Source organism: Lingula anatina, chromosome 1 (assembly GCF_051362555.1).
Source record: "Lingula anatina isolate TDL-2025a chromosome 1, LinAna3.0, whole genome shotgun sequence".
Classification (NCBI taxonomy): domain Eukaryota; kingdom Metazoa; phylum Brachiopoda; class Lingulata; order Lingulida; family Lingulidae; genus Lingula; species Lingula anatina.
This window is the reverse complement of record NC_141767.1, coordinates 42,177,385-43,287,397: the sequence shown is the minus strand read 5'-3', so window position 1 is coordinate 43,287,397 and position 1,110,013 is coordinate 42,177,385. Positions and strand designations below refer to the sequence as shown.

General features: G+C 35.5%; 88 protein-coding genes, 8 long non-coding RNA genes and 1 other non-coding gene across 200 annotated transcripts; 49 read left to right on the top strand and 48 right to left on the bottom strand.

Annotated features, from left to right (window-relative positions):
- Positions 1-428: 428 nt before the first annotated feature.
- On the bottom strand, positions 429-3,441 carry LOC147764375 (fatty acid-binding protein, adipocyte-like). Its single transcript, XM_086997876.1, has 4 exons — positions 3,276-3,441; positions 1,804-1,991; positions 1,231-1,332; positions 429-782 (listed from the first exon to the last, which is right to left on the bottom strand). Exons 1-4 carry the CDS (start codon positions 3,352-3,354, stop codon positions 732-734), a joined length of 420 nt encoding a protein of 139 aa, XP_086854002.1. The 5' UTR covers positions 3,355-3,441; the 3' UTR covers positions 429-731.
- Positions 3,442-5,465: 2,024 nt separating this feature from the next.
- Positions 5,466-15,004, bottom strand: LOC106180649 (threonine synthase-like 2). 6 transcript variants are annotated; one of them, XM_013564680.2, is made up of 11 exons: positions 14,891-15,004; positions 13,941-14,065; positions 12,932-13,043; positions 11,901-12,095; positions 11,398-11,550; positions 9,288-9,439; positions 8,878-8,944; positions 7,927-8,075; positions 7,449-7,574; positions 7,031-7,173; positions 5,466-6,597 (listed from the first exon to the last, which is right to left on the bottom strand). In XM_013564680.2, exons 2-11 carry the CDS (start codon positions 14,049-14,051, stop codon positions 6,378-6,380), a joined length of 1,428 nt encoding a protein of 475 aa, XP_013420134.1. In that variant the 5' UTR covers positions 14,052-14,065; positions 14,891-15,004; the 3' UTR covers positions 5,466-6,377. The 6 variants fall into 6 exon arrangements, with proteins under 6 accessions (XP_013420134.1, XP_013420137.1, XP_013420136.1 ...); XM_013564683.2 differs by having other exon boundaries at positions 13,941-14,079; positions 14,891-14,966; XM_013564682.2 differs by having other exon boundaries at positions 13,941-14,062; positions 14,891-14,966.
- Positions 14,974-24,848, top strand: LOC106180648 (telomeric repeat-binding factor 1). The gene is made up of 10 exons (XM_086997833.1): positions 14,974-15,122; positions 17,286-17,533; positions 17,703-17,786; positions 20,096-20,245; positions 20,443-20,702; positions 21,104-21,200; positions 21,571-21,613; positions 22,351-22,378; positions 22,609-22,670; positions 23,265-24,848. Exons 1-10 carry the CDS (start codon positions 14,993-14,995, stop codon positions 23,753-23,755), a joined length of 1,593 nt encoding a protein of 530 aa, XP_086853959.1. The 5' UTR covers positions 14,974-14,992; the 3' UTR covers positions 23,756-24,848.
- Positions 24,849-25,790: 942 nt separating this feature from the next.
- Positions 25,791-25,863, bottom strand: Trnav-cac (transfer RNA valine (anticodon CAC)). Its single transcript has one exon. It is a non-coding gene; the product is annotated as a tRNA-Val (tRNA).
- Positions 25,864-26,206: 343 nt separating this feature from the next.
- On the top strand, positions 26,207-37,927 carry LOC106180647 (enhancer of mRNA-decapping protein 3-like). Its single transcript, XM_013564677.3, has 7 exons — positions 26,207-26,382; positions 26,981-27,145; positions 27,357-27,670; positions 29,955-30,302; positions 30,600-30,753; positions 31,057-31,274; positions 31,434-37,927. Exons 2-7 carry the CDS (start codon positions 26,982-26,984, stop codon positions 31,772-31,774), a joined length of 1,539 nt encoding a protein of 512 aa, XP_013420131.2. The 5' UTR covers positions 26,207-26,382; position 26,981; the 3' UTR covers positions 31,775-37,927.
- A 579-nt stretch (positions 37,928-38,506) lies between these two features.
- LOC106180638 (uncharacterized) lies at positions 38,507-48,095 on the top strand. The gene is made up of 17 exons (XM_086997447.1): positions 38,507-38,721; positions 39,048-39,196; positions 39,425-39,520; positions 39,844-40,003; positions 40,187-40,232; positions 40,369-40,527; positions 40,757-40,812; positions 41,041-41,178; positions 41,490-41,667; positions 41,988-42,095; positions 42,685-42,909; positions 43,303-43,405; positions 43,709-43,956; positions 44,180-44,408; positions 44,655-44,750; positions 44,958-45,134; positions 47,788-48,095. Exons 1-17 carry the CDS (start codon positions 38,537-38,539, stop codon positions 47,886-47,888), a joined length of 2,454 nt encoding a protein of 817 aa, XP_086853573.1. The 5' UTR covers positions 38,507-38,536; the 3' UTR covers positions 47,889-48,095.
- Positions 45,548-47,396, bottom strand: LOC147764374 (uncharacterized). The gene is made up of 5 exons (XM_086997506.1): positions 47,114-47,396; positions 46,887-46,912; positions 46,507-46,669; positions 46,163-46,200; positions 45,548-45,938 (listed from the first exon to the last, which is right to left on the bottom strand). The coding sequence occupies exons 1-5, from the start codon at positions 47,192-47,194 to the stop codon at positions 45,866-45,868; spliced, it is 381 nt and encodes a 126-aa protein (XP_086853632.1). The 5' UTR covers positions 47,195-47,396; the 3' UTR covers positions 45,548-45,865.
- A 1,111-nt stretch (positions 48,096-49,206) lies between the features above and the next one.
- On the top strand, positions 49,207-61,233 carry LOC106180656 (uncharacterized). Of its 4 annotated transcripts, XM_013564700.2 has the most exons (3): positions 49,207-50,115; positions 54,845-56,092; positions 60,309-61,233. In XM_013564700.2, exons 2-3 carry the CDS (start codon positions 54,871-54,873, stop codon positions 60,338-60,340), a joined length of 1,254 nt encoding a protein of 417 aa, XP_013420154.2. In that variant the 5' UTR covers positions 49,207-50,115; positions 54,845-54,870; the 3' UTR covers positions 60,341-61,233. The 4 variants fall into 4 exon arrangements, with proteins under 4 accessions (XP_013420154.2, XP_013420145.2, XP_013420148.2 ...); XM_013564691.2 differs by lacking the exon at positions 60,309-61,233 and having other exon boundaries at positions 49,216-50,115; positions 54,845-57,058; XM_013564694.2 differs by lacking the exons at positions 49,207-50,115; positions 60,309-61,233 and adding an exon at positions 52,639-53,317 and having other exon boundaries at positions 54,845-57,058.
- On the bottom strand, positions 57,324-60,054 carry LOC106180659 (zinc metalloproteinase nas-13). Its single transcript, XM_013564703.2, has 8 exons — positions 59,902-60,054; positions 59,618-59,645; positions 59,294-59,323; positions 59,082-59,122; positions 58,706-58,778; positions 58,359-58,494; positions 57,949-58,127; positions 57,324-57,587 (listed from the first exon to the last, which is right to left on the bottom strand). The coding sequence occupies exons 1-8, from the start codon at positions 59,986-59,988 to the stop codon at positions 57,346-57,348; spliced, it is 816 nt and encodes a 271-aa protein (XP_013420157.2). The 5' UTR covers positions 59,989-60,054; the 3' UTR covers positions 57,324-57,345.
- A 1,178-nt stretch (positions 61,234-62,411) lies between the features above and the next one.
- Positions 62,412-70,220, top strand: LOC106180660 (uncharacterized). Of its 3 annotated transcripts, none has more exons than XM_086997483.1 (8): positions 62,412-62,433; positions 62,919-63,123; positions 64,083-64,151; positions 64,788-64,823; positions 65,140-65,245; positions 66,547-67,486; positions 67,797-67,887; positions 68,744-70,220. In XM_086997483.1, the coding sequence occupies exons 3-8, from the start codon at positions 64,124-64,126 to the stop codon at positions 68,848-68,850; spliced, it is 1,308 nt and encodes a 435-aa protein (XP_086853609.1). In that variant the 5' UTR covers positions 62,412-62,433; positions 62,919-63,123; positions 64,083-64,123; the 3' UTR covers positions 68,851-70,220. The 3 variants fall into 3 exon arrangements, with proteins under 3 accessions (XP_086853609.1, XP_013420158.2, XP_086853613.1); XM_013564704.3 differs by lacking the exon at positions 62,412-62,433 and adding an exon at positions 68,170-68,226; XM_086997487.1 differs by lacking the exons at positions 62,412-62,433; positions 62,919-63,123; positions 64,083-64,151; positions 64,788-64,823; positions 65,140-65,245 and adding exons at positions 66,171-66,335; positions 68,170-68,226.
- Positions 70,221-78,128: 7,908 nt separating this feature from the next.
- LOC106180650 (ras-related and estrogen-regulated growth inhibitor-like protein A) lies at positions 78,129-88,554 on the top strand. Of its 2 annotated transcripts, XM_087008795.1 has the most exons (5): positions 78,129-78,545; positions 82,082-82,200; positions 82,988-83,044; positions 85,715-85,791; positions 87,046-88,554. In XM_087008795.1, the coding sequence occupies exons 2-5, from the start codon at positions 82,194-82,196 to the stop codon at positions 87,481-87,483; spliced, it is 579 nt and encodes a 192-aa protein (XP_086864921.1). In that variant the 5' UTR covers positions 78,129-78,545; positions 82,082-82,193; the 3' UTR covers positions 87,484-88,554. The 2 variants fall into 2 exon arrangements, with proteins under 2 accessions (XP_086864921.1, XP_013420139.2); XM_013564685.3 differs by lacking the exon at positions 82,082-82,200 and having other exon boundaries at positions 78,131-78,545.
- A 3,229-nt stretch (positions 88,555-91,783) lies between these two features.
- On the bottom strand, positions 91,784-93,797 carry LOC106180640 (uncharacterized). The gene is made up of 2 exons (XM_013564671.2): positions 92,968-93,797; positions 91,784-92,839 (listed from the first exon to the last, which is right to left on the bottom strand). Exons 1-2 carry the CDS (start codon positions 93,583-93,585, stop codon positions 92,357-92,359), a joined length of 1,101 nt encoding a protein of 366 aa, XP_013420125.2. The 5' UTR covers positions 93,586-93,797; the 3' UTR covers positions 91,784-92,356.
- Positions 93,798-95,137: 1,340 nt separating this feature from the next.
- LOC106180652 (uncharacterized) lies at positions 95,138-102,525 on the bottom strand. Of its 2 annotated transcripts, XM_013564687.3 has the most exons (15): positions 102,369-102,525; positions 101,573-101,738; positions 101,295-101,396; positions 100,891-101,049; positions 100,504-100,605; positions 100,179-100,311; positions 99,470-99,583; positions 98,833-98,972; positions 98,490-98,564; positions 98,084-98,149; positions 97,692-97,801; positions 96,976-97,039; positions 96,324-96,628; positions 95,918-96,011; positions 95,138-95,740 (listed from the first exon to the last, which is right to left on the bottom strand). In XM_013564687.3, exons 2-15 carry the CDS (start codon positions 101,678-101,680, stop codon positions 95,666-95,668), a joined length of 1,647 nt encoding a protein of 548 aa, XP_013420141.2. In that variant the 5' UTR covers positions 101,681-101,738; positions 102,369-102,525; the 3' UTR covers positions 95,138-95,665. The 2 variants fall into 2 exon arrangements, with proteins under 2 accessions (XP_013420141.2, XP_013420142.2); XM_013564688.3 differs by lacking the exon at positions 99,470-99,583.
- LOC106180651 (E3 UFM1-protein ligase 1) lies at positions 102,436-110,796 on the top strand. Its single transcript, XM_024074464.2, has 17 exons — positions 102,436-102,578; positions 103,009-103,154; positions 103,411-103,537; positions 103,750-103,864; positions 104,263-104,393; positions 104,581-104,639; positions 104,884-105,030; positions 105,430-105,605; positions 105,996-106,166; positions 106,452-106,566; positions 106,928-107,183; positions 107,374-107,537; positions 107,826-107,956; positions 108,280-108,360; positions 108,638-108,729; positions 109,145-109,356; positions 109,698-110,796. Exons 1-17 carry the CDS (start codon positions 102,436-102,438, stop codon positions 109,844-109,846), a joined length of 2,415 nt encoding a protein of 804 aa, XP_023930232.2. The 3' UTR covers positions 109,847-110,796.
- A 6,493-nt stretch (positions 110,797-117,289) lies between these two features.
- On the top strand, positions 117,290-118,895 carry LOC106180642 (uncharacterized). Of its 2 annotated transcripts, none has more exons than XM_087008802.1 (5): positions 117,290-117,425; positions 117,890-117,948; positions 118,182-118,204; positions 118,395-118,557; positions 118,839-118,895. In XM_087008802.1, exons 1-5 carry the CDS (start codon positions 117,404-117,406, stop codon positions 118,878-118,880), a joined length of 309 nt encoding a protein of 102 aa, XP_086864928.1. In that variant the 5' UTR covers positions 117,290-117,403; the 3' UTR covers positions 118,881-118,895. The 2 variants fall into 2 exon arrangements, with proteins under 2 accessions (XP_086864928.1, XP_086864934.1); XM_087008808.1 differs by lacking the exon at positions 117,290-117,425 and adding an exon at positions 117,443-117,583.
- Positions 118,896-121,512: 2,617 nt separating this feature from the next.
- Positions 121,513-125,727, top strand: LOC106180637 (uncharacterized). Its single transcript, XM_024074492.2, has 6 exons — positions 121,513-121,794; positions 122,548-123,740; positions 124,175-124,302; positions 124,532-124,677; positions 125,042-125,121; positions 125,287-125,727. Exons 1-6 carry the CDS (start codon positions 121,656-121,658, stop codon positions 125,530-125,532), a joined length of 1,932 nt encoding a protein of 643 aa, XP_023930260.2. The 5' UTR covers positions 121,513-121,655; the 3' UTR covers positions 125,533-125,727.
- LOC106180635 (uncharacterized) lies at positions 125,637-130,171 on the bottom strand. Of its 2 annotated transcripts, XM_013564666.3 has the most exons (9): positions 129,421-130,171; positions 129,032-129,139; positions 128,523-128,671; positions 128,173-128,331; positions 127,729-127,838; positions 127,399-127,510; positions 127,077-127,204; positions 126,466-126,613; positions 125,637-126,023 (listed from the first exon to the last, which is right to left on the bottom strand). In XM_013564666.3, the coding sequence occupies exons 1-9, from the start codon at positions 129,679-129,681 to the stop codon at positions 125,990-125,992; spliced, it is 1,209 nt and encodes a 402-aa protein (XP_013420120.2). In that variant the 5' UTR covers positions 129,682-130,171; the 3' UTR covers positions 125,637-125,989. The 2 variants fall into 2 exon arrangements, with proteins under 2 accessions (XP_013420120.2, XP_086864790.1); XM_087008664.1 differs by lacking the exons at positions 125,637-126,023; positions 126,466-126,613 and adding an exon at positions 126,662-126,816.
- A 114-nt stretch (positions 130,172-130,285) lies between these two features.
- Positions 130,286-141,842, bottom strand: LOC106181805 (dual specificity protein kinase TTK-like). 3 transcript variants are annotated; one of them, XM_024074489.2, is made up of 22 exons: positions 141,716-141,842; positions 140,869-140,954; positions 140,615-140,766; positions 140,285-140,358; positions 139,952-140,058; positions 139,561-139,704; positions 139,233-139,262; positions 138,156-138,483; positions 137,717-137,860; positions 137,304-137,567; positions 136,400-136,566; positions 135,642-136,017; positions 135,111-135,237; positions 134,808-134,885; positions 134,377-134,531; positions 133,810-133,976; positions 133,336-133,556; positions 132,796-132,972; positions 132,391-132,490; positions 132,122-132,213; positions 131,872-131,934; positions 130,286-131,719 (listed from the first exon to the last, which is right to left on the bottom strand). In XM_024074489.2, the coding sequence occupies exons 2-22, from the start codon at positions 140,945-140,947 to the stop codon at positions 131,672-131,674; spliced, it is 3,093 nt and encodes a 1,030-aa protein (XP_023930257.2). In that variant the 5' UTR covers positions 140,948-140,954; positions 141,716-141,842; the 3' UTR covers positions 130,286-131,671. The 3 variants fall into 3 exon arrangements, with proteins under 3 accessions (XP_023930257.2, XP_086864737.1, XP_023930258.2); XM_087008611.1 differs by lacking the exon at positions 141,716-141,842 and adding an exon at positions 141,101-141,136; XM_024074490.2 differs by lacking the exon at positions 139,233-139,262.
- Positions 141,843-142,031: 189 nt separating this feature from the next.
- On the top strand, positions 142,032-150,395 carry LOC106181796 (uncharacterized). Of its 2 annotated transcripts, none has more exons than XM_013566277.3 (13): positions 142,032-142,389; positions 142,978-144,422; positions 144,764-144,981; positions 145,373-145,474; positions 145,740-145,903; positions 146,460-146,553; positions 147,106-147,249; positions 147,635-147,773; positions 148,061-148,195; positions 148,591-148,733; positions 148,879-149,010; positions 149,249-149,332; positions 149,746-150,395. In XM_013566277.3, exons 2-13 carry the CDS (start codon positions 143,036-143,038, stop codon positions 149,797-149,799), a joined length of 2,796 nt encoding a protein of 931 aa, XP_013421731.2. In that variant the 5' UTR covers positions 142,032-142,389; positions 142,978-143,035; the 3' UTR covers positions 149,800-150,395. The 2 variants fall into 2 exon arrangements, with proteins under 2 accessions (XP_013421731.2, XP_013421730.2); XM_013566276.3 differs by having other exon boundaries at positions 142,033-142,377.
- Positions 150,396-150,547: 152 nt separating this feature from the next.
- LOC106181808 (chymotrypsinogen A-like) lies at positions 150,548-163,170 on the bottom strand. The gene is made up of 8 exons (XM_087008718.1): positions 163,008-163,170; positions 162,530-162,574; positions 154,408-154,519; positions 152,487-152,658; positions 152,030-152,132; positions 151,356-151,527; positions 150,982-151,136; positions 150,548-150,749 (listed from the first exon to the last, which is right to left on the bottom strand). Exons 3-8 carry the CDS (start codon positions 154,487-154,489, stop codon positions 150,555-150,557), a joined length of 879 nt encoding a protein of 292 aa, XP_086864844.1. The 5' UTR covers positions 154,490-154,519; positions 162,530-162,574; positions 163,008-163,170; the 3' UTR covers positions 150,548-150,554.
- A 1,507-nt stretch (positions 163,171-164,677) lies between these two features.
- LOC106181815 (tryptase-2) lies at positions 164,678-168,216 on the bottom strand. Its single transcript, XM_013566310.2, has 7 exons — positions 168,020-168,216; positions 167,625-167,864; positions 167,181-167,370; positions 166,680-166,782; positions 165,778-165,949; positions 165,361-165,512; positions 164,678-165,112 (listed from the first exon to the last, which is right to left on the bottom strand). Exons 1-7 carry the CDS (start codon positions 168,105-168,107, stop codon positions 164,918-164,920), a joined length of 1,140 nt encoding a protein of 379 aa, XP_013421764.2. The 5' UTR covers positions 168,108-168,216; the 3' UTR covers positions 164,678-164,917.
- A 1,470-nt stretch (positions 168,217-169,686) lies between these two features.
- Positions 169,687-192,188, top strand: LOC106181814 (uncharacterized). 5 transcript variants are annotated; one of them, XM_087008673.1, is made up of 3 exons: positions 169,687-170,098; positions 176,479-176,552; positions 186,838-192,188. In XM_087008673.1, exon 3 carries the CDS (start codon positions 187,081-187,083, stop codon positions 188,254-188,256), a length of 1,176 nt encoding a protein of 391 aa, XP_086864799.1. In that variant the 5' UTR covers positions 169,687-170,098; positions 176,479-176,552; positions 186,838-187,080; the 3' UTR covers positions 188,257-192,188. The 5 variants fall into 5 exon arrangements, with proteins under 5 accessions (XP_086864799.1, XP_013421753.1, XP_013421761.1 ...); XM_013566299.3 differs by lacking the exon at positions 176,479-176,552; XM_013566307.3 differs by lacking the exons at positions 169,687-170,098; positions 176,479-176,552 and adding an exon at positions 179,529-179,543.
- LOC106181809 (uncharacterized) lies at positions 176,600-212,399 on the top strand. 2 transcript variants are annotated; one of them, XM_087008641.1, is made up of 4 exons: positions 176,600-179,126; positions 209,081-209,323; positions 210,160-210,233; positions 210,582-212,399. In XM_087008641.1, the coding sequence occupies exons 2-4, from the start codon at positions 209,122-209,124 to the stop codon at positions 212,133-212,135; spliced, it is 1,830 nt and encodes a 609-aa protein (XP_086864767.1). In that variant the 5' UTR covers positions 176,600-179,126; positions 209,081-209,121; the 3' UTR covers positions 212,136-212,399. The 2 variants fall into 2 exon arrangements, with proteins under 2 accessions (XP_086864767.1, XP_086864765.1); XM_087008639.1 differs by lacking the exon at positions 176,600-179,126 and adding an exon at positions 203,635-207,877.
- On the bottom strand, positions 194,363-203,222 carry LOC106181797 (ras-related and estrogen-regulated growth inhibitor). 3 transcript variants are annotated; one of them, XM_013566280.2, is made up of 5 exons: positions 203,056-203,222; positions 199,546-199,794; positions 196,447-196,503; positions 195,916-195,989; positions 194,363-195,253 (listed from the first exon to the last, which is right to left on the bottom strand). In XM_013566280.2, the coding sequence occupies exons 2-5, from the start codon at positions 199,679-199,681 to the stop codon at positions 194,585-194,587; spliced, it is 936 nt and encodes a 311-aa protein (XP_013421734.1). In that variant the 5' UTR covers positions 199,682-199,794; positions 203,056-203,222; the 3' UTR covers positions 194,363-194,584. The 3 variants fall into 3 exon arrangements, with proteins under 3 accessions (XP_013421734.1, XP_013421732.1, XP_013421733.1); XM_013566278.2 differs by lacking the exon at positions 203,056-203,222 and adding an exon at positions 200,758-201,236; XM_013566279.2 differs by lacking the exon at positions 203,056-203,222 and adding an exon at positions 200,112-200,305.
- Positions 212,400-213,042: 643 nt separating the features above from the next.
- Positions 213,043-221,942, top strand: LOC147764373 (uncharacterized). Of its 6 annotated transcripts, XM_087008734.1 has the most exons (3): positions 217,808-218,071; positions 219,334-219,426; positions 220,558-221,942. In XM_087008734.1, exon 3 carries the CDS (start codon positions 220,794-220,796, stop codon positions 221,286-221,288), a length of 495 nt encoding a protein of 164 aa, XP_086864860.1. In that variant the 5' UTR covers positions 217,808-218,071; positions 219,334-219,426; positions 220,558-220,793; the 3' UTR covers positions 221,289-221,942. The 6 variants fall into 6 exon arrangements, with proteins under 6 accessions (XP_086864850.1, XP_086864865.1, XP_086864880.1 ...); XM_087008724.1 differs by lacking the exons at positions 217,808-218,071; positions 219,334-219,426 and adding an exon at positions 213,043-213,215; XM_087008739.1 differs by lacking the exons at positions 217,808-218,071; positions 219,334-219,426 and adding an exon at positions 214,493-214,628.
- Positions 221,861-239,809, bottom strand: LOC106181816 (RNA-binding protein 28). Of its 2 annotated transcripts, none has more exons than XM_013566311.2 (19): positions 239,630-239,809; positions 238,781-238,829; positions 237,937-238,052; positions 237,434-237,555; positions 237,098-237,173; positions 236,653-236,745; positions 235,818-235,895; positions 235,404-235,478; positions 232,923-233,129; positions 232,682-232,739; positions 232,373-232,482; positions 231,943-232,016; positions 231,490-231,628; positions 231,219-231,283; positions 230,793-230,948; positions 230,374-230,523; positions 229,717-229,791; positions 229,066-229,368; positions 221,861-223,468 (listed from the first exon to the last, which is right to left on the bottom strand). In XM_013566311.2, the coding sequence occupies exons 1-19, from the start codon at positions 239,757-239,759 to the stop codon at positions 223,328-223,330; spliced, it is 2,217 nt and encodes a 738-aa protein (XP_013421765.2). In that variant the 5' UTR covers positions 239,760-239,809; the 3' UTR covers positions 221,861-223,327. The 2 variants fall into 2 exon arrangements, with proteins under 2 accessions (XP_013421765.2, XP_013421766.2); XM_013566312.2 differs by having other exon boundaries at positions 232,923-233,126.
- Positions 239,810-267,279: 27,470 nt separating this feature from the next.
- Positions 267,280-289,727, bottom strand: LOC106158499 (solute carrier family 22 member 15). 4 transcript variants are annotated; one of them, XM_086999497.1, is made up of 11 exons: positions 289,382-289,727; positions 273,917-274,230; positions 273,344-273,575; positions 272,588-272,780; positions 271,393-271,525; positions 271,058-271,158; positions 270,618-270,752; positions 270,124-270,206; positions 269,553-269,673; positions 269,238-269,310; positions 267,280-267,976 (listed from the first exon to the last, which is right to left on the bottom strand). In XM_086999497.1, exons 1-11 carry the CDS (start codon positions 289,416-289,418, stop codon positions 267,785-267,787), a joined length of 1,614 nt encoding a protein of 537 aa, XP_086855623.1. In that variant the 5' UTR covers positions 289,419-289,727; the 3' UTR covers positions 267,280-267,784. The 4 variants fall into 4 exon arrangements, with proteins under 4 accessions (XP_086855623.1, XP_086855624.1, XP_086855626.1 ...); XM_086999498.1 differs by lacking the exon at positions 289,382-289,727 and adding an exon at positions 284,042-284,435; XM_086999500.1 differs by lacking the exon at positions 289,382-289,727 and adding an exon at positions 279,665-279,798.
- Positions 288,105-297,791, top strand: LOC106158500 (uncharacterized). 2 transcript variants are annotated; one of them, XR_015331756.1, is made up of 3 exons: positions 288,105-288,428; positions 296,343-296,486; positions 296,824-297,791. XR_015331756.1 is itself a non-coding variant. In XM_086999501.1 (3 exons), exons 1-3 carry the CDS (start codon positions 293,323-293,325, stop codon positions 297,033-297,035), a joined length of 402 nt encoding a protein of 133 aa, XP_086855627.1. In that variant the 5' UTR covers positions 292,975-293,322; the 3' UTR covers positions 297,036-297,791. The 2 variants fall into 2 exon arrangements, 1 of the variants encoding a protein (XP_086855627.1); XM_086999501.1 differs by lacking the exon at positions 288,105-288,428 and adding an exon at positions 292,975-293,368.
- A 2,775-nt stretch (positions 297,792-300,566) lies between these two features.
- On the bottom strand, positions 300,567-303,289 carry LOC106158519 (uncharacterized). Its single transcript, XM_013534546.2, has 3 exons — positions 303,052-303,289; positions 301,346-301,510; positions 300,567-301,061 (listed from the first exon to the last, which is right to left on the bottom strand). Exons 1-3 carry the CDS (start codon positions 303,113-303,115, stop codon positions 300,838-300,840), a joined length of 453 nt encoding a protein of 150 aa, XP_013390000.1. The 5' UTR covers positions 303,116-303,289; the 3' UTR covers positions 300,567-300,837.
- Positions 303,290-303,491: 202 nt separating this feature from the next.
- LOC106158517 (uncharacterized) lies at positions 303,492-310,039 on the bottom strand. Its single transcript, XM_013534544.2, has 4 exons — positions 309,856-310,039; positions 305,845-305,926; positions 305,117-305,720; positions 303,492-304,963 (listed from the first exon to the last, which is right to left on the bottom strand). The coding sequence occupies exons 2-4, from the start codon at positions 305,878-305,880 to the stop codon at positions 304,545-304,547; spliced, it is 1,059 nt and encodes a 352-aa protein (XP_013389998.2). The 5' UTR covers positions 305,881-305,926; positions 309,856-310,039; the 3' UTR covers positions 303,492-304,544.
- Positions 306,818-309,817, bottom strand: LOC106158516 (uncharacterized). The gene is made up of 4 exons (XM_013534541.2): positions 309,452-309,817; positions 308,300-308,627; positions 307,741-308,044; positions 306,818-307,462 (listed from the first exon to the last, which is right to left on the bottom strand). The coding sequence occupies exons 1-4, from the start codon at positions 309,460-309,462 to the stop codon at positions 307,260-307,262; spliced, it is 846 nt and encodes a 281-aa protein (XP_013389995.2). The 5' UTR covers positions 309,463-309,817; the 3' UTR covers positions 306,818-307,259.
- A 1,488-nt stretch (positions 310,040-311,527) lies between the features above and the next one.
- LOC106158546 (uncharacterized) lies at positions 311,528-321,750 on the top strand. The gene is made up of 13 exons (XM_013534597.3): positions 311,528-311,694; positions 312,104-312,302; positions 312,692-313,348; positions 314,210-314,549; positions 314,782-314,974; positions 315,189-315,390; positions 315,879-316,215; positions 316,927-317,102; positions 317,469-318,029; positions 318,655-319,209; positions 319,438-320,071; positions 320,240-320,467; positions 321,020-321,750. Exons 2-13 carry the CDS (start codon positions 312,111-312,113, stop codon positions 321,238-321,240), a joined length of 4,296 nt encoding a protein of 1,431 aa, XP_013390051.2. The 5' UTR covers positions 311,528-311,694; positions 312,104-312,110; the 3' UTR covers positions 321,241-321,750.
- Positions 321,751-323,282: 1,532 nt separating this feature from the next.
- LOC106158523 (uncharacterized) lies at positions 323,283-346,018 on the top strand. 3 transcript variants are annotated; one of them, XM_013534551.3, is made up of 16 exons: positions 323,283-323,501; positions 328,574-328,911; positions 334,743-334,880; positions 336,030-336,098; positions 336,499-336,714; positions 337,184-337,279; positions 337,893-338,013; positions 339,240-339,348; positions 339,525-339,618; positions 339,817-339,921; positions 340,205-340,319; positions 341,716-341,840; positions 342,286-342,373; positions 342,506-342,575; positions 342,808-343,045; positions 343,384-346,018. In XM_013534551.3, exons 2-16 carry the CDS (start codon positions 328,639-328,641, stop codon positions 343,417-343,419), a joined length of 1,893 nt encoding a protein of 630 aa, XP_013390005.1. In that variant the 5' UTR covers positions 323,283-323,501; positions 328,574-328,638; the 3' UTR covers positions 343,420-346,018. The 3 variants fall into 3 exon arrangements, with proteins under 3 accessions (XP_013390005.1, XP_013390004.1, XP_086859042.1); XM_013534550.2 differs by lacking the exon at positions 323,283-323,501 and adding an exon at positions 323,533-323,717; XM_087002916.1 differs by lacking the exon at positions 323,283-323,501 and adding an exon at positions 323,537-323,689.
- Positions 346,019-346,709: 691 nt separating this feature from the next.
- Positions 346,710-348,927, bottom strand: LOC106158525 (large ribosomal subunit protein eL32). 2 transcript variants are annotated; one of them, XM_013534553.3, is made up of 4 exons: positions 348,756-348,927; positions 347,805-347,909; positions 347,147-347,299; positions 346,710-346,975 (listed from the first exon to the last, which is right to left on the bottom strand). In XM_013534553.3, exons 2-4 carry the CDS (start codon positions 347,895-347,897, stop codon positions 346,817-346,819), a joined length of 405 nt encoding a protein of 134 aa, XP_013390007.1. In that variant the 5' UTR covers positions 347,898-347,909; positions 348,756-348,927; the 3' UTR covers positions 346,710-346,816. The 2 variants fall into 2 exon arrangements, with proteins under 2 accessions (XP_013390007.1, XP_013390008.1); XM_013534554.2 differs by having other exon boundaries at positions 347,805-347,905; positions 348,756-348,813.
- On the top strand, positions 348,853-365,728 carry LOC106158521 (uncharacterized). Of its 3 annotated transcripts, XM_087002915.1 has the most exons (16): positions 348,853-349,025; positions 349,353-349,427; positions 349,670-349,893; positions 350,299-350,427; positions 350,733-350,849; positions 353,825-353,985; positions 354,390-354,639; positions 354,845-354,973; positions 355,224-355,415; positions 355,727-355,959; positions 356,215-356,931; positions 357,243-358,151; positions 358,402-358,543; positions 358,969-359,153; positions 361,289-361,411; positions 361,561-361,607. In XM_087002915.1, the coding sequence occupies exons 1-15, from the start codon at positions 349,004-349,006 to the stop codon at positions 361,290-361,292; spliced, it is 3,489 nt and encodes a 1,162-aa protein (XP_086859041.1). In that variant the 5' UTR covers positions 348,853-349,003; the 3' UTR covers positions 361,293-361,411; positions 361,561-361,607. The 3 variants fall into 3 exon arrangements, with proteins under 3 accessions (XP_086859041.1, XP_086859040.1, XP_013390001.2); XM_087002914.1 differs by lacking the exons at positions 361,289-361,411; positions 361,561-361,607 and adding an exon at positions 359,441-359,599; XM_013534547.3 differs by lacking the exons at positions 348,853-349,025; positions 349,353-349,427; positions 349,670-349,893; ... (9 more) ...; positions 358,402-358,543; positions 358,969-359,153 and adding exons at positions 359,170-360,804; positions 361,910-362,105; positions 362,366-362,490; ... (1 more) ...; positions 363,258-363,391; positions 363,636-365,728 and having other exon boundaries at positions 361,561-361,686.
- Positions 365,493-368,399, bottom strand: LOC106158522 (uncharacterized). The gene is made up of 6 exons (XM_013534548.2): positions 368,366-368,399; positions 367,425-367,666; positions 366,845-367,128; positions 366,495-366,690; positions 365,944-366,271; positions 365,493-365,649 (listed from the first exon to the last, which is right to left on the bottom strand). The coding sequence occupies exons 1-6, from the start codon at positions 368,391-368,393 to the stop codon at positions 365,591-365,593; spliced, it is 1,137 nt and encodes a 378-aa protein (XP_013390002.2). The 5' UTR covers positions 368,394-368,399; the 3' UTR covers positions 365,493-365,590.
- A 212-nt stretch (positions 368,400-368,611) lies between these two features.
- Positions 368,612-383,098, top strand: LOC106158543 (transcriptional regulator protein Pur-beta). Of its 4 annotated transcripts, none has more exons than XM_013534589.2 (8): positions 368,612-368,760; positions 375,550-375,656; positions 375,854-375,956; positions 377,435-377,470; positions 377,573-377,691; positions 378,189-378,309; positions 378,536-378,642; positions 379,100-383,098. In XM_013534589.2, the coding sequence occupies exons 1-8, from the start codon at positions 368,658-368,660 to the stop codon at positions 379,229-379,231; spliced, it is 828 nt and encodes a 275-aa protein (XP_013390043.2). In that variant the 5' UTR covers positions 368,612-368,657; the 3' UTR covers positions 379,232-383,098. The 4 variants fall into 4 exon arrangements, with proteins under 4 accessions (XP_013390043.2, XP_013390042.2, XP_013390045.2 ...); XM_013534588.2 differs by having other exon boundaries at positions 378,536-378,648; XM_013534591.2 differs by lacking the exon at positions 377,435-377,470.
- LOC106158535 (U1 small nuclear ribonucleoprotein A) lies at positions 382,854-387,440 on the bottom strand. Of its 4 annotated transcripts, none has more exons than XM_013534575.3 (7): positions 387,373-387,440; positions 386,841-386,909; positions 386,363-386,535; positions 384,664-384,797; positions 384,321-384,397; positions 383,910-384,042; positions 382,854-383,638 (listed from the first exon to the last, which is right to left on the bottom strand). In XM_013534575.3, exons 2-7 carry the CDS (start codon positions 386,902-386,904, stop codon positions 383,479-383,481), a joined length of 741 nt encoding a protein of 246 aa, XP_013390029.2. In that variant the 5' UTR covers positions 386,905-386,909; positions 387,373-387,440; the 3' UTR covers positions 382,854-383,478. The 4 variants fall into 4 exon arrangements, with proteins under 4 accessions (XP_013390029.2, XP_086856326.1, XP_013390025.2 ...); XM_087000200.1 differs by lacking the exon at positions 387,373-387,440 and adding an exon at positions 387,298-387,315; XM_013534571.3 differs by lacking the exon at positions 387,373-387,440 and adding an exon at positions 387,093-387,275.
- LOC106158534 (vacuolar protein sorting-associated protein 26B-like) lies at positions 387,311-394,210 on the top strand. Its single transcript, XM_013534570.2, has 9 exons — positions 387,311-387,471; positions 388,748-388,891; positions 389,079-389,154; positions 389,420-389,576; positions 389,941-390,105; positions 391,164-391,270; positions 392,180-392,248; positions 392,549-392,691; positions 392,862-394,210. The coding sequence occupies exons 1-9, from the start codon at positions 387,469-387,471 to the stop codon at positions 392,994-392,996; spliced, it is 999 nt and encodes a 332-aa protein (XP_013390024.1). The 5' UTR covers positions 387,311-387,468; the 3' UTR covers positions 392,997-394,210.
- Positions 394,211-394,416: 206 nt separating this feature from the next.
- On the bottom strand, positions 394,417-404,285 carry LOC106158532 (SPRY domain-containing protein 3). Of its 2 annotated transcripts, none has more exons than XM_013534567.3 (11): positions 404,097-404,285; positions 400,133-400,323; positions 399,869-399,981; positions 398,682-398,769; positions 398,173-398,323; positions 397,763-397,948; positions 397,295-397,444; positions 396,934-396,991; positions 396,687-396,749; positions 396,221-396,414; positions 394,417-395,601 (listed from the first exon to the last, which is right to left on the bottom strand). In XM_013534567.3, exons 1-11 carry the CDS (start codon positions 404,268-404,270, stop codon positions 395,467-395,469), a joined length of 1,503 nt encoding a protein of 500 aa, XP_013390021.1. In that variant the 5' UTR covers positions 404,271-404,285; the 3' UTR covers positions 394,417-395,466. The 2 variants fall into 2 exon arrangements, with proteins under 2 accessions (XP_013390021.1, XP_013390022.1); XM_013534568.3 differs by having other exon boundaries at positions 404,008-404,199.
- LOC147764372 (uncharacterized) lies at positions 402,042-403,775 on the top strand. The gene is made up of 3 exons (XM_087000229.1): positions 402,042-402,221; positions 402,455-402,614; positions 403,062-403,775. The coding sequence occupies exons 1-3, from the start codon at positions 402,063-402,065 to the stop codon at positions 403,118-403,120; spliced, it is 378 nt and encodes a 125-aa protein (XP_086856355.1). The 5' UTR covers positions 402,042-402,062; the 3' UTR covers positions 403,121-403,775.
- A 36-nt stretch (positions 404,286-404,321) lies between the features above and the next one.
- Positions 404,322-410,711, top strand: LOC106158533 (protein XRP2). Its single transcript, XM_013534569.3, has 9 exons — positions 404,322-404,504; positions 405,238-405,355; positions 405,815-405,906; positions 406,330-406,502; positions 406,847-406,950; positions 407,272-407,400; positions 407,609-407,689; positions 407,872-407,971; positions 408,086-410,711. The coding sequence occupies exons 1-9, from the start codon at positions 404,425-404,427 to the stop codon at positions 408,259-408,261; spliced, it is 1,053 nt and encodes a 350-aa protein (XP_013390023.2). The 5' UTR covers positions 404,322-404,424; the 3' UTR covers positions 408,262-410,711.
- A 2,888-nt stretch (positions 410,712-413,599) lies between these two features.
- Positions 413,600-459,437, top strand: LOC106158549 (succinyl-CoA:3-ketoacid coenzyme A transferase 1, mitochondrial). The gene is made up of 15 exons (XM_086999357.1): positions 413,600-413,770; positions 414,217-414,331; positions 415,021-415,154; positions 415,409-415,501; positions 417,927-418,076; positions 450,405-450,511; positions 450,800-450,968; positions 451,151-451,262; positions 452,448-452,542; positions 453,165-453,286; positions 453,721-453,796; positions 454,140-454,232; positions 454,819-454,899; positions 457,695-457,796; positions 458,196-459,437. Exons 1-15 carry the CDS (start codon positions 413,681-413,683, stop codon positions 458,241-458,243), a joined length of 1,587 nt encoding a protein of 528 aa, XP_086855483.1. The 5' UTR covers positions 413,600-413,680; the 3' UTR covers positions 458,244-459,437.
- On the bottom strand, positions 427,117-428,659 carry LOC106158550 (syntaxin-1A). Its single transcript, XM_013534601.2, has one exon. It carries the CDS (start codon positions 428,457-428,459, stop codon positions 427,557-427,559), a length of 903 nt encoding a protein of 300 aa, XP_013390055.2. The 5' UTR covers positions 428,460-428,659; the 3' UTR covers positions 427,117-427,556.
- Positions 440,592-441,866, bottom strand: LOC106158551 (syntaxin-1A-like). Its single transcript, XM_013534602.2, has one exon. The coding sequence runs from the start codon at positions 441,802-441,804 to the stop codon at positions 440,935-440,937; it is 870 nt and encodes a 289-aa protein (XP_013390056.1). The 5' UTR covers positions 441,805-441,866; the 3' UTR covers positions 440,592-440,934.
- Positions 459,438-459,442: 5 nt separating the features above from the next.
- On the bottom strand, positions 459,443-462,324 carry LOC106158514 (uncharacterized). Of its 5 annotated transcripts, none has more exons than XM_086999359.1 (4): positions 462,200-462,292; positions 461,397-461,503; positions 460,251-461,267; positions 459,443-459,993 (listed from the first exon to the last, which is right to left on the bottom strand). In XM_086999359.1, the coding sequence occupies exons 3-4, from the start codon at positions 461,256-461,258 to the stop codon at positions 459,589-459,591; spliced, it is 1,413 nt and encodes a 470-aa protein (XP_086855485.1). In that variant the 5' UTR covers positions 461,259-461,267; positions 461,397-461,503; positions 462,200-462,292; the 3' UTR covers positions 459,443-459,588. The 5 variants fall into 5 exon arrangements, with proteins under 5 accessions (XP_086855485.1, XP_086855484.1, XP_013389993.2 ...); XM_086999358.1 differs by having other exon boundaries at positions 461,397-461,635; positions 462,200-462,291; XM_013534539.2 differs by lacking the exon at positions 461,397-461,503 and having other exon boundaries at positions 462,200-462,324.
- A 3,638-nt stretch (positions 462,325-465,962) lies between these two features.
- LOC106158545 (spermatogenesis-associated protein 1) lies at positions 465,963-479,449 on the bottom strand. Of its 2 annotated transcripts, none has more exons than XM_013534594.2 (12): positions 479,258-479,449; positions 476,284-476,390; positions 475,975-476,092; positions 475,050-475,103; positions 473,218-473,521; positions 470,642-471,737; positions 470,236-470,446; positions 469,138-469,279; positions 468,523-468,648; positions 468,107-468,285; positions 467,765-467,863; positions 465,963-467,234 (listed from the first exon to the last, which is right to left on the bottom strand). In XM_013534594.2, exons 1-12 carry the CDS (start codon positions 479,342-479,344, stop codon positions 467,079-467,081), a joined length of 2,679 nt encoding a protein of 892 aa, XP_013390048.2. In that variant the 5' UTR covers positions 479,345-479,449; the 3' UTR covers positions 465,963-467,078. The 2 variants fall into 2 exon arrangements, with proteins under 2 accessions (XP_013390048.2, XP_013390050.1); XM_013534596.2 differs by having other exon boundaries at positions 470,642-470,807; positions 479,258-479,448.
- A 185-nt stretch (positions 479,450-479,634) lies between these two features.
- Positions 479,635-494,617, top strand: LOC106158526 (AP-3 complex subunit delta-1-like). 3 transcript variants are annotated; one of them, XM_086998826.1, is made up of 31 exons: positions 479,635-479,879; positions 481,265-481,360; positions 481,527-481,607; positions 482,001-482,189; positions 482,607-482,736; positions 483,003-483,142; positions 483,392-483,465; positions 483,656-483,705; positions 484,773-484,801; positions 485,094-485,142; positions 485,349-485,494; positions 485,668-485,816; positions 485,990-486,116; positions 486,757-486,860; positions 487,183-487,414; positions 487,620-487,765; positions 488,200-488,356; positions 488,589-488,657; positions 488,889-488,970; positions 489,317-489,501; positions 489,739-489,818; positions 490,007-490,142; positions 490,261-490,410; positions 490,852-490,989; positions 491,217-491,420; positions 491,637-491,774; positions 492,049-492,189; positions 492,372-492,457; positions 492,890-493,014; positions 493,260-493,342; positions 493,604-494,617. In XM_086998826.1, exons 1-31 carry the CDS (start codon positions 479,784-479,786, stop codon positions 493,706-493,708), a joined length of 3,717 nt encoding a protein of 1,238 aa, XP_086854952.1. In that variant the 5' UTR covers positions 479,635-479,783; the 3' UTR covers positions 493,709-494,617. The 3 variants fall into 3 exon arrangements, with proteins under 3 accessions (XP_086854952.1, XP_086854947.1, XP_086854943.1); XM_086998821.1 differs by having other exon boundaries at positions 484,752-484,801; positions 489,320-489,501; XM_086998817.1 differs by having other exon boundaries at positions 484,752-484,801.
- Positions 494,501-496,865, bottom strand: LOC106158530 (telomerase RNA component-interacting RNase). Its single transcript, XM_013534565.3, has 3 exons — positions 496,550-496,865; positions 495,950-496,021; positions 494,501-495,785 (listed from the first exon to the last, which is right to left on the bottom strand). Exons 1-3 carry the CDS (start codon positions 496,850-496,852, stop codon positions 495,672-495,674), a joined length of 489 nt encoding a protein of 162 aa, XP_013390019.2. The 5' UTR covers positions 496,853-496,865; the 3' UTR covers positions 494,501-495,671.
- Positions 496,866-496,894: 29 nt separating this feature from the next.
- On the top strand, positions 496,895-500,015 carry LOC106158529 (RNA-binding protein RO60). The gene is made up of 2 exons (XM_013534563.2): positions 496,895-497,016; positions 497,249-500,015. The coding sequence occupies exon 2, from the start codon at positions 497,265-497,267 to the stop codon at positions 498,951-498,953; it is 1,689 nt and encodes a 562-aa protein (XP_013390017.2). The 5' UTR covers positions 496,895-497,016; positions 497,249-497,264; the 3' UTR covers positions 498,954-500,015.
- On the bottom strand, positions 499,624-509,702 carry LOC106158527 (TBC domain-containing protein kinase-like protein). 3 transcript variants are annotated; one of them, XM_013534559.2, is made up of 23 exons: positions 509,429-509,698; positions 508,661-508,733; positions 508,164-508,275; positions 507,772-507,845; positions 507,361-507,508; positions 506,959-507,028; positions 506,689-506,806; positions 506,329-506,389; positions 506,088-506,175; positions 505,759-505,894; positions 505,417-505,516; positions 505,118-505,167; positions 504,747-504,855; positions 504,272-504,406; positions 503,714-503,954; positions 503,158-503,241; positions 502,845-502,930; positions 502,584-502,620; positions 502,145-502,306; positions 501,567-501,739; positions 501,092-501,267; positions 500,716-500,875; positions 499,624-500,524 (listed from the first exon to the last, which is right to left on the bottom strand). In XM_013534559.2, the coding sequence occupies exons 1-23, from the start codon at positions 509,631-509,633 to the stop codon at positions 500,411-500,413; spliced, it is 2,712 nt and encodes a 903-aa protein (XP_013390013.2). In that variant the 5' UTR covers positions 509,634-509,698; the 3' UTR covers positions 499,624-500,410. The 3 variants fall into 3 exon arrangements, with proteins under 3 accessions (XP_013390013.2, XP_086854960.1, XP_086854964.1); XM_086998834.1 differs by lacking the exon at positions 502,145-502,306 and having other exon boundaries at positions 509,429-509,699; XM_086998838.1 differs by lacking the exons at positions 499,624-500,524; positions 500,716-500,875; positions 501,092-501,267; positions 501,567-501,739 and having other exon boundaries at positions 502,173-502,330; positions 509,429-509,702.
- A 21-nt stretch (positions 509,703-509,723) lies between these two features.
- On the top strand, positions 509,724-517,259 carry LOC106158528 (protein SERAC1). Its single transcript, XM_013534560.3, has 17 exons — positions 509,724-509,836; positions 510,341-510,412; positions 511,064-511,115; positions 511,396-511,502; positions 511,727-511,780; positions 512,087-512,215; positions 512,358-512,476; positions 512,706-512,843; positions 513,380-513,484; positions 513,718-513,880; positions 514,193-514,343; positions 514,558-514,744; positions 514,996-515,096; positions 515,689-515,786; positions 515,959-516,141; positions 516,342-516,500; positions 516,723-517,259. The coding sequence occupies exons 2-17, from the start codon at positions 510,385-510,387 to the stop codon at positions 516,911-516,913; spliced, it is 1,965 nt and encodes a 654-aa protein (XP_013390014.2). The 5' UTR covers positions 509,724-509,836; positions 510,341-510,384; the 3' UTR covers positions 516,914-517,259.
- Positions 516,174-519,619, bottom strand: LOC106175825 (cytochrome P450 2D20). Its single transcript, XM_013557979.3, has 3 exons — positions 519,149-519,619; positions 517,799-518,740; positions 516,174-517,455 (listed from the first exon to the last, which is right to left on the bottom strand). The coding sequence occupies exons 1-3, from the start codon at positions 519,501-519,503 to the stop codon at positions 517,274-517,276; spliced, it is 1,479 nt and encodes a 492-aa protein (XP_013413433.3). The 5' UTR covers positions 519,504-519,619; the 3' UTR covers positions 516,174-517,273.
- Positions 519,620-523,452: 3,833 nt separating this feature from the next.
- On the top strand, positions 523,453-535,421 carry LOC106175847 (glucosidase 2 subunit beta). 3 transcript variants are annotated; one of them, XM_013558002.2, is made up of 16 exons: positions 523,453-523,639; positions 523,968-524,084; positions 526,259-526,354; positions 526,743-526,800; positions 527,150-527,267; positions 527,715-527,778; positions 528,055-528,120; positions 528,304-528,388; positions 528,846-528,924; positions 531,404-531,595; positions 532,275-532,391; positions 533,464-533,539; positions 533,774-533,843; positions 534,058-534,222; positions 534,378-534,477; positions 534,834-535,421. In XM_013558002.2, the coding sequence occupies exons 1-16, from the start codon at positions 523,492-523,494 to the stop codon at positions 534,972-534,974; spliced, it is 1,692 nt and encodes a 563-aa protein (XP_013413456.2). In that variant the 5' UTR covers positions 523,453-523,491; the 3' UTR covers positions 534,975-535,421. The 3 variants fall into 3 exon arrangements, with proteins under 3 accessions (XP_013413456.2, XP_013413455.2, XP_086856446.1); XM_013558001.2 differs by lacking the exon at positions 528,846-528,924 and adding an exon at positions 528,575-528,653; XM_087000320.1 differs by lacking the exon at positions 532,275-532,391.
- Positions 535,422-537,264: 1,843 nt separating this feature from the next.
- On the top strand, positions 537,265-546,175 carry LOC106175821 (sodium- and chloride-dependent glycine transporter 1). Of its 2 annotated transcripts, XM_013557974.2 has the most exons (13): positions 537,267-537,521; positions 539,018-539,149; positions 539,466-539,787; positions 540,060-540,192; positions 540,641-540,775; positions 541,382-541,485; positions 541,815-541,939; positions 542,320-542,432; positions 542,770-542,901; positions 543,653-543,752; positions 543,985-544,085; positions 544,471-544,638; positions 544,801-546,175. In XM_013557974.2, exons 1-13 carry the CDS (start codon positions 537,329-537,331, stop codon positions 544,906-544,908), a joined length of 1,866 nt encoding a protein of 621 aa, XP_013413428.2. In that variant the 5' UTR covers positions 537,267-537,328; the 3' UTR covers positions 544,909-546,175. The 2 variants fall into 2 exon arrangements, with proteins under 2 accessions (XP_086856509.1, XP_013413428.2); XM_087000383.1 differs by lacking the exon at positions 542,770-542,901 and having other exon boundaries at positions 537,265-537,521.
- LOC106175822 (QRFP-like peptide receptor) lies at positions 544,940-554,356 on the bottom strand. Its single transcript, XM_013557975.2, has 6 exons — positions 552,890-554,356; positions 548,926-549,047; positions 548,471-548,594; positions 547,995-548,200; positions 547,200-547,332; positions 544,940-546,613 (listed from the first exon to the last, which is right to left on the bottom strand). The coding sequence occupies exons 1-6, from the start codon at positions 553,199-553,201 to the stop codon at positions 546,236-546,238; spliced, it is 1,275 nt and encodes a 424-aa protein (XP_013413429.2). The 5' UTR covers positions 553,202-554,356; the 3' UTR covers positions 544,940-546,235.
- Positions 554,357-558,976: 4,620 nt separating this feature from the next.
- Positions 558,977-566,659, bottom strand: LOC106175840 (uncharacterized). Of its 2 annotated transcripts, XM_013557993.2 has the most exons (6): positions 566,492-566,659; positions 565,571-565,754; positions 564,383-564,613; positions 563,544-563,634; positions 561,441-561,551; positions 558,977-561,109 (listed from the first exon to the last, which is right to left on the bottom strand). In XM_013557993.2, the coding sequence occupies exons 1-6, from the start codon at positions 566,582-566,584 to the stop codon at positions 561,028-561,030; spliced, it is 792 nt and encodes a 263-aa protein (XP_013413447.2). In that variant the 5' UTR covers positions 566,585-566,659; the 3' UTR covers positions 558,977-561,027. The 2 variants fall into 2 exon arrangements, with proteins under 2 accessions (XP_013413447.2, XP_086850433.1); XM_086994307.1 differs by lacking the exon at positions 564,383-564,613.
- On the top strand, positions 566,631-586,525 carry LOC106175842 (cyclin-dependent kinase 7). Its single transcript, XM_013557994.2, has 11 exons — positions 566,631-566,795; positions 567,167-567,229; positions 571,486-571,587; positions 571,949-572,017; positions 572,270-572,380; positions 573,033-573,151; positions 573,503-573,602; positions 573,801-573,887; positions 574,187-574,336; positions 574,620-574,755; positions 585,413-586,525. The coding sequence occupies exons 1-11, from the start codon at positions 566,742-566,744 to the stop codon at positions 585,439-585,441; spliced, it is 1,020 nt and encodes a 339-aa protein (XP_013413448.1). The 5' UTR covers positions 566,631-566,741; the 3' UTR covers positions 585,442-586,525.
- On the top strand, positions 567,293-569,005 carry LOC147764371 (uncharacterized). The gene is made up of 2 exons (XR_015330847.1): positions 567,293-568,604; positions 568,913-569,005. It is a non-coding gene; the product is annotated as an uncharacterized LOC147764371 (long non-coding RNA).
- Positions 568,280-571,193, bottom strand: LOC147764370 (uncharacterized). Of its 4 annotated transcripts, none has more exons than XR_015330846.1 (4): positions 570,918-571,193; positions 569,426-569,518; positions 569,233-569,313; positions 568,280-569,014 (listed from the first exon to the last, which is right to left on the bottom strand). It is a non-coding gene; the product is annotated as an uncharacterized LOC147764370 (long non-coding RNA). The 4 variants fall into 4 exon arrangements; XR_015330840.1 differs by having other exon boundaries at positions 569,240-569,313; XR_015330842.1 differs by lacking the exon at positions 569,233-569,313.
- Positions 586,526-595,698: 9,173 nt separating the features above from the next.
- Positions 595,699-599,982, top strand: LOC147764369 (uncharacterized). The gene is made up of 2 exons (XR_015335481.1): positions 595,699-597,925; positions 598,105-599,982. It is a non-coding gene; the product is annotated as an uncharacterized LOC147764369 (long non-coding RNA).
- On the bottom strand, positions 599,258-620,639 carry LOC106175844 (uncharacterized). Its single transcript, XM_013557997.3, has 4 exons — positions 619,485-620,639; positions 616,241-616,340; positions 607,753-607,942; positions 599,258-602,236 (listed from the first exon to the last, which is right to left on the bottom strand). The coding sequence occupies exons 1-4, from the start codon at positions 619,951-619,953 to the stop codon at positions 602,186-602,188; spliced, it is 810 nt and encodes a 269-aa protein (XP_013413451.1). The 5' UTR covers positions 619,954-620,639; the 3' UTR covers positions 599,258-602,185.
- A 3,228-nt stretch (positions 620,640-623,867) lies between these two features.
- Positions 623,868-633,311, bottom strand: LOC106175828 (uncharacterized). Of its 8 annotated transcripts, none has more exons than XM_087017759.1 (7): positions 633,155-633,311; positions 627,235-627,274; positions 626,669-626,720; positions 626,255-626,300; positions 625,861-625,989; positions 625,390-625,511; positions 623,868-625,064 (listed from the first exon to the last, which is right to left on the bottom strand). In XM_087017759.1, exons 3-7 carry the CDS (start codon positions 626,673-626,675, stop codon positions 624,964-624,966), a joined length of 405 nt encoding a protein of 134 aa, XP_086873885.1. In that variant the 5' UTR covers positions 626,676-626,720; positions 627,235-627,274; positions 633,155-633,311; the 3' UTR covers positions 623,868-624,963. The 8 variants fall into 8 exon arrangements, with proteins under 8 accessions (XP_086873885.1, XP_086873846.1, XP_086873876.1 ...); XM_087017720.1 differs by lacking the exons at positions 626,255-626,300; positions 633,155-633,311 and adding exons at positions 628,631-628,719; positions 629,100-629,201; XM_087017750.1 differs by lacking the exon at positions 633,155-633,311 and adding an exon at positions 628,631-628,812.
- On the bottom strand, positions 629,792-633,133 carry LOC147764368 (uncharacterized). Its single transcript, XM_087017707.1, has 4 exons — positions 631,316-633,133; positions 630,886-631,056; positions 630,574-630,672; positions 629,792-630,465 (listed from the first exon to the last, which is right to left on the bottom strand). Exons 1-4 carry the CDS (start codon positions 631,655-631,657, stop codon positions 630,322-630,324), a joined length of 756 nt encoding a protein of 251 aa, XP_086873833.1. The 5' UTR covers positions 631,658-633,133; the 3' UTR covers positions 629,792-630,321.
- On the top strand, positions 633,219-634,075 carry LOC147764367 (uncharacterized). Its single transcript, XR_015335480.1, has 2 exons — positions 633,219-633,324; positions 633,942-634,075. It is a non-coding gene; the product is annotated as an uncharacterized LOC147764367 (long non-coding RNA).
- Positions 634,076-635,797: 1,722 nt separating this feature from the next.
- On the bottom strand, positions 635,798-637,191 carry LOC106175832 (uncharacterized). Its single transcript, XR_001239710.2, has 3 exons — positions 637,032-637,191; positions 636,640-636,776; positions 635,798-636,223 (listed from the first exon to the last, which is right to left on the bottom strand). It is a non-coding gene; the product is annotated as an uncharacterized LOC106175832 (long non-coding RNA).
- A 3,303-nt stretch (positions 637,192-640,494) lies between these two features.
- LOC106167632 (epsilon-sarcoglycan-like) lies at positions 640,495-738,427 on the bottom strand. Of its 2 annotated transcripts, none has more exons than XM_087015811.1 (12): positions 738,316-738,427; positions 737,808-737,873; positions 737,047-737,142; positions 736,629-736,774; positions 736,118-736,190; positions 733,486-733,696; positions 732,536-732,704; positions 646,871-647,074; positions 645,773-645,792; positions 644,908-645,081; positions 643,930-644,010; positions 640,495-642,640 (listed from the first exon to the last, which is right to left on the bottom strand). In XM_087015811.1, exons 2-12 carry the CDS (start codon positions 737,833-737,835, stop codon positions 642,574-642,576), a joined length of 1,269 nt encoding a protein of 422 aa, XP_086871937.1. In that variant the 5' UTR covers positions 737,836-737,873; positions 738,316-738,427; the 3' UTR covers positions 640,495-642,573. The 2 variants fall into 2 exon arrangements, with proteins under 2 accessions (XP_086871937.1, XP_086871932.1); XM_087015806.1 differs by having other exon boundaries at positions 645,773-645,799; positions 646,875-647,074.
- LOC106153587 (G protein-coupled receptor dmsr-1) lies at positions 653,838-719,481 on the top strand. 3 transcript variants are annotated; one of them, XM_087015798.1, is made up of 4 exons: positions 653,838-653,966; positions 663,612-663,778; positions 693,285-693,345; positions 715,874-719,481. In XM_087015798.1, exon 4 carries the CDS (start codon positions 716,271-716,273, stop codon positions 717,555-717,557), a length of 1,287 nt encoding a protein of 428 aa, XP_086871924.1. In that variant the 5' UTR covers positions 653,838-653,966; positions 663,612-663,778; positions 693,285-693,345; positions 715,874-716,270; the 3' UTR covers positions 717,558-719,481. The 3 variants fall into 3 exon arrangements, with proteins under 3 accessions (XP_086871924.1, XP_013383018.1, XP_013383017.1); XM_013527564.2 differs by lacking the exons at positions 653,838-653,966; positions 663,612-663,778 and adding an exon at positions 692,587-692,707; XM_013527563.2 differs by lacking the exons at positions 653,838-653,966; positions 663,612-663,778; positions 693,285-693,345 and adding an exon at positions 705,056-705,782.
- Positions 738,428-738,564: 137 nt separating the features above from the next.
- Positions 738,565-744,483, top strand: LOC106167633 (synaptobrevin homolog YKT6-like). The gene is made up of 7 exons (XM_013546470.2): positions 738,565-738,721; positions 739,289-739,445; positions 740,335-740,417; positions 740,694-740,853; positions 741,317-741,428; positions 741,930-742,031; positions 742,535-744,483. Exons 2-7 carry the CDS (start codon positions 739,342-739,344, stop codon positions 742,568-742,570), a joined length of 597 nt encoding a protein of 198 aa, XP_013401924.1. The 5' UTR covers positions 738,565-738,721; positions 739,289-739,341; the 3' UTR covers positions 742,571-744,483.
- Positions 744,484-745,368: 885 nt separating this feature from the next.
- On the bottom strand, positions 745,369-782,357 carry LOC106153592 (protein FAM53A). Of its 8 annotated transcripts, XM_087005475.1 has the most exons (7): positions 767,080-767,288; positions 766,657-766,839; positions 763,589-763,847; positions 759,755-759,812; positions 756,601-757,418; positions 749,421-749,471; positions 745,369-749,074 (listed from the first exon to the last, which is right to left on the bottom strand). In XM_087005475.1, exons 3-7 carry the CDS (start codon positions 763,727-763,729, stop codon positions 748,715-748,717), a joined length of 1,428 nt encoding a protein of 475 aa, XP_086861601.1. In that variant the 5' UTR covers positions 763,730-763,847; positions 766,657-766,839; positions 767,080-767,288; the 3' UTR covers positions 745,369-748,714. The 8 variants fall into 8 exon arrangements, with proteins under 8 accessions (XP_086861601.1, XP_013383024.2, XP_013383025.2 ...); XM_013527570.2 differs by lacking the exons at positions 766,657-766,839; positions 767,080-767,288 and adding an exon at positions 782,204-782,357; XM_013527571.2 differs by lacking the exons at positions 766,657-766,839; positions 767,080-767,288 and adding an exon at positions 782,204-782,339 and having other exon boundaries at positions 763,589-763,844.
- A 2,662-nt stretch (positions 782,358-785,019) lies between these two features.
- Positions 785,020-819,048, top strand: LOC106179872 (dynein axonemal assembly factor 9-like). The gene is made up of 37 exons (XM_087001074.1): positions 785,020-785,187; positions 786,244-786,332; positions 786,670-786,760; positions 787,279-787,307; positions 787,566-787,690; positions 787,972-788,071; positions 788,418-788,496; positions 788,837-788,942; positions 789,250-789,308; positions 789,589-789,631; positions 790,314-790,369; positions 790,689-790,806; positions 791,298-791,379; positions 805,929-805,977; positions 806,388-806,472; positions 807,481-807,563; positions 808,647-808,691; positions 809,604-809,761; positions 810,121-810,188; positions 810,737-810,869; positions 811,132-811,235; positions 811,501-811,647; positions 812,078-812,166; positions 812,447-812,542; positions 812,891-813,005; positions 813,268-813,356; positions 813,678-813,818; positions 814,131-814,207; positions 814,565-814,613; positions 814,843-814,924; positions 815,188-815,363; positions 815,512-815,618; positions 815,907-815,981; positions 816,205-816,404; positions 816,655-816,720; positions 817,002-817,095; positions 817,624-819,048. Exons 1-37 carry the CDS (start codon positions 785,111-785,113, stop codon positions 817,725-817,727), a joined length of 3,486 nt encoding a protein of 1,161 aa, XP_086857200.1. The 5' UTR covers positions 785,020-785,110; the 3' UTR covers positions 817,728-819,048.
- On the bottom strand, positions 795,376-804,848 carry LOC106153595 (uncharacterized). 3 transcript variants are annotated; one of them, XM_013527581.2, is made up of 2 exons: positions 804,667-804,848; positions 795,376-797,980 (listed from the first exon to the last, which is right to left on the bottom strand). In XM_013527581.2, exon 2 carries the CDS (start codon positions 796,805-796,807, stop codon positions 795,725-795,727), a length of 1,083 nt encoding a protein of 360 aa, XP_013383035.2. In that variant the 5' UTR covers positions 796,808-797,980; positions 804,667-804,848; the 3' UTR covers positions 795,376-795,724. The 3 variants fall into 3 exon arrangements, with proteins under 3 accessions (XP_013383035.2, XP_013383036.2, XP_013383034.2); XM_013527582.2 differs by having other exon boundaries at positions 804,672-804,839; XM_013527580.2 differs by lacking the exon at positions 804,667-804,848 and adding an exon at positions 804,459-804,650.
- Positions 819,049-819,217: 169 nt separating the features above from the next.
- Positions 819,218-825,035, top strand: LOC106153594 (uncharacterized). Its single transcript, XM_013527578.2, has 2 exons — positions 819,218-820,481; positions 821,970-825,035. The coding sequence occupies exon 2, from the start codon at positions 821,983-821,985 to the stop codon at positions 823,237-823,239; it is 1,257 nt and encodes a 418-aa protein (XP_013383032.2). The 5' UTR covers positions 819,218-820,481; positions 821,970-821,982; the 3' UTR covers positions 823,240-825,035.
- On the bottom strand, positions 824,093-825,828 carry LOC106153598 (uncharacterized). Its single transcript, XM_013527590.3, has 4 exons — positions 825,646-825,828; positions 825,097-825,151; positions 824,705-824,806; positions 824,093-824,509 (listed from the first exon to the last, which is right to left on the bottom strand). The coding sequence occupies exons 1-4, from the start codon at positions 825,727-825,729 to the stop codon at positions 824,421-824,423; spliced, it is 330 nt and encodes a 109-aa protein (XP_013383044.1). The 5' UTR covers positions 825,730-825,828; the 3' UTR covers positions 824,093-824,420.
- Positions 825,829-825,993: 165 nt separating this feature from the next.
- On the top strand, positions 825,994-840,052 carry LOC106153589 (glycerol-3-phosphate acyltransferase 4). Of its 2 annotated transcripts, none has more exons than XM_087001079.1 (15): positions 825,994-826,189; positions 829,395-829,545; positions 830,166-830,302; positions 834,446-834,488; positions 834,682-834,736; positions 835,618-835,683; positions 836,013-836,087; positions 836,227-836,316; positions 836,535-836,628; positions 837,069-837,184; positions 837,340-837,395; positions 837,639-837,724; positions 837,932-838,060; positions 838,417-838,496; positions 838,878-840,052. In XM_087001079.1, the coding sequence occupies exons 1-15, from the start codon at positions 826,046-826,048 to the stop codon at positions 838,963-838,965; spliced, it is 1,410 nt and encodes a 469-aa protein (XP_086857205.1). In that variant the 5' UTR covers positions 825,994-826,045; the 3' UTR covers positions 838,966-840,052. The 2 variants fall into 2 exon arrangements, with proteins under 2 accessions (XP_086857205.1, XP_086857206.1); XM_087001080.1 differs by lacking the exon at positions 825,994-826,189 and adding an exon at positions 827,149-827,319.
- A 328-nt stretch (positions 840,053-840,380) lies between these two features.
- On the top strand, positions 840,381-879,249 carry LOC106179883 (inositol polyphosphate-5-phosphatase A). 4 transcript variants are annotated; one of them, XM_087001075.1, is made up of 18 exons: positions 840,381-840,688; positions 845,564-845,599; positions 846,759-846,800; positions 856,996-857,096; positions 857,352-857,439; positions 858,257-858,320; positions 864,006-864,037; positions 864,198-864,269; positions 864,466-864,518; positions 864,728-864,791; positions 865,902-865,957; positions 866,696-866,780; positions 867,140-867,313; positions 869,555-869,628; positions 873,349-873,457; positions 873,678-873,740; positions 874,137-875,030; positions 875,956-879,249. In XM_087001075.1, the coding sequence occupies exons 1-17, from the start codon at positions 840,605-840,607 to the stop codon at positions 874,995-874,997; spliced, it is 2,058 nt and encodes a 685-aa protein (XP_086857201.1). In that variant the 5' UTR covers positions 840,381-840,604; the 3' UTR covers positions 874,998-875,030; positions 875,956-879,249. The 4 variants fall into 4 exon arrangements, with proteins under 4 accessions (XP_086857201.1, XP_086857203.1, XP_086857202.1 ...); XM_087001077.1 differs by having other exon boundaries at positions 840,382-840,688; positions 874,137-874,635; XM_087001076.1 differs by lacking the exon at positions 845,564-845,599 and having other exon boundaries at positions 840,382-840,688.
- Positions 860,567-862,587, bottom strand: LOC147764366 (uncharacterized). The gene is made up of 4 exons (XR_015331923.1): positions 862,132-862,587; positions 861,797-861,890; positions 861,246-861,400; positions 860,567-861,062 (listed from the first exon to the last, which is right to left on the bottom strand). It is a non-coding gene; the product is annotated as an uncharacterized LOC147764366 (long non-coding RNA).
- A 160-nt stretch (positions 879,250-879,409) lies between the features above and the next one.
- Positions 879,410-885,855, bottom strand: LOC106179884 (sorbitol dehydrogenase). 2 transcript variants are annotated; one of them, XM_013563685.2, is made up of 9 exons: positions 885,713-885,855; positions 884,986-885,019; positions 884,362-884,526; positions 883,778-883,937; positions 883,178-883,296; positions 882,732-882,797; positions 882,264-882,439; positions 881,652-881,773; positions 879,410-881,196 (listed from the first exon to the last, which is right to left on the bottom strand). In XM_013563685.2, exons 1-9 carry the CDS (start codon positions 885,764-885,766, stop codon positions 881,037-881,039), a joined length of 1,056 nt encoding a protein of 351 aa, XP_013419139.2. In that variant the 5' UTR covers positions 885,767-885,855; the 3' UTR covers positions 879,410-881,036. The 2 variants fall into 2 exon arrangements, with proteins under 2 accessions (XP_013419139.2, XP_086857207.1); XM_087001081.1 differs by lacking the exon at positions 885,713-885,855 and adding an exon at positions 885,541-885,650.
- Positions 885,856-887,399: 1,544 nt separating this feature from the next.
- Positions 887,400-890,287, top strand: LOC106179888 (PWWP domain-containing protein 2A). Its single transcript, XM_013563694.3, has 2 exons — positions 887,400-887,590; positions 887,744-890,287. The coding sequence occupies exons 1-2, from the start codon at positions 887,442-887,444 to the stop codon at positions 889,131-889,133; spliced, it is 1,539 nt and encodes a 512-aa protein (XP_013419148.2). The 5' UTR covers positions 887,400-887,441; the 3' UTR covers positions 889,134-890,287.
- Positions 890,288-890,809: 522 nt separating this feature from the next.
- LOC106179889 (dynactin subunit 3) lies at positions 890,810-895,504 on the bottom strand. Its single transcript, XM_013563695.2, has 7 exons — positions 895,338-895,504; positions 893,179-893,263; positions 892,877-892,963; positions 892,456-892,539; positions 892,106-892,164; positions 891,691-891,750; positions 890,810-891,482 (listed from the first exon to the last, which is right to left on the bottom strand). The coding sequence occupies exons 1-7, from the start codon at positions 895,431-895,433 to the stop codon at positions 891,408-891,410; spliced, it is 546 nt and encodes a 181-aa protein (XP_013419149.2). The 5' UTR covers positions 895,434-895,504; the 3' UTR covers positions 890,810-891,407.
- Positions 895,505-895,523: 19 nt separating this feature from the next.
- LOC106179881 (la-related protein 6) lies at positions 895,524-899,525 on the top strand. Its single transcript, XM_087000005.1, has one exon. It carries the CDS (start codon positions 895,664-895,666, stop codon positions 897,068-897,070), a length of 1,407 nt encoding a protein of 468 aa, XP_086856131.1. The 5' UTR covers positions 895,524-895,663; the 3' UTR covers positions 897,071-899,525.
- On the bottom strand, positions 899,430-915,710 carry LOC106179878 (centlein). 2 transcript variants are annotated; one of them, XM_087000002.1, is made up of 36 exons: positions 915,622-915,710; positions 914,784-914,851; positions 914,199-914,263; positions 913,939-914,027; positions 911,616-911,744; positions 910,487-910,653; positions 910,146-910,249; positions 909,955-910,011; positions 909,656-909,753; positions 908,849-908,958; positions 908,600-908,652; positions 908,287-908,370; positions 907,978-908,091; positions 907,665-907,765; positions 907,264-907,465; positions 906,740-906,861; positions 906,185-906,307; positions 905,955-906,055; positions 905,603-905,712; positions 905,346-905,434; positions 905,016-905,102; positions 904,596-904,728; positions 904,343-904,434; positions 904,085-904,178; positions 903,862-903,931; positions 903,413-903,552; positions 902,878-903,009; positions 902,641-902,766; positions 901,936-902,033; positions 901,650-901,758; positions 901,399-901,458; positions 900,964-901,059; positions 900,592-900,777; positions 900,205-900,399; positions 899,971-900,045; positions 899,430-899,866 (listed from the first exon to the last, which is right to left on the bottom strand). In XM_087000002.1, the coding sequence occupies exons 2-36, from the start codon at positions 914,803-914,805 to the stop codon at positions 899,780-899,782; spliced, it is 3,720 nt and encodes a 1,239-aa protein (XP_086856128.1). In that variant the 5' UTR covers positions 914,806-914,851; positions 915,622-915,710; the 3' UTR covers positions 899,430-899,779. The 2 variants fall into 2 exon arrangements, with proteins under 2 accessions (XP_086856128.1, XP_013419127.2); XM_013563673.3 differs by having other exon boundaries at positions 905,606-905,712.
- A 145-nt stretch (positions 915,711-915,855) lies between these two features.
- On the top strand, positions 915,856-949,273 carry LOC106179885 (zinc finger protein basonuclin-2). Of its 6 annotated transcripts, none has more exons than XM_087000004.1 (5): positions 915,856-915,879; positions 936,282-936,387; positions 942,360-942,598; positions 943,160-943,204; positions 943,625-949,273. In XM_087000004.1, exons 1-5 carry the CDS (start codon positions 915,871-915,873, stop codon positions 946,379-946,381), a joined length of 3,156 nt encoding a protein of 1,051 aa, XP_086856130.1. In that variant the 5' UTR covers positions 915,856-915,870; the 3' UTR covers positions 946,382-949,273. The 6 variants fall into 6 exon arrangements, with proteins under 6 accessions (XP_086856130.1, XP_013419140.2, XP_013419141.2 ...); XM_013563686.2 differs by lacking the exon at positions 915,856-915,879 and adding an exon at positions 921,396-921,861; XM_013563689.2 differs by lacking the exon at positions 915,856-915,879 and adding an exon at positions 926,776-928,216.
- Positions 949,274-952,187: 2,914 nt separating this feature from the next.
- Positions 952,188-960,417, bottom strand: LOC106179887 (uncharacterized). 3 transcript variants are annotated; one of them, XM_013563692.2, is made up of 16 exons: positions 960,231-960,417; positions 959,617-959,664; positions 958,520-959,364; positions 958,264-958,323; positions 958,001-958,078; positions 957,592-957,734; positions 957,399-957,480; positions 957,133-957,210; positions 956,829-956,951; positions 956,582-956,655; positions 956,179-956,362; positions 955,655-955,732; positions 955,302-955,412; positions 954,677-954,838; positions 954,343-954,487; positions 952,188-954,125 (listed from the first exon to the last, which is right to left on the bottom strand). In XM_013563692.2, exons 1-16 carry the CDS (start codon positions 960,280-960,282, stop codon positions 953,065-953,067), a joined length of 3,324 nt encoding a protein of 1,107 aa, XP_013419146.2. In that variant the 5' UTR covers positions 960,283-960,417; the 3' UTR covers positions 952,188-953,064. The 3 variants fall into 3 exon arrangements, with proteins under 3 accessions (XP_013419146.2, XP_013419147.2, XP_086856129.1); XM_013563693.2 differs by having other exon boundaries at positions 959,617-959,661; positions 960,231-960,415; XM_087000003.1 differs by having other exon boundaries at positions 960,196-960,401.
- A 237-nt stretch (positions 960,418-960,654) lies between these two features.
- LOC106179882 (endophilin-A3) lies at positions 960,655-980,480 on the top strand. 5 transcript variants are annotated; one of them, XR_015331822.1, is made up of 12 exons: positions 960,655-960,846; positions 962,291-962,359; positions 966,218-966,290; positions 969,109-969,252; positions 969,732-969,865; positions 970,326-970,393; positions 971,750-971,763; positions 973,810-973,910; positions 974,357-974,460; positions 974,863-974,966; positions 977,981-978,129; positions 978,464-978,635. XR_015331822.1 is itself a non-coding variant. In XM_013563676.2 (11 exons), exons 1-11 carry the CDS (start codon positions 960,802-960,804, stop codon positions 978,649-978,651), a joined length of 1,086 nt encoding a protein of 361 aa, XP_013419130.1. In that variant the 5' UTR covers positions 960,655-960,801; the 3' UTR covers positions 978,652-980,480. The 5 variants fall into 5 exon arrangements, 4 of the variants coding, with proteins under 4 accessions (XP_013419130.1, XP_086856132.1, XP_013419132.1 ...); XM_013563676.2 differs by lacking the exon at positions 974,357-974,460 and having other exon boundaries at positions 970,326-970,392; positions 971,752-971,763; positions 978,464-980,480; XM_087000006.1 differs by lacking the exon at positions 974,863-974,966 and having other exon boundaries at positions 970,326-970,392; positions 971,752-971,763; positions 978,464-980,480.
- A 3,046-nt stretch (positions 980,481-983,526) lies between these two features.
- LOC147764365 (uncharacterized) lies at positions 983,527-990,431 on the top strand. The gene is made up of 8 exons (XM_087011071.1): positions 983,527-983,590; positions 984,284-986,395; positions 987,245-987,274; positions 987,556-987,713; positions 988,276-988,303; positions 988,460-988,663; positions 988,883-989,085; positions 989,790-990,431. Exons 1-8 carry the CDS (start codon positions 983,527-983,529, stop codon positions 989,811-989,813), a joined length of 2,823 nt encoding a protein of 940 aa, XP_086867197.1. The 3' UTR covers positions 989,814-990,431.
- A 4,959-nt stretch (positions 990,432-995,390) lies between these two features.
- LOC106179876 (uncharacterized) lies at positions 995,391-1,038,767 on the bottom strand. 3 transcript variants are annotated; one of them, XM_086994165.1, is made up of 10 exons: positions 1,038,334-1,038,767; positions 1,037,997-1,038,052; positions 1,029,962-1,030,063; positions 1,004,747-1,004,798; positions 1,001,850-1,001,879; positions 1,001,411-1,001,568; positions 997,637-997,664; positions 997,276-997,479; positions 996,853-997,055; positions 995,391-996,304 (listed from the first exon to the last, which is right to left on the bottom strand). In XM_086994165.1, exons 1-10 carry the CDS (start codon positions 1,038,386-1,038,388, stop codon positions 996,281-996,283), a joined length of 912 nt encoding a protein of 303 aa, XP_086850291.1. In that variant the 5' UTR covers positions 1,038,389-1,038,767; the 3' UTR covers positions 995,391-996,280. The 3 variants fall into 3 exon arrangements, with proteins under 3 accessions (XP_086850291.1, XP_086850284.1, XP_086850279.1); XM_086994158.1 differs by lacking the exons at positions 995,391-996,304; positions 996,853-997,055; positions 997,276-997,479; ... (3 more) ...; positions 1,004,747-1,004,798; positions 1,029,962-1,030,063 and adding an exon at positions 1,030,085-1,037,673 and having other exon boundaries at positions 1,037,714-1,038,052; positions 1,038,334-1,038,355; XM_086994153.1 differs by lacking the exons at positions 995,391-996,304; positions 996,853-997,055; positions 997,276-997,479; ... (3 more) ...; positions 1,004,747-1,004,798; positions 1,029,962-1,030,063 and having other exon boundaries at positions 1,030,085-1,038,052; positions 1,038,334-1,038,356.
- On the top strand, positions 1,012,349-1,017,678 carry LOC106163461 (uncharacterized). The gene is made up of 7 exons (XM_087000655.1): positions 1,012,349-1,012,439; positions 1,012,717-1,012,746; positions 1,013,115-1,013,290; positions 1,013,855-1,013,882; positions 1,014,034-1,014,876; positions 1,015,567-1,015,769; positions 1,016,485-1,017,678. Exons 1-7 carry the CDS (start codon positions 1,012,349-1,012,351, stop codon positions 1,016,506-1,016,508), a joined length of 1,395 nt encoding a protein of 464 aa, XP_086856781.1. The 3' UTR covers positions 1,016,509-1,017,678.
- Positions 1,026,168-1,029,503, bottom strand: LOC106157141 (uncharacterized). The gene is made up of 2 exons (XM_087000645.1): positions 1,029,191-1,029,503; positions 1,026,168-1,028,507 (listed from the first exon to the last, which is right to left on the bottom strand). Exons 1-2 carry the CDS (start codon positions 1,029,501-1,029,503, stop codon positions 1,028,431-1,028,433), a joined length of 390 nt encoding a protein of 129 aa, XP_086856771.1. The 3' UTR covers positions 1,026,168-1,028,430.
- Positions 1,038,768-1,041,218: 2,451 nt separating the features above from the next.
- Positions 1,041,219-1,046,723, top strand: LOC106168286 (uncharacterized). Its single transcript, XM_086994175.1, has 7 exons — positions 1,041,219-1,041,412; positions 1,041,664-1,041,693; positions 1,042,057-1,042,232; positions 1,042,797-1,042,824; positions 1,042,976-1,043,707; positions 1,044,373-1,044,575; positions 1,045,284-1,046,723. Exons 1-7 carry the CDS (start codon positions 1,041,322-1,041,324, stop codon positions 1,045,305-1,045,307), a joined length of 1,284 nt encoding a protein of 427 aa, XP_086850301.1. The 5' UTR covers positions 1,041,219-1,041,321; the 3' UTR covers positions 1,045,308-1,046,723.
- Positions 1,046,724-1,050,236: 3,513 nt separating this feature from the next.
- LOC147764364 (uncharacterized) lies at positions 1,050,237-1,051,380 on the top strand. The gene is made up of 2 exons (XR_015332162.1): positions 1,050,237-1,050,622; positions 1,051,111-1,051,380. It is a non-coding gene; the product is annotated as an uncharacterized LOC147764364 (long non-coding RNA).
- A 10,042-nt stretch (positions 1,051,381-1,061,422) lies between these two features.
- On the top strand, positions 1,061,423-1,065,932 carry LOC106151848 (uncharacterized). The gene is made up of 7 exons (XM_086999022.1): positions 1,061,423-1,061,981; positions 1,062,354-1,062,383; positions 1,062,689-1,062,861; positions 1,063,258-1,063,285; positions 1,063,578-1,063,976; positions 1,064,760-1,064,968; positions 1,065,699-1,065,932. Exons 1-7 carry the CDS (start codon positions 1,061,852-1,061,854, stop codon positions 1,065,720-1,065,722), a joined length of 993 nt encoding a protein of 330 aa, XP_086855148.1. The 5' UTR covers positions 1,061,423-1,061,851; the 3' UTR covers positions 1,065,723-1,065,932.
- Positions 1,065,933-1,070,663: 4,731 nt separating this feature from the next.
- On the top strand, positions 1,070,664-1,088,430 carry LOC106151849 (sodium-coupled monocarboxylate transporter 1). 2 transcript variants are annotated; one of them, XM_086999019.1, is made up of 16 exons: positions 1,070,664-1,070,955; positions 1,073,172-1,073,539; positions 1,074,336-1,074,401; positions 1,074,602-1,074,653; positions 1,074,896-1,074,963; positions 1,076,245-1,076,399; positions 1,076,596-1,076,736; positions 1,076,996-1,077,125; positions 1,077,418-1,077,506; positions 1,077,631-1,077,746; positions 1,078,166-1,078,233; positions 1,079,126-1,079,212; positions 1,079,494-1,079,711; positions 1,080,030-1,080,130; positions 1,086,963-1,087,081; positions 1,087,417-1,088,430. In XM_086999019.1, exons 2-16 carry the CDS (start codon positions 1,073,192-1,073,194, stop codon positions 1,087,660-1,087,662), a joined length of 2,004 nt encoding a protein of 667 aa, XP_086855145.1. In that variant the 5' UTR covers positions 1,070,664-1,070,955; positions 1,073,172-1,073,191; the 3' UTR covers positions 1,087,663-1,088,430. The 2 variants fall into 2 exon arrangements, with proteins under 2 accessions (XP_086855145.1, XP_086855146.1); XM_086999020.1 differs by lacking the exon at positions 1,070,664-1,070,955 and adding an exon at positions 1,072,482-1,072,618.
- On the bottom strand, positions 1,080,173-1,081,287 carry LOC147764363 (uncharacterized). Its single transcript, XR_015331704.1, has 2 exons — positions 1,080,466-1,081,287; positions 1,080,173-1,080,303 (listed from the first exon to the last, which is right to left on the bottom strand). It is a non-coding gene; the product is annotated as an uncharacterized LOC147764363 (long non-coding RNA).
- On the bottom strand, positions 1,084,125-1,086,618 carry LOC106175857 (uncharacterized). The gene is made up of 2 exons (XM_086999023.1): positions 1,086,472-1,086,618; positions 1,084,125-1,086,309 (listed from the first exon to the last, which is right to left on the bottom strand). The coding sequence occupies exon 2, from the start codon at positions 1,085,497-1,085,499 to the stop codon at positions 1,084,555-1,084,557; it is 945 nt and encodes a 314-aa protein (XP_086855149.1). The 5' UTR covers positions 1,085,500-1,086,309; positions 1,086,472-1,086,618; the 3' UTR covers positions 1,084,125-1,084,554.
- Positions 1,088,431-1,090,795: 2,365 nt separating the features above from the next.
- LOC106151853 (sodium-coupled monocarboxylate transporter 1) lies at positions 1,090,796-1,100,112 on the top strand. Of its 3 annotated transcripts, none has more exons than XM_024077496.2 (16): positions 1,090,796-1,091,322; positions 1,092,785-1,093,174; positions 1,093,363-1,093,428; positions 1,094,788-1,094,839; positions 1,094,999-1,095,066; positions 1,095,462-1,095,616; positions 1,095,809-1,095,949; positions 1,096,175-1,096,304; positions 1,096,512-1,096,600; positions 1,096,813-1,096,928; positions 1,097,146-1,097,213; positions 1,097,432-1,097,518; positions 1,097,820-1,098,013; positions 1,098,577-1,098,677; positions 1,098,828-1,098,946; positions 1,099,224-1,100,112. In XM_024077496.2, the coding sequence occupies exons 2-16, from the start codon at positions 1,092,827-1,092,829 to the stop codon at positions 1,099,425-1,099,427; spliced, it is 1,938 nt and encodes a 645-aa protein (XP_023933264.2). In that variant the 5' UTR covers positions 1,090,796-1,091,322; positions 1,092,785-1,092,826; the 3' UTR covers positions 1,099,428-1,100,112. The 3 variants fall into 3 exon arrangements, 2 of the variants coding, with proteins under 2 accessions (XP_023933264.2, XP_013380730.2); XM_013525276.2 differs by lacking the exon at positions 1,090,796-1,091,322 and adding an exon at positions 1,091,445-1,091,679; XR_015332106.1 differs by lacking the exons at positions 1,090,796-1,091,322; positions 1,098,577-1,098,677 and adding an exon at positions 1,091,442-1,091,679 and having other exon boundaries at positions 1,099,224-1,099,284.
- A 687-nt stretch (positions 1,100,113-1,100,799) lies between these two features.
- LOC106151851 (sodium-coupled monocarboxylate transporter 1-like) lies at positions 1,100,800-1,109,688 on the top strand. The gene is made up of 16 exons (XM_086999021.1): positions 1,100,800-1,100,887; positions 1,102,593-1,102,963; positions 1,103,182-1,103,247; positions 1,104,108-1,104,159; positions 1,104,388-1,104,455; positions 1,104,761-1,104,915; positions 1,105,326-1,105,466; positions 1,105,818-1,105,947; positions 1,106,346-1,106,434; positions 1,106,920-1,107,035; positions 1,107,265-1,107,332; positions 1,107,507-1,107,593; positions 1,107,883-1,108,082; positions 1,108,759-1,108,859; positions 1,109,057-1,109,175; positions 1,109,417-1,109,688. Exons 2-16 carry the CDS (start codon positions 1,102,616-1,102,618, stop codon positions 1,109,564-1,109,566), a joined length of 1,890 nt encoding a protein of 629 aa, XP_086855147.1. The 5' UTR covers positions 1,100,800-1,100,887; positions 1,102,593-1,102,615; the 3' UTR covers positions 1,109,567-1,109,688.
- Positions 1,109,689-1,110,013: the final 325 nt, after the last annotated feature.

Sequence of the window (1,110,013 nt, the reverse complement as noted above, 5' to 3'; positions counted from 1 at the left end):
TACCAAGATCTATATGGTGAATCAACATGAATCCACTTATTGAAAACAAACGCAATATTACATTCTAACAATACTTTCAGTTATTTTCGAATTGCTGTTAAGCAAATGAGTTATATTCCGACTTCGGTGACTAAATTTATGTAATTTTTCAGAAAACCCTCCTCACCACGTGGCTTGTTTGCCAATCAGGTGAGTAAAGACAGATTATATAGCGAACCTTCAGCTCCCTAGAAACGACCTGGTGTTACTTGCTGTGCAAAATTTATAAAGAAAATTATTTACTCGCGAACAGAAAAAATTGACGCCATCTGATCTTTTAGCACAGAAGTCCAAATTTTGCATAGGATTTGCGTCATTACTCAGTTGACCTCTAGTTTAGAGTAACTCGGTGAAACAATTTATCTACTGGACTAAAACATAAAAATCAATTTGAAAGCTCTTCATCTATTGCCATTTATTCTTGCTTGGTAATAATGACGAACTTTACTATTAGAAATGTACCATCTGTAACATACCATCTTTATTCAAGATAAAAAAACTTCACATACACATTAATTAATCATTTGTTACATTTGGCTGTATCACTATTAAAAGCTCATAATTAGTTTTAAATTGACTAATATTTCAGAATATTAATCATGAATAAACAATTACTGCCCGTGGGAAAGCAGAGTTTGAAGTCAAATAATGTCCTATTATTTCTGATCCGGAACAATAATTTAATTTTCTCTTCATACACGTTTGAATTGTCTTGTTATTGAGACTTCTTTGAGTGTCACAACCTGAAAATAACAAATTAAAGACAGTCGGCTGTAAAAATTATATTGCATTTAAAGTCTCAAAAGAAAGCATGAATGAAAAAAATTGTTAAAAGAAACGCGATTCACGTCTCATGATCGTACTGAGAGTGAGACAGCTGAAATAGTTGCGCTTTTTTTTTTGAAATATACTACTGAGAGGGCGGTGTCCCCTCGCTCATAGCAGTAGCTTCGCTCGCCACGTGTGACTCTCGGACTCCGTGTCTGTATCATCTAATTCTCTTAAAAATGCAAGTGATATTTATGCGTATAAAGTGTCATTTAATCCAATATAATATTTGATTTAGAATTTTCATTTACAGGCAAATACTATTACACATGATAACATACCATTTGGAACACTGACGACTCACGTGTGTGTGTGTGTGTGTGTGTGTGTGTGTGTGTGAGAGAGAGAAAGAGAGAGGGTTACCATGGTCATGACATCTCCTTCCACCGTTCGCCTGTGTACAGTCTTCAAGTCCTCTTGCTCGGAATAGTCCACCAGAGCCCCGTCTTCCAGAGCGTAGGTCATCTGAAGCAAAAGAGACTTCGCTATGCATAAAACAAAATCTGTGTACATGAATAGCATAAACAACAGACACGCTTTGATTTAAGTTACCCTGCATGTTTTATATATACTCCAATATCTCAGTCACAAAATTATCGTTGTCGGCGTTGCTTTACGTTGAAGATAACACATGATTGCGTTTGTTGTCGCAAGTAGTGTACCCTCACCCCAGAACGTTTTTATTCACAATTGTCACAATATCTCATGCATCTTTTTTTCTTTGGTTTTCTTGCTTCTTTGGACTTTGTACACGAGAAACTTGTTAAGGTCGATAAAAGTGTCTTGTTAGCTTTAAAAATCACAAACTGCTGTGTGCAAATACTGATAAACCTGAGAGAAATCTGCAAACTATATAAAGAAAATGAATATTGAATAGTCCTTCAACTTATTAAATAGGACTTTATTCTGGTTTGTCACTTTGAATTCAGTGCGTACCTTTGTTAATTTACCGTCTGGCGGCAAAGCCTTCTCTAGTGGCTCTCCCAGCTTAAAATCGACTTCTGTAGAAATGGGACCAAAAACCGAGCCATGGCTGTACCCGTCTCCTTTTTGAGAGAAAGTGACAGTCTGAATGTTGTCGGCGTCCAATTTCATGTAATAATCAATCTTATCTTGGGGGTATCCTGAAAAAAAAGTGTGCATGTACAAGAAAATATCAAACTAGTTGATATCTATATATTATTGGATACGTGTTAACAGGTTATCTTATGTATTTGATGATGTTTGGTGTATTTCTCAAATATTTGAAAAGAAGAAATTAATGGATCAGCAGCAGAAGTGACTTTAGAGTGCTGTCGAGGTTTCACATAGGTCTAACGCATGTTTTGTTGTGCAGAATCATTTTTGGTTGCCTAAACTGCTTTAAAGGACCAAAATGTAAGATATATTTCAGATCCTGAAATGATAAGTAGACCTACATGAACTTTTAATTACGAAGCAAATGTTGTTTCCCCATATCTCCTTACATCAAAAGACCATCCTACACTTTGACCACAGATTTTGCTCGTTGTCTAAACTTTGATTTTATATACTTTTTAAAGGCCCCTGATATCACATGGAAGGTCCACCTCGTGTGATGTACTAAGTCACTAAATGATACGCATGCGCAAGATATGCGATTGCGAAATCAAACGAGCACTTGATCCGCGTGACAGGTCAAAATTTTCAAAAGTGAGCCCTGAACAGATAATAATACTGTATCAAGAGTTTTTTGTTCGCGACAGAATAACCATTACTATTTTTTCTGGAAAAAAGTTAATATCAATTTATCTATCTTATTTTCTACTGCCTTCCTTCTGCGTCTCTTCCCTCTCATCCCCACCCTAAACCAAGTTATCCCTCTACTTGTCAGCTGAATACGGTACATGTGTGGATGGAGGGGGTGGGGCACGTTGGCTCAAAGTTGATTCTGCGTTGTTCGACAATTTCATATTCAATGAAAAAAGAAAATAATTAATGAAAAGGTAGTGCACGTGCTCTTATATGTGTCTGAATTCATTCTACTTTCCACAAAGAAACCAGCGGTGCACATTAGGGTATGAACATAACGTACATGTACTTTTAAACCAATTGAAAACTCTGGTCGTACTTTTTACTGTAAAATGGCTAGGTTTTAACCGAATTCATGGCAACTTCTAAAAAATGGAAAACAAGAACACTTTGATTTGAATGTCAATCAGAAGCTCCACTTTCATTTTTGTTTAAACAACTATCCATCTCAAGGCTGAGAGCTCTTTCTAAAATAACAAATTCACGACAGTCAATGGCTGTTGCAAGTTCTCACATGCTAATAATATAAATGAATCCTCTTTTTCAATTCCAGTACAAAGGAAGATAATTCAAAGCGTCCCTTGCCTTCGTAGCATAAGCTTATGTTGGGGATTTGAATAAGTTTCTGTTTTTCTTACCCGCAGCTTTCAAGAACCCTTCAACATCCCCCTTGTTTCCTTCGCGGACGTTTTCCCATTTTCCTAAGAATGCTTCCATTTTGAAAATTGACGTGTTGCAGAGGCGTCCGATTGGTACAAAGTGGGCTACTTATCTGTACAATCCTGTTATATTGACCTGAACTTAGTCTAATGACTCATTTGCCCATTTTAATACTAACAGTCAATATTTAACCTTCTAATCTCTGGTTAAAAACTAGGTGATAATAACAGCATGACTGCCGTTGCCTCACAAAAAAAATTGATGCAGTACATTTCCATTGTAATTCCAAGGTCTAATACAAATTTACATGCTCGTTTGTTCTATGCTCTCTCTTGTTTTAATATATTCTGAGCAGAAGGAGATCAATGACAAGCACAATATATATATGCAGGTTGATTGATATTTGGACTGTTTAGGCCGCTTTTTTATTTTTACCAACCTCAAATGAGATTTTACGATTTTACAGTAACTATTTGACTAGGTAATCTAAGTAGTAAACCATTAAAACGATTGATGAGATAACTTAACTGCGACGTCACACATATTTTATGGTTATAAGAACGCTTGAACAAATTTTGCGAGGTTGCAAAAAAGCAAAAAAAAAAAAAAAAAAAAAAAAAAAAAAAAAAAAAAAAAAACTTCATTTAGACATCGGTACAACAGATAAGACATCTTTAACTAATATTAATCTAGCTCAACTTTAGTTTTAAAGGAAGAAGGGGGGAGGTAAATATGCTGATGGGATTACATTTGGTATCATATCTTCGCACACCCGTGGTGTATTAAATTCTCCATTCAAGTCAAGTTATCCCACAATGTTGACTCTCTCTATCACTGATTCTGACAAACATAACAAGCTGTCAAAAGTCCAATGGGGTTCAATTTGCCAAGAGATTAGATAGCAACCATAGTCCATCAGCAAATTACTCATTTAATCATACACGTGCTCCAATCGACCTTTTTTCTTTCTGTGTGCGACCTTCATCAGCAAGATTATCTGTACACATTTCGAATGGGCTCCGAAAATTAACTCCTGTCAACACCATGTGTCCGGACCACGTGCATTTGTACCGCTCCCAGCAAGGAGTGACATCCACGTAAGGGAATAAAGATCATCTGTGATACGAGGACAAACACGTAGCCAATGAACTATATAGCTCATTGCCGTAACCAATTAAAATAATTCTATCAGAAAGTAACAGCATCAGTGCTTCACAGTTCAAGTTTAATATTGTGAAAAACTTCAAAAATTCGACGGAAAATTTTTGAAGTCGGATATGTACTTGGTAAGACGTTTCAAATAATCTAGTCGGTTGATCTTGATTAGTGTAGTGCCATTGGCGAATAAACATAGCAGGAACTAATAACTATATGACTTAATTTTAACGATGGAATTGTGCATATACCCCGTTTTAAATATAAATTCATATTTAAACGTTTTAAGTTGTATGAATCAAAATTATGGAACGAGCTGCCAGGTTGTTTACATAACTTTCAAGTGACGATTTTAAGAAATTTTTTAATACCTGGAAATAGAAGGGTTAAGAAGTAAATGTGCACTGTGTAAGTAGAGAGTATATCTCAATACTTATTGTTTCATATCCTTGTTTTCTCTATCTCCTATATAGTTTGTTTTATTCTTTATATAAATGTCAATGAAAAATCTAGTGTCCTTGACTTACAAACATATAACCAAATGACTTAAACAATTGAAGAATACTTACAACGCAGATAAAAATAATTTTATAAATAACTGGGTACTGATCCATGCCTCCTCACAGACATCTCCATTAGACTTTTAAACCTTTACCCCTGCCATTTATTGTCTATCAGTTGTAACCAATCAAATCAGTAAAAAATATCAAATTAAAATAATAATGACACCAAGCACTAACCATGGCTTTCTGTAATTTTTTATCTTACATGCACTTATAATACGCAACATTGCAGTTTTTAGTTTGAAAACTGTGAACAGAACCATGCACCTGCAAACTAATTGCACAAGCAACTGAAAACTTCTTTAATATTGAGAGAAAATTTCAAATATATTTCAGACATAATCTTTTCTCCAGTAGAAATATATGTGCCATGGATCACTTGACAAAAGTCAGTTAGGGCTGGCTAAAAATAATATTATTAAATTGTTAATGATAACAAAATTAAGCATGTCATTGTAAAAATCACATTTTATTGCATTTAGGGGATATCTTTTGAGCACATTCTGTAATACGGAAATATCCATATTAATTATGATGATGATTGTAAAAAAGAATAAATTATTCTTCTGAGAATGCTTGACATGTCATAATTTACTATATATAAACACAATAATGTATTGCTTCCAAACTAAAACATCTGCATAGGAAAAAAAAATACTTTAAAATGTTTATCTAGTACAACAATAAATGACTTTGTAGGCTAGGGCAGCACATGTAATATTTTACATAATTAAAGGGATAATAACTCTTTGTATGAGATCTATATTTCACAATAAAAACATTGTAAACAACTCATAGAAATAAAATATATTGTTTTACCACAAAAACGGCAGTTATAGCTATTATTCTGATATCTAAACTTGTTATCGGTCCATGTGATCTCCATAGATGGCTATACTCTGCAATAATCTCTTAAGAGATCAATACAAAAAAAGTAACTTTTTAGAAAAAAACAGGGAATAACTTTGGATATAGTAATGGATTCATTAACCAATGGTAAGTATTGAAAAATTGTTGTTTACGCCAGGAAAATTAATTTTTTGGCCAAAACGAACAGTTATAATTAGCATTGGGACTAGCATTACATATTGCAATGTCATGTAAATCTGAATAAGCACAATCACCCTCTCAAAAAATATTGCTTTCAGAAAACAAAAAAATCACAATCAAAACATGTACATATAAAAATTGGAATCAGTTTATGATCTATATTATAATTTCTGTTTAATTTAACCTTGAGACAAATCCTTGCCCACCTCAGAATAAAATCATATAAAATATATAAGTGTTAAAATTATCTTTTTAAAATGTATCTTAGTTTCCACAATCACAGCCATATAGATAACAAAAAGCAATCATAAGCTAATAACTTCTTCTCTTTTGGCTGATCTCCTTAATTTTCTCCTTAAGAATGCCAGTCCAGTCCTCTCCCTTATTCATGTCTATGTACCTGGTTGGTTTGGTTTCCAAGGCAGCTATCTCTGGTGTTGGCTGGGGAGTGAGGCCAGCTAATGTAACTGCCTCTGGGAACTTGGCAGGAGATGCCGTAGCTATGCATACTCTTTTGGGTATCACATCAGAACTGAAATTATTATGGAAGATGTCTCCATGAGCTGTCATCTATATGATTTTGCTTTCCTGTTCTTACATCATTATGTTCTGTGGATTTGGATTAACATTATAAATACCTATTAAAAATTGAATCTCTCTGAAATAAATGTGTATCCAGGTTTTTCACAGAAATTAAATAATAAAAAAATCAAACATTCTGAATCAAATATCCTATATTTGTTATTTAAATATTCTATTTCTCTAACAATTTGATGAGGCTACACATTCCCAAAGCACCTGTATGTTGGTGTATGGTTAGCGATGGTTGACGATAGAGACCTGGTGGGCCAGGATGCTGAACAACAACAAATAATTCCTTCCCTGATTTGATGTTATTGTTTAATTGACTAAGAGACCACCATCATATGTGGACACATTCAATTTGGTGGACAATGGCCACTTACTTGACCAGAGTGTTGTAGTGGTAGGCAGCAGCCACAGCAGTATGTGGACATAACAGATACTGGTTCTCCTTCCAGCAACGTGCCATTGCAGACTTGATCAAATCATCATCAGCAACAAAACTTTTTGTAACAATCTTTTTCATCTAGAAAACAGGACAACGTGTTCAACTGTTAAAGACCTGAGTTGAATTCCATGTGTGTATTTTCATTTTCACCTTTACTGATTCTGTATCTAATAAATGCTTTAATTCAATTTAAAAGATCAAATTGAATCATTTCATTGCATTTATAAAAAAATCAGTTATGAGAGAAAAGAATTTGTTCTATCACAGTCATAATCTTCTTTTCTTCTTTCAAGAAAAATTAGTATCATATTATCTTTAATATGCAAAATACAAAATCAATGCACTGCACTTACTTTTTTGAAAACATCGTCTGGTATAACTGCTTCTCTACCAGCCTCAAAAGTCTCCATTATTTCCTTGACAAGTTTTCCATTACTGTTACTAAGCATGTACAAAATTCTCTGCATATTGTATGGATTCTGAATTTAAATTTTTAATTCTATTTGTAAAAATAATATTGAAAATAAAATGCAATTGCCAGATTTTCCAATTCTCTGGGCCATATTTTACAACCCAACTATTTGGTATAATTTTTCTGTACAAGTATCTCAGAATAGCATTAATTGATATAATCACTTACATGCAAAATTGATATTGAGAGCTTTAATTGGCATTCCTCAAAACAATATAAAATTTTCAATGTCATAGCAAAACAGATGTTAAAACAGACAAGAGAGTAATAATAAATATCACTTCACATCTGGTTCAGAATATGTTACAAATATCACTTCATTTCAATTACAAATCTCACTGTATTCCCAGCTCCTTTACCTGAATATCCATGGCTGGAGCAAGAGAGGGGGTCATTGTGGAAGGCATTTTAAGCTTTCCCTCTGTACATATATGATACATGATATCATTTCTATTGACTGTTACTGTTATCTCTATAGGAAGGCCCATAAACCATGCGAGGCAGCCAGCTGAAATAGGAATGAAAACAGTCAACAGTACTTCTAAGTGGATAATAAAAGTCTGCTGATTGGAAAAAAGAGGATGATGACTAATGTACCACAAGTAATATGAATGAAAGTAATAATATAAATAAATGAAAGAAAAAATGCCAGCTAAATCTGAAATAATGCACAGCCTAACTACTACTATCTACACATAAGGCTGCAATGAAGACAAATACCTACTAAAATCACATAAAAGAAATATAATTTTTGAAACATCAATCTCAAAAGTACCCTTCTCAAATTTGATGTCTTTTAGTCCAATTTATATACATGCATGTATATCTGAACCATGTTGGAACAAAGTAGATATCCAGATATCCTTAGAACAACATGGCAACCTATAAGTAGATTCATGCTATGAGCCACAAAGAATTTTAATTCCAGAATGCTTAAAGCAACATTATAAAAATTCATTTGGTAACAAAAAGATATCAGCTCTTCCATCAGCAACACAGACAGTTATAGTTGATTCAGCTTCCACAACAGTTTAATTTTATGGAAAATAATGAGTTTTACTTCAATTTAAAGCAGACAGTGCTAAATAAACAAATTGCATGAAGTCAAGTGTATATCTAATGAAAATTGTTTCCACAAACAACCATCATTTTGTACTTTCATGTGGAACACTGTCCCAATAATCACAATTAACAAACTCTCTTCTATCTCAACTGAAACACTATAAAACTTCCTGTCCTTTTCGACTTTTTCATACTATAAAAACTAAAACATCATTTGCCATTTAACTGGTGACATTCTCAAATCTGACCTGTGATGTTGCCACAGCCTCCTGTAGGGACAGCTATTTCCACTGTATCATCACAACCTGGGCACAGCTGTGGAGAGAACAGAAGAAAATCTTGTATGCATAACATCTGGCATCACATCACTGCACATCAAACCTATGGTACATTACATATAAAATATTTATTATATGACTATGGAATGTATTGAGTTCAAAAAAGTGAATTTGACTTTCACCTATTTAAACTTAATGTAATGCTGTTTGTTGTTTGATCAACTATTTTACTCTGCAATATCTATTATAGTATCTGCACCCTTTTTTTGGACAAGCATTTATTTAAAATATTTATCTGAAATACTTTTAAAGTATACTCTAGAGAACTTTATTGGATGGAAGGATCAGACAAAGTGTGGAAGATTGGATTTGTGCCTTACTTGGAAATATGCATAGAAATAATGAGCAATCTGCACCATGATGCGGCACCAGTTGATTGAGTTGACACTACACAGATTATTTTCTTGGGCAAAGGCTGCATCGGTGAAACAGTTTTTCAAAGGTTCATCTATTTCATCTGATGTGCCATCAACTGAAAGGGAGATATTTACATGTGTGCACGATTTTGTTTTACAAATTCTCTAAACTTGAGATAGTTTTCAGTTGTAGCCCAGTAGGAATTATTTATAACCATCCCCTGACTAGTAGATAGGCTGCATAATTAGCTGACAAGATTTACAGATAAAAACAATCTGCCTTTTAATAATAAATGAACTTGTCAGTTTTGAATGTACTTCATGAAATACATCAATTTTTTAAAGATATAAAACAAGTAAATTCTGTGTTATCATAAAGCAAATTGTTTAAATGGCTGACATTATACCCGACTTAAAACCATGTGATAATTTAAGCATTCATACAATATGACCTGCCAAAGAATTGAAATCCAAAATTATCCAAGCAGATTACTTATTAGAGGCTAAGAAGCCATTAAAAAGAAAAAAATCTAATGAAAAAAAATCTATATTAATAAATCATTGCCAACCAGCAATTCATCTAATTCTCCTTCAAAACAAAAATAATACAAGTTTGAGTCCTGGATGGACTTCCTGCTGCACCTTTTCTCCAGGCCATGGTCTTACACACCCTTGGGCAGGAACACCTGCCACACCCACTCCTTTGATCTGCCAGAGTATATTACATAATCCAAAGGCACTGTGCATAAATTTCACTACATCTACTGGCATCTGCTCATGGTGCTACTAGTTAATTTTTGAAAAAAAATACATGATTTATAACCTGCATCTCGATCTACACATGGTAACAACTACCTTGAGGTCACATATAAATCTTGATGTAAACATAATATATAAAGGCACAGTCTGTTACCACTACTGACGCATGCACCAGCACACATACACCAGCACACATACACCAGCAGGAAGTGTTTATAATAAGTACAAAGCTAGATAAAAGAGGCCCTGGAGAGGAAACACTGAGATGAAAACTGGATAAAAATGCTGAAATCAGTACACAAAGAGAAAACTGGAGAGACATATCCAGTGACGTCAGCCCATCTCTCTGTAGGAGATGGACACGGAAAGAACTGGACACTGGCCACACAACTGCTTGTGCTGCTCTCTGTGTTTATAGCTGGGATGACTCTTGAGCTTATTTTACTGGAACCTTTGCTCATTCCTAACATTCTGTCTGTCACTGTGCGAATTGAATTGAACAGCAATGAATCTGCAAACATCAGTGATGTGAAAATGGAATCAAATGGGATTTTCATATATTTGATCAAAAAAAAAGCATTGAGGAACAATATGTCTCTGACTGCCATGAATGTAAGTGATCCAGCTGAAACCCAGTTACTGGTGTCCAAACCCAATCATTTATGGGAAGGCACTGCAGAAAAGGAAGCAAAGATGGCCAAGTTCATTAAAACCGGTCTGCATCTAAGAAAGACTGCCACTAACCAGGACAAAAGTCAACTCAAAAATATATCTGAAGACAATCCCTTTCGTTTTGACACTCCAGTTACACCCTTGCCTAGGAGTATGGAAATATTTGCTTCACTTTATAAAGAGGTGAAAACAGACAAGACAGACAAATAACTAACCAGATTTTAAGTATAGCCATTTGTAAAATGAATTTAAAAGACATCACATGAGCTGCGCCGGTGATCTACATGTACATCAAAATATGTTTTTCCTAAAGGAAATGGTATGAAAAATGACAAATGCTATCAAAACTTTCTGTTCATCTCTATGTTTTCAATCAACATCACAGCATCTGTGGTCAAATTTACCATAATTATACTGCACCAGTATTGTCATTATATAAATTAATCATATAAATACATATCACTGTTTCTGTGTACAAATTCTAAGATACACCTGCAGGTAGAGGAGTTCAAAAAGTAGAGAAGTCAATATTTCTTTCATTTTTTGTGGATATAAAGAAACAATTAATTTTCCAAAGATGAAGAAATGCTGGGGATGGAAAATACTGTGTACATGTTTGTTATCCACACAATAAACAGCTGACCTCTGTACACGTGAACGTTATCCTCAATTACAGTAGTCATCTGCAGCTCCTGTATACGGGTACATCTCCCCTTTGGCAGCATGACCACTATATCCACTGCTTCCAGACCCCTCATTGCTTCAATGGCAGCACTACCTGTATCTCCAGAGGTGCCTTCAGACAGAAAAAAAAAATAACACTGGGATAAATGCACAGACATGATGTCACATTTCTGTTGATTGCCTAATTTGGCTTTTTATTCATCTGCAATATAAAGATTTATATGTTCAGCCATTAACCTTTTGGCAAATAATTTACAAGTTCCTATCTTCATTTTGAAAGGAACTCAAAGTTATATTAGGAAGTGAAAACTGGTTTAGGAATTAATATATTTTGGACAGGAAATTACTGTTATACTCAGTTGATTTTTGGAAAATTATTTAAATTTCAAAGAGAAATCTTTTTTTTACTATACAAAGGAAAGGGCTAAAGCTCATTGTATGCCTTGGGAAGTTTAAACTTACCGACAAGCACAACCATGTGTCTTTCCTTCTTCTTCAAAAAGTAGTTGAAAAACTGCCCAACACAAGACATGGCCAAATCTTTAAATGCAAGTGTTGTGCCATGAAAAAGTTCAAGGATATTTAAACCATTTTTTAGCTTGGCAATGTTTACAACATCAGGGTGTGTAAACCTGCTAAATGCTTTGTCTATTAAACCTGAAACAATGAAAAATACATGTTAATGTCGTGAAAGCACATCTGGTGCAGACATATTGAAAAGCAGTATTTTGGTGAAACATCTTTTTTTGGGGAAGTTGTGAAATTGTCACTTTAAATTTAAATTGAACCACTGCCTAGTCACTATATAACTATTTACTGTGACACTTATTTGTAGGTTTCAGAGAAAGCCAGGAAATAACTGCTGAACCACAACTAAGGTCAATTTGTAGAATCAGAAGAAGGAATGGCAGGGAATGTTTTAAAAGTCACATAAACTACCAAAAGCATGTAGTGCATATGCATGATGTAAAGGAACATTATTAATTATATGACATATTGTAAGAAAAATGTACATAGGTGTATCCAGTCATATAACATTCAAGTTCAGGGTCACATAATAGCACATGAAATCCATGGCACTTCTTTTGAGATTTATAATTTAACTTTAAAAGGACACTCAGCACCCACCCACTTATACACACACACACATGCCCACAATAATGAATTATTCATCACTGCAATTATAAATCAAAGACTTCAAAAAGAAACTGGATGGTTTTGAGATTAACCACATTTCTTTAGATGTTACTAGTAATTTTTTCTTGGAAGCCTAACTAAAACATTTTACATAAATATTACATTATTTTTCATATTATTTGACATTCTTTTTGGTACCTTTCAATGACATGTGATTCAAACAAACTGAAATCCACACTTAAATAATGTCTGGATCTCAATCTAGGACCCACGTATAGGCATAAAATAAAAACAATTACTACTATCACAGCAATTAACCCGTAATTTAATTTGATGTAATAAATGATATTCCATACTGCTTTGGTCCTCTCTTGGTACCTCCTCTTCAGGTACAAACAATGCTACCACCTCTTTTACCAGCTCTGTATAGGATAACTTTGACCAATGCCTGATTTGATCTGAAGTTACCTAGAAAACACAACTTAAAGGTAAAGCAAGCAAAATTGTTTGTACCATAATAATGAAGTTTTGTATCAGGGTTTTCTTGGGAACACCTGCCTACTTTGCACTTACAATATTGCAATCACACACATTATTGATAACAAAGACTTTATTACCTCTGCCAAGGAGTATGTTTTCACCCCTGTTTGTCTGTCTGTTTGTTTGACTGTCTGTCATCAACATAACTCAAAAAGTTATAGACTGATATTGATGCAATTTTCAGGAACTGTCAGAAGAGGGCCAAGGAGGAATAGATTAGTTTTTTGTGGTGATCTGGATCAATAATCAACCAATAATCAATAATCAAAAATCAATCATCAACATAACTCCAAAAGTTACAGACCGATTTTGAAGAAATTTTCAGGGTAGGTCAGAAATGGGTTAACTTAGAAGTGATTAGTTTTTGGTGGTGATCCGGATCAATAATCAATCAATAATCAATAATAATCAAAAATTGCTGCCTTGGCTATGATCTGTGCTCTCGGAGTGCTTTTCTAGTTATAATCATCAAAATGTCTTCATCCATAAATTTCATAATATGTGTAATAGGTTATAGACAGAAAATATTGCTATACTAAATCAGAGGAACATTAAAATTGAATTGAGTTACTGTACAATAGTATCTTGATCTTTGAGAGAATGAAAAGTGTTATAAATTTACTCTTCTTCAGCTGTAAAACTTACAATTACTTACATATTAATGAGATTTAACTTTCTATCACAAAATTTTCCCTTAACTTCCATCTATGCATCTACCCCATTACACCTCATGAAGAATATACCTTGTCAGGAATATATTACTTAACACATTACTTAGACAATGCAATGTACAGATTGACCAATAGTAAAAATAGAAATATCTACCTTTGGAATTTCATCTGGCATTAACATCCCTCCATCACTTGTGAATCCAGAGAACAGGGCCTCCTCAAATGTGAAGTCATTGATCTGGCCTCTTGAACTGTTGTACCTCATATTGGTATATGCTGCTACAGATTAAAGGCTATATAGACATTAAGGATGACACATATGCAAGTAGTAAAGTAAACAAAAAATCCAAAGAAACCGATTCAATGATGTCCAGATTGATTTATGTATGTTTATTGAACATTGACATTCTGAATTTTATTTCCATGAAGAAGGCATATGTGTTATAAATCCTAAAGCCCATTCTCATAGACACCAATGGTCTACGTGGACCCACCCATGCGGGGACTCTTGCTAATTGCTATTAGCATAGCTGAATGATACACCTTCTCAATCTGCAATCTACCCTCCTTCTTCATTAGCGTATTTTCAAAACATTGTTTAAACTTTTTGCTACGATTCACCTATGAAGCGCTTTTCTAAACACAATTAAATTGGTTCCTGCAAATTGCAAAATGCATAGCAAATCAGTTTCAAGTTTAGTATTGATATAATGATTAAATCCACTAATAATAAAAATAACTCTACAATCTTCAATCTACCTTCATATGGCAATAAGAGACCTTCCCCACAGATATTTAGGTCGACCTATCCCCCTGGGGAGTCTCACTAGATTGCTGTCAGCTTAACAGGCTTAAATGTCTGTCCCGCCTACTAAAAGCTGTTAGGGGGTAATTAACTTTGGTGCGCGCTCTGCTCCCGGAAGCCGACAGCAATTTAGTGTGAAATCCCTAAAATTTAACGTTTTTTAAAACTTAAAAGTATAAGGAAACTTGAAGAAACCTTGCTGGCTTGTATTAATCATTTTCAAATTTATTTCTCAGCATAAATCATTAAGTTGAAAGCCCGTGAAAACATCTGAATTGCACTTAAACAAGTAAACTTACATTGAATCGGCGTAACAATAAATCAGCTGTACATCAACCTTTGACCTAGGCTACATTAGTTCGGGATCTCGTCAGCAGCGAGATTTTGGAATCAAAAAGAAAATGGCGGATAATTTGGAAGTGATGTCAATGATAAACAGATGGTTGCTCGATTTTGTATGTTACTCTGCTTGGCAAGAATTTATTACACAAGGTCGTATAGATATATCAGCATCTAGGGATTTTATTCAAGGTAATTTGAGGACAGTAATAATAGTGTTTTATTCATGTACACAACCGATTTAACTTAAAACTAAAAGTTAAAATCAAATAGATAGGTATATCAGAAAAATTTTCAAACTGATCAGAAAATTAAAATACTTATATCATCTGAAAGGTAATGCAAAAACCGGATGAAATCATTTGGAATTTTTTAAATATTCCTACAAGCAACAAAGATATTGAAGTTTTTTAACTGCAAAAATCCACCAAAAGTGTCCACACTTCTCAGCTCAAAACCTGTGCCCACTGACCAGCAGTGATCACTCAGGCGCAGCAGAGCACCCTGTGTGTCTTTGTGTGCTCAGCCTATTGTCTGGCTCACATAGCCTGTGACTAATCAGGGCAGAGCTATTTCCCTGTGGTAATTTTCACATCATGTAATATTGCGGATTAAATTAACTATACTTCGCAACCTTCAAATTTCATGATTTTTCTACATAATATAGCAAATTTCATAAACTTTGCTGGATATAAATTTCAAAAAGATGATACCAGCACTTACCTGAAATTTTTTAGCATTTTGTAGAGGCAAAACTTAAAACAAGCAGAACCGAAACTTGTCAAAGACTGCAACATGGGAAAATCATGTGACCGGATTTTACTCTTTGATTTACAACTTATTTAGTTAATGGCTTGTATTAGTTTTTTTACGCAGCGCTAAAAGAGAGATTTAAAAAAGGGGTTCCATAGGCGAACTGTCAGCAGGCCGACTTCAGTTTAACACTTCACTGCCCGTGGACAGTTACGACTGTAGCGCCCCTAGCGGATTGTGATCTACCTAAAATAGACCATCGTTAAGTTTACTAAATCATTACACCCCCCCCCCCCCCAACACACACACACACACATAGGCACACGCATACACACAAATTATAAGACACTGGGTGACGTTTTCTGGTTAAAGAGCTTGGAAGCTTGTTGAAGGGGTGAAATATTGATATATTACTTACTGTCGTATTCCACCAAGAGCTTAGATGCTTGTTGAGATTGATTTAATGAATCACTGTGACAGTGTTGTCTTAAATTGATTAACTGTTACGTGAGTGTACATTTGATAAAGATCAAAAGGAACTGACATACCACAAATGTGATTTTGAGCTACAACTCTTGACAGTCTGATTGAGGCAATTGATGTTTATTTTATAAATTATGACCTGCTCAGGGGCGGATTTAGGCCGTCTTCTGGGTCTTCCAGAAGACGGTCAGATTTTCAAGTTTACATTGACGGGTATCCAATTTTTAATGTTGGAAGATGGTCAAAATTGGAGGATGAATCAACAAAGATAATTTGGAAGACTGTCAGTATATAGCTCTGGATCCGCCCCTGCTGCTGGTGTGTTATGTATGAATGCATTAATATTTAAAATTTATGTATGATATTTGATTCAGTGTGTCTATTACGGTATACTGCCTAAATTGCACAATACACTGCAATACAGAGCAGTTCACTGGAAAAAATAAGTCCAGTTGCAATTTAACAGAAGAAACAATCATTACCAACAAAACATATTAGTAGCAAGGATTTTCCCAGCGAACTGTCAAGTTGTCATTTAGATAGCCAAACCACTGAGCAGCCTTTATTTGCAAAGAAGGCTGGACAGCTTATGGATTTTTGGAGAAGTATGACGGCTTTCTAGGCATACTTGAACTGCCTGAAATTTGGTAGGAAATAACAGGTGGTAATTTTGGACGCCTGTACTCCCAATCCTAGGAAAAGCCCTGATTACTAAATAATTTATATCATTGATATCACTTAAATAATCTGTGAAACTTGTATATCGTCAGGTCGGTTGCCATGTTAGCAAGTGGCTCTTCTTGGACAGTATTATTGCCAAAAAGAGCCACTCGCCTACATGGCAACCGATCCAACGATAATCAAATCATGCTGATTTATAAAGTTGTATCTACAATGTTAATTACCTCTTAATATATTTCACTTTTATATCACCCTGTTGTGATTGAAATAACCATTTCCCGTGTTTACTTGTGATTGGACTGTTTTTTTTTCCAAGTGTATTGCGCTGTGTTATGCTACATTGCACAATTTATACAACCTATTTGATACCATATCATCATATGGATGTGCTGGGCAGTGAAGATATTGATTAAATTTTTATGCAATTTGTTTTTTAAGGTATCTTGGGCAAGTGTAGTAATGCCAGTAAAACAACACTACACAGTTCTAAGATTAGATTGATTGTCCTTTTGTGCAAATTGTCTGATGGCCAAGAATATGACACCCAGTACAATGACAACCAAGAAGACCAAAAAACTGTGTTGGAATATGCGTTGGTTGCCTTCAACAAATTGCTGTCTTCTCTTCAGCTGTCAGATGGGAAAAAGAAAAGTTCTGAGAGAATAGTAGATCTTATAAGCTTGCAGGTAATGTTTCATCTGTTCACTTATCTGTTTTGTTCATCGTAGCCAAAATATTTAATTGCATCCAAAATATACTAATAAACATGATGAACCTGATTGAATTTAAATTAAAAGTTGTGTTTAGAAATGATTAGACCTTCATGTTCATATTTGCCATCATTTTTTCATTCAGGCTGTATTTGTGTGTTGCCGAGACAACAACTTTGATCTTGCCAAAGCTGTGTACAAAAGATTATGGAAAAATGTCAAATGCTCAGTAGGTTACCACAATAATAATAACAATAAACAATAGACAAAAATATTAAGTAGTGGATTGACTATTTGTAACTCATACACACACACATGCACGCACTAAATCATTTGCTTTTTATGTACAGACACAGATGTGTCTGTACATATAGCCATCATCTGCGTCTGTCGTCGCCGTCGTCGCTGTCGCCGTCGTCACCGTCGCCGTCGCCGTGCACTTTTACCGATAACACGATAAGTGGAAAACCATTTTACCTTTTGACTTGAAACTTGCAGAACTGATGAATATTCATAATACGCAGGTCAAGTTCGAAAATCAGCATGATCGGGTCACTTTTAGGGAATTTATGCTGTTTTTTCACTTTTTTCAGCATATATGCAGCACCGATAACACGATAAGTGGAAAACCATTTTACCTTTTGACTTGAAACTTACAAAACTGATGAATATTCATAATATGCAGGTCAAGTTCGAAAATCAGCATGATCGGGTCACTTTTAGGTAATTTATGCTGTTTTTTCACTTTTTTCAGCATGTATGCAGCACCGATAACACGATAAGTGGAAAACCATTTTACCTTTTGATTTGAAACTTACAGAACTGATGAATATTCATAATACGCAGGTCAAGTTCGAAAATCAGCATGATCGGGTCACTTTTAGGGAATTTATTCTGTTTTTTCACTTTTTTCAGCATATATGCAGCACCGATAACACGATAAGTGGAAAACCATTTTACCTTTTGACTTGAAACTTACAGAACTGATGAATATTCATAATACGCAGGTCAAGTTCGAAAATCATCATGATCAGGTCACTTTTAGGTAATTTATGCTGTTTTTTCACTATTTTCAATATAAATGAAACACTGATAACACAATATAAGAAAAACGGATTGGCCAATTGTAATTATACTCACAGGAGTGGTCAATCTTACTAAAACGCAGGTTGAGTTCGAAAATAAGCATAATCGGGCCATTACTTAAGAAGTTATACTGTTTTTTCACATTTCCTCAGATTCAATTATTAGGCATGTTAACAGTCTCATTATTTAACTAATAAGATGCCTAAAAGTGTTTGTTTGATATTTCCTGCATCTTTACAACATTGTTAGTTGATTATGTAAAAAACATGGTAAACTTGTTATCATGTATTGTGTAATAAAATGTCAAAAATGGAAATAAACTCATATCATTGCAGTTTGTCAGATTCAATCATCCACTATGTTCAGAATCTCAGAATGGAGGAAATTGGACATTTAACACTGTTCTATTGATACTTTTCCCATCTCATCAATTTTCTTAGTTGGACATATAAAAATGGCAGTAAAATGTTTATTTTGTTTTATGTTAAAAAAGTGTTAAAAATGGAAATAAACCCATTTCAGAGCAGTGCTGTCTTGTTTACATTTTGGCATTATCAAGGCGTGACTTTGAAGTTCCATGGGCCTGAAGACCTTTGCTAGTCACATTTTCTGAATATCTGTGATACAAATATTTTATAATTAAAAATTGATGGTCATTAAGCTGTTAAACATTATGTAATATTGCATCAAAATTTGAAGAAACCCCCATTTTGGGCACTGCTTCCATGATGACCATTTAAGGAAAATCATGTCACTTACTGTTTTCAAACTTACAGGATAGAAACATGGGACTAAAATACAGCTTCAGTAGGCAATGCAGTCTGTTTTTTTTTTTTTTTTTTTTTTTTGCAGTTAAACAGTTTTTTGTGAAAATTTAATTTTTCACATATTGGCATTTTCAAGGTGTGACTTTAAAGTTCCATGATCTTGAAGACTTTTGCTTGTCACATTTTCTGAATGTCCATGTTACTAATATTTTATTAATAACATTTGATTGTCATTATGCTGTTAAACATTATGTAATGTTGCATCAAAATTTGAAGAAACCCCTATTTTGGGCACTGCTCCTATGATGACCATTTAAGGGAAATCATGTCACTTACTGTTCTCAAACTTACAGGAAAGAAACATGGGTCTAACATACAGCTTCAATAGGCAACGCAGTCTGTTTGGTAAATTTTTCTGGCAATTTTACAGTTTTTTGTGAAAATTTAATTTTTCACTTATTTGCATCTTTATTTTCTGTTCTTTGTCTGTACATTTGACAGCTTTGCTGCCTTGTTTGTTTTTACAGCTAAGCTATTAATGTATGTAGACATGCAGATGCATTTTTCAAGTAGTTACTTCTAGATGTGTTCATTTTGTGCAGTTTTGTAAGATTATTCAGTAAGTAAAAGAAAGAAATGTGATTTCAGTATTGTAATTGGTCTCAATAAGCAACTTTATTTTCAGTCTCACAAAGCAGAAATAGATGCAGTCCTGCTTTCAAAAGATGTAGAAAATAAAATCTTAAGGAAGCATAGCTATGAATCCCTATTAGAAAATGTGCAAACATTTCTACAGCCCATTGTTGACAGCTTTAAAACCCCATTTATCATCAGTGTAAGTGTTTGATTTTATTAAGCCTGATAATGAATATTTTGCTGTTTTTTCTACAAATAAATTTACCTTAAATCTCTGGATATTGTTTGCAAAATCTGTAGTGACTGAAATCTATATTTATTCTTAGGACATTTGAAATCAAAATACTTTTCATTTTCCTCACTATCAGTATATTATAAGCACCAATTTTTTTTTAGATGGCCAAACAAGTTCTTGAAAACAAAAAGAAGTATTTTCCTTCATCTGAAAGTGATGAAGATCACAATGTAAACTCACCCAGGACTCAGTTAATGTCAAAGAAACGGAAGACGGACACTAATATAGAAACTAGGGATGAGTATTTCTCTTCCCTAGGACTTGTCAATAGTGCAGCAGGTGGTGAAACTGCTGCTAAGAAAAGGAGAATCAACAGTGCAGCCGTTGACCTGGCCATTGATGTGACAAGATACCAGACTGTGTATGTACTGTTAAGAGTGATTTGTGCATGCATTCATGCATGTTTTGCAATACTTGAATAATAGGTTCATGTGATAAATATGATTAACACTAACAACATTCACTCAATGGGCTAATGTATGATGATGTTATAGGAAACTCTTTCCCAAAACTGTGTGTATTACAGCATTCTTTTCTCACTTATCTCATCCCAGATTCTTTTAATTGCTGGCATGCTTGATTACATAATGTAATATTGGATGTTCAGATGCTACATTTACATCATAATTATATAGGCATAGCATTTCCTAGTAAAGTTTGATCATCACTGTTCATGTTTTAACTGACAATTTCCTTTATAAATGTAAAAGGCAATTTAATCATTCTGGATGATAATCCGTCAGTTCTGTTACTGTTTTTCAGGGTCATTGAACCAGATTATCTTAAACCTGAGGGCAATCCTATAAACAAAGTCATACAAGGACTAGAGAATAAACTAGAGGACATCAGAAAATGCATGGTGAGAAAGTTTTGGGTTGTTGTTGATTTTATTTTTATGAAAACTGCATGTTGAAACATTGCATTACTACCTTCTGTCTTCAGTGTGTTTTTATTCTCTTGAATTGAAGATCACAAGCTGAGTGCAGTGATTTAGGACTGTGCTTTGTAGTCAGAACACCATGATGAACTTAATTAAGAAAGTTTTTTCTCTGTAAGTTTTTTATTTCTGGATGAAAGATTGCTCCCTGCTGAATGATGTTTCTCTGTTTTTAGGAAAGATTGCCAGTTTTTCTCATTGTAAAAATAAAGTTGCTGTGGAATATTTTCATGAAGTAAAGGGAATTACAAATTCAATGACGTTTGTAATAAAGATGTCATCTTTATTTCAGCGGCCATCTGAACAACATGGCCCTGGAGGTGTATCCAATGGTGGTAGGTGTATGTGTGAGACATATATGTTGTTTAGGGGTGGAAGAAAAGGGTGGTGATAGTAAAGTAGTGCATATAGTTGGCCGTTGTTTGCTGCTAATCATCACAATTTTTTCAAAACTTGCTTCCTTTGAAATAATGCTTGTCAGGTACAAAATATATAAGTTAGTAAAATGAATGAAAGGCTAGAGCTGGGATTTGTGTGAAACCAGAGATTACTGACTATAAACTGGGTATGAAAATTAAGAATTGTTAAAGGGATAATAACTGTTTGTTTTGGCCAAAAAATAAATTTTCCTGGAGTTAACAACAATTTTTCCATTTTACCAAGGGTCCATTTCTTCCATTTCAAAGTAAGTTAGTCCCTGTTTTTTTTTTTTTTTTTTTTTTTTTTTTTTTTTTTTTTTTTTTTTTTTTTTGTAATAATCTCTTAAGAGATTATTACAGAGAATAGCCATCTATGGAGGTGGTCTGATGACAAGTTCAGATATCAGAATAATAGCTACAACTGCCGTTTTTGTGGTAAAACAGAATATATTATATTTCTATGAGTTGTTTATAATGTTTTTATTGTGAAATATAGATCTCATACAAAGAGTTATTGTCCCTTTAAGCGCTGAAAGACAGATTGATGTATGACTTGGTTAATAACAGTACAGTACACAGGAGGTAGTATATAAGACCAAAGATTTTTATGTTTAAAAATAACTCCTTTGAAAATGTCAGCTATTTTTTTTCAGGGGACCAAATGCCAAGTCCTGAAAAGAGGTAAAAAATTGCTTCTCATTTGTGATGCTACCTCATATTTTCACAAAAGATGTACTTGTTTATTAGTAGTAGTAGTAGTATCTGTAATGTGCAAAAATGTGATTATGATAAGTGGTCAGGGTAATACACTGTTTTGCAGTGGTAGTCTGACTGGCAGTATATTTTTGATAACTTATATAACTTTGGATTTTAAATTACTTGAAACTATTATTTATTTCTATTTATTACAGAAAATGCCCCCCAAAAATAACCAAGCTAGTCCTAAATGAGTTTGGAGATGCAGAAACTACTCGTAAGTACATGTTGTGTTGACAATCCTTTTTTTTTTCCATGGTGAGTTTCGGGCATTATTGTTCCCAAAAGAGCAAAAAGGTGAGTGATCGTATGGAGAATGTGAATTATTAGAGCCTGCCCTCAAACTTTCGTTAGATGCTTGATTTATATTGTTTATCAAACACCACTTGCAAAATGTTTTTTTTTTAAGGATATATATTTGATTTTTAAAGTTATGATGGTACATTAACAACAATTCTTCACCTTCTGATGTTAATATATTTTTGTTGCTCTTGTGGTACCAGCATCAATAATGTCATAGTATGACATTATTGACATTATCAGTATTATATTTTATTTTTAAAATTATGATGGTACATTAACAACAATTCTTCACCTTCTGATGTTAATATATTTTGTTGCTCTTGTGGTACCTGCATCAATAATGTCGTAGTATGACAATGGCATTATGGGTTCAAATTAAGTTAAATATGTATTGTTTCATTTAAAATGCTTAATACTTTAACTTAAATCAAGTATTTTGAGTTCTGGGGGGACTTAAAAAAAGTAGAAAGAAATTGAAGGCATTACAAATACTGCTGTTTATTTTTAGCTGAGAGCAAGCTGTGCAAACTAGGACAAAGCCCAAGAGTGGACCGAAATCTGGCACCACCCAGGTCTCCAAGCAATGTGTCAGTCACCTCTACATCTTCAATACGTTTAAAGCAGCCATGGATGGCAGCAGAGGTACAGAGTCTGATTAAAGGTGTGGAACAATTTGGAATAGGCCAGTGGGCAGTTATTAGGGAAAAATTTGATTTACAATCACGAACAAATGTACAGTTAAAAGACAAATGGCGCAACCTGATATTGAACAATGAAGTAGACATTTCTCAGTTTTCTAAAAGTGGGTATGATAAGAAGCCATTTACTGCAAAAGAAGAAGCATGTTTGTGGGATGGAGTGAAAAAGTTTGGCAGACAGTGGCAGGTCATTAAGGAACAATATCCTGATCTGAGAGACAGATCTATAGCAGCATTGCTTGCCAAATACAATACGATGAATAGAAAACGATGGCACAACCATTCTGTTGATGAAAAATAACTTAAAAAGAAAAGAAAAGCTCAGCTTGGGTGGATCAGCTGGTATTAGTGTAAATAAGTTTTGCCTGATATCTCAGTAGGGATGAAAAAAGATGATGACAATTTTTAGCAATTTTAGATATAGCCATCACCTCTGTCTGTTGCCGCTGCTGTGCCTGCTGTGCACTGTCAGTGATAAGTTGACAAATGAAAAACAGTTTGATCTTTTGTCTTCTAACTTACAGAACTGATGAATATTTTTGAAATACAGGTTAAGCTGGAAGGTCAGCATGATCAAACAAAATTTCCAAAAGTTATCCTTTTTTTTTTTTTTTTTTTTTTTTTTTTTTTTTTTTTTTTTGGCAGCATATTTTTAAAGTAAATGTTAAATGTCTCCCAAATGGAAGGAATTATTGGAAATCTCAAAGTCATATGGGGATTTCAAATATGATCTTGTATTTGACCTTATTTCAAGTTCAAATGGTCCAAAATTTTGTGGAAATTTAAATTTTCTGTAGAAAAATATTTCTTTGAGGTGATTTGCTTTGATATTATGGTGAAAAGTTACTCTTGGGGTTTCCTTTTCCGAGTTTGGGGTCAATGACAATTGGTGTAATTTTATAGGAGAAGCAGCCTTTAGATGCAAAAACTGAAAACTCTCAGTTATTCCAGAATCATAAAAGCTAGAGAGCACTTAATTGTTGCATTTTTTAGAGCTTGTCAAATGCAACACTGGAAGCCCTATGTCAGTTACATATCCTTAATGTTTGTTTTACCTGTTGCGAAATTGGATGTTGAATTGCTGTTAATTACCATGTAAAATTGCATTAAAGTTGACAAAAATAACTTATCATGTCTGTACATTTTTAAATGTTAAAACAGCTTTACCACTTCTTTAAAATACGGGCATAAGAATAGAAGCATTTCCAGTGAGATAAATAACCATTTTTGGTCTTTTACCAATATATCAAGTTGTAATACTTCTCATTGTATTGTATTGTTTTCTACTTAATGTGTTCAAGCTCGGGTCTGTAGAGAATGACAAGAATGCATTAACTAATTATCAAAAAGTTCAAGATATTTGAATCTGTATTAATAAACCATTTCTAAGAGTATCTGGGATTTTGTTTTTTCATCAAAGATATATAATGTTACGTAAGTCTTCTAATAGTAAATGCCTTTCATATTACATCAACCTAGCTGATACCTGTCACAACAACCATTGAACCATGATAAGAGATGCAATAAAAATAAAAACCAACCTTTCTTCCCTGCCTTCATGTGCAAAAAGAATTATCAACAATCATTTTACATTAATATATATTTATAATAATACATTAAAAAAATAATAAAAGAGAATAACGAGAATGAGTGGGAATTCAACCCTCTTTGCTGTGGTAGGCAGCCAAAGAGGTTAAGATTGGACAAGCAAATCCTGCTATCTGATGTGGTGTTATTGACAATATATGATACCTGTCAGGCGTGTGGAAGCTTTACGGAAATTGCCAAAGGCTTGAAAATGCCTTCAGAATATACTTTTAACAGTTATTATCAAATTCAAACTACTACCACTATCTTCCAACTGCCCTAAGGTATTGCTAATCTTGCAGGTAGCAGAAAAAGGCTTTATAACTGCACATTCTTCAAATTTTGGTCATAAATTTAACTTACTTGTGTTCTATCCAGTCTGTAAAGCACAGTAAGCAGGACGTGCCTGTGTAAATACAATTTTTCAAGAAATAATGTAATATGATATTTCTCCAATTTATTCCATTTCATTTTCTGGTATTTCTTAAATATACCCTTTTTGAAACATTGTTTGACACAAGTTCCAAGGCTCCTAACAATGTGAGTGATTCCCACTCTAGAGCTATAATGATAGAACTATAATTTTATTTACCACTACACTTCATGCCATACGAACATTTAAGCAAATGCAGCTTGTGTAGGGAAGCGTTTTAGCAATGTTGATAGAAAATGTCAATATGCGTCAGGTCAGCATCTGTATCACTTGTTGTTACCACGATTTTCCAACATGGAAAGGAAAAAACATACGATGGTTCAACTGGGGTTCGAACCCAGGACCTCTCGCGTGTGAGGCGAGCGTGATAGCCACTACACTATTGAACCGATGCTTGAGACCATGCGGCTTCTTAAAATAATAATAGTTTATATGCACTGAAATGACGATATCATTAGCTTTTAGATATAATTGTTTATTTAAAATGTTTTTCACATCAAAGGTAAAAATTTAAGTTTATATTCAACATGTGACCTTTGTGCAAGCTAATTACTAGAGTTAAAGAGATAAAGCGGAAGCGGAAGTTTCTTAATTTGTTTTAAGCGATTAAATAATACACGAAATGTACCGTTTTTCTGCTTTTGTTACCATACTAAAGTTTGACTTGATAATATTTTTGATAATGTTTAAGGTTAATCCACGTAATAGCTCAAAGTGACAAGTAAGATGCTTCGATCTTTTTAATCATATTGTAAGCGACAGTTTGGATCCGCCATGATATTTCACGAAAGTTTTGTTTGTTTTGATAGGAAGTAGTTATCAATCTTGGAAAATATTAGCTCACCGAAACTCATTGTGTTGTTTGAAACTTCTTGGGATTCTTTTTTCACCATCGAATATTATATACAGTAAGTATGACATCGTTTTTCGAGAAAAAACAAGTAGTGAGTCAGTTTCTCATTGAATCTATTATCAAATATCTTTGTCAGTGTTCGGTTAACCTCAGCTGTGCTATACAACCTTTGTCTCAGTTTATGCCTTTATATGTAAAGTGCATACTTTGTAGCGTGTAACACCGAAAACTGGGGCAAACGCAACCTTGTATGAAGATTCGCGGTGGTAGGCTCAGCCAGGCGCTTCTCTTGTCGGCTCTTCTGCTTCTCGGCGTTGTAGGTTCCCAATGACCAGTTTTTTTTTCTTCAAGTTGGGAGCCCATTTATCATTTACAAATTCAGGTGCACGTATAGACGTACCAAAGGTTTATCAGGTACACCAGAGTACCAAAGTACCCATATGTACTCCTTATTGTGCTCAATTTTGTTACCATAGTTCTTTCACTATCTAAACCAATGTCCTTGTTTTCTGAAACATCTTGAAGTTTTCATAATACCAGGGATAACAAGTCTGAAGAGACCATATGAATGTTATTTGTTCAGCACAACACATATGTTTGGAAAAATAATCTAGGGAGTTATACTATATATATGGCTATTTATTAATTTTCAGAATGTCTGAAGATTGGATTGGTTGTGTTGTCTCTGTTGACTGTGGTGACACTTTGGGGACTTACCAGGGTCAAGTGTCATTGGTCAACAGGGAAGACCAGTCTATTACATTAATTAAAGCCTTTCGCAATGGAATGCTGTGTGAGGTCCCAACAGTTACACTTAGGTATGCACAAGAAATGACCAATACAAATTGTTAAAATTAAGATTTTGAATTTGGTGCCAAATAACTGTTTGAAAAACTGCAAAAGGTTTGCTGGATCTTTTATCAATAAGACCCAAATCTGTCAAAAAATTGTGAACTGCATATTGATTCTCATATCTCAGTAGATGAAGTGATAATATTTTTAAATCTGTTAGTTGCCTATTCTTTGCAGTGCAATAGACATTCAAGATTTAAAGATTTTGAAGACATCCACTGAAGCTGAAGAGCTTCCAGCAATAAGACATAAAGTCAAGAATGGACATGTTACTCCACCTAATGCTGCTGATGCAGGAGAGGGGTATTTGGATACCACACCTCTGAAACCCAAAGCTAGTAATGATCCTGGGAGAAGGAATGGAAGGTCCAATGGTTACCAGGGAGTGAATGGTCAAGGAGTTAATGGTTTTCCAAATGGAAATGATCAGTACAACTACAGTGTGTCTTCAACAAGAGAAGCAGACTCATTCAGAAAGCGTTCTGGGTCTGGTTAGTAGTAATAGTTGAAGCATCATTTAAGCTGAGGAGACTTAACATTGTCTTTTCACTAATTTCTTTAACCAGATTTTTATGTACAGACACAGATGTGTCTGTACATATTGCCATCACCTGCGTCTGTCGTCGCCGATGCCGATGCCGATGCCGTCGCCGGCGCCGTGCACTTTCCTTGTAAACACGATAAGTGGAAGGCAGTTTTACTTTTTGGCTTTATATTTACAGAGCTGATGAATATTCATAAAACGCAGGTCAAGTTCGAAAATCAGCATGATCGGGCCATTATTGTAGAAGTTATGCTGTTTTTTCACTTTTCAGCATATATGCAACCTTGTAAACACATTTTAAGGAAAACCGTTAGGCCTGTTGTCATGAAACTCACAGGAGTAATCAATCTTACTAAAACGCAGGTTAAGTTCGAAAATCAGCATGATCGGGCCACTATTTTAGTAGTTATGCGGTTTTTTCACTTTTCAGCATATATGCTACACTGTAAACACAATATAAGAAAAACAGAAAGCCCCATTGTCATTAAACTCACAGGAATGGTCAGTCTTACTAAAACGCAGGTTGAGTTCGAAAATCAGCATAATCGGGGCATTATTTTAGAAGTTATGCTGTTTTTTCACATTTCCTCAGATTTCCTCAGATTTAATTCTTAGGCATGTTAACAGTCTTATTATTTTACTAATAAGATACATAAAAGTGTTTGTTTGACATTTCCTGCATCTTTACAACATTGTTAGTTGATTATGTAAAAATGATGGTAAACTTGTTATCGTGTATTGTGTAATAAAGTGTCAAAAATGGAAATAAACTCATATCATTGCAGTTTGTCAGATTCAATCATTCACTATGTTCAGAATCTCAGAATGGAAGAAATTGGACATTTAACACTGTTCTATTGATATTTTTCACATCTCATCAATTTTCTTAGTTGATCGTATAAAAATGGCAGTAACCTATTAATTTTGTTTTATGTTAAAAAAAGTGTTAAAAATGGAAATAAACCCATTTCAGAACAGTGCAGTCTTGTTTACATTTTGGCATTGTTAAGGTGTGACTTTGAAGTTCCATCGGCCTAAAAACCTTTGTAAGTCACGTTTACTATTTGTCCATGATACTAATATTTTATTATTAAAAATTGATGATCATTATGCTGTTAAACATTATGTAATATTGCATCAAAATTTGAAAAAAACCTATTTTGGGCACTGCTCCCATGATGACCATTTAAGAAAAACCATGTCACATACTGTTCTCAAACAGTACAGTTAATATGTAGAGATGTGTCTATACATATTGCCATCACCTGCGTCTGTCGTAGCCGTCGTCGCCGTCACTGGCGCCGGCGCCATGCACTTTCATTGTAAACACGATAAGTGGAAGGCAGTTTTACTTTTTGGCTGTATATTTACAGAGCTGATGAATATTCATAAAATGCAGACCAAGTTCAAAAATCAGCATGATCGGGCCATTAATGTAGAAGTTATGCTGTTTTTTCACTTTTCAGCATATATGCAACACTGTAAACACATTTCAAGGAAAACCGATGAGCTTTGTGTCATGAAACTCACAGGATTAATCGATCTTACTATAACGCAGGTCAACTTCGAAAATCGGCATGATCGGGGCACTATTTTAGTAGTTATGCTTTTTTTTTCACTTTTCAGCATATATGCAACACTGTAAACACAATATAAGAAAAACAGATAGGCCAATTGTCATTAAACTCACAGGAGTGGTCATTCCTGCTAAAACGCAGGTTGAGTTCAAAAATCAGCATAATCGGGCCATTATTTTAAAGAAATGCAGTTTTTTCACATTTCCTCAGATTCAATTCTTAGGCATGTAAACAGTTTCATTATTGAACTAATAAGAAACGTAAAAGTGTTTGTTTGGCATTTCCTGCAATTTTACAACATTATTAGTTGATTATGTAAAAATGATGGTAAACTTGTTATCGTGTATTGTGTAATAAAGTTTCAAAAATGGAAATAAACTCATATCATTGCAGTTTGTCAGATTCAATCATTAAAATTTTGCATCAGAATTGACAGTAGCCTATTTTGTGCATAGTTATTTCCTGTTTTTTGTCTGTACATTTGACAGCTTTGCTGCCTTGTTTTAAAGTAAATCTATAATTGCAGTCCAAGGTCATCATGTTTTAAGAAAACATTTAACTTTTATAAGTAGATCTGTAACTTATAATTGATTTATTTTGATTGATCTCATTTTAAATGTCATTTAATCATAGTGACACATAACTGGTTTTCAGCATCAGACACTAAAACAAATTCAGGGAGAGGTGGTCGTGGTCGCAGCACTCCTAAAAAGATAGAAGGTCGGCGCCGTAATACTCCAAGGGAAGAGTGCTTCAGTGCACCGTCTCAGTCATTTTTAGGAGAATTTGACTTTGAGAAAAACTTAGCTTTATTTGATAAGCAGGCTGTGTTTGAGGAGATTGAGAGTTCTTCTTATCCTGCTGAAATGCAGATAGCTGCACAAAAGCAGCCTCCAAAATACCGGTGTGATGAAAATGTTTTGCAGTCTGGGCCTGTGGAACTGAGGCAGATCAAAATTAAATCCAGTGCCAGTAGTGGAATGGAGAAAGATTATGTCACAGGTAGAACTGACTATAATATAAGATGGTTTGTTGTTATAATATTTAATCATTTACTTTTAAGAAAGATACAGATGTATCTTTGCATGTAGAAAACCAATACAACTGAGAAAAAGACAGAAATGATTATTGAAGAAGTCGGTGAAAGTGTTATTGTTTTGTTCAATAATGTAAACTCTGCTAGCCTGTATGTAAATTATGCATTTTCTCCAAACATACAGGAAATATTATCAGAATTTTAAACAGGAGTAAATTGTTTTGTACAGTTATTTGAATAGGTTGATTTTCAATCGTCTTTAGATGCCGGTTTGGTTGTTCCTTGCATTCCACAAGATTTACGCAATAAACTATTCGAGAAAGCGGAAAAAGCTGGATTTAAGACAGAGCGCTTGCTGGAAGTTGTGGGTAGATCTGCATGTGAAATGGTGCTGCAGCTTCTTGGTGGTGCACACAGGTAAGACAGGTGGTTGCAGTGGGCATGTTGTGTATTCAGAAGACCCACTGATTTAAGTAATGATAGCTTTTCATTTAAAAAAAATACTGAAAAATGTAATTCATTAAATAAAATAGTCTAGTAAGAATTTCATTATCTATAATTAGAAGTATGTTTTTTTTTTAATCTGCAGTTTGTTGGCATATGTGTTGTGATACCAAGTATTGCCTTTAGTTGGCATAATGCCACAGGGTAGCCACTTGTTACTGTTGAAGTTAACATCATGATGAATAAACACAAAACTTTTTCCTTCTTTTTTTGTAGACTCAATCCTCGTAATGCTCACCAGCGCCCCACAGTGGTGGTGCTATGTGGGCCACATATGCAAGGTGCTCAGGGTGTGTCGTGTGCAAGGCAGCTAGCCAACCACAATGTCAATGTGATCCTCTTTGTGCCAAATTTTCTTAAGATGTTGAACTGGCTGGCGGAAGAGATAGCTTTGTTTGAATTGACCAGTGGAAAGAAGACTTCCGATCCAAGTGGTATGTTGAGATGAAAACAAAGACCAGGAGTAGTATTTTTTAAAAAGTCCAAATCACAGACACGTGCATGCACACATACATACACACACACTTTTTATTTTGTGTTATTGTTGACATTATTTTGAAAAGACTATGATATTAAACATGACCTTCTTCCAGGCCTTCCTACATTCCCAGTTGACATAATAATCAACTGCCTGGACAATGGTGAGAATAAACACCTCCGCAGTCAACCATGGTACACCACCATTGTTAATTGGACCAACCAGAGCAAAGCCCCAGTAATGGCCATGGACCCACCAGCTGATGGAGGCAGCGACATACAAAATAAATGGTCCATGTGTCTGGGACTGCCTCTGAACTTGCCAGATAATTGTGGACAGATCTATCTGTGTGATCTGGGACTCCCTAAAGCTATTTTTAAACAGTTAGGGATAACTTACCAGTCGCCATTCGGTCACAAGTTTGTCATTCCACTTCATGTTAAGGCATCCTCATAAAAAGGAAGGAGTGTGGGGGCCCCCTTGGTGAACTTACAAGCTCCTGCCAGTATGAATAGTTGTAATGTTACTGACTGGAACTGTATTATGTCAGACAGTTATGAACATATGGGGGCTTCCAAGAAAATATGTGACTGAAAAACAATATTGCTGATATTTAGAAATGTTAATAAGGCAGCGAGTACTATGAATTTTGATCTCAGATATGGTGAAAATCTAGTGCATGGCCTGACCTAGTCATGATTTGTCAAGAGCATCCAGATAATTCAACTCGAGGTATTTAGTCCTTGGTGCTTGAGTGAAGGACTTCACAGTATTTAAGGATACACTGTAAATGAATGGAAAATGTGACAATCTCTATGTGTATAAAAATGTCAAAGAAGTAGATGCTGTACACAGATGATTCGAACTTGACCAACAATAACAGTAACATTACTGTGTATATAGTCATCAACAGTTCACTGCCATAAAACCATCATCACTTCGCCAGCTTTCATTGAAAAAACTGAGGAAATTATCACAACTTTGAGAGTTTGTTAAAGAGAAGAAAAATATTACGAATGGGACATATATAGTCATCAACATTTCACTGCCATAAAACTATCATCACTTCGCCAGCTTTTACTGAAAAAGTGAGGAAATTATTGCAACTGAAAGTCTGTAAATGAGAAGAAAAATTTTAAGAATGGGACATAATATGGAGATGCAAGAAGGTAAGGGTTGGAAAGGAGAGAGAAGAAAGAATTTAAAAAAAAGACTAGCAGTTGACAGAGAGGGAAAGAAAACAGTATTAAAGAACAATGTAGCTGAAAAGAGGTGGCTGAAAAGTAAAGTTTTACATCATTATCATTCAATTATTAGAAAATCATGTTTGTCGTAAGATGCCTTTCAACAGTCATTTTATTTTTTAAGAAAAGTAAGAAATTGTAGAAAAAAATGAAATTCAAGAAGCAAATATTGTTAGAAAAATGAATACTTAATGTAAAAAATGGGCAGTGCAGTACCACTGAGAACTTTATATATTCATTTATCTGTATACTTAAGTTTTTATGAGAGAGAGTTTTAAAGATGATGTTGTTAATAATCGTGCAAGCAAGATAAAATGTAAATAGTTAATGGAAATGGAAGGTTTGTACATTACCATGTTACTTGAGAAAAATTTTTACATGTACATAATTGCACTGGTTGAAAAGAGAGAGAGAGACAAGGTACTCTCTCTTAAGATTGTTTGGTTTGTAAATATTTTATTACTGATTGATTACTGACTGGTACAAAGAGCAACATGTATATTTACTCTTTGAACCAAAATGTTTGAATGTTAGGATATATTTGCCCATTGTTTAGATACAGTGAAATCTGAAGCTGTCTAAATGATGTACACTGCAGTATATTAGTTTTAAGTAACAGCAACCAGTGATATATGAACCTCTATACTTCCATCCTGGTAGGTGGTAAACAAGTTCTCTAGTGTACAGACAGAATACACTGGTTTTATTCAAGGAAAAGGCACATGTTTGAACCAAATTGAAATAACCCCATTTAAATCAAAGCTGAGTCCACAGACTGAGGATATGATGCATTAAATAAGTATATGCTCACTGTGATAGGCATATACATACTGTGCAAGTGAAGGTGTCCACAACCATTTTGCATAGCTTAGAGTAAAGAAACCTTACAATTGAAGTCTACTGGAATGGGAACTCCCTCGAGAAATGGATACCCTTTCTCTTTGGTTTTCAATAGGATTTTTTTTTTGGTTGCGTTGAGTTGAGTTGGGTTATAGTACTTGGAGATTTTTTTTTTTTTTTTTTGGGGGGGGGGGGGGGAGTATGTAAGAAGGAAACCTCAGTTCTGATGGTTTGCATTTTTATGAACCGAGAAGGAGTTGGAATACACAAATGGGTCTTGTTGAAATAAGATTAATTATTAGGTTTTATGTTTTAGTCCATATTCTGTAAAACAGTCAATCTATTATGGCATGGTATAACTTTGAAGTGAACAAATCTTAACGCAAAAGTCGCCCATGTGAAACCCACTTGCTGAGAAAACCTGCTTATCAAAGAACCATTTATGTGTTTATATATTTGTATATACAAAGAAGGGCTAAAAGCTATGTGTAAATGTGTGTATGTGTATAAAAGAACAAGACACGAGGTATTACAAAGAGCAAAACACTTGTAAGATAATGAGTATCTGATTTATAAAGTAATACTGTTGGCTGTGAAAATGTTCCCATGGAAATTTTAAGCAACAGGTATGTACAGATAAGAATTTGGATTTGATGCTTAAAAAGAAGCGAGTTATTTTATGGTGTTACTAAAGTACAGCAGCTATTTCTTTCTTTTTTTTTTTTTTTCTTTTTTTTTTTTCTTTTTTTTTTTTTCTTTTTTTTTTTTTTTTTTTGATAACTCTCTCTTTATACCTGGTTATTGCAGATGTCAGTATTCACCCAAGGAGTTGTTTGATACAACTCTTTGGTTCACCTATACATTGTTTTCTCCAGAGTTTAAACTGACCATCAGTTTTTAGAGCCAAGTCAGTGACAGTGGGGATTCAGTATTGGTGAGTTTTAGTAAACTGTAAATATAGTTAGTAAATGTTTAAATAAGAAACATTTGGATATTGAGAAAGCAGGAGGTGGTTCTTTGTGACATCTTAAAATATTTTATAATGCAAACTAAATGTGTCCACTAGTTAGATTGGGTACTTATAATTTTTTTTATTTCTGTTATTTTTTTAATATAAGCCAACTTCAACATTTTTCTAGTTTCTAGCAGAAGTCTGCATTTTATGATTTTACACTTAAACTTCTTGGTGTTAACATACTGACTTTCACAAGATATGGCATGAATACAGTCCTACAGGTATGTCCTTTTAAGTTGAAACTCCCCATGTGTAATGCCAGATAATAAATAGGAATCATTTTACAGTATAGGTTTCTCTGATAATAGGTGAAATGTATTTTATACTTTCATAATATAATTTTTCCTACCATCATTTTTTTGTTGGATATTTAATATCTGACAAACTGAATCAAAAGTTTTTATAGGTAAGGGAAGATGAATCCCTGTAGGAAAAGGCAAGTTTTTAAAAGCCTTTATGGCCAAACTTTCTGTCCATTGTAGGATTTGATAGGTGTTTTAAATGATTATATCCGTCAGATTATGTAATGTAATGAAATGAAATACATTAGCATGTGACCTAATGTAAATTGATATTTATTTTGCCAACTCTTTTTTTATTAGGCTGTTTATTTGATATTTTACGGTTTGTGATGAAGCTATCAAAAACTGACTGATGTTTTGAGGTCATTATGTCATCAATATGGTTCTTTATATTGTAACTTGTCTTTGTGTGTTTATATTGGAAACTCTTTGATATGATTAGTTTGTGTGTGTGTGTGTGTGTGCATGTGTGTGTGTGTGTGTGTGTGAGAGAGAGAGAGAGAGAGAGAGAGAGAGAGAATGAGAATTAAAATCGGACTCTTTCCTTTTAAGTAATATTGTTGCATGGTCATGCTTGAGTGATGGTGTTGAGTGTTCCAGGAAGGATGAGTGAGTTTATTGAAGTGTTATATAGGAGACGGTTATATTCATGATAAGTGTGAAGTCAGACATTTATTTAATATGCTGTCTACAATGTATGCACACAGTTATCGTGTTAAGACATATGCTATAAGCTTGGATCTTATTCGTAAAAAGGCACCCATAGAGACATGCATGTCAATGCTCATGCAAATGAGTCACACATGCCTGCGATGGTGCCAGCCAAGTGCAAACAACTGCATACATGTACACACATTTTACACCTATATTTTTGTCTTTGTATTTGCAGTGGGATCTGGATGCAAAAATTAGACCAGACTTATTTTGTTCAGACTTTGGAGAAAATGTGTTTTTTAAGATATTAATTAATCTGCATTATGTTAGAAATTATTGTTTTCCACCGGTCATTTGGGCCTGCAGCTCTAGTTGTTTAAGGACTCTGCCTAAAACCAAGGAGTTATAACTCCTTGCTAAAACCAACCAGAACAAAACTTTAAGAGATGGAATATTGGCAAAGCTTGACTTAGTGTTTGATTCCTTTTAGACAGGAGATTAATACTTGTTCACTTTGATATTAAAAAAAAAATTAATGATATTGATAGTTAAGTTCCTTTAATTTTTGTGATGGTGGTCATCTTCTGCAAACAAGTTCAGCCTTTGTTATTCTTTAGAGCAAAATTATTAAGTAGGCCTTTGGCCCAGTAAGGTAAAGTTTTTATTTTTTTAGCCACAGAGACTTGTGGCCAGGGACTAAGGAGGGGAGGGGGTAATTTCTTAAACTTGTCTGATTCACGATATTTTCATAAAAAAAAATTGGAAAAAAAATTTAAAAAGAAATAAAACAATTGCACAGGGAAGATGATGTAATTGATATTTATACTTGGATGACAGCAGTGGTTGATTTTAGTTTTAAGATAAATTTTTGCAGGTGCTAGATAGCTGTCAATTTGGCCCTTTATTTATTTATTTATTTATTTATTTATTTATTTATTTATTTATTTATTTTCGGGGGGGGGCAGGCTAAAATAAGGATGGTTAAAATAGATGTGACGTGCAGTTGTAAGATGTGTACCCTTTAGAATGGGTGCATTGGAATCTTTTCGTTGTGAGCCAGGGTGCCTTTACAAATGGTTTTAGTGTAGTGGATAATGTATGGTGTACCCAAAGGGTTACATTGATAAGGTTTTCATCAGAATCAGACATGCAGGAATTGATTTTTGTCTAGGATAATTGATAGAGTGTTTATAGTGTTAATTCAGACCCTTTGTAGAAATGTGATGGACACCTCCTATCAAAAGGTCCTGGCATTTCACAGTTGTCAAGGTCATCCTGCCATGTCACAGTTGCTAGGCTCATGATCTGACGGTGGTCATGTCATGCTTAGGTGTTTAGGAAGTGATGTTAAGCACATGTCTGGACTTGTCGTCTAGCCTTCTAGGCTCTTTGTGTTGGTCTAGATCTGGCGGTAAGATATGGAAATTGTAAATCCTAACATACGCATCTCTTTTATCTTGTTTTAATTTCTTTATTTTGTGTTTTTTTATTTTTCTTTTGATGACAAAGATTTGAACAGTGCATATCTTCAATATGAATAAGCAGGGTCTAAGAATTGTTGCCTGCCCTGAGATTGTATCAGAATCTCTGAATATCCAGTGTATAAACATTTCTTTAGTAAGGTTAGTCTGTCAAGAATGAAGTGAAATTTTACTACAACAATTGTATTTGCTTTAGTTTTGGAATCATTTAGACTAATAGTTAAATTGACGTAAAATATAATTCAAAATAAGTGTTTGTTACTGCTTGAAATTTGTTTGAATCGGTATAATTTTAGTAATCTGTATTTTAGTATTTGGTTTTACTGTATTCACTACATATAGAATAAACATATCCATTTATGTTTGAAATAAGTACATGAACTTATGATGTTGGTAACTGTTAAAAGAAATTATACTTGATGTGTTTAAGTTAACAAAGTGGTTAATTTTGTTTTGTTTGTGAAAATTGATTTTTTTTTGAATGGTGAAATAACTTGTAATTTTTAAATTAAGTTTGCAGATAATGTACTGATGTATTTGGCTGTTTTACATGTTATGATAATAATAGAATTTATCTTGGAAATTGTTACAAAAAATTATATAGATATGGTGACAAATATTAAAAAAATTGAATTATTATCATGGAAAAAATACTTTCACTCAGTAATGTGTAGAAGCATGTTTTTTGTAACGTAAAGAACACTGCAAGCAATAATTTTAAGAAAAGAATAGTATTACCTTTATTCCCAAATATTGTACTGGTTTGTCTATAGGATGGAACTTTTAGATATTATAACAGGTATTGGATTATTTCCTATAAGTTATATATGTATGACAATATTTGTGCAAAGAAAAGCATGCCCTGAGATTGTTCTCTTTTTGGGTTAAACAAAAAGTAATTTTTAATGCAAAACAATTTTCTTTTTTTAATGGTTTAGGAAATAAACCAGCTTTGTTGAGACAATTAATTTTGAGGTGAAAACAAATTTATAAAAATGTGAACGCTTACAAATTAAATGACTAATTGTAGGTTTAACTGAAAAACAGTGAAATAAATACCTGCTTTGAATCAACATCTTGGTGTTATAAAGTGACTTTTACACATTCTATATTGAGAAAAATTATAAATGTAGATGGCCAGGAGAAATGTCTAGCTGACGATTTGATTTAAACACTGGTAGAAAGTATGCTGTCAAAAGTGTTGGAACATACATGAATTACTATCTAGTTCTCTTGGAATTTCGATTAAAATTATTGGGGCCGGGGTGATGAGAAATATACTGTCATGAGTGCAGCTGCCATGAAATTGCTTACACAACTGTGTCCCAGCTTTAACCCTTGTCAACTGTGCTTGGACCTGATAAGATATCCCAAGTGCACTATTATCACACTGAAGGCAGGTATGGTGAGTAAGAAATGCATTAAGCTTATACCACAATTTCTTCAATAAGTTGTAAAGTATTGATAATTTTGTTTGAAGGCGCCCATATTTCTTTTTTCATTCGTTGTGTGTAAATGTAAATGCTTCCCACAAAAGAAGTCGATGATTGATAAAACATTTACAACTAACATTTTGTCTGTTATATCAAAATTGTAGAACACTTCAAAAAATGATTATTTTAGATAATTTGGTCTGACGTTTTTATAGAAGCAGCCTGGGAAGTGATTATTGAAGTTAAAGGATGAAGTTGTACATATTGCTGTATTCAGCACTACTCACTGCTCATCTGGTTGTGGGACAAGAACTCTTGGAAAATGGTGGGTTTGAGAATGGGAACTTTAAAGGAAATTGGCGATGTGGTGGCTGCACAATGGAGCAGTCCAGTCTGAAGCATTCCGGACAGTTTAGTGTCAAAGTCACAAAAAGGTAATAGAATTGCATATAGTTATCTGAAATGATTAGATCCATTATAAAGACCCTTGCCCACTTTCTTACAAATTAGTAGTTTCCCAGCAAAAAAAAGTATTCTTAATTTCAAGGCGAATTATAAAAAGTGAAGCCTCTATCTATTTATTCAGATCCAAGGTGCCAAGAAAGGGAGAGCCTAATGCTTCATTTTGTCCTATATATCATTTCAGATCATGTTCCTTCTTGGTAATGGTTTGTTGCTGACAAAATGGGGGATATGGGTTGCTTTGTATCTACTTGTGATCAGTAACTTTTTGATGTCTTTTTTTTTTTTTCGAATTCAGGACATCCTCATCCTCTGGCCCAGTGCAGAGAGTGAAAGCTACCAAAGGAGCATTCTATGAGTTTGAATCATACGTCCAGTTGCTAAATGACCAAGTGGGTGTGGTTCAGACAAGGTTGGAGGCTTGGAGACATGTCAGATATGCAGATGGTAATTACAGAGAGGTGTGACATTGTGAATATGAAAATTAACTGATCCAAAATGTAATTAAATCAAACTTTGCTTGACATTGTATGAGTATAGAATTTATTTTTGAAAATCTTGCAGTCATTATGCTGCCTTAGAGTATAAAAAGATCAAGTTTAAATGGTGTTTTTTTATTGCTACAAAGCAAAAATATTATCAAATTGTATGTTACTGATATTTGTTGTTTTCAAGGTAAAGATGACTGGAAAGCAGTTGCCATAGGACCTTACCTCAGATCCACAGATGGATGGAGGAAAGTAGGGGGATCTTTTAGGGCACCTGATAAAGGTATGAGACAGTACAGGGTGGACAAGAAATTTATAATATTATTAAATATTAATAGATTTGTTGTATGTGGGTCATTTATTGCTTACAGGTATGGAAAATTCACTGTGACACAACACCATCATTGTTATCTTTTATTGACTTTTTTCAAATGTTTCTAGCCACAACCCCCCGCCCCTTGCAAAATTTAAAAACATTTGGTCTTTGCTGTTTAAATCATCTGTGAGCATGGTGATGTGGTGATTTATGTACCTGCAGGACACAGAAGATGAAAAATATGTGAATATATGTAACATGAAATGGTGCCAACCTTTTCCTTCTATCAGATATGCAGTTCCTTGAAATATCTCTTAGAGGACCAGATCCTTCAGTGTCATTCCTTGTTGACAGCATCTCAATGAAGTTAATCCCAGAGTTAAGTGGAAATTGGAAAGCTGATGCACTTCAAAGAATTGAACAGATCAGAAAAGATGATCTCACCATCAAGTATGGAAACACCAACAACTTAAAGTGACTATTTGAAAGTAAAAATGTTTGTACATTGCCTTATGTACACCTCTAGGGTTTGACTTGTATGTTCTATTTGTTAGCACATCTGTAAAAATTGCAGTTCAAAAAGATGATGAACAATTAATGTTTTATAAAAAATTAACTTATCTTTTATTGTAGTTTAACCATAGGAAGTGAGTATAATCTGGATGATGTAGAGGTAGAGGTGAGTAAAATGAATGGATCCATTTATTCCTAGAGAATGATAAAATTTTTAAAACATCAGTTTTGTGGAATGAAATTTTTGTAATGAGAATGACTTTTACATTTTGATAATTTGTTTTTTGCCCAAATATTTCTAGGTAAAACAGACAAGCAGTGCATTTCCCTTTGGGGGAATGATAAAAGCCAGACAAATTGTAGATCCTAACCAGATTAAGTACAGACAGTTTGTGTATGACACATTTGAGTGGACCACGATATCAAATGCACTCAAGTTTAGAATGATGCAGTGGAAACAGGTAATGGAAGATATTTTATTTAGTTCACAAATCATATTTTGTTGCAATAAATAACAGTGGCACATTTTCATTTCTATTGTACATTTTTTTATTACATGCCATTTTGTTTTGTTTTACTTATTAAAACAAAGTTAGTATCAAAAAACTTTCTTTTGTAAAAAGTTATGAGAATTGAGAGCAAAAAAAAAAAGAAAAAAAAAACTGACCCAATATTAACACTATTTTTCAGTATCCAATCGATTATGACACACCACGATTAGCAATAGAGGAGTTGCTGTCTCATGGGTGGGTTTACCATACAGAAAAGTTTAGAGTGAAGAATGTAATTATTTATAATTTCATTGCTTTTTATAATTATTATTTATCAATAAAAACATGTTTGGCCCAGTTCAAACTTATTTGCATTCTTGAATTTCTTTAAATTGTTAATATGTTATTGAACTTTAGTGTGTAAATCTGTAATAATTATTCTTTTAAGTAATTGTTCTTAAAAGGTGAACATTCATATTCCAGTGTAAAGATTCGAGGTCACAATGTTGTATGGGGAGTTGAAGACAATGTTCCCAAATGGTTGAAGACAATGACAGCAGATCAGGTGAAAGCAGCATTAGATGCCAGGATTCAAGGTGTGGTAGGGACCTTCAAGGGAAAGTAAGTGTATTTTATGTGCATATTGTGTTTATGGTTCCTTTTCAAGAATAAAGTCCTTGTGAAAACATGGCAGGTGTAAATATGTCAGGTACATGTATATGTTAGGTGTAATGCTTAAGAGGCCAGAGCTATTTACAACAAACTGAATGATTCAACACATACACACAAAACATGAACCAATTTTAATTCATTGTAAATTTTATTTTGAATATAGAAGATTGTGATATTGAAGCCCTTTCTTTTTCTTAGATTATCTACAAAATTATTATTATTATTATTATTATTATTATTATTATTATTATTCTGTGAAGTTTGTCTCACTGGGATGTGAACAATGAGGTAATTGCTGGACATGGAGATTGGTTTGAGCAGAACACTGGAGACAGATACATCACAGAGAAGATGTTTCAGAAGATTCACTCCATAGACCCAGACGTCAAACTGTTCCATAATGAATTCAGAGTCATCAACTCAGGGGCTATCACTGATGTAAGTGTTGTATATACATTTTCAGTGGTGAATTGTTTCCACTGTATGCTAAAAAAGACGTGTTTATGGTCAGTTTTTATTATGAGGTTTTGCAATCAATGCATTATGTAATTTCATTACACAATCTGTTATGAAATAAATGTTTAACCTTATCAGTAATAAACTCTCTTTTCTAATAATCAAGGTAACTTTTTTTATTCATTTTATGTCTGCCTAAGATTAACATTGACACAACAGTACAATATTTTGCTCACAACATGACTGCTTGGTTTAACCTGTATTTTATGTCCATTCAATTTTATAATTGTGTGTGTTTTCAGGCATATGTGGACATGATACAGGAGTACAAAGCTAAAGGTCTCCCTTTGTATGGTATTGGAGTACAGGGTCATCTACCAGTAGGACCACCAGATATTCTGAAAATTCAGGTACCCATATAACGATTAATATTTCATTGGTATTTCCCTTTCCTTTCATTGATAGTAGCATTAGTTCTGGAAAGGATTTTGGTTTAGTAAAACATAGTTACTAATTTTATGGCAACATATGCCCATCAAAAAGATTGTATTGTGTTTTATTTTGTTTTGTGTGCCACTCTTTCAGATATGCTTAAGATTGAGAAGGACAAAGAACTTTAGAATCAGATGCTTTATTTACTTTTTATTCTCAGTAAATGCAAAAAGGGGGTTAAATATATATATATATATATATATATATATATATATATATATATATATATATATATATATATATATATTTTTTTTTTTTTTTTTTTTTTTTTTTTTTTTTTTTTGCAAAACGAGTACATATTGCCTGGTCTGTATCAATATTATGATGCTTATTTGTCAAAACTGTTGGATGTAAAAAAATATGTGCACTTAAGTCATTTGGTAGATTGGTTGAAATTATTATGTTGTTATATAATATCGTATATTTTAAATATTTTACATGACATTTTCTTCATGTGGCTTAACATACCAAATATAAACTCACATTTGTTCTCTGCTTTAATTCCAGCAAAACCTGGACAAACTAGCAGTGACAGGTCTCCCAGTGTGGATCACAGAGTTAGACATAGAGAGTAGTGATGTTGCCAAGAGAGGGGAATACTATGAGGATGTGATGACCTATCTGTTCAGCCATCCTGCAGTCCAGGGGATTATACTCTGGGTGTGGCATGATAATGGGAAACCATGGAGAGATAATGTGAACTTGGCACAGGGCAATGGAGACGCATTTCAGGTGAATTTAAGAAGGGTGATTTGTTGAGTATTTATTGTCTCTGATCAATGAAAAGGCTGTAGAAGGGAAATTAAGGATGTGTTAGATGATTTGATATCTCTTTGTGCAAAACATATTACCAAACTTACTTACTGAATAGTCTGCTGTGATTGTGTCACATTGTTTTGCACTAAAAGGCAAAGATTGTCTTTCTTTCATGTTTTCTAATGACGCCCAATGATAATCATATAATTGTCTTTAGAAAAAGCAATTCTTCACTTTGTTGCAATTTTGAAAGACAATTTTTTGTGTATATTGATTTGATATCTTTTTAAGTTTTATCAGTTGCAGCTTTCAATTATCATGTTTTTTTTTATCTAGCCAAGCCTATTGTATTAATTCTCAATATTGCAGGTAAATGCAGCAGGATTGAGAGTCAGACAATTACTGAAAAAAACTTGGAGAACAAATGTGGTTCAAAAACCCACTGCTCACAGTAGCACCCTGAGACTCAGAGGTAAGATATACCAGCTAAATGTATTAGGTTCCTTGGTTAATTTTACATTCATTTCTACATGTACTGCAATATTTGGTTTGAAAGCAGCATGTCATCCAATTTTGTCATCTCTGTGTTGCTGGACTGTAACTTTCAGCTGGCTGGACTAAAAATGTAGTAACTTCAATAGAATAGGGGGGTCTATAGTAACAACTTCTTATGACCATATTAGCAGACTATATGAATTTACTGCATGATAGGATGCCTAGTTTATATTACTGCAATCTCCAGATGTGCAATAGTTTTCTTTCCCATCCATTTCAGGATTCAAGGGTGAGTACACAATCACCATTAAAAACAAAGGGGCACCAGTGACACAGAAGTCAGTAACCCTTGGACAGGGAGGTGTGACTACAAGTTTACAAGCTGGCTCCCTGTCTACCACTACACTATCATCAGGTCTAACCTGTGTCAACAGATGGTCTGGGTTTTCAGAGATTGGAGATGACAAACCTGTTGCAGTTCCTTGTGGAAAGGGAGAAATAATGACTGGGTGTTCTTCTAGGTCAAGAGTGGGTATTTTTGCCTCCATTGGAAAGTAATGAATACAAATATCAAATAGGGCTTCAAACCAAAGTCATTTTCCATTCTTCATCATTCTAAATGAATTAGAGCTTTTCAAACCAGCATGTTGTGTATGTGTGTGTTGGTATTTGTTTCATTGGATTTTGAGTGATAATTGAAAATTATCAGAATCTAATGGTTGTTTCAATAATTATGGATATTAATTTTTAGGATAATAAAGAAAATCGGGATGGAGAAGTATTTGGGTGGGATCCCACAATCAATCAGCGTGTATGCAAGGCATATAATGGGCATGGATCTACAGCCCCTGTACAGGCCATTGCTAGATGCTGTAAGGGGCCTTCAGATTTACAATGTAGTTATTCAAGTTCACAGGTTTCTGCAAAAGGTGATGGTGAACAAGCTGTGAGGATGTGTCCTGCTGGAAGTGTGCCAACAGGTACATTTTTAAGTTAAAACTTTTAGGATAATAAAGAAAAATAAAGGAATAATCAGATAAAGGAAATAATATTAGATAATAAAAATAATAGTGAGAAAAATGCAGATGATCTAATCATTTTTATATAGTGAATATGATTACTCTGTCTTTTAAATATAGTTTTGTTGTGAAGTTTAACTTATTATTTTGTTAATCGTGTTGTACTACATATCTACACTAAAACATTTTTTCACTTTTTTATTTTAGGTTGCACCACCCATAATTATTTTGCAGCTTTTGATGGATCTTTTCCTAAAATGAACAAGACAGCTTGTGTTGCACAAAATGATGGGGTAAAAGGCGGTAAGCACAAATTAGCAGACAACCATGAAAAATGATAAAAACCACTAGGTAAAATCACCTTCCAGTGTTGTGCAATTGTTGTGTACGATATGTTGTGCAGGTATATTGTCTCTGTAGTACTTGATGTGATAAGTGATGTAATGAGGTGTTTGTTGTTAACAGGTAAAAAAATCACTACTATTTTCAACTGTTTATCATTGTCTTCAGGTGTGTTCTCTCATGCTGCCTGTTGTAAAGCAAATGGCCTCCAGTGTGTAGTGAAATATTCAGACCGTAGTGGTGACTTTAGGGGTAATATCACTGCAGTGACTTGTGATGCAGGATATACCATCACTGGGTGTAATGTCTTCAATGAGTTTGGTGGCACTGCAGGTGCATTTACTGGTAGGTACATAGAGAATTTCTGTAAATACTTGCCCTGTAGAAGACGGAGAGAGAGAGAGAGAGGTGGACAGACAGACAGACAGCTAGGCAAGTGGGCGGTCTTACAAACAGACAAAGGTTCTTCATGTGGATAAATTTTAAAATCTCCTGCGCATTCTTAGCTATTTTAAAACAGACCTACCAACTGAGCCACCAACCTTAGTCCCTTTTGAGAAAACCACAAATCTTACTGGATTCTAAACTAACATGTGGACTTGGAAATTGGAAAGGTGGAGTCATTACCATACCCAATGCAGCCAATTTATGCATTTACTTGACTGTTCTTGAAAAACTGATGCTATGATATTTTTCTTATATTTAAATGCCAAAATGAAACTAAAATTGATGGAAAAAAGAAAATCACAAACAAAATCTGACTTCATAATACTGTTATTCGTTACAAAGGAAACAAAAATATGTACATTTATATTTTGATTTGAATATTCAGTCACAGTATATATACAGAGAGAAACAACAGATATTTTATGGATATTTGTAAGTAATAAGAAAATGTTAAGTAGATAAATAGTTTAGTTTTCTCCACTTGACTATTCAGTCACAGTATATACAGTATATATAGAGAGAAGGAAACAACAGATATTTTATAGATATTTTTAAGTAATAAGAAAGTGTCAAGTAGATAAATAGTTCAATTTTCCCCATCTTCAGTGTATGTAGATATGTTCAGGGATTTAACCCTGTTCCCCATCCTGGCAGTGCCACAAAAACCACTGGTAGGGCATAGTCAGCTGTAAGCCAGCAGAGCTGAAAGAGAAGGTGCATAAGTAAAATATTTTGATGAAAGGAACCAAGAAGTTGAAGGAACTCAAATATTAAAAAATCAGAATTTCTATGTATCTGCATTCTGAACAAAAGGTCACACTGCATGCACCGTAAACAATGTTTCTCATATCTAAGATGTCATAATTTTTTCTTGCATATTATACATAACTATTCCCATACATCAGTTTCACTATAGATGTACTTACTCAACCAATATCCCAAGCTCTGTTGCAAAATCTTCATCCTGAAAGTTATAAACATAATTGTGAACTATTTTCAAAAAGTGATCATTGTCTAAGTAAATGTATTTTATGAAGTAAACACCCCACACAATGTTACAATATGCAAAAGAAAGTAGACATTGTCAGTCAAATGTGTATTAGAAAAGAAAACATAATAATGGACTATTTTGTCCAAGACTTATTAAGTATCTACACAAAAAAAAAAAAAAAAGATTTTAAAAACTTCATTGATTTTATTTGTCTTGCTCCAAATGAACCACAAAAAATTGCAATCATGAATTCATTAGTAGTCTAATTAAATCTTTTACCCCCTCCATTTTGGCCCTCTTTATGCGGTCCTCTATTATTTCCCACAGCTCTATCCCAGAAATATCCAAGTTAGTGACTACGTCAAAGAACTCTCTTGGGTCTTTGGTTTGCTCAGCATAGTCTAATTTCTCCACATCAGTGAAGTAAAATTTCCTAGGCATGCTATGCATGAAATAAAGTAAATGACGCTACTTTATTTTCTGTTTTGAACACTGTTATGTTAAGTTTGATAAAAATGATTGACTCAACAATGAATTTCATACCATTGGTGGTTAGTAAATTGGATCACTTGTAACATAGACCATACAAATGTGTTAATATAATACATTTTAATATCGTTAATTAATGTGAAATAAACTGACTAAATTAAGTAGCTTACCTTATATCTTCAATTGCATCGCCCGTCTGAAAAGATAAATGGAAAAATAAGATGTAATACAATGATTTGGTAAAAGTTGATCGTAGAAATGTGAATTTTGGGCTTTTTCTCAAGATCGAATATGATTAAGGGGATAAATCAACAATCACTTTCTTTCTCACCTTTTCCGGATCCGACATACATGTGTTAATTTTTACTGTATTATCTACTGAGAAAATGCGTTTTACCTTAGCAGCAACGCCCCGCTGCTTGATGAAGTCACTGCAGCACTGAACTGCAAAAAACACTAGGTAAGAAAGAACAAACATTGTCCACAAATTCGCCAATACTTTTGCCTGTCTACTCGCAAACAATTATGTATGCAAAACACTATGTAGTCAAGATAATGACGTCATGGGTTTATGATGTCACAGCAGGGTACAACCAAGACGTCATGACGTCAGATCGCTTCAGACACTTCGGGCTTCTGAACAGATGAACTCGGAAAACACACTCAAAACACACAAGAACATTTGTTTTTAAATAAAAAAATGAATGAACAAGAAAACTGAGAAGAAAGAAAATACCAAAAAGTTAACGGTAATTAAGTGAAACAAGCTCAGCGACTGACGTGCATATGATTGTTCATATATTACAAAATGTAAATGTTCATTTATTACAACATATGCACGTTGATAATGCTTTTTGCGAGTATCAATAAATATTCACTGGGTGCGACATCTAATTTCACTTACAATTATAAATGTAAAAATAACCGGTTGCATCTTTTCTCAATTACGTGACAATAATTTCGAATTCGGCTTACCGTGAGGTGGAAAGAAGTAATCTGTGAAGAAGTGTGTCTTTATATTTTTAATGTACTATAGTACCCAGCTGAGATAATGATTATTTTTTATCTTAGGAACATGGGGAGGTGATCATCACTGCCTGGCTATTAATGGAAGGAATCGCAACTCGCCCAACCAAGGAGTGTATGCTGTAGCCACTTGCTGCAAAGTGTGATCACAGGCGCTACAGATACTGTGTAAAATGAGGACTTAATCAGTAAAATCAATTCCAATCTGCCTCATATTGCTTAGAGTTTTAGGCTGTCACGAGGATAATATGTTTGTTTAAAAGAATCGATTTATTTTGTTCCAGTGTTCATACATGTAGCGTAAAAATACATTATTTTCACGATATAAAGTAGAACCGTTTTGAGAAACAAAATTTATTCACTGCAGGTGGAATCGATTGTTAATGTGATTCTTTGAGAACCACTTACTTCCATTCAATCTTAAAAGCAGATGTACTTTTATATGTATGTCTTTGACATATACACGCCATCAGCTGAATTTTGTTGGGTAGTTCACGTTGCTGTATGATAACCACGTATGTAATATTTAACAGCAGGTTCCACACCCAACAGTCCATTTATCACAGACCTCGCGTTATTGACAGCAAAAATGACGCGTGCATACCATGGGATTCCCAAAGATACAGCTGGAAACTAACTGAGCTGATACATTTGGACACTAACGCGATGCGTGCCTTTTTTTAATGAAGAAAATCAATCACTCACTTTTATATTTGTAAATTTACACAGAAGATTTAATGGTATATCTCAAGTCCTCCCGGGATACGATTTGCGCGTTCGGTGCGTGTGTGTAGGTGGACGTGTAGGGGGTTGTCGTCGGTTGGGATTACACTAGATACTGTGAGACAGCTCACCTGTTCTTGTGCAGTGCTGCATAACTTCACACAGTGTGCCTAACACTATGCACTATGCAAGTCTACATCTACAAGTAATGAGAAATAGACCCTGATGTATTTACATTATTACAACGTTGATAAAAGTTACCTTCTGATATTCTCCCTAAGCGTGATTCTATGAAAACGCATTTAAACCTCGGTATTTGCTCACCTCATCGTCAAAGATACTGTCACTTTCTCTATTTATTCAAGAAGAATTAAAATGATTAATTTTTTGAATGCGCTTCTCGACATACGTATTTGCTAACTTCTTTCTGAAAATAATATTAACGCTGGAAGAATAAGTAGCTAGGAGTCGGTTGCTCGAATTGACTTCTGCCGATGTTCAAACAGTAGCACCGAACCATTAGCATTAACCATGATCTGAAAACGATGCTTCAATCTCATAGCGGACAGAAGTGATTTAATCCTTTCTTATTATGGAAAAAATATTTCTTGAACGATTGAGAACAAATATCTACTAAACTCCAACCGAAATAGATCCACCTGTAAACTCTCACTGAGATCAAAGGGCAAAGAAACAGACTAACACATGACATTCTATTCAATCATTGTTATTTAGAAATCTTTCTCAAAAGATGTTGACTCATAGTTGTCATAAGGTACCGTTTCACAAGCTCCAATGAGTTTCTACAAAAATCTCAACCATCAGGTAAGATGCAGTGTAAAATGGGTAACTCGGTGAGCTCTTTCCAACAATGTTTTTGCAGTTTAATTATAGCAAAGAGAGCATAAGCCAAATCCGGAGAGCAAGCTCTCGGGTCCATACCTTTATGAAATCTGAATCGATATAGCAAATTTGTCTATTGATAGAACAAATATCTTTCACAAAGAACCTCCCCAGGCCAACGTAAGCGGATACAAATCACATGTTTAGTTTGGTCAAATCCAACTATCCATGCAGTTTATTTTTACCGCCAATCCAGCTTATTGTATTAGCTGTGTAATTCTTCATTTTACAACTTTTTCCGGTCCATCAGTTATTTTCTTAAACAATGGCGTGAATTTTGAGGTGATAAATCTCTAACAAAACACCTTTAAGTGATTGTATTTTCTTTTCTTCTCTTTTCCATGCCCCCGTCAATTACTTGTTTATGTCACTTGTATCTTTAGCACTACCTTGTAGTGTTTTCGCTCAAAGGGGCAAAGGACAGCCCGCGCGTGTGTTTACGGAAGCCCTCAGTTACTAGGTGATAAAAGGTAGCCAATCATGATCGATTTAACTCGAAAAGTTAGAGGTCATTCATAGTGTGGAACAAGTAACGTAAGACAATATACCTGCGGTACGAATTCTTACTGTAACAGGTATATGTATTACTGAAGTCGTGATTTATAAAAAGAACCGCTGTTACGGTATATATTCTAGATGGCCCCGAGCTGATGTCTGACTTGATCATCACAGAAGAAAAAAGGAAGACGCACAAAGCCACCATGGCTCATCATTTCAAGATAGCGACCCATGTAACATGAGACACAGGTATGTAAAATACACAGCCTAGAAGATTAACTGTTTTTCGTTATTTCCTTTTGTATGATCAGACATTACAGGTATACTGCAAGATTTCACACACTTGAGAATTTTGTTTTTAGAGCTTGATATAGTGACGGAAGTATGGTAGGCCTATCACTGTTATCACCATCACTGGGGTAAACAGACAAGACGGACAAGATAATGGTGTATACCTACAATAATCTGGTCTCCCACGCCGACTGAGGCAAAGTTTATCATTGTGTCTGAAATCCCACGGTATCCCCTTACACCTCGTGCTACAAGTTTTTTCTTGGCCTTTTATCTAAATTGCTCCTTGACTATGATAAAAAATACTGTTCTTTGGACCTGAATATAACCTATAGACCGCGCTTATTTCTTTTCGTCGTCAAAAGATATGTTCACTATAAGAAGTGGTGTTTATACTTTTTATGACTATTATGCAACGAATAAAAACATTTTAAGTCGAAATAGAGCAGAACACAGAGTTAGAGAGTTATTTTCTTAAAGATGTTATTACAAAACAGGTGTGTTCTTTTAAATGTTTTCAGAAACGGGTAAGGTGGTTTCTTGGCTTACATTTTTCTCTAAGGGGCATCAATCCTTTACAGAAGTCTGAAGTAATAATGATAATAATGATGTTGACTCTGACGCGAATAACGTTAAAAAAGACAACGAATGATTAATATTATGGAAAAATTAAGAATTTTGGGAAAAAATAACAAAGTAGTAAAAAGTTGAAAATAAAGTATATAGTAAAATATGAAGTAAGGAAATTTGGACAGGGTCTGAATTTTATTTACACATTTTTGCAAACCATTTTAGTAAAGTATTGCCTTTATGTCGCTGTTATAATAAAAGTAGTAGTGACACAGTAAGTCATTAAAAGTTAGTTGTTTGATCGATATGCTGTTATATGAACACGATTGAAATACCCTACCTTTAATTAGCACTGAGTTTGACCCGTGATTGTTGATTGCTGATTATTTCGTGTAGTAATCAATCAGCTGACAAAAGCTCGCGTTCCGATTCTAAGCTTACATTTAAGTAAGTGGGATTTACGTACCAAATGACTTCAGACTTCTGTAAAGGATTGATGCCCCTGTCGTCAATTATTAAGCACTTATAACTCCTATCGGCAATGGTAGAAACATGCAAACATTTGTTAATACTCATAGAAAAGGAAAACGAAATTCAGATACATGGCCAATCGTTAGGTTAAAAGTATCTCTGTTACATCTGCGCCGGTAACATGATACGTAAAAATAGAATTGCTTGGGTGGGAACATTGTCTATTTGTTCCATGACACTTTTTGCAGACAGATGTAATTATGGAGGAGCACGTTAAAGTATCATAGTATTTTTCCAGACTTACGTGTTTAATCACGAAAGAAGAAAAGTCACAAGCGAATGTTTTGATATCCGCGAAATATTTAGATCGATGCATTGACAGCTGAGCATGCACAGGAGACCATTTTGTTCAATGACGCTAAAGAAAAAGTACACAATTACACGCTCAGTGCATTACGCAACACATAAAAGTTGCAATAATTATTGTTATTACAGGCGATGGAAGTTTCTGTTTAATTCAAACAGCGGTTGTTTCGTTCACGTGTTTTCTGGTTACGATAATAAATCCGCTATATTCAGCTAAGGGTTTTGTTGCAAATTAATGACGACCTCAGAGACATTAATGCTATAGCTACCAATAAATTTTACAATACTGCTAAACTTTTATAGCCGGTGTGGAAACTGTAATTTTTCGCGTAAAATCAGTTCATTATTTCGAGGAAAACCTGGCACTTGCCGCAAACATTGCTGGCATGTGAAAAATTGATCTTTTGTCATGTGTACTTCTTGACTTTCCACATTGGGGGTACGGTTCAAGTGTGAGTAATCTCCCTAACATTCTGGTCACTTCTTTATGTCGCTCTAGTAACTTCCCTGCTTTCATCCATCAATTTATTTCTCAGGGTCCTGTTAATATGTTGAGGAATTGAATAGCATAGTCGAGAATTTTGTGAAGTAACTCACAAAAGCAAGCGATTGACTTCTCACAGGTTAGAAGAGGATTTAATTGCACCAGTGACATAGGGTTCGAGAAAGATGCAATATTCGCATCACTATCTGATTGCCAACACAAAATTGTTATTTTCACATCACGCCAGGAGATCCGAGGCGTGCATGTCAGTGTGTGTTGACATTTCAGATCTTCACGCGACTTCGGGGTTGTCCCCTTAATCTATCCATACGATGAACTTCATTTTAGAAGGATTAGAGTAAATCAGACAGTTCTGACGTTGGGTTTGATGCTCACTTCATTTAAGTAAAGAATGACGCAGACCGATAATCTGATGATCAAATTTACATTTTCTGTGTGAAAACAGGCCACAGAGAAAAGGGGGCATAGGCCACCGTGATTTAAACAGTACTGACACAACGATATCAACTCCCAGGGTAGAAATTTAAGCTGTATTATTCAACTGCTGAGCTTGTCGCAGACTTTTAACTATTGTTTTGGAATATTTTGCTTATTGGAGGCTTTGAATTTAATGAATAATTATAACAAAGGCTAGAAACCAGTGTTTGCGATAACTAGAACCAATGAGGCACACGGTATGCCCATACTGAAAAAAGCTTCGGCTGAAGCGCGACGCAGTCATTTTTCTTTTCATTTTCACGATACAATATTGGTGATGAGAAATAATGCACTTTCGGCAATGGGTTTGTTACAGTATCAAAACACGAGGAATATAGGGCAAGGTTGTCGAAAATTAGATACACAGAGCGTGAAAGGCATTTCTAATTGGATCAATCGCTTCTGTTATTCTTTTTATCCCACAAACTAATGGTTTTGAAATCGCCCAGAATAGCGACGTGACGTCACACATAGTAGAATGCATGTGTACAGTATCGGGTTTTGGAAATTGAAACAACACAATGAAAATAAGAATAATGTCATACGGCCGGGGGTCAACATTGCAAGGGGGAATGCGAAAAGGAGGTGAAACGTAACCAGTCAGCCGAGGGAGACAGGTGGAGTTTAATAATCAAACAAGAGCTTAAGTCTCAAAAAAGCCATTGTGCGTATTCTAGCCGACGCGCGGTAAGCATGCTCACTCCTAGGAAGCTTACGTGAGGGGTTGGTCGTTATGGTATACAAGAGATAATCTCTGTATGATCGATCACGGTGAGTGATATAAAAATGGGATTGGCGCTGATGCCACTATTTATTTTACAGACACAATCTATCAGGAAATGTAAAAATCACAATGAGCAGGTCTATATTAAGATATTGATTTGGAAAAGTAATCCTTAAAATAATAGTAATCGACAACAATTGTGTGTAAATTTGGGCTTTTCAAGCTGTCAATTTTGTACCGTTTTGTATAAACTGGCGGCAAACCTGCACTGCAAAATCAGCCCAGTGATAGTTTGAACTGACGCAGTCATTACGGTAAAAAGCGACCACATTGAGTTTGTTCTTAATTTAGTTTGAAGCTCAATCTATTTCAATTTTCCCTTAAATCCTGAAAAAACACTCACATGTGTAAAACCATCTGTTATAAAGTGTTTCTTCTTTTTGCTGAAAAGCAGCCGCTTGGCTTACTTGATTATATAAAATTCTTTCGGATAATTTTAGGGTAGTAATATTGAATCATAAAACTGGCTCGGCGGTCGCGTGCCCAGCCTCTACATGAATTATTTCCAGTAGTTTTTAAAGGTCTGTTGCCTTGATCACGATTAATTCTAATATTAATTGGGTTATCAAGTCGTTGGCAATCTACGATCGCTGTGTGTACTGAGGAAGCTGCATAATCGACCTCCCAGCACAACGATCTAAATAAACGGAAATTAGGAGGGAATCAGAGTTATTGATATGCAGCTTTCTGTTCATATACCACTTCATTTTGCATAGATTTCAGCCTAGAATACCTCAGCCATCAACTGGTTACTCTGATCTTCCGTAACAACAGCCTAACAACGGCTTGTATTCAAACAACTGTTGAGGATACTTTACAAAAACAGCCATAGAAATTCCGAGAGAGATTTATTGCGATGCTTGAACGTGAAACTGTGCCAATGTGGTGTTTCAGTTAGTTGAATGGTTAGTTTAACACTTTGTCGGGACTGTATTTAAGTAATGCATAGAAGGGATTTTTTATTAACGTTGAATTTGCGTACTAGTACGTGTATCTTTGCACGCGTGACGCGACGCAGGAGGTCGGAATTTGGTAAGCAGCTCTTTGCAAGTTAAAATCACGTGGAGTCATGTTTTAAAATAACATCCGAAATATGCGATTTCTTAAATTAAAAGGCGTTCAAACAAAAATGCATGTATACGGGTGTGCATGCACGCATCATGTAGGTGTGAAAACAAAGATGCAAGAACACAGTCACACAATCACTCGCGCGTGCACACGACAGACACACGCACACAGTGATCAGAAATGAAATAACAAGTAAACTAATATTATATTGTAACCCTCCAGCCCCGCTGGGGGGTTTCTAGACAGAGGTTAATACTGTTATCTAAAAGGGCAAATTTCTTTTTCATTTCAAATATGTTATGCTTGTCTCGTGGTATGGACACGAAAAAGTAATTCTCATACATATACACACACTTAAGTATCTATAAACACTTTCACACTAGCGCTATACTAAGTAGTAGTTTGACTATGTTTTTCTCTAAATCATCATTATTTTTGCATTTCAGTGGGTTAATCTAACGTGAACTTCAACATGGACGACGTCGTGCGGGCCAAGAGTCGGAGGAGGAACGACAAAGAAGTGGCAGCCGTCACTTTCAACATGAAGGCACAGCAAATCCTTGAAAAAACAATGCAGACGCTCTCTCTGGAAGAGGACTATGCCTGCAAGCTCATAGATTTGGAGAATCAGGTGGTCCGCCACAAGTACAGACGGTTTAAGGATAAAGTCGCCAAAATCAAGTCGTATTTAGACGTGGATGAAATCATGGATTTAAGACAGCTCGAAAGGGACGGCAAAATGAAACCTATGATAACTACGTTTAGTTTGAATACGGAATCGAAACTTGCTGCCGCTCAAAGAAGACTTAAGCTTAACCAAAAGGAGAGGACAAAAAGTGCCCCTCCTAGGACCAATAAGACCCCCCAAAACACACCTCGAACGCAGAGGACTCCAAGAGAAACTTCCTGGCTGCTAACTTCAGCTAGCAGCTCTCCGCCACCCCCGGCACCTCTGAGGCGTGCCAACTCCGTATCAGGGGCGTTCATAGACTCTCCCTGCCCGGAATCCAAGAGGAGGCGGAGTTCCATCGATGCTTCCGTCGAAACACCGACTGACAGTGAAAATAAACCCTCGGTTGAAGACAGCAAACCCCGCGTACTGCTAGAACGTCGGGCCACCACTGCTGGCCAACGTACCAAACCTAGAAAAGAACCACCACCTCAGCTTCAACGTTCTCAAACCGCTTTAGGTCACAGAAACGTGAATCTGTCTTATTCCTCGCATGCTGTAGCAGAAAAAGACGCTGAAAAAGCTGCTAGAAAACAAGCTAAATTGGAAGCAGAGGAATCAAAACCTCAGCGGACTAGACACATGTCGGCCTCTTCCGATTCTTCCACTGGGAGTACGTTTGGCATAGACCCATATAAACTTCGCAGGAGGGCATTTTTAGCCGGCGAAGAAGACTTCCAGTCAAAAATATTCAGCACTAAAAAAGATAATTTTCTAGAACGTGTTCAAAGAACGGTAGCGGAAAACCCCCCCAGCCGACCCCCAAGTCAAATGGATGCTGAACAGATTATAAAATCAATAGAAAAACCGAAAAATGATCGCAAAGAGAACAAAAGATCTGTTGTGGCTCCAAAGGCCATCAGACGCTTGATGGAACGTGATAATTCCTTCAGTTCCTTAGCAAACCTTTCAGAAGAAGAACAAGCAAGAAAATTAATGGAACAGTGGGAGGATCTTAAGAAATGTAGGTATCTGCGGATTCCACCAGCGATGGAGGATCTGTCGGGAGTGAACACGCTTGCTGTGGATAACCTTAAACTGCTGCATTCGCTCCGCTACGCGCCGCCCGACCAGTCGGGGTTCGGAGTGGCCGTGGTGGCGGACAGGCAGGTGCTTAGTAGAAATAACCTGAATGCCGTGCCCAGTTGAAATCTAAAGCAAAAGTCAGTGTTTGCTGTGTTTTGCGCTGAATTTTGAGATCCTGTTGAGCATTATAATGTTTGCATAGTTGCACATTCAAAGAAGCTTGATTAAACTAGATATTTTACTGCACACTCACTAAAGCGAGGGGGGTTACTTGGAATGATTTATTTCGTGCAGTCAATCCCTTATTATTACACTAGATCTGAATTTTGAGTTGGTTCTCACATATAACTGAAACAAGGGACCGGTTTTTCGATGATATCCCGTGGGTCGGTGGGTGGGGTGGACCCATTTGAATTCTGCTTGTCTACCGGGTGAAAAGTTTTTGTAACTCCCAAGCAGAATGTTTTCACTTTGATGCAACGTATATGAGCTACGCACCTAACTAATATAGATAAGAAACGAATATATAGTGTGCAATGATAAAAACATCCGAAATTTTGTAACGCTTTTTTCATTTTGTTTCAGTAGTTGAGTTATTAACTGACTGATTAATTGATCATGGATTATTGATAACTTCATTAATTTGTTCATCGGAATAGCTAAAGTAATAAGTGAAAGGGCAGTAGGTCTATTTGACCGGCTGCATGCTCACCGCTTTTGTGATATGAACGCTAACTGTATTATTTTTTACTGGAAACCATTCCTGGCTTCTGTGCAATGATATTTATGCCAACAAGTAAGGACGGTGCCTGATTGTAATTTTTTATTGTGTTTATGTAAATGCTCGCACGCAGTTTGTAATATGTTGTTTTTTTTTAATGATATATTAAATACTAATGCTTCACGTTTTGTGTGTGGTTTGTTTGCACGTTCAACAGCATACATGTGTCACGCTGTGTTTTATTTTTCATCACAGAATTTGCAGCGTACTTCACAACTTCTTCACGTATTACTGAATGTGTCTGCTGGTAAACATATCGTTATATAAGTAAATTTAGCTCTTCCTTTTATACTCACTTTAAGCGCTAGAATAGAGAAAAATATTCTTCGCTACGTAGTTGCTAAGTATAATTGTTTATCTCTCAGTTATTTTACGAGGACGAAAGGAGTTCAGAAAAGGATAAGCTGAATTTATTTCAGCTGAAGGTCATGACTTTTATCACAGTTGTAGTAATGTCGCACTTTCTTAACATCAAGCTCGCTCAGTGTGATTCTTTGTCCGATCATCACACCTTTAACACGAGGGATGATAGTGTCGCGGCCATTCTTTGAAAACGCTTTCTCGCTGTAATGCATCACGCTGCCGTAGTCATATGGAAGGTTCAGTCCGTCTGCTGTCTGGGGGTTGTATTTGTCAAAATTCATTGCGTGCCCTGAAATGGTAAGCAGTATTATTTAAACATACACAATGGTAAAATGCGTTTGTAAGCATTTTGTATCAAGGGGCAAACGGCGTGTGGATACGCAGCATTGCGTTAGTTGCGACGACGAATGCAGTTTGCTCAACAGATGGTCCCACGTTTTCCATATTTCATTACAGTTTTGAAAAATAGTTTCTTTGATATTCTTTGAGGCAAAATGACGATGTTCCTTGCAAATAAATAATATATAAATATGTCACACTGAAAAATAACGAAACGCTTCATTTTAAATGGCCGAAAGTGGTCACCTGTCCTGAAGTATCGTGGGATACGCCGTTAAATTCAAAACAGAAAGTGCTGGAGAATTTCCTACCGTCCTCGATATTTTCCCAGGCAATCTTTACCATGCCATCTCTGTCAGTACGGCTCTGTTCGTGTAGGAACCCCAGCACGTGCATCATCTCATGCATGACTTTCCCTGGAAGATACAGGCATGGAATCCCTAGGGATGTAACTTGTTTACCACCGTCACGGCCCAGCTTAGAATAACAGCTGAAATGATAGATGTCCAGGTCGATCAAATAGAATTCAGTGATATTCTACGCCTATTTGGTTAGTAAGATCGTACATCGTGTATGTCCACGATATTATTTGGACAAAAAGTTAAAATTATATATTAGCTTTGCTTTGATATAACAAAAAACTGCTATGGTAAGACCATAAACAACATAGGCTACCCGAAATTTATTAAATAAGGAATCAAAGATAAATCCCAATACTCACCTTGGTTTCACAGGACTGATAAAAACGTAATCCTTCTCTTGGAATCTGGGAAGAAAATGAATACAAGGGCCCTTTTTATTCACGAGACGCTCAAACTCGCGCAATGCACGAGTGATAGCCTTACTCTGCCATGACACTAAAATTAAAAAAAACAAACAATAAAACAAATGCTGCACAAATAATATAAATAATAATGATAACAAGAAAAACAATAATTATGATATACTAAGGACAGATTTAATAGAAGGTTCATGCTATCATGGATAATGTAATGATGAATAAATCATTGTCATATAAATATGTGTAAAAAGAAACGTATTATATTTTAGAATATCACGTTTTCTTGCCATATTTCTGGTCAATCTCATAAAACACAGTTCCATTCTTCCATTTACTTGCAGACAAAATTACGTTACGCTTCTGAAAATTCAGAAAGAAAAGAGTCGACAAACATCGAAAATGGATGTAGTTATCACGAATTAAACTTTTCCACTCCGCTACAAATGAGAAATATGAAGCTACGGTTATGCTAAATTTTAGTCATTGTGTCACATCTCAAAATAAATAACGCGAGAATGTCATATGAAAATATTTAAACGCATTTATACTAACGCGATTTACGGCGGACGTGGAATTCGGATATATAGGCCTATTAACATTATAGAAAATAAGAAGGGAAGTTAAAAAGAAATGCGACTCGTGGATTCTGGGTAAACTACATACCAGACCGTCACTACTGATGTCAATGTCACCCTCAAACTTCCCTAGGAGTAAAGATATAAGTCACATTTATGACTATAATTTTTAAAGAATAAAATACATTATTGTAAACTATTAATTTAATTTGTGTGTGTGTGTGTGTGTGTGTGTGTGTGTGTGTCTGCTGTGTGTGTGTGTGTGTGTGTGTGTGAGAGAGAGAGAGAGAGAGCGCTCACCTGCTTCTTCGGGGTCTTTTGGGTCTGGACCTATGTGAAGAACAGGATAATTTCCATTAAATAGAAGAAATAAAGCAAAATACCTTACTGTGCAACACGCTGTCATGTGAATTATTCTTAATCTGAATAAGTTCAAGATCCGTGTTGTGTAGTATTTTCAAATATGATCTATTTAATTTTAGAATCCAAGCTATAAACGAATGCTATGAAATGTCATAATTGTAGCACAGCAGAGAAGTGACACTGTTTAACTCAGATGTGGTTACTTCCATTACTATTTCGTTCGTGTTTCAAAGACATTCCAAATTTAAGCAGATAGTATACCTGCGCTTAGCAGGAAACCCTTGGCCACCTAGAATTTAATGAATATTTCTTATTATTACTCATTCGTCATTTTCATTTCTCACTTCTAGCAAAGGATTCTCTCTTCGTAATACATGCATTAAAACGCTTATCAATTCATGTCCCAACTTGAGGGTCTGTGCTCACTATGTGTTTGTTAAACATAAAAATCAAGTTATGTTTATTGACAGCACCTGCGTTTATGCCTTGAATGCCATTTATCACTGCAATCATTACATAATTTAAAACAATCCTTTAAAACTCACCGTGCGATGAGACAGGTCTGAATCTAGCAACAGCGCGATCAACATAAGCCATCTCAGGGAAGATATGGCCAAAGTCACCCGCGCCATTTTCCTTGCCGTGTACACCGTGACCCTGTCCCCAGCAAAGCACCTGTATGTTACGGGAAATTATCCAAGCATGCACGGTGTGACTCTGATCTCAGGCTGAGAATCACACAGATGTGTCTATCGTGTCATTTTATCTACAGCAAGTGGCCTTAATGAGAGACGTTTTCAATGCTATTCTCAGTAGTAGCCATTTCCTCGACTTAATATCAAAATGCAATTTTGACATGATGTTTAAAACACTGTTGCTTGAATGATGCGCAATGTGAACATAACTTGTACACAAAAAAGTTAAATTGTTTATTTTATTACTTTCATTTCAGGTGCAGTGATTCCGTTAACCACAAAGAGCTAGCTGGCTTGCTGAAAGGACAGTTCATCTCATGATATTTTTAATAACTTCGTAACTCCTTCTAGTACAATGGTTTAATGTGCAATTCCTGATGCTGTACACCGCTTGTGAGAGTCTTAGTTAGTAAGCGATTGCTGTGCGTTGTATGCTGAATGCTGAAAATAGACCTGTCTAAAGTTACAAGGCGCTATGGAATACTGGATAGAGGCAAAAACATGATATCAGAGTGAAGGGATTTGAAACATCACCGGCACAGATGGAGTCATTTTTTTAATTGTTGTATGATAGAGATCTCAGTAAGGGAATTCGACCGAACCCTCAAACCCCTGTGAATCTGTCCTGATTAAACTATCTTTAGATAGTGATTTGATGATACTGCTGTGTCAAGCATCTTGGCTTTTATTTTCTAATTAAATGGTATTCATGTTCTATTTTATAATTCTATTTTTTTCTGTAATAAGAAGCCTTTTTATTGTGTACGTTTATTGGGTCTTTAATAACGATTTAAACTTTAGATAATGTAGTAGAAAAGATGTCTTCTCTTGTGCCAAACCTTTATATATAGTTTTTAAAAGATAGATTTTAGTATTATTGTTGTGTTTGAAAACCTTGTCCAGAGAATACTTTTATATTTGTTAAACCTCCAGATAACAAGTTGGAGATTTCAAATGATGACAGAAGTTAAGGGGTGCTTTATGTATTTATATGGTCTGTGATCTGTGGAATATGTAAATAATTTTTTTAAATAAACAGTATATTAACAGTAGGCTATATTTTGTTAACACGGTGGTCTATGAGACAATAACTTTCGGTTAAATTAGTTTTGCTGTAGCTATATGAAATGCATTTTGATATAAGAGAGAAAACAGCATATTTCGCGATTTATTACCTTTACATGACCTATGACTATGTTAAATTGAATTTAATTCGAGTTACTCATTATGGCGAGAGAAGGTTATAGTTAATGGATTTCAATCGTCATGTAGGCGACACGGAATGGTTTGATAAAAACGTTTTGACAGTGAATCTGTGTACTTCAGAGAGTGCAATTTTCTTCTATGGGGAATAAGAGGCCGTGCATAGAGATCACACTAAGAGCAGACGAAAAACTGCCCGTAACTTGGCCCTATTGAATCAAGAAGGCCCTAATTCTTTTCTTTATCTATGGTTACTTTTTCGACAACGCGTTAACGCACCTTTACCCAAAGTGTAACGGTATGTACTTTGTTTCTGCATTTGATTCGTTTGGTATTAAACTACTACACATTCCCAGATTGTAGCGGCTGTTGATAATTTATCGGACTGAGGGCACCCTGAGCTTCAGAGATAACTTGCCACTAACCTCTTCACTATAGCCTATCTTCATCGTGTCAAGTTACCTCTGACGAAAATAGTTTGACCTAGTTTATATAAGCCAATCGAATCCATGTTTCAAAATTTTTCACCGTCAATCGGCAATCCTCGGCTGATTCCGCAAGCTCCATACTAACAACAAAGTTATTGTCGAGTGCGGAGACATCCGAGTAGTTCCGAGTGTATAACCGTACACAAAGAAAGCATGGCGTCTCCTACGAGTGACTACGTAAATTAATGTGTTAAGTTATCTCTTGATTCTTTGCAAAATATGAGTATATCGGAATTGAAACCAGATCAGTTTGAGGCCCTGCATCATTATCTACTGAGGGATGATGTATTTTGCGTGCTGCCCACAGGTTACGGCAAGTCCCTGATATTCAGCCTTATCTTTGATTGGTCCGGATTTGAACAAAGCGCGCGGGGGCGTAGCGATAGTCCGAAGGTTCAATAGTCCGAAGGTTCATTGGTCCGAATGTTCACTATAGAACCTTCGGACCAATGAACCCCTGATTAAAAAATCGATAAAAATGTTACCACTTTTCGGACCAATGAACCTTCGGACCAATGAACCTTCGGACTATCGAGACGCCCCCAAGCGCGCTTTGACTCGTTCGCGTTCATTGGCTAGATCGTTCAATGAGTCATTGAGTGCGGGCTTTAAATTTGATTGGCGGGCGGCGGGAGCTATCGAATGTGGTCAGAGGTAACTTGACACGATGAAGATAGGCTATAGTGAAGAGGTTAGTGGCAAGTTATCTCTGAAGCTCAGGGTGACTGAGGGTGGCCGGATCAAAATGGCGTTGTGCGTGATCCTTTGCATTTATATATGATAGCCTACTGCATGACGAACACCGTGTTTCAAGTGCAGGTTTTATGTATGGGGGTCACTTTTTAAGATCATTAGACTACATTCTGAACATTCAATATTTACACTTGCTTAAATCCTAAGTCACTCAGATTATATGATATTACTCGCTTTATTGATGTATTTCCTGGAGTAGCCGAGTACACACCAGAAAACAACAGAAATTAACCAATGACCCGTTTTACGTCAATGATAGACAGATATGATGGTTAACGATGCATTTATGTCATAAATGACGCTTGCCTCGCTACCCTTTAGAATTTATATTACAATATCAAGGGAAACTTATCTAGCTCCCTTTACCCATTAAAATCGCATTCGACTGTGTTTAAACGATAAATGATTTCTTGATTTTAACAGGAAATAAGATCTAATTCCTTGATTTAAACGACCGTATGAACAGGACTCGACTAATAGCTCTCACATCTTCAAAAACGCAATGTAACGGGGATCTACCGAGATTGCACCGATTGCGTTTGTTGTGCCGACATCCCATTCAACCAATCGCAAGAATGTAACCATTTACTGCTGAGCAATTACAACACCTGCGACTGGAATGGCTAAGGTTTGTTATCTTTGTTTATCTTTGTTATCGCGCAACTATTTGGATAGTCTGAGTACAAACTGTTGGGTTTCTTTCGTTAATGACACAGACATAGCTTATCTCTTTGCTATCTCGTTAATGTAGAACTTAGGTGATAACATGAAATTGTAATGGCTGTATTTTGAGAAGGGGGTAAGAGCCAGTAGAGGAACATGTCTCAAACTCACTCATGCATAGTTAACTTGAGTATCAAGCCAGAATGCAGGGTGTTAATGGCTAGTCGGAATTCACATTAACGGACGCATTATTTTGATGGGTCTCCGGCGTCACCAAATATTTCTTAATGATTATCCTACATAAACAACAATAGCGCCTTTTATACTACTCTCTCCGCTACACTAAAAGCAAATATGGGAGCTGCCTGTATCTTCAGCACAAAAGAAGAACGTATAAGCAATTTATTAAAAATAAAATAAAGGTTATTTTTGATGAACATCAACTCTGAGGCACCTGCTGAAAAAGATCTGTATGGAAATTTAGCTTGCTTTTTCCACTGCTGTCTGTTCTAGGGTATCAGCAAACCTAGTCATTTTTTCCTAGGACAGGTTGTAATTATTTTAGTGATTTATATCTATGGCTATCATGCATCGGAACAAACTATATATCACAACATGGAATGTATGAATTTGTATATGAAGGCTAATGGGCATGTAGTGTTTGGAATATGCAGTTTAATAGGCAGTTGAGAAATGTTTTTCATGTTTAGTAGTATGTAAAGGGAATTCCCCTTTGTGAGGGGTATTTGTGTGACAGTTTCCCCTTTTATATATATATTTCTGCTAGGCACTGTGTATTACTTCTAGTCAGAGGCTGCAGTTTTAATCTGTATTAGCAATTCTTATTCTTTTATTGCTACTTTTATTGACAGAATTTGTGTCAGTCTGACAGTTTGACTTGAAATGATTATTGTATGTTTTCAGGAGTGTTGACTATATTCAAGCTGTAGGAGACAGAGAGACATATGGAGGCAGAAGAAGTATCAATTTTGGGTATGTCATGTAGGCATATTGCCCATATTACTGAAAGGATATTCTCTGTTGAGATGTCAAATTGTCCAAAGAGCCAAATAAGTAAAAGGATTTTACAAAAGTTCTTTAAGTGACTTGACAGTTTTGATTATTATTATTCATGACAATTACTGATAGGCAAAGGTTGAACTGTCAGGAAGCACATTCATTTCTTATTTGACTTAAAAAAACAGAGGAAAGAAATTGTTTGTTTGCAAGTTGATTCCATATTTAATATTGTAATACCAAACATGCAAGTCTTGCCCCTGTTAATGAGTAACCACTATGACTTTGAAAGGCAGATTTTGAATTCTACAGATCTCCATATTGTTCCCTTTATGTTTAATGTAAATCTTGCCTTATTTACTTACTAACAACATACTGTTGAAAGCCATCTTGAATTTATTGCCTCCTTTTGCCATTATTAGTCTATGTGCATGACTTTGAATTCAGTTTTTTACCACTGCAAAAATCAAATGTTTAAACATGGCAGATATGAAGCACATTTATTTTACTTTTATTTTGATGTGAACATTTGCCACTATGCTGTCTAAATTTGCTTTTCTTATAAATGAAATTCTGAAATTTTATTTGTATTTTTTTTCTTCTCTTGTGTAGTATTGAGTGGAAGAGGGTTGCAAAGAAGAAAAAAGGGTATGTCTTGATTATAATCTGATATATATATCACTAAGACACACTTACAGGTGCATGTACACACACACACACACACACACACACACACACACACACACACACACACACACACACACACACACACACACACGTATTGCTTAAAAAATTACTTTTCTATTTAACTGGGTATTATCTGTGTAGTATTGCCATCTTTCTGTAAATCCTTATCTCTTCCAAAATGTTCTAACAATTTTAGGATGTTTTACAAACTTACAAATAATGCCTTCAAAAAAAGTAAATATTTCCATATAATTGAAACATTACTTGTGGGTTGTAGGCAGGGCCAAGTATTCAGTGATATTTGGCATAGGGCAGAGTAAGTTCAGGACCCAGGTTGTCAGTGATCCTCTAGGTAACCCAGAGTGGAATGAGGAGTGTATCATGTAAGTATGTGATTACTATGTGATTACCATGCAGAATTTGATATTAGTTCCAGTCTGTTGAACAGTATTATGACTTGTCCCAAGACCTCCCCCCCCCCCCCCCCCCACACACACACACACACATACATATACACACCAAAAAATTGGGTTTGGAAATTTTAAAGCAACTACGACCTGTGTCACACTCAGCCTAATAGTTTTCTGTATCGTTCCAGTTTGACTAGTCCTAACATGTAATTATGCATTCATATTGTTCTGTCATTTTTACTCCCTTTCATAAGCCTACATGTAACGGTCAAAACTAATCTGGTTAACTGACCATGTCGACTGCAAGAACTCTATTTAGGTAACTCTTTTATGTAAAGGCCAGGTTAAGTTGTGAATCTCTCATACTATTATAGGTAGATACAAAAAAGCATAGGATAAGCTATGATATGGAGTTGAATAATGAAGGTCATATAAATGACAGAACAATATGAATTCATAATCATTATGATGATCTAATATATATTTTAAACAGTTTAAGTGATTTGAACTCATATTTTTGTACTTTATATCAGATTGGTGTTTCTGTCAATATATATTAGCATTTTTTTCCAATAACTATTAGATACTATATAGGTATATACCTAATAGGAACTTATAAGTTATTGGAAAAAAATTAAAGAAATTCCAGACACTGGGGGTTATTAGAATATATATTTGATATAAGCTTTAGCCAGTAACTATACTGATACTGACATCAGACTGCAAGGCTAAAAAAATTATCATAGTCACATTTTACTACAAAGCTTCTAATCTTTCCCCAACCATTTTTTTTTTTTTTGGGGGGGGGGGGGGGGTGGCAGTGAAAGAAGCTTATCATTTACAGAAGTCTTATTATTAGTAAGACAACTGTTTCCCATTGTGGGGTTTTACTTGGAAGTATAAGACCACCTCTCTGTAATAACTGAGAGATATAATCTTGATATTTTATGCATGGTTTTACTACATAATCATAGTGTAACCATAGGCATATGTGCACTGGGATATGTCTCCTTTTATTATTTGACTCACAGTCTAGCCATAGATGTGTCCTTTTTCAAAATATGTGGGTAAAGCATTTTATTCAATTTTGTTGATGAATGATAACTATACAGCTTATGGAGGTGGGAAATAATTGTTGATTTCTTCTAAGATACGGAAAGTAATGGTTGACTTTGTAAGCAAGCTGTGGGAAATAGTAGTTGAAATTGGCCATATCATGATATTAATGCATTTAGATTCTTTGATATATGATTGGAATTGGTTTCTCTTTTCAGCCCTGTACAAGGCAAGGATAAGCTGACATTACTAGTGACAGACAAGGATGAGGTCCTGGGACAAGTGACAGTTCTTATTAGCAGTCTTCCACCAGAGTCTGGGAAACGTCCAGTGGCTGTCCGTCTCCAGGCTCATAAAAAAGCCCAAGACCCACAGGGCGAATTGCTTTACCAGAGCTGTGTTGTCAAGTATGGGTCGTGTAACGCCACAGTCATCAAACCAGATGGACAGACCACCAAGGGTGGGGGATCGTTTAAAAAGCTAAAGCAGACTTTAAAAATGTCTCCGCACAAGAGGTCAAAGACTGAAGGAAATATAGTGCCTCCATCCTTGGAAGAAAAATCAAACTTGGGAAGACTAAAGAAACTTGCTTCCAAATCCATGTTGGATATAGCCTCACTGTTTATTTCTAATGACGAGAAACAACAGGAAGAGGAAAATACAGGACTGCACAAAACAGCAAGTATCCCCGATCTGTCTCGTAGAAACAGTAATCCACAGTTACTCTCTGCTGTGGAAATGGAAGACATAGACTTAGATTCACAGCCTCACGACGAGCCTCAAATTATCAGTATTTCTCCCACTGAAGGTTCAGTGAAAGGGGGCACAAAAATAACACTGGAAGGAATTAACCTGGGAAAGAACTTGGATGATATCGCAGAATTGAGGGTGTGTGAGGCAGACTGTTTGATGAATGTTGAGTATGAGTCTCCATCTAAGATTTTTTGCACAACCAAGCCTTGGTACGCAAGAGAGGGAAAAGTATACCTTGTGACCAGTTCGGGGGGGTACACTGAAGCCCCACAAAGTTTCAAGTTTTGCGAAGTCAAAGAAATTCCGCCTAAAGAAGAAGAGAAGTTAAATACCACTGACCAGAAACAACATCTCTATGAGCAAAGACAGCAGAAAAAGCCAAGGCCTGAAAAACCAGCAAGAAAGGTAGGTACTAACAGTATCATGTGGATGTAGTTTGTTCAGATATGGAAATATAATAGTTGCCATTAGTTGTAGTAGGGTACTTGTTAAATACCCCTTGATAAATGATTATCTTTGGTACATTGTTAATGGTTTAGTACAGCAATATTTTTGCACGTGAAATATTTACCACTCAGCATGGACAGTGTGTCAGTTTTTGGTAGCATATTTATTAAAATTGAAAAATGAAAACTACAGGAACAAAAGGAGGAATAAACCTTCTGCGTATAAATTGCATATTAAGTATGTTTATAATAACATTGTTCTCTTTTAGAATATTAAGCGTACTTCAACTGCCAGTCTTAATGCCATGAATGAAAACCACAGAGACCCTGATTCTATCAACAGCCAGACAGTCCTGACAGGTAAAATGTCACCCATGAGACCATTAATAGCTTGTTTCATGTGAGAATAGCCTTGGCATGGTCAGTGCCCACTGTAAGTTTTAACAATCTATTAACCAGCCATTGACCATGTCTCTGCTAAATGCAATCCTTTAAGCTATATATATAATTTTATATCAAGTTTATTGGTAGTTAATTTGGAAAAATTGTTGTATATCTGTGAGACAGTAATAGCCACACTTTCTGAGCTGTTGGATGTAAGCAATGCATTGACATTAAAGTTTTGCCCACTTTGTTTTGTAGAAATTTCCAAAGATGACCTCGTAGTTAAAGTCCTCAGTCTGCAGCAAGAAAATCAAGGTAATGCATAAGCAAAGCCTTATTCAAACATTAAAAAAAGGATCTAAGTAGTTTTGTCTAGCATATTTGATTTAGTGTGAGTGCCTTACAACTTAAATATTGAATAGAGAGAGAGTAGTCTTATCAGTGTGTTTGCCACAATGAAGAATTGAAAAAGTAATCAGTGGACTTTTTGTTGGCCAAAGGTGAGAGGTAACACACTGGTTTGCACATACATCCCTCGCACAAGAGCGTGTACTTTCCCGAGCATACTAGATTTAGAAATTGGGAGGTATTTAGCCCTCTCATTTAAAATGACAGGATGTTATAATTACCCTTATTATCAGCAGACATAAAAATGTTATCTTCGAGTAACAGTACTTTAAGTTGGCCTGTTGAGATAATGATCTTTCATTTTAGGGTTGTGTCCAAGGATACACCACATTATTACATATAATGCAGAGATGATGAAAATATTTCTTTTTCTTTTGATTATGTAGATATTGAGATATGTTAAAGACTTCTAAACTTTTTCCAGCTTTGAAAGAAGAGAACAGAAATATGAAGAATTACATTGACAGGCTCGTGGCCAGAGTGATTATAGAGTGTCCACAGGCCTTGCAGCTAGCTGGGAGTATGCAGTAGTTGTGGAATTCTTATATCATCAGACATTTCTTTTTTAAAGTGCCTTTGCAGAATTCCTTGATAGAATTACATGCAAGGGTAACAGGTTGGAATTTTTACTTTTATGTAATATTATAACTGAAAATTTATGTCTTGTTGGACATTTATTAAGGGGAGCAATCTCAAACTGGAAGTTATTAGCCTAAACAAGGTCTTGTTAATATTTTTAACTGTTCTACTTAGTGGTCATACCAAGTATTTGCTAGTACTGTCTCATGATATTACTATACCATGTAGATGTTTTATTACATAAAAAGTCTCCATATATTACATGCATGACACCTTTTATTACTATCTGTGCTGGGCACCTATGTTACCATGCATGGTACCCTATAGTTTTATTACAAAAAATGTATTCTCTCCATCTCTTACAGTAACTATATGATGGTATTATAATAAACTGTCGATCCCTGTTTATTTTTTGTTTTGACTTGCTATGTCAAGTTTTTATCGGGAGTTGGAAAGAATCTCCAACTATTTACATGATATTATATTATGTCAGTCAAGCTTGATTGTTATGAGCAAAGATCACCTTATTATGTGTGTCTGTTGTCTGAGATGATGTGGTACAAGAATTGATTCTGTGGAAGCATGATGCTGTTGTTAGCATGTAATAGTTATAAGATTGTTTTGTTTTTAAATCAAAAGTTTCAAGTGCATTATAGATGCCTTAAGCATTGGTGCATGTTCTATGCATTTAATATGTACACCAGGTTGTGACTTAAATGCTTTCTTTATAAAGCAGCCTCTGTTATGCATGGTGAAAGTTACAGTGATAACTATATTTTATACATGTGAGTATTTACAGTATTGTATCAATGGTAATATGGTATTCCGTGGGTGTAAGTCTTGTAATCTGATGGTATATATTTATCCAAGACATTTGGATACATTTGTATAAGCAGTATTGTTATATTTCACAATGCAAATACAAGAAAACATGTATTGGGAGTGCTAATAACCTACTGCCAGTATTTTGTGACTTTAATCAAAGTGTAATAACATGGTTCATAGCCTATTATGTGTGGTAAATGGACAATGATAGGACCCAAATGGCCTTATATTAGTAGTAGAATATAGACAGTGCTGTGGACAATGCACATGGAATGTGATACTTGATATATTATATGGGAGTATAGTTGTCAGATGGTTCAGACACTACTACTCTACAGTTGGCCGGAAGTAGGCTCAATATTGAGCACAACCAAGTTGTTGTGATGAGCAGTTAAAATTGACTAGACTTTACACTAACAGAATGCAATTAACATGACTTACCTCATATAGCTCATTATATTTAGAATGTTAAAATAAAGGTTTACATATTTTCATTATTCTTGATATTATCCTTGTTGATAAATATTTTATTTGATCAGCTTTAAAAACTGAAGTGACGGTATAATCTGCGAAAAACTAGAGCAAAGTTTGTTTTTTTTAGGTCTTGTCCTTTTATTTAAATTTATATTGCTACAATGGTATTGGTATTTATATAGCCAATGCAGTTTTTTCTGTCTGAAAATTTGAATGTTATTGCCTTTATCGTGAAATGCGTGGTTTGTTCAAATATGAAACATCTCGTGCAGACGATGGAGTGCTCCTTCACATCTGTGTTTTTCTGTCAGTATGTAGCAACTATCTAGCCGCCGTGATAGCAGACCGTTCTTATCGCGGCGAAAGGGGTCTATGTAATACGCAGACATAGGATGACCCGATTGCCTTTTTCAAATGCACATTTGTTCTTGAGCGCACATTTTATAGAAAAGCACATGACATTGAATAAACACCTGTTTGTTACGCCGCTAGCAGATGGTCGGACTCAGCATTGCCTATGACAAGGTAACAAAGAGCTGTCTCCTGTTATGAAGTTTATGTCACGATTGTCAAAAGGAGGGTTTGGTGAACTTTCAAAACATTGATGTGCATGTCTAGCTTTGGGACTTCGGTAGAAAGGACCAGTTTTTGTAACATCCCGGGGTGCCAGCTGCACAGGACGGAGCAAAAAGGTCATTTCCGAAAGACTGATTTATAATGTTACTATGACTCCGGATAGGACTTGCCAGGTCTGCAAGTAAAAATCAACATTGCGTCTCGATACAATCTATTGCAGGTATTAATGAAATGTGATAGTATGGCGTCAAGATCGAATGGATAAAATCACAGACTTTTTAAACAATTTCCTTGCGGTTTACAACACCAAGAAACAAGTGGATTTTGAAAATTGATTTCCAAAATTCTCGAAGGCCTATCTGTCTCCTGGTATCTATTAGAATTATCTTGCTGGCGAAATGGAGGGTGACTGTACAATAGACTCGTTGTGCTACGGTATCAGAGTGGTCGCCATCATTATGGGGCTCATAGCCGCTTTGTTTTGCGGTCTTCTGCTATATATGACTTTTAAATACCAAAAACTGTTGAGAAAGTTTCACAAGGTGCACCCAATCTCCCCCAAAACCTCGACCGAAGAAAAAGCAGCTAATGACGTGCGCCTGGAAGATATGACTGAAGACATTGTGACAGCAAAGTTGTAGTTGAATGTATGCATGCACTGATCGTTAATTGTTTTGTAGTATCTGTGCAATAATTACACGTCATGGGTGAGGTAAAAACCCAAAGATTACATTGTTGAGACAAGGGTTATAATGTAATTAACTTTATTGCAATTCTGCCTCTTTAATCTAACAAGATATTTTGAGGCATGCTGATTTGACCTCTAAATGATTCACGTATATTTTGACCGTGCAATTTGTAGAAGCTGGACTTCAAACTGTGACTTGTAGACTAGCCTTAACCAGGGTTATAGATTGTTTTTTTACTATAGATATACACGGACATGTCTCTGGTTAATTCGTGATACTTTTCTCTAATGTTAGATAAAAATTGAACATAGTTAAGCTGCAGTCCTGGTAGAGGGTAGTTGTACACACACAGGTTATTTGAAGGAAATTTAATTTGGGGCAAAGTAAAGGAATTCTTAGGGCCGTTAAAATTTTGCATTGCTGATGAGGAGTTTCTAATCCTTTTTCTTTCGACTGTTATTATAATGTGATTTTTTATTATTATTGTCGTTTTTTTTTTAAATCTTATATCAATGCTACAATTTCGCGATCTATTAATTGTATTTGCGTTTTGTAGATAGTAGTTCTGTGCATAATAATGTGGTGCTAACTTGAAATACAGAAATCTATTATTGGCATTTTATAAATATTTTCTACAAATATCAGTGCGGTAGTCGTGAATTAAAGCAATTAGAAACAGCAAACGAAAGGTGCAAGGCGCTGGGCGTTAAACATGGGGATGCAGTAGGTGTGCTTCCTATCGATTGCTACATGCACCACTCTCTGGTTAATGTAAAGTTCACTGCTTTTTACCGCACTACAGGTGCTTCTCAGCGCGGTTTACAGACGCCTGCAGGTCATGTTTTGGCTCTGGTACAGTCTGTGTGTTGACGTTTTCACCTCCGTGGGCAGGATACAACCCAATATGCCGTATGAAGCGCTGAAAGTTAGCAAACTAAAATTTCTTTCTCTACCAGACCAGAAACTTTACCCCTGCTACAATCCTTAAGTGCTGAGTGCTAAGTGGGATACCGTAGATACTGTGTCTAAAGGACTGGTATGTCCCCGGACGGGGTCGAATCCACGTCTTCCTGCTCTGGAGGCGGACACTCTGACCACAAGGCCATCCGGTCGGTCAATTTTGCCAATCTTCGAAAGACATTCAGTGATTTTCAGTTATTGTGCACAATTTAATTCACGATGTAATGATCATTACGATGTGTATGAAACATATCAATAGATGCCTTTAAATTGCTGGATGACAGATTTTGAATAGAGGGAGATTACAATTATTCAGCTTATTTTCATCTGTATTTAAAATTGATTTTGCCAGTTAGGTGTTTATTAGATTCTCATTTTGATGAACCGCTTGACATAAACAAAAAGTCAAACTCGCCAATTTAGTTTTAAACTTATCCAGTGTTGACAAGTTTATAAATGATGCTAAGAATAAGTAAAGTGAATTCCTACCTAGGAGGGTTCTTTATAAATAAGGAATGGGAAACTTAAAAGTTTCCTTTCAGGTAAGAGTAAATATTTACCATCTATGTCTTAGGTAAGGCGTGGTACCGGTAGCCGATAGTAAACATGCACTTAACGGCAATACAGCACCAGTCAAGTCATTAATTAGACGCAGAGCTCAATTTAACCTTCCGGGTAAAAATTCGCGTTTCTGTTGATTTCAAAAATTGCGATGCTTCATGATTGTTAGGTTATAGGTTATAAACTATAGACTGTAGTTCATCAAACTTCATAAAGACAAGTTCACCTTAATGGCTTGATTTTAAATCATTTTTAAGAAATTAACATCAAGCTTTCTTAGGAGCCTTAGACCGAGAGACTGCTTCAAATCGACCGTCGAAAGCACAAAATTATTGTTTTCTACAAATTGATACAAAACCGCTCTAGGGTACCGTCTCTACATATTTTGCGTATCAAATGATCTGGCATCGTGTAAATTAATTAACTGACATGTTGCCTAACAAGATACCGCTAAGATACAGTCAGTTATATTTATTTAACCATAGAGGCTCCAATCAAGACATCACAGAACTGCCTGCGGTTAACCTGGAGTTGCCAACGCATTTTAGACACTTACTCCTTTTTTTTCAATATCGAAAGTAGATTGAGAACCTGCTTACACTCGTTGCTCCTTCGTGTTAGTACGTTGATAGGTGTGCCTTTGAAGTGGGCAGCGAAAAAAACTTAAAGTTTTTCACTGAATGTAATTTTTGCTGTCTTGTGAACCCAAATACTCAGACCCAAGCTGAGATTCAAATCCAGCGAAAAAACCTTTAGACTCAGCAAGAGAATAAAGATAACGAAACCACAATCTGGTCAAAGCCTTGAATACCCTATATCTACGCCCACCTCCTTTACTACCATGACCCAAACCCCAGGCTCTCCGTCCAGCATTGGTATTCTGTTTTTTACTTTACTGCGACAGGTGATATGTTTGACACTATGTAAACGTAAAGTATCGAGCGCGTACATGTTAGTACATGTAGGCCTACATGTTATAGTTGCACAAAACTTCAGTCGATACTTCAGTGGGTTTTGAAAGTTAATACTGAAATGTTAACATGTACTTTTCCATTAAACGAGTATTTCTTGATTAAAGACAATTTCGGTTTCATTGTGTGTTATTACACTTGTATCAACATGTTTTTAAGGTTTGTTTATAGTAAATGACACCTTGCACCTTCCCTCTAAGGTGATGTTACTCGGAGGATAGCATATGAACAGTGATACGTACAACCGGTTCAGTTTCCGAACGTGGAAAATATGACACAAAGAATTAAACGTCCTACATTGAACCTGCCCTGGGCTGAATTCTGTCTTCAGATTACCCGACTTGAGGGTTTTTCCAGTCCAGAAGACCACTTCAGAAAGGTTTAAGGAAACGTACGGCACACGGTTGTGTATACAAACTATTTTCGACGTGTCTTTCATCAGTGTTATACTAAAGGTAACTTACGGATAATGGTCTGACATTATTTGGACTAGATGATGCAGCTGCACCTGCCACAAAAAGTTCATTTAAGTGCTTTTTTTATTTAGCTAAAATGCTAGTAGTTTAGATTTGTGAATGGCTTTATGTCATAAAAAAGGGGGAATAAATTGGAAATCAGTTACTAAGCGAACTTAGTGATTTTTTAAATGCATCTCAACAGTTTTCAATGACACTGTGAAATGTTTAGGTGATGCTATTGATTTCTATTACAATTTCGAGATAAGTACTGGAACAAGAGGTTAAGGACCCACATATTAAACGAGTACATTTTCTTCTCGACAAAAAAATTATGAATGTTAGATCATTATAGTCGTTTCAAACCCCGTCCAAAAACAAATACAAAAAGCGTAATGGTCTTCAGATGCAGGAAAAGTTCTTGTTGTGTTATTCAAAATTGAGATATGTTTCTCATTTGATGGCACAGGCGAAAACATATTTTCCCCTGGTGCTAGCAAAGTGAATAAGAAATAAAATACTTTTTCTAACAATATTATGGAGCATCTGGCTAGTACACCTGGTCCATACAATGTGACCAGTACTACTACCTAATGTGGTCAGTAAGATCCAAAACATGACAGGGAAGTTCATAATGTTTGTTTCATAGAAGATTGCAATGGAATTCGACTACATTTGGTTGCCGTGGGCATATGTTACAAGTGCATGCTGCTTGTTAAGGTAATTCGTTACTACTTGTCTGACGGTTCTAGGAGTTAAACCTATTTTGAGTTTGTATAATTAACCATTAAAACCGTTGTCAATTCAACAAAAATGTTAAGCAAGGAAGTTTCCGGAAAGTGGTTCGGTCAGATTTGTTGTGTAAGATGCCATGTGTATGTCGCATGAATCCTATGTCAAACCTCAAACGAACTGAGAGCTAACGTCTATGAAAACAATTTATCAACTACTGTATCTAAAAAATGCAATTTTAAAACAAGCATAGTTTCAATTTGAAACGTTTACATATTTGTTGGCCAGCAGATAGACCAACTGGAAGGCGCACTCGCTAATGGCAAAAGAAAATTAAACATCTATTTACAAATTGTATCGCTAATCAACTTTTTTGAATGCAAAAAATAATAATTGAAATCAACATGGAACAAAGCAGGTAGTTTTAGCTGCTTTACTTCCGATGTTTTCTGCAAACAAGGGCGCAGTGGAATGTGCCGGACATATCACATATGGTTGAAGTGTGCCTGGAGTGAGATCCTAATTAGCTATTCATGTTTGTAGGGCCAATAAATTAACACCTTACAGAAGTACACGTTCAACAACTGACCACTACCGGACAGTGCACCTTCCAGGTGTTATGAACTCAGATCATAACAACGTCAGTCCAGGATGTTTGTTACATACATGTGTTAAAGGGAATGGACTTGTAGAGGGGTAGGAACGTGCCTCGCAAACGCTTTATATTATCAGTTCACATTTCTGAGGGCAAGGTGAATCATTAATTAATACCTTACATAGTTTGATCTGAAAACAAAGGAATGAATAGAATGTATGGTTCGAATATCTCGCTGGTAGAAAACTAAGGTCATTGCTTCTTTTTGTTCTTTTTTAGTTTTACAAGTGATCATCTTTTTTGTTTCATTTTCTGTCACGGTTCTATATCCGTCTCTTTTCTTTTCTTTGATTTCTTTTGTTTCTTCTTCTCAATCTTTTTTCTTTCTGAATTAAACCAAAATTTCCTTGCAGCTTTAGGTGTGATAAAAATCAGGATTGGGATACATCTCTCTCTCTCTCTCTCTCTCTCTCTCTCTCTTTCATTTGTACGTATACATTCTGCCTTTAAGGCAGGTCGTGATCTTACTAGTTTTGCGCTAATCTGGCAACATGGTACTTTGTATTGCTTCCTTTCGTACCAGTTGAACAGAATATAGCTGGTTCGTTTTCTCAATTACTTTGTTAATTTCGCCTAAAATCGGCAGCGGTTAGTCTTTCATGGTCAATGCGAAACACTTTTCTCTTTGCCAGCCACGTTTATTTTTAAACAGAAGTGGGCTATTTCTAGGAATGGTAAAATAAAAGACACTCAAACAGGTAATTCTGCTTGACTTCCAACCCTCTTGCTCCGTAGCTAACCTTAACGCGTTGCACTTGATCCTCAACCAACGAATTTACGATTTATATATATGCAATATTGGCAAAATGCATCACAGGGAATAGGCGATTCTTATGAAAGGTCGCAGTAATATCAACAATAAAATTTTGTGCACGTAAAAGTCAAGTGGTGATTGCTGAGAATTGTGATTAAAAGAGCAATATTGCTGGGGTCATAGACCGATAGAACTTTTTCGAAGACAATTACAGAGGAACGTACGCAAACTTAGGGTTAACTTATTCGTTAAAACTGTCAATGGAAATTGTTATCATTTGCCGCAGTAATGATCGTATAACGCCCGTTATTCCGAGAAACTAGCAATTCAGTTGATGTATAGGGCGCAGGTGTGGAACGTTAGTACCAAACGTACTACCCCACGATTGAAGCGACTTCTGAGAAAATAACAAGTCAGTAAATAAAGGGGATAACCTATTCCCCCAAAAACATTTTTTGTTGTTTATCTGTTTCTTCATTGATCAAAGCTGAAGCCTCCCCACCTTGTTTCTTGTTGTTTATGAATGATCTGGTTTGTACTTGCCGTCCGCCTCTCAATCACTTACCGGGGCACGACGGACAAGATAGTTTGTAGTGATATTTGCCATTCGAGGAGAAGCAAATTTCACCGCAGAAAAGTTCACTACATGAAATTACTGAACGGGGACAAATTTGTTTGTTTGCTATATTTGATATTTACACCTCATATGAGCTTGTGAGAAATGAAAATGTCGGTTTTTTTATCAGTTGCACAGTTTGCCGCCTTTACTCTTTTATTTAAGGGGCATGTCGGATATGTACTGTTTACGTATGTTCTGTTTGTTTGACATTTGAGAAAAAAAAACAATTTGCTCCCAGAAACAAATTCACGTCAAACTTAGAGACGCTTTTAGTACCGTTTACCCGGTAATCGCTGCCCCCCACCCCCCACCTCCACCCCCTACTCGTCTGTTTACAAATTTACTGTACTGGTACACTGCTAGAGACAGGAGGACAGGACGAGCCAACAAGAAAAAAAACACAAAAAAGTAACATGGCAGGTACTCATGACAATTACTTTAACTTCATTCCTAATGTTTTAATATCTAAGAGAATTTCGTGGAGCAACATTTCTATTCACTGGTCTTTTCTATATAGTGAACTCAAGAGAACTTGAATGTTTTGATTTTCTACACCGATTGAGCTTAGGTGAAAGGAATTTCCCACTCGATACTTAGCATTTGACTTCACCACAGGACTAAAAAAACAACAGAACACAGGCCCTGGCGAAGCTTTTCAACCTTTATTGCTATCAATATAATAACAACTCGGGTGGCATAATATTTTTATTAAACGAATTTAACAGTCATATTCAAAAATCATATATAATGTAGAGTAATAAGCGTCTTTTCCCACCTTGAATTTGAAAGAAAACGTACATTCTGAATAAAAGAAATGAGTTGTATTCTTGTGGAATACAAATATCATATATTCATCTCTAAATCAGAGTGGTTTTGACTCCCCTCACCTGTAGACATTAAGGCAGCAACATGATTGGTCGACTGCTATACCTCGTGACCTACGGAGCCGTCTTTCACCGAGTGGGTATTTTATCATACGGTGAGCAAACAGCGTTGATAATGTATGCGCGCTCTCCTGCTGCGATCCGTAGAAGTCTGACAGATTAAAAGATTGCTGAGCAGGGAAGTGGATTCAGAACAATATTTGAAATCGTGCTGTAAGGAGGCTCAGTCGAGTTAAGTAACAGTGTTGCTACACTTTCACTTATTAAGGAGGATTAAACTTGCGGGTCCAAACCTTCTGTTGTGAAGTGCGTTGTCGAAGGACAGAGGCAATAGTAGCGCCTAAACATAAACACTGAAGCAGCGTCCATACAGGACTGTTGTTTATACTACAGAAATGAAAAGTGAAAAACTACCGATGACTACAGAAATGACAGGAGGACAGACCACAGTAAGGGTGGCAGTGTTGGGAAGTCCGAGAGCGGGAAAGTCAGGTGAGCAATAAATAGATCCCTCACACTACGCTGTAGTGAACAACAAAGTTTTCTTCTTTGTAGTGACTGACAGTAATGACGGGGACATTTCAGTCGCACAGCTCAAATATTTAACTTAAGTTAACCAATGTTTTTTATACAGTTTGGTGTAGTTGTTTATACTCCCTGTTACTGTATCATTGCTCGCAACAGTGTGTTGTTTTTTACATTAAACCATGCAAGTTTCAACACGCAGTGCACGGCATATGCAGGGGGTTCCTCCTATGTTATGCATTTCATTTCACAACTTCAACAAACGGCCACTTAACCTTTTGTACTTGCAAGTGACGCAAGGTTACGTGTACCTATTAGATGGATAATTGCACAGTATTTAACGTAATCATTGTGTAGGTCCTCATTGTTGCTTTTGTGGGCCGGTGGTCACTGAAATAGCCACTTGACCAGACTACAATCTACCAAAGACCAAAGATCCAAACACTGAGAAAACACGAGGGGAAACAAAACACAGGATTAGGTGTGAAAAGGACCTCCTTTCACCTGTATGAGTCACGCGGTTTCGCTGGATATCCATTACTTCTAAGCGATTCAGAAGCATCAATTAAGGCATCAATTACCCCCTTATCGTCTGTTCCTTAATTAGCATCTTCTTATTATTGCGGCCAGAGAAGGTGTGAACAGGAAAAGTGTTCGACCTCTTTTTGTTTCGGTCTACTTCTTGCACGCAGCTCGTGATTCATAGATTGAATGCCTAGAGTAAAAACGGGTAAAGGCTTAAAGTTCGACATTTGATATTTAGATTGAACTTGTTTTTATTGTGTCAGCGAATCTGTGTATTGGGCTCTTTGGGAGTTCCTTCATAAATGTGAATTGCGTAGGAAAACTAGACATTGTCCTGGGTTTTAGTGTTTGCTCGTTTTTACCGCTCCTTCAGATGTAAAAAGTATATTATATGCATAATGAAATGTATTAAAATTTGAAAAGGATCAAGAACCTTCTGCACCTGTGCATATAATCTAACGCAGTTTGTTTACAAACATTCTCATGTACGTTAGATGAATTTTAAGGTTTCGACGTTGATGGGGCAACCGAAGAGATATGAAATCATGGCTAATGCTAGAACACAAAGCCCCCGGCACGTTTCAAGTGTTGGTGACAATGTAATCAAGGTGTAAGATTAAATAGATGACGCTCATATTACCGCTCCCCCTGGGTCCCTGATGTATTCGTTAACTTATTAACAAGCTAGTTTAGTTATATGCTTACACGGTTATTTGTTTATATCCTTGAGAGGTGTAATAATTTGTTCAAAAATTATATAACTATACAGATTAGGGCGGCTTTAATATTTGTCCATCAAAGAAAGATAACTTGACGAATTGCTTAATCATGAACTATCCTTAGGTGGATTATAGCAGTAAACAATGAATCAAGTTTTGATATCAGAATGCATTTTATCTGTATCGTAAAGTAACAGTCGTGATAACTAATGATGCTTTTTTTAATAAAAAGATGTGTATATAAGAAATATAACTGGTGGCACACCGCAGTCCAGTGCCTTCATTTATGGGCACCTAGACAGAGATATATTTAAGTGACCCGTATTGACCGCACCATAAATTACATCCCTAGACCAAATAAGAAACAAAACGCTTTAAGTTGACATTTATTAACCCTCAAGTTGAAAAGTGGAACGCGTATCAAAAACAAGTTATACAACTTTGTTTTTGTCTTTGGTCCAAAGGGCCCTTTTATCCGCACTGTCCGTAATGGTCAAATCAAATTGGCCAGACAGGATATTTTTAGAACATTTACCAGTCGAAATGAGATCCATATTTCGCTATAGGACCTCGGAATGTATCTCTGAGCGGTGTAATTGATTTCAAAGCACAGCAGAGGAAATGAAAAATAGAAACGGCATGTGAAGGTCCAACTGCCTCTCCAGTCTCTGCTGACCACATGCCTTCCACCTGCACACAGGTAGAAAGACCAGGCGGAACACCTGTTTGATATGCAGGGAAATGACATACAGGGTTATTAATAGAGGAGCATCGTCTTCCCCCAGATGACATTCGATAATCAAGTAACAGATGAGTCATATGGCTTGAGGAAATAAATTATGTGAAATTAAAATGTGCGACCCCCTTCCCCCTGTTTACCATGCCACCCCTGGCATCTGTAAAACACGAAGCTTCATTCTTAGGATGCTAAAATAAAAACAGGTCATTGTTAGGGTGATCATCTTTAGCTTAATTTTCGGGTCACCGAGTAGACATAAGAGCGACGACTTTTTTTGTTGTTGTTGGAACAACAAACACTGCGTTTGTTTTCAACAACGTAGATATTTGGAAATACTGGAATCGGCGCCAGTGAATGCCCTGTCATATTTGCCATTCCAACGCCGTGCATGCTTCCAAGGCGGACAAGCCGTCATGGCTGGTCGTCTGCACTCTAATCAAATATGATCACAAGAAACATAGATAAATCTTATCATTAAATAGTGTGGTTAACCAGTAATTTAGGTAATCAGAGAACATTTATTGTCATGAGAGGAAATGTCTGCAATTTGTCTTTTGGTATCAAAATTACCAGTTACTGGGTTTATTGTGTCTATCTTTGTAGTGTTACGGACCGTATTACATTAGTATGAATGAAGTCTACCACAAATTAGCCCTCTTAACTTTGCATTATTGACGAAATAGCAGCTTTTGCTTCGGATGAAATAACTTATATCTAAAAACAATCCTTGTTGCTTGTGGAATATCTTGACAAAAAAAATCTCCCAAGTAACAGCTGTACTTGAACTAACAAGGTTCATCAGCTGATGGAGCGTCTAAGGAAAAAAGTAAGTCAAAAAGAAAAGGGCATTTTTGGCAGGACGACCGCTGTGAGCACTCGAAGACTGACTGACAGCTTTGACAACATTCATAACATTTAACCTGCATCTTAACTGCTAGTGCTTTTTCCATTCCTCAGTGCGTTTTTATAGTAAATGAGCTTGGAGACGGGTTAAAAACCGCAACACCTGTCTGGACTGGACTTTATTACGGCAATTATAGTTTATACAATATTGTACGTCACCGTGTTCAAAAGTCAGATTTTGATTTCCCATTTTTCTTTTACAACAGTTGTATAATATTGTTGATCGCACAAATCGCATTTTCGAACTGCATTCAAGGAGAGGCTAAACAGCATTTATTGCTAAAGACGAACAAACAAAAAGTCTTTGAACCGCATTAACAAATCGTGAGCATGGGTCCTGATCGCTGATCATTGTGCAATTTCAATACCTTCTAGATGTCTTTGTTCTGCAAAATCATAACTACAGAGATCTCCACGTACATGGAGAAAAAGGATTATTAACTTCAAGGCCCCTGTGGCCATGGGCGTCATGAAAAAGACTTTGAACTGCTTCGTTAGATCCCTGGTTGCACGAACAGGGATCGTTTAGCTGACGCCAGCACTAAACACCAGCTACATCTTTATACTAGTCACACATTTTCGCCGTTTTCCTGTCGTCTATTTTGGTGTTTTTCTAGGTTAACAAGATGATGAAGTGGATACCCCCAAAATGTAGCTGAAAATAATTACAACCAATTATCATTCGAGGCATTTTAAAGTAAACACAATGGGTGCTGCTGATGAATCTTTATGCACATTGAGCTATTTGGATTGTTTTTCTATACATGTATTTAGGGATACTCCCATTCACAAAAGATGTAGATAGGCCTATGTACAGAAATGAACCAGAAGGGGATTGTAGGGTCTCGAACAAGATAACACTGAATGTTTAATTCTTGACCTAAAGCACAGCAAATTAAAAGAGTTTTAGTCGATGGTAACAAACTTAGGACTGAGAAACGTCTTGTCATTAAAATTTTGCATTGAGCAGACGACAGTTAGTGTTGTTGTCAGACGTCAATCACGGCACGTGGCGTGCACGTACATAGTAAACAAACGGAAACGTCGTATTCGTTTTATCAAAGTCACGGAATCTGGTACAAAGTAATTAATTCCAAACGTGAAAAACAACAAAGACAATGAATTCATTGACATCTTCCATCGTGGGGGACTTCGACGCCGTAATTGTAAAATATTTCCGGAAAGAGCTGTCAGGGGTAAAAAGCATTAATAAGCAATTAATCGTCTACCCTTCCCATCTGTCCTTGGTATCGTGACAGGTTATCTGTGCCATTTCAATCCACCTACCCCCTCCCTTTATGTCGGCCACACCATCACCGATAATTTGTCAATTTTCCTCATTCAGTGAAAATATGTTATCGTGCAAGCGCGGGTTCGAGTGTTTTGACTGATGTACCATTGAAGGCTCCCTGTAGTGATACAGATAGCTTTCATAACTTATCATTGTAAATATTTGTGTTTTGCGATATTTAAGACTCTGACAGATCAACCATTATATGCTTTTTTTTTCTTTTTCATTGTAGCTGTCACCGTGCGTTTTTTGACAAAGAGGTTTATAGGAGAATACAACTCAAGCGAAGGTAAGACTATAGATTACAAAACTCTCCAGCTGCGATGCTTATCGTTGTATTGATATGTCTTAAGACTTTAATAACATTAATCCCAAAGTCTAATAAAGCTGGTGTCACGTCTGTTGCTTTGAGTGGTTTGCAGACCCAATACAGGCCTTCCGTGCCATGCAGCACAGGGATTCATGTGCCGTGAAAAAACACTTGTGTGGAAAATCTCCCGTTCTCGAGGGCCTTGTATGAGAGTTGAAATTAACCCTGGGGTGTTTTGATAAGAATGTTGGAACCGGTGGACAGTCGCATGGAGATATTTGACCGTTGGGCCCTCCCCGTTTACTCTGACCGACCGTGATATTGTGAGATACCAAGGGCCTGCAAGTGGTCTTCTGCGTGGGCACGGGTCAATTATTACCCCTTGCAGAGGATGGCTTGTGGACCTTATAACTATCTGCGATAACCTAATAAAATTTGTGTATATAGTTGGATCACAGGATTATAAGTTGATGATGTGAACTAACTGATATAATTCCCTGGTAAAGTTAACCGGCAGATTGCCAAGGGCACAAGGGGTCGGCCCTTTGGTGCACCTTCCCAATCAACAAAACAAAAAGTACGAAATAGCATCTTTGTTAATTGCGCAACGTGAATAACTGCAACACCCGAAGGCTGATTGTGCTGATAGGAACGTAGTTATATAGCAATGGTGGTATTTAACTTTGAGTATTTGTAGTATTTACAGTTACGTGAAAAAGCATCGCCGCGCATTGAACAGTTTACAACACCCCTTGCAGCCAAATGTAAAACAATGCCGTCTGCCCTTTTCGTATCTTCGTTAAAAGACGTCACACAACTTACAACAAAAACCTCCAACCATCCACACAGCAGGGTCTTTAGAAACGTTTTATTGTAGTCAAGTTAGAAGTGCGTAACACAACAAATCAGAAGTCAGTAAGCGTTTGTAGACTATCCAGGGACTGGCGACACGGCCAGATAGCTGCGCGTCTGGGTTATAAAAAGTGCCAAAGCTTCATTTAACATTTTGTATGTTTTATTTTGTTTGTGGTGAAACACACAGTGATATGTCCTCAAGATGTAGATGGATATTATGCGTGTGAATGGAGTGTCTTGTTACTCTTTGTGTTCGATTGAATTAAATGACGTGTAAATTTATGGACGGAGTGAGGCAGGGGGTGATAAATACTTGTCTGTTTGCAGAAAAATTTGATATTGTTTCCATTAAAATTCTTTAATATGATATCATTTGATCCGAACATAAAAAGAATTGAAGAAGACGACCTCGTCGTAACTAAAACAGGCGATCACCGTCACTTCCAATAAAAGTGGGGTCCTTTCACCTGACAACGAGACAACCTTGAAAAAAAGGGCCTCTTTTTAGAAGCATAACAACAACTCTTCTTCAATTATCGTTCGCTTAAATTTATTGTGTAAAAGATACGTCCTAGATTATGCGCGTTAATGTTAGACTCATAAAAGCTTAAAGCTCCATTTCCACTTTTATTAAAAGCCTCTCTCCACCGTTAAGGCCCTTTGATCGTGTGTTTTTGTCCGAAAGAAACCTTGTCTGACCCGGCCCCCTGCAACTGCCTGGTAATGGATCCGAGTTATGTAGAAACCACACGAATAACAAGTTACGAGAGTTTTTTTTCTTTTTCGTTACAAAGAAGTGGACTATCATTACATAATTCGTCTTGACACAAGACCTCATTTAAACCCAATACCAAATTACTTAAATGGGTAAATATTATTTGATGGAGAGAGCGAATATTGTGTCATGATTTGCCGAGATGTTTTTTCTTGTTTTGTAATAAATCGTATACCTAATTTTATGACTAATGTTGGCTTCCTACACTACATTAATCAAAAACCAATTTTAAAGAGGAAATATAACCTTAAAGTACAAGTATCGGACCTTTTAAACACTTTGAACTAATGATCAGTGCAGTTAAGAGTCATTTTAAATTTAATAGGTTATTTTTTATATACTGATTATCCAATATTCCTTAAGAATGAAACACTGGTACAGGCCAACGTAACGCGTCCTTGGTGCGGATTCTCTTAAATGTTTAAGTGTAATGTAAGTTAAATATTCTGGCATACCCAGTTAAAGGCGTCTGTGCACAATAAGGGTAAGGGCAAATGGGAACAACGTGCCTTTATATGTAATAGATATTTCTTGCATTTTTTTATTGGAAACCAGTTTTAACCTTTTTTTCTCGCTCTGTTTTTCCATTACGGGTGAGATGATAGTGCATAAGTATTAGGGCCCGGTCATCAGTATAACATCTTTTTATGTAATCTTCCATCGTGAGAGCTGAACAAACAAACACCGTCGCTTCCAGGCCGCAAATTATTAATGTTATTTGAATAGAGGAAATTAATCAAAATCTTCACATATTTTTATCAGTCTTTCGTGCTACAACACTTGAGCGATTGTCAATATGTTTGTCTTACTGAAAATATGTGTGCAGTTTTAAGCAAAAAAAGAGAGATTAATAAGTCTGAGTCTCCATTCAATACAAGCCCCATTATTGTACGATTGTTGAGCTTTGATAAAAACGAAAAGCTGTCAATTTATCTTAATTATTGTTAAGTTTGTTCATCTTGATTGTTTAAAATTGCCAAAATGCCTGTACTGTAGTGTTTCTCATTGTTATATTCCAGATATGGTCTACAGACACAATACGAAGATTGACGAAAATCAGGTCGATATCGAGGTGATGGACTGCTCGTGTCCCGAGGTGAGTACCGCACGAGGCCAAACGATGGTTATTTACAGTTATTTCCCAATGCCGTAATTAGATAAGCGCTCCCTCACTGCTATCCCTTCCTGGTACTAATTGATTTCATTCGTCTTGGCACGTGACGGACTGTTTTTTAATGGCCCACCACCACCACCTCCACACAAAACTGATTTCCTTTAACAATATACACATCCTAGCATTTGAAAACTTCCTCGTATCTGCATTGAGGAATTGGCAACTTTTTGAATTCAATTATTTTATTTGGAAGTTGAGGAAGAAAGACACAATGGGTATTGCACATGCCTTTGGTACTGAAAAACGTGATGATGAATGTGAATCTGGACAGTTGGAGAGCCGGGGGTCGTCCTCTGCGCGGTAGTCACATACTTTCTACATGCTAATGGCGGTCACCTGGTAGACAGGTGTAATATAGCGTCTTTCTCATTCGCCTTTCTATTGTCTCTTTGTTTGGAATGAATGATGGGGCAGTTCACTTTATCAAACTGAATGCCTACCTGGTATTTTGATACCCCCTGCCAGCAAGATATTTTATTACCTTGTCCCATGTTTAAATTTTAAGTGTTTGTTGATTTAGCTTCCCAGGTTTAAAAAAATAGCAGGTAGAGTAATTTTGTTTAAATTATGTTTTGTATTGCCTTGGAGTATAATTTAAAACTTGGGTGTAAGCATTCATTTTTGACTGGGTTTAAAAGCATTGGGGGAATTTTAACATCATAACAAGGGTTAGCCGTAAGGTGAATAGCATCGTCTGCTCTGCATGTTATGGTGCAGCATTGCAGAAAAGAAATTCAAGAATTGCAAAACGGGAAAATAGTTACAGGCCATTTAAAGACATGGGTTCACTCTTCCTGGGTCTTCGGTTGTCCCTAAGCAAAGGTGGTTTTATGATCATCTGCTCGAGTAGTTTGTTGTCCTTCAGATTATCGTCTGGTACGGCAATGTGTCACCAGTGAAAAGATCGCCCCTAAGAGTAGCGTGTCGCCATTCTGGCGTTCGTCTGCTAAAGCAGTTAGGTACCAGCTGTATGGAGTGATTAAACTTTGTGGGAGAGCGCTTGTTATTCTGTCATATCTCATAGTTTGCAAACATGACTGATAATCTAACGCTTTAAACTTTATGAGATACGTTTCAGAACACGAAACATGCGAACACACTATGTAAATGTAATGTAGAGCATGTCAAAATGTCATTTAGAAAATGAAAATAAACAACAACTTTTTTCCTTTGCAGAACCAGAGTCTGCCAATTCCAGAAACATTAGCAGTGTGGGCGGATGCGTTTGTCGTGGTGTACAGCATATGCGACAGAAGTAGCTTCCAAGAAGCGAAAAGACTTATTTGCACAGTACAAAAACTGAAATCGCCCTCCTACGTTCCCGTCATGTTGATTGCAAACAAAACAGACTTAGACCACAGACGGGAGGTGGAGGTGGAAGAAGGACAGGAACTCTCTTTGGAATACGGCTGCCGTTTCCACGAAGTGTCGGCAGCGGACTGTTACGTAAGCGTGCACATTGCATTCACAGGACTGATGAAAGAAATCGTAACAATGGTGCAAAACCAAAAACTCAACTCACTGAAAAGGAGGAAAAGTTCACTGTACAGTGTTTCGAAAGCAATCCAGTCAATGTTTGGGAAGAACCTCGTGAAACGGAAACCGTCGATATAAGTCTGTTCCTCACAACCGGTTCATTTCCATTCAACGTTGCTCAATGTATGTGATACACTGTTGTCCAAGGGACACCAGTCTCTGCAGAGAGGGCACTCTCGCGTTGCTACAAACTCAGAGCCCTTGAAATAGTTAAACCTTCTAAGAGACGGGGTGTCAAGAGTGATTACTGAACACAAAGAGTTCCCTACGCAAGTCGAGCAGTGCTTCAGAACTAGAGACTAATCTTGGCAGAAAACATGTGTTGTTAGACGTTAGAAAAAAATCAGCTGATTCGCTCACTTTTCAATCATATGTTTATGTTGTAAGTAGCCCCCGCTTGCAGTGAGTAAGCGCTTGGTGATGTATTTGCCATCTGAATCACTCTGTGAACCTGGTTAATTATCCAAAATTGCACCTACTTATGGAAGAATGATTAGGGCTGAGCTTATTTATCATTTTCTTCTGATCTCAAAGCTGTCATAGTTAAGTACATCTGCAGAGCGGTGTGTATACCTCTGACGTTGAGAGATAAACCAATTTTGCTATCTCTATGTGCGTGTCATTGTGACCACTAGGTGGCACCACTGTACAGTGCACGAGCACTTTATCTCTGAGTACATGTCACAGTTGCTGGTTACGAAATTTTATCTTGTCACTTAATATTTCATGAACATGGCAGGCGAAAATGACAGGTGGCTATTCTCGACAGGTGAACCTTGTTCACGGTACTTTATGACTGGTGTCCAATATAGGTAACTTTAAACTTTGGTGAAACAAATTATTTATATTTTTGCTGTAAAGTTGAATTATGTAAAATTATAACGTGACACATATATCATTCGTCTCAATTATCGTAATCCACATCATAACCATTGTCATCTAAATGAACGTCATATCACAGATGGACGATATCAAGGTGCTTGTGTAAGATATGTTGACACATGCAAATGACACATTTGCATAATAAGGTTCCTCATTTTCATCTACCTCACAGTTATCACAGACCACTCCATTTGTCACTCATCTTAATATGTTCGTAAAGGCTAAGAAATGTTCATATTAAACCAATAAATGAATGTGAAAATTGTATCACTGCATTTGTGTTTCTTGGTACTGGAATACAAGATTTGTCTCTTCTCCCCCTCCCCCCTCTCTTTCTCTCTCTCTCTCTCTCCCTCTCTCTTATACATTTTATTAATCGTATGACGACATTTTATGGCAAATAATTTCATAAAATTTTAGGCGCTGGCAGTTAGAATTTATCCAAGAACGATGCCAAGAAATACTTATCATTCTGTCTATGGCATGTTAGCAGGTAACTTGAACTTAATCTTGTTTTGAACCATGGCATTTCACCGGTATTTTAAATCCGAACTCCTCTTAATTTCGTTTTCTGAGAAATTCCTCTCTGAAGAATTTGTTTTTATTCTAAGAAAAATTTGTACTGCCTTGTGAGCGGTTTCTTGTGTTTTATCCAAATTCGATTTGCTTCCTTTTCCTTAGTTTGTCATATTTTCAGCTAATCACGCGCCATGGATTTGTATACAAAGTTTTTGAAGATGAAAATTCCGAATATTACAAGCATACTTAACTAAACAGTAGTCATCTGGAAAAGATCGGGCGTAGAATCGGACGGATGTTTGTGAAAAAACACGTAAAGTACAAATTAGAGTAAGTGTAATAACCGTGTGTACATCGTCCAAAACTACATTTGTAACAGAAATGTGTGTGTGTGCGTGCGTGCGTGTGGGTGTTTGTATGAGTGTGTGCATGAAAGAGAGAGAGATTATGACTTTATATATGGAACTTGTACATGTGTGTGTGTTTGTGATTCACTGGCGGTTAAATATCAGTGAATTTGACATTTGACATTTCTTGATTTATAGCTTAGAAAGAAATTAAAAAGAAGAAAATAAGAAGATTGCACGGACGTTGAATAACATGTTTATCAGCAAGGCGAAAGGATATCAATATCACAGCAGGCTAAGGCTGCAAAAATAACCTCAACAACGGTGAAATGTGCTTGTTTGTTTTTATTCAGTTTGACCTACAGTGCAACATGGTCCCGTTATTAGCTCGAGTTCAACGTTCCCGTCTGAATACCTATTTTGATTCGCAATAACTAGTTTATTAAAATCTTATATGACGACGATTTCAGCCATAAATTATAGTTTTTGTCTAGATAGGGAAGAAGAGGGCACCACATTTGGATCATACCTTAAATATTTGGCACAGCAATAAGGTTTATTTTATGGAGAAAAGAACTATGTTTTTCTTTTACGTAATGTAACACCGGTATTGCCACTCTTCTCTCCTGTGCGTTCTGACTTTTAAGGAACAGATGGAATCTTCAGAACACTGTGCGTCCGTAGAAAACTTGTACTATAAAAACAAATAACTGATTCTGTGATAAGAGAGAATGCAGATTCTAGTGTAGCAATTTAATGTCATTTTCACCCATTTTAAAGGCACATGCAACTTGGAGTACTATCGAAAAGAAAAAACAGAAGAGGAAATATGGATCAACTAACCCTGAGAGATTGATGGATATCCTTCAATATGAAAAGACGGACTAGTGAGCACCAGTCTCTAGGTGTTTTTATTATTATGATTCAGAAAAATTAATCACAAATACATAAATCTTTGGAATGTTCAGCCCCAACAACCACCAACTTCGTAACTAGGAACACCTGTATTTGCGTTATAATCTACAAAAATAAAAAGCATAAATTGTTTACATGGGTGTTACGGGCTGCTCAAGGCGTCCCCGTCGTCAACACCGGAGAGATAACATTCAGAACAAAGAAAGGCGTTATTTTTTCCCAACTCAAAACAAGAACAGAGAATCTTTACGAAAACAGCAGCGCGTTGCAATTACTTAGTTGAAATGTTTTTGGCACATGCCATAGCCTTGTGCGCGTGTTTTTAGCTCTTAATGTATAGTGTGTACAGAGTCAAATATTCAAGACAAGACCTTGTCAGGAGCACACAATGATGACAAAGTTGCATTGACCACCAATCAAATCCGTCAATGTAATTCAAAATGTATTTTGATTTATAAAAATATACTCAATCCCACTATGATTCAAGATCAAATAACCCTTTATATTGAAATATTGCTTGTACCCTTTTAAAACATAATAGGAAGGTTGTTGCTGCGACATGATTAAAACCCCCGCCAAACCCATATTTAATGGGAGGAATCGGAAAGAACCAGCGGGAATGAAGACATTTCAAAATTCATACAACATTTCAGGGGAGGGGGGATTAGAAAATGAATTTAATTCTTATACCCTAGTCACATTAGAGGCAGACTGAGCTAGAATGTAGTCGGAATGAAAATTCTTTGTATATTCCTCGATATTTGAATTGCGTTATAAAAATTCTGAGTGCATTCCAAATATATGGGCCCATTCTTTTGTCCGGTCGGGATGTTTTGCTGATACTCAAAACTTTCGCAGTGCATTCCAAGTGGAGAAATATCGAATGACATTTTAAGTGCATTCTAACTGTAATATTCTTACGGCATTCTAACAGCATTCGAAACATTCTGATCGCATTCGAGGGAGAACCGAAATGTCAAGACACTTCGAATTCATATCTTGCCAGAATGTTCCGCATCATCCTCAAATGAGCCGGAATACAACTCGAATGCATCTCGATTGCTGGCGAAATACTATTTCGGCCACCAATCGAACTACACTCGTACGGAATTCGAAGTGTATTCTAAATATTCCGACTGACAGCATTATCGATATTCCTAGTGTTCCAGCAACATATATACGAGCTGCATTAGAGAGATAATACACACAATATGTGCACGAATCGATTCGAAGCGCATTCTGAGTATTTAAACGGTATTCTTGCAAGAATTTAGGTCAATTTGATATTTCTTCCCGAATGTGGTGGGAATTTCGAAAATTCTTCATTCCGGCTCATTCTGCTGATTCCGAATAAGTGTGACGTGGGCTTTACAGATTTCTAAAAATGCCGCTGAAGTATTAGGAATGCGCTTCGAGCTCGCCTGATTTATTCTTGCGCATTTCAGGTTAATATGAGCTTTCAAATGCAGCTCGTATGTAGTTGGAAAGAGCGGGCATAATGTGAATGCAGTTAGAATGCAGACAGAATATTGAGAAAACACTTCGAATGCCTTTCGAGTGTGGTTTGATTGCTGGCAAAGTACGTCAGAAGTCTGGCCTGAAAATGTTTCGAATGCTGTTCGAATTCATAATGGTTGTAATTTATAGTAGGCCTATGCACACTGGAATCCTTTCAATGTACTCCGACTGTACTAAGAATGTGACACGATTGTCCCTTGTAAATTTTAATTATTTATTCCATGGCATTTTCATAAAAATATTACAAATAAAACAAAAATGCTGTTCATCGAAAGAGTAAATATAAAGATAAGATGCATACAAAATACAATATTACAAGGATAACAACTATTCATTTTGGCCAAAAAAATGAATTTTCCTGTGGTAAACGACAATTTTTCAATACTTACCAATGGTCAATGAATCCATTTCTACATTCAAAGTTAGTCCCTGGTTTTTTTCTAAGAAAGTTTTTTTAAATAATCTCTTAAGAGATTTTTACAGAGTATAGTCATCTATGGAGGTCACGTGGTCCGATGGCAAGCACAGAATTTCAGAATAATTGATTTAACTGCCGTTTTTGTGGTAAAATAGAATATATTATATTTCTTTAAGTTGTTTACAAAGTATTTATTGTAAAATATGGATATCACACGAACAGTTGTTATCCCTTTAAGAATTCATTGAAATGTTCGGATATAAAAAGAAAAAGAAATATAAAAAAGTCAAAACCACATCTCGCCCCATGTCACAATACCAGACAAATGTAACTACTACTGACTCCCTGTACCCTATTCTGACATCTCATTCTGCTTAATAGGTGTGGGAGAATACATGCACACAATTGGACGAGAAGTGTCATCATCTTGATACAGTTGTTGAGTCTGCATAGGGGTCTGCTGGTGGAGCTCTAACTGGTACTTCTGCAGTAGGCTATTCACTTCACTTTGGAACCTCAGCCACATGGTGGGAGGGAATGTGTAGGTGACCTCCTTCATGAAATCAGCAAAGATGTCCTTCTGTCGATGCATTGGTGACTTCTCAACCCTGGAGAGCTTGTTCTGCTCGTTCAGAATCTGTCTTTGCATTTCAGCAATATTTCCCCTAGTAGCCTCAATGTGATTAGAAGCCCCGGGCATGGATACCAAGGGAGTGTATGCATCAAGCTGAGCGGCTGCAAGGGGATGATGATCAGTGCCAACAGACTCAAATTCACACTGGGGAACTCGTGGTGCTTCAGCCTGAGCTGCCCGGGCGCGGACCTTAGCCTTCATCTGGTGAAGAATAGTAATAAGAAATAGTCATAAATAATGTGAAAGCACGTGAACAATTGTCGCAATTTCGCCAAAAGCATGAAAATGAGAACATGAAAATAATGAAATGAAATATTATTTACACTTACAGACATCCTCTTTTTGACCTGGACTATGAGATGGGGCCTGAGAAATTCAAAGTGGCGTAAGATCCAGCAGTCTCTTGCAGTCAGTTCATTGCTGCCCGAACCTGGGAAAACCTGCTTCAACTTGCCAAACCTTGATCTCATGTTCACGTACCACTTCTTCAGCTGGTCACTGGTCTTGTCCATCTCCCTGGCCTTCTGCTCCCACAGCGCGTCCTTTAAGCCTTTCTTGATGTAATTAGGGTGCTTCTTGTTGAGGAGGCAATCTTGCTCGGGGGCCTGGAGCCAGTCAACCATCTCCTGCTCCTGCCGCTCGGTGAAGTCAGCCGTCACCATCTCCCTCCTTCGCTTCTTGTGGGATTGAGTAGCCTCACTGGGAGGACGCTCATTATCACTGTCAGAGGATGATTGTGCAGCTTGCAGATGGATCGCGGCCATTGTGCACATCTGGGAAGCTATTGATTCAGCTTCAGACACTGAAGGTCCTGGGGCCCCATCAACAATAGAAGCTGGCTCTTCAGGGGCTAATTGGGCTGCAGCACCTCTTCCCCATCCAATGTCACTGCATGTTGAGGAGTTTTCGATCTTCACCCTGGCCTTCACCTTCTTCCTTGGCAGCATAACGTGCTGTTAGGAGACCATGCAATTCCTCAATTCTGACTGACGTTCCAGCGGCAGCTGACCGCATTTATATTCAATTCGCTAGTGTTCTGACTCATTCGAGGGCCTCCCGGGACGCTGAGACTGCATTCGACCCAGATTCGAGCCACAATCAAAATATTCCGACGGCATATTTGATGTGCATTCCAGCTGCATTACTTAGCTGTGGATCAATATGTATGTAAGTAATAGGAATGCAGCCATAGTGCAGTACGGATACATTTCGAATGCCATTCTCTCTACTTGGAATTCACCTCAAAACATTTGACCATGAACAAAATATCTGGGCCGACCACAAAAAACGGGACCGAATATTTGAAAGGCACTGATAATTTTAGAGTGCGATAAGAATATTGAGGAATATACAAAGATTTTTTTCAGTTAATGTTCAGTGTCAACATCACTTTGAGGGGGGGGGGGGGGGGGGGGGGGGCTCAAGTGGTGGTGGTGGTGGTGGGTTATCGCTCTTAAAATCTGAATTAGGAAAGATAAGTAGCTTTGTAAGGGATTTAGAAATAGGGGGTGACATGGCATATTTTTAAACGTGTTCAAGTTTTACCTTCAAAAACTATCAGAAATCGAGATCGTGGGTTTAAGACGGCGAAAGATGACAAACCCATTTTGATCTTGATACGTGTTTTAACAACTAATGCCTCGTTAGGGTGAGTTCAGTTTAGTTGGCTAGACCAATCTCTGATTATCTGACTGGAAACAGGCCTGAGACTATAGGATAGAGGTACAGGGTAGGACTTGGGGGGGGGGGGGGGGGGCTTCTAACGCGCCACTATGGAGACATCTGGCGCTGGTATAGAAACTCGGGATTTTTATTGACATATAATGATAGTTTTTCTGTCATTTTTTAAAAAAAACACACAGAAGGCAGTAAGAAACCCATAGTCTTTTTGAAAAGAAAGTAAATAAAAAAGGTAATCCGTAAAATGTTACGGGTCACAGGGCAAAACAAGCAAACATTTTAGTTAAGATCCAAAGCTGTCAGGTATGCCCCTATATTCCCATGCTGCGCCAAAGTTTCATTAACCTAAAAGCACGGAAAGGTAAACAGTTTTATGTATTTATGTATGTATTTTATGTATTTATGTTGCCCCCCCCCCCTTCCCCAGGAAAAAATCCCTGCGCTGATTGGGTTTCTGGGAAGAATTAATTGCCTGCTCAATTTTCGTTTACGGAATGAAACACACTGTTTTGACATTGTTTTCTACTGAAGAAAGAAGAATGTGGCTGCATTCCAAATTTTTTGAGTTAAACTGTTTTTGTGGATGTTCAACTGACAACTGTTAAATATTTCATTTTGGCAAGCATTTCTTTTATCTATTTCTTATCATATTTTTATCTGTTAATAAATTTACTTAGGTCAATGTTCAAATCAGCAAATTAAAAATAATATTGCAAATTAATATTCTTATATACAAATCGGATTATTATATGATTTCATACCATTTTTGTATGGTATACCATATTTGATTTAAATTCACAATAAACTGGGCACCATATATTTCAAAAATGAATAAATATTTTTATTACATTAAATATACAAAATATTTATAGATGTTTACTCAGTATATTGAAATTTCATGCCTGTTTTGGCAAACACTAATTATTTAACTGAAATATATAAACCACAGTTAGGCTTTTGATTGACATATGTACTAATTAAGAAAGATTATGCCACCAACAAACTCTCTCTCCTCCCCCTTTAAGTCTATCAACCCCTTCATTGATAAAAAAAATCCAGCAGTAATTGGAATTGCCAGGCAACACATGGGTCATGGGTTCTTTTATATAAATTTCTTTTTCACTTGTGCAATTATGTCAGTTCATAGCAGTGAAGGGATCCAGGTGATGCAGTAATTAAGTTGCCCACAACTCACTTTGGCAGCTCAGGCTATTGACAGGTTTATTGATTGTAACTAGGTCACTGTTACCAAGAAATTGTTGAATTCAATGGTTGTGCCCACACATTTACTGGGTTTCATTCATCCAGCAACAATCAGTCAGTTCCTGTCATGCATGTGGGTGATAATCAGGTAGACTTGGCAAATATACTTTTCCCTGCATGCATGTAGTTGGTCCAAAATGTGCTCACACATTTTGGTTCCTAAAATAAAGAATACAGCCCAGTATTATCAGTTGTGTAAATTATTATCTTTCTTTAATGGCCATATATTTATAACAATTCAACATTTATAACAATTCCGCATTCTACAACAAAGGTCATCCAGTCAGTATATACTACTCAGTACTATGTATATGTATGCACTGCTCTACAACTTACCAGTACTTTCTCCTGCTGTAGAACCGCACCCATGGTCAGAGGATGCAGGCCTGGTGGTTTGTTCTCTACTGTGTGCACTACTGGTTCAGAAGATCTAGAAATAAGCATATACTTTGCATTGTCTACTATTTACATTATTAGGCTTACCAGTACTATTATAAAGTTAACTTTACAAAACAGGTGTTGAAATATCTTTAAAATGATAAACTAAAGGCCATTTATTATTATTGGACAAAAATAATGGATTAAGGTCTTCCCTTTTTTTTAAGAGAAGACATTGAATATTATAAGTAAGTAACTTAAAGAAAGAAAAAAAAAATATATATATATATATATATATATATATATATATATATATATATATATATATATAAAATTCCTTTCAAATATTTAGTTAAATTCTCACTTTTTCTTGCTCTTAGCACTTGGTTTCCTAAGTGGTGCTAACTGCACAATATTTCTTTCAGCAGATGGTGCTCTTATCACTTCACTTTTACTTGTAGACCTGGACTTTGATCCTGCGGAGTAAACTGAAGATGACCTTGAACTTGCAGTGTTTGACGAGGAGTACAGGTCATCCTCATCTTCTTCTAAGATAGGAGAATATGCAGATTCTGTCATAAAAGCTGGTAGGGCAGGATGTACATAGCGTGGATCTTCTGCAGGTTGTTCATCATCTTCTATGGCTGGAGTGTTGTCATAGCTTTCATACTGAAAAGCACCAAACAAATTAAATAAAAGACTAATGTTGCTGCCAATCAATTTATTCTTAAAAAGAATTTCTTGATCATTTCTCCAAAACATATCCTATGTGAATTGTAAGTGCATCAGACATCATTCTACAGGGTTGATAGAATGCATTGCATACTTGCTCTCAAATTGCTATCAACTCAAAGATGGTGTAGGAGGTTTATAGGATGTAACACTATTATCTGCATATCTTAACCCAGATTCCATATAAATTGGTAGTAAAGAGAAGCAGTATTTTAGTGTCAATTACAGTAACAGGCACTTGTTTTATAATGTGTTGGATGTGAAAACATATAGGTGTCACTTACCAAATCTGCCAGTCTGGGGCCTTCTGTAAGCATCTTCATTTCATCTGCATGCTTAGCAAGGATTCTATAGAAGAGAGGTTGAATTAACCATATCATCAAGGACATTCTTTTAATTACCAAGGAAATAATGTTTTCACCTCCTGTCTGTCTGTCTGTCTGTCTGTCTGTCTGTCCATTCGTCACCAGCCTAACTCAAAAATTTATGGATAGATTTTGATGCATATTTCAGGATAGGTCACAAATTGGGCTACCTTAAAAGTGATTATATTTTAGTGATAATCCATTCATTCATTGATAAATGAATATTTATTAACTGTTATCTGTTTATAATGAGAATTTAGCAGATGTCTTGGTGGAGGTCTGCCCTTCCTGAGTGCTTTTCTAGTTTCAAGTTGAAATGATAAATACTTTTCTGATGTACAGGAAGCGTATCTGCAGCTTGTGAGGGAAGTTTAAAATGTACATGTACCAGGATGTAACATTCCATAACTGGTTTCTTTTAGCTGCATAAATTTATGTTAATACCAACACATATTTAATCTTATGTAGAAATTGTATAAGTACAACAATTGCAATAAATACATACAAAATATCCCTGTATGATATATCTCAATATACCGATGCTTTATGTAATATTCACATAGAACATTAATACAAAAAATTTAAAGATTCACTTCCATGACTAAGTGGTATAAAAAGATAAAGATTTGCACTACCTTTGTGATGATGCTTGATTTGTCAAAGCTAGCTGATACATTCTTCTGAGTTTTTTAACAAATGTTTTTCTTTTCTGCTCTCTCACTGCAGCCTCTGCCTCTCTCTGGAGCTTTGAAATTTACAGAAAAAAGCATGGTTGAAATATATTTTTCACATTCATCAAATACAAAAGGTCATTTCAGTAATATAGAAAGTGACTCAAACCTCTGGGGTTGGCCATTGAACTGCTTGAAAACAATGGAAATTAACTATCATAATTATCCTTTGTTTGTTTTACTTTCATTGATCTTTTCTTTACTTGAATTTATTGTGTTCATATATTATAGGAAATTTAATTTTTTCCTGTTATGTTATTATATCATATGACCTTTTATAAAAATGTCCTTCTTACCACTTCTGGATCTGGTGGTTTCTCTGCCAATTCCATAGTAAAGCAATGCAGTTTTGGCAGCTCTTGCTTTAAAAAAAATGGGACGAAAATGTTGTTGTCAGTGTAAATGCATTAGGTGTGCAATTTTCTGTTGTGTTACAGTACTAGTAAGAGTGCCATCAGGGTTTGTCTTGGATAAAAACACCTTATACTAGCATTTAAAAAGCGTCCACTTTGTAGTAAAAATATGGTCGCAATGGTCAGAGAAAAAAAACTTGTTTTTTCTTTCATATATATATATATGTATGAATGAAAAAATGTTATCTCATATCTTTTATTAAAATAATTTCAATGTACCCAACTCCCATTTCAATAATATAAATTAAATTAAGTGAACATTGACAGAGAGAATCATTATGGTACATACTTTAGGAAATCTTTTTTCTAACTGCTGAGCAGCTGCTTTGGCAACCTGAGTGGCAGAAACAGTCTTGGCAGAGCTCTGAAAAGTAATGCAGTTCTTATATGTTTTTGAAAAAGAAAAAAGCATCTACTACCCTCAGTAATCTCTGAGCAATATGTTAAACTAACAAAAATAATAATATATGCAATCCTACACCATAAACTTTCAAATAATAAGAAATATGAGCAATACCACAGCTTTATTAGTCTGATATGGGTAATCTGTAACAGGCACAACCAACACTCATGTTTTAAGTCAAACATGCTAACACAAATACATGCAGCATGTATTTTATTTAACCACCCACCATTTCACTTTTTCTACCACTTTTTGGTGAAGGAGAACTGTCCCCCTCCTCTATTCCTTCCAGATGGTGCCAGTCTGCAGTGCTCTGGTCTATGGTGCTCCCCTGAGCCTGGTCAGTGGTGGATGAGACTGTCTCTGAATCTGAAAGTTTATGTTCTGTTCATATTATACATTATGTAATAAGTATGCTTATTAATTACTGGACTGTTTCCACCGATTTCGTAAAATTAATTGCTAAAAATAATAATACTATATTTAAAGATGTAGTTGATGAATTTGTTCAATTTAAAAATTAACTTTATGTATTAAAACATGATGTCAATAAAATATTAAAACTGATGCTCTCCTCTCTCCCTCTCTCTCTCTCTCTCATTTAAAAATTTTTATGGGACATATGTCATAAGTTAAGACAAAGCAATCAATAGGTGCCAAACCAAATAACAATTATAAAGCCTTAATGCTTTATTAAACCTTAGCTACCAATACCAACAAACCTTGAACAAAACTAACTCTCTCTCTTAATTGCTTTTCAAGCAACATGTGTCATGTTAGAATAAAACAATCAATACAAGCCAAATCAAATAACAATTATCAAGCTTTAATGCTTTATCAAACCTTAGTCGCTTATGCTCACAAACCTGCAAAATGTGGGACAGGAGAGGATGGAGATCCTGTCCTACGACCAGAGGGGGATGGGGTCCTTGACGAAAATGCAGATGTAGGTACAGAAGAGGGAGACACTGAAAATCTCTCTGAATAAAAACACAAGGTGATGCAATCTATTATACTACATTACAATGTGCAAAAGTCCACTGTTTTTTCTTCTTTCAGCTTGACAGAGCAGTATTAGGATGCATATTCACAAGAAACCATTAAGACCCTTGCAAGGTTGATTGACTTATTATGTTGCATGGACCCAGTGTGACAAAATGCAATCAACATCTTCTATACCAGTATTAACTGTCTTCTGCTTTATTTACAACAGCAAGGTCAAAATAGTTGCTTATGTTAAGTGTGTCACACACAAATTAGGATTGCAAAATATGCAATCTATGAACAAAATGGTTCAACATTGAATAAGTGCTACTACTGTACTAATTAATACAGATGGTGAACAAACATGAATTTCATTGTGCAGTTTCTACAAGCAATATCTAAGTTAAAGGTGAATGACTATGGTTTCAGTAATTACTATATACACTGACTATATTTAACATATTTAAAACAGCAAAAAAGCGTGTTGTTTTAAATCATGCATCACTCAATAACATAATGTAACCATGACAAAAATACTAACAATGGGTGCTGATGTAATTTCAGATCAGAAAACAGCACATTTCTCATTACCTTTCAGTACATGTTTGTCAGACAAGTATGCCTCAAATATTGCTGGGCTTTTGGCTTTTTCCCAAAAAGCATCAACATCAGTGAGAGTCTTCAGTTTTCCTTCTTTCTGAAGCTTCTCTTGGATAGACAACACCTACGGAAAAAAGATACACAAATGCAAATTTACATTCAGGTTGAGTAATTTATGCAAATGCAATCTTGGAGAACAAATTTTACTGAAACTGCAATTCTAAACTGTGCACAGGCATGGGCAGAGTCAAGTGAGAAGTATTTTATGCTACTTCTAAAACATCAAGAGGGATTTTTATCAATTACTGCCAAGTACCTTATAGTAATACGACTTGTATGATTTGTTCAGATAAGTATTATCTGTTGTCAGATCATGCCTCTTCATTATTTTCTTCCTATAAGCTAGTCCTTTTTTAATCTGCAACAAATAAAATGTTAATTTATATATTTGTCTAAAACTTATAAGCTCACAAATGGGCAGTCATTTTATTAATTTTTCGAAAGCGACAACTTTCTTTGCAAACTTCATCACAAAACAGTAATTCCTGCTATGAGTAACTAGAAATGACTAATATAAAAAATATTTTAAAAAAGCATTTGCTTCTTATAGTGTAAAATAATAAGCAAGAAACAAGAATTTAACTTTTCTGACATAGACCATCTTTCTGTTTTACTCATTTTTTCCTATTTTTTAACAGCTCACCATCCTTTCTTCCTTTTTTCTTATTTCCTGGTCCAATTCCTGAACTCTCTTTTCGTACATTTCATTTTGTTTTGCAATCTTCTCCTTTACTTTTTCCTTGTACTCATCAAAAAAATATCCACGGACTTTCTCTGGATTTTGGCACATCTGCTGAAATTTCTTCAAAAAAGAAAAACAAAGGTTACTTTGATGGAAATAACAATACTGTGTAAGATGAAATCTGTGATGGTATCAGTAGAGATAAAATTGGGTTCTTGATCCTGGTTGCCCAGCTTGTGGTTTTTCTTATGCCTTTTATCAATACAATGAAATCTCATGTGGTTGTCTGTATTTTATTAATTACATTTGTAGAAAGGCATTGAAAATTTTTTTTTAAGGTTTACATAAGTGCCATGTCTACATACATGATCTCTTATTCTTTTTCTCTCCTCTACTTCCAGTGAACTTTTTTCTCTTCTAACACCTTCAGGTTTATCTGAATGTTCTACCCTTTTCTTGTGGTGCTTCTGAAAAATGAGTAAAAAATACTTGAACAAGTTGTTATTTCCAATAAACCACTTCCTTTTGTGATAATTAAAACATCTATTCATTGACAATTTCTAAAAGATCTATGTAGAAAAAGGAAATAAAAGTGTTAAACTATTATAATAATTTGCACCTGCTTTGACACTGCTGAATATACCTTATGATGCTTCTTCTTTGGTGATTTTTCCTCTGGCATTCCATATTCATTAAGTAAGTTTGGCAAGGTAGACTTAATTGGTGGACTTTGTTTTACTGCTGAAGCCATTTTGGATGGTAAGTGTGTTCCCCTCTTGTATTGCTGCAGTTTTTTGGCTGTAATTTATCTATATAAAAGATGGAATATCTCTGAAAATTCTTTAAAAAATGTAACATGGGTGTCTTGTTATCATAACTGACACGCAGGCTTAAAGTCAATAAATTTGTGATTTTTCCCTTCACTCAAATGCATAACTTCACAAACGTGTAACATTATACATTTGTGCTAGTACCATGCTAGATCCAACTTTCAATAAAGAATTGTGTTGCTACAAATTTTAATATATCTGCATAGGCGTGGCCCATTCCAAATATAAATTCTCAAAGTTAATATTATTTCTTATTGCATCTTAACCAAAGCTTTGTAATATGCTGTTAGTTAATTTTTGGTTTGAACACTTTTAGGAATATAAGTTTTTAAAGCAGAACTTAGTCGGAGTTGTTGGAAAGATAGGCTCAACACGAACTTAACATAAGCGCTCTTTTTATGGTTTCTTAAAGTGAACAAATCATGGGCGTAATCAGGAGTGTTAGCCTAACAAATGCGGGGAACTTCGTGCGATTAGCTCCGAGTCCATTTTTATGCTATGTTAAGAGTAACAACTTTGCCTTTTACTACAATTAACGATATCTTTAAGCGGAAGTTTCCATTTTGCACAATATCAAAATTCAAGTAAAGGTTGCTTGTATAACCTCACCTCTCTTTTATAAAATTTCTCTTAGAGTCATGCGTCTTTTTGTGTACATTAACCACCTGCATCCGCCATGTTGCCGTCGCTAAAAACAATATATCCCACAATTCAACATTTCTCGCTGAATACCACGAGATCAAGCATGGCTGATTGGGAAGAGGTGAAACGACTGGCAGCAGATTTTCAGCGCGCACAGCTGAGTAGTACTGTCCAGAGGTATGACATATACATGAACTGAAAGCCCTGTCCATATCTTTACTGTTAAAGTATTTAAAAAACAATCAAAATTTCCATTGAAAGCGTAATCGACCTGATACCAACAACCTGGACACGTCGACTACTCGCTTCAGACGACAGGTGTTTGTTGATGTAGAAAGTGGCCTTAAAGTTGTTTAAAGTATGACTGATTAGATCATAAAAACTAATCGCCAGCTTGTACCAAGTATTTACTAGCTTCGAAGGGAATAAACTAAAAAGTAACAACCCTTTATAACATTTTTTGTTTTTGACTCCCAAGTCTCAATAATTTTATTCCTTGGAAAGTGCAACCCTAACGAAAAAGTCAGTTATGTGAGTTATGTTATTTACTATATTAAAACTAACTTTTGTTACAAAAGTCTTTAGATATATTTTTCCTCTTTTTTAGACTTTCAGAAAGAAACTGTATTGAAATTGTCTCTAAACTGATACAGTTGAAATTGATAGATGTAATCTACACAACAGATGGCAAAGAATACCTAACTCCACAAGAAATATCTAAGGAAATCCGAGAGGAGTTGATTGTTCATGGAGGTGAATAAAAGCTTTAATTCCACTCATGGATAGTACTATTCATTAATTAATTAAGTTTTAAAAAAATAGTACCCATAGAGTGACACATTTGTTTATATGAACAAAGACTGAGTTATAATAGGTCATTGGTAAACATGTGCATTGGAATAATTGATTTCCAATCTCAGTTGTTAATCATCACTGGGTTTATTTTGAAATGATAAGATGAAAGTTGAAAATGCAGCATGTTTATTGATGACGTTTTATTTCTTTTCAGGTCGTGTCAACTTGGTAGAGCTTCAGCATGCCATAAATGTTGATTTGAGTCACATCCAAAATGAAGTGGAAGAAATCCTCAAGACTGACAAAAACCTTACACTTGTCCTAGGACAGCTGATTGACAAGTTAGTTACATATTTTTACAGAGATTTCTTCTTAATAGATCTATAATTTTGTATGAAGTATAAATAGATAATAGATGAACACAGAAGCAATGGACAATTGCAGTATTTAAAAGTTGAAAAAAATTTTAGGAACCATTGTTAAAATTATATGAAAAAGTCAAATCTCAGCTCTTACAATTATTACTATAACAATATTGGATTTGTGCTTTTAGGGACTACCTTGACCGCTTAGCGGAGGAAATCAATTATAAGCTCCAAGAACAAGGACAAGTTACAATTGCAGAACTAACCAAACTGTATGACTTGCCAGCAGATTTCTTATCTGAGGTTTGTACACTGCCAATACTAATACTTGTTTTGACATTTTGTACAACTTCAGCAATATTTATTTGGGATTTATCAGCATTACTGGTTTAATACATTCATTAACATTCTATAAAATTTGGTTGCCAGTTTCCTTTTTTTTGTCTGAAAATGATACACATTACTTATGCCAACTTTTTAGAACTATAATAAATAAAAGTTACTTAAAATCCTTCTTACTCTGAAATAGATAGGGGAGTGGGCATGCTATGCTTCCTACATTTAAAAAATCAAGTGATATTTTAAAACATCTATTTTAAAAGACATGACACCTATTTATTGGCATCATACAGATTACAACCATCAATATTTGATCTTGGCCAGATCTATCCTGTTAACAATCTGGACCTGATTTTTTTAAGGTGATAAAAGAGCGTCTGGGCATTATAGTCCAAGGGCAGATAGATGACTTTGACAGGGATGTTATCTTTACTGAAACTTTTGTTGCAAGGCAGAAAGCAAAGATCAGGGGGATTTTTAGTGCAGTTACAAGGTAAGGAGTCTTCTCAAATGTAATTGTACTGAAATGTGCCTTAGTGAATGTATTTGCAATTGTGCATTTTTGGGAGGATACTTATTTTCTTAACAAGACAGTTAGAACAAGGTTTGTTGATTTAATTTTGAGACAAAGCAGAGAAATAAAAGCTTGTGATGTTTTATTATCTTTAACTTTTTTTCAGACCAACACCAGTGATGAGTATAATAAACCAGTACCACCTTCCAGAGAGACTTTTTTACAGTAATTATCATCACTGGCAAAAATGAATTTATTATTGTTCAACTTGTTAGCAAAAGATTAATCAGGTTTCCTTTAATTAGAATTTTTGGAAAACATCCTTAGATAAATATTCATGATTACATGCCACTCTGCCATAAATAGTCCAGTTTCTATGCTAATGTTGCTTTAGTGCTAAGCATAAATTGTTTATTTGTAGGTGAAAATGGCTTATCCATGTAACATTAATGTTTTATTTATTTTGTAGCCATTCTAGAAGACCTGGTCAGCAGTGGACGGTTGGCTGGCAGTATATCTGGTGGACGTCAGGATAAAGCCTCTTACATCCCAGATATCTACACTAGGTCTCAGACAGAATGGGTGGATGCCTTTTATAAACAGAACGGTTACCTAGGTCAGTATTCTGAGATCTCCTACTTTTATGTCTGACATCCTTTTGGAAGGAAATTTAAAATGTTTTATGGATGCTAGGATAATGGATGAGATGCTTTGAAAGAGCAATGTTACAGTGGACATCAGCTGTTTCTATAATTTTTGTCATCATTCTGCAGGTTTGAGAGCACTGGATGGAAGCCTAGTATGAAATACCATAAAATGTTTTGTGAGCAAAACCGATGTGCATGTATCAGCACAAAGTGATTACTGATAGAATCTTGTAAGAAGTAAGAAACAATTTGTGTTGTATTTTCTCACTACATGTGATTTTCTGCATTCTTTAATACGGTACCTTTGCAACTTTTGTATGTAATGATCAGCACCTCCATATAAACACTGCATGTGACCTATTTTTCAGAATATGACTCTCTGAGCAGACTAGGTATAAGCGATCCTAAAGGTTTCCTGAAAAAGCGTTACAAGGGTGAATCTCTGAGTTTCCTGAGTACATGCTGTGCAGGCACCAGCATCAAGGATCAACTGGAGGCCACTGTTGATGAAGCATTGGCAGGAGGCACATGGACAGATGTCATGGTATGGTATTTCAGACAGATTTTGGAATTTAATTTCATATTTTAATGATTTAATGAATCCATGGGATGGTTTGGTATACTGCAGTAGTGGCAGGCTACCATTTTCCTGATGTTATACCATTTTTTTGTGTGGCTGTCCTTATCATCTTTGCATTTTTAAGTAAGGTCTTTACTCCGAAATAGCACACAGAAAAGCATGGTCTTGTGTTTCTCTCTTTTATCTATTTGTAGTGTGCTGTGGTCATATAGTAAATATTTATTCACCAGTAACTGCAGTGCAATGCCTAAACAGGTACTACATGTACATTTACTTACTCTTCTCCCATTTATGCTACCACTAAAAGTATGTTTAACTTAATTTAATCATGTACACCTTTGTCCACAATTCCAGCCTGTGCTGCCATCTATATTCAGTCGCAGTGATGCAGCCCAGCTACTACAAGACTTCCTCAAACATAAGCAGGGAGTCCATGTGTTCTCTGATACTATTGTTGCCAGTGACAAGTTCATTAGTAGCTGTACCAGGATGTTTGACAAGTTGATGCAGGACAAGGCAGAGAAGGTATAATGTTGTATTTATGCATCTACATCTGAAAAGATGAAAAGTGTTTCAAATGTTTTGGCAGAATGTGCTTAAACAGCAGACAAAGACAGTGAAGACTTACAGTTGGAGCTGTTAAAAAGATAATGTTTCATGTTTTATGAGGGGAGATGTAGCAAATGTGGTGAATAATGACAGTCTCCAATGTGATAGAAATCTTAACAACAGAAATTCTTTCTATTACTCTGAGCCATTTGAAGAAGTAAAATGTCATGGATTTAAAGCTGAACCATTTGTTCAATCTAGGATTCCAAACTGAACTTGGTCCTGTTGTCTCCTGATGGTGACAAGAAGGTGCAACTGGACACTGCAGATAATACAAAAGAAGACAGGAAAGAAGCAAGGAGGAAAAAAGCTGCTGGTGAGTTAGCTACATGATATCTTTTGTGTGGTCTTTGTGTTTGATAATTGGATGGTATGACAGTCAATCAAGTCTTGTTTTTGTAATATTCAACCTTGTAATATTACTTTGAAGACTTAATTTGAGGGGGGGGGGTCACTTTAACTATAAGACTTTGCGTATTTCTCACTAATTGAAATAAATGGCTGCTTTTGTGAGTAGATCAAAAAATTATCTGAATAAATAAAATGATAAAATGTAGGATTCCCCATCCTATGTCTATGCCAAATGTGTATCCTGAATAATGATGTACTTTTTATTGGATTGTCAAGCTAGTCTGAAGGTGTCATGTGTCATACAGCTGTTTTGTTTGTCACTCCAGGTGGTCAGAAATCAGGAGGTGGTTTACAGGGCAGAGAGGTCAAGATGAAGTCCACCAAGAAGAAAGGTCATTATGGTCGTGGAGGAGGACATGACGAGGATTCTGAGGATGAGGTTTCTGCCTCTGTTTCATCACAAAAGGGAAAACCCAGAGAGGCAGAGTTCATGAAAGTACCAGAATTGACTGAAATACTGAAGAAAAATCTCAAGGATTGTGATGAAGAATTTCTTACAGAAGTTGCTCAACAAATTTATAGGTATGAGCATTAAAACCCTCTTCAGGCACTATCTAAAGCTGGTATTATAACAAAGAAAAAAAATGTCAGACAAAAAATTTTATTAACTTGCAGTGTTAATTTTTTAATTTCATCCTAAAAGAGAAAGATCTCGAATAATAGTTAGGTATGGTTTTAAAGAAGAAAGTCATTATTATTTTTAATGTTACAGGCCTTTAAAGAGACAGTACCAGGAGATTGCCAAGTCCGTTTTTCTTCAAAGTTCAGCCTCATCAGGAACTCCTAGAAAGAAGACACAGGGAGAGCTGCAAGAGAAACTGGTTACTTTGTGGACAAATACAAAACTGTTTGAGAAAGGGATAGCGCTGTTTAAAGGTAGAGTTTGTCTGCTTCTGTCTATCTGTCTGTATTGGGTATTTTAACGTTCTTCCTTGGCTATAATGTGGAATGCAGAGAATATGACAGTGCTAAAAATTTTTATAACTTGGCAAAAAAATTTAAGATACTAATGTCTTGAACCAGCTGCATTTAGTGATGTACAATGAATTCAATTTGGAGGAAATTCATTTAACTTTGATTTAGATAGCATTAACAAGTTTTTTGGTAAATACCTTAAACAGCTTTTGTCACTTTTTACATGTTTTGTTTTATAACTGGTTTCAGAGGATGTCCAGGCACAACTCTCCAAGCACCTACTCAAGACAATATGTACTGATATTACTAACCTAATTGTTAATGCCATAGCAACAGATCACATGATGTCTGTGAGTGACAAGACACAGCTCACTCCAGAAGTAAGTGGCATACTGCTCTCGAGTTCTTTCCACAGCAGTTAGATATTAACTTTGTAGTGTTGCCTATCAATTAGGAATGTTTGTTTTCACCACAGCTGTAATGGAAAGTCATTGCAAAAGATAGCTGTTGTTGATTATAAAATGTGACTAAAATGTCTCTGTCATACATTATTGTATTAATCTTAAGCTTGGATTAAGCTTGAAATTGCATTGTTTTTGTTTTCTGCTTTTCCTTTTCATGGTTTTTATTTATGTTATATATGTTATATGTTATATAAGTGTTGAAAACAAGTGTGTTATATACCACTTGTAATTATTTTCAGATGAGGGTAAAAATAATTGGAAGCATTCCAGAGCCATCGAAGTCTGTACTTAGCAAACTTCATAGTTCATTAAATGATAAGGTATGTTTAAAGGTGTTGGTTCTGCTTCAGATAGGTGAACATGTTGCTGTTACAGAAATTTGGTTTTAATTACCACGAAGTATGAATTGAATTTTATATAAAAAGGATACCAATAATTGGAGCATGATGTATCTTGCAGTGTTATAGAGACTGATACAGTGTAGAAGTGTAATCCATGTAGTTAATTGTGCTCACACACACACACACACACACACACACACACACACGGTGTAATGAATATTATTTTGTTTATTTTTGTTACAATTTGTCCATTCAGAGCCTTGAAGTATTTTATAACCAGCTGGATGAAGCATGTGGACCATCTCATTTAGGCATCTTGCTAAAAAAGCCTGACAAAAAGAAAGAAAGGTACCTGCTGGGAAATTTATTTCTATAGTTTTTAATGTTCTCTTTAATGTAAAGTGAGAGCTGATTTGTGTAACATTCATCATTTGTGTAATATTTTTCATTTCAGTGCTTTTTTTCATTTAGAATGGTATCATTCAGAAAGTTTTAGCTTGAAATTGACCACATATCCCAAATTAATGTAATTTGCTCTCTTGATTCACCTATGGTCATCCTTATGGGTTTATATTTGTAAGTCTTATAGCTAATACTGTACCAAATTTTGGAATAATGATAAAAAAGAACAAATATTTGTTTAATAGTGAGAGTAACAATCCTAGGCATTTTTTAGCATGAGCTTAAACGATAGATCATATATACAAATACATTATTCTCATTACCCATTCAAAATTCAATGTGATTTTCATAACTCATTCAGACAGCTGGTATTTAACCACCGTCAAGCCCTGGCTGAGCAGCTCCGTAGAGAGACAGAGCCAGCCCTGGTGCTCCACCTGGCCTGTGTGGTGCTTATCCAGACCTTCACACAGACCATGCTGCATGCACCGGGCAAATGTGTGCCACAGATACTGAGCCAGCTGAAGGAATACATGACCCCAGAGGATTATGGGAAACTATCTACTTTCCAAGGTAAATGCCCAGTTCTTTCAATTTTACTTTCGAAAGTGTTCATAATAATCTTGGAATGTTTTTATTTAATTTTGCATAAGGAGAAAGTATTGAAAGAAAGGGAACTTTAAGAAGACCCTTCAAGTGTGTGGATTCATATACCAAAATGTAGTAATACAGAAAAAAAGCTGTTAGTATTTTACATATAAATGATATAAGAATCCAGTTGTCATTAAAACAGAAAGTAAGTGGAGTATAACTTCAAAAAGTATAGATTCCTTATGTTTAAATGAAAAGGTGAATTGTGATTTCATTCTTCTTTCGTGGCTAGAACACTTTACTAAATGCCATTTTATTTCCAGATCTTGTAGTTAAACAGCTGAGACAAGGGAGTGAAGATGGCGAAGATGAGGATATATCTATGCAGCTTGTCCAGCTTGTGCCACAGGTTAGAGAGCTTGCTTTGACCACCAAGAAAGCTGCAGCAACCAGTAAGGAGCCAGAAGACTGAAATTATGTCACACCTTGTTTGAAGTAATGTCACACACGTTGTTTGAGTGCCAAGAAAGCTGAAACAGTTGTTATGGAAAACATGGAGACCATAGACGAAGTGGCAGTGATTGATGCCATATATGCTGTGTGCCATACACTAGCCAATGCTCGACCTAATCTGTGCTACCAAGGAACTTGGAGATTTATTGATACTATGAATAAAAAATTGGCCCAAACCCAACTGCATTATATAAGCCAAGAGCAAACATGACATTTTCAATATAGCTGGTAACTGATATTCATTGACTTTCGGTCTGTCAATGATCATTGCAAGTATAGTTTTTTAAAAAGCAAGACAAGATTATTTTTTCTGCCAGAAGAAATAATGACCTGCATATAAGAAAATATATTTGGAGTTCACTTCATCATTATAATTATTTCCTGATACATGATTTTGCCTCATTTGTTTGTAAGAAATTTAGGGCGTCATTTTATACGGTATGTCACATATCGGGTTTGCCACCCAAAACGTGTTCTCACTTCCAAGAAACATACAAGGCTGGTGTCGCAGAGTGTTTTTATGGCTCGTCCTATTCAATATTGGAAGCGCAATCCATGACAAATGTGGGATACGCTAGTAACTCTGTTATATGCAACTGCATCCATGGCCAAGAAGTTGACATAAATTATGGTGCTAAACTTAGCAGAGGTCACATTTGATTGCTTTAGCAGTGTGAGTAACTTTTGACTTGCTGATATGAAAACGTTCCACAGGATCCTGTTTTTTTTTTTTTTTTTTTTTGGTATAAGGTTACAATGTGCCTTTCTCGTAAGATCTTGGAATATCACGGTATTTTTATTTCTTTTAGTAATGTTTATATTATCCTCACCACGAGCACATTGTTTAAAAAATAAAGAAGGTATTCGGTGATGTACTATTAAAAGGGCATCTGTCCGATTTTTCATGTACGTATGCTGCATGTGTATATATGTATTCTGGTCTGTATTTGTTCTTGCCGTCACTGTCCGAGACATCAACTGTAACTGCAAAACCGTATTTTTTGTTTGACCGTGAAGTAACTGAGCAGCTTTTTATATCGAGTCGAATCAATGTATTAGCATGATAAAAGGCAGGTGAGCGAACTTCAAACCAATAGCCGATAGTGGTAACTGGGCATAGTATTAGGTCTTCGTGCATTCTGCAATGAAGGATTTTAAGACACGTGAACGAATGGATAAATGTTCTGTATCAGTCAAGAGTTCCCTAAACTTTGATTTCATAATTTAATCTGTAAGATCTTATAGATTCGCCGTTCTTTGAGAACGGTTTTAGCAGCCACTCCCCCAATCAAAATTGGCCTCTCCGGTTGTAATTTGCATAACAATAAGTCGCCCAGCGCAGTGCGAACTATCTTCTTGACGTGTCATTTGACAGCTGGAGACTGTTAGAAGAGGACGCAGGACAGGTGTGGTGAAGTCGCAGAGCCGAACATTTCATTCAGCGCTGAAGTTAGTGCCAGGCGTGTGTGAATATTCTTAGGTTGAACCAAATATGTCTTGTGAGTAAAATGATTCTACAAGCATATAAATGCGGAAAAAGTCCAGTCTAATTCTATAGTATGGTTTGCACGGTTATTGTCAGAAAAATGGAAATGCGTGTCCTCTTTGTCTTTGAAATAGCTTGCACCAAAGTGTTTATCAGAAGTTTGCTTTAAATCTAAAGTTAGTGGAATGGGTTACATAGGATCTTTGTCATTTAATGTCACATCATAGTCAGAAGGGAGAAGTATGTTTATTACTCTGACAATACCTGTACGTCCCACATTATTGAATTAAGCACATAAAACGTAACTTTTCACATTTATATGCTTGCATGTGTTTGTACCAAGGATGTTTCTTACAACTTCTTTCTTGCGTTAACGAGTTCAAATTGCCATGTAATAATATCCTTTGATTTTATGTGTTCTAAACTTCGATTGCCTTGGTATTTTACTTCAAAACTTGAATGATGATAATCTCTAAAAATCTCGAAAAACACTGTCACTCACTGTGAGCATGTTACGGCTCTAATCTGGTCGTCAGTTCAACTGGTGATTCCATCTAAATGCATTTTGTATCTCTAAAACGCTTCTTTAATATATATATATTTTTTATATTCTTATGATCCTCATGGATCTTTAAACGGGTCCGTATTACATCATATGATTTTAGGAAAAATGTTTTTACTGTTTGAAACTGAAGCAAATACCGGGTATGAGAGAACTTTTGAAATTTTTTCGTGGTGACAAAAATTTCTTGATAAGCATTGGACATTTTCGGTGTGTATAGTTACCTATTTTTATACAAATAAAAAAGCAGGCTGTTTTACAGTTCATTAAATTAAATTTGCCGTTCACGAGAAAGCTTGAATATGCATTAGATCATTAGCCTTCTAGACCCTAATTATGCTTTGCCTTTATCAGTACTGTGGTAATCCGTCTTTTGGAGGAATTGCTCCGATCGTTTGCGTCTTTAGTTTAAGAACACTTTCAAATAGTATTATTTGTATATTACCTTGCCAATATCCTCGTAACTTATACTAGAAATTGACGTACAACATTTATTGAAATTTCTTGTGACATATCGAGACGTTTTATCTTGAACGACATACCCTTTGTCAGTCATGCTTTTTTTCAGTTTGGTATTCAGTTAGCCTCGATGCCAATTTTAAAGTTAAGCGCAAGTCTTTTCACCTTGGGCAAATTTAATCTTAGTTCAAAAATTTTATTACGTTGCGATATCATTTCTATCGTTATTAAAACGTTATTTTGATATTTCAGAACTGCCTATTCCTTTGCCGAGATCCTGCAAAATGCACATGCGTCTGGCAGAAGCTTCCCTGGTCTTAAGCTGGAAATGGACACAGACACGCACGCACATACTTACACAGAGACTGCACAACATTTTAGGCCTACTCATTTGATTTTAACACATTTGAAAACGTTTTCTAAGATCGATTGTGTTTCCTTATCAAATTACACTCAGAATTGGACTGTTATTTTTTATTCTCTATCATACCCAATGGATTGATCATAGAGTTTTTAAAACAATACCTTGGAACAAGTTCGGATGTATTTAATTCTATATGAAACCAATTCAGTTGCTCTCCGATTTTATTTAATTATGTAATTGTATAATCATTTAAGTATTTAAAATGCCATAATGTACATGAAAATGTTTGTCTATTGCAACTTTTAAACTTGAAGAGCAACTGAACAATGTTGCGAGTTGAGTGTTTATTGGTTCGATCAGCTACCGTATCATTTGCTATCATATATAATAGAAGTAAATTTTCGTTATTAGTGCTTTTATCTGGCACTTGTGAATACCGAGCAATATATAAAAATAAATGCTTTTTTTTGGTTGTTTTCGATTTGATCTTAAAGACAGGAATGAAAGTTATATTATGATTATGTTTAGAATCAATAATGTGCTAAAGTTGAAATGTATTTGCCTCTTTAGATGTCGTTAAGGTTTGTAAACTGTAAATTAACACAAAAATGCCTTCATATCGATTTTACAGTAAAAAGATGAAGAGTAACTTGTCACAAAATGTGAATATATACGTTATTAGCTAGTTCAATTGCAACCGGGAAAAATTATCAATTTTTCAGAAACATAATCTTGGAATCATAAAAAATACATTTACATTTATATGTAGCATTTTGGTGGTTATGCTGTATAGAATAGAACTATTAGGTGCTTTTAAATGTATTACTAAAATAAATACAGTATCTGTAAAATTCACATTTTTCCGGTTGAAATGGCCAGCCATTACCGTATTAATCATTTTTGGATACGCCAAATTTCAGAGGAATCATTTCCATTAGCAAAAAAGTTTATCTTTCCTAGTCCTGTTCTTAACACTATTATATTTATACACTTTATGCAATACTTGGTTATTTAGTTGTCTTTAAAAAACTGACATATCATTTTTCTGAGTTTTTATTTAGTTGGTACCATTTTAAGAAATGGTCTCTGTAAATGAACAGCATAAATACTTGTATTGACATTCCAGTACAAAAAGAAAAGGCATTAAGTTCGAAAGCTACCCGAAAGAGTGATATTGAAAATAAAGCATGCACAGTCAAATGACCAAAAAAAGTCACAATTTTCTAATTTTCTTAAAGTAAAAAAAAAAAAAAACAATTGTTGTACTCGTTTCAGTCCATTTCCTCAATAGATATATTCTAAAAGTGCGAGAATTCTTAAGTGTTTGTATTTATTTAATGTAATTCAACTTTTCTATAATAAACAGCACATTAACACAACTTTGTTTTATTAACATTGATTGAAATTGATCGAATGGGAACAGGTGGGGCAAATCCGTTCCAATTGAGGGGTGGCAGGTGGGGCGAGACCATTCCATTTGAGGGGTGGCAGGTGGGGCGAGCCCATTCCATTGGAGGGGTGGGACGAGTCCATTCCATTTAAGGGGTGGCAGGTGGGGCGAGTCCATTCTAATAAAGGGGTGACAGGTGGGGCGAGTCCATTCCATTTAAGGGGTGGCAGGTGGGGCGAGTCCATTCTAATAAAGGGGTGACAGGTGGGGCGAGTCCATTCCATTTAAGGGGTGGCAGGTGGGGCGAGTCCATTCTAATAAAGGGGTGACAGGTGGGGCGATTCCATTTAAGGGATGGCAGGTGGGGAGAGTCCATTGCATTTGAGGGGTGGCAGGTGGAGCGAGTCCATTCCAATTGAGGGGTGGCAGGTGGGATGAGTCCATTTCAATTGAGGGGTGGCAGGTGGGGCGAGTCCATTCCATTTCAGGGGTGACAGGTGGGGCGAGTCCATTGCATTTGAGGGGTGGCAGGTGGAGCGAGTCCATTCCAATTAAGGGGTGGCAGGTGGGATGAGTCCATTCCAATTGAGGGGTGGCAGGTGGGGCGAGTCCATTCCAATTGAGGGGTGACAGGTGGGGTGAATCCATTCCAAATAAGAAATGCCAAGCAAAATCACAAAAGAACATTACAAAAACAGTCAAATTAAAAATGATAATTTCAACGATAATTTTAAAAAAAAGACAAACAAAATATAATGAAACTCCCTATATTAAAATGCAGGGCCACATACCAAAGAGAACATTTTTCAAAAATGAAGATGTTGGCAATTTTTTAGGAAGGGATTTGAACTTTTGGCAGACAATGAGACATTATATAATTTGATCTTAAAATATTTTATTCCACAATTAAATGAAAATGGAACGTTATTGACTACACATTTAGGACAATCTGAATTCAAACAAGTCAAATAAGACGTAAACGAGGGAATTGGAAATCTAAGATATTTTAATTAAATCCAATTTTTGAAGAGAAGAGAGACTGCAAAATTCTATCAATCTTATACCATCTGAATATATATGAGCCTCATCCGTTGGCAAACTTCAACTGATCCCATTTAAAAAACGTGGTCCTAGTGTTGCTAAAGAATTTTTACTTTATTCATTCTTTCAAATTTGAAATCTAGGTATAAAAAGTTTGTTTGTCAAATATAAGGTTTGCGGTACAAAAAAGGTATATCAAGAAATATGAGGAAATGATATCCAAGAGGATGAACGCCTTCGTTCCATGGGATAGAAAGACTAGCTTGGTACACGACAAATTTGGAACAAAATTTCAAAAAGCAAGATAGTAAATGTGTTTATATAATTGTAAATCTTTTAGATTCAATTTTCAGCGGGTTAAGACATTTTAAATGCTAAAATTCCATTATTTGGTACTTATGAAATCTATGTAATGCAATTCATTTTCCTTATTATAACCACTATCTTTATCGTCCTTATTTCAAAAATCAAAGCAAAAAACACGGAATTATAAAAGCATTTATTCAATTTTAATACAATTGATCCATGTAAGTACGACGAATTCCTGATTGTGAACCAAATTGCTACATTGCTTGGAAGCGCACGTTGCACGGTACGGCGGGCTTCTGAAATGAGAAAACGTATACATTCTTTATTAAACGAACATACTCTTAACATAAGACACATGCATTTTTAATACTAAAATATAACATTTTAATATATAACAGAAGAAAGGACGCTGATGATTCAAATGATGTGCGTGTTCATTGGTTTACTCGAAGCTCAGGCTCAGCTAGCAGCAAAAAAAAAAAAAAAGGCTGAGATCGAGTTTGCGTTATGCCAAATTGTATGGCCTGTATTGAGTTAATGATATTACATAATGAGATATCTTACTAAAAGCGCCGAAAACAAAAACTTCCACTTGTGGAAGTTATTACTTCGGCCGTTTGCACCGTATAAATTGCACTTTCTTCTGAGTGTTCAAACATCTATAAACAGTATGTATCACGCATTGCAGGGAGGGGCTATAAGTCTGGCGTATTTCAGAGAAGCGTAAAAGACTCTGTATAATGAATAATTGACATGTGAGTGTATGTGCACGTGTTGCATAACATAAAGCATACTTATCTTACAAAAAGGTCTTCAAGAGCCTGTCAATCTTAAGCAAAAGCGGATGGCCCATGTCTCTCCTGAAACATATATGAGAACTATCAAGGCTATATGTAATCTTGCGCCTGTATAATAATTATAATGATGATGACGATAAACTGCGCCGCACAAAGATCTCAGTGCTGCTTTCAAACATTATACATTAAAAAATAAACAAAACTAATTGAATTTTATAAAAGACTGATTTAAAACTAATAGTAAAAAGGAATGAAATCTGAAAGAGATCAAAATTAGCTTTAAGTTTATCTAAATTAAAAGTTTTTTGAACTACCATGATAACCTTCAGACGTTTGAATCGTTGATAAAATTTAAACATGAAATTGGAGTACACGTTGAAGGAGTAGGCCTACACTGATCCTAGGATCAATAGCTCACAACTCTGACAAGCATTATTATCTTAATGAGTCGGTGTTCTTTGTGAAATACTTGCATCTAAATTAAAACATTCTTAATTAGGTCATAAATGCTCTTTAAATCTTGTAGGGCCTAAAAACACGTTCAAACAGAACTAAATGTGCAGACGTAAAAAATTCGTGCAAACGTAAGTTTTCATCAAAGATCAGCTGAGAGTATCATTTCTTCTGTGTACCTGCAGTCCCAAAGCTTTATAATCAAAACCAACACAATGACATTCTGATATTCTGAGTGACATTGTAGTAAAGATGGTCAAAATATTATAAATATAAAGGTCGTGTTATGAATATTTGCCGTAAATTCGTCTGCGCCTTTAGTTTTTAATGGCAGAGGCCGTTGAAGAAGTAGTGATACTTACAAAACGATGTATTTGCTTCAACCTCTTATAAAAACCCGACCTGAAGCATGCTGCAGCACTACACATACTGTTGCGTCTTCATCCAACTGAGTTCAACTGCCAAGTGAGTATTCTGGACGACAGCTCGCACAGCGATGAGCTTCTTATTGTCATGCAAATCACAACAGGTATCACTCATTTCAGTTGAGAGGTTGTGGCTGAAACTGTTCACGAATGTTCACGTGCAGCACACAAGCAGATATGACGAAAATCCGTTTGTTGTTGAAATACAGTACTTAAAAAAAAACAACTTCATGTGCGTCTTCCACCATGCAGGTAAATATCCCCGTGATACACCACTTCCACAAAACTCATCACTATGGGAAGAGGAGGGATGTTGATAATTCCTTGACCGATAAATAGCCGTATCGACGATGAATCTGAAGTGATGTTTTATCAAGCCACTGATTCTATCAATTTTGACATTCATGCTAGTATGTTTAACTTATTGCAATCAATATTTTGTGCTATTTAGTGTCTGTATATTTGCTCAGAATATAGCCCATTTTGACACAAAGGGATGTCTAGTTTACTTTTTTGGACAAAGCTTATATGAGTTTTAGTTCCTATCTGAGCCCTATTACAATTTGACGTCATGACGTGTATTGTCGACATTCTCTTGTGACATCTTTCAAGAGCTTTATGACGTCAGTGTCTTAACAACGAAATGGTTGCTTTGGCAATTTTTTTTGCTAAAAGAGTAACGGATTTGTTGACAATGTTTGTTCTCTCTTACCTAGCGTTTTTTGCAGTTCAATGCTGCAGTGAATTTATCAAGCACAGGAACATCGATTCTAAGGTAAGCATACAAAAGTCAAATAAATACGTTTCAGATTTGACAACAAAAGCGACTGAATGGGAACTAAGTATATAGAATGTGATGACATTTCCCTCCATTTCCAGCAAGCATAGAGAAGGTCTAATATAAGCCTACATGTCATTTTTTTTTCATTTTGACCCACTTATTAATTAAAATTTAACTTGTATAGCTTTTAAAAACAATTACATACATTTGATACTTTTCTTATTCAGACCGATGATGCCAATGAAGTCTGGTAAGTAACCTGTGTTTCAATCAAAATATTTATCAATGTTATATCCACTAATAAAAACTTTAACGTTTCTTACATAACCACATTTAATATAAACAAAGGTAGCTGGTGTCTGGAGGCACGCGCGCAGAATTCATCCCAAAACTAAAGAATGAGAAAACGTTCTGTTATATTTTTATCGTTTTATCCCTAGTGTGCCGCGGAAAGTTCATTTCACTGATGTAGAAAAATTGTCTTATGCCGAGCAAACAAAAAGCCCAAGAGAGTTTTTTGACTTGGTCACCACCTTGGACGTGTGCGGCATAGAGTTGTGGGAAATAATAGAGGGCCGTATTGAAAGGGCCAGAAAGGAGCATGTAAGACAAATCCATCAAAATCCTCTCAAATTTTAATTATAATTACTAATTTTAATATTCTTTCGTATGTAATCACACTTAATAGGTTTAGTCACTTTACTTCAATTTATTGACTGATAGGAACTAACGCAATAAGATCGAGCATCATGATGTAACAGTAGAAAAAATCAAAACAATTAAAAGCTGTGAGGCAAATTTATGAAGCAGACACGTAGATAGTTCATCGACTCATTTTATGTACTAATAAGTTTATCAGCAATGAACATGTCACATTCTTCCAGGACGAAGATTTTGCTAAAGAGCTCGGAATCATTGTAGAGTAAGTGCGTCTATTACCCAAGTTTCGCTCGTTAAAATTCTAAAATAAATAGATAAATTAATTTTATAATTGTCACACGTTTTGTTTTCTCTTTCTATACTATTTTAGAGGCCCCTGTGATACCAGGGTCTATACCGAGCGTAACAGCTTGACTCATATGTTGTGCGATTGAAAATATAGGGCGTACCACTGCTTCGCCAGACGGTGTTTTACGATAATTTTTTTCGGCAACAAGAATAGATAAAGGGCGGATGAAAGCAGTCTTTTGTCTTCTGGAAGACGGTCAAAATTTTTAAAGTTTACATTCACGGGCATATAATTTTTTTTCGGTCGGAATATGGTCAAAAATGGAAGATGGATCAACAAAAATAATTTGGAAGACTCAGAAAATACCTCTAGATCCCCCCTCCCCTGAGATAGAAAATAAATCGAGGATGAGGGATTAATGTCCGCAAATGTTACTGGATTTATATGCATGCTTTCACATCCATATATTAGCTGCATGCATAGTACTGCCTTTCTCATAACCGGGTTTCAAAGCCCTATTGATGCCATGTCTAAATGAAATTTTACTGGAGCAGACGAGAATGGGGTTCGGGGCCTGCTTGAGAATACAAAATAATGTCTGTCATGTATGTTTTATTCTTCCAGTGGGGTTGTCAGTCTTACAACGAGCTAACGTTTACAACAAGGATTATACAAAATGCCAAGTCGAAAGATTTCTCTGAATCTAATTCAAGAGCAATGTCAAAACTAGCCACCAACAGACACTTAATTGCCATTTCCAAACGTTTCAATGTGCTTTTCGACATTTTTCTGTGCATAGCATGATATTGACTCCTACACTTCGTAGTTAGCCTGAGCAACAGTTAGATATCTGTTCTGTAATAAACAAAAAATAGGCGCGCTATTTTATGCCCCAGCTTTATCAAGAATGATTTGAGACCTGTTCATTGTACTAATCAGTAGATAAAGCAAAGTGTAAGCCTTTTTGCCAATTTACAATTTGACTTTTGCACAATGGCAAATCAATAGATTCAATTTAATTTTTTAAAGTACATATTGCGGCAGGTTTAGCCGCAGTAGTCTCAGGGGTCTGAACAACGGTGGGTGAGGTAAAGGCATGTGTGAGATTTCTTTCACTCTTGTAAGATTAGATCCACTGTCCGATTCAAAACCCCGGCCTTGTAACATGACGTTAAGGTGTACTAACTTCTCACAAACATACACTGTCATGTACTGATTGATATATTTCCATTTTTTTGTGATGAGGGCTTTAAAATTAAATATAACATTTTTTGGTATAATTATTCACGTATACAAATGAATATATCGGAGAAGTAATAAGCCCGTGTAGGGATCTGGTATCCCGTTAGAACGGTAAGGCTTTTTTCTATGAATTAAATCTTAACTGTTTTGTTACATGCTTGTACAAGTTACCTCACCTAATAGATTATACATATTGATGTTGATAATATTTCAATTACCTGTTTTATAAACCAATTTATCAATAGTAAATGCACGTGTAATGGGAATCATATAGGCCTATATTAGCGGATAGATGCGCGTCGCGCAAGATGACAAATAGATACGTTTCCCGGTTTTATTTTGCATTTTCATATCTCTACAAATATTTAATCATCATTTAGCCTGCACTTCGCAGACTTAATGTGTGAAATAAATACATTTTAAGCTAGTTTTTGTAACTGAAAGAAAGTGTTGCTTGATGGTCCAGAATTTTTTATTTACGATATTTGATGGGCAGCATTACGGCATTTATTAAAGCAATATAAATGTGACTTCATATGACAGATAGTAATATACCTTTTAGTGGACAGGGAAAATTGTAATTTATTCAGTGCAATATAAAGAGAAATGCGATCGCCCAAAGACCACCACCATAGTAAATTTGTCACAATCGTATAGAAAAGTAGACTATGTTTCAATTATAATAATGAAGAGAATGTTTGTTCCTTAGCCTTCAAAATAATTTATCTTATTTAAAATAATATTGTTGATTGATTCAGAGATTTTGGGGATTTAAGTCACATGTAAAATTACGTTATTACCGACCAAATATTGATAACAAGGCTAAAATGTCAATTTTTCGCACCTTTCTCTGACTATGGCGCCCTCTATCAATGTCACGGCCCATTGGTTTTATAGGACAACCACCCTGAAATAAACCGTCATACATTTGCCCATTATAATCCAGTGTCAAACCGAGTATAGATCACCGAGGAAATAAAAACTGTTTTTCAGGCCCGTACCGTCTAGCCTAGAAATACAATTTTTAATCAGGTAAATGCCCATTTGAGCTTTAGATATCAATAAGGCATTTCAATTTTTAATTTGTAAATCCACACTATCTTTTTGTTTAAATATTTGCCCCCTTTGTTGCAAAGTTATGGCCCTCAACAGGCATGAAAAAAGCAGAAGAGCCTATCATATTTCATATTTTTGCTGACAGATTCTGAGCCAAAAATAAAATTATACAGCGCCACACCCAATACATGTACAATTTTTGTCGTGGACCCATTATGCATCCCCCACTGAGAGACTGCATAATTTATAATGTTTTTTTTTCGAAACTTGAATCAAGACGCAGCATGATACGGGAATTGCCCCACTTAATTTATGCACATATTGATAAACTTAACAGATAAACTTACGGGAACAGAGGATCCTGTCGTATTGGGGCACCATGCAATCCTTGTGATTCAAGCAATGACCTAGTTATATAATACAAACTTAACGCCCCCTTCTGTCAGCAGTTATCATGGCAGTGAGAGGAAAACACGCATCATGGAGGACTATATTTCTCGGAAGTGGGGTAATATTTGCCGTCTGCGCAGTTCTGTTGTGCCACAAGACTTTAGAACTGTATTCCACGTCTTTGACGCTTTTTGTCTGCACGGGTAAGTCACGGACTATGCAAGATCTCAGCAAACTTTTCTTTCCTGTAACAAGTCAACTTGACTTCCATTATTTCTTTTACTCACGAAGTGCTAATATATCTCTTTTTCCTGAATCATTTTCGGATTGGAAACATTCGTTTTTCGCTATTTTACTATGATAATTTTCACAAAACCATTGACATACTGGTACCGGTACCTGACTTAAGCAATGGATGTTAAACAATATTTGTACTAGACTTAGGGAAGTAGGACAGATTATTATTTGTTCCCACCAAATAATAATCTGTCCTACTTCCCTAAGAATAGGTCATCCCACAACCCTATAAAATAGGTCATCCCACAACATACCCTGTACGTCAAATCTGACAAAAATAATTTATTTAAAGAGAGATATATCGCTGGCGTGTGCGGTTGCAATTTAAATTCTGTATCGCTGTTGTTTATGTCTCCTCTTATATCTCAAGACTGGTTAAATAGAGCATTTTTAATTAACCCTATTGTTTTTTTTTTAAACCTTATTGCTTTAAGGGGGTGCTTTTTAATCGTGATATCACGTGGCATCGCATACCGGGGCAACAGGCACCTGTCACTGTAACACAAAGAAGTTGGCATACTTGTTCCCTACATTTAAATACCAAGAAAACAAAACTAAGAAAATAATTTAGAAAATTGTGTCAGTGATTATATATATGTGATATTTATAACGCTTGTCTTTTAGTGGAATGATGATTTTGTACGCAAATATTTTTCTAGCTCTTTGCGCCACCACTGTAGCCCTATGCAGCTTAGTTTGTCTGGACATCTCTCGGCGAAATCCGTCATCATCACACGCGCTCACCAGCCTCCTGACCCAGTATCTCTTTGTTGTCCTCATGATAATAGTAGGAAAGCTATCTTTCCCAAAATTGCAAAAAATGTCTAAAGACATTCAAAACACACAGAGAAATGTCTTCTTCAGCGTAATGAGGCGCAATGCTGAAACCCTTTACGGAAGGAAATACAACTTCAAGGCGTTCAGTTCTCCGAATGAGTACATCAAATCACACCCTCTGACCAATTACGCACACTTCGAACCCTACATTGATATGATAGATAACGGCCAGGAAAATGTCCTGTCGTCCCAAAAAGTGGTATTTTTCGCTATGACGAGTGGAACCACCGGCAGAAACAAGAGACTGCCTATTTTAGAGGATTATAAAGGGCGCTTCTTTTTCGATGCTGCTTGTTACTACTTTTACAAAGGAGTAGATTACTGGAACATGTTGGCTCTGAAGCGAGTCATCTATGTTCGTGGCAGCTCGCCACCCGCTGACCGGAAGCAGGGTCTGCCGAGGGGATCGATCAGTAACTTTTTAGGGGCAAGCTATCCTTTTACAACTACCCCGTTGTCGGCTCAGTTGGGACATATCAAAGAGAGGGAAACGATGTACATACATGCCGTCTTTGGCGCGAGAGAGCGAGAGGTGAACGTGGTTGATACCTTTATGGCTTCAATGGGCTATACCTTCTTCAAAGTTCTGGAAGAGGATTGGAAACAAATTTGTGATGACATTGAAAAGGGGCAGATAGATCCTTCCCTCTCCATTGATGACAGCATTCGATCTGATCTGAACCAGCGGTTATCACCGGATCCACAGCGAGCAATGGAACTGAGAGCAGAGTTCAGTAAAGGATTTGAAGGGATAGTAAGTCGCATATGGCCCCTTGTTGAGCGAATCGGTTGCATTCGCTCAGGAAGTCATATAAATTATGCCAAGCTTTTAGAGGAAAAATATGCGAAAGGTCTTCCAATTAGAAACTCTCTTTATTTGGCTTCTGAGGGCATGATAGGTTTTTCAATGTCTGCCGATGATTCCTATGTCATGCTTCCACAGTGGAACTTCTATGAGTTTATACCAGCAGAGAACTGTGAAGAGGAACAACCAGACACTTTGCTTATGCATCAGGTGAGATATTAAATAACCATTATATATATTCATTATATACGATTCAACTTAAAAAAATACTATTTTTCCTAAAATACGTCTGGTGAGATTTTGAACGAGTCGCAATGCATGTTTGAAGTGTGTTTTAGCGTATCATTATGTACATACATAATACATAATAACGTACATAAATCGTGCTTGGAAGAAACACATTTTTAGTGCCCAGATTGTTGTGGTTTAGGAGCTTTATAATGGATATTAAGTACTTCGTTTGATTATTTAGTAAATGCAAATATATTTTTTGCAGAATATTAATTTAATGTATGTCCTTCTTGTGAAAATTGCCATTGCTGCAATATTTCAATTACCCAGCAAAACCTTGAACTTATTATTATTATTATCACCATTATTTATTTTTATTGTTTTTGCTACAAGTATTTGTTATCTTTCACCAGGTTGTCAAAGGCCGTGACTACGAGCTAGTACTGACCAACATGCGGGGGATGTACAGGTACAGGCTGGGGGACATCGTCAGAGTGGTCGACTTCTTTTATCAGTGCCCGGTCATTGAGATTCAGTATAGGTAAATAATACAGTGACCCTGTTCTTTGTTTTTAATTAAGTCTTACCTGGCATGCATTCTAAAAAACAAAAGAGTTGGAATAAGAACATCCCTCTAAAAGTTCTGAGAAACGCGTCTCCTTTGATTAAACTCTACAATGACACACCACTTTTCGGGCATCTAGTTCAATGGTATTTAAGAATCCTTATTCCATAAAATTACCTGAGGATTTATGTATGATTGTTATCAGGCTAGGGCAGATGTTAAATATTAAGAATGAGAAGACACCAGAGAGCGTATTCTACGACGCCATAATACTTGCAGAGGCGACGTGGGAAGGCATTAAACTTATTGATTACACGGCGACAGAAAGCGTTGTCTTTGAAAGAATGTTGGGTAAGATTTAGTATATATACAGTTTCTCTACTATATAGATTTAAGTGATTGGTTATTTGTTAAAAAATTCCAGAGGAATAAATGAATTATGTATGTTAGATTATCAAACCAATGTCTAATGCCGACATCCCACAAAACTTAGAAATAATTAAGGCAAATAACAAGATTTAACATTATTACTAACAATGCATATCTAAACATAGTTTAAAGTCTCGAGTACTAGTTTTTTTCTTATTTTATTAAATAATTTCATTTTATCGTTACCATAATTGGGGTCGGTGTATAATGCCAATATAATATGGTATAAATACCTCTTTGTGAGGGTATCCTGTTTTTTTACTTATGATATTTGGGCTTTTTCTAGGCCGTCCCCTGGGGACCAATCATTACGTTCTCTTCTTGGAGGTGGACTGTGAAATTCTGACGCAAAGTCATAAAAATAAGGCAAGTAAAATATATACTAGACTTAACACCAAGGGATAATGATGCATAATAAATATTGTGTACATAAAAGTGTTCAACTTGAACTGTATCAAGATGACAAATAGACCATCATTCACACGTCTTCTGAGTAAATATTTCCATTCCAAATGGTTGATATATTTTCAGGTGGATGAAAGCCTGTGCGAAGTTTTTGACGTCTACCAAACGATGCGGAAAAACGGAAGCGCTGCTGGAATGCATGTTGTCCAAGTAAAACAGGGAGCATTCCAAAAGTTGAAAACAAAACTATCGCATGGCACCCACAACCAACAGTTTAAAATGCCACGCGTTTTGAGGAGGGAAGAATTCCTACAACACCTCTTGTCGGAAATGTGCGCTCACGAAACATTCTCAACAATAGAGCAAAGTTAATTTGAAGGTTCCTTTTTCATTATATCAGTACAAACTCTGCAAAACAGTTCAATAACAATCTCTTATAAGAACCGTGCACGTTATTCTAATTTAACAAATCAAAGTCGAATGGCTTAGTGACATTTATTGATATGGCAACTGATGAAGATTTCGAATAAATGTATGATTTGAAAATTAAAAAAAAAATGCAACAGATCGAAAGCATTTGCATTGGTACCTTTAGCAAGAGACCAGAGTTTTTATACTCAAATGAAAACGGGACGTTTTTTATTATTAAGTCTCTGTCCGTTAATCTGAACTGGATACAACACAAATGCCTGCAATCTCCAATTTCCATGTCACTTGTTGGACTTGTGGTGCATGTATTTAGAGGCAATAGTGGGTCAAAGATCTCGAAAAAACACTGATGAATAGGCAACTGGTAGTGTCACTTTTTCTTAGATACTCCACCACACATTCACTCGAAATGATCAGGATGAAATGCATTGTGCCTGAATCATAATAAGATAAGTCACTTATCAAACTTCAATATAAAGTTACTGCAGCATTGACATAAGCAGAAATCATAAAGGATAGAAAAAAATAGAGAAATTCTTTGATAAGTTAAGAAATCTCTTTGATTATTTAAGAAATCACTTTCATTCTGCCTTTTACACATTTAAAACAATCAGAATGAGTGAGAACTACATATAAGTCTGATACAAGAACTTACATTACCACCTGACTAAAATTGCAGTCTCAACCTGAGACCTTTCTCTATGTAATGATATGGATTGATTAGTCAACAGATATACTGCCATACGACTAGGAATAGTTCTCATTCTAATTGTTATGGATGACTAAATACATTCACTTAATCAGAATGTATATTAACTAATTTACAATCTTTTTTGTAATACCACCACATATCTTTTCATTCATTCATTATCTCACCTGTAATCCCACTCACTAATTCCCCATCCAGTGACTCCATTGACAGTGAACTTACACAGGCGCTCATGGATCCGAGCATCTCGTCCATCTCCTATGAAGAAGTGGGCCTGGTCCACCACTTCACATCTTAAAGCATAGGTTTTCTTTGCTGTGATATGAAGACACGAAAATCTGGTTGTCAAGTACCACTGATAATTGTACTGAGCATAATTGCTTTTTGTGTCTGGCTTGACTACTGTTAGTCCTGGAATTGACTGCTGACAGTCCTGGATGTGACTGCTGTTCAGGATATGACTGTGTTGTCTGATGTTGCTGATTGTGTTGATCATGACTGAGATTGTGTCTAATGAACTAGCACAATGTAATGGGTTTATTGCATTTAACGTGAATGTGATTACAGCCAGTGTGATACTGAAGGCTCAGGTGAGGCTTTGTATGAAATGATGTTAATGAGCATAAAGAAACTTTGGCCATCAAATAGTTTAAGCTTTTAGAGCATTTATGGTAAAACAAGCAAAAAAGCAACTTTTGAGCTTAAAACAGTAAATTAATCAGATATTTAATCACTCCGTACTAGATACAGTGAATACATTCTTAACACAGTCACTAACCTGCAGTGAATCTACAGTTAAATACATCTGGTGGATGTCCATCTTGCCCAAACTTAATGAATTCAAAATCAGTGGAAGACACCATATCTTTCCTTCCATCAGGATGGAACACATAACCAATAAGTAACCTAAAATATGGAAGTATCAATGAATGGAAATCCACTAAAATGGCAAAAAGACACTTGATATATTTATTACGTTATCATAGCAGACCTAAGTTGTAAACTGTATATGGGGGAGAAATGAACATGTCAATTTGGAAAGTCTAATGAGTACTCTACTCTCCCAGTTTTATTATTATTATTATTGACATATTCCTCACCTGCTCATAGTTTTGGGAAAACAAATCAGCCCAAAGCACACAGCTGTCCCGTCCTCTAGCTGAATATACTGTATGCAGTAGCGGTGGAGATCTTTCCAGTCTCTGATATTACCTGTGGTGAAGTCAAATTTACCAGGAAATCAAAATCTTGTTAGATACTTCTTATCCAGGCTTTTCTATTACTTATAAATGGAAATCCATTAATTAGAAGAATGGGAGCATAATATTTTGAAAACTCTTGCGTGATTCATTCTCACTGTGCAAGAGAAACAAAAGTTGAAACATTATCACCCTGCTTGTGTTTAATTTCCTGTCCCCTTGTTATCTTACCATATGAATGGTCTCTCACTCCCTGAACATCAAGTTGTTTCTCTCCCACCCCCTCTATGTGGACTGTGCCACTAATCCTGCCAAACTGTTCATAGTGGGTCTGGTGAGCTCTAATAAAAAAGTATTAGAAATATTGTGATATAAATCATTGTCAAAATTGTATACATTTTTTTCTCGACAGTTATCATATGTCAACTGAATGGTCTATGATTATAATTATAATCTTTTAAAGCATCTCTTTGGAGAAAGAAACTATTATTGTGTAATACTGAGTTTCAGTAATTAAAAAAACTCAGTGAATGCATGCAAACAATTATACCATACTAGTTATTATATTACTTAATCCAATATAATTTAAGTTACACTTTAAAGCATTCCCCCTTGCATGTTAAATTCAAACAAATAACAGCATTTTTTAAAAAATCGATACAACAGAAAACTTACACTTTTAATGCATCAAAGAATGTCCGTGTCCACCTCTCTCTGGCTATGGCCTGAGCCAGAGCATGGTTCTCCATATCTGTGTCAAAGTCAAAGTAGTCTGTGGTAGCAGTCCAGACCAGTGAGAACTTCACATGTTTTACTTCTCCTGTTCTCACTATTCTGAAAGTGATTGGGGATGCAAACTATTAATTGGGGATTTCAGGAATAATTCACCTGCAACATTTAAAACATAAGTGATCGATGATTGTCAAGTAAAGTGGTTATCAGACCATCAGTAAGTTATAGTTTTTTTTTTTACTTTTCAGAGTATCCTTTATAGAATAACTATAATATCTAGACTATGATGATACCTCATATTCCCATCAAATGTCAAGTTCCATGTCTGCATTGGTTTCACTGCTTCAAATTTTAATCCTCCAGCAGCAAAAGTACCTTCCTCTGTACCCTGGAGGGAAGTGTCTGGAAGAGTGGTCAGTTCTAGAAGACCTAAATCTGGAAACTGGAACAAAAAAATTGAAACTCCAAAATCTTCAAGATACACAGGAACACAAGGACAATTTTATTTCTTAATTAATATATTTTTGTTGCGCTGTACCTATATACAGAAAGTTAGCATGGCACTTAACCCAGCCCCAGAAATTCTTTGGTGCATTAACATGTTTCCAGACCAGGTTGATTCTGGTATAACATCATTTTATTGTAAATTTAACTTCAAATGAATGTTGATGGGTACATGCAAGTGATACAGCCTAGCTTTTATAGCAGCTTTGATTTAACAACCTCCGAGATAAAACAGAGGATCAGAGAAAGGAAAGATCCCCATAAAAACTCTGTACTTTGGTGCATAAGCCACACATACCCTGATATATAACAGTGTCTGTACAATGTTCTTGTGTCGTCTTGCTGTAGCACCAACAAAATAGCAACCTTCCCCATTTCCTCCATTGAAGTAGACAGCATCCACTGCCTGGAACAATTATAGCAGACTTTTTTCACAAGAAATTACAAATATTTTTCATTTGCTGGCTACTAAAATCTTGTCAAAACCAATTATTTTTCAGATAAAGAATATAAAACATTTTAACTCTGTATTTAATGGCTAGTATTGTTTGAAGCAAAAATACTCTTCACACTTTTTGATTTATATAAGCATGGCAAATGAAATCAATTCAAATATTATCAATTTGCCAATACAAGTTATTTTTGAAAACAGTCAATAAAAATAAAATTAATATTCTATCTCACTACCTTTGGTTGCGCAGGGGGCAAACTCTGTGCCTGATCCATCTCCTCTGCCGAGTTCCTCGACCTCACTCCATACCCTGCCCTCTCAGCATTGGCAGCATTCCTCCTCTGTCTCAACTTAAGCAGGAGCAGAAATGCATAGTACTTTAGGGTAAACCACTTCCCTGGCTTCACATAGACACCACACACTGGGTCTGGATCTGGAGTCAGGAGGAACTTGAGGACAAGTACCACCAAACTGGCAACTGCTATGTAAACATACATCTCTCTATTCTTTATGCAGTGTCAGTGATTTGTAATAGATTACCATGAAATAGTCATCACTTTTGTTTGTAGGACATAGACCCAGTGCACCAATGCATAAAGCCCTGAGACCTAATATTAGTGGATGAAAGCTGTATTTCAACTGCCTGTCCTATATAATCATGCAGGTATAGCCATCTCGCAGTTATCAGTTTGAATTGCAACCCTAAAAGTAGCCTGAAACACCACTGACATAGTGACTAAAACAGTGCACACAGAGCAATCACGTGTTCTCTGTTATCAGCTGGTTTTGTCACACCCCTTTGCATGGGGGTTTTCTTCCAGTGGACTTTGAGCTACATTATCATTGCTCCTCACAGGCAGTGGGGGAACACCTTCAACTAGGTCAGCTTTGTTTACCTGGCAAACATAGTGGGACCAAATAACCTACATACAAATCTTAATCAGGGGTATACTTCGTACTGAGCCTCCAGTAAAATTAGTCTTATGGTTTTGGGGTAATTGCTCGTAGGGACAGTTTCAAACTCATCCCATACATCTCAATATTACATAAATGCCGATACCAGTCTTGAAGGTTAATCAAAAACAACAACAACAACAGTACTAAATATAATGATATATTTACAAGGTTAATACATATGCTTATATTCAGACAAGAATTTCTGCAGTCACTGCTGCAACAAAAATTAAACCAAATGACATTCTTAAATGGAGATATTACATTTTCGTCACTATATACAAGGATAAATGATTAAACTATACACATTTACACCAAGTAAGTTTCCTTTTCCTACTTCGAAAACCCAAGTTCATGAAAGAAATGAGAGTGAGATTATTCAAAATTAAACTGTTCCAGAAAACATTTTCTGATGGGAGGACAGATGAAGCTTACACTTGGAAATAAGGAAATATAGAAAAAATTCTTCCTATCAGCAACTAGCATTCTTTATTTTTTTGATCAAATATTCTAATATTGTTAAAATGTATATACTTTATATAATTAGTGTGTTAAAAGTTCTATGGGAGAAGATAATAAACTAATAACATATAGATGGCAGCTCCACCCTGTACCAGCTAATTACTTATTATTACAATAAATATTATTCACATGTTCTGACCAAATACTAAGTAAATGGCACTTAAGCCCCCTATACAATAGACGGTGTCCTTTCTGCATCCTGAAGTACGGCCCCGTTTGAGAGTAAAAAAGAAAAAAAAAATCTTCAAGTGCTGACAACTGGGCGATCATTGAGCATTCATTCTGCAACCAAAGTGATGCTTGTGGCTCCTTTCTACAACCACAATCCCAGTTTCATGGTTGCACAAAGGACGCAAAAAGGACGCCGTCCAGTGTAAAGGGGGTTTTATAAGCTGTTGAACAAATGCAAACTTATGCTTAACAGCCAATTTTGAATATTTAGATTTTGTGTTATTTTTTTTTTAATTTACAGACTAATTGACTATATGGTAAGTTTTAAACAATGGATCATCAAACCAAAAAGTGCACTACTTTAAAGTATAAGAACCATAACATGCCTAATGTTACTTTTCTCTAAAAAATATATGGGCATACATTAACACTTCTGCTGATAAATATTTTTGGGAAAGGCCAAGGGTAAAAAATGCAGAAAACTGAAACAATATTATTGTGACATGGCCACTTCAGTCACTCCTGTGTATAAGTGACAGGAACAAACCTCACTAGTACCTTCACATTTCCACAGGAATGTTCCAATCAGTGTTTGGTTATATCATCTTTCCAGGTGATGATAATGTACCTGATATTTCATTTATTTGCACTGAATCCTTTTCATAAGCAGTTTCATAAGCATCAATTCTTCCATGTTTTTGTCAGACAGTCTTGTCTTTTGGTCACTATTCTCTGTGCATACAAGGGTCTGGATCTGGAGACAGGAGAAACTTGATACTGTTTCTGTACATACAAGTAGTGGTAGGGTCATTAACTGTCTCAGCATGTCCACAGGTCTGGTCACCTGCTACCTGGGTGAAGCTCTGGTGGGCATACTGGTGGTGGAGCCTAGAAGAGAAATATGTGCACACCATGAAAAAAAAAAACGACAACATGGAGAAATGGCAAGTCCTGTTATCTGCAATTTGGTTTACAGCTTGGAATAATCAGGGATGTATACATTAGCATTACTGATGAAAGTGTTTACAAACTGTTCTCACCCTTTTCTTTACCAAACTGCTCACATCCAGTTCTTTCCCTGACTGCAGTTGCGCCAGAAGACCCTTGAGTTAGAATATAAATTAATTTAAAAACAATCAAATAAATTCAGAACCAACATAACAAAAAGTTCTTTTAAATAAATTGTTAATATAGATCAAGAATTTCTTAAGTGCTAGAGTTCATCAAAAAAATTCATAATTTTTATTACCAGGCCTCAAAGATTATGTTGATCCACCATAAGAGTTATACCTTTGATATTGCACTAAGACTCCTAGGAGAGTTGACATTGGCCTGAGATAGCTGAAGTATTACCCTTTGTAGACTTTCCTCAGTATGTGAACCTGAAAAATAGAAATATTTGGAATGTGTTAAGAGAGTTGACATACTTGAAATGTGTAATACCATAATATAAGTTTATTAAATAGTTTGACATATTACACACAATATCATAATTTTTATCCATCATTTAAAAAATTAATGTGCTGTGTACTGTGGATAATTGTATATAAAAAACCTACAAGAACTTGGCACAGTATTTTCTTCAACTTTTCTAAGATAAGGATGAGCCAGCAGATCCTCAATTGAAGGACGATCTTTGGGGTCACGGATTAGACATTTCTGGAATGTAGCAAATGTAAAGCATAAAATTTAAAGCAAGAGAGAAATTTATATGGGAGCTGTTGAAATAATTAATTTGTTAGGTAGTGCTAGTAGATTTTATTCTTGAACTGGTAAGACTTTTGTAATTTATATAATATGCAAGATAACATGGAGGAAAAGTAGGTTCAAATGTTGCTGTTAGACAATATTACATACAAATTTTGATGAGTAAAAAATATGACCTCGCACCAACAGCCGATTTCCATCTGTCAATGAATAAAATGGAAGAAAAAATATACAAGAATATACACAAAGAGAAAAACCTTTAAAACATCCATCAAAAGTGCGTCTTCTACTTCAGGGAACTGGATCTCCACTTTGGGATTAACTATAGCCTGAAGTTTGGCAAACTGGTTGGTGACATGTTGGAATGGAGTGCGGCTGTATGTCATGTTGTACAGTATGCAGCCTAGTGACCACACATCACTTTTTACTCCGATCTGGAACCAAAAGTCAGTTTTGTAAAATAATGAAGAAATTGCAGGCAATTCTTTAAACCCAATCTTAAAAAACATTTATTGTGCCAAAGTATATACTACAAAATTATAAACTACATGTAGTCCACAACATAAAATTGGATGGCTTAGTTATTTTTTCTAAGATTCTGTAATAATCCCTTTGACAACAGTTTGATAAAACTTTGTTGTGCACATGTACACTGATCTTCTGGTTAATGAATATATGAACGGCTACTCATGTTTCTATCCTCTTTCAAACTTTTCTAACTGTAATCCTTTCACTCACATACCATAACTTTAAAAATCTGATATACCTGGTGGTTCACATAACAAATATCCACTTACTTTAATCCTCTGCTTAATTTTGCCATTTTCATCTACTTGTGTTCCACCACAGGTGTCTAAGATGGCCTCTGGACTCATAAAGTTCAGTGTCCCTATTTGTGACTCCCGAATAACACTGGTCTTATCCTGTTGGATGGCATTGGCAATACCAAAGTCAATAAGCTTCAAGTTGCCCTCTACCAGCAGAAAATTAGCTGGCTTTAGGTCAGAGTGAATGATGTCTGAAAAGATAATAAAAATGGAATTATATTTATTCAGCTAATAAGACTGTGGAAAATAGTATCAAAGAAATACAATAGCACCTCAAGACAGTCTATGAGAATGAATACAAAAGAAAATGAACACCGCTTCAACCTGAGTTGGCTCGATAGAGCAAGCAGTCTTGAAATGTCAATACCAACTATTATTTACTGAAATATAATACATATAATATAACTAATAACTAAGCTGATCTCTTTATATCACAAGACCTACCTTCCTGGTGCAGTACTTTGACTGCCTGCAGCATCTCCTCCCAGTAGAACTTCCTGAGTGCAGTGGTGATGCCCCCTTGTTTACTGCGGGTCCTCAGCAGGGTGGCCAGGTCTGTGTCTCCACACTCCATGACCACATACAGCAGGTTCTCCGCCTTGTTGTACTCACTACAAAGTAAGACAAGAAGTGATATTGGACTTCCACTATTGTAAAGGTATATAAACACAGAAAGAAAAATGCTATCTACCTAAATGTTTTATTTATTAAACATGACCTGACTAAAGAATTACACAAACACACACACACACACACACACACACAAAAAAAAAAAATAAATAAATAAAAAAATAAAAAAATAATAATAATAATAGCCACACTTTTTGACAAAAAAGTATTCTATCAATAAATGCTGTAAAGTTGCAAATAAATCATCACAAAACTGGCCTAACCAATTATTATTTCATACCTGCCATCAAACCTCCATTTCTAAATTATACTTTAGTGCTTTTATCTCCCTGGTACCCCCTTTTGCAACTGAATCAACAATGAGAAAATCAATTAACTTACAAATCAAACATCTTGATAACTTTATCACTGTATTGCAGCCTTTTCAGTAATGTAATCTCATTCTTGTAGCCTTCCAGTGTCATGTCATCAGCACCCTCCAAGTTCACAGACTTCACTGCCAAGATGTCCTTGTTGTTGTTGATAACCTTATACACCTAAAGTAATAACAAACTGTTATAATAAGAAACAAATACTTTAATAAACATCCCTATTCAAGAATAGTAGGTCTTTTTTTTTACCATTAACAATTTTTCACCACATATAAAAAATTCCCATCTGTGCATTTATTTACTGGATTACAATGTGCATTTGTTTTTGGAATATGTAAAAAGACATTATTATTTCAAATGCCTCAAGGACACTTCCTGCTTTTGTACCTTACTGGACTCCCTTTACCAATGATTTCCAATATTATATACAGTAAACCTTACCTTGCTTGATCCCCCTCTCCCAACCACTTTCAGTATGGAATAAACTTGGCCATTCACTGTCAAGATATCTGAGGGTTTCTGTAAGCATAAAAAGCATTAAAAAATACTGAGCAGTTTACAAGCAAAAAAGATGAACAATTTGCACTGGCAGCACACGAGCTGACAAGACCTGTGGGCATTCAGCCTGATGAATATCTTGTGACAAGAGCAAAATGTAGCTGTTTTACACCTTATTTTTTCTTTGAGATCATGAATAATCTTATATCTTGTTATCAAGAGAAACATAGCACATGAAACACTTACCACCACAGGGGTACAGGCAGCCAGGCCAGCACCAGGCTGGTGAGGGTAAGACGATGGGTTACTGTACAGTTGTTGCTGTTGTGGAAGGAACTGATGACTATTGGCAGATGGTGTGGACATAACATATCTAAAAGACAATCAAAATTTAAAATAACGGGTCTTCTCTTCAAAGTGAAATAGTGCATCATTCTTACAGAGAAGGCGATATCAATATTTCAAATGTATTTCAAAACATATAGCAGCACCAAATAGCAACACATTTCAGATTATCATGTATTTAGATTTCAAGTTTCCATAAAACAGTGAGAGAAAAATATCTATCACTAGGTTTGCCATTAGAGGGTTACCTTACCAACTTTCAAGAAAATTAACAATTTTTCTAACAAGATAAAAGAGTAACAACCTTAAATTCTTTCAGCCCTTCATTCCTTCCTAAACTGAACCCAAAGTGCAAAACCTAGTGGCAACCTTGCTTTATAAAGTGTCAACTTTGGGCTCAATTTGGGTAGATTAAAACGTGCCCAAACTTACCCAACACCATGCTGAGAGGGTGTTTGCACCAAAGGAAAGGGTGCAGGAACTGTCTGTATTGGCAGTTGGTCCTGAATGCAAGATTGTAGTTGAGCTTTTCTAGCTGACCTGGGCTCAAGATAGCCATGTGGATTAGAGTTCTGGGGTAACCTATTAGCTTGGGAGTCATTTTTCTTGGGCCCAGTTTTGCTAGCACAAGATAATGTATTATTTTTCTGCATTTCCACAGAACTCCTAAGTGGTTTCTTAGCCACAGGGCTGTCTATTTCCATGGGCTCTGTGCTATTATGTTCCATGTGATTGACTTCCATGGGTTCTGTAGAGCACTGTTCAAACACGCCACTGTCAGCAGTGTCCTGCCCTTTACTCATAGAACCTATGGGATAAAAACAGAGAAGTTCATCTTTAAAATAATATAATTTTATTGCAACAGGGGAAAAATAACAGACCAACAAATTGTCAAAGCAGACTGTGAGCCAAGCAAACCTGCCACAAGACATGTCACAAGTTTATCAATGAAACACCAACATAGGACTAATTTGCATTAAATGGAGGAAAGCCATTAGGGAACATTTAGCATATCAATAGTGTAAGTGCTGGAGATACCCCAGACTTGAATTAAAACTGCCACATCTGCCAAACTGCTATGGAAAACGGTCCCTTCTCATCTATCTTACTTCCTAAAATCTTTAAACACTTCTTCCACAACAGAAACAATTACCCACAATAAGGAAAATAATCAAACTAAGTTAACCAACCATTCATATGCTGTAAATTAAGAGGTTTGATTCCAGTAAGGCTGCTGTCAATATCTCCATTATCCTCCTCTTCTTCTTCTTCGTCATCCTCGTCCAATCCCTTCCTTGCTTCCTTCAACTGTGGCAGAGATGTTCTCTTAACTCTCATTGGCAGCCCAAACTCTGGCCTGCAAATATTGGTTACAGTATTAGTAGCACATTATACATATACAAAAGATAACCTTCATGCAATGATGGGACATTTATCAGTAGTAACTTGCACTTGAACTGACCATGAAATTTTTCTGTTGCAGCTTCTTATACTTTTAGCCCTGCTAGAAAATGTACTTGATAAAACTGTACTCTTCAAATTTATCTGTTCAATAACACACATCAAAAATATAAATAAAAAGCTAATGCTCTTTTTTAAAAACATTAATCCTACCAAATGCAAGTTGCAGCAATGTGTCTCAAACAATAACAATGAACTTGTTGCAACATTATAATAGGTTAAAGGGATAATAACTCTTCGTATGAGATCTATATTTCACAATAAAAACATTGTGAATAACTCATAGAAATATAATATATTCTGTTTTACCACAAAAACAGCAGTTATAGCTATTATTCTGATATCTGAGCTTGTCTTTAGACCACGTGACCTCCATTGATGGCTATTCTCTGTTAAAATCTCTTAAAAGATTTTAACAAAAACCAAACTTTTTAGAAATAAAAAACAGGGACTAACTTTGAATGTAAAAATGAATTCATTAACCATTAGTAAGTATGGGAAAATTGTTGTTTACTCCAGGAAAATTCATTTTTTGGCTGATACAAAGTTATTATCCCTTTAAACAACAACTTTCACAAAATAATAAATTTACAAGAAATGGAAGTATCTTTTCTGTATATTCCATCATATTACCTTCTCCTAACTGAGGACCCAAAACTGGTTGGTCCAGCAGACTTGCAATCTGGAGTACTGTTATAAGCCCTGAGTGAAGGCTTGATAGCACTGAGTGTGGCAGATGTGACAGATGTGCTAGAGCGCAATGAAGGCTTGGTCACACTGTGGGGTGCTGCATTGGCTGTGCTATTGTGTTGGGGCCTGGTTGTAGTTTTAGAGGTCTCAAAAATCATTGGGATAGTGTCAGAGTCCTCAGAGCTGTTGCTGCTGCAGTTTCTAGTCCTGTGAACACAAGGAGCATATCAATCAATCAAATGGTCTAAAAATATGTCTGAAATATCAGTTCAAAATCCCAATCTTTATGATGCCTTTTTAAAACTCAAACACTAGAAGATATTTAGGTCTAAAAACTATGTGTTTATTGTCATTACCTTATAGATCCAGGTTTTCTGAAACTGACCGTGTTATCCACCAGTACAAGAGGGTTCAGTGTTAGCATACAGTCTGCCATGGACAGTTCTCCTGGTGGATGAGGGGCATCTGGTGTGGAGCTAGAGGGCTGACCACCAAGTTTCCTGGAAACATAATGCACCATTTAGGTTGTTGCACACGACTTCCTCAAAATTTAGACTTCCCACTTTCGTATAGGCTTTTGTGATAATACAAAAAGCAACACAATATGAGTCTTTCCGATTAAAAAATGTTGCTGCATTACAAAAATGTGAACTAGCTATATTTACTGTAGGAAAACAAATTCACTTCAATCAGGTGCTTAGAGCAGCAGCTTTACATACAAACACACTATCCACAATTACTTTTTTCACTTGAAACACAACCACCAGAAAAGACTGCCTAAACACTGAAAAGCACCTGTTATTTCCTGAAGGGGGTTTAGTGGTAATTCTTTCTTGTTCTTCTGGTGTTGCAGGGTCAGCTGCAGTACTACTGGATACTTGACCTATGCTGGTGGGCCTCTGCTGCCTTGATGCAGAACCAGAAGCAACCACATCTCTTTGCTGCTGACTTTGAGACTCGGTTGAGGCACTGGTGACTGGGGTCTGTCCACCACCACTAGCATGCCTTGCAGGTAACTGGTGTCCTTTAGGCTTCTGAACATCTGAACTGCTCAGCCAAGACTTCCTGGCAGGGAGCAATTCGACAGGTTTCTGATTCTCCTTGTCCTGCCTCGACTTAGGATCTGAAAAGAATTCAGTAGATCTTGTTGGTTATCAATAAAAAATTATGAAGCATAATTATGGCAATGGTACTTGATAAATTATAGTAATAATCACATACTAGTACACAAGTCCTAACATGCACATTACACAACTGTAACATCTACTTAAAAGTTTCATTGTATAACCATGTTGGTATTCTTATCTTATCACTTGTTGCATGAAATTTCATTATTCCACAATCATATACCTTTAGATCCTTCAGATAAATTCTTTGTGTATAAAATCTAACATACTCTCATGAACAACAATGCAGCATTTTGACTGGACTATGTAATGAAGCACAGGAAAACAGCCTGTTCTTTTCCATTAGGCATAATAATGTTAAATAGATTATAAAATATATCAAGGGTAAAAGCATTACATAGTATAAATGGTAGACAAGCAAGTAGGTGAATATTATTACCGTCTGCCTGGTTACATGCAATGTACATGCTACTTGACTAAAATTTCTTTTTGCAAATATACATTGATGTAGCCAGCCAGACTGTTAAGAAATGGTTTTCTATTCCAAACTATAGGTAAAATATAAAAAGCTTGTTCCCTGACTAAATCTAAAACACAATGCCAAAGTACATCTTGACAGTGTGTATCCCCATCCTACTTCCGTTAAAAAAAAAAAAAAAAAATCATCCATTTAGTATGTGCCCTTGCCAAGCAGGTAAGCGTGCAAAGACAAAAATCTGCTCAGGTGAAAAATCTGAACAGTTACCTCTCAGTTTATCTGACACAAGAACATAGCCTGACCATGAAAAAAATGTATACTGTATCAACATTGTGTAAAAAGAATGGGCATTTTAAAGTGTTTTTTACTTGGGAGGGGGAAGGTGCAAATCACTATTTTCATTTAAAATGTAAATTTCTTCATCGTTTCCTTTTATCATAAAGATCCAATTAATGCCAGCTTGATACTAGTAAAGATTTGCTAACATTATTACACTTGGAGTGTCTAATTTTAAGTGTCTGGATATAAGAATTTACACACACGTTTTAAGTGAGTTGGTAATTGGGCACTTTAAGTAATTCATTAAAACACACACCTAATGCTTCCTCTATGTCCTGCTCCGACAACAAAACACGTTTATCATAGGTGAAGTTCTTGAAAGCTATGTTCAGGAGCTCTGTGGGCTGGGCACCAACATCTTTAGCCTTTTCGATGATCTTTTTGCACTTCTGGGGATTGCCTATATACAAGAAACAATGCAAGCATGTCAAAATCAGGACCCGACTCTTACAGTGAAATACAATATTCTTTGTGCTGCGTCTGTCCAAAAATAGATGCTTTCCCCCCAATTACTGCTCCAATTCATAATTAAAATTGATCACTGAAATATCTAGGTTCAGAAGATAAGATTTAACAATATCTTTGATGATAACAGTGACAATACAGTTTTAAAGTTTTAAAGAAGGACAATATGTACATATACATACCTTGATTGAGATGAAACTGTGCAGCTGCTATGTGCACTATAGAGATGCCTTTTAAGTTGTACCTAGCATGGTTGAACATGGCCTCTGCTTCATCTGTGTCATATTCACTGAAATGTTATGCAACTATACACTAGTCATATTCCCATATCAACCAACTCTAACATCATTTTAATGATGATCAATGGGACATAACCTACTGATTCCTTTCTTTTTGCAAAGAACTACTGAATGTAACCAATGTCTTTAACTTAATCAGCACCATGAAACTGATCTTATTTAATTTATGTGTCCAAGACAGGAATATTGGTTTAAAAAAGGCATGGGAATACATACGCCTTGAGATTTGCATAATCAATAAGCAGCTGAGCATATGATGTATTCTTTTTATTGCTGTCAAAAGCTATGGCCTGAAAAATCAAAGAAATGTAATTAATAATTTTCCCCAACTTTTTAAATTCTAGCAGAAGTATGGGTTAAGGAGGCAAGTTGAAGTATCAACTTCAGCTAACATGTATATGAATACATTCTAATATACTGACAGAAAGTAACCGTTGCTACTGCTATTGTCCAGATATCCCTGGCAACATAAACTAGAACTGTCTTCAACAGCAATGGACATTTCAGCTTGACCATTAACCCAGCAGTTGAATGGTGTATATGTACCTTCATTGCCTTCTCATATACACTGCACAAATAAGAGTGTCTCCTCTCTTCATCTGTAAACTGGACCTGTCCTTTGACAAATCTGGTGTACTGCAACCAGTCATCAGGTTTATTGCCAAGATCATCTATCTTCTTTATCCAGGTGCTGTGATCTGGTGCGTAAAAAAACAGCATTATTATTTATTACTGCTGTATGTCATAAAAATGTTTGACCGTACAAAAATTCACAAAAAAAGTTAGAGAGATATACCAACCTGTTACTTCTTGTGTGTTTTCTTTTTTTATTTCCTCCACCTTCTGCAAACGGCTCTTCAATGCCTGAAGGCTAGACATTTTGATACTGAAAATAAAGTATAAAATACAATGACCCAAGTTTTAAGTGTCAGCAGGGTTATATGGGTAGAAAAAAGCAGGCAAGAAGCAAAAACAGGTAATTGTGAACTCTTCAATAACTCAAAATAGAATAGAAATAATGATGGTACTTACTGTAATCCAAACAGTACACCTAGTATCTACCATGCTATCTTGGTTAAAATAATGTAAGGAAGAAAACCATAATGGCTGGAAGTTATAGATACTCTTTGCCTAATGTAGACATGAAAAATCCAACAGAGTGGCATTACACACACAAAATAGGCGACTGAGGCTCATTCCCTTGATAGTATTTTATTAATTTTTTTTTTTTTTTGCTATCACTATTTGATTTTTTAAAATCTGCTGCACAGGATTTATATCAGTTCTTTACAAACTTCTTCTTGTGTCATAAAGAGAGGCTGTCATTATGAAAGGATAAAGATTTCAATTTAAAAGTTTTCAATCGAAGAAGGTGACAGCAGAACATTGACCACTTTTTTGAGGTTTTATGTATGAGTACGGTATAATGCTGAATATAAAAAAGCGTTTAACACTTGTTCTTAGGTAAGAAAACTTAAATTACACGAGCAGCAAGTCGGAACCTTGTTAAGACTTGAGTGCAACTTACTGCAAGTCGATGACAACAATCTAGTTATAAGAGTATAGACACGCGTTAATTGAGAAATTTTGTCGACGGGCAAAACAGTCTTTGAAATATATTCCATACCATCATGCATATAACATTACCTCTAAAGAATCACCACGATTTTATCCTTGTAAAGTAAACACTACCAACTCCATGAGAAAAATCAAAATGTCGCTCGTTTGAATCTGATTGGCTAGGCGTGACCTACATACTGACCTTTACATAGCCCATGAATGGCTTACAAGAAAAACGTAGTTATAATTGTAAAAACTGCTCGAAAAGTTTAGCTGAATCATGAACATCATAATTTATATTTGCATTCATGTTGAAGTGGATAGCTAAAAATATATGACTTAAAATAATGATAAATGAATATAAATCATCAGCGATTAGAGACTACTGTAATGACCTTGACCCTGTTGTGCTCTAATTTGAAAATGAAAGTGGCAAACTTTTCTTTAAATTAAACCAATAAACCAACGTCATATATCATTCAAGCTAATTAGACATAACGTCGAAGCATTCAAGTTATTGTACAGTGAATTTTTAGCATTGTCATGGTTTTAAATTCGAAAATGCAGGCTATTACTTGCAATGTTTACATATGACACATACGGTGGTTTTCTTGGAAAACAAAATGGGGCACAGAAAATGCACTGCTGTAATGTTCACAGGGTTACCCATCAAGGGTTTCAGTGACGTATTTAACGTGTCCGGAAATCGTTTGTGAAAGACTGACCAGAACGGAAGCAGTACGTACCCGGTAAGCGGCAAGGTATCGTTTAACTTAAAAAGTAATTGTACAAGGATGCAGTTTTGTGCAATGGCTTATCATGACTCGTGAATCATAACAACATTAAATCAAAAGTTCTTTTCGACTCGGAAGGGCTGTTACTGTGGTTGGTAACATTGAAAATAAAATGTTTTGTGGGTGACGCTACTGTGCATGGTGACATGCATTAATTAAAGATAAATTTGACTATTGTTCCGTATACATGTACAATGCATTATAAATACATTATTCTTCAATTATTGTTGATCCCTCAACTCTTATCACTGACACAACAAAATAGATTTTTGACATTGGGTAAAATATAGTTTGTACACATCTGAGTCAGGAAATTATGTAATTACTGAAATTTCAACTATGAAATTAAATACTGGTACTGGACAGTACACTCACAATCTTTAATGTGAAATTAATTTACTGTCATACAAACAGCTTATATATTATTTCTCTACAGGTACTACATATATATATATATATATATATATATATATATATATATATATATATATATATATATATATATATATATATATATATATATGCTTAGAAAAAATGTTCATTTTGTTATTTCAGACTGTAATAATTTGAACAAGCTCAACCATTCCCATTCCTGGCTTATTTCACAGTAGACATGACAGCCTCAAGTGAAGAATATGAAAAAAACTCTACTGATATCAAAGATGACAGCAACCTGGATAGTGATAGTGTCGTGTGCAACTCCAGTGAGATAAACAGTTTAATTCACAGAAATGCTTTTTTCTTCAGGGCTGTTCAGCAGCATTTTCCCAGAGATATATCTGTGCTAACCCAACCAGTCCTTTCTTATCAGACAAGCACACCTGATTTCAAAATTGTTCCTTCAAGGGACAGAATCCTGGAAAGACAACATAGACAGAACAGTGAAGGGTACAGTAAGCATGATGTTACGGCAACAGGAGAATGTACGGATCATTCTGTACCTGATCCAGAAAGCATAGGAGAAGGGCTCCCATTCAGTTCGACTTTGGAAAATGCCCCAGTACCTATGAATTTGTCACATCATAGCTCTATCCCTGACCTTGTTGAATGCTCAACCCCGCCCATTTCACCAGGAGAGTCGAAACAGATCAGTGTTATAGAGGACATTAGCAACAGACACCTTGACAGTCTTGAGGCCATAGTACAGGATGAAGAAAGTGATCCTGGGGATGCAAGTACTATGTTAGGTAATAGTGATACCCCCAAGTCACGTTGCCTCAGGTCAACATCCAGTAAAACAAGTGAGAATAAGCACAGGCCACGCCTACAAAAGACTGTCAGTTGGAGTGATGAAGGACCTAAACAAAAAGAGGTCAATATAAGATACTTTTCAGTTGATCAGCTTCAGGGAAGAAGGGATGTTGTATTTGAAAGGGAAACCTGGAAAGAAATTTATGGAAAACAGCAAAAGAATGATGAAGAGTCAAACCAAAAAGTTTCTACAGCTGGCTCAACCAGTGATGCGGTTGCTAGGAGGGACTCCTTTAGGAAGCAGAAGGAATCTAGTGGTTATGGTACAGGTGAGGGGGACCAGGAGGAGGAAGAGGATGTGTTTATACCCCAAGAAGGCACTTCAAGTTCATCTTCTCAACCCTATACACACCCTTTGGAAGGAAATGCACCAAATATGAGTAAACTAGATACTAATGACTCAAGTTTTCAGTTGTCCTCCTTTCAAATATCTTCTCAAGAGGAGCACAGAAACTCTCAAAAAGAACTGTTAGAACATACCCCAGTTCCCCCACAAAAAGGCAATGGTTTTGATATGATGTTGTTAGTGGATCCACCTGAAATTAGTATTGATAAAGAGGACGACAAGCCACAGGATGATCAGCCCTCCAGTTTTATCAGGTTTCATCAAGATGATTTAGAAAAACGCCTCCGTACAGAAAACATCCAGGCAATGGTTAGTGACATGTTCACAAATATGGAACCAGAAACCCTTGTGGAGCGACTTCCCTCAATTGTAGCTTCATCAGATTCTGAACCATCACCACCAAGTAATCAAATTTTGCATTTTTAGTATTGGCTTACAAAACTTTCTTTAAATTTTCATTACTAGTATTTAAATAAGATAAAAAATCTATTAGATTACAGCTGCCATTTTTAAGATTGTGAAAACAAGGTTAAATAGAAATCATGTATCATTAATTGGAAGAAAAATGACAATGCAGATATCATTGCTGAAGACATTATACTAAATTATAGGTGTCTAAGAATATTTGTGATCAATGAAATTGAAATGAAATCTGAGATCATCAGACAGATATGAATGTTCAACATTTATGTTAAGACTATTAAACATTTCAAGTAGAAATGAGCAAATCTGATATATTTTCAGATGCAAAGTGTTACAGAAAGCACAGCAGCAAGTCTCTTAGCACCCCCAGTACTAGTTCAGCCAAATCTAAAACTCCTGGCAGTGGAGGAGATTCCAGGGTGTTTAGTTTTGAGGATGACGTGGATGCTGGTGGGAACTTACACACAATTCCAGAAGAACCTGGAGCTCACAATTTAGATGCACATGGTATGAGAAATGAACAGAGACTGGAGATTGAGGTATTTCATTTTCCTTTATAGTTTAATTTTTGACACAAAAAGTAACTATAATCTTTATATAAACGTAAGTGTAATGGCCACCAATGTGCAGGTGAGCCCAGATGAAGTGAACTGTGTGAGATGTGCTACTGTCCATGTGCAAATGCTACTGCAAATTACACAGAGACACCTAAATACATAATTTTCAAGCAAAATGCAAATGAGACAAACCTGTTGAAGTGGTGAAACTAAGGAAATATTTCAGTAATTTTATTGTATTTGATAGTTGGGGAAGGTTAGAAAATTGAAAGGGTGCTGAAATGTAACTGTCTGTATTAAATTTTGAATCATGTATGTGAAATATTTCTGTATGCTGTAAGTGTAAGTCATAAATATTGTATTCTATCAACAGGTAGAGCTGAGCCCGCCCTGCACCAACAGCAGCCTAGAAAACATTCTTTTGAAGGCAGCCAGATGTTTCGACCCGCATTGTACTGATGTCAGTTGTTTACGGGTAAAGTTTCAATTCACATCATTTTGTCATCCTTTATCAGCGTATTGAATCAGTCATAACTGCCACTTATATTTATTTATATTTACATATTTTGAGATGCTAAAAACGGTTGGGGTTTATTTGAGAAAATAGGTTTAGAGAGATACTCTTTTGATAAAAATAATATTTTTCGGATATTCATGGCATGGGCTTAGAAATGTATATACTTCTCCTATGCATTGTAGTGCCAAGATTAGCCGTAGCTAATGTGTTATCATATCTGTAGGGTAAAAATCGCCTGAAACATGTTGAAGATCACCTGCATAGTGAAAAACAAATATGGCAGTGTGTAACATGTACACATGTGTTGCAATGGGCAAGTGACCATGCTGGCTGCTGTGCCGAGGTCAGATGTCCTCTTCAGTGGTGTAGCTTTTTTTGCGATTTAAGGTGAGTGTAAAAATCCCAGTGTGCTACTTGATATTGTCCCTTTTTAATTTCATTACTTGATTTTGAATGTTTGTTTCTAATGAATTTAATTGCAAATCTACAGGAATGGATAGAAATTATATGAGAGATAATTCAGCAGTTAAAAAAAGAAGAAATAAAAAAGTCATGAAACATTACAACAAATAGCTGAAGAAATGACAAGCAAAGAAATGCAATCAAAATGAAAAGCAGATAGAAAAGACAGTCACACTTACATGTAGCCAAACCTAGCTCCCACTGTTACCTTAGCCATATTTCAATATTTGCAGTTATTACAAAACTGTTGGGTGGGATTTCAAAAGGATTAATTATTTGGCATATGCTTTCTGCAGTTATACTTTTTTTAATAATTTTTTTGTATAGAAATCAAGGGCAAATTGTAAAGAGATTGGTGAGACATCTAATTATTGTTTTTAAAATACACATGTGAGGTGATGAATAAGACTTCAGCTAGTTTGGAATTTTACTCAATCGGCATGACAAACTGTGCTACTAAAGCCTGTGTTAACTGTTTTAGTGATGAGGACGCTGATGAGCAAATGGTTAAACTAGTCTCAGAATATCAAAACCTGATGCTGGAACCTTTTACAGATGACATGAAAATCATAAAGGTAGGGCCCTAATGGAGATACCAGTTAATAAGAATATTATACTTGACTTTACCAGCACTATCCTTTTATTTGAAATTATTTTTTAAGTCTGTTTTAACAAATGGTGGTGGAAGCATTGCAATGTATTTTGTCACTTGAAATGAATTTCGATTTAAGATAACTATAAAAAACCAAACATTTTCAAATAAAATTATTACTTGTCTAAGAATACCCATAATTCTGAGTCTAATTTTAAGTAACACATCTAGTGCAATGCAGGTATACGCTTGAAATATATATTTAAGGGTATATCTGACTTGATATACACTTTAAATATACCCCTTAAATATACATTTGAAGACCATATATTTTCTCTTCACTTTTGTTAAGTGAATGTATTCCTCACATTTTCATTCCATATAAAATGAGAAGAGGATGATGAGACCATTACTTTTCAAGAGGGAAGTAGTGAGCTGTTAGCAAGAAGTTCCAATAAAGACTTTGTAAAAATAAAATAGTGAGGAGTTAAGTTGAGTGTGCTGTCCTTTAAGTTTTTTTAACATATCTTTTTAGCTACAACGTGGCATGGGTGACAGTCAGGCAAGACACTGGGATCCTATCACAAGAATGGGCAAGTTTGGGAGCGCTGTATTGGCTGTTCCAGAAATAAACTGCGATGGGAAGAATAATGACATTTGTTATTGGTTTATCAAAAAGGTAAATATTATGGGTTTGAAAATTGAAACTATAGATATGAATTTTAAAAGTATAATACATTTATGTTTTTTAATTAATTTCTAAGTCTGAAGTGTGCATGATACAGGTATATGAATTTGATCTTTTTTTTAATCTTTGAATAATGTTACATTCCATTCACTCAAAGGGAAGATTTTATAGAAGCTGATGACTCTGTTGTGGTTATTTTATTATTTAATACTAGTTAATTGTGTTTATCAAAATAAGTATAAACCAAGTGCAAAGATAATTTTTTTTCTTTTAATCAAGTGATTGATTTAAATTATGAATAATGACCTAGACAATAATTGCATTTACACCAGTCCCATCACTGTATCAAAATTCATAGCATTTGCATTTTTTTTAGATGAAACACAATGCAGAAACTCTTGACTTGTTAAAGAGCCTTAGCTGGCAAGAAGCTAGTGCATATATTGTCCAGCACCTCTGGGTAGCCTTGGATAGTGATAGGAAGTTTATGCATGTTTGTTCCTGCTATGAAACTGGTAAGTGCAAATAAGATCTCAAGTCTGTTTTGTAACTCAAGACTCCATAGTTATTAAAATAGTGAGACCAGAAAAAAAAGACAATGAAACCAGAAATCACTTGTATCAATGACAAATAATTGGATAACACCTTAACTCATTTCATAATATTTGACATCAAGTGTTTGTTCTTAAAATATATCAGTCATATCAAGTTTAATCTGTATAATCAATTTTCCGTATTTTGACAAACCTGATGGATGCAGTTTATGATAGCTATAGCATAATGCCATATTTCATTCATGTAGGGCAAACACTAGGAGACCTGATAGGTGCAGTCCAACCTGCAGTGAGAGCTAAATACATCAAGGTGTACCTTAGACAGATTTTGGAAGCAGCACACTTTCTGCATCAAAGAAATATAGTTTACCTTTTGTGGACAGGTACTAGTACTATATTATAAATATGTGTATCACTTGGATACCTCGTCACCCTAAAGCTATAGTGACAGTAATCAAGTGCTCCACATCTAATGTTTTTATAAATTGTGCATTGCAATTCATCCCTGATTTTGTTAATTTGATATACTTAACGTTATTGAAATTGTATCTGTGTCAAAGATTTCGTTTTTTTTATGAAAGTAGCCAAAATGAGATTTTGAATACAGATTTAAATTTTTATATACACATCACATACAGTATGGGTCTGGAGTGATCTGTTAATTGTTTCATTAACAGTAATTTAAGTAGTATTTGGAAAATAATAATACATGTGAATGTAATTGGGTTTTGTTGACAATCTTGATTAAATACTTAATATTTTGCATATTACATTTCAGATTCAAACATTGTGCTAAATTACAGTAAGGAAATTGCCAAGCTGAGTAATTTCTCTGCAGCAGTCTCTGTAGAAACACAAGGTACAGAAGAAAGTATGGCAGACATAGCACTCAGACTGCCAACAGATATAGCTCCACCTGAGGTGAGTATTGGCTCACTTACATGTAACACATATGGCATAATTTGACCGTTCTTTCACACAGTCCCTGCCTTACTTACACATCCCTAGTGTACCATTTTGTCTATTGCTTAGTAATGTCTGTAAGTTGTTCTCACTTTCTTTCTAGTTACTTCAGGGAGAATGTCCAAATGCCAAGAGTGACAGTTGGGGTCTCGGCTGCCTTATATACCACCTGATTACAAGTCGGAGCGTCCTGCACAGCTTTAGACATGATAATCCTGAAATGATCAGAACTAAGGTGGATATTTAACCTTCAGTTGGATAAAGTCTTACATGACATACTGTAGTAAAATGCCATTGCAATTTTTTGTGACATTTGTATTCATTTATCTGTATGCCTGTCTGTAATTTATTTACTTATTTATTAAAAGTGATGGGATTATTTTTAAAACTTTTATTAATTATTATTAGACTCCATATGAGCCATATATTCAAGGGAAATGATTCTAAATATATTTAATGTCTTGGAACTTCAGGTGAGAACTCAACAAATTAGACTTCCAGATGTATCCTCTGTGGAAGATGCCGTCTTGGCCCATTTGATGTCAAAATGCCTACAGGTAAAGAAACTATCAGCTTTTCTTAATGTCCTCTCATTCAGTTCTTTGGTTTTATCTCATATCCAAGATGTGCACATATCTTAAGCTCTTTACATCTCAATGCCTTGTTCCATCAAATTGCAGAGAAAAGGGAAAGATGTAGACTTATATAGGTTCCATTCATGCCTGACACACTGAAACATTTTAAACAGAATATAATACCCTTTCATTTACTGTAATAGAAAACCGACACAAATGAAGAGGTTGGGTAGCACTCAAAATTTTACAACATGTACCTTATGTAATATGAAAACATTTAAATACATCATACAGACAATATGAGAGGTTAATTATTTTCTGGGGTAAAATGTATAAATATTCAAATTCATTTAAAGTAATCTACTAAAGCTTCATATTTTCCTAATTCTTTGCAGTTTTTGAGACAAGACAGACTTGTGGCAATAGACCTGAAAGCAAGACTGAAATAACCCTAGAAACAGATCTGCCCCTGGAGCTCATCTTGTCAGCCAACAGGCATGAGAAAAACTATAGCTAAAATTGGTTTTAAAGATTAATTTTCATTATAAAGAGCAATCATAATTTTATTGATATTGTATAATAGTGCCGGTGAATAAATTGTGTTCAGTATGATGTGTAATACACTGATAACATGTTACACAATTACTAGTGGCAGGATATATGATTTTTCAAACACAGTGACATATAATATACACCTTTCATAAAAAAATGCAGCTGGCTTCTGCAGATTGTAATTTTATAAAACCAAGATGTCAGTTAATTTGATGTGAATCATGCAGGTGAATGGCAACATGATAAAGTTTTATCAGAAGACCTTTATTGAGCCAAGCTACTTATGGAGAGTATTATCCAATAGGCTTATTTTCAGAATGTGTATTAAGTGTTCAAGAACAAATTGTTTTTTTTTTTCTGACATTTTGTACAAAATGAAAATTGATATTTTGGGTGTTATCAGTTACAAAAAGGTTTGACATTTGACATAATTGCATAACAAATGGAATAACGATTTTCATTCTCTGAAAATGAATAAAAGTTGTCATCACCATTCTTATTCCTGATTTGTTTATGTAGAGAAATGAAGAACAACCCACAGTGACGTGAAGGAGGTAGGAAACTTTCATGGCAGTAGTTTGATCTGCTTAAACTGCAGATAATATGATATTTATTACTGTTGCCTGAAATAGCTTTTAAGGCTCCAAACGCTTCATCCAAATGCAGCCCCTGGGGTGGTAGTAGTATCTTGCTGTATGATGTGTCGTATCCAGGACAAATAGGAGGTGATCCTTGAATATACTGCTGGAAACTCGGGGGTGTCACAGTCGCCAACTGCCCACGAGGACACGCCCACCGTCACCCATTGATCTCCTTTCTTGCAGAAGACATGGCCGTCGCTGTCACCCTGTAAAATAAGTAATAATAAACAAGTGGAAAATTTATTTGAGGAAAAAGTGACCACCTTAAAGTAAATATATATTTATGATTTCATTTTCGTTATAATATTTTCACTCACCACAGCATTTCTTACCGATTCGATTTTTTATAACCGCACTTACAAAAGCACTTGAAACCGCGTGAATACATAAAATATAATATTTGATTATAGTCTCAATGAGGATCATTGCTGCACGTACGTTACAAGTTTCACTGCCTACAACCCCGACACAGATGTGAAATGGCAACACCCTGGCTCCTGGATGCGGGTACTTGGACCACATGGCAGAGCAGTTGGTGTTGGGTATGATGTCAAGGCGCAGTTCCCTCAGCAGGACGTTACTTTCTCTTGTACCTAAAACAACATACGCAATCAGCTTGATGTTGTCAGCGTATTACAATTGCTCATTAGCTCAAGGGGCAGTTCTTGACCTCAATGTCTGCGCTTCGCAATTCTTAATATATTTAGCGCATCAAACCGTTTCATAGGTCCTCGTTTTTATGAAATGCTGCTCTCTCTCTCTCTCTCTCTGATTTCTATGTGAGGAACGCGCGGACACACGTAACTACGTACCTTTTGTCTCTCCCCAACCTAGTATCAAGCACTCGTCTGACGAAGTAAATACGTTGTTCACTGTCGGCAGGCAAGCAGGCTGTATGTACCGGGTAAACTGCACCGGCTGGCTCAACTTCAGCAGTGCGATATCGTTTCGGAAACCAGGACCGTCACTTCCATAATGCTCATGCTGAAAATATTTTATAATTTACTTTAGACAGCCTAAATAAAGCTGAAAAACTTCTTTCACTTTTTTTTCAATCTTATGTTAAAAAGATTTAAGCAAAATTAAACATGTAATGCTGAATTCTCAAAATTAAAATGGTCAGAGCCACACTACTGCTGTCAAAACCACACACAATGTCCCAGCACAACTAATGCTAAAAAATTACTCTACCTACCTCTTTCAAACTGTCAAACTTTATTCATTTAATTATTATTTTGATAATTTTATCGTAGTATTTTTGTTTTTTAATTTTTAATTGTGGGGGAAATAAATATAAAATTTACCATGTTTCTACCTGCAATAAATAAATTATAATGAATAAAAATATATTGGTGTTGTAAAGATAATTGGCAAGATTATAAACCATAACTTATTATCCGAAGGTTTGGAATGTGACTTTTAAACAATAAAAATGTGACATCACAGCATGGACCGCACCTCTCTGTAATTCCACCCGTACATGTACCTTGATAATCCTGGACACACGCGCAATTACTTCCCGTCCAGAACTTGGATCTTGATTATGATCACCAAAGACGACTTGATAGTCATCAGCATCGTCGTGGATACTGCAACAGATAAATGGATGATGGGACCAATAGAAAAAAATGGGACTCCAGATATGATCAATTATTTATTTATTTATTTATTTATTTATTTATTTTTAAATTTCTTGGAAATGGTGTAGAATACAATCCAAACCTCCACGCCTTATTTTGTTAACCAAAAAATTGCTTTATATCTTTAAGGTCTGTGGTTGTCATCTGTGCTGTTACAAAAAGAAAAAGAAGTTTGTCGCTTACACCCGTAACGTAGTAGGGTGTGTGCAGATGCAAAAGGTGACTTGTAAACCATTTTTGTGTGTGATTTTCTAGCATCAATTCATGATTTTAATTTTTTTCTCCTAATCATTAGAAACTTACGAATCCAAACAGTGTGCCGCAGTAACAACCCAATTTGGAGTAATGATGCTTCCGCCACAGATGTAGGTAGAGGATATTGTTTGGAGGCTACCGACAGAGGACCAGTGGTTAGGTGACGCTTCATTTCCACCGACCACACGGTTTCTTCTCAGACCCGGGAGAGCTGCACATTCTGTGGAAACTTAACCGTTTTAGACCATTGTTTAAACCATGTTGTATACCGTAATTTTTTTTCATGGAAAGCATCTTAAATGCCTAATTGTCACCTTTCCTCAATTTCTCCCTGCACTGTATTTCCACAATCTAACTATTCACTCAAAACGATACTTATTTCTAAAGGCAAGCAAGCTCAAATGGCAGTCATACCCCATATAACTATAGCTACAGCAATTCATTTCAAAATGTTGTCTTCTAAAACATCTGTCTTATAAATTTAGCAATAGTAAAAAAAAAACACGCATGCCTTCTTTAATGGGTGACCGATTTAAGCTAACATGCTTATTTTTGGGTGGTAAATTTATAGTCCGGGATCCCAGGGTTGAGCATGCCCGAAAGATCACCAATTTTCTTGTACCTGGCAATGACCTGCATGCTTACCTAAACATGAAAATGGGAGCCTGCCGTATTTCCAGTGGTGAGTGTGGTCAGGGTGGTCCAAAACAAAGGCCCTCAAATCCAGCTAGCTGGAATTTTTTAGGGGAACCCTTAGAAACCTATTGGGGGTCTTTCAGCATGGTCTCAGGTATATCAAATAGATACTGGCGGATAAACTGAGTGATGGGGTGTGGCTGGCAGACCCTGATTTATAGGTGGTGGAAATCCGGCTAGAATGCCCCAAAAGTTAAACCTAAAAAAACAACTGAAAAATGTTCCTTAGGGTCCCAGGAAAGTTGAATGACCATCGACAGACAATTTAAGTGATGGGTAGTGCCCGGCAGACACATCCAAAGAGCCACACCCCTTAAGTACAGCTAGCATGCTCCAACTGGAAAATGTTCCTTAGAGGAAGCTGAAATTACCAACGACAGACAATTAAAGTGGTGGGTAGTGCCCGGCAGACAAAACCAAAGAGCCGCACTCTTAATGAGCAGATAGTATGCCCCAAAAGTTAATCCTAAAAAATGACTGGAAAATGTTCCTTAGAGTCCAAGGAAGCTAGAATGACCATCGGCAGACAATTTAATTGCTGGGTAGTGCCCGGCAGACATGCCTTAAGAGCCACACCCTTATTGTAAAGGTAGCATGCCTAATGTAGGCCTACAGTTAGCATGCCCCAAAAATTAACCCTAAAAAATAACTGGAAAACGTTTCTTAGAGTCCCAGGAAGCTAGAATGACCGTCGTCAGACAATTTAAGTGGTGGGTAGTGCCCGGTCAATAATCTATCCTGGAACTCTACCTAACATTTTCCAGCCATTTTGAAAGAGTTACATTACGGGTACATCTAGCTGTACATTAGGGGCGTGGCTCTTTGAGCGTTTCTGCTGGGCACAACCCACCACTTAAATTGTCTGTCGATGGTCATTCCAGCTTCCTGGGACTCTAATGAAAATTTTCCAAGTTAAGTTTAAGGGTTAAGTTTAAGGGCATGCTAGCTGTACATAAAGGGTGTGGCTCTTTGGGCGTGATTTTTTTAGGAACTTTGCGGCTTCTTTTGTACAATACCGATGTTCAATTTTTAGCAATTAAGATTTGTATGCACCGCGCAATAGCATAAAAACAACATCAAGGGTTCCCCTAAAAAATTCCAGCTAGCTGGATTTGAGGGCCTTTGTTTTGGACCCACCCCTGACCACACCCACCACTGGAAATACGGCAGACTCCCATTTTCATATATAGGTAAGCATGTAGGCCAGGCACAAGAAAATTGGTGATCTTTTCGGGCATGCTTAACCCTCTGGGATCCTGCTCTATTACAGTACCTTTAAATTGCTGTCCTTTTGCAGTGTTCAGTCCAACAAGAACAACCCAAAGAACTTGTAGGCCTACTAGAAACCCTAACATCCTGTATGCTGTGGCTTGCAGCCGTTCACTCTAGTTGTGGCAAAAAAATCAGTTATCACGTGATCTGTAAGTTTATTCTTCATTTCATATTTTTGGGCAAAGGGAGTCAGTAGAGAGTTATGCAGGCAGGCTGCCTTGTTGAATGTTGTGTAGGCCCGGGATATGCATAGGCAAAGTGGAAGAGGTCAATGACCGCCATTTTTTTTTACGCTTGATATCGGCCTTCATATCATTTAGTAAGACAGTTGTAGGTAAATTTAAGTCAGATATATCAGCGTTTGCTTCGTTTTAGAGACAAGAGCCATCGTTTATGAGTGGTAAAATTCGACCCCAATCCGATTCACGGAACTAGGGCAAGAGGAAGCTGGAAACTTGGGGTGTTCGTGTCAGGCATATTAATGATCTGGCATATCAATGCGTAAGCGGTGATTAGTACAAAAAAAAAAAAAAAAAAACCTCCGCACTTGCACAAAATAGTACGCGACGTGTGTTTCGCGCCATATTTTGCAAAATCCGTAGCTGTTATTAAAATCCATGAAACTCTGTAAATAACCCATTATCCTGCTTGAAACTTTCGAAGAATAAACTTTAAAACATGATAAATATGAAAATTCTCAGACACAAGCCTAAAATTTTCCGTACCGTTAGCTTACGGATTTATCCAACAACCAAGCTAATGAACCTTTTTGCTCATTTAAAACATGATGTAAACAAACAATGTAAAATGAACATTTCAATTCCGACGAAAATTTTGTATTATTGTATGTGAGTCTTTTTTGCATTCACTAAGTTTTACGTAAGCGCCGAAATGTATAGAAATGATTTTGGAGTAACCTCCCTTCGCTTAATTCAGATGCACTTGTTGACGTTCACTACTATGTGAAGTGTTATATTTTGTTGCAAAGTAACAGTTGTACTTTGTTTACATAAAATGCGTGGGGTCATGTCGATACTCCCCCGCACCAATATATTACCCTGAGTGTCAGAGCAACGTAAAAGCTACATGTAGCTTGTTAAATATACCTTGTGATGGAGTCGCTTTTTAGACTATTTACTGGTATTGCTGATATGGGTTATATATGAAATCAAGATCGAGCTGGCAATAGCAGAATCTACCTACGGTAGCACCAATACTCCCCCTTAGTAAATTTTTGTATTATGCGCATCGATACGACCCCACATCGGTACATCCCCAGTAAAATTGCCGATGTAGGCGCACCGTTACTTCCCCATACCGATACTCGCCCACATCATTGCTTCCCCGCATCGATACTGCCCCGCATCTTTACTCCCCCGCATCTATATCCGCTATGCAATGTTTTCTTATTGCCGGTTCCCAAAATCGCCCAACGCGTGTACAAACCAAAGGTCCGAATCCAAGGACAGCGTTTATTGTAAAATCTCACATTTACATTAAGACAAAGGCGATAATTTATAGCTTAATGAAACACTGCTTTTTCATTTCTCAATAATTCAACGAATTGTGCAGTGCCTGAGGAAAAGAATATGGTGTGTTATTTATCTTCTTATAAAACAAACTTTGAGTAAAATTGTTTGATAAACTAGAGGATCAGAGAAGCGATACCGCCTCCAGATATTGTACCAACAGCTGGAGTAAGCGCATTCGTATGGAACCCCCCCCCCCCCAAAAAAAAAAAAAAAAAGGGACACCACCACCAGTCTTGTGCTTGACAAGCTCTACAAAATGCAATCAACAAGAGTTCTCAAAATATGCAAAAAAAAAAAAAAAAAAGCAAAATAACATAACTTAAAATGGTACAATCAAGCAGATTTTCGAATTGACCTGTATTTTCCTAAAACTGATCACTCCTGTGATTCTCTAGACAATAGGCCTATTGGTTTTCCTTGAAATATGTTGTCAGTGTTGCATATATGCTGACGAAAGAGAAAACCTAGGGGCAACACTGGGCATATCTCTGCTAGTTTTGAAGATATGAGGGGCAAGAAAATATGCAAAGCTCAGTTCATGGTGAAAAAGTAGGTCAAAGGTCAATTTCAAGGTCACAGATAACCATTGTATGACTTCCTATTCAAATTCCACATCAACTTTGGGTGTATCTCTGCCGGTTTTTGAGATATAAGGGATAGAAAATTTGCAAAGATCAGTTCATGGTGAAAATTAGGTCAAAGATTAATTTCAGGGTCACAGTTAGATTGCCAGTATATTACTTCTTATTCGTGTTCAAAAATAACTATGGGCGTATCTTTGCCAGTTTTGGAGATATAAAGATCAGAAAATTTGCAAAGTGCAGTTTATCATGAAAAGTAGGTCAAAGGTCAATTTCAAGGTCACAGTTAGATTGCCAGTATATGATTTCCTATTTAACTTCAATAGTAACTATGGACCTATCTCTGCCAGTTTTGGAGATAAAAGGGAAGGAAAATTTGCAAAGTTCAGTTCATGTTGAAAATTAGGTCAAAGGTCAATTTCAGGGTCAAAGTTAGATTGCCAGTATATGACTTCCTATTCAAGTTTAATAGTAACTATGTGCGTATCTCTGCCAGTTTTGGAGATATAAGGGACTAAATGTTACAATTTTGGAGTCAAAATAATGTGCCATAAATTGCCTACTGAAGAAATTAATTGAAATAAAGAAGAGGTCATTTTAGTTGAAAATTTTGAAATGGGAGGTGCTCAGAAGTTCCAGAAAGGAAACCTTGCAAAGTGCGGTTCATGGTGAAAAGTAGGTCAAAGGCCGATTATAAAGTCACAGTTAGATTGCCAATATATATGAGTTCCTATTCAAATTAAATAGTAATAATGGGCGTATCTTTGCCAGTTTTGAAAGTATAAGCACTGAAAAGGTTGCAAAGTTGAGTTCATGGTGAAAAGTAGGTCAAAGTTCGATTTTAAGGTCACTGTTAGATTGCCAGTATATGACCTTATATTCAAGTTCAATAGTAACTTTGGGCCTATCTCTGCCAGTTTTGGAGATAAAAGGGAACGAAAATTTGCAAAGTTCAGTTCATGATGAAAAGTAGGTCAAAGGTCAATTTAAAGGTCACAGTTAGATTGCCAGTACATGACTTCCTATTCAACTTCAATAGTAACTATGGACCTATCTCTGCCAGTTTTGGAGATACCTGTATAAGGGACTAAATGTTACAATTTTGGAGTTAAAATAATGTGCCATAAATTTCCTACAGAAGAAATTAATTGAAATAAAGAAGAGGTCATTTTAGTTGAAAATTTTGAAATGGGAGGTGCTCAGAAGTTCCAGATGCTTAAATTTCATGAAATAATGTAATTTTTGACCAGAAGTTGTCTGCCTCGCCAAGCCTTATGTTATATTTTCCAGAGGTTCAAAATTTATTACATATTACCATATTGCACATTTTGCTTTCACCACCACAATGCACCTTTTGATACAGCATAACTCGTAAACCGTATGGAAAACAAAAAAAAACGGAAACCACCTCCAGTGTTGGGCTTGACATGCTCTATCAAATGCAAAAAAAGAGGTCTCTAGCATTAATGGTTCCGAAATTAGAGACAGTTTTCTGTTTCGGCATCTAATGGCCGCTGCTCCCGTGAAAAAGCACCGATTGACCCCAAACTCACGGATATGAAAGATGACCTGCGAGGCCGGCAGAGCCGGCGGAACAGGCGAGTCGGGACTAAAACCATGGACTAAAACGCTGGTGGTACAATAAAAAGGGTGTGTAACGAAGTAAAGTATAGGGCCTACAGACATTATTCAAAAATCACAATGCCGATCTGCAAACGAAGTCTGAAGGGAAAAATGAATTATGATCTAAGTTACAAAGCAGTCCAATTTTAGTTTCTTTATTTTTCTACAATATTTCGAATAAAATTTGTCCCATTTGGGTTCAAAGAAGGTGGCGCACTTTTGAAAAAAAAAACCGTTTTACAGAAAAGTTTTAAATCTAGGTTTTGGTGTCACATTCCTTTGAGTAAAATAGTTAGAATGAATATATTGCACTGTAGCTAAGCGAATGTGAAGAATTTGGGTCCTACACCTAGAAAGGTAAAGAGGGCGTAGGTAGTACCTGGAAGGATATTGAAAAGTACATGAATAACCAAAAAGAATTAATTGGTAGCTTTTGGGGCCAGCATTGCTGCTCGAACACCCAACCGGTCAATGAACAAGTACTAATGAGCCGACACCAACTTTATCGAAGGTAGAGAAAGCGATGGAAGATATGAAGAATGGTAAAGCCCCTGGATATGACGACCTGCCAGCGAAACTTCTGAAGAAAGAAGGAAAAAACCTCAACAAATACTTCCACAGTATATGCACTGCAATCTGGAAGAAAGAAGAATGGCCATCTGAATGGACAGCATCAGTCTTTGTAACACTCCCGAAAAAGGGAGACATTTTTAATGTGATAACAACCGAACCATTTCTTTGATCAGCCACAGCAGCAAGATCATGCTAAAATCATAGCAAACAGAATGCAAAATAAGCTGAAAGATTAAATAACTGAAGAACAAGCTGGGTTCAGATCGGGAAAAGGAACAAGAGATCAGATACTCAACTTAAAATTACTTCTTGAAAAAAGCTGTGAATCCGGGACAGATGTTTAACTCTCTTTCATTGACTATCGAAACGCTTTTGATACGGTGGTACAAGAGGTCCATGGAGTGAAATGACAGAAATGGGATTCCCAAACCACATGATAGGACTCATCAATAATAATAATAATAATTTATTAAGATTGCAACCCAGTGGGTTGAAGTTGTACATAGAATATTAAAAAAATTTATAATGATAATAAAATGAATATTTGCATGAATAAAACTGAGTTAAAAGACTGCTAACTGAACTTTAAAATTATTGTACTTAGGATAAAAGACAGCATAATACTATTGGAAATTTAAAAGTGCATATGGAATAAAAGAGCATCGGAATCTGTCGGTCTTAAATTTTGGCACTTTGTATCTATTGTTAGATCTTAAAAGACGATTGGAATGCTCAATTAAGATGTGATTCAATTTGTCAGAGGATTCAGTCATTTTGTAAAAGAAAGTTTTGCACAGATCTTCCCTTCGTTTTTCTAAAGTGCACATATTTGCCAGGTTCAGGGCTTCATCATAGTGTAGGTCAGGGAAAATAATTTTTAAAGCACGACTTTGGACAGTCTCTAAAAGTTTGCATTGCTCTATAGTTAGTCCTGGATGCCATACAGGGCAGGCATATTCTAGAATTGAGCGGACAATACTTTGGTAAACTTGGATTAAGTCAGCAGGGCTGAGCTTAGCTCGCTTCAGTTGACGGAGGAAATAGAGTCTTGCACATGCCTTTTTATATATATATGATCCACATGAGTACCCCATTTTAGGTCATTGCTAATATGGATGCCCAGAAGTTTGAACTGTGTAACCTCACAGATTGGCGTGTCATTTATAACTATTGGTGGGAGATCTGGTTTAGAACGTGTAAAATTTAGGGTCATGGTCTTGGTTTTTTTGGCATTCAGTTTCATATTGTTATTTTGTGTCCACAGCACTATTTCATTACTTGCACTTTGTAAGTGGCATGGACCATCAATATTACAAATGTCATACACTGTAGTATCGTCAACATATTTGTAGTCTGGACATCTGGATTTTAAGTCATCAATCATGATGGCAAAAAGCAGTGGCTCAAGAACCTGTATGTCACTCATAAAGCAGCAGTAAAGGACAACTCATGGGATGACAAATTGGTTTGAAATCTGACAGGGTGTGCGTCAGGGATGTATTTTGTCACCTCACTTATTCAACATCTATGAGAGAAGCACTGGAAAACCATCTAGGAGGAATCAAAATTGGTGGAAGAACAATCAACAACTTGAGGTATGCTGACCACGTAGTTCTAATAGCAGCAAGCATGCAAGAACTCCAATACCTAACTGATAAAGTCAAAACTGCAAGTGAAGCGGCAGGGCTTTTCCTCAATGTCAATAAAACAAAAGTGATAAAAGGGACACAAGAAGAAAATGATGAGAACCTTGTGGAGGACAACCAAGAAGTGGAGAATGTAAAAGTGTTCAATTACTTAGGCGCGTTTTTTACCAACACCGTAGAAAAGAAAAAAAACGACTGTTGCAAGCAATGGTGTATTTCCCCTAGCTACCTATGGAGCAGAATGCTGGGTCATCAAGAAAACTGCACAGAAACGAATCACCTCATTCGAACTATTATGCTACCGCAGATTACTACGGGTGAACTGGGTGGACAGACAGGTAGGAACTTGGAAACTTTTGGGATTGATAGAGCTACACATGTAGTTGAATTTTTTTTCCAAATATAACCTAACATTTTGAAAGCTGGTTTATTTAATGATTCTATATAACAGATATAATGATATATATAACAGCTGATGACGAGAATCCACATCTAAACCATTTTTATCGTAAGTAGCCGCTCGCAGGGACGCACTATTGTTCCTGAGTGTTAAGGGCAATGGTATCCAGATCGTTTTATTGTCCTGAATCAACTGACACATTACCTTCATGTTTGAGCTGGACAACGCTATGAAACAAAATTAAATGATAAATGTAAAATAAAACATGATATTTCCTAAACTGAATCTGAGCATTTTACAGTCACACTGTACATGTATGTTGGCTGTGTTTTCTTCCTTGGTGACTGTATAACCACCCTTCTTATACACACACTGGACAAAAGAAGTCTCACCCCCTACCTCAGAGTAATAAAAGTAGGCAGATCTTGGGGACTTATAATGCCTGGTCTACTTATAATGTGACTAATGAGTATAAAACCGCTATACCATGGAATTGTATTGTTGGTCTTGTACATGTACAGCAAATGTTATTCCTGTCTTCCTCCAATATGGCAAGATACAGGCAATTATCTAACGGTTATAGGTGCAAGTTATTAACCTGAAGAGGCGGAATATAAGCAATGTCAGAATATCGATACAATTGAATTGTTCAGTCAGAACCGTGCAGAGGGTCTGGTCTCGGTATAGAAACACTGGATCAAGAGACAAATTGCCTCTGATGGGTCGTCCAAAAAAAAATAAAACTGGCCGTGAAGACCGACGACTGATTTTGATGTCCAGGTTGTCAAAGTTCGACACTGCTTGTCAGTTGACAACACAGTGGAACAATTTCACACATAAGAATGTGTCTGTGAAAATTGCTAGGCGTCGGTTACATGCTCTGAGAGTGTACAGCAGGGTAGCAAGACTGAAACCTCTTATATCGTTACAAAACAGGCAACGTACAGTAAACTAGGGTCAACAGGATCAGGAACTGGACAGTGCATGACAATTGGTCCTATATATATTTTTCTGATGATTGTCACTTTGGTCTGACCTCTGATGACAGACGGGCACGATGCTGGCGAACTGCTGGTAAAGCATTTGTACCACATGCACTGAATTTTCGAACCCGGAGCAGCATATTCATCATGGTGTGGGGCTGCGTCAGCATCCATGGCGTGAGCGAATTGATAGTGGTTGATGGAAACATAAATCACTAGAAATATATCGATGTTTTGGAGTCAGACTTGCTACCATCTATTACTAACATGTTTGGCGACAGGAATTATCCGTTTGTTCACCAGGATGGCAATGCTCCTTGTCACAGGCCCAGAGCAGTTGATGCTTGGTTTGACCAACATGACATTCGCAGGGTGATAGAAAATGTGTGGAATGATATGTCAAAACTTTTCACAAATGCCCGTATAACCAGCAGAGAAACTCTGTTATATTCAGTGTTTCATGCTTGGGCCAGCATAAGCCCTGAACGCATCAGACAATTATATGAAACCTTGCTTCGTAGACTGGCACCTATTATTAGGTCACCTGGCTATGCCAATAAATTTTGGACTTGAAACTGCATATTTTGGTAGAATGTATATTTTGTTCTTTTGTGATTTTTTGTGAAATTTGATGTTAATAAAATGATACCAGGAGCATATCATTCCACAGTCATTTATCTCCCCCATAGTATTGGTTCAGTAGGGGTGACACTTCTATTGTCCAGTGTTTGTACTTTGGAAAGCTGATTGACCATCTTGGCTGCTCAATTTCTGTTACTGCTTACCTTTTTTCGTTATTTTCATCGTAATGAAAAGCAGCTAAGTAATACCTGGAGAAAAATTTTGTTGCATTTGAACAATACTCAACAGAGGTATAAGTATAAATATAAAACCCACAATGAAAGAGTCCATTATGAAATATCTCTTTATCTCCTCTAAGCCAACTAAAGTGCGTATGTTATGGTGCAAAGTGAATAATCAGGCTATGGAAGGCTTCCAGGGATGAAGTTTGATACCTTGGGGACAAACGTTTGATGTCTACAATATCCACTATATCAAAATAAATTGAACAACTAGACACAAGCACCCAGCTGTTGTGAATGAACGTGAAGTAAAAATCAATGTGTTGTCAAAAATCATATGCATTCCATCACAATTTTCTTATCTTTGGAAGTATTCTCTAATTAACAGAAATGAAATGAGTTTATTAGGTGTTTTTGGGAATAATATACCCCGGTACTAAACTGAATAAGCATTACTTACCCTGGATGCTTCAAGCTTTTGAACGACCTTCAAACGGCGCATTGCCCTATGCTCAGACTGTTCACTTGCTCCTGGTGTGTGGTCAATTCATTGAGACATGACCAGTAGAGACAGTGTCCTCCGGCACGGTTGCTATCGCCAGTTGTTGTCAGCCCACTACTTGAGAGATTACAACAAAAACCCAAACTTTTTGGGAAAAAAATGATCAAACTTTGAATGTCGAACTGACTTCATTATACATAAATTTTGCTATTCGCCCCAAGATCATTAATTTTTCAACGAAAATTAACAGTTATTACACCTTTAATTGTGGTTAGGTAACTTTAATGTTTCTCATATTAAACTTAAAATAAATCTAAAAAACATAAATTACATTTACAAAAATGAAAATGGTTTATAACAATATTAAAAACCATCTTACTGACTATTAAGCCCACATTATCCACTAATCATTTAATAGCACCTTGTGGAAAAAATCTACACGGTAATTTAAATTTTTGGTGAAATACCCTCAATGCAATTCCTTTTTAACATCAATTTGTGACCATGCATTTGTAAATCACATTTCTTTATAATTAGAAAACATTCCTTGCACGGTGCACCATTTGAAGAATTGTATTTAGCTACATATACCCCGATACACATTTATGGCATGAGGAAGGCAACTTTAAAGGGACACTCCATCAGATTGTCCTGCCAAAATTGATTTTCCAAGCAAATGCTCAACTCTCTCGTACTCGTGAATCATTTACCTATCCCTCTCTTTTCTTGCATTTGTTCTTAAATTAAATTTATAAATGTTGATTTTAACATAAAATAAAATAAAATGGCCAGTAATTATAACATCAGGTACACACACACACACACACACAAAAAAAAAAAAAAAAAGAAAAAAAAAATTAAGTGTTAACCATTGAGATATGTAAGGTTTTATAAGAATCTGGGAATGGCAAAATAAACATTTTGGTAATTTCCAAACCCATGAAGTGTGCTTTCATTTTTGTATTAAATAAACTACCCTGTCATTATACCTTTCCCTTAGTTTGAATGGGGCCATTTAGAATAGAAGATCCGGGTATCAACTGGTCCAAGATGCTTCCCCACGCGTCGTCCCTGCAGGGGCACAGTAATTAACTCTTGGCTCCATTCGACCAGACGCGTGGGGAGGCGTGTGAGAGGCGGAGAGACCATTGCAGGATTAGCGGTCTTCCTTTCATGTAGGGTCCACCATAATTGAGCCTTGGACCAGTTGATATTCGGATCTTCTATTCTCAATGGCACCAGGAACATTATAACAATATCAAGTACACTTTGAAACCCATACAGTCTGCCTGCCTTCAAAAGTAAATTTGCCAAATATTTTTACCTGTATCCTCTATATCAATGTAAACATATTATGTTGAATCAGGGGAGCATAAATTATTTGCACAGGATAACAAATCCGCATGAGAAATATTTGGTAGAAGTATGGAATTCATTTCAGTGATTTTATCTATAATATACCTGATTATCTGTGTAATTTCACTCCCGTTTGGATCAACACAATGCGTCGAAACCACCATAGTTAATCTGCCGCACATCTAACGCATTGCGTTTGTAACAAGATAGCTGTTTTATCCGTTACCCTAAATCAACATTATGTCAGAAAGAATTTGCTATAACTCGATGTATTAAACAACAACAAAAACATGTTTATGGTATGCTTGAAGTTGCCCTTTCCATGTAGCATGAAAAAACACGGTATAAAGTTCTTAGACGTCTATGATGTAAACAACCAACATGCCGTGTCATCTGTCCTCAAAACACCAGCTGCGGACACTGGGTTACAAGTCATCATAATATCATAATACGATTGCTGTAATTTTGAGCTACGGGTCCATTAATAGCAAACAGTGTTGTTCAGGAACGCATCATCCAAATATAGCCCCAGGGGTGGTAGTAGTATCTTGCTGTATGATGTGTCGTATCCAGGACAAATAGGAGGTGATCCGTGAATATACTGCTGGAAACCCAGGGGTGACGCAGTCGCGCATGGCCCACGAGGACACGCCCACTGCCATCCATTGATTACCTTTCTTGCACATGAGTGGGCCGCCGCTGTCACCCTGTAAATAAGTAATAATAAACAAGCGCAAAAATTACTTGAGGAAAAAGTGACCACCACCTTAAACCAAATATACTTTTATGGTTTCGTTTTTGATATCATCTTTTCACTCACTACAGCATTTCTTACCGATTAGATTTTTTATAACCGCACTTACGAAAACACTTGAAACCGCGTAAATACATAAAATATAAGATATAATATTATGTCATTTGATTATGGCTCAATGAAGATTAATGATGTACGTACGTTACAAGTTCCATTGCCTCCGACACCGACACAGATGTGAAATGGCCACACCCTGGGTCCTGAATGCGGGTACTTGGACCACATGGCAGAGCAGTTGGTGTTGGGTGTGATGTCAAGACGCAGTTCTCTCAGGACGTTACTTTCTCCTGTGCCTGAAACAAAATACGCAATCAGGTTGGTGTAATGTTGACTTATGTTGGGTGTTTCTTTGTCATGTTCTCGTTTTGAAACAACTGATCTCTAGCGCCGTTCCAAACATTGCGTATTTCAGTTGCTAATTAGCTCAAGGGGCAGTTGGGCTTGCTGTCTTTGCTTCTTAATAGCGCATCAAACCGTTTCATGGGTCATATCTTTTTTAAATGCCCCTCTCTCTCAGATTTCTATGTGACGAACGCGCGTACACACATATCTATGCACCTTTCGTCTCTCCCCACCCTAGGATCCAGCACTCGTCTGAAGGTGTAAATACGGTGTTCACTGTCGGCAGGCAAGCAGGCTGTATGTACCGGGTAAACTGCACCGGCTGGCTCAACTTCAGCAGTGCGATATCGTTTGGGAAACCAGGGCCGTCACTTTCATACTGCTCGTGCTGAAAATGAACTTACTATGGACATCTTTGAATAAAGATGAAAACTTAAAGGGATAACAACTGTTCGTTTTGCCCAAAAAAATTTCCTGGGGTAAGCAACAATTTTCCCAAACTTACCAATGGTTAACGAATCAATTCTGACATTCAAACTTAGTCCCTGTTTTTTTTTTTTTCTAAAAAGTTTGGTTTTATGTAATAATCTCTTGAGAGATTATTAGAGGGCAGCCATCTATGTAGATCACGTGATCCGATGGCAAGAACAGATTTCTGAATAGGTGATAATCGCTGTTTTTGGTGGTAAAAGAGAATTTATTATGTTTCTGTTAGTTGTTTACAGTGAATTCATTGTGAAATATGGATCTCATACGAAGAGTTGCTATCCCTTTAATCTCTGTCATAACATGTTTAAAAGATTTAAGCAAACATTAAACATAGCATGCTGAATGCTCAAAATAAACGGTCAAAGTCACACTGCTACGGTCACAAACACACACAATGCCTTAGCACAACTAATGCTAAGAAATTACTCTACCGACCTCTTACAAACTGCCAGACGCTTACATTTTATTCATTTCATTGTTATTTTGATAGTTTAGAGTAGTGTTTTTGTTTTATTTTCAACTATGGGGGAAATAAATATTAAATTTACTATGTTTCTACCCTTTAAACAACAAAAATGTGACATCACAGCATAGACCACACCTCTCTGTAATTCCACCCGTACATGTACCTTGATAATCCTGGACACACGCGCGATTACTTCCCGTCCTGAACTTTGATCTTGATTATGATCACCAAAGACGAGTTGATAGTCATCGGCATCGTCGTAGATACTGCAACAGATAACTGGATGATGGGATTGATAGAAAAAATGGGGCTCCAGTTATGATTTAAATAAATCAGATCAATTGCTTTTTTTGAAATTTCTTGGAAAAAAATGGAGTAGAATACCATCTACAATCCCACTGATAACCAAAAAACTGCTTTATATCTTCAAGGCTTGCGATTGTGGTTGTCATCTGTGCTGTTACAAACAAGATAAAGTAGATTGTCGCTTACACATATCAGTAAGATGTGTGCAGATGCAAAAAGGTGACTTGTTTTAACAAGTTAAAACTACTTTATAGGTGGTTTTCTAGCATCAATTCATGATTTTAATTTTTTAATTTTTTTATTTTATTTATTTATTTATTATTATTTTTTTTTTTTGTCCGATTCATTAGAAACTTACGAATCCACACAGTGTGCTGCAGTAACGACCCACTGTGGAGCGATGATGGTGGCGCCACAGTCGTGGGTAGAGGACATGGGCTGCCCGTATTTTATTGTGTGGAGGCTACCGACAGAAGGCCAGCGGTTAGGTGGCGCTTCTTTACCACCGACCACACGGTTTCTTCTCAGACCCGGGAGAGCTGCACATTCTGTGGAAATTTAGACATTTAGACCATTGTTTGTATCATGTTGCATACCGTAATTTTTTCTCATGGAAAGCGTCTTAAATACCTAATTGTCACCTTTCCTCAATTTTCCCCAGTACTGTCAGTTGTACTGCCACTACCTAACCATTCACTCCAAACAATATGTATTTCTAAAGGCAACCAACCTCTTTTAAGCAAATGGCAGTCATGCCCTAGACAGCTAACTACAGATTTTAGTTAATTCCTCGCAAAATTACCTGCATTCCCATCAGGAGCCGTTGTGGTTGTACCAGAGGTTCCATGCACTGGGGTACTGCCCACCGGCGTTGATGTCGTCCCTGGTGTGGTGACAGGGGGCGTGGTCTGGCTCGTAGTACCTGTTACACAGCATCTTATACCCCAGTAGCCGTCACAGTGTGCCCAGTGGTCCCACTGTCCACCATTACAGGTTGCCACATTAGAATCAAGACACTGGCCACCCGCTATGTCAGAGCACACTGAGAAAGAGATGGAGAGCGTTTCATTTCAAAATGCTGTGTTCTAAAACAACTGTGTAATCATGAATTTAGCAGTCGTCAAAAAACATACGCATGCCTTCTTTACTGGGTGACCAATTGAAGCGCACATGCATAGTTTTAGGGGACAAATTTACCTTTAAACTGCTGTCCTTTTGCAGTGTTCAGTCCAACAAGGACGACCCAAATAACTTGTACTTCTAGAAACCCTAACATGAGTAACATCCTGTATGCTGTGGCAGTTAAAATATGGAGCTTTCAGCCGCTCACTCTGGGTGTGGGAAAAACATCATCTGTTGTATTCAGTGGCTAATGGAAACCCCTATTTTTGGGTCCTCATCTCGAAATCAGGGTGGGGGTGGGATAAATTATTTGCACAGGATAACAAATCCACATGAGAAATATTTGGTAGAAGTATAACATTCATCTTAGTGATTTTCTGTCTTATACCTGATTATCTGTGTAATTTCACTCCCGTGAGGAACAACGCAATGCGTCAAAACCACCATAGTGAACCTGCTGCACATCTAACACATTGCGCTTGTAACATACTAACAAGATAAATTCAAATGATCTGCTGTTTTATCCGTTACCCTAGATCAACATAATGTCAGAAAGTATTTGCTATAACTCGATGTTTTTAAACAACAACAAAAACATATTTATGGTATGCTTGAAGTAGACAATTTGCCCTTTCCATGTAGCATGAAAAACACACGGTGTTAAATTCTTAGACGTCTCTGATGTAAACAACCAACATGCCGATACCGTTTTAAGGTCTTGTGTATCACGTATATGATATTACGTACTCATGAAATCAAAGGTTAGGTGTTTCATATGTAATAAGGTGTGTTGGATGAAGATGACGAAAATTGCCGCATGACGAATATTTTCACATGCAACTTGTATTTGAGTGAGCCATTGTGCTTAATCGTACTGGTAGGAATAGAACTAATTTTGGTAAAGATAGATCTAGGTACATACAAACGGAATACAAAACATTGACCCATAGTCTTTTTGTTCTTATTTCACGTTATTTATACATTTGAAACTACAATGCTTAGATTCACTTTACTGCCCCCCCCCCCCCCTCAAGCGATGCCCTCTGTGAGTATGAAGGAAAACCATGCAAATGTTTCAGATAGTAGGGTAATGTAAACAGCGATGTTTTAAGCAAAAGTAATCATAACAATATTAATAATACCTGAAATAAAATGCAACATCAAAAATAACACTTGTCGTCTTTAAAATGAAAGCCACAGGTCTATATAAAATGTTTAATGGACATTTTGAAAATGGAACCGAAATACACACTTAGGGTTTTATTAAGAACGTGTCACTTCCAATATCTGTTAAGTGTCATCTGTACGAGAGAGATGAGTCTGCACTGTCACTATTAGTCACTTGCCTGGCATCCACCGTCCTCAAAACACCAGCTGCGGATACTGGGTTACAAGTCATCAAAATAACATAATACGAGTGCTGAAGTTTTGGGTTACGGGTCCATAAAAATAGCAAACAGTGTTGGTCGGGAACATTCAACAGCATTATCAGACAGCGTCATCTTTATGTTCAATAATTCTACAGTGCGTGTAGATTAGATTACGAATTGATGAGAAGCCTGTTGACGGCGTAATCAACGGTGAAGGTATTCCTCATATTTTTGTAATAATTAGATCACATATTCTGTCAGTAGGCCTTCATCATTCGTACATGTGGCTTCTCAGCTGCACTCGACGTGCACTTCTTTCGGCGTGGCGTGACGTAAGCGCTGCGTCAGTGAAATCTTACTCGGCCCTTCTACTGTGTTGTCATTCCAACCACGCACATGGTGGCTGAGTGACCTTAGCTTTAGTCATAACGGAAGCGTAGTGTTGTGTGCTACCAGACCTCAGATCTTTATTCAGAATTCAAGAGCTCGTCAACTGGAACGGCAGGTGATCAAACAGTTCCATGACTGATAACTCTGTAAAGCTGAAGCATTTTGTTAGAACGGGAGAGTAACACCAACAAGACCGATACACATCTACAGGAGCCAGACGGGTGAGAGTCTGCCTTGGCTTAAAGAACTAGACCTTAGAGGTCGAAAAGAGTTTGAATATCGGTGAAACAGACTGTATCATATACACGTGCCGGTTTCAATAAGTCAGAAGACGTTTGAACCTTGCACGGCTCGTAAAAGAATTACCGGCACAGATAACGGCACATTTATACTGGTAGGTTGTTTTCACTTTTTTAACCTTAGCAACTGGTTTATAAGTCATTGTGCTAGTATAGGTAGGATTAAGTCAAGCAACCACTGAATTTGACAGGTGTCAAAATTCAACATAGAGGCAATAGACTGCCCATTTGTCAGTGTTGCTCTCTGGGCAGCTCCCCCCCCCCCTTCTCTCGACAGTATCTTTCAGCGCTTGTGCGATAATTAACGGTTCTTGGCGCTGAAATTCTGCAATACAATTCTTTTATATACATCATCACCGCGTGTCCTTATGTTTTGGTTTTATTTGACTACTTAGTGAACATTGTATTTGCTGTCGATAAAAGTTGATTTTATTATATTATGTCGATTCTAAACACGGAACTGAACAATATTTTCTTACCAGTAAATGTCAGGGATTCTTCCTCAGATTAAAACCGCGATTGTTCTGCGTGGAATCTGCGCCGGCAGCGGTGGAGATAAAATTGGGCTAATTTAAACGTGACTTGTGTTGTGTTGGCCCAAGAGTGATTCGACAATACGAATAAACAGCTAGTAATACTCGTTGGAATTCGACAGATAGCCATAGGCTTTGTATTGTTAAGCGAAGGAATATACTGCGTTTTTCGTTCGTCGGGTCGAATTTTCCACGATAATGGCATGGGGAAACAGTAATTGAAGGCATATTTGTGGTAGTAAAATTTAATCTGACTTTTATTAAATGGGGTGTTTTTATATAAACAAAAACAACCTAATTGTGAATAGAGGTTGGATGAGGGCGTGAACTTGTTTCTTTAGAACACAAAAGCTAAAGCACAGTGTCCGTGTTTAGAAACAGTTGATTGTTTTGGCCTGACCGATTTTCTCCTTTTGATTTTTTTTACACATTCCATAGGATGTTATAGTTTTGTTTTAATGGTGCGTGTGCTCAATGCATCTGGTCTGATAGTTCTGAAAGACACACATACACACACACACGCACACACACACACAGAGAGAGAGAGAGAGAGAGAGAGAGAGAGAGAGAGTGGACAGCGGGTGACTGTGTCGGACTGTGTGAGGACTGTGTGAGGCCATGTAGACCCTCCAAACAATTTATTCGGTGGGTCGTAGATTGAAACAAATTACAGTGGACACACAACTTGCTCTTCTACTGCTACCAGGCAGACGGGGGACTACTGACCTGTAAACACGTGCGCGCCCAGTCAAAGCCGACTGTTCCAAATGGACTGTTCCAAATGTCAAGCAGACGACAGGGAATGTCTGATGTCAGTCAGATAGTCGAAATCCTGACATTGAACAGATTCTATGCATCTATGCATGTCGTTATCTCTCAAAATCATTAAGCACATAGCACAAATATTAGACAACTGTAAAAGGAGACAACAGAAAGTCTCACAGACAACAGATGAGGGGTGTCATTGTGTCTTGATGTCACCAAAGTGACAAACACTCAACCGGTACCAGGATACAGGACACTAAGACATGTCTGACAAACAACATGTTAATACCAAAAGGAGACAGACGATAACGCCCTATACTGTAGCGTTAAAATCGGCTAATGTCAAATAATCAGGATTATCAGAAATATTGTATTCCCTTACATTTTAGACGGTCGACAGACCCCGCGACAGACAGTGGCCCTAGTGTCATGCAGTCATAGTGCGTCTCAAGTGACATTAGTAAGATCGGTATTTTATGAATAACATTCTTTCGCAGCTGGACAGCACGCCTCTGCTTTTACAGGTCAAGTATTTTGTCAATACAGGGTCAAGATAAAATTTTCCGTTGAATAAAGAACTCGGTGCCAATATTGTATTCAAATTTGTAGAACAAAGCAATTATGCTTTTCAATAATTTTAAAATTGCGTCAAGTCCTGAGAAACAGAACTGTGGTTTGTCTTTCACGTAGGAAAGATGAGGTTTAAGGTACTCGAGTGTCATCTGAGCTTTGTAGTAAAATTAAGGTTACGTACACAAACTTAAATGCAAGCAAATTGGATTTGAAGATTATGACAAGATTTGTCTACGAAGAAATCCTCGCTCAAGAATACTTGTTAGCATATATACTCGGGTTGAGATTAATTTATCGATAATCTTCTTCAGGAGAGTAATTTAGAGTAGTTGAATCCACAAGGCAGACGATAGAGTATTAGTCAGATCTCAGCTAGAGTAATTTTTTAGTCATTGTATCATTAATGTAATTATGGTTTGTAATTATTTGACGCAGTTTTTGTGGCACTCGTATCTTATATTTGATTGTTTCTCCGAAAGGGCGTATAATGTGTCGCTGTTCTATAAAAAGGTCAGTTAGCCTTTCGTATAGATGTTTTAAACTGACTTCAACACATTTCATTACGTGTTAGGCCCCTACTCCGTAGTTGTGTCATTTTTAAAATTGTTACCGCCTAGTATGTTGAGTATATGTAAGCGATATGAAATAGTCGATCACATGTAAACAGTCAGAAAGGTCCGGGCTGTTAGTGGATGGTGAATCAATATCAATGAGTATCTAGGTTTTCTCTTGGTAGATAATTCTCTAGTTCCCTGAAAGCATTTTCCGATTTCACTTCATATTTGTTTTAACACAAGTGAATGATTGTTCTACACAAAGCAAGCAACAAAGCGCGAGAAATCAATTGGCAAACGACACAATTATAGCAGATTCAAGGAAATCAGACGGATCTTCAAGCTGCAGTATTATTTGATTTGCGTGAAGCAATGAATGTGGAGTATCCCGTCTAAGAACTTGAACTGGTAGATTGTTGTATCTATCTAGATGGAACTTCCTTGACGATAAATTGCTTTCCTTTCGGGATTTATCTTATGCTATACAGTTTATAGAAATATTTCGGTTGAGCAGCAGCCCTCTCTCTCTCTCTCTCTCTCTCTCTCTCTCTCTCTCTCTCAATGCATGATTAGTTTTCTTTTAAAATATATACTTTTTTATCCACGAAAAAATCAGATAGACCATATAGAATAGCGGCATTGCAATTAGTGGTTTGCTCGGGACTCTGTGTGTAAAACTTGTGGTATTTCCTTTATAACGGCGTTTTGTGTTCAGCTGGAAAATAACCCCAGCTTCTTTAAAAGTTCTTTTGTCAAACGCAGTAAAATCAACCACACCGTAAGTCTGTGCTGCAAAGTGGAATCAAAGAGATAGTTAGCGGGGACGTGTCCTGTATCACAGGTAATTAAAGCTTTATTTGTGAATACAATTTTGGATTTTATTTCGGTCTTTTAAGTACAAAATTAAACACCTCCAGACACACCTGCGTGGAAAGCTGTAGTCTGTGTCAACAGGTAAATACGACAGGTGGTCTCGATGTTTGGGACCTGGAAATCAGACGCGGTAAATCAGGTCCCATTTGCACAGTGGCCATTAAGATTAGTTCAGAGCAAGGCTAAGATTCGTTCCGTACTCGTGGTGACGAAATTGCTGATTGCATTCAGTCAGGTGGGTCCGCAGTACGAGGTAAAGCAATGAGTCGGAATGGCTTGGCGCTCCGATAGGTTCTCCTTCGCATTTATGTACCCCCCCCCCCCCGCTTGTCCCATATATTCGTCCTATGCAGGCTTTTAGCCACCGCTCGATATCTCTTCATTTCCACGCAATACTCCCCAATGGCAGATTATTGTATTATCATTATCATTTATTCATGATATGATAACGCCTTCTTCGTCCAAAGTATGTTTATGCCATGATTAAATAAAACTTTCTGAAACTATTTCCCAAATTGATCCGATTTACCAACTCCGAATCATTTCCCTCAAAAGTAACGCTATGCCAAAACGTCTTTGGAAATATCTTTTTAACCCAACATTACATTACTCAAGAGTAATTTTTTCTGATGGGAGATTAATGAAAGATTAGACTAGCCAACAATGAATAAAGACTTAATATATGAAAAAATAATGATTTGAGTTTGTACATGTAGCAATGAACAACCTTACCGACTGTGCACTGTACCATAAATGACAGAGTGTTTTATGTTCAGAGTGACGGTATTTTTCTAGCAATGCACTTAACCTTGGTAATCTTTTAGTGTGCTATACAATACGATCCTATTGTGCGTTGGCAATACGGTGTCCGCCTGGATTAGGCTCTCTACTCCACGGAGTATTGTGTGTCGTATTTAAGCAGTGGGTTCAACTGAACGAATAATGTTGATTCTCTGACTCATTATTTTTGGGACCAGTATACTAGATGTTAAACGTTTCAATACAAATATAACATAATGTATTCTGGTTTACCGACAGAAGATTAAAAAAATATTTAAAAATTATGTGATAAGACAAGTGTTATAAATAATATAATATCATTATATAGTGTCATAATATTGTTGCGATTATCACTGATTTAAGTCAGTGTCAATGTTTCTCAGTGGTGAGAGGAACAAACCTGTTTTCAAATTTTTATCATTTCATGCACCTTGCTGTCGGTTGGCCTTGTTTTAACAAAGACCACATTCTTTAAGTCTGGTTTCTCTTTTCATAAAGAGACAAGTTCTACGATAAGAGGAAGGTGAAAGGCACAAGGTGTGACATCTGGCCGATAGCACACGTATTGTAATAGAGAGGAAACGGGATATTCAGTTGTGAAATTATATGCAGGTTTGACAAAAACTTAGACTGTGAAATGATACAGTAATGAACCCATTTCCTAGGGCATCTGGTGGGTTAAATTGTTCCCATTTGCCATAGCTAGGATTTTATCTCAATGGACTAGAATAACAAATATATATTTTTAGCAGTGAGTGTTATAATGAACTTTAATAGATTGCAATCCCGTCTTATGTAGAAAACACTGTCTATTCCAGCTGTTCTAACAACAAGCTAATAGCAATGTTTACCTAATTAATTAACGCCAATTAAGCGCATGGCTTGTCATTTTGATAAGCAGCAATTACGCAATTAGAGCGCCTCTAGCTGCAGATGTTGGGTTAATGAATAAATTATTTAGAATAAACCGTATCGCATTGCTCAAAACGGATATCATATGTTTATCAGCAAACTTAAAGAACACCACATGTAGAAACATAACTAGTCACAGAAATTTCTTATTTTGACAACGTCCTTTTAACTCCTGCACACTTAAAACATTTAATATTTATTTAAATATAAATCTACTCGGGCAAACGTTCATCAAAAACTTAAATCATGGAGGAAAAGGCTGGATGCAATATCTTGCTCGTTCGCTCTTAATGTGATGAGAAAGTCAGGAGTTATTTGGTTTTATTTTTAATATCTGTAAATGATTCTGAAGTGATAGTTCGATAAATGAAAGAAGATACAAAATGTAAAAAGATACCGGAGGTCCCGCAGGGTTACAGTGTATCTCAACTGAAAATAAATTGATGAACTCACAAAAATGAAAGAGGAATCAACATTTATGCAGATATCCGAGGGCACTTTCATCGACAAAGAATCGGAAGTAGATATTTATTCAGCTTTCTTTCTTTATTTAATCTTATTTTGTTAATTTTAGCTCGGGAATTATACTACATTTATATAAAAATAACTTATAACGTGATATAAGAAGAAAATGAGCGGGATGTGGCAGAGTAAATTGTTTGTCTCTTTCCTATAGGCCATTTAAACCCGTATGGGATCCCATATTCTTAAATATCATATAAATGGAAATAAAGATAATAAAGAATAATCATTTCCCTTCTTAATCCCATTCCCAGCATTCTCTTGATTCCAAGTTGAAACAGGACTAATTGGCCGGCCGTCAAACTCCATATCCATCCCTAGAATACACTTCATTTAATACTGGTTGAATCATTTACATCCCCATTATCCCTATCCCGCGGTTATGTGCGTTCCATTTCGAAATAATGAGGCGGTTAATTATCGATACGCTGCTGCGGGTGTAAACCGTCATCCTTCTCAGCAAGCTGCTGCTGGGCGTGCTGTACATCAGTTATTCTGCCTCGAATGTACTGTGTCTGTCCACCCCCCCCCCACCCCCCCACCCCCCCCACCCCCCGACCGCCCTCGACACACCCGCCCTCGATACACAGAAAAAAATGATATTTCTTAGCAACTGTACATATTTGTTACTTCTTTGACCAGGTGAGAACATGATACTGCCTAGCGGTTTATATGAGTTTTATTTCCCCAAGAATAGAGTAACACGTCATAAAGATTTCTTTTACTGAAAAAATACTGAAAAGAAAATCAGTGGACAGGTAATGACAGTTCCTCACATCATGTAGGTTTGAAGTGTGTTTGCTGTAGGAGGTTCATATAATCTCCCACATAGACGCTAATAATTGAAGCCATAAATTGGACTTAGGTTTAACTGACCAAATATTATAGTGTGGATTAGAGCATTAACTGACGTTGTGTCTTATGGAGCAGGATAGAGTTCATACCCGGATGCATTTATTATAGGGACCCACAGACAGAACACTCAAAGAAAATTCACCTACAGAGAAGAAACCTTAGACGAATATAGACATAGATAGGTAAGCAAATCTTGAGCAAATTTATGTTTAAAACGTTTCTTCCTTATCAATTATCAAAAGATAGAAGGCCGTCTTGTCAGTTGCACAATCAGTTTGCCTATCACCGTTAGCGTTCTTCAAATAATGGGACGCGGAATTTAATGCTATTTACTTGTGTTTTTTTGTTGAACTAATTCATAAAATCGGGGTCTATGCTATGTAGTTGTGTAGTTAGTGATGCATACCAACAAAGCTCCCATGGTAAATTCTAGCACAATGCTTGTCTTCAAGGATCAGAAGTTATATTAACTTTTAAGTGTAACGTTACCCTCATTTCACGACCCCGTGAGCAGTAGAGAACAATATCTCTGCCTGTTCAATCCAAAAGAAAAGAAACGTCAAAAGTGTGCATGTTGTTATTAGTTTATCAGCGGGGGTAAATTTGTTTGCTCTACCATTGGAATGTATGAGAACAACTGGTTGTGTTTGGTGTGGCTTTTAAAATAAAACTGAAGCCAAAAACCTATTAGCGTGCAAATATGAAGACTTTCATAATGTAGTTTATTTAAAATACAATATCCATAAAAGTTTTTGCACCGTTATTGCTTTACCTAGCATCCGCAAAAATGCAATGCTGCTAAAAAGTCCCATTATGTTTTAATTCTTTGAGAAGTTGTCATAAATTTTCATTTCTCTTCATAGCGATGGCTTAAAAATTACAATGCAGTTTCATTTCAAAGTTTAAAAATAATAACAGCTGACGGCGATGGAATTCCTGCTGTCAAGCAGCTCCAAGTGTCAGGCATATGAGTCATACATTAAGATGACACTTGTTGATCTCACTGCGCAGGTAACATGTTGGAAAGATCGCACGTCTCGGGCGTTAGAGATAGGAGAACAAATGAATACGTAATAGTCTAAAAAGTGCTGGTTTATTGCTTAACCGTGACCTTTAGGGTAATAGTTATTCACAGAATAGCTATGTGATAATAAGATAGAGGACACCTTGTTATTACTCTATTATATAGTGCCTGTCATTTCCGATTCTTATTATTTCTTTCCTGATTCATCATGTCTTCATACATGTATAATTCTTGTTTGTGTTCATGCTAGATGGTAGCGCATTTGACAATCTCTCTCTCTCTCTCTCCTAGCATGCGCTTATGTATTGATGTTCTTAATTCGCCCCATGCTTGAGCAACTTTTCCATGCAAGGACTGTTTATTCAGTTTTAAAAATGGTTTATCTCGGTGGAATGTGGGTGCACTTGACTACACATTGTGTCTTCTCACCAGGGGCAGCTGTCATTCTTAATAAACACTGAATGGATGATGTTTTGGTGAAACAAAAAAACGTGCTAATCATGGAACTTGGGCGTGAACATTCCAGTCATAAAATGAAAACAATAATGTGTGCTAGGAGTTTATAAATATGGCCTCTTTATGGGAAAATAAAACGAGACAATATTCAAAAAGATTATTAGAGACACAATAGACAACATCAAACAAATATTCAACTTCACCTAAGTACTAGTAATAGTATGTTATTTGAGAATGGGAAATAAGACTTATAATTGCGTACCTATTATATATCATTAGTAACAATGTAAACAATGTATATGTAACTAATGAAGATATCTATACCTAAATCCTGAAGAGAGTAAGGGCTTGTCAAATGAGTTTAAGTGGTGAAATATTAATTTATTTAATTGAGCCGTACTGTATTCTAAAGAGATTAGAATAAGTTAATGGAATAGAAGTAGTGTATCTTTAACTTAAACGATACTGCCGCTGTTTACGACTTAAATTTAAGAATTCCCGCTTTCTTATTCTAACAATTCGAAGAACAGATTATGTATGCCACCACGATATTGCTGTATATGTACCAATGGAATTACATGAACTGATCATATCACACGCTTTTATTAATGCAAAGGGGTAAAGGGGTATTATTCATTCCATGACACACCAAACCTCACACCTTTTCACTTAGAAAATCCCAATATCATAATTAGGCTTATGCGGACGTACTATTCATTGCGCCTTTTCTATCATAAAAAGGACCATGTTACGCCATCTGTTATCAGGTAAAGGTTAAGTGTTAATCAATTAGTGCATCTTCCCTGCCAATGACACATTCTCTCTTAATAGCATATGGTGGAATTTCCTACTGCGAGTCGAGGCGGAGGACGTGGGTTTTGTTGTGCTATTATACACACGGAAAAGCCGATCTGGAATCCACAGTTGTCAATATTATTCTAAGCCAAATGAGTCACCCTGGAAGTGGTGCAGTCAATATTGTATATAGTACAGCTAAGTTAACGCTCGGTCGCACTATACGTATTATTACGGTGCGGCTTCTTTGATGTCTTGACTAGGGAAAGGAAAAAAGTTGACACCCAGTGGAAGTAAGATAACGAGAGTTGTGTTTTCTACTTGAAGAATTTACAAACTGCTTGTCTGGACGCTTTCGAAAGACTTCCCTGGCCGAGGGACGTCTGTGCGTTAACTCTTATAAGTTTTTACACAGATACCCAATTGTACAGTGTCAGCTTGTTAATCGGACGCGCAAATCAAATAGGGAACCTGCTGATTGGTGAGTACTTCTTGGGGATAGAAAATCGTGTGGATTTTGTTTTTTGACACAAATAAGTAGGGCAAACTTTTAAAGAATCTTTTTGATGGGAATGCTCAGGATTCAAATGACCAACATCATATGGAGGCTGACCGTGGTTTGAATCAGTGTGGGGGGGGGAGAAGAGGGGTGTGTAAATAAAAACAACGAACATGTGGTTTGTATTTTGTGTTGGTAAACCAGAAGATAAATAGAAACGTGTTAAGAACTGAGTATGTTAAAACATTCTACATTGAGATGAATTATAATGGAACCACAGTAGCTGCACAGGATGGGCCTACCTGTACTGGTAGAAGTAGGCATGAGCCATTAGGCGATAACAGCAGGAACAGGTACAGAGATAGAACAGAGCCTGGAGAATATCATGATCTAATCACGGTAATTTGATTAACGTATTACCAAAGACTACTGGCAGTGTTGCATATCTGCTTGTTGGTCAGGTAACCAATATTCTTCCTTTTGTCTGAAAGCAAAATGGTAAGTTTTTTTGTTTACTGCTTTCGGTTTGTATGTGGCCAAGGAAGTAGAACTTGGACTTCAGAGGACATGAGTCAACCGTGAAAAGGAAAGTCATGATGCGTCGTAACTCCAGCTAAAAAGAAACTATTGGAAAGTTTTTACACCGTTGCTAAATTGACCAAAGGTTACCAAAACTGATCGGTCATTGTGAAGGTCAGACAATGTACGTCCAAGTGTGGTCCGATTAGCAATTTGTTCCCATTTATTTGTTTAATTTTTTCCTGGTGCCAGAAGATCCAGCTAAACATCGACTCCCATGCAGCAACAATAACACCATATCCAGTCCCACAGTCTGTGCTTGATGGTCTGTGTTTGTTAATAGGATCAATTCGTAACATGACCCCGTAGCCCACCCCTACCTACACCAAGATGACTTTAAATTGCGAGTTTATTTACTGTTTAGTGTGAAACATATTGGCAATTCAAACCCGAGTCCACTTCACTGTCTGGGTGTGCTTTTAATCCCCTGGGATGTTACCAAAAGACGTGTACGGGAGGGGGGTTCTTGTCAAATTAGGCCAATAGACAATTACCAAAATGCGGATTTTTTTTTTTTTTTTTTTTTACAAACTACTAAGTCTTTTGACTGAAAAGAATCAGCATAGGCATCAGGCCTAAAGCCATTAATTTCAAAGGAGGGGAAAATAGACATTTTTATAGTGTAGCCTACGCGTTGGCGTAAAACCTAGAGCTCAAATTTTGCTTTAGAGCAGATATTTTCTGGCTAAAGGGCAGTTCGAGGGCGATTCGTTCGACACACCCCCTCTCCCCCCTCTCCCTGCCTATGAAGCTGAGAATGCAGATGCAAGAAAAACTGTAAAGCTGCTATGCATTTCGGCTACTGACATTACATATTGAAAGCACACCGCTGACCTGTTTAACGGGTGGCAGGATCCACTTGGGTGATTTATTATAGACGAAAATAACATTCTACTATCCTTGAGCTCTAACCGTCATTTGTGTGAACGTCAGAGAGGGAATAGTACAGAGTTACAGGGGGAGCTTTCTAATACCCTTGGCCCCAGGTAGAGGAGTTTACTCGTTCATGGTAAGGAGAAATATTAGCATTAATCCTAAAGAATGAATTGGGCAGGAATCTAGTGCCAGTACCTGTTTTCAAGGCTATATTTACAAGGGAGCAGTGCTTTAACATTATAAGTACATATATAGCGTTCATGTGTCTGTAGTAACAGGTTAAATTGGACATTAAAATGCTTGTCTTCGGAATTAAATTCACTTTTTAATAGGGATAGGTATGCATGCACGCGTTGCCCTTGCTAATATGCAGGATATCAGTACCAAATGCTCCATTCTAATATACATATGATATGACATACCAGTACACATATAACATTAAGACTGTACATATGCAGAAATGCTGTTATCATATTTGTGTGCAGCAGCATGGTACATAGTTCGTTTAAAGGTGGTTTCTGCCGGGATGTTCAAAGAACGCGGACTTAAGTAGCTTTGCTGTTGTCCACTTTGTTGAAAAATTTGATTAACACAACGGTGTCGGACACGTGGGTCCATGTGTTACTGTTACAGTATAATGGCTATATATAAGTGTGTGTGGAAACTATCACAGACTACTGTGGGTGTTAATATTAACATTTACTCATACTGGAATAACGACAACTACGTTTTTAAAACGGTTTCAGAAAATTCCGATCCACACCAAAGATAGCGTGTTTTCTATTTCTGTATCGTTAAGCGGTTTTGCAGATTACTTACTGTTAAGGTTAGATGTTAAAGATAGTTGAAGTTGTCAGAGAAATGACGTTGAAGCCACGTAGGGATTATGCGAACGTACTGCATACTGGAAATGATATGGGCGGGAAGGGGGAGGGGTATATATTCTTGCATGCTCAATATCGTCTTTCCTATACTGTCGTTGCTCTAGTCGCTTTAGTTTATAGACTATTACCAGGGCCTCAGTCAATTTCTTTCAATTTGATACTAAACGTGACGAAACTGGGCTATAGCTGCAGAGTATCAGTTGTATGTTTTGGTCACATTTTGTGTTTGAGTTGTGACAAATGTATGACCGGGTCATCTGACTTCTGCGTGGATTTAGGGTATTGTGTCAACTATGCTAAAAGCAAGCTACGCTTTTAGTTTAGATCTTCTCCAATACCCCTAAAATGTAAACACCAAACACTGCATATAGACACAAATTCCTGATGAATGGACCAGCTTTCCAAACAGTAAATATTAGGCATTTACTTTTAACACACCGGCCCCTTTGCATTTGGCTGCAATTCTCCGGACGATGTTAGATAACTATGTTCATTCCTCTGGTCATCTACATATACCTGTGCAGTGTAGGTATGCGTTTTGAATGCTATACATAATTAACGCGGTATTTTCATTGAGGTCAGGCGGGATATAACTGACCAGCACTGGACACATATTACAACATAAGCGTCCATAATGTAAGAGTACCACGTGGAGCGAGTTGCACTTGATTAATTACCTCCTCTTTATTTCTTGAGATGAAAGGTTTCGCGGGCCAGGTGTGCACAAGTGATATATTCGACATATGGTGTAATGGATTACAGATACACAAGGCGGACAAAGAAGCTCGGCTTCTGAGTAATTACATGCGCCCCTGAATTATTTAATTTGGGAAGTTTTTGTGTGTATGCTAAGATTTATGCCCAACTTCTCGTGAGTAACTTTCACGTATAAATCTGTAAATTCACTCACCAGGTTGTGTTTTGGTTTCATATTTGTACAGTAATCCTTGAAGGAGAGATATGTTCCAGCTGTTACCTGTCTGGCTTTACCTTTTTAAAGGGTATCCAGGTATTATGAGTAAGATATTGTATTGGTTAATGGCAGTATACATTGGTGTATGTTGTCTTCATTCATATCATTGTATAATATATGGGAATATTGGCACACGGTATAAAAAATATATGAGGATGTATTTGCTTGCAGAGACCAGTGACTGGTGTCACGCCCATGGCGACAGCTTAGGTTAACTGTGGAAACACAAATTAGTTCATTATAGTTTTGTTTACTAGGCTACCGTCTTCCAGGGCTACAGATTGTTTTTTCATTAGATATTTAGAGACATGTCTTTCGTTAATTCATGGCACTTTTCTCGCGTTAGAGATTTTACGGCCCTGGTAGAGGGTATTTGTATACTAAGAAGGGTTTGTTGATTTGAGGGGGACCGCTGGGGGGGGGGGGGAGAGATAAATGTTCCACTAGCTGACCAAGGCAACATCCGGTTGTGGGACATTCCTGGACTTGCACCCAGATTTCGGTACATGCCGGCTGTGCGTGTCACCGGGCAGTGTCAGTGTGTGACAAGTTTACAGCAACTGACCCATGGAACTAGAAAGATTATACCTAACGTTATTACCGGCCTTTATAACCCTGTCACATACCGAGGTTTATGGTCCCATTAACGGGCACGTTCAGCGAGAAACCTGTATTGGGCATTGGGTAGGATGGTTAGATTGCTGTCTGCGGTTTAGCAAAAAAAGGAAAAATATATCCAGTACTTTGTGTTGATCGTGGTTTTAAGGTTTTTATAAATAGGTGGCTTACCTATTAGAGTATTATCTATACAGGAGAAAGACTGAAAAAAGAAATTGGAGACTTATTTTGTATGAAAAACTGAATGACCATTAACCTTGCAAATAATGAAATAATTTTCAGTTTTTAAAGTATAGTAGTGAAAATTGATGTCTTTTGCCCATTTATAAGTTCAAAAACCTGTAAATTTTATTTAAAACACAAGCATTTACTGACAAAACTCATCGCATTGTAGTTAGCCACTGCTCGCCAGGGTACGCCGCTCTCGTGATGACCGTGATCAACCGCACCTTAAGTACCTTACAAGTAGCCTTTAACACTGTAGACAGGGACAGGTATGTGAAAGATCAAAGCACATTTTAACCACACATATTGTCAGAAAACCGTCGTAGTTTTCAAACTTGTCCATAGCTCAGCTGGTTTGGCACAACCAAGACATCTATAGCACGCAGGTGATATGCAAAGTATTCCCAGTGAAGGACTGGCGACAAGTATATAGATGTCATGAAATCTAACTTTAAGTACAGTGTTGACGTAAATGATATCTAGAAAAATATCATAATATGACCAAAACCTAGCAAAGCACATTTACTTTATTCCACCTTTTGCCTAACAGAACTACACGTAAAAGCATTATTTTCATAAAGCAAGGAATAGCATAAATTTTCATAAGAATTGGACACTGAAATGGCAAGCTTACTCGTTTATAACACTGACACAGCAAAACTGTCTTTGCATACAACAACGTGCCTAGAACGCCAGGTAGGCTTTTTTTTTCAACAAACCCAACGCACTGAAAGATACTGAAATCGGACTAAATAAAACACGGACAAAGAAACTAAGTGGCCCCGGATGCCTTGATGGAGATGGAATAAGAGATCAAATGTTTGCTTAGCATTCGTATTTATCAATTTCCTGGGTTTCTAGGAGCATGCTAATTAGAATGACGATGACTCATTTAAGGTCCGTTTGCACAAGTCAAAAACAGTTTCAAGTCTGGTTCGCTCTGACACCAGCGCACTGTCAGCTGCTCTTTACAAAGTAACGTATATGTGTTTAAACTGGTCCAGCCCAGCAGGTGTGAGCCAAGATGATTTACTTTGGTCCTCAAGATGACGATTTCAGCTTGTTCTTTTAATGACTCTGGGTTCTTTAATGGCTGATTGATAATATTATATGGTAATTGTGCTCATCTATGATTGCGCTCATCTCTTTCATTGCCTTATGTTTTGTTCATTCGCTAAGCACCTTAGAATACTACCAAAGCGTCTACCTTACTGCCGATAGTTCTTTTTCTCAATAGGATTTGCCTAAAAGACAGCTAAATATATCAGCTGTCATAGTGAAACGTTTGCAAATGAAATCGGCACTGGTGACAGTAGACATTGGTCAAGTACGGCCATAGTTGACCGCAACTAAGGGAGCACAACAGAAGTGCTGTTGAAATCCATTTCGATTCGCCTGTGATGTTTGAAAGCATTTTCTTAGGCAGAAGGGTGCAGAGGCAAGATCAACCACTGCCAAGATTGTGTTAGATGTCGCAGCGTGTTAGTTCTTGTAGCGGAATCTGAAGGTATCCTAATGCTATATGCGCCGCATTTCCGATATGATCTTTACGTGTATCTCGTTCGAAAAAAAAATTAACTGGCAATCGCCGAAAGTTGCTGAAATACTTCATAACATATCAAATCTTACGGCAAACGTGTAAAACATTCATTGGTGACGCTATATTGGTGTATAGCTACTATGAAGATGCGTAACCATGGAAAGAACGCATTGTAGGATACGACCTTCGTCATATTTGTCTCGCCCCCTCAATACGCTGACGCATCATCAGAATGATGCCATAAACCTCAACATTGGTCATGAGAACCAGATAGGGCTTCCAGTAATTAATTTTTTGCCTGTCAATGTTGGCCTCTATTCACTGTCTAATTCTTTGGAAAAAAAAAACAATAAAGGAAACAGTTTTGTACTAACGCCATCATCGGTCTATTTGAAGGAATAAGATGGCTTCTGTTTTGACAACCTCAGGAGCAAAATTTCTGGTAGGGTTTTACCTAGTAATTGGTGACCCGTCGCCCTCGACACCCCGGGAGCCACTTTCCGGGTAAACAGTCCAAGAGACAGCCCTAATGAGAATCTAATTGAAAGCCAATAGCGCCATCACTTTTTTCCGAGTTTAACAAGGGTTACCTGTAGCTAAATATAACGTCTTTAAATGTCACTGCGGCGCGGAGGTAGCGCTTACTAATAGAAAAAACTTGGACTGCTGCCCTAAATGGTAGGTGTTGTTTAGTATTTTTGACAGTTGTTTTTTGACGGGCGGCTGTTTGTTTAGCTTCTTTTTCTTGCTGTTTTTGCCATCTCCTACCATCCTCTCCTTGTTTAAATTCCGGCTTTGTTCAGAACAATCGAGCTTGTGTGCGTTGAAATATGTTCAAGACTCTTAGTAATAATGAAGCTAATCTGAAATTGATCTCAAAGAAATACATCAAAAACTGAAAACGTACGTGACTAATAAAAGTACATCTTCAAAGTCTAATTTGACAGATTAGTAATCACTAGTGCGGACACAGACAGACCCAATTTGTATGCGATTCATTTGCGATTCCTGGAAAAAGAGATAGCTAAGACGCAAAGGACAAGAGCTCGCCAAGAAAACTTCTCAGATGTCTAATTTCTGTTGATAAACAATGCATAAGTTGTGCCTTTCCTGAATGGAAAATTTCCAGGAGAACTACATAAAAAGTTCAAGGTGAAAAAAGAAGAGTAAGGTCTAAGTAAATAGCGTATAATCGGTAACAAGTTCATTCGGTTCTAGTTTTAAGCATTTTAAATGCTTACAAACGCGTTTGCTTTTTTTGCTAGTTCGCGTACATTGCTGAAGAATATGTTAATTTTTATTTTCAATGAAGATAATCAGTAATATGAAATACATTTATATTACCCTTACTTTAGCATCTGGGTTAAATGAGTGAAAAGCTTCCTGTGGTGTTTTTGGTTGACCATGTTTGGTAATATTGTGCTGAGAATCGCAACTGTTGCAATGTGCTTTGAACAGTCTGAGCATTTCGTCACGGGCCAGCTAACTGGGTTTTAGTGTCTGTTGTTTTCAGTGATTTACCGTGCAAAGAGTGCAGTAGTTGTAAACGCCAAGTCATTCTGACTTTCTCACTGTTTATTTATTCCGATCATGATTTTGATAAAACAAGGACGACCCCACTTAGAGCATTTAGATCAATTTCTTCCTCAAAGTGGTAAACCGCGGTTAAATATGAGGTTTGAATTTTTGTTTGTTAAATTCGTTAATTTCCTTTCGTGACAATGTTAATTTTAGATTTTCTTCCGCTACAACTCATTAGATTATGCACACTGACATATAAAGGGGCCATCGTTTTATTTTCCAGGAGCCAAGTAACTTTGACATTTTAGAATTTATCTTTAAAAAAAGATAAAAATACACTGACGGCAGCTGTTTTTACGGTGGTCTGGTTCATCATTTTTTTTTCTCCTCCGTCTCAGGTTATTTTTAGAGTATGTGAGAGAGGCAGTAAGTAGCTTTGATGCATTGATTGAGCAGCGGTATATTTTATCTTTTCAGATTTTTCTGAGAGATAGACTGGAGATTGGACTGGACAAAACACCTAGCATTATTACGGAAGGATAATTGTCTTACACCTGAAGATTTCTTGTCAGTTGGCCACCACTCCGACGAAGCCTTTTATCTTCTATTAAAACCCGCCTTCAGGCATGTAAATGGGGTGTTTTTACTTGCCCCTTTAATGGTTTTTCCTGCAGCTAGAAAGCTACGTCATAGGTCAGGATCTTGTTAATAATAAAAACCATGTCGTATATCAAACGCGTCATGCAAAACTGGCGGCTGTCCAGAATAGAGGAGGAGTTGGATATACTGCACTTTCAAAACATCCCCGTGCCACCACCGGAGACGGGAGAGGGAGGTGACCCCACCGGGACGCAGGAGAGGAAGAATTTAAACAGACGTAGCCGTGTGTTGGAATTCACTGATGTTCCGCTGACGCCTGTAGCAGATGGTAAAGAACCCCTTTACTCCTCGCCTTCTTCTCTTGTCCAACCGGCTGATATAATGACCTCGCAACAACAGCCGCAACATGAACAGCATTCAACCAAGAAAGATGGCGAAGTTGCGGCCAAAGTGATCACGGAAAAGTATGACTCATTAGGCAAGGTAAAAACCGCCTTCGTGGAGAATAATGTATTCTGTCAACAGCAGCCGCAGCAGGCACAGACAGCCGCAGGTGGGAAACAAGAAAGCACACTCATGACGGGCCTGGAGGAGGTTGATGAAATTACCGAAGACGACATCGGACAAGTGGAGTCCTTCTATAAAAGTTTGAAAACGGACGTGATATGTTGCCAAGGTCTTGCTAATCTGTACTTTGGGACGCTGAAAGGCAGCGCCACGGTAGACTCTTGGACCCTAGCACATTCGGGAATCCCCTTGTTATTACTGGACACGGGGGAAGGGCACAGAAAGCGGCGACTACATATCATTCTAGCTGAGAGAGGCACGGGGTTTATTCTTTGGAGGGACTCTATCGATCATCTCACAAACTATAAGTCGCCACACCCAAATTTTCACACCCTTCATCTCTCCACAGATCACACCAAGATCGTCGGCCTAAGCTTTGATGATGCGTTCGCCGCGGCGGAGTTTCAGAGGACTTATCATGATTTAATATCCGATCCCGAGGACGATCTCTTGAATGTGAGTAGGAAAAAGGGAAAGAAAAGGAAAGAGTTAGAAAAGAAACTCAGATCTAATCGGAGGCATTACAAGCCACCGAAGAAAAATGACATTTCACAGCCATGTTGTTTTGAGCATGTGACAAAACTTGAGCGTTGTGACAGAGATCGGTTGGTGACACTTCATTCTCTTGTTTCCCCTCGGGAGGGGGACAGGGACATTTGGCATCTAAAACAACAGAAAAATGGTCACACGAGCAGCCAATCGGGACAACTAAACAGTGTAGCAAGCTGACCGAGCACATCTGTGAGAACGATCCAATGTAAGTGTATTGGGTCATAGGAGATTAAATTGACAAACTGTTTCCAGTAAAAGATACAGCAAGGCGTTTAGAAGGTTTTACGCCATGACACGGAATAAAACCACCAGCAACTTGCTCTTTCGAAAAAACACATGGCGTATTTACCCGTGGTATATAACTCGAAGGATATTAATCAACGGTCACCATGTGAACAGCATGAATCATGTGCCAGCAACGCATTTTATTTTTATTTGAGGTAACGAACTTAAGTTACCCGCAGCACTCTGTGTTGTTTAATACCTTCTTGCGTTTTTAACACCATTCTGCTTTTTTACGATGAACAAAATATGTTTTTACTGCATGACTCATTCTGACTTGCCACGATCGGACAAGGATATGAATAGATAAAAATATTACGGATTGCATCCCATGTACATGACACTATGGATTTAGTATGACCAGCATATAAGATCGCCACGGGCTTCGTTCTAGTCTTAATTACTGCAGTTCTTAAGCCAGCTCATTTTTATTTTAACACTTAATGGTACAATGGTGCATCTCTCTGCGATCTTCTTAATTATCTTGCCGAGAGGGAAAGTTACGAGATGAATACAAGTAGCCATTAATACAATTATGAATGGACGTTGAATTGATATCTCGATTATCATGCAAAGGAGGCCATTGCTTGATGCTTGATACGACATATTTTCGTGATCTCAGTCGAGGAAGATGCAATAGATGTTGTCATTACACGCAATATGGACAGACAGTGTGTCGGCTGAATATGTGAATGTCACCGCGATCCAGCTCTGGCCAAATTTCAGTTCATAAGTTTCTCTGTTGATTTGTTAAATGCATGATACATTAGTTTGAGCATTTTTAAAGGGGGGGGTGTAGTTAAGTAATTAATAAGTTTGATATGTCGTAAGTGCCACGTTAACACTGAAGTATCAAAATTGTAAAAAAAAATGGGTTAATGAGAAATCTTTTTAGAGGTTTTATTAATAGTACTTTTAAGGAAAGGAAATGATTAAGAATGAAGCAGTGATGTCAGAAAGATGACAAAAGATATACTTCGCCAAGATTCTAGAGGTGATATGCGGCAAGATGGCCGAAAATTGAGCTAGTGATAATAAGACGGTATGCATTTATTAAGAGGGCTGATGATATATACCTTGCTGTCATGTTTAAAAGAAAATACGAAACTATTTTTGGACAGGTCCCATGGATTGAATTGTTTACATTTTATAGCCTATTTACATCACACAGCTTGACATCAAAATCAAACGTGTCTAATTTTATACCCCACAAAATGTACATATAAACATGCAAGAACGCCCTTGTAGTGAACTATCAAAGGAAACTGGTTGAAAGGCGATGACAAACGTTCGCTGTTAATAACACGGAAAGTGTTAAATGTTTAAGTGTCTGCCATCAAGGACTTATCAAGTGCCTGTCACCCCATTTTTAACCTAAGTAAAAGATCTTGTCTTGTGTAAGAGGTTGTTCTTGCTCATTGTGGATACCTACGATGACTAGTGTTACTTGTTAATTGCACAGAGGGTATTAAATTGTTTCATGTCTGAAATCAAGATCTTGGGAGGTCATCTCGTTCCTGTCTGAGTAGACAGAACTGCATCTTTTCGAAGAGTTTACACTCGATTCGTTAAAGTTAAGCATCAGAAAAGTGTTCGCTATTCAGATCATAACAAGCGATATTGTCCTCCGTGGAAAGATAACACTAATTTTTAGGGAAGTAACAGTCGTTTTCCCTGTTCAAGAAGTTCTTGTTATGGTCTGAAATCACAGTGGGGTACCAGGCAGGTGCGTTATGATTTCGCCAAGAGGCCACACGCCTGAAGACCTCTGTAGTCCAGTGTAGGAAAGCTGCAGGCTTTCTCTAGGTACCCTGCGTGTTAAAGAACCGCGCTTTACTGTTGCGGCAACCTAAGACAAGCGCTGGGTGAGAAATTGCTTTCTGGCAGTAAATCCTCTGAAACACGGGGTACTGAACAGCCGCATATTTTGGAATAACCAGATTGATTTATTATTTGGTGCTGGCACAGTTAAGACGCAGTCAATATGGCAAAGGGCAAGTCTACGTTTTAAATAACCGGGATCCTGGAAGCTGTAAATTCGGGAAATTAACACAGACAATTCACTACATGGCTTCTTGACGATTTCTCCACCTTCTTTGTTTTTAAACAAACTCGGGCAACTTGCTTAATAAAGTTAGAGGTTATGTTTTTATCCGCAATCCAATGTTGACAAAAAACAGACCTTGTCTGTGCAATGGATAGCGTAGCGTTGGTGCCCCTTGTGTTTTTAATGCCCCAGATGATTTTACATCGGTATGAGTGAACAAACACATCATGGAGGGGTGTGTTTGATTTGTACATGATACTGTGTTAGAAAAGTGGGCAAATTTAATGCCTTGCTTGTCCAGAAAAGCCGTTTCTTTAGATCTTGCAGTCAATTTCTCACAGTAATGGATATTGTTGATATTCATTTTTAACTTCAGTGGTTTTTCTCATAGGTTGCAGCAATATTCTAATAAATTACAGGGCTTACAGTTTAGAAGGAAGTCGTCGGCACTTCAAATCTGCTAGTTTGTTAAATGAGGTACCAATCGGGGATAACACTTATAGGAAATATGAATAAATATGCTCACGCGAAATGGAAAACAACTATACCTTTTCCACTTAAAACACGCCTCATGCTCCAGTAATGAACTTTTACGGAACTCTGTGAAATGGCTGCAATTTGACTATTAAACTTCAGGCTATCAAAAATACCGTCTGTTGCAGAAATTGACTAAAGAACTATTCTACCGTTTATATAATTGCGTTTGATCGTAATGGTTCCCTTCCCTACTGCGCACTTAGTGCTGGCACGTGACAGGAAATTTAGTTTTTTTAAATCTTGTGTCAGTAGAATTTATATACCAACTGTTTGTAAAGCTGATGATATTGTTTACTTAAGGATTCTGGTTATAACATATAATGCAGTGTATAGGCCACAGTGACGCGTAACTATCACCTAAAGACATAATGCAAAGTGTATGGTATGGGAATGGGGTTTGCAAGAGCTAGGCTGGGTTCTGATAATACTGGCTTCAAAACGAGTGCAATCAAAACCAGCACTTTTCCTGTCGAATTTCGTGCGCAATTCCGGTTTTCAACATACGCCCACAATTTAACGTTTTTTTTCTTCGAGTTGTGTAGATTTACATGCATCTAGAAAGGGCTGTTTTGGTCAATATTTCTCTGTAAAACGTGTTGTTTTTGAGTTGTAGGATTACTAACACGGTGAAACAAAGGGCAGTGAAAGAAAGAAAGCCTAATGTTTTATGACAGACAAAAGTATGTTACAAAGGCAAGGCCTGTGAAAGACAGATGGTGTATTTAATTGTTGCATGGCGTCTTCACATTACGTGGAGTTACTACTGACATCAACTTAATGTGCGTCTTATGATTATTCGTCATGTGATGGGAATGAGTTTTGTTTATAAGTGAAACGCTCAATAGGAATATTTAAACGTTGTGATATTGTTGCAGATTAATTAGTTAATAGATCGCAGATTGATATTTTTTATTATTTCTCTAAATGTGAATATTGTATATCATCATGCTTCCTATATTACTGTTTAATATATATCCCGCAACCAAGGTTTCGACGCTTTTCAAAACTAAATAGTTATAATGAAGGCCAAGGTGGAGTACTGTGTAATGAAACGCATGGCAGTAGTCGACGGAGTCTAGGCTATTATCATATCTTGACTCAGATATCAGATGTCTTTGTATTGTAACAATACCATAATTTGAGCAGTAGAATTAAGCCCGGGGTAATTCGGGTTATCATTCTTATTGCTACTGTATGATATTGCATTTTGATGCTCATAAATGTCAAAATTTATTCTCCTAAATGGTTTTTGGTGTGTCGCTTTTCTCCCAGGCCATGCTATTGGCTTCTTCCTCCGCACTAGCTGTGGTAGTAGGGAGTAATTTTACCCTTCCATTATAAACTATTAGAATAATACTTATGTCCGGGGGAGGGAGATTCCTACACAAATTAGGCAAATTATGTTTTGGCTTAGATGAAAACAAGGTTAAAATGATATTGTCTGGTCAAAAGTCATACGTCCATACAAAGGCACGATTTGAAACACCTCGACCAAATAAGTTTCTCAGTGACGCGTACGTTTACATCAAACCATTAGCAGAGTTAGTAAAAAGTTGAGTATTTTTACAGTTTTACGCGCCAAAAAAAAAAAGTGAAATGCAGGAAATTTAATAGCATTCAACAAAGTTACGATTCGATCTCGTTCAACCAAAGAGAACCGTCTCATGCAGGTAAGAGCATGTTGACGCATGAGCTACAACTATAAAAAATGTACCCCCCTGCCAATCCCTTGTCCACCCCTGGGCACCAGTGATAACTTCACAATTTCCATCTCAAATGATTACTGTATAATCTTACCGCGGTATCAACGCGAGAGATAGATAAATATAAGTCTCTCACGCGAGGGTTGTAATCTATAAGACAGGTGACGGTGTAATGGAAGTAGAATAGCTTGGATACCGACTTCAACCTTGAAAGACCTGCCATAATTTGATTATCCACTTTGCCGATTGAGGTTTGTTTTCATCGCTCCGTCCAAAGTTGTTTTGTGGATCGATTTAGCATAACAAACAAAGTTGCAACAAGGGGCGGGTGTTATAGTGTATTTGCAGCGCCATGTGTTATCCTCAAATAGCCAACTTCTTTTTAAAATGTTAATGGAGAAAACAGCTACAGACATGACAAGGCTCGACGTTGACGTTGACAATTACAGATAAGTCTTCTACGTTTCCCTGCTGCATATCCCTTAATTGCCTTTTTTTGCATTAAGCATTTTTCACTCTCAGGGTGAACATTGATATCATTGACTTCCTTTTTCGTAGGCTATTTGAAAATGCTTTCAGTGTCGCGTGGAGCCTGCTGTAACACCGTTCCGTCTGAATCAACTGTCTATAAATAGCGGGAACTCAGACCTGGAATAAACGGGCGCTCATGGCCAGAGCTGAAATGGATTGCGCTGTTTACATCGTCTCACCGTTTCTGTGAGGTCGACAGTAAATTATTCGTGTTATTTTGTATTTTACAACATATGGCACAAAAATATACACACTCTCTTTCTCTCTTTCTCTCTCTCTCTCGATTTAAAGCGACTTTGTGCACTAACTAGATCTGGAAAGAATGAACATCACGATTTTTTTTGTCTCTAAAGAAAACGATATCTGTACTCAAGAAAGGTTTTGAAAAACTTAAGTTTTAAAAAATTTAGAAAACAACGTCCTTAACATCAAAAAGATACAAGTTGTCCTAAAGATATAACGTGGAAGCCTATGGTTTCGAAATACGGTGGCATGACGCACACTTGTCGCTGCAACGTTGGCAGTAGCGGAACGGGCTTGTAGTGCGAACAAAAGCAGGAAATATTTCTACCAAGCTGCTGCGTTCACTTGACCAACAACAGAAACTTACAAGATTTATTGCTGGAGTTCAGAGAAAACATCTGTAGTTTGTTTAGAAATCGGAGAATTCCGAACCAATATAGATATGATGTTTGTAGCGCATGTTCTACTTTCAACCAGTCTGAAGGGGGCATCCCTTTTCTTTGATGACTATTATGTGACTCACAAATTGTTAGTGAAAAAATTCACCTTTGTGAATCTTCTCCTCCTTTCAACCCTTTCGGTAGGTCTGGTTGTGTAAAAGACGAAAACAAACATGCAAATCGATGCTCCTCGAAAAGTTTATGGAACAGCAACACGGAATGTCTGTGACGTTAAAATTTAACTGGTGCCAGAAACGAGTCGTATTCAAAAATGTGCTAGTTGAGCGACAACACAATTTGGAGACTAATGTTTTGTTTAGTGGGGCCTCAACTAACGTAGTCTATCGATTGTGAGTATATGCCCCCTTTCAAACAGTTAACTTTACATTCGCTTTTCTCTGTAAATGACAGAAGAACCTGCAATGACTATAAATTTCTAATGTCACTGCCATTGACCTTCTCAAATTTTGAGTAAACCACTTTAAAAATAAAAAGTCAAATTTGATTGACAAAATAGTTTATTCTTGATGTCTGTCCATCTGGAAAGATAATGTGTTTTTTTAATCAAATTCCTTTTTAAAACGTCAATTGTTTATAATATTCTGCACTTTACGCGTTAACACATCATTTAGTATTTAAAAGGAAAGAAATCGTCATTTGATAATATTTCTTAGTACCTTTATGTGCTGGGTATAAATGCAAATACACATCATATCAAGGTTTCATTCATCAGAGGACGTTGAGTTTGCAGAGCTCTCCAAAGCATCTTCTTGAAGTTGCAGAAAACTATCTTTCCTAAAAACTCGATTATAAAACCTCCTGGAAATAGAGTTATTTTTCACAATTCCGTTCCCGCCATTCACAACATCTGTCGTCTGCGGCACAGTTCCAGTCATCGCTCCCCTGCGAGCCTTAAACTGGGAAACCCCTATATCAAAGTCCTCACTACTAGAGGACGACACCGTCGCTGCCCTCTCGCGTGGTCGAGATGTAACCGACGGGAGATGTCGGCGAAGAGAGCCGGGGCTTTTTCGTAAACTCTTCCAGTCACGATACAAATTTTCAAAAACACATCTGACACTTTCATAAGATTCCCTGACAGATATTTCATGGAAGTTTGTACATCCGATTTCGAAACTGAATTTTTCACCTTCTTCAAAACTCACCATTCTTTCAAAAGTAAGGTCACTTTTATTTCCCACTAAAACGACAGGAAGGTCTCGACTCTGAGCAAGAGCCCCAGTGCTAACTTTCCTCTGACGCTTACTAAAGTTAATAAGAAATTTCATTCTTGCACATTCCTCGAAGCTGACCCGGTCTGTTATGGAGTACATTAGAATAAAACCGTCTGCCCAACGAATATTTTCCTCAAGTTTCATATGCTCTTCGTCCTGAAATGGAAGAAGGTTGATGTTAATACCTTTGATGCCCTAAGGATTAGTCCTACTACACTGTACTTTGTGTTCTTGACAAATGAGCATTGTGTTTAAAAATTCCTTTCGTCATCTCTAACACAATATTTTACTGAACCTAAACACGGTAGTGGACGTGCTATCCTGACCAGAGAGATTACCTATGTGTTGAAACGTTTAGCGACTGTTACTGATATTTTCAATCAAATACCAGAAGTGCTTTTTAACCTTAGCCTTTCACAAGCAATATTGGATTCTGGCACCAAGAGGTGAACCCCTATATGTTTCTCTTGGCTTATGAATCACGAAAAAGAAACCTTTCCCAGTAGACAGTTTATTGCTGCTGTGCTTTTCAGTAGGCGATGTTTGGATACCATTGGCCCTGGGTCAGACCTAGTTTTCTCAGGGCACTTTTTGTGTCAACAGTGGAAAACAAAATGTTCCACGGGTTTTCACTAGAGAATTTAAATGACGCCAATGCCTGCAATTCGTGTCTAGTTTTAGTCCCTTTTCACTATTCGTCTGCCAGTTATTTCTGTTTGTTTAAGGTAGAAATATTAATGCCTCAACTGTGGCAGTACCATGAGCATCTTGTATTGGTATATTTTGTCTTGCTTCACAATCATTATCCATATATTTACCTGTCCAGCAGTATCCAATATTTCAAACATCACGTGGTCATTGTCCACCACCGTCTGGAAACTGTACACTTGTTCTAAAAGAAAAAGAATATAGGCTATATCCAATAACCGAACCGATATGAGCAATTGCAAGATTATATCTTTGTATGATTCATAAATTAATTAGGTATTTTATATTTTTTGGTATTTAGGACATTTTCTCTGAGTCTGCCTCAAATAATGGGTTTTTGCCAATTTATTTCCATGTCATTTCTTCATTCGACAAAACACAATAACTGAGTACTCATGATTTGTGATATTTGTGTATATATCAAAACTGAACAAATATTATATCAGTCTCAGCTATATATATATATATATACAGTATATCAGTCTCACAGAATTTAAACTAAAAATAGACAAATGTGTTGGAGAAATCAGTTCTCAATACACGCACTGTATGTAAATGTATAAAAGAGATTTGCGTCACGCATTGTATCTAAAAATCAGAGTCGGCACGACAAAGAGACCTAAGAAGTTATTTCAATTTACCTAGTGTCGGGTCGTAGTCGCCTATAAACTTGCGTGTGATATAGCGGACAGTTAAAGCTGAAATATAAAGTATGAAGTGGTAAATTAATATTGTCTTCCATGGAGAGTCCTCATTCAAAAACTATACAGACATATTTCGGAACTTTGATGATGCTATGAATCTGGGAACAAGTTTGTTTTTATGATGATAGAAGAATTATTTGTGTTTGACTGAAAGTTAAAATGAAGCACAAATAAAAGGTTAGGAATCATATACTATTACTGTTCTCTTCTAATGACAAAAATAGCCAAACTATAAGTCCGCGACCTGAGATAAACCTATCATTTATGCCTCTCCCAAAGTGTACATTTCCTGAAACACTTAGCTTATATTTTACATGGAAATTTAAAAAAAAGCGCACCATAGAATATATAATGAATTGTCGGTTTAGTTATCAGCTCAGCTATAGTTGGAAGTAGCAATAAGGTACCCAAGTACGACTGTGAGGACCTCAATGCACCTCGTATACAAGATAACCGTGTTTGCAGACAGTGTCCAAATGACAGCTATATCAACTACTTTAGATACAAGAAGTGATGTAACATAGTAATTGCGTCAATCGAATGTTGGCCGTAAGAGGGGTTATTAATCTAGATATCTAGAACGCCCTGAAAATGCCTCTTTCACCCTAGTGCTTGCTGCCAGTCGGATTTTTTACTCTAAAAGAATTTCAGAGTCTTCCAAAAGCGGTCTTCGGTGCTTGATATGTGGCCCATTAAACTATGTCATCTGGCAGTGAGCAGGATATTTTTTACTTGGAATGATCAGTATTTTAGCTTTGAGAACTGTATGTTCCATCCTGAAGATATGTAAAGTTTCAGTTGGTTAGCTGGTAATTATGTTATTCAATGGCGAGATTCTTAGTGTGTACTTGTCTATTTTATTTTATTTTATTTTATTTTATTTTATTTTATTTCATTTTATTTTATTTTATTTTATTTTATTTTATTTTATTTTATTTTATTTATTTATTATTATTATTATTATTATTTTGTAAACTTGTTTTTAGGATCTGAAATGTGATAAATAGTCGAGCAATCTTATGCAAGGCAATTTATCAATGCGCCTTCCACCAATTATTTTGCAGTATATCCTTCCGGCAATATCTACCGAATGTCTGCAATCTAAATCGTCTATCTATCCTGACTTGAACATCTTCCAATTTTACTTCTGTCTGCCTTTTATTACGTGTGCACTCTTACTTTTATTGGTATCACAAAATATACATCTTACGAGGCCGAATACGGGTTCTATATCGTAAGTATTGTTTTATAAACAGATAAAAAGAACTACATGTATTAAAATGGTACTTGACGATATTTGACAACAAAAAGTAAACAAGGCGGGCACTGGGTAACTTGAAATTTTGGACATTTATCTATAAAATAGATATCAGAAAGTATAATCAGACAAAAAGGTGCATATTCACTTTTGGTGGATGTTGTCTGTAAGTTTTACGACCAAGACTCTCACAGATTAGTGTATAGTCTACATTTCTTGAGTTCAGTCTGTTTCCTGTGAAACACAATTTGTTATTCTGCACTAACGAAAGTGCATTTGGTCTGGAAATCAGAGAGGCACAGGGCTGTGCCGGGCGATGTATGGCCTTTGTATCAGATAATTTCGTTATTAAACTTAGACTTTCACAGAAATAAACCCACTAAACATTTCCTGGCAAATTGCGAAAATACCAAAGACCATTTATTCTACGACTGGATATATTTGTTTGTAGTGTTTAAGTGGTATTGGTAGTGTATGATGCAACCAAAAGCTTTTAAAATTGCAAAAATGCAGTGCGCACAGGGTTTCAATAATAACGGGAGTGAATATTTTTTCAAGGAAAAAATAAATAAAGATAAATATAAGAGCACACGGCTATAGAAATCATCCTAAACATTGTCAACATCTTCTTTATTCATTTATGGAGACAGGAAGAAGACTGAAAAGGGATTTTATGAACCATTTCCCCATTTCTACTTTTAAGAAAAAATCACTCCATCTTTCCTAAACCTCCATCATAGAACCATCTCATCGACCATCTAGGTCAGTTATATTCACTTAGATTGGTAAACGCACTGAACATGAAGGTTTAATGTGGTTTTCACACGACAACAGGCGTCAATACAGACTAGATAGCCGATGTCGATGTATTTTATGTCTCAAAATTGGTGATTTTTCTTTGAGATGTATAACATCACCGCCCTCAGTGTCAGTAACGTGATGTTTATTCTGGATCAGAATCCTGATTCTGATCTGTGGCGGAGAAGTCACCGTCTGGTTGCTCACAATCAGGGTTTAATAACCGCCTCTGGCCTAAATAAGAGGGAAGTTGATAAACATTTCATGTCCTATTCACCCATGTTTAGCTGCTTGATTACTGCGATGAAATGTTACCTGATGCATTGATAATTCATAAGACAATATTTAGTTTTTGAATAGATTAGGGTGTTAATTATAATCTTAATTTTTTACTTGCCACCATGACGTCCACTGACATGACAATTTAATGTGTTTTTTTTTACGTGTAACAGTTGGATAAACAAAACACGATACACTTTAATCCTGCAAAAACTGTGCTTGCAATTTTCGCTGGGAAAACTGTAAACTTAGTGGAATCTGCCCTCAGCCAAGAGCCCAATAAATACGGAGCTTTTCTACATGTGGTACAGTAGGGGAAAAAAGTTCCTCACCTAGAGACTGCCATTTTTGTCATGTGAAAATATATTTACCTTTTACGATATAACAAGTAGGCCTCCACATGTCATATGACTTACACTAAAGGACTTGTTGAATTTAATGTCAGCGTGTTTCCAGATGTGTGAGATGCAATAAAAAAATTAAACATTAATTTTTTCATTCCTAGACATAGATATCGTTAGGAACATAAACGTATTTAATCTAGGACCCGCCACTCCTAGATTTCATGAAATAAATGTGCATTATATAAACGCACGCTGGCGCTGGCTCACCACTGAGTAACACACGCCTGCAAGTACTAAAATTACTTAAGGAGATAGTTGGATAAATTTAAGGAATCTCACTTAAATTATTTTACTTACCTGACTTCCCCACTGCTCCCTGTCCCAATATGATGATCCGCAATGTCCTTGTCTTGTTGGAGTTGGACCCCGAGAGTTTCCTCAGAATAGGCGAGGACATTTTGGTTTTGGTTGTCGTCTGCTGGGTGACTTTCATTGATATTCCCAAGTCGTATATCACAGGGACAGCCCATATGATGTCATGGGAGCATCCCACTTTTCTGAACAGTCAAAACTGCGGGAGTAACGGACATAGAAATAGCTATCTCCCTGGAAACGGACAAGAGTGGAAATGCATGTTCGTCATTAATCTAAATCAGATATCATGAAACCAGCCAAAACTCTATGTAAGTCACTCCATAGCAACAGAGTAAAATTTAATAGTTACCAGCAGTCTTCGCCGTTAGCTGAAAAACTGAGGGGAATACTAACGTGCACTATATAATCAACAAAACTAAATCGGTAGCTCTGACTGTCTTGTATATACATAAAAAGCATCTAGATAATGGTGCACTTTAATTTTTTTCTTGATTACCCAATTAACCAACCACCAGGTGGCGTAACATAGGCAGACTGTCAATACAAACCTTGTTCCTTGCTCTCTGTAATTCTGGTCAAGATTTTACTTTTGTTGAACTCCACGCCCGCTTTTTTAATTTTGAAAATAAGTAACATGTGAAATTCACCACTTTGTCACACTTTTTCTGTCCAAAATTTCTTTTCGTTGCTGGCAAAAATTTCGGATTACTTTTTGGAAATCCCTGAATTAATCTTGACTTAAGGTGATGATGATGCTGGGGCTAAGGACCCCTCCTGAAAACCCTCCAACACTGGCACGAGCTGAATAAACACCCAACCGCTGCATTAAGTAGTTTGTTCTGAATTCTCCTAAAACCGGCGTTCTCTGGTCAAGATCATTTCAAGTGATTAATTGCGTTTAACTAACCCTCGTGAATGTTTTAGGTATTTCGACGGCGCCAGGAACAAATGATTATGTACCGAGGCACGGTAAACAATCGAGATCAACAAATACGCCACCCGTTGAAGCACATTTGCACATTTCGTGATTGAGACCTCGAAAACGACAGATGATCTCAGCATCTGATGTGACAATCTATAATTCTGGTGATCAAGACAACGAAGGAAAGTGCACGAAATAAAACTGATACACAGCAATTGGCTTGGCAAATTAAGATTAAGGAGTCTCAAATTTCTACCCAACGAATTACTTACGTATGCAGCATTAATCGCAACGACAATCCCTCTTTGGCGAGTAGAAAGTGCGTATTCCGTTACGGTAGTCAATGCGTGTTTGTTACACAGAAGACTGCTTAACACAGTAACTTTGTCCTTCAAGTCCTGCGGGTTTACCCCGCCTTACTTCAAAAATTGCACTTCATGGCCTTTGTCCCCAGTGTTGCCAGAGCGGGACGTCGCCACAAAACGCTAAAATACCGGAAAGTCCTATGGTGTGAAGACAACGGTATGCACAATTTTACATCGCGTGCTCCAGATGATTGTGCTACTTTTCTTGACGTTCGAAGCCTCTTAACCAATCGTAATTCTATTTTTTTTTCCTGTGTGGGTCAAGGTAATCTCTCACTGTTAAAAAATCACCAATGATAAATTTCATTTTAGCACAAAATAACGTCCAGTCTTCTTATACTGCCCCTGCACAGCGGCGAACAACCTTGTCTTGCCACTGCCGCTTGTCCCGCGCATAGAATAATGATAGCGTGTTTACCCACGAATAAGTGTGCTACTGCGATCTCCTGGTATCTGGTGCGAACTTTGGCAAAATGCTCTTATTATAATATCGGCGTCGTTGCGCTTGATGAAATTAACAGTATAATATCCCCCCGAAAGAAATGCTGCATTAACGTGACGAGCATGAAACAAAAGAAAACCTGCTCCGTGCAAATCCCCCAGGGCGTTATGCTGTAAGACCTGTGATCTGCATACATGCACAACATGCACTCACACACAGACGGTGAGGCACATTGACGCGAGCTCCTCGTGTATTACATTTCAATTTCTGTTACATCTTAGTTACCCGTTAAATACGCGTAAAATAGGCGCACCCAGGGGTGGAAAACGAGGTATAGTTACAACGTGATCTCTTGATATTCTGTTAAATAAATACACTCTGCAGTACAATGCGTATTACGCTCTGCTTGGTAAGGGACACCGAAACAGTGGCCTGGCAGTCAATGAGACGGGGGACTTGAAAGGGGCAGGGATGGAGGGATTGGCTAGGGTTTAGGCGGCTCATATATCATAATAGATACGATGACCCGAAAGCGACACTTTTTTTCCCTCAAATGTTGGCTTTTACATTTACTATTGTATCCTTGATTATCCGTGTCCCCTTTTACATCAAACCATTAAGTTGTGGGTTAAGCGTCAATATTCAGGGCCAACCCCGTCTTTATACAGAATATACAACTATTTCAACAGGTTTAAATGTATATTTTGTGTTATGACGTTGATATGAGATATAGAAGGAAGATTAGAATCTCCCTAAAGCCTCTTAATTTGAATTCAGTTTTATAACAAGAAAGTAAACAGTATTTGAATGGGGCAAGTTATATTAACAATTTCACGCATTCTACGCCTCAACATATATTACATAGAAAAGGTACGCTGAGTGCTGACCGGGGTCAAGTTATTAAAATAGCTAATTTATGCTGCCATGCTATTTTGGGGTCTCTTGAACTAGGTAAGAACACAACAGCTTGCATAATATTATGCTAATCCTAAGAGCTGCTCAGATTAATTTCTGTGTTACCTGTCACCTAAGATGGAGCTACACCTTTGACTTCTAGATCAAAGTTTAATAACGCATAAGCCTATTCATCAAAGCTAATTTGCTAATTTGGATTACCGTCAGCTGGTTATTGTGTTTTTAATCTTTCATTTCAGACCACATTCTTTCTCTAAAACAATTGTGTATCTAAAAAATGAAAATAAACAATCCAAATCTTTAATTTTATTTTTTTCTCAATATTTTTCTTGATATGTGAATAAATACAAATTTTCTCATTGCTCCTCCAATTTGATCAAAAGTAGGAGAGAGAAATAGAGGTGGAGCATATCACTTTGCCTGGATAAACTCTTCGTAAGCTTAGATTATGTTGCATGCACAAGATATATCTGGTAATATAGACAAAGGTTCAATGATAATTCTATGATAAGGTGTAATAGGTCCTGTCAATATGATGCCATAACCCTGCTGATGATATCAATTAAATTACGGCGCAGTGTATACGTTGCAATGATAAATTTATTTAGCTTGATGACGCTGTTATTTTAACGATGGATTCAAAGGGCTCATTTTAAACCGTTCCACAGGAACAGCATGTAATATCAATCTTTCAAATCCCCTTGATCACACAAAACCAGCTGTCCTCACGGGCATGCTATTCATCCAAATAGCACTTCGACCCTTTTCTTAGTCCTGGCCTAAAATTCTGCAATTCTAAGCGCTTTTCAAAATCTGCATAATTACATTTTTTACATAATGATACTTACAGTGAATCAAATCTCTGTGAACCCCCAAGTAATCTCTCCAGTTTCACTCAAGTTTTTGAGAAGGTCTAGATCTGTATGGCAGTGAAGAGAGATCGCCTAATTCAGTGACACTTGTGGCACAGGTTGTAGAGCTATGCTGGTAGGTACATGTAGGTTGTTCTGGTACATCAAGTGTGAATCTCTCCCGTGTTATCTATGATCAATTAAACATGTCAGTTTTATTCCGTACATTTGTTTACGTCAGGTGTTTACATTCTTGTCCGCTGATGTAGGTATTAGTTAGATAACTTTGCTATCTTCCAATGGGACAAGGCCTCGGCCGAGTAATCCACAGACTCAACAAAATAAAACGCATAGGTGTAGTGTGTTTAGAGACGCACGAATGCCACAGATGCATGCATGGGCGTGCATTCCAGGAAAGGACAACAGGAATGACCGGGGATACGGTGCTCATCTATGGCTATGTTATACATCCGCCATCCTGTGTAACACGCTTAACTTTTTACCCCGCACCAGCAATAACCAGACCCAACATTTTGAAGATTTATTTAAAACTACATTTCGCCAGTAGCAAGGTCATAGAAAATATGTTTTGAGTCTCCAGTACACATTTTGAATAAAAACATTGCTATTTCCTACCCATATAACGGACGTTACTCCCTCACTGGACTAGATAAGGTCCACCATGACATGTTTGTATACCAAGCATCCGCCTATTGGACATAAACTGTATGTAGGATGAGCACGTAGGAGAAGACCCACACGTAAAGAAATGTAATACATTCCACCTTTCTTCATATGTGCGCGCGCGCGCGAATTAATATGTGTTGTGCGTGCGTTAAAAATGTGTGTGTTTTCCCGAGTGCGTGTGCATGCTATTTCTACACCAACAAAAACTCCATAAGAGGCGAGAGGGGTAATAAGATAAAGTTTTTGTTGTAGAAAGTATCATAAAGAAATGCATATACACGTACAAATGTACTTCAAATAACCAATGCGGCAACTATGAGATCGACATCTTGATCACCAAATGTCATGGAGGAAAAAATTAGAGCACCTCACCGTGCGCCGATGGAAATTGCCGATGTTCACGTTTGATTAGCACGAAATATTTTTGTTCTTAAATACTATGCACCTCCACCGGCGAAAAAAATTGAGACAAAAATATTTTAATGAACTCTTGTGTACGAAAGTGTTAATCAATGACATTATGTTGATCAATGTATATTACGTATATTGCAACACCATACAGTTATCTATACCAAGACCAGAGTCAAAGAAAATTTGAGAAATTAATAAAGTAAGAAGCTAAGACTACTATAGCTTTATGCCACTTTTATAGCTGTATTGTAAAAATACCCCCTGCACCGCAGATATATTATTAATGACACAATACCAATGTTAGGAAATGAACGTAGTACATTGGATAGACTGTCCTATAATACTTAAGTTTGTAACAAAGTTTCTACTGCAGCTTATCTTTATTTGTGAATAACTCCCCTTTTACCTCTAGATTAGCGACCATAAACTGGTAGCAGATTACATGGATTACTGGAAGAATTGTAAGCGCTATTGGAAAGCAATTCAAATGGTCAAAGAAAGATATTTCTAATCCCAGATTTCAAATTATAGCACGTAGACGACTTTACAGACTTTTGCTATCTAACCTTGAGTCTGGCACTTACCCTTTTCCACACGCTTTTAAACACAAAATAAGGCAGTAGGGATATTCATGAATGTTAAGAGAGTAATTCAAAAATCTGAAATTAAAATAAATATTTTTTTTTTTTTTTTTTTTTTTGAGGAAACGGAAGCGTATTTAATAACGTAAGGTGTAATTTTTGAAGTACGTATTTCTATGACCTTGCTGCTTGAAAGTCCAAAATGCAGCTTTCCACAAGTCAACATTTTTCTTATTCAGATTTCATGCCTCAAAGATATATAAGAGGAATATGGATTACGGTGTTTATAAGTACTGCACTTCCTTTTTCTATTCTTGGAAAAATACACAGTGAACAGCATTGCCTGTTTGCAAGTAAGCGGGCTGTTATGTCAACAGTTGTATCACGTTTTCCGATTGTAGAAAGGTGCTGTCGACACGACCGAGGAACACCCTCTACATTTAACGTAACGTTTCAGATGAGGTTTACATCTTTTAATTAAATATTTGCCGGAATACTGTCTTTGACCCATTTAACGGACATAAAACTTGCCAGAGCATGAGACATTTACAGGTACAAACTGGAGCGTTTCATTCTAGATCCTGGTTTATAAAAAGTGTGTTTAGGCAATAAGAGAAAACGTTGACCATATCTCCCAAAACAGACAACTTGTGTCTGGAAAAAAGTGAATACTAACTCCACAGCCAAAAAAAACTTTTCAAACAGATGCATGCAAGGCGCATGTAAAAAACAATCCATATTTGGTCTAGTGTAAACGTGACTCGAACCATTCAGAGGACAGACCTGTCGCAGGTGCGAGTATACACACTAATCTCGGTGGTCAGATTAAAAAGCGTAAACTTCCCCTTGGGTTGCCAGGCAGGTGAGAGCAGTCAGTAGTCCACCCTTAACAGGAGCGCCGTGTCGCCACGATCCTGATAATTAACTGACCACACGATGGACGTAACTCTACGTGCACTGGACAATCGAAATTATTGGAAAAACTACTGGGTGTTATCGATTTTCGTAGTAATCTGAGAGATTAAATCCTAATTAATCGTTTTCTCAATAAGAAAAGATCCTTTCCTTAAATTTGCATGAGTTTCTTTTTTTTTCCAGATAAAGCTCTTTCTGTAATTTGTCGTTTAAAAATATTAAAATATCATAGATATCGTATCAAATTATATATTACCTTTACTAATGCTATTTTTAAGCATGCGCTGTTTTGGTGAAGTTGATATTTTTGTTATTCTCATGTATCATGGATTTAATTTATTTCAAGGACCAAAAGATACCGAAAAGTTCACAACGTACGTGTCTGTGCTTAGCTTAAAGCAAAGTGAACTGCAAAAAATAATTCACACGATGATACAAATATGGAACAGAGATGGTGATTCGATTACGTGGAAAAAATGCAACGCACATGCAGCTTTGCATATTAGCACAGGGTACCTAGAATGAAAATACATCTATAAAGGTGTCGCAGTCATCTATGCTATCACAGGTATAACTTGTCTCCATGCATCGATGTATTAAAACTAAATCACGAATACCTCTTTGAACTCATGTTTTCCTGTGCAGTTAACCACACTTAAAAAATACTGCATGATATAGAGTATGTAACAAATTGTGATAGTTGTGACTTAACCTGTCGCAATTTAGTTCACTTGTTCTGCAGGTTGCAGTCCCGTGAAGCGATTCCTATCTTAACAGTGATGTTGGTGCTATTCTCTTTTATGAAGTAGTGTAAGAAATATTAGTAGTTGGTTCTATACTTTAAAAAGTAACCAGTGTCACAGTTTCCCACCCAGAACTAGAACTAGACGCTTGTGTTTAAGTTTACGTATTCAGCACACCCACCTGCAAATGAAAATTTTAATTTAAAATAGAATCAGTAGTATTATCTGTAATTCTATAAATATTTTGAGAACTTTTTGCTAGCCTCATATGATAGACAAATTTATCAATGGTAGGTCAACAAATTGCGAAGGTTAATTGCTATTTAGTGTGCTAACGCGTGAAATATACTTGTCCAGTATGCCTAGTTAGTTAATATAACCATACCAGTAAAAAAAAGTACTGCGGGGAGGTTGCACGAATATATATGCACCAGGATATATGTAAATATACGTAAAATCAAAAAGGTTGTCTGACCGTCAGAAAGCTACCAACCTTACTGGATGCCCTGTCCATTAGTCTCTTATCTACATAAGTAATGGAGTATTTTTCACTTCGTACAATTTGAGGTTTAAAAAATGACGCCAAGTAAAAAATTTTCCATCTTTAATGCTAAAAGGTCATCTCCATTCAATCTTACCCATATCTGAACATGTCTTCCTTTGCAAAATTATGGTCGTTGCCCCGTGAGAAGTCCAATAAGTGAATAAAGCCCCGCATTGTCACAGCCATCTAATCTGACCACACAGTTTACTTTAAGCATCGTCTGTGACTCTACAAAATCGCGCATTTCCAACGAATATTTATGAGATAGCAAGTTGAATATTCGATAGAAAGAAAAAGATGTAAATATGTTACCTGAAAGGTTTTTAAAATGTTATTTTTTTCTTCCACATTAAGTGCAATTCATTTGGCATAATGATGTCTACAGTATTCTTGTTAACGTAACGAAATCTATACGTCTCAAGTTTGTCATTATCCTAATGAATGTAAAACAGATTGTATAGTTTGTCACGTATATTAAGACATGTACAAACTTCAAAGAAGATACTTTGTAGAACAAATTTGAATTGTCTGTCACAAAAAAAGATGCTGAATACACCTGAAGATATATTTAAAATATATAAATTGCTCTGTCAAATTGACAATGTTAATAATTCGTGTCAGTCTCCATGAGTCATAGCCAAAACGATAGCGGCATTGTCTACAAGAATTCCAGAGGTGTGATAGCTGCCTATCATATAAAAATATCACATCAAATGTGACATGCGATCTTAACATTATTACGACCTCAACACCTTGGACTCCGATAACCCGATGTCATCGATAAACGGCGTATAAAAATCGGTGGCGTTTTAGCTTGATTAGTTTGTTAAAGGTTGGAAAAGTTGGCCACCGCATTGGAGCCATGCTGGCCATTTTCGTACTGAGCGCACTTAGCCTAGCGCTGGTTGTGAACGCGTCAAATCCTTCATCGTATCCAGGTAATGTGAATGAGTTTAACGGGTAAATTTCTATTTGTAAAATACTGATAAACAGGGGTTAGTTTTCCAGAAAGTAAGAGAGAAAACTATGGCAATGTCTTATTTTATCTACCAGTTTAAGGTTTGCGTTTCTGCAGCGAGAGAAAACGTGTGGAAATTTATACAGTTTCGGGAATAAATAATCCCTCGGTATTTTTAAAGATTTTTCATTTAAAGCAATAATAACTCTTTGTTTCGGCCAAAAAATGAATTTTCCTGGAGTAAACAACAATTTTCCCATACTTACCAATGGTTAATGAATCCATTTTTACATTCAAAGTTAGTCCTTGGTTTTTTTTCCAAAAAGTTTGGTTTTTTGTTAAAATCTCTTAAGAGATTTTAACAAAGTATAGACATCAATGGAGGTCACGTGGTCTAAAGACAAGTTCAAATATCAGAATAAAAGCTATAACTGCTGTTTTTGTGGTAAAACATAATATATTATATTTCTATGAGTTATTCACAAGGTTTTTATTGTGAAATATAGGTCTCATACAAAGAGTTATTATGCCTTTAATATATTTTTTCACAATGCCAAGAAACGAAGGTTTTGCAAATTATTTTCTAAAATAATGCCGTTTTGCTGTATTTCTTGTGAAACATTAAACTGTCCCTGTCACCATATAGTCTAGCCAAAAAATGGATGAAACTGAATTGGAGATTTTGTTAATGGCTAAAATAGTACAAAATCATCAAACAACTAAAAAAGATGACTTACGCCAAAAGACCTAATGAAGTTTTTTTTTTCAATTTTTAACACCGCTAAAGTAGCCGCAAACTATTTATTGAGTAATTTAGAATAAACATTCCAGACATTTTTTGAGACGTTAGCCATCCTGATGCCTTCCTGACAAGTTGCAAATTTTGTACTATGTTATATTGCACTACAATAATCTAGATCGATTGGAGAATGTGAGATTCTGTTGCGATTAACAGTAACGGAGGTTTAAAATTTAGTACGCTTATGTTTTTTGTGCGAGAACAGATAAATATAGTAATAATTTTTTAAGTTGCTAGACGGATGTTAGTAAAGTTCCACTCGAACAAATAATTCGTCGGCTCGCTTAGTTTTAATTGAAATTTAAAAAAAAGATAAATGGGTCTATATATGGAAAATGAGTGTATTGCGATCTTTCAATATTTTACTTGCGTTCATTTCAACAGTTACGGAATGTTGCAAACTAGGAGACTTCATAGCAGATGCTATGTACGCCAACATCTTCTACAGGTGTGAAAATGTTGATGACTATGGAAATCTACGACCTACCAAAATGTCGTGCGCTAACGGGGCCCGGACTGACGACGGCTTCATTAATGGCCCTTCCTACACCAAGTACCCGATCTGCGGTGTAGATGAGCCCGCTTGTACTGCTGACTACCCCGGACAGTGTTTTAGGCAGAACTCAGGTGCGGTATTCCTTTTTTATAAGTCTGTGTTTTCATTTTCAAATGATGACATCAACGACCTGCTAAAAGCACATCTTAATTAAGCGAAAAAGCAAGGAATTTAGTGATCTTTAATAAATAAAGAAACACCAGTGACACGTAAAGCACACGTAATAATTTTTTTCAGAAAATGTATTTTCAAATGCATGCCTAAAACGTGTGTTTACAGGTCGAGAACAATAGAATGATGGTCAGGTAGTTTCAGGCTATCATCCATGGTGTCAGGGAAATTTGTAAATTGCATCTTATTTGCGTCAAAATTTCATTTCGTGGACCGGTTTTTATATACAGGTGCTGTATGTGTCTGTATATATCAACTGCGTCGCTGTCGCTGTCTGACTCATCTGCTGTTCTCTCTAACTTTCAAACCGTATTTGTATTTACTTAAAATTGATTTTTTTCATGTGTTCCCATGAATGCTTAACAGTACTTTCGTTTTACTTTAAATTAGCTGAGTGTTTTTTTTCTTTTAGTTCTTTTAATTGGGGAGTGGGGGGGGGGCTGCGAAGGAGTTGGTAAATGCAAGTGCCTTACGAATAATCGTATTCTTTTTTTTTTCATAAAAGTTTACGTTTCCTGGAATGTGCCTGTTTGTGTTAAATGAAGCCATGGTAACGCCCCTTCCGTAAAGTGTCTGTATATAGCTTTGCTGTCTAGTAATTCTGGAAATCAATGACAAGTGGTTTTCAGCTGATATTACAGTCCTCTTCTTACTGAATGTGGCAGGTATATCTGTAGGGGTTGGTGCATTTCCTCCGATATTCCTGCCAAGCGTAACAGGTCTTTTTTCCTTATAGGCTTCACCGACTGGATCAGTTTCGACAGTCCAAAAAGCGGCGATGGTGACAACGAACTGCTGCTTGACCCAGAGGTGATACATATATCATTTTTTATATTTTTATTGTGGTGCTGCTGAGAGCAACTTTGCAGATGCTGCTAAAAATTACTTTGAGAAAATAAACGGCTTCAAGATATAGTTTTTCTATTTCTTAAATTCTTTTTTATGACACGGGTTTCCGTTGGCCGAACTATTTTATTTACGATTATCATATCTCCATATCAATATATGAAGTGACGGAATTCGTAGAACAAATTATTCTTGTGTAAGTGTTGTAAATTTGTGTGGTAGATATATCTAGTTTTGTTTTCAAAGTAAATGACACTAATGTTTCTTGTTTAAAAGGTGTAGACAGACTGGTCTTAACTTTCCATTTTACAGTTTATGTGCCACAACAGTTTCCCAGGCTCAGAAGTGACCCCTGTCATTCAGTGCCGCGTTGCCGGTACGGACATCCCGTGGTGGGCAGCTGGGCAGAAACTGAAAGTCGCGTGCGAGCCCTTCAAAGGACTCCAGTGCCTCAATAAGGATAACGGGTACAAAGGCTGCAAGGACTACGAAGTGCGCGTGTACTGCGCTCAACCTGCATACAAGTACTACCGATGTGCAGGAACTAAGTTACAAAAGGATGCGCACAAAGACTTCCTCGGTGGTGTGACCAAGTTTGACCCCAAGTTCAATGAAAAACCTTACTTCAACAACGACTATTTGAACATGGCTTTTAAATACGGCAGTGTGAGGGAGGGCAAAACGATTGTGCCTGATGTAGAAGTTGACGACATAATCCCGGCACCTAATCCCTTTCCTGGCTATGTCGCCCCTGTTGATGGTTACGCTAACAAAGGTCCTGCTGCTGGCTATGCTCCCGGCCCTGCTGGCTATGATGACAAAGCTCCTGCTGCTGGCTATGCCCCCGGCCCTGCTGATGGATACGCTGACAAAGCTCCTGCTGCTGGCTATGCCCCCGGCCCTGCTGGCTATGATGACAAAGCTCCTGCTGCTGGCTTTGCCCCCGGCCCTGCTGATGGATACGTTGACAAAGCTCCTGCTGCTGGCTATCCCCCCGGCCCTGCTGGCTATGATGACAAAGCTCCTGCTGCTGGCTATGCCCCCGGCCCTGCTGATGGATACGTTGACAAAGCTCCTGCTGCTGGCTATGCCCCCGGCCCTGCTGGCTATGATGACAAAGCTCCTGCTGCTGGCTATGGCCCTGATGATGGATACGCTGACAAAGGCCATGCTGCTGGCTATGATGACAAAGGTCCTGCTGCTGCTGGTTATCCTGACAAAGCTCCTGTTGGTCGCTATGGTCCAGGCCCTGGTGCTGGTTATCCTGATCAAGCTCCTGCTGCTGGTTATGCCCCCGGCCCTGCTGATGGATACGTTGACAAAGCTCCTGCTGCTCCCGCCCCTGCCGCTGTTGCTGGCTATCCTGACAAGGGTCCTGCTGCTAGCTATGGTCCCGCCTCTGCTTCTGGCTATGCCGACAAAGGTCCTGCTGCTGGCTATGATGACAAAGGTCCTGCTGCTGGCTATCCTGACAAGGCTCCTGTTGATGTCTATGGTCCAGGTCCTGCTGCTGGCTATCCTCACAAACCTCCTGTTGATGGCTATGGTCCAGGCCCTGCTGCTGGCTATCCTGACAAAGCTCCTGCTGCTGGCTATGGTCCCGACCTTGCTGCTGGCTATGCCGTCAAAGTTCCTGTTGCTGGCTATGGTCCCGCTCCTGGTGCTCGCTATGCTGACAAAGCTCCCTTTGTTGGCTATGGTCCCGCTTACAAGAACAGAGCCATCTTTGCCAGGCCAGTTCAAAGCGTCAGTAAGGCAGCCAACAGGCATTTTACCATAAGAAGATTCGGAAAACCAAGATCTGCCTCGAAACTCTTACCAAAACGTTTTGCTGCCTTCCAACCATTTACAGGCATCTTTGGGTAAAAATCAACTAATCTATAGCATCAAAGTGTAAAAAAAAAAGACATTGCTAATTTGTTGAATGCAACTGAGAGAACTAGGCGTTATTCACTAAATGCATTTTCGAAAAGGTACATGACAACGCGATCACGATCAGTTTTCATATATATTTCGCACCAATAACTAGCTTGTTATTTTCACTTAATATACACAAAAAGTCATCTAAAGGACGTTTCACTTGTTACATGGATACTTAATTCGTGTCAATAATAAAGATCTTGAAACAAGTCCTCATTTTCTTTTCATGTCGAACTACTTTGCCTTTTTAGGCATTTTGATATTTGTGGGGTTTAAGCGTAAATATCTAATATGCATAGACCATTATTAAACCTAAGGAGACTTTACGATCAATATCTATTGACACAGGAACCATTCTACAGAATATATATGGGATGAACACTTGGAAAAGAAGTTGTTTGTGTAAGGTGTAAATGAAAAGAGCATCATCAAATTTTAGCAATTGTCAACTTGTTCCCGTTTCGAATGAAAGGACGGAATTAATATAAGCTTCATTTCTTTTATCTTAATTTCCAATCTTTTTCATTTAATAGAACATATCTCCTGTAACATAGGCTTAATGATAATATATGTGACAAGAATGGAAGACCGCTAGAAACCGTAGTTCATTTCCCATTAATTTTTTCACGGACACAAAACACTCCGAGCTTTTTTCAAGGGGCATTGCCCCTTATACCGACCCCGATAAGCCTGCCTTACCCCAACCTGCACTTATAATACGAGAGCTCAGGCTTCCATTCTTAGGACTACCATTCCTGTCACACCGTCTTAGGACTACCATTCCTGTCACACCGTCTATGTGTATCAAAGCGGGTAATGCTCGCTAAGCACATCTAATACAATGGATCTGTGCTATTCGAGCATCTCTACTACAACTTAACGAAGTCAGATCTGGCGATGAAGTTTTTTCGAACTCTAAAGAACTGCGCAAAAGCGACCCGTCACGTGAGTTACGGACGCAAACTCCCCTTCACAGGGCATTAAGTGGCAACTCTGGAATGATCTAAAAAGAAGGAGCAATTAAAGGTGAGTGTAATTTTATTTTGTTACAAATCTGATCGTGTGAGGTAGTGTCATCATCGACTGTACCTATTGTTTTTATATTTTGTATTAACGTCAAACTGTATGATTGAGAGCCCTGTTTGTGTAATCATGGCGTGCAATCATAAATCACTCTTATTCATATTAAGTTAATATCACACGGACTGCATTAATTCAGGGATATAATCATAACAAAATGGTTCTGGTGAACAATAATGGAAAAAACGTTGATCATTGATCTAACTAGAATTTTGTGAAACACCGCACGTTTTTGCGAGAAAGGTTTTCTAAAATTAGCACTCTTTATGCGCACCCTTCCAACAATTTGCCTTTAATACTTTACTTTGGCTGCCAGTCTGTTTGTTAGACAACTAAATTATCAAATAAGAAAACAACCTGTCTGACTATCTTAATATCGCTTTAGCAACCTTCACACCAGATGTCATACTTTTTACGATGGTTATGAAAAACTTTAATCCCATTACTCGGGGGTAAACATTATGAACTGACGCACTTGGCTTGGTTGGTAAATAGTCCAATCTCTGTACGGATAAGTCAAAGACAGATCTAAGAATATGAGAGGTTCATATTTATTTTGGGTTGATGATATTGTTGACGCATGATTACTGAACAGTTTCACCTTTGACAAATCTGTTACTGCCTGCGAACTAGAAAGTGATTACCAAATAACGGGTGTTTTCTCAGGCTTAAAATATTCACTAAACTCATCACAATTCTGTCCTGATATCATTCACAGTCATTCTCTAGAGAATTTGATATATAGTGGTATTAATTGGTGAAAAGCTCCCTGGAGAACATAATGCCTAATATAATATCTGTGACCGATTTCATCTTTGTTGACTTCAATTATTTGTATCATTTCACTGATTGGTTACTGTGGATTGACAATAATATTAAAACCTATTTGGTATTAACGCGTCTTTTTGATTAAATGTTCGCCCTGTTAGTGATCCAGGTAGTCTCTGCATGGGGTCAAAAAATCAATTTGTAACGCACTTGCCTTGGGCATTTTCTGGCTAAGGTGGGGCTGAGCAAAAGACAAAATTTGTGTACTGGTTCTGGGAGGCATCAAGAGAGATCTCCAGGTGAAATACATGGAACACCTTGTCATCATATCACTTAACAAGGAAGTTGAAAAGTTAGCACTGACGTCATCGTGTTGAAACGCACATTTACTTCCAGTTTTCATGCCCCAGAACAAATAACCCTATTCCAAGGACATTAGATTGACGTTGAGTCCAGAATGCGTTTAATTAAGCTTCAAGGGATGCTCTGAGAAACGCAAAGAATAGAGAGAAGTGTGCAATTAGACCAAGTAAACAAACATTGCCGCTACCTGGTCGCCGCTCTCACGGCTGTTCCTCAAAGTTGTGCCACGTAAGTCCTGGAAACTCTGATAATATGTTGTCAGGCTTTATTTTTATACAGAATAATTGGCGACCGGCTGCTCTTCAAGATTAAACAGCTTATTCATTAGGGTTAATATTTTGATCAAAAAGCTTGTAATTATCAGAAAACCAAGACGTAAATATCATATCGGTGGAACAAGACAAGTTATAAAGGAAGGCAAAATTTGGTAAAATACAATTTGCCATTTGTTTAAAACGAGAGTTAACGGGGAGATTATTCACCCTCATGACATTTTGAGCTTCATCTGCATGGAAAAGAGATAAGCTAGTTATAACACAGGGATTCTGACATGTGATGGTAGATGCTATCTTTGATACTTTGTTTGTATCAATCAATAGACTGGTTTGTATCTTGTCTATCGGGGGCTTGTCAGTTTCATTACTTCGTCTGGATAAAAAGGTAAATACCCAGCGAATGGTTTATCTTAATGTTTCTTAATCAATCAATCCACTACACTTCGATTTCATTAAAATTTTTCGAATGATTTTGTCTCTCGCACCATGAAGTTGTGACTCAATAGCTCTTGCAACATCTAAGTGGCGCACAATGCAGAAATTACGGTGTAATTGCAGTACCAGAATTAGTTTTGTCTTTACATACTTTCGTGAAGAGAGAGAGAGATTAGGAGTTATAATATCCCGCGGAGTCAATAGAACTGGCTTTGTCAAACTTCATACAAAGGATACTGTCAGTTAAAATGTGTACTTGAAAAAACGTGTGAAGATGGAGAGCAATCGGCTCTATTCTATCACGAGGGAAATGATGTCTACGACCCTTCTTCTAATTCGTTTTTACAGATGTACTCAGCAAGTCTGTGCACTCATCTGATATATGATATACGGCTGAACCGTCAGCTCTTTGCCTAACGTGCCATTAAGTTTATGCCAGAAGAAGTGAGGTTCGGCGTTTAACGAGGCGCAATGACATGCATTGAGGAACACATGTAACGTGTTCACATACGGGATTAATGAAGACATTGCCATTGCAGAGCGTTTGAACAAATCAAAAGCTGTTTGTCTCACAGCGCCCAATTCCCAAAAGCCTGTGATATTGTTTATAATAAGGCACCCAAAATGACTTCTATTGATCAATTTCCAGCTAATTGTATCTCGAACTGAATATCAGATAATTGAAAACAACCCGAAACAAGAATGAGGCTGTTGATGATGGATGTATTATTATTCATCGATATTACATTGTCATTTGTTGTCATTTGACTTGATACTTTGACTTTATTTTCCTGGAGAAAAAAAGAAACGGTAGAATGCTGGCCTATCACATTATAGCTTTTTTGTTAAGAGGAAGTTTCCACATCTGACACAAGATTGGATTACTTACATTTTCTATGACATTCTATTTGCAAAGAGATCGTTTCTTAGAAAGCTTTCATGAACGAGTTTCAAGCAACTCGGTATCTTATATACAGTATATATCTTTTCCATTCAAGTAACGCTTTCATTGAAGCGAAAAAAATTTTTATAACAAAGGAGTCTACAGGAGAAACACATGTTCCCGTATGCTCCTAGTTAAATCGGATATGATGAAAGTAAAACCAGATAAACATCTAGGACTTAAACTTTTGACCACTGCTCGGCCTGTCTAACGATTTCCATCAATAGCAATTCCAGTATCAGTTGCTTTTTGTTGGGACATCTTCTAATATCCGATCGGAAATTAAGACGAGGTTAAACGCTCAATATACTGTTAATAGTTGTATGGATAGCTAGTGTTTCTCACTTTCATTTTCCTGGTTGTAGTACATTTAAGTGGAACCCTAAGGGAATAAGCAGACCAATATAGTGATACGAATGTGGCATTTCTTCCTCTCCCTGTCAAAGGACCTCGAGTTCCAGTCTATAAGGAACAGAACTCAGAAACCAGCATTACTTAGCGTCAGCGATAACTGTGATGGATACAAGAGATAAACAGTTTTTGTAGTAAAATACTTTCTAATAACATACTAAATGCCTTACATGATTTTAAAAAAAGTTATACAACCCCTGGGAATGTAGCAGCGGAGATATGTCACTCTCTTATTCTTTGCCACTCCTTCGAGGGCATGTATCCACGTCAATTATCAGCCGTTACACTCCTCTATCTTACAATGTTTTGGCTGTCTCTTGAAAAGTTGGCGAAATAAGATTGACTGACATTTTAAGTGACTTTCACTATCTACCCACGAGACACTCTCAAAATGCTAATATCCACAGCCCACAAATAATTGTCCAATCAAATTAGGTGAGAACATTTGTAAGATGGTTTCGTTTGGCTTTTATGAAATCGCATCAAAGTAACATTATTACAAGAGTCTACACGGCTGTTCTAACTCTTGGTAACCGTTGACAGTCATGGTTATTGGTTATCTACATCCTAAGATCGTCTCTTATTTTGGCGTGGAATCAGTCTTACCGCTATGAATCACAGGTCTGTTCGAATTAATTTCTATAAAGGACACGAAACCCGGCATTCATATATCATGGGAAAATAATGGCATATTTTTTCATGATGTTAGCGGAAAATGGACATCTTAATCATTAGGCTTAGAAGACACGACAGTCCGATTAGTTGCTGACTCAGAATAAAAGAAATCGTAACAATTAAGCTTACAGTGAAACCCAATGCATAAAGACTAACATTATCAATGGCACAATATTCTGGGATTATGTACATGTAGACAGTCTCAGACCATTTCATATTTTGACATGAGATACAGTCATGCCAACAGAAGGCCTACTTTTACAGGCCTTAATCTGCGCAGCCATTATTTAGAACGGAATTGACCAAGAGGTTTACCTTGCCAGCCTCAGGTCAACTTATAGTTGACCGACTTGAACATACCTGCTGGACTTTCAGCAATTCGGGAACTTGATATTAAAGCAAGGGTGTCTCCAAAGCAATTGATCAGGAAATGTAGCCTAATATTCACAATGTTTTGGGTCAGATCTATAATGCTATGGCTAGGAAGATGCTTACTGGTGGGTGTATCTTGTATATTCTCAAACCTGTTAACTATTTGATTGGCTTCTTGTTATCAGACTTGACAATCTACTTCTAATAGACCGAAAACATTTGCCTATATCGTCGGTAGTCTCAAAGCAGCTGGTTTTTGCTGAGGGTGGTTTTACTCTTTAAGACCTCAGATCAGGCACTTTTTCGGCAGGGCATATTTTACCCTTGATCACCTCAGATCAGCTAATATTTTGGTTGGAGAGCGTGCCTCTCCTGCCAGGTGTGCGCCAATCCATCACTGAACATGGCATATCCACTGATCTCATACTGATCTCAGGTGCTGAGCAATATAACCTGAATCATATAAACCAGAAGGTAAAACTTTGTCTATCCTGCCAAGAGCCGTCTGTATTGGAACAAAGGCAGAAGTCTGCATGTGATTATATTGGGGCTGTTCGAAGGTAAGGCAAAACGCTTTCTGTTTGATTTTCATGGCTTCAGGGAAAAAGTAAAAAAGATGGTATAACAAATGATTCCTCAGGGTTCATAGTATTAAGAAGAAATGCCTCAATTTTAATTTAATTGAGTTAGGTTTTAGGGTACATACATTAATTTGTTGCGTCAGTTGGTTGTGCAAAGATAAATATATTTCTAGTTGTTTCTCGTGGACACATACTAATGGCATAACTTTGTTGAGCGATAAGAGTCATTCCTCCTGTAAGACTTGCCTAATTCGCTCGTTTTCAAAGTCCCGTTCCACGTACACAGAAACGAACGTGGTTAAATCTTTTTTTTTTTCAAATTCAAACTCCTAACGACCTTAGCTTGTTCCTGAAACGAACCAGCAGAAAAGAACCTTATTTTGTTTGGTATAGGTTCTCCATGACTATTTTTGTGTATGACATTTTAAAGAGTAATTATTTGAATAAGGAAAAGGTCACAAGTGTAACCACTGCCCCGGTAACATTTTTATCTAAAGAAATAGGAATCCCGCAGAGGGCAACCATTACTATGAAAGCTTATTATTAAGGCTTAAAAGTTATCCATTATTATAGAACGAAGCCGGATAGACTAAAGACCCCGTGTGCATTTAGTGAATGCTAAGAAATAGTTCGTTAGTCAAATCTGCTTTGCCTGGTAAACACTTATAGGGTGAGTTGGGGGTCTCGTCTTTTGTTGTGACTAGTATCAAATAGAAGAAACCAACCAAAATTCAACATATATATATATATATATATATATATATATATATATATATATATATATATGGTAAATTTCATTCAGTACCACATCATCTGGCAATATGGAGATATATATGGGTTTAAAGCCAAATTGACTGTACCGACTATATTATACGTATTCATACACATTGCATTTGTGAACTGCCAAATTATTAACATTATTTTCTGGAATAATTTGAATGGGTTTGAAAATGTGTACCCAGGCATGAAAAGAGAAGTTAACTGCACACATGAAGACGACTACGATGACTCATAAAAAATTATGTGAGATGTAAACTGTTTCAGTAAAATTGGCATAAGGAGATCATTTACAATATCGTCCACGTACACGAGCCTACACAATAGTTTTCGGTAAAAAAAAATGGTTCTGTATCTCGTGAGCGAGACAGAATAATTGCAATCTCTCTGTTGGCTTTATTGCCACAAGATCTAAGTTCATTGCTTAAACAAATCAATTTCAACACATGTTATCCTGATTTCAGATTCGGATCATATGATAGCACAATCCGTTGGAATATTTAAAGTCTGCCATACCTCATTACGACTCCAATCACATCCTTTCGCATATACTGTCTGTAAGTGTACTTTGCATTGCATATGGATCAGATTTTGCTGGCGCCACACGGTGCCGACTTAGACGACTTATACAAAGGTTAACATAATGGCTATAAAACATGTTGCTTTTTGCAAAACAGACTGTTTACATCTTATAGGAATTTGATTGTTGGATAATTTCAAATAAAAGACACCAAAGCAAATACCTCTGAATTGGTGATTGACATTCTAATGTGCTTATAAAGACGGCAAGTTATAAGCTAATTTTGTCTCCACATCTATTGAGTCCATCAAGCAAGATGATATTGATCCCATTGGCAACATTGTTTAACTGTAACTTATTAAGTTAATTAATGACATACCAAAATATAACATATTACGTTAGAAATTAAACAATGTTGCGAATGAGAGCAGTATGGGGCCAACTGTCCTAAATAGAGAAATGCTTGCCAATGTGTTAGGTATTGACGGCCTGTTTTCCAATTACTGATATATACCAAAATATCTAAAGAAGTATCCAGTTATCTCAGAGATATATTTGTTTACCTAAACATTTCGCTGCTGTGAATCTGATTGTCCAGGTACCCTACCGAGTACGAACCATTGGCCTTTCGAAGTTTCTAAGTTATGGCTACTGGTTTTCCTAAATAATGACATAGATTGGTTCCAACTTCACTGAATGACCAAAACTGTTCTCTTAACATCCAATAATGTACATGACCTGGGGATAACATTTTCACTCGTTGTTCGAGATCCCAAGGCGAATATTTGTATCAACATCTTGTGTAAAAACAAGGAAACATAATCTCCTTGTAATCACGAGGGTGAGTTGCAACCTTTTCTTAGTGTTAATCTATAGGCAGCACGCGGAATGGTTGCGTAAAAGAGACCCAAAGGGGCATGGTGCTATTTACCATCTAATGTCAAGTAGACCATACCGTTAGACAAGTCTAACGCAACATAACATTTCCCGGTGTTGTAAGCTGGGCGCCTGTTGGCCTTTAAACATCGAAGTCCAAAAGGAATAACACAGGTTTTGAAGCGTGTGTACATTCCTTCAAGTTTATGAAAAACGGCGTTCCAGTATCAGAGAAATGTATTTTTTAAACATAATTTCTAGAGCTAACTAGTTTTATTTGATTTGTTTACAGATAAAAACGCTCTGAATAAAACGAAGGCACACCTGTCTGAGGAAAAGAGTTTATACTAGTGCATCCCACAGCAGGCGTTCATAGATAGCGGAGAAGTACTGCGTAGAAGAAACGCAGCTATTTACAAGTAATGAGAGTGTGCTGGAATCTGTCGACAATATAAAGAACGGAGAGCTATCAGCGAGAGAGAGAGAGAGAGAGAGGAGTAACCAAGTGTTGACAAATATCGTTTCAAAATGGATGTGCTGGACCCCATGTACAATTTTGAATCTCATTTCCCCGAGCGTCTGTCTCGTCTGCATCTTCATACCGACCTTCACCATCCTGGCCAGAGTAGGTCCTTCAAGACAAGGCAAGGTAAAAAAGGGCGACGTGAACGAAATGCAGCCCGTTACCGCACACAACCTATAACATTCGATGAAATTAAAGAGGTGGACGAGGATGAACTAGAAGAAAAGGAAAACGATTCTGCTCAGAAAACAATTGAGAGCCTGAAGAATTCCTTTTCAACATTTTCTAAAACCATACAGGATAAAGGCGCGTTTCCAAAATCTCCCGACGCTTCCGGAGTACCAGCTGCGCCTGCGTCGCCAATTGGCGCCAAACCAGAGCAGTCGTATTCTAATCCAGACCTGTCGCCAACGAAAATAGACAGTTTGCCCTTGACACGAGATACGAGGCGATTACGAACCAAAGCCGCTGGGAAAAATTCAAAAGAATGTGACACGTAAAAAAATATGGCCAAACGTACAAACAGATTTTGCTTATTTTCATACAATTACAAACATGATCGCATTATCAGTTCGGAAAACTTTGTTACATTTCTACTTGCAAGAAAGCTTCTAGGAATATGTGAGATTGTGGACATTAAGCATCCTGGTTTGAAGAATGTTTACTGCCTTTTTATGACGTTTTAGTTATAAGAGCAGTGTTATTGTTCATGCCAATCCTGAGGTAGCGTTATAAAACGTTTGGTGGTATAATTGACACTTTGGTAAAGGAAAGTATATATATTCTGGAGTAATGCCAGCCAGTGTACATTTTTTTAACAAACACAACACGAATTTCCGATTCCTCAGAAGTTAACTGCACCCTTGTATTATTTCATATTAATCGGTATTGCCATTCAATGGACTCCGGTTAAGCTTTCGCATGTACGTATTGTAAAAAAATTGATATTAAGCAAGTATACTTACGATACCACTTTAAGATAGACCATAAAATGCCGTTGAATTATTTATAAGACTATGTTTTTGTTAGTAATAAATATCAATTAGAATCAATTCACAGCGAGGAAGCAGTGGAAATCTTGCCCAAAACATGGCTGCATATTTGGATGTTTAATTCAAATAGTTTTTAAAAATAAATAAAAAAAGGTATAATTATACCATGTTTGAATGTTACAATATAGCTTAAGATTTTAACTTAAAGTATCTCATACAACAGAATACCAGAAATAGAGGACTATAATTATCAATGACGCACGTGTAGTGTCAATTATTCAGCGTAATGATACGTGGCTTCGCCGTTCCTATCCCTCTTAAGTTACCCATTTTTTACATTTCCATAAAAAACGTAACAGAACTGAGCAAATAAATATCACTGACAAAAGTTGATTTCTATAAAACCATTTGGTTGATGATTCCACATTTTTCTATACTACTGCAACTATTTACACTAATTAGAGAGCATAGGCATTTTCTAGAAGAACCCACGGAAATAAAATCAGCAATCCGTTAACTACTTATAGTATTGTGCTGTAATTACACAGCAAACGTACTAATTTCGTGAAATATTTTTTTATTTCTAGACTGAGAAAAATAAATAAATACATGCATCTACTTTTTTAACTTCAAGAATTTTCACAGCAAAAAGCTGTCATTTACACCATAAATTATCATCATAATTTAATCCCAATTCATTATTTAAATTTTTTTTACAGAGAAACAAAGAAATGTTCATAAATCAATCAGTTCAATACTTTTAATAAAATAGTTTGGACAGAAATATAAGCTATTTTGCTGTTTAAAGAATACATTTTTTCTGGACCTCTGCAGAAAATTCTCAAATGACATGCAACATAAAATATCATTTCGCTTAGTGCTTTCACATAGTCACAAATTACATACAGTCCTTTTTTACAAAACTCCTCATGGACACTGCCTTCATTTACATCTAATTGACCCATCTTTTTCTTCAACAACTCTGAAACATCACCGTGTTTCAATTAAGATATCACATTCACTGTGGAAGATAGTAATGTTTGAATATCCTGACAGCCAGCACTGAGATGCATCTCTCTTAATCTTGAGCAGCAGTGCTGGTAAAAAGGTCATGCTGTTGAATCCCATCCTAGACCTTGTGGATTTGGAAGTTCACAATGAAGGTCATAACAATGATGAAATGCCCAGCAATACAGACTAATGCTACATGTACATTCTCACATCTACACTGCGGCTGGATGTGACCACAGCACACTTGTTGTACAAATGAAAGTGTGGTAGATTGGTCAGTGTGATAGCTGTGTTTATGTGTATGGTATGGGTGGCTGATATCACATTTTGCTGTGTGACTACACCTAAGAAAGGAAATGTCTATACATGTATTTTTAAGATACTATGATGGCACCATTTTGTGATGATAGATATTAGGAGTAAGGAGTGAGTGTGGCTGGAGTGACAAAATATTGTGGTAGGTGTAACAATATATTGTGGTTGGTTTGACAATGTATCATGGTAGAAGTTACATTGCACCACTTGTTTCCTAGTTCCTATGCAAACCATTTCCCACTCCTTGCAGCAGTGTTCTTGTGTGATGGCATCAGTTTCTGTCTGTATTTGTTTACCAAATTATCAAAATCATCAGTCTGATACTTGGATTTCTTCCTATTCTTCTTCTTTTTAGAAGGGTCCTAAAACAATTAATAAAGAAATATTCAAAATAACACCAAAAAGAAGGTGCCCCAGAAACTGGTTTAATTTTAACTCCAAGGCAAAATGGTGTATGGAATTTCAGCTTTTCTTGACCAGTTATATTTTCTATATATTTCTTTTCATCAATTAAATCTATTTGATTTTATTTCAATTTATGTTCTTTTGTCTAATTAAATTTTTCAGTGATGTCTGTCCAAATTGAATTACATATTTTTATCCATTAAGAGAACCAATACATTAAAGATCACTTGATATGTAAATTTTTGGTTATGACTGGTATACTGTATTTAAAATAATAGTTCCAGGATCTTTTAAATATCTCTTGTTCCAGATTGCCCACAAAACAGAACTACATTTACACTATATGTCTAACACTCTATAGGATTCTCCCTTTCCGAGAATGCTTTTATTCAATTAAATCAATAAATGCAAGCAGCAAGCAAGGGGCTACCTTGGGAAGCTTAAAATAATGAATTCCCTGATGCATGTAAATAGAAATATGTTGAAGCCATGTCGCAACTGTTCACACAGCATGACATTCCAAGAGGTGAAGGGATCCTAGAATTAGTTTATCACAAAATGATTTTCCTTACTGTGACTGCAAGCATACCTGCCTGTTCAAGATCAGTCTAGAAACCACATAAAAAGGCAAATGATCCCCATACATGTATATGAAATGCAATACCAGAACTAAACACCACCAGTAAGAAAAATAAATATATTTTCTTCTGTAAAAAGGTACAGACTTGATGCTGCACATGAATTTTTGTGTTATGTAGCCTGTGCATGTTTGGATATTTTAGATCCTAAACACATGCATATAAGCCCTGAAAAGGTCCACGGCTACTTATCCTACATAAGGCTGAAAGTGTTGTGTCTGTATATTTGTGTTTTTGAGTGTCTTTGTGCATGCATGTATATATGGACATAAACACTGGAATAATGAAATGCTCTAAATGCCAGCAAGTATGAATGTTTTAAAAGCCAAAGTGTGCTATACTGCCCCACTTCATAGCTTCCATCTGATCAAGATCTGATAGTATGGACTGCCTCTACTTTCCACTACCTGGACATTAGTGGAAGTCAGCAGGTATTGCTTACTTATCATCAGAAATATTTACTCTCTGTGGAGAGGTAACCCATTACTACCCCAGTTTATCTCTCTGGATAGTCCATTTTCTACGTAATACATGTGCCTATAATAACAGTTTTAAGCTGAGGGTGATGGACTAACAAATACTGTTTTTAAGAAGACTTGCGTATCTTTAATCTAAATACACACTTTTCTTTCGTGGCGCATGCTAGTCAATAGCTTGGGTAAATAATATCTTTCTACTTTAAAAAAACACATTTTTGAGCATTCAAATAGATTTAACACATAATACATATATGCACAAATGACCTATTTTTTTTTTCAACTGCAAGACCGTACTTTAAATCTTCCTTCACACACTTAAATCTCAAAACGCAATTTCCTACACAAATTCTGGATTGGCTTAACATGCTGTCAATGAATTGCATCATGTATCAGGAAGTAAAGCAGAGGGAGTTAATGAACATGACTACCATCAATACATGTTACAGTGACAGTTGACTGTTTGGAAGGGGAAAATTATTAAGAGACAAAAAAATGGGACAGTGATAGAGAGGAGACAAGAGAGTGGATTTGGACCAGAAAGAATCCAAGGTCTATAAAGAAAAAAAAAGCAATAAGATCATCTAAAGTACACAAGATTTTTGACAAATGATGATGGCTGAGCAGTATTCGTGACCATGGGCACATGACGTGATGTGAAATTCTCATTCCCCTCAATCTAACACATATCAGCATCTGTCCTTACTGTGGCTAGGAAATCAAACCAAGTCAGTTTGGATCTTACTAAACCAACAATCATTTATCTACAAAACCCATTTGAGATTGATAAATCTACTGCATGTCCATTGTATTACAAGCTTCAATATGACAGGAACTATTTCTAGCCTCCAAGGAGCCATTACCAAGAATAAGCCAGACAGCACATTTCTCCATGGATAACAGCAGTGTGAGGCTCACATTTGCAAATGGATTCCTGTTTTGCAATTCTGTCTCTATAACTAAAATGTTTCAGTAACACAACTTGTCCTATGGTAACTGCATGGTAATATTTCCTTATTCCTATTATTGTTAAACAAATTTCCAGCACTAATGATGCCTCTGATTTTAATGGTGAAATGTGGCACTTTTCATGTTAACATGACTGCACAATTGTATGAGCTGACTTAGAAATGAAGTGATGATAACTAAAATGTGTTAGCTGAAAATTTCTAAATGCAAAAAATCTTTCAAAGTTTGTTAGAATCTCATCCCTAGCAACATATATATATATCCATTAGTCAAGGAGTTTTCCTTTTATCTGTCTGGCCATTCCACCACTGTATCTGCTTGACCTATCTGCCACTTCTGCCACTGCCCAGTACCACTACAATCCTCACATCCTCATAAGGACTTATCAGCTGATATGTTTATTAACCAACCAGCTATACTAATGTGGGATACCTGTATATCTACAGGCAAGGCCAGATCGCTGCCAAATTCTGGGGCACCCAAACATAAAATGCACTAGAAGAGGTACTGATAATCCCAGAGAGTATTCCATCAGGGCATATTTTTAAAAACAATTTGCCATTTTTCTTTCGGTAATATCTAGAACATTCTGGCAATTTCTTTCATTTTACCTGTCTATCTAGATCTTTGCATTCTAAAGTGGCTAATTATATAGCTCACACAAGTGCTGACAGTAGCTAGGGTGTCCAACTGTTAAATCCATTATAAAACTGGTTTATGCAGATATGACTTTTGGGGGAATCTAACAAGAAATTCACTTCTAGCCTATATGACCAAAGCGAGAAGGACATTCAAATGGTGATGATCTTATTACACTGACACTGCTATTGATTCTGCAACAGTATGCATGGTGACATCAATGTTATTCCTGTATTCAATGCCTATAAAAAAGTCAATGAACCAAATCTTTTCACATACTGTGTGATGCACTGAGCATAATTGAAAATATCTTGTCACATCTAGTAGTTTTTTCTTTACTAAATGCCCTTCACAAACCTTTAGTTATTTATGTAATCCTTTTAGAAAATCTTAATCCAACTATCATAACAAATCCAAATTAGAGCACTTTATATGTCAATTTTTCTGGTATTTGATCTATTTTCCAGCATTCCACCAGGATGCATTTTAATATTAAAATATTCTGCACAGTAATGTTTCTAAAAACCCTGCAGAATACCAATCAGTGAATGGTATGAGAAGGTATCTTTTAGTGAATATAACTTAATCTGAAATTTCTCAGGGAAAATCAATAAATTGATGTTTATATCAGAGTTATGGAGTTCAGAAAGCTATCCAGTACAGATCTGCTAATTATATACAAATATTCATGATTGTGTTCGGCTGCAAACACTGAAATTCACTGTAATAACCTTAATCAAACCAAAATCAATACTCTTCATGTTTTAGTTTGGCATGTTAAAATGTTTTATATAGAAGATGGTATTTGAATGTCATCTATAAATGGCATTAGAAAACCTGAGCACACCCCATCCAAGCTGCCAGATATCTGGCACCAAATCAAATAAGGGATTAAATTTGGAAAAATGAGATAAAATCTTACACCTGCTTTAGCAAAGTTAGAAAATTCATTGGGTTTTTCTAAAATTTATAATGTTCAAGTCATCAGAGGAACTCTTATTAGAAACACTGGGAGAGCATGACATCCCTGTTTCTTCAAATGTAAGACATTATCTTCACACTACAAAACTTTGTATCATTTACGAACACAAGGCTGTGCCAGGAAAATGCACACGCACAGCAGACATATGGTGAATTCCAGAGTTAATTTTCAGTGAAACTCCATCCACCTTCCATCTGCTGACATCATGTTACATAGGATGAAATAACTCGGCAGTTATCTTATGCCCACAAAGATTAAGCCTTACATTCTCTACCTGCCTACTTGTCACTGTGCTGAGTTTCCTCATGCTTCTCCCTGCTTACCTGTTCCTTTCTGCATGACTACTATGAGGATGCATGCAACATCAGATACTTTGAGGATTTCCAAGAGGCAACCCTAGTACAATATCTGTTTAGCCAATACCCAAAATTAATTAATATTATTCACATTTTTGACTAAATTTAATGACCCACTGATTAATTTTTTTTGACACTTTCCTATGTTTTAACATCAGTTAGTCATTTCTATTCACTGGACAAAAATGTGGCATGTCAGCAAGAACTGAGATTACTGATGCTGTATGCTATGATCTTACACAACAAACATTCATCTTAATCAATCAGAAGCACATTAGTTATCAGTTGCATATTTTGGTGTGCTTGGGTTACCCTGAAGTGCAATGAATCATTGAATCTTGATTTAAGTGAGGTTGTATTGGCTTTTACTTTCTACGAGATCATAACATTAAAAAAATCTTAAAGAACAAAATCTATGGCCACTGTATTATTTATTAGTTAATATAATTTTCTAAATATGATCTAAGCTTCATTTGCTTGCTTTTATAGCTGGCATCAACTGTTTATCAAGTGAATCATTTATCTAAGATTACAGACATTTATAAAATCCCAGAGATCTTGGGTAAGACATTAGTCACCATTCTCAAAATGTAAGAAAATCTTTTTGGCTGATGTTATAAGGTTAACTACATGACTAGACAGTTGCGAGGGTACAATATGGGGATCTCTGCGATGAATCCTTTAAGAACAGGAATCATGTTCCTCATTTCTTGGGGGAAAAATGTTACCTAAATATACTGCCATGCTGAATTTTTTGTGGAAGACTTTTTCACCTAGCCAATGGAAATAGCAGTAAAGGTTGAGAAAAACTCAATATTATATAAACATAATCCAGTGAAACTGAAGGGCAAAATGAATTTATTTCCATTTTCTAGCCAAAGTACACTAAATTCAGACATCAAAAAAAATTTTCTTGCATGTATGGGCCATAGAACATTGCTGAACCATTGCCTTTCATGGTCTGATATTAATGATAATTTCATTCCACTGCAATTTTAGAGTAACAGCACTCTTTCCTCCACTTCATTCCAAAACAATTAATGTATCTCATTACACGAAAAATCCATTTTCCATTGATAGCACTCACATACTGGACCCTAAGTTTCTGAGGATGAAAACAGGAGAACAGCAAGAAGAAAGTATTTGTACATTCTAAATCCAATGTTAGGTATTCATGATAATGCTATGATAATCCCACAATCAAAGAAGATAAACTACACTTGATACATGGCTGATTCAAAGATGAAAATAAGAAAACTGTGGCATGCAACATGCATAAATTGCTATAAAAGCCCAAGTCACTCTTGAGGTACTTTTATACCCTTTCATTAGCTCAACCCTGTATTTGGGAAGTGTAAAGCAAGTCAAACAGGGATTTATTTTTATATACAGCAGTGTGTTAGATGTGACCTATAAAACTATTCACTGAGTGACATCTTGCAAGCAGACAAAGAATCATTGTGTTAGGTGTGAATCTGTGCATTCTTCACTTACCTTTGCCTCAGGATGCTCTCTACTTCTTGGTGGTCTTGCATTCTTCAGTTCCTTCTTCTTTCCTTTCCCTGTGATCTTACCACCTCCCCTAGGTTTATGTCTTATCTTAGGGCCCCAATGCTTTGGAAGCCCCTTGGGAAGTTTTTGACTAGAATCACCTTTGTTTTTGACTTTATCTTTTGAAAGAAGTGTCTCTACTACATTGTCATTTGACTGTTTTTTTCTTTTCTTTTTATTTGAGGGCTGTTGTGATGTGCTGTTTGCTGAGTCACTGTGCTTTCTCTTCAATGTTCCTTCTTTTGCCTGAAGTAGAGAATGAAAATAATTGTATGATATTTGTTCTATATTGGTTTATATTTATATATTTGTTAAAGAAAAATAAATAAATAAATAAATAAATAAATAAATACACAATTAAAGAAAATATTGTCAGACATATATATATATATATATATATATATATATATATATATATATATATATATATATATATATATAATAACACTTCACACTTTAAGTGCAGGTACATGCATTCGCAAAAAATGGAAAAGGGTGAAAAAGGTAAGCTTATTTCTCAGAAGAAGTTAATTAATTTAGGGTGAAAATGTTTCCATTTACAAAAAGAGACCCAGCAACTTGCACAGCACCCACCTGGTTTCTTGAAAGCCTCTTCTGTTTGGCTTGCAGAGCAAGTTTGTTTTCCAGTGAAAACTCAACAATTAGTCTCTGAAAATCAAGAAATGATATTCAATATTATATCTCAGCATTTTGATAGTCCAACTAGGAAAACTAAACATTTACACACTGAATTAGCCAATATTTCAATATTTTAGCATCAAACAAAAATATCAATACAACAGTTACCAAATTTGGTTCCTGTCAGCGACATTAACCATTGGCCTAACTGCCAATGCCATTAAAAATTGGACAGGGCCAGTAAAATTTCTTAAAAAATAGTCAGTTACTGGCCTTATTAGGCCTGTGGATTTTGTAGCTGTAACATAATTACATGCACTCTAATCTGTTTCATAAATCTTCAGACTAAATGATGAAGTCTTCTTTAAATAACCTTTTGAAAATCCTATGTTTTTATTCTTATTTTTTATAGAAAGCCTGTCCCACTTAAAGTAATTATTTTTTTCAAAAATTGGACTTGGGGCCAGTGATTTTTGGTTTGGGACAGTAAATTCTCAGTCCCTGGTGGCTTAGATAATCACTAAGTTGAAAAGTATTTAGCACAGGCTGTGGTTAAAAATGAAATGAGGCATAAAGTATGCATTACATAAAGAGCACAAATCAAAACTTTACCTTCTTTTCACCAAACAGGTCTGGTGAGTTATTGGTGGCATTCAGGGCCTTGAGTGCATGTTCATGGTCTGTGAACGTAACAAAACCATACCCCTTTGACTTGGCTTCCCCCTGAGAATTCACTTGGGTGAAATCTCTCATTATACGACTCTGAAAAAAGAGCTCGAAATTGTCCAAAACATACCTAACAACTGCCATTTTATTCAAAATCTGGGTGTTTAATCTTTTTGCCCAGCTACATTCAGAACATTGGCAAAATTTCTTTACTAGATAACCATACTGTAACAGTTTTTCAATAACATTTTTAATTTTGGAAATTCATTTAAAAATCTTTTCTCTTCATCACATCCTAATCTGAATTTATTTCCAAATGGCCACAAAATAAGTGAACACCAACATATTACCAGTGGTAACCATACCTCCACTATTTTAGCTTTCCTATCCTGTGCTGCTTTGAGGAACATCTTCTTCAACTCCTTGTCATCTATTCGAACTGGGAGGTTTCTGATGCAGAGACGTACTGGAGAAATGAACACATTTGGGTTCTTCAGTTTCTGTCTCTTCAACATTTCTACCTGAAATTGCAATTCATACATCTATCACCTATCACTGCTGTCACTTTTGAAATTGGTACAATACAAATTCTCTACAAATGTTACTTTTCAATCACAAGTAAACCTCATTATGGAACTCTAAAAAAGAACATCCAATCCATACCAAGGATATTTAATATTTCATTTTTCCATCCAATGATCTTAACATTATTTCATCTCAAAAGCATGTGACTAAAGCCCTTGTACTATAATCCATGCAAAAGCCAAATGTGAATCCCCCAGTCTATTTACCTTCATCCTTTTAGATAGGTCACTTTGGCTCAAGCCTTCTGCTGCCTGTGTGCCTGCTCTTATCACTGAGGAAAACATACAAAATGCACTTTAAATATTTCATAATAAAGTGATAGAAAGCTGTCATATATTTCTTTAGAAAATAAAACTGCAAAAACAATGTCTAATATTGTGAGCATTGCAGAAAAACAGTGTTTTTATGCATCATCACATTATTTCCCCTCAATCCTATGTAACCAGAACTTCCAATGAGCTGACTTGTTGCACTCACTTCCTTCTCTCGCCAGATGAAGATTGCGGTTGTCTTTGCTCTGTTTTTCTGTGTCCTTTTTCTTCAATTCGGCAGCCTTGTTTCTATCCACTGCTAAAGACAGCAATAGTTTTCTTCCATCTAAAACAATGCCCCCACCCTGAAAAGAAAACATTAGAAACAATCCAATAAAGAACGCATGAACAACAGTTATATATCACCTGACACAAATGTTTCTATTACACAATTCTTTGCTAATTGCCTCAAGTGACAAATGTTCCTAGATGTAGTCTGCCTAGACGCCATACTTTCAATACTATTTCACCAAATAGTGTTTTTTATCTCAGATTCTACTTCAAAAATACTAAATACCTTTCACAAAATAAGCAGTAACATTTACTCAAGTTAAAAATTTATTTTAGCTTGTGCTGATGTCTGACACATTCATGTGTCACAAAAAAATCAAATTCTCACTTCTTTTTCATCATTAGCCTTCTGTAAACATGTCTCTGCTGCTTCCTGGTCCTTGAACTGCACAAATGCCAAACCTACAAAAGAAATCAATCAAATGCTAGTGTCACTGGTCATTTCATCCTAACTTAATCTACTATTCTGTACAAGATCTCTCTTACATTTTCAATAAACAATCTCCAATATAATTACCTATTTTCAACATACATGTATGTTTATAAAATTACTAATGCCATGATTTATGTCAGACTATTAAAGCTTCAGTCTTAAACTTATGACATAGATATACTACCAGGGAAAGAAAATCTTACTTTTCAATCAGTCTGATGAAGATATTTGAAGGGATAAAGCTTCCTAGGTCAGTTAACAGCTGTGCATGCATATAAAACTCTTTAGCTTTATCTTACAATTTAATTAAGTTTTTCTTATTTACCTTTAGAATGTTCTGTGTCTGGGTTAAGAACAATTTTGACATAATTAATTTCACCAAACTCTGAAAATGCTTCCTCCACATCTTCTTCTAAGGAGTCGTATGAAAGGTTTCTAAAACAAAAAAGACTTCATATAAACATAAATCTGATAACATACAAACATACATGATTGAGGAAAAATACGATTGTTAGTTTAATTTTAAAACATTTTAATAAATCTAAGTCATTATTTTTTTTACATGAAACAGAGTGACAAATGAAATGCCTATTCAATAAACAAGTAACCAAAACCAATAACAGTGATGGATCACCTTATGAAAACTGTTCTTCCTTCTTCTACATCACTCTTCAGGTTTTGTCTGAGTTTGCCTAAATAAAACAAACATCAAAACCCATATCATCCTGTTCTTTCAAACAAAGAATTGAGAGGAAAAAATATTCAGACAAACTGACAAAGTAGTTATATTTTCCATATTCATCATAATACATTTCCATCATAATACAACTGGTTAACTTGAGTATGATGCACTTGCACCATTAGACTTTACATACTTTTCCATTTTTCTTCTGCTTTATCACCACCACCAGCATCATCATCATCATTATCATCATCGTCATCATCAGTAAAACCCTCATCTGATTCCTCTTCTCCATCTTCATCTTCACTGATGCTCCTTTCTCCCTCATCCTCTCTATTATCCAGATCACTATCTACCTCTTCATCGGAGATCTCTCCCTTATCTACATCACTGCTGACTGCTGAAAAAGATCTATTCTTATGAACAAACCCATTATGACTGATGAACATACAGCAACATATACCCAATCTACTTGAATAAACACACTTTAAAAGGTGAACAACAGTCCAGGAAAAAAATGAAAATCTACACCCCAAAATCAGTCAGTACTTCTTTGACCAAAAACGTGTTAACTAAGTTTATTGTAAAAGAGCAAACAAGACAATGCACTATATTTAATTTTGAGGAATGACAAAGTATCACTTTTGATAAAAATCTTATACAAAGCAGCGGCTGGTCTTTAGTCTAATACAACACTAGCTACTGCTGCAATCTATTACAAAGCTGACCACATACAGACTAGCCAAGTGCTCTCAGCAACGAAAGATACTTTCTCATCAGATAATTAATCCTGTCAAAGCCATTTATGATAGACTCATTTGTGGCTAGTTTTGTTGAGATATTTGCAATTAGAACTAGAGGATCAGAGAGGCGATACCACCTCCAAATATTGTACCACCAGCTGGAGCATTCGTACAGACCCCCACATACACAAAATAAGGGACACAGCCACCAGTCCTGTGCTTGACAAGCTGTAAAAATGCAATCAACAAGAATTTTCAAAATATGCAAAAAATATATATAACTAAAAATGGTACAATCAAAGTTTAGTTCATCGTAAGGTAGGTCAAAGGTCAAATTCAATGTCACAGTAAATTGCCAGTATATGACTTCCTATTCAACTTCAATAGTAACTATGGACCTATCTCTGCCAGGTTTGGAGTTAAAAGAGAAAGACATAAGCAGAGTTCAGTTCATGATAATAAGTAGGTCAAAGGTCAAGCCAAGATATGACTTCCTATTCAAGTTCAATAGTAACTATGGACCTATCTCTGCCAGTTTTGGAGATAAAAGGGAAGCAAAATTTGCAAAGTTCAGTTCATGGTGAAAAGTAGGTCAAAGGTCAATTTCAAGGTCATAGTAAGATTGCCAGTATATGACTTCCTATTCAACTTCAATAGTAACTATGGACCTATCTCTGCCAGTTTTGGAGATAAAAGGGAAGCAAAATTTGCAAAGTTCAGTTCATGGTGAAAAGTAGGTCAAAGGTCAATTTCAAGGTCTCATTTAGATTGCCAGTATATGACTTCCTATTCAAGTTCAATAGTAACTATGGACCTATCTCTGCCAGTTTTGGAGATAAAAGGGAAGCAAAATTTGCAAAGTTCAGTTCATGGTGAAAAGTAGGTCAAAGGTCAATTTCAAGGTCACAGTAAGATTGCCAGTATATGACTTCCTATTCAACTTCAATAGTAACTATGGACCTATCTCTGCCAGTTTTGGAGATATAAGGGACTAAATGTTATAATTTTGGAGTTACCATAATGTGCCATAAATTTCCTACAGAAAAAATTAATTAAAATTAAGAAAAGGTCATTTTGGTCAAAATTCTTGAAATGGGAGGTGCTCTGAAGTTCCAGAAGTTCAAATTTGATGAAATAATGTCATTTTTTACCACAAGTTGTCTGCTTTGCCAAGCCTTATTTTTTATTTCGGAGTTCAAAATTTATTATCCATTACCGTACTGTACATTTTGCCTTCACCACCAATATGTACTTTTTGATACAGCGAAACTCAAAAACTGTATGGAATACAAAAAAACGGAGACCACCTCCAGTGTTAGGCTTTACATGCTCTACAAAACGCAAAAAAGAATGGGTCTCTAACATTAACGGTTCCCGAATTAGAGAGAGTTTTCAGTTTCGGTATCTTATGGCCGCTACTCCTGTGAAAATGCACCGATTGACCCCAAATTCACAGAGATGAAAGATGACCTGAAGGGTAACACTTTCCAATAATATTATTGGTTAAGTCTGTGTGGTGTCTGAATAACAGGGCAAATAATTTTTTTTTCGTAAAAAAATTCATTTTTTTGAAAATTTTGGCCCATTTGACCTTGAAAAAAAGGTCAAAGGTCAAATCCAAGGGCATATTTGAAATCTACACATATGACTTTTGGAAAGACGTCTGTAGAAAATTTTCCCATAATTCCTTCCGTAGGGTAGATAATTAGCTTTTAATTTTGCCATTTTTAGACAAGGGTGCATTGCAATGAGTGCCACACCTAGACCCCAATACCGACAAAGCCCAAATTTTATGTGGAACGAGTTGAGATTATAGGTGACCTAAATCCAAGAGATGGGTACGGGGGCCCTTACCGTCTAGGAGGAGAAGCGGTAACGGTACAATTAAAATTCAACAGGTGTCAGTGCATATCTGATAAAAACAATGTTACCTTGCTCATCACTGCCCTCCTCCTCACTATCATCTGATCCATTACCACTGAAGGAGCCAGAGTCATCCTCAGAACCTGAAACATCACAATGCAAACTTACATGTGTAAATACACACACACATACTCATGCACAAACACACACATGCACACACACACACACCCACACACACAGGCAGACACACACTGATCATCTATACATGTGGTGTATTGAAACATGCCTCCCCCCCTCTCCCAAAAAATTAACACATATCGCAAAATATGAATTAAAGAAATCTAAAACAAATATTTTTCATCAGATAATGATATAATGATAGTAAATTACAATGAGATGACAAATAATCTGGGTATATTTGCCAACTGCTACCATTATAAATAAAGTCTTAATTTTAGTTAAAATCTTTATTAACAACACACCCTGATGTTCTTGTTTTTTCTTCTGCTCTCTATCATAAACTCCCTTGGGCATAGCCCAGTCTACAGCTACAGGGCGACCTGAAAGTGCAGACAACATCACGTAAATTTTTAGACAGACATGTAAGCAAAGCATATGACTTCAACTGCCACAATATCAATTTAAATGTTTGACACTGGAGCACAGGTTCTTTTCATGTCTCTGATTTTAGTCACAAGTTTATTGCTTAAATTAAAAATTAAATGCATAAAATAATAATCATTATAATTTTGTTAAGAATTGGATTTTTATGGAAATTGAAATTGAGATCCAAGATGCAGTCAGGCCTGTAAAATTAGTTAAAGGTACCCTGTACCAGGTCCACAGATTGATTTTTCACTAGATTTTCACAGATAAGTTTATGGCCAATTCATGGCACATTTCTCCACTGTAAAGTGCACATAGATAATCTGTGGTCCTGGTAGAGGGTAGTATGTCCCCATCTAGGTTGAATGCCTGGATAAAACATGGATAAGATATAGGATATACCAAAATGCCTGGTTTAAACTGGATGACATTCCAGGGTTACAGCAATTACAAGTTAAACAAAGATAAGATCTGTGTCATACCAAATCAAAGGAAAAGTACACTACATGCTGTTCTCTTTACTCAGTGAATATAAGCCATTGCTAGAGTAATCTAAACAAATTATGTCCATCAACCATGACAAAAGAAATGTAAAACGTTTACACTGACTGCTTTTTTCTAAAAACAATCTTTACAGTTTTCTTGCCTTCTTCTTTTCACGGTGTTTTATCATAACTCAACCAGCGCCCCTTCCTTCTGACATATACTTACCCAGAAGCTGTGTTGCGTTGGTCTTGGTAATAGCTTTATTGGCAGAAGCCATGTCTGTAAACTCCACAAATCCAAACCCAGCTGACTTGCCATCTGCAGAGACAAAGCTGTATTCACAACCAAAGTTGCTTTTGCCACTCAGGTTCACAAAGAGGATAAACGTTTTTTTAGAAAATAATGTTGCACTATTCTTGCAATCACCGTAATCTGTCAAATTTTAGACAGTGAAAATAGTAAGTAGAGACTGACCTTGTATTGCCACTGATACCTCTGGATAAAATCTTGCATTCCTGGCTCTAATAATGAAAACCTTTTTTACCTCGACATTGTCTAATTATATAAATAACCACAACTAAGTCTTCCTGTATTTAGAAATATATTTTACATATTTTTGCATGCACCATGACAGTGGCTCTGAAAAAGTCTGAATCAGTATAACACTTACGTGATTTCTTTGGCACACGGACTTCCACAATACTACCATGTTTTGAAAAAAATGTCTTCAAATCTTCTTCAGTGCACTATAGAAAAAAATTGAAATCATATTAAGTAACCCATTTGAATCTCAATTCTGGGTATGGTTACAAAGACATTTTCAACTGAGGTTTATTTGAAGTTCTCCTGTGAGATGGTAGGCATCAAATGCATATAAAAACCCTTTACCTCATGCAATATAGTGAAAATATATAGGCAAAATGGTGAAAATCAGCATATTTAACTATAATTTATATCTGTGGGTGTTTTCATTCTCTGTGCATAAAATTATTTGCAAAGTGTTTACCTTCCAAGGCAGGTTCCTTATGATCAGTCGGGGTTTCTTTGTCTTCTTTTTCTTCTTTTGTTTAACTTTTTCTTTTTTGTCTTTCTCTTTTGCTTTGTTAAATCCTTCAGTTTTTTCCCTGTCTGTAATGAAATTGATTGTAAACAAACACATTTCACCTGTATCTAAAGCATTGCTGATCAAACTCTGAGTTTTGCCAGCTGAAGTTCACTAAAACCAAATACCACATTTTGAACGAACTTGATAAATATATTAAATCTTAACCTAGGTAATTTTTGACTGAATGATAAATGTAAGTTAATGTGTACAAGATAACAACTAACATTATTACACAGTTGTTTTGAATAGTGTCCTTAAATGAAAAAATGCTGACAGCTACCTCAAACTGTACAAACTTATTGCTATGTGTTTATAAATGCATACTACATGTTAAATATTTCAACGTACACACGGAGCTTGAATATCAATAAATGTAAACCAAAAACATAAATAAAAATCACAACCTGTGACATTTTTGTTTCTTCCAGCTAGTTTCTTGAACTTTTTGTCAGCAAAGGTTATGTGCAGTTTCCTTGCATTTACTGCCTTAACTTCATCCTTGGCCTTCACAGCATCTTCTCTGAAAAACAAAAATAAAACTAAGCAATGGCAAAGCAACTTTAGTGCCATCTAGACTACAAAGCTTTTGGTTAAACTAAAACAAATAAAAATTTGAACGAAGCATAGGGCTTTCTCACTTTGTGTTGAGAAGACTATTCAATGAAAAAAAAGCTATGGTTTGAGATAGAAAAGTTAGAAAAACCAGCTTTGGTGTGCCTCAAACAAAGCAAAGTTAACATACAACATTAATATCATTCATACCGGTAGCTTAACTCATCTAAAAATATGCAGATTTTGAACATTCTGGGTAAAGAAGAAAAAATAGAGTTATCACGGTATCATGTCAACCTACAATTTACAAAATTTAAAAATCTGCTACACATTTAATTTTGTTTCTCAGAATAATTCTTTAGTGTAAGCACAATGTTGAAGAGCCCACAAAAAAAAATGCACTGAAGAGTCCAATTCATTCAAAAGCTGTTCTTAATGTTTCTATACCAATACTATGCACTTCTTTTAGAAAAATCTGTTCATTAAAATACACATTACTAATTTTTATTACCACATCCAGCTAGGCCTTGGTACTTCTTTTATGGTAAGCTTTAATTCTAGTGCTTAATGGACTGCTCCCAGTCTCGTGTAAATTTACTTTAACATTGAAGTCTTGAATATATGCAGGTAACCAGAGATTAATGACTAAGCCTTTGCCCAAACGAAAGTTCAATGGTTTATATATATCTTTCTTACCTGAGTGAAAAAGTCACATAACCAAATCCCCTACATCTGTTTGGATTATCTAGGAGAAAAAGCAATACATGTGCAGTTATTTCTTAAATATATATGGAAGTATGAACTTGATGTTCATACAAACACATAAACAAAAATTAGTAGATGACAAACATACTGCAAAATATTGGAAAACAATCAAAGGGTCCAAAATACATGAAAATAATATGTATTAATACTGGTATAAATATCATTACCGCAGAGATTCTAACGTACATTTTTTAATGATCTTCAACCTTATTACTAGGCACTGGTATCATTAGACTGCACAATATATATATAAAACATAAAATACATATTACAGGGGCAAAATGTTCATAAAGTCAAGACTACCCCTCCACTCAAGGTATATATCAGAATGCTCTAGAAGCGCCACAGTCAATCCTGTCTTGCAGCAGCACTGGCCAGCCTGTGACCAGTGACCACTGAGGCACCTCGTTTAACAACCTATACAGAAATCTTCTACGCTTAAATTCTAATACTTGTGAAAGTATAGAACATTTGTCATTTTATGCAACAAACCCCATGAGAATTCATCAAGGCAAAGTATGTTTTTGAGTTGGTACAATAGTGCTCAGTGGTCACAACTTTCTGGCTAAAATGGGGGGACACATTCGCCCTAATATTCCTATTAAAAAAACTGTGATTTTTTCTTTAATTTTAGAACTATCCAAATTTCAAATACACAACAGTCTGGATAAAAAAGACCTTTCAGAAGATATAACTCGTGTTTATCTGGCACATCCTAATTTTTTTTTGTTGGTCTACCTACTTAAAATATGACAAATGTCCATATGACTATATATTTACCATTATCTTTTACTACAAAACACTGTTTCAATGGTCCTACGTCACTGAATATTTTTTCTAGGTCTTGATTAGTCGTGGAATACGGCAAATTCCGAATGAACAAGGTTTTCGATGCGTGTTCCTCTTCCATGCTTGTTTAGATTCATTTAGCATAGGTGGAGGGCCGCCCAAGATAGCCCACATCCCAAGTCGGATGTTTAGTAGGGCAGTAAGGCGAGGTGATATATCGCCTGTTTATAACAACCAAACTTAGTTCAGACGATTATATCGTATACGATCTAATTCCCTGTCCATACACACCTAATTATAGCCAATAAAAATTGCCCCTTAAGAAAAATAAATAAATAAATAAATAAATAGGAATAAACATCTTTATTTGCACTGACGCAAAATGAAATAAATGCAAAGCTTTAGCCCCTATTCTTTTAAGGCCCTGTCACACATAATAGAGCATTAAGGCAGTTATTTGTTTATAACTTGTTTCTCTTTCGACTTTGAAATGGCCGAAATATAATAATAATAATAATAATAATAATAATAATAATAATAATAATAATAATAATAATAATAATAATCCGAATTTATTTTATACTGGCCGGGATTAATCCTCAACAGAGGGTGGGGCCAGTCTGATACGCAGTCTTCCTCTCCAACTTGATCTATCCTGAGGGTCCTCGCCGACTAGACCAAGCGCTTCCCTGTCTCTTCTCACCACGTCCTTCCTAGCTAACCTTGGTCTGCCAGGCCTCTTTCTATCTTCCACTACTTCAACTTCTCTCACGCGGTTAAACCGTCGCTTCTCTCTATATGCCCAAACCATCGGTGTCTACTGCGGTGCAGCACTTCTTCAATGTCTTGCAGACCCAACTTCAAAAGCAGAGAACAAAACAATTGAAAAAACCAAACATTTGCTCTTATTGGGAGCAAAATTCCCATGCAATCTTAAATACCAAAATTTAATATTCTTTCTTTCAAAATTAGATTTGGGCCAGTGAATTTCGGTTTTTGCCAGTGGACTCGGGGCCGTAGCGATAGTCCGAAGGTTCAATAGTCCGAAGGTTCATTGGTCCGAATGTTCACTATAGAACCTCCGGACCAATGAACCCTTGATTTAAAAATCGATGAAAATGTTACCACTTTTCGGACCAATGAACCTTCGGACTATCGAGACGCCCCCGTGAAGTCCTAGACCTTGGTGGCCTAAATGGCCGATAGCTATAACTACTTAAATATACATGTACCACGTGCTGCATTCATATCATGTGTGAGTAATGATTGATAGACCTGCTTGTCGAACTCATCGTATTATTCAATGTAATATTATATCTGCAATATAAACAGGTGCATGTAGATGCCCGTATTCCCTAGCGTACTACCATGAAAAATGATGGAAAATACTTTTTCGTTAAAAATGTGTGACATAACGTTATCGTATTACAATAGAAAGCAATACTGATAATGTTCAAATATTGACCGTCAGCATCAAGTACAACGTTCTCTGTTTCTGCTTTGGGAATACAACGGGGTTGTAGTTCGTACTGCAAATTTTGTAAAGCTAAAACGTGACTCACCATGAAAATACAGATAGTAATTTCGCCAATCTTATATTTTATTTTTGTATTGAAAAATGGCCTTGCGACCTCTAAAAAAGTGAGAATCGGTAAGTTTGAAAGGTTATTCGAACAAAATGTTCGTATTTTTGGAAATACCGAGGAGATTCGTAATGTTGGAAGCGTACTCGAATGTTCCAATGCTTGTTTGTCCAATCCAAGATGTCAGTCCTTTAACTTGATACAAGTTGGTGTGAAGAAATTCCGTTGTGAACTGATCAGCGAAGACCCAGAAAGATGTAGGAACACCACTATGATGACGCCTGGGTGCCAGAGTTACAGAAAAGTAAGTGAGTGAGAGAGAAAACTGCACAAAGAAAGCAAAGCCATGAAGTTTATCTATCGTTATGTCACAAATGTTACATTTGCTACTTTAATTTCAACTAAATTGCCGATGTCCATTTCAGTCCAATATTGTTCTGTAATGGTTAGTATATGTTTCAGGTAGCTTTCGAAGTGCACGCTGCAGGAAAGAGGACGTTTCGCGGTATGTGAAGGATTTAATAATACTCAAGCAGTGGGTGATATACAGGGGCGGATTCAGATATATTTTCTGACAGTCTTCCAAATTATCTTTGGTGATCCATTCTTCGTTTTTGACCGTCTTCCGACAAAAAAATTAGATACCCGTCAATGTTAACATGAAAATTTGACCTTCTTCCGGAAGACCCAGAAGACGGCCTAAATCCGCCCCTGATATATATATATATATATCTTAATTATAGATATGACTGAATGCATGCTGTGAGTGTATAGGGCCTACATGCATCTGAAAAAAGGCTATCTCATAAAACTATTTCTCATTAGTTCAGACATTAAATACATGTACAGGGTTGCTACTTAATATGGAATATTTTTATCATTGTTATTTTTGAGTGCTGATTAAATTTTTTTTGGCTTGAGTCATTAAAAAAAGTATGTCACTAAGTGATAAAAACATTCAGTCTTCTGTTGTGAGATATTTTGGTCAATGATATCAAATCTGACATAAGATGCCATTCAAAAGAAAGTAACACCCCCAGAAAACCATATCAACAGTTTGATGTCAGTATTAATTTTAGCTAAGATATTAAAGAAAATGGTAGCTTCCGGACAGTGATATGTTACACAGACAAAGAACTCACTACAGTAAAGCATGAAAAGTCAGCAATTAAGGGGATGACCTCCAGCAGCCGCTTGCAGCGCCCTCATCCTACATGGCATACCCTGTGACACGTTTTTTAGAGTTTGGGTGGGGATATCATTCCACGCAGTGATATTTGCCTTTCGCAGTTTATCACTATTTACCGGCCGATGACCATAGCTATTAATTCTGTGAGTTACTTTTGCCCATAGTTTTTCAATTGGGTTCATATCTGGAGAGTTTGCAGGCCAGGACAGTTGCTGAACCCATTGGTTTTGAAGAAAAACAGTGATTCTGCGGCCTCGATGTGGGGTTGCGCAGTCGTCTTGGTACACAAAGTTGTTCCTGAAGATGACTCTTACCAATCGAAGCATTGCTTGCTGTAGAATATCTCTGTAGGAATCCTGGATGAGGTTGCCTCCTCGAAAAACCAACTGGTTCTGGGCACCGACATGAAATGCTCCCCAAACAGAGACGTTACCACCCCCTAATTGCACCCTAGGCAGTACACAATCATTGTTTTATGCCCCTCGTACACGTCAGTGGACACGAATTCGACCATCAACCCTAAAAGATCCATATCTGGCCTCATCACTGAAAACGACTTGATTCCAGTGTTTTGGCTGCAAACGCACGTGGCCCCCAGCCCATTGCTGACGTCGCTGTATATGACCTGCTGTTAACAGTGGTTTCCCTACTGGCGTTTGTGCAAAATAACCGGCTTGCAGTAATCTCTTGTTCACGAGGGACCTTGAACAGGCGTACGTTTGAATGACATTCTGCCTCTCTTTTCTCAGAACACTGGTTGTCTTTGTACGACCAGCACGGCGTCCTCTAAGGAGAAGGCTATCCTGTCTTCTTGGTGTGATACGCGGACACCCTGATCAAGGTTTTGCCCCTGTTGCAACATTTCTTTGGGGGACTTTACAAACGGTTCCTGATGAATGTTGAATTACCTTGCAATGGCTGTCCGTTTCTGGCCATTTTCTCTAAGAGCAAGAATCCCATAGTACGCTGCGTTGCTTACCTGTCGAACCATATCTTCACTAAGGTACCTGTCAAGTTTCAGAAAAAAACCCTTTCTTGCTTCTCTAAACACACTCCACAGATTGACCAAACCCATGCATTTTTATACAAGGGCATAAATTGCCGAAAGACCACCCCTCAAATTTCTGACCACAGAACATGCAACTGCATGCATCAATTGTTTCGAAAGCTGTGTGGTTATTAGGTAGCACACATGGCTACACATGGAGTGACACCTCAGCTTTGGATTTAAAGTAGTTAGAGAGAAATTAAATATTTTGTAGAAAATTTACTCGCCAAAAAATAATATTCCATATTAAGTGGTAACCCTGTATGTTGCTGAGGTACCCGGAATCTCTCGAGTGTGCATTTTATTGTCTGCACTCTGCATTTCAGTATTAAAAACCTCCAACAATGTAGGGCTACCAGCAAAAATCAAGTCGTTCTTCACAAAATACACCGCTCGGCGATAACAAGATATCATGTACCAGTCACCTGTTTGGCGTTCATACGTAATTGATTATTTGTCTCTTTTGACAGTACCTGTTAACGCGTAATCCATTTCCTAATGGATTACTCGTGTATCTTTTTCATTTTGCATTCATTTTTCGACTGTGTGTGTGCAATGGATTTACTTGCACCCCCACGCAAACACACATACACACGCGCACACAACTGCGCATACATATTTGTTGCAGTGGCGTGCAAATTAAATTGTCAATACAATAGCCGTGAATTAGTTTCCGTAGTTTTTTTGCAGGAATTGACTCAATCTCCAAATTAAAGTTCTGCGCTCTCCACGAAAAGCATGCGATATTCCTACATAATTTGCATATTGGCACATATGGCTCGACTCTGAGATACTGTCGTTGTCGTTGTGTTTCCTTGCTTTGGCAACATATTATTTGAGTTGACAGTCGTTTCTCATAGGAAGACGAGGCACATATATGTCTAAAGTAATTAACGTTGAAAATCACCCTCTGCAAAATTGCAATCGGTTTTAGACAACAGAGTTGCCTCTTACAAAGAAAAAAGGCCGGTGGCTTATCTCGTTGTATTATCATTATTATTAATCCACTGGAGCGAATTGTGATTGCCTTGATAATAATTTCATTGTCATTGTTGGCAATGGGTCACTTACATGAACATTACAAACACTTGAAAATGCTAATCAGAATCCATTTAACATGTATTGCGAAAATATCTTAAACAGCCATGAGCTAAATTTAACGCTGTGCCATCACGTTCATCAATAAAGCAACTTAGACCGACTGAGAGCAAAATATTTTACCAAAAGAAAAACTTAAATTAATTTAATATGCACGACAAATATTGCAATTAACTTCTTTCCTTTTTTTCTCCAATTCCTCATTGACAACAATTTCAAAATAATAAGTCAACATCAACATGTAGTTAGGGAGAGCTCTCCATAACCACCTTTTTTAGTCCTCTTGTACTTGTTGATCTTTTTGAATCAATCCTTTCGTAATGCAGGTCTTCCTCCTCTTTATAAGTTTTTAATTTCGAAAGCAAAAAAGCTGCATGTATTGAGCACCTGGTCATGATTTGCGTATTGCAGTTGCAGTTGGTAAATCATTGTGGCTGTTGTGACGCAATGCAATGAAATGAATGCTGACACTCGCCTTAATTCTCAATCTGTATCCATAATCCTGCTTTGTCGCAGCTCTTTGATGCATCAACATATTATCTAATCAAAGGACATCAATGACACAATATATCGGTAAATATCTGTTAGTTAAATATATACTAACTGTAGCATATTATTAATCGCATTGACTTTAAGTGAAGAGTACGTTAGCACAAGTACATGTAAGCCCGTATAAAAAAGGAAATCAGCTGTAATTCGAATTTATCCATTAAAACCTACTTACCAGTAGGGCCTACATGACGAATTCCAGGTCGACAAAGCAGAAGCACTGGTGGATCCAGGTTTTTGCTAAATGTGTTTGTTTGTGTGTGAAGGGGGGGGGGGGGGGCACATGGATAAAGAATAATTTCCTTTGGTAAATATAAAATATATCATGAAATATACATTTTCAATATTTCAGTTCCTTTTTAAATAACTAAGGTAGATGAATATATGCCAACGATATTTTGTATTTACTGCCAGTATTGACCATTTGGTTGACAGACTGCTGGTTTTGTGTCTGGACACCAGCGTCTAAAAAGGCCGTTGGTCTAGCAAGAATTGGATAAGTAGCTGATTTTGCCTTTCAAAACAACTTGAACCCAACTTGCAACGGGGTACTTATGATTTCTGGTTGGTTCATTGCAGAATTGGACAAAGTGATTTTCACTCAAACATCTCAATTATTTACAGTTATTTAGAAAATGGATACACTTTTTATCTATTGGTGGTGTCAGGTGATCTTACCTTTTAGCCGTAAAGGTGAACCTCTATAATGATGTCTTTAACGGAATTCAAAGGTAACACACAAAACTTTACTGGCATGCACTGTTTTGCAAAAGACTAATTCCGAAAAACCCTTGAATTATTATAATATATGATAATTATCAAATACAAGCCGAAATATTTCATACCGTTACCTTAAGGCCAACCTGAACGTAGGCCTTCATCACACTGTTGTGAGTAGATGTTACTAGACACTCACCGCTAGGTGGTATAGCGATCATGACCCTCTTCTAAATCTTAAGTAGATCGACCCCCCCCCCCGGTCCCTATTCATGGGTGGCTGGTAACGGCTGATATTGATAGCCTCTCTTGTCTTGCGTGGGATGGGAAATGGATGGCCAGTCCGAAAGTATTTCAGCTTGTGTTTGATAATTACATGTGTATCATATAAAATCTAACTAACAAGCTAATGAAATTTTTGATCACGGTCACAGGATCACGACAAAAAGTCTGGTAGTATTCTCTTATTATCTTTATGTTTTTGAAATATTTGATTAACTGAGGGGGGGGTCCCATGGCTTGTTGTTCTAACATAACAGCCTGTTCTGTTTTTCCTGGATTTCACAAAAACTGCTGCACAGTGTTTAGAGTACATAAAATCAATAATTTGTTCTTATTTGGAATAAGGCAAATTCATTTCTAATTAACAAGATTTTAAGTAATTTTGAAAAATAACATTAAACAAGGCCAATGAGTTCTGGGATGTGCTAAGGGGTTCCTGGTGAGCCGAATGCCCCATGGCTATAGTATTTAAATTTGCCGCAGACTGTATTCAAAAAAGCATGAGTGAGAAGGAATTTCTCCTGGCTAAATTCACGTTGTACTAGTTGAAATCCGTTATCCCTTGCGAGCCAATGAAAAATGATGTAGGAGCCTTTTGCGCTAATAATGTATGACGTCACTGTGCGAATATCGACCGTTAGCATAAAAGCACAGAGCCCTCTTTTTTTGCTTAGAAAGTAGAACGGGATTGAATTTCGTTTCAAAATACTGCAAACTTTTTTTATACTAAAGACGCAAATGAAAATGTGGACGGTAGTTTCGCCAACTTATTTATTAGCATTTTGATAAATAGCACTGAGTCTTCTATAATAGTACGAATAGGTAGATTCAAAATGTTATTCGACCAGAATATCTGTATTATTGGAAATACCGAGGAGATTTATAATGTTGGAAGCGTACTCGAATGTTCAAATGCCTGTTTGTCCAATCCGAGATGCCAGTGCTTTAACTTGATACAAGTTGGTGTGGAGAAATTCCATTGTGAACAAGAAATACATCAGGCATTAAAACATTTTCTAAAATACATTTTAAAGACATTTTCATTTTTAAGAACTGTAATATTTATTGTGACATCACCTTCATCTTTCTTTTGTGTTTGTATTTATGAAGATTTATGTTAGTACATTTGTGTTGTTTTTCGAAATGTATGTAGAAAAAAGTACTGAACTTTACTCAAACTATTTTTTCAGTGAAAATAACTCGTATTTCTGGGCTCAGTACAGTTCCTTCAGAATTGACGTCGAAGCTCGTAACTACAGATTACAAATTGATGGAGATTTTTCTGGAAACGTCACTTATTTACTGACTAACGGCTCCAAAAATCCATCCAAGTGGACAGCGAACAGGATGGCATTCACCACGTTCGATCGTGACAATGATGAGAATCCTAGTGGTAACTGCGCAGTTATTTATAGTAGTGGTTGGTGGATGAATTGGTGTGGTAGTGCCGTGCTGAACACACCTCTACACTATCTACGTTGGAGTACTCCTTCTAATACACCTTTGAGGCTTAACTATACGGTGATGCAAATTAAGCCCAACCCAAGTGAAAACTGACTCTCAGAACTAACATGTTCGGTCCCAGTGATGAACTTTACGAGTCACAGTTGAAAGATATATTTCAAAGACATAAAAGACTTTTATGTTAAAAAACAGCCTTACCTTTCAGTGAAAAAAAAACGGTAACTTGTTATCTACATTTGTTCAATTCAATTACTTTGTACCAGACAGATATATCGTTTAAAAAGAGGTGGACAAGGAGATATCTTACAATTCACAAAATTTATTCTGTCAAATAAACGCTGTAAGAATATATATATATTCATCTCAACAAGTAAACACAGGGATAAAACGACTGATTACTTCATTATTTCACCCACACAATTTGATTTAAAAAAACTGAAAAACTAATGTACATCTTCAGTCCTTATTTTCCAAAAATAGATCTAACAGAGTAAATCAAGTCGCTCTTCACAAAATTCACGTACTCCGCTCGGTGGTAACAAGACATATTGTACCAGTCACCTTTTTGTCAGCATGCATAAATATTTGCTTCACCTGTAAAAGGGCAATTCATTTCCTGATGGATTATTTGGTTTTTTATTACATTTGTCTCTCATTTTTCAACAATACTGCATATGAATACAATAGTGGAACTTATAATTTATTTGCACCCCTCACACAAACAAACACACACACACACACACACACACACACACACACACACCCAGTGAATAAAGACGATTGGAGTGTGCACATTATCAAGTCGCCAATAAGAAATCCGTGTGCTTTAAGCCGTTCAAGCTGCTTACACTCTAGCCCTTAAATTCTAGTTTCAGGCTTTCTTCACGCTATATATGGTTACACACTGTAATTTTTATAATGAAATTTTGGGCGAATAATCATTCCTGGGATGAATTAAACCGAAATAAATTTACCCATCTCCTTTGGTGGTTTCGCTTTGGTGTATGCCCTACTTGTGAGGAGTTATCTAAAACTATTATAAAGATTCTATTCTAAATAAACCGCAAGATATGGCACTCTGTTTAAAGAATAGGTTTAGTTCAGTGAATCAGTATTATCCAGGCCCCTAGACATAAATATGTACAAAACGTACCATAAATCACTACTTTACTGCTGTTACTACTGTGTTTTCATATATCTTATTGTGTTTGCTCTTTGTTTAACCAATAACTTTACTTAATTATAAGGTTTTGATAAATATACAAAGTACGATGACTTATAGCCCCGGATGGACGGTTGATTTGTATACTCGTATTCTTCACATGTCACATAATAAAAAAATATAACTACATCATGGAAGTGATATACAATTAATCCTCAGTCTTAAATTCAAATTTTTAATTAAGGCTGAGACGCCAAAATTAGAAACCAAAGTCTCTTCAAAGTAATGAATTTTAATGATAAATGTCCACCCATTTAACAATACTAATGATGCCCTAGAACCATTTATAATTGTCTTACAAATATTTTTTTCATGATTGACAAAAGGTCGGTTTTGAACTGATTCATCCATAATCATGCTTTGTCGCAGTTCTGTGATCGAGGGAGAGATGTTATATAGATTATATACAGTTCATTTGTGATCTGATCAAATGCCTTCAATGACATAATGTAAATGCCTGTTAGTTTAATATGGCATAACTGTTTCAAATAAGAAAAAAATGTTTGGATTTTTCACAAGTTTATGTACTATAAACACAGTTGTTTTTATGAAATCTAGGAAAAACAGAACATTTTTTTGCCACAAATGCACTCAAACAGATTGTTGGACGCGCTGCCCGGATGGGCATGGTGCGGTGGTAATATGATTTTTAAAAGCAATGTACTGGATGACATAACACGCATCAAAGCTGAATTGCCGAGATACTGTTGATTTAAGAAAAGCTTACAAGCTTAAATCATTATCCAAAAATGGTAATTATTTTCATTTCTGAATAGAAACTATTACGGCTGCTTAATACGCTAGTTCCCTGTCTTTTTGCATCTGACGTTAAAATGCACATAATACAACATTGGTCAAAAAGGTTGTCCCACCCCCAGTTTCATGTGCTTTTATTTATAAATGATCACATCACAGGAGTTAATTGCTATGAATGGTGATTTTCATTCCAGATACCACAACTAACATGATTAGTGCTACAGAAAACACAAACTAGCGGTGAATTTATCCATAATTAATACCATTTATTCACATTTATTACATGTACCCCCTCAAACCCGATGTTCCACTGTCATTTCCACGGAGGCAAAGAAATGCCCATTAAGTTGAATTGACACCATCAAATGTCACCAAATTTACACACATTTAGCATTAGGGTGTGCTCGTTAAAGGTCACGTGTCTATTAGCGTGTGTGGCTACCGCGTACTGTAATTATCTCCTGTAGACGACGCCACTGCCTTTGATAAGGGTGACAATTATGTTTTGTAAGACATTGTTCCATTTTTCCTTAAAATTTTGGTGGAATTGGTTCGGGGTGTGGAGTTTGGTTCTCCTCTGGATTGCACACTGCAAATCATGCCACGGGTCTTCAGTAGGTTTATTATCAGGGCTCAAAGATGGTTTCTCCAGCCTCAGAACATTGGGTTTCTGCAACAAATCACTAAGAGATCAGTGTGCAAGTGTGCTGTCATGATGAAGCCTGGATCACAAGTCCCCTCTTGCAGACAGAATGATATCAGTTGGTAATGTTAGGTTCAGTGACCACAGAACTACCAGAACTTGGTTAACCATCATTAGGAACAAGTTGGGTTTTGCTGAAAACTCAAGGTATTTCTCGTGTGTCTTCGATGGTCAAATTAGAGCCCGTAGACATGTTGCAGAATGCTTTTGAAAGGTGTGTGCAAAATAATACCGCCTGAGGTGTCAGGTCAGTCCACGTTTGCAGAGCATTGTTGAAGGCAGGCCACAGGAGATAATTACAGTACGCGGTAGACACACACGCTATTAGACACGTGACCTTTAACGAACACACCCTAAAGTTAAATGTGTGTAAATTTGGTGACATTTGGTGGTGTCTTTTCAATATAATGGACATTTCTTTGCCTCTGTGAAAATCACAGTGAAACGCCCGATTTAAGGGGGTACATGTGTTTAATGTGAATAAATGGTATTAAATATTGATATATTCACCGCTAGTTTGTATTTTGTTCCATTAATCATGTTAGTAATGGTAACTGGAATGAAAATCACTATTTATTACAAATTTCACCGGTGAGGTGATTATTAATAAAGAAAAGCTGGGGGTGGGACAACCTTTTTGACCAATGTTGTATATAGTTTGTTCAGTAGAATTGCAACTCAAAGATTTTAGTTGTGCAATGTTAAAAGAAAGCAAATCAACTTGGAGAAAGTCTTATAAACTAAGATTGTTCTTCATTAATACTCTAAAAGACACTTTAGTTTCAAAATAATAATTCCTAAAAATGTTTTGAAACGTAAAGAGAAATCAATTCATTTTTACATAACAAGTTTTTAAGTATTTCTGCAAAATAAGATTAGACCAATGAGTTCTAGTTTGTGCACAGGGATTCCTAGGGCCTAGTGACCCGAATCCCCATACCCGTAAGCACTTAATTTTGCCACTGTATTAAAAAAAAAGCATGATAAAGTAGACCTTTCCTCTGACTAAATGCACTATACTCTACAGTAGTTGAATTTCCTAATTCCATGAAAAATGATGTTATACTCTTTCTCGTTATTAATGTAGGACGTCACTGCTCTAATATCGACCGTCAGCATAAAACACGGAGCTCTCTGTTTCTGCCTAAAAATACTTGTAAATCGGGATTAAAGTTCGTTTCAAAATAATGCAGAATTTCTTATAGGGGCCTACTGAAACGTCAGACACAAAATGAAAATGTGGATTATTTCGCCAATCTTATATATTAACATTTTGATAAATGGCTTTGCATCCTCAAAAAATTTACGAATGGGTAAATTTGAAAGGTTATTCGAACAGAATCTCTGTATTATTGGAAATACCGAGAAGATTTATAATGTTGGAAGCGTAGGTGAATGTTCCAATGTCTGTTTGTCCAATTCAAGATGTCAGTCCTTTAACTTGATACAAGTTGGTGTGGAGAAATTCCATTGTGAACTGATCAGCGAAGACCCAGAGAGATGTGGGAGCACCACTATGATGACGCCTGGGTGCCAGAGTTACAGAAAAGTAAGTGAGACAGGAAACTAAAGAAAGAAAGACAAAGTTTCTATGTTATAGAAAAAAGTTTATTTATCATTTTGTCGTCAATGTACTTACATATACAAATATGCCATTGAAAGGAAATGCGGAAAGAGTTTTGTACAGGTCAAAAAGGGAATGTTTTCTTTAGATCAATGCTTTAGTATTTCAGGTCGTTTGCCACTTCTTACGCTTTGTCTAATTTGATGTATATTCAGTTCAATTCAATATTGTTCACTTATACTTGGTATGCGTTCTAGGTAGCTTTCAAAGTGAACGTATCGGGGAAAGGGGCGTTTCGTGGTAAGTGAACATTTTTAAAGTACTGAAGCGTACTTGAGTTCAATAAAATACAACTGTAGTCCTGTGTAGTATGTGCTGTTTGTTTGCCCCGTGTAACTACCTGTATCAAGGGATTTTTGTCTTTTAGAGGCAAATAAATCTAGTAGACAGTATGAGTGCTGAAACAATGACACCGTTTTTATTTGCAATAATTCTTTCATACAAGTACCATTATATACATACAATTGAATTCATATATATACAAACTTGGCATTTAATATGGAATATTCAGTTTTAAAGTTATGCCTAGGTAAAATGCGGTCTTAAAAAAAAAACTCAGATCTCATATAAGATATGTGAATGGGGAAGTGTGTACTCGGGTGTTCTGCTACCAATAAAGTGAATACCGTATCTGTTGCATTGTGTACTATGTAGTGATTTAAATGGGTAGTTCTCCTTTTTGGGTTGGTCAAAGCTTTGCTTTAACGAAGCATGGGTCTGTCAAAATTATGCAAATGTTGGCAACTACTTCACAGGAGAATTTGAAATTTTGCATCCAAGCAGTCGGTTCCAGTGAGTTAAATGAGTTAAGCAGTGTTTTACAAAATTGTTAATCTGTGCCAGAATGGCGCGAAAAAGACTGGCAATGCCCGACAGATTATCGTGTCACACGGGACGGTTCGCAATTTAATAGAGTTGTGCCCAAACGGTTGTACCTACACAGAGGCCACACCCAGTGTATTGAAATCTTACCGCCACTGTACAGGAATCACTGCCCCTCCGAATATGCTGCTGCAGTTAAACAACACCACCCAGTCCGTTCAGAATGAGAGACAAAATGCCACCAGAACGCATTTTTTTCAAGACCCTTAGTGACAAAACTAGTTTTAGCAGGTTAGAATACCAGACGACCTCTGAGGAAGCCACTGTAAACAGCAAAACATCGTCGCCTGTTTCTCTAATGAATTGCTGACCATGGCCGTTTCTGGGTAGAACACTGAAACCGCACGGCTTTTTTTATTGAGGTCGGATTTTAACTGTTCCGCTCGACTAGTCAAAACAGAGTTTAAAGACAACCTTAAGAGGCCTACGACGACGCGTGTGTCACGTCTAAAGTGACTAGGGTCATTGACGGCGTCCACATTTGGAGTGGGTACCACACTGGTACCAAAACACCAATGGTAGTCATCGATGAAAACCTGAACCACAGCAAATAAAGGAATAATCTGGGAACCACTTGACTATGATTTGATAGGGAGCACCTTAGGAACAATTTAAGGTTGCACGAGGAGATTGCCGATTTACATAGATTACTTTAAATAGCAGATAACTTACAGTCCCAAGGGAATGAGCAGCTCCCTTAGTCATCAAAATCGCCATATTTGAACCGCATAGACAATATATGGATAGGTGAGTACACGCCGAATCAACGGCCTACACGTCCTACAACAATCGGAACTAAATTAGACAAGTTTTAACCGATGCCTAGTATGTTGTTCTAGATTAAACTCTAAAAAATTATCCCAAGGAATGCCTTGCGGCTTGAGGGCCGTGGTAGCAGCCAGATAAGGCCAGGCGATAAAGGGACCGTTGCTGTGACTAGACATAAGGGTCCTTTATAGGGCGTGTAACTCCTTAACATATTATTTGGAAAATATGGAGATCCAAAATATTGCTTTTAATGGTTGTTGCATGACTTAGAATAGGCAATGTATTTTTGTTTGCTTCAGTTAATGAACTGATGCCACAATGTAATCAAAGAGATAATAAAAAGTTATCAAAACACGATTTTAATCCTTATTTTTTATTTATAAGTTAGCAAAATAGGAAAAATCGATGAAAAATGATTTGATTTGATTTGCATTATAAATATACTCCATATTTAATGTCAAGTCTGTACATAACATTTCTTGTTCCTCTTGTTCCTCTGAACAGATGTAGAAATAGTAATTCATTTATTTATTTATATTAATATTTTGTATATTTATTTGATTTATTTTCATTTTAGAAAAAAATATTATCGTTTCCATTATACTGTTTTGTATAAAATTGTTTCTCCGCCGTTCCAAATAGATTGCACAGAGATCTATACATCTGGGTTGACATCTCCAGGAGTGTATAACATCCAAACAGATGGCGCCACTACAACCTTCCCTGCTTACTGTAAGGACGGCTGGACAGTCATTCAGAGAAATTTAGGAGATGGCGATTTCAATAGAGGTGACGCTGAATGTTTGAATCCACTTTCTTTTTTTTATTGTTTAAGACGTGTGTTTAAGACGTGTGTGTCCGTTTGCTTGTTTAAAACATATAACTGCCTTACGCGTATGTTATATTTAAAAGGTGTCAAATGTACATGAAAAATAATAATGATATTCTATACCGCAGCCTGAACCGTAAGGCTTTAGAAAACGCTGATGTTTTCGGATTTTTTATGTATTATATATACATTTTAGATTGGAAAGGATATAAAGAGGGATTTGGATGTCTTACAAAAAGTTTCTGGCTGGGAAATGACGCAATCTATCGCCTTACTAAACAGTCCACTTATAGCTTGCGTATAGAAATGATGGGCACCGGGTAAGAGAACACACACACACATATATATATATATCACATTAGAAAATGCATACAAAAGCAATGGTTGTAAGCGCACAGTTTACCTACAGTTACCCGTTTAAACACAGTTATAAGAATAGTTTGGACTGAGTAACATTTAATATTTCTTTAGTGTGTGTATTAATTGGGTTTCATTTTGGTAGATTTATTTTTTTCTCGAAATCTGTGTAGTAAAAAATTAACCTTACTGAAATTACTTTTTTTAGTGAATCGAACTCGTATTTTTGGGCTCAGCACAGTTCCTTCAGAATTGACGACGAAGCTCGTAACTACAGCTTACAACTCGATGGGGATTTTTCTGGAAACGTTATTGATTTACTGACTAACATCTACCAAAATAAACCTGAGTGGACAGCGAACAGGATGGCATTCAGCACATTTGATCGTGACAACGATAAGTGGCCTGACGGTAACTGCGCAACTGGCTTCAATGCTGGTTGGTGGATGAATTGGTGTGGTAGCGCCGCGCTCAACAGACCTAAACAATTTCTACAATGGGGTGTGGCTCCTTATAATACACCTTTGTGGCTTAACTATACGGTGATGCAAATTAAGCCCGACACAGCCGAACCTTGACTCTACTGCTAACATGTTTTGTCCCATCCATTTAATATACGAGTCACAGTTGAAAAATATATTAGTCGTAAAAGGTTTTTAAGCTAAAAAAAACAACCATACTTTTCTTTTCTACATGGTTAAAATTACTCGTAATCTGTTTTTGTTCATTTAGCGCAATTCAATTGATTTTCAGTTTTGTATAAAAAGAGGTGGACAAGAGACAGTCGAAAGAGTTATCTCGAGTTGCCGTACTATGTTGTCAAACCAATGCTGTGAGTGAATATTTTCATTTGAACAAATAAACACAGTGATTAAACGACTTGTTACTGTATACCCTTTTACCCCCACGAATTTGATTAAAAAAATGATATTTTATTTCTTTACAATGTCGATCTAACATAGTAAATCAAGTCGGGTGTTACAAGACTTTTTGTACCAGTCACCTTTTTGTCACCCATACATACAGTAAATATTTCTCTCACCTGTAAACATGCAGTTCATCTCCCATTGCATTATTCGTGTATTTCATTTCGCTTTCATTTTTCAACTGTTCTGAATACGGCTTTTTTTATACCGAACGTAAACCATACCTGAAATGAATGAACCTTAAGTAAATTGTAAATTTACCCATTTCCTTTGGTGGTTTCGCTTTGGTGTATTTTGTCCACCCATTTTATAATAATATCAAGGTCCTAGAGCAATTTGTAAGTGTCTTGTTAATATTTTTCATGATTGACAAGAGGCCAGTTAAATACGGCAACTACGTTTAAAATGGGTAAACTATTTTGTCCGGTGTGGCGAAGATCGTATTGACATTAATCATGCTTTGTCGTAGTTCTTTGATAGAGGGACAGATGTTTTAAAGATACACCTGCGGTCAATTTGTGATCTGATCAAATGCCTTCAATGACATAATAAATGGTTGTTAGTGTAATATGGATTAACTGTTCCAAATGGTTGGATTTTTTCACAAGTATATGTACTGTAACACTTATGCATAAGAGCTTTTATGAGTCCAGGAAAAACAAAACAAACCTTTTTTGCCAAAAATGCGCTCAAGTGATTATCGAACGCGCTGTCTGAATAGATCATGAAGCGGTGGTAATGAGACAATCGAAGACAACGACCTGGATGACATAACACTCACCAAGGCTGAAATGCGTCGAATTAGAAAAAGATTGCAGAGTTTGGTAAAGCTTACAAGCGTAAATCGTTATCCAAATCATTGGTCATTATTTTCATTTCTGAAACGAAATTATAACGGATGCTAAATACACTAGTCTCCTGTATTACGAAAATTTGTTCTGTAATCAGATTGGTGTTGTAAAAGAGGGGATGATGTTAGCGTCTAACTTAAAATACACGTTGCACGTTGGGTTCAAGCTATTTTAAAAGGCAAGGTCATCTTTATATCCAGTTGTTGCTTGACCTTGTAGACTGGCGTCCAGACATTAAACCTGCAGTATGTCAACTAAATGGTCAATATTTGCAGTAAATACAGAATATCGTTAGCATATGTTCACCTGCGTGTGGTATTTAAGATGAACAAATTAATTTAAAATTTTATATTTTTACTCTTTTGTACATTTTTTTAATGTTAACAATGAGGCTATCGCTTTACTCAACAGTCCACTTAACGTTTGCGTATAGAAATGATGGGTAATGAGTAAATTCATGGTACTGACTTACAGCTCCAAAAATCCACCCGTGTGGACAGTGAACAGAACGGCATTCACCACGTTCGGTAGGGCAATGATGAGAACCCTGATGGCAGCTGCGCAATTGGTTTTAATGGACGGTTGTTGGATGAATCAGTGTAGTAGTGTCGTGATTAACGGTGGTCTACAATAGAGTGTAGTTCCTTTTAATTCACTTTTGCTGCTATACGGTAATGAAAATTAAGCCTGACTAACATGTTCGGTCCCAGCGATGAACTTTACGAGTCACAGTTGAAAGATATATTTCAAAGACGTAAAAGACTTTTAAGTTAAAAAAACAGCCATACCTTTCTGTGCAAAAATCGGTTACTCATTATCTACATTTTATGAATTAGTTCGCGCCAAACACACATAGAGGTAGACAAGGAACAAGATAACTTAGACCTGACTAAATGTATGCTGTCATAACAACGCTGTAAGAATATGTATTCATCTGAACAAGTAAAGAGAGGGAGAAAACGACTGATTACTTCATTATTTCATCCCAACAATTTGATTAAAAAAAACTGAAAATCTAAGGTAATCTTTAGTGTTTATTTTCCAACAATATAGATCTAACAGAGTAAATCAAGTCGCTCTTCACAAAATGCTCCTCTCGGTGGTAACAAGACATATTGTACCAGTCACCTTTTGTCATTATACATAAATATTTGTCTCACCTGTAAACGGGCAATTGATTTTCTGGTGGATTATTTCATTTTGCTTTCATTTTTCAGCTATATTTCATATGAGTACAATAGTGGAACAAATGGTTTATTTGATCCCCCCCCCCACACACACACACACACAACCACACAAACACCCAGCTAAATTAAGAAACCAAAGTTTCTTCAAAGTAATGAGTTTAAATAACAAATATCCAACTATTTAATAATAATTTTATAAATATGACCCTAGACCCATAGTAAATGTCATGTAAATATTTTTGCATGATTGACAAAAGACCAGGCACGTGCGTCTTTAACTGATTCATCCATAATCATGCTTTGCCGCAGTTCTTTGATCGAGGGACAGATGTTTTATAGATCATCTACATTAATTAGTGATCTGATCAAATGCCTTCAATCACATAATATAAATCGTTGTTAGTTTAATATGGCTTAACCAAATAAGAACAAATGTTTGGACTTTTTTTATGAACTATAAACACTTATGCACAGCTGATTTTATTAAATCCATGAAGAACAGAATGTTTTTTTTTTTTTTTTTTTTTTTTTTTTTGCTAGAAATGCATTCAAAAAAAATTGTCGGACGCGCTGCGTGAATGGCTATGGTGCGGTGATAATAAGACTATTGAAGGCAATGCACTGGAAGACAACACGCATCAAGGCTGAATCGCCGAGATACTGTTGAATTAAGGAAAGCTTACAAGCTTAAATCAATATCCCAAAAAATTGTTATTATTTTCATTTTTGAATAGAAACTATTACGGATGCTTAATATGCCAATATAGTTGAATTTCCTAATTCCCTGTGTGCCCATGAAAAATGATGTAATACTCTCTCTTTCTCGTTCATGTATGACGTCACTGTTCGAATATCGACGTTCCGCATAAAAACCCAGAGCTCTCTGTTTCTGCCTAAGAAATACTAGTGGATAGGAATTGAAGTTCGTTTTAGAATACTGAACTAAAACTAAAACTAAAACGTCAGACACAAATGAAAATGTGGACATTTATTTCGCCATTCTTGTATATTAGCATTTTATTAAATGGCTTTGCGTCCTCTAAAAAAATACGAATAGGTAAATTTAAAAAGTTATTCGAACAGAATCTCTGCATTATTGGAAATACGGAGGAGGTTTATTATGTTGGAAGCGTAGGTGAATGTTCCAATGCCTGTTTGTCCAATCCGAGATGCCAGACCTTTAACTGGATACAAGTTGGTGTGGAGAAATTCCTTTGTGAACTGATCAGCGAAGACCCAGAGAGATGTGGGAGCACCACTATGATGACGCCTGGGTGCCAGAGTTACAGAAAAGTAAGTAAGACAGAAAACTCCAGAAAAAAAGCCAAAGTTTCTATGATACGGAAAAAAGGTAATTTTCAATTATATCGTAAATGTATCTCTCCCTCTCTATATATAAATATGCCTTTAAAAGGAAATGCGGAAAGAGTATTTAACATTTCAAAAAGGGAATATTTACTTTAGATCAACGCTTTATTACCTCAGGTCGTTTGCTACTACTTACGCTTCGTTTAATTTGATAGATGTTCAGTTCAATTCAATATTGTTCACTTATACTTGGTACACGTTCTAGGTAGCTTTCAAAGTGAACGTATCGGGAAAAGGGGCGTTTCGCGGTAAGTGAAGAACTTTAATCATACTCCAGCGTTAAAACAGTTTAATAAAATACAAGTGCAGTCCCGTGAAATAAGTCTGTGCTGTTTGATTGCCTTGTGTTACTATCTACGCATTTTGTATTTTAGTGGCAATGGCACAATTTTCATTTGCAATGGTTCTTTCATACTGGTACCATTATATACATACAATTGTATGTATACATTAAATTGGTTTCTTGTCCCTGTTGTTCCTCTGAACAGATGTAGGAATACTTTTTATTAATATTAATATTTCTTTTTTATTGCTTTAATTTTTGAAAAAGGTCCACCGTTTCAACTTAACTGTTTTGTAAAAATTTTGTTTCCCCTCCGTTCCAAATAGATTGCTCAGAGATCTATACATCTGGGCTGACATCTCCAGGAGTGTATAACATCCAAACAGATGGCGCCACTACAACCTTCCCTGCTTACTGTAAGGACGGCTGGACAGTCATTCAGAGAAATTTAGGAGATGAAGATTTCAAAAGAGGTGACGCTGTCAAATTAGAACGTTTGAATTTGCTTAGCTTGCTTTTTAATTCTTTGTACTTAAAACATGCTTGTGCCTGTGTGCTTGTTTAACACATGTTATTACCGTTCTGGGTAGGTACATGTATGTTATATGAATATGCATCATATGTATATGAATAATAGTAATGATATTCTATACCACAGCCAGAACCGTAGGCAATATGCCTCCATAAAACACTGATATTAACGGATTTTTTTATGTATTTCGCATATTTCAGATTGGAAAGGATACAAAGAGGGATTTGGATGTCTTACAAAAAGTTTCTGGTTGGGAAATGACGCAATCTATCGCCTTACTAAACAGTCTACTTATAGCTTGCGTATAGAAATGATGGGCACCGGGTAAGAGAACATTTATCTGAATATACCGTATATCACCTTAGAAAATCCACAAAAACATCGATTGTTAGCGTACAGATTTATTCAGTTACCCGTACAAACATAAAGTTATGAAAATAGCTTGGACTGAGACATAAATGTAATAATAATATTTATTTTCAACTACATGGTACACGTTAATTATAAAAATGGTAATTCCAAAAAAAAAAAAAAAAAAAAAACATAGACATTAAAACATTTTCTAAAGTACATTTTAAAATACATTTTGAAGACATTTTCATCTTTAAGAACTGTTAATGTAATTTATTGTGACATCACCTTCATATTTCTTTTGTGTGTATTAATGAAGGTTTATGTTAGTACATTTGTGTTTTTTTTCGAAATGTCTGTAGAAAAAAGTAATGATCTTTATACAAACTACTTTTTTTCAGTGAAAATAACTCGTATTTCTGGGCTCAGTACAGTTCCTTCAGAATTGACGACGAAGCTCGTAACTACAGATTACAAATTGATGGAGATTTTTCAGGAAACGTCATTGATTTACTGACTTACAGCTCCAAAAATCCACTCGAGTGGACAGCGAACAGGATGGCATTCACCACGTTCGATCGTGACAACGATGAGAATCCTGGTGGTAACTGTGCAGTTGATTTTAGTTGTGGTTGGTGGATGAATTGGTGTGGTAGTGCCGCGATCAACGGTGGTCTACAATGGGGTGTAGCTCCTCATAATTCACCTTTGCTGCTTAAATATACGGTGATGAAAATTAAGCCTGACACAGGTGAAACGTGACTCTCAGAATTTACGTGCCGTCCCAGTGATGAACTTTACGAGTCACAGTTGAAAGATATATTTCAAAGGCATCAGAAACTTTTATGTTAAAAAAAAACAGCCTTATCTTTCTGTGCAAAAAAAAAAAAAAAAAAACGGTTACTCGTTATCTACATTTGTTAAATTAGTTCGTGCCAGACAGACATATTGTATAAAAAGAGGTGGACAAGGAGATATCTTAGACTTAACAAAATGTATGCTGTCATATAAACGCTGTAAGAATATATATTCATCTGAACAAGTAAAGGCAGAGATAAAACGACTGATTACGCCATTCTTTCACTCCCACAATTTGATTTTAAAAAAACTGAAATATCTTCAGTATTTATTTTACAACAATGTAGATCTAACAGAGTAAATCAAGTCGCTCTTTACAAAATACTCCGCTCGGTGGTAACAAGACATATTGTACCAGTCACCTTTTTGTCATTGTACATAAATATTTATCTCACCTGTAAAAGGGCAATTCATTTCCTGATGGATTTTTTGGTTTTTTATTTAATTTGTCTCTCATTTTTCAACTTTACTGCATATGAGTACAATAGTGGAACTTATGACTTATTTACCCCCCACCCTACCCCTTACACACACACACACACACACACACACACACACACACACAGTGAATAAAGACGATTGGAGTGTGGTGCACATTTCCAGTCGCCAATAAGAAATCCGTGTGCTTTAAGCCACTCAAGCTTCTTACACTCTAGCCCTTAAATCCTAGTTTCAGGCTTTCTTTGCCCTATATGTGGTTACACACTGTAATTTTTACTATGTAATTTTGGGCGAAAAAATCATAACTGGGATGAATTAAACCGAAATAAATTTACCCATCTCCTTTGGTAGTTTCGCTTTGGTGTATGCCCTACTTGTGAGGAGTTATCTAAAACATTGGTAGATTTTATTCTAAATAAACCTCAGGATATGGCACTCTATTAAATAAAATAGGTTTAGCTCAGAGAATCAGTATTATCCAGGCCCCTATAGACATAAACATGTACAAAACGTACCATACATCACTACTTTACTGCTGTTACTACTGTGTTTTCATGTATCTTATTGTGTTTGCTCTTGGTTCAACCAATAAATTAATTTAATTATAAGGTTTTGATAAATATACAAAGTACGGTGACGTATAGCCCCGGGGGACGGGTGATTTGTATACTCTACATCATGGAAGTGATGTACAATTAATCCTCACTCTTAAATTCAATTTTTTAATTCAGGCTGAGACGCCAAAATTAGAAACCAAAGTCTCTTCAAAGTAATGAATTTAAATAATAAATGCCCACCCATTTAACAATACTAATAATGCCCTAGAACCATTTATAAGTGTCTTATAAATGTTGTTTCATGATTGGCAAAAGGCCAGACACATGCAATTGTGATCTGATCAAATTACTTCAATGACATAATGTAAATGCTTGTTAGTTAAATGTGGCATAACTGTTCCAAATAAGAAACAAAATCTTTCGATTTTTCACAAGTTTATGTACTGTTTACACTTGCTGTTTTTATAAAATCCAGGAAAAACAGAACATGTTTTTGCCAGAAACGCTGCCTGAATGGCCATAGTGCATTGGTAATATGATAAGTGAAGGCAATGAACTGGACGACATAATACGCACCAAGGCTAAATCGCCGAGATACTGTTAAATTAAGAAAAGCTTACAATCTTAAATAATTACTCAAAAATTCATCCCTGACACCAAAATATTACGAATGCTCAATATGCTAGTTTCCGATATTGTTGCATCTTTCTTTAAAATACACGTTGCACGTTGGGTTCAAATTGTTTTAAAAGGGAGGATCGTCTTTTTATCCAATGCTTCCTTGACCTTGCAGACTTTTAGACGCTAGTTTCCAGACACAAAAACAGCAGTCTATCAACCAAATGCTCAATACTTGCAGTAAATACAAAATATCGTTGACATATATTCACCTGCGTGTATTATATAAAATAAACTACTTAAATTTCACTTGCACTTGCTATTTTTAATATTTTCTTAACGTTAACGACAAGGCTATTTTGTATTTTGTTATCCTTGTGCCCGCCTCCCCCCCCCCCAAACACACACACACACACACACACATATATATATATATATATATATATATATATATATATATATATATATATATATATATATATATATATATATATATATATATATAGTGAAACCCTGGGTCCACCAGTACTTAATCTTTATAAAATAGTTAGTTCAGTAAAATTGCAACCCGAAGATTCTGGTTGCACAATGTTAAAAGAAATTAAATCAACTATAAGTTCTTATAAACTAAGACGGTTCTTCATAAATACTCTAAAAGATTTAAAAATAATTATTCATCAAAATATTTTTGAAACGTAAAGTGAAGCCAATTCATTTTTAAATAACAAGTTTTTTGCAAAATAAGATTAGGCCAATGAGTTTTGGTTTGAACAAAGGGATTCCTAAGGACTGGTGACCCGAATCCCCATAGCTGTATTTAATTTTGCTACAGACCGTATTTAGAAAAGCATAATTGAGTAGGCCTTTCCTCTTGACTATACATGCACTATGAACTACAGTAATTGAAGTTCCTAATCCCCTGCGTGCCCATGAAAAATGATGTAGAACTCTTTCTCGTTATTAGTGTATGAGGTCACTGTTCGAAATCGACCGTCAGCATACCGGTAAAAGCACAGAGCTCTCTGTTTCTGCCTAAGAAATACTTGTAGATCGGGAATGAAGTTCATTTTAGAATACTGAACGTTTTCTAAAACTAAAATGTCAGACACAAATGAAAATGTGGACAGTTATTTCGCCAATCTTGTATATTAGCATTTTGATAAATGGCTTTGCGTCCTCTAAAAAGGTACGAATAGGTAAATTTAAAATGTTATTCAAACAGAATCTCTGTATTATTGGAAGTACGGAGGAGATTTATAATGTTGGAAGCGTACTTGAATATTCCTATGCTTATTTGTCCAATCCAAGATGTCAGTCCTTTAACTTGATACAAGTTGGTGTGGAGAAATTCCGAGCGAAGACCCAGAGAGATATGGGAGCACCACTATTATGACGCCTGGGTGTCAGAGTTACAGTAAAGTGAGACAGAAAACTACACAAAGAAAGCCAAAATTTCTATGATACAGACGAAAAGGTAATTTATAATTATATCGTAAATGTACCTGTATCTATATAAATATGCCTTTAAAAAGAGAGAGTTTTTTACAGGTAAAAAAGAATATTTTCTTTAGATCAACGCTTGATTACTTCAGGTCGTTTGCTATTACTTACGTTTAGTCTAATTTGATGTATATTCAATTCAATTCATTATTGTTCACTTATACTTGGTACACTTTCTAAGAAGCTTTCAAAGTGAACGTACATGTATATATCGGGGGAAAAGAGCGTTTCGCGGTAAGTGAAGAACTTTAATCATTCTCAAGCATTAAAAGAGTTCAATAAAATACAAGTGTAGTTCCGTGAACTACTGTGCTGTTTGATTGCCTTGCGTTACTATCAACGCCTTTTGTATTTTAGTGGCAAATGCATCCAGACACTGTAAGTGCTGAAACAATGACACAATTTTCATTTGTAATGGTTCTTTCATACTGGTACCATTATATAATATACAATTGTATGCATGCATAAAATTAGAGTTTCTTGTCCCTCTTGTTCCTCTGAACAGATGTGGGAATACTTATTATTTATATTCATATTTCTTTTTTATTTCTTTAATTTTTTATTTTTTGAAAAAGGTGCATCGTTTCAATTTTCCTGTTTTGTATAAAAATTTGTTTCCCCTCCGTTCCAAATAGATTGCACAGAGATCTATACATCTGGGCTGACATCTCCAGGAGTGTATAACATCCAAACAGATGGCGCCACTACAACCTTCCCTGCTTATTGTAAGGACGGCTGGACAGTCATTCAGAGAAATTTAGGAGATGAAGATTTCAAAAGAGGTGACCCTGTGTGTAATATGAATATCAAAGAATATGTATATGAATTATACTGTAGTAATGATATTCTATATTGCAGCAAGAACCGTAGGCAACATGCCTCCATAAAACACTGATATTAACGGATCTTTCATGTATTACGTATATTTCAGATTGGAAAGGATATAAAGAGGGATTTGGATGTCTTACAAAAGGTTTCTGGATGGACAATGACGCAATCTATCGCTTGCTAAACAGTCCACTTATCGTTAGCGTATAGAAATGCATGGACAACGGGTAAGAGAACATTTATCTGAATATACTGTACATCACCTTAGAAAAGGCATACAAAAACATCGATTGTTAGCGTACAGTTTCCTTCAGTTACCCGTATAAACATTCAGTTATGAAAATAATTTGGACTGAGACATAAATGTAATAATACTATTTATTTTCAACTAAAAGTTGGATGGTACATATAAATATTTAAAAAAAATGTCAATTCTAAGAAAAACATCAGACAAATAAAACATTTTCTAAAATACATTTTGAAGTACATTTTAAAGACATTTTCATTTTTAAGAACTGCAATATTGATTGGGACATCACCTTCATCTTTCTTTTGTGTGTGTATTAGTGAAGATTTATGTTAGTACATTTGTGTTGTTTTTCGAAATGTATGTTAAAAAAAGGTAATGAACTTTATTCAAACTATTTTTTCAGTGAAAATAACTCGTATTACTGGGCTCAGTACAGTTCCTTCAGAATTGTCGACGAAACTCGTAACTTCAGATTACAAATTGATGGAGATTTTTCAGGAAACGTCATTGATTTACTGACTTACAGCTCCGAAAATCCATCCGAGTGGACAGCGAAGAGGATGGCATTCACCATGTTCGATCGTGACAACAATGAGAATCCTGATGGTAACTGTTGATTATAGTTGTGGTTGGTGGATGGATTGGTGAGGTAGCGCCGCGCAGAACACACCTCTAAAATATCTACGTTGGGGTGCTCCTTCTAATACACCTTTGAGGCTTAACTATACGGTGATGCAAATTAAGCCCGACACAATTGAAACATGACTATCAGAACTAACATGTTCGGTCCCAGCGTTGAACTTTACGAGTGACAGTTTGTGGTACTGCCGTGATCAACGGTGGTCTACAATGGGGTGTAGCTCCTCATAATTCACCTTTGCTGCTTAAATATACGGTGATGAAAATTAAGCCTGACACAGGTGAAACGTGACTCTCAGAATTTACGTGCCGTCCCAGTGATGAACTTTACAAGTCACAGTTGAAAGATATATTTCAAAGGCATAAGAAACTTTTATGCTAAAAAAAAAGAAAAACAGCCTTATCTTTCTGTGCAAAAAATAAAAAAACGGTTACTCGTTATCTACGTTTGTTCAATTAGTTTGTGCCAGACAGACATATTGTATAAAAAGAGGTGGACAAGGAGATATCTTAGACTTAACAAAACGTATGCTGTCAAATAAACGCTGTAAGAATATATATTCATCTGAACAAGTAAACGCAGAGATAAAACGACTGATTACGCCATTCTTTCACTCCCACAATTTGATTTAAAAAAAAAACTGAAATATCTTCAGTATTTATTTTACAACAATGTAGATCTATCAGAGTAAATCAAGTCGCTCTTCACAAAATACTCTGCTCGGTGGTAACAAGACATATTGTACCAGTCACCTTTTTGTCTTTGTACATAAATATTTATCTCACCTGTAAAAGGGCAATTCATTTCCTGATGGATTATTTGGTTTTTTATTTAATTTGTCTCTCATTTTTCAACTATACTGCATATGAGTACAATAGTGGAACTTATGATTTATTTACCCCCCACCCTACCCCTTACACACACACACACACACACGTTTCACATAAACACCCAGTGAATAAAGATGAATCTTTTCCAGCCAGCCCGAGCGTTATGTAACTTTTCCACCCGTAAAATATTTTAATGTTATAAGAAGTAATGTAGTCCCAGTATTAAGTTTTATTAATCTTGTTTTCAAATCGGACACAAATATATATATTCAAGTTTTACGTAGAGTAAAAATAGCATTTAGCCCGTGTCAGCGTATAAAAATATAATCATGACAATTGACCAATTTACTTCATTAGAGGACACGCCTGGTGGGGTTTGCTGCAAGCAGGAATCGGTATATTTCGATGGTAGAGAGACCGAAGCCCTAAGCTGGTAACGCAGATGTCTTCAGAGAAATACCCCGGGTAGATCGTCAAAGACTGTTCTTGCTTAGGTGACAGACTTGTCACGTATGTGAGAAATAAAAAATTAAGTATCATAAACGCTGGCTTCTGTATTTCGTCTTTTATTACCAATCACCTCAGAAATCAGTAACCAACCACGGTTTCTAACTACACTACTATAGTTTACTGGGTAAATCGTTTTGTCTCACTGCCAGTTTTGACCATTTGGTTAACAGAGTACAGTTTTATCTGGACGGTAGAGGCGATTTTGCCTTTTAAAACAACTTGAACCCAACATGCAACGCGCATACTTTTATGATTTCCAGTTGGTTCAGTGCAGAATCGGACAAATTAATTTTCACTCAAAAAGTTTTAATTTCCCCTTTATTTCTTGTGCGTTTTGACGTCAGATGCAAATCATTATCTCTTTTTAAGAACACCAGTTTGATATCAGAACAACTTTTCGTAATACAGGAAACTAGTATATTCAGCATCCGTTATAGTTTCGTTTCAAAAACGAAAATAATGACCAATGTTTTGGATAATGATTAAGGCTTGTAAGCTTTTCCCAGCTCTGCAATCTTTCCTTCATTCAACATAATCCCGGCAATTCAGCCTTGGTGCCGTGTTATGTCATCGCGGTCATCGTCGCCAGTAGTCCGATTACGACCGCACCATGACCATTCAGGCAGCGCGTCCGACAATCCCTTCGAGCGCGTTTCTGGCAAAAGAAGGCCGGTGAAAGCCGCCGCTAATCCTAAACTGCTGAATAAGATGAAAGGAAGCACTGGGGTCACCTTTGCCTGGAACACATGAGATCAAAGTTGTAAGTATAATGAATCAATTTTCTCTCTTTTTGACAAAAAAATAACAAGACAGCAAAGCTGTCGAATTTACAGACATCAAGAAAGAAAAACAATCCAATCAAGCTGGTTTGCTCAATGATTCTGGCAAGTTACATAATGATAATAAGTAACACAGTTTTCCTTTTAAAGTATTTGTAGTGACAGTACACAAAATAGTTCTTTTATCAATATGCAATATTATATAATAATCATCAGCAATTTTTATAATATACTTCAGATATCATGGATATTCAGAAGATATGACTAGCAAAGGTCTTCAAGTCCACAGAAGTTCAAAGTCATACCTAGAAAATGCCAATATGTGACGAATTAACATTTCATTAAAAATGTATAAAAAAAGAATCCAATCAGGCTGTTTTCCACATTAAGTTGTGTTTAAGCCCTATAATACTAATCTGTAAGTTTGAAAATCGTCACTACAGTGCCCAAAATAGGGTTTTCTTCAATTCTGATGCAATATTACATACATGTAATGTTTAACAGCATAATCATCGCAAATTTATGTACTGCAGGCATCAAAGACTAGCAAATTTCTTCAGGCCCATGAAATTTCAAACTCACACCTTGACAATGCCATTATGTACGGAAAGAAATAACTGTACCGAATGAGTTTTTTCCAATTTTAACAATTTATTACATAATGCAAAATAATCGTTATAACACTATAACACGTTATAAAGTGCACGGCGACGACAACGGTGACGACAGACACGGATGATGGCTCTATGTACAGACACATCTGTGTCTGTACAAAAAAAAACTTAAAACTAGGTAGGCCTACAGTAAAACAAATCGATCTGGGTTAATTAACCACGGTACCTGTAGCTCCTTTGTAGTGTGCGTATGTAAGAATTTGGGGACCGAATTTGATCTGAGGACCACAGGAGAGTTGTAGCATAGGTATGAATAAAACAAGCCCCAGGATGATTAAAGTGTAAGTCAAGTCGCTGAATACATAAGTTTTTACCAAAACGCGCGTTGACCAGTACATGGTTTCCCTACAGAGTCTGGATTTTCAAAGCAATCCGTCGATAAACAATCTTTTTCGCCTTGGAACCTTCAGTCCTATTCGTTAAAGTCTGGCATCATTTTGTAGTTGGAACCGGGTAATATAGGCCTAAACCTGGCAAATATACCGTGGCATCGCTCTAGATAGCGTGTGTAAAGGGATAACAACGTTACTTGCTATAGTGCTTACCAAATATACAAACTGGGGCGCTACAACGCCACCTATTCTTCCGGCTATCGAAGCTGCACCACAACCAATGCTCCTGAAGTTATATATGACATCCATGAAAATATGCAATTATTTCTTTCAAGCTGGCCTTTTGCAGTCTTACATTTAACCTTCGGTTGCAGTACTTTTACTTTAGTTGTTCGGTTAATCCAATAAGTGTGTGTGTGTGTGTGTGTGTGTGTGAACGAGAGAGAGAGAAAGAGAAAACATGTTTGTGTCTGGGCGTGTGTGAGTGTGAGAGAGAGAGATAGAGAGGGTCAGAGCAGAGCAACGTACCTTACAACCGTAGGAAATAGTTCTGCTGTGTAAAGATAAGCAACAGCCCATGCTGAAGAAATTCCCATTTTACCAACTAGCGCAAGAACTGTAATTAAGATCTCTTGGCTTTCCATTTGCCCTAAAATATAAAATAATATAACTATTAGGCCCTACGTTTGGCGCTTCCTAACGTAAATAAAATTTAGAGGATAGAAAAGGGGACGCATGTCAAGGAAAAATTCGAATGGTGGTATAATGTGTAGGATAACTTTATTAATATAAACTGCAATAAAGCAATTATATGGCTTATACATACCAAAACATTTTAACTTAATTATTTGTCGAAAAACACTGGAATTTGAAAGCAGGTGCGGGGGCATATTATGGTATTGCCTTTAAATTGTTAAAAACTGAACGGGTAAAGTGAGGATGCAATAGGACACTGCGTGAATTTCGTAAAAGTATCGAAAGGGTGAACAAAATTACTTCTAAGATTACGTGCTGTAAACGAAAAATAATACATTTAAATGAAAACGAAAATTACATGTAAACGAAAAATATTACATTTTAAAAGCATAATGACTATTACCTGAAAGATGCACGATTATGACAGACAGCATAGCAAGGCTTCCAATCAGGTTATAACCAAACATCGTGGGTCGACGACCAATGCTGAAATGCACATCTATTCACAGTCATCTAGCCACGTGAACTTTATTGAGCAAATAAAATGAAATGAAGAAGGGCATTTTGCTGCAAAATAACATTTATCTTGACGAATTATGCTGGGGGAAAACTTCTCTACCGGTACTTCAGACGATATGTCTCTTTCATTGAACATTATTGTAAAGCAGAAAGGGGGGGACGCAACATTTGCTGGTCACATCACAACTACTTTATTAATGAATAAGATCCCTTAGCAAAATGAATAAGTTTGCAGCAATTTGCAACAATATTTCAGCAAATTTGATGCAAATTTGCTAGAAGGAATTGCAGTTTGCAGCAAATTTACTGCAATTTAGCAGCAGGCCTGATATTTTGCTTAGGAACTGAAACCCCCAGAACAAGCACTGTATTACTTACACGTTATTAAGACAGGTAGTCGAGAGAACCGCAGGCCACTCAACCAGTCCCAGAAGAACAGTGGTGACGTAGATGTCCCCAGGCATGTGCTTCACGTTTAACGATAGACCATAGTACGAAGACGTGCAGACAAACCTAAAACAATATATTAATACTCGATTTTATAAACAAGAAGAATAATTAAGTAAGCGTTGTCGATCAATTTAAAACCATGGGTTTATTTTGTATTTATGCTTATATCTGTAGTTACTAAACTTCCTTGATGCATGTATTTGTACTTATATCTGTAGTAACTTAACTTCCTGGATACATGTAGTTGTACGTTGACTCGAGCTACATCTATAATTAAGTGCCATGCGTGTAGGGGTTTGGTTGTGAATGGTTTAGTTTCCTATGTGTGTGCGTGCCTGCGCGTGAGCATGCGCTAAAATATTACTCACCATACAAACATAAGCACTAAAGTGTGAAGGGTCGACGTAGGAGTCCTGAACAGATCACTAAAATTGTATTTTTTTAGTTTTTCTTCGATATTCTTATCTTCCTTTAAATGAAATGAAAATGATCTATTTTAAAGTTATCAGAATAACCATTCTAATATATTTCACCTGTATCATATTCTGCCCATAGTAATACTTTAAAAACTGCCTCTATAATGAGAATATGGCACTGGTAAGAATAACTCTCGGGCTATTGTATTCAGACATGATTTAACACTGATGTGCTATATATAAATAAATCAAATATTATAAATTTATTTTTGTTTTAAAGTATGTACCTCTACTGCCTTCTGCAGAACGTCCTTATCTGGAAGCGGCTTCTTGTTAGTCTTAGCTATAGCCTCCAAAATAGCCATAGCTTCCTCTAGACGGTTATTCATCGCAAGCCACCTTGGGCTCTCAGGCAAAAATCTAGGCATACGAAAAGAGGCAAGAGGTTTCAATCATTAAATAGTATTTTTAAGTTAACTTCAATAATATTGGTGTTTGAATGTCAAAATGCTCTAGTAAATTTATGTTTTATGTTATTATTATTATTTTTATTAAGACTTAAATTCAAAACAGAACTACTGCTGAGGGAAGGTAAGTTCCCATCGGTATTTATTTATTTATTTATTTATTTATTTATTTATTTATTTATTTATTAAACTTTACTTATTGGTGGTAAAAAAATGATAAATATATAATTTATCTTCCCCGTGGCTCTCTTGAGGTGATAAAAAGTAAACAAATAAAACATCTTTAAAATAGGTAAAAAATATAAAGGATTGTGTTCAGACTCAAAATAACAACAAAAGCATATATACAAATTAAAACAATTGCAACAATAACAGTCCTCATTTTGATAAAATTTAATCAGGCCGTTTTTAAAAAAATTATGTTTTCAAATTTCTAATGACACAATCAACATTATATTCCTAAAAGTATAGAACTACAAACGGGCCCATTGATTAAAACGTCTTTGTGCTTGCCGCCTGGCAAATATAACTGCTCTTTAGTTGAAGATTTGGTTGGTCTCTTTGTAATATTAGCTATTTCATTTTTTAAATAACTTACTCGGGTACCTAGGTGTCAAATCATTTCGAAATTAATATATTAGTAAGTTTTCTAAAATCTATTCTTTCATAAAATGCTGAGCCATCTTTAAATATTGTAGTTTAAATAAAAAGAGTAATGGTTTTGTGCCTCTGTATCTGGTGAATTTAAAAGTAATGTAGCGGCACATTTTTATACTTATGTAATTCATAGATTTTTGACTACTGCTCCATACGGTGGAGCAGTAGTGCAGGTGAGAGGTTACATGTGCATTATAAAAAGCTTTCTTGTTGCTACTAGGAGTTGGGTTTTTAATTTTCTTAAAAAGATCACCATCCACTGCCTTTCTAATTTTCTGTATATGGATATTCCATGATAGGTCATCACTCATAATAATCCCTAGTGGTTTTTCAGAGCTCGCATGGTCAGTTAGTTTACCTGTACAATATCCAGAACAGTACCCCTGGGAATAATGATGTCACCATTACTAGTGTCCTCCAGTCTCGAACAAAATATGCCAGTAGCGCAAGACACATGGTCCCTATTTGCCAGAAGCTCACCGCGCCGCATATACTGCGGTATTTCGTCCCAATGAATTCCAGCGGCCAGATAAAGCTCAATATAAGCAAACCTGAAAAATGGAGAAAAGTGATTAATAGTTTCCTGTTGCCAATTTAGGGTGCAGTTTCATAAAAAATCTATCTATAGACTGTTTTGATCAATGATAGATCAGCAGTAGTCTAGATATATTTTCTAAAAACTAAGGTGTGTCTAAAGCTTCAGGCCAATATTAAAATGTTGGTCTAAAAGTGCAGAAAAATGTTCGACCTCAAGTTCGTTTTTGAAACCGGTGCGACAGGAAGGATAGGCCCTATATGAACTGTCGTCCGTTCTCTATTACTTTGTACAGGTGACAATCGTCCTATGTACTAACACCAATACTCCGACTAAAACCTAACCTACATTGCTGGGAATATATTTCTCTTGTCTCACTTGCCCAACGTATGAAAAGGCTGAAATCGATACACACGAAAACAACTAAAACGATGCTGTCGTCACATTTCGTCGATTTCAAAAATAGATGTTGTAGATGTTCTTTTAAAAATGCATTTAAAGTATAAATCGTTTTGTAAATAGTTATTCAAATAAACACTAACAGCTGATCATGTATGTACCCCAACCTTTCACACTTACCCCCGCTAGCCATTCCGTTAAAGAAGCGCATGGCAGCAAACATTTCCCAGTATGGAGAGAACGCATTTGCGAACCCTACCATTGAGTTGAGGGTCACCACCGAAATCCAGACCTTCTTTCGACCAAACATATCGGCAAGATGGCTGATCAAAAAAGCCCCAAAAACAATGCCAATCATTTGGATCGTTGTGATGAGGTCGCTTATTTCATCTAAGTCACAGATCAAGTTCCACTGAAAACAAAGCATGTATATGTCAAAATAGAAACAACTTAGTTCAAAAGAAATCCATTCAAAGATGTTTATTCTTTGCATTATTATTTTTGCCGTGCAATTTTCTCAATTTGATATATTTTTCAAATATATTTTCACGGTCAGACCATTTGACATCAATAAAATTATATTAACTCTAAAAAATTTTATTTGTTTTTTAACTATATGTATAAAATCCAAAGACATAATGAGGCCTAATATGGGCGTTTAAAATATTATTCTATTGTTGTTTGAATAGCACTGTAGAGAAGGCAGAAAATACATCATAATTTAACTAAGAAAAATAATCAAGTCATCACTACCTCTGTTACCACAGACGTGAAATCTGAGACATACTGTATGCCATCGCATATCCCAAACGTGGCATTCTTTTGGCAAACGTCTCGCTGAACCAGGGAAGAATTTCCATCGGCCATTGTTATGTTGTAGATTCCAACAGTTGACGTGCCGTTTATTCTATTAGTTGAGTATGTGAGGTTAAGATTATGTCCTGTTACAGGACATGTCCAGTGAGGAATCATTCCAGTGAATACAGGCAGCATTATAGTCCACGCCGTCACGAAATCAGTGAGATTAATTGCAGCGAAGATAGCTAGTTGTCGCCGCCCAATGCCGCCTGAAATAGTTTAACAGCTATTATTGAGGATGAATTCACAGCAAAATTGCTAGGACCAGTGTAGGTTACATTCTTTGAGGTGTTAGTTATAGTCCGTTTCTTAAATCAATATAATGAAGTATTACTGCCAAGCATCGGATGTTATATTCCAATCATCAAAATATTTTTGTACACAAACATTTTTTGTTGTTATGTCTGTTATGTAGCCATAGCCTACGACAAAAATTCCTCAGTGGTCAGTAGGGGTCCTCTAGTGCCTGAACGTCGAAGAGGAAATGAACACACTTTTCAGTTATTAAGGCGAACTTCTATGCGCCAGTAATGTCGTCTTAGAAAGCAACACAAAAATACGCAAAACAAGGTGCATATGTACTGTTCTGCAATGATTTTAAAATGTCAATAAAATTGAAAGCACTCTACCAAATGTCACCAAATTTATAAGCGATTACCATCGTTTGTATTATTGTTTTATATCACTTTCAATAACTGTTGGCTTCTTGTCGTATTAGAGGGTACAATACTAGTAGAAAATAAGAGAAAATAATGATACCAGTCACCACCCTAAATGCCCATGTTAAGTGTAGGGGATCCAATAACATAATAGCCGGGCTCTGTTGACATAACAGACCGAGAGACCTTCTAAAGTAAAACCTCAATACTAAAGGGTGATAAAAGGTCATCACAAAGTAAATTATGCAAAGTATTTAAGAGCCAGCAAAGATAATTTAGTTTCCCTTTCCAATTTTATTTAAAAATCATCAAAGAAAAGAAATGAAGTAATTGCTCTATTTGGTAACTCTAAACCTATTCCTTGAAAAAAACTGTCAGTGTATGGTCACACTGTTTTGAGCAGTGACTCGGCAGTGGGACTAAACCATGTCACAGTATTTATATCTGTGTAAATGTGTTATTTATTTACCTATGGAATTGTAGTTCTTCCTCCTTTCCTTGTAAATTTGAAACACTCCATATTATGTTACATATGACTGTAACCGTATGCTTCTTGATTTGTGTTTATGAAAAATCTGTAAACACTATGAAGTTATATCTCACCGCTTAGCTTGAATGTTTTATTAGTAATTTAACTAGTACATCAGTTCATTACATAACGATACCCCAGTATATACCCGGTATTTGTTCAGTCACATATTGGGAACACAAATACCAATTACAGAATGGTAATGCACCAGTTGTATTGTTGTTATTACATTATATTGTACAAGGTCATGACAGTCTATGCACCAGTACAGAAACGAATTGAAGTAAAGAGGTTTATATGTCAACACATGCTGCTATAGGTGGAAGGGTGTAACGATTGGCGTGAAAAGGCCTTTGTAGTCTGTGTGTACCTCGATATCGTTTCAAACCATAATTGCGAGTGTCAGTTACATTGATAGATTTTATTTAATAAAGCCTAAAATAATAAATATTGAAGACTGGATTTTTAAGGATGTGAAGCTTGGGTAAACAATAACGATTTACTGGTAAAGTTCACTTCATGGTCATTAGTAATGTCTTTGTTAAGAGTGAGTCACCACACCGAACGACTTAGGTGTAGGCATGGACAAAATTTCGTAATTATGTCCAAGGTGTAGTCAAACTGGCTCATGTAATGTAAAAGCACGCGTAAAAGCCGTGCAGCATCAATCCATGGTCAATGCATTTGAACAACGAAAAGAGGATCATGACGACCCTTAATTATTTACATGGCCTGTCTGTAAACAGGTTAATAAAAAGCATTCAGATACCTAAGTGCTGTTTTGCAGCACAATAATTATGGGGAAGTAGATTTGTTAAACCGTAGAGGAAGGGTGTGAGTGTAACGGAATTGTACGGCTGTGTTGTATAGAGATATTTCTCCGAACCTATGTGTCTCAGGCATTAATGCAGACATGAATGTTAAAAAGTTTGAAAAATTGTAGCAACTCGGTTCGGATTGTCATCACATGTCCTGGCAAAAGAGAAGTATCGCTGGTCCCCATACCCTTTAGAGAGTCATAAATATATCTATGGTAGGACCAATGCTGGTCAGTATTAGTTGTGACTGTGAAACATATCCTCTTGGAGCCTGGATATGCCCCTTGGAGCCACATTGGATGAGGTACAACAAAATCTTGATTCGTCAACCAGGACTGCAATAAATAGACCTACCGGGTATCTTGAAAAAATCGAATCGATCTTGATTCTACTTTCCCACAAGAAAGTGTACAGGGTTCTCTCCAGATCTGTATCTACACACTACCCCTTGGTGAAATCGCACGCTTTGACAGAATTGACTTTCACATATACGCTGATGATACTCAGCTGTATACTCCCTGTAACATCAAGAATCTTAAAATTTCCTTGTTGAAAATGAAAACCTGCATTTCCGATGCTAGGGCTTAGATGGTAAAGAACAAACTAATGATAAATGACAACAAAACGGAATCCTTGGTCGTCACACAGCCTCACAACAAACACATTGCAGAAAACATCAATATCAAGATTGGTGAAAATGTGGTCAGAACTTCTTCTCACGCAAAACAATCTTGGTGTATAAATGGACACTTCTCTGTCTGCTTAGGACTTTCCAGCTACTTTTAAAGAGGAACGCAAGACATATCTATTTAAAAATAATATAATTGAAATTGTTGGTGATTATGCTGTTAATCATTATGTGATAAAATGTGATCAAAATTGACAAAAAAAAATCTATTTTGTGCACCGCCACCATAAATGCCACGAAAGGAAAATTGTGTTTCTTATTAGTTTGTTACTTACAAGAATGATTCTTAGGGTTGACATACAGCTCAAATTGAAAAACCAGCTTCATTAGATTTCTTTCTAAAATTCATGCTGTTCATTGTGAATTTTTCTTTTTCCTCATTCTGGCCCATTTCAATGTGTGAATTTGAATTCTCATGGGCTTGAAGCCTAATGCTAGTTACATATTGTTCTAACACCCGTGTTACCTGTTGACTGTGCATAAGTATAATTTGGTGTTGACTCTGCGGTTAACTGTAATATATTATTGCATCAAAATTGACAAAATAACCGATTTTGTGCATCTAATTTTCTCCTTTTTGTCCGTACATTTGACAGCTTTGATGCCTTGTTAATTTGTAACCTGGAATGTCGATTGATGAATTTTTAAGGACCACTGAAGTGGACCAAGTTTGAGTGGCTACCTGGTGAACACATGTAGGTTTGCTACTCTGTGTTTAAAGCAGGGGCCGATTTAGAGGGGGGTCAGGGGGGTCCTGACCCCCCCCCCCTCCCCTTCGATTTCTGGTCCCCTCTTGAATTTAGAATTTTGACGAGCTGAATCATAGTTCCAAATGGCACTTTTCGCCCTCTTAAATACCAAAAGTTTTCGGGGCCCTTTATTGGGCCCCGAACCCCGCGCAGGGTGGGGGTGGTTCGTATCCGCAGACCCCCTCTTCAAATAATCCTGGATATGCCCTTGGTTTATAAAGCGCCCCTGTTCCTGTTGTGAGTTTTGTGTACAGTATGTTGTTGTGACGTTCTTTTCGTGTTTTGAGTTTTGCATGTGTTGTTCAGTCGTTCTATTTGTGCTATGGCCGTACTGAAGTTAGTTGAAAATATTTAGACATTGGGCTACTTCTATTTAATTTCATGTAGCTCTACTAAACTTATTCTATCTCTCTCCAGTGGCTGTGGTGAGCATATACCTGTTGACCTTCACTTATACCACGGTTTAAAGTGCGTGCGTGCGTGCGTGTGTGTGTTGCGCGTGTGCGTGTGTGTGTGATTGACATAATTTCATGTCTTAATACCAACATTGCATCATTTAATACAATATCACAACAAAATCTTTGCCCCCCCCCCCCACCCCAATGATATGTAACGATTCGCATTAAGCATCGGGGATTTGATTGACAGACAATATATCATAACCCCGCCCATCTTAATTGCGACACGTGCTGCTCATTGAATATATTTGTGCTCCTCCTTCAGAGGAATCATTCTATGTTCGTACTGTTCAGATTTGAAAAATTCTTTCACCCGAACCACATTCATTGGAAGACGGTGTATGTATTAGTTAAACTTTATTACCTATAAACTTTTGACTTCCTTTTCAAGCATTTTCACAGTGGTCAAATATGTGACAAATGATCACCGAAGGAGAACAAAATCGGCATAACTCTTAGTGTTGTTTTTCTCATTTCTTTCGACAGGTGGCGCGTTCACATTACTGGTTATACAACAGGTCATCTATACAAAAAAAAAAAAAAAAAAAAAAAAAAAAAAAGGAGAGAAACAACAGCAACGAGAGAAAAAGAAACTAGGGTGAATTAATTGATTTAGCACTGTATTATATTACACGTGGCCATTTTAGAGTAACCTGACAAAACTATATCAGCGTTGAATTACAACACCTATATAGTAGCATAAAATTACTTTCTGTGGTTTCCGTGACCCCATTTTCGAAAAACGTGTTATTCTAATTATTGTTATCCGTCGTGTACCTAAGTATCTAAGTAGGCTATCAAGATATCTTATTTTCTTTTTTTCACCAGAGAACTATAAGACGTGCTTCGCTTACCAGCTTTTTCTAAAACCTCTTCGAATTTCCCAGCCATCTATTTTTTTACTTGCAAGCGTTTGAGTGCGGTTATTGGTCCGATCTCTTGATTAGTTACGAACCGTGTATCACGGCGTATGAACTGAATCAAATGACACTCAACCTCTGCTAACCCCAGTGTTAAATGTTTTTCTTTGCCCCGTCTGCCTTGTGTAAGACACACCCCCTCGTTACACAACAACCTAATGCTGGAGATATCCTCCGCTAACGCACTTCTGCTTATGCTCTCGGGTGATGTTTAACTTGGCGTGAAATTCATTCATACAGGTAAGTCCGACACGTACGCCATTGCGTAATTATTATAAGCCGTGCACATTGCAAAAACTGTTTTATGTACCAGTTGACAGTAGAACAAACATCTGAAACGTAACTATTTTGTCAGCGTGTACATTTTCACTCATATGATGCAATCCTATAATCGGGTAAACATGGACAAATTATTCAAACAATTTGTCCATCAGGTAAATCACTTCGTTGGATAAATAGAGTGCATATGTACATGTACAGTTCACTTCCCCCACCTTAAATGATTATGTTTTCGCATCATCTAAACTGCAACTAGAATAAGACGACTCCCGCTTACGCCATACCAAAATCATATAATCACAAACTAGCAAATTATTCTTTAGTCGATATGTGCAGATTATAAAAAACAAAATTATCGTTTGCATGGGATAAATTAGTTTATAATCCAACGTATGCGGGGTCTCCCTTAACTGGCGCTCAAAAGATTGACAGGTGTAACGCTAACTGGAATGGAAGCTAGGAATGAAAGTCCGGGCTTCCATATGATTAGTACAGGTTAGGGTTAGTTGGTGTATTGCGGTTAGCATATGGGACGAATGTCACCTGTACAAAGCTCTGGGAAGCGTACTACGGTTCCTAACGGACGTCCATTCCTGTTACACCGGCACCAACGAGCAGGGAGATTTTACAATGTGTGGCGAGTACTACTTATGCAACACCAGCTAGTGTCAATCAATTCGACCTATCGGCCAATGAGACCATTGGCTCATATCACGTGATATAAACACGGGAGAGGGCCAGTGAGCAGAATATTTCCATTTTTCGAGGTGTCAGCACGTGAGCAAACGCAAAGAAAGAGAAGTAAAAAGTAAAAGAGTCAGAGGAAAGGTAAGAAATCTTATCCATTAAATCTGTCGCCTCCTCCCTCCCCTCAACTACTATCACTTCAAAACACCTGTCTAACTCATCATTTCTCCACTCCTAATAAAAAGCCCTTTTCTCGGAGGCGCTTTACTTTCCCTGCCTAATGATTATATGTTTTCGCCCTTTGCAACCCAACAAATGAAATTTGTGCAAAATTGTTTGTAAATAATAACCTTTGCTGACTCGTCACATCATAATTTTTAGGATGATGAGTCTTATTGAATATTTGATAGAGAGGTGTTTATATCCCTAAGGCCATAACATTTCATATACAGGGAACAATTTGTTACATTGTTAAATTGTTAAAATGATTAGGATGGTGAAGTTATACAATAAAGCCATTTTTTCAACGTACTGGAAAGAAATTCCTCATTTCTTTAAGAAATGAATTAGTAGTTTGCTATATTCAAGTACTACATAAAATACTACGTAAAATTATGAAAGTTAATCAAATCGGCCAAGTAATTCATTGAAGTTACATATAAATCGAGCGAGGATTCCTAGCTACAATTATAAACCACTTATGCTAGTTTTTTATACATGTATGACTAAAATAAAGTTGACATGCCAATTCATTAACAAAATTAATCCCTCGCTTACCCCAAAACCCCCCAAATTTTCCGCTAAATGATGTAGAACTGCGCTCGCATTGCAAAATCATCACCCTCACTCCCATGTTTGGATAAAGCCGCTCGCATACTTGTTATATACAAATGAGAGCGCTGAAGGATATATATACACCACATAAAGAAAACAAAAAATGTCCGTTCAAATATTTTTTTTTTTTTTTTGTGAAATATGAAACGATGTTTTTTAGTATTTCTCTCAGTAATACTATTTGAAACTATACTGACAGTCAATGAAAACGCATCATTTATTTATCAAATTATACTTTAAGTTCCTTAAGAAAATAACAGCTTTCGTGTGAAATATGACCCCTTATTCAGTCACACAAGGTGAAATAAAGGTCAGAAAATATCATTAAAATGCAAGGTCACGTGATCAAATCTCTTTGGTTCCGCCCAGCCTCCAGCATCCCCAGGGCCCGCAGTCGCTCTTCCAGTGTCAGACGTGTCATCACTGAACCTTTTTGTCATGTGTCACACTGGATTTGGTGACTACCTTAAATAGGCTTAATTTATCACCATATATTGAACCTGATTAATTCACACCAATCACGAGACAGGAAAAACACATGATTTTGTAACAGCTGACCACAAAATCACTGAAGCAGAAATTTTAAATATCCGAGTGGTCAGCCCAAACAAGTGCACTTGTATTCGTTTATATGGTTGGAATCGATTCTCGGTTAAAAAGTACAAGAAAGTTTCCTGATGCATTTTCATTGACTGTCAGTTTATATGGTTATACTTGGTCGTTTTTTTTTAATTGACTCGAAATACGTCTTTACATTTCTAATTATTAGTCTTTCAGTATTTGACATTAATGTACAATATTGATAATATATCTTGTTAAGAATTTTATCAGCTGTTTTATAACCTAGTCATAGTAACAGCCCGTTTTAATCGACAGTTGAAACAAGTTAATTTCGCACTTCGATATTTTAGTCTCCATCGTGGCGCTGTCATCGGGGATACATGTAGCGCAGCTGCTTGCACACCTCAAGTAGTGGTTACAATTATGATGTGAGCCTCATTTCCCACCCTCTGAGCGTCTACAATACCTACAAATTTACCAGTCTTTTAAATAAAACTATTGTGCTCGAGCCACTCTTCAAACTCTTCTTGAACTGGAAAATGTAAATTTTACTATGGACAAAATTACTAATTTTTATCCATGAATTTACCTTTCGACGTTTTAGAACTTCTTTCACATTTTATTCAAGGGGCCTCCCGCTTTGTGAGGTCATTTCGGGTTAAGAACCCACAATGCAACAGTTGTATTGAGTTTTATCAAAAGATATGTATCGAAAGTATTATGATAACCAGGCACGTAGCCAGGGGTTTGGAAGAAGGTCCGCTCTGAATCAAAATTTGATCTACATGTAGGTACTGTGACATTTTTCAAGTAAGGCGAACAAAGACGGAGGGGGGGGGGTAAGATCTTCATTTAAATGTTAACTGAAGAGGTTTACTTGTAAAAGTTGTTATTACAAAAATGCTTTCTAGGCAGCGGCGCTTTAAATGATGGTTGGGCTTACTCACACCAAGACCCGACGTGGTTTTTATTTCGGCATTTTCTTCTCATCGTTAACTGCATATTACTAACTTCAATCAGTATACTGAGAAAGGAATTACGTGACGGCACTATTATTTCGTGATAGATCGGGAAATTTCAAGTCTGAAGCGGGAGTTCGGGAGATATCTCCCCAAATCGGGAGACTCCCCACGAGATCGGGAGTGTTGACTGTCTGTTGACAATTTGTGGATATATTAGATAACGTAGTTTTATGGTGTAATACGCATAATTCTAAGTGGATCAAGGTTTTATTTTAAAAATAATTTGCAATCCGGACAGAGTTCCTTGGTTCAGTGTTGCGCATCAGCCCTTTGCCATGACAAGAATTAAGATAGAAACAACTACTAGTGCGTCATTCAAATCCAATTATCTTAAATTAGTATAGTATTGTATAGACATAATTAACAATAACTATTTTAACATTTATCCCATGAATCAATCAATGTTCATCAAAGATTTAATAAAGTGTTAGTGAAGTGCAGATATAGTTTTACAGTTGAGAGACAAAGGCATAGTTACCCAAAAACTATTTAACGTCTTACTAGCAGGCTTACATACATTGTATTTGTTTGAAAGTATTTTCATGTTACATGTAGGCCTACTCCATCTTTCAGAAACCACCGGATGACTTGTAAGTACAATAACATAGACAAAACACTTTTATCGGACACTGCATAAAAAAGACAACCTGGAAGCCATCATAACCACAGGAAAGATTTTAGGCAAAGGAGCAGAAGTAGACAAAGAGAAAAGATACTAGGCGGCGTAACAACCTGGGTCGGACCTTCGACGAAACCCTAGAAATTACTCCAGAGAGAGAGAAAACGGAGGCTCATGGTCGCCGACGCCTATCGGCATGGCGCTTCACGACTGTAAAGTGTACCAGAGTCTGTGCTTGCGAGTGGTTTATAAGGACAGTTAGCCTAAGTGTCACGATTATGAAGACTCGCCACTATTTGAATATTTTAGAGGGCAAAAGTCAAATGAAATATTTAGTGTAGTTAGTTGAGTTAGTTCTACCGAATTCCTTGACGAACTTAGCCTAAGGTAAGCGTACGCCTATTGACCTGCACATATACAGTGCCAAGGTATAACGTACATGTATATGTGCGTGTTTTTAGTGTAATTACACTTGTATTGACACCAATATTTCAGTATTTTAGTGCTATGTATAACAAAGTATTTGCCCCCCCCCCCCTCCAAATGCATGTATATGTTAAGATTTGCTAGAGCATCGGGGATTTGATTGACAGACAATATAACATAACCCCGCCCCTGTTGCACCACGTGCTGCTCAATGAATATATTTATGCTGCTCCTGCCTATTTGGTCATTTTTTTGTAATACTACTGTTCTATCTTAAAAATTTCTTTTGCCGAACCACACGAATAGGAAGGCAGTGCATGTATTCGTTAAGCTTTACAAGCTATAAATCTTTTGACTTTTCTTTCAACCATTTTCACACTGGTAGGTGTGACAATTGATGACTGAATGAGACATGATTGGCACAACGCTAAGGGATTTTTTGTTGTTATTCACATTTCTTTCGACAGATGGCGCGTTAATATGGCCTCACAGCTTATACAACCAGGTCACCGGCAAAGGTTTAAACTGAATGAACCGTATTGTATTGCGTGTGTTCATGTAACAGACAAAATTATATCGGCGTTTAATTATACCACCTAACAGCATAGGATTAACTTTTTTGTTTCAGCATTTCGTTATATTTATACCATCTATTCGAAAAACTTGTTATTGTACATATTGTACACCGCCGTGCAGTCGTTGTGCAGTCTGTCTAGATTTCTTATTCTATGATCTCACTGACCACAGAAGTAATGGACGTGCTTCACTTACCAACTTTTTCTAAAACCTCTTGGAATTTCCCAGACATCTTTTAACTTGGACGCTTTGTTATATAATTATTGGGCAGATCTCTTGATTAGTTACGCTCCGTATATCACGACGTGTGGAAACCGAAGCAAATCTCGCTCAACCTCTGCCTATCCAGACGTTCGGTGTGTTTTGCCCTGTCCTGAGGGGTCCGTCCTAACTTACACACATACAGTTACCTCCTCGTTACGAAAACAGCCCCCACAATACGTTATGCTGGTGAGAAACTCCCACAAATCACTTCTGCGCATGTATCTCGGCCGTTGTCTAATGTGGCGTGCGGTTCCTACTCACATGTACCTGTATACTATACTAGCTCATGTACAGCAATACGCTCAATTATCTTCGAAGGTTTTACTGAAAACACTACATATAAAAAGGTCAAATGAAAAAGTAAGGGGAGTGGAGGAAGGGATAGGGAGCGTACATCGAATCAATCGAAAGGGGGGTTCAGAAAGAGAGCCCGCCCGAAAATAAAACGACGAGTGAATGCCTGAATGAAACAAATAGAGTCCTCAACCATGAAGCATACAAAGGAAGAGGAGGAGCCAATTTCGTATCCAGTGTTGCGAGCGTTTGCGTTTTCCCCTTCGGAAACAAAGCAATCGCAAAAAAAATGAATGAAGCAATAAACACAGTTACTGTGTTATCGGTTTAACTAGACAAAGTTATCACGGTAGTGACAGAACTTAATGAAAAACAAGACATCACGAAGAACTGGACCGGATGGCTCTAATGGAGGAGGTCATAGGTTCGACCACCATGACCGGGTCGTAAAAACTATTTTAAAAATGGTACCTGTGGTACCTGTCGTCTCCTTGCTATGCACCCGGCATAAAAAAAAGCTGAAGTAGGTGAAAAGACGATGGAAGTGCTGGTCATTGAGAATGATAACTCTGTATTGCTTCATTTCTAGCAAATGAGGGCGAATTAGGATTGACAAGATCCATAATAATGAAAACCAGGCATGCATGTATATCGCAAACTGGTAATGTGCGAGATTCATAATTTATGTATGTGTTCTAATCATTTCTATGTGTGCATTCAATATATTCAATATATATTGCAAAGGTAGTATAATGAAATTTTATCTTATTAAATAAACATATAAGAAAATGTGTGACTCCAAGTTAGATCGATTTAAAGAGGAAGTTCTAATTAACATGATATCAAAACAAAGGCGCTTGACATAAAACCCTTGACATAAATAGAAAATCAGCCCGCATTGCTGGTCTCTTAACATCACTGAATGATAAACAACTGTACTAGTAAATGTCACAGGCCAGATCCAAATCTAACCCAGTTACTAACTGAACTAAGCTACTTTCCGATTAGCTTAATTCAAAATCAAAATAAAAATGTCGGAGATGTGGGTCAGATAATCCTGCTGTTTCTAGAATCTAGGATCCAAGATATATTCTATGCTAGCATCAATGAAAGAGATGCAAGAGAGAATTGACAAGATAGAAGTTACGCAACCCACAACCACAGGCCCGTAGCCAGCAATTTCAAAAGGGGGGTTCTTTTTCTGAAAAAGTGGCCCTTTTACCATAAAACCTTCATGTACCTAGATAAAATTTTACCCAGAAGGGACCTTTTCCCAGCAAAAGGAAGGGGGGGTCTTTTGAACCCTCCCGAACCCCCTTGGCTACGGGCCTGAACCAGTTATGGTGAGAAAAACGCGACCAATAATCATGTTGACGACAACGAGGTGTCAATAATTTTTATAACAGCTACGGATTTTTAATTTTAAATTCTATTTCGTATAAAAACATCGGTCAGTCTTAAATGAGACTTTAAAGTAAAATGTGACAAACATTAATAAACCAGTATTCAATGGCCTTTATTTCAGCTTAAAATATCGTTTAGAACAGTTTCAACAAATCATCAACAGATACTCATGTAAACCTATACATGCCAGTATATACCAGTATATGAATGTGCTCATTAATCCTACCCGAAGGTGGGCAAGTGAGTAGCAGAAGTAGCAGCCAATCTCATAAGCACCCTTGGTAAAGAGATTGTTCATAATCTGCTTATAACCAACACGTACCGCCAGCACCGCACATTTATTAAGTGCACTTATCTTTCACAGTGGTGAAAAGTGGCATGAATTAGCAAGAGACATATCTGTAACATCTAGCAAAAAAAATCAATCTGTGACCCTGGCAGAGGGTAAACCGTCACGAATCACTAGGCCAGTTATTCTCAAGATCAGCCTTCGAAATAAAGAAGAAAAGAGACCTGTTCTTCAAAATGAAATGGCATTTAACGTGAGCAAACTCGTGTCACAAACGCTTGTTTGAAGTCAGTAATATACTGACCGTAATTATTTACTTAATTCACAGTCGACCTGTCATATCTATTTTCATTGTTATTTTTATTTTACTATAAACTGTTCACCTTCAAAAATATGACGTATGGCGATAAATAGGTCCACGGGGCCGGAGGCATAGACCTACCCTTATCACAATACTAAAATAATAAGCCTATTCTATTCTGTACGTCAGTGCATAGGTCGTACTTGTAGTAAAAACGGAGTTAAATGGAGCAGTTATTCAGAAGAACAAACATATAAGACGGACTTATTTGGCAACGTACATATCTTAACACATTTGATGTAATCCTGGTAATCGACATGTTGTTATGATTTTATTTATGCCTATTTCACCAATACCTAATCAAAAGAACCCATAATTAAACTCTTAAGGAAAAGGGAAGATAATGAAACAATTGAAAATAATGTGAAAACATCATACCTACGGTACATCTGCTATGAAGATCTCTACGCATTCAGTACACGGGAAGAATTTGTTTTGCAACGCTAATTGTTTATTTAATGATGTAATCTCCAAGAACACCCGTAAACTGTAGCCTGGATGCTACAGGCGTGTAAATAATAATAGAAAAATTGTTGAGTTGTAAGGTGAAGCTACGGTCGACGTACATATAAGATATTTCAGGAAAGTATGGTTCAACAACATAGAAAAAAACAATCTATAAAAATGAGTCCAAGAATAATGACAACCAAATTAGACTAGAAAATTAGACACGGGTATTGGTCATCACATGGGTGATGGTCAAACCAGTATAAAAAAACCCGTGCGCTTTGATCACAAAAATCATATTCTTCATTCTGTCGCTGTTGCTTGAGACACTTGGTCAAACTACCAAGCGGGCTTTCACAAGTTGCTCACTGTACTCCTGAGCCCGAGTCGAACCAGCCCACTCTATACCTAAGGGTGCTTTCCCAGAGATTAAGTTTTAGATCGACCTAACTCCCTGGGGGTTCACGCTAAATTGCAGTCAGTCGAGCGGGCACCATAGTTAATTACCCCCTTACAGCCTTTAGTAGGCGGGACAGACGCTTAACCCGGCCAAGCTGACAGTAATCTAGTGAGACTCCCCACAGGGATAGATCGATCTAAAAATCTATGGAAATGGGGTGTAATGGTCAGTCCTGATAATTGAACCATCGATATTGTTGTCGCCGCATTTTACCCTAAGACATTACCCAGAGTGCGTTAATACAGTAAAACCATGCATCTAAACAACGACAAATTTCATTCATAATGAAAAACTCAACTAAGACTGAAAATATTTTTGGCTAAATATACCTCGGCCACTCTTCTAGTAAGCCCTAGCGTTTAAAAACAACTACTCTCACGACAAAGGTCTACCCCCGGTATATCTATACAGTAAAAAGTTGGATAAGTAGATCCAGTGGATGTGTAACTGATAGTCTAGGGTGTGTCAGTATTTACTCTGCTACTTTTTCGCCAGGTCAGTCTGGTGCAAAAAGTATGAATAAAATATACATTTATACAAAATTCTTGATCATTTAACAAATTATATATGGGTGGTTCTTTTGTGTTGAGCGTTTGTGCTGTCAACAGGCCACAAGGTCGTTACGCACTCATCAAAACAGAGCACTCCTTGTCTGCCGCCAAAACCGGTGTGACAGGATAGTAGAACCGCAGGGTTGTTACTTGGAGTAATGGAGTAAGTATATGGAGATTCTAGGGCACTCCCCCTTTATCGGACAATTCCCCAACCTCCTACCATTTCAATGATGCATGACCAGCTCTGAGCCCTCTGTTGTGTTGGATGGGACCATTTACCATTAGATTCTCAAAATATACATGTATCTCACAGTATTTGCAAGAGTTGCCTTGGAGGGAAATTGCAGGCTTCATCATGCCACACACCTGCTTACGGTTCTCGCTTGTTGAAGGGTGTCTTGCATTGACGCAATCAGATTAATAGATTATCGCGCCTCCTCTTGTATCCAGCGTACTTAGTGCTCGTAAAGCCACCAGCTTTTCTGTATTCCACTCAAAGTCAAGAGGAGGTGAGTTAATCTGATTGCATTCAGCGAGAGTCCACGCGGATTTGGATCTACATAAAACGATAGTTTGATTGGGAATGAGCTTTAAATGGGACGGTTATAGTGAGGACTTACCACTATTTGAATAAAATGCATGTATTAGAGGGAAAAAAGGCCAATGAAAATATTTAGTGTACCGTTAACTGGACTTATGCTCTTGCTTATCAGTGTACAAGGCGAGCATACACCTGTTGACCTTGACATAACGTGTGTTTTTTTTTAATGGAAATGCGTTGCTGATATCAATATTTCGTCGTTTTATTGATAAGTACAATAAGACCCCACCTCCACCCAATGTATGATAAGATTTGCATAAAGCACCGAGGATTTTATTGAGAGACAATATATAACAACCCCGCCCCTCATGCGCCACGTGCTGCACTATATATATGCTGATCGAGCAGAGTTCATTCAGTCAGTATTAATTTCGTTCTGTTCAAGCCTGAGAAATCCTTTCGCCCGACCCACATTAATTGGAAAACGGTGTATTTGTTTATCTTTAATAACTAGAAATCAAGCAATTTCACCCTGGTCAAAGGTGTGGCGATTGATGTACAATTGTATGTCTCATGGAGAACAAGATCAGCATCACGCACAATGAACCAAGTGTTGTTATTCCATTCGTTCGACAAGAACTCACTGGTAATACAACAAGTCACCGACGCAGTGTTTAACGCTGATTGAATTGGAGTAAACAAACGAGAGTAAATTGTACTATTGCGTGTGGTCATCTAACAGTCTCAGGACAAAACGATCTCAGCTTTAAATTATCTAATTGCATGTTTCTAACTTCCTTTGTTTTTCTTCATTTTGTTAAAAAGCCTTTTTTGTGCTTATGATTGTAAACCGCCAATCTATATTTGTTTGTTTTTCTCTTTTTTCACTGGCCAGGGAAGTTATGGACATGCTTTACTTACCGACTTTTTCTAAAACCTCTTCGAATTTCCCAGACATCTTTAAAATTGGAAGCGTCACTATTGTGGTTATAGGTAGGCCTACGTTCCGTTTATCACGACGTATTAAAACCGAAGTGGTCGCTCAATCTCTGCTTTTCTCAGTGTGTTGTGTTTCAGCCAGTCCGGAGTTCAACCTTGTCCTCAGTCAGCTTTGCCTCCTCGTTTGCAGGCAATGACCTCAAGTACCTTTTGACTCGGAGATCTCCTCCCCCATCACACTTCTGCGCATGCTTTCGCGCGTTATCTAATGTGGCGTGAAATTCATACTGGGAGAGCGGGGTGGGTTGGAATACTTTTTACATTTTGGACTATAACTCGGCTGTCGAAGGTCGGAAGGAAGAGCTACAGCACTTGACAATAGTCAGATATTTGCCACACATGTCTTGATACAAAACATCCGATGGCTTATTTCGGTTATCATAAACATATGAGTAAACATGCCTATCCAAATATTCCAACTTGCCCCAACTGCGAAGTAAGTTGGAACTTTTGGGTTATTTAATATTATAAGACAATTAGAGTGTCAGAATTGATTATCCAACACATATATAATATATTGATTATTTCTCAATTGACATTGCCTTCGATTCACTATGGGTTATGGCTGTTCGCCCCTTATTTTTATATCTACACGTTGGCGTTATTTCAAATAGACATAACAATAACCAAACTACAAAAGATTAAGCACCAAATTTCCTTTATTAAAAAGAAAAACAGCAACAAAAACAGCCACACTGTTTAATTTCATCAATGAGCTAGCCTCCGGTATAGAGTAGTAAACCAGTCCTCTCCTGCAGATCCCCGCGGGGGTCTTAATTTCATTCGTGGCCGCATGCTGCTATGCCAATATATGTAAAGGCTACGATGACTGTAGCCAACCTTTTCCTTTTATTTCACAAAACATTTTGCTTCCCCTATGTCCGCCATGTACGTTTGTCAAGCCGTGATTTACTGTTACTTTTTAATACCAAACCAATACACATTTGGAATAGAATATTAAGAGGCATCGGATTTATTCAGGTAGCCCCACCATGGAAATGGCCCCGCGTAGCTTCCCAGAAACATCTTTCTTTAAAATGTTGAGCAGTGCTTATTTGTTTTTCATCTTCATTCTCTTGATTTATTCCTTAAAAAGAAAACGTAAAAACATAAACATAAGAAATAGAAAATAAAAATCACAAAAAATTTAAATGCAATATTAGCACAAACATTATGTGGGGGAGATTGGGACAGTGCTGCACTGCTAATGGTTCCAACTATCCCACGGTGTCTTCACGTTTTTATATCGTGATATCCCTCTCCATGAAGAAAGAATGGGCAACGCTCTGCTATTTAGGTACCAAATTATTATAATTTTTTTTTTTTTGGGGGGGGGGGTGAGTGGGGTCACCCTGTAAATTATTTTTAAAATCCGACTTGTTTTATCTTTTCAATTTAAATTTATCTGTATTGAGAGAAAACTAATCACACACCTTTTGTGATATCCATCGCAACTGATACTTTATCTATTATTCCTACAGCACACGAGGCCAAATAATGTATACATAAGATAATATAAAGTTGCATAGAATAAAACGTCGCTGTACTTGACCCTTAGATGAAGGGGGTTTAGGTGCAAGATATGTAAAGGGGTGTTCAAACTTCTTGACAAAATAGGGTACAGAGCAAAGTTAAAGCAGTCACTTTAAAAACGATCATTTACGTTCACTGAACATAATCGTAGCCGTTTGACATATTTCAACAATTTTTTTCAATCATTTATTTATTTATTAATAGGCTATTTGAAAAGCTTCATAAGTGAGAACTTAAAATGATAACGCATTTCCTAATAAGTATATTGTAAACAACTCATAGAAATATAATAAATTCTATTTTACCACCATGACAGTCGTGGCAATTATTCTGGAATTTGTACGTGACGTCCATAGATGGCTGTCCTCTGTTCTAATCTTTAAAGAGAGTATTGAAAAAAAAAAAAAACGGGACGAACTTTGAATGTCACAACGGATTCATTAACTATTGGTAAGTATGGTAAAATTGTCGTTTACCCCAGGAAAATCTATTTTGGTCAAAATTAACAGTTGTTAGCCCTTAAAGTTCAAAGTTCTTCAGGAGGTTGATTTTGTCCATGCAACACTGTTTGTTTGGATCCTCTGGATCTCTCATATGTCAAAATAGCATGACCACGAGGTGGATTTATTGCAACCATCCAAAGAATCATTTTCACATGTGCCAAATGTTTCAGTTTGTGCATATAGAGTATATTGTAAAGTAATCAACACATTTTAAAAAAATTTCAACTTGCCTGATGTTGTAGAGCTACTGATTTAGTAAGTCACTCTAACACAATCAATATTTGCTCTTTTTTTCCTTATTTTAGCTGTGAAACTTTCTATCCAAATCTTACATAAAATGAGGATTAATGGGTACGTTTGGTGTTTCTCTTGGTTAATAAGACCAATGCGTTACGCGCTACCATGTAAAACCTATATTATTGACATCTATATGAAAATTATCATGAATACAACACCCAAATACATTGCTTTAAATCATTATCTTTCTTTAATGAACTATGCTTTATCTTAATCTGACTTATGAAGAGAAATTTCGGCTTCCCTTTCCTCATGAGACCAATGAGTAATTCGATAAGCTTATTTTCTTGACATTTTTACGAGAATAGCAGTATCATAACCAATTAAGACATGGTTTTGTCATGTGGATGTTACCACAGATAATGATTCCTGCAAACTTTATATCTCCTACGTTGGGTCACTATAAAAATAGATAAAGAGTCTTCTGTGACAGTCGTTCGGTATAAATGAACTTTTTTCGTACCTGCGAGTATTCTAGGATTTTTGCGTGCAAACATATGCTTTCCATATTCATACGTTGTGTTACCCGCCGTTTCCGTTCATGGAAAGGAAGCAATGAGCTATTTGGGGAATGCAGTGGTGAATTTGGCTGTCAAGAACGTATCGTTATGTTATACAAACTGTACACATCACAAACATAATCCACAGTCATGCAAATTAATTTTTATGGAATCGCTTGTATGTGCACGTGAAAGCGATTCGTTTAATAACGGTCTTTAATTAAGTTTTCCATGCATCGTGTTTGAGTTTCATAGTCAAAACTACAGCGCAGGCCACCTTGAAGATTCTTCAGAACAGATATCTAATCTGTAAAATGCCTATTTGGTTTGAGTATTAAGCTGTTTGAGTATTTTCTCGATTATAACGTAGACAAAACAAACTATGCTGAGGGTTGTTAACAAGAGAAATGGGGATGCCTCATACTTTGATTTCAGGGATTGCAATCATGACTATACCACTAAAGCCACCGATAAGATTTGTATCGACATTTTTGTCAATGTAAATAATAATAATAATAATAATAATAATAATAATAAGAATAACAACAACAACCTCCCTGGTACCTTATATTAGTGATATCCCCCAATTGGCAAGCTTACGTTTTATTTACTTATTCATTTTTATCAGTATTGCAATGCATGTCCACCCAATGTCCTTTACAGTTTCTTTAGGGACTATATAAACAGTCAGGTTATATAAGACTAATGCATTTAGTCATACGCACAACTATTACCAAGAATGCTTCGATGCTTGGAGCAGCATTTCTAATTTCCTCCATGTGCAGATAGCCAGGGACTGGTATTAGATTACGCCAAAGTAATACGGAAAGATGGTGCCTATGTTTTCTAATGCCACCTGAAACACCCAACTGTTCGAGAAAGCAGTTACCAGCAAGGTTCTATACGTCGAGCGTAGCTCAGATATTACTAGCGCAAAGAGGAAAGATCCCAAGCAAAGATTGGAAGCCAGTGCAAAGCACTTGATCTGCATGTAGATTCCAACTGCTATTGCCCTGATATATCAATTGTAATGGATATTAAGATATTTGTGCTTTTTGGTCTGCTGTTATTGACAGGTAAGTGCGTGTGTGTCGAAATGATTTAAGATTATTTTAAAAGGAACTGCCGGGGACACAATTTACGCGAAAATGTTTGGATAAATGAAAGTCGAGCATCAATATGAAACAGAAGTATGTATTTGTTAATATTTTTTTAACTGTGTAATTCTTATCGACAAAATATGTACATTGTAAGACTTGAACGATGTAGAAGAAACACCAACAACAGAAAATTTGCAAAACATTTTGAAAGATTGTTGTCATGGTCCCTGAGAATGAACACTCCAAAAAAAAAAAAAAAAAAAAAAACATTTAGATGTATAAACGTGCAATCGTATACACATCAAATAAAACCTGTTTGGAATTACAACAAAATCGTCATAACGAATATTTTTAATGATGATCCCTCCTTTGCACGGTACGCCCTAACTCATTCCATATGGTATTCTATGTGGCTACAAGTCTGTGCCAGAAAAAAAGGTTCTTTTACCATTCGGTTTGCTCTGAGGTCATTATCAAGGAGTCTTCTCCGGAGAGTACACCTTTTTTTCTGCCGACCTGAGGGCGTTTAGAAAGTTTTTTTTTTTTAATTTAACTCTCGTCTGATTTCTTGCATCGAAATAAATGTACTCTCTGGTCCGAGGGTGCGCCAGTAGTTTGTTACCAAATATTTGTATGGCTCATACTTTAATTCTGTATTCTATTTTAGTAGTCCCAAATATCAGAGGGTAATATGAGTGGTACATGGCATGATTCATGGTTTGGTAAATGTAGATTCACTCAAATTTCAATTAACACATTGACAAAACGAGGCAAACGCTGGTTTTCATTTTTGGCCGTGCAACGCGTTTCTCAAACCCCTGATATTTGGCATCAGAGTTAAAATCCAACGGGTTTAAAATTTGCCAGCGTGTCCTGTAGGAGTAATAGATAAGGTGCGTTAAATATATCTCCTTTGATATATAAGATGACTGCGCTAAAATCATAAAAAGGGTGAAAATTTTTTATTAGTTTTTTATTGAAGTTTTTTATTAGACAGGAGACAAGCTGTGAAAGTGGGTACAAGTACTTCTGATATTGTGGTTTTAAATACAGGTGCGCCTCAGGGTTGTGTTCTGTCACCATGTCTGTACAGCTTGTTCACGTATGATTGTGTTTCATCTCATGAGAGTAATTGCATCGTGAAGTTTGCAGACGACACCACTTTAATTGGCTTAATAAGTGATAATGATGAGACCTGGTATAGAAACGATGTCAACTCAGTTGTACAATGGTGTAAAGACAACGATTTGTTACTGAATGTAGAGAAGACTAAGGAAATGATTGTTGACTTCAGAAAGAACAGAAATGTGAAAGAACCCATTCATATCAGTGGCACTGCAGTAAAGCAAGTAGCCAATTTTAGACTGCTGGGGGTAGAATTCAATAGCTCACTTACATGGAAGGACCACATAGACAAACAGTTAAAAAAAGCGAGGCAAAGGGTATATTTTTTAAGAAAGTTGAAGGATTTTACTTCAAATGAAATGATTTTAGCAAACTTTTACAAATGCGTTATAGAAAGTATATTAACATTTGCAATCATAGTATGGTATGGGCGGGCCACTGTAGAAGAACGCAAGCGTCTAGATATGGTCACATCAACGTGCGGCAAAATCATCGGTCTGGAACTCCCCTCTCTAGGTGCCATCTATACTAATAGATCAGTAACAAAAACAGAGAAAATCATGTCTGACTATACCCACCCCGCACATGGGCTTTTTAAATTTTTACCGAGCAACTGCAGGCTTTTAACTTTTAAGGGATCTAAAAGGTTTTTAAAGAGTTTTTACCCATCTGCTGTGTCTTATTTTAACAACAAAAATGGAAATTTATAATTTATTTATTTATAATTTGTAACCCGAATAGCAGTCCAATTTCCGTTTTATATGAATTTTATATTTATATATTAATGGCTGAATAAACTCTTATCTTATCTTATCTTATCTTATCTTAAATGGTAAAACCCAAAGGTGTACCCACCATCTATAGCTTAGGCAATTCAGTCTGAGATTTATATAACGCCAGGCTACATTTATTTGCACGTGTCGTGTACCTCCCTTCTATACTCCGTTTAAAAATACAGTATCTAATACAGCAATGGAAACGAGAGAAGACGCGCACTGTATTTAGTTTAATATTTCGCTACTCGACCCCTTTTAACCAATATCAACAATGTCTCACCATTCTTGATAATATATTCCTGCCAATGTGCATATTATTCAACTTTTGAACTTGTGCCTTCCATGCGTGAAATTTGATAGTGCATCCGTCGGGTTTTAAATACAGACAAAATGCAATTACGTATCTTAGAGGCAAGACATTACAGGTTTCACCTGTTTCTGATGGAAGCATTGGTCAGGTGTGTACTGAGCATGACTGAAGGCGGAATCAAGGCTATTACCTTTGAATTTCGTCCAGAATCCTTGCGTTAATTTAAACAGCAGGAGCACTGAACCACCCACTATTTCTATGGCATTTAAGAAGCACTTGGCATAAAGATAATGGAAAGTGGGTCTCCATGCATTGCCAAACTTCAGGTTTTTATCTATATCACAGATATTTAATCCCAGAAAAAATACCAATGTTTAAGGGTATTTCCTTTATCGACGGCAAATATATCTGAACATTCAGTCTGAAATATACATTACATCAGGCTGCATTTATTTTCATGCGCCGTGTACCTCCCTTACATACCGTTTTATGTGTAAAATACTGTATCTTAATGCAGCAGTAGAAATGGATTGACTTGAAAAGCCCCTGTTGCCTGTTCCCTTAAGATTGGGTCTTATTGGATCTTGAAATCCTGACATCGCCTGCAAAGGTTAGGTGCTTGATTTAAATCGCAGTGAATCTGATACCCTTGATTATTTTTAAGACCGTGCATGAAAACAAGGTAATACAACGTCTTAAACTCAACTTAATTAGAGCAAACGTATTTTTTTTCTTTCAGCGCCTGGAAAAGCGGTTAAGTGTTATCATTGTATTGATATAAAAGACAGGACGTGCTGGGACAGTTTTGTTCCAAACAATAACTCCCACTTTGATGTTATCGACTGCCTCGAAGGATGCCAAAAGTGGAGAGCTGATATCCACGGTAAAGACGTTTTCAAATTAGAGTTCGATTGAAATCGATGTTTTACAGAAAGCATTATGTGCGAAACTGTATGATTATAACACGACTGATGAAGGGAATACTATTGCATGTTATGCCCAACCTTTGCTAATTTTAATTAAAATGCGTCTTTGTTTCTTAATTTGTGTTGAAGTACATGCATCTGTATTTGAACTAGATTTTTTATCTCAACAATTGCAGTAACTTTGATTCCAAGAGTTCAGTCTGGTGCAGTGTAGTGATCCTTTACCGAAGCAATATATGCTGCCAAAATGCAATTTGTCAAAATAAAAGAACAGATCTGTGTTTCATATTTCAGTTGACCAGCAGAGAGTCGAACGGAAGTGTGCAAACCAACACGAAGCGGGGGATTATTGCCAGTCAGAAGTGAGACACGGTTTGCAGGGCGATTTCTGCTACTGTTCAACAGACTTTTGTAATAATGCACGTGTAGACTCACAAACTCATCATTCCATTCTGATATGTGTGTTATTCGGTGCTTTTTTCAAAGAAAATATGCTTAGAATGTAATGGAATTGAAGGTATTGGATTATAAACAGACAGATGAATATACCGGTACCACTGTGTCCTTGACACACAAATCTATAATATTTGGTATATGATTCAGTTCGCCACTAATTGCTAAATTGTTGGAAGAAAGAAGCTTATGGCGCTCCAAGTATTGTATTGCAGTTGGAGACTCACTTTCGCCTTCGGTCTTCGCAGCCGCAATATGAACATTTGGTATGTGAGTGTTACCACTTTTCTATTGCGTTTCACTGGGTTCAGTGTCCTGTAGATGAAGGCCTGCATTTGGTCTCTTTGTGCCTCGTTAACATCAGCGCGTATATCAATACTTTCATTAGGCTGACTCTCTCACATTTTCTTTTAACTCCGAAAGAAATCTTTAAGAACATGTTATAACGCTACCAGAAAGAACAGCAACGAACACATACTGCATTTTCAATGGAACATGGCAGAGAATTCTTATTAAAGTGTGGTATAGTTGTTTAACACGCGTCGTATAAATGGTCGGCTACGGGTGTATTATTTTTCTCATCTCTTGTCTGTTATTTCTCTAAATTAGATCATACATGTCTTAATGTGATAACACGCAAATGAAGTCCGCTTTTTTCTCTTTTTCTTTGAGAAACAGGTGAAAGCGAGATTAAAACCGTAGAAATTTTATGTTGTATAATATTGGCAATTAAACGGCGGATATTTTAGAAGAGGTGTTACGTGACTTGGCCTGTTTAGTTATCTGTCAAAATAACAGTTGTAATTGAAGCCATTTTTTCTCTGTCTCGTGCTACCCACGATCAACAAACAGAACACATCGTCTTCGTTTGACATGATGCGTGTAGCGTTGACAGCGGAACCCACTCCAATCATATCATCTACACACCTATGCTATGTATTTCAGTCTAAACACAGGTTCTTCTGATTTCAGCTCATATTTCTTTAATTCATAGTAGGCTTATCTTTTATTGAGACTCATATGACTTAACTGGTATAAAACTGGTATATTATAATGATTTTATTTTTGAAATTAATTTATCTACTGATATATGTATATGGCTATTTAATTCATCTGTTTTGTAATTTCATTCTGTTTTGTTTTGTAATTGTGTGTGCTTTTTTACTTACCTGAAGCATAATCAAATAGAGCCCTTTTTTTTTTTTTTTTTTTTTTTTTTTTTTTTTTTTTTTTTTTGGGGGGGGGGGTCCCAAAATGAATAGAAAACCTTGTTACCTATGGGTCACCACGTGAATTACAGGTACATGAAATACCAATTAGTTAGTAGTGATGTAATGGCTACATCGATAAAATATATCAAAATAAGAAATCTGTGTACAATATGATACAATGGTCATCTCCATACTTACCAAATAATTAGATTCTTAGTTAGGCAAGACTTATGATAAAATGCTATACGCATGACCATCGTTTGTGCGCGATGAGCAGAACATGTGAAAGCCTGTGCGTTTCGCATGTCGATAATCATAATTGTGATAATACATTGAGAAACTCTCATTTCAACCTTCGACACTGAGAAAAACCGACTCCAATAAGTGTACATGCATTATTCCCCTTGACACTTGGCCGGAGTAAACAACAAAAACTATCACTATGTTGTCTATACCAGAGTCAGAAATATTGCCAAAGGTTCTGCTTACCGTTAGAAACCGATAGTGCAGTGGCGGATTTAGAGGGGGGGGTCATGGGGGTCCTGACACCCCCCTTCGAGCTCTGGTCCCCTCTTGAAATTAGAATTTTGACTAGATGAATCAAAGTTCCAAACCGTCCCAAATGGCTTCGTTCGCCCTCTAAAATACCAAAAATTTTCGAACCCCACGCCTTGGACGTAAAAAGGAAAGGCCTTCTCTTATTATGTCCAAGCCCACGCCAAGAGGGGGGGGGGGAGGAGGAGGGTCGAGGCTTCACATCTGCGGATCCCCCTCCCCCCGCCTTCAAATAATCCTGGATCCGCCCCTGTAGTGTGTATATTCATATAAACGGGTCCCTTACATGTATTAGTGATTATGGATAACTGTATTGTTTCCCAACATCCAGCCATTCAAGGTTTACACGCGGATTTACAGGTTTACAGAAGCCGCAGTCCAAGTGCCGAGTACTTGGATTTAGGGCAACAGCCGTTTTAGAACAAGTTTGAACAAATCTTCACAACAACCGGTGTAAGTCTGCCCTGAGTCTGTACATGATCATACCTCAGTGCGTGCAGTTTATCTATCTGGAAGTCGCTGTCCACCACCTGTCAACAGTTTATGTAAAATAAAAACTTTTTATAATTGTTTGTTCTCACTTACTGTGATTTTTTTCTAGTTGAGGGTATACCGGTGATTTATTTAAGTCTCTGTTGAAATATGTGTACACTGTTAATCTTAATGTAGGAAAGCTAGGGTTCACTGAAACAAATACATCACTACTGTTTCTTTTGCCAAGGGATCCAATTAAAAAAAGAAAAAAAAAAAGAAACAACTGGGCTTATTATTCCATTCCCTTGAATGCCCAAACAAATTCTATGACCGGACTCCACTTTCCAGGGATGTGCATGCACATTTTGGTCTAAGTAGATGTATAATATTTATAATTAAACCAAACGTTTGTAATAACAATAATCAGATTGCAAAGGTAAGTTGTAGTTAGTTTTGAAGCATTTTTGTAGTTCCATAGTAAACATATAAAATGTCAACGTGGATGATACTGCATTTGGCGTTTATACAAGAACGTTAAATGAAAGGCAAACATGTTTATTCGATAAGAAATTTACGTACCAAAGACTTGACCATTTACTTTTTTTACTCTGTAACATTTCCACGTTATATCTGGTCGAGAAGTATTGAAAATAAAATCACGGAAACATATGCCATGAGAGAGGCGTGTGCAAACTAACATGCTCAAAATGTAGTTTAGCTTCTATCTAAAAGTATAGAAGATACGTAATCTTATTCAATACATACAAACAAGGGGGGTATGAGTGCTATGTACATCTTTTTCAAACAATACTGCATGTCACGAGAACTAGAGGTTTATGAAGGGAACATTTTAAATTGCGGTATATTTATGAAGTAAAAGATCGTTTGGGTTTATCGTTTAAATCTCAGAGTGACATAAAGCAATATGATGTTTTGTAAATCTTCATAAAATTTGACACGCGAGACTGAGACACTAATATGTTTATTCCACACAGGAAGCAAAGAAATAAGAAGCTAACCCATTTAAGGTAATTTTCCACGTGGCATAAAACCCAACACGGAGTACCTTAATTTAAGTTTAAATTTATACCTAAGGCATCGACTGAAGAAAAAATAGATGATTTGTAATTAAGCCTTTGTATAATCAAAAGCGTTGTAAAGGCAAAGGTGTTACATGTACTTGCGTGAGGACTGACGATTTATGTAGTAAAGCATGAACCTAGATTGGCGTATCAGCCAAAAATCGCAATCCTTTCCCTTGGCACTGCATCATCAGTTAGACTGTGTGTCCATAAGCACGGACCAGGGACAAAATGGTGACTTTTTTCTTGTGCACCCACGGTAGTGCATCCACGGTAGCTTGAGAGACAACACCGCTGGCATGAGTGAGTATATCTCAGGCAAAGTCACCCCAAGAATAAGCGCAAAGGAAAGGCACACATGTACATGCAACGTTCCACAATGTGACCGCCCTTAAGAATTCTGTACAGTTTGAGTACTGTTCATACCAGAGATGTAGAGAGTGGGATGTGCTTGCACCCCCTCTGCATTACACAGCGTGCTCATTGATATTCACGAAAAACAAGTGGCATAAGATTGTCACAAGGTGAGACTGTCACTGCCCTAATATAGGGAACATCCCACTGACGCCTATTAAACTAACTATGGCGCACTGCAGATAAAAAACAAAAACGACAGAGAAAAATCCACTGGTTGCTGTGTTGCATCTGTCTGAGCTGCACTGACACATCTCGCCTAGCACACCATGGTGTCTCAGTTCTCGACAGTGTTCCTTTTGTACACCAGTTAAAGCACAACCTCTCATTACTAGCTGACGGCCTGAAATAAAGGAGTATATAACTTTTTTCTTTTTTTTTAACGGATCGTGTAATATGAATAATACCCAAGAAAATGTGTCTGGAAATACATCCGACTTACATAAAAGACACGCACTTTATCCATTGATAAGAAAGAAGTTTCTCCTATTACTTTTGAAAACCAGCTCCAGGGTATTTTGATATCTGACATACTAAATAAAATGCATCTTGTAGATTCCAAACGATTCAGTTTATTATACTGAATATAATGGATCCTTTGGATGCCTGGGAAGTAACCCTACATACCGTCTATCTCTGCCTTAAACTTTGAACATCCATTGTCGCAGTGTAAGATCTGAATGCTGCGTGCGTTCGTGCCGTTGGTGTCGCTTATGAATGGATCCCCACATCGGCTATTGATAATGATATTGGCTTGCTGTCCACACGCAAAGCATACCATAGAGCTTTTCACTAGAAAAGGTTAGAAATTCTGAGACAATGCACTTTGTCACTCTCTCTGTCCCTCTCTCAATTCACCCCTTCATTTGTGCAAAAAGATGAGCAAGAACCAAAATCCGAGTAATAAACACAATCTAGTGCTACTGGTAGACGAGGTGCTGTTGGACAAGTTAAAATAATGGCATTCAATTCTGGCAGATTCAAAATATAAAACCAAACGTTGCCCACAGAGTTGCCAGCATGACAATCCTCAAAGTGAGTAGATCTATCATCTTTTGTCTTATTAAAAATGAATAACACCAGTAAACAATGGGAGTAGGTTCTAAATAACATGCAGAATATGGGAGAATGCGCTGGCAACTTTCACCATACATGGTCAAGGGCATACAGGCTTACCACTTGGCTTGCGACTGGTTCGAAAACGAATTTTTACCCACTGTTGAGGCTTTGCAAATATTTGTGAGTTAACATCAAATTCACAAATCAGTGTCAATGTATTTTAAATATTGCGGTCTTTTCCTTTGTTGCATTATTGTGAGAGTGGGCCAAAATTGGTCGAAAGCCCCGTGTAACAGGGGCATCAGTTACGGTATTGTAATGTAACAAATAGCTTATCACGAGTTACATACATATCGCACCGAAATGACAAATGTCCTTTACTTGTCTGAAGGCATAGCAAATGAGTTGAAAAATGTGACATACACACGCATTCCACACTAAGTGTGTCAGATACTAAAAGAAAGCAGATAGCACTTGAGTGGGACAAAGTAAATTAAACAGTTGTAGTTCGAGTTCGCTCCGGCGAATAACACAGCTTTTGCTTTCTCAAAACTACTTACAACACCGATGCACTCCCGAAATGAAATAAATTAAGGTCAAAAAAGGGATCTGAGAGGTTAAAGAGGTGACTGGCAAAAGCAATACATTTTTTCACTCAGATCATGCATGTTATGATCGTTTGAAAACGATCACTGAATGAGGTTACCTGGACAATGCAGTTGACAGTGTGTGTATAAACCTTATCTATAGTGCTGTAACACTGCCATTCAAATGATATCCTTTGTCTACCTAGCAGGGAAAGGTACAAGCGTGATGTCAAAGTTATATATAACACAAGGTGCAGATAATCACTTAAGTCCTACCTTCTGAGATCTTAGGCTTGCTATGACGGGAAGCATGAAGCCTTTTTGAGCTCGCGTGAGCGTTTATTTCTAAAATATTAAAATGTGTACATTTCTACTTCTGCTTTATAAATGCTTTTTGAGAAAAACAATAAAAAAAACTGAGACAAAAGAGACCGTACATCTATGGATCACTATAAATATAGGTTCTTAGCGCTTTTCTATTGCAGTTTTAACAAATGTATTTAAGATAAATACCTACCAAAATGCTTACCACTTCAACCCACATTTAAAGAATAGAAAAGAAAATAAGCACCAACAAGAGAACAGTTTAACAGTTTCCGAACTCAGTCTCACCATTTCCTATCAGTAACTGATTCTTTAACTCCGGGATAATAAAACATCTCAACATTTGGTGAACATTTTGCCTACCTCTTGTAGAGAACTGCAGAATGAGCAGGAACACAGTAGCTAAGCCAAAAGCCGGCGGTTTCATACTGCAAGACTTCACTTCTTTCAGTTTACGTGCTCCAACTGCAGACCGAAGATGCAGAGAGCCGGATATGCTTCTACCGCCACTGTATTATATGGCGTGCTCTTTGATATTCACGAAAAACAAGCGGCATAAGATTAAAGTAGGCCCCATAGGTCATAATGTATGAGAGTAAAACTGGTGAAGCGTTTTTTTTTTCATTTGATGAGTTACTACATGTATACGCGTAAAAAGATAATCAATCCCTGTTTTTTTTTTTTTTTTTTTTTTTTTTTTGTAGCTTTATTGTTCAAAAACTGAGTGATTTATATAGTATCGAACTGATGAAAAAGCCTCCAACGGACAATAAGTCATAGAAACTAAACACAGAAAAAGTATATGAAATTTGTTATTAGTTTTATCGGTTCCCAACCTACATGTAACACTGAAAATATGTACATGTAAATTCACAGCACCTACGTATGATTCGTTTAATTTTTATGGCAAAAAGTGTTCTAACAACATGCTTTTTTACCGGTTACTACTACAAACAATTTTGTGTGTATCATAATGTAAGCAGATATGCGAATTTTAATCTTCATTTGGATGCACGTCTGGGTCTAAACTGTAGCCAGAAAATTATCTAGTGTAAGATGACAGCGGTCTTCTATAATACGTCTATTAGTCGAATTATATTGATAATATTGCTCATGTGGGTGTTTAAAACAACCTGTCTTCTTATTGATGTCGACAAGTGAACACTAGCATTAAATTAATTACCTCCGCCAAGGAGGTTATGTTTTCACCCCTGTTTGTCTGTCTGTCTGTCTGTTTGTCATCAACATAACTCAAAAAGTTATGGATGAATTTCGATGGAATTTTCAGGGTAGGTCAGAAATGGGTTAACTTAGAAGTGATTAGTTTTTGGTGGTGATCTAGATCAATAATCAGTCAATAATCAATAATAAAAAATAAAAAACTAAATCATTATAGAATGAAAATTTAGGGGTGAAACGGCATTGGGGGGAGACTTTGCTGCCATGGCGGAGGTCTGCGCTCTCGGAGTGCTTCTCTAGTTTCAATAATGGTTAAACAGTTATAGTTATTTTACAAGTCAAAACTTTCAAATATCGTTGCTTCAAAAAAAAAAAAATAAATAAAAAAATAAATAATAATAAAATAAATAAATAAATAAATAAATAAATAATAAAAATAAAAATAATCAGACAAACAGGCAGTCATCTCTGGTGTGTGCTCATCCAATCGCTTCTAAAGACAAAAGCAGTTGACACTGACCTATTACTTAGAGTCATGTGTTATTTCATAAGGTATCATAATGAATCAGATTTCTTCAAGAGTAATGAGTATATAGGATCCATTCCTTTCGTGTACATCACGTAGGTCTCTTTGTATTACCAAAACTGCAAGTCTATTTGCGAATGATCAAAACGGGTTAAAAGCCCCAGTTGTTGCCTTTATTGCCTGTAGGGTGTTTCGAGGGATTAGAAAATACCGCAAATAATATGACAGCAACTAAAGCTATAAAGATGGAGAGCAGGCACATTTTTCCATTCCAAGACATTGGAGGCTTTCTCAAGCGGCGGCCGGAGGGTTTTTGGCGGTCTATTGCTCTGTTGGCCGGGTCAAGGAGGAGTTCCAGGAACTCTAAGATTGGTAAGTCGAGCGCCGGATAGTGCCAAGGTTGCCGTGGTGGTTGACAATTAGCATCGCAGTAGCATTTTACTTCTCCAAGGCGTTGATTTGTCACCCCAACCAAGCCCAAATTAGAGACTAGCGCTTCTCTTAGTCTTGGGTATCCCTCCTCATTCTCCGCCAAGTCTTTCTTAGTGATGAGCCCGAAAATTCGTATTTCTGCAAAACACAAAACAAAACATGCGCATAAAAAGGATAGGAAAGTGATGAATGTGACAAATGACAACCAATAATATGCAAACATTACAATTTTCTCAGAAATGATATTATTACAAGTACTTAAAGTTTATATCTGAAAAAAGTATCACTCACGCCTGGGACCATTCATGACGACTGTTGTCACTGCTTTCATTAAACTCTCGGGCACATTGTCAGAATCAGCGTTCAGGACAAACACAATGCACGTGGCTTCCAGGTCTCGGGACTCGCGTGTCTCCGGATACTTGAGGCGCAAATCCTTGACACCGTTGCCCTCTCTGTAAACGAAGTCGAACAAAGCTTGGACGCGCTCGTTTTCAGGGAGACGTCCATATATGACGATGCTCAACACCTCTTGGAGCAGGTCTAATCTTTCGTTGTTTGGCAGCCCGGTCAGGTCAATCAAAGTGGGCAAGTCGTCGAATTTGGACTCCTCAAGGCCAAGGTTGAGAAAGTCACTAAGGTAGAGGGTAATGCCAGACTCAGCGTCCCCTCTGCTGTCTCCAAAGGATCCGGCTTCTGCGACCATACTGAATGATTTACTCATTGCTGCAGCGATGCTATTCACAAAGGAACTTTTCCCTGCTCCCGGGGGACCAATTAATATGATGCGTCGTTGCCTGAGATCTAACTGCTTTTCACATTTCTCTATTATGCGCTGGCGAATTATTTCACACTTCTCCTCTATTTCATTTTCTGTATTTTCTTCACTGTCAGCCTATAATGTGATAATTTCGAAAATAATTTTTCCCCGAAATAAAACATTCACTTCCAGTAACTAATTATGCCGTAAGTATACTTTTTCTAAGATGCGTGTTAATAATGATGTGTAAAAAGCCCACCTGTGCTGCTTGGGATGTCTCAAATTTGCTGCTCATGGTGGTATTTTTTTTACATTTGCTGCGTTACTTTTATCCCCTTTACCTGGAAAGAATTGCGACTGGTATATCATACACCATATCATAATTAAATGAATAACAACAACAAATAAAAAAAAACATTCCGTTTACAAAAAGAATCTCAAGCGCATCATGGCGCGACATCGGGTGAGAAAGCACTTTTGTTTCAAGGTAAAAGGTTACATTATTGGGGAAAAACGTAGAGAAATGACATCATAAATAGCCTGATAAATCAGATTTGATGAATCAGTTAAATGTCACTGAGGTCACTGGCGGATTCAGGATTCTGCTTGGGGGGGGGGACTCTAGTTAACAGCAGACCGGTAGACAATTTGCTATAATATAAAGGGTCCGGGGGTGGAAATTGCTTGGTTTTGTTTGCTTATACCGTTTGGGGAGGGAGAAGGCACCCTCAAAGCTTGGGGGATGGGGTGGCACGAGCCTGCTGTGCCTTTTCATGGATCCTCCATAGACGCTTATAGACAGACATTTAAGCCGGTTACGTTGATAGCAATTTAGTGAGACTCTCCAGGGAGATAGATCGATCCAAATATCTGTGGGAATGGTCACTACGAATTTAAAATGCCCCAAAGTCACATTTATTGCCTACTTATTTTACAAAACTAGTTATTTTTCAAAAGCCAGGCCTTAAAACCCCCTCAAGTAAAAGTACCTACTATCGATGTTACCTTCTGAAATGCACAGGAGGACACATCGGTGTCAATAATTGGCCAGCCATTCAGAACTAAGTCATTTAATTAGATATGGTATAAAAAATGGAATCCAAGTGCAGGGACTGGTCGAGCAATGACTTTTGAGTAGGAGAAATTGCTTTTTTTTTCGAGGATAATTCAGTTTGGCGGAAAATCCCGGATAGAATACATATAACTAAGCACAAGGAGAGCCGCTCAAGTGTCAGAACCACCACTTCATTTAATATTTAAGTTTTTGAAAGAAGCAAAGTGACAGTTATGGGTAAAGTAAAACAAAAAGTTATTTTTGAAATGAAATGTAAAATAACGTATTTAATTGTTTTATCCTTTAACCTTAATATTAGGCATTAAAGTACATGTATATTGAGTGTCTATTATTATTACTTTTAACTCGATCCATTTTTACTCCATTATTATTTTAATTTGATAAATTTATTCATCTTTTATTCATTAACACAATATTTTAACTCCCCAGAGGGCCATGTTTAAGAAAAGTGTATGCACTTAACATGTTTTACCTTCTTTAAATAAAGTTTATTATTATTATTATTATTTGGGTGTGTCTATAAAGCATACAGATTCTTTTCTGCATACAATTAATTCAATATATTATAACAATGCCTACAAGTTCAATAACATTCTCTTTTACAGAATGAATGTATCTTTGAACACTTGGCAGAGCGTTTCTAGCTGAAGTTCATTAAATTGTCTGTGCATGCTGATGAACCTGTCGCTGGACGCGAGAGGCCGCAAATGATCATTAGTCCTCGTTGTTTGGATTCGTTCGTCATAAAGGGTGTCCAGAGTGCGAGATTCACGATGGCCGATGTAAATTACAAAAAGGTGCCCTGAAACAAATGTACGGTTGTTTTTAAATGACTGAAACACAATTTGATTTTTAGTTAGTTCTTAAATATCTAATTTTGAAAAAAGTCTTTATCTGTATATTGTTATGGTTAAAAACGCCGTGTAACTGGGTGAAAATTGTACTTAAAATAAACATTTGCCATTTCATTACTAATGTAACTCAAATAACCTGATTATAAAAAAAACCCTGTGTCGAATCTTAATAGGATTCTATATAGTATAAAAAGAAAACTCGGTAAACCAGAAGTGATAGATATACCTCCTCTAGTTTTCACAGCCTCCACTATCCGTCTTCCTAGACTTCCTTGTAGTGGATCATTTGGGCTCTCTATTATAATACCACGTGTATTCCAGTCAATAAACACGAGGTAGACCATTGCTCTTGGAATGAGGTGGGCTTCTTCTACCATTACTTTGGTAGTTATGATGGTCTTGGATGTCAAAAAGGGCAACCTCTCTATAATTTGGGGAAGAAGTGTAGTTTTTACACGATCCTTGGTTTCGCGGGACTGGCATATGCAAGCAAGGTCGCAGGTGTCTATTGGGCGGTCTGGGACCTCATACTGAAAACAGAGGATTTATATCATACGGTCAAAATATTGAAATAATTGAAAGTACAATAAACCTGTGTTATGTCTCGCTATCAATATGGAAAACGGTACACCGCTGTGAATTGGCATAACTCATTCTGTTTTTTTTTTTTTTACTTGTACAGCAATAAACTCTTGAAAGATAGCAATAAACAACAATAAACTCCTGAAAGAGACGCCTTAAGCGTCCGTCAATCATTCCAGCTTCAATAATAGTATAACATTTACATGTAAAGTCCGTGGAACGACAGCGAACGTTGGTCTCTCGGTCACTTGCGGTCGCCAGGTTTTCTTGGCATTGCAGGGTTGGATTTTTAGCAAGTATGCTAAGACCATTGCAATAAATATCACTATGACTAAAAATGCAATGAGCGAATAGCACCACCATAATTGCATATGCATATACTGCAGTTTGTCGTCACATTCCTGAAGCTTATTTCGGATGAGGTCGCAAGATTCTTTGGTTTCTTTGGTTTCTGTCGATGTTCCACTTCTGGAGATGTCCGGGATAAATGACGAAAAATGGTTTAAAAAATCTGCATATCCCGAGATTTGCCTGTAAAAATAAGTTGTGGACTTTGGTACGTTTTAATCGTAATCTTGCTGACGTCACCTTGTGTTTTAAGGGCACTGAAAACAAACCTCTTTACTATCAGTTATATGCCTCGGTCGATTCCAGCACGGCATGGATGTGTTGATACATGTAGTACACCGACAGTAGAGAGGCGAGTTACCACTGTCCTACCCTCTACCAAGGCCACAGATTGACTTTTCACAGGATATTCACAGATATGCCTTTAGATAAATAGACGGTCATTTGACTATCTCTGGATTTTCCCATTTTCCCTATATAATCTGTCACCCTGGTAGAGGGTACCACTATTTATCTGTGAACGTCAGGGAGACTTACGTACACACAAGATAAAGAATTAAATCTGCAGTAGAGAGGCACATCAAATCGAATAAAGTTCAAAGTTCATGAGAAAGTAAAGGATTGTAGAGTTAATTTGTAATTCTATACTAAATAACATGACTAGAAAAGCACTCAGAGAGCGCAGACCTCCGCCAAGGCAGAAAAGTCTCCATCTAATGCCGTTTCACCCCTAAATTTTCTATATTTTTTATTATTGATTGATTATTGATCCGGATCACCACCAAAAACTAATCATCTGTTCCTTGGCCCACTTCTGACAGTTCCTGAAAATTTAATCAAAATCAGTCCATAACTTTTTAAGTTATGTTGATGATAGACAGACGGACAAACAAACACACAGGGGTGAAAACAACCTCCTTGGCGAAGATAAAAATTTGGCAGCGGGTGTTTTACATGAGAGGCTTTCGAACCCTTATATCGTTCCTGAACATAATTAATACACTTACCAAATATCCATGGCAGTAGTCCTATGTCCTACCACGGCGTTTGGCTGGAAATGAAAATAAACGGCCTTGCTCAGCTGGAACAGCCGATCACGCGATGTACTAACTAGTAGACCTACGCTACCACTGAAAATTCAACGGGATGCGAAACGAAACTAACCCATAAACATAACCTCCTTGGCGGAGGTAATTAACGCTGACTGAACATCAAAGATTGCTTCAAGCTGCTGATTTACTCTATTAAAATGTGCATGGAAACTCAGAAGGCAGAGGATGACAAAACGCGGAAGTGGGCCGACATTTCATCAACACTGCAATTTACAAGAGCCAGCCCCAAAATGGTAAGAACCAGTCAGTCGTCAGTGTAGTTTCACTGATCACTTATTGTTCACTCATTGACTACGTACCTTAGCTCTTTGTCTTCTGTTCTTCAGTGTCCTTGAGCGAAACTCTCTGGATCGACCGCTATTTTTATGCAGAATAACCGAAACCACGGTATTTCCACCTTAACTATGACGACATTCTAATCATATCTAATCGTTGCTTGTCAGGTTAAAGGTTGTCCTACTTTACTTATTGATCATAGTCCATTGTACCCGGGACGTCTATAGGCCTACTATATTATATATCGTATTTCAAAAAACCTCTGTGATTGTACTGACACTGGTGTCAAAATTCTCAAGTCCATCTAATAATTGATTATCCAGTTAGCAAATTAATAAGATAACAATTATAAAAGCAAAATGAAAGTAAAATGATTCATGATTATTGCTTTACTCTACAAACATAGCGTTGACTAATGTAAACTAGGCTCCAGTATAAAAAAAATATTTTCAAATCAAGATCGTCATTCTTTTTGAAAAACACCATTTGAAAACACAAATAAATGAACATGATGAGTAATTTTATTAGAAAAGAAGCCGAAGAACTTATAGACGAGCACAACCAGGCTTAAAGGTTAAGTAAAAAATAATAAAATAAAAATAATAAATATTCTGTTATTCAAAATTCAGTTTTGCTACAATCGATTATACATTAAACGGATGGATGATCGTCATATTTCTTAATGATAAGATGACTGGTGTGTGTTGACAATAAAACCACAAAGGCGACTTGTACAGTATGTAGACTGCAATCGACACTCCGGTCACGTATGCGGTGTGGGATCATGTCGATACTCCCCCGCATCGTTACTCCCCCGCACCAATAACCCCCCTTAGTAATTTTTTGTAGGCTATTATGCGCATCGATACGACACTACGCCGATAGATCACCGCATCGATAGGCCTACATCCCCTGTAAAATTGCCGATGTGGACGCAACGTTACTCCCCCACACCGATACTCCCTCACATCATATTAATAATAAATGACTGATGATGAATAAATGAATGGATGAGATGTGATGTATAAATGGGACCGAAGATATTATTATTTTAATGATTAAATTGTAAATAATTGTTCCAATAGCCAGTGGCGGATTTAAAAGGGGGAGGGGGTTCCTGACCCCCCTTCGATTTCTGAAACTGAATAAAAACACACTAATGGTCTCCACTTGAAATTATGATTTTGACTAGCTGAATCATAGTTCTACATTGTACCAAGTGGCACCATTCGCCCTCTTAAATACCATTTTTTTTCGGGATCCTTAAGCGCCCCCCGAACCCCACGCCAAAGGGGGGGTCGGCTTCGCATCCTCGGACCCCCCCCCCTTCAAATCATCTTGGATCCGCCCCTGAATAACGTAAGTGACTAAATAAGGATGAACTTTAAAAAACCTGAAAATACAAACTGTTTCAAATACCGTTGTGAAAATAACGATTCATGTATATAAATCCGTTTTTGAGTTTAGAGTCAAATACCATAGGCCCTATGCACGTTTCCATTTCCATCCAAAGAGAAAAAGCTAACGAACATTAAGAATTAACAATTTATTTAAAAATGTCTTCAACAGAAACACGTCAGAAGGGATGGCCATTCAAAAACAAAGAAAGAAAGACAGAAAGAAAGAAAGAAAAATGTTCCACTAAAATAGTAAGTAACTCAGCACCAGTTTCATAAAATAAGTTTAGCTCACCAGCGCTCGCTTTTAGCTGGGCATATGCTAGATAGTGGCTTATCTTGGAAGAAACTGCCATCTATACCGTGAACACGGGGAATTCCCAGAGGCATTGAAAACTTCCGGGCACTTTCGCCAAAAAGTGAAACCAAAAGGGGAATGTCAACAGTTTTATGATAAAAGCGTCGGTAAGTAATCATCAGTGATAGTGCAAATACAGAGACTGTAACTAACAAATACAGGCGAATTAGACTAAAACTTTCACAATATATCTTAAACTAATCACTCTAGTCACAGTCTTGTCTATGCAGTTCAAAACATTGCACTATTTAAACTGCGCGAGACCCCGATGGCTTAACGATTTAGGGATTCAGATCTAGGGAAGAGTTCACTTTTGCAGTCAAATTTATCTCTGCTAATGTTTTATCTTTAACTTTATCTTTAATCAATTCTGTATTGTTAATTTCAGTACCGTGATGTAATCTCGTAGACTGTTTGGTACTTTTAAGTTGTGTTAAAATCATTTATCCGTACAGCTGATGGGACATTGTCTTTCTAGTACCGATATAATATTACAGGTTCATTTTTGTGTTTCAGATATTTTATGACTTGTATTATGGCCTCAGTCAACAGAAGTCCAGAGGAGGATTCAGCAATGCAATTGGAAAGATCATTTTCCATTCAAGAGAAGTCGGATGATGATACAGAAAAAGATAGTGGGAATGAAAAAGGTCTAAATGTTGTGAGGGAAAATGAGCAAGCGACAGCTTCTGATGAGGAATGCTGTGAAGATATGGTGAATAAATCTTGCCATGGGCTTCTTATGTACTATCAGACTCACATTATTTGGTGGTGTTATAAGTTTAGTGCAATTCTCTTAGTATGTATGCCAGTATTAGGGATAAGGCACAGTATTTTACTAGATTTACAGAGTAATATCTTACCATGAAGGCTTTCACGGCTTTATTTTTTAGATTTTTATTTGAAGAGAATGATCGATTAAAGGTCAGGTTCAGTTCTTTTTTTTTAATTAATCTAATATATCAAGAGTAGGATACAGAAAGTTTCAAGAATTTGGAACATCATTAAAACAGGTTCTGTTTAATTGCAATTTTAATCAGTTTAATGAATGTAAGCCATTCTAGTGCACTTTTCTAATTGAAGAATAATTTTTGTTTTACCAAGGATGAAAAACTTGACCTAGAACAAAAGGAGAAAGATAAAGAAGCTTTAAGGAAATTGACAGAAAAAGAAAGTGATGGTGAAGATGAGTTGGGAGGGCAGTTGGACAAAGAGGAAGCCCAAGTGCCTGCTGAACCATTGATGGCACCACTAGTACTCCAACACATGCAGGGCAATGAACAAGGTATCAGCACAGGAGATTCCGATAAACCCCCAGACACAATGACAAGAACAGTCACCATCACTAGCAACGGCGATCCAATGGATGTCCTAGAAATTGAGAAATTTATTGAAATTGAAGCTGCAAAACTATTAAGTAATGAATTCAGTCCTCTGCAGATACAAGTTAGTGTGAGCAATGTTTTTGATGTCCTTGTGAGACACCCTGATGAAGAAGAAGTGGTGGCAAGGCTAATGGTTAACTGTAATTACCCACAGATATGCATGGCTTTAGTAAGGAAATACATGGCAGGGTTTCCTGAAGTTGACTTTGCTGATGACATTCACAGGTGGAAACTCTTGAGCAGCACTTTCAAACTTATCGTAAAAGTGGCTGATACAAGTAGGGAGTTTGCTAAGGGAATAGGATATGGTTTCCTGCAATATGTGATCGATATTTCTAAAAGGGAAATATGCATTGACAAAGTTAATGAATATGAGGTAAATTGTATGATTATATGTAAATGGTACTTGTATAATTTACTGTAAGGCTATTTACTAGTAGTTAATTTACAAGCATTTTGGCATTGAGCATTTCATCTTAGGGTTCCATCTTTAGCATACTGTCTTGAGAGAGTGACAGCTTAATGGCCTCGCAATTATGTAAGAAAATCACCTAAATGGAGCTCCCTGCTCGACACCATCAGTGAATTAACAAATTTAAAGCTATTTTTCACTAACTCATGATTTGCTCAATGACATTGTGCACCAAATTTTTTCTTTAAGAGCACGTGCTCTAGGTAGAACCTCTTTAGTGTCCTTACTGTCCAAACAGTAAATAATTAATTCTGTAAGCAGGAAAAGTCCCCTGTAGCATAATTACACGTACCTACAAAACAGAAGATAAAACACTTATTGTGATAAGACCTTAATTCCACAAAATCAGAATATTTGAATTGTTGTCATTTCCATAGCTTCTTTTTTTACTGGTAGGTGTTAACATACATACATACCTCTGTGTGTGTGTGTGTGTGTGTGTGTGTGTGTGTGTGTGTGTGTGTGTGTGTGTGTGTGTGTGTGTGTGTGTGTGTGTGTGTGTGAGTGAGTGCGTGCATGTGCAAGGAAACTTTCCAACCAGCTGTAGCTTCAAATAATATGGACTATAAATTAAAGTGCTACATGTATATTAAGACACTTACACTGTATAAATGTTCATAAACATTTGCAGTATAAATCTTTGCAAAACTGGACACCACTGCTGTGGTCTTTGAGCATTTCAAGACACATTCATAAGCCAAGATGAAAGCTATACACAGCTATCCATATATACTTTAAACTGAAAAATTAACTTCTTCTTTCTAGCATATTGGTGACACATTTGCATGGGTGATGGAACTGTTTCCAACATGCTACAGTTCTCTCTCAGTAGAAATGAAGGGCAGCTGTCAGCAGATATTTGAAGGGTTTATGAAATGTAAGCACCACGAAACCAAGAATAAAGCTGGGAAAAGCATGTTTTTCATGATGCTGAAAGACAGCTTAACTGCTCGCAGGCAAAGGACATCACATATGACAGAAAATGTGCACACAGAAGAAAACGAGGAACTTGAAAAGGAAATGAAGCCAGCTGCCAACCGTACTCCGTCAGCTTCGTGCAGACCCTCACAACCACCTCCTCCACCCCCTTCTGCAGATGACCAGTGTAAGTACCATACATGTTTAACACACTGCTCCTCATAGAAAACGATTGACAGAAATACACATTCTCATATTGTATTTACAGACAATGATCAGAATTATTTAATGCCACCTCTTCCTTGCTCTGTACATTTCTTGGCTGTAACTTCTTGTGCTGAGCATTCAGAGTAAATATAGATCTACAAAATAATGACATCTGGATGTATTTTTTTAACACACCATGTTGTTTATTGTAGCTGCTAATACAAATGAAGAAGAGGCACAGTCTCTTGCTGCATCTGGTTACCTGTCAGAGCTGAGTGAAGGCCTAACTAGCTTGCTAGGTGGATTACTGGGGGTTCTGGCGCCAGAGAAAATGGCAGAGAAAGAAGGAGAACATTTGCAAGAGATTGGAATGCCAAAAGTCTTCACGGAAAACATCAAATCCTGGTGAGGATTTTAATATAGTTTCATAATAAAAGTTACTCAACCAATAATATCAAGATTAAAAATTAAAACGCAATACCTGGGCAACACTCATTACGTATGCTAAAAATCTTATGCCTTATTAATCATGTCAAAATGTCTTATTTATGTAACCATCAGTGTTTTTAAAGAAGATTTGCTTTACTGATTTATTACATAGTTGTCAAAATCTCTTTAGGCTGAAAGACAAGAACCGCTGGCTGGCCTTTAACCGAGATGGTCAGATGTGGGAGGCTGTGAAGGAATGGTTCAGTAAGATTTCAGCCATCAGCAAATACAGTGAGAGTTTTTGTGTGGCATTGTGTGAAGTGGGTATAGTTGAGGCGCTACTAGACATTATCACAAACCAACAGATCAAAGAAGCCTACATGAGAAATGATGTAAGTAATCCCACAATGGAGAGTGTTTTTTGTATAAGTTGCCTTTGAAGATGTCAGTAAAATTTAAGAAAGATGTTTAAGGTTTGCCACTGGGATTTAATGAACTTCACATCTAGGTACACTTTGTGAAGTTGTAATTGCCAGTTGAGATTGAACACCTTTAAGTATATGTATACAGTGTCCCTTTCGAGGGTATTTTTTTTACTTGCCCTCTATTGATCAGACTATGAGAATAAGATATTTAGTTAGTTTATTTGATACGATTATTTCATTTATATTGAAAAGTGGAAAAATAATTCTCATAAAAATGTTCTTGAAAATGTATCTTTCATTTTATCTGAGATGCAACCACTGGGTAGCTTGTTGAAGCAACCTGATAACTATTTATATAAAAAGTTATTCATTTCACTCACTTGTGACTGCATTTGTTTATTGAAATCGTACTCAGCATGTACGTTTACAAACACAAATGAAATGTTTTCTTCCAGAAAGCAAAAGAGGTATTAACATGGTCTGTCAGCACTTTGCATAGCATTTCAAGCCTTAATAGTTGGGCAAAATGGTTTCGCTCACTGAAGATCGAGGAAGCTACCAAGTTCTATCTTTCGTCACAAAACCAAAATATCAAAGGGATGTCAATTCTGATTCTGGCAAATATCACTGCAAAACGTGAGAAGGTTGAATATGAGTTCACATTGGAGGATGTGGATTTATTTCTAGCCACTTATCTTGCTTATAAAAAGGAAGGAAAGTCACTTGCAAACTTTTTAGCCAAGACAAACATTCCTGGTATTTTGGTTGAAAATCTGGCCACCCACTTATCAGGTACATGTATATCCTCGTTGCCTTGCTAGTTCTTCAGGCAGGCAATAAGTGTTAGCAAAATAAGTTTTCCTGGAAAATTTAACACCATGAATTATGAACTACAAACTCTTTTATAGTTTGAAATTTCTTGTGTATGAGATGCTCTTTTCATTGATGGTGAATATCAGTTTGGTAAGTAAAAATTAGAAAGTTTAGAACTCGAAAGCTGTTTTATAGATTGTAATTTTCTTAACAGTTTTAGATGGGTCATATACCTTGGTGAAAGGGGAAAATTGCTGAAATTTTCAGGAAAATTAATTTTTGCTGTATAAAGATTAAATGCTCCCTGCATTATTTCAAGCAAAAAAATAGCAGAGTTGACTTTAAGATAAAGTTTGTGAGTTTGGTTTGGTGAATATATTTCATATTAAATGTTACATAATAATTTTCGAGGTTTGTTTATTTCTTATGGAGTCCAGTAAGTTAAATATTTTCATTTTGATAAACTTTTCATATAATCACAGTAGTGACAATACATATCACCTGCAGTTATACATGTTATCAGTGAGGAAAAGGGGGGAGGGGAGAACATTTCTTGTAATTGCAATGATTGAATCATTCATTTTGCTTTGTCACCTTGTTTTATTAATTTTAAGGGTTCACTTTTCAGAAAATATCATTAAAACATCTTTGTGATACATAAGTGGATGTTCCTTTCATTTTCACTTTTAGGAGAAGTTGACTTTCATGGAGACATGTGGGATCAGCTCCACCGCACCTTAGCCATCCTACATCTGTTCACAGATAAAAGCATCCTGTTTGCTGAGAAAGTGTGCAGGCTGCAAGTCATTGAGACTGTCAAGACTGTGATAGGAAATGAAACTTACAAATTAAGAAGAGGGGAAGAAGTACATATTGGCTTTTCTTAAAAGTTCTTAAGTTTTAGACTCTAATGCTGGGTGTTTTTATTGCATATTGCTAGCATTTCCTAGTAAAACTATGAGTATAAATTTTAAGGCTTTGATGTTAAAAGGAATGCTTTGGCTTGTGTGTATTTAAGATTATCTTTTCCATATATATATATACAATTAGTCATACTTGAACATGCACATGTAATGAAAATATTTCAGTGAAAAGACAACTCCCCACTCCCAACTCCCCATTAATACACACACACACACACACACACACACACAGTTGGATTTATATTTTTATAACATTGTTTTTTATTAGTTTGTTTTACCAACATTTACTATTAAATGCCATGTTTTCAGAATGTGCTACGCCTCCTCCAGGTCTGCCTCAGCATTATTCATCATTCGGCCAGGAGTCCAGATAAAACCCATATTCTGGTACCAGGCCTTTTCCCTCACTTAGGATTCTATGCAAAGTTGAAGGTTGTTGATTCCCCACTACGCTATTCTTCCTTTTTGACTTTTGCACATGTTTATGGTTGTAAACATGCTGGCCACTTGAATGTGAGGGAAATAGTAGGAAGCTTCCCTGCAATAGGCCTTGGGGAAGAAGAACTTGATTTTGTGAACAATATGTGGAATAGTGCAAACTCAGAAGAGGAGAAGGTGTTAGGAGATTATCTGGCAGTCACAGGGGGTGCTGTAACACATACTGAACAGTTACAGAGACTAGTGTTGAATGTAGAAAACCTGAGGAATGATTCTGAATTCAGCAGGTTTAAACCTACCATAGCTAACCTCAACAACCTAGCCTTGGTTTCTGAGGCCTTTTCTCATGAGGCTTGCAAAAACGGGGCTGTTAAGAGTCTGATGAAAGTACTTAGTTATGACAAGTTTGATCCCAAGGAACTTTCCAGTCGGGTAAGTGCATCCTTGATGTATACCATTGGTGTTTCTTTGATAGCTACATTATAAAATATTTAGGATTTGAAAAGGTTGAACCAAATAGGTCTAATATGGCCTGTCTTGAATGTGTTCTATTAGCCAAAGCAGAGATTGGATTATTTGATAATTGCATTTATATTGTTACAAATTCCAAGCAAGAAAATCAAATTCTGTAATGTTTTGTATTGAGTGCATTATATATGGGAGTATATTTAAATGACATACCTTGTACATGTAGTTAAATAAAAAAAGATGAAAAGGATGCTGCTAGCTACAGGAGAAATTTATGTAGTATTTGAATCATCAAAGAAAGCTTACTTAAATAATTAAATAATAGATTTGCTGGATTTGAAACTCTAGTCATAGTCATGTCATTTTATTTAGCAGGCTATGCAACTTAAACAGTAAATGCGAAGCTTAAAAAACTTGAAACTTTTTGTGAAAAAGGCTTAAGATCTAAATCAATAAGTTATTGACAAGAAAAATAAACATCTAGGAGACAATTTTAGACAATCAGATGTTCACAAAGAATAGACATTTACAAAATTGCTATATATATATATATTGGATTTAGTAATTTGTAACCTTTTTTACCTTACAGGAGTCTACCATTGTTGAACACTGTTTGTCTGCATTGCATGGTGTAGCTCAGTACCAGTGCAATATGCCATTCTTTGAAGAGGCTAGAGTTGTTCCTGTTCTTATACCCTACGTTACTTGCCGTGATTCAGAGGCCGAAATGAAGCGCCGATCCTGGAATGCACTTGCATTCATCCACTACCATGATCCCAGGCAGGTGGAAAATGACATGGAGAAATTGAGAGTTACCAGTCTAAGCAGAAAGGACCTCGAGTTTTTCCTCATCCTGTACAAAACCTCCTCAGCTGAAGTTCAGGAGGTTGTAGGGAAGCTATTAGCCGCTATCAGTGTGCCAGAAGTAATTTGTGAAAAGTTTGTGGAGTCCAGTGAAAGAGCGCAGAATACCAACGAATCCCACAGAGAGTGGGAGTTTGTGAAACTACTTCTGCATAATGCCTGGAACTACACTGATGTCTCTGAACTTTTCTCTAATAAACTGAGAGATGCAGGCATGTTTAGCACCTTGCAAGATATTTTGAAAAATCCAGACTTCAAGGACAAGCTGAATATTGATGAGGTATTTGCTTAAATGGTTTTGAGTCCTTCCTTAGAATAAGGTATTTTAGGGCATACTATATAAGTTCAAATGTAAATACATGTATTTTAAGTAAGGTGCACTAAACAGATATATTAGATGCAATTTATTTTATCACATCCATTAAGACATTATATTTCTATAATCATATGGCACTACAAATGGGCATTGAAAGAGAAATTCTGAATGAATCTGCATTTTTCTTTACAGAACATAAAGGATGTTATATTATCCATTTGCAACATAATCTTCAATTGTGTCCAGTTTGAAAGCAACCAAGAACAGATGTCAGATCTAAGGATCATCAACGACCTACTGCATTATTGTAAAGCAGACATCAAATGTAATAAGATCAAAGCTGTTGCCACTTTAGCCATTGCTTTTCTTGTTGATGAAGACAATTCACATTTAGTGAGAGCAGATTCCAAAGCTGGCGTGATCCGTTTTATTTTGGATACTCTTGAGGACTGTTTGTATCACACAGATCTTAGAGCTGGTGGATTCTCCTCCATAGAACTACTGAGGGGTCTGTGCCAAGTGGCCATGAATGATGCCAACAAGGTCATCTTGGTCTATGATGGGATAGTTCCCATTATTACCTCTCTCTTGCGTTCTGGAGGTTCAGAGGAAAAACTGCTGTCATCCAAGCTCACCTGGCTTTTAGCATTTCAGAGAGATAATAAGCAAGTGATGAGAGATGATGAAAATCTGGTGGCAATGTTGGAGCAAGTTGAACATGACACCTGCAAGGAATTGAGGCACTATGCACAAGGAGCTTTATTTGAACTGCACAAGACCCAAGAAAAAATCAACAAAGTACTTGAGGAGCACTTCAGACCAAGAGGTACAATATCATACAATAAAAGATGCTTTTGAAATTTAAAGCATAAGCAACCTGTGATTGAAAATTCCATATGATTGAAGTTTAACACACTTGGTGATCAAGGTAAAATAAGAACACCATGCCTTTTCAGACACATGGTAAGAAACACTTATTGTTCTATTTATGAAGGAAGCCCAAGGCCCAGTGGATGGAGATATGATGTCATGCTAAGCTATCACCCAGAGAGTAGGCCTGTTACCAAGCTGGTTTGTGAAGCTCTGCATCAAGAAGGCCTGAGAGTTTGGATGGCGGAAGATGAGATGTCCTTTGGGGCAGCAACAGAAGCCATTGAACAGTCAACCATGGTGCTGATGGCAATGGACCACAGGTATCACACCAGTGCTCGCTGTAGATCAGGTAAATTATATGTGTGGCCGTGTGAGGTTCTAATAATTTCAAAACATTTATAAAATTGTGCCCTTTGATAAAATGTGAAGCACCATGTTAAAAAGACAAGGAATGGTGTTTCAAAGCCTTTGTCTTTTTATTTGGTTACATCAATTACGAAGGCCCCATTTGATTTCTTTATAGGTCTATGGCCCACATTCAAATCAATGGTATCAAAAACAAACATCTTGTTGTACTAGTAACAAAATTTATCAGCACAACACTAGAATTTTGCTTGATGACAGCCACCTATTCATTTGGTGGTAAAAAGAAAAATATCTGATCAATATATTTCTAATGAGTATTTCTGACATTGCAACTGAGAACAGTGATGTTGGGATAGTGCTTTAAGAGATGATGCGAGACATTTTTTTCCACACCGAACCCCCTCTTGCTGTCTCTATTTACATAGACATTAAAGTAACATAATTACTGTTATTAAGCAAATCTAATGGTAGTTTTATGCTTGGGTATTTTATTTATCCAAGTTTCATGCCAAATACATTTTTGTGTTGCTTTCAGAAGCTGAATATGCCTTTGACCTGCAGAAGTCTGTGTTGCCAATGAAGATGAAAAGATCATTTAAACCATGTGGTTGGATGGGGAGATTTGTTGCTGGGAAAATGTATGTGGATTTCTCCAAATGTCAGGAAGATGCAGGTTTTTCAGACTTGGTGAAGGAGTTAATTGAAGAGATAAGAATGGTGCTGAGATATGCTAATGAGAAACCTGTGTTTTTGTAAACATCTTTTGCTGCCCCTTGGACTGTTTAATGTGCCTTGTAACAAAATGCATCACTAGTAAGGTCTCTAGAGTGTGGCAGAAATAACTGTGATAGAACAAAAAGACTGTAAATCAGTGGTGGTTTTGGTAATTAAAATACTCCACTGTATCTCATGCTATTGTCTCTAAGTATTTATCTGCTGAGTAAGATAAATTATGATTTTATCCTTGCACTGTGTGTATTCGTATTTTATATACAAACTCGATTTAAGTTACATAATTCTTATATAGTGGCCCAAGGTGAGCAATTATGTGTCTGTGCCTACATGTACATGTCAGCTTACATCTGTTGTTGATTACATTTATGATTCATTCTAGACCTTTGGTTAGACTGAAGATGAAATAAGCTGAAAAAATGAGTGCAACTAATTTTGATGATATTTAATTTGAATAGTTATAACAGAACTATCATTTCAGTTATCATGACTGATCTTATAATAGTGTTACAAAATATAACAAAGTCTTCAAAACATTTTTTCCCATTATTTAACAGTAATTGTTGATCTGGGATCCACGATTTTGCTGAGGGAGGTTGGTACATAAGAGGTGAGCCAATGGTAAACTTTATATTAACCATACTTCTCTTGGCATGGAAAGAAAAAAGATCATAGCTGAAGCAAAAGCATGTGTCCTCCTTTTTCTTATCCACACACACAGAAAAGATACACATGCATATATGTCATCAAAGCATATTCTTTTGTTCACTGCTATAACTTGTAATTTGAATTTCTGTGGGTAAAATAAAGCTTTAATTGATTTAGTAATATTGTACTGTGTATTTGTTTATTGAATTAACCCTTTCCAGCTTTTAGAATTTCAGAGAACCCAATCATCTCAGCTGCTGGCAATGGCACAAAGAAAGGTGTTCAATTTTGAATTAAGGTACCTTTCACAATTTTTTTATAAATAAAAGTTGTCAAAAGTATATTTATCATACCAAATACTACAGTGAGTTTTGGCATGAGTCCATTGAGCCTTCCCCTCTCTTTTCCACAACAAAATTAATTCAAAGCATAAAAGCACACAGAAGCAAAATTTATGTACTCCCTTACTGTGAAATATATTTCCAAAATTCCCCCTTTTTCATAGAAATTCTTTTGACAGCAAAGGAAGTTACTTCCTCTCCTTCTGTGTCGACTGACTGATAATTTCTGTAATGTGGTGAAAAAGGATCCTCTTCTTTTAAATATTAACCTATTTCTGTTTTTTGAATTTAAAAAAATCAGTAATATATAATTATGTATTTATTTTTTGAGATGTTGGACAGGGCAAGGCCAGGTGGCACTGATAATCAAGCCATTAAATTAAAAAAAATAATAATAATAATAAAAAAACGAACGGGTTTTTGCTCTTTAGTTTTGAGGAATGCTATCAGCAATTAAGGCTTTTTCATTTATATATAAAAGGTTTTGCATCGGTTGAGGAAATTTACAGTGCATTTCAGGTTTTAAAAATAATAAAGATGTGTAAAAACATGGAGAATGTGAAAAAAAAAACACTATTAGTATTGTAAAAAAATAAATAAACGACATTTTTGGATATAACCTAGCTAGCTTTTGTTTACAGAATATTACATGTACCAATGGAACTGTAATGAATATCAACACTCTTCTTTTATCATTTTCCCATTTCTTTAATTCATTTCGATGTATTTTTGTTTTAAAACTGCACTGCAACGTCAGAAATACTATATTGAAACATTTACAAGCCACACGCGACTCACTCGTCGCACATGGTTTTCTTTGATCAGGTGCAGTTGACACATTAGATTAGGTCCAGTTGGCATGCGCTAGTTGAGACAGCCTGCCTGCATTCGTCATTTACTTGGCGAGGTATGTCGTGCAAAAAAAAATCCACACTGATATGCTCTTAATATGTGTCAGAAGCAGCCAACAGTATCTTTGTTTGTGAAAAAGACTTTTGCACTTAGCTAAGCAGTGATCGATATCTTGGAATGATTTCCCAGGCATTAACTCTTCTTTTACGTCACTTATAAAGGGATGTCCCTATGCGCACTTGCATTGCGCACCAGTTCAACCTTGGATTTCCATTGTGGGTTACGGAATAATTCGTACGGTTCCCAGGCATCTTTTTATGTATTGCGGAATTTTATGCAAAGGCGGGACTCAGCGAAGGATGCCTAAATCTTAGGAGAATTTGACAGCTGCATCTCGAAGAAAGTGCAACCAAGGCGATGAAGCAAATCAAATGAGTTAATCAGGTGGGTCTGGGTGTTTTGTTTGTTAGGATTTGTGTCACAGCCTCGTTTACGAACCGAAATGGAGAAGAGCGTGTGACTAGCTCTGTAGTGAACAGAAACGTGGAAGACTCAGCAAGATCTCAGCCCTAACAGACAGGAGATCAGTAGGGTTCTTAGCCTACCATATAACCTTATTGCTCTCCGGATAGGTAGGACACTAGATTACTGGGCAGATAGGTACGTTTAAGGTTGAGAAACCTTAGAGCCAAACTAGCGACTGTCTCTGTCTACTCTGACACTGACAGACTGGTGAAGTGTGGATTCTTTTCTTCTAGTGGACTTTTTTTAGTCTGTTGATATATATAATGTCTTTCTGTGTGTATTGATGGTAAGAAGGCGACGTGTGCTGTTAATATCTTGCCGTAGTGGGCGCCCTGCCAAATGAGCAGTTGCCACAAATCTTAGTGGAGTAAAACGGGCATGGGAATGTAATTAACATAATTTGGTCTCACCTGAAACCATAAAGGCGTTTATGCAGCAGGTATTTTACCCACCAGAAAATTGAAACCTTAATATTTGTTATTTGTGTGCCCTGGTATGCAATTTTTAGTGGTTTATACAATATAGCTATGCCTCAATACTAGTGTTAGGCGGTAGGTGTGTTGTGATAAGGATGTGAGATGTAACATGCCATGTCAGTTATGCTTCATGCATTAAGTAGGTCTGAAAATCTACTGATAAAGCAGAAGACATTTCTGTGGTTACTGGTGCTTATTTTCCCAAACTCTACATGAAAACCCCTTCCTATGTATAAGCCCATTGTCTAGACTTAGGTTTGATTGTGCTGTCTTATGAGCATTGTTTCTGATCACATACACATTTTGAATAAATTTCATTAGCTACAATGGTGTTGGGCATTTGTCCTCAGAATATACCTGGCTGTCAATGTATTAAGTTGGTAACTTTATCGAAATGTTAACTAACATAAAGCAAAATTAAATTTGTCAATAAAGATATCGAAACTTAAATAACTTATAAGTATAAAGTATAGGTATTATCAGTGTCAAAAATGTTTTTTACCTGGAATCTTTTAAAAGACATTTTGGAAATATTATGTGTAAATGTCTTGCACACAAAGTAAACAGGCCACTTTTATCAAAAGATGGCCTCAGAAAGATGGACAAATTATGATAGGCTGTCAGTGTGCAACATCCAACTTTGGTGATTTAATGGACGTGATGGACAGCCTTGTATTATTATTATTACTATTATTATTATTATTTTTTTTGTTTTGAAGACTTGACTTTGGTTAGTTACTTTATTATACATAATCGCCAAAAAACAGTTTTCACCTCTGCAAGTAAAATAGCTGAATGATTGTTATTTAAATGAAATGTTTGAGATATTTACATTGTTAACATGCAATAATTGGCAGAAGATACATTACTAATGTTTAAGTAGCTTAAATGACTGCTGATAGAAAAATTTTCAGAGCACATTGGTAATAGTAATGAACAGAATTGTTTTGAGAAATCTTTTTACTTTATTATTTATGTAATTGATTAAATTCAAAATCTTATTGGATGTTCTCATCCTTTATTATCAAGTTGACTTAAATATTATTGGCATTATGGCAGGTAAATGATAAATTGAGTATATGGTTTAATAAAATGTTGCGTGAACTAGGTATATAAGGTAACATTCAATTCCATCAAGGCAACAGTTTACACCAAGGTATATATGTATCTTGTACACTGACTATTTTGGAGGTTGTTTGCACAAAGCCGTTATATAAATTGCTGGAGTCACACATTGATACAGTAGTAGCTGAACATGGGAAGATGTTGTTATATTATATATGTTATGTTACTTAGATTACCAGGATAGAATTACAGGACATGATTTGAAAAAATTAATAGTAACAATTTAGGTGGTGATTGTGCTTTAGATCTATTTTAAAGTCCACACAGCCTCTCAAGTCATCATTGAGTGTTGAGACATAAGTTCTTCAATAAAAGCTAGAGTATTCATGGCGGTTCATGTTCTTGACAGTTTGCACTCATGCACTGTTTTTGTAATTTCTGTTGCTCTAGACAGTACAGATCCCCAACCTGTACTTTAGCACCATACAAAAGTGCAAAGTTAGCTTATAAATAAACAACTAAATACCAGACATATTATGGATTATTACTTGGATACCAAATTTAAGAATGGCCAACTGAATATTAAAAGAGAAAAAAATTATGCAATGAAGCACCATTTACATAGTGATACAATGAATCTCATGTGCTCATCTGGCATATTCCTACATATGATATTTAAACTTGGTTATTTTAACATAGAAACTATTGATATTGCCACTTAGAGTACAAACTTCAGAAAGGTTTTAATTTGAAAAGTGTTAAAAGGTAGATGTAGGCAATAAAACTTAAAAAAATAACTGCTATATATTGAATTGTACAACATTTCAATGTCTTTAAATGAGTTTAGCTCTAAATAGAAACAGAAGTGTTAAAATTATTCCAATGATTGGAAAATGTCTACAGTTGGTAGCATCTGTGGCAATACAGATGTGTAAAAATCCAAGAATATTCACAGAAATAAGAGTGCCCATAATCCTAGTCATGACATGCTTTCCTAAGTTCTTTGTGGTTCATAGACAGGTCAACAGCTTGGATGGAGCAAATACCATGATTGCTTATTAATTTGTTGCTATATCTCTTCATAAAGTCCTTGGAAATTAATGAGTGTTCTGACATAAACTTCATTGTGATTTCTGAGAAATAGTTACTTTTGTCAGCAATGCAGTCTAGTTGTAGAACACTTATGTGAAAAAAAGATTTTCTCTGAAATATAAATATGTACTGGTAAATAGCAAATGCATTGAGGTTTTGAATCATGTCCTTTGTTTCTGGGAAGTGTTTCCATTGCTAAGGATTAAAGGCCATTTTTTCTTTTGCTCACTTTTTACTATGTGAAATGATGTCAGTTTTCATTAAAAGCAACTGCTTTATTTATGACAGGTTCCAAAATACATTTAATTAATATGAACTATTAAAATGTTATATACTAGTACATGACTTTCTAATCACAGTATAAGGGTTATAATGTTCATCAGGGACACTTTCAAACAATCTTATTATTCAACAAAAATGGTATATATTTATCACCTAAATAATATTTGTATACTTACTAAGCCTGTCACAGTTTGCAAGGTGCACATTTTCAAAAAAAAAAAAAATAATAATAATAATAAATTTAAATAAAATGCATATTGCCTTCTTTTTGTCTTTTTTAGGAGAAGTACTCACTAAGGGATTTCTGTCCCTACAAAATAGTACACAGAATGGGTACTCTAAGCACTCTGACTGAATTTTGAACAACCATGAGTTTTGCATCCTGAATGAATAGAGAGATTATTTCCATCCATAAAAGTAGTTTGTAAATGGTAGTTTTCATAGTGCATTTGCACTCTAGGAAAACAAGTGAAAAACTTAATTGGTAAACAAATCAATACAGAAAATATGTATGTCTTTTGGTATCCTTTATTTTCAAGGAAATACATTTTTGCATAGTTGATAGAACTGTTGGAAGCTTTTGGAGTCATACTTGTTGGAAGACATTGGTAGGGATTTATAAATTAATCACATGCTTAACGAATGGGATTCAGAGATAATCCTTTGTCACATGATTTTGGATGGCTTACATGCACCCTGTCACTTTGGCATGCACCATATCTACTAGTATTATTGTCCAAACCAGCTAGAATGAAGTTATAATGCCGGAGTATCACCTCTTCTAGACAACATCAGACTTGGATCTTCCCCTCTCAGAAATCTTACAGATAGAGAGAGGGAGAGAGAGAAGGGCTTATTATATATTGAAAACACACACACACACGATCAAAATAGTTTGGAAACATGGAAATGGAATTATTTTTCAGTAAATAAAGAAACTATGTAATGAAGTGAAAAAAATCTTCATTGTATATAAAAAAGTAACAAATGGTAGGTGCATGATGCATCAATATTTGGTTAAAATATTTACCTTAACTCACATGGTTATTTTATAATTATTGAAAATAACCATGCTTCCAAACTTTTTTGGTTAAGTGTAAATTTGATTTTCCAAAATACTGTGGAACGGCCCTGTAAATTAATGTTTGATGCACCTTCTCTCTTAAATCACTGAGAATAACCAGACACAAAATGGATTGAAAATATCTTTTTCTTCAAATGTCTTGGTGTCTTATGTGCAGGGCATAATTGAAGTTGCAATTATTCAATGTACAATAGTCTTTTTCAATATATAAAGCCAGACAGGGTGTCTATACAGTTGCCAGCTTAACTGGCTTGTTTTATTTCCCCATGTGCATAGAATTTTCTAGAAAATTTTGAGTCATTTTATTTTTTTTCTTAGAATTACGTAAGATGTGGTGATAAATTTTTCAAGGAAATTGTTAACCATTGTGAGATAATTTGCCTTGAGCAGGTTTAGGTTAAATAATTTGGACAATTAAACAATTGCTTCCTTTTCTCACCTTTTTTTGGGCATAGAATTTTTGCACCAGGTTCTAAATTGTTTTTTCTTAGTGCTCTGTTATCTAAGGAGAGATGGTGTCAGACAATTTATTCTGTCAGCAATGACAATTGGCTGTATTTATTTTCCTCCAAGAAAGGTTTTGTTTTGAAGTATTTGTGGTTATATGTTTTGGTTTATTGACAAACAATTCAATTCTCTTAGGAATAGGAACAAATATCACATATATTTGGTAATGAGATTCAGGCTTGAGAGAGAGAATATGTTTTTGCAATTTATAAAGACTTGTTGATCAGGGGCAGTTATTTTCATTGTTGATTCCAGTACCATGGTTGTCTGCACTTTAGACTATTCTCTCTTTTAACAGCCATTTCTACAGTTCAAAATATTGTCGAGTTCTGTCACACAAATGAAATATTTGAATTTTATTCACAAGAATATTATATATACATTTCATTGCAAAATTATTTTTTCAATCATGACTTATTTTTAAGATGAGTGTTGGTTTTATAATTAAACCTTTCATGTGTTGTATATGTTTCTGTGTTTTTCAGGTCAGTAACTAAGATGGGCACGCAGTCCTGGAGGTGTTGGTTCTAGTCTTTCTGAGCAGGAGAAGATGCTAAAGAGGACAACCAGTAAAGGAAAACCGGACATGTCAAGTCCAGGAGTTGCTTCTCGTCTCGCTGATTACACCGGATCTAAAGACTACGCTACCCCTGTTCCTAGTCAAGGCTGTACAGTTATGGCAGGCCAACCTGGCCCTAGCAGTTTGGCTGGCTCTCCTGGAGCACAGGACTATGACAATACCAGCCCCAGTGGCATGCATGATATAGTAGATGTTACCTCAGGGATTGAAGGAATTTATGTGAGAGAAAAGGAGCCACTGAAGGTAAAGTGCTTCTCTCATAATTTGTTCATGTGAAAAACACATTTAAGAGTTTTTTTTTTTTTTTTTTTTGTGGAAAATTATATCGGAATTTTTTTTCATATCTTTGCCAAATTTTATTAAGTACCAGTTTTTCCCCATTTAATTTGGGCAAAGAGAGAGAAAATAAATAAAAAGAAAAATATTGAATTTTGCCCTAGGCTTTACATTTTCATGTGAAATGTCATTTTAAGGTAAGGTGAGGTAAGAACAAGAGAACATATATATATATATATATATATATATATATATATATATATATATATATATATAGACACGCACACTTTTTTGTACTGAGGGGTAAATGTCAATACAACACAGACATTTTAGAAGGGTCACTCGGTGCATTGAAAGATATTTTTGGGACCTTATTGCTCATGCACTTGGACTGAACTTGTTTACCAAAGTGGGAATTTTAAAGCTAGCACTGATATCTTGTATGAGAAGTGTTTTATTAACATTTACCTGCAAAAGCCCCCTGGAATTTAATTTCTGAATTTTGTATATTTTACTATTCTATATGGCTTCAAAATAATTTTTGACTTTGTATGATAATATACATTGATTTTATTAAGTTTTGAAAATACTTTTGCACCTAAACAACTGGACCATTAGCTTCTTGTGATATGTTTTACTCTTAGATTGGTACAGAAATGAATTGACACCCTTATTTAAAGATGCATACAAAGTCAATTTTTTGTCACAAAAACCAACCAAATGCCAGCATATAGTTTCAAGTAGTATAACTAAGAGAATTACCAAAAGGCATTGTTTAATTTTACCCGAAAATGATGTTTGAACGGATTTTTCTGCTGGCATTCTAAGCTGTATGTCAATGGGGCAGGAAAGTAGGTCACGAAAGTAGGTTAAATTTACAACCACAAATTTAAAGAAAGGAGCAGTCTAAAGGTCTTTTATTGCTGATCGAGTGATCAATTCAGTTTATCCCTTGGCATGTCGAATTTATTTGAGTCATATAAGAATCTAGTAGAAGTGGTTTACATGTGTTACTGGGAATCCACGCTCCACCGATGCTCGGTTCGTATGTACCTTTAATAGGTTGAATTATGAGAATAATAAATATTCAGGGAAAAGGGTATACATTTATGTGTGTGTGAAAAAGAAAAGAAAGTGCAAACATGCAAACATATGACCCATATTTAACAACAATTAAGTTACAGACAACTACTTTCTAGACTGGCTGCTACAGGGGTTGACAATAAAAAAATATAAATATATATAGACAAGTAAAATTTTTTTAAAAAACTTGCAAAGATTTGACTCTTTTTAGTTAATATCAGTCGGGTGAGGGAAGAATTGAACAACTATGGCGAGAAAAATCTCTTGTACTTAGTAAATAATATTCTTACTCTGCAAATCTTATGTAAGAGCAATTCTTAGCACTTACACATTTTTCTTTTCAAAAACAATTATTTTGAATTCATACATATGTGCTATGGCAAAGGTCTTTAAATCTGACTGTCACAGGTATTATCAAGAATTGGAAGACATTGAAATGTGTTACTAATCTCCTGGTGCTGCTGCAAACAGGTTGGAAAATTTCTTGGCACTTGTATCAGACTTATTATCTAAATCCATACTTAATCAAGAATTGATCTGCCATGTTCTTTTAATTGACTGCTTGTAGATTGCTTAAATGCCACAGCAGACTTTTGCAATCAAGTATGGAAAATTGAAGTTTGAACTATGTATGGTTGTGTCTTTTAGAATAAGATTAAGTGATTAAAAATAATAATTATTTTTCAAAAGCATTCAGTACCATATACAACCAATATGCCTGAAAAGATGTTTTAGCATTAATTATGTTCTTGGTATTGCTTGCAGATGAACATTGCTATTAATTTTCAGTCAGATTCCTAGATAATTATACAATCGCTTTGCAAATGGATAATACCCATCTCTGAAAACAGACAGCACTTGTTTGTAAAATATTCTGTATAAGATCAAAATTATTGGGACACAGAAGATCTTTTATCATTTTTAATGATAAAGAAAATGTGTTATGAAATAATTGAGAGGACAGGTGCCAGTTTGCATGGAACATTAACCATTCTGTATATTTAAAACATGGACTTGGCTGAACTTACTAGAGTATTAGAAGGTGGACAGGGGGTTGCTTGAGTGCTTTGGTTACCCTTTGAACTTGTTTCAGTTGATGTTAAGAAAAGAATGCATAACTATTTGCCTGGAGATGACTTTATAAACACCCAAATATTTCAAGTATTCTCTCATTTAATATCTGATTCAAAGCATGCATTGGTATCTAGAGATGCAACTATCTGTCACTGCTGAACAATTTGACACAGTTGCATATATATGCATACCTGAACTGATAGTACCCTCTACATGAATACAGGAGGCTTTTGCCTTTGAAGGAAGTAAGTGGTAGTGCCTTCAAACTTATCAAAAGCTTATTGAGCTCAGGTATTTGTTAGTTTTGAATCACTTTTAAACCGCAAGATTGAAGACTTAAGAGAAATATGCCTGGAATTTATACAAAGAAAACATTGAATTGAAACACACATACAAAAAAAGCACAAGGCTCTTGATTATGTTATTTTTCTATTATCTTTTTCAATATCATAAAGAAACAATTTATTATTTCATGATTTGACTTTTAGGAGATGGGTGAATAAGGTGATTATTATGCAAAATGCAAGATGTTTGATGTTTGCCTCAGTAATGCAGTATACAACTGTAAATAGTAATTTTTGTGAAATGTTTCTAAATTAAAGTATTAAATTTAAATAAAAAGATGCACTGAAAGCTAGCTCTGAAAAGTTACAATTAAACCAATGAATGGTGTAAAACATGCCCTGTAACACGATCAGAAATGTATTTTGATTATTCTTTGGAACATGCAAATTTGATAAATTTTATTTAAAATTGCACAAAAATAATGGAAGAGATATTCCAGAATTATAGCTGTTTGAACCTTGCAAAGTATGGAAACTGAAAGAACAGGGGTGGAAATTGAACTTTCTATGTGGGCAACTGATACATCAAATCTGTAGGAATGTGCTAACTAAATGGGCGAGAAGTAATCTGTGGTGGGTGTATGTAGTAGGTGTGATACAAGACCTTCATGGCAGTGGTTGCTTGAATAATCACTTGGTGTGGGAATGGTTATAGTGCAAATAGACGTAAGGTGCCAGTGTCTGGGGTAACAGTCCAGCATAAAATCTCTTGAATTGTTTCTGTTTAGTTATTTTCCTCTAAAAGTTTTTTTTTTTTTTTTTTTTTTTTTTCGTTGCCATTGAACTACATCAATAGCAAGACCAACCAACATTGAAAAGAATAGGTCTGATCAGAATTAAATAATGTTATAACATTTGGAATAGCAGGGTTTACATAATTGCCATTTTGATCTCTTTGTTTAGTAGCATTTTGTAAAAATGGCTCAATTTGAATACATGTGTTGATGAAAAAAATGTTTTGTTATATTTACTGATATTAAAGTTATTCCCATCATGTCTCTCAACCATTTAATACTTTTAAATAAGATATCATGTTATTGGCAGGAAGGTCAATTCTTGCTGTCATCAGATACATTCTTTATTCAGTGGAAGATTAGAAAAAATCTCACTTTGTGTTGTCTGTCTCTGATTTAATAATATGTTTTCTATGATAATGCACACGTGAGCCAATAGCTTTGTTATTAAGAATGAGTTGTCATTTGTCAAGCAGTTGACCTTTTCATAATCACAGCATTTCACAGAACAAGTTACCGATTCTGTGATTTTATGTGGGTGGACCAAGGAATGCATGGCTAATGGCATGTAAGCTTTCAGACCATGCTGCCCTCTATTGTTGAAAATGGGCAGGAGTTTCAGTTATTCAAGATGGAGGCAAAATCACATAGATCCCCTTTGTCATTCAGGTTCAATATATTCAAGCTGGTCTCTCTTAGACATCCGTGTGCTGATGAAATACAATGGCAAGTCAGAACTGGGCTATATTAAGATGTTGATATATGATAAATGGAATAAAATTCTGCTTTATGTATCCTGGTATGTAAACACTCGGGGATTTTTTTTTCATCTAGAACATGCTTAGTAGCTACCCTGGCAATGAGTATAGGGAAAGTTGAGTGCCTAGTTGCATTATTAACCCGGAAAATAAAACTTTCTCTGCACGTTTGCGCACTTTTATCGCACATTGCATATCTGCCATTTAAACTGTAACCATAGTTACTTATGTCACATGAGCATTACGCCATTTTAGTCTAGTTGACGGAGTCTGCAGCAATGTCTGATTACCAGAAAAATCTGGCCCTTGGCAACCTGGTTTAGCACATTCTGGGAAATTATTCCAATAGATTGCTAGTGCAGTATTTCAGATTAATTGAAAATCATTGTATCTGCCTGCCAATGAGATGGTAAGTTATCTTGGATAGTTTTCCCAGGGACGGCTAGGATGCTACGATGTACTAAAGTCTGTGCATAATGCGCTCTTATTATTTCTCGCAAATTAAATTCGGTGAACTATCCTAGTCCTCTTGCACGTGTAGTAGAACTTTGTTAGATGACCGAGTTAGCGTAGTGCATCGACATAGCAAGGTGAACCGAGGTGCCAGATGGGAAGATGTCTCTCATGAAAACCCACAATGCCAATCGTGCAGGTTTGAAGCCTGCACGGTATTGGGAACATATTTTGAATGTTTCCGATTTTATGGTTTACCGTGTGTCACCTTCCCAGTCTGGCAGCAGCTCTCTGTGCAGCATATGAGGAGCCTCAACCAGGCCACTAGTATGTCATTATGCCTGATCTAGCTGGCCTGGGAATCTAGCACAGTGAATCTGCAGAGCCAAACCCCAGGGATTGTTGCCATTTTCCCAATTTTCAATATAATGGATCTGTGCAAATGTGCAGGTTGTATCCATTGAGTAGGGTATCTGCACTTGTCTGGCCTGGCATAACCTGTTCATCCAGGGGCCACATTGCAAACTAGCAATTAACTTTAATAAACTCTTTATCTTTAAGCAGTCACCATCTGCTGAGATACCCCTGAAATATAAGGTGGTGTCTAGTTCCTGGAAATTCTGTTTAACCAGTTCGCCAGTTCTGTCTGTGTAATATGACCAGGGAGTTCAAGGTGAATAACCCCAGATACAGCTTGAAAATAATTGATGGGGAGTTATCTATTCCTGGGGTCCAGTTTAATGTGCAAATGGCATTTCTGTTTAATAAAGCACTGGCATGTCAGAGATCTTGGGACGTGTCATATTTTGTCATGTCACAAGGTTGGTGAAATTTTCCTGTCTGCTTTACAAAATGTCAGAAATTAAAGACTTTGTATTCAGATGTTGAACTCCATAGCTAGAATACAAGTATTGATGTTTAAAACCTTATGAATAGATTGCATTTATTTTGATGATATTGCCCTTTGTAAAATCCCAAAGACATGCCCTTAAGACCATAGTCATCAGTGTGTGCCAAAGGTGCATATATATTTGGCACAATTCAGAAAAAGTACAAATGGACTGGTCTTGAGATTTTTAAAGTCATATGTACTTAAAATAGGTTGAATTATCCTTGTCCCATCCTTGGAATGGTATTGATTGAAATTCTGAAGATGCAGAGAAAGTGCTCTCTTATATTTCTGCTGAAGATATGAGGTATTTTCTCATGATTGTTATGTCCTTTGCTTCTTAATCACTTGAGTACAGTTAATGCTAACTCATCTGTCTTAGAAAGGTTTCTCAAGTCACTTGTTTTTTCTACACATGCTTTTGTAAATACAATGAATTGTGCTTATCATGTGGATGTTGTAGGATAAGAAGGCCAGTACAGCTTCAATCCAGTTTGGTGCTGAGGAAGCTCGGGAAAAGCAGGTGAGGGTGAAGCAACCGGGGCACAATAAGGCCAAGACTCCGGGAGCAGGGAAGAGACCCACTCATAAAGCAGACTTGGTAAGTTATGAATTGTTCTAGCCCAATGTTTAGGTATATTTAAAGACTTCAAAGCTTGTCCGTGAATGACTAGATTCCTGTTTGTTACTAGATCTGGGTGTAGAATTATAAAGGTAATACACTGTAATATCTCACATATGGAGCCATGCTTTGGTTTGAAAGAAGAGCACTGTGTTCAAAAGTAGGAATGTTGATTAGGTGAAAAGTCCAAGACTAGTACATGTTTTAAACAACCACAAACCTTCGAGGGGGTTGTCATATTAAGAACCCCACAGATTTTTGGACAGTGAAGGACATTAAACAAGTTGGTTTTCCCCTCAAACAGCAGCATTAAAAAGGTACAGGTTTATCATGAATCACTTGCAGAATGGAGATCTTCTGAAATTTGTTTCATTTATATCTGAATCGAAGATTTATGTAAGGACTAAAAGTCTTCTCCATTATATCGTGGTCATCATCTAGACTTTTCTTAGTTATTTGCAAAGAATGTAATGATAGCAATAATTTTTTGAATACACAGCTAAGAGCCTTTGTAAACAATGTCCCACCTGATCCCCTTGTCTTATTTCCTTCATTACTTGGAATACTTCTCTGGCCCAGTTGCTGGCTGCTGAACCTCTCTGTTGAGACAGTAGTCAAATGCTGCCCTTTCCAGTGAAAAAGGAATGATGAAATTTAAATGGGCATTTTTTTTTTTTTTTTTTTTGAAAATGAACCAACAAAAGATTGAGTTAAAGGTACATTGATCGGAATGAATCACAGCTGATAAGAATGCTTCTGATGGCATGCCATAGGAAAGCAATAAAATGTATTAAACATTTTATGTAAAAAGTTTCAGGTTCATTTCTTATAATCATTGTGAAAAAATGTATTATTTAGATATCAGTTCACATTGCCTCACTTGTTAGCTGTCAGTTTTTAAGATTTGTTTACTCTTTTTTTCATGGTCTGAAAATTAGTAATGATTATGTCTGGGACTGTTTATTATACCAATTCAGTATCTAGTATCAATTCTTTTCCACAAAAATCTGGAAGTGGACATATTTCAAATTTTACGTAAAATTCTGTCGTGCATTACTGTGCAAACGAATTAGATATAACATTTCAACTCATGAATTTTATTTTACCGTTGTTAATTTCTCTTTATAGGATGTGTCGAAGGAATTTCAGAAGTGTAAGGAGGATGGCTCTACAAGACTTGATCTCAGTAAATCTCAGGTTAGGAAAAAAATTAACCACATCTGAAAGTAGACCAGTCAAAGAGCATTGAAAGATTCACAGTAAACATGGTTTTTCACATTTTTAAGAGATGTGTGGGAAATTGGCAAGTGTTTTTATGTAGAGATGAAGGTGGATGTACCTTAAATATTGCTTGGTTAATTGACCTTGGATATACGCAGTAAATAATTTCAAATGCACTGCAACATTTACAGTTGTTTTCACAACATTGGTACATTGTCTTTTTATCATCAGACATTGCATATATGCATAAATTTATGACACTTGTGGGTATTCAGAATTTTACATTCCAAATGTATTTGTTTCATCGAAGAATTTAGCAATAGTGGTATTAAATGCATTGGCAGTTTCATTATTAATTCTGTAACTTAATTTTCAGATTACTGTCCTCCCAACATCGGTGAAAGATTTGACCCAGTTAGAGGAGTTCTACTTATATGGTAATCGCCTGGTCAGCCTGCCACAGGAGATTGGCTACTTGAAGAATCTTCAAACATTAGCGCTGAGTGAAAATTCTTTGATGAGTTTGCCACCGTCATTATCCTGTTTAGAAAAGGTCAAGGTTCTGGATCTTAGGCATAACAAATTAAATGAGGTAATTGTTAAAGGCATTGTCTTGAAGTTAAAGTCATGGGGATTGCAGGGGCCTAGCAATTAAAACCTTGGAGCCAAGATGTTATCTGTTTAATGGCATGTGTGGAGGCAGGGGGACCATCGGGAATCAATGGCATCGTTTTTGAAGTGGGGTCGGCCATATTTAGTTGGCAGATCAGTTAGTACTGGGATCATCTTTTCTGAATGGCCCCTTAAAGTTATATTCACATTGACGACTTGGCTCTTTATAGAAAACTTGAAACCAGGCAGTTGTCATGACATAACCGTTTTTGAACTTGAGGGGATCATTTTGAAGCATATATAAAATTGATGTTATTTTGAAGCCGTAAGTTCATGTTTTGTGAAATAGGGGTAGTATCTCCTGAGGGGGTGCTAAGGATTCTCAAATGGTGTGTTTATGATAACTGTGTAGATCTATTAATCATTTTTCATTTTGTTTCTTTTTTCAGATCCCAGATGTTGTATATAGTTTAACATCATTGACAACCTTATTTCTAAGGTTTAACAGAATCAAAGTGGTGTCTGAAGAAATTAGAAATTTGACTGTAAGTAGTGTTTGATAAGGTGCTCCATTATATTTTTATTTTGTGTAAGAGAGACTTTAATAAGATGAAGGTTTAAGTTTATAAAGTGAAGGATATATTAATTATAACCCTGCAAAAACATCTTTCTTCTGTGATATATTTTTTTCCCCAAATTCTTCAGCATTTTACAATTTAAAAGAAAAATACTGCAGTTATTCTCAGAAAGTTGTTTAAAATAGTCACTTACCTGACTGTTGTTCTTACAAAGCATTTAGCCAGGTATGGGAATAACATCCAAATTTCTTGGTCTGGTATACGACACCAAATTTAAGCAAACCTAGAATCAAGTATTGCAAACTCAAAAATAGATTGTAAACCTATAGATAACATAGAGTGGGATGATTCCACTTTCGATTTAATAACACCTGGAGAGTGAGGCCCTGGATTCCTTGTACCATTTATGAACAAGTGTGTTAAAACAATCCCTGGAATTACCATTAAAGTCTGCTCTGTACTTTATTCCCGGTCTCTGCAACCTGAATCCCACTAACATCAACCAGTGTTATTTGATATTGTGCTAAAATCAATCTGAAGATTTCTGATTTTTTTCTATTTTTGACATCTTTGTTTCCAGCACCTGACAATGCTGAGTCTCAGAGAAAATAAGATCCGTGAACTTCCCAGAGGCATCGGCAAACTGGTGCATCTTGTTACGTTTGATGTCTCACATAACCATTTAGAACATTTACCAGAAGGTGGGTGATTTTTTTTTTTTTTTTTTGGGGGGGGGGGGCTAACTTTGAAGGACATATATCCTTGACACATATTGTGTGCTGCATGGCTGAGTCAATGAAAATCCAGTGTCCTGGATTTCTTTTTATAAGTATAACTGAGGTAGATATATTTTGTTTTGTCAGGCAATGCTTTTCTTAATATGAAATTTTCATTTCAAAGAAAATTGTTACATTCAACTTTCATACTGAAGCATTTTTTATATTGAATCAATTTTCTCTGCTATGGCATTAAATTTAGATCTTGTGTGAAAATTATATATACTTCAAATTAAAGCAGACATTTTGACAAAAAATTAAACAATCTTCATAAGGATGGGTTCGATGTCTGAGATCTTCATTGAGCAGCTTCCCTTTGCTGAAACTCTTCCTGTATTCACTGGTACTGCAGTTTTAAAGAAGAGCATTGCAATTAAAGCACATTATCTGTATTGAAATGCCTCCGTAATAGGTTTTATCGATATTTAATGTAAATTCTCTGTCGCCAGACCATGGTTGTTTTTATTTGAGGTCCTGTTCACATTAGGACTAAGTTGGATCAGAAAGGAGACTAATTGACATCACCCACATCCAGATTATGTAGGGACTCCCATATTAAGTTATATGGTGATCTAGTGACTTCAGTCAGTGTGGTATCTGGCCTGAGTTAGTCCTGATATGAACACAACCTTACTCTAAGCAGCCCACATAAACAAGGAGGAAGTGTTTTAATATTTTTGGTTTCTCCTGATAGATCCCAAGTGCACATGTTTGACCTTAATACTGAATTATTTGTCCTCAATTTTTACACTGGAAGAGGATGTGTTTTTGGTAAACAATCTTTAGGTTAAAAAAAACTTGCGTGAGAATGTTTCAATGTGGGCAGATGGGGATTGTTAATGATGAAAAAATGTAGAGTGTGGCCCTCCTCAAAGTTCATTAAAAAGTCATCCTACTTTCTGTAGCAATATGATGATGGATTCACAATTATGATCCTCTGTGCATGTAGCTGTCGCATGATAGTGAGTTTAAGCCAAATACAAACACAATTTTGCTTTATGTAAGAGGGAAAATATTTAACTGCGTTTTTCCAAATCTATCATTGATTAATGAATTCAAATGTCTGATTGAGCTAAACTTATTCCAGTGCAACTGGGTTTTATTCTTTTCCAGCTTTCTTATCATTTTGAGTTGTTCTTGTTTTTTTACAGAAATTGGTCACTGTGTCCAGTTGAACTCTCTAGATTTACAACACAATGAATTGTTAGACATCCCTGAATCTATAGGTAATCTTCGCTCACTCACAAGGCTAGGGTTGAGGTAAGAAAAATTAGGCATAATTTTATTGTTATTATTTTACAATAAAAATAACAAGTATTCCTGTTTTGTATTTTGGTATAGTCCTTGTTCAAGAAAAAAGTTTTGGAATCAAGTCATCCAAAATCAGACAAAAGCTGCATATCTGTTTTATTAACAGCGAAATGTTTGGTTTTCAGGTACAACCGTTTGAAAGGTGTCCCCAAATCTCTGGCTCATTGCGTAAATATGCCAGAATTTAATGTTGAAGGGAACAATATTTCTCAACTGCCTGTAAGTAACCATCAGCACCGCATTGTCTGGGTGGCATTTGTTGTCAGTGCTTACTACAGAAGTGTGAAAATTTAATAAAACTTGATAAATTTCTTGGAACAAAAAATCATCTTTATCTAAGATTTATGATAGTAAAGCAAGTTGTTTTGGTAACAGTATTTTCTGATATAACTTGCATTTGATTGGTCTGTCTTCCAGGAGGGCTTATTATCTAGTTTAACCAACTTGACCACAATCACAGTGTCCAGAAATGCATTTACCTCATACCCAGCAGGAGGCCCCTCACAGTTCTGTTCAGCTTATGTAAGTGATAAGGTCACTATGACTGGATATCTTGGTAAAATGTTCAAAGGTTTTGGTTATAAAACACGCAAACAATTCCTGAAAACAAACTTTAAAAAAGACTATTTTGTTGAAATTGAGCGATCATTTTTGGTCATATCTTTAACAAGGTGCCGCCTTGTATTTCCTCTTTATATGTAGTCTTAATGAAAATAACATTTAAATCTTGATAAATTTTAGGGTTAAAAAAGAGTAAATGTAATGAGATTGCACTTAAATCATTTGTGATACTTCATTATTTCAGTCCATAAACATGGAACACAATCAGATCAACAAGATTCCATTTGGAATCTTTTCAAGGGCTCCAAGTCTCGCCAAACTCAATATGAAGGATAACCAACTCACTTCATTACCATTAGGTGGGTATAGCTAAGCTGTTTCATTGTTTTGGAAAAAACAACAGATTTTCATACTTTTGCACTTTGTATATCTGTGGTTACTTTTTATATTCGAGCAAGAGGCGTGAATTCAAACATGAAAATCAGTCTAAGTAAAAAAATTTAAAAGAAACAGTTATTAATACTTATAAGATAAAAAAAAATATTGATAACAATAATAATGAATAAATAAAAATTAATAAATAACAAATTTTTTCTTTAAAGAAAGCACTTATACAGGATACAAAGTTTGGATAAAATGTTGATTTAGTTCTCTAAAAATCACTATAATAAGGAAGGTTTAAAGGTACAAATGAACTGAGCATCAGTGGAGCATGGATTCCCAGTTACATGTATCAACCACTTCTACCATTTCTTATATATCACAAATAAATTTGAAATGCCAAGGGATAAACTGAATAAATCACTGGATCAGACATAAAAGAGCTTTATACTGCCCCTTTAAATTTTTAGTCAGAAATTTAACCTACTTACATGACCTACTTTTCTGCTCCATTGATATACAGGATAAAATGCTAGCAGAAAAATCCATTCATACATCATTTTTGGGTAAAAATTAAACAACGCCTTTTGGTAATTCTCTTAGTTATACTACTTGAAACTATATGCTGGCATTTGGTTGGCTTTTGTGGAAAAAAAAAAATTGACTTCATATGCATCTTTAAAATGTTCTGTTTTTACCTCCGTTAGAAGATGTTTGAGCCTGTAACATATTTCTAGTCCTATTTGTGTCATCAGCTGTCATGCTGATATAAAAAAAATTAATATTTGAATTGAAAACCTATGTATTATTGCATGTCTCAGACACATCCTGGATTTGGAATGAAAACAGAAACCTTGTTATGCAGGATGGCGTGCATGAAAGCGACACATTACAGTGATTCGCTGAAAAAATCGATCGTGAAAATGCCAATTGTCAAACCATTGAATGAAACTGCAAATCGCCCATCCCATGTTATTATGTTATTACCACAACAGTGACTAGCTAGGAAGAAAGTAGTTTGTTGACATCAAACTTTCATTGACATCCCTCATTTAGAAGATGGCTTACCTGGAAATTTTAATTTGACACGATTCTAGGTCAGTCACCTGTTTACAAAGTGCCTTGAATTACAAGGTTATGGTACTTTCTTGATTGTAATGTATAAAAAGGTCTGATAATAAATACCCATGTGTGTTTAAGTGAGCTGTTTTTTTTCCTTTTATAACAAGAAACTGGGAATGTAAATAATTCTTGGCAGTGTTTGTAGACATTCACAAATTCTGAGAATTGAACTTGATTGTAATCATCAGTGGTCCTGAAGGAATTCCAAAAAAAAAAAAGGACATAAACAGGCACATCTGTCTTTCTTTCCAGACATCGGCACATGGGTGAACATGGTGGAGCTGAACCTGGGCACTAACCAGTTGACCAAAATTCATGAGGACATACAGAATCTACAAAATTTAGAGGTGCTTATATTGAGCAACAATTTGCTGAGAGTAAGTAACTTTATATCCCTACACAGAAAGATGCCATCTATTCATGTAAAATTACTTAAAAAAAGTATAATGATAAAAATATGAAAATGTGGATACACCAGCTGTACAGAAAACCCAACAACAAACTCATGTATGTGAATTGCAGCTCCAACCACCCTCCTATCATGAGAAATATTCCTGATGTAACCCAACAAAGAAATATTCAGGGAAACAGCACCAGCTTATAACTGGACACTTAAAATGTGCTGACTGCACCCATAAAATAAAATATAAATAAAAACAAACAAAGAACAAATTATTAAGAGTCATAATATTCAGTGCTGACAATTATGACCTCTTGAGTTAACAAAAACTGCTATGTAAAACTTGATTGCCCTTTGAATGTCAGCTGTCTAACTAACAACGTAGTGTACTGTAATTGATAAATATTCTTTGCTTTTTTCAGAGGCTTCCAAGTAGCATGGGCAATTTGAAGAAACTACGGGTCTTAGATCTGGAAGAAAATAAACTGGAATCCTTGCCGCAAGAGATCGGTAAACACCTTTATATGTTGACACACACACACCATTTTGTTTTTAAAAATGCTTGATTGTTGCAATTCTAAAGTTGTTTCTTTTTTTTTTTTTTTTTGCATATGTGTAATTTATGTATTCTTGAATTTACAGGTTTTTTGAGGGAGCTGACTAAGCTTGTAGTGCAATCCAATCAGTTGACAAATTTACCAAGAGCAGTAGGGTAAGCATGCAGTGTAAGCTAAATGTGGCATCATCATAGATCATGTGTGGAAATAAGTGATACTCTCAAGTGATTTCGAGAGCAAAGTGACAATATTCATGATTTTTAAAGATAATTCTTTCCTGTCTGTTATTTAAAAAATAATATTGAAGACAGTAAAGCACTGCAAAGATCTCATTAAAGCACTGCAAAGATCTCATTCTCATTAAATCCTCTCCTTTTTCTCCCTCAGCCACTTGCAGAATCTTGAATACCTGAGTGTCGGGGAAAACAACTTGAAAAGTCTCCCTCCAGAGATTGGAACTCTAGAAAACTTGCACTCACTGTACATCAATGACAATTCCAACCTGAACAGTCTGCCGTTTGAGCTGGCCCTCTGCACCAACCTGCAGATCATGAGCATAGAGAATTGTCCGCTGGCAGAAATACCTCCAGAGATTGTGCAAGGAGGACCTTCACTGGTCATACAGGTTGGGGGAAATATTTTTGAAAAAGAAACCAGGTCTTGTACAATGATAGTACAAGGATAGCATACCCATGTCATGCAGATCACATGGTGTTAGTAAAAGATCTAGAACTATAAGAATATTAGGTGACATGGCAATTTCAGTCAAACATCATGTCAGCAATGTTAATGTAATGGAATTGTTATATTCAGAGGTAACATAATTGTGATCTGAATGTGACATGTTTATGTCAAGAATAATAAAAAAGATGTGATATATCCTTCTTAACTGAGCTACAATCTTTGATTTGAATAATTTTGGGTTGTTTTCCAAATAATAATAATAATTTATGTGTATTTCAGTATCTGAAGGTCCAGGGACCATACTGCCAAATGTGAGGTGTGTCCAGGTGGAGATGGACCCTGTCATGAAGTACTTAAGTGTAGTACTTAATTTACCTGCTGCCAGTGCTAATACCAGGGCAGGAGCAATTTCTCTACATGAAAAACATTTCAGTTGGTGCAGTTGGTACCATTGCATCTGCTGCAACACAGAAACAAGCAAGGGGCAGTTGTGTGAGGAACTGACACACAGACTGGTACAGAACTTTGACATGCTTGTCTTAATGTCACATTCATGTGAATAGCCCTAATAGTCCAGTTTCATTGCTGTGTTGGAATGGTCAATCAGCGTAGACTTGTGAAAGATCCAAGAAAACACATACACCAAGCTCTTATGTGGACGGAAAAGATAATTTATATGTTGTCCTTTTAATTAAAAGGCTTGGCCAAAGCAGTGTTACCTGACTTGTGAAAGCCACTGATAATCTGGTCAGTAGTGACTTGATATAGTAGGACGATGTACTGAATTATGGAAAGCTAATACATGCTGAAGCAATTGCTGATCATCAAGGGTACAAGGGTAAGGTGCTTTGTTACTGGTGGCACAGTTTTGAATGTGTACACTTAATATTTATAAAAAGTGATACGTGGAACAGACTAAGAACATTGTTGTTTATAAAGAGAGGGAGTCTTAGTGCACCACAGAAAGGTGGGCGCTCCAGCATATAACACAGGGTGTGCTTTTAGATACAGGATTTTCAATACAGGGAATACGGAGCTCAATGAAAGAACGATAGGTACACAATAATCATGGAAGTGATGTCCTATGGAGATTAAAGGAGGATGGAAAGTGAAATTGAAAATATTTGGATGTAATTAATGCAGGGGCTGTTGAACTCCTTTCACACATTTAATTATGTGGAAGCGAGATAGACGATTGCGCAAATATATGTGGTTGTTAAAAGGTCTCGTAGAATATCAGCCATGCTTGAGTCAGAAGGAGATGGACAACCTGGAAATGGCAGATATCATACACCAGTAGACTAGGATACAGAGGTCCTCTGAAGCAGTGTTGATGGTCATCCATGACTCTGGCATATTGGACTATCTGACATGGCCATTCTTCAAAAGCAACAATTAGAATGTCATTTTCAGTTCCACATTTTGACATTGTGGTCTGCCTTATGCTGTCAAATAGAAGAACCAGGCAATATTGCAGCCTTATGTAGGTGTGGGCACACACAAATGTATGCACTGTTTTTAGTCCATCAGACTTGAACAAGCCAAATGTAGTAATTCTACTGAAGCCAGTACACGTTTGCTGTATTGTATAAGACTAATTTGTAAAGATCATGACATGCTATCCCTAGAATATTATTACATTGTATGATACAATCTAATGATGTTATACTTAATTTTTTTATTTGGCTGAAGGAGATATTTTGATACATAATTGTGTATAGTTCTGTTCCCAACCACAAGTGTGGGGGTCTCTGATAAAGGTCCTGTAATTTGTTATGCTTAGATAGCAGTCAGTTGTTGAACATATTAGCTTTGATTGTTATATGTTGTGTGGCCTGACCAGGCTGTGACTTCATGAGAGGAGGATCCTTCGCTAAGAGTACTGGTAAAGTTCTATGCCTTGCAACCACAATCCTCCCAAAATAGCCCTTTTAAATGAAATCAAACGCATTGGTGGATACAGATTTTTTCCAACTTATACATTTTTATCAAAATAGTTAAATTGGAAGATGGAATAGTGTATTTTTTTCTAAAATGAATTTATAATCTTGTGCAATGTTTCTTTATTGGAAAGTCAAAATCTTTGTTGATAGCTTGAAAAATTGGTGTCAAGCTTCAGGTCCAAAGTTTTAAGAAATAGGGTTTTTGGCAATGGACCTTAACATTTTTTGTATTACTTTATCACAATTTGACTCTACAGAGGGAACAAGACGTGAAGATGTTTTTTTGTTGTTTTGAGCTATGCAGGACATGGCAAAATAAGATAAACATTTTGCAAACACAATTTTAATTAATAAATTACCAATGTTTCCATTGTAATAAATTTTCTGAATTGCTGATGTAAGATAGGTATGGATTTGTGATATTAAAGACTCATTTCATGTTGAATGCACCCAGTTTCAGAATCATCTCATTGTGAATCCTATCCTGTGGCAGTTTCAGCATATTTGGCCAGATATTCAATGCACTTCTTATTTGGACCTTTTGTCTTGAAGGATTTTTATGGAAAAGGAATATGTTCAGTCAATTATTGGAAATAAGGGTGGAATCAAATAAGAAAAATGTGGTTATTTTTCTTTTTGCATGCTGTAGTCCTTGTTAATCAGTTGTGCATCCAGACTGGCAATTTGTTCTATGTACAAGGAGTTGACAGAGTTCCTTGTTTATGTATCTCTACTCTGTTGTATAGGATTTTTGTTTGAAGAAATGGTGCCAATTTCTGTAATAATTTTATGTATAAAAATGTAATTAGACTTGTTAGCAGCATGTGGAGTAGCAAGCCAAGATGAGTGTTCTCTTTATAGTGGCAATCACCAATGCTTTCTTCACTGTAATACAGAAGTTCCATGTTGAGTATTTAAAATTGTCCTCTGGCAGAAAAGTAATATATTATCAATAAATTCTTAGCCAGAAACTTGTTTGCTTCTTGGTCTTTCAAATATCATTTAAGCATGAAGGACTGACACCCAGCAGCGTTTTATTTTAATTAAAACTAATAAAGATTTAGGTGGTCAAGAGTACAAGATCACTTTGGCACTTTCAATTGTTGAGAAAGGGGTGGGAAGTTTTCTGACCAAAGGCAAAAGTGAGGTGACCATTCTAGCCAAATCGATTATAAAGGGGTCATACCACAAAAAATGAACACTAACAACAGTGATTTCTTCTGTAAAACTAATTTTATATTAGTCAAATTGCTGCAGATATATATTAGTCTTTAATTATTGTAGATTTCTTTATCAAGGGTGCTATAATGTAAAATGATGAAAAAAAAATTGGGGTTTGTTAAAAGAATGTAAATATAGCACAAAGTGTTTACTTTTTTGTGGAATGACACACCATATACCTCACCATTTCACAAAATTTGCAAGGATGAATTGTTGCTAAAAACACATACAGGTTGTGTCAGTGACTGGATTGGGTAAGAAAATGCACTAAAAGAAGATAATCTTTTGAAAAATTACACCTGCTCAGTGCTATGTTTGAGCCCAGTCCCAGTTTGACAATCTTCCCAGTTAAAATGAAGATTTCTCAAATGGAACAAGCCCAACATTTATGCTAACTTGTAATAGTGCTAATCCCCCTACCCAAAGGCAGCAACAAAAAACTTGTATCTTGTATACTTTTTTTTTATTCATTCACATTTTGCCGAGTTTTTTTTAAATGTAAAGTAGCTGTGGTCCACTTTATTTGAAGTCTTATATCAGGTGTATTTCTATTCGTTCTCCTCTGATCTCAAACGAGCATTTGGGTTGGTGACTTTGATGGCTAATTGCTGTGCTCGCTCCACAATGCTTTTTCGTTTCTTGGCTGATACACTGCTGGCAATCTCTGCTGCAAATGTCTTGTTCTGCATCATAAGAACCTCCAGCTCCTAAAATATGATTTAAAAATTCAAATTGCATGCCAATATCAACAAACTTACCAAGAAATTTTACATTGAATTGAAATTAATCAAATACACCAAATAGCAAAGGCCTGTCGGTTGCAGGGGACTAAAATGTCTTTGGGTTTACTTAGCTACATTTACAAAAGGGCTACTTACAGCAACATTATGAACCAAGAATTTTTTGAAGCCATCTGGCATCATATGCTTCGTTTTCTTGTTGGAGCCATAACCAATGTTGGGCATCAAATATTGACCCTTAAATCTACGGCGCACTCTGTTGTCAATGCCTTTAGGTTTCCTCCAGTTTGGCTGTAAAATAAAAATTGTAAAAACTCTTACATTTATCAGCATAATATAGATATTAAAAAGTAAATGGTGAAACATATACTGACCCTCTGGTTACATCTTTACCTAATCCACCAGTAAACCCTGACCCACTTCTAAACCTACAAATTTATTTTAAAATTAAGATTGCCTTACTCTTTATTTTCCACAGAAGAAACAAACTATGGATTGACCCTAGATTAGGGTACTAGAAATTTTTGCTATTTTGTAGAAATTTTTAAATTATCTAGTTCAGCTGGGAACAACTAACACCAGTTATGTTTGTATAACTAATGACAAAAGTAGCATTTTGAATTAAGGTAATAAAAAAACTACACATTGTGATTAATTAATGCAAATAAGATACATGCTGACAAATAAATTTTAGAACTATCCACTAATAATGAGGGAAAGCTGTACATAGTAGACTCGCTATACAAAATGAGTGTGTAGACATCACAAACACTACACCATGCATTCAAAAATGTACCTTCAATTTCAAATATCTGTCTGACTGGTGACGAATGAACTTCTTCGTCCTCTTCTTGACGATCTTGGGCTTGCATAGTGGCCTGAGTGCCATGTTGATGGCTATCTGGAAGTAATTAAGGAGTACATAGATAGAGTACATGCTTTAAAATAACTCCAGTGCCTTCCACTGTTGAGAGTTCTATAACTCTTAATTATTTGGTAGTTTGTATTTTGGGCTAATCAAAATGCAAGTGTATTATAGAAGACTGGTGACATACCGAAAAGCAAATTTAGCAAAAGTCATTCAAATTATGCTGTGCAATTTCGATTAGGATGACTTTGTCCAGCATATGTGAGACCCCCCCTCTTTACTAATAAACACCAAAAATCACCCTTAAGTTAAGGCTTAACATCAATATCAGTCTTTAAAAAGCTGCAAGACTGTCATTCTATTTTCGGCTTCAACTCCAAGTTCAATAATCAATAAGTAAACAAATGTTGACAGCCGTGTTAAAATTTTAAATCTAATGCCTTAAATCATATGAATATCTGTCAATTTTATGCACTGCCAACATAAACACACTGCAAGCCTTGCGAATTCCAAACGAGAGCTTCATACAAGGTATTCACAGTATAAATAGATCATACACTCACTGATTAAGTATCCAAAGAATATTGGGGATAACATTGTATGTAGTGACATGCAGCATTTTGAAGTCAAACATATTAAGGCACAATGACATGTCTGTAAATGGTGATATATTTTTGGCTAAGATGCACATTAGTTCCCAGAGCCCATGGGGCACCATTACGAAAATAAACCAAATATCAACACTCAGTGAGTGAGTTTGAAAAACCAATCAGGTAAAGTATTAATTTCATTATCACTGCTTTATTTCAAGACAATCAGATGGCGGGATGTTTGCTCATAAACGTGATTGTTGCCGATTCAAACAGTCTATCCACTTACACTGTGGCACAGCAATCCAAGATGGCAGAAAAAAGGAAGTTCCGTGGATTGTGGGAAAGCACCTGCTGCCACCTGGCTGACTAAACTCAAATGCTCATTCAAACAACAATGGCGGTAAGAAGCGAGTGTTCGAGGAGATTGACTGTATCCTTACCTCATTTCTTGTAGTTTGTAATTCTGGAAAGCGATGTATTTTATGCGGAGACATTACTTGTTGCCAAGAACTTCATGTAAAGCACTTTTAAGTTATGGAGAAATACGGGGTTTCAGGTAAGTTCACTTACTAGCCAAAGAGGCTGAGAAAGACTGTCAAATTTAGTCGGTGTCTGCGCTTTTCGACCCACTCAGTCATCCATTCATTCACCAAACGATTCAGAACAATATTGATAACTTATTCATTACGTATAATGAGACTTATGTTGATGTTTTTTGTATATGCAGTTACAATTTTATTTATTGATTTATATTGATTGAAACTTGGAGAAAAATCAAACAAATCTATGATTAATATGTTTGAGATCAATAAATTAGTTATTCATCAATATTGGCGAAAATCAATTATTAAAAAAAAAAACCTTATTGTGTCACATATTGCAGCATTAGAAAGAGTCCCAAATCTGTTACGGAATGCACATGAAGACTACTTAGTGTGTGAAATAGCTGTTTTACCAGGTAAAATGAAACAACAACAATGAAATGTAAATATTAATAAAAAAATAATATTTTATCTTCGGTTGAACTAGACTCTGCTTGTCTAGTATTATGTAGATTGTCTAATGGTAAACAAAAAAAAAAAAAAAAAAAAAATGGGCAGAAATACAAGTACATACAAAATAAAAATGTTAACATTATTTTCAATTATAAAAATCATTAGAATGTCCATTTATAAAAAGTTGTATAACACATGGCTGTAGGTGGGGTTGACTTCAGTGGCAGACCATTGGTCGTCTTCCCTAGTGCGAACCTATCCAAACTCCAGGGAGCCGTCCTTGATGCTCTCCCAAGACTCCTCCAGTATTATATAGATATCACACCCGCAAGATGGAAAACCAATGGCTTCGGGATAGCAGTGAATCTAAAGCAATGCAAAGATCTTGAGCTAATTCAGGGCTTTATTGAAGCACTGGAAAAAGTTGAGGTAAGTTGAGCAGATTTCTAAAGCTAAATGAGAAAAGGCTATTCTTCCAATTAGATATGCAAGGAATGCATGCAACTGTTGGATTGAGCCAAGTGTGGAAGGAAATCTAACCTGAGTTTTCATTGCAATTGCCATTCTTCCACTTCATCCATGTGTAAAATGAGTGGAATTGTGAGCTCTAATTACTAGAGAAATCCCTTAAAATGGTCAGGCAATGTGCACTTTCAATTAGCTGTTACCTTGGCTCATCCTTTAAAGATATGTTTTTATTTTAACATTGAGTTTGGAAATACATAGTGTGAGAGTAGATAAGAAAATTGTTATGGATCCCCAGAAAATTCATTAATTTTTCTCGTGCTGAAATCTTGTACATTGTTTCCTCAAGATTTTCTCTTCTAATTACAGGCAGCTAACCAAGGGAGTATTGGTGCATTATATGTCATTCAGCCAAAATCAAAAGATACTCAAAGGTTTTTGAAAAAGAAACTGGGATTGAAGCTTAGTAAAAAACACCCTAAGTCACCTGTGTTCAAGGTAAGAAAAACATCAGCACATAGCACGAATGAAAGATGTGAATGAAAAAATGAACAGGAATGACATTTATCAACATTGTGCATTCTTATAGACATGCTAACATATGATATTGTGGTAATTTTCTCTTTTTTATATTTGTTAAACCAATGATTTCAGTCAGGATGTCCTGTGTGTAATAATTTTACAAGTAATTTTGTGTTCGTATTGAAAATTTCTGAGAAACATCAACAATCTATCATGATTTAGATAGTAACATATCTCCTGCCTTTATAGTGTCTGTTACTGTCTTTGATAATTTCTTTCAGAGCTACCCCCTGTCCAGCCAAGATGACCTTTATAATTTCTTGGAACTGTCTCAGCTCCCCCAGGAGTATGGAGGTAGCTGGCCCTACGTACATGCCTCGTGGGTAGAATTCAGAAAGGTATGTGAGGTTGATGAAATGCATGCTGTTTGTCAGGTGAACTAAGTGAGTAATTGTTATCAGTTGTAATATGTACAAGGTGAGAGAGAAGAGACAGGTGTCTGTTTGACTCTGATGAGGTAAAATATTTGTTGCGTAATATCATAAGTTGTTTGGTTGGCAGGAGACAGGTGAAAAGCACTTGATGCTGTGAGCATATGTAAGATAGCAAACTGACTGTAATGCTTGTGTGTGTGTGTGTGTGTGTGTGTGTGTGCGTGTGTGTGCGTGAGTTTGTGTGCGTGTATGTGTGTATGTTAAGCATGTAAATGAGCAGCAATAATCAGTCGTAAGTTTTTTCTTGATGCCAGTCAGTGTGGAGAATAGATTTTAGAATTGAGTCATTCAGCTGTTTAATATGTTGGATGATGTGATGTGACATAATGTCAGTAAATATTTTTCAGAAATAAAGGATTTCAAAATGGTTAACATACTCAATTGATATTAATAGGATGTGAAGCTTTTCAGGTTTGGAGCCTGGTGTGTTATCATAGTTTTCTGTTTTTTTACAAGTTGGCTGTTATTTTGAAAGCAAACTTACATAATTGGATCCACATGTTTACCTCAGAGTAGTGGTATAACACACCTGTGCATTCTCTGTAAGTCTGCTAAGGTCATGGAATCCTAGCATGGCAGTGGTAGGAGACCACATGCAGGGGCAGGAACACAGATCTATCACCTAGACACATCATACCCTGCTGGTGATTCCATGATCTTACTTGCAGTCTAGGCCATGCCTGAATAAGGAAGATGATTTCACGTGAAAACAAAATTTTAAGTCACATTTGCTGAATATATTTTGGAAACAAAAAAATAGTGTATGAGATAGAGGGTAGTTTATGATTGAATGATCTTTTTGATCTAAAAAAATTTAAGACAAACACAAATTTCATCATTTTTAGAATTTTCATATTCCTTGTGAAATATACATGTTTGTTTTGATTGTTCATGTAAGTGTGCAGCAGTTGGTATATGTACACATTTACATAATACTTGCTTCAGATTAGTTTTAATGATAAAATGTCTACAGGACTCTTTTAGAGCAAGTTTGTAGGATGTTAGAGGGTGCCATTTACAGTTCATTTTCATCCCAGTTTTGACGAAGTCTGAGGTTCTCACTGAAACTGTTATATTTTAACTGTCCCCTGTTAAAGCAAAGCAAATTGTTATTTTGTGTATTTGCCAATGATATAGAAAGAGAAATTTATGCATAATATGGAGTCCCTTTCCCAGTATGTTCTGAAGTATAACTTATTTACACTGTCATCATGTAATTAACACCAAAAATCTATGTAAAAGAGAAAATAATTACCAATCTGCAAGGGGTACAATATTAGGACAAAATCAAAGACCTGCAACCAATAGTTTAAGCACTGGAGGTGTGGCTGTGCTTTGGTCATAGAAATGTAATGTATAGGCAATTTCTGCATTTCATAGGTCATTAATTCTCAAGTTGTTTACTCTTTGGCCTGGTGCTAGCAGCTGCATACAATAGCTTTTGTTATGGAGTCATTGAAACTAATGTAATATAAACTCATGCATGCAAAAACACACAAAAGGTCCAAATAGTCAGCTTTCTGAATGATTAGGTAAAAGCAAGATATTTCTTATCAAGAAGTTATTGTATTGATGGAATTGGAATTCCAACCCTCCTTTTAGCAGTTTGATTTATAAAATTACCCCAGACCCATCCATCATGAATGCATATGTAATCCATAGTTAAAATCTAGATTCTACTATTGATATTTGATTATGGGGTGAACCTCTAATGTAACTCTATTTTCATATGTAGTGCAAATTTCAGAAATGCACCGGAGATTCCTTTCTTAGGTGATGCTAAAGAATATGTGCAGTGCAGTACTCCATTCTGTGTGGAGTCACGACACGCAGGAATACACGGCACAGACTATTGTTATCTTATTGAAACATGGTTTAAGTCAGGTAAAGCAATTGCCTTGCGCAAAATTGTGGAGACCAATGGCTCAAATCCAGCTTGCAGTTATTTCCTCTGTTTCGTGTAAAGCTCTATGACTTATATTTCTTCTGTTACAGAAATCAGATGAAGGTTTTAAGTGACCAAGAGACAAGTGTATGTGGTTAAAATATAGGGAAAATGGGTTTATTCTATATGGTGTCATGTTGGAGTTTATATTAATTAATAGAAAGATGATTAAATAAAGATAGCCTTTCCTTAGGTGGGACTCTGCTGCCTTAATTCCTTTGTTATGATAACTATATGTTTGCATGATGCTTTTAGAATGAATTATTTACATACCTCTCATTTGGCCTGGGTACCTATCAGCTTAATGTACAGAAGAAACTCTTTCATAAATTATTTCTGCACAGTATGTTTGGACAGTGTTTGGTGCTTTGTCCTTTGTTTTGAAAGGTCTTGTTAGGTGGGGTATTATTGCAAGATGTGTCTAGAACCTACAAAGTAATATTATAAATAACATGGGGAGTCTTTTTTTTTTTTTTTACTTTTCTCATGATTTTACATTGTACTTATAGTTGATTATATCCATGTAATGAGAATTTCACGTGCTGGCTTATTTCAATCCCATTATCTTAATCATTTAGAATTTTCGTTATGATACAGAATTTGTAGATTAGCAATCAGTCATGTTATGCTTAGTCTAAGAGAGCTGTGTGCAGATTTAGCAGGAATGGGAATATGGATATTCCATGTACTCAGAATTTAGACAGAGTGGTTAAGTATTCACAAGTCATATCAAAGACATGTAGTAACAAAACATTCAGCATCTTTTGTTAATTTTATTGCTGGAATTACCTTATTGCCTTGAAAGTCTTGATCACATATCATACAGGTTTATCAGTTATGGAACAGTTAGGCCAGTGCATAACCATATTTATATAATATAGAAGTCTTATCAAAGGAAACCCTTTCTGCACGGATTTCTCATTATGTGTTGCAGGTAATTGACCAGCTGTATGAGGATATTGAAGAAGTCTATGGTAAATTACCAGATGCCTTTGACAAGATCCACCTGCTACAGGAGTATGACCCACCAATGTCCTCAGAGGAGATGCAACAGTTACTGTCTGACATGTCTGACAGGTACCATGAGGTGATGAGGTGAGGAGAATGTTATAGTTTCTGTAAGTTTGGAATACATATTGTTATTGTTATTATCGTTATTATTTTTGGTAACCTTTTTTCATTGTCTTTCATTTGGCTGTCACATGGTAAGAAATTAATTCTGTTGGGGATGAGTTATATCGTTGATTATTATGCTAGAAATATCCTTCTGTTTAGTTATTTATAGTAACAGATGTTGTGAGTTTTATATGGTGACAAGAATGATATTTCCTTTGTAATCTCCCCCCAAGCAGGTGCTTCAGGCATTTTTATATTGGAAGTCTTAGAGATGACATGTTCACACTTGTTTTGCCAACATATTATCAGTGGCTGTTATTTTTATTGGGCTTCTGTATGGTTTTAACTTCTGTCTCCTATATATATATATATATATATTTCAGAGAATTGAACATAGAGCCTCTGATAGATGAGTGCAATGAGTGCCTTGAAAAATTGACCCATCCAGAGCTACAACCAGTGTATCAAGATGTGTGCCATATGACAATGTTTACAGACAGTAGTACCACGATACACAGACACAGGCAGCAACTGATGGAGTCAAGAAAATCTTTAAAGTCTATATGGCAACAAGCAGAAGGCAAGGTTATCCAGGCAGCAGAGTTAGGCCAGTATCAGTTGCAAGCTGAAAAGGCATGTGTACAGAATTACTAATCTCCATTCTTTTGCTCCTTTATGTATTGTAATGATTAAGAATTCCCATGAGTTTAAATTGTGTGTTGATAAGTAATGAGAATATCCAAATATATTTACTTAACATATTTTTTTTCCATATAGCTTTGATTATTACTATTAATTATTGATTAAGAAAGCTTAATTTGCTCCCATTTTATTGCAGGTTTACAGATGGCTGGAAAGGGTAGGCTTTCCCAGTCTCCAACAACAGCAGCCTCATATAGCTGATTCTCTGAAACAGGCAGAGTTGGTGAAAGAACACTTTGAATCTGGTTTTTATTCAGCAGCTAAGGTAGATATGCCATCAGGATACTTTGTTTTGCTTTCTGTACTGATTTGGAGAAACCACTTGTTAGTTCTCAATTTCATCACTCTCTCCTTCAAAATTTTTTTTTTACAATTTAACATTCTCTCATCATTATTTACAAGCCTGGTAATAAAGTAGAGAGGGTGTTTTTAAGGTTATTACAAGCTTATCTTACTTTTAAGAAATGATACTGGAAAACAGTTAACACTTTGATCTCCTTTATCATATATTCCAGAAAGTTCTTTCTGAGGCAGAGGAACTGATAAGCAGAGCTGAGCAATTAGTAGTGTCAGGAGAAATGGATATCAGACAGGCCCTTAGCTTTTCCAGGAAGTTTGAATCCCTGGTAGTAGAGTTCAAGGGGAACTTAGAAAAACGCTACAAGCTTTACAGGGATATTCATCAATTTTATGTACTTCTGGCTAAGGTAGGTTGGGATATTTGGGATAACTTGCCTACATTTATATAATGGTTGCTTTGAATGAATAGCATTTTATTATCTGAGTCTGAATATTATAGTAATTTTTGACATAGATTCAAGTGAAATATTAGTTCTGTTATAAGGTCTTAGTCATAACAAAAGATACTTGAAAATTTTTTTCACAAAGTTTACAATGTAATGTATTTGAATTCAATGCCATCCTTTTCCCCTTTTATTTCCTATGTTTTGATTTGAATGCTACTTCCCAGTATAGTTTGCAGTAGAAATGATAAATTTGCTTACACATATTTTGGCAGGTATCAAGGTGGTATCACAAGGCCCTACAGTTTATTCCCGTCCATCTTCACCGTTTCCCTGCCTCGCATGCAGTGGTCAGTTTGACCAGTACTCCAGACTGGGATGAAAATGTCCAGTACTTGCTGCAGTACCATCCCCCACCTAGTGCACTTCATCTGCAAGATCTCAAAGATACAGTACCATTAGTGAAGAGTTTGAAAACTAGGAACAAAGCAAGGTTGCTGGCACACAGGTATGATAATTGGTATTTAAGATATTTAAGATCAAGCTGTTAAATGCACATCATAGATAATTTAAATGAACAGTTTGTTAAAATATTTTATCCTGAATTCTTATTTGAAACATACCGAAGCAAGTTGAGCCATACAGAATTATTATTTATAATGTTGCTGCTTTTCTGAAGTAATGTTGTGGATTGAACTGAATTGGCCCCAAATGTTAAAAAAAAAAAGAAAGCATAATGATAAGCTGGTTTTAAAAATTACAGGGTGAATCTACTAAAGAACTTACTTGTTGGACACGGAAGAGTAACACCAGAAGACATGAGAGATATTTTAAGGTGGAAGGAAGACATACTGGAGGGTGTGGATGACATCAGCCTTGGGGCAAGCTCCTCTGAAGTGTCCAGTCTGGGCCAGTCACAGGCAAGCTTACAAGCTGACCAATCAAGACCAAGTTCTCGTCAGAGTAGTGCTTATGGTTCTCTTACTAGAGCACCAAAACTTAGAAGTCGAAATTGTAAGTCAATGTACAATATACAAATTGCCAAGGGAAGTGAAGAGAAGCCACAGCAGGGAAATAAGTGGACTCACATGCCAAAATCAAAATCTGCAAGGACATTGCCAAAACAGTATGCTAAAAAAGAGGGACAAAAAGTGGAATCCAAACATTACAATGCTGACAAAGAAAACAGCACGGATGATGGAAAGCCGGATATTCTTATTAAAAAGAAGTCTAGATCAAAGAAAAGGATTGACCAAAGCCAACCATTAAAGAAGCATAGCACTAGCAGTACGACAAATGGAACTGCTGAAGCCCAAGGTGATGATGCTCTTCCTCAAAGGTGTAAACAGGAGAGATATGTTGACCTTAGCTATCCTGTTGCAAGACCAGACTTGCCAGCTACCCTCCGGCATGTGGACCCTGCCCTCATCTTTGATGAGTCCCCAGAAAATGTACAGATCAGAGCCATGAAAATTACAAGGTATGTCAAAAAGGAAAATTGAGCATATTATTTTTTAATGTGGCGCAATATAGTTTTGTCAGCCTCCTAAATCAATATTACAAATAACTGAAAATATATACCCCATCAACTGTTTCTCTGGATAGGTGAAAATAGTTTTGTTAGACTTTTGAACTTATTGTTAAGTAGTTCAGTACTTTTTCTCTACTTCTCTCTCTCTCTCTCTCTCTCTCTCTCTCTCTCTCTCTCTCTCTCTCTCTCTCTCTCTATATATATATATATATATATATATATATATATATATGTAACTTGCTTCTATCATTCATTTATAGGTTGCCAGCAGAAGGGAAGAAGCAGAATGGGAGTATAGCAGATTCTGGTATTGGACACTATAGAAGTGGCACTGAAATATCTGGACCTGCTGAGAGTTCAAAAACCATGGATTCTAGGATGCAGAGGCCAAGGGACAAGTCGAAAGACAAATCAAAAAAAGATAGGCAAAGGAAAGCTAAAAGCATGTATGATTTATCATCTGCCAATACTTTAAGTCCAAGGAGTTCTATGAGTAGTAAAATGGGATTGACATATGATAATTTGGAATCTATTGCTCAGAGTGATCTACCTCCAGAAGAGAAGTTGAACCTGATGGCTGCTCTGTTCGAGGCTGAAGATCAAGAAAATCATGCTGCAGTAGGAACACAATTGCCTGTGGAACTACAAAATGACTCCCTTGCCTTATTTGAACCAAAGGTGGAGAGTGGAAAGCGCTTTAAAAATCAGAAGAAGTCAAAATCATTAACAAAGTTATCAAGAGCTCAACTGAAAGAATTGGAAGAAATTCAGAAGAAACAAGCAGCCGAAGAACTTGCACAAAATGAATTTGTAAAAGAGGCAATGGCTAGAAATATGGGTATTCTTGCTGAATCTGACCAGTCCTTACTTAGTTATGGGCCTGACAGCGATCCGTCAATCTCACAGGTCAGTCAGTCAGTCAGCCAGTTAGAAAACAAAGCAGTTCCAAAGGTGGCTGATAATAGTCAGTCAGATGTTGGTACTCAAAATGACTCCATTTTGACTGATGAGCATGGTATATGGATTGAAAGAGAGGCAGACTATGATTATGGGATAGATATACATAAATGGATGGATGAGACTTTAGGTCACCTTGCAGCCTCTGACCAGGATGAAGGCACAGCTGGAGCAGAGGGGCAAAAACCAAGCAAACCAAGCAGTGAACAGAAGTAAGATATAGGAATAGTTTGTGTATGGCAACGGAATGAAATTTGGGATAATGGTTGCATAGCAGAGAGGAAAAATGGAGCAATGGGGATGACTTTTTTAAAAAGTTTCTGTATAGTTACCAGCATTACTGTCCAGATTTATGATATCATTACAATCATTGCCATCACAAAACTTAAGCAGCCTTGTTATATTTTCCTTACAGATGGTAAAGCATTGTTAAAGCTTATTTAATGTATTGTTTCTCTTCAGGGCTCAATCAGAATGTGATCCAAATACTCAACATGCTGAAGTAACGGAAAAAGAAGAAGACTCTTCATCTGACACAGGATTCCAAGAAGAACTGCAGCAAAAGGTTGCAGAGAGTCTGAAGAGGGCAGAGCAGCTGTTACAGGTAGAACAAGGATAAATGGCATTTAATTTTAGATTGAAGTATTTGTTATTTATAATATAGGAATATGTTATGACTTGAACTTTTGAATTTTTAAGAAAAATATCTGCTCCTACTGGCTTAATTTCTTATAATCAGGTTATACGATATTTCTTTCCCTGGTTTTTATTTCATCCAGTCCTGTACAAATTTTAATCAGTTACATTATTTTATGTTATGTACGCATAGAGGGAAAGTGAAATTTACGTGCAAGTTTAGTAGAAATAACTGAATTTATCCTCATCCCTGTTTACAATTTCTCCTCCAAAAAAGTGATTTATTGGTATTAATCGGATCCATTGATAAGTTCTAGTTTTCTACATAATATGTATAAAATTAGCGACAATTTGATAATTACTTGAAATAAGGTGGTGGTGTTTTGATTTTAGGAAGAGGAAGCAGTTCTTCTGCAGGAAAAACACATTGATGAGATTATCCATAGTGATGATTATGGTGGCAGCGGACCAAATATACCAAAAATTGGAGGAAATGGAGATATGCCAACTGCTCAAGAAGAAACCAGTAACCATAAAGAAGATTTGGTGAAAACACCAGTAGATGTGAAATTAGACAGGTATTCTTCAGATGGAGGAAAACAGGATGACAAAGTGTTCACTAACATTCCTCTGCCCTCGTATCACGAGGCTGTTGATTTTCATTCCTCTGGTATTAACAGTTCTAATACTAATACTCTAGGTGATGGGTTTGTCTTTGATGTTTCTGATTGTAATGCTATGAACCCAAATACTAGTTTTAGTGGGCATGATGCTTTGGAAAGTGTTGCTGCAGCTGCCTGTGATTACAATGATTATGGAACAGTTACTGCTAATGCTTCTGTTGTTGGTCATTTGCCAATTGAAGTGGAAATTAGTGCTGCAGCCCCAAGCCTGACAGAGCACCCACAGACAAGGACCAAGTCTAGTACCCCAAGTGACTTTACTGTGTCCACATGCCATGTCTTACCAGTCCCACCTGAATTTGCCAGTGTGATTTCTGACTCTGAAATCAGTGGATATACAAGGTCTTTGCCAGTAAGGATGAAGACTGAGCCAGAATTTGATGTTTTTGACAAAAACAGAAAACCTGAAGAGAAGAGGGTTTCAGATTATACAGACATTGATGGTGTCCTAAAGAATTCTGAAAGGAGTCATTTTGATGCAGTGTTCGCTGAAACACATGCTCAGTTTATGCAAGGCACGCCATCTCACATGAATGCCAGCTTTTGCAACACACAAAAGGAAGAGGGCCAGAAAAACTATATTAACATAAGCTTTGACCAACAGATGGCAGCATATGATGGGGATTCTACTGAACAAGAAGGAGAGGAGGAAGAGGAAATAGAGCTTCCATTTCTGGAAACTCTTGCTACAGCAGGACAGTTGGACATGTATGGGTTAGACCCAGTAGAAGGACACTGGAAAGTGGCACTTGATACTGTTACTGATGGGGAGAGGGCGCAAGGGGATTCTAGCCCAGTGGGAGAGAAGAGATCTGAGGAAATGCAGGTGTCAGAAATGAACTCAAGAAATTCATTGAAAGGTAAAACTAGTAAGGTTGGAAGGGAAACAAAGGAAAGTAAAGAGGCAAAGTCAACTGGAAAGACACGGTCCAAATTAGCAGAAAGGAAATTGCCTGTGAGGATGAAAGATGAAGATAATACATTGGAGACAAACACATCAGTTGAATTAGTACAGAAAAGTGTTGTAATTTCACAAAATGAACTAGAAAGCACTCAAGATCAGAAAGATCCTGTGAAAAGCAAAATACCAGTGAAAACAAAATCAAATGTTACAGCTGAAAAGATTGAATCTCTTCACAACTCTTCATCTTTAAAACTTGAGTCTCATAAAAATATTTCTAAATCCATTGTTGCAAGTAAAACCAAGATGCAAAAGAAGAATGGGCATCGGAAACTGCCCTCAATATCAACAGAGGAGGTCAGATGTATACAGACTACTGATCAAATTGACCTAGCTATGGTTTCTGGTGATCAAAACAACAGAAATGTGGAGCCAAATAATTTAGAAATGGTAAAACCAACAGTGTTGGAAGGAAACTTGGCTGCAGTTCAGCCAGAGCATGGTGTGTCATATGATGATGTCGATGGTTCACCTCGTCAGAGGTTAGAGTCAGTGTATCAAGAACACAGGATGTTAGGAATCAAAGAGAATGCATCCTCCACTGTATCTTTGCCCAGTATGGCTGCTAACTTTTATCCTCCTGAGGTTGGTTCTTTTTGCTTGCTTCTATCTGAGATGCTTTATTTCTCTTTTTCCCTTATAACCAGTGATAAAGAACAGAATTTACTTTGTTTACTATCTTACTTTTTGTTGTGATCTCTGCATTCAATGGAAATATGCTGAATTTATGTTATGCTGTTTTCAGTTTTTACTGTTGTGCGTGTGTTGAAAGATTAGTGAAATCCTGTTTGTATTTCTTTGCTTCTTGTATGGGTTCTTGGTCAATCATTTTCTGTTTTTTTTTTTCAATTGAGTTAATAATTAATATCTCAGCTTGCATATTTTCAGTTTGATTTCATTCAGTATTGTATCAGTAGGCTGTGCATAGGTTGGGCCATTTCAAACTTTTCAAGCCTTGTTGAGAGATGATTCCAGTTTGTAAAGAATTACAAGAAACTTAGGTTCAAAATTGTTCTGATTTTTAAACAATCTTATGGTATCACTGATCATTCTTTCATGTCTACTTCAGTTAGATTATCTAAAGACAACTGTAGTGTTAGACAATGGTAGTGGACTGTGTAAATGTGGATTTGCCAATGAAGATCTCCCATCATGTGTTTTTCCTTCTGTAGTGGGAAGACCCAAGTATGAGGTAAGTGGGAATCCTATTTATGATTTTATTCTCAAATGGAAGTCTAAAGTAACCATCACAGTTGCCTTAATTAAGTTAATTTTGAGGTACAAGCAACTGAAGATTTTTGGACCTTGTCAGTAGTGCATTACTGTGTACTTCTATTTTAGGACATCTTAATTGGCAGATACAGGGACTGTTACATTGGAGATGCAGCCCAGTCAATGCGTGGAGTACTCACCTTGAAACACCCACTAGAACATGGTCTGGTCACTAATTGGGATGATATGGAAAAGGCATGTTTGTTTGTGAATTCAAAAAAAAAAGTTTTTTTTTATGGTATTAACTTGGAAAGTAGGGTTTAAATCACATACCAGGACTTTTGACTTCCTGTGACTGGTCTGAATATTTTAAAAATCACACTTAAACTTGCCAAAAAAAAAAAAAGCCTTGCTAGACTTACACTAAATTTGTTTGTGAATTACTGTTTATTTTTTTGTGGTATTTGCCTTGTTTCAGATATGGCATCATGCTTTTGCTGATCAGTTAAGAATTCAGCCGGATGAGCATGCTTTGGTACTGACAGAAGCTCCACTCAACCCAAAACAAAACAGGGAGAGAATGCTACAAATTATGTTTGAGAACTTTGGGGTTCCATGCATGTACATCTCAGTTCAGGCAGTTCTGTCTCTGTATGCATCAGGAAGAACAACAGGTAAGGGTGGTGTATGAAAAAGCCAGTTTCTTAAGTGATAAAAAAACTGTGGAAGGCTGTCTTAAGTATTAGTTAACAGAAATGATGTATATTTAATCATTTGTTAACACTGTGTTTTTTAATTTGGGTTGTATATTGGAATATGTTTAAGTACTTCATGTTTATTTAAGCATGCTGAAACAAACAGAAATGCCTCTCATTTTCTAAACTGAATGATATTGAGAAAGAAATACTAATGCTGTATTCTTTTGTTTGAACAGGCGTTGTATTGGACTGTGGTGATGGCGTCAGTCATGTAGTTCCAGTGTATGAAGGGTATTGCTTGCCACATGCTGTGCAGAGAATAGACTTAGCTGGCAGAGATCTCACACAGTATTTGATGAAGGTAAAATGGAATTAGTAGTGAGAAAAAGAGAACATTTTTCAGTAATGTCATACATTGTCATTTAAAGCTACAAGGTTTTTGACTTGGTGAAAGAGTGGGTAGTTACATACAGTATATGTTACAGCAGGGTAAATAACATATATGAAGAAGTCTTTGTTTCATTGGTATAATATGCTTTTAATAACTGTTTCAAGACCTCATGGTTCAGCATTGAAACTAACAAAAAGTGTACAAGTTTAGCAATTTTTGTTACTTTTTATTTAACTGAAGTAATTTTGTTTTTACAGCTGCTTAATACATCAGGACACTGCTTCACTACCACAGCAGAGACAGAGGTGGCCAGAGATATCAAAGAACAGTTGTGCTATGTAGCAGAGAACGTTGAAGTAGAAGAAAAGAAGCAGAGTAATGAGGAACAATATACCATGCCTGATGGACGTATCATTGAACTTGCTTCTGAGAGATACAGGTAATGTGTCTGAACCAGGTGCTGATTTGAAAGGATGCCAACAATACTTTTGTCAATTTATTACCATCTGAAATAGCTCTTAGCTATATTTATGGCCTTGTTGAAAAAATATATATATAATAACAGCCCCTAAAGACTAAATATTATATTAATATAGAAACAAAACATAACAACAGATTTTTGAATTAACAAGGTTGAAATGTTGGTTCTTTTAGTTACATATCTCCTATTTTAATACTATAGATATGAAATACATTGGTTTGAAAATCTTGAGTACATATCATTGTATTATTTTCAGATGCCCAGAAATACTCTTCAAGCCTTCTTTGAGTGGGCGAGATCACGGTGGCATCCATGAAAGCCTCTATAATAGCATATATAAGTGTGACATGGACATCAGAAGAGAACTGCTCAGTAACATTGTGTTATCAGGTAAGATCCATTGACATTGGATAAAAAGCACTAATTACTGTTTAACACGCTATTGAGCTATTAAGTGACCATGTGATTTTTTTAAAGTCAGTATGTGAAAAAAGAAATAGTAACTGGAAATCAGACTCCGAGCCTAAAAAATGTGTAGCTTACAGTCAGCAGATCAAGACTTTATTTTAATAAGTTGTCACTCTTTCTTATCATGGTTATAAAACATAAGTATGATCCTTCTGAACCCTTGCAGGAGGAACCACCATGCTTCCAGGGCTGAAAGAACGTCTGCTCAAAGAACTGAGTGACATGGTTCCAGCAGGTGTGAGTAACAGTATTAAAATCTCCAGTGTAGAGGACAGAAAGTATTCTGTTTGGCAAGGTGGTGTAGTGCTGGCCAGTTTGCCTGCATTCTTGGGAATGTGTGTTAACTATCAAGAATATGAAGAATGTGGCCCACAGATAGTGCATCGGAAGTGTTTCTGAAATCAGGACAGGTACAAGTTCTTTGAACTGTAATTGTTTTCCTACATGTTCTGAAGCATGCAGAAAGAAAATGCAACTAGGATAGAACAGCTGATATGTTTTAACATGTTGAGAAACAAAGTTAAAAATTATACAAAAATAAACACTATACTTGAGTGAAATGCATCGAGACATAAATGTGAACTTGCCCAATAGGGACTCCCGGAGGAATAATGGGGTGTTTTCTGGAGCCAGGAATTATCATCACAATGGCCAGGGTATGTGCATCCAGACATTGCTCCAAGTGATATCAAGGCAAGCAGAGTTGAGCTTGGTGATGGATGTGACATATGGACCTCTAGTGTATGCTCCTACCTATGTGTGCGGATGACCTCTGCCTGGATCTTCTACAAATATCATATTAAAACCTTAGTTGCGTGGTTTGCTCTGATGTTCTTGGGCATTTTAATATCTAAACAGCCCTTTAGCAGAGAGAGGCCAGTGAATAGGCTTGCTAACTTGAGGAAACCAAAAGAGGGGTTTCCAAATTTTGCAATGTGTTATTTGCGCAGTCCACTACATTGACTGGTGCTATATTGATCCACTTATCTGTCAGTCATATTTGTCATCAGTTGTGTTCATTTGATCAATTGTTTAGAGCATGTTTTAGAGGAAATATAATTTATAAGCTTGTAGAATGTTATGTCATAGTTATTATAGTGAAAAGATGATTTTCCCCTAAAAAATAAAGTAACTGTCATTCATTGTGCAGTGCATATGTATCATCTTCGCAAGCAAAGGGCAGAGTCTCATAGCCTTGATGCTAGTAAAACTAGAGGCACAAAACTTATACCTTTTTGGTACTAAATTTACGATAAAAACCCCATTGCATGTACTTAAGTAGACTTTGATTGGTACTTTCAGTTTTCAATACAGAAATTATGACTGCATATTTTTCTCTGAGAGCAATGTCCTCTTTGTCTTCCCAGAGACATTTAAAGGGCTGGTTGATGTTGGTGTACCATCATAGTTCAAATATTTATAAGTTACAAGTTCTTGTATATGAAAGATCAAAATGATGTAAACTTCTTATTATTTAGTTATTATACTTGGGCATTAAGTTGAGCTTCTCAGTAATTGCTTATGTTTCTTATTCCATCCAGTCAGATTTTTGAAAGAAAAACTATTTTACAGAATATATCTGTGTTGAAAATAGAGAATCATCTTCCCTTCTTTATTTTTAAACTTTTGGGTTATTAAAGCTTATACATTGCACATTTTATATTGCATTATACATGTACAAAAGCAGATCATGTTAATTATTGTATCATAAATGTTTTGTTTACATGCTAATTAGATATTTCAGATTTTTGTAATATTTTTATAGCAATATATATATACATTTTACTCAAAGCTGTCACACTTTTACATTTTGATAAACATTTATGAAACTGTATGATCACTAAGTCAAAATATACGTGATTATATTCATCTGAATTTTAACATATTCAAAGATAGTTTCACATGTTTAATATAAACAAAATAAGAATACTCAAATTGTGATCACAAAGGCAAGTCTTATTATTTTTATCATATCATATTATTTTGATAAATGCAGTTTTAGAATAGGTTGAGTACATCTACAAAAGATGTTAAAGAAATTCTGATTACTCCATCCTAGAAATGTTGCAACCTTGCCTGTCAGATACCATCTTTGTTACAATTTTTCTTTTTCCATATGCTTTATTTCTTCTTTATTGAATCTTTATTCCCGTCTTTATGAATCCTTGGTGATTTTGTGCCTGAAAAATAAACAAATAAAGTAGATAAATATTCACTTTTGTGCCTGAAAAATGAACAAATAAAGTACATAAATGTTCATCATTTCTACTGTTTACATTCAGACTGTTTGAATTTTTTATTTTTTTTTTCATTTTTCACAAATTTTGTCTTTAGATACAATATCCCCTACATTAACGGCAGCAAAATATCAAAAAGTGATCTTTTAGTTATCTGAACCCGTCATTCAACTATATTTTAAAATGGCACTTTCTTAACCTACTCCTACTGGAAAAGTGAAATATTAAATTGCTTACTTGGCAGTATGTATATGGGAGTCTCAATAGCAGACTGGCAAACTGTGCCATTTGCATTGCTTGGAATAGTAGGTCTGCTTCTCCTGATCACAGGGCTCGGTTTCCTCTTCAAATGGCAATTTTGCACCTCTTTATCAGTTGGCACTGCCTTATCAGTTGATGTCACCTTATCTAATAGTGTAGCTGAAATATCTGGCACAGAACAGGACTGTATTGTTTGAGAGGATGGTGACTTTGGACAGGTCATTTTGTTTTGAATTAGGAACTGGATATCATGACTACTTGTGCCAGAAGCAGATGTGACACTCTCTGATGTTGCTGTTTGACTCTAATAATGACAAATAAAATAAGGTCAAGATAATTTTTCTGACATGTACATCAATGCAACTATTAAAAAAAGAATAAACAAAAACTTATCAGCTGTTGCAATTTGGATAATAAATTTGTCATTTAATATAACAATACATGTTAGCAGTATTTGTGTATGGCAACATTCATGCTATCCTTATTATTTCATGTTTATTGCAAATGAGTGCTACAGAATTACCAACCTTCTTGTCTTTTTTCATCGCCGAGTTTCTGTAATTTAGCACCCAAGAGTTGGACACCCTATGATAGCATGGTTGAATGGTTGCACCATGACGGACATCAATACACTTCAGTCCTGCCTTTGATATCTGTCTGTGATGGCTGACAGAAAATCCTGGCAGAGGCTGTCTGTTTTTCTGTTTTGATGTATAATTTTCCCTATGGAAACATTCAAGATAGTAAAACTTCTTGAGATACCACTATTTAACAAGGTTTACTAATTTTTTGAAACAAAATACATTTTTCTTGGTTTCTTTTTTTCTCTTTTAAATAAAAACGGACAATATACAGTGAAATAAATGTGAAGTATTACCTCCTATACTGTGCTATGTACTGTCTTGGATTTCTATAATGGTGAAATTCATAGTCTACAGGGGTGCTAGGGGGAACAATTGGATTCTTTCTGCCAAAAGAACCATTTAGGGACCGTGCACTTCCAGACCTGGATGATGACTTGGAGCTGGAATCAAATTTCTTGGCTATAGACCTCCTAAATTTCTGGTCGCAATCAGTTTGGGGGTCACTGTATGAATAAATCCTCCATGTATTTACTCTGGGTAAATGTCTGTGATTGCACACGCTCCAACCTGAAATGTCCTGTAATAGAGACATTGCAGGGTAAACTGGCAATTCAAACATGAGAGTATTATTTATATTAATTGAATGCATGTCATAAATGAAGTGATTAACTTTGTTAAAAATTCCAAAAAGTAAAAAGTAATTTTGTATTAATTTATGAAAACAATATTAATAAGTATTTTAAAATAATAAGCTTTCAAGCTGTTATCTATATTGTATATGTATTTTATGAATATAAAAATGCTACAAAAGTAACACCAAATGCTGAAATGGATAGAGACAAGCCTTCAAACTTTCATAATCTCTTTACGCACCATATAGCCTGTGCTGTTTACTAAATTCCAAGTGCTTTCCAATTTTACATCATTTCTTCGCAAAGAATCCAAACAACATTCAGCACAGTTTTTGTCATGTAATGACTGGTCATCGTCGTCAGCTAGTTTCAGAGTCTGTGTAGCATAATCATCAAATGATAGTTTAAAGAGGCAGGTAATGCTATATGGGTTGATCTTTTGATACATTTCTATAAGTCTTCCCCTCAGCTTCTGAGACTGATCTTAAGTAAATAAGTGATAAACTATTAGTGAAAAGAAGGCAAACAGAGGAGCAAACTGTGTTTGAATGATGTTTTTAAATAACAGGTATTCAAGAGCGGGTAATTTAAAAATACTTTTTACAGCAAAAATATTTCAATCACCAACTGAAAACAAAAATATATTACAATAGCAATATGTCACAAAATGTCTGAAAATCATACAAAAACCTCAAATATTTGTTCAAAAGAAGAAATATATAACTAAACAATTACAATTTTAATTAAAATTAGCAAATGTTCCAAGTTTTATCAGCATTGTATTTTTTTATATCTCCCCCCCCCAAAAAAAAAAAAAAAAATTGTAGAAGTCATTTTAATATAAAACATTTCTGCATGAATTGGCAATTAAAAAATTAATAACAAGTGTTATAATACTAATAATTGAAAATAATAAAATCATATAAAAATTTAGTCTCACAAAAATTTAATCTAGATTTCTCTTTATCATACATGTCATTACAAAATTTTAAAACAATTATCGGAGATGGTTTTTTGAAAAAAGTCATGAAAATTATATGGCGTAAAAAACGACAGTGATAAATAACATGGATAGATAAATTTAAATGAATTACAAAATAAAATACACAAAACATTAAAAAAAGTTTCCCATTCATTTTAAGTTGTTCTGGTTCTAGAACGTAAACATTGTGAACAAGTTACCACTCATGGCACACTTCGTTTCACCCATGCAACAACTTGACCTACTTAGAACAAAAACAGAAGCAACCAATCAAATTTTAGAATTACTTGGCCTATTTAATTTTTTAATCTCTTGTCATTTTGAAATGATTAAGCAAAAGAAATAATTATCGCAATTTATTTAGATGATAATTCCATATTTTTCTTTTTTAATTTTATTTTATTATTACATCTTCGAGAAAACATTCAATTGGATACATCAAGTGTTATTTTCATTACAAAAGCATACAAACATGGGATTTGAGAGTAGCTTATGAATAATTCAGGAGTTTCAGAAGGAGGCCAGCGATTGCGGAGGAAGGGCAGAATCATGTCGGATCGAGAGAGTGATGAGCAGCAGCAGGTGCAGGGTAGAGGTAACAGCATTGAACAAACGCACTTATACAAATAACATGGTCCCTTGCTCCCCACATTCGCCTCAGTTATATGATTTTGCCTGCCACGCATGCTTGACAATCCTGTTATATATGTTGGGTGGTCACTTCTTGCGTTGCGGTGTCCAAGTTGGACCCTGGTCCTGGGGTGAACAGTTTGACAGCTGGTGACAGCTGTTTTTTACAAAGCCCCCTTGCTTATCATCTGATAACCTGATATGTAAGTTTTCTTAATAATATAACATGCGTAGTATCATTAAAGTATATGTTTAATTGAAACGTTGTTGTTGCTGTCAATTGCATCTGTACCTAAATCAAAATGGCGTTCAAGAGTTTGTTTGTGCATAAATTACAAGCATGCTTTAGGTATATTTGTCTAATTAACTGTTGCATTAGACAGTGTGATGCAGATGATAAGCTTCTACATAAATATTAAATGGGAAACATGAAACATACACTTGTCACACATGTTATATACCACGCATCATATAAAGGTTGAGCATACTGTCACTGTGAGAATTTGACAGGAGGGGGATTTGGTAGACTTCTGTTGTTGCAGTGACTGATAACTCCCCTATACGTTTGTTGTGTTATTGAGGAGACTTGTTATGTTTTAAAGTAGATTGCCAGTATGACGAGAGTACAAGCATAGATATAGGAACACTGTGTAAATGATGATGTTTATGAGGGATCACAATATGCTTTTAAACTATTTGTGTGAATGGAAAACAGTGCAAGTCATTTCTCTTAAATATTGAGATAGTCTCCTCAGTTAAACCCATGGTGGGGTTTGGGTTAAAATATTTTTGGAGTTTTGTGGTTAAAAGGGATGGTGACTCTAATTTGCTGATGTATTGCTTGCAAAATTTGTTTTATTTTGACATTCAATTTGTGGTCACCTTGAATTGAGAAAGGAGTGTGAATGACTAACTTAAAAACTATCCATGTGTACTTTAAAACATTTGCTGATCAGATTTGTACCAGGAGGCACATGCTTGGACAATTTTGAGAGCCATGCCTTAGTACATGTAGATGATCCAAACAATAGCATAGTAACATACATTGAAAGTGAAATCAATGAAGTTGAGCAAAAAAATTTATGTTAAACTAGTGGCAAAGACCGTATGTTTTAAGTTATAGATAAAATGGTTTCACTCAAGTACGTTACTTGTGCACTTTCTAATATATATATATATATATATATATATATATATATATATATATATATATATATATATATATATATATATATATATATATATATTCCTTTGAGTGATTAGATTCAATATAGCTTTAATGGACTAGTGTAATCTAAATACAAGTACTACTACAGTTGTATACCTTTGTGGATCAGTTGGGCATGTTAAATTGTCATTGAATTTTTCTAACAGAGTGGATTATTAGCATTACATAGTGTAAAACAGCTGCAGGTGTGCATTTCTTCTTCATTTATTGCAAGGCCATCCACTATGGGATCACCATAGTTTTTAAATCTCTGAATATTGATAGGAATAACCACAGGGATCTTTTATTTAGTCAGCTTGATTAGGGAGTGGATTTATAACCATGGTTGAACTGATTTTAAGTCCTGTTAATACTTATTTAAAGTAACTATGTATGAGCTGTATATAGGTTGTGCTGTATAACTTATTAAAGTGACAGTGAGTTCTTGTAGTCCTGTCAACCATGGCGTTTTGAAAAAGAACGAGTTGATACTTTCTGTGATACAACATCATCAAGCCTTGTTTTGATGGGCTTACTGAAAATTGCAATTGATAGAATGTGGTTTTAGCTATCTCAATTTGGAATAGAGGGGGAGGGGGTGATATGCAGAATTTTCTATTAAATTTTGGTTTTTATATCTTTGGAAGATCTTTCTCTGTCAAATGAGATTAAATTATCTAATTTATGATCTTTATGTGATGTAGAAGAATGCAAGGTCTTATTTTTGAAAAATGTTGGTCTGGTGGTACATGTGGGATTTTTGGTTTTTGTGTTACATTTTCTTCATTTTATTATTATTTTATTTTTTTATTTATTTTCTTTTTTGAAGATAGGCTGTAGATATGTTCCAAAAGCATATTATGTCCTTTTAGAATGATGAAGTTTATATATCTGCTGAAAGAAAAAAAAAACTGCAGGAAATGAAAATGCAAGGAATGCATATGAATGTTCACGTGTCTTAAGGCAAATTAAAGGAAAAAGTACTAAAAGGACAGTTGTGAGTTTGTAACACCATTCTGTAGAGTCACGATCCAGGTAAAGGATAGAAAATGATGGTGCTAGGGAAATTTGTTAATTTCTGTTTCTCAACCCTCTCACTTTTGTGCCAAAATTGCATGTTGTCTATAAGTTGTGTTTAAAAGAAAGAAAAATAATAATAATATAAAAGTTGGAATAGATGCAGACAGGGGTTATGGATATAAGCAAAGTATAGAGTCCTGCTATTCCACAGATTAAAGTATAAAAATATTTGATTACTAACATTGGGTTTGTATCATTTTTTAACTTAATTTTAATTAGGTACATTATATCCTTTATAAAAACCAGCCTTTAAATTTGAACCCATATTTCAGCTAGTCTGTATGTCATTTGGGATGCAGCACTATATTCTCTATGGGGGCTCTGTGTCAGTTTGTTCTGCGTAGAAGATTTATATACTTTTAAAACAGCTATTATGATATATATATTTGAACGTTGCTTTATGAGTATGGGTTTTAACTCGAGATTTAAAATTATATAAATGTTCTGGAAGGAGAAGATATCTGAATGAACAAGATAATTTATTTTCTGATACAATCAAGTTATGCCTTTGTATAGCACATACTTGGACAGTGAGGGTTGTTCCATAGCGTTGAGCACTTGTTGATGATGGTAGCCATATACCATTTCACATTCAAGAGGGCATGTGTACCTGTCTTCCATTGTTTTGTCTAAAAAGGAGCCACACCCAACCTCCAGATTTTTTGGCAGAGATTTATAAAATACCATGTGGAACAGATGGACATGCATTCCCATTGAAAGGAGACTGATATGTTTTGGACTTCTAAATCTGCAGACACAGGGATTTTGTCTCAAGATAAATTAGCTCTATGCTGCAGCAAACATATATCTCAAGATAAATAGTTATTTAGGGTGGATACGAGCAGAGGTCAAAAGAAAACAAAGATATTCATGATTTGCTCTATCTGCACATTGGATTATGCAATGTTGTTTGGCAATGTTTGTGTCATCATGTTTTCTGTTCGTCATGTTGCAAATGTCAGTGCAGAGGCCTTAATATTTTTGACATGGAATGGAACTTTTTATGTATTTTCCGATGTACAAAATTTAGGCTGCTGCTGTTTCTCTATTCATATGTGTCTAAACAAGACATGACTGTTTTCATACAATTCATGACAAATTTGACAATTATGGCATTGGAATCTCATGCCCAGAATTTGTGATATATGTCCTATTATGAGTGTTTAAAGGGCTTGAAGGCATGGGAGGCTAACCAGCGACATGGGATACTCCTTGAAATCAGATTCTGGTTGCATTTTAATACTTTTACCTTAATACCTAATGTCAGATACACCACAATCACCCTTCATTTATCCAATACACTGTATCCAAAGGTAATTATTGATTCTTTTAAATTTCTTTTGGAGCTAACTAAATTCATTCCAGGCTTCGTGCGTGATGTCAAATTTCATGGAAGTTTGAATTTTTGTACATGACATATTTAGTCATTTAAAGCAGATCGATCATAATTTATTTTGAAATCTCCCTCTCCTTTGCAATGGCTTCAAACATACTAGCTTGCAGCAGTCTTTTTATTTGTGAAAAGACATAATGTAGAATTGGATATTGTATAAATTTATTATATTCTCATTTACATGTCAAACAGTTTGCATTTAATGACAGGATTTGGATTGTTTGTTGGGTTGAACATTCATTTTGCTAAATGACCTCCAAAGGGCAAGCAACTCTTCCTTACCATGCCTTTTTACACTTTTTTTAAGGGATTTAAACTTACTTAAGCGAATATGACGGAGTTAAAAATGCATTGGACTGTCAAAATTTGACTTAGTTCATTATGTTGATACCCAGGTGCTAGGAAAAAATAGGGTTGAATTCATAGTGTAGGAAAAAGAAGTATTTCTGTTGTTACCCTTATCTTTGTGTTGGTAACCAACCAGGTAAAAATGTCCAGACTTCACATTTATCGCTGCATGAACTGTGACACAGAATGCATAGGCTAGTGGACCTCTTACCTGGATGACCTACAGTGGGCAGGCTTAACACCAGATGACCTAGACAGAGCAATAGGAGGTTGGGGTTTAATGACCTTTTGCTATATATTGGAAAGAAATGTGGTTGTTGAAGTGAGAAATTAGACTAGATACTGTAGATTTCTAACAATTCTCATAATTGTGATTTTGCCTTGATTGCCCAACACATTGGTTGTCAGTATATTAAAGATACTTGTCCAGGTAGGATGAGGTGTGGACTGACATGTACAATTTGGAAGTGGGTCCTTTTTCTTTAACTAGATTGATATTGATGTGTTCTCTGCAGGGACTTTAAGGTCAAGCAGTTTGACAGGTTGATAAATTGATGTGTGTGCTGACAGCTCTATCTTCTTGTGTGCTTGTATTAATTTAGTGTTCTTATGTTTTATGTGCATGTGTGAGCCTTGGTTCCAGTGGGAGGATGCTGGGTTTAAAAAGGTATATAAAGTGCTTTGGACATTTTTTATGGTTTGCATAAATTCAGATGAAGTTGGGGGAAATGGGGAGGGGGGGGGGTACCAAAACATAGGTGAAAAAGGTCCAGATGTGATTTTTGATTGTGGTAGTTAGATATTGTGCCCTACCTTCCCACTGCCTTTACAATTTTTTAAACGAAAGACTTTTTATTTCTGTTGTCTGATAATTTCTTTTATGCTAACAGTGACCATCTGAATCTGTAAATTGGGATTATACTCTGTTCAATGTGCTAGGTGTGTCTTCAATGATGAGGAACTTTATATTGATTTATGTATTGATATCTTAAATAGTGCATATAAATTATATTTGTTAGTTAGGCACCCACTTTGTTTTCTTATTTTCTGTATTAAGAGTAAAAGAGTAGTAATAAATGAAGGTGGAATCATGGCTTTTCCCAGCGAACTGTCCAGCCGTCATTTGGGCGGCTGCTGGTATCACTGGACTGGACGGCCACCATTTTCAAAGACAGCTGGATGGCTAATAATTTTTTGAAACATGATGGCTTGGACTACATGAAATTTTGTAGGGAATTACAGGTGATAATTTTGGATGGCCTGGGAAAAGCCCTGCTTGGAATAGTAGATGAATTGGATGTTCTTCTGAAGTGTTGGTAACCCATTTCCATCTTGAAAATAGATTAGAAAAAATGCAAAAGCTTCTGCAGCTTTCACAAAGTTTTCTTTTGGGATTTGTAATATTTTACTCACAAAGTATGGAGTGAACTGCTTGTTTTGTAAATTTAGTGAGGGAGACTAGTAGTAGTAACCTCTTTCATGTGAGTTTACATTTGGTGAAATAGAGGAAAGGACTTGATAAGTGAAGCAGTTGCCTTACACAGACACTGGCTATAATATGGGTATTGGTATACCTGCTGTGCAGTGGTGGATTAGGTGTTGTAGATTACACTTCAGGAAGCCAAGTGATAGGCTTTGTTAAAAAGGTCAGCAACGAAAGAAGAGAATATGCAGAACCATGACACATAAGTATGACATTTAAACTATGATTAAAATATTAATTTTAACATTGTAGATGAGGTTTATTTGCTGCATTAAAAACAGGAAATTCATTTCCCAGAAGATGTGTTCATTTAAATGAAGGGGTGGAGCCACATTAGTAGTGAACTCCCTATCAATTGAAGGCCCCCTCAAGAGTAGCCTCAGGTGCTTTTATTTATCAGAAGTTTAGTTACTTTTTTCACTCTTTGGTGAGCCAAAGTAGGTAGGGGTTCTATAAGTTAAATTGCAAAAATAGAACTGTTTGTTTGATTTGTTCTTGCTTTATTGTATAGATAAGCAAGTGACAGGAATCAATCTTTGTTATGAACAGTATATTCAGGCCCCTTCTTGCCAGTTGAGTAACAGTAATGGCATTATGTAATCTCCTTACATATATGAATCGATTCTTTTTCTGTGTAATTTGATCAGCATTTGGGATTTTAAATATCTTCATCTACCACCTACGTCAAGCTGACTTCTCTGCTTGGGAATGCTACTAGCTATAGTATGCTGTGAATATTGAATTCAGTTTGTGACTAGAATACTTGGTGGGAGATTCTAGTCCATTGATACTTAAATTCATTAGCCTTAGTCATCCATGTCACAAGTATGTCACCACCCAGGAAAGTGATTTTTAATGGAGGTGTATGTGGAAGTAATAAAAAAAACTTCCAGTGAAGTAATGGATCCCAAATGAGAAAAAAGCCAGAATGTTTTCATAGCCAAAGAGGCTTCTTGTCAATGCCTGTCATGTTCATCAACAAAGATGGAATGGGGAGCATATATTTACAGGAATTTTGTTGAAACTAAGTACAAAAGATACCTGCCTGAATTTGAATGAGCTTTGCTGTATGAAAAGTTGGATTTTTGTAAAATTTTCTGTGTAGCTGAGTATTTAAGTATTTTTATGCATTGAAAAAAATTTTCAAATAGGTTGAATTTTATATGCAAAACATATATCATTTAGGTTAAAAAGGGATACGTTGCTAGTCACTTGTCACATATTCTTTTTTCTATGATTTTAGGCTCTTCAGAACAAGAGCTAGCTACCAAAACGCTGCAGATCCAGTCGAAGAGATTCTACCTGGATGTTAAACAAAACAGAAGGGGGAGATTTATTAAGGTTGCAGAGGTAAGAAAGCCTTGTGTATAAAAAAAATAACAGTATTAATGATCAGCATTGAAGGTTGAGAAGGTTTAAAGGAGCCTCTTTAAAGAGTGGTAATGCAAAAAAAGATAAAACGTGTGAAATTTTCTTCTCAGAGCTACATATGTTTAATGGAACATTTACATGTGAGAGTATGCGACTAACTGCCTATGCTGTTTCAGGTTGGAGCAGGAGGAAAGAAAAGCCGTCTTCTCTTGGCCATGTCCACAGCAGCAGAGTTCCGGGACCATCTGACGGAATTCAGTGAACACTATGCATCTCTTGGTAATAAGAATTAACTAAAGGAATGGTACATTTCTTTTGCAGCACACGGTATTGAAAGTTTCCTGTTGTTTGTGCTGCACAAGAAATGGGATTATTAAGAGATTAACTGGTTGGTTAGAAACAGTACATGTTTAATGGAAATAATGAGTGCGTTTTTTCTTAACTTTTCTTAAAATACATTAAAATACATTTTATTAAATATTTCTTAAAATATATTAAAATATAATAATTCAGAAGAAGAGGTGGAGTATTGCACCAAATTTCAATGTTTCTCTGTCTAATCTGCTAGTTGAACTCTATTGACTACAAATTGATCATATTGTTTGTTTGTTTAGTGTTACAGTTTGTACTTATTTTTATTTTTGGATTGAGTTTTACCTTATGTAATGATTATGTAGTTAAAGTCTATCATTTAACTAACAATTTCTCATTTTAACAGTAAAACTAATTTAGTGCCAAATGATTGAAATTATTGAAATTTTTTGACAGACCTTTCACTTTTCAGACTTATGTGTTGAACAATGAAAAACTAACATGCTTAGGGGATGCTCACTTAATAAGTAATTAATTTGAAAGAAGCGTGATTTGATAATTTTCGTTGGGGAAAAAATTACGACCAAACAAACTTGGGAAATATTCTGTTTCGATGAAGTATCATGATCTTGCTCCACTGTTAATGGCATCTGCTGGTTGAATATTAACTGGAAGTCCTTCCTCCACCTGTCCAGTGGGAAAGGCTGGCTCACCATGCTGGAATACTCCCATGGGAGCTCCAACTCTTGGTTTCTGTGAGTTGGACTCTGAGAGGTGGACTGTGCTGCTGTTTCTTGATCACTTTCCTGATCCTCCATTTGGTGCACAATAACATTATAGTCTCAAGTGATAAATTGTTATGTCCTGGGAAATCTTAAAATGGTTCAATATTCTGTTCAATCCAAGCTAATGCAATCTGGTGGATCCAAGTGAATTGAAATTCCTCTATACGTTTACTTTTTCAGCTGTTTAAAAATAATTAACAACAGTTCATTTCAGTGCCCACCATTAAATATCCTTTTGGCCTTAAAAGGTCATATGATTCTAAACAGAACATAAATATGTTTCATGTTAAGTTGATAGTCATTTTTTTTTTCAATTAGTTTGTTGCTTTTTATATATGCCCTAAATTACATTTACAAATGAATGACACAGTAACAATTCACAGTGGAGTTTTCAAAATCTTGTTTAGGGGAGGTAAAGCTAGGTATTACATGTAGGAGTATGTGTAAGTATATGACCATGGCTTCTTGGGTAAATGATGCATGCAATGGCATTATGTGCTAACATTTTTTCTGACTGATTGCATGTTCTTGATTATTTTCAGTGTTACTGAATTTTGATTAAAGCCATCCTCCTCTGCTACAGCTTTCTTGCCATGAAGTATCGTAACTTGGTGGCTGCTTGGTTGTTGTTTTTTATGAAACCTTCTTTCTTACTTTCAGGCCCAGAAAAGACTGTCCATTCTGATGAGGAAGAGGGTAAGTTGCTATTGACCTTGGCTTGACCTTGATCTACTAATAATTTTTGCTTTTCTAATGTTTTAACTTGTTTGTTGAAATGGGGAACTATTTTGTTCACAGGCCCTGCCAGTACTGACAACCTTCCTGAAGATGGCAAACTGAAAAGTGAGACCATGGTCAAAGACAACAGAAGATATTACCTTGATTTAAAAGAGAATGCCAGGGGTAGATTTTTAAGGGTAAGAATAATTTTCAGAAACATATTGATATTAAGACCAGATGGCCTTGTGTCTGCCTCTGAGCTGGAGTTCGATCCTGTCCAGGGACATACGAGTCCTTCATAAATGATACCTGCTGTCTCCTCACTTGGCACTTAAGGGTTGAAGCAGGGGTAAAGGTCCTGGTCTTGCAGTGAAAGATATTGTTCATTTACTAGCATTCATCACCTCATACTGCAGCTGGGCTTTTTCCTCCCCAGAAAGCTAGAACGTCAACACCCAGTCTGTATCGGGGCCAAAAATTGACAGGCATCTAATGTAAACCACACCGATATATGTATGTGGAGTGCAGTATACAAGAAGTGGATTTTACTTTGTTTTACTTTACTTTATTAATGTCTCACCTATTTCCCCTTCAAGATCTGAAATATATAGAGAATTTTAAGAATGGGATTCAGGATATCACTTCTTAAACTAAAACATAAAAAAAATTTTTTTTCAATTGTATTTCTTCACAGGTATCACAAACAATTCCTCGTGGAGGGCCTCGTTCACAAATTGCAATCCCAGCCCAGGGTATGATTGAATTTCGTGATGCCCTTACGGATCTCCTCGATGAATTTGGCACAGATGACCATGGTATGTATTTCCAACAAGGTCAGTGACAGTGAGGTTCAGTTCAGCAAAATCTGCTCCCTCAAGAGTCAGTCTGTCATGCTGCCGTCTGATTCTTAGCTTAACTTCCACACTTAAAACTTATGTGTAGCATCTGAGCATTTGGATTACATTATAGATATTTTCTGAACATGATAAACTATTTTGTGGCATGGAATTTTTTTAAATTATTATGTTTTTGACATTTTAGAGCCTGCTGGAGATTTACCAGAATCAAGGTCTTTGAGAACAGAAAATAAAGTGTTCTACTTTGATGTTGGTCATAACAGACGTGGGGTGTTCATGCGGGTTTCAGAGGTACAGGTTTGTAATCGTGTTTTTTATGCTTTAGAAGTTGACCTGTTGCCATTTGTATCCAACTTTTTTACTTAATTTTCATATCTGCAGTTACAACAAACTTAAACAAGACTTTTTCTTGTTTTTATTTTTAATATTCAACTAACCCATAAGTCACATTTGCCTGTTCAATTTTTATTTCAAATATAAGTTAATTTAGCTAAGCATTATAATGAATTGTTTTGAAAAATTGTCTATATCTTTCCTTGTAGAGTCTCAGGTACATGAACTTGTGTATCAACAACTAGTCTAGAGTTTAAAACTGGTAACTTAAAGATAATTTGTTTTTTTTTTTTAAATACACCAGGAACAGAGTTCAGTGCGTTCACTTTTGTTAGCAAAGTAATATATGTACATAACTGAAAGTATTATCCCAATTTGGTACAGTGTAAAGGAGACTATTTTTTGTTTCTCGCAGGCCCGAAACAGTTTCCGCACTGCCATCACCATTCCAGAAAGGGCATGGACAAGATTTCGGGACATCTTCAATGAATTCTTGGAAAAAGGTGGAGAGCAAGATGTTGATGAACCAGAGGAGAGCAGCAAATAAAGAAGTATTCACAATTGACAGAGGGAATGTGCACAGGTGATAGCTACAACACACTAGATGGCGCTGGCTGTCCCAGCATCGGAAATGTAAAGGGATCAAGGGGACTTCTGATGATGTCCAAATTTGTCTGCCCTGTCTTTGTATGTCCAAGGCCCTTCTAATAAGATGATGCACTGTAAGGAAAGACTCCAGATGAGAAGGAATGTGAAAACAATTTGATGGAGACACTGAGCACCAGGATAAGAGAAACATGTCGATTCACTGTCCTATTGAGAGTGAACTTCCACAATGTTAAAGAGACCACCATCAGCTCATTCCTCTCTTTCCTATTTTTCTTTCTGCTATCATAAAATGAAGCACATTTCCTTTGTCCAGAAGCAATAGGATAAAGCGAATATTGGATCAATTTCCTGTTCATTCACTATTTGTGGAGAGTTCTTCAGTAATTAATGGATAAAATTGGTATTGACTAGAAGTTTTGCAAAGTGGTAGTAGGACAGTTGATTGGGAGGGGGACAAGTTCATTTTGTAATTGCTTGTAAGTTGACAGTTGCCCTATACTTCATATTGTACAATTGCTATAGATATTGTCACAACAGCACTGATACAGATGAGCAAGTGCTGTTGATGACAAGCTACTGTAGTGCTCTGGGTTTTAAGTGAGATATACCCACCATCTTGCAAGTAATTCAAAGGGACTGCCTGTATTGGTTGAGGCTCTCACTTCTTATCAGCAGTATATCGTTGTATCCACAGCCTAGATTGTGACACAGTTAGGTCAGGTACCTAATGTTCTTAGTATGTAGCAAGTAGTTCAGTCCTTGTGGAAAGTGAGAGCCCATTTAGTTTGCTGTGTTTGCTCGAAACGTGTACCTGTGATTGGCTGGTTTTTCTGTCCAAATTTCTATTCGAAGACTTCCCTTTGAGTGATCACTTTTCAGTGTTGGTGTTCCATTGCAACTTGGTGATGTGAGGGTTCTTAGTGCTTAAGAAATGTGCATTGCATATCACACAGATTGTGTTGGAAGTATCTTCTTGGTTTAGTTTGGGCTATTTTAATTTCTTAGGCTGTACATTTAGCAATCCTTGCATGGGATAAACAGCAACATTGTCTCAAGATGCTGTAGTTATTATTATTATTAAGTTGTTGGATTATAATGAGGAAGAAATATTAATTTACATTCAGTCATGAAGCAAGTTATGATTTGGATAGAAAGCATCGTTAATCAGAACGATTACTGCATGCAGTTCCACATTTTGTTAGATATATATTTTATTTAAGTTTTAGAAGGTAACCAGGGTCAGAACAGTCAAGTAAAAAATGGCCAGCAGTTGAAATGCTATTGAGATGGTAATGCCGCATCTGAATGCACACAGAAAATTTGATCAGTAATCAGAGGTGAAGGGAAGGCTCAAGAAAAGCAATTTTTTTAAAAAACGTATCACTGCCATGATTTCATGAAATCTATGAATATGTTATGATTTAGAATTAATTTTGCATTGTACTTTTCTGTTCTGACTTGATCATCTTGGTAACTTCCAGGTGAATTAATCTGCATGTGGACTTGTGAAGTATAAGAATGATGCAGTCTGAGATGTTCATCAACTTTTCTGTGCCATTAATCTTGAATAATGCAGTTGCAATCAAACCTAAGTTATTAGGCATATAAGAAATTTGAAAATTGAGAGACCAAGAAAGCAAATGGCAGTAGTATCCATGAAAAGTGATTATTGATACTGCATCCGGATTTCTTTCATGTCATTTTCTTTTATTTCAGTTTTCCTGCAGTTTAAAGTTACCCAAAAAACAATTTTTACTATTTTAAGTGAACTATATTTTGTGCCGTTTCATATTTATATCCTTCAAGTTGAAGACAGTTAGCTAAAAGCACTCTATACATTGTAATATTGTTGTCTTGACGAATGGGGAGGGGGTTTATTATTCTGAGCACAACACTACTGTAAGGAGGTTAATATTGCATGTTATAATGAAGTGGAATAGCAGTGCATCCCTTCATTACCCTTTCCTAATATGAAAATAAGCTGAGAATACGATTTATTGGAAGTTTACAACTGTTATTATTAATTAGTTGTTTATTGCCCTCTAGAATTCCTTGTTATGTCTATATTATTTAGTTGGTTGGTGGGGCTATGTAATAATAAGCATCAACATCCTGTGATCATATACCTACTTGATACAAGGAGGCCCCAGATCTGTATTTTTGTATTTAGTGTCCATTTGGATGAAGAGTGCGTAGTGGTATCTATAGTTATACTACTATCACCTTCAGAACTTGTTTAAACTTGTTGTGCAAATTATTGAATATAACACAAATCTTTAATGTATTCTTGTATTGTTCTTTTTTTATAGCCTTTAAACTTCTTTGATATTGTATTGGGCAGCTTTTATTTTACCAAATTCTCCAACAGCATTTCATGGAGTCCCCGCTTTTGACATAATTGTTTGGATATAATGGGGGAATTTAGTAATCGATTAACATGCATCTTCCTCTCAATTAAATTGTCATCACTTATTATACCAAAGTCTTTGGCATACGGTAAAAAAAATTACATGAGAGATTTTGCAGGTTGGTTCGTAAAGGTTCTAACACATGGAGAATTAAATTCAGAAAGGGTTACTCTGTAATATTTTTCATTGCAATTTTGGAAGGGTATTACAATGGAATTGTCCAGATTATTTGAGAAAGCATAGCAATTTCTAAGTAATACCTTGGTAACTGCCATGTGATACAGTTCCAAGTTAATATGATCTTACTAGGGATTACAAAAATTTAGTAAGATTTGCCTTTCACAGACATGCTTATGTCCTCTTGTCAACAGGATGACAGAATGCACGACGTCCTGCATAATCTTATGTATGAATAAGATTGGCCAATTACATGGCAGTTAATACTACTTGGAAAACAATAGAATTTTAATATGGTTAACAGCAACTATCGTGGTCCCCAGTTAAATGCATTGAAGTAATTAGGGTTTCCAAGCATCTTGTCGCTCAGAATTATCCAGTTTTTTTTTTAACCTGCATTACTGTACACAATTTTGGTACCATTTCCACAGATATTTGGATCAATCCATCTCCCTGGGGGGTCTCACTAAATTGCTGTCAACTTGACCGGTTTAAATGTCTGTCATACCTAGTAAAGCTGTTAAGGGGTAATTATCTTTACCCCCTAGCTGATTCGATAGGCGTGACAGACTAAGTCGGTTAGTTGATTACAATTTAGTGAGACTCCCCAGGGAGTTAGATCAATCCAGATGGATTGATCTAGGCATGGGAACTCGGTCTTTTATTGTTAAGTTTCTCACAAAACATATAATTTTAACATCAGTAAATTTCTCTACTGGAAAAAATTACTTTAAGCAATCCAAGCCAGGAATTTGAAAAACATTCAAAGTGCATGAATTGCTTCTTGATGAACTTATTCGAGGGTAATTTTAACTTTCAAAACAATGACCACAATCAATATCTCAAAAAATAATTGTATTCACCGTCCCACTCCAAACTGGGTAGTCTGCGTGGTTTGAAAATTTGATAAACCGGGTTTTTTTAAAGTTATGTGGTCATATGCCATATTATAATAGAAATTGAATAACAAGAAAATTGTAATAGAAAATCTTTATTATTCATAATGATTTAATCTTATGCAACTTATTAAGGAGGAACTGACAGACTTAAGTATTGTAATGAAATTGTCCTTGCTTTAAAAGTTATCAAAAAACCAAACAAATAAAAACCTACCAGTAGGAGTGGTTACACACTGTAGCTCCATGACATACCACTTGCCATTGGGCAGCAAACAATACTTACTTTGTGACACAAGTTCCAAAAATATCTTAGATCTAATTTTTTTTTTTTAAGTTCTTCATAGCTTTTATACAAATCCTGCAGGACAGTAAGTTTCCAGAGAAGATTTATGCTGAAAAAGACATGGCCTTGTGCAATGCCAAGTGCAAAACAAAAATCAAAGCCAGCATCTTCTTTGCAGAAGGACCTGTACAATCCTGAAATATCACCAGCTGTGTGCAATGCTGGCAGTCAGCAGAGGTGCAATGCTGACACAATACAAGGATTAGATCATGTTATACATGGACCCTTGGTCTCCCACTTAATTATCCCTGTTGAAAATATAACCATTTGTATCCTAACAGTTCTCTTATTGAAATATTTAAATGCTTTTTTAAACCTCAAGTAAATAAGTCTTTATTAATTATGTACAAAAAACTTATTATTTTTTAGCAAATGATATCTTCATTGCATGTGTGGGTGTAATTTTGAATCCTTGTAAAGCATCCTTTGCTGCAGCAGACTGCATTTCATTCTCAAACTCGACAAAGGCAATGTCATGTCGGCCAGGAACAAGACGCACCTCTTTGAAACCCGGAAACCTAAAAAAAAAGTGTTGAAACTATTAAAGCTAATTATCAGCTAAGACTTATCTACAAATATGAAGGATAAGAAAATTGCAATGGTTTCTCATCAATTTTCATACCTATTAAATAAATCTGGACGCTATATCAGTCTGTAACAAATGAAAAGAAAATCTAATCATCTACCACATTCACATACTTTTTTCCTAATAGGAAAAACGAAATTGAAAAAGGTTCATTGGGATGTAAAAGCCAGCATTTAGAAAATAACAGTCTAGTTCCAACTTACTGATTGAATAACATGTACAACATCATCTCATTGGTCTCTTCTGGCAAGTTGGTCAAGAACAAGATCTGGTTTGGTGGTTGCTCTGGAATGGTAGCAGGTTGTGCAGGGGCAACTGGGGCAGCTGCCTGTGGAGCTGGAAATCAGGTATATCAACAGGTAAATCAACAGGTATATCAACATACAAAAGTCAAAAATCTACACAATCACCCATAAAATGAAAACCTGTTAATATTAATCTTAAAGACTAACCTGTGGGTTGCAATTTCACCAGTGATTATCATTACTATTACAATATACACTAAATACGTGTAAAATGAGCTCACACTCTAGTGCTCATAACATCGCAAACCCTCTTTTAGGCAACCAATAGGTGTGAATGTAATATAACATCTAAACCTTTTAAAAACTTACCCATAGCAGGCATTGAAGGTGCTGATGGCTGAGGAACTGGTGCGGATGTTGCAGCAAGCATAGCATTTTGTTCCTTTCTGAAATGCAAATAAAATGAGGACCTTGTAAACAAGTTTTGTTCTGTGACAGCCATTTTACACAAATTTCTATCATAAAGCATAATATCCATACATAACAAAAACACCCAGATAATGTATATGGACAAATTATTTCACTTTCAAATTCAAGCAAATAATGTCTTGGGTTCTTCTTAGCGGCATGTACAACAATTGTTAGACATGACTAAGACACAATGTTGTCATTTTACTTTTGGTTATAAAGAATTTATAGCAAATATGCTGACCTCTGACTCTTCTTTTTCTTCTTTGTTTGTTGTTCTTGCACTTCTTCTTCAACTTTCTTTTTCTTTGGTCTTTCTACATATGTGCCTTTCATTTTGGCAATGACATCTGAGTCTTTCTTTGAATACTGTATTCTCTGTAAGTTATGAAAAAGGTTTGGTTATCACTAATAAATATCTGGCATTCTTCATTCTCTATTCACACAATCAAAATAAATTTGTTTTTCATTAAGAATCTTGGTTGTCCCTTTCAATAAATTATAAGGGGTAATTGAAAAGTTTTGAGCCCGACCAAGAAGCCACAACTGAGTTCACGTTACCCTCCTTTTTAATACTTTTACCAGTGCTGCTGCAGTTCCAAAAAAGACCTCAATGACAGTCTCATAGGTCTCTCCAGAAGCCAAAAGAGGCCATCCACAGGAGATATGACATCATTATTGTTCTCATAATACATTCTAGAAATGATGCCTTTTCATATTAGAAAAGAAGAGATCTTAAAGAGCCAAATAAAAGTGTTGGATGGTAAGGATTCAAAAGCCACATTTATAAATAGCGAGCAGTGCTACAACTGACAGGTACACCAAAACACTGAAACTAAAGCTCATCAGAGCATTCCACAATGTGCTTTCTTTTCTCCAGGAGTTGTTGCAAACAAGGGCATCTTAAAATCCCCATTGATCATCTTCACTTATGGAGTCCACTGTTGTTGGGCTCTAAGTATCTTAGAAGACAGAAGTCATGTCCTTCACGCAGTGGACAAAGCATTGGCCTTATTTAGTCTCTGCACGTCTGTGTGTGGAAAGGGGAGGGGGGTAGAGAGAGAACCCAAGTTTCCATCGTCCCCACTGTTGTTTGAATTGGGGGGGGGGGGGGGGGGGGGGGGGGGGGGGGGTCATAAGACATATCATAGGAAATCTGTGCCTCCTTCAAAAAGCTGAAAGTCCTTCCTTGACATCTAGAACCTGGAATCTTTTTGATTCCTGGAGTCTTTTTGATTGTCTATTAAAAGCCTTAGGACCCATTATGCTGTTTAATCCTTCCCAGGTCTTCTGTAAGAACTCGCTTATGGCAACTATTTCAGCACTAGCTATGTAATGCTCAATTACTTTTCTATCAAAAAAAAAAACATGGATCTTCTGAATCATAAATATGAATCTTTCTGATCGTTGGTGATATTCAGTGCTTGTGCTGGATCTCTTGAATTCAGATGATCAGCATTTAACCGTAGCAGGTTAAGATGGGATGTCCTCCACTGATGTCTTTACCATGTTCTCATTAATTTCCTTTTTTTTTTTTTTTTTGAGAGAGAGAGATACTGGATCACAGCCTGAACACCAGCTGTGGTCATTTTGCCATCAGACAAACCCCTACTAACTGACATATTTGTCTACAACCATGCAAACAGCATATCAGAATTTAACATATAATCCAGAGAAATGTTGCTTTCACAGAATAAAAAAGACTCTCTACACTTTCTTACTCCAGCTTAAAACTTTTCAATCATCACTCGTAAAAATGTGCATGAGAAAAAATTCAAGGCCTTTAGGGTGAATAATGAATTTCTGTTTGGGCTTAATAACCAATTTTTACCAATTTATAAAAATGTGCAGATATGGCTGTCAACATGTCTCACTTTCAACTATATTCCTTTTTAAATTTTCAGAAAATGTATGATACTGGTAGTCTAAATATTAACACATACCATAGGTTTGTCATAAAAAGGAAATCCTTGCATTGAACGGAGAGCATTTGTTGCACTATTAATGTCTTTAAATATCACAAAGGCTTGTCCTCTCATCTTTAATGTCTTTAATGCCACAATGTCCAGGATTTGTCCAAACTGTGAGAATATAGCATACAAGGACTTTTTCAATTCTGAAAAGAAAAGGAACAGGCATAACACAAAATATAACGTGTAGTACAAAGCTCATGTGAAAGTTTAAAAGCTAATTATTAGCTATCATAATAGTTTGAGAGAGAGAGAGAAAGAGAGAAAATTGTGATCTCCCCTCATAAAAATCGGCATGTTGGAAACTTCATACACATGATACAGACAAATTCAATTGCAGAATGAAGTTGAGAACTGAGAACTGAGGCTTTAAAATCAATTTGACAAGGTTCTTATCTATTATTATTATTATTGTGTGTGTGTGTGTGTGTGTGTGTGAAAATTAACTTACCATCTTTCTTGATTTTCTCATTTAAATTGTTTATGTACACTGTGCAACCTGGTCTGCTTTCCATTCTTTCTGAAATAAGAAGCGAATATTATGCTTGGCACCCATCTCAATTAACAAGTCAACATCCTTTCAGTAAACGAACTTGGCTAAACTATGAAGTTAATTTTGTCATTCCAATTACGTCAAAAGGAAAATCAGCTTCCTGAAACTATTTTACAGACTATTAAAAATATTCTGACGCACCTATGTTACCTGCAATTCCCTATAATCTTTACGATGGAATAAGATTAAAAAATTAGTCGAACACTGTCTTTCTTTCTAACGCTCGCACCGGCTTTCACCTTGACCTTCTCGTCAAATCTCGTATATTTTTAGCTTAAAATCTGACCCTAAGAAATTCCATCATAATCATTTGAAACTCAATGAATAAATTATGCAAGTCTTTATATCAACATACATTTAACATTAGCTTTTTACGATCCTTTACTTGAAGTTGTAAGCCAGCAATATAATAAAATGTCCCTATAAATACCTCTAGTGCAAAAATGTGTATCTCGAAAAAGGAGTCGCGCATGCGTGATGCTACTAACTCGCCATATTGATCTAAAGCAGGAAGAACTCTTCTGAAATGGTAGGTTTTCTGTCTTTTTGCCATTGAAAGCAAACATTTAAAAACAAACCAGCGAAAGAGGAATAAGTAATATTGTGCTGTGGTGTCTGTAGTCACTGACATGTGTTAGAATAGTATTTTTCACTCCTTTAAGTTTCTAATCGAAAGGGGGAGGTAAATCATTATCATGTGACCTCAACACAACAGCACTGACATTCAACTGTGCCTAGTCTGAAATGATGGAGTTCATGTTGCTAACTGCTGTTGTAAATTAATTCTAAATATTGGTGTTATTTATGTATTTATGTTGGTTTATACTTATCCTTCATATTGTAGGCATAAATAGATGCACTGTGAAATTCCCTGTCGAGTCGGGATAAATCTGCATTTTTGTTCCTTGATTTTAGATCTACTAATTACTTGCAAAATTCAGAAAAAAATCTTAGACTAGAATTATGATCACTTGCTATGTTGCATCTTACATTTGATAGTCATTTAACAACAGCAGTCATCTTGGCTCTGCATAAGTCAAACTCACAAAACACCCATCTGGAAAAATATGATTATGCTGCCTTTATTGACAGGTGATCAATGCAAATGAGATGAAGTCATCTCTGTAATTAAGTTTTTTGGGTTTAGGTAATTAAAGGTGACAGCTGAAAAACTGTTTTTATGAAAGAAGTTTGCGATATGGTTTGTTGCCACTTAAGCTACTGACTAGGAATTTAGATGTACTTACTAGTACAAGACTAGGATATCATAGATTGCAAGCCAACATAGGTAGAAGTGGAAATTTTCATGGATTATTACTCCTGTTCACATTTTTTGATATGTACTATAGGGAAGACATAAGTGCACATATCTGTAAAATTATAGTCATGCTGCCAAAAGCCAACCAATTTTGCCATCAAGAGCTTTGTGAATAAGCTAAGATCCATGCCTCAAAAATTATGATGTAGGTCAAATTATGATGCAAAGTTTTAAAGCCGAGCTTCTAGAAAACAAATCCCTGTGAAGATTCTTCTACAGTGGAAATTGTTTGACCCACATGATAGTTCCAAGAAGTAGCCTCCTGGTGGAAAACAATCCCTGTTGTATGTACTGAGTACATTCAGAAGTTGTCTATTCTGCAATGTGTGCCTATAGGAAGTGAAAGGAATTTGATAGCTCCTGGCATGCATCTGTGTTTCTAGCTGACCGTCTTTTTATTGGTAATTGCACTTTCATTGTTTTTTAATAGAAATATCATTCTTTTCTTAAAGAATTCACTGCATTTTAAATTTTTTCCTAATTGCAGAGTTTCTTTGGGTTCGGCCAGAGTGCCGAAATTGATATCATCTTGGATGGGCAAGATACAAGGAAGGTAGCAGAAATCAAGACAGAGGATGGACGGAAGGAAAAGCATTTTCTCTATTATGATGGAGAATCTGTTGTGGGAAAGGTGACTTGTGTTAAAATGTCAATGAAATTTTGTAGCCTGCAATATGTCTTTTTTCCCTTCATTTATTGCCATTGTTTACTTTTTTATATTATTGGTAGAAGAATGGAATAAGTGTAATTATCTTTCTATAGACTGTTGTGTTGGCATTGGATCTGTATGTATTGTATGCATCTTTTTTGCATTGAAGGTTAATGTCACACTGAAAAAACCAGGAACGAAGCTAGAACACCAAGGAATAAAAATTGAGTTTATAGGCCAAATAGGTATGGTATTAGAATAAAACAACCTGCATTCAGAAATAACTATTGTTTATGACACAAACTGTATACATAATATTTTAGTATAAATCAACTTCTTTTAACTATAACATTTGTTTTGTGTCAACATAATTAAAATTTTAAATACAGTTTTAGATTTGAAAGTTCTCCATCTGGTTTTTTTTTTCTGTATAGTAATTATTCAGTAAGGTTTTATTTTTAACAAAGTTTTTATAGACAAAGTATGAAACAAATTATCTTTCTTTTTCAGAATTATACTATGACAGAGGAAATCACCATGAGTTCACATCACTAGTCAAAGAACTTGCCAGACCAGGTGAACTCTCACAAAATACAAGCTACAACTTTGAGTTTGTTCAAGTGGAAAAACCATATGAGTCATACACAGGAACAAATGTCAGATTAAGGTGAGTATGCAAAAGAGAGATTATTGGGTAAATTATCTAGACTCCAGGCTCAGTAGATCTGTTCTAATCACAAAATGAGGTGGATTGGATGTGATTTAATTTTCATGGTATTGAGCAAAGAATACACATAACTTCACTACCCATCTTGTTACTCAACATCAAAATTGTTGTAACATTTGACTCCTAAACAAGTTGTTCCATCTGCCATAACTTTCTGTTTTGATTTGGGCCATTTTCTTTATTTCAAAACCTCCACTGTGATACCTTCCTTGGGGACTTTGCAGTTGGTCTGAAATGTACAAATTTAAGAGATGTGTGAGATGTGTAAAAGAACACAAAATTGATTTGTTCTTTCTCTCCATAGGTACTTTCTGAGAGTAACAATAGTGAAGAGGATATCAGACGCAGTGAAGGAAAAAGAAATTATTGTACACACTTTATCCCAGTACCCAGATATGAACAATAGCATTAAGATGGAAGTGGGCATAGAAGACTGTTTACATATAGAGTTTGAATATAACAAGTCAAAGTAAGTGATTTGTATTATAATATCTTTAATGTATATAAAGCTTGTAAAGCTACAAGATAAATGAGCTTATGCCACCATATATTACAAATTGTATTTTGATGGAATTAAATCTGCTAAATGATTTACTACAGCAAAGTGATCTTTAACAGTTTAGGCTTATACTGACGAGTTCAGCGTACAACAGGGGCATAACGATGTCAGGATATAACATGGGTGATGCAGATTGATTTTATCATCAACATTGGGCTCAATGTTTTATATTGTTAGTTTAGAGGGGGATGGGTGGGTGGGGGGGCATATTTCTTGATAAATGTAAAGAAAAGGCTCTAACCCACAGCTGCTGCTTACACGTACTCTGTAAACAGGTACCACCTTAATGATGTCATAGTTGGAAAGATCTATTTCCTTCTTGTTCGAATCAAAATCCGCTACATGGAGTTGGCCATAGTGAAACGGGAGATTACTGGAGCAGGTAGAGCAGCATATTCATAGATCGTGCATGATCGTGATCATTTTGTTGTGTCACGATGGATTTCTTGCTGGTGACATTGATGTTTTAGTTCATGTATTATTGTAACACATATTATGTATGGTTAGATGTATACTTTGCCCTATTGTGTGTTTCCAACAACTACTTTGCATTGTCACTGAGAATGCTGCAGTGGTGATTATGCAGGTAGGGCAGTTTTGCTGCAGTATTCAACTTGTACCAGAGAATTGAAAATGGAAACTCAAATCTTCACATAACCAGAATAATCACAGTTTCAAAAATGATTTAACTATTCTTTCACCATTGCACTTTGGAAGACATGGGCCTTACTGATTCCTGTTAAATCTTTGATTCTCTGAACTTGTGTGCAATCCTTGTACAACACAACAGCACTTTGTTCTCGGAACTTTGTCATCTTATCTTTCATTCAAAATCATTGTTTCGTATTAGGTGGCCTTGTTATCGTGGTACATGTCTCAATTTGTTTATAGTTGATCTGTGTTTACTAATGTTATGCATGTCTTTTTTCATTTTTCTCTATGTTGTTTGTCTGTTTTATTTCATGTAGGTATCACTTGAAAGATGTGATAGTGGGCAAGATTTATTTCCTGCTAGTTAGAATAAAGATCAAACATATGGAGATACAAATTATCAAGAGAGAAACAACAGGAACAGGTACTGATTTGTCCTTGAACACTCACCAAGATATATTGGGTGGATTAAAAAAAGGAGAAAAGGAGGGTGGAGACCATATTTAATTTTAAATGTGAATTTCATAAATCTAAAAAATTTGCTTTGTCACTAAATTTTGTTGCTGTTTGGACATTCAAGTTTTGATTGATTTAGCTTTCAGAACACTGCTGTGGAGCTCAATACAAAAGTGACCAACAATCATTGCTTGTTTTAAGTGCTTTGCAGGGTCTTGGTTGGTGGGATTTTTCAGGGGCATCCAGACACTAATTACATTTTCTAGCAAGTCGGATAACATACTTTGCCATTAAGAACATGTAGAACAAGTAGTTTCTGAATTCATAAAGAAGGATGACCAGATTTGCTATTTATGGATTGAAATAGAATTCATAACTGCATCTAGCTGAGGATGTGTTAAGTAATGAATCAGCCACTGCATGTACATAATAGAGATATTGATAAATATTGTAAAGATATCAGGTCATGAATATCAGTATAAAAGGCTTAATGCTGTCTGCAACTGATTAATCATTCTTTCATAAAGTAAAAAAGGTTAAACTAGAAAATTAAATTTTATTGTTCTTTTTATCCACCCAGTATATTGGTTATATTATTGTTGTGTTCTCACTTTAATATGTAATGTTTGATGTATGTGAATAGCATGTTGATGTTTAAAAATTACAAAGATATGACATCGTGTGTAGTTGTATGACTGTTTTATGTAATTCTTCAGTATGCTAGTTTGTTAAAGTTTTATTTGATCATAAGTACCCTTTATTCACATTAAGACTAAACTGTAAAGAGCAAGTTATAATATAAAAAATCAAATGATTACATAACATCTCATTTTAAGGGAATGATCACACTCTTATGTTGACTGTTTATGCCTTGTAGGTCCAAATACATTCAATGAAAATGAAACCATTGCCAAATATGAAATCATGGATGGTGCCCCAGTCAGAGGTAAATGGTTATTTTTATAAAATCCTGCCTGATTTAAAGGGATCTTCTGAGCATGTAAAGCATTCATGTCGTTTTCTGTGAACTTAATGTATGTCTTTTACACATCTATAAATTGTACAGCACACCCATGTTGCAGATTGATGCCAATAGTGCCAGTTAGTGGGTCACCTAAAATTGCCCTTTGTTGCCTGACCTAAGAAGCTGAAACAAAAAATAAATAGATAATGAAAAAAAAGAGAAAAATACTATGGTAGTTTTATAAGTTGCTGCATTGCAGGTAATAATGCTTTTGTTTTACAGGAGAGTCTATCCCAATCAGGCTGTTCCTGAGTGGATATGACCTCACACCAACCATGAGGGATATCAACAAAAAATTTTCAGTTCGCTACTACTTGAATTTAGTATTAGTTGACGAAGAAGAAAGGAGGTATTTCAAACAACAGGTGACTTCTGGTTTCAATTGCTTTCGTCTTTAAACACAAGTGTCTAATGGCTGTCAGTAACATGTATTGTTGGGTGGGTGGGAGAGGGGCACTGTACATGTATTTGTTAAATGCCTGATAGAGATATTTTGACCTTTTTGACACCAACCTCTTTATTTCTGATCATATAGGAAATAACAGTGTTTAGGAAAGCAGAGAAAGTAAGAAAACCAATTCAGCAAGCAGCTTATCAAGGAAAACATGCACTGAAACAGTTCCAAAGTAATTCCACACAACAGCAAGCCAATTCAGACGAAGAATCCTAGGAATTGATGCAGAGTGAATAGACTTTAGCAGATGTGATGTTTTATATCAGTTCGTGTACTTCCAGTGTGTGCACATCAGGAAATGTCTCCTTAGGCACTGGGACTAGGTCTATATGTCCACTGCAGAAATCAAAGAACCAAATCATGGGCGTATCATGTAGAGTTTAAGGTTGAGATTATATTTAAGAATTTTCAGATTTCCAACATCTCAAATTGATTTTTTTCCCCCTTCAAATTATGGATTTCATTTAATTTCTGTATTTTTTATTTCATCATATATATCACATTTGTTGTAATTAATCTGGATCACTGTACAAAGTTTCTTGTCATACTTTTTTCCTCTTAATATACTAATATTACATCAGGTTTATGTTGAATTCCTTTAGAAGAAATTGAATGCAAATTTTTTTGAATGCTGTTGTGTGTGCAATGCAGGGGGTTCTGAGGGCATGCATTAATGTATCAAGGAGTAGTATGACTGAATGCCTGTTACAGGAATACCAAACTTGTCAACTGCTTTTCAAGTTTAATACACATCCTAATGTCATCCTATGTCAAAATTGTATGTTGTGACAAACACTGTTTATGAAGGTATCTTTATATTGTTTTGTCTGTTATTGGTTAGTTTAGTTTAAGGAGATATTTACAAACATTCCTGGCTAAAAGCACACATTAATTGTAAGTAGTTAAAATGGACCCTTTACTGGAAGATTTGGTTCAAGAATTGTATAATCATTCCCAATGTCATTTTAAAATGATTGTACAAAATAAAGGGAAAAGGGAGATTATTTGTTGAACCTTCACATGTTATAAGATGACAACACATTGTATTATATAAAGTAATCATCAGAATGGTGCTTGAATGTGTATTTAATATATCACGTGGTTTCAGTATACTGTTGCAATATATTTGTTTCCAAAATTTGAACTGTAAATAAGTAGCATTGGGTTTATAGTGAGTCCTAAAAGAACTGATGAGATTGCCATGAAATCGTCAAGTTGCATTTGACTAAAATTGTTCACTCACCTTACTTTTAGTCCCTAATAGTAATTGTTTTGTAGGTACAAAAACGAAATATCATGTAAATTTTGTACAGTGAAATTTCCTATCACACAGGCATATCCACAAGTGGGATTCCCAGTCAAATTGTAAACCCAGTCATTGAAGGACACTGGGTTTTATAGTAATTGTAATAAATTGTCTCCACTTTTAATACCTGCATCTTCCCCCCGTTTTACTTCACTTTTAATTATTATAGATTCCAAATAAAAATATAAGTTTGCAATAAAAAGAATACAGGAACTTAATGTTGAAATAAAATAAAATCTGAAGCAAAGAACACTTGTATATAATCCCCATGATCTTATGTTTTAAATCTAATAGGGGAGTTTCTTGTTTGAAAATAACATGACAAATACAAACTATTATAACATACACTTTTTATTTTGCACAAAATATATACTTCAGAGAGAACATGCTATTCAAAGTGGGCAATTTGATTCTTAACCTTTTTTTTTTTTTAAATCTGGCGTGCTGTTTGACTTTGATAGCAAATTTTCTAACAGTCACTTCATGACCTCATTCCATCAAATGGGTTCAAACATTATAGCCTACAACCTGTCTACAACAATAATTCCATGTGACCATGTATTGTATTTATAAATAAGCACACTACAGAAGACCTGAACATGCACCGTATACTTAGAGTGCCAAGTTGCACAAGCCTTTAAAATAGAAATTTCTTCAAACAATTTTTACACAAGCACGACATAAAAGACACCATAGTTGTTTTATTGACCGTGTTTGCACATCGCAAGCATAAAGACAGACCCAATGAGGTCAAAAAGTATTAATTTTTTTTATAAACGTACAAGAGGCAAATCTAAGAATATTACAGGCATCTGCAGTAATGCTAAGCTCAAACCCTGCCCTATAAGGCGTTATTAAAGGTTTCTGTGTAACTCTGTTGCTTCACAATACATTCATGAGGAAGCACAAGTTTTTTGGCACATCTGAAGCACATCATGTTTATGGACTGGAAAAGAAAACTTGTGGCTACTGTTCCACTCCCACCATGAATCACCATTTCAGTTCCAACGTAAAATGTTAATCATAACACCAACCATTGTAGATGGTTATAATGATAATAACTGGTAAAAGAAAAATTTACATCAAAAATAGCCAAGACTCCAGTAAAATGCAGTCTCCATACTTTTTAAGTACACAGCACATCTACATCACCATCCAGTCTTACAAAAGAGCTAACTGAAGATTTGATTACTTGTGTTGATGAAACAAGCTACTTAATGTTGGTGAATGATAGCAATTATTAACAAAGAAAACCATATCTTGTTAAACAGAAAAAAATGTCACATAAAATGACAGTTCATTATAAATAAAATCTGCCTAAAACATCACAAAACTGCGGGATAATTGTCAGTTGGCAAGAGAAAATTGCACTTTATCCTGCTATCCCGTCAATGGTCTTAAATCCACACGTACTTTCTCGTCACTACTGAGCATGCCCACTGTGGGATAGAATCCTCCTTTTGGGACCTTCACCTCTCTGCTGCCAATTGTTTTTCCATTTCTTGTAAAGAATACCTAAAATAAAAGACTAAATTGTAATCATGTTAACTTTTTTACAAAACTGGGCCCAGTTTCATCAATGCTGATTAGTCCTATCCAGTGGATAAAATGTCTGCTATCTGGTACGCTCTTTCCTTTGACCAATTTTGTAAAATTTAGACGAACCTCTGGTAGAGAGTAATCCTCTGGATAGTTTCTCTAGAGGGTATCAGTGTTTCATTGACAACGGACAGTGTTATGCATTGGAAAAAAAATAAGCTTACTGAGGATAATCTTATCCTTTGGAAAGTATTAACTAAATTCAGCATTATCTAGTGTTAGAATGAAAATGTGCCACAATGTTTTTTTTCACTATCCATTTAACTACTCAACATGTTTGTGTTAAACACCCGATCCTTTCACTGCAGTAATAGTTGTCTAAAAACTATTTACTTTTAGCCAATCTTATTTGTTGTCTTTAACAATACTGGCAAAAAATAAATTCAGATATCATTTAATACATTTTGATAGGTCAACAACATAATTTTAAGGTCTTCAAAACAAATACATAACCTTCCAAAGATAAATGCACATAAATCGTGTCCATATAAATCACTACCATTTCCAATAAACCTTAGATTTTATCATGCCGTACCTTGACTTTAGTCCCTCCATCCATGTGATGTCTGTGAACCCACCACTCTTCATCATCAGAGTCAGAACTTGCGTAGTTTGGAGCTGCATAGACATTATTGACTTCCATCTCTTCTGGTGACATGTCCTGCTCATCGCTGTCGTGTTCACTGCTATAGTCTCTTGGAAACAGTATACCACAACCCATTATATCACCTACAAGGCACGATTTAATAAATAAATTTTGCTTGCTGTGACACGTACATTGTTGTAAAACAAACCCATAGGCTTCAAATTTAACAAGATACATAAGTTTCTTTTTTCTATTTACTGTTACAATCAAACAAAGATTCAGCGACTATATCAGATAAATTGTCGCTCTTACAAAGACCTCATTACCCAACAAACCTTCGAGTTACCTCAAAAGGGTTGAAACTACTTTAAAAATTCAATAAATATTCAATTTAAAACAATTAAAATTAATTTACCTTTTTGGCATCTGGGACCAAATTTGTCACCTATACCACTTCCAATGAAAATTTTTCCATCATCTGAAAAAGTAGTGCATCCTTTGGTCAGGTTGGGACTTTCAAAGAATGGTGACATATACTTTAAGGGTTTTTAACTATCATTCAAAAGATATTGACATTTTACCATTATGTAAGGATATATTTGCATATTATATTATATAGAGTCTCTTGTATACTGTGAACATTTTTATCTTCTAGTACATACCTGCATGATAGGCTATAGACCCCCAATTCCATCCTGGATGTCTATGTTTTGGGTAATCCTATAAAATACAAATTTTTAAGGTTTTTCAATAAAAATACATTAGATGAATATGTGGCAGAAATGTAACCAGTCCAGTACACATACAGCTCCGTTATCTACTGGTACAATACTTTGTTCACCAAAAAAAAATAATAATAATAATTGATTAATTAATTAATTAATTTAAAAATTTTTTTAAGTCTTTGCCTTCATCATGATTGAAAAATTAATTCGATGCATTGTTTCAAGCATATGACAAAACACTGAAAAGAGTTTTCATTTCATGCATTGAGTAATAAATACATTAATGTGTTAAGCTTACCCTTCTAGCCAGCCCAATAGCTATGTAACAGTTTTCACCCGGATCTACAATTTCTATTTCAAAATAATGTCCTGCAGTATCTAGGGGAAGTTTGGCTTGTGCGAGACCAACATCTACTATGCTTTTTCCACGTCCAGTGTATTCTAATATCTAATGGTGAAAAAGATTAATTAATTTCATAATACTTTAAAACACAAGTAAACCAATAAAGATGTTAATTAAAAGAATACTTGAATTTAGTCCAATTAGCTTGAATACCAAGAAAAATATCAAATACTTATCACCACCACCACTGACCATTGTAATTTTTGTTACTGTTACTATTATCATTATTATTTTAAAAAACATTATTTTATTTTAAAATGCAATGAGGCTATAAAACATTAAAATGCCTAATACTGGTTTGCATCCTTTTCATGTCAGAAATATCATTAAATATTTCATATTGACATCCAAAGTTCACCATACCTGTCCATTTAACCTGATATCGTGCAGCCTAGACCACTCTTCTTCACAGTCGTCAACAGACATCAGGATTTCATCACTATAGTGCCACTCAGCATCTGAGTTGATAACTACTTCTTCCCCCTCTGAATGCATGCCTACTGCTGGGAAGAACCCATCCACAGGAATAGGGACTGACAATGTGCCAATCTGAAATATTCAGTATCTGGTATATGTAAATGTCTTTAGTCCTGCATCATCCCACATTGCCCAATATATAACTTGATGATAAAGGTGAAGAATATATGAATGTTTTTTTTTTCATGTAGCACGGCATTTTTGATATCATCATCAACATCAGTAGCTGTTTTTGGTGATATTCATCCAACTTGCACACTCCATGTGTAGTATAATCAAAAACAATTTCTAAATACCTCTTTTCCATTCCTTGTAAAAAATACTGGAACTAAATGTCTAGGATTGTCTTCTCTTTGGATTTGATCAAACTTGATGCCACAGCCCATCCTGTCACCTATACAGCATTTGGGACCAAAGGATCTTCCTGAACCATTGGCCTTAAACAATCTGCAAAAAAAAAAAACACTTGAAACTTAGTTGATAAATATTTGGCAGCAAGCACGTAGCTGATGATAACCTTTTACACAGTCTCAACTTTTGCCAGACGTATATAACGCTTATAAACAATTTACAGTTTATTTCTAAATTGTGTCTGTTCAACTATTTGAAGCCAACAAAGTGCTTTTAAGCCTTGAAGGTGAACATTTTAGAATAAAACATATACCAACAGCTTCGTAAAAAAAAAAATTATTTCATTTAATTAGAGAGACAGACACCAATACCAAATACTAAATAAATTATAAAGTGTGATATCATCACAACTAACAAAAAAAAAAATCTAATGCAAAAAAAAAAAAGTTCCTACTTTCCATCATCAGCATGGTAAGCTACAGAGTCCGTGTTCCAGCCAGGCTGCCTGTCCAGTGGATATCTCGGGTGCACCAGACCAACAGCTGCAAACAGAAGGCACAGTGATATCATGACCACATCTTTGAAATCTGTCAGTAATGCAGAGTGTGGTTGTAACACATGTCCATGTCAGACAGATTAAATTTTTGTGGACATTTTTTTAAAAATCAAATTTCCAACTGAATACATGCATACTTTAGCTAAATGTGACCTGAAAATTACAAATGCTGAAAGAGCACTTTATTTACAAACTAATCAAAGGAGTTCATTCTTGAACGAACATTTTTCATCAATAGCTTTTTCACATGAATTATTTTCCGATCTTTAACTTGGTCCACAATTCTACATCATGGCAATAAGGTAATAATGTGGTTTATTTAAAACTTGGCTTGGCTTTAAATATTCATCAAACTAAAACTGGAGCCTCTGTACCATTCTTATAAAATATTCTTAATGAAATTTAACATATACATTTTTACACTCCAAAAATGCTAAACTGTAATTACTTCAATTTAAAATTTTAAGAATAGAAATTTATTCTTCCTTTAAATAATAAAATAAAGTAAAACAGAAGAAAAATAAATAAATGGCTAAGCTTATATTAATATAGCTTTTCCTCAACTGCACAAGTGTCAAAGAAAGAAGATGCAATTGGTCTGGGACCAAGTAAAATCAATACCTGACATTGCCTGGTAGATATGTATAGGAAGCAACCAGATATTATTGATTAGTGATATGTTAAACACACCTCCAAGCACAATCAAGCTTTTTATTTCAGTCAAGACACAAGTTTCATTGAAGCATCAAGCCTCATAGTAATTGCTTTAGTGCATGGTATGAAATGTTTCCCTGAATCATTAAGACCAGTGAGTCAACATGGCCTTTTTATGGTATGTATATCTCAGTACTGAAGCTAAACACTGGCAACATGAAGCAGCCATGACTGCAACCAGTCCATTCCCTGTGTTAGATAAATAGATGGTCCAGTCTAGCACAATTTTTGTATTATACAAGAAGCTGTGATTTGATTTTTAAAGAGCCAAGCAATTATTATTATTATTTTGAACTAGGCAAAATTCATTCCTGAGAATGAGTCAACACATGTTAATGTGTTTTTTCCTAACAACACAGTATAGTACTTACCTATTGCACCTGCATCGCCAGTGTCTAAAATTTCTATTTCAAAGTAGTTGTGCTCTGGTGTGAAAGGCTGGGCAGCAATATACACGCCTACTTTTTCATCAGGTGCATTGTATCTGAAAAGACAAATAACATATAAGTAGGGGAGTGACTGTTGCATGAAACTCTAAAAAACATTAATAAGAAATCAAAACTACAGTACCACATTTGTTTCTTAACTTCACATTTTCCATAGCTCTGACTGCATTAACTAGGTGGCACATTTACCTGAGGTTATCCCCATCTACAATGATTCTTTCAGAGCGCTCCTTCCTCCTCTCAGGGATATCAGCTATTGGTTCCTGATGCATGATGCGTTCATGGTGAAATAAACCATCTTCTAGATCAGCCATGCGGCCTTGGTGGCGACGCAGGAGGTTGAGAATTTGACGACGTTCAATCACATTGTTCATTCCTCTCTGGAAGCACAAGCAAAGCTCATTGAATTTCATACATATTCTGTGCATGCCTGATAAATGATGAATCTAGTGGCACAGACACCAGTGCAATAGAATTGATAGCTTTGCCCATAAGATGTCATTACTTGGAGCCATTCCTGCTAGCTATGGCTGTTACAAGGCAGCACTATATTTACAAAAGACAAATCAGTCTGCAAGTGGAAATATTGATCCAGACCTAGATGTTGCATTCATGGGCAAATACTGAGGGTAATACATCATCTGTCTCTAGATCTGTGACTGATTTTTTTCCCTCCAACCTGGCTTGTTTTAACGTCTACCTTTTACTAAAAAATGTATTCAATTAATCAAGCAATGGATTTATAAGCAAACTATCATTAATATAGGCACATAACTAGACAACAAAGCTGATAAATTCACAAACATGTAGCAGTAATTAATAAAATATTTGAGGTACTATATAATGATAGTATTGTTGTAGGTTGATATGTTAACATATTCATAAGTTAAAAAAAATGAAAGATTTCTCAAAACTTTTGATTCCTTTATACAGGTTTACAAACAATTGATTACGCTGTCATATTTGATGTGAAATAACAAGAAAATACATTAAATCTCTTTCAGTAACAAAGTGTAGGATTTTAAATAGTTGTTTAGCAAATTAACCAATTCTTGTTAAATTTATGGGGACAAGTAATAATTTTTATAATATTTTAACAGATAAATGCCATGAACAAGTTGTGGACAAAAATAATCAAATTAACCAGTAGCTGATAAACCATGTTGTCCATCAACCATCATGTATCAGTTTTTAATCTTGCACAAACCAGCAGTCAATGTGATAATTGAGCTCAAAACTAATAAATACAGAAATCTCCTTCTACAATGAAAACGGCAACATTTGTTTGATTTTGACTGCTGTCTGGCCTCATCTTTCATAAATTTTCAAAGGATTTCATGGTGCGAGAGTTGATTGCAATTCTCAACAGTTCTCATGTGTATCCTAGTATCAATTTCTTACACAACACAAAAAAATCTACATGCCAAAAAAACATATGATGAATTGACAGCTGGTTTTTCATGAAAAACTAGGGTGACATGATGCAGGAATGTAATACTTCAGTCTAATAGCTAATCTTGGTTTTATTTTCTGTGGCACTTGCACATTATGAGGAAGTTGAGACTCTCCTTCTGGAAAAAAAATGCCCTTGTCCACAGTGTTCTCTATTTACATGGAATTAAAAAGCTCATTCCCACTGTCTACAGTTTTCATGACATCTTCATCACTCTCAACTATACCCAACTCCATTAAAATACCATGCAACTCTTTAACCAACAAGATAGTCCTTCCTTCTTCAATCTGGTTTGTACTGGTTTGTTCTCTTGTGTTCTCACAAGTTAACATACTACTCTGTGGATTTCCACGGGTGACCCCCCCCCTTGCTCTGACCGATAACCCAGACCCTTTGTCCCACCCCTTAGCATACATTGGACAATAAACCTCCATGAGTTTTGTTTTCATCCCTGTTTTACTTCCATCATCTTATGCTGGATATTTCAAAAAATTATTTACATCATTGTCCATGTCCATATGCAAGGGGCCTCAAAATTAAGCAAGACCTCTGCACACTGCAATTAACAGATCTTAAAGTTATTTATCACGTTTTAATCCTTTAAATATGTGTTGCAAACACCTGCATACGTAGAAATTATTTTACAGTAGGTTCTGCAGACAAACGATGAAAATGACTGCAGCAAGAGACAGCTTTTATGGTTCCAAGTGCCAAATGAAAACAGCACTGGTACTGTTCTTAGCCTTGGTGGTAGTGACAGCAAACATAAATGCATACCCCCCAGACCGACAAGGAGAAAAGGTACAGGCATACAAAAATTTAAAGGTAAGAGTAATGTTCCAAATTCTCATTTATCTGTCTGTCGGTTATAACTAGCATAGGGGTTCAGTCCCTTGGGATTTCAAAGTCATGAATACAATGAAAATGCCAATCTATGAAAAATGAACATTTCACAAAAATACACATTGTTTTTAAAGTTAACACGAGTGGCAAGTGGTGAAATGGGTGAAAAAAAAAACATGCTTAACCAGTTTCTAACCCTTCATCTCTTATTTCAGGATGCTGCTTTGAATAAGTTTACTGAAGGAAACACTGTCAAATTATTATCTGCTCTCAAAAATCTGGAAAACAAAATGACCTTTACTGGTGGCATAAAGCAACTTCCAGGAGGGAAAATGAACAGGGCACAGGACACTCCTAAGAAAAGACAAATTCAAGGTGAGCATCATTAATGGCTATTGTAAGAAGTACTAATTGCCTGTTTTTAATGACGTGTATCAAGGCAGTTAAAATGTATTTGTTAAAGTTCTTGGAAAAAAGTCAAGTTGCTACTGGGGTAGGGTAAAAATATAATTCTGTTGTCATGTGATAATCATATCAGTATTCACATCAAATTCAAAATGTAAATTTTAATAATGTGAGATGCATGTGAATACAGACCAATAGGTGTGACAGGTTGCTTTCTTAATTCACATCCTGTGACATATGGCCAGACGCTAGAAAGTTGCAGAATTTTTAATTTTTTCAGTCAGTCATCTACCAATAGAACATTGCTGTATTGATTCAATAATATCTGTAAGTTTTATATCTGCAAATTTATTTCTCAAGAGTTTTTATTCTTTTTTTTTTCCAACAAAGGCTCTTAATTTCCCTATTATATTTCAGGTTTCTCAATGTGCTTGTGGAAGATGTGCCCTCAAGCACCCTGGACAAAACAGGGATAAAACACAATAAAGTGACCAATTTTATTCAATAAGGAGCCCATAAATCAAAAACTGATTATTACTGGTCTTCTAGCTGCATAGTTCCTAATTTTGGTCTTTGCAATTATCAAAAAGCTTCAAACTAAGTTAACCATGACTGATACTACTCTAACTGAACCTGAAAAATTTGGGCTGTATTTGCTATCTTATTTATAGACTGAAACTGGACTACTTCTGCAGGTCAATGACTTGTTACCCAATGTTTTTAATCTTGTTTCCTATAGCTTTGAGGGGATGAGTATCAGTATGGTGTCACAACTAACATAACATGTCAATAATATTCTTGGATTAAAATTTGGAGATTCATAAAACTGATTCAAGAGCGTGTTGTGCTATTCTAGATCTCCATCGAAAATTTCTTCTAGTCTTGCAATGAATGTCAGCCTTGTTTTGGACGAAATAGTTTACCCAGTGCCACTGGGAAAGGGGAAGTCAGTTGTACAACTCAGAAGTAGTATTACCATAGTGCTACATGTGTTACAACTTTGAAAGGATCCAGGGAGATGAAAACATTGGGTTTACTACATATATTTGCACATATCACCCAGAAAAATGTTCTATTTTTAAAAATACTTCATTTTCTTTCTCCTCATTTTTTTTCTATTAAACATTTATATACCCCATGTGTTACTCATGTACTAGTACGTATTATTTGTACATGTTGTAGATTTAGTCTCAGTTTCAGCTGATTGTACTTTCAATGTAAAGGTTGAAGCAATAAACTCTATTCAATCATATGCGTACTAGAATTACTCGGTTTACTAGACATGTACAGTAGTAGTACTGCCAGTGGGTTGCGCTACTGGTGCTAGTATTACTTTTTATATGTAGTACTAATCATTGCTTACCCTTTGAATGGGATGTTGTCCCCAGCAAAATTCGTTATGGTATATGGATGGTGAAGGTACGTCTATACGCTAACATGAACGTATTTTACCTGTTTCCTCTTATAAATAGGTTTGAACTCGCATTGGAAATCCCCTCTCCTGTTGCTGTAATGTTTAGACAGATCCACCTGCTGGAACGAATCTCGCGAGATTGAGATATTTTCACTGAAAGTATTTTCAAGTCTAACTTTTGTTATTGGATTTCTTAGTATACATGGGTTCATATAACTGTAGAAATTTCACATGATGTAAGTTGAATCTAGCTTTTGTGGTTTAAAGCCAAATAAAACAACAATATTTGTCACGTGATCAAGGTCATTAGAAAGGTGAGAGTTTTGATTTTGACGTCTCTGCAGTGAAAAAGCCGGCAGTCCTAAAATGGGTTGTTTATTTTCTCGAGAACAACGCCAGGAAACACAAACAAATGCAACCGAAGAAGAACCGAAGAAATATTCATGGTGAGACATGGTTAAGTGAATTTCACTCAGGAGTACATGATTTAGTATAGTGCACCGTTGATTCAGAAAGAGAAGGGAATGACAGAGAGAGAAAACTGTCTTTACCACAATCAGAATACCAGTATTTACACTCTGCTACAGTGCTGTTTTTAATCTCCCTTGTTTTGTGTTCAACGGTGAATACTTGTTGGCTCAGAAGAGCTGAACCCTTCTAGATCAATTTAATTAAGTCACTAGACGAAATAATTAACTGGAGAGCTAGTACAGTTTAAGAAAGGGAGAGGAGGTGAATTCCTAAACTGTAATCTACAATGAATAGGTCTTATTCAAGTATTCTTAGAGACCATTCCCACAGATCTATCACCCTGGGGAGTCTCATTAAATTGCGATCATCTTTACCGGCTTAAATGTCTGTCACGCCTAGTAAAGCTGTTTGGGGGTAATTATCTTTACCCTAGCTGATTCGGTAGGCGTGACAGACAGTTAAGCCTCTTGAGCTGATAGCAATATAGCGTGAACCCCCAGGGAGTTGGGTCAATCCAGATGGATCGATCTAAGTATGGGAATCCAGTCTTAGGGACAGATGATCTGAACTGCTGGTAGGGTAAATGTGTGATAGAAATCAGTACTTGTACACAGGCCTCTTTATGCTTAACTACTCATGAATCTTTTGTTGTCTAGCACACCAGTGAAAAATGTTTTTAAACACAATGTCTCGGTTTCTGTTTTATAGGGATAAAAGAGAAAAATTAGACCCAAAAGATTATACAATAGAAAAGCTGTCAGGAGAAACTGTTGGCAGAATACCAGGAACAGTTAAAGGCCAGCAGTTTATTATCAGGGATAATGAGGTAAATGTATTTCCATGTACTAGTACCATTATATAGAACAGTCATAGTCATTTTTTAATTATGATTTAAATGTGATATTGCTGTTCCTTCCTACTGGGCATTTATATTACACTATTATACACTAATTTCATATTTAAGCAAACAAAAAAGAGTATGTAATGGTTAAAAAAATTAATGGATACATTTTTGCCAAATTATCATTTTGTTTGAAAAAAATTCTTTGGCTTCAGATTCAGACAAATGCATTTCTACAGTGACCCTTGCAAGTAGCAAATGTTAACTTTCAGTCATGTCATAAACAGATGGTTGCACTTTTTAAAATAAAAAGGTGGGGTTCATTGAAATCAGTTCAGATTTACATGTTAAGCTGTGTTCTCTAGTTTCAGCTGTGTATTCTATATGTAGACAGGTGGCAATTAAAGTGTATGAGATACTGTACTAGTACATATTTAATTTCAGAACTGTAATATTTACATTTTTGACCATTCTGCCACAATACAAGTTGATGACTGTAAAAACTGCAAAATCTTCATGGGACCAGTGAAGACTAGGTATGCAAATTTTGGCTGTTCTTTTTCTCAAGGCTGTATCCCAAGTAAAAAAAAAAAAAAAAAAACGGCAACTGTGGCGATATATTGTAAATGAAAGTGCCTACTAGTACATAAACATCTGTTGATTTTGAAGCAATTTAGGATTATTCAATAGCGTTTTTTCTTTTCTCATTTCTTTTTCTCCTTATAAATTTGTCTTCTCAAAACAACTTAAGAAACAAAAATATTAAATCTTTTAACTCACTTTAACTTAATTAAAATGAATGAAAACACCAGAACTTTTATATAGTGAAAGATATGTCAGCAGAGAGGAAAATACTTTATTAAGAAAATATGACAGGCCCTAATACATAAAATGTGAACAGTGTAACTGTTACATTTTGAAAAGCTTCAGTGTTATCATGTATCATTATTATTTTTCAGTGTTTTCGTCAGAGATTGTGAAAACTGTCAGATTGCAGTGTCCTGCCAGCAGTTTAGGACCAGAGACTGCAGAAAATTGGATGTGTTCCTGCACTGTATCACACAGCCCATCATAGAGGCCAGCACTGGGGTGAAAATGGCATGTTTCCAATATTCATACCCGGAACTTGAAGGTAGATATGGGACTAGAACCGAATGATATGTACCATCGTAGTGGGGATGACCTCCTGACATGTGGAATAATTATCTCATAGTCACTTTATAAAGTGGACATATCCCACACTGTCCATTATCACTTAAAATCTGTTCTCTATTGAATTATCTTTAACTTGAGGTATCACAATTGGGTGAATATAAATGATTTTTTTTTTTTTTTTTTAGTAAAGAATGTGGTTCTCTGTGGGGCTTGTGATTAGTTGTGTGCATGTTAATAACACCTTGCCTATGGTGACACGCACAATTATTCTAGAGTTAAGCCAGAAAGTTTTATTAGCTGTTTGATATTTTTGTATTTCAGAACAGTTAAAAAGTGCAGGGCTGAGTATATATAACAACAGCTGGAGCACAGTTCATGATTTCACACCAGTGCCAGGAGAGAATAATTTCTCATTGTTGCCAGAGGTACTTATTCAATGCGGGTTTAGTGTATGGTGTGATATTGTTCAGTTTTTTGTCTTATTTGCCTCACTTTTTATTGTGTAAAGACTAGGTTTTATGCATGATATTTTCAACATTAAATCTGAAGTTTAAATGACAAGTTAAACTTAAGAGCAATTTCATTATTTGCTTCTTATCTATACTTATTCTAGTAAGTTTGACATGAAGGTCAAGATCATTGTGAAATGTAATAATAGTGTTTACTATCACACCCGGAAGAGTTGAAATTTAAAGATATGTGTTATTATGTTGTGTAAAAAAATGAAAGTCTACAAAATTTTGTAGGATGTGAAAATTGAAGAGTTTTTACCCATACCAACAACAGAACAATTTTCGTGTATGAAAATCGATACAAACCCAGGAAATAGTGTTGTCCCTGTAACTCATGGAAGTAGACGCAAGCCAGCAACTGAGGTAAAGTGTTTTTATATCCAAAATGATGTTTGATGACCAATATTTTTAATTAAATAAAACTTTTAATGCTTAATGTTATAGTTTATGTTTTATACTGGGTCACTCATTTATACACTGGGTCACTCATGATTTGAAATGTACGAAAGTGACATCACTATACATTGAAAACCAGGGATTTTTATTTAATTAGTTCTTTTCTCTTTGTTAGTCTTGCTTGGCTGTGTTCTTTAATGATGGGAATTCAGTCAGCAGAGCAAAACAGTTCATAAATGAAATGAGAACAAAGCAGGTATGATATGTTTTTATGGCTACGTTTTAAGTGGAATCACAGTCGAAGACGATGTAAATATTTTAGTGTAGTTTCAGTTTTATCGCTAACAGCAGGTTTCAAGGTGACTTACTTATATCTGCACGTGATAGCTGTGATTGATCTTACAAATGAAAATGTCTTTTTTCCTTTTGTTAATTCAGCCTGGGTGTGTCCTTATTCAGACCAAGGAGGTCAATATGCAGGCAGCAGAGGCAGTGCGAGTATTTGGTTCAGAGGCATATAATACAGTAGTGCAGCAAGGTAAGCTCTTTCTCATTCTCTCTCTCTCTCTCTCACTGGTGCACATGCTCATGCAATTGCACCCATACACGCACATATAATTCTGATCATTCCATTCTTCCCTTTGCTTTACAGGACCTGTGATAGGATTGGAATACAATGGGGAGGATTGTGTGAAACGCTGTAAAGAAATAGTGGCTAGTATCTCCCAAGGTTCTTCAGAAATGGTATTTGTCACTCAAAGTCCAGAATTAGCAGCGGAGCAGGTGGAAAATTTCTATAACTACGCTGATATGCAGATGGCTGTGTGATAATTATATGTTGTAAACTACTTTGTAAATCATGCAATGTGAAATGAGTTTCTTGGTCTGTTAGCATTTTTTTGCAACATCAAGTTGAGCATCTTATCTGGACATCAATACCAAGACAAATAGAAGAGCATGTTAACTGTTTTTACAGTATACTGGCATTGAATCAACAAGAGTCCAGTTTCAGGAACGTATAGATGTTCATCATTTGCTTAAATTGGTGTTTGTTTCCAACAAAAATTTGGCTAACAAAAACCCATTGCATGCTTAGTGCTTCATATTTGTGCAGATCATGTCAACAGGTAGGAGAAGAACCCTGCTTCAAACCTCGGACTTACACCATTGTCTGTATTTCACTCGTACATCATGTTCCAGTAACATATGCACATTCTACTGTGGTCTGAATTTCATGCTACATAGAGGTGTGAAAAGTATTGAAATGGCCTTGTCTACACTGTGTAGATGTTCTTCTGTCTAATTAAAGTAAAGCTTTAGTAGAACGTGTTTGGGATGCATGCTTCGACTTTTTGTTTCATGTTATGCACCGTCTTCCAGTAGATATCACATTCACATTAATGGGATTGTGAGTGCTTTGGCTGGCAGGCATTTGATAAATGAAATTGTTGGGTCCAGTGAAGGTTTAAAGTCTGTCTGACAAGACTAAGTAGTGTTTTGAAATTTAAAAAGATTGTCTTCATAAGACTCTGAAGCTATTACTGTGACTCATAGTTGGAAGCAAACAAAGTTATTGTGAAACAGAACCCAGGGCCCGGTTTCACTGAAGAATGTCTTAATATTTAAAATTTTTTCTCCATTAATTTTTGGATACATGCTGTAATAGACAACAAAATTAAATAACTTTTTCCTAAACATTTGCTTAATATTTGTTAGTTTTTTTTTTTTTTTTTTTTTTTTTTTTTTTTTTTTTTTTTGTCTCATGTCCTCACTTAATTGGACTGCTACTGATTTGACTTTGATCAAGGAAGACTATATTTATACTTGTAAAAGTTTAAAAGAAACTTTCATGTTTGTTCTTTTGTAAAACTGGACCCAGTTCCAAGGTGAATTGCTATCACCGTCCTGCTAGTTCTTTTCTAGGTTATGGCTTATATATGCCTCTTTGGTTCAGTAAGCAAATGTATATAAAAAGCATATTGTTTTGTATCATGGTGGATCTTTAAGTATGGATGTTGGTGCTGATGTGACACAAGTACTGGGTAATTTTGTAGTGGTGCCACAAGACATTCCACCAAATAATATAAATAATGATTAAGAGACAGAATATTCATAAAGCTATTTATATCTTTTTACAGGTTTGTAGTCTATTAAGTTTTGTACCTGTAATTGTTTTATAATTATTTTATATTGTTTTAAGCATGTTTTAGCTTTATGTGCATGCAAAATATCTAAACAGATTTCCTATGGTTATCTACATTTTAAATCTGTGATAATATTTTCATTTGGGTTATGTATTTTCACTGATAAAAAGTATGTCCAATGATAAAATAACTGTAAATTTGTAACCATAATAAGGTAGGTCTACATCACTTTTCATTCTCAGTTCTGTACTTTCCTAAGATCTGAACATTCCTCAGGATGTGTTAGACGTGAAAAGAATATTTTGAGAAATGATTAAGCTTTGCCCAATGTAGCTTCTGTTGAATATTATTTGTCGTCTAATTAACTGGTAAATATGCATTTTTTTCCCTGTTCTAATTTTGTCAAAATGAAATGGGCTATAACATTTATGAAAATGTATTTTTGTAGAGTAAGCTTCATAACAAATTGTGCAAACATTAGCTTGGTCCTATTCCCCATTTATGTTAACAAATTTGATTTTATAGGCTTGGACTGGTGTTTGGTAATTTTCAGTTGTGAGAGAATTATTAACTTACCAGATTAAGTGATTTAACCTAAACTTTGTTTGTAATGCAAACTGTAACAAGTAAATTAGTGAATATCAGATACAGCTAAAACGGAATAAGTGAAATGCTGTTAGAAGGGTTTGTTAACCTAAAGGATATAGAAATGATAAAATATAGTTTTATTTTTCTTTTTTTAATGTACATATATATATGTACAATCATTTCATTATTTCCAAATTACCTTCGGTAATGAGCAAGAGTTTTGGTTAGGATAGCAGGATCCAAAGAATAAGCAGGCACAGCATTTGTTTTGCTGAAGATACAACCTTACCCCAGTCTTAGTTTCTTCCTTCCCCTAAGTTGATGCATCATGGCACTCTTTTTTTTTTTTTTTTCAGTGTAGAAGAGTCGCCAAATTATTTTCAATGCATTTGCGTTGTCATGACCTTTATGCACATAATCAACATTTACTTAATCTGAACATTTTCCGTCCGCTTTTCTGTGTTTTGAGAAGTAACTAGTGTACATCAGTGATTGGTTGTTTTTTTTATTGTAAAAGGTATGAAGCAATAAATGTATTGTCTATTAGGGTCTTGTATTTATGATTTATAATTGCATCCGTCAGAGTGTAAAAACAAAAAAAATTGTTGTTAGTTTTCTCATCCCAATAAAATGACCTTTTACCTATAGTTTACCTTCATGCATCATTACAACCCCACGTCGTTACTGCCTTGAATTCTGATAATACCTGCATCGACATGCTCCTGTAGCGTGACATTCCCCCATGCCCGCCCCCCCCCCCCCCCCCCCCCCCCCTTCGTTTTGGCCACTGAGGTGTTTTTATGCATGACGTACATACATTTAAAACGTACAGCTTGGTCTTCAATTAATTATTATCTTCATGTGTCATATCTACCAGGGGGATAGCACCCACTAAACTCTGTCACTCGCACCACTGCCGCTCGCTTGCGCGCTCCACTCACTCTGCCGCTCGCTCTTACCGTGGATGCACCATGTTGTACTTCCATGCTCTCACTATCTTGCTCGCTGGCTCCATTCCGCCATCCTTTTCGCTCACTCTTTTATCGACTCTCTCACTTACCCACTCTTACCAGGCCCGTAGCCAGGGGGGGTTCGGGGGGTTCAAGAGAACCCCCCTTTTTGCTGGAAAAAGGTCCACTCTGGGTAAAATATGACCTAGGTACATGGGGATTATATGGTAAAAGGTCCACTTTTTCAAAAAAAGAACCCCCCCTTTGAAATTGCTGGCTACGGGCCTGCTTACTCTCTGCCACTCGCTCTATTTAAACTTCAAACTTCGTGCGGTGAGAAAAAGAACCCAATAATAATGAAAGAGTTTATACGGCTATTGTATACATATATTATAAAATACACATAATTTTAACGGAAATTGTTTGAACATCTCGGGTTTAAGAAAGATCAAACAGATAATTAGAAATAAAATAAAATAGTAAAAAACGATACCAACAGAAATAAAAAGAAAGGTTGAGAGTAATTGTTAAAATTATCTTTTACTATTTAAAAGAGATGCAGCGGTTGCATAAAAGCTTTTTAAAAACTGTTTGCTTCCTCTTAAAGTTAAAGGTCTACATTTGCTTGGGAGAAAATTAGTTTATTAGCAGGGTGAAAGTTATTGTTAATAATCTTAACTGTTTGGAAGCTACCCTTTCCATATAAATGCTTCTAGGAGAGGGAAAATCCAACCCCACTATTCTTCTGCACGTCTCGGTAAGCCCACCTTAGTTTTTCTTGGAAAGTAAACTCCCAGTCTCGCTTTCCTTAGCTGTTTGTGTAAATGGTTACGACAAATCAAGTTGATATTGAGATCAACCCAAGCAGTGTAAAATCGTCTGCTTGCTTAACTGCTATATTATCGATGTAAACAGTCTTTTTATCATTCTTATCATTCTTTCTCAAATCTACTATGCCATTTCTTTCGTTTGAACCCATCAAACTTCGTTAGAACCTCGGACAAAATCACTCTCGGTACGTTAGAGTTTGGAGCAAGCGACAGTGAGCCAGGGACGTGGACACTATGATATTTAAGTGCTTCGGCATATTTACCTGAACTAATTATCGCCTGACAATTGTTTTATAATTATCTGGATATCATCTATCTTTCAAATGGTAACCTTTATTTGTTCGTAACAAGTAAAAAAAAAAAAAAAAAAAAAAAAAAAAAAAAAAAAAAAAAAAACGCCGTCATCTTATTGATTCAAGATTAATGCATGCATTTTGTTGAGGATCAAGCTTTCTAGATCTTGAATAATTTGTCATTTCTCAAATTGCCTGTTTGGGTAGACTTGGTCGGTTTGGTAGTAATTATGTCGCTAAAAGAAAATTAATATTTGAAATAACCAATAATCAACCCATGTGTGAGACACGGACACACGCATTACCAGCATTACAAGCATGCTCGTGCGTTATTCATATGCCCCAAAAATTGTGAAATTATCGTGGGTAGGCCTACATATTTCAGTTTTAAGTATTTTTCTGAATTAATTTATTTGGTGACTTTGTATCTCATATTCAATTAAGTTAATTTTGCCATTTACTTAGGGCCAACTGTTTTTTATGTTTTATGTTTACCGATGATTTAGTAGACTGCGATCAAACAAAAATATTTAAATTTAAATTTAATTCAAATATTAAAAAAAAAAAAACGTATAGCCCATAAATAAACAACCATTCTACGAAAAAGGTCAAATTCCAAAACGATGTATACAGGGATATGAACTTTGTAAAACTGAGAAACTTTATATTTTTAAAGATAAGTTTTTCAACTACTACGGAAGAATTATTACCCACACCAGATTTTCTATTTATTTTAGATTTTCTACTTTTGTAAATGAACTAATGAACTAGAACGATTGGAGACTGTGAGATGGTGCTGCGAATTTAGTTCGTTTGTTTTTGTGTGAGAACAGGTAGGCTACATGTACATCTACATGTAGTTGGGGCTTAATTATTATTTTTATCTTTTAAGTTGCTAGACTGATGTTCGCTTACTTTTAATAAAAAAAGTTAAATGGACCTATATATTGAGAATGAGTGATAATCTTTTTACCCTCAACTTTAAAGCATGAATTTAATGCTCTTTATTTAGGAATCCCTTTAATGCTTGGTGACATTTTTCAGCGTGGAACAGGAACCGGCTATTTTCACAACTGCGCATTTGGCGAGGAAGCCATTGGAATTATTCACATGTGACCCTTCTTCTTTGCCATATATTTGTAGCGCTTGTTTCTGGAATAATGTATCAGATTTATGTTATTAAAACGCTGTTTTGATAGGCATATGCGTGTAAAACTGCTAAGCAAGCTTTGCCGCTTTTCAGGTTTACCTGTGCTCATAACGTAACGGGTGACGTAAGTGAACACGTTCATCAGTCTCCTTTATTTATTCCATTTCTTATGAACAACTAACAATGCATTTCTAGTAAACAGAATTTGCTGTTTGAATAAACACGAGTTTGAGTTGAGCTGTGTCAGTTACCTTGGCCTAAATAACGTGACCTAATTGCAAAGACAACAAACATGGCGCTCTCCAGATTTCAAAACCTGGGTAGACTTGGAAGTTCTGCGGGTTTTATCATCAGAAACAAATTGCTGGCTCCTAGGAACACGGTATGATATCTGGCACATTGAAAGACCAATTCTGTTGTTCGACACACACAAACTCCTTTGGTTTCATGGTAATATAGGTACTAGTACGTACTACAGGGTACTAAACACAGGCATGATGCGGCATGTGGGGGGGGGGGGGGGGGGGGGGGGGGGGGAGGGACGAGTAGACTGTTGTACGGTGGCAATGCCATAAAAATAATTATATTACCCACAGCTCTATTTCAGTTATTTATGATAAAGACTATCTTTTGTGTATCTTATTTGTGATCAGTCCGTGGTTTAATCCAAGTTGTACGTCTTTTTATTTTTACCTAATAGTCTCAACACCCTGTGTTACAAACTCAGGCTATACATATGTATACCATGTTTTAAACATTCATATTCTATATACTATTACAAAATACAAAATGAGTGGTTAAATTTATATGACGTAGACTACATTTCAGACTTTTGAGTTAGCCAACAACTTTGGAACAAGTCCTCAACAATGTGCCCAGTTTTATGATACTCCAGAAGAAGCAATAAAAGATATTCCGGATGATTCAACTCTTTTGATTGGAGGTAAGAACAATGTTTTATGTACCATTACAGCTAGAATATTTTGACAAATTCTTACAAAGACATCTAGTATAAAATATTTCCAGCATTCAACAGAGTTATACACAAGTGACTGTACCTTTATGATGCTTCAAGGGATATATGACATCATTCAGTTAAAGGGATAATAACTCTTCGTATAAGATCTATATTTCACAATAAAAACATTGTGAATAACTCATAGAAATATAATATATTCTGTTTTACCACATAAACGGCAGTTATAGCTATTATTCTGGTATCTGAGCTTGTCTTTAGATCATGTGACCTCCATTGATGGCTATACTCTGTTAAAATCTCTTAAGAGATTTTAACAAAAAACCAAACTTTTTAGAAAAAAACCAGAGACTAAGTTTGAATGTAAAAATGGATTCATTAACCATTGGTAAGTATGGGAAAATTGTTGTTTACTCCAGGAAAATTCATTTTTTGGCCGAAACGAAGAGTTATTATCCCTTTAAAAGAAAAAAAAAGGTTCCTAGAAATTTTATGATGAAAAAAATTAAAGAATTTAGATTGTCACACTTATTATGTATCTATGTTTTGCCAATGTGGAAAGTTACACAGTCAGTCTACTAAGAGAGAAAGAGGGCAATGAATTCTGTAAATTTTTATCAATTTTGATAGAGCTGTTTCTTTTTTTATGGCATCAGGATTTGGTCTGTGTGGTATCCCAGAAAATTTGATTGGTGCTCTTCTGAAACAAGGTGTGAAAGGAATAACTGCTGTCAGCAACAATGCAGGAGTTGATGACTTTGGGTTGGGAATGCTCCTAAAAACACAGCAGGTATCCTGTAGACATACAGACAGTAGAATTAAGACATGTTTTCTCTGTTCACATCTTTGGAGGATGTTTTTTCATAACAGATGTATCACACTGTTTGTAGATACTAAGAATTTGTAGAAATCTTCAACTTTACCAGGTTGTAAATCGAAATGTGTTAGATTTTAACTTTGAATATTTCCTTTTCTCAAACTTGATCTTATTGGATATTATCAAAATCTTTTTAAAACATTCTGATTTATTTTATCTGTTTGCAGATAAAACGCATGGTGTCTTCCTATGTTGGTGAAAATGCAGAATTTGAAAGGCAGTACCTGGAAGGGGAATTGGAAGTAGAATTGACACCACAGGTTTGTTGGTGAAAGGTTTTAGTCTTCTCGGTGCTGGATGTTTCTACCATTTTCATGTACCCAACCAAGCATGTCATTATAAGAATCGCTGCTACTTACTCATGTAACATTATTGTCTAAATCATCATCTGAAACTCTGGTTCACAGGTGAGAAATCAGTGCTATGGTTTGTAACAATCCATGCAACATGATGCATCACTAGAAAGTAGTCAATCGGTACCGTGGGATGGTGCACAATTTGAACAGCTGGCACATTTGACTAACACTTGGGATATCCAGTTATTGTCATAATTCCTGGTTGCCTTATGATGCCAGTGGCTCCCAAAGGGTTAGAAATAATAATATTAATAATAATAATAATAATACTAATAATAATGGAATACCATATTACTTCTTCTGGTAAGGTAACGGGTGCTTTGAGTAAGTCTTTTTAGATTGTGAACTTGTGCGTTTAGATACTTCCGGTTTTTTCTTCTGCCATTTGCTTCAACCTCAAAATCATCACCTATAATTGATATGATTGATAAAGGATTATCTAGGACCCAAACTCCCCCCCCCCCCCCCCCCCCCAATGTAGTAATTATACTGGTTTGATTTTTTTGTCAAACATGCTAATATTATAAAGTGGGTGTCACTGGGTGATTATATTCCTTGTGATAATAAAACACTTTTAACAGAGAACATTGCTTTCCTAGTCTTTTGCCCAAGGTTTTCTATAGCTTTTTATATTGACCCAGTATTTGTCATGATAACATCTAGTTAAGAATATTTTTATAATTATTCGACATTTGAGATTTTTTTCTTGTTTGTGGTAAATTTTATAGGTGTGGGATTAATCTTTCAGATTTATTGAAAATCATTACTTTTGATTTTTTTAGTTCACATAAAGTTTTCCGTTTTTGCAGTAAGTTAAAACTTTTTCTAACAAAGATTGGAGACCATTTTGAAGAAGGAAAACAAAACTTAATCATCAACATATAATAAAATTGTGATTTAAATAATCTGTCTTGTGCTACTGTGAAAGTTAAATGTGTCTTTTAGATCATCGATAAAAATGTTGAAGAGCATCGGACTTAGGTTGTCTTCTTGCTTTTACCAGTTTTGGGTAGAAATGGCTGTGTGTAAGTGTCTTTAGTGCATATACATTGCTTTCAAAAGTTGGTGACCCCCCTTCCCAATTTTAAGAGTTTTAGAAAAAGGCATTTGTGCCACCTGTATAAAAGACCTTTAATTAGGTCAAGAACACAAGCATGGAGCCACTTGTTCTTGGTGGTGTGACTGACTTTTAATACTCTCAATGATTCCAAGGTAAATATGTGGTCAGTGTTTTGATTCCCAGGCCTTAAGTTACGTCAAATTTACGTTTCAAACAATTAGATGAATGGAGAAGCTGATTATTTATTTGAATTAATTTGAATCAATGTTCAATTAAAGCCTGGTATATTGTGATGCACTGGTCTGTTCATGTGTCATTGTTTTCAATCTTTAATAATTCAAAATAAATGGTATTGAGAGGATGGAATTGTGTTTGCTTATTGCAGATTAATGTTGCATGATAGTTAACCTGTGTAATGGTAGTTTAATATTTTAGGCAAACAGTGAGCATTTGATTTTTTTTATTGCAAAATATTTTAATATTTAAATGTTGCAGTTAAAACGTTACAGCAAAATATTTTAATATTTAAGTGTTACAGTTAAATGTTACAGTTAAAATGTTACAGTTACTGGACATTTCAACACTTCTCCTTTTATCACCTAAGTGCACCATATCCAGAGCTGTAGACAAAATTTCTATCTATAAATCCATCTTTGAATTCTAAGGCTCTATTCCCATTGACACCATCGATCTTCATGGATCAACCACACTCTGTGTGGATTCTTGCTGATTGCAATCAGCTTAACTGACACCAACACACATCCTCCTCACATTAAGTAGAATGCAGAAAAGCTGGTGATTATATGAGTACTTTGGAAACAAGAAGAGGCATGTTATTCAGTTAAGCTGATTGCACTTAAAAAGTCTCCACAGAGATGGAATGATCAACATAGAATGATGGTTTCTATGGAAATGGGGTTTAAGTTTTTTTTTTTTTTTAATTATTTGTATAATAGAGATAGAAGCTGGTGACATTAAAAAAAAAAGAACTTAAAGTTCTTAAGAGATATTCAGGAAAATAAGATTTTGCTTCCTCAAGGTCTAACTCTCACTGTTTGCCTAAATTGTACTTTTCATTTTGCTTATGACAGAGATGGATGTAAAATATTCAGATAGGAGTGGCTGTTAAGATGTAACTCACAAAATTAAGTCTGACATGTACATGCATTTTGCTTTCAAAAGTTGCATTTAAATATGCCCAAGTGACAATTTCAGCACATTGTAATATGTTTACATCAATTATGAATAGTATTATAACATTCTTTCTAGGGAACACTGGCAGAAAGGATACGGGCTGGAGGTGCAGGCATCCCAGCATTCTTTACCCCCACGGCATATGGCACCCTGATTCATGAAGGAGGAGCTCCCATCAAATATGGTCCTGATGGTTCAGTGGCCATTACAAGTGCTCCCAGAGAGGTAGCGTGATTGGTTTGTTGTTTGCTGTTTGATTAATTAATTGACAGTTTGTAGTAAGTGGAGTAAAATGGTTGATGATGATACAAATATGGTGTCATATTTGAATAACTGGCATGATTCATTGAAATATTGTCTTTTTCTGAAAAAGTGGAGATTTTTACCACCTTTATTGATCCAGCTTGAGAAATAGTCTACATTAGATTTAGAGTCAGAGTGGACCTTTTCTGCTCCTCCTCACCCCCCTACCCACAGGTCTGTGTGTGTGTGTGTGTGTGTGTGTGTGTGTGTGTGTGTGTGTTGGGAGAGAAGCAGTAGAGTGAGAACAGGCTTACAGCATGGCTGAGTGTTCTTACATTTGTAGCATACTGAGCACACATATATATATACATATTGGTATGTTCATTCAGTGTATAAGAATGTTATATTATTAAATTTTAAATAGCAATGTGTGTCTTCATGATAGGGCTTTGGCTGAAGAAATGGCAAGTTTGTAGTGTGTGATTGTGATTATTTAGGAAAAGAGGGTTGTCTGTCATTGTGCTGGTTGAGGCGATGATGTGCTCGGCTGATAGAATGGATGAGCTGTTTCCAGTGAGTAGAGCCAGTGGCATGACACTATTTTCAAGACTGTGATTCTGCACTGTGGACATGTGAATCATTTGTTACACTAAAACTGCTTTTATACAAACATCAGGAAAAAGACAACATGATTGCACCCACCTTCTTAATGTCTGGTTTCAATTTCAATGAAACATGACAAAAAGAAGGACAGGTTTATTACCGATACCAATGGTTCCCTAACATGATCCATGTATCAGAAATATGTATGAATCAGATTATGAAACTTCCATTTAGCAACTAACCGACATTGAGGTCTCACCTTAAGACCTTTCACTTGCCGTATGTCAATAACATTGAATTGTGTTTCAGTAAGATCTGGTTTTTATTCTTGTGTTTCAGAGAACAAAGCCTTTCTAACCATTAGTGTGATTAAGTCAGTTTTATGTAACAGGTTACAAAACTTAATTTGATTTTTCTCTATCAGTGAAATGTACGACAAACATGGCTTCTGGAAAAAAGGTCTTCATTATCTGCTATGTAGCTAAGTGATAAATATGAAGCCAGAGAATGCAAACATACAGTGTGTATGACGGGTTCATTGCCAAATTGCACGGGATGCAATTAGTGGAATTACAGCCTCACAATACTTTTTCCTTGAAAAGAGGTGTTTATTCGCAGACTTAAAAAATCTGGATATCATAAGTAAACATGTTAAGCAACTCTTAGGCAGAAAAACACATACACACACACACACAAATATGGTTTTAACAATGCAAAGACCCAATTGGGATCTAGCCTAGTCCAGTTATTATATATATATATATATAGACCTCATCAGGAGCACAAACAGATCAAAATACAAATGAAGACTCTGACTACAAAAGATAAATGCGAAACATTGCACAAAAAATACGCGTGTGACGTTTTGCATCGCGTGTACAGGTAACAAATTTGCAATGCTTTCGAGTTACGGGGCCCAGTTTGTTTGTATGTCATGTGTAATTAATTTGTGGATGTTATAGATCAAGGTATATCATATTATTATGGTAAATGAAATTAATTTGTATTCACAAATGTGGTTTGTAAAAAATATCTGAGTAAAACATGTCCATTTTCCCAAAAGTATACTGGTCATTTTATTTCAGAAAAGTGGATTTTATTCAAGTGAAAAAATATTGAACTCAGTAATTTTGTTGTCTTAGTGTACATGTTAACCTAGGGCAGTGTGGAACATTGATAAAATGGCTTTTGTTCATATAATATCCAAAACAATAGTTCACACCTACACAACTGATTTGGGTCATTTCATAGTAGTTTTTATTGGGTTCAATAACTTTTTTTAGCTGATCTATAGAACTTCCCTACAAGGTGCCTAATTACTAAATAGATGTGCCTGCAAATATTACAAACTTTAGCTATTGGGTGGCAGACAATTCACACTTTTCTTTGTACATTTCATATATTCTTCAGAAAATGTAGAGATTTTCTAAAAAGGTGTACAAAATATTAATAATAATAATTTATTGAGCACAGAAATGTTTTTTACATTTAGAGGCTCTCTAACTACTATATATTATACATATGGAAAGATAGTAATAATACTAAATAATTGGAAAAGAAAAAAAATAAAAAATAATTATACCTATATGATAATTATTATATAATATATTAATGGGCATGCTTTTTCCTAAAATCTGTAGCTGAATAAAACATTCCTTTACTATGTGTTTTAATCAATATACTGTGAATGCTTTTTATTTAAATATTAATGCAAAAGTCTTTAAAAAGCATCATCATAAGATGTTTTTTAAACTAAATTTCATTTGCCAGACCTCTAAGTTTAATATGATCTACAATATAATCACACATGTCCTGCAAACAATCTGGCAGCTCACCTGTAAATTACTTGGCCAGTAAACATGCTCATTATGCTGTCAACAATGCAAAGACCCAGACCAGTCAGACAAGATAGTAACTAGACTAGATTGAGATCCGGCCTAAACCAGATCCCAGTATGGATCTGGCCTATTCCAGTTTGAAATATATTTAAAATTAAATAGTTAGTAATAAGATATAGAATTACAACCTCACATTATTTTTTCTCAGAAATGTTTTTTTTTATTAAAAGGAAAAGATAATTTTTCTTTGAGAATCTATTTTATAATAACCCCTTTGGCAGAATATGACTGTTATGTCTACCCACTGGGACATATACTGTTTAATGTAATAGGAGTTATATGTAGACATGATCTCATCTTCACTAAGACGAAAGTCTAACCACAGGATTTAGCAGGATGTGTTGTAGACTATCTTGGGTTATTCCTTTTTGTATTATTCTTTCCTTGTGCAGCAAAGCTTTAGGCTTGTTCTCAGTATAGATGGGACAAACTTACTTAGAGCCACACACACAAATATGCTATCTCATAAGCTTATAAAGCTAAACTTACCACCTCCATACTTATATGCCTGCTTCTCTTCTTAAAAAGAAAAGATTATAGATAAAACAGTTGAATATTAAGTAGTTGAGTATTAAATTAGGTAATCATTGTTTCTCTAGTTCCAGCTATTACTCGAATTGAGGATTGACAGATTTTTAGATGAGTGTATGAGGTGGAAATGTTTGTCAAATACTGAAGCTCTCTCATTGACCTTTTGGTTACTATTATACATGGTTTCTATGAATCCATACATATATTTCAATGTTCATTAGTTGATATGATATGTATTTTGAATCACACGTGATTATGACTACATTTTTGTCATTCAGAACAAATATTTGAATGACTCAATTTCCGGTCAAATAGCATTGGCCTAATATTCATGTTTCTAATTACTCATGCTGTCTTGGACAGAGATTTTCACATAAATACTAGTAAATAAATAAAAAAAGTCAAATTTTAGTGAAAAAAATGTATTTAACTCGTATTATAGGTTGACCCTTGAGCATCCTTTCTGAAGGGTCCTTCTCTGTGAGCCTTTTGATTTAACTTAACTGCCCATGGGCCACAAATGCTGTCCCTCTGTTTTGCAACCCACTACCAACCCATGGCTATAGCATGCAGCTATTTATTTATTTATTTATTTATTTATTTATTTATTTATTTATTTATTTATTTATATTTCATATTATTATTTTTTTTTTTTTGGGGGGGGGGGAGGTAAAAATGCTCATGTTGCCTGTGTAGCCTATGTTAAGTTTGTCCTCAGTAAACACACACACGTGTGTCATAAACAAGTCGAAACATTACCTTGGGTGCCTAAGGATCTTTGTCCACCCACACCTATACTTGGAAATACAATAACTGTTTTGTAAATCAGCATATTTCCATTTTCTAAAAATAAATTGATATAAACATGTGTAGCATAAAAGGAACAAGAGTGAGAAAATAATATCATCTTTGGTTGTCAAGTATGATTGTATTTTTTTGTATTCATCACAGTATTATATGACTTGAAATCGGTGTCAACAATTTTAAGTTAAGCAAGCCATTTATAAAATGTGAAGCAGATCTTAAAACAAAGAATATCTTTTGAATTGGACTTTTTTCCTGTATGTTCAATAGTGCTAAGGTTTTTTTTAGTTTCTAGATTGACTTCTCTGATATAGAGGCCTATATGTTTCTCTTATCATAGATAATGCACACATACATAGGGTTTAAAGAAAGTTTAATAAGTTGCATGAGCTATGGAAAAATTTTAAGTTATCCAAAGATATCTTATTAAAGATAATATCAGTAAGGAAAATATCAAGGGCCATCATAGTCATGGTTCTAACTGCATCTCCTTTTGTATATGTTTTTCATGGTTTGATCAATATTGTCTGCAATCATTTCACACTCTTGACCAGAGATTGTCCCTTGTTGCTGATTTGACCAAGATTCTCTAGGAGAGCATTCACATCAAGAAGAGTCGAGGTCTAGCAAGGCCGAGACCTAAATATGGCAGACCTACATGAATGGAAGACTGCATAATCGTTTAATGACATTCATTGAGAGACTATTAAAGGATTACATGGTTTTCCTTTAATGTAGGTCTGCCATATTTAGGTCTTGGCCTTGCTAGACCTCAGCTGTTTTCGATGTAATGCTCTCTAGGACATACATTATTATGTATAGAAACATGGTGCCTGTACATAAAGCAATCACCTGTGTCTGTTATCACTGTTGCCGTACATTTTCTCAGAAAACATGATAAGTGGAAAACGTTTTTACCTGTTGTCCTCAAACTTATTGAACTGATAAATAGTCATAAAATACAGGTTTTAGTTTGAAAATCAGCTTGATCGGACCATTTTACCAAAAGTTATACTGTTTTTTTCTTTTTTTTTTCAGCATATTTTAAAAATTAAAAGCTAAATATCCCCCCAAACCAAAGGATTTACGGGAAAAATTACTGTGGAAGAATGACCTATTTTGTGCATCAATATTTGCCTTTGTCTGTACATTTATCAGCTTTGCTGCTTGTTTATGTTTTCTACTAGATTCTTCAATGTTCCAAGATTTTGTGTTTAGTAACTTTTAAGTGGTGATAATCTTTTACTTTGTAACATGAAATATCTAAGAAACAACCACTTTTTACTCTTTTCACAAGAGCATCATCATGCTAACAGTCCATACATGTAGGTCCCAATGACCTTGATAAAGTAAACTATAACAAGATCTTGCAATAAGGTCTAGTTATAGTTTACTTTTATTAACCAGTAGTGCAATCAAGTGGGTTAGTCCTCGAGTGACATAATCATAGTTGAAATACTCAAGGGTGGAAAAGATAATATTATTGTCCTCATTTGATTGCACAGATGTTGACAATAATAGTGCATTTAAGATGGTTTTAGCAAAAATAGATATGATTGTTGTGATCTATACTTGTTTTCAGAATCTCAGTATCAGATTTACATAACACAATACATGTTCAGCTCTCCATAGATGCTTCTGTTACAATGAATAAGACAAACATGGTGTCAGTTTACAAAGAGTTTGGTCTTCTTCCACCAAAGTCCTGGTGAAGTGAAATGATTTTCTGGTTGAATTTAGCTCTTAATTTTTATTATTCTGCTTGGAAATTTATGTTACAAACTCTCCCTCCCCAAAAAAGTGTGTGTGTGTGTGCGTGTGCGTGTGTGTGTGTGTGTAACTGTTAGAGTGCCAGGGCATCTTCTTCACAATTCAGAGAGGCCTCAAACCAGTGCTTATGGGAGCAGTGGGAGGATATACTAACACCCCATTTCCATAGATATTTAGATCGATCTATCCCTGTGGGGAGTCTCACTAGATTACTGTCAGCTTGGCCGGCTTAAGCGTCTGTCCCACCTACTAAAAGCTGTAAGGGGGTAATTAACTATGGTGTCTGCTCAGCTGACTGCAATTTAGCGTGAACCCCCAGGGAGTTAGGTCGATCTAAAACTTAATCTTTAGATCGATCTAAATCTCTGGGAAAGCACCCTAAGAGGAACACATGTGTATGTTACCAATGGTTTGATGGATGTTTTTATTTTCTTACTCAAAAACACCAATCTTCAGACATCTACAAGTGTAGGATGTGCAGTTACTTATGGATAAATATGACTAAAAATAATATGAAATTAAAATAAAGTGAATCAGTGCTCACAATTCAAGAGTGCATTAATCATAAATGTGTGTGTGTGTGTGTGTGTGTGTGTGTGTGTGTATGTGTGTGTGTGTACACATGTCAAAGGTATATGGTATATCACTATTACAAATAGAAAAAGATACTTAATGTGCTGTTACAAGTTTCTTTTTGGACCTTATGAAAAATATTTTTTGCTTTCTGCTGATGTTTTGATAGAAAGTAGGAAGTCACAATTTTATTTTTATGAAGAGTGCTTTGATTGAATTACTCATGTTATGATTTCTGTTCGTAGAATTAATTTACATATATTGGAAAAAATGACAACGAGCAAATCAGGCCTGATAAATAATAATTGATCATGACTTGAAGCTGCCACATAGTGACTTTGATTGCCAAAGTAAAGATTTGAAAAATACTCCAGGCAGGTGAAATTTGTGATGCTTGGAGTCAGTATTAATACAAGCAAAATATTAAATTTCAGTGTCAATTCATTAAATTAAATTTGGTTACTTATTTTTTATCCAAGTCACATATGGCAATTTTATTTTTAAGGGCAGTAAATGAAGGGAAATACATTCACTTGAATGATATTCTACAAACATCTTTACAAAATGTTTAAACTAACACAGTAGTAATAACATTTTCACTAACTGAACAAGCCCCAACATAGTAAAGGATTTGATTTGCTTGAATAAAGGAAATTTGAATTCTCATGGGGGAAATTTAACATTCAATATTTCCCTTTTTCATGTCATACATGAAAGTTATCATGCCTTTTTTTAATCTGATCATGTTGTATTATGACTAGTTTTTGCACGAAAATTATCTGGAGTAAGCCCAATAACGATGATGTCACTCTTTTGTATAGTTCTTTAGACAAATATTTTTTGTAATTTATATATTAAATAACTTGTTCAAATTGACTACAAGGTCCCAGGCCAGCAAAGATGATATCAGATAAGAGACAAGAAGAAGAGAAACAAAATAGAATTAAATATGAGTGAGTCGGAGTCTTTGGAAGTTGTACTTCCCAGAAATTAATATGAAATAACAAATTTCCTGTTTGCTCATCTAGTTGTCTTTGCATTGCTCTTATGTTCTTATTTGGTTGATTATTTGTCTTCAAAACAGCAAATTAAGATCTTCCCTTAGATAAGCATTTATCTGACCCGTATGGAATTTGCAAGAAATCAAACTCTAGCATCTAGTGGACATTGTCATTGGATTGATTATATGCAACCTGTCAGTTAATAGAACCACTTGGTGGTTTTGAGAGAGAGTGATTGTTCTGATTCATTCAGTAGTATGAAATTACATAAGGGAAAGAAATGAATTATACTGGACTTAAGAAATAGTAAGGCACTAATCCATTGTTGCAATTTGTACCACCGATCTTCATCAGGGAAATGAGTGTCATTGACACAATGAAATGAGTGTCATTGACACAATGGGCTGGTCACATGACCAGTGCAGTGGTTTGGTTTGTTTGTTTTGTTGATAATTTGTGTTGCTGATCCTCTGTGATCATATATGGCTGCATGCTTACTAAATTACTACGATAACAATGGTGCAAACAATTGGAATAGGTAATTAAAAAAACCCACTAAATTAATATATTCCTGTTTTGACACAAAGTTGTAAGTATTCATGACACAAATTGAACTCTTTTTGTACTTCTGTACCTCACTGACCAGAACAGCATATCTTTTTTACTTTTCATTTGATAAGATTTTTGATATTAACTATAAATGTATGTTTTGTTGTTTCATTATGTTTTTTTTTTTCAATGTTTTTTGAAGAACACTTTTTAATCAAATGTAGAAATGTTTTTGCGCTGATTACTCTATTAAAGATATGTGATTAGCTTGTGTAATGTGTGCTTCAAAAAAGTGTCACTCACATTTACCTGCTTTTTTGAAGGAAACAATTATTATAAAAATTGATTGATATTTTATGAAGGCACATGTCATTAATTTTTTTACTCTTTATGCTTTAAAAGATAGGAGGTGTCACTACAAAGGCCATAGAAACATCACCTGAAAACAATTTTTTTCAAAATTTAGGTCAATTTTATGGTTGAAGGCATTTCAAGGGCTGTATGTGTTTTGGTTAAGATTAAACTGAATCTTAGTTATCATATATCATTTTCAGGCTTCAAAGGCACAAGGCCTTTTATTGAAAAGAAAACCGCAATTCATGGTCATGTTGAAAAAACAATGATAACCCATTTAAAAATGGGATTGTTTAATATGTTGTTTTGAATGGAATTCATGGAATATACAATGCATTTTGAAATATTTTGGATGAAATTTTGATAAATATTGGGACATTTTGATGAGACTCTCAGTCTTACAAGATGGTTGAAAGTATGATAAGGTTTTACATCTAAGATTGGGTTCCCATACTTATATTGATCTTACAGGATCGGTCCTTCTCAGAGGGGGTTTCTTTCTAAATTGCTTTCAGCTTAAGCGGCTAAGAAGTCTGGCACACCTACTAAAGCTGCTAAATGATAATTATCTCCTAGCAGCTTTAGTAGGTGTGACACACATCTAAGCCATTTAAGTTGATTGCAATTTAGCTAGAATCTACTCAGAGATAGATGGATCCACTGTCAATACCATGGGTCTGGGAATGGTCCCTAAGTTCACTGTATCAACAGATTTGGTGATATTTTGTATAAATGAAACATCTTTGCAAAATCCTCTTGTTCTGTACATCCTTATGGTATATTGTCATATTTTCATAATCAAAATAACTTGATAGAAGTGATATGCAGTATAGCATTAAAGTTGATGTAGCTGTTTGAAGTAAAGATACATTACCTTTCTTTTTTAATATCAGTTTCTACTTTTTAAGGTTCACGAATAAAATGGCTTGACAAACAATGTCACATATTGTAAATAATTGGCATTTATTTGCTTGAAATTGTATATCACTTATTTTTCAGATTACTTGAATTATACCACAAATAGGTAATAGATGCAAGAAGTTATTTTAGTTATTTAAGTGCAAATGAATATTCCATAAGCTTATAAAGCTATCAAGAAAACCAGACATGATGAAGTAGACAAAAATAAATAAACTTTCTTTAAAATTTTCAATAGAGTAAAATATTATCACAGATTTTTAGTTCCACATTTAAGGCACATACATATTATTCAGGAATTCATTATATCACACTGGTATTTTTTTTAAACTATGATTCGGGTACAGCAGAATACTTTTACTAAGAAAACAGGGTAAGAAGTGCTGGTAAATTTAAATTGTCACTATATGTAGTACATATTTCTGTTAAAAGCTTGAAGTTTCCCTCTGTCTGCTTAAATCTTATTTGGAAAGCTTAAAGTGCCAAAATTTAAATAGTGACAGAGGAAATAGTATGTATTTTCTGACACCATATTTCTTCTTATATGGAGTTGCTTTCTTCAGGTCTTGAGATCTGGGCACTGCCAAATCAAGGGATGTAGAAGCTGATTCAACATAGTCTTGTGTCTGTGACACATTATATTCAATAGTGTCTACTAGTTCACTTTGATCCATGAGCAAGTTGTGCATGTCCAAAAAGAGATTGTGAACCTCCAAAACCCCCTGTTCCAAAGTTTTAATTTGGTCATGTCGTTCACAAATGGCTGTGTGCTTTTGCTCCTTTTCCTGCAGTTGTGCATACATTTCCTTCTGAACGTCACCTTGCATCAAAGCTTCTAGTCTTTCGTCTGACACATTATGTTCCCCAAGAATACTTAGATGACGCTGCAAACGGCTTTTAATATGCTTTGAATGCTGTTCTTGGCTGTTGTGGAAGTCTGCCATGATTTTAAGATAATCTTTGGATAAAGCTTTATGGTGTGAGATTCTTACTCTATACTTGACACTCAGCGGGTCATCATGGAATGGAAAAAGCTGGTTCAACTGTCCCTGGATGTTTAAAGCCATGGCAGTAATGTCATCTTCTGCCTTTTTAAGCTGACTTTTCTGGAGACATGCACCAAACAGCGATTTTTCTATTTGGTCTTGAAGTTTTTTAGCACAGTTAACTTGTTCTCTTAAATTTGACACATTCTCCTGCAGTAGGCCTATGGATTGGAGCAATAAACCAAGTTCAACACATTTTTTGTCCAGTGGACAAAAATACATTTCATCAGTTTCTGTTAGACCTGGGTTTCTTCCTTCCTCAGTGTCATGCATGTCTTTCTGTATTTTTTGCAGTTCTGGTAACCGGTCTTTTGCCATTTTTCATGAATTGATGCCGATGGCATTAAGTCCCAGCAAGCTGTATTGCCCTTTTGTCTATAACACTCTTTCTACCTTCTTTCTTTAAACTTCTGGTTAAACTGAGCATGTGTATTTTATGAAGAATGATAAGCCGACAGAGATTTTTATAGAGCTATGTGATAAGCCTTGTGAGGTCACAGCTCTGTGGACCTATCAGCATCAAGGGTGCTGGTCCCATTCACTGCAGGAACTTTTTGATTGACAGCTACTGTAATTACGCCTTGGTACGTCATATTCTATTTTATGTTCATGTGAAAGTTGGTTTCTGAGTCTTGCTGTATCAAATGTAGGATGACAGATATATACATTAAAGTTATGCTAGTATCTGTCTGTTGCCAGTTTTATGACATCCTGATAGTAAATAAGAATGATAAAAAACTTGCTTGTTGTTGTTGTAGTTGGTATACAGTATGTAAGCAATTTTATGTAAGTGATTCTAAATAGGAACAATTCAAACTTTTTGTATCTTGTGATTGATGGAGAGAGTTCTTATAATGAATGATGCATAAATACTTACCAACACATACATATTTTGTGATTAATCTTTTCAAGTTTTGGATGATGCTAGTGAAATATCTCAACAAACGTTCATTTAAAGTTGGGAGATCTTGAGAATTGACATCTTGTCTGTCTGTGTACTTGATGTCAGGAGTGGGGTTTGCTCTTCCATGCTCTCCTGTGCTAACCTTCAGAATAAAAGGATGGAGATAAGATCATGCATGTGGTGATCTTAAAGGTTATTCCTTCCTTTCCATTTAATACTCTTTCTGGTGGTGCTTCTTGTGTAGGCAGTTATGAAAGGTATCTTTTTTTTTTTTTTTCTTTTTTTGTTTTAGAGGGATGATTTATTTCTGAAATAATACCACAGTTTATAGAATCAGTTTTATAATTGTGGAACTTCTTCATTGCAAAGTGGAAGGCGTTTTATTTTGCTAATGTTATCGTACTAAATTTATGAAACATTAATAAATAGAAATCAAACATATATTAAAAAATATTGTTATAATATGATAGCTATACTGATGAATTTGATAATGCTAATGTTAAGAACATTGGTGGCAATAATGATAAGAATGGTGATGATGATGAAAAATATGCAAATGGTTTTTATTGGGCTGGTGTTTGTATCACAACTATATTATTGTGAAAATTAACAGGGTCAGATGCACCATTAATTTAATGGTGTTACTGATCCTGTTAATTTTTTATAATAAGGCAGATGTGAAACTAGTGGAATACTTGCAACATGCTACTTAAAAAATTTCACACCTCAAATCCACTTCTGAATGATGTACTTCTAAATATGGTGTCAACCTTTGAATCATTTTTACAGTGATATAAAACATATCCAGAAATAAATCTCCATAACGGTTCATAAACAAAACATGCTTTGTGGAATTAAAGTTTTTTTCTCCTACAAAACCATCACATAGGTATTGTTATGCTTACTTAAAAGTACTGTTATCAGCCATACATATATTTTAAAGTAGTTCACACTATCATGATAACATGGCAAAGGAAGGAAAAAAATAAGTTTGCCTCACCGGCCCAGTCTTGTTGGGGCCTCACAGGCATTTGTCACTTAATCTATATCCTGTGCAGGTGCGTGGAAAAAACCAATGAGTGAGGTGGGGGTTGAGTTTTTTACAATTTTTGAAATGCTAAATGGATATTAAAATGGTTTGTTTGCAGGTTAAATAGTGCAAGAAACAAGAAACAATTTCCGGGGAAAAAGCTGCGTAGCCATAGGGGATTTTTTTCAGTGTTTTCTTTCTCTTAATGTGGGGGGTGAAATATACCTTAGAATAACAAAATTAGGGAGCGTTGGAATGCACTTCAACTGCTCTGAACTTGCCTGTGATAAGATTTTTTAAAAATGGAACATTATCATTATAGCAGAAATGTTGTTTGCCAAACTGTTTACAAGTAACAGTGGAATGCGAGATGTATTTTCTTCCTTTGGAGTACCATTATTTTAACATTTTCTGTTAATTACTCTGTTCACTGCATGGGTATATTGGCTAAATTATTGACATTTATGGGAACGTTTTGTAGGAAAAAGCATCTTTCAGAATTGTGGAAAAAAGTGATGGTTTGCAGGTTTCATGACCAAAAAAAGTGGAATTATGGCAGATTAAAGTGGAAAAAGTGGGATTATGGAATATTAAGAAAAGAATTCAAAATTAAAGAAAAAGACATGCTAGATAAGGTGCAATTGTGTTGGTATGAAATTCATTAATGGGATTTTAAACTAAAATCTGAGGTTGATTGTCAGTTGTACCAAACATATCACTCCAAAAAGGGACACATCATCATGTAAAATTTTACTTTCTTTTCCAAACCTCACTGACCTATAGCCTGTAACTATTGGTTACACTGTGCTTTGAAGGAAAAATCAGGTTACTTAACTTTGGCCTGCCATAAATTTTGCCAGGTATATTATTATTATTAGCCCATTACACTGCAAGTTTGACTGTTGCCCCAGGCACTTACACAAATAAGCCCACTTGTCAGTTATATTTAAGGTATTACTAGAGGGCGGTTTTGGTTGCAAACGATTAAGATTTAAAGGCACAATTACACACCCTTTAGAAATACATGTACAGTATAGTGAAGAAAACATTTAATAAGAATAGGAATGATGCCATTAATAAATTGAGTAGTCACTCTTTGTTTGTAATATATTTTAGGGCAAGTTGGACATTTTTAGCAATTTCAAAAATATGTCTGTATGTATTTTCATTGTAATCCCTATTTTCTGTATTGGCTGTATTCTCCAGGTATCTGCAACTGAGCAAAACACCAGCAGCATGTCAATTATCTCAAGGAAGGATCTTGCCAAAAGTGACGTTATACATGTATACGCAAATGTAAATGATTTTCTTTCCAGATTTTCCCAGAATAAATGTAATGTAATATCATTGTCATCATTTGCAATATCATTTTCATCATTTGCAAAATATCATATAGCTATTTATGGAAAAGAAGGTTGGTAATTTCTCTGCTATGATGCAATAGGCTAGACGCTACAACCCTGAAAATTTTTTCTTATTTCCCGGGCAATCTATACTCAGTTTGACACTGAGCTTTGATAGACAAATGTACAACTGTCACAGTTTATTTCATGGCGGTTGTCCTATTAAACCAATGGGCAGTGACATAAATAGAGGGTGCTTAATTCGGCGAAAGGTGAAAAAAAAGGCACTTTAGCCTTGCTGTCAATATTTAATTGGTAATTTTCACAGGTGACTTAAATGTTGAAAATCTATGAATAAAGCAACAATATTACTAGCAAATAAGCAATAAGTTAATCGATTTTCAAGGCCAAGGAACCTACAATCATTTGATAATCATAAGTAAAACATATTCTACTTTTCCTAACTATCATGTCAAATTTGCTATATTTCTTTTTATATTGTTCTGAAAAATAAAATTTGCCCTATCTATTAAAACGTATATTTTTATTTGTCTATCATTACATGGTGTGAAACTGAGTATAGATTGCGAGGAAATAAAAGTCAATTTATAAGCCTCTTTTCTGGATCAGCGTCTAGTCTAGAATATGTACAACATGGTGTCTTCAAAACTATATAGAAATGATCATTTGATGTAAGATTTTAAGATTAATTAAAAATTTTAATTAATTAAGGATCCAAGTGGCCTTCCTAATAAAAGTGCAACTACAGGGTGTCTCAAAATAGATGCAACCCATTACTGTGATAATGATTTATTACTGATTAAAGCTGATATAAGAACAACAAAAAACATTCATGTCTCTAGCTTAAAGGATGCATTTTTACAGCACTCTTTCAAATGACCGTCATTGCACTATTGATACACTAGAATTCAACGCATAAAGTTGTCAATCACCCTGATACACTTTTTACATTATTTGCATGTCCACAGTAACAGTATTACATAGTAAAAATTATTATGAGAGTGATCAAGAACGTATTATCAAGAATATTCAACCAAAATGGCCAAAATTGACCTGGAAAAATGCGGCATTAAGTGGATTTATTCACAGATCAAGGCTTAGTTTTTTGTACCTGTGAACTCCTAAAGGTTAACTATAGAAGTGTGATTAACATCTTTGAATTATAAATGATAAAAAAATTTTGTAATTACATTTGAAAACAGATCTAAAATGCAAAATTCTAGCTTCAGAATCTACTATACATGATCAAATGTGCAAAGACCACTGAACCCAATTATAGTTATTATAAATTAATGGTCACTGTGGATTTGCCCCTAGCTTGCTGCATATGAGTTCATAGGTTTATGGGGTGAGTGACATACATCATGACACATCCTCTGATTGGATCATATTTATATCTTTAAAAAATTCAGGGTCACCATATAAATTTTTTAAAGAACCATTAATATATATGGTAGCCCAAAATAAGAACTAAATTTGGTATTTTCCTGTCCCTCTTTCTGTTTTGTATTGTTGATAACATGCTGTGTACAATAACACACTTTTGATTATGTATATGTTATTTATGTAATACATGAGTTGAATTCTTGCTATCTGTGGTTGTCTTAAAGTACCTACAGCATAATCAGCTTAAATTGATGTTACGCACCAAGTCACTCATTTTAACTGGAACAGTGTTTCATACAACGTAAAATTCATCAATGAGATTTTATTCCTGTATGTCAATTTTGTTCAAGCCAAGTTAAGTGCTATTGCAAATGGAGAGTATCTGACACTTGACATCTAGTCTATTTTGATTCAAAGAAATCCAGCCTATCTGAACTTCCCCTCAGAAAGCAGATATAATAAATGGATATGGAGAATTTATTGACCACACAGGTAACCTTGTACACAGCATACCGAAATCTGTTGTCACACATACCATATATGCACAAATGTGTTATTGCAAAGTCACGTTGGAAGTTGTCAAGCTGCATTTTTTTTATTCTGACTATTGAAATGAATAAACAGGTAAAAAAATATGCACATAGTATGAAAATACAAATAACACAGAAACACACTAGTAAAGAACTCCTCTCATACACACACCTAGTCACATGCATGCACTCATACTTTATTGTTAGCTCCCTTATAAGTCTACCATAACCTTATTTAACTAATTGCCTGAATAATTGTTTGTATTTGCTTAAATGTATGTATATTATATCCACATCTTTTTAACACGTGAATAGTGGTCACAACAGGATTGTGAAGTACTGACATTCTCACCAAGAATCTTGTACCTAACCACCATTTACACGAAATCCTTTGTAAAATGTCAAATGGCATAGGAGGAGAGAAAACTGTAATTTCTGTTGATTTCAATGCACATAATTATTGCATTCTATGTACTTCACACTTCCGCCAGTGCTGTCATTGGCTGCATTTAAGTAAAGTAGCATGCTTGCTTACAATAATAGTAAACCTTTTCCTTGTTGTTTCCTCATGTTTGAAGCCCAAAGTGCTTGAGGATTTTCAATGTGGTTTTACTATTTTTAAATGGGATGAACTACCCATCTTTCCATGCTTTTTTTTGAAAGAAAATCAGTGACTTTCAGCCAGCTTAGTCCTTGCTAGGTTGCAGTGTGTGGATCCTGTTTTCTTAGAAAACCCGAATGTTATATGGCTTGGCCACACATTGATTGCAGCTATATACTAGACTTTATATATTTTTTCTTCATATATTTTTTTGGAGGGGGGGTGTGCACGTGATCTGAGTTCCCAGTTCGGCTTTAATTTGTTAGAAGCCATTACAATGTTTAAACTCGTGTATCAGTTTTATCACTAGATAAAACCATGACTTTAATTGGTAAAAAACAGCACACACTTAAATAATAGGTATTAACAGATACTTGGGGAAATACAGAGAAGAACAATGAACCTCAGGCCTACCCAATTACCAGACTGGGCACCAAATGATCCAGGGACTTTAAACCAAATGATCCAGAGTTCACCGGTAGATCGGACCACACTACCCGTTTTCAAAGTGTGCGTCAGTACAAATTTCACAGTATCATACCTGGAACAAATTTTGAGATGAGATGCACTACTTACCAACCTCTGCTGAGAATCATCACTATCACATTACGTACTAGGCAAGAGTGGTGTCGCATCTGATACTTCGAAGCGCGTACTGATGCACACTTTGAAAATGGGTAGTGTGGTCGGATCTACCGGTGAATTCAGGATCATTCAGTGCTGAGTCTGGTAGTTGGGTAGGCCTGAACCTCCATGAAGGACTTTACATTGATAAATATATGATATGTATATAGTTTGTAAACAGAAAATAAATGGCCTTCATGCTCTTGAGCTACATTTATTCTGAGACATCCTGTAGTTAAGAACACATTAGCACAGCAGGTCAAGGTCACTGACCCTATCTTAAAAGGGTGAAGAATTGTTTTCTTCTTTTTTTTTTTTTTTTTTTATTCTTGGATTAGATCACCACCAATTTGAATATTAAATCACTTTTAGATTAGCTCATTTCTGACCTACTCTGAACATGTCATCAAAATCCACCCATAACTGAGTTAGGCAATTGACGATCAAACAGACAAACAAATGTGAAGGCAAAACTTCCCTGGTAGAGGAAATGATGTTCTTTGAATTCTTAACAGATATAAGTGGTTAATCGTAAAGGACAGTTTATCATCCTTTACTCTTACTCACAGTTATCTTTTGGTACCTCATAGGTTAATTCGCATGAGCTGACCATCCTTCTACATCTTTTTACTGGTGGTCAGTAAGAGAAGGGGATAGGAGGAAAAGTACAGACATCCTTTTCGTATATATATTTTTTCCTCGTTCCTCCATCTCTAATAGACCTCTAGTACGTCATTCCTTCTTTTCAACTTTTTGTCACTATCTTGTCTGTACTTCCGACCTTTCTGTATCTTGCAATGAATTTAACATCAAGACAGAAACAAAATAATAGTGACCAATGCTCCTTTCTGTATCTTGCAATGAATCTAACAACAAGACAGAAACAATATAAAAGTGACCAATGCATGATGTCTATTTGATTGTCATGGGTCACAAAAGTGATATTTTTGACAATATTTTCAGTAGACTTTGTAGATTTCAGGATAATATGGTAAAAATTCCCGGAAGTTCATGAGTTCCAAGCTTGTTTTTAGGAGTCAACCACAGTTATTTTCCACCAAACCACAAGGATGTAATAAATGTGCAAGGATATCCATGCAGCAGTTTCTTTTGGCCTAAAGCATGGTTTGGTCTTTAGTTTCTTAATTTTAGACTGGCTGTATATCTTACCTTCTCTGACTGATGTATAGAAAATCTTTGGACCCATTAAATGTTCATTTATTAACATCCAACTTTTGACAGACAGGTTAAATATAATCAAATAAATTATTTCTATAGCACTTGGCAAGATGAATAGCTTTACATTTACTATAAATCAAGCATTTTGAAATGCGTTTTTTGAAAGTCAGTTAAATTATGTGACACTTTAGGACAGGACAGTTCGTGAGATTTCTGTTCATTGTAGTTAAGAAATGAATGCCATAACTGTCATGTTCATTTTCACATCACTATTCTAACTGCCATCTGCATTGGAATGTGCTTGGTTTTAAAGAATCTTTAAAATAGTACATAATGTTAAGTGTTTTGTAGCCAGTTCATTGGTAAACCTGTTTTCTACATTGACCTGTGCTTGTCAAGCTATTGAAAAATCTTATCTGTAAATTTGAGGCAATTTGATACTGTAGTGATACTGATAGTGCCAATTGTTACTATCATGTTTCATGTCTTTAGAAATTAGTACCTTTGACATTAATTTATTTGGATGATTGCATGTAGAATATGTTGCTTGATATGACTACAATGTTTTCTGATGAAATTGCAGTAAAGAATTGTGTTTTTTCCTTGGAAAATTCTTTGATGCTAGTAATTAATATCTTCCCTCAGAGCTATAAATTAAGCCAAAATGAAACTGTTTGTCAGCTTTGTCATGGCGTAACTGTCCAAGTTTCAGTTTACATTACAAAAAACAGGACTTGGGTAAGATCAGGTATGATATGTTATAAATAGAAAATAAATTGATAGAGGAGTTAACTGCTTCTCTTTTGTCTTGATGAATTGGTAGTTTGATAATTTGAATCTTATGTTTCTGCACATTACCGGTACTTCAGGATTGCCATTGAACCTGAAGGCATTTGATTTTATTCTGAAGCATGTCAGTGTTAGGTCCAATATGACAAATTTATCAACTTGGATATTCCCAGAGTTTCTCAGCATATTTACAAATTATATATTTATTGTTCTGTTATCTACCAATGAAAAAAATCACAAGGCAGGTGCAAAGCATAGGTAATTTTACTTGAAAAGTTAACAGTGAAAAAGATTCTGACGCATTTTTTATTGTTTTTTTTTTTTTTACAATTTATATTTAAAAACATTTACTTTGCTCCAACCTTCACGAATATTTGCTGCAACAATTAGCCAGTTATTTATGATACTTCTGAGCCCTTCCTGAAAATTGTCGGACTCAGCATAACCGTGAAAGATTGGGCCAAAAGTTAAAACCTCAAGTCTTTTTGTGAAAGGGGTCCAAGGTCCTGCAATATTGGCTGTTATCTGAATGATTGATGTGTCTTGTGCTTCTCTCACCTGCTGGTAGTAAAAATGAAAGCATGCAAGCTATTTATTTTTTTAATGATTACGTAGCAGATATGTTTAGATTATTTTGACAGCAGTGGAATATCCTCGTCATTCTTCTGTATGGTTTCATATTTTTTGTACGCAATCTGAAAGTGAATGTCAAGTAATAATGTTTTGGAGTTGTATAAGATATCAGTTTGACCTTATTCAATTTCTAATGACGTACACAAGTTGCAACCTCTGATGCATTCTTTGTTTTAATAGGTGGCCTTTTGAGACCACATATAGGTTAGCAGTACGAACAACACACATGCACATTACTGAGCAATTGGCCTTGTGGTTAGATTGTCCACCTCCAGAGTGGGGGGATGTGGGTTCGACCCCATCCAGGGACATACCAGTCCTTTATAAATGGTACCTGCTGTCTCCTTGCTTGACACTCAGGGCGTAAGGGTTGAAGCAGGGTCCCTGGTCTGACAGGGAAAGATATTGTTAGCATAATAGCTTTTAGTGCCTCATTGACAGCTGGGCTGTATCCTCCCTAGGGAGGTGAGACCGTCCCAGTATGTATGACCTGGCCTCTAACTGTTCTTATATACTGTACCATATATATATATATATATATATATATATATATATATATATATATATATATATATATATATATATATATATATATATATATACTTCACATAAATTACTTTGTTACAAATGTACAATCCAATTACCTTGAGTTCCAAATAAATGTTATTGTTATATTATTATTGTATGCATGCATACACGCATGCATGCACAAGCACACAATTGTAGAAAGAGATTGGATTGGGCAAAGTTCACAGAATTGTTCTCACATAACTGTTTACCACCTATACCTCAGAGATAGTAAGCTTTTGCCAATTGTGAACAATATTGTATAAGAGACTGTTGAATGTCAGTAGAAAGTCAGTAAAGTGGTGCATAAATCTTATAAAGTATGTTGTTACATTGATTTAATTACCCCTTTCTTTAATATCCTTCAGATAGCTAATTACCTAAGGTGCAATATCCTTTAGATCTAGGTGTTGTGAGTTTTCAATAGTTGAGTGTCAAGGACCTTTCCTTTAGAAATAGGTATCTCATTAAAGGTTCTCAATAATTGGGTCTCAAAAAACATTCCTTTTTAAATATGAAAAGTGTATTACAATGTTTCAGAGTAACTATGGAAACTATCCTCTTCTTTCTTGTAACACAATCTTGTCTTACCATCTACAACAATTTTAAATTGATAAGTGAAACTGTGACAACAGAATTTTGTACATGTCAACCAACTTGAAGGTACTTTGCTGTTTTAGCCATTAAAAAAAATTAGTCAGATTTTAGAAAAGATATCATACATTGAACCTTATACTTCGTCTTATTTGTACTGATACCTGATACTTTCCATCTCGTCCTGTTGCTTCCAATTAAAGCCAATGCCATTTAATTATAACAGAAAGAGCTTCGTATATTGTTGTGTATCTGAATTTTAAGTTCCTGCAGCAGGTTGTATAGAAAAGGTCTCCATCAGTTTATTTGCCCATCCACCATAAATGTCACAAGCTTGTAAACGTGAAAAGTTGAGAAAAGTTTGGAAAGCAAAACTTATCGTTTAACTCGTGGATGAAACGGTGAATAGTGTTCTAAGTCATGTGGGTCCTCTTATGTAGAGGACTCTTAACAATTTGAAAACACTGTATGAAAATTGGTCAATTGTGATAGGTGAGATTGTGTTACCTTGTCTTAAATTGCTCTTAGACTTGATTGACAAAGCATACAAAAGATGAGATTAATGGTTAAAACAAAACAGGAGGCCTAAAAGCATTTTAAAAAACATAGCATAAGGTGAAAATGTGTGCACCTCATTACAGGTGTAAGTTACACAGATGACTTTAGCATGGGAGTCACTATTTATATGTACAAAAAATGCCATTTTGAGATAACTGATTTTATATACCAAACAAAAGTTTTTTCCAGGATGTTTTATATTTACTATTATGGGAGTTCTTCAAAATATAACAAAGTTTTTAGAGGCTTAATCATTATATATAAAAAAAAACTACATTACAGGTTGCCATTGTTGACATACATCGTCTGGTTTTCAGAAATACCGGTGTCACGTGAAGAAACCGTCGTCGTGAATAAACCGTTCTGGCGGATTATTCACGCGGGGGTAGCAGTCTGTTGACTTACAGTACGTAGCTGCACATGCATTTCCAACATTTCCCCGTAGAGAAAGTTGTAGTATTATCAAACACATAATTTCTTTTTCATGAAAATGACTGAACTCTGAATTGAAAGAACATTGTAGAGTGAAAAGATTTATACTACGAGTCTTAGATCTGCTACGTTTTTTACACAGAGCAAAACAGTTCAGTCACGATCAAAAGCTCACTTCCAACATTCCCCCGTATACTGTAGTAATAAGATTATCAAATACATACTCTCTCATGACGCAAACCACTGAATTATTAATTGGAAAATCATAGTTCAGTGCAAACATATAGCGCCTACTTAGGACGACATCGTCATACCGGAAGTTACTTCTTTCAATCTACCCTCAATGCGCATGTGCAGAACGGTTTCGTCACGGCACGGGTCTATCACGCCACACCGGTACAATCAAGAATTTGAGGCACTGGAATAGGCATGCACTTGGGTGAGCAGCAATACATTCATGCATGGGACTACCTCATTGTTAAGCTTGCCTTTATGAATTGGATGAACAGATAAATAGCTCAATTTATTCAAAAATTTTGAAGAAAGTAGTTTTGAAGCTATTTTTTGGCTGAATGAGAGATAAATTTGGTTTATGACTTGACATATCAACATTATTTTAGTCATATAAGGAACAGGTAGAAATAAATGTTTTATATTCATTACTGGGAATCCTCTCTTGTTTTTTATGTGTCTTAAACAGAAAAACACCAGCTGCCCTTTGAATTGTATATGACAGAAATAGCGATAATTGTGATGATAACAAGCTCGCCCACATTTCTGTATGAAAGTAGATTGTTGTCAAGTTTTACGTGGTACAACACATTGTTGCATAGATAGTGTAATTATGTATCAATCAGCACTAAGGTCTGTGTTTTCAAGCAAAGAAGTAAGTTTACTATTAATAGAATTGTCTTCTGTTTGACACTCAGGCTACAAAATGTCATATCTTTAATGTGTTTACTCATGAATAGAACGCAGCATTTTGATGTTTATGTCTGTGTTGGAGAATCTTACCCAGGAAGGATTGTTTTTTAATAAATGTGATATGGCAGGTATGGCAGGTGAGGCAGGCAGCATTGCTCTTTTGGGGAACTTTTTTAAATGTCAAAACAGAAGAAGCAATTGATATAACTCTCTGCCTTTGTTTTCTTAATCTTAAATAAGTTTTAGAAATAATGTGAACTCTTTAGAAGGCTTCTGATAATTGATAGAAATAAGAAATGAATGAAGTCAATACAGTATTTAAGTGTATAGTTTATAAATGAACAATTTACATATATATTTCTTTTTTTTTCAGTTGTTTTTTGTGTATAATTTTAAAACTTTGACAGTCCCATTTTCTAAATAAGCATAACTTAAATAAAGCTGTTGTAAAATACAAATATAATGTGGTTTGTTATTTACAATTGTTTTAAGCGATACATAATGAAGTTCATTATATATGTGATAATAGTCATTTGCTCTAGTGTAGACCACATGTATAATAATAATAATACATATACTTACATTTGAAAACTCAATACATCAAGCAATTAACAATGAAAGTGTTGAATTGTGAATTAACATTAAAAATTGATTGAAAATAAGAGGGAAACATCCATGCTAAAATGACAATCTGTGGCAAATATGTTTGAAAGCTGTGACTGGAGCCATTACAATTTTTGCAGCAGAGTTTTTCCTCTTATATTCTCTGGCCTTTTTCACCTGTCTACTTGCTGAGTCTATGAATTCTCTTGATTTTGATACATGGTATTCAACATTGTCCAATAAATCACTTTGCTGTGATGTGAGAAACTGCAAGGTCATGAACAAGTTATGAAGATCAGTAAGTTTTTCTTCTAATGTCAGTATCTCTGTGTGACGTGCTATCTGAAGGTTGTATTTCTGACTAAGAACCTGAATGTCTGTTTGAACGTCTTGAATGAGTTGATGTTCTGTGCCATGATTCAAGATTGTTTCTAATGATTCTGTGGAAGGGTCAATCCCTGAAATGCTCAGATGGCGCTGCAGACGTTTTATGCAGTTTTCACGGTGACTTTCCATCGCTTGATTATAGCTGTGTAGAACTTTAGAAAACTTCATCCGCATTGTCGTATAATGAATCTCCCTTATTCTCATTTCTGCTGCATTACTGTCCATTTCCACATTGTCCTTGCTTCTGTATTTGTCCAGATCACTGAGCTGCTGTGTAATGCCCTTAGCAAAGTTGGCAATCTTCGCCACAGCATTATTAAGTTTATTTTTCAGATGACATTGACCAAATGAAGATTGCTCAATCTCACTATGCAGCATCCTTACTTCTTCCAAGGTGTTCTCTAGTTCCTTGATACTCTCTTGTATCTGAACTATTTGTTTTAGGAGGAGTCCAAAGCTTGAACATACCTGGTTAGCATTAAAGTCATTGTCTTCCTCCAAATATTCACTTAAGTGAAGAACTCTCTTCAGATCCCCAAGGCGATCTTTTGTGGCCATATTTTTTAAGTTTCTATATCTTGTTTTTGCTGTTGAGGCAGAAAGAAGTCTGCTTGCTTGGTTGGGAGACGTTTCCTTTTAAGTTGTAGGAGTTGTGATGTCATAGATTTCTCAGCCAATGAGGACAAAGGTGTTGGAATGATGTCGTTTTGGTTTACTTATTGTACACCGTTGGTAAGTGCTTGCTGCTATGTGATGGCAATAGAATGGTGTCAGTTAAAAATGTCAAGTAAAATATTGTTTGAAAGAGTTGTTTTTAAAATCATTTTCTCTGTGCACAGATTCCTTGGCAATATCATTACAGTTAATGAACTGAGAGATACAACTTCTTTCACATCAAGGTCATGCAACTGTTGGCAGGCAGATCATTAAGCATTGCTATTGTACGTGTTAGATTCATTGTTAAAAATGGGAAGCTACTGACGCAGTCAGAGATCAGCTTAAGGTCATGTAAAGTATGATGCATCTAGCTTTAAATTATTGCTGTCTTACAGAAACACAAGGTTACCAGAAAGGCAATACTTTGGAAATGATCACAAGGAGGACTGTGGTTCCCCAGCTGTCAAGCAATAATATGCCCTGCTGTTTTTGTAAAAGTTATGCTCTGATGTAAGTCGGCAGATATTTAATAGATGGATCAGAATGAAAATAGTGTCATTTTTGTTGATTTTACTGTTGAATTGTTTACAACCCTTTTCTCTCTCTCTGTCTCTCTCATGTTTTTTACTGGAATTTATTTACACATGTATGGTTCCACTGGCAGATTCAGTCTATAAAATGTAACATTAGAGTCTGTTTTTAATTGTGAAACTTGAGAAAGACAGAAAAGCAGAACATGCAGAACATGTGTTATATTTATTTCTTTATTTTTTTTTTTGTATAATAATGATTTGAAAACTGTCAAAAAGAATGTCTTCAAAAGTCATAGTTGGCAGCGATCACTTGAGATGGATCCCCTAAGCTTGAATGGTTTGCATTGGATTATACAATAAATATCTGTTCATTTGTCAGGGTCTGTAGAGAAACCAATACAAATTTCTGAGTAGACAGTGGCAGGGAATTTCACTTCCTCTCTTTGGGAAGTGTCACTTTCCAGGCAATTCATCTAAAAACAATTAATTTTACCACCAGACATTTTTCAGCCCACGCACTCAATATGTGTGATTCCTGTGTTCACCGCATGTGTACATTTTATAAGTCATTTAGTAGATTATACTGGATGCAAGTATAATCATGGAAATCTGCCTGGGAATTTATGTTGTTGTATTTTAAAAGAATGTATTTTAAAAGCATGTAAAATTTAAAAAAAATTGTGAAATAAAGCTTTCATAAAGATAGATCAATTTTGTTTTTCATTTCGGGGCTGAAAGATTTGAACTCGTACTGTCATGTGGTACCCCTCTGTCTGTCTTGCTGTTTTTGTGTTTTACTCTTGTTTTGGCACATGTTGAAAGGAGTTCTTACACACCTGCATGACATATGTAAAAGCAGTTTTCATACAAAGTACTTTATATTTATGTGAATTTTACAAGATTCAACTATTAGTGAATATATCACCATGTCATTCTCTCTCTCTCTCTCTCTCTCTCTCTCAATTTCGTGATATGAAATCATAGAGGCACTGTGATGACATTCCTCACACCAATCATTTCCTATAATACACCCACCATTATTCAACCAATCGCCTAGTCTGGGGAAAACAGTACCCACTAAGGCAACAGAGGCAATGTGTGCTTTCATTCACAGTTTGCCTAGATAGCTATAATATCCATTGCATACATAATTTCGTACCTATACTACACCATAATGTTCCTGATTAATTACCTTAGTTCAATTCTACGGATATTGTATGTGTGTGTGTGTGTGTGTGGGGGGGGGGGGGGGGGGGGGGGGGGGGAGAGGAGGGTAAGAAAAAAAGAGAAATCAATTTCATGCTTTAAGACTAAGGGAGGTTTTCCTGATTGTAATTACAAGATTGCATGCTATGTGGTAGAGTAGGAAGTGCATTTCCCACCTGCTCCTATGAGGTCTACTTTGTCTACAGGTTTTACAAACTATAGGTACCAGAAAATACAACCTAGGTCCAGGGTATTTAATGTTACAGTATTTGAAACCTTTTTTCAATTGTAACATTGATTTCATGCTCTCTAGGTTTTGGTATCTTTTCAAGTTACCCGCAGTTGCCTGAATTTCAATATGTTCCTAAGCCATCTTGTTGCAGAAATATCACGTAAGAGTAGTACTTTTACACTTGTGGGCCTTTTATAAGCATCTTCCTGACTTGACTCTTTTCCATAACTGCCTTTTCCTCAGAAATTTCACTAAAGTGGGATGAATGGTTACTCAGTTAGCCCTGTAATGTGTCTGTCTGACTTTGACTATATACCAAAACTGCTTCTTCATCAGGAATTTCACTGAAAGGTAAATTTATTTTTCCTTTGCACAAGTAATAAACATCTGCCTGAATATGACTATGTTCCTAGCCTAAACCCCAAGCGTTTGTCAGAAATGTCACTGAAAAGCGAGGTGCCCTTGTTCAGTAGCAGTCCCAGCTTGAAGGTGTGGCATTGCTAAGTTTTACAGGCAAAGGTCAGAGTGTCAGCAGTGAAAATGGGGAATACTGTCCAAATAAGTTGGCCTTTCACAACAAGCATTTAGAAAATATTGACAAAATTTGTCAGATGTACATTATGTAAGGAATTGGCTGGGGTTGACTTATGATTATGGACATCTTTATTGCATGTAAAATCTCTAGAGAATTATATTGGGAGGCTTCATTTGGTTTTAGGGGTGTTTTATGTTGAAATTAGAGTTATTTTTCTTGGTATGTGCGTCAAATAATACTCTGCCACCCTTTCACAATATATACATTGAACATCTCTTGCTGACACTTGAGGTGTTCTGGCATATATTGCCCAAGTGACAGTACTATATCACACTTGCAAATTTTGAACCTAGAAGGGCAAATAAATGTTTGATTGTAGTGATCATCTTATTTTACAAGTCATCAGCCTAGCAAAACTGGTTTTTATATCTCATAAATGTTGACTTGGAGTTTTGGAGTGGACATTTTCTGACTGAAAGGGGCATACAGTTCAGAAGCAATGTGGCCTGTACATTTGACATATTAAACACCAGGTACTTGGAGCCTTTTTAATTGGGTTATCAGAGGAATAAGCATTCTCAAAAATGTCCAAGGACTATAATGATAATATCACAAGATAAAATTATATTGGTAAAGAAAATGCATATCTTCAGGCTGTTAGTCGAAAAAAGAAATGTGACAAGTACAAATTGAAAAATCAAATTATCATGTTAAAAAAATTATATATTTTTTCAATGGACCATACTTGTAGAAGTCCTCTCACAAGGTAGTAAAGAGATAATCTTTTATACATTTTCAGCTTACAATTTCCTACTGCTTGGCCAATAGTATTATTAAATAATAAGTCTTAGCAATAGGCTTGCGACTTCCTAGAGCCATTAAAAAAAGCTTCCATAGTGTTCAAAGGGCCATCATATAGATATACAGTTGGTATTTACGTACAATTGTTTAACGAAAAAATACTGCTATTAATGTTATCAAGAAAAAGCACATGCCATTTGGAACATTTGGTAAATTAAATATTGTGGATATGGCATAATAAGAAATGGCCAGAGGAAGTATTTTGCTAGGAGGCATCCACTTCCTTGGTGATTATGCATTTTGCTATTAGGTTTTGTGTGCTCTGAAACTGAAATAATTGGCTAATGGAAGTAGTAAGCCTACCTTTATATCAAACAGGATTATTTTTTTCTGCCCATATAATAGTATTTTAATATTAAAATAATTAAACTGCCACTTGATCTTCACAGTAAGAACCACCACCAATTAGGCTTAAGTTATCAGAAATGTATTTTCTGTATAGGAAATAGAGGAGAGCAAGTTTTTCAGAAATTCTTAAACTCAGGGTACATTGCAGTGGTTATCCAAGACTTGAAGATGGCTTTTTTGACACTAATTGTTCCCATTTCATAACAAGGTTTATGTAACATGATTTTTTCTCATTCAATTTATAGATAATTTACATGCATCCATGTTACTTTTTGTTTTGGTCAGTAGTAAGGCAATGACTCAATCTTTTCAATGGGGAAAAAATGTGAAATTTACAGATACTTTATTTTTTAAGCCATAATTTCTTAAAATGTATTTATTGCCATTTAACGGGTCAAGGATGACGTGTCTTAGGAGGAAGGTCATTTGGGAGTAATGCAGGGGGCGCTGTATTCAAATGGTGAACAGATCACGTGAGAAAGGGAAATGATCATTGAAGTTGATCTACATTTCTATACGGACATGTTCTCCAGTTTATTCCTAATAATAATAATTTTTGTATAAAAACATTTATATAAAGATAAGGGTTTGCTTATGCATTGTAAAATTATCAGATTTATAAAAGTGAGAACTGTACTAGAATTGGAATTGGAATTGGAATTGGGTTATGCGGGAGATCTAAAGGGGCCCACACACGGTGAGCATTTGGCGCGCGCCACTTGCGCTGCGCCGTTTTCTCATCGTGTGCGGGGGTAATTTGGTGAGATTTTTGTCTCACGCACGGCTGAGCAAAATTTCTCACGTGTTTGATTTTTTTGGTCTCTTGAGGCAAATGTCTCAGCGTGTGCGGGGTGCAAGCGCCGATTGCTCACGCCATGCTAACAATGCGCATGTGCCAGTAGCCGGAAACAAACAAAAATGGCAGCCCCCAGCGAAGTCAACAAAAATGTACACAGTTATAGTTAGTCTGATTGATTAACGTGGTCACCATTATCCATTGCTATCAGAAAAAACAACAATATGTAATGTTTCCTTAAACACATGATTCCACAGTTCACAGTGCGTCCGCTAGGGGCAGGCCGGGAGGCACCTCTGCTGAGCAAAGAGCGCATCGTTTGCGGGGAGCTGAGGAGCGCGAGCATCTGGCGCAGCGCAAGTGGCGCGCGCCGAATGCTCACCGTGTGCGGGCCCCTTTACTCTAATGACTGGTGATGGAGCAAAGGTTGTTATGTAATATTGTCTGTACACAGGCAGAGGCACCTTGACTCATTGCTATTTATAAATGAATGATTTTGATTTTTGAAGATGAAGTGGTTTTGTTCGTTGAGAGTTATTAGATGGTAAAAAAATTTTTTTATATGTTTAAGCATCAGCGAATTAGAATATAAGAGGATTTCTATTGAGTGGTTACAACAAAATTGATAAGCACACTACCTTAAAGTTTTTTCTATGCATTTAAAGCACCACAAAATTTAAATGCTATAAAAATATAATTTTTATGATTTTAAAATGATGTATATCTGAAAGTTTGATAATTTTTGCCCATTGAAAAGATTGATTCATTATTGTAATCCAAGACTTGAAGATGGCTTTTTGACACTAATTGTTCCCATTTCATAATAAGGTTTATGTAACATCCTGTTTTTTTCTTATCTTATTTATAGACAATTTACCTGTAACCTTGTTATGAAACAGTTATAGACGTTGTGCTTTGGTCATCTCAACATATTTGTGATTCGAAGCGGGGATCATTGACCAACACCAAAGGCATGGGTATATTAGGGGTCAATAATTTGTCAAGACGACCGAAACACTGTGTCAGTAATTGCATATTATTATCACTACTCTTGTTTATTATTTTAATGTATGTATTAATGTATGTTTTGTGTTTGGTCATTTATTTCTCAATTTTACTCAAAATATATGTGTGCATGATTGTCTAACTCTCAAGTCAAGGTTTTGGGGAATTTTGATAATTTTAGTTTGATAATTTTTGCCCATTGAAAATATTGAGTCATTATTGTAATCCAAGACTTGAAGATGGCTTTTTGACACTAATTGTTCCCATTTCATAACAAAGTTTATGTAACATCCTTTTTTTTTTTGTATCTTATTTATAGACAATTTACCTGTAACCTTGTTATGAAACAGGTATAGACATTGTGCTTTGGTCATCTCAACATATTTGTGATTCGAAGCTGGGATCATTGACCAACACCAAAGGCATGGGTATATTAGGGGGTCAATAAATTGTCAAGACGACCGAAACACTGTGTCAGTAATTGCATATTATTATCACTACTATTGTTTATTAATTTATTATTATTTTAATGCATGTATTAATGTATGTTTTGTGTTTGGTCATTTATTTCTCAATTTTACTCAAAATATATGTGTGCATGATTGTCTAACTCTCAAGTCAAGGTTTTGGGGAATTTTGATAATTTTAGTTTGATAATTTTTGCCCATTGAAAAGATTGAGTCATTATTGTAATCCAAGACTTGAAGATGGCTTTTTGACACTAATTGTTCCCATTTCATAACAAAGTTTATGTAACATCCTTTTTTTTTTTCGTATCTTATTTATAGACAATTTACCTGTAACCTTGTTATGAAACAGTTATAGACGTTGTGCTTTGGTCATCTCAACATATTTTTTATTCGAAGCTGGGATCATTGACCAACACCAAAGGCATGGGTATATAAAGGGGTCAATAAATTGTCAAGACGACCAAAACACTGTGTCAGTAATTGCATATTATTATCACTACTATTGTTTATTAATTTATTATTATTTTAATGCATGTATTAATGTATGTTTTGTGTTTGGTCATTTATTTCTCAATTTTTCTCAAAATATTTTGGGAAATTTTCCCTAAAATTTATAGTTTCCAAATTTGAGATTCAGATTTTGGGGAAATTTCCTCAAAATTCAAGTACCTAATAAGACGTTCTGATTTTCAAACCACTGTTTTGAGGAAATATCCTCAAAACTTAAGTGGGCATAAATGTCTGACTATGAAACTCCAATTTTGGGGAATTTCCCCAAATCTAACTCCTTAAGAGTTTCCAATTTTCAAACCATCTTTTTGGGGAAATTTCCTCAAAATGTAAGTGGTCAAGACTTATTTAGAGAAATTAATTTCAGGGAATTTACCCAAAAACATCAATTAGTCATCATTTCATTGATTTTTGACCCCCAGTTTTGAGGAAATTTCCCAAAAAATCCAATGAATTTCTTAATCCAGTGATGTTTTTTCCAATTTTTGTCCATTTTTAAAGTGCAATTGTGGCCATTTAAAGGGGAATAAAATGGATTTTCCCTTTTTAAAATGGACAGGGTTTAAATGCTATAAAAATATAATTTTTATGACTTTAGAATAATGTATCTGAAAGTTTGATTATTTTTGCCCATTGAAAAGATTGATTCATTATTGTAATCCAAGACTTGAAGATGGCTTTTTGACTCGGGGGAAATTTTCAAGCCAGTGAATAGAGATTTAAAAAGGAGGATAAAACATGTTGGAAACATGTGTTAAGCATGAATGGTGGCTTATCTTGCATGCCACTTCTGTTAAAATGCAATACTTTCAGAAAGATGGACGTTTTAACAGATAGACCAATTTTTTCAAAGGTTTTTATTCATTTCCACCCAAAATGATGTTTCTTCCAAATTAATTAATTGATGTTAGTTGAACTGTTTGGCACATTACCTTCATAATATTAATAATTAAACTGTCATTTGATGTCACAGTAAGAACGACCACCTATATTAGGCTTAAAGTTATCAGAAATGTATTTTCTGTATAGGAAATAGAGGAGAGCAAGTTTTTCACAAATACTGAAACTCAGGGTACATTGCAGTGGTTATCTAAGACTTGATGGCTCTTTTGACACTAACAGTTCCCATTTCATAACAAGGTTTATGTAACATGATTTTTTTTCTTATTTAAATTATAGTTTTATATTTTCTTATTTAACTTATAGGCTAAATGCTTTGTCATTTGTGTTTAGTTTTTTTTTAAGAATTGGTCATTTTATGCTTTGGTCTTACACCCCATTTCCATAGATTTTTAGATTGAACTATCCCTGTGGGGAGTCTCACTAGTTTACTGTCAGCTTGGCCGGCTTAAGCGTCTGTCCAGCCTACTAAAAGCTGTAAAGGGGTAATTAACTATGGTGTCCGCTCGGCTGACTGCAATTTAGCCTGAACCCCCAGGGAGTTAGGTCGATCTAAAACTTAATCTTTAGATCGATCTAAATCTCTGGGCAGGCACCCTTAAATGAATGTGAGGAAGAAACATGTAAAAGGATAACAACATTGTAAACAACATATAAAAATATAATAAGTGCCAGTTAATCACCAAAACGGAAGTTATCATAATTTTTCTGAAATCTGTGCTCGCCATAGTACCACTTGGGCCTTCATAGATGGGTACACTGCATAATTATAATAATCTCTTAAGAGATTATTACAAAAAAAGCACACTTAAAAAACAATCAGCTTACTTTGAATGTCAAAACAGATTTAGTAACCATTGATAAATATGGGGAAATCATTGTTCACCCCAGAAAAGTCTGTTTTATGGCACTTTTCCTGAAAGGTTTTCTCCTCAATTTATCAGTGAAATTGTTTATATATTCAGGTCCAGAATTTTCTGTTCATGTTTTCAAAAAGATCATTATTGTTGAGGCCATACCCAGAATAAGAAAGCATCATCATCAGTTGTGTATTATTGTGTGATCTTATATTATTTTGATTAAGTGGCCATTTTTTTTTCTACAGAGTCGTGAATTTAATGGTCGCCAATATATTATGGAAGAGGCAATCACTGGAGATTTTGCACTAGTGAAGGCCTGGAAAGCTGACAAGGCAGGAAACTTGATCTTCAGGTATTAAGCTAATCCTTTGTTAAATGCATTATTATTATTATTATTATTATTATAATTATTATTATTATTATTATTATTATTATTATTATTATTATTATTATTATTATTATTATGTTTTTATTTATTTATTCACATGTAGGTTCTAAAGCTCAAATACGCTCAGAATATATTACAATGTAAAATGCAAGTGAAAGACAATTGTTTTTGTACCTCTAGGAATATATTGGAAATAAGCTTTTTGTTTATCTATCTTAAGATAATTTGTAAAGCCAGTTGCTAAATTTTTAGGAAAACAACTCGAAATTTCAATGTCCCTATGTGCAAGGCTGCTAAGATTACCATTGCAGAAGTAGAAGAGATTGTGGATATAGATACTCTCCCCGCAGAGGATATTCATGTACCCAGTATCTATGTGAAAAGAATAATTAAAGGAGACAGATATGAAAAAAGGATTGAGGTACAGAAAAACGTTTCTGATAATAAACAGAAATGTGATTTTAAAATGTGTGATTATTAGTTTTAGATGTGAATAAAATCATAAATTTTGAATAATGAATACATAATATATAGCATCTTTCAGCATTTTTGTAAGTAAGACTTACTGGGTTCAGCAATTAAAAGTTGTCGTATTTTTTAAAGAAACGCACACTGAAGAAAAAGAAAACTACGGAGGAACCTTCTACTCCTGGGGCCATAAACAGAGAGAGGATTATTAGGAGGGCAGCCATGGAGTTTAAGGATGGGATGTATGGTATCCTTTTACTGATCCTATTTTTCTTGAAATGTTCCCGACCTGATAGGTATCAATACGTACCAAAAGACAATTAAGTAATTTGGAGGTGAAGGTCATGGCTGCGTGCATGTGCTTCATGCTTCCTCAAATGAAGCTTAAACATCGTTAAAGATCAAGGAAAACCATCGCTGGCAGCTATTACGTGTATTGGTACTTGGGGACTTGTTACTTGTGCATCAATGCACATTTCTACAGAAATGTGATTCTGTTAACATTTGCTTCTGTCATTTGATTCATTTTTAGGCAGGAATATTATGCTTAGGTGTAGTTCTCAGTTTAAAGGCTTAAGTACATTCACAACCATTCAAATATGGCCAACCCACTTGAAAACTTACCCTGTAATCTATGCGGGGAATCTATTCAGTGTCTGTTGGGGGGATTTAAGGCAAGCTTTCAAGTGGGTCGGCCATATTTGATCCAGGGATCTGTTAGTCCATGGATCAACTTGGCCTGCATGCGCCCATAAACATGTGTGTGTGTGTGTGTGTGTGTGTGTGTGTGTGTGTGTGTGTGTGTGTGTGTGTGTGTGTGTGTGTGAGAGAGAGAGAGAGAGTTTTAATTACTTAGTGGTGAACCACATAACATAAATATTGCATGTTTCATACATATATTTTTAATGGAGGTAAATGGCTTGAGGAAGATAATGAGAGCTGTAACATGCACTGCTTATCAGAGACGTGATTCTTTTGCATCAAAAGTTCAAAACACATTTCTAAAAATGTGCTGTGGGTTGATTTGCATTTGTTCAATTGCTTAAATTGGTAGGAATGTTTTGTTTTCATGCAGCAGTTGTTAGTTTCAAGATCTAAGCTAACATGTAACATTTTTGCCTAACACATAAGATGGTTTACTTGAGCAGAATGATTGAGAAATATTTAGTTTTACTGGTTATTTCAAACAAATTTGTAAGCAAATTTGACTGACTGATATGGATTTCTATATTTTTATGTAAGACTATTAGACTGATATGAAAGCAATGGCAGTTAATACCACTTTGCAAAGAAATATTTATATATTGTCATAAAAAATAATTTCCATGATGTTTTATAACATATTTTAGACAGTGAAAATATATTTAGCATATAATAACATACACATAGACATAAAATATATTTTGGACAAACCATCCTCAACTTTTCCCAGCCAATTTAGGAATAGGAATGCCCATGCTTGCCAGCAACTATATCCATCCTGATATTACCATTCACTTACAAAGTGAAAATGGCGTTCTTGGATTGGTAAGTATAGTTTTGTCATGTTTATCATAATTTAATTCCTAAAAGATAGAAATTGATATATTTTGGTTATGAAATTTCTCTTTTTTTAATAGCAAATAAGATGCTGCATTAATTTTATGGCTCCTTGCTCATCCCAACATTTGTTTCAATCAGTGTAACATTTTGATTTGTTAAAAGTGCTGCTGATGCTGTAATTTCAGAAATTAACTCAACAGTAATTCAGTAAAGTTGTTACTCTTGAAAGGGGAGATGAGACTTTATGATTGATTATTAATGACAAAAGATCAGTGTATACATATGTTATAAAAGGTCCTTCAGGATCCAGTATTTGTAAATAGCTCCATCTAGACTTATGAGCTGGTTGACTTGAACATTTTTAAAAGTGCTTTATTCTAGCTATTATCAAATCCTGAAGCAAAAAAAAAAAAAAAAAAAAAAAAACTTAACTCTAAAACTGCAGTGTCCCTGCTTTTTAAATAAAATAATGTGCCAATTCATTAGCTAGCATCCTTTGTATAATTATATCTTGTCACCTTTCATAAGAAATTCTTTTATCTTTGTTTAATATACATTTGATATCAGATCCAGGTATGAACCTTTACTTTTATTTCACTAAAAACAGGGAGGCTATCCAGAAGCAGGTGAGGAAGACCCAGATCTGATAAACGCTGGTAAAGAGACCGTCACTGTGGTCCCTGGGGCAGCGTATTTCTCCAGTGATGAATCTTTTGCCATGATAAGAGGGTAATCGTTAGTGACTTATTGTATAGTTACTCCTTGTTTTTTCTTTTCTTTTGAAGGGTTTATATTTTTATCACTTACAACTAATCTCCTGCATAATCCCTCTTAAATTTATTGATACTGAAACATTAAAAATAAGGTAAAAAGGAAAATGTCAAAATTAGACCACTAAGTGAATGAAAGATGTTTGTCATGTATACACCAATTAACAACAACAACAACAACAACAAAAACGTGCACTGCACTTGATAAACACATTTCTTAACATTGCAAAGTAAAAGGCTCACTGCAAAGTTCCTCGGTCTTTCTAGAAATTATAATGTAGTAACACTAGTAGGGAATGTCATTATAAAATAGGGGGAACCAAAATGCAATATTTTTAATCAGCCAGTGGTTTTAAGCATCTGGAAATATTGGAACTATTTTATATGTTATAGGGGTCACATGGATCTCACCATTCTAGGGGCAATGCAGGTGTCCAAATTTGGAGACCTTGCCAATTGGATGATTCCCGTAAGTGGACTTTAACTAATTGATTATCTCTCTCACAGACACACAAATACAAAACAAACTTAAAGAATAGTTCGGAAGAGTCTTTTACTGTGTTTTGGTTGATAATAACTTAAATTTTTATGGTATGGACTTAAGTCATCCTTTTTGTGTTCAGTGTGCTGTGTAACCTGTATCAGTCCTGTAATTCATTACAAAAACCAGGATCGTAATATTTTGGTGTATGATTGACCGCACTGTGTACATATTTAACTTTATACATGTGCTTAAAGTGGCATGTAAATCTCTTTTAGAAGGAAAAAATGCACAAAAATGTATTATTACAAGTTATGTTTCTCTTTGACAGGGTAAGCTTGTTAAGGGCATGGGAGGAGCAATGGATCTCGTCGCTAGTGGAGGTGATACTAAAGTAGTTGTTACAATGGAACATACCTCAAAGGTTATTAGCTTTTTCACTAGTTGAAAACAAGCTCATACAAATGATAAATAGACAGAAAGAAAAAAGTTTCTCTACCCTTAAACACCCAACCCTAACTTGCTCCAGCAGGACAGTGCCCCTAGCCATACTGCCAGGATATGCAGGAGCAGTCCCAGATTCTTCTGTGGCCAGCGTTTAGACCAGACATGTCTCTGATTGTACATGCTTGGGATAAACTGGCCAGCCAGTTTCATAACCGCCAGCTGTAGCCTACCACCATCTTAGAGTCAAGAGTTGCACTGGTGGAAGAATGGAGAAGGATGCCCCAGGTCCATATTCGAGGTCTCGTGGGGTCCATAAGAAGTGGGGCACTAGCCTGTATCACAGCTAGGGGAGGGCACACATGTTACTGAACAAAATGCTACCATTTATGCCACACTATTGTATGATAAAGTATATTAAAACCATAGATATAAAAAAACTATTTTTTTTTTTTTGGCCAGTGTTTAATTCTGTATTTGGTATAGGCTTACATTCTCTACCTTACATGAAATATTTTTACATAATCATGTGAAAATGAAATGATTCATCTCAATTTGAATTTTAGGATGGAAGACCAAAAATCCTTGATAGCTGTGAACTTCCCCTTACTGGAAAAGGCTGTGTAAATATGATCATCACAGAAAAAGTAAGTACATGGATCCTCAGGTTTTTACACTTATTCTTTGTAGGAAACAAACAAAATAGACAAAATAAACCAAATTTTTTAAAAGGGTTCATTAATGTCTCTTGCATCCTAGGCTATTTTCCATATCTTTCTAACTCAAATACACTTTTCAGTACATGTATATGTTTTAAATAAAATGGTGTCAAGTTATTTTGTATAGTATGCTGCACAGTACACATTTGTCATCTGTAGGCAATTTGGCAAATTAATACCCTTCTGTATAGTTTGTTGTTCTGCCTTTCTCCATATATGGAATGAATCTTTCAATACAAAATTAATCTAATTCCTGTATGACTTGTTCTATTTTTGTGGCTTCAATTGTTTTTCTTAATGAGTATTTTTCAAAATGTATGTACTCTTATTTCACTTCCTTCCAATTTGACATTGACATTTATTGATGGTGGTTGTTAGACACTAAGAATAGTTTGATGTTTTGATCTGGGTTGCAAGAAACCTGTCAGGTTCTTATTTCAGGAAGGTCTTGTAGATAATTGGATATATGATAGCATGTCTGGCATCTGAGGTGATGCTTCTCTCAGAGCTGTGTTGAACTCAATGGACAACTTTATGGAGTGGGTTTACAAAAGAGCTTTAGCCCAAAAAAATTATCTGAACTGTTACACCAAATTTTTAATATTGTTCAGGATAGGCTGTTTTCAGAATAATAGTTATTATGCTAACAGGATTGATCTATCTCAGCGGAGATTTTCGCTAAGGCACAGTCAATGAAATCAGCTTTATTATGTGGCACATCCCCTTGTAACTTAAAGTACATGTACTTGGGTACTTTGTTGTCCATGATGTTGTTCATGTTGCTTTGCAAGGGAACATAATTTTCTTTGTTTCTTTCTTTCATTGTTTCTTCCTTTTTTATTAACATGAAAGTAAGTAAGTTTAATGTGTGGGTGTTGTTTAAAGGAATAACAGCTGTTCATTTTGGCCGAAAAATGGATTTTCCTGGGGTAAAGGACAATTTCCCTATACTTACCAATGGTTAATTAATCCATTCGCACAAAATTGGTCCCTGGTTTTTTTCTAAAAAAAATTTTATTTTTGTAGTAATCTCTTAAGAGATTATTACAGAGTATAGCCTTCTATGGAGCTCATGTGTTGTGATGGCAAGCGCAAATTCTAGAATAATTGCATTAACTGCCGTTTTGGTAGAATTGAATTTATTATATTTCTATGAGTTGTTTACTGTGTATTTATTGTGACATATGGATATCTGATGAACAGTTGTTATCCCTTTAATATTCTTTACATAACAGCCATTGCCACATCTTTAAGATCCACTTTTTGAAAGATTTTATTATTCAGCAAGAAAAGCATGTTTGTAAATGGATTTAGTTGCATGATTCTGCTTATGAAACAGAATTGAATAGAAAATGACAGCATAACCATAAAACTGATCAGGGGAAATAATCCGGTTATATGCAAGTTTAATATGTAACACAATTGCACATGTCAAGACTTTACTCTTCATTGATATACAAAGTCATGACGGTCATGACGACTAAATATAAGGATGAATTATTTAATAAGAGACACATGCATATACTTTTTTAATTTTGTTGAATTTCTTTTTCCAGATTATTATATGCATGCTATTTTTTAAAACATTCATTACTTGAAGTATATTAAAGCCATTGCCACACCTTTAAGATCCAGGTTTTGAAATATTTTATTATTCAGCATGACAAGAATATGTTTGTTAGCAGATTCAGTTGCATGATACAACTTATGAAATAGATTTGTCAGAAAAAGGACAACATCCCTATAAAAACTGGTCAGGTGGAACTTAAACAGCTATACACAAGGGTATATGTAACACAGTTGCTCGTGTCAAGACTTCACCCTTTTACTGGATATTACTCTTCTTTTATAACACAACTCACTATAAGGATGAATTGGTTAATAAGAGGCACATATATATATACTTTTTTAATTTTGTTGAATTTCTATTTCCAGATTATTATATGCATTCATTACTTGAAATATATAAAAGCCATTCCCTATATATAAATAATATATAAAATGAAAAGTTTGTTGCAATATTGCGGCAAAATTGCAGCAAATTTGCTTGTGGCAACTAGTTTGCAGGAGTTTGCAAAAAAATTTGTATTATAGCTAATTTGCAATAACAACTTAAGTTTGCAGCAGGTTTGCAAGAAAAGTCTTTATGTTCTAGCAAATTAGCAACAAATTAGCAGAAAATTTGCAAGAACATATTAAGTTTGCAGTAAGTTTGCAAGAAAGTATTCATGTTCTTGCAAATTTGCAACAAAGGAAACATATTTTGCAACAAATTTCCAACAAATTAGCAGCAAACTTGCAGTGAATTTGCAGGAACTTCTTGCAGATTTGCAGCAAATTTGTAGCAAATTTACAGCGAATTTGCTAGAGAGATTGCGACAGGCCTGATATTTTGCTAAGGGTTGCCACACCTTTAAGACCCACGTTTTGAAATATTTTATTATTCAGCATGACAAGAATATGTTTGTTAGATTTAGTTGCATGATACAACTTATGAAACAGATTTGTCAGAAAAAGGACATCACTATAAAAACTGGTCAGGTAGAAGTCAAACACCTATATACAAGGGTATTATGTAACACAACTGCACGTGTCAAGACTTCACTCTCTCACTACATAACCCTTCTTTTATAACACAACCTTGATTTTCAGTTCCTAATTGAACTGAAATGGCTCATTGAAATGAAAGTTGCACGAGATACTTATGATGAACTTTGTTTCAGGGTGTCTTTAATGTGGACCCCCTTGAAGGTTTAACTCTTGTGGAGATAGCAGATGATACATCTGTGGAGGACATTGTTGCTTGTACTGCATGTGAATTTAGAGTAAGTGCAAAATTAACGGTGACAACCATTTTTATAATTAAATTATTTCACATGTTATTTAAGATAGCTTGTGGGAATCAGATATGTTTTCTTAATCTATTTTCATAATCATGATAAATATGAATAGTAAATTGTGAATTGGAATAATATCAGATAGTATGTTTTATTATTAAATATGTCCAGGATAAGTTAGGTGTTTGACACCAATTAAAGCATTTACTGTAACAAATATGCTTATTTGGAGATGTTGATAAATGTATGCAACATCACTGAAATAGCTTACTAGGTATATTTATAACCTATTTGGGTTATTTGTGTCCTTAATTTTCAAAGAATTACCTAATTTTCTCAACTGACGAGGCTTCCAATTGAGACTCATAGAGTGGTATTTCTTTAAAGGTTTCAGACAACCTCCAGCCCATGGGCCAGATTGACCATGATCACTGAAGTATTCAAACCAACATTGACAGCTATTTAGAAGGAATGGGAAACTTTTCGTCTTTCTAAACTTAAACTTCTTGTAATCTTGGCTGTAGACTTGTAGTTCATCTTTTTCTCAACTACATCTGATTTCCCTCTCTTTTTTTTTTTTTTTTTTTTTTTTACGCTTCACAAATGTCATAATTTGATGACATACTTGAAAATTGTAATATTTGTCGTTGATAGTAACTGATTTTAAGATTAGGAAAATAAAATTGATACATTAAATGATAATAAAGACCGATTTAACAGACTCTGAAAGCTTTCTCCTCATTTAATCTTATTGAATGTTTTATGTGCAAAGCAAAGTTTTTTGAAATCATTTATTTATCATTAACTTTTAATAAATTCAAGTTAAATGCTCAAGTTTATAAAAACATGTTTTTTTATTTTAAGGATAAAGTATTCAGAAAATCATTCATTAAAGTGAGTTTGAAAAAATGTATTTACTGTCATTCAATATATTATTTGGGCAATTCAAACAGCATTATGTGAAAGCACATACAACTGTGGAGATAGAATCTTAAAACAAATAACAAATAACCATGTAGAAACATACAGCGTACATTCACATACACACACATACATACACATACATACACACACACACATACACACATACATACACACACACATACATACACACACACACATACACACATACATACACACATACATACACACACACATACATACACACACACACACATACATACATACACATACACACATACACACACACACATACACACACTGTAAAAAAATCATGTATTTCCTGACAGTTTCATTTTAAAAAATGTCCTTAATTCTTTTGTTTTAAGGTCATAATACATACTAGTATGGGCTTTAAAATTTTTTAAAACTGCTATCACAGTGAGTGTAAAAGGTGGTTTAATAAGAGGTTTTAAGTATATGTGCACATGCACATGTGAAACATTTGTAGCAAAGATGTGCTGGCATATTTTGATTATACTCCAGAGATTGAACGTCTTGCATGCCACAAAGTACTTTGCATATTATGGCAGCTATAGTATCATCAATTAGATATCAAAGTCAAGTGGCAAATTGAATATTATATATTAAGTATTTCAGTTGCCAGGGTATGGTTAGCTTTTAATGTGTAAAACATGTATCTTGAATAAATTAGTTTGTTGGAAATAATTCCATAGTTTTATGTTGTTTTATTTTTTCAAACTTTATTTATCAAGAATGTCATGCCAGATTGGAGCCATCCAATTGACAGACAAAAAAGGTAACAATAATAATAAAAATAAAAACCATGATTTGAATTTTTACTATGGAATGGATTGCTTTAATATTTGCTTTTAGGAACAGCCTTAAGAATGTCTCCAATAAATCTTGCACATAGTGATGCAGGATTGCAGGCACTTTTTGTCTGTCCAAAACAAGTCATAGTATTCAAATGGTTGGTGCCTGGCACAACCACATGTTCCCACTCGTGTCCTTGCATTTTTCGCTTTGCAACAAAGTCCTTGGCATCATTTAATAGCATGTAGTCTTTTTCTGCATTTAATATCAAAAATGGTGGCAGTACGTCTGATTGGACAAAATCTAGGTGAAAGGACGGCGATGCTTCCACTTGATTATCTTGACTGGATCCAAATATTGGATGTATGTAGAAATGTTTAACGAACCCAACAAGTTTATCAATAGCAAGCATTTTGACATTGTATACACCTGAGATGGAAATCACTCCCTGAAAGGAAATGAGGAAAAATGTACTTTTTATACAAATATTTTCCAGAATAATAAGAATGTAATACAAAAGTTCATGTTTGGAAATCCCTTGTCAAACTTCATGATGAATATAAAATGAATATATGGGATAGATTGGAATAGTGCACAGTAATTAAAGTTATAAAATCATCCCCATACTTTGGCCATTATGCATTTTTATAAGCTACAATTTGAGAGTCCAAATTTATTTACAGTAGATGAAACGCATGTATGCACCTTGATATCAGATCTAGAGCATTCTTCTGCAGCCAGATACCTGCCATTTAATGTTACCAGCGAAACCAAATGACCCCCAGCAGAATGACCCATCAGAAATAACCAATCAGGATTAAATGATGATGTCATATGACCATATTTTTTTATCCAGGCAATACTTTTGGCAACAGCTTCTGCTTGATTGGAATTGTTTGTAGAGTCCAGCTCAGTCATATACTTGTAAAAGATAATTCCCTCTGTGTAAACTGTTATGCCTGCACACCACATTTTAAACATTTGTTCTTTTGGCACAGTACTAGTACTTGATGATATTAGGAAGATGATAGTTATTCCTGACCCCACGACCAGTAAAATATGAAGCATGATACTTGTATCAGTCATCTTATATCTTTTTTTGTTCCAAAATATGACTGCAATTTTCAATAACTGTGACATTGTCACGCACAAAAATAGCACAGTTGTTATGTGGATGTAGTCATATTCAAACAGCTGAGACAGATATTGACTTGACCCTGCCCTATATATGAGAAGATCTTGAAGAACTTTTAGAGTAACCCAAAGACAAAGTGTAGGCAGACTGAAGCACAGGCTTGAAGACAGGAATGAAGCAAACATTTCAAGTAAAATGTGAGGAAATGAAAGTTTGCCAAGAGGATAATTGACAATTGCACATGCGATGTTGTGTCTCACTAATGACTCGCCAACATTGCCATACAAGTTGAAATACCACAAAATTAATGCAGCAAAAATGTTTGTGTCATGAAATGAGATGTAGTGTTTCCATGCAGACTTATCACCCCGCCTCCAGCCACCACCATGGACAAATAAAACAATTGGGAATTCAGAAATGTGCTCGTTTTTGCCCACATCCTTCCTTCTGCTTGGTGGTTTCTCATTTGGAAGATACAAGTCTAGAGTTGACTTTGGATTCCAGGTTTTTTCTTTCGAACTGGTTTCTGTTGGAGATACTGTGTAGTCCAGATCACGCAGAATTGTAAATGATCCCATCTTGATGTTCTGTGCAGGGAGAAAGATAAAATTATTTTTGCCATTGGGATAATTTCTAATAACCAGTGTTTTTTTTTAACTTACATCCTTGTAGTGATATGTATTTAAGCAGAAAAAGAAATTTTACTGAAACCCTACCTGTAATTATTTACAGAGCATGTCTGTACATCTGAGCTCCAGTAGTGTTAACTTGGTCAGTTACACAGCAAAGGTGAAGACATATCACATTCCAGGTTATCTTCTGACTGTAATATGTCAACCCTATTAGGCCATCTAGGCCAAGACTTCTGACAATTTGTGCAATTGAGATTAAAGATAAGTGTTGAGCCGGCATACATTGCAAATATGTGTCTTGTCACTAACTGAAGGTCTCCATTCTATCAATGTAAACAAATCCCAAAATAAACTTAGATTTTCCAATAAAGAATACTGATCAATACTATGCTGTCTTTGTTTGGTGTCAAGAAATTTGAACCCAGGCTCAAGTTTCACAAAAGAGCTTATAAAAGTTGGCCTTAAAATTGGGCCTACTTACTTTCAGGCTAAAAATGTAGTAGCTAGGCTTTCTAAGAAAGGTATACAAGTTCAAAATAAAAACCATTTCTCTGAGATTACTAACTTTTTGTTAAAGAGGCCCATTGTCCTCTTATCAGCAGGCTACTATTGATTCATCTCCGGTCAAAATAGACTAAAAGTTAAGGTCTTGGAGTTCTTTTCTGAAACGTGCCTCTACCTTTCCACTTTATAAAAGACCATGCCAATGTTCAATATTCTTGAGTCTGGGCATAAATTAAATCATCTGTATCTAAAAGAGCTGGTATATTTTGTATAGGTATAAATAAATCTGAAGCCATTAATAGAGTCACATGTAAGCCTAAAAACTGACAATCGATTTTGCATATTTCGGTAAAAATATAAATGTGCTTGTGTAAATAACTTACAGATCCATATAATGTTCAAGTACACAGGAACTGGTTGTTGTATTAATAGCTGCTGCACTGTACAAACATTCAACTCTTCTAGCAACTGACCCACTTTCCTTATGCTGGAATATATTGTGATTCAAATGAGCTTTTATATGCATTGTATTTGTTTGTGTTTTTTTTTTTTTTTTTTTTAGCAGATACAGATACTTGAGATCTGAATGTCATATCTGATTCAGTGACTCATGTCCACATATTTTAGGCTTCAATTCCTTTTATTTTTTAGACTTAAAATTATAAATAATAGATAACACTTAAAAGTGTTATCTATTATTTATAATTAATAGTAGGTTAAAAAATGCTTTTACAATGTTACAATAAAAACCAACTCATACAACATAAGAAATTAATTTCTTCTTATGAAAAGATAAAATATTTTGAAAAAGTTATTCCAACATTTATTTTTTGATTAATTTGATGTCAGATAATTATTTTCTAATATAATGACTCTAGGTGTTCTTGATGATATCTGCTTACTAATCTGAAGGGTAATAGATTTCAGAATTATTATTTTGTTAAATCAAAAATTGGACATGTGAATTACAGTTTTATTTTCCCTACTGTCCAACAAAAGTTAACATATGTAAAACATAGTTCACAATATTATCATCAAACATTTTGTGGTGCTCTAATAAGTAGTGGGCCATATGACACACTAATTGAGGTGATTAATTTCTGCAAACATTATGGAAACACACAGCCAAGCTATATATAGATTTTTTTCTTTTTTTGACTCAGAAATATGTGAATTATGCAATTTGCAGTCGATGACACTTCATTAAGGTGCACGTGATTAATTCACTCCCAAGTGTAATAAATAACATGTGGCAAAACTAAAATTCTATTTCTGGTTTAAACATTACCATTGTTGGCCTTAAGAAAACCCAATTAATAATGCCTCCCCTAACAAATCAAATACTAAACTAAATATAATAATTAATTTTTAATGTTGGAATTAGCTTTAAAAATATTCTATATTTGTCATAGGAATTAAGAAATTATTTTATTAATAATGGTACATGCATAGATGATCTCAGTTGCAACAAATTATAGCCTATTTAGGTTCTAGATAAATTAAAACAAGCATATATCTCAACAGCTATATGGTTATTGAAACAGCAAAATTTTTTGTTAAACCAAACATAGCCCATGTGAATTACAGTATTTTTTCCTCGTATTGAAAAAACTGAAATCTGTAAAACATGGTTCAAAGTACAAGGGGGTGTCAAAAAGTTTTGAGCCTAACATGTCTTGTGGAAGAGGCATACCCCAATGAAGTCTGTCATGGGAATTGGCTTCAACAGGGCATGGCGACAGTCCACAACAGCCTAGTTGCATATTGAAAGCAACGCCTGGGTGTGGCCATGAACTCCTCCCTCAGCTACCCTTTTTCTCCAGACCTTGCCCACAGCCACTTCCACTTTTTCCCCACTGAAAGAACACCTTCAGGACCAGAGATCTGAAGATGATGATGATGAGCTGACAGCTGCTGTGGAGGTTTGGTTAAGGGACCAATTTGATGAGTTTTACTAATTGGGTTTCAATGACTGGCAAACTATATATTTATAGAACAAGTGTAGTGTTTGAAGGGGACAACATATGTTGAAAAATAAAGTAGCATTTCGTGGTTCTCTGAGAGGTAGGTAAGAAGTCCATGCCAGGAAAAATTTGATCTAGGTACATGAAAGTTTCATAGTAAAAAGTCCACTTTAAAAAAAAAAAAATAGAGGCCACCCTCCTTTGAAATTGCTGGCTGTATAAGTCAGTTACTCATTGTTCACTGTATGCGACAAACAAGATTGTAATAATCGAAGCGCAGCCAAGATAATTACACTTTTGTATATTGCATTCAGTGGACGACTGTGGCAAAACTATATATATAGAACTTTTCTTATTTTTAACTAAAAGTATGTGAATTATGCAACATCCAGTCAAAGGAAGTTCATAAATCATGGTGATTAGTTCACTTCCAAATGTAATTAATATCAAATGGCAAAACCATAATTCTATTTTGATTCAATCATTACCATTGTTAACTTTAACAATACTCAATTAATAATGCCACCCCCTATAAAGCAAATACTTAATAATTAAAATCTGATATCAAATTAATATTTAAAAATGTTGGAAATAACTTTTTAATTTTTTTCTTAAAGGGAGACATATTAATATGTTTTATAGGTTTATTTTAATTGTAACATATTGTAAGCCAAGTGACAAGATTATAAAATACATCAAAATAAGCAATATTTAAAATACTACAAGGTTACTGAAATGGCTAAATAATTCCTTTTTGTTAAACTAAAAACAGCTCATGAATTACAGTACATTTTTCTTTATTGAAAAAAAAAGTTAAAATATGGAAAACATGGTTCACATGTCAAAAAGGGTCAGAAAGTACAATGCACCCTACCTGCTGTAGATAATATGGCAAAACTAAACTATTTTCTATTTTTAATTTGAAAATAGGTGGATTATTTTAATGATACCCATTATCATTTAGAAGATCAGTGAGTTCAAAATCATTACCATTGTTAACCTTTAAGTTTACAAAATGATAGGTCCTTCCCCCTATTAATCAAACACTCAATAATAAGTATGTATCTGAATTCAAATAAATGCAAAAAAAAGTAAGAACTTATAAAAAATATTTTATTTCATCATAGGAAGAAATATCTTGACATGGATCAATTTTAGATGTAACAATTATATAAGCCAACTTACTAGGTTCTAAAATAGGTCAAATGAGCAACATATTAATGACTGCATGATTATTGAAACAGCAAAATAAGCCCATTTTGTTTTGTTAAACCAAAAATAGCCCTTTTGAAATACAGTATTATTTCCTGCTATTGACAAAATTTTCAAATATGTAAAACATAGTTCAAAGTTTGAGGGGATGTCTAAAAGTTTTGAGCCTCTCACACATTTCCCTAGGCCAGAGAGGACAATGCACCATACCTGGGGTTCATAATATGGCAAAACTAAACATAGAATCCTGTTTTATTTTTTATTTGAAAACAAGTGATTATTATTAATCATACCCATTATCACTCTGAAGGTCAGCAAGTTTAAAATCATTACCATTGTTAACCTTTACAAAATAATATAATAGGTCCTTCCCCCCTATTTATCAAATTCTTAATGATATACAATTATCTGAAATCAAATAAATAAAAAAAAAACAAACAAAAGTTATCAGAAATATTTTATTTCATCATAGGAAGAAATTAATTGACACAGATCAATTTCAGTTTAGCAATGTAAGCCAATTTACAAGGTCCTGAAATAGGTCAAATGAGCAACATATAAATAACTTTATGGTTATTGAAACAGGAAAATAAGTTTTGTTAAACCAAAAATAGCCCTTTGAATTACAGTTTTACCTGCTATTGATAAAAATTTGAATTATGTAAAACATAGTTCAAAGTTTGAAGGGGTGTTAAAAAGTTTGTAGCCTCACACGTGTTTCAGTGGGCCAGAAAGGACAATGCACCACACCTGGTGTGCATAATATGGCAAAACTAAACATAGAATTATTTTCTTTTTTTATTTGAAAATAGGTGATTATTTTTAATCACCTGTTATCACTCTGAAGATTAGCGAGCTCAAAATCATTACCATTGTTAACCTTAACCAAATGATATAGTAGGTCCTTCAACCTATTAATCAATTGCTTAATTATGAGTATGTATCTGAAATAAATTCAAGAAAACAAAAATTGGAACTTATAAAAAATATTTTATTTCATCATAGGAAGAAATTTATTGACATGGATCAATTTTAGTTGTAACAATGTAAGCCAACTTACTAGGTTCTAAAACGAGTCAAAATGAGCAATGTATAAATAACTGTATGGTTACTGAAACACCAACATGACATCTCTAAATGCATTAAAAAGCCACATATCAATCACCAATGACTAGATATCATTGTTGAAGCTAGCCAGCAGCAAGAAAAAAAAGATAATCAGTATTACACTTCATTCTTTATAAAAGTCTGACTAATGGTTTATTTACATTTCATCTAGGTACATTTCTTCACCATTAATCACAAGTAAGCCTTATAACAATAAAAAATAGAATGTCAACATGTTTGCATATTTCAGACATTCCCCATACGTCTTAAAATGCAAACTTTATACAAAACATTAGCATAATACATACAGAATTTACTGATAGACAATAAATTGTTCAATTTTCAATCAATATTATAAATTCAAGCTACCTTAAAATCTTTAGCTTTCATTTTTTCTTCATTTGCACATTTGGGTTTAAGAATTTTTCTACATTGATAGAATGGAACATCAACAGCATTAACCTGGACAGACAATTTTCATTATTTATGGCAATGTATCCTCACCACAATGTCTCCATCAGTGGCTTACCTATTCCATTTGTCAATGCCATATTAATCCCATTTGTGGCACACCTGAATTTTTGCACAAAATTAATGACTAAGATGCGAAAGTGATCCGTCCTTTAAATTAAGCCTGTAGTTAGTGTTGTTAATCAAAAGAAATAAACAAAAATAAAGAAAGAAAGAGAAGTTAATTTGAATGCTTTGCAAATTCAATTTAGCCCAGTACATGATGAATATCTAACTGGAATAATACCTTCACTTTATAGTATAGTCATCTCAGCAAGTTATGTACACAACACATTCAGTAACAGATGCTTATAACCAAAAGCACTTCCTTTTGTGATATCAAGTTACACAAGAAACAAAATATGAATAACATTTCTGGGAAAAAACTTTTAAAAAACCTTTTTATTTTCTTTCTTAATGTATTAAATGAATGTTGTGGTCTTTTATTGATTTGTGTGTCTGCCTGTTATCATCTTGGAGTAGCCACAGGTGTTCTTGGAGAGAAAACATCATGGGAGCTACCAAGTGCTGCCATCTGCTGGGATCTTGTCAAAGTCACATTGATCTTCTTCTGTGTGAGCTCTGCTCTCAGTGCTCGCAGTTCAGTCTCTGCTTGGTTTCTCAGCTGCAATCACAATTATAATAATAATTATAATAATTATATTGAGGTCATCAATATAATAGGCTAATATGAAGATCCTACAATAAGTATACAATAAAGGTATATATAATCGATTGTTCTATTGCATAATTAAATACATAGTAGTGGTAAATGTTCCCTGGTGTAAAAACATGGCTATTAGAACAGTGCTGTGCTGAAATTGGTTTTTCATTGTCGCTTGTGTGATGATGATAAAAAAGTAAATTATTTCTAAATAGACTTCATCAGAGGGCTTCTGGAGATCAAATTGACAAGTAAGTGATGTGATCAAGGTAAGCCATCATACCTTAAAGGTATAAAAACCTTACACACTTTAGAAATGATTTACTTTTTTTATCAGCTTTATTGTTTATTAATTCAATTACTTTTTACTTATAAGTATACACTTTCCACCAAAAGTTCTACAAATTTAAGTATTTCAATGTTCAATATAAAATGAAATTTTCATGACCAAAATAAAATTTAGTATCATGTGTACATATAGATGGGCATACTTTCATCTCAGCAGTAAGTTTCATTTTAGCATTTTCCACTTTTCGTCTCAGCTCCTCAGTCTCATGGTGAAGTCTGGTAGCTTGGATCTTATAATTATTCTAAAATGGGAGAAAAAATCACTTAGTTTAATAAGAAGCATATCATGAATTAATTCTATTAGAAAGTGGACTTCTAATGAAGTATTAAGCAACACCAATTTAAATAAAAAAAGGAAAAAAATGCATAAAAAATTATGCTAGTATGAAAACAGAGAACCCATGTTTTTCCAACAATACTGGTTGTGGTGTGTCAAAGTTTGAAAAAGTGTCCGATGTTTAGATAAAACTTTTGTAACTACGTACCTTCTGGGAAGGGAGACCTGGAGCTTTCCCATCATGCCTTGCATCTTTGGTTCCCTCTAACTGTGACATCAGACGCCTATGAAGAACTTCAATTTCATGACGCAGTTTGTTACATTGATCTTCCAATGGTGGCGTTTTCTTCTTTTCTTCAAAATACTTCTTCTTCCAAATGTCTCGTGCTGAAAGTCAAAATTTTCGAATTGATGAAATCAGCAAATATTCACACATTCATAATGTTTACCTTCTGGTCCCTTTGCATAAAAATAAATTGGACTTTATGTTCTTCTTATGCTTGAATTCAAATTCATGCTGTATTGAAAGACAGTGATTTGAGATTAGCAAATACTGTGGCACATTTATTTGTTGAAAAAAATTATTTGCCCTTCAATTTTAACTTTCACTCAATATTCATGTACCTTGGTTTCTCCTGTTGTTTGTTTTATGTTGAAGCTGTTTAGCCTTTTTTACCAATTCCTCTCTTTTTCTTTCCACTTCCTTTCTTTCCTCTCTCGCTACCTCCAGTTCAGCAAGTAGCTTTTCTTCTGTGAATGTAAATAACAAAGCCTTCATATTAAATGGGCAATTTAATGTATTTTGACATATCAAATCATTTGCCATTTCAAAAAGCCTTTACGATGAAAATATTTACCATGGCTGCATTGTTGAAGCTTAATTTGACATCAGCACTAGTTAATTTGCTTTGAGCTTACATCACTTATGACATTTCAAAGTACAATGGGAGGTTAGCACCATGTCTGAGTGATGTTGAGAGGTTTGGTAAAAATTGTATTAAAATACTGACTAAGGTCACACTCAAGAACTTTAAAAAGTTTTAAGGGTTAGTCTAACTAGAATTTACTTCCAGTAGTTTGGATAGAGTCAATTCCTTCTTGTAGTAGGCAGGTGAATTGAGGAGTTACATGTGCTCCTGGTTTTGATGGAATAAAGTTATCAATTTCCATGAGCAAGTGTAAAATAATTCAGGTTAAAATGGCTTTACTATTTCTGAAATATTAAAAACATGGACATACTCTCTTGCTGCCTTCTCTCCCTGGCTGAACTTGACTCCCTTAAGTTAGAATCAGCAGAGTTGATTGACTCTAGTGTGAGAGGAGGTGGTGAAGGAAATCTTGATAATGAATTGGGACTGCCACTGTCAAGCCCTTCTGCATTCTAAAATGAATAAATAATAAATAAATATTAAATAAATGTAACTTATTTTACTAGAAAAGGGAAAACTGCAAAGCTTTTTAAATTTTTCAATTTTTGACTTTAAAAAGTCAACATTAAAAACACTAATTAACATATAAAGTAAATTTATGTAAAATTATATGGAAACTTTTTGTATCTTTTTACAAAGTGATGAGCTGAGATGGTGTACATGTAAAACTTTGTATGTCTCAATGTAAAGTTATGCTATGCTATACATGTAGACCATTTTCTGGTCAATAAAGGTGTATGTTAGTTGAGTTTGTAACATACAAATGCACAGAGCATGAAAGGCAGCTTATCACACTGTGTCAACACTAAATAACACAGCTCCATGGATATAGCCAATGCCCACATAATGCTACATTAATAATGATGGTCACTGTTGACATACAAGAGCAGCACAAGAAGCATTCTCAGCTATGAAATGCCATTCTTTTTCCATTGATTACCACTGGAGCTAGGACTGTTTCTAACAGCCCCAACAATGCTTAATCAAAACATTGATTACATAGTTTTGTTGGGACCCAATGAGGCCTGACAAAATCTGAATATGGCCTATATAAAGAACAGCAATCAATATCTGGACAACAAAAGTAATGGATTCTCAGTGGACTATGAAGTAAGCTTATTATGAAAGGGAAACAGAGTAAGATTTGACATGTTTCAAGTATGAATTATAGGAAATGCTAACAAGGAAAAGTCATGCTGACATATGAAAAACAAAATATAAAATGGATACTTCCATATACTGAAATGCATTTCAGTTGTTTCCTTGAATCAGAAGTGGTGTGCATATCATTACCCAATAAAATAATTACTCCTATATGTAAAATGATCTTTCTGAAATCAAAATAAATGAAGCAACCACATCACAATATAAGAAGAAAAAAGAAAGAATAACGATAAAATTGACTCACATCCTGTGACCATGCTTCCTCTTCTGATCCCTGCTCCTGACTGTCACCACCTTTACGCTCTAATCGATGCCTCTCTTTACTCTCCAGCCGCCTCCTCTCTTCCTCTACCCATCCATGTGAGGGGTCTTCCTGCTTCTGACGATCCTCCCGTGTCCCTTCTGAAGTTCCATCCAAGTGTGAACCACCTCCATGACCGCTATCATTTTTCCTCCTGTGCACAGCAATAATTTTTTATTACAATGATTTTACTTGTTCTTATTGTAGCTCAGTATGTCGCACTGTGACAAGGAACTAATCCATGACAAAATAAAATCATTGTAACATGCAAGTTACAGAAGTTTTCTTGTCAAAATTTCTTGTCTAATCTGCACAACATAATGATTTCATCTTTTTTCTCAAAACTTACCGGTCTAGAGTATCTCTTGTGCGATCTCTGCGGAATTCTCTGTCAGGGGTTCCGTCAGCAATCCCAGAATCTCCATTTGTGGTGTGTGTATTGGCTGACCTTGTATCTGGAGACTGGCTATGTCCTTTACCTCTGCCATCTTTGCCTGTTATGTGGGCATCGTGTTCTGCAGAAGTTTGATGATTTTCATTAAGTGAAGGGTCTGATATACTATTTTTGCCATCTTTAGCTGCTTGATGTGAAGGTGTCGTATGACCAGGACTTTGAAATTGTTTGCTATCTTCGGTGCCAGTTTCATTTTGAATAGAACCACCCTTATGTCCCTGCAGCATGTGACCAGAATTTTGCTGCTGATTATTTATTATTTGGCTATCCCTATTTTGACCATCTCCCCCGCCAGTCCCACTGAGGACTTCCCCATTGGCCCCTTGACTTTGTTTGCCTGCAGTAAATTCACCAGAATTTTGTTCAACACTAGCTACCCTTTTTTGTCCATTCTCATTCTGATTTTGAGAAATATTAGTACCACTTTTCTGAGAGTGAAGTCCCTCTATTTGCTCTTTAATATGAGTATTTTGCTTAGACTGACTGCTAGGATGTGATGTATTGTTCAAATTTTGTCCTTTTTCATTTTTCTTTACATCATCATGTTTATTGTTTTGGCCTTCAGAGAACTCCTTTCTGTTTCTGGGGCTCTTGCCATTAGCTTCAGTGTTGCTGTCCTGAAATTCCCCATTGTTTACTTTACCACTACCAATTGGCGGTAATTTCTCAGTGAAGGTAGACTGTCTGGGCAGGTCTACTTTTGATTTATCGATTGTACGTTCTGCAAAACCTTGTCTATCATTAGGAGAAAACTGTCCATTTATTCTCTGGCCACTCCCAGTAACAGAACTTTTGCTGTGCCCAGTAAGCTGCTTCTCTGCTCTACCACTGAGAAAGTCAACTGGAGAGGTTCCTCGTGAGACTCGACCAAATTCTCCACTGCCAGTACTCCTGACTGTGGAGGAGCCACTGGAGTCCCCAGACTGTGGTGGAGTTGGAGTGCCTGATAATGTCATTTTGTCTTCTTTGTTCTCTGTAAATCTCCTTGCACCTAACAAAGAGCAGCCCAAAGTGGAATAAATTTCATGTTTTGGATGATGAACTTTGAAGCTGCTACTAATTTATTAGTGTTTCCAAACCCACACTGTGCTCTAGTATATTACATGTAGCTGCATGCAAGTTAATTAAGTCACAACTTTAGGGTTAGTCAGAAAATCATGCCACATAATCAGGCCTTTTTTTACTATTTTTTCTGCTACTTCAGTTGTTAATATTGTGTTTGTCATGTTAGTTTTTTTCCCTATACGTTATAATCTACAAGTGCACACACATATTTCACTACACTGCCTCCGAACTACAGATCCTATTCATGCGCATACCCCTTACCCACACAGTTGATTAGTAAAAACATATGCAAATGCCAGTCACCAAGCGTAATGTCAACACAGCATAGCTAATCTTTTTTTCTGCACAAACACAAGTAAGTATTAGGGTGGGACATACATATGTTATCTAACCCTTGGAGATGAGGCACCTTAAGCTTAAAGCCTATTTGGTCAAAGGTGGGCAAACAGCAACGGTGCTAGTTTCCGAGTCCTGGTCACCATGACAACCGAAACATCACACTGGGCATTTTACACTATATTTGACCCCGGTAAACAGAAGCCATTTAACATGCAGGAAGATTAAAAGCTATTTCTTTCATAGCTAAACAATGGGTTATCAATAGGGCCATCAAAAGATCATTTGTAAGATATGGTGAAATTTTGATGTTTATAGCAATTACAAATGTGTATTTCCACTGCATCATGCATGTTAGGACACAAATAAAAGTGCTGACGAAAAAGCTGTTAATGATTTTTGTAATAAGCATTACATGTGCATTTTTTTGTGTATAACTACAGGACTATGGTTAACAAAAAGCTAACAAGTTACTAGCATAAGAACTAAATTCATTTGAAAAACAATAAACAATTACAAAAATTGACGTGTAAAACAAAATATAAATTCAAATAAATCAACTTCCCTTCATAAAAATTAAATAATTTCCTCTATAAGCTTTATATTGTTAAACGTGGAATAAATTTGGGAAGAAACTCTTCAGTACAAACTGAAACTGCTAAAAGGTCACAAAACTTTTTGCTTTGAGCGATTATTTCCCTTCGCTGACTTAACTACCACACTCCATCAAAGAGATAATGGTATGTCAGGAAAAGGGAAACTCAGGATCCATCATATCTACTAACATTTTCAACTTATCGGTTTGCTTCTGGTAGTACAGTTTTCCATTATACATGCCACTTAACGGGAGGAAAAAAAAAGCTCTCTTATTGCATGGCAACACGTAAATGTTTGCAATACTGATGCTTTTCTGGTTACAGCTGTGATCATCTTGCACTGAATGTTTCTTCCAAATGAAAAGGTGGATTCTTTTTGAAAACAAAACATGAACGGCACAATAACACTTTTTTTTCCTTAAAAGTGAATGCAAAAAAGAAATAATATTTATTATGTACAATCAAAACAATTACCTGTCTGTGTTGCATGTGAGGAAATGGCACCTTGTCTCTGTGAATGTCCTGGGTATAATCCATTCTCTGCTGTTTCAAAAGAATGTCCCCTTCGACCATGTCCATATGTGTTTCCATCATATTTTGCAGTATCATTATATGACATTTCTCTGGCATTATATCCATTTTGAGTTCTTTGAAAATATGGTGACTGTTGGCTAGAACCAGGTGATCTGTGATTTGTGACAGTTCTTGGGGAGTCATTTTTAAATAATTCTCTTAGTTCTGGAGTTGCTTCTAAGACAAATATTTCTGGAAGATATGCCTAAAATTAAAAAAAAAAGTTGTATAAATGTAAACTAAATGTCATGAAATGTAACTTTAAAAGAATATTTCACTGACCTGATCTATAAATTTTATGAGAAAACCTCAAAATAAGGATATTAGTAATGAAACATATTAGTAATGAAATAAGGATATATATTGAAAAATAAAACATTTTTGCACAGGACTATAATCTGTATTGGGTCTAGGATTCAATCTAAGAATCCTAGATTGGGTTAACAGAATAAAAAATTGATAGTGAAATTCTATTATTTAAGATGTGAAATTGATCCACTTTTACATCAGACAGAATAATCTCTCAAATAAACGGCAATTCTCATGACCCAAATCCAGGCAATATCTAATTTTGGATCAGTTTTTATTCCACAGAGCCTCAACAATCCCTTAGGAATAGGATACAAGTAATATTTAATTGTTTGCTCTAAACAGTAACAAGCTGGAAATGTTAGTTCTTTGTTAATACAATACAACATAATATGTCACTGTCACTCAATCCATTAGGCATGATGTAAAATGCACTACTAGACAATTCTGTTAAATGCAATCCATTGCACAATGAAATCCATCACTCTTGATCAGAAAAGGCTATAGAAACTTTTATTCATTCTTCCTACTTCTGATACAAGCATACGATCTACATTTTTTTTTTTTTTTTTTTTTGAGACATCAATAGTGTTCCATAAATTTTTACATCAAACAAGCTACTTTTAGAGCAAAGGCCGATCAAATTACATCAGTTCTTCACAAAACACCGTGGCCTTAATCTGGAGCTTGTATATAACAACCTAGCTCTGTCTGTGAATTTAACACTTAAAGAAAGATTTAAAAATCAATTCTCTCATTCACATGACAAACTGCTATTGTGCATATGTTTGTACATGGCGAGGATGTCACAAACACTGCCACACTACTAAGCTTGACCCTTGCTCTCCTTTATAAAAGGATTATGGTAACAAAATCATGTCATGGTTTCCTTAGCAATTAAACAAAAAAGTAAAGAAAAATATGAACACCCACATATGCAGTGATGAGAGCCACTCAATTCACCCTTGACAACTCACTCAACATAAATATTCCTATTAATACTCAAATTGTGCTGGTATGTCAACAAGCTGCAGCCGTAAATCAATCGACTGTTTTAAAGAAATCTTTTTCAAACATCTGTTTCTATTGTTTTTCTCCATACCAACAGCTCTTGCACTGGAGGCGAAAAACTCACCAAGGTATTGTGTTGACATACAACATTATGGGTTTCATATTTGAAAAACGGTATAGGAGAACACATTGATACTATTCACTGCATTTTTTTTTATTTGTTTACACAAGCATTAAAGGGAACCATTGTAGTCCGGCAAAACTCCATAATGAATGCCACACTGTGTTACAAGGGGCATGACATGAGATTAAATTTCAAAGCGGAAAAAATACAAGTTCCCATTTTGTGTCAGATTTACTCATTGGCACAGTTGACTTGCCCTCAATCATTCAGCATGAAGAATTTAACTCACCTGAGGGGGAACAAAGTTTTTTGCCTTTAACTCAACCTCCTGTTTAGGTCTTACCTGGAAAAATTAAACATCAAATAGAAAAGTTACTAAAAAAAGTACATTTAACATATACCTTATGAGTGGTTAAATTTGTAATATAATATTTTATAATCATTTCTGATAGTCAAATTTCTTGGTATTAAACTTGGATCCGTTCCAAGAATCAAAGGAAAGTATGCGGGGAAGGTGGATTTTAGAGCATCAGCTTTCTGCTGTGAATTTAATGCATGTGTGTCTTTATTTATTTATTTCAAAACAGTAGTAATAATTTTCCCTAAATTCTAAATTCTAATGGGTTGTTTTGCAAGAGTAATGGAGTATATATCAAATGGTTGCTATTTGGTTTTCAATCATGCTGGACCTACAGTAACTAGAGGCTTACACACCAACCTAATCCAACCTTATCATAAAGCAAATACTTTGTTTGTTCATGTAAGCAAAGGTGACTTTTTAATCCATCATATAATGCAAATGAACAAAAGACAGAGATTTAGATAGCTCTGTGCTCATTTATAAAAGCTTGTTTTGAAACACGGAGCTGTTCGTATTTAAACAGAATTTACATTCTTGCAATTGCTATACCCGTTGTGTTTTGTTGGTCAGAAAATCTGACATCAAAATGGAGGAATATGAACACAATGTTTCTTTCTCAATTCTTATAATAGTTTATACATTTTTCAGTTACAATAAGGATAAAATTGAAAAGAAAAAAACTTGTTTTTGAGATAATATGATTTTTTTTACTTGTATATGTATGACCTATACTTGCTTTGCTATAAATAAATTAACCAAAGTGTGCCCTGCATTTCTGATGTGCCATCCATGTAAGTCCACAGATTTCATAGCCCCAAATACACAAAACATAAATATAGTACTTTCCACTTACCCGTGTTAGACATCGCCCAACACTTTTTAGGAAGACATATTCTTTTGGAACATTATTACCACCTAGCTGTACCTCTATTTCTGACCTCAATTCATATATTTTTTGTTGGGGATGAACCCTAAAATAAAAAAAGTTAAATTGGTAAAATTGATATATAAAAAAAGATTTTTAAAAAATCATAAAATATAATAAGAAAAAATTACATCTTTACACCTGTTATAATTAAATAAGGCAAACTTGAGATCTAACATTCAGCTTTAGCACAAAGAAATGAAAGAGGAGATTGTGTGAAATATCTTTAGAAAATACCTAATAAATCCCGCTGAAGACATTTCAGAAATGACTTCGTTGACAGCATTGTTTTTGTTTTCCCGCCACAGGTCTGGAGGCATCACATACACATGGAGATCCACCAACTGAAAACATATGCATAAAGAGTAGTTTAGTGTGAAGCTGAACAAAAAATATTTCAGCATGAAATGAAATATATGAGATATTTCAGTATGAATGCCAAACTCAGTCTACACCACATATAACGTTTTTGGAGAATTAATAAACATATATGTAATTATATATCTATGTCTTTATGGAAGAATTTGTCTTTATACACTATCTTTACGGAAGAATTTAGTTTTTGAGGCACTTAATTTAGTGGGTGTGTGTTGCATAAGGAAGGTCACATAATGTCCTCAATAAAAACATTTATAAATCAAACATGACATTTATATTGAAAAAATTACTAAATCATATTTACAATCAATAGATATTTATTTCATTTCGAAAAAAGGTCAAAGATAAGATAACACTTGGACCCTAGACACATTTTAGAGTACTTGAATGTATCAATTCACATGTCCCAAAGTCCCTTGTAGCTCTTGCATAGGATTCAAATTTCAGTATAAAAACTGCCGAATTCTGCCTCTTTCAGAGGTAATTTTTGACATAATATTTATAATTTGTAACAACTACATGCTCAAAAATAGAGTAAATTTCAGGGAAACAGTCAGTACACTTTAATGGCATTAATAAGTAAACTTCAAGCCAACCAATCTTCTTTCCTTTTCAGCAGCACATACATACATACACCTTAAATCAAAATCAAAGTTCCACTACTTCCATAGAAAACCATGTTGTTTGAATAAATAAATTATCAATTGTCCTGAATAAAAGAAAAGTAAATAATGACGCTAAAGGTACTCGAGCAGTCTGGAGATGAATTATTATAAAACTATAATGTTTACGGATCATATTTAGAGCACAACAATTATAAATACCAAGCTATTTCTATTATTTAATCCAAACATACTCGTGTTTTCACAAACACTCACACTCCTAAAATGGACGCATAAGACCTTTTGACCAATGACGTCAAGTTTAGTTTGAACCAACTTACACAGATTTGCTCCCATATGAATCAAAGAAAAGTAATATGTTATTATTTTGCCAATTTTTCTATAGAAATATCCTGAATATAAATATGAATTGAGCAGAAGTTATTGCAGTTCATGTGACAAACAACTCCAGATGCAGGTTGTACACAAGCACAGGGATAATCCCTATGACATTTATATTACTTACAATAGATTTCGCAATTTAAGCTGCTTACCACATACAAAGACCAATTTTCAATATTAATAAGTACTTAAATAATGCACTTCACTTTAATTTTATCCAGAGCTGGGGGTCTCTTTTGTACTTAAACACTCTCTCTGTGTAGACAATTTAAGTGTTAAAATGTTTTCTAGCCCCAGCAACTTGGACAGCTAGACATTTTAATGCGTCTCATAAAAGATACAGGATGAGTTTCTTGTTTACTCAGATTAGTAAAGTGTACCAACTCATGGTGCAGAAGACATTTACACAGTATCTGTATTATCTTTTATTACAAATTTGTCTTCTGATAGCCAAATATGTCATGGCTCTATTAAGGTCTAATTCTTGGTATAATGCTGCAAAATGGTTGATCTTTGGCTTTAAAAAGAGTAACTTATTTATTTAAGAGAGAGTCTCAATTTGTTTTACTTTAAAGACTGAGTTTATTTACTGTATTTAACAGTAAAATGGTTACAAAATAAACATCACTAAGCCTATCTTCCTACCCTGTACTTTATATTCATCTCCTTGGTCATTCAACTGGACAGGTACTTATTATTCAGTTTATACTAATTCTGTGAATAAACCATTGAGCAATTTATGGAGGGATGTAGTACCAATCAATACAAGTAGTGCTATGGATTCATCATAAATGGCACTATAGTATCTAATTACAAGCTTAGAGTTGTGAGAGAGGTATTTTAGTAAATCAATAGTCTTTTGATAGTGACAAAATATGATTATCACATATGAACACAAAGAGACATTTACCTATTCTATTGACGGATATCTACAAGAGAGAAATGCCAGGCATCAATTGATTATATTGGCAATTTTTTCTAAAACAGAAATATGCTATGCATGAAGTTGGTTGGGTGAATGAAATATTTCAAAGTCCATGTTAAAAAACTAATGCTGTGTGTCCTAAAATAGAATTTGAAATTATATTCTCATGCTTCTGAGCATAACTATTAACCTTATTTGGTATGAGATAAAACATTTTTCTGTTCCATATTAATCATTTGTTGAGCAGTTTGAGTAATTTATACTTTAAATTTTTCAATTGTTTCATATTCTTTAATTTTTTGAAAAACAAAATTAGAAAAAATATATATTTATATATTGAATGGTTCTAAAAAGCAGTTAAAATGACATTAAGTTGATAAATGCTACTTCCATAAAACATTTTCCCATATACAGTGTATTTCAAGAGAACTTTGGCATATTTAATTTATTTCTTTTTATGTACTTTTTTAATAAATGAACAGGTATAATTTATCACATTAAAACTGAGACTTTTAAAAGTGAAACAGCAATAAGAGTTGCAGACAGTGAGTCTAATCATAACAAAAATTACAGCATGTACGTATGACTAAAATTTATAGATTCGTCGTAATTATAGAGTTGAAACTATAATGACGACGGATCTATAACTTGACTCTTGTGGTTGCGTTCAAGTTCTTTTTTTTACATTTAATTTCATTTCTAAAAACGGAATCTTACATTTATATTTTTTCATGCAACTTAAATTAAAACTTTATTTTAATTATGTAAGAATGAATATGCCACTGTGTTGTTACTAACATTTTTTCTTAAATAATTAATGAAGCGCCGACCTCCTCAGACTGACTTACATGTAGGTGTTTCAAGAAGGACGTGTTGAAAAAAGTTTCAAATTTTGCTATCCTACCTGTTCTGATGGAGATCTCTCTGGATATTCTCCTCCTCGACTCATTTTGGAGTTTCTCATACTATCTTCCTGTCCATGATTTCTCATATCGCGCACTACATGTGGCCTTTCCACCGTAATTCACATGCAGATTTGCGAACACACGTCCTGTTTCCAAGCCAAACAAATTGTACTGTGCCAAAAATCACGTGACTTTTACAATTGTTAGCTTTTGGTCTTGCGTTTAGTTTCGCCGTTAAAGATATCGTTTAACTTTAAAAGTTTATGGATGTTTTCAGTATGTGTGTTTATTTATATTTTATCTTGCATTCTGTATTGATATTATTGTGATACTATCATCTTAAAACGAAAACGGAACTTCTTCCTCCCAACACGTCAACATATCACATGATCTACTTTCTGCAGCAGCCATATTGACTTCCGAAATCGGCAAAAGTGTAAGACAGCATTCTGTGTCTTTGACTTTGCTCAGATGTTTTGTCTCATTTTTAGGAGGCGGCAGGAGTAATAATAATTTGACGACAAGATGGCGTTAAAGAAAGTTAAGGGACATCTTGAGAGGGTCCTTGACAAAAACCTCCAGGATCTTGTACGAGGCATCAGAAACCACAAAGAGAACGAGGTGTGTTCGATTGATTCAATTGTTATTTCAATCCTTATATAGGTTTATTTATTCAATTTGTACGCCGTGTGAAATGACCTAACTTGACAGCCACCATTAAGGATTGTTTGCTCAACTTCCATATTTTACATGTGATGCAGTTGGTATGGCATAACAACAATAATTTTTCACATCCGCCCACTTCCATGTACATGCACTAGTACGACTCTCCCAACGCAATTCTAATACTTCGTTAATTATAAAGTGAGTCTAGTTTGTATCTCATTTGAAGCATTTTGCTTGGAATTTCTTGACAACTGTTCAGGCCTCATATAGTTTAGTTGTCACATCTTAAAATTACTAGTAAGGTGCTATAATCAATATTCCAGTCTAACAAAAACACATTATTTTTTACCATAGTGTCAGGTCCTAGTAGTTAAAAATTTAGTTTAAAGTTAAGAAAAATGGAGATCTTGCCAGATTGTTTATTTGCCATTAGCCCTCTACTTTTAATTTAAGATGAAATTTGCTGTGTCAATTTCACATTTGAACACTATCCGTCATGGCGAAAGAGGATGAATTGCAATGACTATCAAGCATGCTCATGTTTTTTAAGTTACTTTTTTACCGTTTAATGTGTTTGTGCAGGCTATTCAATACTAAGTAATACAACAGACACACTTCAACCCAAAAATGTAATAAATGAGGAACCACGAAGAAATAAAGTATGTACTTAATTGTCATCATGAATCTTTTCCTACATGAATGTAATTCCCATGAACTTGTCCCTCTACTGCAGCTACACTCAAGGTTAAGTGCCATGATGAGTGTTTTTTTTTTTTTTTTCACTAAACATTTTATGCAGTTACATCATGACTTGCAGTATGCATTTGACCAGCAGGTGTATTTTTCATATAGCAGGAAAGTTCACATAAAATTGTTATCGGATTAGGAATTATAAACAGTGAGTTGACTTTTTCATCGAAAGTAAAGCAAAACTAAACATGTATTGCAGAACCACATAACTGCATAACTAGAAATCTTTTTTTGAAACATTGCTTTTTTGGAAAATGTTTAATTGGAAAATGATCGCAAATCTGTCCATTCCCACAAACTCCTCATACCAGCTGTAGTTTACCAAGCACAGAGATGAAAATAAAAATCTGACAATACTCTTTATCCATTATTATTAAAATTAATGGAGTTTAGACAACGGCACTTACCATTGGGGGTTTTTAGATGCCCACATAGGAATAGTCATGATATCAAGTAATATTCCAAGCATCAAAAGCTCTCTGAATTTTCAAGATGAAAAAATTAGGGATGTGATTGATGCCATTTACCCCAAGGCCAACTTGTTCTCTATAGCCACAGTGATATGCTAGTAATTGTTGAATTATTTTCAGGCCAAGTACATTTCTCAGTGTTTAGATGAAATCAAGCAAGAATTGCGTCAAGACAACATAGCAATCAAAGCCAATGCAGTCAACAAATTGGCATACGTGAGTAGAATTGGCATACGGAGAATTTTTGAAATTGTTTTTGAAGATGTGTTGTTGACAACTTGAGCTTTTCATTTTGTTTGTGTTTAAATATGTGTCCTCATGCCCCGACCATAAATTGCTCATAATGATGTCAAATTTAGTGTGATGTGATTTCAACTTTCAGCTACAAATGATTGGATATGACATCAGCTGGGCTGCTTTTAATGTCATAGAAGTAATGAGTTCAACCAAATTTACATTCAAGGTAAGGGCATAAATTATAGTCTTCCTGACAAACATCATTGCGGTATTTTTTATCCATGTGGTTGTATACTTTCTGATAAACATTGTGGCATTTTTGTCTGCTTAATTTCATGCCCCTGAGAAATCAATGGTAGCTTGTGGATATTTCATAATGTCATTCAAGTCCACTTCCTGTGCCTTGGTTGAATTGAATGTTATCATGTTATCACTGAAAAAAAAAAAACTTCTATTTGATGAAGTAGTTTGCAGTTTAAATCTAATGTAATAATAAGGATTGTGATTTTCAAGGAAGTATAATAGATAGGTACTAGGTCAGAAATGATAGTGGTGTTATATGTCCACATTCAGATATTCAGTCACACATCCAGTATATTGTTCTGTTTGGTGATTCCAGAGGGTGGGATATCTAGCAGCTTCCCAGAGTTTCAATGAGGGCACTGATGTTCTCATGTTAACTACCAACATGATCAGGAAAGACTTGAGCTCCCAGCAGATGTATGATGCTGGAGTGGCTCTCAGTGGACTGTCATGTTTCATGACTCCTGACTTGGCAAGGGACTTAGCTAATGATATCATGACCTTGGTAGGAAGTTGTATTGATTATATATATATATATATATATATATATATATATATAATATTATTATAATTTTATTAGATTACATGCAATAGGTATGGTGTATTTATGAATGTAGTTGTACTATGCGCTCAGTACAACTTGTAACACAAATTGAAGCACTCAAAAATTGATTTGATAGAGATGTATGACATATTACTCTTTGGAAACAGCTAAACATTTATCATTAATTGGCAATGTTAAAATAACATTAAAGAATATCCCCCAACCTCCTTCTCAGTATTTAGGGAGGATAACATTAGTAACAGAGAGTAGCCATTTTGCTGTATTGCCTAAGCATGCAGAAATAAAGATAGAGAACCCCTGCAGCTTGCTCTGTTTCATTTGTGTAAGTAATGTACAAAGTGGTTATTTTTCTTCCAGTTGACTGCTACTAGGCCATACATAAGAAAAAAAGCAGTATTGATCACCTACAAAGTATTCCTCAAATTCCCAGAGGCTTTGAGGCCTGCATTTCCTAGGTTGAAAGAAAAACTAGAAGACCCAGATCCTGGTAATGTCTATTTGTACATTTATTTAGCTGTCTAGAATGTGGTTCAATAGAGAGTGGTTAAGCTGTAATTTGCTCTTGAGTGCAACTTGAAATCATTTTGTAATTTAGTTGTTATCATATGATTAACTATATACAGCCTCCATAATTGGTGATGTTTAAGTACTTGATTTTGTTAGATTGGATGATTATAGATATTTATTTTAAAAAAAGATACTGTAAAAAATGTGGTTCAGAAAAACTAAAGTGTTAACATTTCATATCTTCAGGAGTGCAATCTGCGGCTGTAAATGTGGTTTGTGAACTGGCCAGGAAGAACCCCAAGAACTATTTGTCTCTAGCTCCAGTGTTCTTTAAGCTCATGACAAGTTCAACAAATAATTGGATGCTCATCAAAATTATCAAATTGGTAAGGAAAATGTTATAATAGAATAAAAGAAAATTTATAGTAAAGATTATCAGTTAAGAGTAGCTGATTGTTATTGAGTACTAACTTCAACATATTTTCAGTTAGATTTATAAGCAATTTTCTGCAATTGTCTCAATATATGCCATTTTCATAAGCAGTTATGCCATTTTATTGAGTTTTTTCAGTATATCACTTGTTGAAATTGAATTCTGTCTCTGTTGTTGCTGATAGTTGAATTTTTTTTCCTAGTTTGGTGCTCTGACTCCATTAGAACCAAGGTTAGGTAAGAAGCTGATAGAGCCGTTGACCAATCTAATACACAGGTAAATAGAGCTGAACAGTTCAGTTTATTTTGAAATAATTATTGCATTAATTTGGATTTCTTTATTACTGTTTTTTTTTTTTGTGCAAACAAGTGTTGTTGTTTTTTATTTTGATAAGATTTTAAGGTAATAGATTTTGCAGCTGGGAAAAAGGGAAATTTTTAGTTCATTTTTCTAAATGTTTTTTCAGCACTTCTGCCATGTCACTGCTGTATGAATGCATCAACACAGTTATAGCAGGTAACTTATTTTTATTAGAAGTATTGATTAATAAATCTGATTCAGTGTTAATAGGAAATATTATAATGGTACAAATCTCTGAGATGCAGTAGTTTTATTGTCTTGATAAGAATGGATGTGAGAAACTAGAACAGAATGGTCTTGCATTGTTAATGTGTGTGCATCCAATAAAACCACTGAATGAATTCAATCTCAACTTGCATTTTAGCTTAATATATGCTCGATATTCATCTTCCATCTTCATAATTTGGTACAACTTAATGATGTTTATATTTATTGATTTTTAATTTTTTTGTAAATATCTAGTGTCTGCAGTGAATATATAGAAACTGGCATTTTGGTTGCTGACAATTTCACTTCTCAGTTTCTAAAGTAGATTCTTTCTTCGCTGGGGTTGTTGAACTAACGTGTCTCACTCCAGATCCTGAGTTTTATTAACCTGTTCTCCTGCATGGTTCAGTGTATCAGAATTTTTTGTTACCTTTTTTTCCTTCTTCAATGTTATTTCATGGCATTTTTATGCATGCTTTGCTTACATTTTTTTTTTCAAGTGCAGCCTAGCACCTTTTTTTCTGTTGTCAGTGTGCAAAGTTTGGTTCGACAGTATGGTTCCTTTGTGCTTATTAACCTAAGCTAAATATTTTGTTTCTCATAGGTAATGGGTGTGGGATTGGGCATAAACTGAGTGGTGCCTATCAACAACCATTCTGCCAGTTGGCAGGATACAATATTGAAAATGAAGAGACTGTTTTATTAAGATAAAAAAGAAAATACACCTAGATTTCCTTATCTTGAAATATGTGAAAGAGGATATCATCATAAAAAATAAACATTTACAGAATTAGAGTTATGAGAAAGTTTCAGTGAAATCAAGTCTTGATTGGTGAACAAATTTGTAACAAAAGACGTGCATGATCACTCTTTCAAAATTTCAAGTAACCAAATCAAAAAATTTTGTAGTAAGTCGGACTGTTTCTGATTATGATATATGTTTCCTGGCTGAGAAGCTCACTGCTGACACATTTTTTTTCTGCTCTTACTTACAGTCCTTATTTCTATATCTTCAGGCGTCCCCAATCATTCAGCATCTATTCAGGTACATGTCTCATGTTTTGATACTTTTCCCATTGTAGCACATTTAAACTTGATATGCAGGTCAATTAAGATGTTCATTAAGAACAGGTGTCCAGGTTTGTTTGTACAAGAGACATATTTGAGTAAGACAAAAACTATGTCCAAACTGAACTGCTGTAAATATTTTATATTATCTTGCTGGTGCTAAAATATTTGATATTTGTAAAATGAACAATGTTTATCTTTTAAGATGCATAAGCTTTTTTTACTGTGTTGTCATCAATTTATACTCTACTCTAAACTTTTGATTCCAGTTGTGTGTGCAGAAATTAAGGATTTTGATTGAAGATTCAGACCAGAATTGTAAGCTTAATTTTCAATTAATATTATTATGGTTCACATTAAAGCATTCAAGAAAGTACTTTAATCTCATAATCATTCACCTATTTGAGAGAGCCACCTCGGTGAACTGTCAGTAAAATGCCTTTTATGTTGTATGTTTTTCCACATATCCCTAGTGTTTTAATGAGTATAAGAAATTTAAAGTATTCTTCTGTTTGTTTTTTCAGTGAAATATTTGGGTTTGTTAGCAATGTCAAAGATCCTAAAAACACATCCAAAGAGTGTACAAAGTCACAAAGACTTGATATTGCAATGCTTGGATGACAAGGATGAATCCATTAGATTGAGGGCATTGGACCTATTGTATGGCATGGTAAGTCAATCACACCAACCATGTGTAAATATGAAATTTAAGCTGAACACATTTTTGTTTTTCTAAAGATGAAGTTAAATAATTAATCAGTGTTACTTTGGTGATCACCAAGTAGTATATTATTTTGGGAGTCTTCTTTCAGAAGTTGATGTGTTTGATATTTTGAATTCAAGGTTTCAAAGAAAAATTTGATGGAGATCGTGAAGAAGTTGATGATCCACATGGATAAGGCAGAGGGGTCAAACTATAGGGACGAACTGCTCGCCAAGATCATAGAAATATGCAGTCAGTCCAATTACCAGTATGTGACCAATTTTGAATGGTAAGTATTCTGGAAAATGGTTTTATATTTTCTTATAATGGAATATGTTTGAAAAATGATAGTGTTTCCAGTGGGTGAACTTCATAAATGTCCTGTTTGACACATAAAAAAAATGTAACACCATGTGGCATAAAATTAATTTTTTTCATCTTACAATACTTTCATGTTTCTAGGTATGTCAGTGTGCTTGTGGAACTTACTAGAATTGAGGGAACGAAGCACGGCAAAATGATTGCATCTCAGATGTTGGATGTAGCAATCAGGGTACAAGCCATTAGACCTTTCTCTGTGTCACAAATGGTGAGTATAATGTTTTATTTTCGTGGAAACACACCCATGGAAGCAGATACACAGAGGCAAGCAATTTTGGCAGATAGCTTCCTGTGTTGTCAAACTTCAATGTTTGATGACTTTGTCTTTTTTTAAAGGTACATACGAACCGAGCATCGGTGGAGCGTGGATTCCCAGTAATACATGTAAACCACTTCTACTAGATTCTTATATGACTCAAATAAATTTGACATGCCAAGGGATAAACTGAATAGATCACTCTATCAGCCATAAAAGACCTTTAGACTGCCCCTTTCTCTAAATTTATGGTTGTAAATTTAACCTACTTCCGTGACCTACTTTCCTGCCCCATTGACATACAGCTTAGAATGCCAGCAGAAAAATCTGTTCAAACATCATTTTCGAGTAAAATTAAACAATGCCTTTTGGTAATTCTCTTAGTTATACTACTTGAAACCATATGCTGGCATTTGGTTGGTTTTTATGACAAAAAATTGACTTTGTATGTATCTTTAAAGTTGCAAGAAAAGTATGGTCAGACGGTTTTCTGAGATCTTTCCTATCTTCTTTGGTCTTTGACTATGATATATTTCATGATATGTCAAACACGTCTAGTCCCCACAGAGTTGATCATGTGGATGATTTTCAGGCAATTCTTCTGGATAACTCCCACTTGTTAGCAGTGAACTCCCAGAGGAATGGAATCTGTGAGGTGCTGTATGCTGCTGCCTGGATCTGTGGAGAGTTCTCAGAGTAAGTAGTATTACACTGTTTCGATAGCAATACTTGATCAGAAATTTTAAGTGGTGATCAAATAACCTTTCCAAGGTGTGACACTTCATAATATTTCCTTTTACCAAAAATTACAACTACAAAGGATTTGTTTGTTAGGCGTATATTTCATGCTAATATTTTAATTTATATAATTCTGAACAGAAGTATAAAAAATTAAGCAGATGATTATGTTTTAATTTTAGGCCTTTATGGAATTCCGTGAAAAAGGACACTGCGCCCTAGCCTTTTTTTCACTTGTATGTGCAAATATTATCATATGTTTGGACTTTTTTGTTTTAAGGCATCTGAAGGATCCGAGGAGCACTCTTGAGGCCATGCTGAAGTCCAAGGCCACCCTCCTTCCTGGTCATATTCAGGGTGTGTTTGTGCAGAATTCCCTCAAGCTTTACTCCATACTGCTGACCAAGGCAGAGGAGGAGGATAATACTGACTTAGTCAAAGAACTGACACAGTTTATGTCAGAAAAACTGCCAATGTTTGTCCAAAGTGCTGATTTAGAAGTTCAAGAAAGGGTAAGCCACAAGGATATTGATTTTTCTTATTTGCTTATATCATAGGGTGTTTACATTGAAGGACTTGAATAATCAATGATTGTGTTGGTCATGTTGAAATAAATCTTTTGTTTTTCTATTCATGTATTCCCTTTGAGGAAGAATTGGGTTTTATCTTCAGTTACATTCTTTGCATGAAAATCAATGCTGTGGTTTGGTTTCTCAGGGAAGCAGTGCCCTCCAGCTTATGAAATATGTTTTGAAATTGGTGGAAAAAGATGTCAAGGTGGCAGAGGAAGTATCAGCTCTGTTTGCTGGAGAACTCAACCCTGTGGCCCCCAAAGCTCAGAAAAAGGTCCCGGTGCCAGAGGGGTAAATATATAAATATTTGTTTCAAAGAATGGAAATAATGAAAGAAGGTATTTTAGTAAAATTATTGGCTAATATAAGTAATGTCTCTGTCCTGATAAGGCAATGAGGTTGGAATAATTGCAACTAACCGAGTTACCCTTTCTGCAGTTAGTGTTCCACAAATGAACATTGAACTTTCACAATGGGTATATATGAAATGGAGCCAATAGTTTGAGTCCGTACGGGACATTGCAAATTTCCATACTTAGATATAGCTCCAACAACTGCCTTATTAGAATTTAATTCATCTTATGTTTTTACATTTTATATAAAAGATATCTAGAAGCAGAATAGTAAATGCAACTTGAGAATGTGCATTTTCTTTGTGATGTAGTTTTATTAAGCTAGACTTTGAGCCTCGTCTCAGATATATTTCAGAAAATTCTGTATTTCAGCCTTGACCTGGACAAATGGATTAATGACCCACCATCGGAGAGTAGTGAAGAAGAGGAATCCTCCTCAGCACTTTTTTCATCAACAACAGACACACACAGATCACTATATCAACCAGAAAAGAAGGTGCATGAGCCAACTGCTGAGGAATTAGCTCAGGTTAGTTATCATTTTTTTCAGTCCATGCTACATTTAAACCATAACTTTGAACTGGTTTCATGTTGTGAGTAGATTGTATCCATCCCTTTGCAATCTTGTTGCATCTACATTACTTCTAAATATTTTAAGTGACAATGTTTGAGTTGTAAAACTTATATATATATATATATATATATATATATATATATATATATATATATATATATTTTTTTTTTTTTTTTTTTTTTTTTAGATGAGAGAGCAAAGAAGGGCTGAACAGGAGAGTAACCCTAATTATCTCAAGGCCAGTGCAAGTTCTAAAGTGAGTAGAAATTCTACATTTTAAACAAATTAAAGACATTAGAACAGGTAATCTTTTGTGTGAACAATTGGTTTAGACTCTGAAGTCTTAAGTGAGTGTGAACTCCTTCAGTTAAGTAGCTGGGTCACATTGTACATGGGAGATATTTTATAGATATCATATGTAAAGCATTTTCTTTCGTGTTACAACCATTCAAATACAGTATTTCAGTTGGTATCCTTTTGTTTCCAGAAAACAGGCAATGAATATGCATCAAATGCAAATGACATTCCAGTGGCAGAGATTGACCTTTCTGTCCCACTCCACATACCAGGTAATGCCTTTGAGTCAGAAAACTGGCACTATCGCTCTCTATTGGTGCTAGCAATTCATAGGGAAAAGCATTTATGAATATGGGGATGGATTCTTGGCATTTACTTACTGATTTTGTGAAAAGAATTTTAAAGATAACAAAGTTGCATTCAAAGTATTGTTATACCTACTAGGCTTTAGTTGTCTGCTCTTAATGGGTCTAAAACTTCGTTTTATATCTTTGACCGATTTGTTCCCCTCTTCTTAGTTACTAAAGTGTGGCATTTTATTTGAAGAAAAGCATAGTTTAAAACTGTACTTGCCCATAATATTCAATACCCGCTCTAACTCCCATGGTGACTCTCCAGCAGGCATGTCCGCCACAGATAAGTACATGCAGCTACAGAGAGAACAAGAAAGAGCTATGTCTTCCAAGAAGGGCAAGAAGAAGAAGAAACATAAGAAGGGAAAGAAAGGCAAAGTGGAGTCAGAGGAAGAAGATGATAACATTCCTGTCATGCATGCTGTCAGTGCAGCATATGATATGCCAGAGGTATTTATTTATTAAAATTTTATTGATTCATTTATTTATTTATTTATTTTTAATCATGGGGGGGGGGGGTATTTTGAAGGTAAATGTTACTGAATGTGTACAAGATGTTATGCCGAATAATCATTTGAAAGCACACTGTCACTAAATTAGAACCATTTCTAATACATAATTGATAACAAGTTTCGCCTTCAAATATGGGATTTGATGTTAACTTACCACAATTGTTCTTATGTTCAGGGTGCTAGTGCATCTGAAGGAGAGGATGATGGTGGGAATCCTGATGACCCCCACAGGTTACTTGATATCAACTTAGATGTGTAAGTTTATCATCCACATTCAGTATTTTATTCGTATCCAACATGAGGTCAACTGGAGTAGGATTGTAACCAGTGTATTTTGAATGAATTTGAATTTGCATGAGTTGAGCTATGAAGTTAATGGCTAGTTGATGTAAGTGACCTGGTAAAATTTTGATATGAGAAATATGTTGTTTTTTAAATTGTAGACCACTTCAGCCAGGAGAAACTCTGCCAGTCAGAACTCACCATGTGGTGGGTACAAATGAACAGCCTGAGAAGGAGGAGAAACCAAAAAAGAAACACAAAAAAGACAGAGAAGGCAAGAAAGAGAAAAAATCTAAGGTTAGTGAAGTTTATCGTTGGTAGGGTTTGAAGTTGGTAGGGTTTGAAAAACTGCACTTTCTGTTTTTGTTAAATGAAACAGTTTTCAAACTTGATTATTGTTTTTTTTTACATTCAGAAAGAGAAAAAGAAGTCCAAATCTAAAGCTAAAGAAGAGGCAGAAGAACCTAATCTGCTAGGAGGAACCGAGGAAAGTGCAGCTGTGGCAGAACCAGTTCAATCTGCTACAGAAACTGTGGATGTCGATACTGCAGTGAAAGAAAATAAAGTAGGTATACAATAGATTTGATAGTGTAGAAATTTTGAGGGTCACCTAAACGTCACCTCTGTCAATTTCTAACTGAATCATTTGCTTTTTATATTTGAGTGAAAAAAGGTTAAGGTAGAATATGTAATCAAGAGTTGTGCCAGTTATTCACAGTTCCTTTATTTCAGGAGAAAACAATGACATATAAGTTTGGTACTTTGTACATTAATGAAAGACATGCTTCTGTTTCTTTCAGTCAGTATGTCCACACTAAATCACTCTTGTCCTGTTTCATTTATCTTCTCTTTCAAATACATATTTATATGTAAGTAAAATAGTAGTTGTAAAATGTATCAATTTTCAAAAAATGGACTATAGTTATATTTATGATGCTTTTTCAGTTTTTTTGCTGAACTAACTTACATTGAAAGTCATTATAATTTTGCTTTTCCATACTTATAGATGGAGGACTTGGATTTCTGGCTGTCTGGAAGTGATGCCAAACCAGCAGCAGAAGCAAAGCCAGAAGATCCAGAGAAACCAGTCGCCAAATCTGCTGCTGATGTAGTTTTAACTTCAGAGGATGAACAACCTGAGGAGGTGTGAACTTTTTTTTTTTCTAATATATATACTTTTTAATTTTCATCGCAAAAGGAAAAGTCAGAGAACACTAAACATTACGTTAACAAAAGGTCACATGATACTCAACATCACCATGCATGAACCAAATATACATACATACTGCCTGAATTTTTAATGATCATATTTTTAAAATTTGTTTAACTAACATTTTCCATTTTGTTCACAGTTTTTAAAAATATTTTCAGAAGCACAAGAAAAAGAAAGAGAAAAAACACAAAAAAGACAAAAAGAGCAAAAGCAAAAAGAAGCGCAGTGAATATTTGGAAACTGATGGTATTTCAACTCCTTCTAAAGAACAGAATGAACTAGTAGAAAATGGACCTGTGAATCCAAACCTTCCAACCATGTCAAAATACCAAGTACTTGCAGAGAATTCGCATGTCTCTCTGGTGAGTAACTGCTTATGTGATAAAAACTGCATTCTTTATATAGATTAAATGAAGGATAGGGTTTGTGAAAAGTGTACTAGGGTATAGTCAACATTCTTAATTGTCTTTCAAATATGGATTTTGAAAATAAGGACTTTTCATTGACAATGAAAAGACATTATGTTACATTCAATTGATTTTCTTTTGGTCTGATTGAATTATGACATTTTGTTTCAGACATATGAGACTCGTGCAAGTTCACAACAAGGTCATAATATCATTGCCTCCATCATTTTCACTAATCATACATCTAGTCAGATCAAAGATTTAGAATTTAATGTGATGGACTCTTTGAACACTAAACTAGTAAGAGCGGTGAGTATCAGTTTTTAATATCTCGGGAGCACTTTTCATGTATCTAAAACAATCAGTAAATGTTTTAAGTGCTTTTTACTGATCACTTTCACAGGCATGACCACTTGAAGCAATCAGAAGATGATATTATCATTTAGGCAACATATATAGAAAAATGTAATCCATGGGATAAGATGGGGAGGTCCTACAATTTTGTTTTATTGTATTCACATAGGCTATCTTAAGTGATTGTATTCCTACACATGTATCTAAACATTGCCTTGCTCTCTTGCAGCATGGTGCTTCCCAACATGACGCAGTTAAAGTTCCATTTGTACTGCTACCCAATGCACAAAATGAAGGGCAATTTGCTTTCACTGTAGAGCAAATCAACATGCCACAAAGATTAAGAGGAACATTAACATACATTGTCAAGGTATTTTTGCTGCATTTTTATCATTATTGAGTTAAGAGGTTATTGTAAGGAATATGATATATTTGTTTGTTTAGAAAAGGGGAGATGCAGTAGCAGGCACACACATATGGGGAAAACAAAATGCTGCACTGAAAAAGAAGCGTTTGATTGTTGAGGTGTCTTTTTATTTCAACGTTTTTCAGAATGATGATGGTGCAACTCATGATAAATTGGACTTCAAACTTCATTTGCCTTGCTCATCATACCTGGTTCCTGTATCTTGCAAAGGGTAAGCTTCTTTAAAAGATTTTTTTCAGGGATGCTAAGTCAGTAGACCTTACATAGCAAAAAAAAAAAAATCCTTAAATTTTCAGTAATTTTTTTCGTATTCTGAAACTGTTATTTTTATCACCACAAATGGAATTAACCTGTGTTCTTCATCTTCATTTTGGAAGTGACTCAAAAAGTTAGGAAGTGAGAACTTTAAAAACACCGTTTTCATTGTAATTTTGTGAATGACTTTAGATGTGGTATACCTTGATGATTATGGAAAGGTGTTGAAATTTTGAGGAATATTAAAGTTTTGCTAAACAGAGGTCTAATGCTCATTTTGTACACGTCTACTACTTCCATAATGATTAATAAAAAAATATTTCTGCAAGACAGGATGTTTGATTTGTATTTTTCATTTCAAAGTGTAATACGATTTCAATTTTTCCAGGGATGCTTTTGCAGAAATGTTGGGTAGTGGAAACTTGAATGAAAAAAGCTCAGTTACTTTCAACACAAGTGATAGTGAATTTTCCATTATTTTGGCAAAAATTTGCTTCTATACACACTTTTCAAGTAAGTGTCTTGAAAAGGGAATTTTTCCATTATTCTAGCAGACAGTTGTTTCAATACACAATTTTCAAGATAATTTTTAATTATGGCAAAAATTTGCTCTGGCAGACACCTTTCAAATTAGTGCCTTGAAAATAGATGAAGTTAACACCTGAATGTAGAAAACTATTGTGGTCATCATTTTAATGGGTGTATAATCTGCCATATAAGATACCTGTTTTTTTAATGTGATGTTATTTAATTTTCAGTTGTTGAGCAAGTAGACAACACTGCATCACTGTTTAGTAAATCAATTCAGGGACACGATATATGCCTTCTTGTAAAGCAGTTGGTAAGTACACTTATATATATATATATATATATATATATATATTGTAAATATCTATGAAGAGTTTTCTTTAAATATAGGTCATGCTCTGTCATGAGTTGCAGAAAACCTGCTCTCAATATCATGTTTCTGAAGCAACTGTAATCTTAACAGGTTTCCTCCAAACTGTTGTCGCAAGCCAATGGCTCGTGGAATATGTTATTATTTAATGTTCACAGTTCAAGATATTAACTATTTAGACCATTATTTTTTGACATTTTCTAGGCAAATAAAGGGATTAGCATAGATGGCAAGACCACAGACTCCACGCTGTTGTCTAATGTTACGGAGGAAATAAAAACTGTTCTGACTAAGGAAGAGAAAAGCTAGAATATGTTTCCCATCACTAATTGTGAAAGAGAGCCATGGTGCAATATAAAAGAAAGGGGTTGTTTGGAATAACCTAGCTTTAAAACACTACATGGTGAAGGTTGTGTTGAGTCCCATTGCTTATAACTTAAACACACTTACACGGAGAGGAAGTTTCACACACCTTTTTATTTCCAAGAACAACTCTCAGCCAACAATGTTTGCACAAACTAGAGACATTGTTGGGCACATTGATAAAGGAGTCAAATTTGTTGTATTAATAGCAAAGTTCACGGTTCCTATGTAAAACCATATACACGTCATGGAAATGGTAATTTTCACTAGAGGGTGTAATAATGTGGGCGTTTGGCATGAATACAAACCTGTGATCATGATATTTTCTTCTTTAGTGGACTAGCAATCATGTATGTCACAAGATTCTCCAGACAACAAACGTGTAAAAGTAAAGGTAAATTATTTTCACTGTAGCATTACGTCCACTACAACATAAAACATTCTGGGGCAGTTTTTTTTTTAAGGTCATATTTCAGTGACTATTAGGTTGCCATAAGCCACTTAATGCCAATAGCGCCATGTGATGATAACTATCAAAAAGTTTGCAAGAATATTTTGCAATTTATTTGTTGTTTCTTGTTAGTTTTTGTGGAAACACTGATTGTTCATTGAAGAATAAATGATGATAAACAAAAATTAAAGTATTAAGAATATTCTTGGGGGCTCAAGTGCTGTACCAGTATCACTGTAAGAAATTGAAGAGCTCAAGAACAATGAACATGTGTAACAAACAAGAACTGAAATTAGTACAATATTTTATTTCTAAAAAAGGTAAGGGTTAAAATAAGATTTAACAAAAATTGTAAGGCTGCTACTTAAATAAGATCAATTAAATAAAAATATTTTCAAACTTCATGAATTTTGTATCTTTGTTTTTTCACCTATCCCAGCTCATTAAATTTAACTGGAGCAATATATGCTTCTCTAAACAATCTTAAATGCATGAGAAATGGGCTAAAATTTTATGATTTAAGGCTGTTTTACAAAACTAGCATTATGACTTCTTGTTTGCATGGACACTAACCAAAGATTCTGTACTTTGAGTGAACATTCAATTAGTTCAGAAATTTGAAATTATTAATCAGAGCCACCATGTTAAACTTAACACAGAATACATCATAACATGAAAGGTACTGCAAACCCTGTTTTAACTGACCTAAAATGATACTGCTAATCTAAGCATTCCTAACAACAAGTTCAACATTTACAAATATAAATGGAATGGTACAATTCATTAGTCCATTTACCTTTCCAGATATTACCTGCATGTGTGGTTCACCCATTTCCAATGGTCATGTGTGCATACTTCCGTTAGCGCCAAAAGCCACGAATGCTTGACAAGAAATGGCAGCGCACATATCTAGACCAGAATGCAACACTCATACTAAACATAGTTGGTGCATGCACATCATTATCTGTGGAAAGGTGAATTGTAAAGGTACAACTTTGCCTGTTGGAAAACGTGAAAAACTAATTACAAAACTCAGGAGAGCAAAAACTTCACTTGTAGAAAAAAAAAACAGTAAAATTCATATTGTGTCACCACACAGAAAGAGCATTCTGACATTTTCTTGGTCTTCCAAGGAAAGTTGATATTTTCCTGATCTTTCAAGGAAAGTAAACAATGCAGGTGCATCAGGTTTTATGGCATAAATACTTAAAAACCCACAATGTACTTTCAAAGAAAAAAAACAAACCCTATATCAATATTAGGCTCATGATCTTGCAATCAACTCTGTGCTGTTCTTTCAAAAATGGAAAAATGATAAAAACTGCAAGTGCTATTTTTTACCAAATCAGAATAGATCACCTGAAAAGTTTTCCTTTCCATCCCTTTATTTCCTAATTTCAACAGTGTCCTTGTTGAATTGTATTATTGCACAAAGTTCTCCAAAATATAAATAATGTGCTACTTCACTAATGGCCGTGTTTTATCTTCATCTTGACATGCTTGTGATTTGTATTTTTGTACTTCATCCATGTACTGTGCCCAAGCATTTTTCTTCACTTCACCTTTCTCAGCCTGGAAATGAAAAACATTTTACAAGTATTTTTAACATTGCATTACAGAATTCTAATTATATTTGTAGCAAACACCAATTTTCATTAAAATAACTGTTTAAATCAATTTTTGTTCTATGTAAACCCCTACTGAAACTTGAGAATATAAATTTTATTCAAACTTACCTTATCTTCCGACTTTTTCTTTTTCACAACTCCTGTCTTTAAAACAGGAGCAGCCCCTCTTCTTTTTCCAACCTGGGAAACAAAGGACTAACACATTAAATGTGTGCTTCCTCTTTGTCTTTTGAACCCAGTATTTCTCATCTCATACACCACCCTTAGCTGTATTTAAAGTGTGCCCATGCTTGTGTTGTTCAATATTTTAATGTAAAACTGTGCACAACTGTGTATTTTATGACAACTGTCTGTACTTAAATTAAAATAATACCTGTATGCAGCAAACTGAAACTTTTTCATTTTGACTGTTAAGTTGCAAAATTACCACCAAAATGCACATACATTTGTTGCCTTTTCAATGCATTATATTCCCTAGCTCGTACCCCCAAATGATAAATACAAGTTTGAAAACTAAATAAAAATGTAACCTAGCAGTTATACACACAAACTGGAATTCTATCTATCTTAAATAAAAGCAACGATACCCAAACGCGTTCATATACAAAGAAGTTGTAAGCCAAGGTTCGGTGCGGTATTTGAGTCCTACAAACTAATGCTTAAACACACTAATTGATGTCAAATACAACAGATGCAAGATTCCCTTACAAAGGGTAAAGTTTTCTTGGGTTTGGGAACTGCTGCATCATCTTTTTTATCGTTAAGTCCAACAGTCACAGAATGAGAATTTTGATCGTGAGTTGACGACGAGCTGTGCTGCGTCAAGTCCTCTGTCTTCTTTCTCTCCTCTTCCATTTTCTTCTTGAACATTTCCAGGAAACTCCCGTCATTTGAAAATTTGTTTTGAGTCTTTGATGCGTTGATATTTAAAAGACTTTCACAATCTGTCCCGTCCCTCGTCCGTTTGTCAGCCATGTTCAGAGATCTTTGCCTTGATATTGGATTTTGCATTAAATTTAACCTTGACCTCAGTTCCGCGCATGCGTTTAGTACTACCCAGCACTCGGTAAACAGAAACCTGGAGCCGATAAGAAATTCAGGTATTGATGATGTGTTACCTCACTCCTACTCTCCAACCTATTTTGCCGGAATTTGATAGACACATCGATAACAAGGTATCGTTACAAACACATTAAAAGATGTTAGAACTAAAAAAAACCCCAAAATTCTATGTTTGGAAAGTACGGAAATTCCAACCCTACCTTATTGTAATGCGTGAATTTTTTTTGCTGAATCAGCATTTTTAAGCCTCCTACAGAAGTGCCAAGTAAGCAGCTTACTCTATTTAGTCTGCACACAGTTTGCTGGCTAAAACATTCACGCACGTCTGTTATTTACAAATTTCAGAATTTAAAACAAGAAGATGTCTGCATACGGTTCGCTAGCCAGCGCCATAGGTGCCGTGTTCAAAGCACCCAAACCAGCGAAGAATGACATCCCCCAGTCGAAACCCATTGACAAGGCACAGACGAAAAACAGTGCAGGTGGTTACGTCTATAAGGTTGATGACATGAACCGCTTGCGCCGATTTCTTATCCTAGGCTCCGAGGGTGGAACTTACTACATTAAGGATCAAGAACTGGGCATAGAAAATGCAACAGCAATCATAAAACTGATTCAGGATGACAAGGGTCAGCAAGTGGTGAACGAAATAAAGCATATTAGTGTTGAAGGGAGAGCATCTAAGCAGAATGCAATTCTCTTTGCCCTTGCTTTGTGTGCCAGGTTGGACAACAAGATCTCCAAGAAGGCAGCCTATGAAGCTTTGTCTGATATTTGTCGCATTCCAACCCATTTGTTCACTTTTATTGACTATAGTGAGAAGTTGGCCAAGAATTTTTCAAAAGGCACGGGCTGGGGTCGTGCACATCGACGTGCTGTTGCCAAGTGGTACAACAAACACAGCAAAAACCCAAAGAAATTGGCCATGCATGTTACCAAGTACCGGAATCGTAATGGGTGGGCCCATAAAGACCTCTTTCGTCTCACACATCTGAAACCAGAGGGCGATGTAGCAGCAGTGGTGAAATATGTTGTGAAAGGTTTGGAGGCTGCTAAAGAAACATATTCCACTGAAATGTCTGAGGTAGTAAGAGAGACCCTCACTTTTCTGGAAGGTGTCGAGGATGCGAAGAAGGCTACAAATGAAGAAGAGATTATTGCCTTGATTCAGCACCATGGTTTGGTAAGAGAGCATATCCCTACCAAACTGCTGAACTCCAAGGGGGTGTGGAAAGCATTACTTAAAAGTATGCCTATGACAGCAATGATCCGCAACCTGGCAAAGATGACTGATGTCGGGATTCTAGAGTCTGAGAGCGAGGAAGAACAGATAATAATAAGTCAGCTTCAAAGTGAAGAGGCCCTGCGAGAGGCACGTATCCATCCCTTCAATGTCCTTTTAGCCTTGCACACATACAGCAAGGGGGAGGGAGACAAAGGGAAATTGAAATGGAACCCAAACCAGCACATTGTAAATGCCTTAGATCAGGCTTTCTACAAATGTTTCAAGTATGTTGAGCCTACCAACAAACGTGTGTGCATTGGTATGGATGTCAGTGGATCGATGGATCATTATTCTGTATTGGGTTCTAGTGCTCTAAGCCCCAGGCTAGCATCAGGAGCTTTGATGATGACCACCCTGCATACAGAGCCCAAGTGTGATGTGGTTGCCTTCTCCGACAAATTAGTCCCACTGAATGTCAATTTAGAATGGAAATTAAATGAAACGTTGCAATTGTTAAGAGGCATACCTTTTGGAAGGACCGATTGTGCTCTACCCATGCTGTGGGCCAGGGAAAACAAGAGGGAGTATGACACATTTATTGTGTACACAGACTGCGAGACATGGATAGGAGGTGTTCATCCTGCGGAAGCTTTACGGCAGTATCGGGAAGCCAGTGGTATCTGGGATGCCAAGCTGATTGTCTGCGCCATGACAAGTAATGGCTTCACGATTGCTGACCCAGAGGATCCAGGAATGCTGGATATGGCAGGGTTTGACTCTGCAGGGCCTGAAGTTATGAGGAGTTTTATGCTTGGCGAAATATAAAATGGCACCAGAGGAAGACGGTTTATATCTTGGACCCAACAAACAAGATTGTTTGGTTGGTCCCAGTTAATATTATCTAGATGTGAGAAATGTTTATTCATAGTGAAATTAATTAGCTTTTTAGGCAGTATTCCTACATACATCTTACATACATTTTAACACATAATCAGTGGTTTGTAATAGAGCATCTTTGATAAATATGACAGGATGTTATGTGTAAGGTTCATATTTGGTGTATCACCAGTGTGTTTTGTTTTATTTGTTTGAGCTGCTTTTACAATGTTATTTGAAACTGCTGTTAAGTTGGTGAAAAGTGAAACATTTGTTTTCATTTTATTTGCCCAAATTAATGATTATTAGTATGGACTTTTTTCCTGTTGTGATAATTGGACAGTATCTTGTGAAACTTTTTTGTTTGTTGTTTGTGAGTTGAATGTTTGTTGCATATTTCCATATTGTTTTTTTTTTTATGTTGTGTTAATCTTTTCCATTATAATTTGTTGATTATCACTGTTTTGTTAGCATTGCATTGTTCATGTTATCAGACTCAAAGTTCATGATGAAGAAATAAACAAAGATTAGTAAATGTTGACAGAAGATGACTATATTTGTATATATTAGTGTTCAACATTGGGGTGGAGGGACAATGAAAATAATTTTTAAAAATGAGTTTGTTTTTTTTTTTTTTTTTTTGCATGAATATATTATAAAATACTGGTGTGGAAATGAGTAATGTTGTAAATAACTTGAATAAGTACCTTCACCCAACTGGATACAATGAAGACAAGGATGAACAGGGGGGACAATTTAAGATGCAATGACATGTACTTAACAATGTTAACTTGTTTACATCTCACTGAATTTATATTCATACAGAGTAACACACACCACAAACATGTAATTGGGTGGCATTACAAAAATTCTTCAAGATTATCATTAGCATTTATTTTCATATATTCTTTATTGCTTGCTACAAAAGAACGTTGATGCAATTAATTGTTCTGCAGATTGTAATAACTATCATAAAATATACGAATAATAAATATTAATGACATGATTGTCTCAATCGTCTTTGTCCAATATAATGTATTGTTTTTGAAGTAGCACATACTGTGTAGAAACCTAGAGTTCCTGCACCAGAACTAAAAGTAGAATGTACTTAAACTTGGATGAATTTTTCATATTTACACTAACTTTTTTATCCATATGCTTGTGACCTTTGTTGGAAAACATTGTAAAAGGTCCATTGAGTGTGAAATTGTAAACAAGTGACAGAAAAGGGAAAATTACAAGAGTCAATTAAAAAGCACTTGGGTCTTGTCAATTAAAAAAAAACTTATCAGTGCTCACTTGTTTCATGTATAGACTAGGAAAAAAACTTTCTTAAGTCCCTTTTGATTACTTGTAAAAGTCATATTGCACCTGATGATTGAAAACAAACTGCCTGATTCCTTCTTTTATCGGAGATCTGTTGACGGAACAACAAGCAATCCTGTCGGCCTCAGCACATCTATGCCTTTGTACAAGACACAAACTTTGGAGTAGCCCAACCTCACCAAGTCTCCAGCAAACTGCATTAAAAAAGTCAACCATCAAACCCACTTCCATATATATGTTTTATACTTGTTTGAAGGAAAAGAATTTAATATTTTTAAAATAATTATCTCAAGACATTTCTAACTTTAAAGAAATTCAAATAGCGTATATCATGCAGAGTACATTTTCAAAATCTAAAAAGTAAAAATTGATGAAAAAAACTTACATTCGAAGCAGTTCTTCCTTTGTTCCCTATAATCACTTTGACTAGATTACGACAAGAATTCAGTTTGTTGAGTGCTGAACATGGAACTAAACTGCCATCTGCACTAAAGGCAGTTGAATGTGGTATATTAATACTCCCACCAACAGCACCTCTCAAATAACTGTTTTGATTAAGGACAATCGAAATTCTGATTGCTAATATTTTCCTATGTAAATAGTAAGAACTGGATGCCTTTTTATTATTGTGCATGTCCGTCAAAATTTTGTAATTATTCTACATTTTAATCCTTTCAAGCAATACAATGAATCTGGTAAAGCAAAAATTATTTTGATAAAAAATTGAAAAATTAACATTAAACTTGATAATAAAAGGATACTCCTCTTCACTCCTGACATCAATCATTAACAACTTGGGCTTGCCCTCTCTGGATCTTTTTGTTGGGCTCTTGGTTTGTGCAGGGCCCTTTAATTCTCCTAGTTCAATGAGGTCTTCTGCAGATATCCTTGGGCACCTCTCAGACTTCAGCTCTTCAAGTGGTATGGGATCCAAAGACTAATGACAAATTGCTCATAATTACACCAATTTCAGTTTCAGTATCTGCCAACTATGTGTAACTGAGAACCATAAAATCTTGATCATGATATACCCAAATGCTCTTATCAATCATTTGGATAACTAATGGCAATTAGTTCATTTCAAAGCATAAAATTTCATTAAGAATTAGCATAAATGAAAAGGCCTTTATTGGCAAGTATCCTTCACCTATATATTGTGTCTACCATTTATCTAGCATTGCTAGGGATGGGTAAGATATAAATCTATATTTCAGATAGATATAAATGAATACTTACCAATTCATTCTGTGGTTGGTCATGGTAGTCTGTTGAATAGTAAGAAATGTTTGGCCTGCTCATTGCTGGCTCAGGTTTGGCTGGCTGTTTTGCATGCTGGCGATACAGAGAACTCTTTGGGGTCATGCAAAATATTTTGATGGATTCTTGAACACAGGTATCTATGGCGATTTCTGGAAAATACATCAGCAACAGTGACATTATTGCTATGGTTAAATACATGTACATACTCAGTATTTGTTATTAATATTTCTGTAGGATAATAATTTGCCCTGAGCTTGGATATTTTTTAAAAAATTTAATTAATTGCTTATTTTGCATCAGAGGACATCAGTGGTCATTGACTCTTTTAGGTTAGTCAATGAAACAGAATCACTTATACTGCAGCTAATAGTTTAAAAATCCACACAATGAATTTGGCCTACATCACAGCTGGGTCTTTTGTCAGCTACATCTGCCATGGTAAAAATAGGATACGCCACTACATGCATAATATTTATGACAAACCCTTACATTTGTCACTAGTATATATTACATGCCTCACTGACTCATGGTGTATCTGTTACATAAACAATCACCTGGCATATCTGAGAACAGCAAGATGCACTCATTGAAACCAAATGTAAGTAGACGGTCCTTGAGCTGCTTTAAAATGGCCACTCCAATGCAGAGAGGGAAGGAAGAGTTTCCCAGCAGCAGCGTGTCCCACAGATGAACAATCTTGTGGAGTGGGAAAACATCTGCAATTATTTCAAAAAGCTATCCTATCAAAAAAAGAATCAAACAGTTCTGTGGTCATAATATTATAAAATTTTGTACTTGTCTACTCTTAAAAACCAGCACAATTAAGCACTGTAGCAGGTGCTGAAACTCAATGAAATGTATGAGTAAAAATGTTTCATCTATTAACTCATTTTAAATCTAATATCAATGATTTGTTAATCCAAGTAATCAACAGGTACATATTAATCCATGCTCATCTGCTTTTTCCCCATTACAGTAACAATTAAAACTTACGTGCATACATAGTAAGAAACCATGGGATAGAATAGAGCTGAAAAGGGAAAAAATTAAATGTTCAATTCACTTTGGTATAATGCAGATGAGCTGTAAGTAAATTCCACAATAATGTGCACAAAAGGGTAAGAAATTTAAAAACTGAGCAGCAATACGAATAATAAAAGCATATGCTTTGAATCTTTGGCACCATTTTAAACCATATTTACTTTTTATTACATAAAAAAAATACAAGCACAGAAATGAGAAGACTTTTCTTACATCTGGTATGAATCCTATTTCATCTAAATGGTTGAACAGCTCAGGGTCATGGAAAGCAATAAGATTAGAAAATACTGCCAAGTACTCTAGAAGAAAAGAAAAAAAAAAATATACACAGACAACATATTAGACTACATTGGCAAGATAGTCTAACAATAACACTGTCAAAAACTAGAAACAGTAGTGACATACGATTTTAAATAACATTTACTTAAGTAATTTATAACATGATTAAACAAAAAAGTAATTACTTTTATCTTACGTCAAAAATACAAATTACTGAGACATTTGATGTAATTCACATTAATTTTACCTTGTATCACTGCAGAGTTGTCCTTGAGAAAAAAATTGTGCAAATATTTTGGGATAAACTTGGCTAGGCAAGCATATGCCAATGCTGAAAAATAAATTCAAATACATGGTCAGTGGACAACTGAACATTCTATGGGCTCATTCCCAACAACACTCTCCTACTATGTAGATCAATCCAACTCTGTGGGGACTCTTGCTGAATGCAATCAGATGGACACACCTCCTCCAGGCATTGAGTAGAATACAGAAAAGCTAGTGATTATACGAGATTAAAAGAGTATGTTGGAAACAAGAGATGTGTTAATCTGTTAACCTGACTGCATTCAGCGGAGTCCCAATGGAGTTGCATTGACCTACATAGAATGATAGTTAATTGGGAATGAGCCCTATGTCTACTGTTTACTTTCTTTTTTTTTTTAGTTTGAAACACACATCACTGAAGATTAACACACATAAAAAAATTAAATCAAATCTTAAAAATCTGCAAACATAGGAGACTTTATAACTGTTTCATCATCTTCAACATTTCTCATAAATTCAAACACCAAATGCATTACCTTCATCATTAAAATTCAGATAAAGGAATGGAGCACAAAGGGAGTCCAGCCCTTGCCAGTACACATACTGTGGGTTTGAAATGACCCATGCTTTTAAGATTCTCTTTAGTTTAGCATGGCCTGCTGGAGAAGAGAGCAGCTCGTTGTACTGATGACACCTTGGAATGTCCACTTCAATTTGACGGTCAGTAGCAGTTGGGGTCTCCTTATCTATTCTATCATACTGTTCTTGGACATCTCCCTAAAGAATAAGACTTTGTAATTGTCAACAGGGACAGTTGGATGATTACATGACACTCATGCGTTTGGTGAATATCATTGACCTTTTTTGTCTTTTAATATGCATAAATTCTAATCTAATGAAAAAAAAAAATTCTAAATGTACCATATGGCTACAGATCAGAAGAAGACCAAATACAAATTTTTCATCATAAATTAGCAATATCTAATTAGAAAGTACAAAATAATGAGTGTCTTCAATATATTAACAAGTATTGGTGCACATTGTTTTGTTGTAGTATTTTCTTGAACTAACTGGGTTCAATATGAAAAATATACCTCGACTTCCAAAAGTGCAGCCCAGACATGTCCTCTGACTAGAGGTGGGATATCCACCCTAGCTTCCTTTAGTAGGTGAGGTCGCTTGAACGGGTAGCCTTTCAACAGCCTGCTGAACAATATTATCCTGTGAAACTAGAGAAAAGAATATACAGAAATGAAATCATTTCCAATAAGCAACAGTGTTGTGTTTTGTTGATCTAAGCAATATGGGCTTCTGTTACTAATCAAATTAATAAAAGATGTGTTCACTCCAGAAATATTTTATATGGTAAATAGTATTCATGGGATAACAACTTCATTTCAGTAAGCAATAAGAAGTTAAAGGATCAGGTTGCTGTGTGGTGAGTGGTGACATGTCAATTCTATTATATTGCTTATATCTGGCATGTTCATTTCATGAAATTAGTAATTTATAACTATACTCTGTGATGCCATTTAAAATCAATTACTTTTATTACTAGGTTAAACATACTTGATATTCAACATCTTTTTCTTTGATGACTAATGGCAGTCTTGATGTCTCAGATGTTTCCTCTGAATTCTGCTCTGGTCCTGCTTGCATATTGCCTTGTATGCTGTTTCTACAGGTATGTATAATTTTGCACTTAATAATGCTCATACTGGTAATACTTGAAATACTGATAAACCATTTTTATTGAAGATATTTCCTATAGAATATCAGGAGATGACACAGATTTTGGTGGGAAATAGGTGAAAATATAAATACTATAAGAGATAAAATCCAGATAAAATATAATGATTTGATTTGTATAAAAAATGATAAGTATAAAATATATAACTTTTTTAATATAACAAACACAGAATTTTAAAACTACAACTTACTCATCCTCAAGAAGGGGATAATAAGCTTCTTCTGGGATATCCTTCAATCTCTGGAAATAGGAAGTTTTAAAACACTCTGAAGATCACAAATACCATGTAAATTAAATACACATCAAATTGAAGTCAATCTTTTAATGGCATGGTAAAACAAAGTGGTGTGTATGTAGCAAACAACTGTTTTCATCAAATCAATAAAAAGTAGAGAAAATGATAAATTGAGATGTTATGTGAAAAAAAACAATGTGCCTTCACAATATTATTTGCATGTCAATACTACATATCATAATATCACCAGTTACCTGTCTAAGTTGATCCAAATTTAGCAATATGACAGTTTCATCTAGCAAGTCAGAGCTGTCTCGAGACTGACCAAAAGTCTCGCCATCTTCAATCACAAAGCTTTGGGACAAAAATATAGACTACTTAAGTATGTGGTATGAACTAAATTCAGTTCAGTTTTACATTTAAATTCTTTCTTATAATGTAAGTATGCACTCAAATTGATGACATATAATTGTTCTGGTATCTTAAAAGACACAGCGCATTCAGAATCTGTTAGTCTGCTGTTTTGAATGTGCTTATAAGAGGTCAAAAAAAAAAACTTTCACTAAGTATTATAGTAACACAACTTAAAAACTTACTGAGGCAAAATGGTAACAGGTGGCTTTGCTTTCAACAACTCTGCCTTTCTGAGAATTGATTCAAGATCTCCACCAGCCCTTTGCCACAAATAGTATACTTCTTCTAAGGGGCGCCTACGTATTGGTTCTTCATGCTCTTTAGGTAATATAAAACATTTTAACAATTACAAACTATGCACAAAGGTGAATTAAAGAAGCATCATAATTTTGAATCATATATATTTTACAAAGATTAAAAATAATGTCTATTCATAATTCTAATGCCTCTTTTACTTCAGTAGAATTACACTGACGTAGTCACTGTTAGCAAATGGTAATATGATATATACCATCCTCGAAATCTCCTTCTTTTGGCATTTCTAATTCTTCACATCTCAGTTTGGCAGAGAATGGGTACAATAAATCGATGTAGGGTGTCTAAAATAAACAAAGATAATTCTGAAACATAAGTAACAACATCAAGTTTTTATTTCGTATTTATCAGAGGAATCCTGTATAATCTGAATATAGTTCATATGTGAGCACTGATCATAAAGATGTGGACCAGTAAGTTAAAAAAATATTACTTACCTTGATTACATTTTGGTGTCTGCGAAAAACTTGATGCTGCAGCAACTGCTTTGGACTTGATCTAAAAAAGAGGGAAGTAACAAATTTCAAGTTTTCTTCAAGTTATCATGACCAGTACACTTAAGACTTTTCTGGTACTCTTATCCGACGTTGTGATATTACTATATCTGTTCAAATTGTAATTGCTTTCCCTATCTACTGTAAATAAGCAATGTTTAAATCAGCTTCTCCTACAATACAAGATTTACCAGTTGTTTGGAGTAAATTTTTCCTAATTTTTTATTTTTATTCAAATTTATACAAAAAATGAATAATTAGACAAAAAGGAAAAGGAATAAATATCTGCACATATGAATTCACCTTTTGGAAACAGATCCTGTCAGACAATTTTGTATAAAATCCTGGAGATTTTGAGGCATTGATTGTAATTTCAGTCCAAGATTGTGTTCATCTATTATGTGCTTGAATGGCTCCACATCTGAACAAAGAAATCAAATGGCCCTTAAAATCTACAATCAGTTCAATTCAATCTTAAAAACAGTCATTGTTAAGATCAATACAATTTGGTGATATATATGCAGTGTGGGCATCTACATTGCCACAATACTTGATAACAGAAAAAATGCATACCTGACTTGGTAAATTCAAGGGTTTTCTTCAACAGTTCACTTAGACTTTTTTGGTACCACAGTCGAATACCCTAAATGAGGAAATAAAATTTCAGCAAATGGTATAAAATATTATAACTATAGTTTCAGATCAGTGAATATTGATCATATAAAACCTAAAAACCCAGCACTACCTGCATTTTTGTTTTTCACTTAAAAAGATAATCCAAAATTACAGGTCAAAATTACATCATTAGTCTTTAATATGGCAAATTATATGTAAAATAATATGAAACTGTTAACTACCAGTTAAATGATTTCAACATAGTCAATCATCAGTTAAATAAAGCCTTATATAATAACAAATGTTCTTTGTTAATCTTCAAACAAACTTTGATTCCTAAATAATAAATTAAAAACATACAAAAAATGTTTCAAGGAGGATAATTCCTAGAGACCAGACATCACACTTGGGGCTTGAATAAGGTTTGGGGACAGATTCAGTAAAACCGTGTTCCTTAATCAGGCTAGGTCCATGAGCCAGGACTTCAGGAGACAAATAAGCAGGAGATCTGTAGATTAAGATGAGCAAGCTATGAACAAGCAATTTATGTTTCTTTTGATTGGTATATAATATCATTAAAGGTATTAATACAACAAAACGCCTTCCAAATCTTTCTGTGACTTACTAATTAAGACGCTTGCAAATTTACGTTGAACAATCTAATATTATAATTGTTCTCTATTTGTATCTTTACATCAATGTTTGATCAAAAGTAAACCATGTAGATCACACCTTATAACATAATTATGTTAATTCTTTGAGTACACCTACCCAATAGGAAAAGCAACACTTGTTCCTTGATCTGTCATATGATATAAACCATATCCTGCTAGTTTCACATGCCCCTGAATTATTAAAAAGTTCAGTAACAAATTGAAAGAAAAAGATTCCAAAACAAGTATGCATTGCATTTTTTAGCTGGAGGGTCAGCTTCATACTGTCTGATATATATTTTTTCGTAACCTTGTCCCATTTCTCCCACTATGCATGGTATACAGCCTTCAAAAGGTCAAAGAGATTGTCAGTAAGTGTCTGAATCTTAGCCTAGGGTATTTGATTTCTGGTAATTTTGAAAAGAAATGTAGTTTTAACAATAAAAAAAAATGCAACCTAGTTTTTTTATGTGCCATTTAGATGCATTTTCTTCTCATATAGGAAAATACCTGTTTATCAAACTGGATACACTCGGGGGTCAGGCTCCTGTGTACAATGCCCTGGTCATTCAGGTGGCTTAGGCCCTCAAGGACTTCATAAGCCACAGTTAATAATTTTTCACTGCAAATATAAAGTTGACTATACTTAAATCATTTAAAAATGCACTAATCAATATTTAAAGGACAATGGGCACTGTGAGCAATGTTATAGGCCCTAAATGAATAAAATAATAATATTGGATCATTTGTTGTCACATTTTGCTCATTTTAATGCCTGCTGGGATTAATGAGATAAAGAGAGGTAATCAATTGACATTACTGTTCCAAGTGAAATATCTGAGTCTTTAGTAGTGCTGTTCATGCAAACTCTCAGGTAAAAAACAAGCTATTAGACATCCAATAGCTTCTACTAGCAATACCATTGTGTAGCAATAAAATGAGCTGCCAATCCCTGTTTCCAAGTGAAGTCAAGATATGTGGCATTGAATCAAAAGATCTATACCTACCTCTCTCCCTTAAAAGTTCTGGCATCTTTCTTCAAATTTCTTTGGTGAAATTCAGACACAACCATTAGCCTCTCTAAAGACAGGAAAAAAGAAAAAGAAAAAACATAAGATACGCCTGCATCAGTATTCAACCTTACATTTTGGGTACTTACTGTAAGTAAGGCTTCACTCCATCCTGTATAACAAACTCTCTAGACTAAAAATTTCCCCATCCTAGCAAAAATACTGTCCTCCTCTGCACCTTGTACATGTAGTACACAATTTGCTTTAAAATTTTTTTGCATAAGTTCACACACCAGTTTGATGATGTTCTAGACTTCTTTCATGCTATCTTGGATGAATAAAACATCCAGGCACTCACACATGCCAGCACTACCACTTCCCTAATCCATTTGTCACATAAAGCCTCAAGAGTTTGTACCACAGGGTGGAATGAGGCCTCACCTGTGTTGCACGTACATGTAAAACAAAAAGAACTTTGGAGAAAGATACAAGTATGATAATGAAAGATATAAGTATACTAGTAACAAACAAACAAACAATAAACACAAATACCATTATTCAAAGTCAGAATTTGTCAGTTAAGTGCAGTAATATTTTTATTGTGACAGTTATCATACAACATGAATGTAATTGTTACTTTTTTCCAAAAATTAATTATGAATATCTCTGAATTTCAATCAAAATCAACCTGAATTTGTCCAAACAATATAAATCATTGCACAGTGTAAATTCTACTAATGAAGATTAAAAGAGTATTTCGCCTACCGTGTTTGCCTCTTTCAATATCAATGTATCTACAAAGCCTTGGATGTTTTTGAGACTTCACCTTCTGAAACAGACCAAGTATTCGTATAGAGTTAGGAGTTAGGGGCAGTCCATTCGCACCACATTGATCATTAGGGTGGCTCGCTGCTGCAAATGTGATCACAGACAATTCAGCATTGTCCATACACTCTGATATCACCCCCATTTTTTCAGTCCATTCTAAAGTTAACTTGTTCTCATACTGTCGCTTCCGTCTTTTTCCACAATGCACAATGGGAAAACAATTGCATCTGTACTTCTGATAGCAAAGCCAATAAAAAGTCGCCACTCATTCCAATAAAAGATAGAAATAGATTTTTGATTGGCTCATCGTGAGGTCACTTTTAAGGGTCCATTCGCCGAAAAGAGGTAAGTTTAAAATGTGCAAAATAAATTTAGATTGAAAAAAATTAATTTTGACCTTTGGGATAAATTCAGGAATTAATTTAACTTAACTTTAGCTCATTATTATGGACCTTAATATGGCAAGCCAACACAACATTGGCTGCGCTCATTAAAAACCACGGTTTAGCAGGCGTCGTCTGCACGTTTTCCCCTGTTTTACTGCCTTTTAACTAGCACGAAAATTCATGCGTTATATTGACGATTCTGATATGTACTGTAGCACAGATAGTACATATCAGAATCGTCAATAGGAGTGCTTACGCATGAATTTTCGTGCTACCTTTAAACTAGATCTACACTTCTTATTTTTCGATTTTAGTACAGGGATTAGAAGTCACTACTCTTTAGAAATAAAGGGGTTGCATTAAGCTCGTTGATCTAATGTGAAACCTGATATTCAGTTTCACCAAGGCGGTTTTATCTAATGTTCATTGCCATTATACATTTGCAAACCCTTTTCATCCACAGATTGTTGCCATTGTTAGTCAAACCGATGTCAGATTTGGAGACTTATGGCCAAGTGGAAACATGGAAAAATAGGTATGGTAAACATAATTTGTGTTAGAAAACACAAATAGTATTTATATTTTTAAAGATTGAAGTTGCACAGATTTGGAAGTACATTGTGCTGTAGATTTGCCAGGATGGTACTAGTACATGTAGTATAGATACATGAACACACCGTATCTTAGTACCAATGTCAAATGTGCCTATTTACTGAAGTTGCATTTTAAAAGTCAGTGACAGTTGCCATTAGACAACAATGAGAAAAAATTACTCTTCCTATGCTGTCAAACCAGAATATCTCTCATACAGTAATTTCTAGTCCAATGGGTCTTTAAACCATTGTACATTTGATGTAGAAAAGTCTAATGCAAAGTTATGAATTTTTAAGAATAAAATTTACTCAAGTTTTCTTTATTTTTGAACATATGAGCTTTTAGGTGGTACAATAACATTCCTATCCAAGAGTTGATTAAGTCTGAATGAAACTACATTTACTTGTGTACTTGGATGCACTATACCATTTTCTATTAACTGGCACTGTTTTGTAATAACTTAAAGTTTATTGAACATACTATGAAATAAAATATAATTCTTATCAGTTGTTTTTAAAGTTAGAAGATTGTTATTTTTGAGTTGATGTAACTTGTGTTGTGACAGTTTTTGTCAGGTTTTGTAATTTTTTAGTTGCTGGAACATGTGCAGTGACAGGATTTGTTGGGTTTATAGCAGTTACTACGTAAGTTGCTTTCATCATTTTTTTTAGTTTTTTTTTACTATGTTTTTATATTTGATTTCTGTCAAAGTAATGAGTATTTGGACTCTTTACAAAAAAGGAAAGAAAATGGCAGCAGATTTTCTTTGCTTTCCACTTAGTAGTTGGTCTGTGGAGTGCACTTTGTAGCTGATAGATACTGATGTGGTTTCCATTTTTGTTCCACTTTTTACCTAGAGTATCCAAGTGCAGTTATTATTCAGTTTTGAAAGGCATTATCATTGCGTTTTGTTCATACTTTCAGCTATCTTATATTCGACATTGGAAGGAAGTTACGTGTAACAACAGAAGTGTTTGAAACCGAGAAGAAGAAAAAGCCATATATCAAGTTAAAAACAAAAGATGCAAATGGTAAAAGTGATGATCAGTCCCTTCCCTTATTTAAATTAATAATAAAAAATCAATCTTATTTTAACAAAAATGTAGCATCTTTTCAGAAAACAGTTTTAGTTTTATTCAGACAAGCGCAAAGACAAATGTTTTATTTGTTTTTTTGTTTTTTTGTTTTGTTTTGTTTTGTTTTTTTTCATAATTTACAAGTTTATTCTTTCTCATTTTAGTATTTCTCTTTACAGGGACAGATGATGACAAAAAACCCTTCAGCTTAAAAGATATTGAAAGCAAACTTGGTAAATTTTGTTTAAATTTTCATGGAGTTTGTGCTTGAGAATGGTAACTGATTAAAAAAAGACATTTATTGTATCGGTATTTTTCTTAATTGAGTGTTTTTATTAAAAGATTTTTTTTGCTGTAGTGCAGTACATGCTACTGTACTCACACTGCTTAGCTTTAAAGAAACTGATGTTGGTTTTGCCTAACCTCTCCTGTGCATAATTCTGAAATAAACAGTTGAATCCTCTTTAAATGAGAACAAGAAAAGATCATGATTTAGTAAAATGGTTAAAACATGTTGTGTCCCATACTTGTATTTACAGGTGACTTGTTTTTATGGCGAGACATAATTAGCAATAACCCATACCATCTCTTAAAACTTACCAAGTCAAATGACCAAAGCAAGCGGTTGTTGGCTGTTAGGACTCTAGCCAAGCACCACCATTTGCCAGGTAAGGACATTTCCTTAGCATGTTTAAGTAAATGCTTCGTTTTTTACCTGTATGAATATGATCTAGAGATGGCATTACTACAGGTTCATAACATTAACAAAAGATATAATACTCTTGTTGAACTGACCAAGTTACATTTCAGACTATGAGTGCAATGATATAGCTCAGTTTGCTGATGCCAGAACCTCCATAGGCTTAGCCAGGGCACATAATGTAGACCTGAGGTTCTTCTTAGGCCCACCATGGATGGTTGTCTCTGGGGTAAAAGATTTGTATAATAATGGATCATGACTACAAACAGTGCTTTAGACTTCTGCATCCAGCAACCTCTTTTTTAAAGTGTTTAATTATGTCACTGTTAAGGTAGATATTTCCATACCTAAATACGTGGCTGGAAATTAACACACACTTATATTACTGCTTTGTACAAGAAAATTGTATTTTGTTAATGTAAAAAAGATATCGTGTAATTTAATTCATTTTTTCCAAGACAAGGTCATATGAAGTTTTAATGAAGCTTCTGGAATCTTTGCCAAAAAATGGAATAGATATGTGTACACAGTATATAACAGATGAAGCAATAAAGAAGGGTATCTACAGAAATGAAAATGTGGATGCTGATGATGTGGTAAGAGGATATCACAGAAGTTAATGTGGTTTCTGTAAAATAAAGGTCTTTACAAGCTAGACTGATGTTCACCTCTAAAAGGTAAATGGATGCTCACTTTAATTGTAATTTAGGTGCAAAAACCTGTGAAAGCCAACATTTTCCATAAAATGGGATTACAACAATAATGATTATCATTTCATTATAAAAAATGCATGTTTTCTGAACAGAGCATTCTCATCAGACTGCTGCAAATGGCTTGACTTATATTAACCTGATTTAGTATAGGAAAGTTTCCCTGCAGTAAAATCTCAAAGTACAAGAGGTCACTTACACATTGTTCAGCCATTCTTTTGCACTTCAAAATGGAGTTAGGTCTTCAATTTTTAAAATACCATGTTTAATTTTGAGATCCTGTAGAGACAAGGGCTTATATTTCATAGAAACAATTTTAATGCTTTGATATTTTTATTAAAAATTACTACAAAGAATCATCAGAAAGTCACTTTTTAGAAAATAACAAACATTTAAGACAAGGTCTACTTCATTTTTTCTAGGAAGGTCCTTGGTCATTTGGCGGAGGAAACCTGAGCTATATTAGACTCCCAACTGTGCAAGAATTGGAAACATTCTTTCTTCAAGCTTTAGTTAATCATACTATGGTGAGAGTACTAGTATATGTCATGTTACAATGTATGTTGGCAATTTGCTACAAAAAATGCAGTAAGAGCTGTATGACACACTGATCTTACATTTATAAATATAAATTGTCTTTTAACCAGATATATTTTTTCTTGTTCAGAAGTGATGATGATTTTAGGTCTTACATTCTTCAAAATAAACATTTTTACACAAATTCTGCTTTGTATGTTATATTGCTCTGTTACTTACCTAGATACCAAGCCATTGTAGGGACATAGTACAACACAATGGACTGGAACTGTTTATGAAAATAAGTTATGATGAAGACAGTAATCTTTCTATCCAAAGAACCATTGCAAGGATGATTGGTAACATTGCCTTACATGACGATCTGCATCCATACCTAGTTAAAGGAGGTAAAATTAAAAAAAAAAAAACAATTTTTTTTCGAAGACTTTGGGAACTTACATTTTTTTATTAATTTCAATATATTCTGGATAGCCCATGAATGACGCATGTTTTATTTGATATAAAGACAATCATAGTCATTGTTACTTTAAGGGCCACACCTAGGTAAACCAGTTTCTTCTTCTCTCTCCCATTTTATTATTATTATTACATGTATTATTATTATAATTATTTATATTTTCTGCATCAAGTATGGTAGTATATGCATCTTTTCAAGATAAAAATTATGAAATTTGTGAAATTGCTTTTGTGTGGTTTAGGTTGGATCAGAAGACTCGTTCAGTGGCGGAAGACTGATGACTTGGAACTGTCAAGTCATGCGGCTAGAGCACTAGCAAATATGGACAGAGACTTTGGTTGGCAGAAATACGAAGATGGGATTTATCTTTTGTACCCGCAGGACAGGCTGAGGTTGTTATCATATTGCCATTATATATGTAATAATGTTTAATATATTCTCCCATTGAAATATATATGCACAGGTTATTTAGATGTGAGGAAAATTGCTTTATTGGTGTTTATGTCTTACAAATGAATATCTCAAGCTTTGACAAGATCATTAAGCACCTTAATTTTGTTTCAATTATAATGACAATACATCATGATTATTACATGCTTCTTGTAGTGATCCAGTGCTTGCAGATGTTGTTTTTGTACATGGTTTGCTTGGAGGAGCTTTCAAAACATGGAGACAGGCTGATAAAGCCAAAACCACCCAGCAGGAAGAGGTGGATAAAGCCAGAACCACTGAGCAAGAAGAGGCCAATTTAACTGTAAAGCCACATAATTTGTACAGTAATGCATGGCCAAAGGTTTGTATATTAACTTTTATATATACATATATATATATTTTTTTTTTTTTTTGTCTGTAAAAAGTAATTGGAAATTTTCTTGGGGTTCTCAGAAATGTGAACTTATGGTAAATAAGTAAATTTTTTCTCCAGAAAGTGCCTTTATGCCATAATTATATTCACCAAACTTCTATTTTGTTGCTATCTTGAAAATGATAAAATCTAATATAATAATCTGATATCTAATAAAATATTCCTTTCCTTTGCCAAAGGATTGGCTGACAGAAGATTTTCCAAACATTCGTATTGTTGCTGTAGATTTTGACACCATGTTGTCAGAGTGGAGGGCAGAATGGCCCTTTGAAACAGAAAAGTGAGTTATGATTGTTAGTAATTTTAGAGACTAAAAGATTCCTTGCTTTGGTCTATGTGTCTGAGATGCACTAAAAAAAACTAATTATTTTCTCAGCTCCCAAAAAAATCTTTAAAATCTAGCACCTTCAGAGTTTGGTAGGGGGAAAAAGAGCTTTAATATTGCCAATTTCTCTAGGACAATTTGGAGTGAATTTCTAGGACTCCCATTCAGCAGTGATGGCGCCTCAAAATGCATCCTGGACAAGGGTTTTCCCAATGAACCGTCCAGCCGTCATTTGGACAGCTGCCAGCATCAGTGGACGGCCTATATTTTCTAAGACGGCTGGACAGCTTATGGATATTTCGGAAATAGGCATAGTTGGACTTTCCTACAAAATTTCAGGTGGTAATTTTGGATGGCCTGTACCCCCAATCCTGGGAAAACCCCTGATCCTGGCATAACATTATAGTAAAAGATAACATTAGCTTTATTGGCAACTGCTCTGGATTTCCTGTAAATTTTTCATTTGCGTGGGCCAATTTACTGTTTGACAAATATATGCTATAATAAAAACCTTGTTCTTATATGTGAGTTTCTTTTCTTTTCAAAGGAGGTCACTGCAGGCAAGGAGTATGGATTTGTACCAAAAGTTGGAGAAGGCTGGTATTGGTAGTAGGCCAGTTGTATTTGTTGGACATTCAATGGGAGGTCAGTGCAACTGTGTTCAATCATATGCATTGCACAGCTTTGTTATACTGTGTTATAAGTACCCAACTTTGGACATAAAAATATTGAAGTTATCTCTAAGCTGCACTTGTTTTTTATTTATTTATTTATTTATTTATTATTATTATTATTATTATTATTATTATTATTTCAGGTCTTTTAATCAAACAGATGCAAGTGTTTGCTAGAGAACATCCCAGTATGAGTAAGCTTTTAAAGAATACGAAGGGCGTGATATTTTACAGCACGCCTCACTTTGGTGCCTCCTTGGCTGCCACATCCACACAATGGAGGTATATTCTGCAGCCATCAGTTGAAGTTCAAGAATTGAAGTTAGGTATGTCATATATATGATGCCTCTTAATTGCATTTATATATATAGATACAGACTTTATTAAATACTATGCATTACAATCATCAGTTCTCTGGCTTTGGTAAAAATAAGAAATAAAATGTATGGTCATTTGGTACATGGTGCAGCAAAGACACAGTGAAGGATGAGAGTTGCTTGTAGTCTTTTTCCATCTTCTTTTGTAGGCTCAGAGAAATTAAATGCCCTCAATGAGGATTTTAAGCAAGTTGCAGAGAATCACAAAATTTTGTGTCGGAGCTTTGGAGAAACCCAAGAAACAGAATTGCTGAAAAGCCCTAAATTGGGAACATACACATCTGTTGTAGTTCCAGAAACTTCAAGTAGTAAGTATATATTTTTCTCAGTTTTTTGCCTTGATTATTGATACACTATATCAGGCCTAGGTTATTGTTGTATATAAACAATCTACTATATAAATGGGAAAAATAAGTTAAGCCTTATTGCATGGGACCACTTTATTTGTGTGTAGTAAAGATAAACAGTTTATTATTATTATTATTAATATTATTATTATTATTATTATTATTATTATTATTATCTTCCAGATCCTGGATTTGGAGAGTATTACAAAATTGACACGGATCATCTGAATATCTGCAAACCTTTGGACAAAGAATCTCAATTATATCAGCTGACTGTAGACTTTATCAAACAGTGCATTCCTGAATACATGGTAGAAAACATCGTGCAAGCAACCATGGTATACGATGAATACATTTTTCCAGACTTCAGTTAAGGTTCCATCTCGGTGCTATGTTCTCTTCTTACCTGGCTGACTACCAAGAACAATATGTATGGTCTTGCTAACTTTAATTTTTCTTTTGTTTATAGCATTTTATGTTAGGTGTTTCAATGATATGCCCCAATTCCCTTTTATACAGGGTTACACTTATTCCTGTTGAAGAGAAAAGTAAAAACAGTTAATTGTGCCAAAGAGGACCAAGTGACATCCAGTTACAGATCTTTTCAAACTTTCCATAGGTGTCATATGAATGGAAATACATCCTTATCAAAATGTTTTTAAGACTATATTGGTCACGTTATTTTTTTATCTCCTGCTAATAAAATATTTTTTAGAAATATTTATACTTGTAATTCAAAACCTCAAATGGGCACACACATCAAACTTTGGAGGCTGGTAGGTGATCCCTGTTGAGCCCTCTAACTTTGGCAGAACACTTCCCTCTGGCAATTGGAATGTAAAGGCTTGAAGTAGATGGGTAAACATTAGAAAGAGTTGTTGCCTTGCTAAGAGTTCTCCTGCACAGGACCGCTTTCCTGAAAACCAAAAATGGAAATGACTTAAGGCTATTCTGAAAGGGGTTCCCTTTTCCTGAAAAAGTGGAACTTTTTACACCTTAGTTAACCCAACTTGAGAAATGGCTTGGAACCTAGAACACATTTTGATCCAGAGTGGACCTTTCCTGCTATAAGAACAGTTCTTTCAAAACCCCACTGCCCTGCCTATGGGCCTGACTCATTAAAAAATGACTGTCACAAATACAAAATGTAATGTAAACAAACCTTTTGCCAGGTATTTTTAGCACTGACAAGTACCAGTCGCAGCTTTTCTGTATGCAGTGTTGTGATACAATGTAAGCCATTAAGGAACCAAACTTACCAGCTGAAAAGGGGAGAAAAGCATCATGTGGTTGTAATTTACCAGAGTCCCCAAGGAACCTTTCAGGGCGGAATTCCCTCGGATTTGGATACACATCATCATTCATCATAACTGACCAGAAATTAGCAAGGATCCAACAACCCTTAGGGATCCTGTGGCCTCGAAATTCTATGTCCTTTGTTGTACTGTGAAGCACCCCCAAAGGAAATACATAATTACATCGTTGTATTTCCATAAGGGTTGCGTTAGTGTAAGGAAGGTTTGGCTTGTCTGCCAGAGTAGGGCGTCGTTTACCAATGACTTCGTCTAGTTCTGACTGAACATTTTGCTGGACTTTGGGATTGTGAAGGAGGAAAAGTATTCCCCAAGAAAGGGTTGTTGCTGTCGACTCAGTCCCAGCAATAATGACATCAACAAGAAGTGTGACAAGTTCTTTCTCATTAAAGAAACCACTCTTTGCTGTAGTGCGCTGCATGCTTTCTTTAGTGTACGCATCCATTAGTCCTCTGGTGACACCTTCGCAATATATCTCTGCGTGATTTCTTTGTATATTGCCTACTATGTTACACAGATTATCTACTTCCTTGTTTCTTTCGATGCACTGTGGAAGGAAACGTAATATTGGAATGAAATTCATGACACTTGATTCATTACTAAGTTCTGCAGATCGGTGAATAGATCTTATGAGTTCTTTTAACATCGGATTATCGTAATCGAAGCGGTCCCCAAATAACACTGACATAAGTATATTTGCAACGGAAATCATTAATGTCTCAGAACAATTGAACTTGGATTTGTTTTTATGTCGTAAAAACTCAATCAGAGTGTCTATTTCTCGATTTATTTTTTCTTCCAGTTTGTCTTCATCAGTACCACGAAGGTAACGCATCAGGAATTCTCTGTGAGCTTGCCATGCCGGACCATAATCTGCAGAGATAATTCCTAGAAAACCCGAAGGAAGAAGTGGGGTTATGCTTTTATAATTTTTTTCAGACATACCTGTACTTCGTTAAAATAATGGATATCATTTCTATATCTTTAAACTTGTCAAACGATTTACGGCGACGAGAGTAATGAAACGAACACTTTTCTTATATGACAACAACGAGCTACCGGGATACATTTTGTACCGTGACTTATCCCCTCCTGGTTGTCATTTTGTCTATCTTGACAGTACAAAGAATAATACTAATAATAATAATTGTTACTGAATTTGTTAAACTAAGACACATAAATACAAATACAAAGAATAACAATGATCTTCTGTATTTAACCAAAATAAAGCGCACTGTTGTGCATCCCCTCCTCCACTCCCCCCCCCCCCCCCCCTCCTCCTCAGAAACCGCTTACCTCGGTGATGCAAAAAGTCGAAAGAGGGTATTCGTGGTCGTCCAGCAAAAACTGTTGCATTTCTCTGAAAAGCATCCCGGACAGCTTCAACACCATTTAGTACTACTACTGTGTTGCCTCCAAGATTTACGCTGAATACCTCTCCATACCTTTTTGCCCATTGCATTAACGTACTCTGAGGGTCCTTCCCTAAAAAGGGGAGTACTCCCACAACTGGGAGCCCCAGTGGTCCAGGGGGAAAGTTACGTGCATTTCTTCTTCTTATAAACACTGCTGACAAAATGAATAAAAATAAACACAAAAATGCCGACAAAATGCCAGAATAATAACCCCATGCGTGTACGAACGCCTGCATCGCTTATGTACTGTAAATTTAGATAGTGCGTGTCCGCTGTATGTCGTCTTCTTGGCAAAGGACAGTCTTGTGGTCAACTGAGCCTATAAGTAGGCCATACGATCCACTGAATCGGCAAATTACTTATTTTCAGATGTAAATTTATGTACAGGTTGAGAAATTACGCTGCGTATAAGCTGGCGTTCCATCTCGCGAGATGGGTAGACGTGCAGAATATTACAGGTATCTCCATACGTTGTCCGTACTTACGAGTATATTTTAATTCATATTCATGTGACAAGATTATTTATTATCCACTGGCTTATTTTGACCAAAACCTATTAAAAGCTTTTACTTACGCGTTGCAGTTGCATCAACAAAGGGCATAATATATATATATATATATATATATATATATATATATATATATATATATATATATATATATATATATATATATATATATATATATATATACAGTACATGTACTAAATCATTTCTACTTTAATGCAAGTAAACTTTTTGTCATTTGTGTTTGGTAGTAGGTACTTACTGTTTTTTGTCCGGTGGCTTAAGGAAAAAATCGTGACACGGCGGATAAAAGCACCAAATTTTGCATGTGGGTACCTTTTGACATTCTAAATCAAATTAGAGCCGTAGCCCACGGAAAAAATTTACCGTTTGGCCAAAAAATCCAAAATGGCCGCCAATTTATTGAATTCTTTAGAAATATGTACATACCTATGTTGATTTTTATCAAATAAATTATTTTCTCAGAGTTTTCCACACCCTTATTACCCATTTTATTCATATATGTCAGATAACAAACAAGTTCCCTTGGACTTCTTGAAAAAATCCAAGATGGCTGTCATTTGCCATAGAAACAGCCATAGGAATACTAGTGCACAACTATTACCAGCTAGAACGATACGTTGTCCACTATCAAATTAAGTCTGTTTCTCAGATCTTTGTTACCCACATAATATGTTTGTGGTGAGTAACTACGAAGTGTTCTTGGGCATTTTGGAAAATCCAAGATGGCTGCCATGTGCCACAGGAATTCTAGTATACGGGGGATTCAACTAATGGCAACTGGAAAGATTAGTTTTTCACTATCAAATTAAGCTGGTTTCTGAGTGTTTTCCACATCCTTTCTACCCACACAATATGTATGTGGTTAGTAACTAACAGTATTCTTGGGCATTTTGAGAAAATCCAAGATGGCCGTCATATGTAATAGGAATACTTCTAGTATTACAAAGGGTTGGAACTAATGCCAGCTAATTCACTATCAAATTCAGTTTATTTTTTTAGTGTTTTACACATTATTATTACACTGTGATACATATCTAGCAGGTAATAAATGTGCACATTTGATCATTTTGAGAAAACCCAAGATGGCCGTCACTGGCCATAGGAATTACAACTGCACATCCATGGCTTTTCATCTACTACCAGGGTGAATTTGTGTTTGCTTATCAAGTTTTGCCCATCCTTATTAGTCCTATGATATATATCTGGTGGGTAAATAGTGTGCATCCTTGGATCTGAGAAAAAGATACCTACAATTTAACATAGGAATACTAATGGGTGGGTTTCAATTGCTGCTAGAGAGGCATATGGTTCATTATACAATTACATTTCCATGGGTTTGTTTTAAAAATAATTTATGTTTTTCATTCCATTTATTATTACCCCTATGATGTATACCTGGTCTGTAGCATGTGTGTATCTTTGGGTATTCTGAAAAAATTCAAGATGTCTGCCTTTTGTCATTAGAATATTCGAACACATAATCAAATAATGCTAGAGATACACTGAGTACGATTTAAATGTAGTTAACTTTGGGTCGTTTTTAAATGTTTTTCATATCCTATTTATCCTTATGAAAGACTCTGTGTGTTTTGAAAGTGTATGTATCCTTGAGTATTATTCGGAGAAAACCCAAGATAGCTGCCAGTTGTCATAGGAATATATCATTCAAATGCACATAGGTGTCAATTAATAGAACAGTTCAAATAAAGCCGTTTGATGTTTAAACATGTTGACATCCTTATTAACCTTACTCTTTATAAATCTGGTGTGTAGCAAGTGTGCATCTTGCGTATTTGAGAAAATTCAAGATTGCTGCAATTCACAATAGGAATAGTACAGTCAACTACTGCCAGAGAAACATTGGGTTCAATATAAAATGAATTTTGTTTCTCGGTATTTCCCACATTCTTTTTGGACTTTTAGATATCTATCTGGTGGGTAACAAGTGTATACCCTTAAGTATTTTGAAAAAATATCATGATTACCCTCATTTGCCTTAGAAGTGCCTATAAAATCTAATGCACCAGTTTTCCTATGAGGAAAGAAGGCCATCTTGGATTTCCCCCAAATGATAAAATATGGACATTAATTACCTAACAGATATGTGTCATGGGATAATAATACTAAAAAAAAAAGAATAACAACTGAATTCAGCTTCATTTTATTTGTAAGCCTATCTCTCGCAGGTATTAACTGAACCCCACCTTCTACGGCTAATGGCAGCCATTTTGTTTTGTTTTGTTTTCAAAAAGGATACACATAACATTCTCATCACATATGTATTATGTTAATTAAAAAGATGTGGAAAATACTCAGAAACAAACCTAATTTAACAATTAATATTATATCTCCATGGCAGAAGAAGCCCTATGTGTATACTAGTATTCCTTTGATATGGGGGCCATCTTGGATTTTTCTCGAATTGCCTATGAATAAAGGTTGGTTACTCCCCACAAAGATATTATTTGTGTAATAAGAAACAAAATTAATTAGTTAGTGGGCAATGCATCTTCCTAGTTGGCATTAGTTAGTTGAAAACCCTTGTACATGTTCTAGTATTCCTATGCCATACGGCGGCCATCTTGGATTTTTCAATAAGTCCAAGGACACTAGTTTGTTATCTGACACATATGCATAATATGGGTAATAAGGATGTGGAAAACATTGAGAAAATACTTAATTTGATAAAAATCAACATAGATATGTATATATTTCTACAAAATTTCACAAATTGGCGGCCATTTTGGATTTTTTGGCCAAACGGTAAATTTTTTCCGTGGGCTACGGCTCTAATTTGATTTAGTATGTCAAAAGGTACCCACATGCAAAATTTGGTGCTTTTATCCGCTGTGTCACGATTTGGCCATTTTTTTGCCCTAAGCAACCGGACGGTTTTAATCGGGTTTGCAAATTTAATTAGTATTGAAATAAGTACTTTCATCAAGCACAAAACGTCGGGGCATCTTTAGAATCAATATTTCTTTTGTTTGTATAGTCGTACTTGTTTATCCCAAGTAAGTCATGCTGGTTTCATGATTAATTGCACTGTCATCATGGAATATTTTTAGAAAAAATATGTTGAAACACAAATGTTTTAATTAAAAATAAATAAATCTACTTGAAGTTTGGGGTTATGAGATATTTAACTCTGGTTTTATTATACATGTATGAAGAGGATTCGATACAACTAAAACTTGGGACTAAGTGTTTTCTTTAGAATGAAAGGGGGAGTGCAGTGCTAATTATAACAGACTTACGAAATTAGGTGTATCTTGGAGAAAATAATCACTATTCGTTTTAGCCATCATAAATAAATGGAAGAATGCACAAAAACATGATTTTACTAAAAAAAAAAGTCGCTCACGAGCAGTCATGAAGTCGAAAGATTGTGTTCGTAGGGGCCTTTATATCTATTTCCAGTAGGCCTACTGTACCTCTTTTACTAATGATAACGTTACATGAATCATATAATTGTAAAGCTCCACGAATGGCACCAAGAGACGATATTACGTAATATCATTCGATCCTGTTTTCGCTAAAAACAAGACAAGTTATTTCCCACCACTGAACCTATTCCTCTGCGTTTACACAATAACACCATTGCAGCGTTTTCATGGGGGTTTTCCGGGGATTCCCTATCGTCTCGTTCTGATTTAGCCAATCAAGACTTGCCATTTTGTCACAGTATACCAATATGGCTGCCAAAAGGGGGCACGTTGTTAGCCTTGGGTCGAGAATGCTTTGCAGTTTATGTAAAACAGGACAGTTAATTCTGATAAATATTTTGTTGTTATCTTTATCTCAAGCTAAAGTCGATAGACCAAGAGGAGTATCTATTTCAAGTGAGTACTTGCATTTAAGGGAGCATGCTCCATAGATTTCATTGTTTGATAACTTGAGTTGAGCCCGACTGAAGCTAGCAGTGGGGTGTATAAGTTAATGGTTACTGCTGTGTCATAGACTAATATATTCCTAAAAGTTCCTCAGAAGACATGAACATTTTTAGGATTTCTATTTTGTATCTAAAGCATATGACACAGTCAGCAAATTTCAAGTGAATTACATATTCTTTTACTGTATGTTCTTTGGAATAAAGAAATGTTCAGCTGTAGAGTTTTATTGATTAAATAGACACTGTTGTTGGCAACAATTTATTTTTTATTTTTTCAGAATCATCCCTTTATAAACCTGGAGATAGTTTTACTTGTTTTGATAATTCTGATACTATTCCATATTCACAAATAAATGATGACTACTGTGACTGTAAAGATGGCTCAGATGAACCAGGTGAGTTGATTGCTGTGGGATTTTATCACAGTCCATGTATATGTATGTATGCATGTATATACATACATGCATCATGCACATACACATACCACATAAATACGATCATGAGCTATAAAAACAATCATGTATGAGTGGGTGGACATAGGTTTGCCTATAAATTTGTTTTCAGACATGATATTTCAATGCATGTTTATTGCTAATAGCTAAATCATGGAAGTTATTAATAGCAAATACTATTTTTGATTTTTCTTCTTTGACTTCAAAACTTGTCAAAATTCTGTTAAAATATGCTTAAGCATGTCTACTGATGATCACATTTTTATGTACAGACACAGATGTGTCTGTACATATTGCCATCACCTGCGTCTGTCGTCGCCGTCGCTGTCGCCGTCGGCGCCGTGCACTTTCCTTGTAAACACGATAAGTGGAAGGCAGTTTTACTTTTTGGCTTTATATTTACAGAGCTGATGAATATTCATAAAATGCAGGTCAAGTTCGAAAATCAGCATGACCGGGCCATTATTGTAGAAGTTATGCTGTTTTTTCACTTTTCAGCATATATGCAACACTGTAAACACAATTCAACCAAAACCGATAGGCCTGTTGTCATGAAACTCACAGGAAGAATTGATCTTACTAAAACGCAGGTCAAGTTCGAAAATTGGCATGATCGGGCCACTATTTTAGTAGTTATGCCTTTTTTCACTTTTCAGCATATATGCAACACTGTAAACACAATATAAGAAAAACAGATAGGCCAATTGTCATTAAATTCACAGGAGTGGTCAATCCTGCTAAAACGCAGGTTAAGTTCAAAAATCAGCATAATCGGGCCATTATTTTAGAAGTTTTGCTGTTTTTTACATTTCCTTAGATTCAATTCTTAGGCATGTTAACAGTTTCATTATTTAATTAATAAGATATGTAAAAGTGTTTTTTTGACATTTCCTGCATCTTTACAACATTGTTAGTTGATTTTGTAAAAATGATGGTAAACTTGTTATTGTGTATTGTGTAATAAAGTTTCAAAAATGGAAATAAACTCATATCATTGCAGTTTGTCAGATTGAATCATTCACTATGTTCAGAATCTCAGAATGGAAGAAATTGGACATTTAACACTGCTCTATTGATATTTTTCCCATTTCATCAATTTTCTTCGTTGATCATATAAAAATGGCAGTAAACTGTTAATTTTCTTTTATGTTAAAAATTGTTAAAAATGGAAATAAACCCATTTCAGAACAGTGCTGTCTTGTTTACATTTTGGCATTTTCAAGTTGTGACTTTGAAGTTCCATGGGCCTGAAGACCTTTGCTAGTCACATTTTCTGAATATCCATGATACTAATATTTTATTATTAAAAATTGATGGGCATTATGCTGTTAAAAATTATGTAATATTGCATCAAAATTTGAAAAAAACCTAATTTGGGCACTGCTCCCATGATGACCATTTAAGAAAAACCATTTCAATTACTGTTCTCAAACAGTACAGTAAATATATATAAATGTGTCTGTACATATTGCCATCACTTGCATCTGTCGTCGCCGTCATCGCCAGCGCAGGCGCCTTGCACTTTCATTGTAAGCACGATAAGTGGAAGGCAGTTTTACTTTTGGGCTTTATATTTATAGAGCTGATGAATATTCATAAAACGCAGCTCAAGTTCGAAAATCAGGATGATCGGGCCATTATTGTAGAAGTTATGCTTTTTTTTCACTTTTCAACATATATGCAACAGTGTAAACACATTTCAAGGAAAACTGATAGGCCTGTTGTCGTGAAACTCTCAGGAGTAATCGATCTTACTAAAATGCAGGTCAAGTTCGAAAATCGGCATGCAGCCTGAGTTGGAAAAGCAGTCTAATTGGCTTCTTTTTCTGGAAGTTATACATTTTCAAAGTGTGAACTTGAACTCTCATGGGCCTGAAGCCTTATGCTTGTTACACATTTTACTTACATTGATATTACCTGTTGAGCATAATTAAAATTTGATGTTGAATTTGCAGTTTAACATAATGTACTTTTACATCAGAATTGACAGTAGTCTATTTTGTGCATAGTTATTTCCTGCTTTTTGTCTGTACATTTGACAGCTTTGCTGCCTTGTTCATGTAGAAATCTCACATTTAATATCAAGTCAAGACTGTGGATTACCTGGTTACTTACAGGTACGTCAGCCTGTCCCAATGGGTCTTTTCACTGTACCAATGCTGGCTACAGGCCCCTGACTATGCCATCTTCCAGGGTGAATGATGGGATCTGTGGTAAGTGAACCATATACATGTATTTAATGATTGATTGCCAATTTGTTTGTTTGTTTGGTTGTTTGTTTGTGTGTTTGTTTAAGCCAGTTGATTAATGTTGTAACAAATAAATGATACTTTTGATAGAGGAACATACAAGAACTATTTTGAAACACTGAAATTGTGAATTTGCTCATCTTTTTTCTGCATGCTACTTCCTGCATTGATTTTCCATGCTTTCCAGCAACCTCTTGTTTATAAAAAGTCTTATATTTGATGGAAGTCAAATTGTTGACTGAGTATTAACCAAAATTAGATGATAACAATAATCGAGCACTTTGTGTAATTATCTAGATTTGATGAATTTTAAGAGTTAATACTTGATAATGATGATTCAATACTATTACAGATTGCTGTGATGGAACAGATGAATACTCAGGAGAAACTACTTGTGTTAATACATGCAGGTGAAGAACTTTAGTGAATTGATCAAACGTGTTAATGCAGAAACCATTTTTATGTGCTGTTTATTATTCAGATGTCATTAAAATTTCAATAAGGTTTTTATTATGCTGTATCAAATGGATTTAGTGAATGTTGTGTGTACTTGTTACACGGCGAGTAGTCCACTGTACTATGTGACATACAGGAGCGCAATTATATTGAGGCGTAGCTATTAGTAGCCATTAGATATACAGTTGTTCCATTTTAATATTTTAATATGGGCAAATTGTGCAGTACAGTGCAGTTAAGTATTTCAACATTGTGGTGTGACTTAATGTCATTGTTATGTATGTAATTTATGTATTACTTCAGAGAAATGGGGAGGGCAATGAGAGAGGAACAGGAAAGGATGAAACAGCTATTGCAGGAAGGGGTGAAAATCAGGGATGATTATATTAAACAAGGCAAGGATGCAAAGACAGAAAAAAGGGTGAGTTTTTATATCTGTCCCACTTGTAAGTCATTATGATATTCTTTAAAATAAATCCAAATAAGTTAATAACTTCATTGGATCATATGTAGGAGGGATGAGAAATTTCCGACTTCCAGCAGAATTTCAGACTTTGTGAGAGCCAAAAATATAATTAGCCTATGTGGCCCCCTGGACCCCATGCCATAATTTCTGACTTTTTTACTAAATGGCAGTTGCATCCCTGATGTTGTAACACTAAAAAGAAATTTTAATTCTCTATAGATCTATAAAATAGTGTAGACTGGATATATACAAACGTATGTATCTATACTAAATTGAATTTCCTTTTAATGTTCATCTTCATAAAATCTGTTATTGTTTAATAATTTGGCAGAGTAACATAGATTATAAGATGGTATTTTCTTGTGTATTCTGTCTTTTAAATAAATTTATTTTTGTTTTAAGGCAAGACTGGAAGCATTAGAAAAAGAAAAAGATGAAGCTGAGGCAAAGAAAAATGAATTAGAAAGTATGTTAATCATGAGTTAAGCAGATCCACTCATCAGATTAATAGATGTACTACTGACTTGGAATAAAAGGATTGCAGTTATAAATGTAAAGGATATTTTATGGAGGTAGAAATAAAAGAGAAATAATATTTTTTAAAATCTAACAACTGACAGTAATCATATAAAAAAAATCCTGAAACTGAGTTTTTGCAGTTACACTGTATTAAAAAATATCATCCGTTTGCTTTTTTGTACCATTTAAATTATTTATTTATTATTATTTATTTATTTTTTAGATATTAAAAATGAGGCAGAAAAGCCTGAAAAAGAAGCAAAAGATGCACACCAGAAAGCTTGGGAAGGTAAATTGTCAATATTTCTAATTAAACTCGTTAGAGACATTTTTGTTAGTTTGAAATAGCTAGATATTACATTTTTACAACAATCTTTATTCTAAATTGCTGGCGTAATGATATTTGCTGTTGTTTCTTTAACACTTAATGTGCCCCATTATGAGAAAAATACACTGAAATTATATCTTTCAGAGGAAAAATCACTACGTGAAGCAGAAAAAGAAGCCAAGAAAGTTGAAGAGGCTTTTGCAGAATTGGACAGCAATGCAGATGGGATGTGAGTTGTTAAAAGAAAATGTTTGCTGTGAAACCAAAATAATCTGTTAATTGGTGTTTGATGTATATTAAATGGTAGCCTTTATGTTGGTTTTCAAATTAACAGTAATTTCAAAATGAATTGATTTTGTATATATTTGTCTTAAATGTTTGAGTGCACTTAGAAAGATGATAATGCCTATTTCAGTATAACAACATCAGAACTAGCAACACACCCAGAATTTGATAAAAATTCAGATGGTCAGGTGTCAGAACAAGAGCAACAGGTATTTTGATGTGATTTGTGCACTTTTATTTCGAAGGAGGGACTTGAGATGACTACATATAATTGGGCTACCTCGTGTACATCAGAGGATCCCGTTATGACAGTCATGGTCACTCTCATATTCCACCTTTTTATGAGTTGTTTTTCTTCTCTGATGTGTTTGATCTGCTCTTTCTGCCGTCCATGATTGCAGGGTGACCTGGGAGGAAGTCCAGACGCATTCAGAATTTGATATTGATGTAAATGGGACAGTGGAGGAGGATGAGGCAAAGGTCAGAGTAAACACAGGGAGGGGTGGAGGGACCTTGTACCACTATGGATTTTTTAAAGCCATTTGTTTTCCAATTTCTGAGATTATTATTTAGATATTATGATTGGATTAGTTGCAAATTGTGTCATTAACGAGAAGTTGCCATGATGTCAGTACATTTAGATATATAAGATGAATGGTTTGCCATAGTCTTTGTCCTCAGTTTGACAGCTTCCCAATAAACCAAGAGTATTTTGTCATGATGGGGACTAACCTGCATTACCTTAAGTCTAACACTTATGTTCTGCTTAAGGTAGATCGGTCGTTACGTAATTTGACGATTTGCGCAATTTCAGCGCATCGTCAATCGTCTCTAACGACACTTCAGTCTGTTTTATCAATTTGAGGAAATAAAACAATTATCTATAAGATAAACACACATTATCAACTTGTCTGTAACTCTGTATGATCGATACAGATTTTCGACATTGTTTGTCGACTATGAATCCATACGACAACTGTAGCACGTTCATAGACTTGCCCTTCAAGAAATCGTCGGAATAGCTCCTTTTACAATTTGAATTGGCACTAGAGATGTATGACAGCTAAAGCTCTCAAATTATGCACGTAGATGCTATATCATGTAAAGAATAAGTGTTGTAAATTCCAATCAAAGCGGCTGCGTACATGTTGAGGTAGAACGCCCTGAATGTGCTGCAAACCGCAGCTTAGATTTCGACGAAAACCGGAAGTGCGTCGTACCGCCACTCATTTGGACTTAGAGAAATTTGGACTGAGAAATATTTCGTAGCTTATACAAATGTTCAGAAAATGGCCATACAGCTTGAAGATAATTCACTAATCAAAATTGAAACTGCTTTATATTATACAGAAAAATTGTGCACTTCTGACCTTGACTAGTCAGTGTAAACAAAGTGTACTGAACGCACCGCAAGCAAGCATGCACGTGAATACCGCATTTGATACTTTGTATCAGACGCTTCATTTTACTTGACAACACAGTGTTTACGATGTCACGTTCATGTTATATTCATTAAAAAATAACAATGGCAATAAACTATTTTCATATGCATGAGTGTTTCCCTTATTATTCTCTTCAAGAATTTTGTTGTAAAGTTAATGGCTTACACCTTCTCATCAGTTTGACAAATCTGAAAATAGCTGAGTATACTCACTTCAACTGTTAAACATAATGAAAGTTTTAAATGTACTTAGATGTCTTTCCACACACACACACACACACACACACACACACAAAAATCATAAAAAATAACAATTTAGTGAAAAACACCCATTTCCCATTGATTTGAATGGGGACTTCCGACAAGTGCGTCACGCAGGGTGTAACGCACTTCAACTTGGCGTAGTTCTCTTATTTGGTCGGTGACCCCCAACTTTTTTGGCAAAATTAAAATCTACTTGGATGCCTCTTTACACAAAAAGTTTTTAAAAAAAATTCAAACGTTAGAAAAATCATAAAAAATAATGTGGTGAAAAACACCCATTTCCCCATTGATTGGAATGGGGAATAGTGCGTCATGCAGGGTGTAATGCACTTCAACTTGGCGTAGTTCTCTTATTTGGTCGGTGACCCCCAATTTTTTTGGTAAAATTTAAATGTACTTGGAGGCCTCTTTACACAAAAAAATTTTTAAAAAAATTCGAACGTCAGAAAGTCATAAAAAATAATGCTTTAGTGAGAAAACACCCATTTTCCCATTGATTTGAATGGGGACTAGTGCGATATGCAGGGTGTATCATATTTGGGGCTAGTTCTCTTATTTGGTCGGTGACTCCCAATTTTTTTTGCAAATTTTTAATGTACTTGGGTGTCTCTTCAAACAAAAAAAATTTTAAAAAAATCCGAACGTTGGAACATGTAACGACCGATCTACCTTAAACACTAGCACACATATTGTTACCAAAGTATATTAGAATGGTTTTACCTTCCATAGACGTTACCATCTGGAAAGGTGGGGGAGGGGGTCATAGGAAATATTGATCCCAGTGATGAGCCCAAATATAAAGCAGATTCTTCTTGAGGAAGGTCATCTCTATTGCCTTGATGCCACACGTGCTTTTAGTGTGAAAAGTTTTCATCTTCTGAAACAGACCAATAAAATAGTGAAAATAATTTTTTATTTTATGTATCTTCCCTTTCTTGATTTTTTGTTCATTTGGTCACCCAAGTGAGTGCAAAACTAATGTTGTGTATTATTAAAATAGTGGTGTTTTTACTTTCTGTTATTTTAGACACGATCTAACGTTAAGTTGTGTGCATATATTGTAGAATATTTTATTTTTTTTTATGGTTTGCTTTGTCTTTGAATGAATGCCAGCTAGCCATATGCTTTTGAAAAGCACACCATTACTTGTAAAAGCCAGTCTCATATTTGCATCCTGTGACAGATGTACAGCAATCAGCGCATAGATTATAAGGCATTGTTCTGTTATGGTTAATCATTTGTTCTGCTTTGCAGGAATATTTGGAAGACCACAATTCCGTGGACATCAAAACATTCCAGGAGAAAGTTTGGCCCAATATCAAGGATATCATAAAGTTCCCAGAACCTGAAAAAGAGGAGTCAGCCAAGGGGGAGGCAACGCCCCCTGGTGAGGAGATGGAGGAGGGAGCAGAGTTTCCTGAAGAGGCTGAGGTCGCTCCATCACCAGTAAGGATCACTTAGTATTTCAGAATATGAACGGAGATGTTTTATTTTACAACAGAGAATATTAGGATAAGATGGTATTGTGAATGTGTTGAAGTAATTGTTTTGAGACCGAAGGTTTTAATGTAGATGGATGGTTTTTGGTGAGGGTAACAGAATGGGTACTACATAAATATTTGAACCAACTTGGTGCAGGTAATGAGAGGTCTGTTGGTTGTAAGTGTCATAGTATTACAAAGACTGTGTGCCACATGTATGTAACAAGCTGGTTCAGACCCGTATAAAAACTGGACACTTCACAACAAAGTTTGAAGAGTTAAACAGTAGCTGAAATATTATCAACTGTCTGTCCATGAAAAACAGTCACAAATAAATGGTCATACACAAATACATCTGGTACAAAACATGATCATATTAAATCAGCAGTGTTCACTGATCTGTCCCTGCAGGTCTTAAATTTTGTGTGGTGCACAGAACTCTCAGGATTGCATGCAGGGTTACTGTAGACTGGGAAGTGGTATAAGCTGACAATGGTGTTAGTGTAATATGAGATGATAACTGTGGGATAAAAAAGTTTGGGTGATTTTAGGCATGAAGTGCCTTGAAATATTGGTGGTGGTGGTGGCAGCTTCTACAGTAATCAGGCTGTGACAATTGACCCTGGCTTCGTCCAAAATTCTAGGAAACTAAATCCCAGGGAGGGGAGGATGAAGACCTCGGTGATGATGATGAGGAGGAGGAGGATTATGACAAAGATGATGAGGATTATGAGAAAGATGATGAAGACCATGAATATGGGGTACTTCTTTCTTGCTTTTGACACTCCCAAGTCCTATTCAGTATCCTGAAAAAATAGTCACTGCATGCACTAACACCACTCTCGAAACTTCCGTAGTGGGTTAAACTAACATAGTCTCTGTCTCAAGAAATGACTATTGAAAAGGGGTGTTTCTTTATATCAGATAAACTCTGTTAAGACTGGTATAATCTTGAATCCTGTTTAAATCATTGACAAGCCCAAATAGCTTTGGGTCTGGTGTATAGAAATGTGCTACCAGTAAGTTCAACAGAGAACATGAAAGTATTGAAATCATCCATTACTGAAAATGTTCATGTCAAACATCCATAAAAAATGCTCTCAGTGACATTTGAAACATGTTTTGGAAACATAGCTTCAAAAAAGTTTTTTTTTTTTTGTTTCACATAGCATTTAATGTTTATGAAGGCTTTGTGAAGTTCTTATGACATGGACGTACTTGTCATACTTTGACCAAAATATTTTTGGTCTTAAGATGTTCACAGTGCGCTTAAGAGCTGATTGTGATAATAATATCAACATTTGAATGTTGTATGGCTGTGGCATGTGCTTAAATGTATGGCACAGGCTTAGAACTTCATGGATTTATGCAATGTGGACACGTGGTCACAATTAGAACTTTGTTTGGCTATGATCAGTAGTATTTCTTCTATTGATTGGTTGGAATATACATGTAGCATTTTAATATCTGAAATGGTGTGTTTCTTCAATGTTTCACACTGCGCATGGGCCTATGTATATTTTGAGATGAGCGAAGACCACTGCTATCAGATTAAGTACATGGTTGACTCTGATGATGACCCCACAATGAATGTATTTGAGATACTTAAATGGGGATGTGTCATCATTGGAAGTAAAAATCATTGTCAACACAATAACAGTTTGCTCTAGTGGCAGAGTTAAAAGATGACTAAGATGAGTTGAGCAGCCTTTTACTCAGTAGATCAGATGTGACATGCACATTAGTCAGCCAAGGTCAACAATAGTTTTTGCTATAACAGATTATTCAATCTCATTGACTTTTGGGTCTTTAAAATGGATGATATTTTTACAGACTGATGAAAAGAAAGAGGAGGAAGAAGAGGAAAAAATGCCAGATTATGATGAAGAAACAAAGGTTTTGATACAAGGTAATGTCTCGGGGTACACTTCACATTGAGACTTTGTTGATGATGGTGTAACTTTGATTTAACTGATGAACAGCAACGGCAATTGGATTCATTAATGTAGCATCGAGGATAATTGAATTTTTTAAAACTTGATGAGGAATTGGCATTTTTTTTTTTTTTTTTAGGGACCGAATTATTATTTGCATCTTTTACAGAACAAAGGGAAGCAAACTAATAACTTTCCTTTCTTTTTAGCTGCTGATAATGCAAGGCATGAATTCACAGTTGCTGAACAGAAATTCAAAGATTTAGAAAATGAGATGAAGTAAGTTATTTATATGGAAGTAGATGATATATATATATGCTCTGTTGTACAGCTAAGAATTTTCTGAAAATGTTGCGAAATGAGAACTCTTTAGCATGATCAGTTTGTTACCAAGTTTTATAAATATATTTCCAAAAGTTCAAATGATTTTCAATAAATGACATTCAACTGAAATAAAATGTTTAGCATGGTTCTTTCTGCAATTCTTTTTCAGTGATTTGAATCACTTCCTGACCCTAGACTTGGGACCAGATGATGCTTTCTACCCACTGAAAGGCCAGTGCTTTGAGTACACTGACAGAGAATATGTATATAAGCTTTGCCCGTTTGATAAAGCATCACAGAGGCCAAAGAATGGAGGCTCCGAAACTAGTCTTGGGTAAGAAGTTTGATATTTTCCGTGCATTATTATTATTTATTTAATTACTATACGTAATTATTTTTCTTTGTAACTAAAGATGTAGAGTTCTTCTTTGGTTCACAATGAAGACAAAACTCTTCATTGATGTGACAAAATATTTTCTTCACTTTTAGAACATGGGGCAAGTGGACAGGACCAGAAGAAAATATATATTTGAAAATGAAATATGAGAGAGGACAGGGCTGCTGGAATGGTCCTGACAGATCTGCAACAGTAGGTTTCGATTTCTTTAGTCTAAGCAGGTGGTTGAACTTACACACATTTGGTAGCCATGCAAAAAAAAAATTACATAAGTTGGTCCTTAGATTAAAAGTCAAGTACTAGTTTCAGGGGCGGATCCAGAGATATTTTCTGACAGTCTTCCAAATTATCTTTGTTGATCCATCTTCCATTTTTGACCGTCTTCCGACAGAAAACATTAGATGGCTGACAATGTAAACTTGAAAATCTGACCGTCTTCCAGAAGACCCAGAAGACGGCCTAAATCCACCCCTGAGTTTGAATAAAACCTGGAATGATTTTTTTTTTACTTTTATTATCCGTGTAATTATATTCTTTGTATCTTGCAGATCACCTTACATTGTGGAATGAAAAATGAGTTAAGAAATGTGGCTGAACCAAATCGTTGTGAATACACATTTGACTTTGAGACTCCTGCTGCCTGTACTGCACCTGCTAAACAGTCTGAAGACATACATGATGAACTATAGCAATTCTGACAAGAATAGAAGTTTTATAGAAGTTTTTCTTCTGGATAAAAATTTTGCATTGCTGCTAGCATCTACAGTTTATTCAGGTGTTAATTCTCTTTATTATATTTTTTTATGGGGGGGCGGGCGGTTAAGCTAGTCTTGTATTAATGTCTGAATTTCTTTCATTTCTTTCATTTCATTGTCTTAAGCTAATTATGTAAAAAGATTGTATATTTTCCAATTCTGATCAGTGTTTTCTCAATTTAACTAATAAAAAGTTTATGTCCAAGCCTGTAGTGAAGATAAAGAATGCAAATTTATTTCAACAAAACAGCAAAGTTCTTTTCAGGTGGTATTTGTTAGCTGATTTTCTAATGCTACACATTCCTCTTGTTCTGAAATGTGCATTGTCTAGTTCTCTTTATGAATTGATACCTTGTTTCAATAAAGAATCGTTATAAAGGAGTATCGTATTGTTGTCACAAACAATAAGGTCATTGAAAATTTTGCCCTTGGGTTATTAGATTAACCACTCGTTTACTGTAATGAGCAATTGAAAACTTAATAGGCCTGCTTGTAAGCTATTATAAATATTCATATAGGTACGTTCTCGTAACAGTGTCAAGCCATTCATGTTATATGGCACTGGCTGAAGATCCTGGAAGCCGAGTATATTTTTGTCTGTAATTTAAATTATTTTACTTAAACTGGATTGATATCTTTATCTCTACTCTATTTGTACAGCTCAAAAACTATATAGGGCCCATGTCAGATATGACACTTGAATCATGGTTGCACTAAAAGGGTGCAAACTTGTTGCTGCGTGGCACCAAAAGTTCTTTCCACAAACCCAGATTCTTTGCTTCTTTTCTAGTTTTTCTTTTCCAAATAATTATTCGACAAGAGATGGGGAATTTTCCTCACCATACTTCAGCTTGCGGCAAGGACCTTATTGTCATTGCATTGTAAATATCAGGTACATCGACGATCCCCCCTCCCGTCCTTATTCATGGGTGGCTGGTAACAACTGATGTTGATAACCTCTCGTATCTTCCGCGGGGTGTCGGATCACTCGGATTCAAAGATCTTGGTAGAACTCCAGTTAATACTGTGGCCGGTGTGTATTACGTGTTCAGAAATGCCAGTCATTGACTTCTTGTGTTCATTAATCCTGAACTTTAACTGTCAGCCTGTCTCACCTATGTAAAAAAAGAATAACGTTTGTGTCAATTAATCTGATATACAGCCCCTCAACGATGTCCTTGAGGGATTCCGTCCTTTGGTGCGACTAGGTGTTGTTTCAACTTCACTGGGGTCTGAAAGCCTTGCCTACTGTGCTTTTTGTAGATCCTGCACACCTTTTCTGAAATTCCTTTACACACGGGGAGAATAACTAGCTGTCTCTTGCTGACTATATCTGTTGGCTCACAGTTGGTCGCTTCAACCCTGTCCTGATGAGGTTCCAGTTTCAAAGCCCAAGATGGGTACATGTATAACCACACACAGTGAGAGCGTCATCCAGTGACATAATCTCAGGGTTCCTGTCTTCCTCACAAGTCAATCGTATTGCACCTGTGTTTTACAGTTCTTACAACCCCCAGTTATATATATATCAGGCCCGTAGCCAGCAAATTCAAAAAGGGGGTTCTTTTTCTGAAAAAGTGGACCTTTTACAATGAAACTGAAGTGTACCTAGATCAAATTTTACCCAAAATGGACCTTTTCCTGACAAAACGGGCGGTTCTTTCGAACCTCCCGAAACCCCCCTGGCAACGGGCCTATATATATATATATATATATATATATATATATATATATATATATATATATATATATGCCTATTGTTCGTTGATCTAAGCGACATCTTGTCCCCACTACTCTTTAGTGCAGTAGGCTTATTTATATATTTTTTAAGTTATGCACAAAGTGAAATACAACCACCACCAACAACATCGCATTGGTATCCATAGGGGTAACAACACTGCTATTAATTGAAAAAAAATCAACAAATGTCACCATTTTCATACCGGTACACCATAAGAATAAGAATGTGCACTTAAAAAGATACCTGTACATATGAGTGTCCATTAGCGTGTTTGTATCTCTACAGAGTGACATTGCACCTATCTACTAAAAAAGACAGGTAAGGCACGAGTTAACGTAATATGAGAAACCCACAACAAAGTTCAAGAAGGGGAGAAGCCGATGGCAATAATAAATTGGAAAAAAATACAAAACTTTACGAAATAATGTGTTCTGTTTAAAAGATACCAGCATCCTAAAAGCAACCACCCAACCGCAGCGAAACCTTTCAACGACCTGAAATTGAATCTTGTTGCTGAAAATTATCGTTATTTTGCGTAGATTTGAGGATGGAAGACAAGGGTAGTGACTTTGCTAACGAAGTTGCAGTTCCTTTAGAAAAGAAATCAGAGAAACCAAAGAATGATGTTGCACGTGGAAACTGGAATAACAAGGCGGAGTTTTTGCTCTCTTGTATTGGGTTGGCAGTAGGATTCGGAAATGTGTGGAGGTTTCCATATCTTTGTTATAGAAACGGAGGAGGTATGGCATTGTATATCTCTCTCAAAACGTTCAAAAAGGAAGAAAAATTAGTCGGTGCACGTTAAAAGCTCTTGAAATCGTAAGCTCCTCTTTGCAGCGGAAGAGGGAGCAATGACCTGAAATGGGGTTATTCCACAAAAAAATGACATTTGAGTCTCATCAGTGACGTACACATTAAGTGTAATATTTGCTTAACTCTTCTGTATCTCTCTTTGATTACCGTTGATTTCCTTCCATACGGGAGGGTTCTATAGTACACTGTATAAGGCAAAGAAAATTATGGAATTGTGGGGCAAGTCAGAATAATGGAAATATTGCACAAATTATGTTCGTCACTGCTGTGACTTTTTTTGTGGCTGGCATGGCCCCATATTGTGTTTTATACTATGTGGCGACCATTTTTCTTGTTTTTCTTTTAGTCTGTTGACATAGGTAAAATGATATCTTCCACTAAGCATTCGACAAAAAGACTGTCATATGTTTCTTTTGAAGAATTGAAATTTTCTTGTCTGTGGAATTTCTTTAGTAAGACCCAACCTAAAGTGGGCAGTTTCACAAAAATACATGTGTTTATATTTGTTATGCCTTATGCCCAATACTCCCACATTGTTATGGAATCTGACACTTGCATGTAGCTATCTGTTAGCAAACATATATAACAATACCTGTATCATGTCGATCGGCTGAGGTTGTCGTTGTGCCGTCTGCTGAGGAAAGGTCAAATTCAGAAGCATTCAACTGACCCTTTTTTTTTTAAGAAAACGGTTCCATTATTACATTCTTAAAAGCAACCTACCAAAATTTAAGACAAAATCGAATAATATGACTAATTAGAGCCTCGGTTATGCATGGACACTGCTGAACGGAATTTGCATTTTGTCAATTTTTTAAACCGTACCAAGTTTTGGAAGAACGAAAGAATAATGCATTCGTAACCACTATAACGATTGTCTTTTACATCTGTCTTCATACATTACGTTTGATAAATCTTGATTATTATAAAGAAACTTGAAGGCTTGCGATCGGGCATTGATAACTTTTCATCCAAAACGTTGTACTATGCTTGACCCCACCTGATGACCTATTTATTTAGAAATATACAATCGGTTCGTCTGCTTGGCATACGTTAGAGTGTCACGCTTTGATCGCATGAAAACTGAAAAATACTCCGGTATTGAAAGGTTTCTCCAAGTTCTTATTTCCCTTCTGCATGTTTAATGTATTTGATTGTTTTCATGGCAAGATGTACCGCAGTTCGATTCTTAAAAGATCGATTCAAAGGAGCGTGTCTGCCAGAAAAAAATAATTTCAAAAACATTCGTCAAGAAAGATCATCAGTTGATCACATGACAATTTATGTTTGCAATATGGATTCTAAATAAAAGCTGCTGAAAGAGTAAATTATACCTTATGTTTAAGTTGAGGCATGTTATGTAAAGTTAATGCATGTTATGGAAAGTGAATAGCATTAAATGTGAATTATTTTTTCGTTGCAGGTGTCTTTCTGATTCCATACGTGTTCTTTATGACCATATGTGTTATCCCTTTATTACTAATGGAATTTTCCTATGCCCAGTTTTCTGGACTGAGTCCAATTACCGTTTGGAGACTAAGTCCTCTTTTCAAAGGTAAGAGGGTTTTTTGTTTTTACCTGCGGAACAGCCAAATAGGTCTTTTCTTATTAACACTTTGTAAACTGAGCCCATTTCTGTCGCAGGTCTTATAATGTATTATGCCACAACATTCTTCCCCTCTTTCTTTTTATTTCAAGTGGTACTGAAAGTAAAACTCTTATATGAATAATGTCGAGAACGAGATACTCCCCCCAAATAAATAAATAAATAAATAAATAAATAAATAAATAAATAATAAATATAAAATTAGTTAATTTAGAAAATATAAATAAAACTCAGTGAGTGTTACTTTTGTTTTTTTTTATTTTAGGCATAGGTTATGGAATGGTAATTATCTCGGGAATCGTCGGTTGTTACTACAATGTCATCGTAGCTTGGGCCATTTTCTATTTTATTTCTTCCTTTCGCGCCGAAGTTCCATGGGCAAGCTGTCAGAATAGTTGGAATGACGAGTTTTGTGTGGCCAGCAACGGGGAAAAAACGGGAAATTTTTCCAACACGACAAAAGGTTTTGAAATGGCCTTCAATTACTCCAGTTCCGGCGAGGCCCTTCTAAATGATACAGTCAACGTAACTCTTTGGCAAGTGAATACTACCGTTCGATACGAGACGTCAAGTGAACAGTTTTGGCAGTAAGAAAATATGGCACTTTTTTAGTTGTATTCATTTAAGATGATGTGCGTATACCGGGTATGTTTTTCCCAAGTTTGCGGGGCCTTGTCTCTTGCTTCAATAATAAATATAGATAAACTGATAAACGAGGTATATAATCATTTGACAACCTTTTCTCCTTTAATCAATACGTCTTGTTAGAAATGTGAAATCTACTGAGCAAACTACTTGTGTCTCTCACTTAATTTTGCACAGAGGACTGACATTGAGACACTTATTGCTTTTCATGTAGGAACAATGTTTTACAAATTACAAGTGGAATTGAAGAAATTGGAGTGCTTCGCTGGGAGCTGTTTCTGTGCTCGATTGGAGCATGGTTACTTACGTTTATCTGCATGGTAAAGGGGATTAAAACATCGGGGAAGGTAAGTGTTATTGGTTTGTAAATAAAACTGATTACCATGAGATGAAGATGGATGAACCCTCCAGCAGATTGAATTATCACAAATTGTCGAAAATGCCACCAGTTCACATTTGTCGTCATAGTCCCTACAGTAGGCCTACATGTATGTATTATTCTCGATTACGCAAGTGCTGCGTCCTGTATTTTCTTCCCAGCCTAAGGGACTTGAACAATGCCTACTATTAATTAACGCCAAGTATGTTATGTTACAAATATGCATCAGGCAATGAATGAAAGAGTATTCCAAATCGGCCGTTACATATAGTCACACTTGACTTTGTGTAAATCGATTTTTACATTGTTGTTGTAGTTTTAGTGCTGTAGTTACATGTATAAAATATATGCTTAAGTCCTAATCATAATCTGTGTTCTTGTGCCGAAATAAATATTAATGTATTTCTTTTGCTTAGGCCGTATACGTGACAGCTACGGTGCCATACGTGATTTTGGCCGTTCTTTTGGTGCGAGGGTTGACTTTGCCCGGGTCTCTAGGCGGTGTCATCTTCTATCTCATACCAGAGTGGGAAAAATTATTAAATTTCAAGGTGAGGGGGAGGGGGAAGGGGGATCACACAGGCCTTGTGTCCGAACCCTTCCTTCTGGACCCATTCACTATCGTCTTTCGATTGTATGTGTGCCGGATGAAGTGTGTTCAATTTATTATCACCCTGTGTTGACCGTGCACCCCCTTATAGTTAAAAGCTTGGATCTTGAAGTCATATTTTAATTTGAATGCGCGAGAGAAATATATCCCTTTGTTCTAATTAAGAATAGACTCCTTCGATGTCCAGGGTTCAATTCATCTCTTCCATTCTATGAGAAGGATGTAATGTTTCAAAACGCATGCCCTATATCAAAATCTAAATTCAATCTCGCACTTAAATTGCAATCTTACGTATTTATGACCTCTCTGCGTAATATCCAGTATGATGTTTTTAACAACTAAGAGAATAATTTTTTTCCAAACGTGTTGTATCTACATGTACTGGCAATTTATCTATGGTTAACCAGTCACCGAACTCTTTTTATTTCGATCCAAAGATTTGCCGCGTAATTGGTGCCACAATCCACAAACATTTGGACCTCTAATGAAAAATGCTTTTAATGTTTTACCTCAGATATATATTTTCTGAATGTGTTCAAACGTTTAGGTGTGGGGAGAAGCCGCGGCACAGATTTTCTACTCAACTGGTGTTGGCTGGGGAGGACTCTTGACTTACGCTAGTTACAACCCATTTCATCATAACTGTTTGCGGTAGGTTCTGATTTTTTTTCTTTTAAAATGCCATGTTGTAATCTTAGTCGACAGTAGTTCTTATATATATATATATATATATATATATATATATATATATATATATATATATATATATATATATATAAGAACCCTGTCCATATATATATATGTCTTCTCGAGTGAGAGTGGATCTGCAATACGCAAAATGGCACACCTTCGCTTGCAGTTCTCCGATTTACCTGAACAGATGGCATTTATTCGTCTTTTTTCTCTGTAAGTCACGGTTAAAGTGTTAATATCAGATAACAGCAGTAGAAAATCATATACAATGTCATGTATTTTTTCAGGGATTCCATTCTGATCTCTGTGGTGGACACTATAACATGTCTTTTTGCAGGCTTAGTAGTGTTTACGGTGATAGGATTTATGGCATATGAAACAGGAGAGGATATCAGCAAGGTGGTTAGACAAGGTTCGTACCTGTATGTTATAGACTGACTTCTAGCTCGAAACAACCTTTTTCCAGTAAATTTTTATCAGTGTTTTTAGCAGACAAGACTACTGAGAGCTAACTTAAGCCAAAGATACGGAAGTTGATAATCATGCTTGTGAAACTGGCCAAATCATAAGTCAGTATGACTATCAGACCCGGAAACAGACTACGTGACTAAGAAAACTTAGTTAAACTAAGGTTTGGTTCGCAGTGTGTATTACATTAAAACATTTAAGTGTCATCCACATTCCCGTGTCTGAAAAGCGTTATATCATAATCTTATTTGATTTCTACAGTATGTTTGTCTGGAAAATTTACCACCGTTTGTTTATCTATTAAGATTTATTTGTCTTTTGTAGGTCCTGGTTTAGCATTTGTAGTATACCCAGAAGCTGCAGCAAAGTTGCCACTCTCGCCCCTGTGGTCTGTGCTGTTCTTTGGCATGCTGATAATGATTGGTCTTGGCAGTCAGGTACGTCGAGACTAAAGTGGATGTTTTGAAGTAAATTCTCTAGCGGTTTTTTAAACGGCGGTAGTCCCAACCACAGGCGGCGTTTACGGATTTCAAAGTAAGATATGATTACTCCTGCCCCCCCCCCCTCCCCCCCCCCGGTGCCATAAGCGTCTCATCCACAATCATCTCCAAAGGCGTCATAAACGCGAAAGACAGGCTTTTTATAAAGCAATAAATAGATAGGCCCTCCCTCGTGGATGATACCGAGTATGTAAAGAAATATTTATGCGGCAAATTCAATCAAGTGTGACATAAAATCTGGTCAATTTTCATTTTCTTAATTTTTATTCACCAGTTTGGTCAAGTTGAAACATTGGTTAGCAGCCTTACTGACGAATTCCCACGTATTTTGAGACCTAAAAAAACTATACTGACAGGCATGGTGTGCTTAATACAGTTTCTCGTGTCCCTCATGCTTATTACTCAGGTAAGTCTGCTAATGCTTAAAGGGATAACAACTGTTCATTTCGGCCAAAAATGGATTTTCCTTAAGTAAAGGACAATTTTCCCATAATTACCAATGGTTATTGAATACATTCATACATTCAAAGTTAGTCCCTGTTTTTTTCTAAAAAGTTTTTTTTTTTTTTTGTAATATTCTCTTAAGAGACTATTACAGAGTGTAGCAATCTATGGAGGTCACATGATGTGATGGCAAACACAAATTCCAGAATGATTGCGTTAACTGCCGTTTTGGCAATAAAATACAATTTTTTATATTTCTGTGAGTTGTTTACAATGCATATGTTGTAAAATATGGATATCTTACGAACAGTTGTTTTCCCTTTAACTTATTGATTATTAATACCGCATATAGACCAACTACTGTTTACATCGGAGTCCGGTTTTATGTATAATCTGAAAAAGTTTAAAATAAAAAAAATATTAAAGGCACTCCAGCAACCCCAGACCGTGCTGGTTATACATATCATATGCATCAAAACGTATGACTGTGCAGAGTGGAATTTGTTACTATTTTAGTATTCATCTTCTGGCTGTTCCAAATGGTATCCATTCAGATTTTGTGGAAAAGTATCAATAACTTATCTTTGTGCGATGCTCTCAAAACTCTGTGGACTCTTGGGTTTTTGCCATAAGTAAATGGAAAGGTTTTTGTTGGACGTTTCTAAATTTGACCTACATGGCAAATTATTTTACGAGCTCCCCCGTTATTCCAGGGCGGCGTTTATATCCTGCAGGTGATGGACTGGTACTGTGCTACGCTGTCCCTCCTGGTGATCAGTATGTCTGAATGTGTGGTCATTGCCTGGGTGTATGGTAAATAACCATAAATTATGGCATTCTCTACTTTGCTGTGAAAACTGAGAGTTTTATTTATAATCTCTTGAACGCTTTCATTTATTTAAATGCGTCGTGTATTTGCCAAAGATGGCCACTAGTAAGAGTAATAAATATTATAAGATTGTATTTTTGTAACTGTTGTATTTTCTCTGTTATATTATTTACGTTATGCGAATATTGTTTTTTTTTTTTCTGGTGCATATTTCAGGTTTAAATCGTTTCTGCAAAGATATCACTCTGATGGTTGGAAGACCGCCGCCATTGTTCTTTAAAGTGTGCTGGCTTGTTGTGACACCGCTTTCCATTTTAGTAAGTTTTGCTTTAATTGAAGTCAAATAGTATATTACATGTACAGTAACTCTATAAATGACCCAAAAATCGCATTTCAAAAATCACGTAGTGTTATACTTCTCAATATAGGTGTATGCTATGGAAAGGCGACAGGTATTTAAGAATCGTCATCGTACATTGACAAGTTTTTGAAGGCTGAAACAAATTTTGAAGTACGTTTACCACTCAGAGAAGTTACGCCATTATAGCTTCATAAGTGTGACCCATACCTGTTGTTTGATATGAGCAGTTCTAAGACATAGTCAATACTCTTTTTGGGTAACTTCTCTGCTTTAACTGGGTTGCAATAAGATAAATTCTGCAACCGCGACAACTTATTTATACAGACATTTCACTTTTTCAGTTTGTGTTGATATTCAGCCTGATAATGCATAGTCCGGTGTCATACGGAGACTATGTATATCCAGAATGGACGTACGGCATTGGGTGGGTCATTGCGTTATGCTCCATTCTGCCTATACCTTTGCTGATGGTAATTCAAGTAGCCAGAACTAAGGGATCACTTTTGCAGGTACTTAACATTAAAGGTCGTTTGCAAGAAAACCGATAAGCAATATGTGTTCAGCGTTTCATCGTACCACTCGCTGGGTGTGATATATTCAAAATCTGATATTGATAAAAACACCGGGGTTCTTAATAATCGCATTGATAATTTTTTTTGTATTATTTACAGCGAATTCGAGGTTTAATAAGGCCAAGTCCTGAATGGGGACCTTCCTCAGAGGAAAAAAGAGAGATGTACCGAGTAGCATACCAGACCCACAGCGAGACCAAATTTTGAAGAATTACAGAAGTCGATTTAAAGCGGGATGTTGATCACGATAGCATTTATTTACAAGGTACAACATACAGATTTATTGAAACACTTTTGTACATTATTGAGAATATAGTGGTGCACGTTCAGTTCATATAACAGCATCTAAAAAAGTATGCTTTACATATGTAAACCAGGTTCAGAATATTACAATTATTAAGTATTAATCTGGTAAGAGTTGTTTTGTCTTTGCTTAAAAATACAGACGATGGCACCTGTTAAATTGTACATTTTTGTAATCACATTTGTGACAACTGTGAGAAAGTGAAGGTGCACCCATGTCTGCTATATATCAAACGCCAGTGTCGCACATTGGTGGAGAATTCGAAGTTCATTGTTTTATGGACACATTACGCAATCAGGTTTTGCTAAGATGTCGGACGTAAAAAGCAATCTAGTGTTATGTACAAACAAAATCATACACATAAAGTGAACACATAGTTTGATAACATGTGATTAGTAATACGATTTTTGACCTCTATATCTTTATCCATTGTGAATATGTTTACTTTTTTTCTTCGTACATAGTCTAATAGAGTATTAGATTGGAAATGTTATATCCATTTCTATCTTACTCCAGTGTATATACATGTTTTTGTTGCTTTGATGCTCATATATAAATTCATTCAAACAAACGTCATTTAACATTGCCCACTCATCGCAATTTATGTAGATGTACACATGTAGAACGCCGCTCAAAAGTTTATTCCAAAAATAATCAAGAATCCATATCGGCATTTATGCAAAACTGAGCCTCTCAACATTTTCAGGATAGGTTAAATAACCCAACCTTAAAATCATTCGACTTTATGTTTTGTATTTTAGCCTTATTTCACATCTGTACACTTAGATATTAAACACACCTTGCATAGCTACTTGAATAAATGAATCCTTTCGAACCTTGATAAGGATCGTTTCCCGTTACACCACTGTTTTATATTTCTATAAATATTTTCAGTTTGTATAGAATGCACTGTAAGTTCAAACGGGCTATGCGTTACAGCACAGACTTCCAAACTCCAGGGACACAATTAGACATAATCGCTAGAGATGATTACTTTCCGAAACCTGCAGAGGAACGTAATTTGGTTTTATCCTCAATCTCACCATACGAAACAAGTTTAGCTCTCCTCAGCATATCGACTTTAGGGCTTTAAGTGCTTAACTGCGTCGCATTTACTACACCCGTCTACCTCAGACCATTCTGCCCGAATTCGACAAAAATGGGCACAAATCCCCAATTCAACTTCATGATAATGTGAGACAGCTTGATTGGATTTTATCTTTAAGATTGTCACACATCCGACGGTATTGGCGATTCCGGCTTATGGTAGGCTGCCGCAGCTGTGCTGTCCCATCTGGTCACAGTGGAACTATATGTCGTCTGCTCAACACAGGTCCGTTTTAGGGTGTTTTTTGACTGACGGTCGCACCAACACATACATAGAGTTTGCTTGAAACTCTTCCTGAAGTTTTTCGACATGAAACCGTAAACGATTGGGTTGACGCAACTGTTGAAGTAACTCATAATATAGAACGCCTGGCGCATTGGCTTGAGGTAGCCATAATTTAGACGCCTTAGAACACCCACTGCGGTCAAGAGGTTGTTGAAAAGAACAGGTCCCCAACAGATGATGTACAATACTATGACAGCAACTAAGATTTTGATGACCTGAAACAAAAAAGTGAAAACAACCGTTAGAGCTAGGTGCATAGTATGGATGGATCAGGACAACCTGTTCTGATGTAAAGAACGGAAGTTGTTTGCACCTTGTCAGGTAACTTGAGAACATTGAAGTTACATCTTAACAAGTTTCTCGGCAGGTATGACCCACAGGAGGAATAGTTTTGCTACCGATCTACCTGAGATCTGCTTCCTGTTGTTTAAGAAATTGAAACATCAAACTCAAAAACATTTTAATACTTAGATCTTGGAAATGCTTTCCGTGTAAAGATTAATTTCAATCATGGGCTCTTGATGTTGAAGAGAGCCTCTTTAATTTACGTGTATTGAAGTACGTTCATTTATCTTACGAGAGGTACTTGATTTAAAGATCAACGGGACATTGTTTAAGAATACGTATAAGTAGGTGTAAGTTATAAGTATTTCCACCTAGTTTGTGGCGAAGAACACCGATAAATTGAGCAAATAAGAACTCAAAGCCATGGTAAACCACATAAACATGCTACCAAAAAGGGGAAATAAATATGCATCGTGCTCTTGAGTTACACACAAGTCTCCTAAGCGGGAAACATACCTGCTTTCGCGTAGAAACATCTTCAGCGTTTGGCTGTCTGTGTCCCACTGCGGAATTTTTTTGCCTCTTGTTCTTTTTCATGTCTGTCATTGGAATCGATTCCTTCTTACAGGGCAGTGAGATTCCGTTTGCTCTAAGCGAAAAAATATATATATTCTATTTTGAAACCCTTTTTTAAGTACAATACAACATGGCTGGTCTTTGAGACTGAGGATGTTAGTAATGTTCAAAACGAAAACGTCCATAACAAAATTTTATTTGACCAGTATGCATATTCAAAGAACTAGGGCACGACCTCTAAATCTCATTCCTGATAAATACGCTGCCAAGACACATCCGTCAACAATTTATTTCCCCACAGTCTATTTTATGTGTGCAAAACAGGGTGCTATATTGCCATCAGTGTCCTGCAAACGCTCACATAATTGCAGGATAGCTCTGAATCATTGCTTAGATTGTCTCGAGCTTGAAATATCAGTCAATATTAGGTTGTCAAAGAAGCGTCGGATCTCGTATACCTTAGGCGCTTTCTTAATTCATAAGTTGAGAAACAAATACCGTTACACTGAAACGGTATCGTCGGTTTTATTAAAAATAAGGCGTACTATAGAGGGTATTTTTATAAGAAAAATGCTGCACGTACTGTTGTTGTATTACTATCACCACAGTCTGAATAAAGTTCTCGTCGAAGTATTCTTTTTCTCGCAACGGCGGTGAACCTTAGCACAACCATTGTTATTCCACATTGAAATTTAACGCGATGTGGCTAAAATAAAAATAAAAAAGCATACTTACTCCCCAGACCTCATGGAAGCCCTCCGACCAGTGACCACCCACACTTCTGATATGATGTTACAATAGGCAAACACCATAACTCCCACCGGGATGCAGAAGATGACCAACAGCATGTAGACTTCATAGAGGATATCCCAGTGCTGCGCAGACCAATCCTTAAGGCACCAATAACCAACAACTGGGGGTTTTCCAACTTGTAGGTGAGTCTTAAAGCAAAACGAAAGAAAAAAGAGGAATAAAGTAACGGTTATACACGAGTACAAGACCAACAAAGATCTTTATATTTTCGCCTGTCAAGATACTTAAAATTCTATACAAATTTTGATGATATTTGTCAAGAAAGGCGTTTTTAGGAGAGAAAGATTCAATTACAATTTCAACTGAATCCGGGTCTTATCACTGACTTTTTCCTTAGCAGAGGTCTGAGCTCTTGGCGCGTTCTTTACCTCTTTAGATCATTGTACATTCCGACCCACCTGTCCTATGAGAATGGGGGTTGCCATCACGAACGATGCCACCCATACGGCAATGCACACCAGCTTGGCGTGACGTTTGGTGCAAACATGCCGGGCCTCTATTGGATGTAGAATTGCGTAGTATCTGTTGAATAAATGGGGAAAAATAGAAAAATAGGTTTAGCATCAACGCTTGTCTCTGTAGGGAATAGGGAACTAAATTTGTTGATACAAAGAATCAAGATTTTTTTTTAAAGTCGCATATGGCATTTGCCAAGAGTAAATGATATGTTTTTTATGGTACACTCGGAGATAATCTACATCGCTCGCCTGACTAGTCTATTTCATAAATATTTGTACGCTCACATCTATAATATTTTTATCACGATTAATACAAAACATAAGTAATCGATTGTGAGTGTGCGTGATCGACGATGAATTTAAGCGAATGCGTGCGTCTTCCCTGTAAAAAATACCTCTCTAGGCTCATGGCGGTCAGCGTCAAAACGGAGCAGATCATGGAGACATTCTGCATGTAATGGACCAGTTTGCAGACGGCCTCACCAAATTCCCAGGTGAACGAAAAATTTACTGCAAGCTGCAAAAATAACGTAAAAAGAACAAATAATGCAAGGTGAATGAAGCGTTTGTAATATTTTCTCTTTTAATTTGCAAAGTCACCGATAAAACAGAAGATACTAAGTGCACTATTTCAAAACATTAAAGTCAATAAACTAACACCCAAAAAAGTCCCTTCAAAAGGAAAACAACGGATCACTGTCACAAAAAGTTTTTGTTATTGTTTTAGGTTCAGAAAGCACAGAAATGTTTAAGATTAATTTTTGCCTGAAAACTTTTATCCACACAATAACATAACAAACATGTGGTCGAGTGCAGATCGGAAAAATAATCCTCTAAATTGCGTGTTCTGTCAGTCTGATTAGTGCTGGAAAGACCGCTCTAAGAGTGTGGTTAACTATAATCACGGTTCCTCTTTAACATTAAAAAGATAAACGAGACAACTAGAGGTGGTTTTGATTAATTGCACCGAGTGATTTTCTCACAAATACAGCCATTTCAATAAGTGACCACTCTTGTGCATTGGAGTCAAGAAATGAAGATCCGTGGAGATTGCATCTTTTGATCTTATTCGTATTTTACAAGACAGATAAAGCAGTCATACTTAACACCAATTCGAAAAGTATTGTTTTCCACCCTATTAATTGGACATGTTTTGTATCGTTCCATCTACTCGAATACACGTTGCGGCCAATTAGTTTTATTGTCTCCCATTGGCCATGCCTACCGAGAGTATAAATTTGATATTGATATGACACAGAACCGACTGCACAGAACACACATAAAATACGATCTACATAAATTGTGACATAAATTATACAATTTGTCCTCCAGAGACAAAAGTGGATTGGGCTCAAACACCGCCACGGGATGGAAAAACGATCGCCCTTATGGGTATCAAGATAAGACGTTAACTTATTGCGCTTTCCGTATTACAAATGTAGGGATGCCAAGATCATTGGAGTTAAACGAAGAAGCAATCAATACAAGGAGCGACTTTGTGTCAAAAGAATCACCAAGAAGGAAACGCATCGAAACGATTTCTTAATCAAAGGAAGAGGCGGTTCCTAAATGACACTTCCTTATTTCCACACTGTAATCGAAAAAGTTGCCGTTGTCCATACAAAGGACCTGTGCTGAGACTATGTATAATGACAGCGAAGAATTGGCTTTTGGCTTGCGGATATTACTTATTTCGAAACAAAAGGTCATGAACACGAACTTTCCTTGCCTAAGAATAATATGTATGCAAAATTCTCTGACAAGATGCTTAGGTTTGATTATTATAGACACAGCAAGGTAATACTTTATGAAAAAACAACAAAATGTTATTTCTGGCTATTGTTTTAAAAACTACTGGCAGACGCGTACGCCTAACAACGAACCGGTCCAAGTAATGAAATTATAGTGGCCCGAATGATTACCAAGACCATGGGGTAATTGGTGCAATTGATGGCAAGATTTTTGTTCTTATTTCTGATGCTTGACAGGTATATTGGAAACCAATGGGTTGGTCGAAAAGATGAAACATAAACTATCGTTGGAATGATATAGTATACGTGGGTATTAATTGCATTATTAGGAGCGCTGCTTTCATTGATAATCGCCATGGTTAATGTTGATTTTGGCAACTTGCCTGACAGAGAGAGAGCAGTTGCTATTAATAAAAGTACACTTCAGTGTCAGAATCATAAAAATGAATTGATCTAATTTTTTTACATTCTGATTGAAATATTTAAGTTCATCCGTGTGTCGTTTATGCACTTCACTTCACTTAGTGGCATTCTGACAAAAGCACGAACCTATTCTCTTGCGTACAGAACACATGCTAAAATGAATGTGCTCGTTCGCAATCACACACCTCCGAACGCGTTCGATCGATTTAAATAGGTGACCTATCATCCGTTTTGGTGTTTGTACCTCGTGCGTCTTCAGCATGCAACTGGTTTCACGGTTGAAAAGGAAATGGGTTTCATTTCCATTTACATGGTTTCACAAGCTCTTCGGAAAGGTTTGTTTATTCGACAATAGTTATCACATTTTTAATGTCCATAAAGTGCGCCCAGTTTCCAATTTAAGTGAATCTTATATGCATAATATTTTCTATAACTCAACATTTGTACCACAATCAGATAAGAAATTCCTAAGGTTAACTTACCCTTTTTTTACCCAAAGAAATACTTAATCGGGCATTTGATGACCGATACCCCCTTGACACTTCTGACATTCTTTTAGCAATTTTGATGTACCTTTTACGTTCTTGCAGCAATTTAGACTCATTATCCCTTCTAGCGCGAAGTACCGAGTACCAAACCAGCTGCGTGAAGAGCTGATCATCTCCAAAATTAGGAATATGCTCACATTTTACACTCAGTAAGAAAAACACCCCGTAGCATTATACTTACGATAACTGAAACATAGCAAATAACTGTTGACCCCCTACGTTAGTTTGATCGTCCTCGAAACTGGCTAGTTCTTGTAATCGTTATTCTGTACATGATTAAGCATTTGAGGACATTTATTTAATGAACGTCAAACCTATACGAATCTTAGTGCACTTCTGCACTACCAGACTGGGAGTGAAAATCAATTAAAGTGATCATAGGCAACTTGCGACATAACTTCAAAGTAAAAAAGAAAAAGATGTGACAATTAATGCATCAAGTAGAATACTTCAGCCAGTTCTTGGTTTGCTCGATTTGGGAGGTGTTTACCTCAATGAAATGTGTGCGTAGTCATTTTTTATACAATTTAAGGGTTAGCAATTTTTGGAATGCGAACTTTTTAAATTTTAAAGTTTTGGTGGCTATAGAGATTAACGTTTCAAATGACAGACCGTTAGTACTGTGCTGAAGCGGGAGGGCGTGTCCCTTATATCAGGATTAAACCTTAACAGAGCTTTGACATTGTTTTGATATTCCCATTGAAGTACTTGACGATTCAAATGCATTTAGTCTTCACTAGTCACAGGAAATCAGGTGAGTTCATCCTGAAAACATTGGAAATCGCAACAGCAGAACCGTTCGGTAGCAGTCCCCAATAATCATGTCATTAAGCGGAGCCGTGCAGAGAAAGTTATTTCGCTTCGGAAAATCAAAGGGTGGCTGTCTAATTTTTTAAAGAAACTCCCTCATAAGTGCTTTCTAAAAGTGTGCTTATCGTGGGCAACGAGAAAATGGAAAAAATGGAAATCAAGGCTATTTATATGAAGATATGCTGGTAACGACGTTCTTATACACGTTATAAGCAAAATAGTAAATAATCTCGACAACAAGGCCAAGTGCTGATGAATTCATGCTCTTTATAAACAAAGTTCAATATAAAGATTCCCTGGAAGGCATTTTGATGGCTAAATGTTCGCGCAAATTAACCATTCCCTTGATCTTTTAATTTGTTTGGAAGATGTGCATTGACGTGTATGTGTGTTTGTGTGCGTGTTTACGAGAGAAAGATAGAGAGAAAGTTAGAGATGGGTATATGTATATATGTGTGTATTTGAGAGAAAGTGATTTAAATGGTAAATGTTTTTATAACTTCCTTTTCATCAACTTTCACCATACCAAAAGACAACGAAGCAATGTTATTTCAGACAGACCTTGAGTAATTAAATAAATAAATAGAAAAATAAACAACTAGTAGCATAGTGTTCTTTAAAATCGTGATTCCATATTAAAAGTACGCATTACTTATAAGACTAGAATAAAAAAATAGGATTTTTTTTAACACTCCAGTAATCCACTGTGTGATTTTTCTCTTTTTGTATCGAAAAAGTTCATATAATCTAAAAGAAGGATAGATTTATGATCGTAAAGGCCAACCAGGTCTAATCCGTAAGGGTTAACAGGTATTCCGTACACTTACCTTTATAGGAACGCACAGTATCACCAGCAGTAAATCTGCACCCGCCAAACTCAGTAGAAACAAGTTGGTGATATTCCGCATACGTTTGTACCAGGCAATGGAAAAGATCACCAGAACATTACCAATAACTCCCAATATGAACGTTAACCCGTAAATAACAACTACAGGAATCAGTTCAGTAGGAAAGGAAAATGCGTAGTCAGAAAGTGACGTACCATTGTCTGTCCCATTCCTCGTGACATTTTCGATTTCCACTGAAAGATTATTGTTTTTAAAGTAATCAAAAACCATCTCCTCAGCCATTGCCATCATCTAGAATCTCTTTCCGAAATAACTTTAAAATGGTATATAAAAAGGCTCTTAACACCTCCTTGCTTTTTGTAAAAAATGTTTTTTCACATTGTTGCTGAGTGTTTCTTCCGTTGAAAGAGTTGCGAAACGTGACGTGAGAGATAGACGCCGACACCTGTCTCTGGCCGGCGACCCTTGATGAACTGCTCCTTCGCTCTTTCAGTGGTGATTTTGTCACTCGATTGCCGTGACGCAATGCCGCCACCAGATTCTCTCACGCGTGCTCTAACCAAAACGTAAGTGGGGAAACTCAGCGTTTGCCCTGGTCGTCTTGAATATTAATTGGCTTGCAATTGGGCGGTGCTTGTTTGGTTCAAAGAACTATACTGCTGCGCAGGAGTCGACTAACCTGCAAGTAAACGCAGAAATCAGCCGAGTTGTTCTCATGTGTATGATTTCAAACATGTGGGATGAGCAAGCTGAGGAACAGGAGGAACCCTAGCAGTCCAGATTCTATCGCGTGTTAGAAACGCGGCCGATCTGCGGAACGACCATGTCTGATAGACAAGATAAGAGGTGCAAATCTTCCTGTCCAACCCCTCTTGTGCGCTTTGATCGATGATTGTTTGACGTAGGGAGCACGCGTCGGCTTCATTAGCATACCTCCAATGATAATTTCAGATGAACTTGATCCGCCTAAGTCAGCAGCGTGATCAGGCAATGGGGTTGGATGTCATTCTTCATTTTCTAGGGATTAGGAACCCACATTCCGCGGAATGGAAACGAAATGCCAACGAGCAGCCATCTGATCAATCCAAAGTAAAGCTACTTCAACTGCATCATTAGATTTGCTATGGGAAAACATAGAGAACAACTTGCAGATTGGGGGATATGACATTTTATCTAATTCAGTAGAGGTCCCAGGAGAACAAAACGACTCTCCGTGAATATCGTATTTTTTGCCATGTTCAGGCTTCACCTTTTCTTAAACTAGTGCACGTAAAAGTGTCACATTTAAAGTTACTGTTAAAGAAAGTTCAAACTCTGTTGTTATGGAACTAAGATGAGCAGAGTCTTAAGGCTGCCCTAGTCCCCACCCAGATAACGCATTTTTTTAAACAGGACACGAAACGGAGTAAACATAAATGTTGCCTGCAAGATATCATTTTCCGCCACCAATAAAACATTGGTTGCTGTATTTATTCTTGGTTTAATCCTTATCTAGCCTCAATCTCTACTTCCCCGTGTAGCAGATGCCGTCCTCAATAATGATCTAATTCACTTAGATTACGTACAAATGCAAGGATTCTTTTCGCCAAATTTGACTGACATATCTTTGCAATACATTAATTAACCAGTTTTATGCGTGGCTAAAACTGCACAGAGACAATAGTTTTTGGTACTTTACGTTTGATCTTGAGTTATCTTCAAATGGCAACTAGTTATCAATCTACCAAAGATTACACTGATTTTGACCGAATTTTATTCAAAATTGTTGTCAGAGAGTTTTATTGTAGACACCTTGTTCTTTAAATGGGGTTTGGAATCAGAATAGATTTACCGATTTACCGCGATGAGAGATGAACGTTTACGAAACATCGTTAATTAGTAGTTTATCGAATGACGGACAAATCCTGAATGAATCAATACCAAATAGTACATTCTTGATATGAAGATTAAGTTCTGCGTGATATACCGCCTGATAGACGCCGCTCCTCATTTTCACTTTTTACAAGCTACACGTATAAAGTATATGTACATACGATAATTCAGGGAGTAGCATGATTCTATTAAAATTACAAGAAATATTTCTTAATCGAGTACCGACTGTAATAACCGCTATTTTAAGTATTAAGTAAACTGGCGATTACTCTAGTAATGTCTATCACAAATGTTCGAACTGGGATGATAGTTTCTCTTTCTACTTGTGAGAAATTATTAACCTTGCAAGACAGGTGAGAACATCTCTCACTCCCGCGCCCATCATTTTCAGAAGCTCGGTATATCAGACTTTATTCGAACGTTAAATGTCTCTTCTTGGCAATAATTTTTGAAAACCTTGTATGTCTGGTATTATAGGAACATTTAATAAGAAGAACACGGGGGCGTTATGTCTCTTCTGGACTGAATGATTATGACGTTGAACGCTGTAAAGACTTTAGGTCAAAATTTGAGATCATTTCATGAAAAAAGCAATTAGGAAAAACAGAAACAATAATTGTTAAAAAATATTCGACCGAGATTCGGCTGAAATTGTAATAACTTCTTTTCTTTCTGAGTATCTGTGTATGCTTCAAAAGTTTCTGATGTCATACAAACAGACATACACAAAGAAAGACGAATCAGTGTCGATATTAACATTACCTCCTTCGTTCCTAAGACTGACCTTGGTAAGGATACCTGAATATTTGAAACGAGAAATGTGGTTAATTTCTGACAAGTTTAACACCTAATAAAATCTACTTCGACACAGGCCATTTGTGAAAGCAGTGCTAAGCGATTTTTGTCAGGTGGTTCAGATTTTTCTGTTGCATGACATAAGAATATCATTTGAACAACATATCCAAATGGATGCAATATTCTACTCTATTTATTTTCAATTGAATCACTATATCGAAAGTCTTATTGAAAATAATTGCAACTAAAATCTGAAAGAACACGACTGAATTCGAAGCCATAGTTCTTTATTTTTGTATGGTTTTAATGGAGATACTATGGGATCTTCATTACATATCTCACATACTCATCCGTCGTACAAAAAATGAAAAGTAACAAAATCTCTGAACACACGTTCAAATTCACAAACGTTGTTACAAAAGAAACCTTTTTATACACAGTGCGGAATCCGTCTTAGTTACAGTAAGACGCCAAGTTAACTGTTTGACAAGGTCAAGATGTTAGGGATGTTGCCCATGGGCGGATTTAGAGGGAGTATCAGGGGGGGTCCTGACCCTCCTTCGATTTCTGATAAAAAATTGCACCAAATAACGTCTAGTTGAACCTATCGCCAAGATTGTCAATCCCTAAAAACCAGACCCCTCCCCCCTCAAAAAATCCTGGATCCGCCCCTGTTGCCGGTGATCAAACGGAACTTAAATGAAAGTGGCAATATGCCAAACTCTTTAGGCTGAGCTGTCATGACTGATATCTATGTTAACTGATCGATCCATTGCAATCACAAATCAAAAATTAGGCCTGTAGTTTCACGCTTTTACGTGACTGTGCCCCTAAGGAATTTATTATTATTATTTTGTTATTTATATGAATCTATTCCGATTGGCAGTGGCAAAGAAATGAAAGTTGGGCTACAAAATTATAGTGTACACAATCTTCACATCGTTGAAAACAAACATATACACCGACATGTCTTATCCGATTCCGACACTGATTACGTTTTTGGTGATTATTATGGACGTATCAAGACATAGCGGCGATTGCTTGTGTATCTACAACTGTGTTAAGTACTAAATGTTTACACATCTGATAAAAGATACATTTATATTGGCCATGTGGTGTTTCCTCCCGCTACGAAATGGCCATCTGGCACAGGAAAGAATAAACCACATACATACACTATATACAGTGTTTTATTATTGGGTTATACTGAAAAGTTGCAAAAGGTGAAGACAACTTGTCTTATAAACCACTTATTTTGACAATCTCGTCACAGAATCTCGGTTTGTGAAATACTCATTGGTATGATACCTCGCTTATTAGGCCACTATCTTCTCAGACATACTCAGGCATATTGGCGAATAAATGTAGAATTCTTCTTTGGGTCCCCTCGAGGACGTGGTGAATTGAATTCAATTCACATCCTTGGTCCGCTATTCTTCGTTGTTTTCTTTCTTGTTATTGCTTTTTAGCGTTTTTGGATTACAGAATTTAGTTGAAACGGTCAATCAAAACAAATTAAATGGGAATGAAATACAGTAAACTGACAGAAAAAAAGTGGAATAAAAGGGAAAAAATGATAGACAAAAAACTAAGCCGCGTATTTTTTCAGTCAGAAATGGGCCCTCACGCAGAGAGAAAACCACAACAAAGTTTCGAAAATCCTTATTAAAACCACTGTCCTTAAAAAGACACAATTTCCTGGTGACTTGCTCGTTACTGGAAACATGAAAACAGACCATCTACAATGAAACAAAGTTGGGTAGTTATAGCATATGTAACACAACAAAAGCCTCCTTAATCAATTTTTCGTTACAGCTGCACGTTGCCGGCTTGTGGCTTCAACAGAATTCAAAGATTTTAGCAGTGATATTCAAGCAAGGATAGAAATAAGGACTCCTATCTTCAATCAGTTCGCACGAAAAGGCATCCCTGAACGGAAACAGAATCAATATGCATCACAGTCAAACGTCCATGGCAACCACCACTGCATGCAATATTGCAAAAATAAAAAGTACTAATAAAAATGTAGTTAGTTAACTAAAAAAGGACGAGAAAGCGGAAAAAATAGTTGTTTAATAATGATAATGCTGAAGGCGTCTCTGTGGGCAGGAATACATTTTGTAAAATACCACAGGATGCTTCACTTCAAACGAAAAGTGCAATCAGGCTTTCCTACTTGTCTACCAGTATCCCCATATATTTTAGTGGTAGTGACGGATGAAGAAGCCAGAAATCCACTGACATCAATGTGGACAGAATTAAAGAATTCAAGTTCCTCTGTCAAACGTTTGAGGCGACCTGCTTGGGCGACGCATTTAGATGATTTTAAAAAGTTTTGTCAAAGGTTAATAAGTGTTATATTTTTTAAAAAATGAGTTTCAAGTCATTTTAAAACCTTTTTATATCATCTGCCACTGGTCTGCCTGTTGTTTTGCAAAAGTCAGCAAAACTGCTGAACAGAGAAGGGCTACTTCTGAGACTCGGTACAGTAAGGACCGACCTTGGGAAGCTCAAGTCCACAGTGGAAAAAACGCGATAAAAGGTACCCTCTATTAGGACCACAGATTGATTTTTCACTAGATATTGACAGGTGTATGTGTCTCTATGATGGCACTTTTCTGCGTTAGAAAAGGGGCCCACAATACAAATCTGTGACGCTGGTAGAGGGCAATTAAAAGGGGGTATTTTGAAGCAATTGTCTTCCTAAAATGAAAGTAGGAACATATCAGAATTAATACGTCTACCGATAGCGTTTAGGAGTAGCATTTCGCCTACTGTCGGTTTGCTCTTGATAAATGCACGTCAACAAGTCCCGGCCGATTTTATAAAGTAGTGATGCCTTCAGAGGACATTTAGTTAAACTGTAACTGGGGGTAATCTGTACAACATATCAAACGCGTCACAGAAAACAATATTTGGGAGAGTCAAGAAGTCTGGATTTGATTGACTTGTTTTGGAGAACAAACATTTGTGGTTTAAACGAGAAAAACACTTCTTTTCTGACCTTCCCAAGACCGCTCCTACCCAAGACAGCTCAACAAATTTACCGAATTTGCCATTACATAGACAAACTTTAAAAAACAATTCAAAGTCCAAGAATTAGTGAACATATTCAGTGACTTTCGATTTTTTTCGAGTCACTCGTATTCTCACATCATTTCAATTACCAGAGCTTTTACGATCATAGAGGCACTTGTCCTTATGAAAATTACATGGCAGCGCTCCAAAATAACACCGTTTCTTCTAAACATGTCAATGTCACTATATTTTACTCAGGGCCATCAAGTTGAAACACTGCATTTCTTCAGTAAGATGCAATTATGGTTTCTTCTCTCTCTCTCTTTCTCTCTTTCATTTTCGATGTTGGGTCTCAACCCTATCAATAAAGAAACTCAGTAATTTTTTCTTTAATAATGTAGTTTATTGACCATAAGAACCATCCTCCAGTACAAAATCAGACATCAGGCGCATCCAATTGTACAGCATATGCCACATCTTACTGGGATAATCTTCAATTTCCATGCACTTAGCCGTGTAAATTATCTTCGTCAAGTTGTGACAACAGGCATTAGAGAGGACTAAATTGAAAATCTTATCAAACGGTCCATGGAAGACGGGCAAAGAAGATGTTGCATCAACCCTGACGAAAAGTTTTCAACGATTAAATAGAAAAAAATACAATAGAAAAAATATCTTAAGGTCTTTCTTATTAATATTCACAAAATTGGTTTACTAAAAATATCACATCTGAAGGCTGCAAAAATACAATTTCAACTTCCCATTTTGACCACGGGAATGACTAGTAGAGCAAACGAAGTCAGAAATATCGAACCCCAAGGACTGGCTGGCTACTAAATATAACCCCCCGACCGTGTGTTTTCGCCAGGAAATATTGTAACATTTTGATGTACCAAATAATTGATTTTATACAAGAAGCCATTTAAGACATCATAGCTTTAGTAAGAAATCCTACATCGGCTGAACACTGCAAAAAATCTATGAATCAGACATCCATGACAGAAGAAGAATTAACGAACTAAACGTATAGTTTACATAATGTTAAAATAAATCCCTATATGTAAGCTTTGCGTAATAATTCACTGCGTCCCCACGAGGGAACTGTAGAAAACAATTACTGGTGATGTGTGGCGTTGTAACCCTGGCCAAGAGATTTGACTTTAATCAGCACAATTCTCCCAGGGAAAACTCATGAATTTAGTCATCTATCAAATCTGAATATATGCACACTGCAAACTGCTGTACCGTAAAGTCGCCATTAATACAGGCACTAGCATTGGCTTGGCGGTAGTTGGTGCAGGCGGCATTGTATTTCTCTCTCTTTCTTTCCCTCTCTCTCTCTCTCTCATACACACATTCACTCACACCAAATATCTTTTTACACTTTTTTTTACTTCGTGTCCATAACCTAACTTGCCCTGACTTGCTACTGTACTTATGTCTTAATAGTGTTTTTAAAATACCAATCATCTACATTAACATTATTAAGACCATACCACCTTTTCATAGTTTTCAATTTGGCAATCATTCATTCAATCAAAAAGTAACCTTTGGGTAAGTAAAGCGATCTTAAACATTTAAGATAAATAAAACGTACACCCTTTCCATTACAGTATAAACCAAGAGGACCAGCCCACTTAAAAGTTTATACTCTGCATCAGCACTACTCTTCAGTAATCAGTAATAATTAACTCATCAATTATACCCCAGTAACCCACCCTCTAGCCCACAGATAGGAATTTACCTCACTGGAAATAGTGTCTGAGACTGCTGCATATTTGCAGGTAAATCTTCCCTGCTGTTACACAAGTCTTTGATTCTGAGATATTTCAGTGTTCCAACACAATTTATATTGCAGCCACTTCAACTGTAAACCTCATTGCATGTGAACTTCAACTTATAAGCTGCATTAAGTTGTTGCTTGATTTTTTTTCAGTGGCTTTCAGTTAAAACAATTCATTGCTGAAGTTACATGGCTTTGTATGATGTATAAGATAATGTGTCCTTAGTGTGACTTGGCCATAATCAACATTACATTATACTTAAGTTGGTTGTAAATATAATTGCACACTACCTAACAAATGCTGATACAAGTACTGAGAAAGGAAACACATAGCTACATCTGTTACATGACAGATATGCATGAAAAATATATCACCCATTTCCTGAACCTATTCAAGCCAAACAAGACCAGCTTGGTTAATTTTTTTATGTATATGTTTTTTTTCTCCGATTAAAATACTTGTACATTTATATATATGCCAACAACAATTTCTTGCAAACAGATTATAATCAACTGATGTTTTACTGCAGATATGTGTATTTACTAAGAAATATCACACAGCATCAGGCATAACAATGATCAAATATAATGCATCATTAAATATCTGACACAGTATTTTTCTATACTGGAACTTAAAATCCCAGTAGTTTCACACAGCCATCAGCTGAATACGGAATCTTTCCCATTCACCATCAGATTCTTTACGTAATGTCTGTAGTTGATCTTCATCCCTGAAAAAAAAAAAAAGAAAAAAATCCATTTAACATAAGGATAGATCAATGTCACTTCTGACCGGTGTGAAATTTCAGAAATCTGGAGCTGCCCTGTTGGTAATGTGTGTTGTGGCTTTGCTGGTCAAGAGATGGCTATCAGGAAGGTATTACCCTGCCAGGAGCTAATGTTGTGGCTATCTTTTTAACCAGCAACAGGGGTGGTAAATGAAAGGCAACACTTTTCCCATAAACACTTAAAACCAAGAAGTTAGAAAGAAATTAAGAGTGTATAGATCAATTTCTTAAACAAAGAAATAAAAGAGGAAAAAATTAAAAGAGATTTTTTTACCTTGCTTCCTCACTGCCTACACTTATGTGGATGTGGTCAACTGACTTTAACAAGCGTATAGCAAGACGGCTCTTTACATCCTTTACAGAGTCAGAGCTTTTCACTTTCATCCTTGAAATATAAGATAAGACATATACAGGATTTTTATCATTTAGTATCGGCGGTTCTAAATATAACAGGCATATGTTCTCAAAACCAATTAAACCTGTAATGTTTGTGCATCTATATGCCTGCTGGGGTCAGGAGTAACAAACTAAGAGTCCAAATATGATGTTCCACTAAATGTTAATTGAAATGTATATACCTCCAAGATTTCACAAAAAAAAAAAAGAACTCATGTACACACATTTTCTGATCTGAATATGAGCACAAGCTGACAAAATAATTACAGGTCAACAGTTTCAGTTGAAATCTACAGTTGTCCATGTGATTTTCCCCCTCATTTTCACAAACAACCCATGGCATTATAATCCAATGTGACAGACTCAAATTACAAGGTCATAAAGCATGCAGACATTCCCTTTTCTTTCTCTTGTTTTGACAGTAAAATCAATGTCACTAGTTGTATTCATTTTTTGTGATCAGCAAATTGAAAATATGTGAAATAAGTAAATTAACTGACACCAGTGTAGTAATTCCAATCAATACTATTTCATGCAGGAATGTAATTTAATAGTGGTTTTATGCATGACATATTTGTCATTTGACGTGTAACCCAAGAATACTGTATTACAATCACCAAAGTGGAATAGAAAGCAATCTGGCAAAATAAATCAATTCTGAGAGTAAATGGAAAGATTATGTCCCTTCTACCACTAAGACACCAAGTCTGCTTTTAATGAAAAAAGAACATATCTAAATAGTCCTATAATGTTGTGTTGTACTAATAAGTCCAGGTGGTGATTATTTTTACAACTATTCTGCAAATTGTTTTTATTTCATGATATGAATATTGCTGATAAATTGGACTTCTTGTAGACTTCAGTATTTTGTTTTATTGATCTTACATTAATTAGTTAATTAATTAATTGTTTTTTATCTATTTATCTAGTTTGAAAATATGTATAAAGTTTAACGAAACTTTTATGATAGGTTGAGTTTCTATTTATAAGAATATGCAGTCTCCCAGTACATGTACATGGTATATGTATAAATCTTTTATCTTCACACAATTGCACTTGGTTAATTACATCGCGTCATGAATTCAGTTGTATAGTATATATTAAAATTGTATATATTTAAAATATATTAAGCATATATATACTAAACTGATTAGAGCTCAGCCAGTACACTGAAAGTTTGCAATTCAAAAAAAAAAAAAAAACTTAATTATTGTATTCTGGTTGCTTTTTAAAAGCAAGTAGGTTGATTCAAGAATAAACATCAAATTAATTTGAAACCTAATTAACTCTGTGATAAGATGTTAATAACTGTTTTGTCAAGAAATCTACTTTTAAACATCAAGACATTAATTATGGTGGCATGGTAATACATTTCCAAATATCTATGTTTGACAAAATAAGAAAAAAATCTTAATTAATGTAATTTTCAATAATACGAAATGTACCTTTCTTATCAAAGTAACAAGGCAAATTGTCTTGGGTCTCATAATGAAAGCAGAAAAATCTGTTTTATTTCACAAACTAATGTTTGTTTAATTGTTTCTGGTTGGCAGCTGAATGTGCACGCATTGAAATTGGATTGTGTTGGAAGGTTTTGGACTAAAATGAGTTCGGCATATTATGTCTATGAGATAAGAACCTCAGCAAGTGAAAACATTTCCATGTACTTCAAAGTAATCTCAAAAAGGGCAAAATGTAATTGACTTATGCTGCACAAGACCATTCTTAAAGTCAACTCAAAAATGAAAGAGGGTGCCATGAGTTCTGATCGTGTTAGTTAAACAATTTAACTTTTAACTTTTTATGTGGTACAAAATTATGTTGAGGCTGGATTTATTAATATAAACCAGTACCACTCTGATGAATAAAGAAAAGGGTTATGCAAATGTCAATTAGGTCAATAGGAAACAGAACCCTGTGTGTACCAAAACTTAGAGTTGCCCTTATTTCTACATTAGTCATTAAATACAAAAGAACTCACCCTACAACTTTTTCCTTCTCTGAAATTTCAGCTTCTGGTTCGACATCCTCTTCCTCCTCATCTTCTCCTTCAATCACAGGCAATTCTGCATCTACAGAACATACATGTACAATGTATGTGTAATTTAACAATAAGGGATAAAAACATGTTTAACCTCCTTTAACTTCCTCCTATACCAAAATAGTAACCCACCTAATGACTGCCAATAATTCTATTGATTGATTAAATGGACAGAAAGGATTGTCCTAGATTAAGTTTTTAATAATGACTTTGCTGGAATAAGTTTTTAATTATATCCTTATTGGTACAAGCAATCCATCTGTGGTATTGATGTTTAGATAAATGGCATCATGTCCCCAGAAGACCAGTCTAATATGTTTATTTTTAAATGAATCTTGGCACTAGCCCCAAATGACAGTATAGACTATAGTAATGTTCAATTTTAATTTTGTTCACAGTACATTGTATCTACATGTTCGAATCACAGACCAAAAGGCCACCATACACCACCCCACCCCACCCCTTAAAAAAAAATTATAATAACAAATAAAAATTTGAGAACTCAAATAATTCATAGAATAATCCAGCCAGAAGAATGCTCTCCAGACACATAAATTGTGAAATGATTTGTCAAATTGGTGCTTTTGTGAAAGGAAGTGAAATAACTACAGAAGGAAAAGATTGATCATGTGCACATCCAAAGTAAATCAGATTTCCTCAGACTTAGTACAGCTAGCTCTATTACAGTATATACACAGTAAAAGGCATCCTTAGACTAGATTTAGTCAAGCCTTTTAAATGACAGATTTCAGAGAAATGATCAACAAGTGGATATCTACCTTGTTTCACAAAGATTAGTTGATAATAGACGTGATGAGGTTGTCGGAATGACTTAGGCCAGGCATAACCAATTCCCTGGGGTTTATCTTCTTTTGTGTGCTTGTCAAATCTTGTATCTCTGGCATTTAGACCCTTTCCATATACATAATATAATTTCTTCTTTTTTGCACTTTCTGGGCCTTTGTTGACATAACGAAACTTGAAAGAATCTTCCTTTTGATAACCAGCATCTGTAATCAGACAGGCACACTAAGACCACATTCCCATAGACACCATTGGTCTATATAAATTGATCAATTTCTTTGGGGACTTTCGTTGAGTGCAATCAGCTCTGACTGGATGACATGCCTCCCCATGGCATTGAGTAGAATATAGAAAAGCTGGTGATTATAAGGGTACATTGGAAACAAGAGGAGGCGTTGTACTCAGCAAGAGTCCCTGCGCAGTTGCACTGATCTACTAGGTAGACTGATGGTATCCATGGGAATGGGATCTAGGGCTTTTTCACATCCGGCTGTATATTTTTTCTGTATTGTACCAGTTTGATTGATCCTTGCATTAAATTACATTATAAATGGGGCCTGAAGGTTATTGCCTTTCACAAGCCCCTATGTAAAAAGATGTGGTTGACTAGCTGTGTCAAGTGTGAGGATTCGCTTACATAATAGCCAGGCATAAATTGTCAATCTCTCAAACTGGCACAATATAAAAAAAAAATCAAAAAAATATTTTTGAAGAAAGAAAAATCTGTACCACTTGATGTGAAAAGGCAAAAAATTAAGTTGATAAACATTGTGATTCCTACAGCTGTAACTGAGTGTACAACTAACACAACCTGTACTACCACAACAAATTTTTAATATTAACAATAACACATTCATGGAGTTAAAAATAGTGAAGTAGATTGAACTTACAAAAATGTATTTAAAATAAAAAAAATCTGAAAGAAATATTAGATAGTATAGTATATTGTTCTGCATTATGCTGTAGTGTGTAACTGTATTGGGACGTCAATGCGATCTACATCTAGTGCAACTGTATACATTTTGTACTTATTTTGCAGTGCTACAAAAACTAAATCTTGATAATGATTCATTGATAACTGTTAATAACCTTTAGTATGTGAGAGCAAACACTGGTAGCATGAATATCATAGTTTTAATGTAGTTCACAAACATACTAGATACCTTCACTATAATCATTCAGTTTGGCATGATAAAAATACCCATGCTTCATCTGTTTTTTGTCTACTTCATGTGGTTTTTCTGTCCTTTTCTGCTTCTTCTTGGGGGCAGTCTCATCCTCCACATATCGGTATCTCACAGTGCCATGATTCAGGTCCATTAAATTGGGTGCATCTATGACTAGGGTCTGGGCAAATGAAATGAAAATCATGTTTGTACACTGTGTATTTTGCATGATGCAAAAGGCCTTTCTCTTGAAATAACCCTACTTTTTCAAAGTGAACATGGAGATTCTTCCTCATGACTCAAACTGTGGTAGGTTTGTAATCAGGGCTCTTAAACTGAAAAGTGCTAAATGAGAAAGACTGTGTTGCTGTGATCTGTACTAGAAACAGGTGGGACTCTGCTTTGAGGGAATTAATTGATAGAATTCCAGCTAGTGAAGTTACAGAAAATGTAGAAAGTGATTCACCTTCTCCCATGAAACCATACAAAAGAACCTTAATGCCAGAATCTAATAGTGAATGCATGAGGCTTGTGTGAAGCCTGTGTAGTATGGGAAGGTACCAACCAACAACATGTTGTGCATTACCAGTACATTTTGATGCAACTACTAATAAAAATACTACATGTAGTATTATCTTTTCCTCAACTCTTTTTACATGGCTTTCTTTGATAAAAGAGCTACGAAATGTTTCATGAATGAAAATAGGGTGAGCATTCAACAACAACAACAACAACAACAACAACAAAAAAAAAAAAAATAATAATAATAATAATAAATAAAATAAATAAATAAATAAATAAATAAATAAATAAATTAATTAATTAAATTAAGTAACAGCTTAAGAGAGTACCAGTAAGTTATGTTCTACATGCACAGTACATGTACTGACTGGTATTTGCATGGAATTTCCATCTCACCTTCCCTTCTTTTTGGGCGAGTTCATCCGTGTACTGGACCCTGGGGTTCACGGGCACACCAACTGCCGGTCCTTTGCTCGCACCAGCCCCCATATTTGGGGATATCTCTTTTATAAAACTACTGAAAGACAAGGTGCGCTCAGATAGACTTACATTTTTTGCTGGTGAAATTGTTTATGACAACAAACATGGCGGAGCGCATTTTACGCATGTGCTAACTTTCGCTCCTCCAAATACGAGAGAGCCGAGCATGGGTGATCGTTCTAAACGTTATGAAAAAATTGACTTTTTGGGAGAGGGACAGGTTTGTGAATAAGTTCAACTATATTAAATAGGATATGTTTATGTCAAAGTATATGAGTGGCAGGCTTATACAACCCCTTCATGTCTAAGTCATAATTTATCCTTTTACTCGGAGTAGTCCACTCCACTATTGTCCCCCTCCTGTCTATATTGATATATTTTGTTCTGAGACCAACTAGATTCGAAGCTCAGATGGCAATATTCTCAATTGAGAAACAGTTTAGCATAAGTTTATCTAAAATTTCCCTAGTTAAAACTGCAAAGGATATATCTTGACGAACAACACCTTCACTGATGTTTCCAAAAAAGGGGGGAAAAGATGTTATGGCGCCATTTACTTCATGAAGAAATCATGTTTGTTTTCTCTTTTAGTTTGCAACAGTATACAAGGCCAGGGACACAGGATGCAATGACAGAGTAGTGGCAGTGAAGAAAGTAAGACATAAGAGTAAATTTTGGGATGGAATCACCTCCAGTGTACAGTTGATATTTAGCAATAATTAAAATTTGCTTAGCATGCATACATATCAGTAGGTTTGGGCAAGGAGTTATAACAGAAGGAGATTACACGCAAGCCTCTCTATTGTCCGATGTCTGTTACGGTGGGCGGAGCTAGCTACGGGGGGCCTCCTGTCTCAAGGTTTCGTCTGGGTCGCTCTCCTCCGCTCGGAGATTGATTTTATATGCGTTATTTCGCGTTAGAATTCGAAATCAGTAGTGTCAAAGCGGCGCTGTATGCTGACGATTTTTTTCACAGGTAGTTATTTGGACGATGTGCTGGGAGGGAACGATATCATAGAAAGCGATTTTAAGGTGGTGACTGAGGATGGTCGCCATGAGTTTTTTTGAGTCGGTGATAGATGGCTTTTCTTTTGCACAACACAGTGAAAAATCACCAAGGATAAGTCAAAAGAAAACGTCCCAACTGTGGTTTGTGAAAATGACATTCAAGTGAACGTCTGTCCTCACTGCCAAAGAACATAATATTAATACATAAACGTTTGGACCCTCCTGCCCTTGGGTCCCATAAACATATAGGCCTACATTGAGACAGTGCCTAAGCTTTGTGACTGCATGGTTTTAAATTTCTTTAAGTATTTTTTCTCTCACTCGGTATAATTTTAATATCCTAATGCATTGAAGTGAAATTTTAATCAAAGGTTGAAGCAATGCCACGACATGTCAATTTACTAAATACTCGTTATAAATTTCTTTATCTTGGAAATCTCCCTTTTTTTAGGATTATTTTGACACGTACTAACACTTCATATTTGTCGGTAAACAAGTACACAGTGCTAAACATTAAGAATATTCATTCAGAAATATATTAATGTACAAAATATATCAGAAATTTTAGTATTAATTGAGCTTTTTAAAGTGAAACAAATAAAGATGAGAATTTTTAATTTCAAACTATTATTTACTATATTAACTTAAAATATCTTTTAAGTCAACTTTATACTCAAGCATCATGATAGTAGCATCTGTGAGTAAAACCATTTTATTATATCAATAGAAGAACAAAAACAAAATTTTACACATAAGCAGTAATTAATGAAGTCATAAGAATGATTAAGTTGCTATAGTTTTCCAGTTTTATGCAGTCTATGTTGGCATTTTTTTCAACCGTGCAAATAGAAATAATTATATTCTTTTTTATCTGACTTGCTGATACCAGTCTGTGCCAGATACTATTCCACTCACAGGCCAGCAAGGTCTGAGAATCTAATGGGCTGGATGAAAAAAAAACCTAGAAGTTAAAGTGGCTAATTCTTACAAATAGGATAAAAAAACATGGGATTTTCAAAAGGTAATTATAAGTAAAGACAACACTTAGTAAGAACATTTATAAAATGAACTGGAGTACATGTTACAGCTGAAAAAATTAACTGCTTTAAAGAAATTTCACTGAAACAGTCCAAATTTTACTTGCAATCAAGTAGACTGTTATACCATGGCACTCAACAAATTATATATAGGTTTTGAATTTTTTTCCACGTGACAGTAACATAAAATTTATGTCAACTTTTGAAATGTATTGAATCAGTCAGGTGACTGAAAATATTTTAAAATGTCATGAAGGAGCACTATTAATTTAATGCAATCTATGTTGGCCAGTCTTATCCAGTTTCTTCTCCAAAAAGGACAACTCAAGTGAGAATTTCTTCAGGACCTTTTCTTCTGCCTGCCAATGCCATGCCACTCAGAAAAGAGAGAAACCTGTAGGTTAGAAAAAAACAAACATCATAATAGCATTATGAACTACTAGTATCCATGTAGACATTATGGAATTACGCAGTGAAGTTTAATGCATCTTGTTATGACTTGACTGAAATAATGTTCACCACATAAATGAACAATTTACAACTAAATTTATATAGAATATCAAGATTCATGATCACAAGCTAATAACTCCAAGAAATTGAAAGAAATTGTACTTATTACAAGAAATTATTTAAATCCGCCCTGGTTCCTACTCTTCTGACAGGACAAAAAGGGGATTTCAGAGAGGCCGGTTGCTAAAAGGAAAATGCCCAAGGTTGTTGTATTTTGAAAAAAAATTTAAAAAAAAGGGTACTGTTGTTAGTGAATGTTTAATGCATCGTAGGCATTATGAGAAAAGTAACTTACCCCAGACACGCTGACCTCCTTTTTTCATTGACATTTTTTAATTTTTTCCAGCCTGACCATAATTCATACGTTCAATGCAGCCTTCTCCCATATCTATAATAGAAGGGAAAAAAAAAACTTGAGCAGTGTTAAGATAAGCATGTAAAATTCATTATCAATTTTGAGAGAATTTCTGTTTCAACACTGCAAGATGAAATATTTACTTTCAAGTAATGAATAAACCTTAATAGAGTTCTATTCTTTTGTAACCACCAAGGCAAAGCTTCTTTCTTAAAATGAACTGAAACATCCAAGCTTGCCACCTAACATGCCAAAGTAGTGAAGTATAATTAAAGTAGAGAAGCAAGTACCCTTAATTATAGAGGTGTCTTACACAATAAGGTGTGTCTTACACACCTTGACCCAAAGGGAGATGTGTAGTGAGATAACAGGTAGAGTAATTGGTGGAGCCTAGGTGAACTTAAAACCTTAAGACTTTAAATTAAGACAGCACCAGGATTCATGTGTGTTCTTTTTTCAAAGGTTTAATATGAATTAAAACATATATATGTAAAAGGAAGACTAAATAAGTTTAAAATAACTATACCAAAGATACTGGACCGCCATGATGGAAAATGCTGGGTGGAGGCAAAACTTTTCCAGTCAAAATAACTGAGCACCTTACTTTAACAACAAAGTTACCACTCCAAAGCCACCCATCATGGTGAGAAGAAAAATGATGACCAACTGTCATGATAAGTCTTTTTAGTTTTAAACACGAAAAAGGTAAAGGCCAAAATGGTACATTTACCCATAACACTAGAGTAAAAAATTGGTATTCTGAACAAATCAGGTTATTTTTTTCAAGAAATATTAGAGCAATACCCATGCAATATATACCACGCCACGACCAAGATGTTCAAGAATCTAAACACACCAAATTTTTTTATAATCTTGCATTTGCAAAGTACAAAAAGCGGTAAGGCTTTTGGCCGTAACAAGCGTAACACTTTTTGATCGGAACTCATGAAAATTGTCAATTGTCGTATCCAAGCTATACCACATGTAAAATCGCAAAAAAAACAATACTGCTCAAGCAAGTGTGTTGCACACATAACAATTAGTTAAATTTTATGACTGTCATGTGACACAAGTTTCAAAAAGTAGGAGGAAAATGTCTTTTGGAGTAATTTTTTTTCGAAATATTAACAAGATGGCGGCTTAAGCATCTGCTTGTTATTCGGCTACTGAAAGTGCACCTAAGTTTTATTCTTTGCTATTGCCACAAATTACTTAACAATTGCAACTGTATAAAGACCAAACTTTCTTCATCTGATACTATATTTATAGGCACTTGTTATGAGTGGGAAATATTTTTCGTGCAATATTTATTCTCCACACACCACCTCGCGAGATCAACGTGTAGCTGGACACTTACACAGTGAGACCCTACGACATAAAAGTTGCAATTTATCTTCATATTTCGTGTAGTTATGCATTTAAAAGCACTTACCTGTTTTTTGAAAACCTTGTCCAACGTAATATCATATAAATTCTGTATTTCTCTCATTTTTTAGAAACTTGGGACTCCGTTTCTGTGTCTGTCCTCAAAAATCAACAGACGAAGGCACAGATACTAACAAACGAGATTTAAACGAGAGTAGCAATTAAGCGTAACAGAGATAGGCATCTATTGTTCTCTGGGTTCTATTCATTCCGACCAATGAGAGACCGTAATACGGGCTCCGCCCCCACGCGTGTAATCTCCTTCTGTTATAACTCCTTGGTTTGGGTTGAATCATTAAAAACAATGAAATCAATCATTACTATAAAACATTTAAAATTCATTGTATAGCTCCTTAATGGAGTACTCACTGCTGTTTTTGAAATTATTGGAAAATTAAACAGCTCAGCAGAGGTATAAAACATTTCACTTTAACATCTGTAGTAAATGCAGTCATTAATTCTTAAACAATGGTGTATTAATATTCAAAATGATGCTTGTAATTCATAAGTCTCTGTCGAATTAACTTTGATTTGCTTTACACTGTTAAAACATAATGAGTGGTTATTGTTTACAGATCAAAGTGGGCAGCAGAAGAGAGGCTGCAGATGGAGTGAACAGGACAGCTCTGAGAGAAATCAAATTTCTACAGGAACTTAGTCACACTAATATCATAGGGGTAATAGTTATAATAAAACTTTATCACATTGAAACTGTATTTTCACATAAAGATTAGTTAAAGAAGTATGTGGATTAGTTAAAGATTAGTTAAAGAATTGTGCAGAAGTGGGTAACAAAGAAGCCCTAGACTGTAAAGGTACATTTAAAATAATTCAGCATAATTGTATGCTATTTCTCTCAACACTTGGCCAATTATAATTCCTCATGTATGTTGATGTTTTTACTCGGCAGTGGCATTTTATAATTTTTGTCAATACAGAATATCCAAATGTATATATTTATTTCTGAAACTTTTGAAAATTATAATTTGAAATGATGAACAAATATGGTGGTGTCTTACATGAACATTTATTTTGCAGCTTCTTGATGTTTTTGGACACAAATCTAACATTAGTTTGGTCTTTGAATTCATGAACACAGATTTGGAGGTAAAACTTACAGAATGTTTACACGATGTAAACCGCATTCCAACATACAAATGCTGTACATTTAGTGTAATGTAATATGTAATTTGAATGTCATTTGATTAGAAAAAAAAATTTTACTTATTATTCAGTATTTATGAGATTTTCTTTCTTAGTTTCTTGATTGCCACAAAAGGCAGTCATTGGTATTCTGTAAACCTTATCCAGACTCTGCTTGAAAATCTGTAAAATGCTTTTCTCTTTCCTCATTGCCAGGTTATCATTCAGGACAGTAATATAGTTCTCACCGCTGCCCACATCAAGTCTTATGTTCTACAGACAATACAGGGTCTGGAGTACCTCCATGCTAACTGGATTCTACACAGGGTAACTTTGTCTTAAAAGCACAACGATTTTTAGACCTTTATATTGTGAACACTATTTTTCTTGGAAATTTTATGCTTATCACAAAAACTATTAACAAACTTGTGATCAATAAACCTTTTTGAGCTTTAATTTTTGAGTAACTCTCAAAAAGCAGATGGAGTCTGGTGAATTTCACTCTTTACTGTCAAAATAGAAATTTAGAACTCAAAAATGGGTTTTAGATTGTAATTTTCTCAAATGTTTTGGAGAGGATATGCTTTTGTGATTAAGGGCATCTTGTTGAAATTTCTAGGAATTTTTTTTTCCTTTTTGAAGATCTTATTACAAACTTATAAAATAATTTCAATGTATGAAGTTGTACTTATGGTTCAAAATACTGCTGTTATGTATTTGATAAAGAAACTTTCAAATTGTGGAAAATCCTGTTAAAAATTAAATTATTTTTTCTTTCAAAATTGTGTGTGTGTTTGCGTTGAATGTGTGTGTGTGTGTGTGTGTGTGTGTGTGTGTGTGTGTGTGTGTGTGTGTGTGTGTGTGTGTGTGTGTGTGTGTGTGTGTGTGTGTGTGTGTGTGTTTCATATAAGTATTTTTGATCTTTAAAAGTGAATACCCATCATGTCCAATACATTTTATGAATTATGATTTATTTTAGGATATGAAACCTAACAATTTACTTATAAATGATGAAGGCGTGGTGAAAATAGGAGATTTTGGCTTGGCTAAGTTTTTTGGTTCACCAGACAGGTTGTACACCAATCAAGTGGTCACACGGTATGTTTGTATATGAAAAACAGCTGAAACAATTCTTTGCATCATATAATGATAGTTAAAAATGACAGAACTATAATGAGATTTTAATGCACATCCTTAATTTGATAAAAAATTGAGTGAACTTTTGCCTGTTAATTGCAGTCTATTCTATAATTTTCTATCACCATTCTACAGCAGTATGTTTTCCCAAAACTGTTTTTTGATTATTTTTTAGTAAGCATGCTATTTATTTTTATTATTATTATTATTTTTTTTTTTTGGGGGGGGAGAGTCGGAAAATCATAATATTGGAGAATATGCGAAGGAATAAATTTGTTGATGTATATACGTATTATCTGTTACTGTTTGCAGGTGGTATAGATCTCCTGAGCTGCTATTTGGGTCCTGCAGCTATGGCACAGGGGTGGACATGTGGGCCATGGGTTGTATTGTGGGCGAATTACTGTTGAAAGTAAGGAACAATTTATGTGGCCATGTGTCTGATTCAGTGAATGAATTCCTCAAAATCCTGCCCTTCACATGATTGATTTTCCACTAAACTGTCAATATTTTCTAAAATATGCTTTCTGTTTTGGTACAGCTTAAGATTTAACACAATATTGTGCTTTGGAAGTTTTTCAAGTTGTTTATCATATCATTTGTTTTCCAGACCCCTATTTTTCCTGGTGATTCTGACCTTGATCAAATAAGTAAAATTTTTGAAGCACTGGGAACTCCAAAAGAAGATGATTGGCCAGTAAGTTAAATTTAATGAGTATGTTTCAGACTAGATAATGAAATTAAATAAAAAAGTTTTAAAAAAAAAGATTTTGAAAAGCTTATTTTTATGGCAGTGTTGAATGGTTGGAGCATAATGACATCTTTACCCTGATTAGGAACTGTGTTGAATAATATTTGTTAAAAAAAGCTGCACTACAAATTTATCTCATTGCTGTTAAAACAATGAGACAATGGGTATCATTAAGAACCTTATTTTATATTATAAAAAGTTTATATTATCTTAAAACTCCAATTTAACATCTAATTCCATTGTAGACAATGAAGTATCTCCCTGATTACATCCAATTCAAGGAGACGGCAGGGACTCCTCTCCATCAAATTTTCACAGCAGCCTCTGATGATCTCATAGACCTCATAGCTTACATGCTAGCATTTGCACCCTCCAGGAGGTGCACTGCTACACAGGTATAAAGAGGGATATGATTTAAAGAATGTTAGCATGTGTGGTGGATTAAAGCCCATGTTTTAGAGTGGAAGGGGCCCAGTTCCTTTTCATTTTTTTTTTTTTTACATTTCCATGCCCATTTGAAGGGTCTGAACCTAGGTGGCATTTGATTGAAATATCACCAGTAACATCTCATTGTTTGACTTTTATAATGGCTTCATGCACATAAACCTCATCCATCAATTGTTTATCAGGATACTATGCTACCTGTCTCTTTTGGTGAGCATCCTTGTTTCATTCCAGGCACTTAAACATTCATACTTCAGTAACAAGCCAGCTCCCACACCTGGGCACTTACTACCTCGCCCTAACAACACTCAACCTCCTACTCCCAAGGATGAGAAGCCAAATCTGAAAAGAAAACTGCAGGCTGAAGCAGGTAAGGATTGCTCTCCATGTCACACCCAGTCACAACTACCACATCTTGTGATGTCATGCAGTAATATTTTTACAATGATTATAAATATATAAGATAATGTTAAGTTATACCATTTAAATATAATTTAAATGGTATAGTTTGAATATAATAAAATAATAATAAGTGTAACACCATTTGCTTATTTTGTTAGGAGGTGGGGGTCCTTCAGGTGAAATAGACTGGAATAAATGAGTTCTGTGTTTTATTTTGGGCATTTTGGCAGAGATGTAAGAGAGCCCAAACTTTTGTTTTAACCATTATCTTGCATTTTACATATATAACACTGTATTGTGGAGTTTAAAAGAAAAAAACCATAGTGTTAGAGGAGAATTGTTAACTCTTGGGATTTATTTCAAAAGTATATGATTACAGAAGTGCACTAGGATGTGCTGCCATCTAGGTGATGTTCACATAATAGTTGTCAAAAGCTATTTCTGTTGTAGACCATTACTATACAGATCCTGTTGCAAGAAGCTGTCAATTTTTTCTTGTTAGATAATTTGTATCGAACTCATTAGAATTTTAAATCTGACTTAGCGACACCCTTTCTTGTCAGTCACACCTGCCTTGTCACCTGCTGTGGTGTCAGCAGTTCTCTTACATTATATAATCTGTTGACAAGCAGCAGGGCCGTCTGAGGGGAAAGAAGCCTTTAAAACAAGTAATGAGCACAACTGGACAAACATGACTTTAATGAATATTAGAAATGAAGACTGTTTAGCAGATTATAAGAATCACTTTATTGACTCACCATTTTACAGATGTTGCAGTTGTAAGATGCTGCCACCTAGTGGCCAAATATACCTGACCTGTTGCAAAGTTTGAAGGCAGTTGTTTAAAAAATACTTAGCTTCGAGTTTCTTCCGAACTTGTTGACATCTTTGTTTTTATTTCAAACTGGTCTAATCAATTATATGTCTCCATTATTTCTACAGAAGCCATTAAAACAAAAAATGCCGCAGCGATAATTGCTACAGGAAGCAACACTGTAATAATGAGTCAACAAACAAATTGAAATCAAACAAAGAATTATAGGAATCACTTACCTATTTGCATTTCTAATTACTAGATATAGTCTTCAAGCATGAAAATCTAATGGACAGTCTTAAAACCTAATGAACAGCATACATTCGATAATGAAGTTGTTTGATTGAGTATTTAAAACCGATAGCAAATGAAGACTTGAAAAGTAATAAAAATCTTTGTCAAGTCAACATTTTATTAATACCTTAATACAACTGGTGAGAAAGAGCAGATGTTTGTTTTACACATAGTGAAATTGTTTTTCCCACTCTCTATTACTTGTCTAATTTTGCCCTTTGCCAATCGATAGAGGCCATTGAATGAAAGGCATAGACACCCATAGTAGATATTGTATCAATTTTTACACAATATATGTCTGCCCATTGTTTGGATGTCCATGTTATTTGGACTTGTAGATTAGCAATAACAACCAGTAACATGGATAGTATAGACACTACTGATACGATCCATGGTTTAACACATTTATCAAGCAAGAGTAGAAAAGATGCTATGTGGATAATTTCAACCAGGCTCTGTTTTCTTTCCTGTGGAGTTTTCACATTTGGCTGGCTGTAAGTTCCTAATATACGTTTAAGAAGCTGAAAGGGTATGTTACTGTCAATCTTTCTCATTTGGTGACCAGGGCACTTGAGAGAGGATGGAAAAAATAGGCGGCAACTCTTGATACTGCCCTCTGGCACTGTTCAATAATCAATCAAGTAGGACGTATGACAAAGTGTGATAATAAAAACTTGATTGATTGTCATTTATAGATGAATTGATCTGAGTTGCACAAGTTTGTAAACCTCCTGAATTTGCAACTTACGTGATGATATAACTTTTAGTTACTTAGATTTAAAGCGATGAATATATCTAATTACTGCGGTTTAGTGCAATCAATTTTGTAAACAAATAAGAAATGTGCTGATATTTTGTCATATTATACGTAGTAACTTTAAGCTGTATTTTAGGATTGATTTTAATTGTCACTACAACAGCTGACACATATATGGAAGTCCTAAAAATGAAAAAAACAACAACAAAATACTTTCAAATAAAAAAAATAGAATTTCCTAGACAAGGATGGGATATGAGCTAAAAAGTAAAAAAAAAATGAAAGATTACTAACTTACAAGGTTGTTTTCAAAAGTCAAAGTTAAGATGGTTTACAATGCAGTCAAGCAGACATGAAATTGGAAGATCAATAAGCCGTGATATGTTGTCCTGACTGTTTGTCAAGTTTGACCCTATCAAGTTACACTCTCTTACATTTTATTTTGTTTCATGTAAAATGAGATGAATATTTTATCACTTTATGATTGGGTTGTAATTAGATTTGGGGATTATGAAGTGTTATCAACTCTATTGACGCCTTTTGCGACAATTCAGTAATGAGGCAAAGCCAACGAACACAATGGAGCTGAACATAATAGCCTATTTGAACGTAGTTTTATTGTTTTGGAATAATGTGAATAGAGTAGTTTAACAGTTACATAAACATGAGAGTCTAATTATAAAGAACAGAAAAATATTATTGCATTATGAAAAAAAGAAGAAAGTAAAGAGCTTCAAGAATATATGTATGCCTAATACTTCATTATGATTAATTGGGATTCCAGTTATATGATGGTAAATTAGTATTATGATGTTTATCTATAGCCATAAAAGATTGTGATATTTGTAAGTTTGAGTATTGAACAAAAGACATCATGTACTGTATGTTAAGACAAGTGGTAAGGGACTTCAGTGCTTTAATATTTAAACCAGTTAATTTCATACTTTAGATTTACAATTATTCTTGTTTAATTGTAAATATTTCTCTTGTTTAAGTCCCTACATAAAATGTAAGGTATGCCTTCTGAAAGAAATATTACAGCTCTGGCGTGTTTGAACTGTGGGTCACTACAATATGGGATGCAGAAATATATCATAGCATGCCAGTGTTGGGTTCCAGTGTAGTAACCATCCGGATATGGTGATCGCAATTCCAGGCATGATGACGGCACACCTGGGCGTTGTTGCAGAGCCAGAAGTCTGCAGAGGTGTCACTTTGATTTTGCTCTTCTGATTGCTTCTTCGATCCAGCAAATTTGTTTGATTTGTGGATGGTGTAATTGAGTCGACATGCTGTCTGATCATGTTAATTAAGACGCGAAAGTTCTTCTGTAAATAAGATATTAATTTGTTGTCAAAGAAGGATCATGACTTTTCGGCTAATTTACTATTCTTTATTACAGTCAGAATTATGTGACTTGTCAAAGATTAACGATAGATCACTTTCATTTATTTTTGAAATATGGGACAAAAATCAAGAAGTCATGTTTGGTCACTTCGTGGGAGAGATGAGGATTATTGGACCTCTTTTGTTCTAAATATTAGCGGCTCTAAGTCCAATACAACCTTGCCCTCTTGTGTAATTCAGCCTTTATAAAGCAGTTGGTGTTCAATAATCTCAATTGTAATTCTCTCCTTTATGAGACTGACCCTGTCCTTTATAAAAATTCTTTCCCTTTGATAGAGTTGATGTGTCAACTTTATGAAGTCACAGGTTTGACAAGACTGTTTATTACAATTCAACTAGCCATAATTTAGTATGGATTTATATGCGATCATCTAGTGTAACAATTAGGGTTCAACTAATTTGCTGTGTTGCAAAAGTCGTGAGATGAATTGGGCATGAGTAGAGTCAATGAACTGTGGAGAATTTTTTTAACACTTTGGCTTATAAATGTTTGATGAAGAGCATAATGAAGTAAATTACATTTTTCAGACAGAATTATGGGAGCTTTTTTTCCAAAGAAACATATAAAATGTCTCATTTACAGCTCGTTTGTCTTATGATTTGTGTGGGCTGCAGCCCTTGTGTATTAAATGACTTGAAAACAAGGGTGTGATTTGCTTATTCCATCCCAGCAGTATCTGCAGTCCACCCAGATTGAACTGATTGCTTGGAAATATTCCAACACTGAGTTATGCTTAGGTGGCAGCTTGCTGTTAAATTTAATTTTGCCTTCAGGTTTGGAACATTTCACAAAGGGAACAATGGTTTCATTCTTTCACAATGTTGCTAAAATGTTTTTTCTTCCTCTCTGATTTCACACTCCTCCTTCCTCCACGCCCCAGTGTGGCTTGTGAGCTGTTGATTGAGGTGGGAAATTGTTTTTCATTTGATCAGAATCTGGCTCAATAAAATCTTTGAATTTTTTTTGCAGACAGACATTGTTGATCCACATGCTAAAGACAAAATGTTGTTCCTTTGCCAGGCATTTTTGAATTTTTGATAGGTTTCTTCTGTTGTCTTCAATATTCAGTTTCAGTTTCAGTTGAGATATTTTGCTCCATCTACAATGCTAAGCTACAAAATATATTTTAGAAATCTGCACTTCCTCCATCCTGATTAGTTTTGGGGCTATTTTCATACAAAATAGAAGAAAATATCAATCAACATGCTCTTTGGATGTGAGGGAAATAATTAATTCACTCAAAATGTCAAGTTGTATACTATGTAGATCCTTTGCCAATATTTTCAACCCCATGATGCCACGATATCAATTCCTCCGTAACTCCCCATGAACTGCGCCGCCTTTGTAACAAGACCACACCTACAGTTTCAGAATGGAGATATAAGCTGGAATGTTTTTTGTGTTTAGTATTCAGGTTTTAAGGCTTCAGTATCGAGTAGCTTGAAATCATTGTGGATAGCTAAAATTCTTGCCTTTGCTGGCCATGGCTTATCCTTACTTTGTGCAAGAAGTCCATGTTAATGGATGAAAAGTGGTTCGAGTATTCAAACTGGATTTGAGCTTAAATCTTTTTAGATATCCATTGTAAAAAGATCACCTCAACAGGACTTGAGTAAACATTTGGTCCACCTTCTTGGCAAACTATATCCATTTTTTCTAATAGAAAAGCCAGATTTGGTAGTGTTGAATGTGTTTAAGTTTGTATTAATGTTGAACTGACATACTAGCCATTGTTTGAGAAAAAATACTTCCAGCAGATATCATTTCCCTTTAATCAAGAAAGACTTGATTTGTTTCGGTGTTTATCACAATCACTTCCTCAAAAGATAATATTGAATGGGATAACACCAGTCAAGTGGGTCTTATTTCAGGAACATTGGCAGTTGCATATTTCATAGCTGATAATTTAGGTTTTTTTTTCTGCTTACCTTGTTTGGCCGTTAACATTGCAGATAATGTTAAGGTTTAAGGGCCAACAAACTCCTGGGGTATTGGCATTTATTTTGCTAAACTTTTTTACCCCTCTTAGTTGTAAAAGTTTTTCATAAAGCAAACTCTGAAGAGAGGATTTAGAGGTTGATATACGCAATAATACAGCATGTTAGAATATTAAGTACGATACATGAATCCAAGCTTATTTTATTTTTCAAGCTTTTATTTTTGTACCATGACATATTTTTGTTTAAGATTATTATTTCATGTTTAGGATGTTGAACCTATATCAAATGATTAAAAAATATGAAAATGTATGTATCACCCTGAAATAGAAAAAAAGCTACTATAACTTTTCGATTTAAAAGACAAAAAATGAAATGTTTACTAAAGAAAGTGACCAGGCTTGTTCAGGCTTGACCTTAGTTGTTGTATTTACGACAGGATTTTAAGTTATGAGCTAGGTGTAATGAAGTAAAAAAAGTGGTCAGGAAAAAAACTGACCTTTGTTTTACCGGTCATTAAAACAGCACTAACAAATAATCACTTATAAATACTATTGATTATGCCCTTTCTTTCTACCTTGGTGGACATTGGAGAGACCATTCAATTTAACATTTGCCCTCTACCTTCCCCACATGCTGAGATTGCAGTCATTATAACATCCATTTTATGCTTCGTAATCATTAACACCTTTCTTCATTCATGTCCATAGATAAGTGTGTGTATTATTGGAACAGAAAGATTTCCAATCCAAAGGAGTGATGAGGAAATGAATGGACATGATCAGATGCCTTTATGTGATGTATTCAGATCATTGACTTTTTGATACCTTTGAACTCAATGTCCATTGGAAGTCACTGGACCTTAGTTCCCTGTCTCATAGAATTCGGTTGTTTTGTTATAGTGTGTTGTAGTGACCATGAATTGGAATCGGAAACTTGGGAGAAATTTTACGACTTTAATCTCATTCAGAGTTTTCTTCAATCAATTTCATAAACCAATAGAAGTGAATGCCATTGAGGTATCAGACTCAGCGTGAAGTGCCTAATTAATCCTGTTACCACCATGGCTAAAGTAAATCTATATGGAGCAATTGGCTGTTAAATTTGGATGGTTCAATCGAAACGGATTAAAATGTGCCCAGTCATATGTGAAATCTTCTGCATGAGGTGAAAACATGGTCTTTAAGCTTGGTCAATATGCCAAACCATTCACATTTAAACTGTGGAAATAAGGAGATTGGAAAGTACTACAGACACGTTCACTTTGTCTGTGGTCAGTTTTATATCATGAATATCTTGACCAGGGGTCAGTAAGCTTCTGTTCTTGTGAAATAATCTGTTCTCTCAAAAATAAAGAGGAATTGATTTCCATTTATTATTAAAGACTAAGATATAATACATAAGTGATATGCCTACCCTTAAAATTTCTCTCTACATTTCTCTCAACTCTTTATCACAACTTTAAATTTTATTAATGACAGAGAGATAATCTTTACTGCAATTTTGAAGCATCAGTCAGGGTAACTGGTAACTTATAAAGGCTTTTGGTTCATGAAGATTATAGAATGAAAAGTATGTGCCATAAGAACAACTTGGAGATCTTGAAGGAAAAAAAAAGGTGTTGAAGTTGAGATTCAAAAGGGCAGTTAGTACAATGAACAAAGTGATGTCCTAATGTTTTGAAAACTTTATAACAGACTTTTGGTCAAGACATGCACCGAATAACCCTCAGATGGTGACATCTGCCAACTGTCAGGCAGAAATGCAGAAAAAATAGGATCGAAAAGATGTATAAATACCAAAAATACCAGAGTCAGAATTCATTGAAGTCCTGATGTCCACAGACATATTAGATCTAAAATTGCAATGGTATCATAGTGATAAGAATAGGGAAAATATTATTACCTTAGATGTTCTGTAGATTGATAACAATTTCCACAACTGGAGGCTTAAGCACCATTGTTATGTTAATTTAATAAAAAGTTATTGAATTTGATAATTTTTGAGAGGTCATTTGATAGTCTCTGTGCCCTGAATACCTGTATCCATAGGTGTGCAATGTTTGTGTGTAATGTCATAGCAAATAATGACTCATGCATCTGGAAGATTTTGTATTGAAAAATCAGAGGCATTGATAAATTAATTGATGCACTATCAATGCGTGTGAACATTTCATTCACAAAGAAAGTATTAATTTCTTAGCCCCCTATCCCTGCATGAGGTAAAGACAAAGGGAGGTGGACTTAAAAAGAAGTCTACATAGGGGGTATTTTGGTGGTAAAAACAATAGAGAAAATCACTAGACTGTGTGTCCAATAATCTGGACTTATTTTAATTGGTATATTTTTGTTTTCTCACGATATAGATTGAATAATAGATGTAAGCATCTGGGCTTTGTGAGCACTCTGTTTTGTAAACATCTTAAGAAACATAAACAAAGAGGAAAGATGATTGCTTTAAAAGTTGAAAATGATGAAATGTGAAAATGTTTCCCTTTGGAATAATATAAAGCTGTCTGTCACCTGATTCAAAATTTATAAATATGACTGTAAATTAAGCTTCTTAATCAAATGGGTATTTAGTAATACTTGATAAGAAGACATAGTTGTAGACACAGGGAACAAGAGAGGCCAGATTGGAAGTCACGCTAATGTGCTAAATTGATTGTAGTGCTTGGAATATTGGAGTCTAGGGGTTAAACATTGTTTTCAAAATCAGCCTGAGGTTGGGTGCTCTCCAGAACTGGCATTGATTGCTTTGTGATTGGTGGCCCACTGGAGAAAGTTTGTTGTGGAACAGCCTCTTCATAAGAATATTAATTAAGGAATTAATTATTCAAAACCATGTTGTTGACATTACAGTTCATTGTCGGCATATTGATGGCTGTTGCTATGGTGGACATGTTTTTTTACGTGTTCGGTTGATTAAATTTTTTTGGGTTGTTTATTTATGTAAGAACGTGTTTTCTGTTTGACTAAGTTTGAGTTCACATTATAGACAGTGATTTTTCTTTGAGGAAGTAATTGTTGGTCAATTAAAACTGCATTATTGAACAGATTTTTGTTATCAGTGGAAAGTAAAATATCTTATAAGTTATAGATTTTCTTTGTATCAACAACAAAAAATGAACTTGGAAGACAGAAAATGGAAAGGCTTTATGGAAATTTATAGAAAAAATTGATGAAAACAATCTACTATTGTAACCCATTAAAATTGTCTTTTGCCTTTCAATGTATTTTTTAATTCATGAAATAGTTTTTGATGTAACCCATTGGATAAGTTTAGAAGTTTGAAAAGCACTTGCATCTTTCCTATTTTCCCATTTTACTGCTAGATGTGTAAAGGCATCACAAATATATATCAAACCTGTTATATTATATTATATTATATTATATTATATTATATTATATTATATTATATTATATTATATTATATTATATTATATTATATTATATTATATTATATTACAAGTTGGTAGTAACATTTGTGACTCTTAAGGGGTAGGAATTAATTGTAAGTGATATCATCAATCAAAGCCACCACCCTTATTAACAGTAGTTCTTAAGTGCGGAATCAATCCCAACTACTTGAAACATTTTAGCCTGTGTTAGCTCAGAGATTACGATTACCCAATGGGATTGCTCCGTTATCTGGAAATCCTGCGTTTTAACTGAATTCACCCAGATTAGCTGGTATGATTCAGCTTCTCCGACACCCACTTAGTCTCGAGATCAAAGGAAACAAGTTTGTTTACCTGTGTGTGTTTACTAATTGACTTTAGACAAACCACTCTGTATCATTAAGCAATATGACAGAAGGAAGAAACACTGGTTGATAGTTAAATCATGAAAAGGTCCGATTTCTCACCCTCTAAATGCCATGATTAGCTGTGTTTAAAAATTGACTATAAATATCCATGGTAAACCTTTTCCAACTTGCCTGTAGGCCCAGAGGAAGAATAGGATTTTTTTTTAGTTTTTAGTAAGAACAGGTTGGACATTGACTGGGTCTGCACAACATAAGTTTGGTGTAAAACAGACTCCATGCTTTTAACATAGTCTTCATTCCTTCTTAGATTACAGAAAAACTGGTGGGCTACCTCAGATATCAGACTTATTGACCTTTTGTCCTTACAAAAAAGTAGCATCAGAGGTGAAACAGTGCAGGATATATTTTTTATTCTGTCACTTGGTTAGGTAATAAACATTAGGGTGCATACCTGTTTTGTTTTCAAGATGTGATTTTATTATTTTTTTTGTAATTTATAATGGACTAAAATGATAAAATAAAGAAAATATGTGTAGGGGCATGAAATGTGTAAAGAGAACTGTTGAATAATTTTTTGTAGAAAATGCACATTTTTAGAGGGAACCTGAATTTCTCTGTGGAAGCAGATATGGAACAGTTCCAGTTAGTTGTTATTAAATAAGACTCCGTTCACATGAAAAATCTATTTTCTAAAAATATATTTTCTATTCGCGGTATCTTGTGATCACTCTGAGTGCAGCTGAGAATTAATTACAGCTTTGGAAGTAACTGGCTCGCGCTGCCAGTAATTACGCCGCGGGGTATTCAGGGTACAGACTGTGATCACAAGATACCGCGAATAGAAAATAGATTTTTAGAAAATAGATTTTTCATGTGAACGAAGCCTAAGTCACAAATGCTTTTTTCCCTTTTTTTAGTGACCAAACGAAGGAATGAGTCTGAAAATGTGTTACTGTTATATTTCACGAAAATTTTGTATTAGAATTTTTTTATTTACCTGTGTTCTTGACTACTATCTAATGTTGGGACCTAGTAAAAGATAAATAATATTATATACACTAAATCCTTAGATCACACTCAGGTTGTCATAGACTGTCCACCTGTTCTTGTTGAGTTGCACCGGCATTTTGAAATAAGTTTTATGTACATGTAGGTGGCTGTGTATCCTAGGTATTAGCACACATCCTACAGGAGAATAAGGATGTGTCTTTGATGTCCATCTCTGATCTGGCACTAGTGAACTGTTTCCCCTTTTGTAGGGGTGGACATGGCAAACATGCCTTTTGTGTAGAATCGGATGTAAAATATCTTTTTATAAACTTCTTTTGATACTAGATTATTGTTCAAGCACAAATATGAGAAATATGGCTTTTTGTTTAAATAGCAGATGGACAGTCTATATTTGACTATGTAGGTATGATTTTATAGATTTATTTTCTGTTGTGATGAAGTAGCTGTACACCTTTTGCCCTATCTGTATCATTGCGTGTATTATGAGCACTCACTTGACTTTTTCCTAATTAACATTACAGGTGTCTGTTGCTTTAAAATATCATTTTACAACAGAAAATGGAAAATGAAATATTTCAGATTGATGTTGAATATTTGATTTTGATAAATATTTTTTGTCTTTTTTGTCTTTTGTAGGTGGACTTGTAAAAAGGCTGGTATTTTAGAGAAAGGAACTATATATTTTGTATGACAGAGTGAAAGGAAATCTCCCCTCACCTCAAATCAGGTGAGCGTTTGCCATGGTGTTTCTTGGAGAGACTTGAGTGATATCTGGGATGCACATGCAGATAAACTGGTGGCAGGAGAAATCTGATCTTAGCAGTAGTGGACCACTGAGTAATGATACGGGCCATTCAGAATGAGAAGATCCGAGTGCTAACTGGTCCACGGCTTAAATATGGTGGACCTTCATGAAAGGAAGACTGCTTAATCCTGTAGTGGTCTCTCTCCTCCTCTCACATGCCTCCCCACGCATCTTCCCTTGACCGGTCGAATTGAGACAAGATTTAATAACTGTGCCACTGCAGATATGACGCATGGAGAGGCATGAAAGAGGTGAAGAGGCCATTACAGGATTAAGCGGTCTTCTTTACATGTAGGTCCGCCATATTTAGGCCGTGGACCAGTTAGCACTCGGATCTTCTCATTCTGAATGGCCCCATAGCTTCAAGATCAAAACTTGTATAATTTGTACACAGACATTGAACATAAGTGCAGGTCTGGGGATTATAACAGCATCAATTTGCAAGACTTCTTTGTAACATTGCTTTAAATGCATTCATGTTTTTCAGTAGATATGGCTATACATGAACAAGTACCTGCTAAGCAGAATTCTTGTTGAGGGCAGGGAAAGACATAACATTGGTAGATTTCTTTTTTTCTCATTGGATAAGCATTGTGAAACCTGCTGTACTTGTGGCTCTGTAGGAAATGTTGTGGAGACATTTTCAAAGGAATTATTATGTAAACATTTTCCTGAAAGGGAAGTTGGATCTTGAGCTACCATCTGGGTTCATTCATGTGTGGGTGAACTGAAGCAGACCCAAAGACGGATCTGGCAGCAGAGAAGTGCACATTGCTGGTTTGATGAAAGAATAAATGCCTGCTCATATCACATAGCAGAACATAATGATTACAAAAAGGAAATACAGAACAAAATTTATTTCTGCTTTACATAAAGATGCAAATGAAATGACAGAAGAAATGACAGACTGAAGAATAAAATTGATATTTTCTTTAATATGAAAATATTTTCATGTTTTTCATCATTTCCCCCCTTTGCCATTAACTGATATGACTAGCAATAGTTATTGAGTAATAGACCAGGTTTTGGCTAAGCAGAAAAGTAAATGACATTTTTAGAAATCACAAAATGTACATCTTGGGTAAAAGCCCCTGTGATATTGAAATATTTCACTTGGTACCTACCCACTGTTTCTTCTCTTAGCAAATATGCTTGTCTTTATCAAAGAAACTTAGACATGGAAGAGAAGTGTTATTTTGGTTCTTTTTATCGCTGATGTAGTAATCTCCAATAACCCCACAACATTCCGTCTGCTTTAGTGCACTTTATACTACAAACCACAAGTCTTTTCTTAGAAAAATTATCTTGGAAAATGTAAATATTTTTCAGTCAACAAATCAGTCATAACAGTAGGAAGACACATTTTGTGGCAAAGTATTCTCTGTAAAAGCAGGGGGGAAGTATCTTGAGTAGTTTACCATGTTGCTCAATATGGCGGCAACTTTGAAGGTATTTAGATCGTCTAATGAAAAGGTTGAGGAGGCCTGGTGCCTCGCACAAGACAAACCACCTACTGATACTCTAAACAAATTAGATACTATTTTAACTCTGTGTTATCTTTGTAAACAAAATTATTTACATGAATTAGGCGAACTTTTCAAAGGTCCTTCTAATTTTATCCCCAGGTGGCATTCGTGTCTGTACATGAGTTACTTGCCTAGGTGCTATCTCTGTATGTATACCACACAAAGTGATGCCTTTAATCGTTGATTTCTTTCCAAACAGTTGCATTATTTTTTGGTTGATATAAGAAATAACCTTTTCACCCTATGCAAACATACAGTTCCTTTTTTTATTCTCACACAAATCCTATTGTTTCCATTTGAAAGCTCCTACCAATTACGATGATCTGACAGGTCCCTGATGATCCTAGTTGTCTCATAAGGATCTCACCTGTTGCAATAGACAGCTGTATTTTGTTACTTTTGACTCTTCTCCTAGTAATGAGATACAGTGCAGCTAACAATTTCCATACACTGTTGAATTCAGCTTGAGGTTTTCAAAAGGGGGTTAACTGAGAAAGAGAGAGAGATGAGGTGTGGAACTGGGCATTAAAAAGAAAAATTGAACAATTTTTTTTGTTAATTTTTGTTTGCTAAATGCATTCATTGAAATACAGTGGAAATAAGGATCACTATGAGGATCACTGTAAGGATCACTATAAAATCGGGTGCTAATCATTGCAAATGGGGATTGGTGATTAAGGGGGGGGGGTATTCCCTACCTTTGTTCAACACTTCTCCAAAAAACATATTTTGACCTCTGAGAGGTAAGATGACTTCACTGTGATGAATCAAAGGACCCCAACAGTCCAAATTTCATGTACAATGTCTTAGAAAAGCGAATTCCTTGAAAATTAATCATATTCAAAAGAAATTGCAGTGTCACTCCTCCCCTCCTACACTTGTGAGGGCCTTTAAAATAAAACCTTAAGGCTCCACATTATTGTGGTCAGTATTTGTGGTCTTAATGAATGTGGCCAGTTTGTGTAACACCACAAAAGAGTAGTGGTCACCCTTGATAACACAAATTGCCGCTAACTTTTCCTGAAATGGGTACGATTGATAAGCTTACTTGCGTCAATCATGTATGTATGCCAGTGAGACCCTTGCATCAGTTTGGGATTGTTTACATCATACTAAAAGAATATTATGATAAATAAAAGAAAGAAACCAATGTATAATATCTTTATTTCAAGCTTGGACCCATCATACATGCATATGTATATGATGGGTCCAAGTTTCAAGAAACTATTCGCTTAAATCTTTTTTTTGTGTGTTATTTCTATGTTCATACACATGACAAATATTTGGTTGTCTGATAGCATGTACATGCATTACTGTAATGTTTAGTCCAAACTTGAGTTTGTCTCTTATTTTAAGATATAAATGTCAGAATATATTGGACTCAGAAGTCTGTATAGTTTTATAGCCTTGTTTGATCCATTATTCTCTGTGGAATTTGTTTCGTGACAGAGGTCATGGCCTGTTTGTCTGTTTGTATAAGTTTGCATTAGATTAGGATTAGGAGATTTTTTGTTTTATGTTACCTTCCTATAAAGTACACAAATCTAACAGAATCTGTTGGTATCCTTAAAACTTTTTTCAGGTTGGACATCTGTATTGTTTCTTCATTTTTATATTAATTTGATTCAGTTTATCTTCACTAAAGAAGAGATTACATGAAGCTGACTTGGTAAATACTACAAGACTCTCACAATATAAATATGGTAGTAGGATTGTTTACTTCGTGTCAGTTATCATATTCTAATATGTCCCTTTAAAAGTATCTTTCATCATCTTGTTGCTGCTCTCCTTAGATATGATTCAGCCATGAGGAATCTTTGGATAAACTTGGTAACTAGAGAATGATCCCCCACACAAAGTCTAATAGCACCAAAAAATAATGTGTAAGTTTACTACTGTCTATTTATAGATTTAAAGCTTAAAATAAGACCAAGATAAACAATAAAAATTATAGTACACATATGACAATAGTTAGTTGTATTAGACCAAAAAAAGAACTGGCAATCTTTGAGATAAAGATGTGATTATGGCTGGGCAGACAGTGGGCAGAGCTGGGGATTTCCTTTTTTTCCGTGGGCATCGGAATTTCAAAATGACTCTTATTGTCCAAATCTTGGCGGTGTTGATGGTTTAATAAGAGGGCAGAGCCAGGAACATTAAGTGAGGGGAGGGGTAGACTGCTAAAATTATAGCCATGTAAAAACACTTTGTGTTAGTGTGGAACAATATGGCTAAATGATGATGACTGCTGTCCAACCCAGGAAGATATCACCTCAGGTGACAGAGAGAATGACAAGGAATGACAGGGGTTGTTGGGGGGGGGGGGGGTTAATCATTTTCCTTTTGCACCCTTACTGGGCAAATGGGCTCTTTAAGTGATGGAAAAGTCAACTGGAGGTCCTTTTGTTATCAGGTTTTACATTGTATCTTTAAAAAAAGTAGGTACACTTACTTAATGCTGTATTTTGTTATTTTTAAAAACTTCAAAGTTTAGACCTATAAAAGTGAAGGTTGTACGTAAGTGGCAGAAAAAAGTAGATTGTATAAGCCGTGTGGGTGCTTATTTACTGTATGTTTGACTTCTGGTTTAATGAAGAAAAGATGAAACCATTGCACAGTGGGATGTGGCTGTAAAGAACCAACACTTAGGAGAGGTTTCAAGGGAGAGATCATCACATATTCTTTTGAGATATCATCTTTTAAAGGAGAAAATGGGAGCAAAGAGAAAGATCAGATCTGAAAGTACAGAAATTTGGATGAACTGGGACTTGTTGAACAATGAAAAAAAAAACACTGTAAACTTAAAAAGAAAAATGTCATTAAAGTCATTCATTTCAGATGGTATGTTGAAAATTCAGTGTTTTTATGATTGAACATAGTAGACCTGTACTTTTATTAGTTATCTGATTTGAAATGAAAAAGATGTCAGCCAGAGAAAGAGCAATGACGAAGAGGCACAAAATACCAAAATCAAAACATGAAGAATTGTGACATTGGGGAAATTTTACATTTTTAAATAATTAAAGTGATATAGATAATCTCACATCCAGGTAAAAATGTTTTAAACCTTTCCCATGCTTAAGCATTATAAATTAATACATTTATGTTTCCTTATTTACACAAATGAAAGCATAGGTATAGGACAAACAAGTTTGTTGTTCAAAATTTGGACGTTGACGGACAGTTTTATTGAAAGGTCCTTCTAGTAAAATAAATGGTGTAAAGCTATTCAATAGTTGTAAGGACACGTCAGCTCTGTAACCAATTCAAAATTTCAATTAAGCTTTGCACAAGGCAGGAACATTAATGGAAAAACACCCCTATATGTTAAGTTTATTCAACAAAATATCCAATGGAGCATAGAGGTGTAACATGGAAGGTTTGAGAAGTGTTATCATGGTCACAATCACTCACACCCTATAACAAGGAGGACCACCCAGAGGGGGCGGGGCAAGCACCAGCTTATCCCGTCATTGATCACAGGTGGGAGGGCAACTGCAGAGGGGAAATGAAACCATCATGGAATTGTCAAATAAAATACCAGAATTGAACCCATTCACAAAATTTGGGCATGGAGTGAGTTGTGAACTACATAGTGCAGACTGTCACATTTTTCGTCTGTTGTAGTGGAAAAAGCTTTAGGGATTTGCTAGAGTGGTACAGGCAGGCTTTGTCCTTAATTAATTGTATGCTTTGAGTCATTAGTTGGTGGCAATGATAGTTTAGAAAGAGCAATTAGAGCCTTTACCTTGTTCTTAGTCTTCTTTTGTAGTTGCATACAAATGTAGATTTAGGGAGGTGAAAGATATCGTAAAAGAACTGACAAAATTGTGCTAGATATCTTTAGATGTTGAAATATGATTAAATTCCCTGATGCTTTATTCATTAATTTTGAAACAAATTTGTTATCCTAGCAGTTTTCTTAATCTTGATTAAAAGCAGTGATCCAAACTATCTACTAAAACAAGTAGTCTTATAGCTCATCTTCTTTTGTCCAGAATTGCATTCAATCAAATTTGCCTGGATCATGCCATAGCCCAAAACTAACATTGACAACATGATACAAAAAACTTAAGATAAATCGAACACTTGGGTGTGATATTTTTCTTGGATTAGAAGCAAGAAAGCTTTTCTTTGAGGACCTCAATAGAATTTTCTTCACTGAAATTAAAGTGTTTGCAGGTTTTAGGCTTCTGCAATATCGAGGATGTACATGATACTATGTTATCGCTGTGATATCCAGTTGGGATTACTGTCCTTGAGTTTTCTAAACATCCCATCCCACTTTAATTAAACGTTGAACAGAAAAGAAATTGTTTGGACACCATCAAATGAGTCACTTGGATGTCTGTGCACAGTATTCTCTTCATAGTTTAAGAAATGAGTTGGATAAAGTGTCTTTGTTTTTACTTTCATTTAACCTTGAACTTGATTCTTTGCTCTGGTCACAATTTTCACTCCACACTTAAAGCCAGGGGATGGAAGTCAACATTCTTTGAGCATTTTTTTCTTCGTAATTTTGTTCGTTTTTTTCTGATTTGACATTGTGTCTTTGCATTTTCACCATTTCATTATTTTTTCATGTTTTCTCAAAGAGTACACATGTTCAAGTTTATCCCTCTTTTTTGCTATACTTTTGTAAAATGCATACCATACCCAATACAGTGTATGTGTATTTGATAAGTAAGATTTCTTTCCTAAACTTTTTTTCATAATTTACTAAAGGCACTTATTCATTTGTTGACACAGATACTGAGGATCCAGATTGTTTGTTAACTTCAGTCGCTCTGGTTAGGGCAAACAATAACCCAATATGCCAAACATTTTCAAGAGATCAGTCTTCTGTTTATGCAATGGTAGATATAACATCCCTATCATTATCAGAATCAACTCAGTTTGCGATGATCAAAAGTTTCGTCGTGGTGTTTCTGAGTTCATGGTATGCTTATTAGCTTAGATGCGAGAGTGCACCAAGTGGTCCGACATGTCTAAATATTTTCCCAGAAAACACTGGCAAATGCTTTTTTCTGAGAAATAGTTCTGGACATTGGTAAGGAAGTGAGGGCTGAACAGAGGTCATTTAGTGCGATTTTTTCAGACTGATAATCCTACCAGCTGACTGTTTTGAATTTTTTTTTCTATTTTCAGGAAAAAAGTTTTACCTCTGAATGGTTTCTAAAAATAAGTGTATCTTACAAGCTTAACAGTTGGACTATTATTATGTACTTTGACTCTGCATTTTTCTGTGAAAAATTCTTACAAAAATGGAGTTTAATTATATTACAATTGTAAACTTACATGAAAGTGTATATTTTGAATGGAAAAAGTTATTTCAATATTTCTAGGTGCTATATTTTTCTGTGGTTAGGAGTGTGGGTACCACAGTGTGCAATGAGTAATTATACAGCCAACTTCTCACAGCTTGAAATCATTTTATAGTCTTTAATGTTCAAATGTTTTCAGGATTCTTGTTACTGAAGGGAGGGGCTCTGATTAATCAGGACAGGCACATGTACATACAAGCAATAACATGTATGTTTGAAAACGCTGTAATGCGTAACACACAACACAAATTTAATTAGCGTGTTCTCAATACATGATAAAAATATCATCAGTTGTTTGCCTCAGCATGGTCTCAAGTTTTCCCCCACTGTGTCCAGAAATATATATCTGCAATCACTACTTAATCTTGGGTATATTAAATTTGATATGATTATTGAGATGTAGGAAAGAAAACCGAGTTCTTTCTATCATCTCTCTCTCTCTCTCTCTTGCTTTCCTATACAATTAATTGGGAGAAAATGCCTGTCTGAACACAAGCTAGGCGCTATTATTTTACTCTCAGTGGGGATTAAGCTTTGTTTTTATTCAGGTCTACCTTTATATGACCTTTAATCTGAAATTGTTGTAGAGACCAAAACCTGTCAAATTAAGATATCAGCAAATTTAGAAAAATTAGCTTTTTATTATGAATAATCACTTATAAAGATTTAAGACATTTCATGCAGACAGTACTTCGAATTTAAAATGTCTTGTCTGACCTAATGTGTTTGTAAATGTGACATTTTCTTGAGAAATAAAAGTACATTTCCTCCATGTGATCACTTTCTTAAAAAAACTTTTGACTAAACTATAATTTTGTGATCACTGTCATGTTTCTGGAGTTTTAAATCTAAGATTATCTTTAATTTATTACTAAACTACAGAACCATATATCCATACCCTCTAATTTGAAACTGGTGACACATTTTACACTTGTCTCTGTGTCTGTTTTGTCATTGACAATAACTGTTTAATGTGGGTGGATTAGTTATGACAGGGCATGTCACTAAACTATGTCAAATATTTGCATCATAGTCTCTGATGATTAATTATAGATAATAATCAGAAAATGTAGTGTCTTTTGCTTTAGACGTCACTACAACGTCTCCCGTTCTGTCCAGACAAAATAGCCTCAGTCTCAAGTAAATTGCTGTGGAGTCATAGGTGTATTGGTGGGGGTGAGGGATTGTCAGGGACAATCTACTCAAACTTTAATTGTAGGTTTTACATTGTAGGCCAATTATAAAGTTGTTAAAGTTTTTCTCTTATGCACTTAGTCACTTTCTCTCGTCAAGTGTGAAGAGATCAAAGGCTAGGTTCTCCTTTAAGGCCAGGTTCACTTATTATTTGTGCATATCTTCCTGGCTGGGAAACAGCTTTTTTTGGCAAAGTTTTATTGTGTTTGATGGGAGATGTGAAAGAAAAGAAGCATGGCATTCTCTTATTCTATCAACTTCTTTTGTTTGAATTTCCAATTCACGTATTGGAGGAATAAATCTATCAATCATTATTAGCCCCCTACTGCAATTTACAGGCAAACAAAGTGCAATATGAGATTTTCAGATGTTTTAATGGGGTTATAAGAATTAAACGTTTCTTTTACTTATTCATTTTCCATTTCTGTCACTCAAAAACACTCTTGTTTATCTGCATTACAGTAAATTACAAATTCGTATTGTTCTTTTGCTGTATATTAGAGCATGTATGCATTTTTTATCTCTGCATATCTAATTCGGAAGTAAGATCATTGATTATACACTGCAGTTTTTTCTAATAAAAATTAAGTGATTAAAATGAGATAAATATGTCCAACAAATACTAATTCTGATATTTAGTTGAAGCTCTCATAGTGATGTTCCAGTAGTGAGTAAGTAGAGGAGTGGTTGGTTGGATTGCTGGATGTTTACCAATGAAATATAATCTTAAGATCAGAGAGATTAATTCCTTTTTGTGGCCTATTGAATGTCTCATTTTTTAAAGGATTTTTTCCATTATTGTGGTTAGCAAACTACTAATTAGTGATCAGATGGAGTCTATAATTAGGGGGATTATTTTGTCTCAAGAGGGGTTAAGAGTGGATCATCCAGCCCAATTAAGAGAGACTACCTGTAAAGGTATGTTGATATAGGTGCACCCTTCATTTCAGCTAAAAGAACAATGTTCTGTGTCAATAAAGCACTGAATTATTTCCTTCCCTGATGTACCCACTGTCTACTTCTGAACGAGGAAGCTTGTTGACCCAGCTCTTGCGCTGGCACTTACGAACAAATTGATGCTATTCTGAAAGAGTAGAATATCACTGAGAAAAACCTGTTGCACCAACTAACCCTCAAAGGCTATTTCCACTGTGTATTTGTCCAGGCTCAATGCACCAGAATAATGTGTCCAAATCCAAGGTTATGCTTGGGGAATAAGTTGACATAAAGAGAAATAAATTTGTTTCTTAAACAAAAAGAATTTGGAAGGTGAGATGAAGGTGTGAGTGTGTCTATTTGCCCATTACTTTTAGCTGAGTTGTTGGCAAACTTCACACTTTGAACTGATAATTGGGTTCCAATGTTTACAGCAAACAGAATCTTGTTGAACTTTCTCTCACTCAAAGAATTGGTTAATTTTGAATCAATTTGGTCCAATTTTCGGTAAGGCCCCTGCAGTTTTTGGAAGTTACATCCCTTTTTGTTCAAGTGTAAAGGGGTGGGAATGCCTTGCAGACTTGCCTGAAGCCAGCATCATGATATAATTTGTCGACTTTATGATAAAAAAGAAATGAGATATTTATAACAGAATTTGATAAAGGAGAGTAATAATAATAGATTTTGTTTCACCCAGAGGGGTGACTGTTGTAACACTAATTGCTACCACAAAAATGGCAGTGGCCCAGGAAGTGGTGGGTAGACCTCCCCAGGGTAGGAAAAATTGGAATCTCCAAAGATGAAGATAATATACATGATGATCTAAGTGTCCATCATCCTGCACAACAGTCCATTATGAAATTGTTGTGGTAAATACCTCTGATAGAATAATTAATAGGGAATATTCAGAAATCTCAGATAAGTATATTTACTTGATTTTTTTTTGTCTATCTGGAAGGGGTGTCTAGTTGTGTCTTTATGGAAAGCCTCATTTCCAGTGATTTAGTACTGAAAGCTATTCTTCAAATGTTTCAGATGTGTATTTTCATTTTTTTTAAAAATTCATGATATCAACTCCATATCAGAGTTCCTGAATTTAGACAAATGGTCCAGGAAATCTACTTTGTAACAGCAAGGGTTGGTTAAATTCTCAATGTTTATTAGTTAAGAATTTCATTAAAACAATTTTCTATAATTCATTTGATTGGTCTCAGTGGTTGTAAAGTCAAACTTGGTGAACTTGTGAGATGGATATTTAATAGCTTAATTTTACCCAGGAGATTAAGTTGTAGATATGTCCCAATAAACTTAATCCAAGGGGAAAGCAGTTCATTCTTTTTCCCATTAAACCTTTGATTTCTTTGATCATTACTTGGATATTTTTCATTTTCTTAAAATGCTTGAATTTGTCAAAAGCTTTTATCATTTTTGTTCACTAGGATTAAAATATGTATCTTCGTATGATGAAAATGATAGTAACAATACATACTCTGTACTAAAATATCCAAAAATGGTTATTTTGTTACAAATCATCTGAAGGTTATTTATGGCAGATCCTTTTCAGGTATACAAGTTAAAAGAGAGAAAAAATACAGCCCTTGCAATTTAGTTTTTAATGCTTACTTGAATAGGGTAGTCATGTTGGACCTAGACAAGAAAAGGGTGGTGCACTTTCATTTCAGGATGATATATTACCAATGTGCCAGCTCCAGAGGCACTAATTACTATTGATTTGCACATTACAATGTAGCATAAAGGGAACATGTCTTTACAAAAAAGGAAATAATTGATTGAAAGAAATACATCATGGTGCTTGTTTTCTCTAAATAATGAAAATAAGGATAAAAAAGATATAGCAAAGTCATTTAAGTGAGTACCATTTTCATGAATTAAATTGTAATAACTTAATTAAAGGAGAAGCAGATGATGGGGAACATAAATAATGGCTGTTAACATAGGCAGCAGCAAGTATGACCATTGTTTGAAGGAAATGTCTGGAATTACCCAACTTGGGGATTGGTCAAGTGACCACAGGTAGTTGGGATTATTTTAAGAGTATATTTGTGGTCAGTTTTACAGCCAGTGAGTTGGATATGATCTCTTAATCTACTCCCCTGACTTGAACAGTCCAGTCAGAGGATGTTTGTACTGACCATTTGAACTAATGGATTATAAATTGCCTTTTGGTTATTCATGTCTAAATTGTTTTCACTGCACTTGAACTTTTGAATATGTTTCTTTCTATATAACCAAGTATTATTGCCTTTGATAATGTTTCAAGGACTGTTTCGAATGAGATTACACAGATTGCATAATATGAAAATTCAGTTAGTGATAATGACAAGTTTGCACAAAATGGTGAAAGATTTATTTGGTGATATTTTTATTTGCTGAAATAACTTTGAGAAAGAATGTCATGAGGGTTCAAGTACTATATAGTCATAAATGTCTGAATCTGGGATAGTTTATATGTTCACTCTGTGACCGTTTTTGCCAAGAACATCAAAGAAAACCATAAAAGATCATATGGAATAAAAATAAAAAAGATAATTTGATTACCCTTTCTCTAAAGAATTTTACAACAACTGCAGTGATTGCCACGGGCATATATTTCACTTGTATTTTACCTGGATCTCAACATTTTGCACTTTCTATTCTTACATTTCCAATTAAACTTCTGCTGTTGAATAGTGCAGTGCATTATTATTGCCATTTTTTCTTTACATCATAACACTATTGAATTTAGCCAACAGCTAACACCACAATTTTCTTACATTTAACTGACACTTTAACTACCTCTCTCAATTATGATGGTCTTTGATCTGATTTATATTATTTTAACAGCTTAAATCTGCTGTGTGTCTGTCGAAAAATACAAAATAAGATGTACTAAGGTATGTTTTCTTTGTGAATTGAAATATATTTCATTTCAACAAATTTTTGTGTGTTAATGTATGCACACACGCACATTCAAGCACGCATGCACATCACGCACACACAAACATACAAATGACTGTGGTCTACCCGTAAAAAAAAGCTATCTGTTGAAAATCTAATGATGCAATCTGAGATCATGAAGTTCCCAGGGAAGAATTTCCAACTTGTACAAAGATGTCACAAATTTGGCAGCCATGAATGTACTTCAAAGGAAAATCTTGGGGAGACAGGTATCAAGACTAACAATGCTATTATAAAATACCAAACCTACAGTTACCACGTATGGCACCTGTATTTTTCCTCAAATAAAGCAATTGGCTATTTAATACAATATTTGAATGTTCTGAAATTTGACATTTATAAATTACAGGGCTCTTCTTGAATAGAAAAGGCGTATATGGGTGATATGTACCTGTGTAAATCACAGGTAAAAGGATATTCTTATAATAGTATTCTTAAAGTATTTCATCTCTATTCTTTAACATGATATTTGGTCTGTTATTAATCTTTTCTCGTTGTGAAATCTTTTTTAATGCCATGGCTCTTTATGAAGTGTCAGTTACAGTGTATAATTTTATTTATATTTACGTAAAAATTTGTTTGCAGGTGGTGTGTATAGGTTCTATAGGTATTCCTTTGCAAGGGATATTTCTCAAGAGCCCTTAGGAAACTGCTATTGAAGCTTTGAAGAGAATGACATCAAAGATTTCAACCTGTTGCACCTTGAGGTCTTGAGCTGTCATGACATATAGCCTGGAAGTCTGCTGCGGGGATCACTTGGTTTTTTCTGTGTCCCTGTGAGAGAAAAAAAATTTCAACCTCTCCAGCAGTAAATATTGTAGAGTGATTTGATGAGTGTCTGATGTAGTTTGTGAGGGTGACCCCATCCAGCAGAGTATGGAGTGCCTCTCATTTGTATCACTTAACCAGGCAGCAGGATTTAGTTAATGTCACATTTCAAAGTTAAGAAGTGTTTAGTGTAGTTCTACCTATAGGCAGCGCTGGAAGTTCACCTGATGTTTTAGGTTGATCTTGGGATGACACCTTAAGCTAAACAACCTTTTTAATATATGAGTTCCACTTGTACTGATATGGTCAGTATTAACTAGGACCCAGTAAATAAACATCAAACTAACATTTGCTTTGTGAGTCCTACTTTAAAATGAGTTTTTGCAGAAGTGGCAGTAAATTAAATTTTATTTCTGATTTTTCAAACAGTTAACCTGGAAGAAAAGAGATTGCTTTATCTGAGACTTCCTCTGCAGACACCTTGTTTATGTTTACACTAAATTTTGTTTCATATTTATGATGTGCCTAGAAAGATAGGTGTAACATTGCTTGTGGTATCTAAGTGCATGCACAGAACATGTTGGGGTACCTTACAGATCTTAAATTCCTAAATCTCCAAGATTGTGCTTTAATTAATTATAGCATAATACTCTAAGGTATCATTGGTAAGATTGTTTATCTGCTTGATGTGCGTCTTGACCCGTTGACCTCCTGTTTAATTTGTAAATTTAATGGAGTGATACTTATGCTCATATCTCCCCCCTCCCTCCTACATGTGCACCAAATCACCTGTCTGCGTGAAATCAAATGCATTTTTGTACACATTCAAAGTAATGATTTTAAATAAATCAAAATTTTTATTTCAAATTTATTTTGAAAGTTTTGTAATGCTAAGGCCTATTTATGGCCAGTAATCTCTAAACTAAACTGTGACAAGCATGTTTTATCATGAAACACAAATAAGCCCATATGTACTTCGAGGTCTTTTTTTATTTTCGTACAAGAATATATTACATAAATAAGACTCTGTTACATGGTAACTTAAATAAAGAACAATAACATATCGACACAAAAAGTGACACAAAACAGCTAGCACATACAAACTACTGTACACAGCTATATGTATGATACACTTTGTACAATTTGTGATTTCTCACTTCAGGCAGGACTAGCATCGACTTCTTAGAGCAAAAACGCATACTTCTGACTTTCATCCAATCTTGAAAAATATCAACTTTTTTGAAAGTATTTTCATAGCATGCATATTGCTGATGGTCTGATTTGGTATTACTAACCTTAACTACATGATTCTAATCTGCATTTCTGGTGACAATTTATTTGCATAGTGTTACATATTCTTATGCTGTAGACCTTGTGCAGGTCTTAAAAACATTTGTTTCTGCTAAAACAAACTAAAACTGGCACTGAGTACATGTGTGGTGGAGGCCATTTGTGCAACTGATAAAAAGATTATCATGGTTAAAAATAACCGCGTCTGGGAAAAACTAGCTGTGAGCAGTGACTTGTGCATTGTTCTCTGCCTGCCAGGGCGTATTCTTCAAACTTTCTAAAAAAAAAATCATAATTTAGTGATAAAAATGTCGATAATTTTGCATAATCCAGTCAATAAACCATACTGGGTGAGGAACTGTAGCACTAAGATTTTGAAATGACAATAAATAATTTTACACTCAAGGTTTTTTTTTCTTCTCTGCTTAAAAGATACATTTTGAAAAGATGAACCTAATTTTTTCTACACATCACATCTCGCTGACTATACAAATGATATTCACTGTGATGATTGATTTGACAATGTACAAACATGATTTGACTTTTAGCTGTCTAAAATATTATCAATGTATCATGTCTGTACATTGTGCCGTATCAGTTTGATGAAATGATAAATAATTGCTTATTGTAATTGTCACCTCTGTGTTAACTCAGGTTTGATTTAATTGCCTCCCAAGACTTTGAGGTATAAATCCTGTACACATTATTATGGTGATAAAGCCATGTCGTTCCTGCCATGCCGTCCCGTCACTTGGGATCACAGGTTAACGGTTAACAGCCAACACATCCCTCCCATCAAAATCCCTCATATTACACGCATTATCTAGTAATCATGCAAAATGATGACATAATGTCAAACCTAATGACATGATTGTCAATATATGGAATTAAATACTTCCCTGCTTATTTGAATTGGCAGTGCAGTTTGTTGATTAGGTGAAGAACTGAAGTGCCGACCCTTTTACCATATCTGACCAGTTAATCCCCTGCTTAGATAAGGTACTTAGGTGAGCAGGATCAGGTGAGGCAAATGGCTTGGTAGTTAATTCTCTGATTTTTTTCAATAATCTCATAATTAACACAAGTCTTCTTCATCTTATACCTGTTACAGAGGTGGTTTTGTGGTTCAGTACAAACTTCTACATTGGTTTGGAGTGTTACATTTATAGAAGATACCTTACCGATCAGTAAAAAATGTTCTTAGAGAACATTCAAAACAGGTTCTTCTTTATTAAGCATACTTTATCAAGTTGCCACCATGAAAAAAAATGTGGCCTTAAGAAATATTCACCATGAGTATTTACCCTTAACAAAGATGTATTTGAGGTGTGGCCATATTCTGAAGGTCATTATTCTGCCTTTAATTTACCACCCTCAGTAAGGAAATGTCTAGATAAACTCTTAGTGTATCCAGATTATAGAAAAACGAGTGCATTATGCCTCTTGTTACACAAAATCTTATGCTGTCACAGCATGTGATGTACCAAGATCACGTTCAATGGGATAAAAATCTGAGGTTTAGACAAACAAGGACAACGGGAAATCCTATATTTAGCTCAACTTAGGGTGGGGACAGTCTTTAAATAAGGACAAGTGACCAAATAGAGCACATTCAATGACTGATTGCAGAAATGATAATCATATTTCTGAAATGTCAAGCCTTTCACACCAGAAATATAATTGTTTCGGAACAGATTCTGTAGATAGTCGATATCTAAAGCAGCACCTCAGGTTTTTATCCCTACTGGCGGTAGCATTGCAGACTTAGTTGAAGAACTTGACTGAACATAGCCCCAATGCCACAGATGTCATGAGATTCCTGCTGAGGCAAGTATGGCGCTATTCTCTTCATCAAAAATGCAGGTATTTCACCCCCTGAATGCCTCTGAGCTAACATCTAGCACTTATATACCAACAAATTTCACCTGATATGTTTCAGGTTGACATGCCCAACTTGTAATATAAGCACACTTTGCACAACAAAACCAAGGATACTATGATCAAAGCATATGCCCTGTACTTGAAGGAAAATAAGGAAAGTACTTTTAAAAAATTGATTTTTTATGAAGATTCCTGCTTAATGATAGATCACAGACAATCGGGAGGGGGGGGGGGGGGGGCTGTGAGCAGGAATGTAAACTGCAGTGAATTTCACTTGTGTAACATCAATTTTGTCTCTCACCACAATGTAAAATATACTCTATAACACATCTTTTTCTTCTTTTGATTAAAATTTCATAATTGTTGTCCAACATCATTACTGATGACCAAGTCCAGCAGTCAGATATACATAAAAGTGACAAAAGATCGAGATGTCATTTGTAAAACACTCCATTTCTCTCAGAGAATGTTCTTTGGCAAAAGAGGCATTGGTGCGATGCCTTTGTGTCCTTGACTCTTGACACGGTGTGTGATTCTGAATCACAAATACCCATCCTTGTCTGCCCCATCATTGTCACTGGTATCAGCCTGTCACAGTATTGAATATTGTCATTGTCATCACTTCAGGGAATAAATAAGTTAACACTCGTGGACAGTTTTGCATTCTTGGCAAATCTATTGTAGCTCATCTTCTGTGATGTGGATCTTGTTCAGCTGATATTGCGACTTAATCCAAACATGCGGGTACTGCACACATAAACTTTCCATTTTCTTTAAACTGCAAGAATAAAAAATATTGCCATTGATATAAACAAACTCTAACTTGGGAATAAAAAGAAGTAAATGAAAAACAAATGAAGCAGGAATAACAATGACAGACACATGTTGAAAATATAAAAAAATAACAAAACAAGATAGAAAAAGCAAACACGAAAACAATTTGATTCTAAAGTATGCCAAACTGTCAATTATTTACTCTTAACATTAAATTCTTATGTTTCAAAAGTGATTAAAATCTTCAACAGATATCAAAATGTCCTTACAAAGCAATATTGAACTTAAGTTAATTATTTCCTTGTTATAATTGACAGGGAGATCTTGTGCTTATTATTAAAAGGTGTGCATATATATATGTATCTCCTTTGTACAGTTATTCTTCCATGAAAGTGCTTTGAATGAGCACCGAATGTCAGGCAACCAAATTGCTGGAGAGGTGATAAAAACATTAAAACCCCGCCATTTAGCTGATCTGATAAAATGCTAGGATCTCATTATGCAACATATTCACTATGATATCATTTACATTGTTGATGAAATGTTTAGTTTTTTTCTAAATCTTCAGTGACCATTATTTTAAAGCTTTTCTGGCAGAAAGAAACCCTTTGTGAGATTTGTATGTCTTTGAGTATGGGAGAAAATAAAGGAGTGACTGTTTCTAGAATTTCAGCTTAATTGTTCGTCATTAAGAGGATGTTTTTTATCTTTCATTATTCCTGCTATCTTTGAGGGCAATAAAAGACTTAAACATTGGCACTTCCTTCCGGTCCCCCTCCTCTCTATGATCGTCTGTCACTATCTACACAATGTCTTAAATTGTCAGTAAAATCCCCATAAAATTTTCTTCTTTCATCAGCTTGATCATTTTAGCCACTGAAACCTCTCCACCTGTTTGTCTCTACCCTCAGTCTACTGATGCAGAAACGACATCTTGAGATGCTTTTATGTCTCATTTAACAGTGCCTTTCACCATTCACTTGCTCCTGTGTACAACAAATTTTCACAAGCACCTGGGTCTGAGGGTGGGGGCAAGCAATCATGGAGACAGGATAACCTTGTATAAAATCTTGAACACCTGTACAAAGAAAGTCAGGGGCTTGATCTTTGTCAACGTGCCAATTGCATGTTTATATAAAGACACTTGATGATGTGCAGGGAAAATGAAGAAAAAAATGGGACTTCTGTACACTGCATATGTTTTATATATTTTAGCAGCAGATCTTTAATTTATATCATTTGGACATAGCCTACTAGGGCTTCCTGATTGAATTCTATATTTAAACATGCCAGATTGGGGGAAAATTAGAAACTTTCCTCATCTTAAGATGAAGTCAGTAAAAACAAGCTTAATAAAGCTTGAAATGCAAGTTGGTTGATTTTGAAATATTTCTACAAATCATTCTCTTCCATAAATCAAACGTAGGCTGTTATTTCAAGTGGTTAGTGTTCTCATCAATTTTTCTGCCATATTTTGTCAATGGATGGCATATGCATGCCAGTAAGTGTATGGGGTTTTTACTGCCAATGTTCTTTCTATTCTTGGTGCTATGACGCCATTATTGACTCTACATTTAGAAATTCAAGTCTGGACTTAGTCTACAACAAAATTCTAATTTTGAGATGAAGCCATAACAATAATTTGGAGGATAAGACAAATAAAAGCATTATCAATAAAAGTCCACAGGAGACTTGGTTATTGGCCATTCATTTGCATCACTTTGTGCAGAGGGTTAGTAGCATGTTTTTGGAGCCACTGCACCCCCTCTCCTGCCACAACCCTTCCATAGAAAATATGATTGGAGACCAATGCTTGTTGTGCATCAGGTGCTCAGAGAACAGCAAGCATCCAGGTATACATTGCCTTTGTTTTGATATCAACTTGAGCCTTGTTTTTTTCTCACATAGCAAAAATTCAGCTGGGGTCAAAAATAACAGTCGCTGGTCCAAGCTGTCTGGTGCTTTGGTAGCTGACCTTTATGACTGGTGGAATGTGATTACCATTACCTCGGCATTATTAATCCACCTCACTAAACTGCTTTTTAAAATCCTTTTTCGTCCATAGTTTGTACTTTTGTACAACAGCGCCTGAGAGACTTATCAAACTTTTGTTATGTTACTATCATATTTCCACACACTTAAGGAGAATGTAATGCCTGCATTAAGAATCATGCCTGGTTAAAATGTGTCTTAATGTGGTATGGTATTTCTCTATATGTACATAGCATGTTATATATCTGAGTGCTACTTAACATAGATATACAGCCTCAGACTTATATTAAAGGTGAAAACCCTGGCATAGAGGTCTAACCAACATAAAGTGCTATTTCTATTTTTTTCTTTTTTAGCCTCCCTTTCTACACTCCCCGTCTGAATCCAACGGCGCTATCTTTCAACGTTTTATTAATATTTTATATTTCTGGGACACCTGCTTCACCTTTTTTTTCATTAAATCACTGTTTTTTCAGTGAAGCACAGCAACATCAAAGATCTCCCCAGCAATCAACACTTGTTTAGTTTCACCCTCCTCATTATTTAACATTTTTCATGTTGTATTTCAAAGATCAAAATGCCATAGTCAATTTTTTTAGTAAGACATGGGATGCCTTGAAAAAAACTCCTCAAATTATGCCCCTACAAGATTAGCCATTAACTTTAATTTGACTGATCAACCTTGACATTTAATTGGTCCATTTGTTGATGTATGATTTATCCCCTAGAAAAACATTCCATTTGTGACACAGAAATTTGTTTCACGAGTAAACAGGACGACTGCTGTGTCAGTCTCTAGCTAATCCGAGTGGTGGGTAAAAAACTTCTCTGGAGACCAAGCTGATACAAGGAGTGCTCTCTGCATTGACTTCCACTACAGAATTTGCCTATGGCTCTTTGTGTTCAGTGTGTTATACTAATAGCTGCAAACTTAACATGACTGGGCCAAGTTGAGGAAAAAAGGGGATTGTTGCATTAACGTGCCGATGCAACAGGGAGCACTACCTTTCGTTGGGATCACATTCACTTGTGTGGCTTTGATCCTGTATTTAACACACAACTCAAATTGGCCTTAATGATTTGTAACAGATTCGTCATGACTCTACTAAATAGCAGGCACCTGCTCTGTTCTGGAGCTGAATGGAAACTGCCTCCAGCTTTTACTGGAAAATTTTTCCCCTGTTTGGGTTTCTTCAGCATGGATGGTATTTTTGGAGATTTTGACTCAAAAATAAACTTTGCATTTGAACTTAACCTGTATAGAGAAAGAATAATTTTTGTTACTGTAAATGTTGAAAATGTAGTTAGTGGGAAATATTATGTCCTAACTCATCATTTTCTTCAAAGTAGTAATAATAGAAGCCATAATCAACTGCCAACCAGGAATTTTCTACTAAAAATTGCAGATAATTAAAAGTTCAAGTATTAAAAGTGAAACATACTGGCAGTAAAAAGGCTTCATAATAATATTTATTATACATGTAAACCCCTAAATGGAAATTTTCTATATGCTTACCATCATTAAACATAATTTTTTTCCAATAAAATATTTTTTATTATGACTTATTGCCATAAGATAATTCTTTGAATAAGCTGAACAGAAGTCTTTAGGCAAGGAGGAGTGTTTATCAACATCTGTCTTTTGGAAAAGATATTTCTATTTTATGGCTGTGTAGTTCATTTCAAGCACACTCTTCAATTCAAGGGAAAAAATGCATGTTTAAACAAAATCTTGGGCAGCAATTAACTGAACAGAGTATTTGGGAGGGTCGTGATATTTTTTTGTATCAAGAAACAAAAGAGTAAATGGAAGAAATGAAGTTTTTTCTTCCATTTTCTGGACAAACGGCATGTTTGTTTTGCTGTAAAACGAACCGTGTTCTGTCAAGTGGGTTCCTTGATAAAAAAGAGTGTCTGTCAGTCTGTGAAGTGTTCAAAAAGTGGCCTGATGTGCCTTTATGAAAGTTTTTGATAACTGGATTTGGGATGCTCCTTTTATGGTTGTCAATTTATCAGAAAAAATAAATGCAAAATCCTGATATTGGGGGAGTAGGGACCATCTGGATACAGGTGAGTATATGTTACACATTGATCTGGCATTAAACACTGAAAAGGCAATAAGTGATATGTGGTATTGTGGCCCTTCTTTTGTTCTTTGATCCAGGAGAATTTAAATACAGTTGTGAATAGAACAGAATGCATCTATGGTCTAAATATAACAGAGAACAGCAAACAGTTATGATTACAAGAAATACAACAAAGTTTTCTCTAATGAATTAAATTTTGCATATGATATATATATATATATACTCCTTTTTTAAGTTCAGAGTTCTTCCAGCAAGTATGTGTTAATGGGGGCTTTATTTCCTCCAGGCCCTGCTTCTTGGTAATTCAAGCAAATTTTGAGTAAGTAATCTGTGTGATTTTGAAAACATTGACCTCAAAAATGTTTCTCATAGTTTTGAACTATTGTTTTGGGGAATTATCTTAAAGCAATATTCAAGATCTAGTTGAGATGTGTTTTTTGCTGAGAAATGCAAGCAAGGCTGGCAGTGAGATTTTTTGTTTGACTTAATGGGGATATGATAAGGAATAAGAAAGCAATTGCCTAAGATTAAGAAGGGGGGGGGGGGAATAAAAAACCAGATTTCATCTGTAAAGACTATTCACTAGCTAACACAAAGTTCATTGCTTTTCTTTTTTTGCCCTGATTCCAAAAAAGGAGGAGTCTTCTTAATTGTAAGACCTGCTGGAAAAGCCATAATGGTATGCACATAGCACTTGTTTGCTTTCTTGAAGTGGTTTTATGCTTCTGTTTCGGTGAAAAAATTGGCAGGAGATAGATTATACCTTGCCTTTGATTATTTCCACCAGTGCAACGAGGGACTCGAATCACATGTCACTTGACAAAGTATGGCAGGGATTTTTCTTTTCAAGAAGTTGTAAATGTTTTTTGAGGTGACTTGTCACATTTTAAGATTTAGATGTGAAAAGATACAACAATATTGGAAAATGACTGATACATAGTACCAATGAAAAATCACCGCCCCCTAGCAATGTGTGGTTTTTAAAGTACACTGGTAGTAGTGGTAGTAGAGTTTCCAGAAGAACTATTCCATCCTTATCTATTTTATTGTCATGTTCTTGCTGGCTGGGAATTACATAAACACTTTCATGTTGGGAGCTCCGATGAAGTTTACTATGCTGCAAGACAGTTGTGTGTTTGTACTTTAACTTTGATGCCCTCCCACACCATTGCCCCCGCTGACATGACAGCAATTTGCCAGGGGCAACCTGAGATGGGATTTCTTTATGATCACTGGATTTTCTCTGCAGATTCTCATGGGATTCACATTTCAGGAACTTAATGTGACTTTTTGGAACCTTTTGAATGTTGGTTCATATGGAAATGGATTTTCATCACAGCCATTTAAGATTTCCTGATAATGTTGAACGGGTTGTTTTTATTATCTTATCAGGAATTTGGTTGCCTTGTTGGTAGAAAATAAGCTGGCATTAGTTACTGACCTTCTTTTTACAAGGAAACTTGTTTCTTGTACATGTATGCCTCTTGTAGCATTTTGCAAACTTTTTGATGCAGCCAAAGTCATCTTTGGCACACTTTCCGCAGTCTGGCTCGTCGTTGACAAATCTGCAGGCCATACAGGATGTATGCTGACATTCACCTTGGCAACTTTGCTTAACTTCTGCTACATCACTGCAAGAAGTAAAATGATTACATGTTTGAGTTGAATAATGAAACCATAACAATAGCAAAGAATAGGCAAGGAAACAGAAAAAAAAACTTTCTTGGAGATATGTATGAAATGGATAAGGGCACCTGGTTTAATAGTTACAAGTGAAAAGTTTCCTCCTTAAATGTGAATTATAGAATTTGAATGCTTATATTAGTTCAGGCTTTACACTCCAAATACATGTAAATAGTGCTTAGAACATATTTCACTGCATCAAGAATTTTAATTGATAAACCAAAGCTTGAAAAAATGAATGCGGCTTTCAATTGATCTTGTAAAATATGTTGAATTGGTTACTTCATTTGAACTATTTTTTTTCATTGTGCAGAGTGGCACAGGCTGTGTAATAATGCACATATAATAAATGTCCGTCTATTATTGCCATACAGTCTGGAAGTTGTTACAATCCCACCACAAAATCATTTAGAATTTAAAGGTCTTCAGCTGGCTCTTGTGAATTTATCAAACTCACGTGTTCTTACAGTAGCCAAGCATTTACTTAAGAAAACACATAAACCCTACAGTAACTATTTTTGTAGAGTAATGCCAAGTTAAGCACAGGTAGTATGGAGTATACCTCTAGGCTACCTTACATTGATAAAAAGGGGTGATATTGATTAAGTTGAGTTGTCTCATTACTGTCTTACTGAGAGTCTGTTTGATACGATTTTGCTACTCATCACTTAACTGTCTGTGCCGAACAATTTGCATTTTGACTAATAAGAAAGGATTTCGCATTTGCAAACAGTGAGTTACATGGCCCAGAATAACATGACAGCCATCTTATCTTGGTGTACCAACAAATAACAACATCCAAATCAAACCCCATCTCCTCTTGGAGCAGAATCAACAAAAAGTCAGGTTAAGTCATCAAGCCTTGCACTGGATTCAATAATGTGATGGAGTAACATAAACTCCCACTAATTTGTGCAAATTCAAGACAGCAGCAGTTTCTTAGGTTTTATTTTTTTCTTCTTTTTTTTCTTTTGCACCCTTGAATTTTTGTGTTGCATAAACATGATGCAGCTTCCCAACAAAGAAGGATAAAATTATCCACATGCTTCTATCCAAAATTATCAAATAATTGAAATTTAGAGGATGTTTACACATTCTTTTAAAGCTAAGCTTTTAAAAGCAGGAATAAGTGCCATAAAATGCTATCTTTTCATCAACCATGAAGAAAAGCCCAGGTCAAGTTGAAAAAACAGAAAGGATTTATCTGTCTTATCTTGTAGAAAGTTGACCTTTAAGAAATGGCCATAACCATGTCACACCTCTCTGGTGGGCAGAAGCCTGAGGTGTCACCTTCTGCCCTCTCCAGCACTCTGAGAGCAAGAACATATCGCCAGACGTGCCTTAATTGGAGTGAATTTTTTGATGTTGTTAAACATATTGTTTCTGTCATGAAAGGGAGCAATAATGAATTAATGTGGTCAGGTAAAGGGAGGGGATGTGGCTGTCTTTGTTTTTTCAAAAGTTGTTGGGTTGAAGTAAGCTGTTAACATGGAATCTTTCCATCATGGAGCAGCTTTATTATCTAAATATTTTCTCAACCTTAGATTATTGGTACCTGAATATGCAACTGCAGTTTTTCCACTTTTTAAATGAATTAAGCGCATCTGAACGCAAGAGGCATTCCAGAATTAGTGGGTATTTTTTTCTCAGGAGGCAAGAGACACAGCTTCCTGTAACCACCCTTCTATCAGCTGTTAGGCAACACAACCTCAGACCGCATGGGCTTACAATAAATTACAGCAAAATTGCTCAAAATTATAATAAAAACATTGAACTAAGGACCATAAACCTTCATGGATGAATGGCTTCTTAAATTGGCAAGTTTTTGACAAGCTAGAGACCTGTTTCTCTCTGGGTGGTGAACAAGTGCCAGTGGTGTCGCCATCCTGTTACCCGAAATCAGACTGTGTCTTTTGGCAAGACACCGTGTACCAAAAGGATGTTCATAGGTGTGTGAAGTCATGTTGTCTAACTGGAAGTGTGTGTATGTTGTTTTCTATCCGGAAGCGTGTGTACATTAAACGTGGAAGGCGGAACCCATACTATATCTAACTCGTTGCAGGTTTGTTCCACCTGCTAGTAGATCTTTCTTTTCCAGTTCTGCTACACTGCATTCCTCCACATATACACATGAAAGTAATTGTTACAACAGCCTCCACACAAGGTGGCCCATCTGGTAAAATTATTGCCTAAATACCCAGAGTAAAACAAGAGGTGGAGCATCTTCATTGCCCGGCAACTAAACGGAGACCACCTGCCAAAATTAGCGGAAAGAAAAGACCCTAATTTTAAGGGCAGATATGTCAGTAGTCACCAACAGAGATGGGGACCTAGCTTGCCCCTATGGCAGACGAATGGCTGGCCATATAATTCTTCGCGTGCATTACGCGATATGATGAAACTTCTGGCAAGAAGCGTTCATCAGCTGCCTGGAAAAACCATCATAAATAAGGAAGATGATGAGAATACCGCCTTGTCTTTCATTGCCAATCCCCGCCACCATCCACCTGCCGATATCTGTGAAGGCGACTAGTAACACCTTCTCATATGTACGTGCAATTCGACATTTGTTTTGTGGTTCAATAAATCGTGCGAAGTATGTAGATGGAGACTGAACGCTGCCTTTTTCTTTAATTATAACGCTAAATTCGCTATTATATTTAACAAAAGAGACGCATTTTTATAGCGAAGTCGCTGGTGAAATAAGACCCTGGACTAAATTTTGCTTTTTCTTCCTTGCTTTATGATGATATGTCTGATATCGGTCAAAAGATCCCCTAAGTAAGAATAATGCAGAAGAAATTGTTTGAATTCCAGTGCCACCTACTTTAAACACAAACGCATTCTTTGGATATTAAACTAATCCTTTTTCATTGTAAAAATGAGATGATTTTGAAATTTCAAAAGAAGCAGGATGATAGATTGGTTAAAAATACCTTTCGTATACCAAAGATTTCTGTAATATTTGAAAAATAGCCCATTCCATATCACATATATCTTTATAGCCCCTGTAATTTATCTACTTTGATGTATTCCCATAATTTTCAGGTTAGCATTACTGATTATAGTTTTAAAATGTTCATAGTCAGATGAGGAAGTTTCGTTGTGTCACGATTGTCTTTTTGAGGCAGCAAAGTCGATACTGCTTTGGATTGTCCTATTGCTAAAAGGAAATATTCTTCTAGCAAGAATTGCTTTTACGTCTCGTAAACGAAAAAAAAAAACATCTTGAAATGTATGTAGTGCTCTGTTGCGGCTACGTTGCCCGAGGCCAGGGCTGAAGTCTTTAATCGCGAGGGCCAAAGATGAGTATACTACATATATATATATATATATATATATATATGATTGACACTCGTGCACACCACACCCAAACATAATGATGAGGTAAACAAGCTGTTAATAGTAGGTGCTTCATAAAAATATGACATGTTAGAAACGGAAATTGCACGTTAATATTAGACAATATTTAACGTACAATACACTACACCTTTCTGGTCTGTTGAGGTTTTTGTCTTCTATGGGCTTTCCAGCTGTCTTAACGACAGGTTTATCGCCTGTGACAATACCACTGCCCGACACAGGTTGGTGTGATCGTGTTACCACACCCCTTGCAAATATGCCGCACGCTGCCTCCGAGGGGAGCCGGGTTGCGTGCACCGCACTATTATAACCTTCACTGGCGACTCAAAGTGATCTGCACGGACACGACTACACCCTATTAATGGGAAAACATCCTTATTCTTTATTTCAACCTATAATTTTGTTGCCGCCGCATCTTCTTTTGCAAATATCAATCCTGTTCTTAAGAACGTGACGATTTTGGTAAATCTTGTTCGGTGATCAGTTTTTGGTAAGTGTACAACAAAATTAATGCTTAAGTGAAAATTAAGTCCATACAAAAGACAAAATTTAAAGACCTACGTCAAAGGAACTGCGGTGAAAAGGGTAACTCTTAAATGATTGAGCACTTACGGCATCGTTTACTTCTTGTAGTTGCAGGTGATTAGCGATCAGTTTGTTCGCCGTTCTCACGGACACAGCACCGCAAATTTTCGGATCTTTAACTTGAGTGTTCTAAGCACAATTACGAAAAAAATAAATAGAGCTAATTTGCCGAAATGGCCCTAACGTAAACTACGATAATCTCCGGGGATTGAAGTGTAAGGAGGCCTGTTTCTGGCTTAAGTGAACAACCTACTTGAGGCAAACTGAAAAATAAACACCGGCTTCAATTTTGCCGTTTGACTTGGAGATTGCACGTTGGAATCTCGAGTACCTGCGTGCACACATTAAGCGGTTAAGATGAAAGTCCGTTCAGCTACCTAGGTAGTCTATGTCCATTATCAATAAGATGGAATGAGAAGAAAATGCCTTGTTTTCGATTCGATATGGACATTTCTCCACATCTCTTGGCTTTTCTTTCGGATTTTGAGCCACTGGAATACCCCGGGAAAGTTTCCGATTTCTTTTACGCGTTTCTTTAGGGGAATTTAAAGTGACAAAGCAATGCATTAAGGGACACAACAATACACATGATGGATTAGGATTCCCACTTACCATAGTAAAATAACCGATGACTACATAGTTAAAAGCGAGTCAATATCTAATAGCTGTAGCACCACAACGTGGTAATTACATTATTCCATCAAATAAGTCATCAAGTGCTCTCTATTTCAAGGAAAGAGAACCAGCTAAGATAAAAAATCTGAGTAAAAATAGCCTGCTGTCAGAAGGCAATGAGATATAGTATTGTTTTAGGGAGCTGGGGATAATTTTAGAACCGTTCAGTCACGTCTCGGCTAATAAATGCACAAGTTACGGTATGGCTCAAACAGCGCTAATTGTTATTCCTCTCTGGGGTAGGCGGGCGCTCAGGGAGGAGCAAATGTCGGATTTATCAAGATTCTTAATTGGCCAAATATTAATTAGCTATTAAATGGGTATCCGGTGTCGCGACTTCAAAATTGCATTTGGTCTGTGTTTACATTAGTTGTGCAATTTGTAACTACAAACCCACTGAGGTACACTACATTCTTCCGGAAATCTAAAATAGCGAGCCAAACTAAAGAGATGTTATTTTTGTGACCAGCATGGGAAGTCGACGGTATTTTCTTCTATTTTCAATTGTTATTTTTATATACTGAGTGGAAGTTTGTAGAAATATTGATAGTGATTGCCTAAGCACTGGTCCGACATGTTTTAAATGTAAGTAAGGAATGTGTGGAATTATATGCATGTCGATTAATATGTAATCATCCTTTATACCAAAATAATGATCTCCGGAAAGTTTCTTCTACCTGGCAACAGTAACGATACAGACCTCTCTGGCGTGTTTGAAGTACTGATGATATACAAATGCAGAAATGACGTAGATAAAAATGGGGGAACAAACTTAGTTCATAAAAGTTCACGGTTAGGGTCGAAACAAGGATTCCAATATTTAACGACCAGGGTGTTGTCTCGAGGCGGGGCGGGGCGCCCCTGAACAACAAAAAACCCGTTTCTTATTTAGGTATAAGTAAGCTTCAAATCGTGTCGAGAGAACATGAAACCTTTTCTACGTCTAACGAGCTACCGTGTGTGCAGCCCCTTTCGGTGCGATGTGATTGTTAGAGAGTTAAAACGGGGATAATGAGAGGGGCGAGCTCTTTCCCCTACGGCCGAGGAGGGGCCTTGGAAAGATACCACCTGATAGCTACCCGCACGCACTTGTATAAGGATTTCGCACACATACAGTTGGGAAACTACTGACGTGCTCTCCTGTTTTGCACAGGGATAGTGACGTACTATATGATCTCTGTGTCAGGGTGTCGATAATACGTTACACGTGCTTCAGGTGTAATGACAATTGAAATTCTCGGCTTGGGGTGGCACTGGGACACGTTTCTATGAAGCCCTTGGGGAGTATTATGAGTCACTTGTTTGGAGTATGCCTTAGGGCACCCAGGCTCCCGCGAAAGGGCTTCTGTCTTCGCGCAGGTACTACTTGTAGGAAAACATAAATTTTCAAAAAGATTCCTTTACTTTTGTTTCCTTTTACAAATTGCAGCAAGCCACAGCACCCACCGCTACCCTGGTTGAATTAGATGGTGGAAATTAATTGTTGCATTAATGAGAACCCACTGTGGGAATGGCCGAAGTCGAAAAGCCAAATGAAAACAGATATGTAATCAAAGTTGTGATTTACGCAAAAAAATCCTGCCTTCGAACAAGACTTGTTTTCCTTGACTACAAAGTACATTTAAGAGAGTTCAACAGCAGTAATATGGAAGGACAGAAAAATGTTTGGCCACAAAATTTCATGACGCGGTATATAATAGCGATTCAGTGGACACGTATGACCGAGATGACCCGCCAAGTGCGGAATTAATGATTTTGTTACTTTATGAGTTTTTGTTTATTTATTCAGGAAAGTGTCAAAATTTCTTCCCCTCCTTGTGTTGACTGTTCGCATTAATATAGTTATGATTTGGAGCTGGTGTGGAAAGGTCTAGAATCGAAGGGGGGCCCATGCCTGACATAGGCTATCATGTTTCACAACGGTAAATTTAAACCGTGTTTATTTTGCACGTACACCTACCAATTACTTTACAGACTGTAATGTTATAAACTGAATTCCACCCTATAAAATATCGATTATGGACCTTTAGTGTTACAGAAATAAAAAGTTTTAGAAAAATACAGCAATCGAAAGAAAATAAATACATCGACTTCGTGTGTGTTCTGTACACAAGAAGAGGTTACTAAGTCATTTTTCCAACTGGGTCGAAACAGATATTGCTAGAGTGCATGTTCTTTTATTTACTCAGTACTTCTTGCACTGATAGACTTAAACTACAGTTCAGGAAATAAAATGACACGCCCGGGTGTTAATTTATTGGAATTAAAAGGGGAATGCGAAGTGACCAGCTTTTTGTAAATGATAATATTTCGTTAGATTTGATAAAAAAGTTTGTTGTGTGTTCCAGACCTGTTTGATTTAAGGACAACTTACAACACACCTTCTTGCCTACCGGCCAGAGAAAGAAACCACATGTCAGAGATCTGTTTTGGTAAAAAGGGGCGTGGGACGGCCAACAGTTACGCTGGTATTCGGAGTAAATTTAAACAGAAAGTGAATTTTACTGGAAGAAATTTAAACTAATTTCACGAGTGTGCTCTGATAAATTCAATTTTGTCAATAAAAAAGCGTGACATCGATTTTAAGTGTTGGGTACCAACTTTGAACTTCCTCTTTAAAATGTAGTGACTTTTTGCACGTCTACCTGATCCACCCAGATAATCTGTAACTGTATTGCTCCTCCAGTTCTTTCATCTAGCGATTACATATGATCACCCCGATTTTCAGCAGATTTGAATAGGTTTGCGCACCTTTGGTGCATGTCGTTTGCTTACGACTCGATCTCCGATACCAGGGTACCAGCGCAGGCTGTTCATATCTCAGTACATAGTTTTTCTGAATAACTCTGATTCATAGAGTATCAGGTCGTGTGATTTATTTGTTGGAAGAATGTTTACATCTTACGTACCGATCACCCCCCTCAGTGCGTTATCAATCCTTTTACAAGATAGAAAGATATCATACTATTTTTCTCTACCTTATTCTGTTGCTTTATGGGCCGAGCTGAGAAGAGCTCCAATAGTTCACGAACTAGTCTTCAAAATAATAAATGGGCATAGTAAACGGATGCTTTACAAAGCAACTACCTCAATATATTATCTTGGAGGGAATTTGGCAAAGTTTACTGTTCCGTGTCTTTTCTTAGACGATTTTGCCTTAGAAACCAGTTGGTCATGATAAATTGTCATATTTGAGAATCCGAATCATCGCCTGTGTGTGGGATCTTAAGAACACCGCTGCATTCTCCGGCAAACTATTTACTATATGTTCTTTTATGGACTTCAGCAACATCACAACGAGCTCTAAGTTTCTTGCCTGAATCACCGAAATTTATAGAACTCTCGTTTTCCTCTCCTCTTTTTAAAATATTTTTTCACGCTAACTAATGAGGGTCAAGCTTAACCCAGATCTTTATTTGCACAATGATTTAGGCATATGTGTTTTCTCTCTCAGCTTTAATTTCCGACCATGTATCCCACCTGTCAACGCATGGTACACGGGCAGGTTCACCAAAAGCCAGCACTTATTAATATGACGACTAAGGGTGATATTAGCAGGAAGAAAAAAATGTTTCACATACTTCCAAAATGTCGTCAAAATCTGAAAACTGATGAATACTTACAAAGCAGCACATATTGCCTTCGGGTTATCTCGACAAAAGTCTGGGGTACATTTTGGGTGGCAATACCCCGGGACTCCCTGAATTCCAACCATACCTGGCCCTGAATAAGGAAAGAAAAATCATTCAACAAGTGTTAAGTTTGAGCTTCGGGTAATACAGAAGTGAGACAGTCGGAGTCGTGTATTAGTGTAGGAATGTCATGTGGAGCGTTTTTTTTTACAGGAACTGCTGCAAAAGCATGGAAACTGATGCCTTCTGCTTAAACATGGGCCTGGAGGCTTTGAGCAAGTTAAAACATAGTGAAAACACCAGATAGTCAACTTTCTACATTAATGACCGTCTTTCTTGTCACAGCATCAAGTTTATTGAGACAACACTTAAAACTTTCCACCTCAGATCACATTACGTGAAATTGCGGAGGGTAGGAATGTCGAATTCAGACTAAATAGGAAAAACCATCCTTTCCTTTCCGGAAGTCGTTTCTCGTATGCTTACAGAAACCTCAAGATTGTTTTATGTTGTGTTTAACTTGTTTTGATACACATTAGAGGGTTAAGTTCGGGTTTTAAAAACAAAACTTCACGCGAAATAAAAAAAAGTTTTGTGATGAATGGAGAGTTCCTATGAAAGAAAAAAAAATTCCCTAGCAAAGCTTTATACTTGAGTGTAGAACAAACTGCAACTTTTGCTCCTCCACCTCGCTCAGATTAGAGAAGGTCAGAGAAAAATCAGTCGCCTTTACACCGATTGATACGAGACAGGTGTTTGGATGCCAGATTTTACTCGTGGTTCGCAAGTCATGAAGAGGAATATGAGCCCGTGGCACGCGGGAGCCGAACTTCCATCTAATTTTAGGTCGCGAGTTGGGTTGGAGTCAAAGCTACCCAGACCTGTGAAGCACAGTATAATTTGTTGATAAAAAATTCCAGCGGTTTCTCTCGTTTCCCTCTATATTGATTTCAGATAGCAATCAAACTTAACGCTGTCCTTTTCTGACCGTCAAGGCAGGGTAAACGTATAGCCTTTGTACGTAAAGAGCGTATCTCAAGTGATCGTCTTGAGATACGGATAGAGATACCATGGCGTATTTGCGGTTAATTATTAGGAGCAATCAAAATGTGAATGTATTCCGTTATACAGCTTTACGTTTGCTTACTACACGTTAAAACAACAGAGATATACAGTAAACGAAAAAAAGGGAATGTTATACTTTAAGTGTGGTTATTTCGGTGATTCAGATTGATAGGGTCGATATTCAAGACCTTAAACATGGTTCTTTTTTGAAAAAAAGAGAGTCTGTAATCCCTCATGGTTGGATAAGTTCATTCACAAAAGCACTTAACTTGGCAATCCAATTTCATGCGGTTGTCACCGTGATCAGTAACTGCGAGTTAACGGAGTGTGCGACTAGGAATCGCAGCTGACTCTCTCAGTCGGAAGAGTTGCAATTATTCAAGATAGCCGAGTAATTTAATTTCATTGTGAAATAGGCGAGAATTGCTGATCGCGCTATTTATAAAATAGGACCTGCCGCAGTGAAAATATTTATACTACCCCGTCCCCTTGAAGTGTGAAAATTCCCCTAAGCTGGAGTTTTCAAGCACCAATGTCCCCAACCGCGCCTCAGACAAAAAGATGGAAGATTAAGCGTCATTAGCACGCCTATGTTAATGACCAAAGGGATTGCATGCTTGTAAGGTCATACCGCACCATTGTGCACGGAGAGTGGGGATTTCACGCTGTATGACACGCTGGAAAAGAAGACGTGCGAACCGTGGCCTGGAGACGGAACTTGTTGCTCGCAGTTCAGCGGCGGAGTTGACACTTGACGGGTTAATACAGAAAGAACACGGGCTTTAATTTGTTCACGCCATTTGCCTGGGAGTTAAGATTCGTTAACGACTTCATTGAGCTCGCCTTGGTCATGCTTCGCCGATCACTTTGATAGTTGATCTTCCCGCTTTCAGCCTTGGGCGTGAAACCCTCCAATAGCGGCATAGGACATGCCTTTTTCTCTCTCTTTCGTTGCCGGAGGCCAAAGTATTCTTTTTGCGACCTTTACCGTGCTAGAATACCACTCAGTGTTATACAGTGTGTATCCAAAACCGTCCTTACCTGTATTTGCTCACGATCCTTATTGAGTAAAGCTTGGGTGGTGTTTATATGGGCGCGTTAATCAGTGAGTTTGCCGGTGTATATTAGTCCGTCTACACGCCGTGTGTAAATAAAATTGTTTATTCTCTACTTATTTATTATCGATCTGCGGTATGCTTTCAAGATATTTGACCCAGACCCACAGGCCGATATTAAGATGTTAGCTTTAAGAGTGTCCAGGTAGCGTCTACCATGGTCATTTAAATTGACAGTTAATGGGGTAAATGCCCGTCCCAATTCAACTGTCCCCGTCCTCTTTTTACCCTCTGCGACTACTACTCTGAGACCAGGACCTTGTACTGTACCCTCACGCAATGACATCCCCAGAAATGAGTATTAAAAGACTGGACAGACTATTCCACGTATTTATACGTTGTAAACTTGTTATTATTGTTTGCTTTACATTGAATCTTAAGATAAAAGTCGGGCGTTACAGGGTGTGCCGCGGGGCTAAAAATTTTAACAACTGAGAAATTCAGCTTATAAATGAATCACGGACTGTGTATATACTGCGATATTTTTCTATAAATTTTAGCCTGTGCTAGTCATTGCTGATAGAGGTGCCAATCATATTTGGAGAGCGATAACCTGTGCTATTCCTTCACTGTTGGATAAGGTAGGAATTTGAAGTGCATCATCACTGTGGGGCACATGACAGTTGTAACGTCCACGATGATGTCATTAGGACCAACTGAGCGTAAGATACCCGTAACTAGGAGGGCAGCAATGATTTTCGATCGCTGCAGAATTTCCTGTATTGGTCTTTCAGTTCGATACGTATGTTTGTTGTGTAGCGGTGCTGTGGTGTGGGTGTTTTACCCGTTGTTGGCGGTGTTCTTGTATTGTAATTGTGTGTCCGGTGTGTATTGGTTCCAAAGTCTACTACTGCTATTGCGCTTGATACAATTCATCATCAACCGCTAAACATTAAACGTCAGATTAAAACCCACGAAAACATTATCTTAACAGAAATAGACATTAACGAGATAAAATCAGCACACTTGAGCTTAAAAGGAATTTAGCACCCTAATTTACTCCGACATTTGATGCTTTTATTTACGTTATCATCGTAGCCATCATTTGTACTTACTTTTCGTGCACTTTCCTTCGGGTATCTTGTTCATCTTGTTCCCGGAGTATCCAGGAAAAGCCACTTGGTCGTCATAATGTTGCAGCGAGCGTGGCTTGCAGTACAGACCATTGTCACACTTCCCGAGGTAGTTCCACTCTCCCCCGCAATCTTCTCCCTCCACCTTAGCACAAATGGGGCAGCAGTCACAGACTCCGAGGGTGACCCCACCTTTACATTTCTGGTACAGTTTTGACGCTCTCCTGGGAGAACAGTGAATCTGATCACAACTTGGGCATTTGAGGTCCATGGAACTACTACTACTACTGCTACTACTACTAACTGTGGAGAGTTCTTTCTTTTTATGAGATTGACTGCGATCCGCTGAGCCGCGTTCGCGATGCTCTTTAGCAAAAGTCGTTGTGTGGGATAAAAAACAAGAATTCACTAGCCAGAAGAAGGCTATTAAGACATCTCTCGACAACCACATGTTGCTTTGTATGCGAGATACTTCTACTGTGCCTGGCTTCTTTTGCCGGTGTCACTGAGGTCTCCTCTTAAAAGTTGACAATCACTGAATAGAAACCTCTTTAAAAGCTTTCAGAACTCTGTTCCTGGTTTTATACGTCCGTTGTCGGCCTCTTCAAAAAACCTACTAAAAACCATCCAATGATTTATTCTTCAAATTTCACCAATCCTTATCCTATATGCAGAAGCCAGGTGAATCACATGTACTAGTTCATTATTCATTTACACACATTAGATCGACTGCTTCCAGTACACTACTATTCGCAGGTGAGCACAGGCCCACTATTTAAGCGATAAGCACTGTGTATTCATGAAGGGGGAGGGACTATCGCTGAGTCAATTGTGCGTGAAAATTAACTAGTGCCTTCTGTAAGTCTATCTGCTTGTGCGGCTGGAGAAATGTTTGACAGATGTCAAAATAACCACATCAACGTACTATCGTATTGCCAATATCAATCATAACAGCCCGTCGGCTCCTCCTGCTCCCCCTCTCAGTGGCATTGTCCCAGTTTCATTGACGCAGCGAAAAAAATGTTGACCAATCAGGGCGTAGAAAGGAAACGTCAGAGTTAAGTTTTAATGAACGATACCGCAACAATGGAGATTCCGCCGCCTTAATAGTCATAGGTATTAAGTGTGCAGTTATACAGCATTTGGATAAACCGCTGCTAAGTGTGTGGAATTGTTTACCTAAGAATAAAGAATTCAAATTTAACCCTGTCCTTATAGATGGCTATTAGCGGGATCTACTGCGGTGTACCGATCTAAACAAATATTGCACTCACACTTACGAGAGGCGCGATTATAGTGCCGACGAAGCTCCTATGTCTACACGTTGAAATTATGATTTGACACCTGATAATTATTGCTGGTAGATTTTAACCAATGACTAATAAAGGTAACGACCATAGCTTGTTAGCTAACCGTACTCCCACTTTTTTTAACGTAACAGGAACTGAGAATAATATCTCGCATTTGAAAAGGGGATAATGTATTGGCGGTGAGATTTCTTCAGTGTGTTTTGTCCACTACGACCGGTGTGTACTGTCTGAAAAGCACCGATGTGTTTGCCCACCTTGGAAGTGGACATTTACTTTGTCAACTTGACCGTATAGAGGCGGAGAGCCCGGGAGAGGAAATGGTGTTTGTCTACCCTCTAGCTTGCAAAACTTGTAAACACAGCAATGGCACTGAGCACAAAAGAATGAGGATTATACTTTGTCACCGTGGCGAAGTGAAAAAGTGTCTCATGATCCATCGTTGAATGACTTTTTACCGTATTACATTTAAGCCGCACTAGAAAAACCACGAGACACCGATAAGATGATATATTGTTATGAATAATTAATTCAGATTTTGGGTAGAAGATTTTGCGTGATGATTTTTTTTCATTGAGGTCAACAGAATTCAAACACTGTACTCGCTAAAATAAAAGTACCTGGGGATATTTTTGCTGGAATTTTCCGAAAAATTTAACAGAAGCTATGCCGGTCACATAAAACCCGGCTTTGTGCAAGCAGGTATTCATAGTCTAGAAACAAAAGAAGCAATTGTTGCGCCTCCTGTGGTTGTGATCAGTGATTCCGCATATATGAATCTGCAGCAATAGCAGTAGGGAGATTGGGGCGGACAGATGAATGGTGCCCACCCGTCAAGACAATCCCCGGCCGACGTGAGTAGGCCTTACTACCACTGGGGCAAGCTTTCGAATTTCCTGTGCGCACCGTGGATGGGAAGAAGAGGATAAAAGCCCTAAGATGAATTGTACTCAATGGAAAGGCTAACCAGTGGGAAATTGTCAACCATTGTTACCTATAATGATCTACCCACCTCTTTATTACGGAGCGTCTCAGCCCCGCCTCTTACCCCGGGCGGTCTTGCGGTAAAAGTGATAATCACTGCGGCGCGGCGTCCGGATTGCTTTCCGAGGGGGATTAAGTGTTGGGATTTAGAGAGTTGAATCAGTCGCCGTCCCACGTTAGTAATGAAAATTATGATAAACTAGGACAGAACAACAGCCCGATTCATTCCCCACCAACGCATTTCACTGTCATTATTTTACATGATAAATCTGAAGTTATTTCGGGGAGGTTTGATGGTAAAGTACAACTGAAATGAAAACCATATTTCTGGCGTGTGTTTATCCCTGTACTTCCTTGCCCTGACCCTCATTGCAGGTAGGTGCCCACCTACCGTGCCAGTTCACGCAAATTGGAAATCACTTCCGTTTCTTTAAAACGAAAATACCACTTCACTTTGACAAGGCCTACAGCCACACCATTGTATGTAGTGGACAATTTCAGTTTCAAGATTAACAGACACAGGACTTAAGGAGACTGACGCGCAGCTGGGGATAGTCCTAACTTTGCGTGTTGAATTGTCCACAAAACATTATGAAGGGATAATATATCAAAGGAGTTTCGAAATTACTTTTGAAATACAATATAGCACTTATTGAAATCTAAAAAGCGTATTACCGATCATAAGCAGGCTTTCAATAATACTCTCTAATAGAAAAGTAAATACTTGACACTATAATGAATACAAAGTTCAAACATCACTCTTTGCGGTTGGTGGAGTAAGAGAATGTGGTAGAGGAGATCTTTTTACAAGGGCGCATTGCGTTTGTAATATTGTCAGTGATCAGTGCCAGTGATTGTCATTGTGAGTGATCGCATTAAGAAATACAGTCTGTTCTCAAACTCTGGCAGTTTGTTTGAAAACAGGCTTTTTAAAGCATGAATTTTACCACGGAAGACTGAAAGTCTTTACACGATTTTTCATATGACTGGCCAATGATTTTCTTTTTTTCATATTTTCGGTTGGGATTCTGGTGTATGTGTGCAAAGCAGTATTTAATCAGAGGAACTCAATATGGCATCACATTTAGAAACAAGTACACCCGAGAAAAATGGAACAAATGACAAGAGTCCATACCATACTTCAACGTAAGGTTAATCAAAGTCACTTATGCATAACAGTGAACAATTTCACAAATCACTTAATACGTCCAAACACCGTTGGCATGATCGCAAGTGTACAATGTTTCTTTAATTTGATGTGCTAGTTTTAACTAAAAAGTTCACTTAACCTGCTTTTGTTAGCAATTTTGTAAAGGAAAACGAAGTGTTCTCATCACTCATTTTACATCTTTTATGTTTCTAGGGGCTTAGGAGGAAATTTCATGTACCCGGTATAAATATAGAATTTTGTAAATGATAACCATTCTATGACTTATGCTATGTTCAGACTATCAAAACTTTTTTCTTTCTTTCTTTTTCTTTTTTTTAAAGAATAATAAAACAAAAAGTTAAAAGGCAGCGAAATTCTACATAAAACACGACACTAAGTATGGTGAGGGCTGAAGGTTAAAGGACCATATAAAAAAAAGGCTTGTTGCCAGTTTTTCCCTATGCCTTTTGGTGTCTAAGTATTTCAGAAGTCATGTCTAGACAGAGAGCCAAAATGAAAGCAAATGTTGTAGTGGAGAAAAGGGGCCACATATACATGTACACTGTAGGCTATATTCACTTATGTCAATTATTCTCATCATTTGAAAAGTCAACAAAATGCTTTTTTGAATTAGAGAAAATACATTGAAATACGTAAAATAAATGCAGGTATAATTTCTACATATATAAAGTCATAAAGATTAAAGAATGTGAAACTTAAAGTTAACTACAATCGAGCTTTTTCTGGTAAAACGCAATGTTTCAGTCGCATCTAACGCATTTTGACCAGTTCGTACAAAGTACAATCGTGACACGTACAGTGTATGTAGTTCAGTTTCTGGTTTATCAATTAGTATGAGGTGTACAGTGTATCACTTACATATCAGAAAGATGTTAATTCAAGAACAATTAATACATACACGAGCACAGAACACTGTTCATTTATTTGAAAATTTATATCTTGTGACGTTATCTTTTTCAAATTAGTACATCTCTCATGTAACATAGGTCTCTTGAATACATGCACATGCTTATCACACTTTTACTTTAATAATACTTGATTATTTACTCGATCGTACAATTTTTCAATATTTATGTAAATAGAAAGTGAAATAAGACACTTTGCCTATCATTTTTACAGCTGTCAGTACATAATGTTGTTCGTCGCACTCCAGGGGGCCGCATTATCAGCTTACATTCTGAATGCAAATTTTGAATTTACAAGAAAAAAAAAAGAACGTCAAAACTTTGTACCTGGAGTTTGACATAAGTTGACTGGGGTCTCGCCCCCCCCCCCCCATCCCCCGCTCACTGCGTTTAAGACTGTCGTGATTTAAAATAATGGGGGACCTAATCCCCCCCTCCCACCACCACCGCCTACGCCTATGGTAGACAAGGTTAAAGCTAGTTAAACAGAAAATTGACCCAGAAAGATAAAGTCCAATCTCTGCTTTTACTAAGACGTATCACGTTTACTGTTAATGGCATTGGAAATCTAACCTACAGTGGTGCAAACTAAATGAACGTACCATTCATTGCACTTTTTTGCAAGGTAGAAAGAATAAGTTCTTTCTAAACAATTGCTGACTTGACCTCACCTTAATTTTCAATCAAGTAATATCAAATCACTGTGCCAATTAAATTTCTGGTTAGCAAAATAACACTTCTAAATAATATACTTGACTAGAAAAAAAAATTATACAAAACCTGTGATGTGAATCAATCATGTCAGATGTTCAGGATCTCTTCGTGATGCTCATTATTCTTTTTCGAAAAAAGTGACATCCTTTTTATGGATATACAAATCCATGTATATATAATTTTTCGCTATAAATCATTAATCCATAACTACTTATTATTTTATTTATAATATATCTATAAAATAATATAGTTGATCAGAAAAAAGGCGTCACAATTTACTTTTTTATCAGTCAAATTGGAACACAGGTTATTAAGCACTAAGGTTGAAATGGATGCACTCAGTATTTCAGCAAGCTGTATCCATGGCGTATGGAGTGACGTTAGTCGGACCCGCACAAGATGCACCAACAACAATACAATGCTAGAGCAAAGACGCCGAATATGAAGTAGAACACGACCAGCATGCATACTGGAAAGAAGCCTACGAAGAGATTTAAAAGAAGGCATGATATTAATGAATAGATGGGTGAAATCCTCACGCAGAAGAGGAAGTTTCTAAGGAAACATTCAGTTTCAAAGAGTTATCAAGTAAAAACAGCGTTTAGCAATATCAAAAAAGATCAATAGACTCACTTAAAAGCTAACATTTTTTTGCACATTTAGCGTAGGCTTGGGCATAATAACGAATATGTCTAAGGCGTAGGTGAAAGCGTACAAGTTAGAAGAAGAATCTCACATAATGTAGAGCGTTCTAGTTGATCTCATGTAAATGTGACGAAAGCAAAACGAAATGCTGTGTAGCTCACCTTTTCCATGGAAAGAATACCACTTCCCAGTGCAAGTACAACACGATTCACAGCATATACACTTATCCTCATCTTCACTCCCTACCTGCACTATCACTGGGGCATTCCCAGCCGGCTGGTACCTTAGGAATTATAAATAAATAAATGCTTTATTAGCGCTTTTTTAATATTGTCCGTTTATTATACAGTGCCATCATTTGGTGACTTTTGGGACACTAATGTTATAGTTATAAATGAAAAATAAATTTATATTTTATCAGATAAAACTTGAACGAGCTTTCAGTTTCTTGAACATTTATAACTTTTTACCTTTCTGTGTCCTAATTACATTGATTTACATTTTTTTTCAATATAGACACATGAACTGTGAAACAAACAAAGATAAAAAGTCAATAGTCCGTTCTGCCCATGCTTCCTTAACTTTTTTCTTCCATTGTATTTTGATAAGAATTCGAATATAAATGTACATACTGCAGAGCTGGGAGGTTTTGCTGGGAGGCGCTGATGAAGACCGTTTGCTGTTGGGTGACTATACCATACTGACCCGGAGCTATCTCAGTCACTACGGCCTGTTCTTTTCGAATAGCATACGCCTGATTTCTAAAACAAAATTTTCACTTGCACTATATCCACTTTTGAGATGCACATCAAAAGTATTTTTTAAAATTGACTAAACATTATTAAACTTTTTAAAAAGCTTCACGACGTAATTTATAAGTCACAACGTGAACATCGTTTCATCACTGATGGTAGGCTACATCTAACTTCTTTCAAACATTACAATTGTGTTAAAAAACTGATTATTTGTTTAAAACGATTACGAGAAACGTTTATGAGTTGCGTGTTTGAGATACAACATAAATACCTTAAAGGGATAATAACTGTTAGTTTTGGCCAAAAAATTAATTTTCCTGAAATAAACAACAATTTTCCCATACTTACCAATGGTCAATGAATCCATTTCCACATTCAAAGTTAGTCCTTGTTTTTTTTTTTTTCTAAAAAGTTTTTTTGTTATAATTCTTAAGAGATTATTACAGACTATAGCCATCTATGGAGGTCACGTGGTCCGATGACAAGCTCAGACATCAGAATAATAGCTATAACTGCCGTTTTTGTGGTAAAACAGAATATATTATATTTCTATGAGCTGTTTACAATGTTTTTTGTTGTGAAATATAGATCTCATACGAAGAGTTATTATTCCTTTAATACAGGGTAGTTCCGTCGATAGTGTAAATAAATATTAGCTTGATACATAAAAAATGAGATAACTCACTGTCCATCTGACACCACTGCGGCCTGTGTTCTCCCTGCTAGTACCATGTCACCTGGCGTTATATAAGATAAATAGTAGAGACAAAAGTATTCATGTATAATTGTGACAACTGGAGTGATACAATAAAAGGTGCAAATGACATAGTATTGTCATTGTTTTCGGAAACTTTTTTTCAGTTTTGGCACCACAACTCGCCGCTTAATTTCACATTGTGTTCATGCATATTAGTTTTATAGTTGGTGACAGGTGACAACACGAAAAAGTTACGGCATTTCTTCACATAAGTACAGAAGTGACCCGTATATAAAACGACATGGAAATATCGTGTTGAACTTTACTAGGTCTATATCACCGACAAGACAGGCGTATAGTAGAATTCGACCCAGTCCTCAAACACACAAGATAAAAAGACCTTTAAGTTATGTACAGATAATAGAGAGAAAGTAAATCTAAAGTCAGGTCTGTTTATTCTTTGATAAAATCACATATTTGACATTAATCTTAATAAATAGGTCAGTACACCGATACATAATAATGAAACAAAATTGTATGAATTCAAGACTTACCCATCCTGATTGCTTGATATGCTTCTTAAAACACAGTTTCCTAGAAAAAAATATCAACTGCACAATGACACCATAAAAAGGACTTGGTGGTAATCTTAGCTGCTTTTGATTTTTTATTTATCTACCAAACATCATATCATAATTTTTTAATTCTCTTTGAACGTACTCTTTTTTGAAATATATAGGTTTCAGAATTAAACAGTAACCGAAGGCATTTTCACGCTCAGCAATATACTTAAGCGACAGGAATGGAAGTACGGGTGTCAAGGACCGCAGAATTTGAAAATATTAATTACAAATTATTTCCCAATTCTGTGGGCCCTAACTCGGGTTCCCATATGATTAGTATACTCTCTTACGCTAGTGCGCTAGTGGTCTGTTACAAAATTTTTGTATATTGTTATAGGGGCCCCTGGTGTCAGGTAAGGGTTAGTCGGGGAATTGGGGTTAGTATATAAACGAATGTCACCTATACAAATGAATGGGGAACAGACTACGGTTCCTAGAGGCGCGCTGGCGCACCATTCCTGTCACACCGGTACTCATTGAGAGACTGGCAACTTTTAATGTACTCTGGCTATTGTGTAAGAGAGCCCCCGCATACGACAAGGCTAAAAGACATGTGTTCCGGTATCTAGGATCCAACACAAGACTTCTACAACTATGCAGGGTTATAGTATGTATTAACATAATTAACAGCATGGAGCACAATCTTCGAGAACTTGTGAAAGGGAATAAAATCTCCTGTGGTGTAATAAAATGTTATGTAAGGGCAAGGAGTTTCTCCTTGGTAAGGGCCTCTTAAAGCTGGCCGGTCCAGTTATAACTTAAAAGTATACCGTTCGAAGTGGAAGGTGCCTTTCTTAGTCCAAGTAAAAGTAGCATTACATGTATGTCCAGAACAAAAACTGACATGATACGGTTGATTTGTGGAACGCCATCAAGACTAGATTCTCTCAGTGGTTCCGATATCAATGCTACTGAAGCAAAGGGCAATGTTTTAAGAATCACGCCCGTGTTTCGCATCTTGGGTTTCAAAAAGCTTTAGCCACGTCAAGAGCTATTTCAAAGGCGTTAAATGGGGTTGCTTTGTCCAAAATGTACCCATGAAGTATGGCTTACACTGTAGATGTTGCGCTGTTGAATGCCCCGATTTTAGTGGCATTTAAGCTTCCGATGCACACCAAAATTTCAATATTCAGTAACTCAGCACCTGTACCATACTCACCTACCACTCAAGATACTTTGGTTCAAATCCCCTGTATTCCGCCTGTCGACTTCCACTTTCGTTTTTAAATTGTTTACTAGACGCCCAAGTTACGCGGATAAACAGTTGTTACTTTTTCATGTGGCAGCTAAGCATAGCAAAATTGATCATAAAATGAAATCAACAGACCTTCTGCATGTAATGGGGCCTTTCTCCAGGAACCTGAACTTGTCGCTTCAGAGCCCTGTTCGTCTTGTATGATACGCCTTCTTGTGATACTTATAATTAATAGACAGTACGAACAAGCATATATCCGGGTATCTACTTGTGGGTCAACTGATACGCAAGATTATTTGGGGTGGGGGTGGGGGGTAATGTAATGCGCTAAAGGTACAGCAATATTTCCTTACGTTTTAAAAACTAAAATGACACTAAAATAAAATAGAATAATTATCTTAAATTATTCAAGACAAAAACTAGTCCCTTCAACAAATTTGTTTTGATAATTGCACAGTGCGATATTGCCATATATGCATTGTTTAAAAATTCAATATTTTAAAGATATCGCGTACAATCATGTTGTCTTTATCAATTCTCTTATTCTCTACTCCCCCAAACAATAGCTTTCATGTCAACATTACAGTAAGACGGTGCCTACCTAAGTTCAACACAGACGGTCCAGTCCCTGGGGAATAATGATATCAACGCAAAACACCTTATACCTGTGAGACACATGAAACAAAATGGTTAAAAATGTCAAAACCTCCAAAATACCAAGGCACAAGACCCGGTGTGGAAATAGCCTACCATGGGAAATTCCGAAATTTCCGGACAAAGGGTTCTATGAAAGGCTATCCTCGAGAGGTGACATTACCCGGGGATGTTTTTGTTACCGGTATAAGGGTCTCAATGTGTGGCGAGGTCCCAGTACAGTATACAGTTACATCCGGGTAGAGAGAGACTGGATTTTCCCCAAATGTCAGGTGACAGCGGTAGAAAGAAGTCACTTGAAACAATATCCTCTGTCGGACCTACCCTCTACACGTATTTGGGTCACATATTGATTTTCTGTCATATTCACAGCTATGTATCTGGCTAGTTTAGTACACTTTTCTCTGTGTCCAGCGAGAATATTTGCCATCACCAGCGGACCTCGAGCATGGCGAACCCAGGATTTTATAAATAGAGGGGTGAGGAGGAGACGTGGCACAAAGATAAAAATGCTAGTTTTATGTCTTTTTGAGAGAGGGGGGAACAAACTTGGACCCATCAGACACATATTGGTATGAAGGTCCATTAAAAATAAAAAGATAAATGAAAGAAAGAAATAAAAAAATCACCAGATTGACTTTTTTACGTCAAATGTTTTATTTACACATTTTAACAAGACAGTAATATTCAAGTAAATAACATGAGATACATTTTTTTTACAATATTGAGAATAACTTATTTAGAAGAAAATTGTTTTTATTCACATGATAGAGTACAAAAGCTTTTAGTGAAACAGCAGCTACATGTACATACACATAGACGGGGGGCGGAGAGGGGGGGGCGGAGTGATGAGTGACTCGCACATTGATCAGCGGATCCAATCCGGTCATCATAACGGTGGTGGTTGGATGAGGGTGAGTAAGTTTTCCTTATATTTCCAGACCACTGCTCCACGTGAAAGAACTATATAACATCGCTATTTTATTTGAGTGCCAACGTCCTTTACAAATAAAGGAAAATAAACAACACCAACCGACATTTTGAGTCAGAGGTCTTTTCATCGACCTTGTCTCTCCGACAAAATGTTTATAAAAATACACTCCACTAAAATTTAATAGCGATAAATCAGTTCTTCCGTCCGCTCTCGAGCTCTGGCATTCAATCACCATTTACTCCACAGGGTGAACTCTGTTACGTCGGCGTCCACCGAAACAAGATGATGATCTGATGGCATCAACAACGGAATTCCACCATCGTCTGAATCGAGAAGGGGGCTTGGTTTCTTCAAACACATCGCGCTGAATGGGATATTTCTAGAAAATATTAAAATGTATGTTTTATACCAATTTCAATGTGAAAACTTTTCTATAAAAAGAAGGCTTTTATAAAAGTATTTTGTATAATGATAAAACAAAATATACCTTTTGGTTATTTTCACAGTTCCTAAGGCACTCCGCCTCAAATCTCAGCTTCTCTTCTCGCAATTTGGATTCGTCTTGCACTTTGTCCATGTCTAAGGCCTGTTGTTTACAATATGATTATAAAGGTGATTGCAGCATATCATATAATACTGTGACAAGCAAATAACATGACTCCATAAACGTTAGTTTAACATATGCAAAATATAAATTCCATTTTTTCAAGAGTTTTCTTTAAAATACCTTACAGTTTGTTTAATTCTATCTGAAAAATAGATGCATTAATGAAAAGAGAAAATGATGAAAATTCCTAACCTTTATAGCCTTTTCCATTGCCTCCCGAGCTTTTTTCTTCTCAAGTTCCATCTGGTCTTTCTTCTTTTTAATTTCTTCCGGTCTTCTTTTCATCCTCTCCAACTTTGCCTCAACTAACTGTCTTTTCTTCTCTTGACCTATTATATCTTCTTCCAATTTCTTCTGTGTAGCCTTAAGATAAATTTTATTAAGAAATTAAAGTTATTAAAAAACACTCAAGATGATATCGGCATTTACACGCCATCCCTTTCTGGTCTATATGACTTGCATATATCCCCAAACACACAAAAGTTTCAAACATATTTATTGACATTAGTTTATCTCATCAAATTCAATAAGAAAGATATTGGAACAGGAATCTGATATGCAAATATGAAAAAAAGGAATATTAAATACAAACAAAAATACTTACTCACTATGTGTCACTTACTTTTTCTAATCTTGCTCCGGTGGATGGTGTTTTCGCCTTAAGTTGCTCCCTTCTCAATTTTTCCGCTGTCCTGAGCCTTTCTTCCAACAAGAATGAATAAACTGCTGGGTCTCTATCTGTAGCTGTTGTAGAAAATCTACGTGAAAGATGCAAAGGAACTGTCGCATTATCGAGTGGTGTTATCGGCCTGGAAGCAGAGCTGGAGCGTCCACTTTCTCCGTCTATCCATAAGGCCAGATGCCCTGCTCTAGATTTTGGTCTTTGGTCATCTGCACCAATTCCAAGATCTGGTTTATCTAAATTCTGTCCATTCGCTTTCTCATCTTTAAGTCCAGTAGCCATTTTCAGTAGGATTACAGGTTTGGTCAAAAGAGACGTGCTGCTCAAAAAGAACTGTCGTCAAGACTGTATGTTACCGTGCGGGTTCACGTCACAGTAGGTGTGACGTATTTGAGGTGCGACGTTACGTCGTGCCATAGAACGTCTGTCTATTATGGAATATGGTTTCGCTCATCGTTTTGTCAGATTCGATTCAAATTCTTCGATTCAATTGAAATGAAATTCAAAAGGTATCGTTTTCATAGAAAATTCGTTCTCCAAATTGAATCTTTATTGTTACAAATTAAAATCATTCTCCTACAGAGAAGAGCCTGTGATCAGCAAAAGTTTTTGAAGGGGCATCTTGCCATATTCCAGTTTGATACTATTGAGTTAAATGGATTGCCTACCTTTGACTAGATTGGACTCTTTTAAACCTTGTAAAACCTTGAAGTTATGTGATACATCTCCTTGGTATAACTTAGAAGACAGTAACAGCCAAAAACACATTCAAATCCAATGATAGCCACGCATTTCGGTGGCTTGGTGATCATTAAAAATACATAGATTAATGAATATCTTCCTTGAAATATATGCATCTCTGTTACAGACAGATTATTTGGAAATGTAGTGATACTTGTCAATTCTCCACATTCTTGCAAAACGACATTAACTTTCGCATAGGTCCTGTGTGTAGAAGGTGCTAATGAAGCCTGTTAAGTTTCGTTCAGCTAGGTAATTAGGTGGTAGACAGCCATTTCTTGACAAACTAAAGTCACCGTGCAAGAGGGATGATCTGACATAGTTTGGGTCCCCTGAACCCAACAGTTTAATCCCTTATCAATTTATTAAGTTGCCAACTGTCTGCCATTATGTTCATTTAATTAAAAAGAAAACATTTAAAATAAAGGTCTACTGGCAGATGTTATAAATTAAATTTAGATTTATTATATAAAATAAATATATTGTAAACATTTGACATATAAAAATGTCCCTACATGACAATTAAGTGTGTGTGTACATGTACCTCATGTGGATACATCTGTAAGATCAGGCGACCGTGAAGTACTATTCAACGGACCTCCATTCGCTCGATTCTACAGCTGGACTTATTCACTCCTGTGTTAGCTAACCTTGCGAGCAAGTCACTGGTTCGTCATAAACACCAAACAACTAACAATATTATTTTAAAACGCCTTTTTAATAAATTTGGTTGTGTTGGTAACAGTATTGATATCTATTTAGCCATTCCTAAAAGTAAAAAAAAAACTGCATAGCTCTAGTCGCCGTCCAACCCAAACCCCATTTTGAAATAAGCTGCTGGCAACGTTTCACAGAACAATGAAAATAACAGTGACAGCTTAAAAAGTAGAATAACGTTCTCTTAACGTTTGCTGATTCTTTAAGCAATATATAGCCCCGTGGTAACGTTATTTATTTGCTTCATATCGATTTGTGAAGCGTCACCATCCGATTTACTGAACATTAGCGAACAGTTAGAGTAACAACTTCTCAACTCACATGAGCTATAGCTGTTGTGATTTGCATAACAATAAGTTGCTCATGGTAGTGTGACCTGTCTTCCCGAATACTCACTTGGCAGTTGGACGCGGTCGGGTGTAGACGCTACAGTATGTGTGGTGCAGTCACAAGGTCGAGCTTTTATTAGGAGTAGAAGCAAATACATGTTTGTGAGTATCACCGTTTCTTCAATAAGGAATGAAAGAATATTTACGACAAATATTCATAACACGAGTCCTTGTACTGCTGTTCGCATTGCTTCCTGTGTGTCACTCAGAATAATAAATTTGTTAACAATGCACTGGGACTCCACATGCTCGGGATGAACGGCACTTTCACCTGGCATTTGATGATAACCTAACTGAAATCTTTTAGCTCTTCACTTTTTAAGGCTCTTTTTTATATATCGATATGTCCCTCCACAGTTGATTACGAATATTTTTTGACGTAATTAAATGGTCTTATGGTTAATTTTGTCTCTGATAGGGTTAATTTCCTTTTATCGATTATAACTTAAAAATCAGTATTTGTAAATTTTTATGTTTAAGCTTTTATATAAAATGTTTATAGCATTGCTGAAACCTTACACATATTTTACACAGCCTGCCGTCTCCAATGTGCCGTATGTTGTCCATAACACGGTTCACTGTATTAAAACCTAATTTACACACACTCTATTTCAATATTAGATGCACCGTCTCCTCTGTGATATTACATGCATTATTAGTATCTTAAAAGTCTGTCCGTTCATCAGTCTAAAGTTATGAATATGATTTTCTCTTTTCAGAAGCTCGACGAGATTCTGCACAAATTCTGCTCTTGCAAGCAACCTACGGTGCCTAGCCTTTGTTTCATACCAGGAATCCCACGCTCATTTGTGCATCTACTATATGAAAACTGAATAAATACTTTTGTAATTTGTCGTTTTTCCATGTTTTTTTTTAAAATTTTGTTATGAAATTATGATGCTAAAGATAGTAGTTATGATAAAGTGGAATGAGGACTTTCAATCTGCTAAATCTGCTCTGTAAATAATGTCAAAAGTTTTGTGATTGACACTTTTATATGGTACCTAAAGATATAGAAAATTGAAATAGCTGTAAACGTAATAACAAATATACCCAGTATTTTGTAAATTATGGAATTTTAGCATTTTTCCGGTTTTAACATACTAAAAGAAAATATCTAAAACAGTTTTCACCAGCCCACATAAATAGATAAAATTTGTAAAAAAATTACAATTCCGCCTTTTTTTAAATCAATTTTTATTTCTATAGCAGAAGGGAACACATTAATTTTTTCTGCATTCATTCATTCAAAGTCTTCCTTCATATAATTTTCCTATGTTTGTAAATGCAAGACTGGTGCATTTTTGACGGATTTGGGTTCTATAAATCGATTTATATGCTAACCCATTCAACATATGAAAACTTCAATTTTGAAATTGAAATTGGAAAAGTGGAAAGATACAAATGTAACCTCAAACAACGTTTTAAATGGCAATGGTTATTTTTCCGAAATTTATATATGGAACCCATTTTATCACTTCCTTTTATTGGAGTAAAAATTGTAATAATAATAAAAAAATATTTGAATTATATTCCTGATTTGTGTATTTTTGTGACCATTCTCAAATTAAATTATTGTGATGTAAATAATTTTTAAAAATTGAATAATGGAATAGGTAAATTCAAATAGAATTGACTCGGTTGAACATGACACTCCACTCAACCTTACACCCCCTCAGATGGAATGGACTCACCCCACCTGACATCCCTCCAGTGGAATGGACTCGCCCCACCTGTCACCCCTCCACTGGAATGGACTCGCCCCACCTGACACCCCTCCACTGGAATGGACTCGCCCCACCTGTCACCCCTCCACTGGAATGGACTAGCCCCACCTGACACCCCTCCACTGGAATGGACTAGCCCCACCTGACACCCCTCCACTGGAATGGGCTCGCCCCACCTATCACCCCTCAAATAGAATGGACTCACCCCACCTGACACCCCTCCAGTGGAATGGGCTCGCCCCACCTATCACCCCTCAAATAGAATGGACTCACCCCACCTGACATCCCTCCAGTGGAATGGACTAGCCCCACCTGACACCCCTCCACTGGAATGGACTCACCCCACCTGACACCCCTCCACTGGAATGGACTCGCCCCACCTGACACCATTCACTGGAATGGACTCGCCCCACCTGACACCCCTCCACTGGAATGGACTCGCCCAACCTGACACCCCTCCAGTGGAATGGACTCGCCCCACCTGACACCCTTCCAATAAAATGTACTCGCTCCACCTGACACCCCTTCACTTGAATGGACTCGCCCCACCTGGCACCCGTCCAAAGAAATTGACTCGCCTTTACTTTTATCCCTTCAATGAAATGGACTATCCAATTATTCAAGCTAACGACAATGATTATATAATTATTTATTTATTTATTGTCTATTCTACATGCAAAAATGTTCAATAGACTTTTCAGGGGTAAAATGAACAGAATAAGATGATTAAAGTTATAAATAAATAGCCAGTTAAAGTATTAAGTAAAATATATAGTACTATATATTTTACTTAATACTTTAAGTAAAATATATAGTACTATATAAAGATAAAAAGTCAGGCAAATCAGTTATGAAACTTTTTGAAAATAATTTTTTATGTGCAGTGTTCGTTACAGTATTAATGTCTTTTATTTATAAATTTTGGGCAAATAGCAATACAACATTTACAACTATTTCAATTTTAGATATTTTTAGGTACCCCAGAAAACCGCCAATCACAAATATTAAGACATTTACAGAGCATTAAGCAAATTGAATTTAAAAGTCCTAAAACACGAATTAAAATATCTCATTCACTTTATCATTACTATTATCTTTATCATAATAATATTATATAACAAAATGAATAAAAATATTTATTATTAATTACAAAAATATTTATTCAGTATTCATATAATAGATGCACGAATGAGCGTGGGATTCCTGGTATAAAACAAAGACTAGGCACCGTAGGTTACTGGCAGGCGCATGTTGTGCTGAATCTCGTTGAGTTTCTGAAAAGAGAAAATGATGTTTATAACTTAAGACTAAACAAACTAGCTTTTTTAAAACATACAAATAATGCATGTAATATCACAGAGGAGAGTGTACTTACTTATTGTAGTGCATATTGGCGCATTTCTGAGAAGCGAAAACGATCTCTTTTAACTAATTGTCTTCGAAGAACATAGCAAACATATTGCACACAATGTAATTGTACAAATAAATTTAATACAGTGAACAGTTTAATGAATGGACAACATACGTCACACTAAAGACGACAGGTTGTGTAAAATAATTAAGCAGTCATTTCTACCATGACATACAAGCAACAATATCAATGTTATAAATGTTTGTCGTAAATATTTTTTCGTTCGTTTGCGCCTTTATTATAAAATGGCAATGATATTGAAGAAATAGTGATACTCACAAACATGCATTGGCTTCTATGCCTCATAAAAGATCGACCTTTGTGGTGCACGGATAAGCGTGGGGTTCCTAGTATGAAACAAAGGCTAGGCACCGTTTTTTTTTCAGGCGCATGTTGTGCTGAATCTCTTTGGGCTTCTGAAAAGAAAAATAATATTTATAACTTTATAACTTTCTATAAAGATTTCAGTAAGGTTATCATCAATTGCCAGGTGAGAGCGCCGTTCATCCTGTACATATGAAGTTCCAGTGCATTGTAACCAATAAATTCTACCATTATGAGTGACACACAAGTAACAATGGGAACAGCAGTATAAGGATTCATGTTATAAAAATTAGTCGTAAATATTCTGCGCCTTAAGTGGTGGATTATGAAGAAACAGTGCTACTTACAAAACATGTATTTGCTTCTACGTCTCTTAAAAACTCGACCTTGTGACTGCACCATACTGAACATACGTCCACACCCGACTCTGTCCAACTGCCAAGTGAGCATTAGGGAAGACAGCTCACACTACGATAGCAACTTATTGTTATGCAAATAGCAACAGGTATGGCTCATTTGAGTGTTAGTTGAGACGTTGTTACTGAAACTGTTCAACAAATCCGATGACCACGTGACGCCTTCACATGCGCTCATATTTGTGCGTATAATAAATGTCTTTTGTCAGTACAAAAGACGCAATATGCCAAAAGACGCAACACTGATAACACAACCTGTCTCTCTTTCCCTTTCTTAAAACTATTTTGCATAAAGATAAAACGCAATTTACCTTTTGATTATTTTCACAGGTGTACATATCATTGGTGCTGTATTTGTTCACTCTATAGCTTGAAATTTACTGAGAGGTTTCATTCGGCGAAATCCAGACAGTTTTGAGGAAAACACGCAATTTGATTTTTTCTGGCGATAAGACACAATACTGGCTAATAATAATATCGTTTTTATTTACCTGCTAGGTATTCTGTTTTCTGCATACTATAATCACGCAGTAACTCATTCGTTGTTTAACACCTATACCTTTGATACCTATGTGCTACTATTCTACTTTCCTCTTTATATTGAAAAAAGTAGTAGTTCAGCTAATGGAGACATTTTAGTGCTTTCGCATTATGTATATGTGTACATGTATGTATTTATTTGTAAACCCACCATTGCTAAAAAATATTAATAAACGAGAGCATCTTTTGTTATATTTTTCTTTTACTTCTTATACAAATACAATTGTCATCCCCAGCAATTTTCCGACTTAAAACGGTTGATTCCCAACTGGTCTATTATTGGAAAATAAAACGCCATTAAATTTACTCTTTGCCAAATCATATGCTTTATTTACACATTTTAACCGGACAGTTTAATACAAGTAATTATCTTGATTCATTTTGCTTAAATTAGTTAATACTAACGTATATACAAGAAAAATCCCCTCCATAATAAAAAAGACTATAAAAACTTTTAGTGGCACTGCTACTACATGTACATGGGGGGGAGGCAGAGGAGCGGTGAGGGGTGACACGCACATCAGAGGATCTATTATTTTTTGAGGGGTTGATCGGCCCTTACGGCGGTGGTCAAGGGAGGGAGTACGGGGGAGTAAGGGTTTCCTCGCTTTGCCCGGCTTGTATCATTGTAATATAGATTATAAAAGGTGAAAAGAAATCAAAGAAGGGGAGGGGGGACCGCAACCTTGCGGTTCTTCTCTTTGGATCCGCCGGTGAAATAGTCCACTGCTCACTTGCAAGAACTATATAACATCGCTATCACTGATTAAAAGAATACCAACGTTCTTTACGAATAAAGAAAAATAATAATAACATTAACCGGCACTTTGAATCGGTGATAAATATGTCATTTCCTCTTTTTTGTACCGTTTTTCGTCGTCTTTGTCTCTCTGACAAAATGTTTAGTACACTCCACTAAATTTTAATAGCGATAAATCAGTTCTATCGTGCGCTCTCCGGTCCTCCATCGCCAGGGCCATTTACTTCATAGGGTGAACTCTGTTGCGTCGGCGTCCACCAAAGCAAGATAATGATCTGATGGCATCAACAACGGAATTCCACCATCGTCTGAATCGAGAGGGGGCCTTGGTTTCTTCAAACACATCGCGCTGAATGGGGTATTTCTGGAACAGATTAAAATGTGTGTGAAATGAGAAAACTTTTCTATAAAAAGAAGGCTTTTACAAAAGACGCAGATAATGACAGTTATAGAAGTTTCGCTCCCTTTTTCTAAGAAGTATTTTGCCTAAAAATAAAATAAAATATACCTTTTGGTTATTTTCACAGTTCCTAAGGCACTCCTCCTCGAATCTGAGTCTCTCTTCTTGCAATTTGGATTCATCCTGCACTTTGTCCATGTCCACAGCCTGATGTTTGCAATATGATTGATATATGAAGGTGATTGCGGCATATCATATTATATTGTTACAGGCAAATAAAGTGACTCTTCAAATGATGGTTTAGATATGCAAAAGAAAAATGCCATTTTTCAAAAGTTTTCTTTAAACGCTTCACAGATTGTTTAATTTATCTAAGGAATACATACATAAAAGAAAAATGAAAACGATGAAAGTTCTTGACCTTTATTGCCTTTTCCATTGCCTCCCGAGCTTTCTTCTTTTCAAGTTCCATCTGTTCTTTTTTCTTTCTAATTTCTTCCGGTCTTCTTCTCATCTTCTCCAACTTGGCCTCAACTATTTGTCTTTTCCTTTCTTGGTCTATTATATCTTCTTCCAATTTCTTCTGTGTAGCCTTAAAATGTTATTAAGAAAACAAAACTCAAGATGATGTCGGTATTTACGCGCCATTCCTTTCTGGTCTTTATGACTTGCATAAATCCCCAAACACCGAAATTTCGAAAATATTCATTGACATCAGTCTGATATACAGATGTATTTCCATTGAAAGTTGAAAATTAAAGCCAAACGAAAATACTTGCTAACTCGCCCACGTGACTTACTTTTTCTAATCTTGCTCCAGTGGATGGTGTCTTCGCCTTAAGTTGCTCCCTTCTCAGTTTTTCCGCTGTCCTTAGCCTTTCTTCCAACAAGATAGAATAAACTGCTGGGTCTCTATCTGTAGCTGTCGTAGGCAATCTACGTGAAAGATGCAAAGGAACTGCCGCGCAATCAAGTGGTGTTATCGGCCTGGAAGAAGAGCCGGAGTGTCCACTTTCTGCATCTATCCATAAGGCCAGATGGCCTGCTCTAGATTTTGCTCTTTCTTCTGTACGAAGTCCAAGACTTGATTCATCTGAATTCTGTCCATTCACTTTCTCATCTTTAAGTCCAGTAGCCATTTTGAGTAGGATTACAGGTTTGGTCAAAAGAGACGTGCTTCTCAAGATGACCTGTCGTTAAGACTGTATGTCACCGTGCGGGTTAACGTCACAGTAGATGTGACGTATTTGAGACGTGACGTTACGTCGTGCCATAGAACGTCGTTATTGACTTTTCTGTCTCTTTTTTAAATGAAATTCAATGCAAATGTTTCCATTTAATTGATAAATCAAGGTTGTAACAAAATATTTTGAACGCAGAGAATGACATCCTACATGTATCAGTCAAGATACACGTCCAAATCCAATAATACCAGTATTTCCAATGTTTCTATCGGATGCCGGTTACAATAAAAACAGATCGATAAAATTAAAGTAATCAACTTAGAACATCTCCTTTTACGATTAAAACACCCAGTGATATGTGACAATTACTGTCAAGAGCAGTCGAGTGTTAAATCTCAACGGCTGACGAACATGAAGCATCAAGTACATTGTTTAATAGTTCAGATTTCAGCTATTTTACTGATAATCTAAACAATTCATGCATGTTCATTATTCAGGAATAAAACCCCATTAGATTTACTCTTTGTTGAGCCGAATATTTATTTATACATTTAACCACAAAACGAGAATTAAGGCATTATGACATAAAACGTATACAAACAATCCAAGATACATATGTTTTGTCACCTAACATTGTTAAATTTAACGTAAAGAAAGGTGCCGTGTACATATACAGATTTCAAATGCTATCTCATTAAAAAATATAAATATCGTTTTGAAATACATAAGTGCAAAAGTTTAAATGCATTCTAGTAATGAAGACAGAGATCGAATTAAAGTGAACAATAACAACTCCATACTAAAAAAAAAAAAAAAAATAAAAAAAAAAATAAAAAAAAAAAATAAAAAAAAAAAACGCGGGCAGAGGATTATTTTGTCAACAGTTTGATGATAAAGGAAAATAATTAAAATTCCCTCATACTTTTTTTTGTAGCGGAGAACATTTTACTTTCAAAAAGAAGATACGCTCATGAAGCTCAGGTTAACAATTTAATAAATACTACATTAACTTATTCAATTCCACTTTTCCCTTTCAGCTTCAGTTCTACATTCAGGATGGCTGGAGCAGACTGGGCAGACAATACACATGTACATAGGAGTAACATGAGGGAAACACTAGATAGTCTGAATACTTAATAAACAGTGGGACCTTAATAACACTCATGTAATGGTAAAAATTAAATTGAAAATTTGGTCAAAACCTGTCCATAACATATTCAGTTAGTCTGTTAACTAATAGATCAAGTCAAAACATGGCCTCCTTGGTTGAGGTAACTGTTTATTATATTCATTAACACATGTAAAATGCTGTGACACCGATTAACTGCAACATGGCAGTTATAGTTCATTCTTATGATTTTTTTGTTATTAAATGATAAAGATTTTGAAGAAATAACCATCAGACTGATGTTTTGGAGTGTAAGAACACAAATTCATAGGAAAAGACTCTAGGATGAGCATTTTGGTAAATAACTAACAGAAAAGTAAATCTTTCAAAAAACTGGAAAATAGTTCAAAGTGACAAAAAAGTTTGGCAAAGATGCATGGTCTAAAATGACTTAACATCCATAAATAACATATGGTTACTCATTCCTTTCCTTGAAAACTAATTGTTCTAGAGAAGTAAAAACAATTGCTACAAGATGTCGCCTCTATCACAACGCAATTGCTACAAAATGTCACCTCTGTAACAATATTGAAGATAACATAATCCCAATACATTACACCTAAAATACATGCATTTTCATGTACTGTTTAATAAGAAGACCAATTTAACATTAAATATCAATTAAAATATGAGAATAAGTTAAAACTTGGCATTTATGTACAGAGAGCAGTGTTTTCTTCTTTCTTACAGTGTCACCATTTCTTCTAAACGTTTTACATCAATACCATGAAAGAGTTCAATGTAAACATCCATCAATTTGCATTACTTTACCTCTCTATGGGTTTGTCTATCAACTATTTGCTATCCTTGTTTGATGCATAATTGTGTAAGCACAATTTCTATTAGAAGATGATAAATAATGGGCACCCTTTAGTTATAGTTTATTATATTTTTCTTAGCTTGCCCTATGTACATTGTACATGTTAGATAGCAGATAATGCACTGAAGTAATGCATTCAATACCAGAGCATTTTAGTGTTTAAGAAAGGGCAACATTTACTATGTGCAAAATATTCTCATTTACATTTCACTGTTGTTGAAGGAGGTTCAATTTATAAGCTCCAGCACTAAATCAGTAAAGCCCTGATGCCTCAGGCCCCTAATACCCAAAGTCTGAAATCCAGAGAGTGGAAATGGTTTGTAAAAGCTGAAATAAAAACTAAATGAAAAGAAGGTAAAGGTCAGATGTTGAAAGCAGATTGGTTCCCTGTCAATTCAAAAGAGCAACTGCCAGAATCTGAATCTCAATCAGGCTAGTTCTCAGACATGCAAGTCAATACTTCTGAATATAATCATCATGCATGATGCAATAACAAAAGTCTTAGGTCACATCTGTCATTTGTTGTCTTCGGTACAAGCTTCCTCTCTCCCATCTCGTGTCATTTGGCAAAGCCTTTTGGGGACCTGGTGACACAGATGGTTTATGAAGACACCAGTTGTTCCTGGTCACCAGTACGTTCACCACCAGTAGGTGTCACTGGACTGGGGCTACAATGACATGAAAACAATTGATTACAATGTATAATTGTACAGGCATAACATTAATATAAAGAAAGAACTGGCTATGTAGGACATCACAAGTTGTGCAAGGAATTTCTTTAAATCAGACTAAAAATAAAAAAGTACAATAAAGGAAACAGAGTTCATAAAAAATTCAAGTGACAAATAAATGAACTATCTAAATGCCAAAAGCAAAAAATGCATCAAATGGATCATTTTTGGATATATACATGAAATATGGATGAATTCCAATGTCACAAACATCAATCAACAACAATGAGGTTACAAGTACACGACTCTCAGCAACCCAGACCTCATCCCCACCCTCTAAATGTCTTATCATTGTCAATGTAAATTTACTATGACAATGGTAAGTTAAAAAACAGATGATAATGGGGTAAAAAATCTTTGATAAGGACATAGGACACATCTCAAAATAGAATCTCTCTGTTAACATTCAGATATGTTTACAAAAATAGTTTAGTACGTAAATTATTCCAAAGGGACAAAAAATGTACACAATTGCAAAAATTTGGATTGCTTATTGAATTCACCAAATGTCAATAACCTATTTCCTTAAGAAATCATAATACAAAAGAATGTCCCCTGGGCTCTAGTAAATTGCCAACGACTACAAATAACAATTGTAGAACACTAATAATCACCAGCCAGCTTTTATAATAACCTGCACTGGAATCATCCAAAATAACCTGGAATAATTGTATTCATTGGAAAACTGACCACTAAACTATGACGCCCCTCTGCCACAAATCCTCCAAGAAGCAAACTGTTCAACGGGGCAATTGCATGTTGAACAAATCCTCTTTTTTACCATTACATAAAGAAGTATATTTTTTTTCAGATATGTAAAACACCTTATATAGCAGTGAGCAATATAAAATATTACACAAGTGACCTTTAAGTTACACATGACACATATTGCCTTATTTGCTATTATCTAATCATCTAACTGCATTGAAAAGCCAATCTATCACTCCCACCTCAGCCAAGTGTAACATCATCTACTTTTTGCTTATTCATAACTCATCAGAGCTGAACATCACATCATGCGTGAAACATCAGACTTCAATTATGAGTTTTTTAAATATCTCGCTTTAGTGATGTTCTGGGCATCAAGGCACTTAATGTATTGTGACCATGAGCAAGGCATCAAGCTCTTATCCTTAACCTTACCTACGTGAAACACTCTATTACAACATGTTTCTTACATCAGCAAAGGAGAAATATCATAGAGTATGACGTATTACATGTCTTACCTGAGTGAAGCATCATGGGGAGGGTAGACAGGAGGTAATCTGTAAGGCGGGGGCGCCACAGTAGAGCCTTCGTGTCCTGACCTGCAAGAACCCGTAAACCACATTTTACAGTTAATTATAACTGCATTGACAATTTATTATTATTATTTTATCTTCCTCAGAATTTACAACAGAATGTTGTGGCTGAAAGATACTAATGGATTACCAAATAGGATAAGTGTATATTGATAAATCATATTGGTGTCTGACTTCAAATGCATGACAAAGTGCTTAATGATGATGCCACAATGCTGTTGTTAAATAAATCATAAGAGCTTTAAAAATAAATCATCATAAGATGATCTCGCCTTTCCGGACTGTTGCTAGTCTGTATAATCTTGGCCGGGTATTTACATATGAAATAAACATTAATCTTAATCATAACCTCACTGAATGCCGTGAACCAAAACAAAATGCCGACATTATCTTGTGCATTACAAAACTGTCTCTATACAGCAATTTATTCAAAGGAAAAATCAATCAAATGAAAACCAGTCAATTGCAGATGTTGTTATGGTTATGTTATGCACATAAGTAAATAATCTATACAGCTACTATAGTGAAAAATCATACAGGTGAGTATATAAACATTTAAAATAAATCATGAAAAAGTTCTTTTTTTACCTCTGCTAATAAAGGAGGTCATATTTTCATTGGATTTGGTTGGATTGTCTGTGGAGATCTCAAATAGTTCTTCACAAACTTTGATGAAATTTACAGGATAGACAGCTATTTCAAAGGGAAAGTTGAATTTACAATTTCAACTGTCATGAGTTTGAAAATCATAACATTTTTCAAAAGGACTTTCATTGCCCTTTTCCGTTGAAGAGGTCTGCGCATTTAATGTGATCTCAAGTCTTAAAAATAATTCATTCATTCAAAACACTCGCACCTCCACCAGAAAAGAAAAACAAGTGGTGCGAAGTTTTTGCAGTTTACCTGAGTGATGGCGGAGTATATCCAGGCGTGTTACCCACAGGAGTGGACTGTCCCTGTGGACGGAAATGTGACGAAGACACCGGAGTGCCCGGCATGGACTCCTGCCTCTTGTGTGACATCTGGCGCAGGTTGCTGGTGGCCTTCTTAATGGACACAAACTGCTGAAGTTGATGACTAGAAATGAAGACAATAATCACTGAAATTGCTGCAGAAGATTATGATTGAGATATCTGGCTTTTACTTGGTGGTTGTTCAGAAATAACTTTTTGTTAAATTTTACATTTAAATAATCATCAGACAGTCGATCAGAGTGTATATCACAAAGAATATGTGGGGATAATCTGGTTAATAACTGCTATATGTACACTCTACTCCCTTGATACCTCCTGGTGTGTGGACTGATACAAGATAAGATTAAGTCAAAGTTTGAACCATGTATCATGGTCCAATGCTTAAGAAAAAAAATTCAGAATGTCTTTGCCCAACTCCCCTCTGTCCTTTCAACTCTTAACTGTTGTGAAAAGGGCAGTCTCTGACCATTAAACCAACAGCAAATTGTTTGGCCATTTGCTGGTAGGTTTAAGAATTATTAAAAAAACTTGGTTCTATGGAATTAGTCATGTCTAAATAGACCTAATATGGCATACAAGGTATTCCTCTACACTGAAACAATTCATCATTCCTGAAGTTATTATTTGAAAAAATAGCCTCAATATTTATATCTATAAATGTCCCCATCAGATAAATCGTGGCAGCTGAATTCCTCAACATCCACAGTTTTATGCCCCACTTGTCATTTCGAATGTAAATATAGGCACTAGTCTGCCTCTGTGATGACAACTAATATCCTGCAGAGATCACTTACTCTGTTGTCCCTGCATTTCTCTTCCTGCTGAAAATAAATGAAATCGTGTTATTTGTGTGTTATACCCTGTCGGTCTTAACAAGATGAGAAGATGATGACGCTCTTTATAAATTAGCCAACACTGACATCAAAGTGGACTGGTGGTGTGAATGTATACTAATTAGTAGTTTCCAGGAAATGTCTGCCGTCTGCATGGACGGCTCGGAATGTCAAAGTTAACCATTACCTTTGTGCATGATTAATCCGATTTCTTAATATCGTGTTCAATTGTAGGTGTGAGGAAGTTGAACGTGTTCATGCAAGGGCGGTCTGGTCACACAATATGAAAACTGTTCTCTCAAATTTTGTGGCCTACGTATTTAACATCCATTAAAAATGTTTGTATTATCTTTGGATTCCATGTTTTTGGCTAGCCCATAGTACTGTAAGCAAATACATGTAAGGAATCTAAGCATGTACCTAAATCATGGTTATACCAACTGCTCTCATTGTTGTCCATGGAAACTAATTGTCAAGGTGACAGGATTAAAACTGATACTATTAACTAAAATTTGCAAAAGCTTTTAATGGAATATGACCTATGATCACTCTTTCATGTAATGTTGATGACATCTTTCATGCTGAGAAATAGAGGAATTATCACCCTTCTGATAACAGCTGGGGAGGTTTCGCAAACAACAAAAGTACAAAAAACCTACTTTGTAGAGCATTTTCACACACATAATACAGCACGAAATCATTAGAAGTCATAAATGTGTCATTTCTGAAGATGGATGGTAAGTGTTGACATTGGTGAAAAAATGAGCTTCATGAAGGCAATTGAAAAAACAAAAAATATCTTCATTACCCCAAAACAGTAAAATAAGTTCCAAAGGTGTGTTAAATTCACATGAACAAAATTCATATTTGATATTTGATCTAAAAGGTATAAAACAATGCAAAAGCGGGGCTGGGCATTAAGCGATAACATAGTTTGCAATACCATTGCTTAATTTTTCAACATTTGCAAAACCTCCATATTATGTTTCTTTGCTTTGTTTCTATGTTTTTAATTGAGGTGCAAGCTGAGGGGAGGGGGTGGGGTTGGCTGGTGGATACTTGCACTCCCTGTCTTCTTCCAAACATGATATAACTCAGCACCAGGCACAGCAGGATGCCAATCACACATGGCAGTACTATGATCAGAATGAAAGGGACTGTCAAATCTTGTCTGGGAGCAGGAGATTCTGTGAGGATTTGGAAATTCCCATCAGGATGAACAACTGGGATGTTTGGGGTTTCCGTTCTGTACAGCAAGGGGTCCTGAAGTTAAAAGAACAACTGTGAATAAACAAAAAAATGCATTGATAAAAGATTTTTAGGATAAATATTGTAATCAGTCAGTAGTATACAACCAACTTGGTAAAACTACTGCTAGCTTTCACTAAAAAAAAATCTTCAAAGAAATACCAAGGTTGATCCTGACAAAATTTTGTATGGAAGTGTCCAATCAGCAAAATAACATGGTGTTGGCCAAACCTCTTTTATAAACCACATAAATCAGATCACGTTAATACAAAATTTTATGGAGATGGTCGCACAGACTCGACAAATTAAACCAACCAATGGTAGGAGTCCAGGCAATTGCAATGAAATGATCACACCACTTGAAGAAATTAGCTCAAGAGAATAAATTTGCTTGCCAGCATATCTAACCAGTGTTCTGACTGAAGACCTGTATGGGTCAATAGGGGATAGGATAATTAATTGGTCTGGCTAGTTTGTATGCTGCCAACTGCGAACAGTACTTGTTGCCTGGGCACTTGTAGCAGCTTAGTGCAGGACCATTCTCAAGGGAACAAAATGGATTAAGTGGCACTAGTTCAATTAAATCATCAAACTTAAGAAACATATTGATAGGTGCAATAATAGTGGTTGATGGACTTCCATAAAATAAGTCATTTGGACTTTTATCCCCTAAACTTCAGATATTGGATATTATCAAGAAGTGATAGATGCATGATCAGATCCTCTTTCACAACTGGAAGTGCATAGAACATGCATGCTACCAAGATGTCCTTTGATCCTCAAGTCTGAAATCATTGGCAGTGGCATTTGGACACACGTACTGGTTTTAAGGTAGATAGACGTATATATATAGGAGAAATAAGAGAAATATTGATCTATTGAGATTTATCTCTGTTTTTTGATGTATACTGACCCTTGTAATTGATTCTGGGGTCATTTCAATATGTGAATGCAAGTTTGGCAGAATATTCTATATTGGTACCATTGCCCAGGCCTGGGAAGATATGTCCCTGTCCAGGGCTATGGGAGAGGGGGAGAGGTATTTGAAGGTACCATTTTGGCCTGGGAAAAAGCAAGTTATGAATCAAAATTTGACCTGGTTCATTGCCATTATCTCAAACAATACCTGTACAGATGTTTTATGGTAAAGGGTCCACTTTTTCAGAACCCCCCTTTAAACTACAGGCCTTCTGTCAACAAGATAACTTGGATGAAATATTGCACTTTCACTAGCACAGCGTGGAGATGGTTAATGAACAGCTTTTGGAACCAAGTTTAGCATCAGAATCAACCAAAGTCTCATTACACATAATAGCATGCTACTTTTCACCACAAGGAAGATATATGTAGTCATTTGGAAGTGTTCAGCTTGGTATTAACACTAATGTGCCACTGGATTTATCATCCTCCTGTAGATAACAAAATTACAAAATGATGCAAGTACTTCAAATGTACAAACGTGAGGGGGTTCTATACAAATAAAACTTTGAATATGGATGATTACAAAACATAGACTATGTCAACAGGCATTAATATGGCTGAAGGGTTTGGGTAATAACTGAAGAATGAGGATAAAAAATATTATTGCAGACATTGCTTTTAAGCTACTTTTGACATTTTTTAGATCTTAAAATAGTTTAACTTTAAGTTTCATAATTTCTTTTTTTTTCCATCACATTTGATATAACTTGATCACAGTCCTAAGGTACATGTCAGGTACTAATACCTCCAGGTGGACTATTTTTCTATTCAATATGTTTCAAATATATCAATAAAAATGTCCAAATTTTCAACTTGCTTATCCTTGAAACCAATCTGCAGTCTGTAACAAACTCAAATGTTCCTTGGCACAATTATAGCTGGCTCTCATGGCAATATCAACCCACTCATTACATTTATGGCAGTGGCAGCTGAGAATTGATATATTTTTCAATCAGCAGTTTATTTATAGAAAAAGTAAACAGGAAGTAGAGAGAAATAAGTATAGAAACAATCTATTTCCATTTTCTGCATCAAAACAAGTCAAATATGATTATTATTTTTTGTAAAATAGCATATTTAGAAAAACAGACACCCATATATTGTTTCTAATTCCTACGTATACCCCCTCAGTACATATTAAAGAGTAAATTTGCCTATTCTCAATCTTCAGGCCTCACACATGGTTCCAAGCATTGTGGTTGTGGCTAGTATTTTTATGTTCAAGTTCTTAATTTGTCCTTGAGTCCTTTCGTTAATTTGGGCATTCGGGCTCACAAATCTGAGGTTGGGGTTTGCAAATGCCTAATCCCTTTATAAGGCCTGATCTTGTTTGGGAAGAATTGTTAACACAAATTTGCCATTTTAATTTCATTTTCATTTGATTTTCACTGTTTCTTCATGCATATTACAAATAGAGGAAAACAGTTGCTAAGACACATATTTTAGACTTGCATTTATCTAAAAGGTGACGAGAATACAAAATGTTCCTGCTTGTGAGGTTCCATTCCTTACTGCTAGCTCTATGGTAATCACACAAAAAAATTCAACAAGGATTATATAATATGCCCTCTCCTCCTCAAAAAATGGTTTGTTAGTAAGCAGTATACTTTAAAATGTTGATTCAAAAGTTTCAAAACATAAGCTAGATTTTTTAGTATCACAAAGTACATTTTTGTGAGCATCTTCAACTCATAAAATGATGGACCTTGACCATGTAAGATATCTGAAAGTGAGGCATTTGAAAATTTTAGGTAATTACTGTATCATTTGTTTTACTGAACTTCTTTCTTTCTTACTTAACTAGAAGTATTCTTCACCCCAATAATCCTCAGTTGAAAATTAGGCCCAAGTAAAGCATTATATCTCGGTTAGAGAGAGACCCTTGATAGATGAGACATGGTCACCAAGGAGAATACAAAATTAAGATTCAGATTATGGGCATGCAGTTAACCCAATAGCTTAACAGTTCTTCAGTCAAGCTATCACTTATAATACAGCAGGACCTCAATTTATTCATGGTGATGGTGCTCTTGCACCAACCTCATTCTCTCAATTTGGCATGTTTTGTAATGTAATTACCTCATGTAACTGTATGTAAGCTCATGTGATTCTTTTGGACCCAACAGGAACAAAATGCACAAAGATTCACCATAAATGCCACATTATCTCTTGAACATATCCAAACTGCCTTTCAGAGGTTCAAAGTTTTTTTTGGACATAGGACCCATTCAGAATCAGGGACTTACTAGTCCGAGGGTCAAATATGGTGACCTACTACAAAGCTTGCTGTCTAATCCGCTAATAGGGACTGAATAGATACCCCTTGGGTCGGCCATATTTGATCCTCGGACTAGTTAGTCCCCTATTCTGAATGGCCCCACAGAGTAATACACACCTACGTATACAAGCACCAGAAACTAAACTCTCCAGTACTTTTAGTCATCATCCCTCAAGCTCTGCAGCAATACAGAGTGTAATCTGAATGTTGTTCGACTTGTGGGACCCCAAGTGCGCTCTTATCACATGACCTTGGCCCTAAAGCTATTAGCATGAAGTAACAGAACAGAAAAACTGGAATTTAATGAGAAATCTATTTGAAATGATGGTGCCGTAACCTCCACCTGACCCCCTGGTTTGACAGCTTACTCTCCAGATTGACCCAGACCAACGGGCTCTACAGAGAGAGAGATTCCGGCCACCTCAAAAGTATCATAATGGTTTTGGATCTTAATGGGAAATCTAAAAAACAATTGAATTTAGATAGTTGATGTTTCCTCCAAGGAGTTGTTAATCTCATCATTTTTATCTACCTCTGGCAGGAAAAGCTGAAAGCAACTGCTGTTTGGGCAGAATGAGAGAGAGAGAGAGAGAGAGAGAGAGAGAGAGAGAGAGAGAGAGAGCGAGGGTGAGAGTGGTGAAAGGAAGAGTTGTTTCTAACTGCAGGAAGGTTTATGACTGAACTTGTTTTAGCTTTTTTCTTCATTTACTTGTACCACCCAGAGCTTATTACACTATAGGATGTTTGTCTTTTTGTGATTTAGTACATCAGAGCAGTAGGCACCCTGGAGGTTTTCTTTTCAAACAACTAATAATTGATAATCAATAGCAATATGTCCAAGAAAGTGCCCAGTCAAACAACTTGTCTTTAAACATATATTTCAACAACATGTTTTAGATCAAATTTGTGGTGTTCACAAAAGGAATTACTCTTCCAAATATGGTCCTATTTTACCAATTCTATTAGCTAGATGGAAAAGATAAGCTAGTGATGGTCAAAGTAAAGAAAAATATAACAAAATTTCAAACCTCATTTAGAGTACTAATGTGCACAAATTATAATTCTGTTTTCTACAAAGAGAGAGAGAGAGAGAGAGAGAGAGAGAGATAGAGGTTTTAAACCTTAGGTTCTTCTGAATAACAAGACAAAAAAAATATCTGATGAACTCAATAGCGACATAAAACTTTTTTCTTAAACATAAGTTTGCATATGACCTTTTCTTCTCATCAATTGTGGGTATGTAAATACTGTAGCAATGCAGAGCTAGTGCTTTCTGGTATATATACATATAATTCATGTATCAGGTACTGTTCTTTACTTAGGAACAAAATACTTAGATCATTTTAGATAAATAATTTATTATGCAAAGAAAACTGGTCCATAAAACATATTTATGTTACTTCTTATGTGAAATGTAAATCTACTTACCTAACCACTGTTATGAACAATTAAACAGCTATAAATCTGTTTTGAAAACTGGATTGCTAAGTTATTACATCAATGAACAATAATTATATTTATGCTGTCAATTTTGATGAAAACGTATCATCCCAATTAGAAACACGTCACAATCACCATCATATTCTTAATCTAATTAAATCATCAAAGCACACCAGACAGTTATCTGCCTTGTTTTGTTCATTAGAATTAGAGTGTGTGCTTTTATCTTAATATAAATGAATGCAATAGTTAATCACAGCCTGTCCTTGCAAATCAAAAAGAAAAAGCAGCCATGTGTATACTGTAACCATGAAAAACACTACATGACATTCTTCTTCTTCTTCATAATTATTGCCTTCTGTCAGAATAAACCTTAGCTGAATAGGTTTCATTGTATTTTCCTCTAAGAGTGAGAAGCATTTTTTTATTTTTTACTATACAACTAAAATTGGTATCAAGTTGAATTATCTAAATATGATCAAAATTCACAACAAATAATGCAGGCAAACTGAATTGAGAATTATCCTCAGGTTATGTGGATATACTTATCTTACAAACTACCAATGAAGTATGGCTTTACTCATTCTATATTTGCTAAGAATTTTTATTTTTGTATCAAATAACACATTCAAAATAGAAATGACAAAAAATTCCCAAATATCCACTGCAGCAGCTCATTTACACCTGCTTTGCCTAATTAACTGCATCCTCTGGAGAATCTCCTTGGCACAAAAATTTCATTGAAGCTTAAAAAATTAAAAAAATAAAATAATATAAAAGAATAATAAAAATCTGCCCCCTTCTTTTTGTTGTTCCAGAAAAAAGCATTGAATTTATAATTTTTAATGTTTGTAATATATATTGATAATTAAAAGTAATGGTTTATTACAGTAGATGTACCATAAAAATTTACTGTCATTGCTTTCACTGTTCTGGTAGTTATGTGTCATAGTTTGCATTTTGATATAAGTTTCATGCAACCTGTCTATCTCCCATTTAAAACAAGTCAAAAGGGCACCTGATTTTTTCCATGATCTTATTTCATCATTCTGACATTAAGGCTGGTTTACTTGGTCAATATGTTCCTCTGTTACTTGGAGATACTCATTATAAAACATGCCAAAAACACTGGTACAACTGACTCTCCATCATTTTTTTTAGCAAATATTTACTCAGCAAAAACCATTGCTGTATTGGTATTGTAATTTGGTAATGTACAAACACAGAAAATGCCAGTTACCGTGCCATAATACTGCAGTTTGGAGAAAAAAAATCATCTTCCATTTAATAATACTGAAACTGTGAATAATCCTAACACAATACTAGTACATCTATTGACTGTTGCATATCCATCATGTTGATTTGGTGTTTCCATCATGTCAGAAAATGGATGTTTACACCATTTCTCCATATGTCCATGCAATGGTCATTGACATTAAGTCAATAAAACACCATTAAGAACGATTGAAAACACAACCCACGCAAAGTCTGAAAAAATAAGGGGGAAAGTAACTCATTTTCTCTCAGTACTTTCAGCTGCAATTTGCTTAAATCAAAGTAAAAGTCATCATTCTTAGAAGTCTTTGATGCCATTTTTGTGCCTGGCTTTCTGGCTGGCAGGGTTGAGGCCTGATTGCTCCTAATGCTCCTAATGATATGTGCAATTGACCACTCCATCAATCAAGATGGCAGATACCGGAAGAAATTGCACATGACTCTTAGTAGAACCCGACCAAAACACTGAAGCATTTTTTAAAAACACACCAGTAGGTTAAAACAGGTACTGGTGGATAACAGGTACCTCTGTTTTTTCATCAGGTACATGTGTACGTTAAGTTACATGGCAATATTTTACATTACAACCTGGTTGTACAACTATACCATATGGCTGACCATTTAATTAGCACCCTATAGCAAGATATAATAAAAAATTAATAAAGAGCAGTGTTGCCTACATGTCAACAAGGGCATTACTGAACTGGATATGATATATTTCAATAGGAAACTGCTTGAAAGGATCAACTTCTATACTGAAAGTCATTAAGATTGTATTCTACACCTTTGTTTCTTCTCATTTTCATATGATACAGGAATGCCAGAAGCCACAGCAAAAGTGGTTCTTCTGACCTGATTATTGGAGTCATCAAAGTCATCACTGCATGGAGCCGAGAATTCAAAATGAAAGATACAGAAAGTCAACCTTTTCTGGTAAGAATTTCATATAATACGTTTCATAACTCCTTCACCCAGAGTGGTTATAAGATTTCATTAAAGACATTAATGGCAAACACAATAAATGGGTTGATTGATGCTTGGCCAATTAAGACTGCTTTACTCTATGCCAAACCCAAATAAAACTTTATGATTTCAATTTAACTTATCGACAAGGCAATCAAAATAGTGATCTGAATGAATGGTAAGAGTACTATTAAATGTGGTATGTTTTTAGTCTACAAAATTTTATACCAGTAGTAACTGTTTTTCCTGAAATAGGCATGAATATTCCTAAGGTGCCGTGGATACCCAATTTATAAATAAATAAATGAATAAATAAATAAAAACTTCAGTCAATAGTTGAAATATGATATAGATTTACAAAGAGATACAAGAGGTGTTTTATTATCAGATCGCTCTTTTAAAGAATAAAATATATATATATTAAGTATTTCAAAAACACATGCAGGCATCCCTTTTAAATGTCAATTGGCAGCTAGATATTTTAAAATAAGTGTAAAATGGTAAAGCATGAATATACTAAGCATGAATATACTGAGTTGTTTTATCATTTTTAATGGATGTGCCATCATTTGCAACAGCCTCCAAATTAGCCAACAATTATGAATGATGTCAAACAGCAATGCCAGGTGAAGTAGGTGTTTTGCAAAATGTTCCAAGTGTTTTCCAGACAAAAATGCAACATACACTGAAGGTATTCAATCTAATTCTTTTTGGTACTTTGTCAGGCACCAGCGGGTGCTATCCCAAGGTACTGAGAAGTGTTTATCCAGATACTGATGGGTATTAGGCTAGCCAGTCACTGGTGGGTATTAGATCAGTCACAGTGGGTATTAGTACAGTCACTTGTGGGTATTAAGTTGGCCATTCACCAGCAGGTACCTCCACATCTCTTATATTCAACAGACACCAAAATACATATTGCCCATTATCCTTTTTCATGCAGCAGTTAAATAAGGCGGACAAGCCGTTTCTTCATATTCTGAATACTTCCATCAGTTTTGCACTTGCGATATTCATCATTTGCACATCATCCCTTCAAGCAAAAAGATGATGGAAGCCATTATTACTATGGCTGATTTGTTTTGCAATTATGAGAATGAAGAATTTCAATCTCATGCATGATCAAAATTCCTCTAAGTATACCTACTACTTTGGTCAACAATAGGTCATTATCCATACACCAAAGGCCTCATTGTGACATTAAATGACCCCAACTGCCCAATTATGGTCAAAAAGGGAGCAAAAAAATTGATCAACAGAGGGAGATAAAGGCAAATGTAATAGCAATCTTTTGAATTCCATGGATTCAATTGAAACAGAGCTGAGTAAGTAGAAGAAGCCCCAAGGAATAAGACAGTGAACTATCTGGCAGCAGGGCTGCCTGCATTCTAATATCCAATCACTGCCGCTTGGTCATCAATGTCTCCGTAACTTACTAATTAGAAAACAAAACCCTCTTGGGTATTTTTCTAGTACTGATGTAAGCCATCCTACCACCAGTTTGTCAACAGAATGATGTTTTCTACCCTTAATCCACATACTAGAAGTTACTCTCACTAGCAGCGTGGTTATTGGCTGAAATGATACCGCTTATTAGTAGCCCACGTGAGAGATATGGTAATTGTGTTAGGGAAACGACCACTGAATTGAATTCTAAATGAAAATACAAAGGTCATGAACAAACATATATTGTGGTAAGAACAAACATATATTGTGGTAAGAATTCAGTTAGTTATTTTCACTTTATTGGGAAACAGCCGTAGGAATGGTTGAGGTATTGATGTGGTAATGAAAAGGTTGTCTACCAGTACACCTGAAGAGGCAGAACAAGTAAGTACCAGTAGTCTATCGCTGTCTTTATTCTTTTTATGATGAACAGAATTCTACAGCACTGAGCTCAGGTTTGCGATCCCAGAGGAGAATCTGACATTTATCAAACACAGCTTCTTGAGAACAGATGCACGTCTTGAAATGAGGAATATGCACACTTTTTTGATTGATAAAAGGAAATGTTCACTTATTTCTATGAGAGTTTTTTAATCAATGCCTTGTTGTCAAAATAGTTGTTGGACTCTGAGGTTGAAAAAACCCCAACTTATTCCAATTTGTGTAGAAGCAATAAGCTAGTGGGGAGCTGGAGTTTCAAAGGTAAGCAAGCCTTTTTGCCTCTTCAAAATTCTCAAGCTCCAATTATAGAAAATATTTATGGCAAATGTACTACATTATTTTAGATCAGAGAAAATTTCTCAGTGTCTGTAACACAGGTAGCAGCAGTAAGTGAAGCAGATTTTTTTTTTGCAAATATTCATGAATTAAAGCTTTCATAATCAATAATGGTGAGATAAAATAAGACTTGGCTATACTTTGACAATTTAATGTAAGTGCTGATATCAATGAAGAAGTGATTAGCATCATAAATGAAATGTGCTTCCTTGTACTAACATATCCTACGCAAATTTCATAGAGATTTTCAACATACTTGTTAAGATTAATTGCACTTCAATAATCTCTCAAAATACTGAATCAGTAGATTTGAAGAAAAGGCAGTTTTAAAAGCAAGTTGAAGATTACTCATCATTAGCTAGACAAGAGTTCTGAGCCAACATGGCAAGTTTTATCTTGCTGTTGTTAAAGAACATCCTCTGCTGAACAGGTACACATGAACTAATAATATTCCATCATTTTGGATGGTTCTAAAAGTACAAATCTTATAATTGATAATTGTTTTTTTTTAAATAAACCCAACATGGAGACAAGGCAAGAAGGGAATAACAGTTACAATAAACTATAATTGAGACATGTATTCATAAAATATATTGTGTCACATAATAGAGTTAAAATATAGCATTAGAACCAGTCCACAGTAGATCTAAAAGCACACAATTTAAATTTGACAAGGAAATCATCAATACCAGTCAACTGAAACTTACTGGTATCAAATTTCTGTCTTATATATGGTTCTGGTATTCCAAAGAAAAACTGCTGAAACAGTTATTCCACTCAATGTTCAGGGAGTAACACACTTTTAATTATTAAAAAAGTCAATAATTCTGAAACAGTATGTTTTCTCTTGTGTCATTTTTTTTGTGTTTTACTTAAAAGCAAAAGCAGCCCCTTATCAACCTTGCAAATGTATCTGATGTAATAATTACCATTTCAGGAAAAGGTTTCTATGGTAAAATGATCATGTTTTATGTAGAAAATGCCTTGTTTGATATGCATAAAACCATTTGGCAAAGATAATATGTCTACAAATACAAATGGATTTTTTATGAATAAAAAGAAGTTATATATGCATAGAATGTTGAGCAAGGTTTGATATTGGATTTGAATGTCTTTTTAATGTAAGATGTGGTTGTACTTATTTGTAGTTTGTTGCCTACATGTATGTATAGGAATAATTCAGACTCCTTACCTTTGAAGCCCCAGGACAAATAAAGTAAAATCACTAAGCTGTACGCCATATGTAAAATTAGCATTTATATTTTATTTTCAACTCCAGATTTTGCTATGCAGTTGTTATATAACCATTTCATATTCTATTCTGTATTACTATATTAAAAGATGAATAACCGTATTTCTCCCAAATCCTACTTTATCCTAACTCATACAAATTAGCAATAAGCTGTCAAACCTTGTATCTATTTCAGTATATCACTTATAGTGTCCACTTTTATCATAATTATTGTTGGAATCATATGGATATTTAGGTGAAACCCATGGGTATGAACTAGCAACTACAACTTCTTGGAACTAGGAATTCTGCCAGGAGAAAGAGAGAGAAAGAGAGAGGGGGAGGAGGGGGCTTGCTCCAATGCATTAGGATGTGATCAGCAAATAAGAACATGAAAATTTGAAGCAGATCAGGGTCTTATATCCTAGGTTAATTGAAAAACAAACTAGTCTACAGGCTCTCTTTGGACTAAGATTTCATGAAGGTTTTATTATGTTTTTGGTACATGCACAATATAAAGAGAGAGAGCGAGAGTGGTCAATATGCCATAGTTGTTATGGGTTATAATTATTATTCTGACAAATTTACTGTGAAGCATTACTGCAACTTCAAGCAACCACTAATAGCAAACAATATCTTACTCTGTTTGAATGCTTTAATCATATCAGTTACATAAACCTTATGTTTTAACTTTTGCTATTCAAGAAACAAAATAAACAGTAAGAGTATCAGGGGACTGTACAATAGAAGTGAAAGCGTAACGTGATGATCTCTTTGTGGAACTCCCACCGTGTATCTAAAACCCTTTTTGTCTAGTCAGTCAACTTGGGGAATATCTCTGCCAGTCTCCAGATGCAATATACTGCTGCTTGTGTGACAACAATTTTTTCAATCAAATCAAGAAATGTCATTCAATGAATTAAATAGGCCCCGGGTTTCAGAATACAACCTGATGATGACTGCCCTTTCTATAGTATACACTTTCTGTCACTGATCACTGGCAACAACATGCCTGTTCAGATTTTCTGATAGATGCTGAAACTCATGGCAATGAAATAAATCTGATATCATGAGATGGGTTATTTAACCAGTTCAATTCAGACAGTGTATACATGTGCATGCATGCAACATTGTGCATATCCATGCACATAAATGTGTGTATGTCCACACATAGCAGGCATATCCACTGTTTGAAGCACATGAGCACTTTAGAACAAGGGCACTCTCCTCTACTATCCTTCAGAGACACAAATGATAGTAGAAATAAAGGGCAACTGGACCATTAATCATTGTTCTCAATACAGCAATCACTGTAAACTACATCTCCAGTATGTCTTTTTTGCTGCAGAGTACAATCAATATACAGGTTGACACCTAACGGTCCATTTGTTTCAAAATCAATAGAAGTTTGGATTTTTCTGTGTTGAAAAACCCTTCATGACATACAAGACCTTAGGCTTTTTTTGTCTCTATGGTGGTTATGAGCTTTTATTCACACAGAAGTAAATTAGTTTTTAAGTCCCTCTTGGAGGTTAATGGTATGATCATATGCCTCAGTTGCCACAATGAAATACTGTCTAACTAATGATGACCTCTTATGAAAATGACAATTCCAAGGTTTCCTGAATTAAAAAAAAAAAGACATCGGTGCATTTTTAAATACATATACACATGCACACACATGCCACACACATTCTAATAACACAGAACAAAAGGTGTGAGCAAGCCAATCAATTCCTTATAATCCTACATTAAGGAAAACATCTGGAAAACTTCCTTCCTGATTGAGTGCATAGGGAGTATTAGGTTTAGTGTTGTGGACAGGAGTGGGCAGCTCATGCCCAATCACCTTGATAAAGAGCCTCAGATCAAGGATAACAAAGTCATTGCTGATACTGAAAAATACTTTAAGACACGTGTCCCAAAGAGAGTTGAACTGTCCTCTAAGTTCATCATTAAAGTAGAATTGCCAGTACCACATTCAGCATATGATTGCTATTTGCTAGGTTTCTAGATGACGTCCAAATGTACTAAGACTAATATTCAATTCACATTTGTGCAACAGATAGAAAAATATTAAAATAGTACCTATTTAAGGAAAAAAATGTACCAAAATCCTATTTTATTGTCATTGGCCCTTTCAGCAGTCTTCAAGTAAAATCAAATTCTAAAAAAGTTCATACTACTGAGTATCTAGTCTCTAATGAATATATAAATTAACATTTGTTAACCCTCATGAAACTGTAAATACATTGATTTTAAGGATGAAAAACCACTTTTTGGAGACAAATGGGTTCAGGAAGGTTTGTTCATGATATAAATAAATAAATAAATAAATAAATAAATAAATAAATAAATAAATAAATAAATAAATAAAAATATGAAGAATTACACCCATTGACTTCAAAATCAAATATGGCTAGAAGTACATGAAGCTATAATCATACACAGCTCAACATAAGTGACTGCATATCAAAACCAGTTATACTGGTGGAATCATTATCAATTATCTACAAAATTAAGTAAACTGAAAAAAGTTTATCACAGAGACCAGGGAACACATATAATGTCATGCTTTCCACTGAAAGACAATCATCCTGCGGTGCCCTTTCAGCTGGCCTAACATTTAGCCATGTTAATGCCGATGCATCAAAGTATATTTAGAAAAGATTGCTTAAAATACTGTCATCACTAATCATTTTCTTAGGAAACAATCAAAACAAAACTCCTTTACCTGGTAAAGTTTATCTTGAAGTTGAAGACAACTTGATGTTGCACGCTTTTGCAATTACAAAGACATTAAGGTGAAATACCTTGTTTAATTTTATCTTTTTTCTAAGAAACAATTAACTGGCAGATAATGGGATCACTGAAGTACTTTTTTTTGTTACAGCTTACAGTTGTTCATACACTGATACTACAATAAACAAAATTATATTTGGCATATACTGTTTTTATATGTTTTTATATATATTCTTATATATTCATTTCACATATGTCTATATCCATATAAGCATCCATCAAATACTATGTCCAAAAGCTGAGTACATGCAGTGTGATGCAGAGTTCACTGGAAAGTGATTCTGCCAAACAATTCACAGAAATCTCTTTAACTACTTCATTTTCCAATGAAAAGATAAGCATCAACCATCAAAATGTGTGCCCTATCAGCCCCATTAAGAGATATCAAAACAAACCTTTTGACCTAGACCATAGATGTCTGATAAGAAATTAAAGGTATACAAGGAGCATCAGATATCATATATCCAAAAATTATTTTTCCAGGAAATTTCAGCAATTTCCCCTGTATCATCAAGGTATACACCCTATCCGAAAATGGAGAAAATTACAATCTATAAACCAATATTTGAGTTTGAAGTTTTCAGTCTTTGAAGAATCTGCACTGTGAATTTCACTCAGGAATTTTTAACCAAAAAACAATTAAATAGATCAATTTTCTCAGTGGCTTTTATTAAGTTGATAAAAGAAAAATTGCTGGAATTTCCAGGAAATTCATTTTTTGCTATATTAAGGTATAACATGCATAATATGCATTTAATGAACATCATAATGAATCTTTAGATCTGTGCCATATCCACCAGATAAAAAATAATGTTAAACTGCCAGTTTTTCTGAAACAGCATATTCTGTCTCTCTTACTATATCTAAAGGCACTTTTTGTAAGGTAAGGACTATTTTGTATTTGATAACAATAAAATGCCCTAAACTTGCTCTATCTAAACTTTTCAAAAATAATATGCCCAGAAGCTTATCATGGCAAGAGCTGGCAAAAATTGCTAATGTAAACAGCACATTTTATAAAAGAAAAACAAAATTTGAAAGTAATGTGGAATGGGTGTTAAGAAGTGGTGTATTGAATGAATAAGGTGAAATTGACATACAGCAGTAAGTCAACTTTGTTTCATTAAGTTTATTTGTGCCAATACCTCCTCCCCTTTTTCTGTAAGTTAGCAATGTATTTATCCTTTGGCCTGCGTAAGCAGATAGGATTTATAAAGTTAAGTAAATTGGCTGAGACCAAAGGAAACAATGAGCTGATAGACTTATAACAATGAAATGATACAAAGAACAAAATTATTGCTCAACTGATGTACAGATAAGCATACTTTCAATCTAAATCCAAAATTCCACAAACAAGCTTAAGCATATGTCAGATAGCCTGGTCTGGCTCTTTAACCAACCAAAAACCTAGCAATCACGACCCATTATCAATTCCAGTTGACACTCTGATCTCTCTTAATTTCTCTGAACTCCCTCTAGGAATTCTTATGAGAAATGAATCCTGAAAAACCCTCATTTCACCTTCTCTGTTGATCGATAGAGGCATCCGTCAGCGCAGCGTGTATAATCATACGACTGCTTACCAGAATGAGCTGACATTACGACCATCATCCTTGAGCTGATAGGGTTGATCTGGTTAGATGCAGCACCACTGCGCTGTGATTTCTATTTGGGATATGGTATTTATCGCGAGCACAGCTTGGAGGTTATCTTATTGATTCCCTATTAGCTATGATTGCAGAATATTGCCCCTTGATCCCAACCTTCATGGCTGCTTGTGTTTTAGTCAATGATGGCAAAGTTGCAGCATCACTAGGGTAATTAAGATGATTCCCTTTCAATCAGTGCAGGAAAGGACTAGAGTACAGTACTTTCTGCTGATAAGAAAAACAGCCATGGCTAAAAAGCACAATTCATTTCCACACGACTGTGATATTCTCTGTACTGAAAATGTGAAAGAGGCAATAAGCTGGCATCTTGATAAAATACCCTTGAGGAAACTATGCTATCAGCACACTAAATGCTTGACATTTTAACATCCATATTTTCTTCTAATATTTATTTCTGAAGAATCACCAGCATATTCTTGCTTTCCTGGTCACTGACTCAACACTTTGTGCAAAGATCATCTTCTAATTGTGAGGAAAGTAATAACATGTACACTCGGTAAAAAAATTATTTTCAATATTTTTTTTCTGGCAGAAGTAATTCATGTTGGAATTCATCAAAATTATAAGATATCTTTTCTGTATCTTGATGACATTATGTTTATTCCACTGTACTCTTATCAAAAATACATAAACAGATTGCAAATTGCCACACTGATGGTTAAATATACATGTATATTTCATAGACAATTTAGACTGGTTGGCATTATGATAAATGTTGCAGACATCTATAGGTTGGGATAATACATCCATAAATACAGGTGTTCAAAGGATATTTACAGGTTAAGTGAAGGGTTAACATATTGATTGGCATTGAAAGCATCATGTGTATACCCATTTATGCCCTTAAAGTCCTTTTCAATCCATAAATCACTTATCATGCTGGGATATACTTATGATGGGAGAGAGTGGTAATAAATTTGTATGTTCCAAGGAATAAACAAACATACAATAACTATATATTGTGCTTTTTTACCACTTTTAGGATTCAGCTTACTAATATGACAACAATTTACATAAAATAATCTGAATAGGGAACGTAAATAATAACTAAAAAAAAAAAACAGGACCTAAAATTAAACACAGATTCAATTACCACACCTAGCTTTTGCAGTAAAAAGGTCTACTTTTATCAGAAAAAGAACATCCCATTATAATTTACTGACTACAGGCTTCCAAAACACTTATGACGCAGATAATTGGGAAACATCAACAAGAAACAACAGCCCACGATATAACCAGAAAACAATGTCAAACTACCCACTGTCAAGCTAACAGCCCCCATACACCACACACACAGCTTCTCCAAACCACACAACTCCGTACTGACTGCATTAGTTACTAATGCTTATGCTGTAATAGGTAGTTCTACAATATCAGGCAGGTTGAAATCCTAGTTTAACTCCAAAATTTGTTTCTTTTTATTAATAACATAAAATATCCCACAGCAACTGAATATTCAGAATCAAAACATCAACAATATATTGTGTATACTAACCAGTAAGCGCAAACCAACCAGAAAATGGCCGAATAAAATTTCGGCCAGGTAAACTGGATGGTGTGCATGGTAAAGCTTGGCACGTAATGTGTGGAGGCTGATACCATGAGATCTTTATGGCATAATTTTTGCATTGCATACTTTTATCTGCTACCTGGGTAGAGATAAGTTATGACATGCCCAATCTTTTTCAGGTACTCTACATTTTCCAGGCATGGAATAAATAACCAGTAGTCAAATGATGTTCTATCAAGTAATCTGCTTTCAATAAAAATCTGAGATAGAGAAAGCAAGGCGAGGAAACAAGATCAAACTCAGCTGCATGGCCATGCAAGATCTGCTATGAATTTCAAGACTTAGAGTAAGTAGCGCAAGCCCTATGGCTACATTTTAAATATTCTGTATAACTGATTTTTGTGCATTTTCATAGAAATTTTTATAAAAATTTGCTTCGTGAATTTCCCAAACATGCTCATGTTGTTGTTTCCAAAATACAGCTTGGGAGTATTTTGCATTCAAAGATCCAGAGCAACTGTAAATGTTGTTATGCCAAGGGACAGGCAGAGAGGTGAGACCAAAAAGAAATGCTACAGTTTGGATTCTATCCAAGGTACATGATAATTAGACTTGAACAAATTATGGACCTAAACATGTGAAGACTACCATGACATTGACAATAGAGAACCAGTTGGAAACCAAAATTGACACACAATAAGTATGGCCGATAATTTACCAAGTAGGCAATTATCATTGGCCATCATCATACATCCATCATGCGATCATTCATAAAACTGATGAACTGAGCATATGGCACTGTAACCATAGTAGGAAGAGAAGTAGACAATAATTGCATGCCTGAGATTGAATCAAAAATGCTGTTCACTTTTGCAAACACAATTATTGCATGGTTCAATTAAGTGTTAAATCCACAAAATGGGTGCAATATGTCCTAGCCATCTTGTCTTCTGGATGGAATGAAGTTGTCTGGATGTTGCCGACGCCTTTAACAAAGCATAGACAGAAACAGGCAATGTCTCCATCCAATATCATACACCCAATACAAATAAAAATCCATGAAATTAATTCTTATCATGGTGGGATTGGGCTGTTGATTTTACTCTTAATGAAACCGTCTCTTATGCAATTTTCCTTGAATCCCCTTGTATCACTCTAGGAAAAACCCATTTTCTTGACTTAATTCATAATTCTGAGGTATTATCATCCTCTACCATTATCAAGATAAAATTAAGTCAATGCCCATTGTACAAGAAAGCATTATAACCAATATCTAGTGAACCTGAATGGCCACCCAGATCTTAACCTAATCTTTACTGTTCAAAGCTACATCTCCGGTGGCGGCTCAACTTGGCACAGGGGTTAAAACCAGTGCTCACACAGGATGTGTTGTCTAACATTGTAACATGTTCATAATATACACCTTCCAGTGCTGATAATCTATGTAATGAAGTTCAGCAGTGGTGTTGAGCATGGAAACTGTCCAGTAAACCAGGACAGTCATGTTTAAATATCAGAAAAAGTTTTGAGTGGTGCTTTATTCCCAGTCACTCAGTATTTCAATCTGTCTATACCAGGGAAATCAGAATAAGTATACCAAAGGGTGACAAATTGGCTATCAAATAAAATATTGTACACTTTCCTTTCCCAAAATTGTAATTTGTTATAGCTATTCATAAGGTACCATAAGCTGAATCTGTATACACCTGTAGCTTATGAATGCTGCCAGGGTTGAACTGCACTAAATTCTGTATAATCAGAAAGCCAAAGGTTTGACACAAAATGTATCTCTTAACTAGTACCTCAAATACCTCACAGCATGCTAGTACTTAATGCTGTGATACATAAATTTATTCAAAGTAAGTCGAGAAAAATGCTACTTCCTTGCTGAGCTATTAGTTCTAACAAGGTATAATCAAAACAAGCTGCAACGTGAATCTGAACACATCCCCCCATGTTTGTTTGCTAGTTATTATCATTATTTGATAACCTGAACATACGTTGGAAATAAATTTAACCGACTTCACACCAAGTGTCACACAAGCCCAAAAGTTTTACAGGTGTTTTTAAATAAACAGAATGCTTCTAGTGAGGACAGACCTCTGCCGAAGTTCAACTTAAATGGTGGTTTTATCCTGCAATTTTCATCAAAATTTGTAGAGAACTTCTTGAGATGTCTTATCCACCTAGTAAACAAACAGGCAGACCAACATCAATGAAAACAACCTCCTTCATTGGTAGTGATAAAAACAGTTCACTTATTACAGTAAGTTTACCACTAGCAGCCATCCACAAATGCATGATGAAGAAGTTATTCAGAAACATATTTGTTCAGTATGGAAAAAGTTTCTCAGAATTGGCTAACTACCTGTACTCCCTCCTATGGATGCACTAAGTCCAAAGTCCCCAGCGAAATTTCCACCCAAACACATTTCCAGATTAAAATTTGAATTTGTCTAGCTACCAGGGAAGATGTTCATTGTGATGTTTTTTTTTTGTTTTTTTTTTTTTTGCTATGAAATAATTTCCTTGCACATTTATCTTATTCAATATTTTTTACTACATATCTAATCTTTAATTTTAAATGTGACACATTAAATCATATTGAAATAACTAAAAAGACTGATTCCAGAACTTCCATTATTTTGTCAATAAAAACTTCCCACTAAAACCATTTAAGTTAGACATAACAAACATATGATGTTTATTTATTAGTTCATCCTGATGTACTACTTGTATGCTCCAAATCACAGACATCTGCCAAGTAATACTTAAAGCAATCAACTCCGTTAAAGGTTACACCTAAATTTATTACATACACAAATATCTCTAACAAAAACATCTTCAATTGGGCAGCATGAGATAAGATCCCAAATGGACATTTGCCACTAAGGGCATGAACTTTATTTATAAGCTAATTTTGCCTTTCCAAATGTCAGATTAAAGCTAATCATCGTTGCTGAACTTTTATTTTTACAATTGCAGAAAATGTTTATACAAAGTGTTGCAAAACGTGACAGATAAATGTTTTTTTCTATTCCCTGTTTTAATGCCAATGGGCATTAGAGGATATTGGATGAGGAATCACATGAGAGAATGAGGCTTTTGTAGCTTTTTCAGAACTATCACCACCTAACTTAACAATTAAGTTTATTCCCCTTTTAAAACGAGTCCTTTGATTCCACAAATTAAACAATGAAACACATTTGGCTAATTTCAAATGTAAAAGTTTTCAACTTTTGAACCTGTTGTTGTTCTTGTATTAGCTCAATTTTACATCTTGACCAAGTAAAAAGCTTGTCCAAAAATGGGAGTGTTCTTTGAAACTAATTGCCCCTGCTTAAAGCTACCCAGACCCCTAATTTACTGAAATTTCTCACAAAATTTCAAACACTTCACCTATGCCAATGTTTAATCTATTCAAGCCCTAATTTGTTTTTACACAAAGTGCTTTCTGAATTACTGATATCCTCTTTTTCTCTCATCCCAATAAAGTTCTATTTTTTGGAAATATGAAAGACAATCCAATTTGCTTGAATTTCATGACTAATAATGCTAAAACAAACATATATCATATAACAAAACCAAATCACCAACTATCACAAGCAATGGTGCAAAAAATCATTACATCATTTCAATCAGCTTCCGTATTAAGGCTAACAGCAAATGCCACTGATCTTAATTGGCTGCAAGGTCATCAGACTGTTTTCATTACCCATTTGTTTTAAAGCAGCAGATTGTGAAAATTACCATCATCTGAGGTTTCACTTTAGCTGAAAGTCTTCTATTTAAGTTGGGTGTGCAGGTTTCAGTGAGGCAATAGATCTACTATGACAGTCATAATGTTAGTTGTCTTTCACAACAGTGATCTGATATACAGAAGCATGTAGTACATCCACTCAAGAGATGAACTGAGGAGTAAGAAAATTAAAATTCAAAAGAAGGTTTAAAATAGCAATCTACATATTATAGTTGAAAAGGTGGACTTGCTCCATCAAGCTGGAGGTTGGAAAAGTCCAATATATACATGTACAGCAAATAGATTTCAGGTAAGTATTTTCATTTTTAATTTAAAGGGACCATACATAGGGTAAATTGTCTTTTAAGACTTAAAAAATTTTCCATGTTTTTGCTGATATCCAATACTTTTATCCTGAAGGAATATTATGTCCTTTGATAATTTCTAAAGACCACTGTACATAACTAAAAATTAGACAAGGAAAGCTTTGTAACTCTTAACAATGATAATAATAATAGTAATGTATTTATTTTGAGTCTAAAATCCATAAAATGTTCAGTAGACTTTACAACATATAAAATTTATAAATAGTTTATAAACAAGCTGATTAAGATATTTATACCTACTGAAACAGTAATTAAAAGTAAAAAGTAAAAAAATTAAAGATTTGGCTTAAGTACTGTTAATTTCTTTTTAATACATGCACAAAAGTCATAAACAAAAAAATCTTCAAAATGCATGTGTTCAGTTCCTATTTAAATGATCCCCGTGATTCTATTTGTCAGATTAAGAGATTAAGTCAAGTGAAGAAAAAAGTTGGTTTTCATAAAAACATATCAATGCATTGTATCTGAGTGTGGAACTTGATAGAAAGATGGTATGCAAGTATAAGAAAATTGTGTCTAGAAATAATATTTTAGTCCCCTTAAAAATCTTAAGCTAAATTTAAACAAAGACATTATAAAGAGAACAGGTGTGCACCAAAAACTGAGTCACCAATGTCTGTCAAAATGTCATTTTTTTCTTTCTTGTTACTTATGGTTGACAGGAATCAATCACAAATAAGAGCAATAGTTAATAATTACATGGCCCATAAAATTGGAAGTGACAGCCCGTCCTTGTGACATTTTTGCCGTTACCCTACCGGGACAAGAATGATAAAAACATTGCCTGATGGCAGCAATTAATGACGAACAGGCACTGGATAAAAGTACGTACCTAAGTCTGCTGTCTGTCCTGCCTGGTCACATGTCTGTTTGTGATGTACCCCAAAAGGTAGATCTGTTTGAGCTAAAACTTCATTGGGTTGTACCTTTATATTGTAGATCTCAAAGGACTACTTTGATTTTCTTCTTAGATGAGGGATTTTTAAAACCACAGATGAAAAGTGTTTTAAAACAAGTTTGCCCTTTGTGGACTCTGATTTATCTGTTTGGCTAACAGTACATGAAACTTGGTGTGCACTTTCTTTAAAGTACACTTTCAGATAAAATCTGATTTTTTTTTCACCTACGCACAACACTTTAACCATTAACATTGCTCCTTTGGAAATTATATATGGTAGAGGAATATAAAGCCTTTGAATAGTTCCCTAGAAGACTACTGTGGTACACATTCCCAAGACAAGGCAAAACTTGGACGTTGGTATCTCTACTTGTGATTACAGGCACATGTACATGAATGCTAAACAAGGGTGGATATCTCATACTTCATGGACCTAGCTGAGGAGTGGTGGATCAAACAAATAAATTGTATAACTGAGTTGTATAACTGGTTGTCCAGAACAAAAGATCCATGCATGGTGAACTCATGTTTTGCAAGATGCACCATGTCTAGATATTTCGTTTTTCACACCTACACTTACACCTATATTTCGTTAGGTTAATCTATCTATTAATTCAATCATAAATTCACGTATTTATCTATTTACTTTTCTTCAAGCTAGAATTAGGCCTTTCCACTCTATTAAGGGCAGATTTAGTACAGTGAGCACATTTAGTGCAGTGAAAAGCCTTCAGCAGATTGTGCCCACATTGCCCACCTGCTACAATTAAGTGGAGGTGCAATCTCAACAAATGCACTGTTCATCTCAACAGGGTGCATCTTGTTCATATACCACACACAGCAAATGTACTGACTCACACACGTAGCAAAAAAATAAATAAACAAATAAAATAAATAAATAAATAAATAAATAAATAAATAAATAAATAAAAATAAAATAAAGTAAAATCAAATAAAAACGTGTATCATATACTTGTTAGGGAGAAACAAATCAGAACTTTATCTTTTTTTACTGATGCTGACTGACAGTGGACATTTTATTGGGAGGTTCAAATGGTGTTATGCATGTGTCAATAGAAATAAAGGATACAACTAAACAATTTACCTTTTTTTAGCCATGATACTATGGCTACAGTAAATTCAACTTTATCTCACATAACCAAAACCAAATAATAAAAAAGCACAGAGCAGGAACATCACAACTACTGTGATATAACCATAACAAACTTTTTCCCTCAAGAGCCAAAATCAACAAAGAACATCGCAGTTGGCTATCCCTTAACTTGAAAGTATTCTGCCAACATTTTGGTAATCAAAACACATCAAGTCTCATTAAACCTTCTCATAATATACACTAACTCAATCATAGTAATTTCATGGGGTTGCATGTGTTAGCTACAATTTTCATCTTTTCTCCTGTAGAATCACTATAATCTCCCCTTATCTGTTACTGACGTACGCGTTCATGTACTTTTTAAGTTGCTGCTTCTCTTTACTTACAAATGTACTTTTAAGTTGCCTAGAGGCAATACGTTTAGATGATGCCCAAAAGCTTCTGTTGCACTCCATCTCTTGTTGACCTCCAAAACCCAACCCCAACCAGTTCTTGTGATAACTAAATAAAAGCAATCTTCGATCTGCATGGCAAATGCATGGATGTAGTAAAGTGTAAATGAAGAGGAAAAAACAGTTTACCACACGAAAAATGATAGCAAATGGTAAACAAAAACCTAAGGAATACTTAACAAGCTTATTTTCTTTAGAGGAGAGAACTCACAAAAGGTGAAAAGTGCAAAGAAAAATTAGCATACACAAACAAACGTGTATACAAACAAGTACACAGGCCTATGGCACAGTTTATGGGAAAAGCTATGGGTTTCCAGGGAGTAACTTGTTTATACCACTATGACATCATTTGTTTGGCTTCAAGGGACGTACAAAAATTGATAATACAATGGCAAGCTATTACACATTTTTTTTGGTAAATCTTATAAACAAAACAATATTTTTAGATATTAACAGTATAAAAAATAATAATAAATACCTGAGCATGCAATTTGAAATATTTTAAGTTCACCAAAAAGGCAACATTAAAGCTGTTGACCTCAGATAAATTATTTGACTCTCACCCCAAGAAACCAGCAGGCCTTTTACAGAACAGGCTGCAAGATCACCACAAACACTTAACCCTCTCTACAGAGGTGTGCCATGTCACAGTCCGGGCATAAACCACATAGGAACACTGTCTGTAAGTCCTTATTAGACTCTGATGTTTATGACAAATCTTTTGTTTTGATGGATGTCACACAGAGTTCACTTTATCAAGCTTGGATGCAAGGATTGGTTCAAGGGTATATGTAAGGTTTTTGGACTCAAATGACATACAGATTCCCTTGCTTATGTGCACTAAATCCTCTGCTAATAGTTCTGTGACTTTTTGTGAAAAGAAGCAATCACAGCTATTGGTCTGTGGTTGAAGTCAATTTCAGGTCAAAAGTTTTAGAAAAATCAATTAAAAAAATGTAAAGAAAAAAATCAGGGGTCCTTTATAAAAGTGCTTAGCATTATTAGATACCTTAATCTACGCAGGGTATTGTAAGCCTTTATTATCCTCCAGATACCGATAATAAGGGTTTTCTTGAATCTAGTTATTCAATAATGTGTCTATCTTTGTGCTGATTTAAAACAAAACAAATCCCCTCAAAAATATAAAATATCAGCATTTATATTTCTCATTGCAATGTATATAAGCATAGGGAACTCAAAGCTTTTACTGGAAATTTAACACCTCTCTATTTTTAGGTAAGATAGCAATTGGTATGGGGTGTAACTTCATTCCTGAACAAAATTTTATCACAAAAATTGTCATAGTTGACCACAACTAGAGTTCTTTGATGACACCTTTTATCTCCAAGCACTTTCATATTACACATAAGTAAATAAAGCCAAACTGCAATGCATAAAGCTAAGGCCACATTCACAACAGCGGACTAACTAGTCCGTGGATCAAAAAGGGCCAACCCACTTGAATGCTTGTTGCCTAATCCATGTGGGAAAGGTATTCAGTGTCTATTGGGAGATAAGACAGAAAGCTTTTGAGTGAGCTGTCATATTTGATCCGTAGATTAGTTAGTCTGCTGTTCTGAATGCTGCCTAAGAAAACCACTTTTGGTTGTGTAAAAGAGCTGCAGTAACCCTACACTTTTTTTTTTGGCAAAAAGTAACAAAACTCATGAAAAATAAATGTCAGAACTATTTTCACTGCTTCCAAGGGAGTTGAATGTTTCCTCAAATGAGAGTCTGTAGAATAAAATATGGCTTAGAGCATGGTTTGTGACAAGTCTCTCTTGCATGATAACTTGGTGGAAGTAGCCTTTCCAACCATCTGCCTAACAGCATGAAACACTGGAACTTTGGACAACATTGCCAAAAACTGTCCAGAAAGATCAAGATAACATAGCAACTAAGCTGGAGTACACAACATTCTCTGGGTGGTCCTTTTAAAAAGATATATCAATGCGTAAAATTCAAATTCCTTAAAGGAGGCAAAAAAATAAAAACAAACCAATATTGCTCATCAAGGATCAAGATTATAATGGTTTTATTACAATTCCCCCAAGGTCAAAAATGCATGAACCATTAAAAAAATCATTTGCAGAAATACATGTATAAGTTTGTTTTGAATTCCCTCATCCTGGCAGACACGTTAATTACTAGAGACCTTTATACTTCTATTCATAGCCACTCTTCAACATTCAAACCAGCTATATTGAAAGCTGTGGCAGATTCTATTTTGGTAAGATTTCAGAATAGTTCCTTTGGTCACACTCTTTTCTCTCTGGGTTAAAAAAGATGAATATGTACATTTGAACATTTAACACCTCCGACCCATCAGTGCCAGAACACTTTACATGATTAATGCTTAACGCTAACAAAACTAGCTTAATTGAGAGATACAGTTTAGAGTACAACTGACCTCTGAAAAATTCACATCTTTTTCCAAATTTTCTGGGCCATCTTCAAAGACCCACTGCCCTAAAGGCTATATCATAAATTACATCTTCTTTGGAACAGTATGGTTTAAAAAAAAAAGAAGAAGAAAGTGCCCATGATTTAATTTAAAAAATCTATCAGCACATTACGCTTGTCTAACATCATCAAACATGTAAAGGTCAGTGGCAAAACCAGTCCGTTACTCATACCAAAACAGGTAGGTTCTTACACCTACTTGGGTCAAACTTGGTCAAATCCCATTATGGTTTCTCATTGACCAACCTTTCAACACATACCTTCTACAAACAAGATCAAAGAAACAGAATTCTTATGAAAGGAACCGATTAATCAAGAAACAATAAAACTGCCTACAGTACAAGAAATAGGCTGCACAGTCATCAAATACATGTACACAGACAGTTTTCACAAAAATCATGGGTCACGTATTGGTTGCTGAGAAACAAATCAGAATTAGTGTTTCTTAAACATGTTCATTGATGTAGACTAACAATAGACATTTTGTTGGGAGGATCAAAGGCTATTATACTTCTTGTGCCCATATTTGATTCATGTGTGCAATAAAAAAATGTATTCAAACTTCTCTTGGAGTAAATTTATACATATATAAAAAATGAAAAAAAAAGAAGGAATTTTGATGTTTTTTGTTTCAGTTATCAGATTTATTTGGCATTTATTAATTGTGTGGAACCACTATTACATTAGGGAGGGAAAGGACTTCTCATTTTGTCTCTCTTTCACAGCCTCTTTTACCACCCAAGTATGAAACAAGCCTTGATAATCTTGTAAACCTCTCAAAAAAGTGACCTCAAAGACCCCTTTAAGCACAAGCAGGACACAGTTTATTCTTAAGGGTTCTTGTGATGAAAAAAAAATCCATCTGTAGGGAGTAATAAACTGGAAACCCAACTCTGTGCATCATGCATGCAACGCTGCTTCCCTCAAGGTGTTTTCAGAAACAAATGCAATGAGGCAGGAGTCTATGCCTTAATTGTCTGTATCTTGGAATCGGGGAATTCGTGGCAGTCCCAAATTCAAGTTTGCAGAAAAAAATTCAAAATTTAACCAACCAAAACTAGTGCAGTTTTAGACTTCAGCAAATAAACAACTTGACACCTTCAGAAAACACAGAAGAGGTTATCTTGCTTTTTAGTTGGAAGTAAATGATGTTATGGTGAAGGGTAATTAACTATACCGAATCCTTAAATTTATTTTTCTTTAAATTTTGCATTTAATGTGGTAAAATTTTATTAATTTTCTTGAAAGGATATGTAATATATATATATGTTACAGAAAAAAGAATTCTTAAAGAACATGTGACATTACACTGTTGCCATCATTTACTCTAAGGAGGTTTAAGTGAAATGTGCTAAAAGAGACAGATCCTCACAAGAAGTTGAAGGAAATGGGCTTCTGGTGCCACAACTATCTCCCTATCATTGCAGATGGCATTCTACTAATAATATGTAATATCTTATTGTTCCAAAATCGAACAGAATAATTCTGACCAAAGTCAAAACTGCAGAAACAACAGAATATCATTCAAATCAGGCTTAAATCCTTATCCTCAGAAACTGTAAAACATTTAAAAATGTAACTGTCATGTCTGTCCTCTGTTACAAGAAAGCTCTTGATAATACTGTTTATTATCACTAATCTTGTTTTGATGATGAGGAGATTTTGAAACGAATGGTTTTTCAGACACGTCAAATAACAAGCCTTGTTCCAGTGACATTAACAAAAACTGGACATGTCATCAACTTATTATATGATTATACCATTACTTAGATTAGAAGGAACTGAAAATGGAAACAAGATAAAGCAATATCCTTCATAAAAGTACATTTGCTATAAAGCTTATAATATGATCTTTTCTCGACTTATTAAGCTCAATATCTTCTTCTTATGACATCACCTTTATATAAAAAGTAAGCCAAAGAAGACCGTTTATTCTGTGATTCTTCATTTCTATTAATGGTTATGTTCTATTGTTGAGGTTATAAAGCAGACATAAAAGTACATATCTAATGCAATATATGTGCCAAAATGTGTGATTAATGCAACAGAAGAAAGATTTATTACCATAATGGCTCTTTCAGCATGATGAAACAATTCTGATAACCTCATTGGACAAAGAGAAAAAAAAAACTAAAATACCTGACAGGAAGTTCTCCACATTGTATAAATGATATGATGGCAGTTGTAATAAACCAAAACTAAGGATTGTAAACTAAAATACCAAACTTACATGAAGTATAACATGTACATGATTATATAAAAAGACAACATATTTTACAGGAGTTGTAAGAATTCTAACCATTTTTGGGTCATTGACTTTCATGCACCGTTGCTTCTAATTTCCTTTTTTTCTGAGGGAGAAGCACTATATTGGCAGGCTCATTCAACTATGGATTAATATCAATCTTTTTAATGATTACAAACACAGTAAAGAAACACTTAGATGTGATCTAATGCAACTTAACTAACACTGCTTTATCAAATTTGTTTGAAGTTCCTTGAATATGCCACAGCAATCTTTTTTCTGCTGCATTCAAGGTATTCAGAGAAGTCTTCTGAAAGGCAAAATAACAAAAATATTTTCTTCACAGAATCTTTTGATCATTCAACTGTTTCAAAAATTCATTAAAGGGTTTATAAAAACTTCACAAAATGTTGACAAGGCCACTGTGCAATTTAATGCCATAAAACATTACCTTTCAGGAGACCTTACGAATACTACCAATTTTATTAATGGTTTTTTTTTTTTCAACAGTATTGTTCTAAGAAGGCATACAAGACCTTCACTGCCTTTGAACAATAGTTACATCATGACAGGTTTCAAAAACAATTATTTGGTAGGATAGGTTGATCAATAATATGAAAGTTCAAGTGATGACATGGTGTGAGACGAAATCATCAACATTCACAATTCATAAAATCCATTGTTAAGAACTACACATAAATGACCCCACATCAAATGAGTTTTTTTTTTAATTGAAAAAGAATTGAATTCATGACCACTTTCACTACACTAAGTTGTAATATGGGAAAGTTTTTACTTCTTTTTACTTTCTTCAGGTTCTTGTCATTCATTTCAAGGGGTAATCAGGTACAATTAGAAGTTGCTACACCTTGTTGTTGTACCCGATTAAAAACCTAAGAAAAAGGGGGAAAAAAGCCAACAGAAACAGAAACAAAAACTACACCAAAAGATAAAAACATTTTCTTCCTGGGCCTCTAGGTCTAACTCCAAGTAATTCTTGACTCAAAGAGTGCAATGCTCTGCTAGTTCACACCCTGTACCAAGGCCTGGCACCCCTAGCTGTGAATACCCGCTGTCTGGGCAGGGAAATAGTGGCTATGTCTTCTGGTTCAATAGGAATTGAGAAGTGCTTACAAATGGCAAGTGCTGAGAAACAAATGGCAGACCACAAAGTTGCTGCACTCAAGGTACTTTGAGTGCACCACCAACACCCACACAAAACATCTCTAGACGGCTTTGCCTGTATAACTGATACTTGAAACAAATTATTCATTGAACACCAGTCTTTAATGACAATCATTTAGGGCTGAGGGAGGCCACATTTTCTTAAATATTAATATTACTGTATGATATGAAATGAGTACACTTAAATTATCCATGCAAATATTTGGCATCAACTCAAAAGGGTAAGAAAGTGTAGAGCAATTTGGATAATGATGCAGAATAACAATCTACATACCAAAATAAAATAAATAAATTGATTTTTTCCTCAAAAAAAAAAAAAAAAAAAAAAAAAAAAAAAAAAAATTCCAAGTTAATTATCCTATACATAAGCTATCTATTATTAGTCCCCTTCCTCATTAAAAAGTCTAAGTGACCTGAATAGGCAAGAAGGTCAAGCAGAACATTGACCACAACTTGAGGTCATAAAATACCCTTTAGAAGAGTTCTTAGCCATATTTTCTTAGTGATTATTCAATTACTTCAAAGCAGGCTCAAGACAAGTGGACTCATTTGTCTCACACCAGAGTAGAGCTTGTGTTCTCCTTTCCCTACACCTGTCAATATATCTGATATCCTAGGTGTTAATTGTACATTGATAGAAGCAAGATAATGTTACTACTACATGTAATGGGTCTACATGCTGGAGTACTGCATACATGTATATGCTGACCTTTGCTTGAGAGGTTTACATAAATATAAAAAAAGACATCTGGGTGATCCAGGAGTTCCAATAACCCCTTGATCGAGGGCAGTAAAATTAAGCTGTGAAATGAAATAATTAAGATTTGGCAAATAGTTTTGTTCAAATGATTAGTAGAGAGCATCCCAGGAACACAGACCTCTGGTAAGGAAACTGCCAGTGCCAGGAAACATAGATTCAATTGAAATTGTAGCCACTTCTTTTCTCTCCAATAATTGTCAATCTTGTAAATTTTGTGGGAGGAGCTTTTTGAGTAAGCTTATATTGTCCACTAACAAATGAATCAACACCAAGAAAACAACCTTCTTTGATGGCAGAGGCAAATAAGGTTCTCTCTGTAAGTCAGTTTCAATAGCTCTTAGAACGAGGCTTGAAACCTGTCACCATTCGTATATTGAAACAGTTTTTGTTCACATGACTACTATAACATAAAACTATGAAATGAGAGGAGGATATTTTGGAAGGCATGAAATGTAAAAAATATGCCAAATACTTAATTTATAAGCTTTATTAAAAGTATAACTATGTATTTTGAGAACTATGAAATATATATAAGCCATGTTAAAAGTACATTTCTAAATAGGCAATTCCTGGGGGTAACCATTTATAACATGTGATGTTACTGGAAAAGAAATAAAAACTGAGAGTGGGAAGGTGAAAAGAAAGAAAACATCATGCAAAATGTGGGTTTTGTTTCTATTTTTGGAAATATCTAACTTAAACCCCCACATTGAGATACCCAGTAGTAAACACAGACAAAAAAGGGTCACATTAACAAACATGGGAAGTTTCTAACCACATTTTACAAAAAAAATCAAATCATTTTGCATTTAAAAAGGCCACTAACTCTCGTGAGAGGCATATACTCTAAGAAACCAGGCCATTTTCTCATCAAACTCACTTTGCCTCTCCAAAGCCAGAGATGATAGTGCCGAAGGTCTGCTGGGGACTCCCACGTGGAATGTTTTATTGCATGCAAAGCAGTCATTTGCTGTAAACTTGAGGCAACCACATCAAACCTCTCTAGACAGTATTTTGGGGCTGATAGTAATTGTGAATGCTGTTCCAAAAATGGTTTATTTTGGGCACTTTGCATCTGAATAAAAGACACCTTGGCAAATTGTATAGCTTGTTCTTTGTCGTGCAATCACAGAACAATTTGGCTTTTGATAAATGTTTGGTTCAGCTGAAAGAAATGAAGGGCCATAGTAAAGGGAAATGTCATCGGAAACCTTTAATTCTACAAACGCACAAAGAGCAATAGACTGAAATGAGTTATAAAATGCATCTGCCAGCAAGTGAAAACTTTTCATAAGAGTATAATTTTACTTTAACCTATGAGAGATATAAAAACCTAAAAAAAAAAAAAAAAAAAAAAAAAAAAAAATGTCCGGTACAGATTTAAAACTATGAACAAAACATAAATCAAAAATCAATTTACATGGAAATTGGATAATGAAAGAGACCACCATTAAAGACCCATTAAAAGTACAGGCGACACATCAGCAATAGGCTTGCAATAGTATTTCCTCATAAAACAACTTTTATCTATCTGTATAAAGTATAAAAGTAAAATTAAAAGTGATACTGTGAAGTGGAGATAAGTATCTCTGTCTCCAGGAAGCGACCTAAAGACTAAGTATTGTCATAAATCTAGAGTGATCAGCCATTTTCATCTTTCGACTCCTAGCTGTATGAAATGCAGCACTTGAATCACCCCTCCTACCAGACTAAAAGGCAAACAAGTTTTCTCTTCATGCCAGAAAAATTACTTCCTTTTGGCAGTGGAAACAAGAACAAAAAGAGTCTCAAAAATCTCTTCTTGGCCCTGTGATAAACTTAATACCTAGTTCTTGCAGAGGGCAGCTTTTCTTCCTTGTTAGTACTTTCTTGTTGTTCCAACAGGACTCTTGAATGAGTTTCACTATTTTAACAGATAAACCAATTAAGTATTTTCTCCTAGAGGTAAAAATTTACCCTTTCTCTAAATAATGCAAATTAATGCCTTACATAATATCTTTTTAGCCTTATTTGCCAGAAAACATCTTGGAAAAAAAATTCAAGACCTGAATATAAACTGAATGACCCCATTCAGAATAGGTAACTAACTAGTTCCGAGGGTCAAATATGGCGACCCACTACAAAGCTTGCCTTCTAATCAGCTAAAAGACACTGAATAGATATCCTGTGGGGAAGTATTCAAGTGAGTCGTCCATATTTTACCCTCTGACTAGTTAGTCCCAAATTCTGAATGAGGCCAATGACAGTATAGCATTCAATTACAATTTTTACTTTCTATAAAATGTTAGACCCTCTGATGCCAAAAGTTCAGCAAACATGAAGATTTTGCATGCAGAAGCACTTCAGTGAGCTTCTGTTCTCATGAGATAACCAAGTCAAAAAAAAAAAAAAAAAAAAAAAAAAAAAAAAAAAAAAACTTTTCTGAAGAAAGCTCACACATGTGCATTGTGACCAACTTGTACTCACTTGCTTGAGCAGCTGCAACATTGAGAATTGAATTAGATACGGTTTTCTTAATTCAAGATGTGTTACTTTTGGAATTTACACTTATAGCTCCATCTTCTTGGTTAGGTCATACAAATCTACCATGCATAGCGGACATTCATTTGCAAGATCTCAAAGCCAAAACTTTCCATAGATTGCCCTATGCTGCATGATGGCCTTAGGGAAGAAAATCAGCCCTGGGATTGCAGTATTTGGCATATTACAAGTCTAAATTATCAAAAATGTGTATAATATTTCAAGAAATTATTTTAAAAAATGTTATACACTTTCCCTTGTATTTCCAGAATTTTAGAAGTGGGGATCATTTTCTGAAAAAGTGGACCTTTTGACCCCTTAGCCAAATTTTATAACATTCTAAAAGTTCTAAAATTTGATAAAAGGTGGGAACACCTTTTTAATAAATCTGAAATGTTACCTAAATAAAGAACTAGTTTCATTTTATAAGAACAAAAATTGAACAGCATAATTATTACTTGAAATTCTAGTCATGCAAAAAAGAGTATTTTATACAATACCAAACAAAGTAAAAACATAAAACACAATTTCTTGTGTATAGCACAATTTCTGTATAATCTATCAAAAAGTCATCAAGTGGTAAGGAGAATTTGTTGTCCAATAAATAGAATGCCATTACAGAATGATACAATAATCTTAAGCAATAAGAAGAACCATTTTCTTATCATGTAGCTATTTCTCAGAAAAAGCTATTACATATAATATCCCCTGCCTCTTGCGACCACCTTAAAAACAACAGTATTACCGACTCCAGGAACACCCAAGGGATCAATTTGACTTAAGCCGAGCTTGGCAATCTTGCCAGAGCTTTGTTTAATCACTTTATGACATCCTATCTTCCTGATCTCTAATTTCTTTCCCATCTCTTGCAGTGACACCTGTGATCTCCACTGCCTTAGTTCTACAGAACACTGGAAACATCTTACCCTCAAGGGCTAAAATTTGCTGAGGTGAATTAACGTTTTGCCAAACTCTGCCAAAACGACTAACAAAATTAAAGGTGCTTTTTAAAGTTGATTAGCATTGTTTGTTGCTCCAGTTGGGTGATAAAACATGCATCTTGTTATGGTCAGAAGATTCCTTGACAGAAACATTGCTCCAGGGACAGGTGCCAACGTGGGATATAATACTTTGATTAAGGTTATTTATTCCTTCACTAATAAGGGATAGAGCCATGACTAAGTAGGAATAATACCTAGACTAAGTAAGATTATTTATACCTTGACAAAGAAGGGATAATACTATGACTAAGAAGATATAATAGCTTGACTGCTTTCAAAACCATGTAATTTCTTTCAATGTACCTTCTTGAATACAGTAGATAAAACAGTTCATCAAATTCTTTTAAATTCACAATTGGTTTTCAAAAGATCTAAGGTCAAAATTTTCCCTATATTATTCCATTTAAGTAATTGTCTTCAGTTTTTATATAGAGATCTTTTTTTTTCCCTAATGCATCAAAGGAATACATATCTTAGAAATTCTTTATTTAAAGCTGCAGAATACTGGATATAAAAAAAGAATGTATTTTCAAGATAACCAAAGTAGAGGATAGTTACAATTATCTACATGTCAAATTGTTCAAACATTAAAACATTGAAACCTGGGAAATTCTGGTGGTTAGCATGCCCTTTTGGCACTAGTTGTACAGTTCTGATTTGCTACGTGTTTCTTATATCAAAATCAAATTATTTGCACCTGGAATGCACCTTCTTGTCCAAACAAACCAATGTTTATTAAAAGGACAATAGTTCATGGGAGGAGCAAAAGTCGCAGTAACAAGCAGGTCTTTAGGCGATCTAAATTTTTACAACCCACGCTCTTGCTGCTTCTACTAAAATGTTACTAACTTGACTTTAATGTTACATGCAGTGAAGCCACAATTCCACAGAGCAGTTTGGACCAGGCTTGAAACAAAATTTAAAAAAAAGCCACTGAGAAAAGCTCCAATCCTGTATTTTAATCAACAATGCATATATTTGATTTAAAGAAACTGTGGGCAATGAGATGCCTTCACTGTTCATCCTGGAAGAGCTTATATAACCAACACCAATGTGTAAGTGCCCCTTTGGAACCTAAACGTTTGTTCCTGATGTCTCAGTGTAAATGTTCCTCTTGTTATAGAGAAACCTACTTTCCAATGATCTACTATGTCCGGACATCACCTGGAGGCAACAGATCAGGCTCCTAATTGTTAAGGAATACAGTGCAACAAGGTACCACAGTAGGGGCCATGTTAGATTACAGGTACCTTCCTCCTCCACAAGTCTAAACTTTTTTTATACAAAATTACTGGCATTGGTCTGACTTCTACCTACTCCGAACTTTGCATGCATTACTTAATGTAACTGCAGGTTCAAAGTCTGAACTCATTTAAACTTTAGTTTTAGTCAAATTTGCCATTATATGATAAAAATGGTAAACATTTAACATTTGGCCCTTGTCACTCATACATGGGTATTTTTTAAATATCTTTAAATGGTAATAAAGGTATTTCCTATCTCTTAAGGTGTATAGTTTTGAGTCTACAATACATAGTATTACTTCATGTAAACTGTTGCCACTTGATAGAGTTTTATTTTAGCTGCAATTTCAACATTTCTACGCTATCTTCACTGTGTAAAGTGCGTGCTTCCTTTTCAAATGCCTTGTACAGGCGCTTCTATCAAACTTATTAGACACGGTTCTACAAATCCTATTGCTTAACCTCCATGTGCAAATCACAGCAACAGGATGTGCAGTGGCAGATCGCTTTCTACCTGAAGCTTAAGAAAATATCACCAGTCAAAGCTAGGAGAGATGAAATTAACACCATTCTAAGGTAGCCAAACCTAGGCAGCGTGCTTGCATTGCCTCCAAAAAGTTCAACTGTATGGTCACAAACCATTTTATTTTTTTGTCTGACTTTTTGCTCCATACTGAAAGATTTACATGGAATCCAGGATAGTATATGAGTAACAGTATTAAGAGTAGTTATAAATTTAATCAAATTGACCTCTCTTAAATTTGTGATTGATCAAATTGCTGAGTAGCAGCAGCTATGGCTTTGTAGTATTGGTATTAAGTATATGTTGTTTTCACTTTGCATCTCTAGCAGTTCAGAAACATTTTGTGAATGAAAAAAAAAGTCATCCACTTAAATGTAACATAGTCAGATATTCATGAAATAAAAGAATTTAAAAAGAAAGAATATCCTAAAATCAATAAATGCCATATGGAAATGCCAAAGCTTTGTAATTTAAATCTTTTATAATGAAGAGAGTATTATTAGATTCCAATATCTACTGCACATTGAGGTTAAACCTGTGGGAGAATGAATGGAGAGGACACTTATAGCTTTACAGATTAATAAGAAATCATGTGTGTAAATGGTCATTGAATTACTTCGTACTGTACACCAGATGACTGCACCAGCCTGAGTGAAAAAACCCTGAGCTAAAAAAAGAGTAATAAATACCACAAAGCTATATGATAACCTATGATTTCAACTGACAGAAAACACTTGAAGATTAATCTTTCATTTTTTATTTTTGCCATATTCTAAGAATTTTGGTGGCAAGTAGGTATCCAAAAATAAAAAAGGATCCCTGGAAGTTTTAATGTTGCAATTGAAGGATTACAAGTGGCATTTAAAGACAGCAAGTAATTATATATAATGGACTCAAGTGTCTATAATACAGACCAGGTGTCCCAATCTACTAGCAAGCTAAGTGTTTTGTTACCTTATCATCGCGGCTAACCAATTCAGATACTTAATAAGTCAAAGGATTATCAGTTAATTAATTCTTCTAAAAATCCATTTCAAGTAGACCTGAACTAACATGTGCTGATATGTAGGCAAAGTGGTAAAAAATTAAAGATTGGTGACTGTAGGGCCATTCACACTAGCAAGTAAATCGAGGTCCAACAAACCCAATGAAAACACAGTTGAACTAGAGGAACGGAGAGGCGATACCGCCTCCGGATATAGTACCACCAGCTGGAGCAAGCGTATTCATGTGGAACCCCCCCCCAAAAAAAGAGACACCACCACCAGTCTTGTGCTTGACAAGCTCTATAAAATGCAATCAACAAGAATTCTCAAAATATGCAAAAAAAAAATATATATATATAACCAAAAATGGTACAATCCAAATTCAGTTCATCATAAAAAGTAGGTCAAAGGTCAATTTTAAGGTCACAGTAAATTGCCCGTATATGACTTCCTATTCAAGTTCAATAGTAACTATGGACCTATCTCTGCCAGGTTTGGAGTTAAAAGGGAAATAAATTAGCAGAGTTCAGTTCATGATAAAAAGTAGGTCAAAGGTCAATTTCAAGGTCACACTTAGATTGCCAGTATATGACTTCCTATTCAACTTTAATAGTAACTATTGACCTATCTCTGCCAGTTTTGGAGATAAAAGGGAACAAAAATTTGCAAAGTTCAGCTCATGGTGAAAAGTAGGTCAAAGGTCAATCTTAAGGTCACAGTAAATTGCTATTGACTTTCTATTCAAATTCAATAGCAACTATGTGCGTATCTCTGCCAGTTTTGGAGATGAAAGGGAACCAAAATTTGCAAAGTTCAAATAAGGATGAAAAGTAGGTCAAAGGTCAATTTCAAGGTCACAGTAAGATTGCCAGTATATGACTTCCTATTCAAGTTCAATAGTAACTATGGACATATCTTTGTCAGTTTTGGAGATAAAAGGGAACGAAAATTTGCAAAGTTCAGTTCATGGTAAAAAGTAGGTCAAAGGTCAATTTCAAGGTCACATTTAGATTGCCAGTATATGACTTCCTATTCAACTTTAATAATAACTATTGACCTATCTCTGCCAGTTTTGGAGATATAAGGGACTAAATGTTACAATTCTGGAGTTACAATAATGTGCCATAAATTTCGGTTGAAATTCTTAAAATGGGAGGTGCTCAGAAGTTCCAGATGTTCAAATTTCATGAAATAATGTCATTTGTGACCAGAAGTTGTCTGCCTCACCAAGCCTTATGTTTTATTTTCCTGGGGTTCAAAATCTATTATCCATTACCATACTGCATATTTTGCTTTCACCACCACAATGTACTTTTTAATACAGCATAACACGAAAACCGTATGAAATACAAAAAAAACGGAGACCACTTCCAGTGTTGGGCTTTACATGCTCTACAAAATGCAAAAAAGAACAGGTCTCTAGCATTAACGGTTCCCGAATTAGAGACAGTTTTCAGTTTCGGTATCTTATGGCCGCTACTCCCGTGAAAATGCACCGATTGACCCCAAATTCACGGAGATGAAAGATGACCCGAAGGGTAACACTTTCCAATAATATTATTGGTAAAGTCTGTGTAGTTTCTGAATATCAGGGCAAATCAATTTTTTTTTCGTAAAAAATTTCGTTTTTTGAAAATTTTGGCCCATTTGACCTTGAAGCAAAGGTCAAAGATCAAATCCAAGGGCATATTTGAAATCTCCACATATGACTTTCGGTCAGCCATCTGTAGAAAATTTTCCCATAATTCCTTCGGTAGGGTAGATAATTGGCATTGAATTTTCAAAAATTTTGACAAGGGTGTATTTCAACGAGCGTCATGCCCAGGTCAATGCACCGACTGAGACAAAAAAACCTGGGGGTTCAAGTTGAGGTTATATGTGACCTAAATCCAAGAGATGGGGACAGGGGTCCTTGCGGTCTAGGAGGAGAAGTGGTAACGGTGACTTGTATCCGGCGCCAGTACGCGGAGCCGGCAGAGCTGGACATGACAGGTCGGGACTAAAACCATTGTCACTGCTCAGGGCAACAATTGCCTCTTGTAAATCATACTTCCTGTTAAGCATGCGCATTTTTGTTCTCAACAGAAAGTAATGATATGAATAATATGATATGAATAAGCGCTGACTGTAAAGTTTTTATGTAAAATATTTCATTTACTCAAAAAGAGACAAATATATCCATTAAAAATGCGAATAACATACAATAACATGTGAAAAATGGAATTTGAAAATTCAACTAGACAGCAAAGCTGCTAAATATACAGACACCATACAGGAAATAAGGCAGCAAAGCTGTCACATGTTCAGACATTATGCAGAGAAAAAATGCACAAAAAACATTTTGGCTAATTTTGATGCACTGTTACATAATGCTTATAGCACTGTTACATAATGATATAGCACAATCACTCTTACTCTCTTACTTTTTGTACAACAGGTAACATAGACATTGAAAAACTTGCAAGTGATTCAATTCTCTATGATAAAATAGCCACTAAAAATGCTAATGTGCGAAAAAATGAAAATTTACACATAAAAAACAGAATAATTACAGATAATGTGAACTGATAATGCTGATTTTTGAAAGCAACCTGCCACTACCCAACAAAGCCACTCAGTAAATTTAAAGTAAAACAAAAATATGAATTTGAAGTTATAGGGTGAACATCACCAAAATTGTACAAAAAGCATAATAATTACAGTAATTGTACACTGATCATGCCAATTTTCAAAAGCAACCTGCCTCTTTACCAAGCAAAGCCACACAGTAAATTTAAAGTAAAAAAAAATGGTTTGGAAATTATAGGGCAAATAACATATGTCGGATAGTGACAGTGATGGCAACAATGATGGTGCAGACAGACAGACCAATCAGAATATATACAGACACTTACAGAGTCTGTACATAAAAATAATCGATTGATTTACCAAAAAGAAAAAAAAAATCCAAATGATAAATAAAATAAATCTAGGTATTCACATAATTGTAAAGTCTACTGAACATATCTATATGGAATTTAGACTTAAAATAAATATATTATTATTATATATTATTATTATTATTATATATTATTAGGTCTAAGGTTCTTAAAGCTTTGCAGACAATGAAAATTCTGGGTGATACCAGTATACTAGTAGACTTGCATCATTTGACAAGATGATTCACTATTACTGCTGGTATACATACAATCAGTTTTCTGTAGTGAATCCTAGTCAAGGCACATTAAGTCTATAACAAATAGCTCAGACCACCTGGACTTGTTACGGAGATGACAGGGGTGAGTTTCAAACCATTTGTCTGACATATGGGTACAAAATTTGATGAGTTACAATGTTCAAATAAGCTACTGTGTGTGTGTGTGTGTGTGTGTGTGTGTGTGTGAGAGAGAGAGAGAGAGAGAGAGAGAGAGAGAGCAGTTTAATGAGCAATTAAGATCATTTGTACAACTCTCTTTGTAGAAATATACTAATGTTTGACAAGTTCAAAATTCTGCTTTTGAAAATGTAAATAAAAAAGATTGAACATATCTGATTTTTATTAAAATGGCATCTGTCCTGCAATTTCACCTGAATCTGCTAGAAAAAAAAATTATCTATATCTAGCACCTTATCTGCTTTTTGATGAACACTTTCGAAGATATTTTTGATGCATTAATGCATCCTTTGCCATCAATTTTTTCTACTTGAATCCCTGTTTTGATCCAAAAATGTTCATGTTGACACAAATCATATTAATAAAAAAAAAAAAAAAAAAAAAAAAAAAAAAAAAAAAAAAAACACTACGTGCTATTTGTGGTAAAATCATTGCCACTATAAACAACTTGCAAAATTGATAATTGTGAGATATTCTTATGTGAATAATTGAGTACATTTAGACTGACAAAATCAAAGGCCTTTGAACAATACCTGTATACTACTTTTTGCTATATTTACAGAGTAAATGACATTGCTCATTCACATTCACTCTATCCACTTTTGGCAATGACTTCCATTTGTATTAATATCACATAAATATACATTGTATTAATAAACATATGACAAAATAAGAATCTAATAATTTGCACTACCAGGTACTACCCCACTGATAATTAATACAAAGCATTTCTATATATAATCAATCATGACTACTGCTAAAAATGGTAAACACTCATTTTTAATAAAATAGTGATGAACAGAATGAACAAAGAACCATGACTGTCAGCAGATAAGAGTGTTTTTCTATTTTGGGTTCAACAATTTTGAAGAAATAAATTGTTTTGAACATGGTATGCTTCTGAAAATATAGCACATAAGTGTTTATTGCTGTAAAGGTCTCCCTTAATCAACAGAATGCAATAACCTGATCTTACAAAGTAAGAGACCTTCTGGAAGTAATTTGGATTACATCCAATGGTGCAAAATCTTAAGATGTTGATTCACTATGATGTCAATGACACATGCAGGAAACTGATTTTCTGAAAGTGCTAATAGGCTGTGAAGTGCTTTGATAGCAAAGCCATTTTTTCAATTATTATATTAACATTTTGTACAGGGACAAAATCAAGCGTAACACTGTGGCATTTTCTTTTTTGTTTGTGGATCTCGATTCAGTAGTGGTCATATCTTAAGGACAATCCTACACAATTGGAACCATGTTGAAAACACAATTACACTTATTATTACATCAGAAAGCAGCTGGCAGGTGCTTGCTGTTCAGCAACAGAGATCTGATTTGATTTCAAAAGCCCCTCCATGCATATCATTTCCACTTTAGTTGTCCCTTTACGCAGGCATATGAACAGTGGGGGATGAACATCCTGGTTTAATAACACTGAGGACAACATTATCTTGTGTGGGCACATTTTCCCCATTCCCAATAAAAAACACTTCTTTTCAATTTACACCTACATGAATGAAGAGCACTGACCTGGAAGGGGATATCAATGCTTTTTATATCCATATTACATTTCCTTACAACTAAGTTGCATTAAAGAAATTTGATTTAATACTATCTCAATAACGACAAGGGCAAATTTGGGCAGCCCTCTGGGTCAGCTTTTGGATGTTCAAAATTTTCTTGAAAAACATTTTTTTCTTGAATTACTATTGGCCAGTCTGAGTAACCATGTCTGTTTCTGAGCTGGATCAATCAGGTAGGGCTTTCAAAATGCAAGTGTGGCACGAACCAAATTAATACAACAATGTGGTCTGTGGTTACTACTTATTAAATATATATATATCTGCCTGAAGTGTCCCAAAGTAGTATTTTCTACATGTCCCATCTTTCCCAATTCAGACCCTAAAAATTGATAAAACCCATCAAATAAAGGCACCTGATGTTGGTATCTTTTTTGTAATGTACAGAAAGACAGTACAAACATCTGTTTAAAACATGGAATCGATGGTGCAATGATTCGTAGATAGTATAATTTTTTTCTAGGGTAAAATTCAATTAGGCACAAAAGTCCCAGCTAGGGTACCTTTAAACAGAAGCAAAGCACAAGAAGTTGACTGGATTACCACCATGTGGAGATCCCTTACAAATTTCCTTGCATAAATTATTCTTTGAAATTCTTTATCTAAAATACAGCACTGTATCATACAATCTATTAATTGCCTTTGAATATTGTGAATCAGGGTTAACTGCCATGCACTTTGTTCTGCCTGAGAATAAATCAGGTGAAAAACTGAGTGAAAAAATATAGAGCGCTTTCACAAGACACACTTCCATCACAGAAAAATGAAAATTTTAAAAAATGAAGAAATCTGTATTTAGTTGAAATTGTTATCAAGTCTGTGCCTCCTGAACAACTGATTTCAAATCATCATCTATCCTGAATATTTCATCAAAATTTGTGATGAAGTTTTTGAGATATCTCGTCCGCTAACAAAGAGACCACACACAAACCAAAACCAATGGAAACAGCCTGAATCATTGGCAGAAGTAATAACTTCTTAACACTGGAAAACTGACATGCAAATGGCCAAAGTTTTACCTCTACACAAAAGGTTTTTATTGATATATTTTCTGAACTACAAGTACTGAGATACATAAAGCTCAATATACACTGTTAAGAGCATCTGATCCAGGCAGCCGGATTTTGCTTTAAAAACACATGCACATGCACTGAAAGAGAGAAAGAAAGAGAGAGATAGAGGGATAATTATTTACAATTACCAGTTTTTTTTTTACATATAACACTAGAGGCTTTGTCCATTAAACCCATCAGAATTATAGAAACTGGTGGTTTCACATAGAGCTAAAAAATATGCTGGTGATGCAAAAATTATCTCCAATAGGACTTGGTGAGTTAATCATGATTAGAAGCTATGGTGAGTTGATCATGATCAGAATATTGTGAGCTTATCATGATGAGAGGACCTGCTGAGATGGGCCTTAGGCCCTATTCCCATAGATACCACCAATCTACACAGATCGATCCAACTCTGCGGGAACTTTCGCTGAATGCAATCAGTTTAACAGATTGACACCCCTTCTGGCATTATGTAGAATACAGAGAAGCTGGTGTTCCCACGAGTATGTTGGAAATAAGAGGAGACATGTCATTAAGTTATGCTAATTGCACTCAGCGAGAGTCCCTGCAAAGTTGGATTGATGGTGTCTATGGCTGTATTCCCAGAGCTTTTAGAACTATCTATCCCCACGGGGAGTCTCACTAGATTACTGTCAGATAATCCGGCTTAAATGTCCGTCCGGCCTACTACAAGCTGTAAGGGGGTAATTAACTTTCGTGTCCGCTCGGCTGACAGCTATTTAGCGTGAACCCCCAGGAAGTTAGGTCGATCTAAAGTAGATCGATCTAATCTCTGGAAATGGGGTCTATGGGAATGGGGACTAAGTGAGTAAAGACAGAAAACCTGACTTAAGATTCAAATTATGGACATGATATTGCCCTCAAATACTTTATTATAAAAGCTTAATATTTGTTGTAATGAAGAATGCCTTATTCAGGAGATATTGAAGAAAACTGTATAATAGGATTTCACAGTTATTATCAAGTTCTTTAGCCACTCCTTTCTCCAAAAACAGTAGTTTTCTTAGTCAATGAGGTCTCTTATTAGTAGAGAGAAAAGTTAGTTTATAGCCATTAAGTTAAATATACACCTTATTACTTAAAAAGACAGTAACAGTGTTTTCATATGCAGTCTAATCTAATTCTTTGAGTTACTGCAGCAAATCAGTTCAGCCTGTCGATACAAATGACATATCTAAGCACCATTTACGTAAACATTATTCTGTAACATTTTCATTCCATTGATTTTTTTGTATGGTATTTGAAATTCGTGGAATATTGTTTCCATAATTCATGGTTTACATTATTTTCATTTCTTTTTGTTCAGTAATTGAACCTTTCACCCCAACTCAGAAGAACAATACGTGCATGACAATATTGCATGATCGCAAGTAATTTTTGATTTCTAGTTGATTGGTGTTCCTCCTGTTCATCTACAGTATGGCCAGAATACAGACTTTGCATGTCAAACACTGACCACGCCCCTCATACTGTTCCCCTCTTCAAATCAAATTTTTGCTTTGTTTGATAGTCCAACTGATGAAACGTAAGCAGCAATCCCATTGGACACTTCATGTTAAACAAGTGTCATGAATGCGGCCTCATGGTACCGTTTTACAATATTTAATCAATTAATTGTTCACTTGTCACTCTTCTCAAACAGCAGTCACGCAGAGATAGTATCGCAACAAAGTCATCACCTAACTGGAGAAGCAATTAAATAGTCTAAGCACACAGACAAAAAAACACAGATAAAAAAGCTCTGTTTGAATTCCAATTAACGAGAAAAATTCCATTTTATGCATTTCCACTTTATTTTCACAACCACCATTTCATACATGTACAATCAATTTCCTGGACATTTGTTTGAAGTGATAAAACTATTGCCCCTGTAAAAGCTGGTGCTTCTGGCAGTGAGTGTTTTATGCATGTGGTTACTGGTAAGTACATACAGAGCTCCATGTAATGGAAGCTGGCCATATTTTAAAAGAGACTTGAGATGCAATTTACATTTACTGTATACAATTATATATATATATATATATATATATATATATATATATATATATATATATATATATATATATATATATATATATATATAATTTAGATAGAAACCTAAATGCATGTACAATGTGTTTGTACATAACAATGAAAAGTACACAAATACATACAAGTATTTATAATTAAAAAAGTTTGTAAAACATTCAACTGTTGCAGAAGTTCTGGATAAACATTTAGGTTTAGAAAGATCTATTATCATCTCCTCGAGTTAAGAAAGTTGGAAGGGTTTATGTAGCATGGTTTTTCTATGTATTAACTGGTCAATAGGTTTGTCAAATAATATACATTGTCAAGTAAATACTTTGGCACTGTAAAAAATGTATCACTATTACCAAACATATCTTGAACAAATGGGTCCATTCTACACATTCTGTTGTTAATCCAGAGTTTTTTCAACAGCTAATATCACAAAAGAAAGCTGGCAAATAGCTAGACCAAAATTTTGGCCTGCTTCAGTTCAAGATACACCAGCTATATAGCAGTCGACTTAAATGAAATAAGTTTTGTTGTCCAAAACATTAACCATGTATTTCTGGATATAAAACAGGTACAATGTTAAAACATGACTGGGTTGTTTCTGATTTATCTTGGGTTAAACTAAAATCTTTGCCTTGAAATTCAGAGCAATTTTCTGGCTAAAGTGCTTTTTCTTCTTGTGGAACAGGTTCCAAGTAAGAATAATCAGCAATCTGGCCAAAGACATTCAGCTAGGAGGATTGTTTTTCCTGTGTTAAGCAGTCAAAATAAATTAAACACTTGACACTTAAATATAAAGCTCAATTAGCAGTATGTAATAACTTAAAGGAAACAAAAAGGTTTTTCTGCACAGATCAATACAACAAAAAAGAAAAAAAACACCAACAAAGTTAGTCTTGAAAGATTAATGAATGACTTAGTACACAAATAAATAATACATGGGCTAGCTTTCTCAATCAGCTCTTCCTGGTAAAAAATGCAGTAGGTGGTATCACATAATGAGATCTAAACTTCCTTTGTACTATAATTTGTCAAAAGGGCCAGATAAGCGACACAGCCACTTGCAAAAGTACACTTAATGGCTTTGTTTTTACAGTCTTTATTTGGTCTCCCAACTGTTTTTGTTCATTTAATGGAAATGTCTTGAGATAAAATTTGATGCTTATGTTATCTAAGTTAAATATAGGAAATTGTATCTAATGCATCTTGAAGCGTAGAACGTCATGTTATTCTGTTGTTGTTTGAGACCTAACTATTCTGTTATTGTTTGAGGTGTAACTGTTAATCTATACACGACTAAAATGGCAATTAAATGTTATCCAACAGGAAAAGGACGCCCCATATTTCTAAGAACACTTTCAAAGAAAGTTTACCGAGAACTTGAGAGATTTCCAATTTTGTTTCATTAGCACCAAAAACAACTGTTTGGCAGATTATGTAATGAAATACCAATATGCTTGGTAACAAAGTCTCTAAACCAAACAACATCAATACACAGACATTATTAACTTAGATCAGAGCATATGTTTTCCCAGGTTATTTATACAATATCTGTGAGAGCCTCTGCTTTTTGTGGCAGACGCTCTGTAAGCAGGTAAGCTGTAATCTCGCTAGAACCAAGCAGGCCTTGGGTCAGGTGACACTGGTTGCTATAAAATCAGGTGGTATAGAGATATAGGGGTAGTGCAATACATCTGACTGTTGGGTAAGTTGTTGAGGAAACGTGCTAAAAAGGTCACCATTTTCAGTAACCCACGTAATCGAACAGAGCAACAACATATTACTACCTCAATTGTCAGTACCAGCATATTAAGCTAAATCTCTAGCCGCCCGAAGCCCCCACATGCCAGAGATTACAAGAACACATTGATGGGTTATTAGATTGAATATTTTTCCCCGATTCTTGCCTTAAGTATGGTTTCGACTGAGTTATTACTTGTACCATGACCCAAGAGAGGCTGACATTTCTGAAAAATTGAAGGGTTAGCAAAAAAGAGAAGGGGATAATCATCTCCAGTGAAATAAGATTGCTGCTTCAATGATTGAGTCAAAATCAGCTTTCTGTCAGCCGTAAATAGTGGCCTAACAACTAGCTGATCATGTTTTCAAATTGTCGGCTGCAGTTAGCTGTGCAATGCTGATGGAAATAACCAGGCCTTAAACAAGTGTTCTTTCCAAGGTAACACTTATAGAAGTCTGGTCAGGAACAAGATTAACAACACTGATATGAAGCTTTTGCGGTTAATCACTTTGTACATATGTGTTTCTTCATTTTTTTCCAGATGTTGTCATGACAGATCACGTTCTGAAGAATAAACTGAAGAGAATAACGGACGAACTGAGGTAAGATATATCTATAATATATATTAGCTCTTCATTATCACTTGATTTTTGTTTTTTTTTTCTAATATTGTATCTTTGCTTCTTCAGTAAAAAAAAGAAACAATAAGAAAAACCTTTCAACAAAATGTTACAGGAAATTTACTCAAACCATTAAGTTATTATTATCTCAATAACAAAATGGAAAATGTATGTATTAGCAACATGGTTATTGTTGTATTTTCAGCACAGCTGCTACTATAATCAACAATATGTTTGGCTTCATAAACAAACATGTTAATACACATGTACTACACATACCAAATAAATAAATTAACAACTGTTTCCACAACTGTTTTTGCTTCTTAGGCTACAGCAGGATTCCTCAGTACAACAAGTGCTGACCAATTTTCACTGCTGCTTTTATATTTTATCTAAATTGACAGTTACGAGTACCAACATTAACTTCTACCAGTACCAATGGGTACCGTGCTATCTTGGTTCTTGCCAATTGCATTTGAACTACTAGAAAGTTTTTTATGCTGAACATTCAGAAAAAAAATTAGTCACTGTATGCCCATACAAATCAAACTAAACTTTTAGCTATTCTGAAGATAAGCCAACACATACCGCTGTTAAAATTCATGGTTTATAAAATAACTGTATATTTTTTATATTCTTAATCAAGCAGTAACTTAAAACTGACCATCCCTTAACCTGAAATGTTTTTGGAAGAATGAATAAAAGTAGACTGTTGGTATAAAAGCACAAGGTGTTGAGACAAATATTTAGTGGACTGTCTCACTTTGGTATGCTTATTTTAGTCAAAACTGCCCAAAAGCTAAGAGGTGTATATACCACACGTGCTATGCTATGAAGATTGATAAACACAATTTCAACTTTTTAAGCATTTTTTTAAACTTTCAGTTCTTTTTGTGGAGAGAGAAGTGCAATGTGTGTAATTTGTAACCTGACCAGTCCTGTAAAACAAGAACAAACATATTCCAAATAAATTTTAATTACCTACAAACAAAGGAGATAATGTGTTTATAAGAATTGGGTTTATCTCTTTATTAGTGCTCTATTGGTGGATCTCAAAAAGTTCTGCAAAGATTTTATTGAAATTTCAGGATAGATAGATAGACACTCAAAAGAGAAAATTATTAATAGATTCAACATCATCCTTTCTTCCTTTCTAAATATTTATCAAAATAATTTTATTATCATTTGGTTGATGGAGAATTCTACTCTCTGATTAACAATAAAGAGTGGGATTTTAAAAACATAACATTTATGCCTTTCAGGGATGGATCTTCTCAGTGGTGTGGTTTGCTATTTAAGGTTCAACTTCTGTCTATTGTTTTTGTAGGGGTTTGGGAAAGAGTGTATACTAATCAATATTATTTAAACCCAATTATTGATTGTGACATCCTTTCTAATGTGCCTGTTAGTCACTCTGAGCCTAGTCTACAGTTACTTTATCCAATAATGTACTGCAGTGTAATCAAGCTTGACAATGTACATTATGATATGTATTGACAGGGAAGTTTCATTACTACTGCATAGGGACCTTTAACATTATGCTCATATCACAACTTTTCATTCTATGTATGGATTATTGGCAACAATAACACCATCTGTTGTGTTTATGGGCACTCAGAATAAAATCACCAAAAATCATCTACAGGGTTCAGATTAGGTGTGAACTGATTTATGCGGCTGTATTGCTGGATGGAGAAGGATGAAAGTAACGGTGGTGATAACAACAGAATCATTTTAAATATGACGGTGAAAGGCTTTCAGAAAAAATTAATGAAACAAGTCAGCAATGCTGTCAAATGGACAGACACATAAATGACAACACTGATAGAAGCAATAGCATTAAAACAGCTCTGCTAATGATGAATGAAAAGATGAATGTGCACAAAATGTTTTTTGTCAATTATGATGCAATGTTATGTGCATAACAACAAAACCAAACACTTCCAGCAGCCACAAATGATGGCTAAATCTATACAGACAAATAGAGTCTATCCATAAAAATGATATAATGGCAAATGCATGCTTGAAAATACCAACTGACTAATAGGAAGATGTGCTGTTTTATTGAAAGCTTAAGTATATACTTCATTTTGACATTTTAAACAAAAGCAAATCAGTATGTGAATATGAACAAATCAAGTAATAGGCAAAGTAATCAGCAGTTTTGGAAATACATTTTCTTTATTGATTTGAGTGGAACTGGTAATTCAAATCACACTATTACTCAATGATGAACTGGTATTCATTCTTGTTTTAGTGGACATGTTAGTGTCTATAGATTCATTGATCATTTGAGCACTTGAAGGAAATAAGGAAATTTAGCAGAAAAAAAGTGTTTACCATTACATATAGTAGGGAAAGATATAATCATCTGTAGTTCAGAAACATCTATGCAGCCTTCTGCCAATGTAGCACAAATGTTTAAAATGTAAATAGCAGAGTTTTTATAGCCACTTCTTTATGGTCCTCTGAACAATTCTTGATGTCCTTAAGGCCCACATAACCCATATCAATTAAGTCTGCCAATAGGGACATACTGGTATACTACTGATATATTATTAAATAAAACATTATATAACATCTGTCTTTTTAAAAATTAATGACTTAAAGGTGTATATGAAGCAAAAGTAAGTACTCTGCAACATATATAAATTATGAGTACTCATTTCTCACACAATACAAATACCCCCCCCCCCCCCCCCCCATAAAAAGACTTTTTAAAAACTGTATCATTGTCAGTTTCTGGTAATAGATTTAACCTACTTATTCTCCCTCCTGTAAGGCATGGAAAGTAAGCAGGAAATATGTTAATTTTTTTTTTCTGGAAAAATGATTACAAAACTCTGCAATATTTCTCAGGTTATACTATTTGAAACACTGTGTTGGCATTTGGTCTCATTTAGCGGCACTAATTTGACATATGTACTTAATATGCATCTTCAAAATAAATTCAATTACCACTCTTGTCTAAAAGAGCATCTTATGAAAATGGGTTTGACTACCTCTATGTACAGTGCAGTAATGAATGCATCACTTTAGCCAAATTTTGGATCCGACTGCTGTAAAGTAAAATTATCAACATAATTACATGTATCTGTGAATTTCTTGTTTAAAAAAACTTGATCATGAGTTTGTTTATAAAAAAATATATCATCAAGAAATGCATGAATGTTCATCCCTGATATTGTGTTTTTACATTATTGATGTTCTTTTTAGGAGGTTATACAGTGGGTAATCAAATGCAAAATTAGTGCACACACACACGCACACACATACACACAACTGGAATTAGACTAGAAGAAAATATTTAATTGATACTGAACTGGTTCAAAGCAGGCAACATGGTAGAAAGGGAGAGATCAAGTACCTCAAATTGCATTAGGTGAGTGGTAACCATTGTTTTTATTTAGCTACATACTTATTAAAAATTTCAATTATAAAAAACTGCCATCACTCATGACAAATCAAACAAAGATGACATTAAATATGTCCTGCCATTCATAAACTAATACATATCATTCACCAAGAATCATTAAAACATTTTCATCAGTGCTAAGCACATTTGCTGTTCAAATCTGGTAATTAAAACTTACTGAGGTTGGGCTGAGAGAGGGATGGAGGAGGAATAGGTATGGAGTGAAAAAAAATTCAAAGATTGGCTGCTCAACTTCCATAAAGATAACCAATTAATATACATAAACATCATAGTAATGAGTCAATGGATACAAAAATAAACAGAATATTTTTCTTAGAGATAACATGCCAGCATTTACTCTATACAGAGAATCCATTGATAACTAGCATAGATCAACTGCATTTCAACGATAAAAATGAACAAGATGAATGAGTTAGGGAAGGGTTAGCATAGAGGTGATCATCAGACTGAGATATGAGGTGATATAAGGACAAACCAAGGAGATGAATTGGACTAGCATTAGCCCTGTACTCATAGGACGCATTCAGAACAGATGATCCGAGGACTAACTGATTACCCGACTAAATATGGCCGACCCCACTTCAAAAGTGATGCCACTTATTCTATGATGGTCCTCCCACCACCACATGGGCCATTGCAATTAAACCTACGAGCTGAGATTTAATTTGTTTAATGACGCTTGTGGAGGCGGGGAGACCAATGTGAATTAGCAGCATCACTTTTGAGGTGGGGTCGGCCCAATTTAGTTGGCGGATCAGTTAGACCATGGTTTATCTGTTCTGAATGCACTCATAGTACACATACGATGAGTGAAACATACGAGGGTCCATGTTCAAATTATGAACATGCTTACCTCGGCGAGGTTGCCTGTAGTGATATAAGCCAAATTTAGAAAATGGGGTAAATGAAAGAAAAATAGCTTTAACTTTAGAAAGTAGAAGCTTGGTGAATTGATGAGTCCCAGTATTAGGCTAGCACCTCTCTGGTCACTGGACAGGTTAATTAAAAGGTAACACAGGCTTTGCAGTATGAGCCAAATGGTTTCATTATACCATAGACTAACTACTAAAATATATATTCATCAAAAGCCGTCTTAGGTTCTAATTAAAATGTATTCGATAAAAAAAAAAAACCTGATGTCAGTCTGAGGTTAGTGTTGAAGCTGGCAGAGACAGTCTTTCTATTAGGTCTTTCAGATGTCACAAAAACAATTCTATGGTGCAAAATGTGTGATTTGATGTTGAGATCATTATACCTTTGGAGTAGGCGGTTTGCCTGGATACAGAGCCGTCAGGTTCTTTCAATACTAATTCTCATTTGCAGGTCAACAATTTAACAGTATGCCTAGATTGCACCACAATAAGAAAAGACATCCAGGGACACCACCACTTGAGATTTTGATGATGAACAAATTGCCGTCAATGTGTCAATTATGGATCTGCAGGAAGTTAAAACACAAGTAATGATTTTCTCCCAGTCCTTCACGTGCCCGATGCTTCCATTAGACTTGTTAACCTGCAGCATTACATATTCTTGACAATACTTAATGCGAGCAATTTGAGAGAAAAAGGCCAACATTTTAGGTATTATGTATAATTAGTAGTGTATTAAATCACTAATTATGAATAATATGCAGGTGGGTTATAACATGCAGGTGTCTTATTATAATAAGCAGTGTAATAATAGAGGCAAGTCCTATCCTGGTAGTTACTGACAATAACAATACACACCCCTTGTTAGCATACATGAAGTGTAAGCAGCAAGAAGTCATGTGCCTTGATTGCATCCATAAGTGCTTTAAATGTTGTTTGACAATGTTTTATCCTTAATGTTAAGCAGTGTTGGTGATAAGTCAGGAAAAATGTCATCAAGACGTTTTGACTTATTCAGTGATTGTAAATTAAATTTAAGATAGGAATATAAAAAATGGCTTACTCTCTTACTGGATCATATGTTTAAAATTAATGTTTAAGGCCTTTTTCAATTTAACCAAGGTTGAATTGTCATGGGTGTCACCACCTGTAAAACCTGGTCCTGGATGACTTCCCACATAGGTCGTCACCACATGACACTGATGACATTTCAACATCAGTTTACCAGAAGAAGGCCATTGACTTGGTTTTAGACATTTGATCCAGTATGGGGGTAAATCATAATTCCTTGTTTATCTTAGAAGAAATGTATTTTCTGAGAAGAACTGGAGCATTCAATATCTGGCACCTTGAGACATTACCTTACTAATACCTTGATGTAGTTTAAATCATGATTGCTGTAAAAATTGAAAAAAGACACATTTCTCAAAGTAACCTTTGCATTGCTGACCTAGAATTATGAAGACGTGCTAAAAAGTTAGTTAAGAGTAGTTTATACATCCATAAGTGAGAAACACTCACCCTGTAAATAAGCTAAACTTCTAGAGCCAAGCATAGTTTTGAGAAGAAAATCTTCAAAACCTACATAACTAAGATACTTATATTATCCCCCCCTTTTCAAGTAAATCTGTAAAATACATTTTTCAGGTGACACACTGAACAATTCATGATGGATTAGATTAATTTCTGAAAACAGAATCATGGCTTAGATTCTATGTCTTAAAACATCTGAGTGATTAAAGCAATCACACATACATACTAAAAAAATGCACTTTATAGTGACTAAACATGATTATGTACAAATGTTCAAAACAAATAAAACAAAAGTAATGTAAAGATCAAAGTAATCTAGTGTGTATATGCTTCATTTATTGTAACTATGTAAATAATGGTTTGCCAATCTAAGACATTTTAAATTTAGACAGACTTATTTTGTATTATTGGAAATGGCCTGAAGTGCATGCAACATGGACATCTATTGGTTTCTTCACTGCACTTAAATGCAATTACTAACCTGGTTTAACCTGCACCCACATTTATTAGTTTTCAAAGAAATCCTTTTTTTCAAAACACACCAAATAAAAACAAGAAAAATAAGTATAAGGAGAAATATGAAAATCCTAGCATCAGGAACAACAACAACAAAAAAGTAATAGCCACCAAATGTACAGACCAATGTCTTAAGTCTTAATTAAAACTGAACTGATAACCTAAATTACTCAAAACATGAAATAATCCAGTAAAACCTATATGCATCCTATCACACAAGAGTACAGCAACATTGGGTGGGGGGATTGGTTGTATTTTAGCATCACAAAAGTCAAAAATTTTCTAGTTAGCTTGACACCAAAGACAGTATCAAAACTGACAGACCTCAGGTCATAGTTCTATGTGATGCAACAATATCATCATCATTGCTCTTCGTCCCGCGTGGGACATAAGGCCACAGTCACTTCTTTCCATTTGGCCCTGTCTCTGGCTATGTGCTGGGCCTGTCCCCATGTAAGGTCCCAATGATGCAACAATATGGTCTGTACATAAAAAGTCAGGCAGAAGAATTGAACTTGTGTGGTCAGTTCCCACTGGAGTGGCAGCATGCACCTTGGGAATAGGTCTCACTACATTTCTTTTCCATTCAACTTGCTGACTGACTGCACAATTAAAGCAACTATAAGAAAATCATTGAAAGAAGAAACAAGTCATACATTCCTCGTAAAATAATGCATATTATATCAAAAAGTCTTCAATCATAAGAGTAGAAACTAAAAACAATTACATTAGCCAGTTATCTTACAGTCTCAGCTTTAAATCACTGGAGCCTGATAGACTTTATGAATTTGATTTGAAAGATAACTTCAAAGATAGGATAGCAGGCTGGTTAATGATGTTTGGATGGTTGCTCTGTCTGAACGATGTATAGAAGGAAGAGGCTGACTGGAAAATACCCTGATGAGCATGGTAAAGCTTTTTTTTCTTACAAGCAGACAAAACAGTTTTCATTCTGTGGACTCTGGTAGAGGAGATATTCATGTAGTTCTGTATCCTTCAGTTTTAGTAGAGCATGACCATAGGATTAAATAGGGAAACCTACCCTTTTATCAAACGCAATGAATCACAACGAATCCCGAAGAGACCACACCCAATTTGTGTGAATAAAAACTACGTCCCACTGAGAGATGATATGTCATTCAAGACCACCATAGATATAGCACATGCACAAATTTTAAACCATGCCCTGCAGGATGCATCGGTATCAAGAATGCACCTGGACAAAACAAGTCTTTTGGAGCCAAAGCACATGGTAGTCAAATTGCAGCAAATGGACAGGAAGATAAGCTATGTATGGCTGTGTTGTAGTGTAGCTGTAGAGAGACAACAATCAGATGACTTGTTAAAATGGAATGTTGAAAAAAATTTAAAGAACATTTATATATCACTATAAATTTAATGAAAGCTATATTTTTTTAATAAACTGAAGGACATTGATGTAATATCATTAAAACATCTGCCATATTCCATTATTTTCGTTCTAAGAAACAAAATCTTTTTTTTTAATAAAAATTCACATTACCATTAGGAATATTATTTTCCAACACACATATGTCATGGCCAATCTTTCCTGATTTCTTTTTAATACATTACTCAGAAATCATCTTAACAACATTTTGGATTAAATACAACCACATGTGGAAAACCTTACTCCATCTTTTCTTCTGTTGAAATGCTGCATTTGCCTGACAAAATATGTGTTCAGAATCAATTGGCACCACTGCCTTGTTAGTCTGTTATGTTGATTAGATCAACCAATGTTTTTGGCTAAAATCTGATTATCTAAGACCATGCTCTTGGTTGGTGAACTGAGGTGAAAGGGACACACATGAATAAATAAACACAAATATCAAAATCCAATGTTAATGTATTATAAGCTGCAACAGGCAAAGAATGACAGATGGTTATTTTGGTTATTTCACATGGAATCTACCAAGTATGGTATCTATTTGTTCCACTTCATTCATTCTTTCAATTTCATCCATACCACATGCTGATTTCCTAATATAATACTAGTTTTCTATTTTTCCTTTTTTTTACAGAAAGTAGGAACTGAATTTATTTTTTCACTTATAATAAAGATATTTGCTGATTAGCCTAGTAACTAGAGACAAGTAAATCCGCTTGAAAGATACATGACTTGCCTTTACACAATCTGTAACAACAAAAACCCACATAATATATATGACTGAACTTCAAAATTACGCTATGCAGTTAACCAAAGAAATAACTGCAACTTAATTCTAAAATAAAATGTAAAACAAAATAAAACCTATTGAAATATCTATCCATTGCTTTCTTGTTAATTTCAATTTGATAACTAATAAATATTTCAACTGATTTATTAATATTTCTTCCTATTTCTTGCTGTGTGATATAGTTTAAGTCATCTCTCAATATTCTAACTTCATAAAAAACTTGACAGCAATTCATAATTCTGACATAAAGAATACTCATATTTGCAAACTGTGCAAAAGCAATCTTGTAACAGTATATCACCACCGCAAACCCATTCCTGTTTGAAACTATTCAGATAATCAACCATATCTATTGTGATAGAGTGTAGGTGTCAAGTATATATGAGTATTGCTAGATACATTAGCACCTCCTGTTTCTGAAGAGGAATTAAGGGAGGTGTTAGTATGTGTTGAATGCTTATACTGCAATCACTCAATAAAGTACAACATGAGTTAATCATTTCTAACCCCCTGTCCCCCAAAGGAGATTTTTTTGTAAGATCGCATTCACAACAAGTTGAGCCATTGCTTTACAAATCCTGGAACTAAATATGGCGGACGTACATGAAAGAAAAACCGCCTAATCTTTTAATAGTCTCTCCGCCTCTCACACGCCTCCCCATGCATCGTCCCTGCAAGGGTACGGTCATCAAATCTCGGCTCCATTGGGACCCCACATGGGGAGGCATGTGAGGGGCGGAGAGACTATTAAAAGATTAGGCGGTTTTTCTTTCATGTGCATCCACCATATTTAGTTCCAGGATTTGTAAAGCCATGGCTCAACTCGTTGTGAATGCGATCTTAGTTATGCTTAAAAATATTATATGAAAACTTCTGAAAAGTCTGTTGGCTTTGTGTATGTCACATAATACAAAAGTCAGTGTCCGACCATGATAAATCTTGAAAAACTAAAATATCTGAGATAGGCATTTGAAAATTTGAAGCAATTATATCATGTCATGAAACACGTAAGCAGACGAGATCCCTCTGGGATGTTTATCATGCCACTGAAAACATTGTGAGCCATGTTAAACAAAGGTAATTATGGACAATCTTCCAGCTCCAACAGTGATAAGAAACTCTACTTGGAAAAATGAATTAAGACAAGGTGCTGCAGGGATATACTCTTCATTAAGCTTCTATTATCCCATATGATCTGGACTGATCCTTTTTTAATTAATATATTAATAATCCATGTTGCAATTTGTCCTTGTTTGTCTCTTGGTCTGAAATGTGCTATAGGAAAAAAGTGTTTTCATTCTCAAGGCTGTGTAGAAAGAAGAAAACCAACTTAGAAGGCAAAAACAGGAAATAAAAATTATACTCTCCAGATAGAGATCATAAAAACATTTCTTATGGTGGTTACTAAATAGGCTGAGTGTGAAACATTTACCTTGTATATACATGTTAGTATCTGTGAGGCATGTTATGCAGGTAGAAGAGTTGAAAAGAGATTCACAGTGACTGTAATATTAATGGGCTGTGCCATGTGTATTATTTGGCACAATTTAAAACTGTTTTCTAAGCATAACATGTTGCATTGACGTCTGTCTTATTGTGTGAAACTTTACATGAATATATGCCTTGGAAACACCTGGAAGGTCTATTCATGTCTTTTCTCAAGGCCATCCATCAGCCTAGACAAAGAAAAAACACAAGGGCAGAAGTTGAAACATTTTACCATCTACTGCAGAACATCAATGACAACCTCAATGGTTGATAAAAAATTCATCTCCTTTTGCCAAGTCTGCCTTTACAATCAAGGTTTCATAATGAAAATTAAAGCAAAAAAATAGAGATAATTGTCTCCCTCTTGATTAGATTCAGATGAGTGTATTTTTGTGAAATGAACTTACGCAAACAAAAGAAACAATATCTCAATGAAATCATTTAATACATCTATGTATACCCAATTCACCTGTCTAGGATTTTTATTGTAAATTCAAAGGTAAAAATAAAAAATACATTATCATATATATGAACAGGTTTTTTAGCTTTTCGAGAAAAGTGGTGAACGTCCTCAAAATGTCATTTCGATAACAGTTTCCCTGAACACTGTTATGGATTTGTTAAGCAGGCCAGATATCATAAAACTCCAATAAAGCAGTAAGGAAATCATCACCAAGTTGTTGCTTGTCAAGTGATTGATTTCAATAAAGTTCCTTTATGTGTCTTAACAGAGGGAAAGGTGTGCTGTAGCAGCAGTAGTTCATACTTATGAGTGGCTCAGATAACATGAAACCTGGAACTCCAGATATCTCATTTGAAACAGATATGAAGTAAAGTGTGTGTATGAAAATAGGAGATGTTGCAGTGGAACTAAAAGTAATTTTGTATGTGTGTGGGCAGTAGTAAATCAGGCATGACATGAGGGTGTATTTCCATTGCCTTCATCGACAAAGATAAGATCTTTCTTAAAATAAGGATAAATAAATTAAGGTGTAACATACTGGCCTCTTGCAATTTGCCAAGTAGTATTTTTTTGTAAAAAGCGTGTTAAAGCTTCTAGAAAATGCATATTACTCTAACATTTTCAATCTTGTTTTAAAAAAAAACGCTTTTGTGGTTATTATCCAAACTCCTTTAAATGTCATCTTTTATTTCTTTGTTTTCTTTATCTGCCAAAAGTGACTGTAAGAGTGAAAACGTAAATTTGAATTCCCATATATTGTTTGAGCTATTTAATTCCTAGAAACATAAATGTTTTCAAAACCATTTCAAGGAAGCCGAGGCCATACAATGGTAAAAGATAGGATTCCTGCAGAAAGTGTGAACATGTTTTTCTACTGTATCTAATGAAGCTTTTTTATTATGTTTCTACAACTTATTCTTTAACACTTTCACCTAGTCTTACTTGCCCTGGAACACTGCCAGGAACCATAACAATGCCAGTTTGGAATTAATAGGGGCCAAACATACAAAAATAACAGGAGCCCCTGTTGAGTATAGTCAGTGTTCACAGTAACCCTAGGTAGGGACAGCAGAGAGCAGTGGGAAGTCATTAATACAGAACTGCAGCTCTCCCAAAAGAGACACTTCACTGCACAAAATGCTTCTAATTCACATAAATGCTTGTGGCATCAATAACCAACACCTAAAACACAATGTTCACTCAACTGTATATAAAGAGTGTTAATACATTTATCTTTTTTTTTTGGCCTTTTTACCTTAATGAGATCAGATAAACTGGCAGTCAAATTACCACAGTGTTACTTTCGTAAGTGTAAATAATTAATGTCTGATATGTTTGCCTTGAAATATTACATGCAGGTGTGTTATTCCATGAGAATGAAAATATTTCTTTTCAAGTTATCGGTTCTGGACACTACTTAACACAATCTTAGACAAGCAGAGCAAAGTGATTGGTTGAGGTTCACTGTGATGTCATCCAATAGATTTGAAGGAGAACTGCTTACAAAAAGCTTGGTTTCAAACCAAATACTTGTAAGCCTCCTGAAGCAAGGCACAGGGTATATATATATATATAAGCTTGCATGTTCTGTAGTAAAAACTTGATAGATGACAATAAGCTCATAGGAACAACATGCTGGCTCGAAGAAAAGTATTTCTGACTTAACTATACATCTTCACATTGGAGAAGTCGCATTCAATTAAAGCAGCTGGATAGTTTTCCCAAGACAGTTCCTGATCAATGATTCCATTACGCTACAAAGACAGGGAGACATCAGGAAACAACTGAACAGAAGTTTAGTAGTAAAGGCGATATTCAATACACACACAGAAACAGGCTTTCAGTAGCAAAACTGTTGAAACAAAACTGAGGACTTTTCTTTATAAAAGCAGCTCAGAAAAAGTTCACTGCAGGTAGGATAGAACTTTGTTTTTTTTTTTCAAACTGTACTTTATGCTAAATGGCAAATGTTTTTGGTCATTTGCTGTCAGATAAAAGGGTTACTTTATATAATAATCGATATGTAACATTTGACAGTTTACATATATGATATATTTGTACATCAACAGAAACAACTTAAATGACATATATAATTCATGTATACCCAGTTGCAGGTGTACTTTATACTTATCTATCTGAATTAGGAACATATTAAACATGTATATAGAGTGAGTACCTCTGTCAAATTATTGGTGCTTAACCCATTTTAACACCACCAAAAAGTTTTTAATTGTAGGATACAAACACATTGTTTCATAAAAAATTGCATTTGTTCCAATATTTTCTGCTTACTTTATGTGCTTTACAGATTGGGGGTAATACGTGGGTCAATATATATCAAGATATTTGCAGAAAGTGCAGTTTGAAAGTCTTCTTTTTCTGCTGCTTGAAAGATTAATTTTGGTTGTTTTTTTGGCATGAAGATTTTATTTGTGTAAATGTAAGGAACTAGTACTAATAATTTATATATGTTACAGGGCATTTATTCTAGCTTCATATGTATCTTTAAGAAACCATGACAAACTGATACACAAGCACATTAACATTTACATTCAGATAACTCCTTCTCTTCCAGAATTCTATCCTAATATAACACATGCCAATCTTGAACTAGTGCCTTTCAACAGAAAAAGGTAGAAGGGGGAGGGGCACAATCAATGGGAAAAAACAAATAATGCAAAGTTTCAATGAAAAAAGATAATGCTTTAATCTAAATATTAACTGTAAAGATGTAAGCATAATCAAACCATAATTTCTAAATTATTGCATATATTTTTTTAAAAATTCACTGATATTTATACATCAAACATATACATTTATCAAGTCTTATACTATTGATATATAGGAAGCCCTCTGCTAAAAATATGAATGAGATGATGAAATATTGGAAAGGCTTCAAGAACAGCATGTTTTACCTGCTGTTATAGTTACATCACTGTTACTTTCCATTAACACCTTGCAGCAGGTCTTTAAATAATCACAAATGTTTAGTTGAATAATAGCAACTGATGGTATTATGGTGTTATTTATTTAACTTTGGTTTCAAGTATTTATTTTCCTGAATGTGGAAGATGTAATATTCTCAATTCCATTTATCCTTTTTGCCAATGAAAAGAAAGTTTGAGGAAGGAATGTATTAAACATATGCCAGACACACTTCTCTGTCATTATTTTTGAATCAGATTCCAAACTGCCATTTATGAGTGCATAATCCATACATTATTCTAAAAATACTTCTCTGTTCCACCTTATATATAATGAGAAACTCAGACATGTTATCTCTAATTGAAATTATAGTAAATCCTTCACCTGGGACAAGACTTTTTTTGTTAACAAATGATTTTTTTCTGAAAACAATCATGGCAGTCTCAAGTGTAAAAATTCCTAGTAATCGGAACAGTGCAGCATTTGTCCTCATCTTTTTGCTTAACTTACAGATCCAGGAAAGAAAACACTTCGGGAAATGCCACACTCTAGGTATCTACTCAAATTTACTGCCATATCTTGAATCACTGGAGCAGAAAAAGTTCAGAAAGGCATACCTTTAAACTAGCACAACTGACTTAATTTTTTAAAATTTATCTGTTTCTTTCTAAAAACATTTTTTAGAAAAAAAAACCTTCCATATACTGATTACCTATATTTATTGTAAACATCTCGGAAAATTTCCAGAAACAGGCTCCCCTGACATTACTTCTGCCAAATGTTGCTGAAATCTCTCTTTGACCAGACTCAAAGATGTTCATGAAATCGTTAGATGTTTAGCAGCAACAAGAGAAAACCAAACCAAACATGCAGAAACCCTGCATCACACTTAAATTAAGCAGAGCCCACTGGGTTGGTCGGCATGTTATCTTGGAGTTTCCGTATAAAAATAACAGAATCTGGAAGTTTCTTTTGGAAAAAGAACTCTAATGTGAATAAATGAAGGGTCAGCAATAAGAGATAGCACTTTTTTTAGTTAACAAACACACATCGGCAGGAGCACATGTACACGCCCACAAATGAAAACAAAATGCTCAAAACTAAATGAAATCTCTCAACCAAGGATTAACATAACACTTGACTTGTTGTACCATATCTGCGGCAAACTTGACTAGAAACAATCCATACAATACAGTTCATATCTACAGAGTTTGTACATCTCTGCTTTGCCTCTGTCAGTTCTGTCTCTCCAGAGAGGTTTGATAAGACAGTTTTATTAATGCACCAAGGAGGAACACTGGGCATTGACTTTTAACAGTAATATAACTGGATAATTTCCTACCTCGACCTGAAATACAAAACTGTAAAGCTCAGATTGTTCAGATTGTATAGAACCTCTGATTAAAAATGACTGTGCAAGCGGATGTACAACGTAGGTATACATTAACAGGAGTGTAACCCCCCCCCCCCCAATTCCAGTTCCTTATTCCCAAACTTACAAATGATTTAATCCTCTGGGTAGTTTTTAGTTCCCTTAAAATTGTCCCTACTTTACCCATTAAAAAATAAATAAATGAATAAAAATAAATAAATAAATACAAAATTTATTAGTACCTTTTACATATGCATTAGATAACAAAGTTAAATATTTCACAACTACTTTAAGATGAATGTACTTGTTAACCACATTACATTGCCTGTAGGTGAAATATTGTGCACTTTATCAACATTTCTATTTCAAAGAAGACACAAATCTGAATTGATTATGTGCATCATTTTAGGTTAATTACATATCTATATTTTCTGTGGATCTTTCCAGAAAGTCTCTCCCACTCCTCAGATTAATCAAAGTTCTTGGTACCTGAGGCAGTTGGACATTTCTGTGAACAATTTTCTTGTACACAGCCCAAATTCATTATAGACAATAGGCCCCCAAGACAAAATAATTTCACTGTCCACAAATGACGCACTTTCTGCGAGTACATGACTCCAAACGGCTGTATCTACTGCACCGAGTGATCCCTGCATTCGAACTTGTACGGAAAAAGAAGTAAATAAATTTATATTTCCTCATTTGGGCAGTCACATTTACCTTGAATGCCAAGATGTCATTTGATTATTGCATGCCAACTGGTCACACTCACATAACCACTGCATGGCTCAAAAACATTACTGGTACTTCAGCAATACGTATTCCAGATCATGCAACTGGCACATGATCAGATGTCAATGACACTCACTTTAGACCAAGTCCCCCTCATTATAGCAACGATGTTGTAAAATTTGATATTTAATTCAATTCATACAAAGTGGACTTTTCATTTCTTAATTAAGTGGATTTATGCTGAAGAACAAATAAAAAGACCTGATAAATGGTCTGGATGCAATCACACATAGAGAAAATGAGTTGAAGCAGATTTTACCAGCATCTGTCTTTATGAAGAATGTATTTGGCATCCATCCCATCCTCCTCCCACAAAAACTTTCTACAATAATGTGTGGTTTTGTTGCTAACTCAACAGACACCACACCTGATATCCCACAGAGTTACACTATTGATAAAAATGTAAAATAAATAAAAAGTCTAAATTTTAGACAAATAATATCAAAAATTAAAGAGACATGCAGTGTTTTGTTAGTTCTACTGCAGTATGAGAATATGATCTGCGTGTGCCTTTTTCAGCATTGCAATCGACTCATTGCACTTGTGCTACCAATTCATCAACTAAGGTTACCTCATACAACACAGTGTAAGTACACAGTTTGAAAATACTGCTTAAAAAATCACTTAATCATTTCTTCGTGTCAACATATCAAGGTAGGAAAATGATAAACTTATTTCTTTCAATTATGTATGCTGCCAATGCTTTCTGATGAAACAAATTTGACTGAATCAGGTAAGTTATCTCAAACTAGATGTCAGATAAGGTCTTGAAATTATGGATAAAAAAGCTGAGTAGTAGAACATACCGTAATAATGTGGTAACGCTGACAATGGGCAGCTATTTCTTTTCGCATATGCAACATAGTGAACATTCTTATGAGAAGTAACAGTGTGTGAGTTGTACTTGAAACACAACTTTCAGTGATTTGTCTTGTAGAAAGTGAAAGATATGTCCGTAACATACACCGACCATTTGCTCAATAAGAGCACCAATTAATTTGAGCATGCTTTGTGGCAATTAATAATAATTACCATCATCGGCATATTGACAGATCGCAGCACAATGTTATGAATCTAACTATACGTGAAAAGCCTTCTTTTTTAATTTCACATTACTGCAGTCATGTAATCAATCATGGAGCTGAAAAGTTCAGAGTTAGTAACAGCAAGGGGTAGACATGCTATTCCTGTGAGTATATATCATTCTTCTTTCTATACTTACGTATGGTAACACAAAAGATAAAGAACAAAAGCAACAGAAAAAGGTTTTATGTAGAAAAATGAATGAGTAACAATACTGTCTTTTTCTCTAATGCAACAAAAGCAACCTGTAGATAACAGAGCATTCTAGTTGTACGAACTTACACATGGGTTATTTTTCTTAATTTTACTCTTATCTTTTTAAGTTTCTTTGGCAGCTTACAACTGGTTTTGTATTTAGTGATAAATGGATACCAATATGCAAATTTAGTCTTTAAAAATTCTCAAAGGTTGTTTTAAATCAAATCCCAAATGTAGTTTCCCACTGCAAACATACCAAGAATGTAATCCCCAGACTCTTTCATATTACCCAAAAGGCAATATCTTTCCTTCTCTGCAAAGCACGATAAAACATGACGGTCTCTTTTGAAGTTGCATGGTTCTGGAATTGCGCGGTTAGACTAATGCAGCAGACCTTGTTTCCTTCATTTTCTATACAAGAGGGAGCTACTCTCTTTTTGGGAGTATGAATATTGCATGTTAAGTCTGAAATCCCTAATAACTTTGTGGAGTTCCAGTTACTGAATGTGCTGTCATGCATCCTATATAGCCATGGCAGTCAAAGAGATATCACCATCTTTCTAATAGGTAATTTATCTACTAAAGGTGAAGTGTAATTCAAATAATTCTGGATAGAATGAAACAGTGATCACCATCAAAAAAAGACTAATGAGAGTGTGTGCCAAAAACATACAGTACCATCATTTCATTACATGTCATTCTTGGTCCTGTGCAGTCTTATAAATTGGACTGTAAGACATACATTAAAAACTGATCCATTCTTAATCATAAATATTTAACTGGATAAAGTTTGTACTCGGTAATGTAATAAGCATGAAACATGTTTGTATTCTAAAGATTTATTGAAAAAATTAACAATATGTGGGTGCTTTCACACCTATTTAGAGTTTGCAAATAAGCTTTGGGCATACTGGCCAAGATTACATATGAAACAGATGTTTCAGTTCACATGTAACTTCTAGAAACTAATAAAATTCTTCAGTTTTTAATACTGATGGTGAGAGAAACATTCTTAATTATATCTACCATATCATTTTATATTCATAAAAGAATGTGTAATTTAATGGAAACAAATATGATCAAAACTCACCCCTTTTTCAAAGCCATAGTTGATGAGATGTTTTTGTATTTGTATTTAGTAAAATTAAGCATAAAAATCACAATGTTAAAAAAAAATAGAAGTCTCATATTGGATAAAAAAAAATTCACTAAAGTACAAATGGTCACATTTCTAGAATGCCAAACTTTGAAAAACAAAATCTTTCAATATCTGAGCAAGAATATGGTTATATATAAAGTAGACATTATGCAGAAATAAAGTAACTGGAAGGGCCAGACATGTATTTCATGATAACACCACAGAAGACCTACCCTCACTGTGATGATAACATCCTGGCCACTTGTATGTGTTCTTTATCTGAGGATATTTCCCATGAGATATAAAGAAAACAAAGAGTCCAAATATCCATCAATTTTTTAAAGAATTATTCCAAGAACTATAGCTATAGTGAAGAGAAAAAGCAATTTAGGATGGGAAATGTCAGTAGAATTGATGTAAGTAGTGTGTGAAGAAAATCTGCAGAAAATATGAATCCCATCTAGAAGGTGCCTTTTTCATTTACGGGAGAAATGACAGTTTACAAACAAATTTGTGAATCCAGGTTTTCAGAAAGCGTCTGAGAATTTCTGCTTCCATGCAGAATCCAACAGTGCCTGCTCTGTGGAAATTTCATTGTGGTGATTATGTATTTCAAAGAATAAAAACTGATGACCACCATTTAAAACTTGAGAAAGTTTTTTCTACATTATTTCTAAGAATAATGATCCACATCAGATGTAGAAACAGTGATTTCATGAGGGACAAGCCTCACAAAAGATAATTGCCATATGTGAACTCGAGACAATGATTTAAGAATTGACAACTCAAACCACATTTCATGGTCCAAACATAAATAGTGGTTGCAAGCATCACATAAGAGAGTGTGAACAATTTGACAAGCTTTCAACCATGTCTCCTGCTTTTACATATGGCTTCTTCTTCTCAACCCCGAACTATTTTCAATATGTTCTCTTAACAATCTTCAGCACATACAGAACATATTGCATGGAATAGTAACTGGATTAATTCGCTGTTGCTCACATCCACTATTTTTACGTCTGCACCATAAAATGGCATTTTGAGTTATTAATTTGGTGTTCACGATCACAAACCTGAGGCTTGAGATCGTGAACAGCTATTTTGTTTATGAGGCCTTAAAGTTGCATGGGGGAAGGTCCCAGTTACTGATCATGTACAACCCTCACCATTAGACAGACGAAGGGCAGAATTTTTCAATTTCCACCATGAAATCATTCATTCCATAAGTCATATGAGCAAGGCACAATGCATGGCCAAAAGCTCATGGCAAAAGTCCTCACAATTTTTTGTCATGAAAAGCAGTTGAAAAAACTCTGAAACAGTTACCATTCTGTTCTACACATACTAAGATAAAATTTATTCTGAAGATCAAATTTGCGATACAGGCAAACCTTTAATCTCAAAACTCTGTCTTAATAAAAATGCCAATGTCCTCTTCACAAGCTAGTAGTGACTGTGTTCTTAACACGGCAGCTCTCATGAGAAAGAAGACCTACAGATTCTCTGTTGATTGATTTCAAATACATGGTTATCCCTCATAACCCAACTGGCAACTAATTGCTGTCGATCTCAGTAACACCACCGGTATCATTAGGTCTGTCACAGATATCAGGATAGAAACTCAGAGGAATCCCCTTTTTTTTGCCTACCCAATACAAGGACCTATCAAACTAGCATGATGGGTCCTAGCTTAATATGAGTTCCTGGCATCAATGTATTACGATAAATTAATTTGCTTGACATGGAGAATGAACGTTAATCTGGAATATAATCTTGAAAATTACATTATCTTAAATACATTCAGATACATATTAACTAAAAGGCACTAAATTGACTAGAAGATAACTAAGTGTACTTCGATCCACGTAAAGAGACACTAGCTTTTATGAATTATACTACTGAATTAAAGGGGGGGGGTATAAGTCATTTCACAGGCAGTCACAAAACTACCGTTACCATGTGCAGTGCAAATGATTCAAAAAGATATGATCATATATTATTTATAGATTTTATTTCTAAAATACTGTCCCGCAATCTCAAAGATAACATAATGACAGCATTTTAAAAGTAAAATGTCATTTTTGATATCAAGGCTTGTAAGTTGCCATAGCAGCTATCAATAAAATTCTTATGGCACTGTGCAGCAAAACATGAAATTGGGCTTTTTTGGTGGGTTTCTGACTACTGAGGGTCATTATTTTTAAATAAAAGTGCTAACAAAAAAACTAAAATACCATTCTGCTCTTCTAATATTCATAAATAATCATCATGAAAAATATCAATATCCAATCATAATTGGTCCACAAATTATGTTTAAAACCAGCTCCAATTCCTTCCCACATTAGAAAAGGGTTTAACTCTAATCAGCATAGCTAGAACTGACAAATTGCAACTAAGCTTCTTTTGTGTCAGTCACGATGAAATATGTAAAATATCAAGTGAATTTATCTGCTTACAAAAAAAAAAAAAAAAAAAAAAAAAAAAAAAAGAGAGAGAGAAAAAAACTTTATATTCCTATTTATTTAGAAAAATTAAGAAAAATCTCATTTTCACTAAGAAAGCATTTATTTCTTTATCTCAGATGGTAGATAATTATATCTATAGACAAAGTAGTGCGAAAAAAATCAATATATTTTTGGCAAAAGAAAGGTATTTCCTCCCTTAATCTATCATTATGTCATCAGGGAAAAAATCCGTACTTGCCAGTGCAAAATGTCAAATGAAACACACTCAATGATATAGGGAGGTCTTAATCCCATTGAAAAGGTTAATAATACAACAATCTCTGGAGTAAACACTAAATTATGTAAGATATTGTCTTATTAACAAAGCTAATGTTTGGGTTATGCACTCATTGTAAAGAAAGGAAAACCTAATGACGTCAAGTTTCCATGGAATATGCCATAATACTGCCATATTATATGCTATTTAACATTTGCTTCTTAGCCACTGCAATGAGGGTGTCCTAATGTCAAAACTTAAAGGAAGGCAAATTGTGGGTAACAATTATACAAGAGACGTCAATAGAAATATCTTATTCCACAACGGAAGTATTATGTTTTACAACAGAAATATCACAACCTTTAATGGATGAATCATATTTAGGCCTGTCTAGTATACCTTCAAAAGCTAGCCCAAAAACATCAATAACTGTTCATTTCCCGCAAACCTCTTCAAGAGAAATGAAAAGGACAGCAAACCTAGTGAATAATGGTGCTTGTGTATTTTGCAATATTACCTATCAAAACAAAGAAACCCTATTGGCTAAGATTAATCATAATATCCATGCAAACAATTTTTTAAACAATGCCCTTATATCCATCTAATATCCTTTTTTTAAAATATAAATGACCATTTTAATGCAAAATCAGAAATGACATTTTAGATACAGAATAACAGCTGCTTCAGAAAGAAAAACTTTAGTTTGCCCATTATCTACATTATACAATTTAAACTGAATGTTTGATGAGCTGAGGACTTATAACGGTGGAAAACCTTAATCCTATTATCACAGGCAATCTTTACAGAAAAGTCTTCTCTCAGGCTATGAAACAAAATGCTCCACAATCAATATCTATTTCTGAGCAATCACCTGGTGTGAATTTCAACCAAATTTTACAATTTTTAAGTAAGGACAATAATAATAATAATAATAATAATAATAATAATAATAATTAACCAATATTCAAAAACAGGGTATAAAAATATACAATTATGGGGGTTGGAAATATGTGGTCAGCTAAATACATAGATAAAAAGAAACTTAAAAAAGAGCTGTTACACTGTTACATTTTCTGAACATAAATTGCTTCAACAATATTTTTCTACAAATATACTTGAAAAGGATTAAATTTGTTTCCATGGGTAAAGATAAGATTTCCATGCTTCATAATGATCACATTTACAATTAATGCATGATTATAACTGGAAATCTGAATGGTAAGTGTAATGCAAGCATAATTGCAAGTCATCAGTTACAAGTTTCTGTGTAATTCAAAACGCCAGCAATAGTTCCCAATAGGAAAAACGCCTAAATTCATACAGGCATTTTGCACATTACAGCATTGACAATAATTACTTCATTATTTCTGACATTTTGAATAATTCAAATCAAAGTCTGAAAAATTAATCTAATGTGAGCTTGAAAATGCATTCAAAAATGATGTTGCCTAAGTCAGTTCATAGATCAAAATCTCAAATCTTATAGATGTAGAGCACTCAAAACTGTGATGTACATTTGGATAACCAAAGAGGACACATATGCATGAAGGATGCATATGGTCAATTATCAGCAGCAACCACCGTCAACATTACATTTACCAGAATCACTTCAAAAATGTTTACTCAGTATGGTTTAGCTTTCTTGACCAACCAATCAACAGAATGCCACACTGCATATGAAAGCTCCAATTAAGAAGGCAGTTGGAAAATCTGTGTACTTAAATACATTCCATTGATCTGACTGTTTCTTGTTACCAAATGTCATCTCGTTACAGGTGTACAGACAAGGCAGACGGCTGGATTCCCACTCAGCTCTGACACAAGGCAAGCAAAACCAGGGAATCTTGCCATAACAGTGGGTCTTAATCATAACAAGTGCATTAAAAACACAGGATATTGACAATGAAGTCGGTCTAATTGGGGCTTGTGTTGCCTAACACCAAACATATGGTATCTTTGGGAGTCAATAGTCCAATCAAGAGGAGCGCCAGTCAACTAAGCCATTGACTTCTATGGACTCTGATTGGATAATCAAAAATATGCCAAGTAAACAGGTTTCTTCATGCTGTGATTACATTATACGAAACCTTAACATATAACTGACAAGTGAACAGAGGTATATAAGAAAAAGACAGAGTGCCAGCATGCCAGAAGAATTTTAGAGTTTCAACCATGTCTCATCCATCTTTAGATGTCACCATGGCAGAAGGGCCTCATATCTGGACTTATGTCAGTGTTCAAGACTACAACAAAACAGCAGAAAATGCCATCGTCATTGGCCATGCGAATTACTCACAGCCTCTGTGTGAAAAAGGACTTGTCTATGAACAGCAGGAGTCCATGTTGCATGATTTTGCACGTAGCTATGCACAGTACCATGGGTATGTAAGTGCTGTCGTGTGCACATTTGGCATCATTGCAAATATTGCAAACATTATTACTCTAAAGCACAAGAACATGAGATCCTCTATTAATTTCATCCTCACATGGTTGGCAGTGGCAGACCTGGGTACCATGCTCTCCTATCTGCCAGTCTCGGTCCACTTCTACATCCTCAAAGATCCCATCCTGGATGTTCTCAAAACGCGCAACATGCACTGGATCAGGTTCCTCCAATTCCACAGCAGTTTTACAATAGTGTGTCACACTGTTGCAATATGGTTAACCATAGTGTTGGCAATATTCCGTTTTCTGTATATGCACTATCCCTCGGATGGGCCCCGTCTCTGTAGCATGAAACGCGCCCAGGCGACTGTGGCCCTGGTATATATCCTTCCTGCAATTGTTTGTTTACCAAACTATTTGGTGAATGGGGTCAAAAGATTCTGTGACACCAGGGAGTTACTGGTCACCTCTGGTAATAAGACCCACCCACATGCATCCATGCTTAATGTGACTTCTTTCATATATGGGGTGGACAACAGTGAACTGGCCGAGAGGTACCATGTAATTGCTGAAATAAACTACTGGCTGCAAGCAGTCCTGGTGAAACTGATCCCATGCCTTGTACTGACAATTCTAACAGTCTTGCTCATTCTCATCATACACAAGGCCAATCAAAGAAGAGCAAGGTTAATGTCAGAGGGGCGCCGTGACGAGTCAGAACGCCATCGAGAAACCAATCGTACCACAACCATGTTGCTTTTAGTTGTGATGCTGTTCTTAATCACAGAGCTACCGCAAGGCATCATGACAATTCTAAACAGCATTATTCCGAATTTCTTTCAAAGCGTGTATAATCCTTTAGGAGACATCATGGACACTGTGGCACTGTTAAATAACTCGATAAATTTTGTTCTCTACTGCACAATGAGCAAACAGTTTAGGGACACCTTTATCAGTATATTCTTTGCCTGGTGTCCAGAGCGCAGAAAGCCTGGCTGGTTGAAGCTGAAGGTGGTAAGAGCAACACTGAATGGACATAGCACCACAGACAACACTGGCATGAGCTATGTGTAGCTACCTAGGAAACTGTAGGCATGATTGACTGCTGTTTGTGTAAATAAAAACTTAAAGAGAGATCTCCAGTTCATAAATTTGTGGATATGCTAAAAAATGGAATCCGATTCCAAACAATTTCAATTACCAAGAATCAAAACTGGTTGTATCATAAATTCAACCATTTGCTTCAAGGAACATTTTAAAGAATGTTTTACTTGTCATGCTTGTCTGTAACCAAGCTCATCATATGTGAATACCTCATGTACAAGGCAATCGACATGTTAAGGTATAGTTGGTAACTTTATTATCAAATCTTGATCACAGACAGTAACTTGCTGACAGACAGTAACAATGAGAAGATAACAATATGAGTAAATGGCTTAGTCACAGCAAATTGATGTCAATGTGGATCGGTGCTTTTGAGGACTCATATGACAAGTAAGGTGAAAAACCATAATGATCACTGCTCATAAAATGGCATCTAATGATTTTGGTGCAATGTCACTGTACAGACAACAGGTGTGTACGAATGGCAAACTGGTTACTACAGGAAAAAAAACTTCAAGGTTAAAATGAAGTGAATATGTATATATTTTCATCAAAACATCTCAATGTGTTTTCATACATGGTGTAAATAGAGAAATTCTGTTACCTGCTATTGTTGAGGTATACAGGTGACAGACAAGGTGATTGCTTAAGCTTCACTGATGTGGTGAAATAAGACTGTACTTTTTCAGGGACAACAGACTTATCAAATTTTCATGTTCTTGAAGTAATATTCACAAATAGCTGCTATTAATATTTCAACAAGCACCAACACATACGTAAGTTAATTGGACAGTTAATCTTAATTATTTCATTGTATTCCTGGTGCAATAAATCAACAGTTACTGATAAAAGTACAGGTAAATTTATATATATATATATATATATATATATATATATATATATATATATATATATATATATATATATATATATATATATATAAAGAGTTTGAAACAGAGGCACAGACATACATCTATATATATGTATATACCTTGCTATATAAAGGTATTGCAAATAGTAAGTGTACAGGCTCAATGCTTTCTTATATATTAATCCAATCTTTAAAAAAGTTAGCAGCTATCTTACAGTGACAGATTTAAAAGTTAGCACCTATCTAGGATCATGAAGAATTCAAATTCATATTTGCACAATTATCTGAAATTGTTATATTATTTAAAAGTACTCATCTTTAGCTACTCTCACATGAAAAAAGGTATTAAGTTGGCTACATACTGTACTTAAAATCCAATATAAAAACCTTTAGCACAGGATTTGCTGAAAAAGTATGCAGTTTGTGTATTGTGAGAGATTTGTATGATGGTAAAGATGCACTAAAAGGCCATGCTACTTAACAACAGGGCAGTTTAATGTGAAATGACTTCTTTGTGTAGCATAACGGGGTATCTTTAGATAAAAATGACTATTAGAGATACTATAAAAGTGAGTATTTGCTTGTCATAGTCTCCTACATCATTTGCAGTGCAGAAATATTTATACATAAAGCAAGGCACGATTTCTTATCTTAAGCACCTATAATGTCCTGCATATAAGTGGATTGACTTGTGAAGTTTAGAAATATCACTTGAAAGAAGCTTAAAAAGTGCTGGTAACTGAATGTTTGTCAATAAGCATTTTTAAAGCAATAGCAATCACAATAATATGCTCTCATATGAGTGAACCCATTTAATGTATAAAGGTGGTATGTGTTCTTCTCCTCTATTAGTAATGTAATTATAAACATGTTGTTAATTATGCTAGTACTGTTAAATGCTTTAAAAGGAGCAACACGACTGTCACTGTGATACAGTGGCAACTGCTATTGCATTCTGGTAATAATTGTACAGACTCCATGGTAATACTGTAAGGGATATAATAAAATGCCTGACATACCGAACTGTGACATTTCTGTGTAATTTGGTGAAAGAATCGAGCTCTTGCCAGTTAGTCAGCTGAAAAATCCATATGTTTCTGCTCACACAATGTTGGACACTTCACAACCCACTGAGCTGTGTAATAACTGTCTGCAATAAACATCATATTAAGCCAGCTTAATCAATGACTTGGCACAAATATTGCCATCAAATATCTTTTTGCCTTTTTTGGAATTATTCCAGCAATAGCCGTTGGCAGTCAAAATAAAAGAAAATATTTTAGTACATAATTCATAAATAATATGACTGATTAAAACTTTTTTTACACATCCTTTTTTTTCTGAATCGGGATAGCCAAAATAACACTTACATAATGCAAAAATTTCTATTTGTCATGTTATTGAAAGCAAAATATCAAGTGAAAGCAAAGGAAATTGATATTTTCTAAAATGTATGAATTGCGCAGAATTGGCAATCCTTAATAACTATAATACTATAACTTCTAGACATATTATTTTCAACAATGACTACTTGACTGGCAAAACAATCTAATGCCTTTCATTGTCACAATGCTTTTAGGGCTACAATAATCAAAATAAAACAAATGCAATTTGTCGATTGATTTTGCCAAAGAATAAATTATTTACAAATCATTCTTTAAGCTCAGTATTTAATGGTGAATCATTTTTGCCTCTAAAACTGCATTAGTAGCTTGTGTTTTTCATTTGTTGTATAACTCACATAACCTGAGACCAAATATGCTAAAACCCATAACACCAAGAGCGGACAAATGACGGTTACTTATATATATATATATATATATATATATATATATACTGTAGATGGAAATGCATATATATATATATATATATATATATATATATATATATATATATATATATATATATATATATATATATATATACTGTAGATGGAAATGCATATTTTCTGTTCAAGGCTTTTTTTTGGTTGCAGAGTTCAACCAAACATAGGAAAACCAAGCTCAGTATGATAAGTTCACCATATAAAACAAATCTTATTGTTCAGTTGGGCCCCAACCTGAAAAGAGTGGTTTCATTGTCTTATCCTAATCATCTATTTGCTGAGATGTATATAAAGCTGTTTTTTTTATATGATTCAGTGCAGTTTGTCATATTCAATCCCTCACTATGTTCAAAATCTCAGATTAGAACAAATTGGACATTTAAAATTGTTTAATGAAATTTTTCCCACCTTAAACAATTTTTAGTATATTATTTAAAAAGTAAATTAGTCATTTTGTATTATGTTATATGTGCTGAAAATGAAAATAACACATTTCAGTACTTGTGTGCATTTTGGCAAGGTGTGACTTTGAATTTCCATGGGCCTGAAGACCTTTGCTAGTCACATTTTCTTGATATCTATGTTACCTGCAGTACATAATAAAAAATTAATGGTGATTATAAGCTGTATAGCATAATGTAACATTGCATCGAAACTGATAAAAAATATTTTTGTGTACTGCCACTACAAATGCGCTAGAAGGAAAACTGTGTTACTTATTTTTTTGTAACTTACAAGAATGATTTACATACAGCTCAAATTGGCAAACCAACTTGATTGGATTATTTTTCCTTCTTGTTGCCTGTACATTTGAGAGCTGTGCTGCCTTCTTAATTAACTCATGTAAAATTTGCCAAACTCTAAATGAATGCAAAAAGAGCTCAGGGACTACGTGGGACAATATATGATTGAATACATCCAGATATAGAAAGTGATATTTTCTGACGTTTTGCAAAATTCAAATAAAAGTTTTTTTCTATGCAGAGTCAAACCAAACATGTATTTCAATCACAACAACAAAAGAATAGGGTTATTTTTTATTAAACAAGATACCGTAAAATATCTGCTGCTGGAAAAATAATACAAAAAAGTGTTATTCTTCAGTAATCAAGATATTTTCAAGTATATGCTTCTGGTCTTTGAGTAAATGTGAATGTATCCTTGTTATCAAATCCTGACAAAATCCAGTCATTTTTCTTATCAGCATTTCTGCACACGCCTTTTAGCAATCAAGCCACAACACTAGTTTTGAATGGTTTCAGGTGAGCAAGATACTGATAAGCGTCTTTCAGTAGCAATTACTCTGAGGAAACACTTCCTTTACTTAAGGGAGTTTTTTTTCTTTGTTTATGATCAAGACCATGAGAGGCTGGCCTTATGTTATTTTACTTCCTTTGAACTGATTAAATAACCACTGTTGATCTTAACCTGCTCACACAACTGTTATATAAGACAGTCTTTTTTGATCTTGAGTTTCCCAAGGTCAGGTTTTCAACTTGCAAGACTTTCTGATTTGCTATATCAAAAGTATGACTAATTTCGAGGAGAGCAGATCTTGCAAAAAGGTTCTGGTTGTTTCTCTCTCTCTCTCTCTCCCCCCCTCCCCACCTCATTTACTTTTCAGTTTTCACATTTTGTATAGAAATACCATTCACCATTCTACAAGTTAATGGAAAAGTGGGGAGGGGGGGGGGGAAGGTGCAAAGTGGGCCATGTCCCTACCCACAAATGAGACAAAACAAGCAATTTTTATATCCCTGTATCCTACATATTTAACATCTGCTGTCCTCTTCTGCCATTTCACATATACCAAGTAAAACCAAGCAACATTTTAAAACCTAGTCCCTGCCCCATTTTGCTGTCTGCATTCCATACTCTTTGACTTTATACAAGTTCAAGACAACACACCTATTTAATGAATAAGTTGGAATAGATGAAGTTCATCTGCTAGTATTATTACCACTTCCTCATGAACAACACATAAATGCATTTAATTTTGAGAATTATGTAAATATAATTTCTGCAACAGTGCTTTATTTGAAAGCCAATGCTGGGTTGATAGAAAATATACATGAAAAGTGAATCAAGGAAAAAAAAAACACTATTTGCACATCGTGCACAACAAATAATACAGAGTTAATCAAGTATATTGTTTTGTTCACATTTAAACAAGTAGAACCCCTGGATATAGCTGTCCATCCTGTCTTATAATGACGTTTTTCATCATCAGACATGCGTAATAAGACCAAATATGTTAAAACCCATAACAGCAAAAGTGGAGAATTGACAATTTGTGTTATCATGTTACACTTTCTCCCTTTTACTATTATTATTTCAACAAGTATTTTCCCACATTGTATAATTATAGACAATGCTTACACCTTCAAGTATTGTGATGGTCCCAATGCAGTTTAACATGACTGCCAAGGGTATTATATTTAGCCACTTTTTCCCCACAATACCCAGACTCCTGTATTATGTGTGCTGGAAAAAAGTACAAGAGAGAACATGAGTCTATTTCAGTTGAAAGGCTAAGAAATATTCAATTAGAGAAGAGAAGGTTCTGGCAGAAAACTTGCCTGCAATATGGGTATATATGTGCAACAACTAAAAAACAAACAAACTAAAAACATAATTTTCAAACCTATTTTTTAAAACACTAGACACAATGTCAACAAGTACAAAGGAAAACATCATGTTCATTCACAGATATCAGTAGCCTAATAACACTTTCAACATAGATCAAATAAAATATTTTAAGTTCAAAATCACTAAATAATAATCAATTTCTATCATACCATGTATTAGCCACTTCTTTGTGGTTATAAAACAGGCACAATATTTCATAAAATTGCTCAACAAATGTCAAAGTAAACCAAACTTTTAAAAGTTAATACAAATTTCCATGCACAAGAGTCTTTTCTGTAACAGACCCTTACTCCCACTCTAACATCCTGGGCATTTGAATGCTTGGCTGTTAGTAAAGATACTACACATAAAAAAAACCCTGAGAACATAATGTGTTGTAATTCATTGACAGGGCATTACAATAACTCAGCATACAAAATAATTGAGGTTTTTAATTTTGTTGAGTAGTTTTGCCCACTTGATGGGTCTGATCTCATACTGTTGACAATAAAATATAATTTCTATGTTCCCATAAGTCAATATCTGTGTCTAGAATTTCTATTATAATAAGTACTTTGATCAACAATGTCAGGACAAAATGGTACTTCTTGGATTTCTCTGTCTGCCTTTTTTATCACCTTTACTTGATTATTTACCCAAGTGACTTATCATAAAACAGTGAATTTTACAAAGAAAAAAAAAAAAGACACATACAGGAGTAATGGATAAATCCTTGATATCAACGGTATTATTTCGAAAAAGCAAGTGTTACTGGCAGCAATCCCCTTTTTTCTAATAAGTGCTAAAACTGAAGTGAACTTTTTTTTAATTAAAAAGAATACAACAGTTATGACATTAAATGTCAGAAGAATCTAATAAAGCCCTGTTGAAGAACTTGACTGATAACTTGTTTGTGTGCAAAGCTTCCATGCATTTAATCTAAAATGATTTCATGGCTCGTCAGTTATTGCACTAATAAAAACATCAGGAGAGGGTGGTGGTCAGAGCCAATGACATGGACAGATGGAGCTAGTTGATATCCCAATGTTCACAGCAATAAACTCTACATGGAATAGGGCAGTTTACAATGCAGTGGCACTCAGGCCCATAACAAAATGTCCGTTCTTCTGCAAAGACAGGTTTTTGAATACTTTTATAAAAACACTGAGCAAATACTAAATGTTTTTTTCAGTATATTTGAGATAAAAGAACTCTCCACAAAGAAAAATGATAAATTAGATTTAACTGTCCACATATTGAAACATGAAGACGCACTTCTTAACTGGTATCGTGGTGTTGGCATTTGAAAACAATAACAAAATGTGCTGTTTGTTTCTCTTTTCTATCTATTATTAGATTTCCTCATATTTCCCCATTAACCTCTCTGCACTAAAGTGTCTGCAACCAATGGGTCCAATAAGTGGCAGATTTAACTTATTTCACCTCAATACGCAATTCAAAATTCCAACCGTTTGTGTGTTTCTTGGGAATATTAAAACAGGTTTACTCCCTGTTGCTCCTCGATACTATGTATTTCCCACTGAGGAATAAATGACAGCTGTATCAGCCACCAAACTTTAAGGACGTGGCTAGGAATCAGGAAATGAGACACCCAAAACAACATGTACTCTCTAATGCCAATCAAAATGACATAAATGTCAAATTATGTTTCGTCTGCTTCTTCTGATCAGGGTTTACTGGGTACAGGATGACTATATGTGTGATAAATTTATTACGCCCCTAGCTGAGGACACCTTGTTTGTTTACATCTCTGTGATGCTATTTGGGGAGAAACTCTGAACTAAAAATAAACCCAATTCTATCAACACAGCAGTTAAAACCATACAAACAGCAAGAAATTGGTTTAAACTTTGGTTACCTTTTTGTTTTCTATAAATAAAATGTTGTATAAATATTTCAAAATGCCTCCTTATAAAGAAATTAAAATCCCCATAAATGAGAGCAGATTTCTAAACTAAATTGTCATAAGTGTGTTTGTAATTAGCCTTGTGATTTTCTGTGAATATATCCAAATTTAGGCAATTTTTCAAAGCATTTTAGTCTTATTTACAAAACAAAAAAACTAATAATTCTTATATATTTTTTGAGAATCTGATGCAGTAGCAGGCCAATCATTAATGATTTCCGGCCACCTTCCCTCCCAACATTTCAACTTCACTGTCACTCTCAAACTTGTGGTATGCAAATTAAAATTTCTCTAAATTAAAGTTACATTATTTTGTCAGCATCAAAGCGGAGAGTAATTTCACAGTGTTGCTTTCTATACTCTTCACACCTCCTTATCTTACTGAGCAACTTCAAATCAGTAGGAAATGGGAACTTTAAATATTCCAAGGTGAAAAGAGGCAAGTCAAATTCATGGCATGTTCTTGGCCTTTTTCTTTTCACCTTTTTGTAAGTAATAGAAGTTTGTATACTAGCTGACAAGGTACCATGACCTCAGGAGGATAAACAGACTTCCCTTCCCTCTTTCTCAACCTATTTGAACATCTCCCAAATGAAGAAAGACTTCTAAATTCGTTAAAATGAACCAAGCAATACCAGTTGCATCTCCTTAATAAAAATAGTACTCAAAAGTCCCCAAATATTAACATTATCTATTGTGACTTTCAGGTCTCCCAATAAATCTGACTAGTATTGCATGATGTTTGTTGAGGCTAACTGTACACTTTCCAAGAAGTCTAGTGGTTTGCTACCTACATTTTCCCCTTTTTTCCCATTTGTTGTCTTTTTAAATAATATTTATAACCAAGTAATGAAGACAGTGCTCACACTTCTGTCAACTTGTCTGTCTGTCCATCTGGTAGGAGAATTACTCATTTTTAAAAACATTTTAAAATCAGACTGGATTGAGACTAAATCTAATGAAATTCATTTTGAGTAATATATAAAGAACATTTGAAACCAGATTCTGAACTTTTTGCTGGGCCATCAACCATGACAAAAAAAGGCAGCAAAGGTGTCAAATGTACAGACAACAAGAAAGAAAAAAATCCAGTCATGCTGTTTTGCCAATATGAGCTGTATGTCAACCATTCTTCTAAGGGTTTTTATTTTGTTTGTATAATGCTGAAAAAAGAGAGCAAAAAAAAAAAAAAAAAAAAAAAAAAAAAACAGCATGTATTTTGGAAAAATTGTCCGATCAAGCTGATTTTTCGAACTTAACCTGTATTTAATGAATATGCATCAGTTCTGTAGGTCTGAAGATAAAAGGTACAACAGTTTTCATTTTATTTGTATAATGGTGGATAAAATATGCTAAAAAAAGAAAAAAAACAACAAAACTTGAAAAATGGACCAATCAGGCCAAGTTTCATACTTGAACTGTGTTTTATGAATATTCCTCAGTTCTGTAAGTTTGAAGACAAAAAGTGAAATGTTTTCCATTTTATTTGTATAACACTGAAAGTGTACAGCAAGGGCAATGACGACAGACACAGGTGATGGCTATATATACAGACACATCTGTGTCTGTACATAATAACTCAATAAAAAGAGACAGATCTTTCTGAACAAGGTTTGGACAGAGGGGCTTGGGCCAAGATTCACACGGGTGAACTTTGAGAGGGATCCAACAATCAATGTCTGTCTAGATGCAAAGAATCGTACACAGACAAATATTTTCCTTATCTTGCATAAATGTTGTGAGTAGTATGATTTCAAGAATTTTGACAGTGTTTTAATAAAACCACCTTAATTAAACAAATGGAAATTTCATTTCAGTGTTAGAACTGTGGATGTTGTTATTTTGTCAACACCATGAAATTGGTACTCAGAAAATTTTAAAGTTGGTCAAAAGTCAAAATAAAGTTAACACATAAACCTTCACCTCAAGGAGTTTTAAAAGGTTTTAAGCACAGTGCAATGGTCACTCTATCTGTCCACTCTAAATGATATGTTTGAAGGTGAGAATCTTGTTTGTTTGTTTTTCATGTTTCAGGTGTATCCATTTAAATTGCCTTGCTCATTGTTTCAAAGTTGGCTTAACTGCAAATACACAAATTATAGGAAAGCAATGCAGTGAGTTGTATTAAAATATTTACTATGTTATAACACCAGCTCAAGAAATTAAATGCCAAACTAATTATATTTCACATCACATGATGGGTATGGGGTTGCCCAAACATGAAACATGTTCAGTCCATGTTCCACCCAAGTAATGTCTAAATAACAGTATGAACATTAACAACATTCCACAAAGTAGCCAGAAATTTAATATATTTTGTACCAAAAAACATTTTATGTTCTCAAATATCCCATGCCTGATTTTCTTGCCACCTAAGCAAGGCTGTGTGGTCTACAGCAAATGCCTGGGTGTGGTTTTGACATTCTTATCAATATTTTGCCAAAGCTGGAACTACATCTCTACACACCGTGTCTTTGGCGCATGGTCAGCTCTCGAGATTTACCACCTCACCCATCATAAGCAAATGGATTTGGCTTGTAGAATAATACCAATCTAGAGATGCATTTATGGTATTTAAACAAAATATCCACAAGCCACTCCATGCCTAGATTTGTTTTACTCTTATGACTCAGCTGCAGACACATCATACACTTGGTGGAATGCATACGTGGATATATTCTAAATTCCCCAAGTTCTGCTGCATCTCTACAAAAAGTTTACAGAATGTTATCCCTCATATTTACTCCAGTTTTGGATAATTTGTGTTAATTGTTTTATCCCCAAGGCATTTCCCTGTTGGTCCCTACCCAAAGGATATTGATTGACTTTGCTCTGAGTGATTGGAATTGGTTTTTATACTTCAAATACTTTTTATTGCAAACAGCATCACTTATGGCACCAACTGTTGGCTTCAGGGGACTCAACTACCTCTCTGCTTCACTATCCAATCTATTTTTTTTAATGTTTTATAAAATGACATTTTCATGGCAGCATTCAGACTACAAAGTACTACAATCATGATTACGCATTTGATTATTAAGTTTGATTACCACTAATATGATTACTATTTCAGACTTGGATGGCAATAATTTTATTTTCCACCAAAGGGCAATATCCTGAGATGAAATACTGTGCGTGAAAAAAAAAGGGAAAAGAAGTTTACTTTCCAATGGTAAGAGAAATACTGAATGATGTTTAATTACAGTACCACTGCTATTGAAAAGTACTTTTAATATTTCTGAACACCGTGGATGGGGTTTAGACCTGAAATAATTGTTATTGTTATTATCATAATAATGTTCAAGATGCACACACTTTCTCATTAGTTTACCTCTTGGATGAAAAAAGGGTTCAATATTCTGACTAACATTACTAACAGTTTCATTATAAGATTATTTACTTTATCTTGGCCATATTCACTATACTCTCATACACAATCCAACAACATGCCAATTTCTTATTGGACACATGTTACAATACATGCCAAACATACAAGAGTAGAGCCAAAATATCAACAATAAAAACATGCTGACAAGATCATTCCAATGTCGGTCATGGATTCCAGTTGGATTGCCAAACTGCATATTACAAAGACAAATATTTGCTATGTAATCCAGGAGACAATACTGAAAATACCAGTGGATTTATCATTCAACATCTTCACTGATTAACACGTGACATATAACTAAACCTGGTCAAAATCTAACAAAACTGTGCTGCCTTTTTTTTCTCATTCTAATATGGGATGAACTGGTTCCCAAATATGGTGTCATGAAGTTGTTCCAGAGTTTCATGGTAAGCTGATTACTGTTGTGAAATCTGGTTAAAAGTGCATCTGACAAATGTCAAGGAGTGTAGATGACTTGAGCAGTATATATGCAACATGAAATGAGGGTAGGTAATTTAAAAGCAATGACACATAGTGGAATAATCAATGATTAAAATAACAATTTGACGTCCAAGAAAACATATGTACCTTATACCTATTTAATCTAAGTTTTTGCAAGCTAAGTGCAAGTTTTAAATACTGTCTCCTATTCTGCTATTAGCAAGTTTCATGAAATGATTGAAATCCTTCAGGCTTATTATAAAAGAAAAATTATCACAAACTTTCCCGTTGTAGTGAGAGAAAAAATAACATTTACAAATCCAGGCAAAAATGTGTCAGATTCACTTTCTTTTAAATGCAATGTCATAAACAAATCAACATATCAACAGGAAATAAATTACCACCAAAAATATTTTACAAGTATATTGAAAGAAGCATGAGCCAAAATTCAGGTGACTAAGATGTCAAATATTTTGTTACATGGCCAAATGCATTTATAAATAATAGGTACTTGACTTATAATATATGCAAGGCAAGAAAATGGAGCCTGATAAAAAGAAAAATTGACTTAATGGATGTGTTTTCAGTTAAAATGCTGTCATAATTTACAATATTCAGATGTATAAATTGCACACAGCAGTTTAGGTAATTTCATATGATCTTGTTGTGTAAAACATCATTGTTAGATTGATAATGGAACACTAGCAATGGCATAATATTAATGTTGAATAGGGCTAATCCTTGACCTTGCTGCCAACTGGCAGTCAGCTCTCACCTAATTTCACTCATAATATCAATTTGGTAGATTCAATAAGAGTAAATATACCATTGTTTCACTTGCCAGAACAAAAATACATTTTGCTGACTGAAATGGGATGCAGATGGAAGGACTTTTACATGAGTGCCCCATTACTTTATTTCTCCATTTCAATTCTGCTTCAAATGCTCCAATAAAAAGCTTTGCAGACAGTCTTGATTTGCTCTTAAATGAATCCTATGAACTACAAAAAAAGCATAGACACTAAAGCTCTGTATAATCAAGCCAGCTCCTCTTTAACATAGAAAATTTCCACAAAAAAAGAAAAATGTGATAAAAAATAACATAGTTTTAAATATTTTAATTTCCACTCAAGAGTTAGCAAACATCCGTGGGCTAGAAAGAATCCATACTGATATTGTGACCATTCATCTTTAAACAAAGAGCGAGCTAAGAGATCTGATGTAACAAACCCATGGACCTTTGTCATGGCTATGTAATCACTGCCTCTTTATTTGTACATCAAAGTATTGTGATTTTATAATACTATTTCCGTAAGGAAAGGTATTACAGTGATCAAATAGAGTTGACAAGAAAATTACCTCATGGCACTCACAGATTTGAAAGTTAAAATTAAAGCAGCATAGTTGTAGATGACAAGAAGACCATGCTGAATAGTCTTTATCTTCAAGAAAATGGTCAACAGGATAAAAACTCAATAATCATCCATGACAGGATGCCAAACTGAACTTCATAACATGTTCAAATTGACAAATATTGAAACCTTGAGGTCCATGAGCATCACAAAAATGTCTATATCATCTGTAGTTTATACCCTTTTCTTTCTTTGCCACTTAAAAAGAAAATTTCCAATGAGAAAAACAATGTTTATCTGTAATGAATCTGTTCGATATCAATCTTGCTATAATTGCACTATTGCATGCAGCACACCAAACAAATTTGTTAACATATCCCCAAATAAAAAGTAGTCCTGCTCTTTTTCCTTCTCTTTTTTCCTGGTGAGTTGAGGGTGAGGAGATTTATATTGATAATTTTGTTAAAATTACAAGGCAAACTTCAAATTGTCTTATTGGCTCTGCAAATTTAATTAAAGTATCTCTCAAGGCATTATAATAACCAACAGTGGTCAATGACTTTGCTAGTTGAGTATATAACTCTATGGAAGGCAAAACACCTTCCTAAAAACATCTGATTGCCTGGTTTTAAGACCACTAATTATAACAAACAATAAAAAATATCAAAAACATTTAAGTGATAGAAAACATGTAAGTCTCATGAAAAATCAAATGTGACATGAGGAAATTTGATGAAAATTCTTGGTCTAAGATTGATATTGTAACAATCACAGAGCAATTTTATTGACTCTGGAGCTAGTAATCACAATTCTTTGATTACTTTTAAGATTTTTTTTATGATATCAAGTAATTAATTGGATTGCAATGCAAAATACTTGTATCTGAATATACAGTGTATTATTCCAGAGAACATTTAATAAACAACTTCATTATTAAAATACACTGGTAATCATGCTGACCATCTGAGGTTATGAAACTCCCTCCAGTTCTTAAAAATCCTTTGTAATAGCAGTCCTTACCACTGTTGATCTAAAAGACCAAACTTCTTTCATTGCCTTTCTTTTCCAATAACCTAGAGAAACACAATTTAAAGATGGTGAAGCACCTTGAGTGCAACGCTAACAAAGTTCATCCAGTGGGAAAAATCACCACAATCAATAAAACATGTCTTCCTATGTGGAAAATGCACACTAACGTGCTGAGCCGGCAGGTGATTCACTTTAATCATCAGTTGGATGCAGAGGACCCAACCCTACAGGAACATTTATGAAATGTTCAGAACATTTTCAATAATGTATTTGAGAAATGAACAAATTCTACTAACAGTAACATTTAGAGGGTGATGAAAATCACACATAAAACCCATAGGAAAAAGAAATGGGATAAATTGCTAAAAGAAAATGCAATATTTCTTCCGAAGGATATTGCAAATATCGAAACATGATTAAAGAGTTCTGTTGGCAATTCCTGTGATGACTTTTACTAAAGGCAACAATCCATTTCATGCATCAGAGAAAGATATATCTGTATAAGATTCACTGCTATCTACCACATACTAAGATAAAAGGAGAATGTCCCTTCCCTCTGAAACCAAACAAAATTCTAACGTATGATTAACCTAGTGGCATTTAAGATACCCCATCCAATATATTGTGTAACAGGTGCATAGCTTTGATCTAGCTGTGTTATATGTGATGTACGTAAAGCTTCATCAGTACTGCTGTTACAGCACAACCTACCATTTTCAAGCAAGTAATGGATTTGAAAGTTGGGTTATGATAGGTGAAAATAATTCTGACACTCATTAAAAATGGATAAACATCAAATCTTGCTGCAACAGATTTAGATAAACCCTATGTTCGAATCAGTACTCTGAAAAGAAAATTCAAAACAACCATGGTCATTAGTTAGCATTCCAGTGACATACATCACTACTTACAAGAATAAATCTATAGCATGTCAAAAATATTCCAATGTCTTACTAGTTATCAAGAATACTGCATTAAATTCGCAGATAACTGAGCCTGTTGGGACCAAAGTAAAAAAAAAAAAAAGAAAAAAATGTAATGAATGGAATATGAATTGACATTACAGTGCAAAACAACTGGTATGGTGTCCAAAGGGGTTTGTCAGACAATCATCTTTACGAGTCATAGCAACAACCATGGTCTTGGTGCAATCAAGAAGTCTTCACAATCAGTCTCACCTAACACAACAACCTAACACAATAGTAAGAGACCTCTATTTCTCAAACGAACACCCAGAAAAGTGGAAAATTAAATGAAATAATATTACTTCCAGTCCATGGCAGACTATTAAGGTATGTAGTCAAGTAACATTTACAACTTGCTTCAAACCAAGTGCAAAACTTCAAGTAAAATTAGGAAAAATCACTTTAACATTTGTTTCAACAATTTTTCCAATCAACTTGCATGTTCAAAAACAGCAGTCAAACATAAAGTTGTTAATTTTTCTTGAAGCAAATGTTATAGAGTTTCAGACAACTGTAACTTACTAATGGAAACATCTTAAAGGCACACCAGTCAAGGTTAAACTCGGGCTCAAAGTCTTCTCGGATTCCAATGAACTGTTCCTGGTTCATGCAGTTTGTGTTGTTCACTTGCTGACTAACACTGGCCAGGAGTGCAGAGAAATCACCAGCTCCTCCAATCTGAACCAAAACCCTGGAAATGGTATGTTTACTGAGCTCTATTGTCATAACTGGTAAATAGATTTGGCCTTACAAATGATATAGCTGCAAGAGATCTCGAGCCTAGGGTTTGTGATTGGGACTCAAACCATGATTTCATGGCACAAACAAAAAAGTCATTGTGAGCACTGCAATGCACACCATGAACAATTTATCTGCTTACCAACCTGTCTGATACATTCCCTGTGTGCTGGAGATTGTTGAGAGCATAGAAGTCCCATATTGCAAATAGTTCAGAGTTGAGAAAAAAGAACCCAGCACAAAACCTAGATGAAAGCTGGGCAGCTTGCTCTTATTATGATGCTGACAACAGCTACTTTTATGTATGTACCATGAAATTGCAGTTTGAGTCATAAATTCACAAATCTGTACTATGAAATTACAAATAACAATTATCGTTTAAGAGACCTTTGGACCCTGAATCTAAATCTATGATATGCTGATTGAAGTTAAATAGTATCAATTTCAAAAGCAATTTAGGAGAAAATAAAGATGTGAAAAATAAAAAGATGGTAGTTTCGGTGGATGTGTTTAGCACATGCCTATGCATGAAATTTGAAACTTTGAAATTCTAATCTAAGCTATGCAATATTCTTCAAAATTTTTCTAAAACAATAAAGCATAATTTCAATAAACCATAACCTCCAAGCAACATAATATATAAATTTCTCAACACATTAACATCGGCTGGAAATTCATTTTTATATCCAAATTAGACCTGCTATCAGTTCTACTCTGTACACAATCACTGTTACCCCTCTTTGGGCAGTGGTTGCATGGGTCCATCTGGCACTGGTACTCTTCCCAGCTCATCAACAAGAGAAGACACCTTCACCACTTGCAGGGTTCCAGCCTCAGGCCACAGCTTTGCCATGATCCGGGTAAGATTGCTCAAAGCCTGGCCAGCCAGGAACTCCTCAATGTTGTAGTTCTTCACTCTTAACTCCACTATATTCTTGGGTAGGTCTAAAATAATCAATTCTCATGGTTATTGAGGTAGAAAAATATGTACAAGATCAGATACAAGTCATCTCTGCTAAAAATGGAGATAAATGTTTTTTGAATTAACATAAATAAATAAATACATAAATAAATAAATAAATAAATAAATATTCCCCAGGGCTCACTGTTTTAGTACTCATCCTCTGTATGACTGTTATGCTATGTGGTCATGTGCATTACACTCTTTACAGCAGATAACAGAGTTGGGTGTGTGTGGGGGTGGGTGGTCATGTATGGGCGGCGGTTTATACAAAAATTCAAAACACGATTAGTTGTCGTCGTTATCAGATTCGTCATATTCAGAACACGATTAGTCGTCGTCGTTATCAGATTCGTCGAATTCAAAACACGATTAGTCGTTGTCGTTATCAGATTAGTCGAATTGAAAACACGATTAGTCGTCATCGTTATCAGATCAGTCGGCAAAATATGACTAGTAGTCGTCAAAACGCAACTAGTAGAAGCCAAAACTCGATTTGATGCTAGATGGTGCTCATGTCAATGGTCTTGGCCACCCTTGTGCCGACTTCACAGTCAATACCGCAAAAATCTGACAAGTGCTTAATTTGTGATTGACAGATTGAGGAAAGTTGACAGATGTTGTTTTATAGTAGGCTAGTATGTGATAGATACAATATGAGTCGCAGAGCTGTACGTGAAATATATTACGAGTGTATTGTCGAGCTGCAGGCGAGTGTTGTATCTGGCTTAAACCACGGCCTCTGGCTACTACACTGCCCTTGCGATATTTTACTCATACATGTTAGGGGCCCTTGTGGTCACTTAGTCCTGTGTTGGACGTCCCAGACCCCCCCCCAGCTCCCCTCGACCTAAGTGTTAACACCTTCGCCTACCCCGGTGTAAAAGGTGTATTAGTGTGATCATTTATGTGGAATTTCATGTCAGATGGACATATAAAGATCTAAAAATTCGTCACAATATTTAAAAAATCCAGGATTATTTGAATTGGGGGGTCCGGGACGATGTGAAGCCGATCGTCGCCCACTGGTGTGGAGTTTGGGGCCTACTCAAGGGCCCCCGAAAATTTTTGGTGTTTTAAAGAGCAAACAGTGCCTTTGGTACGGTTAAGAACTATGATTTATTTAGCTAGTCAAAATTCTAATTTCAAGAGGGGAATATTGGCGTGATATATTTTTCAGAAACCGAGGGGGAGGGGGGTCAGACCCCCACTCTAAATCCGCCACTGATGGGGGAGAAAGAGTAGTGTTTTTTTTTTTTTTTTTTTTTTTTTTTGGGGGGGGGGGCTTCTCAGTATCTAATCTGCTGCTGGTGGTGGGAGTGGTGTTGGTGCTGCTGCTGCTGCACGAAGCGGCTAGGGCTGACTTAGGTCAGGGGAGCTGTTAGGCGTGTTCACCCTTGCCCTCCATCGTCCAACACAGGACTAAGTGACCACAAGGGCCCCTAACATGTATGAGTAAAATATCGCAAGGGCAGTGTAGTTGCAGTACAAAACTCGACATTGCACTCGTACCCCTGTATTTATTTGACGTACAGCTCTGCGACTCGTATTGTATCTATCACATACTAGCTTACAAAAGTACAACATCTGTCAACTCTCCTCAATCTGTCAATCACAAATTAAGCACTTAATTGTCAGTGTCAGATTTTCGCGGTACTGACTGTGAAGTCGGCACAAGGGTGGCCAAGACCATTGACATGAGCGCCATCTAGCGTCAAATCGAGTTTTGGCTTCTACTAGTTGCGTTTTGACGACTACTAGTCGTATTTTGCCGACTGATCTGATAACGATGACTAACCGTGTTTTCAATTCGACGAATCTGATAACAACGACGACTAATCGTATTTTGAATTCGACGAATCTGATAACGACGACGACTAATCGTGTTTTGAATTTTTGTATAAACCGCCGCCCATAGTCATGCCTTGTTTAAAGCCCACTTTATCAAAATAACAGGGTTCAGAGCTGATTCTCTGAGGACGTGTGCTTTGGCAGCACCCTCTGCTGCAATGCCCAAGATACATGGATAAATGAACAAAAGCTAGCTACTTAGGCTTCTTGCCTTGAGAGTGGCTGTTGTCTAGATTCTTTGGTGCTGATGGTTCAAGTGAACCAAGCAATAGTAGGTTTATAATGAAATAGGATGAGGTATCTCACTTCATTCCATGGACTCAAGAAAAACATTATATTAGGGAGTTGCAGGCAGCGCTTTTGGGCATCAAGTGATCTTTATCAGCTGCAAATTCAAGAGTAAGAAATGCAACCAGTACACCCTGTAATATTTTTCTTGAGTCCAGGACATGAGGCTGGACAGCTAGGGTCATGTACCTGTTTGATAAACTGAAATTTTACATAATTAATACATACACGTAGAGTTAAAAAAGTACACAGAATAAAATACCTACCTTTTGTGGTATCTACAGTTATAGAAAAAGCATCTTGCTCTGTCTGATATGTCCCTTTGTTTAAAGCAATGATCTGTAACACATCATTACCCACATCAGTAATAATTCAACATAAAGGAAATATTGCAGTGAAACATTACTATCATTATGTATTGGTGAAACTGTAAAATTAGCTGAGAAAAAAAAGGAGTTTAGCAAGGTGATTTAAGATGATATGGTTCTAAGTTCTAAATATATTCTACGACAATGCTTTAACATCAGTATGAATACTAAGAGTAGAAACTCTTGATTTATTTAAAAAAAACTGATTAGATCACTATTGAGGGAAAAAGCAACTGAATATGATTACAAGGCAATAAGAGACACTGAAAGTTAATATAATACTAAAATTCAAGAGTCCAATTTAAAAACTCTCAGCAACCTGCAACAGAAAACAAACACTAAGTAAATAAATGGTAAATAACAAATTCAATTATGTCCATAATTTTAAACTGTACCACATACACCATACCTGTATGTCAGTGCTGACTGCCTCTGCCCTTGGTGTACCAAACAAGTAAGCATCTTGTAACTCCGTGCGCTGTTTTAGAGTGAGCCAAGATGGGAGGTCTGGATAAGACTTGCTTTTGGCTTGAAACTCTATTGCAGCTGTATTTCCTACATGTAATGATAGCATTTAAGTTTTGCTAAATCTCACTTCATAACATGCTTAACAAATCTTCTGCTATTGCATGTGTTTATTTTCTGCTATAATAATTTGATCTACTGAACCAATATGTTATATTCTTTAAATCTAGGGATATAAACTTAATTTTACTATCAGTACAAACCCGTTTTAATGTATGAAAACCTTTTTTTGTCAGCAAAAATTATTAACATCAACTTACACATTATAGAAACCTATAGCAGACACTTTAATATTTACTTACCCTGACTGAAAAATTCTTGACGCTTTATTATGTGCAAAAAGTGTTGTCCAAGAACTGCACTTTCACCTTCCACATGATAAATACATAACACTAAGACTGAAAAACAATAAAAGATGATGATCACATTAAGTTATCATTACCAAAGCATTGGTATATCTGAGGAACACACAAACTGTGTATAGTTATTCAACTACATAGCTATTTGCTGTCTTCTTTTTGTAAATAAATAATAATACAATAGGTTCAGGGTAACACAAAAGTAACAGCTATCTGAGGTAAACTAAGAGAATAGTTGTTAAATTTAGAAGAGATGTGCACCTTAATGAAAATCATCCAAGACAGCCAAACGTCTTGCAACTTAGCATAAAATCATGCAACATTTCGAGTGATTTGGAGAGTGACCTTAAATATTGACAGACTAATGAGTGGGGTTCACCAACAAATAAAAGCTGACATAATTCATCTATGGGTGTTTTTTAGTAGTTGGTCTGGCAAATTACAGTCTATTGAACAAAAATACAATTCCGCCATGCTTTGAGTGTCACTTTTGCATTGTTTTCTTAGATGACATTCCCAGTACATATAGAATTTCACTGATATCATAAAAAAAGTTAACCCCACCCCCTGTGAATTTTAGCACATTTTCTAGTCTTGTATTATATGTCACACAGGGCTGACAGCTTTGCTTTATCAGAATATTGTGGTAGATTTCTATTCTATTTGCACTAGAATAACTATATATATACAGGTATACAGCTTACACAATGTGGAATACACTTCCCTCATCATCTTGACCAGCAACCGACTTCACTCTGTACTCCAGCAGCCTAGAATTGAAAAGATTCAATAACTAAGACTTGAAGTCTGCATAACTAATTTACCCCAATAAATCTAAGCAGAGTGACCCTTTGTACAGGTCACTAAAAACAAGCAGAATAATTTATAATCAGATAATAATATATTTATGAAAATTAATACTTGACCTCAAGCAAAGTTATTTAGTTTGATATGCATGCTGTTATGGTACCTTCGACCGCCCACAAATGGAAAATGAGGCAAGAAACTGAATAATTCTAAAATGGACAAGGATTGTACTAACAATTAACATATATTTAACTCACACCAATTGTCAATTACACTGTTTATTACAGTGAAAAAAAGCATGTACAGGACCACTTGTATTTCTCAAATTTTTAAATATGGATATAATTTGTATTTGCATCAATAGGAGCAATGAGGAAAGGAAGCAGAAAAGGAAAGAAAAAGCACCTTAACAGCACAAACCGTATCCCCTTCAGTCTCGATCCGTAATTTCCCACCCTGCAAAATGTCAACAATGTGTTCGTGTGGCTGTGAGTGTTCATATGGTTTCGGCGATAAACTTGTTTTCAGTATTAATAGTTCTTTGAATAAAATATTTCATTATTAAAATGTTTATTGATTAATGTATTTTAGATGTACTGATAAGTACCAGTACTCCATTTTACTGACAGAGCTTCCAAAATATATATACAAAAATGCTGTTTAAATTTGGGAGCAGCTTTACTTTTCGATATCGAGGCTCGGTGATGTCACTCTTTAGTCACGGAAAAAAATTTTGATAGTTCCGATGTTAACAATCTTGAGAGCATCAAACTTATTGGATGTTTGTCACCAAGTCATTGTGTAAAAGAGGGTAAGTTTCATCATTTTATGGTGTTTCTCGGTAACTCATGAATTGAACCTACTCAAACCATAGACTGTCTAACGTTGGGGATTTGATGGTTCGTTTTGTTAAATATGGTACATTATTGTTCAGCATAATTCTATCCAATTGACACGTAAAAAGTTCCACGCAGGAAGAGGTACAAAATGAGTTGATAACGTAAGAAGTATAGCAAAGAAGCATACGCTTTGAGAACCGTAGAAGAGTGGTTATTAGTTGTATTTATCTTTCAAACAATCCAGGTCGACAAAAAATTGCCATTTTTAGTTACTGTGAGAAAGCTAATTCTGTAATGCCTACACTGTGTTATTTGTGGTTGTTATGTGATCATTCAATACCAAATACTAAATAGCCAGTATTTGAGTCATTGTGTACAATATCATGACCATCACTATGCGATCATCATGTGATAAGCTGCAGATATTTATCTATAAACTGACTTTCATTCAGCAAGGATTTGAACTTGATTTGTATCCTCTGGATATAAAACATAATTTGTATTCACATTGACAAAATATATTTTCTTTTATATTTCAGCTTGTAGAAGGTGTGTAAATAGTTGGTAATCTTGTACATATACAACCCACAAAATGAAGCTATATTCCCTAACAGTATTGTATAAGACAGAGCACAAAGTGCGATCACTGAAGGCTGCACATGACCTCCAGTCCTTTGGATATTTTCAGAGAGGAAGGTAAGATAAATTCCAGGATATGATAGAAAAGAAGGGAGAAAGTACTAGGAATTTTGGAAAATGGTAACTGTAATAAAGTCTTCCAACAAATTATTTTATACATAGGTTGAATATATATAATGTTGGCAGTTGATTGGTGCAAAACACCGATGGGGAAAAATTGAATATAATTTCGACGTATGTTTCTTAATTTTCATTGTCAGTTTGGACTTTTTAGTTTTAATACTGTACACACACAGAACAATTTCACTTTGAAAAGACACTTTCAGTTTCTGTTCCTGGACTTGAATGTTCATGTTTGTGAGTGTTTTTCACAGCAGGTACTGATAAATGTTTAAATAATATTTTTGTCAGTCTCAATGCATATTTTACATTGATGCATATTAAGCAAACACTTATGCCAAATTATTTTGGCTAATCCCAACCAAGTGCCACCGTATAGTTTTAAATAATATAAGTTAGAGAAATACCACGGGGTTTTGCTACATTATTTTATGAAATTTGCACACAGATATCATCAGATATTATCTGCTTAACGTGGTTCAAGACTGGAAGGAAAATAAGTAGGTGAAATTTACAACCAGAACTTTGAAGAAGATATACTTTTAAAGTCTTTTTTTCTGCTGCATGAGAGATAATTTTGTGGGACGTTTGGATTTTATTTGTGTTATGTAAGAAATTGGTACTGATAATTTATATAATTACATGTTTCTTTCTCTTGCTTCAAATAAAAATAATATGAATCACTGTGAAATTTATCATTTGTTTTGCAAGGAGCGCAGATTGGGTAGCCTAGTTAAAGTAAAAGTGATGTTGAAATCTCACAAGGTTATCATGTTCATTGATAATTGACATTTTTAACTTCAATATCAATGTATTGTCTTTTCAGTGTTAGAGAATTTATGGATTTCACAAGTCGTATAGTAACAGAGAGGACATCTTTATGTAGCAGGGCTTCAGTAAAAGAACAAGGTGAGTTGAGAAGTAAAACCTCATTTCATAAATATTTTATTGACAAGATGATCAATACTAGGCAGTAGATATATCTGCAGTGTTCTGTAAAAGGAAAATGAACTTGGTTATAGTTTCTAGTATCATGTATGTCAGCACTTAAAAAGAGACCTAAATCACATTATCAGACATACTACAGTAAACATCTGTTTTCTTGTTGATAGATAAAATTGAATGGTCTTAAGTTCTGTCATTGAAGATGTATAATTATATGTGTAATTATATGTTTTGTTTTAGAATACATGGTGCATGTCTATGTGCGTGCTGATGGTTTAGCAGGTGTGCTTATTGCTGATCATGAATATCCAGTGAGAGTTGCCTTTACGTTGCTTAATAAAGTGCTGGATGAATTCTCAGAAAAATTCCCCAAGATTGAATGGGGTACCGTTGAAGAAAAGTAAGATCAATAAAACATTTCGCTCAACAGTAAATTAGCCAAGTCATCAAGTTAAGATTTAGCTATCAAGTATTTATTGTTTATTGTGCAACTTTATTATTTTAGTTTATGCAAAAAGCAGTTAAGGGTTTTATTCTTAGAAATATTGTTCCGCAACTGTGACAGAGCTCAAGTATAAACTGCTTGTTAATAATATAATTTAGTAATTAATTATCTTCATCAGCAGTTGACAGCTACTCCCTTTCATTGTCTAGATAAATTCTTCAGATTTTGTGTACAAAATGCTTTCCATCAAGTCACCTGAGAAAGTAAGCAATTCAGAATAATCCAGGCAGAAAATTTGTCTGCAGGATAAAGATTAGTGAATAGTGATAAGGTAATTAAGTTGTTTCTTGCAGCTTCTATTAGTGACAGCAAGTGATATGGATGCTGAGTTTTGATTCATGTGTTCTGTGTATTTCAGCACTGTTCAGTTTTCAAATGCGGATGATTATTTAGTCAAATACCAGAATCCCAAGGAGGCTGATGCCATGACCAGACTACAAGCAGACATAGATGAAACCAAGATCATTCTTGTAAGTGATTATTTATGTTAATACTTAGGGGTCATCCATTTTTATCATCATTTTCAATTTTCAAGTCTGCAAAGACTCTCCCCCCCCCCTTCCCCTCCTTTGTTCTGAGAACACAAGGCAGAAGCTTAAAATGGAGACCTTTGCCTTCACACCCCTGGTTTTGATTATTTTTCAAAAGCATGCAGAGGGCATTCACCCCCTCCCACTGAGTGTATGGTTTGCAGACGTGCGAAAATGAAGATAAAAATTGTTGACCCCTTCACTAATTTATTAATGTACTTTAGTATTTACAATTAACCAATATGTGTTACTTAATAGCAGACTGATACATCAAGTAAATAATTCATTCAAAAATCTTTAGGTAATAGTAATGTGCTGTTTTCAATCAAAATTGCCTGATTATATAATGTTTTTTGTTACATATTTGTTTACATATGTTGTGAGTTACATTTGTGATTATATAAGTTATATGATCATACAAGTTGCTCGTTCTGACTTCAGCATAATACAATAGAAGCTGTACTACAGAGGGGAGAGAAATTAGATGACCTTGTTGATAAATCAGAGGGACTCAGCACGCAATCTAAGGCTTTTTATAAAACAGTGAGTAGCACACTTGTTACAAAACATGGCATGTTGTTTTCCATTATGGACACATTAATATATGCCATTAAACTTGAAATTCCTTTCTCTAGTTTAGTCTTTATGTTGGTGAAAAAGGATGGAAAAAGACAGCTGATTTTTTTTGTCTCTATGAATTTGTAGACATTGAAATAGTCTAATGCCCCCCCTCCCCCCCCAAAAAAAATTATATATATATATATATATATATATATATATATATATATATATATATATATATATTTTTTTTTTTCCTAAGGCTGTCACATGTATATCATAGTTCACTTATTTTAATATAACTAATAAGTATACTAAAGGTCTACGATGAGTTGTGTTTTGTTCAAACAGTTATTGTTCTGTTTACTTTGTCAACTTCATTATTTGTTGACTTTTTATATGATGTGGTTTCATTTAGGTACTAGTTAAAAAACTTTGAGTTGCCCAGTCATTTTTGAGTAATTATCATGGATCACATCTTTTTTAAGGCAAAGAAGACCAATTCCTGCTGTGTGATATTATAATAGAGGCTGACTGATTGAAAAGGAAATCAAATTTACCAGATGAAGAAAGTAACCTAGATATAAATACATTTAGAAGATGGACCATTTGAGTGTTTAACATGGCAAAATGTGCACATCAGATTACAAACTAATATGACCATTACATACATTGCAAAATGCATATGTTGTGTATGCATTGTAAGTCACAGAAACTATTTTCCTGAGTAAAATATGAAATTCACTGTATTTCATATTCTGTAATGTTCTGCAAATGTCTTTTTAAGAATTGAGAAATATGACATTTTAATATTTGTGGACATAGGTAAACATTCACCAAACGTGCTGTGGGGAATGCACACCAAACAGTGGAACATTTAAGGCAAGTTAAGCGATATGAATACCCTGTATGACTACTGCAACAACCACTTTAGCAAGGCTGAGATACAAAGGATCTTGTTGGTAAAAGAGGCTTGTAGCAATACATTTCTCTATGTGTCCCACTGACCTTAAATGAAGGCATATATTTGCAAGGGATTATTTGCTGTAGAGAATAATTAAGGATGGTAAAAAAACGAGAATCTGAACCATTAAATTTACGTGCATGAGAGACTGCTGTTGATAAGTTGTGCTTATGAGACGTAGGTCATTGTGATGAAATGAACAGCTGTATCAGCTGTTGTCACAGTGACGGATTTAAACAGGTCATGGAAATTATTTAAGATTGGATAAGAGATTAATACCAGTCAAGGTAAATTATAGATTGCCATATATTGTGTTTAGGTGATAAGTATTAAATGTCAGACTTACATATATCATGGCACATTTTGTTTTGACGAATCCAAATGTAAGCAGTTGAAAACAATATGAAGCTGCTGCATTAATATGATATGAAAATGTGCTGATGAAAAAAAAAAACATTGGTCATTTTATTTTTGTGAATTGTAGCAAATATTATAAAGGTGCTCATGGCTGCATGTTTTACATTGTAACTATACCAGTTCCTAAATAATTTAAAGTGCAACCTGGTACTATGTATTTTTTAACAGTTATCTGATCCATGAAATGATGGCATTCATCGCTGATAGTGTCACACATCCAAATTCTTGTTTATGCACAAAGCAAATCAGATTGCATCCTTTGTTGTTAAATTTTGAAAAATGTCTCCATTGCATGCTTTGTCAAGGTTACATGTATAACATGCCTTTCTTCCTGGATTCCCATCCTTTTTTAGTTTTTAGTCTAAACCTGCTTGATTCATTCCAAGAAAAACACTTCCAAGTATTTCCCTATGTAGGACATAGAATTCAGGTACTAGCATTGCCAGGGCAGGAAATTTCTACTGGTCAGCAAAACCCTCATCCATAGTGAAGTTAGATTAGTGTTTTTATAATAAAAGATTTTTTAAGGGACAGTATGTGAGGTTTTTTGTTTTTAAGCTTTGTTTTCTACAGATATTATCCATGCTTAGGTTTCAGAGGAACATTACATACTTTTTATCAAATGATAAAGCATACTTGATCAAAGGCTATTTTTTTACACATGCAACTGTTTACTGGGCATTCATCTTTGGGTAGTTGTAAGATTGGAATCTGGCAGGGTTATGGTCTCTAGGTATTGTGAATTTTAATTTTTTTGTGCCAAAACCTCATGTACTGTCTCTATAACTAATCTTCAAATTAGAATTATGTTTTCTTCAACTAAGAAAGGTTAAAAATACCGTAAAAATCCATTTAGAGCAGGTTTGATGAAATACATAGACTTGTACATTCTCAGTCATAAATGTGGATGATAAGGTGCAGTTAATGGGTATCCTTCTCATTCACACAAAATACACAGGTAATATAATTATTACTGTAACTATTGTGTATTGTTCAAAAACTGAAAATCATGTAGTATGTATTCTCTGTGTTGTAAATAAATGAGCTTACACAGAATCTTTAATTGCTATAACTTTCTGCAAAGTTGAGTTTTATAATCAATTTTTTTTACTGTATATGTCCGATCTTCTTGCCTGAAAACGCAACCATTCCCATCATGGTGTTGATACTCTGGAATACTTGTTAACGTGATAATTTGATAAATGTTATAGATTATCACAAATCTGCCATGCACAGCATTAATTAGCATCTTAACCAGATGGCATTTCTCAGTTGACAGCTGTCTGGGTCATTTTTCAACAGAAACCCAGGCTACAGTCATTGAAGGAAAGACCATTGCTGTACAAGAGCACTACAGTAACTACAGTCTTTGCCATTTTTCTCGCTACAACCATACCTCGTGCACGCCATCAAGAAAGATACTCTAGGGAATTATTTTGAATCAGTTATTCTTCATTTTAGGTGGACCAAAGGTGCATGTGATAATGGAGATGTTTGTTTTTATTTGTCTTGGTTTAACAATTACATTTTACAGAGGTATTTTCCAATTACTTCAGAATTTGACAGTCAATGCATTTTCCTCTTCATAGGTCGGTCTTTGTCATCCAGTATTTGCATAGGACAGTCTTTATGTCATCCAGTATTTGCATAGGACAGTCTTTATGTCATCCAGTATTTGTAATAATACTAGGTACCATGTTTCACTGCATTATGTCTCGGCATTCTACAACAACGGATTCCCCCTTTTGTGGGATTTTGCAATTCCTATACTGGCATCATATCCTTCATTTTTCTCAGGCCTACCCAACTACCAGACTGGGCACCGAATGATCAAGAATTCACTGGTATATCAGACCACACCACCGGTTTTCAAGGTTGCCTATTGCCTATTTTTGGCTTACTTTTAAAGGAAATGTTAATAAGTAAAATAATTTTTACAAATTAAAAGACAACTAAAAACACATTTTTTACTGGCAAAACGCTAAACTTTATTTTACACATATAAAACAACACAGGAAATGGCTTTCCCTTTACCACTTATAGTGCTTAGCTACTATGTACAATTTGACATATTTTTGGTCTTTTTAAAAATGTAATTAATTTATATATATATGCTCTAAAAACCTGAAAACGTCTAAGTGTGTATGCCTTACACTCGTATCACACATAAAAATGTAATGGTATAATGATAATAACAGTAGGTGTATTGAACTACTTTCAATTTACACAACTCTAAAGGAGTTGATGCCCATTTATTTTCATGCAGCAAATAACAATATACTGGTCTTTAGGGAGGAAGTTCCTCAAAAAAGACAAAGTTACACACGTTCAATAAAGAACTGCAGTCTGCTCTCTCCCTCTCTGACCTAAAGTCAAAGGAACTATCACATGCCATGCAGGCATCCACTCATCTTTACTCGACTGCAAGCATTTGGAATACAGTCCAATGTCTGTAAAAAAAGTTTACCAATTGACTCCTTAGGAAAGTCTTACAAAGTGCATAATATAGATAAACATGTATTTTGGGGACAGTAGTCCATTTCAGTTGTTAGCAAAATCAAAACCCTGAGCCAATGTGTAAGAGCATCTTCTTCTCTTTAACACATTTTTTTCAAGACCTGCCAAACAAAATGCATACCTTTTTTTATCAAAACCAAGTTATGTAGCAATGAACATAGACAGGATTTATGTGTACCTTGCAATTCGTTTTAATGGCATTAATTGAATTGAATTAATTATTAAATCAAATGCTTTGAACAAGAAAAGAAAATTTACGATAAAAAAATGCAAACCCATGCTAATGCCAACCAATGCCCTGGCATTTTGAAAAAGACTGCAGTGTCCAAAATGTTTCATCATGATTGACTTTGAAGAGATTATATCAAATTGACTTAATTATCTACTTTTGTTAGTACATCTTGAATATTTCAATTAAAGTACTTGTACAAATTTTTTTGCAAAAAGTGAAACATTTTGCATTTACAGCTAAATAACAATAAATGGAATATTAAACAAGACCTTAATTTAAGGTGTCTAAATCGCTTGCCAGTTCAATTATGAAATACATTTCATATCTATTGTACTTACTTAAAAAATTTTCTTACGGCCCCAAATAAACAACTTCTTAACACAAAGTCTCAAAGTTAGAATTGCAACTGTAACCAATTTAAAAAAAAATTATCACAATACAAACCAATAAATAAATAAATAATAAAAAATAATTTTAAAAAATTAATTAAAAATATTTTTTAAGATTTTGCCTTTCTTTCACTCAAAAACAACCAAAATACAAGCATATTTACAGCTTGAAAAACAACTGGTAATTTAGCACAACTGTAGGAGTGTTAAGGATGAAAAAATTTAATAAAGAAAGGGGAAAATGTCATTAAATTACGACTGTCAAAAAGAAAAAATAAGCATTGAAAAAAAACCAAACAAAAAGCTCACTTAAAATATGACTGACTAGAACACAGCCACACTGTGCAAAGTTTACAACTTTCAACTTGTTCACAATAATTTTTACTGTATTTTTCATAAGTTTTTACTGTACGCAGGAGTAAGCAATACCATAAAGCACACACAAGCACCAGTGCATATGAGAACATGTCTTCTCTTACTATTGATGCACCACAATTTTCACTCTTCAATGTATAGTGAGTATCACTTAAATAGAACTATTTCCCTGCAAACCTCTGGTAAAGTTGATATTATCAACATTTCTTAAGAGAGGAAATAAGCATCCTTGTTGTCATAACTGAATCTTGGCAACTAATACAAAAGTCCGTGGGCAAGTTGAAAGCTTTAAATTCTTTGTATGTTTAATCTACAAAACACACTAAGTATACTCTTCAAACATCAACAAAATATAGTATACAATATAGTTCTCTTCAGTTAATTTTGATCAGAAGTCCTGAAATAGTTCAAAGAGCTGCCACATTCTAGCAATTCCCAGTCTTTCACCAACAAATCATGGAAAAAAATGCGGATTTATTGGTCAAAGCATTCTTCTTTGTAACCCGTACTTTTAGTTTTATTACTTAGACTTATTGCTATTGATGGCAGTCAAAAGTTTAAAATGTACAAATATTTTAATGCATATGGTCAAAGAAACATTCCAAGTTTTATACATATATTGATGGTTGATTTTAAAATTTAGGTGGAATGTAGCTAGGTCACAAAAAGGAATCCACACATTTAGGTTTTTCTTTTCCAAGTCAACATGAGATGATGAACTTTTTCATCCCAATGCCAATAATTCATATTCTAAGAAAAAAAAATTTGATAATGACAAATTTGATCAACATGCATTGATGGTTGCTCCTTTTCTAAAAATGATTTCAAGTTGATACAATATATCTTTAAAACTTGTACATAAGTTACAAAGAATGATATACAGTTCATTGGACAGATGCACCCATTACGATGCTTTTGTAATTTATGACTTTTCATTCACAAATATGTGATACAGGTTTTCACAATAAATACACATGTAATAAGAGTATAATATATATTTATATATTGTACATGTAAGGTATTCACTGTGTTAGCATTTCTATTCTCATTTTAGAACTTAATTTGGAAGCTTCAGCCAATTGGGACTGAGAACTACAATGAGAAATTCCCATTTCTGAGGTAGAATGAATTATAATTTCATCAAGGTTATGGACTCTTCCTTGAAAATTGAAATGTTTTGGCAGATCTTTAATATTTCCATTTTCATTTTGAAGTAAATCCAAATGAAATAACAGGGTTTGGTAACGGTAAATAACAAACAATATCTTTGAATGAGACCCATTTGTAAAAGAATTCAGTTTTTCGTCTCATTCTGTTCATTTTGTTTTCTACATTAGGTACACTTCAATCATCAATGCCATTTAATGACAAGATGTCTGACAGATTTTCGAAAGTAAAACAAACTGGGGAAAATGAAGTAACTTATTTGATATATTTCAAATATAATAATAAAGTTAACATTTCACTGCCCTTGTAAACAATACCTGTAACAAACGAAATCTGAGGATTGGTGACTTTCTAGGCATTTAATTCAGTAAGGACTGAGCACTGTAAACAGCAACAATCCAGAGACAGAAAGTAGTGCAAGAATCCAAAACAATTCAATCAAAACTACTTTCTTATTATCTTTAAGCTTTCATCATATCCACACTAGAGTCATAAAATAAAGATGATCACAGACAAAAGTACTCTAATAGTAATAAAATGAAACAATGAATAACCAGAAGGGTCCCTACAGCCAGATTGGCAAGTAGGTTTCCATCTGAACAAAAACTTAATCTTTTTCAATTTGATCAAGGTCAATATCATTGGCCACATCTATGTGAAACATATGATCCTCCTCTTCCTCCTCACTCTGTTCATCCAGATTGTCATGACAACTGCAAGTATCAGAACAATTAGCATCCACACTATCGGAAGTTTCCGTGGTTGTGCTGTAGCCTCTGTCTACAAATTCGTCTTGGTTTTCATTATTACTATCTTCGTTCTTTTCCTGTAGTTCTAAGGTCGGGGATGAGGTGGCAGAGCCGGTGTGCGCTGTGATGGTACTTGGGATGCTGCTATCTAGAGGGGAGCTAGCAATGGGATTCAGGCTGGCAAATTCACTTGCCAAACTGCGAGAGGACTTGAAATTCTGAAAGAATAAAATTGTGTCACCTTTGTAACATTATATATATATATATATATATATATATATAAGCTGTATCTTTGCAATTGTATATGTGGTTTGAAGAATTATAAACTGAACTGCTACACTTCTGCTGACAATTTGCAAAAGTAAAATTTCCCCATAATGACCTAAATATTGAAGTAACAACAATCACTCTCATAAACAATGTGGACAGTGTCAAAGGAATCAATATGTCATTCAGTATGCAAGCAATTGCTACTGTTGATTATGTGACAAAGAATGTTCCACATAAGAGTAAGGAGAGTACAGGTTGCTTACAATGTGTTAGTTGAGACGGAGCACAACTTACCAGTGGAATGTTGATACCTTTATACCATCTTTGTACAGGTTCTATGGCAGTCTGTAAAACAAATATGTATACATTATTGTACATCATACATTTAACAAGTAGCACCAAAATACTAAGAATCAGAAAGATTTTGAAAAACAACTGATGTAAAAACAAAGACTACAGACAGTTAATTAAATTCACACCATATTTTGAACTTCTATGTCATAGTTTAAGGAACTCAATTTGTATGCATACTTCATAGATCACCATTAAAATTGAATTATTTTTCCGTGTGGACACAATTCTGATAATATCAATCAATTTCTCTTAACCTACACCTAGCAATTCCTCTTCAGGCGGTGCTTGACCCCGATCTTTAATACATGGTTCATTAATAAAAGTTATTGAAAAAGGGATCGTATACTCCACAGCACATGTATTTATATTCTACCCTATTCAAAGGCATGGTTCTCTATTGTTTACTTTTAGTTTAATATTTTATGAAACTAAACACCATTTTCAATCCCACAGTGAAACAGTGGGACAGAAAACATTGCTAACACACTATGAAGGGTTCAATAAAAAGGGCTTAACAAAATCATTTAATTTCACATTATTCTATAACATGTTCTCTTTTTGTTTACTTTAATTTCAATATTTCATGTAAGTAAACAGTGCACCCTGATCTCTAAAAGGAATATTGTGATTGAGTAAAATGTTAGCCCCTGCTATGCAGGGTTCAATAAAAAAAAGGGGGCAATCAATGGTTCAACATTCCAATATGTTAATGCCATCTGAATACAGGCAGCAAGTTTACCTTGCATGCTGAGAATACAGTGTAGAAAAATTATCAAAAGAGTTGGCTTGGTACTTGTGGAATCTTAACTCATTAAAACAGTTTGAAGTGCACTTAGTTTAGATTGGTGTCACTCAGCAAAAACCCCACTTAGCTGCCTTATCTATCATGACCGTTGATTTCCAACTACACCAAGTATATATAAAGAAAGACTTAAAAGTCATTTGTCATCAGCGTGGATTAATATATTTGCATTGTACGCTTTCATGAATTAACAGATGGGAATTTCTTATTTGCATCTCACTGTGTAAAGTAAGAACTGTGTTGGACTGTATGTCTGTTAGTTTAATGGTGCATTTAAAAGCCACTGGCAGTAAATTACTCCACTTACTCATATGATACATTTTCAAATGAATTTGCTTATGAGTTAAAATTCTTGCCTGTATCCTGATGGTAGCAATTACGCTGGGAGAAAAACAAGGCCGCGGTTATTACATACATATATTTACTGGACAGATCAATTTGTGATAGAGGATTCTTGTTTACAGACCGAGTCCTATCTGCGTAATACCAAAGGCAGATTTGGTTAAGGATGATAACGCTATATATGAGAAGATAACCATAAATATATTGCCTTTGTGAAAAAAAGTGAAAACTAAAGTTCACATCGTGCCAAGTGAAAGTAAATTTCAGAAGTTAAACTGCTCTTGTTGCCAGTTACTATAAGTTACTATAAGTAACTGTCTCGCCCTGCCAGTAATTACGCGGCGGGATATTCAGGGCACAGACCGTGATCATAAGATAGCGCGAATAGAAAATAGAATTTAGAAAATAGACATTGCATGTGAACGAGGCCTAAAACTAAAAACAATTTCAGAGACCAGAGACAAGCCATATGCATCAAGGTGCCCGAGTGAAGCATGGTCATCAAACGCTCACATTTCACTCCTGTACTCCTCCTAGTCTCATTTGCCAGCTCAATCAGTGTTCTTCCCAGGGGAGATGCCTGCTGCATCAACTCTGGTGTCACCGAGTCTGTCTGCTTAACACTGATTTGATTGCCAGTCAATCCTGGCAGTGTCACTTCAGCTACGTTCCATAAACACCAGAAGTCTACTTATTTATAGATCTACTGAAGCTACTTTTCGCACTAGTTTCATGTCCTAGAATTTGGACTATTTCTATTTATTTTCACGACCCTCTTTATTTCTCAATTATTCATACACAATTTTTCCCTAATTGACTTGATTTTATATCATTTATTTTCTCACTGGCCATGCTCCATGCATTAATAAATTTCTGAATATGCCAAAAGTAAGTGGGATATTCAATTTTCTATACTCTGGAATCCTTACATCTATAACATGGTGCCAAATCCCTTTTATCTGCAGCAAGGATTAATTTTCCACCTTGCTTAACGAACACAAATTAAGGAAGTTCTTGGAGACTACAAAATGGTACCAAATACTTAAGCAAATCAGAATAATGCTCTTTTTCCACATTGCGTAAAGAATACTGATATCTGAAGAGAAAACAGATTAAGCCAGTGTCTGGTGTCAACCTGTTTTACATGCAGCGAACACACTGCAGTGAACATTCCCTTTCACTCACTGACTGTCTATAATCTCTTCCACAGATCTATTCTTATGTCTGTACATGCCATAATAAGGTGAATGATGAGATGAAAAAGATCTACCTGCTGGTAAATCTAGCACCTCAAGTGAGCTCTACAGAGGTGATTTACACTCTAATCAGGTCTCAATCCTCCTAGCCCCATGAGGTGCCCATCATACCCCCAGGGATCGGTTTAGAAGTGCCATTATGTCAGGGAAGGGTTGCACAATCCCAGTAATCATGAGAGTGCTCCGTCTCTCTACATCCACTCAGAGCAGCTGTCATGTTGAGACTACCTTTATCTACTTCACATACTGCAAGAATTACTGTCTGCGTGTCTTTTTCTTTTCATTTTCTTAAGGCTATTAAAGCAACATTCCTTGTCCTTTTTTCGTGTTTTTTGACCTCCACTTATCATATAGGCCTGCTGATCAAGGCCACCATTTCATTTTCTGATTAGATCTGTGGTTTTATTTATCGATTTGTTTGAATATTATACTTTTAATAACCCAACTCACTTATAAATCACAGATAAAAGCTCACTCTTCTGGTATAATTTAGATTACAAATCTGACCTTATCTAACAGAAAAAAATAAGACCTAAAAACCTGCATATTGTCAGGTAGGCACAAGCAATGAGCTGTAGCAAATACAGCTGTGAGAATTTTTCAAATAGTACCTCAGAAAAGGAATATTGTCACTTGAAAAAATCTCACATTGCAGAGACTATGAATGTTTAACCTAGCGGTGTTCTTTAAGCATTATGTTTTTAGGCTACCATAACTCCCTGACGTCACACACTGGAACTTATCTCAGTCCAAAAATCAGTTGTTTAAATACTAAACCACAGCTCTTTTTAAAGGCAACACAATTGCTTAGACTTCCATGTTATTGCACGCGACCTTATAAATTTGCCCTAAAAGGCACATAGCCTTTAATACGGTGGTGGAATAAATTCCCGAATAAAAACCTAAAATCTTTTCCAGATCACGCATCCGTGATGCAGTGGAGATTAAAACTGTATTCAGACATCCAAACATCTCCATGATTTACTAAAGGTGGGCACACTGACAGGAACAAATTTACCTTATATGTAATAACACCTATGCACTACAGCTATTCATTACGCCTATCGAGCTACTCAAAATCTCCAATAAATTCTAATGCAATTTTTGACTCCTTTATCTCATTTTTGAAATCCTGCCTTGGACATAAAATTGATCTACAAATATGTTGTGCCATATCAGTTGACATTCTCACGCAGAGGATTGAATTCTATTGTCGTTAAAGGTGAAGGCGCTAGGCTGAAGGGGGTTATCTTGAACCACCACCCCCTGGACATTACAATACATGTGTATTTCACACTGTTTGGATTTTCATGCAGTGACAATGTTGAACAAGTATTGTAATGGCACATTAGCTAGTCCAGTGACAAATGGGCATTCAGGTATAGAAAATTGAGTTCAGGGACCCCTTTCACAAAAGAACTTTAGCCCGAAAATTGGTCTTAACTTTTAGACCAAAGATTCAAGTTTTTTTTAAACTCAATAAAATTAAATATTGCACTTGTTTAATATCACGAAAGGCATGGCCAATGTTTCAGAACAATATCTAATTTATTTACCTTGATAAAAATCACTTTATCTTTTTAAGTGAAATAGAACTTCTAGACTAAAATTATAGACCAATATCAGGTTATACTGCCTTTGTGAAACTGGACCCAATAGCTGTAGTGTGCCGTGCCCAAGTACTGGAACCAAATCCAATCTTTTACACTCAATCATAAGTAAAATAAAGGTGTTAAAAAGGTTAACATTTTAGCAGCAAGTGGGGGGTAGCCTAACAGGATGCTCCCCTTTGGTTACACGTCATCAACATTAAATAGGGAGAGAGAAAATATTTCCCACACTGCTTTTACCTTTTTAGTAGGCACTGATCAGCAAATTTCAAGCTTTACATTTCAGAAAAATAAATTTACAAACCATACTTAAATAGTTGACACATTGTAACAGCATGGTTAAAAATAGGGGGCGCATATGCAGAAACTATTTCACTAGTCAACAGGCAAAGGTTCTGATTGAAAAAAAAAAAGATATCATTCAAGAAAAGGAAAACAATGTTCTTGTTAAAAGTCCAATATTTTGTACAGCAAGTTACACTTACACCCAGAGCTTGATGACCAACAAATGTGCAGTTATTAACAGTGATATTCAAGAGAAGGTCATTAATGGAGATGGCCAGTGATAGCATGGAATGACTGGAGGCAGTCAAAGCCAGTTGGTGCAAAGATAAAAATGCATTACTGTAAAAGGGTCGAAGTAATCTCTTAGTGCAAATATCTTTTCCCAGAGAGGAAACTAATGCATGTGGGCACTTTCTAGAATTAGCTAGTTTGACTGCCCATTTCACCTGATATACACTATCAGAACTACCATGCCAAAACAACATGCCAAAACCTGGATCAATGCAAAAACCTATTCCAAACACAATCTACATTCAGCAAATCCATTTCTTGACTAAAATAGATTTTCATCAAAATGCACAGGAAAAGACTCCATATAAGTTATTTCCATAACCTTTTGCACATGAAGGAATTATCATTCTCAAAGCAAAATTGAGACCAAGTCATTCATTTGACCGTCAAGAACGGGAGTGTGCATCAATAAAGACCAAGCTCTTATTTCTCTTCAGAAGCCAGCTTCTAACAATGGATCTCTATTGACTTAACTTTGCAGTGTTATCACAATCTTGCTTTTTTTCACTTGTGCAGCAGTGCCCAGGGGCGAACCAACATCCCCCTGCAACAACCCAGCAATGATGTTTATAAATGGCACAATCAAAACACTATTTCAGAAGTCAAAATTCTTTCGTCAATTGCATTTTCAACTATTGTCGGGCTATTAATAAATGATTTCATAACTGGTAACAAGATAAAGGGCTGTTTTTTTTTTATCAAAGACTTGGCACTAAACCTGTTTTCTTTTATTCTCTTCCTTTATTGCCAATCCATCAACCATGGTGTCATTGTTCAAAAAAATATGTCATGTTATTGACTAAGAAAATTCAGCAACGAATGAGCAAAATCTAATTTCGTATCAACGAACCCACCCAATATACAAAAATGCATCCAACATGATACATTGTTTATTTTTGATTTAACAAAAATTAACAGTTTCAGTGGGAGATTGCATGAGACCTTGAAAATCTTAAACAGTATGGCCCAAAAATGTATAATGTCAATCTGGAAGCCTAAAGAGTGGCTGACACTACCAGACAGATTCCATTTACATAATGGTCACAATTACCAGCAATTCTCTGCTCACAGCAGGTTCAACTGATTAATAATTATTACATATACATCATATTTCAAGGACAATTAAATCTGTCCCTTAAACCAGTTATTCTATACAGCTTTACCCAGAAAAGGCTGCAAAAGTGTGGAAATTACAGGCATATGATTTTAACCCCCCCCTCCACCGAGCAGATGGGTTGTCATTCAGTCTCTCATGCAATCTCCCACCGATTCTTTTTGATGGACATTTCATTACTGACAAAACATAATGAACAGTTAGGATCTGCTATCGATTGACAAAGAAAATCCTATAAAGGAATTCCTATCTTTTTACGGTTTCTCAAATTTCTTAATATTGTCAATCTCCTTAGATTCTAATGAATAGATGTTTTTATTCATTTTTACAAGTGCATTGAATAATTATCAAAAAGGTGTCAAAAAGTGGACTTTTGCATCTTTTTGTCAGGGGTCGAGTACATAATAAATGATATGTGTCCAATCCTGCAGACCATGACAAAAAAATGCTCATTCATAATGCATTATGGTATTCAAAAGCTTTGACATGAAGGACTGGACAACTTTTGGTTAACCTGCTCTGAAATTAACTGCTAATTACATCTACAGAATCTTAAGGTAAGGCAAATGGCTTAGACTAGTCTCAGACATTTTAATGTATTTAAAAGTATCGTGTGCTTCAGTTTTATAGTAAATAGCAACAAGCTTTCTTTCCACATGTTTATGTTTCCCCCCAACCTAAATGTCTTTTGGCAACATATATACATGTTGACAATACAAACTTTAAGTATATATGGGAGTGGCTAAGTTTTCTACAATGCTTTTTATCTTTTTCAAAGCCATGTTTTTATATGTAAGGTTTTTTTAAGTGTAAAGAAAACCATACCTGAGCAGAGTTGAAAACCACACTGTTGACAAAAGAGGAGGAGAAAAGCTCTGAATTGTTGTTCAAATCAGTTGTGACAAAATGGAAGTACAAGATGTCCATAAAAATACCCTAGTAAAACACTCCACATTTTGTGGAAAAAAAATACTTATTGTCATCTTAAATCAATCATGTTCCCACACCAGGTTGAGCCTTCAGGTGTCCCAAAGGTGATTCAGTCAAAATTAATGAGTTCTAAATTTCCTTTCACAACTGGCAGGTGATATCTCCACCAACTCAAGGGGCAAGTACCTCAGTTTTCTAATAAAACAAGGCTCTTACACAGATTTTTAATGTTTGCCAACCACTGCCTTGCAGTGAAAGATGGAAGCTGTGATTACCATCGCCATCTCACTACTTTCACATGGCAATTTGGATTGCTTTTAACTGTATGTTCTTTTTTCATGAAGTTGGAGTAAGAAAGGCATGACCTTATTTGTTTCAAGTGTATGAAATAAAATAATACAAACACAAACTTCTAGCACTTGATAATTTAAAATATTTCAACAAAAACAAATGAAATAACATAACTACGTGTCTATGAAATTACACTTACTTCTTTCATTTTAAGGAAATCAAGTGCAGGTCTATCTTCCTCCCGACGCCTCTTCAGACCACACTTTCGATCTTGGAGAACACATGGTTGAGAACGGCAGCGTGGGATACGCTGTCGTCTTGGCGATGATGGGGTGGAACCAATGGCACCTGGCATAACTGGCATGGATCCTGAGGTGCACTGAGAGGTGTGCTCGGAGATTTGATCCTCCAGAGAAAGACTTCGTAGTTTGAATGCTTCATATTTCCCACTGCAACGTAGGGGACTGTGTTCTAGCCATGGTGCTCCAAGAGAGCTGAGGGAGCTGTCATAGTAGCCACTAGAGGCAGAGGCAGGTCTTGGCACTGGGGATTCTGGGGGCGTGAAGAAATACTCATTGGAGCCACTTGAATGGCATGGTCCCCCACTGCTGATAGACGTGGCGGGGAAAAAATTAAAGCTGCTCTGCAAACCCGGTAAGCTTAGAGTGCTGCCCCCTCGACTGCTGCCAGTAGAGATAGTGGGAGAGTTTCGATTTTTAGACAGTTTATTGTTGTTTAAGTGGGGTCTCAAAGCCACGGGGCGATGAAGTAAGGCCTGCCTAGTGTCGCCCCCTGTGACTGAGGAGTCCCCAGGGATGGAGAGAGAGCGGCAGTGACGTTTCTTTGGGGGTGCGGGTGGTGTGCTCGGTGACGGTTCGAAGCAGGTGAGGCATTTCTGTGTTGCATTGGCAGTGTGTGAACAGAACGGTGGTGTTTCCAGCTGGAAATGAGTCCCTGACTTCAGCGATTGGTCCCAGGGGTCAGAGGTCTGGATAATTACTAACTTTGCTTTTTGATCTAAAATGAGCAAAAAAGATAAATTGCGATCAATAAAAGTCGCCCAACTGGCAGCAAGGGGCATGTTATAATGCCCTTCATTCAAATATTTCACATGCAGTATGATGTATCCTGCATTCTGAAAATATGTATCATTATTGACTTGGAAATCAAATATTTATTATACCATATACATGAAAAATGTTGCTAAGCCAATTGACAATCAAAGGATGCAGGCATAACAATTCAACGACATAACCATGCAGAACCAGCAGAGCATGAATGCAGACTTGTAAAAGCTGATCAATCAAACAACATGGCGCCTAAAATGATCCTCTTTATTCTCTAGGAGAACAATTCTTCATTTCCTCCGCTACTCATTTCCTCGGAACTTCAATGCTATTCATCATCTCGGTAACTCTTTGGGGATACCCACCAAGAACAACCACTGACAGATACCACTACATTTTCTGCAAATTAAGTAGTGTTATACCAGGTAATTAGGTATAACAATACCTCCCATTTAGTGCTTTTTGTAGATTTTACTGTAATAAGTTAAGGGAATAGCAAAGTATATGAGTAACAAAGAGTTATTATCTCTAATTGGAAATCAGACCAGCTTTGCACAAGGCACCTTCAAAATTATACTGAAATTTAAAGCCTCCTTTAAATCTTAGCACTGAATCTTAGCCCTAGGCACTAAATCAACTTGTTACGTGATCAAGCAATTCTACCAAGAACAGGACTGGAACCTAACAAATTCTTGGTATTTTCCACTCAAAATCTAAATGCCAAATTTTTGCTAACAAAATTGTGCTTTTTAGCAGCCAATTTCCTTTCACTGTTGTCACGACTATCCCTAAAATGTGCCAGTAGCTTGAAGAGCACTAATCACCTTGGGAAAGTATAATGATTGTGTCGAAATAATGTGCATGTCTATGTGCCCCTCAGTGTGCTAATGGCCTTCAATCTGGAGGAGGTAATCAGGTATCTGAACAGGAGCTGAGGTACATTATGTAATTTCCTCATGTGTCTTTTTCCAACACAAAATGCTCTCCAGCACAGAACATGGTATTTTCAGCTTCCACACATGAGACATTTTGCTAGCACGAAACCGGGTTTCAAAGGGCACTGACTGTCAAGCTAATCTCGAGGCAGCTCACCAAGGATTGCTGTATGGAAGGAAACAGGGTGAAATAATTGTATCTACTTCTACTTCAATTTCTTCAAAATGACCACATTTGAAGCTTATCTTCACAGTAAAAAGGTTTTTAATGAATAATGCATTCCAATTCACTGGTGCCCACGTTTATCTACAAAACTTTCAACTTTCAGGGTGGAGTTTAGGCACACTAACCAATTGTTTAAAAGGCTAACGACAACATTAAGCAGTAACTAAGAGCAAAACTACATACACAAATGCCCATTTAGTAACTACCTTGAACTCTGAATCACCTGTGCAACAAATGCAATAACTCAGTTTCTTTAAACAAGAAATTGGTGCTTTCAAACAAAATTACTGAGCTGAGAGAATTTGATGCTCAACAGACAGAACTAGCCTTGAGATATTGCACTTCTTTCCTTTTTTTTCTTTAACCTTTTATTCCTTAAATATATTTTCCCCCCACTTTTGCTGAAAAGTGATCAAGCATATTTATTCTTGCTTTCATGTCCAACAAAAGTTCAATATCATTGAGCTATTTCAATCAGCTTTCTCATTTCTCTACTCTGGAGTCCACACAACTGCAGACCATAACTGCTACAATAAACGCACGGATCAATTTTATAGGACATAAACTTCTAGAATTCTGAGAATATCCTGAGACATTTATAGAGCTGCGTCTCTTAAATCATGGCACTTTACATGTAACTCCTTCTGTTGCCAAGGCAACAAGAATGTAAAACTCTGTGGTCACAACCTGGCCAAGAAGACCACGCAGGGAAGTGTTGGATATCAGAGGGAGTATCCATATTCAGGGCCAATAGGGATAATTCAGGGATGCAAGTGAGAAGACTTTTCTTTCTTCTCCCACCTGATATTGACCTGACAGAGACAGAGTGACCACCTGCTTAAGACATCTGATGTACAACTGACTTCAACTGGAACTCATTGTTTTTTTCGCTGTTGAACATTTTTCCTTCCTGTACATGTGTGGATAGACCACGATCCATGTAATCTTTGTATATAATAAAAATAATTCATTTTGAAAAATATTATGTAAACTAAAATATTATTTCCACTTCAATATGCTGATGATGAATCAGTTCAGGAACATTCATATAGGTACTAATGATTTTGGTTTGGTTTAAAATGGTTTTATATAACATGTACTTTTCCTTCTGTGGTGACGTCTTACCTGTGGAATTATAGGAGCTAAATACAGGCTCGCAGTGGGGGGAGCTTCGAGGAAACCTCTGGAAAAATAAAAATATCATATGAACAAATTGCGGATTAGAATAACCATTATGTCTCTATAGTTTATGATAAATGTAGACAATCTCAATGGAACAAAACACATGGAACAAAACAGAACAATGCTCATATGTTACAAAAAAAAAAAAAAAATGACAAACCATGTCATGTTATTCAATTTTTTAAGATTGTAAGATGTCATTTCCATTAATCACCCAATAATAAGTTGGAACAAAATATACAAAACAGGTAATGAGGATCAAAGTGACTTTTCATGTGTGATAATGAACACTTAAAATATTGATGTTGGCCAGCTGATGAACAACACTGGATTGCATCACTACAAAAACAAAGACAGGATTCCTAGTCCAGTTATTAACAATAACATACAGCCATTGTGTACAGCAAGTCATATTTATTCACATTCATAATGGGCAATGATAACGAGTCTCATAGTTCCCATAGGTTATCCAGAAAATAATACCATGTGGACATTATTTGTCATATCATGATTTGGCTCATTAGACAGCAAGTACAGCAAAAGAGACAAGCATCCACTGCACCAATAGTCACAATGTCACTTCCTATCCAACCACATAACATTAACATGGCCCTAATTGACAAACATGGAGGAGATTCAATGCCATCTGTAGACACAGATCTGATGGTGAATCTTAATTGAGGTGGGCATGTTCACCTAAGCAGTGGTGTAGAATATATAAATACAATAACAAATTATCTCCTTGGAATGAGGGAGGTGCACTTGAATTGCCATCCAAGTATGCTATACATATATCACTTGAAGTTCAGAAGAAAAAAAAGAACAATAGAGAAAGACATTTTCTCATGCCATGTATCCTTTTCACACAGGGTATAAATGAGGAGTCTGGCTGACTGATTAAATATTAATATGCAGTTACTTTTGAGAATTCGTTTAAAGGTAAACTGGTAGAGGGTCCGACACGTGGTTAAGTCACTAGTTAAAACACGTGAACACACTTTCTTGGCGTCAGAAACAAGGCATAGCAGGTCAACAATGGGCCAAGTAGGAGGTCCTCCCAAATGATATATTATTAACCTCAAATTCATTATAGTCTAGTTTTCATTTATTGTGCAATGAAATATTCATGATTGGAAACCTCCCCTACCCAATATATATTTGACAGATAACTTCATGGCACATAGGTGTGAATCCATTACTGTGCTCAATGGTGACAAAACTGATGAAGCACATGAGAAAATATATTGGTGTATCAGTAAATAATCATCATTTCTAAGGTGCATTGTTACCATGAAGAGACCGTCAATTATCTAAGCTGGCTAATTTTGGCATAGACCAAAGCACTTGAAGAAATTACCCCCATTAGAGTAATGAAGTCTAAATAAACCTTAGTCCAACCATTGGCCCGAGTATCCTGCCCATGGCCATCCATAAATAGAGCAAACTAGTGTTTAGGCAAACTCGGTGTGCTGAACAAACAGTGGACCTCAGGTACGTGGTGTTCACAATCAACAAGCAGTGTTTAGACTGTAACCAAGCAAAACCATGAGACATATATACTTCAAAGCCAGATGGCTCTGATCTCCAAATGCTGTTGCCTTCCACAAACTTGAAAATAAATTGTACAAGAAAGTGAGTTAATGTTTCCGGCCCCCGTACAATACCAGTGTTGGTAGGATTATAGTCAGGAGAACAAAACAAAGAATAATGGGTTAAGTCAGGGTGAAGATCTTTAAATTCATCCCAAAGGCTGTGGGGCAACAAGCTATTTATTTCTCGGGGTAATTAAATGGGAAAGGTATGCCTGGAGTCTCCACTGCTGTCTCCAGCAGCTATAGATCCTTTATTGTATTTATTAAATTGATACATAAATATTCATAAGCTATCCAACTTTGAGGGTAATTAAATGGCTGATCTAAAGAACCCAGACATGGAAACACACCTCCAGCAGTTAACAGTGTGTATTTTATCCAGTTATTAGGCTGATACATAAATATTCCACAAACCCACAGTCAATTACTTGTATCTGCTCATGCAGAAGAAAAGCATTTCCCCATAGTGTGGCCTGGAAAATATAACTAATCAAAATTCATAGCTGAATTTGCCAATGAAAATCATTTTGGTTTATGAGTATTACGAGATAAGGCATGGATGAACACATTCACGTCTTCTTGTCCATGATGAAAAAAAATTTGCTGCTTTGTACGACAGAAGAGGCCACCAGAATAAAGATATCCAATATCATTCTGATTAAGCAGTCAATTTAGTTGCATGCAGACATGAATAAAAATGTGCAGATAGGGCTGTGGATATAATAATGCTGCTGTAATGAAGTGCAAATTTTGCACAAATCAGATAGGCAGATATTTACAGAAGAAAATGCCACTCCGACATTGATACCAATTCCAAGTTGAACTGGTGCGGCCATCTCGTATCAAATCCATAACCCGTGTATGGTGGGTCAATATCTGGGTTTGTACCACTATAATAGCGAGGATGTGCTCTTTCTGTAACTTTATAGCAATGTTTGTACAAAGGAGATGAGAAAATGGCAGGTGTATGTTGTAATCCTGCAGCACTCTTTTGTTATTTACATCCTTTCCTGTACAAACTCAAATTTCCCAAGTAATTTACAGTTGTATTGACACTGTCTCAGAAACCAGCATGCTTCAGCAAGGAACACTGCAGGGATTATCTTTAGCAAATAAGAAGACCATCTGTCTCAGCAGACGTCTCCCCAGTAAACAATCCACTCTCCACCTCCCTCCCTTGCTAATAACAATTTTTTAACAAATGAAAATATACTGTATTCCACCTTTCCCTCCAAGTTCATGTTCCATTTTTCTTTGCATTCCATATATGTTTTGACAATTTGAATAATGGTCTTTTTGGGACAAGTTTTCCATTATCACAAATATTTTAGTTAAATGGATGTCAGAAATACACATGCACGTGTGTATGCACGTGCATGCACGCGCACGCATACACACACACACACACACACAAGACACAAATTGTACACTTATCATATGTATCATGTATTAGAACGTAATGGAAATAATGTGAACATTAAAATTTAACAAACCTTTGACAACCTGGAAGTTTTTTTCAGCATAACAATAAAGTTTGCACAAGTGCCTTGACAGCCTCAGAGACAGGCTGCTTGGCTTTTATAAGGCAAAAAAATAATATCCCCAAGTCACCATTTTCTAATTGCTTGTAGGGTACTTAGATACAGTAATAATATGTTGAGATGAAAACCTGGCCCTTTTACAAATGATTCCAACATTATAAACTACAATTTAACACCATTAGTAAAGCAGGAAAAACATTCCGAATCACACATTATCTTCACATACAAAGAAGTAAAAAGTTGTTTTGGTGAAAGGTGATACATCATCCTAAGTTACTATGATGACAAGAATGCTTAAGATACAATAATATCTTCCAAAATGATCTTCAAGTCTTAGTGAGAATGTCACCATTATATAGACTTGATACATATGCCATACTGCATTTTTTTTCCGAATGGCACTTATGAGAAAAAATTGACAGGACAATCCCTGTTGAAGTCTTTTAGAAAGGTCAGCATGCTGCAATCATTCAACACCCGTTCATTGCCCATCTCTCTCTCTTCAACTAATCAGCAGGTGGCGAGATCCCCACATCAAATACCATGCACTATTTGTTAATCCAAAAAGATGCAAAACACTTGCGAAAAAATACTCAGTAAAATTACAAACTCAAAATGAAACACAAGCTTGGTTGGTGACTTACAGTGATAAATCGTCCATGATCATCTAGAGTCTGTCTGCCCAGTTTCTCTGTGATGAGTGTGACCATGCCGTCCGCCAGTACAAAGGAGCCTGTAAGCTGCTGCTGGTGCTGGGTACAGTACAGGGAGGATGGCGGTGGCATCAAGACAGCACCAACAAGGAGAGGGTGGATTTACAATGACTTGTCCATGATGTCTGAATGAATGAGTGAGTGAGGAGACCTGTCTTCAGTGGGGAAGTAGTGTCAATTCAAGCACCTGCTGGAATGATAAAGAAAAATCCCATGCTTCTGTTATTATTATTATCTCAAATTTAATACCAGGGCATTTTAGTTTAACAAAATAAATAAAAAGGCAGAGAAAAAAAAACTTAAGTATTAAACATGCTATTCTACACATGCATAGATTGTCACATACAAAAGGGATGGATAGAATATCCAACATACAGTGTACTCTGCATAATGTTCAACCATTTATACAAGTGCCTTGTCTAATCGTCAGGTATCACATATTTCATGAAAACAATTTAGGAAAATCTAAAAATAAAAAAGACGATCTGATCAATAAAAAATACCAAATACCAACCTCTTTACAAATATCAAAACAGATGTAAGCTTGGATTATGAACAATCTTACACGAGTCCTTACATAATAAGTTGAATAACATACCAATAAATGCAAAGACGATGTTTCATAAGTGGAGAATAACTAAAAATAGTTGAAGGATGAAATTCAAGGAAGAAAACGTTTTTCATGTCAAATTCAAGAGCTTCTAAGAAAAAAGGAACTGCAGCTGCAGAGAAAACAACTTATCTTTTTGTGATGCAAAAAATATTTACAAACATCACAGACATCAATATCACTGGTGCATGCAAAGGTATAAAATCTAAATGTCTTTAGAGAAAATTTAATATCACTTTTCTCCCCGAAAAAAGCATAAAAACATACTTCCTGCTGCAAGGAGTTCCACAGTAAACATTACTTGTAAGTATCACTCAATTTGTTTGATTGATGAAATTCTCAGCAGAATTCAAGAACCATATAACACCAAGGCCTTATGTGCCTATACTTCACTCATTTTGAATATACCAATCAATATGTCTCTCCACAAGAGAGATGACACATCTTTCGCATAATCTTTTCTCAGATTTTGCAAATTAAATAGATTCCCTGAATAGCTACAATGGGCAGCCTCAGGCAAGTATTGCGTTGTCACAAGTTTTACCGAAATTGAAGTCCTTTTTCGTTTGGCACTCATACAATACATGCCAGTGAAAAATTTTCTCCTATCATTTCATAAATGACAACATTTTTCGACAATCTATTGACATTTTTTATCTCTTTTTAAATGGGACCTAGAGATGGAAATTCCAAACAATTTAAGACACTAATTTCTCAATTTTAGTCACATATGGTACACTGTGTGCAACAAAGCAGAATTTGCATTAAAAAGAGAATTTTTTTATTAATCGCTCAAATGCCACTCTGGGTTCTATGGCTTCCTGTTTTCCTTTCCTTTTACCACATAAGCTCATGAATTTTTTCTTTTGCATTACTTATTTGACATTTCATATCTCAGACCTTTTTTAAAAACAAATATAGTCTGGGGTTTCGTAATTTGTTTTTCTGGTGTAAACAGCCTCATCTTCTCACTGACCGCTACATATGTCACAGATTGTGAAGTACCAGGGCGCCCGACAAAATTATCTAAGCGAAATGTTTGGACAAACCTGGCATGCACCTAGCTCTTATGCAGCCCACACTTGCTACAAAAACCACCTCCAGCATAACAGCACCACAACACCTGTATTCTAATCAGTCAGTTTGACAAACCAGCCCATATAGCATTATCCTCTGACATTAGGGGACGATTGCATTCAGCCATCTGTTGAGGTTATATTAGGGAGGCTGAAGGACAAATGTATATTTTAAAGTATAACTACAGGCAATGAGGTGATTTCCCTCCTGAGATTTCCATTTGATGTGAGGCACGGAATACTTCGCTCTGATATTTGTGATGAAAAATATCACACCCATGATCTTATCATGAGTCTAGTAAACCAACGCATCCAGAGTAGGAGGTAGATGGTAAAGATACACACAGTAAACAATGTAATTATGTTGGATGGATAAGATTTGTAACTGACTGATAAACTCAAAGGGTTGAGGACATCCTCCGAATAAAAATAAGGGCGTGTTTCTAAAACAACCATTTGTGGTTGCATAACTAATAGTACTATCAAAGAAAAAAATTTCTTTAGAGCACTATGTGTGATGGAAAGCATGATGTGCATCCATGCTAAAAACCCGTGTATATACAGATAATGGAGATTTATCTTTCACAGCACACCTGCCCCAAGTTAACCAATCAATTTTTTCTGTACTTCTGCAATTTGTCCCATTGTTAGAAATCTTTCTGCTTAACTTTATTATTCCTTGATTTGCCAATACAATGTTTCAACCCCCCCCCCCTTCAAAAAAAAAAAAAAAAAAAAAAAAAAAAAAAAAAAAAAAAAAAAAAAAACTGGCACTGACTTAATAGGAGTGTTAGAACACAGCCTATTCTACACTCATTAAAATAACTTACGTCTCCACAGCCATTGCCTAAGTTTCATTGTTAGTGCTATAAAAGGTGCTTGCCAAACTGGTTACTCAACCATGGCTGGCTAACAGTGTAGGAGGAATTTTGTTAATTATTCAATTGCTGCAAGCATTGCTGTACCATTGAACATGCAGTGGAGATCAATGCTTCTTATACAGCGCACCATCACCATTGGTACCACATCTGTGGGGAAGACTTCCTCCTATTTGTTGTCCATTTGTAAAGGGCTTTTGTTTCAGGGCAAGAAAATTGATGAATATCCAATTAACTGGAGATTGCATCTGATGTGAAAAGATTAGGACTAACAGTGAAAGTTGACACAGGTAGTACTATCATCAATTAGCCAGATTCTCATGTTAGGACCAAACTGGCTGCAGGCAAATTAGGCCTAGATCTCTTCTAGTAGTATATCCAGTTGAACATGTGGCCATACTGGCCTAGTCACCCATGCTGTACATCATAACTCACCTCAATACATCAAATAATACAGCACACTTCTTGGAGAGCCACTATCTTTCCATGCTTTGTGGCCTTTGCATGTATTGCGAATTGTGTCAGTGCTTACTGCCTTTTTTCATTTTCTCATGCTAAACTGGATGTGACTCGCTTTTCAATAAACCATGGGCAGTTCATACCATTACAGGGGGAGTTCTTAATCAAAACAAGATTGCTGAACTAAACAATGACAGAAGGTTTCATTTTATCTAGTGGTTAAACTTTCTCAATACTACTCAGATGGTGTTATACATTATATGCTGTATCGTATGATAAATGTACTCGAACAAGTTGAAATACACTGGAAAGCTTTACTTTATACAGATACATTTACTAGTGCCGCACAAAAGAAATGACAATAACCACAATAAGAGGACATGTACACTTTTAACTTACTGTGAGGCAGTTAGTGCACCTTCCACTGAACATGGGAGCCACTAGTTAGAGCATACTGCCTCTGATAAATACTAGGCCGTTTTCACCAATCTATCCCACAATGAGGTAGGTTTCTCTGTTCCCAAATCCTTTAACAAGTGACCGACAGGCACACTGATAACATTCAGCACTGCATATGACAAAACTGCTTGGTTTTACTATGTACTGTGAACAGTGGACTCAACCTAAGAGGGGTGAAAGGTAGGAATTACACCTGTAACCCTGCTAGTTGAGAGCTTCTTAAAATTCCACTAATTTCATTGGATGACAAGTTCTGTGAGGTGGAAGCATGCACCTTGTACCGTTCTTCAATTATGATTACAGATGAATATTTTTTAAGCAGACTGCCAGCAGGTTCTCCCTGGGGAACTTTCCAACCTGCCTATCACTAATGGTACGAGGTGGAGGGCTTTCTTACAGGCCTATTACTTCTTATGGAATTTTAATGCAATGATAAATTTAAATTCATTGTTACAATCATGTTCAGAGTAGGGAAAACAGTCTGCATGTTAAATTGAGCACACTGAGTGCAGAGACAAATAATTTCAGTAGAAAAAATCTTTTTATGATATGTATAATGACCTAGAAGTGATAGCGTAATTATAAGTATTATAAATGCTGGTATATTTGTATCCCCCCCCCCCCCCCCACACACCTGTATATAATATAATCAATTTGGATAATAATACAATAAATGCAACGAAGTTTCGCCTTCTCATTTTGTTAAAAAAAAAAAAAAACCTGCACAATTTCAATTCAGCCCCAGTATTATGTTAAGGCTGTGGCACATTTCTGTACCCACAGCATTCGAAATGATAAAATATCAAAGTGCAAAACTAATACACATGCCACAGTATACAGACTTCATGTATGAAGTTGTCAGGTTTGAGGCACATGCATGATAAATATGTTCAAACTTAGTAACCTCAGACTGAATGCTAACTTTGCCTACCCACATTTAGTGTTTCCAGAAAGGGTGTGATTTGATCCTGGATTTAAAAAAGGTCGATGTATGAAAAATATGATAATTTTTTATGAAAACATATGAAGGAACCCTATAAGTTGTGTTAACAGAAACTGTCCTTACAAAAATAATTTTCTATAGCCATGTTTACTCAAAAATTCTAAGCTTCATATATAAATATTGTCTTGTTCTCCTTTTCTGTTTCTTCATGTCCAGCTTTTAGTTCACTGCATGGTGTACAAGGTGACATCACTTTTTATATCCAGGTTCAGTACATTGCCACATGAGGTCTGCTCTCCATTTGTTTAAATTAATCAGTATCACCATACTTTTTTTTATCAAGAAGCTGAAGAAAAGATGGCCCAAAGGGTAAAATAAAGATTCAGAACTACACGGTTCTGTGCTGATGATATTTACATCTCTGTCTTATCTTGGTTTACCAAAATAACAGTGACTAGCAAAACGTATTGACTAAAAGGCCATTTGGAAAACTTATATTTTAAGTGAACACGAAAGAGGCTGACCCATCTGTCAAAGCATTCACCTGGGGTAAAGAACCTGTTGTATTTCTTTGACACTTCAAGAAGTTTACCTTTATAAAGTAAACCTGCCTTAATAGTTGTTAAATGGAGGGGTAAACACAATACAAGTACCATGCATTGATGGTAAGTGACTATTTGAAGGCTGTTTATCTTTTTTGTGTTAATCACATTATTTTTCCTGTCCTACCTGTCCTTCCTTTACCCCCCCCCCCCCCAGTTCAAAAATAAAGGTATAATGAAGCACTGCACAATTTCCCTCTATTCAAGTTAATATAAAACCTTATCAAAGACAAATCACATTCCTCATACTGTAGAGACTATTCTAATGACCCTCATATATATCTTTCCACTTTAAATGCAAATTCAATTTGTTCTTTACAGTGATCAATGTGGCTAACTTAACTTAGCATAGCACATACACAGTACCTTTCAATGCAATTTTTCTCTGCTAGTCTTCTGACTCCGCTGTGTTCTGCAGGCATCCAATTCGTTCCAACAGTTTTATACCAGCTCTGCGTTTTAATAGCCTTAGCCCTCCAGGGAACTAGCGCATACCTGTCAACTTTTCTAGCTCCCTGTCCCAGCTGACCGGAGCTTTGACCCAACAAACATAATCTAAATTCTACGTCACCGAAAGTAATGGCCCAAACTCATGTTCAAATCAATACATCACAATGATATTCATTCACCCTGCTACAATATCCTGATACACTGGCCACTTTATCTCAGGTAGACTGCCCTATGCATGAAACTCGTGTGAAACCTGATAGGATACACAAGTGGGGCCAACATGGGGGATGAATGGGAGCCCAGAACACTGGATAAAGAATGGTGCCATTGCAATGTTTGCAACAACATGCTTTGCAATCTAGTTCTATGAAAACACTATAGCTACCTGAATGGTTGATCAACCATTCCTCTCTTGACTGCTTTTGTGTGGCTAACCCGAGTACACAGATAAGAACACAATTCTATCAGCATGCAGCAGTTGACACGAGCCTCTAGACAATACTGTGTGTAATTTGCGGCACTGTTCTTCAAGTATTGGAAGTTCAATGCCCAGGCCCTCCTACTTCAGTCTACAAAACATATGCACCTGCATGTGCTTATATTTTAATGCAAGGTACATTGCATAACATTCACTACACTGCCAGTGTAAATCAATACCATTTATTATTATTTTTTCAATTTTACTTATAAAATCAAATGCACACTACACAGATATGAACATTGAAGAAAATCACTTCACTCATTGAAAAATACACAGTAATATCTAAAAGAACTCTTTGACAAAGATGTCCGATTTGCAATGGGAATCAAGAACTTTAATCCTCAAGCTCTTATCAAAACACTTTAAATTTCCTGCATCCACACAGGGATTCATTATTTGTATTTGAATTTCTTTTTCCAGGCCACATAAATGTTCTTATCGTCTTGTCCACAAACTGCTCCAGCCTACATTTCATTCTGTAGTAGGTCTGATAAACAAAATCCATAAAATCGTCCCTTCACAAACCCATCCATCACTGTTTTTATTACATTTGTGGATCCAGTTTAATGTCTCAGTCAATCACAGTGACAAATATAACATTCTCTTTTGCTACCAGATTTATGATCATATTGTTGTCCAACTTAGTAAATATCATGTTGTCAGATCTACTCTGATTAGAAAATGTTACCATTTTCTTCTTGATGCCCTTGAAATTCATAACAATTTTTTCAAACCAAGTTCACTTGCGATATTGTATTATTTGACTGAACTTGCAGTGCATTGAAATAAGATTCCTCTTGATGATCAGACACACTGCAAATCTCAATGCTATTTTTTGCTCACCAAAAAATAAGAACACATACTATATAACTTTTCAAAAATTCTTACAACCAATTCCAAAATTTTCTGCAAACTGCCATGATGTATAGCCAGAAAATATTCAAGACATGCACTGCCTGGGCAGTGCTCTCTCTTAATTTCCTCATAAAATCAAGCTGTAAAACCAAACAGGATTCCTGGACCAGTTAAGGTCCTCCTCCCGCCAATCCACATGTATGAAATCCTAATCAAGCACCTTTAGTCCTAACCTACATATTATCCCTTGCTTTATGACATTTAACTGTTCATCACAGTTTTAGCTCTTGAGAGAGAGAAAGAGAGGGAGGGAGGGAGGGAAGAAGGGCACTTGTATACAGATGTAATCTCTAATATCAGCTTGAACATTGAAACCTCATTATTACATATAATAATGTCCAGTATGTCACATGAAGAAGTTCTCTGTCCACAAGATTGCTTCTTTTAAATTATTTGCCCCAGGAGTGTATATGTTAGCATCAAATGCAATACAATAAATGTACTTTTGTCATGAAGTTTAAATATCTTGGTTGATATCTAAGTTGAAAATCAATGATGGAAATGCTCACAGAACCTCTGGTTATAACCCAGTTACACAACTAGAAAATATCAGAGGAAATTGAACTCAAAATCAGAGCCAGTGTCACCAAGACAAAGTCCCACACGAAGAATTGGTTTTTATAGACGGAACACTTTCCACGAATTAACAAACTTCTACATGCAAGTTTTCAGTATATGACATGAGGAACATATGTCGAATTCTAAGCCACCTTTCAGACTCTACCATAGTTATAGTTATACATTCTTTGATAACTTCTAAGTTGGATTATTGTAACTTTTTTATATGGATGTCCCAAGAAACAGATAAAAAGACTACAACGTATTCAAAACATTTTTGCTACATTATCAACTCATACATCTATGGACAATCATATCATACCAGTTTAAAAGGAACTGCCTTGGCTGCCATTCCAAGGCAAGGTTTTATTTAATGGTAAGTTTTTGTCCATGACGCTTTTTATGAAGTGGCACCAACTTACTTAAACAATCTTTAGTTGTTCCTACCAGAAATGTGCGATTAGTAGACCAACTATTATTGAAACCTGTAAAAACTTATGGGAACATCTCTTTTAAATTAGCTGGTCAAATGGAATGGAATATGCTACCACCTAAAATCCACTCAAGTGAATCAACTGCTAATTTTGAAAGGGAGTTAAAGACATATATTTTCAGGAAATTTTATGATTATCCTAATTGTAATGCGTTTTATGGGAGAATTAGACCATCTTGATGTAGAATCTTAATCTTTCTTAATATTTCCTTTGGACATATCTTGGTAATTGTATTCTTAAGTACTTGCTTTTATGTATAGTCTACTGAACTTTTTTTAATGAATTTCAGACTCAAATTTATTATTATTATCACCAAATTTATTATCTCATAAATGTGTGGGTGGGTGTGTGCAACTATGTGCAGAAAAATCCATGGTACAAAAGTGAGGATAAATGACATCTGTGATGCTGCCCATTTCCATAAAGCTGGTTATGTATAAAGATATCAAATGCCCCATTTACCATGACATCGTAACATGTCAAACTAACTGTGATGATAAATATGTCCTTGTTTTTAGCGTTTTCTTTTATTCATGAGGAAAGAAAGCCAAATAAGTGTCAAGATTTTCGATTTTCAGGGGTCTCACTCTGGAGAATAGGTCGCCTACAGAATTACATTATCATGAGAAAAATGTCAAAAGGCCAGTAAAGCCAAACAAATTTGATAGATCATTTCCATACTTCTCCCCACAGAAAAAAAACTATAACATGGATTTATCTCCTTGACTACTGACAGGACATACTGTATTCAGCAGCATTTTACAGCAATAGCTGTGCGTTGGATTAGTTCGCCATCAACCATCTTCTGTATTATTATCTTTGCAGAAATGTAAATAACTTTAACCTTTGTGGTGCGTCACATGTATGGATTTTGTTTTGAATCACGATTTTTAACTTGAAAGCTAAACCAAATTCTCAAAATCTTACACCAGGAGCCAAAGTACAGTAGTGCAGATTATGGAATTGCATGGGCAGTAACATTTCACCCAGTGGCTTACAAGAACCGACATTTGCATTAATTACTTTATTCAAAAGATCTTGATTAATGGGCCAATCTTTACTAACATAACCACATCAGTAAAATTTGGCTGATGCACTTTGGCAGGGGATTGATGCATGTTGTGATGAATATAGCCTGACGTGCTTGCAAATAGCTGCAGTGGAGAACTGACTGACAAGAGGCTTGCGTTTCAAAAACTCTACCCTCCATCTCTTGTAATGAGCTCCAAGCATTTAATCTACCATCTTTTTGTCTCACCTCCCAGCGCTGCGCCATGAAAAAATCAACTAATATACCTGTCAGTGTCAACTTTTATGTCTAAAGGTGGGGGTAGAGTGTATGGGGTGAAAGGAGATTGCTGCTGGGGAGAGGGTGTTGCGTTTCTAACGAGAGAACTGCACGGGAGGGTAGAGAAGAGTAGTGATTCAAGCATTATAATGAAATCTATGTACATTACTACCCAGGGTAGCTATTAATCATGGGTAGTTCAATTCCCAATAATTATCAGAGCACTTTATTCCAGCAACATGATATCTAGCACTTAGTGACCACAGGTCATCTGGCTACTGATCTGTTAATTTCCATTCCTCAATTATAATCAGTTTTCCTTTGTTCTGTCACTGCAGTTATTGGAGCACATATCATTTACAAAGTACATGAAAAAGCTTTTCTAGCCAAGATTATCTGCAAATGCTCAAATACCCAAACATATATCAAGTGGATGTTTTAATCTTGTTAAAAGGTGCGCTTACAAATTACAATGAAATTTCTTTTTTTCTTTAGTCCGAGGTTACGACTGAGATGGACTTACCAGACCAATCATGAGCTAGCAAACAGGTGGATCTGTTGGGATTACTGCATCTTAACAGGTTAAACAATTGTTTGCGATGATCTTAACAGATGCCACATTCAAAAACTAAGAATGAGAACACTTGAGGAGCAGCTGCCTCACATAAAGCAGCATTCAGCATGCACATGCTACCTTAATTTTTAAAAGATGGAGCTAAAATTAAAATCCATTCTTATTCAAAACACTCCTGAAAATATGCCACCAACTACGCGTTGCTCCTAGAAATTATAACCCCATGAAATCAGAAAACCCTACAATTTTTGGGGGGAATTATTCTTCGTTGCAGACCTAGTCCAGCAGCATATTGGTATTTGAAGGTTACTTAATTCTAAACTTTCACTAGGGCTCAAAAATATTTTAATGAGCTATTTTTCTTGATAAATTTCATACTTTTGAGTTCTCACATTTATTTGTAATTTGAGTTTCAAGTCCTCTTTGGAGTGCCGTACAAGATAAATATTCTTTTTTAAATGTTTCCCACTGCAAAAATAAAAAAGCGATGTGCAAACATCAGAGTATGAAATGCTCCTTTCAATGAAATAAATAAAGTTCAGTCGCAAACAAAGGTATCACTTTCACCCCAATCTCAGCTAAGTAATTGAATTCCCAACTTCATTGGGTGTAAAATGCAAGCCTGCCTTGCAGGTTTGAACGCTTGTTTTGTTAGTGTGTTCAACTTTTCAACTCAAATTACATACATATATTGCTATTTACACATTTCATACAAAATCTTTGTATCCAAAACATTGCACACAATTGTACACACGGGGAAGATTATTCCCACATTGTTGTCACACTTTCTAGCTGGTCCACATGCTGTAACTTTCAAATTGTAAACTTGTGTCAACAGAAGTCCACGTGTGCATCTCAATTCAACTGATTTAACATCTAAGAATTAGACTACCCACCTATTTACAATAAATCAAGTAGGTTCAATATATTTCAATATATTTCAATTCACCAGTTAAACACACAACAGACTTTCAGACATACAATATGCAGATGTTTAATTAACATCCCTTGTACATTTTTACATCTAAAACCTTTCCAATCTGTGTTTAAGTTTCACTATTACAGACTTAGCTTATCACAATACCAAATATATTATATGAAGTAGACATCTAGAAAATTAAAATAATTTTGATTTATGAATCAGGCGCCAAACAGATCTTGTATACAGGAATATCATAATGACAGCACCTGCATAACATATGATCAGGCAACAGGAAACCCATTTTAGGGCGCGTTGACATAAAACACAGGTAGTTCTTTATTGGAACAAGCCTTCTCTGTCTGTTGGGAGGTTAGGTCAAGTTCATCAGCAGATGTAATTCCATTTTCTTCCTCCTACTCACACATCCATCACCAAGATATCAATTAAGTGACACACTTTGGAGAACAGAGGGATAACAGTTGGGACAACTTATCCTAAACATACATACACCTTTCATTACAAAGATTTGCATCATGACAGAAAAATACAGGGTGGGGCAGAAAATCAGTTACATAGATTATGTCATTTGGTTTCCTCCCAAATATTTTTAAAAATTTTCTCTACTGGTAAAGCATTGCCCCCCCCCCCCAAAAAAAGAAAAATAGTAATAAATAAATAAATAAATAAATAATAAATAAATAAAATTTTCAAAAATGTCAAGTCAAATCTTACGAGAACAACAAGCCAAAAAGTAAAATGGTTTTCCACTTATCGTGTTATCGGTGCTGCATATATGCTGAAAAAAGTGAAAAAACAGCATAACTTCCATAAAATTGACCTGATAGCTCTGATTTTCGAATTTGACCTGCATATTATGAATATTCATCAGTTTTATAAGTTTCAAGCCAAAAAGTAAAAAGGTTTTTCACTTATCATGTTATCTGTGTTATATTAATGCTAAAAAAGTGAAAAAACAGCATAACTTCCCTAAAAATCGCCCGATCATGCTGATTTTTTAACTTGACCTGCGTATTATGAATATTCATCAGTTCTGTAAATTTGAATACAAAATGTAAAACGGTATTCCACTTATCGTGTTATCGCTAAGTGCACGGCAAAGACGGCGACGACGGCTTCGACAGACGCGGATGATGGCTATATGTACAGACACATCTGTGTCTGTACATAAAAATGGATAATATAATTCAGTGGCCAAATGTTGCGAAGTATCATATTAATTTTCAATGATTTCCCAAAAAAAAGTCCTCTTCTTCTGAAAATAATTCAGAAACTCTCACTATTATACAACAGTATATTAATATTTACTTCACACAACCTTCCGGAATCTGCACTCAGTGGCACCAGGGTGCCTTCTTATTAGCACTAGTAATGGAATATGACATCCTCTGTACTAATGGGCCAAATTCAGTTAATGTGGCCTCCCAGCCTCCCAGCCAGCAGTCGAAGTTATACAACACTTACATAACATTGCTCAAACTGCACTTAGAACACCAAATATCTGGCACACCAGACACTAAACAATTGAAAACTTTTCTTCAGAAGTAGGCATACAGTAGTTTAAGGGACAGGCATTTTAAATTACCAAGTTAAGAACAGGATTTATATAAAAGTTGACAATTATATTTAACTTATTGAATTTTAAGTGGTACAAAGTAGGATTTTAAATAATTGGTCAATTTGAACAAATGAAAAGTAATAGATGTCTCTTCCTGCTGGGACAACCAATAATTGATTTTCAGATCACTATACCTCTTTCTAACACATAATTTAAATTCATCATTATCTATTGATTATAAATAGTGATAAACATCAATGAGAACAAAATGCTTAAAACTGAAAATCCAATCCACACCTAAACATAATTCTGGAATGTTAACAGGTTGTGCTTGAAATAATGAATCTGTACAGCACAGTCAAAACCCTACTACACATATGCTGCTGCAGATAACTACTACATTTTGGGTATCTGTGGCAATTTATGTGAAGTGACATCCATTATGCAAGGAACTCCATTCAGTTCAATAAAGGTTCTTCTGATATAAATACAATCTTATATAATATTCAATAACAAAAAATATCTGCATCTTTGAACCATCGTTTTTTTCATTATGTAAAAGGCATACTATTTACTGCTTCTGTTATTTTTCTCTTAAAGCGAAGATTGTTCAAGAGACTAGACTTTGGGGGGGGGGGGGGAGAGGAATGTCTGAAAATTAAAAAACCCATAAAGTGAAGATTTAAGTAAAATTCTGGATTTTGCCAAAAATTTATACCTATACATGTAAGATTGATCAATACTGACATCATATATCACCTGCTTCAATACACTACATCATTATGGCAAGAGTTTAAAGCGCTAACGGAAAAACTCATTTTTGTTTTTCATGATAGAGTGATGTTACAAAAGAGGACATTCGATTCAGTTTAATCTATTCAAATGTTACCCGATGGACATGTTAATCCTCAGATTTCTGTGACCGATCTATCACTGATCAACAAACACATCCTTTCTATCCAGAAACCTGACACAAGACCATCAATCCTGCCATTAATGTTTCATTGTCTGGACATCATTACTTTGAAACCAGTAATTTCCCCTGTCTCCAATTTCTTATTAGAAAGGTCAGTTCATAATGAGCATTTTCCCTTCCATAAATCCTCTTCAGCAGGTACAAAGCTAGCAACTAATAGGGTTTAGCCTGGGCACAATTTGTTAGGAAAAAAATAAACAAAAGAGAAAAAGGAAGCAATGGTAAATGTGTAAAATAGATATGTTATTATATGTAATCTCTAACACTACTATGCTTTTCAATTGTTTTTTCCTACATAATTGTAAGTTAAGCTTCAATGTGAATAACAATGTTGGGGATGTAATATGATACCAAAAAACATTAAATACAATGTTGAGAGAATTCATAGGACAAGAGCTTGCTATAACTGAAAATGTCAAATTCTTCTAAGATGGTTTGAAATTGTTATCTAACACAAAAGGATAAGTGGTGTAATGAAAAAAAAAAATCTTACCCAACATTACCGATAAGCTTCAGAGGCTGTGTGAATAAGTGTGCACTTGCGGTACCACCAGCCTTTTAAATCTATGCATCGATCTTCTCAGTTGCCCGATAAAGCTTACCTCCAATTCACTATTGGCATGAAAACAAAACAGCCAACTGTGCTGGTTTCAATGCTCAACCTTACAAGTTTAATTCTGGTGACATATATTCAACAATACGGAATATTTGCTTTCCTCCACTGATCCATTGTTGGAACAAATGGTGGACAAATCCACATGGAGTACTGTCAATGAGCCATGATTCTGTCAAACTAAAGAGCATTCAAACTATTTCACCTCTGCATGATTTGAAAGCTACCTGGGCCTTCATGTCTCAGATTCTACTGAAACTTCAAAGGCACTGTACAATAACATATTTGTGTGGGTTGCAACTGTGCACACACACTCCTTTTTCTATAAATAGTCGAGAAACTCGCGAATTTGTTTTGCCTGCTTGGTCATAAAATTTCAAAGTGTGAAAAATAGTCTAAGACGTTCACTTTTAGTTGCCTGTAATATTCGCTAAAACCTGTTGCCAGGCATATCATTAAAACTATCCGACAGGCATTTCATAATTTGTTTCAAAATGTCTAATAAATACATAATCATAACTTCTGAAACACATTTATTAATTGTAAACTAAGAACTTGCAGGTGACAAGAAAGTTTATATAGGATACAGGCATACATATTCCCCTGACTAAACTTTGTGATATATCTATATAAATAAATAAATAATAAAAACAATAATAATTATAATAATATCGAACAATTAAATAGAGCTTTATGTGTTCATAGATATTTGAAAAGTTACAGGATCAAATAACACACAAAGGAAAACCATAACTAAATTCAAAGCTTTTTTCACTCAACAGCCTCAAATGTACACCCCCATTAGACTGATATCCGTATGGATGATGACTGCATGAACACGATTTGAAATGAGAGATGTCGGGGGCACAATAAAAGATGGCAGTTAAGCCAAATTATAAATACCTATGTAGGTGTGCAAAACTACAAAAATTGATACCAATCCTAAAGTTAAAGAGTTTGTGGGGGAGTGTCTTTATAGCCCTTCACAATACTCTGCATCCTATATGACCATTCATAAAAAAATGTAACAGAGATTTTTTATCAAAGTATCTACCAACTTCTACCAACTTGTATATCTGAGCAACCATGCATCACAATAACAATCACCCAAACAGAAAATAAACAGTATACCCTGTAAAAAAAATAAAAATAAAAATTGCTTATATGTGTACGACATTTAGGATCATCTGAAAGATACTATTCACCCAATGTGAAAGAGATGTAAGGCCAGATGGCAAAGAGTTTGGATAGATGGATGGTTAATAGAAATACAGATGGGTCAACATCATTAATAGTTCACCAGATGGATGGAATCTTCCACATATAGCTATAATTATATATTTAGGAAATCAACCAAAAAAAAAAAAAAAAAAAAAGAGAGAAGACAAAGGGTTTTTTTCATATGGTCTCTCAAGCTTCATTTCAAAGCTGGGCTCTGGAATTACTACAATCTTAAAACCATGCTCGTTACATTATTCCACTGCAAGTAGACAAATCTATAAATAGGGGTTACCAAGGACAGCAACCAATGCCATTCAGATTGTCAACACATAAAAAAGATATCATTAAAGAGACCTATAATAAGTTCAACTATGGCCAACCCAGTAGTGTTAGTAGTATAAATTAACCAACTGATGACGATACAAAAGGAACATACTGATGAGAAGTTCTCCATATTATCATATCACCACCATAGGCTAAACAGATTGTTGTTCGGTTAAATAAATAAATGCATGCTTTATAAGCATGGACATGTGCCTTAGGCCAAAGCATTTATAGCATGATAATATAAGAAATGGATAAAGAAAACCAACTTCTCTCAAAAATATTTATCAGAATTCAAAGAACTGCAAGACAATGCCACTGTCATTTTTGACTTAATACTTTGGCATTTATGCTATGCCACTCAATAGAAAAATCTTGTCCATAAACAAAATAAAACCCTATGTAGTATCCAATAATCACCTTCCTCCCAAATGTCAGCACCTCTATCCACTTGATAATTATATTCATAAGCTGGAACATCTTGATCCAATTGCGACTGACTTATTACAGGAGGACTGCCCTGGACAGTCACAGGATGGTATTCTGACACTTGGGGCCTGCTTCACAAAACTTTAGTCTGTAACTTGGTCCAAACTTTTAGTCCGAATTTTTAGTCTACTTTGACTGCACCAGATAAATCAGTAATAGCACAATTAATATAATACCATGGCGGTTTTATAACAAGAAAGTTGCAGCTCATGTCATAGGCCAACAATTACTCTATTTTAGTAGACTACTATTCACTTAAACTGAAGTGAAGTAAATCAAAATTTCCCCTAATAACCTCTTTTGAACTCTTATGAAAAAACACACAAAGAATGGGTTCATATATCATTGTCGTAATTATCAGCCTTTGTTTCATTAGTGTGCGTCATTGACATATTTAAATATGTAAAAAATATCAATAAATGTCATGGCAAAGACAGAAGGTGCATATTTACATTTCCTCCCATGTTGAAGTATATATTGCCCTAAGCATAAATATTTCACTAAGCTTCCTACACAAATCAATCAATGACATCAATGTACACATCTGGTACTGAAACTTAAAGATATAATAAACAAGAAGGCTGAAATGCAAACTATGTCTTTAATGTTAAAAACACATAATAATATTACCACATCTGTAATGTTAGCATTCATTTAACAACATGTATGTTATCATGACTCAAGCCTTCTAAAAGATAAAATTTCAGCATTACTCAGATTTACATTAGAATGTGTTCTGAATTAGAATGAGGATAATGAACAAATAATAGTAAATTTCTGATATAACAAAGGTGGTTTATGTCAGGAAAATTGAGTAAATAGTCATTTATTTGAAGGCATATTGCCATGAAAAGAGAGAGAGAGAAGATTTCAAGTTGTGAACAAAATCATCACTGGTTAAATTGGGGTTGCACAAATAAACTTTTTATTTAAAATTAAATTTTTAATTTAAATTTTTAATTTAAAATTAAATAATTTTTCTCCGTTATGAGATCATGAGAGCCATTCTTAGGTGTCCAAACATAACTATAAGCATAAAACAAACAATTATGTTCTGCACAATATGAGTTCACATAAACAAATTCTGAAAAATTACAATTTATACAAAAAAATAATAAATAAATAAAAATAATGATTCTTTTCCCAACCTTGGTCAAAAGGATATCCATTGTTTTCAAAACTTACATAATACTGGTGTCCATTTCTTAATATGTTTACAAAATACAAATACGCAAGACAGCTTTAACCACCCTCATTCGAGTTATATCCCAATTCAAACAACATTAAAATTTTTATTTTAGACCAACAGTAGCATTTTAATATATCAATTCTTCTCATAACCATAAATCTGAGTAAAATGTATACTATTCATCTTTCCTCTTGACAAAATGGTGCATGAAAATAGACTGACACATCTTTGTTACATAAGATTCTTAGTTCTTATGCTTATGCACTGCTTTTAAATAGGTGATAATAAACCTCACATCACCTTGGTAAACAAGCTTTACTTGACGTAAGAAGGTAATTTGACATGATGAAGTATTAGAATAAAACGTGACAAAAACAGTTTGTGAGTAGCATAACAACACAAAAGATAGATGCACTGGCAGAGCTGTAGGCAGAGATGCGGCTTTTTCCTCACCTGAATAACATTAAATTATAATTTTCAATAATAATAATAACTGATGAAATATGACTAAAAACAGCACAAAATTTTCTTTTTTTTTTTGGGGGGGGGGGGGGCAAGTAAATTTGAGTAAAACTTTATTTTGGGCAATTATTATTATTTTTTTTTTTTGCAAGAAGGGGAGAGAACATACACATAGCTGGGGTAGGATGGGGGGGTTGGGAGAGTCAGGGATTCTAACTTACCCCCCACCCCCTTTCTGCCAGAAAAAGAATTGTTGAGTAAAACTTCATCTAGGTACATAACAGTTTGATGGTAAAAGTTCCACTTTTTATGAACCCCCCTTGAAATCGCTGGCTAAGAGCCTGAAGCAGTTTCCCAAAGAGAAAAATACTGCTTACAGGCATGCTCATGTAAAAAAATAGATAATGTCATTGAAAAAATAACAATTAACACATGCAACTTTTAAAGATATATTTATTTCATATATAATGGTTTTGAAAACTTCTTTAAAAGTACATTCATATATAAAGCAAACACATATCTTAGATTTTTTTTTAAAGTTGTGAAATTTAAATGTGGAGGATAAAAAAGCATCATTTATGGCTAGTATTCATTTTTAGGCAACAAGTAATCTGGAGAAGCAGAAATTTATTCAATGTATAATAAAAAAGTTGCCATTTCAATGAATTCACTTGAGAATGAGAGAAGAGAAAAGGAGGAATGACTTGGTAACGTAAAACGTCAAATTTTATGAAATCTTCGAAAAAAACAGGCTTAAAAAACACATATAATTCGCCCACATTACTTTCTTTGGGACACATTAAAGCACAAAAAAGTTTACTCCGTAAACATAATTTAGCTAATACTAAAGAGTCTCGTCTTGTTCTATTTTTAGCCAAATGGCCGAGCACAGGAGGAAAATGCCAAAATATCTTCAATTTTTCACATTAAATGTGTGTCCTTGTATTCTGACAGCATTTGAGTTTAGTGATTGATCATTATACTCACCATATATGTTACAATCATAAAGTGCCTTGGTTATTTTAGAAGAAATATGCCGAAGTTTCCGTACTCCCCCTCTTCACTGTTCTCTTCCCGGCTTGCTGCGCGATACGTCTTGCAAATTAGTTGGATGTGCGCAAGTCTTGAAATAAAAACGACAACTTATAAAATTGCTTTGAATTTTGAAAATGATATTCAGCTAAGGCTAAGATGTGTTTTTTACGCCCTTTAACTCCCAGATTTGTTTATCATAAACATTTTCTTACACTGTCTGTTTCGTCGTCGGTGGAATGCAGTTTTTTCACCTGACCTTGACCTTAAAATCGGCAACTTTCCGCAAGTCGTTCACTTCATGAGCTGAACAGTTTGTTTGCCTTTTATCCAAACTCAAAATGTGCTTGTTGCTTTCCTAAGATATATACGTTTATTATACAGCTAGATAAGATATCAAAATTAATTTATGTGTCGATCAACAGGATACAACATAGGCTAGATCTATGCAGTGTGTCAGGTGTGACTTGGGGCCTATGCTATGGTTCGGAAAACTCTCTGCAATCATGTGCAACCCAAAAATACTGACTCAGTGTATGAAAATACAACACAATTTTTTTTATCAGATTTGACTTTATGTTAAAAATAACTAGATGTTTGCTTATAAGTATGAGTTGTGTCCCAAATATCTTCCAGATTTAACCAAAAGTAAATTCTAAAAGGAAAAGTCAATCGCGCCAGAGGACGCTGCGAGTAGGCGGCCCCGAATAGGCTTCAAATTAAAATAAGTATAGGTTAACATGAAAGAACCAAGCGAAAAAAAGCGTATTTGATAGTATAAAGTGTTTTGACGTACATACAAATACCCCCCCCCCCCCCCCGATCCATCCCAGATTACAAAATTAAGTTTAGGCCCACTAGCTATAATAGGACCTATATAGGCCTATATAGGCCTATGTCCATGTATTGTCAAGCGACCAGTAGACCTATTAAGGCCTACAACCGATTTACTCTGGCTCATCTCTTTCATTGGTACGTGGTGTCAACAAACGCCTCAAGAAAAGTATTTCCTATAGGCCAAATCGCCGTCACCTTAACAAGTTTTACAAGAACGGAAAAGACTATATATTTACAAATGGGTCGTAAATTAGAGATGGGAGGGGGAATACGTAAAAAAAGATCGTTCTCACTTTGCCCGCTGGGCCTATAAATAAATAAGGGAAATGGGGTGGGTCAGATGCCACAGCCCAAAGGAGGTTGAAGTCAGTGAGCATAGTTGATAGATCCGGTACACAACCTCAAATTGAATGTCCGACAAATTTATAGACTCCCAAATGAGTAGGCCTACGCTACATTTGAACCCGTCTCCGAATTAGAATAAGGATAGGCCTATCCATTAAACAGATTCGTTGTTTTGTCCTGTCTATACCAATGTTATAAAACAGTCTGTCGCCAGAATCCAAGGGAGACATATATATATTTTATCAGACCGAAAGAGTGTAGTTTTTCCTTTTGTTTGAAAACACGTTACAAACGTAGGCCTAATCTGAATACCTCTCAATTAAGACTGTTCAGCTGAAGAGCAAAGAAGAATTATCTCTATTTATGTATTTATCATTGTCATTCACGTTTTGGTAAGAAAAATAAACCCATTAGGCCTACTTTGATATTTCATAATCGTCATATGCATGGGAGAAGAATGCGAAGAGATAAACTGTAAGAAATAGAAAGTATCGAAAGGACGTACCCTTTCACCTAACAAAATCAAAATCGATGTGTTTTTTTTAAATATTGTTTCTACTTTAATGCTAATCCTTACTTAACTCAGATTCTGCAATTATAGAAAATTTGTTACTAAGTCCGTGGGTAACAGCGCATTTTCACTTGGAATCAGCTTATAACAGCCTCATGTCATATTCAATCCTGGCCACCGCTGTGCACGTTAAAAAAAAAAGACCAAAAGACCAGCGCTGACATATCGGATTGGGAGGTGGCCTTGAAGATGTTTTTTCTTTTTCTTTTATTCTGATAAAGAGGACTCGAATTAATTTTGTTCTCTTTTCTCTCAATAACTTCGGAATTCTTTTTTTGTTTTTCAGTTTTAAAATTATATCACAATCGCTACATGGTTAGACGTGCTTCTTGCATTTCTGAAATCTATCATGAAAAACCACACCAAATAATGTTAGATGTATGGGGCCTAATCCGCCTACTACAGTGCCATCTCCGCCGTTTCCATGAAACTGAAAAAGCCGTATACGTAGCCTATAGTCCGGGTGGGCCATTTTGGATCCTTGTCGCCGCTGATTTTACTCTAATATGTGAAGTTAGCAGATATTAACCAGCTTTGAGCCCTTTGGCTTACATTACCTTTAATTAATTCTGTTACAGGAAACGACCTAGCTGTAACGACGGATCGACCCCCCCCCCCCCCCCCCCCCACACACACACCCATCGGCGCCTATTTCAAAATTCATATCTCTGACAGAAATTACAGTATCTATTTCCACGCCAGAAGGTAATTTGCAGTTCTGGGAAATAGGTATATATTATCTCTGTAATATTGAAATCAACCATGTATCCAATTTGGTAGATTATTTTATTATAACTAGATTATAGTAGTTGTCTCACATTAAACATAAATATAAATAGATATTTTAACTTCTACCTGACCTCGTAGATAACAAGCTTCAACAGCAAATTATCTGCTATTACCGATTTAAAATTATATCCAATTGAAATGTTGAAAAGAAAACATACGGGAAAAAATCCAACTTTAAATTTCCCGCACATAGACAGAAATGAAACTTTTAAAGAAAGTAGGTTATCAATGAAGGTAAAGGTCGAATGGTCACGTGATCAAACTATCATGGCGGAGCGAGGAACATTAAATTTCGCAAATAAGCTTTAGATTGCTACGAAATGGCAAGCAGACGACCTAAAAGGCCTTCTTCGGCTCGAAGAAACATAAAGCAGGAAACATTTTCATCATTTGTCAGGTAAGTATCCATTTGATGCACAGCGCTGCTCAGCATTAGCGCTTGAAGTGCGGTTGCCCACCACGCTAAGAATAGGCGCCAGCGTTTAAAATTACCTTGTATTTACTAACAACTTTATACGATATTTTCTGAGGTTATGTAGCAATATAACTTGCACCCACGGGTGATATGAGATTCGTATTTGGTTTAGTTTTAGAACTGCTCTTAATTTACACCAGATGAACGTGTTATAACAGTTTTGTGTCGTGTGACACACGAGAACAAACACAGCTCGGCAATGTTTTGGATTTGAAAATATAGCAAAGATTTCAAAGATATACAACCCATGATATGTCCTTGAGTCAATGGTTATACCATGGTTAATTTCACCATCATGCTTATGTTGAAACTGAGCATCATGATATTCCAAGAAAACCATAAGTTGGGTTTGTTATTCATCTTTGACTTGGGTTAAAATAAAGTGCGAAATGTCAATAAACGATGCAAACTAAAAGATATGATAAACAAATGACACAAACAAAACAAAGCAATTTTGGCAAATCCATTGAATCTCTTTTATACAGAAGATCAGCATCCAATTGGAACTGGTAAGCAGACCTGTATCTGCAAATCCATTATCAAATGAGAACTCCCTTCTTCACAGACAATTAATTTTTGTCTAAAACTCTGAACAAAATCATTTTAGGAGTTTAGGGTTAGCATATTTAATTTATATTTTTGAATATTATTCTCTTTAGTGAGTCTGATTACATGACTTAAGATTTAGTACTGTAGTTGAAAGGTGTTTTGAATTTCACTAATCAAGTTGCAGTTATATATATATATATATATATATATATATATGGTGTATTTTAAAAGAAGTAAACATTTTTTATACCTTTGTAAACTAGTTTCAAGTTTCTACGTTGGATCAGAAATAATCTGGCAATCTTATTGTTTGATAATTCATTGATGTAAATTAATTTTGATCAATAACCTCACCAAAATAATATAATGACAGCTTATTTTCATGTCACTAGAGTTTGAAATGTATTCATTTTTTTCTAATATTGCTAGTTCAAGTCGGCTTCGGCATGTACAGAGCATATTAAAAGGTGGATCAAGAGCACATGCATCCAGTCCAGATGCCATCTTGTGTGTAACAGGTAAAATAATTCTTAAACACTTCCCAGTTTTCTTTATAGGCGAAAAGTGTTTGTAAGTAAGGTAGTGTTTGTATAATAACGATACTTCAAACAGGTTAATAATAGTTTAGATACGTTTTAACATCGACGTCTTTGAAGTTATGCAGTTAAATTTACGGTACTCATAATCTTAATCGATAGATAAAAAGTTGATTATGAGCTTTAAAAGATTTTATCTTTTGTATGTTATATGATAAAATTTTTTGGATTTGTGTATTTTTCTTGTCATGAAAATTATAATTTTCTGGATATGTTTAATGTAAATGTATGTATTGCAGAAGTTTCCTATTTATTACAGGCATTGACAGTCGCTATAATGATGGTTGTACAGAACTAGTGAACCATCTTCTGTTTGGGTTCTTTGAAAACCGCAGGAAGGAATTAGAAAGGTGTGCAAATAAGACAAATTTAGGTTATTAGCCCCAGGGTCATGGTAGTATTTTTATCTGATTTTATTTATCTGTTTTGATTATATAGAAATGATTTATTTGATACCTTATCAATAGTTAATTGGCAAAATATCATCATACAAATATAAATACCTTTGTTAAGTGTTTGGTAAGAGTCTAAATTTGCTAGTTTGATTTTTTGTTTAAAGTGATTTTTACATTGATTCGTAAAAGTGTGAGATTAATATATTCATATGGATTATAGGCAATGTTGAGTATAGTTATGATAATTTTACAACAAAGTTGAGACATCTGGTTAATTTAAAATGTTCACTGTCAGTGTTAAACTCTTTTTATTAATTTTTCTCTAGCCTAAGTTAATGTTACAAGCAGTTCAGTGTTCTCTGCAAGAAGTATACTGAGCTATATAGCTGAAGGATATTTACCATAAAATTTCTTTCATAAAAATGGCAATAAAACCCTCTTGATTTAATGCAAGACACTTTTATTATTTGCAGCTCTGGGTTTGCGGAAGAAACAATTGATGGTAAGATTGGTGATTGATATATTCAGGATGCTAATGCAGAGTATTTAGAAAAGTCTTTTTAATTTTTTAAATAAAGCTGTACTTTTAATTTATATTTAAACAATTTTATAACAGATGAAAAAATATGTATATTTTTGCAGACATAATATGTATATTATTAAGCGTATCTGATGAAATCCATACCTTTGTCTTGTCTTTGTCTTATACTTTGATTATCAGATTGCTTATGATGTCTGTCAAACATTCTATTTCTCTTAGATCTTCTTATTCTGGTGAAACATGACAGTGTTCACATTTATTGCAACCCAGTGAACTACCTGTACTTCCTGCCATACATTGCACACTGGAGAAACCTGAAATTACACTGCCTTCACCCTGAAAAGGTACGTAATACACATGGTGCCATTGTATCTACTTTGTGTTTTACACTTAAATAAACAACTATGTTTCAGATTCCTGAAATACATTTAACTGGAGAATCTTGGGTCATTCTGTGGTGATAACTCTGGCCCATGTCAAATGTCAGTGAGAATTGCAGCTAGGAATTTGTTCAGTCGCTGGTCACTGTTTCCTCTTTTGGCCAGTTAATGGTATCCTGAATGGACAGTAGGTTAAAAAAAGTCACTTTATGGTGGATGCTTATAAATTGTGAATTGTTTTTCAGTATGATGAAGATGAAGAGGAAGCTGAAGAATTCAAGATCCACAGCTTTATTGCTATGGTTAAAGATTGCAAGACAATTGGGATTCCTTACAGTACCTGGGGTGAGAAGAAACTCTTATTTTATGTCTCAAAAATGACAACCTTATACAGCTAGGAAAATGTTAAATTTTATTTTGCTGGCAATTCTGTATTGGCTAGCTGTCATTCACCATTTGATATTGAAGTTTTGCTATGAATTAAGCATACAGGTATACAGATAATTATCTCAATCAATATTCAGTTTTCTCAGCTATTTTTTGTTATATTATAAAAACACTTCCATAGAAGGACTATCATTTCTGACATATTCCTGTTTTGGTTTAAGAAGCAAAAGAGTAATGATTCACTGAATTGTTTTTATCACTGCTTTTATCCCTTTGACACTCTTTATATCATTGATTGTTTCAGCACATCCTCTGCCATTTGACAAATTTTCAATAGAAAAGTGGCCAGTAATACAAGCTTATGCACTGGAAGGGTTTGGAGGGTAGGTACATGAATGATTAACAAAGATGTGCTTTACCTTGAGCACATGCTAGCAGAAAGTAAAAAAACTGATGCACATGAAGTATTTTACAAGTTTAGAATATGTATTATAGTCCCAAAAGGGTGATTCTGTGGCCTATGAAAAAGCTATTGTCTTGCAGCTAATGTCAAAAATGATTAAAATTAGCAGATTACTGTAGGAAAATAGTGGTATTATTATTTATTTATTATTATTATCATTATTATTATTATTATTATTATTATTATTATTATTATTATTATTATTATTATTATTATTATTATTATTAAGTCATGCTGCTGCAATGGTTCTATTGTTTTAGTGGTGGTTTCTTCACAATGAAGCATGAAGTAGTTGATGTAAGCAAGGAGGTTGCAGAGCTCTACAGCATCATGGATCCCGTGTCTGTTGAGATGTTGGCCACTGAGGTAAGTGTTTCATTAGTGTTTCATTCAATTTGAGATAAGTGAGTTTCTTCCTCCTTTTAATGAAAAAGGTTTATAAAAAAATTCCATGGGAAGTTATCATATGTTTTTCCTGCTTTTTAAGCATTCACTCATTTCATCACTTCCTAGGATAAAAAATTTATATTTTAACTTTAAATACTTTGGTGTTCAGTATTCTCTAAACTTAAAAATAAATGTGAATCATGGCATGTACACACAATCTATTATCTTTATGTAGTGAGATATATGTATATGTGTTTACCTGGAAGTTTTATAACTTATTTTACAGCATCTTCCATTATTTGAGCGCCAGTGGAAGACTATGTTGACGACTGTGGATGTGGAGGGGTAAGAATACACACTAAACTACTGTACAAACAGAGGACATGCTAGCCTCACAGCCAATCCTTTATTTTAAATTGACAACTTTAACATTACAAAAGAGATTTGATCTTTTGACACTGAATCTTTATTTCATCTGAAGGAAAATGTGGAATATTTTGAATGGCTCCTCAGTATTCATTTAAGCAAAACATCAGATGCTGATTTGTAATGGAGAGCATACAGTGTTCTTTTGTCAGCCTTACATGAATTGGCCATTTCACCAAAAATGCTGTATTTATTTTAGGAAATCAGGTATTGCAGAGCTCACTGAGAGAAAAGTTTGTGAGGTGAGTAATGTGAGGTTAAATGAAAATTAGTAAAGCTAGATAGATCAGCAGAGAACATGTGCTCTATTTTACAATGCTCTAGCATTTTCATTCCTACAATATCTGAGATTTCAGTAAATTAAAGTTGCTTTAAAGTGAATTAATTGTTTCTTAGACTGCTTTTTTCTCCTGAGATTTAATTAAGTTCAAGTTCTGTGATCATGCAATTGACAGTTTTGATAATCGTTTTGGCAAATGTATTGGCACCTCAGTAGAAATCTTGAGTATGCAATTCTCAGAGCAAGTACAGTAAAGGGGCATACACTCAATATGTCACCTACTAGCGAGTGTCTTCATTTTGGACAGAGCCAACTGTCACATGTTATTCTAAGGTGACAGTCAACAGTGCAGAACAACAGTCTGCAACATTAGCACTGGCCCTGTGCCAAATGCCAGTAAAATTGAAGCTGGGCCAGCATAACTTATAAATTTGTACATTTATTGTGCAGCATTTCTGCATTTGGAAAAGAGATTCATAGACCTTGATGCCCCTAAAGACCAGTAGAGTTTGGCACTAACTAAAACAGTAGTATGGGCTTTATCCCAGGTCTTGCATATTTATCAAAAAACAAAGATTGGATGCAACTCTTTAGCAACCTTTATCTTTGCCATTCTTTGATATTGCTACCATTATAATTTGTAGCCTCTGAGAAGTTACTTCAGTCATGGCCTTGTTGGAGCAATTAAGACGGACAGTTTGTAAGTGGTTTCTGTAGCGTAATGCATACATATGCAAACATTCATTATTTATTACATAATGCATGTAAATGTTTAAGCATGTAAAAGAGTTTTTTTATTTGACAGACTAAACATCACATGTTAATTTTTTACGAAAAAATATTTCCTTTTTTATCATTTAAATTTTGTTTTTTCTTTACATAGTACTAAGCGCTGTTACCTAATTATCCATCTCTGGTGACAACTCTGCTTAAACACAACTTACAAGTATCAACAATCATGTAATTCTATAAGGTAAGTTCAATAATTCAATAAGTATTAATTTACTACATCCTTACAGTGCCAGATATCCTTTTGTCCTGTTTGGCAAAAATACAAACAAGAAGAGTTTAGAGGCAGTCAGGAAAGGAGCAGTTCAGAGCAGTGATACAATTCCAAGCTCAGAGGCTTCTCACATGGTGAGTGACAACTTTGATGGATCAAACTGTCAAGGTTTATTTGTTGGGGGTGGTTGGAGTTATTTTTGTTTTTACAAATCATAGAGACATATCCTGGACATTAATGATTCATTGGTTATTTTCTTTTATTTACATTTGTATATCTCTCCATTTTCTAAACTAGGACATACAAAACCTACTTTCGTATGTCCTAGTTCTTAATCATGTGTGCTTGCGAAATGGTCTTGGCACTTTTTCAAATTGTGAGTTGGTTGTACTTAACTGGAGCAATTTGAACAATTTGATCTTGTGTATATCTCAAATCTCAAAAGTTTCAAAATGCTCTGGGCCTATAGTGTGCATCACACTAGTAGTTGATCAAGACACAACTAGAATCATTTAATAGAGTAATTTGCACTTCTGGTGGAATTTTTGGCTGGACTGTAGCATGCATGTTTTTTATTGAAGACAATCTTCTTGCTGTTTGTTGTTAATGTGGTTTCAATGTTTAGGTCTGCCAGGCTGTGTCACCTAAAGGTCCACTGAGCTGTGTGAGGACCTACTTCTTCCAGGCCAGCCACAAACCTTATCCAGGTAAGATATTTTTGTGAGTTATGTATTGATATATTGATGGAATATTATTTTTCTCTACCTTATTCAATTTTTTACCTTCAGAATTTTTTATTTCAGCTCTCTGTGGTTTATTATTATTGGCAGGATTACATTAAGTTTAGTTTACTGTATAAACTATAGGTGGAGCAGCTGTCTGCTTCAGTTAACCTTATCCCTTCGTGTGCTAAGATTGGGATGTTACATACTTTACTCATTTGAAACATATCACCATTGAAGATGGCTTCATTATAAGTTAATAGTTGTTTTGATTTTTTTACAAACATAACATCACTGGTCTAAATCTCCTTTTTCCTTTCTTTCTTAGTAATTATTGTCATCACATGTATAAAATTGTTGAACTTCATTGTTGTTGATTTTACAAAATGTTTGATTGTGCACAAATATTTTTACTCAGTAGAAGAAGAAGATGAGGCCTAACTTTGTTTTGTGAGGCTCAAAGGAGAGACCCACACTGCAGTCTCTAGTAGTTTATTCCCAATACACAGTATTAGAAAATTTTCATTGTATGAATGATGTGCATCTGTGGGAAAAAGTTAAATATACAAGTTATGTTATTCATGATATCATTTTGTTCCTAAATAGCCAAGAAACTGTGTTGCATGATTTGGAAAAAAAATGTTGGCATCATTTTGTGTTGTTTTGACATTTTTAGTTTGTACAGATTAGCCTCGTTTATCTGTTTGGAACACCAGCTGTATATATTTTACTTCTAATTAGGTTTTACTACAAGAGTTCTCTACAAATGTCGTGATACTTCATCTGTTGGCTGTGTGTGTTGATGATAGTTTATTTTTGCTTTTTGAAAGAGTTTGTCCAAAGACTGACACAAAACATTGTTATGATGGTGTGATTAAAAACTGAGTTTCCCTCCCCATGAATAGATTGGAGAGTTTGGTTGAGAAGAAATACCATTTGAAAAAAAAGATAAAAATCCAAATACCTTATACATCTTGTGGATATATAACCAATCTCATGTACAATTTATGACTGAGTATTTAATTTGCACATTATTCCTGTTGTTTGCTGAGGTCATTCACTGCACTGGATGATTTAAAAGGTGTCTTGATCTAGCTATTGATCACATGATATTCATGTCTGACTTTCATCTCTGTTGGTTTTTATTGAAATTGATCCCTGCCTAATGGTTGGATAGGGATGCTTATTTGTTCTGCAAAATCAATTTCACTTCAGTCAGGAATTTAGGATAGAAGATGCTCTCTTAGTGTATGTTAAACAGTGGCAAGTCTTCAAAGGGAACAGTTATTAATTGAAGAATCCTTTGTTGGCAGAGCAAATTACATAACACTGCGCCTAGGACTAGAATAACAACTTAATCCATGTTGCATTTTTTTTACAAATTATAGTCTGAATGTCTTCAAATTGCGTGGATATGTGTGTGCTCGGCTCCTGTATCTGTTGGATCTCGTTTATCTTGTTTCCTTATTGGAGTAATCAATATGCTTTTCTTTGCTGCCTTATCCTATCTGTAAATTCCATGTCCATTCATCTTAGGGACACGGCAATAAATGTTCATACCCCAAGAATAAGGTGATTCAGAACATAAATGTCTTTTTTTTCTTCACTCCAGACAGGCAGTATTTATTACAAATGGATGTTAATTCATTTTTCTTTTTAAGAACTACCTTACTGAGTATGCAAAAAAGGGACGAGTTCATGATAATTTGATAGACATTAAAGTGTTCTAGCTGAAGTTGACAATCTGTGTACTGCTTTATATCCAAAGGAAATCCTCAGCTAGGATTGCCAATCTTATGTGTAACACAATGCCATCTGGAGAATTAAATGATGTGTCATTATCATTTATCTTCTTTACAATGGCTAAGATCAAAGAGAAACACATTAAATGAGTTCCTTTGTTTCAGATGATATGCACAAAAGGGATAGAAATGGGTCAAAATATTTTTACTTGATCTTTCTTGATTGTGAGACATGTTTTTGAAAGTACTGAGTGGTTTTCTTCATATCCCTGTGTTTGCATATATATTATTTGAAGTCTCTTATTTTCAAATGGAAATTGGTCCTTGGAATTCCCCAGATATAATTACCAAATCTAGAGAAGATTCTGATAATCTGTGATGAATTTGAATAACAATTAAAATATATTTAGGAAATCGAATTAAATCTAAAATCTGCCAAATAATCCAAATAAAGGAGGGGGTATTCAGGAAAAAAACTGCAATGTTTCATCTCATCAGCATGTCAAATGTGGAAAAAAAGGTAAAAAAAAAACTGGAGTTTGTTTATTGGCTATTAATGGCTTTTAGTGCTTCTGACTACAAAAATGTCTCCTGTTTGTGAAAGGTTAATTGTTGTTGCACACATTTAGTTGAGAATCTTAACATTGCCTCCAAGATATTAGAACAGAGAGATAAAGACCAGTTCCATATTTCATTCATGTGCCAGATCTGCTTACATTTCCAAGGCAGAACTTACCATAAGCCTTCAGGTGAATTTCTTTTCAAAAGGTTTTGCTGTCTATGGCAGGCTTAAATGCAGCAGTTAAGAAGCAGGGAGATTAGTTATTTTAAGTGATTGACAAGCACAATTCATTTTCTGTCAGCCGTAACAGTGGAGTTATCAGTGGAATTCCCCTTAGAACCACCTGTTTGGAAGGCATTTTCTTAGTGAGCTGAACTTTTTCATATTTATGAAAAATTTAATCTCAGAATGTGTGTTTATTAATAGAAATATTCAGAACAAAGGTTTCTCTTCTGGCAATTGATTGCCCTTCCTTCACAGCAAGAGTAAATTGTTTGCTTCCTATCCATTGATTGCCTTTCTTCAGAACAAAAATTGATTTGAAGAAATTCTGTCTCCCATTTTATTGAGCTTCTTTCACCAAAAGTCATTTTGCTTGTTTGTTTTCCACCATATTTAAACAAATAGATAGAAGCACAGTTAAGTGCAGTGCTGTTGAAGAAGACCTACTTTTTTCCACAGGAGCAACCTGTAATCTCAATATAATGGGATACGGCAGAACTGAACAGCAGAAAGTACTTGAGAAAATTGACACTTAACTATTGGACTCAAAGTGGCTGTCTGCTGTGAAGAATTTGGCATTTGATAGTTGTGTTGGGTTGTGCTTTAGAAATATATCATTATTAACCACAAACAAGGCATCTTTCAAGTAATCAGTTTGAATGTATGCTTGTTTTTTCTCTCTTACTAATCACATTTATCTAATTGAATATTTGAGATTGAAAGAGGACAGGCATTTGGGTAGGGAAAGTTTGGGTCTTTGCAGCAAGCATGGTGATTAGACTTGGTACTTCTCACATTTATGAAACACAATATACAGGGTGGTTTGCTCATGGTTTTTTCCATCGTCAAATCCATTCAACATATTTTCTTCATAAACCTATCACATGGCGTAGTGTTTTTATGCTTGTCTGATCACATGAGTGAATGGACATGTTGGCGTTGTGGAATTTTTTTTTACAGGCAGTCAAATTTCTAGCACATTAGGACTGTGTATTTGGAATTTAAACTTTTTATTCCCTACTTGGTGTGTCCTTGATTAAATGTGACAATGAGTACACTAGGGGGATAATAACAATGACAGTTTTAGAGGGCATAGACTTGGTTGCTCTTGAAGTGTTTTAATCTAAAAGGGAAACTATTATTGGAATCTCAAACATGGATCATAAGAGCAATATATATTTGTTTGAGAAAGAAATGGCCCTTTTTATCAGGAAATTCTGCTTCACTTAGTTTATAAGTAAGAAACATGGATATCCTAAAAATATAAGCAATTGGTTCACACTGTAATCTGTTAAGCTATTCCTCGTAGACAGCATTCACATGTTTTTTGGTTAAACTGGTGGTGAAAAACTTTACCTTTTACTTTGCAGATCTGAGTCTATCATTATTTGTGTGTTTTAAGCCCACTTAAATGTCATATAACATAGTACACTCACTAGAAAATGCATTTCATAGTAGCTTTAGTTTAAGGCATTTATTTTTCACCCTCACAATCAAACTTCAATAGCCATTGAAAAATCATGTTGTGACAATTATTTTTTGTTTCAAACATTCACTCGGTTGTCTTATATTTTATATTTTCTTTTCTGTTTCAAATTACTTGACTAAACCACAATGAAAAAATAATTTAACAATGACTTTGCACCACACCAACAGCTGGTGTAGATTTCAGTCTTACACCAGATATTTTTTATTCTTCAGAGAAAGTGAGATTTTTTTATCCATTGAGAGCCATTCTTTTGTCCTCATGGTTTTCAGATTTCCCAAGTTGTTTGGATTAGGAATTCAAGCATAAGGCTAAAGATTAATAATCCTCATAGTCTGGATTCCTGCATCTGTCACAACATAGTCTGGCCACAGCAATCCTGTAGGACTTACTGTAACAGGAGAATAAGATCACTTGGAGACTGAAGTTCAGATAATAAGAACATTGTGAAAAATTAAACAAAATACTATACAAGGTTGATGTCTTGTCCAGCGCCTCTGGGAAAACCTCAGGGATGGCGGTGATAACTACATACGGTCCTGCTAGCAACAGATAGGTCACCAGCAGCCCTAGGGCTAATCTGGAGATGTCGATCTCTTCCTTGAGTTTGCGATTGAGTAGAATTAAGGTGCTGTCACGTCTGTAGGAAGGGATTTTCCTTTTCCTGTAATGCCCGATGCGTTGGCAGAGAATAATGGTCATGATGAGCATGAGGGGAAAGGGTAACAAAAGTTTGAAGCTGAGAATGTACCAAAAGTAGTATACACTGTATTCTGGACCTGATGCTGCTGCACTTTTCATGACTTTACGAAAGGTGTTATTAGTGGCGGGGTCAACTGTGGGTCCGACTTCATACTCCCAGTACCGCGGCAGGGTGCTGACGAAGCACACCATGTAGATCATGATGGTGGTGATACAGGCTTGGAGGGAGGTGCACAGAGTGTCCCCCTGGTGGCGCATCATGTTAACGCACCTTTCCAAAGCAGCCATGACGATGAGCCACAGTGCAGTGTAGGCAAACCATTCACCACCACCCAGAATGTACACAAATACATGCTGGAAAGCCTCGCTGTAGCCCACATAATCAGGGAAATGCAACATGCCATTACAGATATACATAATGGCTGTTGATATTGTCAGTCCCATCATATAGCTGTCATTGGAAATTCTAGCATGGCTCATAACAACTATGGTGTTAAAAATGGCAAAGAATAATCCAAATCCAATTAAAATGGGATTTGCGTAGAATACTATGTAATCGCATAAAACTTGCCACTCAAGTTGGCTTGTTGATCCCTGGGTTGGAGAAGGTGTAGTAATGGAAATGTTACTGCAGTTTACTCTAGTGATGGAGGCATTCCCTGTGCATGGTATGCCTGAGTTATACTGAATAGATTCCATAGTGAATATAGTGCTTTGAACTTTTCAATATCAAGTTGTATTTTTTCAGTCTTCCTCTTCTCTTCTCAAGTACAGTTTCCCTCAGCAAGTCCTCATAAAATTCCTGTATTTCCTGATGCTGTGAAATTCTCTTTTCTATATTGGAAACTTATGATTTTTCCCCCTGGTGAGCGCAAAGGAAATGTCCCACAAAACTCTAATATCAGATCTACATAAACTAGTGGTTTTGTTAATTGATTCACCTGGCTCACAATGGGGTGTTGAGTTACTAATGCATCTGGTTCTAGCACCTGCTGTTATTCTGGCATCCCACTTGCTCTCCCTCTCTCTCTCTCTCTCCAAGTCAAGTCCATTCAATGATTCCCGCTCAATGAACCACCAGGCTTAGATTAGTCCTTTATGTGTGTGCGCGCTCCTTGTTTCCTTTAGTTGTGCCTTTTATTTCCCTCTGTTGTATTGGTGAAAGCAACCATTATCAGAGGTGAAGATGTCAACTTTAAACGCACTACCAATCGTTTTGGTTTTTCTTGATTTTTTTTTCTGGCTCAAAGCAGCTTATAAGAAAAAGGTTTAAACTGTGCCTTGTTTGAATTCCCTCAGTTTTCCGTGAAGTTAATGAAAAAGTGAGCTGCTCCAATTTGTAAGACCTTGGTGATGTGCTTGACTGTGTACTCTGAAGACTTTGAAGCTGTACAACTGCCACCACCCTGTCAATCTCACAGATTATTCACAGTCACACTGCTGATTAGCGGCCGTCACCAACAACCAAATGTGATGCTAATTTCCAATCTGTTTCAAAATCTGGTATAAAATAAGCAACCCCATTCACATATTGATCACACAGAAAATTGGTAATCTATAAACTTCCTTTCCTTCTGCTAGACCACCACCTCCTAAAATCAATGCAGTCTTCTGTGAAGTGATAGTTCTGTAAATTGGTCCTTGTGGATATTTTTTTCCTTGGCTAGGGAGCCCTTCAAGCAAACCCTTAGAGTCCTTTGTCTGTGAAGGCAGTGAGTGGTCCGAGTTATCCCTACTCACTGGCAAACAAATCCCCTTTTTCCTGCCGATTCTGGCAACACTGGACTGGTAATGAATGCGGCAGTAGGCAGCCCACTGAGTGCTTCCTAGCCACAGGAAGCAGAGGCCTTGGTGTGAAGTTGGGGGCTGTGCCTGAAATGGAAGGGAAGAGACTGTTATTTCAAAGCAAACCAACAAATTGCTCAATAGTTATCCTGTTCTGACAACCTGGCCAGGCAGCTGGGATTGATTTGCAAAATTGACTGTCAGCAATTTTTCAAAACTGAGCATCAGGCCAGCATGGTTACTCTCTGTGCCTATAGGCAGGTGTGAGAGAGCTGGGACATTGATTATCAACCGGGAAAACAACAGAGGCTACAAAAGGAGCCCTTGCTTTGGTGTACTGATTGTTATTATCCAGGTTCCTAGCTGCACTGTCTGCAGGTGGAACCATAGTGTATGGATTTGGAATCCAGGCTGAAAAACCATTTTTTGCACCTGCTGCTGATTCATGTTCAATTCTCACCTGTGTTTGCATCCACGCTCCACTTTTGATACTATGATCCGTAAAGGATATTGAACCTACGTGATGAATGCATCAAGTGTGAGACTATTAATTTCCCTTTTTCATGATAATATAATTGGAATATTGCACCTAGATCTAAGAGCATAGCAACTTTACAAGCAGGAATCTACTGTCTAGGAAATTTGTTATATTGAAATGACTACTTTTTTGTTTACCTTATTTACTAGTGCTTTCTTTCACACACAATGTAGTCATAGAGTTGAAGAGTTTAATTTTTGTTAAGAGCAATTCATTTAATTAAATGATGAATGACCAAATTATATTAACAAGGAAAATCAATTTTAGACAGAAGTTATCAATTAATACTTGTAATAAATCAAAACAAATTTTGATGAAAATAATTATTTTTTCACCTTCCAATTTTTAAAGAGGATCTAACTAGCATGAAATTAATGTCAGTGTTCTGAAGGCTCCAGAGCTCTGATGTAGGTATAAATAAACAGTAGGTGGGGACATTAACTATGTTTATTATCATTATGACAGGATCTCTATCATAGTTTGTTTAGACTGCTCTCTTCAGAGAAACCATAGCTGGGTGACCCATGCTGTGAAACGTCCATACTGCTGTGTATATCTGAACAGAGGATTGAGTTGTAGCTACAAAAAATGTAATTGCTTTAAATTAAGAAAACCTCTTAAAACAGCACATTGGAGGGAAGTGGTTTCTGTCCCCCCAACTACTATTATGGATACAAAAGCAAATTCTAAGTTTTGTCTCCAATTTCAAGCCCTGGGATTGTCAAACTTAATTCACTTATTGTTGCTTTTTTATTGTCATCATTAAAAATATTATTTGTGACTCCATTAAAGTGGAAATGACAGTATAATACTTCATGTTTTAAGTAAGTGCACCAGGTAACCCTGCATCATTTCCATATATTTAAAGTGCCACCAGCTGCTTTACTGGAGAGCTTCTATCACCTGGCCAATTTACCTGGTTTGATAACATTATAGGATGGACAGTCCTTGCTATCAGCTTATGTCAGTTAACATGTGTGGTGGACAGTATGCACAGCCACAGGGTCATCTCTGTACAAACCCTTTACATAATTGGACAAAACACCACATTTTTTTTTTTTTAGTCCGTAGAAAAGGTCAATAGAATCAAATGTCCTGTCCAGTTAGAAATTTGTGAGAAACAATTTGCTGTTGAACAACTTGGGCTTGGCGTGTTAAGCTCATGACTTTTGTCTTTTATTGTTATCTGTTAATTGTGTTAATGCAGTTTAGGTCCTTCATTTTTAAAAGGAACGAACAGCATTGAAACTCTTGTTTCATTTGAGGATACAGTTATGGAGATTGATTATTTGCCCACTCACGGGTTTATATTCAGCATGTTTCTAAGATTATTTTTAAGTCAACTTAAACAAGAACTAAGTTGATATAGAAGAAATATGGCATTTGATTAAAAATAAGACAGTTGTTTAATTAGTTTTATTGATTTATTCTTAAATCTTTTTTTTTTTAGTATGGAGTGGGTTTACTTGTGGCACTTTCTTTATAGATGGTATCATTCTAGCAGATGTTAGGTAGAGTTGGGATATCCTGTTTTAAACTGAATTATAGCATTGGTGATTCATCATCTGCCAGACTGAGGGATTTTGTGTCTGTAAAATTTCAGTTGCTGATAATTATGTTAACCCGAAAGTCATTTATTTTAGTCTTTTGGAAGGAAACCTTTTTGGAAAGCTCACACATGTGGTAGAAAATATATATATGTGTAAATTGTATATATATAGCTGTATTTTTAATTTTTATAATTTTGCAATGTTTGCACCAAGAGAATCTGTTGAATGTGTACAGGTGTGAAATTTATATACTCGTTTATAGTACATAACATCTGTTTGTCTTGTGATGCCTGTTGAGATTATTTCTTTGTGTTATTTCCTACAGTTAGGTCCTAAATGTGCTTTATTTTGCCATCAAATTGGATAAAGGTAGATCTGTCATTGGATAATTTGCCGCTGGTATTAAATTAATCACATCCTGGGAGCTTAAGAGTACCTAGAAAATTGACAGATTACGTGTGGTGACCTTGATGACAGGGAACAAGATTGGGAAGACAGGAAATAAGGAATGACAGTTATGGAATAAAAGGCTGAGAGGGCTGAGACACAAGAGGGTGGGTGTTTTTGAAAAGAAAACTGAATGGCAGAGTGGGTGGAGTGTTTGTATCAAAATATGGCATGTTTTGTGACTGGTCACCATGATAGGAATTGAAAAGGTCATTTTTGATAATTTACACGAATTCATCATTTATTTTTTAAAATCCATTAAAATTTAAGACCATGCTGAGGCTTATAATGTAGAGATACGGAAATGAAATATGCACAGAATAAACAAAGTGGAAAAAATTCTCTACAAAAAATATATTTGTGTGCGTTGTTTAGAATGATTAAATAAGGTGAAGTTCATTTTTAACATTGCAGTTCGGGTAAATGTAGAAAACCCATTTAAATGATTTTCATTACTGTTTTTTTTTTCACCAAAATTTTTAGTAATGTACCTTAAAAGTACATTCATAGAACCATAATAAATGCCACATTTCCCAATTATAGCAATAGTAGAAAAAGAAACTAAAGAAACTATTATATATGATGTGATCAATATCTTATTCAGCAAGTTCTCTAAACCATGTGAATGCTGAGTCATAAATTTCCTGCACTAACGAGCTATGAAAATTTTCTTTATGTGATACCCACATCAAATGTTTTTTGTCTACACTGTTGAGAACCAATGCTTTTTGAAAATAGGAATGGCTTGAACAGATCTAAGATTACCAATCAGATACATGTAAGAAAGAGATATTTTGTGCCAGGGATTTGTCCTGAAAACTCTACAAGCACCCTGATTTTAGAGTATATTATATACTCCCCTATAACCAGATTTAAATAACATAAAGATATACTGGCAAAGTAGTGTCATCATTATGATATTGAAACTCAAGGTACCCTTCTGGGTCCTTATGCCTGAGAACCAGAACTCCCAAGAAAAATTAACATTGAATGCGACACAGAAATCATTACTGTTACAGTTCAGTGTTGAGCATAGCACTGATCACAAATTTTAATGCAATAATGTGCTGATTGCAGTATTGATGTTTGCACACATTGCCCTCTCAAAATGACAACCAAACTAAAAGCAAAGTGTGAGGTTATCAGAACAAACCAGAGTGCAATTAGCCAGCATGGAAATGGAACGGTTTCTTCTGTGAGTTATGCTTGGGTTACTTCATTTTAATTAGTGCATGCTGCTATTGAACAAGATGGATTGATCAAGGAGATCTATGCATGATATCAAAACATGCCTAATTATTACGCTGGAATAGGTAGTTTTTACGCAAAAATTTTCACAGTGCTTTTAAAAGTACTTTATAATTTTGAGGAGTATGTTTTGTCGTCTAGCACCAATTTCTTTGCCCATTAACATAAAGGTCTACATGTTCCCCACGAAGAGAGGATGTACTAACTTGCAGGAGCCTTTTTTTATATCTTAAAGAATTGGGGATTGTTTTTCTGCATTGAGCTGCAAAAATGAACCACCATTCAATTCTTATTAAGTTTCTCACTCAACTGATTATTTTTTGCCACTGATCTATGAAAACAAGTTTAAAATGTGTTAGCAAAAAATAAAGCCTATGAGATTTCATTGATATTTATGCACTATTTAGCTTCTGGGGCCACTTCCTATTCAAAAGTTAGTTGAAATTGATTTCTGAATTTTTTTGTTGTTTTCCACTATTTCTGGCCTGTGGTCCCTTTGGAATGGGAGGGTGAAGAGATTGTCACATTTGACACATGCTTCAGAGGACTGCAGTGTTTGGAAAGCCAGTGGGAATGTGACCCTAAAGAGGCTGAAATAAGCACACAGCCATTATTGGTACTTTCTGTGATTTATTGTAGGAATTTACTTTTTAATGCGATTTTCAGATTTCAGATTTTACAATCAAACTTCTACATCACCAACCAAAACTGGGAAGCAGTTCTATTCTACATTGATGATATCCAGTAAGATTAAAGATCAAGTAAAACCTACATACAGGCACTTGGGCATTTTTGAATGGAAGTGCTAGGGAATTCGAAGTGTATGGTGAATTTGGTGTGGGCTCAAATTGACTTGTGCAAGTCTGGATCAGGCCAATTCTTGTAATGTCAATGAGCCTTAAAATCATACTTTCAGCTGTTCCTGGCAACATGTATTTCATTTGCCCACAAGCAGCAAGTGAGACTCTTGTTATTTCATGGCAAGGTGTGGATAGGTGAGGGGAATTTAAAGGCAGCTTGCTGCTACATAAACACTGTAATAAAAGTTGGGCCATGCACTTTAATTTGGTTATCTTGCCTTTCAAGATACACCTTTCTGTTCATTTTCACCCATTCTTTTTCAATTAATTCTAATGAATGGTAACTTAGGATCACAGAGACTGGCTCTCCAGATGTGAAAACGGAACATTTTATTAAGTAGATCCACGTCCAACTTGCTTCCGAAATGTTCTGACATTTCTTTGGTGTAATTACCTGGATGCCAACGATTTAGTTCTCACTTTCAATTGAAATTGTTTTCCACACACAAACATGTATGACTTTTTCAGCCAAATTCTCAAATGGTTTGTATTACATAACAGGGTTAGACTTAATGTTCTAAACTTCTCATCGCCTGACTCTGTGTGGCACCTTTGGCTAAAAATCATCCATTTCCCATCCATTGAGAAGCGGGGACATAATCCAAAACATCACCAAACATACTGTGCAATCATGAGATATAATAAAATAATTGAACATAAAGCAGATACTTGGCTAACTTTTGAAAATGGGTAGTTTTCGACCCCGTCTCAAAAACTGTTGATTAATTTTCATGACAGTTCATAAATACCCCCCCCTCCCCACCCCCCTTAAAAAGGTGTGCTTCCTGAATCTCTGCTGATGGAATTATTGATCAGAGCTTTCATCATTATCACAATATTAATCTAAGCATTATTAAAAAGAGTATGCTTGAAAAGTATTTATTTTTTCATTTAAATTTTATAATTCTTTTAATGGTCCAATCTCTGTTCTAGTATATGAACACTCTTCACACCTTGTGTTATATTTAAATGAAAATTGTTTGAGGTTTTATCATACATATAAAAATCCTGCATTAATGTCAAGTGCCATCGGAAGGACAAAACAAAGAAATGAAAATGTGATCTTTTCATGATATTTTTAGTCATCAGCTTAATAATGTAAAATGACTTTACGTAAATGTCAAGTTTTTTCTCAAAATAAGGAGAATTTTGACACAACTTTCCCTTAGTGTCATATTTTTGTGAATTAAATACTGCATGAAATATGCTAAATATCACAGACCTAAACCTTGTTGAATTAAACACGTGCTTTGATAACCTGGAATTACCGTAGATTATTCTTTAGTCTTTGTAACATGTACATGTGAACTTAAAACATATGAAAGAGCATAATTTGAAAATGTCAGAATAATAAGAACCCAATTTGATTTTGACTTAAAAATTGAAACCATGTTGATTTTGACTTAGAAATTGAAACCATGCACATTTACATTGGCACATAGTGAAGGTATTCCAGAGAAAGGAAATGATATATATATATAAGGAATTCCTATAAAATTGTGTCTCCAGGCTAACTTTAAGATAAAGCCTTTTACAGCAAATAGCTATTAAATTTAGGAATATGCATATTTTGAACCCAAGCATTGCCAAATGCAATATTTCTTTAAAACCTTTCCTTTTGCCAAATTAGCTTGTGTATAACATTTGGCTACAATTTGCTAGTTATCTAGTTAGTGAACATATATGTTACAGCAGCAGCAATTAATGCCCTCACCTTTTATGCTAACACTACCATTACTAGACTGAAAATATTATATTTCCTGCAATATTCCCACACACTTCTGTGGATAGAAGTGACTCCCACAACTCCACAGACAAAAATGCAGTCATATAATTGAACAAAAAAATTCTTAGATGATTCTTAACCAAAATGACAAATGCTTCAATCGTTATATCAAATACCATCTAGGGTTTTCACATACTTCTAGAATAGTTCTGTAAGGTGCACAGATCTCATCAGTTCCCCTGTTCTCTCCTGGATCCTGCTGATGCAGCTAGCAAGTAATAAATCTAAGTAATGGTTCTCCTTGTAGTCAACATCCTAGGATGTGCTTCCCAGATGTCTGACTCATGTATTACCTGCAGGGAGAAAAAGATTGGTGAGATACTTGGCTGTCTGTCTGGGCTTACCTCACCTTTGCTGACAACTTATTAGATGCATTTGGTGCTGTAAGTTTGCTCTCTCTTCCTCCCTGGATGATTTGGAACTTCTGCTGCCAAGCGAGAGAGTGTGTGAGAGTGTGTTTGTGTGTGTGTGTGCTCTATTAGAGATCTGGCTGCACTGATGTGGTCACTTCCCAGTGGTAGAGTTTAATGTGTGTATGTGAAAGGGGAGAATGGTGGTCCTGATTAGGAGTCTGCTGTCATATAGAGGCACTTGTCAAGCTGCGGTGGTATATTTTGGATTGAAATGTTTGTACATGTGCTGCTATGAAATTAGGGAGACATTCTGACAGGGATTGATCTGTCACTGTGGATATTTTGACAAGGCAAAAAGGAGGGCATTCCGTGCATTCTTTACAATTAAAGTCCCAAATCTGATTAAAATCTTCATTTTCCAAAGAAGAATGATATAAGAGTTGAACAGCGATCAATAGATTATTAAAAATGTGGGATTAGTTAGAAGCAACAATTTTGTGCCTCTTAAAAAAATATTTGGATTATTTCTTGTTCTATTTTCTAATTTGGTCAACCTGTCAATTGGCCATCAATCATCTTTAGTTTGAAAAAGGCCAGGTAAATGACTTGTCTTGTTTTTTGGCTCATTGTTTAATGTTAAACGCCCTGTGTAGTGTCTGATTACACTTCCCCCTGTTGCTTACAGCATATCCAGCTTGCTCTACCACATATTTGGTTACATAATGGCATAACAGACCATGTTGTTTTTGGAGAGCACTAATATTTATGTACATTCTGCCACATATTTTTTGTTTGAAAACAAATCATTTTTATCATATTTCTTATGGATTGTATTTTGTTCAAAATTTTTCAGCTTGCAAGGTATTTGCTTCAGTTTCTGATGTTGTGTGGTGGCTTAGAAAGTTCACTGGAGAGCAAATGCTACTGTTCGGTCAAGTGCCCCCATATCGCGTGATTTATAGATGCTGAACAATTGACAAGCACAAAATTGCTTTCAAAGTGTTTAAGGTTTCATGGTACTAGTTAACGCCTTCTTTTATTTAGGGTGTAATTAATGGTGTTTTCTTTTCTTATTTCTCTAAATATTGCAGTGAAAAAACAGATGCCTCTTTGCTATGCAATAAGCCTTGTGGGCATAGTGGAATATTGATGTCCCATTGAAAATAAATGAAAGGCTGTTCATCTTCATGGGGACTTATCGTTACATAAGCCCAAATCTAATTAAGTCAACAGTATTATTTCCCTGCTTTCAGTTTCCACAGACCTGAAGGTCACTCCTACTCCTGGCCCCACTGATATCAGGTAAAAGAAAAGGTTATCGGGTAATAAAGGTGAAAAGTTCAAAGATTAAATTTTAAGAAATTTTCTTAAGTTTACTGAACAGAGGTGGAAGCAAAAGGAGCAACAATGCCTGGCAAAATTGAACCTTGCTTGGCTTTTTTCAGTTATCTGTGTGTTTTTGTTGTTACGCAGTAGCTTTGATCTTCTTGTGATGAAAATTTTTAGTCATCATCAAGTAATATTTTCAAATTGTGATTTTTATATTACAATGTACATGTTAAAAAAAAAAGGATTCTCATTCCTGTACATTCATTTATTTAACCACAAAATAATTCATCTATCCATCATGTGTAAATGACTACAATTTTGTAGGTGTGTTATATTATATTATAAATTATTATTATTCAATATTATACAATAATGTATTTCAGGCTGTTGACCAAGCTGTATGTGTTTTTAGTGGAAGGCTTGCTGGCAGCTATACAAACATATGCAAACTCCCTTAGTGTAGAGAAGGTATGTAGAACTCCATGTGGTGACTGTGCTGATGGACTTGAGAGGTCTTGTGTCTGTCAGGTATTTTCATTAGTATGTGTGAGTCAGGTATTTTCATTAGTGAGTGTGTGTGTGTGTGTATATATATCTGTCTGTGTGTATGTGTGTGTGTTGCACAAAAACTGTTCGATCACTAATGTACATGGAAATTGAGAGAAATTATTCTTTATCACTTTTTTGTCTGAAGAAGAATAATTGTAATATGATTATTGTACACATCTTGGTGTTCACAGTTGATTGAAATTGTAATGGAAACTTATTGCACCATGAGAATCTCATTTTGTAAGAGGGTTAATTTGATTTGCCAGTTTTGATTCTGCACATTAAAGTAGATTATTGTCTTAGTGTGTCATTTATTTGCTGGAAAATATGATTTTCATTTATTGAGAGAAATTATGGTTAGTTATAACTTTATCTTTCCTTAGGTCTTCTTTTGACATTATGGCCATAAATATGATCTGAAAAAAAGATGGTTGTTCATTGATTACATATAATTTGTTGAAACAGTTAATTTTTCAGATTACAATTTCAGGATTAAAAAAAATACATGAAGTTTATAAATTTATGAAGTTTACAATTATTTGTAGTTTTGAAAAATGGCTGTTTTATCATCTGGATATCTGCTGTTTTGTCAGTCTCTGGAAATTAATGAGACTAAGTTGCATTACTGTATTGACTACTACGTGATTAATTTGACTTTATAGCCCTCTGTGGTTTTGATAATGAACATTAACCACATGTTATAGATGATTTTTTCATGTATTGAGAGACTTTTGTCTGGAAAGCTACAAAATTCTGAGGATACATTCAAGATTGCTCAGAATGATGACTATGCGAAAAGGCATATAATATATTGATTATAAGATGTAACACAGTTTATGATGTTGTCAGTTAGCAATATTATAGACTTGGTATTCAATGAATGCTCTTGTTGTATTATATAAAAATGGGATGGTATACATATTTCAGGCTCAGAGCCAGTTGTTGGAGATAGTGAAGAAACGCTGTGATACCTCAGACACAGCAGTCAGTGCCACATTTATATCACAAAGGTAGCCTATGCTTTGAACACTTACCTTCAGAGGCTGGTTGCACAATAAATCACAAGTCCAGTAAATTGGTCTTAGCTTTTAGTGAAAAAAAATTTGGTCAATTTTAGTTCAAGATAAAATCCGCACTGGTCCACTTTAAAATAGTAAGAGTAATTGCATCTGAAATTTTAGCCATTTCTTGCTTGTTATAAACCAGGTGGAATGTTTAATTTTATTGGACCTCGGTTAATTTATCATAGGAGAAAAGATGCTTAATTTTTGGTCTAAAAGCTTAGAGTAATTTTTGGGATCAAGTTCTGTTGTGAAAAGACTGTCCTCTGGCTTGAAGTGCCTATCTCTTACCTGTGGGCAAGTTGGAAAGCATATGTTTTATAGTTTGTTGTCATAATAAACACTCCTTGCATGATTTATTTAATTCTGTTTGTTAGAAGTGAGTTTGGCAATTTTTCAGTATTCCCCATTTAATATTTCATGATTTTTCAAGAAGGAAGTACTAAATCATCAAGTATAGACACTAAAAATAGATTTCATTCACTTCCATAGTGCAATGCCCTTGTTTTTTAAATCGTACCTCTTATATTTTCATATCAATTACTTGCTGTTTTGTTGTGATAGCAGACATTAATTGATTTTTTCCACTGATTTTCTTTTGACATTTCATTCGGTGGAAGTAATAGATGAACTCAACTTGAAAAGGTCATCATTGCCTTTCAATGCTTTAGACCACTTGACCTTCACTGCAGTCATGGAGCCCATGTCACCTGCTGAAATTTAATTTACTGGAAGATTTTGTCAAATTATATTTTTTAAATCTCACGTTATTGAAGGAAATAGAAACAGAGATGATTTGAATTTTTTAAAAATGTGTACATTACTGAATCTGTGCTATTAAAAAACCAAACCTATAAACTATAACCAATACTAAAAAGAAAAAAAAAAAAAAACAGATTGAGAATGAAATATTTGTAACACTTTCTCATTTGCAACTGTGGTTTCAGTTATTCATTTTATTATTACTTGAGTGAAAAGAATCTGTGATAGTGATGTTTTGTCTCATACTATAATATCTTTTACTTTCCCTAGGGGCAATTTCGAGTTCTCAATTGAAGCATATGATCACCATGGAAGGTAAGGTTTATTGAAAATTTTGAAATGAAGACTTAATGAATATAGTGCTCATCAAAGACACTTTTCCTGTGTTTACAGCCTTGTAATAAGAATCGAAATTGGACAGCCTTATCGCCATTATTAGATTCAGCCAAGATTCTGTGGGAATTGCAATTAAATTCAGTAGAGATCACCACAGAGGTGGCAGTATTGGCTCTTCCCGTGAATTATTCACAATGTACTTACGCAAGGGTTAAGACATGATTTAATTAAGGTCTGTCAATATTCTGAGTGCAGATAGAAACTAATAGGGCTGTCTGTAGCTGGATGCTAGACATTATTACAACTTCTGGCACTGCGTCAGTTTTTATGGCAATGCAAGAGGTTATTTCATTATGGAGGTCCTCAGAGACATTCATTGTGGGGGTCTGCTCATCAATCATTATTGTAGTGAGCACTGTATGGTAAGATAGATATTAAGTAGTAAGTAGGCACTTGGGCAGTTTTTGGTGCAGTTTGGCACGGTATCAGAACAAATTTGCCATCTATGGATAAATGAATTAATAAATTATATATACAAGGAAATGAAGAGAAAGTAATAGGTTGTTTTTTTATTAGATTTCCAAGTGAATATAAATATTTACATATCTTTATACTGAACATTCATATGACAATTTGGAACAAATATTTTGAATTAAAAAAAAAAAAGAATCAAATTCCTCTTTGGTAGTTCATTGATCTATATTGATGTGGTGTCTGTGTGGTATACAGAATTATATTACATTATTGCTATTTCATAAATGCTTTTAAAAGTTGGCAGGATTTCCAGGTAGAACATTTGTTGCATCTGTTATTGTGGTAAAGTCGCTGTCATAATAATGATTAAGCTGCACATCTTTTCAAATCAGTTTTGATTTCATTTCTGTTTTCCAGACCAGTGGTTTTAAAAGAGGGAGAATCCTCCCCCCTGATTAAGCTTGCTACAGTTTACATATACAACATCCCTAGCATAGAACACAATGGGCAGACTCTGGGATCTGTGGGATTTGCTGAAGCTTTCTTGGAGTCAACTATCCCAGTTGTAAATAAAGGTAATTTAATGTTAACACACAATGTTTTGATGATTTATAGTTGTATATAGGAGTGAAAAACTGCATGGAATATTACAGCGAACAGATGTTATGCCTGTTTGCTGGTTGTGATTCATCTTCAGGTGCGCCCTCTTGTGGTGGACCTGTAGCAAGCTTGAGGGGTTGAAGATCTGTCCTCACCACACCTGATGGTGAATGGCAACCACAAGAAATGGGAATATTTAACAAAACATATTATGACTTATTTGGTATTTCCCGTTTTAATTTCCTTAAATGCAAAATAAATAAGAAAGTAAGGGATAAAGTATAAGGAAATGTTTTTAAATACTTTTTATACTTAACTGTTTTTTTTTTTTCAGCTGGTTCATCCTTAGATAGTCAGGTCCTTTTCCTAACTAGTCATATTCCTAGACAACACACATGGCAGGTAAGAACTAGAGAATGTTGCTGTACCAAATAAGGGCCATCTGTCATATGGTGGCTTCTATTCCCTAACACGTGTAATAATTCTTTGTATTGTGTCCCAGTTTTCCAGTAATACAATATATATACAACTTTATTCTTTTTGACTGATGTATGTTCATATATCAAGGTAGATTTATACATAATAAAACAAGTTAAAACTTAAAACTTTAACTCTGGATATAAGACCTTAATGTACTGTAAACTTTCTGCTGCCACTGCTGCAGTCTTGTTCATACTGATAGCATGTTGTTGATCATGAGTTGCTCTCATATCACCATGTTGGCAGTATGAACAAAACTGTGGTTGTGGTAGAGAGCTTACACTACTTACATAACTTTTATCTTATATTTTCAATTTTTTTTCTCTCAACATGTTTGTTGATGCCAATTGTAATGTTTTAATATTGTGAATTAGTTTTTATTTCCAGTTTAATAGTTATAAGTTTTAGTACTGTCATGATCTTTGCCAATAGCTATATACTGGTATAAGCATGAATGGTCTGTATTTCAGTACACTGGTCAGCTGACCCCAGATATAATCAGTATGATAGGAGGAGGCGACAATGGCAGCCTTGGCCGTACACTGGTTCCTGGAGACATGGCACAGGTGTTTGCAAACAATGGGGTTTCCAGTCCTGAGGAAGGTATAGATAGCTCTGTTACAGACTGACAGGAATTTGTATTAATATTAGAATATTGTATAAGTATTACTGTTAGATTCTGTGTGCTGATCTTGCATTTTGATGATGAGAATGTTTATGCTTGCTGGGCAGTTTGCATAACTGATGAATTTTTTATTTGCTTTGTACATAAGAAATTTGATAATCCAAATTTATGTTTTTTTTATTTAGGGGAATTTTTAGTTACCATTTATGATTTCCACCTATGTTTTCTTATATCTTCTAGGACATTTACACATCTTTGAACAAGGAATAGTTTTCATACATAATCAGCTGGGTGCAGTTGTGCTTCCCAAAGACAAAGTCATCAGCCTGGAGTTTTTTGATGGGGTAAGATTGTAATAATGATGAATAGGAGATAACTTGATGTGTTCAGGCAATGCACACACAAGCATGCATACTCATGTCAGCCATGCACATACCTGTGGGTGCTGAAAAAAGTTAGTGTCATAATCTGCAGTGAAATCAAAGTTCTAATCTATGTATCTCCATGAATGTTTTTATGAAAAATTTTAACTGTTAAAAATGCTGCCACATTTAGATATGGAAATTGAAATGGATAATTGTATTTTGATAAAATATTTCTTCATTGCAGGACTCTCCCAGTGTTGTAGCTCTGCTGATAGTCATGTACAAACCCAGTCTCAGCCCATTCTTACCAGCTCATCTACAGGGCAAAAACCAGCAGCTAGTGTTTGTACTCACTCCCAAAACCAAAGCCTACAAAGCTTTTTTTGCAGAGGTAAGTTATTATATATCGTATTGTAATGTTTTTTTTTTTTTTTTTTTTTTTTTTTCAAGTAATAGAAAATGTTTTCTTAAGTCTGCATCAGAGATATCATCTTTTATGTGATGAGCCTCTGGGCATTTTTGTGAAAAAAAAAAAACTATTTGCCTAGATAAATTTTTCTTCTTATGTCCAGGTTGTTTAATTAAAAATGTTTTTTTTTTTTATTTCATTTGTGTTAACTCTTTGAACAAACTTGCAGAAGTGATTTCATATTTCTCTTCAGCAATGATCACTGGTTTGCATAACTCAAAATCTATCCTTAAGACAGTAGATTTTGATTTTGTTGTACACTGATAGAGTTGAAAAGCAGTTGTACCTTTGAGAAAAGCCTGTTAGAACTTCTATACATGTAAGACTGAGGTGTAGTGATTTTATTTCTCAGGTGTTACCATTGTGGAGACAGGAAGACCAGGTGCCTCCTATGAAGCTGCTGGCAGGAGATGCACAGCTTCCAGAAGATCTGGCGCAAATGTATGTTCACAAGTTGTCTTGATTTGATTGTTTTTGTACACTTGATTTTTTTTTATCAGAATGCAGAACTTTCTGAATTTATTTATCTAGAAAAATGCATTAGGTATACCATATCTAATTTTTTTACTGATAGGCCGAATCTGAGTTTGTCTTTTTTTTTTCAATAAATAGTAACAGTTGCATTTTATGACTTAATGAAATTAGTTAAGAAAAAAGTAAAACGGGTGAAAATGCATTTAAATGCTTTAGAATAAAAAGTAACTTTTACTTGTATTTTCAGGCATAACCATCTCCAGCTGAAGTATACAGTTGAGAGTTCTCATGGTACTGTGACTCCATTAAAACATGCCATGGCTAGCTTGCAGGATTTAGACAGGTAGGAAAACACACTACTAGTATAGTATGTATCAAGAACTTAACTGAAAAAAATTACAATTTGACAGTAAATTGTAAAACACTTAATGGATGAGATGTACTTTTGTCTGATAGTTCTACCTATAATGCAAGTATTTGATAGGGTGCTGTTGTTTTATGCAGAATGACACTTTCAGGTCACAACTTAAAATTTTTCTTGATAACATAGGAAAAGGGTCTTACAATAATTTTTAGAAAAGAGGTTATCTTATTTTGTATTGTTATTGTTGATTTAATTTTTTTTTTTTTTTTAGAAAAGCTATCTATGCCCATATTGATTGTAATTTTGTCTCTTTTACAATTTGTCCAGATTCCTGGATCATTTGAAAGTGAGCAGTGTTGGCAGAGTTCCAGTGGCTTCCAAAGATCTCAGTATTTTGCTCAATCAGCCTTATGATGCAGGCGGTTTTGATGATGATGACCAAGTAAGCAAAATATCTGGACACTTGAAACACAGAAGAAAAAAGAAAAAGAACTTTTTTTCTCTAAATGTTTATGAATTTTGTATACTTTCGATTAAACTCAGTAAAAGGTAAATTTACTGCATAATTTTACTGCAGCTTTATAATTTGATAATGTGACCATCTTATAAAGAAGCCCTCCTTATGTCATTAAACATTAAATGATAGAACTAATGTGTTATTTTAAGACATTGTATTAAGATGATTTACAACTCTTTGTTTCCAGTTGACTGTGACAATCATAACAGGCATTCCAGGCAGCTATAAAAGAAACCTATGCACTACTCTGGTGAACATGGCCAAAGATGGTCAAAAGTAAGTAAAAAAAAAAATAATAATAAATAAATAACATTACTGTGAGACATTTTATTGAGACAAATCTTAGCACCCCTTCAATTGTGTTAATCACTGGTCAGTTACAAACTATGTTGTGGTGTTTATTTTGCATGGAGGTATGTTGAGTTTTGTTGTAGATAGCTTGATATACTTCAATTGATTTAGCGTTGCAGTACCAGTGGTTTCATGCATATAAATTTTGTTTTGATAATGCTCTATTGAAATATGTATCAACTATGGAAATAGCTTGTTTAGAATTTCAGATGTATGCATATTATGCATATTACCTCTTAATTGCAGGTGGTTTGTTTTGCGTAGACCTGTAGACAACATAGACACTTTTGATCCCAAAGGGCTACAGGTGTCATTGTCACAACTCATCAAAGCATCCAAGAGAAAGAAGCAGAGCAAAAAATTACATATACTACTTGTGACGCCAGGGTGAATATAATTTATCTTTCAAATCTTTGATGTTCAAGTTATTTTGTTGTTTTTTTTTTTTGGTCTTGGCATATACAGGCAGATATGAAGTTAGATGTAAAGAAAATTAATTGTTTGATAGATTTCTAGATGGTATTTTATGTTTTAAAAGTCTATGAGTATTGTTATCAAGTGAAATGGTACAGTAGCCTGTAGATGTGACTAACTAACTCTCAGTGGTTTTGTATAATTTTTTTTTGTTTTACTACATTTCTCCAAAGAAAAAAATGCAAAGAAGCATGTAAGAAAGCTTGGATATGTTTTCTTGTTCAGGTTCACTGATATTGTGGATGTAATAACAGCCATTGGTTCCTCTGAAGATCCTGACATTCAGAGACATCTGAAGATAGGTAAGTAGATGTAGACTGGATCACTTTCTGCATGTGTGATATAGAGGATAACACTACACAGCTGGCCACTGTAATTTTTACAATTCTAAAATAAATATGGAACACAGGTATAAGAAATTTATCATCATCATCTTCATTATTGTTGTTGTTGTTTTATCTAGACTGATAAGAAACAGCCTGCAGTATTTGTTTAAATTTTAACCATCTCTGTAAAGATATTAGGGGATTTTGTTTTCAAAACAAAACTATGTCATCCCCACATTAACATTTGAAGTAAATAAAACTATAACTAGTCATTAGTTGATTCTACACTGTCAGTAACCCAGTGATATTTTCACACTGTATCTCTTTCTTCAGGTGCAGTAACAGCATGTGTGGACCCAATGAACATGTATATGGAAGACAGGTAAGCAGGCTTAGCCTACATAAAACACAGAAGTGGGCCACTACAGTTTTTGAGCTATGTAGATATCACCAACCTTTGTGGAGCTTGTTTGAAAATGCAACCATCTAATGCCATCTGATTTCTGTTGATATTTCAAATATTTGGCAGTTATCAAGTCATGCCAAACCTTACTAACTCTACAGTGTACAAAGTTAAAATTTCTATATTTAATTTCCCGTGAACATTTCAGATACACATTCCCCAAACTGTTGGACCAGTGTGCTGAGGGCTGGGTTAATAATGTTCTCTTTACCAGTAATCTGGACCTCAAGGTAAGATGACATATGATTTTTAACACAGAAAAGAATTTTTTTTTTATAATGGATAAAATTTTTCTTGTCAATATGACAAAACTTACCATCAACCCTATCTGTGCCAGTTACATAGCTTGTGTCAAGTAAACCATACAGTAGAGTCCCTCAAAAAGCACTTTGTGATTTGTGTTTTATTGTGATGTGGCTTTAGTTTCCTGTGGTTAAAATATCGTATGGATTCTCTTCAAAAATTGTCACATATTAACTGCTTTTTATCTTAGAATCCCTTCCTGGAGGAAGCCCAGAAGCTGATTAGAGCAGCTAATCCAGAGGTTGGCTTCATTCTTGCTGACAAGGGAGAGGTCACCAGGAGCACTGACCTTGACCTGATTTTGTCCGAGACTGCCTTTATGGAAAATGCAGCAAAAAGAGCCAGACATCTCTCTTGTCCAGGCTGGTAAGTGGAGGCCGCCAGCTTATATGTGTATTATAATCCATGTCAGGTACATGAGCCTCATTATATTCATGATAACTACAAGTTCCTGCTTCATTTCTGTTACTTAAATTATTTATTCATTCTGAGATGTTGGATATTTTGTCCTCAGGTCCTGTGGTCAGTTCAGTTCAGGCGCTGTAGTTCCTCCACTGACAGATCTGAGACTGCGCTTTACCCAGCCTCTGGAGAGACCAAAGTTTTTAGGGAGGCTGAAAGGTGATCCCAAGAGGTTTAACATAAAGGAAAAAAAGGGGGGGCAAGATAGTTTTTTAGCATTTTTTAGTCTTTTCATTCCTGCAAAGACATATGCCCAATGTGTTTTTTATCCATGTACATTTGTACTTTCAGAAATAATATGTTAGATGTGTAGAATTTAAGGTGTCTGGCTTCTCTAACACATTTCTGGGTTTTACTTCCTAGTCAATTTGGACATGCATTCGTGACTGAAGGCTAAAAAGGAAAAATTAAGTATGAATCTCTCATGCCTGGTTTTTGTTATTTCAGAACTCAAAAAGCATTTCAATAAGACTTCAAAAGCAGGCAATGTGTATTTTGTGAGAGGACTTCTACGTTTCTCAGGTAAAGAGCATATGAAAATGTATTTTCTTCGGTACAACCTTCACTTCTAGGGTTTGATCATGTTACATTGTCATTAAAATCAAATTAAATTAGTTTTTGCTCCATGTATGTATATAGATAGTTAAAAAAGTGTTCTAGTAGCAGCATATCTGTATATGTGCTGTTTTATACTAATACTGATGCCATAATATTTTTTTCATCGTCTTTTTATCTCTATTTGCAGATTCTGCCACACTCCTGGATGTAGAATACGTGACACTGAGTGGAGTTCTGGTCATCAACAATGCAGAGATGCAGACACCACCACCCTCAGCCAATGGTCCAGCTGGTAGTGAGAATGGACATGAGTACTGTCTGGTCTTTACTGGTCTGGACCTGGAGGAAGAGAAACTGAAGGACTGGATGAGAACTTGTGCCAAACAGGTAAAACACTGGTCATCTCAGGTGAAATGTCCAGTGAGTTGGGTTTTTAGTGTGGGAATACAAGGCAATATTAATGCTGATTTCTCTTTTTGAATATTAAAAAAACAGTGACAATACATTAAGGAAATTTTCAAATTTCTTGTGAAATATTGGTGAGAAACAGGAAAAAAGCCACCATTAGCCAGGCATGCACATCCCTTGACTGTGGCCCATTTTATCTGGCATAATACAGATTTTTTTTTAATTTCAGAAACCAGCCAAGAAGTCCCATGTCTCACAGGCTACTTTGACCAAAAATGAAGTGGCAAAAATCCATGTAAGTTTTATGGATGTCTTTGATGAAAGTGATTCTTGAGAAATACCTTAAATCAAGGTGCACTTGAGCAGTACTGTTGTTCACGATGAAAAGAAGAAATTCTCTTTTCATTTGGCAATTTCTTTTAAATACTTATACTGATTATACCATACTTAATATTTTTTACAAATGCTAATATCTACGAAAAAGATTTAAAAGTCTGGATTAAAGTCTTACTATGTACACAAAATGCCTGTTTCAGTGCCCAGTATTTACAAATTTTCTGAATTCCATATTTCCAGAAGGAGCATCATCTTGAGGCCCTGCCTCCAGGCTGGTTCTACAATGGTTCCCACTTTGTAAGTCTGGCTGGAGACAAGTCAGATACTCATCCCAGTATCCTTGCTTTACTTAATATATTCAGTAATTGCATGATCTTGTGCACATTTAAAATAACCCATTGCCTCTCTTGATCAAACAGTTATTCTGCATAAGCATCACAGGGTGACTCCTGCTTGTGCCATCATGATCATACAATTCTTAGATCAAGCACATGTAATAATTTCTTTTACTTTAAAATATCTTCATAACTATAAAATGTGCTATGCCATACTGAGTTTTTCATGCTGTCATTGAGAGGGACATTGAGAATTTGCCACTGATAAATAAATTCCAAATCTGTTTAATTGGCATGTGGTAGTTAGTTTAAAAATTCTGCCTCTAATACTGTAGCCAGCTTGATACCAATGAGTAAGTAATATTAATTGATTTGAGGCTTGTCATGATAGCAGTATGATACACTCTGAATATGCTGGCCCATAGAGTCATCAATATTTTATCAGTTGAAAATAGTTGCCACTGCAGTCGTGGTTGGTACATTTGATTATATTTTTTAAATGAAGAACATTCCTTGACAGACTTCAGACATGGATGAATTCATTGCAAATTATATTAAACAGACCAATGAAGAGATTGACAAGTACAATGCTAAAATTGATGCCATGAATATCAAAGATTTATTTCCCTGAGAAGAGAAAAGGAGGTATTGAAACAAGCAAGGGGGAAAATAATGAAGATTGTCAAAGATTTGACTGAAACTGGTTTCTTTACAAAGTAACTGATGATGCCAGGGATGAATTATTTTGCATACAACACTCTGTTTCTTTAATTGTTGGTGTAATGTTGAAAGTGTTCCATGTTTTTAGGGAAAAGAGACTCCTGTGTTTTTTGACATGTTGGGAAGTTGGCAGTTATACTGTGTTGTTTCACATATTTGTATCTTATGATTACAAATGTATGTATGGTAATATGTTCATTTTGCTGGTCTTGAACAGCACTCATGAAGGATGCCCCCCCCCCCCCAAAAAAAAAAATAAATAAATAAATAAATAAATGCAGGCAAAAAAAGAGGGAAAGAAATATATAAACAAATAAATTGACCATGATATTGGCAGTGTAAGACAGAATTGGATGATTTGATTTGATTTTAAACTTCCTCTGAGTGAATTTAAGATCTGTTTTCTATGTTTCTGCATCGTTTCTAGTTGCACTTTTGTACTAGTTACGACTTTCATGTTCTAAGACAAAAGGTATGATTCTGTTCGTATGCATTAGTTTGGCAGTATTTAAAATATTGTAATGTTCAGATATCTGTAAAATTATGAGTTATCCTAAACATAAGGGACAGAGTCTTACTTTCCTCCCAGCTTCATACTAAGTCTTGTAAAGTATTAGCATTTAATAAGGTTTACCTTGAGTGCATAGTCCTCTCATTTCTGTGATACTGTAGTTTGATCCATTTTAATAGGCATTTCTACATGTAAATGTTATTTTTCTAAGATTGTTTTTACTGTAGCATTGAGTTAGGAATTTAACATTATTTTAATTTATGGTGAGATGACTTTGATTTGCAGTGCTACAATACATATTCTGCTTCGTCCTGGCAGAGAATGAAGGGTGATGTGTTAGTTTTGCATCTTTTGCCAAATTCAAGACAAGGTTTATTTTTTGGTAAAAAAGGTAATATTTTGGTACTGTAACTATCTAAGCAAATGTTGGGTTCTTGGGTGGTTATCCTTTAAAGTGAACATGATGCTTATTCAATCAAATTTATCATGAGTGTGGTTAAATGCCCTGTTCTTGTTACAATGTTTGAATAGTTTATACAAAAATTGCAAAGAGTAATGTTACTGCTTCTGTATTTTAACTGGTTCACATTAAGCAAAACAATGTATCAATAATTTTGTCACAGTTGGAATTATAGATTTTAAATGTTTTAGTATTAGGTGATTTGAGATTCATGCAGTTGGTGATTAAATAAATAAAGCATAATATCAGATTGCTGCACCATTTCTTTTTGAGGGAATTTTTTAGTTTTATGTGCACCCTGAAAATCAGGGAAATAACAGTGATGGCCATTAGACAATCCCAGCTTCGGCATGGCAGTTTAGAGGTGAATTGCCACAATTACTCTGAACCTCAGGGTGTTTGTTAGGGCACATTCAGATTCAAAAATCGCACTGGCTGCAACTCTGCAGGGGACTTCCACTAAAGTGCAATCAGCGGAATCAGCTTAATCAGCACAAAATAGTTAATTACTTCCTAGCTGCACGAGGAAACATGTCAGAAAATAAAGCTGACTCCACTGATTACACTTTATCAAACACCCCCTGCAGAGTTAGACTGATCCAGCTAGTAAGATGTGATAATCTGAATGCAGTCTTAGATTCGTCTGTGAGATAAAGGTTTGACATTTGGTCAGACACAAGTGAAAGTGGTTATTATCTGGTTGAGAGACAAGTAGCCCTGCATACAGCTTAATAGCCCAAACATTTGAGGAGTTGAGGACTTCAAATGGGCTCTTATCCCTCCACATCTTTCAGGGTGCATACACATTAATATTGTACACTAGACTGTAGCTTCACTGGGACATGGCTTGTAGTTTTAAACATTTGTAAACAAAATGACAAAGCAAAGTCACAACTGAAAAAGAAATGTGCTTCTTAAAAAAGTAATTAATCTGTTATGTCATTATTAAGGTGTCTTATATGCACAATTTTTTCATGTTCACGTCTGTATTACATATGTTGTCATATAATATGCCTTGGCACCCACAATCAGTTATACAAGGATTATTCCGGTCAGGATTCCCATTAGGGAAATCAGCATTGTTCACACTCCCTTAATAAATGGTACCTCCTGGTGGCCTACAAAAAAAAAAAAAAAAAAAAAAAAAAACTATGATTTTTACTATTGATTCTGGTGAGTGGTTAACCACATGCAGTATTGACTAAATTATATGTTTTGAAAAGTACCATTGTCCTGTCATAGTGATTTTATATGTGATTGTACAAGATGAAGCAGAAAAGTTGGCTTGATGAGACAACAATGCATGACCAGACTGCAAACTCATTACAAATGGCTACAGGCAGGTATGGCAATCACCAGTTTTATTGATGAAAAAGAAAACATTGGGGCTTGGATCATAACAGTAGAACAACACGGTAGGGTTAATTAATACATGCACCAAACTGGAAGCAGCAGACGTTAATTGAAACTTGAATTGGATCCAGGGCAAGGTGAAAGTGATTTTGTAGATATACACCTGTCATCCCCCATGAGTCAGCCTCTGCAGTCTTTTTGTCATGAGCACATCTCATTAGCCACACGTCAAGGGGATGCGCCGGTTTACCTGAAGATTAAGATCCACTACTTCTTCTTGTTCCATTTAATTCAGTTCAGTGGAGCACAGTGACTGAATAATGGACAAATATTGATTGCAGGTACTTGTTCTTTTATTTATTTATGAAAATGGTTTGGAAAATTGTTTCATGGAGGTGTATAACACAACAGGAAAAAGTTACTTTTACACGGCTTGGCTTTCTGACTGGTGAACAAATGTGAAGCTCTTGTTAGACTGTGAAATATGAGTCTGTGTAAATTTAGGGTTTTCTGTATTCAGAATAAGTGTCAGATTTTTCATAAGAAAATGGGGAAAAAATGGGATTCCTTTGTTCTGATAGTGTTAAAAGAAAGAAATATATGACGCTGCCCCTTGGGTTAATTGCTACACCCAGTTACTGACAAGAAAATTACTGGTTATCAATCGAAAAATCCAGTTTATATGTTGTCCATCTTAATCTCATATAGCCTTGTGGCATTGACATGCTCACCTAATATTAAAAAGCCCTTTTCTATATCAAAACCTGTCAAAGGACTAGACTAAAGCTGTAGGTTGTCTTTTAAAAATACATAATCTCATATTATGTGCTTTATAAAAAATTATATATGTAAATGGCAGTTTGAGGAGAATTATTAGTATTATCAGTATGTCGAGTTTAAATGTACTAAATTAAGAAGTGAAGTTCTGCCAGGTTCAGTGGGAAGCACTATATCACAGGACATTATATTTATTTGTGGTCTAATACACACCTTCAACTGTCAGTGGGAATTAAAATTCACTGCATGGCCACTGAAGATGATAGAGATACCATGCACAAGAAATGACAGGCATTAGAAAACTGTGATTGCATCTTAAGCACTTCCCTGGGTTTCACATTAATGAGGAAAGTTGAAACGGCAACATGCAAATTTTACTATAAGTAAAAGCTGATTAAGTAATATGGTAATGACTTGATCTTTTCAATGGGAAAAATTTATCATCTTACAGATACATTTAATTTTGGAATCATAAAATCATATTTCTATATAGCATCTGTGGTGCTTTTACTGTATAGAATAAAACTGTTGGGTAGCTTGCTTTTGTTAATGCATCACATCAGTAAAATTTGCAATTTTTTTCATTAAAAAGATTGAGACATTACATTTAAGTTTTTTAATATCAAATATCCTATACATAAGGATTTTTCTTCCAATCCACATACATTATATACCAATTTGTATGATATTACATTTATGTTATTCATCATCATTCCTCTTCGTCCCGTGTGGGACATAAGGCCACATTTAAGTTATTACTCGGCTGTTAATTATTTAGATTTTGTGTCATACAGGTCAAGAAATACACAGTTGTCATAACTGCTACTGTTCAATATTTTTAAATTTAGGTGAACAAGGAAATATTAATGGAAAATAGACCACCATTTCTCATTATAAATTTTGTGTCCTCAACACACACACACACACACACACACACACACACACTCTGAAGGAAAAGGGTGGATAGCTGTTGTGAGTGTGAACTTCTGTTGCTCACTATACCAGTACAAATCTGCGAATAATGTCCCCACTGCCATTCTTCTCTTTTTCAGACACCTTTACAATATGGGTAATTTGAAGTCCAAAATTTTGAAGAGGGACAAAGAAAGGCAAAATGCTAAAAACAAAGGCAAAGAACTGGTTGAGGCTGCAGCCAATGGACGTTTATCAGACCTTGACATTATAGTCCAGGATGAAGAATACAAGGATGCTGTCTGTGGCAAAGATGGATTCACAGCTTTACTTTTGGCTTCATCAAAAGGTTATGCTGACTGTGTTCTCCATCTTCTTCAAGCTGGGGTTAACTTTAGATATAATGCAGAATGGTCAGATACCACCCCCATGATCATGGCAGCAGAGCAGGGGCATGAGGTTTGCCTTCAAATGCTAGTCCAGGCAGGAGCTGATGTAAATGAAGGGAATAAAACAGGACAGATGCCATTACACCAAGCTGTGACAGCAGGAGCATTAGAGTGTGCAGAAATCCTCCTTAGCAATGGTGCAGACTTGAACAGCAGAGATGCCAAAGGAGAAATGGCACTTCATATTGCTGCTAGAAATGACTTTGATCAAATTGTTGAACTGTTAATAGATCACTACGGAGCTGACATAAATGCGCAGGATAAGGATGGGGCCACTCCACTGCATGCTGCGTGTGATGCTGGGGGTTATGAGTGTGTAGAATTACTCCTCCATCATAAAGCCAAATATGGCATTGTGGACAACAATGGCACCACCCCACTGTTCCGAGCTTTAGAAGCTGGCAAGATTAGTATTGCCTTTCTACTGATGAAGGAAATATTTGATGTAGAACTCCCTAATGGCTTGCTAGTGTGTGAAAATCCCTTTGGGGTTCTATTTCACATCGTAGAACATGTCCTGAAAACACAATTTTCAGATGAACTCCATGTTATCTTGAACCATCTTCTTTTCTACCACGAAATAGATCCGGAGTCATTACGCTGCATTATTGTCCCGGTCATAAAATCCATAGATGTTACAGCCCTTAATCACTTCTACTCAGATAGCTGGCCCAAAATATTTTGCAGCCTTGTCATAAACAGATTCTTTTTCATCATCAAAACTCTGACAGTGGCTGGACAGGAGTGGCTGGGCCAGGAGATGCACTTTCTGCAGAGTAACAGTCCTGGGTTATACCGCTGGGTGCTGGCACACCAGGAAGGCATCCCCAGTCTCCAACACCTCACCCGTCTTCACATTCGCAGGCAACTGGGCTGTAACATAGGCTTTGGTGTGACAAAACTCCCACTGGAGCAGCACCTTAGAGACTACATCATGTTGAAAGAATGCGATATGTTCTGATATTTTAAACATAAAATTGGACTCTAAGTGACAGGGCTAGCTGGGTCTGGACTAGCTTGTTTTTAACTGTTGTGCTGCCTTCTGTACATTGTCAAGAGATTTTAAGTGCTTTACTTTGCTTAACTTTGATTTGAGGTACCGTCTCTTCAGCATTGGAGTGAAACAATTGCATTTTGTATCCATAACAAAATTCAGGGTTCATATTTAAGTATGATCTCCTTTGAGGCAGAAAAAAAAGGAAGTTGTACCTGGTTACTGATCAGTAAAAAAATGAGAAATAATGAAGACTTGAGGCACAAGGTACCTACAAGTCACGCACTACTATTGTATGTCTGTATAATCAGTTTTTTTATCACGTAGAATTTCAATGACACACACATAATAAGTTTTTAGGATCACTTCTGTAATGAAGAACCCATTACCAGTCTGTGCTTTGTTAATTCCATTTAAGGCCCTGCCTTTAATCAAGGTGCATCCCTAGGTAGATGTGGGGTAAAACTGACAGTTCATCAAAGGGATATTTGGACCAGAGAAATTACCTTACCCCACCTCAACCTGGGTATGCACCTTAATTGAAGGCAGGCAACATGATTTAGGGGTGGAGGTTAAACAACTGACAGTTGATCAAAGCTATATCTGGATGATGGAGATTTATCTGTGTACCCCACTTCTACCTGAGATGCATTTTGATTTCTAGTAAAGGCATGCACAATTTTTCTCAATATCACATGTTCGTTAGAAAGGGGGGGGGGGGGGGGGGGATAGCTCTTCTGAAATTTTTTTCAACTGCACATGAAGTAGTAATTTCATGCTCTGCACCGATCCTTGTGCAATATAAAACAAACATCAACAGTGAAACTTGATATCATTTTATTCTATCATCCAACAACCACAAGGTCCATACATATGGAAATAAAGCAACCATTTAATAATTAATGTTCTCTGAAATGAGGACTTCAATCAAATTCAACTACAAAAGAAAACTTCAGTTGTCAAATTCTATTAGGTGCACAAACCAACCACGTGTCTTGTTTTTCACTGTTGTGGTGCCATTTCAGATGTGATTCAGCAATCGTGCCATACAGGTGTTCTTAACATTGTCATTCTACTAGCAATCTAATGTGTTAACTTCAAGTCTAACTGACATTGTAACAGATGTACCATTCCCAGTAAAGTCCAATCTATGTTATTAGCATATGCTTGATGTTGTCTGGAGGGTTGGGGTTCTTGGGTGTTACAGTACATTCCTTTGCTAAGTTCATCATTGCGACTGTAATTTGAAGAAAGACATGATTTTGAATGTTTTTGTTTTCCTTATATTCATAAAATATCCTTTTCATAATGATATTGTCTAACTTAAATATTTTTTAACATGCTGTTTAAAGTATAATTTCACTACAAGTGTATTTCCAAGTACATCAGTGAACAAATTTTACAACTGTTAAGGAAAAAAAGAATATCTTACTCCAATCTTCCCTTTGTTTCTGAAGCTGAAGCTGTGCCTTCCTCGCTTGAAGCCGTGGTTTTTCATAAGCCATAATTTTTGCTTCTTTTTTCAATAAATAATCTGCAAAAGTAAAAATATCCACTGAGACTATTCAGAACAATCCCAGGTTTCAAAATAACTTTCTTTTACTCATCAATGAATGAAAAGTCAGATAAACATCAAGTCTCCAGTGCTCAGCTTTGATACATCTTTTCACTTCAAACTCTTATAAATCATTCATTTTTCTGAACTTAACTAATGTGCATATTTACTGAAATAAATGAAGACTTTCTTTTTCTTTTTAATATTATACATTTGAACCACATGTGGTAGTAAGTTTCATTCAAAACTGTAAGTGATAATTTACTTACTATGGCGCATATAACCATAAGTTATTCCTAATAATAAGGCAGCATATCTTCCAAACTGTTAAAAAAAACATAATAATAATAACTAAATCCATTTATCAAAAAAAAACCAAGTCTTATCTGGGTAAATCATGGCAGACTTAATCTCCATGTCTATGATTTCACTGATATAATTTTCACTGATATAACAACAATCCACTATCATACAACAATCCCTGAACAAAATGGAACCAAAATCTCGGTGAAAAAGAACTGCTTATAGTTAAAAGTTACAACTGAATTTGAAAACTGTAACTTATAATGCTCATTCAATGATAGTAGTTAAACATAAAGGCCAATTTTGTAAAATGCCCATATTATGATATTATGAACGTGAAGCTGATTTCTAATGAAATTACCAGTAGTTTTATAGGTTAAACTATCAGTATCAGAGCTACGATGCAGATCTTAAAACTCAAGACTTGCTAATGCAATAAACCCTGAAAAATATAATGTCATCGTAAAAGTTATAATCAGTAAAAACTCAAAAATACTTTGTTAAGGAATTCTTACCTTAATTGTTGGGGAAATTGACTTTGGAGCCGGCAATGGCGGTTTTTGGTAGGTAAGTTTCTGGGCCGTGTACTGCTTCGCCATCTTGGGTCCGCTCCAGCTTCAGTACAGTCTCGTTTCGAGTAAAACAAGCATTCATTACTGTATAGGGCGCCTTGGTAAAAGCGAATCCGAGGCTTTATTTCGGAAAAAGACATTCATACCCAAATCCCAGCATGCTGTAATATTCTTTTTTATAATGTTTTTTTTATCTATTGAAACTCACTGTTTGGGCACAAAATACTTTTCTAAACCAAATCCGATATGATAAATATGATAACAATGTAGATAGACAGCCTATGTCCGTGACCTTGACACAGTTTATACGGAGTGCATATGGAACAGCCGAAGCCAAGCAGTTATGGAGCAGTTGTTGATAACTGCTGCGGCAATCCTTTTTGCTCCGGCAGCATTGGGTATTCTTTTGGTTGTTGTGTTGGCATCTGTAGGTCAATCTGTAGGAATTAGGAAGAAATATGTACAGGTTCTCCTAAAAATATTTGAGGTAAGTTAAGTACACGTAACCTGAACTGTCTCAACTTGTAGTCAGAGGTCAAGGGAAAATTTGGATCAAGTTGCACAAAAATATGTATTGGTCCTGAAATTTTTGTTTATATAATTTCATAATTATTATATCAGTGTTTCTACTGACTTTTTAAGTTTGCAAGGACCTTAGGTGATAAGGTCGTTTATGATGGTTGGGAAGGGCTGGGGGGGGGGGGGAGGGGGGGGGTATCCCAATGGATAAGAGTTTTGGGGCTCATCTCCAAGAAAATTTGAAAACGTGAGTCTTATTTGGTTGCTTTTTCGCCCAGAAAATCACAATAATATAACATGAATCTGTTTGGGTTGCTTTTTCACCCAGAAAATTACAATGATTCTATTTTAAATGACCTCTTTTTTGTGTTAACCAATAAGTAATATAAAGTCAGTACTATAACCTCGACCCCTATAAACTATGGTTAATAAAGTTTGATGGTCAGTGTTGCTCACTTTCTAGGCGTTCCATCAGTATAACAATATATATTAGAAAAAACAAACTCATTTTCATTGTTCAACAGTAGGAATTGTTGCTGATCATTATTCATGCAAGTTTGAAAATTATATCTGAACCAGTTTTTTGTTTTCTTGATTTAATTACCAAAGAGCGCAAATGCTATTACTGATTGTAGTCCAAATGAGAGTACATGAATCATGCTAACCACTTCAATGTTATGGTATCTGTATCTCATTTGCATGCAAACAGCTTTCTGTTCAGGACTCCGGGCTATCATAATCTGATAAAATAATAATGGTAATTAAAATCTGTAACTAGCAATGATAACTTCCATTAGTCTGTTCAACACTGTTGTTTCTTTCTCCAAAAAGATGCAAATAATGGAATGTCTGTGTACCTTTTCAAGTCAGGTGTCACTATCTTGGCCTACTACTAGTATATGAATAATTTATCTTGAGAGAAGAGTCAGTTGTCATAATTTAGCAGTACATTTGCCCTGGCCTTGTTAATACAAGGTTGCATGCTTGGCAACGAAAGAGGTCATGCATAGATAGAATGGATACGTGATTGCTGTGATGCAATAAAAAGCCAATGACAGTGCATGTAAAAGCAAAAGCAGGGAATTCTCCAAACAAAAGGTATTAAAAAGGAGAAAAATAACCAAGTGCAGCTTTTCTCCTTTTGATTCCTCAGTAAGGATTATATTAGTGTTATAAGTCTAAGTCAGAATTATTCAGAATTAGTTTTATACTTGTCAGAAAACCCTTGTTCGTCCAAAGGACTGATAGCTAACCATTGTAATTGGTCAGACAGCATTTTCAATTGATCATGACCAGTAGGACTGACAGTTTTGCCATGTCTGGAAATGAAACTAAAAGACAAAGACAGGTGTGATGCCCACAGTGTAGAATGCTCCTGCCTCTTGTGAAATTATCCACCTGTGAAGAAATAACATGAAGTCTAGGCTTGTGATACATAAACAAATTTTGTGAATAGTAAGGAGTGTTCAGGGATACTTTCAGACAAAGAGAAAAAAATGCTCCCTGTAACATGAAGCTTGAAGGTCAAATGGTACTTATGCTTTGTGCTCCCAAACTTGGAAATCTTTGATTAAATGCTATTCTTAATTCAGTGATGTGGTGATTTTGGTGAGTATCTTTTATATTCAAATAAATCAGTTTTGCAATTTGCTTTCAGGTTTTTCAGTGTTTGAAGTTTCTTATAAGCACATCAAAAAACCATTAAATTGCCAGTCCCATTCATGTGAATGGCAGAACTGATTAAGTCAACATAACTGCATTAAAGAAAGGGTGGGGTGAGGGTGGGGAGTACTTTCATACAGTTTATAAATAATGTCTCATTGCTATATAATGAAGATAAGTTATGTGATATTGAAGAGGATTGAAAGTTGAACTATTTACTGTGTCATTGGCAGGGTGTGATTTGTGAGACGCTGTCACCAGTGGTTTTTACTTACTTTGGAATTTAGGACAGATGTGCAGTTTTTTTTTTTATTTTCCTGATTTGTTTTTCAGATTTTTTAAATTAGATGTTATTTCATATGGTGTATGCAAGTTGAAGGGAGAGCACAAAGAGTTTTGCCGCAAAAATACATACCACACAGATTTTTCAGAAATCCTTAAAAATTATAGACCTATAAAAATTATAGTATATATATATATATATATATATATATATATATATATATATATATATATATATATATATATATATATATATTCATTTAAGACCACTTTTTTTGTGTAAGACTAAATTAGATATGTTTTATTTAAAGATGTTGTCCTGTCTTGAAATACTTGATTTTGTTCTGTTATTATTTCCATTTAAAAGAAAGCTTTCTTTTGTCTTAGTGTGTGCACTCAGTCAGTTGGAGAAGTCCAAAAGAAAAAGTAAATGTTCAACCTGCGATAATGAGTTAAACAGAAAAATTCATGAATTACTATGTAGAACAGTTTTATCTATCTGGACCCAAAGAAAGTGCCACATGTGAGTGCATGCATGGAATAAGCAGGGCAGAGTGACAGAAGCATGATCAAATTATGATACAGTTGTTTATTTGACACCCTGGCCTTGTGTAGTCTTGGAAAGATGTTTTCACTTTTTGTGTTAAATTGTACATGTCCTAGGATGAAATGATATGACAAACCGAGGATTCTGGGGTGGCGTTAGCAATTTTTTTCATTTAGCCAAATTGCTACGTTTTCCTCATTTTTTTCTCCAAATGGTTTAAAATTGACTAAAATAAGTCGAATCAGCCCTATTTCATTTAGCCAATTTAAGTTAGTTTTAGCATTTGGCTAAATTGCCAGGGATTCTTTATAAGTTGCAGTTTATATAATAACTGGGTTTAATTGTTAGCAGTAGACCCCAGTAACCCTTTTTAAACTAACCCTGGTATATCACTATCAGGGTCAAAACTTACCCGTCATGTAAGTATTATCAAATCGCGACTGACAAGAATCTAAAACACTTGCAAAATGATTTCTGATTACTTCTTGAAATCATTTATTTTGACCTTGAAAGTGAAATCTACAGCAGCCAAACCACTTGTGTTGATAGATGCTAATAATTTTAGCCTTTTTTAGAAATTCTTTCTTAAGATGAAAAGCTGAAGAAAAGTAAAACCTTTTAATATTGTAAGTGATTAACTTTGTTTGCATTGTGTTTACTTGGTATATGGGATATTTTTCAGTATGGACGACAAAAGATAGAGCACAAACAAGGGTTTATTCAGGATTCTGCAGAGGAACAAACCGGTAAGGAATTAGGAGAAGATGGTCATGCTGGTGAGGAAGACAAAAAAGCACCGTCTGGGAATGGTTGTGTTCAGTCTGAGGAATCAGGTAATGAAATAGTGGTTTATGAAAATTGGTGGTGATAACCTTGTTGAGCTTTTTATAATGTTGCATCATATCAACTAAGTAACCTTTTTTTGTGAATCACTTTTTACTTTTTTGTCTGTACATTTGACAGCTATGCTGCTTTTTTTCTTTTTATCTTTTTTTTTTGTTTGGTGTGGGGGACATGTACTATTAATAAAACAACTTAGTAAATGTCTGCTTAGGAAGTTTTACTACAGACATGCAGCTATCTCCAATGTTTATTTTCAGTATCATTATCTGATAATGCTTAACGGTGACATATAGGGCACAATGTGAACAAGTACTATGTACGTGAATGTCACCATGACTGAAACATTTGGAGTTACTTCCACTTTATTCTTTGAATTCATTTTCAGTGTTCAAAGCCTGACTAAAATGCTTTTTCTGAAGCTTATATGAGATACACATATGTAGGTGTGCATACACATACACATGCATGTACTTGTGTACATACACACACACACACACACACGCACGCGCGCACACACACACACACACAAAACTATAAGACTCATAATGGTAACCTTTATAGTAATATTCATTTTGAATGTATTTCACTTTGTTGCAAATTCTGCTTTAAGGAATGCATGTGATAGAGAGAGAGATGCCACTAAGAGCTTCCGAAGGAATTAGAATCTCCAACGTCCGTTCTGTAGAGACCATGCAGAGAGAATTTCAACTCACAGATACAATGTACTTCTGTAAAAGTGGTGTAGAGGTAAGTCTTTCCTTATCAATCAAATGAACTGGGATAATATAAGGGAAGGCAGTATATTTTTTAACACAAATGCAATTGTGTGTAAGAAATCACTACTTAATCTCATGCAGTCTTAAAATATTGTCAGCAATGTTCTTCAAAAATGAGCATTTCATATTTGAAAGGTTGATTAGGTAAGAAAATATCCAAACTCCTCTCTGAAGCCAGCCCTTGCCCAATCCAACCCTGCCAAACATCTTACTGCAGTATACATTTCAGCAAATGAATTATGTATTGCATGCCTATTTGGTTATTCACGTAGAGGATCTGTAACTTATTCATAGTTATCTGAAAAGGCCTTCTTTGTCTGAAATTAAAACAGTCATGTATGTTGTGTTTTAATTGTCATCAGATCATGGGTGTTGTTTTTATGTACAGACACAGATGTGTCTGTACATATAGCCGTCATCTGCATCTGTCGTCGCCGTCGTCGCCGTCGCCGTGCACTTTTACGGATAACACGATAAGTGGAAAACCATTTTGCCTTTTGATTTGAAACTTGCAGAACTGATGAATATTCATAATATGCAGGTCAAGTTCGAAAATCAGCATGATCGGTTCACTCTTAGGGAATTAATGCTGTTTTTTCACTTTTTTCAACATATATGCAGCACCGATAACACGATAAGTGGAAAACCATTGTACCTTTTGACTTGAAACTTACAGAACTGATGAATATTCATAATATGCAGGTCAAGTTCGAAAATCGGCATGATTGGGCCATTTTTAGGGAATATATGCTGTTTTTTCACTTTTTCAGCATATATGCAGCACCGATAACACAGTAAGTGGAAAACCATTTTACCTTTTGGCTTGAAACTTACAGAACTGATGAAAATTCTTAATACGCAGGTCAAGTTCGAAAATCAGCATGATTGGGCCATTTTTAGGGAATTTATGCTGTTTTTTCACTTTTCAATATAAATGCAACACTGATAACACAATATAAGAAAAACGGATTGGCCAATTGGCATTATATTCACAGGAGTGGTCAATCTTACTAAAATGCAGGTTGAGTTCGAAAATCAGCATAATCGGGCCATTATTTTAGAAGTTATACTGTTTTTTCACATTTCCTCAGATTCAATTATTAGGCATGTTAACAGTCTCATTATTGAACTAATTAGATGCGTAAAAGTGTTTGTTTGATATTTCCTGCATCTTTACAACATTGTTAGTTGATTATGTAAAAAAACATGGTAAACTTGTTATCATGTATTGTGTAATAAAGTGTCAAAAATGGAAATAAACTCATATCATTGCAGTTTGTCGATTCAATCATCCACTATGTTCAGAATCTCAGAATGGAGGAAATTGGACATTTAACACTGTTCTATTGATACTTTTCCCATCTCATCAATTTTCTTAGTTGGTCATATAAAAATGGCAGTAAAATGTTTATTTTGTTTTATGTTAAAAAAGTGTTAAAAATGGAAATAAACCCATTTCAGGACAGTGCTGTCTTGTTTACATTTTGGCATTTTCAAGATGTGACTTTGAAGTTCCATGGGCCTGAAGACCTTTGCTTGTCATGTTTTCTGAATGTCCATGTTACTAATATTTTATTAAAAACATTTGATGGTTATTATGCTGTTAAACATTATGTAACGTTGCATCAAAATTTGAAGAAACCCCTATTTAGGGCACTGCTCCTATGATGACCATTTAAGGGAAAACATGTCACTTGCTGTTCTCAAACTTACAAGAAAGAAACATGGGTCTAACATACAGCCTCAGTAGGCAATGCAGTCTGTTTGGTAAATTTTTCTGGCAATTTAACAGTTTTTTGTGAAAATTTAATTTTTCACTTATTGACATTTTCAAGGTGCGACTTAGAACCTCCACGGGCTTGAAGACCCTTGCTAGTCACATTTTCTGAAAATCCATGACACGTATATTTTATCATTTAAAATTGATGGTCATTATGCTGTTAAGCATTATGTAATGTTGCATCAAAATAGAAGAAAACACAATATTTGGTGCTGCTGCCATGATGACCATTATGGGAAAACGGTGTTACTTATTACTGTCAAACTTTCAAAAAAGAAACACAGGACTAAAATGCAGCCCGAGTTGGAAAAGCAGTCTAATTGGCTTCTTTTTCTGGAAGTTAACACTTAGTGAAATATTCATTATCTTTTTGGCATATTCATTGTGGGACTCAGAGCTCCCATGGACATGAAGCCTAATGGTAATCAAATTTTCTACATGTCCATGCTATTTATAGTCAATAATCAAAAATTGGTGATAATTATTCTATAATTTATTATGTAATGTTACATCAAAATTGACAATAATCTTTTTGCACTGCTACTGCAAACATTATGAAAAGAAAACTGTGTTACTTATTATTATATTTAACTTATAAGTACGATTTTTAGGATTGGCATGCAGTTCAAATTAGAAAGCCAGGTCAATTGGGTCATCATTTTTATTAAATTTATGCATTTTTTGTGAAATTTTCATTTTTCTCATTCTGGCACTTTCTAATATTCATCAGCGTTACCTGTTGTGCATAATTAAAATTTTATGTTGACTGTGCAGTTAAACATAATGTATTATTGCATCAGAATTGGGCAGTCTCCTGTTTTTGTGCATTATTGTTTTCTGCTTTTCTTAAAGCAATAATAACTCTTCCTTTGAGATTCAAAATTCCGCATGAAATACATTGTAAACAACGCATGGAAATATATTCTATTGTATTTTACCACTAAAACGGCCGTTATTGTAGTAAAACTAAAATCTGTGCTTGTCAATAGGGCTTTCGAAGCTTGCATCAAGGCATTCGTTGCTAATGACGTAATGGTGTCACGCGGATTCTCGCGTTCATTCGAGACCAAAATAACATATGGCGCCAAACGCATTAATGCGGACGCAGACGTAAGTTGCGAGTTTTTGTACAGTGTGTCGGATAATAAAAAGCCCAGAACGGCACACATTGTGGATATTATGTATTTTTAACAAAAAGACGAATATATCTCATGAATCTTATATAGTGTTGTTGTTGTCTGCTTTTCCCGCGGTTTTAAGTAGGTCAACAGTGACTATGCGATGTCAGAGAGAGCTCCGTCAGTTAAAATCTCTTAAGAGATTTTAACAAAAAACCGTACGTTTAGGAAAAAAACCCTGGATTAACTTTGAATGCAGGAATGGGGTCGCTGACCATTGGTAAGTACGGGAAAATTGCCGTTTACTCCAGGAAAATCCAATTTTTGGCCAAAATGAAGAGTTATTATGACTTTAAGGTGTGACTTATGGGCCTGAAGACCTTTGATAGACAAATTTGTGTGGTCAGTCTGTTAATTCCCCTTGGGTATTCACAAGGCTAATTTCAGTGCTATAAACTCATTTACCTAATTAAGTAGCCATTAATTGAAATTTCATAAAGCACACTTGTTGATATTTCCCTGTTAAGCTCTCTGCTAGATAACATAGTGTCCATAATAAGGAAGCAGTGAATAACAGCTTCATTAGAATTATATTTTTGTTGTTTCTATTTAATTTTTTCTCCAACACTGGCATTTTTAAGATGTGATTTTTAACTCCCATCCACCTGAGGCTGTGCACATTTTCAGTATTTCCACATAAGCAGCTGTATTGGTATTTATGTCTTTAAACACGATGTAATATTATTTTATGCACTGTCATCATTTTTCATATATAGGGACTTTCATCATGTGAATTTTAACTCTCATGGTCCTGACATTGTAATCTTATTGAAAGGGTGGATTAAGACCATCTTCTGGGTCTCCTGGAAGACAGTCAGATTTTACAGTTTATATTAACGGGTTTCTGTTGGAAGACTATCAAAATGGAAGATGGATCAACAAAGATACTTTGGAATACTGTCAGAAAATATCTCTGAATCTGCTCCTGTTATTGACCATGTTACCTGTTGTGCATGATTAAAAATCAGTGTTGACTGACTGTGCTATTATAAGCATTTATTATTGCATCAAAATTGACATAATGACCTATTTTGCATCTTTTTTTTTTCTGTTTTTTGTCTGTACATTTGACAGCTTTGCTGCCTTGTTTAAATAGTCATCAGATCAGCTATATATTCTCAAAAGCTTATAAGTTACTTTCATTTCTGTTTTACAGGCCATAATTGAAGATGAAGTAACAAAATGTTTTAGTTCTGAAGGTGAATATTTGGCAGTATTTATAACATTTGTGTACTAGTACTCAGAAAGCATTTTCCATTATTGATTATCCAGAAAACTTCCAAAAGATTTGTTGGTATATTTTTGACTTTTAAGTCTTAAATGGCCCTGGATATTTAAAAAGGTAATGTCATTATTGAGTACTTTTTGATGGGATTTATCTATACATTTTAGAGCTTCCTTCATGGAATTTGTTGTCCAGAACAAACAACAATTATCAATATCTAAGGTAGGTTGTGTGTGCACACTTTTGTAAGATATGTCAGTTAAATAGGGTAAACATTTTTGTAAGATACCCAGTTAAATAGGGTTAACATTTTGGTAAGATATGTCAGTTAAATAGGGTAACTTAAATGTTCTGTTTAATACTGGGAATATATTTTTTTCTTTTGCCTGAACTTCTCTCCATTATTGTACCACCAGCGTTAGCGCTGGCGGTACACATGGTTTCGGTCCCGTCCGGATCGTTCCGCCGGCTCCGCCGGACGGCTACCGTTACCGCTTCTCCTCCTAGACGGTAAGGGCCCCCGTACCCATCTCATGGATTTAGGTCACCTATAATCTCAACTCGTTCCACGTAAAATTTGGGCTTTGTCGGTATTGGGGTCTGGGTGTGGCACTCATTACAATGCACCCTTGTCTAAAAATGGCAAAATTAAATGCTAATTATCTACCCTACGGAAGGAGTTATGGGAAAAATTTCTATAGACGGCTTTCCAAAAGTCATATTAGATTTCAAATATACCCTTGGATTTGACCTTTGACCTACCTTACGATGAACTTAACTTTGATTGTACCATTTTTAGTCATATATATTTTTTGCATATTTTGAAAATTTTTGTTGATTGCATTTTTACAGCTTGTCAAGCACAAGACTGGTGGCTGTGTCCCTTATTTTGTGTATGTGGGGGTCTATACGAATGCGCTTGCTCCAGCTGGTGGTACAATATTCGGAGGCGGTATCGCCTCTCTGATCCTCTAGTTAATAGGAAGCTTTTTGAAGTAGATTGTTTTTTGTCATTGGGAAATTAAGAGAACTTAAATAAAAACTGTAGCATTGAGAAAAGTCAAGAGTGCTTAATCAGAAACTGAATTTTTTGGTCTTTTCAGTGTTCGCCTGACTGTCCTTTGGGGCTTAGGGGTTTATGTTAGATACCTTTTCTTGTTGCCATTCAGGTATGTTGGTCATTCATTGTCTAGGTGAATGAGACAGTCAGCTGAATCAAGATAAATGCTCTACTAATATTGCATGCATATCTGCCTTTATCAGTCATAATGCATTATGTCCAGTCAATGAAGGAAAATAATATTGTATATCATACTGCTGGTTAAAATTCTACTTTATTGGAGGGAATAAGTTAGTTAAAGTTTGAATATGAGCTATGTGTCCTACCATTGAAGCATATTAGTTTTATGCTCAAAAGTAATACAGATATTATATGTATATATGTATATATGATTTGCTTGAAATTCAAGTTGAATTCCTTATATGTTTTACATTTCAGAATAATATTAGCTGTAATTGGTATTGCATGGTTGATTATTAGTACAGCCTTCATTGGATATTTACCAAAGAACAGGTAAGTCCCATGATGTATTTGATGCACAATACACAGGTCAGTAGACTAGGGAAACAGCTATAGCCTGTAAGATATAATTAAAACATTTAGTGACAGTATGATGTGCATGGATTATAAAATTTCTTTTTTTCCAATCTAGGTTTAAGAAGATACTCAACCAGTATGTCAGTCTCATGTGTTACCGTATATTATGTAGAGCCTTTTCTGCTGTTATTACTTTCCACAACAGGTGAGACATTGAATATGTTAACCAAATTTTACTTCCTTGCTTATCTTAATTTTTTAAACACAAATTAACTGATATTTATTTGGTGAGTATTTAGATAAATCGCTGAAAAAAAAGCAGAAAAATAATAAAATGCAATTCAGGCATCTATTTAGGAACCTTTCAATGAATAGAGAAGCCTATTTCAGCACATTTGTGGTTCATTTTATGTGTCTTTTCAGTGAAAATAAAGCCAAGGGAGGTGGCATTTGTGTAGCTAATCATACTTCCCCCATTGACGTGATGGTGCTTGCCACAGATAATTGCTATGCTATGGTTAGTTTAATACCTAGTGTATAGATACCCACTAATGTTTTTATACTTGCTCAGTGTCTGTATGCAGTAAACACAGTTATTCACAGACCGTGTAATCAGTTTTATACTTTGGGTTAACAAATAGCTCCTCACAAGGATGTTGGACATAAATGTATTTCCAGTCATAATATGATAAATTCCAAGGTCACTCAATGATAGTGTCAATAAAAGCCTGTATTCATTTAGGATCCAAGGTCATTGAGCATGATGTCAACAAGTCTATTACCATAAGAAAATATGAAATTGAAAGGTTTAAAAACAAGCTGAATTTTGAGTAGATTTTAATGTAAGGTATTTTTTAGCAGTATTTATCAATGGTTATGATTGAGTGAATGGAAAATGCTATCCCTCTACCCCTCAACCACATTCTTTTTATCAAAAACTATGGTTATTATTTCTAGGTTGGTCAGTCACACGGGGGCTTCCTGGGGCTACTGCAGAGAGCATTGTCTAGAGCTACAAGTCACATTTGGTTTGAAAGATCAGAAGTCAGAGATAGAAGTGCAGTAGCTAGAAGGTAAACTTAGGAAATTTTTATTGAATTAGATAAAAAGAAAAGAATTGATCATATCTTGACCATTAATCATGTTTAAAAACCATCAGTGCCACATTCAACTTAGCATGCATATTTTGTTATACATGAGTCATGTCAAAAAACTCCATTTTTTTCAGACTGCAAGAACATGTCAGTGATCCAGAGAATTTGCCAGTGCTTATTTTTCCAGAGGGTAAAATAGGTTTTGCTGTTAAATGATAAAATTGTTGTCTTTACTGTAGTGCACAGTTCCCAATTGTATAGTTAACCTTTTGCAACAGGGAATGTTTTTAGAAGTAACTTCTGAAGATAAAAAAATAAAATGATTCTATCTTTTCTACTTAAAATTAACTTTTAACTCTGCTTAATTTTATCAAGTTGTTTTTATGAAGTTTTCAGATTTGCTAACATTTCTGTTGATTTTATTTTTTCACAGGGACATGTATAAATAACACATCAGTTATGATGTTCAAAAAGGGGAGCTTTGAAGTGGGGTGCACAATTTTTCCAATCGCTATTAAAGTATGTATTATAACACAAATAAATGAGCCACTGAACATGAATAAATGAACCGTCGGGCATTGAACAGATCATTTTTACTTTCAGTTTGTTGATATTTAGTTTGATTAAATCATGTTCTTGGTAAAGCATGTTATGTTATGAAACATCATTCATATATCACAGTACACTTCCTATCAATAGTATAATTCTTTTTCTCCATTATTTCAGTATGATTTGCGATTTGCAGACACGTTTTGGAATAGTAGTAAACAGGGCATGGTCAAGCATATCTTAATGATGATGTCCAGCTGGGCCATAGTGTGTGACGTGTGGTACTTGCCACCGGTCAAGAAGAGAGTAAGGGCTACTTGATTTGTTTACTTAAGTTAAACTTTATTGGTTTGGATGATAAGTTTTCAAGATACATGCCCTACAATAAACTAGATCTTACTTCCACTGTGGTTCCACAAAAGTTGTTCATCAGATATTGTGACCTACAGAAACATGTGAATTTGTGGAATGATTTATGTGATGTGCAATATTTGTTTCATCAGTGGCTCAACTTAAAAGAAAAAATCCGGATTTGAATATCCAAAAGCCAAATTATTATTTGCTGAAATGATAAGAAAATGGGTATGTAACTGTGGGAAACTAAAATAGTTCAGTTCACATTTTGGTATATTCATCTTACAGCATATTTTTCGTATCTCTAGGAAGATGAAAATGCCATACAGTTTGCCAATAGAGTGAAGCAGTTGATAGCCCAAGCAGGTGGTCTAGTAGACTTAGAATGGTGAATATTGTCATTTATTTGTTTTATGATAACCTTTATACTTAACCTTAGAATTTACCTACATTTTGATTTCATATAAATGAAGGCCACACAGGCATTATATTTTGGAGTAAAAGAATAACTCCAAACCTTTATTTTTTCTGCTGTTGATCTTTTTAGTGATTAGCCAATAGCAAAAAAAAAAAAAAAAAAAAAAAAAAATCCACAATCTTATAAAATATGTCAACTGACCCTTATTGTTAAAGCTGTGGAACAAGTACACCCAAAGATGTTAAAACTTATATCAAGAAGTTTTGGATTTTATTACAAATAAATAAATAAAATAAAAACTCCAAGAAATAGTTTTTAACACCAATAAATTTAATGGCTTCTATTTTACAGGGATGGTCAGCTAAAGCGCACAAAACCAAAGCCAGACATGATCCAAAAACAGCAGCAGCATTACAGCAAACTGCTGAAACATGACTAGCTGTTTCTATTCATTGTACAGTGATAACATTTACTGCCATCAAAGACAGTTGGTATCTAACTGCTCTAAGCTTTAAAATATTTTTTTTATCATGAAGGATTGGAAAAAGGTACAGAAATCGGATGATAAAGCCACTGAGAATCGACTCACAAAGCAAAAGATTGTAAACTACTTTGTAATAAGCCAAGGATATGCACAATTGTTACCTAGCTTAGTGCGCAAAGGTTTACAAATAACCAGGGGATAATGGCAGAATTGGTTAATAAAAATAATAACAAGGAAAGAGTTTCTAAAAAGAATTAACACAATTTTATCTGTACAGCATGATGTTTTGGCCCTTTTGACAAAGAAAAGCATGGCAGACAATGTATGTACATTGGGGTCATGTTTTCTTTGGGATCATTTTGACTCTTTGCATACTTAGCTATGCCATCACTTTAATCATACTGCTATGAATTGAATTCTGTCTTTTTTCCATAAGCTTTCTACTGTAGATGTCTAACATTTTCACAAACTGTGTTCAGTAATATGATATTGAAGTTTTGTTACTCAAAACATTAGTTTGAATACCATAGTTACAAGTATATTGTTTAAGTAATGGTTAAACTTTACCTTAAGAAAGTTTGAAATGTTCGGCTGTTACATACTCTGTCATAGTAAATATGACATAATGGCAATATAAGTCTACAAAGGTACTTGAATCCAATAACTCTAAATATAATGGTACTGTTACTTCTTTCAGTAAATAAAAATGGTTGTGTTTTGAACTTTGCAAAAATCTCCTTAGGTGCTCAATATTTAGGTTAAATAAAATTATCTTAAAATGTTAGTGTAATGCACAATTCCCAATTATACACATGCACCATCAAATTTAGTAATTTAGTCAAGTTAAGTAATTTTGCCTAATGTGCTGTAACATATTAATGTGGTTTGAAATGTGTGCTTCTGTTTTATTGTTATTTAAATTTTGGTGAGATATTTAATTTTGTTTTTCAATACAATAGATATAAATCTTTGTTGGTATGGGATGTAAGATGTAAAATATTGGTGGTGGACGAACCAAGCAATAAATGCATTCTCAAATTGACTTTTTTTATGTAAAATTGATGAACGATAACATTTCAGTTTTTTAATGGGGTCTGCCAGAAACATGATAAAATGTGTTAGGTTGCTGTTGGGCTACTTATTGCAGGTGCTTCAGTTTACGATGAACTGCTGTGTACTTTACACTGGACAATAAAATGAAGTGCTAGAATACAATATGGCCTATTATGTTTCATATACACATCCACATCACATTGGATGCTCAAGCACAATGAACATGTCTCGTTCAAGTGGTCAGAGTGATTGTGTTAGTTGTGGTGGAAATTGACTCCTCCTCTGCTTGACCTAGTTTCGATTTGTTACCACGGCAAAATTCACATTTCGTTTGACGTCAGCAATCTGTGTGTATGTTCGCACAGTCGATCTGCTGGAGGAAGCAGGGATGCTGTTTCTTATGAAAAATTCCTCAGTTTCCTCTAGGATTTCCTACGGAAGTTGCTTCGGCTATGGCCTCGAAAACGTGAAAACAGAACCAAAGCATTACTAGTGATCTTGCATCCCTGAAACACAGTCGAGCGCGGGCGTGTGAGTCGAGATGGCTCCCTTACTTGAGCACACGACGGATTTGACATCCAAAGTGATGCTGATCACAGCTAATGTGGGGTCAATATTTGAAGATGTGAGTATTGAACAGTCTTCCTGCACTGTGCATGTAATAGCCGTTGTAACAAGATCTGAGATGTGGCTATGCTTCACGTGAATATGTTAAAATTAACCCACACTCAATCATTTTGCCCAGTGGTGCCCGCTCACCGGCTTGTTCCCACGTTACGTTATGAAACTATGAAGCTGCCAAGTCGGTATACTTTAGTTACTCATAGTGTTGCCCTTACAAATTTATTTCTCACTTTTGCCTAACTTTTTAAACTTGGTTTTTGGCACTACATTAGATCACATTGCACTCAGTTTTTTTCGCACAATGACGGCCGGCTGATGCTAATGGTTTACAATATTTATTTACACAAAGTCATAATGCAGACATATGGCGAGGCATAAACACCCACCCACCCCTTAACCCCTTCTATTTCACACCATCTCATAACACACCCCCTAGAAATCTTGCTGATGTTGGACTAGGTCAGTTTATACACCATTTTGGGGTGTTGATCAAACACCTGCAGCCATTAGTGAATGCTACAACTGAAGTGCATTTCTGTTGTGGACCTCTACAGACCCACTTGACAAGTAGCTTATTCTGTTGTAAGGTCTACTTTGTCATGTACAACTTTGCAAAAATATTAAGTTCTGCACCCTGTTGTAACAATAAGGGTACAGTTCTTCTAAAGTAGGATAACTATAACCTCAACTGTATTTTTTGTCAGGGCTTCTTAAGGGTATAATGGAAATCTAGTTATATTGTCAATGTGAAGCTGTGGTAGGTGAGATAGACTACCCCCTCCAAGTTGTCATTCAGTTAATTTCTCCCTCCCCCCTCCACTTTTGCCACCCCATTCCCTGAAGCCTGGCTGTAAATAGACAGAATATTGGCTGGTAAGGAATCAGTTCATTTCTAAATGTATTGTAGAGAGAAACTTTTATCTTTCTATTGAAATTACATAGCTGATGAAACACTTTGAAACAAACTGTTAAATACACGTACTGGTTTTGCTGTTTGTGTGCACGACTCCGTTTACTATATATTGTTGCTTCTCGTAATGTGTACCATTATTGTTGATGGCATAAAATCAATACAGGGTATGCAATCATTTTATTAAACATTGCATGTGAACTGAAACACTATATCTATTTAGACTTCAGATAATTCCTTGACAGTATTACCTTAAGTAGGCCACCTGCATACATTTAAAGCATTGGAAATTGTTCTGTCATTGATCAGAAAGAAAATGTCTTGGTCAGAAATAAAGCAGTTGATTCTTGGCCAACCAGGTTAACAAAAAAACCAACAGGTTCAGGGTATAAATTCCCCTTTCTGAGTCTTGCTGTAAATATTGGTTTTCCTTTATTATTCAGTATATTTGAGTCTTACATCGTATTGTTGGCATATTTTATGGCCTGGGAGCTTGCTATCTACCACAGTATAGATTCATAGGTTTCTGCTACAGATAAATGATGAATTGCATGTCTGTACAAAAGAATTTATTGTTAATGCTTGTGGTGGAAAATACGTGCCAGAAATAAGGGCACTGTGTTGTTCATTTTGTAGAGTCACCATTGAGAAGGTTGTTCTGAGAGCAAGCATAGGTTAGGTTGATATGTACCAGTGGTGGCAGGGATTCAGATATCACTATAAATAAAATATCATTTCCCTTTTTGTTGCCTAAGGCATCCTAAAATGTTTGTATGGATTTAATTTTGCATAGCTGTGTTTTAGCCCCCTTTGGTGTTGTACAGTGTATGTCTCTGATGGCTAGTTGTATTACCTGCCAGTCAAGATTTTTATTTTTATTGAATTAGAATAACATTTTGTGGTTCATGTTAAGTGTTTGTAGCTCTGTGCCAAGCAGACCACAAAGCATGGAGTCATGTTTTCCATATCATATCATTTGTGGGCTGTTGGTGAGATTTTGTTTTTTGATATTCAGCACAAAGGAAAACGTTTATCAATTGGTTTATCAGATGATATATAATATCACCCTCTCACAGTTTGATGAATAAAATGTTAGTTATATCTTCTTGTAAAATGTGCAGGTTATTTTGAAAGCCCTGTATATCTTCTCCACTCAGAAGATTCATTTCAGTCTGTAGTTAATATTCAAATTGACCTTTTTGTTGTTCTAAATAAGACACAAATTATCATGGATATTGGTATTTTGCATTTGTAATCAGTTTAGAGTTTATTTTAATGTGAATTTATCAAAGTAGTGGTGTAGAAGTTGGTCATAACGTCAATTTTCTCCTGCACTTGACCTGTGCGGGTAAGACCAGTGCAAATATTGAATGGCCCTTTTTGTTGAAGTACCAGACCTCTTTATATTACAAGCACAGCAGTTAAGAACCTGTATCACTCAGTGTTAAGCCAGTCCCAGCAGTGTTGGCACATTTTTATTAGAGTTGGCTATTGATAGATCACTCAATGCAGTGGGTTAAATCTCATGAACATTGCACATATTCTTCAGCCAAAGTATACAGTCACTTCATGGTACTAAATGTTCAACAAGCTAGTCATTTTCTGTCTGTGATGTTTAGCATAATGATAAGAAGCGATAGGAAGTAAAAGAAATGAAAAGAACTTAGCAATAGATGTACAGATGGTTTATTAATGTTACAGTCCCAAACTATATCACTTGATATCCCACATAATTAGAATCCAAATGTCATTTCTAGAACAGGTGAACAGAAAGGTGTGCTATTTGCGAAAGTGCTGTTGAGTACAGGTAACAAGCTGATGGGAGAACAGACTTATTTTTATATTCGCTGTATTAATCTATAAACTTTGCTTTGGAAGACCTAAGTCTATCAAGTTATCAGCAGCCACTTTTTAAAGACATTGGTCATTGGCTAACCACAGGTCATTCCATTTTATCCTGACAATCACCTACTCAAATGTGTATTCATCATCGTGATTAGGTGACAATGTTCTCCCCTTTGATAACAAACTAAATGCAGAGATAATGCTTTATATTGGTTGTTTATGTTTGATACGAGGAAATACTCAATGTAAGAACAATAACCTGTTTTAACAAGGGGGAAACTCAATATTTTTTAGATATTCTCTAGAGGTACTTGTGGATTTCAACATCTTTGACCAAACTTTTTTTGTGGGATTAAGAGGTAATTACATGGTGGTGCTACGTAACCTGGATACCACATGTGCCATAATCTTTTTAAATGAATTCATGTCAAAGAATCTGCCACATTATTAGTTTTTAAATCCTTGTTCTTAATTCCTGTTTATCTGTTCTTATACATTTAATTTTGTTTTTCATGTATGTAAATAGAAAGGCAATCACCTCTAAATAAAATAATTGTCAGTAAAAATTAACGCTTGGCTTTTTGATTTACCAGTGATTTATGATATCTCAGGTGAAATGAAGCAGTATGATTTCATTTTCATTTTTATTACCGTATTCTATTAAGCTAAAATAGATTGAGATTTGTTTCATAATGTATCAGCCATTCCCATCCTCACCCACATGTTTTCACTCCATTGCTAGCGTCACTCTGCAAATTTCCTTTGATTTACTACTTATATTGATATGACAGCAGTGATTTGGAGACTTAGCCTTGCTGTGCAATATAAAGTGTAATTGTATTTGGTGAGATGACATAAGATGAGTTTTTGTTATGTATCCAGTCATTTTGTAGTGTGATTATCTACATTTTATTGTCTATTTGTCATTTTTGCCAATAGATCTTATGTTAGAATTTAAATCTCCTGAGAATGTCTCTCAGGAAGCATTTGCTCGCCTAATCTTATCTTTAATTGCTCGAGTTTCAGACCCAATGCGGACTAGCTTCTTGGTATTTAAATTTTCACGTGCTGGCTTATCGGGATTTGACCTTCAGCGAACTCCCCATGTATCTGTCAGTCATGGGTCATGTATAAACAGTGCTTTGTTTTAAATAGTTTTGTTATATGTCCAGCAGACAAAAAGGCAATAAACTAAGACAATTTGATGGTACTCGTTTAATTCAATTCGGACATTGTCATTAGTTTTATAATGTGCATGTTCAATAGACAGAAACACAATAAACTAACGTCACTTTCTCAGTGCTTGTTTTATACAGTTCAGACATTGTAAAGAGTTTTGTTATATGCAGGTTCACTAGACAGAGACGCATATTACATGGACTCTTTTGTTTGATTTGAAAGCCATAAAGCATAACTATTTGCCACCAATTTCAAGACAAGTTGTAATATTAACAATATTCTGACCGACAAGTTTGCCATCTTAAAATGTGTGCAGTGGGACCTGCTCCCAACTTTCTATGACCTAGGTGGCAGCACCAGTTTAGTGGGTGTGTTAATGGTCATGGTCTTTTACGGAAACTTAGTATTTGATTATTAAATATATGTATTTGTGATCGTCCTGGAAAACTTGAGTCTAGTGTCAGCGACGGTCAGATGCAGATAAGCGCACATATGTGTAGATTTGAAAATGAAGAAGCTGGCATACATCAGAACTGAAGCTCGGGGCATTCTGTAGTAACTGTTCCAAATTTGTTGGCTAACTGCTCTTGTCCAGACCTCCAAGAGAAAGTAAATATAGGATAGCAGAGTATATATCACTGGACAGGTTATTATGATACCACTCCTACCCATCTGCCCATACTGTTTAATTTCCCAGCAGCCATTACCTTATTATAAAATACATCATTTCCAAAATGGTATCTAATCAGTGCAATTCTTTAGTGTTTAGTTATCCACTCTTACCAGACTGATATGTGCACCAATCATAATTTCATACCTTCCCGATAAAGCACCTACTAATGATTTCTTGTCACCCATAATCATCCATTACCTCATCTGTTTTTTCTTGAGGTTTCTTTAACCTTTTTGTAGTAATTTCAGCATACTTTGTTTGTCTTCTAGCTTTCCCGGGAAGGACCCAGCTTAACTGACTTCACGGTATGTGCTGACACAGTTGAAGTGTTTCAATTTTTGAGCAAGGACCTGCATTTTGTTGTCAGACATGATCCCATCTATTTGCAGGAAAATGGTGTTTTCATAACAGCACGGGATTTTTTCTCTTATAACTAAGTACTTTCCTAACTTATTATTTATCACTTTTAGTATTCACCCTATAAGCACTAAGTCACGTATGTTTTCTTAGAAACTATATTTTTTAATGCAGTTTTTTAAAGTCCAACTATGATAAATAAGCAGTTAAATTCAATTTCTCTTTGCAGTGCCTTTTAAAGTGCTTTATTAATGTTTGGCTTAAAATTTGTTTCAAAGAATTTTCACCAGTGTTGTAGATAAGTGGGGTGGATTTAAAGAGGGCAATATCAATGAAAGAACTACAAAGTTGGAATAAATTTGAGCAGGTTTTATATTTCAGCCTTTAGCTTTTTCGATTGGTAAAACTAACCATTTTCTTAATGTATTAAGTCAATGTTATGTGAAGTAATGGTGGTTGGTTCAACTAGTTTTGATGTCTTTTGTCAAGTTTGGGGGATGTATAGCTATGATTATATGCTGCCAGTGCCCATGGTAGAGAAAAGTAACAAAACTGCAATCTAATGCTTAGAGATGGCCATGGTAGAACAAATGGAAAAATGTAAAAGTTTCAATTGTTTGTAGTTTAATATACCTTTTTTATAAGATGAAGTTGGCTACAAGGCAAATGTAGATGGCTTGAGTTGTCTTTGGCTTCACTGTGACAATGCCAACCTAATTGCCTTATTGTGTTTGGATAGATATGATGCATGCAGTAGAAACCCCTTATAAATAGATACATAGTTTTTTGCATGGGACGCTTTGTACTAACTCATTGATGTCATTTGTACAACATGTATATATATACACATGTGTAATTCATTGTTATTATTTTATCCTGGCTATATGCTTTTTATTCTTTTGTGATTTTATTCATTTTTTGCTGTATTTGTCAGTGCGTTTAATGTGGACATTTTGAATTGTATTGAAGGTATGCAGTGGCCAAAGTTGACTGCCTTGATCTGTGCTACTAGTATCACCAGCAGTGAAGTATGTATGATGTCTTGAATTTTTTATGGGTTTAGAATAAAATGAGGATGTTGATTTCTTTTTACTTGTTTAATTTCAGCCTGAGCGAATGCTGAAGATGTGGCTGAATGAATTTGTTGCAGTAAGTGTACACTTTTATATACTTCTTTGTCAAATAGCAATATTTACTTTTAAGTCCAAATAAGCCCATGATATATCTCAGATAATTTTTTAATAGAATGGTATGATTTATTTGTTTTCTGTACCTTGTATCATTATTCTTTTGCAAACAATGCAGGAGTTTTTCAGTTTCTCAGTCAAATTGTTGAATAGTTTTAAAGAGAAAGTTGTTTCAATATTGAACTGAGTAAATTGTGATGGTTGATCAATTTTCAGAAATCCTTCCATATTTAGAAAAAGACAATTTAGTGTCAAATATGCCTTCTTAAGTCAAATTTTAGCACCTGTGCATGTTTCTTTTTAAATTTAACCAACATGACAGCTATTTACTGTGAAGTGTGACTCATTTACTATGAATTTCATGAACATTTTAGTTTAAATCAAGAAATGAAAAATGTCAGCTTTTAGTATTTGAGAAAAACATTCAATTCTCATGAGATTCAGAATGTGAAGGTGGGATAGGTGGTGGGGTGGGTGGAGAAATATATGTTTAAATTTTGATGAAACTTTCCCACATGATTACATCCTCCTGGGTGAGCTTGAAAATAAAGGTAAATCATGCAGTGGTGACTTTGTCAGGCTATTTGCAGAGCATTACAAATGCAAAAGTAATAACACGTATACATCTGCAATTAACATTTTGGCTAACCATACACTGGTAATTATTGTTCTCATAAAGAGACTCATAACTCAGTGCTTCATTAGTGCTTCATTAGATCAAAACATACAAGGCGACAATAAATGTCTCTGATCAATCGAAGGGATTTCAAGTCTGGGCTTAGGTATTGACACAGCAATGGTTTTAAACTAAGAAGAGAAAACCAACCAATTGTACATAATAATATTGAACTGCACGCTTGTTAAATCCCATTTGGACTGTTCTCCCTGGGTAGTAATCAGAAGTCTGGTGTTACCCTTGGGTTTAGTAACTAGATGTGATGTACAGCCATCTGATCAATAGTTAGAAAAAGTCTGTACATTAGTCGATATTCCTTGACAATTTATGATGATATAAGAAAAATACCATGAAATGGTGACTTGACAAGCACAAATGACTTCATAGTGGATATATGTACTATTTACAAGACAATATCAAACATGATGTTACAATGTTTTTGATTAAAGAATAAGGTGTTGGTGAGATTTGGCATTAAAAATGTGAAAAGCCTGATCAAAATTGTATTCCAAAAGTATTTTACTTAATATTCACCTCCCCCCCCCTCCCATGCCTTGACTTATATATATATGATCTATAAACAGTTTAAAATCATCAATTGTTGGTTAACTTTACAGCTTTATGGTAATGCTCTTAGTCCTGTTTTCTTGGAGAATGAGTGAAATCAGAGCGCTGTTCATGTGTTTGTGGTAAACGCAATTACCTGCTCTCTCTGTCTCATCAGCCTCTTGAATGAACTGTATGGCCCCGTGCATGACTACTGTTAATTTATGCACAGCTAGCTAAGGTTATATATAATTTCAACAGGTGTAGGTGTATGAAAGAAGTAGCAAATAAAGGGTTTTGCTTTTAAACTTTTAGATTGTCATGTTCATGAAGTTTCAGTTGATCTCTTGAATGTTTACAAGAATCCAGTGTGGGGCAGGGTGGGGGTGGAAAAGCAGCACATTTATAGCTTTTTCAGTCTCAATCAAGTAACAAGAGACATGGTTGGTGGTGATCCTCATGCCTTTCACTCCCCTTGCATCTATAATTTTTGGCATGCTGGATGAGTTTTCCATAATCTCTAATCAGACAATTGGAAATATGTAATTACTTCCATCAACAATATGTAGGGATTATTTTTATCAGCATTAGGTTTTATAGTTTCAACTGAACCGTGGTCTCCTAGTATGTTGAAAATTATTTTAATGCTTTATCTCCTTCATGAAGTTTTGCAGTTTTAGGCTAGAGTCTTATTTAGTTATGAATGTAATGGATGGACTTGGAAGAGAGGTTAGGATTAGAGTACCTTGTTTGTTGTTTATACCTTAGGACGTGTAATCTGGTTTAATTGACCCCTTTTAAACATTAAGTGCAATTGTGTGCAGTGGATTTTATGGTTAAATGCTTGTTAGGAGAATAGATAACCTATATTGATACGTAAGATTAGGATTAAAGCGACCCATAATGTAGTTGTTGTATGGTGAAGGATTCTTGATATGTATGACACAAAATGGTTTTGTCATTGTTTATGTTCAAACTAAATGGTAATATGTGGATTTTATTTTCTAATATAGTCACTTTTCATCAGCACTTAAATTGTAGAATATTTATTTCTGTTGCCATCTATAGGTAAAAAAGTGATAACTATCATTAAAGGTATCAAGAAAAATTTACAATTGATGATAAGTACAAGGAGTCAGCATAATCAGAGCTGCCAACCAAAGACTTCCCTCCTTCCTTCCCTCCCTTAAAGGAAAAAAATAATACAAAAGGAAAAAAAAACATCTATTCATATCTTGTTGAAGAGTAATGAGACTTCTCTTGGACTAAATTGGTACTTGTAATGAAAGTGTCAAGAAAAAGAGGAAAAATGCTGAAGATGGCCTGAAGATAAAATATAAACGCTGCAGAAAAAACTGGCAAGTTTTCCTTAATGGTATATCTCCAGGTAAAATCTTGCTCAAGAGAAAACAAAAAGCACGTCCAGCATCTGCTTCCAATTTGGCCGATATTAAAAGCAACAGAATTTTTTTTTTAATGTTCCCATGTACCACCTGTAAATATTCAGTACCAGTGAAGAGCATCTGGCAATGCAACCTCTTACTGATGTGTTTCCACCTGACATATATAACACAACTACTAGGAAAAGCAACTATCTGGAATAGAGTTAACAAGGAGATTTTCAAGGAAAAAAACACTGAAGCATTCTCAGTCATGTTATATGCACGTGAAGACTGTAGTTCAACAAGACAGTGGTCTCATATCTTTTACAGTAATTGATTGTTGTTTGACCCTAGATTTATCATTGTCATTGTTTCTCTGGGTACATGGTGCATCATATCATGCACTTCGTATTAACCTGATTCAGAAGACCCTCTTCAAACAGTCATTTACCAAGTAATGTATTAGCCAACATAGCCGAAGCATTTGCAGTAAATGATGCCAGATAGTTGACATTTTCATAATAACTTGGAAACACATTTTAAAGTATGTCTTAGTTGGTAATAAAAGACCCTTATGTTGTTTCTAATGTTGGGTCTTCAAATGCTGCCTCTATATATAGTTGTTCTGCTGCTGTAATGGCTTTGAGGAAATGGATCATTATTTTGAGTCTGTGGACTATGACACACATGGTGGTCAGTTGGTGGATATTTGATTTTTACATCAAATTTCTGTGTGATGAATTCCATTGCCCAAGTTGTTGTTGTTATTGTTGTTGTTATTTTTTCAACAAAATCGTGATATTTTTGTCTGCGGTTTCTCATCCTGGAAGTGCCTGCCTGGTTTATCATATTTCCACCACCTTTACATCTGGATATAGTATATCAATGCCATGCTACCTGTGATGATAAGATATATCTTATATATAAAATCAGCAAGCCTTTCCTCCACTTCTCTTCACAACCCCATCCCCACCCTCCTCCACCAAACCCAACCTCCGGCACCAGCCCATCAGTAAGTCATTGGATCAGATTTTTACATAAACCTGTGGTTGGTCGACACATATTTTGAGTTCTAATAGCCTGCTGGAATGATGGCAATATTTTATTTTCACTAATGTCTGCCTTCCTGACCTTTGAGGAACCTCTGAGCAGACAGGGGCAGTAGTGGGTAAACAAAAGAGGTACTGGCTATGAGAGAAAGTTTATCTTTCCTGCTGTGGTGCCGTACCTGGACCACTGCATACTTCTGAACAGTAACCTTTTGACCTTTGTGAAATTGAAAGAAGGGCTAAATAATCCATTCATCGTGTATGAATTTGGACAAATAAGCAAGAATATTTTGTTTTACATCTGAAAGGAGATATGAGCTCAAATAGCAGTATTGATGTGCAGTGATAATAATGTGTGGCTGGCAGGGTCACCACGGGTCTAATCTGGTTCACATGTGATAAAATTCTTGCTCCACAGTGCATACTTCTTTTCACCAGCAAGATAGATGTATTCTTTTTATGTGCATGTTCAGTGTGTGTTGATGTATTTCTGAATGTGGTTTATATGTGCAAACCTCAGGAAGTTGGATAATGTAATGCTCCCTGAGTCACAGGCATCCCCATATTTTTTCACAATTTTTTTTTTTATAAATTAGTACTATTCTGCCATTTTTCAGTAGTTTGGATATTTAGATGAATTTTGTACTTATTTTCAGCTATATGTATCTTGGAGGTTGAAGTAGGAAGACTGTTGACTGTTGCAATAGCATAAGTCATTTTTTTTATTTCCTGGATTGGCAAAAGATCTTAAAAGATCCACAATGAGAAAAAAGCAAGGCTCTTGGTAGAATATGTCTGGAAGATTGGGCAACCTAAGTTTTGTGAGGCCAGGCTGATTGTGACATCTTCCCAGCATTTCTCTTTCCACTTCTATATTAGTGATTGAAAATATCTAGGCTTGCTGCTTGCAAGGGTAAAATTCCTGAAACCTCACATCAGGGTGATCACATCCAATCTATCACTGATAAATAAAACCTCTTAGGATCTAGCTCTCAGTCAAATGACACTGCTACACATTTTCTCTGGGGTTCGCAAATGTTCAGTGATCCTATCAATTTCATTAAGTTCAGTGATCCAGTATACAAGAGCATAGGGGCTTCATTTTCAGAGCTATTTCATAGTAGACAAAGTATTGTAACCGGAATTCTGAAATAAAATGTTTTGTTGAACCCACTAAAGTAGTCATTTTACAGTCTATTAGGTGGTGGAGAACCTGGACATATGGTATGGGGACAAAGCATTAAAACAGGCTTTCTATGAAACCAGTGATAAATAGTCAATTTAACTTGTAAAGCAATTGATAGAAGCTACATTCATGCAGCTTGTCAGAAATATTTTAAAGTCTCATGGTAAGTTCCATGTATGTTTATTATTATTATTATTTATACAAAAATTGTTGAGGAATAGTAATGATTATTCAGGGTTCATGCTGTATGAAACCAGCAGCTTTTTTTCTGTACTGCTTTTGCCTAATTTCGTAGACATGATGAAGGAAGAGATACATGTACTTCTGGCATCTGACCAGGAAAGAGAGAGACATTTTAACCCCAAGTAAGTTTATTTTAGAGATCTTTTAAAGTTTTTATTGCAGTGATATTGGTGAGAAGAATGGGAGCACCCTCCCCCCCCCCCCCCCCCACTCCCTAAAAAAATAATTTCATGGAATGATATTTAAGTTAGTAATCAAAGATCCATTAAGAAAGAGTCAACAGAATGTGAAATCAAACATACGTCTCATTCCCAAGGGTAGTGTGTTTCAAAGGACAGGATATTCGCTATATGACATGAAAAACGATATTTACACACTGTGGGAGAATAGAGTCTGAGTGGATTTATTTTGCGGTTGTTTTGCAGTATTTTTTAGAAGCAAGGAAGCAAAAATTAAGCTTAAACTTTTTATAAAAATGCCATTGTAGCAGGGTTTTTATCTAGAACTGCTTGAAATTTGTCACATCTCATTTTAAAGAGAACTGCATGATGATTGAAAAATACTATACTGTACAACTAGTGATGCCATTTCTATAAAACAGTCTGAATGCCTTTCTCAAAGATTTCGTCAAGGACAGAGTGAATTATGTTTGTGCAGCTGTATTAAAAGACTTGAAAGGTGTCTTCTAACCTGAACAAAAAGGACAGATTCATAATATGTGAACTGCATGCAATGGCAACCACGTTTTGCGTCATCAGGAAGGGGGCTGTGGTCAAATATAGAATGTCGTGACAACCTACATCTTAATTTGTTTGTGTAATGTAATATGGAACTGATAACATAAGCTAGGCCTAAGCTTATACTACATTGCCCGCCTAGGATTACGTCTTGCTTTGCTGTCACTCACATAGCTTACACCTTGTTATTTCTCATGCTTACTATGGAATTTCAACAGTCAAAAATAGAACTTCGTGACAGAGTTTTAGTCTTCAGAACATGGCAAAAAAGATAAACAGCATGAACATAAATTTACTACTAGTACATGTAGTAGCTACTGTATTGGTTGTAATGAATCTTAATTCTTTCCTTCATTTGAAAAAGGTCATGATACTTTTACATAAATTCAAACTATATGTTATAGAATAAAGGCTCTTGTTGTGTTTTCAATATTACGTGCCATAAACTAGTTTTTTTTTTCTTCATTGGTTAAAAGGAAGGGTTCAAAACAGGACTGGAAATATAGAGATACATAATGTGAACAATTTTACAATTTCTGATGACACTTGTTTTGTTGATGCAGTGCGTGTGGTTTTTAATTATATCCTCCCTTAAGGAAGCAGACTTGTTTTTCTGATCCCTTTGCACCAAGTTTTCTATTTAAGAATAAACATTTTTTTTCATAGTCTGTGTAGCAATGCTAGTACTCTAGAGAAGATAAAATAGTGACAGAAAGCATGAGTTAATGATATTTACGCATTATTTTATGATAGATTTATGCATTGTTTTATGATTGAAATGTTGTGAATACCTGTTTGTTAGAAATGAGCTTTTATCCCATGTCTGGTAGATCAATGTAACTATGGGTACTTTGAAATATGTGGGTGGGTTAAATAGTCCCCCCCCCCTTCCCCCGTTATTTCTACCATTAATCTACCTCTGCTGTGGATTTATATAGGTAGATGAATAAGAACACATGTAAGTGATGCTTTATCATACTCAATGACTCTGGGATGTTTCTAACCAGTAGGCATTCTTCATACTGTAGGTGTTTTTTCCAACCCAAATCATCAACTTGAAGATTTGTTTTTGTTGCTTATAAATGGGGGAGTCTAGCTACATTATGGTAATAACCCAGTAAATTCGAGGAACCTTGAAAAAATATCTCTCCACAACCCCCACCCCTTCCCCCTTAAAAATACTTCTGATTCAAAACTAATGAAAAGTTAGAATTAAGTAATTTTTCTTCAATCAACAGCTAAATATTGAAATAGTTTTCCTCCAATATTTCAATAGCCTCTGTTCAGGAGATATACTTGCCCACACCCCCACCTTTTGCCAAATGAAAAGTTAGTTGGCTTGTTGTTAGAAAGTGTTTTGTTCTAAATCTCTGAAAAGATAAATCTTGAAAGATGAAGATATTGGAACAAGTGTGACATTTGAAAATTTTAAATAAAAATCGTAGATTACGCTACAGCTCTATTTACCACGTATTTAATTGGCATTTGTACCACATGAACTGCATTGCCTTATGTCTGTTTGCTGCCTGGAATAACAGATATATTATGATATTTTGACAACATACAAATGCCTAAGGGATGAAATGAAAAATATAGCAACCAAAACAAATGTTTGCAATAAAAATTATGTGCCTAAATATTCAGTGTACTTGATTTGCACATACTTGATGAATGGAAAAATTTCAAATCTGGTGGATAAAAAATCCATACAGAAACTTCAGATTTTAAAAATTATAATTCCCAGAAAATTGATTTGATAAAATTTTTGCCCTTTACTCTGTCAGTGTATTATAGTATAAGTTGCATGACATTCATACATGTAGTAAAAGCTTGAATTGTCAAAAACAGAGTGCTGAATTTCAGATGTAATCTCCTGGAAAGTGATTTTAAGGGAATCCCAAACAATTATATTTTTCTCTCTGCTTTGTTTTTCATAATAAATTTTCCCCAGACATTTATCAGAGGTCAGTGACCGTGTGCCTAGGAATTGAACTCTGCGACACTCTATTAGATTACAATCTAGGCATTGGGAATCTTTCTTTTTGTACTAAGACAGAATTAATGTAATTTTTTTTTCTTTTGGTGACAGTGGGGTTTGTGGGAATTTTCCTGTCCTCTTTAAAAAATGTAATTACTGCCTGGATAAAGACCGAGCAGTCTGGAAGAAGGTTATTGACCAAATTCTCAATAGTGACAATGCACTTTAAGACTATTGATTTTGTACTGAGCATCACAGAGACTTGAGGAAAACAACTGGTTTGGGACTTTCATGAGCCAGAGGTCATTATGACATGTTTTAGTATATGAAATGAAATTTTATTTAATTTTGGGGATATTATGATTTGAATTATTTCTGTCCATGTAATTGAGAATCCTAGAACAAGAGGAAGATTCTCATTCTCTGTGGAGATTATTTGCAATTCTTATACGTATTGGACCCAGGTATTCTAATTATCATAGATATCTAGGGAATGGGGTCCCTGAGGGTGAGCTACTCTACAATGTGGGGAAGTGCGAGGATTTGTGTTGTCTACAGCTACCCATTGGCACCATGTAGTTAATGAAAGGTTCAGGTTATACAGGGTGAGCTTCTGATGGACAGTAATTTTTCAGGTAGAAGCCACATGTAGGGGATAGATTGTTTATGATGTCTACAAAGCACTGTTTGCTGTCTGGAATGCAAGATATGGATGCAGAGCTAATGAAAAAAGAATAGAGGAAATAACACATTGTTATGAAAGATCAGTGGCAGGCTGAAAACTCTCACAAATTAATTTTTGTAGGGTAGAAACTATATAGACTATTTATTATCAAGTTCTTTCTTGGATTCTTGCTATCCAATTCTGTATCCTCCACCTGCAGGGCAGCAATGGCCTGTAGTGTTGTTTTTGGCACTGATAACATGGTCTGGAAGAAAGTTTCCCCAGCTGCTTCTTTTTCTTAATAGAATCAAATCTAGCATAGACTTCTTCTGATGCTATTAGTGCCACAGTTTGAAGAGGAGAGATTCTTTCAAAAATTGAATCAGCGGGAAATGATGACTATGGAATGTAACACTGGTTAAAATACTGGTAGTCTTGATGAAAAAATCTGTAGGATGTAATATTTAAAAATAAGGACTTGTCATATTTTAATCTTCAGTTCTAGTATATATGAGCAGTGTAAATATGATGTATGTGAACTACACCATTGGTTATTGGGGAAAACTATAAGTATTATTGTAATGTAAAAAAAGTCTGAAACATCTGTCTTCCCCATGTGAGCAGGAATGCTACAAATATTTTTATCAACAGTGGTGCTGTGTACCTGTACGCTCTGTGTGCTATTAAAGGGCCTTTCCAGTATTTTCATCCCTCCACATCTCATCAGAGAGATGGAAGATTAAGAAGAAAAGGAAATTGCACTTCACCTGTACTCTTTTGAACTTAATTGGTTGAGATGGAAGTGGCAAGAAGTATTGCTAAAGGGAAATGATGTTACGGAGGTGCAATAGTAAAATACTGTCGTAGGTCTCACATTGGATTATGTAAGATTCTTTTTATTGTGAGGGCATTATGTACATTAAAAAAGTTAGGCTAGTTTTTTTTTTTTTTTTTTTTTTTTTTTTTTTTGTGGAAGTCTGGAAGTTGACTGCATTTTTGTTTTGTTATGTTTTTCGGTTATGAATTGGGATTTCTGTTTTTGAAAATCAGATAAACAGTGTGATGAGGTGATAGATAGCATTATATGAAAAGCCATAGGTGAGAACAAGTTCACTGATGGTTCTGGTGATAACTATATAACAATTACAGAGGGCACATGTAACCTAATGGTAAACTAACATGACCATACAGGTATGCCTTGAAACAAACTTGGGTCTGATTTCAAGTTTATTACCTGTTGAACAGGCCATGGAAAAAGAGAAAAAATGCAGATCATGTCTGCATACTTGCTCTTAGGCAACATATTTCAGATACTAGCATTTAAAAGTTTTTCTTCCTATACTAGTAATTGGGCTGTCATTGGATCGTAATGAATGACATCTTTCTATAAGAGTATTATTTTTATTTCAACAAACTTAAATGTTCCAAAGATACCATCATTTTTTATATATTTTAAATATTTTTTTTTATTTGTTATTATTTTTTCATGATTAGCTACTGCAGCACAACTCAAATTTTGTTATCACGCAGTTTCAGAATATATCCAATTTAAAAGTTAATGTATCATAAATTCAGACAAACTATCCCTTTGTAAACTGGATTTGCAGTTATATATTATACTACACTATATCAGCCCAATGCTTTGTTTTATGACAATAAGTGGAGTTAAACATTATATTAATATTTGATTTTCTAGACTGTGACCAAGCTCCAGCCCATGTTCCTAGCTATTCACATGCAAGAAGTTGGGGGCAAGAATTATGAGGAATCCATGCAATATGTTAACCACTTCATCAAGTAAGAGAGGCATCATAACAGTAGAGACACAGCCAAATAACAGCCAAATGCCATGACACATTATAAAGTAGACACTGTTGTTGTTAAATTATTTATTTATTTATTTATTTATTTATTTTTGCCTTCAGATACAAAAATTGAATCAGTATAAAGAATGTGTGTTTATGTTTCAATTGTATAAAAAAATGGAATTTTGTGTAAGTTGGATGGAAGAAGATTATGATAAAGTACAGCGCCCTTTTAAATATTTTCCAGAACCATGCTTGCAAGTGAGGATTTGGAGTGCTACGATAAAGCCAGAGTGTTTCTGGATGAAGACTTCACAGCAGTTGATAAATTCACGGTGAGCATTAGTAAAAGGCTGGCATTCACTGATGGATTAATGGTTAATATTCCTATGACGTGCTAAGGCATGTGGGTTTGCACTTCATATATACATGTTGTCTGTTGTTTTTGTGGAATGATACGGTCAAATAGCATTATGAATCATCCTTGCCTCATTACATTCAGAACAAGATGTGAATTATTCAGTCATGTCATATTCTTGAAAAATATTTAAAAAATGGATATTCTTGTGAAAAATGAGCCAAAAAGCATTAGAAGAAAGTCCTCCACGGAAACTGCAAAATGTATGGCAGCTTTTCACCAGCATGAGTGAATAACCTATGTTGTTAAAAATCTGTGTCAGCACCTACGCACTAAAAATGTTTATTTATAGTTAACTAAGTGTTACAATAACATTTTCTGTTGTCACATATGTTTGCAACAGAAGTTATGTTGCATTTGTTTAGAACACAGCTGTTAGATAGTAGTGGATTGTAAGAGAGTGTTAAAACTACCAGTGTGTTAACATGGTTGCGAGTGTTGTATTATTTAAGTGCTTTATCCTCTTAATTTCAAAAATAATGGTATGATGTCATTGCACAGATTGCAATATTGTTGTCGACTGATGTTTTTGTAAAATAATAAACATCATGCTCTTTAAATGTCTTTGCATAAACTTTGCCCTTTCTATATAGAATGAGTGTTAAAAAAGTAATCCTTGTTATGTATTTTATCATAAGCTTTTAAGATCCAAAAATCCTGAATAGGATGCAGACCTTATTTTGTGATGTTTACGAATCTGATAAAGCCTTACCTGACTTTTCATGTTTTTGTAGGCTCTGGGAAGTTTGTATTTCGCCCACGTATCTATGACTGCTGTTGAAGTCTTTGACTTCCAAGGTGAGTGAGTACCTGCCAACATCCACAACTACACCATTTCCTTCTTTCACTGAAACATACATCATTAATGAACTGGTTAGAACCCAATGCAATGTAAACAGGGGCTTCATGTTTTCTTGTTCTGAAAGACCTTAATTTAAGGTTATATGTTCCTACTCTCTTGTCACTTGGAATGTGGTAGAATTGAATTTTTATTTAATGCAAATTGGTATCATACTTTTAAACTTTCTTGATATTTCATGTTAGCAACAGTGGCTTGGTAAAGTTACTTGAATAGTTCCTGTAGATTTAGAGGAAAGATGAGCTGAATTGTGGGGGTGGGGTGGAATGGGAAGTGGGCTTTGTCCCTAGAGGCCAACTTGAATAGTGAAATAAATTGTGACAAAATACCAGTCTGAGTTCTGCCTTGGTCTAGGTATGAACATGCATTATCTCTGCCTTAAGGAAAGAAGTTCCCTCCCTTGTAAGGTTCCAGTATTGAAAACACAGTCTCCCACCTGTGTATGATCATCCAGGTGATTTCAAGAAACGTCTAGAACTAGATCTATGCCATGTAAACTACCACTCAACCATGTTTGTTTCTTGGCTGAACTTTGATCCATTTGCCAAAATGAAGATTTCGAGATAATTTGCTAGTAACTGTCGAAAGAAATGATCACTCAAAGTGTAGAAAAAAATGTAAGTTAGCCTAGCAATATAGATGCCAGGTATGCTGGTTTGTAGCAGTGTTTTTTATGGAATTTACATTTGGATGGAAGTAGCGAAAATCTATGTTGAAATTCCTGCTACACTTGGAGAACGAACTGTGGCTTGTGTAACAAGGGTAAAAGTATTGATACGATATAAACTAATTTTTAAAAAATAAAACCTGTTATTACCAGAGCCACAGAAGCATACTTCATATTCTTCTATTGTTGTTATTATTATTGGAAGGCCAAAAATAATGATGAATCTTTTAGACTACCCTATTTTAATGCTCTGTATCCTGGTTTCACTGCTGTTGTGTTTGTGTTCTGAGAAGAACATTTGTGGCATTTTATTTAGTTTGTATTGTAACACAAATCCCAGATGTGTTAAGTGTGTGTCCATGATAAGACCAGTCAGAGGGTGGCAAGGTGGGGGTCAACAGATTTCAACCAAATTCATATTATTGTTGCATATATAGGAGATATTAAGATTGAAGGCAACAATCCCAAAAGAAATCATTGGATATAATTATAATATGATATTATATGTTTTGGCCATTTTTGGCTTAATTTTCAGCTTCGGTCAATAAAGCCACTTCATAAGCAAATATGTCAAAACTGACGACTTTTTAAAATTAATTGAAAATTTACCTATTTAAACCAGCCATTTGCCATTGAGAATATGTTACTAAATTTCAGTTTAACCCACAAACTAACGAGCCACGCCCATTTTTATGACCCCACCCCCCAAACTCACTTTTCTACCAAGCAATGTTCAAGCATTCATATCTCTCTTTTTGCAGGCTTGACAGCCATAAAATTTTATAGGGATCCTAAGCATATATTGGTCTAATCATACAAAATTCAAAAAGTGTGTTAAACACAACAGAAGATATTGAAAAAGTGCCTCAAACTTAAGCAATTTTAGCAGAAAACCAAACGGCCGAAATCAAGATATCAGTACATTTTGAGATAAAATTCCTTCCAATAATCAAATTTAATCAAAGACCCACAGCCAGGAATTCAAACTATGCTTTGATAAGGGCAAATCTATCCAATTTTTATAAATACAAAATGGCTGCCATCAAATCTGTCCCAAAAATACAGTTACCCTAATTCCTCAAAATAATCAAGAGGCCAATTTTTGCAGGTTTTTTATTTTGAGATCTGTAATACAGGATTGCTCAAATAATATTCTTTTCAAACAGAGCCATACAACTTCTGAATAAATTTAAATTACAAGTTATCCCCCCCCCCTCCATTTAATAAGTTATTACTGTGCATATCCAGTGTCATCAGCATTGTGTATATACCTTATTTTCAGGGAGCAATAGAGAAAAAAAAATTACAAATGATTTTTCTAAAGGTAAAAGGGAATGACTGTCTCATTTTATCAGTTTTCTCAAGTGCAACACTAATTAATCCACTTGAAATGATTTATATTGCATTTTTCAACCATTCTTTTTCCTTTCTAATGATTCATAGGCTTTGTAAATACATGTGATATCTTGATATCTATATTCTTTATCTATAAAGAAAATTAAAACAGAGTCAGCAACATACAATGACAGGAGGAGTACTTTATTTTCATATTATCAATTGGACAGTAAAAGAACAAAGCAGTTACTTTTTACAGGAGTGAAATCAAGTTATGAATCTCCAAGGTTCCTATATCACGGCCATCTTTTCCATATACTGAACACAACAGTGATGGGTAGTGTTCCACAGATTTTAATCTTATAACTGATTGATCCCCAAGTTTCTTCTTCTGGTTGAGAGATCCAGGGTCTCCTACAGTAATGATAATTCAGTAATCTTAGAATAAGTGTGGTAACTTGAAGCAACATGCCACTATAGTTTAGTGTGACTGAACTGTCAATTGTCAATATTTGTAAATTCAATGGCGCCAATCCTCCTTTCCTACAAAACTGAATGAGATTGCCAAGACAAAGATGCACATTTGTCATGGGGGATTGTCCCAAGGTGGCTCCTCCAAGTCCAATAGAGGTTTGCCAGGATATCCACTACTGCGTCTACCTGAAGATGGCAGGACAGGCTGTCAAAAGAAAATGTATTAAACATATTTTAAACTCATGTTAATTGCTGTATAAGAACAATTACTAAATAATATTCTGATCAAACATATTGCATAAATGTAAAAAAAAAAAAATCAAATATGCATGACTGTAGCTACCAGAATTTCATGATATAAAAAGAAACAAATGAAAAAAAGGTAAACCTTTTTTCTTCTCCGTGGAAGTGTTCCAGGCATTACAAAGTTGGTGCTCACATCTGAATCTGATGAATTTGCCTGTGCAATTTCAGGTGACTTTTCTATTATTGTCTGTAAGATTGTCCAGGTCAAGGTTCACATACAGGCCTAGGATGTAAATTCTGAAAAATAAACATAACATCAATAAATGCTTTACAACAACAGAGGCTTACTGTGTTCAGAATAGAAACTATAGAGCAGGATCAATCTATCTCAGCGGAGTATCACACTCGGGCTCAGTCGTTGTAATCAGCTTAATTGTCTGGCACGCCCCCTTGCAAAGCAACATGAACAACATAATGGACCGCAAAGTTTTCCTGATTTTACATAAGTACCTTTAGTTACAAGTGTCCTGTGTAATATATGTAAGTCTTGAAAATTGAAGCACAGGCGGTTAACTTCAACTTCATTGTAAACACACAAATCTGCAAAGTGAATATAAAACTAAAATGTAAAAAACTGGCACAAGTAACATCCCCTAAAATGCCAAAACTTGAAACTGAATGTGTGTTACATACCTTTGATTCTGGGTAAGAAATTTCTTATGAAGCTGTCTTCAAGCTCAGCATAGTCCTTAACTGTTTGTGTTATGATAACACATGTAACAAAGCCCTAGAATTTAATGCAAAAATATACTTCATAAGTTAGATACACAGTTAATTCTTTTCAGCATACATGTTTACCATGAAACACAAATCAAGTAAAACTCTGTGAATTGAAATATACCAGTATGTCTTTAAAATTTGCTTATATTCTTTATATTACTGAATAATATTCAAACGTATTATTTAAACTGGTTTGAGTTTTTAGTGTATCTGATTCTAGTATATGTATGCCACCACTGATCACTTACCTTACAACAAATATCCAGAGCTAAATCGATGAGATGGATATATTGAGGAACCCAAGCCTGACAACAGTCTGAAGTGGTTCAACCAAAAAATGCACATTCTAAGGACGACCAGCTGCTATGGTCATTTCTTGTTATATTCTGGTGCACACCAATCCTTCTGAGATGTACTTAAGCATCTCTAGTGCGTGTTCTTCATAAATTTAAGAAAGTATTATGTTTTAACACTGTGAAGACGATGTGCTTTGCTCCACAGCTGCTCCGGTGATAATCCTAGCACCCGCCATGTTGAAAATAGGTCACAGAGTTAGCATCGTTATTTTACATTTAGTTTCTACAACATAAACAAATTTAAAAAATGCATTTTCGCTTCATAAGTTCGTCTGCAGGGCAAACATAATTATTTTAAGGGCTTTTCACAAACCTATACATGGTTTTGACTTATTTATTTAGTTGAAGAAACAGTTTAGCATTGAAAGTAGTATGAAAATATTCGTTTTTAGGCCCTTTTTAAAATTGTTGTAGTTCTTATTTTACAAGGTTTAACACAGATTTTATTTTACAAAATTTATTTTTCAACCCTTTTCTATCAGCACATACCAAAATTATATGGATAAAACCTGCAAAAAAGAAGTTGTGTGCATTTAAAGAAGGGGAGGGGGTCAAGCATACGGAAAACATGCCTTATTAGAATCAACCTTGTGTGGTCATGACAGTGCCTTTTCAAAAAATCTGTACTGGGTATTAAAGGTCTTTCCTTAACCTATCATGTGGCTTACCTTAATAATTCCTTATGCTGTACATGATTTTTTAAAAGAATATTTAAAATTATAACTTTTCAAGAGCTAAAAAGTGCTATATTTTGGCAAAATTGCCAATAAAAGATCTGCCCCCATATCTCTAAAACTAATGATCCAAAATAAGAAAGCCAGTGGCTCACAATATCTTTTATGTTGATGGTTTACCACACCAAAAATTATTAAAATCTGCTGACCCCCACCTTGCCACCTTCTGACTGATCTGTCTGGCTTTCTCATGGACGCGCTCTTAATCCCTTCTCAGGGAAAACAGACCCGATCTATTGATAAGCTGTAGAGGGAGTGGTTGTGTTGCAAACGGCAATTTCAGCCACAGCAGCAGATGAAATGTGAACCTCAAGTGTGTGGGGGCATATGCTTAATAACCAGGCCTGCTCCTGTGGAGGCTGCACAAGTTGATTTTATTATATAGCTATGATTTTATTTGGATGAAAGTATGGGTAATATATAGCTTCATTCAGTCAATGTGACAGCTACAAGTTGTGTAAACCTTTAAAAAAAAGGTGAAAAACAATAGCATAAGTGTTATGGTATAAGCATATCCTTAGGAAGACTCTTGATAATACTCTCAGAATTGATCCACCGATATCCAGGTCACAGTTACCTTGAAATTCTCCACTTATCACTTTTTTGTGATAGGTCCTTAGTAATTGTTGTGATGTGAACGTTTTTATCAAGTATTTGTGTTACAAGTGATCTGACAGAGAATGGCACAGATAAAGGTGTGGTGAAATGGGAGGGGGGTATTGCAAGCTGACCAAATTGGATAAAATTTCATTTTGTTTTCTGTTAGAATGTTGTGACAAAATTAACATTTTTCCTGGATTCCTTGTTGTCTTATTTGTCTTTTGTCTTTGTTTTATTTTCTTGGGCATTTTCTTTAAATATGTATAAATTTGTATAGGTTGTTTTAATTGTTTTCAAGAGAAATCTTACAGTACCATTGTAAAACAAAGCATACAGTCTCATATTTTCAGATATATTTGGAACAACAACATTGGTAATCAATTGCTGAAGGTAGAATTGTGTAATCAGATTTAATGCTTGCTTTAATTTCAGCCAAGAAATTTGTTCCCTTTGTAGGAAGGGAGGTAAGTATGATTGATTTTTTATTATTCTTCCCATTACATTTTTAAGGTACTTATTTTGTTTAGGGCTTTATGGATATTAAATATGATATTTGATTTATGATGAAATTTCTTTTCAATTTCTAACAGGTTTAAACATGAAAAGTTTTTTTTTTCATTTCAGGTTCTTTCTGGCAACATTGAAAGTGTTCCCATTAAAGAAAAGGCCAAGTTTCCTCAAAATTATTTTCCAGAGGTATCTTATCTTTTTCTCCCTATCCACACACAAACACACACACTCACTCGCACACACACACACAAAACAGAAATGCAAAAAAGGTTGTTAACCATCTCTCACCTAGTCACATAAAAAATAAAATAAATGACCAGATTGGCATCAGTAGACATTTATTAGTGTCAATAACCTGTGAGTATTTGTCATTGAATTTCAGTGTCGTTGGTCTAGAAAGGGATTTATCAGAACAAGGTGGAATATTTGTGGCAGGTATGGTAATTGAATAGACATAAAATTTGAAAGCAAATTTTCAGAACTTTTCATCTGTAGTGATTTAATTATATATCCTTGAGGCATGTGCCTGTGATGAATTGTAAATTCTTGACTTTGTTAGTCTTCAACATATTAAGTTTACTGAATGTTTCTTTAAAATGGCTTTTTTCAATGCACAAATGGTATTTATGTATTTTCTTTTTCAGTATCTTTGATTTGATCAACATTCATTTATTTCATGATGCAAACAATATTGAGGCCATGCTGCAGGTGAGAAATCACGCTTATACTAATTATGCAGTGATTTTTGAAAAATAAATAAGAAATTTTTTAAATATAATATATAGAATTGTGTTTTTGTTTAGAACTAAACCATATAAAGGTGAACACAGTTCCTGATGACAAAGTTGTCTTTCTGTTATTAGGCTTGAAGAAGGTTGTATGATATTAACAAAGCCACTAAATAATCAGAAATAGACTTAATTAAAATATGGAAACAATTGGGAGGTATTAAAGAGACAGAAATATCACCTCATTACGTACAGTATCTTGTGTTAACTGGAGTTCAAGGATATTACTATGAATGACATACAACCTTCAGGCAACAAACACCAATGGATGCCAATTGAATAGTGACAGATTAAAACCTTCAACTTTGAATGATTCCAGAAATATCCATTATCAAAGACTAATTTTTGCCGTGCACAATGCACTCTTTGTCATTTTCTATGACATGGGTGAAATACAATATAAAGTATAGATCCGTGTGTATATGATCATTATCTACCAGCAGATCCTAGACGACATGCAGGTAGCATAGCTCTCAGTTAGGCTTATACAGCATCATCAGCTCATCCTGGATGATCATCCAAATAAGAGATCACTAATTACAAATTATGTCCAGTAATTGACTCTGTAGCCTAGTGGTTTGATTAGACTCCTACAACCATTATCTCCTTAGTTATTTATGTAGGTGCAGTTCATGTAGTTAATGGCTCAGGGAGTGATTAAATTCCATCATGCAGTCTTCTAGTATATGATTGATGAATAGGATGAAAATAGCAGGGGACTAACTGGGGGTTAATTAGGTTCTCAGAATTTATATGGCTTCTGTCACTGGAAATATTTGTTTTCAGTCTCATAAGATATCAGCAATATATAGCACTAAATTTGTGGCAGAATTTCAGATGTTTGTACACCTCAGGTATTAGAGATTGATTTTTATCACTTGCTACATACTTAACATTTCTTTATGAAGAACTTTGCAGTGTGTGTGTATGTGTGTACACTATTTGTATTAAGGTCTTAACTTACAATTATTGTCCAAATAGGTAATGAAATTTTACATAAAGAAGTAAATTTGACATTTTATATTTTAAGAGTCCTTCCACATATTGTGAGCACCGCCAGAGAGCATTACAACACACATTTGAACGGTAATAAACTTTTTTTTTTCTGGGCTTACTCTAGGATGAAGATATTTTTTAGATAGACAGTGTTACTCAGTTCCAAATCTTGAACTACATTAGAGATGAACTTAGCTTAAAATGATGAAGTATTTTGCAATTAGGATGTTAATATTTTGCTAAGATTTACAATGACAGACTAAGATGGCATTCAGAACAAGCTGATCTGCATACTAACAGATCTGCAGACTAAATATGGCCAAACCACTTAAAACTGTGCCAACTGATCTCCTTATGGTTTCTTTGCCTCCACGTGTGCCGTCACTGCAGGGGCCAAGCAGTTAAACCTCGGAGTCGAGTTTTAATCTGTTTAATGGCGTGTGTGGAGGCAGGGAAACCATCAAGTAATTAGAAGGCTAGCTTTTTAAGTGGGGTCAGCCATATTTAATCGGCGGATCAGTTAGTTAATTTGTGGATCATCTGTTCTATATGCAACTTAAGTCAGTGTTTTATTCCGATTAAGGACATTGTGTTGTGTATTATTTTGGTACCCTAGTATAGTCTAAATTGTTATTTTAAAGATGATATACTTGTCCCAGAAACCAGTTATACTGCAACATTATCAGTCAATATTTGCAATCCAAACTAAAGAAATAGTTGCAAAATACTCAGCCACATGTATCCAAGATACAGTGCTTATTTCAAAGCTAGGGAACTGAATGATTTGTAAATATTACAGGAAAAAGTTAGATTGTTCTTTTCTTCCAGGATTGAAAATGATGAGTATGAAAAGGTGCCATTCTTCCTGTTTGGAGACTTTAACTTCAGATTAGACACATATTATTTCATGAAGGTAAACTGTGGTCAGTTTTTTTTTTTTTTTTTTTTTTTTGTGCTAATGAAGAACAGTTGGGAAAGTAAATAAAAAAACAAGTTTGTCTTTCTCTGTTGATATGACTAATTCTTCTCTGTCAACTCCGGAGACGACATAACACCAAAGAATATATATAGAAGACTTTAGTTAAATAATAATAAAAGATTTCAATAAACATGTCATCACTACAGGACATCGTCTCCTGGTTAGTGAACTTAGTATGCCACATTGAATTACCAGCACTTCATGTATACTCTTCATTTAAGTCCTGTTAATATTTTATGTACTTACAGTGATATATGTATTTGTCTAAGCTTATAACATATTATTCATTCCAGGACCTAACCAAAAACCTTGTGGCAGTAGAAAGCCGGAGTAAGAAGAATAATGAGCTAGTGAAACTAACATATAAAGAGGCAGACAATGACCAGAAAATTGTGTTAGTGGTGGAGAAGAAGGGTTTTGACCACTTGCAGATGAAAGAAATATTCTATGATAATAATGGATTATCAGTAGGTTTTCAGACATGCACATGTATATATTATGAAAGTGACTGATGATAATACTTGGATCAATACTTTTCTGTTAATGAAATGTACCAGTGGGCCCATTCCATGTAAACCACCCAAATTAATTTCCATAGCTGCCAAAATTAAAGTGTGGGATTTTCTCCTTACCTTTTTTTTGTGGCAACAGTATTCAGCATTTATTTATTAGTACCACCAGCGTATACGCTGGCGGTACTCATGGTTTTAGTCCCGACCCGTCTCGTACAGCTCCGCCGGCTCCTGCGGCTCCGCAGTCGGGCGCCGGAAACAAGTCACCGTTACCGCTTCTCCTCCTAGACCGCCAGGACCTGTGTCCCCATCTCTTGGATTTAGGTCACATATGATCTCAACTTGAACACCCTGGTTTTTTTGTCTCTGTCGGTGCATTGGCCTGGGCGTGACACTTGTTGAAACGCACCCTTGTCAAAATTTTTGAAAATTCAAGGCTAAATATCTCCCAAACCAAAGGAATTATGGGAAAAATTACCACAGAAGCCTGACCGAAAGTCATATCTGGAGATTCCAAATATGCCCTGCGATTTGACTTTTGACCTTTTTTTCAAGGTCAAACAAGCCAAAATTTTCTAAAAATGGGAATTTTCTGCAAAAAAATATTTGTTTGTGCTATTTTTTGGAAACTACACAGATCTAAGCTCTCCTGTTATAGTGAGGGGTTACAATTGGGGACTCCTTTCATCTTTGGGAGTTTGGGGTCAATCGGTGCATTTTCACGGGAGAAGCAGCCATTAGATACCGAAACCGAAAACTTGCTTTTATTCTGGAATGGTAAATGCCACAGACCTTTTGTTCCTTGCATTTTGTAAAACTTGTCAAGTGCAATACTGGAGGTGGTGTCCATTTTTTTTAGATATGGTTTAGGCATTGCGCTATATCAAAAATTACAACATCGCAATATTCAGTGGGGAAAATGTTAAATATTCCAAAATTACCAGAGATATGCCCATAGTTACTATTGAACTTGAATAGGAAGTCATATACTGGTAATCTAACTGTGACCTTGAAATTGACCTTTGACCTACTTTTCATGATGAACTGCACTTTGAAGTTTTCTGATCTTTATATCTCCAAAACTGGCAAAGATACGCCCATAGTTACTATTGAACTTGAATAGGAAGTTATATACAAGTAATCTAACTGTGACCTTTAAATTGACCTTTGACCTACTTTTCACCATGAACTGAACTTTGCAAATTTTACATCCCTTATATCTCCAAAACTGGCAGAGATACACCCATAGTTACTATTAAACTTGAATAGGAAGTCATATACTGGCATTCTTATTGTGACCTTGAAATTGACATTTGACCTACTTTTCAACATAAGCTGAACTTTGCAAATTTTTTTATCCCTTATATCTCGAAAACTGGCAGAGATAGGTCCAAAGTTACTATTGAACTTGAATAGGAAGTCATATACTGGCAATCTTACTGTGACCTTGAAATTGACCTTTGACCTACTATTTATGATGAACTGCACTTTACTTGTTTCCTGGCCTTCATATCTCCAACATTGGCAAAGAAATGCCCATAGCTACTATTGAACTTATATAGGAAGTCATATACTGTGACCTTGAAATTGACCTTTGACCTACTTTTTATCACAAACTGAACTCTGCATATTTTCTTTCCCTTCATATCTTCAAAACTAGCAGAGATCTGCCCAGTGTTGTCCCTAGGTTTTCTCTTTTGTCAGCATACCGGTATAAGCAATACTGATAATGCATTTCAAGGAAAACCAATAGGCCTATTGTCTAGAAAATCACAGGAGTGATCAGTGTTAGGAAAATACAGGTCAATTTGAACATCTCCTTGATTGGACCATTTTAACTGTTATGTTTTTTTGATTTTTTTTTTTTTTTTTTTTTTGCATATTTTCAGAACTCTTGTTTATTGCATTTTATAGAGCTTGTCAAGCACAAGACTGGTGGTGGTGTCCAATTTTTCTTTTTTTTTTTTTTTTGGTGGGGGGGGGGGGGGGGGGCATACGAATGCGCTTACTCCAGCTGGTGGTACAATATCCAGAGGCGGTATCGCCTCTCTGATCCTCTAGTTTATTTTTATTTTTTATTAAGCACATCTGATGTAGATTTAATGGCATGGAGTCCTGTTTAAAAATGTGTCTTATTTCAAGCTTCTGACCACATTGTGTGACTTACATATTGTTTACCTTCATTGTCTTCACTAGTTACTTCCATATGATAAAGAAATTGAACCATTCAGAGACAGGGTATATGAACATGACATCAACTTCCCACCAAGGTGAGTGATCACTGCACCTGATGAACCTAAAAAATGAAATATTGTATCCTCCTCAGTTAGGCCAGACAAAACTGCCATGTTGGTTAACCAGTACAGCCAACCCTAATTTTGTTGTGATAAATCAGAATTCTTACACATTACACTTATATATTTCTGCAACTAAAAAAAGCATTGGGCATTGGTTTGTTAAGTGGGTATTTTTTACAGGGCTGTTAAATCTATGAAACATGTATGTACTACAAAAATTAAATTTTCTCTACTAATCCGTTTCTCTACTGATCCTTTTTTTTTACCAATAGACACTTTTTGTTAACCAATTTCTCAAATTTGTCTGGTCTTAAAGTGATAGTTTTCTTTGGATCTTTCTATTTTGTTGTGAGAGCTTTCTTTGAATCTTTCTGTTTTGTTGTGAGATAGTATGTGCTTTATTTCAAAGGCCTGTTGTCTTTTGAAGTAGTGGAAATAATACTCTTGTCAAAGGAGGATATGAGGAAATTTATTAATAGTGTTTCTTTTCACACACAAGTCCTGCCCACATTCGCTATAAATAGAGTGTTTGATAACTTATCACACATGCATTTTGGTAATTATTTAGAGTGTTTTATGCTGTTATATTTCCCAGGGGATATCTTAATGGTGAAACGTTTATAGTGGAGATGGTAAAATCAATAATGAAGCAAACTGTAACTTTGTTATCATTTTACACACCTGTTATGAACGCCTGTCAATGAACAACAATATATTTTTGCCACACATAAGATTTCAGATACTACAGCAAATTAATGTCTAAAATGACTTTTGCCATTATCATTTTGTCAATCCTCTTGAGTTTGCACTGAAAGGGGAATGGTTAACTGATGTAGTGATTTTGAAGTTCACCATTTTATCAACATATGAAGTGAATGTTTCTTGAACATAACATATGTTTGTGCCAGCTGATAGTGCCAGGCCCGTAGCCAGCAATTTCAAAAGAGGGGTTCTTTTTCTGAAAAAGTGGACCTTTTTCTATAAAAACTTCATGTACCTAGATCAAATTTTACCCAGAGTGGACCTTTTTCCAGCAAAAAGGGCGATTCTTTCGAACCCCCCTGGCTACAGGCCTGAGTACATTGTTTGGATCAGATAATTGTGTTATACCATGATTAATTGTAGAACATTATTTGGGAAAACTTAAAGATGAAGTTTCTATCAAAATATTAAACTATTTTAATGATGAAGGATGAGTGCGAATAAGGGGGTAAAAGTGCCCACTTTTGTACATGAAAAATAAATTGTGAATGAATGGAAAAAAAATGATGCCAAATTAAAGTTGGGGTCTTACACTTTTATGATCCACTTAAAAAAAATTTTTTTATTGAATTTGAAATATAGAAAATTAATGTCAAAATGACCTTGTCAAATATTCATGAAAATGTGTGTTTTAGGGGGGGCTGAATTGCAATGCTACATATCTTTAGTTATAGTAAGGTGACAACTGTGATATTTTGTAATTGGGTACAGAAGGTGCCCATGTAAAAAAGTAAGGCAATATGTGGCCAATCATTGTTTGTGATCAATATTTTGATTACTTTATTTGTACATGTAGTGCTGATTGAAAGAAGAATCTTACAGTGACTTGAGGGTAAAAGATGTTCATTTTTTATATGAGCCCCTGCCTCAGACAAGCTAATTATTCACGGTTGAAAAGACATGAATATAAGGTGAGATATATGTGAAAATCAGCTTGTCTGAGGGTTGGGCTCGATATGTACTCAAACAAAATAGGGACATTTTCAGTCCATATGCTAGCAGGCGGCCATGTTTATTCCTGCCATGAGGTAGCTGCTACATGCTTACATAGGAAGGAAGGGTAGATACAGGGAAACTTTTGTACAACAAGAACAACCCAAAATAAAATGTAGGTCTTTGAAAGGAAAATAGGGATTAGAGTCAGTAAAATATTTTCATTAACAATAAAAAAAAAAGAAAAGTCATTTTCATGTAATACATGCTATCAAAAAAAGGGGGGGGGGGGGAATATGGATAGGAAATAAAGAGTCCAAATACAGTAAGTATATCTTACTTTCATTCTTATTTCTTAGGATTAAGAAAGATTTAATGTAAAATGTGCTTCAGATATTCAAAGTTATATTAATTATCATAATAGCAGATGTACATTGTGGTGGTTCCTACTTTATATAGAGACCCATGCTGAAATAGACCTCTACACATAAGGCTGGCTTGACCCAACCCCCTCTAATGGGCATGAAAGTACATTTTGTACAACCAAAATTATTGTGTAAATGTCCCCATTTATGTCTATTTTGCATAAATAGTAAAATAAAAGGACTATCACACACCCTAGTTTTGTTACTTATGACCTAATCTTCCACACCAGCACTATTCATAGTAGCTTTGCAGAGTTTTTTTTCTCCTTTTTTCACCAAAATACTATGAATGACTTTATTTGTCAAGGAAATCAGTGAAACCTATTGACTTGGTAAATATTCCATACAAGAGACCACCAGCCTATAACAAACACCAGAAGTTTACCATATAAAGCAAGCTAGCCAATATAGTGATGAGCATCTGCTAGATGGCCAGTTTGAAATCAGTGTATGCAAGGATGCACCCGATTTAATCAGAGCCAAAATAGTTAATTAAGACACACATCTAGCCACCAGTACACATTATGGATTCAGACCTCCCATAGCAAAAGTAGACCCATCAGTAGCTGGTACTGACAGTGTAAAGCTGGTTCTAAGACAGTTGGAAGTTGTGCACATATCACTTCAGTCCTGTGGTATATGGGGTTTGCCATGAGGCAGGGATACAATTGAAAATAATGTTGTGGAGAAGGCTGTTTGGATGCCTCACATTTACCAACATCAAGTGGTTACAGTATTAGCGAGACAAAAAGTGTTTCGGACAGCACATCTGATGGATTATTTATTGTTTCATTATACATTTTTATACTCATATTTGTATATTTTATATAAAATAACTCTTGCATTGCATTCTATACAAGCTCTTTATCACATACATAATCATATATGAAGTACTTTTTAGGTGATTTGATTTCATTGTCATACAGATTATTGGCCATAACTGTTATTATGTGTACTATATTTTCATTTAGTTTTTAGTTCTACCTTACATTATTTTGGTACAGTTTTGGTATGTGAGAAAAAATATATAAAAATAATAAATACGCTGAAACAAGTTTTTTTTAGTAACAAGTCTTTTATACAGCTAGGTGAAATAAGTGATGGCTTCTGTGAGAAAATACCGTAATATACCACCCCTCCCTCTCTTCTCTAGGATAAAAAAAAACAATAATTACTTTCCCATTTACTTGTGCCACACCACAATTATTTAACATATAACTCTTTTTCACATCACAAGACAAGTTTCATTAGAAAAAATCGTTTATGTAATATAATTGCTTAAACCTAGTTGCTCTGATTCATTAGATTGCATACAACAGGTAAATCCGGCTCCCCCCCCCCCCCCCCCCCCCCCCCCCCCCCACATATAATTCATTAAAAATACTAAGTTATAATGCCTCAAACCAAATAATATTTTTCCATGCAACAAATATATGCCTAAACTTTATAATAGCAAATTATTAAAAAAATTTGAGGATGGGCACTTTGCCAATGGTTATTCGCACTCATCCTTTGTCTGAAAACTCTCAAATATTGATAGTACTATATCCTTAGCTAATTTATTTGTTTTCAGCTATCCGTTCAGTGAGAGTTTGGATGATGGTGTGAACTACATGAAGACCAGGTGCCCAGGATGGTGTGACAGGATATTTGTCAGCTACAGTGCCAAAAGCATTATAGATGTATGTAGAGAGGCTTTCTGCTTGGTGTTTTGAACCCATAGTTTAAGTTATTGTGAATGTTAAAGCCTGTATATACATCCAAGTTTTAGTTTTTTTAAATATATGTAAACGGTATGGTATTAGTTTCTTAATATTACTTTATTGGTAAAATGGAAAATTTTCATATTTGATTAATCTGTCTTTTCCTAATATAATATTCTTTATTTTCCCTTTGTTTTAGGATTCTAGTGGTCCACCCCTGTATTTGTGCATAGGCAAGGAAGTATGCATGGGAGACCACAAGGTAAGATGGGGCAAAACATGGCATACATATTAGCACATTATTGTGATATACATAGAATTTTGAACTTTGTGCAGTTCCACTGTAAAGAAGAGTTTAGATAGTGAGCTACATCACTATTTAATCTCCTTAGTTTAAATGAAACTTTTACCTCTGTAGCTCTGTGTGTTTACACCATTAGAAATATTGCAGATAATCATCTGACAACTAGATTACAAAGGTTCAGGGGGATCTCTGTGTGAACTAGTTGTCTGATTATGCAAGTCTGACCAATTTTCAGTGCAAAAAAGTTCTAATATAAACATGACCTATGAGAAAATCAACAGCAGTCAAAGTTGCATAATCATTAAACATAAATACTTGTTCATACTTAAAAACTGTTTCTCTTCTATTTTGCAGCCAATCTACCTGTATTTCAACATGAAACACAATGCTGGGAAGATGCCAGAGCTGGTACCCGAGCCTCAGCCTAGTCCTCACATCCCCCTACGCAAGATCCTCTCCATCAACGGCGAGGAGGTGGAACCGGAAAAACTGGATGAAATCAACATCCATGACTATGCCACATTTGAAAAAGAACAGACTCTGCACCCCATAACACGGCAAAGTTTTAAACGTAAGGGAGACAGTGAGGGCATGAATGGGCGATCTTTTCATGACATTGCACGTGATGTGATGAAAGAGGCAGGCGTTCTGTCATATTGGAAAACGCACCCTGGGTATAGCAGCGTGCGACGCAACAGGCACCACAGTTCATCCTCGGAGGACGAGTTAAGTGAAAGTCAGTTAGAGGAGGAGGACAGTTTAACTGAAGTGGAACTGGATCTAGAAGATGACCACAGCGAAGAGAAGACCAGGGATGATGGTGGCGGTGTTGGTCAAAGTCAAATAGCCTCAGGTCAGACACCCTCTTTACCCCCTCCCACTAATGGTCAGTGCACTGTCCAGATCAGTGATGACCAGTCACTTGGGGGGGAGGAAGACCCAAAAAGTGATGTTGTTGTACCCCAGAATGGCACTGATGATTTAGTGCCAATTAAAACACCTGTTACTGTGGATAACGTTGGCAAGCACAATACAGACAACGGTAAAAGTAACATAGGTGCTTCAAATCACAGTGCAGGGCCGGAGCAAGTTGTGGTTGTTGCACAGCAGCAGGCTGAGCATGCACAGCCTGCACGGCGGAAAATCACACGCCACAGACATTTATCGTCTTTGTCTCGGAGCGAGGGTTGCCCTTGTGGTTGTGTACTGCAGTGATGTGCTTTTGATGTTGTCTTTCACTATCTTGGTGTAAGTGCATGGTCTTTTGTTTTTTTATTTAGATTTTGCTGTTGGTCATTACTGTCAAAGTTGTTTGTGTTATTGATATTTATTATTTTGATTTTTTTAATATGAATGTGTTTGAATTGTATGCAGTCAAGTTGAATCTTAAAGGCTACTAGTAGGTTTACATATTGAACTTTTGAAAAGTTTTCTTTTATTAAAATAATATCCATAGACGCATCATTTTGCTTAAATGATTTATCAGGTATATTTGAATAACAATTTTTCTTATGATTTTATTGAATGAAACATGGCTGAAACTAGCATATTGGATTAAGTAGTGACAGATATCTTTGCCTGTTTAAATTGTTAACAATATATATATATATATTTTTTTAATGTTGTTGCCTTAGGTGTTGCTCGTCATCTTTTAAGCACACATTGTGTGAATTTTTGCTATAAATTTTATGTTTGTGGAAAACTATAAGCATGTGCAGTCCTTGCAAGGGAGAAAAACAGTCCACATCCACAATTCTGTCTTGCATCTTAGATTTTTGTAAATACACTATCAACTTTGCAAAATGTACAAGAACATGTGGATCTGTTGCCCAGAATGCAATGCTTTTGTTTGTCCATGTTTTTATTTTTCCCCTTGTTCTGCTTTCCCTGTCAATCACAGCTCAGAACGGCCTTACACTGTTTCCAACTTATTTATTGGGGATGCACACTTTAGTGCATACACAATGACACGCACACAAACTGTTCTTACAGAATGACTATTCTGATGTTAAATCGACCTCCTTTGTTCCGTTGCATTATGAGTAACACATCTTTAAGTTTTATACAAAAAAATATCTGGGCATACTGCAGTAGGAGTAGAAAAAAACACCTTATATATACTATTAATCTTGCTTTTCATAAATTAAGATAACTGTGCAATCTTAATTTCTAGGTGTGGCCGAAGCAGCGTCACATAAAGCAGTGAGGTTGAAGGCCACAGACTGCTATCCACAGATCAAGATAACACAGGTGAACACCACCAAGTATCTCCATATACGCACCAGTAAAGATGCCTCGGTCCAGGTGTTCCGGGAAACCTCAGTATAGCCACGACATCCTCCTGTTGATGCGAAACTAGATCAGGACAACTACAACACCAAACCATTACTTCTCACGATATTTTAATTACTCTACATGCCTTTGTGGATGTGTTCTGTTATATTTCCTCTTGAGGTGTGTCGTTTTCACCTATCACCAAAAATCATTTCCATAGTGTATTTAAAATTTCATGGATAAGCTTTTCTTGCTGTCTAATTTTCATGAGTATTCCAGCTTGGAATGCACATCAGACCAAGTAGTTATCAGGGGCCTTATACTTGTTATTTATTTCATACAGTGTAGCAGGTTAGAACAAACTGTAGTTCTCTTCTGCCTCTTGGATGTTTCATTTTATGCTTCTGCTTTTGAAACATGGAGGACAAATGTAGCTGAATTCATGTGCTGGCCACCCCCTTACCTCAGCTGTAAATACACTGTAGATGCTAGGACATAAAATTTTGTGTAGGCCTAATTCAATGTTATTTTCCCTAGCTATAGAGATAGCTATAAAAGTAAGTATTTCTGTATAAAATGTAGTATATGACTCCTTGAAGCGAGACCTTGTAAACATGCAAGGATCACATGTCAGTGATAAAGCTTAAAAGTGTTGATATGAGAAGTGATCCTCTCATTCACTTTGTATAACTGCTGCTTATACATTTTGGTTGTATACAATGTGCAATATTGCAGTGTATTGTTGAACCGAGGAGTTCTGTAATTTGTTAACTGCTTGTATCCATGCACCAACTTATTTAAGGATAATTAGGAGGATGATCACAAGATATCTATACTAAGTCATGTAAATAATATTATTTTTAACACAAACAACTTCATGGAGTCTTTAGATACTATATATTTTATTCATTGTTCCCATCTTTCCTGAAGTATTACTATTTATTTTACTTACCAAAGAGGAAAGCGATATAATGATGGTCAAATAGATTATTCATATTTGTAGATAAGTTTATGACCATGATGATTGAGAAATGGGTAGTGACAAACCTGTCTTCAATCATGCTGTGGACAAATCTAGATTTGATTGTGCTTCGTATCGAATTGAAGCACTTATTTATTATACTTGTTAAGAACATTGTCAATGTGTTGCTGATTCCTTATCTACTCGAAAAGAAAAAATAACAATGATTTAAGAGGGGGGAAGTTAAGAAAGTAACTAGTGTTGTATTTATTCTTTCCTTCATCTTTTTAAATCATGATTGGTAGCATTTCTACATCATACATATCTGTGCACCATCTTTGCCTCTCATAGAGCACAATGTCTTTGGCTCAGTAGCTTTAAACTTTGAAAAAACAAACACTAAAATGCATTAAGAGCAACCAGTGACTCCTTTGTCTACAAATTGGGTCACACCCCATTTAAATAAGTGCTTGAAGCCTTCAGTATTGAGTGTACAAGTGGTCAATGAGATTTGTTTCTTTGCTCTCCTTTTTTTATAATGCTGAAGAGAACTAGTTTGTCAGCTTCCATATGTGTAATTGATGTCTATAAAATTGCTGTTAAATTTCTTAAATTTACAAAACCAATGCATTATTAACACCTTTTGATTTCATAAGTGTAACTAAAATATTATTGTAGAGGCTAGGATTATATGGTTGTATGCCAAATATTATCACTATGATGTTAAATGTGGGTGGCACTATTACCTGTAAAATGTTCATTCAGCATAGAAAAAAGTAGTCCACATCAGATCAGGGTGCATTGTGATTTATAACAATACAGTCTGTGCAAACCTCTGTGTATTTGAATTCTTTCAATATGTAATATAATCATCTTTTTTCTCATACAGCATTCAAGACCAGTGGTAGCCCTAAGCCTCATCTCACTGCATTAAATGCAAGGTACTTTCACAATTACAGTTGAGAATTTCCCCTTTGGTAAGGTTGTCTATGTAAAAAAAGGGGGGAAAACATGGGCACTGGTGTAATATTTAAATATTTATGAAATTATCTTAAGTTTTCTTGTTCATTTAGACACTAAAAATTTGATACAACTATGCTATTGAACATCCTCAGAGTTTTTTTGTTTATCGTCTTTGAAAGTTACATATTAGATAATGCCAACTTACATTTGTGGTGTGTGTGGTGGAAAATGGTGTTGGTATTAGTTAAAAACAGACCATGTGAGGTGGTTTTCTCATTATAAGATTTGTTAGTATTAAAATCTTGCAAATGTGCTGAAATTTTTTAATGGTTAGGGTTCCATTACCATTCCCACAGCAGTGATAAATCATACAATGTAATTTATTGATTTATTTGGATTCATAGGGCTGATAAGGTTATCTGAGCTCAAATTATTTTCTTTCAGATTTATTTTCTGTTATTAGTAGTATTATTAATAATTTTAGTATGAAAATACATACCTCATTTTGGGAAGCTGGTCTAGCTCACAAATTGAAGCCCACTTCTTTGTAATTTAAAAAATATTAATTTTTGCAGGGGGAAAAGTTAGCATCCCTTACCTGGATATCAGAAAATTGAAAAAAAAAAAAGCTCAGATTTCATCAATTTCAGTGATGCAATATCTACAAGCAACAAATTATGGTCTTGAGATTCTGGAACTAGAACTTTCAGTCCGATTTAGATTACTGTGCAGATATACATTGACAGCTCCCATAAAGCTATTGCTAAAATAATTAAGGCTTACCTCTAACTAGTCAGTTTAATCCTTACAACATGTGTAAAGGTTATTCCTAAGGTTTCTGAAACGCAAGAAAGTTTGGAGGGTTCTCACCAGGGTGGGTGGGAGGTGGGGTGGGGTCAAAGGTCCCAGTTCCCAAAAAGTTGGGAGTGTAGGGGGTTTTTCTTGTTAAATGTGTGTACTATCTGGGTACCTGTCTATAGGCTTGTCAAAGTTGAGGACTCTCTGGGCACTTGTGAGAGGTACCTGGGAAGACCAGTGTAAGGGAAGTGTACATACAGCTTATCTATCTGTCATTGTAACTATAAGGTGTACAGACCACTAACAAGTATGATATTAGTTTTGAAATGCAAGGAATTGCATACTCTTTTGTCTTTTTTCCTGTAAAAAAAAATTGGGGTGGGGTTGGGAGGACTAACACGGGTTTGGGTTGTTTGAAACCACATCTTGTCATACTTGTTAAATATATAAATAATAAATGTCTTTTAACTTTCTGTTTGGTTTTCATTGTTCATTTCAACTCAATACTTCATTTATGTATTTTGAAAGTTTTACTATTAGTACTAGTTTTACCTTATTTCTTGAACTGTAAAATTGAAAGGAAGATGCCAGTGTACAACAATATATCTTATTTTTATGAAAAGCCGACAAATTTCATTGGAAAATAGTATTTTATTTTTTGTTTGCATCACCGCCACAAAATACAGTTTTAACTTGCCATGTGCATGTACCCTCTGGCAAGTAAACAATTCTCTACAATCTTTTCATTGTTCAAAAACTGTTAATGTTATATAAAGGCTTGTGCATCACATCCATGTGCAGTTTCTTGACAGACTGATGAACAACATTTTAAATGGATACTTTCCGCTAGCAATTTCATTTGGCATCAATTAGGATTCCCAATACTTCATTTAATCATTTAACATAGTGATTATTACATATGTATTATATATAACCTATACATCCCTCCTTCCTTCACCTGTCCTTGTTTATGATTTTTTAATTTAAAGGAAAACGCATATATACTGGGCAAGTTACAATGATAATATCTCCCATCCAAAAATGAATGTTTCATATTAGTGTGTGTAACAGTGTGATGTAATAAAATGTAAGTTAGAAAGTGGCCTGTTACACATTAATACCCCGTTCAAACTGCAGTCATTTAACCGGTTAAATAGCGAATTAGGTCAAGATTCGAATTATTGCGGTAGTCTGAATGCATGAGGATTTTTGTAAACCGGTTTCCAAAAATCCTACTAATGAGCTGGATTCTCTCCAGCGATTCGGTTACTCTACCGGAAGGGCCACCTGTTTAGATCGCACTGCGCATGCACTAGCAAATCTCGTGGGAAAGAAAAGCAACATGCCAGGTCAGTGGACCCACACTCTCCATCGAAACCCGGCTAGTCTCCTTCTTGTATCCGTCAAATTCTTCCTGTTCTTACTTAATTCTTCCTTTTGACGACTTTTGGGTTAAATTTGATGTTCCAAAAACAAACACACGAGAAAAAAAACTGAGTGCGAGAAGAGCAATGATTGGCGCCATTTTTTGTTTTCATGGATTCTGCGCATGCGCGATTCTTCAAACCGGAACCTCCACCTGAATTTTCAGTGCACGATTCGGTTTCCCTCTTGCTGTGTGTGGCCAGACAACCGAATCGAATTTTTCACCCTTAATTCGCATTGCAAAAATTCGGATATTTCAGATTGTAGTGTGAACGGGGTATAACATTACTAGTATATTGTTCTATATATTTGAGCAAGTTCAGGCTACACTTGACAAACTGTGTGTGGATGATGCTCTTTTTGCCATCTATGCATTTAAAAGACACCAAACAACATTACTCTTAACAGACATTAAATTTTTGTTCCTTTAAATATCTCAAAGTTATGTATGATCATTGATATGCATTCTAGATCTAGTCACATTAGTTTAAATCATATATGGAGTCAATCAATTTCTATAAGACCCCCATGTTCCATTAACCTATATTTATCACATGTGTACAACAAAACATCAGTTGTGTTTGGCACATACACAATTGGATACAGAACCTGGAATGAGCCTGTAATAACATCCTGTATATGAGTTAAATCATAAAATCATTACGATCTTTCACTGGACTATGACATTAATTTGATTTGTCCTTCATGCTCTAAGGCCATATTGTCTTACATTCCAGGTAATAAAAATTTAGCTACCAATATAAACCCACCTCCATTTGAAAATGAATGACAGCATAGAAAAACTAAACTGACAAAAAACACCACCCTTTCCCCTACTGCTTGGCACATTTTATCATGACTTTGATAGCTCCTCCTGCACCAGTTCTAGAAGTCTCAAAGGCCTGTAAGGACTCCTCCAGAGTGAAGTGATGGGTGATCAGAGGCTTCACATCCACTGCACCAGAGGCAATCATCTCCAAAGCTGCTGGGTAGCTGTAAACAAATGTTGCAAGTAAACCTACTTGACTGCTTAAATTTTGATGTGTTTCCATAGATGTGTTTGTATATTAGATTATATGAAATATGTTAGTATTGTATGAAATCAGTAAGTCTATTGTTATCACTCAATCACCACTGCTCTCTATTTATCTGTACGTGCACACACACACACACACACGTCTTAATTTTTTTTACCATAAATGTATCAAATAATCACTGCACATTAGATATATGATTTTGTTTCTTTGTGCCAGCTGAAATAAGAATATTAGACAAGGTAATGGATTCTTGACTATATATTAGCACAGACTTATCTTATGAAAATAATAAGATTTACACATAAATATTTACTACTGATGTATTATGCCCTTTATTCAAATGCACATTAAGCAGTACAAACTAAATTTTCTTTCACTTATACTATATTCAGAGATTCATAATTTCTTTACCAATTGGCATATCTGAACAGTCCCCTTATGTCCACCTCTCTGCAGGCAGCGTTGACCACAGGAAGTTTGATCTCCGCTGGACCAAGACCCACCAGCATCAAAACTCCACCAGCCTTGGTTGCCTGAAAGTTAAAACACTATCTCATTATTTTCACAGATGTACTAAAAACAGGGGTGAATCCACAGGCATTTTCTGACAGTTTTCTAAATTATCTTTTTTTTTTTCTTTTTTGATCAATCCTCCATTTTTAGTCGTCTTCAGACAGAAAAATTAGATACCTGTCAATGTAAAATTGAAAATCTGATCGTCTTCCAGAAGACCCAGAAGACAGCCTCAATTCACCCATGAAAAAGTGGCTTCACAATACCCTGAGTTCCAGTGGGTTGCAAAGCATACCTATCTCCTCCCAAGTCCACGAATAGCTGCTGGGAGAATGCTCATAGACAAGACATATGGCATGAAATTTTGGAACTAAATAATCCATTGTATATTTCTTGAAAATTTATGTTCTACATGTAGTAAATTCATAAACAGTCAAAAGGAATGGTTGAAATATTGTTTGTAATGCAGTTCTTTATATTCTTAAAAAAAAATACATCAAGCAAACATACATATATTCCTGTCTGGATACTTGATTCTGCTCCACTGCATTCAATGGTTATATCTGGCATTTCTCCGAGAGCTGTCTCCACCTGTTTTGCCACAGCTTTGGCATCTTTGGTGTTCACTAGGACTATAGAATCTGCACCCATTGTCTTGGCAACAACTAACCTTCCTTCAGATATGTCTGAAAAACAATGGTACATGATTTTGATAAAATGATATTTAGAAAAGATTTTACAGTAATGGGCTTACAAAACAATTACAGACTAGTGTTTGTGGCTGAAAAGTCTTCTTCTGATCATTTGAAATATGCCACAATAATACATAAATAACAAACAAAAAATAAAGTTACACTTATAACTCAAGAAAACATATACATCAAAGAAGAGAGTGGCACACGTTCCAAGATGATGGTTCAAAAACATAAGAGAGACTAAACTCAAACAAATCAAAATAATCTGAAATGAGTGCATTACCTGAAATGCAGACTTTGGAGGCACCCATTGCTTTTGCTGTCAACATGTTCACCAGTCCAATGGGACCTAGATTATAGATCATGATCAAATACATTAGATATCCGTCTACCGGATGATCTTAACTTTTACTTCATGTGGCACAGGGGTGGAATTTTTCCTAATCTCACTTCAACCCAATTGAAAGGCATCTGCTGGCTCAAAAGCAGACACAAAACCAATGTTACTTCAAACAAACCAATTATAAAACATAATATTTCACTCTTCATGCACTTAATTTACCATAAATTTTCTCAAACATGCCACGCAGCAGGACAGTTCCATAATCAATTCAGAAACAAATCACCTTTGCACATTATACTGGTAAGGTGCTTTTGGAACACCTAGAAGACAGCCTAACCCCCAACCTCACCCCACTCCCCATTTAATATAGTATGATCATAAACTACCTGCTCCACAAATGAAGACTTTACTCCCCAGTGATACTCCAGCTCTCCTGCAAGCATGGACTCCCACAGACAAAGGCTCTAGCAAGGCTCCTTCTTCGTAACTCACATTATCTGGCAGTCTGAAGTCAAGAAATCAAGACATAAGATATTATTGAAAAATCCTTTCAAGTCTCTAATTCTTCACATTACAATTTGATCATGTACTTTGTAAGAAATTAAAATATTTTAGCTGGAAAATGTAAAAATATGAAGGCAAATTAATGAGAAAATCTCAAAGCTACTCTTGTGGCAATGTGATAAGTACAAAATATGTGCAAAGCCACATAGATAGAGTGCTGTATTCACATTCAGTTATATTTTCCACCTTACATGCCCTTTTATTCAAGGATTTGACCGTAAGCATTGTTCATACACAAAGGAAATGATTTTCAAAAGAGGTAGGGGGCTAAAAAAAGAGGGGAAAGGCAAGATTTTCTGAAGGGCTACATTCAACCCTACTTTCAAAGATAAGAGGAGACTGTCCCATATGGCCCAAAAATGCAACAATCCTATATTCATAAAGAGAAGAAGTTTTGTATTCTACAATAGTTATTGACTTACTTAAAACAGAAGTCAGCTGGGTGTGTGTACAATCTTGTTAGAGTGCCGTGATAAGGAGGTGTGGCACAAAACTGCATTTCACGGCAGAGATTATAGCGACCAGTCTTGCAATAATTACACACACGACACGGGACTCCAGGCTCAATGGCTACTCTGTCACCTATGTTGATGTTAGATACAATAAAACTTTCATCAAAGCAACAGATAAAATTTAATTATTTCCAATCCAATATTTCAGCGTCTTTCTTGCATTGTAACCTCTAGCTAAAATGTGTACACCCTCCCTTCCCTTTACCAGGATACTGGAGTGGAAAACACTATTATTGTAAGTGAGTGTATAACAGAACTGATGAAATTCTTTACCTATTGATGTCAAAACCTTTGAATCTCTGCTCTTGTCAAGCTACTCTGTTTTTATAGCAACAGGAATTTTTCATACCATATATAGTTACTTTTACCAGTTGACTCTGCTGCAGTGAAAATGGTACAAGACCATTTTAGTTTCTGTCATTAAAAATCATACAGTTCTAGAAGGCAAAGTATTATTTCTGAAATTATCTTCAGTGCACAGTGCATGTGCTTACCGACTTTTAAACTGGTGACGCCAGACCCAACTTTGCAAACTGTGCCTGAAGATTCATGGCCCAACACCATGGGTGTGGTCAGAACAAAATCACCAATCCGGCCATGTTTCCAATAGTGGACATCAGAGCCACAAATTCCAGTGGAGTGCATAGAAATCTGGACCTCTGGAGAACAAATGAAATTACAGATTGAATAAATATACATAGGCTTGCCATTTAATGTATCCTAGACTCTAAGAAAAAAAAGTGTTCCACTTAAATCAAGTCAATTTGCTTGTTGCAATTAGTGCAGGTCTTTGAACAACTGAAGCATGTGACATATTGGCCATTATCCTTTTAACAAACTGATACATTGTCTCACACTGACAATGGTGTGTGTGTGTGTGTGTGTGTATGTGTGTGTGTGCACAATTGTAAAAAAAAAAAAAAATAGGGGTGTGTGTGCACAATTGTAAAAAAAAAAAATAGGGCCTTTATTACCCTTTACCAAAGCCGCAGATAAATTATGTGCACTTTTCTCCAACAGTAGAGAATTGTGTCATGAATTAGCTAGAGACATCTGTGCATAGCTAGTATATAGGCCCCTATACGTGCATGCATGCTTGTGTGTGGGTTCTTTATTACCTCCTGGGCCTGGATCCTTCACTGGGAATTCTTCCTAAAATGTGGCAAAAGAAAGGAATAAATATAGGTATGATCATTATATGCAACACTGGGTTCAGGTACTAATGTACAAGTTCATTACTAGAGGAAAAATAGAATCAACAGGACTATAAGCTGCGAGGCCCCGGGCAGAGCAATACCCACGCCTACTCTCTCTCTCTCTCCCGCCCTCCCGCCCCCCCCCCCCTCCACACACACACACACACACACACTTCATGATACTTTTTTCATTTTATCTTTGTAAAGTGACAATATTTTTTTTATTCATCCAAGGAAGGGTGAGCCTTTTTCTTCAACCAGTCCATCAGAAGTGACTTACTTTCCCTTCAGTCAGTTTCGATAAGTACATGTACAAGTAGCACACAGACCACAGTTGGCACAAATATATCTCTATCTTCTAGTTACATAACGTGCCACATGAATATCAGAGACGTGTAGAGATAACTGCAAGTACACAAGCCATGATCCATAGTGCAGTGACATAATATCCATATCGCAAGCGTACTGTACCTGTACATGTATTCGTAGATTCGCCAAGTCGAAGGGTTCAGCGTGGATTACCCCTGGTCAAGAGCAAACTCGTCAGTCCTTTAATGTATTTAAAATGCACTCATCACTCTCAACATTTTCAGATACACAATACATTTACCTGAAATTATGAGCAAACAATGACAGTTTAAGATCTTACCAAACGCATGTCATCTTCTGCATAAAGCACCGCGGACAAGTTTGAGTCTCCCATCTTGCCGACTGCTTGTGGGCGTTCTATACAGGGTAATTAGGTCAAAGAGCCGCGGTATCGCGGTCTCAGAGCATCGTTGTGTTCAGACTCATAAACTCATAATATATATGTTACAACAGCTGCATTCTGAGATCGTAGCAATTTCAGGCCGATTGTGTGAAGTTTGAAGAGCTTCGGAGACGAGTGTCATCTCAGGGCAGGAATATTTGCACTGATGATCATGTAAAAGGTGCTATTTTTGTAATTTGCAGTTTTCACAAAAAAGAGTGACATCGTTTTCTCTTCCCTATCCCCCCTCCCCCCCCCCCCCACACACAAATGATCCACATGACCCCAGTGTTCTTTCTTTTTTTTATCAATGTTCTTTTTATGTACTTTGTTCTATATTTGTTTAATAATGCTAGGATTTTAACTCTCACGTTCACTCTTGAAATACCCCTATTGTATGTTTCCAAGTGAGGGATATAAAAAAATCCTCTTTTATTTATTTATTTAGTTATTTATGTATTTATCTATTTTTTAAACAAAATCAACGTTAAATTTACATTAATTTTTTCATTGATAGTATGAAACAGTCTAAGCAAAAGCTTAGAATGGACGCCATACATTAATTATTAGATTCTCAGGAAGTAGAACTGTTTGCACGTCATATATAGGCCTAATGAAAACTTAAACGGATGGAAGGGGAAAAATAAAATGGATGCCCTAATAGAAGTAGGCCCTACCGAATAACTATGGTGTAGATCTAACAAAAGAAAGTTCATAATATTAATTGAATTTTATTCAAAGGGTAAGGGAGATTGCGTGTTTTGGTTTTTTTTTTTTTTTTGACTTTGCACTTAATTAGGTCCTACCAGTATTTATTCCAAAACGTGTTTACCAGACGTTGTGTGATCGTTTAGAGCAATTTACAGAGAGCACGTGCAGAAAAAAAGAACTCTTGTATAAATAACCAGGCCTATATGTGTAATTAATAAGGCCGCAAAATTGCGAGCGGCATTTTTAAAAACTTTTTAGTATCGAGGGTGGCGAATTAGGTGGGAGGAATTGTATCTTTAAGAATTATTATCGTTGACGAAGAGACTAATCATAGAAAATTAACTGATAAATTTAACAATATCCTCTCTTTTAGCAAAAAAAAAAAAAAAAAAAAAAAAAAAAAAAAAAAAAATTTAAATAAACGGAAAGTTCTAAATAGACTGCTGAACATTGCGTCGGGTTTTTTTTACCCCGCCCTGGGCATCTTTAAGCTGATTTCCACGCGTAAAAAATAAATCTAGGAAAGTCGCCTTTTTCTTTTTTTTATTTATGATTGTTTCTATTTTTTATTGTTTTTGCGTTTAATGCAGAATGAATTGTCTCAATAATTACGAGAAATTAAAGTTCTTCAATTGACAGCCAGGGCCTATTAGTGTTGGTGCGGTTTTAGGGGAATTGAGGAGTGGTGTCCTACACTAGATTAACTTTAAACTCGGTCGTATCATACTAGGCTGTAATGTCATTGTTTGATAAAATATTCGTCTGTAAAGGATGTTTCACAGACAATTCTGTTGTAGACGCAATAATTTTTTGTTTAACTGTATTAAATGCGTTTTTTCGGACAACTTCACGTCGACAAAAACACGGAAAGGCAGCGCATGCGCATTTGTTAATCCATCCAGTCAGTGACGGCAATATGGCGGAAGAAATAGAACAAGAAACTTTAAAATTGAAAGGCCTTTCTTTGTCTGTGCTTGTGGAGGAGGCTTTAGATGATGTCCTCGTGGTTTACCTGGAACATGGAAGCAAAAGATTCCGAGGTGTTTTACTGGATGCAGATAAGAGGTAAGCAAATAAACATTAGATATTTAGACGGGGTGTCAGACTGGGCAATGAATGGGTGAATTATTTTGTGTTTAAGAATTTATTTCGTACGTGTTTATAGATGTAATGAAACTATATATCCGTATCATTGTAAATATCTGTTTTTGATTTCAGAAATATACCCTACGGTATTTGCATGCCAAGTGTGCCCACAGTAGAGAAAACGTGTCCAGAACAAAACCCCTCCCACACTTTGTCCTTGGACACTGCTGTGTCAGAGAGTGCTGTGAAGCCTGAATCATCTGCAGTAACACTGAGACATACTTTCAATCAACACAATGAAGAAAACACAAGCACTGAGTTGACTGCAGCAACTACAACACCAGTCAAACGTTTATGGGACAAAAATATTCGAAATATGCGCCTGCGACCTCGACAGATTTTGTGTGCCAAGTGCAAAGTGCCATGTAGGGAATACAAAAACAAAGACAGTCCTACAGATCCGACAAAAACTTCAGCTGAAACTGCTAAAAGAAAGCTTCCATTAGAACCTCAGGTGCAATGCAAAAGGCTGAAAACTACACACTCACAGGATCAAAAGAAAACTAGTCCCATTATCAAAATTTCTTTCACTAGCCCAGAAGGCCAAGGGACTGTGGTGCAAATTCCTGCAAAGCCACAAAAAGAAGGAAGTGTCTCAGATGGATCCCGTCTGGATTATGCCCACAAAAAAGCCAAGAAAGCTCTGAGAAAGGCGAAAGAAAAAGCCTGCCAGCAGGTATCAGGCTTAACACACCATTCTCATCGACACAAGATGAAACATAAACACAAACACAAATCAAGAGATATGGATGAAAAGACAGTGAAGGCACTAGTTCAAAGTAATATCCATGTAAAAAGTGCATCTGTGCCATTGAAAAGAACAAATGATACTGGTGTGGAAAGTGCAAATATTCCTAATTGCAGTTATGACAATAGCAAGGCTGTGAGTCGCTTTGGGTTAAGGCAGAGAACAAAAACAAAGGTTTTTGAACCCAACATCCAAAGCAGCAAAGTAACAAATTCCTCAATGAGAAAGAAAAAACAAAATGTACCAGACAATGTCTCAGACTCTACCTCTACAACCTCTGATGCCACAGATTTTGGTGACTTCCCAGGTGAAGAGATTAAACATTTGACTAGATTGGAAACAGTCCGCCCATTGATGATGCGAATACAAACCAGAAATGTTTACAGAAGTGTTAATAAACTAGGCAAAGCCATCTGTGTGGGAGATGTGGTATGGGGAAAAATTCAAGGTTTTCCATGGTGGCCAGGGAGAATATTAAGAATAGCACTCAGTCAGCGAGACAATGGAATGGTGATCACAGAAACAGCCCATATATCTTGGTTTGGGTCAAAAACCATGTCCCACATAAAGTGTTTAGATCTGTATCCCTTCTTAGAGGATTTTGGATTGAAATTTGACAAGAAAAAGCGAGGGTCTTACAAAGTGGCTGTCAAGTTGGCTACTATTGCAGCCCAGAAATGTGGCAATGAACAAAACCCTGTGGTAATAGATTAGAGATACAGATGACAGTCTCATTTCTTTAATCAAATGAAGTTGGGGGTGAAGGAATCTTAACAAATGACATTTCTGGCATCAAAATATGTATTCTATTTTGTACTATGACAAAAAGTATTGTTTTTAGTGTAGAATGGTCTGTTGCAATTAAAAACTGGTGGTTAAGGCCACTTTCTTATCTCAGATTATAATGGTGCTTATTATAATGGGACATGTTATGAAAAACGTGCTGCTCACTCTTATTAATTAGAAATATAAAACCAGAAAGGGGTTCAGTTTTTGCAATAAGTGTAATTATGTGACACAGTTAAGTCTGCTGAAATGGCAAAATAATATCAGTATTTGTTTCTTTCATTTTAAATGAGATGTTTGTTATTTGGAATCTAAGGCAACATGGGGGTATGCAACTGATATCAGATGGCATTCCTACCAGTACTTCACTGAGAATACTTACATTGTGGTATGCCAATCTGCTATTTAAGAATACTCTTGAGGCATGCATTTTCTCTTTTCATAGGACCTCATTGGATGATCATAGTGGTTTTCAAGTCTGTTTATTATATGTAATTATTATAGACATAATATTGTAAGTGATGTTAACAATGTTCAGTTCTTGTTTATAATGTATACAGTATTTTGGGGCAGTCAGGCGTGGTACATATATATTTTCTTTCTTTTTTTATTTTTTGGTAAAAAAAACTGAACTACATATAATGATTTCCTCATTTTATCAGCCTTTTATGTTAAGCGATGAACATCACATTAGGGATGAAGGTATTGGATACAAGTTATGAATCAGGCACTGACTGAACACATTGAAGTACAAAGCAAAAAAAAATTAAAACTATTTTCATCCATTATTTTTATGTGGCTACCTAGTCGATATGTCAAAAGATTTAGCATGTTTAGTATTACTTTGCTTTTACAAAAGTTATATTTTGTTTTCCGGGTACTTATGCATGGTTAATTTGATCAAAATGAACTTAATCTGCGTGATCATTGATGACATCAACTTGGAGACGAAGTTTACCATCAAGTCTCTAACTCATGGCTTATAAACTTAAGAGAAATAGAGAGCATGTTTTTACACACATGCTTTTATTGACAACTAGTATAGAGAAGATGCTGTTCCTTCCGCACTCATTATTTAATTTGTACTTGTCCGTTTAAAAATATTTTGTTATTAAAATTGTACTTAAAAAAAGTCACAGTTTTGCTTTAAATTTCTCAGTAACATCTTTTAATTCTAAAATGGGTTGAGTTTAAAAAAAAAAAAACAGTTACGTTTTTTTGTTGCTTCAGTTTCCTGTAAATTCATCCAATATAAATTTTCAATCCCCAGGCTTTACTGTTCTGAAGGTTTATTGATGTATTTTGAATAGAAGATTTAAAAAAACTAACTTGAAACTGTCCAGAAAATATTTCAAACTTGTTACATATTAAAAGGCAAGCTTGTCATTTTCATAAACATTCTGCCCTAGACTTGAGGTGTGTCCCATACTGTTCATCTCTGTGAAGGAGGAGATCATGCAGGGCTATTAAATACCTGCCGCAAAACCATGAGTACTATTATTTTACATATACAATTGTAAAATGTACTCTTACAAGCAAGAAAGCCAAAATTAAGAAAATGATTTCTTGATACAAATACAATATAAGCACATTATATTCTGTAATTACAACATCCAGCACTTTTATTTATTATAATCATAATCTATATTTCTATACATACAGCAGTAATAAATTACTTGAATAAGTTTACAACTAACTGTAAGAGGTACAAATTCCAAATAAAACAACCAAAACCTTTAGCAAGGACCTTGCAATTTGGCAAACAGGTGTGCCTTCACATGGATAATATTGGTAGAGCTATTTACCAGCAATTATGTTCCCTCTCATGCCAGATGATTCATGCTTGTGTACCAAGTGCCAGCCAGTGGTATACTAAATATTTTCATGTGCAACTGTCTGTGTTGCAAGTCAAATTAATAGACAAAGCAGAAGTTTGTTGAAAATGATTAGGACAATAATAGCGCTTATTTCATACACAGTTTACAGGAACATAGCACCAATTACAGATACGGAGACGACCAGCTCATACATCTTTATTTAAACATTTCTCTTAAATCAAGATTTTAGGTAATCTAAGACAAGAGCAAATCAATCTGGTCAGTACACTGTAGACTGAAAGAAGGACTGTCTCAAAAAGAAATGTATGAGCATGATTATTTTAGTTCTTTTCAGAAATCAAGTAGAGCCAATCTTGTTTTGTTCTCATTTAGCTGCTGCTCTCTCTGCTTGTGTCAGCATCTCATCCCACTTTACAAACTGACGGGATATCAAAGCTACCTGCCCAATTGTTAAGAAAAAAAAACTACTTATGATGTTAGAGTTCAAATAAACATCCAAAAGGATTTTGTTAAACCCTAATTTATACGTATCTAATTTTATATAGCAGATACAATATACAGGTTAATGCATGAAATACAATGCAGCAAAAAGTTAAAAGAAGTTTACTCTAAAATGCAGGTATTGGTTTGCAGTTGATAAAGGATACAATACTGTTGTATGACTGCAAAAGCTTCTTGGTCTCTTCAGATAATTCACAGGTTTTGTCCTGAAACACAAATTTTTCTTCTTAAGAATTCCAGTCAAATTGTGTGAATTTTACTCAAATTTTCACAGCACTGACCATGACTCTCTCCCCTAGCATACACTTTCTATCAATATTATAGCAATTAAGTGATAAGTTAGACATGCTATTCACAGAAAACAATCAACAACAGTTTATGAAACTTTGTAAAAGGTGGCATATTTGGTATGTGCAACATATACACTTGACTGAATGCTCCCATGCCACCAACTTATGTTGAGATCCACAAAGAATACATACAATATTACATGCTTGCCTTTGGAAGGCTTCACTCAGCTGCCTTTATATTATTTAAGTAAGAAAGCAATTAAAATATTACCTGTTGTTCTATTTGCACTTGGCTTAGTAAATGTAATTTCCCTGCTAAAGATGGAGCAGCTGTAAAAACAGTGCATAAATTCATTATCACAATGTAATGATCAGGCAGGTTCTAATATGACATCATAAGCATCATCAAAATTGTAACAGAAATGATTCTAAAAAAAAAAAAAGGCATATGTTAACTCAATAATTATAAAGATATTGCTGCTTTTTATTCTTACAGAAAAATTATGCTATTATTCAACTGATTATCAATTCTATCCTTATAACTTAATATTTTCCAGAAAGGGGAAATATGAATGTCTTTTAAACATGCTAAGCAACAACACCATAAGAATTTCTACTCACCTTTAATGTGTTCACTTTCAAAAACATCTGTTGATTTGTGTATCTCTTCTAAATCTTTGGCTAATTTTTTAATATTTTCTTCTTCTGGAAACAAAAATGTAAATAAATAAAACAAAGATCATTTGCTTGTTAAATTGATTAATTAACTACAAATATCAATCATTTTTCGTTTGTTATAAAACAAACACAACATTTCGTTTATTTTCAAAAATTCTTATTTGGTCAAAGCAGATAAAAATTTTGGTCAAAAAGTTTGGATCTATTTTTGAACAATTTAATTTGTGAATCGGGTCTCTGTGTGTATTATTTTTTTAGTGGTAACAGACTATACCTACAGAAAAGTGACAGTTCTGCTTTTTTTTTTTTTTTTTTTTTACTTACTACATATACCCATATATGATTAAAATTCTGAAAAACATACCTGCTAACAATATGTTTGCTTTGGCTTCATCAGTTAATGCAAGCTCATCAGCTGTTTTGGGATCTAGATAGCTTTCAATTTCTGAAACTGAAATGAAATGGGAATTGGACAATAGGAATAACAACTAATGTGCATCCATTATATGAATATAACAAATGTTATAGAATAGTATTATAAAACCTACTTCTGCAAGAAAAAACTTTCACATTGATTATTGCTCGATATTTACTTTGAACTAATATTCCTGTCTTCGGACTATAGGATAAATATTGCTGTTAATGTATTAAAACTGTAACACTTACGCCTTTTTAACACTTGGGATACTTTTGTCTTACCATCTGTTGCAGATGATAATTTATTGTGATGTTCTGAAAGTGCTTCTACACACTAAAACAAACAAGAAATAAAATGACGTCAGTTCTGGGTTTTAAATATTACCTCTTATTGCATTCTATGCTACACACTGCTGTAAAAGTTCAGAACAAACTACAGTCATCCCAAACCTTCCTACTCTCAGGGGTTTGCCATGAGACTCATAAATTTAACCTAGTTCTCATGGACTGTTCAATATTTATTTTAACTTGTAGTGTGAAGGAAAAATAATAGGTCATCTAGTTAATTCTTATAGCTGAAAAAAATACATAATAAAGAAGAAAACATAAAAAAAAAAGATAATAAATTATGTCTGGTGGTTCAATATATTTGATTATTATACTGGAACTAAAATTAAGAATTAACGCCATCTAAAAAGTGGGACCTCTCTATCCAGAACTTAATTAATGTACGACTTACTTTACTATACAAAAAACCACACAATTCTCATGGAAAATTGCAAAAGTCTGAGTAAATAACAATATTGCCCATATGAGAAACAAAATATATCAGGCTCCAGCAAGAGGTTTGAGAGCCTTCCACAGAGCCTTTGGTAACACTTATCTGCAAAATTTTCACTAACCAACTTTAGTTAGTTTCATTGTCTTGCATTATTTATACCTATCTTAATATTGTCTTTTATAACCAAAGAAGATAAAACATGTCTCATTTGACAATAAGAATCCTCCATTGTAATCTCAATGATTTTGACCAAATCTCAAGGATCTTTTTAATGTAAATATTTTTCCACCTCAGAGGTTTTAAGGTCTGTTATCCAAAACAATATTTCACTTTCTATGGACCACAGTGTGCATGCTTCAAGAAAATATGCCAAGAGTAGGGACTCTCCAGTAAACTGAGATTTACTGTGAAAGAGGTGGAACTTTAAATGAAACTCTGGAAGGTAAATGAATCTAAACACCTAGTGAGTAGCATGAGCGCATAAAAAAAAAAAAAAATCATGATTGAGACCTGATAAAAGCGGAGAAATCGAAAAGAAAACATATGTGAAAATTACTCAATTGGGTAGAGACAGCTGTTTCACAACACTAACAATAAGTTCTGCAATTAGTGGTAATATCATAAATCCTGCCACACCAGTTATGGACAGAGTCCACACTATGAACACTCACCAATCTTACCACATGATGATGCAATAATCCTCATTGGAATGCCAGTAGGGAACATGAAAATACTAGGAACTAACCAAGGAGTACAATATGGTAACGAATTGCAACCTTTCACCTGTTAGATTTGCACCGCAATCACCTGCTTTTGTGCAACCTATTACACAACCATTCAAAATGATGACTTATGTGGATTATGGTTCGAAAATTGACAATATAGCCAAAAGTATTAAAATGATGTGTGAGAAACTGGAAAAAAACTAGATGATATTGAAATTGAATGTTCTGAAAGGAAGATAGAAAATGTAACTAGCCAAGTAGTTGTTTTGAAAAACATAGTGGATGAAACAGAGAAAAGTATAAAATTTTCAAATGTCCTGTACGCAAATAAGAAACAAAACAAAGAGATAGATGTTACATTTGCTGAAATAAACAAGAATTCAGAGATTGGAGACTGAAAACTATAGACTTTCAGGAGATCTTTCCAAAATAAATGATTTTTATAAATCTGTACATAGAGATCACTTGGAACTGCAGACCATGGGGGGGGGGGGGGGGGGGAGCTGAAAGTAGAAGAAAATGTGGTGTTTAAATGGGACAAAGCATCCAGGGTAGAATCTACCAACAGTTGCGAAATTCATGAAATTTAAGTAGAGGAAAAGGGTCAGGAAATCAGCATTTACTCAAATAACGAAGAAAACAAAAAGTATGGTATAAACGAACAATTTCCAAATGAAATGAACCTAGAAGTAGCTCATCCTTACTGACCTCCTGTTTTCCACTGCCACACTTAAAATATTGAAGCAAGACAGCTGAATGACACTGGGTCCTTGCGGTAATCGCAGTGACATTATCTAAAATATTCTTCATCGATATCAGCATTGGATTTAGATATTATTTTATCTGTAATTTTTAAAAATATAGCACTGTATAATATTAAGATATTGTAACTATTCTCGTACCTTGGGATATGTAGCATCTTTATCTGCATTGCCAAATACTAGATTTTCTAACAAATCTAATCTAGATTCCATCAAGTCTAAACTCTTTGCCTCCATGATGAATTTGTGAATTGATAGTGAGGCTCATAAGGCTTATGATATTACGAACAAAATGATTGGTCAGATCTATGTGTTAGAAGACTTGATTGGTCCATCTAAGATGCTATTGATTGTGGATGGAATGTTTGCAGGTGTCTGTCGAGGTTTGCTTGAGTAACAGATTTTTGGAATTTTCACCAAAAATCTGAACTAACTTTGATTATTCAACAGAACATACAACATTAATAATGAGTGGAGAAGACATTAAAATCATCGAACCAACTGACAGCCCTGCAAATGGTGGAGGAGACACGGGTCTCCCGATGTCGGTACCTGTGCTACGCGTGGAAAAGCTGAAGGAAGAGGAGTGCTCAAATTATAACAGTGACAGCGAGTGTGCCAGTGTAGGGTATCCGTCAGATGTAGATGCTGATATTGTCAATGAATCAGTGGGAGAGTTTACCCCTCCGACAGACGAGCTGCGAGATAAAATTATCACCCAAGTGGAGTTTTATTTCTCAGATGCTAATATCCTCAAAGATGCTTTCCTTCTTAAACATGTGAGAAGAAATAAAATGGGATACGTCAGCATCAAGCTCATCACCTCTTTTAAGAAAGTCAAGTCACTTACAAAAGATTTTAGAGTTGTTGCTTACAGCTTGAAACAGTCTGAGAAATTGGAAGTCAATTCAGAAGAAACTAAAGTTCGTCGTATGGAGCCTCTACCAGAATGGGATGAAACAACGCCTTCGAGGACTGTAGTGGCATTTAACTTGCCAATGACAGATCCTTCTATAGAATCAGTTGCTGAATTGTTTTCTAAGCATGGTGAGATAGCCTTAATTCGTATAATTAGGCCTGGCAAGGCCATACCTTCTGATGTAAAGAAGCATCTTAGTAAGCATCCCCAGCTGGAAACCTCAGTCTGTGCTGTTATTGAATTTGAAAACCATGAATCTGCCAAAAATGCTGTTGAAAGTGTAGACAAAGACAACTGGAGATCAGCCATCCATGTTGCACTTTTGGCAGAACCAAAAAAGAAAGAGAAAGGAGAGAAGAAAACTGAAAATAAGAAAGAAGGGAAAAATGATAAGAAAAAGAACAAGAAAAAAGGTACTCGTATAGATGAACTGGCTCGTGATGACTCCTCATGCTACAGCAGTGGCTCAGATGCTGAATATTCACCACTACCAACAAGAAAAAACCAACAACGTAATTCTCTCAGTCCAAACCAGGACATGAATCGTCTCAGCCCCCACTCCTCGCCTAAAAGCAGCCCTCACACAAGTCCCAAATCTAGTCCTAGGCCACAGAGGAAAAACAAGGGGAAGTCTCCACTCATAGATTCTGGGCATAGTCGCAGCCCAAAGGCTAGTCCACTAACCAGCCCAGAATTGGGACGCAGAAGGTGCTACTCAGCAGGGGCAAGACCAGCAGGAGATGGATCTGACATCAGCCCTTCCTCAAGTCCCTGGGTACAACGAAGATTGAAGGCTGCTCAGGATATAAGTCCCTTGGCCAAGATGCAGGGCAATGGTGGTCCCTTAGTAAACAAGCGTACGGAAGAAAAAGAGAGAATTCTACGCCAACCTCGTGGTCCGGATGGTACAAGAGGATTTGGGAAAGGCCGAGGTCAAATAATTAATAGTTCCTAATTGTTTTGTCATAATGTTTATTATTGTGATGCCTTGTAAAAGAATAGAGAACAGAGAAATATTTTTCATAGGTCTCCATTATTTTTGACGTGTAACATTATAGTTGTGGGCACATGTATATCCTTGTTAACCAAGTGCACCATGGCATTCATGTTTGCAGACTCCAGAGGAGTTGAATGATGCAGGTTTCTGATGTAATGCTCATTGAAGACCTGCTGTTGAGGTGACCTTGCTCAGAATAATGAGGACACTTTGTTGGAAAGAAAAAGGAATGTTGAAAACCAGAAGTGAAAGGAGATATGAATTTCAAGTTTTAAGATTTGACAGTGTGTGCTTGGAAAGCAGTTTTTAGCTTTTATAGCCCTAGACTATGATCAAGAAATGTGGTTTAGTTTTAAGTTAATGAAGATGCAGCCAGCCAGTATGACAGACATTTGTTTACAATTCATGACTCGTGCATGATTCAAAAATGATTAATTCAAAGAGGCATTTTAAGAATTGTATTTGCCAACTATTGTGCAGGTCTGTCTATTTTTCAACCTTAGTTTTGATGTATATATATACTGTGGCTGGGAGCTGGCCAGTAATGGCATTTTAGTGTATAACTTGTACATCTTATTTCAATCAACACTTTTGCATATGGCAGCTCTGAAATGGGTCACCTTTTGTCTTATGTACTAAGCCACACTAGTCACATATAATGAATGGCTGTGGTTCCATAATGAGGTCATTTCTCTGATTAAATCGCAGTAGAACTTAAAGGAATTTTTTAATTGCAATGCTGTTATGGTCATGTATCTTTCATTAAGGAAATGTGTCATTTAGGCAGCTGAGATTTAACAGGTAGTTTGCATTTTGAATAAGATGCCACGTTGTTGTATTTTTGTAAATTCAGGACTTTTGCATCAGTAGTAAACACCAGAATATTGTCTTATTAAAGCCAAAGGCAGGAACATTCCCTGGTATTGTACACTTCTACTGATGTCCTCATCATATGGTGCAATATAGGCAGCAGTCATTTCCAAATGATAAGAAACCACTAGCTCTGTCAATTAATGATTTGACTAGTAATTTTTTAAATCCAGAACTTTTGGCTACAAAGTGCATATGATTTTTAGATAAGGGCAGAAGCCATAAGGGGGAGGTTACTGAAACTTTCAGGTCATGTTTATAGCCGAATTTCATATGAATTTGAGCCTTGGCTATGGTGGTCATGTACCAAATAATATAACTTAATGTCACATTGATTTTTTAATTATATGGTATTTATATTCAATCTTAATTTTACAGGGTTGCATTCATTTAAGGTCTTTTCTTTACCTGAATAAGGGGACAATTTATTTTATTTTTATTTCTTAAAAAGCATTTTAAAATTGGATGTTGAAAGTGCCAGTACCAAAATGCTTACTTGCCAGATATGTAGAAGTTTTTCTTGGTTTAGTTCAGCCATCTTTTTATTTAATACATTGAAGTATTTTAAGATTAACATTGGCGTTTTTACCTAAACACATCCAGTTTGCAGTGATAATACCTTTTTTATGTGTTATGTGTAGTCTCATTGCAGTAATACATTAATCTTTCTATAATGGTTGGTCTAGCAGAATTGATAAGGTTAATTTGGTTGTTTTTATATAAGTAAACACATTGGCACTAGAGGATATATTTAGTCTTGTGCATTTTTTCTTTTGTTACAGAGGTCCATTAAATTATTATTATTTTTTTTTTTTTGAGCGTATAAACATTATTTCATCAATATTGTAAAAGTTTCGAGGAATTTTCTCACAGTAATTGAATTACATTACATCTTGAAAGATTTAAATGTTATTATTTTGTCTTTGCTCTGTTTAAATATCAAGTTGAAGTCAAATGTCAACAAAATTTAGCTTGCAATTCTATAAATGCACTTTCTTAATAACATTGGTCAACAATACAGTTATGTAAGAACAGCTTGAAAATTAAGCACCAAACAAAGCCGGTCACATTTTTTGGGAAGATAGTTCCACTGCTGATATTCGTATCTGAGTAAGCCAATTTAGTCCATTAAAACAAATAAAAATTAACTTGTTAATGTGATAAATGTACATAGATATATATATTTCCTGTTTACTTGTTGGAGAAGCTGTAATTACGCTTTCCCTATCTGTGCCGTCTGGAGGGAAGTGTTGGTTCTTATATATCCAAAGAATGTTCAGTCAATTTTGATCAAAGGTAGTTTATTAAACTACGGGTCAAGAGGAGGCATATGCTCCATTTCCTGTTCAGATGCTTTAGTTTATTTTGCATTCCCTTGATTGTTTTGTAACCATGCTATGTCATATCATGGCTATGTACTGTAATGACAACAGGAAAAACAAAACAGTGAAAAATAGTTTAGCTTTATTTGTAATGTAAGATGTGAATCCAAGTATAAAATGAGCACAACAGTTCAGTTGAAGCCAATAAATATGTGATAAAATATGGGCTTTGGTTTTCTTACAACATACGTGACTGTGCATTAAATTCTGCACTACGGCAAGTCGCTTGACGTAAAAGGAATCTAAATCATTCAGTTAATTTTTTATTCCTTATACGTTGCTGCCATTATGTTCTACAGCGCTGAAAGAGGCAAGCTTCCTATTGTATTATAATGCTGTGTGACAATTTGGAATGTAAACTGGATGACAAGGCAGAGGGAAGTATCTTGGTACAATTGTTTTAACCAATGTGATGCTACCTCCCTCGCAGCTTGCAAGAGAGTTCAATTCTTTCTTCAATTTTGTCTGTGAAAAGTTCCATCAAGGGCTCTGAAAACTGCATCTGGAAAAGAATGTTTATGTAAGTGTCATACAAATGAAATGGCCTCTTTTGATTAAAAGAAAACTTGGCAAACAGTAACATATTATAAATTTTGGTAAGCCTACCCTTGTCTTCAGTAACTTTTCCCATTGTTTGTTCCACTTTTTGTCCTTTCTTCTTTCAGCTTCTGACACAAAATCCTGAAAAACATTTTATTTTCAAAAATAGCTTTTGTCTAGTTGACAATCAAACTTATCTGCTTCAGTTTCTCTCCTTTTGCCTAACACAATCAGCTGAAAAACGTAATAAGTTTATCATTTGTTTAACATAAAAGATTGTCATAAAATACTCTTCCTTACAGTGCTTATGTCCTCTTCCTCGCTAAGCATTAAATCTTCCAGCTCTGACTGGCTGATGTTGAGAATGTTTTGAGCAACACGCTGTGCTTTCTTCAATGATTCCCCAGCTTCAGCCACTTTTCCCTCACGCTGTAACTGCTGCTTTAACATAGTACGGGCCTGGTGAATTCCACGCAATAGTTCATGTGCTAAACTCTACAAACAAAGAAAAATGTGACCGTCATTCCAAACTGCTAGTCTAAGAGAGTACTTGAAAATTGATACATGATAAATCTTACAAGTGACTTATGTCCCTTAAGCTGACAACCCATTGCTATAAGCAAAACGGGGATTAAGAGGTGGATTACAATGTGACCAGTATATTCCATGAGAAAATACTACAAATACCTTCACAAATTTCTGATGTTCATTAATCTGCATGTGGGCGTTGTTAAGCTTAGTCTGTGCTGCCTCCATGGCAGCCTCACTTTGACCTGCAAGGCCATGGAGCTGTTGCTTAGCAGCAGTCTCTACAGCAACAACAGTCTTCTGCAACTCACTCAGTTTTGCTTGGTTCTCTGTCAGTTGTTTTGCCTGTAAGAGAGTAAGCATTCTCTGAGTTTTTTTTTTAAGTCTACTTTTTAGCTCCTAACAGTGTCAAATTTGAATTCCTACTTAATGATTTCTTAACCACTGATATCCTCTAATAATTCTTGTAAATATCAGAATTTTGAACACTCTAGTTATACATTACAAACACTACTAACAAAAGCAAGTTACCTTTTTCTCAAGATCACTTTTTGTTTTCATCAACTGCTCTTCTGATTCATGCTTTTCCTTTGTGATTGCATTTAATCTGCGTCTCAAAGACTCATTCTGCAAGAAAAATAAATACAAAGCATTTATTTTCAATACAGCTAAAATCCATAACTGAGTCATGTTACTGTATCAAACATATTACATTAGTTAATAAACAATCAAATATTGATATGGTTATCATTTTCCATTTACCTTACCATATTTAAACAAACAGCTTGTTTTCACATATCAGTGTAGTAAATACACGTATATAAATCTGACTACATAAAATTGTAGTTTGTGTCTGACAAAGAGCCTTTCTCAAACCAGTAGTACCAAGAATGTAAAAGTAAACCAGATCTACCTCTTTTCTAGTTTTTGAAGAAAAATGTTTCAAAAAAGACAACATGCACTTACATATATTTTTGTTTTGTCCAACACATCTTGGAGTGTTTTCATTTTAATTTCCATTTCCTCCTACAAAAAAAGTTAAAAGTGCTCATTTCCAAGTGTAAAGAATTTCTACATATAACATGAAACATCACAAAGATCAAATTTCCCATTTTTTCAAATGTGGGAATTGAAATTCTACCATCCCCTTATTTTTCCCATATCTTGGCCTTAACAAGACGGCAAGAGAAATGACAGAATCTAATAAAATTCCTTACCAAAGCTCCGCTATCCGATTTCATATTTTCTTGGGCAATTTTCATTTTTAGTCTCATATCCTCCACCAGAGTGCGCTTCTGTGCATTGTCTCTTTCCAACCTATTTGCTCTGATAGAAAAAAAAACATGGATGTGTTAATAAATAAATAAAATCAGAGCATTAGTTGCAACTGTCATGTTACACTAAATATGTGTGCACTCAATATACACTCTTCAAATTAATCAATGTTTTAAATTATGTAAATACAATGAAGGCCTCTACTTCCCAAATGATTATTTTACTCACTTTTCCTGTAAGGTTTGTATTTGTTCTTCCAACTCTTCTCTTTCTCCCTTCATAGCTTTCAGAAGTGTGGACTGTCTGGACACCTCAGCTGATGATACCTATGCAACAAATTTACACACAAAATGTATATATACAAGGCATATAATCATATATCTTTTGAAATTCCACGAATTTCAACTATAACTTCATTGCTTTAAAGGGGCAAATTGACTATTAGACCTTTGTATAGCAAATATTTATTTTTCCTGGAAATTTCAACATTTTTCATTAAAATTGTCAAGGCACTGCCACACCAAAACCATTCACAGAATTGCAATCTATTAAATCATTTACCAGTTGAAAGTTTCTATCATAAGAGTCACTTTTGCAATGGACACAAATACTGTTGAATTTCACTAATGAAAGTAAAAATTAATCATTTAGAACTTGAAAACAGGTTGAAGAATATTAATTTTCTCGATGGTTTTGGAAATGGTATAGACTGGTAATAAAAGGAAACCGCAGAAATTTCCAGGAAAATTAATCTATTGCTATATAAATGTCTACTGTGAATTGTACGCCCTTAAAGAGCTTTATCAATAAGCTTAAGCATATAAATCTATGAGCCTTTCCAAGAACTATTTGATACTATTGCAGAACATTACAGAACAGTACCCTGCAGAAAAATCTGACAAATGCTTTGAAGTTTTCTGTCACAAAGAATACCTTGAGTCTGGTTTCTAAATGCTTCCATTCCTGATCTGTGTGTTTTGAATCCAAATCACCTGCCAGATTCCTTTCTTCCAACAATTTATTTTTATCCTGAAGACTTTCAACATCTAAAGAAAGTTTCTGAAAAAAAAGACGAGAGAATAAATCAGCCAACACAAATCTATGAAACACTTCACTTTTCATTCTCAATTTAATAACCAGTACAACCTTTTCACAGTAAACTGTAAATACCTGCATAGTTTGTCTCATCATCTTTATTTTCTGATTAGCTGCATTCAAGTCTGCCTGTAGCTGTTGGTAGCTTTCCTTCTGTTCTTCCAAGGATTTCAGTGCAGTGGCCCGCGATGTGCGCAACATCTGAACCTGAAAAATTTCCAGTAGAGACAATTGATTATTTCTCATTCTTAATGCTTCCCTCTGTCTCATGCAGTATGTTTAAAAGTATAAAATTCTTGGTAGTGAGGCTAATGACAAATCAATAATCATGTATTCTTTATCTATACTGATATGTCTCAGTGCAGTGCCCATGAAATAATGTGACAAGTCAGCTTAAGTCTTGCCAGTGCCTAAAATGTGTTAAAACATCACAATAAATCAAGTATTTGTAAAAGAATATACATAAATCAACAAATAATTTGAAGCACCACATCTTCCTACAAAAATTTTTTTAAATTTAAAAAAAAATTAATTTTTAAAAATAAAAATCAATTAAAACCATCACAGGTCTATAAGATGATTTTTTTCCTGCTGATCATATGAGCTATACCTGTCTTTGCAGCCCAGTGACCCTGTTTTTCATAGTTGCCAACTGTCTGCTTCCTGATGCCACCTTGGAGCTGAAGACCTTGATCTTCGGGGCATCTTTCAAAGGAGAAGTGGCCGAATCCCTCGTGGTGGGAAGATCATCTACAGGAAAAGAAAAGCAAGTGCAATATATTTTCACAATTCAGTGTCAATATATGACTTTAAATACTGTTCAGGGGCGGATCCAGAGATATTTACTGACAGTCTTCCAAATTATCTTTGTTGATCCATTCTCCATTTTGACCGTCTTCCGACAGAAAACATTAGATACCCGTCAATGTAAACTAGAAAATCTGACCGTCTTCCAGAAGACCCAGAAGACGGCCTAAATCCGCCCCTGCTGTTTTGTAACCTCAAGATTGGGACCACAGAATGAAAACAATGGTGATAACCAGAGAGCATGACCCTTACCTGCCACTGCTGTTGTGGAAACCTCACTATCCTCTTCACCTGAATCGGGTTTCTTGCCTCTCCTTGGTGTCTGAATAGTTATAAGCAATACAAAGATTAAATTAAACTATATACATCTGATTATTTATTCCAGGCTGGCAATTTTCGACATAAATTTTGTAGATAAATAAATATTCTTCAAGTTCAATATCTCTCTATTACTATCCTAGATAGATATAATTACTTTTTTACGATCTTGAGCAGTCTGCACAATGGCCTGTCCAAGACTATCCTCCTCTGAACTAGAACTCTCAGAATAATTGCTTCCATCGACAACACTGAAAAACAAACAAAAATATAAAGATAATCTTAAAAATTTCCCTGTAAATTTAAGACATCAAACACTTTGAGCAAGACCAGGTAACTCCAATAAAAACTGCCTACATTTATATCTTCTTATAAAATAAATAAATAAATAAAAACAAGAGAGTTCCCCCCATACCTTTCAGTAGACACACTCTCCCAGCCTTCCTGGTTGAAGTCCTTGAATGCATGCTTCATTTTTTCTATGGACTTGTTTAATGCTTTCTGATACTGAAAGAGAGATGCAGCTAAGTTATACAGATTTAATATGTGTGTGGAACAAGCAAACAGAAATCATTCTTTTTAAATTATTTGTTTAATAATTGTTTCTTGAATTAATATTAACTGAATGATAAGTAGACTCTACAGATATTCCAAGTCTACGTATGTACCTGCTTGGCAACAGGACTTGATTTTTGACCTTTTCTACCCTTCGTTGACTTCTTGGTTGTTGTTATTAGCTTTTCCACTGTTGTTCTAGAAACTTCAACTTTGTCTGCTTGTGCTCTCAGTTCTAGCTGCAACCTGTAAAGACACGAAAAGTGCAATGTAGCCCTATGTGTAATTTTTTCAAAACAAGGTCTGCATATCACACATACAGGAATAATGGCTCTTTGAAAAGAATGTCACCAATCCTAAAGTGCTTGCAGAAATCAACCATTGCCATTACAACAAAATTACAAATTAATTTTAACTTAATTTTTATCTTTTGAATCAATGTATTCTGTCTGCCTCTGTCAATATTGAGCCATTCACACAGTTTTGCATTAATCATGACCAGTACAGCAGCTATGTTAATGCATTTCACAAACCTGTGAATTGAGGACTGGAGATTAGCAATCTCTATTCTGCGATCAGATTCACCTTGTTTTAACTGGTTAATCTCTGACTTCAAAGACCTTGATAATAAAGCAAATAGGTAAATATTATGAAATAAAGTTAACTTGTAACTTAAAAGACATTGAAAAAAAAAATAAAATGATTAGTCAAGATCTTGATTTGCTAATATTTCCTGATAACCATTATGTTTTCCTGTTTTTTTGTCTCTACATTTCTTCAATTTTAGTAGTCATGTTTCTTAGAGAATCCCTCCTGTCAAGCAAAGAAGTGTAAAAATTTGTGCTAAATTGCAAAATCCAAACCTTTTGTCCTCCAGGAGCTGTTCATTTTCATCTTGTAAGTTTGTCAGATCTTTCTCTAGTTGATGAATCTCATTTATTCTTGCACTTAGCTGAAAAAAAATGTAACTGAAATGCTAAACCTTCCACAGAGAAAATAATTATGTATCATTCTTCGATCCTTTGGCACGAAGAGAAATCACACACACACACACACACACACACACACACACACACACACAAAAAAAAAAAAAAAAAAAAAAAAAAAAAGATAAACATACTACCTGCTCTCTGGCCTCCTCTAAGATTTCCTTACTTTCCCTAAGTTCTTCCTTCAAGTCTCGTTTTGGGGTGCTTGACCTTTCCTTCTCTTTAAGTAGGAATTGCAACTCTGAAAAAAATCCACCTTACAGTCAACAAACTCAGGGTCAACAAATCAAAGATGAAATATTTATGATAGCATGTTGAAATTGCTTACTATGTACTTTTACAGAAACATTGTACTTTCCTCACTAACAGCATTACCAAGTCTAAGCCAGACATGATCTGATGTCAGCATGATGTGTCAATATTTTAATATCAAGTGGCTTTTATAATGAATCAATGCATTGCTATTAGTCCTCTATTTAGTACCTTCTTTCTCCTGTTGTAGACATGCTTTTAGTTCATGTATAGTGGCATTGTCCTGACTGGCCTGCACTCTGAGGGTGTCCACTTCTTCTTGAAGATTTATCCTATAATACCGAACAGTAACTTTATAATAATTATAGCGGTGAAACACTTCTATTCATGAAAGGGACCAATAAACATACATTGGTTTTATAAACAAAATATTAATTTTTGGGGGGTAAAAATTGATTTACCTTTCCACAAGTAAGTTTTTGTTTTCTTTTCTTAAAACAGCGACTTCATTCCACACAGATTCACTATTTTCCCTCTGCAGAGATTTGGGATCTGGACGAGTGATTTTCTTGCGTTTTACACTTCTGAAACATCAAATCAAGATTCTGTTGACAACAGCAGATTAAAAATCGGAAAACACAAGTCTATATACTAAATCATACTTTCTAATCAATTTGAAAATACACACTAGGTATTTTGAATAATAAAATTGCAAATATTCCAAACCTTTATTTTAAGGTTTACTTCTACTACCAATGTCATAATAATGATAAACAATAATATTATATCTACACACTGAGCTCTGTGACACATTCTTTATTCAGGTAGCTTATGTTGAAAAGAATCATCTCCATATATGTTCTGTAGGACTGAAGTCAAAGCAAGTGGACGCTGGGGCCAATATAGGCAATGACAGCTACATGCATGAGGTTATAATTAACTGCATAATAAATACTCCAAATATGCCCTAAAGAGATGATCCACATGAGATAGTTATAACTTAAGTTAAACTCAACCTTTTCTGCTCCTCCTCATGTGTCAGCAGCTGTTCTTTGACTAGTCTATAGTTCTTTTGCAACATGTGTAGTCTGTCTAATCTCCTGTCATGAGCAGACCTCACAGTTTCCAGCTCCCTGATCTGGTTAAATAGAATATAATACACTTACAAACTGTCAGCATATTATAAATCAAGCACTGCTAAATATTTACATGAACAAAGACCACTTACTCAAAATGATTGCTACTCTGATAGATACTAAACATATCCTATCTGGAATTTTCACCATGAATCAAATGTTCCTTGTGAAAAAAAGCAGGGTACTCAAAATTTTGGTTAGACATTTAGACAAACAGTCTTCTTGACACTTCTAAAATAGAGGAAATCAACTTCACCTAATTCAGATTTAAAAAGAGCTAACTGGTCAAACACTAAAACAATCCACAATACCTGACATCTTAAAATACTTTTTCACCATTTTAAAAAATCATCAACACAAAAATACTTTAAAGCAAATTAACAATATTAACAAAACATATTTACTTTCATTTCTAATTTTCTTTGTGTTTCCTCCAGTTTCATTTCAGCAATATCCAATTGCTTTTTCAAGTCTTTCATGGTGTTTTTTCTTGGAGACACAGACCTTGACCTTGATGGTGTGGACACCTGGTGGGGACGGCTGCGTATTGGAGAAATGTGAAGATCGTCCAAATCTTTAGGAGCTCTTTCTAACTGTCCAATTATTCTGTAATGAAAATACAATGCCAAAATTAATGATTTAATTCATCTTTATACAAACCTGCATTATGTGGTTCTAATAGCAACAGTTTTTATGAAACCAGTTCATAAAATGAGGTCCACCTGTGTTCACATTCAGTATAAGAGTTACTTTAACACACATATATAACAAAAGAGGGCCTTTATATCAATTCTGTTTCACTTACCTGTTTTTTTCTCTTACTCTTTCCTTTAGTTCTTCAATCTCCTCTTGCTGTCTCTGTAACTCATACTCTGTCTCCGCATCAGGCTCAAATGTTTGGATTTCCTACACAAATACAACATCAGTGATACTCAAACATTTTGTTTAAAATAAAAAATTAAATACATAACCCTTAATAAAATGAAAATCATTTCATTTTTTTTTCTTAACTTGATCAGAGATAAGGTATAAATACAACAACCAAGTTTTTGGATAAATCCAGAATGCTCTCATTTCTAAATATTCAGAGTTCTATCAATAAATGAGACTGATTTCACCTTGTCTTCCCCAAGCAAACTGGCCTGAGCAGCAAAACTCCTGTTGCTAGGAGCAGAAGCTTGTTCCAAATCTTTCTTGAGGTCTGCAATTTCTTCTTCTTTTTCCAATAGTTGCTAAAACAGCAAAAATCACCATGTAATTAGGGATATAATTAATTTTATGGACAACTCAATTAGAGCATATCATGTGCCTTTCCTACATACGAAAAGATAAACCATGGAGCACATATAAAATTGGTGAAGGATGTGAAAAATAGAAATGTGTTCTCAAAGTAAAATCATGGTATAATATCAAGGTGTATTGCTTACTTTCTTCAATTCCAGCACCTCCTGCTTGCCCTCTGTCTCTATACCCTGTAGCCTTTTAAAGTCAGCCTCCAGTTCATCATACATCTGGAAACAAAACACAGACAACTGTATATCATCAAAATGTCTATTGGTATTTTGTAAATAATAATAAATACAAAATTGATGAAACTTATGTGTATCAAGTTTTCAACTAACTATTCTTGATATGACTTCACCAAAAAAATTATTCTTCTTAAAAAATATTGGTGACTGGAAAGTCAATTTCAAAGATGTGTGCACACTGTACATTGACAATGTATTGTTCTCCTATTACCTTCTTCAAGGTGACAGCCTCCATAGAGTAGGCACTTTCCTGGTTATGAAGCACTGGGAATGAACAATAAGCAGTGGGTGTCACAGTGTGTACTGCATATTAACATTCTTTTAAAATGTTTAATAACAATATCTTTTAAAGTAAAAGTTAAGCAATTTACAGTATAGAAATTTATTCTCCACTGGCGGAAATAAAACATTCAAGACTGATCAGTAGCTATTATATATAATAGTTCTACATTGCATTTACTTCTCTGTGTATCCTGCTGCAGGGTCTGTAGCTGCCTTATAAGTTCTGCTTGCTGTGCTGCATGCTCACCACACTGGTTGTGGCTCTCCCACAGTTCTGACAACTCATGCCTGAATACAAATATATACACAAATATATAAAACAGAAATAAAACAAAATTTTACCTATTTACCCTTGTTTTTTAAATGAAACAAAACTCTAATATAATATATCTTCTATGTGTAAGAGGTTATGTTAAGATTTGGGCAACAAAGCATATTTTTTTAAAGACCAATTATCACACTGAAATGTGATCTTCCAAATGAATAGGTTTGTTTTATTCAGAAAACTTAATAATGAAATTTATGAATCAGAATCCAATTCAGCGAATTTTAATTTCAATCTGCACTACAGTATGTTGACACAAGATGAAAACAGACAAGTTTTTTCAGGGAAATGGTTCAGGTTGAACCCTAACATTATGATCTGGTATAATATAATATATGTCCATGAAATCTCAGCTTGTTGAACTGATGAAATTAGGCAGACCATTTAACTGATTTACAGATCATATGGATTATCATAATGATACTCACTTATAAAAATCTAAAAACTTGACAGAAATATTTCAGACATTAACCACAACCTTGTTTTGTTGGGATTTCAAAAATTTGTGAGTATCAGCATAATGATTCATATGACCTATACATCTTACACATGTAAGTTATCAATTTTAAATGTTTTATGAAAAACAGCCACAGCCATGAGCTGTAATTTAAAACTTAAATTTTCCTTGCAGCTCATGGCCAATGCCAAGTATCTCCCTACCTAACTGCCTCTAGTTCCTTATTTTTCTCTTTCACCACTTTACTGTGGTTAAGTGCCTGACCTTCCAACCTATTCAAAGTAGCTTTTAAATCTGAAACCTTTAAAAAAAGGAACTGTAAAGTAAAACACCACATAAGTCAATAATTAATTAAAAAGTTTATCAAAACTTAAGAAAGATCTTCATCTGCAATTAAAAGGATAGCATAATTTACGGTTCTAGATGCAACTGAAACTTAGCCAAGTTTATGTAACAAATAATTTTCAGTCATGGTATGTGTAATATGTATTCAAGTGTATACCTCTTGCACTTGCTTTTCAGAACTTAAACTTGCATCTTTCAACTGCTTTTCAAGTGCCTGAAATAAATGACAGAGATTGCTTCAGATTTTTTCCTTTACCATTCTTTTCAAGTTTTGACTTAATCTTTAAAAAGTTTTAAATTCCAAATTTTCTTTTTGTCATTTTCAAATATGACATACTGGTGAGTTACCTTAATTTTGTCTTCCTGGTTTACTTTGACAGCAATAGCATCAGCTTTATCTCCTTTCACAGTCAGTAGTTCCATGCGGAGTTTAGACACCTGATCAGCCAGTTCTAGCAATGCAAAAACATATCAAAGATATTACTCATCTACAACTACCATTTCACCCTCTCTCTATCTCCCTTCAAGTACAATGTCAGTGAAATGGCTATACAGCATTTAAAAATATTTCTTATAATGAAATTATGAAATCAAAACCAGAAATCTATCTGCTAGTCATCCTTTATTCTGTCCACATAAAAACATACACCATAAGGAATTCACAAGTATGCGCGCACACATGCACACACCTTGTTTCTCTTCCTTCAACTGCTGAAGTCTACTCTGATATGAGCTATCTCTCTCCACATCTCTCTTCTCCTGTGTCTGCAGCTTGTCTTCAAGTAGAGAAGTCCTACTAGTCAGAATAGTTTTGTCCTTCTCCAGATTATCCAGTTCATTTTGTAGCTCAACTTTCCTGAAATAGTAATAAATTAGCAATAAAAACAAATGTATGAAGAATATCATCACATCACTTTCCAAACTTCTGAAAAAATTCCACTTTGCATATTTAAAATAAATCATACTTTATCACACAATAAAAAAAATATTTCCCATCATTACTTCAGTTATATAAGGAGGTGAAAAGACAATCATATTTTATTTTAACATTGATAATGCCCTACTGTCAACTATGAAAAAAAGTGAAATATTACAATAGAATAAAAAACTTCCTTTATCTTATGCCAAAACTTGTGAAGTAAAAAAAAAAAGCAAAATTTTGGCAAACGAGGCTGATGTGGCCCACTGATTGTCTCTTCTGTATGCATGACTTAAACCAAGATCAAAGACAGTGTAATTTGCAAGGTGTTAATTCCATCAATGAGCAGACTTTGCAGCACTCCAGTCATGTTCCTGCATGCTTGACTTGACAGTCATTTCCACTGAGAGGCCACTTGGACTCGACACAACATTTATCTTTAGAAAAAAAAAATTGATAATTATCTTAAAACAACTTTTGGCCAGAACAGGGGTTCTGACACATCTGGGGTTAGTCTAGCAAAATGCTTGCTGATCTGGAAGATAGTGGAGTAGTAGTAAGTGAATCAGAAGACACCAGTGCCAGAGACCAATACTACGCCAGTGTTGACTGCCAAAATGTGTACGAGGAAAAATGTCTTTTCAAAAGATGGTAATTTTGTCCTTGTGTACCCAATTTGTTATTTCATTTACTTCAAAATGAATAAATTATGAAAATGTTTATGCTCATGGTATATTACATTCTAATTTTAAAAGTGGGTCGGCCATATTTGATCTGTTAGTCTGTAGGTCAACTTGTTCTGAATGTGGCCTTTCAGCCTGTTTAACTGGATCTGACCCATAAACTGGACAGGTCACTGATCCGGTCCTGATCTGTCCTTACTATTCACCCAATATTACCTCTGTAACATGGCATTCAACTCCTGCCCCTGGGTCACCACTGTCCCCTCCAGCTGACGAATCTTGGTGTCCTTGACCTGAAGGATCTCTAATACTTTACGGTCTTTAATCTCTGCCTTTTCTTTCTCCCTATAATGAAAACCTATCATATAAAATATATGGCAAAAATTTTCATCGGTTGTGTTATGCATGTAAATTGCAATAATAAACAGTTCAATCAACAGTTATTACCACTCCAATATACAAGTGTTCAATGAGACTCCTTCATCAGCAGCCTCTACTTAAAAGCTGCACTCAATCATCCCCCCCTCCCCCATACCCTACTTCTGTAGAAAGGGCAAATAAAGGCCAAGGAGAGAAACTCCTCCATCGTTTAGTTGCATCTTACTCCAATCAACTCTATTAAACAAAAGGTGGAACACCAAGAAAACTCTAAAACAAAATAGTAAAGAACAATCATGCACACATTTTGTTGTAATGTTGGATGTGCTTTCTATAACCATTAACCACTATTCACTAAAAAAGATGTATACAAATCCCTCTCATTGCACTTTCAATGATGATGCATTAATCAATTAATATTAACTGAGTACATTAATAAATTTATCCGAATGTAATTTTTCCATTCTTCTATTACATCCATATATAGTTAATCATTTTAGTTATTTTTTGTATCCAATGATCATGATCTTTAAGATTTTAAAATGGGACTTTTCTATGAACACACACATATATACATAATATTGACAATTTTGCATCAATTTATGTGCAATTTGAAGGGTAATAAAAATAAATGGGGTGTTCTCTCAAGCACAACTATCAACTGACTTTGTCACACAGTGATATTACATCCATGTGTGTGCAACAATGTTTTCAATCAAACATCATCAACCCCCTCCCAACCACTTCTGACATATGAGTCATAACTATCTTGAAAGTGTGAAATCCCCAAATGTACATACACACCCTCACCTCTGTCCAATCTCAACTGTAAAAGTACACTTTAAAATATGAGGACAATGCATCAAATGTCACTGGGTACCAAGTAACAAAAATACAATTATGACTCTCCCTAGAAATGTCATGGAAAAAACAACAACATGCAATAAGGACATTTCCCTCCCAGTATGTGTACAAAGGGCTGACTGGAACTGGAAAGGACACATGTCACATGCGATCTCCGTTTTAACTCATAAAATGTGAATTACCAGCAGCATAGGACAATTATGACTTCACCTGTTAAGGTGCAAAAAGAACAGTAATTAATTCATTTCTTGATGGAAAAATCTATTGATCAGTCTTGGGTGAACCCTGTGTCTGTATTCCCGGTGGCTCCAGTGCACTGTGACGGTGTACCCCGGTGACATGCAATGCTGCAATTGGGGAAATCACAACTCAGGAACACTAGACTAGAGGAGATAGTTCAGCAAGGACAATATGACATGTACCACACAAAGAATGAGGTCCATGACTGATCTGGGCGGAAGAACCAACATCTTCTGTGACATTTTTTCCCTTTAATTCAAGTCCTGCAGTTCAGTTTGAACTGGGCGGAAGTTCCTACTTCTTCTGTGACAATTTTTCTTTTAATTAAAGATGTTCAGTTCAGTGAGGCAGGAAACACAGTGGAAAGAACAGATAAATCAATGTATGACTAGGGATAGTTAAGAGTATTTGACACTTTTTAATACATGTGTAACAAAGACCAAAAAAAATGATTAATATAAAATGCTTAATAATTTTATCTAGAAAAGTTAATCCACATACTTCTTATATTACACAGCTTATATTTCCAAACTCAAACAAAAACTATCATATAAGGTGTGGCAGTCCATTTCCTAAATATCAAAAAGAAAAAAAAACAAAAACGTGAATCACCTTCCAAATTTATTGGAAAAAGATCATACACAAAGGACATGGATAATCATTCAATTTCACTTAATTACTGAATTTTTAAATATATCATCTTTTGTAGAACAACACTGGCAGTGCATTAAGATTAGGCCTTTTACACTTCATGTGGTACAATTTTCAGTGCTGCCCCTGTTTGAGAGCTTGGAAACCTAATATCTAAACGAAGCCCCTGAACTTGACACAGCCAGGTAACTCCATGTGAAAATGACCTTAGTTTAGTACCTACGGTACATCATTCACAAAATCCTGAAAGAGAAGTGATCACCATCAGCCCCCCCACCCCCACCCCACCCCCTGCTGTTTTACAGGCACTGAGTTGCATTCAAACAGTCTTAGGCACAATCCACTCTGTAATCTGGCAGTCTGACGAAGTAAAATAGTGTAGATCTGAATGCAGCTACTAACTCACCTCTGTACAACCATGCTGACAGCCTGAGTGATATCTGGATTGGCAACCTGGAGACGCTTCCACAGGGACCACACAAATTCTTTATCTCCCTGCAATACAATAAGAACCTGGACTTAGGGCTCATTCCCCAAGAAACTATTGGTCCATGTATATCAAACCAACTCTGTGGGGAATCTCGCTGAATGCAATCAGATTAGCAAATTAACACCCCTCCTCCTGGCATTGAGCTGAATACAGAAAAGCTGGTTATAGTGCCTTACCTGACACTGTGCAAGCTCATCTGCCAGGGCATCATTTTCGGCTCTAAGCCTCACAATCTCAGCATCTGAAATGAAAAGGATGTATAAACATCAGCTGTGCTCAAAATTACAATCATGGTCACTATCATGTCTGTGACTTGAATGTCCTAATCAAAATGATTTTAAAAGGTAACTCTCGAATCACATAACCATTTTGAAATTGAAACAACTGACATGTGTATTTAATCTTTTTATCTAGAGGAAACTCTATGACAAGACTGTCACAGGTATGATTGTATGTTAGGTGAGCACAGTTGAAATGCAATACAAGTCTGAGAACTTGAATATAAGTCAACATCAAAGTCAGTCATTGGAGTCTTGTAGTGTGGAGCTGGGGGAAGATAGGCACCAGTGCAGCTGTGAAAAAAACATTATATTGAGTACCTCAGTCTTTTCATTTGAAATGTGAGACACTCAGACATCAATGTATTGATCAATGCTTAACAAAATACAAGAGTGTACTGCATACCCCAGAGTATGTGACAAATAAGAAAGTGTTTGTGCTAAATATTTTGTAGTCCAAACTGTCTTTAAGTTTAAAATTACCTTTCTCACGCTGAAGTTCCATGATTCTGGATATCTTTCTTTAAATCAATTGGGACACTTGATTTAACCTGCAATAAATATAATGTTCGAATGTATGTACATCTATTCCCTTTTAAAAAAGAAATTATGTACAGTAACATGTGTGTTAATGCAAATCATTAAATTTACACAACATAGTGACTGGCAAGTTGTTCATCTGCACCGTAGACCCACCATATATGTATGATGGGTCCAAGTCTTCACTGAATAAGAGAAAAATGTTGATCAGTAGCTAAGCAGCATATAACATTTCAATAAATACCAATGTTCAGAGTAGCCAAAAGATATACTGGCTTTGTTTAGTTCTTATTCACGGATATTAGTCTTGAAGTCAATAGCATGGGGCAACAGAAAGTGACAGAAGCCTAATCCTTGTTTAAGACATACATATGCAGAACTAGTGCTTGCAGTTGATGTAATCTTGGACATAACGTTATTATGTCCAAGATGTAATTGTTCAAAATTATGACAACTTATTTAAATGGTTTTCTACTACCTATTTTCGCTTGGTTACTGTTTATTTGTTTAAGAAACTGCAGGCATTCAATTAAGATTATTTGGTTTGGCCTTATATCTAATGTGAAGTCCTAACATAAGATCTTTTTGTTGGTTTGACGTTCGATCATTACACTGTAGGTCAACTTTTTAGTTCTACAGGGATTACTGTCTGAAGAGTGGAAAGAGTGAGATTGTGAAATTTATCTATTAAGCTTAGGTAATAAGAGGGATAAAACATTAATCTACAAGTAAAATGCGAAATGTATCAATGCATAATACGACTTAACACTAAAACTCTTACCGCCCATAGCGTGTATGTTTTGAAAGCGTGTTTACACTTCTGTGATTTTCAAATCAGCCTCTTTTAAACATAAAGCGGTACTAGTTGTCGTAAGATCTAGCATCAAATACCAATACAGGTAAGATATGAAAAAACTAGATGTCAAATATGGCTTCTTTGCAGATAACATTTTTTACTTATGTATGTACCTATAAAACTTTATGATTAAATCTTTCGTAAAAATCGTACCCATTTACGCCAATAACAAGGATGGCGGCGGTAAGTTGTGAATGTGACAACAGACGACGTGTTTATTTCTACGAAATGTTGTCGATTCAGAACTATATGTATATTTCCAATGTGTGTGAATATATTTGAATAATTCATTATAAGACCACTCAACTGTTATGAAGTTCCCTTTCTCTGGATTACATGAACGCGGGCACAAGATGAGTGTATCCCGTTCGTCTGTATATACAGAGAAGAGTTCCCTTATGTACTTTCATTTTCAGGGTGCGGTTTTAGTTTCAAAACAAGAACCCCGAGATCCAATAGAAATTATGAAATGATGGATGTTGTTCTTTTATTTTAATGTGTGTGAGTGATATTATTATTATTATTTCGCTTAAAGTTTATCAACAGAATGAATAAATAGAAAAGAAAACTTAAAACTGAAAGTTGTATGCTTACTATGTATTGTTGAAATGGATTTAAGGTCAATCCAGGGAGACCTCACCACATATCTGTGCCCTTTAAAGAAGATCCCCTTTTTTAATTCCACAGGCATTGTCTTCAACTGAGCATCATTTATACCATTTCAGTCCATCATTTCAATTGATTTTTAAGTAAATAAATATAAACGAAAGAGAAAGAAAAAACATTAATAAGACATTATGATATTTAGCAATTTTTTTGCTGAGCATCTACAATTGATGTATTTTGCCAATCATTAGACCTTACAAAATTAAACGTTTTTCTGTCAGACATCTGGGTCTCAAGATTTGATTAATGCAAGTGGTGCTCAGTTTGTCAGTTTGAATAAAGATCTGATAAAACTTACAATTTATGGACATTATAATGTTATGGGGCCAAGTATTGACTGAGTACAGATTGAAAATATCTGTTATTTGTACAAAAATATATGACACCTTTGTCTGCATTTGAATATTATTTTTGTTAATTTCTGAACATAATGTTAAAATTGTATAAGCAAATATTCACCGTGATAAGTTAAACATAAATAAGTATTGTTTCAATATGTAAGTAATTATTGTTTTATCCCCCCTTAGCCTATATGTTACATTTTTTTCTGTAAAACATAAATGTCTCCTTATTTAACTAAAAGAAGGTGAAATATATTCTTTCAAAAATATTTCTGATCTTTATTAATTTTAAAGGAGTTAACTGTCATAAAAGATGTGTTCAGATACAAAATCAGTCGAGTATGTATGCGTGCATATACAGGCCTGTTTGTATATAAATTCATGGTCTGACAGTCACCACTTTCAGTCATTATGTTATGCAAGATTTATATACATATGCATTTTAGATAGTAAATGATGATTAATGTGTCAAGTATGTTTTATAGAGTAAGAGATGAGTAGACAGACATCTAAATTTTCTTTGTAGTGATGTGCATATGACATCTATAATACAGAAAAAAATGAATTTTTTAGTTCAAGAACATTTCTGCATTCCTTAATATTACACAGTTTGTAAGGGTTTGCAGTAGATAGATATATCAAACACCAATTAGTACTAGAAAAAAACTACTAGTATTATTATTATCATTATTATATATACAGTTTCAATGCTATGGCACCTATATATGGGTGGGGGAGCACACAAGTTTGCCTATTGACCAAAGCCAGGTAAATCCATCTCAGCTTATTTTGCAGAATGATCCAACATGGCCATTTATTGGCCATGTAAATGCCAAGAGGTGTCTTGAGTGATTTTATCCTGGGATCTTCTTGGTTCATAATTGTTGTCTTCTAAGATGACCCTTCGTAGCATTTGCACATGTCGTGATCAATAGCATGGGGTTGGTGTATTTACGTCAGGGAGACTTCAAAAGGTTAGCACAGCTGCGGCATATTTTCCCCCGATATTGGGAACCAGGCAAAATAATTGCACATAAATAATCCTTTTGGCTGCTCTTTCACCTAGCCAAAGAAATAATGTCCTGTAGTTAGAATTGTCAGGGGAGACCAGTTATCTGTATTTACTGACACCAGAGGAGTTTAATCACAGCTGTATCCTTATTAGTAATACCATATGGCTTTTGAATGTTCTCTGAACCCATGGCAGCACAGTCCTTCTATTGATTTAACCAGACCTAATTGTGTATGTGAAAATCGCATTTGGTCTCCTGTGTCATTAGAAATTCCTCCCCGGACCTACTGTGTTTTGTTTCCAGTAGGACAGTCTTGTATTGGTAACCATATAAGTTCCCGTCCCAGCAGCCAGGAGTGGAAGGAGGAGCAGTGTCTATCATTGGACAGTTGGAACTGATTTGATTGTCTTATTGGCAAACCCAAGTACCTGGAAACCTCGTGTGTCTGTGATACCATCACAACTTCTGTTTCTGTTTCTCCCTGTAGTGATTGGGTTACAAACTTCTAAATATGTCTATAGATACAGACTTGGCCCATCTGTGAGCTGAACACTTATTAAATAACCATAACCAGTTCACAAAATGGGTGTCACAATAATTCACCAGTGAATAAAGGACGGTCATCAAGTGAAAAAATACTTAATCATTTATTTGAAGCAGGTAATTAGTGTATTTTAGATCAGGTACTTGATGAATTTTGCACTTCGGACATGAGCCATGATTTCAAAGAGTTGTCTCCAGAGGGTCTGGCTATGTTCATGTATGAGAGAATTCCCCGGGGAGGCATTTCAGTTTTGGTCAATAATCAAGCTACATTTTCTGCAACTGTAATTTACAGCAAACACTGAACATTGCGGGCTTTGGGGAAAATTCAATTTGAAGCCTGTTATAGTCTCCCAAACACAGATGTGACATGGCAGTGTCTGAAATTGATGCACTGTTCTGGAAAAATGACATGCATTGTTATAGGTACTGACTTGGTGATCTGTGCTTTTTTTTTTCCAAGTTTTCCTAGTCAATCTAACGTGTGGAAAATAGACAGGCCTAGATGGAAGTAATACTATTTGTCTTTTTTATCTACTTGTTCAGATTACATTTTCACCTGTTCAGTAAAGTCCCAGTGAGTGACCCATGGTTTTAGCTTTTTTATTTCCTTTCCTTATTTCACTGGAATGTAGATCAGAGGTATATTTGCAGACTTAATAGGTGAGGGAGTTTTTTTTTTTCTGAGCGGATGCTGTCTTTTGCAATAAATTCTTGGGTCAAAAATGACATGTTTTCAATATACATTAGATATTGAGTGGTGAAAGCTCCAAGGATCATTGCTCATACAGTTCACCTTCTTAAGTAGTGTCTGTTGTATACACATGGCTTTTACGATTAATTGGACTAGAACAAATGGGATTCACAATTTGTCAAATGGTATTAATTACAATAGCAAGGCCTTGTAAGTCAGAGACATTTTGATGAATAGGATTTTTGAAATTAATTTAGTGGCTGTTTAGGAGTCGTGTTGCTCTTAATGATAGAATTAATTGAGTGTTTGATATTCATTATTCTAATAAGATATTCCATGCTGAATTTTGCAAAATGGCTAATTGTCACTGAAATGTGAGGGAAGAAGGGTTGCTAATGTGCTGCACATGAATTGTCAGATTGATTTGGTAGAATATCAAGTATCGTAGGAACATGTATTTATACAGCGTTGGTTTCATTCTAATGGAAAAATATTTCTGTGATTACAGTTATGCCTTAGAGATGCCAGGTCTCTTCCATGAAAGGAATGTCAACAGTCTATAAATTTAAGTATATCAAAAGAAACAAGGACAATATCATATATTGGAAATAATGTCGTTTTCAATCAGGTTTGCTCCTGTATTAGTTTGTTTTTTATGAATTCTACATCATTCAAAGTCTAATCACAGAAGACCCAGGTGATTTCTTTTTTCATGTTGGTTATAAATGAACAATTTGTTTTGTCCTCTGCCATGTTTTCAGTCTTTTAAAGAAATTATTATTGAGAATCTGTGCCAGGACTGTAACCAATGCTAAAAGAAAAACGAGAGAGAGAACCATTTTTTTCAGTTATTTAATATATCATCAGAGATACATTAACAGCACTTTGCATCAAATTAATTAAAAGTATCAACACTTTTTTCAAAAAAATTTGCTTCGGCTATGCAGCTGGGACAAAGATTAATGTCCACTGGCATGTGCTTAGATATTTTTTCACATATTTGATTTTTCGTCATAAAAGTGAACAAAATAGTCTACATGCTGCATGGTTCTCAAGGTTGCCAGTTTAATATATGTGATTTTTAAGTATGTTATTTTCTGTTTCATTTAATTGCTTAAAATGCATAATTTTGTTTACAATTACTTGAAGGTAAAAAGACAATTTGTGTGCAGGATAGTTTACAAATTGATAAGCTATCATTCTTTTTTAACTTGATGCTTGAAGCAAACAGTTTTAGAAAAATATATTAAACATAAAAAAATGCGAGAAAAAAGACATGATCTTTAGATTTCAACTACTTTAAAAAGACCAGAACCAAAATTATTTTTTCTTTTTACAAATTTGAAAAGTGGCAAATAAAATAAAATCTGTCTCTCTCTTTATCTCTTCAAATCCTTTAATATTTTTGTGCAGTATTTAGTGAGTATTGTTTCAATAAGACTTTTCTTACACCCCATTTCCATAGATTTTTAAATCGATCTATCCCTGTGGGGAGTCTCACTAGATTACTGTCAGCTTGGCCGGCTTAAGCGTCTGTCCCACCTACTAAAAGCTGTAAGGGGGTAATTAACTATGGTGTCTGCTCGGCTGACTGCAATTTAGCCTGAACCCCCAGGGAGTTAGGTCGTTCTAAAACTTAATCTTTAGATCGAACTAAATCTCTGGGAAAGCACCCTAAGACTGTCAAACACCATTCCCATGGCAATCACTAAATTACCTTCACTATTTTGCACCCCCTCCTCTCTCTCCCCCCCCCCTTTTTCTTTGCTCCATGCATTGTGACACTCCACCAAATATATATTATTCCCTAATGACAAACAATGATTATATGATTGTTTTATTTTTTCTTAAACTTTGCCTCTTGGTCTGTGTTTCAGCAGCCTGTCTGCCATAAAGTCATCATCAACCCATTGTGCAGTTCTCTACAGCAACCTGACACCCTTGTCTTTAGCACAAAACCTAGGTCAACTTTGATCTGATGTTTTCTAGGGGTTAGGCCCCAATTTGTCAGTGGTGTCGCAAATGATAATGTCCACATGGTAATGAAAATGCTGCAGCTGTATAAAGGCCTCTTGACAGGTTTATTAGGCTATATACTGAGAAAAATGAGCCATAATATGAGCAAATTCCATCTGGTGCTGAAAGCTGCTTTATCTTTGAGATTAAAATGACAACAGATAAGTCAGCAGTAATTAATAGTAAATTTGTCAAAAACTTCATGAATCCTGTAATGGCATGTCTTTTGGATTCTCTTTAGTTCCTGACATGTGCAAATACAATTTCGCTTGTGGAAATCTGTCACAAGACATTGCTGTCTTGTTATCACAGAGTGTCTGGGACACAACAGCAGTTCCATAATCTTTCTTTGAGATAACACAAACTTTCATTAAAAGCAAAGGACAATGTACAGTCGTTGTTATCTGCTGTCTATGCATGTGGCCTGTGCAAATGCCAGTTTTGTGTGATTTGGCAAGCAATAGTCTGAATTCTAATTGTGACCGTTATGGCTTAGTAGATTTATTGCCAGCCTTGATTGCCACGCAGGGTGACATATTCCCAGGAAAGATCAGAAATAATTCACCAACCATAAATAATCATTGTGTCACAGTCAGGAAATTAAAGCAGGACATAGGAACTGTGTTCATCTATATCCACACTGTGGTGTGTCAGCACTTCAAAGGTATTAGCTTGACATCCAAAAATCCAATTTAATTTTCTTGTCTCAAGTTGCATGCAGCCAGAGCGTCACTGCTCTGCTGGGCTAATGTAAATGACAGGGCAAGGCAATGATTATTTATTGACTGAACTCTGGCAGCAGCGGCTCTGCCACACTGAGACTAGGACAGTCACCAACAAGCCGCAGTGCCAGAACAGCAGACAGGCAACAAGCAAGGAACTCCAGATCATGGTGGGTATATGTACTGCATTCCCAATACAACACACACATGGTTGTCATTGTAAACCAATGTTTGTGAACATACAGAGGTTCTAGATGGGTCAGAGACAGCATATGATTTGTGTGGAGAGTGGGAAAATAATGGGAGTGGAATACCAGCTTGTGACACTGGCCTTGTTCCTGTGCCAGGAAACTAAGCTCTACAGATATGGCCTTGTGGTGTCATGTTCACCATACTTGGTGGATGAAGTGTGACTCAGACTCTTGTGCTGGGTTGTCAAGTAGGGGACAATATGGCATATGCTCTCCGAATGAATTTCAGAACATTTAGAATAAGATGGAGGTCTTTTTGTTTGCTCATTTTTGTCACATATTTATGTCTTAACAAAAAACTTCAAAACACTTGTAAAATGTTATGTTTCAAACAATTGGAAAATTTTCCCTGCTAATACTTAACAGTATTTTGATTACGTTGAGGTATTAGATATGTATGAAATCCATAGCTGTCTGTTTTACTTGACAAGTTGACATATTGCAGACCTTTAGATCTTCAGACATTTTTATGTCTATATTTTTGTTGCCTTGTAAAGAAATATCATAAAGAAGTTGAAGATTTGAAGTCACTTGTAGCTATGATCTAAGTCAGCGTAGACAGTATTTTGCAAAGGTTGAAAAGAAGACAAAATCTGTAAATGTGAGTGGGCATCTGAGATGAGCATTCCTTTTTTGTGAGGCTATTGCAGAGAAATAGATGCTGAATGATAATGATTTTGTAAAAAATGCTCTGAGCTTCTTGTTTTAGTGCTTAATCTTAAAAAAAAAACAATTCATTTAATGACATTTACTGTCGGTATGATGTAAATTTTTTTACGTTTCAAATTTGACCTTGAACTTATGTGTACATATGAAGGTCAAAGTGATTTTATCAGGGTTGTCCACTTTGTTACTGGCTATTAATTGAGACCATCAGAAAAGTTGCTCACAATCATTTCCAAATAGATATTCCTTCAAAATGATTTGTGTTATTTGCCTTGACCCTTGTAATGACCCTAAGTTGGCCTTCGCTTAAATTGTTTATTTCCAACATAAGGAGACAAATATTCCTTCCCATCAGTACATGTACTTGAGTATACTACCATTCTCCTTACAATTTTTAGAAAAAAAATCATCCCAAACATTTTTCTTGTTCCCTTTTAAAGGAATTCAATTTTTGTATCCATTTTTATTTTAATTCATAAATTTGAATTAATTGATCTTGCTTATTATTTCCTTTAATGTAAATACTGTTGTATGAACTTCTGCTCCATTGAGTTTAAGGTAACTCATATAAAACAAACTCTTCATGCTTTTAAAACTACATGTTGTCATTTCCCCCAAGACCAGGCATTTGTCTTGCACACATTTTGGCTCATTTATTACATTATAACGACTTAATTTTTAAGCATGCATGATGCTGGCATTTACATTTTCAGTTTCGCAACGTCAGTCCAAGTGCATGTAGCACATTATGAAATTGCATCACTCGTCTTTCAAAGGAGGCCCAGGCCTGTAGCCAGCAATTTCAAAAGGGGGGTTCTTTTTCTAAAAAGTGGACCTTTTACCATAAAATCTTTGTGTACCTAGATCAAAGTGTACCCCGAGTGGACCTTTTCTAGCAAAAAGGGCGGTTCTTTCGAACACCCGAACCCCCCCTGGCTACAGGCCTGAGGCCTGTGATATTTTGATTTTTACTCAAGAAATACTGACCACAGTGCCCAATATTGAGAATTTAGTTTAGTTAACAGATAAACTATTTAATGAATTTATAAAATACACTGTGTAAACAGGCAGTGTCATGTCCTGTTTATACAAATATATTACATACATATCTTTTGCACTGCTTCGACAGACAAAGCAACAGAAAATACACAAGGGTCAGAGCAACATCAATATTTGAAACTTTTTTCACTGTCTTCGGGGAGCTGACATCCCCATTCTTCATGTGTTGTCCTACTGCCATCCATCCGCTATGGCTAATTATCTAAACTGCTGGTATTAAGTTTTTGAGTGATGCACACACACACTCCAATAAGTTCAGCCAGGAAACCTATTGATCACCCTGTTTTATTTATTGGTCTGTGATGGCCCTATAGTTCACAGGGATATGCTGTTTGTGAAGCGTGATTGGGGACATATGGAGGTGGGAGGGCAGTGTGAATGGGAACAAGTCACTCCCTCTGGTTCAAAATGAGTTTTTGCTGCTTGAACTAGATGTGGTACTATTTTAAACTGCCAATATGTGTTGTGTAGCATGAATGGGAACTTTGCATGGATGGTATTATTTGTCCCTCAGGTATGGCATATCCATGTTTAAATATCACCCAGGAACCATTTGTAATTCAGTAATGTACTACTGTGATTTCAGTTCCCCATTACAAATTTTATGGTCAACATGTAGTCCAGTCGGATGTTCATGTTCTTGCTGTTTAATGTGTCAGAAAGCATAAGACTTAAAAACACACCGTAGGTGGACAGAGACATTTCTGTCTGGGAACATGAGGGTTCTTGAACCATTATTTGTAGAAGCAATCTTTTGTTTTATTAGGTTATTTTAGCAAAACGGAAACTGTCGAATAGTATCTTGAGACCTTAACATTGAGGGGTAAAAAACATTTTTTGTAACTTAGATATACACCTGTGAATAAAAAGAAAAAATAATTCCAAAATTTTTGAGATATTTTCAATGTTTTATTCATTGATCTGGAAAATGGAAACCATCTTATAGATTTATGCGATTATAGAAAGACAGTTGATATCATAAAGCTGCAAAGTGCAGTTTTGGTGTTATGTTACATGTATCACGGCAAACACTAGATGAGCAGACTAAATGCTAAAACAGAAATTCAGTCCTGTATTTTTCTTCATAAGCATTAATTCAAATCAAATGGTATATTCATTATTAGAAATGTCTAATGTGTGTACTTTTTAAAGATTGCAGTTTTTATAATTTTTCAATTCCAACAAATATTCACTGTTATTTTGATTCTGTGGAAAGAGAAGGAAGGGGTTTTCATATATAGTAAAAGTGTTTTACATACATGATTTTATTACTTAAACCAGTACTTTTCTTTATTTTATATAATAAATTGTATGATCAACAGTTTGATAATTGAAAAAAACAAAAAGAAATTGATAGGCATCTTTGATGCCTTATGTTGGAACAGGTTTAAAGAAAATAATTCACCAAAATTTTTATTTGGTAAGAAATTTTTGGAATTACAAAAAAAAAGGCAATGCTATGTGATCCCAGTGTCACATTGAAAAGATTACTTTTGTCTAAGTTAACTCATTTATGACCAGGCACTTAAAGATAATTGGCGATCATTAAAGAAAATAAATCTATTCCTGAAAACACAATTGATGAATATTGAATTATCATTCTGATTAGTATCTCTTTTTGTTTAGTCACTAGACCTAAATAGAACAGTCTTAAATACTATTATTAATTGGTGTTTAAGATTGAGCATACAGAGTTTTTATGCACTTCTATTGCAAAAAAAAAAGTAAATTTGCATATAACTGCCCTAAATTGAAAATTTTAGAAGAGTTTTTTTGAAGTGCTTCTATTTTTAAAGATTTCTAGTGTATGTGCAGAAAGCTTTACAGAAATTTTTGAAAATTGGTAGATATATGAAAAATGTTTTTGGTATCTGGGAAATAGATTCAGTGATTTCTTTTTTATTATTACTGTATTGAAAGATAAGTTCTTTATTTGAATTAGAATTAATATGTATGCAGTTATCTTGTTTTCTACTCTTAAAATTTCACAAGTAGACATAAGACCTAGTCACTTTCTAAAATATCATAAAATATGTAATTATTTTTAGAAAATATTTGTTCAATTGATGTAAAATGTATACTTTATAAAAATAATTGTTAAAAACTTTAAAGTATATTTATATACATCAAAATGTTTTGTAATTAAACCCGATAATTGTTTTCTTCTGAACCAAAGGAAAAAAAAACAAGTATCTCTTTTGAGTTTTATACAATTTTTATGCAAAATGCCGAATATTTGAGCAAAGTCAGAAAAAAATTTTTTCACTTGAAATAAACCTAAGATTTATTTGATGTTTACTAATACATTTAACAAAGTACTCAGTTGAAGACAAAATAGAGCAAGAAAGAGGTCTGTCAGCCATGACTTGCCTTGATACATTCATCCATTTATGTAGATTTTACTGGATATTTCTCATCTTTTATTACAGATATGAGCTGGCATGATAGAAGCCGTCTCAGCGATCTCGGCAAGCAGTCCTTATTGATTTTTCTCTGCCCATGTCACATAAAGCTAATCGTGCTGTTGACTGTACACAGGGGTCACATGTTGGTCAATGGTTCCTAGATGATCAGAAGGGATAAGAACAGTGCAGTTACAGTTTATCAGCTAGGCAGTTTTTAAATCAATTTGTTTATATTTAGGATCCCAAAGTCTGTTAATAAATATGAATTTTCATTTATAAAGCTTGCAGAGAAACAGGGGTGTTTCTTGGATTAAAAAGGAATAATTTTAGTTTATTTACATTTCAGGGTGTTATTTAGTTTGTGTTTTTTTAAGGTTCTTAGTCGTTATCAACAGTTTCAGAATAGTTTCACATAATTGTCCTTAACAAGAATGCAACATTTGTGTTAGACATATGTTAGCTAATTGGGCCAAGAGAAAGTGACATTTCCTTGAAGAGAATGTTTTAATAGATCAATGTATTTTATCAAGAGATTAGAAGAGATAATGAAGAGATTATCAAGGCAATATTGTTGTTTGATGATTAAGCTTCAGCTGTGAGCACCCCTGAATTGCCCTTGTGTTACATAAGCCCTGCTGTCAACTACCTCCCACCCTCCATCCTTATCCTGTGACAATTACCAGAAGTACTAAGCATTGGATTGTTAAGATTTAATGTAATCAATACTTAAACGGTACTTAAGCTGGGGGGGATGTCTGATTGCACTGTAAGAAGGATGCCAGAGGGCCTTCAGGCAGCATCAGATTCAAGGAAGGTATTAATATTGCAAACTTGGACTATTTATTTGCCGGCAGTGCTGATAAATGTCATTTGTCCTTGCTTGATTGGACCATTTACAAAAGGCCCATCTAGAACACCCATGAGCTGTGGCTTGGAAAAAGTTTTACACTGTTGAATAATGCCATTTTGGTTGCTTACATATGCTTCTTATTTCTGTGCCTTTGAAAATTAATGTACGTATTTCATACACTCATACAAATCCTTAATTTTTAGAGAGATGCTGTGTTTCTATAAGTTTACTTGTGTATGATATGAAAAAAACCATCAGACATTTTGTGCTGTATGGGTGGATGGAGCATGAGAGAGATATATATATTTTTACTGGTGTCTGGTGTACTTTTATCGCACATGTTATAAAGTGTTAGAGAAATTAATTTGATGCAGCAGTGTATTTATTTACTGAAATAAGTACTCAGATATGCCTCTTTATGATTATTTTGATGTGGGATAAAATGCATTTTTGAAACTTATGCAGATCCCAGTAATAAAGTATTTGTCCTATCATAAGATTTTATCAGCTCTACAATGGAACCTTTTTCCCCCCCTTTGGAAAGTTTTTCTTTTGATACCAGGTTTTAATGTTCAGTGTGTAGATATCCCACTATGACAGAATTGGATTGCATAATGTTTAGTCTGTAAGAGATATTATTGTGACTGCTACTGTTCAACTGGAAACCTGTCCAGCCTTCAAGTTGTTGCCTTTTCCGACCATTCAATGGCTTTGTCCAGGCAACCAGGAATAGTCTAGTAGGAAACGGCTTTGTTCATGTAGTAGTCTGTTTGTCTGTCCAGTCTAGCAAAACTTCAGTGGCTATAGGTACTAAAATGCAGCATACATGTGAGAATCATTAACTGGCTACCTGGCCTAACTCTCACATACATAAATAACAGGAGCAGACAAGACCCCCTCCTCTTCTCCCTCTACTCCCATCCATTGACAAGGTAAGGGTTGATGAGGCAAGCACCTGGTATGCTCTACATCTATCTTGTCAACTCTTATATTTATCCCATCAGCCTATCTTGTTTAAATGTCAGGGCCAGCTCCCGGGTAAGCTATCTCCTGCGCTGCTGGTCTCTGATTGCATCTGTTTGACAGGAGGCTTTCCATACATGGTGAAACACAGGGCAGTGGTATTAGAGGCCACATGTGTTCTCCCTCTGCCGCCTCCTCTCATCACTGTGTATGTGCTACTGTGTATGACCACTGCTGCTGGACTGTCCTGCTATTCCTACCAGGCATTACAGTAGCGGCCACCTCGAGGTGAAACAGCATGGCAGCCACAGAGCGGAACCCTTGGCTTGGTGTAAGTACTCTCTAGCCTTATTCCCATATGTTCTGGGAGGTATTATAGGTTTCTATATCACACAAAGACCAGGTAGCTTTCTATGAATGACTTGTAGAGATAGTTTTAGGCAGACTGATTTTCTTGGTGGAATATAGCATGAACGTGTGTAGTGTGACTAATGGTAAGTTTTTGGCAGTTCTATTACACATAAATTTAGATCTTTCCCAATGACCCCACGCACCTTTACTTTCTCCTGGAAAAAGTGGGATACCTTTATTACCAGTGGTGTTTATGGTTTGCATAGCGTAGGTGTAGTTATTACCCAGTGAAAGTGCAAAATGAGGTGTATTGATGTTTTTGGGACATCACACATAGTGTAGGATGTTTCTGTTTACTTAGCCAAATGTATTTTAATGTTAATAAAAATGTTTTCATTAAATGAACAATACTTGATTACCGTAGTGGAATTGATTTCAGTTAAGACACTTGAAGTGAATGACATATGCACTCATGTATGTGTTGTAGTAGGTATAGCAGTATAAGTGGCGTATGTGCCATAACTCTTGGAGTTGTATTACTTTGGTCATGTACACAAGCGTGGAAAGGCATTATTTATGACATAGTTGATCTGCTCCATTTGAGCATTGATCATGGTTTGATACACCTCATCTAGAAAGGAGAGGACAAAAACACACACATGAACCCTTGAGTTAAGGTACTCAGAACCATGGTTACTCGGACATGCAAAATTTTTACCCAAATGCCGAAGTTGATATTTGAAAAAAAAAAGCTGAAATATTTTTAAAACATTTTATTTTGCTAATTTATCCTTTATTTAACTCAAAGATTTTTAATGGTTTAAATATTTCAGTTATCTTACTAAACTCAGATTTATGCTTGAGTAAGCCAGCATGATATCTTTTGATATACTATTTAGTGTTGTGAGCTATTGCCTCAGAGAAAGAGCATCTCATATAATTACAAATTTGTTTGTAAATTGCCTTCAGTTCACTGTTTGTGACATTTTTCTTTTACATGATATATAACAATTGAAATGTTAAGTGTCCCAGCAATGAAATTTGCTGGCCCATATTGCGAATTATGTTCAGATAACAGTATTAATATAAGGTCAAAAAAGCTGTTTTCTTTCATTCTCTGGAAAATCATTCCCAGTATTAAAATTTATAATAAAGGGTTCTGAACAAGATGTTTTGGAAACAATTCATTGGCTACTTACATTACATTCAAATCAATTTCGATATAAATTTGTCACAAAAGAAAAAAAGCTCATTGCTTTCTTTGTCATTGATTTTTAGCCTAAATTTGTGTGTTGATTGGACACTGAATTTTGGAAATGACCAAATCACTTTTTACAAGCGGATGAAATTTTTACAATTTTTGTGACAGGTAAAATGAAGATTTTTTTTCTCTGAAAAGATTGAGTTTAAACAAAAGAAATAAAAGTATATTAATTTTAAATAATGTAACTCTTACTACTTAAATGGTTTGATACTTTTTCATAAGTTTGGAAAACAATGTGTGTGTTTTTTTTTTTTCCTAAAAAGCAATTGTTCTTATTCAAACATGTTTGTGTTCAGTGGTGACTGAGAACAATTGAAAGTATCAATTACAAAAAATGCTTTCACATTAACAGACGTATTCAAACAAATATAAAAATTGAAAAAAGCAAATCAGTAACTTTCAGTGTGACATAATATTGTTTCGTGATATTTTGAACCCTTTTTTGTTACAGTCATTTTCATTTTCATTTATTATTTTTATTTATTATTATTATTATTATTTTTTTTTTTTTGTCAAAATAGAATTTTATATAACACTGAAAATAATGGAATTTAATTAGGTAAGATTATTTCACAGGGTGTTTTAAGCCAAAGGGATTCTAAAAAATTCTTAAAAGTCCAGAAATTTTGCAGTGAAAAACAAACATTTCACTATTATTGTATTTCACGGGTACTTTTTCTTATATCTTATATTTGTTTGAAGATTTTAGTATTATTTTTATTATCATTATTATTATTTTATGCAAAATTTAAAGGTGTAATTTTGATTTTAAAAAAATGCATTTTTGAATCATGGAAATTGTCTCATGCTGAGACAAAAATGACATAATGGAGGTGAATGTACCCTGCATATTATTACCTGTAGAAAAAAATGTGGTGTTACTGATCAGTCATCTATCAGAGAAAATCTCCTGACAAGTTAATTCGATTTAGCAGGTCCTAGCCGTGGAAATCTAAAATATCAGGCATCGAGTGTTAGTGTAGTATGTACAGGTAAAGTGAGCAGAGCAGTAGAGACGTCATTCCCTAGATTCTGCATTCCACACTGAGCACACCTGGCAACTCTCTGGGTGAAATGTGCAGTGTCAGATCATTCATGCAGGTACACTGAGAGCACGGCGAGCAAGAGCACCTTGGGCTTAATGGATGTCACTTGAATCGGGGGCCTGGCCTGGCATAGCATCCCTTTTAAGGCCATGTGCCGTGTGAGCGGAGAGGTGGGCCAGTCTCCAGTTTCAGTGCACACGCTCACAACCTGGCCGCACATAATTTGTGTCATATGACGACAGCATGTTTGCTTTTCCGTGGCCATGTTAATGGGTACTGAAGGCAGATTGGACACACCTGAGTTAGCAGTCAGCGAATGAAATCACCTTGTTCTCTCTCCAAGTCTTCAAGACCATCTGTCTGGCAGTGATTAGCAAGACCACATCTCAGCCTTTAATCATATATGTTTGGAATTTCCATGTAGATTGCCATGCATTTGGCTGCCAGCTTGGGCCCCATGTCATTTCAGTTCACTTTTCCTGGAGTCATTAAGTTGTGGACAGGTGTACAGCATCAGTATACAGCCTTGTATGGGGAGGTGATAAGTTGATAGCCCCCACATTGGAACACTGGATAGGGGAAAGACCAAAGGAAATGCGAAATATGATGGCACAAAAACTCCAGGAGAGAATTATTTCTGATTTGAGAAAGTGGAATTTTTGTTTAAAAGAAGAAATTGTCATGAATACAACTAACTATGGAAAAAGCTTTCTTTTATTTAACCAAAACAAAATTTTCTTGATAATTATACTTTAGTGATGAATATAGTATTTTAACTAGATACCTGATCTTAATCTTTACTGATTTTTTTTTTTTTTTTGTCACCATATAGGAAAACAGTTTGTTGGAATGAAAATGTGTACCTGTTTTAATTTTTCAGTTGGATTTAAATCAAATATTTATTAATTCTATGGTTTTTACATGTGAAATGAAAGATTATGTGATTATGATGTTTTTATTGAATATATACTTGCTCAACAAGTAAAAAAAAAGTATGAACTTAAAATCACATTTGTCATTTTTGGACATTTGATTTCAACTGTAAAAATAGTTAAAAAGAGAAACTTTATCTCAGCTTACAAAAACAAAAGATTTATTATTATTATTATTATTATTATTATTATTATTATTATTTTGCAACAAACAGGTAATTTGAATACATTGATCCTGGCTATAAATAAGAGAAACTCTAAAAATGAACAAAATATTATGCCATGTGCTATTCTGTTTTACTGTTGTTAAAATATTTTTTAAGATGACCTGCTAATGAAAGATAATTTTTCCAAATAAATTAATCTATAAAAATTTGTCACATTAGCTTTAATGGTTTAATTAAGCATGACATTTTGAATGTTTCCTTCAATCGATAAAGTGGCATCAAAGGAAAATAAGTTTTTTTCTGTTTTTGAATTTACAGCTTTCCAGAACGTGTCTTTTCGTTAAGGTCGATATATATTCTTACACTCTAACCCCTAGTGCACCTTTAAGACAAAGAATCCCAATATCATCTATTTTTATTTTCTCCATTTTTATCTGCCTGATTAGCTTTAATAGGAAGCCATTAAATTTTGCTTAGCCTCTTGTGACACAGCTAATCCCAGATCCATCCCCGGTGTTCCTTGAGAACTTCTGACAACTGGTCTTTACCTGTCTGACTGGTGATGAGTTGCCTTGGTAACTCTTTGATTAACACACTAATACAACCAGGTCTAACCAAATTAGCAATGTTTTATCATTTGTGAAGCAGTGACCTAAGTTAATGAAAAGAGAGATGCTTATAATCAGTTTTGAGTGTGCTGAAAAAATGAATATGGAATTAGGGTGTTTAGGCTTATTTTGCTTATTGCTGTCACTCAGGACTCATGCCTCATGTTTATACAAGGATTAACACTAAGACAAGCTAATGTGATGATTGACTTATAAAGATGGCCTGCTCTCTCTTTCTATTCTTTCATAAATGTTTACCTAAACCAATAAAACTGTCTCTGTCTCCTATCTAAACATCAGCATTTGGTACCATCCTTCAGAGGCAGTATCAAATTTCCTGGCGGTAGTGTGTCCAAGCAAATCCTCTTTGTCCACTGGGAATGACTTGACCATTGCTGGACACCCAGCTGCCCTTCCTGGCTGCCCACTTGTCTCTGCTTATCTTTAAGTGATAGTGACAGCAGCAGGACTGCTGGGACGGTGCAGGAAGGGAGATGAAGATAATGCTGAATTAGTCTGGACTAGTGCTTCTCTTCTGATATGACAGTTTTGGCTGTCATGAGACAGAGATAAACATACTTATATTCAACAGGATTTCTGTGGCATTTCCAGCGATATTGTCCAGTTGAAAGCGTAGAACAGAAGCGCTTGGCAGTTCATATAGAAGGCGATGTAGATAGGACTGGAGTTTGTGTGAAGAGAAGATTTGTCAGTGTTGTCTGTCACAAGACTGAGCTAGTGTTGGCTACTGTTTCTGTGCTTGGTTCACAACATATTTACTTTGGTCAGCTGCAAGCAGAGTGTTGTCTGCCCACAGTGAAAGCAGGCTTTGTCTCCAGACAGGACACTGAGTACAGAGGAAAAGGATATTGGAGACATCTGGACAGTAATTTTGTGTCAACAGTCTATTACACAGGGCCTTTTATTTGCCTGGTACCCACCCATTGGGGAAACACATTGACAGACCGGCTAGGTCAAGGCACTTCTGCACAGGAATGTCCTCAATTTTCAAGATCATGGTAAATTTTATTGTATTATTTTATCTTTTTTTTTTTTTTTTTTTTTTTTTCAGGTTTATTTAGTTTGTTCAATTTTAGAAAGCATAAAATAAGAATGTCACTTGCTTAGACTTTATTCTAGACTGGATGCTTATTTGACTTGCTAAAGCGGAGGCAATTGTCTTTGTAAGGCATTAAGAATAATTTCAGTTAGTTGATTGAATTTATTGAATTGTTTTTGTGTGATAAGAAAACCATGAATGACAAAATGGACTTCCAAGTGCTTCCATCTTTTTATTTCTGTCGCTGTATATTATTTACAGCATGTGCTGTCTATTTGCTAGAACACAATCTGGTCACCCACGTGATTATTTATGACCCTCTGTTCTGTGTGCTTTCTACAGTGTCATGTTTTATCCAACGTCTCTAATGATGCATTTGAAAAATGGTCATTTGTTTGAAGTCATTTTCAAGAACCATAAATCCAGATGACCACATTTGCCTGCCATTAGTTTGGGGCCCAAATGGTCATTCATTGATTTCCTGTTTTGCTGAGGATATTTCCACTGTAAGGACATTGTCTATGGGAGAATCAGCCAAGTTACAGTCCCTTTAGATGATGGCTGATTTTGTTAAAGATTTGGAGATCGATTAGAGAATGCCAGCAGCCACAAGCGCACCTACCCGCACACAGCCAAGTTGGCCAACAAGTCTCCAATGACCCAATAAAATCCTGTTGATCACAGCCAGCCCAAGACACCTTGGTCCCCCGAAGCAGCAAGACAGGGGACGCAGTGCTGTGAGCCCTGTGAGGCCAGGCTAGGCCAGGATCAATAGCTTGGTTCAATACTGACAGCTGCAGGTTTCCAGTGTTCCCAGCATTGCCGCTGATTGGAGTGTGGCCAGCAGCTCACAGCCATCACCAGCGGGGCCAGGATGACAGATAGGAGCCTGTGTAGAATTACACCCCGCAAAACTGTTTGGAAAACACTGCTATTATCTGACTCACTTGGCCTCTGTTCAGATGTGCTCTACTACAACAAACAGGGAGGCTCCTGGCAGAAGATAACGAGCACTGTGGGACAGGAGACGAGATAGTTACTAAAATCAAAACTGACCGGCCAACATATGGTGGACATTGAATGGACACAGCTATGACATCTCCAGTACAGTTTTCTATGAACCAGGTGGATTTTTCAGAATTTTATATTTCTTATGTCGCTCAACTCTCGCCATCTTGTGTGTGTTTTGTCTGGGAATTGTCTGGTTCTGCTCCAGACTCTACTTCATACAGATATGTGATATTTTATTGACCAATGTATTTTTAGATCAGTATGTTTGGTTCTGTCATACGCTTGTAATGTCGTGTTAATGCTGACCTTGTAGAGAAGAGGCCAAGTTTAATTATGTTGTCTATTGATTGCCCAGATGATAATATGTAGATTGTGTCTACTTTCTCTGCAGATAGCCAGATTTAAAGAATTTTGTCAGATTTAAAATGCCATTCAACTCCTATTTCCTGCAGTTTTGGGAGGTCTTTGACATTAAATCCGCCATACACATTCTCTTTCATTTCTTCTGGAACATGTGGTATTATTTTTTCATCATCAGTGAATACATCCTTAGGATGTCTCACTTCTGAGGAAAAGGGAGTGAGGGTTTCACCGTGAGTCTTCTGACCTCATCCATTTGATGGACAAGGAAGATCCAGGTGTCATAATTATTTATAGCAACTAGGATCAAAAAGATGGACATGGATGTACCTCATTAAATGTCTTAGTTATAGATTGGGGTCATGTTTGAGTATCAAACATTTTTATAAGCAAGAAAAATAAGAAATAATTCAGTTGTCAGGTAACCCTGAAAAAAATTCCTAAGACTTCAATATGTGCATGTCTCATTTAAGACCTCACTGTATATACATGAATTAATCCTCTCTTTATTTAGATTCCCTCAAGGTAACACTAATTGGTATCTGAGTGTCTTGTGATGTAAAAGTTGTTACTTGGAGTTACTTTTACCTGAGGTAGCAGTAATTGATAGTCAGTTTGTGTCTTGTGATGTAAACCCGAGTTTCTTGGACTTCTCTCAAATCCCGGCATTATAAGCAACTCACATGGGAAATTCAAATGGCACTAATGCTGGCCAGTGCTGATTTTCACCCCAGGGTGAGATTGACATGTGCCCACATCTAACATGTGTTAAGCAATGTTATGTAAACATTCATCTTCCTGTCCTTGCATCACTAATTACCCCAACGTCCTGACAGAGCGTATCAGGTGGCAGAGGCATACTCAGGTACCTGGACTTTTAAGGCAGCGGCACATTTCAATCATGTCTCAGCCAATGGGATGGTGGCATTTGCGTGAACCTGGCAACTTGATACCCATGCCATGTCATCATGTCTCTGCGCTGATGATGAACTCCATTTCCATCTACCTGGGTGCACAATTTGTGTAGGCCCCACACCTTTAAAGAACCATACTGCATGTCATGAAAAATATTGCCAAAATAATTTGCGTCTTAGAAAAACAGATTTGGGCACATTTTTCTATTAGCCCAGTTTCTCCTCCAAGTGATGTGAACTTGAAAAAATTGTGTTTTTTTCTACTGCGTTGACTTGTAGGTTGATATTTATTGTGTCAAAGTATTTCTCTTGGTTTTTATTTAGGAGGAATGTAAAGATATTTTTTGATAAAAAAAAAGCATTTTGATCAGAGATGTCTCATTAGTTCTATTTTTATTGATTTGTTAATCTAAGGTCAAATATTAAAGAAAATATTTGTGATATTAATAATGTATAACCCAAAGAAAGTATATAGAAAACTGATAAAGATATTTATTACATTTTCATCTTAAATTTCAGAGAGCCCATTGATTTTTCGAATTCACAAAAAATTAACCCACCTTTTTCACAGTTTATTTTTTCAAAAATCCATTTCTTTTCTGTCTTTTTAGACCATTGATGAAATATAGAAATTGAGTTTAGCATTACTTGGTGACATCTTTTGTATTTATTTCTACTTTTAGGCCACCATCCGCTGCACAGTCCCAAGTTGTGCCTGTGAATGCTTCTCTCCAGGGAAAAATCAACTACGGGTCTGTGATACCTGCAAGCATGGATGGGTCGCACATGGTAATATATATATTTTAACACCTAAATATTACCAACATTTTTTTTTTTTCAAATTAGCTTTGATTGTGCCATAGTAGTTAATTTCTTTAATTTTGTAATGATGAACACTTTTTCTATGGGTTTTTAACTTAAATTTGACATTTAAATAATAAAGACATAAACAACAAAATGCAGTTGTAAGTTATTTCCGAGATACTGCATTTAATAAAAAAAATGACTTCAACTTCACAGATTTTGTGTTTCTAACTGCCAAAGAATGGAACATTTATATGTCTGTTCTCCACCTTTAATGCAATTTTGCAAGAAAAAATAATATTGGAAGTTATTAAATAAAGTTTTTATGTTGAATATTTCACTTTATGTGAAAATGATCAAATCAACATTTCCTCTAAGATTTGAATGCTTTAAAATAACATCCAAAGACATTTTACCCGTGACTTAAATATCTAAGATTTCATTCAATATAAGAATATAAATCATATCTATGATTTTAATAGATATGTGCTTAAATTTGTATTCTCATGATATATGTCACTGTGCTTTATTGGACAGAATGGGCTTCAGTAGACAAGTAGTGGTTCAATGAAATTGATCACCCAGTGTAGAGAATTGGATATTTGGGAGCTGTATATTAATTATGTATTCGATGGAAAATTGTGCATCTGGAAAACTGTCAGTGCATGGTAGTGTCTCTATGGGGGGAAATAAGAGGTAATTAGCTGTCTGTGTTTTGTGGCATGTCCGATGAAGTGAAAAGAAAACATGGGACAGGGTTAATTTGGTGTAAAGTTCTCACTTAGGTCAAAAGGGAGAAGAAAACAAATAGAAAGTCTGATCAAGGCTGGTGTCGGGACTCTTCCCTCATCTGTTTTTGCCTGTCATGACATTATGCAGTTATTTTCCATATGACAGGACAGAAAAAAAGACAACCAATTAGTGGGAGAATCTCATTCTCTGAAAAAATAAAAAATAAAGCAAGATGGGACTTCTTAAAAAACATGTGGCTTACCCTGTCTGCTTATTTTTACCCATCCCAAATTTGACATGACATTCTGCATTGAAATTTAGCAGCTATTGTACTGGTATTCAGGTGTTTTCTGTCTTTGTAGAAGATGCAATTTATACAGCTGTCTCCTGCCCTTGTTTTTATTTTTGTTGGGGGGATGATGCTGCCCTTGTAGTTTAAGGATTCAGGACAATGAACTTTGGCAGACCAACTGTCACTGATGACTTTTGATTATTGATCTCAAGAGAAAATTCATAATATTTAAGAACATCTGCAGTCTTTTAGAAAATTAAACTTGAAACAAACATTTTACGCAGTTCACTGGCTCCTTGCTCATTGGCTGTAACAAGGCAAAGGGTTCAATTGATTTAATATGTGTGATCTTTGAAGCATCTCTATTTTCACCCAACTATATAGATCTAGATTCACCCACGACTCCTGTGGACATTCTGGCTGCTATCTGTTCTGTTTCTATATGTCCATCTGGCATCAGTTTTTGAGGACACTTCTTAAAATTATAAAAAGCGAAGCAGTTTTTTTAATGTTATTTGTTGTTTATTTCATTCTGTCCTTTTAGAGTGAAGTATCATTGTTTAATGTTCTATTTGTTTTTAAAGCTGTAGAAGTGCTCTCACAAGAAGAGAACCACATTGGCAGTTTCAAGAATAAAATCAGCCTAGTGAGTTTTGACAGTGTCTGTACAATAAACCAATCATTTCAGCACAATGTGATAAAATTCCTCCTTAAGTAATGAAGCTTGTTGTCCTCCTTGTGGTGAATTATCAAAATTTTTGTACCCTGGGAAAAATGTTAGCAGCCTGAAAAATAAGCGATGTTCCTGAAAAATAAGTGATTAAGTAAGATGATGATCTGCACTTTGGCACTTGTTGGATGTCAAAAAGGACTAAAGTGCTTTTTTCTTTTTTTCACAAAAGGGTACACACTTGTCCCATCAAAGTGATTTAAGATAAACATTATGCCCATAAATAAAGTTGTGTTTTTAGAGACAATGTAGACAATCATATCATGTTGAATGCCCCCCCCCCCATAAAAAAGTAGAAAAAAAAGAAAAAAAAAGATCACAGTACATCCAAGTCCCTTGCAGCAAGTCCTAGAGACATGATACCATCCTTAGAAAAATCTGTTTATCAGTCGACATCAAGCAGTAAGGCAGTATGGTGAAACTGTTAGGACTGTTGTCCTTATCATGGCCCAGCAGGACTCTTTGCCAGTGTGGCTGCGAGATCTGCAATGGCATTTCTTAAAAGACGCATGGAGATAATGACAGTATTGGATTTTTCCCAACACAGTAGACAAACAAAAAGATCACAAAAGGGTTTCTCTCCTGGAATGCACAGAAGGCTGGATGCTGTTGATTTGATATCAATTCCCCGGTGAGTGGGGAGCTTTAATTAAAGCGATTTGTACCAAGGTTGTCTGTCACACAATCAGTGCACTTATCAGACTGTTGCATTAAATAAGCGACATTTCTGTTTATTTTTCTTGCACACAAAGGACAGATACAGTGGTATTGTTTCAGATGTGACAGCTTTTACTGCACGGAAAGAAAGGCGTGACTGGGCACGTAATGAACACAACATGGCATATGAAATGTAATCTGGTGAAAATGTCAAAGCATGTAGGGCAGATATTAGTCACATCTGAAAAAGTAATAACATTATTGGTCACAAGACTGATAGAGGTACTGAGTAGTAGTTAAAGTGCATTTCAGCTGTATTTACCATCAAGTGATTGTCTTGGGGTTAGATTGATTTTTCAGGAAGTTAATGTCGCGTGCACACCCAGGGACAGGATCTTGATGACAATTGGTTCCCATGACAATATGGGGGCTGTTTGAGCATTGCACGACAGCTGCGTTCATGTATCTGGAGAAACCATTCTTTATGTGCCATTCTGTTGCCTGAACAGAGCCCCTCTCTGAGGGAGGGAAAATATGACATGATTATAGGGAGGAATAATATGCAGTTAATTAATTTGTACATGTATGACTAATATAATGACTTAACCTGGGTGAAACACCACTATTTATCATTTAGCAAATTATGTTGTCACATTTTATCTTCACTTTATTCCTTTCTAATAATATTTCCAATTCTACTCACGTATTTCTTTTGTAATGAAGAATAAACAAGTGCACTGTCATCACATAATTTCTCTCATTATCTGTGTCCCTAGATACAACAGAATGTATAAGGTACTTAATAGAAGGACGTTCATGCACTGAAAAGGAGCAATTTGTGATCAGATCCTCCCACCACTGTTAAAAGAGCACATGGACTTGTTCAGTTGATTGTCCCATTCACACTAGGTGGAGCTGGATCAATGCTCTAACATGACATGCTGTGAGATATGACCCTCAGTTGACAAAAGCACTGTAAGAGGCTATAAGCTTGAAAAACACAGATCTGTCCAACTTGAATGCTGGCTTTTATACTGATAGAGGTGAAGCAGATATCAGCGACACTGGCTGTTGACTATCAACTTAATCTTCAATAAAAAAGACCTAAAGCAATATTTTGGCAAGCTAACATTGTGAAATTGTCATATTTGAGAGCAGCAGTGATAAAACTTATGTCTGAGTATAATTTTTTTTTTTTGTAAGGATATAAATTGTCTTGGGTTTTAGAAAAACTTCTTTCAAATTTGAACATGAGTCATTTCTATCTGAAAATATGGGTATCCACATGATAATTAGATAAAGAAAAAACCTAGACCTTTCTTATAATATTGAAGACCCACACAGGGGCTGGATAAATATCCAAAGGCCCCATTGTGTAACTGTTGACAAGATAAACATCTACTCTGTATCAGCCAGTTGATCATATCCCCTCCTTTGTTTTCTAGTGATATTTATGTTCAAAAATATTCCTTACATCATCTGCTTGCAAAATGTATGCAGTATCAAAAGAAACAGATGGGAACATCTTCAGTTTTGTTACTTGTATTATGATCATGATATTTTCACATGGGATACATTGGGTAAGGGTGTTAAAGAAAACACGATTGTTTGTTTTATTGATGGTGTGACACAGGTATTGTAAGTACAAGATGAAACTTTAACATTCAGTTGACAAATGTATTGCATTTGATTTCGGGCACAGTGTGCTGACGAGTGTATAACTGTGCTCCACATATGTGTTGTGTTTTGAAGCTGTTGATGTTCCAGCCAGAGTAGCATTCTCAAGCTGACAAGAAACACACAGAGCCAGTTGTCTCTGCCTGATTCCAATCTGACTTGTCATTTGAACCACATGTCAAGTGGGATTGTTCTCTGCTGTGTTGGGTGCACTTGCTGCCACCAAGAGAAAAAAGCCCAAAGGGAAAGGTTGAAGTATAGAATATACTGTTCTGTGCTGGATTTTGATACAAAACCACAGGAAAGTGATTTTGTAATTGTTTTTTTTTTTTTTACTCCTGACAGAATTTTATAGAATATTTATTTTCTGTTTTGAGTGGTGAGAGGAAAAAGTTATACATTAGTCTATCCCCAACAATCAATATAGGGCAATGAAGAATATATATATATATTATATATAATTATTTGATATAAGATCCAAACATTAGGTGACAACATATTATTTTTTGTATACCTGAAAAAGAAAAAAGTAAAGTATGCATTGTTTTAAGACATCAGAAGATATTGACAGAGGTTTGAGAACTGGTAAAAGCTCAAGCTAAGAAAGTGTTAATCTTGATAACATTAATTAAACACTTTGATGGATGCAACATTGTGCCCTGCCTTCTCCCCCCCCCCTCCCCAAGAAAAAAATAATAATAATAATTTCTGAATTTAGTAGTCAAGATAAGACAAGTGTAAGGAGGGTGTATACAGAGGAGTTAAATAGTTTAATAACTACATCTATTTCTGGAAATTAAAACTTGAGTGTCATTTATTTACCTTTAATTTTCAATTTTATTTATTTATTTGTTTATTAGAAAAAAAACTGAACGTGGTAGGAGACATTGTTCCCAGGCAGATCTGATTTTTTTGTGTCAACACTACTGGTGTCTCCTGCTACTTGAAATAGCAATATAATACCAGCAGTCCTTGCTAAGTTAATGTATTATAGCAAATAGATGTGCATTTTGTTTCACAAGATGTGAAGCACAATGACGTTTTTTTGTGGTGTTTGTGCCACTTGGACTGCAGCAAGGGTTTGACAATTACTTGTAATAGGTTGGCTGCATTCTTGTAGCAAAGCCTGCGGCTAATGCACTTGAGAGTTTCACAGCTGTTGCACACATATGAAATATTGTCTTTGTTTGAGTTGTTCGCTGGAATGCCTTTGTACTACACAAATGACACTGCGACTGAGGAACTGGACTGGCTTGAATTTCTTAGATTACCCTTCCAGACAAGTGTTTTTCAGTATCAGCCTACAGAGCAAAATCAAAAGCAAAGGGCACTGTAATTTTTGAGTCACGACTCTAACGTTTGATATCTTGTGGTGTACGTATTCTGTGACTGTTTCAAGAGGAAAAAAAGCATTAGCAGTGCATAAAGATGTCATGATTTAGATAAAGCTACTTAAAGAAATAAACATTTCTCTGTGGTATTGTTAAAAAGAAATATCACATTAAGGAGAACATAAATCAATTGTAGTAAAGGGTGATTCTTCTTTAACATTAAGGATATGCGATCATCAATATTTTACATTAGGATTTTTATTTTTATTATAGTTAAACTGGCAGATAATTTTTTTATTATTGTTATTTATTTATTAATTTGTTTTGTTGTTTGGCTTTTTTGTATCAGAAACAATTCCCTTTTGTGGAAGATGAATTTTTATTCTACTTGTTTTCATTCACTAAATAAATGCTAATGAAGCTTGGCAATTTTATCATTTGAAATGCTTATAATGACACATCTCGAAAAAAATGAAAAAAGAAATAAGTGCACTTTTTCAATGTGTAATTATATCGTAACAATATTGTATCATTTTAGCCCTGGACAAACTTGGCTACCGCCACGCCTATCATCTTGGTATGCAGGTGGAGATGGTTCAGCCCAATATAGTATTTGACATAGCTAGCCTCCTGCTGTATGGGGCTCAGGCCACACCCATAAGACTCAAGATACTACTGGATAGGCTCTTCAGTGTACTGCAACATGAGGAGGTACTGCAGGTGCTACATGGGTTCGGCTGGTCTTATGAAGACTATGCGCGAGGATACATTTTACAGGTGGGCAAGCACTTATTACTTTTGGTCTGATTTGGAGCTGTATTTTGAATTCCTAAAAAATCTCCATTGTAAGTTCATTGGCTATGAAAATTTTAATTGCCTATGCTTGCATTCTTGTTATTAAGGACAGCTTACTTATCATTTGCCATAGGAAGGAAGGGGGTCTGATTATACCCTAAGAGAAATATTTTTAAAAAATATGGCGCCTTATATTTTTAGCAAATAATTTTGCAATCTGTTTTGTATTTCTTTATGCATGCTTGTCACATACTTTATACCTTTTGTAATATTTATTTATTCCCCACCTCTTTGGTAGTGTGATGTTATTTTCTTTTCTAGTGTGTTGTAGAATGTGATTTGTGACTATGAGAAGTAAAATCCCCACCTGAATGTCATAGATAAAACATAGATGTAATTGCACAGTAATATATATATATCCTGGTCCAGTGCTCACTTCTTCCTCTAACTCAAATTTCTCTTTAAATTTTAAATGTTTTTTTTTTCTTCGATTTCCCTTGACCAGGGATAGGAATGTTGATATTTGTGTTTTTATCAATTCAGCCAATTCAACCTAGTACAGATGCAGGGCTCAGTCAGATACCCATAGTGAGTATAGCTTTTATGTTTTGATATACCTGCCACAACTGGACATGCACTTGACCAGGAAATATAATATGTATCAATGGATGCTAATCATATATTTTATTAGTTGATTTAAGTTGAATGTTTGCTATTTGGTGTATTTTGTCAGTGGGGTACCATCAAGGGCCTGCTAACCAATTCTGCTTAATCCGTGTGATTTTTTTTACATGGCAGGCCTTCTTGCATGGTCTATTTGTTGCAGTTTGGTTTGATACAATACCTGTATTTATTATACTGAATCAAGGCAATGAACGATTCTAATAAACAAAAGACAATTTTGACTTTAACAAATTATTTGTCATTACTTAATAAATTGAGTGAACAGTAGGACCTAAGATGTGCAGGTAGAATTTTTAAAAAAATTCTCTTTCTTATTATTTTCAGGATCCAAATGGCCATGTTCTTGACAAGTGGACCATCTCTACCAGAGAGGAGGAGCAAGTGATACTTCAGCAGTTTTTACGGTTTGGGGAAACCCGTGCTATTGCTCAGGAAATCATCCTACAGGACAGTAAAGACCGCGGGGACTTTTATGCGCTTCCACCAAAGACTGAGTCTGAAATCAAAAAGTTCATAGAAAGAACAGGCAGTGCTGTGGTGCAGAGTTATATGCGGACTTTGGATGCACAAAGAAGGCACCTGTGGGGCACTATGGGATACTCGATGCCTGCATTTCCTCCAACACGTATGATGAGCCCACAGACCTTACAGCAGAGTCACTCACCCAATAGTAGTGTAGGGGGATTCAGTCGCCCCAGCAGCATCCCTCCTCAAGCCACAAGCCCCGAGTCTAGTTCTCCACTGGGCCGGCTGCAGACCATGCAGCCCTATGACTACCGCAAAGAACGCCACCCTCCATCATCAGCAGTCACAGCCTCTACCTCAGAAACACCAGAGAAGGCGGAGAGGCGACCTGCTAGTCTGCCAGAACGTCACCCCAGCCCACCTGCTGAGCCTCTAGCTCTGACAACTAGCCCAGTGAAACCTCCCCCACCTCAGCAGCTGACTCCACCCCAGCTTACACCTATCCAACAGATGATCCAGGGTAGTATGCTGGTCACCTCCACACCTCTACAGGTGCCCCTGGCTGTTCAGGCTGCCTTCCAGCCTAAACAGGAGGTGGAGGCAGAGAGTGCAATCAATTACTCCATGAAGTCTAGAGACAGCAGTCCCAACACATCTTCTTCTGTGTATTCAGATCGCAAAGTCCGACACCTGCGCAAATCTGCTAACCCCATGAAACGTAACTGGGCACCCACACAAGGTTATGGTGGCACGCTGATCTCCCCAAGTGGCAAGAAGCGTGTCCTGTGCACAGCGTGCAATAAGACTTTCTGTGATAAAGGTGCTCTGAAGATTCACTACAGTGCAGTGCATCTGAAGGAAATGCACAAGTGCACTGTGGACGGGTGCAATATGATGTTCAGTTCACGTCGCAGTCGCAATCGTCACAGTGCAAACCCCAACCCAAAACTCCACATGCCACAGAAGCCTCGCAAGATGCCAGAGGGTGCTGTTGTCCTGGATGAAGTCTCCAGCGGGGGCATGATGGATTCACCACAGTCACTACCTCTCAATCCCCCTCCTCTCCTTTATGGTTCTGATTTCACACCTTCAACACCTGACGGGTCAAAAAACTCTGATGGCATTCCCCAGGACCTGAGTTCTGGGGACCAGGCCTACTATGTGGATGCTAACAATCGACTTTCTTTACTGCCACCCCAATCAAAGAAACCTCGTTTGAAAGAAGAAGAAGAGGAGGAGGATGAGGTATCTTCTAATGAGGGAGCTGTGTTCCCCTCTCCTGTTGTGACAAGTACCACAAGAATCAACAGACGCAAAAGTAATGTGCCAACACGCTGTGCTCAGCCCACAGAGGACACTTTTGTCATGAGTGATGATAATGATAACTCTAATGATGAAATGAATGAGGAAGAGGAAGAGGAGAGAAATCACCGTATGGGTGATGATAATCAGGCCCATGGTTCTTTTTCTAAGAGGAAAACAATTGCTGGAAATGAAAAAAACTCTGATGAATCTCAAGACATTGCAGACCCTTCCAGCCCTTTAGGCACAATCCAAGTAAAGCAGGAACCCAGGAATGATGCCTATGAAGACCACAGGGGTTCCAACAACAATAGTTTTCAGCAGGAAAAGGGTCAAGATGAGGGAATTACTGCTGGGCGTAATGTGCAAACTTCAGATGAAAAATCAGATGAAAAATCAACTAGTGAATATGATAAGCAATCCACAACTGCCTCTACTACCTCGGAAACTGGTGATACTGTCCATTTTTTAGATGACAGTGTGAATGATGAGGAAGAGGAGGAGGGAGGAGAGGATCCGGGGAATGTATCAGAACAGGAGTCAGACCTGTCATTCACCTCCAATGACCCCCACAGTCCCATGGACGGACACATCAGTGCTGATGACAACATGAACCTGGAGGACATCATTGACAAAGATAATCCTCGTAAATGTGCTGCCTGTGGAAAGATCTTCCAGAATCATTTCTCAGTCAAGACCCACTACCAGAATGTGCATCTCAAGCTGATGCATACCTGTACTGTAGAGGGCTGTAATGCTGCGTTTCCTTCTAAGAGGAGCCGAGATCGACATAGTGCCAACCTGAATCTGCATCGTAAACTGCTGTCTACATCTGCTGAAGTGGAGCTGGATAATGATGAAAATGCTTTAAGTTTGAGGGAAGAATTTCTTAATCATATTTATGAAAACCATACCAATACCCAGAAAAATGGAGAACTTAAAGATGACATCACTGCTGAAAATGGTGGTAGTGCATACATGTTGCGTGACCACTTGAAGGGAAATAATGCTGATATGAATGGGAAACAATCGGATCACTCTTACTCTTCCAATGATGGCAAGTCGCCCAACCATGTCATGAGTCCACCATCACCAGATCCTGATGGTAGCGTACGTTGTCACATTTGTAAGGAGCGCTTCCGCGATAATCTCATCCTAAAAGAACATTATGAGAAGGTCCACCCACGAGAGATGTTCAAGTGTACAATTGGAGGCTGCGATAAAATTTTTTCTACGAGGAAAAGTCGTAATCGCCACAGCCAAAATGAGAATCTTCACCGCCATTTATCGCCCACCAAAACAAATGGCCATTAAGCTTCTTCCAGCCTAGAACATTGTGTACATATTTTATGCAGTTTATTTTGTTTGCAGACATGCTGTATAGGATTATTTTGAATCTTATTTATAGATCACTTTTATCTTTTAAGAGTTTATTATTATTTCTATTATTTAGATCATTAATATTTATGTGAAAAGTGAAGTAATGGTGCCAAGATAATCTGCAATTTAAAGTTGTTTTTTTGCACAATCATTTTAATCTGATAAAAGAATGATGTATTGTTATTATTTATGATAGATTAATTATGAATTTACACAGTGTACAAACTTACTCTTGTGACAATCTGTGAATCTCTAGTCAGTAGGGTTATCACTATATCTGTGAATTAACATGTAGCTGTTTTCTCATATCATTTGTAGCATAGATCATTTTGATATATCTTAATAGTTTTCCTGCTGAAGCTGCTGTGTTGTATATGCTGTCAACTGGTAGTGTGAAATCCATTGCACAAACTGAGCTTAAAACTATTAGGACTGAAAACATATTAGATTTGGTGAACACAAAATATCAGATTGCTTGAGCAGTATTTATAAAACAACAAATGTGAGATGTCTGCCTGGAGATATAGGATAGAAAATGGGAAATATAAATAGATAAGTGACACATTGATTCCCTCCCAATAACTCTCCCCCCTCCCCCCCCCCCCCCCCCCAAACTTGATCTCATTTGTGATTAAAATGGATTTCACATAAAGTTACCATGGTGCTAAATTTGTTAGTTACAGTAGAGGATATAGGATATATTTGAAACAGTAGAGAAGTCCTAGACTAAATAATGTCACTGTCAGCTGATGTGAGATGCCATATCACATTTTGCTGCTAACAACCCTAGTATTGCCCTGTGTATATTATGTCACATGTGCCAAAGTCCCCAACTTTTGTTGATCTGTCTCATTGAGTGCTACTATTTTTTGCTCTTTGTTTTACATGTTTATATTCAACAGATAAAGGAACTTGTTAGAAATATTGTTTTAAGTCAATGAAGCAAGTATTTATGATTTTTTATCATCATCAATGTCTTCATGATTTTAATGCATATCTACTGGTGCTGTGTTTACTTAAGACGGGAAACCCCGTACATGTTAGTCAAGTTGTTAATAGATTATGTAAATGACTCAAGACGTGACATGGAATCCAAATTTGTGTTGTGATTTTCTAGCTTGTCACCCATGCATGCCTGGATTGATACTCCAAGGTAAAGAAGTGCATGCTTCATTATGTGTGAAGTGCTAAGAAAATTGTGATGTCAACCGAATGGATGGGAAATTAGTTTAATGTGATTTTTCTGCTGTGTTTGTTTCACATACTGGAGGACTTCAGTCCATTTGTTTGGGGGGATTTGACTGAGGGACAAAGCTTTCTAGTAGGGCATAGCTATCTAGTCAGCTGTGGGCCTCAGTGACAGCATGAGTGGAATAGAGTCAATGGAGATTAATGCTTTTTGTATGTGCGTTAAAAATGAATATTTTAAAATGCGGACACAAAATGCTGTACCAGTACACATTGTCATTGAATTCAGTGTGAAGTGTAATAATAATGCTAGAGAGATTTGTTTGATATTGTCAGGTCTTGTTATACTTATTAGGATTTGAGACAAAGGAGCTGATGAAGGGAAAAGTGACGGGAGGTTTTTAATTAAGTGCAGTGATTGATTTTTGCCTTTGTTTTATGTGGTCAACCATGCAGGTGATAATTTATGGTTGGCACACATAGGAAGATCTCAGAATTACTGAACCTCCACATTTGTATTTTGATTTCTTGATATGTGTTGTAAATTGTAAAGAAAAAATGTTATAACATTGGTTCACTTTGAAAAAAAAAAAAAACAGATGACTGAAGTGGAAGGTTGCTGTCATAAAAATATCTGCCAAATATTGTTCTTTTGCAACAAACACACCAAAGAAACTGCTGCTATACCAAAGATGTTATTAGGAATATACTCATATGTGTCCATTTTCAGATATGAACATAAGGTGCGAGAATTTATTGACAACCATGGTTAATATTGTGTTGGAGATATTGCATTCTTGATTTTCAAATAGTTAAAGAACTGTATGATCAAATGTGTAGTAAGAAAGTGACAGTATTCTTGTGGAGACAGCCTTAATAAGTACAACCAAATGTATAGGTTGTGTATCTTGTTCAGTATATCCTGGTAACATTCATATTAACTACATGTAGTAAAAAAATAATGTTTATATGTATAATGACCATTACAGAGTTTTGACTCCTATAGATTGTGTAAATTTAGGTTGAAAATAGAGCAAATTTTTGTGATAAATTCACTTGAAACCAAAGATAAATAAATCAGGGCCTGAAGGCATTTTTCTACCAAGTTCTTTATTGTAGCAACCATTGAATGTGTGAATGTTCTGTTTGACTACCTCTTTGGACTAATAAGTTAATATTTTAAAGAGCAGTTCTATCACTGCCCGCCACGAGTGTTTGTCATAAACTGAAGATTATTAAGTGCTGTTTGCTGCATAAACATAGGTTATGCGAAGTTTAAAAAATGTTTTGTCTCAGCTGTCCTTAGAAGTAATTATGATTACTTGCAATGAGTATAATCAAAAATTGTTTTAAGCACTGTAGTATCACTGCTGAAAAGTCAAATAATATAGTGATATTTTTTTTCTCAATATAAGGTGTAAATAGCTAAGATAATGGATAATTTATGGTTTGTTCTAGACGGCTAAAGCCATATTCATTTGAAATTATACTTATATATATGTTTATAAATATATTAAGATATAGTTCAGGTATGTCATTTCAATCCATTTTAGATTATAACGTCTAGTTACCGTGCCATATCTGATACATTTTGTAACCAAAGATTGAGAATAAATCTCTGGGAATTGAATGAAAAAATGGGTGTCCTGTGCCATTTTTATTTTGTTTATTATTTAGAGTATGACAAACAGAAAGTTTTCTTATTCAAAAATTCAAAGAGAATTGTATTATATATTATACCAGAAAGTATCCACAGAGAGCACTCGCAACATCAATTTGTCAAAAACCCTTAAAATTGAAGTCTGGTTTATGAGTTCTTATTCCATCATACTGACCTCAAAGTGCCAAGATGAGGTCGCAAACATGTAGAAATCAATTGTCTGCAATTCCAGCTGGAAAAATATTTTCCTACAACTTTTTTTCATCGTTTAAAACAATGCAAGTGCTTTTCTGCTACCATGTGTTCTGGTCAGAAAAATAAACGTGTGATTCTGCCCTAAAAATTTCTAAGTGATAGGAGTTTCAAATAAACAGCTAGCGCTAACTGGTTTTAAATACTTCAAAATAACAAAAATGTTATTGCGAGTGATTGACACAAATTTATGTTATACAAGTTGGCTGTAAATTCGGTTGAACGTCATCAATAAACCTTAGAAAAAAAATGAAATTATGAAAATAATGTAGACTTTTAACCCCGTAATGAAATGACGATCCGATTATTAATTTATGCTAGATCATTTTGAAGAATTCGTTTTTCGTGATAAGCTATCTCAATAGTCGGCGCACGTTGTTTCGTATACAATGTGAAATAAGTCTTAGCAGAGAGTATTGTGTCGAAGATTGAATTGCATGTGCATGGGAAGAAATATCACGCTTTTGGAGCAGATGTACCCAGTCAATGGTCGGACAAGGAGCAATCGACTTCCTTGGGTCGGACTCCTTATATGCCTGATGACAAACAGCTGAAAGACGTCCAGACCAGACACAATGTTTAGCCCTTATATAAAAAGTGTGTGTGTGTGTGTGCGTGTGCGTCCTGAAGACGATTATCAACTACTGTTCCATTAACTTACATGTTTTAAAGCTGTTCCACAAATGTGAAAAATATAAAATTTTGACTTTAAAAGTTCATTATTTTTATTCCAAATGGACAAAAATAAATATTTTCTTTTTAGATAGTTCAGAAGGCATGCATAGTATCAGCTTGAATATTGTTGGATCAGTACAACATCAAGAAAAATAACAAAAGGACTTCGTGTGATTAAGACATTTTGCATAATATACGGAAAAGGATTTTAAAGCAATTTGAAATGTAAAATGTTATTTCCGATTTTCTCAGAACATTCCTTATGTGCACAAATAAATTTCAGTTTCTGTCACAGATAAAGAAGTCAAAGAAGAAAATTATACATTTGAGATTACACTTCGTCGTTTAACAAACACAATTCAATTCAACGAGTATGGAGTAACTATGAAAACAAGTAAATTCTAATACCAAGTCTGTTGAAATATACTTCCATCTTTAAAGGCGAAGCACATTTATTGAACAAAGACAAGTGACCTCAGCTTTAAGAAGCAGGAAAATGTCTGGCTCCATTGAGGGAGAAGTGTCATCCATTTCTTTTCTCTAATCTAGAAAGCCTAATGATGTAGAAGAACATCTAGAACAAGAGGAGCCATCCGGCAGGTCAAGCCGTAAATTACTCAAAAGAAATTGACAATCTTCTCCGATCCTCAGGACGTGCATTCTGTCTGTTTATTGACATAACATTCTTCAAACAAGACATTTGTTTTGTTGGTAAATGAGCACGCGGGGAACGCGGCCGGACGCAGTGCGACACATACTCGCCTGACCTTTTTAGACAATCCCCAAGGCCGACTAATTCTTCACTCCGGCTTCAGATGATTTCCTTGTGGATCAATGCTACTGGCTGGGTACATTATTTAATGTGTTTAGCAATGACAGAGAGATGATTACTTAGAAAGGGACAACTCTCTCTAGGATTTAATACCAGTCATTTTTCCCACTCTGAGGTCCCAGTACTTTCTGAGAAAATCCAGCAGCGGGCCCCGTGCTTTTCCTGGAGGAGAGTTTTGGCACGGCAGTGTCTATTGACAAACTGCTGAAGCGGACACAAGAGGGATAGGACCAACTTTTACTGGCTGCCAGAAGAATTCCTCTGGCTCGTTTGTCTAATGTTCCGTGGATGGTGCTCCATCTTGTTTATAACATGGTTAGAATGAAGAAAAACTAAATACATCTTAATCTTTCACTGTACGGAGCGATATTTTGGTTCCCTAATTGATTCTCTCTCAAGTGTAATTTTTGTTCCCAAGATAAACAGTTTAAGCAAAAGCAATAAAATCCATTATACTGCGTTAACTTCTAAGATTAGTAAAGAAATTTTCTTCAATGCAAAACTAAGCTGGTGATTATTATGCAAAGGCTTTTTTTTAAATAAAAACTCGGATGTTCATCTCTATCTACAGTTTCACTGAAAACACAATGCCGACGAGAACAACTCAACAAACACAATTGCATTTATGGACCTACCAATGTGTCACAATCACTGCAATTTTTACTTCCAGTACAAGATGTTCGTAACATTTTAAGTTTTTTTCACTTCTTGGTGGTGCAATGCAAACGTAAGACGGTGAGCATTTCCTGCAAGTAGATGAAAGTGCTCTTTCAAGTCTTCCTAAGCCTTGATTACATTTACGCGGGCCCGTGCAATGAAATTGTCCGTACGATTTTTTTGAAATCGTAAGGAGTTACGGTCTACGCCGAGTATGTCTACATTACACGGCCTCAAATTCGTACGATTCCGGGTGATTTCGCACGGTCACCGTCTACCTTCGCTCTGACACCATTCAAAAAACCAAGGGACCGAATTTGATTTGAGGATCAGAAGAGAGTACGGGCATCACATTTCAAATGTAATCTAGGCTTTAGGTTTTAAGCATCGCGATTCATAAAGTAATTTTAAAAATCAATCTCATGGCAGCTTAAGTAATGAAGGATAAAATCGCAATAAGAAAAAAACTGGAAAAATATCAGTTTATGATATTTTATTATGTGTCAAATTTTGCAAGTTTGTACAACTGTTCATCATTACAAACTGCACAGTTCTCTGTTGTAATTTATCTCAGCACAAACTTTCAGTTATGAGAAAAATCTTAAGAGTTCTGATCAGGTTTCTTTGTAAAACAATTGACAAACATGGGCAAAACCCACTTTTCAAAGGGATTCTCATCCATTTTTGCAGCATACAAATGTTTAATTTCAATGAAGAGGTATTGCTTAAACATTATTCAAGTACAAAGAATCTTGAAGCTAGTTTTTGTGTCATGGAATGGAATCCATTCTCTCAAGCAGTCAAAAGAAATTATCCACAAATCATTATAACAAAAATTATATCTCTACTGCATAAATGCAAGGGGCCCCCAAGTAACAATCTTTTGACTTACAAAGGTATGATAATAAATAAATAAATAAATAAATAAAAATTACACGTAGTACTTATGTGGACCCGCAGTTTAGTATACCCCTCAATTTGAAACAGGCCAAAGATACGAACGTGTGGAAATCTAAAATTTGGTGCGCAGTGGTCCACTGCTTAATTAATCATTAAACGGACAAGCTTTACTTCATGTACTGTGCTGTATTCTATGTGAAAACTTAAAAAAATTAAAGTTACTTATATATGATACACTACTGTACATACTGTGGCATATATACTCCTGTTGGACTTTACAAAGTCACTTATAAACAACAGCTTAACTGATCTAGTCCTTAAGTCTGGGTCAATCTTTATACTACATTCTAATCTAAAGCCTTATCTATTCTACCACACACATATTTTCAATATCATTCTCTACACTAAAGAATTGTCCATTCTAATCCTTTGCACTAGACATAACCCGTTTGCCTAGCTTTTCCCTGGGAGCACCTCGTCTATTATCATAATATCATCCTCTTCCTTGGGAACTGCCACAGTATTGCTGGGGAGATCTACATCCATAGGTTGGACCTCATCTTGTTGAACGGTAGAACTTCCCATGTGTGTAGCAGCAGCTTGATTATTAGCACTTTCAATATTGCCTTTGTTCCTCTCGAAGAGTACAGAAGGGGAGACGGCTTTCATGAAATCTGTAATGGATCGATGTGGGGTCGTCTTCATCCTCGGCTCTGAAGACTTATTGGCTGGGGTAGAAATACTTGTGTTATTTGGCGTCAAATCTGCTCTTTTCTCCTGAGTGGCAGTCTTGGCTATTCCACATTGACCGACAGGTGTAGAAGCTGTGTTAGCAAACCTAGAATTGCCATGTGTTCTTTCTGGAGTAGACAACGAGTTGGCAGGGACCAAAACATCATTGGTATTTAACCCTCCTTTCAGGCATTGAGATGTGGCTTCAGAGGAAAGGAGAGGAGATACAGGTGACAATTTTGCCAATGGTAGCGAGTCCATGCCAGGGGTGCAAGGAGAGCCTCTAGGGTTTGTTGCTGTGTGAAGCGCCTCACCTGGTGATACAGCAACAGTGAACTGGGCTATACCTCCTGGAGTCATGACCTGTCCAGGCTCCTTCTCCTCTGCTGCCTCTTTCTTATTCAGTTTGATAAGATACTCCCATTCACATGGTACTGGCAAGCTCATCAGTTTGTACTTTTCTAGGAGAGCTTGATTGACGTACCAGCATTTTTTCTTGAAACCTTCCCGTTTTTTGTAATCTGCAATTTCCCTGATCTTGATATCCAACTGACGCTTTGAAATAAAGCCATTCTTTGCATTTGGACTTTCCTCAGTTTTCTTTGGCTGCTCAACCTCCATGTCCTCAGTATTATCTTTATCTGTTTCCCCCTCCTTTGCCTTGACATTCTCTTCTGATTGGGACTGCTGACACTTCACCTGCCAAAACTGCTTGAATTCAGGTATGAGTTTCTGAATGCTGTGCACATTCCCATGAACTAGCCTAATCAGATCTGGCATGGCTGAAATGATGGTAAAAATTTTACAACACTCATACATTTCATACGAAATTCAAGGTATCTTGGAGTGCTTACACACTTGCATCAACAACCAAAACAGTTAAATACGAGTTTGTGAATTTAATATAAAATGTTACGCAAACTTGAATGACAAACATTTCTTATACTTAAGTCAGATGGCATGCACTGAAAAGTATTCAAAAATAAAATTTTATATTACCTTCTTCAGGCACTGGTCTTTTAAGAACATGATTGTTCTTGTTTTTGGAAGCAGAACTGCTTTTCTTCTCTGTACCAGGAGTGTGGCTTTCTTCAGGCTTCTTGCTGAAGGTAGTGTGGATTGGAGAGCTCACCAGCGCTGCCACCTGCAGACATTATCAACTTGTATTAGGACAAAAACTTTCCAATTCTATTCAAACCCTTATTTTGCACTTTGAACTCATTACGGTGTTTAACGTTCCACAATTACATGTAAACTGTGATCCAAAAACAAGTGCTGCTCAAATGATAAACACCAAAATTATTTTTGAATTCTAGGAGTTTTGTATTTCTACCTGATACTTCAGCAGTGTTTTCAGCAATTCTTCACTGTTATTTTCTCCACTCCAGACACAGCCTATGCACACTGGCTTCAAAACTTTACATTTCTCCTTCATCTGAGACTCCCACTGCTCTGCCTTGGCTAACTGACGAGCCTTCATCTTTTCAGGAGTTAGCTGAAAGTTTCAAATAAATGTGACCTGAATATAAGTAAGTGCAGAAAAAGTTCAATTGCCAGGAATACTTATCACATATCCCCATAAGTCTCTTGGGACATTCATGAACAATGCACAGTTAATATTAAGTGCATACTGAAGCAACAATAGTACTGCATGACACTGGCTGACATGCTTAAAGAAAAAGTAATATTAAAATGACCTTGATTTTGAAACACTGAATGAAATAAGAAACATGTATGTATCAAATAAACAATAGTTTTGTACTATTACCTTCATCCAACTCCAAATACACCATGCTAGATCAATTTTACAATTTTAAAAGGTATTTAAGTATGACAGATACCAAATGTTTGAAACAGCTTAAATGTTGTAAACATGATATACTAAAAATCATAAAGATTATCATATTCAAACTGTCTATTCTGTTTACATTACAATCATAAAAGCATAGCATGCTCACCTCCTCATCTTCCTCACAACCCTCATCCTCGGAGAGATAGCCATGGGGTACAAAAAATCCATCCTCTTCCTCCTCATCACCACCATTTGCATCCCCATCCTCATCTTCTCCCTGCATCACAAGAATATATCAAAAAGTTAAGAAGGTCTCTATGAAAAAAATTCAATAATTAATCATTTATATAGAAATGTTACTTTGCAACAGTTTGCCCCATGATTTAGCATTGTAACCACACAGCATAAACTACAAGTTGGCTGGAACACAGGAGAATTTTGTTATGCTGAAAAATGAAAGCTTGACAGCTTTTTACATGAATCTTTCCTAGATGATGTGTAATGGTACTTGTAATTCACCTCAGAGTGAGAGAGACTCTCTCCTGGCTCCTCTTCCTCCCATTCTTCATCACTGTCAATTTCATAATCAAACAGGTCCTGGAAAATATAAACGATGTCACTTACATCATTCCCATAGTAATAAGAATAAAGACCATTGCTACTGAATATTATAGTGTACACATGGCATATTAGTTCCAGCACAATGAAATAAAAGATAATGAAAGTTTCGCATCAAAGTATAATTGATGTCTGAGCTCAAAATTAGAACATTTAAATACATAACAGCTATTTACCTTTGCCCAGCAAAGTAATTTTAATTGGTGTTGGTTGGTCTGTGTGTAATGGAAAGTGCCCCAAAAAGTGCATAAATTCAGTATCAGGACGGAAAGAATTAAGTACAATTTCAATTGACAAGGGTCCTCCCAATATTTTAAAACTAATTTTATGCCTTTCTATGTGGCAAATGTCTCCCCTTTTGGAGTTGCTAGCCTCCAAAATATTGAAATATTAGAAAAAAATTTTCATGCAGCAATAGCACTCACCTCATCAGTTTTAAAAGGATTTTTAGCTGACAGTTTGGTGCTTTTCTTTCTCCAGGTACCATAAAAAGCTGGACGTGTATTCTCAGCAAACTTCAAGAACTTTGCCTTCATAAATCTTTTCTTGATGACCTCTCCCCCACCCTCTGCCTCTATTACCTCAACTGCATCTTCTTCCTTGTTTTCTCTGGTAAATAAATAAATAAATAAATAAATAAATAAATAAATAAATAAATAAATAAATGACATTCCAAGATGCCACACATAAAATACATGTATAGTGCTTCATAATTTTTCAAAATCTGAATTTGGTTTTAAAACAACCAATCACTTGAGAATGTTCTACCTACAAAATTTCGCCCTCACTCTAATCATTCAAATCATTATTTAACATTATAAGCCTTACATGGGCCAAGTTTGCTCAGAAGTGCCTTTAGTTTTTCCTTCTCTCAGTTCAATCAGGTAAAGTTTCTCGCAATTCTGGAACAAAAATTGAAATATCCAAGTAATTCAATATTCAAGGCAATAATACCAAGTGCATTTTAAAACAAAATTAAAATTGTCAAATTACTAAAACATGTGCGCATGTGCTGGACTTCTTAAGACAAATAAATAAATAAATAAATAAATAAATAAATAAATAAATAAATCACCTGTTTTGTCATAAGGTCATCAACAAAACTTATATCTATTGGTTCCCTCCTTATGGTTGGTGCTAGACGCATTTCCTTCTTCACTTCGAACTGCATAAAAGGACCTGCATTCACATTCTCTGGCTGGAAAAGAAAACCGTGCACTGGGAGATATCAGTTTGCTTAACTAAGACAAGGTCTATTGGTACTAAACAAACCATATGAAGGCAGGTAAAGACAAAACGTGTGATACATTACTTATTGCAGTTAAACATTTCTTATCAGCACGTTCTGTACAATGAAAAATGACTGACAAGTATCTTACCTTTTCTACTTGAGCAGTTTTAGTCGATTTGATGAAGAAACTTTGTAGAAAATTTTGTTCCTTCTGTTTTTTTCTTTTCTGCAAGTATTAAAAGCATTTGAATAAAAAATAAGTTCAACAAGTCTATGGTTAATGAGGTTAAGCAAGAAAAAAACTTTCAATTTTACAATTTTAAATAAACATGGTGTGGAAAATACCTTTTAAAATATATCACCACCAGAATTAATCTTAGATTACTAAATAATTGTTAAGATTAGTTTTATCACCTTTTCTTCTTCTTCCTTTAGCTTATCTTCCTCTTTTTTCCTTTTTTCCTCTTCCTTCAGTCTTTTCTCTTCATTTTTTGCACTGTCAAAATACATTATGAAAAGTTCACTAAAAGTTTAATGGCCCAGCATCCAACACAAAACAACATTAAATTTAACTGCAAAATCAATAATTAACCTTTCTAAAACATACTCAATTATTTCTTGCTTCCTCTTTTTTTCTTCTTCTTTTTGCTTGAGTTTTTCCATTTTTTCTTTTTCTTGTTGCTCTTTCTTTTCCATTTTTTCTTTTTCTTTCTTTAATCTAGCTTCTTCCTTTTCAGCTTCTTTCTTTTCCTAAAAAATAAAGGTTTATCACATACAATATACACTGCAAATCTATTTTTATTAATGAAACAGGAGCCTTTTTTTTTCAATCTCTGAACATTTTAAGGCCAGGCACTTAATCTTAACAAATCTCAGGACCCATCAATAATGAATTTAAAACATGAGATTCTGTGGTTCCATAGAAAAAGCTCAAGAGTAGTTAATAACCCAATCTGGAAAATAAAAACAGACTTACAGTGAACTTTCACCAAGAACCAACTGTCTTTTCAAATTACCTTTTCTTCCTTCTTTATTCTTTCCTTCTCTGCTTTTTCCTCTTCTTTCTGCTTCAGTTTCTGCTGACGCTCCAGTTCCTAGATCAAATAAACCAATATTGTTCAATGAATAGTTTTGTATAACATATCAGCGCAGAGCCACACATCTTTATCACATACAGTCAAGCTTTAGGACTTTTACAATTTAAATGATGTCCTTTTTAAAAGAATATGTCATAATATTGTTATTTCTAAAGTTTTAGGATCAGTATGGTGCAAGTTACCCTTTCTTCTTGCTTTCTTTTCCTTTCAGCTTCTCTTTCTGCTTTTTTGGTAGATGATACCTACGAAAGAGAAATCCAATGCTCAAATTGTTTTCAACCAGTTAGTGTCAAAACACTTGCATTTAAACATATTTCATAATGCAATGTTCATTAAATACATGTTTGCCTTATCTAAAGCATATGGAAATGACGGCAATTTAAAAAAGTATGGTAAGATATGCAAAGAAACAATGGAAAAAAATTTAATATTCCATACATTTCTTTTAGGTGGAGCAGATCCTGGTGTACTAGCAGTAAAAGAGTGGTCCAATGCCCCACTGCTGTCTGGACTGGTCAGGGCTGGACTGGTTATACCAGGTGTTACCTTCTTACTGGACACAGGGGTTACTGAACCCAGTGGAGTGGCTGGATTGACTGGGGTCAGATTCCTACTGGACACTGGTGTTACTGGACTGGACATTACAGAGGTGCTGGCAGTGGCTGGCTTGCTAAGACTGTTCTCAGGGGACTCTACAGCTCCTTCAGTTGCAAGGGTTTTAGATTCCTCCTGTGAATCCAAATTCTTCATTGCACTCTTGGAATTAAGAGTTGTTAAAACACCCGTTTCATTTATCTCATTGGTGTCTTGGAATTCTGCTGCACTTTTTACTGCATTCTCATTGACATTTTCTTTCTCTTCAGGATTCTTAAGTTGTGTAGCTAAGTCATCATGCGTACCAGCCTTGTAGTTGACATTACACGCCTTTTCTTCAGGCCCTGACAAATCCACTACATCACTGGTAGAGTGCACAATGTCATTTTTTGTCTGGCATTTATTGAAAAAGGTCTCAATCAAACCAGACTTATTATTTTTACTTAATTTGATTTCAGAGTGTTCTGCCTCGTAGTGTTTTTCGGTCTCAGAACTTGAACTGACTTCATTTTCTTCTGTTGCAATGTGGCTGGTTTCTTTGTTTTTTGACTTCTTTTCATCAGTTTTTACTGACTTAGGGAGCTTTGACAATGGGACTTCTTGATCAGAGAGTTTTCTTTTCTTTCCTATGCTGGCTGTGGGAGGGTTGAGAGTTGTCTTAGAGACCAGCATCTTAAATGGCAGGCGAGCTTTTTAAGTGGAAAAAATAATAAAAATTAAAATCAATCAAGTCTTGTCATTTTCAGCTTTTACTCAAGCCTGGTAGACAATAAGACAAGAAACTTTTTTGTTTAGACTACAAACCAAAGAGATACATGTGCCAATAATGAAATATAATGAAATCAAAAATTATCATTATCAATATATATATATATAGTTTAGACAATCTCCCAAGTATTCAAATTATAAAACAAGAAATAAGTTGAATTTGATTTCTATACCTTGTTTGAGTTTCTTTGATGGGGGACACTGCAGAGTAGTTTTACCTGCTGAAATAAAAAGTATATGTAGAATTTTCTTAAGTGACAGCTTTTTAGAACCAAATACACGAATGTTCAGTGCCCTGAAACTTGGAGCTGAGCAGGTGTAAATTTTCATTTATAGATATGGCCTTAAAATATGAATACATGCATTAATATGAGCAGCTTTGTGTATAAAATTGTCTCACGTCACATCCACTTAAGGATTTTACCTCAAAACTGTATTTTTTCATTTTCAATTTCACTCTCAATCTTCATTCCCAATACAGCTAGAATAACTAGCATTGCGGATAGCACTAAGTCATGTTAAAATACACTTGCCTCCAGCCTACACATTTTTAAAAAATTATTATTATTATTATTATTATTATTATTATGCCTTAAGGCATCTAATGTCGCACATGAAACATACATTTGACTTGTCTGATTTTCTACCAGAGTCATCAACTTATCAAGGCGACGTAAACTATTTTCATTATCTCCACCACGATTAAATAGCTTGTTTGAGCGCCAAACCAAAACGTCGGTGTCAATACTTGCCTTCAAATTCGTAAGTAATTAAATATTTTACTTGCCATTTTCTGTGGGAGCATCCATGTCTGGTACTTCAATACACTCTGCGATCATTGAATAAGATTCTAAGAATAATTCCAACGACGATGTTCTGTATATTTTTTTCAGCTGACAATTTTACCTGCTAGTCAATATTTCCCGCCGACTCACCACGAAAAATCTCGCGCGATGACAAGCCCACAGTTTAATCTCCCTATGTATGTCTCGTTTTCAATATCGCTAAGCGCCATCGTGGCTTGCATGAAAACTTAACTGATATTCATAGCGAGGCACATCATCATGCTTGACGATTTTTTTTATCTGAATTTCCACATTTTCTACAAAAAGGCGACAAAATCTAAACCATAAAAATACGCTGCAAGATAAACACGCCACTTGCATAAAATAGCACATAATACGAATACCAATCACAATATTACCCAATTGCTTGCTGCGGGATAACTACATCAGGTCAGCGTAAGGAAGAGGAGAGTTTGACAACAAAGCACGCTAATGACAGGATTGTGAAATAACAGTTCCAGCGTCCCTAATTTTTGAAATATTTTCTAAACAAGAGAGACTCCAACTTTCAAGATGTCTCTAGCGGGCTTAAGAAAGCAGTTCAACAAGGCTAACCAGGTTGGTTACATTTACAATCTATTTGAAATGAGAGTAAAGTTTTATATTAAAAGGGGTTATTTTGTTTAAAAATAAAGGGGCGTGATTTACCTCATTATCTTTAGGAAAGACACTTCAAACGAATGTAACCCTCTTTTTGGTTTGATATGACATTTTGGTGGAGTAAAGTAGCCTTATGAAGGTTAAGTTTATTTTAATCTTTGGAATTGTAGTAAGGGTGAAAGAGAAATTTGCAGGTTAATCCCAATGAATCATTACACTAATATTATCGAATGACTACATCGTTTTTAGAAGGACGTCAAGTGTTTCTTTTTGAAAACCACAATGTGTCTTTAAGACCAATGTTATAAGTAGTTGTGAAGACCTTTTCCTTTCTTAACTTTTAGTGTTACAATAATTTGAAGGGATAGAAGTTCAGATTTACATTCAAAAACTCTTTGATTTTTTTTTTATGTTGTTATGATGAAACCAACTTAAAGTATTATAACAGCAAAGAAAATTTTAAACTGAGAAGTATGTCAGCATAGCTCTACATAAAGTCTTAAAGTCCTATTTTTAGTCACTTTATTATTACAATTTCTTAAAACTCAATTTTATAAGTTATTATTAGTTTCATTATGAAATATTAAGTATGACAGTATTAAATTTCATACAAGGTTTTAACTTTTTTTTTTCTTGACCATATTTCGCTTGGCTGGTAGATTTTATTTCTTTTTAGATAAATCAGGTACAACTAATTGAATAAACTACAATTCTGACATTTAACTGGTTTGTGAATCATTTAAAAACACTGGACACTTCAACAATTATTTGCAATTAGGGAATATCCTTTGGAAGTCTCTAAATTTGAATTTATCTTTCAATAAATATGTTGTAAACTAGAATAGCTGTCATATAGTATTACTTAAGGTTACAACATGCTGAAGATCTTTCTTATCAGGAGGTCAGACCTAGAATTAACTTTGGTTTAGACCTTGCTATCTTTTCACTCTGGATTAATGATTTATTTTAGTTTGATTCTTTATCATTATTCATATATGTGAGCTTTATTAGAATTGCCTGAGGTTCAAGATACTTCATGAACTTCTGATGTTCACAGAGGTAGAGATTTACATTCCCCTTTTCCACTGTTATTGCGTAGTATATTTAAAGCAGTTGTATAATTTCTTTTTGATATATTGAGAAATTTACATATTTTCATTGAAAAATTGAAGTGTTACAGATATAAGTGGACAAACAATATTACACAAACCCTCTTCTTCTGCCCTTTTCTCCTACATATAATGATATATTGTCTCTGGGATTCTTAGCTTGCATTTTGTCTTGCTTTTGTGAATCTCTCTAGAGGTAGAGGGAAGCATTTACATGATGTGTTTTTTTCTTTTTTTTTTATTTTCAGAAGTGAAAAGGTTGTCAAAATGAAATGTTCTTTTGTTACTTTTAGTTTATGAGTGAAAAAATTGGTGGTGCCAAAGGAACAGAACTTGATGAGGAATTCCTGGAAATGGAGAGGGTAAGTCTTCTCAGATCTGGAGCCAACTGATGTATAGATATTAAGATCAATATTTGTGTCTTTATGCTAAGGCTTATGTAACTGCAAGACTGAAATTCAACCAACTGAGAGAATTCTAATAGGTATTGGATCTCAAATTAAAAAAAAATGTAAATCTGTATGTATGTTAGTGAAGATATGAAAAAGATTGGTAAGGGGTCCACTGATGCAAACATTTGAGTAACCTACATTAGACTTTTTATCAACATGTAACTACATGAGGCAATACTACGAACTGGTTCTGCAACCATTTCCATTACTCACAAGAAAGCTATAAATCAGAGAGCTGAAATCTAGTAAGATTCATCAAACACAAAAATCAGTTTAGTTTGTCAACAAATAAAACTAAATTAGTACACACATATATAAAAGTAACTGAATAATTTGAATTACCTAAATTCCAATTGACCAACAGTTATAGCAGGCAAAAATAAATATTAAGCTAAGAACTTCTGCGTTTTTTATCTAGACCACCAGCTCCCAGTGGAAAGCCCTCAGCAACCAGAGCTCAATTCAACATGTTATATCAATTTCAGCCCCCATTTTTTTATTTATTTATTTATTTATTTATTTATTTATTTTTAAGTTAGAAAAGTGAGATTTTACACACACTTGTTTGAATCCATGCTTGAAAGTGATAATGTAATAAGTTCTCTGTTGTAACCAACAATGAGTTCAGATAACACAGTCATTTTCTTCTTACTTTGATGATTATTTATTTGTTATTAATGTTTTTGCTTATTATTGAAAGTGTGTGATCTAAGTGGAATCCCAGTAAAAAAGAGACCATCAATATACTGTATAGATCATACCAAAATGGCAAAAATGGTAAGCACATTCCAAATATCCTAGTGTGAATGTTCCCCTGCTCTTGGGTAAAGCTTAGAACCACTTAAGCCGTCCTTGCTTTGAGCAGCAATATCCCTTGGTATTTCCTCCCTCAAATTTGCAAAAATAAAAAGAAGTTTTCTTCCTTTTTTGAAACTGGAACTGTTTTTCCAGTGGCCTAATGTAAAGATGAATATGGTTTATTTAAAACTGAATCAGTATGAAAATAATTTGAAATTTAACTTGGTTGAAGTACTATAATTAGGTTTATGAAAAATAATGATATTGGTTTTAAAACCTATATTTTTGCATAAACATTGTGTCAAAATCAAAAATGTGTAAGAGAGCAACCAAAATCTTTAGTTATACACTAACTAGATTAAACGTAACGGTAAAGAACAGTGTTTAGATTTAAGTAACAGTGCAAGGAGTATCATTGTTCATAATTCATTTTAGTGAGTGTCTGGAAATGGAGTATTTACTTTTTGTATATGTGTTCTTCACTTGCTCTGCTCTGCTACATGTAACAACAATCATTTTTCCTACATACTATTAATTGACTACATGTTAAATGCTTTCTTATGCCCCATATTAATTGCAACTTTCAGAAAAAAACATCACAGAACTAATGTTACTAGCATGTGTGTGCAAGGTGTAGTTTTTCAAATTCCTCATGCTACTGCTATGGCTATAAGCAAGATATTCTAGATTGAGCTGTACAGGGTACCAGTCATTTTTTATGGCAATCCATGCCTCTTTGATCAAAGTAAGTAGGCAGCAATGGAAATAATTGTCATTATTAAGACAAACAGGTAATATATGGAAGACAAGAAGAATACTTATGGTAATAAAAAAATAATTTAAAAATTGCCTTGAAGACATAATTGGCATTGTTCCTGGATGTTTGAGTTTTCCTTGAGGTTGTGTTTGTTTTCTTTTCATAATGTACTAGGTTTTGCCAACCACATACTAGTAAGGCATTTTCTTTGCAAGTGAAGGGAGTGAAAAGTTGCGGATATGTCAGCGTGAACAAGTGTCAATTGATTTCAATAGCTCTGTAGAATTGCTAATGAAAATGCTAAACAGAACTTCGTTATTATAATACTAAAGCATTTCCTTTGTTGCATTCAGCATATTGTCAGTGAAATCTATATATACATTTTTTCTTCACTGCTCATAATGTTCTTTCCTGGTAATCGCTTCGGCAATCACTGGATGCACTTAAGCAGAATCAAATTGAGTTGGTCTGTCTTAATCTATAACTGTTGGAAAAGCTGTAGAATTGATTTTATTATTGTGTGGGGGGTGCTGCTGTGCACTGCTTTGCCTGTGTTCTCAGCATCATCTTCATGTGGATATCTTTTTAAGTAAACTGAATTTTGATGATTTTTTTTATCATGTGAAGGAAAATGCAGATATATTTTTTCAAAATATTGTAATATTTCAAAAGCAGAGACTGATTCTTGCAAAATTTCAGTCATTATTTTGTTCATTTGTGATTTGCTTTATAGGGATATTAGGGAGATTCCAATATGCCATGTATCTTTGGGGAGTTGCAGAAGGTATTGATTGGATCTCTGTCCATGTGAATAAGTCTACCAATCCAAGTGTGTGCATTGATTTTGAGTGGGGCTTTCCGCGAGATGTTGCATAAAGTGGAATCTGGATTTAAGACTGTATTTCTCTGAGCATCATGTTCTAAGCAGTCATTTGTGTAAGGCAAATAACTTGACTTCTGGTATCAAAACTATGGATACCGCTTCAAATTCTTTTTCAAGAAAAGAAAAAAGTTTATCTCAGCACTGAGAGTATGTCTGTGTGCATTTGAAGGAATTCTGATACCTGTATCATCAGTATATCAAAGTAGATCTTCTTCTTCCTTTCACAGTGTTATCAACCAGGTTATTCTTTGTAAGGTTCAAGGCATGCCTAAGTCAGTGTTTTATGCCCCTTTTCCTTCCACCAGAGGCGATGCTAAAGTGTTTTTTTCATTGTGACCTAGTTTATAAAGAGAATATATCAGAAATTTGTCTTGTGTAAATCTGAATGCGGGCTACTGAATTTCATAAGAACAGTATGCAAATGCTATTCACTAACAAATATCCCTTTAAAACTGTTCTCTTTATTCATTTATAATGATATAAAGGTTTTCTTTAAACTGTACAGATTACGTTTCCTTACAACGTACATGTTAGTTGGTTAGCATATTTTTTTAAAATGTTGTACAGGTATAATTGAATAAGAGGGGAGTTCACTTTATTGAAATATTAAGAATATAGATTCTGGTATTTTATTATGCACCTAGATCTGTCTTTACGAAATGGCATAATGACAAATATCATATAATTTTCTATCCAAACTGAACTGCTTGCAATATTTGTGCAACACTTGACAGAATAGTAATTCCTAGTAGATCCCTGTGTCTTTGGGTGTATTCCCAGAGATTTAGATCGATCCAGAGATTAAGATTTAGATCACCTAACTCCCTGGGGGTTCACGCTAAATTGCAGTCAGCCGAGCCGACACCATAGTTAATTACCCCCTTACAGCTTTCAGTAGGCGGGACAGACGCTTAAGCAGGCTAAGCTGACAATAATCAAGTGAGACTCCCCACAGGGATAGATCGATCTAAAATCTATGGAAATGGGGTCTTTAATGATCCTCTGGAGTAAATCTCTCAATGCCCAATAGCTCAGACAATGCAAAGCAAAATTGTATGGGGAAACACACATTTCTGCTACAACATGAATATGAGTCTAACATTAGCTGCCCCCTTTAATAACATGGGGGGGGGGGGGGGGGTAATTGACATATGGTGAAATCAAGTGTCCCTGTGTTGAGCTTGGACCCATCATACATGGCAAAAGGTTTAAAAGGAATTTGATGTTTTTTGTCCAAGTAAATTGGGAAGGCAGCAATCAGACATTCTTAGTTATTGTTTATTTATTTATTTATTTATTTATTTATTTATTAAATATTTATTTATTTCAGAAAATAGATGTGACTGGAAAGCTGGTGGAAGATGTGATGGCTCGTACACAGGAGTATTTACAGCCTAATCCAGGTAAAGTATTGCACATGGCAGGTAGAAATAGATGAATGCTGCATGTCATTTACATTCTTGTATGTGGGTCAGGTGATGCTTGGATTGGCTGACCTTGTCAAGTTTAAAACATTTTTAGATGGGAAATAATCATTTAATGTTCCTTACTGAAATTTAAAGACCATTTCTCCTTGCTAATCTGCAATTAATTCCCTGTTTTCCTCTAAGATGAAATAAGAAGCCCATTTCTTGAATCTGTTTTGCTGATGAGCTCACAGCACCTGAAATGTAAGCATGTAGACTGGAAAGTCAGCATGTATGTTAGCTCTGTCAAAAAGTAGAGACAGAAGGTAGGGAAGGTTAGGATGTACAAAATTAGCCCCTTTCCATAGCATAACAGATGAGAGGCAAATTATAGTTTTTATCATGACCACTGAAACATCAGGGTTTTCAGTTTGCTGAAATAAATATATTTGTATTACAATTCAACAGACAAGTCATCAGAAGCCACTTGACATTGATGTGTGTGATTACATGTATTGGGACTATAAAATATAGTCTTTAGAAGTGACCTGATTTTGATTGTCAGGGGTTATAAGATAATGTTTGATGGTAGCAGGTAGGTTAATGGTAAGGTCTGTACCTATCACTATGTAGGCAACTGATTGTAACGACTTGAGGTTAAAGTTCATTCTCATTTTGCCTTTAAAAGACATGTACTTTCAGTATATGTCTTATTCAAAAATATTGAACCCTTTAAGCTTTTTAACTTCAGAAATTATGTAAAATACACAAGTTTTGGTATTATCACATAAAGATGAAATTATCCCATGATATTATAACCATGAGGTCATGAAGGGAATCTCTTTGTACACTATTATCGGCTGGACAGTAAAATTTCAGAGGGGTTAAAGTTGATAATGATGCTAGTTCTATGTCCTTTACACTGTATCCTCCTGCACACCCCTATAACCTTTAAAAATAAAGAAAAGCAATCCATTTTTAACATTGATTAAAAAAAAGAGACAAGTTCAGTGCCTTATTTAATTTTTGATAACATTTCAAAAACTTTAACTTCTAAAAGTAATTAACATCGATTGAATTCTACTCTAAACCAGTTTCACATTTCTTTTTATCCTCCAGCAACAATGAGTGAGTAGAGATATGTCAAGAAAATAACATTCTTTAAGTTGTGCAACTCTTAAAAAGTCTCCTGTTATACTGCACCTTTGATGAATTTTTTTGTTCAATATTATTTTGACTCTTTAGAGTAGTTGTGTTATATTCCAAGTTTGTGTGGACACTTGTTGCAAGCAAAGCAAAGAGCTGTGTGGCATTTCCTGGTAACATTATATGTTCAAGTGAAGGGATGTGTAGTTTTTGCCAAGATTACACATAAATCATGAGGAAGGTTTCCCAGACTGGGAAGTGGTTTAATACACATGCTGAAAATTTCTGGGACCTACCAGATTTTTTTCTTGTGTGGATTTCATAATGCATAATGTTTTTCAATTTTTTTAGAGAAATAGATGTATCAAATTGCTTTACTTTTTCTGAGCTCACCACATACCAGAGCAATGAGAAATTGGTTTCTTCATAGTTTGGATTAGCAGTTAGGCATATCAGAATAACATAACCTGTGTACAAAAGAATTCCCTCATCTGTTTGCTGGTACATAAATAATTATGCCCCAGTTCTCTGCTTTGCTAACCATTAACTTATATGCTATACACTGGTTGTTTATATATAGCAACTCATATGTGATTGAGTGTATTTTGATTTAGATTAAAAAGTCATGTCTTTTTATTATTGAATTGATATTGTTGACATAGATTTTATTTTTCTGCAGCAATACTGTGTGATATTTCTCTGCAGTTTAGTTGAATAATAATTGTTGTATTCATTTTTGCGTTCTGCAAATGAGCAATGGCATTTGTTTAATGCCTGAGCATTTATTATGAGACAATTTCTTCACTAATTGTCTGGCAACGTATAACTTGCATTAGTTTCTTCCATAACTAATTATTGACATCAATGTTTAATGTTAACTTGTTTTGTTTTTCAAATAAAGTTACTACATTGCAAAATAACAAATGCAATTTAATGCTGCACTGGTGCAGTAACAAGTATTACCCTGGTGACAAAGATCTAAGAACAGAGTTATGTGTGGGTTGGGCAGTGTCCAGGATAACATAATTTCAAATCAGCATTGTCATGATGCCTTAATTTTTCACTGTTGTATGTCATATTTGATTATGAAAAGTATGATTAAGGGAAAGTTGGATTAAAAAAATATATAAGTATACGCTGATGGACATATCTATGATCTAAATATGAAAGGGCAAAAATGATTGAAGTATAAAAATAAATGCTAACATAATTACTGATTTATGTTACAGTTCATGGCACTGATGTTTGTATTTATTGGGCACTGACACACATAAATAGATACTTGCCTTATTATTGATCCTATTTACACATTTAAGATGGATTCTACTTTCTGTGTGATGCAAATTTGACATTGTCTTTCATATTGCTGATGAAATATGGTTTTATATCCTTATGTAATTACAATTAAAAGCTGAGGTCAAGTCATAATGGCATGAAGTTACTTTTCACATGGGATTACTTTAGTTACTTGGCATGTGCCATATGGGTACTTATTTTCCGTCACTTGTATCCCTTGAAGTGGTTTCAACCACCATCTGCTATATTGAAATTATTGAAACTTTGTGTATTGACCACTGCACAGGGCAGTTTAACTTATAACCCATGTGTTTTTAAATTTGTCTTCCATTTTATTATTATTATTATTTATTTAAATAATTTTTTTTGACAGCCTCCCGGGCTAAGCTGATGACAGTGAACACTATATCCAAGCTGAGAGGACAGGTCAAACAGACAGCATACCCACAGCCAGAGGGTATTTTGGGGGAGACAATGATAAAGCATGGCAAAGACTTGGGAGACGACTCCAGTTTTGGTAATAATATGATCTGGTTTTGGCATGAATGTGCTTATGATCTGTCAGTCTTATAAAGGGATGGGCAACTGATGTAGATGAAATGTTTTGTAGTTGTTGTTGACAATAAGGTTATCCCTCAGTCTTTATTAAACATAAGTGCATGCTGATAAATTAAGCACGGTCTACAGATATTTTTATGGTTACTATATATATATATATATATATATATATATATATATATATATATATATATATATATATCAATGAATATGGTTAATACCAACTTTATAATAAGAATATTTAAGTTAGCTGTAGTCAGATGGCCTTTTCACATTAAGCATTCATAATACAGCTGAACTAGTATCTTTGTGGAGGTTCCACCATTAATTACACTATAGGGGAATACTCTCTCCTTCACAATTTTTTCAGTTTTAAAATTTATAGATATGTGTATTTGTTTTATAGGCCATAATTATTTATATTTCTTTATGTTCCAGGTCAGTGTTTGGTTGAAGCAGGAGAGTCCTTCAAGCAATTAGCAGATGTAAAATATGCCTTGGAAGACAGTGTAAAACAGAACTTCCTGGAACCACTTCAACACCTGCAGAACAAGGACCTCAAAGAAGTCAATGTAAATATTGCATAAACTGACAGGTCAGATCTTTCAGAATTGATTACAATTGTTCATATGTATTGATTTTATTTTTCTCAATCTGCAGAGCAGGTTCACCAGTGTGAATGGTCTTGGTCTTTATCATAAAAAAGTTAATTTGTTAAATATGTTTCCTTAAAATGTCAACTCTTTTTTTTTCAGAAAAATAATGCTTTTACTTGTTAATAATAAAGGATTGTTTGTTGTATGGTTAGTTTCCAGTGTTAAGAACAGAAAGCAGATAAAAGAGTAATTAATGTTGTCTTGCAAAGTAAACATGAGATGGCAACCTAAAGGAATTGTTCCAAGTACAATAGGTAATCAGTTCATTGGCCAGCTCAAGTAAACCATTTACATATTGTAACTTCATCTCCTTTTACATCCTTCTATGTTCCCATAGAAGTGTGTCTATGTGTATGTGCTTGTTTTACTTTCTCAGCACCACAGAAAGAAACTAGGAGGCAGGCGTCTTGATTATGACTGCAAGAAGAGGAAAAAGGACAAAGGTAAGCATTGGAAATTTTTTGACGCCATTGGTTTATTGAGTGGCTCACCCTTCTAATGCTTGTGATACCAAATGTTTGTTTGTCTCACTGTTTCTGATCTTGTTTTTTTTTTTTCTCCCCAATTTTGAGAACTCTACCCTGTTTTAGCATATTGGTCATATTTCCATAGATGTGTCACCTCTTGTGGTGAACTGCATGTTATTTGCCCCTTATTTTAAAGAACTAACATATAAAACTGGTGTGAATAAGACTTCATAATAATTTTTTTTTTTTTTTTTTTTGCAATATAGTGATCACTGATGTTGACTTAACAATGATTTTCTGTTTCTTTTCTATCTTTAGGAGGTAAAATATTTTTTACTCCAAATGGCTAAGTATCCCTGCTTTCTTTATTGCTGGCTTAAGTAGACATAGTAACTGTCATAGATATAACCAGAATATATTGCCACTAAACCTTAGTAAATTTTATTAGATAATGCTGTTTAACTCCATTTTGTTTGAAAGGAATATTGGTGAAATGATAAACATTAGGATTTAATGCCATATGATCTGGTTATATGTTACTGGCACCCAGTGCATACGCTTCTCACATTTTCACTGGCTGCTGATGATAATTGTATAACATGCACTGTTAACATGAAGATGTAGTAAGAGATGCAAAGCAGGAGGCAGTTCAATTGCCTGGAGATGACCCATGGCAACCATTGTGTCTTGTTGTATCACAAGGTTGCCTGAAGTCACGTCAAACCTGTCACCAATGTCAGGCATGTCACTAATATTGTCTGTGTCACTAAATGTGTCATGTGGTTAGTATATATTGCTAGTATATCTTAAATGTGATGCTGAAAGCCTTTTTATATTTTTTTATTTTTAGTATTGTGATACGTCTCTATGCCAATGTAAAGCCTTATTCTGACTACAATTTTGCTGGTATACCAAAAAAGAGCTCAGCTCTAGTTACAGCTGCATCAGCATTTCAGGTTCAGATTTAACATGCAATGCTGGTAGCTTGACAAGGCTGATCTGTCCATGTCATTCCATTTAGTTATTAGTTCTGCCTCCTGCTCAAAGCTCACTGAAAACCCATATATATGTGTGTATCTACAGGCACCTGCTGTGACCTCTGCCTAGCTTGATGCAAAAGCTACGACAGTAATATATTGTTACATTGGCTATTTAACCAAAAATTTCAACATTTAATTCTAATTTGTTCAGCGCTATATATTTATATTGAATTGACTGTAAGTCAACTATTTTGTCCTTTTTGAGTCTTAATCATGTTGAATATAGCTTGCAATCCCAGCTGTATTTGAATGAATATATTTGATGACAAGTTCTATTTTTTCTGTTCCCATTCAGCACCAGCATCAGGTTGAGTCTGTTCCACTTTTTGCATGTGTTTGGTTAAGTGGGATTAAAATATGGTAGCACGTTGGAATGTTCAGAACGGGATTTCATTTGGTTCAGTTTTCTTTTATTTATTTAATTATTTATTTATTTATTTTTTACAAACTGCAAAATATGTTGCAAACTTTTGAGGGTTAATCCTTCATTGGTTTCTAAATAGACAGTGCCATTTTCGGGTTGAGAGGAGGATTTTTTACCAAGTTGGCCTAAGATGACATATGCACTCAAAATTTTGGATTGAAAAGAGATAAGATTTAGATATCATTTGCTGACACCCCTTTATAAAGTATGAAAAGAAATATGAAACTCTGACACAAGCATGCCATAGGCTCACCTCCCTGACAATCTTAATTATGTGGGATGCATTTTTAAATTTATGTAGTCAATTTCCAACAATTAAGTTGCTACAGTAAATGTCAGCAGTCTAGGGTTCGGCCTGTAAAAGCTGTAGTATAGGTGCTATGTATATAGATAAGATTACCTTGAATTTCTCACCTGAGCCCTAGATAACCTATGGCTCGTCAGGTGAGATTTCCAGGCCTAGAAGATGTGTGCAGCACCTGCATCTAAAATCTTTGTTCAGCATATTTGTTTTATAGAGCCCAATTGTGTGCAAGCTGATACACCTAGGATTTTCTGATGTCTTCAAATAATTTTTTGTAACCTCTAAATTCTTCTTCTTCTGGAAAAAAACACTCAATAAAAAAGAAATGACTCTGAAGAATTGTGAGCTTGCAAGAAATTATTTGAAGACAGAAATTCCTGTATATATATCAATGCACAGGGCTTTATACCAGGCCTTCATTTCACAGACACAAGATATGGGCCATACATATGCACATAGGAAAGAAAACACATACATTATGCAATAAATGATGCTACAACTTGAACAACATATAATGACACAGCTGTGCTCTGAAACATGGAGTGATTAGAAATATTAGATTTTTATTTTGATGATGCATAGATAAAACAGGTAAAAAATACTTTTTTTTACCAAGATAATTTATGACCATAGGATCAGCATCAGTCTGTTAGAAGAAAAAATGATTCAAAAGAGAAAGCAGTATGCTTCCTGGTACAAAAAAAGTGCAATTAGATAGCACACGGAGTTTGGGGATGGCTGCTGTCTCTTTGTATATGGTTTTTCCAAAGGGTTTTTACCTGCATGAGTGTTGGAACACGAATGAAGAGTGGCAGCATATAATGCATGGGGATTTGTTACCTGCATGTTTTAGTATTTTGTTTATTTTAACTTTTGTTAATATAAAATTATTAGGATAATTATAACTATGATGATAATAATAATGACTACAATGAAGATGATGTTTGAATATTCCTAGAGGGTAGCATGGTGGTGTTTTTTTTTTTTTTTTTTTTTTTTTTTTTTTTTTTTTTTTTTTTTGTAGGAAATGGGGGTTTGCTCTGCCTGAAAGTATAATGATATTAATTGGCTGAGGAAATAAAATTTGCTCTTTTTGTTGTTGAACATTGAAGGAATGTTAAAGAGCTGCATCTTCTTCTTCATGCAACTTTCACGAAAGTTGAAGGTTGCATGAAAAGAGGAATGAAGAGGACAAAAATACTGTGATATTGTTTTGTAATATCAAGAAATAAAAATGCATGTGAAATGAAAACGCCAGATTATACAGCTTTTAGCAGCTTTATTTGTAGCCAAATGTTTGTTTGTTAAAAAAGTATTTACTGTAATAATCTTGCACTTGCACTAATTGAGATTCTTTTTCTAGCAAGTGATAAAATTAAGTGCATGAACTACAATTTCTGGCACATTAAGTATGAATACAACAGTATACATAGATTAAAAACAACTTCTGTACTACAAATGACCAGCATACAGTATAAATGCAAAGTAAAGGCGGTATTCAGCGGGTTCTACATGTTGAATAAAATACACTTATTTTCTGGTTGAGACTTACCAGTACCATTTTCTTTTAAGATGAAGTCTTCTTTGGTTTGCGGTTAAGTTAATTTTCTGTACTGTTTTACAAGGTTCTGCAATATCAGAAGATGAGCTCCAGCAGGCAGAGGAGAAGTTTGAGGAGTCCAAGCAGCTGGCAGAGACTGCCATGCACAATTTACTGGAGAATGATGTAAGAGTGTGTGCTTAGTTGTGTTAGGTGTGATCATTGTTGTGATCATGATTGTGTTGCTGTTGGCAAGTACAGCAACAGGGGTGGGTAGCCAAACAGAATTACAAAAGTGAAAAAAATGTCTCTTACTAGAAAATGGCTTAATTTATAATAAAGTTAGTCCATATGTCACTTTCATATTTTATTTATTTATTTATTTTTTTTTTTGTGATAGTTGTATCATTTGTAGATGTTTGAAATTAAATGGAGATGCAGATACTCTGATGTTTTGTTGAACACATATACTACATCACATCTAAATTTGTTGACATGATAAATTTTAAGCTGATGATTTCATCATATTTGATTTGACCAAGGACAAGGTGATGTTTCAGCTAGGTGGAAATTTAAAAGCAAAGATTTTGTGTGCAATTGTTCAACTGTAAAGGCCTAACTCTTTCCATCAGGTTGAGCAAATAGCACAGCTGTGTAATTTTACTGAGGCCCTGGTAGATTACCACCGCCGGGCAGGAGACGTGCTACAGGGTCTCCTCAGTAGCCTGGAGGAGCTGTAAGTCCCCCACAAAGTCTGGGCATTTTAACACACTTGAAATATCCAGCATGAGCAGACTGCATCATATAACAACTCTCAGTGATATGTAGTCTGTGAATGGGATGGTGTGGTCAAAAGGTTGTGATGTTTTTGTTTGTATGCGTGCATTATTTATTTATTAAATTATTATTAATGTGAATAGATATTTGCATTTTAACATGGGCGTATTGGTCCTATAGCAACAGTAGACTGATATATTATAAAATGCATTTCTGGTGCACGCATAAGATGGAAGCCCCAAGCATGGGTGATATCAGTGTAGAGTATTTATGGATGCAGTCTGTTGTTGTCCTTGTCCAACCACAGTAGTGCATGGTCTGCTTGGTTATGGCATTATTAACCACTGTTCTGTCTGGCCAGGTTGAACAAATCTCCCAGTTGGCTTCCTTTATTGAGGCCCAAGAAGATTATCACCGTAGGGCGGCAGATATTCTGCAACAATTACATGATACACTACAGTCCAAGTAAGTCATCTGCTAGTGTGTGCTTTGACATATGTAGATTGAGCCACACTTCAGGAGAAGGCTTTTTTCCTCTTTGTGTGCTTTACACGTAGATGTAGTCCCATCTCCAGCTAACTTGTTGCTTCTTGGTGTGTTTTCCCATACTGCGTGTTTCTTGTTGATTGCTTGACAGGATTTCATAATTGCTTCGAAATGTGATTTTTTTTTTTTTTTTTTTTTTTTTTAACATTTTAATTTTTGACTTACTTAAATTGATTTGAATACTTCTTGTGACACTTGCACCAGATGGACTTTTTTATCTGCAATCATCTTTCCAAGAAAAATTAAAAGGTATGCTACAAACCTGACTAGCATTCTTTAGACTTAAGATATATTATTAACCCTGAAAAACTAACATCCTTTCAGTTGTATCCTTCATAACTAACTGTGCAAAGACTCCAGTAAAGCTATTCTTAGTTAACTGTCAGACCATTTTGTGTTTGGATCCAATTGTATGCCTAATATATAGGTATGAAATGACTAACAAATTGCTTACTCCTTATCAGTGTTATCAGTATGACCTAGGGTCATTCAGGTTTTTTAATCATGTGAAAGGTTGTTAATGCTGTAAGACATGTCTAGATGTTACCAGTCGTTTAATGTCTAGCCCAGCATTTGCAACAAAGGAAGTGGTGAATCTTGAGTACATTGTACTTACACACTTCTTGTTAAAAATGAAAAAAAATAATAGTAATCTCGACCTGTCACAATCCTAACTTTTAAGTCCATGTGTTTAAATCTTATTGTCACCTCTCCTTCAACTTTGAATTACCTGATGAAAAATGAAATTGAGATGACTTGCACGTATTTGATGTTCATATCACTCACACTTGTACATCAGTTTTTTTTATTAAAAGGTCCCAAATTTATTTCAAATGTTAATTTCTAATCGACTGCCAAATATAATCTGATGAATATTTTTGTACCTACTGCTATCTCAAAGTAATATTTCTATCCTACATATATAAAAAAAAAAAAAAAACAGGGCCAGAATTAGACAGTATAATGTTTAACCTATAAGTTCTGAGAAAAGGGATTGGTTAATTTCTAACCTAGATGTACTCCTTTCATCTCCTCCATGGTAATGCATGTTTTGTCTTTTTGTCTAATGATCCTTTCCAATATTTTAAATGTTTCTAATTGATTTGAGACATTATCGTGTATGTATGTTCTCAGATATAAAGTTCTGTAGAGTAGAAACTGGCACTCTTTTGTTTTGAAAGGTCTTTTTATTGAGCTTTGCTACCTAGTTTGCTGTATTTGTGTGCTATATTAGCTTTGCTAATTTTTTTAATTTAAAACGATACTAAGTAAATCCTAAAGGATATTGTTACCCTTCGCCCAAAACTCCTAATTTACTGCCTTCTTTTGGGTAGTAAATAAATCTTCAGTGATCAGTGATGTCGTAATTGCGATTTTGGGGTAAAAACTGAAAAATCAGTCAAATTTCTCTTTTACCTGAGTACCCACGATCACTCTTTCAAAGCTGATTTAATGATACCATTTACCACTCAGAAACCCTGCCAGCGGTTTTTCTTAAAAGTCTTAGTTTAGATTTTCTCGTTGATAAAGCAAAATAATGCCTTTGTTGAATGAAAATCTGTAATTACGGGCGCATAACCCCATAACAAAAGCATTTAAACCAAAACACTGGCACGGGATTATAGCTTATACACTTGTGGTCCACTATGCCAATTTTCCTGATAAAATCTTGTTCAGAGATGATACCGATTACTATCTCACCTCAAAATAGAAAGGTGTTAAATCGACAATTAAAGCCTTGAGTTGCTCATGCTTGTACATTACAACGAAAAAAAATATTTTTGATATTTTGTATTTTCAAGAGTTTCTTCATTGTTTTAAATCATCACAATGATAGATGCATTATTGAATAATTAGATGCAGGAAATTTTCAGTATCTGAATAATAAAGGGTAACAATATCCTTAATAAGTGCCTGATTCATTTGTGTCTTTGTTAGGTGCACAGAATTTGCTTATTTTTATGCAGGTACTTGCAAAGATTATTTATCTAAGCATTTTTGAAATTAAATCTTTTAAATTAGGGAAAATTGTGAATTTTGTGGATACTGTATTTTTAACCCATAATGTCCTAAAATTAGAAAATTCCTATTGAGAGGCAGCAACAAAATTTTCTAACAGGCTGCCCTATAGTTCTATTATACATACAGTAAAAAGCACCACAAATGCTATATAGAAGTATAATTTTTGTGATTATAAAATTATGTATTTAAAAGTTTGTTCATTTTTGCCTATTGAAAAAATCAGAAAACGTCATTACTGTAGGCATGGATCTTCATATGTGCATTTGTATTGTAGACTGTTTTCTTTCTACCTGTATATCTGTACAATTACATTTTTTGTGTGTGGTTATTTATGATTACTTGGTGTATTCGGTTTAACTTAAAGGGATAATAATTCTTCCTATGAGATCTATATTTCACAATAAAAACATTGTGAATAACTCATAGAAATAATATATTCCGTTTTACCACAAAAACGGCAGTAATAGCTATTTTTTCTGATATCTGAACTTGTCTGCAGACCACGTGACCTCCATTGATGGCTATACTCTGTTAAAATCTCTTAAGAGATTTTAACCAAAAAACAAACTTTTTAGAAAAAAACCAGGGACTAACTTTGAATGTAAAAATGGATTCATTAACCATTGGTTAGTACGGGAAAATTGTTGTTTACTCCAGGAAAATTCATTTTTTGGCCAAAACGAAGAGTTATTATCACTTTAAGCCTTGCATTTTGCCTCATGGTTGATGGATTGCTGTTAATATTCTTACCAATACTGTGTGGTGCATGGGTGTTTTCATGGGTGTTATCTGTAAGAATAAAACAGTAGAGTTGTTGTTTATTGGCAAATCTTAAAAATGGAACTGAAATAATTGTTATTAAGCAGAATTGGTGAAATTGTGATGCTAGTTGTAATTTTATTTTGTTCTAGGCGCAATGAGGCTGCAAGCCGGCCTCGCTCTGAATTTGTGTCCAAGAAAGTGACTTCTTCCTTCAGAAACTCTTCCCCAGCATTTGACAACAACTTGGACTCTCTGGATACCACTGGATACAGTTTATCCCCTGCCCAGCAAAGCTCAGGTAAAATAACAGAATCATTGTGAAATAGAAAAGTATTGTACAGTTGTATAACCATTCAGTGTAGTGTTTTTTCCTGCATAGTGGTGTCCAGCCAGTGCCAAGACTGGCTGTGTCACAGTGATTGTAGATTCTGGCTAAAGTAAAAAGGGCATTGAAGTAGAAAATAGCACTTGCCTTCATTTGTGGACATTTAAAGGTCCATGTTTTGAAGATTTGTAAGTGAATGACGTGAGATTGCATAAGAACTTGTTCTTTGTTATTGTTTTCTGAGGCAGGTGAACAACTCTGATTACAACTCTGCTGTCAGTGTTTCTAAATGAACTGTCTTTTCTAGAACCCCAACAAGCTTGCTGTACAGCATTGTACGACTTTGATCCTGAGAACCCTGGAGAGTTGGGCTTCCGTGAAGGGGATATGATCACCCTCATCAGTCAGATTGATGAAAACTGGTACGAAGGTTCCATACATGGCCAGACTGGCTTCTTCCCTGTCAATTATGTGGAGGTTAAAGTACCTCTGTAGAGTCCAGAAAAGGAATTTGGAAAAAAAAAAAGCACACTGGGTAGTTTGTAGTTAAAATGATATCAGTTAAAGAAACTTGCACAGGGATGATTTAACATGAAATATGCTCATCTAGTTGAAAACCAAAGCATGTGAAGACATCACCACACAGTCTGCTGTTAGTGAGGTTGATATTAAACCTGGTATTTGAGCTTTGAATTGTTATAGCCATTAATGTAACCTATGCCAAAAGTCTTAGTATGTAGGATGTCTTTATGGGTTGTATTTCTCCATCAGTGGACAAAGATGTTGGAGATAATTTTACACCAGTAAATTCATTTTATTATAGGGCTCCACTAGAGTTCTTGGAGTCTCTGTGATTCTCTGCTGTTATAAGGTTCTCACTTGTTGCAATTGCTTGCATAATGTATTTAATTTACAAAACCTGATTTGCTTGTTATATCTGCTCTTTGTAAACTTGTTATTTGAAGTAAGATGCATGGATACAAGGCATAGGGAACGTTGGTTTCTTGTAACCATGTTTTTAGGCTGTCTCTATGAGGGAGCAGATTCATTCCATATTGTAACATATCTGTTCTGTATTGCAGATTTAAGTATAATGCACTACAGTAGTCAACTTAAAGAGTTTAAGAATTGTAAATTGTCTGGTGTATTTCATAATATTTGTTTTCATTTAAAAGTACAGTGATATTGGTTGACCTTTCGAAATAATATTGCAATTAAATGCAAACATCCATATTGTATTGATAGTGATATTTGCAGTATTTAAGTTTTTTTATCTAAATTTCAATGTACCTAGACTGATGTGGGCCTGTTGGGAGTTGCTGATTTGATGATTAACCAGTAATGTGGGGTTGGCATTCAGATGCACCTTTTAGCAAGCAAACTTATAGTCCCAACTTTATTTCTCAAATATTCATAAGTCATGTCTTATTTGTGAATGAGGCAATGTAGGGTTCTTTGGAAGTTATGAATGTTAGTATGGTTTGAGGTATCATTTATAAGTTGTTTAATTTCACCTTAATATACAAAAACACTGCAACTGATTGAGAAAGAGAGTTCTATTAAGGAAAGTTTAGCCCAATTTATTCTAATGAAGAAGAAATAAAAGTAAATTTAGAGTGAAAAAGTTTATGACATCCGTTTTCTTATGATTTGGCCTTCAAGAATACGCTAGTGATTTACCTTATAAGTATAGATGCACCATTTTGTATAGTGATTTTGTATAATTATAGACTTAAGCCAAGGTCTATATGTTGTTTTGCAGACATCAGAAAAGTGACATTGGCCAAGGCATATATAAGCTCACAATCATTGCTAATTATGTAATAATGTGTTATTATTAAGATAAATGGAAGACTGGATATAAAGAATCTTATTATTTTGGAATTTGTTGTAAGTATGGCTGAATATAGTGTACAGATTGTTGAACTTGATTCATTTCTGGTTTATTGTGTTTCTTTCACTATGTGCTGGTCACATAATTGGATCAATACTATCCACCCATCCTACCCATTTCTACAAAAAAAGGATGGGACAATATTCAAAAAGAAAAAAAGTATTGTCCAATATTAATCTTAAGAGATTTATTTTGACTGAATAGAATTGGTAACATAGATATCAGTATGACATATATTGTGTATTAAAGGTATTATTACAATAATTGGAGAATATTTGTGGTGATTGCCTCTGTATTTGTGTACATGACATGGAGACTTGGAGCATAAGGGCTATAACTGGTTTGTAAAATGCCATTAGTTTGAATCTTACACCTCTACTGAATCTTGCATAGTCTATACAGAACTGGTAATAAAGTATTTGTATTTTGATTTTTTGGTTCTTTTTATCACTGTCCAAGGAGGAAGAGTTTTCAGAGAAAAAAAAGCACTTAACTGTTGATTCTACATACAGATGTATCTCCACAGTAAGCTGGGGCAGATCTATCGTTGATCCTTACCTTAGAATATTATAGCTACTCAAATCTTTGCTACGTATTCTTCATATCACAAAACGCGTCTAACTTATTACTGAGACAGTTTTTTACACACATTTTTAAATGTGTTAAAACCATTGGAAAATGAAAGTGGCACGTGTAGAACCTGAAATTCTGAGTAAATTCGCTACCGTTAAAAAACGGGTTCCAACCCTACCTTGTGAGCAACAATTTTGGAGAATTGTGAATACCGTAATACTTAGGTTGTGTTTTGAGAGTTTAAAAACCTCTACGTTACAAAAAAAGCCTGCTTTCAGCTATTTCACATTGTGTTGGTAACTAAAAACTGGACCATTTTAAGCCCGAAATTGAATTTACGGCTTTGCCATGAGCACGTTTTATATCGCTCCGACTGTAGTCTAGCTCTATTCCTCAAACTTCGGTCAAGCATAACGACACACAAAAATTAATTTTATAAGTATTAGGGGTAAAAAGGATTTTCCAGTGTTAACTGTAAACTTGATCATTTTTTTATGTACGGTGATTTTCAAGTTACAGCTTTATTAAAGCACCTATACTGTGTGAGCGATTTTTCACACACAGCTACTTGTGACAGACCCACTTGAGGCGATTTGAAATAGATAAATGTTGGTAAAACATGACAATAAGGTGCACATAAACTGTCACACCCACAATGGACGTTCCTGGCGCAGACTTTCACAATATTATGGTAGACCGACATAACGCTTTTACACCTCAACTTTAGCATAAATATAATAATAACTTTAAAACTGAAAAGTTTATGCTCTCCTGACATCGAGGGCATGCTTATCTCTCCTTTGAAAAAAAAAAAAAAAAAAAAACGGTGACTGACTGACGCATATTACAAATCATTTCTGTTCTGATAATAATCTTAACGACGCATTCCTTTAGTACAGGTTGGCTTTATGCAATTTTTGCAAGTTGGTAGTTGCTATTATTACTGTATTATTGTATTATTAGGGGCAAGTATTAAAAAAGGCTCAATTTTACCCTTTGGTCAAAGATATTGCAATATATGTTAATGAGACAGACTTCTTACAGACATGTGTCTCTAAATTAATGCTTGTAAACATCAATGTATGTACTTAGATTTTTTTTTTTTTGAATAAATAAATGGAATTATCACATATCTATACACTGCAAAAAAGGTGTTTTAAGGCAAATGTTTGACTCTTGAATAAATCAATACGGCAGAAAGGTCATTTTCACAATTAGGTCAAAGACAACTGCGGGGACAGACTTCTTACAGACATTCTGTTAATTACTACTTGGAAAAATCCGTTTCAAACGCTTAGTATCTAGAAGGTTTTGTCTGCTATGATTCTTTTATCAAGTGTCTTTTCTGCCAAATAGTGATGATATATGTTATTACACACAGTTTTGTAACAGGATAATATACATAGAATTTGAGCGTTACGTGACATAAACAATTAACAGGTCAAATTTTGTATGTGCCCGTTCTACAGGCAAGCACAGCATACTCATGTCACATTGAAAAAAAGAGGACAGAAATTGACGTGGCTTTTAATTTTTATGTGTAGACCTACCTTATTTATGTTACATATTTATGATAAATTTTACCCAGCTACGGCATAAATATTGGCAAAAGCCATAAAATAACGTTGCATCTAGTCTAACCATTTTTTTTAAAGAAAGGATACCATCATATTCATAGAGGGGCGTAGGAGATATGTCATTGATAGTGCGGGTTAGAGGAAGGAGAGGCTGGATTATTTTCTCAAACTTTTTATTAATGGTTGTCAATTTAGGTCCAAAACTTAGATAACCACGCATTTCATGTAGCGTCTCTTTAAATATGTTACCTTAAATGCGTCATAATATAACGTAAAATTATACTGACACTTACTTCCCGATGCATCGACCAACCAATCGCATTTTGCGTCTGATACTGACTCTTCCAGCCATTTTGCCATTGCACATCTTTTCCGAGTGTTGTCCTTGGGTGTGTCACTCATAAGCATGAATTACACGTGCAGAGCAAATCTCTTTAGCCATCACAATATTAAAAATAATGATAGAAAGAGGATCAGTAATAGATAAGATATGGAAGGTCGATGTTAATGTACCCATACATTTTTCACCGTTTTATGACTTCATGATTGTTTTTAAATAGTCAAACAAAATGATACGCAAATTTTATATCTATCTATCTAAAACCAACGTTTTCAGTTAGGTGAATCAAGCATACAGTGGTAGCTAACTGTCTTTACAACTAATTCAATGTCTATAACATATAAGTCGAATTTAAGTTCACACGACAGCAGCTAAAACTGTTCCAGTACTTGACATAACTGATTAACTACAAATCACATCTTTGCTTATTTTATGCATCTGATATTTCATAATTATCAAAAACCTTGTTCAAATACAAGGGCATATTTACATGGATAAAACAGTGTCTTTCTCAAGTTATTGTTTCCATGCTGCTTACAATTTTTTAAAATTTCTTACCAAGCATCACCAGGCTATTAGTTTTTAAGGGTAGTAAACGTTTTTATGTAGATTTTATCTTCTAGCGTATTCTTTTTTAATACAAAGTCTTGCACCTGTTTATTTTTAATATAACAATACCTTTACAGAGTATTTTATTCCCGATGTTGTGTATTTAATATGTTTTATTGGCTAAATAAACTTTTACTTATCTTATCATGGGGGAGAAGTATTTATTATACAGTTATCAGTGACAGACAGCACACAGCACAAAAGTAACGGGAAGATAGTATCATTTGTTACAATGTGTGCTACGTTTGTAAGCAACAAAGTGGGCGTGGACAGCAAATAAGATTCTGTATGGTGACAGGCTATATAAACGACCGGGGATTTTTACATTTTCATTCTGGAGAGAGTCAGTAAGGTCTGCAACAGAACCACAGCTAAGGATGTGTTTGTCAGTGAAAGTGTTCGTGCATCTTCTCTTTACTTTGTACATTTCTGTAACGTTGGGTGAGTGCTTGGAATAGGCAGTAACAAATTGACGTTAGCTATGTTTAGTATTTTTTGTCGTTTTCTCTTAAGATGTGTTTAAAATATAATTTGTGTACTAAGTGTAAAAATGATGTGAGTGTTAGATATAATCAAACAAACAGTCGTTAATCTGTTCTTTTCCAACCTACATTTTTTTTACTCAGTTCTGATCATGTAGGAATTCCACTGATATATATGTTTTTGTTACCTTATTGTGAAACATCTAATGACCCAATTTGTAAATGAAAAAAAAAAAAACAAACAAACAAACATCCAAAGAATAACTATTTTAATCAAATGTAACAATAAGCACTTCTGTTCGAATAAATTTTATGGAAAGTGTATTCACTTTAAGTTTTCTTACCAAGCGCATGGAACACAATATGAGACATTTCTCAAGAAAAATGTATTTTGAGAAACATCGATTTATTATTCACCAAAATTGTAATAAGTAAATCGTTTCTTTCAAAATGTGTCTCTTTCGCTCGTATTTGTTTTCAATGGTGAGCATTTCAATATCTATTCGTTTGAATATCTAAACTATCAATACGAATATATAACAACCAATTTATAATATTAAGATGATATTTTCCCTTTAACTAAGTGCTATTAATATTATAGGTTCATACCAGGTTCGGGCCAAAATTCATAACTGGTATTCTTTGTTTACAGTATCTGCCACTACCGAATCAACAACCACCGATTCTACCACCACTGAGTCAACTACCACCGATTCTACGACCACTGAGTCAACAACCACTCAACCTACCATCACTGAGTCAACTGCCACCGATTCGACCACCACCGAATCAACCACCACCGATACTACCACTGAGTCAACTGCCACAGATCCTACCACCACTGAATCAACTACCACCGATTCGACCACCACCGATACTACCACTGAGTCAACTACCACCGATTCGACCACCACCGAATCAACCACCACCGATACTACCACTGAGTCAACTGCCACAGATCCTACCACCACTGAATCAACTACCACCGATTCGACCACCACCGATACTACCACTGAGTCAACTACCACCGATTCGACCACCACAGAATCAACCACCACCGATACTACCACTGAGTCAACTGCCACTGATTCTACCACCCTTGAGTCAACTACCACTGATTCGACCACCACTGAGTCAACTACCACCGATTCGACCACCCTTGAGTCAACTACCACTGATTCGACCACCCTTGAGTCAACTACCACCGATTCGACCACCACCGAATCAACCACCACCGATACTACCACTGAGTCAACTGCCACAGATCCTACCACCACTGAGTCAACTACCACCGATTCTACCACCACTGAGTCAACTACCACCGATTCTACCACCACTGAGTCAACTACCACTGATTCTACCACCCTTGAGTCAACTACCACTGATTCGACCACCACTGAGTCAACTACCACCGATTCTACCACCACTGAGTCAACTACCACTGATTCGACCACCACTGAGTCAACTACCACCGATTCGACCACCACTGAGTCAACTACCACCGATTCGACCACCACTGAGTCAACTACCACCGATTCGACCACCACTGAGTCAACTACCACCGATTCGACCACCACTGAGTCAACTACCACTGATTCGACCACCCTTGAGTCAACTACCACCGATTCGACCACCACCGAATCAACCACCACCGATACTACCACTGAGTCAACTACCACTGATTCGACCACCACTGAGTCAACTACCACCGATTCTACCACCACTGAGTCAACTACCACCGATTCTACCACCACTGAGTCAACTACCACTGATTCTACCACCCTTGAGTCAACTACCACTGATTCGACCACCACTGAGTCAACTGCCACCGATTCGACCACCACTGAATCAACCACCACCGATACTACCACTGAGTCAACTACCACCGATTCGACCACCACTGAGTCAACTACCACCGATTCTACCACCACTGAGTCAACTACCACTGATTCGACCACCACTGAGTCAACTACCACCGATTCGACCACCACTGAGTCAACTACCACCGATTCGACCACCCTTGAGTCAACTACCACTGATTCGACTACCCTTGAGTCAACTACCACTGATTCGACCACCGCTGAGTCAACTACCAGCGATTCTACCACCACTGAGTCAACTACCACTGATTCGACCACCACTGAGTCAACTACCACCGATTCGACCACCACTGAGTCAACTACCACTGATTCGACCACCACTGAGACAACTACCACCGATTCGACCACCACTGAGTCAACTACCACTGATTCGACCACCACTGAGTCAACTGCCACCGATTCGACCACCACTGAATCAACCACCACCGATACTACCACTGAGTCAACTGCCACAGATCCTACCACCACTGAATCAACTACCACCGATTCGACCACCACCGATACTACCACTGAGTCAACTACCACTGATTCGACCACCACTGAGTCAACTACCACCGATTCAACCACCGCTGAGTCAACTACCACCGATTCTACCACCCTTGAGTCAACTACCACTGATTCGACCACCCTTGAGTCAACTACCACCGATTCGACCACCACTGAGTCAACTACCACCGATTCTACCACCACTGAGTCAACAACCACTCAACCTACCACCACTGAGTCAACAACCACTCAACCTACCACCACCGAGTCAACAACCACTCAACCGACCACCACCGAGTTAACAACCACTCAACCGACCACCACTGAGTCAACAACTACTGAGTCTACCACCACTGAGTCCATAACCACTGAGTCTACCACCACCGCCCCCACTTCATGTGAGTCTTTGAAAGTGTTGTATTGCATGCATTTTTCAATAATACACAACACTTTGTGCATGATAATCAAAATGTACAGTAATGACTACGGTAATTAAAGCACTTAACAACCACAGGCAAATGTGTAATGCGGTATGTTATTCTTTCAAATGACCATTAAAAACAAAATTTAGTTGGAATCCCCTGGTCTTTTTGTCTTAAAATTACTAATATGGAACTTTAATGCATTTTAATGATAACGCCATAAAATTTACTTGTAATTTACCTTTGGCTTTTAAACCCCACGAGCTTGTCAATGGCATTAACTCTTACTGCAATAAGATAAGATCTATTTTTTATAATGCGGCGATGTTGATGATGCTCAGCGTACCGTTTACTTTACCATGAGGTATTTTTACTTTATAACGCACTGTTTATCACTCCAACTTGTGTTTTTCTTTTCTTCAGATAGGCATAATCTTTTCAATTACATATAAAACTTACAGTGGACACGTATTTCATGTTAGATTTAAGTATTTTAGTTAGAAATCCGTGTTCTTTTTATCTTGAAATTACAAATATGGAGCTTTTAATGCATGCCACTTATACAGTATATAAGATAAAAGACTAAGGAATGCAGTGAGCCGTCTTCATTTTGTTTCAGTGCCGCCATCTATCTGTTCCCCGACTGATGGTGTCGTTAAATCGATTATTTATTCTTTTGCAGCCTACATATTTTTATTCAATTTTGATCATGTGGGATTTCCACTGATATACATGTATTTACTACTTTATTGTATATCATCTAATGACCCAATTTGTACAAAAACATCCATAAAATATTAATGTTAATTCACTTTTTTCCTTTAGTTCCACCAACCACTGTACAAGGACAGACAGGTAATAACACAACCTTTTACTCTCTCACCATATCAGAAATATATCAAAACACCACAATCCCCATATATTTCAGAGAAGTGAATTTTATAACATAGTTTGTTCATTTTAGTTAAGTATTTGAAACAAAAAGTAACACTATGCACTCTTGTACTGATATATATTCCTGGAAAGTCATCTTACCGAATGTTTGGAATACAATATGAGACATCTCTTGAGAAAAATACATTTTGATTTTTTGGGGGATAACAATTAATGCTATTTTATTAATTCTATTTGACCAGCTTGCTCAGAGGTGTATGTTGGTAACACCCGCACCGTCGACACCACTACAGCCAGTGATTGCGACGCAGATTGTGGCGATATTCTCAACGGTCTTGACGGGTGCTGTGGGACTGGTGCGTGTGCCAGCAGGTGCATCTGCTACACTGGCAGTAACCCTGTAAGTTGAACGTTTTTGTTGTTTTAAAAGCAAAAGAAACATAAATGCAAAAATAGGGTAGCGCATGATGTATACGGGTACTCCGTAAATGAGTAAAATGTTTGTGGAAAAGGCCCTTAGTTATCTTCGCTATCTTAGATCGGAAAAACCTACCAAGCAAGGAAAACAACAACTTTATTTCTAGGACTAATAAAGATTGAATTAATGATTAATTTACCTTTTTATACAATGTTAGCAATAAAACTTTTTTCCTGTAGACCATTCCTTATTCAAACACTTTGCACTGGCGCGGCAGCTAAATGAATTTTACGTATGTTTTCATGATATATCTATGGACAATCCAGTTAAATGGTTTTCAATGAAATTGTAAATATGCATTCTAAGAAAAGGTGAATATTTAACAAATTTGAATATCTTGACATAAAGGCTGCTTACTGAAACATTTAACAATTAAATTGGTGGCATTACGAATGCTCTATAAAGAGGATAAAGAGCGACATTTCATAACTAAAGTGGCGATAATTAAAATTAGTTTCTAGTTGGCGTTGCTTTATTCTTTCAGTGTGATACCTGCACAGAGACTACGACAGGTGAGCGTTTTATTATGTTAACTAGTAACAAGGTATATATTACACCCAAATGTAATGTTAAGGTGATATATCCCTTTAACTTGGATTGCTTACTTGCACTGCCAGGTTCAGACCACGTTCAGGCCAAAAATCACAACTCGCATTCCTTGTTTTCAGCATCTACCACCACAGAGACAACTACCACCGATTCTACCACCACTGAGTCAACTACCACCGACACTACCACTGAGTCAACGACCACCGATTCTACCACCACCGAGTCAACTACCACCGATTCTACCACCACCGAGTCAACTACCACCGATTCTACCACCACCGAGTCAACTACCACCGAATCAACAACCAACGCGCCTACTACCGGTGAGTCTTATATCTTTTTAAGTAATTAAAGCACTTTAATACTACATGTTCATGTACAAAGCGGGAGGTAATTCTTTCAATCAACCATTAAAAACGCATTATAGTGGGAATCCCCTTGCCTTCTTGTCTTAAAATTACAAATAAGGCGCTTTAGTGCGTGTTATTTATATATCAGTTTAAAGACTAAGGAATAAAGAATGATCCATCTTTTTTTTTCAGTGGCGCCCGATATCTGTTTGTCGGATGCTACCCTGATTAAAGTCAGTTCAGGCACGGTGGCAGAGTACTATGTCAGAGTGAATCCCTGCACAGCTTTGTGTAGCAATAAATATTCTACTGGCTTTTGGTTCACTGCACAGAGATACAGAGGTTGCTGTGGTAACAACATATGCTATTGCACTTTAACCTCCGTTCTTTACTCGGTATGTTATTTACCTCTATCAATAACATTTAAAAAGAAATGTGGTAGTAAAGGGATAAGTATATTTAAAAGAACACCGATGCTATTTTATAGAATCTATTAAGATGAATCTGAACATAAAAATTGATATTGATCACACCATTCCTGTTTACATTTCTATCAGTGCCAATGGTTGAGTTTTAATTGAAAAAAAAATGCACAAATGTTCCATTTCCCGCTGTTTTTTTTAATATATAGATGCAGTCATATTTTTGTAAATAATCCAAGGACAGAAAACATTTATTTTGTAGAAAAATAATATATTGCATTTATATTTTATTTTTTGTTAACTACAATTTAATTTACCACGTTTTATTTCTTTCTTATTTTCATTTTAGTGTGTTTGTTTATGTGCGTGTTAGTGTCATTTTTATTTGTAACAGCTGTTGTTTTTTACTGGTAGATAACTGTCTGTGATTGAGGAATTAACATTTTCCCTTTAAAATAACAGATTATCATACCGGTAAATCGCTCAAAAGCATAATGGCTGGTTTAATCAGTTTCTAATCAGCACCTTTAAGTGTCCTTTCACCAACCACCTAGCGTTCCTCACTCCTTCTCCACTCTTCACCTACCGTTTTACACCCATATGAGATGAGATGTTCGGAATATGGGGCATCTAACTAGACTCTGAATACTTCTGAATATTCGTATTTATTTTTTCAGAGTAGTTGCACCCTGATAAACTGATGAGGTTGTAAAAGAAGAATTGAATGAAGCTGAAGAAAGACATTTGCAGATTGCTGCTTTGCTGATAGATTCGGAACGTATAGTTTTGATCAACAAGCCAAACGGACAAACTGAATAGAGTAATAGATTTTCATTTAATTTAGTATATAGGCCTCACTCCTTTGATTGAACTTCCAGTTTTCAATGTTTTTCAAACTTATGTTTTCTTTTTTGCAAGGATCTGCGCAAATTGAACATCGCGTGCACTTCATATATAAATAGATAAATATAATTTGTAAATAATTATAATGGCGTATAGGTGTGCTAATATATAAGAAGGGCTGTTTCAACAACGGATCAAACATTTATGGATTTTGGTTCTATATCGAACATTAAGCTATAATTGAAAGAATACTAATAAGTGATCTGTTAATTTGGGTTAATATCCTAGATTTGTTCTGGAAAGTTGTATTTAAATGTGGCGCGTATTTATTTACTAGGTAAACATTTTAATTGTACTCACTATTGTTTAGGGTGTGCGTACAATGAATGTACAAAATAATGCATTATTGTAAGACTACTTTCCACTTGTGAAATATAGTAGCTGTATTGTGCTTTATAAACATAATTCCCACTGCATTGTAATGGTTGTTGTTGTTTTTTGCAATAAACTATTATAATTAAAAATTCACAGGCCTCACTCTCATTAAGTGAAATGCTACATGAATTTGAAACATTATCAATGTTATAAGTAATTGAAATAACTATAATCGTCCTCATTTGATTAAAAAAGGGTAATAAAGACGTACCTAAGTTCGCCTTTATTTGATCGAAAAAAGTATTAAAAACGTTATTGCAAACGCCTTTGTTTGATCGGAAAAGGGTTATAATGGCGTGACTAAAATCGCATTTACTTTATCCGAAAAGGGTAATAAAGACCTGTCAAAAATCGCCTATGCTTGATCGGAAAAGGGTTGTAAAGAGTTTGTCTTTAGACGTCTATACTTGATCGGAAAGACGTAGTAATAGTGCAACTACAATTTTCAGATATGGCATAAAAAGGTAGTAAACCCGTAGACCCTGACCTTTCCGATAGAGCTTCACACAGTTGAAAAGGCTTGTAAAGAGAATATTCAGACCCATTTCCTGAAGAGTAAAAGAGCTGAAAATTGACTTTTTGTGCTGTGATGCATCTTTGTATCCTTTTCTGTGTTTATCGTCTTTGTTTGTGAAACGTAGTGCCGCTGAGGATTTTGATTTGCCTGATGTTTTTCAATTTTTTATTTTGATATTACACTTATAGTTCACTAGAAAAAGGATCTTATAAACTCAGTTTTTGTAGTCAATTAAAACACAAAAAATGTTGAATCGACCATGACACGTGCAGTTTTCCCAGTTTTTTTTCGATAAATCAATTATTAAGAAGTTCTTATCAATACATCTTTTTATCTGGCCATTTTAGTTGCATATTCCGTAAATAATAATCTGTTCACAAATTGTAGAGCCGTTAATCAAGCACTGCACTTCAATACCCCCGGTAAGTGGGAAATATATCTTATGTACGCATGGGCAAAGAAAAAATTCATGTAAAACGTGTTGAGTTTTCTGATAACTCAAATAAAATTGTAGCAGCTCTTAATTTTGAACTTCAAAGACAATTGTTTTTATTTCAAAAGATGTTTTTATCAAGTTAGTTCTTGTTATTATTCTGCACATTCGGCTAAATTCTTACTCTTACAGAGGAAGAGACACGTGTTCATTCCTTCTATCTGAAGTATTTAAAAGTATTTAATATATCTTCAAATGGAATGTCAAACATTACTTCACTTTTGAAATTATACAAGCGGAGATTGCTGACAATTAATATAGATATTTAAATGATCACCATACCTATGTTTATAGATCTGTAAATAAACATATTGCATGGATTGCAACTTTATTTCGATTGATCATTCGATTATTATTCAAGGAAACTTGTTTGCCTTTGTGTTAGTAAACAACCCATCTATAGATGGATTTTGAAAAAAATTCAAAATATGTCAGAATGGGTTAGCGTAGTCGATTAGCTTTTGGGGTTGATACAGAATAAATAAATTAACTAATTGGTGATAAAAATTGGCCTGCCTTAGCGAAGATTCGCGCTCTTTGGGTGCCTTTCTAGTTCAAATTCGAATTTTCCCATGCATGAAACATACACCCCAAGAAAACGCGTTTCATTTCAAAGAACGTAAATAACACTTGAGGGCCTTTCATAATCTGGGAGTATGCACCTGTTGAATTTCAGTAGTATTCTAGTTATATTTGTCTACCGCTGAAAAATATGACCATTAACTACTGCTTTGTTGTGCTACCTGTACGCCTTAAATGAATGAATTCGACTCATGTTCTGGCAACAAAATAAAATTAAAAGGAATATTAACTCTTCGTTTTGGCCAAAAAATGAATTTTCCTGGATGAAAAGGAGGAATGAGTCAGGAACCACAGTATAGAAAAAAGTGTAATTAGTACTTTCATAGGCTACATGTTGTTGTATTAACTCAATCAAAGGAAGCCATTGTTTCATAAAATTCATACATGGGTAGCCATGTTGTAAAGTATCTTCAGGTAATACTTCACACCTTGCAGTTCAAATTTCCTTTGTTTCGAAGCCAGTAATCTGTTAGAACTTGATTACAGGGAGTTATTAACGGTGACCACCAGGAAGAGGTGGCCTTGTGTATGAAGTAACCAATCAGTTTTTAAGTTATGTGATGGACAGTTCAACTGATAAAGTTTAGCATAAAAACCTGTAAACTTAAATCTAAGGGGAGAGTAAGATGTTGAGAGAGAGAGAGCAATATTTAGAGGTGATGGAGAGAGGAGAGAGTAGGAGAGAGAAGTCATAGAATAATAGCTGTAACTGCTGTTTTTGTCGTAAACAGAATATATTATATTTCTATGAGTTATGCACAATGTTTTTATTGTGAAATATAGACCTCATATGAAGAGTTATTATCCCTTTAACTAAAAGAAAACGAGGAAACTATTTTATATGCAATTCTGATAACACATTTCAAAGAAAACCGATAAGCCTATTGTCTCTTGAAAATCACCGGAGTGATCAATCTTACTAAAGTGCAGGTCGAATTCAAAAATCGTGCATGAATAATTTGAAAAAAGAAAAAAATTGGGGGGTCACCGCCCAAATTAGAGAACTACGCCAAGTTGAATTGCATCACACCCTGAGTTTCGTACTAGTCACCATTTAATTTTAACTTTTGAGTGACTAGCATTTAATATTCATTTATCTTATTCCTTGCATTTACCCTGTAGAAAGAACTCCTCACCAAAATTGTGACAGTTAACATCTACACCCTATAATTTGAAGGGTAGTGCTTCTCTTTAGGTTATGACCTTTTTCAACCTTAATAAACAATGCAACAAAATATAATACAGGGGCGGATCTAGAGATATTTTCTGAGAGTCTTCCCAATTATCTCTGTTGATCCATCCTCTATTTTTGACCGTCTTCCGACAGATACCCGTCAATGTAAACTTGAAAATCTGGCCGTCTTCCGGAAGACCCAGAAGACGGCCTAAATTATATGTTTACTAAGTAGTTGTCTTAAACAGTGAATCAGACAGAAACGGAAAGGCATCGGTCTGTTAACTGATAATATATAAATGTATTATACAAAATGTATTTGACTGCTCTATGGAAAATAAAGGTAGCTACCGTATTTACCCGTAGATACAGAATGCGATACTTTAAGAATTTCTGTAAGCACGTAGTTTTGGGGAATCCCTTGACAAGTACACGTATTAATAGAACTAATGTATCCAGACTCAAATGTCTTAAACATGAAAATTCTGAATATTTCGTAGACACGTGCACAATTTTTACAGAAGTCGTATTCCGCAAATTTGTTGTATTAGATGCTTGTGGAGAAATGTTTAATTCGGTTTCAAGGACTTCTCTAGGCCATGTAAAATACGAAATTCTTATTTGACCATATCATATGACCAGGAATGTTCTCGACAAGCATCATCAGGAAAAATGCTTATTCGGGATCAGTAACGCTGGTTCCATGTCCAAAACTGAAATTATGTATATTTATGTCTGAAGTAATCCAGTATCTATTACTATTACTATTACTATTGAACAAATTAAATTTAAAGCGTTTATTTACATTTCAATCATATGAAAACCACCGTGAATTGACAGTCATATTGCATATCAACCTAGAATGACTGACTTAATTGTTTTTTTTTATAACATACAGTACACTTTACTTTTATTCTAATTAATATTCTTATGTGAAATACAACTTATTTCATATGATATGGTTTACTTATTTTTCCTATAAACTTGTGACTTTTATCACAACCTTACTTATAACGTTTTGCTAAAACACACTTTTAAAACAGTGAGCAACGTGAGGATGTCACTGCATCGGCGATTCCCTAATGCTGAGATGCGAATACTATACCTCATGAGTGGCAATACTGGTGAAATGTGTTAGCTGTGCAAAAATTGTGCTTTGGGAGTGTAGCAACCATTTAAGTACCACAGTCACAGCGTCTTCTTTTGACTTCTTTTCAGACAGTTAAGATTTCTGGATTATATATTACATGTACGTCTAATCTGGAGATCTACAGATATACAAACTTAGTTACGAGGAATGGGAGCAGGAACATAGCGAAATGAGTTTACTCTTGACCTGCTGATGACAAATATGGGTTATTGAGTAGGATATTAAAGATGTTGTAAGATGCCAAATATTGAAATCATCTATAACATTGAGATGTGTACAACAAATTACAAAAAGGTCTTCTTCCAAATAGCGCTTAACGCTTTGAAACGATTTAAAATGAGTATTATAAGGTTCTGTAGAAAATGTTTATATCTAAACCATCATAGGTATGTTTTAAAAATGTTATTATTATTATTATTATTATTATTATTATTATTATTATTATTATTTTAACGAACACAAAGAAAACTGTTTGTGCAAATTTTATATCAATTTCATATATATAATTTAAGTATAAAGATATATGTAATGTTGACTAATGGAGGATATCATAAGCAGTACCCTGACCATGTTTGGTCATATAGTGTTGTGTTAACATAAGTGTGGTGCCTACGGCAATAGTAAGTAATGTTATTCAAAGCTGGAATCCTGATAGAATGTTCTATCTCACCATTGCTTCAATCTGTCACATAAGCAAGATCCTTCCCATCATAATACTTAATCGCATCAAAGCCAAGGTGGAACTGGAACCACCAGATGAATAAAACTGGCCATCAAACGAATCTTGGCACGTGCGACATGCTGGCATGCCTTCAGATGCTAATAGACAAAACGCTGGAAGGTGGGCAACTCCACATGGTTTTCATTGATTACTCAATTATAATTTCATACGTGAAGAAATGTTTGACAGTCCATGCAAAAGATCTATTGAACAGCTTTGAATATTTCAAAGAGATTGAATGAACAAGTGTCTGCTCCTCGGCAATTGTGAAAATTAGGCCATTTGTAAAGAATCACGACGATTAAAACCAAGCCCTGATTTGATCAAAACATCTTTCAAAATGAAAAACAATTGTCTTCAAAGTTCAAAAGCAAAAGCTGATACAAATTTATTTGAGTTTCCTGTGCCCTCGACTACATGTTTCCCACTTATTGAAGTGTATTTAATTCACGGACAAATTATACGTCTCTATATTCGGTGAAAAGATTATGATAAATGAAATATGCAACAGCAATATAAATAGAAATATTGTGAAAACCTCCTAAATAAATTAGTCTGTCACTAAAAAACACTGGAAAAAGATTTCAAAAACTGGTACGAAAACTGGTTACCTATAAAACTAACCGGGTGGAGATTTATTCAGAAAAAAAACAGTGTGTTTTATATGACTGATTACAAAAACCCCAATCTGAGTTTATATTAGCCTTTTACTTGTAATCTATGTGTGAAAAGTAAAATACAAAATCTCAAAAATATCAGGCAAACCAAGAGCCTCTGCTTTTCATAAACAAAAGCGGCGATACAGAAAAGCTACAGACGTAAACGCGGAGACTAACACTAAGCCTAAATACGCTAATCCCCTTTACATTACACACCACTAATCAATATTCCCACAAGAATGTATTATTTTCGATTTACAACTGCAATCTAATCTATTAAAACCGATTCTAGAAATGACCATTCTTACATTCTTACATGCCACTTTAATTATTCATAAAATGTATTTAACTAACAACTGAACACTATATTCAGTTTGGGAAGATCCTCGCAAAAAAGGAAGGCATATAGAGGGTTCTAGATACATTGAAAACAGTAAGTCCAATCAAATGAGTGAGGCTTATATACTAATTTAAAGAACTTATATAACCATTTGGCTTGACTTGATAATCAAAAGTATTTGTTTTCGATTATTCAGCAAAAACACTGCAAATGTCTTTCTGGGACTCCATTTAAATCTTCTTCTCCGCATTTCATCAATTTATCAACGTGCAACTACTCTGAAAAAATAATTAAAACTTTCATAGAAATACGAAATTTTTCATAGTAAATTCAGAATGATTCAGAATCTAGATAGGTGGCCTATTTCCCGTATATCTCATGTCGGAGTGAAAAAGGTAGATGAGGAAGAGGAAGAGAGGTTGAGTGGGTGGGAACTAATAATTCTGACTAAAAACTGAAACTACAACAAGAAAAGGAGAAAATATGGCTTTATTGAATAGTACTTGACAAGGCTATAAAAGATCAATGTGATACAATATTCTCTACACTAAAAGTTTGGCTTCCTTAAATCATTTAGTTTGAATTCACCTAAACATAGAGGAAACAGCGGAAGAATGGGGCGTTTGCACTTTTCTCACTTCAAAGCTTTGACGCTTATAGAGTTGTAAAAATGGGTGGTGTGATCAATATCAACTATCTTATTCTCTGATTTTTCTAAACAGGTTCTATAAAATAGTAATCATCATTATATACATCTTTTAAATATACTTGTCCATTTTCTATTATACTAGTTTTTAAATGTAAATGATAAAGGTAAATTACTTACAGAATAAGATACGGACGTTAAAGTACAATAGCATATGTTGTTACCACAGCAACCTCTGTAGGTCTGTGCAGTGGACCAAAAGCCAGTAGAATATTTATTGCTACACAAAGCTGTGCAGGGATTCACTCTGACATAGTACTCTGCCACCGTGCCTGAACTGACTTTAATCAGGGTAGCATCCGACAAACAGATATCGGGCGCCACTGAAAAAAAAAGATGGATCATTCTTTATTCCTTAGTCTTTAAACTGATATATAAATAACACGCATTAAAGCGCCTTATTTGTAATTTTAAGACAAGAAGGCAAGGGGATTCCCACTATAATGCGTTTTTTAATGGTTGATTGAAAGAATTACCTCCCGCTTTGTACATGAACATGTAGTATTAAAGTGCTTTAATTACTTAAAAAGATATAAGACTCACCGGTAGTAGGCGCGTTGGTTGTTGATTCGGTGGTAGTTGACTCGGTAGTGGTAGAATCGGTGGTAGTTGTCTCGGTAGTGGTAGAATCGGTGGTAGTTGTCTCGGTAGTGGTAGAATCGGTGGTTGTTGACTCAGTGGTAGTGTCGGTGGTAGTTGACTCAGTGGTGGTAGAATCGGTGGTAGTTGTCTCAGTGGTGGTAGATGCTGAAAACAAGGAATGCGAGTTGTGATTTTTGGTCTGAACGTGGTCTGAACCTGGCAGTGCAAGTAAGCAGTCCAAGTTAAAAGGAATATATCACCTTAACATTACATTTAGGTGCAATATATACCTTGTTACTAGTTAACATAATCAAATGCTCACCTGTCGTAGTCTCTGTGCAGGTACCACACTGAAAGAATAAAGCAACACCAACTAGAAACTAATTTTATTTATCGCCACTTTTCTTTAGTTATGAAATGCTACTCTTTATCCTCTTTATAGAGCATTCGTAACGCCTACAATCCAATTGTTACAGTAAGCAGCTTTGTATGTCAACATATGCAAATTTGTTAAATATTCACTTTTTCTAAGAATGCATATTTACAATTTCATTGAAAACCATTTAACTGGATTGTCCATAGATATTTCATGAAAACATACTTCAAATTTCATTTAGCTGACGCGCCAGTGCTAAGTGTTTGAATAAGGAATGGTCTACAGGAAAAAAGTTTTATTGCTAACTCTGTATAAAAAGGTAAATGAATCATTAATTCAATCTATATTAGTCCTAGAAATAAAGTTGTTGTTTTCCTTGCTTGGTTGGTTTTTCCGATCTAAAGGCTGGGTCACACTGCGCTTGCAACCTTTTGGCAACCTCTTTGCAACCTCAGTCGCAAGAAGGTTGCCATAGGTTTTAAAGTGGTCGCATTAGGTTGCAAACAGGTCGCCTGCGATCGTTGACACACGAAGGCCATTTTTTTGCACCGACAACCAGTGCGACTGATAGTGAAAACGATTGGTAACTGAGAGGTTGCCTATAGGTATCCTCTTGGTTGCCAGTAGGTCGCTGTAACCAGACTAAAACCAGTCGCATACCACCTGTAACTGCACGGTCGATTGACGGTCTTTAGTCGCTTAGTTGCAAACAGGTTGCTAACCGGTGGGCAGCAGGTCGCCAGCAGGTTGCAGTTGAAACTTCATGGTCGATTAACGGTCTTTAGTCGCTTGGTCTCTAACAGGTTTCTTACAGCTCGCATGCACTCGAAAACATGTCGCGAGAAGGTTGCAAGCAACCGTGATAAAATAAGCGTAGGATGGTGGCCAATAAATATTTAAATATCTTTTTCATTTATATAATGCCATTAAGGCCTTCTAAATACAGGCCTGTAGCCAGCAATTTCAGAGGGGGGGGGGGGGTTCGTTTTCTGAAAAAGTGGACCTTTTACCATAAAATTCTCAATTACATAGGTCAAATTTTACCCAGAGTGGACCTTTTCCCAGCAAAAAGGGTGATTCTTTCGAACCCCCCGAACCCCCCCTGGCTACGGGCCTGAAATATCTTGACAAAAATCGTTATTTCTCAATTAAAACGTAGATTGTATTTGTTGTCATCTTTTTTAATTTATTTACAAGGTTTTCATAAGTATTTTTTTTTCAATAAAATAAATAAATGTATGAGTCCCTATTTAGCTACGGAAGTTGACAATCTATCTGAGCAACAGTGGGCGATATTTCAACAACAGAGCATGGACTTAATTCTAAAAGCACGCAACCAAAAGGCGAAACTCAGTTACAGGCCTACATTTTTTGTTTACTCCTCAACACCCTCAAGTAAACACATCTTTTCCTTCTCCATTGAACACTTCGGCTTTAACCATTCCCTCTATCCCAACACCCACTTCTGCTTTTTCTACTCCCGCGTCCACTTCTCAGCATTTGACACCAGGGCACACATGGAGTTTTTATTGATGATTTATCATGTTACTAAATGCAGTCTCATAAAAACAGTGTAATTGATAAAGTCTAAGATAAGAATAGTTTTATAATTAAATATTATTTTATTAAGTGCAACGTTTTGTTTGTAGCATCAATTGGCTTCCAAGTATAAAATTTACTGAGTCGAAATAAATTGAAAGTTTGCAAAATAAAAGTTAAAGACAATTTAGTTTGTTTAACGTGAAGTGATAATTATTTTTCTATGCAGTTATCAGTGGAATACAAAAGCGTCAAAACAATTAGTATTATAATTAAATATTTTGTTACTTAGTGCAACATTTAGTTTGTAGCATCAATTGGCTTCCGAGTATAACATTTAATGAGTCGAAATAAATGGATAATTTTGTTTAATATTTATTGATAATAATTTTTAAATACAGTTATCAGTGGAATACAAAAGTGCCAAAACAATCAATAATGATGATCACAATGTAAACGATAAACTGTTATCTTTTTATCCATTCCTATATCATGGCTAATTTCTGACAACTATTGTTGTCAAATTTACTGGAAACATTTTTTAATGACTAAAGCAGCCGGAAATATCTTACTTTTTTAATTTGCCAAGTCATAATATGCCAAGTCACAATGGAAGAAAAACTAAGGGCCCCTTTACACTGGACGGCGTCCTTTCTGCGTCCAGCAGTCCGGCCCCATTTGAGAGTTTAAAAATTATAATATTTTACGTGCCGACAACTGGCTGATCATTGAGCATTCATTCTGATAAAAAATTAATGCTCGTGCCTCCTTATTAAGACCACAGCGATGCCAAATTTCATGGTCGCAGAAAGGACGCAGAAAGGACGCCGTCCAGTGTAAAGGGGGTATAAGCAAATAGGCGGGCGCAGAGAAAAAAGTAAATAGCAAAGTTTGATTCATACTTTTTACAATAAATTTAATTTTCAGGCATTTTTATAACAATAAAACAGTTTCACCAATATAAACAAGGTCAAATAAATACAAATTTTAACTTCCTCCCAGTACTTAGAATTCGTACCACAAGGACGGAAACAAATTGATGACGCGCAGGATCCTTCACTATTTAATGATGTTGTATTGTAAGTGTAACGCTTGGGGCTACAAAGACAAAGGGACAACCACACAATCGGTCGCAAATCAGTTGCTAAGCAGTCGGCGACCTTTTAGCAACCGGTTGGATACCACAAATAGGCTTTTCGGTCGCCAGGAGGTTTTCGGTGCTGCACCGAAAACCGGCGCGACCGGATAGTAACCCAGCGTTCATTTGGAGACCACGTTGCGAGTTGTTGCAACTTGTCGCCCACCTTTCTGCAACCGGTGACAGTTGCAAGTCGCAAGGAGGTTTTTTGTTCAGTGTGACCGTAACTGCACAGGCCTTGCGACCTCGAAGAGCCCAAGTATTGAAAAAAGAAACTATGCATGCCTATTATTACATTAATTAGGCTGAAAAACATCCAAATATGTGTTTTATTATACCACTGGTTTGATATAAATGCCAATATATAGTACAAATATATTTCTTATTTATTATTGTAAGTTTGACAATATTGGTAGTACAGAAATCGACTGTGACGTTATAACAGAATCTCATAGCAGAATCTTACTTTAATATTCAAAATATTAAATCATTTGAAGCTGCTATGGAACGGATCCAATCATTGTATAATGATATTTAAGATATTCCCTCTGTTGTCATCCGAGAGGGAAATTTACGAGAAGGTAGCTATCGTCACAACTTATAAAATATATATAGTCTGTGCAACCTTGCTGCTACCAGTTGGCAAGCGATCGCTATAGTCCTGCAACCGGTTTTCAGTCTCCAAGTGGTTGCTGACAGGTTGTTTATCGCTCGCCTAACGGTGTGCGACTGATAACCTCTGACTTGAAGATTGTCTGTAAGAGGTTGCAGATACCAAACCTTGTTGCAACCGGTTAGCAACTGCTTGCCGATCAAAATATGCAAATTAGGTCGCAAAGTGATCGCAAGCGACCACCAGATTTTGTGGTTGCAAAGAGGTTGCCAAAAGGTTGCAAGCGCAGTGTGACCCAGCCTTAAGATAGCTAAGGGCCTTTTCCACAAACATTTTACTCATTTACGGAGTACCTGTATACATCATACGCTACCCTATTTTTGCATTTATGTTTCCTTTGCTTTTAAAACAACAAAAACGTTCAACTTACAGGGTTACTGCCAGTGTAGCAGATGCACCTGCTGGCACACGCACCAGTCCCACAGCACCCCTTAAGTTGGTTGAGAATATCGCCACAATCTGCGTCGCAATCACTGGCTGTAGTGGTGTCGACGGTGCGGGTGTTACCAATATACACCTCTGAGCAAGCTGGTCAAATAAAATTAATAAAATAGCATTAATTGTTATCCCCCAAAAAATCAAAATGTATTTTTCTCAAGAGATATCTCATATTGTTTTCCAAACATTCGGTAAGATGACTCTCCAGGAATATATATCAGTACAAGAGTGCATAGTGTTACTTTTTGTTTCAAATACTTAACTAAAATGAACAAACTATGTTATAAAATTCACTTCTCTGAAATATATGGGGATTGTGGTGTTTTGATATATTTCTGATATGGTGAGAGAGTAAAAAGTTGTGTTATTACCTGTCTGTCCTTGTACAGTGCCTGGTGGAACTGAAAGAAAAAAGTGAATTAACATTAATATTTTATGGATGTTTTTGTAGATATTGGGTCATTAGATGTTATACAATGAAGTGGTAAATACATGTAGGCCTATATCAGTGGAAATCCCACATGATCAAAATTGAATAAAAATATGTACATGTAGGCTGCAAAAGAACAGATAAACGATTGTTTGTTCGATGAGATGTATTCTCCTATATAATTTTTACACTTAGTGCAATAATGATATCTTACAACAAATCTAAGCGGTAAGTGGCAAAAATATACAGAGTAAACAGCAATTTGTTACAACCTACATGTATTCCAAGCACTCACCCAACGATACAGAAATGTACAAAGTAAAGAGAAGATGCACGAACACTTTCCCTGACAAACACATCTTCAGCTGTGCTTCTGTTGTAGATATTACTGACTCTCTCCAGAATGAACATGTAAAAAACCCCGCTTGTTTATATAGTCTGTCACCATGCAAAATCTGTTTTGTTGACCACGCCTACCTACCAACGTGGAATTCGGTGTAATAAACGACACTATCTCCCAGTTACTTTTGTGCTGTCTGTCACTGTTAAAGACTGTATAAAAATGCTCTCTCCCCATGTATATACATGTATATGCAAATATACCCCTGTACTCCAACAAGGCTTTTTATGATTAATGAATACTAGATGCTTCAAGGAGTAGAAATGTTATTTTACTTATCCAGTTATGATAAGTACCGAATACTTGTAGCTACTCCAGCGCTAACTAAAATTCTTCTTTAATTTTACATACATGAATTAACTTATATGCAAGGACAGCAAGGTCAGCAAGCTATCACTGGTTATTTAATTCGTGGAAATAAAAATATTGGATTTATATTTATTCTAACTCGCGGTAAAAGTGAAATAAAGGCTATCATTTAATTCTTGAACAGAGAGAACAGAAAGACAAACAGCATCTAGCGGTTCAATATAATTTGGAATTACTAATGACATTTAAAATAAAGTCGTGCCCTCTCTACCTACGATTAAACGTATAATCTATGCTAATTATATAAAATAAAAAATTGTAGGAGTTGTGGGCCCCTATACGCAGTTTATATATATATATATATATATATATATATATATAGAGAGAGAGAGAGAGAGAGAGAGAGAGAGAGAGAGAGAGAGAGATGGACCATTCCCACAGATATTAAGATCTATCTATCTCCCTGGGGAGTCTCATTAATTTGCTGTCAACTTAACCGGCTTAAATGTCTGTCAGGCCTAGTAAAGCTGTTAGGGGGTAATTATCTTTACTCCCTAGCTGATTCAGTACGCGTGACAGACCTTTAATCAGGTTAATTGATAGCAATTTAGTGAGACTCCCCAGGGAGTTAGCTAGATCCAGATGGATCGATCTAGGCATGGGAACCCAGTCAGAGAGAACTTTGGCGTAGTCAAACGGGCAACAACAATATCCGTAGCTTATTTACGCACGTAAGCATTCTGTACCTGCTTAATTCTCCCTGAGAGAGAGCAGACGAACAAAACATCGTGCCTCGATTTGAGAACCAGACAACTCTGTTGTCTTTAGCTTCCAAATTCTAAAACTATCAATTTATCTAACAAATAGGCCGAATATGGCAGTTTTCTTACGATATGTGATTATATCTATTATTACTGAAGAACCCAATAGTAAGTAAGATGTATTTTGATTAAGCCAATTCAAAGATTTTTATTTTAAAAAATTCAGTTGTTAAGAGGCTATAAATCGTCTCCCATAGATAAGTGTCATTGCCTCACTTTCAAGAAATGAGATCTGTCTGTCCTATCGCGGAAGTGAAAGATTAACGTGCTATGTCAGTTAATTTCGCCGGAATATATTGGTTTTCTGATATGAATTACCTAAAATGAACCTTTCTACGTTTATGAATACATTTTGTAATAACATTCAGACTAGCCAAGAAAGAGCATTTTCGTTATGAAGAGTGGGGGATGGGTGGAAATTTATTTGAGGGCCACATACAACACTACAAATAGATAGGGAATCCCTTACAATAAAGGCAAAATGAATTTTATTCTAAGCAAAGTCCGATGGATTTACCTTTTAATACATGTACATACAATCAACAGAATGTTGATGATGAGTCTTATTGAATATTTGAGTTACATTTTTTGATCACTAAGGCCATAACATTTAATACAGGCAACACTTTGTTACATTGCTAAAATTGTAAAAACGATTAGAATAGTGGGGTTACCCGCACAAAAACGAAGTAGATACTCCAGCGCAGTAGACTACTGCAATTATACTGCAAACATGCTTCAAATCTGCTTCGATTGGGGATCTAATTAGCATATTTGAAACATGCTTCTATCATGCTGCTAATCTACTGCATTAATGCTCCTCCTCTGTACAACCCTATGTAATTTTTGAAGTAGAATTGCAGTAGGCTATACTGCATTTCTACTGCAAATATGCTCCACACCACTACTGCGTTAATGCTTCTTTGCTACTTCGATACTACTGCATTTTCGTGCGGGTATATATAATAAAAGCGCAGTAGATACTCCAGCGCAGTAGACTACTGCAATCATACTGTAAACATGTTTCAAATCTGCTTTGATTTGGGAGCTAATTAGCATATTTGAAACAGGCTTCTATCATGCTGCTAATCTGCTGCATTAATGCTCCTCTCTGTACAAACCTATGTACTTTTTGGAGTAGAATTGCAGTAGGCTATACTGCATTTTTACTGCAAATATGCTCCATACCACTACTGCGTTAATGCTTCTTTGCTACTTCAATACTACTGCATTTTCATGCGGGATAATTTTATATAATAAAAGCCGCCTTGTTTTGCCTAATCTCCAGCAATTGATATTCTTTGTTACCTTCTTTCTTGTTGTGAATCCAGGGACTACTGGTGTGGAAGTTCATGGTACACTGCAATGGAGGAGACATACAGGTAGATATATATATATAGTGTATTATTTCACTTTACAATGAAGTAAAAAAGTTTTTTAAAAATATGAGTACATTTTCATCGACCAAATTCTTTTATATTAAAAATATTATTTATTCTTTTTTCTATTCATTTATTTCATTTATTCATTTATTTATTTATTTATTTTTTGTTATTGTAATGACTTCAGAGATGTGTAATATATGCTTATGAGTGGCACATCCAAGGATTTGGATTTGTTCAGCCCACTTAAAATCTGGTGTTAAACTTAAATTCATCAGCGTTTGTGACCTTGTCGGTGCATTTGCCATGAATCGTTAGTGTTGGAATTGTGAGATTACAGTTTTATAGTTCATCTTGGTTTTTCCCATACAGACAGTCAATGCTTAATGCAAGGTATGAAACGTGAGAATTTAATTCATTTTTCCACAATTTTAAATCGTACATCTCAGCTTTTCGGGTTTCAAAGCACAAAACTGTTATTAAATGTATTAATTTAGAGAAATATAGAAACGTGTTCGAAAGAAAACTGTCTCTTTAACATATCCTGCAATGTCTTAGACCTTACAGTACAAGTTTGAGTCTTTTTAAATGCTTGTACCTAATAACAGTTATTAAAGCAACTATCGACGTGCACGACGCCGAGTCGTACCAAAGAAGTGTATCGTTTAGATTATTATCAGAACAGAAATGCAGTGTAATACCTGCCAGCTACAGTAAATTACATTTTTTTAAGAGATAAGCATGCCAACGATGTGAGAAGAGTATTTATAAACGTTCAGACCCTTTCACACCTTTCAGACAATACGGTGACCTATCATCAGCTCACAATACTAAACCATAAATATTGCGTAGAACATTCTTAGTTTGCCCCAGGAACGACTCTTATGGATATTTGATAAGTTCATTTTAGTGCAGTTTGTGTTAAATGTATCTAAGAGTCGTGCTTTACCACCATTTATCTATTTCAGATTGCCTCAAGTGGACCTGCCACAAGGTGTGTGCAAGAAATCACATTCACTGAATGGGAGCTTAAAAAGAAGGAGCATTTAGCTAAAATACTAAAATAAATAAAATAGCCAGGCCAGACACGGTTAAGGTTTCAAACCACCTAAAGAACTTGTTCAAAAAGCATTTATCGTTCTTCGTATGCGAAGGTTTTTCAGGTTGATTTTAGTGAAGACGATTATCAGAAATAAAACGCGTTCTATATTGTAAACGGCAATTTAAAAACAGAACAGAATAAAAGACAATTTAATAGGAAATCTACATTGAAGGCATTTGCCATCCTTTGAAAGAAGTTTTCTAAGTAAATCTTTTAGTTTAGACGATTATCAGAAGTTATATATAACGACAAATATTAAATATGACAGAATGAAGTTATAGGAAGTCTATACTGAGGCAATTACAAGGTACACATGTAGCAAGGGGATACCCCCTCTTTCTCAACGTGGAGGGAACGTACATGTTCATGTATAACCTGAACACTTTGTCCGGGCAAGGTATGTCCTAAGTCTCCCGTTCCTAGGAAAGCATGCCCTCGGACACAATTTCCTGGGACTAAAAGCCCTGCGAAGGGCCATGATTTGGTATTTTAAGCCCTGCATGCAGACAGTTCGATGTCCTAGTCGGACATATTTACCCAAGTACATGTAGTTGTACCCCATCATTGTTTTTGTTTGGTAGATGAAATAGTTTTCGAAGTCTTTAAACGTGATTTAACATAAGATCACGCTCATTATACACAGTATAGATACTGTACACGTGCGTGGTACTTGTACCAAACCCTGCACCCGCACGAAAACGAAGTAGATACTCCAGCGCAGTAGACTACTGCAATCATACTGCAAACATGCTTCAAATCTGCTTTAATGCTCCTCCTCTATACAACCCTATGTAATTGTAGGCTATACTGCATTTCTACTGCAAATATGCTCCACACCACTACTGCGTTAAAGTAATGCTTCTTTGCTACTTCGATACTACTGCATTTTCTTGCGGGTGATGAAAGTCAGCATATACACGTTAAACATAATAATGAATCTTAAAGTATAGTAGTACTCCCGTAAGTACCGGTATTACAGTAACAATGCAGAGGCGTATCGATGCCAATAATATCAGTATAATTTTGAGCGCCAAAGGGAAGAAACGATGTGGGGAGGCACAGAAATTCCCGTACATGTACATAAAAAGGTACCTCACGATATCAGATCGGCTATATGTTTGCAGTGTAACTTGTTGTTTACTTTTCAAATCAAGACTTATTTCCACATTTTGCAACTGCAACTCATTTTCAACCAATATAAAGAAAATCGTGAAAACGCATTTTGCAAACGGAATGCATTTTGCAACTAGGAGTTTTTCTAAGTCATTGGTATGGTGTGAAGTACTATAGAGGTAGAATGGAAAGGGGACTGGGTTGCCTCGGCCAGGTACATGTACGCTGCCATTGGTCAGGCTATCCCTGGGGTGGACAATTATATACATGCATACATTGTTACTTCCTGGCCATCATAGTTAGGAACTCGATACGCCGGGGATGAATAAACATATCATTAGGGATTTGTAACGGCTCTTCTGAATTTTATTGTGGCTTGGGCTGTGGTCGTCCCTAGGCCGGGGGTGGTTGATTATATATTTTACATCGTTATCCCTGCTTTTGTGTCTCCTTGATCTAAACTAAAATAATAAGACGTGTCTATTAAAAGAATAGAAAAAATTCAAGCGTGATGTTCGAAATTTAGCCGATAACAGCCGCACGCAAAAACTGTGTAAGCCGAAAACTGTGTGAGACAAAAACTGTGCAAGCCAAAAGTTGTGCAAACCAAACGTAAATCGAATGTGCATTATAGCCAGACATGTTTATCCAAATTCAGCAAAATATCAAGCACGATATGAAGGCTGCCATTGTGTATTGAAAGGACGACCGGACGAGCCATAAAAATTTTGAGTGAGATTTGAAGATACCTATTTAGAGAAATGTGGATGCCAGATCACCTGTGGAGTGCTACTCAACCCCAACTCCCATTTTGAGGTGGGGGGGGGGCGCTCTTTTAGTTACGACTATAGGCCTTACAGCGCGGGGTAGAGCTCTTCATCCTGCCATCCTTAATTAGAGATTGAGGTTAGGGTCTTGTTGGACAGCCACAGAGATAGGGAATAATTGTTAAAGGAAACTTTTCAGAGGGAAAATGAGAGGAACCGCATGTCTTGCTGGATCCTTTAAAATTGGCTATAATAGACAGACAATGTAAAGCATGAATGAAAAGTTTTTCAAACAAGTACAAGTACAAATGTCCATTGACTAAAAAGTAACTTTCAATGTCATCATAATGCCGAAGCACGTAGGCCTATTACATGTATCTACTTATCCGTTTGTTGAGTTGCTTGGGTAGACCACAATGTGGGTGTACGAAAGTACTTCTTGAAGTAGTCTTAGTTCCAACGCCTTACCCGTCTTATTTGAGCGTCTGATAAATTGTTCTGTAGAGATGCTGCCCCTGTCCTGAAACTGTGGTCTTTGTAGAGTCTAAATGGCAGAAACGAATATCCTTCTCCAGCTGCTTGTTATATGCATCACAGTGGATGGGTGTAACATTTGGATAACAGAAAAGTGGGCCTGGTGTGTCTCCCCTCCATTTGATATACCCCACATAAAGGATCGTCTTGAAAGCCATTACTGTTAGATCCCTTTCGGTTAAGCTTGTATTGGGAAATGATTCATTCTACTGCCCGATGCCCGAAACCCGTGAAAAGCTGTGGGGTACATTGCTTTGAAGAGGGAGATTGTATAGGAGTTGGAGAGAGTAAATTCTGTTGCCCGAACTAGTTTGTGGAGCACTCCAACTGCAATGGGGAGTCTAGAATCAGGACATGGGCTCAAATTGTGACAACCTATTAGCATTTTCTTAATTATGAATGGTGACCAGCCAGTATGTAGAAATAACACAATTTGGAGATTTCTGACACAATCGTGTTAGGGGATAGTTTTCTATCAGACAGGTGGGAAATATATAACAATATGTCAGCTATTGTGACTTGAAAGCGTGGGGAGAGGAGACCTATTGTGACTGTCTGAAACGATGAGAAATTGTGAAAAGCCTTGTCATAAGCCCTTTTTGAAGATGGTTCCAGTGCTGCGTCCACTAGCAAGCTTTGTGGTAACAGGTGAACTGGGAGTTGGAGTGTCGGACATGTCTGAAGCGGACTGCTTGAATGATTGAACCTGAAGGGGATCAGTCAAGTTATTCTTGCAATTATTGATGTGATTCGACTTAAACAAAATGTTATTTTTGAGACGGGCCAATACAAAATGCCGAACTAAGTGCATAATATAATGGTCATTGGACGTCTGAAGACCAATGAGAGATTGCAACTGAGTGAAGGTAACTTTAGAACGGGCAAGGAATTCATCGATGAGAGACCTTCACTTGGATACCTTATCCTCTGGAAGCCGGGCTTCCACCAATTCAGTATCTAGCTAAATACCCGCAAAGGGTACATATAGGACCCCACTAGGACCAAAAGTCTTATCACTTTCTATCGGCACATCAGTCTCGGCAGAGTCGGCAAAGTCCTTTAGAACCTGATGACACTTTTGAAGGGTAGGGGCTGCGAACAGGAAGTCATCAAGGATGTGAACCATAGGGTGGGCTTTGAATTTATTTTCAGCAATCCATTGGAGAGAAGGGTAGTCTGACGAATACCTACTGAGTTTGTTGGGGTCTACTGGCCATTTGAGAACCTTGGTTGTTTGCGGGAGGGCCCCTGTTACACGTGTGGGATAGTTTGGGTTGTGTGTGTGTGTGTGTGGGGATCTACCTTCTTGGCGATTGCAAAGGACGGCTGGGCGGGCTCCCCCTAAGCAATGAAAGCATTTATGGTCGTATCCGCCACTTCCCCTACATTTTGTGTGGAATTTTAAAGCTTTTACGAAAGCAAGTTTTTCTCCATGTTGCCAATTTTACAGCATACCTGCTTGGTTAAAAGAAATGCATCTCTTCAAAAGTACTAGCTTTATGAAAGTATGACAAGAAACAAATCACAAAGAAAATACTAGAGCATTTCAAAGGATTCTCGAATGAGAAGTTTTATGGATAACGGCCAACTTTTAGCCACCCCTATAGCGTCTTATATCTGCCCGTGGGTTAAGTTTCTTCTCCTCCAAACTGTTGATTTTTTCAAAAATCTTTCTGTGAATAATCTACATATATTTTTAAAGAATATCCATGCATTGGCGAATCCCCTAATGTTGAGATGCAATACTATACCGCATTGAGTAGCGATGGCGGGAAATTGTGTTAGCTGTGCAAAGAAGTTAAAATTGTGTTTTGGGAGTTTATCAACCATTTCAGTGCCACCATAGACAAAATGTAACGATTCTGTTCAGGTCAGATTTGAACACAGTTAAAAGGCGCTAACCGGCACCCATCCCAATTTGTTCACTGTAGTACATTAATCAACATATAAATATGATTGTGGAGTGGGAGGGGGGAGTTTCCTATTTTTCAAGAAACTATATGTCTTGATCTTTTAATGATAAATATGTGCAGAGGAATTCATTAATGAGCAAAAGTGAATATTAAATTTTGTAGGCATAAAATGTGAGGGTATGCCCCGTGCAATGTAATACATGTTCACAAGGAAAATCTGTCCAATGGACATGCATCCCCTTGGATGTGCTGTCCCACCCGGACCTAGATTCCCAGCTGTACACGTGTATTTATACGCAGCTAAGACATGTATTTCCGTCGGACATAATTTATTATGGAATAATCATATGTCGCCCCAGTCACATAACATCTCTAGCTGTGTATAAGAGACCTCTTTTAGACTTGATTAAATTATTACTTGTAAAAAAATTCATTTCAAACGCCGAGTATCCTTCGTTTGTCTGCTATGCTTTATTATCTCGTGTCTCTTTTGCCACATTGGGAAGATATACTGTATGTTATTACACACAATTTTGGAACATGACAATATATATAGAATTTGAGCAGTACGTGGCATGAATAATTAACAGCGCGGTATTATGATCTAACCACAGGTCACCACCTTCCTAAATTTGTTTGTACCTGTTCTACGGGCAAGCACAGCATACTCATCTCACATTGACAAAAGATGACGGACATTGACGCCGCTTTCAGTTTTAAATTGTACCTTTCTGTTCCGCGTGTATTTTACTGGTAGACTTATCATACAGAGGCAGGTTTTTAAGTTTAAAAACGTCCAATATTGCTGCATATGTCAATTCGATGCTGTAAAATACAAATAATTGCTGAAAAGATATTTTCGTTAAATGCAAAAAAAGAAATTCGTTTTATGATAAACTACCCAGCCACGGTATAAATACTGGCAATAGTCATAAAATAATGCAACATCATGTTTTTTTTAAAGAGAAGATATCATATTCATAGTGGGACGTGGGCTATATGCCATTGTTAGTGTGGGTTAGAGGAAGAAGAGGTTGTTTTTTTTTCTCAAACTTGATAGTAATGATTGTCAATTCAGGTCCACAACTAAGATAACCATGCATTTTAGATAGTGTCTATTAAAGTATCTATCCTTAAACGCGTCATAAAATGATACTATATGTACTGACACTTACTTCACAATACATCGACCGATCACATTTTGCGTCTGATACTGAATATTCCAGCCATTTTGCCACTGCACACCTTTTCCGAGTGTTGTCCTTGGGTGTGTCACTCATAAGCATGAATTACACGTGCAGAGCAAATCTCTTTAGCCATCACAATATTAAAAATAATTATAGAAAGAGGATCAGTAATAAATAAAATATGGAAGGTCGATGTAAATGTACCCATATATTTTTCACCTTTTTTATGACTTCATTGTGATTGTTTTTGAATTGTCAAACGAAATAATATGTCATTTTAGATCATCAGAGATATGTATGCCAAGAAATTTAAAATGTCTAACTTTTTCAAATTCGGAACCATTTAGCATAAGATAACAGATTTCTGTTGGATTTTTCCTAAAAACTACGATAATTTCTTACGTCTTTTTAACGTTGAGCTCGGGGTCGTTTTCAGAGCACCATGAAACAAGGGCAGAAACTTGATTTCGATAATCTGACTCAGAAGTGCTAATAAGGCCAGCGCAGGTGGTATCTTCCTCAAACTTGACAATCAAACAATCGGGATACGAAGCAACACAATAAACTGTGAATACAAAAGTGGTGATATATATATATATATAAATATATATAACCAACGTTTTCAGTTACGTGAATTTAACATCCAGTGGTAGCTAACTGTCCTTGAAATTGAAATTGATTCAATGTCTATTTTATCTTATCTTATCATGGGGGAGAAGTATTTATTATACAGTTATCAGTGACAGACAGCACACAGCACAAAAAGTAACGGGAAGATAGTATCATTTGTTACACCGCGTGCTTCGTTTGTAAGTAACAAAGTGGGCGTGGACAGCAAATAAGATTCTGTATGGTGACAGGCTATATAAACGACCGGGGATTTTTACATGTACATTCTGGAGAGAGTCAGTAATGTCTGCAACAGAACCACAGCTAAGGATGTGTTTGTCAGTGAAAGCGGTCGTGCACCTTCTCTTTACTTTGTATATTTCTGTAACGTTGGGTGAGTGCTTGGAATAGGAAGCAACAAATTGACGTTAGCTATGTTTAGTGTTTTTGTATTTTTGTACTAAGTGTAAAAATGATGTGAGAGATTAGATATAATCGAACAAACAGTCGTTAAACTATTCTTTTCTAACCTACATGTTTTACTCGATTCTGATCATGTGGGGTTTCCACTGATATACATGTATTTACTACTTTATTGTTTAACATCTAATGACCCAATTTGTACATAAACATCGATAGAACATTAATGTTAATTCACTTTTTTCTTTCAGTTCCACCAACCACTGTACAAGGACAGACAGGTAATAACACAACCTTTCACTCTCGCTCTCTCACCATATCAGATATACGTCAAAACACCACGCGAATCCCATATATTTCTTAATAGAGGGATTTTATATAAAAGTTTAATACTTTTTGTTAATCATTTGAAGCTAATGTAACACTAAGTACTCTTGTCCAGATATATTTTAAGGAAAGTGTATTCAGTACAAGTCGTCATACCGAGAAAAATGTATTTTAATTGTTATTATTTTTTTCTTCAGCAAAATTGTAATAACTAAATGGTTTGTTTTAAGATGTTTTTCTTTCGCTCAGATTTGTTTTTAATGGAATACAAATAATGCTATTTTATTAAGTGTTTTTTTTTCTTATTTTTTAATCTTACTAGCTTGTTCAGAGGTGTATCTTTATGACTCGGCTACCATCTACACTGCCACAGGTACATTAGACGCCTGCATAGCAGCATGTATAACTAACTTCCCTCTACCGATATTTATCGGGTGCTGTGGGACTGGTGCGTGTGCCAGCAGGTGCATCTGCTATTACGCTTTAAGTACTCCCCCGGTAAGTTAAACGTTGTTTATTTCAATGAATGTTGAATAAAAAAAGGCAATGATCAATATAAATAAAACATCATGATAAATATAATGTAATAAGAGGGTAGCGTAAGATAAATGTAGAAAATCCGTAAATGAAAGAAATGTTTGTGGAAATAGTCCTTTATTATCCTGGACCTCTTAGATCGGAAATACTTAACCAAGCAGGGAAAATAGCAACCTCATTTCTAGGAGTGATAAAGATTTAAATATTGATTCATTTACTCATTTATACAGAATAAGCGATATAACTTTTTGCTGAAGACCAACGCCATTCCTTTTTAAACACTTTACACAGACGCGTCGGCAAAATGAAATTTTAAGTATGGTTTATGGACATTCAGTTAAATGGTTTTGAAAAAAATCGTAATCATACATGTACATTCATAAAAAGTGGATATTTAACAACCTTGCATAACTTGACGTAAAACTTGCTTATTCAATCATTTAACAATTTAATTGGAGACATTATGATTATTATCGCGGCGATATACAGAATTTGTTTCAATATTGTGTTGCTTAATTCTTTCAGTGTGGAACATGCACAGAAACAACGACTGGTGAGTGTTTTAATATCTAAACTAATAATACGAATATGTATAGCAACTGTAACGTTAAGATGATATTTTTCCCTTTAACTAATTGCTATTACTTGTACAGGTTCCGACAAGATTCAGACCAAAAATCATATCTGGTCTTCTTTGTTTACAGTGTCTACCACTACCGAATCAACAACCACCGACACTACCACTGAATCATCTACCACCGATTCTACCACAACTGAGTCCACTACCACCGATTCGACCACCACTGAGTCAACTACCACCGATTCTACCACCACTGAGTCAACTACCACCGATTCTACCACCACTGAGTCAACGACCACCGATTCTACCACCACTGAGTCAACTACCACCGATTCGACCACCACTGAGTCAACTACCACCGATAATACCACCACTGAGTCAACGACCACCGATTCTACCACCACTGAGTCAACTACCACCGATTCTACCACAACTGAGTCCACTACCACCGATTCTACCACAACTGAGTCAACTACCACCGATTCTACCACAACTGAGTCCACTACCACCGATTCGACCACCACTGAGTCAACTACCACCGATTCTACCACCACTGAGTCAACGACCACCGATTCTACCACCACTGAGTCAACTACCACCGATTCGACCACCACTGAGTCAACTACCACCGATTCTACCACCACTGAGTCAACGACCACCGATTCGACCACTACTGAGTCAACTACCACCGATTCAACCACCACCGAATCAACAACCACTGACACGACCACTGAGTCAACGACTACCGATTCTACCACCACTGAGTCAACTACCACCGATTCGACCACCACTGAATCAACAACCACCGACACTACCACTGAGTCAACTACCACCGACTCGACCACCACTGAGTCAACTACCACCGAGTCTACCACCACCGAGTCTACAACCACTCAACCTACCACCACTGAGTCAACAACCACTGAGTCAACAACCGCAGAGTCTACCACCACCGCCCCCACCACATGTGAGTTTTAACTCTTTTAAAGAAATTTAAGAGTATCAAAATACTTGATAGTGTTGTATTGCATACATTTTTCAATGATACACAGCACTTTGTTCATGATAATAAAAATTTACAGTAATGACTATGGTAATTAAAGCACTTAACAACCACAGGCAAATATGTAATGCGGTATGTTATTCTTTCAAATGACCATTAAAAACAAAATTTAGTTGGAATCCCCTGGTCTTTTTTTATCTTAAAATTACTAATATATGGAACTTAAATGCATGTTTGATGATTATGCCATAAAATTTACTTGTAATGTTACCTTTGGCTTTTAAACCCCACGAGTTTGTCATTAGCATTAACTCTTACTGCAATAAGATAAGATCTATTTTTTATAATGCGGCGATGCTGATGATGCTCAGCGTACCGTTTACTTTACCATGAGGTATTTTTACTTTATAACGCACTGTTTATCACTCCAACTTGTGTTTTTCTTTTCTTCAGATAGGCATAATCTTTTTAATTACATATAAAACTTGGAAACACAGTGGAAACGTATTTCATGTTAGATTTAAGTATTTTAGTTGGAAATCCGTGTTCTTTTTTATTTTGAAATTACAAATATGGAGCTTTTAATGCATGTCACTTATACAGTATATAAGATAAAAGACTAAGGAATGCAGATCCGTCTTCATTTTGTTTCAGTGTCGCCATCTATCTGTTCCCCGAGTGCTAGTGTCGTTAAAGTCAATTCAGGCACGGTGGCAGAAAATCGTGTCAGAGTGAATCCCTGCACAGCTTTGTGTAGCAATAAATATTCTACTGGCTTTTGGTTTCTTACACAGAGATACAGAGGTTGCTGTGGTAACAACATATGCTATTGCACTTTAACCATCGATCTTTACTCGGTAAGTTCTTTATCTCCATCATTAACATTTAAAAACAAATGTGGTAGTAAAGGGATAAGTATATTTAAAAGAAAAACATTGATGCTTACTAATTTATAGCATTTATTAAGATGAATCTGAATATAAAAATTGATATTGGACACACCATCCCTCTTTACATCTCTATCAGTGCTAATGGCTGAGTTTCAATTGAAAAAAACAAGATGCACAAATGTTCCATTTCCCACTGTTTTCTCATTTTATAGGTGCAGTCATATTTTTGTAAATAATTCAAGGGCGCTAAACATTTATTTTGTAGATAATTGTATATTGCATTGATAACCCAGTATATTATTTTTTGTCAACTACAATTTAATTTACCCGTGTTTTCTTTTTTTTTTCTCATTTTCATTTTTTTGTGTGTGTCTGTGTTTGTGTCATTTTTATTTGTTACAGCTGTTGTTGTTAACTGGTAGATAATTGTCTGTGATTGAGGAATTAACTTTTCCCTTAAAGATAACAGATTATCATACCGGTAAACCGCTCAAAAGCTTTATAGCTGGTTTTATCAGTATCTAGTAAGCATCATTTAGTATCGATATCCTTTTATACCACCCACATAACCTTCCTCATTCCTCCCCAACTCCTCACCCACCGAAATGAGATGAGATATTTGGAATATGGGGCATCTAACTACACTCTGAATACTTTTGAATTTTCGTATTTATTTTTTCAGAGTAGTTGCACCCTGATTAACTGATGAGATATGGAGAAGAAAAATTGAATGAAGTCATTTGCAGAGTGCTGCTTTGCTAAAGATTCGGAACGTATAGTTTTGGTCAACAAGCCAAACGGACAAACTGAATAGAGTGATAGATTTTCATTTAATTTAGTATATAGGCCTCACTTCTTTGATTGAACTTCCTGTTTTCAATGTTTTCCAAACTCTCTAATGTTTTCTTTTTGCAAGGATCTGCGCAAATTGAACATCGCGTGCACTTCATATATAAATAGATAAATAAAATTTATAATAATTTTAATGGCGTATAGGTGTGCTAATATATGAGAGGGGCTGTTTAACAAAGGGTTTTATATTTATGGAATTTGGTTGTATATCGAACATTTAGCTATAATTGAAGGAATATTAGTTAATTATTAATTAGTGGTACATGTATGTTATGCGGGGTTAATATCATAGAAATCTTTTTCCGTGTTTATCGCCTTTGTTTGTGAAACGTGATGCCGTAGAGGATTTTGATTTGCCTGATGTTTTTCAATTTTTTATTTTCCTATTACACTTATAGTTTACTAGGAAAAGGATCACATACACTCAAATTAGACTTTTTGTAGTCAGGCATTTAAAACACAAAAAAATCTGAATCAACAACGACCCGTGCAGTTAACCTCGGTGTTCTTTAATTTTTTCAAGGTATTTTTGTCGATAAACCAAGTAATTAGGAACTTCTTTTCAAAATGTCTTTTCTTCTGATCCTTTATTTGCATATTTCGTAAAAAAAATCTACTCACAAATTGTAGAGCCGTTAATCAAGCACTACACTTTAATAAGTGGGAAACATATCTTATGTTTGCATGGGCATAGAAAAAATTTATGTAAAACGTGTTGAGTTTTGTAATAACTCAAAATTGTAGCAGCTCTTGCTTTTGAACTTTAAAGACAATTGTTCTTCAATTCAAAAGATGTTTTTATCAAGTTAGATCTTGGTATTATTCTGTATGTTCGGCTAAATCCTCACTCTCACAGAGACACCTGTTCATTCCATCTATCTGAAGTATTTAAAAATATTCAATATGTCTTTGAAACATTACTTCACTTTTGAAATTATCCGCGCCGATTATTATATTGCTGATATTTCATATAGGTGTGCATTTAAATGATTACTATACATATGTTTATAAAAGTATAAATATACACATTGCACGAATTGCAACTTTATTTCGATTGATCACCCACTTATTGCTTATGGCAATTTGTTTGCCTTTGTTGGTTTGTTAGTTAACAACTCAACTATAAACGGAGTTTGAAAAAAAAATGTGTGAAAATTGGTAAACTTAGAGTCGATTAGCTTTTGGGGTTGATACGGCAATAAAAAACTTAATTAAGTGATAATAAGAATTGGCCTGCCCTATAACGAAGATTTGCGCTCTTTGGGTCCTTTTTAGGTCGAATTCTATTTTTTTTTCATGCAAGAAACATTCACCCCACGGACACGTGTTCCATTTCAATGTTAATAATTTGTTAATATTTTCCAAGTCGTAAATAACATTTCAGGACCTTTCCTGATCTGTGAGTATACACCTGTTAAATTTCAATAGCATTCCAGTTATATTTGTCTACCGCTGAAAAATGTTACTGCTTTGTTGCGCTACCGGTACACCTTAAATGGATGGCTTTGACTCATCATGTTCCGGCAACAAAATAAATTAACCAAAATAAAACATATACCTATGTGATGAAGAGGGAAATATTTTTCTTCTAAACGTAAGCAACAAGTTTCGCTAATCCTAAAATGGTCATTTCATAAAATAAACATCGCCTACCAAAATATTAGTGATGATTGACAAGTTGGACAGTTGATTGCTAGTATCTGTTGAACATCAATTTTCATTTTTATCTAGAAGTTGTCCATTTTTATATATAAAAAGAACTCCTTACCACAATGATGTCAACTATCATGTTTAGCGCAAAATTTTAAAGCCAGTACATTTATGAAAAATGGAGTGCAGTGTCCCCGTATCTAGTACACGTCCGTAAACCGTTTGGCAATGAATAATGAATGGATCGTTTTCAAGTGAAACGACCTACGTGACAAAGGTCTTTCTCATATTAAAACATTTTCAAGTGCCAAAATGGATATTTTGGAGTGACAAACACAAACAATTAAATGATTTATCTATGTTTAGAAAATTGAAGAGTACTCATTTTCTGACAACATCAGGTTATGACCTTGTTCAACCTAAATACCGGTGTACGCTGCGTCATAAAATAAGTTTTCTAAATAGTTGTTGTAAACAATGAATCATACCACAGAGGGACAGGCACCAATCTATTTACTGATAATATATAAATGGAACAATACACAATACAGTTAGGGAATCTATGAAAAATAAAGATGGGTACGGATATTTGCCTGCAGGAGAAGGTAGAGGTGCAGGTGGTGTTTTGATATTTACGGAGATATTAAAAGAATCTCTGAACTGTGCTAGGTACGGTAATTCAGAGAAAACCTTGACAGATATTTCTCATATAGGTGTTACCAGACACAGATAACTCAAATATCATGAAAATTGTGAATATTTCATAAACACATGTACATTTAAGGTTGATCACTCGCTGCTGTTTTTTTTTTTTTTAATTTTTTAAAAAAAAATTATTGTTTCATGATATATCCAAGTGCGTTAAAAAATTGCAAAAAAAAAAAGGGGGGGGGTCATCGGTCATAATAGAACTAGGAACAAGAACGTTACTCTCTGTGTATTTAAATGGGAAACTCTGTGTTCTTTCACTAAATCGTTATTATTATAATGTTCTATCGTTCGAATAAAAAAAATGTACGAAGAGACATCCAAGTGCAAATTTAGTGGCCACCGCCCAAATTAGAAAACTACGGCAAGTTGAATTGCATTGCATCCTGCGTATTGCACTAGTCCCCATTCTAATCAAGCGGAAAATGGGTGTCGCTTTACTAAATCATATTTTTATAATGCTCTAACTTTCGAATTTTTTAAACAATTTTTTGTATGGAAAGACATCCAAGTTCATAAAAAAAATTTAAAAAACGGGTGTCGCCGATCAGTTAAGAAAACCACGCCAAGTGTCGTTACACCCTGTGCATTGCACTAGTCACCATTCAGTTTTAACTTTTAAGTGACTAGCATTTATTGTTTATTCATCTTATTCCTTGCATTTACCCTGTAGAAAGAACTCCTGACAAAAATTGTGGCAATTTACAGCTACGCCCTATAATTTCAAGGCCAGTGCTTTTAACCACATAACAATGTGAGAGTCCAGGTATATAAGGATAAGCCCATAAAGGGCTTAAAAATAATTGAATGTTTTACTTTTTAAAGAAAAGCCGTACCTGGCAGGGTGTGTCAGTTTTTTACAAATTCCTTTGTTTTCAAGTGCCAAAATGTGCATTAACGTCAAACAATCCTCTTGTAATGAAACTCGAGGAACTTCTGGCAAGTACTTATTTTTGGGGAGAAAACCTCATTTCTTTACAACGATTGGTTATGACCTTTTTCAACCTCAATAAACAATGCAAAATGATATATGTTTACTAAATAGTTGTCTTAAACAGTGAACCACACCAGAGATGGAAAGGCACCGGCCCGTTAACTGATAATATATATATGTAACAATACAAACTACAATTGACTGTTCTATGGAAAATAAAGGTAGCTACAGTATTTAGCCGAGGGAGAAGGAAGGTACATGGTTTACTTTACTATTTACAAGTAGATACAAACTGCGATACTATAAGAATTTATGTAAACACGAATTGATAAAGTAGTTTTGGGGAGTCCCTTGACAAGTACGTGTATTTATAGAACCAATGTCAACAGACTCAAATGTCTTTAATTTGCATGAAAATTCTGAATATTTCGAAGACACTTGTACAATTTTTTACAAAAGTCATATTCGGCAAATTTATTGGATTGGATGCTTTTTGTAGAGAAATGTAATTTTCGGTTGCAACTTCTCTGGCCCATGTAAAATACGAAATTCTTATTTGACCATATCATATGACCCGGATGTTCTCCACAACCATCCTCAGGAAAAACGCTTACTTGGGATCAGTAACGCTGATTCTAGTTGTACCTATGTGAAATACAACTAATTTCATATGAAATGGTTTACTTATTTTTCCTATAGAGTTGTGACATTTATCTCAGCCTAAATCTTAAAACACTTAGCCTTAACACACTTAAAATAGTGAGCAACATGAGGATGTCCCTGCATTGGCGACGCCCTGATGCTGAAATGCAAATACTGGTGAAATGTGTTAGCTGTGCAAAAATGTTAAAATTGTGCATTGGGAGTGTAGCAACCATTTAAGAACCACAGTCACAGTATCTTCCTTTCAGACAGTTAAGATTTCTAGATTATATATTACAAGTGCGTCTTATCTGGAGATCTAGAGATATACGAACTTAGTTACTAGGAATGGGAGCGAGAAGATTTTCCTAATGCTCACATAGCGAAATGAGTTTATTCTCGACCTGTTGATGACAAATATAGTTTATTGGGTATCATAATAAACATACATGTACGTTGTAAGACGTCAAATATTAAAGTCATCTATAACATTAAGATATACTGACAGTCAATGAAAACGCATCAGAAAACTTTCTTGTACTTTTTTTACCGAGAATCGATTCCAACCATATAAACGAGTACAAATGCACTGGTTTGGTCATAAGAGAGTGGGCTGACCACTATTTCATATTTCACATATTTTACACGAAAACTGTTATTTTCTTAATGTGCCAAAGGAACTTAAAATATAATTTGATAAATAAATGATGCGTTTTCATTAACTGTCAGTATATGTACAACAAATTACAAAATGGTCTTGACCCAATTAGCCCTTAAGGCATGGAAATATTTTAAAATAAGTATTATAAGGTGCTATAGAAAATGTTTATTTCTAAAACATCGTTATAATTATCATTTTTATCATTTTTATTATTATCATTATTATTATTTGAATGAAAAAAAAACTGTGTGTGCAGACTTTACACAGAGGGCAAATTATGTTGTTTAAACGTTGAAACAACATATAAGATGTTGATAAGATGTTGGATAAATTTTGGATTTGAAAGTTGGATCAACGTCAGAAAACAACATTGTATCAACCCCAGTTGTTAGACAACATTATTGCATGAAAAGACATTAAAATGACCTGAAATGTTATTATTTTTGGTACAAAGCACAGGTACACAATCATAACGTACACTGTAAAAACATCCAAGTGCCTGCTATGTTTGATTTTTTCAACGCATTTAGCTCCTAAGCATGTTTTGCACCTAAGCATGGTACACCCTTATAGCCTGGATGAGTTTAGCAGTAGGACATGTTTGATGGCTAAATATATGTAGGGTATATTTGTATGGCCTGTAAGTTAGGATTTCCGAGGTTTAGTTTTACATATATATATATATATATATATATATATATATATATATATATATATATATATATATATATATATATATATATATATATATATATATATATAACAAAGTCACAGGCCCGTATTTCAAGATATTCCTTGAAATAGGTCTAAGGTCAACTTTTATAAAGGCTTCCTTTAATGAGGTGTTCCTTGGTAAAGGAAGGCCTAACGAAATGGTATCCTAAGACCACACTTTAGCCTCTCCTTTGATAAGGAATTACTTTGACAAAAGTTAGTCTTTAGGTAAGGGACACTGACATAAAGGAGCTCCTCATTGGTTAGAGTAGGTCTTTGTGACACCCTCCTCGTTAAAAACGCCTCAGTAATGTTGTATAATTGGGGTCAACTGATCAACTTCAGTCATGCAACAGCGCATATGGACATTATCACTACATGTGGATGTTTTGATCTAAGCCAAATTTAGTAAATAAAGCAAGTATTCCTAGAAGAGAAAAGAATGATTTGGATGATGAGAAAACCAAAGTCGTCGACCCTTTTCTGATATCGAAAAGCAGCTACTGATGCAACTGGTCAACAGAGAAAAGCCTATCCTCGATCAAATGTATTACTTCCGTCAAGGAGGTTGTTTTCACCCCTGTTTGTCTTCTGTCTGTCTGTTTGTTTGTCATCAACATAACTCAAAAAGTTACGGGCCGATTTTGATGAAATTTTCAGGGTAGGTCAGAAATGGGTTATATTAGAAGTGATTAGTTTTTGGTGGTGATCAAGATCAATAATCAACCAATTATCATTAATCGAAAATAACACAAAAAGTTCAGGACCGATTTTTATGAAATGTACAGGGTAGGTCAGAAATGGGTTAACTTAGAAGTTGTTAGTTTTTGGTGGTGATCAAGTCAATAATCAATCAATAATCAAAAATCAAAAATTACTCAAAAAGTTATGTGCCGATTGTGATGAAGTTTTCAGGAACTGTCACAAGTGGGCCAAGGAACACATGATTAGTTTTTGGTGGTGATCCGGATCAATAATCAATCAATAATCAAAAATAAAAAACTAAATCATTATAGAATGAAAATTGGGTGGAGACTTTGCTCTCGGAGTGCTTTTCTAGTTGAATTTAATGAATTTGAATTTGGGTAGGCATGTTGGTTTACATAGTCCTCCATGAAGCTGATTTTCACAAGAGAACTGTACACGATGGCTGCTTAAGGAAGACTAAAAGTTACTCCAGACCAACCTTACATTTTAAGGAATCCTCAGCCGAAAATAAAGGAAATCTTTAAGCAAATGCAGATTCTAGAAATGACCGATTCCTTTCCTAAGGATGATTGTTAAGTGATTCCTTTCAAGTGAGATAAAGAAAGGTCTTGGAATACAAATTTCGTATAAGGTCGACTTCAAGTCACCCTTAACGCTAAAGGGAAATTCTGGAATACGCGCCACAGTCACCTTAACCTGGCTATCTATAACAGGGTACCAAGAACTGTCAACTTTGTTAACTAACTTCACTCCATCACATTTACAACGACTTATTCATCCTGGTGTTAGCTGACCTTGCAAGAAAGTTTATTGGAATGTATTTCTGAATAACAAGTTAAGAAAATTCACTAGTTCACTAAAGAGACAAAACAACTTTCACTTTTACTTTAAAATATTTTTTTTATTATTTTGATAAAGTTAGTTACAGTATTGATAAACAAATTATCACGTTTTCAATAACTAATATTTAAAGTTACAATCCATGTCTTGCATCACGACGACCAAACAACAACGTTGAGTCAATGACCAAAATACAACGTTGAGTCAACGTCACATTATGACGGTGTTTTGAAGTGGCTGGATCAACGTTGATTTTACTTTGAATTTAGGTAGATCAACGGCAATTCAACGTATCAACCCGTTTTCAACGTTGATCCAACGTCACTATGCCTGCTGGGTATATACATTCCATATATAATTTTAATATAAAGATTTATGTAATGCTGACTAATGGAGTATATAATAAGCAGTATCCTGACCATACTTGGTCATAGCGTTGTGTCAATATAAGTGAGGTGCTTCAAGTACATTTTTCTCGATCATTTGGAGTACCGGTTTGTTGTTCTTTTTAAATTAAATTGAGCGATTTTGTATTGAATTATTATTGTTGACGTTTTATGAACGTCTAAACTTTTTATTATAACGTTGTCATAACTTATTTTTTTAGTTATAAAAACGTTTTCAAAACATTATTATAAGACGTTCCAGAACGTTATAAAATCATAAAAAAAATTACACTAGATGACGGTAATATAGTCTTTTATAGAAACATTTCGTAAACTTATCTGCAACGTCATCTTAACGTTACGATGACGTTTTTAATCTCCACAAAAAAAAAAAAAAAAGAAAAAAAGAAAAAAAAAAACGTTTTATAACATATTTTGTTGTTGTAACAGTTCTTATGAGTGTTATTAAAACGGTATAATATTATAATGTTCTTCCAGAACGTAATACAAACATTATAAAAGACAAACACATATGCATTTCCAAAACGTATTCCGGAAAACTTACAAAAATTTTGCAAAACGATTGAAACGTACGGCAAGAGTAAGTTATGTCATTCAAAGCTAGAAGCCTGAAAGAATTGCTAAAATCTGTCGCATAAGCAAGGCCCAACAAAACACAAAACTCCACATGGTTTTCATGGATTACTCAATTATCACTTATATTTCTAAATGTGAAGAAATGTTTGACAGTCCATGCAAAAAATCTATTGGACGGTTTTGAATACTTCAAAGAGATTGAATAAACACGTGTCTGCTCCTCCACAATTGTGAAAATTGAGCCATTTGTACAGAATCAAGCCCTAATTTGATCAAAACATCTTTTAAAATGAAAAACAATTGTCTTCAAAGTTTAAAAGCAAAAGCTGATACAAATTTATTTGAGTTTCCCTGGGCCCTCGAATGCATGTTTCCAATACATGTGGCCCACTGACTTTTGGAGGTCATTTTGGAATTTTAAAACCTAAAGAGGCGGATACTATGGCATTTTCTAACCATTAAATGATATTTTGTAAAAGACTACATAAATAACTTTCACCTTGAAAGAGTATTTTGGTGGCCATATTAAAATTGACTGCCATATTGGAATTTTCAGACATGCACCTATATCCAACGTTTCTTAGAATCATGTTCTCCACAACTGTGCCAATTTTTACTTGTAGTTGTAAGTCTGCATATTTTGAGTAAATAGACTGCTTATTTTATTTTTGGGGGCCATTTTGGATTTCTATACACCTAAAGAAGCGGGTATTGATAATTCATTCTTATCATGGTATTTCCTAACTATAAAATGATATTTTAAACCATTATAGGATTATATATTAGAAGTTTTAATTTAAAAGAGTATTTGTGGCGGGTCATATTGCATTTGGCGGCCATATTGGAATTTTCAGACATGCCCATATATCCAAAATGGTTTAGAATTCCGTTATCTACAACTGTGCCAAATTTCATGCTTGTAGGTAAAAATGCACAATTCACCCTTTTTTTCTGCACCAAATACTTGGACTATATTGTTGTATCAACCCCAAAAGCTAATCGACCCTACGCTAACCCTTTTAGACATATTTTGATTTTTTCAAAATCCGTTTATAGATCAGTTGTTTACTAACACAAAGGCAAACAAGTTTCCTTGAATAATAATCGAATGATCAATCGAAATTAAGTTGCAATCCTTGCGATATGTTTATTTATAGATCTATAGGTATGGTGATCATTTAAATACTGTATTCATCTATATTAATTGTCAGCAATGTAATTAGTTATAATCTCGGCGTGTATAATTTCAAAAGTGAAGTAATGTTTGACAGTCCATTCAAAGATATATTGAATAGTTTTAAACACTTCAGATATATTGAATGAACACGTGTCTCTTCCTCTGTGAGAGTAAGAATTTACCCGAATATGCAAAATGATACCAAGAACGTACTTGATAAAAACATCTTTTGAAATAAAAACAATTGTGTTTAAAGTTCAAAAGCAATAGCTGCTACAATTTATTTGAGACATTTGTAAACTCAGCACGTTTTACCTAAATTTTTCTATGCCCATGCAAACATAAGCTATGTTTCCCACTTATTGAAGTGTTTGAATAACGGCTCTACAATTATTATTTACGAAATATGCAAATGAAGGGCCAGATGAAAATAAACATTGATAAGAACTTCTTAATTAATTGGTTTTTGGAAAAAAACTGGGAAAAACTGCACGTGTCGTGGTTGATTCAAATTTTTTGTTGTTTAAATGATTGACTACAAAAACTCTGTTCTGAGTTTATAAGATCCTTTTCCTAGTGAACTATAAGTTTAGTATCAAATTCAAAAATTTTGAAAACATCAGGCAAATCAAATTCCTCTGCGGCATTATGTTTCACAAACAATGACGATAAACACAGAAAAAGATACAAAGATAACTAGGATATTAACACAAAATAACAGAACACTTATTAGTATTCTTTCAATTATAGCTAATAAATGTTCGATACACAACAAAAACCCATAAATGTTTAATCCGATGTTGAAATAGCCCTTCCTATATATTTGCACACCTATCCGCCATTTTAATTATTTATAAATTTATATATGAAGTGCACACGATGTTTAATTTGGACAGATCCTTGCAAAAAGAAAACATTATAGAGTTTAGAATACATTGAAAACAGGAAGTTCAATCAAAGGAGTTTCTATTCAGTTTCTATTCAGTTTGTCCGTTTGGCTTGTTAATCAAAACTATACGTTCCGAATCTATCAGCAAAGCAGCACTGAGCACGTCTTTTTTTTTTTTACTTCATTCAATTTTTCTTTTCCATATCTCATTAGTTAATCAGGGTGCAACTACTCTGAAAAAATAAATACGAAAATTCATAAGTATTCAGAGTGTAGTTAGATGCCCTACATTCCATCATGGCATCTCTTATCGGAATAAAACGGTAGGAGAGGAGTAGAGAAGGAGTGAGGAACGCTAGGTGGTTGGTGAAAGGACACTTAAAGGTGCTGATTAGAAACTGAATAAACCAGCCATAATGCTTTTGAGCGGTTTACCGGTAAGATAATCTGTTATTTTTAAAATGTTAAAATGTTAATTCCTCAATCACAGACAGTTATCTACCAGTAAAAAACAACAGCTGTTACAAATAAAAGTGACACAAACATACACACAAGCAAACAAACAAAAAATGAAAATAAGAAGAAAGCTAGAAGATCACAGAGGCGATACCGCCTCCGGATATTGTACCACCAGCTGGAGTAAGCACATCCATATGGAAAGCCAAAAAAGGGACCCCGCCACCAGTATTGTGTTTGACAGGCTCTATAAAATTCAATAAACAAGAGTTCTCAAAATATGCAAAAAGAAGTGAAAAAAAAACAGCATAACTGTAAAAATTGTCCAATTAAGCTGATTTTCGAATTGACCTGTATTTTCGTAATATTGATCACTCCTGTGACTTTCAGTTTTGCCAGTTTTGGAGATGTAAGGGACAGAAATCTTGCAAAAGTCATTTCATGATGAAAAGTAGGTCAAAGGTCAATTTCAAGTCACGGTTAAATCGCCAGTATAGGACTTTCTACTCAACTTCAATAGCAACTATGGGCCTATCTCTGACAGTTTAAGAGATATAAGGGGCAAATATGTTGCAATTTTGGAGTTATAGTAATGTGCCATAAATTTCGTATATTTAAAATCTTTACATACGACTTTCGGTCAGACATCCATAGTAATTTTTCCATAATTCCTTCGGTTTGGGGGATATTTAGGGTTGAATTTTCGTTCAACGAGTGTCACGCCCAGGCCAATGCACCGATTGAGACAACAAAAAAGGGATTCAAGTTGAGATTATATGTGACCTAAGTCTAAGAGATGGGGACACAGGTCCGTGCGGTCTAGGAGAAGCGGTAACGGTGACTTGTATCCCGGAGCCGGCGGAGCCGTGCGAGACGGGTCGGGACTAAAACCATAAGTACTGCCAGCGTACACGCTGGTGGTACTAATACAACGCGGTAAATTAAATTGTAGTTGACAAAAAATAAAATATCAATGCAATACACTATTTTCAACAAAATAAAATGTTTTCCGTCCTTGAATTATTTACAAAAATATGACTGCATCTATATATTGAGAAAACAGCGGGAAATGGAACATTTGTGCATCTTTTGGTTTTTTTTCAATTAAAACTCAACCATTGGCACTGATAGAGATGTAAGGGATGGTGTGATAAATATCAATTTTTTTATATTCATATTCATCTTAATAGATTCTATAAAATTGTAGGCATCGATGTTCTTTTTTTAAATATACTTATCCCTTTACTACCACATTTGTTTTTAAATGTTAATGATAGAGGTAAAAAACTTGCCGAGTAAAGAACGGTGGTTAAAGTGCAATAACATATGTTGTTACCACAGCAACCTCTGTACCTCTGTGCAGTGAACCAAAAGCCAGTAGAATATGCACTGCTGCACAGAGCTGTGCAGGGATTCACTCTGACATAGTACTCTGGCACCGTGCCTGAACTGACTTTAACCACGCTAGCAGTCGAGGCGCAGATGGCGACACTGAAACATAATGAAGACGGATTCTGCATTCCTTAGTCTTTTGTCTTATACATAAATCACATGCATTAAAGCTCCATATTTGTAATTTCAAGAAAAAAAGAACACGGATTCCCAACCAAAATACTTAAATCTTACATAAAATATAAAATATGTTTCCACTCTAAGTTTATATGTACAGCAATTAAAAAGATTATGTCTAAGTGAAGAACAGAAAAACAAAGGTTGGAGTGATAAATAGTGCGTTATAAGGAAAAAAATACCTCAGCGGTACGCTGAACATTATCGGCATCGCCGCGTAATAACAAACATAACGATCTTATCTTATTGCAGTAAAAGTCAATGCGAATGACAAGCTGGTGGGGTTTAAAAGCCAAATGTAACCATACAATTAACTTTTATGGTATTATCATCAAACATGCATCAAAGTTCCATATTAGTAATTTCAAGAAAAAAAGACCAGGGGATTCCAACAAAATTTTGTTTTTAATGGTCATTTGAAAGAATAACATACCGCATTACACATTTGCCTGTGGTTGTTAAGTGCTTTAATTACCATAGTCATTACTGTACATTTTTATTATCATGCACAAAGCGATGTGTATCAATAAAAAATGCATGCAATACAACACTTTCAAGTATTTTAATACTCTTAAATTTCTTTTAAAGAGTTTTAAAAGACTCACATGTGGTGGGGGCGGTGGTGGTAGACTCAGTGGTTGTTGAGTCAGTGGTGGTAGACTCGGTGGTTGTAGTCTCAGTGGTGGTAGGCTCAGTGCTCGTTGACTCGGTGGTGGTTGATTGGGTGGTTGTAGACTCGGTAGTGGTAGACTCAGTGGTTGTAGTCTCCGTGGTTGTTGACTCAGTGGTGGTAGAATCGGTGGTCGTTGACTCTGTGGTAGTGTCGGTGGTTGTTAATTCGGTAGTGGTAGATTTTGTAAACAAAGAATACCAGTTTTGATTTTTGGCCTGAACCTGGTATGAACCTATACTACTCATAGCACTTAGTTAAAGGGAAAATATCATCTTAACATTACGATTTGATTGTTATATATTCGTATTATCAGTTTAGATATTAATACGCTCACCAGTCGTAGTCTGAGCAAGACTCATTTTAAATTTACAATTACAATTTTGGTGAATAATTTAAAAAAATGTTTCTCAAAATACATTTTTCTCGAGATATGTCACATATTGGATTCCATGCGTTCGGTAAGACAACTTGAACTGAAAACACTTTTGATAAAATTTATTCGTGCAAGAGTGCTAAATAGCATTGCCTTTGCTTGAAATAGTTAACACAAATGATCAAACGTTTATATAGATATCGAAGATAACTAAGGGCCTTTTGCACAAACATTTTACTCATATACGGAGTACCTGTAAACATCCTACGCTACCCTATTTTTGCATTTATGTTTCTTTTGCTTTTAAAACAACAAAAACGTTCAACTTACAGGGTTACTGCCAGTGTAGCAGATGCACCTGCTGGCACACGCACCAGTCCCACAGCACCCCTTAAGTTGGTTGAGAATATCGCCACAATCTGCGTCGCAATCTGTAACAACGTGACTCCAAGATGGCGTGGTGTCGTCAAGCGTCTTTATTACATAACATAAACAGGTCATACAATTAACGACATTATGATATATCTTCCTTTTTTTTTTACAATAAAAAATGTTTCTAAATAAAGTATCTCATGCTTTAATCTACATTGTTTGTTCTCCTTATCTCAATAACTAAACAATGTCTTTTAACACTCTTCAATAAGTCTCTTTGGTTTAACAATGTTTCTACCACTACGAGTCTTGACATCAGGTAGAGTTACAACTTGTGGCATAACATTAACTTGTGCCTGAGAAGGACTCTGTTCCATATCAATATCTACTTCAGGCTTCAACTCAAATGGTTCTTTTGTTGAAAGTAAATCACGTCTATTCCTTCTTAATACAGTTCCATTTTCAAGTTCAACATTAAAAGAATTTGGAGAATTTTCCTCTAAAATTCTACCTTTATCACTCCAAACACCTGTATTTCTTTCTCTGTGAACTCTTACAACATCACCTTGGTGCAGTGGTTTTAACAGTTTTGCACCAACATCATAATATTTTTTATTTTTACTATTTTCCTTATTCCTCATCAAATCCTTGTTTCTATGTTCAACTACATCTGGTAATCTATTTCTAACTTTCCTTCCCATCATTATTTCTGAAGGACTATTTTCACCAGACAAAGGTGTAGTTCTATAATTCAACAGTGCTAAATATGGATCTTCACCAGATTCATTGGTCTTCTTTAACATTCTTTTGACAATCTGAACACCTTTCTCAGCTTTGCCATTACTTTGACTATGCTTTGGACTACTCTGGATATGTTTAAATCCATATACATTAGCAAAATCTGTAAACATATAGGAATCAAACTGTTTTCCTGGATCTGTAACAACAATTCTAGGAATTCCATACCTAGCTATGATAGCTTTGAAATGGTTGATCACACACCGACTACTCAAATTTTCTAATTTAGCAATTTCTGGATAATTTGACGTGTAATCTACTACAATCAAGTAATTTGTGCCTCGAAAACAAAATAAGTCAGCTCCTACTTTTGTCCAAGGTTCTACTGGAACCTCATGCTCGGTGAGAGGCTCTTTAGGCTGCCTATACCTAAACTTTTGACAAATACTAGTGGAGTTAAGTCACTCAATATCTTACTAGAAAGTGATATCAAAGGTTTGTGATCAGTCTCAGCTATCACATCTGCTCTACCATAGATATATTCATGAAATTTCTCTGCAGCAAATACCATTCCTAGCAATTCTTTTTCTATCTGTGCATATCTACACTCTGTTTTTGTCATTGCCCAAGAAGCAAATGCAACAGGTTTCCACTCATGTTCATGTAACTGTAGTAAAACTGCTCCAAGTCCACTTTTGGAAGCATCTGACGATACTTTCGTCTTCCTGTTGTGATCGAAGTACTGTAATATTTTGTCACTCCTGATCATATTTTTCAAACAGTCCCATTCTTTCTTATGTTCATCAGACCAATTCCAGTCTACAGTATTCAATAACAAATGTCTCAGTTTCGTAGTCTTCTCTGACAAATTGGGCATGAATTTTGATAAGTAATTAATCATACCTAGCCCTCTTTGTAATTCTTCCTTACATGTTGGATCAGGCATATTGTTTATAGCACTGACTTTACATGGATCTGGCTTTATACCATGTTCTGTAAGACAATCACCTAGAAATGTTAAAGCAGTACAACTTATTTCACATTTGTCTCCATGGAGCTTCACGCCTGCTTTCTATATGATATTCATCACACGTTGTAAAATTCTGCTATGCTCTGACCATGTTTCAGCATAAATCACAATATCATCAATAAAAACTTTCACATTTTTCTCATTTTCAAATAACTGAGCTATCTTAGCATGAAAAATCTCTGGTGCACTTTTCACCCCATATGGCATCCTAAGAAATGAATATCTACCAAACGGTGTAGCCACTGTACACAACCTGGAGCTTTGCTCATCTAACTTAAGGTTATAGAAACCATGACGAAGGTCCAGTTTTGAAAAACACTTGGCACCTGCCATGTCACTCTCTATTTCAGATTTCTCTGGTAAATGATAATGTTCTCGGCAGACATATTCATTCAATCTTAGAGGATCCATGCATATTCTAAGGTTACCATTAGCTTTTTCAACTAATACTAAGGGAAGTACCCAGTCTGTGGGACCATCTGTTTTCTTTATTATGTTCTGACTTGCCAATCTTTCCAACTCTTTCTGGAGTTTCTCTCTCAAAGCAAAAGGTACTTTACGAGCTGCACATATTATTGGCTTTGCATTGTCTTTGAGTTTAATACAAACTTCACCTTCCAGGCAACCAATGCCTGTAAATACATCACCGTACTTTTCTTTGATGTACACTATAGCTAATAAGTCCCCGGTCACTTTAATAGCACACGCTGTCTACATCAGACGCGCTAATGCGCACGTCCCCGACAGTGTTAATGATAGGGGGATTACGATGGACAGCGCATGTTGCTCACAGCAGTAGGCACTGCCGCCGAAGTTAAACCGGTAATTAAGTCTTTAACTTGACTAAACATGTTTTGCTTTGTAACTTGCGTCCTTCAGTCTTGCTGTTGCGGAAGCGCCGGCGGGACATATCTCCACCTTGCCGATATTTATCCCGACTCTCGACTTTAAAAGTATTATTGGTTTTGATTTTATCAAAGTCTTATTATTTCAGAAAACCTGCATATTTTCATACGTTAAGAGAATTATAGAAACTGTAGAAAAAGCTACTCGTACATCAGGGATAAAAAACAACACCTTGCAGCACTATTACCTATTATTCATCACCAGAAGTTACTGTTTCACTTTTTTCTCCCAAATTACAAAGTCTGATGACAACTGAAAGCCTTTAGCCATACCTCAGGGCAGTGGGAGATAGTCTGGATTTGATTAAATGTAATAAAAGTATATTTTGAAGAATTTTCCCAGCCTTCGGCAATTTCCGCAAAGCTTCGGCATGCGCGGCAATACAGAGCTGTCGATATCTATATGCGTGAATAATAGAATTGGTGGAACAACGGTTAACGTCGTTGAATTGTCTGCAACCTACCCGACGGGAGTTCGTGTCCCTGTCGGTACTTTTGAAGATTTTGAAATTGTCATTATTATAAATATCTATTAATATATAAAACAGTCGTGGCTAATTGTTTTTGCAACGGAAAGCACAGTAGGAAGGTTTGTTGTTATTGTTAAAGATATTATTACTGGGGACATAAATTAGTATGCTAATCTCTTATCATGGTATAATGATTGATACGATGGGTATCAAATAGTTTTCCTTTGATATAAACAACAGAAGAGCGGCCTTCCAAATATCTTTGCTGAATGTTTATAACGTAGGTACTATTATGCGCAAAAATATTGATACATGACGCAAACGACATTTACTAATTTTGGTAATATCAATTTTAATTAAAATTAAATTTAATTGAAATTAAAATTAAAATTTGTCTAAACGTGCATATTACCATTCACCTTGTTTAAAGGGTTCGCAACACTTTACATTCTAATACATTTTGCCAATTTTCATGTTTGCTAGTTTATTTTGATTTGAGAGAAAGCGAGAGAAGACCCTCTACTAGGGCCGCAAATTAATTATGAGTATTTTTCTTCAGTGCAAGAGACTGTGTAATGAAAAATCAATCTGTAACTCTGGTATAGGGTGGCCTTGTGTGTGTAATAATATACAAGTAGGGGCAGGGGTACAGTTTTATAGTACATATAGTCATTTTATACATCTTATTGATCTCATCGTCGGGTCATTGTTTACAATAGCGCTTTGTCGCTGTGCGTACCTTTTTGCATTTGAGTTAGACTCAGTCAGTAACAGCTGGTGATTTTGTTTTTTTTTGCGTTTCATTGACAATATTTTGGCCACCTAAGTAGGGAAATATGGCTCTTTGTTTTGAAATGACATTTCCATTGTTCCTTTGAACATGCCAAAGTCAACACACTTACGTCAACATACTTACTTTGTAATACCAACCCAGGGGAAGAAACAAAAGCCTCATAAGGTGTCGTCATTCACACTGTAAAAGGTGTTAATTTCATGCTTCTATTGTTTGCCCATGAATCATTATGACAAATTTGTAGGGTTGCCAGATCACTGGCGCTTCATTCAATTCTCTATATCTGCCCTGCAGCCTGGGATGAGTGATACTTGACTGACCTTTCTTTACATCTGGAGATTTTTTTATAATTCGATCAGTGTGCATAAATTATGATATTTTCCATCAGGAAAAATACGTGATAATGTTACGATTCTTATTTTACGGATACATAATTACAAAAATTAATTCCTGATTTAATACCCCCTATTTCAGAGCCTATTCCTGGCTGCGTTAATTATGGGGGGTTGGAAAGTAATCCGTTAGAACGCAGGAGTGATGATTGCTACTCTTACCAACGGTGCATCACCGATCAACTAATCTCAGCCACCTGAAGCAGATCAAGAATCACCAACAAAAGACAAATTGGACTACATCTGCCTTCTTGTTGAGACATCTTATGTAAAAAAGGCGATAACGGTCAAAACATACGTGCTTCGTGGTTTATTAAATGTTCATCGTATTTTTTCGTTCGTTATTCTTATGAGTTAAGCAGCTTCACCTCCGTGACACCCTTTTTATTTATTTAAACCATTGTTAGATAAACCATGGGTTTCACTCCAGATTTCACGATCGAGCAGCTGATCATGAGGAGAGTGTAGCATGCTATATTAAACTACCCCAAATATATATACAACACCTCCAGGGTTTCACGATCGAGCAAGTGATCATGAGGAGAGAGTGTAGCAGAGAACTTCATTAATGGTCGTCATAATTGGGGGTTGCCTTTGGAAAATGAGTTACATGATTACATAATACAGATACATAATAACATAAGATTAATACTAAAATTTTCCCTGATACAAAAACCCCTATTTGAGCGCTTATTCCTGACTGCGTTAATTACGGGTGATTAGAAAGTAATCTATGAGGACGCAGGAGCGATGATCGCTACTCTTACCAACGGTAAATCACCGATTTACTTGACTCCGCTACTTCGAGCAAAATCACACACCACCAAAAGACAAATTAGACCACGTTCGTCCTCTTATTAAAACAAAGTATGTAAAAATGTGATGTCGGTCAAAGAAGAGGCCTAGACTACGTGCTTCATGGTTTATTAGATAGGCCTATTCATTGGATTTTTTTATTTCATTATTATAGCTTCACCTCGCGAGACCCTTTTTTATATATTTAAAACACAGCACCCACTGGTTTCGCGATCATGAAGAAAGGGAGTGTAGCAAAGAACCTCATTAATGGTCGTAATAATAGGTGGTTGCATTGTAGGCCTAACCTTGTTCATTTTAGTCGACAGACTAAGCTAGAAGAAAGAAAAGATCATTATCGCCTCTCTTTACTTAGGGACAATAAGGATGGCTAGTGGCAGCATTTATAAGTTCTTTTATTTAGAAACTTTCCGATCCTTTGTCTGGGACTGCGTCCGAGAAACGGCGATGACGACAGAGACGTCCTCGAACATTTTGGACTTAGTGCAAATAAAAAAAAATCCGTTAAGAAGTAGCCTTTAAATGTCCTGGCAAATAATTTTGCGATGGCTCAGAGAGTTCTAGAATGAATGACAAGCAACGACATTAGGGTTAATAATAGACTAAAAACTATCAGAGTGTAGGCCTGTCTTACTTCATTTCTAAGGCCATCTTGTGATACGAGTCATGCTACACTACAAAAGAGGGGGTAGCAGTGGATTTAATACAGGGATACCATCGATAGTATATCAACAGAAAATCGCAATCCTCAAATGTTTTTTAATTCATTAAATATAAACGGTCTTTTCTCGTACAATGGGTCTGGTATAGTTGTATTGGCCTATCAGTTGGAAACACGTGGTTCGTCTACAATTGCAAATGGCGGAGGTGCCGTGGTAGTTATTGTCGTAAAATTAGCTGGATACGGTGCACGTGAGAAATTATTCATTAAATTTAGTTTTCGAGCGTCAGCTTAATCTGGTAAAATGCGAGACGAAAAAAATGATAGATAGAGCCATATGACCCACTGTAGAATGATGCCGAATAATACATCAACGACGTAGTTTATCGGCAGATAAACGTGTTTCCATTCTCGGCTGACTGAGGAAAGGTTTGAGAGAGCATTTAAAGAAGAGGCGGTCGAACCAATAGTGAGTAGGAAGTGTGCTGCAATCAAGACGAACAATACCGATCATAAGTGGACAGCTAATAATTAACCCCTAATTAACCCCGGGTTACGCGCTGCTGTGTTGACTCCTTGCTGGGAAGGGGTAGCGGCCTCCTACTGCTGTGCGTAATCAAACATTGTCTTCTAACATGCGGCTACACGACGGTTGCATTGTATTAATAAAGTAATACCTATTCATAAGGAAGGGGGCGGATGGTAATCTTACGAGAATTAAATCAGTTATCGATCATACGCGTACCAATAGTCGTGTTTTTTTTAGCTATACGGTATTCCTTTGTTAAACCACCCTCTGTAATGCCATATACTTTTCTGACATCTCTAGTTCTTATTACTAAACCACATTTTTCACTATCTCCTGCTCCTAGTATTGATACACAGTCTTGGTTTGCTACATAAAATTTTACATTATTTATTTTCTTTCCTGACTTTAGAGTCAGATTTACATAACATATACCCTTTGTAGCAATGCTAGTATTGTTATAAGCACTCAGTTTAGTGTTAGTACTGTACAGTCTTGGTTTCTGTCTTAACAAATTGTACTCATCGATACTCAGAATGTTCACTTGAGAGCCACTGTCTATTTTCAAGGGTATAACTGTGCCATTCACACTCACTGGAGCTATCCACTCACACTTTGATCGGTCAGTTCTGACTGTGGAAACAAATAGTTCTTCTTCATCTTCTTCATCAGATACAGCATTCAGAGTATGTACTTTACTGTCTGTTCTACATTTATTTGCAAAATGGTTCCATCCTTTGCATTTTCTACACATCTTGCCCCATGCCGGGCACTTGTATTTATTGTGGTCCCCACCACATCTGCAACACTCTCTAGTAGAAGATTTACTGTTACGAGGCTTGTCACTGCTACATGGGATTTCACGGCTTTGACGACTTTTACCAGTGGCTTCTAATGGTTTACTTCTTTTATAACCATGACTGACCTTCTTACTACGCACCGCATTGACCACCGCCTCTGTAGAGGACCCGAAGGTTTTCATTTGCTCCTGGCAGGTTTCCGCGGCCATGCACGTCTGTACGGCTTTCTGGAGGGTTAGATCTTCCGTTCGGAGAAGTTTTTCTTTCAGTCTGAGGTCTCTGATGCCGACAACGATCTGGTCTCTGATCATTTCTTCTTTTAAAATGCCAAAGTTACACGTATCTGCTTTGTTTTTGAGATCCGATACGTAGTGCTCAAAAGTTTCACCGACTTGCTGATCACGTGTTCTGAAACAGTATCGTTCATATATTTCATTCTTCTTCGGTTCGCAAAACCTCTTAAAATTTTCCACTACCTTCTCAAAGATCTTTTCGTCTCCCTCTTCGTCATAAGTGAAAGTGCGGTAAAGGTCTTGGGCCTCACCCCCAGCCACTGTTAATAGCAATCCGATTTTTCGCGCGTCTGTAGCTTCGCTGGCGTCAATGGCCTCTAAATACCAGTTGAATTGTTCTATGAACTTCCGCCAAGCCACAGAAATATTCCCGCTCTGCAACTGCAGGGGCGAAGGAGGATTGATACGCTCCATTTTCAAAAGATAAATTGTCCCGATTACTATCGATTGCTCGGATTTACTTCTGGTACCATGTAACAACGTGACTCCAAGATGGCGTGGTGTCGTCAAGCGTCTTTATTACATAACATAAACAGGTCATACAATTAACGACATTATGATACACAATCACTGGCTGTAGTGGTGTCGACGGTGCGGGTGTTACCAATATACACCTCTGAGCAAGCTGGTCAAATAAAATTAATAAAATAGCATTAAATGTTATCCCCCAAAAAATCGAAATGTATTTTTCTCAAGAGATGTCTCATATTGTATTCCAAACATTCGGTAAGATGACTTTCCAGGAATATATATCAGTACAAGAGTGCATAGTGTTACTTTTTGTTTCAAATACTTAACTAAAATGAACAAACTATGTTATAAAATTCACTTCTCTGAAATATATGGGAATTGTGGTGTTTTGATACATTTTTGATATGGTGAGAGAGTAAAAAGTTGTGTTATTACCTGTCTGTCCTTGTACAGTTGTTGGTGGAACTAAAGGAAAAAAGTGAATTAACATTAATATTTTATAGATGTTTTTGTACAAATTGGGTCATTAGATGTTATACAATAAAGTAGTAAATACATGTAAATCAGTGGAAATCCCACATGATCAAAATTGAATAAAAATATATAGGCTACAAAAGAACAGATAAACGATTGTTTGTTCGATGAGATGTATTCTCTTATATAATTTTTACACTTAGTGTAATAATGATATCTTATAACAAATCTAAGCGGTAAGTGGCAAAAATATACAGAGTAAACAGCAATTTGTTACAACCTACATGTATTCCAAGCACTCACCCAACGATACAGAAATGTACAAAGTGAAGAGAAGATGCACGAACACTTTCACTGACTAACACATCTTCAGCTGTGCTTCTGTTGTAGACATTACTGACTCTCTCCAGAATGAACATGTAAAAAACCCGCTTGTTTATATATATATATATATATATATATATATATATATATATATATATATATATATCGGCCAACTTTTAGCCACCTCTATAGCGTCCTATATCTGCCCGTGGGTTAAGTTTCTTCTCTTCCAAACTGTTGATTTTTTTCAAAAATCTTTCTGTGAATACTCTACCAATATTTATAAAGAATATCCATGCATTGGCGAATCCCCTAATGTTGAGATGCAATACTATACCGCATTGAGTAGCGATGGCGGGAAATTGTGTTAGCTGTGCAAGTAAGTTAAAATTGTGTTTTGGGAGTTTGTCAACCATTCCAGTGCCACCATAGACAAAATGTAACGATTCTGTTCAGGTCAGATTTGAACACAGGTAAAGGGCGCTAACCGCCACCCATCCCAACTTGTTCACTGTAGTACATTAATTGACGTATAAATATGATTGAGGAATGGCAGGGGAGAGTTTCCTATTTTTCAAGAAACGATATGTCTTGATCTTTTGATGATAAATATGTGCAGAGGAATTCATTAATGAGCAAAAGTGAATATTAAATTTTGTAGGCATAAAATGTGAGGGTATGCCCCGTGCAATGTAATACATGTTCACAAGGAAAATCTGTCCAATGGACATGCATCCCCTTGGATGTGCTGTCCCACCCGGACCTAGATTCCCAGCTGTACACGTGTATTTATACGCAGCTAAGACATATATTTCCGTCGGACATAATTTATTATGGAATAATCATATGTCGCCCCAGTCACATAACATCTCTAGCTGTGTATAAGAGACCTCTTTTAGACTTGATTCTCTAAATTATTACTTGTAAAAAAATTCATTTCAAACGCCGAGTATCATTCGTTTGTCTGCTATGCTTTATTTTCTCGTGTCTCTTTTACAAAATTGGGAAGATATACTGTATGTTTTTACACACAGTTCTGGAACATGACAATATACATAGAATTTGAGCAGTACGTGGCATGAATAATTAACAGCGTGGTATTATGATCTAACCACAGGTCACCACCTTCCTAAATTTGTTTGTACCTGTTCTATAGGCAAGCACAGCATACTCATCTCATATTGACAAAGGATGACGGACATTGACGCCGCTTTCAGTTTTAAATTGTACCTTTCTGTTCCGCGTGTATTTTACTGGTAGACTTATCATACAGAGGCAGGTTTTTAAGTTTAAAAACGTCCAATATTGCTGCATATGTCAATTCGATGCTGTAAAATACAAATAATTGCTGAAAAGATATTTTCGTTAAATGCAAAAAAAGAAATTCGTTTTATGATAAACTACCCAGCCAAGGTATAAATACTGGCAATAGTCATAAAATAATGCAACAATTTTTTTTTGTTAAGAGAAGATATCATATTCATAGTGGGGCGTGGGCTATTTGCCATTGTTAGTGTGGGTTAGAGGAAGGAGAGGCTGGATTTTTTTCTCAAACTTAATAGTAATGATTGTCAATTCAGGTCCACAACTAAGATAACCATGCATTTTAGATAGTGTCTATTAAAGTATCTATCCTTAAACGCGTCATAAAATGATACTATATGTACTGACACTTACTTCCCAATACATCGACCAATCACATTTTGCGTCATATACTGGATATTCCAGCCATTTTGCCACTGCACACCTTTTCCGAGTGTTGTCCTTGGGTGTGTCACTCATAAGCATGAATTACACGTGCAGAGCAAATCTCTTTAGCCATCACAATATTAAAAATAATGATAGAGAGAGGATCAGTAATAAATAAAATATGGAAGGTCGATGTAAATGTACCCATATATTTTTCACCTTTTTTATGACTTCATTGTGATTTTTTTTGAATAGTCAAATGAAATAATATGTCATTTTAGATCATCAGAGATATGTATGCCAAGAAATTCAAAATGTCTAACTTTTTCAAACTCGGAACCATTTAGCATAAGATAACTGATTTCTGTTGGATTTTTCCTAAAAACTACGATAATTTTTTCGTCTTTTTGACGATGAGCTCGGGGTCGTTTTCAGAGCACCATGAAACAAGGGCGGAAACTTGATTTCGATAATCTGACTCAGAAGTGCTAATAAGGCCAGCGCAGGTGGTATCTTCCTCAAACTTGACAATCAAACAATCGGGATACGAAGCAACACAATAAACTGTGAATACAAAAGTGGTGATATATATATATATATATATATATATATATATATATATATATATATATATAACCAACGTTTATAGTTACGTGAATTTAACATCCAGTGGTAGCTTACTGTCCTTGGAATTGAAATTGATTCAATGTCTATTTTATCTTATCTTATCATGGGGGAGAAGTATTTATTATACAGTTATCAGTGACAGACAGCACACAGCACATAAGTAACGGGAAGATATAGTATCATTTGTTACACCGCGTGCTTCGTTTGTAAGCAACAAAGTGGGCGTGGACTGCAAATTAGATTCTGCATGGTGACAGGCTATATAAACGACCGCTTTTTTTTACATGCACATTCTGTAGAGAGTCAGTAATGTCTGCAACAGAACCACAGCTGAGGATGGGTTTGTCAGTGAAAGCGGTCGGGCATCTTCTCTTTACTTTGTACATTTCTGTAACGTTGGGTGAGTGCTTGGAATAGACAGCAACAAATTGACAATAGCTATGTTTAGTATTTTTTGTATTTTTGTACTAAGTGAAAAATGATGTGAGAGATTAGATATAATCGAACAAACAGTCGTTAAACTATTCTTTTCTAACCTACATGTTTTTACTCGATTCTGATCATGTGGGGTTTCCACTGATTTACCTGTATTTATTACTTTATTGTATAGCATCTTAAAGAATATTCATGTTAATTCACTTTTTCTTTCAGTTCCACCTACCACTGTACAAGGACAGGCAGGTAATAACGCAACTTTTCACTCTCTCACCATATCAGATATACGTCAAAACACCACGCGAATCCCATATATTTCTTAATAGAGGAATTTTATATAAAAGTTTGGTAATTTTTGTTAACCATTTGAAGCAAATGTAACACTAAGTACTCTTGTCCAGATATATTTTATGGAAAGTGTATTCAGTACAAGTCGTCATACCGAGAAAAATGTATTTTAATTGTTATTATTTTTTTCTTCAGCAAAATTGTAATAACTAAATGGTTTGTTTTAAGATGTTTTTCTTTCGCTCAGATTTGTTTTTAATGGAATACAAATAATGCTATTTTATTAAGTGTTTTTTTTTTCTTATTTTTTAATCTTACTAGCTTGTTCAGAGGTGTATCTTTATGACTCGACTACCATCTACACTGCCACAGGTACATTAGACGCCTGCATAGCAGCATGTATAACTAGCTATCCTCTACCGATACTTATCGGGTGCTGTGGGACTGGTGCGTGTGCCAGCAGGTGCATCTGCTATTACGCTTTAAGTTCTCCCCCGGTAAGTTAAACGTTGTTTATTTCAATGAATGTTGAATAAAAAAAGACAATGATCAATATAAATAAAACATCATGATAAATATAATGTAATAAGAGGGTAGCGTAAGATAAATAGAGAAAATCCGTAAATGAAAGAAATGTTTGTGGAAATAGTCCTTTATTATCCTGGACCTCTTAGATCGGAAATACTTAACCAAGCAGGGAAAATAGCAACCTCATTTCTAGGAGTGATAAAGATTTAAATATTGATTCATTTACTCATTTATACAGAATAAGCGATATAACTTTTTGCTGAAGACCAACGCCATTCCTTTTTAAACACTTTACACAGACGCGTCGGCAAAATGAAATTTTAAGTATGGTTTATGGACATTCAGTTAAATGGTTTTGAAAAAAATCGTAATCATACATGTACATTCATAAAAAGTGGATATTTAACAACCTTGCATAACTTGACGTAAAACTTGCTTATTCAATCATTTAACAATTTAATTGGAGACATTATGATTATTATCGCGGCGATATACAGAATTTGTTTCAATATTGTGTTGCTTAATTCTTTCAGTGTGGAACATGCACAGAAACAACGACTGGTGAGTGTTTTAAAATCTAAACTAATAATACGAATATGTATAGCAACTGTAACGTTAAGATGATATTTTTCCCTTTAACTAATTGCTATTACTTGTACAGGTTCCGACAAAGTTCAGACTAAAAATCATATCTGGTCTTCTTTGTTTACAGTGTCTACCACTACCGAATCAACAACCACCGACACATCCACTGAGTTAACGACCACCGATTCTACCACCACTGAGTCAACTACCACTGACTCTACCACCACTGAGTCAACGACCACCGACACTACCACTGAGTCCACTACCACCGATTCGACCACCACTGAGTCAACTACCACCGACACTACCACTGAGTCATCTACCACCGATTCTACCACCACTGAGTCAACTACCACCGACACTACCACTGAGTCAACGACCACCGATTCTACCACCTCTGAGTCAACTACCACCGATTCGACCACCACCGAATCAACAACCACCGACACTACCACTGTGTCAACGACCACCGATTCGACCACCACTGAATCAACTACCACCGATTCGACCACAACTGAGTCAACTACCACCGATTCGACCACCACCAAGTCAACTACCACCGATCCGACCACCACTGAATCAACGACCACCGATTCGACCACCACTGAATCAACTACCACCGATTCGACCACCACCAAGTCAACTACCACCGATCCGACCACCACTGAATCAACGACCACCGAGTCTACCACCACTGAGTCAACAACCACTCAACCTACCACCACTGAGTCAACAACCACTCAACCTACCACCACTGAGTCAACAACCACTCAACCTACCACCACTGAGTCAACAACCACTCAACCTACCACCACTGAGTCAACAACCGCAGAGTCTACCACCACTGCCCCCACTACATGTGAGTTTTAACTCTTTCAAAGAATTTTGAGAGAATCAAAATACTTGAAAGTGTTATATTGCATGCATTAGTCAACGATACACAACACTTTGTGCATGATAATAAAAATTTACAGTAATGACTACGGTAATTAAAGCACTTCAAAACCACAGGCAAATGTGTAATGCGGTATGTTATTCTTTCAAATGACCTTAAAAACAAAATTTAGTTGGAATCCCCTGGTCTTTTTTGTCTTGAATGCATGTTTGATGATTATGCCATAAAATTTACTGGTAATCTTACCTTTGGCTTTTAAACCCCACGAGCTTGTCATTGGCATTAACTCTTAGAGCAATAAGATAAGATCCATTTGTTATAATGCGGCGATGCTGATGATGCTCAGCGTACCGTTTACTTTACCATGAGGTATTTTTACTTTATAACGCACTGTTTATTACTCCAACTTGTGTTTTCCTTTTCTTCAGATAGGCATAATCTTTTTAATTACATATAAAACTTGGAAACACAGTGGAAACGTATTTCATGATAGATTTAAGTATTTTAGTTGGAAATCCGTGTTCTTTTTTATTTTGAAATTACAAATATGGAGCTTTTAATGCATGTCACTTATACAGTATATGAGATAAAAGACTAAGGAATACAGAATGATCCATCTTTTTTTTCAGTGGCGCCCGATATCTGTTCGTCGGATGCTACCCTGATTAAAGTCAGTTCAGGCACGGTGGCAGAGTACTATGTCAGAGTGAATCCCTGCACAGCTTTGTGTAGCAATAAATATTCTACTGGCTTTTGGTCCACTGCACAGACCTACAGAGGTTGCTGTGGTAACAACATATGCTATTGCACTTTAACCACCGATCTTTACTCGGTAAGTTCTTTACCTCCATCATTTACATTTAAAAACAAATGTGGTATTAAAGGGATAAGTATATTTAAAAGAAAAACATTGATGCTTACTATTTTATAGCATCTATTAAGATGAATCTGAATATAAAAATTGATATTGGACACACCATCCCTCTTTACATCTCTATCAGTGCTAATGGCTGAGTTTCAATTGAAAAAAACAAGATGCACAAATGTTCCATTTCCCACTGTTTTCTCAATTTACAGGTGCAGTCATATTTTTGTAAATAATTCAAGGGCGCCAAACATTTATTTTGTAGATAATAGTTTATTGCATTGATAACCCAGTATATTATTTTTTGTCAACTACAATTTAATTTACCCGTGTTTTCTTTTTTTTTCTCATTTTCATTTTTTTGTGTGTGTCTGTGTTTGTGTCATTTTTATTTGTTACAGCTGTTGTTGTTAACTGGTAGATAATTGTCTGTGTTTGAGGAATTAACTTTTCCCTTAAAGATAACAGATTATCATACCGGTAAACCGCTCAAAAGCTTTATATCTGGTTTTATCAGTATCTAGTAAGCATCATTTAGTATCCTTTTATACCACCCACATAACCTTCCTCATTCCTCCCCAACTCCTCACCCACCGAAATGAGATGAGATATTTGGAATATGGGGCATCTAACTACACTCTGAATACTTTTGAATTTTCGTATTTATTTTTTCAGAGTAGTTGCACCCTGATTAACTGATGAGATATGGAGAAGAAAAATTGAATGAAGTCATTTGCAGAGTGCTGCTTTGCTAAAGATTCGGAACGTATAGTTTTGGTCAACAAGCCAAACGGACAAACTGAATAGAGTGATAGATTTTCATTTAATTTAGTATATAGGCCTCACTTCTTTGATTGAACTTCCTGTTTTCAATGTTTTCCAAACTCTCTAATGTTTTCTTTTTGCAAGGATCTGCCCAAATTGAACATCGCGTGCACTTCATATATAAATAGATAAATTAAATTTATAATAATTATAATGGCGTATAGGTGTGCTAATATATGAGAGGGGCTGTTTAACAAAGGGTTTTATATTTATGGAATTTGGTTGTATATCGAACATTTAGCTATAATTGAAGGAATATTAGTTAATTATTAATTAGTGGTACATGTATGTTATGCGGGGTTAATATCATAGAAATCTTTTTCCGTGTTTATCGCCTTTGTTTGTGAAACGTGATGCCGTAGAGGATTTTGATTTGCCTGATGTTTTTCAATTTTTTATTTTCCTATTACACTTATAGTTTACTAGGAAAAGGATCATATACACTCAAATTAGACTTTTTGTAGTCAGGCATTTAAAACACAAAAAAATCTGAATCAACAACGACCCGTGCAGTTAACCTCGGTGTTTTGATTTTTTCAAGGTATTTTTGTCGATAAACCAAGTAATTAGGAACTTCTTTTCAAAATGTCTTTTCTTCTGGCCCTTTATTTGCATATTTCGTAAAAAAAATCTACTCACAAATTGTAGAGCCATTAATCAAGCACTACACTTTAATAAGTGGGAATCATATCTTATGTTTGCATGGGCATAGAAAAAATTTATGTAAAACGTGTTGAGTTTTCTAATAACTCAAAATTGTAGCAGCTCTTGCTTTTGAACTTTAATAAAGACAATTGTTCTTCAATTCAAAAGATGTTTTTATCAAGTTAGATCTTGGTATTATTCTGTATGTTCGGCTAAATCCTCACTCTCACAGAGACACCTGTTCATTCCATCTATCTGAAGTATTTAAAAATATTCAATATGTCTTTGAAACATTACTTCACTTTTGAAATTATCCGCGCCGAGATTATAGATTATTATATTGCTGATATTTCATATAGGTGTGCATTTAAATGATTACTATACATATGTTTATAAAAGTATAAATATACACATTGCATGAATTGCAACTTTATTTCGATTGGTCACCCACTTATTGCTTATGGCAACTTGTTTGCCTTTGTTGGTTTGTTAGTTAACAACTCAACTATAAACGGAGTTTGAAAAAAAAATGTGTGAAAATTGGTAAACTTAGAGTCGATTAGCTTTTGGGGTTGATACGGCAATAAAAAAACAGTACATTTATGGAAAATGGAGTGCAGTGTCCCCGTATCTAGTACACGTCCGTAAACCGTTTGGCAATGCATAATGAATGGATCGTTTTCAAGTGAAACGACCTACGTGACAAAGGTCTTTCTCATATTAAAACATTTTCAAGTGCCAAAATGGATATTTTGGAGTGACAAACACAAACAATTAAATGCTTTATCTATGTTTAGAAAATTGAAGAGTGCTCATTTTCTGACAACATCAGGTTTTGACCTTGTTCAACCTAAATACCGGTTGATCACTCGCTGCTGTTTTTTTTTTTTTTTTTTTAATTTTTTTAAAAAAATTTATTGTTTCATGATATATCCAAGTACGTTAAAAAATTGCAAAAAAAAGGGGGGTGGGTCATCGGTCATAATAGAACTGGACCGTAATGAAAAATATTCTTGGGAAACAGCGATCGTCTTCTATTCCTATTCTCAATAACCCGAGAAATGGATCTGTCGCTTCTACTGATCAAGAAAAGGCTGATGAATTTTTGTCCTATTTCTCATCAATGTACCACTCGGACTCTGTAGCAAATGTTGGCGAAATTCTCTTTCCTGTAAGAACTGATGCTTCCCTATCTCAGATACAATCCACTATTAATGAAATTAAATCGATAATTGATGATTTAGACCCATCTAAAGCTAACGGCCCTGACCTGATTACCGTCAAGATGATAAAACTTACCAAAAACTCCGTGGTGAAGCCCCTAAATATTCTGTTTAACGCAATTATACAGTCTAATACCTTCCCCAACATCTGGAAAATTGCCGAAATTTGCCCACTCTTTAAAAAAGATGATAAAAAATCTATTTTAAACTATAGACCAATTTCTTTACTTAGTATTATATCTAAGATTTTAGAGCGAATAATATATAATAGAGTGATTAACTTTATTCTGAACAACAAGCTCCTATACCCTAAACAATCCGGCTTTTTGAAGGGTCATAGCACAGAGCACCAGCTCTTGGCGATTCATAATTTAATTACGAGTAATTCTATTAATGGTTATGACACCAGAGGAGTCTTTCTCGATATAGAGGCTGCATTCGACAGAGTTCCCCATTCACTCCTTCTCCTTAAACTCAAGTCTTACGGTCTAACCGGCAAACTTCATGCACTATTGTCATCGTACTTGACTAATAGAAGAGTTAAAGTACGTGTTGGTGGGAAATCGTCTAATTTATCTAAGGGAGGTTACATAAATACAAGTGTACCCCAAGGTAGCATACTTGGCCCGTTACTTTTTCTCATATATATAAATGACCTCCCTGACGGACTCTCTACTGATTGTTTCATCTATGCGAATGATACTTCCCTCTTTTATGCCCTCGCGTCGGGGAGATGTTGATTCACATGCCATATTACAAGGTGACCTACGTACCATTGAAAATTGGTCCAATAAATGGAAACTCAATTTTAAACCGGCAAAGTGCCGCGAAATTATATTCGGCAAAGAAAATGATAATAGTACATACCCTGAATTGTATATAAACAATACCATGATACCTAGGTCAAAGACCCACAAACACCTGGGACTAGTACTTGATTCAAAACTAAATTTTTATGATCATACTGATCATGTTTGCGAAAAGGTTCAACGGGCCGTAAATGCACTAAAACCTCTATACTGCAAAGTTAGGTCCAAACATTTAAATGTTATATATAATGCCTTTATCCAATCACAATTTGATTACTGTGACATCTTCTATCATAACTCACTCCAGAAGAAATTATCGAAACTATCGTCTCTTCAATACCAAGCCGGCAAAATAGTACTGGGAGCCTTACCTAGCTCTTGTACCTCCAAAATATTTGAACAACTAAATTGGATTTCTCTATTTGATAGAAGAAAAATGCATGCTCAAAAAATTATGTTTTCAGTCATGGCGAATTTGGTCCCCTCCTATGTTTCTGATATATTCCGCCCATTCAGAAACCCTTTTCCAATCATATCCCGAGAAAATAACAAAAGAGACTTTAAACTTCCTCCTAAATACCCCCGTACCTCAGTTAACTATTTTCTGATGTCTGCATGGGATCAACTCTCCTCCTCCACTAAATCTTTACCTTCAATCTCATCTTTCAAGAACTCGATAAAAAAACACCTCACTGCTGGGTCGCTTTCAACAACAACACTAAACTTGAACAGAAATCATGAAAAAATTCTTAACAGAGCGAGGGTCGGGTGTTTATTTAGAGCAGAATTGTTTAGGCATAACTGGACTACTATTGATACACCACACTGCACCTGTGGTGCCCTTGAAACCCCTCTTCACTTTTTCTTTAGATGCCCTTTACTCAATTCAAAGTACCCTCCCCTTTACCAAAAAATAAATGAAACTCTACATGCAAGCAAGACCTCTTTCAAAACACAAAAAGAAAAACTGTCGTTATTTCTCTACGGTCATAAATCCTTATCACCCACCCAAAATGAAATTATCTTCGACACTGTTGCAAATTTTCTTCTCGTAAACTTTGTTATCACTTAATAGGTACTATCTCTTTTCCTCTTCTTTCTTTCTGTACTTAACTTGTGCTCCTGATATATATGAAGTTTTACACTTACTCTGTTGTATATATGTATATACCTATCCATTTGTTTTATTTATTTACTTATTTAATTTAATGCATATAAGCATATAGCATATAATGCTTCCAGCGCCTTGCCTCCACTTCATTCTTTTGAATAAACGTTGTTTAAAAAAAAAATAATAGAACTAGGAACAAGAACGTTACACTCTGTGTATTTAAATTTAAATGGGAAACTCTGTGTTCTTTCACTAAATCTATAAATTTTAAGGCTTCGACTGTGACTTTTTTTAAAATCTGAAAATATATGATAAATACTGCACACCAGTGAAATTACACGCGGAACAGAAATAAGATACAATTTAAAACTGAAAGCTGCGTCAATTTCCGTCATCTTTTTTACAATGTGAGATGAGCATGCTGTGCTTGCCTGTAGAACGGGTACAATTAAAATTTGGAATATAATGACCTGTGGTTAGATCACCATACCACGCTGTTAATTATTTATGTCACGCACTGCTCACATTCTATGTCAGTCATTCTTTGCTAGTGGTGCACTGCAGGGGGGCCATAACAAGAATGTTATTTAAATTTAGATAGCCAACCAAATTCTCATGACATCGTTGTGTATGTTTCAATAACAAATCAAAGAAGCTGCATGAGCAAGGAGGATGCTGTTATAAAAGCAAAATAAGAGAAAAAGCAGAAAATATATCGAAATTACCCTCAAAATGGCGTCCTTTTTTGTGGAATTTCGACCCTACCTCTATTTAGGAACAGTTTGTTTAGGGTTTGAATGAATTATTGAAGCAGGGAATACACCTACTGCAAGAAGATATAATAAACAGAATGTGTAAATGGTTATTTAAATAAAAATTTATTTGAAGTCACTGAAAAATGATCACAAAATTAGCTTAACTTACGATACATGCGATGTCCCACCCCGATGAAAATGTCATCTAATCCTATCTTTCCGTATTAAAACTGTTCAATCGTCCAAAGTAGTATGTCGGATAGTTTGTGTCACGAAGTCCATGATAATATCAGTTTTCTTAAGAATTTCACATTTATTGCTCAGCAAGGTCGATTTTTCTTCACCGCGTCCCAATATAACGTTCGCAACACTGAAACTTCAGAGATCGATTCTTATCAGACGACTTTAAAATGCCGCGTGAAAATTATACATCGATAGCGATCTTCTTCCATACTCACTAACTGATGACGTCTTACACACGAATGGCTTCTTTTGCACACTAAAAAAAACCAGCTCAAACTGGCGGGTGGCCCATTCTGATAACATGTTGTGCAGTGACGCTGTCGAGATAGGATGCAGGGCACAGGTGTAATTTCCTCGATTTAACCGCCACAGAATTGTTTATAGGGATCTTCTTTGTATGAAGGTGAGAAATAATGAGTTTCGTTTCATTTTTCTTCAATTGTTTAAACATATTTGTGTACCGATTGATTTTTACCATTCTATAAGTAGGGTGACTTCGTCTGGACTTTCGTTTTGCGTCTGTGTCACATGGGGGACTAAAGGTCATATTGAACATGGTGACGCGGTGATACCGTATTCATGTTCTCTTGTTCTCGAAAACTCAATCATCGAAATTGAATTACTTTTTTTAGTTTTGTCTTAAATTAAGCTGCTACATTCCGTGCGTTTAAAATTTAACCGTCTGTAAAAACAGCAATAATGGATTACTCGCAACACTTACGTTTCGCAATGAAGCACCGAAAATGGGTGAAGAAAATGTGTCTCAGTAATGCGTGTTTGCCACTCATAATGCACTGTACTTTGTTTGAATAAGCAATAAATTATTGTGATCTTAGGTTATCCATTGTTCGTTATCAGAGTTAACAGATTCTTTGTGTGATTTTTTTTCAGAATCCCAAGAGTGGATGCCTTACTGAGCACAGAACAGATATCACCATTGGTCCACATATGTCAGGAAGAATGTTATAATTATGAACTTTGTGTTACACTGAACTTCATTTTGTTAAATTTTGTATTTAACTGAACTTTATTGTGTTAAAATAATAATAAAATAATAATAATTCAGATAAAAAACTACAATCTGGAACATTCTTTAGATCAACTTTGTTCAGTGTGTGTCCCATGTGACAGAGTTACAGTAAATAAAATATGTGCATTATTCCTCTGTGTTTGTCAATTCCATTTTAAAAGCATGTGAAAGTGGTGTGCCCCTCATGATTGAAGTGTGTATGGATAGTAGCAAAAATATTGTTATTATTTACATGATTATAAAAAGTTTTTGTACCCGCGTCAATAACGTTACCGTGACCCACATATTCACCATTTTTATTAATTATGAAATGTGGATTAAATTCTTCAAAACCAGTTTTGAAGCATTGAGACAACACCCCCTTATGATTTAAGCTAAAACTGAAAACATTCCATTAGACTTTCATTAGTTTGTGCAAAATATATTACCCAGGGTAACGCGTCTTGGATTTGGTGGGTATAGCTGTTCAACTCTCCTGTGTGCCCTAAAAAGGGCAGCTGCTGTTTCCCTTTTTATGAAATGATAAACTGTGATGGTGTAGCTATCACATCACAAAATTACAGCTTCCCAGAGAAAGTTTGAAATTTTCGGTCAAATTCAACATTTTGTAACCACTAGCAAAGAATGACTGATGTATAATGTCCTGTTCCAAAACTGCGCAATAACATACATCTTCTCAATTTGGCAAAAGAGACACGAGAAAATAAATCATAGCAGACAAACCATTGATAATAGTCGTTTGAAATGCACTTTTACAAGTAATAATTTAGAGAATCAAGTCTAAAAGAAGTCTTTTATACACACCTAGAGATGTTATGTGACTGGGGCGATATATGATTATTCTACAATAAATCATGTCCGACAGGAATATATGTTTTAGCTGCGTATAGATACAGCTGAGAATCTAGGCCCGGGTTGAACAGCACACCCAAGGGGACGCATGTCCATTGGAAAGATTTTCTCGTGGATATGTATTACATCGCACGGGCTGTACCCCAACATATTATGCCTACAAAATATAATATTCGTTTTTGTTCATTAATATATTACTCTGCACTTATTTATCATCAAAAGATCAAGACATATCGTTTCTTGAGAAATAGGAAACTCTCCCCTCCCATTCCACAATCATATTTACATTTTGATTACTGTATTACTGTGAACGAGTAGAGATGGGTGGCGGCTAGTACCATTTACCTGTCTTTAAAGGTACATACGAACCGAGCATCGGTGGAGCGTGGATTCCCAGTAACACATGTAAACCACTTCTACTAGATTCTTATATGACTCAAATAAATTCGACATGCCAAGGGATAAACTGAATAGATCACTCGATCAGCCATAAAAGACCTTTAGACTGCTCCTTTCTTTAAATTTGTGGTTGTAAATTTAACCTACTTTCGTGACCTACTTTCCTGCCCCATTGACATACAGCTTAGAATGCCAGCAGAAAAATCCGTTCAAACATCATTTTCGGGTAAAATTAAACAATGCCTTTTGGTAATTCTCTTAGTTATACTACTTGAAACTATATGCTGGTATTTGGTTGGTTTTTGTGACCAAAAGTTGACTTTGTATGCATCTTTAAAATTTAAATGAACAGAATCGTTAAATATTGTCTATGGTGGCACTGAATAGTTGATAGACTCCCAAAGTACAATTTTAACTTCTTTGCACAGCTAACACAATTTCTCGCCATCGCTTCTCATGTATAGTATTGCACCTCAACATTAGGGGATTCGCCAATGAAGGGATAATATTATACTGCTCACCGATTTTTAAATATGAAGGCATAAAAAGACAAAAAATATGGGTACCATATCTTCTTTATTTTATTTATTACTGGTTCTTTTTTCTAATGTTATTTTATCGCTATCATTTTACGTTATGATGCATTTAAGGCTAGATATTTAAATAGACAATATATCAAATGCATGGTTTTTATCTAAGTTGTGGACCTGAATTGACAATCATTACTATCAAGTTTGAGAAAATAATCCAGCCTCTCCTTCCTCTATCCCACACTAAGGATGACATATCGCCCACGCCCCTCTATGAATATGATATCTTCTCTTTTTTTAAAATATGGTGTTACGTTATTTTATGGTTATTGCCAGTATTTATGTCGTGGCTGGGTAAAATTTATCATACACATATAACAGATATGAGATACAAATAAATACTGAAAACTGCGTCAATATTTGTCATCTTGTGCTTGTCTGTAGAAAGGGTACATACAAATTTTGGAATATGATGCCCTGTGGTTAGATCACAATACCACGCTGTTAATTATTTATGTCACGTACTGCTCAATTTCTATGTATAATGTCATGTTGGACAAAACTGTGTAATAACTTATATCTTATCAATTTGGCAAAAAGACTCGAGATAATAAATCATAGCAGACAAACCCTTCTTGATACTGGGCGTTTGGAATGGATTTTTACAAGTAATAAATAAGAGAATCATGTCTGAAAGAAGTCTTTTATACACACCTAAAGAAGTTCCCTGCAACTGTCTTTGACATAATTATAAAAATGACCTTTCTGTCCAATTGATTCACTTATTAGTCAAACATTTGGCTTAAAGTACCTTTTTTACGATGTATAAATTAGATATAAATATGTGACAATTTCACAATCTTAAAAATCACACATCATTGTTTTTAGGAATTCTGAGTACATACACCGATATTTACAAGTATTAATTTCGAGAAACATGTCTGGAAGAAGTCTGTCTCCTTAACATATATTGCAATATTTTTCACCAAAAGGTAAAATTGAGTCCTCTGCAATGCATGTCCCTAATAATACAGTAATACAGTAATGATAGCAATTACCAACTTGCGAAAATTGCATAAAACCGTCATTTACTAGAGAAATGCGTCGTTTAGATTATTATCAGAACAGAAATGTTTGTACTATGCGTCAGTCACTCACTTTTGTTATTTTTTTTCCAAAGGAAAGATAAGCATGCCCTCGATGTCAGGAGGGCATAAACTTTCCTACTCAACAATACGTTTGCCTATCATCAGCTCACAATACTAAGTTATTATTATGTTTATGCAAAAATTGAGGCGTAAAACCGTTGCGTCGGTCTACCATAACATTGTGAAAGTTTGCGTCAGGAACGTCCATTGTGGGTGTTACAGTTTATATTATGTGCATCTTATTGTCATGTTTTACCAACATTTATCTATTTCATATCGCCTCTTGTGGGTCTGTCACAAGAAGCTGTGTGTGAGAAATCACTCACACGGTATAAGAGCTTAAATAAAGCTATAACTTGAATATTATCGTATATAAAAAAATTACCAAGTTTACAGTTAACACTGGATAATCTTTTTCACCCCTAATATTTATAATATTAATTTTTGTGTGCCGTTATGTTTGACAGAAGTTTGAGGAACAGAGCTGAACTACAGTCGGAGCGGTACACGTGCTCATGGCAAAGCCGTAAATTCAGTTTCGGGCTTAAAATGGTCCAGTTTATAGTTACTAACACAAAATAAATTAGCTGAAAGCAGGCTTTTTTTTTTTGTAACGCATACGTAGAGGTTTCTAGACTCTCAAAACACAATCTAAATATATTTTACGGCTTTCACAATTCTACAAAATTGTTGCTCGCGAGGTAGAGTTGGAGCCCATCTTTTAATAGGGTAGGGTAGGTAATTTTTTTTTTTTTGAAATCTCTCTTTTAGAGGCAAAATGGATCAAAAAGTTAATTACTGATGAGAAATTTGAGCTAGGGGCATTCTTTAGGTCGGTAATGATCCTACAGTAAGTTTCTGTGGGATCATTGTTAGATATGATGCATTCAAGGTAAGATATTTAAAAAGACAATATGAATATATAAATAAGTATAAAGTATTAAAATATAATCAAAGTAAATCGCCTTATGAAAGACCATATAACTAAATTGTTCTCAGTGAATACCCCATACAGGGACTTAAAGATTTTTTTAAAAGTTATACAAATGTTCTTTAAATGTTCAGCTTTGGTCATTGGAACTTAATTTCATGCAATTAATGGTCCAATAATCTGCTACTGTTCTGAATTTTGAAATAGTTTCCCTCATTTGTTCTGAGATGTCAAGCTCTGTGATCTCTATGTCATATTGATAACCAAAACCTGATATATGCCTTAGAATGATCTTTTTGGATGGTGTTAATAAATTCATATTTCTCTGAAGATAGGCCTGGTCTCCAAACAGGGCATGCATACTCTAAGATAAATCTTATTATTGATTTGTAAATTGTAATTAAACCTTGTGAGTCCAGCTTTGCTCTTTAATGCTGTCTAACAGAGGCCTTGGATATGCCTTAAAATACACACTTTGGATTTGAAAGCTGGTGTTAAAGTTATATCCATCAGCATTTGCGACCTTTTCGATGTATTTGCTGTGTATTGTTAATGTTGTGATTTTTTAAATAACAGTTTCACAGTTCTTCTTGTTTTGTCCAACACAGTCAATGCTTAATGTGATTTAATTCATTTTTTCACAATTTTCAAATCATTCATCTCAGCTTTTCGGGTTTCAAAGCACAAAACTGTTATAAAATGTATTAATTTTGAGAAATATAGAAACGTGTTCGAATGAGGCTTGTCTCTTTAACATACAGGTATCCTGCAATGTCTTAGACCTTTCAGTACAAGTTAGTCTTTTTCAATGCTTGTACCTAATAACAGTTATTAAAGCAACTACCGACGTGCACGACGCCGAGTCGTACCAAAGGAGTGTATCGTTTAGATTATTATCAGAAAAGAAATGCAGTGTAACACCTGCAAGTTACAGTAAATTACAGTTTTTTAAGAGATAAGCATGCCAACGATATGAGGAGAGCAATTATAAACCTTCAGACCCTTTCACACCTTTCAGACAATACGGTAACCTATCATCAGCTCACAATACTAAACCATCACATTACGTAAAATATTTTGAAAGTTTGCCCCTGGAACGACTCTTGTGGGCATTTTTCAAGTTCATTTTAGAACACATTTTTTTGTTAAATGTATCTAAGTGTCGTGCTTTACCACCATTTATCTATTTCAGATTGCCTCAAGTGGACCTGTCACAAAAAGATGTGTGCGAGAAATCACATTCAGTGAATGGAAGCTTAAAAAGAAGACGCATTTAGCCATAGTAAATGTACACACATAGTTTAATGATATTTTTCTTAAGTTTAAGTTTATTCGTTATAAGCTAAGCATCTATGCAAACATACGGCTCCACTCTGGACCTCAGATCAAATTCGGTCCTTTGGCTTTAATTGTTTCTGAGAGGTTCTGTTCTGGTCCTGCACCTATAAATGTCCACCATGCCGTGATCAAACGTGTTCCCAAAACGTGCCCTTTGATGGCTCTCTTTTGGCCCTGAAAATTTTCACTGGTCTTTATTTGGGAACCTGCTAGTATGGCGTTCGGGGGAGGGGGTTAGTTACTTGTATAGTTTAGCAACCCAATTTACGGTCATTTTTAGATTAGATTAGATTAGATTAGATTAGCGTTGATTTCCGATTCAGGTTCCTACTGGATCCTCTTTATCGGAATTTGGTTGATCCGCGAGATCAACAGACTAACTGGGTGATATTTTACAGCGTAAATTGAAAAAGATAAATTGCAGAATAACCCTGTGTCCCAAGACTATCGCTTATAATGATCGATCCTTTATTCTTCCAACCTACCGAGATCCGAAAGATGAGGAGAAACCGCAAACTCACTTTTGGATAAAATGGCAGGTCAGGTCACAAAATGACGAATATGGCATCTCAGGCCATAAAAATATGGACTTACAGGGCAGTGAGTTTAACTAAAAAATATCCCTCTCCAAGAAAACTCCAGGTATATGTCCACCCTGTTTCCTTCATGTCCTTACTATAATCTTTGTCCCCACAATCCTTATTTTTTAGCACCCCTGTGCGCTCCAGGTAGAAATCTTTGTTTTAGTTGATTCAATGAAGCAATGTTTCTAAACTGCACGGACTTGTAGCGACTGCATAAAAACTAGTGGTACTCTGTACATTTCACGAATATCATGCAGGGCCATACACGACGATCTTCTTTTCACATAACCCACTTATGTTGTCTTGGAAAACTTACACGGTAAGGAGATAATTTATAATGATGGACTCTTTCATTGTGGGCTTACATTTATACTTATGCCCCTGTTGAGTACTTTTGAAATGCAATAGAAAATATTTTCCTTTCTCCAGTTATTACTTCGCTGCTCTTCACCACGATGAAAATAGTAAAAGAAGGCAATAACAGAAAATGGGTAACCAAGATGGTCAATCAGTTTTCAAAAGTAGAAGAAGGATGGTTGCACAAAAAAAAAAAAAAAAAAAAAAAAAAAAAAAAAAAAAAAAAAAAAAAGCCAACATACAGTATCTTTGAAATGTTCAGATTCAATTAAGAAATATATCTGCATGTCCACTATACGGGGTAACAACGTCGGGACATAGGCATCAAAATTTCAACATTGCGCAGATCTTGTGAGCACGCTTTCCGCTTAGAATATGCATCGTATTTTGCTTCATATTCACAAAGTTTGGAAAGATAAGCAATATCCAGATTTAGGAAAGAGTACATTTAACTTCACAGAGCTGGGAAAGCACGCTTCGATCCTGAATCGGCGGTTAAACAGCGATGACATGAAATCGTTTTACGCCAAAAAGTGGGAACCAGATACAGTAGCTAACACTTAGAGCGCATTCTCAACGAATTAAGCCAGGCTTTACAAAGCCGGTGACCTAAAAATGGCGGACGTACATGAAAGAAAAACCGCCTAATCTTTTAATAGTCTCTCCGCCTCTCACACGCCTCCCCACACGTCGTCCCTGCGGGGTACAGTAATTAAATCTCGGCTCCGAACATTAATATTTCCGTGAATATCTCTGGTGATATTATCTCCGTAGATAGTCGATTCATTGCTGCTCTACGGGCCAAATTATTCCTTTTTCGTCTCTGTTTTCAAAGATAATAGAACAGAAGAGCTTCTTTCCTTCGATCGTCTTCAGCCGCCATGCTTTCTTCACCACGAGTTTAACTGATGAGCATGCGCACTTAATATTTCTCAGGTAGCTTCCGCATGGCGAACGGAGACGCGATTTAATTACTGTACCCCGCAGGGACGACATGTGGGGAGGCGGAGAGACTATTAAAAGATTAGGCGGTTTTTCTTTCATGTACGTCCGCCATTTTTAGGTCACCGGCTTTGTAAAGCCTGGCTTAATTCGTTGAGAATGCGCTCTTATTTAATATTTATGTGACTGGGTCATTACGTTATCAGTGGAAATCTCCACTATATAAAAACACTATGGAGAAACATAACTACACGCTAGCTGTGGTTTCGCTGTCGTGCGAGTCTGAAGGAAATGAAACAGGATTGGGTCATAACATCTGTGATTACACCCTCAGATGACAACCCGTTTTCTTCGCCCATCAAAATTTGCGACGAGGAGCAATTTTTGTTTTTCTCTAGCGTATGTGCCGTAAATGATCCCTGAGATTATTACAAAAAACATTACAAAACTTTTGCGACTGAAATGTTTGTGTCCCAGATTTAAGCACTGTTTTAGTGTCATTATCGGCTAAGAATTAAAAATACACAGCAATATTTTGAAACACAAAATTGTTTTTATAATAAGACAACCCCCCTTTCTTACAAAAGCACCCCCAATACATAGGAATATTTTGAAAGACTTTCAAGGATGGTAACCCATTGTTGTTAGTGGCCCTGACACACCCCTAAATTCACCACTGTAAATAGCCTCAACACAACCGCACCGCTTGACGATAAGCCACGTAACGTTACTTACGTAAAGAATAAAATATAAAAACTGTCAGGAAAAACAACAGCGCATTTGCATATGTTCTGAATGTCTCCTTTATTATTTTCGAAATTTTAAGATTTCCACTGAATAAAGATCAGTTTCCAGAATATCACATTACATAACGTAACAGTAACTAATGCAATGTAACAGAGAGGTACACGTGTACTTGCCGCCGATTCCTATCTTGGTTAGTTTATGCCGTTACTTGGTGCATTTATGGTATCAAAGCATTGAGTGCAGTCCACGGAACATCAACACAGTCTTTTCCAACAATAAATCTCCTAACTACAACGTCCAGCGCTTAAAACGCTTCCACACTCTGTCTGAAACAGTGACGCACCGCATGGCCCCGACTCTCCTCTCTCTCTTTTTTCGATCTCCACACCCAGGAGAGCTTAATTCTCTGACAAAAACCCTAATTAATTTCATTAAGTTCAATTAAAATAAAGTATTACATATATTCTATAGGGGGGGGGGGGGGGGGGCATGTTTCACGTCTCCTGGGCTCCAACTGATATCCCTGAAAGGTAAGAAACGGTACACTTTCATCGTAACCGACATCCAAAAGTAAGATTTCCTGAGAAACTGAACCAGCGTCTGATGAATCGTAAGAAAATTCAACTTTTGAATCGCGAGCATGCTGAACGGTTCGCATAACATCAGCAATATGGGCATCGACTATTTGTCTACCATTGACGGTAGAACGGGTAATATCACGTAATCTGATTGACTGAGGAGTTAAGCAAGTGCTAATATTGAATGCTAAAAATCTATTCTAATGATCCAAAAAAGTGATCCCCTTAGCCAATGACCTGCTTCGGAAAGGCGGCCAAAGCCAGGATGGATCCGCGCCTGCACGGCATGAAATTTTTCACCAATTGTCCTTTGAATTGAAAATCGTTTCCTTAGCTAGCGGTGAATGCCTCAGGCCATGCATGGAAAAAATCGAATTCGAAATAGAAAAGCAGCCAAAGAGCGTAAATCTCCGCTAAGGCAGGCCGATTAATCATTAATTATTATAAATTAGTTTATAAATTTATTAATGTAGCAACACCAAAAATTCTTTGATTCTCTTAGCCGATTTTGGATCTTTTTTGAAAATTTTATTTAAAAAAAAACGACTGAACCTATTTTTAGTTAATTTGTTGACAAAGAAACCAATAAAGAGAAAAGAATTGGCTCAAACAAAATGTGGTTAATATAAAATTAGAATAATATGTACAGTTATGTTTGTACATTTGTCTATTAATTATGTCATCATCTATTTTGTACTGTATATTACTTCTTCGTGGTTATTTTCAGTCATTATTCCATGAAATGATGTGGAATCCAAGCTCCATCCTAAATTAGTTGCTTTCTGTAGTGTTTATCTAATGTAACTCATCTGATTTTGATTCAGTAATGAAAACACTCTCTTATTCAATCTAATCAGTTCAATACATCATGAGTAGGTATGGTGGTGAATTGCGTTAGGTGTGCGACGAGTTAAATTGTGCTTTGGGAGCGTAGCAACAATTTCAATTCCATAATCACAATGCCTAAATATTTTAGAGAGTTGATATGTCTACACTTTTCGTTAATATTTCCATCCACATTCTAATTAAAAAATTACCCTCAGAAAATCGCCCTCTTTATCACATAATAAATGTATATCATATAGGCAGGTAATACTATTGAGCATCAACCAACCATAATGTTCGAATAGCAGAATGTCTTTATTTTCGATCTGTTGATGGAAACTGTGGGTAAATTAATATATTGATGGGTAGAATAAAAATTGATAAGTAAAAAAAATCACATATCGTATGTCTTCTAATAAGTGTTACGAGATAAAATATCTGATAATAAAGCAAATCAGATACAACACTCGGAGAATTAGGCCAAAGACAACTGCAGGATATGTTAATCGTGCGGACATTTTTTTCTTAATTGAAACTTGTGCGTGGTTTCGTATGAAATCTGTGTTTAACAACGATTGTATTTGTTGCTACAAGTAGATGTATGTTATTATAACGCGTCAATGTCACTGTACCACACACAGTTTTGAGTGGCTAAATACAGTATACTCTACATCAGCTATTCGCAGTGTTATAAAGACTACATCGCAGTATTGTACACTAATTGCAGGTCATCATGTTCCTTAACTTGTTTGTTCCCGTTCTACAGACAAACACAGCATACTTACCAGTATCTCTCATTGAAGCAGGATGACATATATTGGGGCAACGTACAGCTGCAATTTGCAACAAATTTCTTTTTTTATGACGAATCGATAGGCCTATAAACGATGTTTCTTTGAGACAGACAGGTTTTCCTGAAAAATCTGCAGTTTCTCAACGGCTGTCGATGTGCCCCTTCTTCTATGCGATGTTTTCATTTGCCCACAGTTTGGATAATTGGCCTCAACCATCGGCGTCAATCAATTATCCCGGCTTCGGGCTGAACATAACCTAGATGTGACCTCACCCAACATCAATAATTGTATTGTATCACCGGTTGTTCTAATAGCCACTCGTGCCATGAAACATGTGTCAACAAGAGGATTTAATTACTTTTAAAAATCTAATATTCCATTATCATTAAAACATGTTGAAATACATGAGTATATTTATTAATCTGAATAGTTAAATAGGGGGTATTAATCATACCACGGTTATCAGTGTCAAGTGGTTAAAGAGTGACAGGGCGAGTCAGGCCCATCTTTGCACTGAATTATACGTTTATAAGCAAGAAAGTGGGCGTGTTCAGCTAATCAGCATTTGTATGCCGGTATGGACTATATAAGAAACTGGTCAGTTTTTCATTCGGCACAGAGTCAGTTATTTTTTCAGCTACACATACATATTTCAGGAAAAATGTTCGTGCTTCTTGTTAATCTTTTTTACGTTTGTGTAACATTGGGTGAGTACTTGAAATAGAAAGTAACAACGTTTTTTCTAAATTGCTTTTAACTATTTAATATTCTTTGCCATTTTCTTTTTCGGTTAGTTGTAAAACATGAATTTTGAACTTATTGTATAGACGAAGTGCTAAAATAGAGTAAATCGAATATTTTTTTGCGACGTACACCTTAGAACTTTATGGGTTTTCCTCATGTATATTTCGAACTTTATTGCAATAATTTTAAAACTCCAATTTGTACCAAAACACAATCATGAAAATTGAAGAAGAAATGTGGACTATTCTAAAAATGATTTTCTTTTTCAATGGCCAATATTCGCATTGAAGTGTGTTCGTGAGAATATATTTTTATATATTTTATCTTTTTTTAAGTTCCACCAACCGCCGTAACAGCATCTTCAGGTAAAAATGTATCTATCAAAACACCTTGAATGTCAAAAATATGAAATATCATTACTTGTCAAACAAAAAAGTAACAAAATTTATATACAAATATACATTTATGAGAAAGTATGCAGTATTTTCAGTTCAAAGGATCTTGCCAAAATCTGTGATGCCTCTTGAGAAAAATGTGGTTAATTTTTTCTGTTATTTGCCACAACTGTCTTTTTAATTGTATCTTTTTCGCATAGATATCATTCAAGTCGGATTTAAATATATTTGCGTATGAATTTTCTCATATTTTATTGTATTTAATGTTGCCTTAGATTGCTCAAAGCTGTATTTTTACGACACGGCCACCGTCACCACCATCACCACCACTTCAGAAAGTGACTGCGTGACAGCATGTTTTACTGTTTTCCCTATATTTACTGGGTGCTGTGGGATTGAAGCGTGTGCCAACAGGTGTACCTGCTATGTCTTTTTGACACCTTCTCCTGTAAGTTTATATATATTGATAATAATGAATTTATGTTATAGGTGATAATGAATAAAAATGATAAGAGAAGAAGTGAGTAAAATATTGGAGGAAACAGTCCTTTAAATCCATAAGAGTCAGCGGTCAAACTTTACCTCAAATATCAACGCAGTTTAGTTGGCCTATTCGCCGTTTTGACAATATGCACAGATGCATTATTGACTATATGTGATATGAAATATGAAGTTCCAATGTGAAAAAGTAAATGTTTACCAAACTCGGATTGTCTTCACACAGAAATTTGCATTCTCTGTCCTTAAAAATGAAGACATTCGATTGTTCTACAAACAATCATTTCATTACTAGCGTGACAAAATGCAAACTTAGTCTCTAGATGATATTACTTAATTGTTTCAGTGTTCAATCTGCACAGCGACCACAACTGGTAAGAGCTTTATTATTTTTCTTATTATATCTTAATTTTAATTAAAATTCTCTAATTAATTAATATTCTTATATTATATTATATTATTTTATATTATCTAAACTATTTGCTTATATTATCTAATAATACTGTATATACCACGTGAAACTAACATATATGTAATAACCAAGTTGCAGTGTAAAAGTAATATTTCCCCCGGCATTTTAACTATACTAATGACCGTTCGACTCGGACCAAATAGATGCTTACGAGCATGATGAAAATCACAAGTGACATTTCTTAATTGTCACAGCATCTTCTACAACTACCGAGTTAACCACCGAACCTGCTACTACCGAGTCCACCATCGCTGATTCTACCACTACCGAGTCAACAACCACTGCTCCTACCACTACCGAGTCAACCACCACTGCTCCTACCACTACCGAGTCAACAACCACTGCTCCTACCACTACCGAGTCAACAACCACTGCTCCTACCACTACCGAGTCAACAACCACTGCTCCTACCACTACCGAGTCAACAACCACTGCTCCTACCACTACCGAGTCAACAACCACTGCTCCTACCACTACCGAGTCAACAACCACTGCTCCTACCACTACCGAGTCAACCGCGGAAACTACCACTACCACGTCAACAACCACGGAGACAACTACAACCCCGTCGACCACCACCGCCCCCACTACATGTGAGTCGTAACTTTTAAGACCTTGTTTTGCATGCGCTGTTTGATTAAATATCACGACACTTAAAGGGATAATAACTCTTCGTTTTGGCCAAAAAATGAATTTTCCTGGAGTAAACAACAATTTCCCCATACTTACCAATGGTTGATGAATCCATTTTTACATTCAAAGTTAGTCCCTGGTTTTTTTTCTAAAAAGTTTGGTTTTTTGTTAAAATCTCTTAAGAGATTATAACAGAGTATAGCCATCAATGGAGGTCACGTGATCTGAAGACAAGCTCAGATATCAGAGTAATAGCTATAACTGCTGTTTTCGTCATAAAACAGAATATTTTATATTTCTATGAGTTATTCACAATGTTTTTATTGTGAAATATAGATTTCATACGAAGAGTTATTATCCCTTTAACGTATATATTTGTTTGAAAATAAAGCTTTACACTAATTTCTACGGCAATTGTAATTTAAAAAAAATCAAATTACAGGTACATTGTAGGAGGAAATTCTTTTAACCGACCAATTTATTAACAAACGTTTCGTGGCAGACTTTGTCTAAAGCATAATATTTGAAAGTTAACGGGTAGTAAGTTAAACATTTAGTTTCTGAACGACACCTGTTTGTTATTCGCGTCAACTCTTAATGCAAATAAGTAAGATAGTGTGTGTGTGTGTGTGTGTGTGTGTGTGTGTGTGTGCGCGCGCGCGCGTGTGTTATGTAGACTACTACCACCGATGATAAACTAAAGATTGAGGAATGAAGAATGATCCTTCATCATTTTATTTCAGTGCCCCCTTATAGCTGTTCCCCGTCTTCTCAGCTCATTAAAGAAGACTTCTTTGGCACTTTGCCGCAGTTTGCTGTCAGTGTGAATCCCTGCACAACTTTGTGCAACAACGCATATCCCCCCACCGGCTGGTTTTTTTTCACATTTCGCTACAGAGGCTGCTGTGGTAACAACAAATGCTATTGTACGCTGAACACCGGTCCTTACTCTGTAAGTACTTACGTCTATCATTGTATTTTAAAATTAAGTATAATACTAAATGTGTAAATGTAAAAAAAGCTAAGCGTTTTGATGATAACTGTTTCATAGAATATTGTAAAACATCTCAGAATATGAGATAAAAAATTCTTCACATGATCGCTCTATATCTCAGTCACAATGATAAAGTTTTGAACAGAGAAAAGCAAGATGCACAAATGACCTATTTCCACACTGTTATCTCAAAAAAATTAAATTGTGCAGTCACATATGGTTTGTAACCATTTCAAAGACGCCAAACATTTATTACGAATAGTATCTTAATATTGATGGAGAGGTTTGTCAACTATCATTTAATGTTTCTGATAGACTTATTTCTTTTTAAATTTGTTATTATCAGCACCATCGTCGGTGCTTATATCATTTTTTATCATTATTTTAATAATATTAGATTTATCTTTGACAATTGTTGTTGTTAATGGGTAAATAAATAACCGTTTGTGATAAAATTATTTCCCTTTTTGTCAAAGAACACATGTAGCTCATTTATCAAGCCGTACCTTAGCCGTACAGCTATTTTATTAGTTCAAGTTCAAAGTCTGTCAGTGTGCTTTTACCTTTCACCTAACCTTCCTCATTCATCATCATCATCATCATCTACCCATATAATTAAGTTCTGGACTATTTAACTGGATTCTGAATCTGATTTTTTGTATTGTTACGTAAATATTTCATTTTTCAGAGAAGTTGCACCCAAATAATTTAATGAGATGCGAAAAAGAAGAATTTGAACGAAGTCACGGAAAGACATTTAAAGAGTGCTACTTTGACGATCGTAACATATACTTCGATGATCCAGGCAAACGGCGGATGAAATGAATAGGGTTATAGGATTTCATTTCATTCAGTATATAGGCCTCTTTACTTTGGTTTAACTCATTGGTTTTAATGTATTTAGAACCTTCACTTAAAGTCGCAATTAAAATGTTACATAAATAATTCACATCGGGTGTTAATATTGTTGGTCTACACAAGTTAAATGAGGTTAAATGTCGTTTATATAAATTGTGCATAGATATGCTATAAATAAGGGAGCATTCACATCGAGAAGAGCCGAAGTCTAGTAAAGCCGCGACCTAAATATGGCGGACCTACATCAAAGGAAGACCACTAATCTTTTAATGGTTTCTCCACGCGTTGTCCCTCGACCGGTTGAATTGAGCTGAGATTTAATTACTGTGCTCCTGCAGCGACGACAAGTGGTGAAGATTAACAGGATTAGCGGTCTTCCTTTCATGTAGGTCCGCCATATTTAGGTCGCGGCCTAACTAGACCTCGGCTCTTCTCGATGTGAATGCTCGCTAAGTTGGGCTGCTTCCAACAACAATTTAAAATATTATGAACTGTTGTTGTGTATTGGAAACTTATCTATACATGTAAAATATTAACCAGTGGTATGTAAGGTAATTTATCTTAATCAGTATTGTATCTTAATCGGGTTATCCTTTTATAGTTATCTTTTATACCATATAATAACTGTCTTTTTTCGTGCTACGTGGTGCCGCGGGTGTTTGATTTGATCATGATTTCTTTTTTTTTCTTTTACACTTATACAGTTACAGTATGAGCATTTATGACTAATGTGGCATATGGTTTAACAGCCGAACTCAAAAGTCATGGGAGGAAATTTATAAATTTCACTTTTGGTATTTCTACAATCATTAATTAATAAATAATGGGAAAGGAGCTGTGTCTTGGTGAATGTCTGAGCTGACTTAGTGCTTCTCTAGCTCGAACTTTTTTCTTAAGCAACAAAAATGAAATAAAATGAAGAAAGCACTCCCTCGAAAACGTACAAAAGTATACATACGAAAAGATGTAAAGATTTTGTTTCGAAACGTTAGCGACAAATTTCGTTGATCTTAAAATGCTCATGGGAAAATATAAAGGAGACCTACCAAACCACTAGCGATATTTTGACAAGGTGGGAAAGTCGTTTTGGGTTTCCGCCAAAATCTGTTGAAGATTTTTTTAACTTGGACTAGCACTAGAATAAATGTTTATTCAACCTTCCCCTTGTAATTACCCTGTAGAAGGAACTCCTAACCACAACAGTGCCGATAAACATGAACAACCTATAATTTCAAGACCAGTGGTTTAAACTACAATTGCAGATAATGTGAGAATCCAGGTATTTAAGAAAAAGGCCATCATTCTATAAAAAGTAAAAAAAAAATGCACGAATGTTTTTCTTTTGAAAGAAACGCCCTAATTGACAGGGTGTGTCGGGTTAAAACAGATTCCTTTGTTTTCAGGTGCCAAAATGGGCATTAACGTCAAAAAATCCTTTTGTAAGGAAACTTGGGCACTACTGACAAGTACTTATTTTATGAAGAGATAACCTCATTTCTTGACAACGTCGGGTTACGACCTTCTTCAACCAAAATAAACAAAGCATCAAAACATACGGACAGGCACAGAACTATTTACTGATTATAAATATAAATGTAGCAACACAAAATACAGTCAACTGGTCTATGCAAAAATGAAGATAGTTATTGGCCCGTTGAAAGTGAAGAGAATATCGCTTATTCTACCATGTGTTAATTACAAACTGCGATGCTACATGTAAAAATATTTCGATAAACATGAATGGTTCAAGTACAGTGTAGTTTGGAGGAGTACCTCGGTAATTATTTTAAAACCAATGTTACCAGACACAACTAAAATTTCGTGAAAAATTTGAATATTTCGTATACAAATGCACAATTTTACTGAAAAGTCCTATTCCGCAAATTATTCGGTTTGCATGCGCTTTTTGAGGAAAAGTCAATTTCGGAATTCTCGGGTCCATGTGAAATACGAACCTCTTACTTTACCATCTCATAAATGTATGACAAGAAATGTTCTCGGCAACCATCTTCAATCCATGAAAAAAAGCTAACTGAGGAACAGCAACGCTGGTTCTGTATCCAAAATTGAAAGTGTCCATATCTTCTCAAGTAATGTAGACAAGTTTCGTGATTCATTTTTATCGTGTGAAAATCAGGTGCCATAGTGGATTAGCAGTTATATTTAATATCAACCTAAAGTAACTTACTTAAGTGTGCTTTTACACCATATACACTTACACACACTGGACAAAAGAAGTGTCACCCCCTAACTCAGAGTAATAAAAGTAGGCAGATCTTGGGTATTTATAATGCCTGGTCTACTTATAATGTGACTAATGAGTATAAAACCGCTATACCATTGAATTGTATTGTTGGTCTTGTACATGTACAGCAAATGTTATTCCTGTCTTCGTCCAATATGGCAAGATACAGGCAATTATCTAACGGTTATAGGTGCAAGTTGTTAACCTGAAGAGGCGGAATATAAGCAATGTCAGAATATCGATACAATTGAATTGTTCAGTCAGAACCGTGCAGAGGGTCTGGTCTCGGTATAGAAACACTGGATCAAGAGACAAATTGCCTCTGATGGGTCGTCCAAGAAAAAATACTGGCCGTGAAGACCGACGACTGATTTTGATGTCCAGGTTGTCAAAGTTCGACACTGCTTGTCAGTTGACAACAAAGTGGAACAATTTCACACATAAGAATGTGTATGTGAAAATTGCTAGGCATCGGTTACATGCTCAGAGAGTGTACAGCAGGGTAGCAAGACTGAAACCTCTTATATCGTTACAAAACAGGCAACGTAGAGTAAACTAGGGTCAACAGGATCTGGAACTGGACAGTTCATGACAATTGGTCCTATATATTTTTCTGATGAGTGTCGCTTTGGTCTGACCTCTGATGACAGACGGGTACTATGCTGGCAAACTGATCGTAAAGCATTTGAACCACATGCACTGAATTTTCGAACCCGGAGCAGCATATTCATCATGGTGTGGGGCTGCATCAGCATCCATGGCTTGAGCGAATTGATAGTGGTTAATGGAAACATGAATCACTAGAAATATATCGATGTTTTGGAGTCAGGCTTGCTACCATCTATTACTGACATGTTTGGTGACAGGAATTATCCATTTGTTCACCAGGATGACAATGCTCCTTGTCACAGGCCCAGAGCAGTTGATGATTGGTTTGACCAACAGGACATTCGCAGGGTGATGTGGCCTGCCCAGAGTCCGGATGCAAACATAATAGAAAATGTGTGGAATGATATGTCAAAACTTTTGACAAATGCCCGTCTTATCAGCAGAGAAACTCTGTTATATTCAGTGTTTCATGCTTGGGCCAGCATAAGCCCTGAACGCATCAGACAATTATATGAAACCTTGCTTCGTAGACTGGCACCTATTATTAGGTCACGTGGTTATGCCACTAAGTACTAATTTTGGACTTGAAACTGCATATTTTGGTAGAATGTAAATTTTGTTTTCATTTTGTGATTTTTTGTGAAATTTGATGTTAATAAAATGATACCAGGAGCATATCATTCCACAGTCATTTATCTCCCCCATAGTATTGGCACAGTAGGGGTGACACTTCTTTTGTCCAGTGTGTGTAATTTTTTTTCTAGTTTAAATTTCTATGAGAAATCCTTATTTTATTTGTAAATCAGCCCATTATATGGTAAACTTATTTTTTTCCTATACAAGTGTGACTTCTATCACAACCTTTCTTAAAACACTTTTCCTATACGCACTTATACGGCGGTGGGCAGCACAAGGAAATCCCTGCATTGTTGAATGCCCTTATGTTGAGATGCAGTAACTATGGTGGTGAATTGTATTAGCTGTGCAAAGATTTTACAATTGTGTTTTGAGAGGCTAACAAACACTTCGGCATCTCAATCACATTATCTCAATATTTCGGACAGTAACGATCATAATACATGATAAGAGTTTATTCAGCCATTTATATACGAATTCAAAATTAACATATAACAGGAATTGGAGATTTCTACATTGGACAAGTACGTACATGCCGGAAATCTAGAGAGATACATGTATGTACGCACTTCGTTAAGAGTGATGGGAGCGAGAAGATTTCCTATTGCTCAAATAGCAAAATGAGTTTTTTCTCGACCTCTTGATGACAAATACATGTTTTAAGCAGGCCGTTTTAAGCCATATGCTTTTACGTGTATTTTACCTTTTTTCTTTCTCTCTTTTCTTGTTAATCTTACCAAATTTAGACGGCATAGTGATTATATATCATCAAATACATTTTGCGTTTTCCTACATTTTCTGATACATACTGTATATCATGATGCCTTATTATTGTTATAAAATGTTTTAGTTTTAGATGTTGAGCCTAGTTATTACATCAAGCACATGTACAAATTTACGAGCACTTTGCTTTTCGCATTATCATAACACCTACATTATATTATATCTGACCGTATTACAGACTAGCCTTGAAACAGGTGAACAATGGCAAATGATATTAAATATGCTCCCTCGATTGCTTCTTTAGCAGCCACTGAATTAAATTAGCTATTAGATATCACTATACCGCAGGAATATAACACAAAAATGAGCAGAAAATATAACTGATTTAGGAATATTTCGTTACACTCTAGGTATATGCAAAAGAGGGATGGGAGATTGTTGTCATTTACTCAGTATGGTGTGACTAGTCTTACTACCTTTTCTTACCGTGGGTGCATTCTCTTTTTTATATGTGTGTTTATTTTTTAACTGAGACACCTTCCATTCACTTCATTGTGGCTGACCTCCATAGTCACGTAAACTTGTACGTCAATAATTGGCTGGGTTGAAGGAAGCAGAATACGTCACCACTGAAGGGGCTGGGCTATTTAGTGTTCATTTGGGCTAACAGACGTTCTATTCCAATCGTTGATTGGTAGAGCAACCCCATTTGAGCCTAATAGATCTTGTTCAGCATGTATTTTTGATATAGTTTCTGGTCATTATTGAGAGCATCATTCCAGCTGGATTTACGAGGCGCGGACATTTACAATACATTTTCAGCGTACTTACGACAGACAGCATCTAAGATCTGAGAAATTCATTGGGTCGAGCGGTAAGTGAAGTTGCTTATCAGATTTGTAATAGTAACATCTTTATTTGTATTCTAGTACATTCTGCTTCGCTTTGCATATTAAACACTGTATAATATGCTTTAAAAGTTTAACCTAAATAAAAAACCTATCTACATAGTTTTCAGTTTCAAGACAAATGTGTCTTTCACATGTATACCCTATCCAAAACCTTTGAGAAAGAACGATATGCTAACTCGTTCTCGACTTTTTAACTGCTATTATTCGTCGTTACCAGTGGATTTCACCAGTCCCCTATCTCCATTACGATAGTGGCTCAAAACTTATTTAAAACAACCGGTTAGTAGATCGATATTCCGCCATCGGTTTTTAATTTAGTGTACTTTGGTGACAAAGGAAAAGGGTTTGGTTTTTTCCCAGGAAAATCATCGTTTCGCTGTGTACAGGTCTATAACGAACGTAGAGTTTACGGGCGACTGTTCCATACGTTTGTTCACACACGTTTATTTCATTCATAAAACTCCCTGCAGGGCATTTAATATTGACTGCTGGTGTACCTACGAAGTTTGCAGTTAGGGAGAGCAATCCCATTAGTTTTGATGTTTGTTAATTGTCAGTACCAGTAGGTTACTTACTAGTATATTTTGAAGGGTAAAAGTTTTTATTCAAGTTTACTTATTCTACAGCGTATGCTGCATGGACGTCTGTTACCGTACTTGTATCTATCAAACATCTTGCCCTGAATATGCGCACAGTCACAGCATTGACCTTCCGATATTAGGGGCTTCTAAAATAGTGCACAAAATTATAGTACAATGCTTTTGTAGCAGACTGCTAGCGCACCTTGTTGTCAATGAGTTCACAGCATTCATGCAAGGAATGACCTCTCTCTTGGTGGCTTTCGGCGTCATTCTTTCAATATATCAACGCCGTTTTCATTGTCCAGATTCCTGGCTCACTACTTTTAAATATACAGTTGTGCATGGACTACCCTACACAACACACACGCACACACACTCACGCACGCACGCACGCATACACACACACACACACACACACACACACCGCCACCACCACCACCCAAAGACTGTGTCCTGTAACATATAGCGCCAACATAAAAAACTAATATATTCTCCGCTATACATATAGACATAAAAACATTTACATGTATCTCCAGTTCATAATATTGAAAAAAAATGCATGTCACACCGCAGCCCTTCAGTGTTCACCTGTATTTTTTACTAAGGTTGTGCAAGGATTATATGGGGCCGTTTACAACGAGACGCCAAAACATATTATGGGATTATATATATACTTGGCATACTAAACGTGTTAGCGATGGTAAAACATTTTGAGACAAAGATACAAGTTTTAGTCCCAGACAAGTGGTTGTTATTTTTGACAATGTTCCCCCAGACAATTAGGTTTTCATGGAAGAAGGTCACCCGTATCGAACAATCATGATCACGCCTGGGGTGTGCAACTGAAGTCTTACCCAGGGATCTCATGGATGAATCGTTTTGGGATAGAATTACACAATTTAAATTTACAGGTGTTTGTTATTTTGGGTATGAAATGATGGGGATCTCTTTAAAACGAGGTAGCAAGGTGGGGTCAACATAGAAGTTTGGATTATTTTCGATAAAAAGACTAGAATTTTGTAATCTAGGATATGATACATTGAAGGTAGGATATATATATTTTTGCCTTCAAGACAAGGACTTATTTTTTCCTGATATTTCCGTGGCATTTTCAGTAACTGAATTGGGCTTTATCTGAAGGTGCTATGAAGGCGCATGTCGTCACCCAGTTAGCCTGTAGTGCTAGTAAACTACCTACATAGACAGGTCTTATAAAGTCTTTACGTAACCACACAATACCTGAAAGAATGAAAAAGTGAGTTCAGACTGGGTTTTCTGTACCACAATGTAGGACACCTTTTTATTCAGAATTTTATATTTATAAAGTAACTAGCACAGCTATGAATGCGTATAATTCGTGATTTAAGAACGAACTGACAACAACATTGTGACGTTAAGTATGCGTTAATGTGGTGGAGATTAATTATTCGATTCATAGTGGGTGATGTGATATAAAAAATATGCCAATAGGACTTTGTCAATAAGTCGACCTAATAGCTCAGACGCTGAATATACTTCTATTCTGTCTAAATAACAAAACACAAGAAAAATTTGTAATTCAAGTTGTCGCCATTTCTCTTGAATTCTTTTCTTTGTAGATATTTAGACATTATTCACAATGCCGCGGGCTCAGGTGAACACTTTTGGACCCGTGGACTACGTGGTGTTTGCTGGGACTTTGGTTGTCTCTGCCAGCATAGGTATATACCAGGCGTTCACCGGCGGTCATCAGAGAACAACAGATGAATTTTTGATGGCCAACAGAAAGATGGGGGCAATACCCGCAGCCATGTCCTTGCTGGCCAGTTTCATGTCCGCCATAACATTGCTAGGGACTCCGAAAGAGATGTACGTATATGGAACGCAGTACCTGTGGATAGCCTTTGGCTACTTATTGGTCATCCCCGTGGCCGCGCACTTATTCTTGCCGATATTTTTTCGGCTTAAGGTGACAAGCGCTTATGAGGTGAGCTCAAGATTTATTTTTTATGTAAAAGGGGAGTAATAACAATTTACTTATTTCATAATTTCTGCACATAACGTATCCCCTGTGTGATTTGTATTTTACTTAGGAAACCACTCCCAAAATTACATAACACAGAGCCATTGTCGGGCGTCACGCTTGATCAAAAAGTTGACGCACTTTAAAAAAGGCAACGATACTCTCAAAGCGCATTACGAGGTCAGGGAAACCAAAACTGTTGCTGTTAATGTGACGTTACATTAGGGAGGATATTATGTTCTTGTTACGTTTTCTGGAAGCAAAAGGAGTACATAGTAAACATGAAATATGTACATGATAACAAGTTTTGAAAACGTTTCACGTTAAGACTTATTTCAAAACTACTAAAACGCAGAACTTTTCTACAACAATTTTACAATACATGTATTACTGCAAGCCTAAATTCTATGCATAACTGATGAAATCCGTTGTAGACCCATTTCAACATTTAAACCTCCCATACATTCAAAACGCTGTATATAGCGCAAATTTAAACCCATTTTTGGAATTTTACCAAGCTTGACACTAAATTCACAATGTATATAACCATAATGAAGCGTCGTGTGGGACGCCCTTTAGGTGGTTTTTATAGCATCATTTGTTAAAATTATTTGACCATATTACCAATTTCTACTACTCTTGACACTCAATACACCGAATATCTACCTGGAGGAGGTTTGAATCTATCGAAAAGTAGGCCTACAGTATTAAAAGGATGAAATTTCATAGTAAAGTACTTAATAAGTGTCATCTTTTCTAGTATCTCGAGATGCGTTTCAACAAGGTGGTGCGTGTTGCCGGATCACTCACTTTCAGCCTGCAGATGGTTAGTTATAAAAAAATAATAATAATAATAATGGAAAAAATTGCTTTGTGTGATTTATCTAGAGGTAATTTTACAATTTTTTTTTATTTTTTAATCTTTTTCGAAAAGAATTGTTAACTTTCTCTGCGTTGCTGAAGGTAATTGTAAGGTTTAATTAATTGTCATTTCATTAACTTTCAATGCAATACTGCATATTTCAGATTCTGTACATGGCGATTGTTTTGTATGCACCGTCTCTAGCACTTGAACAAGGTATCTGTCAAACTACTCAGTTACTATCATTATTCATTATGGTAAACATTTTACGGTATACCATTTTTATCCCTAATTGAATTTGTCTTATGTTGTACTTTGGATGTATTTCACCATTGTATTAAAAACTTTATATTTGAACTGTTGAAAGTTGCTGTGAAATATTGTCTTGGCATCAGTTATCTCTCCCATAACTAGTGTGAGTAAACAATAGCATGATATTGTTTCTGTTGCAATTCTAGTCACCGGTCTTAATCGTTGGATTGCTGTGTGTTCCGTGGGAATTGTCTGCATTTTTTACACGAGTATAGTAAGTGTTGTTTTCACTTTTAGTTTCAATATTCACACCACACGCAAGAGTGCCATACTTAGAACTGCTTAATTCATGTGGCCTAAATAACACGCACCACGCAAATCTGTGTACTCAAATAAGGTTACAGCGGTAAACTGAATATGAGTACTTTTAAATAACGTCACCACACAGTGATAACATGCTTTCTTCCGTGTTCCACTCACATTCACATTCACTAGAGCATACTGGTAGTTCATTGTTCGTTTGAAGGTGACCCGTTTTGATATAACATCAGGCTTTTTTAGAAACATCATTGGGAAAAACATCTTTAAAGACAACAAGTAAACAAGTGTTGATCATATAATGGGGACTTAATAATGATGCTATGGGCTTGTGAAAGGCAGGCAGCGTTCGATGTCAACAGAGCCGCGTCTCAAGAATTCGGTCAAACAAAGAATGCGCCTTACCTATATGACGAAAGCAGAGAAGTTTAAGACGTCCATTAAAACATCCGTACCTACCTCACCTAATTTTTAAATAATGTATATGGTCTAAACACTAGAATTATATTGCTAGTATTGAAAGCAGGTGTTTACAGTTAAACAACAATTTTTTGAAAATTGACTTCGTTCCTTTCAAGTAGTGACGGAATAACAGGTCAACGTGACTTGAATACTAGTGTTATTTTGATATCATTTTATGAAAACAGCGACGAAACCCAGGTTAAAATAGAAGTCTCTATTATATATCTAGGGTCCGAACTCCTAAATAGGTAGCTAGGATAAAGGAAGCATTGATGTTTGTCGGTAAAAATGTTTCGATTTTCCCGTTTACCTAACTTTTTACTCATTTTTGTCACTTTTCAAGTTATTTCATTTCACAATTTTCATTCAGTCTTTTTTAACCTGCTCCTCAAATAATATTACGTGATGATCGCAGTTTTATTCAAATAGGATGAAGCCCCCACCCCGCAAAAAAGGGGGGGGGGGAGAAAAAGAAAAAACAAACAAGCAAATAACAACAACAACAAAAAATTGTTGGACTTTTAATTTTAAGTTTGTGCATGATCTTTTTTCTTTTGGTCACTTTGCATAAAAATTATGTTCACTAAAGCGTCACTAGTACATGTATGTAACCGTTAGTGAACTCGGCCATTCTACTGTACCAAAATGATCATAGCTTGGTGCATTAATCTACATGAAAAAGTTAAATGTTGGGTGAAAACCAACTTAGTAATAAAGGATGTATTTTTTTGTGACCGCGTTCATTTAGATTTACTGGTATTGTTTTATCCCATAGGGCGGCATCAAGGCCGTCATGTGGACTGACACCTTCCAGATCTGCATGATGTTTGCTGGGCTTCTGGCTGTGCTTATTCAAGGATCACTGGAATTAGGAGGATTCCAGAATGCTTGGAAAATTAACATAGACGGGAACAGAATAAACTTTCTCGAGTAAGGCTGATTAGATTTTCTATTTGTATGACCATGTGATAGAATCGTTTGAGATGTACGAGTATTTATCGTATACATGGGCAGAGCTTGTAAATGATTACAACATAAGTCACAAATGTTAATAAAATCAGGTAGCACTTAAGGGGCGGAACTCGTGTTTCCCTATATCCTATTCTCTATACCTTTGGCCTTTCAGTTTCAACCCAGATCCCCGTGAGCGGCACACAGTTTGGACGTGTGTGTTTGGCGGGTTCTTTACCTGGCTGGCTGTGTACGGTGTTAACCAGGCTCAGGTACAGAGAGCTCTCACAGTGGTCGACCTCAGGAGAGCCCAGATGTAAGTGCATCATTTACCATTATTTATTGGTCTCAAATGTGTCAGAGATGATTTGTGATTTAAAGAAGCCATACCATTATCTTATTCCGAACGAGAATCTCTTCTGGAATGTTTTCTCATTATCTGTACACTTATAACATCTTCATTTGAGTGTCACACGTTGAGCTCAACAGGTGGTAATAAAACTAAAATGTAGCCCGTCGACGCAACGATACTTAGTATGCATGTCTTGTACAACAGAGTAATTTTAACCTCCTAGAGCCATGTGGATTAACGCACCGGGATTGATCGCCATTCTGATCATCAGCGCCATGTCCGGTATCCTGATCTATGCCCACTACTTCGACTGTGACCCAATGACAAATAAAGACATTTCCAATCAAGATCAGGTATAATGATGCCTGTTATAGTATTCAAACTCGCGTAAACCCTTTTCGAAAAATGTAAGGCTTTTATAAAAATGAAAGTTGATTTAACCAGCTTCATGCGTTAATTACCATTTGATAAAGGTGTATGTTTTTTTATATTTTATTCAATGCAATGCTGTAGTTTTTATTTTCATTACCTGTGGTGTTTTACTGGTATAGTACCACGTATATATCATATCATTTCTCTTATACGTGTATCTGATACCATATCTCTTAACTGGAATTATTTTTTTCATCTACACGTGTTTGACAGCTACTGCCGCTGTTCGTAATGGACAAGCTAGCCTTCGTGCCTGGTCTGCCTGGCCTCTTCACTGCCTGCCTCTTCAGCGGAGCGCTTAGGTACTTGTGTTCTGTTTTGAAATAATACTAATGCAGCAATATAAATATAATAATAACATACAACAGACTGCTGAGACATTTTGTTAGAATATTTTTCACAGATTTATTATTTCATTATCTTCAGTACGTTGTCTTCCGGTCTGAACAGCCTGGCCACGGTTTTCACACGTGACTTGTTCCAGGAATTTTGCTGCAAGAACATGTCCGACGCCAGAGCGACGCTGTTGTCCAAAATAATGTGTATGTTGGTTAAACCATATTGACGATCTAGATATGTAAATTATTAAATAACGTTACCTTGAGATGGTACCATGGATACGTATTACGTTATCTTGCGTATGCACTATATAGGGTTCATGTAGTACATATAATTTAAGGTGTCATTTATGTAACTGAATTTAATAGTTTAAAAACAGCCGGTGTCTGAGAGAGAAAATACTAAAGAGGGCATTTTATATGTTGTTATGCATGGCTCTGTAATACCACAGTAGTAATAACGAGTTTGACAATTTGGTCCTTGGTACCAACATCTCGTTGCCGTTACAATCGTGTTAGTCAATCATTTTAGGAAATATAGAGAGGACAATATCATGTACAGTAATCAGTTTATAAGACCTACTAAAATGTGCTGGTATACATGAGACTACTTTTCATTACAGCTGCGGTTTTCGGGTTAATAATGATAGGCTTGACATTTGTGGCGTCACAGCTTGGAGGTGTACTCCAGGTATGCTTTGTCAAGTATGACAGCCCTAATAATAAGGGTGCACATGTATCTTATTCAATACTGTTGAGAAATGTATAATTTATAAACCAGTTTTCTTTCTAAGGTTAAATCGACCAGTCTCCGCCTCCGAATTAAGAAAATTGGAACAATAAATTAATAGCGCTAGCATCAAGTCATTATCTTTCAGATAAGTCATTCACCTTTAATGATTTGGGCTTGTAGCCTACGTTGAAATGCCATCAGCAGTACCCTAAACTAAGACAGCACATATATACCACGTGTCTTGTCGTGAAAATATTAGCGTGAAAGCACGTCATTTTCAGAATAAAGTAAAATAAGAAACACAAATGACAAGCAAAAACATAATAGCCTCTTTTACAGATTAGCAATACTTCCTCCCCCTTGCAAATGCCCAATATCATGTCTTAAATTCCTCAACGCATAGTCTTTATCCACGAATAAGTATGTGTACATGTACCACGACTGATAGGCGCGTAAATGTAATACTGGTGGCATACTTGTACAGTGCTCACCCAAATTTAAAGGGATTACCACTCTTCATTTTGACGGGAAAAGTGCCATAAAAATTTCCATATTTTCCAATGGTCATGGAATCTGTTCCAAAGTTCAAAGTTAGTCGATTGTTTTTTTTAAGCCTGGCTTTTGTAAGAATCTCTTAAGAGATAATTACGGAGTGTAGCCATCTGTGTAGCTCGACGTGGTCCGATGACAAGCACAGATTCCAAAATAATTGCTACAACCGCCTTTTTTGTTGGTAAAATGGATTTAATTATACTTGTATGTTTTAATTACAATGTATTTATTGTGGAATTTTGAATCTGACATGAAGAGTTGTTATCCATTTAGTAATAGTACTATTGACCGGTTTCAGGCTGCCCTGGCGCTGTTTGGAATGATCGGCGGTCCACTTTTGGGTGTATTTACCCTGGGGGTCTTGTTTCCATGGGCCAATTGGAAGGTAAGACGCTCAATGTTGATCAATCTATGTGGCTTGATGTGAGCTTCAATACCAGACAGAGTTACCTGTTCGTTATCACCTCTTTAGCATAATTTAGCATATCTGCATATCTAGCATTTACCGTAAGGACTGAAAATACCACCGACTCGTATATCATTTTAAATGTAAGAAAAAGAGTGAAAAGAAAAGAAATTAAAAAAAATTAAAGAAGTAAGGGAATGGTTGAATTAAACATCGTTAAATGACTTTGGGAGAGTTCCAGTTTATTTAATTTCCATTAGGGCGCAATTAGTGGGCTGTTGACCGGCCTTATACTCACCTTTTGGATCGGCATTGGCGCCCAGATTTACAAACCGGTGGTGTGGACGGCCCCCGTGTCTGTGGCCGGTTGTTACCCAGTGAACAGCAGTCTGGTCAACCTTACAACCACTGCTGCGTCCATGTCCAGCTCGGTCAGCGACATGACCACTATGATGACCACAACCATGCCGGCTTATGAGTGAGTCGACGTCGTAAACCATTTACAGTGTATTCATGAATACGAAAATGTGTATCAAAACTCCAGTATAGTTGATGTTCGTTGCTGTTTAATTAGTGGACAGATAATATGATTCACATTCGTCCTAGTTCAGACCAGGGAATTAAACCGTAGATATAATTCCCTGTTCAGACCGATAGGTTTCGATAATTTTTTTATTTGTTTAACTTTGTTGTATTAGTTCAGTAAACCCCATTTTGTGGCAAACCTTACTTCATTACTCCACCCTGGATGGTGTGGAGAACTAGTTACATGTACTTTGGGTGCCTGTATTTTCAGGCCCCCGCTGAATGGCCTGTACAACTTGTCGTACCTGTGGTACAGTGGCTTTGGAGTACTGGTGGTTGTGGTGGTTGGAATGCTGGTCAGCGCTATCACAGGTTTGTATTGTACTAGTATTTGGGTATATACTTGTAACCGAGTGTTTCTTGTATTTTATAGCATGGCAACAAAGTTGATTGGTTTTCCAAAAATTAACGTTTATTCAATTCAATTATGGCATATAGAGTCATATGTAATAAAATGACATACAAAATGGCATATATAAGGCCCCCTGAAAAAGGTACAAAGAGAATATTTTAATAAGGCCTATTATAAAGTTACATACATACATACTGAAATACTGACATATTGAATGTGAGACAAATATCGGTATCTTTTATAATGAATAACTATGAATGAATATAATACTTTATAAGTAAATACCTGTACTAACCCTGATAACACTGAAAAAGCCTAGAGCACACAACACACGTGTCTCTTCGTCTCTCCACACACACAGTGAATGAATATTAAGGTCAAATTCACCGCGTGACTTCCGGAGTTACCGGAAGTTACGTATATTCATGAGTATCTTATCACTTGTCACATTCTCCCCTCCTAATTGTTTTGTCGTCCCAGACAAAATAATTGTTACAGTAATTACTTATAAAAAGTTTGCATAAGCTTGTCTTAAACTATATATACCATAATCAAAACAACAATAAACCATTATATATAATAACTACTATTTACATGACACCAGTATCTCACTTAATTATAACTATTCTTTACTCTCTTTAATCAAATACTTAAACCAAAGCTTACATCATTTAAGTTATCAGAGACATCCAATGTACATTAACATAGTAAGTATAATGCATCTTACAAGAACTCTCTCTCTACTTAAACCTTAGCCTACACAACATACTTGATAAAAGTTATCAGAGACATCCAATGTACATTAACATAGTAAGTATAATGCATCTTACAAGAACTCTCTCTCTACTTTAACCTTAGCCTACACAACATACTTGATAAAAGTTATCAGAGACATCCAATGTACATTAACATAGTAAGTATAATGCATCTTACAAGAACTATCTCTACACGGTACTTTATGGGCTGTTACAGAGAAATTCAGAGACTATCTAATTGGTGCAAACTGTGTTGTATATACAGATAATAATCCACTTGCATATGTACAGTCATCTGCAAAACTTGGAGCAACAGAGGCAAGATGGGTTGCCGAGCTAGCCAATTTTAGATTACAGATAAAGTACAGATCAGGAAAAACCAACGTGGTAGCAGATGCATTGAGTAGAAAAGATGTTACAGACGCAGAACCTCATTCTGTGCGGTTTGAAGAAGTACAGTGGAATGAGCAAGCTGAAAATGCATTTTTTAGACATTATGGTACTTTACTTCCACGAAAACTGATTGCACAGACTGCCAGTATAGATAAAGACATAAGGATTCAAGAAAATCATTTATCCACTAGTACTTTTCCTGCAATTGATAGTGAAGATATGAAGAAATACCAGGAAACCGACAACACGATTGGCAGAGTACTCAAATATTGGAGACATGGAAAGCCAACTGTCCGACAGATGCGTAAAGAAACTAAGAAAGTGAACAGAATTCTCAGAGACTGGAGTAGATTGAAAGAAGTGAATGGAATATTATATAGAACCAAGGTGCATAACAATGTAGTTGCATGTCAAGTTTTGTTACCAGAATTTTTAAAAACTGTTGTTTTGAAAGCAGTACATGATAATATGGGTCATCAGTCGAGTGAGAAAACTTTACAAATATTGGAATCTCGTTGTTTTTGGCCTTGCATGGGAAAAGAAGTGAAAGACTATTGTGATAATTGTCAGCGTTGTGTAGTTGCCAAAGGAAAAAGTGTGAAAACGTCTTTGGGTTCAATAATTGCAAAGCGTCCCTTAGAAGTGTTAGCTATAGATTTCACGATGTTAGAACCAAGTAGTTCTGGTCTTGAAAATGTATTAGTTATGACAGATGTATTTACAAAGTATACTCAGGTTATCCCCACACGTGATCAGAAAGCAAAAACTGTAGCTAAGATTTTAGTTAAGGAATGGTTTGTTCGATTTGGTGCTCCAGATCGTATTCACAGTGATCAAGGACGTAATTTTGAAAGTGCATTGATAAAGGAATTGTGTGGAATTTATGGCATTGTAAAAAGCAGAACAACACCGTATCATCCTCAGGGAAATTCTCAAGCTGAGCGCTTTAATAGAACATTACACGACCGTTTAAGAACTCTACAACAAGAACAGAAAAAACGTTGGCCAGAGTATTTACCAGAATTAGTATATTCATATAACTGTACACCTCATACAACTACGAAGTATTCTCCCTATTTTTTAATGTTCGGGAGAGAGCCAAGATTGCCAATTGATTTTCTTTTAAAATCAAGTATTCCAGGAGGGGAGACAGCAGGGGAAGAAGTGAATGACTGGATTGTTGGTCACCAGAAACGCCTGCGGGAAGCATACCGAACAGCTTTGAAATATACAGAAAATGAAGCTACTAAACGCCATGAAAGAAGCAAAGTGAAAGCAAATAGCAGACCTTTGGTGCTTGGAAGCCACGTTTTTGTGAAAAATTTCCATGTAATGGGAAGGAATAAAATTCAAGACAAGTGGGAAGCAGAGCCATATATTGTTATAGACTGTGTGGATATTGAGGGAAGAGTGTACAAAGTGAAACGTGTCAATGGAACAGGGCCTGAGAGAACAATTCACCGTGACGCATTGATGGATGCTCGTGAATTAGTCTTAGATAGGGTCCAGAAAGAGGAAAGCAGTGAAGTTGAGACTGGTCAGTCATGTCAAAATGTGCAACGTGTGAACAAAAATGATTCAGATTCTGATGAAAGTGATGAAAATGAGGAATATGAAGTTTATGTGTTAAGAAAATCAAATCCTGAATCAAATGTACAGGAATGTGACCAAAATGCTGAAATGGATTTTAGTAACATGTCATTGGACCAGCTTCGTAATGAAGTAGCTGTATTAAGGAGAAGTACGCGAAGAACAGCAGGAAAACATTCAAATATCAATAAATTGCCTAAAAGTGTCTGTGTGGAGCAATCTGTAGAGTGTAAAACAATATCTACTCAGACTGATGGACAGTTAGATTTTCAGGGTACTGAGAATAAAAAATCAGAAGGGTGTGATTCATTACAGGATTTAGTAGAGACTCAAAAATTGTTCTTACAATTAATGTTGAGAAAAACTTAAGTACATGTGTAGTTATGCTTAGGTATTTTTCAGGACAGCTAAGCTGGTATAGTTGTATTTATTTTTTTTTTACAAAGTAATAATACTCCAGTATTAGGAGGGTGATTACTTAGTATGTAGTTGATAGTTTAGGTGTTTTTAAGTGATAGAAATTCAGTATTAGGATAGTGATTACTTAGTTAATAGTTTAAGTGTATTTAAGTATAAGACTCCAGTATGAGGAGGGTGATAAGTTAGTATATATTAGGTAGTTTAAGTGTAGTTAAGTATAAGACTCCAGTATTAAGAGTGTGATTAGTTAGTATAAAGTTGATATCTTGATTGTACAGGGTAGTTAAGTGATAAAGTACCGTGTAGAGATAGTTCTTGTAAGATGCATTATACTTACTATGTTAATGTACATTGGATGTCTCTGATAACTTTTATCAAGTATGTTGTGTAGGCTAAGGTTAAAGTAGAGAGAGAGTTCTTGTAAGATGCATTATACTTACTATGTTAATGTACATTGGATGTCTCTGATAACTTTTATCAAGTATGTTGTGTAGGCTAAGGTTTAAGTAGAGAGAGAGTTCTTGTAAGATGCATTATACTTACTATGTTAATGTACATTGGATGTCTCTGATAACTTAAATGATGTAAGCTTTGGTTTAAGTATTTGATTAAAGAGAGTAAAGAATAGTTATAATTAAGTGAGATACTGGTGTCATGTAAATAGTAGTTATTATATATAATGGTTTATTGTTGTTTTGATTATGGTATATATAGTTTAAGACAAGCTTATGCAAACTTTTTATAAGTAATTACTGTAACAATTATTTTGTCTGGGACGACAAAACAATTAGGAGGGGAGAATGTGACAAGTGATAAGATACTCATGAATATACGTAACTTCCGGTAACTCCGGAAGTCACGCGGTGAATTTGACCTTAATATTCATTCACTGTGTGTGTGGAGAGACGAAGAGACACGTGTGTTGTGTGCTCTAGGCTTTTTCAGTGTTATCAGGGTTAGTACAGGTATTTACTTATAAAGTATTATATTCATTCATAGTTATTCATTATAAAAGATACCGATATTTGTCTCACATTCAATATGTCAGTATTTCAGTATGTATGTATGTAACTTTATAATAGGCCTTATTAAAATATTCTCTTTGTACCATCTTTCTGTGACTGTTGATACTTGCGCTCCCGTGTCCAATAAACACTGAATACTACATCCATTGATGCTAACCACAGTTTCTGGACATTTTCCAACTATCTTTGTTAAAAACCCATTTAAAAATCCTGATTTTGTGGACAGTTTCTAAGTAAATGTTCTTCTGAACCACACTTAAAACATTTCCTCACCTCAGATTGTCTACCATATCGGTTGCTATGTCGACCTCTACCTCTACTTTGACCTCTACCTCTTACTTCTCTTATCATGTCACGCTGACCTCGAAATTGTCCTCTCATTAACTCATTTATTTGTTGCTGTTGTTGCAAAATTTGTTTAGATTGCTGAGCTATTTGTTTACTTTGTTCTTGGACTAATTTTAAAATTTCATCATTTTGTACAGCAGACTCTTGGAGAGTACCTGTTTCTTTCTGATTCTGATCACTCCTACCGATCCAGTCAATAGCTCTATCTCTAAGGTCAAAAAATGACAATCTTGGTTGTTCTAAATTTAGTCTTCTCAACTCTCTTTTCAAACTGTTATCTCTAACACATTCCGCTAATCTACCTTTCAGTGTATTATCTCTGTCAACCAAGAATTCTTCCCTGATAACACAAATTTCATCAAAAAGTTCAACCAATTTTAGTGAACATGAGAGCAGATCTTCTTTACTACCTTGTTTGTACTCATAAAAACGTTGCTGAAGAACAGGCAGTATGTCACCATCCCCGAAAACTTTTATTAAAATTTCAAAAATTTTCTCTGGGTTTGTGCTAATTTCTATCCCTCTACCAATGATTTCTTTTCTAGCTTTACCAGCTAAATTACTAACAATGAAAGCGGCAGCTTCTTCCCTATCTTTAAATTTTCTGGTATTGAGGTGAGCTTTTATATCTTGCACCCATTCCTTAATTTCTACATCATCAGGAGATAAAGGCTTATCTTTAAAACGTGCTATTCTTCTTGAAGAGGAAATATACTGGTAACATGATTGATCAGTAAAACCTTCAGATCTTAACTCTTCTTTAATTTCTGACTTTAGTTTTTCTTTACTCTCTGCCATTTTTATTCAACCCAACTAACAACATGCAATATTCTAACTCAGTTGACTGATGTAATGTTAAACTAAACTAAACAAAACTAAACTAAACTATAACATATAATACTACTACAACTGATAAACAATAAGAATATATACAATATTTACAATATATTTATTCACTGTAATGCACTGCAAAATGTATGGTATGAGACTACTCTGGCTCCACAGATCATTGGTCTTGCGCCGACACCATGAAGATTTACTGAGGAAGTCACTGACCCTGGTCCTGCGTTGACACGACGAATTTCACTGATCCTGTACTATGTCCACACACGCAGATCACTGGCCCTGGTTCACTGGCTCAAGGAAATCATGCACTGGTCCTGTACTGAATTCACATAGATCACTGGCTCTGATTCACTGGCTCAAGGACATCACTAACCCAGAAATGGATTCACACATGACACTGGCTCTGGTTCACTGGCCCAAGGAAATCATTAGCCCAGAACAGTATTCACACAGGTCACTGGCTCTGGTTCCCTGGCTCAATTACATCACTAGCCCTGAACAGGATTCACACAGGTCACTGGCTCTGGTTCACTGGCTCAAGGAAGGGCGGGGTGGGCTAACTACTTGTATGCCTTATATATGCCATGTGCCACACTATCTTACCCTGCTCGCAGCGCCAAATGTAACCGAGTGTTTCTTGTATTTTATAGCATGGCAACAAAGTTGATTGGTTTTCCAAAAATTAACGTTTATTCAATTCAATTATGGCATATAGAGTCATATGTAATAAAATGACATACAAAATGGCATATATAAGGCCCCCTGAAAAAGGTACAAAGAGAATATTTTAATAAGGCCTATTATAAAGTTACATACATACATACTGAAATACTGACATATTGAATGTGAGACAAATATCGGTATCTTTTATAATGAATAACTATGAATGAATATAATACTTTATAAGTAAATACCTGTACTAACCCTGATAACACTGAAAAAGCCTAGAGCACACAACACACGTGTCTCTTCGTCTCTCCACACACACAGTGAATGAATATTAAGGTCAAATTCACCGCGTGACTTCCGGAGTTACCGGAAGTTACGTATATTCATGAGTATCTTATCACTTGTCACATACTGTATGTCAATAGCGGTAAATGCTGTATCCCTAATACGGTACTGCAGATACTGGTACATGTAGTTTTATGGACGGCACACAGCAGCATTGAAATAACGGAATAGAGTGATTTTTGTCACTTCAGTGTATTATTTGAAAACGTTTCTATGATCAGACTCAACGTTTGAAATGGAAACTGAATATTGAATTAAATACCAGAATAATTGAATGTTTAAAACAATGGTTGATAAATGCAAAGAAATGGGTCAGCTACGGATAACACTAGTTTGCTGTGTGATGAAGGAACTGAGAAAATAACATTTAATTCACAATGATTTTTACATTATTTCCAAAGGATTCACTGACACGACCATGTTAGACTACAGGCTGATATGTCCAATATTTGATATCATGTTTTGCTGCTTTCCAAAGTCCTGCCTGAGAGCTCTCCGCTGTGGAGTGGGCCATGATTTGGTTAGTGTATGGTTGAATAACAAAGTATTAATATTATCATAAAAGGGTTGATTCTACATTTAAAATTTTCAACAATGAGAACTTTTAAAATGCTTAACAGCTTCTTAACTTGTATTTTATTACAAGAATATATATTTTTTACATAAAAACATCGATAAAACATACCTGTGCTACTGTACACGAGCAGTACATTCTTTTAAAATTCAGTATATATCCATAATTACAACATTTTGCTCTCCTTAAAGACGAAATGAACGTTCAGACAGAAATATCCTTATATGAAGGTGCCAAATATAGCTGAATATATATATATATATATTTTTTAAATTTTACAGGAAAAGTTGCACTACTGCTGTCTGTGTAAAGACGTGGACAAAGAGGACTTCCATCCAGATCCCATTACGTCATTCGGAGTCACAGAGGAGGAACACAAAAATCAAAATGGCGTTGATAATCCCGCAATGGAAAAGGAGACCGAAACGTATGGCACGGGCAATAAAAATGGTCACGTTTATGACTTAGAGCACCAGCAAAATGGAAATGTAGACGGAGTACAACTGAAGCAGTTTACCCGATTGTAAATATTGCGACATTCCCCTGTTAATAGGATGAGTGAACGAAAAGTAATGAATCGCCGTTTTGTAAATATATGTTAAAGCTTTCTTTAAAAGTTTATGATCATATTTTATGATTTATTTTTTTTATTCTTAAATTTGTCTGTTTTATCTAATTATCTGCTTATAGAGTGTGCAAAACGCGATACACACACGATATTTTAAAGGTGCACAGTCCTTACCGAAACTGCATGCCTTCTTAAACATCTTACATCGTATATTCAATACTTACAGCCTTGGAACAGGTATGTTTGTTTTACCAATAGCCGATAAAAACGTCATTCATCTATACACAAGCAAGAAGCACATGGTCTTTTAATCTCTTCTCGTTAATCTAAGCATTAACTTTTGATATATCTCGTAAAACAAGATTTAACATTAATCGGAGACGGGACAAAACAAAACTGTAGACCAGTGTTACAGTATCATATTCAAGTGAAGTTTTTAGTATACACATGTTCCCAGGTGTGATGTAAGGTGGAATGCATGTACCCCTAAATCTAAAGTATGGTATTTAAGTAGAGTTTTGACAATTTTGCAGCTTATGTGAACTTAACGCTCTGTGCTGCCAGACTCTGTTATGTGAGTTTGATAAAAAAAAAAGCGTGCTTGTTTTAATACAACGTATTCTGTGAGCTTCCATATATGTGTTGAATATTATATTATTATCTACATGTATATCGATGAAAGTGCTTTGAAATATATATTTTAATAAAAGAAACGTTTTTTGTTGTATTTGTGATTTTGATATGCTGTTACACAAAGCTAGGAACCAACATTATTTCTAGGGTAAAGAGCAAAATACTCCCTCTCACGAATTGCTTGACGCGTCCCACGTCACGTCGATTTGATGTTTTAATCTATTTTTAATTTGATACTTTAGTTCAAATGACAGCCAAGCTTTCCCCTGGGAGATGTACAGCCCCCCCCCCCCCCCCCCCGCCCCCACAAAAAAGAACCCATAAAAGTTTTATTCAATCCTACAAAGGTCCACCCAATTTAAAGAAATTAAAATAATCATCCAGATACCGATGTGGGGGAGTAATGATACTGTGGCGATGGGGGACACGTATCTGAGTCGTGATATTTTGCGAGTGTTCATCAAAGTCTTTTAGTGATGACACAACATTTGGTGAGAGGTTTAAAGTATATTTGAGTAATTAGAAAATAAATAAAATAATGACGTTTTTGTTCTCCAGCCAGTGCAGCGTTGCGTGACAGGCTACATGTACCTGTAGCCCCTCTGGTCAGATACACGGTCTAGTTATAACTGGCTTTTTGATTAAAAAACTAGCTGGAAGCCTTTTTAAGCCATACATTAAAGACAAACAATAGGGTTGGAAACCTATCAGCTATTGAACTAAAATATATAGCAACCGTAGATATTACATTGTCAGTGGCTTTTAAAACGTTGCAAAACTTTTTGACTCCAATCGCGACAAGTGCGTCCTCCAATCCACAGGATACTGTACAAAATTCCAAAATGTGTCTTTATTTATTTTTTTTACTATGGTTAGCTTATTCATTTGTTGTACAATCAGTAATTTTTGTGAAAAAAACTCTTTACAAGTTGAATAAAGCACATTGGTTCATGACATGATTTTCTGCATCATTTTACTCATTGCGTTAGGAGTGACACTCTTTTGCTATGGGAGTTAAGTTCTTATACAAACTTGCCAGACGCCATTGCTTTGAGTGTGTATCTGTACTTCCGATTTACCACTTTTATTTCTAAAATGACAATCAGAAAAACGAACAGTCTTCCGTTTTTTTTTTTATTTTCAATTTTGAATCGAAAAAAAGGAACTTTGTCCAAGTCTCTCATCAAAACTTGAAGCGAAGGTGAGGCTTTTTAAATGTATTTCACTTTTTAATATTGGAAAACGCAAAAACAGTCGATATATCCATTTTCTATTGCATCACGGATCCGCCGTTTTTGTATTTTGTATTTTATAATACATAGTCCCATTTATTTATTCAGTAGACACTAATAAATCATAAAAATGAACAAAAATTTGTCAAGAAAATATTAAATCTCAGATATTGATAAAAGATGCCATCAGCATCACACATTGCCAGAGCCCAAGTGAATGTTTTCCTCTTTCGCTTTTTAGGCTTGGTTCCAATTGTTACCGTACTTTCTTTTCCTTCCACTAAGAGAGAGAGAGAGAGAGAGAGAGAGAGAGAGAGAGTTACGAGCAATAAATGAGTTATTGAAATATGATAGACAATTTTTCATTTCAGGACATCTTCAAAGATGTGTTTTATAGCTGTGACAGCGATGGTTGAACCGGAGAACGGCTCACTGAATGGGTCTCTACTCCCCCCCCCCCCCCTCAGTCTGGGGGCACCCCCTTTTCCCTTCTTCCATAATACAATATTATAACGAGCGAAACGAAAGGAAACCAAGCCCTTTTTAAAAACTGTGACCTGCACATAAACAGTGGCATCACAATCTGATCAATTCTTCGTTTTAGAGACACCCGTAATCATGCATGTAAAACTCAAGTTTCTCTGGCTCATACCATCGTAAGAACACAGGTGAGTTCTAAAGCATCGGTAACACCCACAGAGATGCTAAATCTTAGCTACTATAATAGTTAGCTAGAGATCGAGTTATAATTGAGTTCTACGCCCTAATGTTTAACTTTTTTAAACATTAGGGCAAAACGCACACGTTTTTTATAATTTTACTTTCTGTTTGCAATACAGTCCAGGACAATTATCACCTAACCCTCGATATACAATGGTTGCGACCGAGATTTATGCCTTAATCAACGTCTTGGGAAAAATAAGCACATTGTTATTGCATGCACCCGTGCATATACATATTTGTTTGTGCACTTTGCTTTTGATTAAAAAATGGCGGTGAACCACCTTGCTTGTTCATGTGCATATAGGTAGTACTAACCGGTGCTTCAATAAACCCAGGCAGGTCGGGGGAACCGTAGGGTATTGTAAATAGCTACCATATACATAAACGAGTGGTATGCGTGCACACGCGGGTAAACATACAAAATATCCGCAAGCCTGGCTATACTAAAGGTAAACACCGCTATATAGCTCATGCGCTCGGACGGATAGGGGAATTAAGTTGCTGATACTCTGGACTTGCGTCCGCTTGAGGAACGACTTGATTTTTGCCCACTCTAACCCCTGTCAAGTTGGAGGTGGAGTTTTGTCGACATCAAATTCATGCATCAATGTTAAGGACCATTCCCACAGATATTTGGATCGATCTATCTCACTGGGGAGTCTCACTAAATTGCTGTCAACTTGACCGGCTTAAATGTTTGTCACGCCTAGTAAAGCTGTTAGGGGGTAACTATCTTTGCCTTTGAGTTACGTTACGGCAATATATATATATATATACAGAAGTGTACAACTTATTCATTTAGCGTATTTAATCATACAGGTAATTCATGTCCACCGTTCATCAGTGGGGAATCTAAACATGGCCCATAGTTCTACCACACCTGGACCTGAGTATGCTGTACAAGCTTTCTGAATATTATTGAGTACAACACCGACCCGTTGTGTGCTGTGGGACATTAACTGACCACTCGGCTGATCAAAAGACAGTGGAAACTTACTGATAACGTTCGTCTATCGTGTCTGAAATACCGAGTAAGCATCACCATTTATTTCACAGTTAAAGCAAAAACTCATTATTACTGACAATGCTTTGCTGTATTAAAGCGACTGCATTTCTAAATTTAGAATTTCGTCACAAGGACCACTTTTGGCATGTATTTAATTATGTCATATATAGACGAGTCGTACGCTTAGTCGGACGGCAGGCTGTATGTATTTGTATTGTAGAATAGATGTGCAGCCACTGTGTAATCTTTTGCTTACACGCAAGTGCGGCCTGCTGGGGACTATATACATACAGTGTATGGAGGTGAAGGTGCATTTATTTTGTGTGGAGTTTTGAAATGCAAGGGACGGTAGAGGCGGGCAGTAATGCGAAGATAGCTTAAGGTACAGTGAGAATATTGTGGTACAAACTAGTACGTCCAATCTTCCATTTCATACTTATCAGCTTAACGCGTCGCGTAATGACACATAACTTCTCACGTAACTTGGTAAAATAAACGCCCCTCACCTTCAGCATATAAACGAGTAAATATGCTTGGAATAGGTTTCTGTGCTCTATGCAAAACAAGGTTAATGGATCGCCAATCAAAGTAACGGGAAACCATTCAGCATTAGGTAAAAGGAACGTATATTGAATGAAGGAGTGCATGTACATGTATGTGCAACTTGAATAAAGGATTTTCGCTGAATGTCACTTGGCAACTAACTATCCGTTAAGTGTTATGCTATATACGTTATAAAAAAACAAAGTTAAGGCCCACCCCTGAGTAATGATACGGGGGTGATTCTCTCAGTGTATGAAATGAACCTCTAAATATCTTGTTCTATTATCTATATGGAATATTATCCAAACGTTTGCCACTTAAATCTTTTCCACTTACGTAGGCAGTTCAGCTTAATCTATACATGTAGAACCCACCAAACGTTCATGTGCCTTAAGCATAATTAAGTGACGTCCCTTCCATACCAGTAGACCCTTGGGTCACCTTGTGGTGATTGTTCTTTAAGCATTTCTAACCACATAGAGTCACAATACTGTAATTAACAACTTAGGAAAGACGTTTGTCGTTAAATGCAAATTCCGAGCCTCTTCATTTGAAAATGACCGTGTATTTACACGGTAATCGGACTAAAACCAATTAGCGGGCATGTGAAGGCGATCAAATATTAGGAAACTGATCCACATCGGGTCTGAATCTCAGGCAACTAGTGAGACCTCCTCAGATAAAAAATTAGCCCGTGACGTTTTAAGTTGACAGCTGCAGATAATGCCCGTGCAGCGTTGAGTCTGTCTCCACAAATGCCCTGATGTTCATCGTAGCTGCTGTCACGCGTATATGAAGTCTTTATTCGTTGCTTATGATTTTTTTCGATAAAAAATTGCATGTTCATATATCAATTCCAAGACCTTACAATGAAAGACATGTCTGTTTACGAAGCGTGTAAAGACAGAATCAGTTTAAGACATTTAGTCTTGATTTTCTTTTAGATCCAATCAGTAAACTTCTTCAGCAAAAGACCAGAATTCAACATGCCGCAGGCTCAGGTGAACACTTTCGGACCCGTGGACTACGTGGTGTTTGCTGGGACTTTGGTTGTCTCTGCCAGTATAGGTATATACCAGGCTTTCACCGGCGGACGTCAGAAAACAACAGATGAATTTTTGATGGCCAACAGAAAGATGGGGGCAATACCCGCAGCCATGTCTTTGCTGGCCAGTTTCATGTCCGCCATAACGTTGCTAGGGACTCCGAAAGAGATGTACGTTTACGGGACTCAGTATTTGTGGATAGCCTTTGGTTATGTTTTAGTCATGCCTGTTGCTGCGCACATATTTCTACCAATATTCTTCCGATTAAGAGTAACCAGTGCTTACGAGGTAGGTCTGATAAAATGAAGCGAGGCGAAAATTTCATTTTAACGTTATTTAAATGACACCCCTCTAAAATACCGGTAGCTATTTGTTCTTAATTTTTTTTCTTAAATAGAAGAAAAAGTATAACTGTTTTGTACATGTACCAACCTTACAGGGCCTGCACTCAGCAATATTACTTATTTCTTTTCTAGTATCTCGAGATGCGTTTCAACAAAGCGGTGCGTGTAGCCGGATCTCTCACTTTCAGCCTACAGATGGTCAGTACTATATTTATGAACTGTGCGTCACTTATTTGATGTTTTTGCGAAATGCTTGAAAGCATAATTTGATTAGTTGCAGCTTTAATGCCGTACTCCATCGCTGTAATCTGCATATTCGTAGTACCAAGAATGTATTACATATATTGCAATACACCTCTGGTAGTAGGAGGTTCACTGAATGAACTCTTCTTTTGAAATGTCTTTGTACAAGGCTGTTTAATAACGATAGAAGTAGTAAACATTTAGTTCGCTAGGCTGGTCATCATTCAAACGTTAAATCACCAATAATGTATATACCCTACTACCTTCATGAAAATTTAACACGTATATTGAGGGGCAAGTTTCACTGCTGGTCATGGGCATCTCAATAGGGAAGCAGAATAATGAATAATGTACAGTATGTTTTACAAATTAAGCTAAACAATCCAAGGATCACTGCATAATTGCTCATATAATAAGCGTGCAGGTTTACTGAATACAACGATTCTGTAGAGGAAAAGTAGTACATGTACCTCCCCCACTCGTCTCTGCAGGCTTTGCTAATACAATGTTACCTTGTTCTTAGTCTTCTGCTGGCTCAACTAATACAATGTTACCTTGTTCTTAGTCTTCTGCTGGCTCAACTAATACAATGTTACCTTGTTCTAAGTCTTCTGCTGTCTCAACTAATACAATGTTACCTTGCTCTTAGTCTTCTGCTGGCTCAACTAATACAATATTACCTTGCTCTTAGTCTTCTGCTGGCTCAACTAATACAATGTTACCTTGTTCTTAGTCTTCTGCTGGCTCAACTAATACAATGTTACCTTGTTCTTAGTCTTCTGCTGGCTCAACTAATACAATGTTACCTTGCTCTTAGTCTTCTGCTGGCTCAACTAATACAATATTACCTTGTTCTTAGTCTTTTGCTGGCTCAACTAATGCAATGTTACCTTGTTCTATGTCTTCTGCTGGCTCAACTAATACAATGTTACCTTGTTCTAAGTCTTCTGCTGGCTCAACTAATACAATGTTACCTTGTTCCTCACAGAGCAAAAACGTTTCCAAAATAAGGAAAGATACCATGTATATATACGGTTGAATCAGTGATTGTTTTAAAGTGTTTTTGTCTTATTTTATACACGTGCCTCTCACAGTTTGTTTAACGTACATGTACTTCCGTTGACTAACATTAACTCACAGAGAATGATAAGGCATATGCTCTCTGTTGATTTTTGGGAAAAAAACAAAGGAAAACTTTTCGAAAAGTATTTCGGTGTTATTAAATGGAATTGAAAGCAATATGTTTAATAAGATATAAGAGTTATAATGCTACCCTTGTCAATAAGCAATTCAATATGAAATACCTTTTTTCAGATCCTATATATGGCAATAGTTTTATACGCACCGTCTTTAGCGTTAGAACAAGGTAGGTACCCGATTGCAGTTTTAAGCGACTGGGCTGCCAAGTAACTTGTTTCAACCTTGATGAACGTTTAAGATACAGCGTGTATATAAAAGTTTCAAACAAAAAGAGAGCAATGGAGTCATACGTTTCAGATTTCTCCATAAACTTTATTCATTTTAGTGACTGGTTTGAATCGCTGGATTGCCGTTGCTTCAGTGGGCGTCGTCTGCGTCTTCTATACAAGTATTGTAAGTAATTCGTTTTTCACGTGATCATATATACCATGTATATAAATTTTTCGGTACTGTTATACTTTAATGAATTTGCCAGTTAAATTGTTTAAAGCCTTTGAAGATAAAATTTTGAAATTACTTTATAAAAACAGAGGATATGTGAATTGTTTCAAAAATGAATAACTGAAAAATATAGATAAGTAAATTGGCCTAGTAAAATGAATAGATAAAACAAATGAAAACTGATGCGGAAATACGCTTCCTAAAATAATTTTACTTCCCTGATCTGTAAATTAAACAACCCCCCCCCCCCCCCTCAGTTGTTAAAGAAGTCTGTCTTACTGCACGCATCATTTAAATGATATAAACAAATATTGAATCTCGAATGAATGAACTGAACTCCCTTTTAGGGCGGGATCAAAGCTGTAATGTGGACAGATACATTCCAAGTCTGTATGATGTTTGCCGGACTGCTAGCTGTGCTCATCCAGGGATCCATAGGAGTCGGGGGATTCGAGAACGCTTGGAGAATTAACATTGAAGGAGAGAGAATAAATTTCCTCGAGTAAGATAGAAAGAAGATTAAAACGTGAAAATTTACGTCACTGATAAATTTTACAGATATTCCATTTTTTGTGAAGTTCAATGATACTTGGAATAATACGTTAAAATGCAATTAAAATAAAGTAGTACAGGAAATTTAAGTATGATAATTCTTTATATAGCAGCTTTAGATATATTATAATTTATATTCCAGTTTTAACCCCGACCCACGTGAGCGGCATACAGTTTGGACGTGTGTGTTTGGCGGGTTCTTTACCTGGCTGGCTGTGTACGGTGTTAACCAGGCTCAGGTACAGAGAGCTCTCACAGTGGTCGATCTCAAGAGAGCCCAGATGTAAGTAGAGTTTTGGTACGGCTAACAGTAGGATTAAAACTCGACTTGATATTAAGGTATGAGGGAAGCTGTTGTTCTCTGTTACTGTAGAATTATTTTCAGACAGTAAACGAGTAACATTCAAACAAAAAAAGTATGGCGTGGGTGTTAGCTATTTGTCAAATACGTTCAATGCGTGTAATGAACGGATAGTTTTGGATAAACGTTTACTATTGCATTTCTTAGAGCCATGTGGATAAACGTGCCAGGTCTGATCGCCATTCTGATCATCAGCGCCATGTCCGGTATCCTGATCTATGCCCACTACTTCGACTGTGACCCAATGACAAATAAAGACATTTCTAATTTAGATCAGGTAAAACATTTTAACACCAGAAAAATTATTGTAGCACACTGCACTTTTAGTATATATTTAAACATGGTTTCTATGTAACCATGATAATTGTACTACATTTAATCCTTGGTAGTATACGCCTAAAACAATAACAATACGTATCCTACATGTGGATCGATATAAAATGTCTTTTAAGAAGGACTATATATGATACATTTTATGCTACAGTTACTGCCGCTGTTCGTGATGGACAAGCTAGCCTTCGTGCCTGGTTTACCTGGCCTCTTTACTGCCTGCCTCTTCAGCGGGGCGCTCAGGTACAACATTCATTTTAAAATCCAACATAAAATGAATCAAACTAAAATTATATAGCAACTTCCTTATTTTGTTTTAGATTTCAAATATTATACCTGTAGTTTCTTCCAGTATTTTAATATTTTATTTTCCCGTCTTAGTGCTCACTGTATGTCGAGCAGTCTCGACTAAAACTGCCAACAGGGACATGTACATTCATTCAATTTCATTTCAGCACCCTATCGTCTGGTCTGAACAGTTTGGCAACAGTCTGCACGCGTGATCTGTTACAGGAATTCTGCTGTAAACATATGTCTGACAGTAGAGCGACTTTGACGTCTAAAATCATGTGTAAGAAAACCTCCCTCAAGCAAAATGTAGAATCTTTTGACACCTTTAGTTCATTTCCGGTCCGAAATCTTGTTTTAGAACTTTGCATTATGTAGCAACGCTTGTCCTATGTTTCTGATCAGCAACTATAAGAGAAATAAAAAAAATTCTCTAAAACTTATATATTATTTTTAAAAAAATGGTATTTACCTCATTCTATAAGTATGTCTTCTTTCAGCTTTGGTATTTGGTTGTATCGTAATCGGCTTGACATTCGTGGCGTCTCAATTAGGGGGTGTGCTACAGGTAAGTATAGTAGGCCGATACATGTTGTAAGTTCTTGCCAACATCTTGCTACAACAGTTTTAGATAACCTGGTCGCGTTAATTTCTACCGCGAAAATGAGATGTGACACAATAAGCGTTGTATTTATTCAGTTGAAGCAAGTATCCTTATTTTAACAGAGACATGCATACATGTTAATCGTTACACAGCGCATGGCGAACGTTTTGACTTTGTTCTAGGCTGCTCTTGCGTTATTTGGTATGATCGGTGGTCCTCTACTAGGAGTTTTTACTCTGGGAGTTCTTTTCCCTTGGGCTAACTGGAAGGTAAGGCACATTGTAAACTACGGTTTGCGGTGAACGTTTGGGTAACGAAACGAAACTTGATAGATTTTCATCATAAGAAATATGCTTGGTTAATTATTACATGCTTTAGTTTAAATGTGAAAATATTTCCTTCAAATCTTATACAGATCTCTTGAGAAATCAAAGTTATTTTTCAGTCTGTTTCTCAAAATTTCTCTCTACGCGAATGTTGATTCATCTTTTTGGGATTAAGTGATAAGGAAATAGCCATTTAGAATTTCGAAACGCTTAGCCAAATTTCCCGTTCTTCATGCATTCGCAGGGTGCGATAACCGGCCTTGTCACCAGTCTTCTCCTCACCTTCTGGATCGGTATCGGCGCGCAGATCTACAAACCCGCCGTCTGGAAAGCGCCTGTATCCATCTTAGGTTGTAATGCTGTGAATGAAACGGTTACCAATGTGACAACAGCCGTTATGATCAATGTGACACCTATGCCCACGGCAGCACCTTATGAGTAAGTGGAATAAATATTTATCAATACTGTGCCAATCTTAGATGACATTGGTAAGTAGACTTATGAGATTCATTTTTTTCCATCCAAATGAAAACGAGGTAAAAGATGTCTATAACATCATTTTGACCGCAACTCCACCTAGTGGTCAAACAATATCGCTGAGGAAGAGTGCAGCTAAAAACAGTTGAAAATTTCTGCACATAAATGTATTTTAACATCTTTTACCTCGTTCTCTTTCGGGTGGAAAAATGAATCTCATAGGTCTACATTATACATGACACATCCAGATGAACTTATTTTCTAATTGACGTAGGTAGGTTTTGTCTCCTGCAAGGAAATGGCTTCAGATAATCCGCATTTAAGTATGTTTGTAATATTTTAGTTTGAGTGCGGTCTCATTTTATTACGCTATGACAATATTAAATAAACAAGCAAACAAAGACAGTGAAATAGCCTTTTTTAATAAGAAAAGTGAAGTGGATGAAGGTAGCCTAGTATAAATGGGCCATTGTAAGGGGAAAAGAATTATACATATTTCACTGTGGAGGTATATTATGTTTCAGTCCCCCGCTGAATGGCCTGTACAACTTGTCGTACCTGTGGTACAGTGGTTTTGGAGTACTGGTGGTTGTGGTGGTTGGAATGGTTGTCAGCGCTATTACAGGTTAGTTTCGCATTTAGAAAATGAGTTCAGTGATAGAATTATAGGCTTGCAGCAGCTAAAATTTCACAACAAATGAATGCGGTATGAATGTTTACTTACGAGGCATTTTAGCGGTCAGAATTTTTAAAATGTCATTTAACATTTTATCAGGGTTCACTGACACGACCATGTTAGACTACAGGCTGATATGTCCGATATTTGATGTCATGTTTTGCTGCTTTCCAAAGTCTTTTCGTCAAGCGCTTCGCTGTGGAGTAGACCATGATACGGTACGTACAGACCGATTTGTCTACTGGCATTAAATTTAATTTTTGTAAATGCTGCCTGATATACAGTACGTTTTACATGTAAATGAATCAAACTAAATAACGTGTTTCATATGAAAATATGCCTATTTTAATATTTGATATAAATAAATTTGATTTAATATGATTCATTATCATCGGCAATTTGTTAACCACTTATAAGAGTTTTAATACCTATTTTATATAAACTGTCTTGCACCTGTCTTGCAAGTGTCATGCCAATAAGTCCGTTTTATTCTAGACCAAATTTCATTATTGCTGTGTATGTAAAGACGTGGACAAAGAAGACATCTCAGCTGAAGCTATCACCGCTGCCGAACTTGGTGAAACTAAAGATGACGGTTTTGACAATGAAGCCATGAAAACGAAGGAGCTGGAGGCCAATCAGACTAATGGAATAAAAAATGACAATGCTTTAGATTTAAAGAAAGAGACCCAAATATAGACAAGGTAAACAAATTTAATATTAGCTGTTGATTGAAGAAAATCACTTTACTCCTACTTACCGTGGTATATTGAATATAATGCATTCAAATTTATCTCAGGGTAATCTCTCAAGGCTCAGGTAGACAGTAAAACAACTGTCCACAATGCATGCGCATACTTTGTATATTATGATTTAAAGATATTCGTATAACCAAACACCAGTGTTACTCAGAGACGATCATATAGTGCATGTACATGTATAACCGACCAAGTTTGTTATGTTAGTATAGTGCATTGGAGATCGCTTTTATTTGATGAGGCAGTTAACGAAACAATTACGTATATTGAATACACAAAGTGTGCTATAAAGAAATTTTATTACTTCATTATTTTATGGCACACTTGGAGAGTTGAAAACGTAAGAGTAAACACGCATCTATTTATTTTTGTTAGTAAATAAGAAGATTGTTAGCATTACAAACATCACCAATGATCGTGTGAAAAACGTAAGCCGTACTTCTTTTTTTTAACATGAAAAACAAAATTCAATCATTTCATGATTTTGCAACTTCTCTGAACATATTGAAAACGCGAAGCACGGACTTTGTTGCAAGATGATCATAAAAATAAGTCTCATTGTGTAAGATGTCAAATGTTTTATCAAAACATTTTATGTAAAAATATATTCATTATGAAAATGTCAATTTCTGTTGTGTTCATTTTTAAAGAATTAAATTCGTGTAATTAGGGACAGTTTTAGACTTGTCATAGTTGTCATATGGGATTTAATAGACATCTCAGTGCATTGTTTCGAATAAAAACGCAATTTAAACTGTTGGGACATATGAGAAATACTGTAAAAATCGGTATTACGGTCAGTGTTAATTTAACTTGATATAAACATTTTAGATGCTTTTCATTTTACGGACTCATCATGCAGCGTACAAAGAGAACATAAATTTACATCTCCTTATTGCCGATGTGACAACAAAGCCAATATAAGACCGTATTGCCAATCCGAAAACATCGTGATTTGTATGAAAGTGGGTCAAGTCTTTCACATATTCTCACTGTTTGCTCAATATTTTGTTAATATAGCCGAGCCCCTGGGACATGTGTACAGGTATCACGGAGACTTTTCTTGATTTCTAGGAATTCGAAATCTCCAAATTGTCTCAAGCAGAAACCTCCCTTTCATGAGCTGGTACAAGGATTCATTAAAATACACGATTCACCCAATTCTTGGACTTTCATTTGACTTCACGTACCGATCATGCTTCTTGGTACCCTCTGATATCAGAAGCTTTTACAATGGTATACAAAATGAGAGTACCTGCAATACAAAAAGTATGTAACAGACTACTAGCGCAACCTGTCGTCAGGGAGTAGCTTCTGGGTATAGGCGTGAGACAGAGTAAAACCTCAAACTGAGGTTATCTTATCATCATTGACCCTTACGGAAGCCAGCACAGCACACTGGTAAGGTAACATGAAGAGACGGTAGGACTATAAATTGATACGCAAGTATTCGTAGTGTCATTTGTTCTGTCATTGTACGGTACAACATATTTCATGATTGTAGATACACGTGTACATATACAGTGGCATATTGGCACCTTGGAATGAGATTTCGTCTTATTCTCAAAAGACGCACTTTGCATTTCGTATCATTTGAAAGTACTTTTGGAAAGTGTTAATATTTTGGTCGGTATGATGCAAAACTAAGCTTTCATCAGGTGTTGTGATACATGTACAGGGGTTACAAAAGTGTTGCACCATTTTGCCTGAAGGCGAACAACAGCTGGGTTTCTTAAGTTTTTCAATTAGTATCTTATTGAAAACTGGCTTTTTCAAGTATCTTTACCACAGGCTTTCAGACCAATTCTTTGTCCTAACATAACGCATGTTATTATGTCAGTATTAATAATCTGAAGAATAGCCGCGTTATCTCAATATTTTGCTTACTTCAACCTACAAATAAAGCAACCACTGCAAAGCTGATTCGCTGCACGGTTTAAATCTCCTAAACCTTGACAGTATAAGAAGGCACCCGTTGTCTCTGGCACTAGTTTTCTTCGGGCTGCCATTTCTTGTTGACTTACGGGCATCACCAGTGACCTCCATCCTTCTGCAAACCCTATATAGAGTATGGCTAGACACACAATATCTAGCGGCTATCTGAGGAACATATATACATGTACCATCCACCCTCAGGGAAGCAATTTCTTTTCTTCCTTCATCTGTGAGCTCCGGTTACATGTACTTCACCATGGTAGGAACTTGACAGCCAGAAGGAGGTTACACCTTCAATGACACCCTTCATAGTGCACATGGATAAAAATTCATCACGGATTACCCGAGTCATAAACCGCATATCACTTTTTACGAAGGGGTCCCCTATGTCATATAGCGCACTAATTAGACGTTGCAATAGTTTTGTCACACCCTGTATATATATAGGTCCTGTTTCATAAAACTACTTAAATTTTGTGAAACATAGAATGGATTGGATGATACCAGATATAAGGGGGTAGCTACCCCTTCTCCCTATGACAGTGACAACTCCTTCCCGTGATTTTTAAGAATAATTGTTGTTTTTTTAGTTGCATTATTAATATTTTATGTTATATTTAATGATCAATCAAATATTATTTCTGCCTCTATATAAACGGCAATTTTTTGGCATTGATAACTCATATTTTATATGGCAATGTTGATGCATCAGTTCAAGGGACCATACCGTGTTAAAGCACACATATTGATCTGCAACAGCATGTTATGTAATGAAATTTACGTCGTTCTTGGCAGTAAACACATGTCACAAGGCGAGTGTGTTGACACGGGTATATATGAAGTGGTTTGCTTGTTGATATTGGGCGCGCACCTTTGATAGAAGTGGTTTAATCTTATTGTTATTCATAACCTTAGAAATGACATTTTATCCTGTTGATTGTTATATACGCACACACGCACACACACACGCACACACCTATGACTTAGTTTTATCTCTTTCGAATGAAATGCTGATTTTGAAAGGGGAAATGGGTATGTCTAAAGCTGGGAGTGGGTCACTGCACCCCATCTTAGATCTGCAATTGCACACACGCATACATACATATATACTAGACTACATATAGTTGAGTAATGGGTTTCATGTAAATGTAGATATATTCCATATCTTCAGCAAAAGACCAGCCAGTATTCAACATGCCGCAGGCTCAGGTGAACACTTTCGGACCCGTGGACTACGTGGTGTTTGCTGGGACTTTGGTTGTCTCTGCCAGCATAGGTATATACCAGGCGTTCACCGGCGGACGTCAGAGAACGACCACCGAATTTTTGATGGCCAACAGACAGATGGGGGCAATACCCGCAGCCATGTCTTTGCTGGCCAGTTTCATGTCCGCCATAACGTTGCTAGGGACGCCAAAAGAGATGTACGTATATGGAACGCAGTACCTGTGGATAGCCTTTGGCTACTTATTGGTCATCCCCGTGGCCGCGCACATCTTTCTCCCCATATTTTTCCGACTAAAGATTACCAGCGCATATGAGGTACGTCCAGTAAAATGTGAAAAAGAAAAACATTTTGGCATTACTTCAATCGTATCATACTTTTTTTCTCGATAACTTTTCAATGGATAAGACATTTTCCCATCTGATGCCACACAATTGACAATCGCGAACAGAACGAATCTAATTAACCCGGCTCTGCATATAGTACTTTAGAAATTCTATGAAACTCATAGCTTTAAATCGTATATCTTTTCTAGTATCTCGAAATGCGTTTCAACAAAGCCGTGCGTGTAGCCGGATCACTAACGTTCAGCCTGCAGATGGTGAGTTAGCATTTATGACTTTTCCCTTTCTTTCGAAAAAACAAACATGCAAACGAACATTGTACTGCAAAACTTGATCTGAGTTGAAGAATTGAGATATTCTTTTAAAAACGACAACAGCATACATACGCAGTGTCAATTGCACTGGTGCATGCAGATTGCGCAGACAGATTTGTTCAGTATGTAATTAGCAGCCTTTTGAAACGTAACGAAAAAAAAAAAACTGTACGGCCGAAACAAGTTGTTAAGGAATATATATCAGTCTTCATACTCAACAATTAGCCATGTAACCCCGAGCCTTGATAAGTTGGCCTAGATGTGCATCTGACCTGCAAATATACAGTGTGCACATTGTCAAATTTGGTACGTCTCAGATGGCTCAAAAGTATAACGTGATAAAGATGACCATGTTTGCAGTGTCTGAAGACTCCGGATTTGGTGTGCACAATAATTAAGTCGTTCTCCTTACGTCTTAATTAATGTCTGTCTGTCAAAGACGTTTTGAAGCAAAACTTTACGAACAACCTCGAAATGTGCTGTTTTTCATAAGTATTTATCATCAGGCGTACATTTGCCTGTTTTGGCGGTAACAGACGTACATATTTTGGCGCGACACATTTCGTTTCGGGTTCTGTTAAGGACTGGTTGATTTTACTTGCTGCACATTGTATACGAAGTAAGTGATATTCTGAAGTAGTGCATTTCAATTTTAAAACTCCATGAATTCAGAAATGAATCAAGTTTTCAACGACTAACCGTTATGAAAAAATTAAAGGCTAACTTTTGAAATGCTTTACCTTTAATACATGTATAATAGTATAATAACCGTTTCACGATGTTAAAGGACAATCTTTTTTCAGATTCTTTACATGGCGATAGTTCTGTATGCACCTTCGTTGGCGTTAGAACAAGGTAAGTTTAAGGTAGACACCTAGTTAAAGTGCATATGTGGACCCCCCACCCCCAAAAAAGTCAAGGCCAAACGTTCGTTGTGTGCTTTAAGGTATTATTGAAACGCCTGACAAAATGATCAACTGAAGTGACCCTGCCCGGTCACAGCATCTGTACAAATAAGTTTTTTAAAAAATGAACAGCTAAGTCCTCAGTTGTGCCCCTAATCGTAATCTGTGTTGATTTCAGTGACCGGTTTAAACCGCTGGATTGCTGTCTGTTCAGTTGGCGTCGTCTGTGTTTTCTACACCAGCATTGTAAGTAAAATTATTTCCGGTTTTAGTAGATGTAAAATATATTTTATATTTTTATTAATGAAAATAAGTATAAAATGTTTTTAAAGTAAAAGGGGCGTAGCAAAATAAATTATCAAGAAGGCAGAGGTAATGCTGAATTTTTGTGAGTTTTTTAGAAAGGGAGGTGACAGTCCAGTGTCTTAATCATAATACACAAGTTTAACAATAACATACCGTTGTTCAAGTGACAAAATAAAGAAGACAAGTAGCGAACTAAAAAAATAACAGTGCCGGGTGTAATTATCCGGTTGTGTTTTTTTCCTCAGGGTGGTATGAAAGCAGTCATGTGGACAGATACATTCCAAGTTTTCATGATGGTAGCCGGAATGCTCGCTGTAGTCATTCAGGGATCCTTGGAATTAGGGGGATTTCGGAACGCTTGGGAAATTAACATAAAAGGAGACCGAATAAACTTCCTTGAGTAAAAGAAAAGTATTATATCTAAATTTAGCTATTCAAAAAGAAGAAATTAATAAAACTGATAAGTAGTTGACTGAAATAAATGCCAAAATATTAATTAAAGCTGCAATACATAGATGGGTTATCGAGAATTTGATAATGTTCTTCATATGTTTACTAGAAAGATACATGTACCCAGAGAGCTGAGACTTCCGCCAATGACTTGGCGCTGTAAAATTGTGGTAGTTGAGAGCTAGCACATTCATTGCCCAACAAGTCAAGCCATTGGCCCTATCTAATGGTGAACAATTTCATCAAAATTCGCCCATAACTTTTTGAGTGAGGCTGTTGACAAACAGACAGCAATACATTAACTCCATGGCGGAGACATTTAATAGAACCACATTGGTAAAATTCAAAATAACATTTCAGCTTCAACCCCGACCCACGTGAGCGGCATACAGTGTGGACATGTGTGTTTGGTGGGTTCTTTACCTGGCTGTCTGTGTACGGTGTCAACCAGGCTCAGGTACAGAGAGCTCTCACAGTGGTCGACCTCAAGAGAGCACAGATGTAAGATGTCACTTCTAGATTCCGCAGTTGATTATTATCCCCGCCTGAAAGTCAGTGAGTCTGTTCGTCTGTGTGTAGTGATTTCCTAATTCTTTTCATCACTCCAATGTGGGGAAGTGCATTGATACGCGATAGTCACCCATAAACACCATCTAGTTTTAAACTGGAAAACGGAAAACGAACACACTTAAACATTCGATTCACACAGATTGGTCAGTTCTAGATATCTCTTCTTTTTCATTAACATGGAATTACAAGTATTTGCCATATTTATTGGCCAGAAAGGCCAAAAAACAAACAAACAAAAATACATGCAGATATTCCATGGGATTCAAGTGTATTTTTTTCTAGAGCCATGTGGATAAACGCGCCAGGTTTGATCGCCATTCTGATCATCAGCGCCATGTCCGGTATCCTGATCTATGCCCACTACTTCGACTGTGACCCAATGACAAATAAAGACATCACCAACCAGGATCAGGTAAATGCATTATTTCACGGGTGTGTCGAAAACCATGCAGACGTGGTGGACCCACGCGGTGAACATAAACACGAAACATTACACCAAATTGTTCAGAATGTGGCGGCAGAAAAACTAAATAGTTTTTTCAAGACTTAGATAAATAAATGAATAAACAAATAAATAAATTTCTAGGAGGGCACAAATCAAATTGCATGCTTTGCAGTGACAGAGTATAAGGTATGTACTTAATTCTATTTTGAGATAAAAATGAAGACCATGCTTCCTAAGCTTCTTCTTGCTGCCGTTCCTGACTTCTCCAGGTCTTGTTTTGTCTGCATTCGCCTGCTCGTCGACTCTTCAACGGGAACTGAGGCACATGCTTCTATTTCATGACTATTTCATATTTTATGCTCCAGCTGCTGCCGCTGTTCGTGATGGACAAGCTTGCCTTTGTGCCTGGTTTACCTGGCCTCTTTACTGCCTGCCTCTTCAGCGGGGCGCTCAGGTAGGAAGAAGGACCCGTTAGTTTTAATGGCTCTAAGTTAGAGTAAATATGGCTCTTATCTCAAAGTACATTTTAATACTACAATGTTATCATGAAGTAAATTAGAATATAGTTCTAAGTAAAAATATAATACATTTGGTAGAAAACAAGAAGAATATAAACGTTTTTTTTTTGTCGTTTTAATCCACGTTTCAACGTTTCTGAGATGTGGAGTTTGATGTGGGGAATATGGGTAGCGGGGGCATTTTAAAACCATTTTAATCTATATTCACCGGGCACGGTTTCATGCAACTATAAAAATGGCATGTATCCCATGTTCCCATGCCCCTTTGAATCTGTAAGTGACTACCCCTGCCCTGATCATGAGATACCAGTATACACGGTACTGTGATGTTAACGGGCCCTTAAGTTATATTTACTTATTGATCAGAGTTTATTATTTACAAGTTACAAATGCTGCTCATACATTTATTACATTTCCATAGCACTCTATCGTCCGGACTGAACAGCCTGGCCACGGTCTGGACACGTGATCTGTTCCAGGAATTCTGCTGTAAAGAGATGTCTGACAGTAGGGCGACTTTGACGTCTAAAATAATGTGTACGTAAATATTCTTGAACGCTTACAATGATTTTTTTTGTAGAGAAAGAAATATTCAACATTTTGGTTTGAAATTACACTATACATGTGCAAAGTTGCATTTGCTAGCGATGACTGCAAATTTGTTGTGCCTAATCTAAACATCCGTTTACAGTATATACCATATATTTACATTGTAAGTCCTGTAATTTCCCTGACAGTGATTTTAGATTTTTAAATATATTTTCAGCTGTTGTATTCGGTTGTATAGTAATTGGTTTGACGTTTGTAGCGTCCCAATTAGGAGGTGTGCTGCAGGTAAATGGATTGTTTCTCTCGAAGTAGAGCAGTATAGTGAAAATATGACTTTTTAAAAAGTGAACATGCTCATGTACCACTCTTATTGATTTAAGAAGAACATAAGTTCAGGGTTGACATTCGTATTTTCCCATCACCTCTATTCATGTTTTGATGCTTCTGCCTTTGTTCTAGGCAGCTCTTGCATTGTTTGGTATGATCGGTGGTCCTCTACTAGGAGTTTTCACTCTGGGAGTTCTTTTCCCTTGGGCTAACTGGAAGGTAAGGTATCCTGATTTGAGCATAATATAAAAAGGTATCTAGGACGGATCCTATGATTTAATGGAAGTAGGGTAGGGGCCCTTTGCTGACGTCGTCGTTATTGAACAATCAAATGCCTTTTACCCCATCTTTATAATATTCTGGAACCCAATGTTTAAAAACAGAATAATGATGAATAGATATCTTTAAAAGGGTTCTTTTAGTAAATATCAACATGTTTTTTATTCAGGCCAGATTTTAATTTGCCTTTTAGAAAAGCCAATTTCTGATCGACATTTCCCATTCCTAGGGTGCGATAGCCGGCCTTGTCACCAGTCTTCTCTTCACTTTCTGGATCGGCATCGGCGCCCAGATTTACAAACCCGCCGTCTGGAAAGCACCTGTATCCATTGAAGGTTGTAATCCGCTGAATGAAACCTTGACTAATGTTACTACTAGTACAGCTATTGCCAGTTCTGTTGCCTTTATACCGACGGCGGCACCTTATAAGTAAGTTTAATACTATTGCCGGTCTTTTTATTTTCAAATTTTATTTGTTTCAGATCTTTAAGTATTCCAGCATTGAAAGTCATATGTCCCCAATCATGTGTGCGGTACAATGTATATGTAATTGATATTTAATGCCGAGCATGAAGTGTGTCTGCAATATGTCCTCTAATTGACATATTAGACACGAGACACCGAGACTCAAGAGAAAATGGGAAGTCAGTATTTCGCTAAAATACATATTAACTGAAAACTATACAAATCCCAGCAGAAGTCTGCAGGTTCACAACGTTGATAAAACCTTGCATTTTAGTTAATTGCAATTTAGTTTAAACCTTGATCAACAAGGCTTCATTACTGATTATACATTTTAAAAGGTTTAAAAGTCTTTCCCAATGTTCTCCACAGATCAAATGAAAGATCTGTAAATTTCCACAACCGTGCTACTGTCCGATGAGATGGGATTTTTCTAAGAACTATAGCATTACAAATACAGGGTAAAAGTGCACATACGTCATCGACAGATGTTTTGAATGCATTTTTTATATCACCAAGCATTCATTTACATATTTAATCAACATTGCACGTGGTACATATGCATATGCTTGAATGCAGCACATACATGAAATTACTGATATCGTAGGTGTACAAGATTGTATTGCTGTATGTTGTGTTCCAGTCCTCCGTTGAACGGCCTCTACAACTTGTCGTACCTGTGGTACAGTGGCTTTGCAGTTCTAGTGGAGGTTTTGGTAGGAATGGCAGTCAGCGCTGTCACAGGTAAGTGGCATAATATACTAATACTGTGGTATATAATAAATGGATGCGCTATGAAATAAATCAAACTTTTTTCAAAGTGAAATTTTACGAACATGATCATTAAAAATAAACCCTGTTTGTATTATAGAAAGATTTTAAAGTTCATGCTTTTAGATATTTGGTTATTATTTAAATGGCCACGTCCATATTAAATTTAGGGTTTACCGATACCTCTAAGTTAGACTACAGGCTGATATGTCCAATACTTGACGTAATGTTTTGCTGCTTTCCACAATCATTTCGTCAAACGCTTCGCTGTGGAGTAGACCATGATATAGTAAGTATAGACAAGCGTTAATGTGTCCCTGACAATTGTTATTCTGCTGCTTTAAACCCAGTACAATTAACTTGTATATGATGTATCTATTCAGATCACATTTGTTTCAACTTAAATAACTGTTTGACCAATACGCAACGACAACGTTATTAATACTTAATTATTAACTGATCAATTGAACCTCGAATCCATGTGTGGATTCTTTAAAACTTATAAAACTTATTTTGCTGGTGACTTCCAGAACAGACTACACTACTGCTGTGTATGTAAAGACGTGGACAAAGAAGACATCCAAAATGAAACTATTACCGCTACCGAACTCGGTGAAATCAAAGATGGTGATGTTATTGTAGGATTGCTTAACGAAAGCGTTGAACAGCAGATGAAATAAGAATGTCATGACGTGTGTCAAATTTCCACTTTTTCAGAACTGGACTGAATTGAAAGAAAAATTGATTTGAATTAAACGTGATTGTACATTATTTTGAAGAAATAAATAATTTTTTTAAAAAATCGATGCTCTAATATTTTTGAAAATGTGTTTAAAGAGAAATTCCGTTTGATTGGTCGACACACAATGACGACAGCAACTATCACTGTACATATTTCAGCTAGAAATTTACTAATATTCCATCATAACATGAGAAGTACATATACATGTAATATGGCACATTACATTATTAGAGCAATTATTATGCCATAGTTTGCAGGGCAGACAAACAGTGGATTCATATATACTCCCCTATAGCAAAAAAGGAGTCACCCCTACCGCATTTATGTACAGTACATTGTTACATGTACAAGGATACCCATATATTTCATCTTACTTTAACATAAT

Coding starts and splice junctions, on each gene's coding strand:
- LOC147764375 (XM_086997876.1), bottom strand. CDS start 3,354: ATGGAAGCATTCTTAGGAAAATGGGAAAACGTCCGCGAAGGAAACAAG. Junction 1,992..3,275: donor AGGGTTCTTGAAAGCTGCGG/GTAAGAAAAACA, acceptor CTTTTTTTTCAG/GATACCCCCAAGATAAGATT. Junction 783..1,230: donor AAGGAGATGTCATGACCATG/GTAACCCTCTCT, acceptor TGTTATTTTCAG/GTTGTGACACTCAAAGAAGT.
- LOC106181805 (XM_024074489.2), bottom strand. CDS start 140,947: ATGTCTAGCCTTCAGGCATTGAAGAGCCGTTTGCAGAAGGTGGAGGAA. Junction 139,705..139,951: donor ACAGTTTCATCTCAATCAAG/GTATGTATATGT, acceptor TCTTGTATATAG/GCAATCCCCAGAAGTGCAAA. Junction 139,263..139,560: donor GGACATAGAGGAAGCATTAG/GTGTGTGTTTTA, acceptor TTTCATGGTCAG/GCTATGTTCTTGTGTCAGAT.
- LOC106151848 (XM_086999022.1), top strand. CDS start 1,061,852: ATGGACTATATAAGAAACTGGTCAGTTTTTCATTCGGCACAGAGTCAG. Junction 1,061,982..1,062,353: donor TTACGTTTGTGTAACATTGG/GTGAGTACTTGA, acceptor TCTTTTTTTAAG/TTCCACCAACCGCCGTAACA. Junction 1,063,977..1,064,759: donor CACCACCGCCCCCACTACAT/GTGAGTCGTAAC, acceptor ATTTTATTTCAG/TGCCCCCTTATAGCTGTTCC.
- LOC106158499 (XM_086999497.1), bottom strand. CDS start 289,418: ATGTCTGGGAAATTCGAAGAGGTTTTAGAAAAAGTCG. Junction 270,207..270,617: donor ACTACCTGTCTTAATAACGT/GTAAGTAATACA, acceptor TGTGCATTTCAG/CATTGGTCGTCGACCCACGA. Junction 269,311..269,552: donor CTATTTCCTACGGTTGTAAG/GTACGTTGCTCT, acceptor ATATAACTTCAG/GAGCATTGGTTGTGGTGCAG.
- LOC106179885 (XM_013563686.2), top strand. CDS start 921,724: ATGACAGGGCAAGGCAATGATTATTTATTGACTGAACTCTGGCAGCAG. Junction 921,862..936,281: donor GCAAGGAACTCCAGATCATG/GTGGGTATATGT, acceptor TTCTACTTTTAG/GCCACCATCCGCTGCACAGT. Junction 943,205..943,624: donor GGCTCAGTCAGATACCCATA/GTGAGTATAGCT, acceptor TATTATTTTCAG/GATCCAAATGGCCATGTTCT.
- LOC106158533 (XM_013534569.3), top strand. CDS start 404,425: ATGGGTTGTTTATTTTCTCGAGAACAACGCCAGGAAACACAAACAAAT. Junction 404,505..405,237: donor GAACCGAAGAAATATTCATG/GTGAGACATGGT, acceptor TCTGTTTTATAG/GGATAAAAGAGAAAAATTAG. Junction 407,401..407,608: donor GACGCAAGCCAGCAACTGAG/GTAAAGTGTTTT, acceptor TCTCTTTGTTAG/TCTTGCTTGGCTGTGTTCTT.
- LOC106179882 (XM_013563676.2), top strand. CDS start 960,802: ATGTCTCTAGCGGGCTTAAGAAAGCAGTTCAACAAGGCTAACCAG. Junction 960,847..962,290: donor AGTTCAACAAGGCTAACCAG/GTTGGTTACATT, acceptor TGTTACTTTTAG/TTTATGAGTGAAAAAATTGG. Junction 978,130..978,463: donor CCCTGCCCAGCAAAGCTCAG/GTAAAATAACAG, acceptor TGTCTTTTCTAG/AACCCCAACAAGCTTGCTGT.
- LOC106158522 (XM_013534548.2), bottom strand. CDS start 368,393: ATGGGTGAAACGAAGTGTGCCATGAGTG. Junction 367,667..368,365: donor AACGAAGTGTGCCATGAGTG/GTAACTTGTTCA, acceptor TATTTACTTAAG/ATCAGTCTCAGAAGCTGAGG. Junction 366,272..366,494: donor CGATGAAAAAAGACAAGAAG/GTTGGTAATTCT, acceptor TGTCATTATTAG/AGTCAAACAGCAACATCAGA.
- LOC147764368 (XM_087017707.1), bottom strand. CDS start 631,657: ATGGCTACTGGACTTAAAGATGAGAAAGCGAATGGACAGAATTTAGAT. Junction 631,057..631,315: donor CCGGAGCAAGATTAGAAAAA/GTAAGTGACACA, acceptor ATTTATCTTAAG/GCTACACAGAAGAAATTGGA. Junction 630,466..630,573: donor ACTGTGAAAATAACCAAAAG/GTATATTTTGTT, acceptor AATATTTTCTAG/AAATATCCCATTCAGCGCGA.
- LOC106158545 (XM_013534594.2), bottom strand. CDS start 479,344: ATGAGAAATCATGGACAGGAAGATAGTATGAGAAACTCCAAAATGAGT. Junction 470,447..470,641: donor ACAAGAGATACTCTAGACCG/GTAAGTTTTGAG, acceptor TGCTGTGCACAG/GAGGAAAAATGATAGCGGTC. Junction 468,286..468,522: donor AAACAACAGGAGAAACCAAG/GTACATGAATAT, acceptor TTTGACTTTCAG/CACGAGACATTTGGAAGAAG.
- LOC106158519 (XM_013534546.2), bottom strand. CDS start 303,115: ATGAAACCGCCGGCTTTTGGCTTAGCTACTGTGTTCCTGCTCATTCTG. Junction 301,511..303,051: donor TCTGCAGTTCTCTACAAGAG/GTAGGCAAAATG, acceptor AACCTTTTCTAG/TGAAAAGCTCTATGGTATGC. Junction 301,062..301,345: donor GTTTAAGGCAGAGATAGACG/GTATGTAGGGTT, acceptor CCTTTATTTCAG/GCCGTCAGCTAGTAATGAGA.
- LOC106180650 (XM_013564685.3), top strand. CDS start 78,449: ATGAAAAGTGAAAAACTACCGATGACTACAGAAATGACAGGAGGACAG. Junction 83,045..85,714: donor AGAATACAACTCAAGCGAAG/GTAAGACTATAG, acceptor GTTATATTCCAG/ATATGGTCTACAGACACAAT. Junction 85,792..87,045: donor TGGACTGCTCGTGTCCCGAG/GTGAGTACCGCA, acceptor TTTCCTTTGCAG/AACCAGAGTCTGCCAATTCC.
- LOC106158526 (XM_086998817.1), top strand. CDS start 479,784: ATGGCGTTAAAGAAAGTTAAGGGACATCTTGAGAGGGTCCTTGACAAA. Junction 481,608..482,000: donor CAACCAAATTTACATTCAAG/GTAAGGGCATAA, acceptor TGGTGATTCCAG/AGGGTGGGATATCTAGCAGC. Junction 491,421..491,636: donor AGAATTCGCATGTCTCTCTG/GTGAGTAACTGC, acceptor ATTTTGTTTCAG/ACATATGAGACTCGTGCAAG.
- LOC147764365 (XM_087011071.1), top strand. CDS start 983,527: ATGTGTTTGTCAGTGAAAGTGTTCGTGCATCTTCTCTTTACTTTGTAC. Junction 988,304..988,459: donor CTGCACAGAGACTACGACAG/GTGAGCGTTTTA, acceptor CCTTGTTTTCAG/CATCTACCACCACAGAGACA. Junction 989,086..989,789: donor TAACCTCCGTTCTTTACTCG/GTATGTTATTTA, acceptor TTATTTTTTCAG/AGTAGTTGCACCCTGATAAA.
- LOC106158551 (XM_013534602.2), bottom strand. CDS start 441,804: ATGGCCACAAAAGATCGCCTTGGGGATCTGAAGAGAGTTCTTCACTTA.
- LOC106153595 (XM_013527581.2), bottom strand. CDS start 796,807: ATGGAATCTATTCAGTATAACTCAGGCATACCATGCACAGGGAATGCC.
- LOC106180647 (XM_013564677.3), top strand. CDS start 26,982: ATGTCTGAAGATTGGATTGGTTGTGTTGTCTCTGTTGACTGTGGTGAC. Junction 30,303..30,599: donor GGAGAAAGATTATGTCACAG/GTAGAACTGACT, acceptor AATCGTCTTTAG/ATGCCGGTTTGGTTGTTCCT. Junction 30,754..31,056: donor CTTCTTGGTGGTGCACACAG/GTAAGACAGGTG, acceptor CTTTTTTTGTAG/ACTCAATCCTCGTAATGCTC.
- LOC106180652 (XM_013564687.3), bottom strand. CDS start 101,680: ATGGCTTCAGCAGTAAAACAAAGTCCACCAATTAAGTCTACCTTGCCA. Junction 101,397..101,572: donor CAAAGAAGAAGCATCATAAG/GTATATTCAGCA, acceptor CTCATTTTTCAG/AAGCACCACAAGAAAAGGGT. Junction 99,584..100,178: donor TGACAAACATGTACTGAAAG/GTAATGAGAAAT, acceptor GTTTTTATTCAG/AGAGATTTTCAGTGTCTCCC.
- LOC106179878 (XM_087000002.1), bottom strand. CDS start 914,805: ATGGAACTTCAGCGTGAGAAAG. Junction 910,654..911,615: donor TTGAATGCCATGTTACAGAG/GTAATATTGGGT, acceptor TTACTATTTCAG/GAAAGTTGAGCTACAAAATG. Junction 910,250..910,486: donor GTTGAAGGAAGAGAAACAAG/GTGTGTGCATGT, acceptor TTGCATTGCTAG/AACTGGCTGATCAGGTGTCT.
- LOC106180638 (XM_086997447.1), top strand. CDS start 38,537: ATGAAGTTGTACATATTGCTGTATTCAGCACTACTCACTGCTCATCTG. Junction 40,528..40,756: donor GAATGATGCAGTGGAAACAG/GTAATGGAAGAT, acceptor ACTATTTTTCAG/TATCCAATCGATTATGACAC. Junction 41,179..41,489: donor GTAGGGACCTTCAAGGGAAA/GTAAGTGTATTT, acceptor TATTCTGTGAAG/TTTGTCTCACTGGGATGTGA.
- LOC106181809 (XM_087008639.1), top strand. CDS start 207,802: ATGCTGGCCATTTTCGTACTGAGCGCACTTAGCCTAGCGCTGGTTGTG. Junction 209,324..210,159: donor GTGTTTTAGGCAGAACTCAG/GTGCGGTATTCC, acceptor TTTTCCTTATAG/GCTTCACCGACTGGATCAGT. Junction 210,234..210,581: donor AACTGCTGCTTGACCCAGAG/GTGATACATATA, acceptor TCCATTTTACAG/TTTATGTGCCACAACAGTTT.
- LOC106180635 (XM_013564666.3), bottom strand. CDS start 129,681: ATGTATGTTTACATAGCAGTTGCCAGTTTGGTGGTACTTGTCCTCAAG. Junction 128,672..129,031: donor AGACACTGTTATATATCAGG/GTATGTGTGGCT, acceptor TTTTTGTTCCAG/TTTCCAGATTTAGGTCTTCT. Junction 127,839..128,172: donor TTCTTTGATGCATTAAAAGT/GTAAGTTTTCTG, acceptor CTTTTTTATTAG/AGCTCACCAGACCCACTATG.
- LOC106175822 (XM_013557975.2), bottom strand. CDS start 553,201: ATGATGGCAATGGCTGAGGAGATGGTTTTTGATTACTTTAAAAACAAT. Junction 548,595..548,925: donor ACCGCCATGAGCCTAGAGAG/GTATTTTTTACA, acceptor TTTATTCAACAG/ATACTACGCAATTCTACATC. Junction 548,201..548,470: donor CCCCCATTCTCATAGGACAG/GTGGGTCGGAAT, acceptor TTTTGCTTTAAG/ACTCACCTACAAGTTGGAAA.
- LOC106153592 (XM_013527570.2), bottom strand. CDS start 763,729: ATGCCACCGCCATCCTCCCTGTACTGTACCCAGCACCAGCAGCAGCTT. Junction 759,813..763,588: donor ATCATGGACGATTTATCACT/GTAAGTCACCAA, acceptor TTATTTTTCCAG/AGGTTTCCTCGAAGCTCCCC. Junction 757,419..759,754: donor TAGCTCCTATAATTCCACAG/GTAAGACGTCAC, acceptor TGCTCATTTTAG/ATCAAAAAGCAAAGTTAGTA.
- LOC106175847 (XM_013558002.2), top strand. CDS start 523,492: ATGGCTGCCAAAAGGGGGCACGTTGTTAGCCTTGGGTCGAGAATGCTT. Junction 532,392..533,463: donor ATGAAGACCATGAATATGGG/GTACTTCTTTCT, acceptor ATATTTTTACAG/ACTGATGAAAAGAAAGAGGA. Junction 533,844..534,057: donor GATTTAGAAAATGAGATGAA/GTAAGTTATTTA, acceptor ATTCTTTTTCAG/TGATTTGAATCACTTCCTGA.
- LOC106167632 (XM_087015806.1), bottom strand. CDS start 737,835: ATGATGAGGGAAGTGTATTCCACATTGT. Junction 733,697..736,117: donor AACTGTAGATACCACAAAAG/GTAGGTATTTTA, acceptor TGATTATTTTAG/ACCTACCCAAGAATATAGTG. Junction 642,641..643,929: donor CCCCATGATGCTTCACTCAG/GTAAGACATGTA, acceptor ATGTCATTGTAG/CCCCAGTCCAGTGACACCTA.
- LOC106153598 (XM_013527590.3), bottom strand. CDS start 825,729: ATGGCGAAGCAGTACACGGCCCAGAAACTTACCTACCAAAAACCGCCA. Junction 825,152..825,645: donor CAATTTCCCCAACAATTAAG/GTAAGAATTCCT, acceptor TTTTTTTAACAG/TTTGGAAGATATGCTGCCTT. Junction 824,510..824,704: donor GAAACAAAGGGAAGATTGGA/GTAAGATATTCT, acceptor TTCAAATTACAG/TCGCAATGATGAACTTAGCA.
- LOC106158514 (XM_013534539.2), bottom strand. CDS start 461,258: ATGGGATCATTTACAATTCTGCGTGATCTGGACTACACAGTATCTCCA. Junction 459,994..460,250: donor GCTCTAGATCTGATATCAAG/GTGCATACATGC, acceptor ATTTCCTTTCAG/GGAGTGATTTCCATCTCAGG.
- LOC106175825 (XM_013557979.3), bottom strand. CDS start 519,503: ATGCAGGCGTTCGTACACGCATGGGGTTATTATTCTGGCATTTTGTCG. Junction 518,741..519,148: donor CGACTTTTTGCATCACCGAG/GTAAGCGGTTTC, acceptor CGGGTTTTCTAG/GAATTATCTCTGCAGATTAT. Junction 517,456..517,798: donor TTTTCTCCCCTTTTCAGCTG/GTAAGTTTGGTT, acceptor TTTGGTTTTCAG/GAAAGCGGTCCTGTGCAGGA.
- LOC106153594 (XM_013527578.2), top strand. CDS start 821,983: ATGGGTAATTTGAAGTCCAAAATTTTGAAGAGGGACAAAGAAAGGCAA.
- LOC106180651 (XM_024074464.2), top strand. CDS start 102,436: ATGTTGCCGTCGCTAAAAACAATATATCCCACAATTCAACATTTCTCG. Junction 102,579..103,008: donor CTGAGTAGTACTGTCCAGAG/GTATGACATATA, acceptor CCTCTTTTTTAG/ACTTTCAGAAAGAAACTGTA. Junction 103,865..104,262: donor CAGCAGATTTCTTATCTGAG/GTTTGTACACTG, acceptor GATTTTTTTAAG/GTGATAAAAGAGCGTCTGGG.
- LOC106158530 (XM_013534565.3), bottom strand. CDS start 496,852: ATGCAAAATCCAATATCAAGGCAAAGATCTCTGAACATGGCTGACAAA. Junction 496,022..496,549: donor CCAAGAAAACTTTACCCTTT/GTAAGGGAATCT, acceptor TTTGTTTCCCAG/GTTGGAAAAAGAAGAGGGGC. Junction 495,786..495,949: donor AGAAAAAGTCGGAAGATAAG/GTAAGTTTGAAT, acceptor TTTCATTTCCAG/GCTGAGAAAGGTGAAGTGAA.
- LOC106158516 (XM_013534541.2), bottom strand. Junction 308,045..308,299: donor TCGTTCCACGGACTTTACAT/GTAAATGTTATA, acceptor CTCTGTTTTCAG/TATGAGGTCCCAGACCGCCC. Junction 307,463..307,740: donor GGCTGTGAAAACTAGAGGAG/GTATATCTATCA, acceptor CATTTGTTTCAG/GGCACCTTTTTGTAATTTAC.
- LOC106153589 (XM_087001079.1), top strand. CDS start 826,046: ATGGAGCAGTTGTTGATAACTGCTGCGGCAATCCTTTTTGCTCCGGCA. Junction 834,489..834,681: donor AAAATGTTTTAGTTCTGAAG/GTGAATATTTGG, acceptor TATACATTTTAG/AGCTTCCTTCATGGAATTTG. Junction 837,185..837,339: donor AGAAGTGCAGTAGCTAGAAG/GTAAACTTAGGA, acceptor CATTTTTTTCAG/ACTGCAAGAACATGTCAGTG.
- LOC106180656 (XM_013564691.2), top strand. CDS start 54,871: ATGGACGACGTCGTGCGGGCCAAGAGTCGGAGGAGGAACGACAAAGAA.
- LOC106158532 (XM_013534567.3), bottom strand. CDS start 404,270: ATGAACCCATGTATACTAAGAAATCCAATAACAAAAGTTAGACTTGAA. Junction 400,324..404,096: donor CTATTTATAAGAGGAAACAG/GTAAAATACGTT, acceptor TTGTGCTTCCAG/AGAGGAATGAACAATGTGAT. Junction 395,602..396,220: donor ATGGAGGGACTAAAGTCAAG/GTACGGCATGAT, acceptor CTTTTATTTTAG/GTATTCTTTACAAGAAATGG.
- LOC106175840 (XM_013557993.2), bottom strand. CDS start 566,584: ATGGGGGCTGGTGCGAGCAAAGGACCGGCAGTTGGTGTGCCCGTGAAC. Junction 563,635..564,382: donor ACTAATCTTTGTGAAACAAG/GTAGATATCCAC, acceptor TATGTTCTGTAG/ATGCAGAATTGCCTGTGATT. Junction 561,110..561,440: donor GTAGGCAGTGAGGAAGCAAG/GTAAAAAAATCT, acceptor TTTTTTTTTCAG/GGATGAAGATCAACTACAGA.
- LOC106180649 (XM_013564680.2), bottom strand. CDS start 14,051: ATGAGGTACAACAGTTCAAGAGGCCAGATCAATGACTTCACATTTGAG. Junction 11,551..11,900: donor ACACATGGTTGTGCTTGTCG/GTAAGTTTAAAC, acceptor TTCTGTCTGAAG/GCACCTCTGGAGATACAGGT. Junction 8,945..9,287: donor ATTTCTATGCATATTTCCAA/GTAAGGCACAAA, acceptor TTCTCTCCACAG/CTGTGCCCAGGTTGTGATGA.
- LOC106175844 (XM_013557997.3), bottom strand. CDS start 619,953: ATGTGGTTGTCGAGAGATGTCTTAATAGCCTTCTTCTGGCTAGTGAAT. Junction 616,341..619,484: donor CGAAGGAAAGTGCACGAAAA/GTAAGTACAAAT, acceptor TTCCTTATTCAG/GGCCAGGTATGGTTGGAATT. Junction 602,237..607,752: donor AGTTTCCTTGTAAAAAGAAG/GTCAGTAACTAA, acceptor TTATTCTTGCAG/TTTAAAGAAAATGGAAAGTT.
- LOC106179881 (XM_087000005.1), top strand. CDS start 895,664: ATGAGTGGAGAAGACATTAAAATCATCGAACCAACTGACAGCCCTGCA.
- LOC106158550 (XM_013534601.2), bottom strand. CDS start 428,459: ATGGCAAAAGACCGGTTACCAGAACTGCAAAAAATACAGAAAGACATG.
- LOC106179872 (XM_087001074.1), top strand. CDS start 785,111: ATGGCAAGCAGACGACCTAAAAGGCCTTCTTCGGCTCGAAGAAACATA. Junction 788,943..789,249: donor TTGAGATGTTGGCCACTGAG/GTAAGTGTTTCA, acceptor CTTATTTTACAG/CATCTTCCATTATTTGAGCG. Junction 809,762..810,120: donor TATCCCAGTTGTAAATAAAG/GTAATTTAATGT, acceptor TTTTTTTTTCAG/CTGGTTCATCCTTAGATAGT.
- LOC106180648 (XM_086997833.1), top strand. CDS start 14,993: ATGGCGGATAATTTGGAAGTGATGTCAATGATAAACAGATGGTTGCTC. Junction 20,703..21,103: donor GTGACAAGATACCAGACTGT/GTATGTACTGTT, acceptor ACTGTTTTTCAG/GGTCATTGAACCAGATTATC. Junction 21,614..22,350: donor TGGAGGTGTATCCAATGGTG/GTAGGTGTATGT, acceptor ATTTTTTTTCAG/GGGACCAAATGCCAAGTCCT.
- LOC106181808 (XM_087008718.1), bottom strand. CDS start 154,489: ATGTTAGGGTTTCTAGTAGGCCTACAAGTTCTTTGGGTTGTTCTTGTT. Junction 152,659..154,407: donor AAAAGGACAGCAATTTAAAG/GTACTGTAATAG, acceptor AAGTTTCCACAG/AATGTGCAGCTCTCCCGGGT. Junction 152,133..152,486: donor GCGGCACACTGTTTGGATTC/GTAAGTTTCTAA, acceptor TATCTGTTGCAG/TATCCACGACGATGCTGATG.
- LOC106158535 (XM_013534575.3), bottom strand. CDS start 386,904: ATGGAAAGCAGACCAGGTTGCACAGTGTACATAAACAATTTAAATGAG. Junction 384,798..386,362: donor CTTTTTATGACAAACCTATG/GTATGTGTTAAT, acceptor CATAACTTACAG/AGAATACAGTATTCAAAGAA. Junction 383,639..383,909: donor TTGTACATGTTATTCAATCA/GTAAGTTGGAAC, acceptor CTTTTTTTTTAG/GTTTCCGGGTTTCAAAGAGG.
- LOC106181816 (XM_013566311.2), bottom strand. CDS start 239,759: ATGGAAGAGGAACACGCATCGAAAACCTTGTTCATTCGGAATTTGCCG. Junction 238,053..238,780: donor TATGTGACTTTTTCACTCAG/GTAAGAAAGATA, acceptor TTTGTTTTTCAG/AGAAGATGCTGTGAAGGCCA. Junction 236,746..237,097: donor CCGTGTGCCAAAGAAATCAC/GTAAGTGTTATA, acceptor TTGTCTCTGCAG/ATGGCAAGTCAGCTGGGTTT.
- LOC106181796 (XM_013566277.3), top strand. CDS start 143,036: ATGACAGCCTCAAGTGAAGAATATGAAAAAAACTCTACTGATATCAAA. Junction 144,423..144,763: donor TTCTGAACCATCACCACCAA/GTAATCAAATTT, acceptor ATATATTTTCAG/ATGCAAAGTGTTACAGAAAG. Junction 146,554..147,105: donor ATGACATGAAAATCATAAAG/GTAGGGCCCTAA, acceptor ATATCTTTTTAG/CTACAACGTGGCATGGGTGA.
- LOC106151849 (XM_086999019.1), top strand. CDS start 1,073,192: ATGCCGCGGGCTCAGGTGAACACTTTTGGACCCGTGGACTACGTGGTG. Junction 1,077,507..1,077,630: donor CTCTTCAGCGGAGCGCTTAG/GTACTTGTGTTC, acceptor CATTATCTTCAG/TACGTTGTCTTCCGGTCTGA. Junction 1,087,082..1,087,416: donor GTGGAGTGGGCCATGATTTG/GTTAGTGTATGG, acceptor TAAATTTTACAG/GAAAAGTTGCACTACTGCTG.
- LOC106181797 (XM_013566280.2), bottom strand. CDS start 199,681: ATGAAAGTCACCCAGCAGACGACAACCAAAACCAAAATGTCCTCGCCT. Junction 196,504..199,545: donor GGGAGCAGTGGGGAAGTCAG/GTAAGTAAAATA, acceptor TTTATATTTCAG/CTTTAACTGTCCGCTATATC. Junction 195,254..195,915: donor TATTGGATACTGCTGGACAG/GTAAATATATGG, acceptor CTTCCATTTCAG/GACGAAGAGCATATGAAACT.
- LOC106158534 (XM_013534570.2), top strand. Junction 388,892..389,078: donor GAGAATCTGTTGTGGGAAAG/GTGACTTGTGTT, acceptor TTTGCATTGAAG/GTTAATGTCACACTGAAAAA. Junction 392,249..392,548: donor GGATGGTGCCCCAGTCAGAG/GTAAATGGTTAT, acceptor TTTGTTTTACAG/GAGAGTCTATCCCAATCAGG.
- LOC106181815 (XM_013566310.2), bottom strand. CDS start 168,107: ATGTTACTCATGTTAGGGTTTCTAGAAGTACAAGTTATTTGGGTCGTC. Junction 167,865..168,019: donor AAAAGGACAGCAGTTTAAAG/GTAAATTTGTCC, acceptor TCTCTTTCTCAG/TGTGCTCTGACATAGCGGGT. Junction 167,371..167,624: donor GGCTCCTGATGGGAATGCAG/GTAATTTTGCGA, acceptor AAATTTCCACAG/AATGTGCAGCTCTCCCGGGT.
- LOC106179889 (XM_013563695.2), bottom strand. CDS start 895,433: ATGGAGGCAAAGAGTTTAGACTTGATGGAATCTAGATTAGATTTGTTA. Junction 892,165..892,455: donor TGAAAGTGAACACATTAAAG/GTGAGTAGAAAT, acceptor CTGTTTTTACAG/CTGCTCCATCTTTAGCAGGG. Junction 891,483..891,690: donor TGCAGTCATACAACAGTATT/GTATCCTTTATC, acceptor ACAATTGGGCAG/GTAGCTTTGATATCCCGTCA.
- LOC106158525 (XM_013534553.3), bottom strand. CDS start 347,897: ATGGCACTCAGGCCACTATGCAAGCCCAAGATCGTCAAGAAGAGGACG. Junction 347,300..347,804: donor ACAGATATTTGAAATTGAAG/GTACATTTTTGA, acceptor TTTATTTTACAG/CCAAACTGGAGGAAACCTAA. Junction 346,976..347,146: donor TCTTGGTTCATAATGTTGCT/GTAAGTAGCCCT, acceptor ATCATATTTTAG/GAGCTGGAGGTTCTTATGAT.
- LOC106163461 (XM_087000655.1), top strand. CDS start 1,012,349: ATGTCTGCAACAGAACCACAGCTAAGGATGTGTTTGTCAGTGAAAGCG. Junction 1,012,440..1,012,716: donor GTATATTTCTGTAACGTTGG/GTGAGTGCTTGG, acceptor TTTTTCTTTCAG/TTCCACCAACCACTGTACAA. Junction 1,013,883..1,014,033: donor ATGCACAGAAACAACGACTG/GTGAGTGTTTTA, acceptor CTTTGTTTACAG/TGTCTACCACTACCGAATCA.
- LOC106158527 (XM_013534559.2), bottom strand. CDS start 509,633: ATGGGGGTGATATCAGAGTGTATGGACAATGCTGAATTGTCTGTGATC. Junction 507,509..507,771: donor AGTGTTGCTTTTCCTATTGG/GTAGGTGTACTC, acceptor CTTAATCTACAG/ATCTCCTGCTTATTTGTCTC. Junction 506,390..506,688: donor ACAGGATCTGTTTCCAAAAG/GTGAATTCATAT, acceptor CCTCTTTTTTAG/ATCAAGTCCAAAGCAGTTGC.
- LOC106180637 (XM_024074492.2), top strand. CDS start 121,656: ATGGCAGTGAGAGGAAAACACGCATCATGGAGGACTATATTTCTCGGA. Junction 124,303..124,531: donor GTCATTGAGATTCAGTATAG/GTAAATAATACA, acceptor GATTGTTATCAG/GCTAGGGCAGATGTTAAATA. Junction 125,122..125,286: donor CGCAAAGTCATAAAAATAAG/GCAAGTAAAATA, acceptor ATATATTTTCAG/GTGGATGAAAGCCTGTGCGA.
- LOC106158500 (XM_086999501.1), top strand. CDS start 293,323: ATGGATATTAAGATATTTGTGCTTTTTGGTCTGCTGTTATTGACAG. Junction 293,369..296,342: donor TGGTCTGCTGTTATTGACAG/GTAAGTGCGTGT, acceptor TTTTTCTTTCAG/CGCCTGGAAAAGCGGTTAAG. Junction 296,487..296,823: donor GTGGAGAGCTGATATCCACG/GTAAAGACGTTT, acceptor TTCATATTTCAG/TTGACCAGCAGAGAGTCGAA.
- LOC106181814 (XM_013566299.3), top strand. CDS start 187,081: ATGTCGTATATCAAACGCGTCATGCAAAACTGGCGGCTGTCCAGAATA.
- LOC106168286 (XM_086994175.1), top strand. CDS start 1,041,322: ATGTCTGCAACAGAACCACAGCTGAGGATGGGTTTGTCAGTGAAAGCG. Junction 1,041,694..1,042,056: donor CACTGTACAAGGACAGGCAG/GTAATAACGCAA, acceptor TAATCTTACTAG/CTTGTTCAGAGGTGTATCTT. Junction 1,044,576..1,045,283: donor TAACCACCGATCTTTACTCG/GTAAGTTCTTTA, acceptor TTATTTTTTCAG/AGTAGTTGCACCCTGATTAA.
- LOC147764374 (XM_086997506.1), bottom strand. CDS start 47,194: ATGTTTGTTCTTTCTTACCTAGTGTTTTTTGCAGTTCAGTGCTGCAGT. Junction 46,670..46,886: donor GATGCAATTGAAGATATAAG/GTAAGCTACTTA, acceptor TTTCATGCATAG/CATGCCTAGGAAATTTTACT. Junction 46,201..46,506: donor AGAGGGCCAAAATGGAGGGG/GTAAAAGATTTA, acceptor TATAACTTTCAG/GATGAAGATTTTGCAACAGA.
- LOC106175828 (XM_087017715.1), bottom strand. Junction 625,512..625,860: donor CAAAACCTCCCAGCTCTGCA/GTATGTACATTT, acceptor ATAATTCCTAAG/GTACCAGCCGGCTGGGAATG. Junction 625,065..625,389: donor GTATTCTTTCCATGGAAAAG/GTGAGCTACACA, acceptor ATCTCTTCGTAG/GCTTCTTTCCAGTATGCATG.
- LOC106151853 (XM_024077496.2), top strand. CDS start 1,092,827: ATGCCGCAGGCTCAGGTGAACACTTTCGGACCCGTGGACTACGTGGTG. Junction 1,093,175..1,093,362: donor GAGTAACCAGTGCTTACGAG/GTAGGTCTGATA, acceptor TTTCTTTTCTAG/TATCTCGAGATGCGTTTCAA. Junction 1,095,950..1,096,174: donor GATCTCAAGAGAGCCCAGAT/GTAAGTAGAGTT, acceptor TGCATTTCTTAG/AGCCATGTGGATAAACGTGC.
- LOC106179884 (XM_013563685.2), bottom strand. CDS start 885,766: ATGGGAGACTCAAACTTGTCCGCGGTGCTTTATGCAGAAGATGACATG. Junction 882,440..882,731: donor CTCCAAAGTCTGCATTTCAG/GTAATGCACTCA, acceptor ATTGTTTTTCAG/ACATATCTGAAGGAAGGTTA. Junction 881,774..882,263: donor GTATCCAGACAGGAATATAT/GTATGTTTGCTT, acceptor TTTAACTTTCAG/GCAACCAAGGCTGGTGGAGT.
- LOC106157141 (XM_087000645.1), bottom strand. CDS start 1,029,503: ATGAGTAGTATAGGTTCATACCAGGTTCAGGCCAAAAATCAAAACTGG. Junction 1,028,508..1,029,190: donor CACCACCGCCCCCACCACAT/GTGAGTCTTTTA, acceptor ATTATGTTTCAG/TGTCGCCATCTGCGCCTCGA.
- LOC106158546 (XM_013534597.3), top strand. CDS start 312,111: ATGACTTGTATTATGGCCTCAGTCAACAGAAGTCCAGAGGAGGATTCA. Junction 318,030..318,654: donor CCAAGGAACTTTCCAGTCGG/GTAAGTGCATCC, acceptor TTTACCTTACAG/GAGTCTACCATTGTTGAACA. Junction 320,468..321,019: donor CAGTGCTCGCTGTAGATCAG/GTAAATTATATG, acceptor TGTTGCTTTCAG/AAGCTGAATATGCCTTTGAC.
- LOC147764373 (XM_087008724.1), top strand. CDS start 220,794: ATGGATGTGCTGGACCCCATGTACAATTTTGAATCTCATTTCCCCGAG.
- LOC106167633 (XM_013546470.2), top strand. CDS start 739,342: ATGAAGCTATATTCCCTAACAGTATTGTATAAGACAGAGCACAAAGTG. Junction 741,429..741,929: donor ATGAAACCAAGATCATTCTT/GTAAGTGATTAT, acceptor TTCTGACTTCAG/CATAATACAATAGAAGCTGT. Junction 742,032..742,534: donor CTAAGGCTTTTTATAAAACA/GTGAGTAGCACA, acceptor ATCTTTTTTAAG/GCAAAGAAGACCAATTCCTG.
- LOC106153587 (XM_087015798.1), top strand. CDS start 716,271: ATGTCTCATCCATCTTTAGATGTCACCATGGCAGAAGGGCCTCATATC.
- LOC106175821 (XM_013557974.2), top strand. CDS start 537,329: ATGGAAGACAAGGGTAGTGACTTTGCTAACGAAGTTGCAGTTCCTTTA. Junction 542,433..542,769: donor TGATTGGTCTTGGCAGTCAG/GTACGTCGAGAC, acceptor TTTATTCACCAG/TTTGGTCAAGTTGAAACATT. Junction 543,753..543,984: donor GGTCATTGCCTGGGTGTATG/GTAAATAACCAT, acceptor TGCATATTTCAG/GTTTAAATCGTTTCTGCAAA.
- LOC106158549 (XM_086999357.1), top strand. CDS start 413,681: ATGGCGCTCTCCAGATTTCAAAACCTGGGTAGACTTGGAAGTTCTGCG. Junction 453,287..453,720: donor TCTTTTGCCATGATAAGAGG/GTAATCGTTAGT, acceptor TATATGTTATAG/GGGTCACATGGATCTCACCA. Junction 453,797..454,139: donor TTGCCAATTGGATGATTCCC/GTAAGTGGACTT, acceptor TCTCTTTGACAG/GGTAAGCTTGTTAAGGGCAT.
- LOC106180640 (XM_013564671.2), bottom strand. CDS start 93,585: ATGCTGCCAAGGAAGAAGGTGAAGGCCAGGGTGAAGATCGAAAACTCC. Junction 92,840..92,967: donor AGGTCAAAAAGAGGATGTCT/GTAAGTGTAAAT, acceptor ATTCTTCACCAG/ATGAAGGCTAAGGTCCGCGC.
- LOC106180642 (XM_087008808.1), top strand. CDS start 117,538: ATGTTTTATCAAGCCACTGATTCTATCAATTTTGACATTCATGCTA. Junction 117,949..118,181: donor ACAGGAACATCGATTCTAAG/GTAAGCATACAA, acceptor TTTCTTATTCAG/ACCGATGATGCCAATGAAGT. Junction 118,558..118,838: donor AAAGGGCCAGAAAGGAGCAT/GTAAGACAAATC, acceptor ACATTCTTCCAG/GACGAAGATTTTGCTAAAGA.
- LOC106180659 (XM_013564703.2), bottom strand. CDS start 59,988: ATGGCGCGGGTGACTTTGGCCATATCTTCCCTGAGATGGCTTATGTTG. Junction 58,779..59,081: donor ACATCAGTAGTGACGGTCTG/GTATGTAGTTTA, acceptor CTGAATTTTCAG/AAGCGTAACGTAATTTTGTC. Junction 58,128..58,358: donor ATCAGTCCTGTGAAACCAAG/GTGAGTATTGGG, acceptor CTATCATTTCAG/CTGTTATTCTAAGCTGGGCC.
- LOC106151851 (XM_086999021.1), top strand. CDS start 1,102,616: ATGCCGCAGGCTCAGGTGAACACTTTCGGACCCGTGGACTACGTGGTG. Junction 1,104,456..1,104,760: donor GTGTTTTCTACACCAGCATT/GTAAGTAAAATT, acceptor TTTTTTCCTCAG/GGTGGTATGAAAGCAGTCAT. Junction 1,108,083..1,108,758: donor CCGACGGCGGCACCTTATAA/GTAAGTTTAATA, acceptor GTTGTGTTCCAG/TCCTCCGTTGAACGGCCTCT.
- LOC106175857 (XM_086999023.1), bottom strand. CDS start 1,085,499: ATGGCAGAGAGTAAAGAAAAACTAAAGTCAGAAATTAAAGAAGAGTTA.
- LOC106158543 (XM_013534588.2), top strand. CDS start 368,658: ATGAATAATTCAGGAGTTTCAGAAGGAGGCCAGCGATTGCGGAGGAAG. Junction 375,957..377,434: donor TGAACACTATGCATCTCTTG/GTAATAAGAATT, acceptor TCTTACTTTCAG/GCCCAGAAAAGACTGTCCAT. Junction 377,471..377,572: donor CCATTCTGATGAGGAAGAGG/GTAAGTTGCTAT, acceptor TTTTGTTCACAG/GCCCTGCCAGTACTGACAAC.
- LOC106158523 (XM_013534551.3), top strand. CDS start 328,639: ATGCTAAAGAGGACAACCAGTAAAGGAAAACCGGACATGTCAAGTCCA. Junction 336,099..336,498: donor TTGATCTCAGTAAATCTCAG/GTTAGGAAAAAA, acceptor CTTAATTTTCAG/ATTACTGTCCTCCCAACATC. Junction 339,619..339,816: donor ACAATATTTCTCAACTGCCT/GTAAGTAACCAT, acceptor TCTGTCTTCCAG/GAGGGCTTATTATCTAGTTT.
- LOC106158528 (XM_013534560.3), top strand. CDS start 510,385: ATGGCCAAGTGGAAACATGGAAAAATAG. Junction 511,116..511,395: donor GGGTTTATAGCAGTTACTAC/GTAAGTTGCTTT, acceptor TCATACTTTCAG/CTATCTTATATTCGACATTG. Junction 515,097..515,688: donor TGGCCCTTTGAAACAGAAAA/GTGAGTTATGAT, acceptor TTCTTTTCAAAG/GAGGTCACTGCAGGCAAGGA.
- LOC106158521 (XM_087002914.1), top strand. CDS start 349,004: ATGGAGAAATACGGGGTTTCAG. Junction 355,960..356,214: donor GCAAGGTTGCTGGCACACAG/GTATGATAATTG, acceptor TAAAAATTACAG/GGTGAATCTACTAAAGAACT. Junction 356,932..357,242: donor AGAGCCATGAAAATTACAAG/GTATGTCAAAAA, acceptor ATTCATTTATAG/GTTGCCAGCAGAAGGGAAGA.
- LOC106175842 (XM_013557994.2), top strand. CDS start 566,742: ATGGGTGATCGTTCTAAACGTTATGAAAAAATTGACTTTTTGGGAGAG. Junction 573,603..573,800: donor TGGGCGAATTACTGTTGAAA/GTAAGGAACAAT, acceptor TTTGTTTTCCAG/ACCCCTATTTTTCCTGGTGA. Junction 573,888..574,186: donor CAAAAGAAGATGATTGGCCA/GTAAGTTAAATT, acceptor ATTCCATTGTAG/ACAATGAAGTATCTCCCTGA.
- LOC147764372 (XM_087000229.1), top strand. CDS start 402,063: ATGAAAATGACTGCAGCAAGAGACAGCTTTTATGGTTCCAAGTGCCAA. Junction 402,222..402,454: donor AGGCATACAAAAATTTAAAG/GTAAGAGTAATG, acceptor CTCTTATTTCAG/GATGCTGCTTTGAATAAGTT. Junction 402,615..403,061: donor TAAGAAAAGACAAATTCAAG/GTGAGCATCATT, acceptor ATTATATTTCAG/GTTTCTCAATGTGCTTGTGG.
- LOC106158517 (XM_013534544.2), bottom strand. CDS start 305,880: ATGAGCAGCAAATTTGAGACATCCCAAGCAGCACAG. Junction 305,721..305,844: donor AGACATCCCAAGCAGCACAG/GTGGGCTTTTTA, acceptor ATCACATTATAG/GCTGACAGTGAAGAAAATAC. Junction 304,964..305,116: donor CGTCATGAATGGTCCCAGGC/GTGAGTGATACT, acceptor TGTGTTTTGCAG/AAATACGAATTTTCGGGCTC.
- LOC106179883 (XM_087001075.1), top strand. CDS start 840,605: ATGGCTCCCTTACTTGAGCACACGACGGATTTGACATCCAAAGTGATG. Junction 858,321..864,005: donor TGAAGTCTTTGACTTCCAAG/GTGAGTGAGTAC, acceptor CTTTAATTTCAG/CCAAGAAATTTGTTCCCTTT. Junction 867,314..869,554: donor ATGATAATAATGGATTATCA/GTAGGTTTTCAG, acceptor TGTCTTCACTAG/TTACTTCCATATGATAAAGA.
- LOC106158529 (XM_013534563.2), top strand. CDS start 497,265: ATGTCTGCATACGGTTCGCTAGCCAGCGCCATAGGTGCCGTGTTCAAA.
- LOC106179887 (XM_013563692.2), bottom strand. CDS start 960,282: ATGATCGCAGAGTGTATTGAAGTACCAGACATGGATGCTCCCACAGAA. Junction 956,952..957,132: donor AAACTGCTCAAGTAGAAAAG/GTAAGATACTTG, acceptor TTTCTTTTCCAG/CCAGAGAATGTGAATGCAGG. Junction 955,413..955,654: donor AGAGTCTCTCTCACTCTGAG/GTGAATTACAAG, acceptor CTTGTGATGCAG/GGAGAAGATGAGGATGGGGA.
- LOC106179888 (XM_013563694.3), top strand. CDS start 887,442: ATGGCGGAAGAAATAGAACAAGAAACTTTAAAATTGAAAGGCCTTTCT. Junction 887,591..887,743: donor TTACTGGATGCAGATAAGAG/GTAAGCAAATAA, acceptor TTTTGATTTCAG/AAATATACCCTACGGTATTT.
- LOC106179876 (XM_086994153.1), bottom strand. CDS start 1,037,841: ATGGAGCGTATCAATCCTCCTTCGCCCCTGCAGTTGCAGAGCGGGAAT.
- LOC106180660 (XM_013564704.3), top strand. CDS start 64,124: ATGGAGGCAGAAGAAGTATCAATTTTGG. Junction 67,487..67,796: donor CTGAAAAACCAGCAAGAAAG/GTAGGTACTAAC, acceptor GTTCTCTTTTAG/AATATTAAGCGTACTTCAAC. Junction 68,227..68,743: donor TCTGCAGCAAGAAAATCAAG/GTAATGCATAAG, acceptor AACTTTTTCCAG/CTTTGAAAGAAGAGAACAGA.